At 40.6% G+C, this 1,153,433-nt stretch overlaps 1 protein-coding gene across 1 annotated transcript; it reads right to left on the reverse strand.

Moving 5' to 3' along the window:
• Positions 1–266,567: 266,567 nt before the first annotated feature.
• NAALADL2 (N-acetylated alpha-linked acidic dipeptidase like 2) lies at positions 266,568–802,620 on the reverse strand. Its single transcript, XM_089507579.1, has 13 exons — positions 802,139–802,620; positions 709,448–709,718; positions 696,892–697,011; positions 649,849–649,999; positions 544,133–544,276; positions 530,923–531,015; positions 525,917–526,122; positions 519,327–519,455; positions 477,424–477,570; positions 419,607–419,702; positions 337,006–337,099; positions 314,041–314,242; positions 266,568–267,006 (listed from the first exon to the last, which is right to left on the reverse strand). Exons 1-13 carry the CDS (start codon positions 802,618–802,620, stop codon positions 266,811–266,813), a joined length of 2,331 nt encoding a protein of 776 aa, XP_089363705.1. The 3' UTR covers positions 266,568–266,810.
• Positions 802,621–1,153,433: the final 350,813 nt, after the last annotated feature.

Genomic DNA, 1,153,433 nt, shown 5'->3' on the forward strand with positions numbered 1-1,153,433 from the left:
ATGTGTCCTTTCAACACTGTGATTCTGTGAAATACATGAAAGGTGCACAAAGGAGGAGCATTCTGAAAGGTAAGGCTAGTCACTGGGTATTTCAACCAGGCTTATGATATCTATTGAAACTTATTGTACAGCTGATCCTGTGGACTTGTAAAAACAATGTACCTGATGACATAGATGATATAATCCAAAAAGATTTAACAGTGCTGCCATGGAGAAAACCTCATACTGAGAAGGAAGAGACTATGGAACACATGGTAACTGTTGGTAGATTACAGCTATATGTGCCATTATGGTTGCTGTGAAACAACAAAAATGTAATGCTTGCATCAGGATTCAAAACACAGGTTCCCTTTCAGTAAATGTTATGGCTACTGCATAGTGTATATTTAACTTCTCAACTTTTGTTATGCTTCATTTCCCTCCTTCTCTTTCTCTCTCTCCATTCGCTTCCCAGCCTTGATCAGAATGGAAATTTCTTCACTTGCACAATTAGAAGCTTGTATGTATGTATGTGTGTATGAGAGGGAGAGACAAAGAGAGCAAGATTGACACTTAACCAAAGGGTTAACCATGCCACTAATTTTAAGTGTCAAATCTTCCCTTTCCAAAATCTGTCCCACTACTTTTTCCTTTGAGGAGTTCAAAACATGCATTTCAATACCACTCCTTGAAATTACATTCTTACAAAGAACAGTCATCTGGGTTTCTGCAACAGGTTTGGCCTCCTGAGTATTGTCAATCAATAGTGCCAGTACTTAGGAAGCTTTTAGTTGCTTCTTAACTATCTATAGCCAGTTAATATATTTGAAACAAAGCACTCACCATAAAATGTTTCAGGTGATTCAAGTCCCCCCCCCCTTTTTTTTTTACTAACAAGGATCAGTAAGAAAAAATCTTTTGATGTGTTCAATTTTTCTTAAAAAGATGAACTGTTTATAACATCACATCAAAACATAAGATATTGACCAGGTTACAGTGATTACTTGAGCAACCAACTCCAGTGGAGCTAAGACTTTCTTCCTCCTTCTGAAAACTTGGTCATTTGGGTTTTCTACCTGCCAAGAGCAGATATTTAGAGTTCAAAGGGTAGAGGAGAGGCCACAGGGGAGAGTGAAAGCAGCAAGTTCAAGTATAAATGCATGAATGATTTTTGGCTATTGCTGTGTTCATAGTATCCTGTCATTATTTTGGCCACTAAGTGCAACACAGCTGTACAGATGTTGGCTTACTTCCAGGTAATCAAAGCTTAGATTTATGGTGTAGGATCTCTTAAGGATTGAAGGAGCAATGCTTTTTCAAATGTTGGGGAGTGTGAAAACTTCTAGATCTTTCAGAGCTGAAGGAACAACTTCTTGAGACAGAAAGAGAAACTCTGAATGATTGATGGAGAGAAAAGGAAGGAATTTGACTACCTCTGCCATACTCTGGTTGGACAAAAAGATCCAGTTTTCCCTTGTGGCCTTCAGAATGATAGATTACCAACTTCGGTGGGAGTAGGAAAGGAACTAAGTGTAGAGAGTCATGTTAGGATTTTCCATTTCCTTTAAACATGTCTGACTGTGACCCAAGACTGTTCTGTAACTGTAACATCTTCACTTGGGGAATCATGGTTGCCCTTGAAGGAATATTAGGTATCTATACTAAGCAGAGTACAGCAGGACTAGTACAATACAAGCTTGTGGAAGAGACAGGGGTAGTTACTCACTATGTTCTTGTATGATAAAAAGAAACATATTTATTGCCTCATTAAATCCATCTTGGGACAGGAAAAGAGAGAGAGAGAGAGAGAAGAGAAAGTGGGATATACTGGGCTCCAAGCCCACTTAAAAAAGTAATTTTCATATGTGTGGGCACATTAGCAACATTATTGGGGTTGAGGCCCCATGGATGTTCCATTCCCAGACATATAGAGATGTGAAGGCCTTGATCCCAACACTGCCACCACGTAAGGGCTCTCGATCCCCCTTCTGCTACTGCCTACAGCTGGTTGGGACACTTGAGACACTCTAAACAAACTGAGCTGTCGTCACCAACTGATGTGACCATCCCTTTCCCTAGTAACTCTGTAGGCATTTACGTTGGGGTGACTACAGTGCTCCAGAGACTTTCCTCTTTCTCCCCACCTTAGTGAGGAGATGAATCAAGAAAAAGATATGTGAAGGGGTGTGTGTAAGAGAAATATTTTTTAAGGAGAAGTCTTTCTATTGTAAGTAAGAAATCTCATTTAGCAAAAGGTATCTCTCTTCATGTATGTTGAAGTTCTTGTGCGGGGGGGGGGCAGACCCCCCCACTACATCAAGGACTCAGCTCACTTCATAGGAACAATCAAGAACCTGGAACTAAAACCTGGAGACATTATAATCAGCTTTGATGTGGTCTCCCTGTTCACCAAAGTCCCCATAATGGACACCATGACACTCATCCAACAGATTTTTCCAGAAGACATCACAGCCCTGTTCGAACATTGCCTCACCACAAGCTATTTCCAGTGGGACAATGGATTCTATGAACAGAGAGATGGAGTAGCAATGGGGAGCCCTCTAAGCCCGGTGATAGCAAACTTTTACATGGAACACTTTGAAAAGCAAGCCCTGAAAACAGCACCGAAAAAGCCCACAACTTGGTTCCAATACGTGGATGACACCTTCTCCAACTGGAGCCATGGAGAAGAAGACCTGGCTGTATTCCTGAACCATCTGAACAACATCCACCCCAACATCCAATTCACTATGGAAAAAGAAAAGGAAGGAACACTGCCATTTTTGGATGTCCTAGTCATCCCCAAACCGAACATACATTTGGGTCTCACAGTATACCGAAAACCCACATATACAGACTGATACCTGCATAAGAACTCCAACCATCACCCAGGACAAAAAAGAAGCACAATCAAAACACTGGTAGACCGAACAAAATGTATCTGTGAACCCCACTTCTTGGAAGATGAACTGAAGCATCTGGAGCGGGCTCTACAGGCCAATGGTTATTCCAGCTCAGACATAAGAAGGGCTGCCAGGCCCAGGAAAACCCAGAGGAGTGAAGACAAGCAGCCACCCAAAGGGAAGGTATTTTTACCATACATCAAAGGAGTCACAGACAGAATAGGCAAAGTGGCAAGGAAGCACAACCATCAAATGGTTTACAAACCGACGAAGAAAATCCAGCAAATGCTTCACTCAGCCAAGGACCAGAGAGACCCTCTCACAGCTGCAGGAGTTTACCACATACCATGCAGCTGAGGACAAGTCTACATAGGGACCACCAAACATAGCATGCAAACCAGAATCAAGGAACACAAGAGACACTGCAGACTGGGTCAGCCAGAAGAATCAGCAGTAGCAGAACATGCCACTAACCATCCTGGGCATAAAATACTGTTTGAAAACACTGAAGTTCTGGACCATGCCAACCACTACCATGTCAGGATGCACAGGGAACCCATTGAAATCCACAAACACCTGGACAATTTCAAGCAGAAACAAGACACCATTAAAGTGAACAAAATTTGGCTACCAGTCCTGAGGAACAGCAAAATAAGGACTCAGCAAATGCAAATGGGAAGTCATTCAGAGTCAGGGGCTTTCCCAGCAGATAATGATCACCAATTAGCAGACATTAATCCTCGTTTGCATTAGCCTGCCAGCCTGAGGCCAGCCATCAGCACAGAACAATACACATGCAAATCACTCCTGCATTCCCAGGCTCACACAGTATATTTACACCCAATTTTTCCAGGCAAAGCATTCTCTGAAGATGCCAGCCACAGATGCTGGTGAAACATCAAGAAGAAATTTTTCTGGAACATGGCCACATAGCCCGAAAAACCCACAAAAAACTATGCATGCCGGCCATGAAAGCCTTCGACTTTATAATGTTTTTTCCGTTCTTGAAAAAGCAGTTGGAGAAGTCCGGGTTGCAGACAGGCTGTCTGAGTGGATATGGGCTGCTTACATCTGGGACATGAGTAAATGTGATAACATCCCTTTTTTGTCTTTTAGATACTGTCTCTCTCCTGCCAGGATTCTTGGTTCAATAATTCGCTCAGTGATTGGCCTCCTCATTAAATCACTCAAAGATAGGTCGAAAGATAGCTGCCTTTCCTAACTCAAGTGCTTTTCTGCTCACAGTGACTTCATGAAAAGCTGATGGGAAGAAGTATGCAGATGTGCTGATACTCTCCCAGAGCTTTGCAAACAAAGGACAATTTACTAATTAAACCCGCAAGTAAATATTTCTAGACACTTACATGTCAAGGATTTGATGTTCCACATAATAATTTTTGTCTATTAATTGCTCAACACAAACACTAGATTAATATTTGGCCTCTAGTAACACTGTTCCACACTTGTTCATTACTTAAACAACCCTTTAACCCAAGAGAAAAGAGGCTGTCGTTCAGCGTTTTGTCTTTGTATAACAATCCAGCTCATCTTGCCAAATGATTTTTGATGCCAGCACTTTTCCAGAATTCACAGTGAACCTATTTGTGTCTCTTTTGCCAACCCTTTAATACAGTTATTACTTTTTTGCCTATTTACATTTCCAAATTGTTTCTTATTTATCATTAAACACTTCTTCTGCTCTATACTTTACTATGCCAAAATATTGTATTGTTTTGAGAGAAACAAAGCTTTTCTCAGTAGCCTTCTCAGCAACTTCAATAAAGGTGAAATTTACAACACTTTATCACATAGCTGAGGTGGTAAAATGCAATTTACTTTGACATTTGGACACCATTTAGAAAGGCATGTTTTATCATACTGAATCTGGAGTTTGTAGGCTGAACTAGGGGTATGGATCAGAATGTACTGGTAGTTATCTACAGCAGCAGGGGATTAGACATGGATGCTTCCTGGTTATTTAAGCTCTGTGACTCTATATCCATCCATCCAACTATCTCACTGACTTATTTTAAATCCACCCTAAAAATCAACTTCTTTCACAAAGGGCATATTGACACTATTGACTTAACCTGTGTCAATACAGTGCGCCCTTTGTTTACGTGGGGGATCCGTTCCAGACTCCCCCGTGTAAAACAAATAATGTGTATGCTCAAGCCCCATTTAAATGAATGTGGCTCATGCATGCGGCAGTGCAGTGGCATGGCGGTGCACGCATCATGGGCGCATGCCCCATTCATCCCTATGGGACGTGCTGCCCCTTCCTCCTCATGCGGCTTTCAGCTTATGCTGAAAGCTGAATAAAGCGTGCCCGCGTATGACGTGGGCACACTGTAGCCCTTTCCTCTCCCCAGTGAATTATGGGTGTTTTTGAAAACTTTGTAAAAGAATCCTGAACATATCTGTCAACATACAGTTGGAAGGAGCAGAGCAGTGTCCATTATATGTGGGTATAATATAGATGTATGCTTGTAGGATAGGTATGCTCAGTGCTGCTCCTTTGTATAACCTCTTTCCCTTCTCCCCCACCACTGCCTTTAATGTTGCCCCTTGCTACTCCATTGTCATGTTCTGAGCTTCATTTTCATCTTCTGTTTGGAGTAGAAACTGATTTTATTTTACCTAAAAGGAACCTACTGAGAATAGCATTCAACTGATTCATTACTAGAGGTCCTACATCTCCTTATTGCACTATACCAGTCTTCTGCTGAATAAAGTGGTACATTGAAGAGGCTGACAAATTGTTATGCGTCATCTAAAAATGCATGATTTCATAGTTAGAATCCTGTTGGTGACTCCAAACTAGAGCAGACCCATTAAAACAGTTCTTGAATGATGAATCAACATTTAGGTAAATCCAACTGATTTATTGGCTCGACTCTAGTTAAAACAACTAACAGTGGCCTGAATCTTGTTGTTAGTCTCAACTAGAGTAGTTATGTTCAGTCAACAGCATTACCTACATGTTGTTTCACTAGTCAACATACCTGGGTCTATTCTACTTTGGGCTAACTAATAAGATTCAGGCCAGGATTTAGTCCCATGTGAAATAGGTATCCTTGTTGAAGTCTGTTTACCCAATGATAAACTGAAGGTGTCCATTGCACAACACTTCTGTTTTTGAGCTTATAGATGTACATGATACCAACTGGATTCCAGCCATCAATTTAGGAGTATCCCATCCCTATTCTGTATCAGTGGCAACCATATTTTGAAGATTATGAATATAATGTGTGTTCTCCATGAACACTGAGATGCTAAATATTGACAGTCTGATGAATTTGTCATACTGTTAAGTCATTATAAAAGTGTCCCTGGAAAGTAAACTGTTTGAAATCCACTGGTATAAAATATGCATAGATATTTTTTAAAAAGAAACAATATATTTCATGCCCTGAGTGAGCATCTGTGTGTGGACGAGGAGATTTTGTTTTAACACACTTCTCCTCTCTTAATCCCAATATTAAAGAACTGAAAGGATTTGACACTATAAGAATAGCTTATTGTGTGTCTCACTTGATTATTACATGAATTCTTTAAGAAATAATGGTTGAATAATAATAATAATAATATTAATAATAATTCCTTCTTTCCCCCAAAGTTTGGGATGCAAAGCGGTTTACAATTCAAAAGAACAATGCAATTAAAAGGTGCAAAAAATGAGCATTAAAATTTGTATAATTAAAATATTACAGTATTAAACACAATAAAAGAATAAAATGCAATTTAAAAGGATAAACACTCTGTAAAGCAGTTTAGTTAAAACAATGTAGAACCACCTGGCCCATTTTTTTTTAAAAAAAACTCTGTTTTATGAGTTTGTCTGAATAAAAAGGCTTGGTTTTTTTTTTTGTTTGTTTTTTACAGAAGGACATCTTCACATACCCCTGTGCAGAGCTTTTTGTTTTAGAGAGACTGTAGCATTTTCTTATATTTATCAGATAAGAAGGCTTGCATTTTATTGTATGAATGGTTTGGAAAAGGTAAGATTCAGTAATGTGGGCATTTCACAGTAAATAAACTGCACTAATTCAACAATATAAAAGCAATGCACAGTGGTTTCTCTAGGTCACCTTTAGTTCTAGACCTATGTGCTTACCTTTTAAAATACAAACTTATGAACAATAAAGATTACTGTAATTTTAATGAAATAACATAAAGTGTCATATGTTTTCTGCTTAGCACTATTTACTCTCTTTTTCTCCACAAAGAAAACAAATAATAGAACCAGTGAGCTCAGTTTTCTGTCCTGTCTGATGCCTATGCTGAGGATCTAACTAAGTATTACAAGGAATTTATGGCTGCCTCTGATCCATTTCTCCCACATACATTTACTTGTGTATATATAGCCAGGAAAATTCCACTCTTTGAAACTACCAGATGAAGAATTTATTGTAGAGATCATATGTTAGTGTAATTGCCATACAGGAGTAGAAGTAGGAGTTGGAAGATTGGGTACAAAAAGGTGTCTTGTAGCATCTTTGAGACTAACTGAGAGAAAGACATAGCATAAGCTTTTATAGACTTGGGAGTTTATCGCACTGGCCCAGGAACGGGCCCATTGCGTGCTAAAAAGGGGGCGTTCTGGGGACGTAATGGGCCCCAGAACGCATCTTACTGCATGGAGGAATGACACAGCTGCTGCCAGGCGTTCCAATCGCGTCCCCACTCTGTTCCAGGGGGCACAATTTCCGAGAACGCTTGGAAACAGTTCTCCCAAATTGCACCCCCTGGAACAGAGCGGGGACGCAATTGGAATACCCGGCAGCAGCTGCGGCGTTCCTCCGTGTGGTAAGATGCATTCTGGGGCCCATTCCGTCCCCAGAACGCCCCCTTTTTAGCACACAACGGGCACGTTCCTGGGCCAGCGTGATAAACTCCTTAGTCTGCTTCCTCAGTGCCTAGTTCACTGCACTCATCAGACGCTTATGCTACAACATCTTTTGCTCAGTTAGTCTCAAAGGTGCTGCAAGATCCCTTTGAATAATTAGATGCTATACTAATGTGGCTATGCGTTTGGTTCATGTAAACATAGAGCTATAAATCCTACTAGGTGATCTTAGGTCAATTACTCTGAGCCTGCTTTCTCTCCCAGAAATTTTGAAGGGGACAACAATGTATACTGCCACATATTCACTGAAGAAAAAGCAGGATACAAATGTAACTAATGCTAAAGGGGTTTCTCCTCTGTAACACCTCCTCCCTGGTCACAGAATCATAGAATCATAGAATTGGAAGACACCTCAAGGGCCATCAAGTCCAAGGAACTCCCAACAGATGGCCATCCAGCCTCTATTTAAAAACCTGTTCAAAAATAACAGAATCTGGTGTAATCACCTTGTGGGCGGGGCCGGGGGTCCCATAGGTGGTAGTCCCCTCTGAGGTTCCATGACAACAAGGCTAGTCTCTACTTAAGGATCCACAACGCAGTCCTGAAGAAGTTGCAACAACAATTCAACTTTATTATAACAGTTCTAGGGTTAGCCCAAACTCTTCAAGGAGTCTTCTTCCCTCACCCGAGTTACCTCACTGGGCTTGGGGCCGCTGTTGGCCTCACAGCTCTCCCTCTCAACAGGCTACCCGACTTGCTTTACTCAAGTGCTGACCCGCTAGGGTGAGCCGGGCGGTAGGCTAGTCCAGCCTGCAACTGTTCTTCCCCCGGTCCAGAGCTGGGACTTGCAGTCACTCCCTGGTGGCCCCGGTTCCGCCACTCCCACCATGTGGGTTCTGTCCTTTCTCCGGCTCCTGCACCGCAGCCCGCCTCCGGGTTGAACGGCTCACCTTTCTCCGTTCCAGGGCGTCTCGGGCTGACTGGAATGGACAGGTGGCAGGGCCCTGCCCTTATCTTCCCAGTCCTCGTGGGGGAGTTAAGGTGGGCGACAGGCACCTCAAGGGTCGGGCCTCCACTCCCCTCTCTACGTCCCCTGATGCCTCCTCGAGCCCCTCTTCCGCGTGTTCTACTCCTCCCCACCTCTACCTCCCTAGACCTTATATCCGACTCCTCCCCAGGGCCCGCCTCCAGCCGCCTTCCTGGCGCCAGCTGCGACTCTTTCCTCCCAGGACTCAGCTGTGGTGCCTTCCTCATTTCCCAATCTGCCTCTTCCCCGGGTTCTCTCTTCCCCCTCTTTCCTCCTCCTTTGCCCATTCAACCCTCCCTCTCTCCCCTTCTTCACACACCTTTAAATATTATTAGTAGTATTATAGAGAGACTTCCTTACTTTGTGACTGCTCCTTAAAATACACAGTAGCCTCATACAGATGTATAATTCCTGATGGTGCTAAAATTAGACTTTTCTTACTCTCATTTTATGCTTTAATTCCTACATATGTTTTCATAGGTAACAATGGCGCTTTACAGACTGCCCAAAAAGGGCGGTCTGCTGGCACCATCATTTGCTGAGCGGAGGAGCCCCAGCAGCCAAACTGCACGACTCCTCCACGCAACAAAAAAGAAGCTGCAAAATGCATTTTCTTCTTGCGGCACCCTTATGACACTGCAAGGCGCCAATGTCGCACTTACGGCGTCAATGATTCACTTACAGCATCATAATGGCGCCGAGATGTGCGGATGCTAAGCGTCCGCTACGTCAAAATGGTGGCACACATGTAGAATGGGCGCTGCCATTTTGTATGTGTTTGGCGCGTACTAGGGTTTGGGATGTCCGGAAAAGATGCCCCTTTCTAACCCTAGTACGTGCCGCGCACGTACTTTCCACCCGTGCAGAACGGGCCAATAACACAGCATTGTATTTTCACTGCAGACTATGGCTAGCTCTAAGCCAAATTGGCAAGCATGGGTAGAGGAGAAGGGGGAGAAGAGTGTGAAAGCCCAGTAAGATTCATGATCTTACTCTCCCAGCTATGGTTAGGTGATCAGAAAGATTATCTGCACAGGGCTTAAATTATTACTTACTTTGGGACAAAGCAGATGATGCAAAAGGTATGTGCTGGGAGCATACCAACACTGTTTGCTCCGGGACCATGGGAGCCCCATGTGCCAGGCCTCAATTCAGGCCACCAACATGGTCTTGAACCAGGTGCCCAAAATGAGTTGTGTTTTACTGCTCCTTTTTTGGGTTGGTTCTTCTGGTGTGAGATGCCTTCAGGGAAGCTTCTGGTCACATTTGAAGCGTGCATGACCTGAACACCATGCCCCCAATATGGCCCAACGGTGGCCCTTCAGGGCCATCTATTTGAGGCCCTAGAAATCTTTCCCCTCTGTGGCAAAACTGCTGTGGACAGAATGCTGTCCAGGGCCAGTTCAAAGTGCTGATCATGACCTATTAAGCTCAGACCTACAAGAATTCTCAGATCATCAAGGGAAGGCTTTTTTGAGCCTCTTCACTATCACAGACTCACTTGTTGTTGTTGTTAACGTCCCACTTTCCCCTCAAAATTGGGAATCAAAGTGGCTTACAATTGAAAAGTACTGTACATTTAAAAACATACAAAAACAAACACTTGGTGAGGAAACAAGAGAGCACCTTGTCATAACCATGCAACTATATATGGTAGGATAAAGAGTCCACAGGCCTGAACCACTGAGCCACTGAGCAGAGCAGGGGAGGACAGAGGGTCCGGGAAATGTCTCATCCACAGGGTCACCATGAGTCAAGATTGACTCAAGGGCAGTCAACAACAACAATAATATATGTCAGTGCCTCGGCAGGGGTAAAATGACCACAACCATTTGGAGGTGTGGTGGTGGTGCTGGTGCAAGTCATATGTCTAAGGAGAGATAGTTCTTCTGTTGGTTCTCAAACTGCTCAGGCATCAGCAAGGCAGCATTTTCTGGCTATGAAGACATCTTTCTCTGCCGTGCCCCCCCCCCCCCTTGCACATCTCTGGAACTTTCAAAAAGTGCCCTACACCAGCATAAAGCACCAACAGGATGCCAGTCTGGGTAGATTGTAAATCTCTCAGTTTATGCATAGAATGGGGAATAAGTATCAAGAGTAAAGCTAACCATTTCTTTTGTAAACCTGACGTGTAAGCCTGATTCTGCATTCTGTTAGACTATTTTGTGTTGCCGTCTGGAGTGTCTATTTCTGGTATCTCCTGAATTGCCAGCTAGTTATCACAGACATTTCAGATGCATTACAGGTAATGAAGCAGATGTGAAGCCTTGTGGATGTTTTATCAATTTCAGCTGCCTTATTTAGAAAACAATATTTCTTCAATAGTCAGTCCAGTTTCATTTTATGGCCTTTATACTAACACAATGAGTTGTGTGAAGTTTCAGTAGCAAGATTACTAAAATAATCTGTCTTTCCTGTGGTTGTGATTCTACTTCTTCATTTTCTGTATGGGTGACAGGATGTGCATGAGCAGCAATAGCTGGCTGAAACTTAGGATGGGTTTCAGTAGATTCAGAACAGATTGACTCCTTACCTCGAACAGCTACAGATGATGTTTCAGCTTGTGGCTGTATATCACAAGAAATTGCAGCAATTATGGTTTTCTCTGAAGTGTTTTCTGGAGAAATATGAGCTGGTATTGCTGATTTTGAGTTTGATTTTGGCTTAGGTCTGGAAGTATCAGCGATATTGCAGGTGAATAAGTTTAGTTTCTGCTGAATTATTTGTTGAGCATATTCTTTTTGATGCTCAGTTGCTCAGTTCTATTATCCATGTTCTTGTGTAGATACAGAATATGCTTGTAACTGTACAGGCTATGCTAACCTGGTGGATGCCTGGGAGGAATTGGAAATTTTGTGTTTGAAAAAAGTTTAGAGAGGTCAGAGGAGAAGTGTTAATATGACTTGCATCTATAATGACAGACTAAAGGCAAAATCCTCCTTTGTACAGCACAATAAAGCTATTACCACCATACTTCCCCCATTAGGAGGAAGGCCAAGTGGAAGACCACTTGGCGACAGGAGATTTTTCATTTGCTTATTGAGCAGCAATAGATTGGGCCCATGACTCTCTTATAGCTGTGGTTTGCTTGGTCAGTTTATCTCTCAGCCTGTAAGGTGGAATGGGCCCACCATATTGGCAGGTTAGCAATCTGCAAATTTGACCACCCATGGATTGCCATGACCCATATTATGCAATGTTGTGCATGCAGATGCACAGACACAGATGAGCACACATTGTTGCCCATTGAATAATATGAGGCCCGACCATCCACATCTTTGCCATCCACATGTGTGTGTTTCTGTGGATGGGTGGGTGGAACTGAACCCCTGTCGATCGGAAGAGTCCATTATACTGACAATTTGATTCAGTTACTCTATTCATCTTTCAGTTTATTCCATCATATTTTGTGAACTGTTGTTTGTTTGTTTTTTTTTCCTTTTTGAATAGGTTTACCTGCTCTGATAAGGGAAGGGAATTCTATATATGCTCAGAAGCCAGGGCTTAATTCCTAAGGCAGTGCTAGGACTTTGAAGTTGACTGGTGCTGGTGTGTGTGATGTTTTGGAATCACATTTATGTCATTTTCCCCTGGAAGCTCACTGAATGATCTGGAATAAAGGGACTAATTTAACCGTTCTCTATCAAGGGTCAGATAAGATTTAAATTTAACCAGCAGTTTTATGTAGCACACATATTAGCTATAACTCTTGGCAGGGGTGTTGTATTAATATAGTCTGCCCTTGCCTTATGTGGGGGATCCTTTCTGCTCTCCCCCACGTAAGGCAAAAAGTGTGTATGCTTGAGCGCCATTAGATATAATGGGGCTTGTGCATGTCACACAACAATGCGCGCACATCACGGGTGCGGACGTCATTTGCTGATTCTCTCAGAGGCTTCCACGTGAGCTGGAAGCCTCCTATAGCGAGCCCGCGTACGGCATGGGTTCATTGTACAAGAAACTTGCAGCTCTTCTCTCTCTCTCTCTGGTCCTGTACAGACCGGCACTTTGGGCTACCGTCTCCATGCTGCACTCCCTGGCTCTGCCCCCAGGGTGCCATGATGCCACATGATGCACCGCATGGCATGGCATCATGGTGCTCCTCCGGCTCTGCAGCCTCATGACACAGCATCGAAGGAGTGCTGTATAGCTACACCACCACGACAATTGCACCCTTTTCAGGGTACGAAAAAAGAGCCACTTTGTACGGCTCCTTTTCACACCCTGGAAAGGCTGGATTGGGGCTGCAGCATGCAGTTGTCATTGTCCTGGTCAGCAGAAATGGAGGTGCCTGCAGGCCGTCCCTTAGGGGCAGTCTACATAGCCCCCCTCTCTCAATCTCTGGCTGTTTTCTGATGGCTGGTGAAGATATTTTTATTGCAGAAGGTGTTTTCTTCTAAATCTCAGGTGTATTATGTAAAGGTTATACTTTATTCATGGCCTCTGCTTTGTTGTATTTTTGAGGCAAAACCTATGCACATATATGCAAAAGTAAGCCTTGCAGACTTGAAAGGGTTTACTTCCATGTAAGAGTATATAGGACTAGACCTTTGATACATTTTATACTTTGTTATATTTTGATGAATTTTCCATTGTATTTTGCATATTGTATTTTATGATACTGTATTTCTCAAGTGTTGTAATACACCATGAGTAGTGCATAAGCACTAGAAGGGAAAAATATAGTTTCATTCAAATAAATCTCTCTATATCCTGTGATAGTGCCTACCCTTCTCTCTGTCATGGCTATAGTGCCCTCAATGCATTAGTTAGTCCCAAGTGTAGTAGATCAGTTCAACCAAGGAGAACCTGAATAGTCATCACTTCTGTAACTTCCTTTGATTCAATGAGTCTACTTTAGTAGGAACTAACTAGTGGATTATGAGAGCCAATGTAGCATAGGGATTTGTTGGACTACAACTCTGGAGATGAAGGTTCGATTCCCACTCAGCCATGAAACTCATGGGGTAACCTTGGACAAATCAATGCTCTCAGCTTCAGGGGAAGGCAGTGGCAAAGCACTTCTGAATAAATCTTGCCAAGAAAACCCCATGATAGGTTTGCCTTAAAGTCACCATAAATTGGAAATGACTTGAAGGCAAACAACACAACTAGTGGATTTAGGCCATAAGCTTCAAGCCAACCTTAGACTTTGACTCTGCCTGAAAAACAATCAATATATCCCCATGTCACTGACCACATGGAACATCGGCCTTTGTTTCTGATCTTTTAATGAGTTTGTACCCTTCACTTTGTCAAATGTACAGTTGGCCCTTCTTACACACAGACTTTTTAAACATGGATTCAAGCAGCCTCGGTTTGAAAATGTTCAAAAAAAGTATAAATTTCAAATATCAAACCTTGATTTTCCATTTTTTATAAGGGACACAATTTTTCTATGTCATTATATTTAATGGGACTTGAGCATCCACTGATTTTGTTATCCACGGGGAATCTTGGAACCAAACCCCACCGTATAACAAGGGTCCACTGTATTTTTATAGCCACAAGGGCTATATACTTTTAAAAAAGAAATATAAGGCATTCCTGATTCTGACAAATATCAGTGTTCCTCATAAAATATTTAGCAATCAGATGTACATATTGGATGGTAAGTTGATCAAAGCAGCCTTAAACAATGGAAAACCTGGTGTTGGCTCGTCCCCTTTTGAGCTGATTAATTTTATTCTGCCACCAGCATATAATTGCTGAAAACTACTATAGACTTCAGGATCCTTCATTTCACACACAGTAGGGGCTCCATGGTATTACAATAAAGCCTGATGTGGTACTCCTTATACTGTGAAAATATATATCCTAATCATACTGGGGGCTCAGCATCTGAAGAAACAAAATTAATGTTATGCAATGTATGCAATAAGGCAGTTTCTCTCATATAAAGGACAGCCATCTCTGCTTTAATGCCTCCAGGGTCCACTTTAATAAACGCTGAATACCAGCCAGGCATTTTCTTGAGTTTTGTTGTCAATAAATACCATCTGTGCATGAAGCACACAATTCAGGAGAGATGCTGATCGTAAGTAAGATCCAGTGCATTATTCTGCTGGCACTCCAACTTGTTTAGCCTTCAAAGGGATAATGAATTTTTTATATACTGCTTGAAGAATTATATTAGCACTTTGTTTAGGCTTAATAGAAATACTAGATTCTCTCCATCTGAATGGAAAATCACTGTCTAAGGAAATGAACACAGTGAGGTCACGTCTTCTGCTTCTTTTGAGAGGTTGCAAAAATGCAGTGGAAATGAAGAGAAAAATGTCTTGCTTTAATGTCTCCCAATTGTCCTATTTCTCCTTGATTTCTTTGTATTGGGGCAATCTTTTCATTTGAGATTGATGTAGAAAGAAAAGAAAGAAAGAAAGAAAGAAAGAAAGAAAGAAGAAAAGCATGGCATGAATAATGATGTACTGTATACATGTACTTTCCTGGTTACATTTCTTAAACCTTCTGATTCATCAACTGTGATTATTACCAAATTCTTGGCTGTGGTGCACTACAGTACCAGTGGAAGAGGTGGCAAAATGAGCCATGGGGGGAAAAGTCACTATATTGGATATACCATTCTTTATCTTGGTGCATGGGCTGATTTTTTTGCTCATAGTGTCACAGTGACATCCTCCCATGAGAGGGAATGAGAAGGCAACAAGATGTCTTTCTGTACCCCGTGCCACACTTGACTGTTGCAGAGGTCTTAACTCCCCTCAAAGCATGATTCTTTACTCTCCATCCTGATTTGGAAAGGACCTTTGAACAAGTAACATGTTCTCAATCTCAGGGGAAGGCAATGGCTAACCTCTTCTGAATGAATCTTGCCAAGAAAACTCCATGATAAGTTCACCTTAAGGACCAAACCAACCAAAGTCCCTAAAACCGAAAACCCCCAGAAAAAAACCAAACAAATTTACTTGACGGCACAACACACACACACACACACACACACACACACCTGAGTAATCCTTTGCTGTTCCACTTGTTCAACTTTCTTTAAAATGTCCCAGTTTTTTCCCCATTCCTCCCATTTCCCCATTTCCCCACAATTTACTTCAGTTGCTCCAAACCGAGTTCAAAGTCCAAAAGCAGATTGCACCCAATTGACTCAGCAGCAGGGAGAGGAGGGGAGCAGGGAGGAATCTGTTTTCTCATAGCTTGTGTGTTCTTCTTCATTAATAACTCTTGCCACTGCTGTTGCTTGGCCATATGTGTTCCAGTTTTAAACTGTGAATTGCTGGAAGGTATGCAGTTCCATTTTTGAGACCAGAGACTGACAAGATTAAAAAAAAAAAAGTCTAGGAAGCAACAGGAGTGTTAAGACTGCTTAATGATCCTGCCATTGCAAGGAGAAAGAGATGCTAAGTGGGAGGAAGTGACTGATGAAAAAAACCCAGAAATCACAGTATCAAATGGCATATTTCCATATTTAATCCAGAGAAAAGACCATTGCAAATTGTAGACAGCTCAGGTTCACCACTCCAAACAGAGATGCATTGACTGAGACAGAGGTGACAGTACACAGTCAACCTTATTGATGATTAATGGATGTAGCTAGTGGTTTATAGCAAAGAAAATACAGAGAGGGGTCTTTCAAGATATATGTACGTTCTGTTAAGCACATGTGACCCACCAATGGACAATTGCTTTATGCTTGAATAAGGCACAACAATAATTTAGAATGAGACTAGAATGTGATTTCAAACCCAAAGCTCTAGATTTAAAAAGTGTATGCCAAAAAAAAAATCCCTATTGTGGTAAATGATTTATGAAATTTTCACCCATGTCTAGAGTGTGAGAATGGTAAAAGAACACTTTACACTTCTGTACACTCCTATACACTTCTGTATGCATCTTTCAGCTAGACAGACATTCCTCAGAAGGAAGCAGGTGCTTAGCTCATGCGCTTTCTGCTGGAATGCTCTACCAGGATGAACAAGGAGGCTTAACTTTAGAAAATACAAAATAACCCCCATGCAGCTATGTAGTAGCTGTCTGTTTTGCTGGCAACTACTCCAGAAACCCTTCACTTAGTGGCAAATGACACATGCCACTAAGAATCAAGTATCAAAATATATTTATTTCACTAGGACATGTCATCCCTTGTTCTCCCACATCTGGACTGCATGTTTTGAAGCTTTGTAACACAATGTAGTAGTGTGCTTTCAAGTTGTTTCTGATTTATAGCAACCCTAAGGCAAACCTATCATGGGGCTTTCTTGGCAGGATTTCTTCAGAGGGGTTTTACCATGATCTTCCTGTGAGGCTGAGACTTGCCCAGGGCCATCCAGTGGGTTTCCATGGCCAAGCATGGATTTGAAGTCTGGTCTCCAGAGTCCTAGACCAGCATTCAAAGCACTACACCACACTGTGGGGGGGAGTCATTTTAATATATCTTCATTGCCCCACTGACTTGGAGAAAAATTTTAATGGATGAAGTAAGGCTATATCTTATCTCCAAAGTGCAGCCTTGAGCTGTGGTTCGTTTTGCTGGATCAGTAGTTTTTCCATGTTAGACCATTTTGTACATACCTGAATTGAGTGCGTGAAGCCATGCCAGCTTCCATTCCAAACTTTTAAGAGAACTGAAAGATTTTATTTAGTTGTCTGTCACAACTCTATGAGGTAGCTGCAGTAGATTCTACCAATTTCTACACTAGCTTGAATGCGTAACTGTGTTCTTCAGATATTGTTGGACTACAAGTCCCACCAGACCAAACAAGCATAGCCATTGGTGAGGGATCATGTGAACTCTAGTCCAGCAATATAAGAAGGACTGTAGTTTCTCACCTCTTCCTTAGACAATATTAGAGCAGGTAATAAAGACTGAACAGATATCATAAGGTTAGAGGTTTTGCTAGTTTCCATCTCAATGGAACCAAGAAGTAAATTTATCAATCTTCTTGCCAGTTTTTGAAGTCTTCTCACAGGTTAGGCTTTATTCTGTGCAAAATGTGCAAGGTTTTTTATGTTCAGAAAATAGCATATTTTTTTTCATTTTTTCCCATATATCAATTTTTCAGAGACTAATTCACAAACTATAAAGATTCTCATTTGTGCAGGTTTCGTCTCATCACATTTTCCAGCACACAAGAAACATGTTTTCTGACTATTTTCAAATATTTTTTCCATGCCTAACTGTAATGCTAATGTCTACATGGATAGATAGATATGTAAGTAGATGGACAAGTATTTGATTTTCATAAAAAAAAATTCTACACAGAAAGGCTAATAATTTTTTTTTAAAAGGACATTTACAGTAGTTGTGGTAGGGAACATAACTGAGGTTTCTGAAATTCTGACACTGTGGAGAAAGTGGGGTCCAAGAGTAAGGGAACTATATTATGTGAGAGGGAGGAACCCCAGTTTAGCAAACCTCCTTGCCCATGCCAGTCAAGAACCCACCCACTGTATCTTTTGAAGAATGAGTGTATAAGTAAGACAGGTTTTGAGTCTTATAAAGCACTAACCTGCTTATCACAATAACAAATAAAACAGCTTACCTCTTCCAGCTTGAATTCAGGATCCAGGATGCCCCCATATGTTATACCTAAATTGCCACCGATCTAGCTGGGATGCCACCACTCAGATGCATCCCAGGTTGAATCCTCACCCAGCCAGCACTTTTTCAAAGTCGAGGAGCTTCACTTAGAAATCCTAACCTCATTCTTGTAGTTTGCATAGTTTCTTTCTACATGCCAGTGCATGGAACTGTCTGCAAGAGAGTCAGCTGAATTTGCAAAAGTACTGGTCAGAACATGACAGAAAAGTCAGGAGGTAGAAAAGAATTACTTTGGAGTTATCTTAACGGACTTGTTTTGGAAAATGTCTTAGCAGTGATTGCTTATTTACTGATTTCTATGGTATTATGGCAAGGATCCTACTGAGGCAAACTGCTAGAGGAATGGACTCTTCTTTGAGTTTTTAAAAACAATTTCTGCTGTAATTGGGAGATCAGCAGTGGTGGCAGTAGTGGTAAAAGGACATATTCAGCATTGAGCCACTTATTCCAGTATTCTATTGCCAGGCTCAGGTTATTTTGTGAGCCATTCCTCTCATAGTAATGTGGCTTCAAGGAATTGTCTTAATCCAAATGCTTATGGAATAGGCAGTTTGGAGTTTGCTGTGTTCTTCTCCTATCACTTCCTGTCACCTTCTTCTTCACCTTCTCATACCTTCTAGTCAAGAGCCTCTAATTTTTGTTTTCTTCACTGTTGTCTCCACCTCTAGCATAAGTATGAGACAAGCTGGGAACTCAGCCTATGCATCATTTCATTACTGAAATCCCTAGAGTCACTCCCTATGTGTAACTGATGCAGAATTATTTGTACTATGCCCTTTCAAGTTGAACTGCATATTTAAAAAATCAGCTAAGGAAATGAGAAAGGGCTATGGGAGGATGGCTATCTCTTGTGAGCTTCTAAGAAATATCTGAATGATCAACGTTTAAAACAAGAGGTTGGAACTGGAGGAGATGGATCTTTATTCTGAGACAAGACTGTCATTGTTAATATCTTGCATTATAAATATTTGGAGCTGATGGTATGCATCTAATGTAAATGTAGAGAGCCAGCATGGTGCAGTGATCTGAGTACTGGACTACAACACTAGAGACCAGGGTTGAATTCTTCACTCAGCTATGGAAACCCACGGGTGACGTTGGGTAAGTCCTACACTTTCAGCCCCAGAAACCCCATGATAGGCTCACTTTAGTTCACCTTTCTGACATAAATAAGAAATGACTTGAAAGCACACAACAGCAATAACAGCGATGCAATGTAAATGCAGTCAAAGGATAGTGATCTTTGCTAAATTTGTCACTGCAAAAGCAGCATAAAAGCTCAGTTTATTTCTGATTTTATTTATTCTCCCAGAGTTGGCATGTTTATTATATCTCATTTCTGCAACAATTCTGCCTTTGTGGTATCACACAATAACTAGAAATGGGTTGTATTATAATGCTTTTCAACATCTGCAGTTGAGCTCATTATTCCCAAAGCTCGAATACATTTAGTGTAATGAGGGCCCTAAATATGATGATTCTCATTTTATTCCATTGTTCAACTGTTCTTATGACTAGGCCTCCCAGATGTCTGAGTAGAAGGAATTCCTGTGTGTTCAAAGTTTATGCCATTGCAAGATGTTTCTGGCCTGTCTTTCTCTGTTAGTGTCCAGTTTGCTTCTATAGTATATTTAATAACTGATGCTCATATGAATGTATTTCATTATTATATACAGTGAAGCCTCGCCTTACGTGGGGATCCATTCTGGACTCCCCTGCATAAGGCAAATACCATGTAAGCTCAAGTCCCATTTAATAGAATGGGGCTCGTGCTTGCGGCGGTGTGGCAGGCGTGCGCCATTCAGTTGATTACAGCGTGGCTTCTGCATAAACCTGAAGCCACATATGGCGCGCCCACGTATGAAGCAGGCACGGTGCAATAAAATCAAGACTTCACATTTTTAGATATTCTCTGCCAGCCCTCAAAACTTTTTTCACATATGAAAATTTATTTTTATTTTTGATACATACTTTTGCACTTTTCCTAACATATATATTTTTGTATACATTCCCCCCATAGATTGAAATATGTTGATACAGGTTAAGGCTTTCCTAGCCAGAATTCTGAAATATGAAATCTACCCAAAACCCAAACGTTTTTTACTCTGTGGCTGAGGTAGTGACACCTTTGCTTTCTGATCTTTCAATGTACACAAATATAAACAAACTTGGTTCGATGTACAAAATTATTTTTAAAAATATTGTATTAATATTGTATTTAATTACCTTCAGACACATGTATAAGGTTTATATGAAACAGAAATGAATTTTCTGTTTACACTTGTGTCCTATCTGTGAGATAGCTCATTATGTATATATATGTAAATACAGGCATTCCAAAATTCCCCCCCCCCCCCCAAAAAAAAAAAAAAAAGCATTTTGGATCAGGGAGACAACCTGTACACATTTTTCAATCTGGACTTGAAGCTCTTCATACTTTAAAAGTGCATTCATAATTTCATTTGTATTTTATTTCTTCAGAGCGTAACTGCTTAGTTGTGTACGTTTTTGGGGAAAGGCACACTTGTTTTCTCAGAGTTTTGGCAGGTGCAAAAAAAAATATTTTCTGAGCTTCTCAGAATGAGCTGAATCTTTATCTTTCACTAAAACTCTCCACAATGGCAAATAAAATATATCAACACTACAAATTTACATAAAAGCATATCAAGTTTTCAAATTACCTTATAAGAACCTATTAATAATTACAGCAATTAGAATGTTAGTTGCAGGAGGAAAGGTAATCGAAAGTTCTCCAGAAAAGAAATGTTTTGGCCCAGCATCTATAAGCCAATAAGGAAGGAATGTGGAGCAACATCTCAATATAAGAAATGCTACACCCCCCATGAAGAAGATCTTAACAGTGTTGCCACCTCTGTCCTTCACTTGATGAAGCCATGCAAATTAGGCCTTGCAACCACAGCAGTGTGGAACTGTGGAGTATTTAGTGTAGTTGTCTTATAAGGTTTTTTGTTTTCAAAAATTCTGTCATCTCCTCAGTGGATTAGAAGGAAGGAGAACAGAATCTTTAAGACACTGTTTAATCCTAGAATTCACATAGGTTTTGGACACTACTACCTGAGAGCCAGCATAGTGTAGTGGGTTGTGCATTGGACTATGACACTATGGAGACCAGGGTTTAAATCCCCGCTTGGCCATAGAAACTGCCTGTGTGACCTCAGACAAGTCACACTCTCTCACCCTCAGACAAAGGCAAAAACAAACTCCCTCTGAACAATCTTGCCAAGAAAACCTTGTGGTAGGTTTGCCTTAGGGTCTTCACAAGTCAAAAATGACTTGTAGCCACACAAAGGCTTCATGTCCCAATCAAGCTAGCAAAATATTGGCTGGTGTACAATGTTTAGTAGAACATCCTTTATAGGTTAGAATGTATATTATTAGTGTGTATTATTGTGTGTCATCTTCAAGCACAAAGTTCTCATATTTGACATTCTCTTCTCATCCTGCCTTTTATTTTATATTTTTAATACACTCTTTAAAAATCCTGACCTTTTGCAGAGATCTTAGCTGTCGCCAAAAGTGCTTTGTTCTTTTGATGCACCAAGAAGATTATTTGTAACTCTTTCCTGAAGATAGGCTTTATTGTGTGGGAAAATTTAGTGGAAGGGAGACTGAACAAACTAATTGCAAATATTGGTTTAAATATAGATAGGGAGGGAGGGAAGGAGGGAGGGAGATTGGTTTTAACTTTGAATCTCTCAATAGACTGTACAAAACTGACAGGTCTGCATTCTTAGCTATGGACTAGATGCAGGAAGGACATTTATACCACAGCTTGCACTTTCTATCTAGAAATGTGAAGCAGCATCCAAAGAGACTAATTATCTTTCTGTATCTTGAATACATACATACACATACATGCACACACTAACTGTATGTATAAAAAGATGGGGGTCATTTGGTAGTAAAAAACAAGGTCCAGTCCCTGGCATCTCTAGGTAGGGCTGGGAAACATTCTTGTTTGAAACCCTAGAGAATCACTTCCTGACAATGTAAATAAGTGCTGAGCAAAATGGATGTATGGCCTGTCTCCATGAATCTTCCTGGGTCTCCATGACAATTGTTTGTAATTAGCAATACACATGCAGTTTGTTCAGTCAAAAATTTGGAAGGGAATGTGTATAATGGTTATGTAGCTTCCATTGCGAAGTAGAAGGAAGTAGAAGTATCTAATCAGTACTATATTAGGTGTAACCACACATTCATCTCATATGCTAGAAAATAATTCAGAACTGGGTGTTTTGTGATTTTATATGGATGTTCTTTACCTTGTAGGAAGCCTTAAAATTCTTTTAAATAAATAAATATAAATAACAACTGATGGTGCAGGTCCAGACATCCAGTTATCAGAAACCTACAGATTTTCAACCAGTTATCTAAAGATTTTCAGCTGCCTGGAAGCTCAGAAGAGGAGGTGAAAGAAGAAAACCTCCCAATTTTGTTTGACTACCTTGTCATTCTGTCTTATTGATTTTAATGTTTAATGACTCTTTAGATGACAAAATGCTAAATACTGAGTACCCCTAATAATGCTTTGACATCAGATTGCTTAGCTCTTTCTCACAAAAAGTGAAGAAAGTGCTTAATTATTTTACTAATCAGGCTGGGGAATATTTGGTCGCCTATATCACAAATGCAGTCTCAGCCCATTTCTATGCAACAGAAAAGAAAACAATTGGAGAACTTTTCAGCCCTAGAGATCTGAATGATCAAAGGGAGTAGCTACAATGTCAGTAATATTCATCAGCAATATAAATATGTACCTTCTCATGATGGATAGGTTTTTTTCTTCCCCATGGGAAGGAAAAAGGAGGCTTCATTGGAAACTTTGTAGAGAGGAAAATATGTGGGTTTTTTTTTTTTGGGGGGGGGTGTATGCTGCCTGTAACCTATTGTAAAAAAGCTTAATCCTTAAAACTCCTAGAATGCATTATATGCAGGAATATGCAATGGTGAAGGGCTGTAATCCTGTTGGTAGCATACACTTGCATAATCAAAAGTGATACCCAAATATGTAAGTTTTGAGAGTTGCAGACAGAGATGTTCAGTACCTCTTTCTATAGTGCCTTCCCCCTACAACCAAAGCAGCAATTAATGCTTTGAGTGTCACTACACTACAGTTTAGTCAGTCAGGGAGGGTGGAGAGTGCAATAGTGGTTTCCTGGCTATATATCTTTAGCTGAAAAAAATGTTGCCAGGACAGCAGACATTATGTGGAGGTCTACATAATCCATGTTCTTGTGGCTGCAGAATTGCAGTGCAGAAGCTTTCCAAGTGGACCTCACTCTCCCACACTCAGCAAAGGGCATTGAGGATGGAGCAAGCTTGATTTCTGCTACTCCAGAGAATAGGATCCGGAACAATGGATGCAAGTTACAGAAAAAGAGATTCCACCAAACATTAGGAGGAATGTCCTGACAGAGCTATTCAACAGTGGAACCCATTGCCTTATAGAAAAGTGGAGTCTCCTTTTAAGGTTTTTATACAGAGGCTGGATGGCCATCTCTCATGGGTGCTTTCATTGTGTAATCCTGCCTTGCAGGGGTGTGTGTGGACTGGATGGCCCTTGCAACTCTATGTTAAACTGCATTATTTCTGTAGTGGAGTTTGAGTTGGAATCACCTTCTTTTGCTGATACTGTAGCTGGGATGGCATTAATTGCAACTGGGGAGAGAGGGAAAACAGGTAATACTGGGGGACATTTGAGTTTTGAGGGTTAAGGAAAGACTTTTGAAGGCTACAGGAATACTTCTGCAAAACAAGAGAACTTAAGAGACCTACAGAGTTTCAGAAAAGGGTGGGAAAGTCTAAACTAATCATGCTTCCTCCTTTCAAAACTTGAAAATTTACCTTTTAAAAGTAATTTATTCCTCTGAATGCTAATTGGTTTGTGTTGCATAGAGGATCTGAGATCAGCATAAAGCAATCGACTGGCAGCAAGGTTTTATGTAAAAAATGTTGTCAATTGTCACCAGATTTTTTTTTACAGGTTAAATAATTAGAATCTTAGGGCCCAAACAGACATGCCAAAATAAAGCTGCTTTGGGTCACTTTGGAGGTATACTGTTTAAATGATACATGCGTCCTAAGAGGCCGGAAGCCACGCTAAAGCCACGCTCCAGTTCTAAGGACTAGAGCACAGCTTTGATGCAGCTTTTGATTTCTTAGGAAGCCTGTATCATTTAAACAGCATACCTCCAAAGCAGCTTTATTTTGGCCTGTCTGTATGGGCCCATAGAGTTGGAAGGTGACACAGGGCTCATCTTGTCCAGCCCCCTGCTATGCAATAATATAAAGCTTCTTGAAATATGCTCATCCAATCTCTGTTTAAAGATCTCCAAAGATGGAGAGTCCACCACTCACCAAGGTAGTCCACTGTTTAGAAAGAACATCTTTACTCCAAGAGCCATTAAGGAAAGATGTTTGGCTCTCTTTTCTTGTAATTCGAATCCAGTGGTTCTCTTTGGACGTTATCACACAGGAGGAGTGTCTCTCAATTTCGAAAGAAAAGAAAGTAGGGCCAATTCAGAAATGAACACAAGTATGTGGATGGTTATCACACCACAGAAGAACACAGTGCCCATCTCAAAGCCAAAGTAGTGTGAATGCAAAAGAAATTATGGTGAGCCCACTCCATACATGGGTGCACCATACATGGCTTCCACTTTATGCAGAAGCCACTCTGCAATGAAATGAATGGGGTGCACGCCTGTGGCATGCACATCCCCACACACCATGGGCAATAGAATGGGGCTTGTGTTTACACGGAATTTGCCTTACGTGGGGGGGGGGGAAGGTCAGCAATGGATCCCCTGTGTAAGGAGAGGCTCCACTGTATGGTCTCTGCGAATCATACAAATGGGTTGTACTGTGCCTGCGCAGTTTAGCTCGGAACCTTCTAGAATCACTGGGCAAAGTTAACTTTGCAATTTTTTGCAACTTTTTGGTGGCAGCTCCACCCATCCTATATAAATTCCCTGCCTTCCCGCTCTTTCCCCAGTTCCTTTTTTCCACCGCATTAGCAGCTCAAGGAACTTTGCTCTTGTGAATCACTTCAATACTCTCTTAAACCTTTCATAGTCTAGAATTCGAATTAGCATCCCTGTACATGCGCAGTGAGGGCAGAATTGGATTGTGACCTTTATACACTTCCGGCAGGTTGCTGTGGTTTTTCCCTACTTCATGTTATTTGTTAATTCATTACCCTTTATTTCACATTATTTAGGCAATTTACGTTATTTGTTCATTCATTGCCCCTTATTTCATGTTATTTAGGCAATTCACCAACTAAAAACCAGTGCAAAGCAATCTTGTACTTGATCTGAGCATTGGATTATGACTGTAGAAGGCAGGGATCAGATTCCACTGGGTGACCTGGTGCAAGTCACACTCTTTCAGCCTCCTCAGAAAATGGCAATGGCAAACCCCATCTGAATAAAGCTGCCAAGAAAACCCTGTGACAGGGTTGCGAGAGAGAAAGATAGAGCCCTGGCCAATCCCTTCCCTCCAGCTGGAGAGGATGAGTTTGCAAAGGGAAACAGCCAGAAAGGGCAGAGAGGAGGAGGGAGGGAGGCAATGTATGTGTCTCTGTGGGGAAGGTTGCTTCATCCCCAAAACAGCTCCAGAAGTATTCCGAAGGGGGAAAAAAGCCCCCCACACCCAGAGGGAGGGAGGCAGAGAGGCAGGGAGAGAGGGAGGAAAAAATTGCAGCCAGCAAAGGAGCTTGGGAATTGTACTCTGATTTGAAGGCGATCCAAGGGTGACCAAGACATGCGTTCCATACCTGCCAAATTCGAATTGAATGCAACTTTGGAGTGGAACAGGATTTGTATTTCCTCGAATTTACACATCTGTCAATTGACCCTGGATTGGGTTCAAATTGACCTAGCATTGATTTCAATTATGTAGAATCATAGAATAATAGAATAATAGAGTTGGAAGAGACCACAAGGGCCATCCAGTCCAACCCCCTGCCATGCAGGAAATCCAAATCAAAGCATCCCCAACAGATGGCCATCCATCCTCTGTTTAAAGACCTCTAAGGAAGGATACTCCACTACACTCTGAGGGAATGTGTTCCACTGTCGGTCAGCCCTTACTGTCAGGAAGTTCTTTCTAATGTTGAGATGGAATCTCTTTTGCTGTAGCTTGCATCCATTGTTCCGGGTCCTGTTCTCTGGAGCAGCAGAAAACAAGCTTGATCCCTCCTCAATATGACATCCCTTCAAATATTTAAACAGGGCTATCATATCACATCTTAACCTTCTCTTCTCCAGGCTAAATATCCCCAGCTCCCTAAGTCGTTCCTCGTAGGGCATGGCTTCCAGACCCTTCACCATTTTAGTCATCCTCATTTGGACACGCTCCAGTTTCCCAATGTCCTTTTTGAATTGTGGTGCCCAGAACTGGACACAATATTCCAGAGGGCCTGACTAGAGCAGAATATAGTGGCACTATTACTTCTCTTGATCGAGGCACTATACTTTTATTGATGCAGCCTAAAATTGCATTGGCCTTTTTAACTGCCACATCACACTGTTGACTCATGTTCAACTTGTGGTCTACTTGGACTCCCAGATCCCTTTCACATGTAGTTTCATTCAGCCAGGTGTCGCCCATCCTATATCTGTGCATTTCATTTTTCCACCCTAAGTGTAGTCCCTAACATTTCTCCATGTTGAATTTCATTTTGATAGCTTTGGCCCAGCTTTCAAGTCTATTCAAGTCATTTTGAATTTTAGTCCTGTCCTCTGGGGTATGTGAATCTGCATGATTGCATCCAGGATCACACTGCATTGACCTTCCAATTTCCCCCAATTTCCCCCTTGTGATAACGTCCCTAGTCTCTGGAGCAGCAGAAACAAGTTCATTGCATCTTCTATATGATATCCATTTATTCAAAGATAGCTATCATGCAATTTATTTTCTCCAAGTTAAACATTTCCCTTCTTCTCTTCTGGACATATATATATATTTTCAAAACCTCTCTTTGCACAGAAAATAGTATATTTTTCATAGAAAACTGCATTGCTTGCCCAATCATTTTTTTCTTCAGGAAAGTCATAAAAATGCAAATAAATAAATAAGTAAATAGTCCAAAACTCTTATAATCTCTCCCAGCAGGTAGAAAAATATTAAAATTGCTTGTTCTTTTCATGCAAGAGTGAAATAAGTGAAGATTCACCTGCCTGGTTATCAGATAACAAGATTTAGAAACAGTTCCTAGAAGGCAGAAAAATAACTCATATAATTTGCAGACCTGCAGTAGGTCTAGCTAAATGTAGAAGAGTATGTAACAGACCTTGGCTGCTGCCACACTGCAGAATTAATGCAGTGTCATGGTTCCATTCTGTGGAATCCTGGGATTTGTAGTTTGTTGTTTGTAGTTTGTTGTGGCACCAGAGCTCTCTGGCAGAGAAGGCTAAATATCTTACCAAATGACAAATCCCAGAATTCCATGGCAGTTAAAGCTGTGTCACACTGTATTAATTCTGCAGTATCAGTGCAGCCCAACTGTTAGTTCCTGTCAAGAAGCTTGAGAGATATGCAATAATAGAAGACACTGAAAATAAAAAAAAAATCAATTAGTCTATTTTTAAAACTACTACGACAACAAACCCATCTTGATTTGGTAAATCTTCAGATAATCTTATTGACCTCTTATCAAAAGTTCTTCCTTTAAGAACCAGGGCACACACCCCTCTATGTGTGTGTAAACCCATTTGGTTTAGTGAGTGATGTCTTTTTTTAGTGCAGATGTTTGCACTGAAGCTATCTTGCATGATAAGAGCAAAAAGAGGCACCTTGGTAATTTACATTCCGTGGGAATCTGGTAACATGAAGGGAAGTGGCACAGCCTGGCTTCATTTTCCCCTCCAGTCTTTGGGAGGCAGTTTCATGGACCAACATATGCTAATGTAGGAATAAATGCTCCGCACATTATTGTTGTAACACACAAGCACCGCGTACTTCACCATTAACATCTGACAAGCCAGCTGTCATCTTTCCAAAAATACTTGCTGTCTAACGACTATAACACTCACTGCTACTGCTGCTTCTACTGCTGCTTCTAACCAAGGGAAAGGAATTCTGCTCTGGGGCATTTTGACAGGGTGATTGCTGTTGGAGTGACAGATTTTTTTGTTTTTGTTTTTTTGACACACCCCTCCCCCCCCCCCCCTTTTCCTGGAACACTCAGACATTTTAAATGCCCATGCTTTCTTTTTATTTTCTTTAAGAGGCAGTGCTAAGTGATTTGCTGTGCATATGGTGTTCACATTTAAATTTGAAGGGTTTTCTGTTCAGCTACATCAAGCAGGCTGCTGGTGGGCTAAACCAGGATAACAAGAATGGGAAAGATGAAATAGCTCTCTCCCTTAAAAAATGTTTCCTCCTACCTTCAAGGGCTTGACACCCCATTTCTGTCACAAAGGAGGCATAAACATCTCTCTCCACAATGGGTGTTGCCAGCAAAGCGAAGAAGGCAAATAACCTGATCAGGATAAAAATACAACCTAATAAATATGTAAGCAGAATGTGAAGACTTCTCTTTCAATCTTGTCGAGTTTCTCCAAATCTGACATGCATTTTTTTCCTATCCTTATTTTATATTGTTGCAAGACACTGTTTATCCTCCTGCACTGAAACCCATGCACATTTTTTAAAAGTTTGATTTGAACGCTTGAAAAGATTATAGTGCAATTCACTAATTAAGCACACACAAACACAAAGCAAAGCAAAAAGAGAAGAAAATCCCAAAAGCTTCCAAAGAAATGTGATATTCTCAGTAAGCAATGGACATCAGTTCCTTCTTAATGATGCTTTATTCAGTCTTTTCAGATCTTGTAGCTCAAAATGTCAAAATTTCTTTGGTGAACTTGGAAACTTTTCATATGTAAAATGTCCTTCCAAAGTCCAGCATGATATGATGGAGGTCACAGATGCTGTGGTCCTTTGCTTATTTTTTCAATAAATAAAGCCTTTTTATGAAGTTGCTGTGAGTGGTTTGTCCTTTGGAGGCTCTGATGTTATTTGAGGCTGCATCTGGCATTGCAGAACTAATATAGTTTGATTCCTCTAATTGTCAAGGCTCAGTGCTATGGAATTTTGGGATTTGTAATTTTGTGAAGCATTTACTTTTCTTTGCCAGAGAGCTGTAAACTATAAACTAGGATTCCATAGGATGGAGCCACGGCAGTTAAAGTGGTGTCAGTTCTGCAGTGTGGTAGCATCCTGGCAATTTCTCCATAGGCAACATGTCTCAAATTCTTTTCCACCAATTATTATTTTGTCTATGTGTTCAGTACATGCAGACCATCCATTTTTCCCACTCATTACCCCTAAAGTATACATAATACTTACTTCAATGGATATATTTGAAAAACAACTATTAAACTATCACAACAAATTTAATGAAATTCAGCCTCAATTGACAGATAATACATGCATACATACATAAATATAGCCAACTACTTTATACTTGGTCATACTATATGTGCATTTAGATCTCTCTTTACACACACACACACACACACACACACACACACTGACTTTGTGTTTCCCATCACCAGTTACCAGACCTCTTTTTTGGCTTGTCAAAGCCAGGAATTGAGCCCATCACTGGTGTCATGGTTCAAGACCTGATGTTCTTTTGACTTCCAAAAAACCAAGCAAGTGGAAGGCTCAAATATGGAGGGGCATCAATTTTCAAAAATGAATGAATGAATGTTGCATTAATCTATAGCATAAAATGGAAAAGGGTGAAAACAAAGAAATTCAGATCTCCCTTTGAGATTAATTGATTCATTTTATAATGGGTTTTCATGGATATCATTTAGGGATAGAAAGAATATTTGTTCAAAAAATGTCTTTCTTGATTGTCAGTAAGTCCACAAATAGAATTCTGGACTGATTAGTATCTTTGGGACTTATTTTGCACAAAATTCAGACATGTGTGATTTATTTGCAAAGTAGATAGCATTTTTTTGTACTAGAAACAGCATTTTTCTATCTGCCTTGGTCCAGGCCTCAGAGGGAGAGAAGAACCACTGGACCCCATCCCCTTTCCCTCCATCATTCCCTTCTCCTTTCGTTTCGTGTCTTTTAGATTGTAAGCCTGAGGGCAGGGAACTGTCTGATTAAAAATATTATTATAAGCCACCCTGAGAGCCATTAGGGCTGAAGGGCGGGATATAAACACCTAAATAAATAAATAAATAAATAAATAAAATTTCTGCACACAGAACACAGAATGACATTTCTTTACAGCAATATTTTTTCAGTGCATAAAAGGCTGCAGTTGGTGTATCCTATGCAAAATTTATACCTTTTTTGCACAGAAAACAGCATTTTCGGTGCAAAACCACTATGTCTGTATTTTACACATGATAATCTTGAACTGTGAATAGTCTTTAAAAATATGTAGTGCAGTTTTCACAGTTTCTCAATAGGAAAAAAAATGTTCAGATTACATGTTGCCTTCTTTAAGAATAAAATTAGCAACAAAGTGCATGCCTAATATCTACCTAATTCTTCAGATGCCCTGAAAGGGCATTACAAAGTTTTGATCTCCTTAGAACCTAATTCAGCAGAAAAACTCCAATGCCCAGCTTCCTGAGGAAGTCTTACTGTCTCACTGTCTCAACCTCAAATTTTGAGGAATCCAGCCAAAAAGACACTGCCACACCTTGGATTACTGCTACCTGAGTCCTCCAAAACTGACCAAAGTAATGGCCTGCCCCAGTATATAGGTGGGACTAACTAGGCAAAGGGATGTCGGAACCATAGCTAAAGGTGAGTCATGGCTTGTGAACAGTTGTGGCAACATACAGGATAGCTTGTCGAATCTCTAAACTCAAATCACTCAGAATTCTCAGTGGTACCATTCTATTCCTGTCTCTTTAGGAATCCTGACTGCTGACTGCTCCAACTGAAACTGACATATTCCCAAAGCTTTGTGAGAACAATGTCTTTAGCGGACTCCCTGTGACCTGGACTTCACATTACCCAATTATGCTAGGTGTTTGCCAACACAGAATTCACTGGCTGAAGCCAAACACCCAGTATATACAGCCTATGGAATCCAGACTCAAAAAGGAAGGCTGTTGCTCCATCATAGCTCAGCTGAGCCATCAACAGATCCTATTAGTGTGAAAACTCAAAGACAGCTATGTCCATTGCTACACTGAATATAAGATCCATGATATGTTTTTCTCCCTCTTGGTGTCACTGCAGGGTAGAATTTGAACATCCAGACATCTTTATAAATGCTTTTTCAATAACAATGCCAGAAAGCAGGCATGCACAGTCAGAGTGGGATTTCTTGGGAAGGAGTAGTTAGTGTTGCAAAAGGTCAAAGCCATACTCTTTTAGTGTTCCACCAGCACCACAGTCTGCTCAGGGGTGTACATCAACAACTACTGTTGCCAGATGCAATAGAGCAACATCTCTTATAGCTGTCACAAAGCACAACAACTGGTAGAGGATAACTGTTAGTAGATGGGACAGGCCCAGACAAGATGGCTCACCTTTGTCCTCCCTGTAACTATTTTGCTCACTTCAGAGTAAGCAATGCACATACAACCTTCACTTTTCTTCAGTGATAACCTTTTAGAATGAGATCTTTACTGACAGGTAGCCTAGGCAAAATATGTGGGCCTTATACAACTGAGTAGGCGTTTCCTCCCTGTGTTCTGTTATGAACTTTGAGATCATTTACAAATATCTTCTCAGTTATGTCAGTTGAAATTCAATAAATCACATGGACACACACATACACACTTGCCCATGGAAACATATATGCATTTGAACATATGCAAAGACATAGGCATGTTCCCCTGTATCGGTATGCAAAGGGATCTTGTAGCAGCTTTGGATCAGATGCATCTGATGAAGTAGACCCAGTGTCTGAAAGCTTATACTACAAACATCTTTCTCTCACATAATCTCAAAAGCGCTACAAGATCCCATTGCATTTGAAAATAGTGATACAGTCAGCACTTCCTATACATGGGCTTACTATCTATGGATGGTTCTACCCTGTTCTTCTCAATGGCAGTGTGTGAATGCAGCCACACCAATGCAGTCATGCACCCACTGAGAAGAAAGAGACTTTTGGGCCCAGTGAATTTGCCATCCATGGATTCTGATGGTATGTTCAGAATGGAACCTTCAGATACAAATGACTGACTGTACTTAATTTTCTAATAGCCTCCCGGTATTTTTTTGTATGATGAAATGAATATATATATATCAAACATTGAAACTATTAAAATTTTCAGGGACTTCCGGTTGGTAATGGCGCCCGTTGAGAGGCTTCTTGGCTAGCTGGCTGGGGGCTGATCGGACATCGCGGCTTTTGGGGGGGTCTAGGCTTAGCCTGACAACCCTGAAGTTCCCCCCTTGGCATAGGGGGGCCGAAGGGGGCTCGGCGGAGGCTCGATATCCTGAGTTCCCGCTTCTCAGACTTCCCAGACGACGGTCGGGAGGAGAGGGTCGGGACCAGTGGGGCCGAAGAGCATTCCATGGCCGCTTTGAATCTCCATTAATGGATAGCGGCGCCGCCAATTTTACTCTAAAGGATCTACAGAATTGGATCAATTAATCGACTTCCCATCAAGATTGAGGTGATACTTTTGCAAACATCTTTATATGGCATAAGTATTTACAAGCATAAGATAAAAGGACTTTGAAAAGGAGTGAAGAAGCGATTTGGCTGAGAGTAAATTCGCTTTTTAAATCTGTAAGTAATAACTTAAATAAACTCTAAATGTGAAGGAGGCAGGGCAGTAAATACCCCCGAAGAAGTGATGAAAGGACACTGAATGACAAACATCAGGAATATATCTCTTAAATGGGAAAAAAGAAAGTTTAATGCACACTAAACTAGAAGATTTGGCGACAAAAGAGTTAAAGAAAAACTCTTATCTGACCTTGAGTGGGAGAGAGATAGACAAAACATCCTGAAGTGCAGCGGAGTCCGGGAAGTGACGTGGATGATTGGAGGATAAACCATAGAGGACGAGGACGGGAGGAGGGGACGACGAGGACGGGAGGAGGGGGCGACGAGGACGGGAGGAGGGGGCGACGAGGACGGGAGGAGGAGTGTCCAGAGGCGAAAGACCAACGTAGAAGACTTGCTATTTTTTCTTCCTCTCTTAACGGAGGTGGTTGAGCTATTTGGAGAGAAGGAGTCTCCTCCAAAACGCAAACAGGAAGTGACGACGATCGAAGGGAACAAGGAGACATGGGAATTGTAGTTTAATTTCCATCCAATTCCGCTCCTGTTGATAATTAACACGGAAGTAAAAGGGGGCAGAGGCTACAAGGTTGAAAAGAACAAAAAGCACTCTGGGAATTGTAGTAAGTAAGCATAAACAAAGACTTCTTAAGAACAAAGAGCCCAGTAAAAGGACATAGTCTTTTTTTTCTTTTTTTGTTCTGAGGCTTCGTTTCTTTCTCCTCCTCCTGTTCCTGCTTTCTCTTGCTTGCCAGTGATCTTAACATCCCCTTATTAGGAAAGGGACACAAGGAAGAAAATAAGAAAGGTGAATGAAACTTTTGGGACTACTAATGATATAAAGAAGAAAGACTTTAATGTACTAAGAAATTAGTCCAAGAAAAGCATATACACATACATTTGTTTTTTTGAACTGGAGAGAAGGAAAAAAGGAGGGAGAGATCCTTTTGACGTTCTGTATTCCCTTTTCATTGAGAACTTAGAATGCTTGAGGAGTAATTGGTAGTGATAGCTAGTTGGATCTATGAGATAGGAAGTTATAAGAAGGGAGTTGAGACTTTGACTATTTAAAAATCTGGAGATAGTGATATATTGAAAAAGAAAGAAGGGGGGAGGAAAGGGAGAAAGGGGGGGAAAAACAAAACAAAACAAAACAAAACAAAACAAAACCTGACAAATTGTAATATTGTTATTGTTGTTGTTATTACTTTTCGAATTGATAGAAACTTTGATAATTGAACTGGGGATAAGATTTTTGAAAAGGGCATTGTATATTTGGAAATTTAAGTTCAAATTGCAGAAATGTCAATCTCGGGCAAGAATGTACCCCCTATAGGGCAACAACCACAGAGAAAACATTCAGCAGAAAAACCAGATATGATTACAACGCTATTAGAAGAAATAAGAAAATTAAGGACAGATTTAATGGAGACAAAGGCTGAGTTAAAATCTGAGATTAAAGATACTGAAAAGGGAATTCGTCAAGAAATACGATCAGATATGAAAGAGATAAATCAAAATATTACAAAATTAACCACAGAAATGACAGCAACGAAACAGAAAATACAGAAAATAGAGAAGAGGAGCGACAACATAGAATCTGAAATGGAGAAGATGAAGAAAAGATTTGAAGAAGAGCTGGAAGAAAAATCTATATGGGAACAGAAATTCAGAGATAAATGTATTAAGATAAGGGGACTGCCAGAAGAGAGAGACGAGGACCTCATGGATAAGATATCAAATTGTTTGGCGGGATTTTTGGGTAGAGATCCGGTGAATTTTGTGTACGAAATTGATCGGTTGTTTCGTGTGAACTCTTATATTGCATCACAAAGACAATTACCGAGGGATGTGATCGTTTATTTTGTGAGGACATTTATGAGGGATGAGGTTCTAAAAAAACACAATGAAAATCCCCTAGAATATGAAGGACAAATTTTGAAAATATTTAAAGACATTCCCATGAAGCAACTAAGGAAGAGAAAAGAGTACCAATTTATAACAATAAAACTGAGACAAGAAGCTATAAGATACAGATGGGAAGTACCAGAGGGTCTAACCTTCTGGTTCAGGAAAAAAAGAATTACGATTAAGACTGTAGAAGAAGCAAAAAAATTTATGAAACATTTTAAAAGTCAACAGGATATGACAAAAGAAGAAAAACAAGAAGAAGAAAAAGAGAGACAGTTAAAAAGGACAATGGTGACTCGTAGGATGGAAAAAAGTTTAGAACAGATGAAAGAGAAAAAATCAACACAGATTGAAGTGAAGGAGATTTATGGAGAAGGAGCCACTGGGGGATTAGAAGAAGAAAAAGAAGCTGAAGAGGTAAGGAAGGAAGACGAAGAAGAGACGGAAAATGTGGACGAGGAACTAGATGAAGAAGTACAATAAAGTATATTAAGATTTTTAATAATACCAAGAAAATGGAGAAATTAAAACTATTGACATGGAACGTACAAGGACTGAACACACCACACAAGAGGAAAAAATTTTTTCACCTATTACAGAAACAAAAGCTAGAGGTAATCTGTTTGCAAGAGACGAGGATAAGAAAGAAGGATATTAAACATCTACGAAATCCAAAATTAGGTCTAGAATTTGCTGCGGCTTCAAATCAAAAAAAGAAGGGAGTGGTGATGTATGTTGACCCTAAATTAGATCCAAAGGAAATTGTAACAGATAATGCAGGCAACTATTTGATAATTGAATTGAAGTCCCAGGGCAGAATATTGATTTGTGTTGGAGTTTATGGAGTATTGGAGAGTAAAGGAAAATTTTACAATAAATTGTTGAATGATCTAAAAGAATTAAACTTTGATGATTTAATTTTAATGGGGGACTTGAATGGTGTAGTAAATCCGGGATTAGATAGGAAATCAGAGAAGAAAATAAAAGAATCACAGGGTAAATTACCAAAGGAATTTTTCGATTTAATTGATTTAATGAAAATTCAAGATGCATGGAGAATGAAATATGGAAACGCACGAGACTACACGTTTTTCTCAAATAGACACAAGTCGTGGTCACGTCTAGATATGTTCTTCCTTTCTTCATATCTAGGGTTGAAAATTGATAAAATGGACATATTGCCTAAAGTGTGGTCGGATCACAATCCAGTGAGGCTGGAAATAAAAACTGGTAGAAGGGAATTCTCCTGGAGATTAAGTGAGACTTTACTAAATAATGAAGATGTGATAAAGGAAATTGGTGAAAATATTGAAATGTATTTTTTAGAAAACATGAACAAAGAAGTCCCAACACAAATCGTATGGGATGCCTCCAAAGCTGTTATTAGAGGCTTATTCATGAAAAAAGGAGCCGAATTGAAAAGGAAAAAAGAAAGGAACCTGAAGAAATTATTAGAAGAAGTAAAAGAAAGAGAAAATCAACTCAAAGCTAACTCGAATGATAAGAAAGCAAAACAAGAAATAAAAATTCTACAGAAACAAATAGAGTCAATTACACAAGAAGAAATCCAAAAGAAAATTACCTTTGTTAAGCAAAAATATTTCGAATCTGCAAACAAACCAGGAAGACTTTTGGCGTATCAATTGAGAAAAGAAAGAACAAAAAGACAAATTGGAGAATTGCAACTGGAGGGGAAAACAATTAAAAACCCAAAGAGAATACAAAACATATTTAAGGAATTCTACACAAATCTGTATCAAAAAGTAAAGATAAAAGATGAAGAAGTGGAAAAGTATCTCCAGAAGATACATGTACCGAAAATTAGTAATGAGCAACAAAAAGAACTCAACAAGGAGATATCAAAAGAGGAAATAATTGCGGTAATTAAGAAAAGCAAATCAGGTAAGGCTCCAGGTCCGGATGGCTTTATCATGGAATATTATAAGAAGTTTACGAAACAGTTGTTGCACCCACTCCACATGACGATGAATGAGGTAGTAAGGGGAAATATTCCGGAAACATGGCGCCAAGCAAATATTACCCTAATTCACAAAGAAGACAGAGACCCAAAGAATCCATCCAATTACAGGCCGATATCGCTTTTAAACACCGACTACAAAATTTTTGCTCAAATCCTGGCAGAAAGATTAAAAAACATCTTAAAAGACTGGATACATGAGGATCAAAACGGTTTTTTACCTAATCGCTTGATGAGAAATAATATAAGAAATGTACTAAATTTGATTGAATATCATGAAAAAAATTACGATAAAAAATTATTATTGATTTTCTTGGACGCGGAAAAAGCTTTCGACAAAGTAAATTGGAAATATATGATTGCAACACTAAAAGAAATCAACATTGGAGAAAACTTCTTGACTTGGATTCAAAACATATACAAAAAGCAGGAGGCCAAATTAATAGTAAATGGAGAAAAAACAGAAACTTTTGGTATACAAAAAGGCGTACGACAGGGGTGTCCCCTATCCCCCTTATTATTTTTGGTGGTAATAGAAACCTTACTAAAACAATTAAGAGAAAAGAAACAAATTGAAGGAGTGAAGATTAAGGGATGGGAATATAAAACAATGGCCTTTGCAGACGACTTGGTTATCTCCTTAAGTAATCCTGTGGATGACTTAGATTATTTATTAACAATTTTGAAGGATTATGGTGAATACTCAGGCTTTCAGGTCAATAAGGAAAAAACAAAAATGCTAGTGATGAATATATTTGAAGAGGAACAAGAAAAAATTAAAGAAAAATCCAACTTTCAAATAGTTAAAAAAGTGAAGTACCTTGGAATTTGGCTTACAACAAAAAACTCAGAGATATTTAAGAATAATTATGAAAAGATTTGGTCCGAAATCAGAAAAGATATAACAAGGTGGGAAAAATTGCAACTCTCCTGGTTTGGTAGAATATCCGCTATTAAGATGATGATATTACCAAAGATGCTGTTCCTATTTCAAAATGTACCGATTATACACAATGAAACTCCCTTCCAAAAATGGAATAAAGAACTGTCGAAATTCATATGGAACTCTAAAAAGCCCAGGATTAGATTTAAATTACTCCAAGATGCAAAAGAAAGAGGGGGCTTAGCACTTCCGGACCTAAAGTTATATTACTTTGCAGCCACCCTAACCTGGACCCTAGACTGGATCAGACTAAAAAAGAATAAAATACTAAATCTAGAAGGAGCTGGTCTGGTATATGGCTTGCATAGTTACCTATTCTATGGGAAAGACAAAGTCAATAAAGAGTTTAGCAATCATTTTATAAGAAGAACGATTTACTATGTATGGCAGAAAATAAAGCGGAGGTGGTTTTCAAAAATCCCATTATGGGTGTCTATTAATGAGGCTTTTTATACAAGAGAAAAAATGCTATGTGAAAAATGGCCAACATATGAAGATCTGACCAGATATGAAAATAACAAAAGAAGACTAAAATCCGAGGAAGAATTACAAGACGAGGGGTTTATTTGCAATTGGTTTTTATACAGAAGGATAAAAGAACAATTTAATCAAGATCTAAAATTATATGGAATAGGCAAAGGAGAAGCTGAGTTTGAAAAGATAATAATGCAAGAAGGGACTAAAGAAATTTCTAAAATATATCAATTACTTCTGAGACAAGAGCTCGAACAGGAAAATATAAAAGATTGTATGATAAAATGGGCTCAGGAACTGGGACAAAATATTCAACTAGCACAATGGGAAAAAAATTGGACAAGACGAATGAAGTACACTAAAAGCTATGCTCTTCAAGAAAACCTAATCAAAATGCAATTTAGATGGTATTTAACTCCCGAATTACTAGCCAAAGTTTCTAAAGACTGTAATAATAAATGCTGGAAGTGCAAGGAAGAGACTGGAACATTGATACACTGCTGGTGGAGATGTAAGATTGTTAGTAAATTTTGGTCTGAAGTTCACCAGCAAATTCAAAATATCCTAAAAGTAAATTTTGGGAAAGATCCTAAGATGTATCTGTTAAATATGGTAGAAGATAGGGAATTAGAAAGAAAACACGGAAGATTAATATTTTACATGATCCTAGCTGCAAGGACTCTTTTAGCCTCTGTGTGGAAACTGGAAAAGATACCAGATATAAAATCATGGATAATTAAGGTATATGAGTATATGGACATGGATAAATTAACCTGTTGGGTAAATAAAGGATCAATAGACAAATCAAAAAAACAATGGGAACCATGGATAAGATACATGAAACAAGAAGAGGGGGACTATTCTGTTATAATATATGAATAATTTTTTAAAGTTAACAGATTAAAAGAATAAAGAGACCATTTCACTTGATAATAGTACATAAGTAATAAAATGTAACAAGAATAAGAATAAGGTGAATGGATCATGGCAAAGGCGGTAGTGATAGATTTAAGAACAATACATATAAAGAACAATGAGGACTATAAAGGAGATGCCTAAAGTGTCAATTGATAATGAACGGGTTTTTTATACAATTTTGCTGGGAAGTCAAGGAAGGCTTATAAAGGTAAACTCAAAAACTATTGGAATGTAAGAACACAACATGATGTATTTTATTTGTTAAAAAATTAATAAAAACATTTAAAAAAAAAAAAATTTCAGGAAGCTGTTTTGTGAAATGAACAGAGAATGAGTCATGAGACAGTGCCCAAAATGTGCTTTTGTCTAACCTGTGCTCCAGGGCCAGCACCAGGTCTGAGAGAAGGGGTCTGAAAGGAGTTTCCATACCTCAAAACAGCCTCCCCTCTCTTTAGGATCACCTGTCCTGTACTGAAAACAATGCTGTCTGGGTGCCTTCCTGTGTGGCACATAATAACATGTAAGATGTTCTTTTCATCTCTGCATCTTCTCATAGAAGCTCGGAACAGTATTTTTTCCAAAGGGGAAAAAAACCCTGCAGTCCTTATGTAATCTTTCAATTAGAGTGGTAGCAACATTTGGAGGGAAGAATAGCATTTCATTTTCTTGAGACGGTCTAAATAAATAGCTGCTTGTCAAAAAATCCGGTTGTATGTGGTGATTTTCTGACATTCAGATGCTTTTTTGTGCTTTTAGGGGAAGCAATTGGAATGCAAGCAGAGTCATCCTATTGGAATTTTAAATAGTCACGGAGAGTTACATATCCCCCCACTTGGCATTTGCTTCTGATTTTGGCACAAAAAAACCCAGCAGGCACTTCTCCCCGTCTCTGCTCTCTCTCTTCCTTTTTAGTTGATTTGTCAGCCTTAGAGGTCATTTGAAGATTCCACCTGGTGGATTTTTCTAAGAACTTCTCATTCTTAAAAAGATAACTTGTATTCTTCAGATGGTTTATAGCCTGTCAGTTGGCAGGCTGTTTCAAAGAGGGAGAATAAGAAGTATTAGAACAGGTTCTAAGCACAATGCCCTAGATAACTATCCTCCTTTTCCCTCTCTTTGTTGTGTCCAGTCATCACAACAATTCGAGGCTTCAACATTTAATCAATTTTCTTTAAAGGGCCCTTTTGATTGACAAAAGAGGTGTTACAAATGATTGGGTAGCAGACTATTGTTAGGTTGTTTTTGTTTGTTTTTTAACAAAACTGCTAAGTTGTGTATCTATCCTCCTTCGAACTTAGCTAGTTAAGTCACTTGTGGTGAAACTGGAAGATCTTTAGGTGAGCCAAATCTGGAAAGGCATGGAACAGGCTAATTCCCCCTCTTTTGCATACAATCCTTATAAAATAATGGTAATTGATAAGTTAGCCTCTTCCAATAATAAGAAGAGCAGCCAAGCATACCCCCATTGTGCTTGGGTCCCAGGAGCTAGTAAGAGGCCCTCCCTATACATTTCATCTGGCATTGCTTTGGCCTCTATGGAAGAAGAAAAGTAGCAAGCATTTAATAAACTTAATTCTTTCTCCCACTGCCATCCTTTCCTCTTGTGAATCCTGACTTATTTGGAATTGTAAACTTGAGGGCAGGAAACTATCAGATTAACACTTTATAAATTGCTCTGGGAACCTCTTTGGCTGAATGGTGGGGCAGAAATACTCAAAATAAAATAAATAACTGTTTGTAATAACTGATATATTGTTCAAAAATAAGCTTACAATGAAAAGAGATAATTACTTAAAAATTCTTCCTGATTTATGAGAAAAGGAAACTGACATGGTAATGCTGGCAGTGGGCAATTCACAAAGAGACAGTGCAAAGGGAAATTATTCACAAATTCCCTAACTGGGATCCAAAGAAAACTGAATTGTAAATCAGTCAACATCAGTCACTTAATAATTAATTAATAATTTAATTTTACATTGCCAGAGACAATGTAATTCCATTTTCTGAATGGAACTGGGTCATGCGTATTGCTAGTTAATGTGTCACTGTATTACATGCTATGAAACCCCTCATTTAATTCTGCATCTTGCAGAAATGAGGGAAAACAATGGGTTGTGCCCAATGGTGTCATTTTTCTAATTCCATTTTTATTTTACATGAGTGTCAAATCCAAAGCAATTTCACAAGGGACATAAGATGAACCATGCTGGATCTGACCAAAGGGCCTTTTCATCCAACATTCTGTTCATCCAGCTGGTCACAGGAAGCCAACAAACAGGAAGTGAGTGCAGCAGTAAAGTGTTCGAGAAGCCATTTCACAAGCCATTATACCAGTTGTTCCAGACATTTTGCAAGCTGCTACACAAGACATTGCACTAATTATTGCACCATGTCACACAATCCCTTGAAAAACTAATTGGCCAGAATCCTTGAGGTCTCTTATGCATGTTCCTCTATGCAGTGATTGTGTATCTTTTAAGTTCATTGCACAGCCCCTGAGGACATGATGGGGGCGGAGTGAAAGAGGGTGGGATGGGAACAGAATGGGGCAAGGGATGCATTTTACTGCATTCCGGAATGCCGCCAATGCCACCAAAAGTTCCCATTCCATTCCCAATCCATCCCACAGGAGGTGATTTTCAGGAACGCTTCTGAACAGTTTCTGAAAATTGCCTCCTGTGGGATGGATCAGGAACGGAATGGGAACTTCTGGTGGCATCAGCAGTGTTCCAGCATGTGGTAAAATGCATCCTTTGCCCCATTCTGTCCCCATCTCGCCCCCTTTCATTCCGCCCACATCACATCCCTGAGGGCTGTGCAATAAACTCCTTTGTCTGATGCAGTATTCCTGCATCCAGCTCAAGGTTGTAGAAACAATGTTGTGTGTACAGTGCCTTTATTCATGCAGATGGACATAGTGTGTTGAAATGGATGTGCATGCACATTAGGCTATGAACTCAGTTGTACCCACTGGTGTCTTAGTTTACTTGCACAACACTGCCATTTAGCACAAGAGTTGTACAGAACAATTGCTGGGTAACTCTACATGTGGAGATTTAACACTACAATGGTGGTGCATGATTTTGGCCCATATTTGTTAATGTATCAAAGGTGAAAATGTTCAGATGTCGCAATGGTTGCAGAAGCCTAAATTGGCTACAGCTGGAGTCCAGAGCAGCAGCCGGATGCTCAAGGTCAACTGAGCAGAACTAAATGTAAATATGCTATGTCTTTGGTCAGAAGAGGGATTGGTGTCTATGGTGCATAGCAACTTGTATATGAAGAGGCTGGGCTAAGTGGTTGCCTCATGGTAATTCTGTATATAAGCAAAAAACGCTGTGCTGTGGGATTGTGGGAGTTTGAGATAGTGTGGTGTGTTGGTTGGTACGAGTTTTTGTATAGCTTGTATTATTTGAAACAAAGTAATAAAGCCCTCTTAGGAGTGAACTGCTGGAGAGTGATTCTTTGATCTAGCAGCTGTTTCTCCAGGCATTCTTCCAAGCAAGCCAAAAGCTTGTGTTTGGAGCTTTGCTCTGTTCCTGTGTTGGAAAGATGACCTACATCTTCATCCATTTGCCACCAGACTGGAATCACTGGCAAGATTCATCACCCAAATATCAACAATATTGTCATTTCTAGTTATTGCTTATGCTCACTGTTATGCTAGTAGTTGTTCAAGTGTAAGTGGAGCAATAACTACCATCTCTTGTACTTTTGTGCCAGTGTGGCATTGGATGCAACACAATGGTTCAGCAGCATTACTGTCAAAAACCCCAGCCGACAAAATCTTCATTCCTTTTTAATCCCCCCTCTCTGGAGAAAAGCAAGAGAGACAAAAATGCTGTTGCTCTGTCTAAGCATGATTTACTGCTTCTCAAGCTGTTTGAGATCTTTGAATAAAGACTACTGATGAATGACAAAGTACACATCTAACTTCTGCATGTAGATGTTTCATCTTCAAATCTTTGAAATGCTTGGTAAGCAAAACTATGAAGGAAGCACCAAGACGTTTATTTGCTTTTCAGATATGGTTATGAGCTGGCTTTGATACCAGCATTTTCTCCCTCCTCCTTTTTTTGTAAAAATCACATTGGAATCAGATTTGAAAGCATGTAAATAGGATGCCATAAAGCAAAAATAGAGGGGTGAATCTGATGTTTCTCATTGGCATTTTTTCTTTGCTCACCTACAGTTGTTTTGCAACAGCAACATTGTTAGATGAAATAGTAATTCTGCAAACACTTCACAGGGCCTTCCAGCATGCTCAGGTAGGAAAGCCTCCTGTGAGATAATTCATCACCTCTTTAATCCTTTTAACACCAATGGAGATATGCCAGAATCACTTTCAGCAAATCTACATTAGCTGTCTTGGAACATAGGTCATGTTGGAGTGGGAAGGGGATATTACACTTTAGCCAGAGAACCAATACAGTATAATTTATTTAACTTCTCCCACAGTGTCTCGTTCCCTTCCTTCACTCTACCACAGACATAAGGAGACCATACTTTCCATTATTGTACTAGCATTTAGAGTTCAGCTCTTAAAAGAAAAGCCCCAAGAGGATATGTTAAACCACACTTTAGAGTTGAAAGTCCAGACAATCCATATACGATGTGTGACTCAAAATAAACTTTGGAAAAAGAAATATTAGCCATAATCATATTGCTGTCTTATGCATACTTGAGTTTTTCTGCAGTAGAGGTAGGCATTTTTGCCCAATGTGGAACAGCTGCATTCAGTTCAGCAAATCCAAACGGATGTATGGTTGTGAATATACATGTTTGTACATTTGGTGCCTTGAATTGGGTGCACAGCATTGCCATTTGACACAAGATTTGCATAGCACAATTAATACATAACTCTGCAAGCAGATATTTATGTTTCATAACCCTAAGGTAATCCGTCAGGCAAAAATCATGACCGTCAGGACAGGACGTGAACGGGTGCGCGCCGGGGGATGGAACAGGGCCTCTTGGAGGACATATTTGTGTGCGATAAACTCTGTTTTCTGCAGCACGTGCGCGCACACGAGCATCCTCCTTCCGTCCCCAGAATGTGTGTGAGATAAGGTCCCTGGTTACAGAGACATTACCAGATGCTTCTGCAATTCTCCTGCTCTTCTCCAGCCACAATTCACTATGAATGAGGAGCTTCACTGGTCCTACATTCCTATGGGGAATGTAACAAGATTAGGAACATCTCTACTATATGAGCCATGCATGATTGGAGTTGTGGGGAGCTCTGCATTTGCAAGGAAGGAGATTTTGTTCTGTCAAAGTTGGCCAGCATATCAGTTTTTGCTGCCTCTTGTGTTCACCTGACAGTCTTCTTTATGTTTGCAAGAAAGTTGTATATGGGACTGTACTGTGAGTGGTCAGGTAATGGTGATAGTGATCATTTATCTTTCCATAAAAGAGGTGGTAACCACTGGTAAATTGAATTGTTTTTCAACAAAGCAAACCAAAGTCCTATATGGTATAGTGGATGCATTAGCCAGCACATTTTGATAATCAAGCCATTGATGCTAACAAAACCAAAGCTGATTTAATAGCCCGACATAACATGCCAACGAAATCCCAAACCCTGCCAATTCCCTTGTTTAACCAAACTGTTAAACATGACTGTCACTAATACTTGTTTATCTTTTTTTCCAAATGTCAGAATCAAGGTGATGCTGTAGACACAAAATGACTCACAGGGATTTCTGTTTAAACAATCATGTTGATGATTAAGCCTATGTAAGAATAATGGTCTCAGTGTACTGCATCTGAAAGAATATCTTTCCCTCACTTGGTTACAAAGGTAGGAGTTTTAGCACAAGTATTATTCAGCGCATGTTTTTCGCTTCACAGAATCTCCCCTGAAGTCCACAAGATGGTGGTTGCATTGCTAACCCTTTCTTCATCAATTGTATGTGCCTGGGATGGCCCGTTGCATCTTAGAGCTGGGAACTGTGTTGTTTATAGCTTTTTTTAAACACAGGAACCCCAACAGCCAAAACTTGAAATATCTTAGCTTATGTCAATCCCTTATTCAAGAAGAAACCATCTCAAAAGTTTTCTACCTCATATTCTCACTCAACAGGAATAAAACATTGAAAATCCTTTGCTCTTCTGTGTGAACATGAAATAAGCAGATTTACATTTCTATCAAACAGCAACTCATTACTTTTTACATTTGGGGACCCCTCCCAGCAACAGGTTGTGTTGCTCATTACACCACAGCGCTGTAGACAGGAACAGAGTGAGACTCTAGGCACTGCAGGAAATATTTCACTTTACTTTTTAAATCTGATTCAGAACTTTCAGTCAGAACTAGGGGAACATGCTACTTTGGGTGGAGAACCAAAATGGTAACAGTTATGTATAATTTTTGCCATCTTTTTAAAAAAAATAACCACTCTGTTTGTTTGGATTTTTTTCTGTGCGGTAGTGGTGGCAATGAAAGAAAAAAAGAGTCATTTCTGAAAAAACAAACAAACAAACAAACAAAAAAACCCTTGAGTAGAAAAGTGGTTCCCAGACACACTCCTACCTTATGGAGTCCTACAAAGGTGAAATTGGGAGTCCTTAGAGCAGGCCCCCTGGTATCATTTCTTTCTTTCTTATTACTAAATCATCCTAGTCAATTGTTGATTTGACTTGTTTTGTTCCGCGAGCACCTTGTTTTGTTCCACAAGGAAGCCACAGCGGACAAACCACGCAGCTCCCTCACGGAGCAAAAAGAGCCCACAAGAAGCGGGTTATTTTTGTGATGCCATAATGATGCCAGAGTGCACCAATGGTGCACTCGTGATATCCTTATGGCACTGCGACGTGCAGACGCTAGGCATCCGTCGCATCAAAATGGCGGCAACCATCTGTACAGGGCGCCCTCGTCACGTGCTAGGGATGAGGCACATATGGGTGGTGCATCCTCGGCCAACCCCTAGCACGTGATGAGGGTGCACTATAGGCCCGTCTGGATCGGGCCATAGTTTACTAAATTTTCTCCAATCCTCTTTTAAGTTAAGTCTTATTCAGACTGGCCATTAAGGCCAGCCTGGGGGTGGAGTTGGGGCATCGCAACATGTCCAGATGATGCACACCCTGACTCCGCCCCCAGCCACATGGCACACAGCATCATGGTGGTCATCTGGCACTGTATCCATATGATGCAGTGCCGAAGGAGCGCCACCAAACCATGGCAGCGTGGCTGTGGCACCCTTTCCAGGGTGCAAAAAGGAGCCGCTTTTTGCAGCTCTTTTTTGCGCCCTGGAAAGGCCAGATCGGGGCCATGGTGTGCAGTTGCTGCAGCCCCAATCCAATCCAGCTAGGAAAGGGGCGGTGTCATGTTGCCCCTTTGGGGTGGACTGTTGAACCCCTTAGTTAGATAATTATGGCTGTGGGGGAGTTAGGAATACACAGCTTAAAGTCACTCATTCATCACGATTTGGTTTTCATGATTTTATATTTCTTAGTTCATTGAACAAGTAGGGACTGTGAAAGTACCCCAGTCCCCACTTACTGGGAAGCAACCACTGTGATCAATGGGTGTCTATTTCCATATAAGCTTTGTTCTTTTCTGAAAAGAAGGCTAATAAATCTACATAAACTTTGAGAAAACCTAGTTTTATATAAAATGTCCCCACAAATGGATCTGAATGTTTAACTTCCTTACATAATTTGAAAAATTGGCTTATCATTTCTGCTATTTTTGAAGTGGGTTTTCAGACTCCTTGTTTTTTCCTGACCTGAAGTAGAAGATGAGTCAGGGGTGGGGAGGTGGCATTTACAAACTACTGTGCTCAGCATTTGCCTTGTGATGTAATGCTTAGTGGCATTGACTTTAACACCATGAAACATTTATTATTAGTTGAATAGTTAATGTGCAAAACAGGTTTGTGCAGAATGTAAGGGTCTATTTGCCCCAAAACTCAGCCTTTCAGATGCACATAACAAACAAGACAATAAACCTATGCTTCCTGTATGCAAACAAGAGTTTTTACAGAAAATAAATCTCTTCAGTGTTATCAGTCCTTGAAGACTGTGGAGAAATGGCTTCTTTTTATCTTATGTACATGCTCAAGGAGAAGGAACTTTAGCTAGAATTATTATTATTATTATTATTATTATTATTATTATTATTTATTTCTCACCCACCTATAGCTTATCTGTCTTCACCTATAGCTGAAGAAGACGTGGGAGATTAGTGTATTGGCTTTAAAGCCCCCTATCCCTAATGGATAAAGGCACATTTAATTTTTAATACTAGTGTTATTGCACTCAGCTGTGGCTGAGTGAATGAAACTGGATGCCAGCTGGGCTTATCCTGCGATTTTTCAAAAATGGGAAAAACCTGTTCTTGAAAAGCCACAGGATAAGACCGGTTGGCATCTGGACTGTAGATGAGTTGCATTCACCCAGCCATGGCTGAATGTGATAACATGTGTTTTGAAAATTAAATGTGCCTTTATCCCATAGGGAATAAGGTGCTTTAAAGCCAAGGTGCGAATCTCCTACTTCTTCAGCTATAGGTGAAGGTGGGTAAGCTATGGGCAGGTAAGAAATAATAATAATAACAACAATAACAACAATAATAATTCTAGCTGACCTTCCTTCTAATTGACCATTTCATGCTGTTAAACGTTTCCCCAGGGAAATACTACTTTCCATGAAGAAAATGCTGTCTTCTATGCAAAAATGCTGTTTCCTGCCCAAAACAACCACATGCAAATTTAGAGCAGAAAAAGTCCCAAACTGGAGAGATTCCCATCTGTCCAGGATTCTTCACTTTCTCAACACTCAAAAAGCATGTTTTTTTAAAACCATTTTCCCCCAAATATTTTTGGATATTCTTTCAATACCTAAGGAACATTTCCACATGCCCTTTCTTGGGAATGAGATCATTTGGGCCCTGGCGGAAAAGCAATAATTGGGCAGCAACAATGGAGATAAAGAGTTTGGCTATCATATGCCAAGGGCAAGAGCCATAGTGAGAGCATGTCTCCCAAACTCCACCCTCAGACCTGATCCTTGAACTGACATTTCTTGGCATATCATTTGAAATTAGGGTCATCAGGTAGGATATGTGCTTGGTTTCCTGTAACTTGAATCTTAAACAGATTGTGGGGTAGGCCAAGGTGTCACTAAACTCTGTCAAGAAGAACAAAGGCATCTATCATCTCTTATCTTGGAAATTCCAATCTGATAGACAATAAAGGGGGAGAGGACATTGAGGAGTGTCCAACTCTTTTATTGTCGACAGTGCCTCTGCCCCCCCTCTCTAGTGGCAATAGCTGTGTTGAGAGGGACAGCTCTGACTAAAAGCTGGACTCTAAAAGCTGAGAGCTTATACGTGTCTTTGTCCCCCTTGACATAGTTGTACGGTACTTCATGTTGTTCCATAATCTGTTCAGGATTAAAGTTACAGGAGTCCCATCCCATATCCATCCTGCCAACCCTATTTGAAATGTATTGGTTTCCCCACTCCTCAGGAACAACAACATTCCAAGTTTTGATTCAGCATCTCTTCACCACCTAAAGAAGTGTTGTCATCTGCAAAAGGGTAGTTTTGATCAAACAAAATGCGCCACGCACTCATATTAATTTATCATCTAAGTGTTTTACTGCTTGAAAAGTTTTCTTTTTAAATATATATTTGGGTGTGTGAGTGGATGTATGTTTTCTTTTTCTTTTTAAACCATTGCTGTTCTTTTTGGTTTTGTCACTCATGAGATAAAAAGGCTCTCTTCTGGCAGTAGAAAGTAAATAGCTACATGACTGACTGAATTATTTATTTGATATTTATTTATATTCCAGTTTGTTAAAATGCCCTTATCCATCGCTCTAGGTGTTTGCAAGGTGTTTGCTAGCCTATGATTATTATTTTATGGATTCAGCAACTAGAGTGTGCTATATGGGGTTTTGTTTTTTCTCTTGTTTGGTTATGTTTTGTTTTCAGGAGTCTCACAATAAACTAAGCCCATTTTAAAAAAAAATAAAAACAAGCAATGAAAAGAAGGAGCAAAGGAAGAGGCCTATGGGAAAAATCAATATACCCAAAATTTGGGCTGAAAATCTCCCCATCTTGGACAAGGTCCAAGAATGGTCAAACTTTTTGCAGAAAAAGGGGAAGCAAACAAAACAACTTTGAAATGCCCCAGGAAATAATAGATCATAGTTTGTTCACGTCCTTATGGACCAGGCTTGGAATAAAATTAATATTTCAGATGGGTATTCAGGAGACTCAAGATGTATGCAAATATTTGTTGTGCTTCTTTCTTCCTTAACTTTCAAAGGTAGAGGATGGAACATTTTATTCACTCAGGAGATGTGATGTCTAAAGAAAATGCACACACAGAGAGACATGCCAAAACAACAACATGCTTTACAAGATACATGCAGACTGAGAAACATGTTCTCCAAAAGTTTGAAAAAAGCAAAGGTTATTATACTTTAATCTGATTTAGCAACTTTTGAGTGCTCCAGTGTATAGCAGGCCAGCACAACAAGGGGCCATGAGTTAAATTCAGTTCCACAGAAATGTCTGGGAGCCTTTCAATGAATCAATAAGTCCCCTGGCTTTGTCACCTAGTTATCAAGGTACAAATGGGAAACAGGTTGCTTTACAGCTTACTAGCCTACAATGCATAGCTTGGTGGACTGTGTTTGATTTGTTAGACCAGGGTGATCTCAGATGATTGGTTCTTCTGTTTGAGATGTAGGACAAGATATGCCTCCATTCTTTTGCTGCCATTAAGAAGCCAGCAGTTAGGAATTATAAAAATATGTTGAAAGATCAATTACAATGTGGGAAATAGTAATAAAAAGCACTAGAAAAAATGCATGGTTGGTTTTTTTTGGAGGTGGGAGGAGTGGACAGTGCAGGACACTGCCCACATGCATATTCCATTGGTCATACATACTAGATCACATAGGTAAGATGCAGGGAGAAATTTGTCCACAGTGATGACATCTATGCCAGTGGTATGATGAGTCTCCATTAATCTGAAATTTAAAGAGGATGCCCAAAGTGCTGGATCCATTGCAGCAGTAGGTTTCAGGGCCTTGGATGGCTCCTTTAAAGTTTGGACTAAAATTCAAAGCATATTCACCTGTTTAGAAAACACCAGCTGCCACTTTGTGTGTGAGTATGAAAGCACAAGCACTTCTGTGATTAGATACTTGGCTTTTTTAGTATCTTCACTGTGCTGGTATAGTTTTATGGATGATCTGGCAAGCAGTTCTCAAGATTGCAGTTGACCAAATTCTGGAACACATTCAACTCTTTCTCAGGATGTTGTTAGTAAAAACAAAAACAGGATCAAAGGTTTATAAGCAACTGCTTTAATCAAAACTCATCATTTCTGAAATTACAATACACAATGAATATGAAGTAAGCATGTTTGTCTCAGCAATTTCAAACCGAGAATTAATTCTCCCATTGAAACTTGTCCCTAATTGAAATTGTTCAGAGAGTGCTTAAGTGTGACTGGACATCTCTTATGTGTTGTAAAGTTCCTATGGTAAGTACACACTGTTGTAAACAATGAAGTAACTATTTTATAAACTAGTTTATTACGTACAGTAATAAAATATCATGATAGATTTTTGTGGGTTTTTCGGGCTATGTGGCTATGTTCTAGAAGAGTTTATTCCTGACGTTTCAACAGCATCTGTAGCTGGCATCTTCAGAGAATGCTAACCATGGAAGAGAGTGTGTGTGTGTGTATGTATGTATGTATACACACACACACACACACACACACACAAACAGGTGATCCTGGGTAAGGAGGAGTGATTCCCTTATTAATCTGTGTATTGTTCTGTTGTTGATGGCCAGGCCTCAGGGTAGGTGGATATGCAAAAGAGGATTAGTGTCTGCTAATTGGTGATCATTATCTGCTGGGAAAGCCCCTGACCCTGAGTGGTTTCTCATTTGCATTTGCTGAGTCTTGGTTTTGGTGTCCTTCAGGACTGGTAGTCAAACTTTATTTACTTTGAGGATTTCTTCTTTCCTGTTGAAATTGTCCAAGTGTTTGTGGATTTCAATGGTTTCCCTGTGCATTCTGACCTGACAGTTGTTGGCATGGTCCAAAATGTCAGAGTTTTCAAACAGCATTTTGTAGCCAGGATGGTTTATAATGTGTTCTGCTAATGCTAATTTTTCTGGCTGATCCAGTCTGCAGTGTCTCTCGTGTTCCTTGATTTGTGTTTGGACACAGTGTTTGGTGGTCCCTATGTAGACTTGTCTGCAGCTGCATGGTATACAGTAAACTCCTGCGGCTGCGAGAGGGTCTCTCCTGTCCTTCGCTGAAAATCCATTTGCTGGATTTTCTTGGTCAGTTTGTAAACCATTTGGAGGTTGTGCTTCTTCACCACTTTGCCTAATCTGTCTGCGACTCCTTTGATGTATGGTAGAAATAACTTCCACTCTCTTCTAGGTTAGCATTCTGGAAAACAGGAGAAATCCCAGCAGACTGGAGGAGGGCAAATGTTGTCCCCATCTTCAAAAAGGGAAAAAAAGAGGAACCCAACAATTATTGTCCAGTTAGTCTGACATCAATACCAGGAAAGATTCTAGAGCAGATCATTAAAAAGAGAGTCTGTGAACATCTAGAAGACAATGCCATAATCACAAAAAGTCAACATGGGTTTCAGAGAAACAAGTCATGCCAGAAAAATCTAATCTCTTTCTTTGATAAAATTACCAGCTTGGTAGATGAAGGGAATGCTGTGGATATAGTATATCTTGATTTCAGTAAGGCCTTTGACAGGGTTCCCCATGGCATTCTTACAAACAAGCTTGTAAAATGTGGGCTAGACAAAGTAACTGTTACATGGATTTGTAACTGGTTGACCGGCCGAACGCAAAGGGTGCTAAACAATGGCTCCTTTTCATCCTGGAGGGAAGTAACCAGTGGGGTCCCGCAGGGCTCTGTCCTGGGCCCAGTGCTATTCAACATATTTATCAATGACCTGGATGACAGAATTGGGAGCATACATATCAAATTTGCAGATGACACCAAATTAGGAGGAATAGCTAATACCCCAGAGGACAGGATCAAAATTCAAGATGACCTAAATAGACTAGAAAGCTGGGCCAAAGCTAACAAAATGAAATTCAACACAGAGAAATGTAAGGTATTGCACTTAGGGCGGAAAAATAAAATGCACAGATATAGGATGGGTGACACCTGGCTGAATGAAACTACATGTGAAAAAGATCTAGGAGTCCAAATAGACCACAAGTTGAACATGAGTCAACAGTGTGATGCGGCAGCAAAAAAGGCCAATGCAATTTTAGGCTGCATCAATAAAATTATAGTGTCTAGATCAAGAGAAGTAATAGTGCCACTGTATTCTGCTTTGGTCAGGCCCCACCTGGAATATTGTGTCCTATTCTGGGCACCACAATTTAAAAAGGATGTTGAGAAACTGGAGCATGTCCAAAGGAGGGCGACTAAAATGGTGAAAGGTCTGGAAACCATGCCCTATGAGGAACGACTCAGGGAGCTGGGGATGTTTAGCCTGGAAAAAAGAAGGTTAAGATGTGATATGATAGCCCTGTTTAAATATTTGAAGGGATGTCATGTTGAGGAGGGAGCAAGCTTATTTTCTGCTGCTCCAGAGAACAGGACCCGGAACAATGGATGCAAGCTCCAGGAAAAGAGATTACACCTCAAGATTAGGAGGAACTTCCTGACAGTAAGGGCTGTTCGACAGTGGAACAAACTCCCTCGGAGGGTGATAGTCTCCTTCCTTAGAGGTCTTTAAACAGAGGCTGGATGGCCATCTGTGGGGGATGCTTTGATTTGGATTTCCTGCATGGCAGGGGGTTGGACTGGATGGCCCTAGTGGTTTCTTCCAACTCTATGATTCTCTGATTCTCTGAATATGCCAGCCACAGATGCTGGCAAAACGTCAGGAATAAACTCTTCTAGAACATGGGCACAAAGCCCGAAAAACCCACAAAAAACATGGATGCCTCCCATAAAAGCCTCCGACTTCAAAATATCATGATCTTTATCCAAATTTGTAGCTTTTAAAATTTCAGTTGTTCAGAATTTACCAGCAATTCATGTGAAATGGCAAAGTAATTTCAGTTCTTTGCAATCCCATTTCTGATCCCAAAATTCACCTTAGCCCTTTGTGTTACTTATCTATGAGCCATTTATGTTGTCTATTGAACTTCTGCTTCTGCTTCCGGTAACACACAGTAATGTGACAGTGTTGATAATCCAAGGGCCAAGCAGAAGGAGGGTCTATGTTTTATTCTGTAGTGTTGGAATAAGGTCCCCTTCCGCTTGTTTGGACCATGGGCTTCTGGCTTGTAACAAGTTTATTAACTAAGGCCCCATACAGACAGACCAAAATAAAGCTGCTTCGGGTCACTTTGGAGGTATGCTGTTTAAATGATGCAGGCATACTAAGAATCTGGAAGCCACGCCAAAGCCACGATCCAGTCCTAAGGACTGAAGCACAGCTTTGGCGCAACTTCCAGATTCTCAAGGGGTATTCCCATTTGGCAGATAAAACGGATTATATTGGAGTGATTCTGATTCGGATTATGTTCCGGGATTAATTCGAATTTTTTCCATCATTTCCATTACGAAAAGGAGCAAATTACCTTGATTCATTTAGACCCTGTTTTCATTCCCATTTATTTTAAATTGCTTTATTTTAAAGCGGATTAACTTGCTTCCCATTCCCATTTGTTCCGCAAGCTGTCAATCAAGCGCCTAGGCTTCAGAGGTCACAAGTCTTGGGGTTATTTTGGGGGGGGGGGGGCAGCCAATGAAAATTGGCTGCATCCAAGGCTCTTCTGTTGTGTCTCTCCAGGCTAGAAGGAGCTTCTATTTGTCCTCTTCTGTGTCTCCCTATATTAACTGCCATAACTCAGTGCTAGGGAATCCTGGGAATGGTAGTTTATTATGGCACCAGCACTCTCTGGCAGAGGAGGATAAATGTCTCACAAACACAGCAGTTCCCATAATTCCTTAGTACTGAGCCAGGGCAGGTTAAGGGGTCTCAAACTGTATTATTTCTACAGTGGGTTTGGAACTACAGATGAGGGTTTTTTTGTAAATTAAAAAAGTTGTTACTTTATAATTTACTTTAGAAACACACACACACACACAAATATACATTCATATGTGTATATATATGTGCGTTCACACACACACACAAATATGTATGTGTGTATATACCTATATGTTTGTGTGTGTGTTTGTGTGTGTGTGTATATATATATGCATGTGTGTGTGTGAGTATTCATATATAAACATGTGTGTGTATAAAGATCTATCTATCTATCTATCTATCTATCTATCTATCTATCTATCTATCTAAATAGTGTGTGTGCATTTGTGTTTGCCAAATCGGATCAAGGAGGAGAAGGCAGCGGGCTTCAGTGGGTAGAGACTCTTTGGGGAAGAGAGAAGAAAAGAGAAAGCTTGCTAATTAGCTTACTTGCTGTTCACCGCTATGATCTTTGGAATAGCGGTATATAAATAAAACAAATTATTATTATTATTATTATTGATCCCCCCCCTTCAGATCCCTGGGCGTCCAGGCTCTCCTGTGTCTTCCCATAGTTCCTCTGGAAGGAGCCTCCATTCCCCCAAATCCCTTTGCCTGCCCCATTGCTCCCTGGGCTGTCTGGGGGGCGATCAAGCAGGCATGTCCTACAAAGCCCATCTGCTGCTCAGGCGCTCAGGCAGAGGCGAAAAAAGAAAAAAATAATAGTTTAAAATGGTGTTCAATGTCTCTCCTCACACATCGGTCTATGAATGAGGAGCAGAGGGGAGGCTGCAATCCACCGGGGAAAAGGCTATGTGAATTGAAGAAAATGGTGCTGGCGATGCAGAAAGAGAACAAAGAGGGTGACACCCCCAGGTCAGCCCCTTGAGCGCTGCTCCTCCCATCTCCAGGTTCTCGAATCAGACACCCTTTCGTTCCCATTCAGATACCGCAAATCAGACCCCAGGAGCAAAAATAATTGGCTTTAAAACCTACTGTTTTTTTAAACCGCTTTATAGGCATATAATTCGAATTATTCGAGATAATCCGATTCAGATTCAAATCTCTATGGGAATGATTCAGGGGCAATGCAGGTCAAATTCGGGCTTGAGTGGAAACGATTCCTCCTAAATTTGCATCATGATCCGCTTTATAGGAACACCTCCTTAGTACGCAAGCATAATTGAAACAGCACACCTCCAAAGTAACTTGAAGCAGCTTTATTTTGGCCTGTTTGTATGGGGCGAGAGTTAATAAACCTCAAACAAGGAACCTAGTGAAGGTCTCTGACAGGTTTGTCAGAGACAGAGCAAGGAGCCTGAAAAGTGGACTCTATATAGCTAATGCTCTGCTTGTTGTTCTTGTTGTTGTTGCTGCTGTGTACCTTCAAGTTGTTTTTGACCTATGGAGATCGTAAGGTGAACCTAGCATAAAGTTTTCTTGGGTAGATGTATTCATAGGAGGTTTGTCATTGCCTTCCTCTGAGGCTGAGAACATGTGACTTATCCAAGTGCCTGAATACACCACATTATTCTTTTTTCTTTTTGCATTCTAGACATTGGGGCTTGACAGACAGGTGGCTAAATGTTTGCCCTGGATCATTGTTTGCCCTGGATTATTGCCGCGGCAGTTGCACACCGCAGAAAAAATTCGCTTCTTCTTGGGAGCAAAAAGAAGCTGCGCCATTGTGGCGCTCACGCACCATGATGACGCCCTTTCCAGCCAGTGCCGTTTGGGTTCTCTGATGCCTGTGCATCATCATGGCACGCTCTCTATGGATGGGCATGTGCCAAGATGGTGCACGGGTGGTGAAAGTAGGGCTGGGTGCATGTAACTGCTCAGCTCTATCTAGCCCTACTTTGGGGCCCAGGCCAGAACAAAGTGCCGGTCTGTTTAGGACCATTGTTACCATTCTTTTACCTGTTGTTTGAAGGGCTGTTGGCAATATCAGATCACATCCTACTGAGTGGCTAGGCTGAGGTGGGTACAAAACAGTGGCATTATTGACAGTGGTGTCATACTGTGTGTGTGTGTGTGTGTGTGTGGGGAACAAACTGTCTTTCCCTCTCTCTCCCTTAGCTGGCTTCCTGTCCAGACCGCTGCTGAGAGGAGATGGCATTGTAGCCTCTGGAGGACTTGTTTGCGGTTTGGTGTGGCTGCTGGTTGAGTGGGAAAGGGAGGCAACCCCCTTTTTCACTAGCCATGTAACCACACCAGTCCCTCTGGGTGTACCACCCCACCTATGGAGTGTCATCCACACCCCCTACTGATACCTCTGGTACAAAATATTATTTTTAAATACTGAAGAATAAAACTGAAACCAGAGTGTGTCAGACCTTTTCATATGAGGGCTTGTTCGTTAATTTTGTTCAGATGATGATGGCCACCATAGCCTGAGGCCACTTTGATCATCTTCTCCTTCTCAACTGTTGTTCTACAATGGTAATAAGGATTATCAGATCTCCAGACATTTCCCAGATTACCAAGTGACTGTTGGAGTAATACTTCCAGAATGTTTCAATTCTCAGAATCGTAGTGCCCTAGATATTTTATTTCATCACTAAGTGAGCCATCAAGAATGTGTGTCCTTAACTGGGTTCTGGTTGATTAAAACCCCTATTGATTTGTCATTCGTTTGAGTCAAATCAAGCTCCCTTGCCTTTTCAGGAATCTGACCTGATTCTTCAAACTTGTCAGAGCAACGAATGCCTGAAATATACAGCATTGACTGCAGTTATTTTGACAAGACATCTCATTTTATACAGTTCTGCCTCAGTGGGCTCCTGAAATCAGGTCCAATAAAACCTCAGGAAGGAAACGAAAACTTTCATCCCCTTTGTAGAGTTATTAAGATGGAATTCATTGGTATTTTAATTGGAAAATATATGCATGCAATATCAAAATTTACAGTAGTATCTGAATATGGTGATGTTACATGCTGATGAATGCAATATATCTTTCATTGAATGAAATAGGGCAAAATGTTGAAATAATGGAACTGAAAAGACCAAAAGCAAAAGGTAATATAAATAATCTGTATCTATATCTGTTTAAAGGCAACAAAACAGTGCATATAATAAGTGTATTCAAAACCAATATTTACAAAAGATAGAAAATGAACCATAGTAATAATGGCAAACAGAATAACAGCAAATACATCAAATAATATAAACTACACTGAAGCAAGTAACACAAAATATAATACAACAGAAAAAAGGCTAAAAGAAAAGAATGAATGAGAAAGGGAGAATGAGAATCAAATACTAAGGCTCAACAGCTGATTAGGACAATACACACAGCTGAAGATCATTTCTATCTCAGTAGCTCACCATTAACCCTATAAGGGACATTAACACTATAATGACTCCAGTTATAGATCTGGTTCCTATTCCAACACAAAACACATGTACTGATTTCAAACTAGCAGAGATTTTTAAAAATCAGTAATAAGCCTTTTTAAAATCCCTGGAATGAGTTTTTGGGGTTTGGGGTTGTTGTTTTTTTAAATTAAATTAAATTAATCCACAATCTCCCCCCAATTAGCAGAAAATGCCCTATGACTCTTTGCATTGTCCAGGCATTTGATAAGATGTAATCTTAACAGATCCCATTGGAATGGATGTGATAGGAGCCTTTTTAGTAATCTATTAGTAATAAATCATATGATGGATTAGAATGGCTTGTTTATGAGACAATCAATAATGAACTGAAATCATTTCTGGCAAAGTAGTGTTATTTTGCTTGCAGAATTCAATGATATAATTTACATGGTAATTTTGAACAAAAACTGCCCATTACAGTAAGGTGTTTTAAATACAGAAAGAGCAAGGGATGGCATAATGAGTTATGTATTTTAAAAAAATTCTTCCTTAATGCAGCCTCCATAAGTAAGCATAGCTGGGGTGAAATGCTAGAAATGTTAATCTTGAAGTCTTTGCTTTACATAGAATGTATTGGATATTACTTGTTGGAAAAATAGTCTACACATGGTCAACTATGGAGGGGGTGGGGATCATTTTTCACTCTCACCTCACCCATTCAAGGGACACACTCAGACTGCATCTGCACTGCAGAATTAATGCAGTTTGACACTGCATTAACTGCCATGGCTCATTTTTATGGAATTCTGGGATTTGTAGTTTGTTGTGGCATCAGTTCTATGACAAAATATGTCACAAAACTACAAATCCTGCATTTGTTTTCACCATTAGATCCCCAAAGTGGACTTTATGGTAAGGCAACTTTAGAAGCTTTCTATAGGCCCAACCCCCTGCTCAGTGAAGACTCTCCAGCTAAAATATCCCCAGCAGGTAGCTGTCCAGATTCTTTTTGAATACATCCAGTGAAAGAGACCCCACTACCTCTCTAGGCAGTTGGTTCCATTGCTGAACTGCTCTTACTGTCAAGACATTCCCCAGCTTCCTAAGTCAGTCCTGATAGGGTTTGGACTTCACTGCCTACCAGTACTATTGGTACAAATTCAAGTTCTCACTACTGGCTTACAAACAATAGTCCTTCAACAACCTGTGACCAGATCAGCTGATTCATTATCTTTCGTGATATAGATCTGTGTGATTGGAAGAAACCTTGCTGGTTGTACTACCATCCAAAAATGTCTATCTGACAGCAATCTGAAAATGAATCTTCCCCATGGTGGCACTCAAATTTTGGGATGCCCTTCTTCTTTTCTGTTGCTGTGTGCCTTCAAGTTGTTTCCAACTTATGGTAACCCTATCATGCAGTTTTTCTTGGCAAGTTTCTTCAGAAGGGGTTTGCCATTGCTATCCTGTAATACTTCTCTTTTTGTCCAGGTTTTTCCTGACCATACTGCCCAGTTCCTAAAGGGTTTGTTTTAATTTCCCAGTTTAATATGTTTAAATTGAAATAGGTATATTATTTTGATTTGTAGTTTACAAATCAAACCATCTTCATTTTAATCCATTCTAAACTGTTCCATTTATTTCATTAAGTATTCTTGATTATTTTTAGCAGTTTTTATCTGTCTTAGAGTCAGTGGGTGTGGAGGCTTTACAAAAGTCACAGCCTAAATTAATTTTGTGGTCTTAGCTGAACTTGCAAGTGTGCAATTCATTTACCAGTTTTTCCTCAAATGCCCATAGGTGAATTTGAATGACTCACAGATGGCAAGTCATTTACAGAGGAGAAATGAGAACTGGACCATATATGGATCCTGGGGGGTTGCCATGACCCATCAGCAAAGAAAAAGCAACCCTCACTGAATAATAACTGAGGCCTATTACTAAGATAATTACAAAACCAATTCACTGCCAGTAGGCCTAGACCTTGATTTCTCAATTATAAAGCAACAGCTTTTGATCTGCAAAGCAAAAGTGTTCAGGGTTCAGAAGCACCATAACCTCAACATCTGCCTGCCATCTACAGATAATGATGTGGCATTAATTAATTTGAGCAATGCAGGCTAGCATTCGACTGCATAAGGAGGTAGACAGATAGCACAGTTCCATTTGTCTTGTTACAACTAGAATCTGGAACTGCTGTGATCTAAGATGTTGAGTCAGTTGGAACTAGGGATAGCTGACTTGATTTATCTCATTTTGTCTTTTCTTTTTTGAGTGATGAAATGTGCCTCCCAGCTATAGTCCTACCACCACTTTGCCAAAGGTTAGTACGACACATGGAAGGAAAATGTAAATGCAACTGTCTCCCACACTGACTTTGGTATTCATCCATGCGGTATGAGGGCTTTGAGTGTTTAACTCTAAAAATTCTGGGTTTGAATCCAACCATGTTAGTGTTTTATTATTGCCACTACATTTTTAATCTTTTCTGAGAGGCTTCTAACATTTTTGGAAGCAAGCAGGTTCCCTTCTATGGTAGGAATAGGTGTTTTTATTTGAGTTGGTGAGTATGAATGGGTGGATAATTTCATGTTACTTTTTTTAAAAAAAGAATAATTGATCAATATTCTCAAATGTTTTTATATTAAAGATTTTTTCCCTTAAATCTTATGTGAAAAACAGACTCTCACCCATCCTTAGCCCTGACTTTAAAATTCACAGCATCAAATTTGTTGTGATGGCTGGCTGAGAGAAGAGGCAGGAGCAGTTGGCTGAGGACTGGAGTATCAGGCCTTGTCTGTACAGAGGAAAAACCCATGCCAAACACAATGCCAGTGCTATTGGTTTCAATCTTTGTGATTGGGTGGGCTATAAATAAATAATTTATTATTATTATTATTATTATTATTATTATTATTTCTGTGATGCACAGTGACTTCCACTGTAATACCACAGGTTTCTCTGGTTAGAAAAGTTGCAGGAAACCATGAACAGTGTGGGGAAAGTGGATGGTCTGTCCCTAGAACCACCACCGCCATATTCCTTGCCTGCAGGAGCCCTGTGGACAGGCTTCCCGGCATGCCACCACTTCTCTAGGAATAGGGGAAAGAGAGATCCCAATCGCATTTGGAGACCCTCACCACATGATTAACAGTCCTGCTACCCTTTATTCTCATTGGTTGCATGGGAGAGCCCACCTTGCAGGAGCATGCAGAGAGACTTTTCCATCAAGTTTCTGCATGTAAAGGATACAGCATCGGTGACTCTGAAGAAAGGGGATGAGCTAGCCATGCTGATGCTATGTCAGCCTGACCAGTCCATGCAAACATCACTGCACCATCACACAGCTTTTGTGTGGCCTATCTGGGATCAGTTCCAGAGCATAATGCTTTGGACTGGCCACAGACTTACTGACCAGTACAGAAAAAGCCTCAGTCTACATGTCATGTCAGACACTCTAGCCACTACACCTCATTTCATTGCAATGCATCCTACATTGAAATGGAAGGATTGGTTCTTGTGGTATGGTGAAATACACAGAATCAGAGCCTGGAAAAGTTACAACTCCAAGAAACATGTAGCCACCATGGCTACTGATGGTAGTCCAAGGGTATTTTCCCCCAAGCTCTTATCCAGACTTATATGTCCATAAAACAGTACAAGTTGGCAAAACAAGACTTGACTAAAAATTAGAATCTGGACTGAATTTGAGCAAGAGCTTTCCGTTTGCTTTCCTTCTGTATAGGATCCTGCCAGGAGGGCTTCCTTCCATGACTGCTTTTCAAAAAGATGGCAAGAAGCCCAAGCAGAACAAACTTCAAATTACACCCTAAAATGAACACTGACCCTTGTGAAGATGAGGTTGATGCATATGGGAATTGCCAAAGCAACCTCTATGTGTGCACAGAGCTAAATCTTCTGAGCTATAACAGTTGTATGAGGAATGGCCTATTTTAAGCTGGTTTACTTGTTTGGCTCACTAACGGAAAAGGATGTGAAATGAAGGCATCATAATGGGTGCAATGAAGTTTCCCTAATTTATTGTAGTGATCAACGTGAAGCCACGTGATAATTTATTTCCAAGAGAATCTGCCCTGTTTCCCCTCTCCTCCTCTGCAAGAGGGCCGATAAATGATTAACCCCAACAAATTTAAGAACAGGGGATAAAATGAATATAGTTCTACGACAGGTCTCTGGAGGATGAAAAGGCTGTCTGTACTGCCAGTAATAAGAAATGGAAATAAGATAAATAGCAAATGGGACAGCCAGCAAAGCCAAATAAATAATGTGGGTGAAAGAACAAATATTTCTGCAAGATAAAGAATGGAAATAAAACAAACAGCAGGAAGAATAAGCACTGATAAAGATTAATTTGGTGATTCAAAAATACAGGGAAAGAGTAGGAGATTTCTAGGAAATAATAGAAATGCATTATGTCAGCTCTGTGGTAGTAAACGGGATGGAAAATATGCATTGACATTCACTGTGTGGCATTTCAAGATGTCATCAGTTTTGACCAAACTCTTCTCCCGCAGAAAGTCAACCAGAGTTAAATTATTGACAATAGTTCATAAAATTTTACAAGCATGCTTTGTCCTTTAAGTAGCTCTATGGAGCTCAGCAGAATGTGTATCATGCATGGACGGATGGACATCCATGAATATTTCTTGGCAATTTCCATGCCAACCCAGGTGTTTTCAGAAGTCACAGATGTATTCCATCTTTGGGTCGAAACAGACAGCCAGTATAGCCCCTCTTGGGACTGGCTTGGGGACGTGGCGTTTACACACGCCACATCCTCAAACCAGACAGAAGCCAAGCTGGTGATTACATGCCAGCCGACTTCACTCCCACTTGGGGCATGGCGTTTAGAAGCCACTTTTCCAGAACTGGCTTTTGAAGAGGAAAAGCTGGCTTTTGGGGAGAAGGGGCAGCTTTTTTTCATCCCAAGTGGATCTTATCCACTCCTTTTTTGGAGCAGAATCTGGCTGGATTATTGCTGGGCATCTGTTCTTCCTCACCCCAATTCAGCCGAAAAGGGGTGGCTCTAAGCTGTCCATATTTCCCCTTTTGTTTCCAAAACTTCAATGTCTCAAAACAGAATTTTGACACACACAGATGCTTTAGTGAACCAGTATGGCTCCTTACTCTCATTTCTACTACTGTCAGGACAATTGTCGAACTCTTTCATCATAAATATCTCATGTCCTACACAACCCACCATAGCAACTGAGGGGCATGCTTCATTTTAACATGCATAATGCTTAGGCATGAAAGCAGGAGATGCTTTCAGTTTAGGACCAAAGCCAGTTGGAGCAGTTGATACTTTTATAATCTCCTGAGAGGGCAGGACATTCCTAGATTTTATGTTTGTATTAAGTTAGATGCTGCTTTCTATCTTATGTTTTTAACAAATGCCTGGTGAGGAAGACATGCAGTGCTGTTTCTTATCCCCACTGTCCTCAGGAGAAATCCTTAGGAATGATGTTTGCAAGCTCAATATATGAGGCCAATATATATACTATTAATATCTCCACTCCTGAAAAATATGTATTCGTTTATTCTGGCTAATGGAAAAATCAATAAAATATGCAAGCTGGACTAACTCCTTCTATGCAAGTTTAATGTTCTTTATCAATGATAAAAGAACATAGTCTATTCTAGGGATGTGAAAATCTGCCAATCTTGATTTTGGCCCGAACATTATTGTTTGTCTCAACTACAGTCAACCCACTGAATCAATGAGATTCACCCATTTACTTACTCACCACTCAGCAACAGTTTCAATAGGTGAACTGCACTTGGAGCTAATCAATAGGAACCAGATGTTTGTTATGTTTTTCAGTGACTCCTACATGCATTCTGTTGCCAACCTTGTTCAGTTTGGAAATGTTACATGGTGCATGTGTGTGGATATTTTGGTGTACACTTTTCTTGATATCTCTGTGTAACCCCACAGTTTCTGCACATAGCTTCTGTCAAGTCTTCAGTAAAAGGACCAGAAGGAGGAGGAGGAAAAAAAGGGGAGAAGGAAGAAGGGGGAAATATTCTGTCTCATAACCATTGTTGAATAGGTCCCTTTCACATGTAGTCTCATTAAGCCAGGTGTCCCCCATCCTTTATGCATGCATTTCATTTTTCTGCCCTAAGTGCAGTACCTTACAGTTCACACTGCTGAAATTCATTTTGTTAGCTTTGGCCCAGCTATCTAATCTATTGATGACATTTTGAATTTTGCTCCTGTCCTCTTGTGTATTAGCTACTCCTCCTAATTTGGTGTCATCTGAAATTTGATAAGTATGCCTCCTATTCTTTCATCCAAGTCATTGAGAAAGATGTTGAACAACACTGGGCCCAGGACAGACCCCTTTGGGACCCCACTGGTCACTTCTCTTCAGGATGAAAAGGAGCCATTGTTGAGCACCCTTTGGGTTCGGCTGGTCAACCAATTACAAATCCATGTTTGTCTAGCCCACATTTTACAAGTTTGTTTGCGTGAATGTCAAGGGGAAGATTGTCAAACGCCTTACTGAAATCAAGATATGTTATATCTACAGCTTTCCCTTCATCTACCAAGCTAGTAATTTTATGAGAGAGAGAGAGAGATCAGATTTGTCTGGCATGACTTGTTTCTCAGAAACCCAGGTTGACTTTTTGTGATTATAGTATTCTCTTCTAAATGTTCACAGAGTCTCTGTTTAATGATCTGCTTTAGAATCTTTCCTGGTATTGATGTCAGACTAACTGGACGATAATTGTTGGGGCCCTCTTTTTTCTTCCTTTTTGAAGATGGGGACAATGTTTGCCCTCCTCCAGTTTGTTGGGACTTCTCCTGTTCTCCAGGAGTTCTGAAAGATTATTGCCAATGGTTCTGAGATTATATTTGCCAGATCTTTTCCTACTCTTGGATGTAGTTCATTTGGTCCTGGAGACTTATATTAATTTAGAATAACCAGGTATTCCTGTACTATCTCATTACTTATTCTGTGCTGAATTTCCCCTATTCTGTCCTCTGCTCCATTTTCATCAGGTTGAGCATGCTTTTCCTTTTGTGAGAAGACTGAGGCAAAACAAACAGCCTCATTTATATACCACTTCATGCTGACCTAGTAGTGTCTAAGCAGTTTACAATGTGTAAGTTAATTGCCCCAACAAGCTGGATACTCATTTTAGCGACCTCAGAAGGATGCAAGCCTGAGTCAAGCTTGAGCCCTGGCTAGTACTGAACTTGCAACCTTGTGGTTTTGAGTGAGTGGCTGCAGTACAGGCATTTAACCACTGCGCCACCAGGGCTCCTTTTGTGCACAATGAAAGTGTTGAGTAGTTCTGCCCCTTCTCTGTCCCCTGTTAGCATTTCGCCATCTTCTCCATGCAGTTGCCCTACCATTTCCTTCTTCTTCCTTTTACTACAGACATACTCCCAAAAGCCCTTTTTGTTGTTCTTAACCTCTCTAGCAAGCCTTTGTTCATTCTGCACTTTAGTTTTTCTGACTTTACCCCTACATGTGCTCTCTATTTGTTTGAATTCCTCCGGTGATTTCCCCCTTTTTCCTTTTCTTATACATGTTCTGTTTAAAATGTAGCTCAGTTGAAAGTTCTTTAGTCATCCGTCCTGTGTTCTTGAGACCCCTTCCATTTTCCCTCCTCATTGGAACTGTTTTAAATGGTGCCTTCAGTATCTCCCCTTTGAGAAACTCTCATCCATCCTGAATTCCTTTCCCTTTTAGTATTCCTGACCACAGGGTCACCACCAATATTTCCCTAAAATGGTTGCTAAGATGAATATAAAAGAACCCAGGCTACCACAAGGTGGCAAGAAGTACCCCAAACAGATACAAATTAGTTGACAAATGACAAAGAACCTTCAGTCTAAATTAATAGGTCTAGCAAACCACACTTGTTTCAATATGGTTTAAATTTTATGGACAGTTAAATGTTATATATATCTTAACTTTCTGTATGTTCTTAGCTATGTGACATTTTATTTGTATTTTGCTTTATTCTGTAAGCCGTCTTGAGTCCCACTTGTTGGAAAATGGTGGAATAGAAATAAAATGATGAACTGATTGGTTTTATTTTAGTTTTATTTATTTTATTCAGTTATATCCAGCCTTTCTCTCACTACAGGGACTCAAGGCAGGTGATGATATGCTTGTGGAAAAGAAAGCAAGGACTGATTTCCCTTGCTCTGCTATTTCTGTCCAAGCATTTGCTGATTATTTTTTTAAGCCAATGGAAGTGTTAACATCTTCATTGAGATTAATAAAGGAGAGGGTAGAGAGTAGAGAAAAATAGGATAGAGGAGAAGGCTTGTAAGAGAAACCTCTAAAATCACATTTAACTCAGACATGTGCACCTACTACACCCAGACAACTAGTTTCACAGAGTCTGCTTCTGTTTTTAAGCAAATCCCATTTTAATAAATGGGTTTAATTTACAAAGCAAGAGTATGTATTCAGGATCTATTATTATTGATAATATAGCACCATCAGTATAGCTTGTGCTTCATAAAGTATAGGATGACACATCCCTCTCCCCAAGGAACTTGCAATATAAAATTAGTGAATAGAGAAACCAAAGAAAAAGCAGTGCTATCCCTGCTGATGCTCCCCACCAACTGATATATAGAGGCATACCACTTCTGGTTCTGAAATAAATATAAATCATATTGAAAAATGTTAAACCTGTACTTTTGACTGAGCCAACTATTCTAAAGTTTAAAATCCAAACCAATACACAAATTTGTCTCCCACCCCTTCTATACACAAGTCTTTTAAAGAGACCCATGCAAAAATAAAAATATTACTTCAACCTCCTACCCTAACATGAATAATAGAATATTCTATTATAATAGAATAGAGTTGGAAGAGATGCCCAAGGGCCATCCAGTCCAACCATGCCGGATAACAAACTCAAAGCACCCTGACAGATGGCCATCCAGCCTCTGTTAAAAAACTTCCAAAGAAGTAGACTTCACTATTCTCTGAAAGAGTACATTTCATTGCTGAACAGTTCTTATGATGAGGGAGTTCTTCCAAATGTTTAGGAGGAATCTTTTTTCGTATAGTTTGAACCCATTGCTCCAAGCCCTATTCTCTGGAGCTGCTGAAAACAAATTCACTCCTCCTTCAGTATGGCATCCCTTCAAATATTTAAACGGGACTATCATATCACCTCTGTGCTGATAAACTTCAGAAACAAGGAGACAAGACAAGAAAGTGGGTTGAAAAATGGGCCATTTATTAACTTGACTTATTTATTAAATTTCTTAATAAGGTGACTAAGGTGGGAGAGTAGCCTAGTGTGGGAGCAGCTGCAGTAAGAGATCTCTTCCTCAGATCACTTCTGCAGCTTCCTCTGGGCAATCACACCCAAGTCCCAATGAGAACTCAAAGTCTGGGTTACTTGCTAGCTGGCCTGCATCAGGAACACCAACCAGAAGGTCCCTCTCCCAAGCCCCGGAGATTAAAGAGAGTGTTTATCCTTCAGGCCAGCATTAAGGGCAATCTCTTTCTCAACCTGCCGGGTCCAAAGAGCTAAAGAGGTAGTTCCAGAGACATTCCTTCCAGCCAACCAGTGTCCTAGGTGCTCACCGAACTATAAATCATCCGCAGTCCTGCCAAATAATAACCTATTTAGATACCACCCTAGCCAATTTTCCATTTCTGACTGGGAGCAATATGGGGTAGGCAAAAAAGCTTGTGGAAATGGGGAGAAATCCTACCTGGCCCAGAAGCCACCAAGATACCTCATACTGCACTAGCGGTGGAAGGGTGGGTTGATTGCTGAAGCCAGGATGAGACGTTGGGGGCTGCAGGCTACAAGTCGACTCTGGCCATGGCCCCAGCTTCCTCCCACCAAAGCATAGCTGTCATGGCATATTTTGAAACTTGTCTCCCTGTCCAGGGAGGGTAGCAAACTATATATCCCTCCCCCAATGCCATAGGTGTGTGGGAGGCATGTAACTCACATCTTCTCCAGGCTAAACTTACCCAGCTTCATATGTCACTCCTTATAGGGGTGTTTTTATCCTCCAACAGCATCTATTATTGTTCTTAAATCTGCACATATAAAATAATACACAGGGATTATTTTGTATAGATCTTCCAAGCATAACAGATCAAAGTTACAAGTAAGGAGGAAACAAGGAAAAGGGTGTTCAATCAGAGGAAAATGGAGCAAAGAACAGGACAGGGGAAATTCAGCACAGAATACTGTATTTTCCGGCGTATAAGGCGACATTTTAAGTCTGCCTTATGCGCCGGAATTAAACCCCAGAGACAGGCGAATGGCATAGCCACCTCCCTGTCTCTGGGGTCCTTGCTGGGTCCCCACCCAGCCAGCATGCACTTGTGCCAGCTGGAGGGGGCCTCTCTAGAGGCCTAAGAGAGGATGCTCGGCAGCTGGGCTTTCGCCGCCATTTTTTTTCAAAAAGCAGCAGGGAAGTGGCTCCAGAGCCGGCCGGGCCGAGTAAAAGGGCTGGCCCCTTACTCCTCCGCGCCGCCACCACCGGAGATCCTCTGATCCTCCAGTGGCTTCAGAAGTCCTCTGCGGAAGCCGCTGGAGGAGTGGAGGATCCCGGGTGGCGGCAGCGATTTCCACGGAGGACTTCTGAAGCCTCTGGAGGATCGGAAGATCCCTGGTGGTGGCAGCGGTGGTGGTGGCAGCGGTGTAGAGGAGTAAGGGGCTGGCCTTTTTACTCGGCCTGGCCAGCTTTGGAGCCACTTCCCCGCCGCCTTTTGAAAAAAATGGCGGCAAGAGCCCAGCCACCACGGATCCTTTCAGGCCTCTAGAGAGGACCCCTCCAGCCGGCGTGAGAGCCCCTCAGGGGCATCCAGGGATGCTGCTGGTGGGCGTCGTGGGGGTTGTCTTATACCCCCCGTTGCCTTATATGCCGGAAAATACAATAAGTAACGAGATAGTACAGGAATATCTGGTTCATCCAGGACCAGATGAACCACATTCAAGGGTATTTAAAAAAAACTGGCAAATGTAATCTCAAGGCCATTGGCAATAATCTATGAGAACTCTTGGAGAACAGGAGAAGTCGCAGCAGACTGGAGGATGGCAAATGCTGTCCTCATCTTCAAAAAGGAGGAAAAAAAGAGGATCCCAACAATTATCATTCAGTTAGTCTGACATCAATACCCGGAAAGGTGACCATTTAGAAGGGAATACTATAATCACAAAAAGCCAACCTGTGTTTCTGAGAAACAAGTCATGCCAGACATATCTGATCTCTCTCTCTCTCTCTCTCATAAAATTACTAGCTTGGTAGATGAAGGGAAAGCTGTAGATATAACATATCTTGATTTCAGTAAGGCGTTTGACAAGCTTCCCCTTGACATTCACACAAACAAACTTATAAAATGTGGGCTAGACAAGGCAACTGTTACATGGATTTGTAATTGGTTGACCAGCCGAACCCAAAGGGTACTCAACAATGGCTGCTTTTCATCCAGGAGAGAAGTGACCAGTGGGGTCCCAAAGGGGTCTGTCCTGGGCCCAGTGCTGTTCAACATCTTTCTCAATGACTTGGATGAAAGAATAGGAGGCATACTTATCAAATTTCAGATGACACCAAATTAGGAGGAGTAGCTAATACACAAGAGGACAGGAGCAAAATTCAAAATGTCATCAATGGATTAGATAGCTGGGCCAAAGCTACCAAAATGAATTTCAACAGTGAGAACTGTAAGGTACTGCACTTAGGGCAGAAAAATGAAATGCATGCATAAAGGATGGGGGACACCTGCTTTAATGAGACTACATGTGAAAGGGACCTAGGAGTCCCAGTAGACCACAAGTTGAACATGAGTCAACATTGAGATGCTGCAGCTGAAAAGGCCAATGTGATTGTAGGCTGCATCAATAGAAGTATAGTATCTAGATCAAGGGAAGTAATAGTGCCACTCTATTGTACTTTGGTCAGGCATCACCTGGAAAACTGTGTCAAATTCTGGGCAACACAATTCAGAAAGGATGCTGAGAAATTGGAGCATGTCCAAATGAGGGTGACTAAAATGGTGAAGGATCTGAAAACCATGCCCTTAGGGAACTGTATATGTTGAGCCTGGAGAAGAGAAGATTAAGAGGTGATATGACAGCCCTCTAAATATTTGAAGGGATGTCATAGTGAGGAGGGAGCAAGCTTGCTTTCTACTGCAAAGAACAAGAACTGGAACAATGGATGCAAACTACAGGAAAAGAGATTTCACCTAAATATTAGGAGGAACTTCCTAACTGTAAGGGCTATTCGACAGTGGAACAAACACTCTCTGAGTGTAGTGGAATCTCCCTCCTTGGAGGTCTTTAAACAGAGAGGCTGGATGGCCATCTTTCAGGGACGCTTTGGTTTGGATTTCCTGCACAGCAGGGGTTGGACTGGATGGCCCTTGTGGTCTCTTTCAACTTTATGATTCTGTGATTCTATAATTAAAAGACATCACACATTGGTCTAATACTTCTAAAGAACTGAACTTTTACATTTTTTGCTTTCATCATAGCAGTATCTCTGCTCAACCCGTAGAGGAACGTATACATCTTGCTGGAATGTAACATCTGTGGATGAACATAGATGCATCCATGAGAGATGATATTCACGGACATTTCTATATGTAGCAGCACACACACACACACACACACACATGCACAGTATTTTTATTCAGCACATAAATACATAAAATAACATTAAAGAAAGAAAAAAAATGAAAAACATACCTTATAGAATAGAAAAAGAAGAGAAAAACAAACAATCCCCAACACAAAATACAAAATACAGTGAGCCCTGAGTATCCACTGGAATTAGGTTCCACAATCCTCCATGTATACCAAAATCTGTGGATGCTCAATCTCATTAAATTCAATGAGATAGTAAAATGTTGTCCCTTATATAAAATGGCAACTAACAAAAACAGAAAAGAAAGAAAAAAAAGAAAAGAAAGAAAAAAGAATTTATAGATTTGTTAAATATTTCCAAGCTATGGATAAAAAAATCTATGGATATGGAAGGCTGATTGAACATATATAAAATAATAACTACATATATCACTTCCCTCCCACTAATTGAAAACCTTTAACTCAAGCTATATTATACTTCCTAAACACCATATGCAAGTTATATCTCTGCTATTACCACATTACTATTATGTTACACCCCAAATTGATAAATTCCCCCCTTGTTTTTTTAAAAAAATGGTGAACATATCCATCATGTCAAGGGGAAACACTGACATAAGAGGCATCCATTATATTTATAACAGTCATATGTCTATATCAGAGTTGTTGTTGTTGTTGCTGCTCTTTTGTGTGCTTTCAACAACTGAGAATGTGTCACTTGCCCAACGTCACCCAGTGAAGCAAACCCTGATGTCCAGAGTCATAATTCAAAACTCAAGCCACTACACCATGCTGGATCACTACATACAATCTACATCTAACCTATTTGAGATCTCTCTTACCAGGATGGTTTGTCTAGTTATCAGCCATGAACTGTGAAACTGTTATAAACAAATATCATGACAAGTGGGAACCTGATTCACTGTCAGCCCAGCTTTTGAATTTCCAAAGTTAGTTTTCTGGTATCTCCAGTCTCTCTAAATCCCACCTGGAGGCAGATATTTCTGGTTTTCACAATTATAAACAATATTATATCCACTAAAATAAAAATATCACATTGTTTATAAAAATAATATTAATCCAACCAATCAGACTGTAGATCTTATTGGCCTTTATTCTGTGACTCATCTCAAAGCCGCTGTGTCCTGGTTGTATGCCATCAAAATAAATCAGAAATCAGATAGTTATAAACCTTTCACATCAATGCATTACTTTTTTTCTAGTTCATCATAAGTCAGCCATTTGTTTATGCTCTCTCTCAGGCTTCTCATTTTCTTTTTGTTAAGTTTGCTTCCTGCCTGGAGTGCCTACGCTCTTAATATTACATAAACATCTCTGCTTTCTTCTTTAACAGACATGTTTATTTCATTACTATTCAGGCTTTAGGGGCTTAAATGTTGTGAAATATAACACCAAATTAGTGCATTAATTTAAACATCAATTTAATAGCATAGATTAAAAGTAATGTAATGCTAAAAGAAAAAAATATATACAAAACAGTTCTGCAATACTTGTTAGTCGCCATGGCCGGGTACCAAGGTATGGGTACAGTTGGTTAGTTTTGCAGTACCTCTAGTACCACCAGAACCTGAGGATCCAAGTTTAAGGCTGAGTGTGCACCTATGCTCTAGAAATAATGCAGTTTGACATCACTTTAACTGCTATGGCATCATCCTGCAGAATCCTGGACTTGGTAGTTTTGTGAGGCACCAGCATTCTTTAGCTGAGAAGGCTAAATATAAAACTCCAAATTCCAGGATCTCATAGGCTGGAGCTGCAGCACTTAAAGAGGTGTCAAACTGCATTATTTCTTCAATGTAGATGAAGGCGTGTTGTTATCTGCCCTCAAGTCAATCCCGACTCATGGTGACCCTGTGAATGAGACATCTCCAAGATCCCCTGTCTCCACCACTCTGCTTAGGTTCTATAAATTCAGACCTGTGAGTCTATCTGTCTGGCATGTGGTCTTCCTCTCTTTCTACTAACTTCTTCCCTTCCCAGCATTATTGTCTTGTATAGTGATTCAGGCCTCCTCATAATGTGGTCAAAGTATCACAAATGCAATGTGAAGTCGAAGGCTTTCATGGCCAGCATCCATAGTTTTTTGTGGGTTTTTGGGCTATGTGGCCATGTTCTAGAAGAGATTATTCCTTGCTGGCAAAATATAAGGAATAAACTCTTCTAGAACATGGCCACATAGTCCAAAAAAACCCACAAAAAACTATTACAGATTTAATCATCTTGGCTTTCAGAGAGAGTTCATGCTTGATCTGTTCAAGTACCCATTTATTTGTCTTTGGCTATTCACTGTATCTTCACTGCTCTTCTCCAGCACCACATCTGAAATGAGTTGATACTCTTCATAGTGTGATAGGGAATACAGTGGCTTAGAGAATTCTAACTCTAGTGTTGTAGTTCTTTACTCTTTAGGATCTTGTCTAGTTCTTTTATGGCTTCCCTATTCAAGCATACTTTCTCATCAAAAGAATTATAGAGGTGAGTGAAGCTGAGAGTCAATGACTGGTCCAAGATTGTCCAGTGAATTTCATGGATCTCCCAAGTCTTAGAAGAAGCTGAGAGTCTGAACAGTTTGAGGAGCACATGTGTGTTGCCCTCCAAAAAAGCGTGATGAGATACCTCCTTCCTGGTCAGACACTGAGCTGCCATTGTTCTTACCATCTAGCAATACAATAATCCAGCTGCTATATCACACTAGCTCTAAATGGAAACTTTTGGGGAGTGATAAGTCCCAAAACACATTGTTTTGATCACGAATATCTTGATGCCTTTGGAAAAACCCTGTCTAAATTACTATGAGCATACAATTGAGATCTGGGAGATTCTGTGTGATGTAGTCCAAAAAGTAACTTTCCCAAGCTCTGTTCAGATCCTTTCATGCCAAAGCCCATAGAAAACCTGCTGCTGCTTACAAGGATATGGCTCTCAGGGCCTGTGACTAGGCCTGTTGAGGCATTACAGATTGTGTATTTAAGGCAAATTACTGAGCCATGTGTTTACCTGACTAAAATGAATCTCTGAGACTTCTTGTTTTCATCTCAACAGCCCTGATTTTGTTTCTCGTTCTCTGCCATTTGTTTTGAATATAGTTGGCATGAATAATGCAGCATGGTAAAATTGATGGCACAGTCCTTTTGTTAAAGTGGTTATGAAATGAGAAAACAAAATGTACAAGGAAAAGTTATGGAAAAAGCCTCAGCATTTCTTTTATACTAAAAAAAAGAGAGAACGTTGCTGTGCCATTTACATTTTTTTGTCTCCTGTGTCATGAAAATGAGATCAGGTTTCTTCCCCCTTAAAATAAAATAAAATAGAATATATAAAGCTGTTGATAGTTCCGGAAGGAAAGCCATTTATTGATAGGCTCTGCCAAGGCTGCTGTAAATATGAAAAAAAGATTTATGAATTAGTTTTCATATGTATTTGAGAAAACACCCTCTGTCTCTGTTTGAGATATCTGCCAGGCAGTTTAAAAAAGTATATAAATAGATATTTCATTTAGCATTCCAGTCATTTCTTAGAATTTTTTAAAAAAGCATGCAGAATTAATGTGGACAGTTTTTTTTAAGAAAAAGAACAATAAAACCATCATAATAATTGTCCTAGTGGGTATATTTCAAAAGAATAAAATAGACTTCTCCATTATTTGGGAAACGTGTTGGGGACTGCATTCATTGCTTTTCGTTATGAAAAACGATTGTAGGGTTTTTTTATTCTCTGCAGTTATGAGTATGGTCTTAAGAATAGGGATGGAAAAAGCATTTGTTTGGGTCACATTTCTCTGCTAAAATATCAGTTTTGTACTGCTTGACATTGGCAATGGGATGAAGAGCATATTGCCTCAGAAATCTATACATTTCCAAGGCTTGTAAATTTCAATTTGGGCAAAGTAAAACAAACAAAAAAAGCAAAACAAACAGAAGAAGAAGAAGAAGAAGAAGAAGAAGAAGAAGAAGAAAATTGTATGAGTCGCCTAAAAGAATAGGCACAACTGAAACACTTTTTCTAAAAGAAAAAAGTATGGAATAAAATGAGATGTGAAGGCCTGGGGAAAAATTAGTGGGGAAAAAACACATTTTTGTCCATGCTTTTCCTGAATCATGATAAACTAAAACATCCCATAATTAATTTTCTTTTCTTGTTTTATTCCATTTCTCTCCCCATTTTTTCCTGAAAAAGAAAAAATCAGGAAAAATGGGGGGGGGGGGGGGGAGGCAGAAAAAAACAAGAAAAAAAGGAAGAAAATCAATTATGAAATATTTTGTTTTAGCATGATTCAGGAAAAAAACATGGCCAAAAATGGTTTTTCCCCTAATTTTTTCACAGGCCTTCACATCTTTGCTTTAGTACATAAGAACAACTGGCCAAATGCTATGGCTGCTTCCAATTAGAGTAGACCCACTGAATCAAAGGGGTTTGCCTATGTATTGACTCATAGCATCAATTGATTTCAGTGGGAGTAAGCAATAGCATTCAGCTTATTGTATAAAAGTGCATACTCAAATGTATACAATAACACACACACACACAAACACAAACACACACACATACTGAACCAAAATGTTTTTGTTTCCATGTGTAAAGGGACCCCCCCCCCCCCCCCCCAGTAATTTACAACTAAAGGCAGAACTGAGACAACATGAGATCGGGGATGTAATGTTTTTGTTCATTTTTTTGGATGTGAGAATGGAAAAATTCCAATGTTTACTCCCTGATGTATGAGATTAGGAAAGTTTTAAAAAATGATTTGCTTATTTGGAATATTTTGTGCAAATTCAAGAAATTAAAAAGTATATAAAATCATTTTGTTGCAATCACTGGGTTGTGCAGAGAGGCTTTCTTTATTTTATTTTTGCTGTTGCTGCAGATAGAAAAGTCTTTGCATTTACTCAGCTGAAAATTTTGGTAGTGCTTGCCATATTTTTATGAGATGGCTTGTGTGGAGACACCCCTTATTGCCAGACAAAAATAAAAATAGCAATCTGTTATTTACATTACTTCTTCCTGTCAAATTCTGGGAGTGGCAATTAAAAAAAGATATATTTTCACATCTCCACTTGAGAGTGGGCTAGCTTAGAGTGTAGTAATAGCCTTTTGTGCAACAGAGATATTCCATATATGCTGAGCAGAAGCAACCATAATGGTCCTCAGAAAGACCATATGATTAGAAGCCTAATTTGGACAAGGAATGTATAACTTTGTGTTCATCATCATTGCAGTAAAGAGCAAATAATTGCTGAAGTATTTTAGTTACTTGAGGAGAACACACAGTATTTGGCACAAATCCCAAACACTATTGACTCTTTGGGAAGTGTTCATCCATGAAAAAAATGCTTTTTCCTCTCTCTCTCTCTCTCTCTCTCTGTGTGTGTGTGTGTGTGTGTGTATGCACACACATGTGTGTGTGTGTATGCACACACACATGTGTGTGTGTAGAAAATATCTGCTATGCAGTAAGTAAGCAATTCTCCCCTTATTTTGTTCTCAGAGGAAGCAATGAGTAACTGTAGGAAAGTTTTGGGGAAATGAGTAGTTTTTTTTTAAACTATTTACAGTTTGGGGTTTATTCCGCACAAAGTTTTACTTTTGTGCTGAGAACAATGGAATGGAACAATGGAAACAGAATTTTTTGCAGGCCATTTCTATTATTGTCTTCCTCCAAAAAAGTGCTGAGCATGAACCAACAGGCTTCTGCCCAATAACTTCTAAATGCATTTTAAATGGCATTAAAGAAGCATTTGTTACTTGTGGTATATACACTCATCCTTGGTCCCGTTGATTCTTTTCAGTAAATAGCAATGAAAATTGCTATTCAAGTATTATCTTTCTCCCCTTATGCACCTCAACTTCATGCTCTTTATGGCTTGTATCTTGCTAACCATCAGGAAAAATTTAAAAGAAACTCTTTTAATGTTGCCACTGTAGAAAAGGGGTCCTTTTCTACATGTAGGCTTCTGTGTGAATCTGCCAATATAGCCCATGCTGTTGTCTCTCCATTCCAAACAAAATCCTCCTTTTAAAAACTAGAATTTCATTGCCAGCATTTGGACTCCAGTGTGTAACTTGAAAGTAGTTCAGCCTAAACACATTACCATCTTCTCTGTCAATAAAGCATTCCTATTATTTGTTAAATTGAGGATAATTTTCAACAATGACACTTTATATTTTGTAAAGCAAATAAAAACTCCCACAAAAATAAAAACAAAAGCCAATAAGCAAGATTGACATTCCACTGCAGAACACACACCTATCCACGTATTATTTGGCAATGATATGTAAATAGTGTATGCCCTTTTCTTTCAATTAAAATAAAAGGTATTGACAAATGGAATCCTGTGTCCTATTTCAGAAACAAATATCAAGCTGCAGTGAGAAATTATAGGTAAAGTTGGAGCTTTGTGGGTGGTAGTCATAAGGACATAAACACAGCAAATTGGCAGTTGGCAAGATAAGTAATACTTTCACTGAAAATGTTTTTGGAATTATTAACAGTCTCCTGCTGTGAATTGTTGGGCTGGTTTTTTTATATACACATCAGTATCAAGCTGATGTTTTGTTGTTTGATTTTTATCAAAATAAAATGTAACAAACTTGTTTTTTGCACTTAACCTCCACTGGGCCAACCCTTTAAAAAGTATGTCTTTGAAAAAGTTTGGAGGTGGGATTCTGGGAAGAGGGGGTCTAGCCATTTCAAGGTGTCTTTATATATTCTGAAGATCTGAAGGTTAACATGATGCTCTCTATCTTAGGGGCTTGACAGACCACCAAAAGATACCAGTGCTCTTCAGCTAGGGCTGCATAAAATCACAGAAAACCATCACTGCAAGTCAAAGATAATATTTATTTGTATCCTGCCTCTCACCGTATTGGATTGAGGTGGGTAACAACAAACATAAGAACAATAAAAATAGAAAACAACAAGCCACAAGTAAAAACATAGCAAAGCATATAAAATCCAATTCTCTATCTCCCTCCCACCTTAAAATAGCATTAAAAACAATAATTCCCATCTGGAGAGTGAACATTCCAAGGAGGTCAATTTGGGAATGCCTGCCGGAAGAGATCTGTTTTTATTACCTTCTTAAAGGCCTCCAAAGATGTTATATGGCAGATCTCTTCCGGCAGGTCGTTCCAGACATTTGGAGTGGCAACAGAAAACATTCTCTGGGAAGTCGATACCAGTCTGGATTTCTTGGACTGCAAGAAGTTCTTCCCAGAGGACCTGAGAGTGCAGGAAGGATTGTATGGGAGGTGGCGTTCCCTCAGGTAAGCTGGACCCAAGCCATGTAGGGCTTTATAGGTAATGACCAACACCTTATACTATGCCCGGAAGCTAATAGGAAGCCAGTGTAGGGATTTTATGATAGGTGTAATAGGTTCAGATTTCGAACTCCCTGTAACCAATCCGGCTGCCATATTTTGGATCAGTTGCAGCTTCTGAACGAGGCATGAGGGTTGCCCCATGTAGAGTGCATTGCAGAAATCGAGACGAGAGGTTACCAGTGAATGTACAATCATTTCTAGGTTTTCCCATTCCAGGAAGGGTCGTAGCTCGCTTATCAGCCAAAGCTAATAACAGACACTCCTGGCCATTGCATCCACCAGAGATGACAGCTGAAGTGAAGTACCCCCAAGTTACGAACACAGTCCTTTAGGGGAAGTGTGACCCTGTCCAGAATTGGAGAGTTTATCACTATTCCCAGATTAGGATTGCCTATAGTGAGTACCTCCATTTTATTTGGATTCAGTTTAAGTCTATTTCCCCCCCATCCAATCCATTACTGACCTCAGACAGTCATTCAGAGGGGAGATGTCATCCTTGGTCACCGAAGCAGTCTGAGACATGGAGAAGCAAATTTGGGTGTCATCAGCGTACTGATAACACCCCGCCCCATGTCTCCGGATGATCTCACCCAGCGGCTTCATGTAAATGTTGAATAGCATTTGAGACAGTATCGTGCCTCGAGGGACACCCAATCTGAGCTCCCTCTTGTCCAAACAACTGTCCCCAAGCGACACCATCTACCCGAGAGATAGGACCGGAACCACTGCAAAGCGGTGCCCCCGATTCCTAATCCTCTCAGGCATTCCAGAAGGATACCGTGGTCAATGGTATCGAAGGCCGCTGAGAGGTCCAAGAGCACCAACAGGGCCACACTTTCCCTGTCGATATACAGACGGAGATCATCGACCAAGGCAACCATGGTGGTCTTGACTCCGTATCCCAACCTGAAGCCAGTTTGAAATGGATCAAGATAATCAGTGTCCTCCAAGCCTACTTGCAGTTGGTTGGCAACTGCCCTCTCGATCACCTTGCCCAAAAAAGGAAGACGAGATATCGGCCGATACACTCTTACCTCGGGTTACGAAAATAATCCGTTCCGCCGCCATTTTCGTAACCCGGAAGTCTTCGTAAGCCGAGAAAGCCATAGGCGCTAATGGAGGGAAGCCGCGATTTGGTGCGAAATAGCGCCGAAAAGCACCAAAAGGTTATTCGTAACCCGGAATAACCTTCGTAACCCGGAAATATTTTTTATTTTTTTTTTTTCGTAACCCGAAAAGTTCGTATCCCGGCGCGTTCGTAACCCGAGGTAAGAGTGTACTTAGATTTCTCCAGGGGATCAAGGGAATCATAGAATCATAGAATCATAGAATCGTAGAGTTGGAAGAGACCACTAGGGCCATCCAGTCCAACCCCCTACCATGCTGGAAATCCAAATCAAAGCATCCCTGACAGATGGCCATCCAGCCTCTGTTTAAAAACCTCCAAGGAAGGAGACTCTATCACCTTCCGAGGAAGTGCATTCCACTGCCGAACAGCCCTTACTGTCAGGAAGTTCCTCCTAATGTTCAGGTGGAATCTCTTTTCCTGTAGCTTGCATCCATTGTTCCGGGTCCTGTTCTCTGGAGCAGCAGAAAACAAGCTTGCTCCCTCCTCAATATGACATCCTTTCAAATATTTAAACAGGGCTATCATATCACCTCTTAACCTTCTTTTCTCCAGGCTAAACATCCCCAGCTCCCTAAGTCGTTCCTCATAGGGCATGGTTTCCAGACCCTTCACCATTTTTGTCGCCCTCCTTTGGACACGCTCCAGTTTCTCAATGTCCTTTCTGAATTGTGGCGCCCAGAACTGGACACAATATTCTAGGTGGGGCCTGACCAAAGCAGAATACAGTGGCACTATTACTTCTCTTGATCTAGACACTATACTTCTATTGATGCAGCCTAAAATAGCATTGGCCTTTTTAGCTGCCGCATCACACTGTTGACTCATGTTCAACTTGTGGTCTACTTGGACTCCTAGATCCCTTTCACACGTAGTTTCATTCAGCCAGGTGTCACCCATCCTATATCTGTGCATTTTATTTTTCCGCCCTAAGTGCAATACCTTACATTTCTCTGTGTTGAATTTCATTTTGTTAGCTTTGGCCCAGCTTTCTAGTCTATTCAGGTCATTTTGAATCTTGATCCTGTCCTCTGGGGTATTAGCTATTCCCCCTAATTTGGTGTCATCTGCAAATTTGATAAGTATGCTCCCAATTCTGTCATCCAGGTCATTGATAAAGATGTTGAATAGCACTGGGCCCAGGACAGAGCCCTGTGGGACCCCACTGGTCACTTCTCTCCAGGATGAAAAGGAGCCATTGTTGAGCACCCTTTGGGTTCGGCCGGTCAACCAATTACAGATCCATTTAACAGTTCCTTTGTCTAGCCCACATTTTACAAGCTTGTTTGCAAGAATGTCATGGGAAACCTTGTCAAAGGCCTTACTGAAATCCAGATATACTATATCCACAGCATTCCCTTCATCTACCAAGCTGGTAATTTTATCAAAGAAAGAGATTAGATTTGTCTGGCATGACTTGTTTCTCTGAAACCCATGTTGACTTTTTGTGATTATGGCATTGCCTTCTAGATGTTCACAGACTCTCTGTTTAATGATCTGCTCCAGAATCTTTCCTGGTATTGATGTCAGACTAACTGGACGATAATTGTTTGGCTCCTCTTTCTTCCCCTTTTTGAAGATGGGGACAATGTTTGCCCTCCTCCAGTCGGCTGGGATCTCTCCTGTTCTCCAGGAGTTTTCAAATATGATTGCCAATGGCTCCGATATTACTTTTGCCAGCTCTTTTAATACCCTTGGATGGAGTTCATCTGGTCCCGGAGACTTAAATTCATTTAGATTAACAAGGTGTTCCTCTACTATCTCTTTACTTATTCTGTGCTGAAATTCCCCTATTCTGTCCTCTGCTCCATTATCCTCAGGTTGAGCACCCTTTGCCTTTTCTGAGAAGACTGAGGCAAAGAAGGTGTTGAGTACTTCTGCCTTTTCTCTATCTCCTGTTAGCATTTTGCCATCTTCTCCACGCAGTGGCCCTACCGTTTCCTTCTTCTTCCTCTTGCTGCGGACATATCCAAAAAAGCCCTTTTTATTGTTCTTAACCTCTTTAGCAAGCCTGAGTTCATTCTGCGCTTTAGCTTTTCTGACTTTACCCCTACACATGCCTGCTATTTCTTTGAATTCCTTTTTCGTGATTTCCCCCTTTTTCCATTTCTTATACATGTTCCGTTTCAAACTTAGCTCGGTTGAAAGTTCCTTAGTCATCCATCCTGGTTTCTTGAGACACCTCCCGTTTTTCTTTCTCACTGGAACTGTTTGAAATTGTGCCTTCAGTATCTCCCTTTTGAGAAAGTCCCATCCGTCCTGAACTCCTTTATCTTTTAGTATTTCTGACCATGGAATCGCCCTCAATACTTCTCTAAGTTTACTGAAATCTGCTCTCCTAAAGTCTAGGATGCGTGTCTGACTCTGCCTGGCTTCTCCTTTCCACTGTATTACAAACTCCAGGAGAACATGGTCACTTCCACCTAATGATCCCACCACTTGCACCCCATTAACCAAGTCATCCTTGTTGGTTAGGATCAGATCTAAAATAGCTGACCCCCTTGTTGCCTCTTCCACCTTTTGGACCATGAAATTGTCTTCCAGGCAAGTGAGGAATTTGCTAGACCTTGAGGATTTTGCTGAGTTTGACTTCCAGCAAATATCAGGATAGTTGAAGTCGCCCATCACTACTACATCTCTCTTATCTGACTGTGTGGTCATCTGTTCTAGAAAGGCATCATCCAATTCCTCAGTCTGACTTGGGGGTCTGTAGCAGACTCCCACCGTAACATCCTTGTTGTTTCCCTCCCCTTTGATTCTTATCCAGATGCTCTCCAACTGGCTTCCATGATTGATGTCCAGGATCTCTTCACTGGTGTAAATATCTCTGACATATAGTGCTATTCCTCCTCCTTTCCTGTTTGGCCTATTTCTCTTAAAAAGGTTATACCCCTCTATTTCCACATTCCAATCATGAGACTCATCCCACCAGGTTTCAGTGATGCCTATTATATCATATTTGCTTTGTTGTACTAGGAGTTCGAGTTCATCTTGCTTATTTCCCATGCTCTGTGCATTAGTGTAGAGACATCGCAGACCATGGTTCCCTTTTACTTGCTGCCTGTGCAAGTTTTTTTTGCCTCCCACTGCTGGGTCCTTGCACTGTTTGCCTTGTTTCCTCTATGTCAGTTTGACTATTTTCGCCATCCCTTTCGCCTTCCTTAATATTGTCTCCCTTCCCCTCGGAACTCAGTTTAAAGCTCTCCTGATCAAGTTCTTGAGACTGTTGGCAAAAACATTTCTTCCAACTGGCGTGAGACGCAACCCGTCTGTTGCAAGAAGTCCCTCCTCATGGAACCGCAGGCCATGATCGAAGAATCCAAATCCTTCTCGTCGGCACCATCTGCGAAGCCAGTTGTTCACATCTGCTATTTTCCTCTCCCTTCCTGGACCATGCCCTTCAACTGGCAGAAGAGACGAGATGACAACCTGTACATCCATTCCTTTCAGCTTCCTACTAAGTGCCTCGTAATCCCTTTTGATGTTCTGAATGCTGTGTCTTGCAGTATCATTAGTTCCCACGTGGACCAAAAGGAAGGGGTATTGGTCAGTAGGCTTGACCAGTCTTGTCAGCCTCTCTGTCACATCACGGATCTTTGCACCTGGAAGACAACACACCTCTCGAGACATCTTGTCAGGCCTACAAATCACTGCTTCTGTACCCCTCAGCAAGGAGTCCCCCACTACGACCACACACCTCCTCCGAGGCTTAGCAGCGACTGTTCCCTCGGGTGGGACTCTCAGGCTCCCTTGCTCTGTCCCTGAAGTCTGTCCATGCTGCTCTTCTTCATCCTCCTTGATAAGGGAAAGAGCTTCGAATCGATTCTCTAGCTGCAAGCTCCCCGAACAATTCCTTCTTGGCTTACTTCTCTTTGTGACATTCCTCCAGCTGTCTGCCTCCTCTGTTTGGCAAGTGACCTCTTCCACCCTAGCATCTTCCTCTGCGTGGTACTCATCCAAGATGGTTAGTTCTATTGTGTTCAGGAAATCCTCTTGTTCCCTAATATGCTGAAGTGTAGCTACTCTGGACTCCAGCTGCTGCACTTTCTCCTCCAAGAGTGCTACCAACTTGCACTTGGTGCATGTGAAGTTCTCCACTTCTGTAGGCAAGAAGAGAAACATCCCACAAGAGTTGCAGGTGACTGCGGCAGCTCCCTCGTTGTCCATACTGCAAAGTCTTAGTAATAAATATAACAGTCAATCTACTGGGAATACTTCTTTAAAAGTAAGTGCTGGCTACTATCTTAAAGTTAAAGGGAAGGTTCTGTTTCAATATCTGATTCTACCCTGATGCCACTTGAGCAGAGTTGTTGAGTTAAAGAAAACGAAAATTCGGCTCTGGAAGTTGGTATATAAAGCTAGTCTGCTAGCTCCGCCCCCTTGTGACTCACAGATGTGACTCACAGAAGCTCCTCCCCTTCAGCAACGAGCACACCGTCTCAAGCACACGGTCTCAAAATGGCTGCCAAGCAGCTCCTCTCCTTCTCCTCTCTCTGGCCGGTCTGTTCTGGAAGGCTCTGGAAGTTGGTATATAAAGCTAGTCTGCTAGCTCCGCCCCCTTGTGACTCACAGATGTGACTCACAGAAGCTCCTCCCCTTCAGCAACGAGCACACGGTCTCAAGCACATGGTCTCAAAATGGCTGCCAAGCAGCTCCTCTCCTTCTCCTCTCTCTGGCCGGTCTGTTCTGGAAGGCTCTGGAAGTTGGTATATAAAGCTAGTCTGCTAGCTCCGCCCCCTTGTGACTCACAGATGTGACTTACAGAAGCTCCTCCCCTTCAGCAACGAGCACACGGTCTCAAGCACACGGTCTCAAAATGGCTGCCAAGCAGCTCCTCTCCTTCTCCTCTCTCTGGCCGGTCTTTTTAAGAATAGGTTTAACCACAGCCAGTTTTAAACTGGCTGGAAAACTGCCTTCCCTGAGGGAGGCATTAATTATAGATCTTAACAAACTCATAGTTGCCTCCACTCCCTGGATAGCCAGCCATGAAGGGCAGAGGTCAAGAGGGCAGGTGGTCTTTTTGACCTTAGCAAGCAGGTTGTCTATGTCATCAGTACTCAGAGACTGAAATTCCTGAAATTGATTCAAATTAATCTCATTAACAGAGTTGCTGGACACCTCTCTAGACGTTTTTGTGTTAAGGCTGGAGTCTAAGTCGACCCTTATCCGAGAGATTTTATCTGCAAAGTAGTCATTGAAAATATCACAGCAGGCCTCTGTAGGTTATAATAATGGATTCAAGGTGGAAGGAGTCTGAGTTAACTTCCTAAGCACTGGAGTGCAGCTTTGGTGCAGCTTCCGGATTCTTAGGATGCATGCATCATTTAAATAGCATACCTCCAAAGAGACCCAAAGCAGCTTTATTTTGGCAGTCTGTAACAGGCCACTGTGTTCAAAATTCACATGTGGTGTGTGTGTCTGTGTGTGCACACATGTGCACATAAAATGCTAGGTGCAAATTTTGTATACAAAATGCATCAAATTGTGAATAGTCAGTTTTTGAAGACTTTTTTTGCAGTAGGAAGAAAATTGTTCAAATTACTTCTCCCCCCTTCTTTTAAGAAACAAAATTAGTAAAGAATTTCATCCTTAATATACATGTATCTCCAGAATTATTTCTGCAGGGAATTGACTTTAGTGTGGTTTAAAGGAGAAGGTCTTTAAAAGTGGCTTGACAGATCTGCCCATCAGCATTCTCTGAAGCTTTCTTGCAGTGCAAAATAAGTTTCTTTTAATCACACAGTTTTAAGGGGAAGGAGTTATCTAGGTGTAGGACATCACAATATTGGTAAAGAGGGTGAGATTTTTGTTTTAATCTGGATAAACTTTTAAGGGTTTATCCATCACACTGTCTTTCTATGTGTCTGTTTTTCCTGTTACTTCTTCAAATTCAATACATCTGTGCATCACTGTCAAACTTTTCTAGTGAGTTTATCCATCATTTGGGGATAAAGCCAAGTCATTCATTTTCATGGCTGCCTACATTACTAAACTAGTAAGGACTGTTGTGTTCAAGGTGAGAGAAGGGAGTTGGAAGATGAAATCATCACCACAAATGGCAAGACTTGTTTATGTTGACTCAGGAGTAAGTCTCATTACATTCCACATGAGTTCCTCTTAGGCACATATGCATAGGATTAGTCTTAATCAATTGTTCTTAAAGAAGAATTACAGCTGTTTCTCAGTAGATGCGGCACTGACGTCTGAAGCTCATTATATCCAAAACAGAGCTTCTTGTTTTTCCACCAAAGTCTACCATCCAATATTCCTTTTTTATTTTTGTTGATGCTTTCTCCATTCGACCTGTGCAGGAAGCCCACAGTCTTGGTTTCATGTTTGATTCTTCCCTGTTGTGTATCCCCCAGATTCAGGCCATAGCCAAGGCATGCAGATTCTTCCTTTATAATATGGCTAAAATCTGACCATTTCTTTCTGGTCCATGGCCCAGTAGTCTCGCAACTGGATTTTTGTAACTTCCTTCTTACAGGGCTTCCTCTTTCTCATCTCTGTCCTTTAATTTCTGTCCAGCATTCAGCTGCACAAATTATCACATCTGCTCACCACTTCAATCATATCTCCCCTTTATTGTCATCCCTCCACTGGCTCCCCCTCCCTTTCCGTATTTGGTATAAGCTTCTGTTGATGACTTTTAAAGTCTTGCATGGGCTGGCCCCTCATTTATCACAGCTTCTTTCTCCTTACCTTCCCACTCATGACCTCCATTCTGGTAGTTAAGGTCTGTTATCCCAGCCAAGGATTTTCACTGCCCTGTCCCAGATTCGTCCCTTTTCACTTGCTGCCCTTCACTCCTGGAACCTCCTTTCCCCAAGAGTATGGGTCATCACTTCTTTTACCAGCTTCAAAACTGAGTTAAATACAACATTGTTCAGGGAAGCATTCCCAGGCATTACATGATTGTTATCTAATGTTATTTTAATTTATTATCTGCCTTATTTTACTGAATGTTAACATGTACTAATATGTATTATATTTAATTTTTTTTGCAGAATGTATGCCATAAGCCAGTTTATTTTATCTATTTTAATTGATTATATGTACAGCGCTGTGCTATATAAATAAAGCTTAATAATAATAATAATAATAATAATAGGTTTGATAACATTGCCCTAACAGTTAAAGTTCTCTATTGTTACAGTCATAGCAAGGCAACAACTCTTTGCTATAGGGCAACTTAAAAATGTTCCCATTGCTTGCTAAAGTGCAGTTTGCAGAATTTCTTAAGAATAAATTTACTGTAACCAAATAACTAGGATGAACCTCCAAAGGAGTGCCAAAGCTTTGGGTTGCACATCACTCCTTGCTGCACTCCTAAACCACTTGTGAAATGACTGCTTTTCATCCCAGGTCAGCCTCAAATCCCTGGACTCCAATCCTAGGCAACTCCAAAGTTCCCTGGCTGACCATAAACCTATTATGGGTACTCACTGTGACTTTAAAAGATTGCACTTGAAGAACTCTTTCAGGTATCAGAAATTTTGATTTTCAAGATTTGACAGTCAAAAATGTCATTTACTGAGAAGTTAATATTTTATCCCTTTGGAGCCATCCATTCACCACATCCGCTGACTCCTATGCAAATAATTATCTGGCATCCCTGCAAAAGCAACGAAATTATTATCGAGTCTGTGGTTACAAAAGCACAATTCATTCACTGCCAATGCTGTGCTGTATTGTCATCTCAATTTGGCAATCAATGAATGTTTGAGCAAACATGAGCCTGGAGTTAGTAACTTATCTGCTGTAATGAACAGTTTTGTCAGTCATTTCTACCAGTGGCAGAACGTTCTATATACGGGGGATATTGACTTCATAATAAACATGATTGTGAATACTGTATGGAACTAGAAAGAAAAACAACAAAAGATGTGTATCTGTGTGTGAAGGGGATAAAGTTATAGACAAGAAAAGCAGACAGTAAAGATGATTAGATGCTTTTTTCTGTGATTGTTCCTGTACACATGCTATGGATCATGCCCGAGAGAAGCAATGTGTCTCACTTCCTTTTCTACTCAACCTGTCACATCTTCAGTGCCTGGATGATAATGTAGAACCTTCCATTGCACAACTTTATGACTGATTCTTGAATTTTTCTCCCTGGAAACATTTTAGAAGTGCAAAGGCTGGTGGATAGAACTAGATTCCATTACTTATATCCTACAATTAAGGATATAATTAATTAAATTCTAATCCACATATTGATCTACGAGGTTCAGAGCAAGTCAATTCATATTGGAGTTTGAAAAGACTGAATACCTCTAGCAGCCCAAGTTGTTTCTATAATATTGATCATATTTAATGGACCAACTTGCATAAGATTGTATACATGAAGCCCTCACCTGGATTTTACCAGGGAGAGAAAGAGAACATGGCTGGTTGAATTCAAGTTAGGGTACATTTGGTGGGTGGGTAAAGATGTAAGTTATTCTGTCATTTTTGTACACCATGCCGTTTTTCATTTCACTTTTCAACAATCTGATATCAGCTTATCCTTTCATATATTTTTTTGCTATCTTTATGGAGTCTTTGCAGAAATATCTTGCTGTTTAATCTCTCAAAACCTTTACTGTATCCCCAGTATCTCTACAAACCTATCTTGTGCTTACTATATTATATTTCTATCAGCTTGTGGATCACATCCTGCATTGTCCCTGTTCTCCTTGAGATAGTTTTTGATACAGAAAATGTCCTTAGGAGACAGACAGAGTATATTGAGGTTTTGGTATTTGAAGTTCTATGCAAAGAAAATGAAAGAAAGACTGGACTTTGGTAAAGTCCCAGTTAAGGATGTGTGAGGAATTTGGTGTGCTGAGGTTTTTTTCCCCCCTTAAAAAAAGATGTAACAAATCTGCACCATCTGGAACTAATTACAGACTTGCATGCAATCTACAACCAGAAATCTCATACCCTTCAACATTTCACAGATGAAAACCAGGACATGTATGGTCAAGCAACATCAGAATGTGGTCAAAAGGACAAACATTATTAATTTTTATTATTATTTTATTAAGTAAATACTTAAAAACAAATGTCATATAAACAATGAACAACTGAAAATAATAATACTAAACTTACATTGTTTATGCTTCAGTTTTTTTGTTGTATTCTCTTCAAGTTATTAATTCATAATTGACTTCTTTCCTTCACAGTGCTGGTTTTCTAAATATCTATGGTTTCCCTTTTATCCAAGACAGCAAAAGTTATTAATGAGGAAGAATATATTACTCAGGAGAGGCTGCAGCAGTTTCCTTTCACCTGAGTCCATAAGGAAGGACAAGATTTTATCCCATCCACTCTTCTTGACCCTGCTGAGTTGCATGCTACTTTTGCACTCAGTTTGCAGCAATGAAAGTAAGATGAGGACCAAGGGAGAAAGCGGGAGAAGGAAATAGAAACTGTGACATTTTAAAAGCAACAAAGAAAGTGGGACAATAGATAATTAATTGGGACTATCCCTGCCCAATTGGGACAGCTGGATGGTCTGAAATCTTTATATTTAAAATAGGAAAAACACAAAAATAGATTTTTAAAATGAATATATAGATTTTAAAAAACAAGTAAAGGAAAATTACACTATCTGAAATGTGCACATACAAGTCATTGGGTGTGTGCATCATGACACATTTTTCCAGTGGTTGGATAGAATGAGTTTGAAGGTAGAATGGATAAAATGAGTTTGGAGGTAGCAAGATAAGAATTGTGATATGAGCTGGCTTCAGAAATGTACCCATCCTTATTCTTAGTTAACCCTTCAGAAATAAATCCAATCAATCAAATAAGCATTTTATTTTAATCTCACTGCTCAGTTGTTATTCATAATTTTTATTCAAGTGATTTAGTAATTAAAATGTAGAAGTGTTTTCCAAGACAATTTTTTTCCCTAAAATCTGATTATTATGCCAATCATTATTCAACATGCTCCTTTTTCGTACTAATTTATGGCTTTTTGTTTGTTTGTTTGTCCATTTCCTTTGTCCATATCTCTCCATCCAGAATATAGTCAGTGTGACTAACCATAGGTCATATGATGATACAGTTGTGAGTTATGATCCTTTAATGAACACCTAACAACTAATACCATTATTCTATGTTACCTAGCATGATTCCCCCCTATGGAATCTTGGAATTTGTAGTTTGCTGAGACATTTGAATACTCTGGCTGAGAATTCTAAAGGCACCTCCCTAAATTGCCACCCCCAGGATTCCACAGGGCAGGAGCATGACAGTTAAAATAGAATAACAGTGGTATAACTTAGCAGTGTGAATGACAAGTTTCTATGTGCATCTTAAACCACTGGTTCTCAGCCTCTTGTCACTCAAGTTTTTTAGGCCTGGGAAATGAATTCCAAAATATGGAGGGGGGAAGTTTGAAAACCACTGCCTTAGGTGTCCCAAGGTATAAGGTGATTTGATTTTCACTATCTAATTTTCCTAACTGAGAGTACCTCCAGGGAAGTTTTCATACTAGAATCATAGACTCATAAAATTAAAGAATTAGAAGAGACCGCCAGTGTCATCCTGTCCAATGCCTTGCCATGCAGGAAGACAAGACACAACACATGGCCATCCTACATCTGTTTAAAAATCTCTCTGAGGCAGTGTGTTACACTGTTGAACACTTCTTACCATCAAGAGGTTCTTACTAATGTTTAGGTAGAATCTCCTTTCTTCTAGTTTGAATCCATACCTATGTATCCTAGTCCCTGAAGCAGCAGAAAACAAGCTTGTTCCATCCTCAATGTGACATCCGTTCAAATAATAATAATAATAATAATAATAATAATATAGTTTATTTGTATCCCGCTTTTCCAAAACCTGATCAAAGCGGCGAACAACAGCATATAAAAACATTCCAATAAAATCAGTTAAAAACAGTATTAAAAACAATACAACAACACTAATAGCAAAGGGCCAGAGAAAAGGGGGAAGTCAATATATACAATCCAGGGTCGTCAATGAAAAGGGGTAAGGGAAAGAATGATTTTTCATGGTGGGAAGGCTTGGTAAAAGAAATATGTCTTCAAGTTCTTTTTTAAAAGACCTAAAGATGTGGTGGAGCGGAGCTTGTAGAATCATAGAATCATAGAGTTGGAAGAGACCACAAGGGCCATCCAGTCCAACCCCCTGCCATGCAGGAAATCACAATCAAAGCATCCCCGACAGATGGCCATCCAGCCTCTGCTTGAAGACCTCCAAGGAAGGAGACTCCACTACACTCCGAGGGAGTTTGTTCCACTGTCGAACAGCCCTTACTGTCAGGAACTTCCTCCTAATGTTGAGGTGGAATCTCTTTTCCTGCAGTTTGCATCCATTGCTTCGGGTCCTAGTCTCTGGAGCAGCAGAAAACAAGCTTGCTCCTTCCTCAATATGACATCCCTTCAAATATTTGAACAGGGCTATCATATCACCTCTTAATCTTCTCTTCTCCAGGCTAAACATCCCCAGCTCCCTAAGGCGTTCCTCGTAGGGCAAGGTTTCCAGACCTTTCACCATTTTAGTTGCCCTCCTTTGGACACGCTCCAGTTTCTCAATGTCCTTTTTGAATTGTGGTGCCCAGATCTGGGCTGGATGGGAGACTATTCCAGAATTTTGGGGCCATGACAGAAAATGCCCTCTGTGAGGTCCTCACATAGCGTGTCACTGGGACCTCCAACAATTTCATCCCTGTTGACCGGAGTGTGCGGGGCGGATTATATGGGGAGAGGCGGTCCTCCAAGTACCCTAGGCCCAAGCCATTTAAGGCTTTATAGGTCATTACCAACACCTTGTATTGAGCTCAGAAGCGAATTGGCAGCCAATGAAGATCTTTCAAGATGGGAGTTATATGGTCAGATCTGGAACAACCAGCGACCAATCTCGCTGCCATATTCTGCACCAACTGTAGCTTCCGGGTTTGGTACAAGGGTTGCCCCATGTAGAGCGCATTACAGAAATCCAATTGAGAGGTTACCAGAGCATGTACTTCAGTTTCAAGGTCCCCCCAGTCCAGGTAGTGACGCAGCTGGCGTATCAGCCGAAGCTGATAAGCGCTCCTGACAACCGCATCCACCTGAGATGACAACTGGAGCGAAGAGTCCAAGAGCACTCCCAAGCTGTGGACCGAGTTCTTCAAGGGGAGCGTGACCCTGTTCAGGACAGGATGACAAATCTCACCACCCAGATACAGGGAACCTATCACCAGTACTTCCGTTTTCCCTGGATTCACACTGAGTTTGTTTTCCCTCATCCAGCCCATTACCGACTCATCCAGCCCATTACCGACTCATCCAGCCTATTTAAACATGGCTATCACGTCACCCCTTAACTTTCTTTTCTCTATGCTAAAAATTCCCAGCTCCTTAAGATGGTCCTCAAAAAGCATGGTTTCCAGATCTTTCACCACATTCTGCACATGCTCCAGCTTCTCAACATCCTTCTTGAATTGAGGCCTGGCCAAAGCAGAATAAAGTGGTACTGATATTATTAATATTATACTAGGATGTTGTGTAAGGGGTTCCTCTGATATCTGCATTTAGCTAGACTGTGTCTGTTTGCCCGAGGAGAGAGTCAAACAACACACTCACAGCATCTCTTCTGTGTGAGTTCTACTATTCCAGTTGCTGGTACGTTTACATTTCAAAGAAACTGGAAATCAAGAAATAGCCCTGAGCCAGTCAGTCTGACTTTCAGTCTCAATAAACTGGCAGGTAGTCTGACCACTGCTACCTTTTTTTCTCACTGTCGGAACCAAGGTGGCTTGTGAATGATATATCTTTCAAGGTGACCTTCCAGAATCAATCCATGCCTCTTGGGCGGTGGCAGGGGAAAGGAGAAAACATTGAAAGAACATTAAGTTTTAGCTAAAAAACTGAGCCCAGCACATTATAAAAGGATAAAGTAGTCTTAAAAATCAAAGGCAAGATTTTCTGCCTTGAACAAACAATACAGATAAAAAGCAGGCAATTTTATTCTGGCTAATAAATAACTCCATGCCTTCATTAACCTTTATTCTTTTTTATTAGCAGTCTTGGCACTATGGCTCCGAGCTGAGCCCAGCAGGCTGTCCAGGCGATGACATTTTAGAGACTGGAAAAGGACTCTACTCTATGATAACGTACCACTATCTCGAGTTTTTGTCATCCACAGTGGGGAAGCAGATTGGGGGTGGGGTGGGAGGTCTGGTTGTTTTCTTTTGTCCTTTAAGAAAAGAAGCTGAAGAAAATAAGAAAAGGACAGATCATTAGCCACAGACCTTTGCACATTGCTAGACAACAGAATGGAAGACATTTAGATCAGATATTTGGGCAGAGGCAGCTGTACGTTCCTTCTCAGTGGGACAGCAAACACACTCTGGTTTTTAATCCAAATGATGAAGGAGCTATCCAAAAGAACTACCCACTACCTCCCCCCCCCAAATAGATTCAGCACCATGGATACAATCTTTGACATACAGTTTTAAAACCAGAGTGGATTCATCAACACACTTACATGGGAGCAACCTTGGGATAAGCAGGAGGGATATCCATCAGCCTTGTGCTTTAAATATTAATTTTAAGGCATTAGTTCAGTGCTTCTCAGTCTTTGGTTCTCCAGATGCTTTGGACTTCAAATCCCCACAGTCCCAGCCAGCATAACTAAGACTCAGGAATTCTGAGATTTAAAGTCTCAGACTTCTGGATGACCAAAGTTTGAGAACTAAGGACCTAGCCAAACCATTGGGAAAGATAGACACAAGGGCACATGACCCACAGCCTGTAGACTGAGAACCCCAAGCATTACTACAAAAACTGGCACTTCTGCCAAGGACACTATAACACCGTGTGGTTCTCTGAACAATCCCAATGCTGCTTCCCTAATAAACACCTACTGCATTCTGCCCACTATAATTCCCCTTTCCCAATCCACCTCCTAGATTATGTAATTTCCCAAAAAAGAATCTACTCATTCCCAGGAAAGCACTCTAGCATCTGTTATTCAAAGACAGGAGCCATACAGCACTGCATGACCCCTGCCCACAAAGGTGTCCTGAACCTCAAAAACACCCTTTGCTGTCTGCTAAAAGCACATGCTTTATAGAAGCAAGAAAATGTTAATTGTGAATGTCATTGTGGGGTGGGGTGGCATCCAAAAATGTTCTGACTGGGAGAAAATAATATATATATAATTTCTATCTGTGAAAAAGGAGACTTTCTGTGCAACTTGTAAATTAAGGGAATGATCAATATTGGATTGATAGAATGTTCCCACCCACTCCCATGTGTTTCTGCTGGCAAGTAAACATGGTCTAAACTTCAGGAAGAAAAATGTAGGTTAGATAAGAGGATGAGGAATGTACATCTTTGATTATTTCATTCTCACACATACTGTATTAATGAAAAAAAAATCATGGCCAGTACCCTACACCAGCCATTTAATTATGTCTGAGTAGGTAATTAATGTTTCCTGGCCTGTTCATCTCCTAGCCCATCTTAACAACTAGCAGGGAAATTGAGAGAAGGAGGAAGATAACATTTGCAGCCCCTTCCCACCAGGGATAGGGGATCCTGCTTCTGATTGTTGTAGCCTCAGTCACTGGTGGGAAGGGGCTGGTAATGCTATCCCTCTTGTGACCCAACTGATATCTGATCTGAACAGTCCTTCTTTGCTCAGTGCAGCTGCTGGCTCTCAGGGTGGTTTTGGGAAGTATTTACAATTGTGACAATAAGTAGTTTTGCCATGATTGTGACCACATTGTCTATACTAAATATGAAGCTGTTATAACTCTAAGTTGCAAATTTGTAACTGCAGTAAAGGATTTAGGGGCAGGTTTTCTCCTAGGGCTTTTTTGCTTTATTGATTAGAATCATAGAATCATAGAATAATAGTTGGAAGAGACCACAAGGGCCATCCAGTCCAACTCCCTGCCATGCAGGAAATCTTAATCAAAGCATCTCCGACAGATGGTAATTCAGCCTCTGTTTAAAGACCTCCAATGAAGGAGACTCCACCACACTCTGAGGGAGTGTGTTCCACTGTCTAACAGCCCTTACTGTCAGGAAGTTCCTCCTAATGTTGAGGTGGAATTTCTTTTCCTTTAGCTTGCATCCATTGCTCTGGGTCTTAGTCCTGGAGCAGCAGAAAACAAGTTAGCTCCCTCCTCAATATGACATCCCTTCAAGTATTTCAACAGGGCTATCATATTACCTCTTAATCTTCTCTTCTCCAGGCTAAACATCCCCAGCTTCCTAAGTTGTTCCTCATAGGGCATGGTTTCCAGACCCTTCACCATTTTAGTCACCCTCCTTTGGACACGCTCCAGTTTCTCAACATCCTTTTTGAATTGTGGTGCCCAGAACTGGACACAATATTCCAGAGGGCCTGACTAGAGCAGAATACATTGGCACTATTACTTCTCTTGATTGAGACACTATATTTCTGTTGATGCAGCCTAAAATTGCACTGGCCTTTTTAGCCACACTGCACTGTTGGCTCATGTTCAATTTGTGGTCAACTTGGACTCCTAGATCCCTTTCACATGTAGCCAGGTGTCCCCCATCCTATATCTGTGCATTTTATTTTTCTGCCCTAAGTGCAGTACCTTACATTTCTCTGTGCTGAGTTTCATTTTGTTAGCTTTGGCCCAGCTTTCTAGTCTATTCAGGTCATTTTGAATTTTGATCCTGTCCTCTGGAGTATTAGCTATTCCTCCTAATTTGGTGTCATCTGCAAATCTGATAAATATGCCTCCTATTCTTTCATCCAAGTCATTGATAAAGATATTGAATAGCACTGGACCCAGGACAGAACCCTGTGGACCCCAATGGTCACTACTCTCCAGGATGAAAATGAGCCATTTTTGAGCACCCTTTGGGTTCGGCCAGTCAACAAATTACAAATTCATGTAACAGTTACTTTGTCAAATCCACATTTCACTAGCTTGTTTGCAAGAATGTCATGGGGAACCCTGTCAAAGGCCTTACTGAAATCAAGATATACTATATCCACAGCATTCGCTTCATCTACCAAGCTGGTAATTTTATCAAAAAAAGAGATTAGATTTTTCTGGCATGACTTGTTTCTCTGAAACCCATGTTGACTTTTTGTGGTTATGGAATTGCAATCTAGATGTTCACAGACCCTCTGTTTAATGATCTGCTCCAGAATCTTTCCTAGAACTGATGTCAGACTAACTGGATGATAATTGTTGGGATCCTCCTTTTTCCCCTTTTTGAAGATAGGGACAACATTTGCTCTCCTCCAGTCTACTGGGACTTCTCCTGTTCTCCAGAAGTTCTCAAATATGATTGCCAATGGCTCCGATATTACATTTGCCAGTTCCTTTAATACCCTTGGATGTAGTTCATCAGGTCTTGGAGACTTAGGCCTGTTACAGACTGCCAAAATAAAGCTGCTTGGGGTCTCTTTGGAGGTATGCTGTTTAAATGATGCATGCATCCTAAGAATCCGGAAGCTGCACCAAAGCTGCCCTCCAGTGCTTAGGAATGGAGTGTGGCTTTGATGCGACCTCCGGACTCTTAGGATCCATGCATCATTTAAAGAGCATACCTCTAAAGAGACCCGAAGCAGCTTTATTTTGGCAGTCTGTAACAGGCCTTATATTCATTTAGATTAAGCAAGTATTCCTGTACTATCTCATTACTTATTCTGTATTGAAATTTTTCTCTTCTGTCCTCTGCTCCATTATCCTCAGGTTCAGCACCCTTTTCCTTTTCTGAGAACATTGAAGCAAAGAAGGTGTTGAGTAATTCTGCCTTTTCTCTGTCCCCTGTTAGCATTTTCTCATCTTCTCCACGCAGTGGCCCTACCATTTCCTTCTTCTTGCTTTTGCTGCAGACATACCCCCAAAAGCCCTTTTTGTTGTTCTTAACCTCTCTAGCAAGCCTGAGTTCTTCTCATGTGGGGTTTTCTAGTAGTGTTTGGCAGATTGTGTATGCAAAATATATTTTTATGAAAAAACTACTTTGCTCAAAACAATGTTTGAATAAACACCCACAAAAATGGAAAAAACAGGGGTGGGGACAGTCTTTCAAAAAGATCTTTAATATCTTAAAAGTGCTACTATAGCAATTGATGGGATGTCTCAGTGTAGACAAGCAAATACTGGAATATTATTTGTATCCACAATTAGGAAGGCATTTGTATATGTGTGTGCGTTTCTTTCAGGCAAAATGTGTGTGTGTGTGTATCTGGAGTAGTAGTGGAGAAATTGTTCTTCTCTACACCATTTATCAGCACAGAAGTGCCCAATGCAACCTTTTGAGGAGGATAAAGAACTATTACCTTCAGCTCCATGGAAAGAAAATGAGAACCACTCAGTAGTTCACTGTGACCAATTTCTGTGTCACTTTGCAAATGAAATCATTCATATCTGTGCTGACATTGTTACTGTAGTTGTACCTGACTCAGGGAATGTAACTTTGGTTCCCCACTTCTTCAATATAAAGGATACTTTTGATTTGTACAGCTGCAGGATATAAACAGAATCTCTGGAAAAAATGAAATCTAATATGTTTGTGCTGGACCTTTGTCCTCTCTAGTTTTAAAAGCAACTAGCAAAAGACTGCCTTCCAGGGTGGAGTAGTGATAAACAGCTCTTTCCAAGAAGAAGTTGTTCCATCTTACCAAAATAAAATTTTCTTCTAGTCCTAAATTTCTAGCATTGCAGAGAACAAGACACTAAAAATAGTACACACCTAAAACTCTAATGTTAGCTGTGCTTAAATTTTCTTAGTATGTTTGTCTGTTCCTTTCCTCTGAATACCTAAGCTGTAATATCTATATGTACAACTGCAATTTTTAATTTAATGCAATACTAGAAACTTGAGAAGCGAATGAAAATTTCAGGAGAGGGGGAGGATTTATACTGGGGGTCAGTCATCATTTTGCCATCTCCTCTCCTGTAGCTACAACTTTGGTTAGTCATTTTTTGCTTGTGCTTTCCCCTGAGACTGAAAGTGTGAGTTGCTCAGCATCACCCATTGATGAGCGGATATTTGAATCCTGATCTCCAGAGGCCTAGTCCAACACTTAAACCACTTCTCCATGCTGATTTGAAGACTAATACTACTTAAACATCAAGACATTTGTGATAGCCTCATTACTGCCTCTGATCTCCTTGATGTAGTTTCCCTTTGGGAAACACCTTTTTCTGTCAGCAAACAAATAGAGTGGGCCCTTCACATTTGCTGGTGTTAGGAGTTCGGGACCTCCATAAAGGTGAAAAAGCACAAATACCCCCCCTTTTTAAAAAAAATCTGAGAGAACACCTCTCTAGGAATCTCTAGAATTAGATTTACCGAAGTTGACCATAGACTCATGCTAGATGACCTACAAATGCCTAGTGAAGAGTTCTCTCTAGGAACCTCTAGGTTCTCCAGTGGGACTCTGTGGTCTACTTCCAATGTAAGTTGACCATTGAGTTGTGCTGGAGGACCTAGAGATTCCAAGAAAGAATGTATTAATCAAATCTGCAAATAATCAAATCTGTAAAAGTCAAAACAGCAAAGGTGGAGGGCTGACTGTAATCACAAATATACTCCTAACCCTAATTCTTCCATTTGTTGATGAGTTTTGAAGAAATTTGTGAAGATTACAGAGAATGCACTAGAGCTCAAATGACTGGGTATCTTGGCCTTGTGCCAGAGTTAAGATCTCTTAAGACACATGACAAATGCCCACACTGTAGTCTCAACATGCCAGGATGGCCAGATTTAAGAAAAATATTGGGAGTGACAAGATTTTTTTCCATCCCCAACTATGTCCCATCCTCCTTAGGAAGCAGAGTACAGTGTCACAGAGTCTGTGCTATGTCTTCCTTACTAGTCTGCTGTTAAGAGATGCAGTGACAAATCCCATAGTTGAAGCAACATTCAGCTAGCCATCTAGTTGGCTTCTATATGTAGAACAGGGACGTACAAGGGGTACTTGTGTCCTTTGTCTCTGGCGACCACTCATCTTTGTCTATGGCAATGTGAATCCTTGTGTATTCACACTGTGATTAACTAGAGTTTCAAAATGCCATGTTGAGGGGGGGAGGGTCATATTTAACATGTATATGTTAAAATTTTGGTACATTCATATCAATAAATTTTACACAAATTTACAAATGTCTGTCTTTAAGATGGAAACAACTTGAGGTTTAAAAAACTGATTGATTCCCATATTTCTAACTATGGTCTAATCTGCACTGCAGAAATAATGCAGCTTGAAACATCTTTGACTGCCCTGGCTGAGTTCTGAGAATTGTAGTTTGTGAAATATTTAATCTTCTCTGGCAGAGAGCTCTAGTGCCACAACAGACTGCAAATCCCAGAATTCCATAGTACTGAGTCAGGACAGTTAAAAAATTGCCAACCTACATTATTTCAGCAGTGCACATTAGACCTTGTGACTCTTGTTCTCTCTTCTCTTGCCTGTGCCTCTCTAGCATTAAGATTTTTTTAACAGGCTTTCAGACTCCCTTGTCTCTGAAGCAATTCCACCAGACCCATTGGAAAATGATGTAATATGCAGGCATTTTATGTCTTAATATAGTGAATTTTCCAGATAGATTCAAGAAAGAAAATAGTCTTTTGTCTCATGCTGTGAGATTATCTTTTTAATTAAATTCCATAAGGGAAAAGTAAGACCTGATCAATTTCCTTCCTTGTAGAGCTAGGGAAAAACAACAGAAACCACAGTGCTGAAATTATGCCCCAAACAAGGAAAAATAAACATGGTGCTTGCTACACCTATCCATCGGGGCTGCAAAGAGCAAGAGAACATGGCATAAACTTGAGAGATTGAATTAGGGAAAGAACTATGCATAACAGGATGGTTAAGGCACAATGGCTGCATAATAGAATACATCCAAATGCTCAAACTGCAGGACAAATTATTATCTCTCATTGCCTCCCAAATGATTCCCTTTGACAGCATAAATCATGGCCCACTGTAAGGTTTTCATTTTTATTACTGACTGTCCTATATCACCTCTGCTTCTATCCTCTTTCTCATAAATAGGATTATTTAAACAGACACACGTTATACTCCATTCCTTTTCAATTAGTGAAAGTCATTGCCTCCGGCATTAATTAAATGCTTCCTTGTGAAGTTGAGAAGAACTGTTTATTTTATGTACATGCCCTAGTTTAGGTATTTTGTGCTCTGAGATCTGAGCCAAACTGGGTATATGTGCCTTTTTGAACACTTTTGCCAATAATGGAAAGCACCCTTGTTTCTATCGGGGGTTTAAAGAATATTCACAGTTTCTCATCATTGATGAAAAAGAATGTTTCAATTCACTGAGATACTCCATCAAAAATGATACCATAACTGCTGCCAGATCTTTATGGAAAATTATGGCACTTTCAAAGGAGAAAATATCTTAAGACAAAACATTTTTGTACAAAAAAGTCTTTGCACAATGCACACTGTTTGCTGTTCAAATTGTTTTCTGCAAAAAATGTTTTTCACAGAAACATATTTTTCTTACAAAAAAAGATCTGAACAAAAATCAGCCAAAAAGAATGCAAAAATCCCTTGTAATCTTGCCATGTAAGTAGAAATCCTTTGAAATGTTTCTTGCCTATAAAAATATAGTAAGCAAAGATTTACATCCCTTAGTTATATATTTTCTGCTTCAAGGCCCAAGTCAAAACTGGAAGGAGGGGATTGCTTTCTTTATCACTTCTGGTATCAGTAAACAAGCACATTTGTTATTGAATTTTTAGGAATGACAAGGGCCTTGTCAGCTTGGGCAAAAAACACCATCGCCAGTGCTGTCTGTCTGCAAAATGCACAGCAACTTCGGGTGGAATATTGCAGGTCTTCCCTGTTAATAGAGGTGATATAGGACAGAGACAGGAAACCCTGATGTTGCCTCCAAACCCACGCATTAGCATGTAGTTTTGTGGCATGTACTTTACAAAGTTGGATCAGGTCTGAATTGGGCTGGTTTTCTGTTCACACCACAGGCAACAGGCCTCCTGGCACCTTGCCACTTTTTCTGACTGTAGGCTCGGCCATAAGATTAATGAGAAAAGAGGGTAGAGAGACTTCCAGAGCCTCAGCCATGCAATCGGAAGTCTTCTCTCCTTTCTCTTCCTCTTCCTCTTTCTTCGGTCTCACTAGCAAGCCCACCTTAAGGAGAAGAATTGGCATTCTGGGCAGCCTGTCCACAGAGTTACAGTAGGTATGAAAGCAGTGGCAGTGGCTCCAGGGACAGGGGATGGGCCAGCCATGGCAATGCAGCATTGGCCTGGTTCACCCGTGAAGAACATTGTGTTGCTACACTGGCATTTTCCTAGTGCATGAAGCTGTCATTGTGGCCAAACTCGGGCCAGTTGCAGAGCATAACCCATTGCTCCAGGTCCTCTTCTCTAGAGCTGCAGAAAACAAACTTGCTCCATCTAGCCCCAACAAGGTATCCTCTCACCTCTTAATTTTCTCTACTCCAGGCTAAACATACCCAGCTCCTTAAGTAGCTTCTCGTAGATCATGGATTCCAGAACTTTAGCTATTTTAATTACTTTCCTATGGACATGCTCCAGCTTCTCAACATCCTTTTTCACTTTTGGTGCCCAGGTGTAGTCTGATAAAATAGAGAAGACTGCTACTATTACTTCCATCAATCAAGACACTACAATTCTGATGATGCAGCATAGAATTGCATTGGGTTTTTAGCTGTCACATCATACTGTTGATTCATGTTTAATCTGTGGCCTTCTGTCAAGCCATGTATCTCTCATCATGTATCTGTGCATTTCATTTTTCTCTCTTCAAGTGTTGTGCAGTGGGCCCTTGGTATCCACTGGTATTTTTTTCCAAAACCTGCGGTGGATACCAAAATCTCTGGCTTCTCAAGTCTCATTATATACAATGAGCTAGTACAATGGTGTCCCTGCTAAGGATTCTATGGATAATAAGGACCAACTGTACCTTACATTTCTCTCTGTTGCAATTCATTTTGTTAGTTTTGGCCCAGCTTTCTAACCTATTTAGGTTATTTTGAATTTTGATCCTATCCTCTGAGGTATTAGCTACCCCTCCTAATTTGGTATCATCTGCAAATTTGAAAAGCATGCCCTCTATTGCATTATCCAAGTCGTTAGTAAATATGTTGAATAGCACTGTGGTACTCCACAGAACAGGCAAAGTCCAGTTGCTACTTTCAATGAAGGTAGACACATTAAATCAGGGAGATTCATACAATTCTGACTTATTCAGCAACTGGTTGAATAGGTCTACTTTTATTGAGTTTGGCAGTTGGATTTAGGTGTAAGTGTGCAGGATGGTTTAAATCAGGCTTCCTTTAATGGAGGTAGCTGGGGAAATAATTAAACCTGCTTAGTAACCCATGTAGCATTAATGATAACAAAAAGTTAGGTGACCAGATGTAGTGGGTTTAAAGGACATCTGTTTATCCTCAACAGCTTTGGTAAGAGATGAGACTATATCGTCTCATTAAAGCATGTTGTATTGATTTTACTTGCAGACTTTGTGTGATCATCAGTTCTTGGGGTTCAAGGTATGAAGTTAGATAAATTTTGTTGTAACATTTGTAAATCCTTTTAAAAGTAATCTATCTGGAAGAGGGGGGAATCACATCATATTACCTGCCTTGCTCCTGCAAATGGAAGGTCTCCAAACGGGCAGACGGGGGTCTGTTTCATCCATCTGCTCCAATGACAGTTCCAAGAAAGATGGTGCGTGGATGGAGTACTTGAACAAGTTAAGTACCTAGCAGAGGTGCATATTGATTTATGTTTACTGCTGTGTACAGATGGCATGCAAGATTTCTTAGACTCCTGCTTTTTAGGGATAGAAATAAGGAAGTAAGAAATACAGATGACCAATTGTGACATGGTGGTCATTTACTACAAAGACCACATGGTCACATGGAGGGCTGATTTTTAAATTATTGCAAATTATTGGGACCAAGCTTCCAAGTAACACAGACTATATCTCAAGGTACAGATGGTCAGAGCTAAACTTGATTCTAGGGATGGATGAACGGCTTTTTTCCTTCTGAGTTGTGTGACTTCCATTTGTGTTCACTCATATGTCCATTCCATCTCATTTCTGCATTGATCTGCAAATTAGAGTGAGATTTTCATGGGGGGGGGGGAGGTGATGGGATCATGGTCACATTGCAATGTATTACATATTTTTAATTGCTCTTTTTTTGGGGAGGGACAAAGCAGCAACTTCTTGTGGCAAATGTAGATGGACCTTATCAGACATTTCAAGGTGGAAAGAGTTTAATTTTTTTAAAGGATGTTTGAATGGAATTGTTAAAAAATACTGGCATGTGTCATTCAGTATAACTGTATTTGTTTATTTAATTTTAAAACTCTTTCTCTCACACAATGAGTTTTAAATTGTTTTGAATTCTATTCATAATTTAATTTATAATTTCATTATATGTGAACATTTGCATCTCCGAATGATGTAGAGTTTTATCTATATTGAGTCTAAGAAAATGGCAGGTTGTGTGTGTATTTGTCTTTATACACAGAGTTGTATCTAGGGTAGTTTTCCCATAGCATCCCTATTTTGGCTGAAGTATGCTGGCACACCTGAAAAAGTGCAAAAGTTGCACAGTTTTGAATATGTGCAAGACATTGCTTAAACATGCTTATATTTAGCTACGTTCTCTTCAAATAATGTCACTTTAAAAGTGGGGGGCTCGCTTATGTCTTGTTTGTGGCAGTGATAGTCTGCCACAAGACAGCTTCTCAAGTAGATTCCAGGCCACAATGTGAGATCTTACCTCCAAAATTAAAGTGAGACCTTAAACACTATCTCCCCCATCCACTGTGCATTGGCCAATGTGCACAAAAATGTCACTAACATGTTTTTCCTTTGTGAACTTCCAGCACACATGCACACAGTGTGCACCCACACCGGACTCTGCAAATAAAAGGGGGCTAATTGCTCATAAAGATGCAAATGACCCATCCAACGCGTCTAGCTTTTAATGGTCCATAGAACAGGGTAGCAATTACTGGAGTCTGGCATGTGCAGAAATGTGGAAAGAGCAATATCCCCAATTTACAAATTCTCTGACATTGCCTTCCTGTAGCATGAAGGGTTTCCCCCCTCCCTTATTTAGTGTGTGATGAGGAATAATTTATGTCTGTCTTAAAAACCCAAGGGTACAAATGACCAGATTTTTTGAGGGGTGGCTAAGAAAGGGACTGGTCTCTTTAAATACAACGACAATGCTTAATGGAATTGGTCGTTGACATGGTGATAGTGACTACATCAAATGTTACTAATTACTCTCCTTTTTCTATCTTTCATTATGACCATGAGCAGGTCTGCACAGGCCAGAATACTCTGAGCTGCTCTGAATTCCCTCCATTGCCTTTGCACTCCAGAGTGCTGCCAGACAGCTACCTACACACAATGATGCATGTAACTCCCTCTGAGGTTGAGTACAAGGTACCCAGCATCAATCACATGTCTGGTGCCTCATTGTGACCTCTGAGGGAGCAACTCATGGTAGTGATGGTGGTACTGAGTGTACAGTGAGATACTGTACATGTAGACACACCCTAAATCTGGTTCCAGCCTAATCTACAGTTTAATGCATAGTACAATTGGCAAATGTAAACACCAAAAGTGATGTTCTGCTACTGAGGCCAGAAATGGAGATGTAGAACAGTAGGAGTAGGAGTTTCTCTCCATAGCTTCTGAGGTGTGATGGTTTAAAATCACAGTATATTTGCTTGGCCGTTCTTTCTATAATAGCCTTGCCTCACGCTTGCCTCATATTTATTACTACATGTTCCTACAGGGGCTTTGGTAATTGAGTTTTTCCAATAAAATACACTTTTAATTTTGTGTTAACCCAAAAATAAGTGAATGAATGACATTGGAATATGCTTGGGCTTGTAAAAAGGAATATTATTAATTTCCCCAAAGCAACTATCTGCAGTGTAGAAGTGGGCTAAATGATTAAGATGGAGATTTTTCTAGCACCTGTTGTAACCAATTTACCAAGTAACCTCCATTTATAAAATTACTATTTCACCCTGAAGAAATAAACATCCCTTATACTGATGGCCTGGCTGGGAAACAGGAGTAGAGAAGCTTCAGTTCAAAGGCAGCTTTATTAAATGAGTGTACAATTACTTCCCATCTACCATATGCAGGCAAACTGAAATGATTAAATGCAGATTGAAAAATGTAGTATTCAATAAAGATTTCTAACCATAACCATTGTGAAAGGTCTTGCCTATTCCTGCTGGGGGAAAAGAAATACTTTAAAGGTGGAATCTCTTTTCCTGCAGTCTGAATCCATTGTTCCATGTTCCAGCTTCTGAAACAGCAGGAAACAAGCTTGCTCCATCCTCAGTATGGCATGCCTTCAAATACTTAGAATCATAGAATCATAGAATCATAGAATCGTAGAGTTGGAAGAGACCACTAGGGCCATCCAGTCCAACCCCCTGCCATGCAGGAAATCCAAATCAAAGCATCCCTGACAGATGGCCATCCAGCCTCTGTTTAAAGGCCTCCAAGGAAGGAGACTCTATCACCTTCCGAGGAAGTGCATTCCACTGCCGAACAGCCCTTACTGTCAGGAAGTTCCTCCTAATGTTCAGGTGGAATCTCTTTTCCTGTAGCTTGCATCCATTGTTCCGGGTCCTGTTCTCTGGAGCAGCAGAAAACAAGCTTGCTCCCTCCTCAATATGACATCCTTTCAAATATTTAAACAGGGCTATCATATCACCTCTTAACCTTCTTTTCTCCAGGCTAAACATCCCCAGCTCCCTAAGTCGTTCCTCATAGGGCATGGTCTCCAGACCCTTCACCATTTTTGTCGCCCTCCTTTGGACACGCTCCAGTTTCTCAATGTCCTTTTTGAATTGTGGCGCCCAGAACTGGACACAATATTCTAGGTGGGGCCTGACCAAAGCAGAATACAGTGGCACTATTACTTCTCTTGATCTAGACACTATACTTCTATTGATGCAGCCTAAAATAGCATTGGCCTTTTTAGCTGCCGCATCACACTGTTCACTCATGTTCAACTTGTGGTCTACTTGGACTCCTAGATCCCTTTCACACATAGTTTCATTCAGCCAGGTGTCACCCATCCTATATCTGTGCATTTTATTTTTCCGCCCTAAGTGCAATACCTTACATTTCTCTGTGTTGAATTTCATTTTGTTAGCTTTGGCCCAGCTTTCTAGTCTATTCAGGTCATTTTGAATCTTGATCCTGTCCTCTGGGGTATTAGCTATTCTCCCTAATTTGGTGTCATCTGCAAATTTGATAAGTATGCTCCCAATTCTGTCATCCAGGTCATTGATAAAGATGTTGAATAGCACTGGGCCCAGGACAGAGCCCTGTGGGACCCCACTGGTCACTTCTCTCCAGGATGAAAAGGAGCCATTGTTGAGCACCCTTTGGGTTCGGCCGGTCAACCAATTACAGATCCATTTAACAGTTCCTTTGTCTAGCCCACATTTTACAAGCTTGTTTGCAAGAATGTCATGGGAAACCTTGTCAAAGGCCTTACTGAAATCAAGATATACTATATCCACAGCATTCCCTTCATCTACCAAGCTGGTAATTGTGTCAAAGAAAGAGATTAGATTTGTCTGGCATGACTTGTTTCTCTGAAACCCATGTTGACTTTTTGTGATTATGGCATTGCCTTCTAGATGTTCACAAACTCTCTGTTTAATGATCTGCTCCAGAATCTTTCCTAGAACTGATGTCAGACTAACTGGACGATAATTGTTGGGATCCTCTTTTTTCCCCTTTTTGAAGATGGGGACAACGTTTGCCCTCCTCCAGTCGGCTGGGATCTCTCCTGTTCTCCATGAGTTTTCAAATGTGATTGCCAATGGCTCCGATATTACTTTTGCCAGTTCTTTTAATACCCTTGGATGGAGTTCATCTGGTCCCGGAGACTTAAATTCATTTAGATTAACAAGGTGTTCCTCTACTATCTCTTTACTTATTCTGTGCTGAAATTCCCCTATTCTGTCCTCTGCTCCATTATCCTCAGGTTGAGCACCCTTTGCCTTTTCTGAGAAGACTGAGGCAAAGAAGGTGTTGAGTAATTCTGCCTTTTCTCTATCTCCTGTTAGCATTTTGCCATCTTCTCCACGCAGTGGCCCTACCGTTTCCTTCTTCTTCCTCTTGCTGCGGACATATCCAAAAAAGCCCTTTTTATTGTTCTTAACCTCTTTAGCAAGCCTGAGTTCATTCTGCGCTTTAGCTTTTCTGACTTTACCCCTACACATGCCTGCTATTTCTTTGAATTCCTTTTTCGTGATTTCCCCCTTTTTCCATTTCTTATACATGTTCCATTTAAAAGTCAGCTCGGTTGAAAGTTCCTTAGTCATCCATCCTGGTTTCTTGAGACACCTCCCGTTTTTCTTTCTCACTGGAACTGTTTGAAATTGTGCCTTCAGTATCTCCCTTTTGAGAAAGTCCCATCCGTCCTGAACTCCTTTATCTTTTAGTATTTCTGACCATGGAATCGCCCTCAATACTTCTCTAAGTTTACTGAAATCCGCTCTCCTAAAGTCTAGGATGTATGTCTGACTCTGCCTGGCTTCTCCTTTCCACTGTATTACAAACTCCAGGAGAACATGGTCACTTCCACCTAATGATCCCACCACTTGCACCCCATCAACCAAGTCATCCTTGTTGGTTAGGATCAGATCTAAAATAGCTGACCCCCTTGTTGCCTCTTCCACCTTTTGGACCATGAAATTGTCTTCCAGGCAAGTGAGGAATTTGCTAGACCTTGAGGATTTTGCTGAGTTTGACTTCCAGCAAATATCAGGATAGTTGAAGTCGCCCATCACTACTACATCTCTCTTTTCTGACTGTGTGGTCATCTGTTCTAGAAAGATATCATCCAATTCCTCAGTCTGACTTGGGGGTCTGTAGTAGACTCCCACCGTAACACCCTTGTTGTTTCCCTCCCCTTTGATTCTTATCCAGATGCTCTCCACCTGGCTTCCATGATTGATGTCCAGGATCTCTTCACTGGTGTAAATATCTCTGACATATAGTGCTATTCCTCCTCCTTTCCTGTTTGGTCTATTTCTCTTAATAAGGTTATACCCCTCTATTTCCACATTCCAATCATGAGACTCATCCCACCAGGTTTCAGTGATGCCTATTATATCATATTTGCTTTGTTGTACTAGGAGTTCGAGTTCATCTTGCTTATTTCCCATGCTCTGTGCATTAGTGTTGAGACAGACCATGGTTCCCTTTTACTTGCTGCCTGTGCAAGTTTTTTTGCCTCCCACTGCTGGGTCCTTGCACTGTTTGCCTTGTTTCCTCTATGTCAGTTTGACTATTTTCGCCATCCCTTTCGCCTTCCTTAATATTGTCTCCCTTCCCCTCGGAACTCAGTTTAAAGCTCTCCTGATCAAATTCTTGAGACTGTTGGCAAAAACATTTCTTCCAACTGGCGTGAGATGCAACCCGTCTGTTGCAAGAAGTCCCTCCTCATGGAACCGCAGCCCATGTTCGAAGAATCCAAATCCTTCTCGGCGGCACCATCTGCGAAGCCAGTTGTTCACATCTGCTATTTTCCTCTCCCTTCCTGGACCATGCCCTTCAACTGGCAGAAGAGACGAGATGACAACCTGTACATCCATTCCTTTCAGCTTCCTACCAAGCGCCTCGTAATCCCTTTTGATGTTCTGAATGCTGTGTCTTGCAGTATCATTAGTTCCCACGTGGACCAAAAGGAAGGGGTATTGGTCAGTAGGCTTGACCAGTCTTGTCAGCCTCTCTGTCACATCACGGATCTTTGCACCTGGAAGACAACACACCTCTCGAGACATCTTGTCAGGCCTACAAATCACTGCTTCTGTACCCCTCAGCAAGGAGTCCCCCACTACGACCACACGCCTCCTCCGAGGCTTAGCAGCGACTGTTCCCTCGGGTGGGACTCTCAGGCTCCCCTGCTCTGTCCCAAAAGTCTGTCCAGGCTGCTCTTCTTCATCCTCCTTGATAAGGGAAAGAGCTTCGAATCGATTCTCTAGCTGCAAGCTCCCCGAACAATTCCTTCTTGGCTTACTTCTCTTTGTGACATTCCTCCAGCTGTCTGCCTCCTCTGTTTGGCAAGTGACCTCTTCCACCCTAGCATCTTCCTCTGCGTGGTACTCATCCAAGATGGTTAGTTCTATTGAGTCCAGGAAATCCTCTTGTTCCCTAATATGCTGAAGTGTAGCTACTCTGGACTCCAGCTGCTGCACTTTCTCCTCCAAGAGTGCTACCAACTTGCACTTGGTGCATGTGAAGTTCTCCACTTCTGTAGGCAAGAAGAGAAACATCCCACAAGAGTTGCAGGTGACTGCGGCAGCTCCCTCGTTGTCCATACTGCAAAGTCTTTAGTAATAAATATTACTTAAACATGGCTATCATGTCACCTCTTAGCCTTCTCTTCACCAGCCTAAACATACCCAGCTCCCAGAGCTGCTTCTCATACAGCATGGTTTCCAGACTTTTTTTTTTTTTTTTGCCTCTCTAGCTTGTCAACATCCTTCCTGAATTGGAGTGACCAGAATGAAACACAATATTCCAGGTGAGGCCTGACCAAAGCAGGATAGAGTGATATTTCCCTTGATTCAGACACTATACTCCTATTGATGCAGACTAGAATTGCACTGGCTTTTTAGCTGCTGCATCACATTGGTGACTCACATTCAACTTGTGGCCTAATAAGACTCCTAGATCCCTTTCACGTGTACTGCCATTAAGCCAAGTTTCCTCCATCCTACAGCTGTACATTTTATTTTATTTTTCTCTCTAAGTGTAGTATCCTACCTTTCTTCCATTTTGTTAGTTTTGGTCCAACTTTCTAATTTGTTCAGGTCATTTTGAATCCTAATCTTCTCCTCTGGGGTATTAACTACCCCTTTTAATTTGGTGTCATTTGTAAATATAATCTGTTCATCATCCAGGTCATTGATAAAGATATTGCATAGCACTGGGCGCAAGACAGAACCCTGTGGCACCCCACTGCCCACTTCTCTCCAGGATGAAGAGGAGTCATTGCTGAGCTCCCTTTGGGTTTGGTCTGTCAACCAATTACAAATCCACCTAACAGTTGCATTGTCTAGCCCACATTTTAATAGCTTTTTTGCAAGAATATCTTGGCAGATCTTTTGACCTTGCTGAAGTCAAAATACACTACATCCATAGCATTCCCTTCATCTACCAAGCTTGTGACTCTATCAAAAAAAGAGATAACATTTGTTTGGCATGACCTGTTTTTGAGAAACCCATGCTGACTTTTAGTAACCACAGCATTCCTGTCTAAGGGCTTATAGGCTGTTTGAACTGCTCTTGAAACTTTCCTGGTCCTGATGTCAGGCTGACTCAGTAATTATTGTTCTTTTTTCTTTCTTTTCTTTTTTGAAAATAGGGATAGCATTTGCCCTCCTCCAGTCTCCTGTTCTCTAGGAATTCTGAAAAATTATTAACAGTGGTTCTGAGACCACTGAGGACAGAAGTTATATAAATCATCATATGTACCTAGAGGACATTTACATGGAATAGGACAAAGTCCTTAGACAGTCCCCACAGTTGGTGTCATACAAGTGGGACAGGACAAAGTTCCTATATGGTAGCAGAGGTAGCAGAGGTGAAGATTCACTACTGAAAATTGCAAATTGAGCACTGTGGGCATCATCACAGTTTCTGGATTAAATGGTACAAACCTCACATTTGGTGGCAATGTGGTGGAATAAAGCTGGAAATCCACACACACACCCCATCATACAAAATGTCTAGAAGACACAAAGTAGGGAGTATTGTTCTGAAAGAACTGATGCCTATTGGTTATCGCCTCAGGAGTGAGAATGGGTTACTAAAAATTCTGTAAATCTGTCACATCACCAAATGGACTAATTTAAACTTTTCAAACATTCTGGCTAATACCAGAGGACTGATTTGAATGAGAATGTTATAACCTGAATGGTATAGCCTCTGCAAGTATGCCTGGTATTGTTTTAGACATTATTTTAGACTCCTGCATCCATATGTATATTTTTAGCACAGTTATACTTTAATTTTTCCTTGGTCTGTTAACTAAAATGAAGAGAATACTAGAAATCATATTTTGATATGTTTAGATATAATCACTTTTTTTTTAAAGGAGTGCTGCTTTGCATTCTAAGAGGGGGATATTGGAACACTTTTATGAAAATATTAAATACCTATTTATCAAGGTCATATCAAGGCTTGTCTCATTTGCAATTCATTTGCTAAACAGTTGCTTGGTTTTTACAAGTCTATTCCCTTTCCTGATAAATAGAAAAAGCTTTACTTACCATGACAACCTCTATATCATGCAGATATGTTAGGGTAGCATATTTGAAATATACACCAAATCGTTGAGTAGGCTGATCATATTCCGATTTACTTGCATGAAGATACTCTGCTGAACAGCACTTATTTTGAGAAAACTATGAATAATTTTGCAACCACAGTGTAACTTAGTTCTAAGAAATTTGCACAGAATTTCCACTTTAATATCTGTAATTTTATCATCTTTGTTCCCAATGTAAAATTATGAATGTTATCATAGCACGTCTATGAATGCTCAGATTTTGTTCAGCATGAATTTTTGAGCAAATTAGTCCAACCATTTCCAGACTACTATCTGGATCAGAATGCAGCCATTATTTGGATTTTAATCTTAGCGCCCCCCCCCCCGCTCCCAAATGCAGTTCTTGAGTCCTCTCCCCTGCCAAAAACCCTGAAGCCCTTCCCCCCCATGAAAATGGATATAAAAATGGATAAATATATTTAGAAAATGCTCAGAGAGCCTTTAAGAGAATATACACTTAGAAATCCTCCTTTTGTGAGAAATTACATTGAGTAAGATATAGTTACATTTAAATCTTACTGAACAGAGTAGTGTAATGTGGAAATGGGAATTAAGTGATTTCAGGATGAACAAATGAGATTGCACAGATAGAAAACAAGTGTATCTATCCATTCTTAATGCTCCCTGGTATCTTCATCCAAGTGATTGCTTCTTTGGTCTATTCACACTTTGAAGTTAAATGCATGTGACAGTGTTCCATTTCAAACTATAGGTGTACACTTCTTTGATTAAATACTTTCCCCTGCAAATAAAGAACCCCCTTTACACATAGCTGGCATGGTGTTGAGATGGTGGTTTGAGCATTGGACTGCAGCTCCAGAAATCAGGGTTTGAATCCTCATTCAGCTATGGGAAACTACTGGGTGACCCTGGGGGAGTCACATTCTCTCTGCCCCAGAGGAAGGGAAGGCAAACTCCCTGTGAACAAATATTGCCAAGAAGCCCCCATGAATGGGTTTCCTTAGGGTCATGATAAGTCAGAAATGACTTGAAGGCACTCTACAATACTACTTCATGTAGAAAACAAACCTACCAGGGGCATTTTTCAAGCCAAGTTTTATCTATGGAGATGGTGACAGTGGTTGTGGTAATGGTGATGATTGTGAGGATGTGGATGAGGATGAAGGTGAAATGTGCCATAATTATTTATCTGTAATAAAAAATGGATGAAGTTTGAGAAAAGGTTCCTAGAAGACTTATTTCTGTTTATTTCCCCCACAATAAATACAAATATTTTGTACCATGAATAATGTGTGTAGAGATTTTGCAATATGCAGTCTCACTTTTGAGTTCTCCTCAGTTTATATGGCTTCTTCTGGACATTTATTCCTAATTTGTACAAAGAAGAGCATGATACTGATCAGGGCCTTTTTGGTACAGGCACCAGTATTGTGGAACTTAATTTCTGAATGGTGATTAACTAAGCAAAATTTCCTGTATGTTTCAGAAAGCAGGAAAGACTTTTTCTTAGAGGAAATTTTCAGGGCATAGATTTTGTCTTGTTTTTTTGGTAGCTTGAATGTTTTATTATTGCTCTGCACTGACTATAAGGTTTTTTCCCCCTAGCTAACAGTCTCTCTCTCTCTCTCTCTCTCTCTCTCCCCCCATCCCCAGTGTGTGTGTAAGGATATTTAATATGAACCTGCTTTAAATAAATTAAGTCTGTTTCCTTTTGCTCTACTCATATATTCACTAGGATGAGACATTGTTTGGAGGAATCATCAGAATGTTTGCCCCAAGTATGAAAAATGGAGCAATGATCCTTCCCTAACACAAATGGGTGCTCTGGGCATTATGTGCTTATAGTGCTCAACTGCTGTAGAAATAGAGGACACATTTGAGCCAAAGAAAAGGAGGAAGAGAAGAAAATGGAGGGTACCTAGCTGGTGATTGCATTTTTTTTTATTAATGGAAGATAAGGATGGAAAGTTGAATCATTATGAAAGGAGAGGGCAATAAAATTCATGATTTGATCAACTCTGAGTCTGCTGCTGGTGAATGCTTTATGAAATTCAATATCAGGAATATGTAAGGTAATGAGGCTGGAACAAAACACCCGAAAATGGACGATATCTTTTATGATCATAATATGCAGCAAAACACACAGCAGCAGGATGAGGAAGCAAAGATAGATAGTAATCTAAATCCTTCTCTCCAATGTTTAGTGACGGTAAAATAAAGATTGCATCAGCATAAACGCTAGTATGGACTCAAAAGTGGAAGAAACTGTTCACTTTTTTCATTGGAACACACAGTTTTCTTCAGCATAGAATAAAATATGAGGATGAGAAAAATCTTTTTCCCATCAGCTATTTTAAAACTTACATTTTTTCTCTACTGAACATGTTGAAATTTATGAATTCTGATAAACTTTTTTTAATGAAATGAATGAAAATCCTTCCTGCTTTGTCCTAGCCAAATTCAAGAGGCTGGGCTGTTCCCAGTTTTGCTGAAGATCTGCCATATGTATCAAGAATGATGAAGAGCCTCTAAGAAATCCAGAGTTATACCAAAAGAATCAGGAGCCCATCAGGAAAGGAAAAAAAGTGGAAACTCTCTTTTAGCATCAACACATTATTTAGGAATTCAAACCCATAGTTTTAGGAGGTAAGCACTCCAAGGTCTGGGCCTGGATGGGCAGATCCTCTCAGTTATCCTACATTTAAAAAGAATCAGTCTGAGATTCTTTTCCAAAGTGAATAGGGGCAAAATCAAAGGTAGATTTCTACTTTGAAACCTATATCAAAACAAAGTGAAATGAATTCTCTCACCCATCCCCATTAAAAGAAGACAATGGCCCAAAACAGTCAGGCCACAAGAAGCAGCTTCTGGCCACTTCAGAGGTATGGTGTTCAGAAGACGCATACCCCTAAAGTGGCTGGAAGCCACTCCAAGACTACCAAAGGCAGCCCAAAGTCACTAGAAAAAGTAATGAATTTAATCTGCTCCTGGCAGTCTCTGCAGTCCTGAGCTGATCGTAGCCCAATTGTGGCCAAACAATAGCAATGTGTGGTTATTAATGAGATAAAGATTTAGATGAGACTGAATTTTTTGCCTGCCCCTTCACTGAGTTAATTGACTGCGAACTACTTTGAATGCAGTTTGTACTTTGAATGCAGTTTGAAGCAATTGAAGATAAAATGAGGACAAAGTGGAAAAGCAGAAGGAGGAGGAAGAGGAAGAGAAGGAGAGAGAAATTGGGATATTTTAATAGTAGCTGAAAAAATGGGACAAAAGTTTCTGGCTGCATTCTCACTGCAGAAATAATCTAATTTGACACCATTTCAACTACCATGTCTCTATGCTATGGAATTCTGGGAATTGTAATTTGTTGTGGTACCAGAGTTGTCTGATAGATAAGGCTGAATGTTTCACAAAACTACAAAACTACAGTCTTCCTAGCTTGTGTTTTGCCACCGTGACCACATTCTGGTGTTACTTGGCCACATGCATCCCATTTTTTCCATCTCTGAAATGTTGGAGAGAATGCAGCTCATAACAGAAATTTTCTCCCCAACAACTAAACCAGAGCTGGAGATAGTGATATTTTGGTATTACAACTCCTAGAACTTTCCAGATATTAATGCTGAGGGTCTGGGGAACTGGATTTCCCAAAAGTTATTTTTCAAGACTCTGTCACAAACCGTCTCTGTCTTCAAATTCTTTCCCCCATTCCATGATAAGGTGAATATTGGATAATGGAGAGAGAACTGCTGGTGAAATGTCTTTCAGGTTTGGTGGAGAGAGGTTTTGCAGGCCATTTCTGTACTGTATTAGATGTTCAAGGGTGTTATTTCCTGCCAGACTTCAAGGTTTTATAGTTTGTTCTGTCACTTGATTTTGTTAATTTGCTTGGGAATGCAATAGTGTTGATGTGTCCTCATTTTGAAAATACAGGCCACTGTTTGAAACCATCCTCTCCAAGGGTTATCCAAAAATGTTACCATAAGTCAAAAAGTGACTGGTAGACACATTACCACACACACTAATCTAGGGGCATCCACCGGCTTGAAAAGAGAAGGCCTGTCAACAGTGACTGTATTGGTTTGTCACTTTAGTTTTCATTGCATTACTCAGGTATTCTAGCTCTGTCCCAGTGTGTGTGTGTGTATGTGTGTGTGTGATTTGAAGGCACACACATACTCACAAGGAATTCATATCTTAAGAGATGCTGAGAAATAACTTCTTTTGCAATAACATAAATATTATTGCAATTTATCTGATTTTATTTTTAAAAAACAGTTTTAAATGGTTTTAATGGGATTGGTTTTTTTTTTGTACTATCCATTTTAGCTGTCTTTTGTTTTATCTGAAATTGTAAGCTGCTTTGTGTCCCATACTGTGAAAAATTGGATGCTTTATTTATTTATTTATTTATTTATTTATTTATTTATTTATTTATTTAAAATGCTGCATATGTTCCACTGGCCACAAAATTCCCATCCCATCACAGTAGTTGTTTATAAATTTGTATCCAGATGTATAATCAGAGTTGGTGTGCAAATCAAGACCTTTTCTCTTGTCTTGGAGATTGGTTGACTGGTTGGCTGGTTGATTGATTGATTTTTCTCTTGCTTTAAAGTGCATGTGGCCACTCTAAATGGAGGAAATTAACAGGGTACTTCCTGAACTTTGTTTTATTCAAAAAAGGCTTCTGAATGTCTGAGGATTCTCAGACAGCTAAGGGGGAAAAAGGAAACACTTTGGTAAATGAACCAGGAACATTTTGTTTACTCTTCAACACCCTTTCAACTTTCATAAGAATCTTCCACTACCAAAACAGGCAATGAACTTCAAGAACGAACAATCATTTTGGGGAAAGAGAAAAATCATTAATGGAACAAAGCCCTTAGCTATCCAAGTTTTACTTCAATTGGAATCTTACAGTTTAAGGAGTCATTTTCTGAAATTACTTCTTGAACAGTCAAAATGATAGTGATTACTCTCAGTCGTCCTTAACACCTGCTGTGTAAGACACTTGCTCAGTCGGCCAAAATACCCAGAAAGCTGTTTTTATAAATAACAATAACAGAGTGTAACTATCATTTAATAGCGCCAAATGCAACATCATAGTTTAGAAAGGGGAAAAAACTCTCTGAATTAGGACAACTAATTTCAGTGTCTCTGTTGTTGCTGCTATTGCTTATAATCAATCATTCTACAAAGTGCTTTTGGCTTTGGTCTGCTTTGTTTTCTTTTAATTGTCTGGAATTTTAAATCCCTGCTTCAAATGCATTAATTTCACACCTTACAGATCAATTAGTAATGATGCTTAAAAACTGTTATTGGTATTCATTGGGTGACAGGTACAAATGACTAATTTAAAGAGTATTTCAACTAAAATCTATAGCTCAGGTCCCCTCAAGGTCTTTGTAAGGACCTTAGTGCTTTGATTTAGGGTGGTATGGATATTGAAGATATTTTTTAAAAAATAGTAAAACAAACAAAGAAACCTAGATTTCTTGTGGATTGAGAAACTCTGACAAGGGGAAACCTGGACAGATGAGCAACTTTATAGTTCATGACTTTTTCTGCACAGAAAGAAAATATGTTTTTTGTTCAGAACATTGTGTTTTCTGTCCAGAAAGCAAGTTTCCTGCATAGAAAATGGCATTTTTTTGCACAGAAATTAACATTTCTCCATGGAAAACAAGTTAGTTGCACAGTAAACAGCATTATCTGCACAAAATGTTGTTTTCTGCACAGAAAATATCTCATGCTTTTCCTCTCTCGACAGAATATGACTTGCGTTGTGAATAGTTTGTGGCCAGGTCTATATGGGGTAAACTACTCCAGAAGTAGTTTGGAGCATTCTGTCCCTGAATCCACCCCAATGCACCCCTGTTACCATGGGCACTCCATTGCAATGCCTGGTGCCTGTTCTCATGCACATCCACTGTGCCATGCTATACCACCACTGCTGGTGTCAGTTGCTCGCTCTAAGACCAGAAAACATGACTGGGCACCTTGTTCTGACCTCAGAGAAAGCTCCTCATGCCAGCGGTGGTAGTGTTGGACAGCACAGTGGGACACGTTGTAAACAGTCACCAGGTGTTGCAATGGAGTACTTTGGAATAACCAGAGCAAAAGATAACTTTAAAAAATTAGTTTAAGGAGATGTGCATGATGGATTTGGTGTTGAATTGTCTGGACATTATCTAGACAGTTCACACCAGAACTGGGGATTAGACCCTGTGTCATCCAGACTCCTCTCCAAGAGGATGAGGAAGGGAAAGATGTTTTATTTGGCTCATACAGACAACCCCTCAGTCATTTTTTAAAATGATAGTCTAACAGCAAGGAGAAAAGGGATAAAAGCATTCACCCTTTCCTGTAAGAATGGAATTTACAAAGATTTAAATTCCTAGCGTGAGTCATTTTTGGTGTTTACTTCTTACTGGATCATCTAGTGTCCACAATTCCAGGGCATCTCCAATCCCCTGAAGCATTTTTTTCTTTTTTTAGCTTTATTAGAAAATTTTATTTTTACAATATAACAACACACAGTCACAGACAACTCTCTGTATCGTCATAAACTATTAGCTGTTCAAGATTACTTAGTTTTTCAAGAAAAATAAATAAACAAGTAAACTTCCCATGTGCAACATTCGTCTTGTGTGATTATTACTCTCTTTTACATCATTTCCTTATATATTTAATATTCCTAGATAACTCCAGTATATTTACTTCTAAATTAATTTATCTCTCTATCCTTCTCCAAGTAGAATAGTACTGCTTATACATTTATATATCTATTTGTGTTTTTTATACCGCTTTACAGCATTTACCACAAAAAATCTTTAATGCCTCCCATTCCTTTTCAGTTTTTTCTTCATCCTTTCCATGAATAATACTTGTAAGTCTATCCATTTCCATCATGTCATAATTTTTTAACAGCCACTCATCAGTCGATGCGCCAGAAGTAATCTTCCAGCTGTTGTCATGTAGTGAATTTTGCACCAATGAAGAATTTCAATTTTCTTTGGGATTTTATTAGTCATGTTTAAAAGATAGATTTCGGGAATTTGTTCAAAGTTTATACCAATAATTTTAGTTATCAATGAATCGATTTTGTTCCAATATTTCTTTATCTTCGGGCATTCCCACCAAATGTGGAACCAGGTTCCTTTTGTGTTCAGACATTTCCAGCACTGATTACTCTTTCCTTTATGAATTTTTGCAATCTTTGCTGGTGTCAGGTGCCACTGGAACTACATTTTAAAAAAGTTTTCATGGAGGCTTTGACAGGTGGTAAATTTTATTGTTTTTTCCCTGGCGTTCTACCAATTTTCCAGGTCAATTATCCTGCCAAAATCTCTTGCCCATTGTATCATGGAATCCTTTACTTCATTCTGTTCCACCTTCCTTTGTAATAGAATTTTATATAATTTAGATGTTAATTTCTTTTTTCCTTTTCGAAGCACATTATCCAGTTCCATATTTTTGATTTCAGAGTTTTCTGTCTCTTCATCTACTTTAAACCTGTTTATTAGTTGGTATTAAAGGAGCCAGTGTTTTTGGATCTCCATCGGTTTTATATCTTCTATCCTTTTCAGACAATAATTATTTGTGTTGTTTTTTATTACTAAGGCTTCATATCTTAGCCATTTGGAGATCTGAGTTCTACTGAAAAGAGCCTCATGAGGGGAAACCCATCTGGGGATTTCCCTGTAAAAATGTTGTTTCACCTTAAGCCAAAATGTTAAAATGGCATTCTGACCTGAATCATTTTTTCAAGGGATGTTGTGGGAAAGAGTGTGTGCACATATACACACAAATACACATACACACAAAACACCTAGTCATTCTCAATAGGCTAGAGTTAGGCTCTTCTTGTTCTGTGTATTGTGTCCATTTGTTATCTTACAGAAGTGACTGGACATTTTTAGTCTGTGAAGAACATCTGCATTCTTTTCAAAACTTCAGAGGATGAGTTGGGCCTCTGGTGCCATGAACATGGATGTGCACGTTCCTTTGTGCTTGCTATTGAACAGTGGCTTCTCCATTTGACTGTGCAGCTTTGCCCTTTAACACAAGGGTTGTGTAACACAATCAATGCATAGCTCCACCTGCAGAGTCTTATATTATGAAAATCAATGAAGGATCCCAGCCAATGCATTCAGTCTCCAGCAGAGAGGTAAATGAAATCCATCACTGAATAGTTTTGAGGCATCTGTTTTTGTCAGGCTTGTAATGCTTGGATTCAGTATATAATGATCTGAGTGTCATTTTTCTGGAAACCTCTTTTTCTATTACTGTAATCAAAGATTTTACATCAACACCCATTCTCTTCAGGATATTCTGTAAAGAAATAGCTAAAAGTTCTTTAGTATCACTATACATTCAGTGAAATTCCTGACCACAATTCAAACCCGCAAACTGCAAAAAACCAATTGCTTCATAACCAGTGTTGCATCTGGGAGTGACACTTTGGACTTGTAGTCAACTTCTTGTTCACACTTAGAGTATACATGGGCTGCATGCACTTTGCATCTGAAAAAGATGCACACATTTGAAAAGCATGAATAGAAAATGTGCACATTGCAAGTGTATTCAAAGCACCTGCTAAAACTGCTTTAATAAGTCAATGTTTTTAAACAATGTACAGTTTGCAAAAAAGGGAGAAACATGTACATATTTGAGTATGCATTTTAAAAGACCAGATGGCACCCTTTTTCCTTTTTTTTGGGGGGGGGGACCCAAACTCACTGGAACTGTGTTACAAACCAGATGCAGAGGTGAGAATGGGAGATGGTCCATGTTCTTGAATGTTATACACTTGCACATCACTATTGTGTGGTTCAGATTCAGAACAGAGTTTTGAAATAATATTCGGCTATACCTTGGTTAACAAGTAGATGCGTTACTGGATGTTACTTTTTTAACAGAATATTTGGTACCATTATTTTTTTTAACAGACATTACTTTTTAAATAGAATATTTGGTACCAGAGGGAGAAATAGAATGGAAAGAGTAGAGATACCTATACCAAAGAAAAAGAAAAGAAAAAAAGAAAAAAAGGAGGGACCGTTTAATATGTTTCAACAAAGCTTTTATTCAAAGTGAACAGAACAGAATAGAGAGAGAAACCACAGACCAGGTGAGCCTTGCATCAACAAAAACATTTTGAACCTTCTACAGATCTCCTGAAAGCTTCTTCAAATATAAACACAGGGATTGCCTTTTCTCTCACCAATAAATAAATAAATAAATAAATAAAAATCCTCAATCTTACTTCTTCATATTAATTCATATGAAGATCACATTTTAGAAAAAGAGACTTCCAGAGATGATATTCCAGGTCAAGATAAATAATTACTGGTTGAAGAATGGTCACACATCCATACTCTTTGGATATCGCCTAGGTTCCCCTTTAGGCAAGCCATCTTCTCGAGTTGACCTTAGTTGATCAGGAATCATATCATCATGCAACCAATAATTTTTTTCTCTGCATTGCTATCATAAAGCTGAATGGATGGAAAGTTTTGCTTTTTCACAGCAACTCCAAAATTACCCTAGAGGAAATATCACATTTTAATTGGACATGTGTGTGTGTGCTTGTGTGCGTGTGTGTAAAAAAAATCCTTGCTCTGTCCCATTGCATCACAGCCTGAAGTCAGTGAGAGATCATACATTAGAGTACATAATTAAATAATTCCTGATTCAAAGACAATTGGTACTTGGGCACCAACATCGTTCTTTCATCACCTCAGTAATCAGGCTCACTCCATGAAACTAGATTGCTGCCTTGATTAGACTAATGATTACATTAACTTAGCCCCCTTCCTGGCCTTCCCCTACCCTCTGATGCTTTGCCCTTTAAAAAGTGTAAATTATTAACCTACGAGGGAAAGGGAAAGAATAGTCAGTGCATTGAAAGCATTTGGCATCTCTGTTCTTTCTTTCAAAAATGTTAACCTGCAGCATAGCAAATGGCTACACAGCACAAGTGATCACCAATTTAGTTCATTAAGTTCTGCATGAAAAGCACCAAAGTAGGCTAGCATTTAACAATTTGTACTTTGGCCAAAAAGATCAGTTTTCAAATATCCATTCTGCCATGAACTCCAATGGGTGATGTTGGCTCAGTCACATTCTCCAGAACATTGCTGGTTTTATTGAGAGGATAATGGGATAATCCACATCCTTGGACATATCCAGAGACTTTCCAGAAGAAAGCAGGTGTACAAATGTGGATAACAATAATGCAGCTCTTTCAATCCATTGTTGTATTCATAGGAACAGGATTTGTGACATATATTGAAACTGGGGGAAAAATGGAAACCTCGCTAAGGATGGAAACAATAACTGAGAACCTGCATGGGACACATAGTTCTTTTTCCCAGCCCAATTCAGGAAGTTATACTGAGTGAAGGAGTTCTGCAACAGTGGTGTGAGAAGTGCTGAAGGATGACATATCTATCACATTCCTACCAGCAAGCCATGATGTGATGAAAAACTGTGATAGGGTCCTGCAAGGATATCTGCTTCTACTTGTCTCACCAAAGTTCATTGGCAGGAAGGAGGTGACATCCTTCAGCAATCTGTTTACCAGTACCACAGGACTCCTTCACTTGGCACAGCTGTCTGGTTTTTAAATGGGATTGTAGGGGCATTTTCAGACATGACAATGGTGCCACATTCATAAATGTGCATACCAAACATTTACAGGGTCATACAAAAAAGTTACAAGGTTATAGGTCTATTTGAAGAATGGCTTTTTTAAAAAATAAAAATAAAAAGTGGCTTCTGCTGAAGTCCCTTTTTCACCCACCCACCTGAGTCTTCAAACAAATCCATAGGGCTATTCCCAGTCCCCACCCACCCTCACATAAAAAATAAATAAATCACCGTACCTGCTGTGACAAAGCAATGTAGTGGCTGGTGGAGGGCAGAGACAGCTAAGTACCAGGGATAGTCTGATAGTCAAGACATCCCCTGGGAACTTTGATGGCACTCTAGAGATTACTAGAAGATGCCTATGTTGTTATAATTGAGCTATCAGAAGAGAGCTGGCAGTGATCTTTGTTACTCCCTGCCCTTCCTTGGCCATGACTATGTTGGGAGGAAATTTGGGAAAGCCTTATTACCTCTTGCAAGAACAGCTTCAAACACTACACAGTTTTAGAAGATATTCCTGCAGTGGGAGAAAATTGATTGTTATTCATTATTATCTGGGGGGAATGAATAATTAAATAAGTATGTCCCTAAATGTAGTTGTAGAAAAAGTTCACTTTCTTCTTGTGAATTGCCTTGAATTGAAATTGACTCTGCTTCCCTTTCATTTCAAATTGACTCTGGATTTGAGTTCCAGTCTAAGGATTTGAGTTCCAGATAAGGGCCTTTTTGGCTAAACTGGTGTGGTTATGTAGATGCAGCATAAAAGTTGACATCTCCAAGACATGACATTGTCATCACACTTCTCCCATTAATTCCTTTGGCAACACCTCAGCCTCATTTTCCTTAAGTATAGGAGCTTGAGGGGGTTGTACTGTGTGTTTAAAACAACCAAATTTCTAAATCAGCATCGACTGAGACTGAATATACCTGTAAATTAATATGCCAAGATTTTCCCCTTTGATTTTCTCTCACACAATGTACTGAGAATATAATTAAAGTCCTAAAAATAGAGAAGTGTTGCGGGGACCCATGATCCCAAAGGGTTTAATTGGGTTAACGAGCAAAGCATAGTAAAGATATCTTTTAGAGAACCATTGTTTTAAAGATGTTATAAGGATGAAAGGCTCATGTTCCTAACCCAGTTATAAATTTAGAGGGATGGAAGGAAAGTGATACACTGATGGTGATGCATGAGTATAGGGCTAAACTGAGCATTCTTCTGGTGGTGCAAGAAAGGTTCCCCTTCCCTGTGCCACCCCTTTATACTGTCTCTTTGAACATCTTCGAACCATAAAAAAATGATTTTAGAGCAATAGTTCTTAATCTGTAGTTCAGGATCACCCAGGGGCCACAATGCTTTCACAGGGTGTCTGGAGTGTGGAGTGGCCACAGGCTAGGAACCAAGGCAAAGGCTGGCTGGTTGGGCATGCACATTGTCTGTCATGTGGCCACTTCACCGCAGGGAGATGATGTGCTGAGGAGCTGAGCAACAGAGGTGCTGACAGCCAACCAGCCAGCCACCCAGCCTGTTTTTGCCCCCCCCCCCCCGCTCTCTGCAGTCTGTCTCCTTCCCCTACCTTTTAGCCAGAAGCTTATCAGAAACACTTCACACACACACCCAGAAAGAAAGAAAGAAAGAAAGGCAGTAAGCAAGCAAGCAAAGTGTCTGGCACCCTTCCTCAGTACTGATGTCAACTAACATTAACCTATTGTTCTGTCCTCACCCTGCACTAGCAGGCAGGGTGCCAGGAGTACAGAAGCCAAAGGAGAGAGCGGAATCCAATGCCAATTTGTCCAAAAGTCAGAGACTGTAATCCTATGCACAGTTCACAAGAAGCAAGTACAAGGAACAGTCCAGGGTCATAAACTGTAGAGTCAGGTCTTGTCGTAAACACAGGCTTCAGGAAGCAAATTAGTTGTTTCCAACAACCAAGAGGGGTTTTAACATTAATATTTTGTAATTTCTCATAACTACATCTGATTATACTTGTATTGTTTTTAAACCTTGTAAGATTCCTTGGGGAGAAGATGGTGTATAAACACAGTGATTGATAGCTTGATTGAAATCTAAGAAGTACTTTCTGGGACCATTCTTTCTTCCTCTTTCTGCAGATATTAACCTTATCTCTTAAATACTGTAATTGCAAATAAAGGAAAGGCTGAATCCAACTTTATGTAATGTATGCTCATACAATGACAATTTCCTTTGATTTATTTTTCATCCTCATTCTTACATACCAAAATCTGCTGTGCAAATTCCTCCTAACCATCCAGATAAGATTTGTGCTATAGAGGAAAGGGGTATTTGATCCACCAAAGGCAGCCATTTCACTGGCAGAAGAATCCTGTTGAATTCCATTTAATTTATAGGGATGTATTTCTTTACTAATTTACTTCTCAAAGCAAGTAACAATAAGTAATTTCAATAATTTCCTTCCAAGTGTGATGTTTGGACCTTATGCTGCATAAAGGTCCTACATGGTTATTTGCCATTTTCCTGCTCAGAAAATGCTGTTTTCTGCCCAGAACAACCACATGCAAATTTTGCACAGAATAAGTTCTGAACTACAAAGATTTTCTTCCATCCACATTCTCTTCAGATCTTCACTTCTCTCCAGTTCAGGATTCTCCTCATCAGGGGTTCTTGAAACATGAGAAACATGTTTCTTGACAATTTTCTGAATATTTTCAATTATTATTATTATTATTATTATTATTATCCTTTATTTATTAAGCGCTGTAAATTTACACAGCACTGTACATGCAATCTTTTTAGCTAGACGGATCCCTGCCCTCGGGCTTACAATCTAAAAAGACATGACACAGAAGGAGAAGGGAGTGGTGGAGGTAGAGGGTAAGAAGTCCAGCAGTTCCTCTGTACCTCCGAGGCCTGGACCAAGGCAGATGGACTGGAGGGAGGGCTTGGTTTCATAATGGATGGTTAATCTTCCAGGGAAAATACATACTGTTTCTATCCTTAGTAATATGTATACGGTGATATCAGAATGACACCATTGTGTCCTACTATAGCTCTCTCGAGAATAAATGATGGGAATTATTTTTAAAATATGTTTTCCTTTCTTTGAATTCTGACATGTCCTCAGTCAAATCATGCTAATATTTTAAAGGAATGGTTGATTGTGAATTGTTCTGGCAGGTCATACATAAGCCAATTAATGCTGTCTGTTTGGTCTTCAAGGTCTGAATAAATCAGAGCTGCATCTTGATTAGATGGTCTGCTTCTAACAGCCGGTACCTACCTTAAAATAGACTAGGAAAATAAATAAAGCTGCATGTGATTGTTTTTTTTTTTTAAAGGAAAAAATGAAAAAATGATTGTATTACAGTTAATTACTATAATAGAATTTCTTGTTCCCTGTTATAGATATTTTCCAAACCATATTTTCCTTCCAGTGTTATACAACGTGTTGCTACAATTACTAATATTACCTTATTTTTTTGGATTATATTGACAATGCTCAACAGTGGTATGGGAAGGGGCATTCTGTTCTCAAAACTACCCAAGTGCCAGAGTGCATTTTCACATACAGACTGAATCCCTATGAGTTAGAAGTGGTTTGGTTCCTTTGAAATAGAAAGTTACATCACCTAATAAGAATATCACAGTTGAAGAGCACATGAACACAGGCAACATCAGGGCACTATATACAAAATTCAAACAGGAAGCAGCAAATTAAAGTTACCCTTTTCATTATATGTGACACTATGGGGAACTGTTTTATCACACCTTGACTAAAATGTATTGAGATAGCAAAGATGAGATCAGGACTAGGAGAAGTCAGAATCAAGCTCTTTATTGCTCCTGATCGTCTAGGTCCCATCCCCACTGTAAAGTTATAGGTCCAAAACATACTGCAGAAATAATCCAGTTTGAGACTGTTTTAACTGCCCTTGATTAGTGCTAGGGAATCCTCAGAGCTGTAGTTTATTGTGGCATCAGAGCTCTCTGACAGAGAAGACTAAATGTCTCAGAAAACTACAATTTCCAGAATTTCTTAGTATTGAGCCAAGACAGTTAAAGCAGTTTCAAACTGGAATATTTCTGCAGTATGTTTTGGATCATAGTGGTATTATTCTGCTTTAATTGTCCCAGGTCCATCCTGTGGAATTCCAAGGCTTATAGTTTGGTGAGGCACTGGAGCTCTCTGGCTGAGAGTTCTAAATACGCCTTCCTAAGCTGCCAGTTCTAGGAATCCACAAGATGAAACCATGGTAATTAAGGGGAAATAATAGTACTGTAACTGGGCATTGTGAACTGGCCTCCGGTCCCTTATGCCATAGGTTTATGATGGTGGCAGTTAAAAGACATTGGTCACATTGAGTATCCCAAAGTGTTTGGAGTAATGGTGAAAGGTCTGGAAACCTTGCCCTATGTGGAACGACTCAGGGAGCTGGGGATGTTTAGCCTGGAGAAGAGAAGGATAAGAGGTGATATGATAGCCCTGTTTAAATATTTGAAAGGATGTCATATTAAGGAGAGAGCAAGCTTGTTTTCTGCTGCTCCAGAGAACAGGACCCGGAACAATGGATGCAAGCTACAGGAAAAGAGATTCCACCTCAACATTAAGAAGAACTTCCTGACAGTAAGGGCTGTTTGACAGTGGAACACACTCCCTTGGAGTGTAGTGGAGTCTCCTTCCTTGGAGGTCTTTAAGCAGAGGCTAGATGGCCATCTGCTGGGGATGCTTTGATTTGGATTTCCTCCATGGCAGGGGGTTGGACTGGATGGCCCGTGTGGTCTCTTCCAATTCTATGATTCTATGATTCTATGATTCTATGATTCTATGAGTACTCAGTGGGTCATTGCAGGAAAAATAATATGGTATTTGGCCAGCCATTTCCAAAAGGTTAGCCTGTGGTAGGAAAGCAATTCACAACCAGGTGACCAAGTAGCAACTGTTTGATACATTGTTTTGGAGGCAGTCATACCTTTAGTTGGTATCCTCCTCTGATTCATGGGCCAGGACCATAAGAAACTGCTTCTCAGCAAATAAATAAATAAAGAATATACCACCAGTGTACTTACCAATGTTCCCAAGACATGTCACATAAATTGTACAGCATTTAATTTCTACATGACCGCATGAAAAGGAAACAAGGGAGGGTTACAGACCGACATTTGGGACGTCCTTAGGATGTTCCAGTTTTTAAAAGGGGCGTCTCTTCTAGACGCCCCTACTCCTGTTGTGGACTCTGTCCGTAACAAATGGCGGTGGCCGTTCCACATGGCCGCCGCCATTTTAATGTCTTGGACGTCTAGCATCCAGACGTGTCGCGGCAGAAGTGACACCGCGAAAGCGCACCTTGCACTTTGTGGCGCCACTTCCGGGGCCCAGGAAGGAGCACGATTTCCACGCTCCTTCCTCGCAGCATCCGGGAGTCCCGCAGTTTAGAAGCTGCGGCTCCCGGACGCTGCAAGCGGCGCTGGCAGCAGACCGCCGCAATTTGGCGGTCTGTAACGCGCCAAGGTGTGTATATGTTCACTGCGGCCCTATGTCCCCTCACCTGGATGCAAATACCACTGAATTTAATAGAGCCGACTTTTGAGTAGGGACCTGCTGCTTGGATTGTGAATCATGCTTTGATTGGGAATGCAAATTGGTGTATGTGACTTGATTGAATAGAAAAGGGATATCTGTTTCTTGCTGAGAACTATGGGACACCGAAAGCTCTTTCTCATCTGCATTTTCTTTACCTCACTTGTAACTCCATTCAAGATAATTATTAGAGCTCAGGTCAAGAGACACATGAGAAATTGGTACATGTGGTTGGCAATGCAAATGTGCAGTAAACATTTCCATATGATACAGCTTTAAAAAATTAGACAATTTCCTTCCCTTCATATATATGTGTGTGTGTGTGTGTGTTCATGTTCAACATTAATTAGAGATGAGGACAGCTTTTTTTGATTTGCTGATTAATTGTTGTGAGAAATTGGAAATAAAGTTTTGTTTTTTAGTGTTATGAAATATACCTTCGGCTACAGGAAGCAGCTGAATATGAAGTCCCTGTCTTAATAGACTAATGATACTTTGAAGCACTTAAATCTGTAAATGTATTCTTTGCTTAGGAGCTTATTACACAGCTTTAAAAAGCAACTTACCATTCCTGAATTGAATTCTAATTTGGGCTGCATCCTGGTCCTATCACATGGTTTTTGTCTCCAAATCTGCCATCTGAGTACAGTCAGAAGCTCTCCGATTTTGAAAAATGGCCGCCAAAGTGTGTTAAGGGACCTGGGCTGCAGCTGGGCTGTACTCAGATTGGCGGATTTAGAGACAAAAGTCAGTGGGATTTGCATCCAAGTGAGGGCACATAGGATTGTAGTGAACAGGATTCAGCCCAAATTAGAATTCAATTTGGGAGCAGTAAATCGCTTTTTAAAGGTGTGCAATAAGCTCCTTACTCTTATATTCTTATTATATCATTTAAGAGGATGCTGGACTGTCCTTGGGAAAAAATCACAGGAGTGAGCTTGAGAATGCAATTTTCAACCCAGCCCAAGGTTGACCAGTGTATCTGGCCTACAGGGGCAGCAAATCTACTCTTAATTTTATAGCATCTTCTCCCACCACTGCTCCAGTTTGTACAGGAACTGTCTCGGTACCAGATGTATGTCAGAATCAGATTTCACCAGCTGGAAAACTCTAGTACAACTTGAAACAGCTATAGAAGCTTCAGCGGTAGAGTCTCTTCACAGCCCGCAGGATAACAGATCCAACAGTCACCCTATTGGCCTCTGTGGGAAACAGCATGATAGAATAACTGGACCTTTGCTCTGATAACAGCAGTGCCCCTCTTATGTTCTTATTTATCAGTCAACTGAACTGTGGTTCAGTAGGTTTGGATAGCTATCACTAATGTTCGTTTATTTGGTCAACTTTTAAATTAAATTTTAAATTGGTCAACTTTTCCAAGCTTTTCCAGATCTGGAACCAGCCTCATGCCATCTTCAAGAGTTTTCAAAAATTCAACTTGAAATACCACCATTTCAGTCAAATTTCCAAAAAGAACATCAAGCTCTTCTTGAGTGAGGAAAATTTCTTTTTGCAGAGGCTTCAGATACCTCTCCATTAGACAGTTTAAGTCCTTGACATATGTGCGCTCTGTTTCAAGAAGTTCACATATAACCTTGCGTAGTTTATCAGCATGAGTTAGTTGTCTTGTGATGGCTTGCTGAGGTCCAGAAAATTTCTGAAGAGTCACACTAGAGTCTGGTGGATTCATTTCATGAAGAAATTTGTTTTGTATCCCACTTTCCTCTCCTATAGGAAACTAAAGTAGCTAGGGAGGTTCTACTAGTTCATTTCTGTCATTTATGTGGAGGGGGTACTGTTTTCAAGACTACAGGGAGACATTTGAGTTGGGATGTCTTCCATTTGAGTTAAAAGTAAATGAAGCATGATGCTTATAAAATAGGTTCCAAATTCTACACAAGGAAATAAATGTGCAGCTAGGCATCAAAAGTGTAGCCCTGTGATAGCAAAAGCCATTCAATGGCTGTTGAAATATTTGGTTTGGATGGCTCTCCATACCATACTGTTCCTACCATGGCTGCAAACCTGAATCTTTGGTCCAAAACACACTGCAGAAATAATCCAGTTTGAGACCACTTTAACTACCCTGGCCCAGTGCTAGGGAATTCTGGGAACTGTAGTTTTGTAAGACATTTAGCCTTACCTGTCAAACAGCTCTGATACCACAATAAACTACAATTGCCAGGATTCCCTAACACTGAGCCAGGGCAGTTAATGAGGTCTCAAACTGGAATATTTCTGTAGTGTGTTTTGGATCCTTGTCTCCATAACTGTGAGAAAGATAGCTTTTCCAAGTAATAGAATAGCCATGTCATCTTGGATCAATATGCAAATGAATCTTGTAGAAACTCTGAAACTAACTGAGAAAGCAAAGTTCTTTCTCTCAGTTAATCACAAAGCTGTCACAAGATTCCTTTGCATATTTAAAGTAGTTATGGAAAAATCAGGAATCTGGGGTCATCAGATGGCTTCTTTTACTATATTTTCACACTGTGCCCTTTGCTTCCAGTTCTGGACCTCATCACATAACATGCAAATGGCCAGGTACATTCTTGAATTGCTTGGGGTTCGCCATTATTTTTCTGGTAATTTGAAAGTCTTTTTCTATCTTCCCTCATTAAAAAAAGGTTTCAGCTTTTTATGAATATCTAAAGGCCAAATTGCTTGTTTGCATGTTTCAACATTCAGCACAAACACCTAAAAAGTCCCATGTATGAAGTCTGCTGGTTTTTGTAGAAGTTTGTCCTACCTTTAAATATCAACAAAAAAGGAGCCTTACTTGCTGAGGAGATTAGGGCAAGGGAATAGAAAAGTGTTAGAAAATAATGTGTTGATATTTCCAAAATTTGCAAGTATTTCCATAGCCAGAACTTGAGGTTTGTTGTTGTTGTTATTGTTGTTTAATGTAGGAGAAGCAGAAGATTTGTCCGTTCAGGGAATTGGTAATTAGTAATTCAGTGTTTAAGAACCTGAGTCTAAATTGCTGTTTATCGTTAATGTTCAAGGGACCTGGGCGTACAGAGTTGTGCTTTAATATCTCTCAGTGTTTTCTTATGTTTTAGATACATTTTTAATTTGGTTTTAATTTTATGGATAGTTTAATTATATTTTTAACTCTTGTCTCTTTTAACTTTTGTAAGCTACTTTGAGTCCCAGACTGGGAAGAAGATGGAATATAGAAGAAGTAGTCGTAATAGTGATGATGATGGTGATTGATGATGATGATGATGATGATGATTAAAATTATGATAATTTAGAGCTGACACACTATTTTTCATGTCATGTTTCATGTTTAACAGCTGTACTGCAGGGAGGTACAACCTTGGCCTGAAATACATGGGCAAAAAGCACCAGCTTTGGGCTGATCCAGGGTTGTGGTGTGCAGATGGCACATGCACCTGGATCAGCTGGAAGCTGTGCCACAAAAAACTACAATTCCCAAAGGTGGCCCAAACACAACCACAAAAGGAGTGAGAGGAAAAACATTTCTTGCCAGAGGTCCGTTTCAGACCGCTGCAACAGCTGGCCTCAGCAGTGTGGCACCTGGTTGCTGTGGTCCCATGCCACTCAGGCTTGATCTGAGCTGGAACTGTCGGAGGCTGCTCCAAGCCACCAGTCTGTTTGACCCCATAGTCTTCTTCATGCTGGACCTGGTGTATATGATCAGGACAAATGATTAAAAACAAAACATTGCAGATATCCTCATAAAAGGGATGGAAAGGACTTGAGATGGTTTTTAAAAAATATAGGGTAAAGCACTACTCACAAATTTGTCCATCCTGACTTGAGAATATTCACCCTCAGATTTAACAAAGGTAATTTTGACTAAATATTAGGAAGGACTTCTCATGGTAAGAGCTGCTTGACAGTGCAATGGGTTACCTCGGAAGGTGCTGGAGTGTTGTTCACTGGAGGTTTCTCAACAAATATTACATTACTGCTTCTTAATTACTTCTAATCACAACAATTATTAGAAATAGAGTAGTTTGCACAAGAGTGTTTTATTACTGCAAATGACACCAGAATCAAGAAAAGGTTGATACTGCGATACTGGTTCACCACTTTCCCTTTTCTCCATAATGGTTATTTGTGATTATAATTTATCTTCCACAATCTTTTCCATTCTCAGAGCACATCTGAGTTGCAGCTAATTGGCACAGACAGATCTTTTGTGTGCTTAAACATTATGTTAAACATCCTTACACTTCTGTTTTAAAAGAAAACTGTTATTGCCAGTTTTTCTAACACATCCTGCTCTAGAAGCCAGTTCAGAAAACTCTGTTGAACAGACAAGAAATTCTGCATACAGTAGGTGGATCCTTCTGCAGTGAGCATTATATTTGGGAGAGGAAGACTAACAGCCTGAACAGATGGGCTAAAAAAACCTCACTTCTGGGCATCATCCTGATGGCAGCCGGAAACCAGCTTGAAGCCACGTGGGTGGCTTCATGACGTTCCAGTGGCACAATGTTTATAGGTCTCTGTGGGTTAGAATCACAGAATCATTGAGTTGGAAGAGACCACAAGGGCCAACCAGTCCAACCCTCTGCTATGCAGGAACTACACTGTTAAGTCATGGAAACCCACTGTGCAAGTCAAACTCTCTCAGCCTTAGAGGAGGACAATGACAAACTTCATCTGAATCAATCTGGCCAACAAAAACTTATGATAAACCCCATAAATTATCCTCTTGTATTTCCAGACTTGTGAAAATTTCACAAAGGGATTTTTAACAAGGTCTTTTTTTGACAGAATTGTGCTTTCTGGAACATGCAATGTTTTGTGTGATTTTTTTTTTTTTTGGACAAATGCAAATGCAAAATACAAAAAAAAAAAAAAAAAAAAAACCTGAAAAATTCTGATAATTGTACAGAGAATGGAGAAATGTGTGTATTTTTTAAATTCTTGCATCCAAGAATAGAATAAGTGTAAGTTTACATCTATAAATCATAATCATGGGTAGTGCTTCCATATTAAGAGGAGGCTCTCAATTTCAGACAGTAGCAGTCCATGTGAGGAGAGCAAAATTTGAATGGAAGAAGTTAAATCTTATAAGTAGCTTCAATAGAACTCTTGTAGTTTAGAGGACCAGACCAGCATTAAAAGCTGCACACGCCATAAGCTCCCATGATGCACTGAAATTTCCCAAAGCGGCCGCACATCAGCTAGCTTCCAAGCCTTTGCAATACAAGGACTCCACTAAAATATCTAGATAGATTTTTGCTGCATCTGTTGAATTTGTTCAGTACGAATTGGAAGGGTTTCATTTCATTTTCAGTGTTCTTTTATTGGACTTTTCAATTGTTTGAGCTTCTGTAGTAGGGCCTCAGATGAAGGTAGATATCAGAGGAGACTTTTTTTTTTTTTTTTTTGCAGATTTCCCCCACATTGCTAACTGGCTCTATAGTCAGGTTAAGAAAAAGCCATGGTTCAAAATTTCAAATGCAGAAGAAAATGAGGTTCATAAAGTTTCCCTTCTCTATTTACAACACATTAGGAAGAAGGGGTGAAGGGGAACTTTACACCTCCAGATGCCTTCAGCAAAAAATATCTTTCTCCTTTCCTTTGTTTCTCTCTCTCCCTAACCTACGTCGTGATAGATTTCTTTAGGATATTCTGAATATGGAATATTGGGGAAGGTAACAAAGGGCTGGTACAGACCAGCACTAAAAGCCACCTTCTGTACAGCTGCAGGTGGCTTGGGGCCATGGCATGCACACACCACAAGCTCCCATGGTGCACTGAAATTTCCCAAAGCAGCCGCACATCAGCTAGCTTCCAAGCATCTTGGGGGTGTGGTAGTTACACGCCACAAGCCCCCAATACACTGTGAAGCTGCTGCAGGGTCACGAAAGAGCTGCTAAAGGTCTCTCCTTTTTCAACCAGTGCTGCAGTGGATTGGGGCCATGCATGTGGCTGCTATGGCCCCAGTCTGTGTCCAGGTGGGGTGGCTTCACACTGCCCCATCCCAGCCATCTATTTCAGCCCATATTCTCCAGGAAATGATGTGTGTACAGGAACAGAGTTGTGTGGTAACCACTCAACCGTTTCCCTACATGCACCATTTACAGACTGTTGCTGTTTTTATTAAATTCCCCAACATTCCATATCCAGAACATTTCCAATCTACATCTATTTCCTATACAAAGAGACATTTATTGGCCACATTGAAGGATTTACCAGTAATCACCTGAGGAAAAGGTAAGACCTGGCCTGCATTCATAGCACCCATTGTTTCTTTTGGTACATCACATGATATACATTTATCAGAACCTGATATTCACAGTCCTTTCTGGAACACGGTATGTCTCACAAATTGCTTGGAACACTTTGCTTTATCTCTTTAGAAATATAATGCAATCTGGAAGGTGGCCCACTGCAAGTACAGACTCTGCATTACAAAATCCCACATTTACACATTAGACACCAACAATCTCACAGAGGCTAACCTCAAGGTTAAGCAATCTGCTGATGCTAAGGAAATAAAAGCAAGTTATGAATTACAGTGGAAGATAAGTTGTACTTTTCCAAAAGCAAGACTATGACTCAAGCAATCATTCTGAAAACAGAAATGGATCAATTACTACCCGATAATCATGTTTCTCAAAAGCTCTCTTGTTGCCAGTCCAGGAGCACATACATTTTGTGCTGGAGTTCCAAAAGCAACCTTTGGAGTCAAGGAACTTTAATATGTTACCCTCAAAACTTTTAACTTTTAGAGCTTCAAATGAGTGTCAGTGCCTGCTTTCTTTTTGAACTAAGAATTGCTGCATTTTAAAATCTGCATCTCACAGACTGGATTTTGCAACCTCTGAGCTCAGTCTCAACAAAAACCTCATTAATTTTGATGAAGCATACTAGCTTTGCAAGGGCCTACTTAACCTAAAAGCACCAGATACTGTCTGATTTTGGAAGAAGCACAGGGTCAGCCCTGCTTAGTACTTGGATGGGAAACTGCTGGGGAATATCAGGTTTTGTAGGCTATATTTTACAGGAAGGAGCTGGTAAAATTATCTCTTAGTCGTCCTTGCCTAAGAAAATCCTATGAAATTTATGGAGTCTGATATGCACATATACACACAGTCCCATAAATTGTCTCAGTCCCATAAATTGTGTTTGTGTTTTTGCAAGAAATTGAAACTCAACAAATTTCTTTTCCATATCCTAATCTGATCACAAACTTGCTTTGCTTCTGATGTTGTTTCTAAGAGACTACTCCTCAAGATCCAACAGGAAGGTAAATGAGTTTAAAAGGAAGGGAGAGAAGTATCATCAATCAGAAGTTCAGGAGAAGAGTTCTGGTCTAAAGCCAACTGGAATGAGAAGGCAAGGGAAGGCAATGTTAAACCACTGCTCTTTTTAGTGCAAAAGTTTTGGAATTTTAAATTTCATAGGCCCTTTACAGACGGGCCTTTTAGTACGGAGTCAGTCCGTATTAGGGTTAGGAAGGAGCGGTGCTTCCGCACCCCCCTAACCCTAGTATGGACTGAGTTCGTACAAAATGGTGGCGCCCCATCTACATGGGGGCTGCCATGATGACGTCACGACCGTGCCACCTCTATATGGGGTGGCGCGGACGTGACTTTGTCGCTCCGCGCCAGGGCGCTTAGTGCGCCCTTTACGCAGAGCAGGAAGGAGCTCCGTTTCAGAGCTCCTTCCTGGTTTGCGCTGCTGGGCACATCCTTCACATGGCTGCGCCCAGCGGCGCAAAGGAGAAAGGGGCCAAGCGGCCCCTTTCTCCTCCTCCCCGCCACCGCGGGGTGTCCTTGGGGCTTGAAGCCCGAAGGACACCCCTTTCCAGGCTGCGGGGAAGCAGCCTTTTGCCGCTTCCCTGCAGCCTGGAAAGCAGTGGATCGGGGTCTCAGCAACTGCCATTCTGGCCACTGAGGCCCCGATACCCCGGGGAAAGGGACGGGTACAGGCCGCCTCAAAGGGGCAGTCTGTAACGCGCCATAGATACCTTGTAAAGATGATGGGTGGGTTTTATCTGAAGCTCCCAAAAGATGGGAGAGCAGGTGGCAATATCAAAGCTGGCATATGAAAAGATGCTACTTGAAATGTAGCAAATATATTTCATCTAAAACAAATAGGGCACACTATGTGTGTCTGTATGTATGAGTTGGCATTATGTTTTCAAGTCTGCTAACTAGGACAAAATTAGCTTAGCACAGTTAGATCCAGGTCATATGCTCACAGGTCAGCTTGTGGTAGTCATACTGTGATGGTGACAAGCTATGTCCTCAGGAGATCCAAATATTGTCACTGAAGCTAAATTTATTTGCACCTCCCAGGCTTGGCAGCCTTAAAAGAACTGATGGGGTTACTCCAGAGATTTCAGATAGTATTAAAGACTGGCTAGAAAGTGAAACTATTGGAGGAGAGAACTAATGTGCATTTATTTATGAGATTATCACATGGACAAATAACCTGACTTGCTCCCTAACAGGATGCAGCTGGGTTGCAGGATGCAGGCGGGTATTATCACTCATAATTCACCACTGATTCCACCAGTCAATTGCATCCTGGGTCCCAGGTGCACTTTAGAGGCTGCTTTTCAAAGCAAGGAGCTTTCTGTCTTTGAAAAGCAGCCTCCGAAGTGTGCAGCTGGGCTGCTATCGCCTGGTGTAATCAGTGGCAAATTATGAGCAATAATACCTGCCTGCATCCCGCAACTCAGCTGCATCCTGTTAAGGAGCAGTTGGGTTACTTGTCCATGCAATACTCTCCTTAGTTGTCTGCATTTAAAGTTGCAACTTCTTACATGTGCTTGAATACAAATGGGGAGGTGAGAATTAGGATTGTCGTTAATTAAATCCAATTATTCCACCCTTTACAATTTTCCAATCTTATCCAAATCACTTCCCACTCAATTTCCTTAAAAAATACATAATGGGCTTATCAGTGAGTCCCAGTCCACTCCTGGTCCCTATTTAATTTGAAGACTTGATGGCATATTTCAGTCCTGTCTGTTTTGTTATATGCACATTTTGCTTATTGAAAGATTATTTTCTTCATATTCAGGTCAACAAATGTTTATCTAACACATAATTTCATTGCAAATATCCAGTTCAGCTTTGGAAGATCATAATTAGAGGCTTTCAGCTCCACATCCAGCTTGTTACTCCAAATCAATTCATAAACTTGAACCTTCCTCACCTCTAATGATTGTGACTAAGTACTTGTCTCCCCCATTTTCTTTCCCAGATCCTCTTCTGTCTCTTTCACCTCCCTGAGACCCGAGAGTTGCTCATTGCTATAAACTTAATCATTACCATCCCTTCAGCACATTACTATATACAGGTAGTTATATATTGTTCTCTTTATTTGTTTACTACCTTTATGCATTTCATGTCTGCCAAAGTACCCAAGGCATTCTACACGTTAAAATAATGGCTTATACAAGCCAAAACATATGCCACAAAAGGATTAGAGGAATGCAAAAAGGAAGAAGCTTCAGGTATGAACCTTTTCATATAATTATATTAAGACGTTCCTGGGTAACAAGTTAAAATGGTTGAGAAAAGAGATTTCAGGAAAGGGGGGAAGTGAATGGCAATGGATCCCACCTAGAGAAGGTCAACATAGTGTTGATACATAGTGTTACCATACTCTGTGAAGTGGTCAAGGAGGAAGGCTGCCAATGGAGAAAAACATTAGAGGAGGGGAAAGTAAAATGTCACTTGGACTTGCCTAAATTAATGGTGGCAGCTACTGCCTTGAGAAGAGACTAATGATAGTTTCTGAAGAGGCCTTGCAGGACCAGGCCTTTCAGATTCTGCAAAAAAATGCATGTCAAGGTATCTCTGGAAACCTTTAAAGGTTCTGCATGCTTTAGTGATGAAACTTTGAAGGTGTATGATTTTTAAAGACATGACAAACTGAGCAACTGACCTTAAAAAGACAGGTCACAGTCACCCCTGATAATTCTTGACATTTTTAAAGAATCAGTTGGACAACAATGATTTGAGTGGAAACTTACGCAGTTGTGCAAGGAAAGCTTCATTTTGATCAGACAACTGGTGAATTATTTATCACCACCCTTCAAAGACTTGCCCTGGGGGTTATGCAGATATAATCATTTTTGGTAAGTTAGCAGGAATGGAAAATGCTAACGGGTGATTTCCAGTCTTTTTATAATTCCTCTTCAACGCTTCCCCCCACTCCATTAACTTTGTTTCATAGCTCCAGTCCAATAACTAATGTCTTGTATCAGTGAGCACATAGGCACTCTTAAATACATTCTACTAAACTCCTTTATTTGAAGCATGAGAGACATGGAAAGGAACCTGTGGGAAAACACTTCAGTAAGAAAAACACATCACGTTTGACATGGCAATATGCAAAATGGATTGCTGCTGTAGAGTATCTACTTCAGGATGAAAAAAGGAAATGTCAGTTGATCTCTAAGGACTATAAATAGGCCTTGGTCTTCTCATGCTTCTGATGTCATTGGGAGTCCTAGAGCAGACCAAGGATGTGACACAATCATGTTTTGACAAATCTCTAAGGAAAAAAGCTCCAAAATAAAGAACATGGGTAGCTTATGTTTGCTTAAATTGGAGACAAGGGCAGCAATGACAACAACATCTTGGTGGTCATTTTGCTGTGCAGGTAGTATAATTTATAAACAGAATGAGCAAAAGGTGTCCTATAAGGAGGTTTGTGGAATGAGCAAATAAAACCCTTGGCTCAACACAAATCCTAGTAACATTCATTTCAAAAGGGTTACAGTAATCCAATATGTCAGCTTGTGTTTTAAGGATTCTGTCTTAAATCCACTTAGTAAACTGGAGTAAACCCATTCAATTAATGGGAACTTGGTAAGGCAATCTCTATGTAAATTATTTTGATTCAATGTGTTGACTCTAGGCAGAACTAACAACTTGATTGTTCTGTGGTCGTACTCACTGGAAGTTGAAATTTGGGACAATAATTCTTCACTGTGTATGCAATTCTAAGGCAATCTTACATCAGCAAGTGATCTAGGGGTAGTGTTAAAACTGTTCTATGAAAGCAATACATCTTGTGCTATAGCGGATGCCTAAAGTCTCAAGGCAATGCTTCTCCAGGAAGAGAGCAAAATCTCTGGAAAGCAAAGGTGGAGAAAGTTTGGGTTTTGTACGTGAAGTGGCCTGAGTACTACATCCATTCCCAGCTGCTTCTAGGATACTCTGGTTCAATACAAAGTTGTTTGCATATTTGTTGTACTCATACTATATTGATCCACCAAAGTTCCAAGGAAAAGTGGAGAGGTGTATGTGGGAGTATAGCCATCATGTATGTGTGAGGTTGAGGTGGGGGGAATGAAGGCATGATCCCAAATTAGAATTCTGCCCTTCCAAATTGACACATTGCACACCGAACTGTCATCTTCACTTGTTCAGCTTTCACAATCATATTTAGAAATTAGACGTACTGTGGCAAGTGCAGCCTAAGGAATGCATGTGGCTGCTAAAGCCCCTTGATCCAGAGTGGCAACTGGAGAAGACTAGGGAAATGCATTCGCCTTCCAGGAGACTTTAGAGAGCCACAACTCCCACAGCATCTTTCCCCCCAAAGAAAATCTTTTTGTCTCCCCAAACACCCTCTAAGGGACACGGAGGAATATTTTAGGGGCTTCCTTATACACCTAGAGGGATTTCAGGGACAAAACATTTTCTGAAGAAATTTGCAAAATTTAATTTTGACTCCTGAAGTTCAGGGGCCTCCAAACATGGGGGAAATGTCCTCCATGCCTATCATCATCATCATCATCATCATCATCATCATCATCATCATCATCATCATCATCACCATCACCATACTTTATAATAAAAAACAAGAAAAATTGTTCCCTGTCCTCAGTCTTACAGTCTGACACAGCACATAAACAAAGGGCTTGGCAGTGAGGGAGGGATTCTTCTCCCTTCTTCTCTCCCTTTGAGGCCAGAGGTAGGAGCCAGGCTGGTTATGCACGCCTCCCCGCCCCTCCTTGCCATGGCCTGGTTCTCCCCTGAAGAAAACTGAGCCACGGCAAGGAGGGGCAGGGGGCATGTATGTGCTCAGCCCAGCCTCTTGCTGTGGAGTGCCCCCCCTGCTGGTGTTCAGTTTTCCTCTGGAGAGAACCAGGCCATGGCAAGGAAGAGCAGGGCCTGTGTGCTCACTCAGCCCGGCTCCTTGCCATGGCCCGGTTCTCCTGAGACAAACTGAGCTATGACAAGGAGCCAGGCCATGCACATGCCTCCCACCCCCCGCCCCTACTTGCTGTGGCCACCTCCAGCTCCCTGACCCAGGCTTCCCTCACTACGTGCCCTCAGAGATGGCATGCATGACACAGGATTGCCACCATGGTTCTATGCATTCTGACACTCAGGGCTTGAAAAATGGCACTTACAGACTCCCAGAGAAAGTGTAGAGAATCATAACATTAGAAGGGACCACAAAGACCACCTAGATCAAACTCTTGACATTCAGCAAAACACAGCTAAAAAGCCTGAGAAAAATGGCCATCTAACATCCAAAGAAGGAGTATCCACCACCCTCTGAAGTGGTATATTCCAGCTCTTCCAGTCAATAAGTTCTTCCTAACATTTGGGTGGAATCACTTTTCTTGTAATTTGAATCCATTGGTTTATGTTCTAGACTTTGGAGCAACAAACTTGCTCCATCTTCCACATCCCATCCCATCCCATCAGATATTAAAAGATGGCTATCATGTCAACTCTCAGTCTTCTCTTCTCCAAGTTAAACAGCTTCCTAAACCTTGATCACTGGGTTTACTTTCCAGAACTTTGGCCATCTTAGCCACTCTTCACTGCCACTCTGAGAACCTTTAGCGCTGAAGGGCGGGGTATAAATACTGTAAATCAATCAATCAATCAATCAATCAATCAATATAAATAGGAGGAAGGGGGGAAGAAAGGAAAAAGGGTAAACAGTGGAAACATATGCAAATGGAGATGAATGAGCATGCAACAGGAAAACATGTTTAGACCACAAAACTTGCCTGTACATTTGGATGTGATTCATTTTATTGCCATGAATAAATAAATAAATAAATAAATAAATAAATAAATAAATAAATAATTGCCACATGAATTCTCTTGAAGAAGGGCCCCACCTCCCAAGTCTTAGAACTTGATGGCTAGTATCCTGTTCAGCAAGTGCAATGTCATAAGCCCAGTTTGTAAAATCATAATTGCACTAATTCACTTCTACTGCACCATCACAACTGCAAGTGCCTCAAACCTACCTTTCATACTATGCAAGTCTCCTCAAGAGAGGAATTTCCAAGATGCTGGGGGAGTAGGACAGTGAATGCTAATGCATCCAGCCTTCTCTTGATAATGGGCTGTGCCAGGATAGCCACAGGAGTCACTCATGTTGCTGTTGCAGCTTGTTCTACCAGGAGAGAGCTGGACATACACTACTCGCTGCCCCACTCCAGCAGCTCCGAAACATGTCAGTTGGGAAGCTGTATGGCTTAAAAGGTAGTTATAAGGAGGAATGAAAGGGCAGAGAATGACTACAAAGATGTATCTGCTTTGTCGTAGCTATATCTCCAAATGCACATCTCAGTTTTATTTACAGCTCCAAAGATATGAGAAGTAATGTAATTTATATCTTGCAATGTACCAGTGTAAGAAAGAAGGCAGCTTACAGATCAGCTATAACATTACAGAACAATTATAGAAACAATTGAATAAGCTAGCATATGAATCAAGGGTAAAAAAAACACATAGGTAGGACTTGGAAACAGAAAGCAAAATCAAGACTGAGATATTTTCATATCTCTGCTGCTGATGAGATAGAGACATTTAGCAGAACAAAATTAGCAGAATGAATAACAGAACTGAGAAAAACGTGAAGGCTTTCATGGCCGGCATCCATAGTTTTTTTTGTGTTTTTCGGGCTATGTGGCCATGTTCTAGAAGATTTTCTTCATTCTGAAGATGACAGTCACAGATGCTTGCCAAACCTCAGGAAGAAAATCTTCTAGAACATGACCACATAGCTTGAAAAACCCACAAAAAACTACTGAGAAAAATATTAACTTCACATAAATGCCTCATACATGAAATATTTATACATTAATAAATGTTTTTCATTTAAAATCTGAAATAGAATTATTTATGTGGTGGTGGTGACGATCATTAGTGTTTCTCTCAACTAATATCAAATCTGCCATTTCAACTATCTATTGAGTAACTTTAATTTTCAGTATAATTGGTAGCATTTAGCTTCCAGCATTGCTTTGGTGGCTATTGTATCTTGGCAACATTTTCCACTTCTCCTTGCCATTGTTTCTACTGGAATGGCTTGCCATGACTTCTAGCCAGTGTAATTTTCTGTGTGAAATTGCATTCCATGTTTCAGCAGCTCCAAAGATAAAAAGTATGCCAGCATTTGCCGGGGGCATTGCCTGAAGCCAATGAGTCAAGGCCTTTGGTTTTAATTTCCATTAAATTAGCACCAGCTTTGAAACATCTTTTGTGTGCTCCATGTCCATGAGTATGTGGGCGGGTGAGTTTCTTTACACCAATCTGGGGGGAATTTAATTGATCAAAAGATTGATTTAGTCTCGCACTTCAATAATAGGATTTGGATGCATACAATTATAGTTGCAATGGAGAAGTATTACAACTTTCAAGGAATCTTAATGAGCTGCCACTGTCTCAAAGGAAGGAAGTGTTCAGAATGGGCTTGTTTCTTATCGACTTTGGGGAATTGGGATAAGACCTAATTTTCAATTAGCTTCCTATTTCACTCGTATATTTAGATTTTTAATCCAATCCAAGCTTAAGACTGAGGCAAGTAAACAGCTTGCACCTCAACCATTAGAGCAACTTGACAATTTAGCTTACAAATGTGTTTGCTGCATCAACAGTGGTGTGACACCAATGTTTCATACAGCAAGTGTATAAACTGTGGGTAACATATAGCTGCATATTCAAATACTTGAGCACATGTATGTAGGAAATCCAACCGAGCCTACAGATGTACACATTTGGATGTTTAATATGAATAAATGTTACTAAGACATCTCATAAGAAATACTGGTGTAATATCAATGTACTTAACCATGTAAAGAGAAGTGGGGCAGTACACACGATGTGTACTGCATGTATCCCCAGTTGTTTTTACAGTCTTTGTCACCCCTTTAACATTGGCATAGCAGAGAAAAAATTAACAATTAACCTGAGAGATGTGCCAACTTCCACCTGCTCACTGTACAGGATGGTAAACTTTTGTGAGTGTTTGGCAAAAACATGCAAACATTTAAGGACTTGGTAAACATTTGGCCTATGAATACAACCTCTCCTGGTGAATCTCTCTGGGTACTGGGACTAAAAGTTCCAAAACTAAAAGTTACTCTCATTGTTCCCCCAAAAGCTTATTTCCCTAGCCATTCTAGGAAGAGTGGGCAGCAACTGCAAGCCATGCTTTCTGAATAGTTGGAAAATCCCATATCTGTCAACAGAATGAGACACCTACCAGTTAACATGGTTCTGTTGTACTCTGAGAGGTGCATATTTCTTGTTTTAAAATGAAAAATGAGGTGGGAACCCCCCCCCCAACCAACTTGTAAATATAACAAACAATTTAGTAAGCAATGTGTTTCTGTTAAGCCTGTGATATTTCCACGCCTTGATTGAATAAAACCAGTCAAAAGACTGACCTCTCCTTTGCTTAAACCCGAATTGCAAAGAAAAGGAAGAAGAGTGATGCACGGCTTATTTTTCTTGTGGGCACTGCTTTTGAGTACCAAGCAGCTGCCACCTTGAGTTCTACTTTGAGATGGTGAGAGGCTTGTTGTCAGAAACCATAAAATAATCTATGATTTCCAAGGTTTAAATTACTAACATTAAACAACTAGAAGTTCCCTGCTATTACTTACTATGGCCCATTACATGGTCTCGTTCAGCTGGGAACTCAGGGTGGAGGATACATACTGTCAGCTGGCATGGTATAGTGGCTTGAGCATTGGACTACAACTTTGGGGATCAGAGTTCGATTCCTCACTCAGCAATGGAATCCCACTGGATGACTTGGGCAAGTCACACACTCTTAGCCCCAGAAAACTGACTTAATCATTTGGAAATGACTTGAAGGCACACAACAGCAACAACAACAGCAACACAATCAAGTGTAAAACTGAGAGATCTCTGCCTAGAATTGACATTTCACTCATTTTATCCCACAGTCATGGTGTCCAGAGCATACATTATAATTTTTGCTAGTTTCACAAATAATCAGTTAAACAATGCCACCTTCATTTCTTACTTTTTAACCCCAAGATACCAAATCAGGGATTCTTTTATGAGATGTACAAATCCCCTCCTTTGCATTAGTCATTAGCACCCTGAATGAGGTATCTTCAGGTACAGAAGGGTACAAAACACCATACCTAAGCTGGTTGTTTTGACAGCACCTTCTTTCAAAGTGAGAAATATGAAAGGTAGGGAACTCATCTGAGCTTCAGTTCCTCTGAAACTTCTGCTCATCTATATGCTAATTTGAGCTGGATGCAAGGCTGGTTCTTCCAGAAGACCGTGCTCCTAATACCTTTTAAACACTTAATTTAATATTGTAATTTGGGGGCAGGCAGTAAAACTTAGTACCTTCTGTTGTTTTGTAGTCTGTTGATTATTTCCTTGAGGGGAGCTGCAGCGAGTGCTTGCTTCTCAGCTGAAAGGACAGCAAGGTCTGTCAATCTGTTCTGTGTCACTGTATTTCTTAGCCACATATGCAAATGCTGCAAGATATGTTGCATTTATAAACATTAAAATTACATGCCACGATGGTGCTAAGGCAGTGTTCTGTTTTTGCACTGACAACAGATGCACTTATTGCTGAAGTGCCACCATTCACCTTCTGAGACTTGCATGCAAGAATTCATTGAGCATGTTGACTTTAAAACCTTTGTCGGTGCAGAATTAATAGCCACCTCTTACCAAAGTGAACCCAATATAATTATGATCCACAAGCAGGTAGTCTAGAACCTGGGAGCATTTTTCAGTGCCAAAAAGCTGTTTGCCCATTTAACCTTATCTTGTTTCAAATGCCAATGCCACATCATAAATAACACCAAAGAGATGGGCTTTCGGGGATGGGTATAGATTCATGAACTCGTAAAAGGGATGCTTTAGTCACAGGCTACACTTTATAAGAGAGATGCTCCCAGCCTTTGTTCTTGCTTTTGACAAGCCCTTTTCAAATGGAGTGATAACAACAGATGCACACAAGCAAGAGATATTGCTGAGAAAATGTGTTTGCTTTTTAGTTCTGCTACAGCTGAGTGAGTGGGAACAGGTCTTTCTCTCCCCCTCCCCTTCTACTGCTGGGAGAACTGTTCAATCCCATTTTGGAAGAAAGCTGAGATATGAAGATGAATGATGAAGAGCCCTCTTCTAATGAAGAACCCTCCCTCCAACCCATCCACCATAATCCAGCATCAGAGGGAGAGAAACAGGCCAGCTCCATTGTCCCTAGCTCAAGTAACATGAAAAGCTCTCCCCCCAGCCCATCTACCATGGCCCCAGAGGGAGAGATGAACCAATGAACTTGATCACTCCCCCACCACCATTCCCTTCTCCTTTTGTGTCATGTCTTTTTAGATGGTAAGCCTGAGGGCAGGGAACTGTAACAGCCTTTGTGACTGAAGAGCAGGTATAAATACTCTAAATAAATAAATTCAACAAACAGACAAACCAAACTGATGTTGCACTTGTGCTGAAAACATCAACTCTTCCTCTGCTTCTTCATCTCTTCCCATATATTCACTAGGAAGGAACAGGTAGATGTAATGACTGTCTCTTGTGCATCTCCAATCTATTGTTGTTGTTGTTTGTGTATGTCTTCAATTTATTTCTGACTTATGGCTACCTTAAGGTGAACTTATCATGGAGTTCTCTGGAGTTGAGAGTGTGTAGCTTGTCCAACATCACCCAGTGTGTTTCCATGGCCAAGCAAAAATTGAACCCTGGTCTCCAGAGTTGTAGTCCAATTTTCAAACCAATACACCATACTATCTCTCCCTGTCAGCTAATGTTGAGGGCAGAGAAACACACAACACGATGGCATTACATCAGACATTTAAAACTGGCAGAGGCTAAGGTGCCACATTAGCCTCTCACTGAAGAAGACCTTGGAGGATTGTACCCCCTGCTGGCACCCTGGTGGTTGCAATGGTTAAATGCCTGTACTGCATCCACTCACCCATAAGGTTGCAAGTTCAATACTCGCCAGGGCTCAGGCTTGACTCAGGCTTGCATCATTCAAAAGTCGCTAAAATGAGTACCCAGCTTGTTGGGGGTAATTAGCTTACAGTTGTAAACTGCATAGAAACTGCTAGTTCAGTATGAAGTGGTATATAAATGAAGCTGTTTATTTGTTTGTTTTGACCTTCCCACAAAATTTTCAAAATATATATTTTCCCCTCCCATATTTCAAAATATGAGAGCCAGTGTGGTTTAAGTGCTGGATTAAGACTCTGGAAAACAGAGGCAAAATCCCTGCTCAGGCATATAAACCCAATCTCAAACTCAAAGGAAGGTAAAGTTAAACCTCCACTGAACAATTCTTGCAAAAAGAAAGAAAGAAAGAAAGAAAGAAAGAAAGAAAGAAAGAAACCTTTGATAGGTTGACATTAGGGTCACCATAATTCAAAAATGATTGTAAGGCATACATCAACAACAACAAATCCCAAAGCACCCTCTATGTGGTTTGGGGCAGTCTGCCACCTTTGGATGTGTGTGTGCCATTTTAAGCCCATTAGAGGGCTGGAATCCTATTGGTTATTCCCTATCAGAGAAGACCCATTCAGTGAATTGTTGAAGGGTAAGTCAACACACAGGTTAATCTCATTGATTCGAGGGGTTCAATGATTTTAGATAGGACTAGCCACAGATTTCAGGCCAAGGTCTTTTTTTACTGTAAGGAGTGTCTTGGAAGTCACTTCCTGTTTAGTTTCTCATACATAATTCTTGACTGCATGGGAGGCTCAGGGGGGCACAGAAATGGTGCTAGGCCCACATGAGGCCCATGGGTCATAATTTGGACATTACGTCATTGATTTTGCCATTTTTTTATAAGGATCTCCATTTTTACTGTGCCATTGTATTTAATGGGATTTGAACATCTACAAAACAATTTTGATATCCATGGAGGATTCTAGAACCAAACCTCAGTGGATACCAAGGGCCCACTGTATATATATATATAAATCACCATCACTATTAAAACTTTAACAATTCCACCTGAGAAAATTTCTACAGAAACTCAACATGGACTATCTTTGTAATACATCACCTATGCTCACAAATTTCTCTAATTTACACTGACACCCTCAAGTTCTTTCTGCTCTCACGGCAAGATCCCAAGTAGTCAAAACTTATTCATACCAGTCCTGTACCCTATCCACCTTAGAGGGTTCCCTAGTATATTCAATCCAATGGTTTCTATCCTTTCTCACCAGAGGGATGTCACCAACCTGTCGTTGTTATCCACCAAGCTCTTTACTAGTTTATTTTATCCTTACATGCAGGATCAGACAGATACCATAGTTTTCTGAGAAAACTACACAAACACAGTTCCTTGCACAGAAACAAAATTTTTATGCACAAAATTATGTTTGTTTGCTTTTTGCACAGAAAAACCATGTGTAGTTTTGCAAACAAATTGCACTGAAATACTTTCCAAACGGTGAAGAATCTTGTAGCTGCTTTTTCTTTTTCTTTTATAGAGCTTCTCAACTGTTGGAAAACCTTTTGTTAAATTAAAAACAGAAACTGGAAAATATTATGTCCAGTTCTATTCTTGTCAGATCTCTCCCTTTTAGTGCAATACACAATAGCTCATATTTCTCCCTGCAGAAAACAGCAGCAGTAGTATAAGCCTGGTACATATGGTGTTTTTTCCTTCTGCAAAACAGGGACTCCAGCAATGTTTCTTGTTGTTAGCTGCCCTCGAGTCAGTTCTAACTCATGGTGACTTCGTGGATAAAACATCTCCAAGAATCCCAATCCTCCGCTGCCTTGCCCAGATCCTGCAAACTCTTGCCCATAATCCCCTGATCGAGTCTCTCCATCTGGTTCATGATCTTCCTTACTTTCTTCTACCCTATACCTTTCCTAGCATTATTGTTTTTTTTTTTTTTCTAGTGACCCATGCCTTCTCATTATGTGACCTCAGCAGCCTCAACATGATCATTTTAACTTCCAAGGAGAGCTCTGGTCTGATCTGCTTGAGAACCCATTTATTTGTCTTATTAGCTGTCCATGGTATCCTAAGTACTCTTCTGCAGCACCACATTTTGAATGGGTTGATTTTCTTTCTGTCTGCTTTCTTCACTGTCCAGCTCTCACATCTGTACATGGTAACTGGGAAAACAATGGCCTGGATAATTGTGATATTAGTGTTCAATTGTATGTTTTTGCTCTTCAGTATCTTTTCCCCTTCTTTCATAGTTGCCCTTCGAATTTCTAGTCTTCTTATTTCTTGACTGCAGTCTCCATTCTGGTCAATGTTTGATCCTAGATATGGGAATTCCCCCCCCCCTCCAATTTCCTTGTTGTCTAGACTGAATTTGTGTATTTCTCCTGTGGCCATTATTTTTGCTTTCTTTATGTTCAGCAACAGATGTAATGGCACCCCCATCTCTTTGAGTGTATTCCATAGGTTTTTGTGATCTATACAATCAAATGCTTTACTGTCGTCTATGAAACCAGGCAATGTAGGTTCCAATAATCAAAATCCAATAATTTTAAAAGCAGAGTATCAACCAAAGAAGGACAAATTTCTGTCTTGTGTTCAGTGATGGGTGGAAGGCCAAGGTCAACCAGTCTAATTCAGTCTAGAGTGCCAGCATGATTTCAAGATGCAGATTAAAATAATCTAAAGCATAGTTAAAAACAGATACATAACTATTTCCAAGAACAGAAGGTATTAACCTTCTTACAAAATTAATCTTTCTTTTCCATTGATTTTTAGCAATGCAAAATCCCTGGTTGAGCATGAATCTTCCAGCGAAATATTATAAGTTAAATCAAGCCTGAAACCCCTATATGAAGAGAAATTGAAAGGTATAACACATATGAAACAGGGGTGGACAAAGGACTTTGCAGATATCCGTATCTATGATGGTACTCTTTTCATTCAGGTAATTAAACCCAGTTAAAGTAAAATAGAGAACAAAATAGCTTTCTATTTTTTTTCTTGCCGTTTGCCTTGATATATTACAAAGAGTAAAAGAGCCTATTATAGCCAGTGTTCTGTAACCAGAAAAGCCCATGTTATGTAAAAGAAATGCATTAAACAAATTATTAATTCATTCATTTATTGACACATCTTGTTATAGAGATTAACCACAGAACCACAGCTTTAAACATCTAGGTGATGTTTTTTTGTGGGGGGATCCTCTTACTGCTTAATCGCACAATTTAACTGTTTAATCACACAATTTCTGGAGTGCACAAAATCTTCACACCATTGTGAAATTGCAGTTGTTCCCAATAAAAACATTTCTGCTTCATGGATTTTGAATATTCCTTTCTTAATTTGCTTGACTAAATTTCAACTCACAGGTGAGTCTCCTACAGAGGCAACATGTTTATGAAACCCTTGTTGCATGAGTGATTGGACTTTGTGAAACCTCACACAAGAAAAGACCTAATATCTCCTTGCACTAGTATAGATGAGCCGGTATCTTATTTTCCTTAAGCCACCACTACTGTAAACTGGTGGACAAGCACTTATGTTCTATGGTGTAATGATGAAATGAAACCATCTAGGTAGGCAACCAGTACAGGTCTGAAAGCCAATTTTCTGCCTCTGGGGCACTCTAGAAGGGCTATACAAACTACTAGAATTGCCCAAAATGGAGGAAACCCAAAAGTGGCCAGAAATCTTATTTCTGTGTTTGAAAAGGTGTCACTTGCAGGAACTGTCCTTGGCTATCTCTCTTTTTTGGATATCCAAGCCAAGGATCCCAGGGGTTTCAGGGGACACAAAAATATCACTGATGTGCAGCACAAGGCCACAGAGCCACTATTTGCTTGCTTCTGAATTGAAACAGGACCAGATACCAGGAATCTGTGTTCAAAGCATACAGACTCAAGGGAGAATTTTGAAACTCTCTGTAGGACTGTGCCATATTTTTAAAGCATAGCATTCTATCAGGCCTCATGGTGTGTGTGTGTGTGTGTGTGTACTATTCCATTTTCTGATCTGTTTGCCAAATCTGCTTATAGTTTTTTAATATCAATTCAATAAAGAGATGGATCTGCAATTTGCATACCTAGTATGACCTCAGTCAGTTGACAGATCTAGAACATTAATTCAGCCTCTGTTAGATGGGGTCACACTCCCCCTGAAAACACAGGATTGCAGTTTGGGAATAGTCCTGGGTTCATCTCTGAGCTTGGAAGCTCAGGTACCAACAGTGACCAGCAGTGCTTTTGCACATTTAAAGCTAGTATGCCAATTGTACCCATTCCTGGAGAAGTCAAATCTGGCCATGGTGATAGATGCCTCAGTTACATCCCAACAATACACTTCATTTCCATGGTGGTATAGTTACAGAATCTTGTGAGGGACCTGATCCAGGGAGGAAGTTTCTGAGAAGTTGATCCTTCTTGGGATTGTTGGGTTTGTATCTTTAATAATAATAATAATAATAATAATAATAATAATAATAATACTAGGATTTATTTATATGCCGCCCAATCACTGGGAATCTGGGCAGCTTACAACAGGGGATAATAGACGGTTCCCTACCCTACCTTACAATCTAAAAAGACACGACACAAAAGGAGAAGGGAATGGTGGTGGGGGGGGGAATGATATAAATATAAACAAAAGAACAGAAGAGAAGGATGCTTGTAGTTACAATGTATTTACTTATGGAGGAAGCTAACCTGGTAACACCCAGTAAACTCAATGATAGTCCTCAGTTTATGAGAGCAGGGCTGTCAATGACTGCAGCTTATGAATGTCTCTCATCACAGGGGCAACTGAAGTCAAAGCAGAATTGACACCAGTTAACAACAACAATATATTGAAATGCATTTTAGAAATGTGTATTTGCCTAGAAAATTGAAAGAGAAAATGACATTGAAAATCAGCTTAGAACTGCAAATGTACATATAGATTATTGAAACTGCTCATTAACAAAAAAAGGAAAGCAAGGGATTTATAACAAAATACATGAGATAGTGACATGGACTGGTAACAGACTGACTAACTCATCTCCAAAGTATATGTGAAGATCACTGGCTCACATCTGATATAGGAGACAGAGCCTGGAAGAAACTAGCTGAGTCACTTGTAGTTAATTCCTTTCCCACAGCAGAGGTTAAATGTTATATTATATAATGCAAGATGCAGTTCTTACTATGTTGTGGTGACCAATGAAATGATTTTAACACAAGCATTCATTTAGGAATTTATCACACAAAGTTTGAAAAGTGGGATTAGAACAGGATAGTAGTGTCTGTGTCTGTACCTTCACACATTGCTATCTCCCTCCAGTAGCTGATCTGTTGTCCACCTGCTGTTAGAGTGCTCTTTTTCATTGATGGGCAATATCCATCAATGGCTCCCAACTGCACTGCTTTCCCACTGTTAATGCATGTGTAATAATTTTCTCCTGAAGCAGGTTTGATACACAGGCAGTCACATGGTGTGAATGAAATTGATTCTGCTCCTCTCCTCCTCCCTCCCACTAGTCCTAGGTGGACACTCTCTCTCTCTTTCTCTCTCTCTGAATGGACTGTCATGATTGTGCAACTGTGCTAAATATATAAATAAATACAGACCCAAAGTGATGCTGGGAAGGGCAATGCTATGGAGGCCGGTGTGAGGATGGCAGAGATCAGGACACAAGCAACACCATGGCAATTTGGAAGAGTTGTGCTGTAATGACTGTTGCCAACTGGTATGTTTGCATTTCCTAAACTAGCATGATTGTGGTACATTAGGATCCTGGTGTGACAACATTCTAAGTATACAGCTGACCATTTGGGGGGCAGGGGGGTGGAGGAGGGAAACAACCAAAATTTTCTATGTCCAGATTATCTGAGCCCAGGTTATGTCTCATAGAATCTAAGCAACCATGCTTATTAAAGAGTCTGTGTTAACCATAATGTCAAGACTGTGGTGTTTACAATCTCAAATACTATTTTAGTATTTTAGTGGGTGACTTATTTACTGCTTGAAATTTGTGTGGAGGATCTGTTGTTTGCTTTACAGCAACCCAGTCAGGTCTTGATGAAAAAGATAAATTGAGGATATTATTCCCTAATGGGTGACTTTTCTGGATGCTAATATTAAAAGATAGAATAAGTCTCTTGGCAAAACTGACATGAGTATCAATAGGAATCTTTGGGCAAACTATGAAACAGAGTCAATGGGCTGATAGGAAAAGAGAACTTTCCTTCCTTACCCCAATCTATTGGGAAAAACACACCAAGCAAAATACATTTCATTTTTTTGGAGAATGAGTCGGACATTAGCAAGCATCCAACATTATATGATTAGTAAGAGTTGGGCCAGTTTTGAAACATGCTAGTATTGGATAAATCTGAGCTGCTAACAAATACAGTATACTTGACTATGTTCAGCACATAGGTAATAACAGCGATCACTCTTGCAAAATGCAGTGTTAAGAAGAAATACATAAATCCAAATACAGACTAGATTTGAGGTGACTGAATGGATTCTGCAGTCAAGTAGATATTCACCTGATAACTGCCCCCCCCCCCTGCCATGGCTGATTTATGGATACTGCCTGAAAGCTGGAACTTATTTTACTTGTAACTACCATATTTTACCTGCAGCCACCATATTCCTGGCCATCCCCCTTCCTAAAATATTCTGAGCATTGGTAAACCCCAGTCATGAGTTGCTTTTTCTCTCCATGTTAGAACGATACAGCAAATATCAATTTTTGTCTGCAAAAGAGACCCACCCTCACAGTGGGACATTTTATTCATCTAATTGAGTTTGTACCTCAACTTTTCTCACCTTTCAGTGGTCTTTGTCTTGTTTTCTTTTTCTGATCTCAACTTGCAAATAGAGTTGAAACAACCAGCAATCTAATCTTAATATCTGTTACAACCCTGTCATCTCTTGCCTTGCCTGGGTGACAGAAGAAGTTAACCCATTTATGGATTATCTGCTTCTCCACAGACAAGAATGGACCATTATGATAAGTCCCCAGTTTCCAAGAAGTCTTCAAATGGAAGTCCCATTTGCACATGTCACAGTCAAGAAATAAAAAAAAAAGTTACTCAGACTTACTTTTCTTTAAGATATACCCATGCTAACAGGAAAGAGCACAAACTGATTCAAAATGTGATCACTGTTAAATTTATTTCTCTTTACATTATTATGGAGAATTATGATGAATAAAGTTAAACATAGAAAAACTATAGCCTCTCTTCCGAGATATGACTTACAAAAGCTCATATATTTCTGTGGTAGCAGAGAATATGTAAGCAATGTGTTTATCAAAGCACCTTTGAATATCACCTGGAATTTGCCTACAAACAGAAGAAGTGTATTTAACCAGTAAGGGAAGCATGCTGCTTGTCTTACCTGTGAATTCACTACAAAGTCCAAGAGAACACTCCTTACACCTCCTAACGGAGTACATCTGATTAAGGATGTCCTTGAGAGAAACTGACACTACAAGTGATAGGTTTTTAAAAAGCTTCCAGGAACTTAGCCAAACTAAGGAGTACTCCCACAGGCTACATGGAAAAAACAAGATAAAATGAGAGCACAGACTTTCCTTCAAGTCTTTATTTTTTTAAGGGAGAGAGTTGGATTTCCTGTATGAAAGTCATAAAATTAGATTGCCATATCTCCCTCCCTCCCTCCCTCCCTCCCTCCCTTCCATTTCAATTCCTAAGATGAATGGGAGGATGGCAGCAGTTCCCAACACATTATTCCTTCATTTGTGAACATTTTTTTCTGCAGAAGAAACAAGAGAAGTTGTCTTTCTATGGTTAATTTCTTAAGACTATCATCAATGCTCTGAAAAAACTCAATGGAATATAAAAGAGCATAATTGGTTGATCTAATCCAACATAATCACCTCTACCTGTGAACATTAGATACTTTCAGCAAGCCCATAAACAGCATCAAGGAACCAGTCCCCTCTTGCTTCTGTTCTCTAGGATTATGGTGTTCTTGTGGAAGACACATGAATGGAACTTGTACAGGAGAAGCTCTATGTTGTATACCACTTAAAATGAGCAACCAGCAATCAATTTCAAAGGCTCGGTCATTCCTAGCTCTGCTAAAATACCAGATTGCAAAAGGAGGAATAATTTCATATTTATTCTGTCTGTTTAGCTGTGGGATACTGTCAATCTGTTATTTTAACAGTTTAGGATAACAATGCTCTAAAAAAATTGTCCCACACAATTCCAGTTCCATAGTGACTGGAGTGATAATTGCTCTGATTTTCTACAATTGTGCAAATATAAATCAATATATATCAGCTCCAACTGCTCCATGCCCATCATTTCTGGCAAGTATAAAAATGTATAATTGATCAAAATTGAAGTCTCCCTCAAAGAAAATCCAAATTTGTGTGTATGTCAAACAATGGTTCTGTAAAATGTGACACATTGATTGATTAGCAGCTGCTGTCAGAGTATCGAACAGTAGGGAGAGAAGCCAAAATGCACTGCAGTGGTCTTATTTTTTCCCCTTCCCTTTTGATCCCTGTAGGTTTCATAAAAAATACCTTCATAGATTCTAGCAAATGACTTTAAATTATATAAAGCACAACACACACACACACAAAAGGAGAGAAAAAAAGATGAAAAAAATCTCATTCAGGCAATCCTGCAGTGACAAGAGTTTGGAATATATGGTTTCAGGAAGCCACTATTGCTTCATTCAGGTCTGGACAGAGTATGTAGGAGCTGTATTATAGCTAACACAGGCCTGGGACAGACGGCCCCAAAGTGGTGTGCCGCCTCTGAGTCTAGGGTTAGGGACCGTGCACCAACTGCGTGGTCTCTAACCCTAGCATGGCACGGTGGTAGCCTAATGATGGCGTCCCTCTACAAGGGTGATGCCATCTTGACATAAGCGATGCGCAGCACATAGATGCTGCGCTTTGCTTGCGTCACAAGTGTGCCATTGGCACACTCGTAATGTGAGCCTGGTGACTCAAAAAGAACCTGTTTTTTCTGGGTTCTTTTTGGGGTGGAGGGATGCTGGGCAGTTTGGCTGTTGCAGTGTCCCTCTGGAAGGAAACAGGCTGCCGCCAGCCCGCCCTTTTGGGATGGTCTGTCCTGGGCCACAGAGACCTTTGGTCTACAATAATAACTGCTCTAATGAGCTCCCATAACATAGCCCAAACTATTTGATTTAATCTTGTAGAAAATAAAAACTCAAAAAGAACTGGCAGGTGTGGAGAATTCATTTGAATTGTTATATTATTGATAAAAATTAAAATGGCATATTTTAAAATCAGGAAGGAATAGTATGGTTTGGAGAAGCTTGACACTTTCCTTCTAAAGATATAGGTAGTTCTAATGGTAGAGGACAAGTGAAATATTTTCCAATTCTTCACTTGTGAGTTATCTAGATGATACCGCATGATTGTTGGAAGATACCTCTCTCCAATGTCACATCCTAATGGAGTGAGTATTCTACTATGGTAGGCAATTATGTGCTGAATCCTAACAACCAGTGGTAGCCAGTGGATCCAATGTCAGTGGGGTAGTGAGTCCATTCTGGATTTTTGTGAGAACTTTAAAGGAGCTATCTAAGTTTATATTGGAAATTATCTCTTGAACAGGTTTAGCACTTTGAATGGCTCCTTAACATTTTGGACTCAGACCCAAAGAGGATTTTTCACCATAACATTGGAACCATTAGCTTCCACTGCTAACGAAGGGTTGAAATGATTGGTCCTGAAAGGGAAACTTCACGCCACCCCTTTGAGCACCAGATTGGGGCTGTGGCAACTGCATGCTGTGGCCCTGATCCAGCTATTTCCTCACACAAAAATAGGTGGCAAAATGGTGCTCCTTTTAGAGCCAGCTAAAGGGCGCCCTTTCTACTGCCTCCACAGCTTTGCAGCGCTCCTGCTGCATGCAGTGTATAAACGCTGTGCCACCGGAGTGCCACAATGCTGCCTGCCATCTGGTCAGGTAGGAAGCATTATGCTGGCATGGGGGCAGTGTCAGGGCGTGAGTCATCTAACCACCATGCCCCTATGCCGGCATTTACTGCCAGTCTGTTTCGGACCAAAATAAGAAGAAATTGGGGGCATTATTTTGTAAACCCTGGGGCATATAAGCAACCTAGACATTCTGGATAACAAGCAACTTAAATTGTACCTGCTGCATCACACTGACCACTAGTGCCAGACAACTGTTATTCCTACTGTGAGTAAATTAGTAAGTTACTGTATATGCTCCTTTTTTTACAGCCACAAGAAAACAGTTCTTCACTGTTCGGTGAATAATGGCAGTTTTGAGAACAGCTGTCAAAAAATGAATGAATGATGGATGAGGAGGAGATGAAAAACAGACCAAAATCCTGTTGATGCCTTATGCAAGTATAATGATCCTTTTTCTTGATACAGGCATGTAAATCCTGGCTAATTAGTCCTCACATATGAGAATGAACAGTTAAAATAGTGTTCTCTTTGCGACAAGAGAAAATAAATATTTGCCCAGATTATTATGAAATGCCATGATCCAAAGAGGTTCCTCTCTGAACATCCACATAATCTAAGGTGGAGTGTAGAACCTTTGCCATTAGGAATGCCACTGCAGTCAAGAAACCTCCTGACGAGGAAGATTTGCTTGTTTTTAATGTTATTATTTTAGGGGGGGGGGGATTGCTTAAAATACATTTTCTCCTGATATTTTTCTTCTTCCTGACACCACAAAAGAAGATCTCTTTTCACAACTTTCATCCAAAAATAATTACCTTATTTTTATGTAACAAGTAGCATTCACTTGTTGCTTGCATTTTACAGCAAGGGTGAGAATCAAATGATCCTCCAAGTACTGTTGGACTGTAACTGCAAGCATTCCTTATTAACTGGCCATTTTGGGCAGGACTTCTGGAACTTGTAATCCAACAACATCTGGATGGAAACATGACCCCCACCCATTTTAGGGGCTAAAATGCTTTTTATATTATTTTAAGGGTTGCCTCTCATTTCAAGGTACAGTGCACCTGCGTTATATGCGGTTTGGAGCATATGCGGGAGCGCAAGGGGCGTTTGAATGGGGCTTGAGCATCTGCATTTTTTCTCTTATGCGGGGGTGGTGGTGGTGGTTCCAGAACGGATCCCCCGCATAAGAGAAGGGTGGACTGTATTTTCTTTTCTTAAAAAACAAACAAACAAACACATTGGCTTGAATCCTACTGTGAATCTGAACCATAGTAATCCCACTGATTCAATGGATTTGCCTACCTACTGACTCACTATTCAGTACTGATTCAATCTACTCTAATTGGGACTAACCATTAAGATTAAGATCATTTTCTTTTTCAGGTAGTAAGGACCTGATCAGTGACATGTAGGACATGAATATGAACATGACAAGCAAGTCTCTGAAGCCATGGAATGAACAGTAAGTTGTTAAAAATACTGTGGCAAGTTGCAAGTGGATTTTCATGAACATGGCAGTGATCTCAGTAAATCTACTGAATCTGTGCACTGATTGAGTTCCCAGATCCTTGTGGATGGATTTCAGCAGGTCTAGTAGGATAGACTGCTACTGTAAATGTTCAGATTGGTGTTTAAACTGAACAGACAGAGCTCTTAGCATAGGAATTTATAGCTTCTTAGACTCTAATTGTTAACCATGCTGGTGGCAGCCTCTTGGGATTTCCTCATACCTAATCTGCAGTATATGTTTTATCCAAGCATCTATTATAGTGGTTTTAAATTACCTGTTTTAATTCTCAGGATTAAGATGGAGCACTGTGCTTTGAAAAATCCCACTAGGACTTTGAATGTGCCAAAAAGCTTGCTGCATTTCTCCATTTAATAATTATTGGATCCATTTCATGAGGCAATCAATAGAGTGCTGTGGATTTTCATCAGGGTCCATGAATATTGGGATGTTGAGATTAATTCCAAGGGGAAAGTGCTTGTGAAACAGTCAGTATCATAGAAATGCCATTAGTGGCTGCAGCCTTTATTGATCAGCTAGCTTCAGACAATCCTTTTCTAATAATTGGTTTACTAAAATGGAATGTATTACTCTTTTAGCTGTATATGAGTATCCTAATGGCACACAAAGAGCATGCTGACTATATGTAAAGTTGTATACAGTTTCCGTTAAATATGCTTGATGTATCTATGAATGAAACAATTTGTTTTTAGGGGTATTTCCCATATCATAGTGAATATTAAGTAATCCTAGATTCTAGATATAATATAAAATACTCATCCTTTTTGCTCATGGTTATTTTGCTGTCTTAAGCAAAAACAAGATGCCCTCCCACCCAATTCCACTTACAAAAACAAATTGGTCATGCAGTTGAATCTTACTATTGCATTTGTTAAGCACTAAGCAGATTTGAATGTCACACGATAAGTATCTGTGTCATATTGAGGATAGAGCAAGCTTGTTTACTGCTGCTCCAGAGAATTATTATTATTATTATTATTATTATTATTATTATTATTATTATTAAGCTTTATTTATAAAGCACTGTAAATTTGCACAGTGCTGTACATACAATCTTTTTAATTGGACGGTTCCCTGCCCTCGGGCTTACAATCTAAAAAAGACATGACACAAAAGGAGAAGGGAAAGATGGTGGGGAGGGGGCCTCTCTAGTAGGATAATACATATAAAATACATAGCAATACAGGAAGTGATTCAATAAAACAGACAACAAAAGAACATCAAATAGCAAGTGACAATTATGCAATGCCTGGGAACACTTCTCTGAACACGATGGTCTTCAGCTCCGTTTTGAAGCTGGTTAAAGAAGTGATGGGTCTTGCTCGCGGGGGAAGAAGGTTCCAGGAGTGAGGGGCAGCGAGTGAAAAGGGGTGAATCCGGGATGGGGCAGAGGAAATCCTGGGCTGTGACAGCAGGCCTTGACTACCAGAACGGAGGGCCATGGTGGGAAGGTGAGAATAGGACATGGAACAATGGATGCAAATTAAACGAAAAGAGATTCCAATTAAACATTAGGAGGAATGTCCTGACAGTAAGAGCTGTTTGACAAAGGAACACATTCTCTCAGAGAGTGATGGAGTCTCATTCTTTGGAGACCTTTAAACAGAGGCTGGATGGCCATTGGTCAGGGGTCCTTGGATTGTGAGTTCCTGCATGGCAAGGGGTTGGACTGGTTGGCCATTGTAGTGTCTTCTAACTCTTTGATTCTATGATTCTAAGAGGGACATTGATAAGTGTCCAGATGAAGTGACCAAAATGATGACGGCTCTGGAAACCATGCCTTATGAGGAGTGGCTTAGGAAGCTATGTAAGTTTAGCCTGGGGAAGACAAGGTTAAGAGGTGATATAATAGCCATGCTTAAATATTTTAAGTGATGCCATAGTGAGGACCAGTATGGTGTAGTGGTTTGGATGTTACACTACGACTCCAGAGAACAGGGTTCAAATCCATGCTTGGTCATGGAAACCCACTGGGTGACATTAGACATGTCCCACTTTCTCAGTCTCAGAGGATGGCAATGGCAAACTCCCTCTGAAGAAACATGCCAAGAAAACCCTGTGATAGGTTCACCTTAGGATCGCTGTGATGGAGCCACTGGGCAGACTTGATTTCCCAACAGCCAATCCTTGTTCAGGCTGGGCATAGGGGAGGGCCTGCCATGGGAGGAGTAGATATAAAAGAGAGGAGTGAGTGACAGTTAGAGGGCAGAAGAGAACAGTTTAGTGTAGCAGAGTTCAGTTAGAGCTGCCTTGAGGGAGTACAGAGTTAGGCACATGAGTGAAGTCAGAGATCTATTCAGGGAAGTTTAGTGAATAGAATTTGAGTGGGAGTTGTCCACAACTGTTGATTTATTGTAGCCATTGTAACCATAACCTCTGTGAAGCTATTCTATGTAATGAACATTCTTACTCCATGTTATTAAATAAAATTAAGGTTTATTTGTTACAAAAGAGACATCTTCCTGAGTAAATTCACAAACATATAGACACACGAAACACACTACCAAAGATCTCAAACTTATGAGGCGGACACTGGGTTCCCAGCCCTTATATATTTAGGGAAAGTATATTAAGGCTGGATATTGAGGAGTTTTTGGATGCTTCTGAGGTCAGAAGGTAGCCTTGAGGCATTGATGGCAAGACCTTTCTGATAGTTGCCATAGGGATGGAGAAAGCTTGTTTTCTGTTGCTCCTGAGACTAGGACATGGGACAATGCAGTCAAGTTACAGGAAAAGAGTTTCTACCTAAACATTAGAAAGAACCTTCTGACTGTAGGAGCTGTTCAACAGTGGAACACATTTTCTTGGAGTGTGGTGAAGTCTTTTACTTTGGAGGCTTTTAAACAGGTGCTGCATGGTCATCTGTCAGAAGTGTGCTTTCAATGTATTTCTGCATGGCAGACAGTTGGACTGAATGGCCGTTGTGGTCTCTCCCAACTCTGTGATTCTGTGAAAACCTATGGTACAGTGCATTTCAGAGTTAAATGTAACTGTTGTCTAATCATGTGCTATATATATATGAAGAAATATGTTGTTTATAACTGAACTGAAAATCAATCAGAAAGAATAGTGCTAACAAGACAAGAGAAAATTACGTTTGGATTTTCCATCATAATCCTATATCCAGAGGTTAGGACAAAGAACTAGAGCCAGCATTCTTTCTCCAGATTTTGCACATGGTTAGATAACAGTTTTTGCATCTCAGTAAACACTAAAAAGGAGGAGGAGCAGTGGCAAAAATGATAAAACATGACCAGATATGTTGAATGGATAGAAGAGATGAAAGTTTTAGATAAGCAGGGATGAAAAACCCGCTAAAGATAGCTTATCTTGAATGTCCACCTTCATTGACTCAACACTTGATAAATGGAGCACTCTACAAACTTATCATATACACCATCAATTAAGAGACTGTTTACTTTTTATATTGAGGAAAGTCAGTAGAGCCCTGGGAAAACATACTCATATTAAATGATATGCTCTCACTCAAATTGTCTTGTGAACTGCTGTAAGCAGAGCAAGCATCAGTGTTCTATTGGAACTAAAACCCACAGAGAGGGAGCATTAGACATTTTGATTCACAAATATTATAGCATAATCTGCCAGTCCACTCAGGTCCCTGTAATCATAAAAACAAAATTAATGTTCCCTCTGAACTAAGGTTGCAATCTTCATAGTATGGTAGTGGTGGTGGATTTTTCCAACAACAATATACTATTCTGATCTACTTTGGTCACTATACAATGCATTTTTGGGTGTTTTGTTCTAGACTGGGAAAATACAACCTTACAAAAGCCTTACAAAAGTCTACATGTGATAGGATCAAAATTGCTAGGTATACTGCTGCCTACATGTTTGTATTTTCCTTGGAGTTGTGGTTATAATTACTGTCATTCTGGACACCTGCTCTTCATAATGTATCACTATATCACTAGAAAGCATTACATACCAACTGGCCCCAACTTTCTCTAGTGAGTGGGGACTAGACTAATTGTAATGGTGGCACTAGAAACCCATAAGGCACAGACAAATAAGTTAACTTTTCTAAAATACAGAGGAACATCCAAAGATCCCTCATCTTCAGTCTTAAATGACACAGTCTGTCTATTCTTGCTGACATCTCTGACATTCCAGTTTAACAAATGGGAAGAAATGGAGGGTAGTCTGTGCAGTCCTGAAATTGGAATTTAAATGAAACTTCTAATGACCTGATCTCACCAGACCACTAAAAGAAGTCTTCAGAAAACAGCAGGATAAAAGCACTGCTATAGCACTGAATGATCAAACCTGAGTATAGCACCCCCCCCCCCAAACATTATTGCAGAAAGGTTTATCTGATATAGGGATGGAAATAATATTCAAAAATATTCAATCAGCAGTTGAAAAGTGGGAAACTCTGATGATGAGAATTCCCCTGAGTGAAGTCAAAGGCTTTCATGGCCGGCATCCATAGTTTTTTGTGGGTTTTTCAGCCTCTGTGGCCATGTTCTAGAAGATGCCAGCCACAGATGCTGAGGAAAACATCAGGAAAAAAAGCTTCTAGAACATGGCCACATAGCCCAAAAAACTCACAAAAAACTAAGAATTCCCCTGAGTTGAGAATTTTCACAAATTAGGAACTTTTCTGTATGAGACAACCCATGTGGGAGGGATGTTCATTTGTGTGTAGAAAATTGTATTTTTTGTGCAGTAACCTATTTTTTCTGTGTAGAAAATTATGTTTGCAGAAAACAGTGTGTGTGTGTGTGTGTGTGTGTGTGTAGAGAAAATACAGTTTTCGGTGCAAAAGCCCCATTTTTGTTGTTTTAGGGTGTTTTTGTCTCAAACTGCAAAAAAAATCTTCAAAAATCTCATAATTTTAAAGAACTTTCTCACAGTATGAAGTATACTCGCTTTATTAAAGAACAATATTAGCCAAACATTCACAAAAACTGACAAAATACAGAATTTTCAGGAGGTATCCAGTTCTGTTTTCTGAACTCCAGGGATCAGATTTCAATGAAAATTCCAAGTCCTGATTTCAGCCAGTTCTCTGCAATGTGACATGATTTCTGCACTGTACAATGTTATATTCCATTACTGACAACAGAAATCCCTATGCATGTACATATTGATTAATTTTTCTTGGTTGGTCTGCTGCTTATGCCATTTTTCTTTACAGGAAGGCAGGATGAAGGACAACTCTGACTTGCATTGGAGTCTTGAAGATTATTTTTGTTGTTGTACTCATCCCAGGCCTATTTAGGCTTGTGCAGTTCCATCTGAAATCTCATAGGATTTCTGGTCTCATAAAATTTCAGCTGAGGTCTGGTACAATATTTTGGCCAAATCTTGTTTAAAGTCTTGTGATGGCATTGCCATTGTGAGACTACCATTACAGGGCTCCAAGCAGTCACTTGAAGTCCACAGCGAGCCCTACCACTGGCCCAGTGTAATGGCACCACTTCAGGTAGCATCAGGATAAATCTTGTTGTTATACTTGTATGTGTCTATTTGATTTCAGAATTGGTTGCTTCTATGATTACTTTCTGATGATTCATGTGACACATCTATGTACTACCTTGCCAGCAATACAAGAAGATGATTCATAGTTAATAATTTAATAATAATTTTTATTTATATCCCGCTTTTCCACAGTTAGAATTAGCACCATCACACATATACAGTGCACCTGCGTCATACACAGGCGTGCTTTACATGGCTTTCAGCATATGCTGAAAGCAGCACAGGGAGAAGGGGCAGCGCGTCCCATAATAATAATAATAATAATAATAATAATAATAAATTTTATTTGTATACCGTTTTTCCCTAGATCAAAACAGTTTACAGACTATAAAACTATTAAAAACATCTCATAAAAATAGATAAAAACAAGTAATACAATTATACAAATACAATCATTCATAGGGTAAGGCAGAGAATCGATGGCATCAAGAGCCCTCAACTTCATTCCTCAGGGGGGGGGGGGGGAAGGCTTGGCAAAAAAGAAAGGTTTTAAGCCTCTTTTAAAATGTTTCTGGGGGGTCATGAGATGGAGCTCCTCGGGGAGACTGTTCCAAATCCACAGGGCTGCCACTGAAAAAGCCATCTGGGATGTGGAGACATATTTGGAAGATGGACTCTCCAACAGATTCTTCCCAGATGTTCTGAGTGTGCGGGGCAGATTGTGTGGGGTGATGCGGTCCCTCAAGTAACTCAGGCTCAAGCCATGTAGGGCTTTATAGGTAATAACCAACACCTTGTATTGCGCTCGGAAGCGAATGGGCAGCCAATGAAGATTTTTCAAAATAGGTGTTATGTGGTCAAACCTGGATGCAAGGGTGACCAGTCTGGCTGCCATGTTTTGTAATAACTGAAGCTTCCGGGCTTGGTACAAGGGTAGCCCCATGTACAGCGCATTACAGAAATTTAAGCAAGAGAAATCTAAGCAAGTGCATGTACCACAGTTTCAAGGTCCCTTTGGCCCAAGTAGGGTTGCAGCTGGCATATCAACCGAAGCTGATAGCAAGCACTTCTGACCGTCACATTTACTTGAGATGTCAACTGCAGGGACAAGTCTAGAAGTACTCCTAGACTGCGAACTTCATGCTTCAGGGGAAGTGTGACCCCATTCAGGACAGGTGAATAAATTTCCTTCCCCGGGCCTGGGGAACATATCACCAGTACTTCCGTTTTCTCTGGATTCAGCCTGAGTTTGTTTTCCCTCATCCAGCCCATTACTGACTCCAGGCAGGCATTCAGAGGAGAGACGCCATCCTTAGACAATGCGTCAGTCGGAGACACAGAGAAACATATTTGGGTGTCATCAGCGTACTGATAACACCGCGCTCCGTGTCTCCGGATGATATCTCCCAGCGGGTTTCGTGTAAATGTTAAACAAAGTGGGGGACAAAATAGCTCCCTGAGGGACCCCCGATGTTAGTTCCCTCTTAGAGGAGCAAGTGTCCCCCAACTGCACCATCTGGAATCTTCCCGAGAGGTAGGAATGGAACCACTGGAGCGCAGTGCCCCCGATACCCAACTCCCTCAGGCGTTCCAGAAGGATACCATGGTCAATGGTATCGAAAGCCGCTGAGATGTCCAGAAGCACCAACAAGGTCACACTTCCCCTGTCAGTGCCCAGACGGAGATCATCGACCATGGCAGTCTCAACTCCATATCCCAATCTGAAGCCTGTTTGAAATGGGTCCAGATAATCGGCTTCATCCAAGGTTGCTTGGAGTTGGAAGGCAACTGTTCTCTTGATCACCTTACCTAAAAATGGCAATAATGAGACCGGTCTATAGTTATTCCTTACCAGGGGGTCCAGGAAGGGTTTTTTGAGCAACGGTTTTAACTGTTGCTAATTTTAAACTAGATGGAAAGTTACCCTCCCTGAATGATGCATTAATTATGCGTTGCAATAATGATGTTACTGTATCACTGCCCTGGGCGGTCAGCCAGGAGGGACAGGGATCGAGAGAGTACGTCATCTTTCTACCACTTCCAAGAAGCTTGTCCACTTCATCGGTATCAACAAACTCAAAGTGATCCAGTTTAATGGAGTCCATGGAAGCTTTGGATACCTCTTCTATTGTCTCTGTTGAAGTGCCAGTGTCGAGATCAGCCCTTATCCGAGAGATTTTACCTGCGAAAAAGTTGTTAAAATCGTCACAGCAGGCCTTAGTTGGTTCTAAAATAGGGTTCAAGGTGGGAGGAAGGTGGGTAAGCTCCCTCACCACCCTGAACAGCTCTGCTGGATGTGACTCTGCAGACGCAATACGTGCAGCATAGAAGGAGTTCTTTGCTGCACCTATTGCCACTCCATAAGACTTCAAAAGAGCCTCATGGAGTGTCTTGTCAGATAAGCGCTGGTGTCTCCACCAGCTGCGCTCTAGTCGTTGTGCGGCCAGCTTCATTTCCCGGAGATCTTCTGTATACCAGGGTTTCTTATTAGAAGCGGGCCGGAAAGGACACTTAGGAGCGATACTGTGTATAGCCCTGGAGAGATCATTATCCCAGATGTTAGTCAGGGCATCAACAGAATCACCGTCAGATCCAACCATAAACCCCTCTAGGGCTTCTTGGAACCTTTTGGGTTCCATCAGCCTTCGAGGGTGGACCATCCTAATAGGTCCTCCACCCCCGGGAGGGATTTGGATAGTTGCCTTAAGTCAAACCTCAACCAGGAAATGGTCCGTCCGTGACAAGGCAGAGATACTACATACCTCTGCCCACGGATTATCCCAATCTGTACTAAAGACGACATCGAGCGTATTACCTGCACGATGTGTTGGACCCGAGACTAACTGGGACAGGCCCATGCCCGTCATGGAAGCCATGAACTCCCGAGCTGCACCTGTCAGATTTTGTGAGCCAGCCTCGAAAGGGATGTTGAGGTCCCCCAGAACTAAAAGTCTAGGGGACTCCAACACTAGTTCCGAGACCAGCTGTGTCAGCTCGGCCAGGGAGTCTGTTAGCCCATGGGGTGCATGCGCACCGCCACGCCACTGCATGTACGAGCCCCATTCATTTAAATGGGGCTCGAGCATAGGTGGTATTTGCTTTACATGGGGGAGTCCGGAATGGATCCCCTGCTTAAAGTAAGGGTGCACTGTACTAGGACCAAAATTCTATATTTGTGCTTGTAGAGTAAAAAAACCCAAAACCTGCCTATGTACCTGCCCTGGGTTTCTGTTGCCACTGGCCTTTTAGTCTCAACTTGAAGAGACCCCCTTGGACCACTATCAAATATGCTAGAGTTCCAGGACCCAGAGGTCAAAGGCTGTTTCTTTTCCAGGCAGTAAGACTGTCCCAGATAGTGCCTTAGAGCTTTTCTTTTCTACCAGCCAGTGTCTGGCTGTAACTGTGCACCCCAGCTCCTCCAGACTGGGGTTTTGTGTATGTTGGGTGTCACTGCACAAGGAGATACTGGATACTTCCTTCTTCAATGATTGAAAAGAAGAGTAGCAGGAGCATATGCCTACTACATATGCCATCAATAAGATTCTGGCCAGTTTCTTCATGACAGTCTTGCCCATCCTTTTATCTGACAGTGATCTGGGACACTTTCAATGAAATTACATGGTGATTTATACAGATGGGCCCAAGGATGTGCATCATCATCATCATCATCATCATCATCATCATCATCATCATCAGTTATTTTTCTGGCTGCATTCTTACAAAGGTTTAAGAAATACAAATAATGAAAAATGGTCTCAGCATCAGCCCACCCTATTCCTTTTGGCAGTTTCAGACCTAACGAAGGCTTGTCTATGTGTATTTAATTATGGGTTGTGCATGTAATATGCTGCAAAATATGGATTTTCAAACAGATCCCCGGACCACTTTACATTGTTGATACTATCTTCCCCCCCCCCCCCACCATTGAATATAAATGAATATGTCATAATAAATAAAAGCTCTCTCTGACTACTATTAATATTTAAAAGCGATGTGTGAGGTTTTATTAACTTGAATAAGAACTCTTTTTTAAAACTTCATTTGCATAAATTAAATATTCCTTTGCTGTTATAGATATGTTTCTTTTCTCTGCTTCACTGGTCTGATTAAACAGAGGGAGGGCAAAGTTGTGGGAGGGGCTGGGAAAAATAGGTGCAGATGAATTGTAATAGACTTTTGAGATATATAGCATCTTGTTAAAAATTCATGCTGGCCAGAATACTAGAAGGTCAGAAAATGTCTTTGAAATTCTGCCAAGGCTCTTTTTGATAATTCATGCAAGTTTTAAAAGGGAAATTCCTCATTAGATAGGACCTAATGCTTATTAATTTATACTCCTAAGGCAGAAGCTGAATATTAAGTGGTAGACTCTGCTAATCCATTTATTAAATATCAAAGACCATATGTTTTCACCTGGTATTCTTGCGTATTGATTAATGACCTTAGACCAATACAGATAAAAAGCAGAAGAAGTTATTTCAAAGATAAGTCTCCAACCTTAGCTAGCCTTCATTGTGCCTTCTTGTGGAATATTAATCACATCTGTCTGGATAGGGCACATGTTCCAGGTGCAGGTAGGTGGAGAACAACCTAGGGTTTGGTGAAATCATAATATCATTGTATCATAGAGTTCAACCAGTTCAACTCCTTGCTTGATGCAGGATCTGTAGTACCAGTTACAACTATAATTTGCCTGACAGATGGCTATCCACATTCTAGTTAAATAACATTTAGTGCTTCACAGAGCATATCTTGTTAGGATGTTTCTGCTAATGTTCAGCCAAACTCCTCCATCACTAAAAGAGAATATTGTCTGGATCAAGGGAAGAAATTGTATCACTCTATTCTGCTTCATTCAGACCTCACTTAAAATACTGTGTCCAGTTCTGAACAGCACAGTTCAAGAAGGCTGTTTACAACATATTATACAATCAGATGAGGGTGACCAAGGTAGTCAAAGGTCTGGAAACTAAGCCCCATAATCAGGGTTTAGGAAGCAGGGTATGATTAACTTGGAGAAGAGAAGACTCAGAGGTCATATAGCCATCTTTTAATATCTGAAGGGATGTTATGTGGAAGATGGACCAAACTTCTTTTCTGTTGTTCCAGAAATTAGAACATGAGCCAATGGTTTCAAATTAAAGAAGAGAGATTCCACCAAAACCTTAGTGAGAACTTCTAACCTGTAGGATTTATTCAATGGCAGGATGGACTGTCTAGGAGTGTAGTGGTCTTTCCTTTGGAGGTCTTTAAACAAAAATTGGTCAGTCAACTCGCAGGAGTGCTTTAGCTGTGTATTTCTGCATGGGTGAGGGCTGTTCTCAATGTTCTCTGCAAACATGACCATGACCAACTCTGTGTTTCTGTAATACTACAATTCTATGTTCAAATAAACATGTATACATAATTATTATAAGTATGAATGTCAAAGTCATGGAGATAACCAAGTCTAATATTACTTTGAATAAATAAAACATAAATAGAAAGTGCTCATAAAAGAATGAGGGAATGTAATCATATACAGAATATTATAACATAAGAAGGCTCCAGCTGGATTAGACCAAAGGTTTATATGTTCCAGCACAATGATACCTTCACAATCACTGGGGCTAGGGGTGAAGGACCCCCCACGAATGTGGAAAAACTGCAAAAAAAAAAAAAATACACTATACTTTTTACCCAAGAGAACACCTCTCTAGGAATCTCCAGGTCCTCCAGTGTAACTCTATGGTCAACATTTGTCAGAAGTTGATCATAGAATCATGCTGGATTTTGTGGAGGATCTACAAATGCCTTGAAAAGTGTTTTTTCCACCTCAGAACCTCTAGGTTCTCCATCACAACTGTATGGTCAACGTCTGGCAGAGTTGTGCTGGAGGATCCTGAGAGTCCTAGAGAGGACATATTACGAGGTCCAACTGGTGCGGCTCGGGAGTTCATGGCTACCATGACTGCCATGGGCCTGTCCCAATTAGTCTCAGGGCCTACGCATTGCGCTGGTAACACACTTCATTTCGTCTTTAGTACAGACGTGGACACTCCGTGGGCAGAGGTATGTAATATCTCTGCCCTATCATGGACGGATCACTTCCTGGTTGAGGCTCGACTTAAGGCTTCTACCCAAATCCTTCCCGGGGGTGGAGGACCTATTAGGATGGTCCACCCTTGAAGGCTGATGGAACCCAAAAGGTTCCAAGAAGCCCTAGAGGGGTATATGGTTGGAACTGACGGTGATTCTGTTGATGCCCTGACCAACATCTGGGATAAAGATCTCTCCAGGGCTATACACAGTATCGCTCCTAAGCGTCCTTTCCGGCCCGCTTCCAACAGGCAACCCTGGTATATGGAAGATCTCTGGGAAATGAAGCTGGCCGCTCAACGACTAGAGCACAACTGGCAGAGACACCAGCAGTTATCCGACAAGACACTCCTTGAGACCCTTTTGAGGTTTTACGGAGTGGCAATAAGTGCAGCTAAACATTAGTTTTATGCTGCACGTATTGAGTCCACGGAGTCGCGTCCGGCAGAGCTGTTCAGGGTAGTGAGGGAGCTGACACAACTGCCCCCCTCCCTGAACCCTATATTAGAACCATCTAAAGCCTGCTGTGACGAATTTAACAACTTCATCGCGGATAAAATTTCTCGGATAAGGGTTGATCTCGACGCCAGTACTTCAGAACCTATAAGAGAGGTATCCAGAGCTTCCATGGACTCTATTAAACTGGATCATTTTGAGTTTGTGAATACCGAGGATGTGGACAAGATTCTTCGAAGTGTTAGGAAGACGATATGTTCTCTCGATCCCTGCCCCTCATGGCTGACAGCCCAGGGGGGAATGGCAATAACATTTATGTTGTGCCGTATAATCAATTCATCTTTTAGTGAGGGGCATTTTCCATCTGGTTTAAAACTAGCAGTAGTTAAACCTCGGCTAAAAAAGCCCTCCTTAGACCCCCTGATTCGCAACAACTATTGGCCTGTTTCGCTGCTGCCTTTTTTGGGGAAGGTGATCGAGAGAGCAGTTGCCTTCCAGCTTCAAGCGATCTTGGATGAAACGGATTTTCTAGACCCATTTCAAACTGGCTTCCGGGCGGGCTATGGAGTTGAGACTGCCATGGTCGCCTTAGTCGATGATCTCCGTCTGGGCATGGACAGGGGAAGCGTGTCCCTGTTGGTGCTTTTGGACATCTCAGCGGCTTTCGATACCATCGACCATGGTATCCTTCTGGAACGCCTGAGGGAGTTGGGTATCGGGGGCACTGCGCTCCAGTGGTTCAGTTCCTACCTCTCGGGCAGATTCCAGATGGTGCAGCTGGGGGACACTTGCTCCGATAAGAGGGAACTTACATCTCGTGTCCCTCAAAGAGCTATTTTGTCCCCCATGCTATTTAACATTTACATGAAACCTCTGGGAGAGATCATCCGGAGACATGGGGCGCAGTGTTATCAATATGCTGATGATACCCAAATATGTTTCTCTGTGTCTCCGACTGATGCAGTGACTAGGGATGGCATCTCTCATCTAAATGCCTGCTTGGAGTCGGTAATGGGCTGGATGAGGGAAAACAAACTCAGTCTGAATCCAGAGAAAACGGAAGTACTAGTGATAGGCTCCCCGGGCCCGGGTAGTGAAATTTCTCCACCTGTCCTGAATGGGGTCACGCTCCCCCTGAAGGACTCAGTTCGCAGCTTGGGAGTGCCTCTGGACTCGTCGCTCCAATTGATATTTGAAGTGAATGCGACGGTCAGAAGCACCTATTATCAGCTTCGGCTGATACGCCAGCTGCCACCCTATCTGGGCCGGGGGGACCTTGAAACTGTGGTACACGCTCTCGTAACCTCTCGATTGGATTTCTGTAATGCGCTCTACATGGGGCAACCCTTGTACCAATCCTGGAAGCTTCAATTAGTGCAGAATATGGCAGCAAGATTGGTCGCCGGTTGTTCGGGAAGAATTTGCTGAGGGTGCCAACTGCGAGATATGCGTCAGCCTCGCAAAGGGCCTTTTCCATCTCGGCCCCACAAATTTGGAACACCCTTCCCGATGAGCTCCGCTCCATCATCTCCCTGGATCTCTTTAAAAAGAGACTTAAGACCTTTTTTCATCAAGCTTTCCCCCATGTGCCTTGATATGTGTGATTTCCCCCCCCCGATATGTATCTTGTACCATTGATTATCAACTCAGCTGGCTTTGATAAGGTTTTTATGGTTTTAAATTGCAATTGAATTTTTATTGTCAAGTTTTAATGTTATGTATATATCGTGTTGTTATTTTTGATTATTGTATTTTGTATTCTTTGTTGTGCACTGCTTTGATCAGTTTTGGAAAAGCGGTATATAAATAATAATAATAATAATAATAATAATAATAAATCAAAACTGCAAGTAATCAAATCCACAAAAGTCAAAGCTGCAAATGTGGAGCGACAACTGTAGTCTGTTCATACAGTGTCCAATAAGTTGCTGACTCATAGCCAGGACATTAGTTTAACAACAGTATCACACTTGTGCTTACCAACAAATGATAAGGATGGAGATAATATTTTTTTTTAAAAAAATTGAAAAATGGCCAAAACCATTTGGGGGGGGGGTAGTGTTTATCTGGACTGATGAGAACTTTTAGAATTCAGAACTTTGTGTAAAATTCGCACATGGTGGTTTTTCACATAAAACATCATTTTCTGCTTGGAAAATAATATTTCAACACAGGACTATTAATTCCTGCCCATAAAATCTTATTTTCTGAACAGAAAAGAAGCTATAATTGGAGGTATGATCTGTGTAAAATTTGTTCAGGGTATTCTCTGCACCTTGTGCCAAAATTATTATTTCTGTGTTGAAATATCCTTTTTCATGCCGAAAATACTGTTTTCTGTGCAGATTAGCTGCCATGTCTCCCTCCATCCTCCTGGCCACACTGGGGTGGAGGAGAGGCCAGGGCGGAAAGAGAGAAGCAGGCCGGGAGGATGGAGGACTGAGGACGGAACATGGAAATATGGCCAGGAAAGCCACTGCCAGTGGGAACCAGAGAGGATTCAAATCCGATTCGATTATGCCTGGTTCCCACTTGGGCTGAATCGATTTATTTCTGAATAAATCGATTCAGCCCAAAAAAACCACCCCATTTTACAAGCTCTTTTTGATGCGGGTTAAATGGGTAAAAATGGATAAAAAACACTTCAGAGATTCGAATTAAGTGGGAACCATGATGGTTTAAACTGGATTGAGATCTGGTTTAAACCAGGGACGTAGCCAGGATTTTGGGAAGGGGGGGTCCAGACTAAGTGCCACCATTTTGAGAGGCTAAGAGCGCCCCCCAAGATACAAAATGTAGGAAAAATGTAGGACATGGTGCAAGATAAAATGTAGGACAAATTGTAGGATGTTCAAAAATGGAGAACACACCCAACTAAAAGCCAAAAACATTAATAAAAAACAATATAAATTCATGTTTCTCAGTCATGCTCAAAATGGAGAACATTTTGACATTCTTCCTGGATAGGAGGTTGGGATATAGCTTTGTGTTTTAGACTAGGAGGAACGTCCTGAGAGTAAGGGCTGTTCAACAGTGGAACACCTTCCTCGGAGTGCAGCAGAGTCTCCTTCTTTGGAGGTCTTTAAGCAGAGGCTGGATGGCCATCTGTCAATGGGGATGTTTTGATTGAGAGTTCCTGCATGGCAGAATAAAGGGGTTGGACTGGATGGCCCTTGAAGTCTCTTCCAACTCTACGATTCTATGACTCTGGAGACCAGGATTCGATGAAAATCTGATTCTCTCCAACAGAGAAGGCTAAATATCTTACATGGGGTGCATGTCGATGACGTGGCTCATGCATCATGTCCAAATGGTGTGGCGCACAAGGGACATCACAGCACTTGTCACACTCTCTCAGCTTTAAGGGAAGGTGAAGGCAAATCCCCGAAAACCATTGGGCAAGTCACATTCTCTCAGCCTTAGAGGATGGCAAAGTCAAACCCTCTCTGAACAAACCTCCCAAGAAAACCTCGTGAAGGCGCACACTTGCACATACCCAAGTCACCATAGGCAGACACTCTGAACAAACCAAGAAAACCCACTAGGCAAGTAAGTCACATGCTCTCAGCCTCAAGGAAAGGCTGGCAAAGGCATACTCTCTGAACAAACCAGGATGTTTTGAAATTCCTCCTGGGCAGAAATGTAGGACGTGTCCTGGATAAAGGATGATGTCTGGTCACCCTGATAAAATGGAGGATATTTTGACATTGCTCCTGGGCTGAAATGTGTGCCGTATCCTGGATAAAGGAGGACATGTGTCATCCTACCAAAAATGGAAGACATTTTTACATTCATCCAGGCCAGAAGGTTGAAACATAGGACACGTCCTAGAAAAGGAGGACATCTGGTCATCTTACAAAAAATGAGGACTTTTGAAATTCCTTCTGGGCAGAAGTCTGAAATGGAGGATGTGTCCTATAAAAGGAGGCTAGAAAAGAGCCAAGCCTCAATATCTGGACCCCAGAACATACTCTAACTCCCAGAATTCCATAGCCATGAGCCAGAATAGAGTCAAGCCTCAGTATCTGGACCCCAGAACATACTCTAACTCCCAGAATTCCATAGCCATGAGCCAGAAAGGAGCCAAGCCTCGATATCTGGACCCCAGAACATACTCTAACTCCCAGAATTCCATAGCCATGAGCCAGAATAGAGCCAAGCCTCAATATCTGGACCCCAGAACATACTCTAACTTCCAGAATTCCATAGCCATGAGCCACAAAGAGTTAAATCGCTGCCAAACCTGGTTATTTCTTTAGTGTGGATGCAGCCTAATGCAGCCTCTTGTCTCTCCCTCCCTCTCCTCCAGGGCTTTTTGGCTCCTCCCCCTCAGGCCCTGCAAAAAGTTTAGGGGTGGCACTTGCGCTCCTCCTGGCTTTGCCAGGACCAGGAGGAGAGAAAAGGGCCCTTGTTGGAGCATGCGTGTGCACGCTTGCAGCCCCAAACAAATGCCAGGGTGCCACTTCTGCTCCTCCTGAAGCCTAGAGGAGAGCAAGAGCAAGTGGGCCCTGGCGTTTGTTTGGGGCTGCAAGCGTGCACGTGTGCACTCCAACAAGGGCCCTTTTCTCTCCTCCTGTTGAAGGGGGGGTCCGGACCCCTGAAACCCCCCCTTAGCTACGTCCCTGTTTAAACCATAGTGGGAACAACCCCTTAGTAATAATATACTGAAGGATATTGCCTCTGGTACTGGAGGAAGTATATACATGTTAGGATCTGAAAACATGGAGCATCTCTATTGGCTGGAATAACCACCAGCACTTGGAGACTTCTCTGTCATGCCTTATCTGGAAGAAGACTCACTGGGTGAGGAATGCCTAGCACAGTGCCAGGAGTATGCTCCCCAGGTAAAGCCAGAGGAGGCTGGCAGATGTCTTGTGACAGAAGCAGTGACCAGTCCATGCCAGAGATCACCCACAGATCTGGGGGATGAAACAGAGTTTCTACACCCTGTCCTATATCAATAGCTCAAAAGACCAGAAATGCCATAAATACTCTTCTCCACCTTAAGTTAACTATGCTGAGTTAATGAGGGAGGTTGTGTTAACTTGCTGCTGGCTATAAATTATCTCACTCAAGGGTATTCTTGTGCTGCACAAAATAGATTCAATGCTTCCTGCTGACCTTTTATGATTTTTTTCAGCTTCCTGTATCTTTGACCCTTGCCTTGGATTTGGACGAATCACTCTAGCAACTCCCTTCTGGGTTTTGGACTTCGCTCAGGATGGTTTGCTTTGTTTGACTTCAGACTATTATGCTTCTGACTTCAGGCTTTATGCTTCTGCTTCCAATGATATGGGTGTCATTTTGGGACTGGATTGGCATTCCCCTGGTCAGCCTCTGTGGGATGGGAGTGTATGCTTGCCCAGGATAAAATAGGACACCCTGCTTACATTGATTTTCACTGTCTATTTTAACATCCATTCTCCCATTTTCCAGAAATGCTTGTGAAGTTGTTAGGAAACAATAATTTTGAAAGACTAACTAATCTATTACTAACAGTCAAATAACAGTCACTCCTCCATCATACTTTCATATAATCTTCAAAACAGGACCCATAACCCCTTTTATGTCATAGTTTCTGTGGTACCACCTACTGCTCCTTTCCAGAGGGTCCCCCATGCTGCAGGAGCAAATTTTGATGGATTAAGAGTGGTATAAAGATAGTAAATGTCATTTTATTTTGGTTCTCACTGAATGTTGGAAACATTGAAATAGTTTTCTGTTTTGCTACTTCAGGACACCTGGTAATTTCTCCCCACAATGATGGGAAACTGCACCACTTTTCTGCAAAAAATAATAAAAAAGTTTGACTGGAAACAATGCTGTTTTCAGCAGAAATACAGTGGACCCTTGTTATATGCTGGGGTTTGGTTCCAAGATCCCCCGTGGATAACAAAATCTGTGTATGCTCAAGTCCCATTATATATAATGACATAGCAAAATAGTGTCCCTTATTAAAAAAAAAAGAGGAAAATCAAGGTTTGATATTTGAAATTTATACTTTTTGGGGGGACGTTTTCAAACCGTGGATGTTTGAATCTGTGTACGTATCAAAAATCCATGTATAAGAAGGGCCAACTGTACATATGTTTTGTGGGGGATGGATTATATGAGAATTATACAGGTTGTGCAAACAAACAAACAAACAAAACAACAATACTACTTCTGGGCAACCATGTATGTGTTTTGTACAAAATTGCTGTTTTCTATATAAAAACAGCATTCTTGTACAACAAAAATCACGTACAGAAAACAGCAATGTTGCACAAGAAAACCACACACTTTTTTGTTCAATATGTATAGTCTTTGCACAAGATATTTGTGTGCAAGATTTTATGAGATTAAGAAAAGATTTTACTTTTTACATAGAGAAAAGCAATCTTGCACAACATTGCCTGCTTTTTTGTGCAAGATTGCTGGGTTTTGCACAGGACTTTTTCTGTAAGATTTTTATTTGCTAGATTTTGTTTTGTAAGATTGCTGTTTTTCACATAGAAAACAACAATCTAGCAGCAAAAACACACATGCATTGAAAGGACTGTGAACATAGGTTTTTACTGGAAAGTTTTACAATTTCTCAAACTATTCTGCAGTTCACAGGAGGTGTGCAATTTATATTGTTCTGGGAATATACAAATAAATGTTCCCTTAAAGTTTCATTTTCAACATGTCACTTTGATTTCTACATATGTTTCTCAATGAATTGGAAACCTGAAATCTGAGCCCAATTGGGAAATGAATTTCCATTCCCCCTCTAGAGTGAGACATTCAGTTCTTCAAGAGATGGGTCAGCAGGCTCCATTCCAAAAGTGGAGCATTGGCACTGAACCAGTATAGAGAAAGAAACATTATTATTAATATAAAGAAATGGTGGACCGTGAAGGAAATGAAATGAACTCCAACATCTACCAGCAGGCAATGCATTTATTAGGACTTACAAAACTGTCCTAAGAACATACAAGTGACAGAACTCACAGAACTTTATATTAGGCTAGGTGGGTCAAAAAAGGTAAGGGTCAAGAGAAGAAGCAGGGAAATCCAAACATTTGACTAGATGTTGTTACCATATTTGTTGTCAAACCCAACCTAACAATGGAGATTACAGCAACACTGATAGGGATTGTAAATGTAAGGAAGATTGAAACTCAAACTGGTAGAAGGGGATGGAATACTTAGCACATAATGGGCTCATTCCAACATCCTCTCAACATAACATAGATCCCCTCATGGGGTCCTATGCTACACTGAGCATATGCTACCCTCCAGTTTACTGTAATGCCCCAAAGCCACCTCACATGGCCATTCCAGGCTTCATGGCAAGCAGGCAGGATCAGAGAAGTCTCTTTATAGGTCTCCATAGCCAATTTCTCAGTGATTACAAAAGTACTGAAATCCCAGAAGGATCATCACAGATCTCAGTGCTGATGCCATTGTTGGGGGTAGTATGAGGCTTCTCCAATCCTGCCTGTGCACCACAAAGCATAAAATGGTCATATTCCAATATATATTCCTACAAAATAGCTTAAGGTGTTTACAAGTCAGGAGGGAGGGTTTCAGTGCTGCACAGAAGGGAATACCAACTCTCACAGCACATGAAAAAGGACACCTGCACATGAAAGAGACATTTAGGTATACAGATGTTCCTAACCAAACTCCTCAGCCTTCTGGTGGTAGAAAATCATTTTACTCTGATAGCAGTTTCTGCCATAAATGAAGTAAGAAGGAACCTATGAACAGCCATCTTGTGAAACATTCAGCTGTCAGTCATGTTAACAGTGGAGGTTGCAGGACCAGAATCAATTAGCACAGGAAGAGGTGAGGATCTGAATGGTCAGATCGTGAAAAGTGCTTCTTGGAATATTATGTTTGCTCATCAGAAATTGCTATATAAGTCCAACATTTTCAAGTCAGTTTGGGAGTCATTGGGATATGACAGGGTAAAATGATATCGACCTAAATCTTATTGTTTGTCATAATTAGAATAAAGTCATTGAACCAATTGGATTTGCCTTTACATCATCTCACCATTCAACAATTTTGTTAAATCGGCCTACTCTGACTGGGACTAACCAAAAGAACTCTATCTCTTATATAATCTTTGGTGCATCAAAGTGGCCTTCCACCTTGCATTCATAAAATATATCCTTCCACTCTAGGCCTAAAACACACAAAGACTGCCCTTTGAAACCACACTGAAGTAAGTCTTTAATATATGTATGCAAGTAAGTTTTCCTCCTCATCAATTTTCAGGGCATACTCAATATAATACAACGTTCCCCTTTTAAGCAATTCCAAGTCCCTTTATTTACAATGTGCATTACATTTAGCGTAAAATATAGCTAGGAACACCAGCTGATCCTAGCATGTCTAGACTGCGAAATTAATAAGGCATCTCCTGGGTTGCTAAATAACATTTGCGTTTGAAAATTCTATCACATCGGAGAATGAATACAGAGCAAGCTCTTCCAATAAAAGACATACAGAACAACTTTCCTGATGAACAAAGGCGGGTGGACTCTGTGAAAGCATCAGCACATACAATCTATTTTGATATTTGGTTTGGATAATGAATCCTGATGATAATAAGCTGAACCTTCACTGCAAACACACCAGGATCGTGCTGAGTAAGATTAACAATGCTCCTTGACTGTCTGCCTACTTAGCTAGCAGCATTAACCACCAGGAGCATGAATGATTTAATGCCCAGATATTGAGCAATTTGAGATGCAGAAAGCACCCTACAGAGAAGCAATTATTGCCTTGGAGGGTCTTATTATCCTCACCCTGCTATGAATTCTTCAGAGGGTAAACCCACTTCCATTGTTGTGTATTTACTAAAGCAGAATCCTGTGAAGCAACTTTCAATGGAAGAAGTTTGTCATCCAAGAAATTTCATCTTCTCTCACCTCTTTGCTAAAACTACCAAGGAAAACAGCAATCTATGGGAAAGTAGTAATGAACTTAACTACTGAAGAAGCACACAATCCACCATGGATGGTTGGACCAACGCTACTTTAAGGAACAAAATGTTTCACAGTGGATATAATAATAATACTGAATCAAGGGAATTGGTTTAGCATTATCCCTGAATTTTGCCTAAATGGAAAGTGGAAAATACAACTGAAGGTTGTTTGGGGAAGATATGCAAGAGCTTTTCACTGAAGAAGTCAAAGTAATTTCTGCTAAGACTAACTCATTTTACCAGGATGTTCCACATACTTTAAATTTTACCTGAAGCAAACTGCGAAGACCAGTTTAGAGGTTTTCTTTTGAAAAAATATCCAAATAATTTTGAGAGAAACTGTTGTTGTTGTTGTTGTTGTTCTTGTTCTTGTTCTTGTTGTGTGCCTTCAAGCCATTTCCAACTTATGGCAAACCTAAGGCTTCCCATAAGGTTTAGCAACATTTGTTCTGTCATTGCCTTCCCTTGAGGCTAACAGCATGTGATTTGCCCAAGATTATCTAGTGGGTTTCATGGCTGAGCTAGGAATCAGACCCTGGTTAATCATTTTCTGGCACACTACACATATTTCAAGACTATCTAACCTCCATCTTTATGGTGGTGCCCTTGAACTGTTCATCACGTTACTCTCTGTTTCCCACACTAATCTATTCTCCTTTCCTCTTTCTAGTTTCTTCTGCCTTTGTCCACCAATGACCATAGTTAAAACTGGATATGCCACTTCATTTCCATATATACAAAAGATTTTGAATTTGCATTGATATTTTCACACATTAATGGCATATATAGCAATAGCAAGTATATTTCTATACTGCTTATCAGTGAACTAGCACTCCCTAAGCAGTTTACAATCTGTAAGCCAATTGCTTAAGACTAAGACGGAATGTAGTCCTGATATCACTCTTCAGATATCTGAAGGTCTGTCAGGCAAGAGAGAACAAATACTTGTTTTCTGCTCCTCCAGAGACCCACAGCTAAGTTTTTTGTGGGTTTTTTGGGCTTATGTGGCCATGTTCTAGAAGAGTTTATTCCTGACGTTTTGCCAGCATATGTGGCAGGCATCTTTAGAGAATGCCTGAAAAACTCACAAAAAACTATGGATGCCAGCTATGAAAGCCTTCGACTTCACACAGCTAGATTGCTGCCAGTTACAAGGCATATTAGAACATTATGAGAAGAAACAGCTTGATGACAAGAGGCATTAAACAACTAAATCATTTACCTAAAGGGGCTCTCCTTGCTAGAGTTCTTCAAGCAAAGGTTGGACTGACAACTACTGGGGATGCTGTAATATGGGGTTTCCTGCATTAAGCAGGAAGTTGGACTAAATAGCTAAATACCCCACTCGGCTCTATATTGATAATATGACCAGAATAATTTTAATAGGAAACTGAATGCCTTTGCTGAATTCAGTCAAGTTAGGAAAGTTTGGGCTGGGATATATCACTCTTTTTGAGAGAAACAAACAAGAAAAATATTTTTCTTATATGGGATCTGGTGCTCATCTTTGATTTATTGAACTGTCATCCTGGTTAATTCACTTTCCTTGAATTTCTTTGCAAACAGCTGTTCTCATTCTCATAACATGATGGCTTGAGTTAAGACTATAGATATTGCAGAGAATATGTGAAGAATGCTGTTGCCACGTGGGCTACTATTTTCAGGCTTTTCAAAGACAGGTAATGTGTGTAGGGTGAGCCAACTGAAGCATATACTCTGAGTGCATGCTGGATGGGAGAACAAAATTGACGTTGGTGATTAGTGTGATATATTGACAGCTATTAAAATAATGTTAAAGTATATACAGTTTTCAGACAGATGCAACTAGACATGATTTCAGGCTGGCAGATGAGAAACATGATGCAAGGTAATCAGGAGACAAAGTAAAAGTCATAGGCCATAGAAGCTCCTCACTGGCTCTGTTAATACAGTCTAACATGTAGCAGAGTGCATTATACATATGGCAGGGGATAGCAGAAATGTTTTACTTTGGCCAAATGCTGCTGACTTAACATCATTTGTTTGGAGAGAGCAAACATATCTCAACACGTTGCTCAACATATGCAAAACTGATTGGCTAATGAATAATTGTCATGTACTGGCTAACTTCAGCTCAGAAACTCAAGCCTCAGCAAAGTCAGAAAGCCCATGCTATTCTGCCCATCAGTTTAGGGCCCTAATCAAGAATCACCTAATTAACCTATATGAGTTCAGATCTGCAGGGCTAGATGAACTGCTTATGTCACAATGGTGGTGCCCGTGTACATGGGACACCACCATTGTTATGTCGCCACTCCGTACTAGGGTTAGGGACCATGTGGTTGCCATGCTGTCCCTAACCCTAGTATCGCCACTGCCATGACACAAAGGGCCCATCTGTAGAGGGCCATGCTCTATTATTCTATTACTCTATGCAGAAGGAATCTGACCTTTGCAAATTTCTTGTGAATTAACACCAATATCTCCCACTGCAGTAATGCACATATTGGATATAAGTCCTATATCAGAGGTGGGAATTATGTTGCCTTTTTAAATTATTATTTGGAATACAAGCCTATCAGCTCTAGTCAACATAGCCAATGATGAGGAATTCGTGGAGTTCTGGTCCAAGAACATCTTGAGGGCCACATGACTTCCACTTGTACCCTAAACCCAATGGTTGTCTGAACTAGTGAAATTCCAACGAATCATCTGGAATTTTAGTAAATCTACACATTTATTCACTAGGTCTAATTTAGCTGGAACTAACAATTGGATGTCGGCCTAAATTCTTGTTTGAACGTCTCTGAAATATGCAATGTGTTTTTCAAAGGTAAAGATGTACCAAATACATTTCACCATGCATGTTAACAATAAAATATTTTCAGAGACGTGTACATTTAGATGCAAAGTTTTAAAAAGAATAGTAATATGTGTATTTAAATAAGTACTTATGAAGATTTTTTCACTCTTTATTTTTTTTAAAAGAATTTCATCTTAAAGACAAAATGGGAATGAATGAGTTTATGAACTAACATTCACAAAATCATCAGACACCAGAAATACGCTTATCTTGAGGCCTTATATTTGACTGGGAAAAGTTTAATACAGTATTTTTAATCTCTTAAATAATCAGAGCTTAACTTTATCAGTCATACCCCATATGGGTTAATTAAAGTGAAATTCTTTTTGTCCTTCCAATGTCACCCCTCCTATTTATGGTATCTTTGATGAGATTAAAAAATAATAATAATCTATGCTTTTCTGAGTCTTGAGATTTGAATGGGAGAGAGGGTAGAACTGGGAAGCTGCTTTGAGAGTAGAAATGACATAGTTTGAGAGGGTAGTAGCTAATATTTCCATAGTGACCAGCAAAAAGTATTTACTTCATGAATGCCTATTTCTTCATTTCAGCACTATAAATAAGATGGGGTTATGGGGTACTACTTTCCCCATCACCATGAACAGATATGAGAGTTGGACAGTGAAGAAAGCAGATAGAAAGAAAATCAACTCAGTCGAGATGTGGTGCTGGAAAAGAGTGCCGAGGATACTGTGGACAACCAAAAAGACCCCCCCCCCCCAAAAAAAGGGGTGTCCTTAAACAAATCAGGCCTGAACTCTCCCTGGAAGCCAAGATGACCAAACTGAAGCTTTTGTACTTTGGCCACATCATGAGACATGATTTACTGGAAAAGAAGACAATACTAAGAAAGGAGAGAGGTAATAGAAAGAGAGGAAGGTCACATATTAGATGGATAGACCCAATCAAGGAAGCCACAGCTTTGAGCCTGCAGAGCAGTGGAGGACAGGGGTGCTCACTCATCGGGTCACCATAAATTGAAGTTGATTTGTGGGCAATTTACAACAGCAGAACAGCAACAACAACATTTTGTTGTTCCTGTGGTTAGTGAAATAGAAGTAAGAATCACTTAAGTGTCATTATGGAGTACTGGTTTAAATACTGGAGGAGATCTCTGGAAGACTAGGGTCTAAATCTCTGCTCAACCATGAAAACTCACTAGATGACGTGAAATCAAAGGCTTTCATGGCCAGCATCCATAGTTTTTTGTGTGTTTTTTGGGCTAGAACATGGCCACATAGCCCGAAAAACCCACAAAAAACTCACTAGATGACCTTGGCCAAATTATCTATCTATCTTGTATTACTATTTATTGTTTTATATGTATTTTGTAGAACATACGCCATTGGCAGGTTTCATTTTTATCGATTTTATTGCCTGTATGTACAGCGCTGAGTAAAACTACAGCGCTATATAAATAATAATAATAATAATAATAATAATAATAATAATAATAAATTACACTTTCTCAGCCTCAGAAGAAGGCAATAGCAAACATCCTTTGAATAAATCTTTGCCAAGAAAATCCCAGGGGAGGGTTGCCACAAGTTGGAGTCAACCTAAAGTCAGATAATAACAGCAATAATTGCAACCATGTGATGACCTACCAGAAATCAAAGTGAAAACTACCAAAAGATCCAAGACTTTTGCCCACCCTATTGTAGGATGACGGCATACACTGGAAGTGTATATGTAGGCAGTGTAGGGATCCCTGGTGGCACACTGATTAAATGCCTGTACTGCAGCCACAAGGTTCTGAGTTCAATCCCAGAGGCTCCAAGGTCCACTCAGCCTTGCTTCTTTCTGTAGATCTCCAAAATGAGTACCCAGTTTGCTGGGAGCAATTAGCTTACATATTGTAAACTGCTTAGGGAATGCTTAGTTCACTGATAAGTAGTATAAAAATGTACTTGCTATTGCTACACTGGGGATCATCCTCCTCCATGTTAATTTTGATGTTGAAAAAAGAAAAAAAAGTGTTAGCTAATGTAAATTGACATTTCACAGTGCTACTGCAGAGAGGAAAAAACGTTGTTTACTGAAATTCCATCCTCTGCAAAACTCCTAAATATCAGGAAGATTTGGTCGTCTTTGTCTAAATTTGATCCTATCTCTGTATGTTACTTGGTACTGTTTGTTATGGTGTGACAGAAATCTCCCACTTGATTTCCGTTTAAGAGCTTATTGACCTCAGTGGAATAGTTCTATAACTTCACTTCCTTGATGAAGTTCTGGCCCACAAAAGCTTATGCCATAATAAATTTGTTTGTCTTCAAGGTGCCACAACAACCTTTTTTGCTTTTGCTGTAGTGAACTTAACACAGGTACGTCTCTGCAATTGCATTTCATTAGCAGGTTTGATCATTTTAATCTCAGATACATAAAAATGGCTTTTCTGAATCAGACCAAAGAAGTCACATGTTCTCCACTTAATAGGAAGACAATGGTAAATCTCTGAATAAATCTTTTTCAACTGGCCCCATGATACATGGTCTATAAACTGGAGTAGGCTTTAAGGCACATAACAACTACAATCAGATTAAAGGGCTATTGAGTCCCACATTCTGTTCACACAACAACCAAACAAATGCCTACTAGAAGCCTATAATCAGAACATGAAATCAATAGCATCTTCCTGCTCACAACCTCTAGTAACTGGTATTGAGAAGTACTGGAGGAAATGTAAATCCATTTTGATTATTAGACTTTGATAGCTTCATCCTCCATGAATTCATTCATTTAAACCCCTTGAAGCCCAACCTGCCAGACGTTACATCTTTCAGGACGCCGCCACACCCCCCATGCCACCGGGGAGGCGGCCGGAGGACTTGCCCCAAAGCCGCTCTGGCGGTGCACCTGCGGAGGGGAGAGGCCAGTGAGAGCAGCCTACTTAAGCCGGCTCGCCGGCACCCGAAGGAGGACGCCGCCACGCCCCCCATGCCACCAGGGAGGCGGCCGGAGGACTTGCCCAAATCCGCTCTGGCGGTGCACCTGCGGAGGGGAGAGGCCGGTGAGAGCAGCCTACTTAAGCCGGCTCACCGGCACCCGAAGGAGGACGCCGCCATGCCCCCCATGCCACCGGGGAGGTGGCCGGAGGACTTGCCCCAAAGCCGCTCTGGCGGTGCACCTGCGGAGGGGAGAGGCCGGTGAGAGCAGCCTACTTAAGCCGGCTCGCCGGCACCCGAAGGAGGACGCCGCCACGCCCCCCATGCCACCGGGGAGGCGGCCGGAGGACTTGCCCCAAAGCCGCTCTGGCGATGCACCTGCGGAGGGGAGAGGCCGGTGAGAGCAGCCTACTTAAGCCGGCTCGCCGGCACCCGAAGGAGGACACCGCCACGCCCCCCATGCCACCGGGGAGGCGGCCGGAGGACTTGCCCCAAAGCCGCTCTGGCGGTGCACCTGCGGAGGGGAGAGGCCGGTGAGAGCAGCCTACTTAAGCCAGCTCGCCGGCACCCGAAGGAGGACGCCGCCACGCCCCCCATGCCACCGGGGAGGCGGCCGGAGGACTTGCCCCAAAGCCGCTCTGGCGATGCACCTGCGGAGGGGAGAGGCCGGTGAGAGCAGCCTACTTAAGCCGGCTCGCCGGCACCCGAAGGAGGACGCAGCCACACCCCCCATGCCACCGGGGAAGTGGCCGGAGGACTTGCCCCAAAGCCGCTGCCACTGCCGCTGCTGTAAGCGCGGCTGAAAGAACTGTGGTTTGTGCCCTGACACCATCTGGGCAGTTTTTTGGTTTTTTTTGTATTTGTGGTAACTCTGGGGGTTGGAGGGTTAATGCTGTTTGGATATTGCTATTGTTGTTATGTAATACTGGCTGTTTTGTGATATGCATTGATATTATATTGATAACTGTATTGTTGCCTTTTGTATTGAGATGTATTGCTATTGATATTATGATGTATTTGAAATATGCAGTGTTATGTTATTGTTATGCAAATTGTTGTAAACCGCCTTGATTAATTTGTTTTAGAAGGGCGGTATACAAATAAACCTTATTATTATTATTATTATTCTCAGTAAATTCTATAGTTTTAATCATATGCCCTGTGAAGAAATACTTTCTCTTTTCTATCCGGAATCTCCTACCATTCATTATCAATGGATCATCTTAGGTTGTATTAGCTAAAAGAAGGAGTAAAACAATCACCCTATCCTTTTCTAAACCATGTATATATTAAAATCATGTCCCCTTATTTACCTTTTTCTCCTAAACTGATGAGCTCTCCAAATTTTGTGACATTCCTTGCACTGATTTCCACTTTTCTGGTTTGGAGAGGTCCATCTGGATCTCTTTACTGTCACTTTTCATAATAACAATCCTAAAAAATATCTTACGTAATTATAAAATCTGGGATGTTTTCAAGTCTGATGTAACAGAGCTTTCTCTGTAGCAGCACATTCACTGGGGAACTTCCTATCCAAGGAAGTTAGGTTGGCTCCATCTCTTTGAACTTCTCTTGGTCAGCCAAAACAGTGCTATTCTGCATGGCCTTTAATGTCTGAAATTGCTCAGTTTTAACTACGGTATTTTATAATTGTATTTTAGGATTATTTTTAGACTGTTTTAACAATTCTATAAATAATATTTAATATGTTTTAAAATGTTTTATCTTTGTCCTGCTTTTAATTGCTTTTATTTGTTCAACATCCCAGGAGCCCTTGAGGGTGGGATATACAAATATAATAAATAAATACATATATAATAATAATAATAGTAATAATAGGATTTATTTATATGCCGCCCAATCACTGGGAATCCGGGCGGCTTACAACAGAGGGAATAATAGATGGTTCCCTGCCCTCAGGCTTACAATCTAAAAAGACACGACACAAAAGGAGAAGGGAATGGTGGGGGGAGGGGATCAGGTCCAGCATTCTTCTCTCCCTTTGAGGCCTGGACCAAGGCAGATGGACTGGAGGGAGGACTCTTTTTCTTAATTGAAGCCGGGCCCGATGGCGTATTATACACCCATACCTACCTCTAATGTGGCTCTGACCTTTGATAAGAAGACTCCGATTGGTGACATGGGCGTGGGCCAGACCACCTGAAAAGGGCAGCCTGCCGGCAGCCTAATTTCCTCCGAGGGAAGCCACAGCTTTTTCCTATGGAGGAAAAAGAACCCGGAAAAAATCGGTTCTTTTTGTGCTGCAGGGCCGACGTAATGAGTGCGCCACACAGCACTTACATAACAACGGTGGCACATGTGTACACTGGGTGTCACCATTGTTACATAAGCGCCATGTTAGGGTTACGGGCCATGCAGTTGGTGTGTGGTCCCTAACCCTAAAATTGGCGCCAGCATAGTGCCTCATGCCCATTTGTACTGAGCCATAGCTATTTTTCCTAAGGGTACATTTACACTGCAGAATTAATGCACATTGGCACCTCTTTATTTGACATGGCTCAATGCTATTGAATCATGGGATTTATAGTTTTGTAGGATATGTAGCCTTTCCTATCAGAGAGCTCTTGTGTCACAACAAACTTCAAATCCCAGAATTCAGTAGGATGGAACCATGACAGTTAAAGTGGTAACAAGCTGCATTAATTCTGCAGTGTGGCAGCAGCCTCAGTCAACTGTAGCGGAACAGCACATGGCACTGCAATTCCAGAAGTATATCCCCCCCCCCCTCAGAACAAGAATGTAAATGTCATGTGCCAATGTCCCAAAGTAACTGTCATGCCTCCTTGTTATAATTCTTCCTATTTGTTGTGAAATGAGGAAAATAATCAAGCACAGTGCACATACTTCCCTTTCTTTGATGATATGCCTACTTCATACTAGTAGTTTCAATGGTAACACTTCTTTGTATGGCTGCTGATCCACATTAATAGGATAGAACTCAAACAAAAAGAAATAAATTTATTTGGCTGCTTTCTGGAATTGGCATGACTTCCTTAGATCTATGGAAGGATGCAACAAGATTATGGTCTACAGCATTCACTTGTGCTTTTTTTTTATTAGTCTGAGCATAGATTTTACATGTGCAGCATGAACCCCATACAGCCAGGTCAAAATAAAGCTGCTTCAGGTCACTTTAGAGATATGCTGTTTAAATGATGCGTGCGTCCTTAGAGTCCAGAAGCTGTGCCAAAGCTGCGCTCCAGTCCTTACGATTGGATTGTGGCTTTGGCATGGCTTCCGGACTCTTAGGATGCATGCATCATTTAAGCAGCATACCTCCAAGGTGACCAGAAACAGCTTTATTTTGGCCTGTCTGTATGAGGCCATGGTTACCTTTATGACTATATAATAATAATTAATTTGTTTTTTTTTTATTTTTGTCTGTAAGTAGCAGCATCAGCATGTTTGAAGGTTATTGGTGTAACGACTGATTTGTATTTAGCTATGCATGCCTTTGCTTTCCTCATTTTCCATAAATACATATTTACTTTTTCCCCTTAAAATATATATTTTTAAAATATATATTGTTTTTGATTATTATGGCCCTCAGATGAATCAGCCTCCTTTTTTTTGTGTGCAATCAGAATATCTTTTTACAGCATTCCCTTTCTTTCTGACTTTGGAGCAAATCTCTGTGTGTATCAATGAAACTCAGAATGTGGAGAAATGGAAATCATGAACACAGCTGATCCAAGAGATAGCACATTATAGATAATGAATTACTACCTTTTTTTAAAACAACAGAGCCAATCAGCATTTTCATTATTGTGAACTACCTAGTGTGATCCCATTGTGATCATTCCACCCCTCTACAATATGCATCATCCTGTTATGGCCTTGTTTTCATTTGAAAATAGGATGGTTTGACTGTGATCTAAATAACAAAGTTTACTGCTCTGAAGACATGGCCATGGAACCAAAATTAAAGGACCATCTTAATAAATACATTAGCATGCTACTTCTAGCAGTAAGTGCTTCTTGTATCATAATATTCATTGATTGTATCAGAACATCCAATGATTGACTGGCCAGATTTCTACCACATCTTTTTCTTCCAAAATTGGACTTAAGATGGATAATAATAAAATGAACGAAATGGGTACAGGTTAAAAACATAAAGTAGGTTAACTAAGGGGCTTGACAGACCAGCCATTAAGGACGGCCAGGGGGCGGAGTCAGGGTGTGGCGTCCACATGACACAATGCCCTGACTCTGCTCCCAGGCTGACATGATGCCGTACGCTGTTCCACACAATGCACTCTGTCACGGCCCTCCTGTGGCACTGCATCTAGATGATGCAGTGCCAAAGGAACGTGGAAAAGCTGCAACCTGGTGGCTATGGCATCCTTTCCGTTGAAAGGAGAGATTGGGGCCACAACATGTAGTTGCCGTGGCCCCAGTCTGGCATGAAAAGGGGTGGCTGCAGGCCTTCCCTTAGGGGTGGTCTTTCGAGTCCCATCACCATCATAAAACAGCAAAAGCAATTCAATATAAAGGCCAGAATTCTACTGGTGACATATACATGCTGGTGACATACAAGCTTTCTGGAGTATGTCTGGAGGAGCTCAATCAAAATGATGAAAGATTTGGAAACCATGTCCTATAAGAAGCAACCTAGAGAACTGGGTATGTTTAATTAGTATGAGTTTGGCAGATTGTATAGAAAGAGTTGATCCCATAGGACCCAAACTATGTAGGGCTTTAAAGGTAATAACCAACACTTTGTACTTTGCACAGAAACGAATTGGCAGCCAATGGAGTGATTTTAAGATCAGCGTAATGTAATCACTCCTGGATACACCCATAATTAGTCTGGCTGCTATATTCTGAACTAGCTTGAGTTTCTAGATTTGGGACAAATGTAGCCCAATGTAGAGCACATTTCAGAAATCCAGCCTTGATGTTACCAGGGCATACACTACCATCTTTAGGTGCTCCAGTTCTAGGAAGGAATGCAGTTGGTGCATAAGCTGAAGCTAGTAACAGGCACTCCTGACTGTTGCACCTATCTGAGCTGACATTTGGAAGGACAGATAAAGGAGCACTCCCAAACTGCAAAAATAGTCTTTCAGGGGAATGGCTGAGGGAACTCATGCCTGTCCTCTGCTGCAGCATTGAACACTTGGAAACATAGTGGCCAGGTGTAACGCCACCTTGAGTCCTTATATTGGGAGAAAGGCAGGATATTATTATTATTATTATTATTATTATTATTATTATTATTATTAACTGCACAGTCAGAGCATTGCATTTTTCTCCTTGCAATGTAAGATCTTGACCACTATGTATTATGATAAAAGAGAGGAAGAAAAGACAAAGCTGCCTTACACAGACGCAGACATGTTCCATTCAATATTGTCTCCAAAGGCTGGCAGCATCTCTCGAGGGTTCTATCTGGAGATGGCAGAATTTAAGCCTGGGAATTTTAGTATGCAAAGTATATTTTTATAGCCATTAGAATGTGGATTATTTCTATCTCATAAACTAAAAATGTGTTCTTTCAGAATGTCACTGTGGAAAAATCTTTGATCATGCCCTGAATTTTTTAAGAATGTAATTTCATTAGGGATCATCCCTGTGTTAGAAAATTAACATTTTCTTGTTGAATCAAACTAATGTTAATGTAATCTTGCTCTCTGCCCCCTGCTGTAGCCAAACATCACAGGATGGACATTGGCTGGATTGCGTCATTTGTAGTCATTTATGTTCTTGTGTTATCAGCTGTTCTGTACGATCTGACTTCTCATGTTGTTTGGAAAGGCCATGGTCCATCTTGTTTGGAAACTGGGGGTCTTCTTATTCCATCACTAATCATTTAGATGCCTATGGATCTGGAATTCCTTTTATCCCCTTATAGCCAGCAGTCTGATACTTTAGAATTGATTCTGACCTGGCTAGAAGCTCATGAATGATACAATCCTTCTTGTGAGCACTTAACTGTGAGAGGTCAGGCAGCTCAATATTATGGAACAACTAATTTCTTGGAATTTGATTGCTAGTCTGAACTAGAGTAGACCCATGAAATAAACTTCTAAATGGTAAGCCAAGACATATACAAATCTCAATGAGACAATGGTTATATTTAGTCCATTGCTTCAGCTTACCTATGATAGCCAATAATCTGACATACCTTTCTTCCATAACCTTGTGCAACCTTCTGAGATTTGGCTTATACACATAGTAGAATAAATAGAGAGAGAGAGTGTGATGATACTACCATTTTAACTTGCATGTGGGAAAATGTCATTTTCCAAATTTATTTCACACACACACCAACTCCTTATAGGTAAACATCTACAATGAAACACCTCATATTTCAGGATCCTTCTGCAATACATCCACCAAGATGAGACATAAAGCGCTCCAAGCCAATAGCTGCCACTACATCTAATGAGTGGCAAGTAGGATTGCCTGACTGAATGCAAGACACGGCTGCTGTCACTTTAATATTTAACAGATCCTGGACTAGAAAGACATATCAGGAAATTCATCAGGTGGAACTACAGCATGTCTCCTCACTGATCACTGATCACCTTTTACCTGACCAGCTTTTATCTGATACAGCTTCCTAACAGCTAGGGAAAAGTAGGGATGGAAAAGCACCCAACTCCATTTCTCCCATAACATGTGACTGAAGGTGCTGCATGTCCAGCTATGTAAATTGAGAGGGACACTTTTCTGCCACCCCCCTCTCCTACCTCCCACCAGCCAGTAAACAGCTGTGATGTAGACTATATTAGGAAAAAGGTGGGTTTGGGGTGTGCTGGAAGGAGACATGCCATAATTTGTTATGGAATTTTATGGTGTGTCTTCCTGACCCAGATTCTGCTAACTGTTAGAGCTACACAAGCCTTGTCCCTTATTTACTCTGGCAACCTTAGTGACAAGGTAACTGAACACACTGTGACTGCAAACAAAGAGGATCTTGCCAAAGTGAAGGACAAGATGGTGTCCTTCCATACATAAAACTGAAGTGAATTGACAGTTGGCACTTTCTTCAAAATTGGGAATGAGGTAGGTACTTTTCTCACATTTGAGGGTAGTAAGCCACCCCAGAAGATGGAAGACAATAACCATCAAACACTCAACACTCTATCTTTTAAAACAGACAAAAGGTCAGGGGACTCAGCTCCTACTGATGCCCACCCCTCAGCACCTGCTGCATGAGGTAGTTGCCTCACTTTGTATGGGATTGGCCCAGCCATGCTCACGTGGAGCTGGAAGGAAATACACCTATACTATCAAAGCTGTGTAGGGTGGAAATACTGTTTAAAATGATCTGGGCAGGCTTATGACTATAATTGTAAAATTTGGTACATTGAGTTGAGAAAGCCAACAATACTTTAGACTTAGATACAAAAGACTAGGAGAGGGCAAGGGGAGTTAACCCAGGCATTTTATGTGCTCTGTTAAAATGTGCAATCTGAATGCAAATGATTTGCATCATATACTGCAAAATCCCCAGCTTTCTTATTACCCCAATATAAAAATGGACAGAAATAAATAAGAATACAACAATAAAAAGGTGTCTGAGAGCTGATATAATGGCTCCAGAGATGTCATTAATTTTGATCATGTCTATAAATTTAGATTGCATATAGTAGATACACTCCTTTATGGGATGGTATTTAATTACCTGATAGGCTTTAATGGCTTCTTTGCATTGATAACAGAGTCGATAATCTTCATTTTTCAAGCCCCTTAAATATGCATTGACGCAATAGATAGTATCAGTTCAGAGCTTTCCTTGGTCTATTGGGCCATATACTAAAATGCTTTCTAAGGTCACTAAATATATTTTCAATGTGATATAAATGTAATTATTTTGTAAATTTACTGGTGCATAGCCACTATTTAAAAAACTGCAAAATATGGTGATTTATAGTTTTGAATATAACTTTAAGTGCCTTCTGTAGTGTAGCCTTGTGACCTGGGGAACCATTTAGGTAAGGGCAATTTCCAATTGCATTTCATGATTCCTTAAGAGCCCCTGTATTCCTCAACAACTCACAGTTTCTTCAGACTGAGTGATTTGCTGTTTGCCTTCAAGCCATTCCTAGACTGTGGTGTCTCTAATCCTGTCTGGGTAGACAGGCTGAGATCTCCTGGTAGCAACTAAGGCTGCATCCACACTGCAGAAATAATCCAGTCTGACCCTACTTTAATTGCCATGGCTCAATGCTATGGAATTCTGGGTCTGCACTGTAGTTAATTGTGGCACCCTCACAAAACTACAGCTACAGAACTTCATATCATTGAGCCACGGTAGTTAAAGTGAGCTCAAACTGGATTATTTCTGTAGTGTGGATGCAGCCTTCAGCTAGAAAAAGAATACAAATATCCAGGCTCCAAAATTCTAGCACCACAGGGTGTGAGACATTAGCCATTCATACCAAGAATTCTTATATGTGTTATGTTCCCATCCCCTTGGTAACTTTCCCTGCTTTTTTTCATTGGATGCCCAAACTGTATTTCTAAATGCTCATGTGAAATTTTCAATTACTGCAATGCTAAAAGTTTGGGGACTGAAGACAAATTTCATATAGAGAGTACAATTATTATCTGGGGGGGGGGGGGTTGCCATTATTTTGCCTCTCCCCCATAGCTACACCCCATAGCCACAACATCTCACTTGAGATCCCTTGTATGCCTCTCTCCCCTTATCATGTACACAGAGTCATGGGGGAGCATTGGCGTCTGACAACTAGGGGTTGAATGCCTGCTCAGTCATGGAAACCCACTGGGTGACATTGAGCAAGTCACATCCTCTCAGCCTCAGAGGAAGGCAAAAGCAACCCCTCTCTGAACAAATATTGCCAAGAAAGCCCTTTGATAGCTTTGCTTTAGGGATGCCATAAATTGGAAAAGAGTTGAAGGCACATACTGTACCACCAATGATAGAGTCTTGGCCATCACATCTAGCCATGCAGCATCAACCATCAGTACTCTTAAGACAGTGACCAAACAAGGTTAAACAGTATGTATGTCACCCAAGTATGCTTTTTGACTATCTGTATGAAATGGTGTTGGTCTTGGATCCCTAACATATGAGCAGAGAGGATTCGAAGTTTAGAAATGTTTCACTTTCTTAAGGTAAAGTTTGGAGACAACTGGAATACTGGGTTAGATTAACCCTACATCCCACCACACCCTGCAAAAAGTCAGATGCTAATGGAAATGAAAATACGATTAGAATCACTTAAACAATATGGCCAAGTCAGCACGGATAAAGAAGAGGAACAAGGTGATGAGTAGAAACACAAAATCAAGGACTGCTGAAAAGAGAAAGCTGACTAGTCCACCAATGGAACAGGTCAGATGTTTTAATCCTCACAGCTTGTATTTTTACTATCTATCTTTCATCCTTCTCATTCCTATAACTCTTACAATGAGAATGTGTGAGAAGAAGAAGCATTAAGCCTTTTCATTATGTTTCTTCTTTCTGGAAGTCAGAAACATTTTCTTTCATCAAGACAATATGGAAGAGCCTTGGTGATGGCTGAGAACATATGTTGTACCAGAACAATGGGCTCTGGACACTTGCTGCCTACGGACAGCAAGTGTCCAGAGAGAGAGGGATTATTATAAGGGAGGCAGTTAAGGAGAAGTCACTGCAGTCCATGGCCACATCTGCACTACAGGAACAATGCAGTTTGACACTGCTTTAACTGCCATGGCTCAGTGCTGTGAAATTCTGAAATTCATAGTTTTGTGAGATATTTAGCCTTCTCTGTCAGAGAGTTCTGGTGTCACAACAAATGACAGATTTCAGGATTCCATATCATTAAGCCATGGCACTTAAAACAGTATCAAACTGCATTATTTCAGCAGTGCAGATGCAGCCCAAGTCAAGCAAAGGTAATTCAAGAAGATGAAGGGAGTCACAAGGGCAAAGTTTCAATAGTTCCCAATGCTGTTACACGAGGTTGGTAGTTCAGATAACCAAAGCCAGAAAGGTATGCGACATTCGATGTAGACAGGTCAGAAGCCAGGTCAAGAATACCAAGAAACACCCAAACACCAAGAGCACTGTCAGTCATACAGGTTAAACAGTTGTGAGAAATGAGGATGCTAGGCAGTTGATGGGAGGTTTACAAGTGGCTGCCTCTGGATGTCAGCTCTTGATGAATGAGCATCTTTGATTTAATGCAAGCTGATTCCTGCAAAACTTATTTTTCTCTCTTCAATGGACTTCAGAGGATGGGGAAATCTCTTCAGAGTCTATGAAATCTTACTGAGAAGAGAGCCTCTCAACGGCATCATACACAAGTTGCTCAGATTCAGGGAGGGAGCCATCATCTAGGACCAAGAATGTGCAGTCCAGCTCTTCTGCATCAGACTGCAGAAGGTGAGTTATGATACCCACATGATGTTCCCACAGTTGCACATTAAAAGCTCATCAGCAGGACACAAAAATACAGTGGCACCCTCCATAGTCAATTGCTCTCCAGCAATTGTTATAGAGAATTGTGCTCCTTTTGATATTGGATGTTGCTTACAACTATCCTGACTGGTAACACTGTTTTCAGCCTCCATGAATCTAGCCTCCAATCCCAGTTAAAAGCCATCTAAACTGGCAGCCACACCCAGATCTTGTAGCAGTTTAACAACTGGTGCATGAAAAAAGTTCCTCATTTTGTCATTTCTGGATCTCTACCTTTCAACTTCAGTGAATAACCACAGATCCTAATGTTGTGAGTGGTGGAAAAGCTTCTCTCACTCTACTTGATCCTTACCATGCATAATTTTATATCCGTCTATCAGATTTTTCCTGGTTCACTCCATTGTGGCAAAGCAAAGGTAAGCCCTGTGACTAGGGGACATAATCATTTTGGCACAAAATCATTTCTGCTTTCATTCTCACCTGCCTCATCCTCACACAATGATCTTCTGCTAGTGGACAGATTTAATCCATAGCCGCTACATTTCCAATTCTTGTACTGTGTTTGGAGCTTCTTTCTCATCTCAAAGCTGTTAGCAAAGCCCAGAATGGATTCATCATAAAAGTATTTTGTTGTAGTAAACGAAGATAGGATTTCCAAAGAATCATGTTACCAGCTGATAAAGGATTTGGGAGACCACAAATCTCCAACTATTTATGTAGTACATGGCAGGGAAGGAAATGGGCTGACATACCAGGTATATATTCTATATAGAATTTATTGAACATAGGAAACGGGAGAAATGGAGACATACAGTGATTACAGAGACCTCAAACTTTCATTCTGTAGCATAATGCAAAGGAATGCTTAAAAGAATAAGAACAATTTCCTGCTTTTTAATAGGCTAAATAAAATGCTGGCTTTTTGATATGGAATTACTGCAGAGACACTTAAGAAACATCTATAAACTACTTAAATATTTGCATGAGGAAGGCAAATGATAATACATACTGTTATGCAGACCTTTTGATACACTAACATAAAGAATCTGATGTAGAAGTGATTCATGTTTCCCTGACTTAACACATAGATTCAAACCCTATGTGTTTCAACACCTGAGATGTTATGATAGACTTAACCACCCCACCAGAATCCTTATAAAAGTTAGTGTTTGGTAAGGTGTGTATACACATGCATACTTTAGAAGCTTACAAATTTTGGGGTCACAATTTTATGACATTAATGCATAAAACAACAAGAACATCTCTACTTGGGACTAACCAACAGAATTTCAAGCAGTGTTTTGGGCAAAAACATATTGTGGGCAAAAATAATGGTGAAGAACTTGCATTGGGAGACATAGCTACAGTTACAGAGCTCCATCATCATATCTGCATTTCCCAATGCTATCCCACAGAAGCATTTTTAGCATCATAGTCCCACCAACAGAAAAAAAAAATAGTGGTACTGGAGAATGAGACAATGTGTGGACACCTCCAGGCCTATCCTGGCAATAGGCAGTGGCAATAGGACCCTTCAAAGTTCCTCAATGCTGGGCAGTTTCAGTTGTCGCAACAATGCAATGACCATTAATATAAATTTCAAAACGTATGATGTAAGTCTGGCTTAGAACGTCATAAAAACTGGACAGGATGGCAGTGTGTGTGTGTGTGTGTGTGTGTTTTAAAATGTTTTCTTATAAAATTTTCTCCCCAAAACCTCTGAAATGTGAAATAAAAAATTGAAGATGCAGAGCAGGGAGAAAATGTTTGAAATTTTTCATCCTGCCATGTGAGTATGGGTAGAGTCCATGTTCTCTGGCTGAATGAATTGACTGTGCCTCTTCTGAGGGATCAATTTGAACCCCATTTTTCTCAGAATATTTGCCTGTACCCTGAAAATTTGACAGTTAGGGATAATTACACTCATCCCTTCATATTTGCGGCCTTGACTTTTTCAGATTTGATTCACAGATTTTATTAATATATTTTCTCTAGGAATATCTAGGTCTTCCAGCACAACTCTATGATCAACTTTAACCAAAAGTTGCACTGAAGAAATTCCTAGAGACAACACTCCACTAGGCATTTGTAGCTTCTCTAGCACAATTCTATGATTAATATTTCGCAGATGTTGACCACAGATTTGCACTGGAGGATCTAGAGATTCCTAGAGAGGTGTTCCCTCCGGTAAAAACATAGTGTTTTTGTTACTTTTGGTTTTTCTACAGTTGTGGGGTTCCTGTGCCTGTAGCCCCAGCGAATGTGGAGGGATGAATGTACATGTAAGATAATGAAATGTTGGCTGCTAATGATTCATTATGTGACATCTGTTACTTCTGCTGAATATCTTATATTCACAAATATGGAGAACATGCAGAGAATATATGCTATCAGTATTCTCAGAGGAAAATGTGGGGGAAACAAGCTCATTGCAGCTCTGTTCTGATTTGTCGGTCAACTTGCAAGAGAGAACAAACTTCAATGACACTAGTAATGCCATAACATAATCCAACATAATTTGGGATTCACAGCTTTCAGGAAATCAACAGTGCATGCTGAGTCTTCAAGGCAATATGATCCTTATAGAATTTGCATCAGCAGAATTTCTGCGTGTCTTTGCATGCCTCACAATTTAATATGTATTCATAATCAGAACACCCTTTAGGAGTTGGGAAATATATTTATTTTCTTGCATATATATATATATATATATATATATATATATATATATATATTGCTCTTGACAGCCTGCCCTATGCTGATGTCTTTTTCTTGGTCATGAATAAGTGTGATTAAGAGCATTAAAATATAAAATCAGCCTTTATGTATCAGATAAAGTTCTATCTAGCTGAGATCTGAAAACTTGAAAGCTGCCAGTTTGAACAAGAATCTTTGGACCAGTACCCTTGAGTAGCTGGGAGGACTCACGTGCCCCTGCAGGTACCACAGTTTTGATGTCTGTACTACCCTCACTCAACATACTGAAAATGTTGTTCTAAGAAGCCACCATTTTAAATTCCTGCAGTGACCTAGAGTACAGGGGGAGAACTTGCAGCTTTCCTGATGTTTTTGAACTCCAACTCCCATCATCATTAGCCACCATAGACAATGAAGATGTATGTGGGGGAAAGGATGCTATTGGAGATTCTACCTCAGGCAGCAAAGTGTCCTGTGCTGACTCAAGCCTGAAAACTCATGGAAGTTTGTTTATATAATGCTTCATGCCACACTGTTTGTCTTATATAGGAAGAACTCACATGTTGCTATAAACATGGCTCCACAATCCTCTTGGAATCTCACATTAATATAAACAGTTTACTTTATTTAGTATTAATTGCTACGGAGTAGTTATCCATCCCAGGCCAGAAGACACACTCTTATGCTTGTCCTAGGCATGATTTTTATACCTGAGTATATATTTCATAGCATTTCACCTCAGATCTCCTGGAATCACTACCCTGTTTCCATATATATATATATATATATATATATATATATTCTGAGCACAAAGGTCACCCTTCCATTTATCAGCTAGTAACTTGATTCTTTGGAAATCTTATCCTCGTCCTCGTTTACCGCAACAAAATATGGATAACATCTGGTGAGACTTGTAGCTTGTGTTACTAGTAGCCAGCCCTTAAATATTATTTATCTTACTGTTTGTATCATACCATCCTGTCCTGTTCTCTGTTACTTTATTTGAGACGAGGTGGCCCTGTGGTATATTAATGGACTCAGTAAGAGACCTAATGACTCTTCTTGGTCTTTTCTAAGATGGATAATACTGTGGTATTACACTGTAATTAAATCTAAGACCTGTGTTGAAAGGTTGCCCTGCAGTGGATAAGTGGTCTTTTTGTCAGTAACTGGGTTGTTTTTGTTTGTTTGTTTGTTTGTTTGTTTGTTTGTTTTTTTTTGCAGAGATTTGTTATAGAGAGCTGGCTCTTTCTTGGTGGGCTTACAATGGATTTGTTATACTTTTGCAGCACTTGGGCCTTGTCTGCATGGGCCAAAAGGCCCATCCACCCACATTCTGGTAATGCACTGTTCAGACAATGTACTTCCCATTTGATGCATCCTCTGTTGCTGCAGGGCACTCATCCTAAGGTCAGAATGAAACAACCAGCCATTTGTTCTTTGCTGGATGCCTCATTCTGACTTCAGAGGTATGTGACCCATGGTGGTGGTGGATGCCCTGGGTGGCTCAATAGATCGACGGAGAAGGAAAACCTCACAAAGTTGTAGGCTGCAGTTATGTGGTTGTGAAAGACTATAGCAGTGCAGACAGCCATGATGGTACAGGAAAAGAGAACCAGGTAACAGGGGAAGATAGTAGAGCTGTGGGGCCAGGATACACTGGGTTACCTTGAAAGCATTTTGGCCAGTGCAAATAAGGCCTTGGTGCCTTTAATTTTTTTTTAAAAAAGAGAGAGAAATATGATTCTGCTAGGCAATAGGTAAACTGGTCGGACACTGCACATGTCTCCATGATGTTCCTGGAATCTTATTGGCCTTTGCTTAGTACTGTAATAATAATAATAAATTTTATTTATATACTGCCCTGTGGTGAACCAATCCGGGCGGTTTACAACATTAAAATAACATACAGCATAAAAACAATATATTTCCCTCCCCCCTTAAAAAGTTATTAAACTGCATATCTAAATTAAAACCACAATAACTAGTTAGAACAACAATAAATTAAACAAAATAATACCAACCGATAAACCACTGCAACTTCAGTTCTAAAGAAAAGAAAAGGGGGCTTTGGAGACATTACTGAGGAGGGGGGAGATCCTGAGATCCTGAGGCCGGGATATTTTAGTCTGGGAAGGCCTGCCTGAAGAGATCCGTCTTGACAGCCTTTTTGAAGTTGTCCAATGATGTTAATTGATGAATCTCGTCCGGCAGGTCATTCCAAAGCCTGGGGGCGACAGCAGAAAAAGCCCTCTGGGAGGTTGCCGCAAGCCTTGATTTTTGAGGCTGCAACAAGTTCCTCCCAGAGGACCGGAGGGCGTGGGGAGGATTGTATGGGAAGAGGCGGTCTCTGAGAAAGCTTGGACCCATATCTTGTGAAGCAAGGCATCTACCAAGCTTGAACTAAATGTTACCTCCTCATCTAGTCCCTCATTGCTAAGTGGATTGATCTCCCTCTGTTTCATAGACTACGGCTCAAAGCACATGGGCCAAATAAGGCTGCTTCCAACCACTGTGGGGGCATGGTGTTCAGATGATACATGCGCCCAAGATGGCTGGGAGCTGCTCTGGTGCCACATTGTGGATGAAGCAGGCTCTGGGCACTCTTTACTGGAAGCATGCTTTAGCCATGTATCCTTTCAAAATGCATGATTCTAGCAAACTATCAATCTTAGGATTCCATAGAATGGAACTATTATCAATTTAAGATTGACAGTTCCAGCTCTGAGGTTTCCAGGCCAAATCCTGAGACCTAGGCCCTCTGATGATGTCATTAAGTGTCATGAATTAAGTACAGTCAACCCTCTCCTTACATGGGGATCCATTTCAAACTCCCCCATGTAAGGGGAAACCCGTGGATGCTCATGTCCCACTGAAAACAATGGGTCGTGTGCATGCAGCGCAGTGTGGCATGTCTGCCATTCATTTAATTTTACCATGGCTTCAGCGTATGCTGAAAGCCGTGTAAAGAAAGCCCACATATGGTGCGGGCTGACTGTACCAACCACAATTGTTCACAGCTTGACATTCAACATGCAGACACAGACACAGACATACACACAGAGAACATCTTTTTTATTTTAAAATGTTAAAATATAAATCTCAGCTAAAAGGTCACTTTCCCATATTGAGGAGAAATGAAAGAATTTTATTTCTTCTCACTGGCTTAGAGAGATTGAGTAATTAATATTTAATCTAGCTTTTTTGTTTCTAGCTACAAGGTAGAGATAAAGTAGAACAGAGGGTGAGCCCTGGCACCATAGTAACTGGGAAGGAAGCAGAGAGATAACCAAGTAAATACACAGACGACCTGGAGAGTCTTTGAAAGCTGCAGAACCACATCAGCTAAGCCTTGTAAATTTTAGCAAGATGCTGCACACGGACCTTTCCTCTTACTTAGATACGAGCCTCCCAAAACTGGAGAATTTGCACTCTCATCTTCCACCTGGAGATGACCTGCAAAAACTGGAGACTCAGGTCTAGGTCCTGACACATGGCAACCCTAGATGGAGCAGTGACAGTTAAAGTGATATCATAGTGTGAAAAGTGTGATATCATAGTGTGAAAAGCCTCTATGACACTGACCTGTAAAGTGCCCCCCCCCCCCGCTACCTTTGCATTCTTTTCCACAGATTGGACATTGGTCCATTTGCTTTTCATGTAGTCTCCCCCAACACTGAATAGCAGTTACAAAGTGGTCTGTCTGATTGCTTCTTCCCTTAGGCTAAGCTCATGTACCTCTTCTGTACTTGTGGCTGATGTGATGGTTTTGAACCTTTGTTTAGACAGTTCTGCTGCTCTTGCAATTTGATGACAATTTTCCAAGGTCAGATCTGTTTCTCTTAGTAATCATTCCCTCGAGGCAGAGTTGAGTGTCTCACACAGATTCTATTCCAATGATTGGACTGTATTTTATCTCTTCAAAGTAATATGCAGTTGCTAAACTCTTCAGAGCCATGATATAGGAACTATTTCTTCCCTTCCCTTCACTCTTTCCAGGTGAGAAAACTCCATGGTGCCATTTTTCTTTCCTTCTATTACCTGCTGGAGTGTTCTGGGGTCTTCTGGAAACAGTGTTGCACTTATTTCATGGCCCTTGTCCTCACTAGGCTACAGAACAGCGTTACCTTCATTTTCTTCTCTGTAGATGGCCTGTAGACAAACCGAATCCATAAACACCTGGACAACATCAACAGAAAACAAGAAACCCTTAAAGTAAACCAAGTTTGCTTACCAGTCCTGAAAAACACCAAAATCAAGACTCAGCAAAACCACCCAGGGTGAGGCGGATTCCCAGCAGACAATTGATCCTTAATTAAATAGTACCCTGAGGCTTTGCCATTCCACAACAGAAGAACACATAGATTAACATGCGTCCTTTCCAGCCTGCTTCCAATAAACAACCCTGGTATACGGAAGACCTCAGGGAAAGGAAGCGGGCTGCACAACGACTAGAGCATAAATGGCGAAGACACCAGCACTTAGCCGACAAGACACTCCTGGACTCTCATTTGAGAGCCTATGGAGTGGCAATAAGTGCAGCAAAGAACTTGTTCTATGCTGCATGTATTGCATCTGTGGAGTCGCGTCCAGCAGAGCTGTTCAGGGTAGTGAGGGAAGCCACAGTCCTGAGTTTATAGGTTATAGGATGGCATCTCTTCTCTAAATGCCTGCTTGGAGTCGGTAATGGGCTGGATGAGGGAAAACAAACTCAGTGTGAATCCAGGGAAAACGGAAGTACTGGCGATAGGTCCCTCGGTTCCAGGTGGTGAGATCTGTCACCCAGTCCTGAATGGGGTCACGCTCCCTTTGAAGGACTCGGTGCGTAGCTTGGGAGTGCTCCTTGACTCGTCACTCCAGTTGTCATCTCAGGTGGATGCGACAGTCAGGAGTGCTTGTTACCAGCTCCAACTGATACGCCAGCTGCGTCCCTACCTGGACCAAAGGGACCTTGAAACTGTTGTACATGCTCTGGTAACCTCTCGATTGGATTTCTGCAACGCGCTCTACATGGGGCAACCCTTGTACCAAACCCGGAAGCTACAGTTGGTGCAGAATATGGCAGCAAGATTGGTCGCTGGTAGCTCCACGTCTGACCATATAACACCTATTTTGAAAGATCTTCATTGGCTGCCTATTCGCTTCCGGGCTCAATACAAGGTGTTGGTTTTGACCTATAAAGCCCTAAATGGCTTGGACCCAGGGTACTTGGAGGACTGCCTCTCCCCATACAATCCACCCCGCACACTCAGAACAACAGGGATGAAACTATTGGAGGTCCCTAAGACACGCCATGTGAGGACCTCACAGAGGGCTTTTTCTGTCGCTGCCCCCAAACTTTGGAACAATCTCCCTGTCGAGCTCTGTTCCACCGTGTCCTTAGTTCTTTTCAAAAAGAACTTGAAAACATATTTATTTTTGCAAGCCTTTCCACCATAAACATTTTATTCTTTGCCCCTCTATCAACGACCCTGGATTGTGTACCTGCCCTGCCCTTGTATTTCTATTTGATTGTTGTTCTTTTTTAATGCTATTTTTAACTTTTTATTGATTTGCTTTTATCTGTACTGTAATCCGCCTTGATCAAAATATTGGAAAGGCGGAATATAAATAAAAATTATTATTATTATTATTATTATTATTATTATTAACATGTAAATCATGTCTTCCCAACCAACAGTATATATACCCCACTCATTTCCATGCCAGCATTCTCTGAAGACGCCAGCCACAGCTGCTGGCAAAACATCAAGAATAAACAGTTCTAGAACATGGCCTCATAGCTTGAAAAACCCACACACAAAAAAAACCCTAAACTGAACTTTGTTTCCAGTGTTTCAATGTTTGTGTAAAGCTCTCTGTGTGAAAGGTAGCTATCTTCTATGCCTTAGGCCATCCATTACAACATCTATTTTATTTTACTTTATTTTGAATTGTTTATGCAGCTTTCAGATCCTCTTACTGTGAGGCCTCCTCACAAATTTCAGTTGTCATCATGTTTCATGCTAACTGAATGAAAGAAGTTGGTAGCATGAGCTTTTGTAAATTTGAACCTACTTCCTCACATACATGTAAGTAGGAAGAAGGCTCAAGTCTATGAAATCTCATGCTTTCTTCCTTTAAGTTAGTCTCAAAGATGCTACAAGATCCTTTTCTACACTCAGTTATTAGGTCTCCTACATAGCATTTTACTAAGGCACACTCCAGAGAACCGATGTCTTATTTAGGGCACCACTGTTAAGGAGGACATCAACACTCTGAAGTATGTCCAGTGGAGGGTTATAAAGATTTTAAAGAATCTGTGAAGGGCAATTGAGTGCTTTGGATACATTTTACCTAGTGAAGAAAAGACTGAGAGATGTTATGATAGTCATTTTCAAATATTTGAAGGGCAGTTGTGCAGACGATGGAACAAACTTAAGAAGAACTCCCTGAAGTGAGGTGATTGACAATGGAAGGGACTGCCTCAGAAGATGGCAAGTTCTCATTTTTTGGAGGCTTACAAAGCTAGGATGAGAATTTGTCAGGGATACTTTATCTGTATGTTCTCTGTGTCAGCAGAGGGTCAAAGTAGATAAATCCTTTATCCCTTCCAAATCTACATTCTATGATTCACTATAGCACCATGGTGACAGCTGGTATTTAGTGGTGTTAAACAGGTCATAGAAATAGTCATAAAAAGAAGCACAGCATATATAAGACATTTCGAGATGGAGTATCACTGAACACGCAGAGGCATATTTAAGGTGAAAAGGACTCCCAGGATTTATGAGGAAGCCTGATTCACTCAGACTTAGGACACAAGGTTTCAAAGTTAGAAGGACATTCTTCAACATGCAAAGTAAGAGACCAAAGTATGGGGTGAAATGCAGTGTTGTCTGTGTTATCAGGCCTGAGTGACACACATCCTATCAGATCAGTGAAACCTGCCTTCTTCAAATCCAACCATGTACATTTCCACAGTAGTGAATCGATAAAGTTGTGACCCTAGTTATACACATGTCTTCTTGTATGCCTTTTTATTTCCAGGTCAGGTCACAAATACCAGGCTTTTCTTCATGCAATCTACTATGAGGATATGTGTTCACATCCAGTGTGCATCCAGATCAGGATGATGCACAGTTCAGAGATGACAAGTAAAGGAGACAAGGCTGCCTCTCTTGAGAGCTGAGTGTTAAATAGGAAGAGGCATGTGTCTGTATATTCAGTTATAATTCCTAATAATGCCTGCAACTCAGCACTGCTTATTAAAGCAAATCAAGTGTGTACAACTAACATCAAATCAATTACAGAGCCTTAATGTGTAAAATTACTGAGGGAGCCAAGCTGTTTCAAGTTGTACACAGTATTCATCACAGGTAATAATAACCTCTTAGCCTCAAGATCCAAAAATTAAAAAATCTGTTAAAGTTCAAGGGAGGGATTTGATAGAAAACACATTTTGAAGGCTTCCCAAGGGCTCACCTTGCCCATTGAAATGCAGCTTGGGTTGCTGAAAACACATATTGTACTGGACATATTGCTCTCTAGGGATTTGGTTCCATATTCCTTTTTATGTAAACAAGCCTAGGGGGTTCAATGGGATCATTTAAATAAACAAAAACTTAATATACATGGGGAAATAGAACTTAAATGAATAAAAATGCCACTGAATGAGAAGGAAACCAAACACTTCACCCCCATCCCATGTGAACTGAGCTACACATGCACAAGCAGTAACTGATCTGTCTGTATGAAGCAGTGTATAAATGAAGCTGCTATTGCAATTGTATCTTGAGTAACAAAACAAATCATGCTGATCCAGGTCAGTTCATACCTTCTCCTCATCAGAGTGAATTAAGTTAATTCATTTTCAGAGCAGAATGTCATAATCCAAAATCCTTTTAACCAACTTGCAGGGTACATGCCACAACATGACTGTTTGCAATCTGAGGTCAGAATCTCAACAGAACTCTCTGATTATAGAGCTATTGTGAGATCACTGAAGTTATATAATCAGTTATCTCCTCTCAATTTCTCTTCATTCTATATTAACAGCAAACCATGGAAGAGTTGTGGTGAGGGTGGACGACTACGGATTCATATCTGAGCTGGTCTCTCTGGCTCTTAACTTTCTTTTTGTTTTAAGGAACAGCCTAACTTAATCTTCTGTTTCCTTTTTGGTTGATTTGTTTGTTTAATGAGTCCGCAAAAATTTCAGGAAGCTAAACTGATTCCCACACCCAGATAGCTAGCCTCTGAGTATCCACAGAAATGTCAGAGAATTATCTGGGACCAGTCTGAGGTGGAAGAAGATCCTAGAACTGCTACTTGTCTTCACCGTAAACAGCAAATACAACTCCTTCTTTGGCAGCATCAAGTGATCCTACTCAAGGAAACAAAAAAGAAAGAAAAAAAAGAAAGAAAGATCTGTACAGGTGGGTAGCAGTGGAAAGAACTGTAGGGCAGGAGGAATAAGAGAGGACAGCAGCAGATCTCAGTTTGTCTGCCTTTCCAATGAAACTCTGTCAAGAAACACCAGGAAAGGTTTGGGCAGGCAACTCTGGGAAATGGGAGGAATATATAGCTACAAGAGGAAGGATTCTAGGGCAAGTCCATATCACCAAATGTCCTAAGGAGGATCATTAAATGGATCGCGCCAGTTGATCTTTGGGTAATAAATAAACATGCTTTGATGACATTTTTTCTCCATTATGTATTGTCACCAAATCTCACCAATTGGGCTCCTAATAGCATAGAATAATAAAAGTCCTCTCTCTTCATTATTGTCATTTATCTTTGTTAAATTTCAAGCAGAGCTAGAGAGAATATTTGAAAAATATTCAAAACAATAGTTTTTGTGGGTTTTTCAGGCTATGTGGCCATGTTCTAGAAGAGTTTATTCCTGACGTTTCACCGGCATCTGAATGCTGGCATGGAAGAGAGTTGGACACACACACGCACACGCACACACACACACTGTGTGACCCTGAGTAGAGAGGAGTGATTTCCATGTTAATGTGTGTATTGTTCTATTGTTGAATGGCAAGGCCTCAGGGTGGGAGGATATACAGAGCATTAGTGTCTGTTTAAATAGTGATCATTGTCTGCTGGAAAACCGCTGACCCTGGGTGGTTTTTTTCATTTGCATTTGCTGGGTCTTGATTTTAGTGTTTTTCAGGACTGGTAGCCTAACTTTGCTAACTTTAAGGGTTTCTTCTTTCCTGTTGAAGTTGCCCAGGTGTTTGTGGATTTCAATGGCTTCCCTGTGCATTCTGACCTGATAGCTGTTGGTATGGTCCAGAATTTCAGTGTTTACAAATAGCATTTTATGCCCAGGATGGTTTATAACATGTTCTGCTACTGCTGATTTTTCTGGCTGACCTAGTGTGCAGTGTCTCTCATGTTTGGTGGTCCTTATGTAGACTTGTCTGAAGCTACATGGTATGCGGTAAACCCCTGCGGCCATGAGAGGATCTCTCCTGTAGTTCACTGAGTGCAGCATTTGCTGGATTTTCTTGGTTGGTTTGTAAACCATTTGGAGGTTGTGTTTCCTCACCAGTTTCCCTATTTTTACCCTTTGATGTATGGTAAAAATACCTTCCCTTTGGGTGGTTGTTTTAATACTCTACTAGTTTAATTCTATCTTAGTGCTCTTTTTGTATATCTTTAACTGTACTGTTCTTTTAATTTGTAAGCTGCTTTGTGGCCCAATTTGGGGGGAAAGCAGGATAATACTAATACTAATAATATTAATGATACTAATGATACTAATAATTGGGAAGGACTATTGCAATCAAGCTTTATGTAAGAGCCTATGTACTATCTTTAGCTTACACAGCACCTGGAGGCATCATGGGAAAAATACAGAAAAAGGCCGCAACAATTCTTAGTCAGCTGATTATAATCACTAAACTCCAGTGCATTTGTAAAGCCAGTTAGGATGAAAGAGTGGGTTAGAGGAGTAGATTACAAAACTGGTGCTTGTGCTTTTCCCCTTAGCATGGCAATTTAAGATGCTGTCAGTAACATTAAAGCAAATTTGTCCACAGGCAACTGCAGAAAATAGAGATGTTTCCTTCTTTGTTTCTTTTGTTCATTAAAACATTTTTGAAATGAGTACAAAATGGCAGAAAAATATTAATCTCTACCCAGGGAGTAAGCAAACAAGATGAAGGAAACCAAACTCCACTGATCATTTGAAAAAACAACTGCTTATACTAAACATGTAGGCACAAAAACAAATCAAAATCAAAATCCAAGCTGTCCATCATTGATACCCAACCATGAAATAACAAGACCATACATGTAAATTGGATGAATAAAGGGCCATTTATTTGACCTATAATCTATTTAAAGCTAAGCACTGGAACTTCAACCTTAACTTCAAACTCTGAGCAAACTGATTAAAGTGAAAAGCCTGGTGCAGGTCCAGCTGAAGCCAGGTGTCAATCCTAGACTTCCTCTTCAGCCTTCCCTTTGGGCACAAACACCAAACACCGAGGTAAATCCGATGATTCAGATTGCATCCTCAGCCCAGTCCTAGGAAGGAAAACATAAGGCACTCTCCCCCAAACCCCCATGAATTTGTAAGGTTGAGCAAAACCCCCATGTCTACCCCAAAGGCAGTTTCTCTCACAATTCCATGCCCCTTGATGTGTAAAGCTGATCAAGAGCCTAACCTTTCACTACAAAGGGGTGCCAATGGTGTGTACCAAACAGTTTTTTAACCCCATATGGGCCAGTGAAACCTATTTAACAGCCACCCAAAGCCAGTCACCAGTCCCGGCACGCAGAATGGGGTAGGCAAAAACCCCCGGTAAAAGGGGAGAAAATTCCTACTCGGCCCCAAAGTGACCAACAAAGTTCATACTGCATTTAGGGTGGGAGGGTGGGCTGCTTCATGGAAAAGAGGCAGGATGAGGGGTGCACTGTCCTTATATACTGACTCCGCCTCCCATCACATGCCTCAACTTAGTCCAATGGACCTTGCTTATATTGAAAATTCTGGTCTCTATCATGGAGGGTATCAAAGCCCCACCCTTCCTCAAGGCTCTGCCAGTCGTCCTGGTGTGAATTGCTAAGAATCATTTATTGCTCCTTTTCCTTGCGGTTTATGTGTTATTAAGCACTTTTCTGTTAATAGTCAAATTCCTGATATGAAAAGTCACAAAACAGGTTTTAAAATGTATGCATTTTTGATATACATTTTTGTATGTATTCATGGGTATATGCATATACTTTCCCCATAATACCCATTGCAAGAATCACAGATACAGATTTCCAGGCCAAAATTAGTTCTCTTTCCTTAGCAGTGCTGGGTATATGTGTGAAATGGATATTACTGTACAGAAATGTTAATGCATCAAATTTCTTATCTGTGTCTAATACGAACATAGATTAGACGTTTGTTTTTTTAAAAAATTTCTAACACAATGAATGGTTTGTGAAAGTTTAATCAAATACAGGAATTGTTAATAATATACAGCCACTGCCACTTATGGGTCCACCAGGGTATAGATGACCACTGCATGGTAATATAAGGCAAATGATAACCTAATATAATATTGTGCTCTTAAAATAAAACAAAAGCATTTTATGCCTGAAGAGAAAAAGAAGAATTTCCTAAGGCTGGGAAAGACTAGAGCGATTATTTGAGAGTTAAAATTGGCAATCAAAAAAATATTGTAAAGCAAGTCAGCAACAGCAACAAAACAATAAAACTCTCCTTCAGATATATAAAGGAGAATGAGATTGTCAATGGAAATAGACCAGAGGAAGACATTGGACCACAGCAGGATATATGAGAAAACCTAATAACAAAGCAGTGTAATATTGCTGTAGAATTAAATGAGAACCCATCATGTTTCACACACAGTTTTCATGGGTATCTGAAAGAGAAAACAATGTTGAGATGAAGGAGGGGAAAAAAAATCTCAAACTGAGAAGCCATAAATACAAGCTGAGTGTTGAGAATGTTGTGCTTAATCTCCATCATATTTGTATGATTAATTCTTCTTCTTGTATTAGTAAAGGAACAGGTCCATGTTCTGAAGTACTTAAAGCAATAAGAAAGCAATTGGAAGAGAAGGTAAAGTAAGGAAAGAGAATGGTTATCTGCCAGGAGGATGAATAATTCTATATGGATATTCCATTAGCGGAGCTTAACAATGCACTACTGGAGACTTGGAGGCAGTATGGAGTAACATTAATGGGAACGCTTTGTAAAAGAATGTCATTTTGAAGAAACACCTAAAAGAGATGACAGAAAACTTGTAGGAACACAGGAAGTTGTCTTATATTAAGTCAGGCCCTCAATATATCAAGCAGGAGATGGTCAAAACTGGTGAGAGTTTTCCAGGGTTTCAAAGAGAGAGGTCGTTCCTTCCCATAACTGGAGAAGCCAAGAACTTACTCTAGACTTAGGAAACTACTACAATTATAATCAGAAACTAGCACCTTTGGTGATACTTATCACATGACATTGCCTCTGACCCATAACAGTTGTGTCTCCATAGAGTGGTTAGGGTGTCTCTTTTCATTGATGAGAGAAACTCGAGCTCCCAATCACATTGCATTCCCATAAGTCCACAGGTGCAAATTTCACTACCATGGCTGTTCTAATATTAGCAATCATCTGGTGTCAGGGTTTCCTTATCTCCCCCTGTCCCTACCCTTCACTATCCCCAAGCAGGCTGCTTTCCTCTCTCTCTCTCTCTCCCATTTCTTTTTCCTGCTCTTTTCCTTCTTTCTTTTCTTTTTAACTTAAATAATATTAGCATAATTCTGGAACTGCACTAAAAATTAAAAGTAAAAATAAATTAAACCTGAAAAACATATTGGGTACAGCATAGGGCAATGAGGGTGGGGTTAAGGAGGAGTGTAGAAGACAGCAAAATGGCAGAAACAGCCCCACATACATTACTGTAGGACTGTGCAATAATGGCTGCTCTCAACTGGGATGTCTCCATTTTCATTAACACAATTGTAGTGGTTTGAGCATTGGACTATGACAATGGAAACGAGGGCTCGATTCCCTGCTCATCCTACACTTTAGGATTTTACCCAGTTCTTTCAAAGCTGCCCATCCCGTTCCTAGGCTCCTTTTGATTTCTTGACTGCAGTCACCATTCTGATCAATATTTGATCCAAGGTATGAGGAATCAATTATTTTGATTTTCTCATTATCTAGGTTGAATTTGTGTAGTTCCTCCATTGCTATTATTATTACTGGGTAATTTTTCATTCCATCTTCCCCAAATGGCTGAAAACCACTGCAGAACTCAGGAACATTGCTTCCTAACCACAACATACCTTGAAAAAGAGAAAAGAAGAAGAAGGGGGGGGGGGGAGAGAAAAGCCCTATTGCCATTCAATTTTCTTTCAAATGAATTTCATCTGGTTTATTTTTATTTTTTTGGCTTCTGGGGGTTTCAAAATATGTGGCAATAGAAGGGACGATTTTAAACATTTGAGCCAATTTTGACAATTTGGGGGGAGGATGATTGGGGGGTGGGAACACACTCTCCCCTGCTTTCTCATACACACACTCCTCAAAATGCTATCATTAAGATGCTAACCAGTACAAGTCATATGAAAAAAAAAATTGATCATTGTACCAGCTTTTGTATAACAGACTAACATACATTTGTGTGTATGCATGTATTCAGAAAGTAACATTTTCCTCATGTTTTCTGCCTAAAGATGTGTGTATTTTCTGCAAAATAAACCCTGAACTGCAAACGCTCATCTAAAACTGCACTATTTTCAAAGACCTTTTCATAGTAGGGAAAAAAATAGCTAAAATCGCCCATTGCTTCCCTCAAAAATGAAATGAATGAAGAATTACATCCCTAGAAAGCAGTCCTAACCACTTAACACAAAATGTTAAATGTTGGCATTGTCATTCTATAGGAGGAGAAGTCCTGGAAAGTTTGGATTAGCAAATGGACCCAGGTTGACTAATAGACTTTAGAGCAACTAGCCCCTCCTTGCTCTATAGTCTTTTGGAGAATTAGCCTACATAAAGAACTTTTTTTTGTGCAAATTTGTCCCTATAGTTACTGTAGTTAGGATGAAACCCATTTAAATGAATATTTGAGAAATGAATAAATGAATATCAATACAGAGAATAAATGAATAGTAAATGACTCTAAATGCCAAGTGGCAAAAATTAAATGAATAATTCTCTTAAATGAATAAATCCACCATGCTTCAGTTTGTTAGTACACCACACAGATTTAATCCTTTTCAGATCGAGGCCTGGAAAGGTGAATGCAGAAGATGCTATACCATGTCAGACTGTTGTATAAGTGAGTAGTTTACCAGTGTGATGAAAAATAAACATCAAGAGAGTCTTGTTGCAGCTGCCTTGTGATCCACAGCACTGTCAAAGTTTTTATGTTGCTAGTTTATGTGCACAGTATCAGCAACACTAGGTTTTGATAAAATGCACATGCTTCAACATACATATTATCCATTTTTTTTCCTGCAATTCTTCAGTATGTTCTAGTAACACTTACAATGGGGGTGGGGTAGAGCATGTAAATTTCAAAGACCTCTTGGGTCATACAGTGCATCTCTACATGTTCTAATTGTTCAGACTAATAATGCTATAATAGGGAATGGCTGTAGTTCAGTGCTAAATAAAAATTAGGAAGCTGCTGTGTTGGCATAAGATAAATTCCTAAATCTGTACCGTGGTACTATCCTTATGAGGCCATGCAAAAAGACACAAGAAACTGTGCAAGGTAAAGTTTAAAACCCTCAGACAAGATGTTACATGTGCGCGCGCGCGCACACACACACACACACACACGGACAAACAAAGAAGAGGAGGTGTGTGTGTGAGAGAGAGAGAGAGAGAAAGAGAGAGACTTAATCTCAAATGTTTCTCAGTTATTACAAGACCAGAATGAGCAGTGACTGGCTCTTCAGAGGATGTTGGACTGCATCAAGCATGACCCCTCACTATTGGTTATGCTGTCTAGTGTTGATGGAAGTTCCAGTGCAATAACATCTGTAGGGTCACAAGTTGTTTATTCCTGTTTTAAGACGTAATGGTAAGGGAAGATCTAAAGAGCTTCAAATTGGACTCACCAGATATAAGGTTTCATCCTGAATGGTCCTTTGGCTTGCTGGAAACAGGAAAAGCAATAAGATGCAATGGAATTTATTCTCCATTTTGAAAATCCCTCACCCTCTTTCCAGGCAAAAGGTGCTCAGAACAGTTTCTGTCTAGTGTGAAGCTCACAGACACCTTTGTAAGTAGAGAGCTGACAAGTTCCATACAACTCAGTATTACATGGCATACCATATCCTTAGTCTCCTTGGAGTTTCCGTTCCAGACTCCCTGTGGATAACAAAAAATATGAGGCCTCAAGTCCTATTGTTCCCAATGGCAACGTGCTGCACATATGACTACAACACCACTGGGGTGCATGAGGCTGAGCCATCCATGGATGCTCAAATCCACAGATGGCAAGACCATGGATGGCTAGAGCTGACTGTACATTGCCTGTGAGAATGTCCAGATTCACTCCTGAGCACCTCCAAATAGAGCTGTAAAAGAATGTTGATAAAACTGACCTAGATGAACCAATGATTTCAGTAGTGGTAGTAATAGTACTTGTTGATGACAAAAACTACTACTCACTGTCAGAGTAGCAGTGATTGAGAGGTTGTAATTACCGTGAATAGTCAGTCTGGGATGGCCAGGAGGACCAATCCACCTATGCTGAGTTCTACCCCCATGCACCACCTGTGAGGCAGGAGTTCAAAGTTCTTATCAGTTAGATCCTTTCCTCTTTTTTTCTCTGCCTTCTCCTCAGTTTTTATCATCCTGCCTTGCAGTCCAGCTGCAAGGTAACCCCTCTCCATATGTTTTTAAATTAAAAAGATAGATAAAGAAACAGAATGGATAAGGATGGAAAATTAATCTCATTTAAGAAAGACATTTAAAATTAGGTAATTAGGAATAACATAGGGCAAAGTATACAAAGATACTAAACACATTGAACAGTCAGAAGAAGACACAGAGTTACATGCAGGGAGAGGAAGGTGATTATGAATCCTCAGACTTGGAAGATGTACAGGAAATGGTGGCAGAAATTTCAACATTTGCTACATAGGGTTTGAGAAACATTGGGTTTGGCCCAAGACACAGAAATTGAACAGGACAGCACTGACACATATAAAAAATGTAGTGAAAATAATTCAATAACAAAAGGAACAGGAGGAAGAAATTCCTATGCCAGAGATATTTAAAGACTTAATTGTCAATGAATGGAGTTCGTCATTACAATCTAAGAAAATTGTACGTTTCACTCACAAACTATATAATGTACAGTTACAAAACAAGACATCAATATGTTAAAAGTGCCTTTAATTGACTGACCAGTGGCTGCTTTAATTTCAGGAGCAATAGCAGCTATGGAGAGTGATACCAACTTGAAGGATATGGGCTAAAGAAGGGCAGACTCAGCATTGAGAAAAGCCCATGTGTTTACATCTTTCACTATTTGAGCATCAGTAGCATTGTCCCTATTTGCCAAGGCAGCTCTAATGAGGGTACAGGAAAGTCAAAGTACAAGTGATTTGTCAGTAAACACACTACATAGGGCATTAGATAGAGGAATGGTAGCACTACAATGCATTGCTGATGCAGGCCATGATGCTACAGCATTTGCGGCTCATACACTCAAAACAATGACCATAGCTAGAAGGTTGCTTTGCCTAAGACATTGTCAAGCTGATAATTTACAAAATTACCTAGCATGTGTGACATATACAGGAGAATTATTGTTCAGAGAAAATGTATTGCAAAGAATTCTGGTAGAAGGCAAGTATAAGAAGCAAATACTGCCAACAACATAAAAGAAAAAAAGCAGGCAGAAAACCATTTAAGAGCACATATGTCACATATAGTTCCTTTCATGGAGGCAGAACAATGGGAAGGCAGATTCAATATAGAAATGGATTTGGAAGTCAAAATTTGACATATAAACAAACCCAAAGATGAGACATTGCTTCAAAAAGAGGCAGAAATCAGTATTGACAAACAGCAAGAAACAGTAAGAGGAAGGTTGATCAGGTTTGCAGAACCATGGCATCAAATAGCATTAGATCAATGGGTTCTGCAAATTTTAGAAATGGTATACAAGATTCAATTCGACAGCAAACCAGCTTCAAGATACCTTCAACAAGAAATGACATATGTTAATACAAGTGATAGAATTGTTACTAGCACACCAAAGGTACAAAGGAGTATATACCAGTTTTTTCATGGTACCAAACAGCAATGGGACTTATTGACCTGTGCTGAATCTGAAGTATGGGGCTGAACAGACTGTCCCAAAAGGGTGGGCTGGAGGTGCCCATTTTTGCCCCTGAGGTATGCTGCATGGGCTTCCTCCACACCAAAAAGAACCTGCTGTGTGTGTGTGTGTGGACACCATGAGTATGCTACGTGTACGTCAGTGATGGAAGCGCGGTGCTGCAATGTGCAGATGCTGTGCCACACTTGCATCATCATGGTGGCTCCTGTGTGGATGGGAGACTGCCATGATGGTGCTGCTGCTGCAAGCCCTAAAACTGGCCCCAGTCTGCTGCTTTTCGGCAGTCTGTACCAGGCCTATTTGAACAAGTATGCAAAATACTTCATATTCAAGATGCAGACATTACAAACCATCATGGAAAGTCTAAAGCCATCAATAGACCTCCAGGAAGATATTTACACATTCCAATGACAACAGAGAGCAAAAAGTATCTTCATTTTGAATACCAACAGGAACACTATCAGTTCACAACATTGCCTTTCAGACTGGCATCAACATCTCTAGTCTTTATAAAGGTACTGGTACCACTAATATCATTTCTGAGAAGCCAAAGGATAAACATTTTTCCATATTTGGGCAATTTACTATTGGCAGCAGAAATATGATCAAAAATGAAAAGAGACATGAAATTAACACTGTAAATTTAGAGAATCATAATTTCTTAATAAACTACAAAAAGAGTTAATTGATTCCAAGCAAAGAAACAGTACATTTGGGAGCATGAATAGATACAAAGAGAGAATAGATGTCATTATCACCAGAAAGAAAGGAAAAGATAAGATCACAAATACAATTGCTCATACATACAAACAAAGCAGATATCATGTGGCTAGCCAAGGTTTTGGGAACACTGATCACAGCAATCAATTTAATAACATCAGGTTTCTTCCATACATCTAAACTGACCTAGATGAACCAATAATTTCAGTAGTGGTAGTGATAGTAGTTGTTGATGACAAAAACTACTACCCACTGTCAGAGTAGTAGTGATTAACTGAATAGAATTTTGTTTACCCAATAAAAATAATTCTCCAACCATTTCAATTAATTATTGGAGTGGAATACATAAAATAAAAAGAATTAAAATAAGATACAAAATAAAACCAATAAGATTAAAAATGCATAAAACCATACCTTGCAAGATTTCATAGATGAAAAATAGGACATGTGTGGCCAAGAGTGTGGTCAAGATGGCAAAAGTTATTAATGTGGAAGAACCAACAAGTTAGTAGAGGCTGGAGCTATTTGCTTTTGCCCAAGTCTAATAGAAAATGCAAAATTACACCACTCCTCTTCTCTTCCCAAGTTGAGTTCACTGAGTGCTAACTATGGCCTGGTACATACCTTCTTGAAGGTCTGGGCTGGCGGTGGCAGTTTTTCCGCCGGCAGGAAGCCGCAGTCGCCAAACCATGCGGCTTCCCGCCGGCAGAAAAAGAACCCACAAAAAGCGGGTTCTTTTTACGCCATGGTCGCGGCGTAACAAGTGCGCCACTGGAACACCATCCTGAATTGGGCACTCAGGTGGCCAGAATTTGAGAACTGTACTGCAAAGAGAAACCAGGTTAGCTGACAAGTGGCAAAGACCCTCGATCCCTCTGTCTAAGAGATAGGTGTTTGGAACCATGTCTATTTCAGTGTTGAAACTGGTGGAATTTGCTGTAAGAATATTTCTGTAACACCCCCTCCCACACAAAAAAAAACCCATAATCATGTTCAAGACAAGATCTGTTTTCTATGAAAACAATAAAGTAGAGTGAGGCCAACCAAAATTTTACAAAACTGTCTGAGCAGGTTTTATATGCAAATTGGGAGTCCAAGATCTAAAGGCCCAGCAATCTTCAGGGTGATAGGGAGGGATCTTGAAGTAGTGTCTTGAAAAATGTGTTTCTCACTCATTTGACTTGGTCTTTTTTGTGTGAGTAGCATACTTTGCACAACTATGGTTATTACTTAAAGCAGTGATTTCCAGGACTTCATCTCCCAGAAGCCACAGTCAGTTTGGCAGTCCAAAACATCTGGAGGATCAAAGTTTGGGAACTTGAAATATCTTGGTTTATGGAATCAGCAAGGATTGCTCCATCATCCTTGCAGCATCACCAGAGCCTGTCCATTTGAAATAACAGGAGATCTCCCCTAGGTCTTACATTGTATTGCTGAACTTTAAGCACTTGTGATACCTGGCAACCCTAGAGCAGAGTTGAGGAGGCACAAATAAAGCCTAGGTAAATACCAATTCAAGTTATGGTATATAGTAGAATTATGGTATTCATATAGTAGAAAACATGTAATTGACTTCTAAACATTACACTTACTTTTCAATGAAGAAACATAGACTCAGCCTGGCTTGTGTGTATGTGCATTGGGAGTAGCAGGTTTTTTTCCTTCAGAAAAAGCATGTTTCTGTAATATAAAATTGCACTCTTAAAGATATTTGCATAATCCAGCAGTACTGGATTTGCCAGGGTCAATCAGAAGCAAACACATTTTTGGTCTCATCCATTGCTATCAAAAGTATATTCTAGAATATGCATGATTGTTGTTAAGAAGCACCTCTTTTTCCCCTTTTGTCCTCAGTGCCTGCCTTGAAAATAAATATGTGAAAATGTGGGCAAAGATCAGCAAAATGGTGTTTCAAAGCTGAGTGGTTTCTTAAGAAAAGCTTACCATGGGAGCCGAAAAGGAGAAGCATGTTATTATTCTGTCTTTTGTCTTGATGTTGATAGCCTGGATTGGATGTTTTGACACAGGGAATAATAAAGGAAACTCTTAAGCAGGTTGAGTGTTAAGTATGAGGGCAGTGACTTTATATTTTCATAAATATGTAGGAAAAGCCAGGATGCTTCAGCAAGACAAAACTTAAGGGACCAGTTCATGAAAAAATTATATGCCCCATTTACTCTCGCCTCTCATGTAGTTTAGAGTTTTATTAACTCACTTATCTTTTATATGCAGGAGGCCATCTTTCTAATAGACACCCCAGAAAAGCTCAGATCAGAATGGAAGGGGATGGGGAGGTGTCATATGGGCCATTTGCATTGCTAGCGCAAGGAACAAAATCTCAAGTTCAGTGTACATTAGAAGAGAAATGAGCCACACATTATTTTGCTAAAGGTATTTAAATCTAAAGAAGTAAAGAAAACTTTGACCAGGAAAAGTATGCATGTGTGTGTGTGTGGGGGGGAGGGGGCGGGGGGCGGTTCAAATCGCAGCTTTAGGCAGAATCCAGAGTCAGACTAATTGTCTGCATCATAGAGGGTCTTGAAAATTGTGGGGCATTCTCCTGATGTGTGTTTCTTTCTGTGTTTCAATGTACCAGATTACTTGGTGTAATTCCTAAAAAAAGAAAACAAAACAAAACATTCTGGTAATACTCAGTCATTGCTACAATTATAATGTCATTCAATCTGAACATTACAAACAGAAGGAATTATGGGAGACTTCAAAGTAGTGGTGCAATTCTACAGTGATTTTCTCCTTAAAGCGAGCAATGAGTAATTTTAGCAATTTTCTTCCCGCTGCAAGAAAGTATTCTAAACCACCACAGGTTGAAAAGGATGAACTCATTTCATCCTTCAGAAATTATTCTGCACATAATTCACATGGGGTTGTTCTGTATGGAAAACAGTGTTGTCTGCACAGGAAATAGCGTTTTCTGTGCAGATTTCTGTGTAAATCAACCCTACACAAGTTTGCACAAAACAAGCCCAGAACTTCAAATCTCCTCATCCATCCAGAATTCTTTTCATCAGAGTTTCTCAACACTTGAAAAACATGTTTTCAACCATTTCTCACATATTTTCAAATATTATTTCTGTCCTTATTTCAAAATGAGTATAGGAGTTACAAAGTAGAAAATGTCTTGTACCTTAAAAGTCAAATCCATCATTTGCTGTTCTCGTCTAGACTAAGGGTATTTACAGTACTTGCCATAAGCCAGATGCAACCTCCAATGCCTTTTTTTTTGCCATTTTTTGCCACTTTGGAGTGAGGGCAGTTTTTGTCCCTAAACAGCTAATATTGCCCCTTGCAAGTCTGTCAATGTTGCCGCATTAGTGTCCATTTGGGAGCCCCTCACCATTTTTATGTCTGGAGAGGCATTCTTTTGGTCCATACAAACCTTTCTTCAAAACAGGAAGTGACTGAATGTCTTGTTCTGCCTGTTCATTCTTGATTTTCTTTACTTTTCTTTTTTTAAAGGTGAGGGCTTAAAAATTGTGTTAGATTAGCAATGAAAGGTGTGGCATAGGCTTTGTGTCTGTTGTTTTTTGTATTAATAATATATTAGTATTAATTAGGACTAGTGATACAGAGGTTCATTTATTTCATTTTTGTATGGTAGAACAAATACAGAAAGTTTTCTTCCTGCTGGGTGGGTTTCTTCCTTCCTTCCTTCCTTCCTTCCTTCCTTCCTTCCTTCCATCCGTCTTTCTTTTTGTTCTTTTACCTTTTGAGACCTTTTTTCTAAAATCTCACAAGTTAGGATTCTCATAATGTTTTCTGCAAAAAAAAAAAAAGTAGTGTTTTGTATCAAAATATTTTATGTTTGAAAAAAACAACAACTCCTTCATGAAATTTTCAGAAAAGGTCCTGAAATGTACACTATCTCATGGGGGTTGTCATTTTCTCCCCCATCCCCCATCCTTTCATATTTAATACAAGACAACTGGAGAATTCTTATTTTATATCCCTAATTAGTACATTGGGACTGTTGCTTATTTGTATAGATTAGGAATGGTTTGGAATTTATGTTCACTTTTCTTTGGGAAGAGTTTACAAAAATTGAAAATTAATGTATGTTTGGAATGGAAACCATTTGATTTTTTTAAAGGATGTGGAAGAAACTGAAATTTGAAATTTTATTCATCCAGGTTCTATATCCTCTAACTGCTCCAGTTTTGCAGGGATAGTCTCAATTAGCCTGCTGTCATCCCAGTTTTTCAGTTGCTTTTAAAATGTCCCATTTTCTCTGTCTTCCTCCCCCTTTTCCCTTTGTCATCAGGTTGCTTCAATTGCTGCAAACTGAATTCAAAGTGCAAAGGGAGTTTTCATAACTTAGCAGGGGAAAAACAGAGGAAGCTCTTGATCTGCATTCAGAAAGTTCAAGTCAAAGCAAAGTGGTGCAGCCTCTACTAGTTTATGTGTTCTTTATGATAACTTTTGCCATTCCTGGCAGACTCTGATATTGCTTGGAATATGTTTCCTAATTATCATCTGTGAAATGTTGGAGGGTATGAAGTCCATCATTCACATGTTTAACCTTGGTTTGTTTAACCTTCACCTTGGTTTGAATCTCTGAGGATTCATTCATGCTAGTAACTGAACTAGGGATCTGGTTCTTGCCCTTTTAGAAGATACTAATTTAAAATAAACATGTGGCAGGCAGGTTTGGACATCTCCATGCTGGGAATAGATGTATCATTTAGCAAATTATCCAAATGGATTTTTAATGCAATATAATATGAAGCAAACTGATTATATGTATATGACGTATACATATTATCAAAATATACAATATAATAATAAGATAAACTAAAATTCCAAAAAGCTATGTAAAACAGGACTGTTTCTAATTGAGATTTTAGAACAAGGAGGGAAGGCACACTCTGAAAATGTTCAGAGAGGCAATACCAGGAGTATGGAACACTGAGTGAAAAAGGACAAAGCCAAGCTCAAGAATAGGAAACCCTTGGCTGTGGGTTTAATGTGAAAAGCCTAGAGTTGCTGGATGACAGATCGGGAGCAGTCTGGTAAAAGAAAGGGGGGCTAAAAATAGTGGGGAACTAGCTTGTGTAGTGATTTAAAACTTAAAAGAAGCAGCAAGTATTGAATTCTAAAAGGAATAGGCAACTAATGAAGAGATATCAAAAGTGGAATAACATGGACAGACCAACAGGCCAAAAAGATAATCTTAGTAGCAGAAAGTTGAGCGGAAACCAGAGGATTGCAAAACATCATATGAGGTCCTTCATTTATCCCAGTTTGGCAGGATCACTCCCAAATTAACCCTTTATTGTCCCACTTTTCAGCTTCTTTTAAAATGTACAAGTTTTTCTCTCTCCCTCTCACTTTTGTTCCCAAAAGTCCAATCACTCCCTTCTAAGGTGAGCTATTGCAAGAGCTGGAAAGCATTTTGCCACATTTGTGGCCATTTGGGAGCCTCTTGCCCTTTCTTATTTCATTTACTGTAAACTGAGTTCAAAGTGCTAAAGTAGTTTGCACACAGTTAATACAGTGTGGAGAGGGAGAAGGGGGATAGAAACTTGCCCTTCCCAGTAGGTTCAGGAAAAAGCAAACTGATGTAGCCTTTCCTCACTTGAGTGTTTTTCCATATTATTATTAACTTTTGCCATCTTCATCAGACTCTGATGTTGCTTGGCTACACATATCCACATTTTCATTTATGAAAGGTTGGAGGGCAAATCATATTGTTTAGCTAGGAAATGGTTCATTTAGGGACAGTAGGCTCTATCTCACTTTAATTCAGTGGAGCAAAACAAATGAAGATGAAAAGTAACAAATTAGTTTTTCCCAGTTTTAAAATAAAAATGGCTGCTGGTGGGGAATATCCTTTCCTCTTTGGTGTGTTCCAGTGGATTGCCCTAGTTAATCCATCTTTGCAAGCACCAGACTGACACGTGGGCTCAACTATCTCCTTCATGGGGCAGAACAAAAGTTTCATTTACAGTTCAACTATTGGACCCCTTGCTAAAACAAAAACTGACATGCATTTAGAACTAAATGTTTAATTTCCCAGCTTTCCATACTTTACTGTATACCTATACTTTTATCTCTGTTCTTGATATAAATGTGAGCATCAGTCTGGGAAGGAGGGAAAAAAATCTACAGAAATGTTAGTACTTTGATCTTTAATGCCCTTAAATAAAGCTGGTTCCACAGAAAAGGAGGGGGGAGGGAATGCAAATTCATGGCTGGCTGTTTATTCTGCAAATGAAAGACAGAGATAAGAAATTCCAAAAGGAAAACAGAAAATAAAACTGTTTGCCATGTAAATTAGCTTCATTAATATAGAAGATATCTCTCCAAACTGGCCATCCAATCTCCGTCAGCTGCATTTTCCTTCAGTGAAGCACCAGGCTTTCTTTTGCAAACAGTATTTTTTATTAAGGTAGTGGCAGTCGTCATAATTGTTTATAAATGTAAATGCACAATAAAGATAGCAGAGATAAAGAATGTTAAGATTTAATCCATTTTAATCTTGTTAAGGTGCACTGTGCAGAATATATAATTTCAATAGTCAAGCTTCCCTCATCTACCTGGAATGATGGTTAGACATTTTTAGTGCTTAATGCTTCCAAATTTTAGTGCTAATTAAATGGTATTAACCTGCTAGTGTTTTATATGTATTATCTTAAATCACAATTTAGGATGGGAATGGAGTGTTTCAGGTAGACAGTAAAAATTCTAAATGGCCCCAAATCAAATGTATACCATTATTTTAAACAGCCATTAAGAGCTGCTTCTTGCTTCTCTATTGGCTCTCAGGTATTTGTACTCAAGGAGAAAACATACACAATTGTCATAAAGTGTTACACTGCCCAGAGATGCAGTTAGTGATCATTTTGCCACCTGAGGCAAAACACAAGACAGTTCTCGGTAGAGAAAGCAGACAAACTCACAGTGGAATCTAGAGCCTATTCATGAGAGAGGAAACAATGTGATGCAGCAGCCCAAAAACCTAATGCAATTCTAGGTTCCATTAAGAGGAATATAGTGTACAGATCAACAGAAGTAATAGTATGACTCTAGACATCTTTGGTGAAATAGTGTGTTACGTCGTGTGTTAGGTTTTGGGCACCCAAAAATATATATTTACAAACTTAGTATATGTTCAAGGGAAGGGCAACCAAAGTAGTCAAAGGTCTGGAAATCCAAGTTCTGTGTGGGATGGCTTAGGGAGATGGATATGTTTAGCTTGGGAAAGAAGAGAATGAGAGCGGACATGATAAGCATATTTAAATATCTGAAAGAATATCATATTGAAGATGGAATAAGTGTGTTTTCTCCTGCTCCAGATGCTGGATTTAAATTACCAGAAAGCATTGGGACATTGGGAAGAATCTTCTGGCAATAAAAGCAGGTTGGCAGTGGAGTAGATTGTCTTAGAGGTCAGTGGATTCTCTTTCTCCAGAGGTTTTGTAGCAAAGCAAATTGCAGCCAGAGAGACTGTGATATAAATTGGGACCATAGTGGAGAAAAAAGTGATTTAGTTCTGTATCCCCATATGAGAGCACCAATCTAAATATGGTTTCCTGGCTTCATTTTGGAGTGAGAAGAAAAAGAACACAGCTGCAGGATTTTAACATTTTGTGGGCCCCAGAGTTGCCAGCCAGAGATACTGCGACTGTGTACTGAGAGGACTCCTAGGGCTGGTACACACCACCATAAAGCAGTGTGCTCCCGGCGATACTAGGGTTAGGGAGTGTGTCCAACTGCACACTCCCTAACCCTAGTACACGTGGGAGGGGCATCATTACACAATGCCATCCACACAGTCCAAATGGTGTGGCGCATGTGTGACGTGACCACGCTGCCTCAGGCCGCTTATAGAGGCCTGGCAGAGTCGCAGAAAGGAGGTCTGAAACAGAGCTCATTTTGGGCCCCCACATCATTGGCATAGCAACAAAACAGCTCTGTCAATGATGCAGAGGAGAAAGGGGTCACAGTGGCCACCCCTTTGTCCTCTTTAGTGCCTGGGTGCCGTTGGCACCTAAGGCACAAAAGCACCCCTTTTTCAGGCCAAAGAGAAGCAGCATTTTGCAGCTTCTCTTTGGAGTGGAAAAATGATAGATTGGGGCCGCATGGCTGTCGGTGAGGATGCCCTGGCCCCAATCCAACCGTGCTTACCACACCCTAGTTGAGAAGCAGAAAGGTTTGTGATACGTTGTCTGAATAACTTCCAGTTCTAGAGTTTTTGCTTAGGCAAAGGGGAGGCACAACTGGTATGAAGGACAAAGCAGCATACTTGATCCCACAGACAGGGAGAACCAATGTTATTAGTAGAGTTTACAGGTCCAGAACATATGTAGGTCAATGTCTTATCCAGTTAAATACACCATACTGAACTTTATCGCACTGTCCCTAGAACTGTCCTGTCACATTCCAAAAAGGGGGCATGACGAAAATGGGATGGGGCTAAGAACGGATCTTACTGCACAGAGGAATGCTGCCGCTGCCGCTGGATGTCCTCATGACGTTCTGCATCTGTTCCAGAGGGCACAATTTTTGAGAACTGTTCAAAAGCATTCTCACATCTACCTTTCTAATGAGTTTCTAGGTAGAGACACTGGAATACGTCTGTGCTACTGGATTAAATTTTTCTGGTGGATTACTTGTAAACACTAGTCTTGTATTTCCTGATATTTAACAACCACGTGGGATATTGGATCTAGTATCAGCAGAATGCAGATGAAGTCTGAAAGAGTTTTAGTTATCAAGGTGGTTCAGATACTGTATCTGTGGATATGGAAGGCTAACTGTCTTTCCATTTCAGGACCTGAGTTGCATGGTAAAGAAATATATTTAATTTTCAACATTAGTAGTTGTTATTCATGAGTAGCAATTGTTTGTGATGGTCAGCATGTCTGTATATTCTTTTATTTTAAAAAAAAATTGTAAAGTTTTATTGAAAATCTAAACAAACAACTATACACTCATCTATTAAACAAACGTATAACATGCATACATAATAAACATTTAAAATGTTTAAAATAATCAGTCATATATCACAAACTATTTCTTTTTCTGTGTATTCTGTCCATACCTTGCACTGAAAAACTTCTGATACCTGGTCACATATATGGGATAGAAACTTCCCTTTCTGGTTGTGCCTATAGGACTTGCCCAATGGATACTATAAACAGAAGTGGTTTTTTTTCTAGCTGAGGCAAATGCGTTGGATGTAAATAGCTGTCAAAGCTAATCAACACACTCTTGCCTCATGAAATTGCCCCATTTGACATATAACATAGCTTTGGAATAAAACCCCAAATCTTAAGCAATACACAATAGAAGCATAATGATCTATTCTTCTTTGCGTCTCACCGCTCCCGCAGAAGATTGTTGGCACTCAATAAGGTCAAAGCAATGCACTTTCTAACAGTGAGTGAATACATCCTCCAATACAGAGCTCAATAGACTTTAGTGTGACTAAATATAAGTACAATTATGGGAAAGGGATAGTATGGATTAGGGTACCATGCGTAGTTTAATGTTACTCTACTGTTGGGATGAAAAAGGATAGATGTTATTTTAAATAAATATCTAATGTCAAATATCTGGTATAGTTATCATATTCTGTTCTCTGTATATATTCGACTTGTTCTATGTGCAAATTAGATGAAAAGTAGAAATCTAAGGGGAGAAGTTCAAAGGAACATATACAAGATAAGAAAAGTCAGGTTCCCACTGAAATTCTCTTGGTGCATGTATTAATGTGCTTCTTAAACAATGCCTTCCAAAATATAAAGCTTGTCAAGTTCAAATGTTTCTTTGGATATTTACAGTCATTTTAGCATCCCCTTTGTGGAAGCTCTCTCACTGATCTCCATAGGGTCAGGATTTGACTTCAACTAAAGTCTGAGAGATTTTGGAAAATTCTGTTCAGTGACATTTAGCACTCTGTGGCAGAAACTTTCCAGTTAAAATGTGTCACTTTTTAACTGGAAATTTTTTTTCCAACAATACATGCAAGAATTGAAAAGGTAGCTAGTAGTTCAATAACAAGATACATTAATTATTCAATAAAATGTTGGTGAAGAAATCTATTTAAGTTGAAAATTGTAGCTTGAATGCAAGTGTTCAGAAAAGCACACCTACTGGGTGATAAGCTTTGAGAATATTTTAATTTTGCTCTTGTCTTGGTTGTGCACAGCTTACCTTCTCATGAAATTAAAGAACAATTGAATTGCAGAAGACCTCATGGGTTGTCAAGTGTAATCCTTTGTCAACAGCAAGAATCCTAGCTAAAGCAGCTTTTTTTTTTTTTGGGGGGGGGGGACAAAAACAAGTTCTACCATACTACAGCAACAAAGGCCTTTAGGTGTAGACTGGAACTGAAGTGACCTTCAAGGGCTTTCTAGTTACTTCTCCTGCATCTTGGACTGAGACTATCCCACTGGACCATCCTAAATATCTGAAATACTTTCTGATACAGTTTCTGCCCATTACTTCATGCCTTCCTCCCATAAGACATGGAGAACAAAAGATGATCTTCTTCTAAGGCAACATTTGCTAACATTTGGGTGAGTCATTGCTATTCTACTTTAACTGTTCTGGCTGCCTCCTGATGCATTTTGGGATTTACAGTTGGGGATGGGCATTTAGAATATTCAGCCAGAAAGTTCTTAGGCCTCACTGAACTACAAACTCCAGAATGCAACAGGAAGCTGCCAAAGCAGTTAAAGTGTAATAGCAATGTTTTAAGTGTGCAGTGATCTCCAAAATTATTTCTGGTGAATAGAAAAGAGGGAGGCAGGGGGAGGTCACTTTTAGGGGCTGTGCAGATCACCCCTAAGGGTCAGAATGCAGCCACCTCTATCTGCGCCAGATCGGGGCCACAGCAACCGCCTGCCATAACCCCAATCTCTCTTTTCCATTGCGCAAAAAGGAGCCACAAAAAGTGGCTCCATTTTGTGCATTGGAAAGAGCACCATAGCCACCAGTGCACAGCTTTTTTGACCTCCTTTGGTGATGCCTCATGTAGACGCAGTGCTAGAGGAGTGCTCTGAAGCTATGCATTGTGTAGTGCGGCATGCGGCATTATGCTGGCCTAGGGATGGAATCAGAGTATGCATCATGTAGACACCACACCCTGCCTCTGCCCCCAGGCTGGCCAAAAATGCCAGTCTGTACAGCCCCTTAGAGGAGGAAGATGGTAACATACAGTCAGAGAGGCTCTTTACTATAGTACTTATACTGAAAAAATGTGGATATGGCAGTATATGGACTGCAAGGAATAACAAGTAGCACAGAAGGAAAGATGCAAGCTAAACCTGAAGAGTATTGGGCCTGCCTTAAAATGCAGTTGATAATTTTGAGCAGTATCAGTTTGTATTTTGAGCATTTCCAGTCACCAACCCAGCTCAGACAATCAGGAAAGAGCATCTGAATCCAAAAGTGAGTTGAAACCCCGCTGCCTGCATGGACCATTCCCAAGGTGGGCCAAATATGCATGGACTCACCTCACGGCACAGCATCAAGCCACACCACGTGGTTGTTATCTTCCAACCATGCATGCACACCACCACACAAATACTGTACACCATCTGTGACCCCCAAATACCTCCCATGTCCTCCCAGATACCATTCCACTGGATGGCTGACCATTTGATTAGCCACAAAGTCGCAAATCAAGAGGGCGTTGGTGCATTGGTGTGCAAGGTATACATTGGCAAAGCACAATCATGGGGGGGGGGGCACTCTACATGCTCCCTTCAACCTCCTTCACTCCATGCCCCCCTGTTGGACTGTCTGGTTTGTGTATGTTGTAATTACACCCACTGGAGTGATTGCATTTTCTTTTCTTTTCTTTGCCACAGCCCCATTCCACTGTCTGGGCATTTATATGAAGGCATGAAGACACATATTTTCTGCCCTGAGTTGGACTATCTTGGCTTCTTTTTCCTCTGCTTTTTAGCCCCAGAGCATGGCTTCAGTCCAGTTTCCATCCACTTTCAAGGCATGAGTAATCTAAATGCCCTGCCTTACAAAGAATTGTTTCATGTTTATGGAATTCAGTATGGTGTTTGCCACAAGTGTGCTTCTGATTCAACCAAATCCCAAACCAAACCAGGCTGTTCCAGAGAGATATGGGAGAAGTCTGAGGCAGGAAAAGTCTGAATCTAAGTTGGTTAGTGATTTTAGAAGTAACAGACATATATCAACAGTTTGTCTGTAAAAATTATACAACTGTCTCTAAGCTCCTCATAAAAGAAAAATGAAAGCAAAGAGTGGGCTTTTGTGGGAGCTTTGGCAACTAATCAGAGTAGACAGTTTTTATCAGTTATCAGTTTTCATGCACAGAAAATGCTGCAGTTTGGCATGCGTGAAGTCCTAAATTGCTAAGATTCTAGAAGTGTAAATGCTTACATTTGAAATACTTACATTTGAAATACTTAAATTTTACCTACATCTGTCATGTGATCTATAAGTAATGAGTCTTCTCCAAGCAAAAATTTTAATTCATTAAATATAAATAAGACTCCAGCTTTGATTAACCTAGAAGTATCTGTAAATTACAATGCTAGCCTTTAAAACTCATCATTTATTCTTTGCATGTATATTTTATGTTTCATAGATTATAAATTAATGTGCCAGGATGGTAGGTAAATGTCAGCAGATAATAGTGTACCTTATACCAACAGAACTGCTTCTGTTAAGTCTGTTGATAACTCAGACTGGAGTCTAGATGATGATAGATTATGATTTACAAAGCTGTGCCCATAGCATAGTCAATAAATAACTGTACCTAAACATTGCTTTCAAGACTTAACAAAAAGCATAGAATCATGAATTCTGCAGGTAGATATCTCAACACAAAATGGAATAGCCTATCCCAGAAGATAATATATTCTCCTCCACTGGAGGTTTTTCAACTAACATGGCACAACCATTTCTTAGGGGTACTTTAGATGTGGATTCCTGCATGGCAGAGAGTTGGATAAAATATCCCTTGGGGCCCCTTCCAACTTGTGAGACTGTTATTCTATTAACTTTCCCACTGTCAAAAGTTGAAGAATGTTTCCTTCACTCTAAAAGGAGATCCAATGCCAAATTGCACTCTAAGCAGGGCAACTGATTCCCATTCACATGGAGAGCCTTCTCTTCAGAACATCATTTTCTACATTTGAAGAGTGAAGACACAGGAGGAAAGGTTAGTGTGCGCTTCTCTTTGCATGTTTACTTAGAATGCCTGAATAGAGCTATGGATAGAAAGGCATGATGCCAGTGTTCAAGTGCAAATCATATACCAACATTCCAGAACAAAAGTTTGCAAGTTCGTGATCAATCAGGCTGATAAAAGCAATTGTGATAGAAGTGTCTTGTCAGATTGCAGACAGAAGCTGCAATCACCTGCATATCCCTTCCAGAGAAAAAGCATCAGCCACTTAAACTATCTACCTCCAGCTCACAATAACATCCTGTAGGCCCCGCTGCAAATCAGAAAGAAAAAAATCATTGCCAAGCACAGATAAATACACAGCATCATCCCTTAAGAGTTTGTTCTCGGAAAACAATATCCCAGACTTTGAAACAGTAACACCTTCATGGGGTATAAGTGCCAGCCAAATTACATGGTTCACATTCTTCTTAGCCCTGTTTAGACCCCAGAGTTCAATGCATACATCTGTAGTACAATCAGAGCAACTCCAGAAAAAATGGGCTGATATTACAGAGTGATTGCTGGAAGCAATGACATCCTTCCTAGCTTAGATACCTCAGCTCTGGTCATGGTGACTCCTGGTAATGACTCCACCTGACTACTCATCTGTGTATCTACCTACTTGGTTTGTTCTACTTGGCTCCAGTATACTGGACTTTTGACCCCTGGAGTGTTATAATAGGTCATTTCTACTTATATGGTCCGATTGGATGATTAGCCATTGTCCAGTGTCCCAGGCAGGCAGAGGACATCCTCATCAACTGCTTCCTGATCCTTTTGAAGTGAGACCTTTAGCATGCAAGGCATGTGCTCTGTCATGGAGCTATAGCCCCACTGTGTTATTTCATGATGAAGTAATGATCATATTGACCCCATGTTATGTATTGGAACTTTGACCACTTTAGGGCTGAGCTTGTCCATGCCAAATAAAGTTGCCATTAATTACATCAGTCAAGCCAAGACACTAACAGCTATTTCAGGCTAGCTCTGTATTGGAAACCTAACAGTTCATTGCTGTATTTGCCTTTTCTTCTGTCAACTGCAAAGCAAGTGAAGCTGCATCTCCCACAAGCCAGCTGTTGTTACTGTTATCAACATTGCTAATGGAACCATTACCATTCTCATCACTAAAAGCTAGTTCATTATCTGATAAGGAAAACTTTCCTCATACATTTGGAGAGATTTGATTTTCCTTATTTATATTCTCTGTTGGCATCCCTGAGCCTGACTTGCCAAAAACGGAAGCATATTCTATTCAGAAAGAAAATTGTCATTCTGCTCTTCACACCACAGCTTTCGTTATTAATTTGTTTCTTATCCGGCAGTGCTCTGGATGGTGATACATTGTCTGTTTTTAATTGTGAAGCTAAAAAGATTTGTTTCAAAGCTGGGAAAAATACTAGATGATAGTGAAATTAAAAGGGTCAGGAACGCATTTTGTTGCAAGTATGAGATGGACTGCCTAGACTTGTGCCTGCACTTTCAAATAAGACATAAATCAATCTCTTGGAGAAAATGCTGTGGAGGCACATTTGGGCTGTTTGTTTGGCTACTGAATGCTCTCAGTAAGTATCAGTCTTTAATACCTATGAGTCTGACAAACCTCTGCTGTCTGAGCAGAGTTGGTGAATTTAAGGGCAAGGACAAACATGGCTACAGGGTTTAAGAATAGACAGATCTGTGAAGTTTGGTTCCTCTTGATATGTTTCTTGTCTTATCCCTCCATTTCAAATCCTAGCATTGTTTACTAGAGTAGGAGAATTTTTACAACATTAAGTTGTCTTCCTTCCAAACCTTGAGGTTTTTTTTTTAAAAAAAGTTTGCATGAGAATATATGCACATATTTGTCTGCATGGTGTGAAGGAAAAACACAGCTTCCTCTCTCAAAATGCTCAAGCTCAGTGGCAGATGACTAGGGACAGATAAAAGGAAGCAACTTTTAACACAGTATAGTTAGATTATAGTACTCACTACTAGACAGCTCATTTATGCAGCATCTGCACTGCCAAAATAATCCAGTTTGACACCACTTTAACTGCTATGGCTGAATACTGTGTAATTCTGGAAAGTGTAGTTTGTTGTAGCACCAAAACTGTCTGGCAGAAAAGGCTCATTGCTTATACACAATTCAGAGAATTCATAGCACTGAGCCACGGCAGTTAAAGTGATGTCAAACTGGATTATTTCTGCAGTGTGGATGCAATTTAAAAGACAGCTGTCAACTTGATTGACTTCAAATGGAGCTTGATAAATACGTTGCTGATGGTGACATCAATAGCTACTAGGCAGGGTGCCTCTAGGTTACCTCTGGTATCAGAAGCAGTATATCTTGATATTGGTGTGGTACAGATTGTGCTAGAGCGGCGTGCTCACACTGTGCTAGGTTTACAGGACCATGCGGCAACCGCATGGTCCCTAACCCTAGCATGTACTGGTGGCGGCATAATGGCGCTGCCCCATGTACATGGGTGCCACCATTATGATGTAATGGATGCACAGTGTCCGTGCATCACATTGCGTCAGTTATGTCACGGACGTAACTGGTGTGGCAGAAAAAGAACCCACTTTTTGCGGGTTCTTTTTCCTGTGGAGGGAAGACACATGGTTTGGCAGCTGTGACTTCCCACCACAGGAAAAAAAGGCCGCCGCTCCAGACAACATGGAAGGTATGTACCTGGACATTAATTAACATTTTATATGGCAGTGCCCTGGATGTTGATATGCTGACTAGCTTTAATTGTGATGCCAAAAAGCTTTGTTTCAAAGCTGGAAAATAACTCAGGGGCTGTACAGACCACCCCAAATGGGCGGTCTGCAGCTAGCCCTTTCCTGGCTGCATGGGGCCACGGCAACCTCATGCTGTGCCCCGAATTGGCCTCTGCAGAGCTCAAAAAGGAGCCTCCAAAGGGCTCTATAACTACAGCAGTGCAGCTGTATAGCATCCCTTCAGTGTGGCATTGTTCTTTCATAGTTGCTCTTCCCAATCCTAATTTTCTTTTAATTTCTTGACTGCAATCACCATTCTGATAATAATTTGAGCTAAGGTGTGGGAACTCTTTGGCTATTATAATTTTCTCATCATCTAGGTTGAATTCTTGTAGATCTTCTGTGGCCATTATTTTTCTTTTCTTGATGTTCAACATTAAACCTACCTTGGTAATTTCCTCGAGCTTCTTCAGTAATTGCTCCAGGTTTTTGTTGGTTTCTTCTAGTAGTATTGTATCATATGTTTATCTTAGGTTGTTACTGTTCCTTCCTCCAGTCATAACAGCCTTGCCTGACCCCCTTACTAATTGGGAACCATTCTGTTTCTCTGTGCCTGCTCAGTTATTTAGGGGTGGAGGTGAACAGTCAGCAACAAAGTAGGGAGGGGGAATCTACAAGGCCAAAGGTTTTGCAGCACTGTACTATGGATTTGTAGGCCTCAGCTTGTTTTCAGTGATGCAAATCCATTATGTTGGCCCTGCTTCTGCTCCTCTGTATTGCATTTTAAAATGGTGACCTGATGGCTTCATATCCTAACATCAGCAGCGTCAGTGATTATATTTATGTGCTTTTGAAAAGCTTATCTTCATTGATTCTTGATGGCCTAAGAATTTTGAATTAGAAGATGAAACAATAAAATAATATATGATTAAATGGCCAGTAGACTTAAAAGAACCAATACTATTGGAACGTTGGGGGAAAATGTGGAAAATTAAAATAAAATACACACCAAGTTGGAAGTGAGAGAGAATGTTTATAAATCCCTATTTAGATGGTATTTAACACCCTTTAAATTATTGAAAATGTTTAACAAAAATAAAAAATACCTGTTGGAAATGTAAAAAAGAAGTAGGGACATATCTTCATTTTTGGTGGAATTGTAGAAAATCAAGAATGTATGGAAGAAAATACACAATGAGATGAAAAAAATGTTCAATATTAAAGAAAGAGCTGATCCAAAAATGTATCTTCTGAATATAACGGATTCCATTAAATTGGAGACTGGAAATGGAAAAATATTATTTTACATGATTGCCGTGGCAAGAACATTATTTGCAAGATATTGGAAATCAGAGGATATTCCCACAGTAGAAGACTGGAAATTAAAAGTAATGGATTTCTTTGAGATGGATAAATTAATTATGTTGGTGAAAAAGGGTACGTTAGAAAATTTCTATAAAGAATGGTACCCCTGGGTAATGTATATACAAAGGGGGGGGGGGGAAGAATTGTATACTATTTCTTTAAAAGAGTAGATGAGAAGAATGGTGAAGGATATCTTAAACACAGGTGTGGCAAAAAATGGTTTGAAAGAGATATGGATATGTACATTGATCAGTTATTATATAAGAGAAAGACTCTTATGGATGAGGTATATAGAATTAAGATAAGAGTTAGTGATTCAGATATATATAATAAATGGGGAGAACTCAGAATCTTCTAGGAGGTCTATGTAGATTGGTTAGAGACCAGTTATTGGTATTGTTGCTTAAGGAGAGGATGGGGTAGATAACACAATTTGTATGTAAATTTTTTTGAGAAAGTGGATTATGTTTGACTGTATTGTTTAATTGCTAAATAAAGATTTTTAATAATAATAATAAAAAAAGAAAAGCTTATCTTCATTGATTCTTGATGGCCTAAGAAAGTGCAAAATAGAAAACATTTTGGGTTATAGGAACACGATATCAGTAAACTTCAGTGTATCACTGGTTCCCTATGCAGGTTGGATTTTATGTTTTCATATTTGTCCCTAGTAAATGTGAGTCTTGCTGTCTCATGAATCATTGGAGGAATCCAGCAGTTCCTTTAATATGATGCTGCATTGCTTAAACATTCTTCTCTTTGCAATGTTTGAGACATGGCTATTTATTATAAAGAAATTAAACACAGAAGAAGGCAGTAATAAAATTCAGTTTAAATAAAAGATTGTGCAGATGATTTGTGAATTAATTGAACAGTTAATTTCCCTTTTTGTTTAATCTCACTAGCCTGCAGTGTGTTATAATTGGATGATGATGTTAGCACACATATTTCTGAATTTAGCCAGGAGGATTATGCCCTCCCCCCGCCCCAAACACGTTCAACATCATGATTCATCAAGGAATAGGGGTAATGAAATAGACCTGTCAGGAGCAAAACTTGTCCTCTCAGAATTATGGGAGTGTATTTAAATGAGAATGTGGGACAGCATGACTTCAAGAGAAACCCATTTCTGTTAATAGTATACTTGTATTTGCTTAGATGTTTTAATATGAAGAATTATTTTTACAAAGGAAATCTGTTAAGGACAAAAGATCTCAGCTGGGAGCATCTGATCAAGCATTGTGGTTCCCACTGAAGCCAACCACATTATGTTATTTAAATATTAATTTTAGATCCTGCTTCTCCAGACCTTGGAAAGTGAATTAATTCCACTTACAGGCTAAGGTGCAGATTGATGAAGAAGCAGCTGCTTTTGGCTGCCAGGGGAAAAGAAACATAGGCCCAGTACAGACCACCGGTTTGCGGCAGCCTTGGGCCAATTCTAGGGTTCTGGAGCACACAGTATCCACATGCTCCAGAACCCTAGCAGGTGGGCGGCAGTGCCATCTTTACGCACTGCTGCCCACATGGCGCGTGTGTAGATGATGTCATGTGTGTGCCATGTCCAAACAGCGCGGCATGTGCTTGATATCACTGCAATGCCCCCAGGGCGCAAATGGCACCTTCGTGGTGTTGTGGGAAGGAGCTCCTTTTGGAGGTGGATCATTGTCGCGGCCATGCGGTTGCCACCCCTTTCTTCTAATCTGTACCCAGCCCAAGTTTCTTTTTTGGATGAAAGGTACCCTTGTTTCTTCCCCCCTCACAGCTGAGACCAGCCATTTCTTTATCACAATCCCTCTCCATCAAAGCTACAAATTAGAATGAGCATTGTCTGATCCCAGAGCTTGACAGCTGCCAGAGAGATTTTGGATGGTGTGAAAATAGCCTTTTGCTAATGGACTAAAGAATAGCTCCTTACTTTCTGCGCCAATAAAGCATATGCATGGCTAATTCACAATTACATTTCTCATCACCAAAAGGATTGCAACCACAATTCCCCCAAGGGGAGACAGTTGCCATTATAGGCACTGTACATATTGGCATATGCAGCGCTCCCGTCACGTGCTAGGGGATGGCTGAAGATGCAACATCCATACCAGCCTCATCCCTAGCACGTGATGGGGGCATCAAAATGGCAGCGCCCTGTACACACAGGCGCCGCCATTTTGACATAATGGCCACATCGTGTCCAAACGGCACGGCCGTTACATCCTGGTGCCACTGAAGGGTGCTTGTGGCGCCCTTTCAGCGGCACCGAAAGGAGCTCCAAAACAGAGCTCCTTTTGTGCCGCGTATCGCTGGTGCGGTGTTTAAATGGCCGTGCCAGCGTTACTGAAGAGAAAGGGGCCGAGCGGTCCCTTTCTCTGTCCCCGCACTGCTGTCGGGGTGTCCTTGGGGCATGAAGCCCCAAGGACACCCCTTTCCAGGCCGCAGGGAAGCAGCCTTTTGCCGCTTCCTTGAGGCCTGGAAAAGCAGCAGATCAGGGCCTCCTGGCCTGCCACTGTGGCAGCTCAGGCCCCGATCCATTGGGGAAAGGGGCAGGTGCAGGCCACCCCAAAGGGGCGGTCTGTATCCCACCATAGTTAACAATTTTTAAAAACTATGAGGGATGCTGAAAAGCTCTTGGCCTGACACACTTCACAAAAGCTGTCACTGTCACTTGGAGGAGCATTCTTTTGTATTGTAAATAGCAAATTTGCAGGATTGTAGCTCTAATTTCTGATTTTTCCCCCCCAGGTCAATGGTAGAACCATATCAACAAAAAATGCAGAATTTGCAAGTGCTGAAATCTGGGCCATCATAAAGTTCTTGTTCCAGCAGAAGAAATCTCAAAAGGAAATCCATGAGTGTATGAATTAAACACTGAGTGACAAGTGCCCATCATACTCAACCATAACGAAGTGGTTGCCAACTTTCAGTGTGGAGATGTTGAAGATTGAAGATGCAGCAAGGTCTGGGAGGGCTTCAACTCTCTTAGCTCCCGAAATAGCTGAGCATGAGGCACTAGAGATATCCTGGGAAAGCATTGGATTTATCATTCATGAGCAGTTGGCTATGCAGAAGCCATTAGCCAAGTTGGTGCTGAAATGTTTGAATACTGGCCAGAAACAAAATTGGGTAGATACTTCTAAGCTGATTTTGCAGCATTTTGAGTAGTGATGATTTTTTGGAACATCTCACTACTGTTGATGAAACATGGATATATCACTATGATGTGGAGACCAAACAACAATCCTTGCAGTGGCAGCACTTGGGATATCCACAGCTGAAGAAATTCACGACTCAAAGGTCAGCAGGAAAAGCCATGGCCATATTTTTGGGCAGATAAGAAAGATTTTTTGATGACTTACTATCTTCAGAAGGACCAAATTGCTAATGTGGAATGCTACTTTAACCTGCTGTGCCAAATAAAGGAGGCACTGAAGAAAAAACAGTGAGGGAAGCAGCAGAAAGGTGTTTTCTTGTTGATAGACAATGCACCTCCTCATATACAACCACAACATTGTAGGTTCAATCCTAGAAGAGGGCTTCAAGGTCCACTCAGCCTTCCATGCTTTTACCGGTCAGTAAAATGAGGTACCCAGCTTGTTCGGGGCAATCACTTAGGGAGTGCTAGTTCAATGATAAGCGGTATAGAAATGTACTTGCTATTGCTATTCCTCTTCTGAATCCAGCTTAGGTGCATCTACCCTGTAAAAATAGTGCACTTTGTCACCACGATAAGTGCTGTAACCCCATCTCATGGAATCCTGGGATTTGTAGTTTTACAAGATATTTAGACATTTCTGCCAAAGAGTTAAAGTGGTGTCAAGCTTCATTATTTCTACAGTGTAGATGCACCCTCAGACTTCTGGTATTTCTCTGCCCATGGACAATGATAGGAACTAACTAATAAAAACCAATTATGCTAATTAAATGAAAGATAGTGCTATACAGCCAATTATTTTCCTTACCTCACCAACTTTCCTTTTCATGGTTCAGGCTTGGTTAGTATTTGGATGAGTAATCAGAAATTTCCTGGCAGGGCTAGGAGAGAATCCTGCCTGAAATAGTGGACAGACACTGACAGTAAGAGTTGACAGTATTGGGCTAGATTGTCCAATGGTCTCATTCAGCATAAGGAAGCTGCCTACATCCCTATAGTTTGTCAAGATCTGTAAAAAAATTTGAATGACATTTTCTTGGTCTAATTTAAGGGTTTGGCTTAATATTTGCTGTACATATCCCCTATGGTGTGTTCAATAAAACTAACAATGCAGCCATCTGGCTGTTATTTCATTATTTTTCTTGTAAAAGGAAGCATTCTGTCCTTCAATATCCAGCATGGTAAATTTGCCTGTGCAAACAGCAGGAAGAACAACAATTAAGCAGCTGAATTGCCAGTAAATATTTTGTTCTAAATGCACATTTCCTTTTTTCTTCCACATAGAAGAGAAGATGGAGCAAAACAATTGCCTAAACAGCAATGTGGGGCAGTGTTTCAGATTCTAAAGCTTCTGTCTTTTAAATTTAATTTAGGAAAATTTCACAAACAGGGTTAAAATTTCCACTTCCATCTGTGTGTTGTCCTCATAATGCATTTAAGAGAGAGAGAGAAAAGAAAAACCTTGTCACAGATTCCACTGGGTGTGGAGTAAGCATGCAAGGAAGGTGAATGTGTAAATCCTTTGAATTCTTGATTTGGCCAAGTGGGAAACCCTAAGGAATGGGCTCTTCTTGCTGGCTGAATCCAGTATGAGAAGCAGACCTGGAGCTGGGGGGAAATTGCAGTTGTCAGGGCTAAAGAATAGTCCCTTTTCATCGGAGAAATGTAAAATACGGCACTTAGGGCAGAAAAATGAAATGCACAGATATACGATGGGGGACACCTGGCTGAACGAGACTACATGTGAAAGGGATCTAGGAGTCCAAGTAGACCACAATGGATGTAAGCTACAGGAAAAGAGATTCCACCTCAACATTAGGAGGAACTTCCTAACAGTAAGAGCTGTTCGACAGTAGAACACACTCCCTCAGAATGTGGTGGAGTCTCCTTCTTTGGAGGTCTTTAAGCAGAGGCTGGATGGCCATCTGTCAGGAATACTTTGATTGAGAGTTCCGGCATGGCAGGGGGTTGGATTGGATGGCCCTTGTGGTTTTTTCCAACTCTACAATTCTATGATTTTATGATTCTATGATTCTATTCAAGGTAATGGGATTTTCAGGTATATATTTAGGAGGATTACTGCTGAACATTAAGAAAACAAAAATAATGACCACAGAGGATCTACATAAATTCAACCTAGCTAATGAGGGAATTGAAATAGCTTAAGACTTTCTAGGATCAACCATTGATCAGAATGGAGACTGCAGGCAAGAAATAAGAAGATGAGGAATGGGAAGGGCAGCCATGAAGGAACTACTCAAGACGCTAAAGCGTAAAGATATAGAACTAAGGACTAAGGTTAGAATTGTCTGGTCCATTGTATTCCCCATCACTATGTACAGATGCAAGAGCTGGACAGTGAAGAAAATCAACAGAAAGAAAATAAAGTCATTTGAGATGTGGGGCTGGAAAAAATGCTGAGGATACCAAAAAGACAAACCAATGGGTCCTAGAAGAGATCAAACCTGAACTCGCCCTGGGAGCAAGGATGATGAAACTAAGGCTGGTGTACTTACATCATGAGAAGACTCATTAGAAAAGACTATAATGCTAGGCAAGGTAGAGGGAAGCAGAAAGAGAGGAAGATCACATGCCAGATGGGTAGATTCAATAAGAGAGGCCACAGGCCTGAACTTGCATGACCTAAGCAGAGACACTGAGGATAGAGAGGAATGTAGATGTCTTATTCACAGGGTTGCCATTAGACATGGCTGACTTGAGGGCATGGACAGGGGAAGCGTGTCCCTGTTAGTGCTTTTGGACATCTCAGTGGCTTTCGATACCATTGACCACGGTATCCTTCTGGAACGCCTGAGGGAGTTAGGCATCGGGGGCACTGCGCTCCAGTGGTTCCGATCCTACCTCTCGGGTAGATTCCAGATGGTGCAGCTGGGGGATGTTTGCTCCGATAAGAGGGCCCTTACATCTGGTGTCCCTCAAGGAGCTATTCTGTCCCCCATGCTATTCAACTTTTACATGAAACCGCTGGGAGAGATCATCTGGAGACACGGGGCGCGGTGTTATCAGTACGCTGATGACACCCAAATATGCTTCTCTGTGTCTTCGACTGATGCAGTAACTAGGGATGGCATCTCTTCTCTAAATGCCTGCTTGGAGTCAGTAATGGGCTGGATGAGGGAAAACAAACTCAGTGTGAATCCAGGGAAAATGGAAGTACTAGCGATAGGTTCCTTGGTTCCGGGTGGTGAGATCTGTCACCCAGTCCTGAATGGGGTCACGCTCCCTTTGAAGGACTCGGTGCGTAGCTTGGGAGTGCTCCTTGACTTGTCGCTCCAGTTGTCATCTCAGGTGGATGCGACAGTCAGGAGTGCTTGTTATCAGCTCCGACTCATACGCCAGCTGCGTCCCTACCTGGACCATAGGGACCTTGAAACTGTTGTACATTCTCTGGTAACCTCTCGACTGGATTTCTGCTACGCGCTCTACATGGGGCAACCCTTGTACCAAACCCGGAAGCTACAGTTGGTGCAGAATATGGCAGCAAGATTGGTCGCTGATAGCTCCAGGCCTGACCGTATAACACCTATTTTGAAAGATCTTCATTGGCTGCCTATTCGCTTCCGGGCTCAATACAAGGTGTTGGTTTTGACCTATAAAGCCCTAAATGGCTTGGGCCCAGGGTACTTGGAGGACTGCCTCTCCCCATACAATCCACCCCGCACACTCAGAACAACAGGGATGAAACTGTTGGAGGTCCCTAAGACACGCCATGTGAGGACCTCACAGAGGGCTTTTTCTATCGCTGCCCCCAAACTTTGGAACAATCTCCCTGTTGAGCGCCGTTCCACTGCGTCCTTAGTTCTTTTCAAAAAGAACTTGAAAACATATTTATTTCTGCAAGCCTTTCCACCATAATCATTTTATTCTTTGCCCCTCTATCAATGACCCTGGATTGTGTACCTGCCCTGCCCTTGTATTTCTATTTGATTGTTGTTCTTTTTTAATGCTGTTTTTAACTTTTTATCGATATGCTTTTATCTGTACTGTAATCCGCCTTGATCAAAATATTGGAAAGGTGGAATATAAATAAAATTTATTATTATTATTATTATTATTATTATTATTAACAACAAATTTAGGAGAAAACAAAAGGGTAAACTATTTGTAATGTGGTTTCTACATTGCATTTGCATATATTTTGATTTTTAAAATTTTATTTAGGACTATAAGATTATATCCAAACATTGAAATACTCCTGGGCAGCAGAGGTAGAAGAGTCCTGCCATCAAGTCTTGCATTGGTACCAAATTGGATATATAAAACTTTTAGGACAGTGCACTTAGGTCAAATTTAATATATAATTTGTTGTGATGTTAACGAATATATTGAGACTTAAACTGTGATTACTTTTGCAATATTAAATTATAGTTGACCCCATAGAACTCAGGCTGCTGCCACACTGCAGAAGTAAAGCAGTTTGACACCACTTCAGCTGCCATGACTCAGTACTATGGAATTCTGGAATGTGTAGTTTTGTGAGATATTTAGTGTTCTCTGTCACAGAGTTCTGGTAACAACAAACTAGAAATCTCCTGGATTTCACAGCATTGATACATGGCAGTTAAAGCAGTGTCAAACTGCATTATTTCTGCAGTGTGGCAGCAGTCTCAGAAATAGGTATAAGCCCACTAGATAAGGCATTTAAATTTTTGAACACCAGTGAGTATGCTAACAACATGCAATTCCAACTTTCTTTTCCATTAGTCCAAGAAAGGCTATAATATGTGACGTTTAAATCCCTTAATGTCTTCGGATTTGGGACAAAGTGATGTGAAGAACCACCTTCATCCGTACCTGCCTTCAAATATATTATGATTTAACTTTATATTTGTCTGGAGGACTATATTGTCTCAGATGAGACTACTTGGATTTTGAAATCCTGAGGTGAGATGCATCTTTCAGTTCTGGCAGACTCAGAGGTATGTTTGCTTGGGACTTGATACAGGACTTTACCAGTAGCTACTCCTGTGTTGCAAAACTCCAATTTAGAGGAGGCTAGGCTAGGCTCCTCTCTTTCCAGCAGTTGGTAAAGAACTTGAACACCTACTATGGAGATGAATAAAATCCATAAGAACTAGAAACAGAACATCTTGTTGATAACCATAGGCCTTTAGAGCTCTCTTTTAAGAAAATTATATCTTATCCCTTCTACCTCTATTGTTGTATGCCTTTAAGTTCTGTCTGACTTATGTTATGGGGACCCTAAGGTCACGCAATCATGGGGTTTTCCTGGAAAGATTTGTTCAGAGAGGGTTTGCCTTTGCTTTTCTCTGAGGCTGAGAGAATGTGACTTGTCAAAGTTCATCCAAAGGGTTTCCATGGCTGAGTGGGGATTTGAATCCTGGTCTCCAGAGTAATTGTCCAACACTCAGGAGATTATCAGATGGGGACAGGAGTGAAAGACAGGAGTGAAGTGGATCACTCCCATCCTTATCGCGCAATCATGTGAAGGACTATCACACACATTGCGCTCACCTCATCATTATCTTGTCAATGAAGTGGAATTTTCCTGTCACTTTTCAACTTCCGTTAATGAAAAATGACAGGACAGTTCCACTTCACTGATGGGAAGATATCAGGATAATTGTGATGTTGTCTGATAATCTTTTGTACAATGTGTGATAATTCCACTTGACAGACAAAATAATGATGGAATAAGTGCAACGTCAACAGATAATCTTTGCGCAATTATGCAATAAGGATGGGAAAATAATGGGAAAAGGATATCCTTTTCCCTGTGTGATAATCCCCTCAAACCACTACACTATGCTGACTCTCCTGGCAGGGCACATCCCTACAAAGCAGATTTAAAGTACTTGCAAGAAAGGAAAGAAGGAAGGCCGAACAAATGACCTATCTGTGGTAAAGTTCTGTTGATGTGTTAGTTTCCCACTTTACTGAAGCCTATGCAGTTATTCTGCATTGTTTGCTGACATACAGATCAGTTCCTCAGTTTGCTTCTAGGCTCACAATTTGTGTGTTTGTGTGTGAAATTCTATGAGGTTAGATGTGAAGATGAATTTGTTGTTTAAGTTCTTTCCTTTGGTGGGCAAGAAAGTGAATCATTTTATTTCAACTGACCTTGTCTTGTCGAGAGATGAATCAATGAATCAAGTTATGAGTGGTATATCATGAAAAAGTGATTTATGCTGGTCCAGTTCAGATTTGATATATTTCTATTTCCTCAGGCCTTCTCACTAGTGTTGCATTTAAAAAATTACCCAATAGATAGTATGTAGAGACCTGGTTGAAAGAAATAACTCAGCATTTCTGAGGAGTGTTGTGATCACATTAACCCAGAAGAAGGAAGCATTAGCATGAGCATGAGGAGTGTGGGGATAGGGGTGGGGGGTGGGATGGAGACAGTTCTGGTAAAACTAAGGTGCATTACAAACGCGCCGAAAGTAGGCGCTCCGCGCGTACCAGGGTTAGAAAAGGGCATCTATTCTAGACGCCCCTGAACCCTAGTACACGTGAAGCATGTACAAAATGGCGGTGCCCTTCCACATGGGCGCCGCCATCTTGACATAGCGGACATGTAGCGTCCGCACGTCGCGCGGTGCAAATGATGTCGCAAGTGTGCTATGGCGCCTCACGACATCATAAGCGTGCTGCAATTACAAGCGCCATTTTGGGGCTTCTTTTTTGCGGCGCGGAGGAGCCACGCGGTTTGGTCACTGGGGCTCCTCCGCACTGCAAATGAAGGCACCGGCAGACCGCCGATTTCAGACAGTCTGTAACGCGCCTAAGAAACTTTTGACCATATTACAATAGTTTTCTAATAGGTTCAGCCACATTATTTCACTGCTCTGAAGTTTAACTCAAAATCCACTGATAGGGAGCCACTAGCAAGCAAAGCTAAATTTTGAAGACTGAATCTCCCATCATCCACAGCTAACATAGCTAAAAACTTCCTTATGCCATAATCATCTTTTTAAAGCAGGTAAAGCAAAATATGCCACTGTGTGAAAGCTGTAACAACTTCCAGCTGCATCTCCTAAAATTTTATTTGATGATTTGTGGGTGTATAAATGAAATGAAGCTTTTGTCTGTTACCACATCAGATGAAAAAAATTGAGTGGATTTTTCCCAGTTTCATAGGGTGTGTTCAAGTTGGCCTGGTGTCAAATACAGGCCACATAGCATATATGAAAAACACATTTTGTTTTCCATTCACACAGATTAGGGTGATATATCATTCAAAAGATGTAGACATTTTGCCATAATTATATTAAGTCTTTGCATTGTGTGTTAACAGCTGGATTAATTTTCCCCAAGTTTGGAAATTTGGACAGATTTCATATATAAATGATATGCTCTACAAAGAAATGGACTTTGAAGTGTTCCAGAGGGTAACTCATTTACCCCCCTTCATTTGTATAAAATCATGTGTTTATTGGTTACTTGGGGGAGATGTATTTTCTCAAGAGCATTTGAGCGTGTTGGACAACTTGAGGAACATTTGAGCACCCAAACAGATAGCTACCTACCCTTCAGGTTGCTGATTGGCAATTGTCTCTCATGAGCTTGATGACTCTTGAGTGATGTTGACCCTATTAAATGTAACAAAACAACATTACCTTATTAACTCATTTTTACCTGGAAAGAAGACTATTCCCTCAGTTGTGATATTATCTACCAGCAGCTGCCAGTTCCCGGGGCATGCTGCTACAGCCATGAAATGGCTGTGGAGTGGAAGTATGGGACAAAACCAAGCAGCAGGGACTGTCTTCCATGCTCATTGAAATTCTTTAAGGAGAGAGAAAGATCAATAAAGACACAGTAGAGAGGTCTTGTAGCACCTTTGAGACTAAGAGGCTGTACAGACCATTAAGGCTGACCTGGGGGTGGAATCAAGGAGTGGCATCCACACAATGCATACCCCAACTCAGCTCCTAGGCTGGTGTGATGTTGCATGCCGCCCTGCACTCCTCTGGTGCTGTATCTACCTGAAGCAGTACCAAAGGAGCGCAGAAAAGCCATGCGCTGGCAACTATGGCGCCCTTTCTGTAGTGCAGAAAGGAGATGGTTTTTGCGGCTCCTTTTTGCACTGCAAAAAGGCAAGATCGGGGCCCCAATCCATCACAGAGAGAGGCAGCTGCAGGCTGTCCCTTAGGGGTGGTCTGTTCAGCCCCTAACTGAAAGAAAGAAAGAAAGAAGTTGGCAGCATGAACTTTCGTAGACTTAAATCTAAGACTAAAGTCTAATCTCATTCTGCCAAGTTCTTTCTTTTAGTTATTTTCAAAGGTGTTACAAGATCTCTCTATATAGTGATTCTACAGACTAACACAGTTGTATATCTTTCAGTAAAGACATAAAATTGCAGCGGAGTGGGTGGCAGTCCTGGTGTTCATTTGCTTCCCTCTCTTGCCTTCCCTTTGCTTCCACAGCCATTTAACAGTCATAGCAGATCCCCCAGGGCTTGGAAACTGCAGGGGAAAGAGAGCTGCAGATCTACACGTGCAGAGCATTATGCCCCACATATGTGATGCATGCTTGCTTCCATGATCAATCTGGAGATCAGATTTATTCAAAGCCCAGAGGCAGGATGAGATACCAGATACACCAAGACTAGTGCTAGGGTGTCCATGTGAGCTTTTCTATAAGAAAAGAGCCCTCAGTTGGAAGGCCTCCAAGAAGACAATTTGAAAACCCTGGTGGCTGGTAACAGCCATTTTAGTGGGGTGGTGAATCTGATTGAGGTTCCATACAGACAGGCCAAAATAAAGCTGCTTTGGGTCACTTTGGAGATATGCTATTTAAATGATGCATGCATCCTAAGAGGCCAGAAGCTGCAGATCGTAAGGACTGGAGCGTGGCTTTGGCATGGTTTCTGGCCTCTTAATAAGTTCTTACTCTGAACTTGAAAGTTGTATCCAAAGTGCTGAAATCTATCCCAGAAATAGGTTCAGTATTGTTGATAGTTTCTTTAAAACCTGCAATAAAATCCAATGAGGATTTGTTTATGTCAATGCTTTAGTGACCATGGTAGGCAGGACTCAGAGTCTCTGTTGCTACACAGTTCAACAACAAATTGTTCAGACTGGTAAAATGGCATTTCTTATTGGATTGGGACAACAGTCTCATATCTTCAAGGTGTGAGCAAATGTGGCTGTACTCAAACCTCAAAACATTCTGCTTGTCTGTTAGCATGGCCAAAGGCAGGGAAGTATCGGAACTGTAGTCCAGAATTTCACTTCCCTGGCCTCATTCTAATGTATTACCCAATTTGATGGGTTGTGTTGAGCACTGAAATACTTGGCAGTGCAAGCAAGAGAAATTATTATTTTTCAAGAGTGCCTCCCCTGGCAGTGTTGGAAAAGCATATTATAATGAATGAAATTCTTATTTGCACCAGGCGAAATATATTGCCTTGCTCAGATAGATGACCATTATTCACTGAACAGGCTTGTTGAATGTCAGGCAAAAAAAGAGAGGATGATTTGAGTGCATTATAAATGGTGGCACTCGGGGAGCGACCCTGCTTCTGTGTTGAATACACACCTGCCATTATTTTACATGTAAGGAAGTATTTGAATTTCTTACAGTTTCTGCTTATGGTCCTTTCTGTCTTGATCTTCAAGGACACAAACACGGAGACCCCTCTAATCTAGGGAGCTGTTCACACACTTCACATAAGTCATTTGACCATCTGTGCCACATGTGGTTTAAGGGGGGAAATGTTCTTGATGTTTTCACTGCTTTCTTCATGAGAATGAAAACAAAAGTGTATAACAGCTGGGAACCTCATAAAGAAACTTAAAATGAGCCTCACTAAGAGAATGCTGTAAATCTGACCCAGGGCGGTACTGCTTGAAATGATAGGTGAAGGAAATTGCTAATTTTCTAACTAGAAAAATTAGCACACCAGAGACAAGTATGCATTAAAATATTTGGCAGTGTAGTGAGATCTTGTTCCTCTGTCATTGAGTTTTCTCTGTTTGGAATTGTGACACAACCTCTCTCTGTGTTGGCCCCCTTGTTCCGACTCTTGGATTACTAGCATTCAATGTTTCCTTTCACTCTTAAGATACTTCCCTGTTTTGATCAGTGAGTTCAGTGTGGTAAAACATGACTAATTGTCCTTGTTAATTATTAAATTAGAACATTCAAGGAGAGATGTACAAAATAAAAATTTATTATATAACAAATAAAATACACATCTAGTCTTAGGCTTGTTCCACATACAGTACACAGTGACACCACAGTTTCAGACAAAGTAACACTTCTCCTTGAACTCTCTCCCCATTTTCAGCTCTCATAAAACCCTTTTAAATTCTCTTCTGTTCCCTTCTTCCTAACAGACACTATCTATATTTCTAACTAGCCCTATCTCTAGCTCTGACTGGCCCTATCTAACCATCTTATAGATAAGCCTCTGTGTTATATCCTTTCCTTCATGATCCTCCTCAGAGCATTTCATAAGCTGTAATTGGTTCCAGCTGCAACTGTTGTTGTGGGCCTTCAAGTCATTTCTGATTTATGGGAACCTAAAGGTGAACTTGTGATGGAGCTTTTTTGACAGAATTTGTTCAGAGGAGGTTTACCCTTGCCTTCCTCAGATGCTGAGTGTGACTTGCCTATTGCTGAGTAGGAATTTGAACCATGGTCTCCCAGGGGCCCAGCCCAACATTCAAACCACCATACCATGCTGGATTCCTGATTCTACCTAGGCTTTCCCATATTTTTGCCTGTGGATGATAAAGGAAAGGGGGGGATTGTCTATATGTTCAGGCTGAAGTGGTATACAGCAGAAATATTTTACTATGAACACTATTAGATATTTGTCTGAAGAGCTCCTTGGTTACAAATGAAGAGTCATAAACTCAGCAAGTCCTATCCATTAAACTTCACCTTGGTATATGCCACAAGATGAGTAAAGTATGAAGGATGAAATTTCCTTAAAGCTGTGGGTCAAGCTCTTATTGAGTGCCAGTGGAGCAGAAGAGTGTGCAGTTGTAGTAAAATGTAGTAAAATCCTCTTCTTGAACTTGTGTATGTGGTGATTGTCATTGGGACAATGTGTTTTTCATTTATTCAACAAGGTTCTGCATGCCTCAATATGTGAGCAGTGAAAAAATTGACATGGCTGCACTATTGCCTGTTGGACAAGCAGTTTGGCAATATGGGTATCTGGCAAGGATGATACCTTTTTGCCAGGGCATTTGAACGTTTATATAAGACCTGTTATCTCTTGAATACAACTTTTCAGAGCATTTTCAAATTGGGAAGTTGATTCAGGATATTTATGAAGACATACCCGCCAACATTTTTACAGGTGAAAACATGGACACATGTATACAGAGTGTAGTCAAGATGGCAAACATTATTCAGGAGGAATAAAACACAAACTAGAATAGGCTGCAGTGGTCTGCTTTTGCTGAGCAAAAGCAAAAAGAGAAAGGGGAAAATTCTCCTTGCTTTCCTGCTGAGTTAATTCAGTGAAAATTACTTTTGCATTTTGAATTCAGTTTGCACCAATAAATTGAAAACAAGGAGGGAAACTGGGAGGAGGATGGGGGACTGGGGCATTTTAAAAGCAGCTGAAAAAGAGAAACAACAAAGGATTAATTGGGAATGTCTCTGCCAAATCTGGACATTTGGAGGGTATGTGCTGATGTCAGAGCCATTGAATGAAAGCATTCCTGGTTGGCTCAGATCCAGAGATCCCAGTGCTGGAGTGGTCTCTCCTCTTCCTTCCATTTTTAATTGGGACTGCCTGGTGCCAGCATTAATAGAGTGGTTGCATGCATATAAGCATAAGGGCCCATTAGGACCAGGCCAGAGACTAGTCTAGTCCAGTATCCTGTTTTTCATAATGGTTGACTAATATCTACAGGAAACCCTCAAGCAATTGAATGGATTAAAAAAAAGACTTTTTATGGACTGAAAGCTAACTAAAGCACAACAATCAGAATAGGAATTAATGATCAGTAGTGAGAAGCATAGGGATATGTATTGGAACCTGTGTTTTTTAAAAACTTATTCATTAATTATCAGGAGTTAGGGCTGAGTAGTGAGGTGGCCAAGTTTGCTAATGACACTAAATTATTCAGGATGGTAAGAACAAAAATGGATTGTAAAGAGCTCTAAAAGGATCTCATTGAACTTTGAAAATGGGCAATAAAATGGCAAAAGAGAGTCAATATAAGGAAGTTAAAGTGATGAATATGGGGCAAAATGTCCCACTTGCACATCTACGCTGATGAGATCTGAGCTGGCAGTGAATGGCCAAGAAAAATGTCTTGGGGTTGTAATCGCCCAATGAAAATGTCAAACCAGTGTGGCTATGTAAAAAAGGCAAGTTCCATGTTTAGCACGATTAGAAAGGGAATGGAAGATAAACTCATGTTCATATTGATCATTTGGTACAAAGCTCTAATTGCCACACCTGGAAAAAAATATTGTACAGAATAGAGAGGTGCATAAAAGGGGCAACCATAATGATCAAGGGACAGGAACAACTCCCCTTTGAGGAGAAGCTCAAACATTGTAGCTGTTTAGCTTATCTAAAAAGGCATATAAGAACAGACATCATGAAGCTGTTTATAATAGTGCATGTATGAAAACAGATAGCCTCCCTCTTTATGATAATACAACATGGGGCCATTTACTGATGTTGCATAGTTGAGATTCAAGAAGCATCAAAAGAAGAATATAATGTTCAGCTAGTTAGGCCTTTGGTCTGATCCAGCACAGCTCTTCTTATGCTCTTATGGCATTAATGCAACAGTATCCTCCAAATCATATTTCCTTGTTATTCCCAATCATATTTCCATGTTTTCAAACTCAAACTAGATTCCACCTGAATTCTGCGCTGCTGCTGCTTGAGTAGGATGGGATGAGGAGAATCTACACATCACTGCCACACCTAGAAGCAAGGTGTAAGTAATGGTTTACTTGTATTTTTCAAGGATAGAAATGTCAGGCCCTTTCACAATACACTATTATAGCACTTTGCATTTTAAATACTGTGACTGCATCCTGTGGGATCTTAGGATTTGTAGTTTGGTAAGACAATAGAGCTCTGTGATGGAGAATTTGAAATGCTCTTTCCAAAATTGAAAACAGAAAACAGAGAAAGATTGTTTCACCAAATGTTAATTTAGCGGCCATGCAGCTGCTCCTTTCCTGGCTGGATCAGGGTCACGGAAACCTCACCCTCTTTTTTGCACCCTCCAAAGAGCACAACAGCTGTGGCAGTGTGGCTGTATGGCTCCCCTTCGGCACGGCATCACCTGGATGCAGTGCCGGAGTCATGCCATGATGCCCTGTGCCATTTGGAATGGCGCACGGCATCATGATGCCCTGGGGGTTGAATTAGGGTGTCCAGTGTCAGGATGCTGTGCCCTGATTCTGCCCAAAGGCCAGCACAAAGTTCTGGTTTGTACAGGGCCTTCATTCTTAATTTTGTTAGAATAATTACTTACAGCAAGAAACTATGTATGTTTTAGTTTTCTGACTTCAGTGGTGTGCACCCTCTACTGTACAGGACTGTAACCTTAAGTACAACTTGAACCAAAGTTTCCTATTTAAAATATATGAATACAGTTTTTGAAGGCACAGTCAGTGTAAGGGATGATAAAGAATTATTCATCTCTTCATACTGTTGACCAGTTAGAGGCAAACTGAAATAGCACTCTGCTGAGTTTTCTTTCTTTACTTTCTGCAGAGATTGCGTTTGGTCCATGTGATTTCTCAGTGGATTGGCTTTACTGAAAGAGAAATGGAAAGGGCAATTATAACTTCCATCTAAGAGAGAACTGATTTTAAAGTACTTGGTTATTATAAGCCAAATGAGCATTGCAGAGAGTCTAGTTAATTGTACTAATTAAAAGGGATTATCTCATTCTGCTTATTCTTGCCTGTGGTGTAGCTAAAACACAGAAGCAAAAATGAAAGAGGTCTGGGAAAAGAAGGTTTCCATAAAGGGTTGTGATTAGGGCTAATGACTCTTGTTGTGGTCTGTCTCAATGAAGTGTTAAATCCAATCCAAGGGGCAAATTTACCTGTTATCTAGCCATTTCTTTTTCCAAAAGCTAGTGAGGCCTTTATACAAGATGCTCTCACACAAACATAAATTCTTACAAAAATGTGTCCCTTCTTTCCTTCCTTCCTTTGTTCTATAATCTCCATAATAATAACAATAATCAATAAGTCACACTAACCATCCAGGAAAGGAAATGTCTATTCACTTCTAGGTTTATATGTACACAATGTATGTGATCTATTTGTATCCACAGAACCATCAAATCTGGTTTCTGGTTAATTTTAATTTCTTATTATTTAATTTTTTTAGTCTAATTAATTGTCTGGCTGTATCTTTTGAGGAAGATCATAATAACGTTGGAACGTCCTAAGCTATGACCTAAAGGCACTGGACCGTGATCTAAAGGCATTCTTGGGAAAGTTACTAAGGATGAAATTCCATGCAAATTTCATTCTCGAAGGGCACAGCAAGAATGTTTTAGCAATTTTCTTCTTACTGCAAAATAGTCTTCAAAACTGCAATGTTCTTTTCAATTTTCAATGTTTCGTGAATGTTTTTGTGAAGAAAACAGCCTTCTTGGCACAGGAAACTGAATTTTCTGTTCAGAAAATATTTCTGCACAGAAATATTATTTTGAGTAGAAAATGCTTTCTAATGTACAAAAATGTGAATTGTGTGCAGAAGTCCTGAACTACAACATTTTCTGCACAGAAAACAGCATTATTCTCCTCTGAAAATATTTTTATACAGCAGTACAATTTTCTGAACAGAAAATGCTGTTTGCTGTGCAAGAAATGTTATTTTCTGTACAGAAAAATTACATGCAACATTTGTGCAGAATAAGTCCTGAATTACAAAGATTCATGTCTGTGCAGGAATCCTCTTGTCAGGTAATCACAATATTCAAGAAATTTTTTAAAACTATTTTAAAATATTTTCAATGGTCCTTTCCATCTGTAGTTTGGAATGGGAAACTGACTAGGAACCCCATGCTGAATTCCATTAAGGAAGGAAAAAATCGTATAGAACTATAATAAAAATATAATAAATGAAACATTTTTGGAAACAAATAAACAAGCAAACAAGTTTTAATCCAAACTTTAAAGGATTAAAAGTACTCAATGAAGTTTGGAGACAGGGTTCAATGCCTTACTTCTTTCAGGTTTAGACTAAAACACAGAGTGGTTCATCTGTCCACTGACTTCAGAGCCATCAGTGCCCACTTATAATTAATTGTCTTCTATTAAGGGCAATGGGTGAAAAAGAAAAGTTGGAAGGTGGAAATGTAAGTAAAAGCTTCCCCGATTTCCAGCCCAGCTATAAAGCAGCACTGTTTCATCCCCTCTGTCCCAATCTTATATGGGAGATATATATGTATAAGCACTGTAATTCCGATGCTACAGAGTGAATCCCAACCCAACTCTCCCACTGTAGTCAATTCAGTCTGTACCCCTGTTGCTCAAGAAGCACATGACTGATGTTTCCATCTCCTCCCATGAGCAATTTCCAGTGTGACATGCAACAGGGGTTCCTGTTGCAATTCTCCTCATACCAGACATCATTTGTGAAAGGGGCAGTGGAAATGACAGCAAGCTACTTCTTGAATGACAGGGAAACAGACCCCAACAAATCACAGTGGCTGATGCCTGTTAAGTAGGGTTTGGGGGACTTTCACTGTCCCTACATAGCCCCTGAGCTACATAAACATGTAGTTTAGGGGATCATGAATATGTAGCAGTCATGAGTGCATGACTCTAGGTTTCACATTCATGACTGCCCTACAGGGATCTGGCCAATATCTTTAACACACAATTTCCCTTCATTGCACAGTAGACTTGTCATCAGATTGACCCAACATTTTGAGAAATGTGCAGTCAGATTTATTGATAAAGTTAAACAGTACAATAAAATAAAGTAAATAAAAAGATTTTGAGATCATTCCTCAGTGCAACATAGATTATATTCAAATCTTCATAATCCAGTTTAATCTCTAGAGAAAGAAATGTGTAATTCAGGGGGAGAGAGATTTTACAATCAAAAGTGCTGTCATTTAATGTCTACCACATTCCAGGTCTCAGTATTTCTTTTGGGTAAACCCTGCTGTTATATAAAATTCAGGATATACAGCCTTTCCTAAGGTACTGATGGCAGAATCTGCTTATGTTATGTCAATACCAATTTTCATTTTACAAAAAACATGAATTTTGAGAAAGTACTTATTTTTTTAAAAAAAACAGGAAAGGAAAAGAAAGAAGCTGTGATATCCAGACTCCAAATCCATATTTCAGCAGACTATAAAAATCAACCTTTCATTGTACATTTTCCACATCATATGAAATTTATTGGTTCACTAGATTCACTATATCAAGTCTATGGCTTCTGTGGCATGAGCCACCTTTTTCAACTCGTGAGTTGTTTATTAACTTGAGGATGTAGCATAGGATGCAAAATGTTTCAGCATGTCATTGGAATGTAAATTTAACAAATGTTGTAGAGGACATGTGGCATCCAGTTCTCGTAAACAGAAAAGCCTGAGAATGGTTCACCAGACACAACTGTGTGCTAGTCTTAATACTAGTCTTAGCAAGTCCAAAACGTAAAACCACCAGTCCAACCAGATAATATTAAATACATGACAGAATGAACTAAGGTAATGGCCTAAATCCTCTTTTGCTCCTGACTAAACTAGACCCATATAGTAGAATCTGTGTGTTGACTATGCATATATCTATGTTTTGACTATGTGTTGACTCACCATTTAGCATTTGATTCAATGGAACTACTCTAGTTGGGACTAACCAACAGGATACTAACCATTATAATACAATCAGAGGAAACTAAAAACTGAATTAAGAATCATTTGCCAAAAAAGACCAACCCTCATTAATGTATTGGGGAGAGCATTAAATAACCTGTCTTTTGGGTTATAAAATGGGTTTTTATGGTTGTGATAGCATACTTAGGAGCTTTTCCCATGGCTTAATAAATCAATTTACCTCTACCCATCTTACATCTTAATTCGTGTGGCACCCTGATATCATTGCATGGTTTTTGCTGCTTAATTTACTGCCCAATATGGTCCATCCCCACTTCCAGGAGAACTCCAGCGGCCATTTTCTTAACTCAGAAAACTCCCAGATCCCAAAAGAGCTAGGAGGAGCACTCCTTGAAATGAGAGTGAACCCGCGATGTATTTGGGCAGTAAATTAGGTGACAAAAACCTTCTGATAATGTCAGGATGCCGCCTGAATCAAAATTTAAGCCAGGTAGAGGTAAACTGATTTATTAAGCCATGGGATAAACCCCTTACTCAGCAGAAATAATCTCCCCTCTTTTTTATGCATATCCTAAAGGCATCAAATCATCTCTGATCTTGGAAGCTAAGCAGGATCAGCTGTATTAGTACTTGGATGGGATGCCACCAACGAATACCAACTGCTGTACGCTATATTTCAGGGGATGGAACTGGCAAAAGCATCTCTGAGGATGTCTTGCCTATGAAAACCTTATAATTCATAGGGTCATGTTGACAGGCAACGTGAAGGTACAAACAAAAACACAGAAATAATGTATTTGCTGTGCTTTTTGGGGGGGAAGCATTGAGTGGGAACACACAACTGCAAATTGTGTAAAAATCTCTAAGTTAAATGCAAGTAAAATCTGAATCGCACACTTCCAACAAGTAACTGTTGAACTGACATGGTTATATTAATATTAATGGGATTAGATCTCTGAATGGATCAAATATCTGAATACCATGGTTAACAAGCCAACAATGGATCCCTGTAGCAAGTAACAGAAAGTCAATAATTCTGTGATATGCTGCTTGGCCATCACATAGTCACTACCTCAGCTGGTCTCACTGGTACATTTATACAGTATTTAATATGCTGGGGGGGGGGGGCAGGAACAGCCCAAATATGCATATGTTGCCTAAAGATGTAAACACCTATCAGTTTTAATTTAATTGAACTTTTCTCACTCTCATCTAAGTTTTCCTCCCAATCTTTGTTTCATATCATATTGCCAAACTTAACATGTTCTCCTTGTACTGACATCTGTGTAAATATTTTCTGACAATTTTTTAGCATATTTACCCTAACTTCCATATTTCTTTACAGAATTCATCTTGTTAAAAGTGTGATTTTAAATGCTGTTTGTCATTTAACAATTGTTAAACAATACCTCCTAAGGGTACTTTTTTTTACAGGAGTGTGGAAGACAAAAAATAAAAAATAAAAAAAAATCAATGGCTAGAATCCTGTTGGTGACATATGTTGGCAAAACTTCATATCACATTGGTGTACGTGTTTTTATGATAGATGTGGACAGGATTATCCAACACCACCATCTGCAATGATGCCCTGCCTGCTTAGTCTAGGGGAACATGTAGTGACTAAGCAGCGGCAGACTGTGTTTTAGCAGCCACATTCAGTAAGAAAAGGCCATTTTCCTGAGAATCCACTGGAGATCTTGAGGATGATGATATCTTCCTGTGACTGGATACTGAAATGTGGGTGGCTTCTGCCTGACTACCCCAAATCTTTCCTGCCCCCTAAATGACCATCCCAATGGCAGATAGGGAAGTTGAACACATGGGGAAAGTAGTAGGCAATGGGGCCACCCTGATGCACTATTACATTCCACAGATGCAATCCAGGATCTCACCCAATAACTAAATCCAAAGTTTATAATATCATGGAAGCAATTATGAACAACCTATTATTTTCTAGAATGCCAAAGCAGCAAAATATTCCATGAAAAGTAGTCTATATTGTATTCTATATAAAATATTCTATTGGCTTTCTTGATGTGCAATGAAAAAGAGTTCTGAAGTGCAGTTTTAAACACACACGCACAACACAAAATGAATTTCTCTAAACCTAGCAGCTCTTCTCACCATACTTTGCAAGCAGGTAGACAGATTTATTGTGCCTTTGGAATGCTATTACACAACCCCATTCTACTTTCTCCATTTAGTGTCTTGCATACCTACAGTGACTCCATAATAAAGACAAAGTAAAGAAAGCTGCCCCAGTGTATTATATCACATGTTCTTTAGAGTCTGTAAATAATCTCCTTCCAGAAGAGAAACTACCTCAGTACAATAATGCCATCTTTTTTTAGTTCTGCCTATCAGATGCTCTTATACACAGAAGGAAGCAGATTACAGGCAGCTCACAGACTTTAAACAGCACTAAGCTAAGATTTGAAGTTGATCGAACCTCACCATAGTTTGAAATGGTGAATGCTGCCCTCTTTAAAATGCTTAACAGCTAGATCCTAGAATAACTTGATGGCTTTCACTGGGAGTCATACAATTTGCTCCTATAGTAAGTGCAGTAGAAGGGCTAGTTTGTTGTTCAGCAACAAGGCAGAGCCAATAGTTTAAATGCAATTAGGTATTTTGTGCCTCCATCATAGCTGGGTATACAGTGTCTGCTTGGATCTTCCTCTTGCACTGTTATCTTTAGAAACAAGATTGCTGTAGCCTATAGGTAAGACTGCATGTTAATTTTTAAGAAGCATGATGCCACTGTTGGAAAATTTATGTTTGCATTCTCCTGCCCTTCTTTAGTTAGACAGGGATGCCCTCTCCCTTTCTCATTCTAACTATCATGTGACTTTGGTCACTGAATCTTGAAGGCAGTTTAACAGCTCTCTCTGAAGCTTCTAAATTGCTTCAAGCAGTTGTTTCTTCCTGCTATATTAAAGACGGTCAGATTTAATCTCCTTTTCAAAACCATCACCAGTTAGGATAGGATTTAGTTTAGTATGTATTTATTTATTAAAGTCATTATTGTTTGTTTTTTAAACCTCAAACTACATGTTTGTTGTTTTTTGGAATAAGTCCTTACTCTTTAGGAAGACAGATTTAAAATAATAGTCTGACCCACACTTCCATTGTTCCGCTGATGAAAGTTGAATTCTTAACTTTCATGCTTGCATATTTTGGTTTCCCTTTAAAAGGGCTAACACTCTGGGAAACTAAAATTGCACCCCACAGTTACATTTCTTAAACAGTTCCTCATTCCTCAATGCATGTTTAATCAAAGGTAAATAGATATGTGCTTGTGTGTCCCCTAATCTGACTCAGAAGCACAGCACATGGGCAGGAATGGATATTTCCTTCCCCTATCACAAAACTGAAAATGACCCCCCCCCCCCTTGCATGAAACATTTGGTGGTAGCTCTCACAGGAACAATAAATGGCATGAAGACTTTTGGTGCAACACTAGGTTAGATTCATGTATGTCTCTTTTTTTTTGACACTGTAAATAAGGTATACTGTATACTGCATACTGTCCCCATTTCCCATAGCTTGGTGCACACTGTAAATAGTTGTCACATCATCACTTGGGGGCAGAAGGTATGTGTAAATTAATGGACAGAGCGTCATGCACTTCCTGCATGATACATGATCTTGGCCACTGTGTATGGTATCAGTTTCTAGTTGGGTGCTTGTGCATTTGATTCTTGTATATCACTGTTCCTCATCTGTGGAAAAATCTGTGCTCCTTTAGTAAGAAGATGAATATTTGGTTTTCTTATATTAATGGGTGATGAATATTGTTTTCAGGATCTGTGGTCTGCCGCAAGAAATGTATCTTGCCTTATGGAATCTCCAGATCTGAGAACTATAGCAGGCATCCTGTTAGTTATGATGACATAAATTAAATTTAGGACATTGTACCTGCTTTGTATTCCCATTTCTAATTATGCCACTATTGCCACAATCACAAATGACCTTACCTTAAAAGCCAGTCAAACATCACCAAACAATGGAGATATGTGCTGCTGGTGAGTGGGGTACTGTTGGATGATGTGAGCAACACCCTCCGATTAGCAAATGATGCTGTGATGAAAAGTTATAACAGCTTCTTGCAGCATAGTTCACTGTCATGAGATGGTTGTCCTACTCACCAGCAGCACAGATGGTGGACTCAATTGCTCAGGATGGAGAATTCACTATTAAAGGGGTCAGTTGCAGAGGTAAAGTGTAATGGCTGTGTAATAGTTTTTAATATGATATTTTTTACATTGTTTTTATTGATATGTATGTATTTTTATGTTGAATTTTAATCTGTAAGCCGCTTTGATCATCGCGGAAAAGCGGGATAAAAATAAAATCTATTATTGTTGTTATTATTATTATTATTATTATTATTATTATTATTATTATTATTAAAGTGTAGTCACAACATCATGGCCATGCATATTCTTGGCCATTATCTAGACACTTATCAAAATAATCAACAGTTTGATGTCACCGGGGATGATATGGTGAAGCACAAAGTGATAAGACTTTCTAAAATTGGTTGGCACTTTATTTCATGCAGTCATATCAGAACAGATCACATATAAATGACTTATGCATGGACTTTTGTTTCACAGCACAGAGAAGAAGAATACAGTAATATTACTGGGAAAAAATATTTCCAAGGGGGTAGAAAGACCATGGCCAATGGAAAATTCAGCATCCTGTTACCTTTTTAAAGCATTTTTGAGTATCAGGTGTCTTCTTACTAAACTAAGAGTTGAGCAATTTAGCACTCTCCAATTTCACACTTTTATTCTGCAAAGTGATAGGCATTTTATTCTGTTGTCATCATAGTTTTCAGGGCACATTCTTTATCTCCTAAACTCTGCACCTCTCTCCAATTATTATTATTATTATTAACCTTTATTTATAAAGCGCTGTAAATTTACACAGCGCTGTACATACAATCATTTTAATTAAATGGATCCCTGCCCTCAGGCTTACAATCTAAAAAGACACCACACAAAAGGAGAAGGGAGTGGTGGTGAGGAAGGGGATTAGGGCCAGCAGTTCCTCTCTACCTCCAAGGCCTGGACCAAGGCAGATGGACTGGAGGGAGGGCTTGGCTTCGAAAGAGACCACTGCAATGGCTGATAATAGCTTTTTCAAATCCACAAATGAAGGCTGTGTATAAGTGAGCATATGTTTTTATCCATCAACCTTTGTCGCATTTTGATTAGTCCCAGTGAAGGTACTGCAGAACTATAGATTTTCTCCTTATCCTAGCTACCTACTGAAGAAACAAACAAACTCACTAGATAAAGGGGTCAGCAGCAATTTTGTGCTTTGAAATATATGCCTGAAGGCAAATTTCTATAGCCACTGCAAAATTCCATTTAGTGTCTGACTAAGAACTGGGAAGATACAAGTAGTTTGGAGAGTCATTGAAGAGAGTTCTATTATAAGTGAGCTGGGGTTGGGCACTTACTGTGGAATAAGTACTGAAAGAACAAGCAAGTACGAATCATATATATGAAAGGGCAGAGAAGAGTGATAATGCATAATTGCACACCATGATACCCTGCCTGCTTTTGTTTTTCCTTCTTCTAAGCTAGGAGTTGGAAACTGCACCAGAGTGAGGACCAGCTTTTACTCCTTCTACACCTTCTGCCATTGCATTGCACCACTGTGCCAAGATTGGAAGTGGTGTGACAACACTTCCAATTTCACTTGTGGCTATTTTTAAGCCATGGGGGGTTGGAGGGAGGGGAAGCAGAGAGGGAGAATCAACAAAAGTGTATTGTTTTGCAGCAACTTTAGCCTCTTTTTGACAGCTTTGGACCAATAAACAGCTTGAGAAAAAATAAAACCAAGGAGGCCCAAGGACTAGCCAGAGTGGTCTGGGGTACCACAGATATGGGGTTCAGAGTCACAGTTTCCTACTTCTGTTCTAAAGCATACTTCCTGGAATAAAAAAAACACTTCCTAATAGCTGATAGGTAAAATAGCTAAATAGGCAGCTCAATGGGAGGGAAACCAACAATAAAACTGTTTGCACTGAAGGCAAGACAGGAAGGGCGGTGGGTTTAAAACAATAACCCTGCAGCAATTCAACCTAGGTAATGAGAAAATCAAAATAATTTCCCATACTTTGGATCAAATATGGACTAGAATGGAGGATGCAGTAAAGAAATCAGAAGGTTAGGAATGGGAAGGACAGCTATTAAAAAACTAGACAAAATCCTAAAGTATAAAGATATACAGCTGAGCACTAAAGTTAGATCATCCAAGTTGTTGTACCACCCTTCACCATGTATGGATGTGTGACCTGGATAATAAAGAAAATGGACTGGAAGAAAATAAACTAATTTGAAATGTGGTGTTGCACATAAACATAACCGGGATTTAGAGAAGCTGGAAAAAGATATTCTAAACATGAAAACTGAATTATGTCAGGACCCCACAAGTGATAAGAAAAATAAGCAGCTGAAATGGCTTAAACTACGGTTGAATAAGACATTAATAATAGAAATTGAAAAGAAAATGAGATATGTTAAGCAAAAACACTTTGAAAATGTAAATAAATCAGGGGAATGGCTTGCGAACAGGCTACAAAAAGAAAAGGGAAAGAAATTAATAACAAATCTGAAGGAAAAAGGGAAATTACTTACTACTCAAAAGGAAATAGAAAAGACATTCTTGATATTCTATACAAATGTATATAATAAGGAGGAAACTGATTTGCAAACAATAAAGGAATACTTAGATAAACAGGAGATTCGGCACATTGAAGAAAAACATCAGATAATCTTAAACGTGGCTTTCACCACTGAAGAGATCAGAGAGGAAATAAAGAAGATTAAAGTGAATAAAGCTCCAGGGCCAGATGGTTTTACAGCTTGCTACTATAAAAAATTTCAAGATAAGATAAAAAATACATTACAAAGGATGTTAAACAAAGTCGGAGAGAAAGGAATTCCATAATCGTGAAAGAATGCAAATTTAACTTTGATTCTCAAAGAAGGAAGAGATCTCAAAAATGTCTAAGATTATGTCCCTTTTAAATATGGATTATAAAATCATGACAATTATCTTAGCAGAAAGACTCAAGTGTATAATTACAGAATATATAAATGATGACCAATTGGGTTTTCTTCCTTCAAGGCAGATGAAGGAAAACTTAAGGTTAATATTGGATGTGCTAGCTAGAATATTACAAAAGAAACAATGAAAAAAAAGTTGGGTTTAATTTTCATTGTTGCGTAGAAGGCCTTTGACAATGTGAATTGGAGATGAATGATTGAAGTCCTGACCAGAATGGGATTGGGTACAAACTTTGTATCTTGAATAAAAAGAATCTATGAGAAACAAACAGCTCAATTAATCGTGAATGGAAGTACAACATGTACATTTGACATTAAAAGAGGTATAAGACAAGGTTGTCCCCTATTCCCTTTACTTTTCATAATCTTAATAGAAATCCTAGCCAACAAAATAAGGAAGATTGAGAATATAAGAGAGTTTAAAAAATTAAAGGATTTGAATACAAGGCTTTTGCTGACAATTTGGTCATCATATTGGATGAGCCTATTCAACATACTGGGAAACTCTTCAACATAATGTAGGAATTCGGTAAAGTTTCTGGTTTTAAAATCAATAGACAAAAGACACAAATTATAACTAAAAATTTAACCAAAGAAGAAGACAAAGAGATAGAGAGTTGTTCAAAGTGTAGGATACAAGATAAGGTCAAATATCTTGCCATTTGGTTAACAAAGGAAAATATGGATCTTTTTAATAATAATTATAAACTGTTATAGAAAGAAATTAAACAGCATCTTGTGAAATGGGGAAAATTGCAATTATCACTGTCAGGAAGAACAGAAGCCATAAACATTATAATCTTGCCAAAAATGAACTTTTTATTTCAAAGTATTCTGATACTGAGTAATGAAAAGCCATTGTTAGAATGGCAAAAAGAATTAAGGACATTTATATGGAATAATAAGATATCATGGGTCAATTGGAAAACTATGATAAAACAAAGAGAAGAAGGTGGTGGAGGTGTTCCAGATTTAAAATCATACTATCAAGCAAGTGCATTAAACTGGATTGCAGAATGGATTACATTAGAAAATTCCAAATGATTGAACATTGAAGGGTTCAACAATTGTTTTGGTTGGCATATACCACATATATATGGTAAAGTAGCTATCCACAACGAATTCTGACACAATATTGTTAAAAAAGCTTTACTTAAAGTTGGGGAGAATTTCAAGAAGAAAGTATATAGGAAAAAACTGCTTTGGGTCTCGCCACAAGAAGCATTTTTGGGAAAATGGAAAGCATTGGAGGGCTGGCTGGCTTATAAAGATATACTAAATAAAGGACAATTAAATAAGTATTAAATGAAGTCAATAAATGATTTAAACAATTTGACCCCAAAATGCACTGGCTTCTATATATGCAGCTAAAAGAAAGGTTCTTAATAGATCAAAAGATGGAGGAGTTCGGCAATGACAATAAGTAGATTGATAAGATACTATTTAACTTGAAGAAAAGAGCATCAAACTGATACAACCCATTAAGAGATAGGGAATAAGAAGGTGAATTGATATTAGGCATAATGATAAAATGGGCATCAGATTGTGATTGAGTGACTGGATTTGAGAGCTGGAAATATGCAAGAACAAAAAAAATATCACAAAATCGCTGGAATTTAAAAAGAATTATTTTAAAATGGAGCAGAGGTGGTATCTAACACTTAATATAAAGCAAAGATCTATAAAATACATTCTAATGAGTGCTGAAAATGCAAGGGGGCACATTGTTTCATATGTGGTGGTGATGCCCGAAATTAAATGTATAGGCTTTGAACTGAGACTGGAAATTTATTTACTTAATATGTTAAATAGGAGAACTCCACACATTGAAAGAAAGTATTAGTGAAACTTGCTCTATATGATTGCAGCAGCAAGGTTATTGGCAGCTCAACAATGGAAAAATAAGGAACTCCCGACAATTCATGATTGGCTGATAAAACTGTCAGAAATGATGGACATGGATATCTTAACAGCTCACCTTAATCAGGAAAATATTGAAACAATTGAGATAGAATGACTCTAGCTTAATGAATTTTGTAAAAATAGATGGAAATAAGGTATAGGTAATGAGGTTGGTAAAATAACTAAAAGTAAAGAAACAGAGGTGTTATGTATTGTGTATGTAAATCTCTGTGAGTACTGTTAGATATATGATTACATATATCATAACTAAAGAAAGAATAATAAGTCGTAAAATAGTAATGTGGGAAGACTGGGTGAATTACGCAAGAGATTCAGAGTAAGTATAATTAGATTTATGGTTACAAGACAAGGGGAAAATTCATTTGTAAAATAACAGAATATATATTGTCTCTCTCTCTATATATATATGTTTGTAAAAATAAAGTTAAAAAAGAAATGTGGTTGCAGAAGAGTGCTCGGGATACCTTGCATGGTGAAAAAAGACAAACAAGTGGTTCCTAGAACAGATCAAGCCAGAACTCTCCCTGGAAGCCAAGATGGTAAAACTGAGGCTGTCATATTTTAGCCACATCCTGAGAAGGTATGACTTATTAGAACAGACAATAATGCTAGGAAAAGTAGAAGGTAGCAGAAAGAGAGGTAGACTACACACCAGATGGATGGGATCAATCAAGAAGACCACAGGCCTGAATCTGCAGGATTTAAGCAGAACAGTTGAAGATAGGGGATCTTGGAGATGTCTCATCTACAGAGTCTCCGTTATCTACATTCGACTGAAGGACATAAACAACAGCAACAACAACAACAACAATATCAATCCAAATGGGACATAAATACATACAGCTATGATGCACTCTAATTTCATCATAGTTAGTTACTGGGCCCAGTCTTCCATATGAGACAAGGAATGTATGGCGGGTTACAGGCCGCCGAAAAGCGGCAGCCTGTACCCGCCCCTTTCCCTGGGGTATTGGGGCCTCAGCGGCTAGACCGGCAGCCGCTGAGGCCCCGATCCGCCACTTTCCGGGCTGCGGGGAAGCGGCAAAAGGCCCCTTCCCCGCAGCCTGGAAAGGGGTGTCCTTGGGCTTCAAGCCCCAAGGACACCCCACGGCAGCGGGGAGGAGGAGAAAGGGGCCACTTGGCCCCTTTCTCCTTTGGTCTGCTGGGCGCAGCCGTCTGAAGGCTGCACCCAGTGGACCAAACCAGGAAGGAGCTCCGAAATGGAGCTCCTTCCTGCTCCACGCTAAGGGCACACTAAGCGCCCTGGCGCGGAGCGAGGACGTCATGTCCGCGCCGCCCCATATAGAGGCGGTGTGGTCGTGACGTCATCATGGCGGCGGCCGTGTGGAACGGCCGCCGCCATTTTGTCCGCACGTACTTTCTGGGCCCGTTTGTAACGGGCCTAAGTTACCTAATGGAAGAACTGCCTCTGGCTAAGGCAAATTTGCATATTCAGAAACTGGTAGAGTCTGTCAGGACTCTATAATTCCAGAATGTGATCATGCAGAAGGGGTAATAATGTGAAGGACTGCATACTGTATGACAACCTTTCCAGGACTCAGAGAGCCATGAGATTTTTATTTTTTTAAAGATTCTTGGGGAAATGCTCATAATTTTCCCGATTTTTGTACGAATATAGTATGTCTGTATTTTATATGCCATCTACTCCACCCCAGATAGAATTAATAAAGATATTAATAATAAGAAGAATTCTGCACCCTGAAAATGAAATTTTCCTTCAGCCCTTAAATTACTAGCATTTCAGTTGTTTATTTGAAAAGGAAGTTTAGGAAGCCAAAGAAAAGGAGAAGAAAAAATTACCAAGGGAACGTAAAGACATAAGAGTTACCAAGGGAATAGGAACAATTTAAGAGTTCTAGATGTGAATTATTTTCAATGTCTCACTCACTGAAATGCAAGAAATTTGGAGACACAAGAAAAATTAAATTTGGTGGGGAAGAATTCTCATTGTGGAGACACAATACTCTCATTTTTCACTCCACTCCATTGCGACCCATCTGAGTGAGATGCAAAACAGTTTACACAATTATCAAGTAAATCATAGCAGGCTGTATCATAGCTCAGGTTTTGAGGGGGGGGGGGGGAGTCAAAGCTTTATTAGCAATCTAATTTACTTTTTTTAAAGGTCTCAGGATATTTCTAGGCCTCATAGAGTTTAATGAATTTACCTATGAGTAAACATACATGAACTCAGTACGCATCTCACACACATGTACACTGAATGGATCCATTTTTCGGAAGAACTAAGGCATTTTTAATATATGGCTGACACTGTATCTACATGTGCTTAACTCTCACACACATTTTCTCTCTCTGTGTGCCATTCTCTTTCTCTTTCACTCACACAAACATGCACACACACTACATTTTATGTTTTTCCTTTAAGTTGTTAAAAGCAATTTACAACCTATCATGAACTTAGTATCCAAATCCCAGCTCCCCCGTATACTTATTACTTGTCTGACTTGATTGTATTTTATATTCTTTATGGGCCCACTAAAATATGCACTAATAAAATCATGTTAGCTTATTCATTATCATTTCATTTTCATCCACCTTAAACACACAAATATATAAGCCATAAAGTTTTCCGGCTGTGGGATTATTCAACACTGTATTTGTTATTCTGGATACTGGCATCTGACTTATGACAGAGCAGCAAAAATGCCTCAGGAATCTGGATGCCTGATGAATTATAACTTTTAAAATAAAATTTAATTTTTACTCGTCAATACCAGCATTAATTCAAATGACATCACATATTATGATTTACTAGCACCTTGCTTTATTGATGCTACTCAAAGGCCTGAGTGGATAATCCATATCAATGGATGCAGTCATTAGCATGTTTACTTGGACAAAAATGTCATTGAAATCGGTAGAACTTCCTTCTGATTATTTAGGGTTAGGATTATGCTGAATGCAAAAGAAAGGAGACTATGCAGAACCAGTCCAAGATATTTTGCTGGAAAAGTCAAGATATAAAATGGTGCCCCACCCCACTTCATGTATGAAGCCTAAATGTAGTTGTAGTTGAATTTTAATGAGTTAGCATTCTTGCACTACACCTGAGGTTGAAGGCTAGCTTGGCAGGGTTCAGGACTGGTTGTGTGGCATATACAGCGGGGAGGGGGGGACGGACAACCATAGTATTTAGGAGAAACTGTCCAGAGGTTGCCTCTACTATCTCCTGGCATTTTTTTTTTCCTTTACTCTGCCAAAAGTTAGGGCAAATTTTGGAGCTGTACATATATGCTATCTGGTTTTGTTGACATGAACAGATGCCACCAGTTCTTCTGCAGACAATGGGGTCAGTCACACTTATGCTTTTTTGCATGGAGATTCACATCTGTGAATCATTTCAAAATTGATTCACCATCCTCACTACATTTTAAGGTAGTGAATCTCTCTGTGGCATTTAAATCTGGTTTGATGTTCCCATTTGCCACTGTTATGGACCAAAATGGAGGCACTTCCAGTTCCTGAATGGTGGTTGCACGATCCAAATCAATCCAATAGCACATTCACACTATTGGAGATTCAGATTGCTGCGGTTCTTAAAAAAGAATCACTAAGGGATCTGATGTCAAATGGACCAGTTTAAATAGGCTTTTTGGTGGCTTTCCCACAAACTGCACCAAGTACAATTGGTGCAAGTTTGAACGACAGGGAAATAATCCAGTTTCCAAACCGGGTTATTTCATAGTGTGAATGAGCCCAATGACGTAAAACACACGCACCCACTTACCTCTGAATGCACACACATATACATTGAACATACAAAGCAGGAAGTGGGAGATCAGTCACAAGACACCTAGCCTTGTTTCCTTCAGTTTCTTAATGGGGCATTGGCAGAGAGGGAGAGACAAATGTACAATTCCACTGAATATCTTGGATGTATAGCATTGCCAATCTTCACAGATTGGGACAGGGATGACACTAGACTCACACTGGCCTTTACATTTGACCTGACAGCAAATCCAATTATCAGCCACTCTTCTATATTAAATAAAGAAGGTTAACATTATTTGGGACCTTGTCCTGGTATCAGTCTAAGCAAAACTCATGGTGACCTTATGAGCACTTGACAGTAACAATCAATACTGGATTGTAGTTCGTTGTGACCTTTAGCAAAGGATTAAAAATGATCTGTGGGAACTCACTTCAGACACATCCATGGTTAAGAAAAGATCCATACCATTGGCCTCTGGATGTCTGTAACATTCCCTTTCAATGCCCATTTTTACTTTGATTGTGTCTCACTCTGGTGGGCAAGTTCACATGATCATGAACCAATAGAGCGTTTTGTATTATCTCCACTTCAGATTCACCCTGAAAAATAGGATTTAACTGTTTAGTGTTCTGAAGAGCTTTTCAAGTCACACAAACAGGAAATGTGATGCTGGTGGCTGGCTTTTCCCTCCTGTCATCGCGAGTTATCTCATTCACCTCAGCTTTGTTGCATTCTCTCACTATAGTTTTTATGGACTGTTGGAAATAAGTCCTCTGAAAATCCAAGTTTCTATGTGAGAGATGTGTTAACAATCAGGCTTCATGTTACAAGGGAATGAATCCAGTTGGCTAGATCCATTGAATCAACTCCTGACTGATGAATCAACATGTAGGTCAGGAGTGGACAACTGTGCAGGACATGGCAACCATTTCTCTCCTGTGTTTTCCATGTGGGTCACACCACTGTATTTGGGCACACCAAAGCAACAAAACATCATTTCTGCCTACTATTTTGGCCAATTATGGGGCATTTTTTTCTTTGGGAGCAGGAGGTGGGGATGAGGGTTAAGAGAAGCAAACCAATGTACCTCCAGGTAGTTTTGGTGGTTTGGACCAGGTTTATGGGACTTTACTCTAGGGGATTCTACTGTAGTTTTGTGAGCATACATACAGTGAGCATGGAAACCAGCTACCCCCAAAATCTATACATTTCAACACTGAAATGGAAATCATCAGAAAAGTGGAGGTTACAGAAAGAAGAAAATATCATTCTGGGCTGGATTTTATAAGCAGTTTTCAAGTGACCTCTTCAAAATTCAAAATGTTTTTATTTACTTATGCAGTGCTTACCTGACCTGGTTGTTTCATTTCACACGGGCATAATGTTAGTTTTGAATAAAAGATTTGCTGAAATACGTTGAACTGCTCTTCTTTTTGTGGTGTATGAACCTATCCCTGTTCTTTCCATATTAATTCTGCCTCTGGTTTCTGTTAAAGAAGTAAAGCTTACATGTACTTCATTTGCTGATGCATACCTGTACTACGAAAAGACCATAGCTGCTATGGTACCTGAGTGTATTTTCCTCACATGGCAACAATGAAAGCACCACCATTTTCTAATTCTGACTAATCTTGGCTGTCCACGGGACACATGAGAACTATGTTCCTGTAAATATAAAGGACTTGTTGGTGAAACAAGAACATACTTAGGACTGATTTTTTTCTTGTTGCTGTGTGTCTTCAATTCATTTTTGACCTGTGGAGACCCTAAGACTTATATAGACCCCATCATGGGTAGGATTTTGGAAAGATTTGTTCAGGGGGGATTTGTCTTTGCCTTCCTCTGATGCTGAAAGAATCTGACTTGCCCAAGGTCACCCAGTAGGTTTCCAGGGCTAAGCAGGGATTCAGACCTGACGCCAGAGCCCTAATACAGTGCTCAGACCATTACACCATGCTGGCTTATCCACTTTATTCATATTCATATTCTAATGTACTGTGGCAGCTAGAGAGAACCCTCCACACTTGGTAAGATATCATGAACTGGATTCATTAGTCTAATGTGGGCAAGGTAGTTTTGGACTATTTTTATTGTTGAATACTTTGTAATGCCACATGGCAAAATGTATTTGATGTAGACAAGCAGTTGATGATAATTTGTTCAAATACAGAATGGTGGCCTATATTTCAGGGAGGAAAGTCAAATTACAACTGGCACATGCAAGCCCAGTGCCATAGGAATATTATTTGTAAGTAACTCAAGATACTGTATGTTTCAACCTTGTATTTAAGTACCTGCCTTGTAGGTGTAAATGACAAAAATCTGCATGCAGGTATGTACATGGACTTTCATGCAGGTGGGAATGGAAGGAGACAGGCAGAGAAGCACCTTATGTTTGTGTCTAGAAACCAAGTAGGCTGCCAAAGGTAGGATGAACCTCAGCTGTGTACAGGGCTAGCCCTACAGTTAGGTAGAATTAGGAGGTTACCCCATCATGGGTGATGGCAGTAGCAAGTGTGCATGGGCTTTTCTTGTGGCCCTTGAGCTAGAATGCTGCCTTCAGATGTAATGGAAGATGATGTCCCGTCACCCATGGTTAAGAAAGATTCAGCTAGTTGGCTTTTGTGCATAGACTGGGAGTAGGCTTTGTCTTGGTCTTCATCCCAGGCAACAAAATATTTTAGATGTTTGAGAAAAACATAAGAAATTGAGCTACCTGCTATATCTTAAGCTGCTCATTTTCTCCTATCAGATCCCTGCAGGCTAGTAACTTTTTTTTCTTTTTGGGCAGTCTAGTAACTTTTGAGGGCATATTCTCAATGCTGGAAGATACAAAAAAGATTGCAGTAGATTTCATCAAATGGTAATCCTTTCTCCCTCACACAAATCCTGAAATAGAAGTATGTGATAAACTGTCAACAGTACAAAAGGCTGATTTATATTTAAATGTACAGTATGGTGCCTTGAAACAAGGACTCTTCTACTCCCCCCCCCCCAAAAAAAAAAAATCAGTTGAAAACAAAAGAAATGTTGCAGCATTATAGATTGTTTTGGTCCAACTCAAAGTTTTTCTTTGCAAAATGTAAACAAAGTTCTTGATTGTACATGGGTGTGTATATATGTGTGCAGGACAATTTCCTCATTTACTTCTCACTAAAGGCAGCCTCAAAGACATTGAGTCCTGCTTTGAAAGAAACCTGAGCTGAATTGAAGGCGTTGAGCACTTTTGACAAGGCTGCTTGAAGAGACTCATTTGACTGATGTAACTTGCAGTGTTCCACTGCCTCCAGCAGTATTGAAAATTGGTGCGTCCTTTCATCCAGTCTGTAAAGGATGTTTCTAAAAGAGAACAATGGTAAATGGTAAATGCTTGACTCAAAAAGATGGAAACAGGTATCTGAAAATCATCTGAAATCATCGATGATACCCCCAGGTGGCAGCCACGTTTTACAAATGATACACATTACATACTATAACATTAACCCGCAGCAAGCTCAGAAGTTGAATGTGTATATTTTGTCTGCCTTCCCAGAAGTGTGCCCCTTCATCATTCCAGAAACATTCATCTACAAATCTTATCAAAGGAAAGCTCATCAATCAAAATGAAATATGTATCACACCCTCAGCTCTGTGATATCCCAGTTACAGCTGCTAACATTTTCTCATTCAGAAAAAAATAACAGCCCAATCCCATGCTCAGTAGCTTCCAACTTTTCACTAGGGTGTCTTTTCCCCCTTCAGCATTAATGGATAACTTAGTAGAACTATACAGCGCTGCTCTAAGGACTGTCTGAAATATTATTTATTGCTTTATCAAGAAAACTGGCATTACATGGTTCGACAGCAAACTACAAAATTGGATAGATAAGTTATTTATTTTATTTATTTATTTAAAAACTAACCAAGAAAGTGATGTAAAAAGAAAAATATTACACAATACAATTTGGCACACCCACTAGGTGTATCAACTGAAAGAAAATTGCTATATATAAAACAAGCCATTTACATTCTTGTGGAAAGGCCATGCTGTATTAAGGATGCTAAACATAAAGTGGAAAGGAGTTCTGTAGCAGTGAGGTCATAGCCAAGAAGACTCTGTGCCTTTCATAAGAGACTATTATCCAGACAATACATATAATACTGCTAATGAAAACAATTAACATCAATTATGTGCTAACAGTTGGCCAAACACTATGCATGGCACTGAAATGACATACCAGTAGTCCTGTGTATGCGTATGTGAATTAGACACACCTGATTTTCCCTCCTTTAATAGAAGGAGCTACAGGGAATTCTAAATCTTAGTACATGACATGAAGATCTTATGAGGGCTCACCGTCTTTTTTCCCATGTTGCTGGTTGCTCTAAGATGAACTGAAAGCAGATGTCTCCCCATATGAGTCTTACAATCTTTTGGGGAGTGCTTTCTATCCATCCCTTCCAACTGTCATCTTCTGGCCTGGGAGGGAGTGAAAAGACAGGCCCAACGCCATCGGGCCCGGCCTCGATTAAGAAGAATAGGCCTCCCTCCAGTCCATCTGCCTTGGTCCAGGCCTCAGAGGGAGAGAAGAATGCTGGACCTGATCCCCTCCCCCCCACCATTCCTTTCTCCTTTTGTGTCATGTCTTTTTAGATTGTAAGCCTGAGGGCAGGGAACTGTCTATTATCCCCTCTGTTGTAAGCTGCCCAGATTTATATTTAAGTGTACAGTACGGTGATTGGGCGGCTTATAAATAAATCCTATTATTATTGTTGTTGTTGTTGTTGTTGTTGTTATCCCACTACTTGCCAAGGCTCATCTAGTGAGGACATGAAAAAGAGCTTTACTGGTGGCTGCTCCTAGGCTTTGGAATTCTATGCCAAGGGAGGTTCAGGCTGAACCCTCTGTGTTGTTCCCCCTAGTTGTCAACAACTGTTTAAACACATACACCTTCAGCAGGCCAATGTCCTGATAGTTAGATTGCCATGGATGCTATATTTTTTTAAATCAACAAACAGGCTAGATTCAGTCATGCAATTAACACATTGTCCACTTTAACCTCTTTCCAACTTCTGTCATAACTGACCAGGATATTTAAGGTGTGCTGTTTTATAGTATGTAATATATATGTTAAGTGTTTTAATTGTTTTAATCACTACTGTCTTAAAAACAGTGGTTTAATTAGATTAGGTTTACTTAGGGTTACCATAATTCAGTACCAACAAACCGGGACAAAACGTAGAAAAATGTAGGACAAAATTTAGCCCAAAATGTAGGGCATTCAAAAAAATGAAGGACACAACCAACTAAAAGCAACACACACACACACACACACACACACACACACACACACATTAATATAAATCCTTATATCATAGAGATCTTGTTGCATCTCTGAGACTAAATGCATCTGAGGATTCAGAGTCTTTCAGTTAATAATAATGACAATAGACTTAAGGGACATGAAGATTTTGGAGCACCTCTGAGACTAAATGTATCTGAAAAAGCAGACTCTCTCAGATAATAATAGTAGTAGTAGTAGTAGTAGTAGTAGTAGAATTAAGGACATGAAGATTTTGGAGCACCTCTGAGACTAAATCCATCTGAAAAAGCAGACTCTCTCAGTTAATAATAATAATAATAACAACAACAACAATAATAATAGAATTAAGGGACATTAGGAGGCAGTGGTAGAGAAGGGTTCGATCTGTTGCTTGGACATAAACATACCCCACTGGGCTAAATCACACTCTCTCAGCCTCAGAGGATGCAATGTCAACCCCTCTCTTTGCAAAGCCTTGAGCAAAGTCATTCTCTCTCAACCTCAGAGGATGCAATGGCAACCCCCTACCTGAAGAAACCTTGCCAAACCCTGGGGAAACCCTTCCTTCCTTCTCCCTCCAGAGAGAGTCCTACCAGGCACTGCCTGCCTCCTCCACGGCTCTCTCTGTAGTCTGAGTCTCTGCTGGGCTGAATGAAAAGCTCCTCCTCCTCCCTGCCTGGCCAATGGGGATGGAAGAGCTAGGAGCCTGGCTGCAGCCGCTCCAATACAAATGGAGGCTGCTTTGGAAGGGGAGGCTGAGAGGGAGAGGCAAGAACCAGGAGTCCAGCTGTCCCTGGGACAGAATGCAGAGGCGGGACGGGACCTTCCCCAAGGTCAAAAAACTGGGCAGGTCCCACCTGGAGCCGTGAAATGGCAAGCCTAGGTTTACTGTCTCTCTCTTTTTTAAAAAATGTACTACATCTTGTTTTAGATGTTCTGTTTTAATTTATATTTCAAACCTCTTTGATTCTTGCTTAGGAGAAAAGCAGCGTATAAAATAAACAAATAAATAAATAGACACTCCCTTCCTGGAAGACCTGGCATTTGATCTCGGAATAAAGTATGGCAGGATTTTCTTTTGTTTAAAGGAAAAAAATGTTCTTGTTGGAAATGCAACCTAGAGGGGAAGACTTATTGCATACAAAAACACACCCAGCAGCCAAAGTCCTGATTGTTAGTTTGTCATGGATGCTATTTTTCATCAAGAAACAGGCATGCTAAATCCAATCATTCATTTAACACATCAGCTACTTTAACTTTTGCTGGATCCATAATTTGCAGTACAAAGACAGGATATGCCTTGCAGTAGATGCAAACTGTTGAGATTTTGGAGATTATCGCACTGCGTTCTGAGAACGTTCCTATCATCACGTGATGAGAACGTTCCTGGAACAGATATTACTGCATTAGTAAACTAGAACGTGATCAGACCGTGATCAGAACTGCATTTTACCGCACAGCGATTCCTGAAACCGTTCCGAGAACATATTCCACCAAGGCCGCCTCCGTCTCCTGATTGGCTGAAAGAATGACAGGCAGGGAGGCATTGAAGCAGGCAGGCGAGCGACTGCAGTGAGGGAAGGGGTGTGTGAGAGAGAGAGAGGGGGGAAAGGAGGAGGGAGGGAAGGGAGGGAAGAAGGAGGGATCGGGAGGAAGGCAGGGAGAAAGAGAAATGGGAAGAGATGAGCCTTGCAAGTTACATCCCAAACCTCCTTTGCAAGGCTGGGAAGAAGGAGGAGCTCCATGCAGGTCTCTTCAAGCCGAAGAAAAGCAAGTTGCCAGGGAGGGGACTGGGCCAAGGGCAGAGCCCCGGCAGCCATAGCAGCTCTTTAAACCGGTTAGAAAAGAAGAGTCCTCTGCTGTCATCCCAATTCCCCATTTTGGCTGCTTGTCAGCCTTTTGCCTCCTGTGTGTGTGCGCATGTAATGTGTGCCTTCATAGAATCATAGAATCATAGAGTTGGAAGAGACCACAAGGGCCATCCAGTCCAACCCCATTCTGCCATGCAGGAAATCACAATCAAAGCATCCCCAACAGATGGCCATCCAGCCTCTGCTTAAAGACCTCCAAGGAAGGAGACTCCACTACACTCTGAGGAAAGAGTGTGTTCCACTGTCGAACAGCCCTTACTCTCAGGAAGTTCCTCCTAATATTGAAGTGGGATCTCTTTTCCTGGAGCTTGCATCCATTGCTCCGGGTCCTAGTCTCTGGAGCAGCAGAAACCAAGCTTGCTCCCTCATCAATGTGACATCCCTTCAAATATTTAAACAGGGCTATCATATCACCTCTTAATCTTCTCTTCTCCAGGCTAAACATCCCCAGCTCCCTAAGTCGTTCCTTGTAGGGCATGGTTTCCAGACCTTTCACCATTTTAGTCGCCCTCCTTTGGACACGCTCCTTTTTGAATTGTGGTGCCCAGAACTGGACACAATATTCCAGGTGGGGCCTGTGAGCTTCCCTCCCCGCTTTAATTCTTGTCTGGCTCTTTGCTATGGAATTCTGGGAGTTGTTTGCTTGCTTTTGTGTGTTGCTCCAAACAGAGGAGCTTTTGTGGGTTCCTTCCTGGAGGGAAGGAGGAGAAGGTCCTGGGCATCCCTGCCATCCTTGCCTCCTGCAGGCTGCCAGCACAGGAGTCCCGCTGTACATGACACTAGAGGCCCCCGCAGAAGCAGCCAGACCCTCTCCCTCTTGCTCTCTGCTCTGGCCCCCCTGTTTCCCTCTCTCTTTCTCTCTCTTTCCCTTCTTTCCTCTTCTCTCACTTGTCCCAACTTTCCTCCCTTCCCTCCCTCCTTCTTTCCCCCCTCACACACACACACCTTCCCTCACTGCAGTCGCTCGCCTGCCTGCCTCCCTCCCTGCCTGTCATTCTTTCAGCCACTCAGGAGACGGAGGAATGCGAGAACGGATTTGAGAACACATAAGAATATCGCACACACTTCTGTTGGAACGTTCTCATCACGTTTCAGCTCTCTGGGAACACATTCATATCTGTACCCTCCTGGAACACATTTGGAACACATTTAAGCGTTCTGAGAACCCGATTGGAACACATACGTGCAGTATACTCAAATGCGTTCCGTTCTCATTACGTGATGAGAACGGTCTCAGAACGCAGTGCAATAATCTCCAATGTGTTGAATTGTGCATAGCCAAAAAAAGGTAAAAACAAAAGAACAAAAGATTATACAGATTGGCATAAAGGTTACATACTAGGAATAGTTGCACATATTAATTGTTATCAGTGCAGATTTCTGTTCACTTTTGATGAATTTAGGAAAAAAATATAATATAGTCATTGAAGCAGATCTACTTTTTGAAACAAAACAATTTCTTCTTGTAAAGCACTGCAAGGTCAAACCTTGAAAATATATATTTATTTTTTAAAATATAACCCTACACAATGGGTTTTCTCTAGGTTTTGGTGGCCCTGTTAGAGCAGGTATTAAATGTTATCTTAAAACAGCTATAGTCATTATCCTAATTGGAGCAGTATGTAAATATAAATCTCTACACAGGGGCCTCTTTGATTGCAAACCAAAGTGTATAATGTTGGGAAATACTTTTTTTTTAAAGTCACTGAGTGATTGCAAGCAGGGCTTTATCCTCAAACACATACAAAAGATTTCATAAAATGAATGAATGGGGAAGGGGATTAAAAAAAAAGAACAAAAGAAAGCTGCTCAGCCAAGACACTCCATTAGTAACTTAATTACATGACAGGCCCAGTGGCAACTCCAAATTAGTAATAAAACTGCCAGCGATAGTCACCCAGAAGACTACCAGAGAGTATTTTCTGCAGATTACTATCAGAGCCATCTAATTACTATTCGAAGAGAGGGACTGGCTTTGAAAAAAACATGATGGGATAAATGGCAACTTAGAAAATGCACTATAGAATGATTCCATTAGAACCTTACTTGCGTAAAGAGCATAACTAACCCCCCACAAGCCTGAAGAATTTTCATAATGGTAATCTATTAAAATTTTCTGTTGCTTCTTAACTGTGATTGGATATGAAGCAAATTGTAGCCAGGCACTGAAAAATATAGCGAACTGCAGTGTAAAGTCTCATCTAGGGTCAGCCCAAGGCAATTTGCCTCCTGGGGTACAATCTGTACCGTATCTGTTTCCCAGTCTATGTATAGAAGCCAAATGGGCTGGGGAAGCTTAAAAGGAAAATATCTTCCATGATGTTTGAGGCCAGCCCAGTTGAAGAAGTATAGAACAGTAGACAGAATAAGTCAAATGAACTCCAGAAATATAAAGTTGAATTATTCTTCTTTTACAGTTAATAATCAATTATGAACTTTCCATAGCGTTATTCTCTCACATTTAATCTCATTATATTGGAATAAAATCATACAGGTTCCACGAAAACCAATCTTGTTTACCAAAAGGTAATATCACTATACCTCATTGGTTCAGAGTCCAAAAGACATTATTACTGTATGGTGCGCTTATATTCCATGGATTTCAGAAGAGGTATTTTGTTGGGCAGAAATTTGTGCATAGACATTCATTGTTCTAGAAAGTGTATTCTCTACAAAAAGGCCATAGCTACCATCTATTATTGTGTGTGTACATAACACACACATATATGCTCTTTTGAAGCTACTGATCCCCTACTTGAGCTGGAAATTTCCACAAAGACATTTCCTCTTGCCTGGAACAGAGTTCATCAAAACTGGAGAACCTGTAGTATCATCTGAAACTTGGAAATGACACATGAAATCTAGACTCAGGGCCCTGAGATCTGGCAGCCATGCTGGGGAGGCAAACTGGCAAAAAATATGGGCATTTACACTGTCTGGCTGCCCCCCATGATCTCAGCCACTGATAACAGCTTTTCCATCTTTTAATGCCGTAAGTTCATAGATCAGTGAGATCTCACTACATGATAATGTTACCAAAAATGAAGACCGGCAATAGAAAATAAAGGTAGCATAAATCAAGGCCACGATCCTGTTGGGCAGTTATGTAATCTACAGCTATGCACTTGTAACTGCTATGTATTCATGATCCCTACGTAGACCCTAGTTGAGGCTACATGGGGACAATGAAAGTCCTCCAAATCTCACTTACTGGTAAATAGCCACTGGTATCAATGTGGGTCCATTCTCTCATTGATCAAGTAGCAGCTGCTTGAGACTTACCCATGAGTGATCTCTGGTGCAAGGATGATTTGCAAGAAGGGTCCTTTTTCTACCTTTTGTACCAGAGATTGCTCATGGGAATGGATGGGAGCCACTTTTCGATCAACAGCAATCCCAGTGGGCTGCTTACTAGTGAGTATTTTTTTTTTTTGGGGGGGGGGGTCTTGCTGGAATTCACAGTGTAACACAGTAGATACAGTGCTAAATAGTATATAATGGTCATACAGGATTCCTCTGTAAAATTTTCATAAGCAATGCTGAAATGGACTTTGCTTATTTCATTCCTCCATGTGGGAACAAATAATTTCCCTAGTTTTCTTCCTGTTCAATGATAATACAAGGGCTTTTGCCCAGTTTCCATGTGCTATTAATACTTTTTTTTTTAAATTACTTTGGAACATCACTGAGGAAAAAAGTACTTATACAAAAATACATGTGGTTTTCTTGCAAAGAAAACATATTTTGGGGTATAAAATTTTACAGGGGGGAAAAACTGTGCAAAAATATTATTATATAAGTGCATGAGAGCAGGCATGGCATAGTGGTCTGAGTGTTGGACTATGACTCTGGAGACAGAGTTCAATTCCCAGTGTGCCCAGGAAACCCACTGGGGTGACCCTGGGCAAATCACATGCTCTCAGCCTCAGGACAAGGCAATAACAATCTTTTTTAGAACAAATCTTTCTGAGAAAACCCCATGATAAGGTTAGTTTTGGGGTCATCATAAGTAAAAAATGACTTGAAGGAACACAACAAAAATAACAAGAAAGCTACACACAGGAGCTTATCCCATTGCATTTTAATTCGTCTTACTTCTATCCAATTTAAACCTTAATTCGGGTGGCACCCTGAATTATCAGATAGTTTTTGCCACCAAATTGCTGCCCGATAGAGCCCAGGCCCATTCCCACTTCCAGGAGTGGTCTGCCAGTCATTTTCTCAAGCTGGAAAACTCCTAGATTCAAAAAGAGCCCACTCTGGAAGTGGGCATGGACCCTGGATGTATTCGGGTGGCAAATTAGGAGGCAAAAGCAGTCTGAAAAGAACAGGATGCCTCCTGAATTAAGATTTAATCCCGATAGAGGTATACTGAATTAAAACGCCATAGGATAAACTCTATAGACTGATGGACAGGAAAAAACACCTGTAATTTTTCTGCATGTATTCTCTGTGCGAAAACATCATTAGTATTTCACAGAAAATACAAGCAGGAAAATTATATGTGGTTCTTCTGTGAAGCAATCTATGCATTAACATGGTTTTCATAGTTCTTATACAACTCCCTATCCTTCAAATTAAAAATGAAAGAGAGGGCTCTCTCTGTGTGGTGGTGAGACAACTGGTTGAAACTGCCTGTGCAATTGCTTTTTACACTAGTGCAGTCTCCTGTCATGATCCCATCTCATACATATCCTTGCAGGAAAAAAATGAGATGGGATGGAGCCCCTGTTGAAAACATATATTACAAAGACCAAAATAGTGCTCAGACCCAGACACCACAATGGCTTGATATTTATGTGATTAAAATAACATCAATGCAATCCCTTTACCTAATAATTCCTTAATACCTCCCTTCAACCTTAACTATTTTGATCACGTAAATATAATACATAGAGACCCTGCAACCTGCACAAAGAGAATCTTAAAAGGAAAGTGGAATGCATTATTGATGACACTAATGAAATTACTACACACATCACTCATCCTTAATGGGTCCATTTCAGTGAAACATCATAGCAACCTGAAAAGTACAGCACCAAACTGGGAAAAGTAATTAATAACTCCAGACAGCAATTCTGAAGGAGATAAAACCTTTTCACAGAACTGACAAATCAGCCTTAATAAACTAAGCAAAGGAACATACAAAAAGAATTTTATTAAAAGAAGAGGGGTGGGGGAGTCTTTATGAGCCAATTCTGTGACTGAAAAATGTGGTCATTGGTGATAGAAATAATGGCTCTCTAGTCATACATTGTTCTTCATTAGCTGAAATGGGGATGGAGTCAGACCTATACCAGCCAGAAAGTAACCTGTATTATACCATGCCTTAAATGAATCAAACAAGATAATGCCATGCCTGTGCAAATGGCCTGCACTATAATATCCCATAATGTAAAAACTAATTTTATTTTGGGAATAATTATATTGAACTATTTCAGAGGTTAACCTGAGGCAGCTGTGAATGGTGCAGTTTACATGGGTTCTCTGTTTGAAAAGACAGCAGAGGAAAGGAGGCATTGGATTCACAAATGGTGTGAAAGGAAGTACAGGCTGCAAGAGATTAGAAAACATTATTATTTTTGGGAGGGGACTACAACTTCCAGAATCCCCCAGCCAAAATGGCCACTGTCTTTATTGTCTTATGGAATTTGCAGTCCAAAAAGTAACTCTTCCAAATTCTGAACTAAATCAAAAGTGGGAAAGCAGCAGCATTTAGCAATCACATTTACATTTCTATACTGCTTATCAGTGAACTCATCACTCTCTAAGCAGTTTACAATTTGTAAGCCATTTGCCCCCAACAAGCTGGATATTCATTCTACTGACCTCCAGAAGGATGGAAGGCTGAGTCAAACTTGAAGCCCTGGGACTGAACTCACAATCTTGTGGTTGCATTTAACCACTGAACCACCCTACAGGTTCTTTTGGGACTACATCTCCCAGAAACTCCCACCACAATGTTATTGTGGTGTCAGTATATAAAGGGGGCCTATTGCACAAGCTGGTTAGGTCACAGAAAAAATAGGTTTGGGAACCAGAAAGAAACAACCAGCATTCAGTTTGGCACATGATTGTCCTTTGGGAGGTGGTGGGTTTTGGCAGGCATTCCTGTCATAAAGTGAGCAAATATGATCAAATGGCCAACTATCTATACAGTTTGGGTAACATCAGCTCCTGCTCAAGCCCTCCTGGTATCTAACTTGTTGAAAAGAACATCATACATATAAAGTGGCTTCAGGATCCAAGCCTGGGGCCAAGACATTTGGCTGCCTGAGGTGAAATAGTAAACGTATGCTGTAGCTAAGGATAAGTGAGTTATTTTGGCACAATAGGCTGAAAATCCCACAAGCCCTTCTCCTTTTCCTTGGCAGTTAGAACACAATAATGATAGCTAGAGGCTTAAATACTGTGAAGGCACCAGATCCTGTCTGATCTTGGAGGATAAGCAGGGTCAGGTCTAGTAAATACTTAGATGGGAGATTGTCAGTGTGGGAATGCCAGGTACTCTAGGCTACCACTGAGGGGAAGAAAATGGCAAACCACCTCTGAATATGCCCCCCCCCCAATCACTTTTGAAATTCATAGGGCTGCTATAATTCAACATGTGCCTTAAAGGTGTGTGTGTGTGAGTGTGTGTGTGCGTGCATATACATTAAATAGCTAACTGTCTGCTGCTCTTTAATGCCATCAAAAAAATCTGCTCCTCAAGGTAGCCATGTCACTCTGCACAACACCAGGCCAGCCTGAGCCTTGTTGCACATTATGTTCCACCCTTCAGATGATATAGCATCTCTGAGTATGTCACTAGTTGAGTGATATGTTACTTTGTCAGGTGTCTTATTCATAAATGCTCTTCATGAAGTTTTAGAACCTAAAGCCATGTAGGGAGCTTATATGGACAAAAAAAAAAGGCCCCCATTATGGAAGTTACCCATTAGTGTGGGGCTATAGGGAGCCAATTGCCCACACAATCCATGTCATTGTGTATACCATGATCCCTACATATTGCACATCACTCCCTGTAATGTATGCCTATGCCCATTAAATGTATCCCTACCCAAGGCAGGGATGGCTGAAAGTATATCTGTATAGCCTACAACTACTTATAGTATGCTAATTATAAAATTTTGCATTATTCTGACCAGTTATTTCCTTATTTGGCCATCTCCCTTACAGCGGGTGTTGTTAAGTGTTCAAACTGTAGACAGGACCCAAGTTAATCACCATAATAGACTTATAGAGGTTAGTAAGTGAAATAGAGATGAACTATAATTATTCTTGAATTTTGGGAACAATGTAAATCACACCAGAAAATAATAGTGCCCTAATACAACTTTAACTATCATGGTTGCATGCTATGGAAAACTGGGATTCGTTGTTTCATGAGATCCTTAGAATTCTCTGCCAATGCTGGGGAGTGGACTACAGAATTCTAAATGCTTCGCTGAAATATGAACCTGAGGTTTCATAGGATGCAGCCATCACGTCAGTTGAACTCATATCTCACTGCTATAATTGTGCATTATGGATGCATGCTAGATAAGATTCATTTCCTGATTATACTAGAGCTAGACATTTCTAGGAAGCTTTTCAGAATGGCAACCATTCTACTCTGCTCTCAGTACATCCCATAATACTGGTGCATAAATAAAACAAAATAGTGAAAAATGTCCCAAACCTTGAATAAACATTGATCAGAAAGGAGACTGAAGAAATTAGAAGACTATGAATAAGAAGGACAGCTATGAAAAAACAGACAAGATCCTGAAGTTAGGATTGTTCAAACCATAGTATTCCCAATCACCAAGTACAGATGGGAGTGCTGGACAGTGGAGCAAGTGGATAGAAAGAAAATCAACTCATATGATATATGGTGCTGGAAAAGAGTGCTGAGGATACCATGGACAGCCAAAAGATGAACAAATGATTTTGTGTAGAACAGATCAAGCCTGAACATTTTCTGGAAGCCAAGATGACTAAACTGAGGCTTTTGTTTTTTGGCCACATCATGAGAAGGCATGACTCATTAGAAAAAGCAATAATGCTAAGAAAGATAGAAGATAATAGGAAGAGAGGAAGACCACATGCTGGGTGATTAGACTCAGTCAGGAAGGACATGAGCCCAAACTTGCAGGATCTGAGAAGAGCGGATAGAAGAGAGCAGGGGGTATGGAGATATTCTATCCACCATGAGTTGAAGCAACAACAACAACAACAAATAAACTGTCTTTCTTGCACTATTCCCATGCAGCCATGGAGAAGATAGGCACTGTGCTCAATGGCCCTGCCTCAATGGCCCTGCAAGGCTTGGTGCAGGCTGAAACTTTTAAAAACTTTTTTAAATGAGTGTTAACACACTCCTCCATGCCCAGTCCTGAGGCATTCCATACCAATATTGTAATCCCATCCTTTCTGCCGCCGCACACCCCGCAACCCTAGCACGTTGTGGTGGCGTCAAAATGGTGGTGGAAACCGGTGGTTAATAATAGGAAAGAATTATTGTAGCTCGATCACACTACCACTTTGGGGAACGGTAAAATAACAAGAAAGCAAGTAACTACTTTTTATTCATTGCATAGGTTGTGATTTAGAAATAGAGAAGCTTCTTTTTCTTTATGGTGAAATGAGTGTGTTTAGTTTTAAATGTAGGAATAGAGGAATAAAAATAACAAATTGCTGTGAAAAAGAAACCGAAAACAGATACAGGGGGGGGGGGTAATGGGGGGGGTGGTAAAATGGGGCAATGCTTACATTAAGAATTCTAAAGGGGAAGCAAGGATTACTAGAATATAGAAGCAACTATGTAAGCCTTTTCACTATATATAACTATGTAAATAAGTGTACATGAATATGTTTGTTGTAAATGCTATTTTTAATAAAAAAAATCTAAAAATAAAAAAAATAAAAAATGGTGGCGTCCTATCTACATGGGCACCGCCATTACAACGTGACGGACACATAGCATCTGCACGTCGTGTCATGCTTGCAATGTCATGAGTGAGCCATTTGTGCACTCAGGCGTCGCAACCGCGACGAAAAAGAACCCACTTTTTGTGGGTTCTTTTTCTGCTGCAGCTTCCCGCCAGTGGAAAAGGAGGCAGCGGCAGACCGCCCTTTTTGGGCAGCCTGTATCCCACCAAAGTTAATATTCCAGTCAGGCCTGGGAAGAACCTTCTTAGGCTTAATTGAACAAGGTTTTCCTCTGTAATTTAGTCTTAAATAGCTAAATCACAACAAGACCAGATAACTAAACAGCTCAATCTGATTAAAAAGATAGGAACACTCATCAGAATTGCTTTAAAAAGCACTGAAAGTTAAGTTTGGGATTCCAATTTAAAAGCTGCTTGCAGCAATGAATTTTTCTTCTCGACCTCTCCCTGACACATTTGTATACCAATGATAAACAAAATCAATAAATTACAAATTACTGTGGGATTCTATTGACAGCTCTGTGACACTGAAACATGGGCTTCCAAAAGTAGGTAGACTTATCATATGTATTGTGTTACTCCCATGATTGTAGCTTTATTTGTCCCCAATTCAAATATGTTCATATATTTAAATTAATGCTCTTTGACTTCTTAGCTTACCCTACTTAATAGAACAAATCAAGTGCCAGAATGCAAGGTTATTAAGACTGTATAATCAGCCTTTTGCTAAATATATATTTTAATAATAGCACAAGTAATAAATAGGATTGTGCTTCCATAGGAAATTCATGCTAATGGTTCTTGTTGGTATTCTTTCCATTTGATGACACTGAGAAATAGGGAAGATTATTAAGCTATTAATCATGCAGAACAAAAAAAGTGTCTACACAGCAGTTCCCTTATTGTGTGCACCAGCAATTTGGTTGTCATGTGAGGGATCTAAGACTTCACTTACGAGTCTTCACTTACAATTGGTAATGAAACTTCAAAGCTTGTCTCCTTTCTGGACGAGATTATAAATGATGCTAAGAAACCCATGAAAGCCCTGAATCATTGTCCAGATGCAAAGAAGAACTGGATGTGAGTGAATAAACTGAGTAAAAACAAGATGTTCAACCCCCTGGCCATTGTCCTGTAGGGTCCGTTAGAGTTTGGGTCTGTCCCCCATGTTATTCAACATCTACATGAAATTGTTGGGAGAGGTCATCTGGAGTTTTGGGGTGCAGTGTCACCAGTATGTGATGACACACAACTCTATCTCTCCTTCCCATCTGATTCCAAGGAAGCTGTCTCCATACTGAACCAGTGTCTGCTGTCAGTAATGGACTGGATGAGGGTAAACAAATTGAAACTTAATTAAGACAAGACAGAGGTGCTCCTGGTCAGTCGTAAGGCAGATCAAGGAATAGAGAGCTTGCCTGTGCTGGATGGGGATACACTCCCCCTGAAATCTCAGACTCGCTTCCTGGGTGTGATCCTGGACTCCACTCTGAGCCTTGATGCCCAGATTTCAGCAGTGGCCAGGAGTACATTTGCACAGCTTAAACTTGTGTGCCAGCTACACCTGTTCCTTGAGACATCAGATCTGGCTATGGTGGCACATGCCTTGACTACATCCTGTTTCGACTACTGCTACATCCTGTTTTGACTACTGTAATGCACTCTACATGGGGCTGCCTTTGGACACTGTCCAGAATGCTGTCCAGGGCCAGTTACAAGGAGCATCTAAATCTCTTGTTAAAGCAGCTTCACTGGCTACCCGTTCGTTTTTGGGCACAGTTCAAAATGCTGGTCATGGCTTAGGTCCAGACTGTTTGAAAAACCATATCTCCTCATACAAACCTGAGGGAACACTAAGATCATCAGGGAAAGGCTTTCTCCAGGTCCCACAACCATCCCAGGACCACTTGGTGAGGACACTAGAGAGAGATTTCTCGGTGGCTGCTCTCATCCTGTGGAATGCCATTCCTTGGGAGGCTAGGCTGGCATTTGGTATATAATGCATAACAGGGTATTTTTAATGGAGCAGGTGGGGTTTTAGTATGTGATTTTATATCGAGTGTAGATGCTTTTAATTGTTTTGCTTTTTTTTTTTGAGATTTTAAATGTTTTGTCCTTCCAGGGGGAGAGGCAACATATAAAGGAAATAAATAAATAAAATATATAATAAATAAGATGGACTGTTAGTCAGTAGGAAAACGAACCCGCATTTGGAATCACAGCCTATTCTGGATGGAATCACATTTGTTCTGAAAGATCAGAGCTTGGGGTGCTATTGAATCCAGTGCTACTCCTGGAAGGTCAGGTTACAGTCATAGCTAGGACTGCTTTTGTCCAGTTTCAAGCACCAGCTGTATCCTTTTCTGGGGAAGGCAGATCTGGCAAAAATGGTTCATACATTAATTATCTCCCAATTAGACTTCTGTTAAACTTAGAGTTTAGGGTGGGCCCATCTGTTTTCAGCTTCCAGCAGACAGCCAATACAGTACAGTCAGCCCTCCATATCCATGGATTCTTTATCCACAGATTCAACTATCCACAGCGAATATATATATATATATTCCAAAAAGCAAACCTTGATTTTGCCATTTTATATAAGGGAGATTGTTTTACTATGCTATTGTATTTAATGAACATTAGCATCCATAGATTTTGTTATCCATAGGGGGATAACAGTGGGTATGAAGGGCTTTGCTGGATGGCCTTCAATGCTTGAGTTTCCTCTGCCTTTACTATTTTAAAATTGTCTTTTAAGACTGTGCTTTACGGCTGTTTCTAGATGGCTTTTAAAGCTTTTTGCAAAGCATTTTAATGTTTTTATCTTTGCATTCCTTTAATTGCTTTTTTCCTCTATCACCTCAGGTGCTTGCAAGATGGCACATTTCATACCATACTTTTTGGGTTTTCACAGTGCAGCCATGGGAAAACATAGCCTTAATTTTACATCCTGCACCTTGCACCCTAAAACTCGGGAATGGTGGAGAGAGAAACAAACTCTAGCAGCAGTTTACACTAGAAACCTGGTGGGAACAACTACATTCAGGAACATGAGCTATCAAGAAGCAATCTGAGAAAACTGGAGAAGATAATATTGATTTAAATGGGATTATACACTACAAAAGCACTTGAACCTAACTTCACTTCATTGAAATCAATAAGTGGCTTGTCATAGCCATCAGCAGGACATAAAAATATTCTGTAAGCCTATAGAAGCAGTACGCAAAGCAGAGAAGGAGAGGGTGCATCAGTGGTGTCACTAGGAGGGTGTGGAGGATGCGGACTGCACCAGGTGACATTCTAAGAGAGGCAGCTGCTCCTCAAACACCTATCTTTTGGCAGAAAGAGGCTGTGGCATTCATCTGCTTCTCTTTTAAATGTTATAAGAGATGGTGGTAGTGGCAGGAGGAGAAATGAGAGGCTCCAGAATTTTTAAAATTTAAAATTTCTAATTTCAATTTTTTCATTTTTTAAAAATGAAATTTTAAAACATTCATATTCTTTTAAAATTTTCTTTAGAAACATCACATTTTAACCAAATCCTCACTACGTATATGTAAATACATTTAGGTTGTGCATATGCTATTGTAATTTGAAGACATAATTTTAATTTTGCTAGTTGTTCTGTCACAACTGTTGGTATGGCATTCAGTGGTATGTGGGAATTACAATTGACAAGTAACATGCATGCAAAAAAGCATTACTAAGGATTCTGTATGGTGTGAAATGGGAGGAGGCGGTCAAAAGGGGGATGACACCATTGTTACCACACCGGGTGACACCAACCATAGTGATGCCACTGTGGTGCTTTAGAACATTCAGTCCTACAAGAATTAAACTAGAGCCTCCTTTGGGGTTGCTATGCTACAACCTGGAGATTTACTCTGCATCTTTTCACTACTAATACTTTAGAAAATGAAACAGCCATGGTTTCTCATGCCTGCTCTTTTTTCCCCTTTCCTTTTTGCTCTCTTTTTCTGGCTCTACCTACTGGAGCAAACATTTTCTCATCTGTGTTACACAGCAGGGGTGGGAAGACAACAGACAAAAAGACTACTACTGCTTCATAGCTTCAAAGGAACATTGCAGACCTGGCAACCTGGTCAGTGTTCTAGGTTGTTTTTCTCCTTCCACTGTAGGCATCAGCAGTTTTTAGCCATTTTTTGGTCCATGATACTCGTTTGTGTCTGTGACAAAAATTCACATATGATGTTCTAAATCCATATTTTTCACATGGAAGAACCCCAGGCCTTCTTATTGCTTGTCCCAAGTCTCTAAAATAATTTACTGGAAGAGCCTAGACAGGAATTCTGAGGACATGATTTTGGGTAGCCATTCAGTTTTAGTGCTATTAGCAGTTTCTATCATGTTCTAATTTACAGGCTTCAGATGCAGGCATTTTTATCCAATAGTTTCTTTTACTAATATTTATCATTGATACTTTGGATGTGTGTCTGTGTGTCTTCAAGTCAACTGTTCAGTTATGGAGTCCACATGAACTTCATAGGATAGTCTTATGCTGATGCTACATTGCAGAATTAATTAACTGTCATGGCTCCATCCTGTGGAATCCTGGGATTTGTAGTTTGTTGTGGCACCAGAAGTCTCTGACAGAGGTGGCTAAATATTTCACAAAACTACAAACCCCCAAATTCCATAGCATTGAGTCATGGCAGTTAAAGCAATGTCAAACTGCACTAATTCTTCAGTGCAAATGCAGCCTTATAGAAGGAATACTTGACGCTACATTCTGCCATGGTCTTCATCTGAACTACAACCTAGAGCACATAGTTTTCCTTGGCTGTTCTCCTTCCAAGCACTATGCAGGCCTGACCCTGCATACCTTCCAAGTTCAGATGGGATGTCCTTACAAATTACTTAGAAAAATGTCCAAGTAGAGTCTGTCTGTACATATAGGTAGGCAGGTAGTTTTGGTATTTATTTTCACTGATACTTGGGGTTCCCAGTACCTTTTCATGCCCATTTCTGACCTAATCTGCACCGTGGTTAATTTAAGCATACGGTTATGAAAAGTTCCATCTCTTGATTAATTTTTTAATTCAAGTGTTCATGTATTCTTTTCTCTTCAGTTATTGCATCCATTGGCCTGTATACCTGGAAGACAATGAGTCGGAGGTAGGACACCCTCACTATCTATAGAAGCTCTCAATTTACATCAGAGCGAGGTTGACTGATGTGGACACTACAGTACTCATGGATAGGAAAGGATCTCTGAGTCATATTTGTCACCCTTTGGACAATGAAGAATGGTAAAACTAGGGATGGTGGGGGACAGAGCTGTATTTCCCTCCTCATGTGTTAGCACAGCACAGGAAAATAATAATGAACCTTAATGAACATTTCTGCCCTGTCCTTTGTATCAGATAGTGAGAACCTATTTTTCCCTTCTTGCATGAAAGTTCATACACATATTTGTGTATTTTCTGTAATGTATACATGTATTTGAGAGCCAAAGTGGCGTGGTGATTTGACTTTTGGACTAGTACTAGAGGCCAGAGTTTGAATCCCTGCTCAGCATTGGGTGATCTTGGGCAAGTCACACTCTCTCAGCCTCAGAGGAAGGCAAGGGCAAACTCCTTCTGAACTAATCTTGCTATTTAAATCCTGTGATAAATTCTCCTATTTGAAAATGGGAACACCTAAAATACTTTACACGTTGCTATTGAAAGAATTGACAATATGAAAGACATGAATTGATTACAGGGAGGTTATGAGGGGATATGAAGAAGCTAGGAAGGTTGTAACCATAAATCAGAAATGACTTGAAGGGACACAACAACAGCATGTGTATTTGTGCACTTTCCCAATATATGCATTTTGTACACTTTTCCCCATTAATTAAGTGTATTTGTTCATATTTTTTCTATTTTATACTTTCTTCAGGTGTTCCCATTTTCTTTTTTCTTACATATGTTGATTAACATTAAAAAAAATTAACATTAAACTTAAACAGAATATGGAAGATTAAAAACAAAAACAAAATCACACAAAACATACAACATTAAAAACAAAACAAAACATTACCTAACATTCATACATAAACAACAAACTTCCAAGCTTTGCCACGCTGTTCTTTCTCACACAATAAGTATTAGGAAGTATTAACTTGAATAATAACATTGAGAAATTAAAAAATATGTTAATTTGATCAATCCCTGTTATTTTCTTTCCCTACTTCATCAGTGCTTTAACATTAGCAGTAGCAGTACTTTCAGAGGATGATATCACATGGGAGGAATGTCTCCCAATTTCAAAAGAAAATAAAGTAGGGCCAATTCGACAATGAACACTATTACGCACAGAAGAACACAGTGCCCACCCCAAAGCCAAAGTAGTGAGAATGCAAAATAAGTTATCATATGAGTACATACCCTTTCTAGTCTAGAGTTTGAATTAGCATCCCTGCACATGCGCAGTGAGGGCAGAATCAGATCGTGATCTTTTTACACTTCCGGCGGGGCTTGGCTCCAGTTCCCATGGTTTTGTCTTGTTTCACGTTATTTGTCCATTCATTACACTTTATTTCACATTATTATGAAATTCACACTACTTGTTCATTCATTACCCTTATTTCATGTTATTTAGGCAGTTCACGTTATTTAGTCATTCTTTACCCCTCATTTCATGTTATTTAGGCAATGCACCAATTCAAAATCAGTCCAAAGCAACCTTATGCTTCGTTTGAGCATTGGACTATGGCCCTAGAAGGCAGAGGTGGAATCCCACTGGGTAACCTGGTGCAAGTCACGCCCTCTCAGCCTCCTCAGAAAATGCAATGGCAAACCCCACCTGAATAAACCTGCCAAGAAAACCCAAAAAGTGGGGTAGGGGTCTCCAGATGGTTTTGTGTGTGTGTGTGTGTGTGTGTATGAGAGAGAGAGAGAGAGAGAGAGACTATGTCTGTGCCTTTAGGTCTCCAGCTATGGGGGGAATGGGAGGAGAGAAGGACTCCCTCCCATTTGGGAGACCTTTGCTGCAGTGAGGTTGTGGGGGGCCTGGGTCCTCTCTTCAATTGGGAGTCCCATTGAAGTCAATGGCGCTGCCTACTCGCCATGAGTCGGAGGAGGGGGGAAAGGGAAGCTGTGCAGGAACCAGAGCTGGCGACTAAGGCTACATTCGCACTGGAGAAATAACTCACTGTGGCACCACTTTAACTCTTTGTGGCTCAAGGTTATGGAATTCTGGGAGTTGGAGTTTGTTGTGAGCCCAGAGCGATGCCCCTGAGGGGAGGAAAACAGACCCCCATTCCCTAGGCTGCCCCACTCCATCATCCCCCAAAGGAGGAGGAATGGGGAAAGAAGAAAAACTCTTTGAGGCTAATTAAAAGGGGGGTCTCTCTTTTCGAAGCCCCCTGGCCCTGGAGGAAGGATGGAAGGACGGGAGGCAAAAAGGTCCCTGAAGGGCACAAGGGGCCAAAGCCCCAAGCCCATTGTTTTGGGCAGAGAGAGAGCTGCAGGGCACCTCATGGAGAGACACTCTTTCCTGTCAAAAACAGCTGCTTTTCCTCCCGGCTTCCTGGGAAGACCTAGGAGCCCCAGAAGCCAAAAGAAAATGGAGGATCATGGGAATTGATGCGGGGGAATACGGCCACAGCAGACCTGCCTATCACACCAAACGACATCACATTGAATGCGAAGTTGCCTGGGAATAGGATTTGTGAATTCCCTGTTCACCGAATTTACTTAAGTGTGGATTGTTGCGTGATTGCGTTCGGCGTGCGTTCAGAATGCGAGCGAATGCGTCTGGTAACCTTTTGTGCAATAACATGAATACGCATGACTGTGTTCAGGATGACACTGGATTATACTTCAAATTTCAGTTGTGTAATATTGTCCAGAGCTTTCTCAACACACCAAACTTTCTTGGTTCCAAGTAGTGGGCCTGTTAGCATGGGCTGAATTAAAACTCTGAATAAATTAAATTACATATCAGATTAAAGGCACCTGAGGAGTTCAAGCTTTGCAATTTCCTACATGGAATGACCTCAACTGCTCTTTTCCAACACACTTAGAAAATGCTGATCAGAATTAGTTTCCAAACAGATTTCACACATCTCTGAACAGTGCTGTTCAGCACTCAGCAGGGTATGTATATTAAAATACATAATTTTGAGAGAAAATAAGGGATTAAAGGTCTAAATCTAACAAATGCTTCTTAGGGTAGCTCCCTTAAAATAAAAATCCTTTAAATCAGTTGTGACAGACATGTCCCATTCACTGAAATGGGCCCATCCTAAGTAAGACTAACGTTGGATTTAGCCAGAAATACAGGGTTTGGCAAATAATACACCATTAAATATTCTTTAACTGTTCTGTATTCTTTGAGTCATTATGAATTAATCTGTAAAGGGAACTGAATCATGTTGTGTGTAAAACCTGTAAAAGAATTGCCCAAATGAGGAATAGGAAAGTTTGCCTATCCTAGACTGGAATGCCCAGAAATTGACTGTGAAATTGTCCCTGCTCCAGACAAAAGCAACACAGCAGTGAAAGCAAGAGAACTTACAGCTTGATTAGCACAGAGACTTGGTGGTATCAGACAAGTATTTGCAGAAGCAGAGTACAGTGCCTTGAACACTAAATTACTTGGAAGGTCAAAACAATCCACTTGAAGAGAGTAGTAGAGAAGTTATTTCTCTATTAATTGAATGCTTTTTGAACAAATTAACGTATACAAATGAAATATGGCCAGTGCTCAGAGAGGCTATGAAACTATGCATGTTGTCTCTCTACAGAAGTTATGTATGTCCACATAATATTCTAAATCTCAGAAAACATTGAGTTTACTTCCACTAAACAGTTATATAACACCTACCATAATCTATATATAGAGAGGGAGATTATATATACAACATCCTATACTTACCTATATCTCTATCTATAGCCCCATTGAGATATTTTAAATGGTTTTTCTATGCCTGAATTTCTTCTCTTGATACTGAAATGCGTAGTGTGATTTTTTTAAAAAAACCTGTATCATTCCTGTTAGCATTCACCAAGCTATTTAAATACCATTAATAGTGTTATCCAAGCTTCTTACATTATCTGTTGGTACAGATGGTAGAAAAAATTACACCATTTCTTTAATGGAAAATATATTTGCAGTTGAATCTCAAACCTCAACAGAAATAAGAAGCAGTATATTTCTCAAAAATGAACAAATGCCTGTTTGGAAAAATGGGTTCCATATATAATCTACACAGCCTCTTCCTTTTGTCTTAATTTTAGGTAGTTTACAATGTAATGTATGCATATGGAGGGGCATATTTCTACATTTACCCAAATGACATGATACAAGCATACTGAAAATCCCTAATACCGCCTGAGATATTGCTATTCTATGACAAGCCGAACTGCAAATAAAATAGCATTTTAAATTAATAAAACAGTATGCACTGCAGAAGAAATTACTGTATGCACATAAGATGCAAACTTGTTCTCAGCATAATTATGAGTGTTGATAAACACACTGCTGTAGGAGGTGGTACTTGGTTCCTCATGGAAACTTTGAGCAGAAACTGGACAGCCATCTCTCATGGATAGTATAACTTCCACGGAGAGAGGGCTTTCTCTGCTGTGAGACTGCAGACATGGAACACCTTCCCCCTGTGGAGCCAATTGGTGTCAACATTGGTTTTAGTCCAATGGCCAAATTCCTCCTCCTCCTCCTCCTCCTCCTCCTCCTCTTCTTCTTCTTCTTCTTCTTCTTCTTCTTCTTCTTCTTCCTTTCATTATCCAGTGGTTTTATTGTACAGCACACTTAGGTCTTTTGATGCAGAGATAAAACTACAGGGGACCTCCATAGTCACTGGGGATAGGGGCCCAGGACCCCTGTGAAAGTGGGAAAAAACCTTTCACTTCACTTTAACTTTCCAAAATTTGGGGTTTATTTTCATATGATTCTTCTTTCCATGTGTCATTCAGTCTTTCATCTCTTTTGCATAGCTCATCTCTATCCTGCTTCCATCTTCTTCTTTTTTAACTTTTTTTCAAAAAAATCATCTCAGTAGTGTATTATGTTCATAGAATCACAGAATCATAGAATAATAGAATCGTAGAGTTGGAAGAGACCACAAGGGCCATCCAGTCCAACCCCCTGCCATGCAGGAACTCTCAATCAAAGCATTCCCAACAGATGGCCATCCAGCCTCTGCTTAAAGACCTCCAAAGAAGGAGATCTCTCCTGGTCATAGAGCATCCCCACCCTTGGTTTAAATTTCCCTTTGATTTCACAGATCTTGTGGAAGAAGTTTCTTGTTCTTCCTTTTTGTAGTTGGTTTCTATTTTTTTGCATTGCTTGTTATAGTAATTCTCTATATCTTCATGCACCGGTTGTTGAACAGTTGCATTCAAGGTTCTAGTTCTGCTCCTGTCTCTCTTTTTTCTCCTTCTTGCCTTTCCTCTGCTATTTCTTATTGTCTTCCATAGTAAGTAACAAGGCTCAAAACTATCTGGAAGAATTATGCTCTGTGAAACCAGATTTTCCAACTATCAGGATTTGGAATGAATAATTTTGAATATTCTTTCCATCCCTACCATGAAGTGGAAATGACTGTTCCACAATGGCCAAAAAAGTGCATCTATGCATTGCATGCCTATAACACCAACAATCTCCTGGTCGTAGTGTTACCATGTTACTTTTCCCCATATAATCCAAGGGTTATCCCAAAGGGTTACCAAGGAAGCAAGCTTTTTTTTTTTTTTTTTTTTTTTGCCATATTTTCAGATCAATGATTACATACAAAAATGGTATTCAATGAAATTTAAATATCCTCTATGAAACTGAATAGCTTGTAGGCAAGAAATGGAACCAAGGTGTGGTCTGAATGCAGAAAGATGATACATAGAATTGCATGGCCCAGCAGGATAATTTTTCTCCTGTGCATTAATTTTCTTAAGTTTGGGAAGTGGGAAGTCAATTATAGTTTGTGTTAGTTGTGTCAATTAGGTTTGTGTTTATTGTATTGTTTGTTATAGCTTTAGATAGGGGAGGGAACCGGGGGAGTGGAGGGTAATTTAGTTTAGGTTAGGGTTATTATTATTATTATTATTATTATTATTATTATTAACCTTTATTTATAAAGTGCTGTAAGTTTACACAGCGCTGTACATACAGTCTTTTTAATTATATGGTTCCCTTATGTTTGTAGTTTAGTGTAGGGTTATAATTTACATGCTATATATGTAAAGAGTTTTGGGGTGTAAATAAGTGTAAACATAAATGACTGTTTCTTATTTTGTATGATTTGAGTTTGACAATTTAATAAAAATATTAATTTTAAAAAGGAGAATTTTTCGAAAGGATTTTGTACTTCTGCAAAATGTAGCTCCCCTGACAAGCCTACTGGTATCTGCCATTTGCATACAAGTGGTGTCATTTTTGCTACATAGGTTGCAATACTCATACTTGAACACTGGAAATAGAAGGAATGATGATGCTTTCACACTCAGAAAAAGAATTTAAACTTTTATAACACTACCCACATGACATTTGCCATCTTTCCACATATTTGCTAGCATTACACCATATTTTCCGCCAGTAGATTACTTTTGGTGAATTATCACTAGCCATCACTTTGAAATAGGCTTGCTGTTTTCTAGCAGTACATTCAATACCTATCTCTTCATAAAACAGCTACTGTTAAGGAATAATGAGTATGTGAAACCCAGAAATTACAATTCCAAGCAGGCATTGTTCCAAGTTTAGCAAGTTGCAATTCATATCAAAGGGGAAAATGAACCTAACACGAGCAAAATCCTAGATGTTTCTAGTAAATTTACACAAGGTGCCTATGATATTAAAACACCTCCTCCTTCCATCTTCAAAAAGGTAGCATACACCATAATTTTTCCAAATTTCAATGAGCAAGGGCAGTAGCTGCATGTGCAAGTACAACATTAACTGGAGCTTATTAAATATTTACTTGCGATTGGAAAACAAGAACCCATAAAATACATTTAAGTATGAAATGCTTAATGCATATTATCTCAAAATAAATAATTTGTAATTTGAAATAATAATAATAAATAATAAAAAGTTTATTTATATACCGCCCTTCATACATCAGGGCGGTTAACAACATATATCAAAATACAGTAAAAACATTCCATTAAAACCAACAATTACACAGAAAAGGAATTAAAAACACTCATGCCAGTGGCCATGCTAACATAGAGGAAGAGGTCAGGAAGCGGTCAGGGGCTAAAAGTAAGGGGTAGGCCTGTTCGAATAGTAAGGTTTTTAACCCCTTCCTGAACTGGGCTAAGGAGGTGGCAGAGCGGAGCTCGGTGGGCAGCGAGTTCCAGAGGTTCGGGGCCAAGGTGGTAAAGGCCCTCCTCGAAGTAGATGTCAGCCTAGCCTCTGGAACTCTTAGAAATTGCTGCCCAGAAGATCTGAGTGTGCGGGGCGGATTGTATGGAGAGAGGCGGTCCTCTAGATACCCTGGGCCCAAGCCATTTAGGGCTTTATAGGTCATAACCAACACCTTGTATTGCGCCCGGAAGTGAATAGGCAGCCAATGGAGATCTTTTAGCACCGGTGTTATATGGCTGGTCCTGGACGTACCAGTGACCAGACGTGCTGCCATGTTCTGCACTAATTGTAGCTTCCGGGTATGGTACAAGGGTTGCCCCATGTAGAGCGCATTGCAGAAGTCCAAACGAGAGGTTACCAGAGCGTGTACCACAGTTTCAAGGTCCCTCCGGTCCAGGTAGGGACGCAGCTGGTGTATCCGCCGAAGCTGATAACAGGCGCTCCTGACCGTCGCATCCACCTGAGAAGTAAGATGGAGCGACGAGTCAAGGAGCACCCCCAGACTGCGTACTGAGTCCTTCACAGGGAGCGTGACCCGTTCAGAACAGGTGGAACCACCGCCATCCCTGGGCCGGGTGAACCTATCACAAGTACTTCCGTTTTCTCTGGATTCAGGCTGAGTCTGTTTTCCCTCATTCAACCCATTACCGACTCCAGGCAGGCCACGAGAGGAGAGATGCCATCCCCGGTCACTGCATCAGTCGGAGACATAGAGAAGACTATTTGGGTGTCATCAGCGTACTGATAACCCCGCGCCCCATGTCTCCGGATGATCTCTCCCAGCGGTTTCATGTAAATGTTAAAGAGCATGGGAGACAAAATGGCTCCTTGAGGGACCCCTGATGTTAGGAGCCTCTCATCGGAGCACATGTCTCCCAACTGCACCATCTGGGACCTCCCAGAGAGGTAGGACCGGAACCACTGGAGCGCAGTGCCCCCGATTCCCACCTCGGCCAGGTGTCCCAGAAGGATACCATGGTCTATGGTATCGAAAGCCGCTGAGATGTCCAAGAGCATTAACAGGGACACGCTACCCCTGTCCATGCCCATTTAATTTGTTTATTCATTGTGATTGCTTATGACGAATTCTCTGAATCAAGGGCTGTATTGAAACTTTTATAGAGTCAGTGTGGTGCATTGGTTTGAGTGTTGGATTAGGACACTGGAAGACCAGGGTTCAAATCCCTTCTTGGCCATAAAACCCACTGGGTGACTTTGGGCAAGTCATAATCTCTCAGCCTCAGAGGATGGCAACCCCTGCTTATTTATGCAACTTTTTCAGACTTCATTTGCCCACAATGCTCCCTAGGGTGTAAAAGGGTCAGTTTCAGTATCTTTTGGGGGACATTTCAGGTGCAGGAGACCCTTTATGTAAGATGAATGTGTGAGTTCTGACTTAAACCCAGAGCTGAAGAACCACAGAAGAACCAAACAAGATGGTTCCGCGCAAAGCATTGATGTGACAAAGGTATTTGGCAACTGAGGTGAGGAAAGTCTGAGGAACTTGGAAGCTGAAGCGGGGTGCCGTCCAGGTGTGATGAACCATGACCAGGAAGGTGCTTATCTTCTGAGTCGTCATGAAGAGAACTGACAGGACAATGGAGTGCTCTGAACAGAATGAGAGACTTTGAACAGAACAAGTTGCTTGGAACAGCTTGTCTTACCTACCAAAAGAGGAAATTGAGTAATGGGCTGCAATATTGCAAGAGAGCCAGAGAGAAGAAAAAGTATAAAGACCCTGGACTTTCATCTCCATTTTGTTGGCATCTACCGCGACACCGGTGTCATCCCAACCTTCGAGAACACCTGATCAGTGTTCGGTGGAAGGAAAGTGTGTGTGAATATTGTATGAATGTGTGAGTGAAAGAGCTCTTGATAATCAATGTTTGTGTTACTTTTGTGATTTAATCAATGTTACATGCATGGTGTCTCAATGTCTTTGTCAGCCCTGCTCTGAATAAGTCCGCAGAGGGAGAGGTTTTCATTACACGCTCTCAGGATAAACAGGTTGTCCTTAACAAACTTGGGCATAACATTTGTCTAAACAGGAAACAAAGCAGAAATAAATTTCACATTTAGTTACTGTTTTCAAAAAAGGACTCTTTTGGGCCTATACAGAAAGCCCCAAAATATGACAAAATTGCTACATCCAAGTCATTCACTTTGAGGCTATTTATATATAAAAAAGGGAACAAGGGAGGGCCAGGTGGTGAAGTGTGACCCTCCAACATTCTCTTGGAAACCAACATGGTCCCTAATCCTTGACAGTTGCCTACTGCTAATTGGATGGTCCTGGGATCAGAAAAATGGACCCTAAATGACTGGAACTTACATACCTGTTCTACACTATAGTAGTGTAATCCTGTTTTAGTATTAGACCTGTTCCTAGTTTAGGAATATACTGAATTCATGAACAAAATAGGCAACGGAGCTTATTTGTGAACAAAAGAGTAAATCAGAGCTCATTAGTCATGTCTTGTAGCCTTTTTGGAAAGTATACTTTTAGAAGGGAACAAATCCAGAAAATTAAATTGAAAGTTCAATGTGTCCTCATATACGACAAATGGGTATCTTTCATATGATAACATACCCTCCAATTCTCCTCATTTTGCAGGCACAGTGATATTGAATCCTCCATCAATGCACTTTCCCCAGGTGCTTTTAAAATCTCTTTTCCTGCCACTTTCCTCCTTGGTCTCCAGCTTACATCAATGGCTACAGACTGAATTCAAGTCTCAAAGTATTTATTACTCATTTAACTTGAGGGAGAAGCAGAATCTTGCCTTTGCCAGCAGGCTCAGGCAAAAGCAAACTGCTGCAGCCCTTCCCAACATCTGTCTTTTTCACAATTAGCAACTTTTGCCATTTTGAACACACTCTGTTAATGCTTTGCTACGCATCCCAATTTTCATCTGTGATTTGCTGGAGGATATTTGATAGCTCATATCAAATTTGTAGGTCTGCATATATTATTATGATTTATAAGTTTTCTATACAGTGTAGCAGTAGAGCAAGAAAAGTTGTTTTCAAAAGAGTCAATCCATAATCTAAACCCTAATTTAATACACCCAGTACTTCCTCTTAAGAAATACAGCTCTTCATATGTCTTTGGGATTCCCAGGATCCCAATGCAGGAATACCAAGCTATGTATTAAATAAGACAAATCAAATAGAACAGAGAAAAACAGAAAAGCAAAGAATGAGAGGGATATAAAAATGAGACAGGAGAAGAGAAAAAGAAAAATGAAAGTTTTCTGAGACAATTTGGCAAAACTGCCTGAGATAAGGGGAGGCATGGCACACGATTTTCACAATTTTTCCTCATCCTTGATGAGAAAACTTGCTTTCACATCTTGAAATTCCATTGAGAAAATGGCCATCTACTATGAACTCTTTCTCACTACAGGACTTAGTTGTGAAAAATGTGTATATATCATTTTTAAAAAAACTTTGCAAACCCTCATAGTTTTGCACTAAAAACTTTTTTTGCACAGAAAAATGTTTGGGGGGGGGGGTGTGCTCGCAAACAGTGGTATTTGGCACAAAAACCAAGGGTGTTTTTTTTCCCCCAAAAATAAATCCTGAAATGAAAAAGATAATTGAAAAAATATGCAAAACTATCATAATCTCATCCAACAGTTAGAAATCTTTTGAAATTCAGTGTTCTTGCATGCAAAAGCAAAATAAGTGCTGATTTATCTCCTGTGGCACACCAATTCACTCCCTAGGGGAGGTCTTAGAAGTTCTGCCAAATATCTACAAACGTCTATTGATTCTCTCTTTTACATAAGTCAATTCCTCATTAGCTCCAAGAGTCAAGAGCTTGCAAGACCTTTGATCAATATCCAGCCCAATACAGGCCTTCCATTTTTGCAAGATTTTTTGGCCATGAACATTGCCCATTGAAACCAGATTGACTGCATCTTGCTTACTACTCATAATGTCAGAATACAGCAGAAATGTTTTGGGATACAACCATAACTTTGTTTTCTGCTGAAACTCATACATGGTAGAGAAAATCTCTCTCCCAAGCAGTGTGTCACATCCTGTTAATCAATTACAGTGCTTTAAGTTAGACTTATGGCTTCATAACAGTTCTGTATTCACATTTATAATTTTGATGCTATTACCATGACAGCAAACTATGCTGAAACCCACAATAAAATCCAACAAACCACAATGAAGGTTAGAGTTTTGCGGGGCTGGAAAATGGGGTGCCTCTCCAGTTAATAAGCAGCTATGCATTATCAGAAGCTGGGACCCGTACAGGGTCCTGTTGCAACTCCTTGGATCTTAGATTGCTCACTGTTGGGAGCAGACTGGCCAGTAGCCACATCATCTTTCAGCACTCTGCTGGTCAGCACTGCAGAACTCCATTCCTTGGTGCAGCTAGGATTTTAAGGTGAATTTTGGAGATCAGATCATAAAACTGCTCATAGCCATGACATTACAGATTACAGGCTGGTATAATAATACAATAGTGGCTGGGGGAGACATTGGAGGGAGAGGAATCCACACTGACTTTTAATCCAAACTTTACAGGAGCTATCCATGATACTATACTATACCCACAAACTAGGTTATGCACCTTGGATAGTTCCTTTAAAATGTGGAGCAGATTTACCGCCATAATGACACTGGTGCCACTAGTTAGTGCTGCACACATCCCCAAATCATACAGCAAAAATCTGCCCCAACAACACCACATTGCCTGTTGTGTGAGAAGCTCAGAAGAGAGAAGTAACCAGGCTTCTAATGGACTCAAAACAGTATTTATTTATTTGTAGTATTTTGCTGCATTAACTAGACTCCTCAGATAAAGCCTTTAATTAATTTTAAAACATTCATTTCCTAACTTGATGGGGGCAATCTAAACAAAATGTTGATTTTATATTTAACTAAGATTCAGAATCACCCAGCAGATCATTCCTGCTATCTTATCTTCAGAATTCTTCAAATTGTAATTGTGGCAGAGCTTACAAAGGTTACTTTTTAAGGCTTTGCTTGCAATGGGTTGAAGGATTCTGGGAGATGTAGCCCAAAATAGTTACTTTCTAAAGCTCTTCATTGTAGCACAGCAAGGCAAAATCCTGGGAAGAAAAAAACCTAATTCAATACTATTTGATATTTGGATTTAGTACAGATTTGTGTTCTTCAAAGGAAGAAGCTGTTTTCATGCAAGTATAACATGGCATGAAGACATGTTGATCTCCACAGTGGCTCCCCGCTACCTTTCTCTCACTTGCCCTCAGAATATTATCCAGGTATGAACCCTCCAGGTCATTTCAACTAGGTTATGCTCAATTTCTTTCTTCTCAGGTTTATTAAGTGAGGGCATGATTCAGCATGATTACTGATAATGAGGAAAGATCAAAACCACAGCAGGAATTTGTAAGAGCATTATCAGATTAGACATTATTACTTGGGGACTCTGCACTGAATTTGTTTCTTCCAAGAGTGATGAATATTAAAATGCAAAATCAAAATGAGTTTAAATACCAAAGCATTGTAATGGGTGCCCTTATGCACAGACTCAGAGGGATAGATGGTGGCAAGATTGAAAACTGATCCAAAATGAAGACTTGAGACCCATGCTTTATATTATTATTCTGAAGTTAATTTCTATGAGAGGGTTCCCAAAACCATAGAAAAAAAATATGTTTTTCATGTATAGTTGCAAGAATGTTTAATCCAAACACATGTTGATCCAAATTACATAACTTAGTGGTTCTCAAATGGTAAGGTGGTGTCATGACCAGCCAAGTGGAGGACGAGGAGGAAACTGTGGCTCCTCAGGTGCAAGGGGAGACTGAGGCTCTACCAGGCCCCAGTTCTGCCCCGTCAGACCCCAGCCTTGATCTCCCAGCCCCAGTGGTTGAGGCTCAGCCAGGCTCTAGCTCTGTGGAGCCCCCTCCAGAGGCTCAGCAGTTCAGTGTGGCTCCTGAGGAAGAACCAAGCATGCAGGTCCCTTCCTTTAAGAAAAGAAGAGCTGAGAGTGCTTGCATGTGTCGGTCCAGGAGGATTGCAGAGAGACAATTGGTAAACAAGCCACAGCTAGCACCGGGGAGAGCGTCTCTTATTTAACCAGCTGGGGGATGTTAACTCGGTGCCGGAGTTTATTGCAAGATCCTTTGGTCTGATTACTGCCGGCACTGGCTCCGTGTTTCTTGTACCCTTGTTGCCGTGACCCTTTGACTTTGGAACGGACTGGACTACTGCTACGTTCTGGCTGCCCTGACCTTGGACCGAACTGACTACCGTGACCTCTGATATCCTGACTCTGGCTTTGGCTTGTGGCTTGCTCTTTCTGCAAGGTCTATAGACAGTTTTCCAATTGCATAGCTGGCTTCCTTGCTGAGCCATTCTTATCGGCGTTTGTTTGTGTGTGCTGGCCACAGTCCAGAACAGGTGGGACTATGGGCTGTGTGTGAGAGTTGTTCAAGGTTGGATGCAAGACACTCCTCCTCTTCTTCCCAAACCTTTTTATATTTTAAAATTTACACATGTGTTGAAATAAAAAATTGACTTTACTTTAATACAACTGTTCTGTTTTGAATGATGTTATTTCTTTCTAAAATGTTAAAATATGAATATACATGAATATGTGAATGAAAATACGCACAATAAGCAAACACCATATTTTATTCATATATTATGCTGAGTGAAGGGGGGTCTGTACTGTCTACATGCAGATGTCAAGGGGGTCGCCCAAGGGTAAAAGTTTGAGAACCACTGACATAACTGTTTTAGAGAGTAGGAGTAGAGCCCCATCCAGAATGGTTGAACACCAATGTCAGAAACCTGAGAATCAACAGTCACAGCACTCCTGCTTTGTTGTTGTTGTTAAGCACCTTTGAGCCTCATACAGACTCTGTAGATGAGACATCTCCAAAACTCCCTATCCTCCACTGATCTGCTTCGGTCCTGTGAATTCATACCCATGACCTCCTTAATAGAGTCCATCCATCTATCATGTTTGTATCTCTCTGGTATGAATCCTTATGGCTTCATACTGGATAGATGTATGTGGTGGTCTTGTCGGGGTGGCAGTGGACTTAATCACCAAAGGAAGATGCAAAACTATTTTTTAAAAAAGTTATACCATTATATTATAAGTTTGTAAACTTTGCATATTCTTAATATACATGTTTATCTTCTAGTTATCCTTGTTGTTGTTGTTGTTGTTAGCTGCCCTTGAGTCAACTTTGACTCATGGCAACTCTGTGAATGAGACATCTCCAAGTCTTCCTATCCTCCACTGATCTGCTCATTTCCTGAAGACTCATGCCTGTGTCCTTCTTAACTGAGTCAACCATCTGGTTTGCAATCTACCTCTCCCTCTTCTACCCTCAACCTTTCCCAGCATTATTGTCTTTTCCAATGAGCCATACTTTCTCCTGACATAACCAAAGTATGGCAGTCTCCATTTAATCATCTTGGCTTCCATTGGTATTTCTGGCTTGATTTGCTCAAGGACCTATTTGTTTGTCTTTCTGGCTGTCCATGGTATGCTCAGCATTCTTCTCCAACCCCACATCTCAAATGAGTTGATCTTCTGTTTATTTGCTTTTTTCACAGTCCATCTCTCACATCCATACATAGTGAATGGGAATACTATGGCTTGAATGTTTCTAACTTTGGTTCTCGGTTGTATATTTTTACTTTTTAGGATCTTCTCTCATCACTGTCCTTCCCATTCCCAGTCTTCTTCTTATCTTTTGACTGCAGTCTTCACTCTGGGTGATGTTTGATCCCAGGTACAAATACTTGGCATTCATTTATCTGATTTTATAGAACACATTCCCCTTATTATTCTTGACTTCTGACTTAAAAAATAAACTTAATTATAGACTCTTCAGTTTTCTACTTGAAAATATTATTGTTATTGACTAAAATTCTGTTTGTTGTTGTGTGCCTTCAAGGTTTTTCTGACTTATGGCAAAACAACTTATGGTGAACCTAAGGTAAACCTATCAATGGGGTTTTCTAGGCAAGATTTGTTCAGAGAAAGTTTGTCATTGCCTTTCCCTGAGGTTGAAAGCATGTGACTTGCCATGAAACCAGTTTCAAACCTTGGCCTCCAGAGAGCTATTCCAACACTCAAACCACTATACAATGCTGACTTATGTTAACTAGTTCTTTGTTTTCCAATTTTGTATTAGACATCTTCCATCTGCCGGAAAACAAACAAACTGTTGACTCTAACTTTCACTTGATGAACAAGCCATTTCTTGTGCATCCAGCTGTGAAGTAATTTCTGTATTGCATTGTGTATTTGGTTGCACAACATTGCCATTACCAAGCATCATAGGGCACTCTCAGTGCATAACTCTGCATGCCAGATTTATATTATACAACTCTGATGAAAAAACTCAGCTAATATGTCATAAACCAATATGAAATAAGGACAGGAAGCACATGCAGGTGAGCAGCTGAGGAACTAAATTAGAGTGAGAAACATTCACATCTCTAAAATAGCCCTTTGCCTCTGATACTAAAGTCACCTGTCAACTTAGGGCAACCCCATGAAGTACTAAGAGATAAAACAGATAATATGGCAATTCTTAACAAATGTGATTATGTGATGATGCTGTATAAGATGGCAATTCCTTACAAGTGTTCAGAGTTCATAGCTGACTTTTAGTGGATATTTGGTAAGATGCTAACATGATGTAAGATGAGTGATACCTTACATGGAATGTAAAGTCACAATTTATAAGATATATGCCTTGACAATGAGAAGTCTCCATTCCTCTGCAAGGAGAGTGGATTTGCCACTTTAAATATAATAGCTTAAAGGATTACTAAACTGTCTGCTAATATTACCATATTAAAATTTTTGAAAGTCCAAACCTTAGAAGTACTTAAGTGGAGTGTTGATGCCAAATTTGCCAGCTTGGATTATTGGTTGAGAGCTCAAGTAACCAGAATGAGAAGCACCTCCAAAAAGATACAGGTTAGGTGACAAATGTCAAAGAACCCTTCATGCCTCATTCTAATAGGATAGGGGAGGTACACCTGTTTCACATTTGCTTCAAGAGGGAAATGCATATACATCATAGACATGCTAGCTAGATATTAGATGTGGAACAGTGATGGTGAATATGTGGCTCTGCAGATGTTGTTGGAGTGCAACCACTCTCATTTCTCACCATAGGCTATGCTGGCTAGGAGTAATGTGATTTGTGGTGCAACAACATCTCTGCTGTAGAGCAAAGGACTATAGAAGAAGGTCCATGTGTTTTTGCAATTCTGTAAATGCTTATGTATGAATATTTCTTCAAGACATTCTTCAGCAGAATCATTCAAATGAATACCATGCAATGGTCTTGCACAAATATGCAGTCTGCATGTTTATTTTGCTTGCTATATTACAAGAAAAGACTGAGGTTCTAATTATTACTCTTTCCATAATGGAAAGCAAGAGGAGAAATCTAAGGTGAATTTTTGGAGACCCTGACGCTGTGAATAGAGGGGTATGGTTCCGATAACAGATAGCAAAGATTGAATTTTCAATCAAAAATGAGAGGGGGGGGTCTCAGAATGTTTATTTATTTATTATTATTTTATTTATTTGTCTCTTACCTTTCTTCTGCTATAGGGAGTCAGAAGACTAGATGCATTATAAAGGAAATGTGTGGGCTAGATTCCTTTCTTGAAACCTAAATGATGAACTAAAATTTTTATATGCCCAAATGTCATGATGATAGACATGCATTTATGCCACAGAGCAAATATTCATATGATAATGAAATCATAGAGTTGGAAGAGACCACAAGAGCCACCTAGTCCAACCCCCTACCATGCAGGAATTCACTGTTTAAAAAACCTCTGAAGAAGGAGAATTCATCACCTTCTGAGGCTGTCTGTTTCACTGTTGAACACCCCTTACCTCTGGAAAAGTCTTCCTAATATTCAAATTGAATTACTTTGTTGTAATCTGAATCCATTGATTCATATCATAGGCAGGTTATAGACCGCCCATTTGGGGCAGTCTGGACCCGCCCCTTTCCCCGGAGTATCGGGGCCTCAGTGGCTAGAACGGCAGCCGCTGAGGCCCCGATCCGCCGCTTTTCAGGCTGTGGGGAAGCAGCAAAATGCCGCTTCCCCGCAGCCTGCAAAGGGGTGTCCCTGGGGCTTCAAGCCCCAAGGACACCCCGCGGCGGCGGGGAGAAGGAGAAAGGGGCCACTTGACCCCTTTCTCTTTTAGTCCACTGGGCGCAGCCGTCTGAAGGCTGCGCCCAGCGGTCTAAACCAGGAAGGAGCTCCGAAACGGAGCTCCTTCCTGCTCCGTGTTCAGGGCGCACTAAGCACCTTGGCGTGGAGTAAGGACATCACGTCCGCGCCGCCTCGTCTAGAGGCGGCGCGGCCGTGATGTCCTCATGGCAGTGGCCGTATGGAAGGGCCTCCGCCGTTTAGTGCGTGACGAGCACGCACTAGGGTTAGGGCGGTGGAGAAGCACCGCCCTTTTGTAACCCTAGTGCGTGCTCGTCATGCACTAAAGTGCCGGTCTGTAACCAGCCATAGTCTCTGGAAGAACAGAAAACAAGATGCTCCCTTTCTTACATGGCATCCCTGAAAATATTTAAGGGTGACTATCCTATCATTGAGAGGCAGTGTGGTGTAGTGGTTTGAGTGCTGGATTACGAGTCTTGAGACCAGGATTTGATCCGCTGCTCAGCCATAAAGCACATGGTGACCTTGGGCAAGTCACATGCTCTTAGCCTCAGGGGAAGGCAATGGCAAATACCCTCTGAACAAATCTTGCCAAGAAAACCCCATGATAGGGTAGCCATAAGTTGGAAATGATTGAAAGCCAAAACCAGCAACAATGACAAATTCTATCATTACTCCTCTGCTCCAAGTTAAACACATTCAGCTCCCTAATATCCAGCTCCATAATATCCTTCTTAATTCTTGAGCTTGTTTAGAGGTTCTAGCAGGGGAGCGCAGCTATCGTATACCCTTGACTGAAGAACGGTACGGTCGTCCTCTTCCACCGAGCGCGCAGCTTCGGGAGGGACGCACATGGAGCGGTGAGGGAGGAAGGGGACACCCGCCTAGCCAGCCAGATCAGCCGAATCAACCCTGGCGATCAATGGGGTGACAGATGTCTCAGCCAGATCGCCCTCACATCCTATATCCTTCTTAATTCTTGATATATAGTGCCCAGAACTGGGGATGATATTCCAGGTACCCTTTCCCACCACAAAATGGTAGCACTATGATTCTAGTGCTATGGTTCTAACCAATGAATATGAGGATTTGCAGTTTAAGAGCTACTTAGAATTCTCATCCAGAGAGTTCTAGCACTTCATCAAGCTACACATGCCAAGTTTCCATAGGGCATAGCATGGCATGGCACTTAAAGTGGTAACTGTGTAGAGTGAAAGCATCCCAAGTGAGGTTTGACCAAAGCAGAGTAGAACAGTACTATTATGTCTCTCAATCAGGATAGTATAAACCTAAGTCTAGAAGAAATGTTTAAAGTCCTGTGTCCCTACCTGGGCCAGGCTGACCTTGAAACCGTGGTACATGCTCTGGTAACCTCTCGTTTGGACTTCTGTAATGTGCTCTACATAGGGCAACCCTTGTATCAAACTTGGAAGCTACAATTGGTGCAGAACATGGCTGCTAGACTGGTCACTGGATGCTCCAGGGCCAGTCATATAACACCTGTATTGAAAGACCTCCATTGGCTGCCCATTCGCTTCCGAGCGCAATACAAGGTATTGGTTATTACCTATAAAGCCCTAAATGGCTTGGGCCCAGGGTACTTGGAGGACCGCCTCTCCCCATACAATCCGCCCCACACTCTCAGGTCGGGTGGGAAACATCTCTTGTCTATTCCAAGTGCACATTATGGTGCAACACAGAGGGCATTTTCAATCTCAGCCCCCAGATTATGGAATACCCTGCCCAACGAGCTCCGCACAGCCTCATCCCTTGATGGATTTAAGAGGATGCTAAAAACTTTCCTTTTCCGTCAAGCTTTCCCCCCTATGAGCTGATGTTTTATTATCTGTTTTTAGATTGTTATTTGATGTTTAACACTGTTTTTGCTCTTTTTATACTGTTTTTTAACGTGTACACTGCTATGATCTTGAAAAAGGAATAGCAGTATATAAGAATAAAGTATTATTATTATTATTATTATTATTATTATTATTATTATTATGTGAATCAAGTTAAGGTGCTGGCTGTTGTTGTACTATCCCTTTCAGTCCAGATATGACTGATATTTGAGAAACTTGAGAGGCATTTGAGAGTGTTGCTACAGTGAATTGTGTGTATTTAGACACTATCCCCATTTTAAACAGCTAAATGGTAGTGAAGTATAAGAATTAACAGAAGTCACTGAAGAAATTGTTGTGTGAAGATAGAAGTTGAGGCTCCTTCATCTGGAAGGTATTCCAGAATCCCCCCAAAATCCACAACACTTATGTTCCCAAGCATTTCAGATCAGGAATACTCAACCTGCCCTCTCGACCCTTGCCCATCATGGCTGGCCGTCCGGGGGGATGCATTGAAGAGATTCCTCACGGATATCATCAATGCATCCTTCAGGGAAGGGTACGTTCCATCTTGTCTGAAGGAAGTAGCTGTTAAGCCGCTTCTGAAAAAAAACCTTCCCTGGACCCCCTGGATATGAACAACTACAGGCCTGTTTCTTTGCTGCCATTTTTGAGCAAGGTAATCAAGAGGGCGGTTGCTCTTCAGCTCCAAGCTGTCTTGGATGAAACCGATTATCTAGACCCATTTCAAACCGGCTTCAGGACAGGCTTTGGGGTTGAGACTGCCATGGTTGCCTTGACTGACGATCTGCGTCTCAGCATCGACAGGGGTAGTGTGACCCAGTTGGTGCTCTTAGACCTCTCAGCGGCTTTTGATACGATAGATCACAGCATCTTCCTGGACCGCTTGGGGGGATTAGGTATCGGAGGCACTGCATTGCAGTGGTTCCGGTCCTCCTCTCGGGCAGGTCCCAGAGGGTGCTGCTCGGGGACAGTAGCTCCAGAAAGAGGGAGCTCCTTTGTGGGGTCCCTCAGGGAGCTATTTTGTCCCCAGTGTTGTTTAACATCTATATGAAGCCGCTGGGTGACATCATACAGAGTTATGGCGCTGGGTGCTATCAGTACGCTGATGACACCCAAATCTATTTCTCCATGTCTTGTTCGTCGGCCTCAAATTCTAATGGCGCCTCTTCTCTCAATGAATGTCTTCGGGCGGTAATGGGCTGGATGAGGAAAAACAGATTGAAGCTGAATCTGAACAAGACGGAGGTGCTCACGTTAGCGGCCCCGAAACCAAGAATTGGGTTTCGACCACCAGTCCTGGATGGGATCACACTCTCCTCCAGTGACTGTGTCCACAGTCTGGGGGTGCTCCTTGACTCGTTGCTCCTGATGACAAATCAGGTGAATGCGACGGTCAGGAGCACCTGTTATCAGCTTCAGTTGATACGCCAGCTCCGCCCTTTTCTGGAAGTAAGGGATCTCGAGACTGTTGTGCACGCGCTGGTAACCTCACGCCTTGACTTCTGTAATGCGCTCTACATGGGGCTACCCTTGTGCCTGGTTCGGAAACTACAGCTGGTTCAAAACATGGCAGCCAGGCTTGTGTCAGGAACATCTAGAAGGGACCATATCACTCCAGTTCTGAGGTCCCTCCACTGGCTGCCTATTGGTTTTCGGGCCCAGTACAAGGTGTTGGTTATTACCTTTAAAGCCCTAAATGGTTTGGGTCCACGCTATCTCAGAGACCGCCTCTTCCCTTACAATCCTCCCCGCGCCCTCCAGTCCTCTGGGAGGAACTTGTTGCAGCCTCAAAAATCGAGGCTTGCGGCGACCTCCCGGAGGGCTTTTTCTGCTGTCGCCCCCAGGCTCTGGAACAGCCTGCTGGACGAGATCCATCAATTAACATCCTTGGACAGCTTCAAAAAGGCTGTCCAGACGGATCTCTTCAGGCAGGCCTTCCCAGACTGAAATATCCCGGCCTCAGGATCTCAGGATCTCCCCCCTCCTCAGTAATGTCTCCAAAGCCCCCTTTTCTTTTCTTGAAGTTGCAGTGGTTTATTGGTTGGTATTATACTGTTTAATTTATTGTTGTTTTAACTAGTTATTGTGGTTTTAAATTAGATATGCAGTTTAATAACTTTTTAAGGGGGGAGGGAAATATATTGTTTTTATGCTGTATGTCATTTTAATGTTGTAAACCGCCCGGATTGGTTCGCCACAGGGCGGTATATAAATAAAAATTTATTATTATTATTATTATTATTATTATTATTATTATATTCGCAGGGGGAAAATATGTACTAGCAAAGGAATGTGTTTTTGTCATCAGGGGATCAGAGGACTTCTCAGTTGAGCCCCACCTGTTGGCAAATTACTGGTGGCACTTGTCATGAAAGGCAGAAGTACCATTTGTACCTCATAATATTTCTGCATGTAACATTGAAACAGAGATCCACAAGGAATCCTCTAAGCAACAACCCTAGCTCCTGCACTTCATTTTTCACTGATAGAGCCTGGAGGTGATATTTTAGTCACAGAACACAATGTGCTGAATTCCATGAAAAATGGTGGCATTAATGCTTTAATTTTACAGCCTGGAGCTGTAGAAAACATACACTGAAGCCATCATGAGCTATAAAGTGCTCTCCAGTAATGTGTACAACTATGCATATCACTTCACAGTTCATTGCTAAGAAAAATGTCATCTTTGGAGCATCTGATTTTCTGTCACATTTCACAGTGCTAGGCTGAAGTGATACCCCTTCCTAAGACATCTTAGGTCTTCCATGCTTAAGCTTCAGTTGTATACATATGTATGTAGGTATATCCCATTGAAAATAATAGGGCTTATTTTTAAATTGACATGACTTCCTTCTCTGTTCAATCATATTCTATGAAGCTATGGAATAGAGGGAGAAGAAAGGCAGAACCAGAATCCCCACTCTGGAGTTATCTGATCTATTAAGTGTTTCTTCACAATACTTATAAAATAGGCAGAAGTGAAATGCATAGATATAGGATGAGGGACAGCTGGCTTAACAAGACTACATGTGAGAGGGATCTAGGAGTCTTAATAGACTACAAGTTGAACATGAATCAAAAGTATAATGTGGCAGCTAAAGCATTCTAGGCTGTATCAATACAAGTATAGTTTTTAGATCAAGTAATAGTGCCACTCTATTCTGCTTTGGTCAGGACTCACCTGGAATACTGTGAACAGTTCTGGCACCACAATTCAAAAAAGATGTGGTGAAGTTGGAGCATGTCCAGAGGGGGCTGACTAAAATGATGAACGGTCTGGAAACCATGCCCATGAGGAGATACTTAGGGAGCTGGGTATATCTACCTAGAGAAGAGAAGGTTAAGAGGTGATATGATAGCCCAGTTTAAATATTTGAATATTTGAAGAGGTTTAATTTGAGGGTGGAGAAAGCTCATTCTCTGCTGCTCCAGAGACTAGGACATGGAGCAATAGATTAAAACTATAGGAAAAGAGATTCCAGCTCAACATTAGGAAGAACATCCTGGTAGCAAGAGTTTTTTGACAGTGGAATACACTATTTGGGAGTGTGGGGGATTCATCATCTTTGGAGGTTTTTAAACAGTAGCTGGATGGTCATATGTCAGGGGTACTTTGATTCTGTGTATCTGCATGACAAGGGGTTGGACTGGATGATCCTTGTGGTCTCTTCCAATTCTATGATTCCATGATTTTCACAGGCCAAGGAATCTGACAATACTAAGAGCAAGTGTCTGGTTTTTGTTTTCCCTCCCTATTTCATTCCTTTTATGTCAAGTCTTTATAGATTGTAAAGACCAGGAGAGAGAAAGGACTTGCAGCTACTCTCACCTGTTCTATCCTGATATATTTCCTTGTCTTCCTAACCAAACTGTAGGGTAGCATGCCTGAGTCACATTAGCTCTAGGTCCAATTCAGTATATGGATGTTACAATCCTAACATAAGGGTAAGTCAGATATGGCAGTTAAAATTAGACACAAGTTGTTGTTTTTCTGCTGCCAGAAATGCCCTTCAGTGGAGATATACTGACAGGGACATCTGAAAGCAAATGAGCTTCTGACTAAGATTTTATAGCAAACGACATGGGAAAGGGAGAAAGAAATGGCAGGATGGAGAAGTTTCAATGCACTTTTATCCCAGGGATCCATTTACAATGTCAGTGTAAATTTAGTCCATACAATGTGAAGGAGTTGAATTAAATAGAACTTCAGCCACCCTTGTATTGGTTTAGCTGGCCTTTGGCTATCTAGGAAAGTCAGGATTAAGTTCATTATAAATACAAATCAGTTTCAGAGTAGGTCAGAAATAGTCTACTGCTTTTAAAATAATCTGAACAAAAGTACCATTAGCTAACAAACCATTTGTTGACAAATCAGAAATCTTGGAATCTAGCAGCTACTAAGTGAAGATGAAGGTGAAAGTGAAGGAGATCCCTGGGCCTTTCAGGTATATCTTTTAGGCCAGTCTTCAGTCTTTACTACCAATGTGAAAACAAAAGAACTTTCTTTGTGCTAAGTTGTGTTGTGACAAGTACAGCACCAATTTGAATTGTGGGTGTGCTGGAGCTACACCAAGACTGATGGTAAAGGCACTATCATATTCTCCTGATCCCATGATTTTAGAATCTTCACATACTGCTATGACATCTCTCAGTGTGCTTCTGAACCTCTTTGATGCTCATGAGAAGTAAGTTTCAACAGATACTACACTTGGACAGAAATAATGAAATGCACATATAAAGGATGGGAGATATCTGGCTTGACAACAGTACATGTGAAAGGGATTTAGGATTAACATTATCATTATCATCATTATTCTTATTGACCACAGTAGTAGACCAAAGGTTGAACATTAGTCATGAGTGTGATGCACCAGTTTAAAAAGCCAATGCAATTGTAGGTTGCATCAATAGGAGTATAGTATCTAGATGGAGGGAAATAATAGTATCACTCTATTCTTCTTGGGTCAAGACTAATCTGGAATACTGCATCTAGTTCTGGGCACCATAATTCAAAAAGGATGTTGACAAGTTGGAGCATGTCCAGAGGAGGGTGACCAAAATGGTAAAAGACCTGGAAGCCAAGTCCTATGAGGAGCGATTTAAGGAGCTGAGTATGTTTAGTATGGTGAAGAGAAGGTTCAGCCCTGTTTAAATATTTGAAAGGATGACATACTGAGGATGGAGCAAGTTTGTTTTCTGCAGCTCCAGATAATAGAACATGAAGCAATGGATGAGAATTACAGAAAAAAAGATTCCACTGCAACATTAGGAGGAAATTCTGACAGTAAAAGCTGTTCAACACTGGAACACACTCCCTTGGAGAATGGTGCAGTTTCCTTCTTTGGAGGTTTTTAAACAGAGGGTGGATGATCATCTGTTGGAGGTGCTTTGATAGTGTATTCCTGCATGGCAAGGGTTTGGACTGGGTGGCCCTTGTGGCCTATTCCAACTCTATAATTCTCTTTTTACTTAATGTCAGGCTTAGATTAGAATGGGATGTTGACTTCAGTGCCAACATCTATGAATCTAGTCATTATAACAATAGCTTTAATGCTGCAACTGCAGGAATGTCAGTGTGATATCACAGGAAGGAAAATATGTGTAAATACTTCAGATTGGGATGACAGCTGGCTCTCTGTTTTGCTGATGTGCTTTTCTTTTCCCTAATTCACAGTTGGAGCTTTCTTTTCAAAGCATGCCAGGTCATCTTGTCTCTGGGCAAAAACATGGTGTCAACTTAGGGTAAATACACTCTTTGTACTATCAAGAGAAACAATGACAAAACATGGCCAAAAATTCTTGGAAGCTCTCATTTACAAATATGCCAGTGGAAATGTTGAATGTTGAAATGCTTATAAGTGTGGGATTCATTTTTTTTTTGGGGGGGGGGGGAGAGACAGACCCCAAAGAATATGGATGGAAGGGAACAAGTCTGAGGATTCTTTAGAAGATAATGATAACAACAAAACACAATATGACACATACCAACATGCCTGGAAGACTGCATGAAACTCATGCCCAAAGGATGCAAGAACACAAGGCATTCCAATTGCAGGTCAGGGCTTTGAGGGCACATTACAACAATGCAAGCCAATGGTCAACAAAAGTCTAACAGAGTGTTCAAACCTGGGAGAACATGGGTTCAGATCTCTGTTTAGTAGAAATGTTAATTTGTTTGCTTTAAGCAAATCACAGCAGCAGACTTCTTCAACAGAGTGTGCTGGATTATAAAACCCCCAATGGACAGTGACCCTAAGGTAAAGGACATTGCATATTGGCCCCAAATGAAGATCTATTTATTAATGTCTCTTGGAGTGATATATATGTTGGATTGATTGTTTAATGCTTTTAAAAACATTTGCACCAATATCGTTTTGTTTTCAATTACACTTTAAGCCATTGTATGCATCAGGGAGCAGGATATAAATCAAATCAAATAAATTAGAGCCATTCTCTTGCATGCCCAGAAATATCTGAATTGTGTTTGGTTGTGTTTGTGGGAAATTGCCTTCTCTGTGGTTGTACCTAGACTAAAGATCACCTTGCCTGGGGAGGCTTACTTTGCATTTTCTGTTATTTTTGCATCAGTAAAGGGAAATTTTTTCTTCAACAGACATATCCTTCATCTCCTTGGCATTTTATCCATAAATTGTTGGCTCTTTTTCCATTACTCCTGCTTCTGATTCTTTATTATACTAGTCAGTAGTTAAAATATTCATAATTTATGGTCCTATTTGCAAAATAAATAGCCTGTTCTATAGTAGCCACTGCAGTCCTACAGTCTTGCAGAGCTCCAAATAACAACTGATCATATAAGATGTTACCTGCAGTGAAAGGAACTAACTAGTTAAAATAAATTATCAATTAAATTAGATTTTTTTCTAATAAAAGAGGCCAATTTATTATTAAGTTTATAATTAAACTATATATCCATTAAATGAGAGAGAAAACTAAAGAGCCAAAACAATTTCTCCCCACTTCCCAGCTGGTTCTTATTTAAAGCCTAGTTTTATTGGATTTTTGTAGAACAACATCTTGCTTTTTCTTGCTTCCTCAGGTTGAAGTATTATAATCTTTAGGTCCCAAGAGTCAAACCACTTACCCAAGAGTAGTTTCACTGGTAAAAGGAGAACATCCTCTAAACCTGAAAGTAGCAAACTAGCTTGGACTGAGGGCAAGCTGTTGCTTCTCATCATTTGTTGTATATGTTAGTTGCCTCAGCGTACTTACAGGTAAAACCAAAACTATCCCTAGCTGCTCACTATCTAGTACTAGTTCTATATTTGTGTTTATTGTAAGAATTAAAACTGCAGGCTCCAGGATGCTAGAAAGAGATGATGATGGGTAGCCTGCCTAATGGTGACTGAGCAGTGATGCTTTCACTTTTGTCAAGTACTGTGACTAAACCAGAGAACATAAGTCCCAATGAATATACAGGAAGTAATCATTTTTCCCCTATGAAGAATATGTACTTTATTATGGGCACATATTCTCCCTTCAGAAGGCAGTAAATTATAGTATTTATGGAATCTTAATGATCTAAACACAGTTGGAGCCTGAAGGTCAAGGCTGCAAACTGCATCCTAAATTTCAGTTTACAGATGAAGTTGAGTATTTATTGCAGCACTGTTTGTGCTGCTATACTTAAAGCTCTGCCAGCGTTTCCATTATAAACCACTATTTCAGAGGTTTATAACTCACTCATAAATCTCTACTTCAGGCTGAAAATGCAGTGCAAAACAAAGTCTCCACTATGGGAGAGATTCTCTCCCCCACAACACCTTTCTTTTTGTTTGTTTTACCCAAATTGTTTCCCCTCACTAAATGTAAACCACAATCTGAAATATACAAAATGCACTGTCAGCTCTCATTAGACTCAATGGCTCATACGTTTTGAGTAAATAGGATTGTGGAGCTGTTTGTTAAAATGTAAGCAGCACAAGTGAAATAAAATAAAGCCTCATTGTTGTTTCTCATACATCCTTTTACCGTCTGTGCAAATATTTGATACAAGAATTTTTTAGTTACCCCCCCCCCCTCGTTGTCGTACAGCCAAAATATTCAAGACAATTGTCTGAAAACTGAAAATAACTTAAAGAAAGATACTGAAGGTGGAGATACGTTTTAACTCCCATGAAGCTGTTTTGATCCAACTGGACAAAAAAGAAGATATATTGAGGTGGAGAATCCGCTGAACCCTATCCTCAACATAGGTCCAGAGCCTTGGATAGTTCTTTTAAGTGAATAGATTTACTATCTGCCAACTGTGAATCCCCAGCCAAGGCTACACATATAATACCATCTCCCATTTTTGTCTTCCCTGAGTATCTTTTGTTAATAATGATCTATTATAAGGCATTTTAAACCTGTGAATTTTTTGTCCTGAGCAAGTTCTCATTATGACTCCCACTCTCACCTACAAGAATCATGAGCAGGGGACAGACAAATTGGTTGTGTTCTCAATTACTTAGTGGTCTTCCCAGCTATTGTTTTACACTAATGGCTACTAGACACTATTTTTCATTAGCAGCAACTAGCCAAACACTGTCATGACATAGTATAATTTGGAAAGATATTCCAGCGATGAAAATGAAGTGTCTCTCCATTTGTGGCTGCCATTTTCCCACCACCCCAGAATATCACTGTAATGATGTTACAGTGTAAAATAACTTTGACTTGAGCCATCGTTATCCAGAATGAATGTATGAATGAATGATTGAACAGTGACCACGAACCACAGGGAGATTAGAGGAATGTCAGGGAATGTTGCCATCACCCTTGAAATTTGTGCCCCTTCATGCCACTCCCCCAAAGACAAAACAAGAAAGACAGTAACTATCCCTATTATCTATGATTTTTTAAAACTTTCCCTATAATCTATGATTTTTTAAATATTTGTTTCTGCCTGTCTACAAATAGTGTTCAAAAGCGCAACAATAATAAAATACAAGTCATATCCTACTATAAAATTGGCTATCACACCTGGAGGGGTTAATTTAAAATTTAGTTAAATCCGGGAAGAATATTCTTACATGTTAGAGAATATCGTGCAAGCTTTGATGTCTTTATTATTACCATATCTGCTTAGCATTCATGGCACATGAAATCTGTGATGTTACTTAGGCCCGTTACAAACGGGCCGTTTTGTGCGTGTGGAGTGTGCACTAGGGTTAGAAAGGGGCGGTGCTTCCACACCCCCTAACCCTAGTGCGCGCTCCGCACGCACAAAATGGCGGCGGCCGTTCCACACGGCCGCCGCCATGAGGACGTCACAACCGCGCCGCCTCTATACGGGGCAGTGTGGAAGTGACGTCCTCCCTCCATGCCAGGGTGCTTAGTGCGCCCTTAGCGCAGAGCAGGAAGGAGCTCCGTTTTGGAGCTCCTTCCTGGTTTGGTTCGCTGGGCGCAGCCTTCACACAGCTGCGCCCAGTGGACCAAAGGAGAAAGCCCCTTTCTCCTCCTCCCTGCTGCCGCGGGGTGTCCTTGGGGCTTGAAGCCCCAGGGACACCCCTTTTCAGGCTGCGGGAAAGTGGCGTTTTGCCGCTTCCCCGCAGCCTGAAAAGCGGCGGATCGGGGCCTCGGCGGCTGCTATTCTGGCCACTGAGGCCCCGATACAGCAGGGAAAGGGGCGGGTACAGCCCGCCCCAAATGGGCGGTCTGTAACCCGCCATTGTTTCCCCACCATCATCACAAAAAAAAACTCTGCCCCTTTTCTTGGCTAGGACTTAATTGAATTTAATGTTGCTAAAATTACTGTTTAGAAATAAGTTTTTAGAACATGAATACCTATCATGTATTATTGCTGAGCTTTACAAACCTGGGAAAACAGCAATAAATACTAAATTAAGAGAAAATGATTAAATTCGTTATTATAGAAGAACAGAGACTATTTTTTTACCTATAGAATCCTGGAGGAACCTGTGGAACTATGAAGTTTTTCTCAAGATTCTGTAGTACATCATTCAGCATCCTTACGCGGGTGGGCATTCTTTCCTTTGGGTCATTGGCTGGGCGCATTTCATCTGACTGGAACAACTGGGCACTCTCTCTTAGAGTATAGGCCACTGTCAGCAACTGGTCAAAATTTAGGCTGCTACCTGCTAACGTTAAGAGAAAGACATTATATAAAAATACATTTATATTCAGTGGTTGCTTCACTAACATGAATCATTCATGGGGTCTACCATACATAGTTGTGTATACGCTAATCTATAGGTCAAGGGCAGGTTTTGGAGTAAAAATTACAGATTTTGATATGAACCATGGATAAGTTGAAGTCTAGGGGCATGTTACAAAAGTTGTAAAAGACAAAGCAAAAGAAAATGATGCCAAAGAACGTGTTTTCTTTTTTTTTTTTTTTTTTAAAAAAATCCAACAGGCATAATTGTTTGTGTTCATCCTAAAGGCTGGATGGATGAGGATGAAACTGCTGTACATGTTGACTGTGTGATGTGTGTGGAAGGTGACCAGATGTGGGAGAGGCTAACAATGAATACATGTGAAAAAGGATATAAAGGCAAGAGTTAAGATACATTATTAACTTTTATCAAAAAAGGAACTGTCACCTTCTCTGAGAAGAGTGGTGAAAGGCTAGAGCTTAGTCTATCCCAAGAAAATCTAAAAGAAGAACTGACTGCCCCCTCTTCTCTTTAAGTGCTGCTTTGTGAGGAAATGCCAAAGAGCCACCACTGCCAATTTCCCACCGAGGCATTCAAAAAGGCCAGAAACGGCAACACAGCAGAGAGAATAGAAGAATCAGTGCTTCTTTTAGGTTGTCCAAGGACAGACTGTGGTGGGTTACACACCGCCATTAAAGTACGGAGTCAGTCTGTACTAGGGTTAGGAAGGTGCGGTGCTTCCGCACCCCCTAACCCTAGTACGGACTGACTCCATACAAAATGGCGGCCCCCCTTCCACATGAGGGCCGCCATGACGACGTCACGACCGCGCTGCCTCTATACGGAGTGGCGCGGACGTGACGCCGTCGGTCCGCGCCAGGGCGCTTAGTGCGCCCTTTCCGCGGACCAGGAAGGAGCTCCGTTTCGGAGCTCCTTCCTGGTTTGCGGCACCGCTTTGCTTCGCTGGGCGCAGCCTTCAGATGGCTGCGTCCAGCGAAGCAAGGGAGAAAGGGGCCAAGCGGCTCCTTTCTCATCCTCCCCGCTGCCACAGGGTGTCCTTGGGGCTTTAAGCCCCAAGGACACTCCTTTTCAGGCTGCGGGGAATCGGCGTTTTGCCGCTTCCCCGCAGCCTGAAAAGCGGCGGATCGGGGCCTCAGCGGCTGCCGTTCTGGCAGCTGAGGCCCCAATACACCGGGGGAAGGGGCGGGTACAGCCCACCCCAAATGGGCGGTCTGTAACCCGCCTAAGTGTTCACCTTTCACCACTCTACTAAAAGAAGGAGATGGTTCCTTTCTTGATAAGTGTTAAGGTGCAGTTCATAAATTGACCTGTGGATAAGCTAACCCAGTTTTTTGGGATCAATTTTTTAAATTAAAATTTCTAGACCTATACATGAGTATATACAGTAACATTTTTATACAGTAACATTTTTACACCTGGTATATACCATGTACCCTTTACTATTTTCATTCAATGGGGATAATAATAGCAGAGGTATATCCAGATAATCCAGAAGTAGTGATGAAAGAAGTGGACTAAAATTCAATTGTGAAACTTCAGCTTTGAAAATCTTGGCCCAAATTTGATACAGCAGTCCTTCAAAGCTGTTTTTCTTAAAGGTATTCACCAGATGCCAAAAAGACCATGAAGATAGGATTTGAAAGAGGAGGCATTTTATAACCAGAGTGCCACCACTGAAAAGTCTCTCTTGAGTAGAGACCCCACCCACAAATATCACTTGAAAATAATTTTCAGGTTTCAATGTGTGTGGGCGAAAGTTACTCCATCTGAAGACGTTTAGAAGTTGAAGCGCATGTGAAGTTCATTGCAATAGTACCTATTAGAGAGTGGATCACAAGGGCATGACTAAGATATCACAGTCCAAGAAAGGTCTCAGCTGGAATATCATCTGAAGTTTAACATGTTTTTCTGAGCCACGGAGTCCATGCAAAGCTATAATAATAATAATAATAATAATAATAATAATAATAATAATAATAATTTATTTCTATTTCCCGCCTCTCCCTGCAGATCGAGGCGGGATTACAGCAGTCAGCAAATTTCAACAATAAAAACATATTTCAACAATATTAAATACATAGCATAAAATATATGTACATTACGATCAATACAATACAGCTGGTCAACTCTCCGTAAAAAGCATACAATACTGACAGAGGTGAGAATTTTACAGCAGGTTTGGTGGGTAGGCTTGCCGGAAGAGATCCATCTTCAGTGCCTTCCTGAAAGCATCCAAGGTGGTAATGAGATGGATCTCTTCTGGCAAATCATTCCACAACTTGGTGGCCATGGCGAAAAATGCTCTGTGGGAAGTGGTCACTAGCCTGGTATTTATGTAGTCTAGTGATTTCTTCCCAGTTATTCTGAGAGTGCGGGGCGGATTGTGTAGGGAGAGGCGTTCCCTCAAGTAAATGGCCCAAGTCATTTAGGGCTTTAAAGGTAATAATCAACACTTTGTATTGCACCCGGAAGCTAATCGGCAGCTAGTGCAGAGATTTTAGTATTGGTGTTACATGGTCAAACCTCAATGCTCCGGTGACCAATCTAGCTGCTGCATTTTGAACTAACTGAAGCTTCCGAACTTGGTACAAAGGTAGCCCCATGTAGAGCACATTACAGAAATCTAAATGAGAGATTACCAGTGCAAGTACCACTGCTTCAAGGTCCTTTTGGTCCAGGTAAGGGCGCAGTTGTCGTATCAACTGAAGTTGATACCAAGCACTCCTAGCTGTCGCATCTACTTGAGATGGCAACTGCAGAGATGGATCAGTGACAACATTGCATCACAGAATACCTCCTAAACTGCAACTCAACCTTTAGAGGGTGTGTAACATTTTCCAAAACAGGATGACTACTATTCTCCTGGAAAACTATCTAATAATAATGTCTCACTTGGGCTGAGTTTCAACACCCACATAAAAGAGTAGAAAAATTTTAACTCATTCATAAATCCTATTCCACAAATGAGCCAATGTAATTTAGGCTGCCCAAATCTAGGGACAACATCTAGAGGAAAAATTTATAACCATCTTATAGCTTTTGTGAGAACAGCTTCATAGCATTTGTACATGTTTCTTTGCAGGCACTTTACTTGTACCAAAGATATTGTATTGTTGTCTTGTGGTACAACTTCATCAGAAGACAAATTTATAGGGCACTTCCTGTTGTGACGTCAAGAGGAATGGAGACGAGGAGCTTTGCTCAGTCTCCGAAGGTCCGTCGCGGATTCGTTTGAGGCCTCAGCATATATCAGCTGGGAGCCAGAAGAGTCTCCAAGTTGGGGGAAACTCGGAGCGAGGGTCTGCAGGGGACTCGAGAGGCCTTCTCTTTCTGTCTGTATCGGGGAGCCGCTGCAGGGGGAAGAGAGGGTCTCTGCGAGAGTCGGAAGACAGCCGACGCGACGTGAACCATCCTTTTTGGATTACAGTCTTGACAGCAACTTTTTTAAATTTGGGAAAACCGTGTTTTTGGCCCAAACAGGGTTTTGCAAGCATAGAAGAGACTTGGAATGAAGATGAACTAGTAAGTACTTAAGAGAAGTGTAGAGAACTGGTTATCCCTGGAAGCATGGAAGACTGAAATTCAATTCAGCCTGATACCCTGTTGGGATTAAAATAATAGTGATTTCGTCCTTTCACTGTTTTCCCTTGTTTTTGGATGGGAAGCTACGGAGCTCTACAAAAGATAATTGTAAATTGGGACTTTGAGCTCTTGAATCTACAGCTGTTATAACTTAACTAAAAGACAGTATATACCTCCAGCTGATTGGTGTTAAAAAGAAGCTGGTAGAAAACAGGCTTTAGAAGAGGACTTACACCTGGGAAGTGGAGGAAAAGCTGTATTGCCTAAGAATTTCCTTCTTTGAAATACTGGTTCTCTGGCAGAGGAAAGTATACAAGCGAATTGAACTTGGCAAGGAATTATAATTAGAGGTTTGGACCTTACATTGCTGAACTGAACAAATTTTGATTGTTGGACACTCTATTGTTTGATACTTTTGAGAGTTATCGATGGAAACCAGACAAACGAAAAGTAAAAAGGACAGTATGAGCTGGATGCACTCAAACAACAGGAGAGAGTCCTCAGACTGGTCTAGTAAGCAACAGGATTTGAATGTTTTAATTTTGCAAGAATTACGGGAATTCAAAAAAAAACTTTAAAGTGGAGATAAGGGAGGAACAGAAGAACTTAAGAGAAGAGATTAGATTGGACATGCAAAAAAAATTGACTCTTTGAATAAAGAATTTCGGAAAATTAAGGAAGAAGTTCACACTACGACTAAAAAGGCTGAGGAGTTGGAGAATAAAACTGAGGAAATAACGAAATGCCAGGGTAGAGAAGAAAGAGCCCTTTGGGCTCAAGAGAAGAAACTAAGAGATAAGGCGATAAAAATTAGGGGCCTCCCAGAAACAGAAGAAGAAAACCTGGAGGAAATTATAACACCAGCATTAGCTAATTTTCTCGATATACCTATAGATCTGTTAAATGTCCAAATTGATAAATTATTCCGGATTTACTCAAAAACGGCACAAGAAAAAGGCTTACCAATTGCTGTCTGTTTCAACAATTCAAGGATCAGAGAAAAGATCATACAACATTTTTTTAATGAAGGCTTAACTATTGAGAATGTGGAATTAGAGCTAAAGAAAGAGGGGCTTGACTTAAATTGGTTTAATTATTATCAGATTAGAAAAAAGTTCTTAGAGGATAGTAGGACGACGGGAATAGAAGAGAAACGTAATGAATTGGATGAATTGTTTTGGCAGCCCGACAAGAAAAAAGTATCTAAATTTTATAAGTTAATATTAAATCGTAAATTGGAGCAGGAAGTAATCAAAGAGTATATGCCCAAATGGGCTCAAGATCTAGGGAAGACAATTAATTTAAATGAATGGCAAAACGCTTGGAAGAAAACACAAGATTTTACAATAGCCCAAGAACCGAAAGAAAACTTACTGAAAATAATGAACAGATGGTATTACACACCCTGGAGAATTAAGAAAATGTACAAACTAGAGCATGGTAAATGTTGGAGATGTAACTTTGAAAAAGGCAATTTAGTACATATATGGTGGAAATGCAAATTGATACAGGTTTTTTGGAAAGAAGTCCATAGGTCAATACAAAATATATTGGAATATATTGGAAATTAAATTCCCTATGGACCCAAAACTGTATCTTTTGAATATGACTTCGATACTTAAAACTGACGATGAGAAACATTATTGGAAGGTAGTGTTATACATGGTAACCGCGGCCAGAGTAGAGATTGCAAAATTGTGGAAATCAAATACAACCCCTACTTGGGATAATTGGATGTTAAAAGTAAATGATTATAGGATACTTGATATGATTTCCTGTAATGTAAAAAATTTCAGTAAGAAAAGAATGAAGGAGGACTGGAAAAAAGTCCTATGTTTCTGGGAAAAAGAATGGAATCTGAAAGTGGATCTTTTTGATATTTAAAAGAAGGGATTACTATATTTTTACTTTTGTTAATTTAGGCATCAAGGTTCAGGTGGTAAATTGCCTTAGAAGAATCCACTTCCTGATCTCCCTTTTTGTTATTGGTTCTACTTCAAGAGCTAATAGAACGAAAAGAGTCCCACAATCAAGCTGGATTTCAAAATTTGACTCAGGAATAAGGGAAGCGAAATGGACTAAAACACTAACTTGGGAAAAAACCAATTAAGATAATGAAATGTATATGTTTTGAGCTTGCATGATAATGTAACTAGGATTTAAGTTGGGGGATACTTTAGCTTAATTTAAAAGACAAATAGAGCAGTGGTATTATAGCTACTAAAGTATGTGGTCTAACATGCATAATTTTATTAGTAAGCTTTATGGTATTTCTTTGTCTTGGCTGTACATTTAAAGGACGGAGCAAGGTTGTACTAGTATTTGCTAAAAAGGGAGTTCATCTTCATCCCTGGATAGAAGGAAGTCGCATCTGAAGAAGGACCGTGGAAGACAAGAAGACAGATGTATTGGTAGAATATATGTTTATTTTTCTGTGTTGTAAACTGTAATACATACATGGTCTTTTGTAATGAAGAATGATTATAAGAAAGCGATTTATTTTTAATTGTAAATTCAATAAAAATTATTTTAAAAAAAGAAGACAAATTTATAGTAAAACCTCTTCAGTGCCATTCAGGCTGCACTTACACTGCAGAATTAATTCCACTTGACAATGCTTTAACTGTCATGGCTTCATCATATGGAATCCTGGGATTTGTAGTTTGTTGTGGCACAAATAAAGCTGAATATCTAACAGAACTACAAATCCCAGTATACCATAGCATGGAGCCACAGTGAAGGGTCTGGAAATCATGCCCTATGAGGAATGACTTAGGGAGCTGAGTATGTTTAGCCTGGAGGAGCTGGTTAAGGGGTGATGTGATAGCCCTGTTTAAATATTGGAAGGGATGTTGCACTGAGGATGGAGCAAGCTTGTTTTCTGCTACTCCAGAGTCTAGAACACGGAACAATGGGTGTAAGCTACAGGAAAAGAAATTCCAGGTCATCATTAGGAGGAACGTCCTGACAGTAAGAGCTGTTCAACAGTGGAACACAATCCCTCAGAGAGTGGTGGGGTCTCCTTCCTTGGAGTTCTTTAAAAAGAGAAGGGATGGCCATCTGTTGGGGATACTTTGATTGAGAGTTCCTGCATGGCAGAGGGGTGGACTGAATGACCGTTGTGGTTCTCTTCCAACTCTATGATTCCATGATTTTAGTTAAAAGAAATTTCAAACTGCATTAATTCTACAGGGTAAATTCAGGCAAAATCAGTTTAGACATCTATAGGTAATAGCCTATGATTTGTTTCAATGTTGTCCCTAAATCATTTTCCCATTGCTTTAAATAACCAGTTTCTTTATAGTCAGTTGTACAGGACATCTTATATGTTAGAGATGGTTCATTTCTAATGAGCACTATCAAAAATCTATTGTCAAATGTAATTCTTCTACGAACCCTACTATTATTTATGTCTTTCTAAATATAATATTGAATAATGATGGGAGGTTAGGGGGTGATAAAAGTAATCTACCTCGATTTTTAACTTATTTTTGAATAAACAGGTCCATTCATTATTTTTTTGCTCCTAATGGTGCCTTTCTCATACTGCAAAATTCTCCAAACTGAACTTCAATTTCTGTTTGGATTAAATACCATTGTCCTGTATAAGGATATGCAAGGAGTGACATTCCATCTTTTGAAGAAAGTCAATGTGATTGCTTTACCACCATTTTGTCCACAAACCACAATACATGTCTCAAAGGGGTCTTAAAATGGATGGCTTTCAGCACCTTCCACTGAACATCTCAAGACAATAAATCCACTGAACCTCAAATTGTTATTGACAGTGCACTTCTGCTCAAAGGAAAACTCCATTGCATTCAATTTTATTTACTCTCTGCCTAGGATGACACCTTGAGATGCACTAAGATGTTGACATCCTAGGTAAATTTCAACCTTTTTCCTGAAAATTTAATTATTATGGGCTTTCCCCACAACCAGACAAATCTTAAATTGGTATTTGCTGTTCCCATACTAATGTGCAAATTAGGATGCAATTATCTTTTAGTTTTCATACTTTAATGAATTTTGAGGCCTAGTTTTCAGATCAAAAAGCTACATGCAAAAATATCTACATTAGGGGAAACAGCCTCCAAAAAGACATATTAAGATGAAGGAATTTTAAAAACAAACAAACAAACAAAACTGTGTACAAAACATCAAAAATTATGTATGTGTGAAAATGCATAGAAATGTCCATGCAGATTGTTTAAAAATCGCAAACTGGTTCACTTTAGGGGCATTATATGTCAGAAATGGCTTGAAGGCACACAACAGCAAAAATAAAATGAAATGAAAAAATATCAAACCTTATAGAAAGCAGAATACAAATTTATTCATCCTTAATAAAGCATGTGTGATTGTATTTGTCTGCAATCCTGGTTACCTGGAAGTAAGTCATATTGAATGCAATGGCATTTACTGTTAAGTATGCTTATTCAGGTGTGCTGTCTAAAGGAAACCAGCTGAGGCATGATTTTTTATTTTTTATTTTCTTAGAGATGGCAATGCTTATTAGTAAAAAAGCTATTGTCTAAAAACAATGCCTTAAAAGTCTAATATTTATGTTGCATTTTCTTTAATAATCTCTATCTTCTTTCAGGACTGTCTGCTTTTTACTAATAAGCAGCAGCAGTCTACTAGAACATATTGGCATGATAATGAAATGGGAAAGAAATGTATACTTTGACCTAAATATACACTACCTCCTGCTGCTCTGAATACATGAGGTATAATAAGAATTTGACACAAACCATTTCTAGTAGCATTTGTGTCTTTTCAAATCAGTTTCATGCTGCATAATTCCTAGGCAGTGATTTTTTTTTTTTCAACAGAGGAGAAGAAAATATGAAAGCTATGCAGATGGGAAGAAAAGTCGTGGAAGTCATTTTGTTTACCTGATTTGCTTTTGTAGAACTATTTGAATTGATCCTGCTACAGTGTTCTAACCACCATAAGTAGACAGAAATATATAATACTAAGGGTTACAAGTGAGCCAAAGCTAGGCAAAGGCTCTCCGCTGACATTTTCAGTAATGCTGGAGCATTCGTTCTCTTTTCAGTTATCTCTTGGCTCTGCTCATGAAAAGGTTCCTTCATGCACATGGCTTTTGCTTCCCATCTGTGATATCACTATATCATTATATCCAGTTGGCCACATGCAGTTATGATGTCATCTTATTCACTTTATGATACACAATGAGATCGAAACAATTCTAGCCTTCATTTAGGAAATAAAAGCAGGGGGAAAAACAATGGTGAAAAGGAGAAAAAAAAACTTCAAGAGAATAATGGCATTGAATAGTTCAGACTAATATGGTTTTTCTCACAAAATGATCAGTTTTCTGTCACATTTTGTCTATTTGGTACTTAACCACTTAAGTGTGGACTTAATTGTCTCATGAGTAGCTGAGACAATCAGCCTGTGTGTGGACTGTACAACTTCAGACCACAGGTGGTATACGAACATACGTGATCCATGAAATATATTTCAACATGTACATGGATAGGACATATATTTTACCTCTAAAACAAACAGTAAATCATTGAATTGCAGGCTCTTGATCTATACTGGTTAAATGATGCTACTGAAGTTTAATGTTAATCTCTTATCAGTTTTTTCCCCCTTTTGTGTATGTGCATTGGTATCTATGGTTCTTCATTCATTCCAACTGGAAAGGCAATTAAAATTGTGCATCCTTTTTTATGCTGAGATGTTCACATGAAATAAGTGTGTATAGAATGTATGTCACTACACTTTCCTCTTTTCTAACCCCTCCGAATGGGACCTTCTCTGAAGCAGATTTTACAGCTGCACAAATCCATCCCTCAGACACCCTTCATTTGGGGAAATGAAGACAAAACATGCTTTCCATCATGGTTACCCCAGTTTCTTCATAGGGGAGAAACCTACTATGCAGTGATAATTTATGTATGAATCTGCCATAGTTCAATAGAAAGTCATCTATTCTTACTTCCTCAACAAACAGTTTCAGGCAAAATGGTTGCCTCTTGAGCACTGTGCTTTCCCCGCACATTCATAATAATCACTGAATATTTTGCAGACATCTGCAAGGATTTCTGCATATTTATATCACTGTGCATTTCTTTCTTAACAACCTGCTTCAAATATGTGTCAAATGTTGCCCCGTTTTTCCAACAATACATTCATCCCTTTTTGAACTGCACAATGTTATGTCCAACTGCACATTCTATGTACATATTGCATGTTTTTTTAAAAAAAACACAGTATACCTATCTCCATTCCAATGTATGGAATCCTGAAAGCTGTAGTTTCACCAGGTGATCCTCTAAATTACAGCATTAGAGTGGCTTAGAATCATAGAATCATAATATCAGAAAATATAAAAGATAGTTCAGAACCAGATGATAAGGAAAATATGGTACAAAAAAACTGGGAAAAACTTTATGATTTTATTAAGAGAAAATGGCCAAACATACAGAATAAAATTTAAAAGGTATTAAAGGAAGAGAGATACAATTGGTTAAAAACAAAAGAAATAGTAGCAGTTAATAGCTGGACTATTTAAATTGGAAAATGAAGTGGAAAAAGAGGAAAGAATTGAGGACAAAAGTAAAGAAATATTGCAAACTAATTTAATATGATAAGCAAAAGAATGGAAAAATGAAACGGTAAAGGCTTTGACTGAAAGAAGTCATATTTGTTACATGTTAGAAGATTTGATGATTGAAAGTGATTGTATGAATTCATTATTTCTATATGTTGTTTATCGTGTATGATTTGTTGCATATGTTTGTAATAAAAATCTTTTTAGTAATAATAAAATAGCATCATAGAATCATAGAACTGTAGAGTTGAAAGAGACTACAAGGGCCATCCAGTCCAACCCCATTCTGCCAAGCAGGAACTCTCAATCAAAGCATCCCCAACAGATAGCCATCCAGCCTCTGCTTAAAGACCTCCAAGGAGGGAGATTCCACCACAATCTCCGAGGAAGGAGTGTGTTCCACTGTCAAATAGCCCTTACTGCCAAGACGTTCCTTCTAATGTTGAGGTGGAATCTCTTTTCCTGGAGCTTGCATCCATTGCTTCGGATCCTAGTCTCTGGAGCAGCAGAAAACGTTAGCTCCCTCCTCAATATGACATCCCTTCAAGTATTTAAACAGGGCTATCATATCACCTCTTATTATTCTACAATATTCCAGGATTCAATAGGATGGTGCTTATTTGAAACCAAATTTGTATAATTTCATAATATGTATGTTGTTGGGGGGTATGCCTTTAAGTGTTTCCTGTCTTATGGCAATCCTAAATTGAATCTATCATGTTTTTTTCTGGGGCTGAGAGTATGTGACTTACCCAAAGTTACCGAGTAGGTGACCAAGCAGGGAATCAAACCCTAATCTCCAGGGTCATAATCCAGTGCTGAAACCACTACACCACAATGCACAGATATTATCCCCTATATTGCAATTTGTCTTCCAGCTATCTGACACCTTTGCCAAACCTATATGGTGATTTATGGAGACAGGGTTAAGTGTGTTAACTCTTAATAGCATAAATTCCACAGGATAATTATCTTTTCCCCTCCTTCATCTTAGATGTAAAGCATTTTACCCATGTTACACTCCAGCAAACAAGCCATCTTGAGAACAAGGATGCTTGGGGGCAGAAGCATAATCTACAATTGTTAGAAAAATCCACTGGCAACCATTAAAAGAGCAATTGGTTACGCAGTGAAATGATGCTGCATACAATTCAAGTCTGTAGAATAAATATCTGCCTAGCATAAAAACTTTGGGGGAAAATCCAGTTGCGTGTGGTACTGGCAATGAAAGATTCACCATATCGTTCAGCAATCAGCCTTCATGCATCTTTCAAACTCCCCCTTTACTTCTTCTTTTCTCCCCCCTCTTTTTTTTACTCCCCCCCTCCAATTGTATTTACTTAACAACTGAAAATAAGAAGATGAGATTATTCATCCTGATTTGAACTGGAGTAGATTATATAAAGAATCAGAAATGTCAGATAATAAAAGTGTTACTGTTTCTCCCTCAAGTGAAATAACATTTGTAATTTTCTCTTTATTCCTCCAGAATGGTGTCAGAAGATGTTTTAAGGTGATACTAGAGAACACTTCCAAGTGGCATACCTCACCAGATTTTTTGTCAGCCAAATTGTTTATTCAAGAGATAAATCACACTTCTTCCTGTCACTTTACATCAGCCAAGTCCAATATATGATGTTAACATAACTATTAGTGCTTTTAAAACTACACTCTCATTTCTGTAGGTAAACATAGCCATAAGCCTGGTAGCTTCTTTTAAAGACAGTACTCAACAAACAATGTATATATCATGATTTTTTAAATGCCTGCACTGCTATTCTCGTATTCTGATATTTTGCCTACAATGATAACTAGAGAAAGTGCAAGTGAGGATGGATTAGGCATTATTGTATGAATGGTATTTTGTTTTGCTTTGCTTTACATTTTGAATTTGGTCAAAAGTTGTAAAGATTCTAACATAATACTGCATACATACCGTACCTCTCACTAGAAGGCTACTCTTGCTTACTTTGGACTTGATTTATGCTGAGACAGGAGTTGTCATCAATTTGGTATCATCGGCAAATCTGATAAGCATGCCCTCTACTCTTTCATCCAAGACATGGATAAAGAAGTCAAATAGCACTGGGCCCAGGATAGAACCCTGTGGCACCTCACTGGTCGTTTCTCTCCAGAATGAAGAGGAGCCATTGGTGAGTACTCTTTTGGTTTGGCTGGTCAACCAAATACAAATCCGTCCAAGGGTAGCCTTGACTAACCCACATTTGACTAGCTTTTTTACTAGATTTATTTTTGCAAGGATATAGTGGGGACCTTGTCAAAGGCCTTAGTGAAATGAAGATATGCCATATCCATGGCATCCACTTCATCTACCAAGCTGGTAATTTTAAAAGTAAACATTGGTACCTGTCTGTCCAGTATTAATGGATATTTTTCAATTTGGACAGTCTGATGATGTGGACAGGATCCTTGGAGAACTAAAAGCCACCACATGTGTCTTAGACCCTTGTGCATCTTAGCTTATCAAACAGGCCCGAGGGGAACTGGCTGAGTGGGTGAAGGAGGTAGTGAATGCCTCCCTACAACAAGGCAGAGTTCCATCTTGCTTAAAGGATGCAGTTGTGAGGTCTTTGTTTAAAAAGCTATCCCTCAATCAAATGAATAATTATTGGACAGTGTCCAACCTACCATTTTTGGGCAAGGTAGTGGAATGTGTGGTGCTTTCCCAACTCCAGGGGTTACTGGATGAAATGGATTATTTAGATTCATTTCAATCTGATTTCAGACCAGGCTATAGAACATAGACAGCCTTGGTTGCCTTGGTGAAAGACCTACACAGGTAACTGGACAATGGGAATATGTCCCCGCTAGTTCTGCTGGACCTCTTAGTGGCTTTCAATACCATTGACCATGGTGTCCTTCTGAGCCGCCTCTCTGGGATGGGGCTTAGAGGTACTGTTTTACAGTGGCTCCATTCCTTCCTGGAGGGGCAAACTCAGAAAGTGGTGCTGGGGACTTCTGCTTACCCCCTGACCTGTGGGGTGTCATCAATATGCGGATGACACCCAACTCTACTGCTCCTTTCCACCTCAATCCAAGGAGACTGTCCTGATTCTAAACCAGTGTCTGGCATCAGTAATGGACTGGATGAGGGCAAACAAATTGAAATTTAATCTAGACAAGACAGAGGTGCTCCTGGGCAGTTGGAAGGCAGATTAAAGAATAGGGATCCAGCCTGTGTTAGATTGGGTTACACTTGGCTCTGAACATGGAGGCCCAACTCTTTGCAGTAACCAAGAGTGCTTTTGCACATTTAAAATTTGTGCACTACCTTGTAGCCATTCCTTGAAATGCCGGATCTATTCTCAGTGGTATATGCCTTGGTTACATCCCGTTTGGACTACTGTAACACACTCTACTTGGGATTGCCTTTGAAGAGTGTTCGGAAACTTCAGCTGGTCCAAAGAGCTGCAGCCAGGCCGTTAACAGGTGTAGGTTACAGAGACAAAACAATGCCCCCTTGAAACAGCTCCACTGGCTGCCAGTTTGTTTCCATGCACAATTCAAAGTGCTGGTTAGCATCTATAAAGCCCCATATGGCTCAGGTCCAGGCTATTTGGCAGACCATATGAACTGGCCCGGGCTCTGCAATTTTCAGGTGACACTCAGTCCCCCCACCATCACAAGCACGGTTGGTGGTGACATGAAGGAGGGCCTTTTGTGTGGCTGCCCCTAGGCTGTGGAACTCTCTGCCCAGGGAGGCCAGAATGGCACCTTCATTGTTATCCTTCCACCAGCAGGCTAAGACCTACCTGTTTAGACAGGCTATTAAAACAAAAAAGTTTTTAAAGCATGGGGTGTGGTATTTTTTTAAAGTATTTTTTAATATTTTTATCTTTTTAAATGTATTTTATTATTTTAATATGTAACTTGTTTTAATATTGTAATAATTCAGTTTTAATGTATCATTTTTGTATGTTTTTAATTGTACTGTTTTTAATGTTGTAAGCCTCCCTGAGTCCCAGTTTTGAGGAAAGGGCAGGATGATGATGATGATGATGATGATGATGATGATAAATAATTTATCAACAAAAAAATAAAACTGGTCTGCGATGACTTGTTTATGAGAAATCCATGTTGACTTTTTGTGATTATGCTATGGCATTCCCTTCTTAATGCTCACAGATTCTCTGTTTAATAAGCTGCTCTAGAATCTTATCATATAGGTCAGGGGTAGGCAACCTTTTTGAGCCGGGGGCCGGGTTGCTGTCCCTCAGACAACTGGGGGGCCGAAGCTGGGGGGTGGAGCTTCCACCCTCCAGGGGCGGAGCCGCACACGGGGGTGGAGCTTCCACCCTCTGGGGCGGAGCTGCATGCCAAGGCAGAGCTTCCACTATCCGGGGGCGGAGCCACATGTCAGGGGCGGAGCCGCATAATAATAACAATATTTGCAAAAAGCTACTAGGCAATGCCATAACACAGGAAAAATGCATGCACACCGTCTCAACCCAGAAAAGAGCAAGCAAGTCCATGTGGGGGGATTTTGCAAAGAGAATACCAAAGGACAAGCATGATAGCAATATTTGCAAGCATGGAAGCTACTAGGCAAGGCCACAAAACAGCAAAAAATGCATGCCACTGTCTCAACCCAGAAAAGAGCAAGCAAGTCCATGTGGGGGGATTTTGCAAAGAGAATACCAAAGGATAACAACAATAATAATAGCAATATTTGCAACATGGAAGTGACTAGGCAAGGCCACAAAACAGCAAAAAATGCATGCCACTGTCTCAAACCACAAAGGCACAGGTGGTATAACCCCCCTCCCCCAATGACCAAACCTCTCACCTGGCTGAGTGGCTGTGGCTCTCTCTCTCTCTCTCCTCCCTCTCTTTCTCTCCCTTCCTCCCTCCCTCCCACCCTCCCTCTCTCTCTCTCTCCTCCCCTCCCTCCCTCCCTCCCTCTCTCTCCTCTCCCTCCCACCCTTTCTCTCTCTCTCCTCCTCCTCTCCCTCCCTCCTTCTCCTCCGGTCCCTCCCTCTCTGCCTCCTCCTCCTTCCCTCCCACTCCTCCATTTATAGGAGGGAGGAGGGAGGGCGGAGCCAGGAGGGAGTGGGTGGAGCCAGGAGGGAGGTGGGCGGAGCCACGAGGGAGGCCCGCTGCGGCCGCCGGAGCGCCGTTTCAGGGCTCCAGAGGCCGCAGCGGGCCTTCCAGGGGCCTGGTGTGTCAGGGATGATGGGAGTTGTAGCTCTTCACCTCTGGCTCTAACTCACCACCTTGTTATGCAGCGGAGCTGATCAGCTTTGATCAGTGGTTAGTGCTTTTCTCCAAAGCTGCAGAGTTTCAGAGAATAGGCTGAAGACCCTGACAAACTCTCCAAGCCTTCTCACTCTTCTTCCTGAGAAGTCTCCAATCTTCTCCAGGATCCTGCTGGTACTTGTATCTTCACTCAAGACACCAGACAACTCAGTAGTTTTATATAAAAGATCTACTTTATTCTACTATATACAAAATACTATATGCCCTACAAATCACAATCTCTACAATCTCCAAAACTCCAAACTACTCCAACTACCCACAAAATACATTGGCAAACATAGCAATTATTATAGCCATTGTCAAACACCACCCACTAGTCAGTTTCCACCCAGTGGGCGTGTACATCCATTTTGATTGGTTCTCATAGTTCCACCCATACTTAAGGATTTCATCATTTCACCTTGTACACTTAATGAATCTCAGGTGTTTCCAATTGATCATTCTACAATTCTGTCCTTGACATTCAGGACTGCTAAATTACCTTAGCTTTTTCACCTGTGTGGCTTCTTAATTGCTTTTGCTTAGTCACTGTGACTTTCACATACATGTTTTATTTCTCTACTGTATGTCCCATGTTGCATTTTCCTTAACATGGTGCGGCTGCTGGAGCCCTGTTTCAGGGCTCCGGAGCCCGCAGCGGGCCTTCCAGAGGCCCGGTGCGGCTGCTGGAGCACCATTTCAGGGCTCCGGAGGCCACAGCGGGCCTTCCAGGGGCCCGGTGCGGCTGCTGGAGCCCCGTTTCTGGGCTCCGGCTGCCGCAGCGGGCCTTCCAGAGGCACGGTGTGGCTCCTGGAGCCCCGTTTCAGGGCTCCGGAGGCCGCAGCGGGCCTCCTAATGGGTGCTGCCATTTTGAAGGACAAAATGGCGGCCGGAGCGGCCGAAATCGGCGGCGATTTCGGCAGCAGGAGGGATCGGGGGCCGGAGGAAAGGCGCCCATGGGTCGGAGGTTGCCGACCCCTGATATAGGTTAACCAGGCAATACAGAGGAGCCTTACCTTACACAGGGGATCCATTCGGGACCTCCCCCCCGTGTAAGGCAAAAAATGTGTATGCTTGAGCCCCACGGAATATAATGGGGCTCGTGCTCACAGTGCAGAAGAACGTGAGCACCATAGGCGCAAGCGCCATTCATTATTTTGCTGTGCGGCTTAATAATAATAATAATAATAATAATAATAATAATAATAAATTTATTTATGTACCGCCTTTCCAAAAAGGTCAAAGCACTTTACAAAATTACATAAAATACATAACACATAAACAATTTACATAACCAAATAAATAAAATACCTAAACAGTACATAACGTATACAAACTAAAATTCCATCCCTCATTCCTTAACTAAAATACACCCATCATTAAGCCGTGTAAGCTGAAAGCCACTTATAGTGCGGCCACATATGGTGCGGGTGCACTGTAATTGTTTTTTGTTTCTTTTAAGGAGATGGGGACATTATACATGGGACTGTACATTTTTGGCCATTTTGATAACAGATGTGTAAGCCAAGTTTCACACACGTAATAATTTCACATACAGTTGTACTTTATTGGATGGTGCATATCTATTTTAATGTTGCACTGGAGTCAATGGGACTGAAAAGGCAGCCATTGTGCACCCTCTATTTCATAATGGGACCGTAAGCAAGGCAGACCATACACGGGCCTGTTACAGACAGCCAAAATAAAGCTGCTTCGAGTCACTTTGATGGTATGGTATTTCAATGATGCATGAGTCCTAAGAGTCTGGATGTTTCACCAAAGCTGCACTCCAGTCCTTAGGACTGGAGCGTGGCTTTGGTGCGGCCTTTGGACTCTTAGGACGCATGTATCATTGAAATACCATACCTCCAAAGTGACTCGAAGCAGCTTTATTTTGGCTGTCTGTAACAGGCCACGGTTTACTACATGAAGGCCCTGTGCAGAGCAAAGCCAGGGTGTATTGTCTATATGGCACATGCCCTGGCTCTGCCCCTGGGGTGCCGTGACGCTGCACCACATGGTGCGCAGCATCATGATGCTCCTCCAGTGCTGCATATGCACAATGCAGCACCAAAGGAGCCCCATATAGCCACAGCACTGTGGCTATCACACCCATTCCAGGGTGCATAAAAGAGCCACTTTTTGCAGCTCCTTTTCACACACTGGAAAGACCAGACTGGGGCACAGCCCCAATCTGACTGAAAAAGAGGTAACTGGAAGCCACCCCTTCGGGGCTGTTTGCAGCCCCAATGTTAGTATTCAGCAGAACTATGTGGTGTAGGTTTACACTAGACCTCTATGATGTAGGGCCTCAACTTCTGTATTTCTGTGAGTCTGTCTGTATGCATGCAAACTCTAGCCATGATCAGTGAGTTAAGCACAACATTTCATGCAGGAAATAGTTGTCATTAAAAAGCATGTCTCATTGCTTTTCCCCTCAGCTAATCACAAAATACCTGCCACTGGCCTTTATTTTTTAGCATATAACAGGCCTTGTTGATTTAATCTGGCATTTTCTTTAGCTTTGGTTAATTCATTTGTTTCAGTCACTTCATTTCAAGGAAAGTGGAATTATTTTCATGGCACTAATACCACAAAGATAAGCTCTCTCAGTCCTGTTAACTTGGCAATTTTGCTTAATCAAATCCATACCTCCTGTGTCTCCTAGGTCTCAAAGATCAGTTTCATTATGTGATCTGTGTTTGGGTCTAATCTCCTAAATCTGAGATTTGTGAAGCTGTCAGAAGAGCTCATCCAATTATTGAGTCTATTTAAAACACTTGGGGCATGTATTTGGAGGCCAAGCTTTGTGTCAGGAAGGGCATACTTTACCGGGACCCAGATATTCAGGGTAAAACCTAACACCAGAAGTAGAAAAGTGAGGCTAACTCTACAGGCTATTCATCAATACCTATTCACCTCTATTTATGTACAGCAGCATGGCATCAATTCAGCATGGTTCAGTGTAGCATAATAGTTCTGTATGTGGACCTACACTATGCTGCCTCAGAGTGTGGTGGAGTCTCCTTCTTTGGAGGTTTTTAAACAGAGGCTGGACAGCCATCTGTTAGGAGTGGTTTGACTGTGAATTCTTGCATGTCAGGGGGGGTTGCACACAATAGCCCCTGTGGTTTCTTTCAACTCTTCAATTCTATGCTGAGCCATATACCATTCCCCCACTCATGGTCTTATCCCCAGTCTGAAGCCCCCGTCTCATATGGTCATTCCATGGTTTGTGTGGAGTGGTCAGGATTAGAGAAGCATAAGGTTAGGGTTCTGTAACCAGACATGGAAAGATTATAGCAGCACTGAGATCCACTGGGTTTCTCCATAAATTTCAGTGTAGATGCAATCATTTTTTGCCTATACCAGATACACGTCTCTAACCCTGCCTGCTCCACACAGCACATGGAATGTCCATTGTGTGGGCTTCAGAGTATATGTCCAGGGGGGGTGTTTCAGTGCTGTGTAGGGGGGAAAGGAATACCAACCTCCACAGCTGCCCCCAAAGGGCATGCACAGGTGGGAAGGAAACTTAAAGTCTGTGTGTGTCCCTAATAGAAAGACAGCCCATTTATGTTTGGAAGGAGTCAATCAGAAGCAATGCTAAAGAAAGAAAGAGAGAGAGAGAGAGAGGGAGGGAGGGAGGGAGGGAGGGAGGGAGGGAGGAACGGATGTCATCCTGTTAGTGGGTTATGATGGTGCAAGTCCAGGTTATCGTAACCCACTGCTTTGGTTGTTGCAGAGGTCTGAATTCTGTTCTGGCTATACAGCAGCTCAGATCCCACCAACCCACTTTTGCATTGTAGGACCTCCTCAATGATGCCTGATACAGTACAGGGAACTGTCACACTTAAAAATTCTGGATGAGGGGAATCATCCTGGAAGATGTATCACAGCTGTGTGCTAAAGTTAGACCCCTGATGCGGGATCTCAGCCAGCACACTGAACAATGAGTTGCTGGTCCAGAAATAAGAACTAGAGGCAACATACATCGGTGTATTTGAACACAAACTCTTTGGGTATTTTGAAGTACTCTATATGACATGCTCCCAAACTACCAACCTCATAATTCCCTGTGCATAGGAAGGAAAAAGGGAGAACAGTTGAAGAGTACAAAATTTCATCATAATTAACAGCATTGATTCTAGGAACAGTTGGAGTCAGTGTTGCTGTCAACAACCAACATTACAAAATAGTCCTCATGCTTTGCAGGACTTCCCTATAGGCTGGATATTTATGTTAGACAGAAAGGGGGGAAAAAAGGAAACAAGTTAGACTAGCCCTAGTGTGGCATAATTTCATAATCAGAAGTGCTGTCGTTTTTTTCATGACACAATCTGAATTCAAGGGATAAAATCAGAGTTTGTGAATGGAAAAGACCTTGTGTTATTAGTTTGGCTAGGACCACAAAATTAATGCTCAAGCCCTAGAACTATTTTGAAATTTTGGATGTATTTGTGGTATTGGATAAGCAATCCTCATTTTCTCATCTTCTGTACTTCAGAATCTTTCTGTGGGATATGTCAAATGAAATAGCTATGTTGCATTCCATTCATTGATTTAAAGGATTTCTAAGCCATTTTTAGACAAAGTTTAAAAGCAGTATAAAATAAGAGTTTCATAGACCAATAATGAACATTAACAGTTCAGTTTAAATATACCAATTACAATAATAATAAAAATGAACAGAAAAGCGCTACTAAAACCATTAAAAGTGAGGAGGAGTAAAAGTTGTTAACACCTATTGCTCAAAAATGGAACTGGTACCAGTCTTCCCAAGTGGAGTCCAGTTCATAACTGAAATATCAATACTGAGAAGTTCTGTGTCCTTTTGCCACACCAACCCAGCTCTGGTGAAAGAAAGGAACATCTGATGATGATCTTAATAAAACTGGCATCTGCATATGGGAGCCAGCAGTATGCATACAGGTGCAGAGCCTACAATGTTTTTTTTAAATGTAAAGTTGGTAGTGAAGGTTCATGAAGGAAGAAAAGAGCTGAGTTTGCCTGGGACTTCATGTAAGCAAGGAGCTATAGAATTAAACTTTAGAGCCGGAATCCTGTTGGAGGCAGATTACACACCGATGTAATCAACCTGTTCCACAAAAAGTTGTACTTCTTAACAGCTTTGATAAAAAGGCCTCCAAGACCTCCTTGTTCAAGCATTCCCTGGGATCATATCATAGTCCATGATGCTCACAGAAAAACACAGCGGCATAGCTCTGCACACTTCCCACCTACCTTGGTTCCCTCTGCAGGTTTTGGGAATTATGCCAGCATAGGATTATACAATGCCAGCTGCAATCAGGATTCTGAATATGAATCTATTAAATTTAATCTCAATTCTGTCTTCTTTCCAAGAGCCACATGCCACTGGATGCAACTGAAACAATTAGCCAGGCAACTGTAGCATTCCCCAAGGCCTGAGCCTCTATATTTGCTTTTCCTGTGGTATCCTGGTCTTCCCCTCCTTCTCATCCAAATATACAGATCAAGGTCATCATTTCTAGCACAAAGCTTTCAAGAACTGGATGATAAATCAACTTGAGCAAATTATTCAGCATTACATTATCCTTCTTCCTAGGCTGCAGGAAGAAAGGTGAGTAGGAGTGATGGGCTGCCAACGTGAACTGCAGCAATAAACAAGCAAGATGGCCAGTTATCAAAGTGGGAAAATTATATAGCCTACAAGAACTGGAAGATTCAATGCCCCTTTCCTCTCTTCCAGCCCCTCAATTGGGGATATGCTGCAGAAAAAGAAAAAGATCTCTTGCACTTTGGACTTAAAATTGAATGTGTCATTTACTAAGATTTTCATATTAATTACTGCTTGACTCTGTGACTCAGATAACCATGCTATTTATGCTCCTATTAACAGGGATGTAGCCAAGGGGGGGGGGGGGTTCTTGGGGTCTGGACCCCCCCCCTTCCATTAGAAAAATGAATGGTGTGTGCTGCTGCGCTGCCGCACCCAAGCCCCATGATAATGGTGGCACTTAGTCTGGACCCCCCCCCCCCCTTCCCAAAATCCTAGCTACGTCCCTGCTATTAAGGAAGTGAAAAAATGATAATTTACCAGACACAGACATATTTCACATCCAGAACAACATCTGGATCAATAAAATGAGCACAAGTTGGCTGACATCCAGCCAACTGTAACTTACCTTTTTCATAATTGTGGGGGCTGGGATTGTGTATTGACCAGGCAACAACCAAAATCCCCCTGTCACATTTTTAATGAATTCTCTCCATACAGCTATTTCCTCCCTGATGGAGAGTGGGAAGTGGGGTAGAAAAGCAGCCATCTATAGCCTTATAGCTGGATGCACAGGTATCTGCTAGGACAGCCTGAAAGCTGTTTGGAGAAAAGACATATCTGTGCTAGTTTGAAAAATCAGTATGCAAAGGGATCTTGAAGCACATTCTTTCAGTTCATCTCAAAGGTGCTACAAGATTCCTGTGAATTATTTTATTGCTGTGCATCTATCTATATGAAAATAGCTGGATGTTGCCACAGTACCACCACCTCCACTACCAGCCAGGAAATCACTGTCTCGGGGTGGGAGCTTCAACAGAAAAAAAGGTGTGGGGGAGGGACTGGACAGGAAGCACATTAAGTTACAGGTGTCCACTATGACCCAAAACAGATGGGCCAAAAGGACCACACTGGGACTGCGCCTGCACCATTCATGCTGAGATTCCAGCGGCCACATGTCCTAATTCTGTGCGCTCCTTCTTGGCTCAGTTCTTCTTGTTTGGCACAGCATCAGCACGGCTTCAGGCTGTGTTCAGGGGATGTGTCATGTAAATAGCACAATCCCAACGAGGCCTGAAGTTGCATCATTTTGCCCATCTGTTTCAGGCTTATGTCTCCTGATCTAAGACCTTAACACCCACATTAGCAGGGGGGGGACAGTTGTGTTAGCAGACTTCTGTTGGCTTTTTCTATTGGCCAAGTACTGCCACATCTGTTATTCTTTTCTCTAGGCATGCTACTGTATATGTCCTTCATTATGAAGTTGGTTTTATAACTGGTTGTGCAGACTTTTGCACAACTGGTTATGGAATCAGTTTCACAGCAAGCTGCATGAATGGTTGTGCAACGAGGGCTGTGAAACCAGAATTGGGTATCCATCTCCCTGGGCATAGCTAAGAACATTTGCACTTGTGGAAAGACACCATTGGATACCAACCATTGATCACTTTTCAGTTAAGATAAGCAATTGCTCCCCATCCAAAAGCAGTTGAGCACAATTCATTTAACCAAGGTTCCTTGAACCATGGCACAAATTACCTTGGAGGTTCTTTTGAACTTCTAATGCGATATCCAGGGCATTAAAAGGCAAAACAGGACTGGTGGCAATTTGCAAGACTGCTTCTCCTGTCAGCTGGAAAGAAAAATGAAAACAATCAGAGATCATCAAATGAATTCTAATATCCAAGCAATATGATACAAGACCGAATTCTATTGGTTAGTCTCAGCTAATGGAGACCCAACTCAGTTGTTGAATGGTGACTCCACACAAAGGTTAATTGATTCAATGGGCCTACTATATTTGGGACAAACAGCAGCATTCAAACTAGAAGGTCCATTATGTGTGGATCTCCTAACCAGCAGGCTTTCTCAGGATGAAGAAACAGTGTGATATGAACAAAATAATGTGTCAAAGTAGCAAACACTAACATTCAAAATAGCACACCTATAAAGCTTTCTGCAGAAGTGTTAATACACTGAAAGGCCCAGATCTTATCTGAGCTTGGAAGCTAAGGAAGATCAGCCCTGGTTAGTAGAACCTAGAAAATGAGTTAGTGCGAGCTATGTTTCAGAGGAAGGCCTTGCCAAACTACCTCTGAATTTTCCTTGCCTTAAATAACCCCTATGAAATTCATGGGGTCATCATAAGTCAATATATGATTTGAAGGCATATTCACACATATACAACTTTATACAGCTTTGAACTAGGGTACCTTGTCTAAATGCAGTTGTAGAATCAACACATGATTTTCTATGATTGTCTGATGGGCACTGTTGTGCTTATTGAGATTTGATGGACAGTGACAAGTATTCAGGGTTTCTTATTGATCATTTGTCAAATATGGATTTTCTCCTTCATTTCACATCTTTGGTGCTCACTTTTAAGGGAATTAGACATACAGTAAAAACATGTACTTTTATTGGCTTAAGCCTTTTATTTAAGGTTATTATTTAGCTCACAACTCCGTTTTAGAGTTTTAAGTATTGTGTATTAGATGGCTGTATCTGTTTCTGGTTTACTGTTTGGTGTTAGTGTTCTGATAGGCAGACAGACAGACAGACCCATTTCAAAGGAAAGAGCAAGAACTGCAAGGAAAGTTTCAGTATTCTTTGCTTCAGATATAATAAAGAAAATCCCATGAAACACACTGTTTGGTAAATAACTTTGTATGAACTAGTGTCAGAAAAATAATTACAGATGCAGGTGAAACAATATCAAAACCCAAAGTTTTCTTGAAAAAGGAGAGAAAAATAAACCCAGCAGGATTTCTTAAAAGCCCTCAAAGAAATTTGGAGCAAGACACACCCACAGTACAGAAAGACAAAGAGCATACCACAGATCAGCTTGAAACCTACATCCAAGCAGGGGCAACATCTAAAACTGTTGAGAGTGATAGCTAAAGGGGGGGAAATACCACAGATGGTACTGAGAAAAAGAACTGTCATCTTCTGTAAAGGAAGAACAAGGAGGAGAAAGAAAGCTCTGCAGAAGAACTGAGCTAATGTTACCTGGAAGAAAAGTGAAACGTTAGACAGGCATTTTAAAAGACAGGAGAGAAAAATGGCAAAGCAGCAAATGTTGCATTCCAGTCAATGGCATAGCCAGTTTGATATCAAAGTAGTAAAACTTTTCTTCAGTGTTTTCAAAATACTCCTTATCCTTCATAGCCTCCTTTCCATTAAACCAGATTTAGCAAATCAATTTATGAACACACAATATACACACACAGAATTATTTGCAAACCATCCTGCTCTGCATGCATTTTTTTTTTCTCCAGCAAAAATGAAAATGGGAAAATATAATCAGCTTGGTCTGAGAAGTGTTAGTGGTGATGGCCAGTTGCACAGATAGGAATCAAAGGAACAAATGGAATACTTAAAGGAAATTCCCTGCTCAGTTTCTGTGAGTCAATAAACATCGTCAGTCCCAGGGTCTATAATTTAGTGACAAGCCCTAGATGTAGGTCTTGTATGCACTGGACAGGATACTCTGGGGTAGCCCAGAATATCCTGGTCCTGAAGCTGCCCAACCTGCCCCTGTTACTCTAGGCTCCACTCCCATGCTACTGCGGCTGTCTACAGATGGATGCCTTGCTGGCCTACCAGGTGTATCCATTACTGCTGTGGGTTGCTTGCTTGCGAGGTCAGGGCAAGTTGCCCAGTGTGGATCACAGGCTGAGCATCTTGTCCTGACCTCAAAATGAACAACCTGTGGTGGTGCTAGATGCCGATAAGGAAAACTGTCATGGCATGGGGATGGAGAACACTGGATCTTCCCAGAAGATCAGGAGCAACACATATGTTATTTTACTCTGTTTTAAAGCTGGTTTAGTCCATTTTTGGTTCAGAACATGCTGGATGTCATCCAAGTTGCTAACACCAGACTTGGGGTTTGGGATGTGTTCATCCGAACAGGACAGTGCCAGAACAGGGAGGAAACAGGTTTTTTGGTCTGTGCAGACAAGGCCTCAGTCATCAATATCTGTATTTAAAAAAATCCTATTCAATACCAATCAGAATAAACCACACTGGTTGGGTGAACAATTTTTCCAGATAATCCTCTCTCTCTCACTCTCTCTTTCACACACACACACACACACACACACACACACACTGTCCCAGTCTTCTCTGAATGATTACATAAATAACATAAATATATGCACCAGTGTCCATAATCAGCATGGTACCTATCATTCCTATTGTCTCTGAATACTCTTCCAGAAAAGGTTAGAGACTTACTATGGCAGCCTCCAATCCACCCTTGCAATACATCAGATCAAAAGAAGGGAAAGGGAAGGGCTCATATCAATTCCTGATCCAGTAAATATTATTGGGAGGGGGGCAGGAATTATGTATTCAAACCCACCTGTTTAAGATTCATAATTATCCTTCATTTCTAGATACAATACAAAGGAGCTTCATATTTGTGTCTGTGGATACATGTGTGTGTTTCCTCTAGCTTTTGCATTGGTAGAGAAGCTGTCTTTTAATCGCAAGCATGGGAAAATTATGGATGGTGGACTGTATGCAACCCCAGGGGCATTTTTGGGTCCTCAATCCCCTGCTGGACTCCTCAAGCCTGCCTCTGGACTTCACTACCCAAAAAATGGAGATGGAAAATCTTTCTGAAATGGAAAATGGCAAACAGAGTGGTATAGAAGTAGAACCCCACAAAAGGTATGACAATCCATTCCCAAAAGCAGAAAGAGAAATGAGGAGCCACTTTTAGTTTTGTTTTCAGCTACACTATGGCAGGTTTTGGGGTCCTCATGGACTATACCACCCACCCCAAAAATGGAGATGGAAAATTTCTCCTCAAATGGTACAGAGGTACAATCCCACCCAAATCATGAAAATTAGCTCCCCCCAAAAAAAAGATAGATGGGGATCTGATTTCAGTTTCAGTTTTGGTTTTGCTGTGGCAGAGTTTCAGGCAAATGTAATCTGGGGGAATCAATTTGTTCCAATGCTTCCACCATTGCCCACCAATGTACAATCAAAATCTATTTGCAGTTCTAAACCCAATGTTATTTCCCTGCACTTGGAACTGTAGGTCACTAAAAAGTCACTAAAAAGACAAATGATTTTATTGGGGGCTGTGTGAGTATTAGCAATAATTCAATTGCAATTGCAGAGGTATAGGAAGGAAAAATATCTTATAACTGAAGTAGTTTACAGGTCTCCTGATATCTTTTCTCACCATATCATGTTACTGCTATATATATGGTCTTATTTCTGGCTATCCGAGGAACATTGAACATACATACAAAATAGACATTGTTCTCTGAATTTCATTCCTCTGAATTCTGGTCTCAAATATGTTCTAAACATGTGTAATAGCTGGGATCCAACAGTCCCACAATGCTCCTAAAATTCCAAAATCGTTTACATATCTACATTTTTCCAAGCTCCGGATTTGCTTGCGGATCTCTGAGAGTAAGCAAGGACCATATAAACAGATATGTAAAATGGAAACAAACAAAGGGGAAAAAACAAACAAACTAAAACAGGCACACAGTGGAGGGAAACATTTGTGAAAAATAATGAACAATTTTGTTTCAGTTCTTAGTATGCTTTTTTCTTTTTTTTTCTTTTTTAAAAAATATTAATAATAATAATAATAAAAATAATAAAAATTTTATTTGTATACCGCCCTTCCAAAGATCAGGGCGGTGAACAGCATAATAAAATCAAATAATTCCACAAATTACATAACATCAAATACAATCAAATATACAAATACACCAATAAAAACAGATTAAAAAACCCCGTTAGCCAACCTTCTTGCCAACAAGGAGGAAGGGAGGCCAGCTGGAACTTCAATCGGGGAATGCAGCATGGAATAAGAAGGTTTTTAAGTCCCTTCTGAATTGAGCCAGGGAGGTGGCCGAGCGGAGCTCTGTGGGCAGCGTGTTCCATAGGGCCGGGGCGGCGATGGAATATGTCTTCCTCGTTGTAGAGGTCAGCCTAGCCCCTGGGACCCTAAGTAGTTGCTGCCCAGAAGTTCTGAGGGTGCGGGGCGGAATGTATGGGGAGAGGCGGTCCTTCAGGTATTACACAACCCTAAAGTTTTTGGCAATAGTAGTAGTAGCTACTGGTTAGCAATAGACAGCTAAGTGGACAGGCTTTATTTGTGTGTTTTAAACAGCAAATTCAACAAACATCTAATTGGACATGATACAGTTTGGGTCAGCAGAGGGCTCTCTGACAGAAGACTGGAGTAATTCAAAAGCTACTACAAATGAATTACAACATAATAATTCATAAAATATAGATGTTTTGGAACAAGACCCGATTAATCTCTGCAGCATTACAAATGATAACTGCCTTTCTCTAAAAGGAAATCCTTTCATATATTTTATTCACAATTTGGAATATTTTGCTTAGGAAAGAAAGGTATTAAATGACCAAGGAATATCTTATATTCTTGATTTAGAGTGAACTTCAAGTAAAAAGAATCTTGAAAAATGTTAGACATTGTCTCAGAGGGAAAGATCATATGCTAAATTCATGCCTTTGTTGGTTTATCATGCAATGTCCTTCAGGTACATATGGGGTTGCTGTTAAGAGCATGATCTGACAAGAATTGCTTGGAGATTCCAGCTGTATGAACCAGCACAACCATGCAGGGTAGGGACTGGGTTGGGTGAGGTAGAAATACACCCATCACAATACAGTGTGCTCATGCCATACGCAGGCGCACTATACGCGGCTTCAAGCATATGCTAAAGCAGTGCGACAATAAAACAAATGGCATGCATGCTTGTTTGCAATGGGGCATGAGCATATGCATAATTCCTCTTATGTGGGGGGATCCAGATGTTATGCCTAAATATGGTATTTCAAGTCATGTAGGGAGTGTGAGACTGTATCTGTTCCCTTTCTTTCCAAAGTAAAAAGAACAAAAATTGAAAACAGACAATGAAATCTCAATATAATAGAAATGGTCTTTACTCATAATCTTGAGTTATGTCTCCATTCCTCCAATGTCCCGGATATTCTGACTCCATTCTCTCCAATACTGAACTATCCAGATTCAGTGGGAAGGGACCTCTACATGCATTCAGCAGAACAAACATGAAAAATCCTTCATGATCCACAACATGGCAAGACAGGATTCCAAGTCATCTGGAAGCCTCTAAACACATGTTGAACATGAGGAGTAGTACTTGTCAGCTTTCTCCACTCAAAGGTGAAGATTAGATTGGGACACTCAAGGGAGGTTATGCCCCTACAGAAGTTGAGATTCTCTATTTTGATGTAATAACTGAACAGGGCTTAAGATTTGCACAGCATGGGAAGCCCTATATCATGATAGCATGATCACACATGCACACACACAAAGAGAGCAGCACAAATAGTATCTTTCAAATAATATAGAATCATAGAATGATAGAATCGTACAGTTGGAAGAGACCACAAGGGCCATCCAGTCCAACCCCCTGCCATGCAGGACATCACAATCAAAGCATCCCTGACAGATGGCCATCCAGCCTCTGTTTGAAGACCTCTAAGGAAGGAGACTCCACTACACTCCAAGGGAGTTTGTTCCACTGTCAAACAGCGCTTACTGTCAGGAAGTTCCTCCTAATGTTGAGGTGGAATCTCTTTTCCTGTAACTTGCATCCATTGTTCCGCGTTCTAGTCTCTGGAGCAGCAGAAAACAAGCTTGTTCCCTCCTCAATATGACATCCCTTCAAATATTTAAACAGGGCTATCATATCACCTCTTAACCTCCTCTTCTCCAGGCTAAACATTCCCAGCTCTCTAAGTCGTTCCTCATAGGACATGATTTCCAGACCCTTCACTATTTTAGTTGTCCTCCTTTGGACACGCTCCAGTTTCTCAACATCCTTTTTGAATTGTGGTGCCCAGAACTGGACACAATATTCCAGGTGGGGCCTGACCAGAGCAGAATACAGTGGCACTATTACTTCACTTGATCTAGACACTATACTTCGATTGATGCAGCCTAAAATCGCATTGGCCTTTTTAGCTGCTGCATCACACTGTTGACTCATCTTCAATTTGTGGTCTACTTGGACTCCAAGATCCCTTTCACATGTAGTTTCATTCAGCCAGGTGTCCATCCTATATCTGTGCATTTCATTTTTCCGCCCTAAGAGCAGTACCTTACATTTCTCTGTGTTGAATTTCATTTTGTTAGCTTTGGCCCAGTTTTCTAGTCTGTTCAGGTCATTTTGAATCTTGATCCTGTCCTCTGGGGTATTAGCTACTCCTCCTAATTTGGTGTCATCTGCAAATGTGATAAATATGCCCCCAATTTTGTCCTCCAAGTCATTGATAAAGATGTTGAATAGCACTGGGCCCAGGACAGAGCCCTGTGGGACCCCAATGGTCACGGCATATTGACTTAAGAAACTGTAGTTTAAACAAACTGCCTTTTGCTGAGTTTAGAAGTAGTAACCAACCAGAGTTTGTTGTTAACTGGGGATTGAAGCTTTAAACTTTCATTTTTGCCACCCATTAGCTCACTGAATACACACATAGGTGGGTTACAGACCGCCATTAGGGACGTCCTGAGGATGTCCCAGTTTGAAAAAGGGGCGTCTCTTCCAGACATCCCTAACCCTATCATGGACAGAGTCTGTAACAAATGGTGGCAGCCGTTCCACACGGACGCTGCCATATTGATGTAGCGGACACTATGCGTCCACACGTTGCACCCCGGAAGTGACACCACGAGTGCGTGACTAGCGCCTCGAGGCGTCTCTTCCAGGGCCCAGGAAGGAGCGCAGTTTGGCCGCTGCGGCTCCCAGACGCTGAAAGTGGAGGTGGAGCCAGACCACCGCAATCCGGTGGTCTGTAATGCGCCATAGTTCCCTAAAGGCAGTGGATCCCATCTGATCTTGGAAGCTAAGCATGGTCAGCTGTGTTTAGTACTTTGATGGAAATCCAACAATGAATACCAGTGCTATAGACTATATTCAGAGGAAGGAACTGGCAAAACCCACCTCTGAATATCCCTTGCTTAACAAAACCCCATGAATTTCAAGGGGCTGTCATACATTGACAAGTGACTTGAAGGCATAGATGTACACACACATGCACACACAGAGGCTCCCGCATTCAGATCTTATGCCAATATATGGAGACCACAGATGAATGCCAATGGAATAATTGACATGGAGGGGTAGAGCTAGCAGTGTGGTCCAGCTTCCCACTCCAAGTATTCAGTGAAAACATTAGTGAAGAGTTATTATAAATAGCCTGAATTCTAGGTTCCCAACAAATATCTCCCTTGTCATCTTCTATTAGCCTTCCTGATCCAAGACACCTTTGATCCCATCTTAGGAGAAAGGCAAAGTATACATTCAATAAATAAAATAAAATAAAATAAATAATAAATATCCATTTGCAAGGGAGTTTATGCCGAAGGAATATCTTGTATTGTTTTGTTCCTCTAACTTTCAAGTTGTGTTGCCTTGGTTACCAAACAGAACCTTCACGGTGACAGCTATAGAATAATATTTTTAAACCCTAGCAATTACACATAATATCCTTCCCATAAATCAGAGTGTCATAGTTGTAAGGCAAATGACATTTTGAATTCCTGCTTTTGAATGATTTTCTCCATGATTCACAGTTAACTTGGGGGCAGTGGGGGGAATAAGGAAACCATACTGCCAAGTCTTTTTGTTTATTTATAGTGGCTGGAATTCAGTATTGTAGTTACGGATGCATAACCTCAAGTTACAAATCCACAACCAAACTGTATTCACATATTCCTATCCCCATGATCATAAATGCCTTCCCCAACCTACTTTACAAGGCAGCCACTGGATCAGGTGATGGAGGGCTCTTCAGCTGGCAGTTGGGGCACAGGAGGATGGCATTTCCTGTACTGTCCCACCAGGCAGCAAGGTTGCAATGAGGACCTGTGACAGAGATCTTGCTTCTCTTTTTTCTCATCTGATCCAGAGGCTGCTTGGAAAAGTAGGTTTGAGGGAGATGGGCCAAGAGACACTACTTTGTTACATGTGCATAACCAAGCAGATTAAGTAGAAATCTGGCCATCATCATCATCATCATCATCAAAAGCTATAACTGATGGATTATTGGAATCAGTATATGAGAAGTAAACAACAGTGTAAACAGATTACTAAATCATACCTCTATAAGATGTTTGAAAATAGATACAAAATTAATTATATATAATGTTTCTGCACAGTACACATTACACTGTCAAACAATACAGCTCTCACTTTTAGCATGATAGGTTAAACATGATTAACCATAATCACAATTCTTTATAGTTGATTATGCACTGGATATTATTAAGAATGTGCAAAAATGCAGCCCTTCCCAAATCAGCACATGGCTGGATGTCTCCAGCTGTACTCTCCAAAATATGTAGATTTGAACATTTGTGTATCCATTATATGGTTGCGGGGAATGGTATCCTATGTTTTACATCTACAGCAAAGCTTGGAAATACATCAACTATGTGGCCCAGGGGGCTTGTTATGAAACCTATTAACAGTTGAGACTTATTCTGCAAAAACCAAAGCAAACAAACATAAAACCAAAAAAACCCACTATTGTTTTGTACTGGAAACAGCATTTTCTGCATGTGAAAACAGCTTTTTTTTCTGTTTAGAAAATTATCTTTCTGCATAGAAATATCTTCTCTGAGGAAATGCTGTTTTGATGCAGCACAACCACATGCAATTTCTCTGCAGGAAAAAAAAATCTTATAATACAAAGATTCTCCTCAGTCAAGGAGTCTCCTCATCAGGGCTTCTCAATAATGAAAAAAACAGCAAACATGTTTTTGAGAATTTGATCATGGAGTTTTGTGTGTGTGTATTTTCTAATATGCTTTCTATTGTTAGAGTGATTGAAAAACTCTAAGGTGGAGGGGCTCTAACTCAGTCCTACAGCATTTGTTTTGTATGCAAATATTGTCAGATGTAGTCCCTATCATTTCCATGTAAGGCAAGGGAAGACACCTGTCTTAAACTAAAATCTTGGAGAAGCATTTACCATAGAACATAATGAGATTAATATTTAGGTCTGTATGAACTTCCCTTAGGGTTGGCAGAAATTCCAGGATTGATAAATTCATTGGGGGATTTTAGATCACAGCAAAGGACCTGCTGGAGTATTTTATAATTAGTCTCTGTGCTCATGGCACTACAGATTTACCTGAACTGGAAACCTCATTCTCACCTCTGCTGTCTGTTCCCAGGAAAGAAAAAGTACAGGACTAAGAGATGACATTTTTCATGTTGCAAAGTTTACATGGTTTCCCACAAAATATACTCTGGGGAAAACAATGAAAACATCAACAAAACTAGGTGAGACAAACAGAAGTCAGAGGTTTGAGTTCACAACCACTACAATGTTATCCTCATTTCAATTGAAAATTTCCCATCACTTGCAAATTACATATTTTAGAAATTGAGCATCCCTTATCCAGATTTCTGAAATACTCCAAAATCCAAAATTGTCGACATGGGTGGCTGAGATAGTGACACCTCTGCATTCTGGTGGTTCAGGGTACATAAATAAATATGGTGTATATTTAACATAACATGTTTAGACATGGGTGTGATTTCTAAGGTATTTCATTAATATGCAAAAATCCAAAATCCAAAATACTTTTGGTTTCAAGCATTTCAGGTAAGCTAGACTCAACCTGGTATTTCCTTCTTCTAGGTCTTGCCTCTACTTAATAGGAGTGAGCCACAATGAAGTAAATGCACTGAAGCTAGTGGCTCTGATGTCAGTGAGGTGGTGAATCCATTTTGGATTTTAGTGTGAACTTTAAGGACATTATCCAATGTGTAGTCCCACAATAGTTTCAGTACTGTAGATTGCTCCTATATAAATTAGACTAAACCTAAGGGTGGTTTCACAACCTCACTGACACTGAAGCCACCAACCTTCACTGATGAAAGGGAACTTATTCCTTGTTTTAAGAGGCATTAGTTGATTTGGGAGTATATAAGACTTCATTGTTAAAACATCTTTGATATACAGTTAAACGATGGGAAGTTTTTCTTAGAAAACTAAATGGAAGACTGTAGGGAAAGAAAATACAATGGCTTTGTCTGTTGAATACAACTGTTAAGACTGAGACACTTGTTACATCTGCAGATACATAGTCAATATGACCCACCCACCCTTATCTGCAGGGCTGGTAACCATGTCTCCAGGCATTTAGAGGTCCTCCAGCATGGTCAACATCTGGCAGAAGTTGACCACAGAGATTTATTTATTTATTTACGGTATTTATACCCCGCCCTTCAGCCCTATAGGCTTTCAGAGCAGCTTACAATTATTATTTTAATTAGACAGTTCCCTGCCCTCAGGTTTACAATCTAAAAAGACACGACACAAAAGGAGAAGGGAATGGTGGTGAGGAAGGGGATCAGGTCCAGCACTTCTTCTCTCCCTCTTAGGCCTGGACCAAGGCAGATGGACTGGAGAGAGGGCTCTTCTTCTTAATTAAGGCTGGGCCTGATGGCGTTGGGCCTGTCCTTTCACTCCCTCCAGGCCAGAAGATGACAGTTGGCAAAGAGGGAGGGCTCTTCTTCTTCAGGCTCGATGGCTGAAGGACCTTTGGATGCCTGAAGAGATCATCCCACTAGGGTCTGGAGGTCCTTCAGTACAACTCTATGGTCAACATCTTCCACACTTATAGTGTTAAATCTGCAGTAACCATGGGAAGGAATCCCATGGATACAGGGGTCAACTTGTATGCAGTTCCAGTCTTGTGGATAGATAATACATAGACATACATCCCAACTCCACTGATTCACAGAAATGGCTTTGCACACCTTGCTGAAATAGTTTACATTTAGAATATGATCTTTCAAATCTTCAGCCAAAATTTTGTGGGAAGTGATAGATCTGTGCAAGTCTCTTAGGCATGTTTCATTAATCCTGCTACAAATCCTTAACTTTTTTCAGATAAGCATTTTATTCCCACACATTCTTAACATAAGCAGGTCTTCCAATTTGTTTTAAGAGGCATTAGTTGATTTGGGAGTAAACAACATTACCATCAGTAACATTTTAATTGCCATTTTTGCCTTGTGAGATATAGCTGCCATTATAGACTATTGTGAACCTGTACTTATGGAATGCCAAGGTAGCAATCAGTTCTTTAAACACCTTGAATTCTTTCACCCTACACAATCATAGCACTATGATTTCACTTTAACTACCATGACAAGATCCTATAGACTTTGAGGATTTGTAGTTTAGGGAGGAATATTTATAATGCTCAGCCAGATAACTCTATTACTTCACAAAGCTGTTAACAGGATTCTGCAGGATTAATTCATGACACTAGACGTGAAATTATAGTGCTATAACATAGTGTGAAAGTACTCCCATACCACCAGAGTACATTTACACAAGAGACTGATATATGGGGAAACATGAATTAATCAGCCATAGCGATTGGCCCACCAACTCTCCATAGAGAGCATCATAGATATGCTTCAAAAACACAATATGCAAATTGCAACTGTGCTCCCAATGGAATCATTGGAACATTGGGACTTAGATAAGGGTAAAGGGGCCTATCTATCTTATTGAAGGGTGTAAATAATATAGATTTTCAGGGTATCTGGCAGGGGAAATGGTAGACCATTATTATTTATCAAAATATTTATGCTCCACCTATATCAAAAAATCTTGGGGCAATATACACATTGCAAATAATTCAAATAACTTCAATATAATTAACAAGCTTAAAATATTAAAAAATAATGATTAAAATCATGTGTCTTAGCATCAGATAAATCTGTGAGGCCCAAATGCCATGTTTGCACTTAGCATTGAAATGAAACCCCAAGCTGTGTGTATACTAATGAGTCAGGATGTGAAATGTCTTTGAAGCCTGCATTATACAAAGAATATTGTGTAAGAATATATGTACACACATCTGCTCTCTGATTCAGGCTGGGCACTCTTGTATTAACTAAAGCAATTACATGTTGCTTCCCTATGCATGTCTGTCTGTCCATCCGTCCGTCCGTCCGTCCGTCCATCCATCCTTCATTCATTAAAATATTTTATCCTGGATCCTAAACAGTGTAAAACAATTCCTCCCTCCATAACTGTCATCCTTTGACCGGGGGTGGGGGGGGTGGGGGGTGGGAGTGAATAGGCTGGCCCAGCTCCACCATGGCTAGCCTGAATAAGAAGAGCCCTTCCTCCAGTCCATCTGCCTTGGTTCAGGCCTCAGAGGGAGAGAAGAACCAGTAGACCTCATCCCCTTTCCCACCACCATTCCCTTCTCCTTTTGTGTCGTGTCTTTTAGATTGTAAGCCTGAGGGCAGAGAACCGTCTTATTAAAATAATAATTGAAAGCCGCTCAGAGAGCCATTAGGGCTGAAGGGCGGGGTATAAATAACGTAAATAAATAAGAAATAAATAATTCCAAATTAAAATAATAAAATAGTTTAAAAGAAACCAAAACATACTAAATAATTCCACAAGTTAAAAAGCTAAAAGAACTTAAGGCCATATACATGCACATCATAAAAAGAGCTTAGGCTTAAAGCCTTTAGTACACAGCTACTATTTTTAATTTGGGTCCAAAACACACTGCAGAAATAATCCAGTTTGAGACTGCTTTAACTGCCCTGGCTCAATGCTAGGGAATCCTGGGAACTGTAGTTTTGTGAGACATTTAGCCATCTCTGTCAGAGAGAGCTCTGGTGCCACAATAACCTACAATGTCCAGGATTCCCTAGCATTGAGCCAGGGCAGTTTAACCAGTCTCAAACAGGATCATTTCTGCAACAACAACAACAACAACAACAACAACAATAATAATAATAATTTAATAATTTGTTTTATTTATATACCGCTATTCCAAAGATCATAGCGGTGAACAGTAAGCTAATTAGCAAGTAAGCTAATTTGCCCCCAACAGTCTGGGTACTCATTTTAGCGACCTCGGAAGGATGCAAGCCTGAGTCGAGCTTGGGCCCTTTTGCTGGTCTTGAACTCGCAACCTTGTGGTTTCGAGTGAATGGCTGCAGTACAGGCATTTAACCACTGCGCCACCAGGGCTCCTCGCCACCAGGGCTCCAATGGGACCTATGGCTGCATTTGCACTGTAGAAATAAACCAGTTTGAGACCACTTTAACTGCCCTGGCTCAGTGCTAGGGAATTCTGGGAATTGTAGTTTTATTGTGGTCCCACAGCTCTCTGAATCCAGGAGAAGCCTCTTATTGTGGTCCCACATCTCTCTCTTAAAGTGATCTCAAACTGGATTATTTCGGCAATGTGTTTTGGACCTTGTTTGCAGAAAGAAACTACAGTGTACCCTTGGTATCCACTGGGGTTTGGTTCCAGTACACCACACAGATACCAAACTCTGTGGATGCTCAAGTCCCATTATAGACAATGGCACTGTAAAATGATGCCCCTCATATAAAATGGCAAAATGAAGGTTAGCTTTGTTTTTGTGGAATATTTTCAAGCTCTGTATAGTTGAATCCGTGAATACAGAATCCATGGATATGAAGGGATGACTGTAATGTTGATGCCAATTGTATCTCCAAAGTGAAGGTGTTCCACATTTGGGATGTATAGCCAAGGAAGCCCTTTCCCATGTCCTTTTACACAGTGTGTGTGTGTGTGTGTGTGAGATCCTATAAAAACACATTTGTGGACAGCTTATGTGAGAGGTTGATAGCACTACCTTCAAGTGTCTATGTAAAACTAGTATTCTATTTGTGTTGAAGTAATATATTCTGAAGCAGACTAGCTATTAATAATGCATAATATTGCCTTGAAATAATGGCAATATTGTATTACTATACTCCAAGCAATGAAAAATTGAGCCCCTTTTAATTGTCAATCTTGCCATCATTAAACAGTTTTGCAAAAATAGCTTTTTTCTTTCCCTCTATTCGTGCAGCATACATCCTGCTGCCCCATCATGAAAGTGCTAATTCAAAGAAGAATACTTTGATCTCAGAATAAAAGCTTTATTTCAGGGCAAATTATGGAAATGTGGAAACGTTAAGTTCTCTTGTAAAAATTACGAAGAAGTAAAAGTGATATTGATAAGAATGATGGCTGTAACCCAGAGCAAAGACACCTAGAATGCAATGACTTCCTTTCCCCAGGACCAACATTTGAGCGTGTAAAAACCACATGGAAATATTCTTGCCATCAGTGAGAAAGGGAATCTTGACACACCCAGCTCCCCACCTGAGAAAATGACCAACCATTTCATGATTTTGCATACTCAACCCTCAAATCCCACCCAGCAGATTATTGGATAAAACTTTTGAAATTATATGTTGTGGTGTAAGGGAATGAAATAAAACAATATATATATATATATATATATATATATATAGCCAAAATTCTATTATTATTTTTTGCTGCAGCAGATAGGCATCCCAAAGTAGCCACAAGTATGAATGTACTGTTTTCAGATCCACAAAAGATAATGTTCAACGAAATAGAAACAAATTGGTAACTTTTTTGTCAGCATTACAATTTTTCAGTCTTAACCTGTGTCTTTCCTGTTTCCACACTATGACTTCTCCCTAAAAAAAGTTCTACAACAATAATACATTTTTCATGAGTATTTATCCTAGTATATCACTTTTCCTTTAACATTTTCTTTAATGTACAAACCTTTTTGCAAGCAGTTTCACATAACTTGATTCACCATCTCGCTATTTGCACTGAAATGTGCATGTTTTGTGGGCAGTTTTCCCTGAGATAACATTTTCCTACATATTTTTTCCTTAAATTAGAAGCTTGCATAATTTTTTTTGAAGAAATGCAAACAAAGAATAACTGTATTTCTGCTCTGTACATCGAATCAGGGAGTGTGAATTTACATTTAAAAAAAGGTGTTGTTTTTTTTAAAAGTACCAATTTCATTGGTACTTCATCCTTGCAAGGATATCAACTATGTAATGATTTTTAAAAAGAAAATGAGATTCTAAAGGGAAAAAGTTTTAAAATAAGTAAAAATTCATTTTACATTACAATATTCAGTGAGTTGTGTGCCTATGAATTGTTAACACAATGCAAAACTTTTGTATATTATGAATAATAATGTACAACAATGACTGCAAAACTGAAGTGTGAAAAAAAATCTTCATGAATTTCCATAGAGGCACATTTCAATGTTTCTGTTTTGTTGTTTTCTTTTTAATTTTGGTTTTAAGTGGTGTGGATTGAGCTAACAATGTAAAGCAGCCATTTCCACTGAGTAGATACTCTTAGGATGCAGGCTGAGTCTTTGAATATTTTTGTGTGGGCTGTTTTGGCAAAGAAAATAGCTACTACAGAGATTGCATGGAACAGGATTTCTGGACTGAAGCCCAAGAAATTAACTGACGGTCTGCAGCCAAAGAATTGGCTGCTTATTTGAAATTACCATGTAACCTTCTGCTACCCCATGACCTTCCCCCTTGTCCATCTCCCTCAGCTCATTGGCCCATAATCTTCCAGAATTCCCTGCCAAAATGTTTACTGTTTTGAATCAAGATGTAGAAAAACAAGCTGTTCGGATAATGTATCAGAGAGGCTCACAAGTTGCTGACAAGAGAGAGGGCCTTGTCTATTGTGGTCCCAACCTAGAGATTGCACTTCTTAGAGAGTCCTACCTGGCCTTAATAATAATAATAATAATAATAATAATAATAATAATAATACGTTTTATTTATAGACCGCTATTCCGCAATAATCATAGCGGTGTACAGTAAAAATTGCAATAGAATACAATACAAAATACACGGTGACAGTTAAAGGAGGGAGGGGCCTCGTCCTTCAGGCTGTCCCTGATGGAGTTGGGTCTGCCTGATCGCTCCCTCTGAGGCCAAGATGACAGTCAAAAGAGGGAGGAGCCTCTTCCTTCAGGCTGTCCCTGACGTTGCTGGGTCTGCCTGATCGCTCCCTCTGAGGCCAAGATGACAGTCGAAAGAGGGAGGAGCCTCTTCCTTCAGGCAGTCCCTGATGGAGCTGGGTCTGCCTAGTCGCTCCCTCTGAGGCCAAGATGACAGTTGAAAGAGGGAGGAGCCTCTTCCTTCAGGCAGTCCCTGATGGAGCTGGGTCTGCCTGGTCGCTCCCTCTGAGGCCAAGATGAAAATTGAAAGAGGGAGGAGCCTCTTCCTTCAGGCAGTCCCTGATGGAGCTGGGTCTGCCTGATCGCTCCCTCTGAGGCCAAGATGACAGTTGAGGAGGGAGGAGCCTCTTCCTTCAGGCAGTCCCTGATGCTGCTGGGTCTGCCTGATCGCTCCCTCTGAGGCCAAGATGACAGTTGAGGAGGGAGGAGCCTCTTCCTTCAGGCTGTCCCTGATGGAGCTGGGTCTGCCTGATCGCTCCCTCTGAGGCCAAGATGACAGTCAAAAGAGGGAGGAGCCTCTTCCTTCAGGCAGTCCCTGATGTTGCTGGGTCTGCCTGATCACTCCCTCTGAGGCCAAGATGACAGTTGAGGAGAGAGGAGCCTCTTCCTTCAGGCAGTCCCTGATGTTGCTGGGTCTGCCTGATCGCTCCCTCTGAGGCCATGATGACAGTCAAAAGAGGGAGGAGCCTCTTCCTTCAGGCAGTCCCTGATGGAGCTGGGTCTGCCTGATCGCTCCCTCTGAGGCCAAGATGACAGTCGAAAGAGGGAGGAGCCTCTTCCTTCAGGCAGTCCCTGATGTTGCTGGGTCTGCCTGATCGCTCCCTCTGAGGCCAAGATGACTGTTGAAAGAGGGAGGAGCCTCTTCCTTCAGGCAGTCCCTGATGTTGCTGGGTCTGCCTGATTGCTCCCTCTGAGGCCAAGATGACAGTTGAGGAGGGAGGAGCCTCTTCCTTCAGGCTGTCCCTGATGTTGCTGGGTCTGCCTGATCGCTCCCTCTGAGGCCAAGATGACCTTGACATCGTCATCTTTTCCTGACCTCCACTTTTGATGCAAAGTGAATGACAACTTTTGAAATATCAATCTTATATCAAAAATTGTTTGTATGGTATGTTTGTGGATATGTTCCTTTATATTATAAATAACTTGGTTAGGTTTTCTTTTAATGCTTGTATACCTTAAATGAAAAACAATGAGTTTTTTTAAAAGATATTTTTAAAAACCTGGCAAGATGTAAACTGCTGGGAACGAGAGATGTAAATATCTATCTGCTCTACTTCTGAGTACTTCCATTTATTTCTTCCACCTATTCTGGATATATATTTTTTGTTCTGTTTGATCAGCTATAATCCAACCTTTTTTAAACATACATGTGCATTTTTGTCAACATGTTTCCAGTTATACTTATTGCTTGCACAGACACACACACACTGATGTAAGCACGCATTTGCAATGTGCAACTTTTTTCAATACGCACTTTTAAAATACATGCATATTTTTAGATGCTGCTACAGCAGTGAAGAAGAAAACTTGTCCACATTCTGTCTGCAAAGCAAACATCAGGGAAAATCTACATTAAATTGACTGCCAGAGATGATCCTTCATACCTCTCCAGCCACAGCATTCAGAATCTGCATGTTACTCCAAAATCAGATCAGTTCATATTTGAATTTACTAAAAGTGAACTCCTTCAGCATCCCAAGCTAAAATACACATCACCTGTTCTGTCACCATAATAGAAATTCTACCTTTTTAGCCTCTGTGACTGACAGCAAGCAATGACAGAAGAAATATCACTTGATACTTTATTCTCTCAAGCATTTTTTAATTAGTTTTCACCCGTAATCTCATGATTTAATCTGTTTTAAGCACTGAAAAGAACAGTCACTGGAGAAGGACAGTTTATTTAAAAAAACATGGTCAATCATAATGAAATGTCCTCATTGAGATTCTGCTGAAACCCTTAACTATATTTAGAACAGAAGCTGTAAAACATCAGGAACCCAAGACTTATTTGGAGACTGGTTATTCCAAATTTGGGCAGTGCCAAGTCTGGAGGTGGAAAGACTGGGTATAAAGAAAGATTAGTTAAAAAAATATATGGAAGATCAGAGGAACAGCAGGAATGTGAAAATCTGTCAGTTTCATTTTCTCTGTGTTTCACTGAATCCCACTGGCATTCTCAACCTATAGCCGATTCCAGCTTCAAAATCAAGTTGTGAAATTTTCTTCTTCACTCAGAAAGCCATGCATGATTTTATGTGTATTTTCTTTAGCACCTATGATTTCTCCCTTTTAAAAAGTATGTTTCTGCACATTTAGTTTTCATGCATATTTCTCAAACGTATGTGACTTCACATGCTCTAAACTTTACTGAATATTGTTCCCAATTCAACTGTTGGTTATTTCCCCCCCCCCCCGCCCCCAAGGCTAATGATTGTGCATGGGAGAAAGGAGAGTGCGGTAGACTAGACAAACTAAACAGAGAAAGATGGATGTGTTGAGATGGCGACAAATAGAAGGGATGGCTGTGTATATTTGGGTGAGAATGAGAATATATAAGGTGAACATGCTTACTTTTGCTTTGACTTCTCCTACCACTTTCCTTTAGTCTAGTTCTCCACCCCATGCCTCACATACGGCCCCCGTAAGATTACCCATGATAGAATGCAGCTGAAATGGGTCCATTATGTATGCTGGGATGCATGCAATCCAGATTTCAAAGCCTATTTTAGGGCTTAACTAGGTTTGACATAATTATTATTATTATTATTATTGAAGTACTCTAGATGTACAGATGTAACTGTAGTTAAATTGGGGTGTGCTGGCTTGGACACTTATGCTTACTTGTATAGTTGCATGTCATTTCCCCCCTAACCCCAAGGTCCCCTTTTCTGCCAAAAATTGAAATATATGCAAAGCTAATATATTTTAATATGAAGTAAGAAAAACAGTGTTTTACCAAGTTTAACTATGAAAATGATATGCATGGTAGTGCCACACCTTGGACCATTTGTGCTAAAATATTTCCGTGTCTTTGAATAATTCTCAAAGTAGTTTGAAACAGGATCAGGATCAGCCAAATGGACTTCACGTGTGCTGTAGTGTGAGTGCTGCCACTTAAAGTAACAGAAACAAAACTTGGAAGAGACCACAAGGGCCATCCAGTCCAATGTGCTTGGGATATTTACATTACTATAAAAGCCACAAAGCAATAGAAGGGGACAGCTACACAGTGTAAAGTTACACCAGTGTAGTTATGGCACAAGTGGGCTGTCCCAACCATATGCTCACACTGCTGCACATCTGATTGTGCAAGTCCTATCACCCAGCTGGGTGCTTTAATTGCACAACAGTCATGAAACTCCAGTTTAAGTGTGCAAGGGATGCACTTGAGCTTCAAAAGTGTAAATGCACCAGTAATTATTGCACCAATGGAACAGTTTGTGTAACAATATTCTGTATATGATCCTTGCACATCCAACAAGACAACTAGCAGTGTTAGGGAATTTATGCCAGGGTCAATCATCAACATGATTCTAGGCCGAGTTTGAAAAAGATTTTGAGACTAGTCAACTACAGGGATGGAAAGAATACTCTCAATTATGGGTTTCCTTATCAAAAAGTAGTCTCCTGGTAGTTAGGAAACCATGTCCAGAAGAAAAATAGAGCAATGAGATACATGCAGAGATTCTTCCTAGTTTTTATGTGTCCCAAAATGTTTAGAGGATTTTTTTTTTTTTTGAAAAATGCACGTGGATTATTTGTGCAAATTTTTTTTCCTGCACCTAAATGGGTTTTCTCTCAATTTGAGACTCATTCTGTGCAAAATTTGCATAGGATCATAGAATCATAGAGTTCGAAGAGACCACAGGAACTCATGTGGTTGATTTATACAAAAATGGCACTTTCTGCACAAAGAAACACATTTTTTTCTACACAGAAAACATCCTTTTTTTTCTGCATAGGAAACAATATCTCTGCACAGAAAGTGATATTTCTGTAAATCAACCATGCATGAATTCTGCAGAAAATGTCTCCAGTTAGAAGCATATTCTATGTAGGAAACTGCTATTTTCTGTAGAGCAAATGCAATTTCTTGCACTCAAAAAAACTTATTTTCTTTTAAAGTTAAGTTTTAAAATAAAATAAAATAAAATAAAAGTTTTAAAACAAAATTTAACTTTATACCTGAAGCTAGACTTTTTTTTTTTAACTTTAATAAACAGATAGACAAAGATGCTGCTCCAGGGAACATGATATGTAACAATGGATGCAGAATGCAGGAAAAGATATTCCACCTCAACATTAGGAAGAACTTCCTGACAGTAAGGGCTGTTCGACAGTAGAACACACTTTCTTGGAGAGTGGTGGAGTCTCCCTCCTTTGAGGTCTTTAAACAGAGGCTGGATGGCCATCTGTCAATGAGAATGCTTTGATTGTGAGTTCCTGCATGGCAGAATGGGGTTGGACTGGACGGCCCTTGTGGTCTCTTCCAACTCTATGATTCTGTGATGGGTAGAATGGCTCAGCATATGGTGAATGGTGAGAATTATTTATGCTAAATATTGGAAGATCCCAAAGATCTCAACTAAGGACAAATGGGTATGTAAATTAGTAGAGATTGCGGAGATGGACAAATTAATACAACTAATGAAAGCTAAACCTAAATAACAGATCTTGCAAAACTGGAACCCGCTTGCAACTTATTTCCAACTATGAGACAGGGAGGTGGCATAAGAAAACTTTGAAGTTTTATTGATTTGTTTAGGTTAAGAAAGAGATGATGTTATAAGGAAAGGGTGTTTTTTCCTCTTCCTGTTGAAGCTTTTAGGAATTAAAATTAAGAGTGAACTGAGTACATACAATTTATATATGAAAAGAGTGGGGAAAAGGATTAAGGGGTACACTGTTTGTATTGGCAAATGAGAAGTCACTATTCGTTATCTTTTTACTTATTTATTGTTTTGTTTTTTGCAAGGGGAATATATAGATAATATATAGATAATTATTGTAGGCTATAGTATCTTGTGCTGCCGTTATAATGATATATATGTTTACAATTTTGTGTGTTTTAATACATCATTAAAATATACTTTTAAAAGAATATACTGTTTTCTGTGCAAAACAAGTGTATGCAAATTTGTCTGCAGTGCTGAATTGCAAACCATTTTTTGAATATTTCTGAATATTCTTCCATCCCTATTTGTAAGGCTAGGAGATCCTTACTTGTCCACCCTTTTGGCAATCATGGCCTACATGAGTGAAGCAGGTTATCATACCTCACCCATTAATATCAGTAATAATGAGAGTTAGAAACTTAAATATGGCAGTTGAAATGAGAATGTTATGGCAATTGCATAATACTTTTCATATATGAAGCCTGGCCTTGGGTGAAATATGTCTGAATTCAGAAAGGATTCATTCACTGTAAAATTACATGGAGAGATTGCTATTCCTTATTCTGTTGGCAAATGCCTTCACCAGTGCAGTGCCTTGTGGGCAACCTGTCCAGGCCCAATGATGCTAAATTGCTAGCTGAGCTTTATGGTAAAATCTCATTGTCTATCAGTGTAGAGGCAGCTCAGTGAAGAGGCACAAGTGCATTCTTGCCCACAGGCTTACAAACAGCTCTGTCTTATCACATTGGATTTCCAATGTTTCATGTACAATCTATCGCCGTATGCTATCTTCTTCCTTGTCATCTCTTCCTGCCCCCTTCACCCCCATAATACTGTGAACACAAGTCTTCTGCTAATGTTTCTTGAACTTCTCCTTGCTTTTATATTTGCACTGCAACCTTCCCCAAAGCTGGAGCAAGAAATGAACAGCCAACAGTTTAACAATTGCAAATACATTTCTCAATTTGTCATAAAAATCATATCGAGACAGGTTCCATACTCAGTGAAGGATGGATGATGAGAAATGAAGGCTTCTCGAAAGTCTATCTACTACCAGTATCTCATGAACTGTTAAACCAAAATAAAGAAAAGAAAAAAGAAAAACCAAACCATGTGTGTTGGTTTCTGCAAAGCAAGCATAACATTCTGATAACAGGCTAGATGGGATTATGCTAATCTTTCCCTGCATGCTACAACCTTGATCTAAATTGTCCTGCTGATACTGCTATTAACTACAGAGGGTTCTATAGGTAGGCATTTATGTATTGAGAGGAATTAAGTCAGCAAACTGGTGGTAAATTGGCATACCGGCAAAGGGCCAAGTCCCACATCCAAGTCAATCACAACTGGAATCCCTCTCATTTTTGGGGGGAAAAAGATTGGCATTCCCTGTTGCAGAGTCACTGCATCACACCACATTCTTCCAAAGCAATATGCTTGCACCTGAGCAAGTTAAAAATTGTTCAAGCCATCATATTCCCCATCACCATGTATGTATATGAGAACTAGACTGTGAAGAAGGTTGATAGAAAGAAAATAAATTCATTTGAGATGTGGTGCTGGAGAAGAGGATACCATGGACACCTAAAAAGACAAACAAATGGGTCTAGAACAGATCAAGCTTGAACTCTTCCTGAGGGCTGCCACATCACGAGAAAGCAGGACTCAACAGAAGAGACAATGATGCTTGCAAAGGTGGAGGGTAGTAGGAAGAGAGGAAGACAAAAAGTCACAGGCTTGAATTTGCAGGACCTAAGCAGAGCAGTGGAAGACAGGGAGGACTGGAGATGTCTTATCCACAAGGTTGCCATGAGTCATGGCTGACCTGAGGGCAGTTAACAACAACAAAATAAGGATCAATTAAAAATCACTCCAACTTTCTTTTTGTTGCTCTAGAGAATATGTGTGTATGTGTATTTTTCTAGATCAGGTGTCGGAAAAGTGCCCTGTGGAACACATGGAGCTCAGACTCCCAATTTTCACTTCCAAATTCCTCTTATAGTTTCAAAAGCCTCTCCCTCCCCTATATTTTCAGGCAGTTTTTAGCTAAATTCTTGTCAAAATGGCCTCAAACTACCCACATATGAAGCAATTTTGATCATACACACATACATGGACACACAGAACTCCACAAACCCTTTAAACAAACAAACAAATAAATAAAATTGGCAGAAATAGCAACAATGTAGCCTGTAGGGGAAAACATTGCTCCCATCCTCTCCTTAGTTGCCCACCCCTGATGGAGCCATTTTTCTTTGAAGAACAGAAAGCAAATACTTGGGACAGGGTTTGGAAGAAAAAGGGGCATGTGGAGACATTTCTTATTAAAACTTCTGATCTCTCTCTCTCTCTCTCATCTTTAGTTTTCAATTTCTGCATCCCTACTTTTCTAACCTAAGGAAAATATGTCAACATGACCCAGTACCATATAAATTTGAGCCTTAGTTCCAGCCTTAGTTCATGAAGTCCTCAGTATATATTTCCATCAACCCTTACAAAACTAAGGCAGATTGAGCTGGAAATATGTTTAAATCCCAGCTCCGCTGGGAAACTAGTCCCTCCCTCTTTCACTCTTATCTCACAAGGTTGTTGTGAGGATAAAGTGGGGAGGAGAATATCTAATAAAAATCAAGGTGTCTTCAATGTCCATTCCTTTTCTAACTTTAAAATTGGAATGGGTAGAGGCATTTTGAGAGTTTCTTTTCAGAGGCAGACCTGGGTCTAAAACAAGAGGGAGATCCAAAAACATTGTCAACTTGCCTCCCAGGACCCCTGGGGGGGGGGGCAAGGTGTTATTTATGATGGCCATAGGGTGCATGAAAGGCAAAATTTATCTATCCCTGTACTATATTATACACATTGGTTCTGATCCAACATATACTTAGGAAAACTCTTTATCTATGTACCTATAGTTCATGCCCACTATCCCTGTCTTAGTGGTAAAGTCTGTGCATTTATGTTTGCCGTACTGTGAGTTTTGTTTTATTGTCATGTCTGTTTACCATGCTGTTGATTGCATCATTTTATGCTCATTTTGGATGTACATTGTTTTTGCATTTGTTTATTGTAAGTCTCGCAGAGAACCTCCTCATGGTCAGCATGCAAATTTGAAAATAAATAAATATTATGGAATTAGATGACTCACCAGTCATTTAAAAACCTTAGTTCCGCTGAGACTGATAACAACAAAACTCCTTCGTACAAATCATAGGATGCTATTTTATCTGCACTGGTCTAATCTGCAGTATAATACCATTATTTAATTACACTTTGTGACAGGGAAACCCTGCATTACAAAAAAACTATATCCAAGAGAGTCAAAGAGATTTTTCAATCTTTGTTATTACAACAACATGAAAGCTGTCCTATTTTTGTGTTCCAAATCATCGATCTGATTCAAGTCAAGAACTTGACAGCTCAAATAAGTGTTACTTAGAGCTCACATAGTCTCATGTGTTTGGATTCATTTGAAAGAGATGTGCTAGTGACAAACAGAAAAAGCCTCTTTATTGACCTGTCCTTCCAGAACTCTTGCATTTCCAGACCATACTCCCTACAGCTTCTCAGCACAGATAGATGATCATATCAGCAACACATCAAAATACTTTCAAGGAATGATTACACTGCAGATTCCAATTAGCACTTACGGGATGATCTTTTCTTAGTTTCTGTAGGAGACAGGCCTGGGCAAATCTGTCTAGTCTGAGTACTTGTCAGTTTTGCATGTATTAGACCATGGCTGGCATTCTGTATTGCATTTAAGGGATCATAACCTAGAATTACATATCCATAACTGCTCTGAATCTCATAACACTACATAATCATGCATCTGAGGAAACAGACCAGGTCTATGAAAGCTTATGCTAAAACTTCTTTCACTCATTTAGTCTCAAAGGTGCTACAGGATCAATTTACATACTGATTTCCAGAATAGCGTGGTTATGTCTCTGAATACTACTTAGTCATGATCATGGAACTATTGCCATCATCAAATATGCTCCCCAAAAGCACATGAACAGCAAGAGATGCATCAAGTGAAAGAGGTCTGTTCAACTGCTGATTGGGGTACAAGGAGCAGGATGGTTTCAGGCCCCTTCTGCCAGCATCTGAAGCTGCAGCAATCAGAAGCAGGACCCCTGTTGCACCCTTGCTCCCTGGTGGTGGTGGGGAGATGGAAAACCATCATCCTTGTTCTTTGATTGGTTGCTGAACAGATCTCTTTCACTCAAACTGGCTGTTGGCTGTTAAGGTTGGCTGGTGTTGGATCAGGCCAAGAAACATTACTTAGGGCCTGAACAAGCAGGCCAAAATAAAGCTGCTTTGGGCCATTTTGGAGGTGTGCTGTTTAAATGGTGTATGTGCCTATGAGGCCGGAAGCCATGCCAAAGCCACACTCCAGTCCTAAAGACTGGAGCACAGCTTTGGTGCAGCTTCTGGCCTCTTAAGATACGTGTGTCATTTAAACAGCATACCTCCAAAGTGACTCAAAGCAGCTTTATTTTGGCTTGTCTGTTCAGGCCCTATGTTACATATTTGTAACTATGTAGCCAATGTATGCTATCAGTGCCTAGTTCCATTTTGTTCCAGTTTCATAATTCCATTCTGTTAAAACTCTATATTAATCTTTAATTAAACGAACAGACAAACATGTACTTAGATGTTCATAATACATCCTTAAATGCATCTTTACTCTCTAGAAATGATTTTAAATTATCCCCCCCCCCCACTCGAAACATATACTTGAGGGTATGATTTATATATTTAAAACTATTAAGGCCTCAATTGTCCTTTGGGAAGTAGGACAGAATTTTATATATGGTTAGGTTCTGATCTTCACATTAGTTTGAGACATGACTCAATTCATTTGGTAGAGAAATTTGCAGAATTAAGGAGTGGAAGAATTTGTGGTTTTAATTTCTTTCAGTTCCTTATTTTTGTGCTACACTCCTGCATAAGTGTAATATCATAAACATCAATGATGCATGATATTTCATATATAATTTGGATGCATTATTCTAATATTTTGATAATGATTTTTGCAAGAAGTTTTCTTGTATAGGATGTATCATATACTTCTCCACTGTGATATGTGAATATTTGTGCAAGACTAGCTAATATGCACCTTTCATGTTTTCGTTAGAGAATTCTGAGAAGTGTAAATACAAAAGATAACCATGTTTCAGTCCACATAATCTACTTTTGGTATGTTCTTATCAGAAACTGAATGAAATTCTCCCCCATCTCAAGCAAACACTGAAATAGCCAAACATCCCTATGCTTATTGAGAATAAGTTGTTCTGTGAGCAGTCAATGAAAGTAACTATAACGTAGTCACTAAGATAAATTTTGCATGAGTATTTGAGATGCTGATGTTGGCTAGCATTGATCTTAATCTTTCCACTGAGACAGTGGGAAAATTTCTAATTAAATGAAAAAGTATGCAGAATATGTTTAGTACAACATCTGGTTTTGGATCTCTTCCTCCCCTCAGGGTTTTCTCAGCATTTCAAAAAGTGGCCAACTGGACTTCTAATTATATTTCATTTGCTATTTGACACACAAATATATAAGCATTAAAATATGTTTCCAAAATTCCACATTTATACTGTGATTTGAAAAAGTTCTAGTTCAAGTTTTTTAAAAAATAAATTTTGAAGAACCAGATGAAGCAGAGAAAGCATAGCCTCTATGTGACTTATTTCCAGACATGTCTGCATGAAACTGCAAACTCACAGCACAACATGTGTTTGCTAAGAAGCACTGTCTTTACCAGGACTTCATGCCATGTAAAGATATCTTGATTTCCAGTTTTTGCTCTCATTCACTAATACAGCCTTTATTCATTCATAGCATATTTTGCTAAACATAAACCACACATACATACACACACATACATTAAAAATAAGTTAAAGACACTGGTGCTTTAAGACCCTTATTCCTCTCTGGGTAATTATATAACACTAAATCCATTCATAGACATGCACACACACACACACACACACACACAATTTCAAAATATGAATATGTGTGTACATGAAAACATTAACTCATAGACACACTCATCCCATAGCCCTTTTTATTTCTCCTTTTGTTGCCCCTCCTACGTTTCTTTGCTTTCCTAATGAAATCAGAAAATGCATATGGGATCTCCTGTTTTCATTAGGAAAGAAGAGAAAGGACTAACATTGGAAGTCGCTTCTAACCAAAGAACCATAGAAGGTCAATTAAGAAGTGAACTAGTTTGGCCTGTGGGATCTTCAATTTTTTCTAGCATTAAACATGGTGTATACACACACTGTGAATGTCTGCAACTCTTCAGCAGGAATCAATCAAAAAGATGAGGAAAAGTTCTGTGCTCAGCTGCCATGGATTGCAACACCACTACCAAAGGGAATGTGGAGAATCGCAACTACATACAACTGTCAAGGGATTTCATTGCTCTCTCTTATCATAAATGGATGAAACTGAATGTATCTTACAGGGTAAAGGGTCCCAACTCCTTTGTCAGTTTGTAATGTACAGCCCAACTGGGGATGTTGGGAGTCAAGGCAGGTGAAAGTTTGCCTTGGAAATTTAGGCCTGTTACAGACTGCCAAAATAAAGCTGCTTCGGTTCTCTTTGGAGGTATGCTGTTTAAATGATGCATGCATCCTAAGAATCCGGAAGCTGCACCAAAGCTGCACTCCAGTGCTTAGGAATGGAGTATGGCTTTGGCGCGACCTCCGGACTCTTAGGACCCATGCATCATTTAAATAGCATACCTCCAAAGAGACCCGAAGCAGCTTTATTTTGGCAGTCTGTAACAGGCCATAGTTAAATCATACATCTTCTAGAAGCTAAGGAAGGGTGCTGGAGGGATTCTCTAGGGAAAAAATCATAGCATGTTAGTGTAGGACTAACATGGCTATTCCACTGGAAATGTTTTCTAAACAGAGAATTTTAAGAGGTCAACAAGGAGGTCAACCATAATAATACAGGAAATGAGATTCCACCTCAACATTAGGTGGACAGTAAGAGCTGTTTGACAGTGGAACACACTCACTTGGAGTGTGGTGGAGTCTCCTTCTTTGGAGGTTTTCAAACAGAGGCTGTATGGCCATCTATTGGGGGTGCTTTTATTGTGTCTTCCTACAAGGTTGTGTTCTCCCTCCAACTCTGTTTACAGTCTTCTTCAGCATGATGCTCCAAAGGGCTACAGCAGATCTCAAAGAAGAAGACGACATTTATATACGCTACCATACTGATAGTAGTCTGTTTAACTTAAGCCGCCTGAGGGCTCGCACTAAGACACTAAACTATCTAGTCCGTGAGCTGCTTTTTGCTGACGATGCTGCCCTTGTTGCCCATACAGAAGCAGTTCTGCAGCACCTAACATCCTGCTTTGCAACAGCTGCAGAGCTCTTTGGACTGGAAGTCAGTCTGAAGAAAACGGAAGTTCTCTACCAGCCGACACCTCAGGAAGAACACTACCATCCCCACATCACTGTAGGCACATCTGTGCTTAAGTCCGTCCAGCAGTTCACCTACCTGGGAAGCATTATCTCCTCAGACGCCAAGATTGATAAAGAGATTGATCACATACTGGCAAAGGCATATAGTGCATTTGGAAGGCTTCACAAAAGAGTCTGGAGTAACAAACACTTGAGGCGAAGCACAAAAATCAGTGAGTATAGAGCCATTGTACTGTCTATTCTCCTCTATGGGTCTGAAACATGGGTCACCTATCGTCAGCACCTACGACTCCTTGAACGCTTTCATCAGTGCTGTTTACGCACAATTCTAAACATACACTGGACTGACTATGTGACAAATGTTGCTGTCCTTGAGCAAGCAGGGATCACCAGCATTGAGGCCATGCTACTGAGGACGCAGCTGCACTGGGCAGGACACATTTCTAGGATGAAGGACCATTGCCTCCCCAAAATAGTATTCTACGGTGAACTCACCACGGGTCAGCGTATGAGGGGTGCCCCAAAGAAGAGATACAAGGACTCCCTGAAACAACATCTCAGGCTTGGCCAAATTGATCACCAACAATGGTCTGCCCTGGCCTCGCACTGGGAGGCATGGAGATGCCCTATCCATGATGCTGCAGCCTTTTTCGAAAGCTCACGACGAACGAGTCTCGAAGAGAAACGACAATGCAGAAAGAACCACAACCTGGAAACATCACCCAAGGAGACTTTCCGCTGTGCTTTCTGCAACCGGACCTGTTTGTCCCTGATTGGCCTTTTTAGTCACCAGCGCGCTTGTACAAAGCGCGGGATGAGTCCTTCCTGAATCTTTGTTCATGAAGCAAAGCCAGAGAGACATGGCACAGAGTTGGACTTGATGGTCCTTGAGGTCTCTTCCAACTCTATGATTCTGTGATTAAACTAGTTTGATCATCTGCTCAAAGAAAGAGGTCAATGCAAGATGCAACTGTATTTTTGCCAGACTGCTATACCATGTCTACCTCAGTGCCTCAGGTAAAGTGGAACTCACCACCTCCATAGCAAAGTGTTCCCTGTCAAGCAGCTTTTATTATCAGAAAGTTTTTCCTAGTAATTAGCAGAAATTTGCTGACCTTCAATTTCTTCCCATTGGTTCCAGTCCTGCCCTGTGAAGTGAAAGAAAGTACGGCTGAAAACAGACCGTGGTAAAGGAGTGGCTTGCTGCCACCCCTTTCAGCCCGGGGTTGGGGCCATGGCAACCGCATGGCATGCTCCCAACTTGTCATTTTCCTATTGCAAAAAGAAGTGGCAGAAAGCCACTCCTTCTTGCACTGGGAAAAGGCACCTTTCCTGCAGTGGTGGTAGTTTTTCCAGGTTTTGTCAGCATGCGCCACAATGCCACCAATATGTGGTTGCCTGGGGCAGCTTCATGGCATGTTCCCAGCATCTTGGAGGTGTGCGGTGTGTGTACATCATTCCCCCAAGCTTCTGGGAAACTGGTTCTTTTTTGCTGGTCTATTCTTGCCCTCAGTCACACTTTTATTACTTTACTGAACTATTTAGTTCCAGTATATTACCACCACCACCAAAAACAACAAAAAAAACCCAACAACAACAACAACAATAATATATTTGTTTACAGTAAAACAAAATCCTCTATGGGCTCAATATTTCAATCTGTTGCTTAATTTACCATTCAGTTTGGTAAATATTATAGCAAACTTCAATTCTCATTATTTTGCCTTTAAGGTATTCCAAATATTTTACATGCACCATGTTGCTTTCATTAAAGAACATATTTCATTAGGTGTTTGGACTCAGATCATTGTGTTTAGTATGCTCATGTAATTTTAATTTCTAAATCTGTCTCCTTAGTCTTCATAACATTAATTATTCCTTTTCTGTGCATTTAATATGTATATAAATTGTACATTTTTTGCACTAGAGGTGTGGCATTTACTAACAGTACAATGCACAATGTTTTTAATCATTCTGTTAATTGCAACAGGGGATGAGCCTCAGCCACATAAGGTCAGGCTGCAATTTGAGTGCTACAGTTGCCAGAAGCAAAGAGGCATCTGGTATCAACCAGCTTGATGAAAGTGCAGCTATTTTGCACAGGGTCTAAAACAGCAAGTCTTGTGTCTCCAAGGGAAGAAGTGCCACTTCACCTCAGTTGTGTGATGCTTATTAGCCATTGGCCTGTCAGATTATATTGTGCTGCATTTTCCTGAAGTAATACAGAAAAAAAAAATCCGATGATATATAAAGGCAAACAAGATGCTATTTCCCAGTCACCCCATGCCTTAACAACACTTTTCCTGCTCCCAATTTCTACCTTTTTCATAAAAAATCCAGTATTTTATTTTATTTCAATTTTCAAGGATTCAGTAATACACACAATGACTTTCACTCATGCAACTATCTTTTTCCCTTCCCCAGGAGTGACCCAGGTTGTTCCTCCTTAAACTCTTTGAACTGGCTGGAGCCGTTATTGTAGCCATGCAAGAGGGGGTGAAGGTGAGGTGGGATACATTTTAATGCAATTTTTTAAAAGGTGAATATTTCTGTCATAGAAAAGCTATATTGTGGGGATATAAATACTGAAATATTTATTTATTTATTTATTTATTTATTTATTTTTGGTATTTATACCCAACTCTTCAGCCCTAAAGGCTCTCAGAGTAGCTTACAGATAGTAATTCAGATAGTTCCCTACCCTCAGGCTTACAATCTATAAAGATATGACACAAAAGAAGAAGGGAATGGTGGTGGGGAAGGGAATCAAATCCAGCAGTTCTTTTCTCCCTCTAAAGCCTGGACCAAGGCAGATGGACTGGCAGGAGGGCCCTTTTTCTTGCTCTGGCTAGCCCTGATGGAGTTGGCCCTGCCTTTTCACTCCCTCCCAGGCTGGATGATGTCAGATGGCATGGAGGGGGCTCTTCTTCTTCAGGCTAGGCCTGATGGAGTTGGGGAGGACGAGAGGCTCTCAATTTCGAACGAGAAGATAGCGAGGTTAATTTGAAAATTCACACAATTACATGATTTCTTATCACACCTTAAATTCACTGTAATAGCCTCACTGAATGTGACCCAGATTCTGTGCCAAGTAAGCCAACACAACGGTGGGTTCTTAATTCCAAATTGGCACCCTTGCGCATGCTCAGTGAGACTCCAGATGACTGGAGCATAGCATATTTAGGCGAGTGAGAGAGAGGAACCAAGGAACCCCACAATTTACAAAAGAGGTTGAAGGGGGTGGGTGGGAAGAATGGTTGAAAGAACATGCTCTATTCACGTTAAAACAAGCATATATTCATTCTTGTCACGTTAAAACGTGAATATAATGGTTATCCAATAGCTCCTGGTCCATGCCTCTTAATTAGCAGACAGCAGCCTCCCCTCAGCAATGCTGAAGGACAAGCGGAACCAAAATTGAAGCGGAATTGCAGTGTGCCTTCATGGGAAACCCTCCCTTCCGGATTGGAGGGGGGAACTAGGACCAAAGGAGACATGCACATCACACCAAACAACAGCACAGTGAGTGTGAAATTGCCTAGAAATAGGGTTTGTGAATTCACTAGTTCACTGAATTTACTTAACTATGGACTCATGCATGATTACGTTCGCTATCTTCTCGTTCGAAATTGAGAGCCTCCCGTCCTGTGTGATATCCTCCAGAGTGTAGTTAGGGAGATAGCTAAGGGAAGGGGCAAAATTAGAGCACTGACCTTCAAATACGAATTCTGACCCACCCACCCACCCACCCCAAATTTTTCTTTTAGCCTCCAAATTTTTAGCATTGTAGAGAATGAGACATTGAAAAGCACGGCACTTCAAACTCTTATATTTGCTGTCTTCCCTTTCACTTGTTCACTTTGCCTGCCCCTTTTCTGTTGATGCCTAATCTGCATTTCTGAATGCTCTACTGAATTTACTGCAGTGCTTGAAATTGAGGGACTGAATAGAAATTTCAGGAGGGATTTTTATTTGAAGAGCAATGCCTTCCTTTTACAACCCCCCCCCCCCCCCCGCAAACACATCCCTGGTATGTATTATACCCTGGAGCTTCTACTATTGAGGAGCTATTGTTGTTTCCCACTTTCATCCCAAATTGGGATGAAAGGTATATATATATATATATATATATATATATATATATATATATTACAGCTAAAACTATAAAAAGTGTATATTTGCATGGACTTAAGTTATTGACAATATAAGTGCTTTAAAGCTATACAAAATACAGGTTGCATATCCCTAATCTGGAAAACTGAAATTCAAAAACCTCCAAAACTGAAACTCTTTGCTAACAAAAAATTTCAAGGCTTTTGGGAATTTGGAATATTTTAGATTTGGATTTTGAAGTACAAAAACTGTAGTATGTACCTATACTATATTTGTAAGTTGGAGAGAGATGCAAGGATCTGTGAAATGGTGACAATCCAAACATAGTGCTTCGTACAAATTAACACTTCCCACCATTTCACTGATCCTTGCATCTCTGTCCAGTGTCACAAACACAGGATATTTACAAACCATATTATTTGCATTCCAAAATCCAAAATAAATAAATAAAAATATTCCAGCTCTGAAACACTTCTGGTCCTAAATGTTTTGGCTAAGGGGTACTCACCCTTACTATTACATTAGTAGCTATAGAAAACAAATTAAATTAATTGTAGGAGCTCCATTAATGATAGGATAGCTCTCTAAGGATACCAAGGTAAACTAAGCTAAGCAGGACACTTTGCAGAAATAAGATAACGCTGATATAGAGATGCTGTTAATCCTGCAGTTAACCTGCTATTAAAATATGTGTGGTAAGTCATTCAGGGATAATTCAGAGAGAATTTAAAGGGAATTGACAGCACTCCCCTTTCCCATTGAAAGCAAGAGTTCTTACTGCTGATGAGGCAAACATTTCAGCTGGGGCAGTAGAAACTGAATTTAAAGGGCTTCCATAGCACAGGCATACATACACACACCATTCCCACTGAAAGCAAGAGTTCTTACTGCTAAGGAGGCAACCATTTCACCTGGGACAGTACAAATGGGATTAGAGAGCTTTCACTGCCCCCCCTTCCAAAGGCAAGACTACAGATTAATCTCGCATAGTAAATGGAACAGTAGCACAATAAATTTCATGGGCAATTCACTATTGTTTTTAAATAACAGCCTGGAAAAAATGTTTTTGGACTGCACCTGCTAGTGTAGCCAGCAATAGCTTTTTGATGATGGGAAATGAAAAATTATGGACATGGTTGCTTTTACAGCCATAAAGTCCACAAATCTGAGATCACATAACATAGGGCAACCTGTAAATATTTTAGTAAATACAGTCCGCCCTTCTCTTACATGGGGATCTGTTCCAGACCCCCCCCCCCCACGTAAGAGAAAATACGCGGAAGCTCAAGCCTGTGCCTGTGTCTGTGGCAGTGGCGTGGTGACGGTGCATGGGGCGCATGCCACGGGAGCATGCCCCATTCATGTGAATGTGACGCATCACCCCTTGTGCCCCATGTGCTCCCCACGGCTTGAGTGCGTACGCTCAAGTCCACATATAACGCGGGCGTACTGTAAAATAAACCTAATCATTTATTTATTTATTTTTAAAATGATTAATTAATCTTTCATCCCTTCACCCAGGATGATTCTGTCTCAAGCCATGACAGCTTTCACTGGATCACTCTCTCAATCAACCCTCTCCATTTTAAAATTTATTCCAGCACAACTTGAGATCATCCGTTTGTCAGAGAAAACATTTGCATATACACACTGAGCAGAATGGGCAATCATGCAGGCAACAGAGGATAAGCAATCACATGTCAGTCCACCAGCAGGGATTCTATGCTCAAAACTTCATCAGATAATCAGCAACAATGACAATTACATCTCCAAGACAAGAGAGTGGGGAGTTGTGTTTAATCTATGTCATTGTTTCCTCCACATTAAATACTTGATCAGTATGAGAAACATGTGCTTATTTAGCAGGGCTGCTGCATGTGTGTATGTGTTGATTGCTGTTTCAACTTGCCTCAGACCTTTTCCAGAGAATGGCTTCCCAATTATTTTTAATTTGGGTTGCAGCTCATAAGACAAAATTTGTGATCGAGTCAATACTAGAAGACAAAATGCTTCAGCAAGATTGCCCTCTCCATTTAGTTCAACAACAGTGGTGCCAACTCTTAAACAAAATTGCTTCCAATAAACACAACTTCTTGAAGAGTTACTTACTACACCTCAAGTGACAATGGAGGAATGATGAATTACAGTCATTCTTCTAAAACAATACTCATCCCAGAGGATGTTCCTCAATTCATGTGACAGTGAAGGAGAAAAACTCTTTTGCTGTTGTGCACTTATTGTTAAAGCTTTCCCAAATTTAGAAAAGCACATATTATCCACACTGAAACCTGGCAAAATATTCTGCTTCCCATGTTCCCAAATAAATAACATAATTAATGGCATTCTCATATGAAAAATAGAGTATTACTTTGCTTGTTATGTTGATACAGTTTTCATTAGGTCTTGATGAAAACAATATTAACCACTGTGATATAAATTACCACCCTTAATCTTGTGTGCACTACACCAGGATTATTATTTCATCTCAAAGCCATGGACGACAGGATAAGGATAAATTCTTGATGTTTTTCCCAGTATCACATATCAAAAAAAGTAAAAGTAAAAGCAATTCAGGCTGATGGTGGTACAGTGCGCCCTTGATTTACGTGGGAATCCTTTCCGGACCCCTCCCTTTGCGTAAAGCAAATAGTGCATATGCTTGAGCCCCATTGAAAATAATGGGGCTCATGCATGCAGCACATGTGCCATTCTATTTCCATTGTGCGGCTTTCAGTGTAAGCTTAAAGGTGCATAAAAGGCACCCACATATGATGCGGGAGCACGTATATGAACACAAAAGTTGGAAATCTTGTTTTGGGGAACTACTCAACAAAATTATTATTTTCAAACTGATCTAAATATATAATTGTTCAGCAGAGAGTGTCTGAATTTGATTACAATGGAAAAATTAATAGTCAATATCACCAAAGCCTGACCCTATGTGATCTCTAAATTGTTTTTAAGGTTGAGGAGAGATCATTGCCTCAGATGTTGCTGTCAAATAACCACAGTACAACATGTTGGAAGTAAGGCCACAACTTTATTTGCAAACAATTGGTAGGGTTGGCACAAAGCATAAGGTCAGGATCTGTGCAATCAAACCACCCGATGTAGTCTGATTATCTAAACCGGGCACCCACCCGGTGCTTGGGATGACCTAGGGGCTAAGGAACACAACTTGACCGCAAACCTTCTCTTGCGTTCACCAATTCACAAAGCCCCTAGTCACCGGGAGGCGCTCCTGCGTTCTGGCCCCCGCAATGGCCAAACGCCTGCCCTATTCGCCCCCGAGTACCTATTGACTCCCAAACCAGAGCTCCATAGCCCTGGTACCACAACCTGCAGATCCTGGCCTATGCTGCCACCAAGTTGTGACTAAAAACCACCTAACAACAGCGGTGGGCGGGCGGGAAGAGCACCAAGACTTGCTCCCTTCCACAGCTTGGCTCCGCTCTGCTTGAAGCCAAGCAACCGACTGAGGGAAAGGGCCAGCAACACGGCCTTATATAGGCCTAGGCCCCTCCCTCCCTGTGTGCTGTGTGGGGCCCCGCCTCCAAGGCCCAGCCCACCAATGGGCAGCCTTGGAGGACCGGAAGCCCCGCACCAACAAAACCATCTCCCAGAGCATTGCGGAGCGGAAGGGCAGCCCCTTCCGCCCCGCGCACCAATAGGGAGCCGGGCAAGCCCCAGAGCACTCTGGGGCTTGTAGTCCAGCTGCGTCTAGTGGGAAAACGGTCTGCCCAGCAAGGCGGGTGACCGTTGCTTGCCTCAGATGTTGCTGTCAAATAACCACAGTACAACATGTTGGAAGTAAGGCCACAACTTTATTTGCAAACAATTGGTAGGGTTGGCACAAAGCATAAGGTCAGGATCTGTGCAATCAAACCACCCGATGTAGTCTGATTATCCAAACTGGGCACCCACCTGGTGCTTGGGATGACCTAGGGGCTAAGGAACACAACTTGACCGCAAACCTTGTCTTGTGTTCACCAATTCACAAAGCCCCTAGTCACCGGGAGGCGCTCCTGCGTTCTGGCCCCCACAATGGCCAAACGCCTGCCCTATTCGCCCCCGGGTACCTATTGACTCCCAAACCAGAGCTCCATAGCCCTGGTACCACAACGTGCAGATCCTGGCCTATGCTGCCGCCACAAAAGGCCTACGCAGAAGGCCTACTACCAACCCTGCCAAGAGTGATTTAATGCCCCCCACATTGATCCAAATGTGGGCGAACATAACCAGCAAAGGCCTTAGATCTCCAACGCCCAACGTTTTAATGTCCTGCGCAAACAAACCTGCCCTGGAAGCAGCGGTGGCCGCACCAATGCGGAAAGAATGACCTCCAAACTCCTTTGCAGGGAGACCTAAGCGTGCAATGGTCATTCTAAGCACAGAAACAAATTGATATCTAGTAAGGGGGGAACCATCAACGTGTGCAAAAAGAAAATTGGCCGCCATAGGCCTAACATCCCAAAAAGCTCGAAGAGCCTTAACAGGACAGACAGGTGAGCCCCGAAAGCGACGCAGCACCACTGTCTGACCAACCCCCAACTGGTCGCACTTGGAGCGACGCAAGGTTAAGGAAACACCATGCTTCAAAAACGAAATGTCAGAAGCACACAGAGCCCTACCAGACAAACCACTCTTGGACCCAGCAACAACTTCCCCCAACCGAAACGCACCAAAAAAGGCCACTGAAAATGCAGCACAAAACAATTTAACTTCATAACTTGAAGAACATACAACAGGTAAAATTGCACAAATCTTACATAGCAGTTGAAAACAAATAGGGCGTCTAGTCTCCTTTTTGGAAGCATAGGCACGCCTCCAACCTTCAACAGCCCTTTTAACCAAAAAGGAGGCACAAGGATCCACAAATCCCCCAGCTTTTGAGAAAAAGGAAATGCCTGCCAAATGAATGGACATAGTCTTGGGGGCAATGTTTTTGTGGCGTAGCCACACCAAAAAACGCAACACCACTTCAGTGGTCAACGGCCAAACATGCTGAATTCCAGAGTCATTAAAATAATCCAAAAGCTTTCTCAAAGTATGTTTGTAAGTCTTAAGGGTACATGGAGCAATGGATCCCAGCACACCGTCCATTATTTCCGACAGCCAGCCTCCCACATGGAAACAGGACATTGGGTAGGCTGAATGTCTGCCTCTGGGGCTAACTGCCAAAACTGCTGAACCTGAAATCGAGAAATTACATCAGCGATACTGTTATCCAAACCTGGGACATGACGTGCCACAAAGGAAATATTGTTTACCAAACAACACAAAACAAATTTCCTTAATAAATCCATAACCCTCATAGATTTAGAAGTCTGCTTATTAATAATTGACACAACTGCTTGATTATCGCACCAAAACAAACTTTTCTGTTAGAAAATTCGGTGCACCAAATATGAACAGCCACAACAATGGGGAATAGCTCCAAGAAAGTCATGTCCCTGAGTATGTCTGACCCTTGCCAGGAAACAGGCCAACGCTCTGCACACCAGTGTCCCCTGAAATAAACACCAAAGCCGATGCTGCCAGCTGTATCTGAATGAACCTGTAAGGAATCATTAAGGCACCAGGTCCTCAGCCAAATGGCAAAACCATTAAAGCCTTTCAAAATTGGAGCCAAATCCGAAGGTCATCCTTAATGTCCTTGGTAATCCGAATATGATGATGTAATTGCCTGGGGCCTGCCAAGGACCTAGCTAGCCTGGCACAAAAGGCCCTGCCAGGAGTCACAACCTTGCAAGCAAAATTGAGATGACCTAATAGTGACTGAACCTGCTTTAGAGTAAGCTTGGAAGATTGCAAGGCCTGATCCAGCAGCTCACACAGGGTCACAATCTTAGCCTGGGGCAAGGATGAAAAAACCTTTTAAAGAGTCTAGCTGGATACCCAAAAAGGACATAGATGTTGTGGGACCTTCGGTCTTGTCAGCAGCTAGCGGAACCCCAATTTCAACAGCCAATGGAGAAAAGGAATTCAATAAATCCGAACACTTAAAGGAATTTGCAGGGCCAACCAACATGAAATCATCCAAATAGTGAGTTACCAAAGGGGATGACGCCCCGCGCTTTAACTCTCACTCCAAAAAGGGGTACTGAAGGTCTCAAAGGCTGAACAACTAATTGAGCAACCCATAAGCATAGCCTTGTCAAAATAAAATTAACCTTCAAACTGAAAACCCATTAAGTGAAATTCATCCGGATGAACCGGGAGAAGCCTAAATGCTGATTGAATATCGCACTTGGCCATAAGTGCACCTGTGCCGCAGGCCCTAACCAAACGAACCGCATGGTCGAAAGATGCATAGTTTACTGAGCAAAGCTCATCAGGGATAGCATAATTCACAGAAGAACCAGGAGGGTGAGAATGATGATGACTAATTCTGAATTCACCCAGTGCTTTCTTAGGCACTACACCAAGAGGTGAAATATGGAGATTAACAAAAGGGGGTCTGCAAACGGGCCTGCAACACGCCCAGCCTGGATTTCCTTATTAATTTTTGCTCTGAGCACCTCAGGCATGGACCTAGCTGACAACAAATTCTTGGGGAACTGGTGTAACAAAGGGGCAGCAACCGGGATCCTAAAGCCAAATGAAAAACCCTTGGCCAAATAAAAAGCAGCTTGCTTGTTAGGGTATGCTGCCAACAAAGGAATGAGGGCACTAGGTTTAACAGGCGTAAAAGCCAAATTGGAAACCTGAGGAAAAGCAACCTGCTCATTTTTGGCTCCCTGCGTGGCCGGCAACTGAGCCCCCAGCACTGTCACTTTTGCCGGTGGTTGCTGCGGCAGGGCGCCCCCCTCGAAAGGGCTGAGAAGCTTGAACTGGGCGAGAACACGATGATCTAGGATGAGACCCTCTACAATTTGCACAACAATGATCGAATTTACATTGCAAACGAGTACATCGTCCAGCATTATAGTCCCAGCAAGTAAGAAACTTTGAGTCTTTTTTAAATGTTCCTTTCTGTGGGCCCTTGCTTGTAGACGTAACCGCCACAGCGTCTTTTCCTTTTGGTTGCAAAAGGGTAAGAACATCTACATAACAACCCCGCAAGATGTTCTTACACACCTTCTTGGATAAGTGAGCACCAGGGGGGCACTCCCCCGGGGACCAAACCGGAAAATCTGCCACAAACGGATCAACCCAAACACCCTGCAAGCCTGGGCGCCAAACCCTCCTCTTGATGGTCCACCTTGGCAAACCAGGTACCAAGGCGTGCTCGACCCAAAAACCATCCCTCCCCATCGGCACAACAAGATGATCACCACCTTCTGAAGAAGACTGTATAATACCAGCACGCCATGCTCTGCGACGTCTCTTCTTGGCCTTGCGCTTTCTTTTCTTTTCTTTGCGCCGCTCAGCTGAGGACTTTCCTGTCGCATCCTCATCATCAGATGACGTAGACCACGAGCTGGAGCTAGATGAACTTGAAGAGCTGGAAACATGATGGTCATGGTGTCGAGACCCTGGAACCGCCAAACTGGTAGTCTGACTGGCCGAAGATGCAGATGGGGCTGCTCTAGAACCCAGACGTCTAGAAGCCTGAGGTGCAGGAACAACTGGCATCGAAGTGCTGTTAAAATGTCCAGCACCAACAGCTTGTTGAAGTAACTCAGCAATGGTTCTAGACAAGGTGGAAATGGCCTCCGCTGACAAACCTGCAGACATCACAGGTTGTGCCTCAGCCGAATCACATTGACCATCATCACCATGCTGTCCAACATCTGTCCCACTGCTGGAGCTCGCAGACATGGTGCACTGACTGAGTGCCCGACTACAGAAAGTTCCTGTAGTGCCCTCGAATTCTTTCCACCAGACTTTCTCAGCCGTTTAGGCGGCATAGTAAAAAACTGTTCCCTCAAAGCAAAAAGGCAAAGCACCTTGCTTATCTGACAGGAATCAGCAATAAAGAACCCCAGCCGGAGCTAATTAATCACTTGGAATTAGCTAAAAACAAGCCAAAGGCACAGAAAGCAAATGGCCCAGAATCCAATGGGAGAAAAAAAGAGGGGGGGGAGAAAGCAATCTTTTTTAAACCCCCTTTATAGAAAATGGCGGTTCCCGCCAAAATTATAAACAAAATGGCGGTTTCCCCACCAAAACAAAATGGGCCAAAACAGTTGTATATAGGCCCAAGCTAGGCCTGCTGTGGCTCTCTCAGAAGAGAGCAATCAGGCCAAAAACAATTGTATATAGGCCCAAGCTAGGCAAAGCACCAAGACTTGCTCCCTTCCACAGCTTGGCTCCACTCTGCTTGAAGCCAAGCAACCGACTGAGGGAAAGGGCCAGCAACACGGCCTTATATAGGCCTAGGCCCCTCCCTCCCTGCGTGCTGTGTGGGGCCCCACCTCCAAGGCCCAGCCCACCAATGGGCAGCCTTGGAGGACCGGAAGCCCCGCACCAATGAAACCGTCTCCCAGAGCGTCACGGAGTGGAAGGGCCGCCCCTTCCGTCCCCGCGCACCAATAGGGAGCCGGGCAAGCCCCAGAGCACTCTGGGGCTTGTAGTCCAGCCGCGTCTAGCGGCAAAACGGTCTGCCCGGCGAGGCGGGCGACCGTTGCTTATGAATTTTACCTACTTGGTGATGTCTTTTTAGAAAACAGCAGAAGCACAGAATGGATTGCATTAAAATCACAATCACAAATGTATATCACATGAACCAGTTACCTATATGACTACAATAAAAGCAATGACAAAATGGCAAATGAAACATTACAAAATGGGATGGGACCTTGAAATAAATATGCTTAGCCAGGGAGAATCATAGAATTGTAGAGTTGGAAGAGACCACAAGGGCCATCCAGTCCAACCCCCTGCCATGTCTCTGGCTTAGCTTCGCGAACGAAGATTCAGGAAGGACTCATCCCACGCTTTGTACAAGTGCGTTGGTGACTAAAAAGGCCAATCCGGGTTCATGAACAGGAACGGAGATAAAATACTCAGAAAATAAAATAAACACATGTATACATGGAGTAAAAATGGTTGCTGTGTAGTCTCTTACTTCAGAGAGTAAACCCAGCTTTGACTCTGTAAAACAGCCCTAAAGGAATATTCATGTTTACTTGGGCTACTGACAGCAAAACAGACAAGCTTCCACCATGACATGGTATGTCCAGTCAGGCCATCTCAGAAGTTACAGTGCCTGAGGACACAATCAAGGGAAGGGCAATTTATTTCTCTCACTCTATTATCATTCTATCACCCTTGAACATGAATCGTCTTGCAAGCGCAACCTGCCGTCTATGAGTTCAGTGGAGCTGAATCCCAAGAAAGCGTCCATAGGATGGATTGCATGCAGCTGTGTATATTCCTTGGGGGCCTCAGTTGCAACAGCTGTCTTAATTTGTGTAAGTGCTATTAGAACCAAAGAAGCATCAACACTTGTATAAAGTGATTAGTGGGAAAGAACTCGAAACAGCATGCCTGCACTTTTGTTATACATCTCTCTGTTTCTTTCTTTGATCTGTGTACTAAAGCCTTTTTGATTCCTTCCTGCCTGCAGAGGTCATTTTACCCTTGGTCTAAAAGTTCCTTTGTCTCCCTTTGTGTTGGAAGGCAGAATCCATGAAGCTCCAGCCTCAGGATGGCTTACATCCAAATATGAGCGCCAGATTTTAGGGGCTCATCTATAGAAATCTAAATAATCTTTTTTACCATCCCAAGATGGATTTCCTGAAACAATAAATATAAGTTTCCCTCTGTTTTTACCTTACACGAGCATCCTGAGTATGTTCAGCTGTTTTCTACCACAAACTCATATTGCACTGGCTACATTGCATTCTGGTTGATATAGATATCAAATAATCCTATGTGTGTGTATGTGGCTGATCATTTCATGCAATTTTGAATGGTAGTTGCTGAGGATGCTCAACTATAAAAGATTCATAATGGTTCAATTTTCCCTGACTTGTGGGGATAGGACTCACCCAACGCAGCCTATGTGGGGGAGGTTGAACCTCCTGCCCGAGTTTGGGATCACATAACCTAGTTTAAATGAAATCTTGAAATGGAGGCTGGGGCTGAGATGTGTGTGTGTGAATTAAGAAGTTCTACAGATGTTACTGAACTGCTGCTCCCAGAACGTGTCACCATTGACTATGATGCCCAGGCTTGATATGAATTGTGATTCAACAATATCTGGATTTTTAAAAAAATATGTGATTCAGGGGAAGAAGGGCATTCTTTTCTTCTTTGAACTTTTCAGGAAGCTTCAACCAGCACCTCACTTATTCCTTGATAGCTTCTGGAATAAATCTACTGCACGATAAGAAGCACCAGAGCTGACCCAAAGCAGGCTGATTCAGCTCAAGCTTCAGCCTTCATATCAATCCAACATCTCTACTCATTGTAAAATAGGCCAATGCATGTGTGTCCCTTCTTTTACCATTTGTATTCAGATTCATAGAATGTCAAGCAAGGGAGCTCAATGGGAGTTTTAAAAAGCAAACAAATCTAAGATGGAGCTTCATGTAAGTTGTTAACAAGTCTGCTGATGATAACAGCTGCAAGAATTGGTGGCTTTCTCACAGCAAGTCATAGGGATGACATAGACTTACTTATGACACATAGTAAATGTAAACTCCTGTCTTGATGCTCCATGCTAAGTTGCTCTTCGGCTTAAATAGAAGACAAAGTTCAAAGAGCAACTTTGGCCCATTCCGCACGGGCAAAAAGTACGTGCTTGGCACGTACTAGGGTTAGAAAGGGGCATCCTTTCTGGATTCCCCTAACCCTAGTACACGCTGAGCACATACAAAATGGCGGCACCCATTCTACATGGGCGCCGCCATCTTGACATAGCGGACGCTCAGCGTCCGCACGTCTCAGCACCATTATGACGTCGCAAGTGCGCCATTGGCACTTTGTGGCATCATAATGGCACCGCAAAAAGAAGCCGCTTTTTGCGGCTTCTTTTTGCTGCGTGGAGCAGCCGTGTGGTTTGGCCGCTGCGGCTGCTCCACACAGCAAATGAGGGCGCCGGCAGACCGCCCTTTTGGACAGTCTGGAAAGCGCCATTATCACTCTACAGCAGGATTTGAAAAATGTGGCTTGCAAGAGAGCATGCAATTGCAGCTTCATTTATATACTGCTTTATACTACATTAAACAGTATATAAATAGTTTATGACTGTAAGCTAATTGCCCCCAACAAGGTGGATACTCATTTTAGCAACCTTGGAAGGATGCAAGGCTGAGTCGACCATGAGCTGGCATTGAACTAGCAGCCTTATGATTTGTGAGTGACTGGCTGCAGTATTGGCATTTAGCCACCCCGAGTTAAAAAACTTTTTTTAAAAAAATAATATTATTTCACCCCCACATACTCTTCCAAGGGTCATGGAGACAATTTTGCCATTGACCTAGAGGTGGCTCTTTCCTTATAGGAAGTGGAGTATGATTTCTGTGTCATTTCTTGTAAGAAAAGGCCTTTTATCAATCTAAAATGGACAGGGAGAGGTCATTGCGACATTGCCCCCATCCCCCCAGAAAGTGTCTGCAGAATTTCAGATTAAAAAAGAAAACTTGATTATTTTGGCAATGGATGCTGTGGGGATACTGCAGTGTCCTATCTCCTGATGGAGAACAGCCGGCGGACTCCCCTGATGAGCTGCGTTGCCGCCGGGAGGTCGCACCGACCAAGGAGGCCCTGCTGGGCCTGGTATGCCCCAGCATGCTTTGCTGGGGGCATCAGTAAGCCCAGCATGCTTTGCTGGGGCCAATAAATCATCTGATTGGCTGGCTGAGGGGCCGGGGAGGAACTTCCTGTTTTGGCCACTCTAGGCGGCTCAGAGGACCTCTATATGGTCCTGGTTTCTGGACCTCCAGAGAGCTGATTGGTCGGCTGCCCTGGAGGGGAGGAGTGTGCTCCCGGCACCTCCCTCTTTGCTGTGGCCTATATAAGGCCTTGTTGCCCGGTGTTCAGGGCCATTTTTCCTTGGCTCCCCACCCTCCCTCCCTCAGGTTGATGTGTTTTTTGTCACAACTGAGGGGCAGCAGCGTAGGCCATGATCTGCTGAGAGTGGTTTCCAGGGCTATGGAGCACTGGAGAGGGAGTCCTTTGGACCCGGGTATATTGAGGGCATACGTCAGGGGTAGGCAACCTGCGGCCCGCGGGCCGAATGCGGCCTGGCGAGGCCTTGGGACCAGCCCCAGCCCAGTCCTGCTGCCGATTGCCGCCGGGGCCTTTGGCCTCTCACGCGCAGGGGCAAGGGGGGCAATTGTCTATAGACGCCTCAGAAACATGCATTTATATTAACATTTTTTTAAAAAATCAGCAAATTTTTTTGCGTGTCCTCCACTTTTTTTAAAAAAAAAGTGTCCACCATTTGAAAATTTTGTTCTACATTTGTCCCGGTTTATTTAATTATTTAAAATTTTAAGAAATTATTTAATTATTTATTTTTTGGCTTCGGCCCCCCAGTTGTCTGAGGGACAGCAACCCGGCCCCCCGGCTCAAAAAGATTGCCTACCCCTGGCATACGTTATGGCCATTGCGGGGGCCATTACGTTATTACATTACCTGGTGACTAGGGGCTTAAGGGATAGGAGGCAATCAGAACTTCATATAGCTGCGAGATTGCGTTCCCTAGCCCATAGGTCATCCCAAAATTGCGGTCATTGATCAACCGGGGTGTTGTTCGATTTTACAGATCATGACCTCATGTTTTGGGCCAACCCTACACTGTTTTAATGTTGAGTTAATAAAGTTGTGGCCATTCCTCCAACTATGGTGTTGTGTTTATTGTGGCGGCGCCCCTCCTAGGCAATTGTCCACCCCTGCAGTACAGTGAAACTATTTACCTCTTTATTTATTTGTATATATCCTGTACTTTTTCCACTGTAGGACCCCAAATGGCTACCTATCATTTTGGACTTGACTTTTGATCTGCATAAATGTATGCCCACTCTACTGAATACAAATTAAGAGATATCAGCATGTGGGAAGCACTTGGAAACTTCTGGCATTAGGAATTTGAATCAGAGGTTGGAATGGAGACCCAAAATGGCTACCAAGTTGCCACTAAAATAGATCACAAATTTGCTACCTATCAGTGAGTTGGAGGGCTCTCTTGTTTCACCATAGGAGTTTATCCCATGCAGAAACAGGATTTTTTTTTAAAAAATTGACACCGTCAGGGAGCATCCCACACAGGAAGTGGACAAATCCTGCAAAAACAGATGACGTTGGGGGCCCTTGAGCATTAGTCTGACATTAACCTCCACAAAAAGTGGACAAAATCAGCTGTTTTTTACTTTTGGTATTTTCCTGAAAGTAAAAAGCAGCCAATTTTGTCCACTTTCCACGTTGGTTAAAGTTGGATTAATGTTCAATGCCCCTGATATGTCTGCTTTTGCTTTTCTGGGATTTTTCTGTGATTTAAATCCCGTTTCTACATGGGATTTGGGCACTAAGCCTCCCATGTGATAAACTCCATAGGGTGGGGATCAGTGTTCTTCCCCACTTCCCTTTAACATTTGAAAGAAGAAATGGGGAAAATTCATACAAAGGCCCAGGGAACAATTCAAGATGAGGGCTTAACATACTCCCTACAAAAATTCTGAGCAGTGACTGTAAACTTATGGTTGTTCATGACAGATAAATAAATAATAATAATAAAATTTTTATTTGTATACCGCCCTTCCATCAGATCAGGGCGGTTCACAGCAATTAAAACACAATAAACATACATGTTAAAATCGTCCATCATAACAATATTACAAAACATAAAAACAAAAGGCCCCAGGTTAGCCAATCCCGTTGCCAGTGCGGCGGGGGGAGGCCTATAGGACCTTATTCAGGGAATGCAGTCCTGAACAGGAAGGTCTTAAGGTCCCGTCTGAATTGGGCCAGGGAGGTAGCTGAGCGGAGCTCTGTGGGCAGCGTGTTCCAAAGGGCCGGGGCGGCGATGGAAAAGGTCCTCCTGGTAGTAGAGACAAGTCTCGCCCCGGGAACCCTAAGTAGTTGCTGCCCAGATGTTCTGAGGGTGCGGGACGGAATATATGGGGAGAGGCGGTCCTTCAGGTATCCTGGGCCCAAGCCATTTAGGGCTTTATAGGTCAACACCAACACCTTATATTGCGCCCGGAAGCGAATGGGCAGCCAATGGAGATCTTTTAATACCGGTGTTATATGGCTGGCCCTGGACGTACCAGTGACCAGCCTGGCTGCCATATTCTGCACCATTTGGAGCTTCCGGGTTTGGTATAAGGGTTGCCCCATGTAGAGTACGTTGCAGAAATCCAGTCTCGAGGTTACCAGGGCGTGTACTACAGTTTCAAGGTCCCTCTGGGCCAGGTATGGGCGCAGCTGGCGAATGAGCCGAAGCTGATGACAGGTGCTCTTGACCGTCGCATTCACCTGAGCAGTCAGGTGAAGGGACGAGTCAAGGAGCACCCCCAGACTGCGCACGGAGTCCTTCACAGGGAGCGTGACCCCGTTCAGGACAGGTGGAACCACCGCCATTCCTGGACCAGGGGAACCTATCACGAGTACCTCCGTTTTCTCTGGATTCAGCTTGAGTCGGGTTTCCCTCATCCAGCCCATTACTGACTCCAGACAGGCCACGAGAGGAGAGACGCCATCCTCAGTCACTGCATCAGTCGGAGACATAGAGAAGATTATTTGGGTGTCATCAGCGTACTGATAACCCCGCGCCCCATGTCTCCGGATGATCTCTCCCAGAGGTTTCATGTAAATGTTAAATAGCATGGGAGACAGAATGGCTCCTTGAGGGACCCCAGTTTTAAGGGCCCTCTCATCGGAGCGCACGTCTCCCAGCTGCACCATCTGGGACCTCCCAGAGAGGTAGGACCGGAACCACTGGAGCCCAGTGCCCCCGATTCCCACCTCTGCCAGGCGCCCCAGAAGGATACCATGGTCTATGGTATCAAAAGCCGCTGAGATGTCCAAGAGCACCAACAGGGACACGCTTCCCCTGTCGATGCCCAGACGGAGATCATCGACCAAGGCGACCATGGCCGTCTCAACCCCGTAACCCGCCCGAAAGCCAGTTTGAAATGGGTCCAGATAATCCGTTTCATCCAAGACCCTCTGAAGCTGGATTGCAACCGCCCTCTCGATCACCTTCCCTAAAAATGGCAGCAGTGAAACAGGCCGATAATTATTATACTCCAGGGGGTCGAGGGAGGGCTTTTTTAATAAAGGTTTTACCATGGCCAATTTAAGAGCAGATGGAAATTGCCCATCCCTCAGAGATGTATTAATAATCCGGTGTAACAATAAAGTTACTACCGGTCCCCCCTGGGCTGCTAGCCACGAGGGACAGGGATCGAGAGAGCAGGTCGTCTTCCGAACACTTCCGAGGATCTTGTCCACATCATCGGTACTCACCAACTCAAACCGATCCAGTTTAATAAAGTCCACGGAGGCCCTGGGTGCCTCTACTCTAGGTTCTGCCTGAATGTCAGCGTTAAGACCTTCGCTTATCCGAGAAGTTTTATCCACGAAGAAGTTGTTAAATTGGTCGCAGCAGGCCTTAGAAGGTTCAAGGATCTGGTTCAGGGCAGGAGGGAGCTGAGTTAGCTCCCTGACCACCCTGAACAACTCTGCTGGACGCGACTCCGCGGACGCAATACGAGCACCATAGAACGAATTCTTTGCTGCTCGTATCGCCTCTCCGTAGTCCTCTAACAGTTGGGCTAGGAGAGTCTTGTCGTCTAAGCGAAGGTGTTTCCGCCAACGGTACTCTAGCCGTCGCAGCTCCCGCGTCCTTGCCCGGAGATCTTCCATATACCAGGGCTTGCGTTTGGAAGCAGGTCCGAGAGGGCGCTTGGGAGCGATACTGTGTATAGCCCTCGAGAGACCGGTATTCCAGATACCAGTCAGGGCATCAACAGAGTCGCTGTCACTTCCAACCATGTGTCCCTCTAGGGCTTCCTGGAACCTCTTGGGTTCCGTTAGCCTTCAAGGGTGGACCATCCTAATAGGTCCGCCACCCCCGGGGGGGATCTGGGTAGAGACCTTGAATTTTGCCTCGACCAGGAAATGATCCGTCCATGGCAGGGGGGAAATATTGGATATTTCCACCCACGGATTTTCCACATCAGAACAGAAGACCAAATCGAGCGTATTACCTGCGCAATGCGTGGGACCCATAATCAGCTGGGACAGGCCCATGGCCGCCATGGTATCCATGAATTCGCGAGCCGCGCCAGGTGGAACATAGCTGGCCGTGAGGGAGATGTTGAAGTCGCCCAGGACAAGTAGCCTGGGCGTCTCCAGCATCAGTTCAGCGACCAGCTGTGTCAGCTCGTTAAGGGAGTCCGTTAGCACACGGGGTGTCCGATACACCAACAGAATCCCTAGACTGTCCCTAGCTTTTAGGGTCAGGTATATACACTCGATATAGGACGTCCGTCGGATGTGGTTCCTGGTGAGGGACACGGTGTTCTTATGTATCAAGGCCACACCCCCCCCCCCCCCGCCCACCTAACCTGGGCTGGTCCTTCACCGAGAACCCGGCAGGCAGGGCCTGAGCCCACACAGCGTCCCCTTCAGGCCCCAGCCAGGTCTCGGTAATGCAAGCCAGATCACAACTTCGATCCTCCAGTAGCTCATGGAGGATGTGGGTCTTGTTGTTAATTGATCTGGCAGATGAGACAAGGAAGCACTTCATAATGTATAGGAGTATGGGGTCGCTGAATTTGTGGAGGCTGGAAGAAGGATCAATGGATGCTAGGGTTAAAATACAGGATTATCCCAGGCCCTATCAGCTTCAAAACTAGATACCTAGGGACAGCCATGATTACAAGGCTGATGTTATGAAGGCATCTCCTGGTAATCTTATTAAGTATAATACACTAACCATTGAATCCAATTGTTCAGAGGATGTCATTCAAACAAAAGCACCAAGCTTAATAAATGAGGAAAATATATATGCGCACACATTTTTCAAAGTAGAACTATTGCCCTGAGATCCTTCCCAATAACATGAGGACTGGAGACTCAGGGTCAGGCTCTGAGATTTGGGAACCCTAGTGTTTCTTTCCTGTGCCCTCTCCCATGTGCTCAGCTGACCTATTTGCAGGCCATGTGAAAAAAGCTCTTTAAAAATAAAATCAAAAATTGTCAGCCACAATAAAGACATGAGAGGAAGAGTTTTAGCTGAACCATATTTGGAGCCTGTAGCAGCATGATGAAAAATTACATAATCTGTGTAACAATCCATGGCTCACAAACTAGCTTGCTGCATGGAGGCAGCTGCCACAGGGAGCAATTTAAACAGATGTTCTCAATACAGCAGCCCAAAGTGAACTTTTGAATTGAACAACTGTATGGGCTCAACACACACACTTTTTCTAGAATGTTAATAAACAGCTAAAATTGATACAGAGAGAACACTAGGGCTGCGAGTCTGCAGTCCGATTTCAAAATCCTGTTTTAGAATGATATAGAGCTTAGCTACTGCTTCTTTTCTTTTTAAACACCCTTAAACTTCTTCAGGACTTAAGGAATAGATTTATAGCAAATATCCCCACCAAAAGGATTTCATACATCCAAAATATATTTACAAACCCTGCAGGGGATGTATAAGCCTTGCAACAGGTTTACAAGTCATGGCAATAAATTCTGAAGGGGAAAAGAGAAGAGGAGGATTTATAAAAATTGTACTGCATTAGGGTGGCCATGTGTCCTACTTTACAGAACATAGTCTTCCATTTGAATGTATCCTGTATTTGAAGGGCTAGTTATAGTCAGAGTCCAGTTTAAAGAATCATGGGAAGGGATAGCAGGTGTCTCTCAAGTTCCATTCAGCAGTTAGGACGTGGCCACCTAACTGAGCAGGCAATGGGGTTTTCAGATGGGAGGCCTGGCCCCTCTTCTCCAGCAGAAAGCCCTATCTTGAAAGAACTGTTTTCTTTAACTGTGGTCTGCTGCAGATGAATTTAAACTTGCAGTGGGGATAGGCCACTGTTCTTTGCCCTTCTTCTAGGATAACAGAATCCAACAGGACAGCCTTATGTACACATATCTATTCAGAACCAGCCCCACTGAGTTTAATGGAACTCACAATTGCTGAGAATCTAATTTATCTCAAGCATGATTTCCAAGTTATTTCCAAGGTGGGGAGCAAAGAAAAAAAAGTTGAATACACAGAAAAGAAGAGAAGGATAAGGAAGATAGTGGGTGTAGCTAGGAGGAAGAACAAAAGGGTGGAAGAAAGAGAAGTATGAGGAAGGATGGAGAAGACAAATAGTGTCAAAAAGAACTGGAAATGAGTGGGAAAGAGGGAAAAGAATGAAGGATGGATTATGGAAGTAAGGATGAGGGAAGTGCATACTAGTTTGATCTTTGGACTATGATTCTGAAGACCAGGGTTTGATTCCTCATTCAGCCATGCAACCCACTCGGTGACCTTGGGCAAATCAAATGCTCTCAGCTTCAGGGGAAGGCAATGGCAAACCACCTCTGAACAAATCTTGCTATAAAAACCCCATGACAGTTTTTGAGTATGTATCTGAAGAAGTAGGCTCATGTTACCAAGTTGTATCTTTCAGTTAGGGGCTCGACAGACCAACCTGAAGGGGCAGAAGGATGCTGCCCCTTTCCTAGCCAGATTTGGGCCATGGCAACCTCACGTTGCAGCCCCAATCCGGCCTTTCAAAGGCGCAAAAAGGAGTTGCAAAAAGTGGCCCTTTTTGCACCCTCAAAAGGGTTTCATAGCTGCGGCTGTGCAGCTATATGGTGCTCCTTCAGCTCTATGCCATATGAACACAGTGCCAGAGGAATATCATGATGCCATGTGCTATGTGAAGTGGTGTGCAGCATCTTGACATCCTGGGGGTGGAGTCATGGCATGCATCATCTGGATGCCATGCCCTGACTTTGCCCCTAGACCAGCATTTTAAGATGGTATGTACAGGGCCTTATTCTCCAAGGTGCTGCAATATTCCTTTCATACTGATTTTCCACACTAACACAGCTATGTCTTTGAATTCCAAATTCCAAAATATTTGATGATTATTGGTAGGTAGCATTACTGGTCAGTCATTAGCACCTTGATTGTAGATTGAATAGCCAGGTTTTTATAACATTTTTAATCTTGATTGTTTTAAAATATATTTTTAGCTGATGTGTGTGTCATTATTGGGAGAAAGGTAGGAAATAATCATCATTGTGATCATTATTATTTACATCTGAACATAAAAACAAGCATTTGTACATAATATACAAATCTGTATTTTCTTTTCCTCACCCATCTCTTTTAGAAAAATGTTCTTTCTTTCTTTCTTTCTTTCTTTCTGGGGGACAACGAATATCCTATGCAGTAAGAATATAAAAGGTAAAGTAGCTTTTAAAAAAAAAGGGGGAGGGAATGCTGTGACTATTAACCCACCTCTTGTTGAGAAAACCTGACTGCCTGGCTTTAGTTTCCTTATCAGGTTTGTACCCCTTTAAAGTTCAGATTTAGCAATGAGCTCTTTAAAAGGTTATGCAATTTGTTTCTCCCCTTGTTCTCTCAAGCATGTCTTTTCTCAATTGCATCTTGACTATATTAAGGAGTATTGCTACTCTGTATTTTTTAAAGATTTAATCAGAAGGCTGTGATCCAAGCCATATTTACATTATGCTTAGTCCAGAATATTTAAGTGGGAGGAAAGTGTGCATGCAGGCATTTTCTGGACAGAAGCTTGGGTACTTTGCCTGTAAAAAATAATAATTAAGATATTAACATCTGCAAAATAAACTACTGTGCCTCCACTCCACCCTGCACTTTTTGGGGGAGGGGATTACTTCCCCTTCATGATACATAGTATCTCATATTCTCAAAAACACTATCTGGAAATGAGTTCCATTAAAACTGTGCATCATTTGCTTGTTTTCTTGTTCTTGTGGTTATGCTGTAAACTCAGAAGAAAATGCAGGCACAGGTAAGGTATATTTGGACTACCACTCCAGCTCCAATCATCCAGGAAAGAATAATTTTCCTAGTACTGCTTTATACTTAATACTGCTGGAGTTTTCTGGCCAGATTTGTTCAGAGGAGGCTTGCCATTGCCTATTCCCTGAGGCTGAGAGCATGCGACTTGCCCAAGGTTGCCCAGTGGGTTTCATGGCTGAGCTGGGAATTGAACCCTGGTCTCCACAGTCATAGTCCAACATTCAAATCACTACATCACGCCAGCTCTCACATATTCATGCACTCTTATTTTATTTGTTTAGTATGCTAAGAATTGTTTGTGTTCAGGAGCTATCAGGATAGTTTTATGCTTCTTGCAAACAAGCTAATTCCCAAGGAGTGATCTGTATTCACATTTTGATATTATATGTGTTAGATAAAAAGCCACTGGCAAGCAGGTCTTATGTTAATGTGTGTTATGTGGGATGATACTAAAACATGCTATTGGGACTTTGTCAACTGGGCTCACTTGCGATTGAATAGACAGGGTGTTTTCTTTTATTGGTTTTTAAATGATGTTTTTAATTTTTTATGTTTTATGTACATTGTATGTTTTAATTGCATTTGTTCTATTCAACTGCAATGCTCCTTGAGTCCCATTTCATGAGGAAAACTTGAGATATAAATAAAAAATATGAAACATTGTCAAGGTTCAAAGATCCTTGACATATGTGCATCTCAATACATGCCTGAATTGACTCTCATGTCTGAAGAGCACACTTGATGTTAACAGATGAGCTGTTTGGACTGTCAAGATCTAGGGATGCTCAAGGAATCAACAAAGCAAGAAATATGAACTTTATGAGTTTCAACTAGACTGAGCAATTAAATATATGCCATACATATGAGTGTTCATACACATTTCATGAACCCTATATATATGGAGCGTTTGTAAAACTGAATTAATGAGACAAATTTTAAAATGAAACAAAGGCTGAATAAACAAGTGTACACCATCTCTGTCACCATCCTAAGTTGTGCAATGTTGATGCACAATGGAGCAAATCACAAAGAAAAAGATATTGGTGGTGCAGTGATTTGACTGTTGGGCAATGACTCTGGAGACCAGGGTTCAATTCCCAGCTTGGCCATGAAACCTACTGGGTGAGCTTGGGCAAGTCACATGCTCTCAGTCTATGAGAAGTTAATGGCAAATCTCTGAACAAATCTTGTCAAGAAAACCCCCTGATAGGTCCTCTTAGGGTTACCATATATTGGGAACAACTTGAAGGCACACATCAGCAACAACGAAGGTAATGACTGAATATAAGAGTTCCGTAACTCTGACTATCCAAGGATTTCACCATTTTCTGCAGCTGAGTGGAAATTTCTCAGTAATTTCTCAGTTTTATGGGGGTTTTTGCTCGGTTGTCAAGAAGATCACTTTGCAGAATTTATTCCAAGTATTCTCCATGTAAACAAGGTGATTTTGATTCTCCCTAGAAACATGTGCTCTCCTGTGTCCTAGAACATAGAAAGGAATTGCATGATCCTGTTGGACTATGACTCTGGAGACCAGGGTTTAATTCCCCATTTGGCCATAAAAACCTACTGCTCTCAGCCTCATGGAAAAACAATGGCAAACCTCCTATGAACAAATCTTGCCAAGAAAGCCCCATGATAGGGTCACCTTAGGGTTGCCATAAGTGAAAGATGACTTGAAAACACAACAACAACAACAGACTTCATGCAGCCCTTAGCACTCAATCTGGTTTCCCTAAGCCCCCCCCTTTTTTTAGCCACCCAAAAAAATCAATTATGTTATTTGTGCATGTGTGTGTGTTTGTGTGGGAGTTCCTTACACTGACATGGAAGACTCTCCCTGAACAAAATATCCTCTAAAGTGACCATGAATGCTGATACTTCCAGTCATCAAAATGGTGGATGTTACATCAAAATTGCAGCCCCCTAGAGCTCTGAATAGGCTCCAAATGAGCAGCCTTCTGGGGTCCAGAGCATGTCCACCCCAACCTAGAACTAGTGTCAAGCATTATAGAGGATAAAAAATGAGGGCTAGGCAGACTGTACTGTGAAGTGTATTCACCATTCCACTGCCATGGAAGCCATCAGTGGCTGCTCTTGTTGGACATAACATTTTTAAGGTACATATTACAATTTCACTCTGCAAAACTAAAGTTCTGTACCCTTCGTGCTAACAATGGCTTCCAGGGCTTGGTGTTGCCCAAAATAACATACCATGCTGAACTGACTGAAAATGAAGCAATATGATCAGCAAAATCTTACATCAAAAAGCAGTAAACAAAACAAAACAAAACAAAATTCCCAAAGGGGAGGGGTTGCATTTCTCATAATATCAGGGCAGGGCTTCATTTGGAACCATGGAGACAATCTTCTTTTTTTCCTTAAAATGTTCTAGAGCGGGATTTCAAATTATCACATATAATTACTCCTGAAACCAATATGGGACATATGTTCAATAGCCAGGGAAAGTTGCTGTTAATATCTATTACAGAAATAAAGATGTAAAGTTTGGAGCTGAATATTTGTTTGTGGGAAGACAATAAGGATATGACCCAAAATGTGGAAGTCCCTACTCAAGGAGGTTAGGCAGGCCTCATCTCTTTTAAGCTTTCAGAGGGTAGCCAAAACTGTTCTAGAAGAGTTTATTCCTGATATTTTGCCAGCATCTGTGGCTGGCATCTTCAGATAATGCTGGTAAGGAATAGAGTGAAGTATATATATGCTGTGTGACCCTGGGTAGGGAGGAGTGGTTTCTATCTTAATCTGTGTATTGTTCTATTGTTGGATGACAAGGCTTCAGGGTGGGAGGATATGCAGAGGAGTAGTGTCTGTTTAATTAGTGATCATTGTCTGCTGGGAAAACCCCGACTTTGGGTGGTTTTTCATTTACATTTTGCTGGGTCTTGATGTTAGTGTTTTTCAGGACTGGTTGCCAAACTTTGCTAACTGTAATTGTATCTTTTTTCCTGTTGAAGTTGTCTTGGTGTTTGTGAATTTCAATGACTTCCCTGTGCATTCTGTTCTGATAGCTGTTGGAATGGTCCAGAATTTCAGTGTTCTCAAATAGTATTTTATGCACAGGATGGTTTATAACATGTTCTGCCACTGCTGATATTTCTGGCTACCCAGTCTGCAGTGTTCCTCATGTTCCTTGATTCATGTTTGAACACTGTGCTTGGTGGTCCTTATGTAGACTTGTCCGCAGTTACTTGGTATGCGGTAAACCCCTGCAGCTATGAGAGGGTCTCTCTTGTCCTTTGCTGAGCACAGCATTTGCTCGACGTTCTTAGTCAGTTGTAAACCATTTGGAGGTTGTGTTTCCTTATTCTGCCTGTGACTTCTTTGATGTATGGCAAAAATATCTCCCCTTTGGGTGGTTGTTTATCTTCATTCCACTGGGTTTTTCTGGGTTTGGCAGCCCTTCTGATGTCTCAGCTGGAATAAACATTAGCCTATAGAACCCGGTCTAGCTGCTTCAGTTTATCTTCCAAGAAGTTGAGTTCACAGATCTGTTTTGCCTGGTCTACCAATGTTTTTATTGTCCTGCTTCTTTTTTGTCATGTGTGATGGTTGGAATTCTTATGCAGGTATGTTTCTGTGTGTAGGTTTTCTGTATACTATGTGGCACAAACGTTGGTTTGGTTTGTTGATGACCAGGATATCCAAGAATGGCAATGTTACTTCCTTTTCTTTTTCCATTGTGGATTGGATGTTTGGGTAGATGTCGTTTAGATGTTTCAGAAACACAGCCAGATCTTCATCTTCGTGGCTCCAAATGGTGAAAATATCAGGAATACCTCTTCAAGAACATGGCCACATAGCCTGAAAAACCCACAAAAAACTATGCCTGCCAGCCATGAAAGCCTTTGACTTCACATCTATTTTTCTGTTTATGGTTTTCACAAATTTTAGGAAAATTATTTTTTCAGACTTCCAGACCCAGAATCTCAGGGATTCTGGGAGATGTAGTCCAAAAGATTTGGATCAATATATTTCATTATTTCATTTTTTAAAGAAAGAAAAATATGTTAAAACCAACCATTTCATGACTATGTTGAAGTTGGTGAGGGTACAGTACAGACCTTTTTTTTAAAAAAAACCTGAACTACTTGGTGATCTACACATCAGCCCTTGGGATTTTTCCCTGAACCTTCCACAGCTAGAGTCCTAGGTAGCTTTCTCTTGAGTTACATAGGATAAGAATCACTGTTGGCGGGTTACAGACGGGCAGGGGAAGACGTCTTGAAGGTGTATTCTGCTGAATACGGAGCCTCCAGACCGCCTGCCCCAGGGGCGTGGCTTAGGTGTATGGGGCTTCCACATGGGGGGCAGTGAAGACGCCTCACCTGGGGCCGTTTCTGACCCGCAGTTTCCATACCGCCGCCTCGGAGGACGCTGCAAAGAGAGAGGCAGCTTCCGCACGGGCGGCCAAAAACGGGACTTTTTTTTCTTTTACCGGCTGGCGGTTGCGCAGCTGCGCAGCTGCGGCGCTCAGCACCGGCGGCAGAAAGCCTATGTGCACATTTAAAGTGCCCAGGCCCCTTTAAACTTTTTCCCTCACTCTGCCCAAGAACAATGGTGGTCTCCTGCCAGCTGGTGATCAGCTGGTGTTGGCATCCTTGTCCGCTTGCACGTTGGTAGTGTCACCAGCATCATGGATGCCTCCTCTCCTTTGGTCCCCATGCTCTTGCTGAATCTGCAATGCACAGCCACAGCTGTCGCCGCTGCCACCGCTGTCCCCCTGCCATCCCCCATCACCTCCCTTGTACATATGTAAATATTTAAAGTTTTAGGGGTTTTTTATTGTTAGGTGAAAATGGCACAGGAATGTGTGTAGGGGTTCACTTTAAATTCCAAACTTTCCCCAATTCTAGCAGTGTATGCGTACATGTTGCTCTAGGGTTAGGGTTAGGGTTAGGGTTATGAGCATTAAAATAGAGTGCAGCTGTGCTGCAGCTTCCACATCTGCATGGCATCTGACGCTCTAATTAGAGCCTCGGTGCAAACTGCACATGTTCCAGGACCCCGACTCATTATGCGACGCAGCAGACACGGAGCTTTTAAATGGGCAACTTAAATTAGCGGAGTAACAATTCTGGCGTACCGGTGCAGCAGCTTATAGATGGAGCTGCGCAGTTGCGCAGTATATGAAAAAGAAGCGGGGAAAAGCAGCACCTTTTTAATGCCGCTTCTTCCCGCTTGGGGCGTGCGGGCGGCGTGTTCACGGCGGCACTCAGGTAAGGGCCGTCTGAAGGCTATACCTTCATGACATCATGAACACACCCCTTTTTGCCCGTCTGTAACCTGCCGTTGTAAATAAACAGATGTTATGAAGTAAATGCTGAAATAAGGAGCATCAACTCGGAACATCCAAGCATCTCAAAACGTTATTGCCCTATGCATTTTCACTGAATTATTCAAACAATCTGAAATGACACAGGGCCAAAGGCATAAAAGAGAAATTATAACAGTGTTCATCAAGCTATCATTGCACAAATAATGTAGCAAATAAAATCTCATAAAACCATCCCAGATTTATAGCTATGCTTCATTGCTTATTAAAAATAGCTACAGTGAGCTCTTCCCCTCCTTCCCTTGGCTTCAGACACTTTCATAAAAACTTAAACATGTGCTGTGCTATCAAAAGGCTTTGTTGAAGAGCCTATCTTCCAACCCTAATCCATACTGTAGCATGATGTTTAAAGTAAGAAGTTATGCCCCATACAGTGACAGAGCTCTGAAAAAAATGGAAGAGAAGTAGAGAAGGAAAGCCAACAGCAGAGAAATGATATATTTTTCTTGCTGATGTGCCAACCTCTACTTTCTTTACCTTTACAAGACAGAACATGAGAATGAGACCATAAAAATGAGTTTAGGCATCTCTGTATCATACAAGGCCATCTGCTGTGTGATACGTTCTTCTTTGCATTAAAGTGTGGGTGGCTGACCTCCTGTGGTAAACCACTGGCTTGGATGTTATTGTCTAGGCTGGGGAAAGCAATGGCTGATATGTACCGATATCGGTGAGGTGGTAAATCTGTTATGCATGTGGGTTGGAAAATAGCTCTCTAAGTTGCTGAACCTTTTTTGGAGATAGGGTTTGGCACTAATGCCTCTAAAGTTAAACCTGAAATCACTATCCATTGATGTAGTAGCCATCAGCCTCTGCTTGGGACAATCTCTCACTCTCTCCCCCTCCCTTCCTGCCCCTCTCTCAAGGAACACTGTTGTTGCTGCTGTTAACTGCCCTCAAGTCAGACTCAATAACCTCATGGCAAACTTGTGGGTGAGACATCTTCAAGCTCCCCTGTCCTCAACTGTTTTACTTAGGCCCTGTAGGCTCTGGCATATGGCCTCCTTGATTGAGTCTATCCATCTGGTATGTTGTCTTCCTCTCTTTCTACTGCCTTCTGCCTTTTCTAGCATTATTCCTTTTTCTAGTGAGTCATGTCTTCTCGTGATGTGGCCAAAGTATGACAGCCTCTGTATCATCATCTTTGATTCCAAGGAGAGTGCAGGTTTGATCTTTACCCATTTTGGACACACACACACACACACACACACACACACACACACACACGGACAAATATGTTCAGGGAATTTTGGAACTCTCTGCAACTGACTGATTTAGACTGCTGGTGGTGCAGTGGTTAAATGCCACACAACATTTTGAATTCGACCCCAGGGCTCCAAGGTTGACTCAGCCTTCCATCCTTTTGTAGGTCAGTAAAATGAGTACCCAGCTTGTTGGGGGCAACTGGCTAACAGACTGTAAACTGCTTAGAGAATGCTGAGTTCACTATTAAGTAGTATAGAAATGTAAATGCTATTACTATTGCTCTCTTCTGTCACTCTTTGGGTCAGGGACAAAGGAAAATGATGGAGAGATAAAAGAGTGGGTCAGAGAGACCAAGAGGGAGGGTGGGAGAGAAGGAAAGAAGGTTTAGAAGATAGAAGGAATTTCTCCTAGCATTCATCTGGTTCCACCTGGAAAGTGATGATTGGTTTGCTAATGATCAAGAGGGCAAACTCTTGCACATTTCCTGATCTTGTGAAACAGCCTGAATAAATCTTAAACATGATAGTTTTTCCTTCTTTCCCTCCCTCCCTCCATACCATTCCAACCTTTTGTACTGGGATAACTCAGGTGAGAGTGGCAGGATTCTCAGGTCTATCACAGCATAGACCAATAATATGAACTGTTCTTGTTCTTTGGGTTTGTAGTAAACATGCTAACCTTCAAGCCGAGTGGGCATCTTGAAGCGCCACTCTCCCTCCCCATGATCCCTGTTGGGGTCATCCAACAAACACCCCTGCTATGGATCTAGCCTGAGAAGAACATAATAAGTCAAAGACAATTCTTCAGAATTACTATGAGGAAAACAAATTTCCCAGGTTGATAATGCCAATACTGAATGTAAACTATAGTCCATCACACCACAATCAACCAGTGGTTAAGTAAGGTAACAAGCCCAACCCTTCTAAGTAGAAACCCAGAGTTAATGCAAGGAAGGATATGCTGCTTCTGCCTATATTTGGTTAATTGTTGATGATCGGATTGCCTAGTTATCATATGTCACTCCTCCATATGCATGCACTCGCTACAATTTACATGGTATATTGCATCCTGAACCATGTCTTAAATTCTTTTGGGATTAGATTCTGCCTAAACAAGTCTCTGCTTAATCTAAAGCTTGAGATATACCCTAATTCCCAAGAAACACTGGCTTATAACAGCTTTACTACTTGTCACCTTTTAGCTTATCTTGATTACACAGTTCTCATTTTCTCATAGTAGCTCTCAAAACTTCACTGAGCTTTGATTTTGAATTTTGATGGATGAGCTACATAGTTCTGTCTGTCCAGGTAGATGTGAGACAAATAGCTAAGCAGCCTATGATCTTTGGGCAAATTGCTCTTAGCAAGCACAATATATATCAATGAGTGGTGTCAGCTTTCATATACATGCTTGTCAGTTGCTTTACCCTTGTGATGGAAACACACATTGTAAGGGGTCTATCAGAGTGGAGGAGGACAATCCCACAGTGTCAGAAGAAATTAGTGAAGGATTGTGTGGGAAAAGCTTGTGTTAATTCAGATGAGGCAAAGCTCATGAGAAATCAAGGACTCCAACACTGCAAAAGACAATGCAAGCCATGTCTCTGAGCCAGGGGGGAAAAACCTCACTGTTCTTTGACAATTGGAATTTGCAATAATTAAACAGGAGCCTGGCTACATCCATTATGGGCTATCAGCTCATCACCTCTTTCCAAGCATTTTGACAAGCACTATATTACTACTGTCCACTACAAAGCAGAAGCCACCAAGGGGATATTTTATGACAGGTAACTTAATGATGTTGGCAAATCTTCCTGTCAAACATTCAAATCTGAACATTCAAAAACTATATTGCATTGTATTTATCCTCATGATTCCTATTATTTTCAAAAGCATAGTTAATAGTTTGGGCAGTGGGGTGGGGGGGTCTCTTGATGCTGTATATAAACAGTCTGGCAGATTCAGTAGGCACATAGTGACATGAATATTACTACTCAATGAAATGTAACCCATATCTAGTCTTGGTAGCTGCACACCTAACATCTGGCATGTGTTGGCAATAGTAGGAGTTTTCTCCATGCTGCCAGTCTGTTATCACATCCATTATTATTAATAGTCTTATCCACAGTTGGATAAGCTTTCACTGCTAATACTGCCTTACAGTTTGAAACAGCTTTCCCATTCATCTCTTGAATAAGCCCAAATAAAATTTAAAATGTAGAATGGGGAACACCTGTGTTGACAACAGTACAAGTGAAAGCGATCTAGGAGTCCACAAGTAGACCACAAGTTGAACATGAGTCAACAGTGTGATGTGGCAGCTAAAAAGGCCAATGCACTTCTAGCCTGCATTAATAGAAGTATAGTGTCTACATCAAGGAAAGGAATAATGCCACTCTATTATTCTTTGGTCAGGCCTCAGTTCTGAGCTTCACTATTCAAAAAGGATGTTGACAAGCTAGACTGTGTTTAGAGAAAAATGACCAAAATGAGGAAAGGTCTGGAAACCATACCCTGTGAGGAATGGCTTAGGAAGCTGGGTATGTTTAGTCTGGGGGAAAGAAGGTTTAGAGGTGACAAGATAGCCCTGTTTAAGTATTTGAAAGGGTGTCATATTGAGGATGGAGCAAGCGTGTTTTCTGCTGCTCCAGAGAATTGGTTATGGAACAATGGATGCAAGCTACAGGAAAAGAGATTCCACCTAAACATTAGGAGGAACTTCCTGACAGTAAGAGCTGTTTGAAAGTGCAACACGTTACCTGAGAGAGTGGTAGAGTCTCCTTCTTCAGAGTCTTTAAACAGAGGCTGGCCATCTGTCAGGGATGCTTTGATTATGAATTCCTGCATGGCAGGAGATTGGACTGGATGGCCCTTGTGGTCTCTTCCAACTCTATGATTTTGTAATACACACTGTACATACATACATGGAGTTGTAAAATTTAAAGACACAGCCATGTTAGTCTGGAATATCACTATGCAAGGGATTTTGTAACATCTTTGAGATTAACTGAAAGTAAGAAGATGGTAGCATGAGCATTAGTAGACTAACTGTTATGGTTCATTGGTATGAAATTCTGGGATATGTAATTTTGTGAGATATTTAACCTTCTTTATCAAAGAGCTTTGGTGCCACAACAAATTTCAAATCCCAGGATTCCATAAGATAGAACCATGATAGTTAAAGCAGCATCAAACTGCATTAATTCTGCAGTGTGGCAACAGCCTATGTATGCTTCCATCCACCTCTGCAGTCCTATCACATCTCTGTATCTTTATAATAAATGAGAATCAAAAGATTTACAGGCACTTAAGTTTAGCCAGCCTGCACTGCCATCCCTATTTTTGTGTAACCAGCAAGTTCATTTTAATAATAATAATAACAGTAAACTAAGGGAACTGCAAATATTTCTGCCCTCAGCTGCCAAATGGAAAGAAAACTTTTAAGGAGTTTACAGTCTAAGTGGCATCCATGTACATTTACTTGACACACTGAAAAGAATTGCAGGAACAGAAAGTAGAAATGAAGAGCTAATTAGCTAGATTAGGTTTCAACTACACATTTAAAATGTACTTTCAAAAATCACATTTTTTAGATTTTTTTTGTTTATTGCAAAGGCAAGAATATTACAATTAAACTTCTGCATTAAAACTGTACCTTGAGGTCACTTTGTTTTTGTCTTTGGGAAATTAGGGGTTTATTCATTAATTGCTATTTTTGTTTGTAGTTAATGATGTAACATATTCCCATTAGGAAATCATCATCAGCAAGCTCATTCCTTCTCTCTTGTTTTTTCCCTGGAGGTTTACATTCAAATATTAGTCTCTACTGCTTCAGTAAATCACCATATGCCAGGAACAATTTTCAACAAATTCCAATTGATACAGGAAGTACACCAATTGCATATATCGGTTCAGAATTTAATAGCAGGAGACAGAAAGAGAATGAATGCAAGAGAGAGAGAGACTGAAACATACAAACATTTTTAAAACTTGCTTCCAAAAACATGCACAGACAATAATGTACAACTAACTAAGAATAGGAGTTGGAAACCTTGGGTTCAAGTTTCACTTTTAGATCTGATGTCAATAAATGATTTCTAGCTAAATCACTATCTCCTGACCTGCAAAATGGATTGTTCCCAAGCTACAATACAGAGATAGTATTTATCCACCTTAGAAAATGTTTGTTTTGAACATAGAATCATAGAAACATAGTTGGAAGAAACCACAAGGGCCATCCACCCATGCCATGCAGGAAGACACAAAGAACCCCCAACAGATGGCCATCCAGCCTCTGTTTAAAGACCTCTAAAGAAGGAGACTCCACCACCCTTTGAGGCAGTGCATTCAACTGTTGAGCATCTCTTACTGTCAGAAAGTTCTACCTAGTGTTTAGGTGGAATTGCTGTTCCTGCAGTTTGATTCCATTGCTCCATGTCCTCAGCTCTGGAGCAACAGAAAACAAACTTGCTCAGTCCTTGGTATGACATATCTTCAAATAAACAAGGCTTCAAATAAACATGGATATAAACCTTCTGTTCCCCAGAATAAACATAACCAGCTCCCTAAGCCATTCCTCATAGGGTATAGCTTCCAGACCTATCATCATTTTGGTTGTCTTCCTCTGGTTTGTCAACGTCCTACTTGAATTGTGGTGCCGATAACACTTATGCATACATATCTAGGAATGTCCATTACAAACCTGACAATGGACTTCATGAATCCTAAGTTTTCTAAGCAAGAGATGTAACTCTATCAAGAAATGACACTGAATTCAGAACAGGACCAAGTAATAATGTGAGCTTGATCAACCTGAAAAACCTTGGCTGAAGCAACAGCCAAACTGAGATCCTTAAAAATCTAGTCCATCCAGTCCATTCTCTATGACCCTACTGCCTCGAATTCTTCACCCAAACTTCATCAGTGATAAGGGCTAGCAAGTCTCGGGGCACTGTCTGAACTCTTGGAGAACTGCTAGTCTTTCTCAGATCTCAAGGCAGGAAGACAAATCTCAGCAAAAACAGCACTGGAGGAAGGAAAAAAAAACATGATTTTTGTACATGAGGTGGTTTGAAAACAGTGGCAGTCCTCCAGATGTTGCTGGACTGCAAGTCCTGGAAGTCCTACACAACACAGCTAATGGTGGGGAATGCTGAGGATTGCAATTTAACAACATCTGAGAAGCTATGTGACTCCCACCCATGCTTTAAAGCCTGGGTGTTCTTCACATATTTCCAGCTCCTTCCAGAGTTGCTGACTCAACAGAAGAATGTTTGGATGTGTGTTGTGTTGTGTCTGCAGAACAATGATACACCAAAATGACCATGAATATAGAGAGGGGATAGGGTGGCAGAAAACTGGTGGGGGCCCACACTTGAGCTCATTGTGTCATTTAGAGCATGGCAAGGCACCACTGTTCTGACTCATAGGTCTGTTACAGACTGCCAAAATAAAGCTGCTTCGGGTCTCTTTGGAGGTATGCTGTTTAAATGATGCATGCATCCTAAGAATACGGAAGCTGCAACAAAGCTGCACTTCAGTGCTTAGAAATGGAGTGTGGCTTTGGCGCGACCTCCGGACTCTTAGGACCCGCGACCTCCGGACTCTTAGGACCCATGCATCATTTAAATAGCATATCTCCAAAGAGACCCGAAGCAGCTTTATTTTGGCAGTCTGTAACAGGCCATGGTCTTGTACAAACTCAGATACTACCAGCACAGGGGGGAAAGTTCCCAGAAGACTATTGTGAGCATTCTAGAAGCCTCACTTGAATATAAAGCATGGGAATATCCTCCACATCCTGTGCATTGGATGAAAGGCAGGAAATGAATGAATGAAGTCTAGGAGGCCTCAGGAGATGTGTATCATAGTGGAAACTGGGGGAATTGCTGTGAGTTTTGCCCAACACCGATCTCCTGACACCTGATCTAATTGATTCCATGCAAAGCCTTTGTTGTGGTATTTGATTTATTCTTGTTGCTGTATCTCAAAAATCATGAGATACATTTGTGACTGGCATTTCAGTTTGTTTGTTTTGGGCTTTGTGTGTGTGTGTGTGGGGGGTATTGGTTGGCCTTGAATATTTCAGAAATTTACCAAAGAGGGCTGTGCAACTTTTCCACCCACAGGAAGAGATGAGCAGTACCTGGCTTCATGCTGTCTGTATAATGTGAAGTAAAATATACTGATACTGGAAGAATTGATTAGTCTTTCTTCCCAGGGTAATGAAGAAATTCACATAATGCAGACATAATAAATAAAGCTAGAGGTTCACAGGAAGAAGGGATTGTAAATCTAAAAGCTAGCTCCATTTGTTTACAGTGAAGAACCGTCTGCCTTCAAAATAAGGAGTGACAAAGCAAGAATGTTAATTTGGCTCCTTGCCTATATCTCAGTGCTAATGAGTATGTAGTTTTACATATGGCTGCATTTCATTGTGATCTTTTGAACCACCCTCATGAAAAGCTAACCATTTTCCCAAGCACTCAGAATCATTATCCGGAGTTATAACTCACAGGGCAACAGATTACGACAGATATTCAAGCGTTTACATTCATGATCTTTGAAACTTCATGCATGCGTCTGCTGCTTATTAATGAGGTGTAATTCATAGCCCCCAGGTTGATGGCTAATTTTTAACAGGGGCCATATTTTGATTTGAACAATGGTTAGCAATGTTGGCTCTGCATGCTTACTCCCTCCCTCAAAGCCAAGAACAGCAACAGAGACACCTTTGCCATTCAGTCTAAGATGCAGACAAAGGAATTTGTTAAATACCCCCTTTCCAATTAATTGTACCCACCGAAGTTCCTAGTTCAGATTTTATCTGTCACAATTTCAGGCAAGCTACTTTTTTAAAAAAGCCCCACACATGTCGTGTCTTTTTAGATTGTAAGTCTGAGGGTAGGGAACTGCCTAATTAAAAGATTGTATGTACAGTGCTGTGTAAATTTACAGTGCTTTATAAATAAAGGTTAATAATAATAATAATAATAATAATAATAATAATCAAGATGGGGGTGGTGGTAGATTGTGGTATTCTCTACAAGGATAAAATCTAGATTACTGATCAGATTACTGAGAAAATAGCTAGATTCCTGTAGGTGTTTTACACACACACACACACACACACACAAACTCATCGTTCCATGAAAGTAGTTCAACATTTCTGTCCCATGTGGAACATCTGCAATCAGTTCAAAGTCTTAGAAGTGGAGTTGTGCATCCATGCCATTGTATATGCAGATGTGCATACATAAACAGGAGTATAGTATTCCGCTAGAACAAATAATGGAACTGCTCTGCTCTGTCTTGGTCAGACCTAGCCTAGAATACTGTGTAAAGTTCTGGGTGCCATGTTTCAAGAAGGATATTAACACCTCCTGCTTGGATCTTGAGCATGTTCAGCTGATGGTCAAAGCTTGATACTCCATTCCCTGTTCCAGTCCCTATAAAGAAACACTGAGAGAGCTGGATATGTTTAGCTTGGAGAAGAGAAGACTGAGAAGTGAAATAATAGCCATATTTAAATACTTGAATACGTAACATGTCACTAACCAACCCTCTGGAGGAACCAGTTCCAGAAAGTTATTTTATAAATAAGCAAATAATTATAAACATATCATGATAGCAATAACACTTACAAATTTTATACTGCTTAATAGTGAACTCAGCACTCTCTAAGCAGTTTACAGTCTTTATTATGATGTAAACTATTCAAATTTTACTTTTTATAATTTTATAATAAGCAATTAATTAATTCTAAAATGTATTGTTCCAAGATCTACTAATAACAAATATATTCTCCAACTGGGAATCGTTCCTTAGCAAAATGGCAGCATCTCTGCATAACAGGAGTTACCAAGACACTGGGAAAATGCCATGTCTACAACTCAAAACAAAATGACGACTGAACAAGTTCAATGGCCACAATGGTTGATTGATTTTGTAGCCGGAGGATGGGAAACTGGAGCAGAGAATGGAGTATCCTGGAAAAGGTCATGGCTGGCACTAGGAACAACCTATAGTAAGGAGGGAAAGAATACTAAAAATAATTTAAAAATAGGTTTCTTGAGTGGAGAATGAAGAGAATCCTAGCTAGTCAAAAATGTTTCTAGTCCATAACTTATTTTGTAAGACAAATCAAAGTTGGTGTTTTGTGTCTACAATGACATTTTCTTCACAGAAAAGAAGTTCTGTGAAAAGAAAACAGCATTTTCCTGGGCAAAAACAGCCTTTTGTGGAGGAAACTCTTTTCTGCATTCATTTGCCTGCCTGCCTTCCTTCCTTTTTGTACAGAAGAAATCCTGAACTGCAAATAATATTTTAAAAACTGTGCAGTTTTCAGTAATTCAGTAAAAAACATGGGGACATTCTTTGTTCTTGCCTTATAAAAAATTGCATCCCCAATCCACAGCAATTGATCCAGTAGTAATTCACTCAGAACCTACTTGTATTAATGAATTACAGCTGATGAAATCTCAGCAATCGTGTGGGAAGGACTAGTACCCCAGGGGCCTTCCTATATTCTAATGATAACAATTCCCTATTCTGAAAGCACTGCCCGTGTATTTGAGGGGCAAATTGCCACTAACTGTGTTTGCTGGAACAGTGCCCAACCTTGCTGGCTCATATATATTTGGCAGGTGGACTCCAGAATGCAGATATTTGTACTCCTGGAATGCTGAAGGCCAAGCTAGGCTTTTTTTCTCTGGGCCTCTGCCAGCCTAAAACCAGGAAATAATATACTGTAATTACATACTTAGTCATAATGTTCCCAATCCCACTATTCAATCATTTAAACACAGTGTTCATCAGCAGCTGATGCAAATTATTCAAATGCTTCTGTTTGCATCACTGCATAATCCCCGACTCCCTCCTTGAAGGCAAATGTTAGCAGCCAAAATTGCATTGCCCAAGAAAAGCTAGAAATCTTCTATCTGAGTTTTTCCTTGGTCACAGCAGGATTAGCCCAGACTGTGTGGATTCTTCCTCTGCTCACGTGTGAGAAAATACCTTTTCAACTGCAACCATGACTCTTCAAGCAACCAGCTTGGGCTCAATTTGAACGCTCTTATGTCCCTCGAAAGATTAACAGTAATTGGTATTATAGGACACATTCCTTAAAGCCAACCTAAGTTTTATCATCTCAAAATTGAGAGAAAATCTTGAATTTACAGCAATAAGGGCACATTGGTGCCGGGTACTGATTATCATAAAAGCAATATTTACTTGGCTAAATCAGGATTTATTTATTCAGGCCCAGCTGTGAAGATGCCAGACAATAAAAAAGATGTACAAAAAAAGGTGAAGGCTAAAACAGCATTATCAAATACAAGCCTGCCTATAAATTAGATAAGGGTGGATACTGAAATATCTAACTCATATAATTTATTGTTGAACAAACATACCCATCCTTATTCTTAACCTTTCTTTTATCACACAAAGGCTCACTATAGACCTACAGAAAAGATTTAAAATACGTTAGTGATATCCCCATTATTACTATTTTTGCAGAAAGTAGATGGATTGTGGACTGCTCAAGAGTTCCCACAACAGCCTGGTTTCTGTGTTGCTTTTTTATTTTTTAAAAAAGCAAGAATAAGATGAATATCAACTAGATCTGTAGCAGTTACCCACTTAAGGATTACTCCACAAAGCTCATTGGCAATCATCAGAGCCAACCTTCTGAAATAATGTCTCTTCCAGATATGCTGGACCTAAACTCCTACAACTCCTGCCATGGGAGTTGTAGTCAAACACATCTGGGAGGTGCCGGTTTGTGTAATCTAAACTATGCATCAAATTATTGTGTGAATGGGGCCATATATTGCAAAGTCATTCAGCTCATGAGTAGGAAATGGAGAAAAGAAATAGCTCCAACCATAAGAAACTGTCATTATCTTCCAACCCTTCAACCAACTGTCTCTCTCAGTCATCTACCTTGCTGCTGCAGAACATATATTAGAGTGGAGCCACCTGCATCTATCAACTCCCATTCTCCTTCTCTTCCAGAAATACCTTTACAATAATCATTAAGAACTGGTACCTGAATGTGGCTATCCCAGTATTTGAGCCTCCTTCTAGCTCAGGGCAGGATCTGTACAGCCCATGGTCTACATGTGGTCCTTTGTGGAATCCAAGGCAGCAGAAAACAGTAGCAGAGAAGTAACAGTAATGGAGTTGACATTTGATTGCTCTTAGTTCCTAGTATTCGCATAGCCAGTAAGGAGAATGACTTCTGCCTACATTGAAATCCCTCACTATCATCTTAACTAACATCTTAGATAGAATGTAGGCCTGTGACTCTACTATTATCACCATTTTTCTCTTGTATGATTTTAAACATATTTCCCTCATGGAGAAGTTAGTAGAACTTCAAAAGCTTGCATAATGTATTTTATACCTTGGATTTGGCCAAATAAAGCTATTGCTGCTTGTGGATTTTGGATTTTGTGGTATCTTGCTATATGGCCAACCTGTTTACTCTTGAATGTATGTGTATGTGTCTCCAGGGCAGACTTTGTGATTCCTGCAATCCCACACATGATTACACAGGGGTTCAAGGGTTGTTGTTTTTTTGGGGGGGAGGAAAAACTCCTTAAACTCCACAGAAAAAGGCTTTTTGAAAATCAGCAGAAATATGTATTATCACACATGTGGCTTTTCTTCAGCTTTGATGGATTTGGATGGATGTGCATTTTCTGCAGAGGAAGGGTGAATAGATGGGAAGAAATGTACATTTGCACAAGAATGTGGATGAAGTTAACCACCTATGCAAATGTGTGAAAATCCTCAGCAGTTCACATAATAAATATAGACTTACTCTGTGACTCCTCTCCATTGACGCCCCCTTGTTGTGGGGGAGAGGCTTTTTGCTTTTTGCTGACGATGCTGCCCTCGTTGCCCATACAGAAGCAGCTCTGCAGCGCCTAACATCTTGTTTTGCAACAGCTGCAGAGCTCTTTGGGCTGGAAGTCAGTCTGAAGAAAACAGAAATTCTCTACCAGCTGGCACCTCAGGAAGAACACTACCATCCCCACATCACTGTAGGCACATCTGTGCTTAAGTCCGTCCAGCAGTTCACCTACCTAGGAAGCATCATCTCCTCAGATGCCAAGATTGATAAAGAGATCGATCACAGACTAGCAAAGGCATATAGTGCATTCAGAAGGCTTCACAAAAGAGTCTGGAGTAACAAACACTTGAGGCGAAGCACAAAAATCAGTGAGTATAGAGCCATTGTACTGTCTATTCTCCTCTATGGGTCTGAAACATGGGTCACCTGTCACCAACACCTATGACTCCTCGAACACTTTCATCAGCGCTGTTTACGCACAATTCTAAATATACACTGGACTGACTATGTGACAAATGTTGCTGTCCTTGAGCAAGCAGGGGTCACCAGCATTGAGGCCATGCTACTGAGGATGCAGCTGCGCTGGGCAGGATATGTTTCTAGGATGAAGGCCTCCCAAAAATAGTATTCTACAGTGAACTCACCACAGGTCAGCGTAAGAGGGGCACCCCAAAGAAGAGATACAAGGACTCCCTGAAACAACATCTCAGACTTGGCCAAATTGATCACCAACAATGGTCTGCCCTGGCCTCACATCGGGTGGCATGGAGACGCACTATCCACAATGCTACAGCCTTTTTCGAAAGCTCACACCGAATGAATCTTGAAGAGAAATGACAACGCAGAAAGAACTGCAACCCGGAAACATCACCCAAGGAGACTTTCCGCTGTGCTTTCTGCAGCCGGACCTGTTTATCCCAGATTGGCCTTTTTAGTCACCAACGTGCTTGTAGAAAGCGCAGGATGAGTCCTTCCTGAATCTTCGTTCGCGAAGCAAAGCCGAAGAGAGAGACCCCTGTGACTGTGTGCTGAAGCTTTCTGAAGTTCTTTAGTAGCTAGAAATGGGGCTGTTTGGTCATCTCAGCTCCAGAGCATGCTGTTACCTGATTTTATTTACGACCATCTCATGTTCTGTAAATATGACAAATCTAGATCTGGTGGTCCTTTTATTGTTGTGAGTGCAGTTATCTGTAGTCTTCCTATGACCAGTGTTGTGGATCATGTAACACAGAAACACTAAGAGGAGGACGGATGAAGATATACCAACCTCAGCATATTTTAAAAGACACTGCCTATCCTATACTTTATGGACCCCTTAAAATGGTGGTACTTTAAGTTCCCTAACATGAACCTTCTTCATATCCAGCACTACTGCATCCTTAGCCATTGTTTTGTTCCATTTGGTGGCAGATGAATGCCACACTAGCTTTTGAAAAATGCAGAGTGTGGTGTTGATGTCATGTATTGCATTTCAGAGGTTCCTATGTCCACTAGCATATTTATTCAGGAAGAGGAGAAAGCAACAAGGAAAAGAACTGAAAAGAAGAAGCAATGGAAAGAGAAGATTAGCAGCTCTGAGCCACATTTCTTCTACTGGTTTGTTACAAGGAGATATGTGAGATGTGATCTGAAAAATCACTGTTCCAACTATGGTTGTGCAAATGTGTAGAGGTTGAAACCATTTCCATTACAATCCATTGTACTATTGATTTGACACTATAAGATTTTGTCCTATGGCTGTAACTAACCAGAATGGCTTAATTCCTTGCCATCTGAAAATGCCACCATTGCCTATTAAATAAAAAAAAAAACCTGAGGGTGAGAAACAAATTGCCAATGGTGGTAGCAAGTAGCAGAAGCTTCCAAAAACACTTGGTGGATCAGGGACATTACTCTGAAAAACAGAGATCACTGTCCCTTCAGTGATCTCTTCTAGAGGACAAGAAACAGGAAGCACATTGATATCATAAAAGTTATAGCAGCTAGTTTTCTGGAGTGATCATTGTGAGAGACATATAACCATTTTAAGAATCATTATGGTTAAAAATAGGAAAATAAACAAACAAACAAGGCTGAGCAATAGATCACATTGAGCATGTCATAATTCATTCTCACTCCTTCAACTGGAAAATGTATGCACATAACTATTACAGTAAAATAAATAAGAGATGCAATCAAAAAAATGCAAAGATGGAAGGGCACCCGGACCTCCCCTGCATAAGGCGAATAATGCATTTGCTTGAGGCCCATTGAATATAATGGAGCTTGGGTGTGGCAGCGCATGTGTGCCATTCATTCTATTGTAGCGCAGCTTCAGCGTAAGCTGAAAGCCACATATATTGCGCCCATACTTGTGTTATTCCCTGGTGGCGCAGTGGTTAAATGCCTGTACTGCAGCCATTCACTCAAAACCACAAGGTTGCGAGTTCAAGACCAGCAAAAGGGCCCAAGCTCGACTCAGGCTTGCATCCTTCCGAGGTCGCTAAAATGAGTACCCAGACTGTTGGGGGCAAATTAGCTTACTTGCTAATTAGCTTACTTGCTGTTCACCGCTATGATCTTGGAATAGCGGTATATAAATAAAACAAATTATTATTATTATTATTATTCACCATTATCTTGTGTTATTTATCATTAGCCAATAATTCTTTACTTTTTTTACAGGACCACCAACAATAATAAAATCTTCCTATTTCTTCTTTACATTTCCAGCACACATTACTGTTGTTTTTATATATTTTCCAAATGTCTGTTGGTGTCAGATAATAATACAGTTGACCTTCCTTATCCACGGATTTTTTATCCACAGATTCAAGCATCCACGGCTTGAAATTGTTTTTAAAAAAATATAATTTCCAAGTATCAAACCTTGATTTTCCCATCTTATATAAAGGACACCATTTAGCTATGCCATTGTATTTAATGGGACTTGAGCATCCACAGATTTTGTTATTCACGAGGGTTCCTGGAATCAAACCCCAGCAGATAACAAGAGCCAACTGTATTACATTTTATAGTAGTCTTCCCTTAGATTTTGTGACTTTGTATATTTTGTTACATTTTCCCACACATTTTCCCATTTGCTTAATTCCAAATAATATCCTATATTTTTTTTGCCCATTGTACCATCCCTTCTTTTACATGCCCTTCTTATGTTATTTAGGGTCCCTCCATTGGTTAACAACTACCAACCACAGGGAAGGATAAAATACATACTTAGCATGTAGAAATTTCCAACAAGTACAAATAGGAAAATATAAGACTGAAACCCTAGAGATTGCTGCCAATGTAAATAAGGGGTGGGGAGAGTATTGCCCATGGGCTTCATGTGGGCTGTAGGATTGTCCAATTCATGACCATTTTCTTGTCCCCAGAGTGCCAAAAGGCAGCTCAAAATTGCCACAAAATGTGATAATTGTGTCCCTAGTAACCCAGAAGACTCCCACACTTGATTTAAAACAAACCAACAAACCAAAACCAAACACTGACCAAAAATGAAATTGTCAATAGAGCCCCATGAGATTATAAGAGTGAAAATTGCTCCTGGTCCCTCAATAGTTTCCCATCCCTGGTGTAGATGAGATTGACTTCAATGAATCAATAACCTGACCTGGCAGAAACCAGCTTACTATGTTCAACATGCAAAATACTGGGCTCTGCAGTGTGGCAGTGGTGGCAGTGGCCAGAAGAGCACACACAAACCTTTATTCCTTCTTGCTTCAAAGGAAAATGAGGCGCGCTACAGACCGCCCCTTTGGAGTGGCCTGTATCCGGCCCTTTCCCTGCTGTATCGGGGCCTCAGCTGCCATAACGGCAGCCTCCGAGGCCCCGATCCACCACTTTCCAGGCCACGGGGAAGCTGCAAAAGGCCGCTTCCCCGCGGCCTGGAAAAGGGTGTCCTCGGGTCCTCAAGCCCCTTTCTAACCCTAGTATGTGCTGAGCATGTACTTTTAGGCGCGTCTGTAATGCGCCTAAGTCTGCATTTTTTTCTCTGTTAACATTATGGGACTGGGTGTTAAGGATAGGAAAAGTAGGTCCAGTGAACACCATAAAAAGACTGCACTGAAGGCTAGGATTGTACATTATCTATGCTGTCACCTTTCAGCAAGGTTGAAGCAGGTATGGTTCTCCAGATATCACTGATGTCCAGCTACAACTAAAACAGTCACTACCATCCTTCTCTCATTGGCTTTGTTAGCTAGGAGAGATGGGAGATGCAGTTCAGCATCATTTGGAGGGCTATTTTTCTTCACCTATCTTATAGGATCAGTCAGATCTTTAAGCATGGTAAAATCTTAAGTGTGATAAAATATAGCTATTCTGTGTAGATTATTAGATATATATTTCTTCTTTTTTGTATCTATTTTTAAAACCAGATTGACTATAAGTAACAAATACTCATTCAGGCCAAACAGAAAATAGGACAGTATTGTTCTCTGTATGTGGCACTCTTCCAGTTACTCTTTATATTTTTGAAGAGGTGAAGCATACTACACAAGAGGGTTGCATCTGAAGATTTACCCTGATTATGATTTCATGACTTGACCATTGCCTTGAAGGGATTTGCCTGATGTCAGTACAATTTTGTGTTTTAATGAGCTCACAATTGTAGTAAAGGTATGTAACTTTGGAAGGCAAAAGTTTTAACAGTGTGTGTGTGAGAGAGTGAGTGAGTGAGTGAAAGAGAGAAAAGGAAGAGAGCATGTGTGTGGGTGACAGAGAAGTACAATGAATAATAGTAGACTAAATCTCACTGGGCTGGAAAAATACATATTGCTAGGATAAAACTTCACTTTCAGCAAATGATTTCCTTTGTTGGCTTTAATTATGCATTTATGAATGATGGGAGCGGAAATAGGCATCTGTGAATGTTGCATGCTAGAAGAAAAGCAACACTTTAAAGCCTCATCAACTCAAGGACAGAGCCCACTTTGATGGCAATTTGAAAGCCTGCATTTACTAGACACTGGAGTCTTTTCTCTACATTACAAAGGTAGAGGTGCTGTTATGTTTTCTTCAGATGTTTAATATGTCACAAAAATGGAGGGTTGTGTGGGGACTTTTGTTTGTTAGTTTGCTGCATAGGGGAAAAATAATTTAGATGTTACACTACCTGCCTAAGAGTGTTTTTTCAAACAAGGCCAAAACTAAGCTCACACAATGAAAACAAGAAGAGTTAACAGTATTAAAAGCACAAGGCGTCCCCAAGTCATGTTCAGCTTCACTGCAACTGAAGAGACCCCCACTGTGCTGAGTAAAATCCTTTAACTCCCTATCTTCCAACTGCCCCAATTTGGCAGGGATATTCCAGATTAATAATCTGTCATCCCACTTTTCAAGATGTTTTTAAAATGCCCCAGTTTATCTGTTTTCATCACAGTTTCTCCTGTTGTCCACAGCTTTCTTCAAATGGTATAGTGCAAACATAGTTTGTATTGAATTAAGTCAGTATGGAGGAAAGGAGAAAAAGAGACACAATCTTGGCATTCCTAGTAAACTCAGGCAACAGCAAACTGCTGTAGCCTTTCCTAGCTTGTGTGTTTTTTGTTGTTGTTGTCATTAACAGCATTTACCATTCTAATGGCACCCTGATGTTGTTTGGCCATGTGTGTCACAATTCTCATTTGTGAAAATTTGGAGGGTACCTAATTCATGAAATCCTGAAAAGCCAGTTGTGAGCAACCTGTGGGAGTCTAGGGGGCATTTTTCTGCCCCTAGAGCTCTTTTAAGGACCACATGCAAAACATGTGTGGCCTGTTCACACTACAGTATTATATCATTATGGTTCCCTTTAACTGTCATAGTTCTCTGCTATCAAATCATAGGGATTTGTCATTAAGGGAGAGGGATTTCAGAATCTCAGCCAGAGAGTTCTAGTGCCTCACCAGACAAGCCCTAGGAATTTTGTGGGATGGTGCCATGGCAAGTAAAGTGTAAATTTATTTATATATACATATATTTATTTGATTTGATTTATAGCCCACATTTCTCCCAAATAGTACTCGAAGTGAAGACACAGCACTATAATCATGTGGTGAGTAAAGGCCATTAGTATAAAACAGCTCTTTACATTTTCATCAACACTTAAACCACATCTGGAAAACCATCCTACAGTGTATCACTCTTGATAGTAACATAAACATCAACCCATGCAAAGGTCTGGTGAAGAATTTAGTGCCTGGGAATAAGAACAACATCCTTGTGTGGTGGAAAGGAGATGCAGCACCATACCAGGAACTCCAGTGGCTGGCCAACTCAGGGTTGAGTGGGCAGAAATGAAGTGTTGCCATTTTGACTGCTAACATCCCTTGATCACCACAAAATTAAAGTACTGTGATTTCACTTTAACATTTTTAAAACAACCTATGGGATCTTGGAATCTGCAGTTTATGAAACGATATTTAGAATTCTCAACCAGAGAGCTAGAGTGCCTCAACAAACTACAAATTACAAGATGCTTGTAGAAATGGCTTGATTTTCATGGGTGTGGGGAACATTCAGTACTTTGTAAAAATCTAAGTTAAAAGGAGTGTAAATCACAATCTACTTATGTCCTCCACATGAATGGTAGTCCTTTTCCCATTCTTTGGGAGCTTTAGTCTCTCAACTACCTTTTCAAAATCAATAAACCAATCTCTCCCCCAACTTCTGTGTCTCAATCTGGACTGCCTGTTGAATGCATCAAAAAACTGGGCAGGTGGAAGTCTAGGGCCTTTGCTGGCTATGTTAGCTGGCACTTGGAGTCTTGTGTTGGACTTTAGTTTGTTCGGGTGTAGAGTTGGAGGAAGGTGTTCCTTCTTGGAACGGCCTTTTGTGGTGGTAGCATAGGTCATGGGTCTGGTGGGCATGGTTTCTACGGCTACGTAGCACTGGATCGGGAGTCCTTTGGGACCTGGAAACGCTGATGGCATATGCTGTGGCCATTGCGGGAGCCACATTGTGGCAGAGCCTCCCAGTGACTGGGGCTTACTGAGAACATGGATTGGCCAGTTGCATGTCTGTGAGATGGAAATTTACATAGCCCCTATGCCATCCTGAAGCCTGGCTGTGACCAGGCATTTTGGTTCATCGAACAACCGGGGTGTTGATCGATGTTCCATATCCAGACCTCAAACTTTGGGCCAACCCTACCTTGTTGCTGTTTGTTTAATAAAGTTATGGCCTTTCCTCCATTTCCGGATCCTGGTCTTATTTGCGACTTCCCTCCATAGCAATCTGCTATTGCCTGAACCTCTGGGCGAGGAGAAATTTCTGCCCCTCCTTTCCTCTCTCCCACTCCCTGCTTAAAAATGTTCTGGAGGATGGAGTGGATTGAGCATTTGAATGGTAAATGCTATTCTCCAGGTTCCCCATTCTTTCTAAAATGGAATCAGTCTGGGAGTCTCAAAGGAGGCCTTCAGGGGCTGTGTGCAGCCTTTATGATTATTATTCCTGTCCTAGAATATAAATCAATTACGACACAACATTGCTTAATGTTGAGGAACTAAGACTGGCAGAGGATGGCTAGCAGTTACTTTCCAGTGTCTCCAGGCCCTGTCCAGTCCTAAGGGTCTTTGGTTGGATACAACCAGGAATGATAGGAGCACTGAAAGCAGATTGAAACCCAGCTGAAGAACAAATTCAGACTCCCCTGTCAACACAACTAGGGTTGCCAGGTTTTTTGAACAGCAATAGATGCTAGAGATCTTGCAGGATCCCAAGGATAAGGGTCTCTCCTCTAAAGAGACCTGAGGTTATTGGCAGTAAGGTTGGCATCACTCAGTGCAGGAACTCATAGTGTCAACCCCCCCCCCCTCCCATCAACCTCCTCCAATATCACACAGCACAGAATCCTTAGCAATGCTTTTGACACTAATGTTACTTATAAATCATAATTCCTGTTTATTGCTGGATGTAATGGCAACATACTGTAAACAGCTAACAAAATTAAAATTATACCTTTAAATTACATTATTATGCTCACAGCCTAAATGTATTTGTATGTACATAGTTTCATGTGGTTAAAGCGAAAATTTGGTAAGATGTACTGTTTTGAAGAACATTTTAAAAAAATAAAGGAAGTTGTTTTTTTTTTTAAAAAAGAGAGAAACCTTAAGGCCTTTCCTTTCTCCTCCTTCTGATGCCCGCCCCACTCATACCATTCCTTCTGCTGAGCTCCAGAATTTTAAAAGGATGCAGGTAAATGCCACAGCCTGTTTCTGACCAAAGGCAGGGGTTTGGGGAGCAGTGGTGTCACCCTCCCTTAGGGTGTCACCTGATGCAGCTAACACACCCTGCACCCTCCTAGTGATGCCTCTGCTTGAGGTGGGTTTTATGTAGTGTGCCTCTGATCACCTCAGTCACCAGGGTCCATAGAATTGAGAACAGAAAGAGTGGGCAACTGTCCATACAACAAAGGAATCCCAGAATGTTTGGTATGTAATTTGAAGCCATTTTGCTGTATTTTAAAATATTCACAGGTTGGTTTGTTGATACTGGTGCCTGCATTTCTTGTTTTCTCTGGATTTAAAAATATGGCACTTGGATTTGTTCTTCCCCAAAGATAAAATGATATGCCAGACAGTTGAGCCCCGTTTCCAGCCTTGGTAGTTGGTATAGGCTCCCCTTCCTTGTCAATCCTTCCTTGTCAGTCTGATGTTTATACAAAGCATATACAGTTTGGTAATGAGGTATGGCACTTTCATGGGGGATTATATACAAAATCCATACAGGCAGAAATGCCATTTCATAAATGATGTAACATAATCTTGCAACAAAATAATACTAACACCATTCATAGCTTGACTGTAGAAAAGTGATGTGTTAATATTCACACTTAACCAGGGAACTCATCAGTTAAATTGTGTACTTCTGTGAGTAGTTGCAATTCCCTTTTGTATACCATCTCAGACATTTCCATTACAGGTGAAATTAAATTACACCTTCTTCTCCCCTACACTCCATTTAAAGTAAATAAAACTTTATTGAGCTCTCTCTTCCTCTAGGGGATTGTACTGAAGATCAATGGGCATATGGTATACAGATGGTATTTTTAGAATTTGGATCATATAGATGAAGTTCTACAGAATGTCTGGTGCAACTTTAACAACACTAGGTAAATATATTAGACTGCTTCAAAAAATGTTTCTTTTAATCAGTTCCCACATCTTCATAACCTTGTCCATTTAGGTTTTTGAAGAAAGATGTAGGAAAGCATCAAGTAAGCTATGCAACTTAAATCAGTCAGAAATAAAGAGGGAAATGTGCACTAGGCAATTTGGATTCCTAAAGTTGTTAAAACTGTAGTATAATAGTGCTAATAAGAACAATAGAGACACTCCAAACACATCCACATACAATTGATATTGTAAATAAAATTTACAAATGAAATTGTGTTTCTTCAATATATGTTGTAATCAAACTACAGGTAACGTTGCATGTGTTTTTGCATTTCACAAACCAGGCTTTATTGAATCAAACTGGCTGCACAATGGCTGATGGAGAAGCAGGATAGGCTCTGTGGAAGGGTAGAGAAGGGTAGGGTAGGGTAGGATAGAGAAGCCCACCATGTCTCTCTCTGCTGCAGTCTCATCAAAATTGCTTTGCCCTTTCAGACTACTATTTCATTGGGAAGAAATCTCCCTTCCAGAGGAACTTTTATCCCGATACAAATAGCGGCACCAGTGAATGTTGAGATATTTGACCTCTATATCAAGCAGAGTACAGTGGTGCCAGTATAATATTAACTTGTGGTAGACACACTTTAGGAGAGCCAGCATGGTGTAGTGGTCTGATGAGCTATGACTCTGGAGACCAGGGTTTGATTCACCGCTGGGCCATGGAAACCCACTAGGTGACTTTGAGCAAGTCACATTCTCTTAGCCTCAGGGGAAGGCCATAAGTCAGAAACAAGTCGAAGGTACAAAACAACAAAGTAAGACTTAAGAAGCACTGATGCCTTTTTGCTTCCAGCAGTGAAAAGGTTTGCCCCAGGAGTACAGATGAATGGCTCCCTCCTTGTAGCCTTTCTGTTGGCAAATTGAAACCTTTTTTTTTTATTCAGATAGCCTTTTAAAACAGGAAGCTTTTAAAGAATGGGATTGGGGATGCTGTATTGTTTTAACTGATATGTTTTAAAGAGGTCTTTTTATCTTTTCAATAGCTTAATTCTATTTTAATGCTTTCTTTTTGTATGTTTTTAATTGTACTGTTCTTTAAAATTGTGAGCCAACTTGAGTTCCAGTTTTGGAGAAAAAAAATGAAATATGAAAACAATGGGCTAGTATCAGCAGGATAATTGATTAGAGCTCCCACAGATCGCCCTTCTCCAAATTAGTCAATGATGGCACATGCATGCAGCCACACTAGTGTAGACACACACATGCTGCCACCCATTGACTAAAGTGGGCTTGAGCTTCTCAATTTTTCCCATCCATGGGGGCCCATAGAGCCATACCCCTGCAGATAGGAAATCTAAACACTGTAAATCCAACAACAATTCCCTTTCACCACTGTGGTTTATTTCTTGAAGGGGGCCCAGTGTGTATGATCTTGCATGGCATAATGTAACATAATAGTTCTATAGGTAGAACTGTGTTCTCTCTTTTCTCTCAACTTCCAACTCTCTATTTAGTCACTGCAGCTGCTCCCCATAATCATTCAATGATTATTGGAAAGTGGACAGGATCAGAGAAGCATCTGACTATATCTCCATAACCAAATCAAAACCAATGAAATCATCACAGAAATCTTGCAGGGAACTCTGGAGGTCTCAGTAGATAATGCCATCATTCTGTGTCTGCCTAGGGAGGCATAGCCAGACAACATGATAGCTCTGCTTTGTAACTAGATTCTGGTGCTCTATTATATTGTGGAATTATAGCATTACAATTTTACTTTAATTGCCATGTTTCAAGCTTATGAAATCCTGGGGTTTGTAGTTTTATGACATATTTGGAATTATTAGTCAGAGAGTCCTAGTACCTCACTAAGTACAAACCCCAGCAATCCATAAGATGCAACCATAGCAGTTAAAAGTAGAAGCATAATGCTGTAATTAAGTAGTGAGAAAGGGCCCCAGGAGGTAGTTATGCAGCAAACATTTTTTTACTCCCTTTGCTCCACTATTTGATGAAAACTCTCATCAATTATGCAAATACTGTCTTGAAGATAGAAGCTCAAGGAAATTTGTTTACCTATTAGAAGATAAGCTATAACAACAGATCTGAGAATGAATGGAATATTTTGGGTTTTCTGGAGAGACTGTAGGCAGCAGGCTTTTCCTTACATGTAAGTAAATTATATGTTGCATTTTGAGAAGTACTTCCTTTTGGTATCCAAAGTTCAATCTGCAATATAAAAAGGCAAACCCCAAAGCCCATAAGTCTGCTGGGCTACACCAAATTCATCTTGCTTTACACATAGTTCATTACAAATATACTTTCTGCCAGAGGCCATAATATGTCCCTATAAATTTGTATATAATTAAAATTTCAATGCAACAAGATAAGCAGTATGTAATTAATTCAGTTAAAATGATGAATTCACATCCCATAAAAATCATTTAACCAAGTAATGTGTCACAAGCATATGAGTGTCCACACAATTCTTCTTGCCGTGGCAAAGTCTAATACAAATGTAGTCACTTTCTGGCTGACTATTTTCATATGAAAGTATTTTTGGGTGGGTGGGGGAACATTTGATCAAGGCCTGCTGCCATGCAACATTCAAGGAAATAATTTAATAATAATTTAATATTTTCCCTTAGCGCTCATTTTCCCCATCTTTGAAGATGCATTACAGCAGACTGCAATGGATAGATAGATAGATAGATAGATAGATAGATAGATAGATAGATAGATAGATTTTCCTATCTACATCTTGAGATGGCATTAAGTGAAATCTGAAAAGGGTAGAAGCTTTACTCAGATTATACCATCGTTTAATGGCCAAGAGAAAGTATGAGGACAGATAATGTATACAGAAATGATACCTGACTACCCTGAAGACACCAGATGAGACACTGGGCCACAATCGTATGCTCACTTTCAAGGGAAGAATCCCCATTGAGTTAAGTAGAATTTTCTCCTACAAAGACATGCATAAAATTGCATTCTTCATGCATTTAAATTATCAACCAAGCTGCCATATACAATTATTTTCAAACAACTTCAAAATTAATTTATTATTAGCTAACATAAAAGAAATACTTGCAAAATTGAGGGTACATCCACATTACATAGTTAAGACATTGTGATATCACATTAACTGGCATGGCTTCATCCCATGGAATCTTGGAATATGTGGTTTCATGAAGTACTTAGAATTTTCTGATGCATTCCTTTGAATGGCAGTATTACACTTGAATTCTTGAGCAGAAAATTCAAGTTATATCACAAAAAAAACCCCTACAAATCCCAGGATTCAATATGAAGGAATGGTATCAAACTTGTCTAATTTTCCAATATAAATACACCTTCACTGAAATATCTTAATTTTGTTTACCTTGGCAATGGATTCATGGAGGCTAAAGGAAGAATCCAGCTCCGTGGATACAGTTGGCTGTACAGGGAAAAGAACTTCAGAAAGAGAGCTTGAAGTCTGTGAGGAGGAAAAAGAGAAACCTTTAAGAACTCTCATTGATTTCTTTCTTCAAATGCTTTGTTCAGGTTTGTTGAAAGGTTCACAAGAACTTAAATTGTTTTAAAGTTTGTGCTGATGATTAGACTTCATTTTAGTGATCTATTTTACACTTCAAATACAGGGATGGGGGGAGAGCTACATTTCTCTTTTTGTTTCTCTTAAAAATGTGTTCTGTTATGACAGCTGGCTTAGCAAGTATGCTTCTACATTTGGGGTATTCTTTTGCTGGAGGGGAGAAAAATCCATACTGATTTCATTTTAATGTAGCAAACAATTTCAAGACTTGCAATGACTAATTTACTTGTGAGTAATTTTATATATATGACAATTAAAAGCTATGAAATAGAGAAAAAAATATTCATCACAACATAAACAAGAACTGCATTTTCCCTTTCCAACTGACAGATTAAAAAAAAATGTATCAGTACTTAGCACTGATCTCCTGAGATTAACAGTACTAAAGAGAAATTACTACCTGCTAGCTTCTCTGTGCATAACCTCTGCAATTACTATTATATAATACAACTAAGAGGTAATTCACACATACCCTCCAGCTGTCCTGACTAAGCAAGGACAGTCCTGATTAATACTGTGCCATTTTGAGTTGGTTTTAAAATTTTTCAGTTTCTCTCTCCTCCTCTCCTCTCTCTCTCTCCTTCACTGTCAGTTATTACAGAGTGATTTAAAAGTGGTTTACACTCAGATCAGAAGAAGGCAGAATCTTGTCCTTCCCAGGAGAGTCGGGCAAAAGCAAGCTGCTTTGGCCTCTCCTAACTTGTGCATTCTTCCTTATCCTTAACTTTCTCCATTCTAACCAGACTCTGTTATTGCAGTGTCATATGTGACCCAGTTTTCATTTGTGAAATGCTGTTGGGTATGTTTAAACTATGTTGTTTTCATAGTATGAAAAGGTCATTATGTACTCAGGAAAATGAGCCTAATGCACTAAACAAGTAGATAGCATCAGCAGCACGAGCTCAAGATGGTGAAGGTTAAGGAAATATCAAACATTCAGTTCTCTCATTCTTGATCAGTAGCAGAAATAATAATTAAAAAAACCATTGTTTTTTTTTACACAAAAGTGTCTCCCCTCCCCATGAAGAAAAGAGAACTGGTAGCATCCAATAGATGTGATGTCAAAAAGAGACAAAGTCTCGGGACGTTGAAAAGAAAGATACGTGTTTGACATATTTTTTTGTGTAATACAATTCTCTATTTTTTTCTTTTTAATAAATAATTTAAAAAAAATAAAAGAAAGAAAAGAAAGATGATTTAATTATTGATGATCCAGGCTATTTTCAATAATAAAATCATTGTTATTTTCAACATCCCTTTAAAAGTTGCCAACGGGTGAGAAAACGTCTGATGCTAATGGAAAAGTGACCATTTGACAGGGCTGGCCCTAGCCTTTAGGAGGGCAAGGCAGCCACCTCAGGCAAGACATTTGGAGTGTCAAGAAATGGTAGAAAAATACTTATTTCTCCTGCAGCAGATAGGGAGAGGTACTTGTGGAGTTTTCTAGTTCATACAAAATTGCTTGGTGGGATACTATGCACCTTGACTTGAGGGGAAAATATTATGGAACAGCCTTGGCCAAGACATTCTGTATGGATTCATAAGCACAAGGGGCAGACCGCATCCTATCAGATCCTTATTCCACTAGGCTAGAATCCTGTTGCTATTGTATATATGTACCTTCAAGTTGTCTGTTGACTTATGGTGACTCCAAAATGAGCTTTTTGTAAGCAAGGAATAATCAGGGATCATTTGTCATCACCATCCTTCAAATGTAGCCAACGGCACCTGGTTCCTCCATCTAGTGCTAACCAAGGCTGACCCTGCTTAGATTCCAACATTAGATTTGGTGCATTCCAGGTATTTAGGCCATCTGTTGGTATCCTTTGTTGTTATTGTTGATGTGTGTCTTTGAGTCATTTCTGACTTAAAACGACCCTAATATCAACCTATTATAGAGTTTCTAAGATTTATTCATTCACCATTGCATTCCCCTGAGGCTGAGAGCATTTGACTTGCCCAAGGTCATCCAGTGGGTTTCATGGCTGAGCAGGGAATTGAGCCCTGGTCTCCAGAGTGGTCCAACACTCAAATCACTATGCCATTCTGTCTACATATATGTAAATTCTCCCCCAGGGTCGTTGGATATTTTTATTTGGTTCACGAGGCCCATGTACAGTTCAAGGCATGGAAGTAAAGTTGTGTACACTGTATCATTGTGCTTTCATATTCACACTCCTATGACCATTCCATTCCATATCCAGCTGTGCAATGTTGCCGTTCAACACAAAGTCTACACATGAAGATACATGCTATGCAAACGTGATATCAAATCTCATCCTGATGCATTCACAGTTGTAGCTTGCTACATTTGGATTGGATTCTGGCTAAACTTTCCATATTTTAATCTCATTGAAACTCATGGTACATCATTTAGTCATAATTTGCTTAGATTCCAACACTATGCACTTACTGAAATCTCACTGATTTTGTGCATTAGTCTAGAGCTTAAATACCCTAAAAATACAAAATCCTGTTTGAGCTTGGAAGCTAAGCAGTGTCAGCCTTGATTTATATTTGGATGGGAGACCACCAATGAATACCAGGAGCTGTATGTTATATTTTAGAGGAAGGACCTGTCAAAACCATCTTTACTTTTCCTCATTAATAATGTTTCCCAGCTTCACCAGACTCCAGTGTTGCTTGGCCACATACATCCAGTTATCACCTGTGAAAGATAAGAGGGTGTGGTATTCCTTGTCTAAGAAACTCATGAGGTTGCCAAAAGTAACTTGAAGGCACATACACATAACCTAGTCTAGATCTGATCATTATATTTTCTTTTCTTTCTCTTTTTTAAAAAATTGCTATCTCAACAATGTCAGCATATTTGTGAGGAAGCAGAGCATTTAAAAAAAATTTAAGGCATGAATTTCTGCAAACTACCATGTAGACTGGGGCACGGTGCAAACAGTAAGTAACAACAGATACATGATTTGCAATAGCATCCACACAACATAAACTATAATATCCAATGGGGCTGAAAGAACAATACTGTTGCCTTGTAATGAAGCCAGAACATTGGCAGTGAATAGAATTAGTGGAGATCAATGCAGCACAATGTATCAGAACCTTCTAAACGCAGACAGAGTGCACAGGTAATGCCACAAGGGCATCTGTTCAGTATGGTATAGTGGCAAATGAATGTATGCTGTTCTTTGAAGAATGAGGAGGACCAAGAGCAGCAGGAGGAGATATTTACAATCTAAGTTTGAAAAAGTCCAGTTAGTGGCATGTCTGAAGAATTCCTAATAAAATTTGGCTGATATGTATGACAACTGCTGATACTCAAAAGTCAAATTCCAGATGCTAAATATTTTTTTTATATATATATATATATATATATATATATATATATATATATATATATTCACAATTACTAGAGTCCTGAATTTTAGAATGGTTAACCTCAAAACCATGATTAATCAATTCCTTACTTGCCAGAAAGTTATTTCCCTCTTAGAAACCATTACTGTGAAGTGTTGAAATTGAAACATTTGGTTTAGAAGTAATGTTAATGCTGCTCGAAGATTTAACAGGATTGATTTGCTGTGCCTGACATTTTGGAACATTCCCTGTTTGCGTCTGACAGCTAGAACTCTGCTCTGGGGGCTTGGGGTGTTTTAAGCTTCAGTGGTTGAAAGAGAAGGAATAAGAAAAAGCATCTTCTCATGGCTTGCACTCCTTCTCTACAAAGAATTTAGCTTAGTTCCTTCACTTAAACACATTTTGACACTTGTGACATTTGAAGAAAATGTATATTGGGCAAAAGTTTCCAGCAGTTTCCATCCCAATCAATTTTTGTCTACAGTGCAATCCTCCTTCCAAGCAATCTATAAACATTAAAAAAAAAAGCTATGCCCAACAATGCATGCCATATTCCCAAGATTCAGTCTGTCCCTTTCATCCATAGCTGTTTGTTGTTATGTGTCTTTGAGGTGACTCTGACTTTTAGTTATGCTATCATAGGGTTTCATGGCAAGATTTATTCAGAGGTTTGCCATTACCTTCCACTAAGGGTAAGAGTGTTTGATTTGTTCAAAGTGACCTATGGGTTTCCACATCTGAGTCATGCTTTGAACCCTGATCTCCTTGATTCCTAGTCCAACACTCAAAGCAGTGTACCAGTACAGTCAGCCTTCTGTATCCATTGATTCTTTAACCACAGATTCAACCATTCATGGCTTGAAAATAGTAAAAATAAATTTCAAAAAGTAAACATTGATTTTGCCATTTTATATAAGGGACACTATTTTACTATGTCATTGTATCCAATAGGACCCGATTATTCATGGATTTTGCTATCCCCAGGGGGGCCTGGAACCAAACATTAGTGTAAATGAAGGGCCCACTTCAGTTTCCAAACTAAGTGTTTTGTACTTCATCTCACAACATTCCTTACTTTTGACCAATCTGGCCAGGTCTTCTGGGAGTTGAAGTCCAAAACACCTGGAAAATATAAGTTTGTGAACCACTCCACTATACCATGCTGTCTTTTGCCCAGCATGGAAAAAATCACTATAGGTGGAAACCTATTATTATTATTATTATTATTATTATTATTATGCTTTATTTATATAGTACTGTAGATTAACACAGTGCTGTACATACAAACAATAAAACAGATAAAATAAACCTGGCCATGGTGTACAATCTAAGAAATAATAGCATAATACATATAAATAATACATAACAATACAGGAAAGGGTACAATAAAGTAAAACACGCAACAATTAAAAACATCAAGTAACAAATAATAGTCATGCAATGCCTGGGAACGCTTCTCTGAACTGGATGAATTTTTACTGTTGATTTTTTACTGGCCAGTTGTGGAAGTGATTGTATATGTGCATCTTGTGTAAGAAGGTCTTGTAGAGCTTAATTCAAGCATTGTTCCAGGTGATGCAACAACCCATGTTGCATACACATTTTTTTCCTCTCCCCACCAAGCTGTCAAAACTGATTCCCTTTATAATTCTAAAAAGTTCCACTAGCAGTGAATTAACATTTGTGAGCTCTCAATAGGTCCCCAGTCTCTGCTTCAGGTGCCACATTTCTCCAGATCTCACTTGTAATTCTCTCTCCATTCTCATTTCATATCACATTGTGACACTTTGTCTTTCTCTTCCATGGAAATCCATGCATATTCTGATCCAGATTTCTAATCTATGCTTGAGTGTTGGACTAGGACTCTGGAGACCAGGGTTCAAATCTTGCCTTAGCCATGTAAACCCACTGGGTGACCTTATTATTATTATTATTATTATTATTATTATTATTATTATCCTTTATTTATAAAGCGCTGTAAATTTACACAGCACTGTACATATAATCTTTTTAATTGGACGGTTCCCTGCCCTCAGGCTTACAATCTAAAAAGACACGACACAAAGGGAGTGGTGGTGGGGAAGGGGCATCTCTAGTAGGATAATACATATAAAATACATAGCAATACAGGAAGTGATTCAATAAAACAGACAACAAAAGAACATCAAATAGCAAGTGAGAATTATGCAATGCCTGGGAACACTGCCCTGAACAGGATGGTCTTCAACTCCATTTTGAAGCTGGTTAAAGAAGTGATGGCTCTTGCTCACGGGGGAAGAAGGTTCCAGGAGTGAGGGGCAGCGAGTGAAAAGGGGCGAATCTGAGATGGGGCAGAGGAAATCCTGGACTGGGACAACAGACCTTGACTACCAGAACGGAGGGCCCTAGTGGGAAGGTGAGGAGAAATAAGGTCTGATAAGTAAGGAGGGGCCAACCCATGGAGGGCTTTAAACCTTGACACCAGGAGCTTATACTGAATGCGGAAAGGGAGTGGGAGCCAGTGAAGGGATGCCAACACAGGAGAGATATGGTCAGAGCGGTGGGCGGATGTGATAATGCGTGCAGCTGAATGCTGGACAGAAATTAAAGGACGGAGGTGAGAAAGAGGAAGCCCAGCCAAGAGGATGTTACAGTAATCAAGTCGTGAGACCACTAGAGGATCTTGGCAGTAGAGGCAGAGAGATATGGTCGGATTTTGGCAATATTGTATAGAAAGAATCTACAAGCCATGGCTGTGGTCTGGATCTGAGGGATACACGACAGAGAAAAATCAAAGATAAAACCAAGACTGCGGGCTTGCTGGACTGGTTGAATAGAAATGTTGTCCACAGAGACAGAAAAGGAGTGTTGAAGGGTGGGCTTAGGAGGAAAGACAAGAAGCTCCATCTTGGACATGTTGAGCTTCAAATACCGATGGTGCATCCACTGCGAGACAGCTGTGAGGCAAGACGAGACTTGCTGTTCAAGCCTTGGAAAAAGGTCAGGAGTGCAAAGATACAACTGGGTGTCATCGGCATACAGATGGTAGGAAAAACCAAAAGAGCTAATGAGTTTACTTAAGGACAGTGTGTAGAGAGAAAACAGAAGGGGACCCAGAACAGAGCCCTGGGGAACTCCAACAGATAAGGTCACACTCTGTCAGCCTCAGAGGATGTCAATTGCAGAAACCCCTCTCATTAAATCTGCTAAGAAAACCCCATGATAGGTTAACTTTTGTGTTGCCATAAATCCGAAATAACTTGAAAGCACAGAACAAAAACTGAACTTTATATACAATGTTCTCAGTGTTCTCAGTTACCAAAATCAGGAGTGTGTGTTCTCTGTCCTTCCACCTCTATTTCTATTTTATTTTTTATTTTCTGTTTTTAACATTCCATAGCACCTGGTGTTTATACAGTATGTTTGGTATTAACTGGACTGTTTTGGACTATTTTGGCTCTGTACTTTGTAAAGGGCATCAGAGTATTTCCATAAACATCTCTTGTAGTAGCTGTGATTCTACCATCTCATCAAGGTGATAGCTCAATAGGTGAATGGTGTATTTCAATTTAGAATAATGGGCAGCAGGAATCATGCTTCTATGATCAGAGTTAAGTTCCCTAGGAGTGGCCTGGAGCAACTACCAGCTTCTTTCTTTGAAATCATGGGTGCTTTACAGACCGCCCAAAAGGGCGGTCTGCAAAGCGCCCTCATTTGCTGCGCGGAGAAGCCTCAGCGGCCAAACCGCGCAACTCCTCCGAGCAGCAAAAAGAAGCCACAAAAAGCGGCTTCTTTTTGCGGCGCGGTAATGATGCCAGAAGACGCCAATGGCAAACTTGCAGCGTCATTACCGCACTGCGATGTAGAATGGGCGCCGCCATTTTGTACGTGCTTGGCGTGTACTAGGGTTGGGGGCATCTGGAAAGGACGCCCCTTTCTAACCCTAGTACGAGCTGTGCATGTACTTTTGGCCCGTGCAGAACGGGCCATGGGTTTCTCCCCTTGGAAATGACATTATTTCTGTTGTTTACAAATATCCTACATTGCATACTTAGTTACAAATGTATTATCAATCTGTAACTAAGGAATGACTTATGGCCCAGCTCCCTAAAACTACTTTGAAAGTCAGGAGGAGATGAACTGAGCAATGGAAACTGAGCAATGGAAGGTGCAGGAGAATTACGTTGCCAGCTCTCTCCCACCAATGAATGGGTCTTCAGACCTCGATAGTGACAATGTCAGGGACCTTGAGTATGCAAGGAATATTGTGACAGAGTTCCTGCATTTGATTGTTGCTAGTAGGAATGGGTTGGACACATCATTCTTTTGTACCCTAATCACTAGCTGAACAGACTTCCATTCCTCTATATGGCTGTTTGTGCTGCTTACTGAACTAAGCAGTCTCTAAGCAGTTTTCAATTGTAAGCTAATTGCCCCCAACAATCTGGATACTCATTTTAGTGATCTATGCAAGCCTGAATCAAGCTTAAACCCTGGCTAGTATTGAACTCACAACCATATGGTTTTGAGTGAGTGGCTGCAGTACAGGCATTTAACCACTGCACCACCAGGGCTCCTGTGCACCACCAGGGATCCTGAAGGTCTGCTTGTTGTTGAGATAGGTTTTTTTAATTGTTGTCGAACATAGCTTGTTTTTCAGCATTTACAATTGTTGCAAAAGTTGCACAATCATGAATACTAGTAGTATGAAACATGTAGCAGTTGCATGTCCACAATTCTAGGTTACGAATCTGTAACTGCAATACAGGAAGCCAGACATAATTATAATCATCATCATATTATACTTCACTAGGGTTGCCATATCCCGCCGGGGGGCGGGACAATCCCGGTTTGGGCGGTGCTGTCCTGGTCCCGGTCCGGTTTGGCACCCAAACCGGGACGGCCCCGCCCACCGCGGCCACCTCAGGCCCCGCGGCGGCTCCAAGGCCTTGCTGAGGCCTGGGAAGGCTCTCCGCGGTTGGAGCTCCAGCCGCGGAGACGCTCCCTCCCGGGCCCCAGCGAGGCCTTCGAGGCAGCTCCGCGGTCGGAGCTCCGGCCACGGGGTCCTCAAGGCCTCCACGAGGCCAGGGAGGAGGAGGAGTCCGCTTCCCACCACGGCGATCGCCGCGATGAGGGGCGGCCTCCGCCTCCTTCCCGGCCTGGGAGCCAGCCTAGGCTTCTTCCCAGGCCGGGAGGAGGAGCAGGCCGCTTCCCACCACGGCGATCGCCGCGATGAGGAGCAGCCTCCGCCTCTTTCCCGGCCTGGGAGCCGGCCTAGGCTCCCTCCCAGGCCGGGAGGAGGAGGAGGAAGCCTGGCACTGTGGCGATCGCCGCGATGCCAGGCTTCCCCCCGCCCTTCTCGGCCTGGGAGCCGGCCTAGGCTCCCTCCCAGGCCGGGAGGAGGAGGAGGAAGCCTGGCACCGCAGCGATCGCCGCGATGCCAGGCTTCCCCCCGCCCTTCTCGGCCTGGGAGCCAGCCTAGGCTCCCTCCCAGGCCGGGAGGAGGAGGAGGAAGCCTGGCACCGCGGCGATCGCCGCGATGCCAGGCTTCCCCCCGCCCTTCTCGGCCTGGGAGCCGGCCTAGGCTCCCTCCCAGGCCGGTAGGAGGAGGAGGAAGCCTGGCACCGCGGCGATCGCCGCGATGCCAGGCTTCCCCTCGCCCTTCTCGGCCTGGGAGCCGGCCTAGGCTCCCTCCCAGGCCGGGAGGAGGAGAAGGAAGCCTGGCACCGAGGCGATCGCCGCGATGCCAGGCTTCCCCCCGCCCTTCTCGGCCTGGGAGCCGGCCTAGGCTCCCTCCCAGGCCGGGAGGAGGAGGAGGAAGCCTGGCACCGCGGCGATCGCCGCGATTCCAGGCTTCCCCCCGCCCTTCTCGGCCTGGGAGCCGGCCTAGGCTCCCTCCCAGGCCGGGAGGAGGAGGAGGAAGCCTGGCACCGAGGCGATCGCCGCGATGCCAGGCTTCCCCCCACCCTTCTCAGCCTGGGAGCCAGCCTAGGCTCCCTCCCAGGCCGGGAGGAGGAGGAGGAAGCCTGGCACTGTGGCGATCGCCACGGTGCCAAGCTTCCCCGCTCCCCTTCCCGGCCTGGGAGGCTGCCTAGGCATCCTCCGAAGCCGGGAGGAGGAAGAGGCCACTGGAACCGCGGCGCGATTCCAAGCGGCCCCTGTTCCTCCTCCCGGCTTGGGAGAGAGCCTAGGCGTCCTCCGAAGCCGGGAGGAGGAGGACAGGGTTTGAAAATGTAGGACTTTTTTTTAATTTCCTAGCCAGGAAATTAAAAAAAAAAAGTCCTACATTTTCAAACCTGGTCCTACATTTGTCCCGGTTTGGAGGTCCTCCATGATGGCAACCCTATACTTCACCCTCTCCTCAAGATTAGGACTCAAAACAGCTTATAAGTTAAAATGATTACAATATAAGTAGAAACACAAGATCTGGTTGTGAGACGGTTGTGAGAATACTAAGTTTCCTTTCTTGGAATGCCAGGTGAGCAAATAAATATCTGGGATTTAGTGAATGGTATGTATAAAACAAGCTGGAGACCCTGGCTTCATTGGAACCAGTAGCCAATCTCTTGAAGCTGTTTCTGAGGAGCTAAGTCTCTGTGGGTCCTAAGCTAAGTTCTAGGCCATGACAGTGGCCTTGTGAATGCCACTACCTCCTAGTTGTTTCTCAGTGACTCCACTTATCACTGTTTATTTCATCAGGGGAGAATGGATTTTCTTTTAGTAACAGAATGATGAGCAAAGCCCTCTTTGGCTTATATTTCTGGGGTTACCGTAGCAAGAAGAATAGAATCATGAATCAAATCATCAAAATCTAGATGGCAATGTGGAAGAAAAGTCAAAATTTACAGTTAGTTAATTATTTTGTTGCATTTTTGAGCATTGGACCACAACTCTGGAGATTAGGGTTCAAATCCCTGCCCAAGCATAAAAACTCACTGAGTGACCTTGGGCAAGCCACACACTCTCAGCCTCAGAGGATGACAATCACAAACCCTCTTTTAAGAAACTTGCCAAGAAAACCCTATGATAGGTTCACCTTAAAGTCACCATAAATCAAAAATGACTTAGAGGCATACAACAACAACAACAACAACAACAAATAATGATAATTTTAAAATACCTCTCAGAGCCAATCATACAAAATAGTTGTGTTTTCCCTACAACATAGAACTCAGATTCTGAACAGGCTTACTCTGGAGCATAAGAAAACACAGTAGAAGGGCATGCTCAGGAATTAATCATTATCACAAGAACTAATGAGATAATATATTCCTCATTGCTTGGGTATGTGTGCCTGTATGAATGTGTTAGCAATACTCAGGATAAAGAGCCAGTCCAATCAAATTATGATGATAATGAAAAAGAGAGGTGTGATTGTATTCAACTTGATTTTAAATATCTATGCCAGTCTTGGTAGATTGACTAAGACAGGGTATTTAAGAGAATTAAGAGAAAAATATTGTAAAGCCTGCTACTGCAGGAGCAACACAGAGAGACAAATTGCCAGCAATGAATAGGTAAAGCACTTGAACCAGTACACTCGCTCTTAATAGAAACATAAAGCTATTCACTGAATAGCTTAAAAAGGTCTAAGTACAGTGTTTTCCAAAAGTATTATGACATCATAGTGATAGCGCTTATGTAGAGGAAAGGTAAGAACCTTCCACAGTTTTAACTACACTTTCACCTAGTTAGCATACGGGCTTTGGGCATTTAAACTGATATTTTGGAAAATCTCTTCACTCAAGTGATGATTGAACATATTGGTGGTGGCATTCTAAGTTCTCTTCCATATTCTGAGAAGAGAAAAAATTAAGAGAGGAATTGATCCAGAGGTTTTGCCTTGTTAATATACATATAAAGATGAGGGAAATATTTGAAAATGTTTTTAAAATGGTCAAAATCTGTTTCTCAAAAGTAAAGAAACCCCAACCCACTTTTGAGAAGAACTGTGGACTTACAGCATTTTTGCCATTCAAACATATTCTGTGCAAAATTTCTATGGTGGCTTTGCTCAGAAAACAAATGTTATTTTCTGTGCTTTCTATTCTGCAAATAACATGCAGTTACTGTAAAGAAAATTGTGGTTTTCTGTACAAATGTGTAGTGTGAAAGAGACCCAGTTCTTTGGTAAGCCTTCCTGTGTCTTTTTTGCTCAGGTCTGAAAATGTTCTGGGTCAAATGCTGGGCATGAAGAGGGCCTAAGTGACCACATGGGCTAAAAGAAACAGCCCCACCCTGTTTTGAAACCTACATGTTGCAGGTGACCAAAATGGGAGTTAAAACAGACCCAAGCTGTGCTCTGGGACTTAATCCTGGAGCAAAAAGCATCCCAGTTTTCTACACTCCAATCCAGAAAGTATGAACTATTGCACTGGTCAGTGCAGAAGCAGTCAGGAGCAGGGGTCTTGGGTTGAATGAGCCATCAGCACCATTGGTGGCCAAAATTATTTTGTTGTCTGCCCATGAATTGATCACACAAGTGCATGATTGGGCAGCTGCACCATTGACTCTGTGTAGCAAAATGGCAAGCAACACATTAGATTGCCAACAATGCAATTTATTTAATAAACTCATTAACAAACTGGCCAGTCCAACAGGGATCCATGGGGAGACAGGGGAGAAAAGGGATATGCATGTGGGGCACCATAATCATGCTGTGCCTATGGGTCACTGGACACACTGATGCACTGTACCGGCAGATGATTGATCAAGTGATTGAATAGCTGGCTGTGCAGGGTGTCTAATGGGCCAGTAACTGGTTGGGACAGGGGGTGATCACCAACTGCTGGCAGAGCATCCATGCATTCGTGAGCATGCGTTTTCAAGATTTTCACACTGAGGCTTACCATGCATTAAGCACCAGTAAAGTGCTGGTAAAACATCCCTGAAGCGTGAGGATATGAAATCTGGTCAAGCTTCTGAAATGTCAGTGAAGTGTCCCCTTGCCTCTACTGTCCTTGAATCATTCACAGAGCAGTCATATTTTCTATTAACAGAAACTTTGCCTTAATAGGAAACGGCTGCTCTGCGAATGACTCAAGGATGGTATAGGTGAGGGGATACATCAGAAGCACAACCAGCTTTCACACCCTCGTGCTTCAGAGACATTTTACTGATGCTTTACCAGCTCTCCCACGGTAAGCTCCGGTGTGAAAATCTTCAATGGAATGGAAAAATAATAATGGTGTGGCAGAGCTTTTAGCCCTGAATGCTCTGTTTTGATGGATTCTTCCTCACAACATACTGTACATCAGTTGCCAGCCCATTGTGGGAGCAGACAATGCAGTCAGTGGGTTCTCTCCATGAATCCAAAAAACCTGGGGGCAAGAAATGTAAGGTATTGCACTTAGGGCGGAAAAATAAAATGCACAAATATAGGATGGGGGACACCCGGCTGAATGAAACTACGTGTGAAAGGGATCTAGGAGTCCAAGTAGACCACAAGTTGAACATGAGTCAACAGTGTGATGTGGCAGCTAAAAAGGCCAATGCAATTTTAGGCTGCATCAATAAAAGTATAGTGTCTAGATCAAGAGAAGTAATAGTGCCACGGTATTCTGCTTTGGTCAGGCCCCACCTAGAATATTGTGTCCAGTTCTGGGCACCACAATTCAGGAAGGACATTGAGAAACTGGAGCGTGTCCAAAGGAGGGCGACAAAAATGGTGAAGGGTCTGGAAACCATGTCCTATGAGGAACGACTTAGGGAGCTGGGGATGTTTAGCCTGGAGAAAAGAAGGTTAAGAGGTGATATGATAGCGCTGTTTAAATATTTGAAGGGATGTCATATTGAGGAGGGAACAAGCTTGTTTTCTTCTGCTCCAGAGAACAGAACCCGGAACAATGGATGCAAGCTGCAGGAAAAGAGATTCCACCTCAACATTAGGAGGAACTTCCTGACAGTAAGGGCTGTTCGACAGTGGAATGCACTCCTTCGGAGGGTGATACCGTCTCCTTCCTTGGAGGTCTTTAAACAGAGGCTGGATGGCCATCTGCTGGGGAATGCTTTGATTTGGATTTCCTGCATGGCAGGGGGTTGGACTGGATGGCCCTTGTGGTCTCTTCTAACTCTACGATTCTATGATTCTATGATTCTAAGAAAGCTTTTCCCCTCAATCTGCTCCCAGCCAATGCTTCAAATCTTTACAGTCCAGCAGCTAAATCGTAGAGGGGGAAATCCTGCCTCTTGTTGGGGCATCTACACAGTACAGATAATCTAATCCGGCAGCAGTTTAAGAGATGTAATCCCAGCCTATGTAATCCTGAGAGCTGTAGTTTTACAAGATCTTTAGCCTTCTTTGCCAAAAAATGCTGGTGCCTCACAAAATTGCAAATCCCAAGATTTTGTAGGATGAAGCCACGGCACTGAAAGTGGTGTCAAACTAGATTATTTCTACAGTGTAGATGCAGTCCTAGAGAAGAAAGTTGAACAGCTGCAGAAAGCTTCAAGTAGCTAATTATCAGACAAGCTACAATACAACATTGTTTTTTAAAAGTAGTTGTTAATATAATGTACGATATGAATGAATATATTGCAAATAACAATATAATTCACCCATTTCTTCATAGAGGAGCTGAGGCAGATCTCTTTGGTGAAGACTGAATTTGTGAGCAGTGGCTTTAACATCTTTTATTTGATTTTAATTTCTTAATGTATATATTTTAAATTTGTATTGCTATTTTCCACCCCCCTTATTGACATTTGTATAAAGGCAGTCTCTAAATGTACAAATAACCTAAAAGTGAGAAACAGAAAAAATAAAAAGGTGTCACGTCACCATTGTGTTATTTTTTGAATGGTACATGAGGGAGAGAAATAAGAAAGAAGCACTTCCTTTTTTCTTATGTCTTAGAAATACAAAATTGGCACTATTTTTCAAGTCCTCTGTTGACCAAAAGTCAGCATGAAAAGAGACACCTGCTCTTTATCCCAAAGAGGAGCATGTAGCCCAAATGCTTCAAGGAGCACATCTCGGTACTTAGCAAGGGCAACATCTTCCAGCATGTGCGGGAGAGGGATATAAAAGAAATGGAAATAGAAATGGGAAAAAAAGAAGAATGTGTCTTCCCATTGATTTATTCAGTAGGTTCAATAATAGCAGGACTATTTTCCTCAGAAATATAACAACTGAAAATATTCTGGTAAACAAACACTAATGAAATACGTTAACCCCTTGAAGACAGAGGGAGCTAAATTATTTCAATGGATAATAAAGAATCCCAACCTTGGTATGTGCCCGATGCTTTCCTTGCCACTTTTACCCTAAGTAAGCCATCTGCTTACTCTGCAATTGCCATGGCAGTCTTGTTGATTCCGCTATACTTTTACTCAAGGACTAGTTACGGACTAAAGCAATTACCAAAATGTTGTCACCAAACCTTGTATTATGTGCTGTAAACTTGTCTCATTTTTCCCAACCCCCACAGTGAATGTTGCACAGTGACATCCAGAAAAGATATGTTGTTCTTGTTGTTGTTGGTTTTTTTTTTTAAAAAAAAAAACCAGCCTTGTGATACCAAACTTAAGAATTTGCCTCATCTGAGATCATTGCAGGTCTAGTGAAAACTCCACTGAAGTTCAAGAAAAAATTATGATGAGATTTCCATACTGACCTGACATATGTATGCCTTTCCCCCAGAACTAACCTCACAGAAGATGCAGATTCTTATGCCATTTCACAGATGAAAATTGGGACTATCAGTGTGTGGTCAAGTCTACACAATATTAATTTAAAATATTAATGAGGAAGGACACACAAGCTAGAAGAAACTGCATAAGTTTGCTTTTGCTTGAGCCTACTGGTAAGGACAAAATTCTGTCCATTCCTCTCCTATCTCCCTCTGAGTCAATTGAGTGCAAACAAACTTTTGAGCTTTAAACTCAGTTTACAATTGAAATAAGCAGCAGATAAAGGGGAGGCATGGGAGGAGGGAGATGCTGGTATGTTTTAAAAGCAGCTAAAAATTTGGGATAATAGAAGATTAATTGGGACTGTCCCTACCAAAATGGTACAGTTGAAGTGTATACCATGTTGATATGGATGACTGTTGAGAAGTCGTGGCAACTCAGGTAAGATTGTAGCTGACCCACTGTAGTGAGTCGATGCATGTACCGGGGAGAACTGAGGGGACTAAGAGAGCCCAGGTGGCAGAGAGGGGAGGGGTAAGCAGAGCTGATGAGGAGGAGGAGCCAGAAGAGGGCGGAGAGTGGGCCCTAGGACTGGATGGCCCTAGTGGTCTCTTCCAACTCTATGATTCTATGATTCTATGATTCTAGGGGAGTTAAAGAGGAAGGGCTGAGGTGCTCGGGGAGGAGTGCTGGACGCAGAAGAACCGGGCGCAAAGCCGCAGTCGGAGAAGGGAGAGGTCAGGTGCAGCGAACACCACGATGAGACGGAACCCCGGTGTCCTTGTGGTGGTGCTCGCAAACCCGACAAAAAGGGCCACGTGAAGAGGTATGACTGCGTGACCCCAGGGAGGAAGGAGACTTTGCATTCTCAGATACAGAGGAATGAATGGGTGCCAAGGGCTCTGAACGAGTTAGAGGATGAATGGTGGGACCCAAAAGGGGACTGGTGGGAGATAGGGCCGGAACCCACTGAACTGGAGAAGTTGGAGCACGAGCGGCTGGAAAAGTATTCGGGGCTCGCGGGACCAGAGGAAGAAGCCCCTCACTTGAGTAGTGCCCTCCTGAAAGAGGACTAGGGAGCTAGGCCCGGAGAAGGGGCATGTTTATGTTGGATTTGGCTGAGGAAAGCTTGTCTTTATGTTTGCTGTTACTTTTGAAGTTTGAGAAGCCGAGTTGCATTAAAGGTTGATGAGCACGTAGTGTGTTGGAAGTAAGTTTGTTACACACGTGTAGCTTTGTAGAGGGGAGGAGTTGGAGAAGGGACTATGCAGCCTGCACCACCAGCCCCGCCCACACTCACTGAGTAAAGTTATCAAATTTTCATTGACAGCAGCCCACCAGAATCTGTCCAATCAGTGTTGGGATGCAAAAGTATTACTTATTACTTCTGCCACTTGGGAGGACATGTACACTCCCAGACAATGAACTTAATTTTTCAGAGAAATGATAACCACTTTCAGAACAGGATGAATCCTAATCCCAGGGCCATACTTTCCGCTGTGCAGAAGTGTATCCATATTGGCAGAGTTTAATTTCAACTTGTGTGTTGTGTGTATTAATGTCATTTGTGATTTATGGTGATGCTAAGGTGAACCTATCATGGGATTTCTTGGCAAGATTTGTTCAGAGGAAGCTTCTCATTGTCATCCTCTAAGGCTGAGAGAGTGTGACTTGCCAAGGGTAATGGGTTTGATGGCTGAGTGGGGAATTGAACCCTGGTCTCTGGAGACTTAGTCCTATGCCCAAATCATTATGCCATGCTGGCTTGTTCACCCACACTGAGCCCATAATCAAGCTGAGACATTGTTTAAAGGTAATGATTGGTGGGGTAAAGACCGCCAGAAAGAGGCGGCGCGGCTATGCGGAAAACAAAGGAGTGCTGAAAAGTGGCTCCTTTTAGTGCTGCCGCAAACTGCCTGTGGCAGCGCAAGCACATCACTACTGCGTGCGCCCATTTAGATGGCGTGCAGCAGTGACATCATTGCTACGCGTGCCATGTATACGGTGCCGTGCAGCAATGACGTCCTGGTGACATCCTACGGTTGTGGGGCATCTGGAAATGGTGCCCCGAGGCAACCCTAGCATGTTGCCAGAATGTGCTAAAGGGCCCATCTGTCCAGGGCCATTGTTTCTTTTCCAAGGAGAACTCGACTTAGGTGTCATCTGCATTTTGGTGGCTCCTCACTCCAAAGTTTTGGAGACACTTCCCAGAAATTTCATATAGTTGTTGACAAATGTAAGAGGTTGGGGAGGTGTGCAGAATATATTAGAGACAACAAAAGAAAAGGTTTGTATCTGCATATAATCAACAGGTAGAAAGAATCTGGACTATGGGCCAAAGTGTCAGCACCATCATGTGGGGACAATTCCAAGATTTTATTTCAAAATGTTTGTGCATATATCTCATGTGTGCAAATGTGTGCACACAAATGTGTCCATTTGTAATTAATTGCAGAGGAAGGAAAGGCCTGATCTCTCAGAATAAGGAAGGGCTTCTTGGAACAGAAGTTTCTGTGAAGTTTTCCTGTGGCCTGTTGCAAGAAAAGGGAGGACCCCCAAATGCAGGCAAAGGAGACATTCCAGGGTAGATTGCTTGCCCAAACTTGCAGGATTTGCTGTACTTTGGCCTTCTGTCCTAGCTGATGCCAGTGTGTTCTGATCTGAAGTATTCAGTGTTGTTCTATTGCATGAGTATTTAAAACCATTCTTTAGAGTTCTGCTTTTCTTGGGTGGGAACAGGAAGGAAGAGATTTGAAAAAAAATATCCACCATTTTGAGTTAATTTTGCACTAGCCTTCTGCAGAGTTATCTTGCGGCCTTCCTTTCTGGATATTTATTTTTGGCTGCATCTTTTTTTCATTTTCCTCCTGCTGCTTTAAAGTGTGTCCCCTTCAGATCAGACAAAGAGGACTGTGGAGGAGATAGTCCCAAAGTTCTGCCTGCCCAAAGAGAATGACAAGAGTGTGTAAACCTGTTGGGACAGCTGAACAAAATGTCCTGTTCACTCTGCTTGGAAGAGAAAACTTTCTCCAGGCCTAAATGAAAAATCAGGGAAGACAAATAGTGTAGATTGGAAGAGATTTATATGGCCATGTGTACTGACACAAAGTTGGGAAGGACTGTACTCTTTAGGGGGAAAGGACTATTGCACAGGCACAGCCACTGAGACCCTGGCCATGACCATCTTGTGGCATGAAAACTAAGCCACAGTTTCTTTGATATTACATTATCTTTAGAAATAGCAAGTTGTTTAAGGTAGGTTTTAAAAACAAAATTCCCAAAGCACACTAAACCATTGCAGAGCCAAAATGCTTGATGTAGGACCTGGAGGGAAGCCACCATGCAATGGGAGCTGGCCAGTGTTCTGACAATTGATCAGGAGGTGTCTTTTGCAAGTGGTCACTTGTAGCATGCATATGCAAACAAATCCAAGGCAAGTGTGTCCTTTAGATCTCACACTAAAGGGTAGACACATTTGCTCAACTGAGTTTGCAGAGTTTTATTCTTGTAATGGAAGTTTTATGGCACATACATAACCACATAAAACTATATAAATTAAAATATATTTAGACTGTGCATATGATATTTTAATTTAAAGGTGTAATTTTAATTTTGCTAGTTGTTTATGCCACTACTATTGCCATTTGGTGACATACAGGAATTGCGATTAACAAGTAACACTATTACAAAACAACAACAACACATTACTAAAGATTCTGTATGGTCTGATATGGGAGGAGATCCAAGGGATGACTCCCCATGAATTGGGTGACATCAGCCCTTGTGATCCCACTGCAGTTCCTGCTCTACACCAACATGGACTCATATACTCTCAGTTGAGAATAATGTTTCCCTGATTTTCCTAGTGTTCATCTAAGAAAATGTTTTGTGAAACTACAAAGATGCTGATGATTCTCATTGCTAACAGTGGATTATTTCTGATTAGACTTCAGTTGAGCATCTAACTCCCAATCTTAAAACAAACTGTCTCCTTTTCTTTTTAATTTGGATACAATTTTCTGCTGCTCATAGGTTTCTTGACAGTAATTACCTGACATATGAATCAATTACCTTTGGCCTCCAGACTGGGAAGGGTGGAGGGAGTGTTTCTTTTTATTTACTTATGGCATGTGTCAAAATATACTTCTGGTTTCCCCTTTCAATTCTTTCAATTACCTATCCCTTCCCCATGTAATTAACTTCATATTTTGAGGTATATTAAATGTGCAGCCCTTTTCAGATGCTGTAAAATATGCTGGGCATATTTATATTGCATCTCATAACATGCAATTCTTCATAGTTTAGATTTATTTTATTCAAGAGGATAGACTGAGAGATATAAACAACCAAATAACTTGGATTTAAATTCTTCTTTTAATGTGAACTGCCTGGATATATTTAGCCTAATAATTTCTCCTCATGTATACTATCAATAGTACTGCACTACTGTTCTGTAGTGTGTAGAAGAGAACCAGAGTGGTGTGCTATTTTGAATGTTGGACTATGACCCTGGAGACCATGATTCAAATTCTCATTCAGCCATGCAAACCCACTGGATGATCAAGAGCAAGTCACACTCCCCCATCCTCAAAGGAAGACACATGCAACCCGCCTCCAAATAAATATTGTCAGGAAACCCCTATGACCCCACATTAGGGTTGCCATAAGTCAGAAATGACTTAAAGGCACACAACAAGAACAACAAAGTGAGTGGAAAAAGAAGATAAAGATTGTAAGGAATACACATATTAGGAAAGCATTACTGAACTCAGTTTTAGTTAGCTAAATCAGAGGTGATTGAATTAGTTGTGTATTGTTATAGGGCAATGGCATATGACATGAGCATTAACAATGAATGTTGTACAATGTGTTAAAGAACATATTCAAAACACAGAATGTGTCCAAAGAAAGTATTCAGAAACAGTTCTGAATTGTGGAATTGTCAGTATCACTGGAATCCTTTACAAATTAGATTAGTCTGCTCTCTATAGGCTTAGAATGTATTTATTTATTGAATTGCTACACTGTGCAATTAACCAAACAATCTGGGTTTACAAAAATCAACAAAATGCAATCAAATGAACTAAAAGCAATCCATAAAATGGGCTAAGCAACACAGCACAACATGAAGAAAGGAAAGTATAAAAACATTTTTATAATGAGCACTAAACCCTGGGGTGGAGATGGGGTCTGAAGGGCAATACATTTCAAGATCTAAAATATACAGTAATTGAACTGAAACATAATTTTGAAGCAGCTGGACACCTTGATACATGAAGCAGTGCCTTTCTACATACACCTTACTGAGGACTCTGGTCTGTTCTAAGGGTCTTCCATGTGTATCTCACTAATGGGAGCAGAACAATATGTAAGAACATGGGAGAGGACCCTCTCTGCTAGGATGCCCTGGTTGGGGAATGTCCATCCTTTAGAAATGCAGTTGGTATAGAAATTGAGTTGGTACTGAAACATTTTACTATTGGAAGCACCCCCCCTTTACATCTACATATGGACATCATGCCCCCCTCAACATACTCTATGAATAAAAATATTTTGTTTATTTAGTATGCATATATTTATTTGCACATTAATGTATATTCATAGTTTAACTTTTTATAAAGGAATAACATTATTCAAATTAGAACAGTTTTATTTAAGTAGATTATAAATTTAACTCAATTCTTTTGCCACCATGATCTAGAACAATTGCACCCAAACTTTCATCCTCCAGATCTTGGACTTCAGCTCCCATAATTCCTGACTGCTGGCCAAGCTGGCTAGGACATCTGGGAGGCCACAACACCCGGTGGACCAAAGAATAAGGCTAGCCCTCTGCTTCCCTCTGATCTTGTAAACACATCTGGCATTATGGGATACCTTTTTATTATTTTATTTTTTTGCTGTTTCATCCCTCTCTTATTATCTTTTCCTACTTTTCCTTTCTCCCAGAAATCTCAGAAGCCTTGAATTACTTAGCCTCAATACCTGCTATTTCCTGAATTTAGAAATCTACTCACTTCATACCATTTTGGCCCTACTGAGATATGGAAACATGTCCTACTTTCAAGGCTCACCAACTGTTGTTATAGTGGCCTGACTACTGTCTTATTTAGAGTAAATCTTCTTGACACTTCTTCTATGGATTTTACATATCTTTTGGACTACTTCACTTTTGTGTGGGTTTATCAAAACTAATTAATTCCCTAGCAGAAGCATCCAATTCTTTCAAGAGGAAGTTACATTGGCAGTTCTCTCTTTCAGAAAATCTAATTGTAAAGGTGTGTGGAATAACATCCCCAACCTTCTGCTAAATTGGGCAGACATAAGTGCCCATCATAGGACTACTATGGATGCTTGCTTTATCTGGTTAATAGTTAATGTGAGGAGATGGCAGGAGTACATTGCTAGCTCCACTCTTAACATTCTGCATGAAACTGGCCAAGACCAAGTCATTGACAGATTGGTACATAATCTGCCTAGGCAAAGCCTACATGTAAACACCTGGTAGTAATGTAATAATACTCTCATATTTTCTCATACTTGATGAGAAAGGTGCCATGAGCTAACCCTGAGGCAAAATGGAGAATCTCCACAAGATTTTTCTGATTTCAGTACTTTTCCTCTTTGTCAATAAACAATATATTCTGCAGAAAGGTTATTTGAACAAATGAAGTTTTCACACATACAAAATGTCCAAAACTGTGAAAAATGAACTAAACCTCTCATAGACTTGTCCAGTGCAGGGGGGAAATACCTTTCAGATTACTCATTATTGAATGCAAGAATGAACTAGGTGAACATTCACACCCCTAGAAACTATACATGATTTGCTTTGCCAATATGAGGAAATCTAGGAATGTATAGTCTGTGCTATGCAGGACAAGAATGATGAAAACAACAGCTTTATAATCTTACTGTCCCATTATCTATGCATACCTGCTATCTGCATTGGCTAAATTCAACAGGTATACTTATACCTAGCATAGGAAGGATTTAGAGTTGGTAGATCAGAATCATCCCAGGTCCTGAGATTTACAGGCCAAACCAAGATGTGGGGATGGCCTCTTAGGATGTATGGAAAGAAAGCCTGATGATGACACTAAAGATTGTGTATTAAGCAGCAACTGCAGTTGTTCAGAGGTTGTCATTCAAATACATATAGAGACAAAATATATTTCCGTGGTTGGAAAGTAAATGTATTTGAAAATTGGAACACTTGATTTAATTAATTTTTGCAAAGTCCAGCAAGCTGAATAGCTAGTTGGACAGTTCTCTGTTTGACAGGGGTTTTGCATATAGTCTTGTATCCTCTATGAAAACTGGAGAATCTGACGCTTTGCTTTTCACGTGGAGGTGACCTACCAAATCTGTGGATTCCAAGTAGCACCTTCAACAAATCATGTTGAGGTAGCCCATTGCATAGGAATAATAGATGAGGAACCTCTCCGAAAAAGAAAAAAGAAAAAGAAAGAGATAGCAATCATAATTCAGAAATAACATGTATCCATATCCAGTTGTTTAAGGCCTAAGCACTCAGAACTAGGAACTCAAGGCCCTGAGCGTACATGGACAGATCTGTTGGGAGTAGATTACTCACACAGTACCTTAACAAAAATCTTGATCTTTTCATTTCATATATAAATATTTTTGCAAATTCTGTGATGCTTTTATTAACATGGAATGGAAGTGAAATTTTCAACCATTAGTAGATAAACATATGGACGTCCTGGGAGGAATGACTTACTTTATCAACAGTTGGCCAAAACTGTACTTTTTCAGTCCCACAAGGAAGAACTTAAATACTAACTCGAAGCTGAATGTCTTCTAATATACCACAGAAGAATGCAAGCCAAAAGACTAGATCATGTGTAGACAACTGATTTCCATCTGTAGTCCATGAAGAAAAAAGAAACTCATTATGCTAAGACAGACTTTATTTTCTAGAAAGCCTGACATGTTTCAGCCTTTAAATATTCCTTGTCTTCTGCAAGCCACTTCATATCAAAGTGAGCCAGGAAATTCAAAATCACTTCCTGACAGAATGAAACGTTTTGCTTCTGTATAATAGGAATTTAGCTGCATTTTGTTTTTAATTTATTCTACTGGACCTTGAGGCTTGTGCTGAGAGGATGCAGGATAAATTAAATTAAAGCCCAAAAGAGATTCACAGGCCAAAATGCACTGAGCTATTTAGAAAAATAAACACCACCAAGCCATTGTAGGGTAGTGGTCTGAGTGTTGGAACCTTACTGCACAGGGGCTCCATGGAATGGGACGAGAATGGAATGGAAGGGACCGGGAACAAGTGGGGAACAGTTCTCAAAAATCACCTCCTCTGGGACATATTGGGAATGGAAGGGAAGGGAACGGAATGAGTGAGGGACTTCTGTGTGGAGTAAAATGCATCCCCCACTTGTTCTGTTCCCTTTCTGGCCCCTTTGGGACCATTCTCCTTCCATTCTGTGGAGCCTGTGTGGTAAGGTCCATAGACTACAACCCTAGGGATCAAGTTTTGATCTCCTGCTCAGCCATGGAAACCCACTGAGTGACCATTAGTGAGTCACACACTCAGCCCCTGAAAACCATGTGATAGCTTCAGCCTAGGGTTGTCATAAGGTGGAAATGGCTTGGAGGCACACAATAAAAACAGCACCTATAATCCTAGATTTGGAAGGGATCTAAAAGACCCATCTATTCCAGCCCCCTGCCCTGCCCTGTAGGAAAATACAGCTAATCCACTCCTGTGAGATGCACATCCAAACTCAGTTATAAAGCCTCAAAAGAAGGAGAGTCCATAATCCTCTGAGGCAGTCCATTCCACTCTCAAATAGTTCTTACAGTAAATAAGTTCTTTGTAATTAATAATTTGTTAATTGAATAATAGTTCTAGAACACTGGTTCATGTTCTAGTCTCTAGAGCAGCTGAAAATATGTTTGCTCCTACATCTCTTCTGTATGAAATTCCTTCAGATGTTAAAGATGGTTAAAGATGGTTATCATGTCTCCTCTGAGGCATCTCTTTTCCAAGTTTCCCAGCTCCCTAAGATGTTCCTAAAAAGGCTTGGTTTTTAGACCTTTGATCATCTTGACTGCCTTTCTTTGGACCTGTACCATCTTGCCAATATTCTAAAATGTGTCTCCTTTTTCTTTGTGGATTCCATTGGATGCTCTCTAGTTTTCACTTCCCCCTCCCACTATCAACAGTGTAAGCTGACTTAATTTATGTTTTTTTAAACTCCCCAGAAGAGTAAGTCATCAATGTGGGTGAGGAAATGATTCATTCACTGTGTTCATTCATTCTGAAACTTTTTGAAGGCAGGAGGAAGAAAGGGAAGTTCAAAGTGACAAATTCTGCCATTTCTATTGGGAAGTATTAATGGGAGTTTACAACTCACCCAAAATTTACTAGAATCATTGTTCAGTCAGACATCACTCATTTATGTTGGGCTTGTTTACTTGTATTTTTAACCTTGCTTTATATTTTAACTTTAACAAGCAGCATAGTTTATAGTTGCTGACATTTATATCTGCAGGGGTTAGGTCCATAAAAATAACTTCTCGTGTTTATATAATCTTTGCAGTGTCTTCTCAGCACATTTCCATCCCTAAATATATGTAAATAAAATGGAACTATTCTATGGAAGCTCTATTTTACCTGAAACATTCATTTTCTCTCTCTACAGTTTTATAAATATTTAGGAGACAAGATTAGGTTGATCAAAGAAATCAAAGATAACATGCCTTTTTTTTTACTAGCCACCTGATATTTCATGATCTGTGTTTTCATAGGGGAAAGCTTCAATTTTTTTAATGCATGATAGGAAAAGTAATATTAAGCAGAGTCTGGACTTGAACCAGCATCGGGCCACAATGAGATGCATTTATTTCTTCGGATGCAGCAGTTATTGTAAACTAGTTTGAAATGAAGCACTCGAATGTAATATAATACTGTAATTTCTGGAGCAACAGACTTCAGCAATCTGTCAGCCTCATGTATTTGCAATTCACACATTTCCTGGTGTATGTAAATGTGGGAATAATACCTATATCAGCATGAAAACTACCATCTAGCATAGATGAAATGACAACTTTCATGGAGCTCTGAAGAATAACAAATCTGAAATTTTCTGTACCAATAGTGGCTACTTCATTGGATGGTTTGATGATGGAAAGCTTAATAAATGACCATATCCTCATTTAACATCTACCAAAATAAGTTCTGAGCATTTCCTCTGTGTAAAAGAATGAACATATGGACACCCCTTTGTTAACACAGGTGAAACTGTAACATTGTTAAAGCAACAACTCTGTATACACTTCACAACACTCACCAATCTTTGAACCAGAGATGCATTTAACATAAAATCCTATGCAACAGGGATAGATCTAAGTCTAGAACAGGGAGTGGCCACCCATTTTTGTGATCCCTCAAAATACCTTTTAACACCATAACTATACAGCACAACAACAACAAATAGCAATGTTCCAAAAGTAATTAAACAAAGACAACAAAACACAAGCAGCAGAAAAACAACAACAGAAAACCTCAGGAGGTGGCAGGTCAGCCTAAAGTGGCCTTTACTTCCCCATGGAAAGCCAACAGGAAGAGAGCTTCTGAAGGGACTTCCTAAACCCAGGTTAAATATAGCCAATTCCAAAGACCTTACTTATGTCCACCACAGTCATGTCCACCCCAGTCATGCCGTGGGCAGTTCTGACATGCCTGGGGGAAAAGTTTGCATCCATCAGGACCTATCTCAGGTTGCATTTTTCTCGCCCTGTAATTTTTATTTATTTTTGTTTCAAACTTACAAGGGAAAGTTTTCCTTTGAAAGGGATATATGGAAGAGATATGTCAAGTGAGTTTTAGCTGCTTGTCTTTTCAGGTTCTCTTGGGGAAGAGCGTACTCTCAGAATGGCAGCCAGAAGAAAAAGGATATATTTTCTGAAGGGCTAACACAATCCTAAAAATGTATACTCGAAGTAACTACAAATACGTTCAATGGCTCTTACTCTCAGGAAAATGTACATATAACCTTAAATGGTGCCTGCATATCCTTCAGTTTACTCTTAATTTCTCTTTGTAGGTGAGCCTAAGAGGTGAACACCATAGGTTGCAAGTGGCTTCCATGTCAGCAGTAAATTCACTCCTGCCTTTAGTCCAAACTGTAAAGGAACTATCCAAATTGCTCAAATCTATAATGAGCATCAGTTCAGCACCTTGGATAGTCTCTTTCAAGTTCATACTTCAGGTGAATTGCTCACTGAGTGGATTTAGCACTCCATTGACAGAGAATCCAATCAACACCATTGGTTGATACTTATACAAACATGCATGCATAATAAAAAAGATGTGCTCTGAAAAGTTTTTAGAAAGCGCAAAATAATTCTGTACTTGAGATCAGATAAAAGAGATTTTATGCTTCCATTAACAAAACAACAAACAGTGCCATGCAGGAATGTTTCACTTTTGGATGCCTAGGTTCCACTACATGATTCTCTGAATCTAAAGAAGTCTTGGCAATCCTTCTTTTATCTTCAACATTTGTCACGATGATTCATTTGCAGTTCATCAACAAAATGAACGGCTGCTTTTTAAAGGTCTTACAGAGGAAGTCTGGGGACTTTTAATGATGCCAAATGATCAGTCTCATGATTAATAGCCATAAAGTATTTATTGCAATTGGTCCCAGTAAGACAATATAGCATTTGATTTTCCCAGAGCAGCTGTAAAATTGGCAGCAAAGACAATAATGTTGTATCTCTCTCCCTCTGATGTAAACGTTCTCCACCTGCTCCATGGATTTAGCTATCCATTTGCTACATTAATTAGAACTAACTTGTCCTCTTTTTATCTGTATAGTAGTATAAAATGTGAGGCAAACTAATTAAGGAAGGACTTACTTAAACTCACACTATAAAAACCTACCTCCCAGAACAGATGACCCAACAAAGAAGTCTCTGCCTTTATTATAAAGATAGAGTCAAATTGCCAAAGATTGGTTAGGGTAAAGAAAAGGAGTCAATATGTTTTTATACATAATTATGCCAGTTTCCACCATGACCACAGTAGTCCTCTTCCAGATCAGCTATTGTCACATGATCAAGGCTGCTAAAAAGTTTCTTAATATATTGTGCAAAGCAAACTTATGTTTATCCAGTATTGGAATTTTCAAAGTCCATAAATATTGAACAATTACCAAACATTTTCCCCAGTAACCCCCAGCAATTCAAATACCTTTTGAATTGCCATTCCTCTCAGTGAATGAACACTTATGACTTCCTTCTGGAGCATGCCCACCCCAATGGTGGAAAGAGGAGGTTGTTTCCTATATTTCACAAACTATCAACAGTGCAAAAACAACCCACTCAGTTTTGCCATTGGGGGAAAACATTTCTTCCTAAAAGTCAGTGAAAGTTTTTCACTTATTTGAACTGAAAGTGATGCCAATATAGGAAATGTTGTCCTCATTCTCCACAAATTGTCACAAATATCACATGAAGAGTAGATTTAGAATTGGTAGAAGGAGGAGTGAAGATGGCAGGAAGGAATATCAATGATCTACGATATGAAAACAACACCATACTACTAGCAGAAAGCATCATCGACTTGCAACAATTATTAAAGAAAGTTAAAGAAGAATGGCACACATACTGCAGAACATAAAGAACACATAAATAATGACCACAAAGGCTTTACGTAAATTCAGCCTAGATAATGAGGAAATCAAAATAGTTAAAGATTTCCCATAACTTGGCTCAAACATTGATCAAAACAGGGACTGCAGTCAAGAAATCAGAAGAAGATTAGGAATGGGAAAGATAGATATGAAAGAACTAGACAAGAACCTAAAGTGTAAAGATATTCAACTGAATACTAAAGAATTGTCCAAGCTATTGTATTCTCCATTACTGTGTATGGATGTGAGAGCTGGAAAGTGAACAAAGCAGATCAAAAGAAAATTAACTCATTTGAGCTGTGGAGAAGAATGACAACGGACAGCCAAAAAAGACAAACAAATGGTTCCTAGAACAGATCAAGCTTGAGCTGTTCCTGGAAGCCATAATGACTGAATTGAAATTGTCATACTTTGACCACATCATGAGAAGGCATGGCTATTGTCTTTAAAAATAAAATGTTAGGAAATGTAAAAGGCAGTAGAAAGAGAGGAAGGCTGCATGACAGATGGATGAACTCGATTAGGGAGGTCACAGGCTCAGACCTGAGCAGAGTGGCCGCGAAGAGGAGGTTATGGAGATATCTTATTCACAGAATCACCATGAGCCGAAATCAACTTAAAGGCAGCTAACAATGAGCAACAACAGATAACAAAATCTGATTGACTGTCTGGCATTCTGATACTAGCAAAGTTCCTGCAACATAGTTACATAGTGTAAATCTACACCCAGGAAGTGATGCTATTCTGCCCTTACTGTAAATATCAACATTCTGCAACTGTGCACCTGCCAACATGCTTGCTTATTGGTACACATTTAAGCACATTCACACTGACCATTAATTATATTCACTTTCCTGCGCAAATCTGCAGGAAGAAAATCTATGACAAGAAACTGCAATAGGAACCTGCTTCTAATGGTTGAAACATTCTCCTCCTTGCACCCTAATCACTGGTGGAACTGACTCTTTCACCTGATCAACATCAGGCTTTGAAGAACTTGAGGTAGCTGGCTGTTAAGGTGGGTCATGACTACTTAGCATTATCAAGTACAAAGCAGTAACCCATGTTTAGTTATGAGTCTTTAAGTGCAATACTCAATAATAGCCCATGTTATGTTGTTGTTTCTAACCTATAGCAACCATAAAGCAACCCTGTCACAGCGTTTTCTGAGACTGGGGCTCAGTCAAGATCACCCAGAGGGTTTGCATGACTGCACAGAGTTTCTGTTCCATGTTCAGACTACTACACCATATTCGCTATAATTTTAATGGCCCATAATGTGATAATAATGAGTAAATAAGGTAACATAATGATGACACAACTAGTTCCCTTTAAAATATTACATACTAATATCGAATTAGTTTTACTACAATCCAACAAAATCCCTCCCATGTTTTACATTCTTTCTAATTCTTTGAAACCCACGCTCTGTCATACTGTCATGCTTACAAGCACACATCTAGAGATGGATAACATGACGACTCATTGTGAGTTTCCATCAGTGTGCGTTGTAGTAGTTTGATTGGAATGTCATCTGTTCCTGGTGATTTCTTTTCCCCCATTTTTCTTATTGTAGATTCTATCTTGCTTCTACATGGTTTTCATACATAACTTCATTTTTAATGACCTCTAGTTACAGGACTGTCTTTTTTATTCTGATTATTTTTAGCTGTGAAGATGCTTAAAAACATACTGAAAAAGAACAAATAGGGTCCTAGAGCAGATCAGGCCTGATATTTCCCTGGAGGCTAAGAGGCAGTGCAAACCGCTCCTAAGGGGTGGCCTGTAGCTGCATCCAGCTGCACTGGATCGGGGCCATGGCAACTGCATGCCATGGCCCCAATCTGGTTCCTTTTTGTGCCCTGGAAAGGATGCAATAGCCGCAGTGCCATAGCTTTAAGGCACTCCTTTGGCACTGCATCATGTAGAGTGGTGTGTGGCATCACACTGCCCTGGGAGTGGAGTCGGAGTTGTGTCATGTGGATGCCACACCCTGACTCCACCTTCAGGCTGACCTTAATGGTCAGTGTGTACAGCCCCTTAGATGACTAAATTGAAGCTGTCATACTTTGGTCACATTATGAGAAGACATGACTCATTAGAAAAGACAATAATAAATAAATAATAATAAAAGCTTTATTTCTAGCCCGCCTTTCCAGAGATCAAGGCGGGTTACAATGGTGGATTTTGCAATCCAACAACATACAATTTACAATAAAAACATTGTCAGAAATTTACAATTACATTATATAAAACATTATATAAAACAACAACAATAATAATTCCAAACTAGCAGCAATTGTAACAACGGTGAGGGGGAGAGGGATCACAACAGGGCTATTGGGGGTATGCCTGTTTGAAAAGATACGTTTTCAGCCCTTTTTTAAATTGGGCTAGGGAGGGGGTCGAGCGGAGCTCATTGGGGATCGAGTTCCAGAGCTTAGGGGCCGAGGTGGAAAAGGCCCTTTGTGTAGTGATGGCTCGTCTAGCATCTGGAACTCTTAGGAGATGTTTATCACCCGATCTGAGAGTGCGGGGTGGATTATATGGAGAGAGGCGGTCCTCTAAGTACCCTGGGCCCAAGCCATTTAGGGCTTTATAGGTGATAACCAACACCTTGTATTGTGCCCGGAAACGAATGGGCAGCCAATGTAGATCTTTAAGTACCGGTGTTATATGGCTGGCCCTGGAAGATGTTCCCAATAATGTTGGGAAAAGTGAAAAGATGTAGGAAGAGAGGAAGACCACATGTTAGATGGATGGACTCAATTAAGGAGGTCACAGGTATGAATCTGCAGAAACTGGGAAGAGTGGTGGGGGATACAAGTTCTTGGAGATGTCTCTTTCACAGTGTCATCATGAGTCAGGATCAACTCAAGGGTGTTTAACAACAACAAACGAAAACCAATAAAATGGCGAGAACAAGGACAAACTAATTAACAAGCTTAAAACAGAATGGGAAGCACAGGCACTATATATCTAAGTATATGCTGTGCTGTGAATAAACATTTATAGGCTTATGGTGAACCATTCTATTGCATGCTATTGAAATTGTAGCAAGAAAATTGTTAAAGGATATTTCTTGTTTTTAATTTTAGAAATATGTTTAAAAACTGTACAGATGACTGAAAAAAACATATGCAAGCCTTTCCCCACTGGAAGAACATTGCTTATAAAAAGTGGATTGAGGAAGACAGTACACATTTACCTCTATTAATGAAGTCAATGTTTTCTTGAGCATTACTTCTTTAAAAGAAAATTTGATACTACAGGCACAAATAACATGAAAAGGTTCAGACAGGTTTCTGCACCATAAAAAAAAGGTCACTTCAACATGCTTCTGCCAACTTTTTGTTCAAAACTAGTAATATACACATGAGAACGAAACAGCCGTGTCAGGTAAACCTTGCATCGGTAAAAAGAAATATTTTGAACCTTCTAGAGACTACTTGAAAGGTTCTTCCTAAATACATCCAGGGATAGTTTATCCTTTCACCAGCTTCCACTTCTCATTTCCATTTTGGTAGCCAAAGTTATAGAACAATGTTGTTGTTGTTTTAATGTGCTAGCTGATTCAACAGGCTTATATGTTGTTGTTGTTGTATTTCCAGTTCTGGTACTGAGAGCCTTCTTTAATCCAAGGATAGGCATGTTGTATTGTGACTCTAGGGTGAACCTACTGCATGGTTTTAATGGCAAGATTTGTTCAGAGGGGGTTGGCCTTTGTTTTTCTCTGAGGCTGAGTGAGTGTGACTTGGTCAAAGTCATCCAATGAGTTTCCATGGCTGGGAGGGGATTTGAACCCTGATCTCCAAAGTCACAGTCCAACGCTCAAACCACTACACAATGCTGGCTCTCTACTCTCCCCTCTTTCTCTCTGTTTCGCTGTTCATGCATGCTAAATAAGGGATTCTGGAGGCAGCTGCCTCTTTTTGCCAGCGATGGAGTCTCGAGTCGATTGACTTGGACTCAAGTTGCTTCAATTACTCTGGACTCAACTTGGCAAAAAATGAGGCTGACTGACTCAACTGGACTTAACTCATGACTCATACATTTTGAGTCATGTCTCAGCTTGCTGACTTAACTTCATCCAGAAACAGCAAACACATTAGGCAATGAGCTTGAAGTGGGGGTTGAGGTCTGTTCAGCAGACTGTCCCTTTACACATCAAAGAGGCCTTCTAAAGCTTTTCAAAAGTTTTAGAACAGTGATTCCCAATGTGGGTGGTATACCCCTCTTGGGGGAGCTGAAAGGTTTCAGGGCAGTGGTGAGGGAAAAGTGGAGCAATAGGAGGGTGGTGAGGGGAAAAGGGTATTGGGGACGGGGGGGGGGGGGGCTTCAGTCAAAGTACTGGTGTCCAAGAAAGACAAGGGCAACCAGTGGACTTTATGATCATAATAATAATAATAATAATAGGTTTTATTTATATACCGCCCAATCACTGGGAATCCGAGCGGTTTACAATAGAGGGGATAACAGACAGTTCCCTGCCCACATTGGGAATCTAAAAGACACAACACAAAAGGAGAAGGGAATAGTGAGGGGGGGAGGGAATCAGGTCCAGCATTCTTCTCTCCCTCTGAGGCCTGGACCAAGGCAGATGGACCGGAGGGAGGGCTCTTCTTCTTCAGGCTAGCCCTTGATGGAACTGGGCCAGCCTACTCTCTCCCTCAGAGGCTGAAAGATGACAGTTAGGGAGGGAGGAGCCTCTTTCTTCAGGCTAGCCCTTGATGGAACTGGGCCAGCCTACTCTCTCCCTCAGAGGCTGAAAGATGACAGTTAGGGAGGGAGGAGCCTCTTTCTTCAGGCTAGCCCCTGATGATACTGGGCCAGCCTTCTCTCTCCCTTAGAGGCCGAAAGATGACAGTTAGGGAGGGAGGAGCCTCTTTCTTCAGGCTAGCCCCTGATGGAACTGGGCCAGCCTTCTCTCTCCCTTAGAGGCCGAAAGATGACAGTTAGGGAGGGAGGAGCCTCTTTCTTCAGGCTAGCCCTTGATGGAACTGGGCCAGCCTTCTCTCTCCCTCAGATTCCTCCCTCAAGTCAATCATGGTGGGGATGAGGATTGCATGAAACTTCTTTTCAGGGTCCTAAAATAGCCACCATACAGCCTCGCTGATCATTTTGTGTGGTGCTATCTCCTGCTGTTTGACTACCCTTACAGGCACTTTTCACCAGTTGTAGCAGTTTGAAAACTCTTGTGAGACTTGGGCACAGGGCATTGCTTCTGTGCCTCAGAGTGGCACCATTTTGGAACAGATTAGAGCAAAAGGTTAGAGCACATGGAGGCAGAGAAGTGTTACAAAATGGAACTTTCAAATTTGGGGACCTGCTTAAACTTTGTGAGCTTCTTGGAATTGGCTAGCAGGTTGGAATTGCACTGCTGCTCCTGCTTTGTTTCATCACACTGAGTGAGAGAAGAGGTAACAGAAGAAACTTTTTTCCTCTTTTTTTCCTCTTTCTTTCTTTCTTTCTTTCTTTTCTTTTTTTGAAAAAGTGGACACTTGAAGCTCTGTGAGGAAGACATTTTATGCTCTGACAGCACTTCTAAAGAGCAGGTATAAATAAATGCAATAGATGATGTTGATGATGATGATAATTGGAAAGAATCCTTTGTCTTGGAGTGGCTCCTGTAGTTAAAATGTCTCCCTTTCCTGGTCCACACCAGTCTCCAGTCCAGAGCATATGGCACCTGTAAACCTCCTACATATGCACTGGCTGTGCCTTTCTCTGCCCTGATGAAGGATTGAGAGCCACTCCTTTCTGGGGAGAAGCTTCTCCCTTGCACCTGGTCACACTGGGAGCAACAACTGAGCAGCTGCCTGAGCAGCAACCAAGAGGCCTCTTATCCACACTGGCCTTTGCTGCAAGGTTGGCACAGGTGAGAAGCCTCCTGGTCACTAGACAGCTGCTCAGTTGCTGCTCCCAGGATGACAGGATGCAAAGGGAGCAGCAATTGATACCCAGTCAAACAGCAACCAAAAGGATTCTTGCCTGTGTCAGCCTTTGCTGTAATACAGGCACAAGCAAGAAACTTCTCTGTCATTGCTCAGTCAGCTTCTCGGTTGCTGCTCCTAAGGTGACTTGGTGCAAAGGGAGCAGTGACTGAAAATGGTTGTTTTGAATTTGCAGTAGAACAGTAGGCCTCATATAAAAAATATGTTCAGTGTGTGTGTGTGTGTGTGTGCATCCATGTGTGCTAGAGTTGTTGCCCAAGAGGAAGGAGGGGTGGTAGCCCAAACAGGTTTAGAACCACTGCCTTAGAAAGATCCTTCAACTTCAAGCCCATTGCTTAAAATATTAGTTATTTCTCCCTGAGATTTTTTTAAACCCTAACTTTGTGCATGTCTTTTTGATTTTTCTGGTTATTAAAACTCCATCCTCCACACCCCATCACCACTCTTCTTTCTGTTAACAGTGGGTCCCAGAAGTTGAGACTCAAAATGAAAGTATCTTGCAAGGACTTGAGACTCAACTTGAGACTTGAAGATAAAGACTTGACACTTGACTTGAGACTTGGAATAAAATACTTGAATGCATCATTGCTACTTGCTGTGCCTGTTGTAGGCACACACTTACAGCTACATAAAGATCAACTAGAGTAGAATTACATGCTTTCCCAGCTCATGCTTTACATCACTATTTTTTTTAGTGCAGATAAGCTTTCTGCAATCCAACATTAACAATCTGTATTTCTCCAGCCATCTTTTCTAATCTTTCCAGTGTAGACAGAGGACAAGGAGGAAAATGGGCATCCAGATGGGCATGAAAAGAAATTGTAAAAAAGAAAAAAAGAAAAGGAAAAAAAGAGCTTTTTGTGACAGGTTTTGTTAACTGAAGTATGCCTTCATAAGAATAAAAAATCAAACAGAATGTCTCTGGAAACCATGCTACATTATAATACAGTTATATTGCAATTATAATATAGCATAATTCCTAGATTTATTCTGTCCCCAGGAGTGACATCCGATGGTTAAGAAGTGATGTATTCAGGACAAAACTTTTTTAAAAAATAAATGAAATTGGTAGCTGGAAAACAGTCCTAGGGAATGTTCTATTTAAAAGATAAATAATCACCAAAATGGAGGCACAATTATTTGCACCATATCTTTCTACGCTAAAAAGCGGTTGCCCGACTCGGCGGGCTGACCGCTTTGCCGCTAGACGCAGCGAACGACTACAAGCCCCAGAGTGCTCTGGGGCTTGCCCCAGCTCCCTATTGGTGCGCGGGGTGAAAGGGAGCCCCTTCTGCCCCGCGACGCTCTGGGAGCTGGGCTCGGTGATCGGGAGTTCCGGTCCTCCAGGGCAGATGATTGGTTCAGCTGCCCTGGAGGAGGAGTCTCCTGGTCAGGTGGTACTGAGGGCGGGGCTTAGGCCTATATAGGCTGTGCTGCCAGCCCCGGCCCTCAGTCGGCGCTTGGCTCCGGATGGTTAGGAGCCAAGCAGGAAGGGAGGAGGAGCTGAGCCTTCTCCCACAGCAGGCCTCAATTGGGACTATATTTAACTGTTTTTGGCCTGATTGCTCTCTTCTGAGAGAGCCACGGCAAGCCTCAATTGGGCCTATATACATCTGTTTTGGCCAGATTGCTCTCCCTGAGGAAGCTACAGTAGGCCTCGCTTAGGCCTATATACATCTGTTTTGGCCAGATTGCTCTCCCTGAGGAAGCTACAGTAGGCCTCGCTTAGGCCTATATATATCTGTTTTGGCCAGATTGCTCTCTTCTGAGAGAGCCACAGTCGGCCTCACTTGGGCCTATATTCAACTGTTTTGGCCTGATTGCTCTCTTCAGAGAGAGCCACAGCAGGCCTCACTTGGGCCTATATACAACTGTTTTGGCCTGATTGCTCTCTTCAGAGAGAGCCACAGCAGGCCTCACTTGGGCCTATATACAACTGTTTTGGCCTGATTGCTCTCTTCAGAGAGAGCCACAGCAGGCCTCACTTGGGCCTAAATACAAGTGTTTTTTGGACCTGATTGCTCTCCTCTGAGGGAGCCTCAGCAGGCCTTGTTTGGGCCTAATGACAAGTGTTTTTGGACTTGATTGCTCTCCTCTGAGAGAGCTTGAATAGTTTCTAACATGCCTCCTAAGACTCCCAAGAGGTCTAAGATTCGGAGCATTTTACTTCAACAGAAAGCCCCAGTGAGGTGCCATTTCGGCCAGATAGGTCATCGGGCTCCAGCAGAGATTCGAATGTGGGACATCTCTCTGTGGGTATGCCTTCTACTGATACATCTTCGTCACAGCCTAGTGCGGCTGCAGGACTGTTCCCAGAGGCTTTGGCCACCCTGTCAAAGTCTATTGCGGAGCTTATTCAGCAGGCCACTACATCGGGGCTATCTGCTAGTGTGTCAACACCACCTGTTCCTGCATCTCAGCCTTCCAGATGTCAGGTGTCCAGCTCGTCTGTTCCTGCATCTCAACCTTCTAGACGGCACGCATCCAGCTCTTCCAGCTCATCCAGTTCTAGGTCGTCTTCCACGTCATCGGAAGAGGACGACATGCTGGGACCTTCTTCATCGGATGATCGGTGAAAGGAAAAGAAAAGAAAGCACAAAGACAAAAGGAGACGTCACAGAGCTCGTTTGGATGGGGCTGTCCAGCCTGCCGCTGAAGGTGGCGATCATCCTGCGGTGCCGTTGGGGAGGGATGGTTTTTGGGTCGAGCATGCTTTGGTTCCTGGTTTGCCTTGCTGGGCCGTTAAGAGGAGGGCTTGGCGCCCCGGACTTCAGGGTGTGTGGGTTGATCCATTGGCTGCTGAGTTCCCCATCTATTCTCCGGGTGAGCGTCCCCCTGGTGCGCACTTGTCAAAGAGAGTGCGCAAGAGCATTTTGAGGGGATGCTATGTGGATGTTTTTTCCCTTCTTCAGCCTAAAGGAAAAGAAGCGGTAGCTGTTACATCCACGAAGAAGCCAAAGCATGAGCCAAAGGTGGATCCTGCTAAGCACACCTTTGCCAACTGGATGGATGGTTTTATGGTCTTTAAGGCCGTTGTTTCCTTGGGACTTTAATGCAGGACGTTGTACTCGTACACAGTGTAGATATGATCATTGTTATAATAATTGTAAAGGGGCTCATCCCAGGTCTTCCTGCACACGTTCTGCTCAGGTTTCCCAGCCCTTTCGGGGAGGGCACCCTGCTATGGCAACTGCCAGCAAAAAAGAGGGTCCTGGGGGACACAAAACCGGGAGTGCAGGGGGCCATAAGTAGCTCAGTTGCCTTTTCTCCTGCCCAGGTTTTCTTGTTGGCTTTTTCTTCTGTTAAAACAAAGGCCCTTATCCCTTTGCTTGCAGCATACCCTAACAGGGAGGCTGCTTCTTAGTTAGCTGAGGGTTTTCTTTTGGTTTCAGGATACCAGTTTCGGCACCCCTCGCTCACCATTTTCCCAAGAACCTGCAGTCTGCTAGGTCCATGCCTGAGGTCCTTAGAGCCAAGATCAACAAAGAAATGCAGGCTGGGCGTGTTGCAGGTCCTTTTTTCGGTGTCACCTTTGACCAAGTTACATATTTCTCCGCTGAGAGTAGTTCCCAAGGAAGCACCTGGTGAATTTAGGATTATCCATCACCTTTCTCACCCCCCTGGTTCATAGGTTAACGATGCCATACCAGATGAGCTGTGTTCAAGTCCGGTATGCCTCCTTTGACCATGCTGCTGTCCGACTTGTTCAGGCCTGTGGAAGGGTGCACTCTTGGCTAGTGCAACATCCAGTCTGCCTTCAGGTTACTCCCTGTCCATCCTGATGATTTTCATCTTTTGGGTATCCAGTTCGATGGTAACTGGTATTTCGACAAGGCCATTCAGCCTTTGAGACTTTTAGTACCTTTTGGAATGTGAGTTGTTTAATACCTTTACATTTTTGGCTTCTGGATCTCGGGTTCAGTTGGCTACTTTCTGGCCGAGGGTCCTGTTTCCCCCATGCCCTTCTTGGGCTTTCTTTGGATTTTGTTATTGGCTCTCCTCACAGCTTCATGATAGTTTGCTAAGCTGTGTTATTTGCTGGGATATGCTGTGGGTGTCCCCAGCTCACGCTAAAACATATTCAGTTTTGTTGGGTCACCTTTACTTTACTTACAAGGTGGTGGCTCCTAGTATAGCCTCTTGAGCCAGGATAGCCTGAGCTCTGGCGGGACCTAAGTTTTTTACCTCAGTATGTAATATGTCCAGAGCTATATGTATGATGGCCTGCTGATTTGGTTCAATTCCTAAAAGGTTTTGATGGGAATGCCATTTGGCAAAGGTCCTGATGCTTGGGTGATAAGTTGCAGGTCCACTCTGATCCAGCTGGGAGCATTGGGTTGTGTGTATTTTCAAGGCCATTGGTGTGCTCTGATATGGCCTTAAGATTGCATGCTACAAATATCCTGAGGGATATGACAATTTGGGAGCCGCTTCCCCTTTGGCGTAACAAGGAATTCCAGAGCTATATGTATGATGACCTGCTGATTTGGTTCAATTCCTAAAAGGTTTTGATGGAAATGCCACTTGGCAAAGGTCCTGATGCTTGGGTGATAAGTTGCAGGTCCACTCCGATGCAGCTGGGAGCATTGGGTTGTGTATATTTTCAAGGCCATTGGTGTGCTCTGATATGGCCTTAAGATTCCATGCTACAAATATCCTGAGGGATATGACAATTTGGGAGCCGCTTCCCCTTTGGCGTAACAAGGAATTTGGTGTTCCGAAATTCGCTAACTAAAAAGTTTGTTTTTGTGTGATAATCAGACGGTGGTGGCTGTTCTGAACAAACAAGCCTTAAAATCTGATAGAGTTATGGGTTTGATTTAAATTTTGTGTTGTGTTGCTTAATTACAATATTTCCTTCACAGGTCATTACGTTCCAATCTAATGGAGGGAGTTTTAGCTTCCAATTGCTTCTGCCTAACACAAGATTTATACATAAGCCATTGTATAATGTTTGAATTTGGTACTGTGGCCTTGCAACCATTTTGTTATCTTATATTATCGAGTTATTGTATACAATTGCATGTGTATGTAATTCAGCAACTAATTTGTACTCAGTTGCGGTGGTCCCATTGTCATTCAGGTTGGGGGAATTGGTAGCTGGGTCCAAGAGCGATTTGCTGGGAGGACACTTGTGCTTCTGTCATTGCCTTTTGAAGCATGGTATGTCCTTTTATTTGCTGGTCCAAGTGCGATCAATTGGGAGTTGGGCAAACAGTGGTGTTGCGTCACCATCGTGGCTCATTTGCATGGGTGATCTAGGCCATTCAATCTTTGGGAATCTTGGCCTATGGTTGTCAATTTTGTTTGTACATTTGGTTGGTTTACCTTTGTACAGGTACCATGTGTTGCTGTGCTAAGAATGACTGCATTACGATTGGGTCTCCCAGCTGACAATTTTGGAGGTCATTCTTACTGCAATGGTGTGGCCACTGCTGTCTCGCAGGCTCGTATGCCTGTACAGGATATCAGGACTAATGGAATTTGGAGATCAAGGCCTTCGCTGGTTTTGTTCATCCGCACTTGGCCCTGCGGTGAACTTTTATATCGCTCTTGGCAGGGTTGGCGGTAGGCGTTCTTCGAACGGCCTTTGTGGCGGCAGCATAGGCCAGGATCTGCACGGTGTGGTACCAGGGCTACGGAGCTCTGGTTTGGGAGTCAGTCGGGACCCGGGGGCGAATAGGGCAGGCGTATGGCCATTGCGGGGGCCATAACGCGAGAGCGCCTCCCGGTGACTAGGGGCTTAGCAAATATGTGAACGCATGGCAGAGATGCGGTCATACGGTGTTCATTAGCCCCTAGGTCATCCCAATGCCTGGTGGGTGCCAGGTTGTGGTTAATCAGACAAACGTGGGGTTGTTTGATTTCGCAGATCCTGACCTCATGCTTTGTGCCAACCCTACCAATGGTTTGCTTAATAAAGTTGTGGCCTTTCCTCCAACACGGTCTCCTGTGGTTATTCGGCAGCAGCATCTGAGGCAAAAAGCGGTTGCCCGACTCGGCGGGCTGACCGCTTTGCCGCTAGACGCAGCGAACGACTACAAGCCCCAGAGTGCTCTGGGGCTTGCCCCAGCTCCCTATTGGTGCGCGGGGTGAAAGGGAGCCCCTTCCGCCCCGCGACGCTCTGGGAGCTGGGCTCGGTGATCGGGAGTTCCGGTCCTCCAGGGCAGATGATTGGTTCAGCTGCCCTGGAGGAGGAGTCTCCTGGTCAGGTGGTACTGAGGGCGGGGCTTAGGCCTATATAGGCTGTGCTGCCAGCCCCGGCCCTCAGTCGGCGCTTGGCTCCGGATGGTTAGGAGCCAAGCAGGAAGGGAGGAGGAGCTGAGCCTTCTCCCACCCACCCACCGCTTGGGTTTGGGTTTTTTGTCACAACTTTGGGGCGGCAGCATAGGCCAGGATCTGCACGGTGTGGTACCAGGGCTACGGAGCTCTGGTTTGGGAGTCAGTCGGGACCCGGGGGCGAATAGGGCAGGCGTATGGCCATTGCGGGGGCCATAACGCGAGAGCGCCTCCCGGTGACTAGGGGCTTAGCAAATATGTGAACGCATGGCAGAGATGCGGTCATACGGTGTTCATTAGCCCCTAGGTCATCCCAATGCCTGGTGGGTGCCAGGTTGTGGTTAATCAGACAAACGTGGGGTTGTTTGATTTCGCAGATCCTGACCTCATGCTTTGTGCCAACCCTACCAATGGTTTGCTTAATAAAGTTGTGGCCTTTCCTCCAACACGGTCTCCTGTGGTTATTCGGCAGCAGCATCTGAGGCAATATGTATGAATGCAAATATAGAAAGTATTCATTCAATTTAAATAGATGTACACTACATCACATCATAGTAGGCAAGGCTATGGATGGATGATCTCAGTTTTTTGTCCAGATGTTATTGGGCAAGGTTTTAATTAGAGAATGTTCACTATACTACATGGCTAAATTAATGTTTAAGGCAGGATCTCAGCAGCAGAGGCAGCTGTTGTTGTTTTTGTAGCAGACGTAATTTGAAGGACAGAAAATGCTAAAAAAATGAGGAATAACTTGTGCAAAATAAGGGACTCATGCATGTTTAGTTAATACCTGCCCAAGAACTAAAGTGTACAGGAGGGGTCTTACTCTGTCCCACCCAGTGGGGCAGTACAAAGTGGGAAGACAAGGGAGATGGCCTTCTCACTTGTGGCACACATATTACAGAATGTTCTCCTCTTAGAGGTCCAATTGGAGCCAGAGTTTGTTTCTTTATGGTGCCAAGCCATTTGTGGACTAATTTACTCTAAAGTACAAATGTACTTAGTTTTAAACTGTTCTAGCTTTTAAAGTAGTTCCAACTGTTGTCCTTCATTATATGTTTTTAATCTATAATTGTTTTAACCATTTATAGTATTAATACAGAATGTGTTTTATTTATTTTTTATAGTATATACTGCCCTGAGAATCCATGATAAAGGGCAAGATAGAAATACTTTGATTGATTGATTGATTGATAATCTATCCAGGTAAATATTTTAGTATGTCTTGTGTCACGTGTAAATTGGACCCAAAAGATCATCTTATGAAGCTGTATAGTACAAGAGTTTTATTATCAGTTGGTCTACCACCACAGAAGTAATGGAATAAGAGCTTTGCAGTTCCCCATGGTATTATGTAACAATGAACTCAAAGCTTCGCACATAAAACAATTTATACAATCAGCTTAACCTCCATGTGTGTTTTGTCTTGTAAAACACTGAGCCATTAGCCTTAACAATGTCAGTGGTTACAAAATCCAGCTAAATTAGCATCCATGGGAATATTTAAGAGCACCCTTCACAGTGAGTAATGTATTAATGCATTATTGGCTTCTATTAAACCAAGAAACCCTTCAATGCACTCTGAAGGATTTAGAAAGAGCTAATGTAGGCTCTGGAGAAAAGGGAAGAAATGGCTTTTCTTTAGATCTGCAAAGACAGATGGAGATTTTAAAATGAATGTATAAGATCTAAAAAGGACCTTGTGGACAACACTTTGTTTGGGGGGATACAAGTCCAATATGATATTAGAACAAGGGATGACCTGTCTAGATTATTAGTTTACTCACTTTGCTCTCAGAAGCAAGTGTGCCACTCAGTTTCAACTGAAGCATACGCCCAGAGGACAATCCTTCGCCATCTATACCTCGCTGATTGAGAATCACTTTAACCACTTTACATTTTCTTGTGGACCCCATGGGATCTGGATACCTTCTTACATTTCTAATATAGATTTCAGAGTAGGCGCTAGAGAAATTATTTTAAAAAACTTTGTCTGCATACACGTACACACACAAACACACACAAACACATATTATAGCTGATATGCTGCACTGGAAGATATATGTCTGGCATGTAGCTGTGATACACCTCCTGGTGTAATCTCCTGGGGTTCTTCAGGAGGGTCCTGATGATGGTGTTATCACTACCCATCCAATCACCAGAAAATAGCTAGACATGTCTCTGCTGCTTGCCTTGCTCTGCACACACACAGAAATGACAATGGGGTGGGGTAGTTGCCTGCCACATTGAAAAAGTAGGGGAGTTCATCATTGCACAGTGGGAAGGGAATTCTCTATATGATAGTTATGATGCCACCCAATATCTATCAAAACTAATTTTGAGTGGACAGAATCCTCTGGAAAATTTGGGCATGGGATTGTGTGACACCTTCAAGCATCACAACATGAATGCTGAAGTGTTCGCTCTAGAAATCACAACAGAAGAACACAGTGAAAACTGTTGTAAGATCAGCAATGAGATATTGTCCTATCTCCACATAAATGATTGACATAAACAAAATATATCACATTCCTGCTGGTATGAACGTCACACACAGGACAAATAAGGTCCCTCAGTATATGCGTGGCCAATTAAGGTCTTACTAGAGGGCTATGAATTTGGACACTGAATGACATTGCTGCATAAAAAGAAATGTCTAGCTTTTAAAATGGTACATATTTCATCCTTTGTCTCCTATTTCTGTGATACGAGGTATTCTTCCAAGAAAATGATAGCAAATATTTGTTTTATATACATATACATCCTACAGCATCTCAGAAACAGGCTGAAAATAAAACAATGTACTTCTCAGAATACAGCTTACACATATTGTTTCCATAAAATGTTGATCCTACATTCCTCCAAAGACGTGTCAAGATATATGAAAAAAAATTAAGAGTGGTTGTTGAGCTAATTGAACTCTTATTTCACTTGAATTTGATGGTAGCCATGTATCTTAAATTCAAATATGAAATGTCTGGTATAGATATGATTGATAACCTCTTTTGCCTCTTCCATGAAATAAAGGTGTGATAATTGTTCCATGCTCCATCTATTTCTGCATCAGAATATTATGATTATCTAGTCATTTCAGTGCTGAATGTAATCACAATTCAGTTAATACTGTATGCTGGAAAAGTCTATGGCACAGTTCATGCTAGGGATATGCTGTGTTAAATTATCCATCCCCACAGGGAAAAACAAATAAGTTAATCAATTTTCTTCTCATTGCCAGATCCCTACTTCTTAACTGGGGGGAAATGCCCTCATTTTGCCCTCTCTCCAGTAGCTACATTCTTTCTTTGATATATCAATAGATGTCTAGAATCTCTGTTAGGCTGGGGAGTGGGGAGAGAAATCAATGACGTTTCTGGCCTAGAATTTGACAGGGATGAAAGTTCATGCTTGTAAAATATATCACTACTTCCAAATAAAATATGTGAGGCCTACAGGTAAGTATCCTTGTACATATTTGCAGGAGTCTACCTCTTCTTTGGAATGGCCTTCTGAACGGAAGCATCCACCTCTCTCATGCTGCTACACATTGTTTACAGTTTACTGGCTGTTATCAATTTCATGGCTGCAGTCTGCCCCTTTTTAAATCAGAGAGAGAGAAAACAGTTCCATTTTTTAAAAGAAATATTAACAGCAGGACAGTAGAGGGACTCTGGCAACTAGCTGCTAGGTGGTCCATGCTTCTTCCTTCATTCCATTCTGTTTCTAAGCCTTTATGTCTGAAATGTAGGAACTGGCAAGAAAGAGAGGGGGGGGGGGCAATAGAAAGGATAAATGCGAAGAAGCCATTTTTAATGATTGACCATAGTGCCAATATAGCACACTTCTTTTCCCTATCTCCCTAGCATAGTTATAACTTTAGGAATCTTTCTCAACACCTCCATGCTACAAAGAGGTCAATAATTGTTCTATTTATTTAACTGGCTTGTTGATAGTGAATTGGCATGAGCCACTGCTTGTGCCGAGATTCTTGCTGGGAAGATATGCTGTGTTTGACTGCATACTCTGAACCACATACCTTCCTCAAGAAAAATAAAATATAAATAAGGACTTGGCTAGAGAATTCAAACAGTGTTTTTGTTTGTTTCTTTATCTATGCTGCATCTTCTCTTCTACTGTGGCCAACATAATTCCTTTTCCATCTTAATCTTACACATACTGCTATATAAAAACAAAAACTTCTGAAGACTATAAAGCAGCACAAAATCATTACAATCCAGATTTCTCTGAGTCCTAAAAAAACCCCACATGCTTCTAAATCGGTGCTTCTCAGGCTATCTGAAGTGGAGGATTGGCAGAATTCTCCACCCAATGTGCCAGATACCAGCACTATATTTGTTTCCTTCTCCCTTGAAATATTTATTTCAAATTCACCATGCTTAAATTCTGCTGTTAGGCCTGTCTAGATTAGACCGGTTCAATCAATGGGATTTACGTATGTGTAACATTGAACACAACTCTTTGTTTTATATATTTAGTTTAGTTTTTTTTCTTGCTTTCTAATGAAAGAAACAACAAAGTTCAACAGGACAGACTGTCAGCTTTCCTTACCAAAACATGCAATAAACAGATGTACATTCATTTATTTTTCTAGCATTCAAGTTAAGATGGAATTTCAAAAACCAGTGGAAAAACTGGGTAGGTCTAGATTACCTCTGTTTCTGTTACTAAGGGGGCATTCACACTTAAATTTTTGTCCCGAGGAGATCTCAGTTTACTCACTGATGCAATCCTGGATTTTTGTTTCCACTATGTTTTACAGTACTGAATCTCTCTGTGGCATTTAAACCCTGTCGCCATTCACATTTGCTACCATTTTGGTTTAAAATGGAGGTGCCTTCATTTCACGGAATGATGAAGCATGATTTGAATTGATTCAGTAGCATGCTCACACTACAGAAGATGAGGATCATTGCAGCTCTTTAAAAAAATGGAGGGGGGAAACAGTATTGAATATACTGGGTTAAGTGTTTTATTCAGTAGCCCTCTCCCCCCAACTGCACTGACTGCAGCCAGAGTGAATGTGAATGCCATGAAAATAACCTGGTTTCACACTGAGTTATTTTCGTAGTGTGAATAGGGCCTAAGAGAAACAAGTGAAAAACAATCTGTAATAAAGGAGTCCTCATGGAGCTAATGTCTTGAGTTGTGAACTATCCTTTCCTGGGAAGTCACTGAGGACTGACAGTCAACATTAACCAGGTTGCAGACCAGCAACCTATACATGGACCAAATTTTGAACAGAACTGCTTTGGAACATATGTTCACCGAGACAGGGGGAGGAGCACTGGAGAATGGCTAGCAATCATGTTCATGTCCCCCTTTATGTGTTTGATGAATACATGAGATGTGACTGTGACTAAGGCTTGTTACACATGGGCTCTTGAGGTGCCCCATCACGTGAAAGGGGTTGGCCGGGGACCTAGCGTCCACACCGGCTTCACCCCTATCATGTGACGGGGGCGTAATAATGGCGGCGCCCTATACACACAGGCGCCACCATTATTACGTGTCGGATGCAGAGCGTCCGCACGTCACGCGATGCTTATGACGTCACGAGTGCGCGATTGGCGCCTCACGGCGTCATAACCACACCGCAAGAAGAAGCAACATTTTGGGCTTCTTATTTGCTCCGTGCGGGAGTCGCACGGTTTGGCTGCTGCGGCTCCCTCACGGAGCAACCAGCAGCGCCGGCAGACCGCCGCTTTTAGGCGGTCTGTAACGGGCCTAAATAAGCCTATTGATGGTTACGTCCATGGATTCAAACTTCCATGGCTTGAAAATATTTTTTAACAATTCCAAAAAACAAAATGATTTTGACATTTTTTATAAGGGACACCATTTCACTATATCACTGTACATAATGTAACTTGAGCATCCATGGATTTTGACATTCACAGTGGGTCCTGGAACCAAACTCCAGTAGATGTCAAGGACCCATTGTAGCAACATTGCTGAAACTGATATGTGTGACTGGGCAGCCACCTTGGAACCCTATGAATGTGAGAACATGCTGGAACCCCATGAATGGAAGACTATCTGGAATCTTACGAATGGGACTATCTGGAACGTTAATTTCTATCCACCCACAAGAATGTATGTCATTGAACTAAATAAATCAGATTACTCCAAGCTGTATGACAATGTTATTTCCCAGAAAGCCAAAAGGTTATCTTAATTCTCACATTCTTAGTTAGTTAAGAAGCATTTTTATCCAGTAGGTGTTTGGATGGTAAAATGTATAATTTGTCTTGTTATTGTTAATTTTCTGCTGTAGTATATTATTGGTTTCTAGTTTTCATGATGATATTTCTTAATTAATTTGATTTATAGAGATGGTTTTATATCAATTTTAGTCAACATATGCTAACCTTAGCAACCTTTTCAGCGTATCATGGTTACGAATCCTCCTGGTTAGAGGACAACCACTGAACCAGTTGTTGAACAGTAAGTCAACACACAGATACATTCCATTGATTGAACAGGTCTACTCTAGATAGGACAAATAACAGAATTTAGGCCATGGTGAATTTGAAATAAATACTGCATTACAAGAGAGAAGGAAACATGTGCACACATGAATGAGAAAATAAAATAATTATTTGTAAAATAAATGAAGCTAAGACTCTGGGGTGAAACAGATAGGTGACTAGAAGCAGCATCTAGCCACTCCAGCTGTGATCAGACCCTGATCGGCACAGGACTGCGGTGACTGGATGGCCTGCTCCTAAGAGAGCCACCACTGTGGTCCTGAAAAGTCCACCATCAAGAGCAGTTTTTGCACTCCATTTTCTAGCAGCTTCAGGCCACCTTGGGTGGCTTTGGAGTGGCTTCTGGCTGATTCATGGGCACGTGTCCCCAAAACGACTGGAAGCCACTCTATTTGGTCTGTCTGTTTCAGGCCACTGAGAAAATTGTGTTTGTGTATATATGTGTGTGTTTGTGTGTAGTGTGTGCATGTGTGTAAGGTTGTGTGTGTGTGTGTGTGTGTGTGTGTGTGTGTGTGTGTGTGTGTGTGTGTAAACAAGACACTGGCTGTTGTTGGTTTATTTCCCACTCCAGTGTCAAGGACAATTTCTGTGTTTGTTTAATGTGCACAGATCAGCATGATTTCATCTTTAATTAATGTTGACTAAATTAGCACATGTCACAGACAGCAAATCATCTGAAACCTAATATAAAATAGGGGGAAATAATAGAAAGAGAGAGAAAAATATAGAAAAATATTTATATGAAATAATTTTAAAAATATGTTCATAAAAGAATAAGTGGTTAAATTGCATGAGTTTAGCCATTCATACAGCATTTGCTTAATGTGAAAGAGGAGATGGGCTCACATACAGTCTGCACGGCAATGAGCTTGAATGGAAGCTCAAAGTTACCTTCAAAAAGTTCTGCATCTTTTAAAAGGAAATAAAAATCATTAGGCATTCCCTCTAAAAGGGATACAGTTTCCAATTGTCAAAACTCTTTACTCTATTTTAGCCTAAGAAAACCTCCTTCAGAAAAAGAAAATACTTTTTACCCCCTTCCCTTGCTTTGTGGACTATGATATTGCAGTATCTGTGTAGCCTAGAAATAATGTGACAAGGTAATTTTATGGTTTTTTTCCTGGCCTGTACTTACATTTGACTGAAGATATGGAAAACAACTTTTATTGCTTAAGTGGTAAAAATAAATGTCCCGGAAGCCTTACATAGCCAGAATTTGGACAGCCAGCATAAAATACTTCATGCTAAATTTACACCCATCAATAAATAATAAAAGAAGTGGGGGGAAATACAAATTCATTTTTTAAATAATGTACATCACATTATTTTTCAAAAGAACAAACTAATAATGCCAGTCATAATCTGGATCTATCAGCCTTATGATTGCACTAGAAGAGAAGGTGTTGCATTACAAGCTAAATAATATTGTAAATGGACAAAATGAAATGGAAGGACAGGATATAGATAATATTTTAGAACAGCTATTGGTTATTTTTACAGTCAGATCCTTCTTTAGATTATGAAATAGTGTAAGAGGACAAACATAATAATGGTCATCCTCTGTTTTTACTTTAAATATAAGGAAATCATCCTTTCCAGTTAGAAGTATAGTAGAAGTACAAATTACTTAGGGGTGATTGTCATTTTAATAATAATAATAATAAAATTTTATTTCTATACCGCTGTTCCAAAGATCACAGCGGTGCACAACAAGGATAAAAACAGATAAAACATCACAACCCCACACCCCAACAGTATTACAAGAATAGCAATAAAAACAATTACAAACAACAACATCCATACAAGTGGCTGTGTAGAATGGAATACAGCAAAACATTGTGAAGGGGAAGAGCATAACAACAAGGCTCACGGGGGGAAAGCCTGGCGGAATAAATAAGTCTTCAGGTTCTTCTTGAAGACATCGAGGGAGGTGGAAGTACGGAGCTCATTGGGGAGGGAGTTCCAGAGCTGTGGAGCTGCAACAGAAAAGGCCCTCCGAGATGAAACATGTCTAGCACCTGGAACTCTTAAAAGATGTCTCACCCGATCTGAGAGTGTGGGGCGGAATGTATGGGGAGAGGCGGTCCTCCAAGTACCCTGGGCCCAAGCCATTTAGGGCTTTATAGGTGATAACCAACACCTTGTATTCGGCCCAGAAGCGAATAGGCAGCCAATGAAGATCTTTTAGGACTGGTGTTATATGGTTGGCTCTGGAACATCCAGTAATCAGCCTAGCAGCCATATTCTGCACTAATTGAAGCTTCCGGGTTTGGTACAAGGGTTGCCCCATGTAAAGAGCGTTACAGAAATCTAATTGAGAGGTTACCAGAGCATGTACAATGGTTTCAAGGTCCCCCCGGCCAAGGAAGGGTCGCAGTTGGCGTATCAGCCGAAGCTGATAGCAGGTGCTCCTGACCGTCACATCCACCTGAGCAATAAGGTGGAGCGACGAGTCCAGGAGCACCCCCAAACTGCGAACAGAGTCCTTCACAGGGAGTGTGACCCCGTTTAGGACAGGTGGAACAATTTCCTTACCCGGGCCAGGAGAGCCAATCACCAGTACTTCCGTTTTCTCTGGATTCAGGCTGAGTCTGTTTTCCCTCATCCAGCCCATTACTGACTCCAAGCAAGCATTAAGAGGAGAGATGCCATCTCTAGTTACTGCATCGGTCGGAGACACAGAGAAGACCCTTTGGGTGTCATCAGCGTACTGATAACACCGCACCCCGTGTCTCTGGATGATCTCTCCCAGCGGCTTCATGTAAATGTTAAAAAGCATAGGGGACAAAATCGCTCCCTGAGGGACACCAGATGTGAAATTATCATGAGGTTTTCTTGTCAAGATTGGTTCAAAGAAGGTTTCTCATTGCCTTCCCCTGAGGATCAGAGCATGTGACTTGCCCAAGGTCATCAAGTGTGTTTCATGGCCAAGTGAGGACTCAAACCCTGGTCTCCAAAGTAGTAGTCCAACATTCAAGTCACTATGCTTTGCAAACTTTCAATAGTTTCCTTATTTTTCTTATCTTAATTATATTTTTTAAAAATGCAGGGTATGATTTTATATCACAGTCTATGTTATGCATGCACAACATAGTAATTGTCAGGATTCATATAAGGGCACTGTGAAGAGTGTCCCAAAACACACTGGGCTCTACTGTCATGCAACAACATTTCCTAGCCAGTTTCCCAATCTCACCAGGATAGTCCAATGTGCAACACAAATTTTGTTGCCTCCCTTATGTAGCAACATTCATGGAATATTTGTGGATACTCTGGGGGCAGCTTGGAGTATCCTGGCCATGCAGTTGTCCTGACCTGCCTCCCATTATCTAGTCCTCCATTTCTGTACTGCAGTGGCTATTTACACTGACATCCTGATGAGCTCCATGATATATCTGCCACTGCTATGGATCATTCTCTTCTGAGGTCAGTACAAGGTGATCTTGTGACAAGCCTTGATCACATGGCTGGTTGCCTTGTTCTGAACTCAGAGTGGCTCAGTGAGATATCTCTGCAGGGAGTTGCCATGATATGGGAATGGGGGACTCCAGATATTCCCAGAAGTGTTATCTCCTGGTTCTGGTGTGGGACATGCTGGATATCCTCTGGACTGTTCACACCAGCACTGAGGTTTAGGATACTGGATGAGGTGGGTGGGTGGGGGGAATAACGGGCCTTTTGACCTGTATAGATAGGGCCTATCTTAGTGAAAGAAGCTGTAGCATTAGCTTCCATAGTTGTGGTCTACTTCCTCAGATACATGGAATGATGCCCAGGAAGCACATTCATGATCACACTGTATGAATAGCCATAGAAATGCATAACTTGTGAGTATGAATATCATATGACAAATTCAGCCTTAACAATGATCACTGAGGGTCAAAGACAGGAGGAAAGATGTTGCCTGAGGTCATGGTGGGTGAATGACCATATGAATTGTGGAGGGAGTTTTGAAATGGGGTGTGTGGAGACTGGAAACCAGAAAGGAGATATAATGAACTGGCCAAGAGTGTCCTCATCAAACTGGAGAGTTAATCAGTATTATAATATGTGTAGTGTGCCAGGAAGCCATTGTCTCTATTCAGACTACTGTTGATGGATTGGAGTTTGTCTTTCTATCCTTTCTTTGTAGTCCCCCCCTCCTTTTTTTGGGCACTGAAACCACATAGCAGTTTTAACACACACACACACACACACACACACACACACACACACACACACACACCATAATTTCCACATTTGTTGACATAATTTACCAACTTTCCCCCATTGTCTAAGGCATGTGTCTGCATATTTTTCTCAATTGTTTATATTTTAGCTGTTTGCATTTTAAAATATGTGCATTGTTTTATGTGCACTGTATTTCCTCAAAATGCCCAGTAAGTTTTAGAAACGTGTGAATATCGAAGGCAAGGTTAATGTTCTGGCAACAATTTTCAGAAGATATGAAAATACTATATTTGTTAAGACTGTAAAGTCCAGCTGAATTCTTTTCTATTTCTGCTGAGGAGTGGGAAAGCATGTGCAATTCCACTCTGCCACAAGTTGACCACAACATGAAAGGTTTATTCTAACTAAAGCCCGAAAACTCCACAAAAACCTATTTATTCTAACTGTTCAAAGGAGATGATCCCTTATTCTCTTATTCTTCCCTTATTCCCTTCTCTACCTGAAGACAGTATTGCTGCCTATGGAGTGCACAAATTTCAGGTATTTCATGAGTTTCATTACATTATCCTCAATCACTTAGTGACTCAGTAATGGAAGAAGGAAGGAAGGAAGGAAGGAAGGAAGGAAGGAAGGAAGGAAGGTCACTCTTCACCATATGACATTTTTATATCTGGGAAGTAAACAAGACAAAATTTAAAGCAGAGGATTTAACTCTATTGACAAATTTATGGACCGTCCAAACTCAGATAATATAATATTGCATTGAGATATAAAAATAGTATAAAATAGGAAAGTTAGTTTAGACCACCAGCTCTTAAACTTGTGATTTATGACAACCCCCCCCTCCCCAAGGGGTTGATGGATGGGCTTCAGGAGGGTTACTGAGCCACTGTTTCATTCATGAGATTGTAGCGTAGCATAGAATGCAACCAATATTAATATATTATGATGATGGGGGGGGGGGTGTCTGTAGTTAGTATCACTTGTTCAGAGCAGTCCATGACTCAAAAACAAACACACTGTGTTAGATTGAGTCAAAGAAAATATGAGGGGAAAATACCAGCAAATACAATCTCAAGAAAAGCTCATCCACTTGCCCATATACATTTTATTAAGCACATTTCTTTTGTACTGTTCAGATCAAAGGTTATATATACTGCAAAAGGACATTTGCCATGAATATATATCAAGGGTCCCTCAACATAACTAGCTTTGATGTGCTATAATAACCTGTGATTTGGTCTTCTAGCTGTGGCGGGTGGGGGGGCAGGATTGACATGAGAATACAAACAATGCAGAAATTGAAACAGTATCCTTCCAGTACAAGATCTGCCACTGACTATTACCCCAGTTCAGTTGTAGCAGATATCTGGACCAAAGTATGACAAGGATCAGCCATCAACAGACTGAAGACATTGTGAAAGGAACAGAATGTGCTAGGAGTAGGCTAAAAGGAAGAGAGGGAAGGAAAAAGGTCTTCCTTCAGTAACTGGTTATTCACACGAAAGGAATCTAGCAGATTTTAAAAACATCTATCTGATAGAAGCCTGGGAGTGACTTATCTACAGTCACATGATTCCCACCAAGAGTTTGTCTGTAGAGCTCTCCTACCTTCATCTACCTGCAGTTCCCTTCTCTATCCAGTATGCCAATATAACTGGCATTGCTTATGTTTCAGAACTGCAGCATTTGACAGCTAAAGTGGATGGACTAAGCTGATCATTTGCAGTGTGGTAGACACCTATAAAGTCTTCATGGGGCAAATGTTACTGCACTGAGAGCCATTCATCTTGCTCTTAATTTGAATTCTTATACACATAAAACAAGAATAGCCAGACATATATAAAATCTTAACTGCAAAGGAATTAAGTTACAACGACAAGTCAAAGACAAGTAGGGTGTTCTCATTCACAATTAATGGGGGTGCATACAGTCAATAGGCACATTAAATAGTAGGTTTGAGGGCAGCTTGCTATGCGGGTTATGAGTGTTCACAGTCACCAAGTGTGACCCATGGCATTCAACCCCTGACCAAAAAAACAACAAAACTCTCAATAAGTAGATATATACTTAGAAACATAAATCTGACATCATACTTTAATTCATCTTTGCACTCATGAGTCAAGGTCAATTCTTTCTGCAATAAAAACCACGGGTAATTACCAGTCTTTTTTAAAATCAATACTGGGTTTTCAGGGACAATTATGCCAATAATATTCTCTTTAAAATCAACCCTTTTAAATTTTTAATTGAGGAATGGAGAAAGCATTCCGATTTTCTCATTGGTTTTAATGCTAATTTATTTCAGTACTTAATGGGAGGTGAGACTATTATGTCCACACACTCTTTGGGAGTTCTGATCATTTCCTAATATGAGGCAATATTTGTTTCACACTCTTTTTTGACAATATTTATCCTTGACTGGGAGTAAAAATGAGTTATATCTCCTTACTCGGTAGACCTGCTGCTTGCCATTAGCAATCCGTGGCAGAATACACTATTTTAATGGGCTTCATATCCATGCAGCTTAATATATATAGGATGAGATCATTTGTTTTATTTAACCTCAGAAGTCATGTGAAAGAGTAACTATGTGTGCCAGGTTGTATATGGATAAACCTTATTTGGATGTAATGCTCCAAAGTGAATAGCTGATAGTTAGGTAAGTGCACATCTAGAACACTTGGATTTACACATTCATATTTGGTCCATGTACCCTTTCACACTAGATTATTAGAACACTGTCATGGCTGTGTCCTATGGAATTTTAGGGTCTTTAGTTTGCTAATGTACTTTGGCTGAAAATTCTAATCAACCCTCCTTTGACTGCCCAGGGTAGGATGGGACCAAGGTACTTTAAGTGGACTCTTAGTGCTATAATTGTGTAGTGTGACAAGGTCTAAGTTGTATCCGTGTGTTTTTTTAAGGCAAAATCTGTCCAAGTGTATGTGTTTGTGTGTGTGTGTGTTTATAGAAATCAAACATTGTATCTCCTGTTAACTAAAAGCAATGTTTTCTACAAATTTGAGAAGCATACATTTCCATGTGTACTTTTCAAAAATTTATGCTTTTTCTGAACACATCTTCATTTGTCAGCCAATGCAAAGATTACAGAACATAAACCACATCCAGTCCATGGAGAGTCTAGAAATGTAGACTAAGAAGAACCTCTTTAATTTTAAACTGAAATCATATTGCCCACACATGTTTTACACGTGGTGTTAAAAGTGGAATAGGAGTTCCTGATGGGGGTGATTAAAGACTTTATTATCCAGTTCTGGAGCATATGATTTGCAGCAAATGACCATTAGGCTTTAGCATCTCAGTGTCTGTATTATAACCGATTGTTAGGTTATCAATCGGTTCCTGAATTTGTCCAAGAAAAGAAAATTTGGTTTCCAGGGAGGTCCATGTTCATAAAACGTTGAGAAATTCCACAGGGGAAACAAGTGGACTGACAAAGTAGCATGCACCTTGCCATAATAAAAATTGTCTCATTCCTACCCAAGTTAAAATAGTTGCATTATATTCGTTCTAAATATTTAAACTCATCAGTTAGTCTACTTCTGGGATCATATGGAAGCTAACAACTGCTGAAATATCAAATGCAGAAGCACTATAACAATATAAAGTATTTTATTAATTAAGGTATCAAAGTAGGATAATACTTCTACATTATTAAATATAGAAATGTGGTAAAAATAACACAAAAATTTAAAAACAGAACAGATAATAATATCAAGAAAGTAAATAAAGAAAATAGAACAGGAAGGCAACCAACAATTGTCAGCCTAGACTTGCAGAAGTATCAGCAACATCCATCTGTCTGAACAGAATTGGTCCAAAACACAGAATGGGTTTCAAACCTCTTGAAAGGCCCTACAAGCTAAATAGCAGGACTTTCTTAAAACAGGACATTCCAAAGTAAGGGTGGTACTCACTAGTTTCACTGCCCCAAAATATTGAGCCTTAAAAACAAAACAATAATGCTCAAAGATCCAGATTAGTCTATATTTCTAGATCTTACATTCAGGAGGGAAGGAAGAACTTCAATCTCTAGGGAGATTCCCACACATACTGCTAGATTTTTTTCTGTATCAGAGCAGCTAGAAAGGCAGCCAGGAGAGTAGTCAGAATGGGATAGGGTGGGATAAAGCAGTTACCTCCAAGTGCTGATCAGGGATATCAGGAGGCTTGTATTAGGAAGTGAGCAAAATAAATTTTCCCTTACACATTTGTCTGTCAGATTTTTATCTTTTCTTTTTATGGATCAGATGATCTTTCCCCCCCCACTTCTTTTTCTTTTTGTCCTCATAAGAAGCCTTTGAGCTAATAGCCTGTGAAGTAGTAGACTGTGAAGCACTGTGGATGAGGAAGACTCTGCTGTTCTAACTCTCCTCATGATATGTCTTCATGCCAAAGTTAGCCACCACAAGAAATATGATATGACATGAAATTGGTATGGGGAATGGCTGTCACATATTTGGCTTTCATATGAAGCACCTGTAGGCCTACAAACATCTTTGAAAGGTGTAAAATGTGCCTCGACATCACAAGAAGGGTTCTATTTAACTATAAATATTTTTCTTGCAGGAGGAAAGATATTACAGTGATATCACTGCTTTTTTAAAATGGCTCTGTTTTATGTCATAATATTTGTTGGACACTGCAGGAGTTGAACACTTACTCTACCTTATTTTAAGGAAAGGTTGCAAATGAAAATAAAACAAATAAATTAATTGTTTTAAAAAGATAATAGCAGGGGGAGAGAAAGGTACTTTTGATGTAACAAAAACCAATGAACAACCCTTAGACATGCTGTACAGATTAGAGGATACATTGTTCTGGAACAGGAACTACATAGAGCAGCTGTTAAGTGACAGAAGAAATGAGCATTGGACCACAAGCCTGTCATAAACATTGCACTCTTAATCAGAGAACATCTGCTTTTCCATTTCTTTTACGACAACCTCTGCCTTGTATTTAATCTGAAACATAATGATTTTACTAATAGGTGCAACAGTCTTTTACAAATTGAAAAACCTTCTTGCTAAAAAAAATAAAGGATGCCAACTGCAGACGTTTCAATTACCACAACTGTTTCCTATAAGTAAGGGTGGGGGAGAGAGAGAGTTGGGGATAAGGAGAGCATCACTGCAGCATTTGGCAAATTCAGAGATTGCTCTGCATTTGTGAAATTTAATTATTGGCAAATTAGTAGTGCAGATGCCAAAACACAACGGGTTCCAAGCTCCCGCTATTCAATTTGAGTTTTTTCATTTAGGCAGATAATGAAAGTGCATGCAACAAAATGCAACATCTTTAAAACAACAATGATAGAAAATAAGTTTAAAATGATGGGAACATTATCCTTTTCCAAGCAATAGGTTACATCTTTGCATTCAAGGTGTAAATTCATGACTCATTTTGACTTCACAGAGTAAACAAGAAAATTGGAGAGAAGGGAGGTAGATTCTCCTTGCTGGGATCTTGTGGGATCTAGAGAGCATTGTTGATCTCAGGAAAAGAAATATTAATCTCTATGAGTTGAGTGCATTCATGTAAAATGTATAGTAAAATGTGATAATGGCTGCCTTCTAGTAAAAAGTCTTTGTGATCCTGTCTTTTTTGTGCTTATGGTGAGTGTGTGTGTATTGGCTAAAAAAGAGAGAAGCAGCAGCTAGTTCCAACTTGAATAGATCATTGAGTCAATGGAATTTACATAAGTATTTTGTATAAGAATCTCCCATAAGAATCAATGGGGTTTTTACTAAATCCCCATTGATTAAATGAGTCCATTCTGATTGCAATTAACAACTGGGATTAAGCCTCTATGTTTTCTCCAGTACGACCAAAAACATGGGAGACAGTTTAGAAAACAATGATTTGAATCAATGGGGTAAACTTATGTGAATCCTATTGGTTTAAAAGGTCTACTCTAGTTGAAATTACCCATAGGATTAAAGCCTCCAGATATGTATGTGTGTGGGTGAAAGAGAGAGTTTTAATTTTCTACCAGCTGATCACTGATCTGGAGTTGTGTTTTATTTGTCCCCTAGATTCAGGAAAAAGACATATCAAAATTTACACAAAACATATTTAACATAACTTCCCCCAATTTAGTGCACTCCCAAATGTTTGGACTACAGCTCCCATCATCCCATTGGCTATGTTGCCCAGATGTAAAGGGAGTTGTGCTGATAAAATCTGTTTTTAATGTATTTACTGTATAAACTCATGTATAAGTCTAGATGAAATCAGCTTATTCGCTGGTCAATGTTAATGCTGTACTTTAACTCTTATTTTAAAAAAGGAACCATCCCCTGGTGAAAGACAAAGTATAACATGTCCAGGAAGCACTGACACACCTCTGTTTTCTCAGCTTTTAGTGTGAGCACAAACAGCTATGCCTGCTGGAATTTTCTACATTTGGCATTGTTTTCCTTTGGTTCATCTTTCAGATCCTTTGTTATGTGGTCCTACGTTTTACTCTTGAGTCATCCATGGGTCATATCAAAATCCATAATTTTGGCCCCAAAACCTGCCCTCAACTTGTATGTGAGGTCAACTTATACTCGAGTATATATAGTAACTCTGTTGGGAAAAATATCCCTAGAAATATGTGCTGCTTCTTTTATTGCCTACCTCCTCCTCATTGTTTTTTTTCCCCAGCCAGGAAGCCCTTTGCATACTTGTAATCCAATGCATGTATTTTCAGAGAACAAAAACCATCCCTCAGAGTAAAACAGCAAAAATCTACTTTGCACATCCCATGTTGCTGTGAATGTCACAATTATGTTTCGGTGTTAATCCTACTGCAGCAATTTCTTTGTTATGATTGTCTGCATGAAAATTCAGGAGACAGCCTACATTTTCTCTTTAAATGGAACATGACATGCACTGGAGGAACTGATGAGACCAAACACTCTGTAGAAACATCCCTATCATTCGAAAGGAACTAACAAATGAACCAGCAGCTTTTGACAGCCGTCTACTTGATAGAGGAGATTTTGCTGAGTGAAGCCAGATTTTGCTTTCTGATTAACCAATCCTGTCTGGTGATTTCATTTGCAATTACCTCTAATGCTGTCAGATCCTGGTATGAAAATTGCAGAGCTGGGACCCCAAGATGGTTGATGAAATAATCAGAATCACCTTGCATTTGTACAGAACTGACGTTGGATTTCATGCATTTATCTTGCTCAAGATAGCTGAAGTTATGTCTCTGAAAGATACAAAATTTGATTCAAGTTTAGATGTAGTAGCTACACGTGCAGCTTTATTCAGATGAGCAAATGTGTAGTAAATATCTTGATCTAGTAACACCATTAGCTGGCATGGATTGAATGTGAGATCTGAATCCAAAGTAGATATGTGAAGTAGACCTGGAATTGATATGATCTGCAGGCAAATTATGGTAGTCTAAGCTTTCCCCAGGCTGTGGATGTGGGTTAATGTCATTTCTGTTCATTGTGATAAGAATTTGCCAAAATTCACAAACATGTTTATATTCCGGAGGGAAAAAGAGAATGTTGGTTAAAGCAAAAGTTGATCCAAGCATTGAGTGCTTAATTTTTATAGGATTGGTTTGGATCTCTGTTTATTCAGCCATATGAAGTCTGAAATGGAATCACACCACTTTTTCTTTCTTTCTTTTTTATAAAGAGACTCTATTATTATTATTATTATTATTATTAACCTTTATTTATGAAGTGCTGTAAATGTACACAGCGCTGTACATGCAATCTTTTTAGTTAGGTGGTTCCCTGCCCTCGGGCTTACAATCTAAAAAAAAAGACATGGCACAGAAGGAGAAGGGAATGGTGAAGGGAAAGGGTAAGAGGTCCAGCAGTTCCTCTCTAACTCCAAGGCCTGGACCAAGGCAGATGGACTGGAGGGAGGGCTTGGCTTCATAATGAATGGTTAATCATTTTCCAGGGAAAATACATACTCTCAAGTAGGATAATGCATATACAGTACATAGCAATACAGGAAATGGTTTGATAAACAGGCACCAAAAGAACATCAAATAGTAAGCAACAATTATGCAATGCCTGGGAAGGCTTCTCTGAACAGGATGGTTTTCAACTCCGTTTTGAAGCTGGTTAAAGAAGTTATGGCTCTTGCTTGTGGGGGAAGAAGGTTCCAAGAGTGAGGAGCAGCAAGTGAAAAGGGGCGAATCCGAGATGGGGCAGAGGAAATCCTGGGCTGAGACAGCAGACCTTGACTACCAGAACGGAGGGCCCTGGTGGCCCTCCTACATCTTTAACAGCTGCAAAAGAAGAAGGTACAGCATAGTCTTCTCCATGCTGAGAATCTCCTGAATCTAGCCAGGGGGCTTTTACACCAGAGAATCATTGCATTATGATTCCACTATAACTACCATGGCAAATTACTTTGGAATTCTGGGATTTGCAGTTTGGTGAGACAAATAGAATCATAGAATCGTAGAGTTGGAAGAGACTGCAAAGTTCTCAGATGAGAATTCCAAATAGCCCTCCCCAAAATGCAAATCACAGAATTCCAGAGGATGGAACCATGGTAGTGATAGCACTACAATACTGCAGTGTAAAATCTTTCCAGTATAAATGGGAGAGGATTTTGTTTCAATTTGTTTTGAAGACCCGGGCAACTTTCTTCATATTCTGGATGGTAAAAAGTTGAGATTTAAACATGTGAATGTACAGTAGTTGTGTCACATGGAACCTTTGGTTGTACATGCATAGCCATTCCTTTTCAGATTTTGGACTCTATGTGGGAATTAGTATGAGGGGAAGTGGTATAATCTCCCTCTTACTCCATGATCTATATTTAGGGCTATATTCTTTCTCAGTATAACAAGGATGGGCATGGCATGAGTTCTCCTTTGTCTTTCCAGGCTCTCTATCATTGTTCAGTTGGCTCATGAGTTGGTTTCCACAATTGTTGCAATTAGTACTTAAACCTTCAAGGGCCACACCCTATGAATTGTATTCGCTCCTCCCCTCCCCCTCCCCCTGGAACACAATCTGTGTTCTTCTGGTATCTGACAATATGGGAGATCACTGTGGCACTTTCCTGCATGACAGAGATGCTGCATTTGCTGTCACATTTCAGCAGCAACAGTAAGAGAACGGTGCATTCTCCAAGTGGGGGTGGAGCAAGCAGCATTTTCTGTAAATGCAACAGTATTTACTACATGAGAAATAATACTTCAATGCAGAATCATTAATACCTGTACAGAAAATGTAGTTTTCTGTAAAGAACAAACCCCCAATGATAGCCTTTTCTGTGAGCAAAAAAGCATTTTCTGTGAAGGAATTGTTCTTTCTGTGTTGAAATGCTATTTTATAGGTGGCAAAATGTTTCCTGCACAGAAAATGCTATTCTCTGCACAAAACAATTGCTCTGAATTTTGCAAAGTATACGAAGAGGGGGGAAATCGGGGAAGAAAAAGGCAAACTCCCAGCAAAGTTGCACAATTGCGCTGAAGATTTTCAGATGATGACACTGCCTCACTCCACCCACCATCATCCCAGAGCCTCCAAAGGCAACGGAGGAGTCAGCTGGAGGTTGATTGTTTTGATGGTTTGACTAATGGTTTTAATTATTTATTTTAGTTTTTGTCATTGTTATATTTGGAGTTTTTGTTGTATAGTTGAAGTGGGGGGAGGGGGAATTATGTGTATTGTGTTATATTGTACTAGAGTTGTATTGTATTGTATTATTGTACTGCATTTCATTAGAGTTGCATTTGCTATTATTATATAGTTTCTTTTTACTTGTTTTGCTCTGTTAATTGTTATGTATTTTGCTTTGTTAATTTTATTATTGCTATAATGACTATGTATTTTGTTGCTATAATTGCTATGTATTTTTATTCATTGCTATTGTTAATCACTATCTTATTTTATTGTTATTGTTTAATGCATTGCTATGTTACATTTGATTTTAATTCATGTTTATTGTTATTGCCTTGTATTATCCCCTGTAAGCCACCCGGATTCCCAGTGATTGGACAGCATATAAATAAATCCTATTATTATTATTATTATTATTATTATTATTATTATTATTATCATCCAGGACTTAAACAATGAAGATCCAGGAATTTTCCAGCAACAAACCATTCCTGAGACTTCCCCATAAATGGCTTTTGCTGGAGCATTCCTGGATCTTCATGAGTTTGGTCATGGATAGCTGCGATGTGCCTGAAAATCTTCAGTACAATACTGTGACTTTGCTGGGAGTATGCCTTTTACTCCTGACTTTTTCTGCCATCTGATAATCTCCTATGCTTCAAACTATGAAGGTTCTCATCAGTCCAGGTTCTCATCAAGGTTTCTCAACACTCAAAAACATGTTTTTGACCAATATACTGTATATATATATGTGTATGTGTGTGTGTGTATATATACAAAAAGCCCTCCCTTCATCCGCCATCATGAGGGAGAGAGAGGCAGGCTAGCTCCACCAGGCCTGCCTGGAAGAAGACAAGCCCTCCCTTCATCCACCATCTCGAGGGAGAGAGAGGCAGGCTAGCTCCACCAGGCCTGCCTAGAAGAAGACAAGCCCTCCCTTCAGCCTCCATGTTGAGGGAGAGAGAGGCAGGCTAGCTCCACCAGGCCTGCCTGGAAGAAGACAAGCCCTCCCTTCATCCACCATCTTGAGGGAGAGACAGGCAGGCTAGCTCCACCAGGGCTCGCCTGAAGAAGAAGAGCCCTCCCTCCGGTCCATCTGCCTTGATCTAGGCCTCAGAGGGAGAGAAGAATGCTGGACCTTATCCCCTTCCCCACCGCCATTCCCTTCCCCTTTTGTGTCGTGTCTTTTAAATTGTAAACCTGAGGGCAGGGAACCGTCTATTATCCCCTCTGTTGTAAACTGCTCGAATTCCCAGTGATTGGGCGGTATATAAATAAAACCTATTATTATTATTATTATTATTATTATTATTATTAAATATTCTTTCCATCCCTATTTATAGGTTAACTGTCAGAATAGGTAGCAGAGCACAGAGGCCAGTCTATGACCACTCTCTGAGTAGTATTTGGAATCACCAAGGGTATGGATGTGAGGGGGATCTGGCTGAGACATCTGTCACCCCATTGATCGCCAGGGTTGATTTGACTGATCTGGCTGGCTAGGCGGGTGTCCCCTTCCTCCCTCACCGCTCCATGTGCATCCCTCCCGAAGCTGCGCGCTCGGTGGAAGAGGACGACCGTACTGTTCTTTGGTCAAGGGTATACGATAGCTGCGCTCCCCTGCTAGAACCTCCAAACAAGCTCAAGGATTTTACTTTATCAATTATACTCACAGGAGAAAAAGAGAGAAACACATCTCCATGTGATCAGTGGATGAACATTCACTGAGTACTGAGCACTTGGGAGAAGTGTGTCCCTTTTTTGCCCTGTGGCTTCCATTGGGTACTCCCCAGTTTCTCTCTCTTCTTTATCAACTGCATGACAGCCCCCATGTTTTGAAGGGTAAAGCAGGGAACTTTATTGCTCCTTCAATGGGCTAATACATGATTGGGACAGCTATGTTTAGCTTTCTGAGTCAGATATTGAGCAGACCAGCTATTAAACACAATAGTCAAATTCTGTAATTTCTTTTCAGACTGATTGCCCACAGATACCGTGTCCCTTTCATGACAACTCCTGCTCCTTGATACCTATTCATCTTGCTCTCTTGAGCGTTCTTGAATCAGAACCAGGAAAATATTTAACATTAACAACTTCACAATATGTGCCAATTCAAATATGTGATTTTTTAAAAAATAAAAAAGTTATAGCCACTCAGTCCTGTTATAAAAATGTGCAGAGTGAAGAGAGAGATTCTATTTTGATTATTTTGATTAATGGAAATTATTTTATATCAGATATAATATTGTGCAATCATTGACACAGAGAAATTCATCTTTATTTTTCTGAAATGCTCCATTTCTTTACTAAGATAGATGGAAAGAATATTTATAAATATTTGAAGTCCAGACCAAAACAGCAAAATAAAGAAATGAGGAAAATCCTGGAAGGACATGGATCTTTGTAGTTTGGGACTTATTTTGTGCAAATAAAAACTTTTTTCCCCAATGAAAATGTTATTTTCTGCACTAAGCTGTTATTTGCTGCACAGAACGGAAATTTCCTGTGAAGATAACAACATCTATCTCCTGCACTCTAGTAGTCTATAGATATGGTCATCTCTAGATGTGGTAATCTAGCCATACAATTTCTAAAGGCTAGCAGGGAGAAAGAGATTTTTTTTACCATAATTCTAAAAGGATAATCTTACCTACCACTTCCAGAACCAAGACTGAAAGTAAACCAAACTGGAAGCAAGCTATTTGTTTGTTTCTCTTTTTCCTTTTGTGTGGGAAGGTAATTTCTTTTAACTATTTTTCTCCATGGTGGGTAATGGGAGGGAAATTACTGATGTAATTCCAGGGGTCATGTAAATCCCTCCCTCCATGTTGGGAGTGTTTGAAAACTGGGTTCCATCTATGTCATTGGACTGTGCCCAAGATGTACCAGTTCTGTGCCCCTGAGTTTCTCTCTTCATGGTAAAGCTCAAACACCAGGGAGATAAATGCTCCAGATGTGTCCACAGGTTTGGGGAGGTGATCTGAGTTTGAATCTTCCTTGCTTAGGTGGATTTTTCTCTCCATTCTTGAAAGAATTTTTTTAAAAAACTACCTCATGGTCCCACATTTTAAAAAGTTTAATGGGTAGTGTTTCCCCCTTCATCTCCCTGTGTTTTGGAGATCTTTGAAAAACCTCTCCCTCCAGTTATAGGATATTGTACAAGGTAACCACAACAAGAACTCTTAAAATATGTGAATTTCATTATGTTTTATTGTTTTGCAGTTTATATAGGCTTTACAGGAGAAATGTTTCTTTGGGTTTTATTTCTGAGTGGACTAATACTGAATTGCCCTGCAAATCTTGAACACAACCAAAGGCAGGTCTCTGAATTGTACTGCTACCTCTTTCACCCAATCATGGTTTACAACAGGGATAGACAAAACACAGGTTTCAAGGTGCTCTTGGAGTACAATGGTAGGACTGCAAATATATATATTATTTTGCTTAATACATACTGGAATTATTTTGAATTGCTTTTATTCCTTTGATGGTCTCCTGCCCTCCCATTATATAGAGTGGTGCATAAATATTTCTATAAATAGATAAATTGCGATGAGCCCTTGCCAGTATAGTCAGTGGTAAGGAATACTGGGAGTTACATTTCAGCAAGATCTAGAGGCACATACTTTGCTCACCCTTGCTTTATAAAGTGGGAAGCAGGTGTGTTTAAGAGATTGCAAGCTGAAACGATAGTGGCAAACCTAAAGAGATGAAGGTATTTGCCTGGGGATTAGGTTAACATCTTGACATAAGCTGTTCAGGAACATTATTGTCAGTGAAAATGCAACACACAGTCGGAAATTCCAGTGACAAGAAGATGGGTTGTTAACATTAATTAATTTGCCATTGCATTTAGCTCAGTTTTCAAGCCATTTTTCTCTAGCGTTTGCTACTCAGCCTGCTGATTACTCTAATCCTGCCAGATTTTATCAGGTGCACCGTATGGCATTTTTTGTTTGCTACATTGAACAAGCCATCCTTTAAAGAATACACTTGGAGAGATCAGCAATGCTAGATGAGTTCATTCCAATTAGATGTTGCCACTTGCAACTCCCTTCTTGTCAGCAATCTGGTCAGCTTCAGGAATAGACTCTGATCCCCAGATTGTTAATTGGTCATAGGCTGCATGGATGCATTATTGCATAATGGTTATAATGTTTGTGAGGGCTGCACATTTTAATTAGTTGAAGGATAGATTAATCGACTAAAGCCTCACGGATTAATCACTGAGGGGGGCATTTTAATCATTGCTGGCAAATTTTAATCAGTAAGGCTGAGAGTATAGACAGATGCTAGTTAGCCTATATTATATTGATTATATTAAGGTTATCCTGCTTTTGGTCTATCCTTTAAAAGAAAGAAAAGAAGAGAAAAGAAGAAAACAATGTAATGTTTGAAGGTAGTAGAACCACCAAGGACATGCACATCAACAAGAGAGGACAACCTGGAGCAAACTGCCTTTATTTCCAATTTATAGCTCACCAACAAGTTCTGATCTTAAAAAAACTGAAAGCCTTCCCATTCACATTCTCTACACTTCCCCTCTTTTGACTGTCTTGTCTTTTTATATTACAATTCTAACTCATCAACTCAGTCAACACCAGAGCAATGGAAGCTGTGCTTAATCCATCCCCGTCTCATTCTAGGGATAATGGAAATTACTTAGGAATTACAATTATCTTCTTCCTGGCAGTGAGGCTGTGTCCTTGGACATCAAGAGGAACCCATCTCTTCTCTCAGCCCACTCCTTCTCTGCCAGAATAGTAGTACTGCTGGCATATTGCTTTATCAGTAGATCCCTTAGGTTAGCCACCAGAAGACAATTCTGCTGACAGAAGGGTTTCTGCTGACAGGAGGCTAATCCTAACCTTCTGCAGCCAGCAAATCCTACTAGAGTTTATTTGAGCATTTGTTTATCACTTTGCAAGCCATCAGGGAAAAAACTGTCCCAACACTGAGATAAAAATAGAGTAAATAAATAATTAGATAAATAAATATTGACTCCCTGCCCCCAAGAAAATTAAGCTTAATACTCTATCAATTAATCTCAAATTCTTCATGCAGGTGGTAAGTGGCCCTGATCCACTCCTACTAGTTTAATCTGGCCCTTACTAGCCTACCTAGAGTTTAATCAGCATACATAGGAATCCAGATGCACATTTTAAGATGACCAGCATCAAGTTTAGACACCACTCCACATCTTCCCATCCACTGGAAATGCCTTCAGTGGAAGAAATAGATGGATACATATGAGAGTTCATGTTGAAATACATCATTCTCAAATGTACAGATTTGCCATTTATCACATTTTCCCATGTTGTGTAAAGAAATGTAAAGGTGTTGAAGTCTTTGACAGATGTAACAGTGCAATCCTATAATGTCTACTCAGAGGTAGAGTCCGTTGAGTTTAACTGGGTTCACTCTCAAGTAAACAAGGAAAAAGTATTGCATTGCCTGTTTCTATTTTGTTTTCACACATTTATGAAATGTGTAAAAGCTGCCTTGAATGTAAAAGACAACAGGGTACAAATATATTACTATTTTTAAGAGTTAAAATTACAAGCATATATCTTGCTCAACAAATGTTCTGCCTGGTTCTTTGTCTTTGGTTCAGGGGAAAAACGCTACTTACAAGTAACAAGATAAAGTATTTTATAATCTGGAAAATGAATTTCCAATATCAACATGGGATATTTAAAATTTTATAATGTAATTATGTAGTGCTGAGCAGTATTTTTATTAAATAGCATCATCCCTCATGTAAGCATTATTGATATATTCATGACACCAGTGCTCAAGATCAATAGTACTTGTATCTCAATACTTAACTGCTTAGTTCAACTTTTATTGCACTAAATATAAGAATATAAATGGCTCGCTAAAAATATTAAGAATTACTGCTTAACTTTGGTTATTGGAATGGTCTGACACTTTAGTTCAAAGCCCATTTATACAGAAGTAAAGAATAGCCAATAAAAAGTCATCCAGAAGGTAGTAGTTAAGTTCTCATACTGAACAAGAGTGGAGAGTATACAGTTAGTGTGTACACTAGGGATGGGCTAATCGTGGCCTGCAGGCCACATGTGGCCCTTGGGGCTCTTAAGTGTGGCCTTTGGGATACCTGGGACCCCTCAAAGCTTGTCAACACCCCTTATTTTTTTTAAAAAATGGAAAATTTGAAGGTGATTTTCTATTATTTGATTTTTTATTTTAGAAAAAAGAGATTGCTACTTGAGGGATTTTCTTCATCATGTCCTGTGGTTGCTTTAGGTACCGTGCATCTGACCTTTAGTGGATTTACTATGCCACTTCAGGTAGCATTTGCTGCATCCTGTCTGCCAGCAAAACATTCTGGTTTTGCCCTGGCTTTACTGATCACAGATGAACTAGCACAATTATGCTAAAAGTGTCCTTTTGTGTGGACACTGGAACAAATCAGGAACCAATTAACCTGCAATAGAACTATGAAATTATGGATAATAGCTTCCAAACAAGCCAGAATAAGAAGCCATGGTTTAAAGCTTCTTTGGAAATCAGTAATTATAGGTTTTGTACAGACTGCCAGTTTGCAGTGGCCTGGACCAATTCTAGGGTTCCAGGGCGCACAGCATCTGTATGCTCCGGAATCCTAGAACGTATGGACGGCACCATCTTTACACAGCACCATCCATATGGGGTGTGCGTACATGATGCAAGCACAGCACTACATCTGCACCTCTGGGCACCACACTTGTGTCATAGACACGTCACAGTGTGCCAATGGCATACTGATGATGGCATCCCCATGCACCAAGAAGAACCCAGTTTTTCTGGGTTCTTTTTGGTCCAGAGGGACGCCACACTGTTTGGGTGCTGCGGCGTCCCTCTAGAAGAAAACAGGGTGCCTCCAGCCCGCCCCTTTGATTGTCCCATAGTTTCTGGCATCTTTTCACACGATGTAATTATGGTATTATGACTCTGTCATGGCAATATACTATGGAGTCCCAGGATTTCCAGGAGAAGGAGGAGTGTTTAGCATTTTCTGTGAGTTCTAGTCCCTTACCAAATTACAAAGTCTAGGATTCCATAGGATAAGGTCATAGTTAAAGTAGAACTATTGTTCTATAACTATACAATGTGCAAGTCCTTCAGTTGAAACAAGAACAGCAGACCCCTGGATCAGACATACAGGAATGCTATGGTTGACTGCAGCCCCTACTTCACTCACTTGCACTGAATGTCCAGGTGCACAAAGTTCAGACATTAAGCTTACTTGGTCAAAATGTTGATCATCTCAATTGAATGGTACTTTATGAAAGAATGCACCGGCAGTGGGGATAAATACTGTTCATCTGAAGACAACTTTAAACTTCTTACACTTTACCAACACAATACTATGTCAGCATGTAGTTGCATTATTTTTACCTTATTTAGTGAACATATACAGTTCATATTTCTGTAAGTGGAGTTTTACAAGTATAATCATTTCCTTATTTCCTGGTTTGTCTGTACAATCATCATCCCATTTCACCTTTACACTTACATGTGTACATGATTCATAGTATTAGTAGTAGTAGCATGTTTATATACTGCTTTTCCCTCAAAATTGAGATTTAAAGCAGCTTGCAATTTACAAAATGATCTGTGGGAATGTCTTTAAGGGATGTAAAAAAAATTATTCACATATTCTCTCATCCTTGTTGAGAAAGACCACCTTGACACATGAAACCACTCCCATGAGATAGTTGTCAGCTCCTGTGAGATTTTGTTTTTGCACTTTGCGCATTCTTTGTGAAAAAACAGTTTCTCCAAAAATAGCCTTTTTTGCACAAAACCAATGTATTTTGTACAGCAGTCTCCACTTTTGTTCAAAATAAACGGTTCTCTGCACAAACAACATAGTTTCTATGCAAAATCTAAGGTTTTTTTTTTTGAGGGGGCTGTTTTTTGTGCAAATGAATTTTTCAAAAAAATTCCCAGCCCGGGGAGGGGGGGATTATTGAAAAATGCACAAAAAGCACTTGTTATCTCACTTAGCAGTGGGAAAATGTTGGAAGTGACTTATTCTTCAATGCAAAATAAGAAAAAAATTAACAAATTCTGACATCTCTAGGGTGAACCCTATAAATGTGGCTATTCTTTTGCAGGAGGCTTCCAGGGAACTCCTTTAGATTCTCTAGAGGATTAGTGCTAAAATATGAACAGATGGGTGCTATGCTCCGTAAGCATGGAGGAACAGAATGGAGTGGAAATGGGGTTAATCTACCACAACACAAGGCTGTTTTAGCATCTGTTTCATATGCAGATGAGAAAAGCTAGTAAGACAGCAAACCAGCTGCCAAGTTATCTAGAGAGATGCATGGCTGTTACTGCCCCACAAATGGCAAATCATGTTTTTTTAAAAAACAAACAAACCTGGGTACAGCTGTTTTCTGGATTTCTAAACATTTTGAACAAATTAAAACTGTCTGTATTATAAGCTGCTAACATCTTGGTTGTAGAAGTGAAGCATCACAGTGTTGCAGAATATAAGCTAGCAGGAAAACATGCCCTTACACACTGATGACACCAAACATTTGAATTCAGTCCATTCATAATGGATCAAGTGTAGGTTTTCCTCAACAGGACTGATGGACTCAGATTAAACTTTGAATATTCACATTCAGGGTTCAACTGGCCAAGCAACATAGTTTATGTGGGAATGGAACATATTTTCAGCTGAATCTGACTTTGATTACTGAGAAACTAAACAAATGGGGCTGCATTTCAGTGAACCTTATCTTCCTTGTCTGAATACATGTGCAAATCAATTTTGGTTCACATTCCAAGCTGGGTAATCACATGTCAAAGAGTAAAACAATGCAAACCTGCCTTCATGGAATGACTGTGTACTTTCCCTGCCACATAAACAAATCTGTGTGGTTACCATTCTGAATTCAGTATATACAAATATACACCCACACAAGATTCAGTTCAAACTTTGATACGGAAAACCAATGTGTCCTAGACAGTCAGTCAGTGTGACCCTAGTCCATATATAAATTCAAACTATCAAAGAGGATTGAACCTTTGGGGAAAATTTGTGATATTTTACTTCAACATTTCTTCACTGAACCAACTATGAATGCAGAGCCCTAGTAAAATAAATTCCTCCCATCTCTCTCCTTTCTCTCTCTCCTCACCCTGGAATTTTCCTCATATGCAAAGGTTAGGGAAAATGTATCTAGAATTCAATGGTTTATTTTACCTATTCTTTTAAAAAAATATTTTGTGGGAGTTTATGGCAGGGAACTGATATCAAATGTTCCATTTGGCACTTCTTTGAAAATGCTAGATATCCAAGCCATTCTGTCTTTGCCATTGTGCACTCCCTATCCATCTTCTATTCAATCATTTCTTAATGTATTTGAGACAACTGCACATAAAAAAAGAGAGTCCTAAATATTTTCCCCCCTTTCTTTACAGCTCCTTTGCGTTTGCAACTTTCTTTCTTAAATGCTGTATGTTTCTGGTCTCAAGACTAGACTATCTAAATCTGAGCAAAGATAAAAGATAAGAAGCATTGGACTGACAACTAAAAGGACAACATAATGGGTTTCAAACAATGAAATGTTCCCATACTATATGAATGATTTATAATAGATAGATAGATAAATAGATAGATAGATAGATAGATAGATAGATAGATAGATAGAGAGTAATGAATATGTAACATTGTAAATAAGAAGTACTAAACTGGGTATATAGAGAGAGAAAGAGAGGGGGAGGGAAAGAGAGAGGGAGGGAGGAAGAAAATTAATTAATTAATTAATTAATTAATTAACTAATGATATACACTCATCCCTCCCCATTCATGGACTTGGAGTCTGTGGTCTTGCTCCTTCGAAAGATGGCAAGCATGGAGGAACAAAATGGTGCATGTGCCTGAGGCACGCATGTCCATTTTATCCAATGGACTTTGAATAGTTGTTGTTTTTCTGATTTGTGGGTGATGATGGTTCAGAACAGATTCCCCACAAATCATGAGGGACGAGTGTAATTGAAATAATCTCAGTCCAACAAAGACACAGTTTATAAATAAATACAACTGCAGAACAAGAAAAGATGCAATGATTAACAGATGTCAGTAGAAGAACATCTAAGAAACAGAAACAGATTTGGAAGTCATTTTTTTTAATGTTTTAATGTTTAGTTTGTTTGTGTTTAGGTAATTTCTGTTTATGAAAAATGTCTTGATTGAAAGTGTTTATATGTTTACAATCTAATATATATATATATATATATATATATATATATATATATATATGAATTTAATAATAATAAAAATAAAAAGACTTGACTATCTCATATATCAGTAACACATTTTAGATGTATCAGCAAGTGATGCTGTAGAATTTCAATCCAATGCGAATAATATTGCATTCTATCTCTCTGTTCTATCGTTTCATGGACACTATTCAAATTCTAAATCCCCAACTGATGCAGGTAATGAAATGGAGGAGGATGTACAATTTTAAACCTCAATAAATGTTAAGATTAGGGAATATGGATATGTAACAAACTCCTAGAGGGCTCAAGTCCACAATCTGGGGGTACTCCCAGATTAGCCCTGAACCTTGTTGTTCAGTCATCTGTCATGGCACACTAACCTTTCCCATTCTTGGGGATAGCAAATCTGGCTATGTTAACTCACATCTCATTGACGTGCAGTAGGCCAGGGCTTAGAATGGAGAACACATGAAGTTCGTTATATTAATTTCACTAGTTATCAGTCTCTTTCTCAGCACAGTTCCTATTTTTTTTTTCTATTTGCCCACATATTTATTCACAGAATCATCAAACCTGGCATTCCCAAATGGAGCTAAAAACCAAAACTTTAGAAAGGTTTAGATGCAATCTGTTAACTGCTGTAGGTACCCAGTAAAGAAACATATCAAATTTTCTCCTGTTTTTGGTTCTAAAATGCACATGTATAGATGAAGCTTCAGCTGACAAAAACACTGCCTCTTTGACAGAGAAATTTGCTTGTCTTGGTACATTTTGCACAAAACATCCTAGTTTCAAGGATTGTACATGGTACTACTTAAACTTTTGTTTCATTCAAATTGTAAGCGAAAACTTGATAAAACCAGGTATGTTTTCTGCTTTTCAAATAAGAAAAGGTATCCTGTTTTTCTTGTTATTTTCTACTAGGGTGGAAAAAGTACATTCCCTCACAAGCCATGACCCTCTAGTTGCTCTTGGATGTCTTTCCCCCCCCCCCCCTTGGCCTGGAATAAAATGGCCCTCTTGGTAACTGCCAGGTAAGGAGTTTTAAACAGGTTACAGGGCTTCCCTATACTGTTCCATTATCTATGCTGTTAAAAGAAAGATGGCAGTGCCTTCTATACTGTCTGAAAATGCTTGCTTCAAATTCCACCTTTGATCTTATTGATATTTGGATCTCAGCTGTTTCCAGCAAGTATATTCATCACCCTTTGACTACCACACTTAGTAATGCCTATCAATAGCTGCCAGAGTTACTAATCCCAGAAACACATGGTTATATCCACAGCTGCCCTTGTGCTGAGTCTTCAAGGTTGCAGGGCTGAGAATCTCCCCAGCCAGTAAAAGTTCCCTAGGTACTGGAGTGGTTCCATCCACAAGGACTAGCCACTGGCTCTTCCCAGTTGCAAGGGTATAAAGGTTTTCCTTCTGGTGATTTCTCTGAGTAATTATAGCTTTTCCAAGGATCTGGCTTATTTTGTATCCTAGTTTGTTGGTGGTTTGATCTCTTGGCTTTGACTCTCTACTGGACCTCATCAGTTCTGACTCCTGGAGCTACTTATACTTCCCTCTGGTATTCACTCAGTAGCTGCCCTACAGCTCAGATCTGATCATGATTTGCATATGCATTGAAAAACCACCAGAAGAGCTTCCAGAAAACTGAGTGTGGATGCATAACAGCAAGCTATCAAATGAATCAGGCATGTAGAAAACAGGCCTTATATAATTCAAATCGTTATAATGATTTGTTACCCAGTTTATAAAACAAGAAAGAAGTTTCTGCTTTGTGAAGTACTGACTTTATGAATCTGTATGAAAGAACTTCTAGATCAAAGGAACTGTTTGGCATCTTTTCCCAAATACTCTTATAACCTAGTCCAATGCTCAGATTAAAGGGGAAGAGATAGAGCAGCCCATAAAAAATGTACAATCTCTCTTTGCTAAGGATTTCACCACAGCCACCACAATTTCAGTAAAATCATACCCTTCAAAGTCTTCCTAAAACAACAGTGAGGAGGTTACCTCAGAAGTAAGGGGGTTATTCAAGTTATTCAAGTACAGTTCTCCCCTCTCTTTGACAAACTCACTCATGCTACTATACAAACTGGTTTTTGATCTGTCCACACTACACAAGATGTATTTATCTCTCTTACTCAGGAGAAAACTATCAGAAGGTGCACATATGAGCAGAGCAGAGCCATCATGCTGAGATGATTCAGAAGTTTCACCCAGAGTGGCTAAAGTGTCAGAGCTCAGGCAAATGTCAATCCATGGCTTTTTCATCCTCTCAGTAGGTTGGAATGGTATGGTGAGATAGCTAGACCCGGCCCCTTACTGCTTTCATCACAACCCCACTGATACTAGAAAGAACAATGGCTTCAACAATGCTTGAACATTGTTCTTCAACAATGATTTCATTCCATCATCATGTTTAAATGTGGCTTTTTATCAAAGACTCTGGTCTTAGACTCCTTCCTGCATTTATAAAGATATGTGTTTTTAGATTGTTTTAATTTGTTTTAAAGTAATGTATATGTTTGGGGGCTGTTTATTAAAATGATATTGTTTGCATGCTACCCTGATATTTTATGATATAGAATAATAAAATCTTAGAGTTGAAAGGGGCCACAAGAGCCATCCAGTCCAACCTCCTCTCTTGCAGCAATACACATCTAAAGTATTCCTAAAAGATACCTATCCAACTTCAGTTTAGAAACTGCCAAAGCAGAGTCCACCACCCTCCAAGGATTTTGATTTCATTCTCAAACAGCTCTTACAACAATAAAGTTCTTTATAAAGTTTAGATGGAATCTCTTTTCTTGTAATTTGAATCCATTAGTTCGTATCGTAGTCTCTTGAACAGCAGGTGGGGGGGAGTTAACTCCAGGTGCATCTACACCAGAGATTCTCAACCTTTGATCCTCCGGCTGTTTTGGACTTCAGCACCCAGAAGCCTTTGCCAGCATGGTCAATGATGAGGGAATCTGGGAGATGAAGTCAAAACATCTGGAGGACCAGAGGTTGATAATCACTGAAATTCCATACTGTAGAAACAATGCCATTTGACATCACTTTAATTAACTGCTGTGACTCCATCCTACAGAAACTGGGGATTGTGAGGCACCAGTACTGTTTGGAAGAGAAGGCTAAACACTTTGTAAAACTATAATCCACAGGATTACATAGGTTGGAGTACAGCACTAGTGTCATACTGCGTTATTTCTACAGTGTAGATGCACCCTGAATCTTCTACATGACATTCTTTTAGATATTTAAAGATGGTTTTCATCTCACATCTCAGTCTTCTCTTCTCCAATCAAAATATTGTTCTTCCTAAGGCTTGGTTTCCAGACCTTTAATCATCTCAGCAACCCTTCTCTGGATATATTTCAGCTTGTCAATATTATTTTTAAATGGTAGTGCTCAGAGCTGGACATAGTATTCCAGGTCGGGTCTGAACAAAGCAGAATAGAGTGGCACTGCTACTTCTCTTGTTCTGAACACTATATTCCTGTTGATGCAGCCTTTAACCGCATATGCTGTTTTAGCTACCACACCACATTGTTGACCATGTTTAACTTGGAAGTCAACTAAGCTATTTTTCATATCCACTGCTTTCAAGCCAGGTGGCACACATCCTATATTTGTGCATTTTATTAGATAGGGCAGCATGGGAATATTTTAATAAATAAAAATAATAAATAAATAAAATTAGACAATCCTTCCCTGCCTCATGTGCTCTTGGAAAAACCTGTTCTTTAAATGATGATTTTTTTTTTTTTTTAAAATGATCCTGGGCTTGAATCAATGAAAGATACCTTAGCTACTAATATATGAGACATGTAATGTATAGCTTTCAAATTTCAATGTTTGGGTGATATATTTTTAATATGTTTGTTTTTCTTACACTTTGGAGGTGGGAGAGAAAATTCCCCAGAACATTTCTCTAAAACATATCCTCTACGGATCTCAATACTGAATATTCTTTGAACAATATGTGACAGCTGGTATTTCCTGTTGTTCTGAATTTGACAGTAAACATCCAGTGGAGTTGCAAAGAGATGGCATGCAATTATATTTAGTAAATTCTGTTCTGCTTTCCCTCCATTATTACTTGCAGATAATATGTAAGCATATAAAATGCCAATTTTCTATCATATTTGGTAAAATATTGTCAAGTATTTCTATATAGCAGTTGAGCAGCAAGGAGAAATACTGTATTTTAGGAAGGAAATTATCAAAAGACTATAAGGTATATCAGTGATATATCCCATACTGCATATGGAGCAGCTAGATACAGCAGTAACTTGAATGTGCCTAATCAAGTAGTTCACAAAAGGAACAAGTTATGAACTTCATTCACAGCTCAGTCACTATGGGTTGCATCCAGCATCACATAGGTAGAAAAGACGTCACAGAAGAGGATGTTTCCATCCTTCTTTCCCTCCTCCCTCCCATGTTAGGGCACCTTTTTGTGGTGAACTTTGGTGCAAAACTGAGGGGAAAGGGAGAGTCCCTGACGATCTGGTGGAGATGACTTCTACAAACAGGACCTCACCCCATTTATGGCAAGGATTGGCAAAGTGTGGCCTGGGGACCTTGTACAAGTACATTGTGCAGCCCCTACTCCAGCTCTTTTTGCAGCCCACAGACCCTTCAGACTCCTTGGATCACTCTTTTTCTGAACCCCCAAGAAGTGTGATTTGTTGGCACATGTAGAACCTGAAGTCCATCCATGCAGAAAGGAACCTGCTAAGAACAAACGCTCTAGGAAATGGTCCACCAAAGAGTCTCATATGACAACAATCTGAGTTCTCACTAAGAGGTTTTAATCTTCGTTGTACTATTTACAATGTCTTACACTCACTGACAAAATGCTCCGCCACCATCCAACAACAACAACCCAACAACTTACAGTGACAGATCCTCCCTTATATATACACTCTCTTGCCCGAGAGTTTGGTCCAACCCCCAACTGGTATGTCACCACGTCTCTTGGTACATGATGTCCCATGACTGTGTATTATTGAAGGATTATGACTCTTCTTTCTTCTGCTGTGTCCTCAGCACATGTGACTCAGCACTCCTCAATTTTGCACACTCATCATGACTTCTAGTGACCTGAAGTAACCCTTTACCATTGCTCTGCATCTGGAACATTTTATTGTACTGGTATCAAATTTTCCTGACATGATTTGCTTCTCAGGGGCAACTCATCTTTTAAATGGGTTGAAGGACACCATCCCTTTGACATGCATACTACTGAACATCAAAAACATCAGTTTTTCAAAACTAGAATGGGATTTCAAATGGAAATTGAATTTTACTTTCTTTCTTTACATTTTTTGGCAGCCCATGCTGCTGCAAGAGGAGTCCAAAGGCAGACAGTGGGTTCCAGACCCACCACAATTATCCATCTCTCCACTATTAAATGACAACATTGGAAGCAACCCAATTTTCAGATGCTATATAAAATATGTTGATCTGTGCTGCCTAAACCTCCCAGAGAAATTATGCAAATACTACAAAAAGTATAATATGACCCAATGTAACAGCACTATAGTTGAGGCTGCAATTATTTTTACCTCTTGCTGTTTTGACCTGTGGAGAAACAGCTTGGTAGCCAGACTGCATTCTTTCTCAACTGGCTGCTCAAAGGACTAAGAGTTTTGAGCCAATACACTTTGGTCCTGAAACTCCTCCTATGTTGAACTGGAAGTAATGTAGATGCCAGGTAACAATATGTAGCTTTTCCAAATCACATGGCTGCAATATTTGTCGCTGTTACATTCCACAATTTATTATTTAAAAGAAGAACATCATGTAACTAGTCCTGTTAAGGCACCACCGAGCAAAAGAGGAACATTGTCCTGTAGGCACAGAGGCAGGTGGATGAATGAAGTGACCCAAGAGATACCACAGAGTTATACTTCTGCACCATCTGAATTATTACATAGTCTCACCATCATACACGTTTAACAGCAGAAATCATAAATTTCAACCCTCCAGAGTTTTCTCCAAAACAGCACATCCAATGAGGAGCTTCTTATCTCTTTCAACAGCCCGCTGCACAGGATAATTACAGTGCTGTAATATTTATGAAACCTGCCTTTCAGCCAAAGCACTTAGCAAGCCTTAATTGAGATTCATAATGCCCTTGTGAGGTAGGTGTGAGGTAGTCCAATTTAACATATAGGAACATATGGTGTGAAGGCCAGCATTTTATGGGATGTTTAGCACTTTTTTTTTTTTTTTTTGGTCTCATATTTTGCTTGCCTGCCTTGCAGGATTCTTGCCTTCAAATAAGGTAAATGGGATTTCTAAACCTCACAGTCTGATTTAGATGATTGTTTCTAAATAAGTAGATGATATGGAGAAGTCACTTATACGAGATGAATTTTTGCACGGGAGCTTTGAGTGTGACTAATAGTCAGCCATAAAGAAAATGAAGAACAATGCTTTCCCTGTAATACTGAAGGAAGGACAGGACAACTGCACAGTTTAGGCTACTGAATAAAACCACTTAGAGAGAACTGCTATGAAATAACATAGCACCATTGTCTTTGTCATCATAACTACTACTACAAAAATATAAGTCTCGTGAAACCACTTCAAAATATTAAACTCCAAAAAGTAAATATTATATCAGAAGAGATCTCATATGTTTATTGTACTCTGTATCTTTGCTATTAAATCTAGGCTCTAAGAGGGTATATACAGCTTCTTAGTGGAGCTCTTACTATGGGCTTGCAGCAGGGATTTTCCTAGCCCAAAAGTAGAAAGGATGGAAGTCTGGAGTCTATTTTTGGATTCTTTTGACAAATCTTTTTGATTCTATGTACACATTTAATTCATTGTGGCTTAACAATACCTGTTAATCTGTCTCAACATATAGGAATATTTGTCCAAAGCAGGAGACATCAGATTCCCTTGGTGTTTTGCTTTAGATGAAACTGTTTACTAGTCCTAGTCTCCTCAGTTTTGCAGACTGAGTGAAGAATTTATTCACCAGCCACAACAGGCATGCATTGCTGGGGAGTGACAGACGATACCACATCACAACCTAATGGGTAGTCTGCATCAATATTTTCTATGCCAGTGCTACTCAAAGTGGTGCTGGTCCAGGACCTACCAGTTGCCAATTCCTGGAGAGTTTCCAGGAAATAAAGAAAGAAATGCAACCAATAGAAACAAATATTCCAATGATCCCTGGTAGGTTGGAACAAAGATTTACCAGTTTCCATATCATACAGCTGAAGAAGCAAAGTGTGTGCATATGCCTTCAAGTCGCCTGTTGATTTAGGATCAACTCATTAATTTCAAAGTGTTTTCTTAGGCAAGGAATATTCAGAGGTGGTATTGCCAGTTCCTTCCTCTGAAATATAGCCTACAGCACTTGAAATTCACTGGCAGTCTCCCACTCAGATAAGAGCCAGGGCTGACTCTGTTTAGCTTCCAAGATCAGATGGGATCTGGTGCCTTTAGGATATGCATGCCTACTCAGCCCTAGAGATGGATAATATTCTGTCCCCAAAATTCTGTAACAAACAGAATTAACTTATTAACTACGCTTAGATGAATAAATAAGTTATGATTTAACATGCAGTGTATGTCAATAACTGTGGAGTTGCCACCCTGACAGTTCTATAACTGCCTCATCACACTGGGAGATTAAGAATAACTGTTAGATTGGTTCTTCTAAAGCATATGTACTGTGTGACATTTTCTTTTCTTTTTAAGGCAAGTGCAGCATAACTGAAATCAAAAGCAAAATCTGTTAAGGAGAAACAGTAGGCTTTATAGTATACAGTTTTCTAGAGCTACTTGACTGGGATCTCCCTGCACCCAATACACTCAAAAACAAACTGATAATGCACTTTCCCCAGTCTTTTATCTCAGAATTTGTGAAATCAGATCTTTAAAGACTGAAAGCTGATAGTCTCAAAAATGCTACTGAGTGTAAGCTGAGATGCATATAAATTACAATATATTTCAGAGATTTCCATCAGTTAGAAAGTAACCTTCAAACTAACTTTTAAGGTGTCAAAGCTGGGTTTTGGGGGAGAATGTGACAGTTGGTGGCTTCTATGTGAGTGGAATAGTGAATCTACTCTGGGTTATAGTTTTAACTTTAAAGGAGGTATGAAACATGCTTAACCTATTTTGAGGATAAAATTCAGTACCTTCTTTTTAGCTTCTTTCAAGTTTGGATGAAACAAACAAACAAAAAATGGAAAAGAGTCACCATACCCATACTCTCAAACTGTCCTGATCTGTTGGAGACAGTCCTGATTAATCCTCTGTTGTCCTCCATTTTCAAGTAACTCAGCAAGGGGAGACAACAAGAGTGGGATGAATTTTGCCCTTTCTTGTAGACTTAGTTACGACTGCTGCAGGCCCTTCTAGCATGGAACACTCTGGACTTGACTTCTGCAGTGCACTCTACATGGGGCTACCCTTGTGCCAAGTTGGGAAACTTCAATTGGTACAAAATATGACAGCCAGGCTGGTCACGAGCACACCTAGAACTGCCCATATTACACCAGTTCTAAAATCTCTCCACTAGCTGTCTATCAGTTTCCGGGCAAGGTAAAAGGTGTTGGTTCTAACCTTTAAAGCCCTACATGGCTTGAGTCCCGACTACTTGCGGGAGCGCCTCCTTCCATACAATCCTCCCCGCACACTTCGGTCCTCTGGGAAGAATCTGCTACAACCTAAGAAGACCAGACTCTCAGCAGTGACCGAGAGGACCTTCTCATCAGCCGCTCCCAGGCTCTGGAACAACCTGCTGGACAAGATCCGCCATATTACCGCCTTGGAAGCCTTTAAAAAGGCTATTAAGACGGATCTCTTCCAGCAGGCCTTCCCAGACTAGGTTAGATCCATTAGACTTGCCTCCCCCCTCTATTGATACCAATATCAAAATTGATTGATACCATCACTCTGTCCCCCCCCCCCTCCTCTAGAGGAAGAGTCATTTCTTACACTAATCTGACCAAAAGTTTTAATGTATTCCTATTGGATAGTTTTAAATATTTTGATGTTTAATCATTTTTTATAAGTTGATTACTGTTTCCATCACTGCGGGGAGGGTTGGGGTTTTGGGATTTTTAAATTGTAATTTTAAATTGTTTGATGTTTATTTATACTGTTGGAATCCGCTTTGATTCCTTGTGAAAAAGCAGAATATAAATAATAATAATAATGTCTGTTCTCATTAATAACTTTTGCCATCTTGAGCACACTCTGATATTGATTAGCCACATGTTTCTCAATTTTTATCTATGAAATGCTGGAGGGTATGTCTGTACCACTGTCATAGTAGTTACCACCCATGATGGAGGGCAGGGGGGAAAAAGGTCATATTCATCACAACTTCAAGTCAAAAATATTTGAATAGGTGATGCTGTGGAAGATAAAACCAGTACACAGATGAAAAGCAAAGGGCCATTCTTTTCATCCGCCCCCCCTCCCCCCCAACAAGGAGCTACAAAAATCTCCTTTGCAGAAGAGGTCAGCAGAACAGAAGGATATCTGAAGTGCTACAACCCTTTGGAGTCTCCCTGCTTGCCATGTCAGAAGTTACCTATTGTAACTCTTCTTAAAAGAGCTTGAAAAAAGACCTTGGCATTTTTTTTTAAATAATCCATTTCACGAAAAGTCCTATTCATCTCAGAGATGAAACAAAAGGTGAAATAGTACAATAATGAACACATTTATGTAGCCCAATATGGCTCCAGTGACTGAGAGAGGCCATGGTTTGCAAAATAGTGAGGGGAAAATGGGAAATACCGTGCATATCATAATAACAAGCGGGTTCTTAAAACTGAAGATCCTATCAGGGTAAAAAGTATCTCTAAATGCACTCCTGGCCAGTAAGGATGATTGCTAGAAGACTCACAAGGTACATTTTCCAATAAATTAACTCCATGAATCTAGCAACAAAAATTATTTGTGTGGCTTACTATTCAGGCTGGGCTCAAATCTTTGGGACAGTCATCCCCTGAAAATTATCCTAGAGGTCCAATGCAGCCCCTTAACTCCTGTCAGTTGTCCAGTTCTGATTTAGATACAACCCCATCCCTTCATGGATATATTATATTATATTAATTATATTTCTGTGTGACTTGGGGGGTGGTTGAAGAGGCAAAGAAGCAGAACTGTGGGGATCACAGGATTTAGTGAAGGGGGAAAAAAAGGAGGCAAACTCTGCTTTGGAATTTATGCTGGCAGTTTATCATAGCCACAGTGTTATCTTTGAACTGTATGTTTCCAAGCTCTGTACTGTTGATCCAACATGAGAAGAAAATGGATAATTACCACACATTATACTAGCATTTGCTTGCTTGTCAAATGGCAATAGATGACAAATTGTATTTTTGAATTATTAATGCTCCATTTTTTTCAAAGCCTGTCACTTCTAAAGCTCTCTTTTTTACCTTTGTCTTTAAACATAAAAATCAGGAAAGGGAAGGCACATGAATTCTAGTCCAGCTCCCTCAGAGGAAACTTCTACTTCAATATGGTTTATTGCCATCTGATTGACTTCTCAAATCAATGAGGTACATACTGCATTGGCACTGATCATACTGAACTGGGGGGGGGGGTTGTGTGTGTGTGTGGCGGGGGGTGGTAGATGGCAGGAAGAAACAACCAAGCCAGGATGCAATATAAAGAGATAAATAGTCTTGTCTTATGTTAAGGGAAAAGAGCATTTCCATTAAAAAAACACTAAAATGAGCATTTTGTGTCAGAGATAATTTTAATGCATGCCACATGAAAAAGTATCCTCTTAAAACACTTCTTTTTGTACAGGATAATTCTCTCCTCCCTCTTCTTTTACTGATCATAGAAATCTCTTGGGGAGCTTGAATATATCTGCTTGCATGCCTGACTATAACAATAAACCTGTGTCTTCTACGCCTCATGTTTTCTGTCCAAAGATAAAAACAAAGTTGAATCAAGAACAACCATGGAAAATTTTGTCACGCTAAACTCCTTCAAATGTTCTGAACTGATGGGAATCTTTTTCTGCACAACATTTGCACATTTTCTTTGCACAAGAAACAGCATTTTCTACACATGAAACAAATGTCTGTGCAGATAGCACTACATCTGTGTGGAGATATAATTTTTGGTGCAAAAAAAAGATGTTCTCTGTATGGGGGAAAATAATACACTTGCAAATTTTGTACAGGATAAGTCCCCAACCATAGCTTTTTCCACACAGAAGATAATAAATATGTCTGTGCACAAATATAATTTTCTGTGAAGAAATGCTGTTTCCTGCACAGAAAATGCTGTTATCTGTGCAAAAAAAGTGCAAATTTTCCACAGAATAAGTCCGAAATAGTTTTCAAATAGCTTCTCACAATGGGAAGGATAATGCTAAAATTACTTGCTGCTTCCTTCAGGAACAGAATTAGTAAAACATTAAAACCCTATTCTAAAGACTGACTAATCTTTTTGTATTAAATGATTCTGAGGAGGCATTCCTTATTTTACCTCCATTCACTAATTCATATTATGAAATAGAAGACAGTATACAGTGTCCTGGACCTGGCTTGAAGACTTGTAAGTTATAAACCTCCTTAAGAATAATAGTGACCAGGTAATTTTGGTCTAATCTCTCTCTGGCTGTATCCACATAGCAGAAATAATCTGGTTTGACACCACTTTCACTGCCATTGCTCAGTGCAATGGAATTCTGGGAACTGTAGTTTGTTGTGGCACCACAGCAATCTGGTTACACTTGCAGCTGGTCTGCCTCTACTGTGTCTTGGCAGACACATAGGCAGGATACAGACCGCCCCTTTGGGATGGCCTGCACCTGCCCCTTTCCCCGACGGATTGGGCTTGAGCTGCCACAGTGGCAGCCCCAGAGGCCCCGATCCACTGCTTTTCCAGGCCTTGGGGAAGCAGCAAAAGGCTGCTTCTCCGTGGCCTGTAAAAGGGTGTCCTTGGGGCTTCATGCCTCAAGGACACCCCGACAGCTGCAGGGAGACAGAGAAAGGGGCCGTTTGGTCCCTTTCTCTTCAGTAACACTGGCGTGGCCATGTAAAAGGCATAATGGCCGCGCCACACTGCACCATTTGCATGTGACACGGCCATTACGTCAAAATGGCAGTGCCCGTGTGTACAGGGCACCGCCATTTTGATGCCCCCGTTACGTGCTAGGGGTGAGGCCGGTATGGACGCTGTGTCCTCTGCCAACCCCTAGCACGTGACGGGGGCACTGTATATGTCGGTATGTACAGTGCCATAGGAGATTATCAGATGGGTGGAAAAACTAGGAGTAAAAGGCATATTCCAGGCATAATCGAGCGATTGCACTGAAGATTTTCAGACAATGTCATGCTCATCCAGGATTTATCCCGTGAAGATCCAGGAATGCTCTAGCAACAAACCATTCCTGGGACTTTTCCGTGAATGGTTTGTTGTGGAGCATTCCTCGATCTTCATGGGATAAATCCTGGATGAGCGCTATGTGCCTGAAAATCTTCAGTGCAATTATGCGATTATGCCAGGAGCATGCTTTTTTCTTCTGGCTTTTCCCCCCAGCTGATAATCTCCATAGTTTAATGCTACCAGATATCTGCAGAGGATTGGACACAGGTAAACCTTAAGGATCTTGGTCCTTTTCCTTTGTACGCCTAAGAGAAGCAGGATCCCATTTTGGGACAGGAACCATCCTTTATCCCATTCAAGGGAGTTCTGTGTGGGTGTTCATGGGGTTATCTGTCATTCTGGCTAGAAATTTATGATATACATGAGGGCTAGAGATGCAGTATCACACAATTTTAGTAATTCAGGCTGGTAAATGTGAATTCTCACTCAAGTGTGGAGCTCATAGAATAATCCTGGGCTAGTAATTATCTCTCATTTTAGGACTCAAGACAGCTTACAAAGAGACAGACTGCAATAAAACACATACTGCTGAAACACATAAAATCAAGATTAAAACAGAATTAAAACAAACAGAATTAAAACTATTTAAAAATCTTACTTTAAAACAGATTTTAAAAAGTACAGTGCTATAAAAGTCACTATTTTGCTAAAATCAGTTTCCAAAAGCTTGCTGGAAGAGAAAGGGCTTAACCTGTCACTGAAAGGGAAACAAAGATGGAGCCATCCTAATAAATCATCCAGATGTCTTTTTTTTTTTTTTTTTTAGAGTGACAATGTGAATAATCTCACTCATTTATTCTGGGTTTGTTGTTAACACTATTTTTTTTTAAATTGGAACTGAATCTCTGTGCATCTTTCTGTCTTCTGTTGCTCACATGTGGTTGCCTGCTCTGTACTTCTTACTCAAGGGTGTCGGCAACCCCTGTGAGAAAATGTCTACAGGTAGGCTTCTTCAGGCTGCCAAGAGATGGTGGGAGGGGGGTGGCATTGAAGGAGTGTGTTTCTTTCCCCTCTGGAGGGAAAAGACACAGCAGAGCATGCAGAGCTTTATCCTGGATATATTTGCATTGGTTATTCACACTGCCAGTGATGCAATTAAAAAAAAAACAACTCTGAAAAACACCTGGTAATGATTATCCCAGATTAAGTGGGATTTCTGGCAGCCCTCCTCCCAAACTTAATTGTGTGCATTTGGGATCCATGTGAACAACCTGGATTCATCCTGGATTATTTTCACAATCTAAATGACCCCTAACTTCCCTAGGGAGCAAGTTCTAATGTGTGGGAGTACCCACAGAGCAGACCTTTTACCATATTCTCACTAGCTATTCCAGTGCAAGTAGTGGGATAGAGAGGTCTTTGAGCTTCATCAGGCTCAGAGGGGAAGATATGGCCCTTCAAATAACAGCAGAAGCAGCAGCATTGATTTAGAATTCATGTTTTACCAAAGAGCAGAAAACCAAACATATATCAACAAGGACAAAACAATAAAATAAACACTATTATATATTAAAGTTAAAATCCCCTGTATGTGTGTTGTATAGGGCTTTATAGGTCAAAACCAGCACTTTGAATTGTGCCCTGAAACAAAACAGCATCCAATGGAGCTGTTACAACAAGGGAGTTGTGTTCCCCCTGTAACCAGAACCCATTAGTAATTTGGCAGCAGCTCTTTGGATCAACTGAAATTTCTGAATACTCTTCAAAGTTAGTCCTATATAGAGTGCATTGTATTACTCCAAATGGGTTATCACTAAGTCATATGTCACTCTGGCCAAGTCAGATGTCTCAAGGAACAGGAATGACTGGCATGCAAGCTGTGCAGATGCACTCCTGGTCACCACAGAAACCTGAGCATTCAGGGTCAGGGCTGAATCCAAGAATAAATCCAAATTGTGGATCTGCTTCTTTAGGGAGAGTGTAATCCCATAGGTTTAATCCCTCTTCCCTAATCTGCTTTGCTACTGTCTGCAAGCACTTCTGTTTTATCTGGATTAAGATTCAACTTGCTTGCCCTCATCTGGTCCATTACAGCTGACAGGCACTGGTTTAGCACACAAATAGCTTTCTTTGAATTAGGTGGAAAAGAGTAATAGAGCTAAGTGTCATCAGCAAAGTGATGACTGCAGTACTCCAGACCTCCCAGAAGCTTCATGTATGTGTTACATAGCATGGTGGACAAAACATTGTCATGTGGGATGCCATAGGCCAATGGAAAAGAAGTGAAGCAGGAATTCCCCAGCACCACCTACTGGCTTCACTCATCTAGGAAGAAACAGAGGACCTTATTGCACAATCCCCGGGGATGTGATCGGGGCGTGACAGAAGGGGATGGGATGGGAACAGAATGGGGGCTATCACCCATTTTATCGCACTCTGGAATGCCGCCTTAAGTTCCTGTTCCGTTCCCGATCCATCACAGAGGAGGCAATTGTCAGGAACGCTTTTGGACTGTTCCTGAAAATCGCCCTCTCTGGAACAGATGTGGAATGGAACGGGCACTTCTGGCGGTATCAGTGGCATTCCTGCATGTGGTAAAACTGGACATAGGCCCATTCTGTTCCCATCCCGCCCCCTTTCGTTCCACGCTGGGACCGTTCTCCAAGGCCCAGAAATAAGCTCCAGAGTCACTGCAAAACAGTGCCTCCCAGTTCCATCTCTGAAAGGCAGTCCAGAAGGATACCATAGTTGATAATACTGAATGCTAAGAGGTCCAGCAGAAACAGTAGGGACACACTCTCACTGCCTAATTCCAGGTGTAGGTCATTCATCAAGGTGATTAAAGTTGTCTCCATCCCATAACCAGAACTAGAGCCAAAATGAAATGGATCCAGATGATCAGTCTCATCCAGAAACACCTGGAACTGAAAGGCCACTTCACATTCCAGAACCTTGCCCCAGAATAGGTTATTGGAGACCAGCTGATCAGTAACCCAAAGTGTGGCCTTCTGGTAGTTCCTCATCAAAGTTTTGGACATTTTTGTCAGATGCAGCACATCCTGTTTCAGTTCCACACAACAGACGTAGAGCCATACATGCAGTACTACTGTGCATGCAAATACAGATATGCATTTCACATTATAAATTGATGCACATTCACCATGGATTGCATGCTCATTTGGTTGTGCATTCACTTCCACATTTGATGTCTTGCTTCAGTTGCAAAACACTGCAATTCAACACAAGGGTTGTGTAGCACAGTTAATGTGTAACTCAATATGCAGTTTACCCTACACAACCCCAATGTAAGATCTCAGCCATAGTGACTTGCATTTGGAAAACTGATAGTAGCATCTCTTTGCTTCATATGCCTTTCAATTATTTGTGAAGAATTCTCTCAGGTCTGAGAAAGCGAGGTGAGCAGTCTGCTGGAGAACCCCAAAGGATGAGAGTAATCACCTACTGCTGCTGAGATAGGTGAGGTGGGAGAAAGAAGATCTCTGAGGCAATAGGGGAAAGAGAGTGTTTCTTGGGGTAGGGTCTACATGAGAAGTGAAGGCAACAGGTTGGGGGGGGGGATTGACAGCACTGATAGAAGTGTGATTGGACAGGTGGCAAACATATATGTTCCTTCCAGGAAGAGACTCCTCCCTCCATAACTGTCATCTTCCGGCCTGTGAGGGAGTTGACCAGGCAGGCCCAGCTCCAACAGGGCTAGTCTGGAAGAAGAGATTCCTCCCTCCATAACTGTCATCTTCCAGCCTATGAGGAAGTGAACAGGCAGGCCCAGCTCCATCAGGGCTAGCCTGAAGAAGGAGAGCCCTCCCTCTAATCCATCTGCCTTGGTCCAGGCCTCAAAGGGAGAGAAGGACCACTGGACCTCATCCCCTTTCCCACTACCATTCCCTTATCCTTTTGTGTCGTGTCTTGTAGATTGTAAGCCTGAGGGCAGGGAACCATCTAATTAAAAATAATAATTGTAAGCCGCTCTGATAGCCATTAGGGTTGAAGGGTGGGGTATAAATACCACAAATAAATAAATAAATAAATAAATAAATAAACAAACAAACAAATAAATATTGTACCACCATCAGATCCCAGTTCATGATACAGTGACTGATGACTGACCCATAGAATCATAGAGTTGGAAGAGACCACAAGGGCCATCCAGTCCAACCCCATGCCATGCAGGAACTCTTAATCAAAGCATCCCCGACAGATGGCCATCCAGCCTCTCTTTAAAGACCTCCAAGGAAGGAGACTCCACCACACTCCAAGGGAGTGTGTTCCACTGTCGAACAGCCCTTACTGTCAGGAAGTTCCTCCTAATGTTCAGGTGGAATCTCTTTTCCTATAGCTTGCATCCATTATTCAGGGTCCTGTTCTCTGGAGCAGTAGAAAACAACTTTGCTCCCTCCTCAATATGACATACCTTCAAATATTTAAACAGGGCTATCATATCACCTCTTAACCTTCTCTTCTACAGGCTAAACATCCCCAGCTCCCTAAGTCATTCTTCATAGGGCATGGTTTCCAGACCCTTCACCATTTTAGTCGCTCTCCTTTGGACACACTCCAGTTTCACCCTGTTTGCTATGAATTCACAACCAGCTGAGGGATTGAATACTGGTCTCTCTGTTCAAAGTAGAGTGCTCTGTATACTAACACATCATCTTTCCTTTCATTTCTTTGTGAAGAATTCATAACTTTCTGAAAAGTACCTATTGCTTTTCTGGCAAAGTACACATCTCCAATCCTTTTTGTATATATCCACATGGTTGCAAGCTCACTGAAAAAAGTTACCTGGAGAGTAATGTGCCTGAAATAATAATACTCCAAAAAGCTGTAGTTAATGAGGCATGCTCTCCTACTTACTTGAGCTGAATTAATCCATTTGAAACATTAAATGTCCACACTTACTGTTATGTAGCTCCACTGATTCTCAGAGAAAGTGACATTCAATCTATTTATTTTTAAAGTGTCACTCTTTTTCTTTAATCTAAAGCCTTCAAGGTTAGTCCGTTGCTCCCAGCCATTGATGACCAGAAGCTAACTGTTTTGTTAATCCTATTGAGGTTACCTGAAATTTTATTTTCAAGAACACAAAAGGAACAAGCCTATAGTCATAAAGATAAGAAAGAGGTAGGAGAATTTCAAAGCAATTTAACTGAGATCTGATTCCAACAAAAATAAATAGCTTTGATTTACCATTGGTGGTAAATAACAAAACTTTGGTGAATACCACAAGGAACTTTTAGAAAATGAGGAGAAGCTTCATTCAACCTGCCTTTCCAAAGCCATGAAATTTGAGGAAATAGGCTCAGAAGGTCCTCATGAAGGCTGCCTGATTCAACCAACCAAAGCCATAAGGTCAGTAGTGCTGATGTATATAGGCTTCCTTTATTACATCACAGACTGAGGTCCTTGACAAGAAATGGGAGAATTGCAACTACTCATCAGCAGAGATGGGGAAGCAACATACATTTTTAGCATGAGAGGAAGCTCATGAAGATGCTTCTTCCAAAATGTAACATACATTGGTGTGGTTTGAAGGGGAGGAGTGCAGTCAGGCTTCAGTGATAGTTTTTTCTTCCTATCCATGACTGTCAATCAGGGTGTTCGTGGGGAGGACTTGTGTGTCACTTCACTAATGTTACATTTCCTTTTTCAGTTTCCTGCTTTTCTACTTTACTGAAATTACTTAACTTCCATAAGATGGGTGAGAGTTGTTTTTGCGTGTGTTCATTTGTACATCCATGCATGTCTGCTTGTTTCTTTGCTTAGGGAAATGAAGGAATTTTCTCTCTGTTCTGAATCTGTTTATACAAGTACATGCATTTGTAAGATTTCTATCACTTTTAATATAATAAAGTGGATTGAGATTCCTCCCCTTCACCTGAAGACTGCAGAAGATGGTCCAAACCCTGAGATCTGGGAACCTTGCAAGCATCCCCCATATGTCTGAGCTTGCTCTTTTAGTTCAATGAGAAATTTGTAATCTTTGATTATAAATGAACTCTATATATTCACTAAGTTGATTTTCAATCCTGGATTAACATAGTAGTCAAGGAAGATGGACAAAGCCTTGGCTGTTTTTTTTTAAACAGAACATACAGATACAAATAGCACCACCCAACACACACATGCATTCAATCCACTTCATTCAGAAATTGAGTTTTGAACTGAAAGATAATTCATTCTCAAATGGTGGTCTTTCACTGGGGCATCCCAAACCATTCCTCACCATTCACTTTTTCTCAAGAGACTGCAAGGGCCATCGAAACCAACCTCTCAGACACAAGAAAGCACTCTTAACAGATGGCCATCCAGCCTCTGTTTAAAAACCTCCAGAGATGGAGACTACACCACATTCTGAGACAGTATATTTTACTGACAAACAGCTCTTACCATCAGGATATTCTTCCTAATATCGAGGTAGAATCTCTTTTCCTATAGTTTTAATCCATTACCCTGTGGCCTAGTCTCTGGAGCAGCAGAGAACAAGCTTACTCCATCTTCACTATGGCATGCCTTCAAATATTGGCATGGCTATCATGTCCCCTCTTAACCTTCTCTTCCCTAGGCTAAACATACCCAGATATTTAAGCTGCTCCTCGTCGGATATAGTTTCATTACCTCAGATGTGTAGATTACTCACATTGTCAAGGAGTTAATTAATCAGCATTTGTTAATCAAAATTCATTCAAGAACCTTTATGGTTAAAGTTAATAAAACTGTGATTTAAACTCAGGCTCTGATGTTTTATTTGTTCATGGGGCCCTAAGTGGCATTTCAGTTTCACATAGAACTGATTTTTTTTTTTTTTTTTTTGGCATGTTTACCTGACGTTATCTTGTAAATTTGATCTAGGATTCTAAGTTTGTTCTTCTAGTTAATTAAAAATCTTGAATGACAGATCTGAACATCTTCTATAACATTGTTTTATGAACAAGTCTAATGATTCTATATCACAGAATGCTAAATGAATCCAATGCTACATTCAAGATAAGGGAGAAAAATAACTGGCACACAATTACTGTTTTACCAACAATTATAAAGATAACGGTTTCACTTCATGCACATTTTATACAATTATAGATTTAAGTGGAAGACTACAGAATAAATTCATTCAAAGTCTTTAGGGTCCAAATTCACTTCAGGGATCTTTTTAATATGAGGCTACAATGGATTTTTTTTTAATTATGCCATATATATTGCCTTGACACATTGTGGTTTTATTACTGCTAATCTTTCGTATTGCACATAATGCATTTGATTTTTAAAAATCCCATAGGGTACTCTTCTTTCTTTCTTTCTTTCTTTCTTCAAGTGTAACTAGGCTTTGTAAGAGTCAGGAAGCTGGAAACACTCTGAGAGACTGTGTTTTTCCCCCCTTTTGTCACATAAGCAACACAAGTGATAAGGATAATATCACACATGATGTAAATCATGAATTGATAATCAAAACAACCTAACTCTTGTTGCTTTGATTTTGAAAAGTCTGGGATGGCAACCTTTTTAAAATTGATCTCATATAAAGTGTGTGAATTTTTGTGACTGGTTTTTGTGATTTGCTATTAAAAAAGGATTGGGAACTTTATTTATCAGTAGCAATAGCATGCACATTTCTATACCCCTTGTCAGTGAACTCAGCACTCTCCAAATTGGTTTACAATCTGTAAATTAATTGCCCTCAATAATCTGGGTATTTATTTTACCAACCTACAAAAGGATGGAAGGCTGAGTCAACTATCGAGTCCCTGGCAAGAGCCAAAGCAGTCTTCCAAGATTGCTAAATTGAGTACCCAGCACGTTGGGGGCAATTATCTTACAGCTTTAAATTGCTTACAGACTGCTTAATGTGGTTTGAAGCAGCATATAAATGAAGCTGCTATTGTTATTCCTCTGTAGATCTTAGAATTCTGGCAAGTTCATATAGGGAAATACAGTCTTTCAGATAATCAAGACCTAAGCCATAAATCACTGCATACATAGATGTACATCTTACTACCACCTGGCAGTAGAGGGGCCCAGCTGTGGGCTTTTAGCAATGAGGAATGGAGATAATCCAGCCCATGGAGAAGAAGCTAGTCTGAGTTTAGGCCCAGTACAGATGGGCCTTTAAAGCACCCTCATCACATGCGAGGGTTGCCTGATGGGCAGAGTGCCCACATGCTCTGCAAACCTCACACATGACGAGGGCATTAACAATGATGGCGCCCTGTTTACATGGGTGCCACCGTTGTTACATAAGTGCCACGTGGCATCTGCATGGCGTCGTGCGGCACTTACATAATGAGTGCACTAGTTGTGTACTTGTTATGCCACCACCATGGCAGAAAAAGAACCTACTTTTTGCGGGTTCTTTTTCCGCTGGTGGGAAGCCTTGTAGTTTGGCGGCTGAGGCTTCCCTCCAGCGGAAAAATAGGCACTGGCAGGCCATCCTTTTGGGGTGGTCTGTACTGGGCCTTAGTTGAAGAGGAAGAAATGAGGAAGTACTTTCAAATGGAGGACTACTGTTTTTTTCCTCTAGAAGCGGAGTGTAGCCAGATCTTCATGGCTCTCCTTTTCTTTCCCTTCCCGCTTTTAAGAAGGAGACCCTTCTGGGGCCAGAAGCTGCTGAGCATGGGTGGTTTTTGGATGGAGCACAAGGGCAAGAGAATAGCCCTCTCTTGCATGCATAAGTGGAGTAAGTCACTAACAAGATGCCAACCATGGAATCCATACTGAAGAAGAAGCCTACCCCACAGGAGGATGCATTCCACAAGCTGAACAATTTCTACTGCTAGTTTAGGTAATGTAAATACCAACTCTGTGGAGGGTGAAAGTAGCATCATGTTTGCCAGCCCTGCAGACTTTCTACATGTACAAAATTCTGTAAAAAGTAACCCTTTCCCTGTGATTAGATTTCCCATTCATGCAGTGCTGATAATCCTAGGAAGAATAGATGTACTTAAGATGCTCTGAGATTACCAGAAGAGGCTCTTCTCTCAATTCCAATACCACTGCAAGTACAGTTGGTGGGGACACAAGAGAGGTCCTTCTCAGTGGCTACCCCTAGACTCTGTAACACCCTTTCCATGGATGCCAGGTTGATCCCCTCCTTGTTAGCCTTCTAGAGGCAGGCTAAAACATCTTTATTAAGAGAGACTTTTAAAATAGAAAGGTTTTTTAAAAAAGAACAGTCAAGGGGATGATATAACGTTTTAACAACTGTTAAACTGGGTTTTATTCTTTTATTGTGTAATTTGTTGCAATATTGTAATAGTTTAATTCTAATGTGATGCTTTCTTTTGTATGTTTTAAACTGTGTTATTATTTTAAATTGTGAGCCACTTTGTGTTCTAATTCTGGGGGGAAAGCATGAGAGGAGAAGGAGGTGATTGTGGTGCATCCCTTTTACAGACATTCTGGTGTGGTGCATACTGCGGGAAAGGGACGGTCCGCAGCCGCCCCTTTCCGTGCCGGGTTGGGGGCAGGGCAGCCTCACTGGCAGCCCAGAGGCCCCAAACCGGCACTTTCCCAGGCCACAGAGAAGTGGCAAAATGTCGCTTCTCCGTGGTCTTGGAAAGAGATGTCCATGGGGCTTCATGCCCCCGTACACTCCAACAGGCGCAGTGAGGAGGAGGAAGGGGCCGCCTGGCCCTTTTCTCCTTTGCATCACTGGCTCAGCCATGTAAAGGCCATGCCAGGGATGTGCATGCGCAAAAGGAGCCCCAACGCCCTGCAGCGTCACGATGGTGTGGCTGTAATGTCATAATGGCGGCACCCATGTGCATAGGGCGCCACCATTATGCTGCTGCATGGATTAGGGTTAGGGAGCATGCACATGGTGCGCGCTCCCTAATTCTAATACTGGCGCTGGTACGCCACTTTTTGATGGTCTGTACCGTGCCACTATTTAGTACAAGTTATGGATCTGGAATTTGCAATCCCATTTGCCCTCCTCCATGCACTTAATATTATTTGCACTGCCTAAATGCAAAGTTTATAAGGTTACTTTTTAGTAAAATGAACACAATGACACACTGACACTGCATAGCTGAGCAGCAGTAGGACCACTACCAGGGGCCAGTTATGCATTGCTGCAGTATGTGATAGCACTCCTTCATAAAAGTAACCTTGTAATATCTGCCTGGATGCTAGAATGAGGGCCTTGTGAAGTTTAGAGACCATGTGAAAGGCAAATTGCATGTAAGCTGGCAGAAGACCCTACATCTACAGTGATAACATCAATCTCTATGCAAGTGAAGTGCACCTCATAAAATAAGGTTGTAAAATGGATATGCTCAGATCTGATAGTTTCCAGCTCTTCTAACACCATTACAGTGATACTTCCTTGAGTTATTTGAACCTATTTGCTTTGCAGGAACCAAAGTAAATCCTGTGGCTCATCTTTTTTCATTGTGGCATGCTGTACTTTACATAGAATGAGTTGCAAAAGGTTAGAAGTATTCACAAAATATCTCATTCTTGAGGAGAGTTGTCTTGACATATCAAGATAGTTTCCCAAGAAATAACCAGCTTCTTTAAAAGTTCTCACGTCCAGAATGAAAATGTATCAAGAAGCATGTTGCTTTTCACTGAGGGTTATTCATACACACAAAAGTGTGGAAATGTCTCATTTATGCTTTTTCATTGTGAAGCAACACACACACATGTGCAGAACAAGCACAGAAAGAGTGCATGCCTGATGAAAAGATTTAGCTGGTGAGAAAGGTGGAGGAAAAGGACTTCAGTTTTGAGGAATTAATGATTACAACTATCACCGTTGTGTACAAAAAATGCCACTTTCCTGCAAATGTGAGAAATCACACTGAAAAGGGAAGGAAAATATCTCACCATCTGGCAGGTGAGGAGAAAAGGTATGTGGGCTCTCATTCTCATGAGAAGTAGAGGAATTATATCCCTATTAGAATATGATTCACATCTCCTAGTATGTACAAGTCGACTATCCCTTATACAAAATACTTCGGACTGGAAATGTTTTTGGTTTTGGATTTCTTCCCCATATTTTGGAATATGTCTGGGTGATGGGACCCACATTTAAACATGAAATTCATTTATGTTTCATATACATCTTATACACACAGCCTAAAGGTAATTTTATACAAAATATTTTTAACAATGTTGTGCATGATATGAAATTTGTGTACATTGAACCATCAAAAAGCAAAAGTGTCACTGTCTCAGCCACCTTTCTGGACAATTGTGTATTTTGAAATATATCAGATTTCAGATTTCTGGATATGGGATACTCAACCTGTATGAAAGTAAGAGAGAGTGAAAGAAAATGATCCTGTTTTATTCTGGAGCCTGATATGTGGCCCCAATATATGGCATTAGCTTCTTTAGCAGCCTCAGGATTTTACGAAATTTCTACTGAGAAAGTATTCACATTTGGAAAATAATTATTCAGCTACAATATCCCATCAAGAAGCCATGCCAGCAATGGAGTGTAATTACTGGCTCCCAAATATACAGAAGAGCCTCTTGAAAGAGTGTCTAGGAACTGGAGCCTTAAAATAGATAACTACAAAATAGATTTTGAAGTTTCTATGACAGCTATATTCCATGAAAAGAAAGATTTGAAGAGTCATTTGAGTCCTGAAAAGCTTTTGCCTAGAAATTTTGAGAAAAACATTTTTCCCCATTTTTTTTCTTTCTGGGGCACCCACAGAGGGATTTTGAATGCTGAATCATCTTCCAAACGCATTATCTGTTGGCAATCGAATGTAGGCACTTCTAATTGTCTAAAGAGCTAAACCATTATCGTTTTACTAATAAACAAACAGACAAATGTTATGAAAAAACTGGAGAATCAGCCCAAAAACCTTGGGCTCTTTACCAGGTCTGAGGAAAGTCAGTGCAGCTGTATATCATAGTCCAGCATCCCTTTATGGATAAGAGAGTATGGGAAGACAGATATTTGTTCATTAGAAGGCAAAAAGAGGTGCTCTTTCTGTGGTGCATGAAAACTTATGTCACAGTCTTATATATTAGACTTCAAGGTACCACAGGTTTCTTTTTGTTTTATTTAGTATGAACAAACTAACAAGGCTATCCTTGTGGAATACCAATTAGCAGATCAGTCAGACTAACTTTTGTGCTTGTGAAATGTAAATTCGAAACTAATGAGTTAATGGTTTTATTTAGGGGATTTAATTTCCACACCAACCCACTCTGAATTTCCAGTGACAGTCTGCCAAATAAATGGCGATTCATTAATACAGCCAGCTAACAAATGGCAACTTCCCTTGCAAAACAGTCACAGGCACAAATGTAACTTGGCAGAATCTCCCTGCTATGAATGCGGACAATAATTAGGATGGCTGAACAGAGTTCAAATTTGCTTTGCAAAGGTCTTGAATTGTTTGAATTTCTCTTTGACTTAATAATCCAAATATTTAAATCAGCTTTCTTGTTTAATTCAGGGTTTCAGCCAGTATCGCCCTGACAGGCACATAAAATGAGTAGTTATGGGTTGTATATGTGCCAAGAAACTGCAGCCTTTGTAAGCAATTAAAGAAATGAAGATCAGTTCCCTCTCTAAAAAAAAAAAAAAAGAAGATATTTAAGTAATAAATGTGATTTTGCCAGTGCTTAAGCACTCATTCCTAATGATGAACCAAGTGCAGATTTCTTATGTTGTTTGCCTGTTTACACAGCACCATCAGGATACATGGCACATATCAGCATAGCTGAGGTCCTTCAGATGTTTCTGGATTCCTGTTCCCATCATACAGTTCTTTCTGATGAAGCAGAATGAGAGTTCTAGTTGAACATTTGGTAGCCTGCACATTCCCCACCCCTGCTTTACAAAGTTCAAGAGGACAAGTATCTAGCATGATGGAGGCAGAGGCAAATAGGGAAGGAATTCCTGGTTCCCACTCTAAAACACCATTTGATGTAATCCATGTGGGAAAAGAAATGCTTTCAAAAGCTGGCAGAATTTAAGCAAAGTGCATGACAGCCAGCATGGTGTAGTGGTTTGAGTGTTGGACTATGACTATAGAAACCAGGTTTCCAATCCCCACTCAGCCACGGAAACTCACTGGGTGACCTTCAGCACACTCCCTCAGCAAATAATTTAAAACAATAAAATAATCTAAATAGATTAAAACAGCCAATGTGGAGTAGTGGTTTGAACACTGTATTCAAGCTCTGGAGATCATGGTTTGAATCTCTGCTCAGCCATGGAAGACCACTGGGTGACCCAAGGAAAGCTACATACTCTTGACCTCATAGGATGCCAATGGCAAACCCACTCTGAAAATCCCATTATAGTTCACTTTAGGGTCACTGTAAGTCAGAAGTGACTTGAAGGCATACAGCAACAATAACAATAAACAGATACATCAATTTCAAATCCTATATGAGGCAAAATAATACATGTATTTAAAAAAATACTTCAGCCCAGGAATTGTAATCATGCATCTTTGGGATGCAACTCCCAACATTCATCCCTACTGGCTATGCTGACTAGGGTACAAGAAAGCTAACAAACGCTGGGGACTTTTCATGATACATTGATTCCCTTTATAATCTTCCAAATCAACTTCCTATGGAATGTAGGGGTCTGTAGTTTGGTAAGGCACTAGAGTTCTCTAGCTGAGAATTCTAAATATCCCTCCTTAAACTGCAAATCCCAGAATTCTGTAAGATGTTACCATGACACTGTAAGTGGAATCATAACATTATCATTGTGTAGTGTGAAAGCAATAAGAATGTGTTCAAAAATACATTTTCAAAATCATATTTTTTTAAGGAAAGCGAGTCTTACAGTCTGATGCATATCAACGATGGGTCAAGAATGGAACTAGGATTTAGAAAATTAAACTGAAAATTACAATTAAACTGAGACAGAAGTGTCACATCCCAATTTGTGTTTGGATTTTGAAGAATTTCAGCCAATCACATCAGATTTGGTAATACCAACCTAGATAGATAAATTGTCTGAACCAGTGGTTCCCAACCTTTGGTCCTCAAAATCATTTGGGCTTCAGCTCCCATCATTCCTGACTGTAGGGGCTTCTGGGAGTTGAAGTCTAAAAACAAATGGAGTGTCAAAGGTTGCGAGCCACTGGTCTGAAGTGATATAAGCTTCTTGCTGTATTTGTACTGAGAAAACTAGTGAGTCCTGGGAAGAAGGTTTTGGTCACTGCATAGAGTAGAAAAGAAGACCAGCCCCTGCAACAACAACAAAACACATACACAAGCCTAAGATAAACTCATTTATGTCACTATCAGGATGCCAGCATATGTCCAAAGGAACATTTATATTTCTTTTTTTCTCCAAAATCAACATCTATTAATTTTCACCCCATCTTTAAAGTTTAACAAGACAATATCCAAACTAGAGTTTGCATTTCATTTTTTTTAAAGGAAATGTAATCTTATGGATTTCTTTATTGAGTTAATTATTTATACACATACAGTATGTATATTTATTTTGGCCGATTACTCAAATATCCATAAGATCCACAGTATTCATCCAGAAAAGCCAGCTGTTTAGGGAACAAATTAAGAAGGCTGCAAATACAAGTTTTGAAATAGGTTAGTCAGCATGTTATTTTTTAGATAAAAATTAAAAACATCAACAAATTTTTTTAAAAAAATAAGAATTAATGTTCTTTACAATGGAAGCAGTGAATTAAAAAAAAACAATAGAGAAGCAGCATACACAGATGGGGAATTGAGACAACACATGGACATAAATATCTATTTATTGACTTCGCTGCTATATCAGATATTGCTGACACGATGTGAAAAATATCTAATAGTTTTTGGAAGGATGTCAAATATATAATTGATATATATCATAGTCATGTATGTGTGAGAGAGAAACTATTTGTCTCCATGACTTGAAAACAGGGGACATAGAAAATAGTTGGTTATAAGCCATGTATTCGGTTATAAGTCAGTGTCTTCCCATTTGCAATGTCATTCCACATTTATATGTGCACATTATCATTTCTTTTTGTATGCAACTTTCTCTAACATATGCATTACATATAGTGTGGTATAGTGGTGTAGTGGTTCGAGAGTTGGACTATGACTCTGGAGACCGATGTTTGATTCCCTACTCAGCCATGGAAAACCACTGGGTGATCTTGGGCCATTTAGGCTCTCCCAGCTTCAGAGAATGGCAATGACAAAACCCCTCTGAAGAAACTTGCCAAGATAAGTTTGCCTTAGAGTCACCATATGTTGGATACAACTTGAAGGAACACAACAACAAGACAAGTATACCTCACTAAAACGTTAGGATAGGTTACAAACCACAGCTGTAAAGCAAATATCTCATAGCCTTTTTTGACTTTCCAGGACATATAAAAGCCTAAAAACCTATTTACACTATCATTTATGAAGTGCACAAGAGCCTAGAAAAGATGCCTAAGTAAGTAATCTTGCCAGACCCTGACACTGAGACACAAAGTGCAGGAATGATGTAAACAGACTGATTGTGGGTAACGAAAGAGTGTTGTGCTATATAGTTGAAAAGTGCTGTATTGCCTCAGATGCTGCTGCCGAATAACCACAGGAGACCGTGTTGGAGGAAAGGCCACAACTTTATTAAGCAAACCATTGGTAGGGTTGGCACAAAGCATGAGGTCAGGATCTGCGAAATCAAACAACCCCACGTTTGTCTGATTAACCACAACCTGGCACCCACCAGGCATTGGGATGACCTAGGGGCTAATGAACACCGTATGACCGCATCTCTGCCATGCGTTCACATATTTGCTAAGCCCCTAGTCACCGGGAGGCGCTCTCGCGTTATGGCCCCCGCAATGGCCATACGCCTGCCCTATTCGCCCCCGGGTCCCGACTGACTCCCAAACCAGAGCTCCGTAGCCCTGGTACCACACCGTGCAGATCCTGGCCTATGCTGCCGCCCCAAAGTTGTGACAAAAAACCCAAACCCAAGCGGTGGGTGGGTGGGAGAAGGCTCAGCTCCTCCTCCCTTCCTGCTTGGCTCCTAACCATCTGGAGCCAAACGCCGACTGAGGGCCGGGGCTGGCAGCACGGCCTATATAGGCCTAAGCCCCACCCTCAGTACCACCTGACCAGGAGACTCCTCCTCCAGGGCAGCTGAACCAATCATCTGCCCTGGAGGACCGGAACTCCCGATCACCGAGCCCAGCTCCCAGAGCGTCGCGGGGCGGAAGGGACTCCCTTTCACCCCGCGCACCAATAGGGAGCTGGGGCAAGCCCCAGAGCACTCTGGGGCTTGTAGTCGTTCGCTACGTCTAGCGGCAAAGCGGTCAGCCCGCCGAGTCGGGCAACCGCTTTTTGGTGAAGCACTCTAAAGTAAAGCACCTTAAAGTAGCTATGCCTGTATATCCCTTTCCTAGCTATATAAATCCTGGCTTTCTTCATGTTTGCACAGTTAAAGGAATAACTTTGAAAAATATATGTAGCATTTAACTTCTCCTAAAATATTCATTTTTGCATGCTATGTTCTCTGATATACAGTTGTGTGTACCTGAAGCAGAGTATTAAATTATGTCCCACCCACCAGACAGCTCATGGTGCATACTACCCAGGGACAGTGAAAATGTGTTGATATCTGATTTAAAAAACCCTCCACAACCACCTCTTTGCCTACAATTATTTTTTCCATTAAGATACAATAATAATAATCTATTAAACAATCAACACATTGTTGAAACTTCCAGTAAAGAAATCTTGCATGTTGAAAAATATATCTGAATATTTTTGTATTAGTGCTCTATTAAATATGCCAAGGGGTTAAAAGACTCACCTTTTTAACCTCAGTTGCCAGTTGCTGAAGCAAAGGCGATGCCACAGAGTGTAAAATTGCTTTACCTCTTACTGGATCATGGAGACTTACATAAGCCACTGCATTCCTCTGAAGAACATTCTTGAGGTCCTAAAACGCAAATAATCATGATTAATAAAACAGATTATGATTAAGATTCGCATTTTGATTTTAGTCCCTTGAAAGGGGTAAAATATAAGCAACATTTTTTCTACTCACTCCAATTCCCTAAATAATGCTTAACGCAATTTCCCTCAAATATCATTTTATGAACTTCAAAGGATACATTTTTTTGTTTGTTTGTTAAATTTTCCTCTAGTGAGGGTATAATTCCTTCTTCTCATGTCATCTGAACAAAATGCAAAATGGGTCCTGAAGGAATTAAGAGTGACTACTGTTCTGAAGCAGATGATGATGATGACAGTGAAGAAGATGACAATAACATACTATGAAAATAACAGGACGTGGGGTTTTTCCTCATATATATATATATATATAACCTGTACCTGACAGGCACCAAAATTCAAATGTAATCATTAACAAACATTCAAAGTGCTCAGTGTATCAAACCATGTAGCAATATATCAGATCTGAATGGCATAATTTCTTCAATGTTGTTGTGTTTTATTGTGTTTTTAAAAGTGAAGGGATTTGAACAAACCAGATTTCAAATATTTCTTGTTTGCCTCGCCAGTAACAAGCTGTTTCTTCCACTTAGAGGCTCATGCTAAACAGAAGGGCTGTAACACAATTATGTATGATGTAGGGTGAATTCAAATGGTATAGAACAAACTTTGCTACCAGTTCACTGAAGGGGTTCTTTGATACTTTTGTTGTATCCTGTATTATCTGTTGTTGTTGTTTTTATGTTTATGTTTTATTTATACCCCGTCTTCCCCCAGTACAGGGACTGTTTATAATTCATAACCTGGATGAGGACTGGTAGTTTTTACATGTTGTCTTACACATTCCCAAGCTATTTAACTATCAATTCATGGCAGTTCATCTTCATTATCAGTGTCATCCCCTTGAAATTTGTCCATTAGCATTCAATAGCTAGGCATGAAGAGATCACTCCATTTCCAGCATGTGACAGATTTACAAATCCATTCATAAATCAGATCCATCCCATTTCCACATTACATTTGCTGCATTTGCACTGCAAAAATAATGCAGTTTGGGGCTGTGCAGACCAGCCATTAAGGCTGGCCTGGGGCAGAGTTGGGGTATGGTGTCTATATAACGCATGCCCTGACTCCAACTCGATAGCGGTGTGATGCCATGTGCCACTCCATATGGCATGTGGTGTCATGTCACCCCTCTGGTGCTGCAGTTACATTGTGCAGTGCCAAAGGAGCCTCTTAAAGCTACTGCAGCTATCATGCTCTTTCCAGGGTGCAAAAAGGAGCCACTTTTTGCGGCTCCTTTTTGAACCCTGGAAAGGCCAGATTGGGGACGTGGCATGTGGTTGACGTGGGCCCAATCTGGGGAAGATGGAGGGTGCTGCAGGTTGTCCATTTGACACCATTTTAACTGCCATGACTTATTGCTATGGAATCCTGGGATTTGTAATTTTGTGAGACATTTAGCCTTCTCTGTCAGAGAGCTCTGGTGCCACAAAAATACAAATGCCAGGATTCCATAGCACTGAGCCATGGAAGTTAAAGTGTCATCAAACTGCATTATTTCTGCAGTGCAGAGACAGCCGTGATGATGGTGGTGGTGGCAGCGTCATGTGTGTGTGTATTGGCCAAGATCCTGAATGGGACACACAGCCATAATATCATAAAACATAGCTATATCTCAACCCTCTAAAACCCACATTACAAGCCAGACAGCAGTACCAAGCAAAGGGATTCTGTAGCACTGGAAAGTAAGGTGCTAGTTGATGATGCATCCAGCTTCATACTGCCAGTGAACCACAGTGTGATGCTTAAAATCAGGGACCTGTGGGGACTGGTCAGAACTCCTCCTTACAATTTGACAACGAGGGATATGAAAGCATAACCTTTAGCAACTTATTTGCTGGCACTACAGAAGTCCTTTGTTCAGTATGGCTGCATGGCTTTTAGATCTTAGGGCTATCTGTGGTCATGGCAATGGTTCTATGATCATAAATGTGGACATAAAACTGTTAAAAGGTCATAAGTTTGGCTAGCTGGATCCAGTGGCATAGTGCCTAAGGAGCTTATCACTCAATTTAAATAACCTGGCTAAGCTCATCCGAATTCAAGCCTAAATTGGGAGGCATCTGGCTCCTACCACATGGATTTTGCTGCCAAAGCTGCCAGGCGAATACAGCCCAGCTGCATCCTGGGTACGAGGCAAACCCCGGTGGTCATTTTTCCAAGTTGGAAAGCTCCCAGTTTCAAAATAAAGCTGCTGGACCTCACCTGGGACCCAAAATGCATCTGGGCTGTACTTGCCCGGCAGCTTTGGTGGCAAAATCCTTGCGGTGGGACCCAGATGCTTCCTGATTTAGGCTTGAATTCAGATGATGTAAAACAGGGTTATTTAGGTTGAGTGATAAGCTCTTAAAATGCCAATTCTGATAATCATAAAGTCAGAAGGTTGGCAGTCGAGGCCCAAATGCCACATGACAGAGTGAGCTCCTGTCAATTGTCCCAGCTTCTACCACCTAGCAGTTTGAAAGTATGAAAATGGAAGTAGATAAATAGGCATCACTTTGGTGTGAAGGTAATAGCGTTGCATGCAGTCATTCTGGCCACATGATCCCCAGTGTCATCTTTGGACAACACTGGCTCTTCAGAGATGAGCACTGCCTAAGTGTGTTTAAGAATTCACCATGAATTTAAATTTAAGAGACAAAGAAAAGAAGGGTTATGGGAAACTATAACAATGTCTGATGAGAAAACTGTATGTGATGTATTATGTACGTGAATATAATCTACAATAAAAAGGGAAAAAAAGAGATGAGCACTGCCTGCTACAGTCAGTTATTGCTGGACATTCATATCAAGGGGAAACCTTTACCTTTACATTTAAATCTGGCTAAGCAGATGTCGGACATTGTTTTCTGCATTTAAAAAAAAATTGTGGAAAAGATATACATTTCCCAATGTACTTTGTTACATTAAATTTTCTGTGCTGTTGCCTTGACGTCTGGTGGGTCCATTCTGCTAGTACAGAATGCTGCAGCTAAGTTTCTGAGCATGTAACATTTCTGCTGACAGAATTACACCAGCTGCCTATCTGCTATTAGACCAGATTTACCATTTTATTTTTTATACAAGACTTTAAATGATTTTGGACCTCTTTATCTTTCACGCTCCACAGATTATCAATTTCACCGGCAAAGTTGGTGGGAACACAAAATAGTACCTTTTTAGTGGCTACCACAAGGGTGTGAAATTCCCTTCCTAAGTTGGGTCAAAGTCCCCTGTTTGCTCTCAGACCAATATTGTTTATATTATTCTGACAGGCTTTTGAAAACCTAACATTCTTTCAAGAAAAAGGATAACTGAATTCTAGTCTCCATAATCATCCAAAAATGGATCACTTTGCTTTAAAATGAACTTCCCCACCACCCCAATTTTCAGTTTAGGAAAAACAGTTTCTTTGAAAAATTTTAAACATTTATGCCTTTTATTACTAGCATGCATACATGGGCATGTATCTATTTAACAAAGTCCCAACATGTTATTTTCTTCCCCTCCTGTCTGGAACATTTCTCAAGCTAAACAGATAAACAGGAGAAAGAAACCCTTTCTTGCTGAGAAAATGGGACCCAGAAGAAGCAGATCATAAGATCCTGGCCATTAAAATTAAATATGGGAACATATTTCAGACTTATAGTACTATTTGAAAGACAGATATTCAACACAGTTCATCAGGATTGGTGAAATAAAGTGATTACATTTTTTTTCTTGAATTTTGAGTGCTACTGGATATGATGACATATGATGTCATGTTCAAAATGGGTACCTTGTCCTCCTCCATAGCATCCCAATATAATATTCTGATTTCAATGTATTAATATATATATATTTAATTTAGGTTTTAATGCCATCCATCCATCTTTTCCTTTTAACATGCTGTCTTGTCTCACCTGACAGACAAGCATGTACCAATTAACCACCCACCTCGATTGTCCTTCCTGCTTATTTATCCAGTTCTTCATATGCTGCTGATTGAATAAGAAAAGCAGGGACTTCTACCAGATTGACAGATTGTCTCATTAACGCTCCTTGTGCCCTGAGTGGATTCCAGCATACATCTAGGAAATTATTTTCATCTAGCAGGCTCACCATTTAGTTTACTCTGTTTACCTTTTATTTTCAACCAAGGAACAATTTAATTATCTACAAATTGGAAAGAACTTTGTGAAACACATATGATTAATTGCCTGCATTGATATGGACTAATAGATGCAAGAGCGCCATTCCCTTCTACATGTTCTTAGGTGTTACATTCACCTTGTTTTGCCTTGCTTCTGATTTCCCAGTCACCAATGAATAAATCCAGTCATCGCTGAATAAATATGATGTGTCTGGAAATATGATGTGTCTAGAAAACTACCTGAACGCTCATCACTTCACTTAACTATGCAAACATGTTATTCTACTATTTAGTTGGGTCACATCAGGGTGTAGCTGTGGGTGGGGGCAGGATGAGGACATTGTCCTTCAAACAAGAATTTTGGTCAGACAAAAAAATTTCCAAGCCCAATTTTTTTTTAGCTTTATTGACAGTGAGACATTGAAATTTCACTCCTAGTAGGGGCTTGAGAAGTGAGGTGCTCAGTACATGAAGAGGGCTGGAAGCATCATCTCTCAACTGCCACCTCACTTTCTAGAAACTCAGAAATCACAATGTGTGGTAGAGGGTGGCATAAAAGGTAAAGCAAATTGTGAGACTTCTGAAATTGGAATAATTGAGCAGGATGTGAGCCGTGGCTTTTTATAAATATTTTTGGGTCTTTAGTCCAGTGAGCCCTTACCTTATGCCAGCAATCCATTCTGGACCCACCCCCACCCCCGGCATAAGGCAAAAAGTATGTATGCTTAAGCCCCATTGAATATAATGGGGCTTGTGCACCATTCATTTATTTACCGCATGGCTTCAGTGTAAGCTAAAAGCCACATATAGTGCACCCATGTATGGTGTGGGCACACTGTATATCTTTTTTTTAACTTACATGTACACTGTTTTAACCATTTTCATCTATTTGTTTATTTATTTATTAATCTCTATCCCGCCTGTCTCCCAAGGCGGCTCAAAATAACAATTCTAAAAACACACTGCAATAAAACAATTAAAACAGCTAAAAACAATATAAAATTACAAACATTAAAACCACAATGAAATCACAATACCCATCCCATCTAAAAATAAAAAAAATACCCATCCCGTGACTAGACATTAAAAGCCATTTTTACCTACTGAAAAAAGGCAAGCAAGGAGAGGGCTAGCCTTGCTTCTTGTGGAAGGGCATTCCAGAGGACAGGAGCAGCTACTGAGAAGGCTCTCTCTTGTGTCCTCACCAGGAGAGCCTGTGATGGTGCAGGGACTGAGATAAAGCCTTCCCCAGAAGATCTTAGTGCTCTAGCAGGTTTGTTTGGGGAGATACGGTTTCTCAAATAACCTGGACCTAAGCCGTGTAGGGCTTTATAAGTCATAACCAGCACTTTGAATTGTGCCCGGAAACGAACCGGTACCAATTGAAGCTGTATCAACAAAGGAGTTATGTGGTCCCTATAACTGGCCCCAGGCAACATTCTGGCAGCGACGTTTTGCACACACTGAAGTATCCAGACAGTTTCCAAAGGTAGCCCCATGTAGAGTGCATTGCAGTAGTCCAAATGGGATGTAATTAAGGCATGTGTCACTGTAGCCAGATCTGACATCTCAAGGAAGTTTTAATTGTGCAAATGCACTCCTGGCCACTGCTGAAACCTGGGCATCCAGGCTCAAAGTGGAGTCCAGGAGCACATCCAAATTGTGAGCCTGAGTTTTCAGGGGGAGTGTAATCCCATCCAGCACAAGTAATGTCCCTATTCCTTGATCTGCCTTATGACTGACCAGGAGAACATTTGTCTTGTCTGGATTAAGTTTCTATTTTTTTTTTTTTTTTTTTTTTTTTGCCCTCATTCAGTCCATTACTGACTGCAGACCCTGGTCCATTACAGATACAGCTTCCTTGGAATCATTTTAGGCAGTCTTATTGAGCCACTGTCACCTGCATCATTGGAACTCTGCTTCTGGACTGGTAAGAAATTGCCTTCCCTCCACTTTGCTACAAGCTACTTTAATTTAATTAGTTATTGTGTGTGTGCATGTGTCGATGCATGTGTGTGTGTGAATGCTATTGCATGAATGGTGATTTTCCCCTTCCTGTTAGTCAATAAAACTAAGTTGTACATAGCACTCTGGAGCTCTAGTCTTTCAGAACCATTAGATATCCCAGCTCTTTGAAGTTACCCAGATTCCTCTCACTGCTATTAATCTGAACTATTAAAATTCCCCTATTATATATTAATTTGTGGGTGCCATCTTGGTAGCCTAGCAATTTAGGTAACAAAATATATTTCTAAAAGGCCATAGGTTCTTACCTCAGCCCATTCATAGGAACCAATCTTGCCAAACTCTGTTTGTCCCCATGAACAGAAAATAATGGTCCGTTCAGGTCTCCAGCCTTTCTTTACTTTCAGCATTAATGCTTGGATTAATGCTGTCATCACTGTGGTGCTGTGAGCCCACTGCTGGTTATTGTAACCGGCTAAGCTGCTGTGGTGGCTGCCAGCTATGACATATCTATCTGAAAAACAATCAAGTGTTTTTGTTAATTAAGCAGCAAGAGAAAAACAAGTCCTTCAAAATGTTGACGGTATCCCCCAAGCTTTTCCATTCTTGCCAGCTGTGTCACATCTGCTGTTTGCCACTGAAATCAGCTGGGTTCAAGGGAAATTTTTCATCAGAAAGCAGCAGTTTCACCAGTTAAGCCATAATTAGGCTGAAGCCAATTGGTATCCTGATAAGCAACGCCAACATATTTGCATATATTGCAAACCTCTTGTCACAGTTTGTATTTCACCCGAACTATTAACAGTAAGTCCAATAAAAAATCCACCAAATGAACGTGCACTTGTTTGAAAAATAAGAGCAAAAAGAAAAAGGGGGATGCATCTCATTTAGCAAAACTCACAGCCCCCAAACTAATAGATGTGAACATTGAAAAAAATATTCAATATATTAGTTTTTTGTGGGTTTTCCGGGCTATGTGTCCATGTTCTACAATATGGCCACATAACCCGGAAAACCCACAAAAAATTATGGATGCCGGCCATGAAAGCCTTCGAGTTCAGATTCAATACTTTTCTTTCAGATGTGAATATTGAAATGAAGTACAATGGACCCTTATTATATGCTGGGCTTTGATTCCAGGATCCCCCATGTGGATGCTCAAGTCCCATTAAATATAATGACATAGCAAAATGGTGTCGCTTATAAAAAAATGGAAAATCAAGGTTTGATATTTGAAATTTATACTTTTTTGAACATTTTCAAACTGTGGATGCTTGAATTGGTGTATAAAAGATCCGTGTATAAGAAGGGCCAACTATATAACATTTAAGGACTTTGTGTGGACTTACATTGGCCCGGTACAGACCGCCCCAAAAGGGTGGTCTGCCGGTGCTTAGTTTTCTGCCAGGGGGGAAATGCAGCGGACAAACCACACGGCTTCCCGACAGCGGAAAAAGAACCCGCAAAAAAGTGTGTTCCTTTTGTGCCACGCTTGTGATGCCCGAGTGAGCAAATGTTGCACTCGTGATGTCACAAGTGCGGCTATGCGTCCGTCACGTCATAATGGCGGCGGCCATGTATCCACTGTTATGCCTTCATCATATGTGATGGTTGCGAGGCGTGTGGGTGCTCCGCCCACCAGGCAACCCTTGCACGTGATGAGGGTGCTTTAAAGGCCCATCTGTACCGGGCCTATATAAGCAAAATGTTTTTTTTCTTTTTTTATATGTGCTTAAGTTGTATCTGCCTGTTAACCACTAAGTTAACTCACCAGTACATTAGATTTTTTAAAAAAAATTTGAAATGTATTGTTGTTGGCTGTCTTTGAGTATCATGGTGGGTAGGAGAAGGATAATTAATGATTTGAATAACTAACTAACTGGACTAAGTGAATCCAGGTGTTTGGACACATTTGCAGTCTACCTAACATATACAGTCATTAGAGTTTCTTGCTTCCTGTGATCTAAAGACCCAAAGTTTCACTCAGATGTAGGGTTCCCAGGTGAAATAAGAGACAACGCTCCTAGCCTTTGAATAGTAGGATTGATGAGGGTTGAAGAGTTGGGTAGAAATGTCAGTGGGTTGTAGTGGCATGAGCATAGGGCTAGGACTCTGAAGATCAAGTTTTGATTCTCTGCTTTGCCATGGAAACCTACTGGATGACCTTGGATGAGTCGCTCCCTCTCAGCCCCAGACAATTCCATGGTAGGTTCATCTTAGGGTGAAGTCAGAAATTACTTGAAGGCACACAACAAGGGAGGAAAATAATTAAGTACAAGGAGTCCAGCTCCACTACTTAAGCTCAACAAGTTGACCAGGGTTATAGGTTCCCTCTTAGATCTTCTCCAGAGTTTCATCTCCTAGGACCAAATGCCATAGTTGATTGACCCATGGAATTTGATTGCAGTGCACCTGCTAGTTGTGTAAGATGGAGGATTCCTTTGTTTCCCTCCCTAAGAATCTGACAGCCACAGCAGAAAACTGCCCTAGGTAAACAGGGGTCAAGAGTTTTACTTTCATAGTGGGCCTTTGGTATCCACTGAGGTTGGGTTCCAAGACACTCCCATCCCAAGGATGCCAAAATCTGTGGCTGTTCAAGTGCCAATATATACAGTGGTATAATATAATTCTGTTCCTATTTTTTTTTTTTAAAAAAAAATGGCAAAAACAAAGTTTGCTTTGGGGGGGAAATATTTCTGAAATATTTTCAAGTTGTGGATGCAGAATCTGTGGATAAAAAGGACAAACTTTGATTTGTATCTTGCTTTTTTCCTGAATGGGACATAACTCCGGCAGTGTCCATCCATTTACTCAGGCTGTTGAAGAAATCATGGGTGACAACTTGAGGTCTTCTAGAAAGATCTGCTTGGTTAACAGCCAACCATTCTACTGAAGGTTGTAGATTAATGTCACTGTTAACTACCATAAATGTTAATTATTGAAGGAATGGTGCTTTTTATTCCTTTGTGAGCTGCTTTCACATTTTTTAAGCTGAAAAGTAAGACATACATTAAATGAATGAATAAATGAATGAATAAATAACTTGGTACCAACTTTAAAAAGATCATCCCAGAGGAATGCAGCCTGAGAAATGTCATATACTGGTAAATCTTATCAAGCCTCTTTGGTCCCTTTTTCTTAAAAGGTGTGTGTGTGTGTGTGTGTGTGTGTGTGTGTGTGTGTGTGTGTGTGTAGCACCTGAGGGAACAAATTGGTTTTACATTTCATTTGAAGAGAATATTGGTAGCAGCAATTGTAATTTAAAGTACCTCAAAAAGGAGCAACATAAAAAGGTTTTTCCCATAATAGAGAAAAATAGGGAAACATAATATTTATGTCTCTCATGATGATTCTAATTTCACAAATGTTTAGCCTTTTTTAAAAAAAGCCACATTCTTTAACAAAGACATGTAAAAGTTCTTATTTTTATTTGATGTTGTTCACTCATCCCTGCTGGCAACATGTTGAAGTTTGTTAGGGATATGTGTACAGCAAATTGTCTGCACATTATATTGTCTATGAAATTACATATTCCTCAGGGTTTTTTCTCCCCTGCTATTACTGCTTATGAACATTTTTTAATTGGACACAAACAATCTGATTCACAGGAAATTGGCTTTCTAACAGTTTTCTTCACTTAACACCTAGTGACAACAGTAGAGGAATTTCAGAACTAAATTGTGTTAGACTTTAAATGCAGAAATCACCCATGGATTGAAGCTGGATGTCTTTCTGAATGATGCTTCTATGCCTTGTGATCTGTCCCTCAATGGACTCTGTGGGAAAGGGCAAAGCAAACTCAACTGGTCTAGTCAAGGATTTGTGGGTGGACACTGTATGGACATGAGCCCTTAGGTGTCTGAGGAACTCCTTGAGGCAAACATTTCTTTCCTCTTTACCCTGCCACCTTTTCTTTCTTGTTTCACCTTCCTTCAGGTTATCTTCTCTGTTGTGGCATCCATCATATGAAATAATTTCTTCACTGAGATTCAGTTGTGTCCTTTCCAGGCAAACATTCTCTGAAGATGCCAGCCACAGATGCTGGCGAAACGTCAGGAAGAAAATCTTCTAGAACATGGCCATATAACCCGAAAAACCCACAAAAAACCAAAGGTGTCACTATCTCAGCCACCCATGTGGACAGTTTTCAATTCTGGAGTATTTAAGATTTTCAGATAAGAGATATTCAGCCTCTACATTGTTGCATCTATATTTCCTGTAAACTGCTTTGAGAATGTTTTTGTAATGAAAAGAGTGCAAAAATGTTCCTAAATAAATAAATATCCTCCCAGGCTTTGCAATTAAAATACATTAATCTGGACATGACATTAATTTGTCTTTGATTGATTCTAATGGAGTATGCATGACTAGATATTGGCCCAAGGGAAAGGCTCACCAGTCAATGGTAAGGAATATAATTTGCATGCATAAAGCTTGTGGACCATCTTTGCCATCTTTACTTTGGGGTGAAGCAAACCGCCCCGAAGGAGTGACTTCTGGCTACTGCTTTGAGCGCTGGATCAGGGCTGTCACAACACAACCACACACTGCAGCCCCGATCTGGCATTTTTCCAGCCCAAAAAGAAGTGGCAAAGTGCCACTCCTTTTGGGGATGGAAAAAAGCTGCCCCTTTCACCATACCAGCCACTCTTCTGCATTTCTGTGGCATGTGGCATCTAATCACTACACCGCAGGAATGTCCCAATGCTGTCTGCCATCTGGTCAGGTGGGCACTGTGATGCCGGCTTGAGTCAGAACGTGTGACATGCAGACGCCATCCCCCCATGCCACTCTAAAGCCAGCTCTTTTTGCTGGTCTGTACGGCAGTTTGTTAACTAGGAACCTAAACCTAAGGCACCATTGCACATCAGAGTAAACAATCCTGAGCTGAGTAGGATTATTTAGGGCAGCTTTTGAACAAGAGCAGCCTAAGCTGTCAAAACATGAAATTTCAACCAGAAGACTCCTAAAATTTCCACAATTATTCTTAATCTGCTGTAGGCATCATTAGATGCTCTCTCTGAAGAAATAAGGGGAATAATTAAAGATGGGGAATAATTAAAGAAAGAAGAAAAGTGATGTTGTGGGAAATGGGCTTCAAACAAATATTGATGGGCTGATTGATTTAATTTATACCCCACTTTTCTCCTGAATGGAATCCCTAGTGCCTTACAATATGAATTAAAGCAGCTACATGAACCGCGACACAGTAACAAAGAAGTCAAAATACAATTAAATATATTATCATATTGAAACACCAGTATTATACAATGATAACAGAAATGAAAATAAGAGAAAATAAAGATACACATACCAGGAAGTACAGCTCCTTTTATATATCCAATGACATTGGACATTGTCTTATACATCGGAAGAGACTGAACAGTTAGAGTCAGGATTTTTCTTTCTGTTGTTAGAGAAAGAAAAAAATGCATTTGAGAAGTTGATGAAGCCAATTACCAAGTCTTTCTCACATAAGAGTCGTTTTGCCTGAATAAGAACTTTGAAATTTTGCCAATTCCTTGCTAAATTCAATTGAAATAAAGTATTTCATGACTCTTGAATGATTATTGTGCACTATGTAGCACCATCACTATAGTGCTATATAGTGGATTCTAGCAGGACTCCACCAAACCCCATTTACCAGTAAGCATTTGCTGGGATCCATGGAGATCCATTCCTCCATGGATCAAGAAATGGCTGCCGGACTTTCCCACTCCCTCCCATGAGCAATCTCTATCCAACAGGCAAAAAATGAACCTTATCACAAATTCTGCTTGCACCAGAGATTGCTTGCACAGGGGGTGGGTGGGAGCATGGCTACTTTTTGATCAACAGGGGAATAGTGCCCCATTGATCCTAGCTGGTGCTTACCACTAAGTGTGGTTTGAGGGACCTTCATAGTTCCCCAAACCACACTTACCACATAGCCACTAAACTAAGGGCTACATAGGGTTCATGAATACATAGCAGTTATGAATGTATAATTGTAGGTTACTGCCCAGCAGGACTCTGGCCAATGTGTGTAAAAATAAAATGAACAGATGCACTCATCCAGGCAGAAGGTGTTCATTACTTAGATGTAAAAATGCTGGATTTAAATTCCTTTACATTCAATCCACTTCATAGTGTTTATAAAGGCTGTCACCTCTGCTTTTCTGCCAGACTCTTATTCTTATATGGCAAACGTGTAGGTTTCATATCAAGAACAGCTGCCCAGTTGTGGGCAAGGTGAGGTCACTGTCCTCCAAATAAAAATTCTCCCAAATGAAATGTGCTTTCATTCCTCAAATCTCAGGAAGTGTAGAGAGTGAGAGACTGAATTCTCATTGGGAGGCAATGCCTTCATTTTGCATGCATGCACACGCACAACCTGTAGCTACACCTGACCTGGACCTACTGATTTTGCAGTGGGCCGGTGTTTGGGATTTTGATTTTGATTTTGATAAGAACACAACAAACTTCACAAATGAAAAAAAAAAAACCCTTCATAAAGAAGAAATCAGAATAGGCAGGTCCCGCCATCCCTACTCTTCACTGACCTATGAAGGATATTCTTTAAATCTGAAGAACTCTTTTACAGGCATTCAGTCCTCATACATATGAGTGAAAAATGTTGTGTTGGGAGAGGGCACAGATATATGCTTCACCAGCCATGTCCCCAGATATGGACACATTGATAAATCTATTTCAGTACAACACATTCATTAATGAGATTTTATGAAGAGTTTTGTTTTTTGCTACTTGCATTTACATACTGTATTTCCTCCAAAGGACTCAAGGCTTTGAACAAAGCTCTCCTGCCCCTCATTTTATCCTCATATCAATCCTGTGATGTAGGCCAGGCTGAAAGACAGTCACAAGGCCAAAGTCACTCAGGTAGGTTTTGTTTTTCAATGAGGAATTCAATCTGAATCTAAATCTAAATCTTCCATATCCCAGCAATCTGTATACTATATTAACTGTCTTGATGCCATCGTGATATTAATTTAAAAGAATATGGACTTACAATGTTAAGCCAGTATTAAATCCTTCTCCAGGTGTGCTCTGGATGATTACCTCAAACCACTGCAGTACCAGTCTATATACATGTTTTATTTATTAATGCATTTGTTTATCAACTTCTGCCAGGCACCTCAGGATGACAATGAAAGATAAAATAACATCTTAAAAACAAATACACACACACACATATTAAAAAAAGGTTCACACACACACACACACATACACACACACACACCAAAACAGTTCTGAAGGCCAAATATGTTTTTTAAGAAGTTGGAAGCTCAAAAGAACCAGCCTGACCTCCTTTTGGAAGTAGTTTCACAACTAAGATCTTTCTAGAGTGAAAACACAACAAAAACTTTTGTGGATGTTGGATTTTGTTGAATTTTGCTCCATGTCCAGTGATGCTACCCCTGAACGTTCCCTACAGGGAAAACCGTATCTTGTGTAATCACAAACATAGTTTCTCACGGAAAGGAGATATGGAATAAGGTTTTTCTTCAGTATCCCAAATTCTCAGAAAGTTCATATGGGATAAGACAATCTTTCAGATATTCTGGACTCAAACAGTTTAGGTTTTTGTATGTATCCAAGCCAACACCCTCAACTGAGTTCAGAAGCAAACCGAAAGCTAGAGCAGTTGGTCCAAGAGTGCTGACATGTCTGTAAAGAACAAGTCAGAAAATAATCTGGCTGCTACCTTTTCTACTAGCTACACCTTCCAAACACTTTTTAAAAGATTGCTTCACATTATAGTAGTATAAATCTAGACATACCTATGACACAATGTGGACAGATCTGCCCTCTCTAGAAAGGGGAGCAGTTGGGGTACCAAAGACACTCCTGACCCTAATAGCCACATGGCCTTCCTAGAACACTAGTGGGTCCAAGAGCCCAGTCCCCAGCTGCAAAGTTAATATTTCAGAGGGATATTAGGTATTCTTAAAAGAACTCAGAATGGCCCCTGAGGTAATATCAACACAAGTAGAACAAGCGCAAGTGGGCTACTATTGGAACTGCTGCCCATTTTGGATTTGGGACACTTCATGCTGTTCTCCTTCATTTTTTCCAGACTGATAATTTTAGTCACTATCCCATGGCAATTTGGTATGCCCAGTCCACATTAGAGCCTTCTCTGTATAATTAAAGTATTTCTATCCTGCCTGATATCAAGAGATATTAGGGCAGTGTGCAAAATCAGTGCAAACAAACTGAAACAATAAAATAACATAAAAAGATTAAAAGTTGTTAATCTGCAGTGGTTTGAGCATCTTACTAAGGCTCTAGAGACCATGGTTCAAATCTCTGCTCAACAATGTAAGATCGCTGAATGATCTTGGTCAGTGGAGTCATTGGAGGTGCAGAAGGTACAGACACACTAGGAGACACCCTAACAGGGAAGTGGCACCGCTGTTCCTCAGACATCTGCCTTGGGGAAGAAAGAAGCTGTGGCATTCAACTGTGTCCCTTTAAAATGATGCAGAGATGGGGTGTGTGAAGCTTAATAGGAGGAGAAAGGATAGGCCCCAGCTTTTAAATTTTAATTTAATGTTTTAAATTTAAAATATTATTATTATTTTTTTTTTAAAAAAATCACATCTTACCAAATTTTTACCTCCACCACATGAAACTATGTAAATGCATTTAGGCTGTGTGTATGATATTGTAAATTAAAGGTATAATTTTAATTTTGCTAGTTGTTTGCATCACAGCTATCACCATGACATTCAGTAATATAAAGGAATTATGATGAATGAGTAATATTAGTGTGAAAAGCATTACTGTGGATTCTATATGATGTGGGATGGTAGGAGGTCAACAGGCAATGAGTTACCCTACTGAGTGACACCAACCCTAGCAATGCCACGGATCCTGGGCATGTCATACTCTCTCAGCCTCAGGGTAGCAATGGCAAACCTCCCCTGAAACAATCTTGGCAAAAAAGCCTGTGATAGGTTCACCATAATTTGGATGGGATTACTACAAGTCAAAAAGGACTTGAAGACACACAACAATAACAATGACACCGATAACAGCAACAATAACTGCATTAAATATGACTAATATATTTTAGTCCTCAGGAAACCACACAGAGGGGAAGGTACATATCGCTCATTCATGATTCCTTCCATTGAAGATTATCTTTCTGCTTTCTCAGTATCCCTCCCAAAGCCTTGATCCTTGCTTGATTATTTATTATTCATTTATTTTATATTTCACCTTTCTCCTGGAGCCCATGGTGGCTTACAGAAGAAATCAGTTCAAACATAACTCAATTAAAATTGCCACATTTCAGACAGTATAACATTATTTTGAAAACACACAAAAGTTTTTAAAAAGTAACTGAACAAAGCACACACACAAATAAGAAGCCTTCCAAAGAGCGATTACATATTAAAAGCCTGACAGCAAAATGAAAACAAAGAAGGGGGCATCCTAGCCTCCTGCGGAAAGGAGTTCCAGAGAGTAGGAGCAGCCACTGAGAAGGCTCTCTCTTGTGTCCTCACCAAGCAAGTGTGTGCTGGTGGCAGGACCAAGAGAAAGCTTTCCCTTGTAGATCTTAGAACCCGTGCAGGTTTGTATGGGAAAATATGGTCTTTCAGATAGTCTGGACCTAAGCCACAAAGGACTTTAGAGGTCATGACCTGTACTTTGAATTGTGCCCAGAAACAAGCGAGTTTTTCTCTTGTGTCTTGGTGCTGCCATTTGGGCTGCATAAGTAATGATATCTTCAGCCTGAACATTAGAGAGACAGGGAATTATGTTCACATCTAAAGTCACTGAGCCAAAGGGATACTCTATGGGAAGCACATTGTGTTCTTAAATTCAGAGCCAAGTATGCCTCACACTATTCTGTTCGCCAATCATTTCATTTTCTGGACTCATTTTACAAATATGCAGAAATGTTTAATGGGGGCACACTGCCACATGGAAAATAACCTGTCTCTCTGTCTTTGTCAAAAGGGCTTTCAAGTTCATGTTCTGAGCATTTGAATAATGAGTTTGTTTTAAAAATTAATTAAAAACTAATATCTTCTTTTTCTTTTACCTCTCAGACCTAGAAAACAAATGGCCTCATTACAGAGTGAAATGGGAGCAATAGCAAACAGACCTTTCTTTTTCTTTCAGCAAAACGTTAATAATAATAAGACTCACTGCAAGCAATGATACTCTGGTAAGAAAGTCAATATCCTTAGTAGAGAATTTATTCGCATGTAGATTTACTATTTAACACCAGTTATGCTATGTATTAGATGGGGCTAGACAGTGGTAATCAATCTATTCTGCTGGGTTTGTTGGCCTGTCTGCCTGTATATATGTTTATTCTAGAGATACCTGCACTTTTTGTGACACTGGGTGGTAGTCCTTGCTTTTCCTAACCAGTCTAGGTTTCTCTGCACAATCTGCAGGGTTTTAGCATTAATGTGGAAAGCTTTAGGATCTCTGGAAAATATGTTTTTCAAATCTATGCCCCTCCAGTGCCAAATACAGAAGGAAAAAAAAGCTACTGAGGGAAAAGGAAAAGAGGAAGGAGTAGGAAAGAAACACAAAACACAATGGACACAAGGGGAAAAAATGCCAAAATTGCACATGATGGCCACTCTATTCTGTTTTGGTTAGGCCTCACCTAGAATACTGTGTCCAATTCTGGACACCACAGTTCAAAAAGGATATTGACAAGCTAGAGTGTGTCCAGAGGAGGGCAACCAAAATGAGAAGAGACTTAGGAAGATGGGTATGTTTAGCCTGGAGAAGATGGTTAAGAGGTGACCAATAGCCTTGTTTAAGTATTTGAAGGGATGTCATATTGAGGATGTAGCAAGCTTGTTTTCTGCAGCTCCAGAGAACAGGACATGGAACAATGGATTCATCTACAGCAAAAGCAATTCCAGCTCAACATTAGGAAGAACTGCTGTTTGTCAGTGGAACATACTCCCTCGGAGAATGGAGGAGTCTCCTTCTTGGGACTCCACAGGGCACCAACTAGCCACAGTAGTACAGTTATTAGATTAGTGGATGGTGGAAAGGGAAGCCCAGCAGAAAAAATAATGGCATGGATTTACACACTGCAAGCATTCATACAGAATCTAGGGCAATGTGTTGTAGAATATAACATCATGTTCTTGAATACTTCCCTCTACCCCTACTGCACCTGACTGTGCACCTGTATCAGGGAAGCATATAATACCCTGATACCAAAAGAGGGTAAATGTTCTCCTCTTAAATAATAGAAAATGAGAAGTGATTATGGGGGGGGGGGGGGAACATGTTTCCTTTAATGGGTTGTTCCACCTTTAAATGGATAATAATGCAAGAAAGCACTCTTCAGTGGCAACTGTCATCTTCTGGAATCAGATAATAAAATGAATAGATGTATTGTACAGTGACAGTTAGTTGGGTTTAAAGGCTTACTGTGCTTAACAAAAGGCTCAAAGAGTTCTCAATGGGGTAAGGAGAAGAAGTAAAATTTAATTTCCCTTAAACAGTTCTGACAACAAATCTCACTTTCCAACATTAGATGTCCGATGAAAGACTTTAAAGGTCTTGACAACTTTATCTCTTTCTTAGCTGTGCTCTGGAAAGTGACAGGGAGACTTTAGCTTAATGCAGCTTGAAATATTCGCTAAACTTTATCTAAGCCATAAAGCTACTTCACGACTAAAAGAACAGAAAAGGATTACTGTTATCATTAATAGTTCTATTTAGTTTCATCTTTCAGAGCCCTTTAGCTTCAAAACTACAGGTCATTACACAACTAATGTATGTAACCTATGTTCCCCTGCCACTTTTTCCCCAAGCCTATGCATATGTGTGGTGGGTGGAGAGCACTGAGGGCAACAAATACCATGGGAACAAGTGTATTGCTACATGCCTTGCATGCACAAAAATAGTTAAAACTGCTAAACTATGTGGGCGTTTCATGCAACCAATATTCAGGAGTAGCCATGCTGGCCATATAGCCGTGTACAATAACACCCCAAATTTACAAAACAGTGATATCTTTATCTGACCAACAAAAATGCACAAAATATGATATACTGTACAAATAATCTATCGTATAGTTGTTGCTAGAAAGGAAGTGTATTCCGCCTTATTTTTCCCTCTGAAGTTTATTGTGTTGTGTGTTAACACAAATTTGGAAAAGGATATTGTGCAAAATATTACCTCTAATCCAAGCATATTAAGAAACACACACATATCATTCCAACTCTGTGATTCTATGATTCCAAGTCATCCTCTCTCAGTTTAAGAGGAAGGCAATGGCAAACCTCATCAGAAATGCCAAGAAAACCCTATCTGACAGCCAGTGTAACACAGTGCTTTGAGTGTTGGACTGGGACTTGTAGATTCAAATCCCTGCTTAGCCATGGTGACCCTGGGAAAGTCGCACTCTTTCACATTCAGATGAAGGCAATGGCAAACCCTTTCTGAATATATTTTGCCAAGAAAACCTTGTGATATGTTTGTCTTAGCATCACAATAAGTCAGAAATGATATGAATCACAAAACAACAGGCTTATGATTTTTTCAAAACCTAACATTATATCTGATCCTTAGGATCTGTCATTTTTTCCTTTCAAACAAATGATTTTCTCTCTCTTTCTATCTCCCTTTCTCTCTCGTATAGCTAGCTAGCTAAATAATGTTATATAAGCATATTAAATATGCCAGTTTACTGAATTAAAAGTGTATACATTTGTTTTTGAAATTTCTGTAACAGTCAATTAGTATGAAAAACTAAAATTAATAATGATACCTTGAAGACTTCTACATTATTGGAAATACATTTAAAGCTTGGTTTAATTACTTTTTGTGTCTTTTTCACCTTAGAAATTGATCCAATCCACATTTTGACTCAAATCTGAAGAGAAATTATAATATGAGAATTCTCATTAATCATTGTAAGTATGTTTTTAATATATATTGTGCTGTATAAAAGGGAGACTATCTGTGTAGCAGGACAACATGACAGGAAAATATTCCTTACCACATTATTAATACAGTGCAGTTATCTCTGCAAAATTAATTCTTGCTTAGCAGTGTATCAAATAGTCTATGAAGAAAGTTAATTGAGAATTAATGAATGCAGACAGAATGCTGAATGTACTGTAAACTTTCCAATGCAGTGCCTTCTTTGGCATAATTGATGAATGAAGGGAAACTCTGTCACAGCAACCTGGTTTTCTGTCTTTCTTGTCATGTAAGTGTTTGATCCTTTGGACAATGTTTCTCTAATCTGATGGAGTTTCCACATAATTTTTGAATCATTGAAAATGAGTTAACAGCAAAGCTGGTTATGGTATGCATTATCAAGCAGTGGCAGCTCATAGCCTCCATACAAATGATATAGTTTATTCTGTTTTATTCTCTGAACCCTATGAAAACATATGGTTGGATAGTTTCTTTTGTTCTCAAAGTAAAACTCAAAGTAGATTCTTCAGTCCATTTGCAAAAGAATCATACAGCTGGTTAATCACATGAAACAATATACAAATAGGCTGCATGTGTGATATTTTAAAAATACAATTTTAATTTTGCTAGCTGTTTATGTCACAACTATTGCCATTACATTCAGTGATATACAGGAATTATGATTAATGCATGAAACTAGTACAAAAAAAAATACTGATGATTCTGTATGGTGTGGTATGGGAGGATGTGACACCATGAGTTACCTCACTGAGTAATGCCAACTCTAATGATGCCACTACTATCCTGCATGGCTACAGCTGTTCATTGGAAAAGACGATAATTTGAGAAAATGTAGATGGTAGCAGAAAGAAAGGAAGACAGCATGCCTGATGGATAGATTCAATCAGGGATGTCACAAGCCTGAATTTGCAAGACCTAAGCAGAGCAGTGGAGGACAGGAGTCCTGAAGATGTCTCAGACAAAGGGTCAGGTTTGACAAAAGCAGTTAACAACAACAATGTTTAGATGCCGCGTGCTGCAGGAGCTTTGAAAAGCTGTGGCGGTGATGGAAAGGATGCCTTTTTTCTGGTGCAAAGAGGAACAGCATTTTGCCGGTTCTTTTTGGCCAGGAAAATTCCAGATTGGGGCCAAAGGGTGTGATTGCTGTGGCTCCAATCCAGCAATCAAAGGGGGGCATCAAGCTGCCCCTTTAGGGCTGTCTGTTTTGGTCCTTAGTTCCCACTCATTACATTAGTTTTGTATTATTTGTTCATTGCCCCTATAACTGCTTTCAGGTAAATGCACTATTTTTATCTTTTTGTTTCTAATTCCCAGAGAAAAGGTGTAAATGTATGGGTGGGTAGGCAGGGAAAATATTTTATGATATTCATCAACATACTTCTCTTTTTGCTGGTAAAATCAGATGCCCCAAACCTCTTCTTTTTACTGGGGCAGTTTTGCATTTGAACACATGAAACTATTACTCCAACATCTACTTTGGACACAAAGGATTCCTAATAAAAGCTCAGGAACAAAACACTAATATAGGACCCCTGCATAAGGAAATTGAGGTGATTAGTAATGGTTGACACAGGACAGAATGTTTATCATGCTGTGTTCTATTTAGTTCAAATTAGGTAATTATTTTTTTTCTGGTTTGGGAAGGTAGTCAGGAATACATAATTGATAGTAAGCTGAAAGTATTAGAAAGGCATCTTTTTCTGGCATGCTATTGTTAGACCTATGGAGCCAGTGTAGTGTAGTGGTTTGTGCATTGGATTATGACTCTGGAAATGAGGGTTTGATTCCCCACTCGGTCATGGAAACAACTATCAGCCCCTGAAAACCCTCAAATAAGTTCACTTTTGGATCACTATGAGTAAAAAAAATGATATGAAGGCAAATAACAAGAAATGGAAGTCATGGGGTTGATATGGCTTAAATCTAGTTCCTCGGAGTAGCAAAACTGATTCATTAGAAGACTGATAACGTTAATAGGGAGAGCTAGTGTGGCGTGATTTGAATGTTGGTTCAGGATTCTAGAATATCAGGTTTGAATTCCTGCCCAACCACAGAAATTCACAGGGTTACCCTATGCAGATCAGAATCTCAGTCTTGGAGGAAGACAATGGCAAACCCCATACAAAAAAGTCTTGCCAAGAAACCCTGTCTAGGTTTTGCATAGGTTCTGTTTAGGATTGTCATAAACCAGAAATTACTTGAAGGAACACAACAACAACTGAGAATGGGCACAGTAGTCTCCTCCTTATCTGTGGCAGATACTTTCCAAGACCACCAGAGGATGCTGGAACCAGGTGACCAGACATCCTACTTTGCTGCTGCTGCTGCTGTTGTTAGCTGTCCTCCAGTCAACCTCAACTCATGGCAAACTGTGAGTGAGACATCTCCAAAAACCCCTGTCCTGTGCCTCCCTGCTCAGGTTCTGCAGCACTAGGCCCATGATCACTTTGTTTGACTCTAGCCATCTGGCTTGAGGTTTTCCTCTCTTTTTGCTGCTTTCCACTTTTCCTACCATTTTCTAATAAATCTTTCTTTGTCATGGTGTGTCGAAAGTATGACAACCTCAATCTAGTTATCCTGGCTTTCAGGGAGCATTTGGGCTTAATCAGCACTAGGACCCATTTTTTCACCTTTTTGGCCATCCATGGAATCCTCAGGCCCCATTCCCACTGGCCCATTCGTGCTGGATGCAACTGGTGTCATGGCCAGCCAAGATCAGCTCTCGGAGGATGAGGAGGAGGATGAGTCTCCGCCAGAGCAAGGGCTGATTGAGGCAACGCCAGGTGCTGTTCCTACCCTGCCAGGTCCCAGCTGTGATCCTCCAGCCCCAGAGGAGGAGGTCCAACCAGGTCCTAGTGCTGAAGAGAGGCCTTCTTTGGTACCACAGCCTAGTGGTGATTCTGGAGACGAAGCTTGCCTGCAGGTGCCTTCCTACAAAGAGAGAAGGGCCAAGAGTGCTTGCAGGCACAGATCACAGAGGATTGCCGAGAGGCAATTAGCCAACCAGCCTCAGGTGGCACGAGGGAGAGTTTCCCTTACTTAAGTGGGAGAGAGACTAATGCTGGTTGCTAGATTTTATTGCATGATCTCTTGGCGTGGTTGCTGCTAGCACTAGCTCCTAGTATCTGGATTCTTTGTTACCTTGACCTCGGACCGGACTTCGTTATCTCTTGGCTGTTTTGACCTCGGACTGTTTGACCAACGTTGTTTCTCGGTATCCTGACTTCGGCTTGACTCTCAGAACGTTTGGACTTCTGGAATTCTGAACTCGGCTTGACTTCTCGGACTGCTCTCACACTTACTCCTTGCAAGGTCTGTGTTTTGTTTTCACTTGTCTGACTAAGCCACTCTTATCAGCGTGTCTGTGAGTGCTGGCCGCAGTCCCGGACAACTGGGCAGATTTGGATCCTCCCCCCCAAATCTCTCTGGAAGCAAGTGCCCACTTCAATTTACCTTATTCAGGGTAATTTACCCCTGAATTCCATTGCAGCTCTTTGCGGAGAGTTCGCATTTGCGGTAATGGTTTAAAATGAAGGCTCCTGTGTTGTCATTCAAATTCAGTTCCGCTTTCGTCAAAGGTGACTTTTCCTACAGCAACTGGCCAACCGGATGGGCGCTTCCTCCCCTCCTTTTTTAAAAAAAATTGGTGGCAGAGTGCACATATTTTGTCAAATTTAAAACCCTCTAGGTGTGTGTGTGTGTGTTGTATGTATTTAGGTCACGACAGATTATGGATCTTCCTCTGCCTCCATTTTCAACCCCCAAATGCAATCTAATGCCATCTCTGCATCCTCCCTCCTTGCGACCCCAGAATGCCTCTTACACGTACAATAATAATAATAATAATAATAATAATAATTCATCACCCCAAATGCCATCCCTGCATCCTCTTGCTTTCCTTCAGCCACCCCAGAATGCCTTACAGACACATACAGTAGCAAAAGCATTCTGTATCAATTTGCCAAATTGAAAGAGAAACATTTTTAACATTCTCATTGTAGCATTCGCATATAAAAAATAATTTAGAAAAAAAGCCTCTTGCAAAGTGCCGTGCTGGGAGCAAGCAAATGAAAGGGAAAGTAGTACAAGCAGACACACATTCTATCTATACATATCACCCTATAGTAAAAAGCATGCGCGTAGTCTGTCAAAATAAAAAATAGAGAGAGAAAGCTGCCTGGTGCAAGAGGGAGGCTTGTTCTGTTCTGTGCCCTCTCTCTGACCTACCCTGAACTTGACCCTTTGTCCTGCTCCTTCCTTCTCCTCCTCCTCCTTCTGATGCTGGCCCCATTCTTTTCCCCGGCTCCTTCCTTCATCCTCCTCCTCCTCCTTCACCCCGATGAAGGGGAGGCATGTTCTGCCCTCTGCCCTCCCTCTGACCTAAATCCCTCCACTGAACTTGCCCCAATCATGATTGGGGACAAGTTCATATTCGCCGGACCCATTTTTTAAAAAAAGATACAGCTTTTACTCCACTTTCCAAAAGACCCATACCAAGGGGCATTTGCCCCTGAACGGGTGTGAAAGCCTCATTTTCACTTGTGAAAGGATCGGGGCCAATATGAACTTCCCGTGGTTAATCTGGGTCCTGATCTGGGGTAAAAAGTAGTCTGAATGGCCTCTCAGTACTCTTCTCGAGCACCACATCTCACAAGAGTTGATTTTCCTTCTATCTGCCTTCTTCACTGTCCAGCTCTCACATCTGTACATGGTGATGGGGAATATAATTTTCTTGGATAGTCTTAACTTTAGTATTTAATGTCATGTCATTGCACCTCAGGATCTTATCTAGTTTTTTTCATAGCTGCCCTTCCCAATTTTAGTCTTCTGATTTCTTAGACTACAGTCTCCACTCTCAATGTTTGATCTTAGGTATGGGAATTCTTTTACTATTCCTATTTTGTTTTTATCTAGAATAAATTTATCTAGTTCTTGCATGGTCATTACAAACTCAAATATTTGTTTTGAAGTTGACATAGGTATGCTGGAAGGAAGAGGGAGACTCAAGAAAAGCTACTGCTTTAAGATGCCTCCAGTATCTGAATTGCTTCCCTGGTGTTCTGTGATGTCCAACAAGTCCTAACAAACTGCACTGCAGCTACAGAAACTTCTTTTGGGTGACTTGAAGGGATTCTTCAGTCAATAACATGAATTAGACTTTAATGCCTTGTAGTAAGAGATTTAGGCACTCCTGATATCTAACTTCCATCAGTTGAACCTTGGCAGATGCAACAATGAATGAGCTATGACTTGACAGCTATGTGAGATTTTTCTTTAAAAAAGAAACCCTGCTATATGAAACATTTTTTAAAATTAAAATTGCTCTTCTCATCTGTGGCTCTTCACAGCTTTGTCTGCTCTCTCTCTCCCCTCACCCAATATCCCCAACCTCTTCAGAGTGTAATTGATACACTTTTGCCTCACCCCTTCTTAAAGTGCTGCCAAAAGAATATACCTGCAATTGTTCAAAGTACCCCAATTACAGGCAATTATGCAAAATGAATTTGGAGGGCTTAAAGATTATTAACCATTTAAATAGGCTCATCATCCTGAGGAAGAGAGTGTATGAGAGAGGAAGGTTTTACCTGAAGCAGGCAATTCCAAAGGCTGGCAAGCTTCATTTTCACTGTCTTTCTCTGGGGAGGAGAGCAGCTTTCTGGCCAACATCACTGAAATAGGCTGGACTAATAGAGAAGTGAGGTTTGTTCGGTTCTGTTGATAGCTTCCATCTTGAAGGAAAGTGGGGAGGGTGAAACAGGGAAGATCAATTCAGTAAGTGACAATTATAAAACCTTTTTGTCTAGACCTCTGTGTTTGAACTACAAAGTTTTGAACATATGATTAAGATTCTGGCACAATAAATCTAAAGCTGGTGAGAGAGGTTGCTGAAATTTTCCACATTGTTCACTCTTCAAGGGAATGTGACAAATTGAATGGTTAGGATAAATGAACCTCCAAAGCAAGGATTCTACTTGGCATAGTTTGCCCCTAGAAATGTTTAATATAGACCCTGTAAGATTTGCTTTTTCATCTGTAACCTACATCTGCTGAAATGACAGCAAACTTAGTATACTTTACTAAGTTACTGTATGAAGAATTCATGCTTTGTCAGTGATGAATAAAGCCAAACATGTTTCATCCAGACTGAGAAGATGTATAACTTTTCAACAGCTTATTTTTAAATCACCTTTTAAATCCTTCCCATTATACCCCAAAACAACATTTTAATGATCTTGCAACCTTCCTTTTTTTCTTTTCCTTAGAAAAAGAAGTTTGACTCCAGCACTGAACTGTAATCGTACATACCACTTCCTTGACTTTCAACTACATTGCTAATAGAATTGGATTAGTTTTGAAATAACTGAACTGAACGGTTCATTAATTTTTCACCTTAGGCATAATGGAAATTTGACAGTTTTATGCTGTGAATAGACACTCCAAGGAGGACTGCACTGCATTCTAGGAAATTATAAATTACAACACAAAATAATAAAAAAAGGATGCTTGTTTGAATAAGATTTTGCTTTAATCCTCTGGACTACATAACAAGCTCATCTTCCATTTATTTCAAAGATGGGCAAACTGTGGTGCATTTAGCTTTCTAATGCCCCTAGTGCAGTCTCCAGCCCAAAGAACAACTGATACAACTGCTATTGGGAAAAAAAATCAGCATTAAATAGTCATGTTGGCCTTCAGAAGGTCACACTTGGTCATTCCAAGGACTTCTCTGTAGTCTTTTGTAGCCACGGACACAGCCTTTTAAAAACCTGGAAGTGTCTTTCCAGTCACTTAATTTTGAAACAATAAATAGGTGAGTCCTGACTGGTGACATCCAAGGATGGGTGAGAAAGGCCAATGGAATTTTCAAAATTGTCTATTGTTGTTTTAGAACAGAGATGGGCAATAATGGAAGGTTGATGGGACACATTACCATTGAGAAGACCATGTAGGTCCATACACCCACTGCTCCCCCAGAGGGGAAATTGCCCCCAAATGTCCTCTAGGGGATGTGGGGACATATTTTGGGGGCTTTCTGGACCCATAAAGGGTATTTTTCTGCAAAATGTTTTGACAAAACTTTGTCTTTACCCCCAGGGGGGCTCCAGGAAATCTTCAAATGAGGTAGAATCCACACCCTCTAGAGACAGCTTGGGTCATTCTGGTGTTTTTGAGGGTGACAAAACTTCTTTTGCCAAGGGGCAATCCAACCACATATGGAAATTCTTGGAACTTTAGAACCTCTTCAGTAATTAGAAGATAATAGCTGAGACTCTACATTAAACAGGCTTAGAATGTTTTTCTCTCACCTTGTTAGATATCAGGCTCTGGGAAGGGCTGCTGTTTCTGCTGCTCATAAGTGGGGAAACAATTCAGAAGAGGAAGAGACAGGTGGTCTGGGCTCATGAGAGGGAAGAAATGAATGTGTGTTGCTCTTTTCCTTCCTCTTGCACCACAAGCCAGCCACTTCTCCATCGTCTGGATTGCATTCTCCCATCCTCCCTCCTCTTCATAAGGAGCATCAGCAGCCCATTCTGGGGCTTGACAGATATAAGAATGGGGTTGGAATGAACACAAAGGGAAAGAGAATGACTTATTAATTTTATTTAGTTTAACTGGCTGGTAATATCACTTAGTTTGTGATGTGATGACTCATATGGTTAAGATTCTGACTCTGTTGATTGCAAGATCAATAGGTTGGCAGTTCAAGGCACAAGTGTTGCATGATGGGGGTGAGCTCCCATCACTACTTCCAGCTTCTGCAAACCTAGCAGTTTGAAAGCATGCAAAGGCAAGTAGATAAATAAGTATCACTTGGATGGAAAGGCAAACAGCATTATGTGCAGTCATGCTGGCCACATCTTTGACAATGCTGCCTCTTTGACTTAGTAATGGAGATGAGCACCACCCCCTACAGTCGTGCATGACTTGACAACCTTGTCAAAGGGGAATACTTTACTACCTTTACCTCATATCAGTTTTAATATACTTTTCATATATTGTACTGAGGTTGATAGATGGAGCAGGAGATTAACAAATTCTTCCCCACTGAGATTCAATGAAGGTTTTTTATAATTCCAGTTCTCATACATGTTTTGTACCTTGGATATTACCAAATGTTACTTCCCTTATATCTTCAGCACCTGATCTTTTGTGAAGGTAATGCACTAAATGCAAATTTGTAAGGAACCTAGGTGCTCTCTCTTTTCTGTGTAAGTTCTTAATGAATGGATGTACTTGTGTAAATTGAAGCCATAATGTTTTTATTCCACCTAGTTTGCATTTTAAGGAGGTTATTTCTATTGGCCTACCTCTCATTAAAATTAACTAAAATAATTTATAAACATTTTTTTAAAGTTGATGCTAGTGAGGTTTTAATTTGCAAGGAATTATTTTTTTATGAACTATAATGAATTAACTGCAGGGATGCTGAGATACTGAAGTAAAAGAAAATATAAACTTCAATAAGATATAAAGTTAAATAAACAAATAGAAGAGGATTGGGTCAAAAACTGATATGGTAAAATACAAATGTATAACATTGTCACTTATGAAAATTAAACATTGTGGCTTTCAAGCTGTTGGCTAGCTAGGGTGTGACCTTTGCTTTAAAAGCTTCAGTGGCTACCAGTTCATTTCCAGGGAGAACTCAAAGCTCTGGTCATGATCAATAAAACACTGTCTGACTTAAATCCAGACTATCTGACAGTGTGTACCTCTCCCTGCCTGAGTACTACGATCTTCAAGGGAGAGCTTTCCCTCTGTTCTACCACTTACAGGCTTATCTGGTGAAGACATGGGAGAAATCTGTCTGGATTCCTTCTGGAAATCCTAGACTATAAAACTTCTTCCCAAGGGAGGCCATGGCTGCATTTGCACTGCAGAAATAAAGCAGTTAGACAACACTTTAACTAGCATGGCTCCATCCTGTGGAATCCTTGGGTTCAACATTCGTTGTGACACCAGAGCTCTATATCTCAAAAAACTACAAATCCCAGGATTCCACAGTTAAAGCAGTGCCAAACTAAATAATAATAATAATAATAATAATAATAATAATAATAATAATTTATTTATATCCCGCCTCTCCCTGTATTGGATCGAGGCAGGTAACAAGATATCAAAAACAATAAAATCAAGTAAAAAACAACAACAATATGGAAACAATAGTTAAAAGACATATTACATTTCAAGTTCCCAATCTCCCTCCCACCCTATAAAACAATTCCCAACTGACGGTCAATAAAATGAATCAAGATCATTCAATCCAATGGGAACCATTAGGTAAGTGGAAAAATTGGAAGTCAATTTGGGAAGGCTCGCTGGAAAAGATCCATTTTTATTGCCTTCTTGAAGGCACCTTAAGATGTTTTTTGGCAGATATCATCCTGTAAATCATTCCAGAGTTTTGGAGCGGCAATGGAAAATGTCCTCTGGGAAGTGGTTACTAGTCTAGTTCTCTCTGACTGCAATAGATTCATCCCAGAGGACCTGAGAGTGCGGGAAGGATTACAGGGGAGGAGGCATTCCCTCAGCTATGTTGGACCCAAGCCATTATTTCTGCAATGCATTTGCAACCTCAGTTGTTCCCTTTCTCTGGCCTCTTTTCACCAGCAAGCAAAGACCTTTCTATTTGACTAACATTTGAGCCTTTAACTGACTGAGGTAAAATGATGTGCTTTGGGCGTGTTGTTTGTGATGTGTAGTAAGCATTTTATGTGTTACTGTTTAAGTAATATTTTAACTGGAGTCATTATTTCATGTCTTTTAAACTTTCATATTTTGTATTGTTTTTACCATTTTTGTTTTAATCTACATTATTAAGTTCCTTGAATCCCATTTTGAGAGGAAGGTGGGATATAGAACAAATAACTAATATTTAATTTTTAAAAAAAAAAAAAATATAAGAATGGACCCCAGCCATGCCACTATTGCCAACCCTTGGCTTGGTTTCATTGGAAAATAGTCTATTGAGTCATTTTAACATGAGTTTATATGAGCATTTGGGCCCTTTTGCTTCCCCACATATGCTTTGGGATATAACAGCCATAACAATTGGTCATACTGACTGGGTCTTCTGGGCACGGAAATCCAAAAATAAAATAAAATAAAATATGGGAGGGCTAGTGCTGGTTTATATGTTACAACTGCTAATGGAAGCTTGTTGTAATTGTTTTTGTGTGCCTTCAAGTCATTTTGAATTTATGGTGACCCTAAGGCAACACTATCATGGGGTTTTATTAGCAAGTTTCCTCATTTTACTTCTTCTGTTTTGTTCTTCATTCCACAGCCTTCAAATCCAGAAAAAGACAAGATAAGGATGAAGAGGGAGGAAAATGATTTGCAGAGATAAGAAGGAGAAGGTAACTGGCAAAAGGCAAGTACAATATGGAACAGCGGCAGTAGTGCTTAAACGCTTTGGAGGAAGCTTTCCAAAAGAATTCAAGGAAAAACCTTGATGGATAGAAAACTGTGAGCTGTTTCAGCATGGCAGAACCAGTGGATGAAGGGAACAGCTGGATTTGTGTGGAATACAGAGCAAAGTGAAATAAGTAGGGAAAGATATATAGAGAAAATTAAACTCAAACAGTCTGTCTTTCTGCCTTTCTTCATGCCAAGATGCCCATGAATAGAAGACTGGCAACTGGCCAGCTTGTTGCTTGCTTGATACTTTAGGTAACTGCTGTTACAAACAAGGAAAAGTAAGAATGACTTCATTTAGTATAAAAACAATCCTGCATGTGCTGAAAGAAGGAAAGTTTTGCCACCATTCAAAAAGCTCTCTCAAAGCTGTCTTTCCAAGCAGCTAAAATGTAGTCTTCTGCCTGCTGTAATAGCACAAAGATTTTCCCAGGGTAAGCTGGCACAATGTATGGTTTTCAAATGTTCAAGGATCAAGAGTGTTGGTTTTTTAAAGCATGTATTGATTTGAGGCATGGTGGAGTGAGGGGGGCACCTTTCCTGGGGTGTTATGTGCTTTTATGGCAGGCATAACATTTAGTACTCAGTTGGAATGCAAATTATCCAAAGCATTTTGTTTTCTTTTAAAACTCACTTTGGGGTTGGTTTTTTTACGCATTTGATTCATTCCTCACGACATTCCTTTGAATTTTCTTCCCTTTATCAAAACAGATTGAGAGCTATTGTACTGCATGAACCAGAGTCCATTCATATTTTGCCTCTATCTTACAAACCTTTTGGTGGCATTAAACCAAAATAATGACACTCTTTCTCATTATTACACCTTCAAATTTATTATTATTATTATTATTATTATTATTATTATTATTTCTATACCACTTTTCCACAGTGATCAAAGTGGTGTACATAGTAAAATTATTAAAACAACATAAAATTAAAACCACATTACATTAATTACAATATACAATTAAAATCCAATTCATAGGTGTATGTAGTGAGAGGGAGAAAGGGGATCGAACATAACTTCAGTGTACATTGGGAAATGCTTGGTTAAAGAGAAAGGTTTTAAGGCTCTTTTTAAACAGTTCAAGGGAGGTAATGAGACGGAGCTCCTCGGGAAGACTATTCCAATGCTTGGGGGCCATTACTGAAAAGGCCCTCTGAGAAGTAGTAACATATCTCGAAGTAGGGTCTTCGAGCAAGTTCTTCCCGGTTGTTCTGAGAGTGTGGGGCGGATTATATGGGGAGATGCAGTCCTTCAAGTAACTCGGGCCCAAGCCATGTAGGGCTTTATAGGTAATTACCAACACCTTGTATTGTGCTCGGAAGCAAATAGGCAGCCAGTGAAGATCTTTTAAGATTGGTGTTATGTGGTCAAACCTGGAACGACCGGTGACCAATCTGGCAGCCATGTTTTGTACTAATTGAAGCTTCCGAGTTTGGTACAAGGGTTGCCCCATGTAGAGCGCATTACAGAAATCCAAACGAGAGGTTACCAGAGCATGTACCACCATTTCAAGGTCCCTTTGGCCCGGGTAAGGTTGCAGTTGGCGTATCAACCGAAGTTGATAACAAGTGCTTCTGAATAGAGACGTAAGGAAAGCTCACAATTTTTTTTCATTCTCAGCAAAAAATGATACCTTGATACATTGAGATACACCATTAATAATAAAAGTGATGCTTTGCAATACAGGTATTGGAATTTTGAAACACGTTTGTGAACATTAATTAGCCCAAAAACATACTGTATCTGCAAACAAACAGCTACATTTTTGGGAGACCCTTAGGTTTTGTGGAAATGATTTATTCACAATCAAGTTCTGAGATGCTAAAAAATGGGGGAAAAATAAGAAGGGGACCCTTATAATCTAGAGCTCTAGGCAGAAAACTCAAAATAATTTCATTTTTTCATGAGAAAACTAACTGTTTATGCTAAAGAATAATATGATTCCGTGCTCAAAACCTAATTGGATTTGAGTTGAATATTATTTAACAGTGATGATGGAACTGTATCTTCCTTGAAATTTGAAAACAGCAGGTTGGTTTAGGTGGTTAATATACAGTCAGCCCTCGGTATCCATGGTGGATTGGTTCCAGACCATTCAACTGGATATGAAAATCCATGGATGCTCAAGTCTGGGTTTTCTCCAATGGCACTGTGTGCATCACAGTGTCCCATGATGGCACATGCATATGGCCATGCCGCCATTGGGAACAAAAGAACTTAATGGTGGCACGGCCATGTGCACACACACTACCATGGGACAACGGGGGCTGTCTCTAATGACAGTGTGGCCATGTGCATGCACTGCCATTGAGGACAATATGGGCTTGTCATCCACGGATGCTTGAATCCGTGGATGGCAAGTCTGTGGATACTGAGGGCCAACTGTATAAACCTCACTGCTACCATCTCCCATTATCTCCTACACACAGCAACTATTTCTCCCTGCCTAATCATATGGCCAGCCCTGTGGGTAAGGTTCCTCATTTTATTTTGAAATTCTGATTGACACAGAGTTCTTGATTATAAGCTTTAGGTATTATGACACCAATCCCATTTTAAACTATTCCTTAACCATAAAAGTCCAAATGGGGATTTGAATCTTTGGCCCGTTACAGACCGCCCAAAAGGGGCGGTCTTGGGCCGCTGCCGGTTGCAGCGCGGAGGAGCCGCAGCAGCCAATCCACACGACTCCTCCGCGCTGCAAAAAAGGAGTGCAGAAATCGCACTCCTTCCGGCAACCCGGAAGAGCCGCCGCAAGTGCCAAAGCGCGCACTCGCGACGGCTCTTCCGGGTTTAGACGTCCGGACGCTGCGCGTCCGTTACGTCAAGATGGCCACGCCCGTCTGTATAGGGCGCCGCCATCTTGCCGTACGGAATACGTGCGAGGGGCAAGGCGCGTCCGGAAGTGCCGCCCCTCGCGCGTATTCCTGGCGCAACGACGGCGCCGCTTAGGCCCGTCTGTAAGGCGCCTTTGTCTCCTGGATAAAAAACTCGTTGAGTCCAACTACAAGCCACCTCTTGGTTCTCTTGTGCTGTTATCCCTATGCAGCTGTTGTTGTTGTTGTTGATGTTATTCTGTCTTTCTTCCACCCTGAAATTCATGATCATAAAAGTCTGACATGCAGCTACTAAGCAACCAGATCTGTATCTTGAGAGCAATCAATCTATTGGAAGAGACCCAAAAGTCATCTCCTTACTATGCCCATTTTCTGTGTTTATTCTTCTTCATCCTTCCTTTTGCTGCCTGAATATCTTGTTTTATTGTAATTATTGCTAAAATGAGAGCATTACTGTTTTCAAAAGGGATTTTTGTATGCCCTGCATATGTGTGGAATTTGTCATTCACAGTTCCAAGTTGGGATGCAGTTAATTTCTCTAAGGAGATGTTCAGCAGATGGCAGTAAAAAGTGGAAGTTAGGGGATTATTTTATTCATCTTTTGCAAGCTAAATGCTAACTAAATATCAAGCAGTTAAAAGCAAAGAAATACAGGTTTGTTTTGATGATTAAAAAAAACCCAAGCATGAAAACTGTATGCCAAGCAACAAGTCTGAAACAAGCAATCAATTCACCCAATGTATCTCACTAGACAATCAGAAGAAAGCCAGAGTTACACAGTGCACCTGCAAATGTCAGAACAGAGTGGGTGGGATTTCAGGGGAGGAGATTTATTTAATCAATTACTTGAGGATTGTCCCATGGAAAAACTCGCCCAACCCCATTTTCCACTACAGACAGGATTTTTCTTAGTCTGAGTCTGGCTTCAGCAAAACAGTAACTACTGGAAGGTGAGATTGGTAGAACATGGCAGGACTAAGCACTACCTTGCAGCAGTTGTGCCTCCATTGCAGATAAGTGTAGATGAGAATTAGTGTGTGTGTATGGGGAGGGGTGATTAAGCATCATCTCCCACTTGTTTCTCCCCTATAAATATCTTCAATCCTATATTTATTTCTTTATAATTATTAGTAACATTTATTTTTTATCTTTTTTTCTTTAAAGACTACAATGCAGCACATGGACATCTAATGGCTCACCACTTCACTCTCACAACTTTATGTGCACCAGCTGATAAAGAATGAATGGCTCAAGATCTCAGTGAGATCAATATGTCAAGGCTCAAACAGATCTCCCAAACCCCAATCCAACCTGCCATGAAAGTCAGATTTGGCAGATGTGGAGTCCACCTTGCTGCCCTAGCACACCCTTAGGGGCCACAGAGACTGGCAAAAAACATAAGAAAATGACAGAAACAAGAACAACCTTAATGACAATAACAACAAATTAAGACAGTTGGTGCTGATGCAAGGGGTATTGTAGTTGTTGGGTGTTCCATGAGAGTCAAATATTTGGGAGAGTAGTCTGAAGGCATAGAAACTTTAAACTGGCTTTAAACAGAGTGACTAAAGACAAAATGAGGCAAAATTCCTGGCTGGCTATGATGCTCTAGGTTAGAATTAGGGCATCATAACTGCTTTGTATTCTTGTTTGCAATCATGACACTATCACCATGGCCAGAAAGGACCCTGAAACCCACCCGAAAAGCCAGTCAGTTGTCTGGAACAATGGGGGTCTATGCTGCTGCCAAGCAGGAATGTGACCAACCCACTGCCACCAGTAATGGACACTCCAAGGAACAGAAGTGAGCAAACTATCTATCATAACTCTTCATTGCAATATTGCTAGCTGGTGGGAGGGGTCTGATCACACCATCCTGCAGCACCTTGCTCAATAGCAGTATAGCCTTGCATCATTCTGGAGAGCTGACTGGCTTTTACAATAGGTTTCATGGATTGAGTGAGGAGTTGAAGCATAGCTACAACTTTGGGCTATATGTTTGATGCAGGATCTTGGCCCCTGTTAGCTACTCTCAATTCAAGTAGGCCCACTGAATCAACTGTTTGATGCTGCATCAACAAACAGGTAAATCCCATTGATTCAGTGGGCATACTCTAGTTGGGAGTGATAATAGGATTGAGGCCATTGTCTGGGAACCATGTATTTGTGGTTCCCATCTGCAGTGTATTTTTTTTACTTTTTTACTTTGGAGTTCACCTCCAACATTGAACAGCAGATCTTAGCAGACGTGACATTGATGGTCAGGCTCTCACAGGGAGCCTATTGGCAGGTGAGGCAGTGACACTGGTGGCAATGGCAACACTGAGTAGGACAGGCCAGTGAGGAAGAGGCAGTGTCCCTCTACAGCCTGTCTAGACATGTTTGGCCTGTATTATGTCAACCTGGGACATCTCTGGAACATAATACTCTGGATTAAGGGGAGCAGTGTAGACACACCCAAAGAGGGTCAGGGGGGCATTGAATGCCTAATTCCCCATTCACAAGATTTTAAAGATTGAAAAAGTATTGCTCCACTTGCACACAGAGATACACAAATCTAAACTGGTTCAACAGTAATCCTTTTCAACAGGAGAGCTAGTAGCTCTTATGTCATGTCAGTGGTGTTGTGAATCTCCTCTGGTTTCTAATTTGAACTTTGGAAGAGATACCCAAGATGCCAAACCTTATTCTATAAATAGATGCACTGAGATAGGTGACCCATGGTTCTGTAGTGGTGGAAGATGGCATTCCATTTCCATATTCTAATTCAGATTAATAAAATTAATCTAACCCACAGTTGGAAGGGAGCTTTGAGGTCATCCAGTCTAAACCCTCAGTGTAAAACCTAGAATGGTAAGCTGCAAGGGCTCAAGATCATGAGGGATCTTTATCCATTCTCTGACGAAATATTTCTAGCAAAAGAGGGCACAACACTTTTTGAGGATGCCTGATCTATTATTAAAAAACTCTCTGTTAGGACATTTTTGCTTTAACCTTATCTACAACATCCCCTTTCATTTTCTTCTAAAGATTTGCTTTAGTTTTTGGATCTTGTAGATTCTCAACAGGCAATGTGCTGGAAGAGATACCAAAGATGCCAAACCTTATCCTGTAAATAGGCAATGTGCTCACATATTTAGGCTGCAGTCTAAAAGGAAGGGGGCAGAGGGTAACAAATTAATTTAAGTATGCAAAGTGCTATAAGGTCTAATGGAAGTGTATTAGCTTATCTATTATTAGCAACGATTCATTACTGTATTCATGTTGTGATGTTTTTATGTATATATATTTGTCTATTTTTATTATTATTGTATTATTACTGTTTTTTGTATGATATTGTAGTGTGTTTACAATGTACTTTTTTGTAGTCTTTCAATAAAAATTTTAAAAAAAGGAAGGGGGCAGAGAAGGGAGTGCTTTTATGCTGGAGCCCAGGTATCTATCTACAGGATGGGGGAATGAGGACAATGTTCCCCTCCAAAAGAGAATTCCGGCCCATCCAAATGGCATTTTCCTTTAGGGGCCATATTTTTAACATTACAGAGAGTGGGACACAGAAAAAAACACGTACACTTAGAACACTTATATTTGTTATGCTCACAGTCTCTTGTTAATTTGGCTGCCCATTTTCTTTTGGATGTTGAAACTGTATTTCTAAACACTCAGTGAAGATGATACATTACTGCAATGCTAGTAATATGGGGATTGAAGGAAAACACCATGGAGGGACAGAGATCTTATGGGGAGAATGCCCTCATTTTGCTGCCCATCCCGTAGGTATACCACTGCCGGGGTCTCTGGCATGTCCAAAGCTTTGCTGGGCTCTTTCTAGCAGGACAAAAAAGGTTGGCAGAGCAGATTATTGGTTCTTTTTTCTCCCCTGTAGGGCTTATGTTCCCTTCCTCCACTAGATCAGGGCAGGGGTCATCTTTCGCCCTCCTGAACCTTTGGCTGCTGCACTGTGTCACTGTGTCAAATTCAGAAATACCATAATATTCCTTCCACATTTATTTTGGGGCTTTTTTTGGTGATTTTCTTTCTTTTTCAGACTGAGATGGTGGGAATAAAACCACTATGCTTTTCAGCAGAAGTTGAAGATATAGGGAATTCAAAAATAACACCCAAAACTATTTTGATAGGGGTGGACACTTGGGAATTGGGCACAACAAAGAAAAGATTGGGACCTGCATCAGTCTCATGGGTTGCTCCTTCCCACTTCTGAATTAGATATATACTAAAATGGTTTACATTTCTCTTTGTTTCAGGGCATGGTCAGCAATTGAGAGGGATATGGCTATAATAGATACAGGTTCTGTTCCACCACACCCATCACGTAAACCCCAATTCTTCCTTTTTTGAGGTTTGAATTCACCCTTTTTTGAGGTTGGAGTTCTACATTGGGAAGAATGATTTACTGAGAAAATCTAGAATGGGCCAGGATAGGGAATTCAGCATGGATATTCCTTCTCTAAGCTCCCCCCCCCTCTCTCTCACACACACAGAAATACTTGTTAAGGTTATACAACTTTTTCAAGAGGAAAATGTCCCTAGAAGGTGACTTCCCTCTATGTGTATCCTGTCATGACCCACTGTAATGACTGGGTCCTCCAGTCATTTGAGGACTTCTCCTGAACCACAAAGGGTTAATCTGGGGGGAGGTACATGCTAATGAGAGCTGACATCACATGCTAATGAGCAGCTACATCATAGCTGATGTAAGACCCAACTGACCAATCAGAGAGTAGGACTGCAAGATTCAAGAACATTCCATGAGAAGCCTTTAAAAGGCCTTGGCGGCCATGTGGTCCTTTGTTTCTCCCCTTCTTCCTCTTGGGGGGGGGGCATATGCTTTTCTTTGTTCTCTGTGTATCTGGGGAACCGGCTGTGAGTCTGTGAGGAGCAGGCTCGGGAATGCAGGTGGAGCTCAGCCCAAAGGAGGGCCAGCTCCCTGCATCCAGAAACTCAACACAAACTGCAAATCCCATCACTGTGTGAGTAGCTAGGAAATGTGTTAGCTAGTGCATTTAGGTTTTGTTATGTTTATCCAATAGCTTGCCTGAAATGAACACTTTGTATCTGTGCTTTCTGTACCTGCAAGGCAAGGGGCTTTGCATGAATGATATCTTCTTATTCTATTCTATTTCTTTAAAATAAATACCTTTCTTTAAAAGTATCTGCTGTCTCTCTCTGCTCCTGTACACGTGCCTAGCTCGGTTACTGATTGCTTTAAGTTAGCAAGGAAAGGAAACTATAAATCCCTCTAGCAAGTCCCAGTGTGTGCTGAGAAGGGAGAAATTGTTTGTTAACATTCACTGGGTGGTGGCAGCAGGAGATATAGGATCTCAAGGGGTCTCATTCAGCTCAGTAGGGAGTGGGAATGGAGACCTAGGAGACTCTAGAAGGGAAATAAGGGATCCCCTGGGGGTCAAGAGCCAAGCACAGGGTGGCTGGGCTGGCTGCGTGGACCCCTGGGATCATCACACCCACCTTCTTAAATTCACTATTGTTTGATGAAAGAGATACAATCAAGGGAAATTCTACTATTCCAGACTAATGTCAAACTCCACCACTACAGATATGATCTGCAAAATTTCCTTTGATATACAATTCAAGGCAAAACTGCTGAGGCTAGAGCTGTAAATCCTTGACTATTTTGTCCTTGCATGTGAAGATGAATAACTAACGTACTTTTCTACTCACTATAGGAGAAAATGAATATTCATCCACAATATTTTCTTTGTATTCTACTGTCCTGCACAGGAATTCTTTTGTGTCACTCAGTGTTGTTTTCTAAAAGAAACACCTGCTGTTTTCTAACAAAAAGAAAAAGAAAAAAGTGCACAGGAAACAGTGTTTCATAGAATTGGAAGAGACCACAAGGGTCATCCAATCCAACCCCTTGCCATGCAGGAACTCTCAATGAAAGCATAGGCAACAGATGGCCATCCAGCCTCTGTTAAAAGACCTCCGAAGGAGGAGACTCCACCACTTTCTGAGGGAGTGTGTTCCACTGTCAAACAGCTTAGTTCTTCCTAATGTTGAAGCGGAATTTCTTTTCCTATAGTTTGCATCTGTTGTTCCATGTCCTAGGACGTTATCAGACAAGGGGAAATTGGAAGTATAATCCAATGGCAATCCGAACGCAATCATGGGTTTCACGTTATTGTGTGATAGATTACCACACGCAATTTCAGGCAATAGCATGCTATTTTGGGGCAATGGGAAGCCAGTTCGAATGCAATTCGAATTTATGTAAATTCACTGAACTAGCGAATTCACGTGAATGTGTTCTGGCTCCACTTTCTTTTCACTTAAACTCAAGAGAAATTCCTCACATGTGATAAAGTCTCTGGAGGAGCAGAAAACCATGCAAAGGAAACCCATCTTCTGCCCAGGAAATGGGATTGCAAACAACAACAACAACAACAAAAAGAGACACATTTTCCATCTGCAGCATAATTTCTGCACACTACTTCAGGACATCAAGCCCAAGGAGAAAACTTCACATAATTCTTATCTTTATATATTATTCTTGACAGGATTTCCTGACTCTCTGAAAACCCATTTTTCAACCTGAGAATGATTAAGTATTATTTCCATCCCTAGTTCAAGCATCCAAAAATTCTGAGGAAATCCAGAACATTTTCCAGTAAATTTACTAAACTTTCATGAAAGGACATTTCATACAAACCCTGGAGTCAACTGCATGCCCCTAATATACAACTCTGTGAATCTCCCTACCTCTTTGAGAAATAAGATTCAAGGTAATTCAGAACAGATGTAAACCAGAGTCACCACATTAAATAATGACCTGGACGCAAGGACTAATAATGGATTGATGGAAGTGGAGTATTAAGAGAAAGAAGTTTTAATAAGCCACAGGAACCTCTTGTACAACTTTCTGACATGAGAGAGAAAATGAGAGAATATGATGGAAAAACTAAGTAGCCTCCTTAAGATTCACATAACAGCCACAACCTATAATGTGTGCATCAAACACTTCTAAAGCCAGTACTATACTATGTACAAGCAGGAAGTCTCACATGCCCATAATAATGAGATTTATTATTATTAAAAATAATAATAAACCTTAGAATGTACTGCAAGGAGATGAAATAGAAATAGAAAAAAACTCTAAGAAAGCACTGATTGTGACAGGTTTAGGATAGCAATTATTTTGTTTATAGCATGTAGTAAACACTGCAGGGATTTAGAATGTCACAAGGAGGACACACTTGGCTTCTACCACACAGAAAAGTTACATCAGCTACCAATCTGACTCTGCCTACATTTGCTATAATAAATAAAAATTCATATACCCAGCACAATTTGTTTCTCCATACTGATGTATAAGGTACATAAATTTGGGCTTATGGTGTCATTATAGCTATAAACTGACATTATATTTGAAGTCAATTTCCCAATGGTATCCAAAACATGTGTTTTATTTTGTTCCCCAGCTTTGGTTATGTCAGAAGAATGTTAAGACCCTTCCTGGATCCAGCTAGAACAGCAGCACTAGAAAGGGTTCACTATGATGTTTATCACACTATGCCTCCTGTTGCATGCTGGGATTGGCAGTTTTAAGGAGCTGAACTTCTCTGCCTGAGAATTCTAAATACCCCTCCTTAAAACTGCCAATCCCAGCATGCAACAGGAGGCAGCTAGAGGAGTCACACTGGAATAGTACCTCTTTAAGAGCATAGTGTGATAAACATCTATGAGTCAGCTAGTCCTAATGGCCTCCCATAAGGCAGGTCAGCCCATTTTCAGTAGTTCTGGAACTTTTAATATGCAGGTAATTAACATTAATCTATCTGTGAGAAATTCATCAATTCTGACATGAAAATTTTATTCTGCAGCATGAAGGTTTGGTGTGGCTCATTCTTTACCCACATGAACTGACACTGCAGATTAGAGCACACCAAACACCCTTCTGCAGCTGCGTAATACAAGGCAAGATTTGGCCTGTCCTTTATAAAGCCTCTTGGCTAGTAGTCATCATCATGTTGAAAACTTCCTAATAAGCTTCCAAGGAGCCTTAGGAGCCAATTCCAAAAGTGAGATCTAAATCAAATGGCTAACCATAAATGTTTTTATTGAACTAATTGTTGAATTGTAGAGTAGTGAAAAAAAATCTTATAGTAGTTGTGGAAGGGACCTAAATCCTATACTAAATGCTAAATCTCAAATAGAGTAGACCCTTTAAATCAATGGCATGTGTTGGCTTGCTGTTGAAGACTAGATTCAATGGTCTACTATAGTTGGGTCTAACCAACAAGATCCAGACGAGGATGTTTCAGGCAAGGTATCCTATTGAGAATTTTCCAGCCCTGTGAGAGATGTTCTCTTGCATTTTATAGCAAGACACAGTGCTTTTTTAAAATCACCTTTTCTCTACTTTGCAAATGTGAATGCACACACACACACACACACTGCTATGTTGAATTAGTGTCTTTGCTCTATTTATAGCTAAGCATGCGCACAAAGCAAATCCAAACAGGTAATTGATCAAAAAGATGCAAACAACCCATTCAATGTTACTACTTTTTAATAGTCCCCGAAACAAGGCAACATTTAGCACAGCTGTTACATGTTGCACATTTATAGAAATGCACAACAAACAGTCCGAAACATATGTAAAATCTCTCTGATACCATCAAAAGAAATGCTGCTGTTATCTCAGAGATGACAACATTTTTTGCATTATTTTCTTTGCTGCACAAGAGAGAACAAGTCATGATTTATATTCTTGCTGAATGGCAAGCCAAGAAATCCTCCTCTAGATGGGACTACTAATTGACTTTTCACCTTACTTCCTAAAATCAATCAGTAATTTATTATTTTATTTATCTGTATCCCACTTTTTATCAATTACAATTAGTTACCATTACCATTGGTTACCATTACACTTCCAAGGCTAAAAAAATAAATAAATTGTAGTCCAATGCTAAGCCCATTACACCATGCTGCAGACTACAAACCCCAGGATTCCATAGCACTGAGACATGGCAGTTAAAGCAGTTTCAAACAGCATGTTTTCTACAGTGTGGATGAAGCCTTAGTCTCCATCCCTCCCCGATCCCACCTACTATTTCTTAACCTATATGCTCAGAGCAGGTAATTTATTCACATACAAGCTAGTATGTCCCTGGCAGAACCTGCTTAGTGGAGCTTTGTGATCCCAAATGCATAAAAAGTGACCTGTGCTTGTAATAAACTGAAAATGTCATACACTGTAACAAAAGTAAAGCATCCAAGACAGGGAGGAGAGATAGTGCTAATACAGACAGATAGGGAAGAAGAAATCCAAATGTAACTGAGTAAAGAGCCTTCAAAAAGTGAGTCCAAAAATGGAGGCTGTGCATCTAGCACATTAAAGAGATAGTAGTAATTGTTCAACACAGACTGTGCATACAAGCAAGTGCTCTTCAGTATGTGGTCCACTGCTTTACAATGGAAATATCACATAATCCTGTTCAGTCAGGTTCTACCTGTTGAGCAGGACTTATTATCAGAATTTCAGAAAAGGGTCAAATTCCACTTGATCCATCTCCCTCCTGAAATTCCACTTGATCCATCTCCCTCCTGAAAGACTAGAAGGATGCAGGATTTGCACTTTTACTAGGTATAGCTCAATCTATAAACTCAGCTTCATTCTCGCTTAAGTAAATAGTGGCTCTATGCTATATTTAACCAAAACAAACACAGCTACAAACCTACAGTGTTTAGTCACAATAAAGTTGAGTTAGAAATGTAGAACTAGTTGTTAAAGTAATTATTTTTTTCCTCCAGACTTCTATCGAGCAGAATATGGTATTGCATGAGATTAATTGGACTCATTACAGACATTTTAAAATTTGTTCAATACCATTCACTCACATAGTTGTAACTATCTTAATAGTATTAGTTTCTTAACTCCTTGTCAGCACTTTCAAAAGAGGAGGAAAGAGGTATTGGTGCAAAAGTACATGGCAAAATTATAATAGGAAGGAACATCTCCCCTCCCCTCTGTTCCAGAATGCAAATGTGATATTCATGTTTAGTCCAGGTCTCCAACAAAGCCTGTTAGTGAAGGATTGATACGAACAAGTTTTCAGGGGAGAAACAATGGAGCACAAACATTTAATTCTATATGCTGATGGCTCTATGGAGTGATGAATTGTTGAATTTCATGATCAATTGGTGATCATGTTCTAGCCTGATCTTTAAAGGAGATTTTCAAAGTGTTATCCACAGGGTAGTTATAGCACCTTGAATAGCTCTTTTAAGGTATAGGCTAAGACCCAGATTCACTGCCCCACTGGCACTGAAGTCATCATCTGCTATAGTACCTATACTGAATCACTATAATGATAAACAGAGAGAAAGGGGTTGAGTACAGCATGGCCCTTGTATGAATGGTTCCAGTACGTAAGGTTTCATTTATCCATTCAAAAAATATGTCCTTTCTAGGCATTTTCTAGGTCTTCCATGATGATTCTGTGGTATGTTTCTGCTGGAGGTTGAGCCAGAGGTCATTTGTTTCAATAGGGTTTGCTATTATCTGTTGGTTCATGGTTCCATGTTGAGTCCAGGAATGTCTCCCTGCAAATATGGGGACCATACTGTATATCCAGCCTTTTTCATACAAGGGAGCCATTAGGAAGGCACTGAAAACTGCAAAGCACTTAAAGGGGTATTGTTGATTGCTTTGTGTAGATGGTGCTACAATCAGGTTTTACCAGCCATTATATCTAGTTGTATCATGAGCTATTTGACTATATTATGGCAGAATCTTCATGCAAGTAACCAGAAACTCTTTTTTGTTTATCTCAGAATATCACAGTTGATTTTCCTAACAAGAATTCTCCTAGTTGGCCATATGAATATGAAACATGAGGAAAGAAGAAGTCAGAACACAGTGGCACAAGACATTGCCTTTATACTCTTGATGCCCTTCTGTATTCTACCCTCATAAGTAAATAAGGAATGCCTCAGACTCACTTGAAGCTTCCCTGAGAACCCAGTGTAGTCACTGTGCTGCTTTTGTAAATGGAACACATTGGTTCTGTAAAGAAACTATTAACAAGTGATACATCCACTTATTTGGTTTTAAGATTATAGTCTTTTACTTATTGAAATATCAAAAATATATTTTGCTAATTTCATAACTTCTTGCATCTTTGCCCAGACTAGCTGGAACCTCCTTCTTAAAGAGATCCTTAGAAGGTTACTTCTCAGGATCTGTGCCATCATGGGGTTTCTCAGCTAATTTCTCCAGCTCAAAGTCAATGTCATGAGATCCCATTGTCTGAGTTGTGACAAAAATGCCCCATTACAGAGAATAAATGTCTCCTGCATTTATTTCTTTACTTCCTCCTGCAATCAGGGAATTTTTTGTTCCTACATTTTTATTAAAGTTGAAGAACATAACTTTTTCATGCTGCATAATTTCTCTTTCATCATTAATGTCTACAGATAGCAAGAAATAAAGAGAAACATTAGCAAAAAAGCAACTGCTATTTTTAAACAACAATATTCATGTTGGTTCCCTTGGAAATAGGGGAGGACCAGAACACCTGTTCCTTTTTTAAAAACCATTTTACTCAATTTTGGTAGAAATGCTTCCCACCAGAATTTTAAGTTAACCACTGAGCTGGTCTCAAAATACATTTGTTCCAAATGTGCAAATCATCTCACCAGGATACTAGTTAATAATTGATTAATCAGTCTTCTAATCATATATCTTAGCTACAATCTTTATAGCAATTAAATTGCTTTAATGCTTGGTAATTATCACCCACAATGATTAATGTACATTAACAATGGGGGTGTTATTATTATTCATTTGTACGTTGAATGCATAAAAGCGAATTGCAGATGGACTCAGAGAGAAAGGCACAAATTCTGGATCAATAATATTTTGAAATTGTCATGTATGGTCAAGAATGGGTGGCAACATTCTTAACAGATAGAATCATTATGTAACTAAGGGCCCAAACAGACAGGCCAAAATAAAACATCTTCAGATCACTTTGGAGTTATGTTGTTTAAATGCTACATGCATCCTAAGAGGCCGGAAGTTGCGCCAAAGCCATGCTCCAGTCCTAAGGACTGGAGCGCGGCTTTGGTGCAGCTTCTGGCCTCTTAAAATGTGTGTGTCATTTAAACAGCATACCTACAAAGTGACCCAAAACAGCTTTATTTTAACCTGTCTATTTGGGCCCTAACTCCCCAGATAAATTGCTGTTAATCAGTTATTTTCTATCTCATTCCATTGTCTGGATAAGCCATCCTTTGCATCTTATACTTCCTCTCTTTCATGTAATGTTTCATTCTACTTATTTATTTTATTTACTTGCATTCCACTTTCCCTTTTTTCAAATGGAGACTCACTGCCTTAGATCATGGCAATCAATTAAGGGGTGCACAGTGGGGGAAAGTAACACATGATGACATCAATGCAGCTTACTGAATTAATTAAAGCACATTTAATCAAATCAGCCCTGATTTCTTTAACTAGGTGATAGGGTTAAATCTGATTCAGTAATTCACAGATATCTGCTTACTTCAAATACATGTCATATTGTTAAACATATAATTCATCTGAAATTTTAAAAAGAGAGATTGAATCTTCAATTGTAAAATAATATATTATTGGTAAATCTTTCTATCTAGTAAAATGTGAGGCACAAGATAACAAGTGACAGAATTAACATAATTATACTAAATATCTGCTTATATAAATGGTCGCAAAATCTTCCAGCCTCCATTAGTAATCAGGAGGGTTGTCTAACCACTAAATCACATCATTTTTGCATCTTTTCAACAGTGTCTTCTACAAGCAGGAAACAGTTGAGGAAATTCAAATACATTAATTAATGCATGCTATGTTGAACTAAATTTTAAAAAGATAAAAAGGGTGGGACTAAGTGCATAAGGTTCAGCTGTCTCTTTGCTAGGAATGTGTTTCACTGACCAATGCTTGCAATAAACTTTAGACACCAAATGAATCAATATGATTGGTGTGAGTAAGCAGTATTCTTAAGAGTCTGTCAGTGGAGTATTCATGGATCAATTGTCACGCCAAGCACCTTCCTTAAAATAAGAAGTGATCTTTAACCTTGCTCACCTTCTGTTTGTTCCATCTCACTGCTACTGATGATTACAAATAAACAGCACTGGATGAAAAAGAGAATCCCCAATGTTAGTAGAAAATCTGCTACAATCTACATCAATACATTGGTATCAGGATTAAAATGGGGTACCCAGTGAGTTGGCACATATTTTTTTCCCAGAGTGCTAGAGCTGACCCCTACATTTGATGAATCCCAAAGCAGTTCTATATGCACTTTAAATGGTCAACCAATAATGTTAATATTTGCAACAAACCTTAACCACTGGATATACAATTTTTAATTGCATAGTCAAAATCCTTGCTGCATGGATGCAGAAATATTAATATAGGTGGTAGAAGATGAAACATGGAAAACAGAGGTTGTCTTTTCCATTGAAATACCACTCCAGGATATAAAGGCAGGATACAGACGGCCCCTTTGAGGTGGCTTGCACCCGCCCCTTTCCCCTTCGGATTGGGGCCTGGGTATCCGCAGCAGCAGCCCCAGAGGTCCCAATCCGCCGCTTCTCCAGGCCTTGGGGAAGTGGCAAAATGCCGCTTCCCTGCGGCCTGGAAAGGGGTGTCACCCTGACAGCTGTGGGGAAGGCGAGAAAGGGGCTACTCGGCCCCTTTCTCTTCCGCATCGCTACCATGGCCTGTAAAGGCCGTTTCAGAGCTCCTTCCCTTGCATCGCAGGGACATCACACCCGTGCCATGCAGTGTATACAGGGCACCGCCATTATCACACCGCCATGATGTGCTAGGGTTGTGGGGCGTACGGTGGTGCCATCCTCGGGCAACCCTAGCACATATCCAGGCCGGCACAAAGTGCTGGTATGGAAAGCCCCAAAGTCATCGATATATAGTCAAAACCTTTGCTAGTTTTGCTAGATCAGACACTTCGGTTCAAAACACACTGCAGAAATAATCCAATTTGAGACCACTTTAACTCTCTTGGCTCAGTGCTAGGGAATCCTGCGAATTGTAGTTTATTGTGGCACCAGAGCTCTATGACAGAAAAGGCTAAATATTTCACAAAATTACAAATCCCTGGTTTCCATAGCATTAAATCATGGTAGTAAAAATGATGTCAAAGGCGCTGTACAGACAACCCCTAAAGGGGTGGCCTGCAGCCACCTCCATCCTCCCCTGATTGGGGATATGTTAACCATACGCTGCAGCCCCAATCTGGCCTTTCCAGGGTGAAAAAAGGAGCTGCAAAAAGTGGCTCCTTTTTGCACCCTGGAAAAAGTGCAATAGCCACGGCTTTAAGGTGTTTTTGAGCTCTCTCTCATCACACAACATCTACAAATCAAGCACAATACTATACATTAGCCAACAGTGTGATGCAGCAGCTAAAAAGGCTAATATGATATTAGGCTGCATCAGTAAAACAAAAGTGTCTAAAATCTGTGTCTAGACTCTAGATCAAGGGAGGTAACAGTACCACATCTGGAATACTGTGTCCAATTCTGGACACCACAATTGAAGAGGGATATTGACAAGCTGGAAGGTGACATGATAGCTATGCTTAAATATTTCAAGGGATGTAGGGATGTGTAAATGGGCGTGCACCAAAATGGTGCCATGGGGTGGGGCCATGGCATTGAGCGTGTGGATGCTACGCCAGTCTGTAGAGGCTCTGAGTTTTATTGTTAGAGATTATTGTTAGAGATTTTCCTTCACATCAATACATTCAGAATCAAACCATTTTTTTATTTGCTAAAATTATGTAATGACCTAATACTAGATTTTATACACTTATGACAAAATTAAATTCTTAAACAAGCTAAAAATGTTTTTAGGAAACTTAGTGGTGGCCAAATTCTAGGGGGGGGGGGGGGGAGTGCCATCTTATTTGACCACCTAATTCATGCAAATCTCATCTCAGCCTCAGAGTTTAACATCCATCCACAGCAGTGGTTTCCAAACTTTGATCCTTCTGTTGTTTGAACTTCAGTTCCTAGAATTCCTGAGTGTTGGACAAGCTGGCTGGGGCTTCTGGGACCTGAAGTGCAAAACACCTGGAGGACCAAATTTTGGGAACCACTGGTCCACAGTCTGCATGTACTTGCTGAGTGCCAAGATTTTTTTTTAAAAAAAGTCAGAGGCAGATGATCACATTCAGAAAATTTCCAACCTTACAGTTGCCTATTAGATTGAATAGGTTATATGAGGCAAAATTGTGGAAGCACTCAGACCTAACAAGAATGTAAATTCACCACTTCTATCAATTTCAGTGCTTCCATTCAATATTACTAAACCAAGTCTATTGATCATCTGCATGAAACAAAGGCCAGCCCAATTCCAGCCCTTATATTTGGATTGTCTAGCAAGTAATGGATGAGTGTCAGCTTGTTTGGGTGGGTGTTTATGGAAATGTAAATACAAACTATGATCATTTGACCCTATTCTAGCATTAAGGTTACCAGTCAAGATTATAAGGACTTCTGAGTATAAAATTGATAGCTTAATAATATTCATTATGCCCTTGCTATCTGTGGGGGATCCATTCCAAGCCACCACCACCCACAGATAGTAAAAAATGGCAGGTCCTTAAGTCCTGTTCTTTTCCATGGGCTCACCTGCCTGCCCATGCAGCCATGTGTGCCTGAGGCCTTTGAAAAAGCTGGGGCTTCCTGTCCACGGAAGCTCAAACAGTTGGTGGTAAGCCCACAGTTGGCATGGGGCATCATATCATTCTAATCCTGACCAATTCTCCTTTAGGTAATTCTGAGGGGGCAGGTACGCATTTATAATCAAAAGGCAAACCAAGTTAAACATAATAATCACAGCCAATGCAAGGTGGGGTAGAGTAATTAGCCTAAACTTATTTGCTTGGATACTAGTTAATATAGGCCTTATTTCCACTACCTTTTAAACCAGATCGCAAATCAGTTTGAACCAGTTTAAATGACCCTGGTTTGCACTTGAACAGAATCAGTGAAACAATTCGGAGAGGGGGGCCATGCACTAAACCCATTTAACCTGCTTCTTTTTGACACTGATTTTTTTCCATATCATTTTGGATAAATCGATACCTCGCAAGTGTGAACCAGATACAGATCAGAATCGATTTAAATTTGCCCTTTGGCCGGCTGGAGAGGGTCCATTTTGAATCAATTCATTTGTGAATGTGAATCACAAGTGGGTTGTTTTATTTTATTTTGTAGCAAGAAAATGCAATCAGGGCAAATGTAGTGTGAACCACGCTCCGCTGCCAAACTGATCCATTGATTTGGTTCACAAAGTGATTTATTTGTAAGTGGGAATACAGCCCTTGTTTCCAAACATGGACCCTCCTTGCTCATGCAAAATACTGTGTGTATATATCAGCACCCCCAGCTGAGCACTAGAGTAACTGGATCATGGTAATAAACTTTACAATTGCTCTGTTGAGATGAATTTAAAAGAACTGCTGTATAATGAGTGCATTTCAATATCTTCCAAAAATAATCATTTTTATGTAATCTACAGTGACAGGTTTACTGAATAAATTAGATGTGTTAAATTTTTACAGTGCTCTGCATAGAGACATCCTGATACAATCTGCATTAAATATAATTAACTTTCTTCCAGCAGAATTCTTAACAATCAAACGTTAATCTAATGTTATAACAATATGTTATTTCCCCCCACATTTATTGACCTCATTATGCAGATATATTATTATAGGTATTTTATTGTATTATTTTACTTCTACTGAAAGCAGAGTGATTGAAAATGGTAGCCTAAAAATAAAATCAAACAGCATTTAATTTTATGCAGTTCTTTCTTAACACAAATACCAAAAAGTATGTTATAAAATAATGACTTCATGTGCCTGATAGTTTGGAGAACCTGACAGTTGAGCAGCTATTATGCATTTAAAAATAACCTCAAGAAGAGAACATAGGACAATGGAACTATTTTTACTGTGGTGAAGAGAAGACATTGAGTATTTGTAAGTGGGTCTTTGACTCAAATAGGTTTAATTTCCATGGCCTCTTGAAATGATAGTCAGAACTGATAAAGTGACCCCTTCCAAGTTTACTTTGCAGCACTGGGTATTGGGTTCCAAAAATAAGCAGTATTTGCAAACATGAAAAGAGTAGGATTTTCAGTCCTGGATTAACCCAGGCCCTGATGTTTCTGGTCAAAAATCTAAGATTGAGATGGGCCCTGGAGATGCTATTAAGATTTATACATGAGGCATCCATATTTTCTCAGAGCTTATCATTCAAACACACAGAGAAAGTTTTTTTTTTCCTTTTTGGAAGATGGAAATCTTAGTTAACATTGTTGTTTCTGGAGCAAGATGAAATGGATGATTGATGCTTCTCACTTAAGAGAGAGAGAGGATACAGAAAATTTAACCGAGACTAGTTGCTGCTAGCCAGAAGGTGGATGCAGAACACTGTGGAGGGTGAGCCCTTGTGCTATGACTGTGCCATGACTGAGAGGGAGAAAAGACATTAATTAAGTAAATAGATAGTAAATAGACAAAAAATCCTTGGAAGTTACATTAACAAATCAATCAAAAAAGAGTGTTGCAGTTAAGCTAATAGCTGGATAGTATATCTTTTTCTTCTTTCACAAGAAAAATGCAGACTTCATGAATAATCAGGCAAATGGAGATGCTGGAGTGATGCAAGCTTTCTTCCCAACTTAGTATGGGTCTTCATTAAATTGCACTGTTTATCCACAAACTGTTTTGCGCTTACAAGTCTTTTCCAGACAGTTGAAACTTGGAAAACTATAAAAGACTCTAATGCTACACATGTATTCAGAGTACAGTAAAGATACAAGGAAGGTGGAAGATGCTGGCTAATCACTGGGCTTACACATTTCCACTGGAGGGTGATTTTCTGAATGTCACCTACACATAGAAAATGGTTTTCCAAGGGTCCATATGTTGAAAAGCTCAGCTATTCCCAGTGAAAAGGTGAAAGGAAGAGTTAAGTCTATCCTTGCTAAGATCTCTCATCCTGTATGCACATGTACAACAAAGCAGAAGAGAGGATAGATCTTCTTCAATAAAATCTGTCACTAAATCCTCCCATTACCTTTCTTGAAGCAAAGGCTTCAGGGAGAGGAAGGAGCCTGAGGTTGATTATGAAGAAATATCATGTTAACTGTCATGGATCCCCTTCCACATGGGGGATTGTTGTGGCACCAGAGCTCTCTGACAGAGGAGATAAAATATATCTCAAAATTGCAAATCCTAGATTTCCATATCACTAAGTCATGACATTTAAAGTGGTGTCAAATGGCAATATTTCTGCAGTGCAGATCTGACTGGAGATATATAGTGAAATCTAGCCAACAGGGGGACACCCATTACTGATGTAAAGTTTATCAGTTTTGAGTGGAATGCAACCATGAAGGAAGGAAGTACTATGCTTGTCCAACTATTACATCAGTGGGATGTGACTGCCACCAGTAAAGCTGTGCTCATTTATTAAATACATAACAAGGCTCAAGCACTTACATTTGATTATATAGGCCTGCAGTGTAAACATGCTAGAATCTTTTAAGGTAGATCCTGATTGTGTATATACTTGGATTGCAGTTTTGGGTATTGGAGCAAAATATTACTAATTCAAATACAGGATAGAAGCCATATTCATGACAAAACTATCCTGTGCACACACATCCAAAATTGTCCTAGGTTTTGTTAGATATGTAGCAATAATGATGACATTTTTTTCTTCTCCTGGATGGGAAAGCCTGTCTTGAGACATCAAGAGACCACCATAAATAAATAAATAAATAAATAAATGGTCAAGTGCAACATGATGTTTCACATTTTGGGACATTTTTGCCCTCCCCTCCAAAGTACTTGAACAAAAAAAAACTGGGGTTTGTGCAATGTTTAGGATATCAGCTATGTAGTATTGAAGAAAACTCTCCTGGTCCAACCCCTCAAACCTGATGGAAACATCATATACCTGTGTCCCAAGAGGAGTGGACCTCCTACTCTCCATGCAGTCTATGAAAGTAGGTTGTGGGAAGGAGTTGTAATGAATATGAAACTGTTACTTAAATTTACTCACCTGTAACCTTTGTATTCTGATTACTACTTAGTCATGATTGTGATACTATTGCCACAATCTTAATTCACCACACCCCCAAACTACTTTCTCTCAGCTGCATGGAGAGAAGGAGATCCATTTTGCAGGTGATCAGCACATGAATTAATGATGTTTCCACCAGGTTGGGGATGGGCAGTCACCTTCAGTTATGTTACTTAGTCAAGTATACTTAACTGAAGGTGCATCTATACTGTGGAAATAATGCTCTCTGAAACCACGTTAACTGCCATGACTCCATTCTACAGGATCCTGAGATTTGTAGTTTTGTTAGACGCCAGCACTTTTTGGGAGATAAGGCTAAAGACCTTGTAAAACTACAAATTCCAGGATACCATAAGATAGAACTACAGCACTTGTCAAATTGCATTATTTCTACATTGTAGGTGCACGCTTCATAGTTGATACAGGATTCTGTTCAATGTATTTTTTCATTAAAAAAACCCTGTGTTCTGCACAAACCATTGATTTCAAATGTGGAAAATCTTTGGGGGGAAATGCACAAAACCTCTCATAGTCTTTGAAATTATACATCCTTGCATAAAAAAAATGAAATAAGCAAAACTTTACAAAGAAAAAGCAAAAGGCTATCTAAGCAAATTCTTGGCTTTAATTATCTATTTATTTATTTACAGTATTTATACCCCTCCCTTCAGCCCTAAAGGCTCTCAGAACGGCTTCCAATTATTATTTTAATTAGATGGTTCCCTGCCCTCAGGCTTACAATCTAAATTGAGTGTTCCATATTTTATTGTTGTAATGAAAGGCGAATGAAAGCTGAATTAGTATCATATCACAAAATCCTAAATTGCTGGATTTTCACCTGCAGATGGGAAAGGGAAATTCTCTCATCGAGGAGAATTAAAACAAGAAGTAATGAAGTATATGGTATTGAGAGAGACTATGGCGGGTTACAGACTTCCCATTTGGGGAGGGCTGTACCCGCCCCTTTCCCCAGTGTATCAAGGCCTCAGCTGCTAGAACGGCAGCCGCTGAGGCCCCGATCTGCCGCTTTTCAGGCTGCGGGGAAGCAGCAAAAGGCCCCTTCCCCGCAGCCTGGAAAGGGGTGTCCTTGGGGCTTGAAGCCCCAAGGACACCCCACAGCGGCGGAGAAGAGGAGAAAGGGGCCGCTTGGCCCCCTTCTCCCTTGCTTCGCTGGGCGCAGCCGTCTGAAGGCTGCGCCCAGCGATGCAAAGCGGCGCCGCAAACCAGGAAGGAGCTCCGAAACGGAGCTCCTTCCTGGTCCACGCAAAGGGCGCACTAAGCGCCCTGGCGCGGACCGACGACGTCACGTCTGCGCTGCCCCGTATAGAGGCGGTGCAGTCGTGACGTCGTCATGGCGGCCCCCATGTGGAAGTGGAGCCGCCATTTTGTACGGACTCAGTCCGTACTAGGGTTAGGGGTGTGTGGAAGCACCGCACCTTCCTAACCCTAGTATGGACTGACTCCGTACTTTAATGGCGGTCTGTAACTCGCCTTAGAATCTGCCTTCAAATTCTGCTTCTGCAATGGATTGTGTTACTTTGAACAAGTCACTAAGAATCATGAGATTTTCATTTTTCTTGGAGATTTTAACCAGCATCCACAAAATATGAAAATTTCTTCATATTTGAGATGGATAAAACTTGAAAAGCTGAATATGGCAAAAACTAAAAATGACATATTTGTCCATCCAGAGGCCCTTTCACATTGCATAATTATAACACTTGATTCTTCTTTAACCATCATGGATGCAACCTTAGGAAGCTGCAGTTTAGAGAGCTGCTAGACCTATCTAGCACAGAATTTTAGGCACCATGAAACTACAAATCTCAAAATTCTATAGAATGCAACCATGGTTCCTAAAGTGGTGTCAAGGTTTAGTGAAAAGGGGCTTTAAGAACAGTTAACTATTAAAAGCATGGATTTGAATCGTTATGTCTTCAGTCATGAATTTTTCATTACAGTTGCTATCCTTTTTCTTTTTTCTGACCACCTATTCTTCTTTAACATCTAGATAACAACCACCTAGGAATAGCTGTACTTATTGATTTTGGCCAGTGAAAAGGATAAAGAGAATGAAATGGCTAAAGTACTGACAGCAAACATTTCACAGACTGTCCATCGTGAAATTATTTTCAATGCTTTGATCGTATTCAGCTATAGATCTTGAGTGCAGCAGTGAAATTGATGACACCCTTTGCAGATTCCACATGTTCTTGTCAAAAAGGCCGAACATTGATTTTACATTTTATCACTCTTTTGTAGATTATCCAAATTATACTGTGGTCTGAAAGTTAAAATGTTGGGAGGAAATATTAAAGTAAGCCCCTTTTCTAGGTTATAGCACGTTCAAGGAGAAAGCCTGTACATCCAAAAAGAAAGCTGGATATTGAAGGGAATCATTAATTATGTACAGTGATTGGACTGCTTGTATCCATGCCTCAAAATAAGCACTCAGCAGAACTGAATGGAAAGAGCATTTTACTTGAACCAACGTTTGTTTTTTTCTTGTGGGGGAAGTAATGAAGAGATGCAGCAAAGCACAGGAAATGATCAAAGAAAAAAGAATTAACATTTAATCAAAGGAACATTTGAAGGGGATGCAACAGCATAACATCCCTTCTTTATGTTCTTGCCTACGGTGAAATACAGGATAGGTACTTGACCCTGCTAAATTATCCACATGGGTTTAGATAACACAGTGGTGTAAATTGCCAACACAAGTAATTTCTTTCTCATTCTCTCTTTCTCTCTCTCTCACACACACACACATACAACACAGGGATTCTATACTTGGAAAATCTTTCCAGTTTGTATTTATGCACCTTCACATCATTTCCGATTTATGGCAACCCTAAGGCAAACCTATCATTTGGTTTCCTTGACAAGTTTCTTCAGAGGAAGTTTGCCATTGCAATCTTCTGAGGCTGTGAAAGTGTGACTTGTCCAAGGTCACCCAGTGGGGTTTTATCCTCAAGTGGGGAATCGAACCCTGATTACCAGAGCCCTAGTTCAATGTTCAAACCACTACCTCACATAATTACATTCTTTTTAAAATACACACCAGTTGTTATTGCTTCTTTCAGAGTTTATTTCAATGTTACAAGGCATGGTTTAGCTTGATAGAAAACTGTTTCCTCAGACATGAAAGTTACACAAGAAAAGTGATACAGACAGAGCCATCAAATAGAAGCCAGGCCCACATCCCTTTTGAGCAATACCTGTATTAATCTACCAGCTGCTTCAGAGGAATGATCTTGTGGTTGAAGTTCTATATCCCTATTCAGGCATTCACAAAAAAAAAAAAAAAAAAAGGGCTAAAATCAATACATGAGAAGAAGAGTGCATTCATCCCACCATTTCTCTCATCATTCTTTCCATTGGGAACTGACATTCTCAATGGGAAGAACATCCACAATTTGTGGTTGAAACTCCCTAAGGGATTGGCAACCATAAGCAACATCCAGCAAATGATATTTCACCAACTTTGGTAGCAATCTGTTTCTGTCTTAACACATCCATACACCTCATCCAAAAGAATTATTAAACTGTTATGAGATTTTAACTTGTAGGACATTGTTTTGCCAAAACAAAATGATAAATATTTTTTTTTTTTTGGGGGGGGGGGGGGTTCAAAATACTTTTTTTTTTTTTTTTTTTGCAAAAGATCTTACTTGCTTACATATTTGTAACTAAGGCCCATTACAGACGGGCAGGAAAGTACGTGCGGAGCGCGTACTAGGCTTAGAAAGGGGCGGTGCTTCCGCACCCCTTAACCCTAGTGCGCGCTCTGCGCGCACAAAATGGCGGCGGCCGTTCCACACTGCCGCTGCCATGAGGACATCACGACCACGTCGCCTCTATACGGGGCGGTGCAAAAGTGGCGCCCTCGCTCTGCACCAGGGCGCCTAGTGCACCCTTAGCGCGGAGCAGGAAGGAGCTCCGTTTCGGAGCTCCTTCCTGGTTTGGTCCACTGGGCGCAGCCTTCAGACGGCTGCACCCAGCGGACCAAAGGAGAAAGGGGTCCTCCTCCCCGCCGCCGCGGGGTGTCCTTGGGGCTTGAATCCCCAAGGACACCCCTTTCCAGGCTGCGGGGAAGGGGCCTTTTGCCGCTTCCCCGCAGCCTGAAAAGTGGCGGATCGGGGCCTCAGCTGCTGCCGCTCTGGACGCTGAAGCCCGGATACAACAGGGAAAGGGGTGGGTGCAGCCCGCCCCAAACGGGTGGTCTGTAACCCGGCTAAGGCAGCATCTGTACTGCAGAAATACTGCACTTTGACACTGCTTCAACTGTGACAGTTCAGTGCTATGGAATTTTGTGATCTGTAATTTTGTGAGATATTTAACCTTCCTGTCAGAACGCTTTGGTGCCACAACAAACTACAAATCCTAAGCTTCCATAGGATGCAGCTATGATAAGTAAAGTAGTATCAAACTGCATTACTTCATCACTGCAGCTGCAGTCTGAGTTACATATTTGTTACTAAGTGATGCAGAATATGGATATATACTATTGAACTCTGCTTTTAGCTGTTGACCTTGGTCTCTAGTTGATTGTTTTATAATTGACATTGGGGTTTTTTAAATAACGTTAATGAAGCTGAACTGAATGGAGTTGCACCAGAAATGGGGATAAGAATGCTTTAATATATAAGGTAAATATAGAGCTCCTAAATACAGGAAAGACTTCAGATTTGGTGAAATGCTTTCCTTAACTTGGAATGTTCTTCTTAATCCCAATACATTTATAGCACTGGCAAAGCAAATGGATTAATCTCACCGTCTTCCCATCCATATGCTAAAAGAACATTGTTACTCATAGATGTAAAATACTGATGACAACATGGCAGCACAGAACAAATACAATCGCAGGCCCAAATTTCTAGCTTCCTTGAAGCATGAAAACATTTGTTCTGGGACTTGGAGGAGAAAAAGGGGGAAAACTATTTTTGGTGATGCGTGGTTCAATCTACCTGTTCTAATAAACAGTGCTCCCTGTGGAATTTCATACAGAAGAAGTAATATCCCACAGAATGGAAAGTAATATGAGGTTAGTGATGTATTAGCTTGATAATAATGAAGGAATTCCAACTTTTCTTTACTGTAAATTGTTAAGGAAAGTTTATTGGGCATTTGGATGGAGGCTGAGGCATTTTCAGTCTGATGATGGACCAAATGAAAACCATAGAAAGGTTATTTGAACCAGGGACAATAGATTGTACAAACCACATTTCCCCAATACTTACTGAATTAGAGCATAAAAAAATGCTTGTACTGTTTTCCTGAATGTTCATAACTAGATTCTAAAGGAATTTTTTTATCAACCTGTCAGGTTTACTATAAAGGAATTTTGAAGGTTTTATTTGTTTGGGGGTTTGATGTTATTAGCTTGCCACTTACCAAGAAAAATGCCTGAAATCAGAGATAAATCAGTCAAGTAAATAATTTCAAAACAACAAGTAGAAAACAATTGGCTAACAACCAGTGCAATGTAAAGCCAACAAATTCGTATTGAAATAAATAGGTTCTACCTACAAAAGGAAGCATTAGAAATACACAAGGCTAACAATATACTTAAGGTGGGGGGGAGGCTCTTCAGCTTCCTGCAAGCCAGTGGGATCTACAGGGAAATGAATATAGTCATCCCTGTTCCACTTGATTCAATGTTTCCCTACTCTGTACTGCTCTGGACTAATTACTTCAATTAGGAAGAAAACGCAAAACCTGTGGCCCATGGGGGCTGTTATTTCCCTTCCCCCACCAATGTCAAGTGTTGATGTCAAACCCATCTATAGCCTCTCTCAGAGGGATGCAGGCCATTTCCACATGAAAACCAATGGCTTCAGTGGTGGCATGCCCTCCAAAGGTACAGTCACAATTAATCCTCTATTCTTTCACTTTTCCAACAGATTTTAAAATCTCTCCCTCTCATTTCCCCCCTTTGTCCTCAGTTTATGTCCATTGCTGCAAACAGAGTTGAAAGTGCAACATCAAGGTATGTCTATATGTGGCAAATAAATAGGTTTTCCCCTACCCTTGCTGTGTCCTGTCTTCCCAACATAGGGCCAAAGCCTTGCGTGATTTGATTGTGGGTCATCTTAAAAGAATGATTCCCAACTGGCAAAGGGGTCAGGCAAGGATGCATTTTATCAACCTAGCCGTTCAACGTATATGTAGAACTTATTGGTAAGAAAAGCAGGTTTGGACACAGAAGGAGGAAGAGTGAAAATGGGGGGAAGAAATATCAACACTCTAAGATGCTCAGACAACACCATAATACTAGCTGAAAACCTCAGAGACCTAGAACAACTATTAAGGAACAGGTTTTTTTTTGGGGGGGGGGGGTTGGGCTATGTGGCCATGTTCTAGAAGAGTTTATTCCTGACGTTTTGCCAGCATCTGTGGCTGGCATTTTCAGAGAATGCTGGTATGGAAGAAAGTTAGGTATAAATAGACTTTGTGACCTTGGGTAGGAAGGGGTGATTTCCATGTTAATCTGTGTATTGTTCTGTTGTTGATGGCAAGGCCTCAGGGTGGGAGAATATGCAAAAGAGGATTAGTATCTGCTGGGAAAACCACTGACCCTGGGTGGTTTCTCATTTGTATTTGCTGAGTCCTGATTTTGCTGTTTTTCAGGACTGGTAGCCAAACTTTGTTCACTTTAATGGTTTCTTCTTTCCTGTTGAAGTTGTCCAGGTGTTCATGGATTTCAATGACTTCCCTGTGCATTCTGACCTGATAGTTGTTGGTCCAGAATTTCAGTGTTTTCAAACCGCATTTTATGCACAGGATAGTTTATAACATGTTCTGCTACTGCTGATTTTTCTAGCTGACCCAGTCTGTAGTGTCTTTCATTTTCCTTGATTTGTGTTTGAACATTGCATTTAGTGGTCCTTATGTAGACTTGTCCGCAGGTGCATGGTATGCGGTCAACCCCTGCAGCTGTGAGAGGGTCTCTCTTGTCCTTCACTGAACACAGTATTTTCTGGATTTTCTGGGTCGGGTTTGTAAACAGTTTAGAGGTTGTGTTTCCTCACCAGTTTCCCTAGTCTGTCTGTGACTCCGTTGGTGTATGGTAAAAATACCTTCCCTTTGGGTCATTGCTTGTCTTCACTCCTCTGAGTTTTTCTGGGTCTGGCAGCCCTTCTGGTGTATGAGCTGGAATAACCATTAGCTTGTAGAGCCCGGTCTAGGTGCTTCAATTCATCTTCCAAGAAGTGGGGTTCACAGATCCATTTTGTCCAGTCTACCACTGTTATTGTGCTTCTTTTTTTGTCCTGGGTGATGGTTGGAGTTCTTGTGCAGGTATCTGTCTGTGTGTGTAGGTTTTCTGTACACTGTGTGACCCAAAGGTTGGTTTGATTTGCAGATGACATCTAAGAATGGCAGTGTTCCTTCCTCTTCTTTTTCCATTGTGAATTGGATGTTAGGGTGGATGTTGTTCACATGGTTCAGAAACACAGCCAGACCTTCTTCTCCATGCCTCCAAATGGGGAAAGTATCATCCACATATTGGAACCATGTTGTGGGCTTTTTTGGTGCTGTTTCCAGGGCTTGGTTTTCAAATTGTTCCATGCAAATGTTTGCTATCACAGGGCTCAGAGGGCTTCCCATTGCTACCCCATCTCTCTGCTCTTTGCTCCATTCCACTCTAACCCATAGTAAGTGCCATTGGATCCCCACATGTGATTTGGCCAAGTTTCTGGCCACACAAATATAAACCCATATAAGGCAAACCCCCACTACATCAAGGACTCAGCACACTTCATAGGAAAAATCAACAACCTTGAACTTATACCTGGAGACATACTAATCAGCTTTGATGTGGATGACACTTCCACCATTTGGAGCCATGGAGAAGAAGATCTGGCTGTGTTTCTGAACCATATGAACAACATCCACTCTAACATCCAATTAACAACTATTAAGGAAGATCAAGGAAGAAAGTGGAAAGGCAGACTTAACTGTTGAACATAAAGAGAGAAAAAAAGTAATGACCATGAAGAATCTACACAAATTCAATCTAGACAATGAGGAGATAGAAATAGTAAAAGAATTATCATACCTGGGATCAAATATTTTTAGGAAAGAGGACTGCAGCCAGGAAATCAGAAGACGATTAAGAATAGCTAGTGTGGCTATGAAAGAACTAGAAAAGATCCTAAAATTCAAAAATATACAACTGAGCACAAAAGTTAGAATCATACAAGACACTGTATTCCCTATCACTATATATGGATGTGAGTGACACACTGAGCGTGAGGCGTGAATATGTTTTCAGTATCTCTGCCAAGACCACGAGAACTGGACAGCTCATATCATAATCCTCATGTGATTGTTTTGTGCAGAAAACATCAATTTCTACACAGCCAACATCTTTTTTCTACGCAGAAAACAATATTTCCCTACACAGAAATATTATTTTCTGTCCAGAAAATGCTGTTTTCAGTGCAAAACAACCACTTGCAAGTTTTGCACAAAATGAATTCCAAATTGCAAATAGGCTTAAAAACCTGCATCATTTTTTGAAGTCTTTCTCACAGTGGCAAGAAAATTGCTAAAATTATTATTTGTTTCCTTTGAGAAGAAAAATTATGATGAATTGCATCTGTAGGAGGGGAAAACTGGGACATTTTAAAAACACTGGAAGCTGTGAGATGACAGAGGATTAATCAGGACAGTCCCTGACAAATTAGGACTATTGGAAAGCACAGAATATGTAGTTGGAATCTCATTTTGCATATATAACCACAGGAAAGATGACCACCATTCCTTTCTAACCCTGCTGATTCCTTGTTATGATGGATACCCCCTCCTTTTGTTTTCCTTAGGGGAACATTGTGAGAAATGAACCCCCACCTAAAGTACAAAGAGGTAAAGGTCTACTAATTCCAGATGGTTGTACCAGTTCTTTCCTGATCATTCCACTGAAAGTTCACAGCAAATTTGGGTTTTCAGCAAGCTGTTCTGAATATTTGGTACAGAACTGCCATTTCCCAAAGTCCATATATGGAGTGCCTATCTATTACTTCATTTTTAGATCTGGAAACATACTACTCCCTTTTTAAAGGACTCTATCTTATCCTTGATTGTATTCTCCTTATATATATCTTTTTTCATTTTGGAGTTGCACAAAGTAATGATATACAGGCATCTCTTGGTCCTCCACTTTTCCTTTTAATTTAGAACAGTCCTGCAGGTCTCTGATGCACTAGAGCAATTCTCTGTTCAACAACCTATTATACCAGTGCTTGATTTGTCTTCTCACAGAGATTGGTTTTACTGATCTCAGCACATGAAATTGAAGAGTCTGTTTCTTCCTGTCCAGGGTTCGATTTGTTCTGCAGCCCCAGCTGCAGCAACAAAGAACTTAGCTAGCAGACTACACAAAATCTGTACATTGTCCCCGTTAACTGTCTTATTTTCTGTATTCATGAACATTCAATGTCATTAAGGCTGTTAGCAAAACTGTTATTTTACTAAAAAGAAATCTTATTAAAGAACTTTTATTGTCATTTCAAATGACATGCCATGCCACTATTTCACAACCACATCAATGAATGCTGCATTCTTGTACAAAGCCATTTACCTGACAGTGTTTAGGTTGATGGGGAAGAGCAACAATGGAGTTAGTTACCATGCCAAAAATGGTGTCAGTCAGGAGACAGCAGTTTGACAACAATGAGAGCTTTACATATTCACCAAGGACTGAGCAAGATGGAAATTAGTAAAGCTGCTAAAAGAGAGTGTCTTTAATTAAATAGCTTGGCTGGCTGCCAGTTTGTCTACGGGACCAATTCAAAGTACTGGTTATGACCTATAAAGCCCTATATGAATCAGCTCCAGGCTATCTCACTTGCTCAGACCCTCAGATCCTCAGGAGGAGCCCTTTTTTCAGTCCCACCACTGTCATAGCACAGTTCATGGGGACACAAGGTAGGGCCTTCTTAGTGGTTGTCCATAGACTCTGGTACTCCTTTCCCAAGGCAGGCAGATTAGCCCCCTCCTTACTGTCCTTCCAGTGGCAGGCAAAATCCTTTTTATTCTAACAGCTTTAAAACATAAAGTTTTATAAAGAATGGGTTGAGGGTGCTGCATTGTTTTAAACCAAATTCGGTTAAATTGCTTTTTATCATTTTAATTGCATGTTTATCTTTTTAAGTCTGGGTTTAATTTGCTTTAATATTGTGAATCATTTAATTTCATTTTAATGTTCACTTTTGGTATGTTTTTAGCTGTATTATTCATTTTTTATTCTAAGCTGGCTTGAATCCCAACATCAGGAGAAAAGCAGAATATAAATAAATATAATAACAACAGCAGAAACAACAGTTACATTCAGATAAAATATTAGAAAGCACTGTGAGTTGAAGACTTTCATGGCCGGCATCCATAGTTTGTTTTGTTTTGTTTTATTATTTTATTTTTTGTGGGCTTTTTGGGATATGTTGCCATGTTCTGGAAGAGTTTATTCCTGATGTTTCACCAGCATCTGTGGCATAAAAATAATTATTTCTCAACTCTTCTGCAAATGTTTGTATCACAGAAGCTGAAAATTCTATATCCCTCCAACTCAGAAAGTAACCAGTACAGTCACCCCTCCATTTTCACAGATTTGAAATCCACACCCCTCACGTATCCATGGGGGGCAAACAGAGGGGGACTAAATGGGGCATGTGCCCATGGTGCATGGGCTTTCATCACCATTCAAGCCAATGGGGCTTGGATATTGGGGAGTTTCCATTTTTGTGGGGGGTGGGGGTCGAAAAGGATCCGTCTCAAAAATGGAGGGCTGACTGTATTTGAAGCAGTCTGAGTGGAATGACATTCTCCCTCTTCTTGAGCAAAATGCACACAAGTTCAATATAAATTCTTATTCATGGCAAGGTAGGGGTAAATAATAGGAAACATAGGGCAAGAGTCTTTTTCTCTCTCTCAGATTTTCCCTTTCTTTCACATACTTCTTCACACTGGGTCAATCATTGCCCAGGATGGATGAGCCAGAGCTCATGTATGGAAACCAGGGAGGAGTTCAGGAAAATCCACCATGACTAGAGTAAGGAAGAAGCACTGGCTACCCAGGTGATAGTCAAAGAAGAGTGAGCAGAGTAGGTAATTACTAGATTTCAGAAGGCCATCATTATTGTATCATGTCTCTCCTCCTCTCTGTTGGATGTTGTAATAATTATTGGACTGAAGAGCTTCAGTGAAGACACAAAGGGCTTGTTTGCATGGGCCAAATAAAACGGTATCATGTCAGCCTCACTGTGATCTGATCAGATGAGGTATGGGATGATTTGGACTGAATCCAGTCCTTTTCATTCCCCCAGGGCTTTAATCTGGAGGAAAAAACAAGTGCTATGTTTGCGTTCAGAGGAATTCCGCTCCCCAGGAAGATTCAGGGACGCTAAGATTTTTTATATTTCTAATATTTTATAAATATAAAATCTTATATATTTATTGTTTTATGTACAGTGCTGTGCAAATCTACAGCACTATAATAATAATAATAATAATAATAATAATAATAATAATAGGGAGCCACATTTCTATGGCGATTCAGGAATTGTGCATGGCTTTCAGACACAGGCACTTCCTTCCCCTTTTAGGAATGTTTGGAAGATGTTTTAGCAGAGATGCAGCCAGGTATGAAAATCTTTAATATCATATTTCCTTTGTTGTGCTAGGAGTTCGCGTTCATCCTGTTTATTTTCCATGCTCTGTGCATTAGTGTAGCGACATCTAAGATTGCGGGTCCTCCCCACTTGCTACCTATGTAAGTTTTTTTGCCTTTTACTGTTGGATCCTTGCACTATTTGTCTTATTCCCTCTATAACAGTTTGACTATTATCTCCAACCCTTGATGAAATATTATCTATCTCCTCCATATAACTCAGTTTAAAGCCATCCTGATCAAATTTTTGAGACTATTGGCAAAAACCTTTCTGCCAATTGGCATGATGTGCAAACCATCCCTTGCCAGAAGTCCCCCTTCATGGAACTGCAGTGCATGATCCAAGAAACTGAATCATTCTTGGCGACACCATTTGCAGAGCCAGTTGTTTACATTCACTGTTTTCCTCTCACCTCCTAGATCATGCCCTTCGACTGGGAAAAGAGATGAGATGACAACCTGTGCATCCAGCTCTTTCAGCTTCCTACCCAGAGCCTCATAATTACTTCTGATATTCTGAAGGTTGTGCCTTGCAGTATCATTGATTCCCACTTGAACCAAAAGAAAGGGGTAACGGTCAGTAGGCTTGACACGTCTTGTCAGCCTCTCTGTCACATCATGGATCTTTGCCCCAAGGAGACAACACAACTCCCTAGACATTTTGTCAGGCCCACACACCACTGATTCTGTACCCCTCAGCAAGGAGTCCCCCACAGCCACTACCCATCTCCTCCGAGGCTCAGCAGCAGCCATTCCCTATGCTGATTTTACAGGGATCTCCTACACTTTCACTGAAGTCTATCCCTGCTGCTCTCCCTCATCATCCCTGATAAGGGAGAGAGCTTCAAATTGGTTCTTTAGCTGCAAGCTCCCAGAGTGATCCCTGGTGTTCCTAGTCCTCTATATGAGACATTCCTCCAACTATCTACCTCCTGTGTATGTGAAGTGACCGCCTCCTCAGAAACTTCCTCCATGTGTTCCCCAACCAGGACAGTCCATCATGTTCTGTCCAGGAAAACGTCTTGCTCCCTAATATGCAGAAGTATAGATACCTGGGCCTCCAGCTGCTGGGCCTTCTCTTCCAACAGGGCTACCAACTTGCACTATGTGCAGGTGAAGTTCCCCACATCTATAGACAAGAAGACAAACATCTCACAAGTGTTGCAGGTGACTGCAGCAGCTCCCTCACTCACCACCCTCGGAAGTCTTAAGGAGGCACTGAAACAGGACTGTGAACTTCCCCCTCAAAAGCTGACTATTAAACATCCAGGAAAAAGACTACTGTTGGCCTAGCTTCTTCCTCAAACTCTGCCACTGAGCTCAAGAGACTGTGTCTATTGCTATATGGAAAGGTCCTGGCTCCTAGCTCCTTCCCAAGACAAGTCTCTGACTCACTTGCTCTGAGCAAAAGTCTTTCACAAGCCCCTTAAAGAAATAAAACAGTTAAAAATAAAGAAGAAGCACTGAAACAAAGTACCCTCTGCTCAAGCCTCCGTTCAGGAAGAAATGTATGCCCCAGTGACTCACAGAAGCCCCACCCCCTCTGGAAAAGGTTTGGGGGGGAAACTCACCCAGTCAAAATGGCTGCTGAGACAACTCTCTCCCTCTTTTCCCTGGCAAAGATTGTACTCGTCTTTCTTCAGCTCACCCTGCAGTAGATTACCAAGGTTGCTACTTTCTGATTAGCAAAGACCAGCTTTTTTTTAAGGACATCTGATACATATGAACATGAGCCCAACACTTCCCAACAGCCTTCTCTCAGTTAGGCTACTGAGATGGAACCAAAGTTTGGGTTAATATCAGGAGCAGGATTGTAACAAGACTGTGAGCATTGCTCAGGCACCAAAAACAAAATTCATGGGTTGAGAATGAGCTCAAATATCTCTGTTTCTCAATTCAAAATGAATGGTCATTTCTCCTGAGTCACTAGGTTTCATCTTTGTCCAGTTGGAGGATCTCAGAGGTCTTTTTTTTAAAGCAAGAACCTTTTTTTAGATTTGAGGAGGGTACAAATAATGCCCCCTACCCTAACCTATCACAAATCACCCAGAAATCAGTCAGTCTCAATATATGTTCTGCCAACCTCTCTTGCCCATTTGGTTGGTTCTGCCAACCTCTCTTGCCTATATTTTTTTGTGGTTTCTAGGGAATCTTGGGTTTTTTCAGAACCCTTCCAGAGGTTGCTTGGTAACAAAATCTTCCAAAAATGTATTTTGAGCCATGCCCATCATTACTAGCCTATCTCCAACTTAATGATTTTGAGGCTCCAACAAAACACAAAGGAAATCCAGTTGCTCTAAAATGTGCCTGGACCTGAACTAGATTATCACTACATTTAATGGACCACATTTGTGTACAATTTATTCCAACATAACCTTGGCATCCATAATAATTGTGAAGCTGTAAAATTATAAAATTAATTGCCAGAAGGGACAGATAAGGAATATTTCTGACATTGCTGTTGACTGTGTGAGCTGAATGTCCTAATTGCATGAAAGTCCATAACTATCCTCCCCTCCAACACACACATACAACACTGAGTCAGAAGAAGAAAAGGAAGGGGAAAGACAAACTGGCCTTTGCAGGAGTTTTGTTCTATACATTTGCTTCAATGTTAAACCAGTTTGTTGTTGGAGTAAAGGCTGATCAATTCACCTTTCACCCAGACATTTACACTCTGTCAGGGTTTTCAGCAAAGAAGTCTTTGATGGAAGTTAAAAAGAATGATGGAAGAGACATCAAAATGGAACTAAAGAAACAACTGTCAGAGATTGGTCACCTATCCACACCTCTGGTGACTTTGGGAAAAGAATGAAGCCAAGGAAGACATGCTACACTAGCATGGAAATGGGATGTTTTCACCTCTGAGAAGAGTTTTATTCCATGACATGAAAATAAAAATCAGCATGGGGGATGGGGGCATTGAAAGAGTATAGAAAATGTACCATGAAAGAGCACATGCTGACTCTTCCCCCCCCCCCCCCCATAGGCTACCCATTTTATTCAAGAGCTTTGTAGTTTCTTAGCTGCTAGCACTGACAGAGGGAGACCTGGTTGTTCATTTCTGTAATAGAATCTTCCATCTCAAAGGTGCCCCGGGAGATCAAGAATGCTATAGAGCTCCTGAACTACTTGACCCAACTGCTGTTTCCACAAGAGACACTGTTTTTGTTTTCCTTGGATGACAATTCAATTGTCAAGACAAGGTCAAAAGAAAAATAAAGTATGTGTGAGAGGCCACTTTCAGTTTAATATTTTGTGTTAAGGCGTGTTAGATTCACCAAATTGCAAATGGATTCAGTATTATATCTAACTATGGCTGCATCTGCACAGCAGAAATAATGCAGTTTGCCCCCACTTTAACTCTCATGGCTCAATGCTATGGAATTCTGAGATTTGGAGTTTTGTGAGATATTTAACTTTCTCTCTCAGAGAGCTCTGGTGCCACAACAAACATCTATTCCCAGGATTCCATAGCATTGAGCCATGGCACTTAAAGTGGGGTCAAACTGCATTATTTCTGCAGTGCAGATGCAGGCTATGTGGTTAGTTCCAGTTTCATCACTACCTGGAACTTGCAATGGCTCTCAGGAAGAAAGTGGAGGATTCAAGCATCCCACTGATTTATTTACCAGAATAAACATATGGTGTCAATACAGTTGAAGGTACCAGTCTAAGTCAGTCAACTGGCAACTAATCTCATCCACATAGACCTACAAAGACCTTTATAGTAATCTAATCCAACTTTCTGCCTATTTGGATCTTGATTACCCTAGACAGGAAATAGATAAGCCTCCACCCCCTGTGCATTGTATTTGCAGAATGGATCACAGACACAGACACAGTGTACCTGTAGTTGTTTTGAGAAACAACAACATATTTGTATCTTGTGTATAAACTGAAGATCTCATTGGACCTTAAAAGAGCTTACATTTTTATAACATTAGAAAATGCCAGACAACAAGGGCCTGGCAAATGTCCTTGCCTTTGTAATGTCAGAGGCCAGATTTGTCTCAAATACTCTGGCATAGGCCGCTCTGATGATTTTCCAAGTAGGAATTTTTCTAGCTCTTATTCCCTAATTGGCTATTTGGAAAGGACTTATTTTTTAAATATCCTTTTTGAATTATGGGAGTAGAATGACCCAATTAATATGGCCTCTTTAGGCTTGGGATTTCCTGCCACATAATGAGATTGCAAATGGCAGGTCAAATGCTGGACAGCAGGAAGCAAAATTCTACAATACATTGGTGGGCACCTTGAGGGATCCAAGTCACAAAGGGAATGTTAACTGAATCAGCTTTTCACCTCAAATGTTTCTGGGGCAGGAAGCACCACTTGACATGGCCCATCTTATTAATCTCAAAACTCAGCAGCTGATATCCTAATGGGGCCTTCCTCACTGAGCATTAGAACTGCTGAGCAATCAAAAAATATTAACAGATTCATGTCCCTTAATTCAGTTCATCTACTGAGTCATGTTTGTGGGGGCAAGGAGAAGATAGGTATTTTATTTTAAGTTTTATACTTTGTATCACCCAGAGCACTTGGGGAGAGAAGGACTAACAAGCAAACAAACAAACAAGTAAATAAATAAATAAATTGGAGTAGTAAAATTAATACTTGCAGTAATAGAAGGAAAGTAATCTTGTCCTGCTTCATGCCTTCATCATGGATGTTAATGCATTTTACAGCTTGAAAGAGATGCAAAATAATATCTAATAACATAGGTTCCCAAAATAGCCATGCTGTGTAAGCAAGCTAAATGAGCAAGAGCTGTAAGATGAGTGCAGTAAGTCTAAATACGGTTATTTCTTCATTATGGATTTACACTAATCACAGTTTATCTGATTCAATAATAACTTGGCACAAGGAGTGACAAAAAACAACAACAAAAGAAAAGGAAGTAGTGTGTCGGGCTGCACAGCTAGACAATACAAAAACAGTACCAGTTCAACAAATCCCATTTTCAAAGACCGATAAGGAAAATAGGCAAGCCATTAAAATCAAAGGCATATCCTGCAGCTAAAATAGAAGCCCACCCAGATTAGCCACATAATTAAACCTGCATTACTCTTGAGAACAATAAAACATCTAGAAAGGTGGCAAAGTTCCGACTTATCAAAAATAATTGTAAAACTGTCTCACAAGGCAGACAGAGCCTTCTGAAGGAATGCTAGAAAAATAACAATACAAATGGTAGTGTGATGTTTTTACGGATCCAGTTCAAGTGCCAGTCTCATGTACTATGCTTTCACTACTAGAATTGCATCTGTAAAAACATCACACCACCATTTGTATTGTTATGTATTTTTCTCAACTAAAACAGAAAAGCTCTCAGTAGAGACAGATGAGAATTTTATTTTAATTTCTTTCTGAGGAAAATATACCAAATTACACACATTTGTCCAATTTTACTATAGAAAGAACTTGAGATTTGAAGGAAGAAAACCCCTCAGATGTAGAAGAAACCAAAATGAATAGGTGAATACAGCTGGGCAACAGGTTTAGATCTCTTTAAGGTCTGGGTTTGAATCCCTGTGCATTCTACCATATTTGTGCTGAATTGGGGTTGTCAGTTTCTTTCTTTCTTTCTTTTTTCTTTCTTTCTATCTGATAAACTCCTTGCAATTGCATTGCAATTATAGACTTAGAGTTACACATGTGTAACCGATTAGTATTCAGTGATGCTAGATATTCAGAATTGTGGCATTATTGTCAAGATCATAAATGCCACCTGAGACCCACCTTAAACTCCAGAAAGTCATTCAAAGACATGGAGGTCAGTGGCACAGTTGAGTGGGCCACTTCACGTCTCACCCAGTCCTGAGTCACAATGTGATGAGAAAGTAACAGATCTTGCTTGTCCTTGTACCATCACAGCTCAGAAGTGACAGGGGGCTGGCTATGTCATACTGAAGAGCCACACTCAAACATGTTGCAGACCTCGATTATTTGGAATTTAAGTTGGGTTTCAGAAGTTGATTCCTTAGCACATTTGTAACTGTGTTTACATAAGTATGAATGAGATATAGAAGCTCATCCCTGTATTACAGACAGATACAGTTTGGTGATCTTTATAAAGGAAATAGTTTCATTTTGAATTTGCCTGGTACAAATGGGGGACAATTTTGTTCCTCAAGAATTTATCAAAATTTACAATGTTCTTCATGTTTGGAATGGAAAGAATTTGATCTTTAAAAAAATAAAGTGCACTTGTGAGAAAAAAACAAAATTGACCAATTCCCCATCCATTAATAATAACAATAAATAATAATAAATTTTATTTTTATACCGCTTTTCCAGAAGATCAAAGCGGTGTACACAAAATTTAAAACCAGTTAAAAACACATAATAAAATAGATAAAATCAATAACACAATATACAATATACAAATCTAAAACAATCATTCGAAAGGGTGAGGCAGAAGGTTGATGGAATCAAAATACACAACTTCATTTTCCAGAGGGGAAGGCTTGACAGAAGAGGAAAGTTTTTAGCTTCTTTTTGAATGTTTCTAGGGGGGGTGATCAGGCGGAGCTCCTCGGGAAGATTTTGTGGGGCCGCTACTGAGAAGGACCTCTGGGATGTAGTAGCATATTTAGATGATGGAATTTCTAGCAAGTTCTTCCCGGTAGTTCTGAGTGTGTGGGGCAGATTATATGGGGAGATGCAGTCCCTCAAGTAACTCGGGCCAGAGCCATGTAGGGTTTTATAGGTAATAACCAACACCTTGTATTGTGCTCGGAAGCGAATAGGCAGCCAGTGCAGATCTTTCAGAATAGGTATTATATTGTCAAACCTGAAAACACCAGTGACCAATCTGGCTGCCATGTTTTGTACTAGCTGAAGCTTCCGGGCTTGGTACAAGGGTTGCCCCATGTAGAGTGCATTACAGAAATCTAAGCAAGAGGTTACCAGAGCATGTACCACAGTTTCAAGGTCCCTTTGGCCCAGGTAGGGTCGCAGCTGGCATATCAACCGAAGTTGATAGCAAGCACTTCTGATCATCGCATCTACTTGAGATGTCACCTGCAGGGACAAATCCAGAAGTACTCCTAGACTGCGAACTTCGTCCTTCAGGGGAAGTGTGACCCCGTCCAGGACAGGTGGACAAATTTCCTTCCCCGGGCCTGGGGAACCTATCACAAGTACTTCCGTTTTCTCTGGATTGAAACTGAGTTTGGTTTCCCTCATCCAGCCCATTACCGACTGCAGGCAGACGTTCAGAGGAGAGATCTCAATCTTAGTCACTGAATCAGTCAGAGACACAGAGAAGCATATTTGGGTGTCATCGGCATACTGATAACACCACGCCCCGTGTCTCCGGATGATCTCTCCCAGCGGTTTCATGTAAATGTTAAACAAAGTGGGGGACAGAATCACTCCCTGAGGGACACCAGATGTGAGTTCCCTCTTAGAGGAGCAAGTGTCCCCCAACTGCACCATCTGGAATCTGCCTGAGAGGTAGGATTGGAACCACTGGAGCGCAGTGTCCCCGATGCTCAACTCCCTCAGGCGTTCCAGAAGGATACCGTGGTCAATGGTATCGAAAGCCGCTGAGATGTCCAAAAGCACCAACAAGGTCACACTTCCCCTGTCGATACCCAGATGGAGATCATCGACTAAAGCGACCATGGCAGTCTCAACTCCATAACCCGCTCTGAAGCCAGTTTGAAATGGGTCCAGATAATCGGTTTCATCCAAGACAGCTTGGAGTTGGAAGGCAACCGCTCTCTTGATCACCTTACCTAAAAATGGCAATAGTGAAACCGGCCTATAGTTGTTTCTTATCAGGGGTCCAGGGAGGTTTTTTTTTTAGCAACGGTTTAACACTTTAGTCTCCAAAATTTTAAGCATGGAGAATAGATGACAATCTAATTGCACTGAAATATTATGGTTCATTTCTGAATATGTCTACATAGAAATCTCTCTTCTGCCCATCTCCTTGTTAACAGTGCTCATCTAATGCTGATACCAAGCTCCTATAGAGCAAAATACAAGCAAAATATGGAGGTACCTATTGCAGGCTAGTTATTAAAAATAGAGATAGGCAGATGTGTGTGTATTGTATTTAAAGCTCTAAATTCTCATAAGTACGAATGTGGGTGCTTCAGGGCCCAAATGCACTGCAGAAATAATCCAGTTTGAGACTGCTTTAACTGCCCTGGCTCAATTCTAAGGAATTCTGGGAACTGTCATTTTGTGAGACATTTAGCCTTTGCTGTCAGAGAGATCTGAGGCCACACTCAGGATTCCCTCGCACTGAGCCAGGCCCGTTAAAACGATCTCAAATTGGGTTATTTCTGCAGTATTGGACCTTAGTCACTGAAAAGACACAGCTTTCTAATTCTGTGGTTCCATCTCTTCTCAGGGGCACAGGCCAGTTTTTCTAGCTTTCCTCAACATAAAATAGAAAGCTGGATTGGCTATGCTTATTAGTTCAAGACATTCTAGCAAACCCATCCTGGATCAAGCCATGGATCTGCTGGGAACATTGCAAGCTCATTTATATATTGCACTTGACAGCTGTCAGAAAGGAAAAGAGAGATAACTAAACTAGCTGGAATGACCCAGTACTGGGTTTTTGGTTCATCAGTGACACTGTCAATTACACCTACACATTCCATCTGATCATTTGTAAACTGAACATGCTTTAACATTACATTTGGTTCTTTGATCTTTCCATCACTGTGCCTCATTCCATTTAAATCATGACTATTGGACCTGAGATTAGGCCACAGTTCAATAATAAGAGCATGAACTTTTCATGTAAAAAGTCCCAGGTTCAGACCCTGCTATCTCCAGGCAGGGCTATGAAATTCTCTTATCAAAGATCCCAGAGAGTCACTGCCAATCGGTTTAGACAATACTGAGCTACATGGACCATTTTGGTTTAAGATAGCCATCTATGTATCATTTTCAGTGCCTAGAAATAACTTAATGCCCATTTGGTTAAATGCTTTCCAAAATTGTAATAAATAACAAGGAAGCACATAAAGAAAAAATGGGGAGTTATATATTGGGAGATTTAGATATGATTGGCAATCATATATAATGATAGAAAAATCACATTTGCCCCATTGAAGAAAGGGTAAGTGCCAGAGACTTGCATGTAAAGGGATTCACCACTTGCTTCATCTGCATACCTTCCAGCTATCCTGATTTGGCAGGGACAGTCCTAAATAATCCTCTGATGTCCCACTTTTGCAGATGCACTTTTTTAGAAATTTCAAAATGCTTTACATGTTTTAAAAGTCTCTCTCTCCTTCTCTCAATTTGTCCCTTTTTCCATGGCTTACTTCTGTTACTGCAAAGTGAGTTCAAACTGCAGGAGAAAGAACAGAAGTGGGCACAACCTTACCCTTCTTAGGAGGCTCGGGCAAAAACAAACTGCTGCAGCCTCTATTAACTCAACTGTTTTTGCTCATTAATAACTTTTGCCATCTTCACCACACTCTACTGTCACTGGGTCACACATGTCCTGGTTTCAATTTTTGAAATGTTGGAAGTTATGAATTTATTCCCTGACAAATAGAGGAAACATGAGTTGGGTCATGTTTAAAACAGCCCACCATCAAAATATTTGCAATGTGTATTTGTATGTAATTTTTCATTTTATTCCAGTAATCCTATCCATGCTGCCATGATGCAGGATAATTACCTTCCTCACACTAAAGCCTGTTCTGGTGTCATTATACACTGTAAACACCAGATCACAATAAGCATTCTACCCTGATGTAGATGAAGGAACCTAGGTGCACAAAGGCTTCACAATGGATAGAATGGGGCTGGGGAACAACCTGTTTGCAACCCACTCTCTATTTTTCCAGTTCCTGCCAAAACCACCCTGGCACCACTGCCAAATTTCCCATAAAAATTTTGCTTGAAAACCAGCTGAATATGTCAAATGTGCATTGTTCTGAAAGGAAAATGCCATTTGTGGAGTTTCCACTGACTTTTGGAAGCATGATGATGGAAACTTGATGACCTAATGGTAGTGCTATCCCCCAAACCCTAGATTTGCACACCCCTGCTGTATGATGAACAATATCACACTATACTGTTATAGTACTATTTTTCCACTTTTACTTCTATGGCTGCTTCCTGTGGAATTCTGGACTTTGTAGTTTAGTGAGACCTAATAGCTCTCTGGCTGAGAATTCTAAATGCTGCTCCCTAAACTGCAAATCCCAGGATGCCACAGGAGGCAACCATAGCAATTAGTAGAATAATAGTGCTATTACAATGTAGTGTGATATTGTCCATAGATGCCATATATATGCCTTAATGGCCCCAGATCCTGTCAAATCTTGGAAGCTAAACAGAATCGGCTAGTTCTTGGATGGAAGACTGTCAAAGAATACCAGATGCTGTGGGCTACATCGCACAGGAAGGAATTCGCAAAACTATTTCTCAGTATTCCTTGCCTGTGAAACCCTTATGAAATCCATGGGGTCACCATATGTTGACAGACAACTTGAAGGCACATAAACACAGACACCTTAAGTCAGCCTTGACACATGGCAAACCTGGCGATGATATTCCACATCCCCCAGGCCACCATGGCCGGAGACATGCGCTTGCTGAAGCCAATTAGATGTGGTGTTTCTACCCCACATCAGGGAAGGGTTGGGGGTGGAGCTGAGGCTATTTAAGCCAGCACCACCCTTCTTTATCCCTCTTTACAATTGTTGTTCCACCCTCCTGCCTTGACTTCAGTGTGGCTGTGTTGGTCGCCTTAAGGGACTTTTCTCCCCTTTCCAAGGGTTTTTCGCCTACCTCACACTGTTGTTTGGGGACTTGGAAAATTGGCTTAGGTGTGGACTTAAATAGGTGGACACTGGCTGTTGATGTGGGGAGAATTAATTGTCAGGTGTAACGCTTCCCCCACAGACATATATAAGCGAAGACTCTGCCCACCGTTATTTTATTATCGTATTATTTTTAGATTTTATCATTTGTAATTTTAATGGATATAACAGTTTAATCCTTTTTTAAGGGGGGAAGATTGTATATATTATATTTTTTAAAGGTTGTATGCCGATTTGATTGTGGTAACAAAAAGTGGGATATAAATTAAAGATTTATTTATTTATTTATTTATTTATTTATTTATTTATTTATTTATATAGGTGAACACTTATGGCACCTGTTGGGGTGAAGGTTAGGCCTCTTAAACTTTCTCTTTAGGTCTTGTGATTAAGGAGAGAGGGAAAGAGACCTTCCTTAGGGCTGTCCTGGGATATAACCCTCAATCAAGTCCTGTGAGTTGAGTGAGCAAATCTCAGGTTGGCATTCCAGATGCGAGCTGGCTGGGGAGCAACACAGTCATGGGTTTTTCCATGGAGTTCAGGTGTTTCACCCAGGGGAAGCTGAGGAGGTGGTCTGAGGAATAGACCACCTGCCACAGATGTTCCTGCACCAGGTTGCTCCCTTAAATTTTTACAGGTTTTCAAGAAGACAGTTAAATAGGTTAATTCAATAAAGTGGCCCATTTTACAACCCATATATGTGTCTGGTCTCTTATTTCAAGTTGGACAGCAAATCTCCAAGACACCCTGTCTTCCACTGCTCCAAACTGCAAATTCCAACCTGTGATCTCCCTAATTGAGTCTATCCATTTGTCATGTGGTCTTCCTCTCTTTCTACTATCTTTCCTTGTATTATTGTCTTTTCTAATGAGTCATACCTTCTCATGATGTGGTCAAAGTACCTTTAGTCATCCTGACTTTCAGAGAGAGTTCAGGCTTGACCTCTTCAAGGACACTTATGTATGTCTTTTCCACCAGCACTCTTCTCCAGAACCACACCTCAAATGGATTGATTTTCCTCTTCTACATATGAATAAGTACATAGAGAGATCTTGTAGCACATTTGAGACCAACTGAAAGAAAGAAATTGGCAGCATGAGTGTTCATAGACTTCAGTCTGCTTCCTCAGACTTTCTTTCTTTCAGTTAGTCTCAAAGATGCTACAAGATCTCTGTACTGATTCTACAGACTAACATGGCTGTATCTTCGAATTCTATGTACGAATAAGGTTGCCGTATTGGCTACACCATTCTGCTGATATGGAAGTGGAAATCAAATAGTGTCTGCAGCTCTGGAAAGTATTATGAAAAGTATAGATTTCCTTCAAAATTCTTTAGAACTTTCACCTGAAGAGGAGCCTGCAGATTTGGTTTGTATTTTGCTTAAGGCAAAACCTGGTGACAATGAATAAATGCATAGAAGCTCTCCATGGCATTTCACAACTCTTATCACAACCATGTGAGTTTTCCCCACCCCCAGACATTCCTTAGACATATTGCTTGAGGAAGAAATCTTCCCCTCACAAAATTCTGCTTTTGTTAAATTTTCAATAACGGCTTGGTCATAAATATTCTGCACAGACTCAAAGGATTCCGGCTGTACATTTCTACTAGTCAAGACATTTAAGAATTCAGACTGGGTTTCACCATTGCCTGGGACAATCATTGCCACATTTGATCTCATCCTAGATGTTTTGACTGTGGTATTTGTGGCTGGGATTTGACTCTGTGACCCTACAACCAGGAGGCTTTGCCGATTCCAAAGAATCATTTGCAGCCAAAATTGGAGGTCGATCAAATGTGTTTCTTGACCCAGCTTGCCTGCTTCATTCAATTGCTTGCCTCTGTCCAGAGTCACAATCAATTTATTTTTTGGGGACTGGAAAAGACAGTACTTGGCCTTAAAAATGCCCTTGAGTCCACACGGTTGTCAGATATTGCATGTCTAGAATACTGCAGCATATTCTATCCCATAGCTAGAAAAACAAATCAGAAATTCAAGCTATGAATCCTTGCTGTCTGTATATATTCTGAACAGGGATGTTAGAGGATTTAACCTGGCATGCATTTTTAAGTGTACCAACTTGATTTACAGTTCTAGGATTAATATGAGGATTGGAAGATACAGTTTTGTTAATCTATATCTGTATGGAAAGGGATCTTGTAGCACCTTTGACACTAATGGTGTGTGTGTTCAATTTCAGACTTATTGAAAAGTCTCAAATTTTGTTCAAGTTCTTTCCAATTTTTATACTGGGTTAAAATAAACCAGCCTGCGAGCTAGGATTAAAATGTCTCTGATCATATGGGGAGCTGGCAGAAAATATTCTGGGATAAATAAAATGTATATGAATCTCCAAAATAAATTAGAAAAGGGAAAAAAGAAAAGAAAAAAAGTCTATGACCTTCTGGTCTTTTAAATGAATCTCAATGCGTCTTGAGAGAGAAAAAAAAGCATGTAGCATAAACTTTCATAAACTGGGTCTGATGGCTTCTGGTGAAGTAGACCAAGGGCTAGTTTATACTAGGAGGACAAGTTCAAATGGAGTCCCACCCCCACCCCCACACCTGCCCCAGAGACACCCTGCATACCATTTTCTCTACAGGGACATGGGCTAGAGCCTTTTTGAGCCCACTAGTGTATTAAGATCATCTGGAGAGGGTCTTTTCTTTCTTCTACCACCCTCTCATGAGTCTTTGATAGGAACAAGAGAGAGGGCCTTCATTAAAATACAAAGGAAAAATATATTAAAAATAATGCAAAATGTTCTACTTTTTTTAAAAAAAGTGTATTATTTGGAAATGGAATGGGTCAGAATGGATTTATAAATCAAGGTTCAGGAAACTGTCACAGACTGGGCATAAACTGATCTGATCCATCAACCTGTGAGTGTAACCCAATTTGCAGTAAAGAGAATTTCCTTGGCTTTCAGTCAGTGGTAAAAAAAAAGGGTGTGTGTGCAGGATTTTTGTTTGTTTGTTTGTTTTTGTTTTGTTGGCAAACTGCTGGGGGCAGGCAGTTTAAAGCAAGAGCTGCAACAACTTGTAAAATGAGTGACTCCAATCGCTCTAGAAAAGAATTCATTTTGAAAGAAGCAAGTAGTTTACAGAAAATATATTGGGGCGTTACACTTGGCATAAGTTTTGCCCTTCAACCATTTCATTTCATAGGGAGGAAAGAAATAGCTTCATCCCACAGGGCTTCATAAAACATTTCTGAAGGACTCCCTGGGGATGGGATTATTTTTATCTCGGAGCCTTGCTTTGGACCATTTTCAGCTTTTACCAAAACAACATGTTTTTATCCTGGAGGGTGGAAAACATAGCAGCTTTTCAATCCTCTAAATTGCCCCCCTTTTTTTTGTAGCACTGACATCCTAAATTAAAAAGGTTCTTCCAATAGCCTTTGAGATGCCACATTGGATGGAGGGCAAAACACAGCGGTAAGATCAAGAGGAGGGCTTGGGAGTAATATGGGAGAAAGTGGGTTAATCAGAAAATGAAGGGAACTGCAGGGAGCACATCAAAGCAGAGTAATCTGATCAAATAATAGACAGGTGGCAAACGGATTTAGGGCACTGACAGCTGCTATTCTTTCAAGCCTCATACACATGACCATTCTGCAGACCAAGACCAAACAAGGGCAGTGCATTGCTAGTGGTGTTTCCTCCTGCCAGAAGCATCTATGGAGCCAAATGCTACAGCAAGTAGTGATAGATGGTTCAACTGCTGTGATGCATTGGAAGGCAGTAGCACAGGAACAGCATTATAGAGAGAGTCTGATTTCAATAGCACCACCACAGCATTCATTTTTCTTAATAGCGGCACTCTCTGCAGTAAGCATTTCTGTGAGGGACCATGCACCTGTGATCAGTGACTTTGATTAATATGACAGTATAAATAGATGGTCTGACCTGCTAGGGAGCAGAAAAGGCAGCTTCATATGGCCCATTTGGACTCAATTATGTCTGAATGTGACTTCTGCTATACCAGCATGAACCTGGTACAGCAGAGGGCCAAAATCCACTTTGAGTCATTTTATTTATTTATTTACAGAAAAAATGGTGAACACTGTGGAGTGCAGAGAAGTTGCCATAAGCCAGTCCTTCACTCTGCCCTATCCATGTCTGCAATTTCATTGAAGCAAGTAGTCATGAGATGCCCACAGGCATTTTATTCACACAACTTTGAAATAATTATCCTTTAACAACTAAAGGTGGATTAATGTTGCTCTTCATTTCTCCCCTCCCCCAATTTTGAATTTGTTTCATCCCTTATCTGCTTTCATCTGAAATTTGTGTCCATTCACCTAAATCCTATTGGTTTATTCCCAATTAAAGAAGACCCACTGAGTCAATTGTTGAATGGTAAATCAATGCATATGTAAATCCCATTTACATCCCAAATCCCATATAAAAATCAGAGTGAATACTGGGAAAAAAAAACTGGGTTTCAGCTTGCATATTGGTTCAGAAAGTACAAATTACATGGATTATCATTAAGATGTGATGTGGACAAATTTCTCCCACTTCTCAGCCAATACCACTTTCTGAAAATACTCTTATATGAAACAACGGTGACAAAATATTACTGGTTTCATTTCATTATTTTCTAGTTTGTCCTAGAAAAGCAGGAGGAAGACATTCAAAATGGCATTTCTGCCGATTGTAGGGCTTTCGTGTATTATTTGAAGAGGGATGGCTTTTGTCACTTAATAAGATGAAAAGCCTTGAAGGGCCTTCAGTTCTCTAAAGTGACAGAGAACCACTTTTAGATCCTATGAAGGAACAAAGAACTTAAAAGGGATTAAAAGTATCCGGGTTTCTCCACTCCATGGAAAGGGCAAACACCCAATAACTGTCATCTTCCAACATGTGACAAATGGCTAAAAATGGAAATGTCCTTGCATTAAATGAGATACACTGGGATCATGACACAACCTGCCAGTCTTTCATATGTGCCCAAATTGGTTGCTTAAACAAAGAGGGACTTGTGGCAATTATAAGCTGCTCTGCCACAGGCCAAGAAGGATAGTCCAAGCTGTGTCACACCTGTCAGATGTTGTCTCTATTAATTTGATTCCACATTAATCACAATGAATAACAATCCCATTAACTGTCCTGGATGGTTCCCCATAGCATTTACATAAGAGTCACCAACTTCTTCCTTGTCCAAAGTGTTTTTTAAAAAACCTCAGAAAAAATGGTGATTAAAAAGAAAAGCATAGGTTTGTGCTACTTTAATGAAATTTAGGCCCAATACACACTGCCAGAAAGTGGTGTCCTGGCGGCGATAGTAGGGCTTGAGAGCACACATCAGCCACACACTCCTGAGCTCCACTACGTGTGGGCAACACCACTCACACAGGGGGCATAGAAATGATGTGTGGGCATCTGAGTGCCCTCACGTCTTTTAGTGGAAGCTACGTCGTAAGTGATGCATCACAGCCCTTACGACGCTGCAAAACAAACAAACAAAAAAAAAAAAAACGCTTTAGGCAGCTTCTTTTTTGCCATGCAGCTGTACCCCACAATTTGGTTGCCATAGTAATGCTATGCAGCAAAAAGGCCCGGCGTTTCACCACTTTGTACTGCGCCCTTCTTATCTATCTCTACCTAAATATCTTAAAGGCACCAGATTCTATCTGATCTTAGAAGCTAAGCAGGGTCAGCCCTGGTTAGTACTTGGATAGGAGACCAGAAATCAATACCAGGCTATATTTCAGAGGAAGAAACAGGAAAAAATCCTTTGAGCGTTCCTTGCCTAAGAAACCTCATAAAAGTCGTGGGGTCACCATAAGTAAACAAACAATTTGAAAGCACACCTTCAACGCTTTCTTAAAGGCTTCCAAGGAAGAACTGAGATGGATCTCCTTAGGGAGTCCATTCCAACATGCAGGAGCAGTAGATGTAAATGGTCGTTGGTGAGTTGCAGACAATCTCACTCTAGGATATTCCAATAGATATTTGCCTGTTGTTCTGAGTGTGCGGGCGGATTATGTAGGGAGAGGCGCTCCCTCAAGTAACTCGGGCCCAAGACATGTAGGGCTTTATAGGTGATAACCAACACTTTGTATTGAGCCCGGAAGCTAATTGGCAACCAGTGAAGAGCTTTTAATACTGCAGTTATATGTTCTGCTCTTGGGGTCCAAGCATTTTGAACTAATTGAAGCTTCCAAACCTGGTACAAAGGTAGCCCCATGTAGAGCGCATTACAGAAATCCAAGCGAGAGGTTACCAATGCGTGTACTACTGTTTCAAGGTCCTTTCAGTCCAGACAGGGATGCAGCTGGCATATCAGCCGAAGCTGGTACCAAGCACTCCTGGCCATCGCATCCACTTGGGATGATAACTGTAAGGATGAATCCAGGAGTACTCCTAAACTGCGAACTGTGTCCTTTAGGGGAAGTGTGACCCCATCCAGGACTGTCTGGATTTGGGGTACCTATCACGAGTACCTCTGTTTTCTCTGGATTCAACTTGAGTTTGTTTTCCCTCATTCAGCCCATTACTGACTCAAAGCAGGAGTCTAGAGTCGAGGTGCCATACTTAGTCACTATATCAGTCGGAGACATGGAGAGATAGATCTGCGTGTCATCAGTGTACTGATAACACCAAGCTCCATGTCTTCGGATGATCTCTCCTAGCGGCTTCATGTAAATGTTAAACAGCATGGGGGACAGGATGCCGCCCTGAGGGACACCAGATGTTAGCTCTCTTTTACGAGAGCAACAATCCCCCAGCCTCACCATCTGGAATCTTCCCGAGAGGTAGGACCGAAGCCACTGGAGCGCAGTGCCGCTGATGTCTAACTCTCTCAGGCGTTCCAGAAGGATACCATGGTCGATGGTATCAAAGGCCGCCGAGATGTCCAAGAGCACCAACAGAGCCATACTTCCCCCATCGATACTCAGACAGAGATCATCGACTAAGGCGACCATGGCAGTCTCAACTCCGAACCCTGCCCTAAAGCCAGTTTGAAATGGGTCCATATGATCAGTTTCATCCAAGACAGTTTGGAGTTGGAAGGCAACTGCCCTCTCAATCACCTTACCCAAAAAAGGTAATAAAGAGACAAGTATGTAGTTACTCATTTGTAGGGGGTCAAGAGAGGGTTTCTTCAAAATAGGTTTCACTATGGCCTGTTTTAAGGCTGATGGAAATGAACCCTCCTGTAGGGGTGAATTAATTATACGAAGTAATGAAATTGTTATTACATCCCCTCCCTGAACGGTCAGCCAGGATGGGCAAGGGTCGAGAGGGCAGGATTAGCTGCTATCATGTCACAAAGTAAACAGTCAGCCCTGGATATATCCATATATTTGTCAGATTGAGAACGGGAGGGACCTCCTTATCTTTACTGGTTGTGTAGAAGAGGGAATTTCAGCAGGTGTGCTTGTCATACAGCGAGGTAACAAACAACACCTGCTGAAATTTTCTTCTTCTACGCAACCAATAGAGATACCAAGGCTTCACCTATTTTAACTCTCACAATCCCAGAGGGGAATCATATTGCCCACTTAAGCTTTTCCAGGCCTATGTCCCTCCTTGATCTTCTCCATTCAAATGCTCTCAACTGAAAAAGAGAAATTAACCGGGGGGGGGGGGGGGGAGGGAGAAAGAGAATGAAAATGAGAGAAAATAAATTACTACTTTAAAACCCTCCAAGATCAATGATTCTCCTTTAAAACAAGGTACAAATCTCTTAAACTTACCAAAGAGAAATTCAACCACATCCAGGGCCCTTTCACATGACAATATTGCAGTGGGCTCTTTGGTATTGACTGGGGTTTGGTTCCAGAACATACACACACACACCCCACTCCATGGATACCAAAATCTGAAGATGTTCAAGTCCCATTAAATGTAATGGCATAAAAGATACCCTTTTTATACAAGATGGCAAAATCAAGGTTTAGTTTTTGAAATGTATTTTTTTTTAATGCTTGAATCCATGGATAAAAAAATTGTGGCTATGAGGGGCTGACTGAAAAGCACTATATCTCCCTTCAGTTACTATGGAAACTTCCCATGAAATCTCTGATGTGCACTTTGATTTCTCAACCAGGGGTGTCTCCAAATCACAAACCTTAGGATTCTATAGGGTGGGGCCATGGAGGTTTAAGGTGAATGACAGTGTTACTGCTGAGTACTGTGAAAGGGACTCCAGTTTTGTTTTTTCTCAGTGGTACAGCTTGTGGCAAATCATAGGAGGTGTAAATTTGCCCTCAGATGTCCAGACCATCCCTACATAGGCAGCTAATCATTTTGGCCAGGGATTGGTGATTCTTTTATTAATTCTGATGAAGAGCTCTAAGATGATCTGTGGGACCATGTGTTAAGAGATGTTTGTGCTGAAACGAGAAGTAGGCAGGCAAACATTTTGTCTCACTCTCTCTTTACGTTTCTACCTCTCTCCCACTACTTTCTCTTCCACCTATTTTGTTCCTCCTAGTCAAGCAGACTAGAACCTGAATTGAACTAGCTCACATACAGGAGAATTTGGAAAACAGGCTTGGCAGGGTGAGAGAATCAAAGAAATCGGTGTGTGGAACACATGTGGTCCAAAAGCTGCAAGTAGCTGATCTTTGATTTAAGGGATCATAAGAATTAATGGCCAATATCTAGTGATGTCACTGAAATAGTGCAAGGCCTATTGTGCTAGCAGATGTTCATTTTCAGAATTAATAATAATAAATAATAATAATCTTTATTTCTACCCCGCCTTTCCACAATGTGATCAAGGTGGCTTACAGATAAGAAGACAATAAAATACAAGTTAAAATATTACATATAAAAATTAAAACATCATCAGAGGAGTAGGGACGGGAAGCAAACAATCAAATATCAGGGCAAAGATAAGGCAACAACTTTAAGGTAGTTGGGGCAAAGGATAACAGGCTTACTGAAGTGGGAATGCCAGCCGAAATAAGTGTGTTTTTAAATCTTTTTTAAAAGAAAGTAACGATGCAGAGGAACGAAGCTGTACAGGGAGCTTGTTCCACAAAGTGGGGGCAAAGATAGTAAAGGCCCTCTGTGAGGTCGTTACAAAGCGAGACTTAGGGACCTCCAACAGGTTGGCCCCAGATGTTCTGAGTGTGCGAGGCGGACTATATGGGGAGAGGCGGTCCTCCAAGTACCCTGGACCCAAGCCATTTAGGGCTTTATAGGTCAACACCAACACCTTGTATTGGGCTCAGAAGCGAATAGGCAGCCAGTGAAGATCTTTTAAGATAGGTGTTATATGGTCTGCCCTGGATCTACCAGCGACCAATCTGGCTGCCATGTTTTGAACCAGTTGTAGCTTCCGAGTGTGGTACAAGGGTTGCCCCATGTAGAGCGCATTGCAGAAGTCCAATCGAGAGGTTACCAAAGCATGTACAACAGTTTCAAGGTCCCTCCGGCCCAGGTAAGGACGCAGCTGGCGTATCAGCCGAAGCTGATAGCAAGCACTCCTGACCATCGCATCCACCTGAGATGTTAGCTGGAGCGACGAATCAAGGAGCACTCCCAGACTACGCACCGAGTCCTTCAAGGGGAGCGTGACCCCATTCAGGACCGGATGACAAATCTCACCACCCGGAGCAGGGGAACCTATCACCAGTACCTCCATTTTCCCTGGATTCACACTGAGTTTGTTTTCCCTCATCCAGCCCATTACCGACGCCAGACAGGCATCTAGAGGAGAGATACCAGCCTTAGTTACTGCATCAGTCGGAGACACAGAGAAGACTATTTGGGTGTCATCAGCGTACTGATAACACCGCGCCCCGTGTCTCCGGATGATCTCACCCAGCGGTTTCATGTAGATGTTAAATAGCATAGGAGACAAAATCGCTCCTTGAGGGACACCAGATGTAAGGGCCCTCTTATCGGAGCGACATTCTCCCAGCTCCACCATCTGGAATCTACCCGAGAGGTAGGACCGGAACCACTGCAAAGCAGTGCCCCCGATACCCAACTCCCCCAGGCGTTCCAGAAGGATACCATGGTCAATGGTATCGAAAGCTGCTGAGATGTCCAGGAGCACCAACAGGGACACGCTTCCCCTGTCCATGCTCAGACGGAGGTCATCAACTAAGGCGACCATGGCAGTCTCAACTCCATAGCCCGCCCGGAAGCCGGTTTGAAATGGGTCTAGAAAATCGGTGTCATCCAGGATCAATTGAAGCTGGAAAGCGACTGCTCTCTCGATGTCCGGGAAAGCAGCCAAAGGGCTGATAAGGCAGCTAGTTCTCAAACAAACAAACCCCCTCCCAGCACAGCAAAGTCTGTGTAAGCTACACAGTCCTGGAGATTCACAGTAGTTCTACCAAAAGGGATTACCAAGAGAATAGTCAGACGGTCCGAGGTTCAGGGCAACAGATAGGCAGATCGATAAAGCAGTCCAAGGTCAAGGTTTCCGGGTAGTCAAGACAAGAAGCCAAAGGAGCCAGAGACAGAGTCTTTCCTCTAAAAGAGTCAGATATCCACTGGCAAAGAACCACACATGCTCCAGGTGCTTAAGAAGGCAAGGAACCGGCCTTCAGCTGTGTCTGATTACGAAGACGCTTCTGATAAAGCCTCCGAGATCTTAGAAGGCCCTCTCTTTCTGCTCGACGCTCATTGAAGGTAGGCACACTGCCCAGATCCTCCTCCATGTCCATAGCCTCGGCACCAGGCAAACTTGACTGCTGAATCTCTGGAGGGGCCATAGACTCTGCTCCAGCAGAACTAGGGCCAGCCTCTGGCTCCTCCATTACAGGTTCAAGCCCCAGGGGCTCTGGCTCCTCCATTACAGGTTCAGGTCCCAGGGGCTCTAGCTCATCCTCTGAGTCCTCCAAGCCGTCCTCCAGGCTGGGCATGACACTCGATCACCTTCCCCAGAAAAGGTAGCAGCGAGATGGGCCGATAGTTATTATGAACCAGGGGGTCTAGGGAGGGCTTTTTGAGCAGGGGTTTAACCACTGCTACTTTCAGTTTCGATGGAAATTGGCCCTGGCCTAGAGATGTGTTAACAATGCGGTGTAACAAAGTAGACACCGCATTTCCCCCCTGGGCTGCCAACCATGAGGGGCAGGGATCAAGAGAGCACGTCGTCTTCCTAACGCTTCGAAGAATCCTGTCCACTTCATCAGTACTAACAAACTCAAAGTGATCCAGTACAACAGGGGCCACGGACACTTCGGAGACCTCACCTACAGGATCTGCATGAATGCTGGCGTCGAGATCAGCCCTTATCCGAGAGATTTTATCTGCAAAGAAGTTGTTAAAATCGTCACAGCAGGCTTTGGATGGTACCAAAATAGGGCTCAGGGAGGGAGGGAGCTGAGTTAGCTCCCTCACAACCCTGAACAGCTCTGCTGGACGCGACTCTGCGGACGCAATACGTGCAGCATAGAACGAGTTCTTTGCTGCACTTATTGCCACTCCATAAGCTTTCAAATGAGAGCGAAGGAGTGTCCTGTCAGATAAGCACTGATGTCTTCGCCAGTAGCGCTCTAGTCGTTGCGCAGCCCGCTTCCTTTCCCTGAGATCTTCCGTATACCAGGGTTGTTTGTTGGAAGCAGGCCGGAAAGGACACTTGGGAGCGATACTGTGTATAGCCCTGGAGAGATTATTATCCCAGATGTTGGTCAGGGCATCAACAGAATCGCCATCAGTACCAGTCGTACACCCCTCTAGGGCTTCTTGGAACCTTTTGGGTTCCATCAGCCTTCGAGGGTGGACCATCCTAATAGGTCTGCCACCCCTGGGGGGACTTAAGGTAGAAGCCTTGATTCGAGCCTCAACCAGGAAATGATCCGTCCATGACAGGGGAGAGATTTTAGAGATCTCTACCCACGGAGCCTCCATGTCCGAACTAAAGACCACATCGAGAGTATTACCAGCGCAATGCGTTGGCCCTGAGACCAATTGAGACAGGCCCATGGCTGTCATGGTAGACATGAACTCCCGAGCCGCACCTGTTGGAACATCACTGGCCTCGAAAGGGATGTTGACATCCCCCAGGACAAGAAGCCTAGGGGACTCCAACACCAGTTCCGAGACCAGCTGTGTCAGCTCGGCCAGGGAATCTGTTAGCGCACTGGGTGGCCGGTAGACCAACAGAATCCCCAGACTGTCTCTGGCCTTCAGGGACAGGCAAATACACTCGATGTGATCCATTTTCCGGACTGGGATCCTGGTTAAGGAAAGGGTGTTTTTATGGACCAAGGCAACACCGCCCCCCCGCCCACCTAACCTGATCTGGTCCTTAACTGAGAACCCGGCTGGGAGGGCCTGGGCCCACACTGCCTCACTCTCAGGCCCAAGCCAGGTCTCAGTGATGCACGCCAGGTCGCAGTTTTTATCCTGCAGAAGGTCATATATAATGTGGGTCTTATTTTTTATGGACCTGGCATTGCATAGGAGCAGGGACAGGGTTTGTGGTATGACTTGGCTGACTCTCAGGCCTCTTTGGTTAGGAAAGTGGAAGGAAGGAGAGATAGGTATTACGCATCGATCTTGCCTTCCACTCTGACGTGAATCCACTTTCCTACCGCCATACCTCCCCTTGCCCCACACAACCTCAATAGGAGCTCCAATTACACATGCATCATCCATGAAAGCTGGCATCCCACAACCCACCCCCAACCCCATACCAATTTCCAACAACAAAACCCCAAAACAAAGGGAAACGGAAAAAAGCATCACTTCCCAATACACAATCTAAAAACCCCTAGAGAAAACCAACAAAAACTAAAAAATTCCCATTCCTCCCCCCCAAGAAAGGCTCCCACTGGCAATTGATGGAAAGAAAGTTGCGCCTAAGGTGTCCTCCAGTACTGCGCCCACAACAACCGGGGCTCAGCTGTTTCTCCCTCTGCCGGCGCTGGCGCTGGTGGAATGAGTTGCGCCTGAGTCCTCCGGGGCGTCCTCCGGTGCGGAGCAAGAGTCCAGGAGCCGGCGGGCCGGCTTTAGAGGTCACCGCTCCCACCGGTGCCTCCCCTTTCCCCGCCCACAACAACCGGGGCTCAGCTGTTTCTCCCTCTGACGGCGCTGGCGCTGATGGAATGAGTTGCGCCTGAGTCCTCCGGGGCGTCCTCCTGTGCGGAGCAAGAGTCCGGGAGCCGGTGGGCCGGCTTTAGAGGTCACCGCTCCCACCGGTGCCTCCCCTTTCCCTGCCCACAACAACCGGGGCTCAGCTGTTTCTCCCTCTGACGGCGCTGGCGCTGATGGAATGAGTTCCGCCTGAGTCCTCCGGGGCGTCCTCCGGTGCGGAGCGAGAGTCCGGGAGCCGGCGGGCCGGCTTTAGAGGTCACTGCTCCCACCGGTGCCTCCCCTTTCCCCGCCCACAACAACCGGGGCTCAGCTGTTTCTCCCTCTGACGGCGCTGGCGCTGATGGAATGAGTTGCGCCTGAGTCCTCCGGGGCGTCCTCCGGTGCGGAGCGAGAGTCCGGGAGCCGGCGGGCCGGCATTAGTGTAAGAGTGGTCTCAAAATGGTGCCAAACATTTATGCAACTGGTTGTACAATAGACTATGCTTCCCTTCGTACAACTGGTTGCACAATGCCCTACACAACCAATTGCACAGTTTCTTGGACAGCTGCCTTATTTATTAATGATATAGGTCTACATGACCCTGGATCTGTTAAATCTTTGTCTATTTTTTGGTATTAATATTACTAATGATTGTTGCCATGCTGCCGGAATTTTCTCTCCAATTATTATTATTATTATTATTATTATTATTATTATTATTTTAATAAAAGACATGGATTCAAATGTTTTAAAATGGCTAGTGCAAATAAATATGTTTTCCTTCTGGACCTCAAAATTATAACTTTGGTCTCTGACACATCTTGCTATACACCATGAATTTTCAACATTTAATTTGAATATGTGAATGCTGCTGTTTCCTGTACAAATTAAATGAATGTCTAAAACTTCAGTTGCACATGTGACTGACAATATGTGTGAAGTATATCTGACCAGTGGAATGTATTCCTGCATAAGGGGAGAGAGAGTTTGTGTTGGGGTATTTAATAATTTCATCTGGGATTTTCTACATTTATGTGATATTCACAGTGATGTCTGTTCTAGATGTTTGGAAGTTAACTGTAACATAAGAGCATAGGCCCTATGGAGGGACGCAAATGTTTTAGGCCCTGCCTGCAGGGGACAAATAAAATAGTCTCCTCTCCTCTCTTGGCAGGGGGTCCAGATGATGCAGGGTACAATCCCCAGGTCTGGCATGAACAAATGGACAATGTCTGGCCTGATCAGTGCCAGACTAAGTGTATACCTCTTTTAATATGGAATTTTAAAAAGTGTAAAAGATTTTTTAAAACCACTCAGCAGCTGTTCACATGTGTATCCTGTTGTGCTACATGGCATGTCCACCACTGCTGTGATCATTTACTGTGAGGTCAGAATAAGTTGCAATTATCAATGGGCACCTCATCATGACCTCAGATTGAGTGAAGCACCATGGCAGCAGATGAACTAGGGGGCACAACAGGATGCACACAGCTGCCCAGCATCAGAACAGAGGTCCTCAGGTAACAGGAGGAAGTCAGAGCAGCGCTGATGACAGGATGTACTGGACTTCTCCTGGAATATCCTGGCCCATGAAGATACCTGTTTGGGAATAGAGCCACAGAGGAATAAAGGAAACCATGCCATGGTTCCTTTCCCTGTAATCTTCATGCATTTGCTCAAAAGGTCTGAAAATTAAAGGTAAGCATATTTAAGTCCCCACTGATGTGGAGCCTGAAAACACATTCACATAGTGCTTCAACTTCAGACCTTTCTATTAAAAATGTGACAGTTACGGTTGGAGGAGATGATCTTCAGGGGATAATTGGGGATGCTATTCTACTTGATGGGAACAGATTTTGAACAGCTGCATAGGGTTACATTCAGAAACATCCATTTATTTTCATCCACTTAAATCCAGTTTTTCAGTGTGTAACCCCCCCACACACACACACACACAGTAAGAAGACTTTCAAACTAATTTCAGTGAAAGAGCCTGCATTTCAGATTGCTTTATCTACACTCTGTTCAATCATCCTTCAGGATAACACTAACGAAGTATAATGCATGACTAATTTGACAGGCACTACCAAGTTTCCCTTGCCTGAATACATCAGATATGCATAGCCATGCCTTCATTGAAACAAACTGTGAAATACTGTTGAGCAATTTTTTTATGCACACTCAGTATTTTAAAGGTCATGGGGCTCTTCCAGGTATTGCAGAATATGGGAGGAAGAGGGATTTTCAGTCATACTATTTATCTGATGAATTTTAAAGGGCGTCTGAGATACATTAACTGATCAGCTCCCACACAAGAAGAAGAGCTAATATTGTTTTGGCATTTGGCTTCAGACTTGTAACATATATTCTCAAAGAATTATATTATTTTTCTTTGGAATTAAAGGACAACCTTTAAAAAAAGAAAAGAAAAGAACAGCTTTATGTGCTCTCTCAATTGCCAGCCCATGGAGGGAAAACATGAAAATAGTACAATTTTCACAGTTCTCTTACTAAGATGTGCCATTTTTTCCCTAATGGGACCATGAGGGTGTGACTTTGAATGAGTGGTCTCTTTGGACCAATGGTGTCATAAAGAGGCCACTCATTCTGATCAGATTACATGATCAATTCTCTTGAGAAGCAACAAAAGGGTAGTGGTCATGGCAGTGTATACAGATGGAGTATTAATTTCACTTGATCTGGTGCCTAAGGTCAGACTTTCTTGACCAGGTAAAGAGATTTATTATTAGTTCCCAGAATGAAAAGAATGATATTTTTGCAACAAAGTAGAAACTGGCAACTCTCCAATTTCTTTCTTAATGCCATTCAAATATCTGAGATGCAGCCACAATAAAGGAGCTTACTTATTTTGAGCTTCATAACATTTTCTTTATATCTGTGGCATTTCTTGACCTATGTAGGAAAGATCACATCCTATAATCAATAAAAACTGTTATTGTCATGCTATACTAATGAGTAATAGGGTTGTTATGCATTTGCATCTTTTAAATCGGTTTGTTCTAACCAGCCTGTTTCCCACCCCTTGTAATTTATAATTAATTAATTAATCAATTAATCAATAACTCCTTTTTTGACACTTCAGTAAGAGGTTTAATGCTTGTGTAGTGTACTGTTTTAGATGTTGAACTTGGCTCTTACAACAAAATTTAAGTCACCACTGAACTATGAAACCCAATGGATGGCATTGGGCCAGATACACCCTCAGCTAGATCTATCACACATTACCTGTTTTGTGGAGGTCTTGTCCCTACATCTAGGGCATAAAAGAAAATACCTCCATAAAACAGGACCAAGGTAACATGAAGTAGATCTGGCTAAGAGAGAGTATATCTCGCCCATGGTCACCCACTAAATTTCATGATTCACTGTGAAATTAAATTTGATTGTGATGTGAGAATGGGGACAAGATTCAGTGGGAAAAGGTCTACACAGCTATGGAACAGAAGAAAATAACTCTTATTTCACTCATTATTGGATGACAGGCTATTTCCTGTTGGGGGAAAAAGGAACGGATTTCTCAGGGCCAAGATTTTCTGGCTTTGGCATGAGCAAATAAGATGAATAAACATTTGCTGTGGTGCCAAGGCCTTGTTGTTAACTGCCATCATGTTGACTTTGGACATTTTTTATATTTGGTTTGAAAAGTAGAATTACATCAGGATAGCAGTGTCTGTGGCCATAGCTTATCACATGATATTGTGTCTGTCCAGTAGCTGCTCTATAGGCCATCCACAGTTGCAGTTTTCCTTTTCACTGATAGGCAAAACCTATTAATGCCTCAGTTGCACTACTTTTCCACTATTAAGTGAATGTGATAAGTTCCTACTGAAACAGTTCTGATATGCAGGGAGCCACATGGTGCAAGTGAGCATGATTATGTTCCCCTCCTTCTCCCTCTCACTATTGCCATGCAAGCGGTTTTCTTCTTCTTTTTCAGTGGATAGCAACAGTACCACACTTTAGATGAGCTGTGCAATAATGACTATCCCTAACTTGGTATGTTTGTGTTTGCTAGATTAATGAGATGTGGAACCTTTTGTACCTGCTGAGATATAGCCCTTTGATTTTTGGTGGCCCTATGAATGAGAGAACTCTATACCCACAGTCTTGCAAATTTAGGACTATGGCTTCCTTGATGGAATCCATCCACCTGTCAAGGCCTTGGCCAAACTATGAGGCAAACAGTTTGGAGAAGGTACAATGGCTCTATTTCTGCAGATCATAACACTGCATTATTTGCCCCAAGACAAGGGGACGTTTTGACTGGTATATGATATAATACAATTTTGTACCAAAGATGGTGGAAGTGACCATTCAGAAGACCAAGGGGGGGGAATACATACATTTCTTCAATAGTTTTTTTTTTTTTAATGGAAACACAGATTCTGTTCTGGCCTGCAAATGAAGCATTTGCTTTATTTTGCAATACTTTAATTGCAATGTCATTGGCTCAAAACAAACGGGTGAAAAGCGCTGGCTTTGGGCTGATCCACAGCATGGCATTCAGATGACATACACCCCAGAATTGGGCCAAAGCCACAGCAAAGCTGCCTAAGGCAGCCCAAATCCAATAGTAAATAGAGTCCCCCAAAAAGTGCTCCTTACTGGCAGTCCATTGTGGATTGCCACCAAGGCCAGCCTCAGGACTGTAGTATCTGGTTGCCATAATCCTGCATCTCTCAGGGCATGCCAGAGGCCACTCCAAGCTACAAAACTGTTTGAGGTCATGGTCCTGTAAACAATTTAAAATCTACTCTCAAGATGCTGAAAACATCACCAGCAAGTACTAACTAGTGTACTCATCATGGTTCCACTCCTGTATTTATTCACTGTTCTAGCAGCTGATGTCCTTCAACACAGTCTGCCAAAGAAGGATCACAGAACAGAATAGTGAAAATGAAGAAACAAAAATTGAGTGCTCCATGCTATTGATATCTATTTTCAACATCTTGGGAGTAATTTTTTAAATTATTTACAGAAACATGGCAAATGTAGCTTTTACTAGAGAATACAATAATGCTTGATAAAGTAGAAGGCAGAGTAAGACCACATCACAGATAGATAGGATCAATCAAAGAAGCTATGGCCCTGAGTCTGTAAGATCTGAGCAAGAAAGTTGATCATATTGTGACTTGGAGGGCTTTCATTTATGGGGTTGTCATTAGTTAAAGTTGACCTGACAGCAGTTAACAACAAGAAAATGTTACCGATGGAATATTTCCTATGCAAATTATATTAAAAAGCAAGAAAAATGAATTTGCTAAAGAAATGCCATGTAAAGTCTATTCACTGTTCACATAAAGATCCCAGCTTGTATTTTGTTACAGACTGTTTGCTCTGTTATCCTTATAGAGGGAAAATAGATTACCTGTAGATGAAATACAGCTATTAGAATAAATCAGGTGGTTTTTTTTTTTACAAAAATCATGGTAAGGATATAAAAATGTTTAAAGGCTGAATCTCCACAGGGAACAAAGTGGATCCATCACTCAACAATAGCAAGTGAAAGAATGATTGACTAATGTAGACCTAAGAACTGAAATATTTCAACAAGATGACACTCATATCGCAGTACCTAACATTAGATATATGGCATCCCTTTGGGAGTACTGAAATGGGTGATATTTACTGTACTTTGCAGAGCATCTATTAAGAACCATGTTGAAAGCTACTTCTGTCCCATTCTCAAAATAGAGCCTAAGTGTCAGTGACAGAAATGAGAGATTTTTGTTTGTTTGTACTTCTAGTCAAATGCTGGTTTCATCCATTTATCTTTTTCACAAGAACCTTATTTTTCTCTCCCTTTTAGAGGTGACATTAGATGTTTAAACATGGTTTTTGAGAGGTGCTACTCAAATGAAATGTCACAAAGGAGTGTGGCCTGTCTGGGACATTGTTACCAGACTGGATATGGGAGAGGGTTCTTATAACTTTAAACGCAAGCAGACAAAAAATAGAATGAGGAATGAAGGTACCATAAACCCTCATGAAAGTACCTGTCTTCTGTTCAAGTCTAAAGGTACAAGAGCCCCATCCTGTATACAACTTGACAATTATACTAGGCCATTTTAAAAACAAAGAGGTCTTTTTTTTCAATGGGAAATGACCTGGAAATTAATTTCCCAATCATAATCTGGCTTTCATATGTCATAGAATAAGTCAATTCCCCCCCCCCCCCCCCGGAATATTAGGAGGAATTTTCTACGAATCTTGCTTTAATTGCTTTCTCACCCATTTCGTTACCTTTACCTCACTAAAAACCAGGAAGGCCTTTTAGTTCCATTCCATGAGAGAAGATGCTTGGGAGTGATCATTTCCCCACTTCAGAGCTCAACCAGAGCTTTGACAAAATGATCTGATGAGGCAACATGGAAATCCCCAAGAGCTATCAGGAAGCCATTCAGACCCATCACTTTCCTGGGAGAGACCTTCTTAATCAGTCCCTCATCCCTGCAGTGACTCTAGATCTCAGCAATTCTAAACTTTACCAAGCAATAACCTGGCTGTGACAACAAACAATGGAAAGCTTCTCTATTTCCAGATTACCGTTATTCTATCTAGCACAGAAAACAAGGCCTTGAGTACACCCAGCAACATCAGTGGCATCGGATACCATTTGGGACAGATCCGTGTCTATCATATTAGGCATGAAGTGCAAAGCCACTTCCAACAGGGCCATTTCAGCAAAGGTGGGTGTCAAAGTCCCCTGCACCAAAAGTCAAGAGAACTTTAACATCACCTGAAGACTACTCTGCCTAACTCCGGAAGGGTGACCATTGAACAGTGGGATGACTGGTAAATGTCCCAGTTATATCGTTCAGACTAGGTAGCTGACACACCAACTCGATGGGGAAATCTGCTGGAATCTTCTGGCTTGCACTGTCTTCCTTCAAAGGGGCACTCATGGGTCGTTGAAGGAAATCCACAGAGTGAGAGAACAGGTGGCAGATGGAATCAAGAGCAAGCTGGCAAATTCCCTGTCCTTCATTCCTAGATATTCCTCTTAGCACTACCTTTCTCTCAATATGATCCTGCCTGTGCTTTGAGAGCCTCACAGGAGATTCTTCTTTCAGTCCCATTGCCTTTATAATCACAGTTAGTGAGATGTGTGAAAGGGTCTTCTCAATGGCTGCCCCTAGGATTTGGAACTCCATTCTTATAGAGACTACAAGGATTCTGTCCTTTTTGTCCTGTTGGAAGGCCAAGATTTTTTGTTGTTTGTTGTTGTTGTTGCTGCTGTTGTTATTCCCACAGGCTTTTGAGAGATAAAGGCTTTTAAGGAAAGAGCTTTTAAGACTGTGATCTAATAATAATAATAACAACAACAGTATTTATTTGTGTCCCGCCTCTCCCTTTATTGGATCGAGGCGGGTAACAACAAACATAAGAACAATAAAAATAAAACACAACAAACCACAAGTAAAAACATAGCAAAACATATAAAATCCAATTCTCTATTACCCTCCCACCTTAAAATACCATTAAAAATGAAAATCTACTGTTTTAACTGTCTTTTAAACACTTTAACTGTATGTTTTAAATTCCTTTTAGTGTTGTCTATAGTTTATTTCTATTTTAATGTTGGTCTTATATATTTTTTTAAATTATGTTTACTTGTTTTAATTTGTAAATTGATTTGAAGAGATTATCACATAGCTTAAAAAGCGACTTACCACTGCTGAATTGAATTCTAAATTGAGCTGCATCTGGATATTATGGCATGCATTTTGCCACTGATGCTGCCAGCTGGGTGCAGCCTGGGTAACCTCTGGCAAGAATCCAAGCTCAGTCAGCCTCTTTTCAAAGCTGGGAGCTTCCCAGCTTTGCAAATTGGCTGGCTGAGCCCAGATTCTAGCTGGAAGTTACCCGGGCTGCACCTAGCAGGTGGCATCAGTGGCAAAATATGTGTGATAGTATCCAGATACAGCCCAAATTGGAATTCAGTTCAGCAGCAGTAAGTCATCTTCTAAAGCTGTGCAATATTCTCCTGAGCCTTCGTTTTGGGGAAACAGTAGTGTATAAGTGGAGACACAAGGTAACAACAACAAACACATGGCTGGTTCACCATCAGTTGTGCACCAATGGCATCCAGCATAACCACACTGACATATATTTTATGCTACCATTTCTATATACAGCCGTGAAAGCTGGACAGTGAAGAAAGTTGACACAAAGAATATCAACTCATTTGAGGTATGGTGCTGGAATACCATGGACTGCTAAAAAACAAAACAAAAAAAGCCCACAAGTAAATGGTTTCTAAAGCAAATGATACCTGACTTCTTCCTAGAAGCCAAGATAACTAAACTGAGGATGTTGTACTTTGATCATCCCATGAGAAGACATGACTCATTAGAAAAGACAATAGTGCCTAGCAGAGTAGAAGGCCTGGGAAAAAGAGGAAGATCACATTCCAGAAGAATAGACTCAAATCAAGGAAGCCAGGACCTGAATCTGCAAGAAATAAGCAGGGTGATTGATGTTAGGGTGACTTGAAGGTCTCTCATCCATTGAGTTGACAGAAGCAGTTAACAACAACAACAAAAAAGTATATAGGCCCTTAGCAGAAATATAGACCTCTGTCATATCAGCCTCCTGCCTCCATTCCCACTATCTGTCTCTCTCTCTCACACACACACATATGCCCATACTGTACATCATTTCCATGGAAGGGAAAGTGAGTATATACAAATGACATGAATGTCATTTGTAAGTCTTCACTACTAATCTGGTATTTGGAATGACGTCAAGTCCAACACTATATTTTATTGGCTTTCTTCTTAAATGTTCTGTAACTCAGCAATAAGAAATAGTATGCTTCTGTGATGGGTACAAGATTTTCCTGCCAGTTGGTGAAGTAACTGTTGTACCATATTGTAACGGAGAGCACTCCCAGCTGTCCAATCAGAAGGCAGCTGAGGGCCAGCCAATAGCCTGTAGGCTGGAACTTTTGAAGATTCCGAACTGACAGTTGGGGAGTCAGTTGGAACCGGGACAATTTAGAACGGCAGTTAGGGTTTAGAATCTTGGGGAGAGAGGACTGGGGTCCAGGAGTTCCTGCGGGACTGAGGGAGTTAGGGACTGGAATCCTGAGAGGGAGCGTTCAAGGGCTCGGGAAGGACGGTTAGGGGTAGAGTCCGAGTGAGAAAAGGGCTCCCTACTGTTTCACTGCCAGACCTTTAGAAAAGGGAGAGGCTGGAGTGTGATATCCTGTGGGATATGATTAGCCTTGGTGGCTGAGTTAAGAGAAGGACTTGTCTAAATAGTCGGAAAAGTCCCTATGTAATTGAGAAATACTTGGGAAAAGTGAAGTGACTATAGCCGAGTCAATGAATATAAATGTAACTAAGTAACCTGTGCCTGAACTAGCTGTTACATAATATCATTCAGTTCAAGAAAGAGATGTTCAACCGTTTTGTTTAATAAAGTTTATATTTTGGTTTACATAAAAGTTTGTTAGTCTTACATCTCAACTCCATGCTACTATATAAAGAAAAGACCCTACCGCCAGCCATAAGAAAGAGGGTAACCGTTACATAATTGGTGGGAGCGGTGGGATAAGTAAAGCCCAAGCGCCTGCCATCTTTAAGAGGGGGTCCGTTACACATATTAAGCCCAGTGGGTGGTGGTAGGATTTTCATTTTACCACTGTGTGCCTGTTAAATGTCTTTTGCCTATGAACAGTAAGAGGAGTAGGGTGACTGCGATGTGGAAAAAGATGTTTCTCTCCACAGGGCTGCATTTATCTGGAAAAAAGGAGAATTTCCTTTCATGAGGAAAAAGAAGGCTCAAACATAGCCACCACTAGTAGTAGCTAGTGAGTTCCAAATATGCTTGCAGGTAACAAGCAGAGCTTTCAAATACTGAAGATGACTAGAAGATGTGACATGGAAACTAAGAGACTGAACTATGAGTTATTTTTTAATATTTCCGTTGCTGTGAACTTACTAACTAGCCTGTAAAAAGCTACAGTAATTCATCCTCACTCCATGAAATCTACAGTGTAGGTGACAATAAACTCTACATCTGTTATTGTGGAAATAGTGGTGTTGCGGGTGTTAGAGAAAACTGGGATTCAGTGTTGCTTGGTTTTTTTGTCCTATAAATGACAAACAAGCTTGAGATTTTGCCCATCTGAAGGAAAAAAAGAATGTAGGCACTGGAAGTTAACAAGGTATATTCAGATATGATATAAAGTTGAAGTAATGAGGAGGTAACAGAAACAAAACCTATTGTTTAAAATTTTGGAGAAAATGCATTATTCTCAAGTTATAGATTTATTTTTATTTTTTTGTGAAATAAATAATTCCATAGTCTTTCTCAGAATTTTGTGGTGTAGTTCTCCAAACAAAACTTTATATAAAATGCATGCATTATGGGAAAATGTACACAAATATGGATAACCTAAGTACAGTCCATCCTTCCCTTACACGAGGGATCCATTCCAGACCCCTCCCCCCAATGTAAGGGGAAAACCATATATGCATCACCCCATTGAAAACAATGGGGTGTGTGCATGCCCCTTGGTGCAATGCAGTACTGCAGCTTCAGCATAAACTGAAAGTTAAATAAGGGAAGCCCGAGTATAACGCGGGCTGACTGTATTGCTAAAAACTGAGATCTCTTGCAATTGAATACCTCATTTATTACCAGTTGGAACTTCCAATAAAATCATTTTCATTCCACATGGACCTGTCTAGCCAATGGGGAAAGAAGGGAGGTTGAAGGAACCTGGTTAGGCCATTAGGGCAATAAACACTGAGATTTCACAATGCTATAGATAATCGGCCAACTCCAGATTGGCCGAGACCAGAATCTCAAGGTAGTTTACAAAGTTAAAAAAGGTATGTATAAATGTTCACATCATTAGAGCACACAAAAGTTATATAAAGAGAGTTAAACTGTAAATAAAGTTAAAAGTTATTTAAAATCATATATATTAAAACAGCAACAACAAATGCAGAGCATATAGCACATTATCATAAATTCTTTCTCCATGAGCTGGCAGGTCCCAAAGGCCTGTTGAAATAAATAAATAAAAAAAAGCATTTGACTGCCACTGGATGGGCACTGTGTGTGTGTGTGTATGTATGTATGAACTGCTCTCAAACAGTCTTCTACCTATAGCAACCCTATATATGAGAGAACTCCAAGTTGCCCTATTCTAAACAGCTCTGCTCAGGTCTTGCAGACTCATGACATGGCTTCCCTGATTAAACACATACATTTGGAATGTGTTCTCTCTCTTTTCCTACTGCTTTCTGGCTTACCAAGTATTATTGTCTTTTCTAGCAGGTCATGTCTTCTCATTATGTAAGCCATTCTGATAGCCTTTAGGGCTGAAGGGCAGGCTATAAATACCATAAATAAATAAATAAATAAATAAAGTCAAAGTATGACAGCCTCAGTTTAGTAATTTTGGCTTCTAGGGAGAGTTCAGGGTCAATTTGTTCTAGGAACTATTTGTTTGTCTTTTAAGCAGCCCATGGTATCTGCAGAACTCTTCTCCAGCACCACATCTCAAATGAGTTGATTTTCTTTCTGTCAGCTTTCTTCACCATCCAGCTCTCATAAGCATGCATAGTGATGGGAAATACAGTGGCATGGATAATCCTAACTTTAGTGATATATCTTGTTTAGTTCTTTCATAGCTGCCCTTTTCATGTCTAGAACCCTGTGAGCATGGGCTAAATAAAACAGCCTCCTCTCGTCCTCTCAGTAGGGAGACCAGATGACACATGACCCAAACGCCAAGTGTGGTCCAAACAGACCAAGCAATGTTTGGCCCAGCCCATTCAGCACCAGAACTCTTAAACCATATGAAATGCCTTCCTGTTTGATCTGAATCTTAGAAGAAGTTCTGGTGCCAAACAGCTGTTTGAAATGTGTCCCACTGTGTCATCTAGCACATCTGCTGCCACTTTGGGCCACTCACTCTGAGGTCAGAATGAGGTGCTTAATCATAGAATCACATTAACATCTCAGGGAGCCTTGTACAGACCTCAGAGGAAAGCAACATGACACGGTAGCAGATGCTCCAGGTGGCACAGTGGAACACATGCATAAACAGCCCCTCAATGTCAGAATGGAGGACTCAGGTAACAGGGGGAGGTTGAGGCAACTCTGAGGCCAGGATGCTCCAGGTTGCCCCTGGAGTATTCTTACCAGTGCAGACAGAAACTAGTCTTCTGCTGATTTCTTGACTGCAATCTCCATTCTGATCTTAATCTCATGTGATCCAGTGTCACCCATTTTATGGTCCCTTTCTAACATTTGGGCTAAGCTGAGTTGTGTTCTTTAACAGGTGTGGCTTGTACAAGAACTTCCTTTGGACAAGACCCAGACTCCAATAATCAACAATGTTGTTACCACACATATCACACACAGCAGCTAATGACACATTATTGTTCCCCAGAAAATCAATGGTGGAAGCAATTGTAACATTAGCATGTTTAAAGTCATTAGCAGTTAAATGCATATTATCAATTCTTAATGAATGTTGGTTTAATAACAGGGCTCTAATTCCTCTTCCTGCCTTAATTACTCTTTCAGCCCCATTAATGATAACATTGATCCTTAGAGTCATCCCCCAATTATCAACTGTGTTCTAGACAAGCAAATCAAATCTCTCCTTTGCCATTGCTTTGTCCAGCACTGATTTCCCCCACCTGTTTTAATGCACCAAACCAGACCAGAAAAGGTTTCTAGATCCAAGTAGAATGAATATGTACCAACATGTTCTTCCCAAGGCATGGTGCTTAGGCATTGCCATATACTATCTACTTAGAATCACATCTGCTTTTCCCTTGGTCATCTCTACACGTGCAGCATAGACATCCTGCCATCCTAGTCAAGATTTCAGGAGCCTTGTTGATTGCAAAGGGGGATGGGGGGTGCTGGAGCAGGGTTTTTTTTATTACATGTACAAATTTGAACACCTTACCAAGTATGACCTTGAGGCTTCAATGCAGGTAAATCATATAGATGAGCTACAGAAGCACCATATGGCCTCCGGAAAGCATGCAGTGAATATAGTACATGTAGGACCCTAATCTTATCTGTGGGCATGGATGGCAGGATAGCATATTTCATGCCTTGGAGACAGCAAAAAGTGTGTGCATGCTTTTTGATTTATATGAATATATCAGCAATGGCTTTCTGCTAAGGAACTGCACTTTCTATATGTGTCACACCTACAATATGGGTTGGACTCCCACCACCATCTTTTCTTCTGTCTGACAATTCAAGGGTTATGGACACAATGGGACTGATCTGTGTAATGAAGGCTAGCCTGTTCAGGAGAACCATCTGTAATCAGTTATAACACCAGTCAATCCAAAGACCTCAAGGTATTGTTATCAACCAGTGGTGTCAACAGCATATTGCTACCATGGTACACTGGAGGCCAATGTAACAAACCAGATGCTCCATGGCTGCAGTCCTGCTTTGGTCAATGTAGCATGGTAGTTTTATGTGCAGTTGCTGAGCTGTTTACCACTTCCCTGACTTACTACAGAGTAACTGAATCTATTCATGCCTGATTTTTTTTTTGGGGGGGGGGGCACAGAATTATAACATAGGGTGAAAATTTCCCAGCATTCTCCAGACATCTCAGAGGTTGAAGTAATCATTTTATGACTTGCTAAGGGGCATACAATATGTTTCTGTAATCTCCCCTGCCTTCATGTAGGTCTGAATGGCTGAGGGTGTGAGGCCTCAGTGACCAAAGAATGAGCTTTGCTGTGGAAAGAGGTAATACCAACCACCACAATGACCAAAAATAGACAAAAATAGACATAAGGGTTAATTATGTGTATGTTTGCCATAAAAAAGATGTAGCCATAGAGTGTAAGGGAAAAGGTCCAAACACATTGCAAGGCAGCTTTGTTGGGTAAGGCTATCCTTATCCCAAGGGAGAAGCTTTGTAACTGCTTCAGGTAGATGGATGACTTTTTCAATGGCAAGGGGGCTTCAGAGAGAGAAAAACTGTAAAGAAAGAACCTGAAGAAAAATAACTGATTTATTTCCAGCCCCCTCTTTTTTGAGGAATTCATTTTAATTTACATATGTTAAATTAAATTAAAACTGTGCCTGTAACAAAATATGTCAATGTGTAGTGTATTGTTTTAGGATTCCAGCCAGCCGTGTAGCCCAGACTTCTTCCAGAACATTATGTCCAGAATCCCATTGATGTCATATATTTTTGTAACATGGGAGTGAGGCAAGCATAGTGCTTTCAAAGCTGCATTTACACTGCAGAAATAATGCAGTTTAATTGCCATGGCTCAATGCTATGGAATTATGGGATAGTTCTGTGAGATATTTAGCCTTCTCTGTCAGAGAGCTCTGGTGCCACAGAATGCAGCTATGGAAATTAAAATAGTTGTCAGACAGTGTGCAGTGTGGCAGCAGGCTTTATTTATTGCAAAAAGGCAGTATTCAGTACTTTCCTGTGAAAATTGATGCATATTTTTTTAAAAAAAGATGATCTTAGCAGTTTGGATTGCTCCTGGGGCTGTACATTGGGGTCTCATAGGCCTCATATTGTCCAACCCTACTATAGCCCTTTGTGCTCCATTCATGACTTCCCCACACAAAGCAGCTGTCTTGCTCCAGGAAAGGTTGTTGCTACTTCTAGTGGGAAAGGAAAGGTCTTGGGAGATACAAAGAAGATTTTAAATCTTTTTTAAATTCTTGACTTGGTTTTTAAAATTTTATATTTATACGTTTTAATGCTTTTGTATTGTTTTTAAATTGTATTGTTTTAAACCTGTGGTTCACTACTTTGAGTATCTATATTGTTAAGAGTTCCAGAGGGGAAATATATTTCCACTTCTAGGAGGGCCTTCTCCATCTCAGCCCCCAACCTCTGGAACTCGCTGCCCTTCGAGCTCCGCTCAGCCACCTCCCTAGCCCAATTTAAGAAGGGGCTAAAAACCTACTTATTCGAGCAGGCTTACCCCTGATCTCTGCCCCAGAATACTTTCCTCCCCCCCCCCCCCCCTTTGGTCAGCAATGTTTTGCTGTCATGAATTTGAATTTTATTATCTTTATTGAATTGTTTTAACCAATTTTGTATAGTTGCATTGTTGTATTGTTATATATTTGTTGTACACCACCCTGATTCTAAGAAGGGCGGTATATAAATAAAATTTTTATTTATTTATTTATTTATTATTATTATTATTATTATTATTATATTGGAAGAAAGGCAGGATATAAGTAAACAACAAGAACAACAACAAGGCAAGTATAGTAATAGCAAGTGCATTTCTATACTGCTTATCAGGGAACTAGCACTCCCTAAGTGGTTTACAATGTGTAACCCAATTGCCCCAACAAACTGGGTATTCTTTTTACCGACCTATGAAAGAATGGAAGGCTGAGTGGACTTTGAAGTCTTCCTCTAGGATTGAACTTACAACATTGTGCTTGTAGTACTAGCATTTAACCGCTGCACCACTAGGGCTCCAGTAGTAGTAGTAGTAGGATGATGATGATGATGATGATGATGATGATGATGATTTTAATTATTTATTTATTCCAGGATTTATATCCCGCCTTTGTCCACAATGGGAATAATAATAATAATAATAATAATAATAATAATAATAGGCTGTTCTGGGCTCCTGGGAAAGAAAATTAAGGGTGCATTCCACCTATGAGTGCACCACTGTTTCTCTTTCCCCCTTCAAGATGAGACCAACTGCTGCTGCTATGTCTAGATTGGTTTTCTCTTTCTAAATTGAGACCAACTGCTACTTCTTTGTCTGAATTCCCTTTCTCCCTCTCTCCACAATGGTAAGCTGTAGGATCTCAGCCCTTATTTCCATATCCTGTAACCTATGTCTTGCACAAAGTAGCTTCTCAGCTTCATATTCCTCCAGTAGATAAAAGTAGAAACATCCAACAGTTCCCACCACCACTGCAAAATTCAACTCAATCTTTATCCATCATGCCCCAAGGTGGACTTACACATTGCTCCGTGATAGCACGTTTTACTTTCCTTTCTTTGAATGCTCCCTAGTTTGCTGAAAGTACATCTCAAATACTGTTAACATGTTTGGTAATGTTCCCCTGAGGGACGGCAGTCTGAGTGACAAGAGGCTGAGTCATTAGTCACCCACTTTGCAATCACTAGAAATAGTATTTTTTTTTAAAAAAAAAGAGGAAAGCTTTTACTTAAACCATAACAGCATGCAAAAATTACAACTGCCTTTCTTCCAACTATTAAGAGCTTTTCAGTACTGCCTATTTTCTATTTAGGTGTGCAGAATATTATTAAAATCTCTTGTGGTCCCAGATTCAAAAAGCGAAGGAATGAAAGGGGACTGGGAATTAGAAAATTGTGTCCACAATAAGTCAAAAACAGGCATGGGCTGCAGGGGTTCAAAAACAACAGATAGCACTTCAAAATTTTCAAAAAGTAGTCTCTCATAGGCATACTACATCAGGACAGATGGGAATTTGGAAAAGTGGAAACTTTTGCTGGCATCTTTTAGTATAAATAAGTCTGCAATTCTTTGATGGATAGCATAAACACTTGTACATTTTATGTTTCAAGTTGCAGTTTCCAGCTATCTAGTGTACAGATTTTAGTAGCTATGCAAATCCTCACACTGTTATTCTTCTGGAAAATAAGTGACTTTAGCAAAGTTTTTTTCTTTCTCCTTATCCATAAGGCTTTGTTCTCTTTCTAAATAAACTGAAAATACTCACTTGTTAGCACACTACTATCAACATAAAAGAGGTATTCATTGGCTAAACATAGTTTCTGGTCTTACTTTCCATAACTGAGTGTGAAATGGCAGGTGCATTTGTCCCACAGTGAGAGTTGCTGTATTCAAATGCATTTCCTGACCTAGATCACTGCTAGTCAAAGTGGTGGTCCATTGTGAATTTGATTGTGTATTCCACTGACTGTTCCATTTTATATTCTATTGTGGATTCTGTTGCACAATACTTTCATTCAACACAAGAATCATGTAGCACAATCAACGGGTAATTCTATATGTGGAGAATCATGTTACATAACCTCAATGAAGGTTATATGCTCACATATTGTATAGAGATATTTGAATTCCCCCCATTCCATATCCTTATAAAGACCCCTGACTGGAAGTTCTGGCCTAAGCAAACCCTTTAAATTCACTTCACATTCCACTTTGGACACAATTTAGTGGCAATTCTGACTGTCAGCACTTTGTAGAAGAGACAGAAAAGTGGTAGTAGTCACAGTAACAAGCAGTGGGAGCTGCTGAAAAACAAACCATTTCCTTCAAAAGAAATGCCACTGGGAAAGTGATTGGCGATTCATTCAGTCCTGCTAGAGATGTCATTCATTGTCAAGCCAAAAAGAAAAGGGGGGGGGGAGAGTGCATTTCTTTACTTTACTCTTCCCATCTGGCTTTAGGGTATGTATGAAGCAATATTTTGTAATATAAAAAAAAAAATCAAAAGAGATGGCAGCACTAACCGTGAAGAAGCTGATATCTCTTTTCTGGGTTTTTTTTTAAAGGCAGTTGAATTAGTATCAAATGGTGCTAAGTGGCACCAAATGGTGCACACCTCCATGCCAACCAAGATTGTTTTCTTCACCATTCAGATGCTAGTTTCAATTTCCTACCTGCCCTGTTGAGGACACCACACTTGTATAAAAGTTAACAAAAATTATTTTTAAACAGACCAATTAAAATCTTTTAGCAATATTTTACTAATGGCTATACTGCATGAGCTGATGGGAGATGTAGGTCAAACTGTCTGGAAGCCTAAAGGTTGTGGGATTCATCTGCATGCGTTTAAACGCTCAGAGGAAGAGAAGGTGTGAGTGGGGCAAAGCTCAACGGGCAGAGAAAGGAGAGGCCTCAGGGTTGTTCTTGCTGTTTTTAATAAACTTAAAAAAATATTTAAAAACATCTCATCTTACCAAATTCTCACTTTAATGACATGAAACTATGCAAATGTAGCATGTGCTTAGGATATTACAATTTAAAGGTATAATTTTAATTTTGCTACTTTTAAATGTCATAACTATTGCATTACCTTAAATGTCGTAGGGGAATTATACGGTAACATTAGTAAAAAAAATTACTAAGAATTCTGTATTGTGTGATATGGGAAGAGGTCAATGCAAGGGTGGCACCATCAGTTACTGCATCGGGGGTCCAATCCTAGTGATGCCACCGTAAGTAAACCCCTGTCATTCACCCATGCTTTGATCAGCAGCAGAATGGACCTCCTTCTCCCCATTCAGCTGATGCCCAGTAAAGAAGTGTGGGGGAGGGGTACATGTCAATAGTGTCAAAACCATGACCAAGTAGTAATTATGAACATGGAAGAGTTTCAGATGGTAACTGGAAAAGGCAAAATGCAATTATGTTCTCTCTTCTCCCTCCTGCTGAGTTAACTGAGGCCCTAAACAGATGGGCAGGATAGCACAGGCCAAGCCCATGCTATCCTGTCCCTGCTTCTGTCCTAGGAAAATCCCTGTCCAACGTGGTAATGAACTTACATAGCACTTACTGGTGTGCTATGGACCCGCTGTCACCATGCACTCCATGCCTGCCTACACCATTGCATCTTCTCAGAAGACTCTCACCATGACCAATAAGAGCACAAAGAGGACACCTGACTACATCCACGTGGCCATGCACCCCCATCTGATGTCACAGGCCATGATGCGGATCTTCTGAGAAAATGCGACAGTGGAGACAGGTATGAGACATGTGGAGCCATGCAGTGCTCAAGGAAACTCAACAGCAAACAGCAGTTCTATATACCTCAGACCAGCGCCTCTTTGGGCTGGGATCAGTCTGGAACCACCAGGGATGTAGCCAGGATTTTAGGAAGGGGAGGGGTCCAGACTAAGTGCCACCATTATAATGGGGCTTGGGCGCGGCGGCGCAGCAGCACACACCATTCATTTTTCTAATGGTAGGGGGGTCCGGACCCCAAGAACCCCCCCCACCTTGGCTACGTCCCTGGAACCACCCTATTAGCATCTGGACAGGCCAATATTGGACAAAGTGTGAAAATGAGAGGAAGACAGGGAAACTGGGACATTTTAAAAACAACAGACAAATTGGAATGATATAAAATTAAATAGGACTGTCATGCCAAGGAGGGCATGTGGCTCCATAAATTATGAAGGCAGAGATCTCCCCCCCGCCCCCACCGACATATTCCCTTGAATATGGCATTGAAATGATTCTTCTACTTCAGAACAGGGAAAATAAGACATCAACCAATATAGTATTTTGCCCAAGTAACTAACATTTCAATCCTAACTTCAACATACCCTGAATAATGGAACATGATTAGGCACAAAGGCCCTTCTCCTAACTGATCTGAGTGATCTGATGCCAGAGCGAATTTGTCAACAGAACTACACGAACAGGAACAGGACTACAGTGGGACCTTGGTATCTGTGGCCTTGCCATCCATAGATTCAAGCATCCATGGATGGCAAGCCTATATTGTCTCCAATGGTGACATGTGCACATGGCTGCACCACTATTAGGGGCAGCCCCTATTGTCCCTAGTGGTAATGCATGAATGTAGCTGCCCTGCCATTAGGGACAATGGAGGGTTACCTGAAGTCCCATTGTCCCTAATGTTGGCGTGGCTGCATGCACGCATTGCCACTGGGGACAATGGGGTTTGTTCCTAATGGCTGCATGGCCACATGCATGTGCCATCATTGGGGACAATGAGACTTGAGCATCCACAGATTTTGGTATCCAGGGCGGGGGTGGGGGGGTTGGAACAGATCCCCTGTGGGTACCAAGATCTCACTGTACTTTTTTGGCTAGGATCTGCTGTGAGGACATTCAGAAAGAGACAGAAGATAAATGGGTGGAAGGAGGCTAAGTTATGCTAGATCCAAGTCTTTTCCAGCCCAGAAACATAGGAACAATGCCAACTTAAAGTTAGGCCAAAGTGAGGACAGCCCTAAATAATTTTCAAAATCCCTAGGCTAGAAAGGGCTTGGATTTGGCACAGCTTTGACTGGCCTTTTTGCATCCTTGCTGGTTAGGACACGGCTCTCAAATAACTAAATAGCCTTGCATCCATGCAGAAAGCAATGGGTTTAAGGAAAGCATTGGAATTTATTTGTTTGTTTATAGGATTTATAGCCAAACTCTCCAGTAATGCCTTAAGGAGATGTGTGAAATATATCCATGTATATTTGTTGTTGTTGTGTGCATTTGTTTCTGACTTATGGGGATGCTAAGGCTGAGAGTGTGTGACTTGGTCAAGGTCACCCAGTGGGTTTCCATGACCCAGTGGGGATTCAGACCTTGATCTTCAGAGTCATAGTCTAATACTCAAACCACTATTCCACACTGGCTACACACGCCCATATGCCATACCATGCCATGTCACACCATATATCATATCCAATAAAAACACTAATTAAAATTATAAAACAGAAAAACAGAAAATGAACAGAAAGGTATAAAGAGCAGGTAATAGGTGTTAATTTTTTCCCCAGTACTATGAAAAGCCAGTGAAAACTGACTGGACCACAAATTATGTGCCTGCATGTGAGAAAGGCTTCAGGCATATTTTCCCTCTCACCTTATATAACTTCTAAACCTGGCAAGTAACTGGCTTGAACAGATATCAAGCTGGGCTAAAGACTGGTGGGTTTATCCTGGCTTGCCAGATTCAGAATACACACCAGGCGAAAGTTCAATTATAAACCTAATTACACCTTTAATTGCTTAAACAATCAGCCATCTGACTTTGCAGTTCCTGCTTCCAAATACTTCCAACTGATTTGGATGCAGGTGCGTACGCAGGTGTTCATGTTACAACATCTCACAGCCATGGAGTGCAGTCACAGCATCATAGCACTGTATGCCTCAGGACGTACACTATTCCATATCAGGTTCAACCAGATACTGAACTTTATTACAAGTGGAGTTTTTTAAACAGGTTAAAAAACAAACCAAAAAGTCAAGAGAGAAAGGAAACACATGATGATGTTGTATAATTTATGTGGTGTGAGGAAGACTGGGATCATCAAAACCGTACTTTTTCAAGGCTGTTTTAGTAGGAATTTCACAGTCACAGTTCTAACATTACAAGGTGTATTGCATGAGTTTATTACAATACTAGTTAGTAGTGGAGCCACTTTACTGAAACTTATTTCAGACAGTTTCAAAAAATATGTGGCATCCCCTCAAACCAAGAATTTAGATCTGTCCTGGAGAAGAACTTATAAATCTTGCATTTTGTTTCATACTCTCTAAGATTTGGCTGAGATTGCCCTGATAAATTGTCTATCATCCCACATTTCTGCTTCATTTAAAATGTCCCAGTTTCTCTCTCCTCCTCCCACCCCCCTTGTCCTCAGCTTCCTTCAGTTGTTGCAAATTGAGTTCAGAGTAGAAAAGTAGTTTGCATTTAATCTGGCAATGGGGGAATATGAGAATCAGGGGGGCATTCACCAGGAGCACAAACAGGGATATCAGAGGCTTGAAGGTCAACTCAAAACCCTTGGAGACCAGGTCGCCAGGATTGACGCTTCATGGCCCACTGGGGCAACCCAGGAAACAGGACATGATCAACCCAAAAGCCATACTTGCAGAAGGAACTGCAGGCCACGTACCACCCACAAGAGCCTGCTCAGAGCAAGTCTGACAATGCTTTTTCTTGGCCTTGCACCTTTTCTTGCAACTCTTGCGTTTTGAAGCTGCTCCAGTGCTGTCAGCAGGGTTGTCATCATCCAAACTGGAAGATGATGAGGTGGAACTGGAGGGGCTGGAACTGGAGCTGCTGGGTGACCCTCTGGGGATGAATACTCGATGCAGGAAGAAGACAAACCAGAGCAGGGGTCTGGCTGGAAGATGCAGCTTTTGTGATTAATTCAGAGATAGAGTGAGAGAGATCAGCAGCAGCAGCCTCACTCAGCAACCGGGCAGGCTGTATCAAAACAGCATCATGAGGGACATCTCGAGAACACTGCCCTCTGGAACTTGGTGCCAACTCAAACCAGGATCTGCATGGAAGCCTGGCCTGGCCCCTAGTGGCTGGGTGGGAAGTCCCAGCCTTGTGGCACAGAGGTTTTGGAGGCATGATGAAGGGAAAGGCCTGTGAAAAACTGAAAAAAACTCAAGAACAAATTGTAAAGCCAAAGAAAGACTAAGAGAGTGTGACTTAAACGTGGAGAATTGGCAACCCTCAAACATAAATTCACTGAACTAGAGTCAATGGGGAATGACATCCCAAAAGACCCCACAAGGAGGGACAGGCAAGGAGACAAAAACAAAGAACAAATGGCAGCACAGGCCCAGGCCCAAAAGAAGTGGCCACTTACTCCAGGAAGAGTGCAGCACAAATGTGGTGGAGGGTGTCAGGCCCAGCTGAATTGCCCCAAAGATGGCCGCAACACTCAGCCGGGCACCGAGGCCGCAAACATCAGTGGCAGCCCTGCAACAGCCGGCGGGAACCCCAACGAGAGGGGGGGTTAGAGGCAAGCGGCACAGCCACCGCCTCTCCGGCTCAGCTCTATATGGTGCCAGAGCCGAGCTAAAATGGCACAGGTGAAAGCGCCATGTAGCCATATAAAGGCTACCAGGTAGGAAAAGCTGGGAAGGGAGAGGAGATGATGATGACGATGACAACGATGGGATATGCACATTTGTAAAGTACACATCATGGACATTCTCCTGTTCCTATCTTCATGTCTGGTAGGTGCCTGCTCCTATTGAATGGTGGCGGTATTTTCAACAGGGTGAGATTCACCCCACCTATGGTACCTTTTTTTAATATGCACATTTCAGTATGCATTTTTAAAAACTGTACACATTGCTAGAATGTATTCCACCATTCCCTGACTGAGATGTTTGTATACATTTGAAATATGCATGCACCTGTGCAGGCTTTTCACATATGTTCATTTTGCAGGTGAACATCCATAGTCATCTGTAAATGAGTTAATTCTAGGAGGGAAATGGTAGGGCCACTGCATGGAGAAGATGGCAAAATGCTAACAGAGGACAGAGAAAAGGCAGAATTACTCAACACCTTCTTTGCCTCAGTGTTTTCAGAAAAGGCAAAGGGTGCTCAATCTGAGGAAAATGGAGCAGAGGACAGAATATGGGAAATTCAGCAGAGAATAAGTAAAGAGATAGTACAGGAATATCTAGTTAATCTAAATGAATATAAGTCTCCAGCTCATCATTAAAAGAACTGGCAAATGTCAGAATATCAGAAGCACTGGCAATAATCTGCCAGAACTCCTGGAGAACAGGAAAAATCCCAGCAGATTGGAGGAGGGCAAATGTCTCCCTCTTCAAAAAGGGGGGAAAGAGGGTCCCCAGAACTATCGTCCAGTTAGTTTGACATCAATATCAGGAAAGATTCTAGAACAGATAATTAAATGGAGAGTCTGTGAACATCTAGAAGGCAATTCCATAATCACAAAAAGTCAACATGGGTTTCAGAAAAACAAGTCATGCCAGACAAATCTAATTTCTTTTTTTGATAAAAAGACCAGCTTTTTAGATGAAGGGAATGCTGTGGATATAGTATATTTTAATTCCAGTAAGGCCTTTAACAAGGTTCCCCATGACATTCTTGCAAACAAGGCCAGCAGGCTCCTGAGACCAGCACTTACCACCAGCCCCGCCCTTCTGCTGTGCCATATAAAACCTGCAAGCAAAAGGACTGTGGAGGCAAGAGATGCTGAGGGCCAGCAGGCTGTTTGAATCCAGACTGTGAGAAAGGGAAATGCCTCTATTTTTTTTTAATGCCTAATGAATGTATTTTAGTTGAGGGATGAGGGATGGAATTTTAGTTTGTATAGGTTTGTATTATTATCCATGTGTTTATGTAAATTGTTTATGTATTTTATGTACTTAACTTTTTATCTCCCTAGTGTAGCATTGATTATTGTTAACTGGTTATATGTTGTTATGCTTTGTATTATATTTTGTATTATTCATATTTTTTATTTTCTTTTTTATCTTGGTACTATGTTATGTTTGTTATTTGAGTTTATATAATATTGCTTTGTTTGTGTAATTTTGTTTAATGTTTAATGATGGGTGTATTTTAGTTAAGAGATCAGGGATGGATTTGTAGTTTTTTATACGTTATGTACTGTTTAGGTAATTTATTTATTTGTTTATATTAATCATTTATGTGTTATGTATTTTTTGTAATTTTGTAAACCGCTTTGATCTTATTGGAAAGGCGGTATATAAATAAATTTATTATTATTATTATTATTATTATTATTATTGTAAAATGTGAGCTAGACAAGGTAACTGTTACATGGTTGTAATTGTCTGACTGGCCGAACCCAAAGGGTGCTCAACAATGTTTCCTTTTCACCCTGGAGAGAAGTGACCAGTGGGATCCCACAAGGTCCTGTCCAGTGCTATTCAACACCTTTATCAATGACTTGGATGACAGAATTGGGGGCATACTTATCAAATTTGCAGATGACACCAAATTAGGAGGAGTAACAAATACCCCAGAGGACAGGATCAAAATTCAAAATGACCTGATTAGACTATAATTCTGGGCCAAAGCTAACAAAATGAAATTCAACATGGAGAAATGTAAGGTACTGCACTTAGGGTGGAAAAATGAAATCCACAAATATAGGATGGGGAACACCTGGCTGAATGAAACTAAATGTGAAAGGGATCTGGGAGTCCAAGTAGACCACTAGTTGAACATGAGTCAACAGTGCGATGAGGCAGCTAAAAAGGCCAATGCAATTTTAGGTGGCATCAATAAAAGTATAGTGTCTAGATCAAGAGAAGTAATAGTGCCACTATATTCTGCTCTGGTCAGGCCCCACCTGGAATACTGTGTCTAGTTCTGGGCACTACAATTCAAAAAGGACATTGAGAAACTGGAGCGTGTCCAAAGGAGGGCAATTAAAATGGTGAAGGGCCTGGAAACCATGAGGAACGACTTAGGGACCTGGGGATGTTTGCCTGGCGAAGAGAAAGTTAAGAGGTGATATGATAACCCTATTTAAATATTTGAAATGATATATTGAGGAGGGAGCAAGCTTGTTTTCTGCTACTCCAGAGAACAGGACTCGGAGCAATGGATGCAAACTACAGGAGAAGAGATTCTACCCCAACATTAGGCGGTACTTCCTGACAGTAAGCGGTTGTTCGACAGTGGAACATACTCCCTCGGAGTGTAGTGGAGTCTCCCTCCTTGGAGGTTGTTAAGCAGGGGCTGGATGGCCATCTGTTGGGGATGCTTTAATTGGGATTTCTTGCATGGCAGGGGATTGGACTAGATGGCCCTTGTGGTCTCTTCCAGCCCTATGATTCTATGATTTTATTTAGAGAACAAATTGCACCTGGTCCACAGGCAGTCCAGAAAATACGAACTAGACATAGAGAGGGAGGGTCAACAGAGTGACTATCTTGCACATCCATGTACAAACCTAGCATACTGAACAATCAGGATAATCAGATGCTTCCTGGAAATCTGCAGGCAGGACATGAAGACAATAGGCTTCCACTATTGTTTCCTCCCAACAACTAGTACTCAGTGACACATTGTTTCTGAAGATACTTCCACTTAACCATGGTAGCTAATCAGTCCTTAACAGATCCATTGTTCATGAATCAGACTAATTCTCTTTTCAAACCTTTTGTCTGTAATCCTTTGCTTCTCTCTTAGAAATCAGCCATCACTTTTTAACACAATGGAGCACATTCAGAAGAAAGTGAAAACCACTAAAGTGCATGGTAAGGAGAGTTTTCCTGTTGAGGTATGGAGCAGCATTGAAAATGTTCAGATGCGGCAGAGAAGCTAATGGACACTCACTGTCCTTAACCAGGAATTGGTTGCAGCTGTGGATCTAGACAGCAGGTGATTGTCCAAGGTTGCAGAGTGTGCCAAAAGGCAGCACATAGCACTTATGTAAATATACTGTGTCATTTGGAATGGTGGACAGTAATCCAGGTAACACAGGAAATTGTACAGGATGGGGTTGAGCTAGATTGCCACATGGCAAAAGTGTATATAAGCTCAAATCATCATTGTACTGTGTGGGTTTTTAGTAGGAGGAGTTTGTCTGTGTAGCTTTGTTCTCGTGTGTGTGTTTGCAACAAGAATAAACAGTGCCTCTTTGAAGAAAAGCCAGCCTACGGTGCTTTAATATAGCAGCTGTTTTTCCTGGCAAAGCTCCAGTCTGCCAGTTTGTCTATCTACTCTTACAAGCTTCTGTGTTTATCTCTGCATATTTTCCCAACATTCCCAAAATTCCCAAATCACTGACATAAGCTAATACAGATGGGCTCTTGGTATCATCTGGGGTTTGGTTCCAGTACCCCACTCCACCTCCTGTGGATACCAAAATATGTGAATACTCAAGTCCCCCAGAGGACAGGATCAAAATTCAAAATGACCTGAATAAACTATAAAGCTGGGCCAAAGCTAACAAAATGAAATTCAACACGGAGAAATATAAGGTACTGCACTTAGGGCAGAAAAATGAAATGCACAGATATAGGATGGGGGACACCTGGCTGAACAAGACTATGTGTGAAAGGGATATAGGAGTCCAAGTAGACCACAAATTGAACATGAGTCAACAGTGTGATGTGGCAGCCAAAAAGGCCAATGCAATTTTAGGCTGCATCAATAAAAGTATAGTGTCTAGATCAAGAGAAGTAATAGTGCCACTGTATTCTGCTTTGATCAGGCCCCACCTGGAATATTGTGTCCAGTTCTGGGCACCACAATTCAAAAAGGACATTGAGAAACTGGAGCATGTCCAAAGGAGGGTGACTAAAATGGTAAAGGGTCTAGAAACCATGTCCTATGAGGAACGACTGAGGGAGCTGGGGATGTTTAGCCTGGAGAAAAGAAAGTTAAAACAGAGACGTAGCTAGGACTTTAGGAAGGGGGGGGCAGACTAAGTGCCACCATTATAATGGGGCTTGGGTGCAGCGGCGCAACAGCACACACCATTCATTTTTCTAATGGAAGGGGGGGTCCGGACCCCAAGAACCCCCCCCCCCCGGCTACGTCCCTGGTTAAGAGGTGATATGATAGCCCTGTTTAAATATTTGATGGGATGTCATGTTGAGCAAGCTTGTTTTCTGCAGCTCCAGAGAACAGGACCCAGAGCAATGGATGCAAGCTGCAGGAAAAGAGATTCCACCTCAACATTAGGAGGAACTTCCTGACAGTAAGGGCTGTTTGACAGTGGAACACAATCCCTTCGAGTGTGGTGAAGTCTTCTTCTTTGGAGGTCTTTAAGCAGAGGCTGGATGGCCATCTGTCAGGGATACTTTGATTGAGATTTCCTGCATGGCATGGGGTTGGACTGGATGGCCCTTGCAGACTCTTCCAACTCTACGATTCTATGATTCTATGAAAAGTCCCATTACATACAATGGCATATTAAAATGATGTCCCTTATATATAACAGAAAAGTATTTGGGGGGGGGGGGGGGTTGTGTGTATGTGTGGAAGAGAGAGAGTGTGTGTGAATATTTTTGAACTGTTGTTGGGTGGCTTTGTAGATGCAGAACCTGTGGATACAGAGGAGCAACTGTTATGTTTAGCCTTAATGTTGAACTCATGTATCTCTAAAGAAAAATCTCCCAGAATTAATAATAATAAATAATACGTTTTATTTATAATTCCCGCTTCTCCCAAGATTGAAGCAGGATTCCAATAGAATATAAAACAACAGAACAATATAAACACTTACTACTTAAAATATAAGCATCAATAATAATAATAATAATTTGTTAAAAACAGTCTATAAAAACATTATCAATGTAGCGGCATACAGTATCAATCATAACATATTTTAGTCTTGATTTAAATTCTATAATATATACTTTATAACGAATTGGAATGATATGCCAATTGAAAAAGGTATGTTTTTAGCATCCTCTTAAAAATTTCCAATGTAGGGATACACCGTATCTCCTCTGGGAGATTATTCCAAGAGGAAGGGGCCATAACCGAGAAAGATCTTTGGTGGGTAGATTTTAGTCTTACTCTGGGAAGCTCTAGTAGAAGCTTCCCTGTAGTTCTAAGAGTGTGGAGCAGATTGTGTAGCTCAATGTTCAGCATTAATTAGAAAGTATCATGATAGAAAGATAAGCAGATTGCCATCTATAAATTCCAAATAAATTTAGATATAATAATAATAATAATAATAATAATAATAATAATAATTTATTTATTTATTTATATACCGCTTTTCCAAAACTGATCAAAGCGGTGCACAACAAAGAATACAAAATACAATAATCAAAAATAACAACACGATATATACATAACATTAAAACTTGACAATAAAAATTCAGTTGCAATTTAAAACCATAAAAAACATATCAAAACCAGCTGAGCTGATAATCAATGGTACAAGATACATATCAGGGGGGAAACCACACATATCAAGGCACATGGGGAAAAGCTTGACGGAAAAAGAAGGTCTTGAGTCTCTTTTTAAAGAGATCCAGGGAGGTGATGGAGCGGAGCTCATCGGGAAGGGTGTTCCAAATTTGTGGGGCCGAGATGGAAAAGGCCCTTTGCAAGGTCAACGCATATCTCGCAGTTGGCACCCTCAGCAAATTCTTCCTGGCTGACCTGAGTGTGTGGAGCGGATTATATGGGGAGAGGCGGTCCTCCAAGTAACCTGGGCCCAAGCCATTTAGGGCTTTATAGGTAATTACCAACACCTTGTATTGCGCCCGGAAGCGAATGGGCAGCCAATGAAGATCTTGCAAGATGGGCGTTATATATTCAGCTCTAGAACAACTGGCGACCAATCTTGCTGCCATATTCTGCACTAATTGAAGCTTCCAGGATTGGTACAAGGGTTGCCCCATGTAGAGCGCATTACAGAAATCCAATCGAAAGGTTACCAGAGCGTTTACCACAGTTTCAAGGTCCCAGGTAGGGTCACAGCTGGCGTATCAGCCAAAGCTGATAACAGGCGCCTCTGACCGTCGCATCCACTTGAGATGTCAATTGGCGCAACGAGTTCAGAAGCACTCCCAAGCTGCGAACTGAGTCCTTCAGGGGGAGCGTGACCCCATTCAGGACAGGTGGAGAAATTTCACTACCCGGGCCCGGGGAGCCTATCACTAGTACTTCCGTTTTCTCGGGATTCAGACTGAGTTTGTTTTCCCTCATAGATATAAAAACATTTGCACAGTCTGTTTCTAGACCCACCCTCCTTACTTATCTTAGGGCTATTTTCCCTCGTGCATAAATGTCACTAATATATTTTTCTTTCATGCAGGTCAGTGGAGTCTTGAGGGGAACATTGTTTTAACTGGGGTTTAGACATTTAAAATGAGAAAGCATAGTTTGTATGTCTGCAGGGAAGGTCAGCAAGGACTGGAAAGGAAGATGAGAAAGCTGACTGACAGAACCCCAACAGAGGTTGTACAAAATTCTCCATCTGCTGGAGGCACATGGGATTGGTTTCTAAAACATGCAATCACCTCCACATACATTCCTAAATCTTATGATAAAACTCAATTTTCACAAAGTATTTGTTGACCAATTCATTCCTTTACTTATATTCTCACTTAATCAGAATATATGAGCTGTAGTGGATCCAAAAACTATTGTTGAACATTGCTACAGAATGATTAGTAATCATGATGTGTAGCCTTTGGCCTGAATCCTGTTGTTAGATTTAAGTTGAGTAGACCCACTTAATGTATGGGATGAATCCAAGTGTGTTGTTGTTAGATGCCTTTGAGTCGACTTTGACTCATGGCAATCCTGTGAATGAGACATCTCTATGATTCTATATTCTCAACCCCTCTGCTCAGGTCCTGCAGGTTCAGGCTTGTGATCTCCCTCATGGAGTCTAGCCATCTGGTGTACAACCTTCCTCTCTTTCTACTGCCGTCTATTTTTCTTAGCATTATTGTCTTTTTACTGAGCCATGCCTTCTCATGATGTGGCTGAAGTACGATAGATTCAATTTAATCATCTTGGCTTCCAGGGAATGTTCAGGCTTGATTTCTTCTACAACCTAATTGTTTGTGTTTTTGGCTGTCCACTATTCTCCAGCATCACATCTCAAATAAGTTGATTTTCTTCCTATCTGCTTTCTTCACCGTCCAGTTTTCACATGGTAATGGCTTCGACAATTCTGATTTTGTATTCACTTGTATATCTTTACACTTTAGCTTCTTTACTAGTTTTTTTTCATGGCAGCCCTTCCCATTCCTAATCTTCTGATTTCATGATTGCAGTCTCCATTATTATCAAAGTTTGATCCAAGGTATGGGAAATCATAGAATCATGTAATCATAGAATCATAGAGTTGTAAGAGACCGCAAGGGCCATCCAGTCCAACCCCCTGCCATGCAGGAAATCCAATTCAAAGCATCCCCAACAGATGGCCATCCAGCCTCTGCTTAAAGACCTCCAAAGAAGGAGACTTCATCACACTCGAAGGGATTGTGTTCCACTGTCAAACAGCCCTTACTGTCAGGAAGTTCCTCCTAATGTTGAGGTGGAATCTCTTTTCCTGCAGTTTGCATCCATTGCTCTGGGTCCTGTTCTCTGGAGCTGCAGAAAACAAGCTTGCTCCCTCCTCAACATGACACCCCTTCAGATATTTAAACAGGGCTATCATATCACCTCTTAATCTTCTTTTCTCCAGGCTAAACATCCCCAGCTTCCTAAGTCGTTCCTCATAGGGCATGGTTTCCAGACCCTTTACCATTTTAGTCGTCCTCCTTTGGACACGCTCCAGTTTCTCAATGTCCTTTTTGAATTGTGGTGCCCAGAACTGGACACAATATTCCAGGTGGGGCCTGACCAAAGCAGAATACAGTAGCACTACTACTTCTCTTGATCTAGACACTATACTTTTATTGATGCAGCCTAAAATTGCATTGGCCTTTTTAGCTGCCACATTGCACTGTTGACTCATGTTGAACTTGTGGTCTACTTGGACTCCAAGATCCCTTTCACATGTAGTCTCATTTAGCCAGGTGTCCCCCATCCTATATCTGTGCATTTTATTTTTCTGCCCTAAGTGCAGTACCTTACATTTCTCTGTGTTGTATTTCATGTTGTTAGCTTTGGCCCAGCTTTCAAGTCTATTCAGGTCATTTTGAATTTTGATCCTGTCCTCTGGAGTATTAACTGTTCCTTCTAATTTGGTGTCATCTGCAAATTTGATGAGTATGCTCCCAATTTCTGTCATCCATTTACTGGGCCCAGGACAGACCCCTGTGCGACCCCACTGGTCACTTCTCTACAGGATGAAAAGGTGCCATTGTTGAGCACCCTTTGGGTTCAGCCGGTCAACCAGTTACAAATCCATGTAACAATCTTTAACTACTTCAATTTCTTCATGGTCTAGGTGAAATTTATATATATCCTCCATAGTAATTTTTGGTATGTTTGTTTTCTTTATGTTCAGCAGTAAGCCTTTACAATTTCTTCTTTAAGTTTCATTAGTAATTGTTCTAAGCCTATCATGCTGCCATCTGCAAATCTTATATTTATCTAAGTGGTGACTCACTATTCACTGGTAGTGAAGAGAGTACTGAAAAGCACATTGAAAAGCAGAAAACAACAAGGAAACAAGCTCCACGTGGTCTGAGATGGTCAAGTCTTTATTCAGTATTTTTAAAATGCTCAATATGTTTCAGCCTCAGTTGAAAAATACCTTCTTCAGGGGTCTTTAAAAGAAATCACTGGAGTTCAAAACACTCTCCAAAAACACAGGGCCATAGAGTATAAAGGTCTTTATGCAACTTTGAATTAAAACTCAAGCCCAAGTATTTAAAATAGGATTGCAGTTCTGTGGGTTTTGTACTCTGAGAATTTCTCTTCTTCTCAAAACCCACCACTTTTCTTTTAGCATGGATGACTGTTAACCACTCCTTTAAACAAAAGTTTAGAATCTAGTGACTGGAAAGTATTCAGACCCAGACAAAACTTGGACAACATTAGTCGTATCAAAATTAAATAAAATGGGGGCTAAAAGGCACCCCTATCAAACTCCCCTAACTTTTGGCATGTTATTAGATAGCAGTTCATTTGCCCCAAGATAGACCCTGAGAGAAGTCTTACAGTGCAGAAATTGAATTACAAAGAGCAATTTTTTTTTCATAGAGTCCCCCCGACCACCATCTTGAGGGGGAGAGAAGCAGGCCAGCAACAACAGGCCTCTGCCTGATAAGAAGACAAGCCCTCCTCCCGACCACCATCTTGAGGGGGAGAGAAGCAGGCCAGCAACAACAGGCCTCTGCCTGCTAAGAAGACAAGCCCTCCTCCCGACCACCATCTTGCTTGTCTTATTGCATGTTGTTTTTATGATGTGTTAATTTTTATTGATTCTGTGAACCGCTTTGATCACCTCGGAAAAGCGGTATAAAAATAAAACATATTATTATTATTATTATTAATTTTCTGTCAAAATTAATGATGGCTAACTTTTGCCAAAGACCATCTCTGTCAGTAAGATCAAAGGCAAAACTTAAATACACAAAAGTAGCTAAAAGTTCTTTTCTACCTTGTGGATATTTTTGGATTGCATGGTGGAGAATAAAATACTGAACTATTGTGGATTTGCCTTTCTTGAACCTTGATGAGTCTTCTGCAATCATAAAATTTTCAGAGGCCGAGACTTCCAACATGGGATTTTATAAAGAGTTTCTGTTTTTTACAAGTCTGGATGGTTATCCTATAGCTCTTTCCTTTGGCTATCTCTCTCTTGGGATATACAAGATAAAACAAGTTTTTTCCTTGTGCAAAAGTGGACATGTCTAAATATTTTGTCCATTTCACAATTGAAAGGCAAATTCTCATCCATAAAACTTATGGAAAATCTTGTCTCCTATGTGAACTTTTGAAGAAATTATGGCAGATAAAATTATAAGTTTTATGAAAGTTAGTACCCATTCATTTCATATGCAGGCAGAAACCCAGATGAGTTTCTCAGGTCAGATTCCTAGATAATGCAGAGTGTAACTGCTCTGTGCATTCAGCTCCCCCACAACATTTGCCAGCCTCTTGGTGCCATTGCTATAGCTGCGAAATCGCTGTGGAGGGGAAAACAGGAAGGAGGGACTTATCATTGGGAATGGTCTCTTGTGTTTCCTCTAGTTTGCCAGAGAGATTGGCAGGAGTCTTGTTCCTCCTTCTTCTCCTCCTTTTTTGTTTTTGTGTGCCTTCAAGCCATTTTGAACTTCTGGAAACTCTAAAGGAATGACAAAAGTTCTTAGCAAGATCTTTTCAGAGGGGTTTGTGATTGCCTTCCTCTGAGGCTGAGACAGTGTGATGTCCCCAGGGTCACCGGGAGGGTTTCCATGGCGAAACAGGGATTCGAGGCCTGGTCTTCCTAGTTCAACACTCAAACCATTATACCACATTGACTCTTTGTCCTTCTTCTGCCTCTCATTTTGACAAACTGCACCAGGGAAGAGAGGCATTCACTGTTGCCTGGTCCCCTTCATCTTTTCCCTTCCTACTGCACTGTAACAGCAGTCCATGGGAGTTGGTAGGTTTTGAATGGAGTGCAAGAGCTTATTCCCTATTCAAAACCGAACATATACTCACATAAAATGTATGTCATTATCAGAATTATAGCTTCAGTCTCCCATGTTGATCTTTGGAGAGATATGACGAGTAAACAATTGAGGGTTTAATATAAGGTGCCACCTATTATATTTTCAATTTGGAAGGATTTGTAAATGATTTATTACCTGTCATCTGATCTACCTGGAATCCAATTGCAGGAATCACTGTGGATTCATTCATGTGCAGTTTGGAATGTTTATCATAGCTGGAATTATACATTGATAGGAACAGGGACTGCAGCCAGGCAGATTCAGAATGGGGAGAGTGGCTATGAAATAATTAGAAATGATCCTAAAATAAAAAAGATATACAACTGAGCACAAAAATTAGAATCATGTAAGCCATTGTATTCCCTATTACCATGCATGGATGTGAGAGCTGGGCAGTTAAGAGAGAAGATAGAAAATCAATTCATTCAAGATGTGGTGCTGGGGAAGAGTGCTGAGGATACCATGGACAGCCAAAACGATAAACAAATGGGTTCTAGAACAGATCAAGTCAGAAATCTCCCTGTAAACCAAGGTAACAAAACTGAAGCTGTTATACTTCGGAAATAGGACTTTGGGCTAAATTTTATCCTACAATTGTCCTATATTTTGGTCTAAATTTTGTCCTACATTTTGTCCTTGTTTTTAATAGAGAATTATGGCAACCCTATTCAGAAACATCATGAAAAGGAATGATTCATTAGAAAAGCAATAATGCTAGGAAAGGTGGAGGGAAATAGAAAAAGAGGAAGGCCTCACAATGGATGGATGGACTGTATTAAGGAGGTCACAGGAACTAAGCAGAGCAGTGAAGGATAGGGAGGCTTGGAGATGTCTCACTGACAGGGTTGCCATGGGTCGAGATCAATGTGAGAGTGATTAACAACAATGTCTATCATCTTCTGAACAAACTACACATTCATTCTGAGGGGCAGAGTTTCCTATTTGAATTCAACTCTATGCCAGTGTTCTTCGTTGTTCCATCTGGATTTTTTGAGTCCATTATAGTGAAACAGTGTGGTAAATAGTTATGTGGAATAGAATGAAATCCTACAATTTATCAGGCAATTTCCATTATTTACCTTTTGATCATGCGCACTGGCAGAATGATTGCTATCAGTGCAATAGTTTTAAGAGTATGTCTGAATGTGTACTTTAAAAAAACAGCTCACTTTCATGGCTCCAACGGCAAACATGTAATATTATAATAATAAAATAACACCTGCATCTTGGGCCATATGCTACTTAGAATGAGCATATGCTGTATTGGTGTGTTTGCCTTCAAGTCAATTCTGACCAATGATGACTCCAAGGCAGAGTTTTCTTGGCAAGATTCTTGGGAAGAGGGAGTTTGTGTTTGTTTTCCTCTTGGGATGAGAGAGTGTGATTTCTATGGCCAAGCAGGAATTTAAATCATGATTTCCAGAGCTATAGTCCAACATCACACCTCTACACCATGCTGGCATATAAACAAGGACTAAATATCTAAGAAAACCCTAAGATGTTCATGTGATCACCATAAAGGAATAAGCAACCTGAAGGCACATGCACACACAAACAAGTCTTAAAAAGACTGAGACAAGAAAATGTCTTTCATTATATTATGATGCCCACATGTGATGAAGACTGCTAGACAATGCTTAGTTTTCCAGTTAGTTGTTCAAGTCTCTCCCACAGAGCAATAAAATATCACAAAAAAGCAGAGGCTGTCAAGGACAAACTCAGATAAGAGGCTGCAGTCTTTAAAAAACTTTCAAATTGTTGGGCTCACTTCAAATAAATGAGCATAAATTTCAATCACAATGTGTGTGCTTATGAATATTCCAAGTGATCCTCTGTAAACACTGCAGAATAATTGACTATGCTCAATTAAACAATAGTGTCCTATTAAAGTAACAAAGATCGGGGGCTTTTCACAAACACTACATGTGTTGTTTTTTGCTACAGTTTCCAAGGTGGGCTGGTCTACTTCCTCAATACATGTTTTTTTAAAAAACACTTTTAAACAGTAACATATATAACATGTGACTTAGCCACACATCTAGAACAAAATGGATTGTCTTACCTGAATTTCATTTTTATTCTTTTTTCCAGCCTACACTTAATTGCTTTTAAAAATCTTAATCAAAAACAAAATGGAAAAAGAATTATCTTATATCAGGACAATGACAGGCAAGCATCAACTGCAAGCATAAGTCTTAAGGAAATAACACAATAAAGAATGTGATGCAATGCATGCTACAATACCCTTTCAGCAGTGCATATTATCATATCGTGTTGCTTGTGCTAGAGCCTGTCAGATTAGTTCTTCAGAAGGGCATTTAAATGGAAACTTATGTCAAGAGCATAAGATATTTATTGAAAATAATTGTTATATTTCAGCATTTTAAATCTGATAGTGGTCACCTTTTCTACAATACTTTCTGAGAAGGCCCTCATGATATTATTTTTTGTCTCTCCACCCATCTAGAGAGAAATCCCATTACTGTGTGGCTTATCTTAAGAATGGGGTTCTTACTTGCAGAAGTGATGCTTTGCTATTTACATAGGCTGCCTGGCAAATAGCTTTGCTTCATATCTTCATTAATTGAGTCATGTTTTTCCATGCCTGAAGAAAGATTTAGGTTCAGGAGAACACTCTGATCCACAGCACTCATGTGAAACCAAACAATCCCTTGCCAACAACAGCCTGAGTGAGTTAAAGAACTGCAGCCAGCAAAAAGGCCACCTAGAAAAGAAACACCCTTATTCATCTTCATATGTGTATATGCATTTTCAAATTGCCTGATGACTTATGATAACCTGATAAATTTCATAAGGCTTTCTTAGGCAAGAAGTACTCAGAAATAGTTTGGCATGGTTTTCCTCTAAAATAAAGCCCCCAGCACCTGGTACTCCTGGTGGTCTTCCATCCAAGTACTTAACAGGGCTAATCTTGCTTAGCTTCTAAGATCAGATGGAATCTAGTGCCTTCAGAGCAGACACAACAAATTACTCTTAGAAGTAAATGACTGCAATCATGTTTGTGTCTTCTATGTCACTTTCCACACAGAAGTGGTTGGACATTTTTGTACAATGAGAAATGACTGAATTTAGTTTAAACTTATGGATGTAAAGTTGCCATATGCACATAGTTGTGCATTCAGGGGCACATTGAGTTGTACCTGCATGTGGTTGTGCATTAAGTGCTGAGTTTGGTTGTGCAATGACCAAAGCAAGTGTTCCACAACACAATCAATATGCAATTCTGCATGCAGAGATTCACAATATGAAACCCTGATGCAAATATATATATATAAGCTCTCCAAGTATAGGACAAGAGGTTAAGTTCAACAGGGGGCTGCCAATATGGTTCTGGTGTGAATTCAAATGCTGGTGATGTCATTCAAAGCCCTAAAAGTTTTGTGACCTTGATACTTGAAGGAATGTTTCTCCCTATATGTACCTGCTCAAAAAGTAAGATATACCAGTGAGCTTTGTTCTACGTCCCAATAGTGGCAATAATGCATCACACAGGAAATGAAAAAATGTCTCTGTTGTGGTCCCTTGTTTATAGAATGTCCTCCCCTTTAAGGCCCATTTGGTACCCATATTAATCTCTTTGAGGCACCAAGTTAATATCAAGGGGATTCTGTAGTCAAGGACATTGCTTATGTTTTCATATACAGTCCCCCCCCCCCCCCCAATAACCACAGAATTTTAATTCATGGATTCAACCATCCGTGGATTTAAAATATTTTTAAAAATACATAAATTCCAAAAAGCAAAACTTGAGTTTGCCATTTTATATAAGGCATACTATTTTACAGTGTCGTTGTATTTAGTGGGACCTGAATATCCATAAATTTTTGTATGGGGGGGGGGGGGGGGACTGTAAATATCATTTCCTATCATGTTCACATTTTTTCTCTCCATGTTATATTTTATTGTGAGAGCCAGCATAGTGCAGGGGTTTGAGCACTGGACTATGTCTCTTGAATTTGAATCCCCACTCAGCCATAGAAACTCACTAGGTGGCTCACATTCTCTTAGCTTCAGAGGAAGGCAAGGGCAAACCCTCACTGAACAAATTCTGCCAAGAAAACCCCATGACAGGTTGGCCTCAAGATCACCAAGAGTTGGAAGTTATAGTTTTTCGTCAGTCTTTCTTTCAGTCTCAAAGGTGCCACAAGATCTCGCTATATACTGATTCTACAGACTAAGATGGCTATATCTTTGCATTTAGTTTCTTGAGTCAGCTAATAATAAAATTAATTAACACAGAATGAAAACATAAAACTCAAAGTATCAAGCAACTTTAAAAATAATTTAAAAATCTTTGTTCTTTTAAACGTAGTTCCCACTCAAAGGAAAACCCCTTTTTACTGTAAACCAAGTTGTTGCTCAAGGCCTAACTGGATGAAAAGGACTTTTCTTGCCAGTGGAAAAAGAACAAGAAGCCTCCCTTCATTGAATGTTCCAGATCCTGGGGCCCTGAGATCCCAAAGCATAAAAATGAACACTGAAAGAGCCACTGGGTATAAGCCACCTAGAGAAATTTACATTATGGAGCTATATCCCAATTCCATAAACAAACATAATAAGTAGAAATAATAAATCAGGTGAACAAAATGGATCTGAACAGGTTTTTAACAAATGGAGGGGAGACCAAGCATCTCCTGCTGTACTTTTTGATGGAGAAATAATCCTTGGCTTCAAGATACAAGTGCCTATTTTAATAGCCATCTGCAAATAATGATCAGACTTCATAACCCTTCTCTCCCTCCCTCTTTCTCTCAGTTTCTCATTCTGTTATCTGTTGTTTTTTTCCTTATGGCTACACACTTCACCTCTGTGAAACATCTCACTAAATTCTGCAAACCCCCAAAGAGCATTTATTACATCCATCAGAAAACCTGTCCATAAGGTCTAGACATTTAGCTAGCATACTAGCCCTAGTATAACCATTTAAATTAGCTTTGCTTTTCATGGAGGGTTCATAAAACATTGTGGAGTCAAGCAAACAGATAAACAGCAAGCCATTCTTCAAACGTCTCCATGAAATGAGCAGGAATAAAGCTGGAGAGCTACATTTACTTCTGTCACTCCCCAGGGCAGTTCTAAGAACACTAGGTCAGGTAGTCTGAGAGGCTGCGAAATTGTTCAATTCCTTCCCACTGTGCTGTCATGGCATTTCATGCTGTGAATAACTAACACCCCTCTATGTCAACAAAGCAAATATTTCTGAGTTTTTCCACCCCAATTCTGGTCACGCAAAGTCACAACATTGTTGGCTCAGCTAATTTACTGCCAATTTGAGTCAGATTTAGAATTATAGAATCTTAGACATAGAAGGTGTCACTAGGGCTATCTAGTCCAACCTCCTCCCATGCATGAATACACAACTACATCACTCCTGAAAGGGGGCCATTCAACCTCTGCTTAGATACCTCAAAAAGAGAAGACCCATCAGTCAGCCAAACAGTTCTTACAGTAAAGAAGTTTTTTCTAATATTTAGGTGGGATCTTTTTTCTTGTAATATGTACCCACTGGCTCATTTTCTAGTCCAGTGCATCCTCTACATAACATCTCTTCAGATATTTATGAATGACTATTGTGTCACCTCCTAGTCTTCTCTTCTACAAACTAAACAGACCTGACTCTCTAAGTTGTTCCTCATAAGCCTTGGTTTCCAGACCCTTGATCATCCTGGTCACCCTCCTCTGCACATGTTACAGCTTATTAATATCCTTCTTGAATTGTGGTGCACAGAACTGGATGCAGTATTCCAGGAGATCTGACTAGAACAGAATAGAGTGGTACTATTACTTTCCTTGACGTGGACTTATAGTCTTATTGATACCACATAAAACTGTATTGAATTTTTTAGCTGCTGCATGACACTTGACTCACATTTAGCTTGTGATCCATTAAGAGACATTGGTGCGAAACAGACCAGCAGCTTGGAGATGCCTCTGGCCACTCCAGCCACGATCACCCCACAACCAGCTGGGGACCATGGTGATCGGACGACCTGCTCTGAAAGCAGGGTGCTGTCACCACAGTCTCTAATGGGCCACCGGTAAGGAGTGGATTTCAATCCCCCCTTTTCCAGTCGCCTCAGAGTGGCTTCTGGCCATGTCAGGTGCATGCATCATCTGCACACCACATCCCAAAGGGGCCAGAAGCCACTTCTTTTGGCCTGTCCCTTTCAGGCCTCAGACAACACCACATTACTAGCAGAAAACAACACAAGACTTGGAACAATTACTAAGGGAAGTTAAAGAAGAAAGTGCAAAAGCAGGCTAAAAAAAAGACCACAGAGGATTTACAAACTTTCAAACTAGACAATGAAGAAATAGAAATAACCAGATGTCACATACCTAAAGTGTGAAGGTATAAAGTGTGAAGATATAAAACTGAACACTAAAGTAAGAATAGTTCAAACCATTTTCTCCCATCACCATATATGCCAGAAAGTCAAACAAATGGGTACTAGAGCAGTTTAAGCCTGAGCTCTCCCTAAAAGCCAAGATGATCAAACTGAAGTTGTCATACTTTGTCCACATAATGAGAAAATACAGCTCACTAGAAAAGACAATAATGCTAGGCAAGCTGGAAGTAGCAGAAAGAGAGTTCATGGACAGACTGAAGGAGGACATGGCCCTGAGCCTGCAGGACCTGAGCAGAGCAATGGAAGACAGGGGGACCTGGAGATGTCTCACTCATGGGTCATCATGAGTTGAAGTCGCGTTGAAAGTAGTTATGATGTTAACAACAACATCAAAGAACTCAAGATTCTTCCAGACCATTAAACTCACCAAATGTTCTTGATGAAAACCTGTTACATTTCCACAATATGATTCTGAATTGTGTATTTCCATGTGGATTTGCATTTATATGCACATTTGATTGGGTACAATTCCACATTCAGGCATGCATGTAACATTGTCACTCAATGCAAAGTTTGTGTTGCACAACCAGTGCATAATTCTACATGTGATTATCCCTGCTATGAAGTCCTGAACTAGACTCATGGCCATGGTAATTTGCAATATGAGGCAACATCTCACAAGCACGTAGCCCATCACTAGTGGTAAAAATATAAAAATACTATATTACATAATCAATATTCGCTTTCATTACATGTGATTCCCTTAGTGCTTCTACACTATAGAAATAATGCAGTTACATCACTTTACCTGCCATGGCTCCAGCCTTCAGAATCATGGAATTTGTAGTTTTATGAGGCACCAGCATTCTTTGGCTGAGAAGGCCAATTATCTTGTAAAACTACAAATCCCAGGATTCTATAGGATGGAGTTACAGCAACTTAAGTGGTATTAAACTGCATTATTTCTATAGTGTAAACAAACTATCTCTCTTCTGCTTGACACAGTGGTCTACCTAAATTTATGACTGGCCCTGCTGAACTAGAGGTTATCTCCAGAGCTTGGAAAAGTTATTTTTCCAGTTATACTGGAGGATTTTGCTAGTTACAGGACAGAAAAGGAATTGCACCAACCACTGGATATCACATTCAAGAGATTTTTCTACTGCTCAATCAACTCAGAGCTGAATATAAGCTAATAGGATATGTTTCCCCATACTGAGGAACCAGGTGCTAGGCTCATAATAGGAACATCAGTAATGGCCACTCCAAGCTCTCCTACAACCAAGAGTTCTGCCAGCCATCTATCAACACAGCGGTGTCTGCAAGCCGCCAATATTCAACAGTAGCCTCTGGCATAATTTACTATCAGCTACCTCCAGTCAGATTGTCCCCTCTGGCTGCAGAAAGCTGCATTGTAACTTGCTCCTTGTCCTTCCCAATTAGCTACAGACTGGTGCTTTTAAAAGGTGGCCAACTGTCCTGCCTGTCTGAACCTAGAAATAATCAATGCTGGGCCTTTTCCATGCTGCTAAATGCTATGACAACTTTGAACTTCAGGTGTTGCTCCTTTTTTAAAAAAATGGAAGTTTAATCTCTTTCATCACACCACCATGACAGATCACAGGCAAGGGTAGCAAAAGAGCACACCACAGAAGGACAACATCATATGAGTCCTACTGCTCCACAGTGGGCACAATACTTTCTCACACTTTCAAACTGCAAAAACTTGAATCTGTGGTTGGTTTTGTTTTTTCATCTGGGAAAGAAAGAGAGACCAAGAGCAAGACTATTTCTAAACAGGGCTATGAAAACCTGTCAGTCTCTTTTTTACTGAGTTTCTCATAAAGCCACTGGCACGGCACTCCTATCTCAGTTTTATACAGGGGAATATGGAGGATTATTTTATTCCCACATGGAAATTGGTATAGGTTATTATTCACAATTAATTTCTCACTCATCCTATCTCACTGACTTCAGCTAGAACCATGGAACCATTAGTTACACATTTGGCAGAGAGTAAGGAGAAGGCACAATATTAACATCACACATAACTACGTCCATTAATGCCTTAAAACAGGAGTGAGAAAGTGTTGTGCCATTTCAGTACCTCCCCTGAGGTAACCCATGTAGCATGCAACTCATTCAGAATCCCCAAACCATTCTTTCTGTGGTTAAAAAAGGTGAGTTGGCTCTTATAGAAGCCTTTAGAAGCAGATGCTCAAAGTTACAGGGGCTTCCATTCCCTTCATTTTGGCACACTTGGGACGTTATCAGACAAGGGAAATTGGAAGTATAATCCAATGGCAATCCGAACGCAATCATGGGGTTTAATGTTATTGTGTGATAGACTACCACACACTATTTCGGGCAATGGGAAGTCAGTCCGAATGCAATCATGGGGTTTTATGTTATTGCATGAGAGGTGATCACACACAATTCTGGGCAATGGCAAGCTATTTTCGGGCAAAGGAAAGTCAGTTTGAACACATTTCGAATTCATGTAAATTTGCTGAACTAGCGAATTCACGTGAATGCATTCTGGCCCCACTTTCTTTTCATTCGAAATTAAGAGAAATTCCTCCCGTGTGATAAACTCCTTGGACTTCCATGTAGCCCCGAGAAAGTTTACAGGGTAGAAAACTGCCCCCAAAACTTGCCACAGGTATGGGATGCTGTGATGACTAGGTCATCCTATCATTTGGAAACTTCTCCTGACTGCCAAGGGTTAATCTAAGGGGAGGTACATGCTAATGAGAGCTGATATCACATTCTAATGAACTGTGACATCATAACTGATGCAAGGTCTAACTGACCAGGACCGCATGGCCGCACAAGCCTTTTTAAAGATTTCCCATCCAATGATCTTGAATCTCGCGGTCCTACTCTCTGACTGGTCAGTTAGACCTTGCATCAGCTATGATGTCACAGTTCATTAGAATGTGATGTCAGCTCTCATTAGCATGTACCTCCCTTAGATTAACCCTTTGTAGTCAGGAGAAGTTTCCAAATGACAGGATGACCTAGTCATCACAGATGCAAAGGGATTTTGTAGCACCTTTGAGACTAACTTTGTGCAACAAGTTGTAATATAAGCTTTTGCAGTGAGTGTGGGAGGGAGTTCATAGTATGTAGAGCCTTTCTGCTATGTTCAACAATGTAGGAAATCAGCTGTTATTAGACAGCAATTTTCAACCAATCCTTTGGTTATGCTGGCTACCGTTGATGGGGGTGGCGGTCCAGAACCTTCTCTGAAGAACTACATATTCCTCACTCCAGGCCTATGCTATGGATCCTCACCCTGTGGAACAGAGTATCAGGTGTTTACCGGGTCAGCAACAGAAAAATGCACAAACCACTGCTTTAAATTTTAAACCAAGTTTCTTTAACAACAGCTTGACCGAACATTTATTTCACATGAAAAAAATATCAGTTTTATAAGCACTCACCAATACTTGGATATCCAGGTGTTGAAGGATCACCTCCACTGTTGATAGACACCATAAATGCCTTATTGCTCAGGTTGTGAGTCTTTGGTAAATCACAAGGATCGACATAAAGGAGGACACCTCCAAAGCCTGCCTCTTCTAGTAAAGAAAGCTGAAATGATAGAAAAGTGAAGGGAGAATATCACTCTATAGCCTTTTAACATATTGTGTCTGATATTTTGTTACTGGCACACACAGGTAAATGTACACCTTACACTTGGGTATTTTTTAAACAGAGGTTGGCATTCTGTTTGATCTTCCTGAATAACCAAAGTCCCTTCTGCATTTATTGTTGAGCCAATGCCAAAGAAGGTGTTTCTGTGGCTTATGGAGAATCTAGGTGATTAGATAAATGTCTGGCTATATCTCTATAGGTAGACACAAAATGATTACATCACCCACAGCAATCTCCATAGGACCCTGATGAAGACGATGCTTTTCCAATTCCCACTGCTTTCCACCAGCCATGGAATGGCTGGAGGAAAATTGAACCTGCTAAACAAGCAAATTAAAGCTTGCTGAGTGGAAAGATGTAGTAAAATTCTGCATGCAGAACTATGATGCTACTCTGTGCCTTAAAAGATCTTAGCCTGTGACTTTTAGGGAGGAAGGAAAAACAAATGTATGGGGTTTCTATATGAAAATGCTTCCTGTGACTGGCAATGGGACAAAACAGATCCATACATTTCTAGGTATGGTAATGCATTTTGATTTAGGAAAAGAATGTACACAAAATTGTTCACATGATTAAAGTACAGGTGTCTAAAAGGGCATTCATTTTTATTTGCATATTTAAATGTTTTTGTCAGTGGTGAAAAGTGTGCATTAAATGCATATATTTAGGGGGGGGGGATGCACAAAATATGCATGCTTTTATGTGCAAGATGAGAAAGAAAAGTATCACAGCCCAGGAAAAAGCTAGTGTAGATTTCTGAGGAATGAACAGAAAATGTAACTGAAATATTTTCACATCCTGTCAAATCACTTCTCTCAGTGTTGAGAAGTTCAGGGACACATCAGTTTCTTCTGGAATAAGATATATTGTAGTTTTGTAATACATTCTAATATTTATAAGCATAAATTGTTTACAGAGGCTTTGTTGCATGTTTCAACACCTCGTGAGTCTTGGCTGGTGTGTACAAGTCTTAGGGCTTTCTCTGTAGCTGCGCCCTGACTGTGGAACTCCTTCCCAAGAGAAATTAGGCTGACACCATCTGTTTTGAATTTTCAGCAAGCAGCTAAATCAGTATTGTTCTACATGGCCTTGGGTATTTAAAACCACTAGGTTAATTTGAATTGTTGTTAAATTATTTCAAGGATTCTTTTTAGTCTGCTCTTAAAAGACCTTGGGGCGAAACAGGCGGGTGGAAGGGGCAGCTTGAAGTTGCCCCTTCTAAACACAGATTGAGGCTATGGCAAACACATGTCACAGCCCGAATTTGCCTTGAAACTAGCTGAAAAAGGAGCAGCAGCTTTTCCCATCCTGCTCTGGCCCCATGGTGGCTTCAAACTGCTCTGGTAGTGTGCTGTGTATAAACACCATGCCGCTAGAGCACATTGAAGCTGCCCACATCTAGAGGGATGCACTGGCTTACTGGTTAAGATGCCAATTCTGATGACCAGAAGATTGGAAGGTTGGAGTTTGAGGTCTGGGTGCTGCATGATGGGGTGAGCTCCCGTCACTAGTCTCAGCTTCTGCCAACCTAGCAGTTCAAAAGCATACAAATGCAAGTAGATAGACAGGTACCACTTCTCAGTGGGAAGGTAACAGCGTTCAGTGCAGTCATGCTGGCCACATGGACACCAGAGCAGTCATCTGACAATGCTGGCTCTTTGGTTTAGAAATGGAAATGTGCACTGCCCCCTACAGTTGGTTACAACTGGACAATCATGTCAAGGGACTACCTTTACATTTAGGTGGCAAAATCTCAAACAATTATATTCTGGTGCATTTTGGCACTGGTTTGTGCTATTTTGGGGCATTTTTCAATGAAAAAATATGGATAATCACTAAAAATAATATGGATAATAATTATAATATGGACTTGACACTTTCAGGGGCACTGAAATTCTCCTTAGTGCTTTAGATGTGCAGAAGCTGCATGTGGCCATGGTCTGCACTTTTCCTATCCCTTTTTGACAGGGACAGGCAGCATCCTGAGATACTTAAACAGCTTGAAGTCATCTTTGTGTCCAGGGTGACTAGATGTCATAACCACAAAGGAAGGCAAGGCACCACAAAATGTAGGATATTGAAGAAAAATGTAGGGCATCACCAAAAATGCCACAACTCCCATAACCCACCCAACAGAGAGAAAAAACAAAGTACAACATCCAGCAGCCCAGACAAGGCTGAACAACAATCCAAATTAACAAACACTGAAAATAAACAACGGGGAACTTAGCCAGCACAATAGACTCTCTTGCTGGAATAAGGAGCAAATAGGGAATGTCAGGGAACAAATTGCCCTTAAATAGCCTTCTCCTTCACTCCTTGCACATGACTCAGCTTGGCCTCATGGGCCAAGTGCAAAGCACACTGGTTTCCTTTCATGGAAGCCAACAAAAATCCTCCTCCCATGCAGCAGCACTCACCACACAGCTTAAAAATCAAAACCGAAGTCTCTTGAGGAACCAGAATTATATTATGCTTATCTGGGAAGGGGAAAACACCCTCCTCAGGTATTCCCCAAGACTTGAGAGAAATAGCCTGTGTAGTAGCTCCCACTGAAACACACCACCAGGCTATTAACAAATCCAAGGTTCTGACCAGACACTTTTCCAAAGCAACCTAAAGGGATAGCTGAGCCCACAGAGGTCTGAGTAAAAACCTTTAGCCACATTTTATGATAAAATAAAATAAATTGGGCTAGTTCTATTTAAACTGTATCTTCAAGGACCATGAAAAAAGTAATGGAAAGTAGTTCAATGCCATGTCCTTCTCCCAAATGCCTTCTTCATCATCACTTATGTATGTCTTAAGAAAATGCCATCTGACATGATGCATATCACTCCAGGTACTCAGTTATTCAAGTCATCACACTTTTCACACACAGGCCAAGCCCTGTCTTGATTTTCTGTGTTTCAGAGGGAACAGAAGGATTAGGTTTCACCTTTTTTCCACACTCGGTGCTGAATTCAGAGAAGGTGTCAGAACATGACCACCTATTTATGATCCAGGCAGGTAGAAATATGTGTTTAAACACTAGAAGTGTTGTGACTCAGTGCAATGAAACCCTCAGAAATAGCATACAAGAAGCAAGATTTGAGAGCCTGAAAAATCAATACAAAAAGAGAGTTTGGCACATGAATGCATCCAAACTAATACTTTGAGTTTACAGGGCATTTCTTCAGCCCCTCCCAGTGTTAGTGTGGGGTACAGGGACTCTTGGAGGTTAAGAAAATGGCCACTGGGGCCACAATTTACCCAGCACTGCTGTAAAAAAATTTAATGAGAGAATGCCCATCTGTGCCTTGGAGTCTCTTAATAACCTCTCACCTTAATTTCTCTTCAGACTTCCAGAGAGAATTCCTGTAGAGGAAGGTGCCTAGCAGTGAAGGAACTGCAAAAAAAGTTGGTGGTGCTGAATTTCTAGAATTTCATAGGGCCTGAGGTAATAGAACCAGAGCTCACAGTGTAGAATTCTGGGATGTAAACTGTAAAGATGTGTAACAGGATGCTGGCAAAAGTATCCCAAGGCACACTGAACTCTACCAATACACAGCAGTAGAATGCACTGCCTCCAAGGGTTAAGGGCTCTTCTTCCTTGCAAGTTTTGACTATGTTCTGCAACCCATGGCAGGGCTGGCTTTGTCAGAGATAATATAAATGTGAATTTTCTGCACCTACAGTGTGGTGGGGTGGAAATGTAGACCAGATTAACCTTGCAACTCCTTTCCAATTGCACAATCCTCTGATTCTGTGCTACAGGGGAAATATTCTACAAAAGGCAGCCAAGAGGTCAAAGAATATCCTAACATTTCTGAGTACACAGAGTGACTGGCTGAGCATTATTCTGGGCTTCAGCAGCACAGAGGGACAAATCAGACTTCATGCCCCATGTATTCAAAGCAAACATCTGTTCCATCTGTGTCAGTCTGTAATGCTTTGACAAACAAGTAAAAACATTGTGTTTATTTTGGTACAGGGTTTTTTGTTTTTTTTGGCTGATCTATGCATTCTGTATGCAATTTCTTTTAATAGTTTTATTCTGGATGCAACTTTTCCTAATATGTATGCTTCTGCTTATTGACTTTTGGTCACAATTTTTTTGCTCAGAACTACAATACAACATTCAGTCCAGCATGAATTAAATTTCTTCACTTAAAAATGCAAATCAAACAAAATTCTCCCTTTTGCCACCATGGTGGTGTTTGCTTAGAAGCTGATACACATGAGAGCATGCTAGAAAACAGATCCATCATTTTCAAACCTTGCAATGAAGACCATGAAGATGAAAGAGAACTTATGAGAACATTAGCAACTCCACTTAAAAAAAAGTTTAACATGGATTTCTCTATAAAGAGAATCAAAAAAAAGGGCAAAATGTACATTAAGGTACATGAAAAAGGGGAAGGTAGAAAAAAATAAAGGAAACATGCATTTAGTTGGGTTCTTCCTCTGTTGCATTTCTCTTGTTTTATTTTGTTAGGCTTCAGGGAACTTAAACTCAGAATACAGCAAGCAGCTCTTGCTGCCATGGTTACACAATCCATTCAGGGAAGAAGGTGTGCAATTGCTAAAATGATACCATGGCCTTGAAACACAAACTCTGTTTCTTGGGAATAAACATGCCAGCATTCCTTCAAACAATCATCCCAGTCAAATAAATTCTTCTGGATTTTGCATTTATAAATGTTGTTTCCTATCCGCTAGAAATGACTCTAGGCCACTCGGTTGAAACTCATTATGAACGAGAACATGGAGCCAAATTTTCAGAAAGTGTAAGGCTACACTCCCCAAGGAGGCACTGTTGTTATTTGCTAGAGGACACACAACATTTTTTCCTCCAAGCTCATTATTTGTAGACTCAGGACTGACAAAACAAATGACTTCTTCACACAGAGCATTATTAACGTGTGGAATTTGCTACCACCCAACACATTTATAATAATAATAATAATAATAATAATAATACGTTTTATTTATAGACCGCTATTCCGCAATGATCATAGCAGTGTACAGTAAAAATTGCAATACAATACAAAATACAAGGTGACAGTTAAAGGAGGGAGAAGTCTTGTCCTTCAGGCAGTCCCTGATGTTGCTGGGTCTGCCTGATCGCTCCCTCTGAGGCCAAGATGACAGTTAAAAGAGGGAGGAGCCTCTTCCTTCAGGCAGTCCCTGATGTTGCTGGGTCTGCCTGATCGCTCCCTCTGAGGCCAAGATGACAGTTAAAAGAGGGAGGAGCCTCTTCCTTCAGGCAGTCCCTGATGTTGCTGGGTCTGCCTGATCGCTCCCTCTGAGGCCAAGATGACAGTTAAAAGAGGGAGAAGTCTTGTCCTTCAGGCAGTCCCTGATGTTGCTGGGTCTGCCTGATCGCTCCCTCTGAGGCCAAGATGACAGTTAAGGAGGGAGGGGCCTCTTCCTTCAGGCAGTCCCTGATGTTGCTGGGTCTGCCTGATCGCTCCCTCTGAGGCCAAGATATTATGATATTGTTGATAGGATTAATGGCACAGAACTTCTTATTTCCACATAATTCCTGGCTTTCCTAGGATTTTTTACTAAACGCATCTCTGAATGTCAACAGCCCACTATTTTATCCCAACTGGAATAGTGGCGGGTGGATTTCATGTCAGTGTTACATTGAATCCACTCCAAGTTTTAGACCAGACTTTAAAAGGAGTTGTCTAAAATGCTGAGCAGTAGCTGTGGCCCCTAGGATAGCTCCTTTAATGTTTGAACCAAAATGATAAATAGAATCACTACCCCCCTGACTTGACAGCCACCAGATTCCACTTCATTCACTGAAGGAGGCCTAGGCATACTGCTGCTTTCCGTCCAGCTAATATTGGAAACATCAGACATAAGGAAAAGCAATGAGGAAACACAATCTAGCTGCTGTAGTTTGCCTGAAACAAGAGTCTCTTTGCTACTAGTAAGTTACAATAGCAGCTGTACAGTTCACACTAAAACCAACACTAGATTAACCTCCCCACTGATATGGAAGCCAACAGCCACCCCTGCCTGATGATATATGATATATGGCAGAAGAAATCACCATTATGCTCTATTATATAGGCTCTGACTCATTAAGTATTTTACTTTGATAATTACTTTAATTGCTTTTGAATCACGAGAAAGTAAACAATACTTTTCCAAGAACTAACATTATAACAATAACTAATTTAGGGATTCTTAGAAAATAATGGCAAATATTTAATTCTTAAAAAATGACTTGCTAAACTCTGCCTATGTTGTACTTTTCTAAACTCTTCTGTCAAGTATAAAACCATTATTTCTTAAACACAACTCTTTAAAATTTAATATATTACTTATCTTTTTTCCCCTCTTCTTCCTTTTCGAAGCAATAAAAAGCCAAGATGGCTGAAAATGGTTTATGATTATATCTCCCCACCCTTGAATATGAGTGAAGAAACAGTGACATTTAAATTAAATACACAAAATTTGCCTTGAACGTCTGATTGTTGACAGAGATTGTGTCCCTCCTGTAATTACCTCATTAGCCAGTTTGTTGTGTATAGCAAATATCATGCAGTACTGGGGTATGTCATTCCAAAGTCTGTCTTATATCTATTTCTATACTTATTTAATTGTTATCCTGCCCTTTTACCAAAAAGAAACAAGAATCTCATTTAAAATGGAATGAATGAATGAATAAATGAATAAATATCGAAATTTAAAATCTGATAAAAGATCTAGCCAACATCCAGCCAAGTAGACCAGCATCCATACGAAAGATCTTTTTGAACTTTGCCTGATGGCAGAAGGACAATACAGAGGGAGTCACCCTAGATCAGTCATTCTCAACCCTCCTAATGCCACAACATTTTATTTTAAATACAACTCTTTAATACAGTTCCTCATGTTGTGGTGACCCCCAACCAATGGTCTCGGTTCCTAAGACCATTGGAAATATGTGTTTTCTGATGGTCTTAGGCAACCCCTGTTAAAGGGTCATTCAACCAACAAAGGGTTTGTGATCCACAGGCTGAGAACCGCTGCCTTAAATTCTCTCAGCAGAAAGTTGAGTGGTATGGGACTGGCCACTAAGAAAGTCCTTCCTTGCATCTACAACATATATTCCTTCAAAAAGGAAGCCAGACTGGCTCCATATGTGACAATATAGTATTCTAGAGAGCCCACTGGTTTGAGTTTTGGATTGAGTATTGGTTTGAGTTTTGGATTGGAAGTTTGGCAGACCAGGGTTCAAATCTCTGCTAGGTCATGGACACCCACAGAATGACCCTGGGCACTCTCTCATCCTCTGAATAAATCTTTCTATGAAAGCCCAGTGATAGGTTCATCTTAAGATCACCTAAAGTCAGAAATGGCTTGAAGGAACACGACAATAAAATCTTTTATGTAGCATAGTTTCTAATTATATAGGGCTTTATAGGTAATTACAAGGATACAAATTTTTCTGCTGTTCATACTCACGAGCAGGAATAAATGATCCGCTCACTGCTGTGCAAGAATAGTAAGATGCTTGTTTGTTGTTCTTGTGCTATTCAAGCTTGGGGAACTCAGAAATACATGATGGATAGAAGAATTTCCTTTAAAAAAAAACAACAACTGTACCCTGCATTGGAAGCATGTTTTCTGAATAGAGAACATTGTATTTTCTGCAGATGAAAACTCAATAAAGGACTTTGTGTAGTACAAAGAAGCTAGTGGCTGCTACTATTCTACTTGACAGTTTCTCAAATGCTCAGAAACCACATCTTGGCAGGAAAACAAAAACAATATGAATATTTTCCATTCCTAGGTAGTAATCAGCACTATGAGTTGAGTCTGTAAACAGCCTTCCTATGGAGTTATCCTACAGAGGGGACTTCAATTTAGTATATCCTAGTACCCCGTCAGTGAAATAGCAACAGTGGTCCACATTGTGTGTCTCTTTGGCCATTACACACTCCCTGAGCAACATGAGAGGCATGCCTGTGGTGTTCTATCATGTGACTATGGTATACCTGTAAAAAATAATAATAATGATTCACCTGAGGGGGGAGGGGGAGAAAGACCCACATGCTTTCCCCCTTCTTGTACTGTCGTTATTTGCCATCAAGTCAACTTCAACATACAATGACTCTATGAATGAGAGGTCTCCAACAATCCCAGTCATAAACACCCCTGCACAGATCTTGAAAAGAAAGGTGTCATAACTCTCCCCTTGGACAACTCAGACAAAGAGGAGGAGAAGACAGATTGCCAGAAATCTGCAGCTCCTGATAATGTAGGCCTCTCTTAGTTTGAGGATCTAGGGTGACCCTGTGTCATAGGAGTTGGCAGAGGCTGAAGATGCTGAAGACAACTCTTCTCTCATCCTTAGTTGAGCAACAAAGAGAGAAATGCCAATTCCAATGGCTGTTAAGTAGTAGATGCTGACCTAATTACAGAGGCATCACTAGGGAGTGTGGGAAGTGCAGATTGCAGCAGATGACATCCCGGAGGGGGGTATACTCTTTGGAGTTGTACACCTGATGGGACTTGCACAGTTTCCAGGTGAGCTAGAAAAAAAGTCACCTCCCTTTCTTGCTTGGCCAGCAGCCATGCCAGACTCTAAATGGGCCTTCTGGAGGTCACAGCACTCCCCTCAGCAGCAGTCACTGCTAGGTGGTGGTGATGATGCCTTCTATAGTGCTGCAACAGACTCTGAACAGGACTTCCAGAAGCTGCATTAGCCTGAATGGGTCATCTGGAGACCATGGCACACACACACCTCCAGCAGTGATCTGGCCAGGTGGTGGACAGCCAGGCAGGTGGGCAGGCAGACGAAGGAAGGAAGGAAGGAAGGGAGGGAGAGGCAGACCTCCACCTAGTTCTTTCCAGACGCCTTCACTGGTGACACTAAAGGGAGCAATACCCCTTCCTTCTTAGCTACTTATGGCCTTGAAAGAGCTGTCCATTAATATCCAAGCAGTTCCCTCTTTGGTGCTGACAACCATCTTATATTGCTGATTGGTAGTACTCTCTTCTGTTCCTGTTTTCATGACTTTGGACTGTCTACTTCTTGCTGGCTTCATGTATCTGGACTATCAATCTGCTGCAGTGAGTTCTGGACTGACTGATGGCCACCCTCATGCGTCTCTCTTCATCTTGCTCAGATAGCCTGTGATTCACCTGGACTGAATATACAATGGGCTGGGGTCTGGTTCCTCCACCACCCCTTGTAGATACCAAAATCCATGGATGCTGAAGTCCCATTCAATATAATGACATAGTAAAATGGCATCCTTTATATAAAATAGCAAAATCAAGGTTTGCTTTTTGGAATACATACATACATACATACATTCAAGCTGTGGATGGTTAAATCCAGGGATAAGGAATCAATGGATATGGAGAGCCGACTGTACTTCTGGACAACTCTTGCATTCTAACTATCTGCTTCCTTGGGCACTTAACGACTGGTGTATAGGACACCAGGCAGGCATGGATATTATGATTAAATCAATCTACCTATAGCATAGTGTCCTTCTTTTCCTATTCTATTTGCTGAGCACTGTTAGCCTTTTTAGTGAGTCATGACAACTCAAGATATGTCCAAAGCTTCAATTTAGCTTCAATTTAGTTGTGACCACTAGTTAAAGTTCTGACCTCATTTATTATAGGACCAATTTATTTATTTTTAGCAGCCCATGATATATGGCTACATCTGCTTTGCAGAAATAATGCCACTTGACACCACTTTAACTGTCATGGCTCAATGCTATGGAATCCTGGGAAATTTGATGGGGCACCAGATCTCTCTGACAGAGAAGGCTAAACTCTAAAGTGGGAAACAAAGGGATCAAAATAGTTAAAGATCATCTGTAGTCCTATCCTTGTTTTCCCTGCAATTCAACTGTAACTTTCTTTTGCACTTTCTTCCTCAACTTTCATTGATAGTTGTTTCAACTTTGTGCTATTTTTTCAAGCTATATAGTGCCACCTGTACATCTTAAATTGTTGATGTTTCTTCCCCCAATTTTCACACCTCTTTCCTCTAAATCTAATCTGGATGACAGGTTCTGTATATAAATTAAACAGATTGGGTGATAAAATGCTGCCTTCTCTCCCCACCCCATACCAATGGAAAACTGTTTCTCCATATTGAGTCCTGACAGTGGTTTCTGTCCAGAGTAGAGGCTACTTCTCTAGCAGATGTTGTGGCACACCCATTTCTTAGAGCAAATTTTGTCTCACTTGCTCTTCCTGTTATAAGGTAATATTGTATTGCATCATACAGTTGTACAACACTGTAACTATTTTAATATTGTAAGTACTTTTAATGACTAAGAATAATTCTTTATTTGAGTGTTGACTTTGTAACCTACCTTGAGCATGCCAATGATACTTCAGTGTATACATGGTGTATTAGCGGAACTGAATCAGAATAACACCAGAAATAATTTGCACTGGAAGCAGCCATGCAGGACATAATTTTGGTATATAACATGCCTATGAAGAGACAATGTGGTATAGTAATTTGAACACTGGACTATGACTCTGGAGTTTGAATCCTTGATCAGCCATGGACTCATCCAACTAGATTCACTCTCTGAGCCTCAGAGGAAGACAAAGACAATAAATATTGTTAAAATTAACCCTGTGATATGTTCACCTCAGAGTCACATGGGGTCAGAAGCTTATTGGGACAATGCCACAGGAAGCCTATTGGGACAATACTACAGGAAGGAACTTTGACGTGTTTAGGTGAATGTGTGAAGAAGGTATTTCTCCTTCCTTCTTTCGCCATTGAAATTCATTACAGCTGTATACAAAGAAACAACAAAAATACTCTGACGTCTAATCATTACAACAGATTCTGGATTATTTTTACATGCAAGATTTGGTTCCATTTTCAGTATTATAGAGCAACAGTCCTCCTCAAATTCCCTGCAGACTCCTTGTTCCAATTTAATCACAGACACTTTGATTTATATTTCCCAATTTTCATGTAAAGTCTGAAAGGCTTGGCTATATAATTCTCAGAGCACTGACTTCAGTGACAAAACCACAGCATGTAGAAACTAATGGCCTCGATGATCATTTGTATCAAGGCCCATTCTTACCTTTGTAGCTATTCGATAATAACTTAAAAGAAAGGTGCATGCAATGTGCACTTTTATATTGAGTTGCACACCAGTTTACATTCTGAGACTGTGATTCAGAGCCCAGAGCCCTGTAACTGGTGTATGCAGAGTGGCAAAATGCAAAATGATGACATATGTGCAATCTGATTATGTTAGACTGGAACATCCTCTCTATTGTAAGGCTCTTCTTTGCAAGTAATGTGAGAATCCACCAGTCCTAATTTTATTTTATTTTTCAGAATCCCATTGACATTATGATCTTATTCTCATTTTATATTGAGTTGTAAGACTTTACTGCCTTCCCCAACCAAAAATCAACCAATCAACCTACCAAACAGACATACAAAGAGACTTAGCAAGCCTATACTCACTAACTGTTGGATTGCCTGCTTGCTACATTCTCATTTGTTTGCTTTTAGTACACTGTCTCTGTTCCATGATCATTCCAACCTGGATCCATTTTTCTTTTTCACCTCTCTCTTTCTCCGCCATGATAACCTGTGTTTGAATATGCACAAGTTTTAGTAAGTAAATCTTCTTCAGTGCTATGTAAAGAAGACTATGGAGCTATGCAGACCAACCATTTTACAGCCAGATCGGGGCTGCGGCAACCACACACCATGGCTTTGATCTGCCCTGTGCAGGGTGCAAAAAGGAGCTGCAAAAAGCTACTCCTTTTTGCACCTTGCAAAGGGTGCAATAGCCATGGTGCCATGGCTTTATGACACTCCTTCAGTGCTGCATCATGTGAATGCAACACCAGAGGAGTGCTGTGACACCCCACACCATGTGGAATGGCACATGGCATCATGCCAGCCTGGGGACAGAGCCGTACGCCACGACTCCACCCACAGGCTGGCTCTTCTTGCTAGTCTGCACAGCCTCTACATTTACTTTTTCTCTGCTAGAACCTGTGTGGGTGAATGGGTATAGGACTGGATATTGTTCTGGTTCTTCCATGTGAATTTAATTGCTCTGGTGTCTAGAGCCACTATTTTTAAAGTGCAATTGTATAATTTGGGAAAAAATAGGTATATATTATTAATGTGTATATATTTTACAAACTGATATGTTTTTCCTATTGTGCACATTTTCCCAAAGGTATGGTCAGAATCCTGTGCATGTCATAGATGTGTATAGATGCAAATTTAGAGATAATTTAAACAGAAATTTTGGCATAGGAGTGCCACAGCAATCAAATTGTGCAGCGCGCCTGCAAAGCAAAAAAGGAGTGCCTAGAAGCAGCTCCTTTTTGTGACGTCGCAACGCGCCATAGCCATTGTGGTGATGTCACAGCCGCGTTGCCCCATCTGGAAGCGGTGCAGCTGCGACGTCACCATTACGTGCCCGGTCTGGTGGGCGTGCCACAGCTGTGGCGCCCTTGTCACATGCGAGGATTGCCGGGCATGAGGACGCTCCACCTACCAGGCAGCCCTCGCACGTGACGAGGGCACTGCAAAGGCCCATCTGTTCCGGGCCATACTGTGTCATACCACAGAGAGATAGCTGCAACTAGGTGGCACAGGCTTACCAAAATGGAAGATCTGGGTTCAAACAGTTGCTTATTTATGAAGGTCACTGAGTAAAATCTCTCTCCTTCTCCCCCACCTCTCTTAACCAAACTCACAGGTTTGTTGTGAGGAAAAATGTGATAGCCAGGCTTGGGATCCTTCAGGCTGATATGCAATGAATATGTTAATTCTTATAAATGTCAGTTCCTGTGATTCTTGAAGGAAATTTGTGATGTGAGTGCAGCTAAATGTGTGTGTGTGTGTGTGTGTGTGTGTGTGAGAGAGAGAGAGAGAGAGAGAGAGAGAGAGAGAGAGAGAGAGATGACATTCCTCTTTAGAAAATTCATATTCTAATTTACCAGTCTGAAAATTCATGACCATTCTTTCATTTCATCATGCATTAAAAGTGAAGATCGGTATATGAAAATCATTGTGGGATTAGGGACAATGCCAATTAACCTGCATACTCGTTAATCCAAACAACTCTGGAGTAAAAGCTCTTCAAAGTTCATGGTGCAAAGACTGGGAGCTACATAAGTCATATTAATGAATTTAAGGCCTGTCTTTCTTAGCTGGACAAAGGATGAGTTACTGCATATTTATTCTGATGAGTCTTTCATGCTGAAGTCCCAATTAGAGCCATAAGAATCTGTGAGCAATTCCTTTTTCACTGTTATAATTGGCAATGCAGAAAATCTCAAACGAGAAACAAAGTGCCATTTAAACTATTGGTTTTAAAGAGAGTCAGGAATGACTATTTTGCATTGCAAGAATTTAATTAGATGTCACCCTGTTCTTAGTTCCCTTGTTGCAAGTCACAGTGTTTGTGTGAGCTATTATATCAACAGAGCCAGAATGAGAGGGAAGCAATGTACACATCTTGGTTTCCATAGAAATATTCCTGCCCATGCTATTTTTAAAAAGAAGGCAGCAAAGGCCCATTTAGCTGAGACTTAATTGTGAAAGACTGCAGTAAATTGCACTCCTTTTTTCACCAAAGGGGCATTTGAAAAGGACTTTTCATATAATAATAAAAAATACATGTAATAGTCTAGCCTGATGATGATCCCTTAAGGAAAGGGGGACACATCAGGTTCCATGCTCAAGTGCTCCAGAAAGCAGAGTCAGCCTGAGAAATGTTGCTGCCTGAGGCAGACCAGCAGATGGTGCCGCTTACTCACCCAAGTTAAGATGCAAAACTGGCCAAATTATTTCAGGCAGAGGAACCAGTGACAGCTGGCGGCTTCCATGGCATTGGAATGATGAATCTACTTCCAAGATTTAGTCAGAAATTTAAATATACTATCCAAAGTGCTGATCCTTGTCTCTGAAATATGATCAGCAAATGGACCATTCATTTAAGGTTCCAACTACTACCCACAATGGATTCATTGTCCCTTTGATAAGATGCCACCACCCACCAATGAAGGAGCCCTCCTGGGCAGATGCAAAAGAACGCCTCTTTGCCAGTCTGTCCATAAGGAAGGAAGTCATAACACCAGTAAACAATGGATAACAGACAAAAACAAGGAAGCAGGTTATGTAATGGGAAAAAAAAGCTGGGATCAAGCACAAATAGAATTATTGGGAAGAAGCAGGTCATTCCTATAAACCTTAATAAGGTGGAGAACATAACTTAAATCTGAATGAAAAAGATGGTTTTCTGTATAAGTGGGAGTGTTTACTGTCTCAGTAAAACAAACTGTACTAGAGACCTGATACTGTAAAAAATATTTCAACATAGGCACTCTAAGAATTGCATGCAAAGATGACTGATGTAATCAATAACATCTTTCCTTGAATTTCTTCCCATATTCTCCCTGTTAATGGGGAAATGGTTGTTGTTGTTGTTGTTGTTGTTGTTGTTGTGTTAGAATGTTTCTGTTCTCTTATTTTCTGACTCATAAAAAAGAATCCCCTGCTTACTGGTAAGTGGGGTTAAGGAGACTTTCACGGTCCCTAAATAGCCCCTAAACTACAGTTGCATAACAATTATGAAAAAGGGATCTAGGAGTCCTAGTAAGTAGACCACAAGTTGAACATGAGTCAACAGTATGATGCAGCAGCTAAAAATAATAATGTGATTCTAGGCTGCATCAATAGAAGTATTGCATCTAGATCAAGAGAAGTAATAGAGCCACTCTATTCTGCTTTGGCCAGGCTTCATCTGGAATATACTACTATTACTACTACTACTAATAATAATAATAATAATAAATGATTTATTTATAGCCCACCCAATCACAAGGAATCCAGGTGGGTTACAACAATAAAAATACATAGAAAATACAATAAAGTTAAAAACCAGTCCCTTCCCAACACCCCATCCCAATACTAAAATTACAATTAAATAATCAGCATTTAAAAACAATAAAAATACAATAGTGTTAAAATTAAGGGATTTGATGGACAGAGCGACATAAATCACAGTATACAGAGGAGCTAGGTTGGGAAGGCCTGCCAGTAGAGATTCATCTTAAGAGCCTTCTTAAAGGTTGTGAAAGTAGAAATGTGGCGGATCTCCTCCGGCAGGTCATTCAATAGCTTCGGAGCAGCAGTAGAAAAGGCCCTCTGGGTGACTGACGTTGGTCTAGGTCTTTTTGACTGACGTTATATGATCATTACGAGAATATTGTGTCCACTTCTGGGCACCACAATTCAAAAAGGATGTTGACAAGTTGGAATGTGTCCAGAGGAGGGTGACCAAATGGATGAAAGGTCTGAAAACCCCCCAGCCCTATGAGGAGCTGGCTATATTTAGCCTGGAGAAGAGAAGTTTAAGAGGTGACATGATAGCCCTGTTTAAATATTTGAAGGGATATCATATTGAGGATGCAGCAAGCATGTTGTCTTCTGCTCCAGAGACTAGGACCCAGAGCAATGGATTCAAACTACAGGAAATGAGAATCCACCTCAACATTAGGAGGAATTTCCTGACAGTAAGAGCTGTTTGACGGGAAACACACACCCTTGGAAAGTGGTAGAGTCTCCTTCTTTGGAGGTCTTTAAACAGAGACTGGGATGACCATCTGTCCTGGGTGTATTTGATTGTGTATTCCTGCATGGCAGAAGTTTGGATTGGGTGACCCTTGAGGTTTCTTCCAGTCTATGATTCTATGATTCTAAAACACAGCATTTGCAAAAGTGTAACTGTAGGTTATGTATTTTTATTTGCTCAACAGGATTCCACCTTGTATCTCAAATGTTTTATTTCATGAACTATAAAATCTTCAAAATGCTTCTATCTAATGTTTCATGACACACATTTCTCTGTGGGTTAAATGAGTTACTTCTTCAGGATACTATTTCAAAGTTTCTTTCACACACATGCACACCAAAGAAAAATGAATAACTGTCCAGTCCAGCTGTTTCCATATCACCACACAGGTAATGCCTGTTTACATAATATAAACTAGATAATCTATAGCTACTGCTTCAAGGAACATGCTGGTGCATATGCACAAAGCTAGAGATATGTCACTCACACTGCAGAAATAATCCAGTTTGAGACTGTGTTAACTGCCCTGGCACAGTGCTAGAGAATCTTGGGAACAGGAGTTTACTGTGGCACTAGAGCTCTCTGACAGAGAAGGCTAAATTTCTCACAAAACTACAATTCCCAGACTTCCCTAGCATTGAGCCAGGGCAGTTAAAGTGGTCTCAAACTGGATTACTTCTGCAGTGTGTTTTGGACATCAGTTCACAGTATTCCATCACACTTTAGCAATGCAAGGACAGAATACAGTTCTCCAATTATATAAAACAAATGAGAAAAACACTAAAGATGTGAGTAACCTTGATTCTTATTGGTATTGTGCTGCAGCAGCTGCTGCATCAGATAGCACAATGGGACACATAGAGGATTATCACACAAGGACTTACTGTGAGGGAATCACCATGGAAATGTTGGGGAAGCGCACATGTATGAATGTCTGCCCTGCTTCCCCAGTGTGATGGAATTGTTAGCGTCCCTCTAGAATAATGGAATCGTTCAGGGAGAGTGGATTTCCTATCAATGCTAATTTTCCATTGACAATTCCATCACACTGGAGAAGCATGGCAGGCATTCATACATGCATGCTTTCCCAACATTTCCGTGGTGATTCCCTTATGGTAAGTCCTTGTGTGATAATCCTCATATTTGAGCAGCTGCACGGAATTGCAACTGAATGTCTCAGGTAACGGGGTGAGGTCAGGGATACTCCAGGCTGCCCCTGGAGGATTCTGGCCCATGTAGTCAGTGTCTTAGAAGCAGAATAATAGGCATATTTGATGTTGTTGGGTTGTTGTTGTTTTTTTACCAAATTTTGATCTGTACTGCTTTGCAGAGATTGGAGGTGGTTAATAAATCAAGTGGTAGACTACCTACTTAACATGCAAAGGGGCCCAGCTTGATTCCTTGGCTTCTTATAGTAGGGCTAGGAAAGATCAATATCTGAAATGGTGGAGAATGACTGATAATCAGGGTAGAATTTAGCCCTCCAAGTATTGTTGGATTATGAAGCTCATCCACACTAGCCAACATAGTCAATAGTGAATGATTTATGGGAGATGTGATCCAGCACCGTCCAGAGGACCACAAGTTGCCTACCTCTGATATAGGTAGTAAGAAACTATATGGATCAGGGATGTGATTTTGCAGCATCCAATGTCCAAAAGGAGTTTAAGAATCCTACTTTAGGATAGAAGAAAGATGCTTGTACACCTTCTTGCTAGCAACTTGCATTAATGTAATGGATTGCCTGTCTTCCTTGCACTCTAGAAACAGGTGAGGGTTGCTGCCTGCTTTATGTTGCTAAAGCTTTTCAGGCGAAAGCTCTCTGCGTAGGTGACCTGCTTTTTGCCACTTTGGGAGGTTGTCAGCAAGCTGAGGGGGAAAAGTCATCCACTGTTGGGATGATATTTTTCATCTTCCCATTGACCATTAGCCACTGGCCATTTTCCTCCCAGGTTTATTGTTGAAGGTCTTATAGAAAAAGAAAAATGAATTTTTAACACAGCAACATCTCTTAAACCTGGAAGAACATTGTTGTTATTATTATTATATGACAAGAAGATGAGCCCTCTCTTTGCTTTGTACATCATCAGACTTCAGAGGGAGAGAAAGGCCTGCCAGCTCCATCAGGCCTGTCCTAAAGGAAGAAGGAGAGTCCTCCCTCCAGTCCATCTGCCATGGTCCAGGCCTCAGAGGGAGAGAAGAACTGCTAGACCTGATCCCCTTCCCCACCACCATTTCCTTCTCCTTTTGTGTCATATCTTTTTAGATTGTAAGCCTGAGATCAGGGAACCACCTAATTACAAATAATAATAATTGTAAGCTGCTCTGAGAGTCCTATAAGTTAGAGTATAAATATTCTAAATAAATAAATAAATATTATTCATGAGTTTTCTTGGAACTTAAATTATAAGTAGGTACACTGAATGTTCCTTACACTGGATTTCAGGAACTTTTAAAATAAACTGGAGTGCCTAGTTTATTGCCAAATCTTGCTTACTAGTAGGAAGCAGTCCACAATGCTCACATTCCAATTAAAAATGAAATTGAACTACAACTCCCTGGAAAGAGAACTTGGTTGGACTTGACAAGCTTTGCTTAATTTATTCCAGGAAAAAATAATTGAATTCCTTACAGTCCAGGTGGGAAAATAACTTGGTACTGTATCAGTACATGATTTTTTTAAAAAAAAAAACCAAACAAACTGAGATCTATTGTTTCATAGAAGGAATAGATAAATAATCATACCACTGAGCACTCTGTGTGCAATTACCATTAAACACTACCAGTCCACTAATACATGGCATTAGATGTTAACAATATTCATAAATATGCGATATGTGAGTTACATTTCTAATGCTCAAACATATTCTCATTGCTTCCAGTGAGAATACAAGGGTGTTCCCTGTTGGACTGAATGCTACAACTGTATCTAGAACTTTAACATCTTCCTAAAAGTGAAGAAAAAGCAAGAATTTACTTTGCATACTTATGGAATACCAATGCAAAGTGGAAATTAATTATGGTTTATTAGTTTGTACCAAAGTCATTCTTAGTTCACTATGTATAAAAGGACATACATGCTTACTAGCTTTCTAGCTTAATAGCTGCAGGACTCATTGGCAGTGTACAGTGGACTATGTTTTTATGTGGAGGATATAGGGTTGCATTATATTTTTAGATTATTAGCTTTATTTCTTGTGTTATATAGTATTGTGCTTAGGTGTGATGTTGTGTATATTATTACTATAATGCAGTGTGTGTGTGTGTGTGTACAATGGGCTCTTGGTATCCTCTGGAGTCTGGTTCCAGGAAACCCTGTAGATGCAAAAATCCGTAAATCCTCTATCCATTATATACAATGGTACAGTAAAATGATGAGCCTTATGTAAAATGGCAAAATCAAGTTTTGCTATTTGGGTTTTATTCTTCAATATTTTTAAGCCATGTATAGTTGAGTCCATGGATACAGAGGGCCAGCTGTATATCATGACCTCAGTATTTGATTTCAGTGGGATTTACAGTTGGTCCTTCTTATATACGGATTTTTTATACACGGATTCAAGCATACATGGTTTGAAAATGTTCCAAAAAAGTATAAATTTCAAATATCAAACCTTGATTTTCCATTTTTTATAAGGAACACCATTTTGCTATGTCATTATATTTAATGGGACTTGAGCATACACAGATTTTGTTATCCATGGGGGACACTGGAACCAAACCCCAGCGTATAACAAAGGTCCACTGTACTTCTTTGTAAATGTTTATAAACTTGCACTTATCTATCTAGTTAATTCAATGCAAAGATTAATTTATTTCAAGCCTTTTGAAAAATTAGATGATTTTCAAGATGAGCCTGGAAGGGCATGTTTAAAACAAAAACAACAGTTCTTAATGTAAACTCCATGGGTAGTATACATACCACTTTAGACCTCATTAAAAATTGGCCAACTGAACTACATTCCCTAAAAGCTAGGGAAAAAATATTTAATTATATGTGAAGCCAACTGCTAATCATTTTGAATCCTGTCATGTTACAAATTATGCCTGATTATGGAAGCCTGAATCCTTTGGGAAGCTCATTCAGCAAAGATTTAGCTAAGGTCACATTACATTAAGATTCTTTAGAGGATTAAACTATAAAATTGATGGATCCTGTTTTATCTCTTAATTTCCTTTGATAGCACAACAGTTTTATCTAGGGAAAGGATGACTGAAATTTTCAGTTTGTTTGAGTTGTTCATTTTGTAATCTTGCATTCATTCACTCCCACTTCCTATTCAACTTGCATTTTTGCAAACACCCCTCTCACACTACCATATGCATATTTTTGTAAAGATAGGTTGACTACAGAAGGTCATTATAGCAAAAATAAAAACTGTGTATTTTAACTGTACTTGTTTTTGTGTTGGTTAAGAATGCATAATGGGGATTTCTCTCCCCCAATATCTAGTTGTGTTATGACAGAGATAATGTCCAGTACCCTGTTGAGGACTTATATCTTCATTAGTGGACTTACATCTGCAGGAGTTAGAAACAGGCACTTCTGTAATGTCAATAATTTGACTGGGGAATTTCATTACAGCTTACAGAAAAATGTGTATACTGAAGAGTAAAGGGTTCTTATTTTTGTACTGGTTGAGAAAAATGTGTAATGGGGATTCCTCCCTCTCCATTTCTCATTGTGTTATGACAGAGATAATGTCCAGAATCCTGTAGAGGACTTACATCTTCATAAGTGGACTTACACCTGCAGGAATTAGAATTGGGCAGTTCTGTAAGTCCTGTTGTTTGAGGAATTTCATTACAGCACATGGAAAAATGTGCATATTGAAGAGTAACTGTTTTGTTTTTGTGTTGGTTGAGGAAGCATCAGGATGATAGCTAACACATTTGTAAATAATTTTTTTTGATAAAACACCCATAATTTATGACATTTTGTCTTCCAGATCCCACATTTCCAAAGAGACAAGTGGTCTGCACCTTTATTGATATCCTGCCAGACCATCTTGACTGAGAAACACAAAATAGTTTGATAAAATGCAGGCCTGTGACTTTAATATCATCATTTTTCTTCTTCTCCTATATGATTTAACACTTTTGCCAGATGAAGAAGCCAGGAGAACGTCAAAAGCTTGCATGATGTGTTTTGTGCATTTTTGATTGGTCCAATAAAGGTATCACTGTTTTGTGGATTATGGATGTTACTGTATTTTTGTCTATGCCCATCAACCCCAGGTATGTTTACTGGGAGAACAAAACAAGAATCCCATATGTGGGAAATCTAGTCTGAGTCAATATCTGAGAGCAAAAGCAAGTAAAGGGGAAAACTCCATAAATATATGGGCAGGCTTCATGCTTTTGCCCATGTTATATTTGCTTTGATGGCCCATCTCAGTTCCCAGAATCTTGAGTAGCAATTTTTGATAGTAACTGAATGGGAAGCCATAAGAAGCAGCATGACTGAAGCTATATCAGCAGAGGAAGCCTGCTTAATGGGCAGCACCTTCACTATTAAACCCCCTCCCTCAGTATGTCTGAAAAAAATCAGGTGGTAGATAAGAAAATCTTTACTAGAAGAGGCCAAAAGCCTGTCATTTCATGCCTCCAATTCACACACTGGCCAATAAGTTGTTTTTGGAAAAGCCCCTACAGGATATGAATGTAAATGTACCCTTTCATTCATGCTGCTCAGTAACTGATATACAGATAGCTATCAAGACTAGTAGTCATTGATAGTTCCCCCATGAATTTTCCACTCACATTTTAAAACCACCATCCTGATGGTGCCCACCGTGACATCCTGTGGTAGGTAATTCCACAGCTTACCTCTGTACTTTTTTCAACTTCATTGTATGACTTTGGGTTTTACTATTAAGGAAGAAGTTTTTTAAAAAATCCCTATTTAATTTCTCTACACAATTTTCCCACCTTTTCCCTAAGAGAACTCCTCTAAACATTGCAATTATCAGCCTCCTGATAATTTTGATTGCTCTTTTCTGCAGCAAAATGGGTCTATAGATCTGCATGATCCAAAGCCCTCTGAGATGAGCTTTTAGTGGATTAGTGGCATACTTTCATTATTGCAGTAATTAGTTTGAATAATATTTTATGTGTTAAACTGTAGTTGTTTAGTTGATCTTGCTGTGTAGAAATAAATAAATTGTAGAATTGTAGAGTTGAAAGGAACTACAAAGGCCCTCTAATCCAACCCCCCTTCCATGCAGTAATACACAACCAGGATTGGCTATTGGGAAATCCACTCTGCCTAGTGACTCTGTCACATTGAGTCACAACTTTCACATTACGCAATGGAAGCATTATTACTCCACTTTATCATGGTTCCATCCTATAGATGTGCAGTTTAGGGAGGGGCATTTTGAATTTTAAACCAGAGGCTCAACACACTACAAATAGCTTTTTAGCTGTGTAGTGGAAATAGACCTTTTGTCAGCCCTGGGTCTTACAAAATGATTTCCTTCCTGTTGAGGATTAATGGAAAACAATAGGAGGGAAAATGAAAACTTCTGAACTCCTTCAAATCACAGAAAGCTTGCAAGGTATGATCTGGTGTTTGCTCTGCCACATGATCTGCCCTCCCAGGTATAGGATTTCCATGCCTATCTGTGTGACTGTATTTGCCCACATATATCTCCTCTTGTTTCAGTATTTGTTCTTCAATTCCTCTGTTGCCTCCACAGTGTCAAACATCAGTATATCACCCACTTTATTGATGCTCTGAAGCATTCTGCACATCAATGGTGGTGAATAAAGAAAAGCTGCAGCCATAGTTTTCACAATGAGGAAACTCACACTTCTCAGTCATGGATAACGTTTCTGTGTACGGCTAAGCATTGTTTTCTCAGGCGTGCATGCAATGCTCAAAAAGGATGACAGTACATGGCAGAATTGAAAAGCGGCACAAATTAATCACCATCAAGGTTAGGTCAAAGGGTACAATGACACCTGGAGAGATTAGAAACCCAACCAGAGTCCTGACCATGTCCTGCGCACCGAGTGAGACAGAATTTTCACCACAGAACATCTGCTTCTCCAGCTGCTCAGCACACTGTGTGGGTGGCAATGAGCTGCAGCGGAGAAGGGAATGCTGAAGAAATGGCATTTGCTAGGAGGAAAAATGGAAGGGAGAAGAAGTCCCTTTCAAAGAAAAGGCTATAAAGGATGCTGCATTTTTTTATTAAGTTCTTTTCAAAAACTGCTTCTTATCCTTTTTAGACATATTTTGAAGTGTATGTTTTAAATGGTTTTAATATAATTAAGGATTTGATTGTATTTGAATATTGACCTTTCTATGATTTTAGCTATTGCATTAAAATGTGAGCAGCCTTGAGTCCCACTTTTGGGGGAAAGGCAAGCTGTAGACTACTGGTAATGCAATACTGGTGCATTTAACAACTGGTGGCTCATTAAATGCTGGTACTTAAGCCACAATGTTGTGAGTTTGATCCCAGGGCACCAAGTTGTCTCAGCATTCCATCCCAGGTGTAGGATTTAGAGAGTGTTGAGTTCACTATTTAGCGGTACAGAAATGTAAATGCTATTGCTATTGCTATAGAGGAGGAAGGACCTGCAAATGGCTGATGCAGATAAAATACTGCTCTTAGTTGACTAAGGTGCTTTACAGACCACCCAAAAGGGCAGTCTGCCGGCGCCGGTGTTTGCTGCATCAGGGAACCGCAGCGGACAAACCGCATGATTCCCTGATGCAGCAAAAAGAACCCGCAAAAAGCGGGTTCTTTTTGTGGCACGAAAATAACGACTCAAGGCACCAATGGCGCACTTTCAGCATCATTTCTGTGCCGTGATGTGCGGAAGCTAAGCATCCACTACGTCAAAATGGCAGTACCCATGTAGAATGGGTGCCACCATTTTGTACATGCTCGGCACGTACTAGGGTTAGGGGCATCCAGAAAGGGACTTAAGGCAGACAGATGTGCTGAAGTTCAAACTAAACCCTAACATGGATTCCTCACCCAACTGACATGGGATCCATCAGTCACCGTGACTAGAGTTGGAAGAGAACGCAAGGGCCATCCAGTCCAACCCCATCAGAACCCCCTAAAGTTTTAAAATGAAACAAAACTGGAAGTAGACTTATTTGTTTCAGGCCTGGTGTGGCTTGGGGTCTGTCCTTGGAGCCAAAAAATTGTTCCCAGGCTATTTACAAACTGAACAGTTTTGCTTAAAGGCATAAACACAGCAGGTGTTGGATGATGCATGAGCTGTCTTTGCAACTGCTACAGCACTATTGTAGCATAGATCTCTGTAGCATCCCCAGTTGCTTTTACATCCTTTGAAAAGAAAGAGGCACAGTTCTAGATCTGCCCTATGGCATTCCACACAATCCCACCCCAATTCAAGTAATGACTGAGAACAAAGTGTGGAGGGGAGCATTCCAAATATCCTACTTCAACCTTCATGGGGGGCATCAGGTTTTCTATTCAATAAATACTGTTTCCTATCATTACTTGTATCTGTAATTTTATCATTACTTTTGCCTCCCAAAGATCTCTCAACAAAGATGTTTTGCAAGGTTTTTGACACATGGTAAATTCTTTCAAAGCTTTTCTGACAAGAGATTATGCTAGGATAAATGTGTCCATTATGAGCAACAATGAATCTGTCAGACCTCTTACAACCTCTCCAAAAAATGGCCATCCCTCTGTATCTTGTATTGGAGAGGGTGAATTATAGGGATTTTGTTTAGGAAAAAAAAGAAACTACAACTACAAAAAGTGTGATGAAATTTGTGTGGGTTAGAACTAAAAACAAACTTTCAATAATGAAGGTTGTACAACTAGTGTTATATTCCTTTTAGCTATTTTCTACAACTTTATATTCAACCAGCCTATAATCCACTTGCATTAAAATCAATGAGTGTTTATCTACTGCACTCATTGGCAGTGGATTTGAAGTTGTCATTTGCTATGCTTTGCCTTGGGGATATCTTATTTGTCATCTATGTGCCTTAAAGCTAGTGTAACTGTATTAGTCTACTTGCTGAATATATAAGTGTAATATGCCATTTTTCTCAACTTGTTTTTTTTTAAAAAAGCAATTGCCTCGAGTGTCTGAATACCTGACTTCATAACTACCATACTTTTCCTTGTTGTACTAAACTTTTACAAAAACTCATCTAGAATCTAAGCATGAACTATGTTTAACCATGTTTTTGAATTCAAGCTCAGTTCATAATTGGTTTCACCTTTGTCCGCAAAAATCAAATAATTCTGTTAAATTAGTATAACAAAAACATAGAAATAATCCACAGGCAATGATACAGCAACATAAAAGAAGATGTCATATATCCAATTTACAGGCAATTACATGGCTATCAGAAATGCTGACAGCACTGACTGCAACTAACACCATTTTTTCCAAGTAGTTTCATTCTGTTAACATTCAGAAACAAGTATACCAATTTCTCCTCACTGACCAGTCTGAACATGCTGTTTCTAACTGTTTTTTTTTTCCTTAATACCCCTTCTAATAAGAACCTAGTAAACCATGTTTCAAGCTTTTCTAGAGATTTTCTTGGGTTTTAGGGGTCTGAAGTGAGAATGAGAGGATAGTGTGGTCAGAAGAGCAAAGTTTCGCTGACATTTTCTGTGTTCCCTGACAGAGTATCTAATTCAAACTTTTCAATTCAATGTGTTTTGGAGACAACAGTGAAGGATCAGCATATAGGGCAAATTAGGCTGCATGTTTCCTGCCAAAATGCTTCCTTCAGTATGTGCAAGGGAATGGTGCCAGCTCAGCTGGCATAGGACCCCAGGAGGTTATAAGCACCCAACCTCTATCTGTGCTTTGCCCTAATATCCTTGTGAATCATTTGGATACAACCCAGGATCTTAAACAGCATGGCAATTGATGGCATCACTTGTCAAACACCAACAGAAAGTGTTTGCTGAAATCTTGACAGTGTGAAAGCCTTCCTTAACACAAACAAGACATATATTCAGAAACATGGAAAACTGTCATATGCCAGGTCTAAATTTTGTCTGCATAGACCAGCATTTTCTACTCTGACTGCAAGCATTTTTCTCGAATCCAGGTGAGTGCGGGTCGGAAATGAAACATTACTCAGTACTGAAGGATTAAAAAAAATGATACCTTTATTGGACCTAACAAAATGTACAATTACATGTTGCAAACTTTCGAAGTCACACTGGCGTCTTTATCAGGCAAACAGGAGAAAGAAATTGAAGATGTTCTGTTTCTGGTCTTAGTTCAGATCATAGGGAGGGCTACCTGCAGACTGGCACCTCCCCCTTTGGCCATGTGGTCACTGGTAGATTTTTAAAGTGAAGGAAATTTAATGTCCATTTGCAATTCAAAGAAGATGTTTCCTTGAAATCCATCATGTCTCCTTCCTTTGTCAAGCCAGAGACTCCTATGTAGGTAGAGAACACTGAATTTCTCAAGACATCTTCATGTTTTGCACCAGGAACACTTTAGGTGGTGTAGAGGCAAAGCATGCCAATCAGTCCCAATATTAGAAAAAAAAATTCATTTACCTTTGTTGGAGGAAGAAGCCTCAGACGGCAAGGTCCCAGTGCACTGGCTGTTTCCATAGGCTTCCCCTGTGATGACTAAAATGCGGTATCTTGACAATGAAGAAGCCAGTGTGACTTCGAAAGCTTGCAACATGTAATTGTGTATTTTGGTTGGTCCAATAAAGGTATCATTGTTTGGATGTTATTGGAATTGCTATATGGTCAACATGGCTACCACACACACACCCCATTCTGGCACATCAATAACTACCTTCAAGCCTGCTTCCTTCCATGTGGACATCAGGTATGTGTTCCTTATTTTTCCAGTTACAAAGAGTGTAAATTGGTAACATGGGTGAGAGTTATGTGGACCATTTCAGGGAAATGTTGTTATTGAGAGTGAAGAGATGTTAACACAATAAATAATACTTTTCTTTAAATAAAATAAAATAAAATAAAACATTATAGTGGAGAGTGTCATTTCTTCCAACTTGCTGCTCTATGAGTATGAACAGTGAAGCAACATGGTTGATAGTAAAGGTTTTAGGGTTTGGAGAAGAGAAGACTGAATGGGCATGTGATAGCTACATTTGAATATCTGTAGGGATGTCATGAAGAAAATCAAACAAGCTTGTTTTCTGCCACTCTAGAAATGAGAACACAAACCAATACGTTCAAATTACAAAGAAAGAAATTTCACCTGGACATTAGGTACAGCTTTTTGATGGTAAGAGCTGTTTGACAGTAGCCTGACCCATACGGTGATGCTCCTTCCTTCTTTGGAAGTCTTTAAACAAAGGTTGGATGCCTACCTCTTGGGAGTTTTTTTGTGTATTTCTGAATGATAGGAAGTTGGATTAGATGGTTGGAAGAAGTTCCTTCCAACCATATGGTTCTACAAAGAGATATTTGTCATTTGGCCATTTTGTGTCACTACGCAGTCGCTAGGCAGTTTTGACATACTTTGTAACACCCATCCCACATATTACTGCATTGGGATTGTTACCAAGTTTGGATTTATATAAATTTTGGGTGCCAAGCGATTAAAAATCATGACCCCTGACTGACCCCACAGCAAGCCCCCATTAACCTAAAGGCGAGCAGACAGCAGCCTTGCAAGGCATGGCTTTAGCAAAAAGTTAGATTAAATCTTTCAGGACCAGTTCTGGGAGTTGCCATTCCAGTTTCGCCAGCAACCTAAAAGAATGAGGACAAAGGAAGTTTGCCTCACCTATTGATGGTATTAAGTACCCAGCCATCTACATAGTAGTCCTCCCCCCAAAGAAGTGGCAGACCCTTTTGTATATCCATTGTTTAGCTTTAGTCTTAGTCAATAGATAGCCATCAAGACGTTTGTTCTGCAGATAGCTATAGCCTGCAGGTATGTTTTGCAGTATAAATAAGACCTAGATTCCACTCTTCTTTGGGTTTTGTTGAGCTGAAGTTCCAAACCTGAAAACCTTGCTTGTCAGAGCTGCTGCTCCAGGCTTGAGTTCTCTGAACCTTGGGCTCCGCTGAAATCACTTCAGCTAAGCCAATGCTCACTGTCTCTCTCGGGCCTCTAAGTTAGCTTTGCCCGCTGGAACTCAGCTCCTAGCCACCACGGTCGCCGCTTGCTTTTCCCATTCCCCGCGGCTGTGTTCACCATCCACAATCTCTCGCATCAGTCACTTTGGAGAAGACTCCAAAGGTAATTATTTCAATGGTGCCTCTATCTTTTCTCCTTTACTCCCAAACTCTTCCCCTCCCTTGCTTTAGCATTGAATGTGTGCGCGCGTGTGTGATCCCTCTTGTTGTGTGGCTTTAATAAATGTTTATATTTTAATTGCAACTCATTGGTATTGGAGTCTCTGTTTCTTGGGGTTGGACTAGATGACCTCGGGTATACACATAGGGACCTGATCCTGCTGCGTGCGTTGTTAGGACACACCTCTCGTAAATTTGAGCTAATTAAATTCCCCTAATTCGATCCTTCCTAACAGGATACATGCAAATCCTAAAGAGATAAATGAACTATTCCAAGATGACCCCTTTTGACTCTCATTTGGTTGCTTCATCATCAACCTGCCCAGTTGTAAAGGGAATTTGAATGCAGATATGAGAGATAAAATAGTTACGCTGCTTGACCAGTACTATATACAAGGAGTATGAAAATATAGGTTTAACCATGAAGTTTGATGGCTACTGGTTACCATTTCTCTATTCATGTATGGTTTTGAGTTAAATTGAGGGAAGAGGAAGAGAAAAATATATTGTTTGGAGATATATACAGGTGAGAGCCTTCCCTGGGACCCTTTAGCCATATTTTTAATGGTATGGAAACTAAGCCACTCAATATGGCTGTTGCTCAGAGCACAGGCTGTCGTTGTTTGTGTTCTGTTTATTCTGTTGAAAAAAAGAGGAGACCTCTTGGCCACCTTACCTAAACTGGGAATGAGTAAAATGTACATTTTAAAATTTCATCTCCCATAATTACTAGTTAGCATGATCAGTGGTCTTGCTTCCTGCAGCATTATGGGAGCTGAAACTAAATTTTTTTTCTAAGCTCTCTCTAAATGTAAATCTATCCCTATCCCTATCCCCCCCCCAAAAAAAAAAAAGCAAAACAGAGGCCTAGAGCCTAGAAAGTTACTTTCAAAAATATTGAATACCACGATACAGTGAGCCCTTACTTTATGTGGGGGATCCATTCTGGACTCCTCTTGTAAAGCAAATACCGCCTATGCTTGAGAAAATACTGCCCCTTCTCCCCGCACGGCTTTCAGCATATGATGCGGGCGCACTGTATACTGAACCTCTGAGTCCCAGAGCATCATCCTATTAAAATATTTAACTTGAGAACATTAGGAAGATACAACATTTTCTATATCTAAGCAAACTGTTGTTTACTCCCAGCATGGCTTTATCTTTCAGGCCTTATGGTCACTTTCTGACTTGCTGTCTTCATTTCCCTCACAAAAGGAAATTATTATATGCTAATACCAAGGCAATACTATGACATTTTTAAATCACCAGAAAAAACAAAACGAAACAACTTTTGTAGTATTAAAATATGAGCAAAACCACAACTATGTGTTTCACTGCAAAGCTGTCTTAAACATGTTTACCCAGAAGCAAGGTCCTCTGAAACTTAGGGGCTGTACTGAGCAGCAGGAAAGGCCAGCCTGGAGGCAGTGTCAGGGCATGCATCCACATGACGCACACCCTGACTCCACCTGCTGGCCAGCGTGACACCATGCACCACACTACATGGCACACGGTGTCATGGCCCTCCTCTGGCGTTGCATCTACATGATGCAGTGCCAAAGGAGCTCAGAAAAGCTGTGTGCTGGTGGCTATGCACTCTTTCTGGGGTGCAAAAAAGAGCTGCTTTTTGTGGTTCCTTTGTGCATCTTGGAAATCAGCTATCGGGGCTGCAACATGTAGTTGTGACAGCCTGATCAGGCCGCCCCTTAGAAGTGGTCTGTCGAGCCCCATACTCCCATGTAACTGAAACTGTGACTGCACCCTTTACACTGACTACTCAAAACCTTCACCTTTATGCCCAGTGAGAAAATGAAATGCTCTTCAAATCATACTTCTCGATGACTAAGGCCCTTTACAAATGGGCCTTTGCAGCGCCCGTCACATGCTAGGGGTTGGCCGAGGACCTAGCATCCATACCAGCCTCACCCCTAGCACGTGACGGGGGCGTAATAATGGCGGCGCCTTATACACATGGGCACCGCCATTTTGACGTATCAGATGCATAGTGTCTGCACGTCGTGCCCTGGATGTGATGCCGCGAGTGCGCGAGTAGCACCTTGCGGTGTCCCATCCGGGGTGCAAGAAGAAGCGCCATTTTGGCACTTCTTCTTTGCTATGTCCGGGAACTGCGTGGTTTGGCTGCTGTGGTTCCCGGATGCAGCAACCGGCGGCAGTGGCAGAGCGCCGCTTTTTGACGGTCTGTAACCCACCTACGTCTTTTTCTTCCTGTGATCAATGTAATGTTTCTCATTCTCATATATAATTTATGCAAGATATCCTTGAGGCAAAACCTTATTCCATGCATCAGCAAAGGAAAATAGAGCAATAATAAATGGCTCTTTTACATCTAATTATTTATGGGTTACATATTTTAAAGTAAAGCACAAAATGATCCTATGAGTATATCTGGTGGAGTTCAACATGGAGCTGAGCCCCAAGTAAGATACCACAGGATTGCAGCCTCAATCATGGGAAATGGATTTGGTTAACCTTTGTATTTATAGAGAGGAAAGGAGGGATTGCACATGACCAACAATACAATAAAAATATTTGTTTAATGACAGGGTGAGGTATCAGTTTCCAACTGGGACTTGAACTGATGGGAGAAACCTATGAGGAAATCTTGAAGGCAGATTCCTCTTCCTGTGTAACATCCATATCTACACTAGAGGGATCAAAACCCCAACCCCAGAGTAAAATTTCAAGTTTCATATGAGATAAGAGGAAGAGGAGAGAGGGTGTTCAGAGGATGTAAAAAGAATGTCTGTAATCTTATACCTTGTTTACACCATGATGACTTCCTTTTTTGGTGCTCCATAGAAAGCTGTTTAGCATTGCACATGAAGCTTGGATCAGAAGGACTCACTGCTGTATCACAAAACATATCTGCTCTAGAGAAGGAAAGAATATTCTAAAACATTTATAAATGGTTGAAAAGTGTATTTCTTGAGCATCAGGACACATTGACAGAAACAATCCTGAATTGATGAGCATCTTCACTTATTCCATGCAAAATTCATGTGTGTTTTCTTTGTGTGCATGTGCATGAGCAGAAAATAAGTAACAGAAGAAACAGCATTTTCAGTGCTGGAAAAAAAGCAATGGTAATAGAAATAGAAGGAACAGGAGGATGGGAGAAATGGGCAGGAGGGAACGATCACACAAATGAAACTTGCCCAGAAATAAGTCCTGTACTACATATAGCCTTTTAAAAAAAGCAATTTTGAAAGATTTTCTCACACTTGGGGAAGAATAGCTAAAATTCCTTGTTGCTTCCATTGGAAACAAAAATAGCAAAGAATTGCTTCCCTAGTTTGCTCCCAGGTTTATACTGAACAGGAAGCTGAATAGTCATGACTTCCTGATGGATATGTCTATATGGAGCATGTATTTGTTACTTGATTCTAATTTTATTTTTTTTAGGTATACATTGACCCTAGATTACAAAATAAATAAAGTTTACTTTGTGGTGAAGGTGAATGAAAACCATAATGTTTCCCTCATAAATATACATTCTTTTTGTTGCCATCTCCCCAACATTCAAATTTTGTTTATTATTCTACAATTAATTTCCATATCCATATGCTTTCAATGTCTATATGCAGTTTCTGTTGTTCAATTTTATTTATGATGCATAAATCTACTATTATGCATCAGAATTATATTCAGAGATCATAGTAAAATTCAGAACCATATTTTATCACACTGGTCCCTGCCGACATTATCGCTCCAGATCATCCTTCCCTCTCTAAAATTCACAAAGTAATAAAACACTCTGCATAATATCTATCAGCATAAAAAGCCCAGATGGCTGGAGCTAGGAGATTAAAGCACAGAGATTACAAAATGACATAATATATAACTTTTCGTACTCCCCCAAAAGGAAAGAAAGACAGAAAACTCTAGAGAGCTAAGAAATGTCTGTGCTTTCTCAAGAATATGAAGTGATTTTTAGGTTGAATCTGCACTGCAGAAATAAAGCTATTTGACACTACATTAACTGCTATGGATCAGTGCTAAGGAATCCTGAGATTTGTAGTTTGTTGTGGCACTAGAGCTCTCTGACAGAGAAGGCTAAATATCACACAAAATCACAAATCCCAGGATTCCATAGCATTTAGCCATGTCAATTAAAGTGGTGTCAGACTGCATTATCTCTGCAGTGCAGATTCAGCCTTAGTAAACAAGGTGCAGGAAATGTTGACATGATGAATTACTACAGTACTTTACAGAGAGTTACTGAGACCAATTACTGAACTTCTTCAGGGCTTTTATGCCTTGAAGAGTTGCACAGAAGAAATGATCCCAACTGGAGATTTTGTTAGAGATGGTTGAGGAACTGGATATTTGTTGATTTTGTTAATTCTGACTTGATCTGTACCTCTAGAGTAAATCAACCACTGGCAAAATGCAGTTCTCAAGGAAGAGTGGTCTTAAAATATACATATTTTGAGATAGAATCTGTTTAGAAATGAGTCATTTAAAAGTTTCAAATGTGAATATCTATTCATTGAAGCACTCCAGAATGTTTGTTACGCATGAACAGAATGCAACTTTTATCAGCAAATTACTGTTTCATGTCTTTTGCATGAGCTTTATCAAACATCCTCTTAAAAAGGAAACTTCTTGTGCAGGATGCATGAAATGACTTAAAAGAGCTCAAATCACCTTCTAGAATAGGTTTAGGATGGTTTTGTTTTTTACAACCCACTTTTTGAAATTCACCTTCTTTGCTTTGTTGCCTTCGTATGTAGGGAAGTGCCAAAGCTCTGTGATAGACCACATGTTCTTCATGGAAAGTATCACATCTTCAATATTTCATCTCTCAAGGAAGGAAAAGACCTACACTGAAGAATTGCTGCAGCTCAGACTGTGTAATACTATGTAAGTAGCCTAATATTGGGACAAGGCTGATCTCTGTATATGTTTGTATGACATTAACGTAGCTGATACATGCACTGTCGTGTTTAATCATTTCATATTTAGTACAGTTATGGAGACTAAAAGGCATCTCAGAGTTTCACTAATAGTGCTAGGCAGGAGAATATATGAGTATCAACTTGGAATCCTGACAGTACCTTTAAAATGTATCATTTTTCAGTTCTTCATGTATCTTCCCCCAATGTTACAAATCCCTTTCTGTTTCTACAGCAATGAAATGCTTCCCTTGAACATGTTGACGTCTATTTGGATACTCAGCCCTACAATATCCTTCTCTTTATCTTATACTTGCCATCTCTGCTTTCTTCATTCCTTTCCTAAACCTGCAATAATCTCATTTTCCTCCTACCCATATCCTTTGTCTTCAATATGCATAACATTAAAGCAGTGCTGACTTTCATTTTCTTCCCTCTCTTCACCTCCTTACCGTTTTCATTTCCAGACCAAGACATTATTCTGGCATTACTTGTTCTACCTTTAACCATTGCCTTAGCAGTTATGTTTAGTTATTACCATTTCTTTTAGTTCTTTGGGACATCCCAAACATGTAACAGATATAACATTTGTTGGTTTGATTTCCATTCTTTAAATGCAATGTGCAACCAAAAGAAGAAAGACGGAGTGAGGAGAAGCTTAGGGTGAACTGAACTCTAAGGCTTGGCATTATGCTTTAGATATATGGATTTAACCTCACATTGTCATAGAATCATAGAATCGTAGAGTTGGAAGAGACCACAAGGGCCATCCAGTCCAACCCCCTGCCATGCAGGATATCCAAATCAAAGCATCCCCAGCAGATGGCCATCCATTCGATCCTTGTCCAAAGAAGGAGACTCCACTACACGCCGAGGGAGTGTGTTCCACTGTTGAACAGCCCTTACCATCAGGAAGTTCCTCCTAATGTTGAGGTGGAATATCTTTTCCTGGAGCTTGCATCCATTGCTCCAGGTCCTGTTCTCTGGAGCTGCAGAAAACAAGCTTGTTCCCTCCTCAATATGACATCCCTTCAAATATTTAAACAGGGCTATCATATCACCTCTTAACCTTCTTTTTCCAAGCTAAACATCCCCAGCTCCGTAAGTCATTCCATGTAGGACATGGTTTCCAGACCCTTCACCATTTTAGTCGCCCTCCTTTGGACACGTTCCAGTTTCTCAATGCCCTTTTTAAATTGTGGTGCCCAGAACTGGACACAATATTCCAGGTAGGGCCTGACCAAAGCAGAATATAGTGGCACTATTCCTTCTCTTGATCTAGACACTATACTTTTATTGATGCAGCCTAAAATTGCATTGGCCTTTTTAGCTGCTGCATCACATTGTTGTCTCATGTTCAACTTGTGATCTACTTGGACTCCTAGGTCCCTTTCACACATAGTTTCATTCAGCCAGGTGTCCCCCATCCTATATCTGTACATTTCATTTTTTCTGCCATAAGTGCAGTACTTTACATTTCTCCCTGTTGAATTTCATTTTGTTAGTTTTGGCTCAGCTTTCTAGTCTATTCAGGTCATTTTGAATTTTGATCCTGTCCTCTGGAGTATTAGCTATTCCTCCTAATTTGGTGTCATCTGCAAATTTGATGAGTATGCCCCCAATTCTGTCATCCAAGTCATTGATAAAGATGTTGAACAGCACTGGCCCCAGGACAGAGCCCTGTCATGCACTGGCTGACCTTAATTTAGAAATCTAAGCCTCAGTGCAAAAACACAAAGACTTTCTTTTGAAAATTAAAGCAGTTCACAGCATGGCAATATTGTTTCAATTAAAGCAATTTTGGTCACACAGTATATTAAAAGCACAAAACAATCCAAAGCCCTTTAGATGCTCAAACCCCATTCTCTCCCATTCCAAAACATCCCCCCACCACCATGACTGCCCTATTTCTCTCTATACCAAGCATTGCCATGAGATTGATATTGGCAATTCTAAGTACAAATAGCCTTCCCTTTCCATCTGCTTGTTACTAAATTCCATGAAAGATAGACATCCCTTCCACTCATCAATACCAAAAGTATGACATAACCCACCATCTAGTAATGCAAAGCAAAGCACGTGCAGGATAGCTGACTCTGAAGCAGCCAGAAATACTGAGGGATGCTGATCCTGACACAGAGTAGGTACTAATAAAGTGTGTTTATCCAAATTGTAAGAATACAGTATGCTAGCCTTGGCCCCTCTATCCCCAGATCTACCACCTTTTTGTGAAAGTTGAAGAGTCTGGAGTAGAAAATCTCTCTGTCCAGGTTGAAACTCTTTTTACCAAAGTTTGAATTTATCTGGGGAATCTTTACAGAATGTCAACAAGAGAAAACTGTGCATAAGTCCCACTGCTGCATTATTCTTCTCAAATCTTTTCCTGAGCATCAGGAAAGACTTTTCTCTGCAGAGGAACAAATAAACCACCAATAAACATTCCATCCCCAGTGTGTATCCCTAGCAGAAGTGATGGCAAAGAGTGCTGGAGCTAGCTTGCTTCTCTTGTGTCAAGTAAACATCCTTTATTAATGCCTGGATAATTCTATGGAAAAACAATTCACCATGTGTACAGTAACAGTGGCTGAATTAAGGAATGTTTCCTGAGAGCCACTATAAGCACTGAGTTTAGTTTTAGTTATTTTTCTGCATACCTGTATTTGGCTGCACATCTGTGAAATCTACGCTTTCCAACCAACACAAGAACTGAGTCTCAAAAGCTCATGGCAAAATGCCCTGGCCACCTTCTCTCTCAGCTGGTCTTGGCAGGCACCAGCAATGCCCTGAACTGGATCTGTTAACTGACAGCTGTCATTTCAATTTCATTCAACAGCCTCAACATTATGTCACTCCAGGCCATTGTGGCAAACTTAAATGATGGAAACTCCCCTTATTCTCAGTGGCTCAATGTCCTTACATGGCTTCTAGTAACAACCAAAAATTAACAAAGTTGGTTGGAATTCTCCTAAAAAAATAAAGGGTGGACAAAAAAGTTAATATATTTTCAAGCATCCTGTAAAACATTTCTTCCTCTTCTTGATCCAGTTTCAAGTTTAGGGCTTCTGAGACTTCATTGGGGAAAAAAGGAGGAAATTTATATCTAGAAAATTCCCTTGAAAGAACTTCATCTTTAGAGAAAATAAAGCTCAGGTCCCTGAGCAAGTGGCATTAAATTTATTCACTGCAGCATTCAATCATTCTCTGGCTCACATATGCACATAAACTGCCCTTCCTCTCAGCCACAGTTATTTGCAAAGAAACAAAATCAATACATAATTTTCTTAAAGAGAAAGAAGGTGCAACTACACGGAATAACATGAGAATATGTATACTATTTAGGAACCAACAGAAAAACTGTCAGTCTTTGTTGTTGCTATTGTTGTTATTTGCCTCCAAGTCATTTCCAACTTGTAGTTTGTTGTGGCAGCAGAGATCTCTCACAGAGAAGGCAAAATATTTCACAAAACTACAAATTCCAGAATTCTATCACAGTGAGCTGTGGCAGTTAAAGCAGTGTCAAACTTAATTGTTTCTGTAGTGTAGGTGCAGACCATAACTTACAACTCCATAGTTCAAATATTCAAATGTAACAATTATGGTTAATGGCAGTAAACCTTGTTTATATTTTACATCAGTATAGGGCATCTGCCCCATCACCATCCATCAGATTGCTTACATTCTCCCTTCCAGAACAGCCTCCTACTGCAAGACACAATGAACAGCAATAAAGATTTCTGTAAACTTCAAAATTTATTCGATGTCAAAAGCAGCAGGTCCAGTTCATCACACATTTATGCGATCCACTAAATAGCTGGAAGCAAATTTGACATTAAGATGATAAACATGGTTATTAAAGAAGAAGAGCAATTCCTCCAGCCCTCAGTTTCCCAGGGCTAATTAATCTCTGATTTGTCATAAAGACTCCTTAAAAATGGAATTGGAGTATCTCATGAATCAGCACATTTTGAACTTGCCTAGCTTCTCAGTGCCAGTGCTATATGACAGAAGACAAGGTCAAGTAGTAAAGTGAATTAAATGTTATCTTTTCTCCTTGGAGGCTATGATATAAACTATCTGTTAGAGAAATGACTCAACAAACTCCCAATGAGTTTTTTGATTCACTTCCCTTACTGATACCATATATCGCCACAAACATCACATATAACCAAATGCTGCTATAAAATGCAACACAAACAGCTTCTGAGCAGGGAAAACCCAAGACTGGCTTCAAAATAAAAGATATGCTTGGCAAATTATTAAAGGTGTGTGTGAGAGAGAGTGAGTGTGTAAGTGAATGTGTCTGAGTATCTTTCTAGGATGCTTGAAGGTTCTTTGTGAGATTCATGGGGAAAGTAATTTCTAATCTTAATAATAACAACCTATAATCTGTATTGTTTTAAATGTTGTTCGCTGCTTTGAAAGCCATTATTGGGAGAAAGACGGGATATAAATGAATAAAATCATCATCATCATCATCATCATCATCATCATCATCTATGGAAAAATGTCTTAAATAACATTTTACTTCTCAGGCTGTGTCTGCATGGAGGAAACAAAATGTTTAGCATTTAGCATTTATCTTTCTATACCACTTCATAGTGAACTCAGCAGTCTCTAAGTACAAGCTGTAAGCCAATTTTGCCCCCAAAAAGCTGGGTACTCATTTTACCAACCTACAAAAGACTGGAAGGCGGCTTCAATCTTGGAGCCCTGGGATCAAATTCACAACGTTGTGGCTGCCATACCAGCATTTAACCACTGTGCCACCAGGGCTGCACCAGAGCACACCACCCACTGATGCTCCTCCCCTGTTTCTGCACTGGTACGCAGTCTACACATCCAAGCTGCTTCTGAGTTATGCTGACCCTATGGTGAACATATCACAGGTTTCCTGGGGCTGAAAAGGCATGAAGTGCCCACCCAGTGGCTTTCTATAGTCCAGTGGAGATTTGTACCCTGGCCTCCAGAATTGTACTCCAATGCTCAAACTAGTTTACTGTGCTTGCTTTTTTGCTTATTTAGACTCCTCTATAATCAGCAAAGCTTACAGATTTTTTCCATACCTTTTGATCATTTAGGCTAGGGAACATGCTGGACCTTGGCATGAAAGATGCTAATGCTAAATGTCTACTAATTATATTCTAAAAGTGAAAACTCAGTAAAATTTCAAACAGATGGCTTTGGGGAGAGGGAGATGTGGATACCTCATCAGAAAGATTTATACTTTCCATCCACACACAGATATCATTCATGACTAACTCAAGCAAATTCATCACTAAAACTGCAGATAATATAGATGTTGTAAATGTTTTATCAACATACCAAATCAATAGATCACATTGTTTCAGGTAGTCTAACACTGTGAAATATTGATTACCACAGAGGAAAACCATGTGGCTAATATTATTCATAATAAATTGGACAGACAACTTAATCTTAAATCTGCATGCCCTTGCTGTAGGTATATAACGGAATCCATTGGAGCACAATTCACAGTCAATTGGACTACATTGTCACAATGGCAAACTAATGAAAGCTTTTAAGATGATAGATTGGAATATACTTTGTGTTCTCTTTATGTGCAAACATCTTGATTCAGTAATGCTTTGGAACATAGTTCTACTGTGTACTCATTCTCCATTTATTCCAACTGATGGTTATATCTACAAATATATTCTTATTTAAGATTTACTTTTTCCACTAAAATGATTCATCATCCATGGCAATGTTTGAATTCCATAAATGAATTCATCAATGAAACTCTGTTGCAATGAAAGTTCAGTATACCATAGTGCTTGGATTCCAGAAGACCTCAACTGGACATCTTACTTTGCAATTTTGTCTTGGCCTCAAAGGGTTTTTGTGAAAAGAAATGTTGTACTTCTGGGACATTTTTTTATTCAAATGTGAATTTCTTTCTTTCTTTCTTTCTTTCTTTATTTATTTATTTCTTTATTTCTTTCTTTCTTTTGGCATGTTCAAAACAAAGCATTCATATGAACTGCTGGAATGGCTTTACCTTTATAACATTCACCTTGGATAATGTATTGCACAATGTGACAATCACTGCATTATTACCTCTGCATCTTATTCAAAACCTAGATAAAACAGACAGTACACACTGATTGCTATTTCATTATATCTGGCATTTAGTGGGGAATTGCTGTATGAGAGGAACACAACCAGCTGCTAAAAAGACATTGAATTCCAACAGTGATTACTGACCTTTCATGTACATAATGAGTTTTGATCTAAATCATTTAGATAAATAGCTGACTTTCTTTAGCTGAAAACAATATTTGAGGCCAAGATGGCTTCCATTTAGAACATGGTAATCTTCCTGAACACAATTCCTGATGTGGAGCAATTCACAGTTAGGTTGATTGCAAAAGCCAAAACTTTAGGGTGTTCTTTTTTCCTAATTAGTTCAATGTACTGGGCACAATCCAGCCAAACTGAAGAATGTGCACATACTATTGATTTCAGTGGGTGAATCCATTAGATGCTTTCACTGAAAATTGAACATGTAAGTGCTTAACTTTATAATTGTCCTACAAAGGGGAACTCTTAGATCAAGTGCTATTCCTAGAAAGACAGGTTACTGTGGTGGTCAGGAGCACTTGTGTCCTGCTCCAACTGGTGTGCCAACTGCACCCTTTGCAGCTGACATCACTTCCAGTCGCCAGTTAGAAACAGACTCCTGAGGAAAAAAGTCTTTTAAGCAGACTGAAAGGTGCAGCCACCAGGAGGGGAGACTGGGGGAAATAATGTCTCCAGTTGTCCTGTCTTGGTACTCATCCAGGGCAAGGTATTCTGTAGGTCATAAAGCTGCCTTACCAAAGCTTCCAGCCCAGTGTTTAGAGTTGTTAGGATCATAGAATCATAGAGCTGGAGGATACCACAAGGGCCATCCAGTCCAACCCCCTTCCATGCAGGAACTGTCAATCAAAGCATACCCAACAGATGACCATCCAGCCTCTGTTTAAAGACCTCCAAGGAAGGAGACTCCACCACAACCTCCGAGGAAGGAGTGTGTTCCACTGTTGAACAGCCCTTACTGTCAGGAAGTTTCTCCTAAGGTTGAGGTGGAATCTCTTTTCATGTAGCCAGTCCAAGTCAGCAGGGGAAGGCAATCAGACAAGGCAACAAATCCAAAGTTGTATCAGTAGCAAAATCAGTCCATGAAGCAGAGTACAAAGTCTCAGAATTACATGAGCTGTGGGTCATGAGCAAAGCAGGTTGCAATTTCCACAAAGGTTGGTTGTCAGCAATGACTTTCTGGAGGCAAGGCTGGGATATTTACATTCTAGTGACTCACACAGCTGTTGCTTGATTACAGTACATTTTCTATAGATACACTCTGACCACCGCAAGCTGTCCCTTTCTTGTCTGTGTTCACTTGCATTAGATATTATATGGTTTGTACCTGTGTCTTGTAGCTGCTGGGAGGATATTATCCCTGCTTGTCTCTTGCATGTGCATATCCTACTGCTCTGCTCCTGAGTCTTGAGAGCTAAATCTGACACCCTTATCATCTGTTTTGTCAGATGCAGCCTAGGTTGTGAAATTTGAAATTTCCTTCCCACACTTGAATTTGCACACATGTTTAGACATTTTTATGTGTGCATTTTCCATTGAGAGCTTGTTTTGTTTTGTTTTGTTTTTTGTTCTGTTATCTTACACATATTTATCTGTTTGCCTTTTTTCAAATGTGCATATAATTTGGTGTGCATGCCATTTCTGCAAAAAGCTATGCACATCTTACAAGTGTGTGGGTTTTCAAGTGGAGTGCATTTCATCTCACATTAGTTCTCTGGTGCTGTGAAATTTTGTTGCAACTGCTGGATCTAAATTCACTTCCCTGCCATCTTCCTCTATACCTGATTCTCTTAGTCAGTTTGTTCTGTTCTGCTGTTGAGCAGTCTGGATTGCTTCTAGAGAATACCTGTATTTTTGTTTTCAATTTCTTATTTGATTGTTTCTTTGGCAATAGTTGCCTACCTTCCTTATTTTTTTGCTGACTTGAATAACCCTCCTTGAATGCTTGTTTGGGACAGACTTCTTTAAAAAATATCAGTGGGGTTTCATATATTCAGAATCTGTGGACTGATATATGATTTTTAACATTCTTTTCTAATGGGTTGAGATAAAGGAGTCATTCAAACTGTGTTACTGTGACAAACTGTGATACATGTTATAGGTGGTATAGATCACCTTCAAAAGGCTTAGAGAAGTGCAAAATACAGTCCCTTAGTCCCATCTGGTTATATTTTTTTTTCTGTTCTATGCTTTATTCCATTACAGTTCCTAGCTTCCAGTCCTGAGACACCCACTGTGTCTCAATGCAGCTGGAAGCTTCAGATTTTGGAGGGAATCCAACAGACCTGGTAAGATCCCAAAAGCTTAAGGTTAGACAGGCAATGTGTTATGCTGAGCTTCACCTCAGGGCATGTCTGTATCTCCAACAGGACAAGTAATGATGTCTAAGATTGAGATTTCTATTTCTGATCTCAGATCACATGACAAAATGGAGACAGTAGTCGCCAGCTACAAGAGTTCTCAGGGGGGGGGGTCCCCTGATTTTTTTTCACCCTTTGGTCTCTGGCTCTCTGCCCTTTCTCTCCTTGTTATACATCTCTATCGCCACAGAGTTTGTAAAATGATGCCACATGAGAATGTAGTGATAGCAAATGGATTTGCTTGTTATTTTAAAGTCCTCTTAAATCATATCTGAGGAAGGGTGGGATAAAAAAAAATTCTAAATAACTAGATATGGTATATCTCCCTGCCAATCTCTTATTACTAGGATTGGCAAATATGTCCTGTTGAACATCTTCCATATCAGATTGTTTGATGCCTCCAGTTCTTTCCATCTTGAATATGAAGTTTGTAAATGTGGTGGTAAATCCATTAAAGAAGAGGAAAAAGAAAAGAACCTTCTAAGCAGCTGAGCCCAGACAGTGGAATTGCTTTCCATGAGAGTCCAGTTGACTCCTTCTCTCACTTTTTTCTTCCAACAGGTGATGACTTTTTTTCATTCAAACAGGCATTTGAATTTTAATATACACAGCAGTAGCATATTTGAAGTGGTGTGCTGTGTTTTTATCTTTTATTACTATGTTTTAAATATATTTTAACTATTTTTAACTACAGTATATATAAAAAGTATTAAATAATGGTGTGTGTGTGTGTGTACACACACACACACACACCATTATTTAATACTTTTATAACTTTTGTAAAACATGCTTTAAATTATTGTGAGCCACCTTAGGTCCCATCTAACAGGAGAAAAATTGGGTAAAAATTCAATTACTAACTAACTAATGTGGTGGAAATTCCTTGTTGAAGCAGAAAACTATAGAAAGATGGAGTCACCTTTGTCAGCCAGAGAGATAGTTTTTAAAATAGAGGCTTGGAGTTTAGAAAAAAATAGAGCAAAGGAATAATGAGTGCATCTTGATCTAAATGGAAGCTGGCACCAGTAAAAAAGACATAACATAAACTACTGAGATAAGGATACATTGTTGACATTCAGAAGCAAGGTTAGAAGGAAACTACTAAATACCTAAAGGAGGGGGGTAAGGAGTGATGATGCAGTTTTAATGTATGCACGTATTTCTGTTCTGATTGTAAGAATTCTATATGTTTAAATTGTAATTAGCCAATCAGGTGTGTTGAAGAAGCTTCTTTGTCTTCAATGATATAAAAACAGCCATTTTGTCTTGTTCGAGGCCTCAGCTTTTTGGAACTTGAATTCCACTGAGATCAATGTTTTCCTTTGTCGACAATTGGAAATAAACATATGGATTTTCAATCTACTAGGGCCTCTTGCCAATTCTTTTGCTCTGTCAGTCCTAGAACTTTAAGTTTCCTGAAATTTCTGTTACACTAACTAAACAAATATTAAATAAATAATTGAAGAAGATGAATAATAATAATAATAATAATAATAATAATAATAATAATAATAATGATTTATTTCTAGCCTGCCCAATCACGAAGAAGGCAGGTTACAACAATAAAATACATCAAATTACAATAGAGTTTTAAAAAATCAAACCCCAGACCTACCCACCCCCCAAGAAGAACTACAGAACTGACATGCCCCCCAATTTACACTGGCTGAATTTGAATGGTATAGCTATTCCACAGTGTTTTAGGTGCCTGTGATGAGGAAACTGCAATGAGAAAGATTAATGTCTATGATGGTTAATATGCAGGAAATCAAACATATAAGAAATCAAAAATATAAGATATAAAAGTTATAAACCTGGTTTTATACCCAGTTATAAAAGTTAAGCACTTCATGTCCTGAGTCTGTATGAACACTGAACAACTCTTGGGAGTTTTGTTTTTCTTATACATTTTTAAACAATTTTTCAAGCTCCTTCTGTTCTAAGTGAAAAGATTTGTAAACTTTTGCACATACTTGTTAAAAACCAGCTGGAAGAAAGTTCTTACTGATCCATACATATTATATCTGCTCTCAAAGTTCCTCCTGTCACAGGTTCAGGTCTCTTCCTGCAACCCCCAGAATATTTTTCATCAGTGTTCCCGCTTATGGCAAACTTTGGCTCCAACTGTCATTGAATGTCCCTCTTTTGGAAAATATCAGTCTATGTAACAGGATTTCTTATCACCTTGTATTTTCATGGCATCACAGGTATCTGAGAGTTCAGCACCTTTTCTAAAGACTAATTGGCACATTGTGATTCCTCAGTTTCATTGGTCCTCCACCTTCAAACACCACTTTGTCTCATATTTTTTCTAAGGGTGATTAAGGAATTTGATCTTTGGCAATTCTGATACAAACTGTCTTGATATGACACTGCTGGACTAAGGTGCAGACCAAAATGTAATTAGCATCTTTCACAGCTCCCAGATGTTCTGAGAAAGTTCTTCACTAAAAATATATATGCAGTAATCGACATTTTTAATTATGCATTTGAGATAAATATTTTAGAATGTCTATTTTGAGAAAAAACACATATTTAATTTTCTAAATAATATATGTAAAACATTTATTAATTATTTCAGAAATGTGATGGTACATGCTTACATAAAGATGTAAACTGGACTAGAAGTATATTCAACCTTGTCTAATCTGTGAATCTGTATATATGCATACTCAGTTGTTTCATCCATCATTGGCTCAAGTTGTGTTTTGTTTTATCATCATCTCAAACCATCATCTCAAACCAAACAGAATCGTAGGTATGTTGTTCAGTTCCTTTTATAAGCTTCTATTGTCTGGTTTAAAGGGTTTTGACACATTCTGTTGTTGTTGTTGTTTTAGGTTCCATTTCTGGAAGCTTGAAATTTTGTACCAGTCCCATATTTGGCTTTAAGGTTTAAACCAATATGTGTACAACAATCGGGCCTGTAAAGAAATAACTGGAAGGCTTCAGGGCTGTTTTTGGTAGTCACTGTTTTGTTTTGTTTCCACCCTGTTAAACTCATATCTTGGATGAACAACTGGTATTGGTGTTGACATACTGGTGTTTTAGAGTAACTGTGCTAGATAACAGTCTATTCCTACAAATATTTATAGGTTAGACTTGCTCTTTGAGTTATGGAATCAGTTATAGAGTCTGTCTTTGTTGCATCAGGTTCAAAGCTTTCTTTCTTACAATATTACTAACACTATAATGTTTTATTTCTAACGTGACAAATTTGCAATTTCCATTAATTAATTAATAAGGTGATTAACTAGTTTGAGTGTTGGACTACAACTCTGGAGACCAGGGTTTGAATCCCGGCTCAGCCATAGAAACCCATTAAGTGACCTTGGGCAAGTCACACTCTCTCAACCTCAGAAGATCACAATGGCAAGCCCCCTCTGAAGAAACTTGCCATAAAAAGGACAAGGTGAGCAATAGGAGCCCAAAGTTTGGAACTGCAGGGTCAGTTTGGGGTAGATTTATCAAAAGCTGTAGCAGAAGCTGTTTGCTTTAGGGTCAAGTTGAAGACACACAACAAAAACATTTGTGAATCACCCTGTTATACAACATGCAGTCAGGATGATTTCACAGTAATTATTTTTTGTTGGTAATTGATAATTTTGTCTGCATAAGATAAAGATGTTATTTTAGAATGCTGTCTGTCAGACGGTTCATAACAGTAATGTGAATGGAGTGCTAAATCTCATATGTAGTCATTTACCATTACTGTTTTTTGTTTGCTTGCTTGCTTGCTTGCTTGCCCCCTGTCCTATGCACAATATGATTCTGTACCACTGGAGAACAAAACCTAACTACAGTCAGAATTCCTTTAAAAGCATGAATTGCAAGCGGCAGCTGTAAATTTTCTTTTAGAGCAGTATTGCTTTGGTTAACAACCTAGGCTGTGAAACACATCTTTATAACATGAATCTACATCCCATAAAACCTTTGGATCTCTATTAAATTAGTTATTTGTTTCCATTTAAATTTGGTCATGGCCTAGTAAACTTAGTACTACAGCTAGCCCTCCACGTTTGTGGCTTTGACTTTTGCAGATTTGACTATTCATGGGCTTGATTAATATGTTCCCTCTAGAAATCTTTCAGTCCTCCAGCATGACTTTGCCGGAAGTTGACCATAGAGTCATGATGAAAGATCTAGAGATTCCTAGAGAAAACACTTATCTAGGCATTTGTAGATCCTTCAGTGCTATTCCATGGCCATCCTCTGGTAGATGTTGACTATAGAGTTGCATTGGAAGACGTAAAAATTCTTAGAGAGGTGTTCCAATTGAATGCTTGGGGGGGGGGGAATCTGGGAGAAGTAACATAAAACTGGAGATTTGTTTGTCAAACAGTCAGTAGGACCAGTTAGGAACAGAGAATGCTACAGATAGGAAACTGTAGATGCAGTAAGTGAGAGAGGACATTTTGTTTGACGAAAGTTAAATGTGTGGAAAGAGTTAGGGGAAAACAGTTACTTTGTTTTAAAATAAGTGCTACTGTCAACTCTCCATATCCACAGATTCCACCATCCATGGAGGCATTGAAATATTTTTTAAAAAACAAATTCCAAAAAGCAAACTGTGATTTTGCCATTTTATATAAGGGCCACGATTGTACTATGCCATTGTATATAATGGGTCTTTAGTAGCCATGGATTGTGGTATCCATAGGGAGTCCTGGAACCAAACCCCAGTGGATACCATGGGCCCACTGTGCATGAATTGTGTATGGAAATGTTACATAATAAATCTTTATACTTTTTTTTACCTTTCTGCCTTGATATTTTCATTTAACAATTGAGAAGAATTGGCCAAACATTACAAAACTGAACCCCACTAAAAGCCATTCTTCCAAGAATCAGACCCAGGAGACAGGAGGTAAGGGTAAAAGGAAAAAATGAGTGGTAGGAGCCCAAAGTTTGGAACTGCAGGACCAGCCTGGAGTGGATTTATCAAAAGTTGTAGCAGGAGCTGTGGTAAATCTAGTAGAGCGGATTTGTGACTTCTGCAGCAGTGGATCCAATAGCAATAGCATGTACATTTCTATACTGCTTATCAGTGAATTCAGCACTCACTATGCCATAAGCTAATTGCCCCCCCCCCTCCCACAAGCTGGAAATAGGTGTTCAAAATGGAAGCACCTGATTTGGAAGGTGGTGGATTTCCTTTATTCCTACGTGAAAAGTAAATGGCCTCCATTCAGTTCTTTAGCAGTGGATTCCTGCATGGCACAGGACTAAACTAGATGACATGCATGGTCCCTTCCAACACTATGATTCTAATAATTTGTGCTCCTTCACCCTGCCCCCACTGTCTTCCTTGGTAATGAGTTGAAATACATTCTATGTTTCTGTTGCTGTTGGTTCTTTCAGCGAAAAGGCAAGAGAGTTGGCCAGTTACAGTGCCTTGTAATTGTTGTCAGAAAAGAACACCTGGACCAGAAGAAGCCAAGAATTGCAGCGCACAATTGCACGGACTAAACCAATTAAATACAGCTTTAGGAGATCAAGTCACACAACTAGATGTTATTGTAATGGCTGTGATTCAGAAACCCAGGGGGGAAATACCAGTGATTCACCAGGATAAATTATATTAATTCCACAACTAACCTTATACAGCAAAGGCAGATGTCCTAGCTTCAAAAGTGCAATTTTTCTGGAGACATTTGTAATATGTTGAATCCTGAGCAAATCCTCTGCAGTCCCATACTGTACATCCAAGACCTCAGCCTGCAAAAACAAAAATAGTGCTGTTATTTTTAAAAAATTAAATAGATTATTCAACTGAAATATAATGAGAAGGATTATACAGATGGTATCCACTGACAGCCAATTCTCACATTATGTGGTGACAAACACCTGTTTCTAAGCCCAACTCCATGATACTGGCAGGAGTTTGCATGTGTTTGCAAACATGAATATTTCATTTACATGAATGGCATTTAGGAATATACAGCTTATTCATACTTGCTCAGAGGTAGTGTCTGTTGGAACTCTTTGTGAAGAAATTATTATGCTAAACATAATCACTAGATTTCATAAACTTATATCACAGACCTACATCCTCTAGAGAAGAGCTTTAAAAAGTTACTTTTTAAAAGATTACAGCTTCCTGCATCATCTAGCAAGCATGGCTACTGCCATGCCATTTGGGAGATCCTGGGCACTAGTTTTCAAAAATAACTTTTCCAGACTTCAGTGAAGAGGGCTTAAGGTAGAGGAGTTCTGTAATAGAAATTGAGATAATAGAATGGAGAGATGAGAGATTTCTGAGAGGAGATGATAGAAGATGAGAGATAAATAATGATTGCAAATGATTGCAAGGACAAAGACAGGGACTTCTTTGTTCCCTCTCCTCTCCTCCAGCTACAGAATGGTTGTGTAGGTGGATGGGTGCTGCAGCAGCAAAATGGAAAGTTGCAGGGAGGACACCAGTGGTTGCAGAGGACAGAATGCAATACCAACCTATGCAGTGACCAAAAAACAAACAAACAAACAAAACACACACACATATAAAGGTACAAGTTGTACATAGACTTGGCTATGTCACTAACAGTATGCCAGCTACAATGTGTTTTGCACTAATGAAATTTTAACACACAACGCACACACACACACATACACATATGCACGCAAACAAAACCAAAATAAAAATTGCAAAAAATACATTAACACACACTTATCATCTTGCCCAGCTGATTATTAAGAACATTGTTCATCTACTACTTCTTTAAAATATCCTTTCTAATACACAATATAAACAAACTATAGTGTCTAAGCATGATTACGTAAAGATACAGTGTGACAGCATAACAATACTATTGAAATAGCATGTCCTGCATTCCATTGTTTTTTTACCAGAGCCATTTCTAGGATGTGCCTTTTGCGGGGGGGGGGGGGCACTAGGAAAAAAATATACCAAGTGCAAAATTTGGTGACCTATTTGTACTCTTTTCAGGGTTTAGAGAATGACTGAAAGGCACTTTCTCTTACTTGTGCATCCAACCGAGTGCTCTGAAGGATATGATTTTTTTTTTACATTACAATCCCCAGGCCTTTCATGGCTTGAAGAGTTATGACTATAAAACTAGGCCTAGGTGATACCGCCTCTGGTGTGCCCAGACGTTCATATTAATTTCTTTTTTTTAATGTGAGGTCAAATAGAGTTTATAAGGTAATATACAGGCTAAAAGATTAGATATAGGCTATGGCCTCAGCTAGCAGTCTTTGAATGAAAGTTTGTGAAAGATCATGCATTTGTAAATTATTCATATTCATGATCCCTACAATTTTAATAATGTGGGGAATATGTGGGGATTGTAAAAGTTCCCAAGTCATAACTTACTGGGCATCAGCAACTGCGAGTTCTGCCATCAACTGGGACATAGCAGACTAATGTTTCCACTCCTTCTCATGACTGATCTCTGGTGCAAGGAGGAATTTCAACAGATATCCTGCTTCTATCTGTTGTACCAGAGGTCACTTGCAGGAGGGGGATGGGAGCATCAGTCTGCTGCAACCCAACTGACAGGAGAACAGATCTGTAACACTCACAAGAGCTGCTGCCTGATATGTCAGGATTTAGGTGGGTCAGGCCAGATGTTATTTTGCTATGCAACTAAGGTATATTGTATATACTCATGTCTAAGTCTAGACATTTTAGTCAAAAATTGACCCCAAAAACCTGAGCCGACTTATCCTGGGTCAGTGTAAAAAAAGGCAAGAGCATAATGTGTCTTGGAAGCACTGAAACCCCCCCCCCTCATCCATCCAGCCTTTAGGGTAAGCCCAAACCGTTATGCCTGCCAGAATTTTATAAATTCTTTGGCATCGTTTTCCTTTGCTTCATCTTATGTTGCATTTTACCATTGACTTATACACGGGTCTTATCAAAACCCATAATTTTGGCCCTTGACTTGTACATGAGGTCGAATTAGAGTCTACAAGCAGGTAGCACATGTAGAATCCTAGCCAATAAAGATGATGATGATGAAGAGCAGGAGGAGGAGGCAGCAAGAGTCTCACAGCACCTTAAAAACTAACCAATATAGCACAAGATTTAGAAATTTTGCTGTTGTTAACTGTCCTCAACTCAACTCTGATTCATGGTGATCTTATGGATAAGACATTTCCAAGATGCCCTGTCCTCAACTGCCCTCCTTAGATCCTGCAGGCTCAGGCCTCTGGCCTCCCTGATTGCTTCTAAGCATAAGCATAAGCATGTGCTCTTCCTCTATTTCTACTGCCCTTTACCTTTTCCAGCATCATTGCTTTTTCTAATGAAACATGTCTTCTCACGATGTGACCAAAGTACAACAGTTTCAGTTTAGGCATTTTAGCTTCCAGTGAGAGTTCAGGCCTAATATGTTCTATAACCCATTTGTTTGTCCTCTTGGCTATTCATGGAATCCCCAGCACTTTCCCCCAGAACCACATCTCCAATGAGTTTTTTTTTTCTATCAGCTGTCTTCATTGCTCAGCTCTCACATCGATATATTATGATGAGGAATATAGGTGGCACCTTGTATCCATGGAGGTTTCATTCCAGCCACCACCACCACCCTCCCGCCGAAGCCAAATAGTATGGGACCTCATGTCCCATTATACTCAATTGTGGCATGACATGCATGTGATTGTACTGTGTGGCTGTGTGCATGCACCACCATTATGGAGAACAGGGTGGGGCCATGCATGGATGCTCCAATCCATAGACAAGGATGCCAAGGGCCAACGGTACAATGGCTTGTACTACCCCACTTTAGTTTTCAGAGTTATAACTTTGCACTTTAGGATCAATAGCTGTCCTTCCCAGTCCTAGTCTTCTTCTGATTTCTTGACTGCAGTCTCTATTCTGGTCAATATTTGATCCTAAATATGGGAACTCTTTGATTATTGTAATTATCAATGATGAATTTTTGTAGATCATCCATGTCAACTAGGGTCCATTTTATTCATCATATTTTAAGCATTGGGATGATGGAATATGCTGCATGTTGTTGTTGTTGTTGTTGTTGTTGTTGTTGTTTTGCATTATGCTTTTATCTGACCTGATATTTACTTTACAACTCAGAGTAGTTACTTATGTTACATGGAAGCTTATGTCATAATAAAGATTCTTGTTTGCATTCACTTGGTGTTTCTGTAAGTTCTCTAGCAAGTGTTAGAAAATAGTGTTTCTTGTACATGACTGTACAATCCTCAGGGTGGATGAGGTCTATTCAAATTACTGTAATGCAAATGTGAAAGTGTTAATCCTGTCAGTAATGTGTTCAGGGCATGTAGCATAGACTGAGTTAATGCACTTTAGTAGAGCACATATCTTTTGTGCAACAAAGCCAACCACACTGAAAGGAATGGATTTCTGTGATGCTTTAACTTTCACTTCTAGTGATGTTAGAATAATATAATCCTGAGCTGTATACATTCTGAATATTAAAGCAGAATCCCTGGCAGCAATGTACAGATAAAATGCTTCCCTTTTGTGGGGAGGGGAATAATGCTATTTAAAAAACAAAAGAGGAGCACTGCCTTTATCAGCTGCTGGGGGGAAAAAAAGAAAGAACACACATACATTTGTTTTAGATAGGCAATGGTAAATCCTCTTACACCTAAAACTGTGGAACTACTAAACACTTTGATTCATCCACTCAAACTGGGTACTTATGCTCTAACACACAATCTGTAGAACTGAAAAAATTCTTAAGTATCTCAAGTAAAATCCAGCTTTACATGTAATGGAATCAACTATATTCAATGAATAATAACAAATATAGGCTTTGAACAGTAAACAAATTAACTAAGATTTTTCATTAGTTTTCAGGAGACGTAGCTGGGTACCACCATGCTTGCTCTGTTGTTTCCTAGCATCCCTGACCATGCCCTTTTTAGCTCCTCTGGCCTAAATATGATTTCTACTAGCTCTATTGTTGTTGTGTTTTTCTTGGCTCAATCAAACTACTCAAAGTTCCACTCCAATAAATTAATATACCATTACAGACACCAACTGCTACTCAATGTCCCTTATCCATTACTAAGGGCCCTAACAGATGGACCAAAAAAGCTGGTTTCCCCATCGCATGGGGGCATGGCAATTAGATAATAATAATAATAATAATAATAATAATAATAATAATTTGTTTTATTTATATACGGCTATTCCAAAGATCATAGCGGTGAACAGCAAGTAAGCTAATTAGCAAGTAAGCTAATTTGCCCCCAACAGTCTGGGTACTCATTTTAGCGACCACGGAAGGATGCAAGCCTGAGTCGAGCTTGGGCCCTTTTACTGGTCTTGAACTCGCAACCTTGTGGTTTTGAGTGAATGGCTGCAGTACAGGCATTTAACCACTGAGCCACCAGGGCTCCTGACATCCTCAAAATGCCTGGGCCACAGAAACCTGGCTGAAAAAAGAGTGGGGTTTTTCCACCCCAATTTGGGCCCAAGGCAGAGGATGCCCCTGGGACCACAGCATGTGGGTGCTACAGTCCTGAGACATCCTGGGCAAGTGTGGCTTCAAGCAGCCCTTTCATGTCAGTTTGTTTCCCCCTTAACGCAAGTAAGTCAAGAACCAATTTCTTATAAAGGCAAGAATGCTACAGATAAAAATAACAATACTAAACAAACATATAAAGGAATACATCTAATTGAACTCAATGAGATTTATTTTTACAGATTGCATCTCAAATGGCTTTTATATAAAAGTTGGAGCCCTGGTGGTGCAGTGGTTGGAGAAATTCCAGGATACAAATAAAGTAAAAAATATTAACGTGATCTTGGACGTTAGTGTTTAGGAAGGGGCGTCACTTCCTGATACCCCTAACCCTAGTACGCACGGAGCGTGCACAAAATGGTGCCACCTGTTCCACATGGGGGCCACCATGTTGATGTCGCAGACACATAGCGTCCGGACATCGAGCGGCAGAAGTGATGCCATGAGTGTGCGACTAGCGCCTCGTGGCGCCACTTCCAGGGCGCAAAAAGAAGCGCCATTTTGGCGCTTCTTTTTGGCTGCACCCAGGAATAGCGTGGTTTGGCCACTGTGGTTCCTGGACACAGCAACCGGCTGTGCCAGCAGACCGCCGCTTTTAGGCAGTCTGTAACGCGCCATAGAGAGATAAGACAATTATAATAGGCAGTCTACAAAGTACTGTTATGTTGGAAATTAATGACTGAATTAGTATGAATGAGTTTGAGTGAAAGCATTTTGAAGATCATTGACATTTGTTTGTTTTAAAAATAGTTGTAAAATTCAATAAAAATTAAATAGAATCATAGAGTTGGAAGAGACCGCAAGGGACATCCAATCCCACCTCCTGCCATGCAGAAATACACAATCAAAACACTCTTGACAGATGGCCATCCAGCCTTTTAACCTTAATGTTTTTAACCTTAAAAGGAGACTCCATCACACTCTGCTGGTGTGTTCCATTGTTAACAGCTCTTACTGACAGGAGGTTATTCCTAATGTTGAGGTGGAATCTCTTTTCCTTTTCCTGTAGTTTGAATCCATTGCTCTGGGTCCTATTCTCAGGAGCTGCAGCAAAAAAAAAAAAAAAGCTGGCTCCGTCCTCAATGCGACCTCAAATATTTAAACAGGGCTGTCATATTACCTCTTGAGCTTTTCTTGTCCAGGCTAAACATACCCAGCTCCCTAAGTATCTTCTCAAAAAGCATGTTTTCCAGATAATAATATTGCAGCCTTAGGTAATTAAATCCCTCTGAGCTCCAAGAGCAAACTAATTTCAAAACAAAAAAGTCAATACATGTAGATGGTACATTTTCAATCACCATGCAGCCAGTTATTGATAAAATGTCAATTTTGGAATGAAGAAGTAGCCATTGGTTTGCCACCATTAAAATGCGGTGTTCACAGCTCAGTTTGGTTTTGTGACCATTTGAAGTGCAATGCATGCCACATCTTTTCATCTCTGTTGATAGTGAAAACCACCTTTGAAAGATCCTAAGGGGTTTAACTATTTATTTGTTTATTTCATTTTTATGCCACCTTTCTCCCAGAAAGAGACCAAAGACAGCTGACAAGATAAAAAAAAACTACTCTTGTGTCCTCACTAAAAGAGCTTGTGATGGTGGCAGGGCAAGAGAAATCCTTCTCCTGAAGATTTTAGGACTCTAGCAAGTTTGTATGGGGCCACATAACGAAATATAGGCATGGTACAGACTCCCTTCAGAGGTGGCCTGCAACCACCCCTTTCTGTGCCAGGTTGGGGGCAGGGCAACTTCACCAGCAGCCCTGTGGCCCCAATCTGGAGTTTTTCCAGAGCACAGAGAAGCGGCAAAATGCTGCTTCTCTGTGGTCCAGAAAAGGGGTGTCCTTGAGACTTCATGCCCCTGGATATCCCGGGAGCCACAGCCATGGGAGCCACACCTGCCCCCTTTCTCCTCGGCATGGTTCCTGCAGCCATTTGGTTGCTGCAGGAATGACGTGTGTACCGAAAAGGAGCTGTCTCAAGCAGCATCTTCTTTGCGGCGCTGCAACAAGGAGGTGGGGGCCTTATGACACCATTTCCTGTGCGTGACGAAGAGTGCTGCTGGTGCCATGGTGGGCCCCGTGTGAATGGGAGGCCGCCATGAGGAGGGCACGGTCACATTCTAGGGTTAGGGACCTTGCGGTTACCGCGCAGTCCCAACCCTAGAATTGGCGCTGGTACGCTGCATTTTGGCGGTCTGTACCACACCATAGTTTCCTTTTTAAAGAGCTTGTGTGGTGTAGTGTTGGATTACACCTTTGGAGATCAGGGTCTTTATCCCTGCTTAGCTATATATGAACACTGGGCAAGTCATGCTCAGCCTCATAGGAAGCCAATGATAAACCATCTCTGAAGAAATCTTACCAAAAAAAAAACCTTGATAGGTTCTCCTTGCAGACACCTTAAGTCAGAAATGACTTGAAGGTACACAGAAACAGCAACTTTCTTTTCTTTACACATTTCCAGGAGTCTGGTGGCCACACATACATATATCATGATACTCCTCTGCACCCTTACATCTCCCTCATTTCTTCTTGATCCTGCTCTCTTGAACAACTGAGTGAGGGCCAAGCACAATTTTTTCCAGACTCTTCCATGGACTACATCCCCCACATTATGTTTTAAACAGTCCATTTTTTGCTTTGGTTTTGAATGTCATTTAAAGAGCAAAAAAGTAAAGAAAGTAAATTTGCTGCTTGTAGGTTTTCCCCTCCCAAATGATGAGAAACCAAGAATTTCTCATGCCACAAATGGGATAAATTAGGAAAATATTTCAGGTAATGCCAATTTCTTTTTCCTTCTTAGGTGAAAGATAGAGCTGAAAGATATACTGTAGAAAATTCAGCAGGAAGAGAGGGTATGTCTAGGAGAAATGATTTTCATAACTGGCACGATCACAACTTTCTACTCCCAAACACCAGATGCCAAGCGTTTTTTTTTTTAATCCCATCAGAAATATGATAAATTCCCTGCATGCCCATTGCAGTCATGTTCTGCAAAATCATGTACTGACCCTACCTGTCGTTGTAATGGGGTAAACTCTGTCACTTTTCCAGCACACAATGAAATAGAGAGAGGTAGCAAAAGTGGGCCATCCATCAGTTGTACTAAGTGTGTTTTCAAAAGAAGTTTTCATACACCAGAAATGCTGCTCCAACTGTTACTCGAAAGCACAAATTGGAGACCCAGATACAAAAATGGCCACAAGATGAATTGACATGACAGGTTTTCAAAGAAGCAGAAAGCTGCTGCTCGACAAATAATATTACAGAACCAAAGGACTCCTGAAGTTTGTCTGGCAGCCAGACTTTGGAAAGTCATTAGTAGCTCTTTTCACTGGTAGTTGAAGGGAAAAGAAGGAAAAATACAGCAGCAAAAGGGATGGATCAATGGCATATAACCAGCGCTATTTGTAATAACACTTCAGATGTTATCCATTACAAATACTCTGTACTTCGAAAGAATAGCTATCACACACTTTGACAGATCTTGGGAAATTTACTTTTTTAAAAACTACAGTTTCCAAAATCTCCTAAGGGGCACTCCTATAATTCTCCTTGTGGACTACACAGATCCCCATTTTCAGAGATTGCAACCCAAAATGGGGGATCCTATGAGCTGTAATCACCACAGCCAATTTTCCAAGGTTTTTATTTCAGCCAAATCAAAATTTCAAGCTGAATTCTGAGGACTACCCCATGATGTTGCAGTGGGTGAAGGAAACTAATTTTTGGATACCTCTCCATACAAGGGAGGCAGACACAATGGTAATGAGTGTAGAGATGTATATTGTATTCCCACACTGATTCCAACGGTGGGGTTACTGTCCTCCACACAGAACACATTTACTATTTACCCAGAACAATTATTCCAAGCACCTCCAAACATCACTAGTCATCTCAGTTAACACTCCAAGTGAGCATGACATCCTTTGGAGTATTTTATATCAGTAGAGAGTTAACAGAATGAAATGTAAAAATGTATAGTTAAGAAAGTCGTCTTAGGGTCTTGTTTTTGCTGAAAGTTATCATTCTCCTTACATTTTCTGGTAAAAGAGATTTAAAAAATCAACTAATTTGAGATGTGGTGCTGGAGATGAGTGCTAAGGATACCACAGACATCCAAAAAGATAAACAAATGGGTCATTGAAAAGACCAAACCTGACATATCCCTAGAAGCCAAAATGATCAAATTGAGGCTGTTGTTCTTTAACCACATCATGAGAAGGAACGACTCACTAGAAAAGATAATAATGCTAGGAAAAGTAGAGGGAAGTAGAAGGAGAGCAAGATTGCTTGCCAGATGGATAGACTCAATTAGGGAGGTCATTGGCATGTGTCTGTAAAACCTAAACAGATCAGTGGAAGACAGAGGTCTTGGAGATGTCTCATCCACAGGGTTGCCATGGGTCAACTCAAAGGAAGTTAACAACAACATGTTTTATTGTATTAGTTGATATTCTACATTAGATGCTTAATAACTTCTGTGTGACTAAGTAACATCTCCTAGCCTGCCCCCACCTCAGCTCCACTTAAAAGCCAGTCATTAGATTAGGTGATGAGGTTTGTTCTGCTTTCATCTGGCATAAAGAGGATGGCATTTCTAACCCCTCCAACCAGTGAGAGAAGCTCCAAAAGGGACTTGCTATGGGGTCCTACTTCTGATTGTTGCAGCCTCACTCACTGGAAGGAGGAAGGTGGAAACATTAGCCTCCTTGCACCAAGATCAAAGCTTAATACACATCCTTTGGCCAATATAGATGCTGGCTCTTAATGTGGGCTAGGATGGCATTTATGCATCTTTGCAGTAAGGCTACATTGGGGCTCTCCAGACCGCCCCGAAAGGGCTGACTGGAGGCGCCCAGTTTTCCACTGGAGGGATGCTGCAGCAGCCATATCGCGCGGTGTCCCTCCATCCCAAAAAGAACCTGGAAAAACCAGGTTCTTTGTGGTGTGGATGGATGATGTCATCAGCTTGCATCATGGATGCATGCTCCGGGTGGGCGGGGCCACGCAGTCATGACGCTGCTGGCACGAACTAGGGTTCCAGAGTGTGCAGTTGCTGCACACTCCAGAACCCTAGAATCAGCGGCAGCATGCCGCTTCAAGGAGGTATGTACCGGACCATAGTCTTACTGAATACAGTTCCAGATCAGTAACTCTAGGTTACAAACCCTCTAGGTTTGGACTACTCATTTCCAAGCTCTCATCTGCAACTAGCACTAAATAAATGTTAAATAGCTGTTGGAGGGAGTGCCATGTATGCACAATTATGAAGCAGATACAGATGTGCCATGGTGAAAAAAAACATTTAATTATTGCAAATGATGACATCACAGAAGCTCCTGTGTGTTCCAGGCCCATAGTCAACACAGGCATGCATTATATCTAACAGTGTTTTATCACCAGCCTTCCTTCTATTTTCTACATTCTTTTGCAAGCTCTACATTTCAATTAAAGCAAAATTTCAAGGTGAATTCTGATGGCAGAGAAGCTCTTTTTAAGATGTCACAGGTTGCTTTTTCCTCCTCCCACTTCCCTCTTCTGTCCTCAGCTTACTTCAATTGCTGTAAGCTGAACTCAAAATGGAAAAGTAATTCACACTCATTTAGCTCAGCAGAGGAGAGAAAAAAGGGGGAGTGAAATCTTGCCTTTCCCAGTAGACTCAGGCAAAAGGAAATGGCTGCACCTTCTTGTAGCTTGTTTATTTTTATCATTAATATATTTTTCCATCTTGACTACACTTGGATGTCCCTTGGCTGCACATTTCCTAGTTTTCCTCTGTGAAGTGTTGGTTGGTATGCTTGTCATGTCTGGGAAAATAGAATTGTCACTATCTTATGCAGCTGGTCCTTAAACTTTAAAATTTGGGAATCTGGCAACTAGCTTGGTGTAGCATAAATAGCATGTGCTTGCTCTGGGTACTCCCACGGTCTACCTAGACCCTCTCTTGCAGACAGGTGGTCACAATGTTGTTCACCCAATACATCTTATATGTATTTATCATAAATACACACAAAACTTAATGAGGGTTTGGTAATCATTGTAGGATAAAATTTTCAGCCAGATCTCTGCCAACTCCTCCCTTTCAAATAGGTAGGAACAGTGGTGTCACTACAGTTGGCATCACTCAGTCTGGGTACTCATGGTGTCAGTCCCCCATTGACCTCCTCCCATCTCACACCATGTAGAATCTTTAGCAAAATATTCTGTATTAATATTACTAATTAATCATAATTCCTCTGATTCTAATGCTAATAGTTGTGACAAGTAGCAAAATTAAAAGAAGTAGCAAAATGAAAAGTATACCTTTAAATTACAATATCATATGCACAGCCTCAATACATTTGCATGTACATAGTAGATAGATAGATAGATAGATAGATAGACAGACAGACAGACAGACACACAGACAGATGATAGATATTTTAAACTGAAATTTCTAAATTTATTTTTAAACTTGGAGCCTCTCCTTTCTCGTCCTACTTAGCCTTACCTCAGTCAGACCATCTCTTCAATATTTTAAAGGAACACAGGTGAATGCCACAGCCCATTTCTTCCAGAAAGCAGATGTTTGAGGAGCAGTGGTGTCACCCCATCTTAGGGTGTCACACAGTGCCGTCTGCACTCCCCTCCCCCCCCACCACAGATCTGCCTAGTGAAGACATTCGGTAGGAGAAAAGCACCTCACCTTGGAGAAGATAGTAGGTGGTGGCCTATGGGCCAGTTATCCAGTAACCTGGCTCTGCATTTGCCCCATTCTGCCCCCATTGCCTTGGCCTCTATTTCTGCATCATAGTGGTTGTCTGCACAGGCATACCACTGGGCTGCTAAGTGTGTCTGCTGCTGCCACAGGTTGTTCTCTACTGAGGTCAGAACAAGGTGTAGAGCAATGGTCATATCATTCTGACCCCAGAATTAACAACCCACAATGGTATGGGACTCACTGGGTGGCCCAGTGGGATGGCCATGCAGACATCATAAAAATAGAGAGTTCTGGATCTTCCTGGAAGATCCAAAGCAATTATTAACCTTGTTATGCCCAAATTCTGAGGAAGGACATGCCAGACATTGTTCAGAGTGCCCACACCAGAAGTGGGGTTTGGGCCATGCATCATCTAAACAGGATGATGCCAAAATAGATGGGAGGGCAGTGAGCCATCCTGGACCATGCAAACAATGCCAAAGTGGTTAAAGTCTATATATAGGCTGCTGATAGCCAGCATGGACAAATGGTAATAGTTGACACACATCAAGAAAATCTAGGGGTGTCCTTATTCTCCACCTTCACTCTGATTTCATCCTCCCTAAACATTCCCTCTTTTAAAGACTCTTTAGGATGTTACCAGCACTCCATGCAACATCTATTTAAGACTGTAATCTTAGAGTTCAAAATTACACTGACTGCTTCTGCATACATCCATAACAAAATGGAGCATAACCATGAAATATAAAGTTGCCATAGCCTCCAGTTAAGAAGATCTAAAGCATAATAGAGATGGAACATGCCAAGAATTAAGTCATACAGTAGGCTATATCTTAAATGTTTACCCACACCTCTTTAGTTTGTTTTGAGCCCAGCATATGGTTCATCTTTCATTGGTTAATGTACAGAGGGAAGTTCTTTCTTTCTGTTACATTTTTTCTACCAAAATGACAGAGACAAATGGTCACATTACCGTGAGAATTCCTTTGGCAGAGTAAGCAGCGTAGGAATACAGAAGGTCTTGACTGTGAAGCTTTGGGGTCTCTTTGTTACATAGCTGTCCAGTAGGATAAAAGCATTCACCAGTGCTATTCAGAGACACTGTATTTGGAGAAGAGCCTGGTAGGTCAAGCAGCACAGAGTAATTTACAAGATGGACATCTTCAAGGCCAAAGGATGTCCACTGAACCAGAAGTTTCATTGCAATGTCTCTGTCTTCTTTCCCATGCAACTGTATCAAATCTCTGACAAGAAACAAAGGGAAAACTGGATTAACAGAATGCTTTTTTTTTTCCCCGAATAAGAGAGAATCAAGAGGGTTCATTAAGTCTAATTCTTTATGTAGAGAGAAGGGAGTGGAAAAATATTTGGAACTTCAGAAGAACTGTTGTTAGTCCACATCATGATCACATCATAGCTGCTCCTTCAAAAACTTTAGCACTGTTTGAAGGCTTCATGCATTCCACATAAAGTCTAGCTGAGGCAAAACAACAACTTCACCAAAGAGAGGCAGAATCATTGGTCAGATATGACACAATGATTTCTCAGAAGGGAGATGTGTAGAAATTAAAAGACTATCGGGCACATGTGCCTTAGAACCCAAGCAAGGACAACAGAGTCAGATAAGCAGAGAAGAGCATGTGTGGGTGAGGACATTTTATTCACTTCCATGGATTATCTCCCAAATCTCAAAACAGCTCTCAACTTTAAAAAAGTACAGATAAAAGTGTTCACAATTATATTACTAAAATATAACTGGACAAAAAGTAATGTTAAAGTAAAATTAAATTTAAAACATTTTAAATCCCAGAATTCACATATAATTATTCTGTGCAGAAAACTTCATAGATAGAAACATTTCTGTGCAGAAATAATTTCTGGATAGAAAATGCTGTTCCTTGTGCAGAAAATGTTTTCTGCACAAAATGTGTAGAATAAATCCTGAACAATTTAGATTTTGAAGACATTATTGCAAAAGGAAGAGACTTGCTAATATTATTTGTTTTCTCCATTAGAAACAGTATTATCAAAGTATTGTATCATAGGACTTCAGTGGCTGAAGGACCACCTGGATCATCTGAGATGTCTGATATTTGAATCTATCAATATCTTGTAAGCATGACTTTCAACAGCTGCCTACCTATTGTGTACTGCTGATATCACTTTTATTTTTAAATTTAAAATGTGGAAATGCTCTGTTTTCATTTGTATACTACAATTGACACAATATTGACACTATCACTAATGGTAACTATAGCATGTCAGAATCTGACATGGGCCTATTTCCCACATATTAGTTTCTACCCCCCTTTTTTTTATCTCGAATCATTCTGCAGTGAAAGGACCAGTTTGATATGAGAGATTTTCAAAAGTGATGGTGGTTGTTTGCATTTTGCACAACTATCATATTAAGTGATTGTATTTACTTTTTCCTCTCAGCTTCTGCGGAATCCAGGGTGAACCTATTTATGTTCATAGTCTAGTTACATATACAAACTACCAGAATGGGACTTGTTAGTTTGTTTGTTTTATAGCATTTCTGTATCACCTCCCAGCCCACAAGGGCTTGCAAAGTGATGAACCAATAAAAACCAACAATATATAAAAAATAAAATAATACAAAAAATAAAATAAAAACACATTAAAAAAACTCTTTAAAACTACTAAAAGGAGTCTAAAAACAATCCTAGAATCCAGTTTGAAAACCATTTAAGCAACAATTTCAAACACTGAATGCTGTGTGGAACAGCACTGTTTTGGCTGCCCACTGGAAGCTTAAAAGAGATGTGGCCAACCCAACCTCCTTCAGTGAGGAGTCCCACAGTTGAGGCACTGCTATAGACAAAGCTCTGTTACGTGTACCCACCAGCCTTTCACAAAGCTCTCAAATTTCTGACAGGTGCATATGGCAGGAGATAGTCTTTCAGATAACTTGGCACAAGCCATTTGGGGCTTTGTAAGTCACAGCATCTTAAACTGAGCTTGGAAGTAAATTGGAGCCCAATGTAATTCTTGCAGGATTAGTGTTATATGGTTTATAAGATGCACACCTGACACCAGTTTAGCTGTTGCATTTTAAACTAGCTGCAGCTTCAGAACCCTTTTCAAGAGAAGTCCCATGTATAGTGCATTACAGTAGTCTAACTGAGAGGTAAGTAAAGAGTGAAACACTAGCCAAATCTGCTTTCCTCAGGAAAGGATGCAAAATTTATATGCAGAATAACGCCTCTACAACACTTCAAATATGCCCATATACTGGAGGAATACTGAAGATAAATACTCATTTTTCACCTACAGCAGGAAGAAAACTACAGTCATCCTTCCATGCAAGGACCAAATAATCAACAAGTTACATCCTCATGTGCTCAGATGCACATAGATGGATCTATCCAACTATCTAGTTGGGAAAACCCAATGGTCTGTGCCTAGTTTTAAACAAAAGAGAATGACATTCGCCATCTGTGGTCTATTTTAATTTCAAATAAAGTGTATCCACACATTTCAAGTGCAGCAAGCTTATGTTAAAGACTTGTGAGCTCTTTTCAAGAGGAAAACTAGTCAAAGGTCAACTCTTTGGATTTAATCTTTTCCACTTTATCTCCAATAAGTCCTCAAACAGCCTGCACAAAATAGACAAGTTAATCCAATCACTAGTACATTACAAGCCAGTGATTTCATCGGCTGTGCCCTTTAATGCAATGACACAAACTTGGACAGTCCCAAAACGCACAAAGTCGTTTGATTAACACAATTGCTGCTGCTTGAAGATTCACATTCCCCTAGGTACTGGAAGCGTTAATAGAATAAATAATGGAAGGAAACTTATCTCATACAAATAAGATGGAGGTCCTTCCCACAAGCTAGCTCTTGTGTTATCAAGGGAGGCAATTTCAAATGAAGAGTACAATTACGAAATTACTTCTTTCATTGCAGAATGAAGGATATGTTCTCCTCTGTAATTAAATGAATATGGCATTGAATTTTTACTGACAATATATTTGATTGAATTAAAGAAAAGAAAGCACATTTCTTCTTTGACTCACAATTTCTTCATAGAATATTAAAATCCAGATAGGAGTTGTACCCTCAGCTTTATTAAAACAAATCAGCAGGTATTAAGCGTTTTTAATTAGTCTTGGGGAAAAATGTAATCTAGCATACAAGTGCTTTGAAAGTTTTGCCAGCAAGATTAAGGATGTGAACATAAGCCTTTTTAACAGGAACTATATCCCATTAGACTAACTGGAACTTATTTCTAAGCAACTGTCTTCGGCGTGATTGGTCTTTATATAATGCTCATCTCTCATGTTTGCAAATAGCTCAGAGACTTAAGAGAACATTCTTCTTCAAGTTTACAAGCATTTGTTATATCCTTTGGGTCGCAATCTAGCCATGGGTAGCTTGAAATAGGCACCACTGGAAGCAATGGAATTTACATCAGCTACAGTTTGCCATTTGCCATTTTCAGTGAGGAACCCATTATGCTCATTAGGTCTCTGCTAGTTCTTTGGAACCCATAAATCTATTCACAGTAGGGATGGAAGAGAATATCATTTGATTCAGAAGATTCAATGAAGTAGCCTTCTCATATCTCTTGAGACCATTTGTGAGATATTTCCTTCATTGAGAATTCATCCATTTGCAAGGTTGTCAGGGAATTATGGAGAAATGAAATGGGCACAAAAACCATGTACACACTTTAAATTGCAAATGGCTAAAACTGGCTAATGGCTAAAACACCATTGCAATAAATTGCAAATGGCTGAAACACCATTGAAAAAACTGCTCAAAATAGCTCCAGTTAATTTTTAAAAAGTAAGTTAAGTAAACTGCAAAACATAATGAAAAATGTGTTGAAAATGTGAACAAATTTCCATAAGAAGCACCACACACACACACACACACACACACACACGTCTTACAACATTCCCCACAATCCTTCACTGTACTTTGAGATTCCTTTAGCCATATGTTACATGGAACCTGTCCCTTGAACAGAAGAAAAAAGCTTGAAAACCATTTGTTTAACCTCTCCACAGAGGAGCATCAATAGATTTTCGTTCACTGAAAATGTCTCCCAGAAAGCTCCAGCAATCTGACTGCCATTGTGCATGATAATAAAGGAACTGGAGAGGATAAAACAATTTGTCCATACAGCTCATCAGCTCACAACAGTCATAATGCTAGGATTGCTTGCCATCTCCGTAATGTGACAGACACCAAAGGTGGAGGGAGATTACTTTTATTGACGGAAAATGTACACTCACAGGTAGCAAGCATTTTGATACAAAATAGGCATTAATGGAGGTCATGGGGTGGCTGAACCCACATCACTAGCATGGGCTGAGGAATTATTTGCTGTAAAAGAATCTTTTTTTAAAAGTAACTTGTTACCTTATAAAACAGACAAAGAATCTGAAGGAAAGAGTTCAGGTAGTATGGTACATGACATCATGGCACAACCTAGTGGAAAAGGCATGACTAGAATCAGAGGTATAACCAGGATTCAGAAGAACTGAGCTAGAGGCACCTGTTGAATGGGAGCCAAGAATCAAGCTGGGATATCAAAATTGGACACCAAGCCATGGACTTGTAAGCCCATCAGTGCTCCGTAACCTGTTGAAGAGTCCCAATTACCAGAGCAATAGGTACAGTTCAGTTACCAGGAAGCCTTTAAAATCCATAGACATAGTCTAACATTTCTTCAACAGACAATGGCCACTCAGAGCACTGGGAGTTCCTAGCAAAGAACTTGACACCTCCCTATAAGCAAATGAGTCCCAGTCCTGGGAAAAGAGCGGGACACAAATAAATAACTATAAATATAAATATAAATATAAATATAAATATAAATATAAATATAAATATAAATATAAATATAAATATAAATATAAATATAGGCTGGAATCTATAGACAAGAGGATTGGAACTGGAGTGAAACCTTTGGGAGTTAGGGCTTGATCATGGCACAATCGGTATTCTATTAATTTTAAGGCTAAACACTCATTATCAAAGAAAACTGAGTTGTTGTGGGGGGTTTTTTGGTCAACACAACATAAAATTGGCAGTAAAACAAAGATGACAAAAAAGTGCATAACTAGTGAATGGTTACACCAGAAACCAACAAATGAAAATCACCATCAACAAATGTAACATAAAAGTTCATTCTATAATTTTTGCTATTTTACCTATCAACCAAGCCATTATACAGTGAGCCCATGTCATACGCGGATGTGCTATATGTGGCTTTCAGCATATGCTGAAAGCCACACCAGGCGCAAGGGGTGGCACATACCATTTGGATGAATGGAGTGTGCACCCCGCTGCACCGCCACATGCATGCGCCCCATTCACTTAAATGGGGCTTGAGCATGTGCGGTATTTGGCTTACACAGGGTGTGTGTGTCCAGAACGGATCCCCTGCGTAAGCCAAGGGTGGACTGTAAATATTTCAGAGGAAGAAACGAAGGCTGGCCAAAGTGGCATGGACCAGAAATGGACTGAGGCTAAATTAACATGCTAAAATAAAACTGCTTTGGGTCACTTTGAAGGTATACTGTTCAAATGACACATGTGTCTTAAGAGGTTGGAAGCCATGCCAAAATCATGCTCCAGTTCTAAGGACTGGAGCGCAGCTTTGACACAGCTTCTGGCCTCTTAAGATGCATGTGTCATTTAAACAGTATACTTCCAAAGTGACCCAAATCAACATCATTTTGACCTGTCTGTTCATCTATTTCTAATCCTGAAAATGAGTCTAAGTTAATTCAGTTTGTTGATATTTGATTTGACAACACAGCCTTTAAAACAAACAATATTATTCCTTATTTTGCAAAACTATGATTAGGAAACATAGCACTCTGTTGTTGTTGTCGTCATCATCATCATCATCATCATCATCATCATCATCATCATTATTAATATAGCACTCTATATTTGCACAGTGCTGTACATGCAAACAATAAAATAGATAAGAGTAAACCTGCCCATGGCATACAATCTAAGAAATAATAGCATATACATATAAATAATACATAACAATACAGGAAAGGGTTCAATAAAACAGACAACAAATTAAAAGCATCAAATAGCAAATAATAGTCACGTTGTGCCTGGGAATGCTTCTCTGAACAAGATGGTCTTCAACTCAGTTTTGAAACTGATTAAAGAAGTGATGACTCGTGTTCATGGGGGAAGGAGGTTCCAGGAGTGATGGGCAGCAAGTGAAAAGGGACAAATCAGGGATGAGGCAGAGAAAATCCTGGGCTGACACAGCAGACCTTGACTAGCAGAATGGAGGGCCTGAGCGGGAAGTGAGGAGAAAGAAAGTCTGATAAATAAGAAGGGGCCAGCCCATGGAGGGCTTTAAATGTCAGCAACAGGAGCTTATACTGAATACAGAAGGGGAATGGGAGTCAGTGAAGGGATGATAATAAAGGAGAGCTATGGTCAGAGTGGTGGGCAGATGTAATAATGCGTGCAGCTGAATGCTGGACAGAAATTAAAAGATGGAGGTGAGAGAGAGGAAGCCCTGCCAGAAGGAGTTTACAATAGTCTAGTCGTGAGATGACTAGAGCGTGGACCAGAGTCTTGGCAGTAGAGGCTGAAAGAAACGGACGGATTTTAGCAATATTGTAGAGAAAGAATCTACAGGCCTTGGCTGTAAGTTCCCACTAGCATTGCCAATGGTTGGGAATCATGGAAATCACAGGGCCCAAAAACTTCCTGTTCCTATTAAAAAGCAAACCCTTAAATGCCAGGTTATGGGAGTCTGCCACAAATTGTATCCAGAAGAATGATTTTATTGGATTGTTTTGAACCTGGGTCAAGATTGTGTGGCTATCACCCCCTGCATGTTTGATAGCTTGTATATGTATGTATAAATTACAAACATTTTAAAAAACAGTGAGGTTGAGGGGATAGGTTGTATGTTGCAAGTTGTACCAGAAGCATTTGATCTATGATTATCCAATAATGTATGAGATGAAAATGCATGTGTGAATTCACTGTATCTTAAAACCTGTGTGGGCCCTGTAGGCTCCCAGAGTCTCAAAACTATTATCATAGGACATTTCTTCATATGGATTTCTGTCTGACTGAAGCCGGAAGAGACTGCTGAAAACATTTCCATACAACCATAGAGCTATTGTTTTTCTATAACAGTGCCTTATGGGCAGAAATTTCATCAACCCCTGTCAACCTGGAGTGAAATATATTTGTGTGATTGTTTTCCCTGCTTTCCAAATACTACTAGTCTTTGTATTTTAAATTATTATTATCCCCCTTTCACTCAATCCAAATTTGAATTGACATTTTTTCAGTTTAGCTTTTCTTCAAGTCTAATTGTTCAGGAAATAACAGTAGGGGAGTTTGCATGTGTGTTGCAAATGAACTGATCTTTATTTAGGACAAAAGTGACAGCATGTTGGAATGGGAAGAAAAACCATAAATATACTGTTATTCATTCCCGTCTTGTCAAGCCCCTATGGTACCAGAAGCTATGGCTCTTTTTGCAATATCTGCCTCTTACACTTTTTTCTTTCCAGGGAAAAGACACATAAGACAGATGATAAGCAATATCTTAATTCTATTCTAACACAAAAAAGTACACAGCCTGATCCATCAAAAAGCCAGTAACTGACATTTACACAAAGCACTTCTATTAATCCACAGCTTCTCCATTTAAAAGATAAATCTCTATCAATGACCAGCCCTGTGCAAACATGTGACTTGCCCCTCAGCTCAACAAGCTTACATAAACAGAGCCTTCATGGGGAAAGCACCAGAAATCTGAAATACTGTGGTGGCATTGATCCATAAAGACCTTTCTCCAATTATACTCTTCACTGCTTCACATATAATAAAAATAATTCCTTTTACTAGAAAAGGGCATACATACAACACCATTCAGTCAACAATCCCATACAGCAGGGTGGGCAGCGGCAATGGGGCACCAATTTTCTGATACTGAGACCATCCAAGGGTTCCACAGACTGCCAAATTGTCAACCAAACCAAGCAGGAAGTAGGTAGAAGTCTACTTCTGGTTGGGATCAGCTCTCTCTGTTGTTTCACTTTCTGATGTTAATCAGTGCCACTATTGAAAAGATCATGAATTGCTGCTCTTGTAAGCTAGTAGGAGGAACAACTTACCTTTTCATACCACTTTTCTTTTCTTTTCTGCCCAGGCAGAGGACAACCTGGGGAGTTAGTGGGGCTCAGGGTGACAAACATAGCCCCAGGGCCACAGTTTGTTCACCACTGTTATATAGGAGTCTCCAAACAATAAAAAGAAGAAGACTGGATTATGCCACAGTGTAATGTTGAATGAAAGTCACTGTTTCTGCCTCTAGCAAGAGGGTCAAAACTATTCACTTTGCCTAATTGGCTTCCAAAAAGCCCAAGAAAATCCCATAAGACTTGCCCTGATGGGAAAAAAAAAATTAAGATCCATCTACTCTGCCTCCTGGATCAGTAATCGAAAGGCTTCTGGGATACTCAGAATCAGAGCATGAAGACTGTTAATGTATTGAAGGTGAAAATGTTCAGATGTGGCAATGGTTGCAGAAGCCTAAATTGGCTAGAGCTGGAGACCAGAGCAGCAGCCGGATGCTCAAGGTCAACTGAGCAGAACTAAATGTATATATGCTATGCCTTCGGTCAGAAGAGGGATTGGTGTCTATGGTGCATAGCAACTTGTATATGAAGAGGCTGGGCTTAGTGGTCGCCTCATGGTAATTCTATATATATATAAGCAAAAACACTGTGCTGTGGGATTGTGGGAGTTTGAGATAGTGTGGTGTGTTGGTTGGTAAGAATTTTTGTATGGTGGTGATTAGCTTGTGTTATTTGAAACAAAGTAATAAAGCCCTCTTAGGAGTGAACTGCTGGAGAGTGATTCTTTGATCTAGCAGGTGTTTCTCCAGGCATTCTTCCAAGCAAGCCAAAAGCTTGTGTTTGGAGCTTTGCTTTGTTCCTGTGTTGGAGAGAGAAATGACGTCTTCATCCATTTGCCATCAGACTGGAATCACAGGCAAGGTTCATCACCCAAATATCAACAAAGACAACAGACTTTGTTGATTGTTTAGCACCAGCAGGACATGAAAAGGCTGTTTTGTGAATTATTTTGCCCCAAAACAAAACAAAACAAAACCAAGGTCTGAAAAAAATGCAACACATAACCATTTCCCCAACAGGGTATGCTGATGTGCTGAGATATCCTCTCTCAATAGGGACAAGAACATTATTGAGTATTCTTTCCCACCCTATACCCTTTCTCTTGTTGTTTGTACCCATGAAAGCATGAAAGTGATATCCATCTTTTCTTCTCTGCATTCACTCTATGCATGATTTCCAACCATTATAATGATTTTTGTGCACATTTTCTCCTGGGAATGCAATTTAATATACAATACTAAATGTATTAAATATATGCCATTTTATGGATTATTTTAAAAAATGAACCAGATAGCAAAATTCAGAAATTCTGTCTATCGGTCTATAATTCCATTTCACTTTACTTGTACAAAAATTAGGGCCTCCTGAATTTCAGCTACATGCCTATTTACAAGTCCAAAGTTTGTCTACAATTGTCATAGACTAGGGAGGCAAGTGTGACTCTCCAGATATTATTTGAATTGTCATTCCTGTAATTCTTCATTAACAGCTATGCTGGCCAAAGTTGATAGGTAATGCATATTTGCTCATTTTTGTGTTAAATCAGGATAGGATGCTTTCTGTGGGACAGTGAATCAGGGCAGTTGTGGGGGTAAGGTCACTGTTTGCTCCTTGATGAAATGTTTCGTTGGTCCCCAAATTTCTAGTATTGCAGACAGCGAGAGATTGAAATCTATTCCACATCTACAACTCTTATAATTCTTGTGTCCATATTTTCCTGGTAACATTCCCTGGCCCTTTTCTTTGGATGTAGAATTTTTTTTTAATCCTCAATAGAAGTTTTACATTATTACAATGCTAGAATCCTAGGGAATGAAGGAGAAGTTCATGGGCGTGGGGGAGGGGGCAGAATTGTTATTTGAGTGGTCCATTTTGCTTCTCTCCCACCCAGTTACAGCTCGGCCTTGGAAAGATTGGCACCTTCTTTGTTTCAACAGACAATGCATATTCCTGGCTTTCAGCCAACCCTACAAACATCAAAAAGCCAGAATGCAGTTCTATTTTTTATGGGCCTAGCTTGAGATTAGAGGTAACCCAGACAAAATCTAAGACCACATTGGTACAGCATTCTCCACTGGCTTCAGTTGCTAGACCTTCTATTCTCCTTTTATTTAAAGCATTTTATTTAAAGCCTCCTTAACCCTTGATCTTTACTCCCCCCACTTTCTTCATAATGATTCAAAGTGCAAAGCTAACTGACTGTCTCACTGCTTGCTTAATTATCTAGTGCAGTAGAAGTTGACAATTCCTGTCAGATGGTATTTCTCCCCCATGGTTCACCAAAGACAGTCCTTTTTCTTTAAAAAAAAAAAACCTGACAGTTTTTTTCCTCCTTTCAGAACAGCAAATGAAACATCATAGTTCAGTAGATAACAAGAAAGGTTTTGCCCTGCCTCCATGCACATTTCTTGCTTCCATTGTTTCACAGACTGTATAACCATTTGACTATGGCTATTAAAAGCAGGGAGGAAAATATGATATGAACCAGTTCAAAGACAGTACAGTATATATATGTGTGTGTCTGTTGGGTATTATTAGTCTTCCATATATCATAGGCATTTGAGTGAATGGTTGGTTTTTTCACTGGAAAGAGAGGAAACACTTGCCTGCTTACAAATAAAGTACAGTACAATGTGGCCAGTTAATCACAAAAGTCATGGTGGGGAACTATCCAGTACAGCAGAGCTGATGGGCCTGAGAAAGTTACAATTGATTTCCTTTTCCAGGCCTTGTCTTTGTGGTTGGTTCACATGGTCAAAAATGTTTCATATTATGATGCATCTCTGCAACAAGCCTTGGATCTTGGGAAGAACATCCAGTGGGAATACCACCTATGTTCTACACAGTCTGCACTCCAACAGACAGCTTAACCAAAGATAAGAACAAATAGAGTAGCAAGATAATTAGACCAACAGCATCCATATTTTCATCCAGAAAAGTCCATATGCCACATATCAGGTCACATTTATGGATAAAACAAAGCAACAAGAGGATTTTGCAGTTCTGTTCTCTATGATAGGTCATTCCCCTTTGCCTGCTTGCCATCTTTCTGAGAGTATGCAAAGGGGTCTAATATCAGGTTTTTGACTAATTACAAGAGAGAAGTTGGTAGCATGAGCTTTTGTAGACTTGAGCCTACTTCTTCAGATTCATGGGGTGAAGTGGAAAGTCCAGGGATAAACCTATATAGCAGTCTCTGTGTGAGAATGTCCATAGGAATGCAAAACATGGTGTGGGTGTGAGATGAGATGACAAATTCAGTTTTAACTATGTTTGTTAGGGCACAGGGCAGTAGGAAGAATATTGTCCAAAGCCAAGGTGAGTAGATAACCATATATTTAGATGACCAAGGTGAGTAGATAACCAACCCCCCTGCCATGCAGGAAGACACAATCAAAGTAGTCCCATCAGATTGCCATCAGATGGAGGCTTAAAAACCTCCAAAGAAGGAAACTCCACCACTCTCTGAGACAGTGTATTCCACTGTTGAACAGCTCTTACCATCAGGAAGTTTTTCCTAATGTGGAATCTCTCTTTCTGTAGCTTGAATCCATTGCACTGTATCCTAGTCTCTGGAGAAGCAGAAAACAAGCTTGCTCCATCCTCAGGATCACATCTGTTCAAATATGGTTATCATGCCATCTCTTAACTTTCTCTTTCCCAGACTAAACATACCCAGCTCCCTAATCCACTTCTCACAGGGCACCGTTTCCAGACCTTTCGCCATTTTGGTTATCCTCCTCGGGACACAATCCAGTTTGTTGACATCTTTCTTGAATTGTGCTGCCCAGAACTGGACACAGCATTCAAGATTATGTCTAACTGAAGCAGAATAAAGTGGTACTATTACTTCCCTCAAGCTAAACACTATACTCCTATTGATGCAGCCTAGAATCACATTGGCTTATCTAGCTGCTGCATCACGCTGCTGATTCATGTCCAGCTTGTGTTCTGCTAAGACTCCTAGATCCCTTTTATAGGCATTGCTGTCAGGCCAGGTGCCACCCAACCTATGTGTTTGCATTTCCTTTGTTCTGTCTTACATTTCTCCCTGCTGCTGAGTGGGGTGCTGCTGGATAATATGACCAAAACCCCTTCCACCAGTAAGTGATACTGCAAAGAGCAGATTCAGGGCCCCCTATAGAGACCTGTCCCAATACTTCATTGCAGCTTCACATGCTGGTGGGAGGAGATTTCTCACATCATCCTGCAGAGCCATACGCAGCAGCATCAAAGACCACCAAGCCTTCTGGTGGGCTGACTGGTTTTAAAGGAGGGTTTCAGGGGTCGTGGGGGGAGTTAAGAAGTTGCTATAACATCTTGACCATGTGTTTAATGCAAGATCCCAGCCCCTATTTCTATTCCATAAAAGACTACAGTGAATATATCAGAACCTCAAAAAAAAAAAAAAAAAAAAAAAAAAAGAAGAAGAAGAAGAAGAAGAAAGACTAATGACACAATCAAGTCCAAGTGACTTTTTTTCTCTCCTTCCTGAGGCTGTGGCATTAGCATGGACCTTGGGTATGACTCTTTCTATATCTGAAAAGTGGTGGGAGCTTTTTCTAGATTTTTCTTTTTTTCTTACAGAAGTGGCAAAGAAGTGAAATAAACATAGCCACTGATCATAAAAGGCCTGAACTTCATCTCCCCCTCCCCTTGGTGGTGTGCTTTGTCCCTTTCCATTATACCTCATCATCCCTCATCTTGTTGAATCAGGAAACTGATTAGGTTGCATCACTAAGTGAACTGTGGGGGTTATGCTCAATGCTAATGGCCATTTCCCCTCCTTTTTGGAGTTAAATTGTGTGATTTGGCTCTTTGTTGTTGCTGAATAGGGTCTTGGTTCCTGATGAAAAGTTGTGGAATGAATGGATGCAACCTAACAATTGAAGTCCTTGAGAGTGAAAGAAAGTAGGTAATAATTAAAAAAAGATGATGTCCTTTTAGCAGTGGATTCCAAGCAATTTTTTTAAAAGATCATGATGAGTTAGGTTGGTAGAAGTGAGCATAGCTGCCTAAATAAATGTTTCAGATTGTGTATTCACAGAATACAATGTAAATTCATTTTGAACCTGAGGTAATAGAATGTTATGTGCACTGGGCATGAAGATCCACCAAACTGGGAACATAACCAACATTTCAAAGAGGAAAATACTGAGCAGTGTATTCTCTTATCAACAAGTGCTCCAAGATTCTACCTTCCATTTGTTCATGTTGCTTTACTGCCAGCTGTACATTATCTTTTACTTCACAATAGTCTGTATTTTGATAAGTAAAAGCTCAAGAAAGTGTCTGTTATTTTGGTGGTGGTTTTTTTTTCCAGGAGGAGGAGAGTCAGTGTGGTGCAGTGGTTTGAGTTTTGGACTATGATTCTGGAGATCAGGGTTCAGTTTCCTGCTTGGCCATGGAAACACACTGGGTGACCTTTATCGAGTCACACACCCTCCGCCTCAGACAACTGCATGATAAGTCTTACCTTAGAGTTGTCATATGTTGGAAAGGGCTTCAAGGCATACAACAGCAATTTGTGTTTTGTAAGAGCATGATATAGTTATTTGAGTGATGGGTTAGATGTCTTGGACACCAGGAATAAAATCACCTCTCAGTCACAAAAACTCACTGAGAGATTGGGGAAGTCACACTCTTTCAGCCTCAGAGGAAGGCAACAGCAAACTCCCTCTCAATAAATCTTGTTCACCAAACCCAATGACATATTTGCTTTAGAGCCACCATAAGTCAAAAATGACTTGAAGGCACACAAGAAAATCAACAATGGTACCATTGTTTCAACTATTTTTTCTTGGAATGAAATCTTTTCAATATGTTTTACTTACAGAAAAAGAAACCAGTGAATACGATGTACACTTGTTAACTTATGTTGAAAAGATCGGAGCTTTAACTCAAGCTCTAAGGTTTTTTAGAACTTTCTATAGAACAAAATCCCTGTGCGGGATGGGAATGCATAACTTTCAACACTATGTACAGCATAATCTGCAATTTCACATACTGCAGTTGGTGGTATGTACTATTAAGTAACATATGTTGTATACTATAATTTAAAGGGCCCACATATTTGTTATGTTATACAAGCACACATGCTTGATTATAGCCCAATGAAAGGCAAAGGAAGGCAGAAACAGGATGTTAACCCAAAGGAAAAGGGCAGAGCTAGGCAGTAATCTTGTTATTTTTAACACATTATTTGGGGGCAAACATAGTACATGTGCAACAGTGTTGCTGTTGCTTTTCCAAACTAATTTAACAACTGGCACAGTTATATTCAAATACACACCTATGGGCCTGAACAGACAGGCCAAAATAAAGCTGCTTCGGGTCACTTTGGAGGTATGCTGTTTAAATGACACATGCATCTTAAGAGGCCAGAAGCTGTGCCAAAGCTGCACTACAGTCCTTAGGATTGGAGCATGGCTTTGGCGTGGCCTCCAGCCTCTTAAGATGCATGCATCATTTAAATAGCATAACTCCAAAGTGACCCGAAGCAGCTTTATTTTGGCTTGTCTGTTTGGGCCCTAAGATAGTCTGTTTCAGTTTAAAAAGATATAAAGGCATCATATATCACCATTGAGACTAACTGAGAAAAAGAAATGTCTAGCATAAGCTTTTGTGGACTCCAGTCAACTTCATCAGATGCACTAAGACCCCTGATGGTGTGGATTAGAGCATTCAAAAACATATGTCAAGAATTCCTTTTTGTCATTTAGGAAATGGTCACATGTGGCTTTTAAATGGTAATTATAGTTGTAAAACAGCACTTTTAGCGATACTTATCACACAATGTTGCCTTTGACCCACAGCTGCTGTGTTTCCCAAGAACTCGTGGGGGAAACCCTCCAATAAGCTACCAAGCATGCTCACGTGTGAAATGTCACTGCCAAAGCAGTTGTAATATTGGCAGTCACACGGTGTCACATTCTCCTCTCCCCTTCCCCCCTCCTTGCAATTCCAAGCAGCCTGATTTCATTTGTTGTCTGTTTCTTTTCTTATAGTTTAAATTGCATTAGCATGAGTCCAGATTTGTATTGAAAGGTAACAACAGAAACAACATAAGGCACACTAGGTAAGGCATAGGGCAGGGTGCCAGGGTTAAGGGCAATGACATGGAAGAATAACATGGAAGAGATTGTGATGACAGAAACAGCCCCAGTTACTCAATTGACAAGCTGTGTGAAAATGTTTGTTCACAAACCAGTATGTTCATGTTTTCTTCAACTAGTATGATTGTGGTGAGAATGGGACTGATGTGATAATGTTAGTCTCATAAGCACTACAGGTTTATTTTATATCTTTTTTTTAAAAAAAAAAGTTATGCTACACTTTGATATGACAAGTAATTTGCAATCATTGCTCCTAACATGTTGCTTTTGAAGGAATGTTTCTTGAGAGGATTTTTAGAGAATCAGGGAATCTTAGAGTATATCCAGGGGTAGCTGTGTTGGCCATTTTGCAAATCCAATCAAGCTAAAACATGTTTTACCACAACACCACCTAAAATGTTCCTGATGCAAAAACATGGAGGCTTCTTGAGAAATCCAGTGTCCTCTGCCTAGCATAGGGGTCTGTGGCCTCACAAGGATGGAGACATATTGGATTGCAAAGGAAGTGTCTTTGTTGTGATGCAAATGGATGTTAAATTTCCTGGACTTTGAAAATCTCCCAGTTGCCACATGGCCAGAAGGAGGAGGTGCCAGCATTCAAGATATGCCCCTCCATACCATCCTTACTAAGAAGAGAAACAGCAAAATGCAGGCCTGTGACTAACATCTTCAATTTTTTTCTCCTGTTTGGTTTGTAACACCTTGCCTGATGAAGAAGCCAGTGAAGCTTCAAAAGCTTTCAACATGTATATTGTGCATTTTGGTTGGCCAATAAAGGTATCACTGTTTGGCAGATTTTTGATTGGATTCGGGTATATCCACACTGCAGACACCAGGACACCAACAACATAATGTGGTAAAGCATAACCACTGGTGGTACCAATGCATTACTATGCCATTATAGTGACATGGTGTGATAAGACTCTACTATGCCATACAGCTTTTTGTTTGTTTAAGTGCATTTGGGCGGGGGAATGAGGGGGAAACATCAGAAGTATAACATATTGATAACAAATAATACTAGAAGGTTACTTTTAAAAACACAATTGCAATAGGTAACACATTTCTTTCTTTTCTTTTTTTTAAATGGAAAGATGAGGAAGGAAGGAAAATGCATGGACTGGTGTCCTTCTTGACCTTCTAACCATGGCTAGGAGATTTGGTAGCTTTACATCTATTCTAAGCTATAATGGGAATCTCCATAATAAGGATAATATGGCCATGCCCTTTTGATGTCCTGTCTTCACACTCAAGAAGAATGTATATTTTTAGTAAGAAACAAAAGTTTAGGACAACATTGGAAAGGTTCTGCCAGAACACCAGCTGTGTGTTCAAAATTAGAATGTTAAGGCAAAGTTTGATTAGATAACGTTTCAGTAAGAGGGAAAAAACTGATAAGTGACAGCAACATGCAGATGTTCAGAACTTGGAATTAAGATTTTCAAGATGCCCCCACAGTATTAACTGGGTTTTAATGTGCAATCACCTGAATTGCTTTATCTGAAGAAGAAATGGGCCAGAGTAGAATGTGAATGCTTAATCTTAAAGGCCAGATGGTAGTGGCGGTTGCTAGGCATTAAAGAGGAAAGTGAGCTACTACAAAACTGCTGTATCAATTAAGCCTGTGGAAAACTAATGCAAAAACATTGCTTGCCAGACTTAAACTGAGGCTTACTCCCATGGCTCACTCTGTTTGAACAAAGAAATTGTGAATTTTAGTTTGTGCTTACAGTGACACTTTGAAAACAAACTGAGAGAGGGGAGGAGGGCCAAACCAGGACATCCATAAAAGTAGTCTTCCAAACTGTACCAGAGAGTAGAGATTTACAAGGTAGTTGTATTTTTCACATTGCAGAAAGTACAAAACTGGCCTGGTCCTCTTTTATTGCTTCTTTATATTCCCTGAGGCAGAGATGCCATCTACTAGCTATCTGGTGAGCAGATGGGTTCAGGACAACAGTATATCATTAATTATTAGCATTTATAGCCATTCTAGCTTGGATACCAAACAGTGAATGACAAGGATACAGGACTGTGATTTTATAAATCCATTCTCTGAAGATACCAGCCATAGAAGCTGGTGAAATGTAAGGGATAAACTCTTCTAGAACTTGGCCATGTAGCCTGAAAAACTTACACACAAAAAAATATAAATCCATGTTTCTTCCAAGGTCGGAGGAGAAAGGTCAGTGTCATAAAATAAAAAAATAGAAAAAGAAAAAGAAAATACTTTTTGGAGAGCGTCAGTGGAGAGAAAAGGTGTGGGTGGAGTGAAATCTAAGGGCAATATATATGCAAACCATACGATAGGTTTGTTTATTTTTTACAAGGCAATGGCAAACCTCCTCTGCACATATCTTTTCAAGTGAACACCATGATAGGTTCACCTTAGCATTGCCATAAGTTGGAAGTGACTTGAAGGAGCATATCACACATGCACAAACAGTTACTAGAAAAGGTACTAGAATAACACTGGATTCTCCAAGTTCAGATTGTGCTAGGAAGTAGTATGTGTGTATTATATGCCTTCAACCCACTTGTTGACTTATGGTGACCCATGAATTTCATAGGGTTTTCTTAGGCAAGGAATACTCAGTGTGGTTTTTGCCAGTTCCCCTGGAATATAGCCTACAGCACCTTGTATTTGTTGGCAGTTTCATGGCTTGTGGTTTGAGTGTTGGTATATGGCACTGGAGACCAGGGTTCAATTTCTCACTAGGTCATGAAATTTCCCACTAGGCCACTGGGTGACCTTGTCACATGTTCTCAGTCTCAGGAGAAGGCAATGGCAAACCTCCTCTAAACAAATCTTGCCAACAAAATCCTGTGATAGAGTCACCATAAGTCAGAAACGACTTGAGGCGCACAGCAACAACTTCCATCCAAATATTATTTATGGTATTTATATACCCCGCCCTTCAGCCCTAATGACTATCATAGCGGCTTACAATTATTATTTTTAATTAGACGGTTCCCTGGCCTCAGGTTTACAATCTAAAAGACATGACACAAAAGGAGAAGGGAATGGTGGTGGGAACGGGGATGAGGTCGAGCAGTTCTTCTCTCCCTCTGAGGCCTGGACCAAGGCAGATGGACTGGAGGGAGGGCTCTTCTTCTTCAGGCTAGCCCTGATGGAGCTGGGCCTGCCTGGTCAATTCCCTCGCAGGCCGGAAGATGACAGTTATGGAGGGAGGAGTCTCTTCCTTCAGGCTAACCCTGATGGAGCTGGGCCTGCCTGGTCACTCCCTCTCAGGCCGGAAGATGACAGTTATGGAGGAAGGAGCCTCTTTCTTCTTATTAAACAGGGATGACTCTGCTTAGCTTCCAACATCACATGGGATTTGATTCCTTTAGTGTATTTAGACCCTACTGCTAGGAATAAAGTTTTGCATTAATGGAATCAAATGGCATTAATGGACTCAAATGGCAAGAAAGAAGATTCCAACTTACTTGAAACATTATGGAATCCATAATGATAAGAGCTGTCTAACACTGGAAGGGAGTAGCTTGGAAAGTTGTGCACTCTTTGTTACTGGAAGTGTTACTCTCGGGTGAGGTCACTGTTGACTCAGACTGCTCTTAGAGTATTTTAACCTCAAGCTGCACAGGTTTCCTCCTGTTAACTCCACACTCCATAGCAATGCCTTGCAGTTGTCAGCAGACACAATCCACTGGGTCACCCAGTGCCATCACTGCTGGCACAAGTCATTCTTTCTGAGGTCAGAAACAAGGTGCCCAGCATTGATCACATGGTCAGCGGTGGTGTCAGATAACATAGCTGGATGAATGTGTAGAAAGGAAAAGGTGAATTATTTTAAACTAATTTATGGCTGGTATTATGTGGATTCAGTACAGAATTGGTCTTACATTGTGAAGACAGTCCACAGTCAAACTGGAAATTTAGCCCTGAGTCATGTAGACAGTTCACTGTGAAGACAGGGGAGAAACCACTTCATTTTGCCCATGTAAACATTTTGCCCATGTAAACATGCCCTAATTCATTTAATTCACTGGGAGTTGCTCTCCCTAGACAGTGTAATTGTGATTAATTCAATAACTTTCTGACTGCTTGTTGTAAGTGGCTACAGTGTATGTATGCAGCTTGATCAGCAATGAGGCATTGCTGTATTATTTTTAATTTTGCTTGGCTTGAAAGATTTTTCAAAGGTTTTAATTCTAATGTTGTTTAATACTGTTTTAATCTCAGTTTTGTATCTTTTTAGCTATATGTATTTTTATTGCATTTTTTGCCTTTTCATAATAGCAATAGCAATAGCAAGTACATTTCTATACTGCTTATCAGTGCACTTTTAAGCACTTCCTAATCAGTTTACAGTGTGTATGTTTATTGCCCCCAACAAGCTGGGTATTCATTTTAGCCACCTTGGAAGGTTGCTGGGCTAACTCAACCCTGGAGCCCTGGGATAGAACTCACAACCTTGCGCCTGTGGATGGCTGCAGTACAAGCATTTAATCACTGCACCACCAGGGCTCCCTAAGCCACCTTTCACAAGCCACCTTGACTCTCAAGTCTAGGATAAAGACAGGATATAAATAAAGATATGGATGGATGGATGGATGGATGGATGGGACTGGGAAGCCATTGAGACATAGGGTATGAAGATTATTGTTTATGCACCACTGTTCCTTCTAAAAGTCCTGAAGGAGTTTATAATAAAAAGGAGAGAATAAAACAAAAGGTTTAAAAATATGGTAGTTCTTGGAAACTGACATTTTGGACAATGCAAGGTTTAACAGCTTAGTGGTGCAGGACTCAAGAGAATGGAATCTGGCCCAATGCAAAGCTAGTGTCAAGGTAAAACAGGCAAGAAAGAAGCATATAAACAAGATTGGGAATGAAGATGGAGTTCCTATAATCTTATTATTCCATAAGATTATGTCTGCATGGAAATAAGTCAGGGGATATTACTCCTGAGTAGGAATGCAAAGAATATTTGACAGTTTCCCAGTTCTCAGTGAAAAATGTGTTTTCTCCCCCAGTCACTTAAAGCCTAGATGCTTCAGTTGTTTAGCACATTTTTGGCACAAATTGTGACCACATTAAAACATGTATTTTTTGTTTTGTTTTGTTTTGTTTTGTTGTTGTTTTTTTTACAGAAGATATGGTTTGGGGCACAGGGGAAGATTGTCCTGCATCAAAATAATCATGCCTTATGTACCTAAAAAGTTGTTTGTTTATTTATTTATTTTGCACAGAGCAAGCCCAAGAGTGCAAATCGTCCTCAAAAACCACACCATTTTCAAGGACTTTCTTGCAGCAAGGAGAACATTGATTAAATTATTTATTCTTGCCCAGCAGAATGAAGTGAACTAATATTTGCATCCCTACTTCTGAATAAACATGAATAAAGTAAACTGGTATAGCAGGTAATAAGATAAGTAAGAGGATACAGAAGTGACAAGGGAAGAAGAATTCCAAAGATAAACAAGTATGCACATGGATACAGAGATATCTTTTCTGTTTCTTTTGGCAGAGACTTTTTGGGGAAATGAAGCCAATATGGCTAGGACAGCCAAGGTAGCCATAAGAGACAGTATTTCATCCTTCAAGTAGCTCTTCTTATCACTAATGACCTTCTAGGCAGACTACATCCAACTTGTATTACAAACAGCATCAAAAAATCCGGCTTTCACTATTCATTAGTTGAGTTTCAAGTACAATTTTCATCAACAATGTCCTCTAATGAGTCCAGATGGAAATTATATTAACATAGAATCTGATGCTAGATGAAGCAATACTCCATGTGCAGGTTCTGCTCAGATGTTAAAACAAGACTAAAATCCCAACTATGGCCTTCTATCTCTTTGGTGATCATGCAAACAAGTGTCCTACAGGCAAAATGAAATTTCAAATTGTGTAGGGGTCAGTACTAACACAAATTGCTATTATACTTCGTACTTTCATATTATGTCTGTAAAATATAATATATGCCAAACAGTATGTTTTATTAACTAGTAACTTAATACAATACAAATAGTGCCTAATTACCAGGTTAAATACATACCTAATTATTCTTGAATTTAGCAGCTAATTAACTTGTAATTATGGCTTTGAAATGGTTTTCAAAAATAGTTACCTGCATCTTTTTAATGTCCTTATTTCAACCCCCACCCCAAAGTTCTGATGTGTGTGTGTGTGTGTGTATGTGTGTGTGTGTGTATCCAGTAGAACACTATCTGCTTTAGAAATATCAGCACAGAATTATGTGTTTATATCAAGTATTGTGCATGTTAAAGACTGCAAGGCTTGATTTAGGAATCTCAAGGGAGAAGGCTAAGACGTAATGTAATAAATTACTCAGAACTTCATACTTTATTATATCTGTGAAGATACTGTTTGTTTTAGAATGGGTCTTAACATGTAGAACCAATGGGTCCTAGAGCAAATGAGATCTGAATTTTTTGTAAGTATCAAGATAGCTAAAGTGTGGCTGTCATCCTTTGAACATATCATGAGATAACATGACCCATTGGAACAGATGGTAACAGTTGGTAAGAAAAGAAGTAGACCATACAACAAGTGGATTGACTCAATGAAGGAAGTTGTGGCCCTAACTTTGGAAGAGAATTGATCAAGTGCAGTTGATAACTGGGATTCTTGGATTTCTGTCTTTCATAGGACTGTCATAAGCTGAAGTTGACTTGGCAGCAGGTAACAACAACTACTGCAGGGGTATGCAGCATATCAGAGCAAGGAATTTTAAAGAAATCATAGAATCAAAGACTTGGCAGGCATTCATAGGACCATCTAGTTAAACCCCCTCTAAGTGAAGAAAAATTATAGCTAAATCATCTCTGGCATGTAGCCATCTAACCTTGGTATAAAATTCTCCAGTTAAAGGGTCCACTATATTACCAAGTGACATAGTTACTATAGAACAATTCTTGTTATCAAGAAGTACTTCCCACTGTTTAGTCAGAATCTCTTTTCTTGTAATTTGAATTCTGTAGCTCGGGTCCTCTCCTCTGGAGTATCAGGAAACAAGCTAGCTCTGACTTCCACATCACACCGCCTCATATTTTCTGCTGCTCCAGAGACTAGGACCCGAAGCAATGGATGCAAGCTACAGGAAAAGAGATTCCACCTCAACATTAGGAGGAACTTCCTGACAGTAAGGGCTGTTCGACAGTGGAACACACTCCCTCAGAGTGTAGTGGAGTCTCCTTCCTTGGAGGTCTTCAAGCAGAGGCTGGATGGCCATCTGTCGGGGATGCTTTGATTGGGATTTCCTACATGGCAGGGGGTTGGACTGGATGGACCTTGTGGTCTCTTCCAACTCTATGATTCTATGATTCTATATCACTTCTCACTTTCTCTTCTCCAAGCTAACCATACTAATCTCTGCATTTTCATACTTTGTGTCATTTTCAATCACCCACCTCTGGTGATTAAGGTATCTAAACTGACAATGTAAGGGCTGATAAATCTGCCTTCTGGATGCCATGGGGGCGTGGTGTTTAGATGTCCCCCCCCCCCCGAACATGTCTTGAAGCCACCCAGCTGTTTAGACATGGGTAGCTTCAAGACTTTCTGGTGGTGCAATGTTTATATGCCACATGCCACCAGAGCACCTTGCAGCTGGCTTCAAGCTGCTGCAGGTTGTGGTGGTGAAAAGCCAGCTTTGGCCAGCCAAAAAAGGAGTGGAGCTTTGTGATTCTTTTTTCGGCTGGCTTCAAAGCAGATTGGGGCCACAGCATTTGCTTGCAGTGACCTCAATCTGGATTTTGTGGGGGTGGCCTGTTTTGCCCCTAAGTGTTGCCCAAGATTAGAAATTTCGAATAAAATGTGAAGTCAGTGGGCAGGTGGTGATCTCCAGTGTTTTCACCTCTGGTTTAAGGCAGTCATATCATTCCTAACAAAATTCATTTCCATTGTAACTAGGGTCATCCATTTATTTATTGTTCATTTATTTATGGAAACATGGTGCTATACAACTGCACAGTACCGAGGTCATGGGACTTCAATAATTTTTTTTCTGATAAGCAGTAGTAAGGAGGAGGAATGTCACTGTTATTATTTTTTCTTCCCGATTATCCCTCATGTTTGTGATCTGCAATGTTTTTTTGTGAAGGCCAGCTTTAACTGCTAGTAATCTAGTTTCCTTCTTTGGTTTGGTCAGTAGAACAGAATTCATTTATTAATTTGCCTAAATCCTATTGTTAGTTTCACCTATTGGAGACACTTTGAATCTATGAGATTTACCTACAATGGACAGGATCCTTGGAGAGGTAAAAGCCACCACATGTATCTTGGCTTGTTAAACAGCCCAGAGGAGGACTGGCTGAATGGGTAAAGGAGGTAATCAATGCCTCCTTACAACAAGGCAGAATTCCATCCTCCCTAAAGGAGGCTGTTGTGAGGCCTCTGTTAAAAAAGTCATCCTTGAATCCCACAATAATGAAAAACTATCGGCCAGTCTCTAACCTACCATTTCTGGGCAAGGTTTTGGAGTGTGTGGTGGCTTCCCAACTCCAGGGATTTCTGGATGAAACGGATTATCTAGATCCATTTCAATCTGGTTTCAGACCTGGCTATGGAACAGAGACAGCCTTGATCACCTTGGTGGGTGACTTACACAGGGAACTGGATGGGGGAGTGTGTCCCTGTTGGTTCTCCTGGACCTCTCAGTGGCTTTTCATACCATTGATTATGGTATTCTTCTAGACCACCTCTCTGGGATGGGGCTTGTAGGTACTGTTCTACAGTGGCTCCGTTCCTTCCTGGAGGGGTGAACTCAGAAGGTGGTACTGGGGGACTCCTGTTTGACCCCCTGGTCATTGACCTGTGGGGTCCCTCAAGGTTCTATGTTGTCCCCTATGCTGTTTAACATATACATGCAACCGTTGAGAGAGGTTGTTCGGAATTTTTGGGTGCGGTGTCATCAATATGCAGATGACACTCAACTCTACTACTCCTTTCCACCTCAATCCAAGGAGGCTGTCCTGGTCCTAAACCAGTGCCTGTCTTCAGTAATGGACTGGATGGGGGCAAACCAGACAAGACAGAGGTGCTCCTGGTCATTGGGAAGGCAGATTGGGGAATAGGGATCCAGCCTGTGTTAGATGGGGTCACACTCCCCCTGAAGACACAGGTTCGCAGTTTGGGGGTACTCTTGGACTCAGCTTTGAACCTGGAGGCCCAGGTCTCTGCTGCGACCAGGAGTGCTTTCACACATTTAAAATTTGTATGCCAGCTGCGCCCGTTCCTTGAGAAGCCAGATTTGGCCATGGTGGTACATGCCTTTGTTACATCCCATTTGGACTACTGTAATGGGCTCTACATGGGGCTGCCTTTGAAAAGTGTTCGGAAAATTCAGCTGGTTGAAAGAGCTGCTGCTAGGCTATTAACAGGGGCAGATTACAGAAACCATACAATGCCCCTGTTGAAACAGCTTAATTGGCTGCCAGTTTGATTCTGGGCACAATTCAAGGTCCTGGTTATTACCTACAAAGCCCTACATGGCTCAGGTCCACACTATTTGGCAGACCGTTTCTCCTGGTATGAACTGGCCCGGACTCTAAGAACCTCTGGGAAAGCCTTTCTCTCTGTCCCAACATCATCACAAACAGTTGGTGGGGACATGAGAGAGGGCCTTCTCGGTGGCTGCCCCTAGACTCTGGAGATCAGAATGGCTCCCTCCTTGATGGCCTTCCGCCAGCAGGTGAAGACCTACCTGTTCACACAGGTATTTAGGGAATTACTATAAGGACAGGCTTGGATGTTCGACGTTGGACCAGTTTAAAAATTCTTTTCAATGTACTTTTTATTTTATTATACTATTTTTTTAATACTGTGAGGCCACTCTGAGTCTCAGTCCTGGGAAAAGAGTGGGATACAAACAAACAAACAAACAAACAAACAAATCCTTCCATCTATTGGCTGCAACTGGAATTAATCAATGTGATTCAAATGAGTGTGTCTGTGTGCAGGTTTCAGGAGATAATTTGGAACAGGGATGTGAATCAAACAGGCATCCAGATCTTCTTGGACTGAAACTCCAGAATTCCTCACTATTGGCTATGCTAGCTGTAGATGCTAGGAATTGCAATTAAGTAATTTCTGGAAGGCCACAAAATTCCCATCCCTGATTTTGAAGTTCATGAGCTGGAAATCTCTAAGAAGATGTATTCTATGGCGGGATACAAACCGCCAAATAGTACGTCATCAATACGTACTAGGGTTAGGAAGGGGCGGTGCTTCCGCACCCCCCTAACCCTAATACGTATTGAATACGTACAAGATGGCGGCGCCCTGTTCATACGGGCGCAGCCATCTTGACGTATCGGACGCTGAGCGTCCGTACGTGTCGCGTCCTTTGTGACGTAGTGAGTGCGCCCCTAGTGCCTCGCTACGTCGCAAACGCGACTCCAAAAGAAGCTCCATTTTGGAGCTTCTTTTTTGCTCCGCGCGGGAGCCGCGCGGTTTGGCTGCTGCAGCTCCCGCGTGGAGCAAATGGCGGCGGCGGAGAAGCGCCGCAAAGCGGCGGTTTGTATCCCGCCATTGTGACTCACATTATTTGACTGCAGAAAAGGTCCTGTCTTTAGGCAAAGTAAACCACCTCACTTAGGCAACAGCTTTTGTAATACCCAACAAAAGGCAGCAAATCAATCATTTGGATATCATATTTTACTACCATATGAGGGGAATTATTGGAGTTTTTTGTCTGACAGAACACGGGTTATTTCCAATGATGTAGACTTGAGTCACTTGACTCGGACTCAAGTCAGACTTCAGTCACTTCATCGATTTGATTTGGACTTGACCTAGCACAAATGACACACTGAGTCAACTTGAAACATGTATATTTTAAGTGACTGATTTGCTAGAGCCATTCACTTTGAACAGCAGGCAAAAACTGCCCCCAAGATGTGGGGAGCATTTCTTGGAAGGGAACAGCAAGTGTATTAGGCAATGGACTTGAGGCAGAAAGAACCATCTGAAGCTTTTGAAAAGCTATAGAAGATCCCTCTATGTCATTGGTTCTCAACTTATGGGTCACGACGCCTTTGGAGGCCAAATAACCCTTTCACAGTGATCGCCTAAGACCATTGGAAAACACATATTTCTGATGGTCTTAGAAACTGAGACCATCGGTTGGGGGTCACCATTAGGAAGGTTGGGAACCACTGCTCTATGTGCAGCAATGACAGGTGGCTAAGCAGGCCTCAACCTCCCATTTCTAGCCCATTACTTAACCTGTGTGCTGTTCTCCTCTGAGAAATGCATTCCAGCTCCTTTCTTTCTGTTAAAAAATTGGCTCCCAAACATGAGACTCAACTTGAGACTTGCCTTAAAAGTATCTTGCAAGGATTTGAGACTCGAATGTAGAGTCTTGAGATTTGACTTAAAACTTGGACTAAAAGACTTTAATACATCACTGACTATTCCTACATGAGCATACATGACTAGTGTCTTATGTCTGTCAGGTGGACTTCACAGATCCAAAGAAGAACATCTTTATAAAACTCATGGCACCCTGGGGTTTGAATACTTCCCCTTTTGAGTTTGGCACCAGTGCTGGTGTCATTCAAGCAAGGCTTTTGCCAAGAGCTCCTTGGTCAGTTGAATTTGCATTTGCACATGGTTTTAAATTGTCTTACCCTGGTTTAGCTGGTTTTAAACCATTTTGTTTAACATGCCAGATTTTTAAATATGTTTTAGTTGATTTAAATTATTTTTAGCATGTTAAATTATTTTGAACTATGAACGTTGATTTTACTGTGTCAAACCTTGAGGTCCTCGGATTTATTAGAGAAAAACAATATTTAAATAAATACATAAATAAATAACCAGTCTCAGGTCTATTTCACACTACACAACTACAGATTCCACTTTAATTTCCAGGGCAGCATCCTATGGAATCCTGAGACTTGTGGTTTAGGGCTCCAGTGCCTTGCCAAGGCTACTGCCACACTGAAGAGTTAATGCAGTTTCATACTGTTTTAACTGTCATGGCCCCATCCTATGGGACCCTGGAATTTGTAGTTTGTTGTTGCACCAGAGCTCTCTGACAGAGAAGGCTAAATATTTCACAAAACTACAAATCCCAGAATTCCATAGCACTGAGCCATGGCAGTTAAAGAAGTGTCAAATTGCATTAATTCTGCAGTGTAGATGCAAGACAAGCTACAAATGCCTGGATTCAATAGGATGCTGCCATGGCAGTAAAGTGACACTTAAGTATTATAATTGTGTAGTGTGAAAGAAATCTAAGTGCCTGTACATTGAATGGAGATGGGTTCCATCTTGCTTTTTGCAATGTCTTGGATCAGCCCTGGTAGAGCCTTTTTATGCAAGCTCTATCAGGGCTATCCCAAGACATTCTGATCACATTAGAAATGAATGTGAGCTAGCTGAGGATCTAACCATGACAGTCCCTACTATTCATATACCCCTATGTCAGACATTCATGTTGAATGATATACAGCATGCTATCAGTTCACACAGGGCAACAGTGAGGCCCAACAAGTGTAAGCCTTTTTCTATGTCACTAGAGTATTACCTCTGAAACATGACCCAATATCCCCTGAAGTGCACAGTGGACATTTGTGGTGCATAGGTTGATGATTTACAAAGAGTTGTTTGAAAAATTGCTGTCTTCAGATAAGACTATTAGGACAATAACCTGTGAATGTTAGTGTATACTAGCTCACATAAGTTATTGAGGGAAAAGAGAAAGAGAGAGGGAGAGAATTACTTTTGTATTTCTCAACAACAAATGTTCCTTCTGACAATGATGAATGTTGCCACAGAGATCCCAAAATAAGCACAAAACAGAAAACAAATGTCAGGTAATAAACCAAATCACAGAATCCCAGTTTCTTGAAAATGCTGATCTTTCTCTGAGGCATTGTCCCCAAATGCCAATCAGGCTGGTGTTTTTCAAATTCTGTGTACGGGTGTGACAGATGAGTGCCCATCACACTTCTCAAAAAAACCTTTCCTTTAAGTCACACAGAGAACTCTCAAATCTCTCCTCCATTCCCACAGATCTCCCTATGGGGGCTTTCATTTAGGTGGCTTCAAATTCAGTGGGGTTTTCTTATAGTTCTTTCTTAATTTTTCAGGCTTCTTTCAAATATTTCGTTCCTTGATATGGTCTTAATCTAATCCATTCAAGCTACAGAAATGTTATAATACTAACAACAAAAATGTGTATATATTTGAGTGCCACTCTCCCCTTTTATTAACCAAAGAATATTATCCTCTTGAAGATTGTCTTCTGTGGAAACTCCAAATTCATCCACTCATAGGACATGAAGGCACATGGCTTGCTATGTATGGAAACCATCAGAGATATTTCCCTGTTCTTCTAGAAACTCCTTTAGTTCATGTCAAAATACCTCAGTGAATTTTGAAAAATGAATATGAATGACACATCAGTTGTTTTGCATAACTTTTTTATTTATCTTAGTTACTAAATAACCATTGCTCACTTCAGCAGTCAAGTATTTGAACTGCTGAACCGCTTGTATGGTAAACTAGGTTCATTTTCCACAGAGTTGATGGCTCAGAAAGTAGAAGAAAGAAAGAAAAAGTACTCCAGAATTACCAAAGTAAATTACTCATGTCTGTCAGCATGAAAGTGCAATCACCCCTCAAAAAACGTGCACTTTGTTCAACATTCCCCTTAAAAACTAGCCACATTTTCTGAAAGAGTCTGCTTTGTCACACCAGAAACAGAAAGAATTGATGTTTTCCAGTTTGAATATCTGTGGCTGGGAATAACTGGACAACTGTTTAATCTGTATTTCATATTCTCACCATCTGAGAGTCTGGCTGTAGGAAATGTTGTGGGTGCTTCAAGCAATTCCTGATGACAGAATAACAAACAAGATGTTTGGAATGCAACCTGGTTTCCCTACCCTTGGACACGTCTAGCTATAGCTTAGCTTGTCTTCTGCTAGATGAAGCATTGACCCCAGGAGGCACAGTTGGCCTGGTGCTGTTCCTTGAGCTGGGAATCATTCAGCACTCAGTGTCATTTAACAAAGTCAATAGAAAAAAAAGGTCTGAGAAAATGATATTCAGCTGTTGTTAGCCTATATATATATATATATATATATATATATATATATATAGGCTAACAACAGCCTAATTTTATATAGCCTAATTTTGATCCACCCTCCATAATTAATATATATATATATATATATATATATATATATATGAGGGTGGATCAAAATTAGGCTATCCTGCCAGGCATACACAGTCATCTGTTCCATCAGGTTTCTTTTTTTACTTTTTAAAGAACCTTGCTTTTAAGACATGCTGCCAGGCTGTCTGAGGAATAGGAACACCATAAGAATTGCAGAAGCTAGATGGATTACACTTGCAACAAACAGGCAACTGGCAGCAATCTGAAGCCCTACTGTTCCGTCTTCTAGGAAGGAATACTTTTGACCTTCTGTGCTTGATTTCTTATACACTGGAGTTTGTGATATATATTTTTAAAGGGGCATCATGGATCTGGAAGTAGTTACAGGATTTAGGGCAGATGATCACTGTCTGGGGGCAGAGCTTCAGGAGATAAAAATAAGACCTTGCTGCTAAAAACAGCAATGGCAAGACCTCTGACTCTGATATGTCAAAGAATAGGTGAATTGGTTTCAGCGTCATCAGGGGCTAGCCTGAAGACAGAGTGCCCTCCCTCCATAACTGTCATCTTTCGGCCGTTGAGGGAGAGAACAGGCTGGCCCAGCGTCATCAGGGGCTAGCCTGAAGACAGAGTGCCCTCCCTCCATAACTGTCATCTTTCGGCCGTTGAGGGAGAGAACAGGCTGGCCCAGCGTCATCAGGGGCTAGCCTGAAGACAGAGTGCCCTCCCTCCATAACTGTCATCTTTCGGCCGTTGGGGGAGAGAACAGGCTGGCCCAGCGTCATCAGGGGCTAGCCTGAAGACAAAGTGCCCTCCCTCCATAACTGTCATCTTTCAGCCGTTGAGGGAGAGAACAGGCTGGCCCAGCATCATCAGGGGCTAGCCTGAAGACTGAGTGCCCTCCCTCCATAACTGTCATCTTTCGGCCGTTGGGGGAGAGAACAGGCTGGCCCAGCGTCATCAGGGGCTAGCCTGAAGACAGAGTGCCCTCCCTCCATAACTGTCATCTTTCGGCCGTTGAGGGAGAGAACAGGCTGGCCCAGCGTCATCAGGGGCTAGCCTGAAGATACAGTGTATCTTAATTGTAGATTTTTCTTGTACTGTTTTTCTATTTTCTTGTACACCGCTATGATCTATTTGGAATAGCGGTTTATAAATAAAACATATTATTATTATTATTATAGTTTGCAACTGGTCCACTGAGTTGTGAATCCAAGATTATACATTTAGCTGAAAGTTTTCTGTTCTGTTCTGTTTTTAATTATTGTATACCCAAGTCAACAGAGCAGAGTTTGGAAGTAATTTATTTAAAAAGCAACTGTTTCTGTGGCAAATTATTTTCTGAGGACAATGCAACAACAACAACAACAACAACAATAATAATACAGTACCAGGGTTTTTAGTCAAATGTATCCTTACCTTAAGCATATAAGGTAGGCATCTATAAGAGGCTAGGGGACAGAACAGCTCCCCAGTGGGCACTGGAGGGCTACACCTCTGCCCCTGAAAAAATACAAAGCTCTTTTGCCTCAATATGTTCATAAACTCTCTCGGGGGGGGGGGAGGGGTTGGGGGCATCTTAGCAATATTTTATTTTCCTCTGAGACATTTTAGACATAGAAGATGAATCTTTAAACAACAGGAAGTGACTGAAGTATTTCCAACACTTTGTAGGAATGGCTATAATTTGCATTTTATAAAGACCACCTGAAATATCTCTGCCTATCTCCCCACCCCCAAATCACACACCAACACACACACATGTTCCACATTACCAGCAAGCAATATAAGGCACTGCTGTCTTCCCTGGTATTACTGAAAAGAACTGAGAGAAGAGAGCTTATTAATGTTCAGTGCTTATCTTCTGTGGTAAAACAACAACAACAACAACACCAAAGTGTTATAGAAAATATTAGGTTTGCCTTAGGGTTGCCATAAGTCTGAAATGACTTGAAGGCACACAACAAGAACACATCATGGGAAAATGGCATGCATAATATGCTCTGATTTTCCACCCTACACAACACAACAGAACGTGTTGTGATATATCCTCTGATCAGTTGTTACCTTGTGTGCCCTGATTAATAAACAGATTGACATGGGATTGGAAGCATAGCTTCATGATGGACAGCTCCATGTAGGACATATAACAAAGTTGTTTTCTGCTTTTAATACGTAACTGTTTGTTTCTTATTACTGTGTCATTTTAAAAAAATGTGTCATTCTGCTCTCAGGAAATCAGCATGCTAATACAAGTGACAGCTTCAGGGCAGATTGAACCCAGCTTTTCTTAAGAGGTCATCCATATTATAGCTTTGGAATTTGTCATCAAGACTTCCACAGCTCAAGGGACAAGGTAAGGAACAAAACCTATCTCTGTTTTGTGCCTATCACATGAATACTTCTGGACTAATGCTGTTCAATTGATAATTGATATCTCTTCCACGCACAGTGTGTAACAGTGATCTCCAGTTCATCATTACAGGGATTATTGCCATGCTAGCAGGTGCCTCTAGGATCTATTTCTCACAGAAGCCATACAAATATTTTTGAAAATAGGGACTTATTACTCAGTTATTTTACAGCCTGGTTGTGAAAATCTGTCAGTTTCATTTCTGTTATATTTCCCATATTCCCAGTGGCAATCTTTTCCCAGCCTGACTCCATGTTACTTCTTTTTTTCCCCCTTTTCACATGGAAATCTATGACTATTTTTGTTTCAAAACACATGCATCTGTGCATCCACTTTTCCTAATAAATGACTTTCTATATTTTTATGATGCTCAAAACACATTTGTGTGCATTTTATTTATTTTTTAAAAAAAGCATGTAGTTTTAGTCATACATATTTTAAAATTGTTTTGTATACATAGCTCTCCAACACCTCTAAGTCCATATATGATTTTCCAAGGCAAGGTCGGAAATCCTGTTGGCAAGTTGACATTTCCTCAGAAAATACTGTTATTCTACCCTTGGAGACATGGGTCCTGTACAAACGGGCCCTTTAGCACGTCCTGGTGACGTGATAGGGTTGCCTCAGGGTGCCATTTCCAGATGCCCCACCAGGATGTCATAGCTGTGCGGCACCATATAAATGGTGTGCACAGCTGTGATGTCACTGCTGCACGCTGTCCAGATGGGTGCTTGTGGCAGTGATGTGGTCACGCTGCACCGCACGATTTGGTCTTTCTGGCAGTCTGTATCCCTCTTCAGTTTCATTTCTGATTCAGCAGTGTAGCTCACTATGTGTCCCTGGATCAGTCTCTTTCACTGCCTCTTGCTCCCCTCCCTCCAGGTGTAGGAATTGTGAGACCTGTACATCAGTTGTGGCTGGCAGGGAACCTTAGTGTTCCTTGACAAACACACAAACAAACTCATAACCCACAACATTCATAGCATGCCTCCAAACATCTTTTGGGCCAAAGAACCATACTGCAAAGCCCATTTTTATGCATGCACAGACAGTGGGAGATTGCCCCAGAAACTTTCCAGATGAAACACATTATCACTTTTGGTTACTAAAATGGTAGTCATGCATCATAATGTGGTCTCTAGAGAACTGGAAAATGCTGAAGTTTTCCCTCTCACTTCAAAACACGATTTAACCTACTCCATAGGGTTGTTGTTTGTGAAGATTTTTTTAAAGGAAACGTCCATGCCATTCTGATCAGGAAAAAGGTGGAAGAAAAAAAAGTAAGAAGTGAAATACATTACTCAGTCATCATAAGTACAAGAGGACTGGCACAATGTTATTTGTGATCCAGACATATGAGAAATTGATAAAAAGATACTTAATCATGAGAAAGTTTTCAGAATGGGAAAAAAGGGTGGGGTGGGAAGGAAACATCATTGTTGGGTCTCCCTTGGGCAGCAAACTGTCTTTGGATCACTAATTTGGCTCCCATTTGGAGATGCTCCTGAATCTAATATTTTCTACAACATTTCATTTTTATTTATTTTACCCCAGATGCTAGGCTCTGAACATTAGTAAACTCTCCACTCTCATTTCTTTTTAGTATTATCAGAGAAGAGAGGTGAATTACATTACTTGCTGGTAATCTCTCTCTCTCTGTCTCTCTCTCTCTCTGTGTGTGTGTGTATGAGAGAGAGAGAGACTGCATTGCCTTCCTCTCCAGCTGAGTGTGACTTGCTCATGGTAATCCACTGTGTTCCCTTGACTGAGTGGGGATTCAAACTGCCCTCCCTGAATCCTGGTCCAGCACTCAAATCACTATAGTATTCTCCCTCTCAAGCCAATATGGCAATCCATAATTTTATCAATGCTTGTTTCATGTTCTTCCAAAAATCAGTTTTAGTGTTCAACGTGAGAATTATGTTACTGTATATATTAAATCATTTTGGCAGAAACATTTGTTTGCCCAGGTGATGAAGATCCTTGAAAATTTGAACTGCTGCTACTCTTTCTGCCTGGAGCAGCAGTGATGAACGCTTCCATGTTCCCATTAGAAAAATATAACCTCTATGGTCATTAGCAGCTTGAATGATGACTTAGTGTGTTTGTGGTTTCTTAAATGAGATTGAACAAAATGATTTGTGGTCAGAGTTGCCTTCCCTTGGATGAATAACAGAACTAAAAAGCTTTATCTTTCTTCCCACAGAGTCTAGAAAACGTAAATAGAGGTGGGTGAGAATTTGTTTTGTGTTATTTCTTGAAATGAACTTTCCAAAATTTTGATGAGTTTAAAAAGTGTTTGAGAGTGAAATAAAAATATTTATTCCGGGCATTTTTGGTAAGGATTTTTCAGAATTCACTTTCTTCCATCAATGGGATGGAAATAGAGGAGAAAATGTGAAAAAAAGTAAAACTCACTGATTCATGCATTGTAAAGAGTGAGGCAGCATGTTGTAGTCACAGAGGGAGCCATCAGGCAGACCCAGCAACATCTTGGACTGCCTGAAGGAAGAGGCCCCTCCCTCCTCAACTGTCATCTCGGCCTCAGAGGGAGCCATCAGGCAGACCCAGCAACATCTTGGACTGCCTGAAGGAAGAGGCCCCTCCCTCCTCAACTGTCATCTCGGCCTCAGAGGGAGCCATCAGGCAGACCCAGCAACATCTTGGACTGCCTGAAGGAAGAGGCCCCTCCCTCCTCAACTGTCATCTCGGCCTCAGAGGGAGCCAGCAGGCAGACCCAGCAACATCTTGGACTGCCTGAAGGAAGAGGCCCCTCCCTCCTCAACTGTCATCTCGGCCTCAGAGGGAGCCAGCAGGCAGACCCAGCAACATCTTGGACTGCCTGAAGGAAGAGGCCCCTCCCTCTTCAACTGTCATCTCGGCCTCAGAGGGAGCCATCAGGCAGACCCAGCAACATCTTGGACTGCCTGAAGGAAGAGGCCCCTCCCTCTTCAACTGTCATCTCGGCCTCAGAGGGAGCCATCAGGCAGACCCAGCAACATCGGGGACTGCCTGAAGGAAGAGGCCCCTCCCTCTTCAACTGTCATCTCGGCCTCAGAGGGAGCCATCAGGCAGACCAGCAACATCTTGGACTGCCTGAAGGAAGAGGCCCCTCCCTCCTCAACTGTCATCTCGGCCTCAGAGGGAGCCATCAGGCAGACCCAGCAACATCTTGGACTGCCTGAAGGAAGAGGCCCCTCCCTCCTCAACTGTCATCTCGGCCTCAGAGGGAGCCATCAGGCAGACCCAGCAACATCAGGGACTGCCTGAAGGAAGAGGCCCCTCCCTCCTCAACTGTCATCTCGGCCTCAGAGGGAGCCATCAGGCAGACCAGCAACATCTTGGACTGCCTGAAGGAAGAGGCCCCTCCCTCTTCAACTGTCATCTCGGCCTCAGAGGGAGCCATCAGGCAGACCCAGCAACATCGGGGACTGCCTGAAGGAAGAGGCCCCTCCCTCTTCAACTGTCATCTCGGCCTCAGAGGGAGCCATCAGGCAGACCCAGCAACATCTTGGACTGCCTGAAGGAAGAGGCCCCTCCCTCCTCAACTGTCATCTCGGCCTCAGAGGGAGCCATCAGGCAGACCCAGCAACATCAGGGACTGCCTGAAGGAAGAGGCCCCTCCCTCCTCAACTGTCATCTCGGCCTCAGAGGGAGCCATCAGGCAGACCCAGCAACATCAGGGACTGCCTGAAGGAAGAGGCCCCTCCCTCCTCAACTGTCATCTCGGCCTCAGAGGGAGCCATCAGGCAGACCCAGCAACATCTTGGACTGCCTGAAGGAAGAGGCCCCTCCCTCCTCAACTGTCATCTCGGCCTCAGAGGGAGCCATCAGGCAGACCCAGCAACATCTTGGACTGCCTGAAGGAAGAGGCCCCTCCCTCCTCAACTGTCATCTCGGCCTCAGAGGGAGCCATCAGGCAGACCCAGCAACATCTTGGACTGCCTGAAGGAAGAGGCCCCTCCCTCCTCAACTGTCATCTCGGCCTCAGAGGGAGCCATCAGGCAGACCCAGCAACATCTTGGACTGCCTGAAGGAAGAGGCCCCTCCCTCCTCAACTGTCATCTCGGCCTCAGAGGGAGCCATCAGGCAGACCCAGCAACATCTTGGACTGCCTGAAGGAAGAGGCCCCTCCCTCCTCAACTGTCATCTCGGCCTCAGAGGGAGCCATCAGGCAGACCAGCAACATCTTGGACTGCCTGAAGGAAGAGGCCCCTCCCTCCTCAACTGTCATCTCGGCCTCAGAGGGAGCCAGCAGGCAGACCAGCAACATCTTGGACTGCCTGAAGGAAGAGGCCCCTCCCTCTTCAACTGCCATCTCGGCCTCAGAGGGAGCCAGCAGGCAGACCAGCAACATCTTGGACTGCCTGAAGGAAGAGGCCCCTCCCTCCTCAACTGTCATCTCGGCATCAGAGGGAGCCAGCAGGCAGACCAGCAACATCTTGGACTGCCTGAAGGATGAGACTTCTCCCTCCTTTAACTGTATTTTTATTGTATTAACGATTTTACTGTACACCGCTATGATCATCGCGGAATAGCGGTCTATAAATAAAACATATTATTATTATTATTATTAGTGTGTTCAATGAAGAGCGGGTCACTAGATTTGAATGTTAGGATGGGCAGTAAAGCTCACCAGATGAATTTGGGTGCTCATACTCACATCCCAGCCTATTCACATTGTTGTGAAGATAAGAATATGGCAACTCATTTATGCACAGCACCTGAACACCTTGAATGAAAGGCACAGTATATATATGAGAAATATAATAACAGTAGCAAAGTGGAGAAGTTTAAGGCTTACAACCTTATCACACTGGGGAAAACTAGGGGCTTAAAAAGGCATTTTCCTGGGACATTCATGCAATCGTGGCAAAGATTTTTCCCACACATCGCACTTAGAGAGGACTTATCCCATGAAGAACTTCCAGTATCTTCCAGAACTTCCTAATGGTAGCCCAAAATTCACTCCTAATGTAGCTTAAGAAATCTGAGCGAGAGTGTCAAGCAAGAAACCAACTCCATGGCTGATTGATTGACTCAAGCATCTTTCTTTTTGTCTCATAACTCTACAGCACAACCGCTCATTGCTAGCACTGCTTGATTATATTTAGCAGAAAATAACCAGAAGGAATTTGTTTTTGAAAAATGATAACGGAAACAAATGGAAGCTGGGAATAATGACACATCAGAGTGAAAAATCCCTTTGATTTCCATGGATGAGAGGGAAGAGATTTAACCAGATGTTTAAGCATCATTTATTTTTTGTTGTAAAGAATAATATTCCTAACAACAAAGGACCTGCTCTTTCCCAAAAGGGCAAAAAAGAATAAAGAAAGAAGGGGAGAAAAAAGCAATAACAAAAAACACCTTAAGGCTAGCAATTTAATTTCTGAATAGACATATTACCTTGTTAATTCAACAGTCAGTGGCAGACTTTTAAATCTGCCACTAGATATTATTAATCCTTTGGTTATTTTCCCCCTCTTCTGTAAATAAAATGTTGCCACCAGATGGAGTTCATCTCTTGCGATACTTTCTCTTAGCATATCAATGATAGCCATATTACTTGACCACCAGCTGTGCAGAATCCAGAAAAAGAAGACTGATCTAACCCAGCAATTGTCAGACTGTATCTCAAATGATGCCATTAGAAGATGGAGGGAATTTTTTTCTGCTGCTCTAGAGCCTAGAATATGAACCAATAGATTCAAATTATAAGGAAAGAAACTCTATGCAAACGTAGGAAGAACATTTTTATTCTAAGAGTTGTTCAGCAGTGAAATAGATTGTTTCAGAGTGGGATGGACTCTCCATATTTGAAGGTCTTTATACAGAGGTGGGATGGACATTTTTCAGGGTTGTTTTAGTTGTGTATTCCTGCATGGCAAGCAGCTGAGACCCTCTGGTGGTTTCCAGGTCTATGTTTCTATGATGTAGATGTATTGCTGATGTCCATATATGACAAGTGATACAGGCCTTCCTGGACCATACCACTTCTAAAGGAAAGCTGTGGCTCTTTTATACCATATAGCTCTAGCACTATGGTTCCACTTTAATGGCCATCATTTCATCCTATGGAATCTTGGGGTTTATAATTTGGGGAGGCAGTAGAGCTCTTGGGCAGAGAAGTCTAAATACCTCACAAAACTACAAATGTCATGATTCTACTGGAAGTTGCCATAGCAGTTAAAGTGGAATCATAGAGTGCTATAAATGTATAGCATAAGAGGGCCCCAGGTATCCATGGGTGGTTCTAAAACTGCAGAAACAGCTCGCATCAACATCAGCTAAACTCAACCTCCAGACTAGTTTGTATCAAAGTTCTCCCCTGCTACCACAGTCTGCCCATTCCATTTAAACACCATATGTATCTTGCCCTAAACTTTCTTAGTGGTATGTTCTTTCTGAGAATCATCTCTCAGACAAGTATATGTAAAGATCTTCCTGGTTACACATTCTGAATAAGAGAAGCTGTCTCAATACACCGAGACAGCCTGTTTAGACTTCTATAACTTCCACAAGATTTCTTCACTCCATCATTTGGATGAGACAATAGTTGGAATCCCATTAGTAGAATTTACTTATATGTTGACTCACTATTCAATAATTAATTCAGGAATCTACTGTGACTTGAAAAAACCAATAGAGTTTAGGCAATCAAACACAGACATTTGTCTATCTATCTGTCTATCTATCTGGCAGGGGTGGGCTGAGTTTTCTTCAGCATCACAAAATTTCACTACACAAAACCTGTGTCCTTTCTCTTTGTGACTGAAAGCACACATACAAAGACTAAAGACAAATGGATTGACTGATTGACCAAAAAGGCACAAACATCCCATATGATGCTTCTCATTTTAAATGCCCAGCTAATGTAGCTTACACAATTGATACAATTCCTATCTCCCCCCCCCCCCCCCCATTGCTCTCATAAGTGTGACAACTGTCTCAGGACCAACAGACCATACTGGTGGTGAGAAGGAAAAAGAATTGCCATTTCTCATTCTCATACGTGAGAGCAAGATGAGGAAAGAACTGCACTCCAGCTCTATCCTGGCATAAAAAATACTGCACAAAAACATCCAAGATCTAAGGAAGACTATGATTTTTAGTGTTGTCACATTGCTGAAGGTTCTACAATATAGAACGATGGATGTTCACCATACAATAATATCTAAACAGAGGGGAGAAGGCAGGTTCAGTTTGGAACCAAGGTGTCCATCAACACTTTTACTTCTTCCTTATGTCGAAATAGGATGGCCAGAGACAAAAAAGAACAAAGCACTTCCACCTTTAAAAGTAGTAGAAAAGAAGGGGATTCAGCATGCATCCCTGTCACACCATCAACAATACCCACTAAAAAATTTCTACTTGAATTACAATAGTTATAATAATAATAATTTATTTATATCCCGCCTCTTCCGTTTTGAGGATCGAGGCCAGTAACAGAAGAGTTTATATAATATACAACAATAAAAACAAACCCCATAAGACGCCAGCCCAAACCTCCCTCTGACCAAATCCAATTTGTCACCCTTTAAGCTGATTTTATATATATATATATATATATATATATATATATATATTGTTGTGTGCCTCCAAGTAATTTCTGACTTATGGTGACCCTAAGGCAAACCTATAATGGGGTTTTCCTGGCAACTTTCTTAAGAGGGGGGTTGCCATTACTATCCTCTGAGGCTGAGAGAGTTTGACTTGCCCAAGGTCACCCAGTGGATTTCCAGATATTTGAACCCTGGTCTCCAGAGTCAAATTCCAACACTCAAAAGACTACATTACACAAAACCACAATAACAACAAAAATAGAGAATAGACTTTACATACATCAACAATCATAAAACCTGGGGGGGGGGTCTACACTGGCTAGAATACTCGAGGCTGCTCCCATAGTATTTTGGCCCCAAAGCTGCCCTGAATTCCCTCCATTACCTGGGCACTCTGGAGTGATGACAGGCAGTTGTCTACACACGTGTCCCACTGTGCCATCCACTGCCACCATCAGTACCAGTTGCTTACTCTGGGATTTTAAACAAGGCCTTGATCTCACCTCATTGTGACCTCAGTGGCAGCAGCACCGAGCAGCACAGTGTGGCATGTGTGTAGATAGCTACCCAGCATTGCTCTGGAGTTTAAAAACAATTAGGTTTTTAAAATGCAGCGTAAGGCACTGATGGCCCCGATTCAATGCAGAACTGGGCAAATGTCATGAAAGCAGTCTTCAGTCATATCAGGCCTTTGGCCCTGCCTTCTGTGGACAAGGAAATTGGATTTCGATTGGATTTCTGTAATGCTCTTTACATGGGGCAACCCTTGTACCAAACCCGGAATCTTCAATTAGTGCAGAATATGGCTGCTAGGCTGGTTACTGGATGTTCCAGGGCCAGCCATATAACACCAGTATTGAAAGATCTCCATTGGCTGCCTATTCGCTTCCGGGCCAAATACAAGGTGTTGGTTATTACCTATAAAGCCCTAAATGGCTTGGGCCCAGGGTACTTGGAGGACCGCCTCTCCCCATACAGTCCGCCCCGCACTCTCAGGTCGGGTGGGAAACATCTTTTAGGAGTTCCAGATGCTCGACTTAATTCATCTCGGAGGGCATTCTCAGTTTCGGCCCCTCAGCTCTGGAACTCTCTCCCCCATGAGCTCCGTACAGTCACCACCCTTGATGGTTTTAAGAAGAACCTGAAGTTCTTTTTATTCCGCCAGGCTTTCCCCCCATGAGCCTGCTGGCATCTTTCTTCCTCCCCTGGCAATGTAATTGGTGGATTCCATCTATCCAGCCATTTGTATGGGGTTGTTTTGCATAGTTTTAACTGTTTTTAACTGTTTTTAATTGTTAACTGTTTTATTGGTTTTTTGTAATTGGATATTGTGTATGTTGGGGAATTGGGTTATGATGTTTTAATTGTTTTTGTTTGCTTGTTGTGCACCGCTGTGATCTTTGGAATAGCGGTATAGAAATAAATTATATTATTATTATTATTATTATATTATTATTATTATTATTAATGCAAATAGCCCATGTAGACATGCCCCTGGAGGAACAGGGTATTTTAACCTTTGGTAGTTTTCTAGAAGAAACAAAATCCTGACAACCTAGTTATTTTTTCACCTTTGTACAATACAGACTAATCTATTATGGGTAATATAATTGTTGCTGTTGTTATTATTATTAGCAATAGTAGTAATAGTAGTATAATTTTTTCTAAGATCTTTTTCAAAGATTGGTGACTGGGCGTTACAGCATGTCAATCTGTGTGTTCACGCTACCTTTTCCAAGGTCAGTAACTAGTCTACCTCCATGTTTCATCTTAGGACAATGGGCAACCCCATTGAAATTTCACGTTGTTAGTAGACTGAGAGAGAGAGAGAGAGATGAAAAGATGTTTGCAGGGGGAGGGGGGAGAGGCAGAGAGACCCATAAGGACCTTATAGAAACATTAAGAATGATCTGAATGAGGCTATTGTAGGAAGGCAAGGCAAGGGAATTTAAATGAGCTCTCCTGTGTTAAGAGTACTGCTTAATTATCCACAACAAAGGCAAGCTTGTTCAAAAGCCCCGACCTACAGCTCTCTTGCAGGCAAAACTCCAGTTGGCTGCAGTGGGCCTTTCTGAATATCGTACTGATGCACACTCAGACTGGGATCTCTTTATGAATTGCTTATTCTGTATCTTTTCTTTGCAACAAGTGGGAAATCTTTCTTAATTGCTGGGGCACGAGTTGGTAGGTTGTCTTTCTTTCTTTCTCTTCTTTCTTTAATCATAATTTTTAACATTTTGCCACTCTGTCTCAGAACTGAGCAAAGTGTTAATTAAAAAGGTGGAAGAGATATCAAACGTGCACAATTAGCAAATGCAGTGTGAATTATTGAAAGTAATGCTTGGGGATGCGACAGTCCAATAATCAGTTTTCAAGGCTGGGGTTAAGAGGCTGAATGTTGAACGAAAGGTGAGGTCTCCAGAGGAATGGTACAAACATGGAGAAAATAAATCCTGGGATGTGGGTGGTATTGGGAGATTTAGCTGGGAGTTATTAGATATGATTATCACATCTGTGAACAGGGCTTTGGTGGGGTTGTTGTAGAAATATGGTTTACTAGACAGTTTTAAATAATAAACAAAACAAAACATAGCAGTTACATTGGGAGAAAGACCTCTGGACACTTCAAAGAGACCTCATACCTCAAGGTTGGAAGAATAAACATTAATTATTTATCATTTAATGGGCAGAATTTCTCATTAATTTAACTATACATGTGCTTGTTTTCTATAGACATCAATTCCAACATTTTTGCAAATATTGTCAGCTTATTTTATTTTATTTTATTTTATTTTAATAACCCAACTGTCTCACAGCAAGTCACTCAAAGTGGCTTACAAACATTTAAAATAAAGTCTGGTTAAAAATTTATTTCATAAAAGTTAAAACCAATTGTAGTTTTTTGTGGGTTTTTCGGGCTATGTGGCCATGTTCTAGAAGAATTTATTCCTGATGCCTCGCCTGCATCTGTGGCTGGCATCTTCTTCTAGAACATGGCCACACAGCCTCCAAAACCCACAAAAAAATACTATGGATGCCCACCATGAAAGCTTTTGACTTCACATTAAAACCAGTTATTTTAATTCTTTTTCCCAGCAACATGTTTTTAAAATGAAGTTAAAACCAATTAAACATGCAATTCTGTTTTTTACAATGAAGTTAGATTAGTTTAAAACACATTTCAGACATATTTCATATATTCATGAATAAGTCTAGAAACTTTAGCCAAAATAATTGAACCAAAACACTTGAGTCGATTTATCCATGGGTCAATGTAAGTACTTTAACTCTTATACTTTAACTCTTACATATATAAAAAGGAGCCATCACTTGGTGAAAGGCAAGAGTGCAACCTGCCTGGAAACACTGACCCCTTCCTAATCTCTCATTCATCCAGCCTTTAGTGTGAGCACAAACAGTTATGCCTGATAGAAGGTTGTTAGTTATTTGGCATTGTTTTCCTTTGTGCCATACTTTAGATCCTTTGTTACATGCCCCTATATTTTACCTTTCACTTGTCAATGGGTCATATCTAAATCCATACTTTTGGCCCCCAAAACCATCCTCGACTGATATAAGAGGTTGACTTATAGTTCCGTATATATGGTAAGTACTTCATTTCCAATGTACAAAATAACACAACTATCCCAGTCTTTCAGTTGCCTCAAACAATGAGCTATGAAGGCCTAAATTCCCTAAATATTGGAATTGATGTCTATAGATCCCTAGGACCCTAGGGAAATATCATTTTCTAAGTTCCTTAAAAGCTTGGATGCTATTACTGAATCATTCAAGGTGCAGGTGTGACAGGCGTTCTTCCCAAGAGGCCTTTGATTTGAAATCACTACTGCCACATAAATAAGAAGGAGTAGTTTCAGGAAATATGGGGTAGAAGAGGAACATTGTGCCTCCAATGGTATCTGCTCCCTGGGTCCTACCATTTTCAGTAATTATTGGACAGTCTCTGATATTCCATTCCTTTGGATGAAGCTTTGCCAGGTCTGATTCTAAATCAAAGAAAGGAAAGTATGCCATCACTCTACATTAAATTCTAGTTTTGCTTGGGTGGTAGGGAATATTTGATGTGAGGAAACTACCCAATTAGTTGGATAGTGATGAACACAGCTCATCACTTCTTTAACCAGTTTTAAAACTGAGTTGAAGACTATACTGTTCCGGGAAGCGTTCCCAGGCATTGTGTGATCATTATTTGATGCTTGATATTTTATACTTGATGTTTTTAATTTGTTGCAAGTTTATTTTATCAATTCGTATCATTTATTATTATGTATTATTTTATATGTATATTGTTCTCATTTTGTAGAATGTACGCCATAGGCAGGTTTCCTTTTATCTATTTTATTGATTGTATGTACAGCGCTGTGTAAATCTATAGTGCTAGATAAATAAAGTATAATAATAATAATAATAATAATAATAATAATAATAATAAGTGTTAATACTTCTACCACGAACCTGAAAGGGTAACATTCCCACTCAGAATAATCCCAGTGAATTTTTGGCCATCTCCCCTCATCTAACCTTTAGATAGCACAACACAATGACTGCAATCCTGTTGTTTAATCCCAACAAGAGTAGACCCACCAAATCAGTCATTGAACAGTGAGTCAACACACAGGTAAATCTAAAAGACTCAGGATTTAGGCCTGAGTCTGTTCATAGCACTTCAAAGCAATAAACAGTTCAGTTCTCGATAAAATAGACTGTGATAAGGAGTCCATCATCTCTATATCATCCCACATTGCCATATAAAATGTTATTTGTTCATACATGATTACAATATCCATTGCATCAACCCTGTGTTACTAACTCACCTTTTTTTTTTGTTGCACAGATCCAACCAAGCTGTGTTTTTCCTCCTTCACTCAAGATTAATCCATGACTTCTCCTGACTGTCAGTTTTACTTTTATAAAATCAACTTGCCTGATTACTTCCCTATCACCACTCTCCTGCTAAGTACATTTAGTGTGCAAATAAATGTACATCTAACTGGACATGAAAATATGTGGACAGTCAAGAATGGAATGGTTTTAGACAGGAAAAAAGCCTGACAAATGAGATACATACTATTGATTCTTTTAGAAGTAGAGAGCAGACAGTAAGCATATGCTGGCTTTTGCTATCAGCTAGGGGATCTAGGGTTCCTGGGAGGCTGTTTACTTGACCTCTTACAAAGCCCAAGGGATTGATCTTATTCCCAAAGGGATGACCAATATGGCCCATCAGTCAGTGAACAGCAAAAGGGAAATGCCTTCTTGCCCTAGACAGAGAAAGACACACACACATACACACAGAGAGAGTTCCAATAGCCTATAACCCTGGCAGGGACGTAACCAGGATTTTAGGAAGGGGGGGGGGGTCCAGACTAAGTGCCACCATTATAATAGGGCTTGGGCGTGTCAGCGCAGCAGCATGCACCATTCATTTTTCTAATGGAAGGGGGGGGGTCCAGACCCCAAGAACACCCCCCCCCCTTGGCTACGTCCCTGACCCTGGAAAAATCCATGGTTCTGAACCTATTTCAGGGGTAGGGTTTAGCTTCCTGGATAGCTTTTTTAGCATTTAGACTAATACCTGGATTTAGATTCATTGGAAGGCGTGAAACATTGCTCACCTAGGACAGTAGAACTGAAGGGAAGAATGTCCTGGCCCCATCCACTAATCAAATGAGTGAAAGTCATTCACAGAACTTGAAAAAGTTTATGTTTTGGACTACAATTCCCAGCCAGCATAGGCACTGGATTCAAGGTGTTAATGCCTAGGCCCAGAAGAAGATGAAGACCCTCCCTCCATCCCCCAAAAGTGAAGAAACACTATGATAGTATTAGACAAATGCATATACAAGGCACCCACACAGCAAAAGAATGAATGTTTTATCATCTAATCTGAATAAAGGAGGGGACGAGAATAAAAGTGGAATTCAGAGATATCCTTAGGGGGAGATGGGGAATAATATATGTGAGAGCTGAGTACTTCCTCACTATAATGGACCATAACAAATGAATCAGAAGAAAATATAATGCAGAAATATAATGTAACAAGCACTCTTGGCTTCTTCATCTGTTTTCTTGGTTACATAGTGTATTAAAAGCAGGAACCAAACTGTTTCTTTAATTAACACTAGCTTGTGATTGAACATGGAACACTCAAAGATATTTGATCCTGTCTCATGCCCTCAGTTATCGGACAGCTAAAAGTGTCAATCCCACATGCCAAACTGCATAATGTGTCAGTGTAAGGCTTTAAACATGCTATTAGTCCTGAGTGATTATTTTTGAGTCTTTTTGTTTCTCCTCCACCCTGTGTATGGTTATAAATGTAATCACGTACTCCAGGTGTTATGTACTACAATTCCCAAGCCAGGGATTGTAGAATTGTAGTCCTAGACACCTGGAAACATGGGAGGAGAATGCTCTAGTGGTATATACATAGTTGATACCATTGTTGCCTGTATGTGTTTGCACTATCCAAATTTCATAGCCATGTCTATGGATTGGAATTTATAAAAGAGATAGAAAGAGAGCCAGCATGGTGTAGTGGTTTGAGTGCTGGACTACAACTCTGGGGGCCAGGGTTCAATTCCCCACTCAGGCATAAAGCCCACTGGGCGACCTTGGGCAAGTCACATTCTGTCAGCCTCAGAGGAAGGCAATGGCAAACCTCCTCTGAACAAATCTTGCCAAGAAAGCCCCATGATAGGTTTGCCTTGCCGTAAGTCAAAAATGACTTAAAGGCACCCAATTCTCTCTCTCTCTCTCTCTCTCTCTCTCTCTCTCTCTCACACACACACACACATGATAAAAGTGATAAGTAATAGACTAGGGCTAGGACCAAAGTAATCCAGGTTCAAATGTCTATGTACATTTAAGAATCTACATAGACTCCTGTAAGTATAGAAGTTCCCCTATGGAAGACTGTGCACACTTTGGCCTGAGATAGCATGGCTTTATTTAGTTCAAAACTGCATAAGTGAAACATTTGGCTCACTGCATATGTTATACAACTGATATACAAAAGAAACACAACTGAGCAAAAAAGTTAAAATGGTGCAGGACATTGTATTCCCCATCACTAGGTACAGCTGTGAGAGCTGAACAGTGAAGAAAGAGGATAAGAAAAAAAATCAACTCATTTGAGATGTGGTTCTTGAGAAAAGTGCTGAGGATACTGTGGATAGTTTAAAAGACAAATAAATGGGTCCTTGAACAGATTAAGCCAGAAATCTCCCTAGATGCCAAGATGATCAAGCGGTTGTACTTTGGCCACATCATGAGAAGGTACAACTCACTGAAAAAGACAATAATGTTAGTAAAGGTGAAGGGCAGAAAAAAGAGAGGAAGACAGCATTCTAGCTGGATTGACTTTATAAAGGAGGTCACAGGTATGAATTTGCAGGACCTAAACCAGGGGTCGGCAACCCCTAACCCACGGGCCGCATCTGGCCTGCGGAGGCGGCAGGACCAGCCCCAGGCCAGTCCTGCCGCCACTGCTGCCTCCTGGGCCTCTTTAGGCTCCTCCCAGGGCCCGCATGGCCCCAGGCCTCTCCTTCTGAGGCCCCCTCAGAGGCCAGGAAGAAGCCGGCGGAGCCGCCCACGCGGGTGTCCCCCTCCTGCTTCCTGGCCTATTATTATTATTATTATTATTTACTTGCCCTTGGTGTTCTTTGTGCAAAATCCCCTCTCAGCACCTTGTGCCTTTCTGGGTTGAGACAGTGTGCATGCTTTCTGCCTTTTATTTTGAATTGCTTTGTAGTAGTTTCCATGCTTGGAACTATTATTATTATTATTATTATTATTATTATCACTCTGGGGGCGGAGCATGCAGCCCCGCCCCTGGAGGGTGGAAGCTCCACCCCCCAGCTTCAGCCCCCCAGTTGTCTGAGGGACAGCAACCCGGTCCCCGGCTCAAAAAGGTTGCCTACCCCTGACCTAAACAGAACAGTGGAAGATAGGGAGTCTTGGCCCTCATTCCCACTAACTTTTAAACCAGATCATAAATTGGTTTGAACTGGTTCAAATTATCCTGGTTCCCACTTAATCCAAATCACTGAAGCGATTTTGAGGGGGGGCATACGCTAGACCCATTTAACTCGCTTTTTTTAATGCTGATTTTTTTCCATTTCTTTTTCAATAAATTGAATCTGTGCAAGTGTGAACCACATGCAGACCAGAATTGATTTAAATTTGCCCTTTGGCCAGCTGGAACCAAAATGTCACTAAATGTCACTTAAAGTAAAGATCAAGGTAATAACATAAAATACCCTGAATTTGGTTTAGTAGCTTCTACACTTCAAGCACTACATACGTTTGCATATATATTTTGACAGAACAAAGAATTGGAGCAATTTGCTTAAATCCCATGTTAAAGTCTGTATAGGCTTATATATCCCAGCAGGGCTGGGACCATCAGTGAAAGAAGTGAGAATAAACAATATTTTCAAGGTCAAAATAAATTAGAATTTGGCACGTAGTAAAAAAGATGTTCAAAATCAATGAATCCTAAATTTCAATCCAGTTAGAGATAGAAAGACAAAGGGGAAAAAAACCTTGAAGGAAATCTCAAAAGAAGAAAGGTTTATATCTGTCAGCATACTCCCCCCCCCCCTTTGTTTACTTGAACTGTCTTTCAGGGCAGTAAAAGTCAATGTTCAGAAGTCCTGAGAATAGTTTGTGGGGTGGGGGAGAGGAATTTTTTTAAAAGGGTGTGGAAAATATTGTTTTTAAATGTTGCATTATTCTGTTAAGCAATGGTTGGGTTTGATTTACTGTATCCAGTTTAATTAGCAGCTTTTCCATACTCCATACTTTTCAGGTCCTAATATTTTATTGTGCATTGCAATTATGCTTTCAAGAATGACTTCAGAATCATGACATGAATCAAATGAAACAAAAATGAGTGCACCTGAATGAGCATTTTAGTAGATGTGCATCTGTCTTCCTCCTAGAAGGGGGTATGTAGAGGAGGTTAAAAAAAATCCAACACCCAAAGCCTAAGAGAGTGGCTAACCTCTGCTCCTCTAGTAGCCATAGAGGGGTGGGGGGAGGACAGGGATACGGGGGATGCCTGGGCCGGGGATAACATCTTGGTGGGCGGAGCTCCAATTGAGGTTGTGTGGGGCAGAGGGAGGTATGGCGGTGGGAGAAGGGACTTGCGTTCCAGGGGAAGGCGTGATAGATGCATCATATCCATCCCGCCTTCCTGTCCCCCTCCCAACCTGAAGGACCTGAGGGTCTCTCCAACCGTGCCACAAACCCTGTTGCTGCTCCTGTGCAATGCCAGGTCTCTTAACAACAAGTCCCACATCCTCCAGGATTTGTTGGAGGACTCTAAGTGTGACCTGGCTTGCATTTCCGAGACCTGGCTGGGGCCTGAAGGAGACGCTGTGTGGGCTCAGGCCCTGCCTGCTGGGTACTCGGTGAAGGACCAGCGCAAGTTAGGTGGGCGGGGGGGGGAGTGGCCTTGGTACATAGGAACACCGTGCCCCTCGCCAGGAACCACATCCGACAGACTTCCTATATCGAGTGTATCTACCTGACCCTAAAAGCTAGGGACAGTCTAGGGATTCTGTTAGTGTATCGGCCACCCCGTGCATTAGCGGACTCCCTTAACGAGCTGACACAGCTGGTCGCTGAGCTGATGCTGGAGACGCCCAGGCTTCTTGTCCTGGGCGACTTCAACATCTCCCTCACGGCCAGCCATGTTCCATCTGGTGCGGCTCGGGAATTCATGGAGACCATGGCGGCCATGGGCCTGTCCCAGCTGATACAGGGTCCAACGCATTCTGCGGGTAATACTCTCGATTTGGTCTTCTGTTCGGAGGCGGAGAATACGTGGGCGGAAATAGCTAATGTTTCCCCCTTGTCATGGACGGATCACTTCCTGGTAGAGGTGAATCTCAAGGCCTCTACCCAGATCCCCCCCGGGGGTGGTGGACCTGTTAGGATGGTCCACCCTCAAAGGCTGATGGAACCTGAGAGGTTCCAAGAAGCCTTAGAGGGACTCACGGTTGGAAATGACGGCGACTCTGTTGATGCCCTCACTGGTATTTGGAATACCGGTCTTTCTAGGGCTATACACAGGATCGCTCCCAAGCGCCCTCTCAGACCCGCTTCCAAGCGCAAGCCCTGGTATACGGAAGATCTCCGGGCTAGGAAGCGAGTTCTGCGACGGCTAGAGTACCGTTGGCGTAAACACCTTCGCTTACACGACAAGACTCTCCTAGACCAACTATTAAAGGACTACGGAGAGGCAATACGAGCAACAAAGAATTCGTTCTATGGTGCTCGTATTGCGTCCGCTGAGTCGCGTCCGGCAGAGTTGTTCAGGGTGGTCAGGGAGCTAACTCAACTCCCTCCCGCCCTGAACCAGATCCTTGAACCTTCTAAGGCCTGCTGTGACTTGTTTAACGACTTTTTTGCGGATAAAACTTCTCGTATAAGCGAAAGTCTGAACGCCGACATTATTGCAGAACCTAGGGTAGAAGCGTCCAGAGCCTCCGTGGACTATGTTAAACTGGATCAGTTTGAGTTGGTAAGTACCGAGGATGTGGACAAGATCCTCAGAAGTGTTCGGAAGACAACCTGTTCTCTTGATCCCTGTCCCTCGTGGTTAGCGGCCCAGGGGGGACCGGCGGTAACATCACTGTTACGCCGGATAATTAATTCATCCTTGAGGGATGGGCAATTTCCATCGGATCTCAAATTGGCCATTGTAAAACCGATCCTAAAAAAGCCCTCCCTCGACCCCCTGGTACATAATAATTATCGGCCAGTTTCGCTGCTACCATTTTTGGGAAAGGTGATCGAGAGGGCGGTTGCTATCCAGCTTCAGGCGGTCTTGGATGAAACGGATTATCTGGACCCATTTCAAACTGGCTTCCGGGCGGGCTACGGGGTTGAGACGGCCATGGTCGCCTTGGTCGATGATCTCCATCTGGGCATCGACAGGGGAAGCGTGTCCCTGTTGGTGCTCTTGGACATCTCAGCGGCTTTCGATACCATAGACCATGGTATCCTTCTGGGACGCCTGGCAGAGGTCGGAGTCGGGGGCACTGCGCTCCAGTGGTTCCGCTCCTACCTCACTGGGAGGTCCCAGATGGTGCAGCTGGGAGACGTGTGCTCCGATGAGAGGTCCCTCAAAACCGGGGTCCCTCAAGGAGCCATTCTGTCTCCCATGCTATTTAACATTTACATGAAACCGCTGGGAGAGATCATCCGGAGACATGGGGCGCGGGGTTATCAGTACGCTGATGACACCCAAATTATTTTCTCTATGTCTCCGACTGATGCAGTGACTGGGGATGGCGTCTCTCCTCTCGCGGCCTGTCTGGAGTCAGTAATGGGCTGGATGAGGGAAAACCGACTCAAGCTGAATCCAGAGAAAACGGAGGTACTAGTAATAGGTTCTCCTGATCCAGGAATGGCGGTGATTCCACCTGTCCTGAACGGGGTCACGCTCCCTGTGAAGGACTCCGTGCGCAGTCTGGGGGTGCTTCTTGATTCGTCGCTTCACCTGACGGCTCAGGTGAATGCGACGGTCAAGAGCACCTGTTATCAGCTTCGGCTGATTCGCCAGCTGCGCCCATACCTGGCCCAGAGGGACCTAGAAACTGTCGTACACGCTCTGGTAACTTCGAGACTGGATTTCTGCAACGCACTCTACATGGGGCAACCCTTATACCAAACTCGGAAGCTTCAAATGGTGCAGAACATGGCGGCCCGGCTGGTCACTGGTGCTCCCAGGACCAGCCACATAACACCGGTTTTAAGAGGTCTCCATTGGCTGCCCATCCGTTTCCGAGCTCAATATAAGGCGTTGGTAATCACCTATAAAGCCCTAAATGGCTTGGGCCCAGGATACCTAAAGGACCGCCTCTCCCCGTACATTCCGCCTCGCACCCTCAGAACGTCTGGGCAGCAGCTACTGAAGGTGCCTGGGGCTAGGTTAGCCTCCACTTCGCGGAGGACGTTTTCCATAGCTGCCCCAGCCCTTTGGAATGCGCTGCCCATAGAGCTCCGCTCGTCTACCACCCTGGCCCAATTTAGGAAGGACTTGAAAACCTTCCTGTTCCAACAGGCATTCCCCGAATAGATCTCCTGCGGGCCTCCCTCCTCTTTCGTGGCCAAGAGGCTGGGCCAAGGGGCTTTTTACTGTTGGGTTGAGATTTTGTAACTCTGTATGTGTATTTTTATTGTATTTTATTGAATTGTATTTTGAATTGTCTGTTTTTATGCTGTAAGCCGCCCTGATCGAAGGAAGGGCGGCATATAAATAAAATTTTTATTATTATTATTTAAGAATTTGTTGCCCTTTCATGACATCCAGAATTTACTACCTCAAAAGGTCACCTTGCATTGCCTAAAGGTAGGGTCCACGTAGTTGCCTCAAATTTCATTACTGAGTGGCCATCTTACACCATGAGAACTTTATCTCCAATGTAGCTTGAAGACTTGGTTACACTCATTTCCTGTTCTTGACAGGAACATGAGAATCCAAATGTTTTGTACAGAAAATAATAATCTTTGGCCCAGTACAGACAGGCACAAAGTACCAGCCTGTGGGCAGAGTCACGGTGAAGTGTCCACATGCTGGATGCCATGACTCCGCCCCCCCCTCGTGCCATGATGTTATAGGCAGTGTGTGGCATCATGGTGCAACCCTGTCACTGCATCTAGATGATGCAGTGTAGAAAGGGTGTCACAAAGCTGCACCACTGTGGCTGTAAAATTCTTTATAGGCCACCAAAATGAGCTGCATTTTGCAGCTCCTTTTTCTGCCCTCAGGAGGCCAGATCAGGGCTGTGACGTGCAGTGACCACGACCCTGATCCAGCCAGTAAAAGGGAGGCTGTATGTTGCCCCTTAGGGGTTGTTTGTACAGCCCCTGAGTTAGCTAAGATGACCATCCTGCAAATCTTTGAAACTTTCCTTATCTCATTGCTCCTCCCCAGGGGTCCAATCACAGTGCACAATTATAGTGCTATGTTCCACTTTAACTGTCATAACAACGTCCTATTCAATCCTAGGTTATATAGGCCCATTACAGTCGGGCCTTAAAGTACGTGCTGAACACATACTAGGGTTAGGAAGTGGTGGCGCTTCCACACACCCCAACCCTAGTACGTGCTCAGCACGTACAAAATGGCGGCGGCCTTTCCACACGGCCGCCGTCATGACTATGCCACGACCACGCTGCCTCCAAACGAGGTGGCACGGTTGTTACGTAGTGGGGCCGTGCAAGGGCACTTAGTGCGCCCTTTCCGCGGCCCTGGAAGGAGCTCTGTTTCGGAGCTCCTTCCAGGTTTGCGTCGCTGGGCACAGCCTTTAGATGGCTGCGCCCAGCGACGCAGAGGAGAAAGGGGCCAAGCAGCCCCTTTCTCCTCCTCCTCGCCGCCGCGGGGTGTCCTTGGGGCTTGAAGCCCCAAGGACACCCCTTTCCAGGCTGCGGGGAAGAGGCCTTTTGCTCCTTCCTCACAGCCTGGAAAGCGGCGGATCGGGGCCTCAGCAACTGCCACTCTGGCTGCTGAGGACCTGATCCGGTGGGGAAAGGGGTGGGTGCAGGCCGCCGCTTTTTGGCGGTCTGTAACACGCCATAGTTTGGTGAGACACTAGAGTTCTCTGGCTGAGAATTCTAAGTATTCCACCATACAGTGGAATCACAGCACTGAAACTGCATGGTGTGAATTGGATTATATATTAAAACTTATTCTACACAAAATTTGCACAATTTATTTTGTGCAAAAAGCAACATTTTCTTTGTAGGAAACAGTATTATCTGTGTAGAATAAATCTGAAACTACAGTTTTGAAAGACTTTCTTAAAGTGAAATGAAAATCAATATAAATTACTTACTGTTTCTTTCCAAGAAGAGTATTAGTGAAGAATTACATTCCAGTTGTGATTGACCTACAGAGACATGTTCTAAAAAAAAGACTGGACAATTTCTAGATGTCTAGGATCTGCACACATCTTCACTCAAATCACACACATTTTCATTGTACTTAATTGCTGTCAATGGGACTTCAGTTGATGGCAATCCTATGAATGACAGACCTCCAAGTCATACTGTTATCAACAGCTCTCCAATACTCCCGATTTTTACGCAGCTTCAAAGGATTCCTCATGCCCTCTAGAGGTGAAGAGAGAAATTCCATTACATTTTCCTCTCTTTACCTCTCCTTACCTGTTTTAATCTAGGGGAAGTACTTCTTAGAAAAACCAGAGGCAACAGGAAATTATTTCTAGTTTTGAAGTCTCACCCCCCCACCCCCCAATCCCATTTGACTTGATCTGCCGGGACAAGGTTAGCCAATATGGTGTAGTGGTTTGAGTGCTGGATTATGACTGGGGAGATCTGTGTTTGATTCCCCATTCAGCTATGAAACACTGGATGATATTGGGCAAGTCACATGCTCTCAGCCTCAGGGGAGGGCAATGGCAAATACTGGAGATTATTGCACTTGCAAATCCTGCTGGGATAGACGCAGGATTGAAAAACCAAAACTGAGTGTTATCACATGCAGCCGACGCCAGGCAAGTGCAACCCATCTGCAGCTCAGACCCCAGCTGTGCTTATCCAGGAGCTTTTCAAAAATGGCAACCTCTGGATTTTGAAAAGCTTCTAGATAAGCATGGCTGGGGTCCAGGCTGCCAATGGGTTGCACTCACCTGGCCTCGGCTGTGTGCAATAACACCCAGTTTTAGCTTTTCAGTGCCATGTCTATCTCAGTAGGATTAGTAGGTTTGATAATCCTCATTCTGTGTACAAATTTTGCCAAGAAAACCCCACGATAGGTTCACCTTATGTTGGAAAGGACGTGAAGCAACACAAAAATAACAACAAGCAGCCAAGGCCAGAGTAAACATCACCAACAGTAGATGCAACCAACCTTTTAATGTTAAACTTTAAAAGTATGAGGATGCCATACTAGAACTGATTGCCATAGGCTAAAATAGTATGGGCCTCCTATGGAGGATCAGTCTTTGGATCTTTGGGCTCTTTGGATGCCTTTGCACACACTGGGAAGAAGATATATCCTTCACACCCCAGACAAGAGCAAATACTGCCTATTAATCTTATTTGGCTGTGTAAGGGGAGTCAGATGGAACCTAGGCACTTCCCCATAGCCTAGGGTACCTGAGGCAAAGGCATGGCAGAAGGAGATACTGAATAACTCCTGATGCAATGTCTAGTGCATTTGCAAAACAGAGGATTATGCCAGTGTAAGCCACCAAAGGATTCTGGCTCTGGGCCACACTTTGCCCACCCCTTTCCTAGAAAGCACACTGGTTCAGTACCTTCTGTCACCATCTTTGCTGCCTTCCATGAGTTGGATGCCGTCCTCTGCTATGGGGAGCCTAATTTACTTCTGTATGGTTTAGGAGATCAGGATTCTCAATAATATAGGAAACGTATTTAAGTAGAACACTCTGTCTGCAGTACACATTCAACCACCAATCTGTGTGAGTCAAGGACAGACCAAGATATTTTATTACCTGATTCAAAGGGCAAGATATTACCTTACTCCCTTTACAGATACATATGCAGACTGGACTGGCAGTTAAATCTCACTCAAATAGTGGTAAGTGGACAATGAACCCCACTACTCTTGAGGGTAGAAGGATAATTTTGGGCACTGGTACTCAGTTTTGGTCTCCCAGATGATTTGGACTTCATCTCATATAATTTTGGGGAGATAATGTTGCCCACGTTGTCGGGAACGTCTGGGATCTGAAGTCCAAAACAATTGGAGGATCAAAGTTGGTAACCACTGGTTTGGAGGAGGCATGGGAGGGTCTGTGTCGCTTACCATTCTAACCTGCCACAAAGGAGAATACCTAAGGATTCCAGGAGGAATGGTGTCACTGCTGTCACAGCATTTGTCACATAAGATGGCTGACTGTTAAACAACAGGCCAACCCTGTGAAGGGTGAATGCAACAGAAGAGAAAGACTGATGGAGATGTACTCAACTCCATTCATCCTAATATAATTCTAACCACATAGAGAATCTGAATGCCTGAATAGAAGACACGCAACTTCTGGTGCATATCATTCAAAGCACAATATCTCAGCAGAGAAGGAGTAATTAGCAAAGATCTGTATTTTTAAGATTTACGTACTGTAGGTAAGAGAAATACTGGGACAGTTTTAATTAAGCCTGAAAAACTGAAAGTAACTGAGCTCCAGAGGGGGAATACATTGGAGGTCTGCCTGGAACAGACCTTCAAGAAATCTGTCAGTAACATGAAGTTATTTAAAGCTAGGCAATTCTAAGGAGGAAAAAAACCCCTATACATCCTATCACTTTGTTCTTGCTACCAGGAAAAGAAGTCTCTGTAGATAACCAGAAAGAGAATGGCCTTGCATGCCCCCTTTAAGATCAAGCCTTTCTAAGACTCTTTGAAAAAATGATTTAAAGGAATTACAAGATGTCCATCAGTGGCTTCTGCTAGCACAGGGATTGACCAATGGTGGTCCCTTGAGCTTTTCCATCCCCAACACTCCACATCTCTTTAGACCACACTTTTTCAAGCAAAAAGGAAATGAATTGTTGGGGCATAGTTATAGGGAATGTGTGAAGGCATTGACCCTCAAATAAATCTTCCACTTTCACAATGCAATTTTCTTTCCATTCTCAAATTTCTTGCATTGTAGAGAGAAAGCCATTGGATCCCGATTTGCATGTGGCCCTGTCATTAAAGCTGTATGCACTTGATGCCATTGATGATAATGGGGTGGGGACATCTGTGGATGTTCCATTCCATGGATGGCTAGCTCACCAATACAGAGAGATGACCGTATTCCTAAATGCTTATTGAAGCTTTAAGTTACTGCAATGCTAGAAATCTGGGAACTGAAAGAAAATTTGCAGAGGGGATGCTGAATTTTACTTGGGAGGCAATGTCCTAATCCCCCACTGCAATTAGCTATACCACTCATTAATTTCCTACATTCCCCATTAATTTTAAACTTCTAATTAGGCCTTAGAGTCCCCTATACTGTTTAACATTAAAAACTATAGTCCTCCTCCCACCAAACAAAATTCCAGAAGAGGAGGTCTAGACATGTCTGGGTCATCATCCCAACATATTTTAGGGGGGCTTTTTGACAGTTCATTTAGCCCATGGAGGGTCCTTAGGGCAAAAGTTTGGGCCTCAAAGCCACTGATATGGCCCACTCCATATTTGCAGGAAGAAGACAGCATCTGTTCTCTGTCTTTGAAGGGTTATGGCACATATTACATAGTAGAAATGCATTTTGCTCCTCAGTGTACTCTTTGGAAGTCAATATAACCAATATACCTCCTTATGTGTGATGCACATTTTGCAGACAGTGTTTATTTGTGCCTTTTAGGTAGAAACCTGAAGCAAAAATGTTGTACACCTGTGTCATATGAAATAGCCTTTGCAATTTGAAGAATTTTACCCTTTATCCACATAGCCATGCCTTACTGTCAATTAGGGGTCTATAACTTTGTAAATATCATTCTTTCAGGACAGAACAAATAATTTTACTACTTTTTTAATCACTGTGAGATAGTTATTGAAAACTATAGTTTTCAAAGGCTTTTTGCAGTTCAAGACGTATTCTGTGTGAAATGTATATGGTGTATGCATGTGCCTGTGCAGAACATTTTATGACCAGAAATGTTGCATTCTCTGCCAAAATAATAATAATGCAGTTTTCTGCACAATGTTGTCTTCTGCAGAGGTCATTTCTTTCCTGCAGTGAAAATTCCATTTTGTGTTTTGTGCAGAAATGTTCCAAAATGTGAAGGATCTTAACCATCTGGAATTCTTCTTTCTTTAGAAACCAGTGTTTTGAACATTTTAAAATATTTTCAAATATTCTTCTGTCCCCACTATCAAGAAACCTCCCTTTTTGTCTCACCATCAGGAGTGGTACATTTTGTGCAGAGAGAGGCCTTCATGCTCTGGTTCCCAGTTTATGGAATGTCCTCTCCCTGGCCTCCCTGACAGGGTCAACATCTGTTTATTTTTGGTGTCAAATTAAAGCCTAGTTATTTATGCAGATCTTAATCATTGTCTTAATCATTATGTCATAGCTTCCCTTATTGAATTGTAGCTTATCATTGTTGATAATGATTTTATAGTAAATTTATTTTGATATTAAAGAAACTACAATGAGTTCTTCACAAGTAAATGTCAAGCCATGGTATGGCTATGAGCTGCCTGGTTTTGTGCTCTAATTATTTCTCTAGTTAAAGAAACCTTTGTTTGCTGCTCCTTCCAAATCAGGGGGGGGGGGGGAAATCTATTAGGGTTTACCGTCTAAAGCACAACTTGAGGAACAAGCCCAGCAAAAGGCCTGAATCCTGTTGGTTTGTCCCAGCTAGAGGAGACCCACTGAATCAATTGTTGAATTATGAGACAATATTCAAGTCCACAAATTCCCACTGATTCAACATGAATCCCACTGATTCAGTGAACCACCTCTAGATTCAGGCCATAACTTGATGATTCAAGTGTAATAAAATCAAGTTTTGATTTGTCGGAATCAGAAAGTCAAGGAAGGAATCAGAGCAGCTGAGAGGAGTAGGGGTGGAAGAAGAAGGCTTTAGGTGAACCTGGGGATGGGTTGATGTTTTGTGCGAACCACTTCAATAAGAAGCACAGAAAAATGCTAAAAACTCTTGGACATTTACAAGAGATTAAGGAACATGGGCTACCTGTGAAGAACTGCAACATTACTAAGTGCCACTGAGCACAATTTCAGTGCAAGATTCAGCAATGCCATCATCTCTTGGCCTCACTGCAAGTGGCTTAAATGGCTAAATGTTTTTAACATTTGAAAAATTGCACTCCAATTTCTTTATTGGTCTCTTTAGCATATATATCAGAAGGGGACAGATGCACTCAAGATGTCTGCTGGCAGCATATTATACTCTCTGAAGTTCTTTGAGCTGATTATAGATAATTCAATGAAATGATGTCAGAGAGGTCCATCTTCCAGTATCTTCCTGGGTTTTGAAAGGGTGTTGATTCTAGTTTAATGAGTGGTGGAGAGCATCTGGCAATTATACACCCGAGACAGGCCAACTGAGAAAACACTTGCTTTGCTGTAGAAGAGCTGGCAAAACTGAATCTTAAAGATACTCCTTATTTATCACTTCACATGCAAATAACAATACATGAGGGTGGACTGGGGAGTCAGAAGTTCTTAGCTGGAAAATTGTTAATTGTTTGACTAATGTCCATAAAATTTTAACAGGGAACCTAAACCAAATTCTCTCTCCCCCCCCCCCCCCTCTCTCTCTCTCTGTGTATGGTGGGGGAGAGTTTAAAATGTCCATTACTTGCCCAGATGCTACTAAATTGGATTTGCAGATGTCTGGCAAGGAAGCTAGGATCACCGATAATGGCAAAATACAGCCACATGAGACACCAAATTCATAAATTGCATTTGAAAGTGTTCCAAGCTTTTAATTTGTTGGCTGTGGCAAACATGGGCCGATCAAAACACCACAGTAAAGAGTCTTCCATTCTAAGCATTTCAAAGCTTTGCCTGCCCAGGGTGATTGTGCAATGCAGTTTCATTTCTCAGTGGTGAGGCAGTGGGGAAATATGGAACGCAGTACTGCAGCCAAATTAAAATGGACTGATGTATCGCCAATGATGTGTGGCTCCTCCATTTACGAGCAAAGTATCATTTGTATTGTTTCATTTCCTCTTGTTCTCCCCCTTCCTCTTCCCTTTAGTTTTTCATTATGCCAAATAAAACATTTCAAAGCACATTAAGGAAATCAAGACCAAAGCACAACACAACAGAATAAAGAAGCTGTTGTAATTTGTTGCATGTATTTGGAGTCCAACAGCACCAACTCCCCTGCTGTGGTAAAAAGTTAGTGCAGCAAAGGACAACATAGGAAGAGATAATGTTCTTGCATCTTTTAAAAGGAAGCAGGAATCTTTAAAGCAACAGCTTATCAACAATATCACAGCAGACTCTTCGATACACTGTAGGTTTTAAAACAGAGAATATATTTGGAAGAGGGGAAGTATTATAAAACTCATCTTAAATGACTTGGGCCCAGGGTACTTGGAGAACCGCCTCTCCCCATATAATCTGCCCCGCACACTCAGGTTATCTGGGAAGAGTTTATTGAGGATCCCTTCTACAAGATATAGGTCAACCTCTCAAAGGGCATTTTCCATCTCGGCCCCTGGGATCTGAAACACCCTTCCCGAGGAGCTCCACACCGCCCCCTCCCTGGATCTCTTTAAAAAGGGACTGAAGACCTTTTTGTTTCATCAAGCCTTCCCTGATGTTCCATGATATGTGTGGCTCCCCCTATATGATTAACATCTTTGAGTATATTGCTGGCTTGGTTGAATGTTGATTTTATGTATACTGTGCACTGTTTTGTAAGTTTTAATTATCTATTGCAATTTTTATCTTGTATTGTATCGTTATTGCAATTGTTGTACACTGCTGTGATCAAATGGAATAGCGGTATATAAATATTATTATTATTATTATTATTATTATTATTATTATCTTGCAAAAATATAAACATTATGATGGGAAAGCACTGGTCCTATTAGGTGAGGAAGGGGAACAGAATAATTTATTTATTTTGTTTATTATATTTATTTATATCCCAGACTTCTCCCAGGACTGGGACTCAGAGCAGCTTACAACATTAAAAACAAGACAATTAAAAAGATACACAAATAATACATTAAAATAATATTAAACTACTATAATAAAATAAAAAAGAAGATAAAAATATCTAAAATGCATTAAATTATATACAGTGCACCCGTGTCATACGTGGGTGCCTTTTACGCGGCTTCCAGCTTATGCTGGAAGCCCTGTACCATTTAATGAATGGCGTGTGCGCCTGCAGCACTCACACCACTGCACCGCAACATGCATGAACCCCATTATCCTCAATGGGACTCAAGCATAGGTGCAACTTGCCTTACGTGGTGGGGTCCAGAACAGATCCCCGCATAAGGCAAGGGACCACTGTAGCATCCCAGGGTGTTCTTTAAAGGTTTTCTGTTTTGACTGCCTGTTTGAAAAGGAAGGTTTTCACCTGATGGCAGAAGGCCATCAAGGAAGGGGCCATTCTGGCTCTCTGGGAAGGGAGTCCCAGAGTCTAGGGGCAGCTACAGAAAAAGCCTTCTCTCATGTCCCCACCAGCCATGCTTGTGATGGGGGTGAGATGGAGAGAAGGGCCTCCCCTGAGGATCTCAGAGCCCTGGCTGGCTCTAGAGGCAGATACGGTCTACCAAATAGCCTGGACCTGAGCCATATACATCTTTAAAGTAGTAGACATTAGGCACTTCCCAACAGGGCTTCTGAAAATGGCTGAGATTTTTCCATCATTAAAGCAAAATTTTCTAATTCACTGCAGGGTCTGAAAAAACAACTGCTTTGAAAACCCTCCAGTTGACAACCCATTCAGAGAGTCTTATTCCCTACTAGATGTGCTTAGGATCCTAACTTGAATTTGTACATATTTATATTTCTGTGTTTTATAGTTTTATTGGCCCATAAGTGACAAGAGGTCTTTCGTTCAAAAGTGGTGGAATCTGGTAGACTGTTATATTAGAATGTTATGTGATGTACATAATGATGTCTCCTACAGACATTATAAGAACTTGCAATGTATGTATCCACTGAGTATGATTTTTATGACTAGGAAATGGAAAGTTTTGCAGAAAATGAGAAAGGTGGAATATTTTTATGTGTGAAAAGAGAGGGTACTGAGGGACACAACCCCTCCCCACTTCTGTTTAAAAGCTAGCATAGACAATAATTCTGGTAAACAAACATCATGCAGAACTGTGATATTCCATTTCAACAAATAGACTCTTCCTCTCCCTTGTCACAATCTGACATAGTTTCTCTCTTCATTCCTTTCTGGAAGATATATGGCATACTTTATGAATGCCCCCTCCTCTGAGCACACAGTGCAGCTGAGCTGTCAAAAAAATCCAAACTATGAGGTAGTAACATAAGAGAGAACCTACATTTTGAAAATTGCTTAAGCTTGTGGCTTAAGGAAGTTACAAAATATGTGCCTCCTGATATCCATTCCTATGCAGCCTACAATGAAACAATAAAAGGCAAAACATCAAAGTCAAGTTGATCCTACCTAATGATTCACTGTGGTAGGCTGGGTATGAAACAACCAGGGAACAATTACATAAAGAACAGAGAGTAAAGATGGAAGGAGTCTAGGAAGAAGCAGAAGCAGAAGGGGAACAGCAAACAATAAATGAGGAATAATGTGCAGGATAGGTCAGTAAAGTATGAAAGATGAAAGGTACAACAAAGCTTTGCTTCCTAGCCCTGCAGAATTTGGGGTGTGGGTGGATTTGCCAGCATGATGTTCTCCAGGTATTTTGGACTAAATATCTACAATGTTCTCTGACCATTGACTGAAAAGAATTGTGTCCCCAAAGTTGTGGGGGGGGGGGGTACTAGGTTACCCATTCTGTCTGTAAACCATGGGTGTTCAAATGATGGTTTGAACCTATAAGGCAGTTTCACCAGTGGCAAAATTATATCCATTTTAAAACCATTCAGTAGAAGCAGTGGTCTGAACTCTCCCAGAAGTGTTATACATATCCCCCCACTACCCCCCTTGCCTGCCTTGCCTACCCAAATTCTGCTTCCCTTGCCTCACCTCACCTTAACAACAGAGCCGTTGTTGTCATCCAGAGGCTGGACCAAACAAAAATATTAATTTCTGAGGGATGCTCCCAGCTAGGCATTATGGCTGTGGTACCCATGGAGGTCTCACCTGTGCTGGCATTTGGGGTCTATTCTGTGCTGGAAAGGCTTTCTAGAGCACCCATGGGATAGAGATTCCAAGAAGAGAACAATGGTGGCACAGTGGTTAAATGCCTGTACTGCAGCCACTCACTCAAAACCATAAGGTTGCGATTGCGAGTTCAAGACCAGCAAAAGGAATCAAGCTCAACTCAGGCTTGCATTCTTCCAAGGTCACTAAAATGAGTACCCAGATTGTTGGGGGCAAATTAGCTTACAGTTGTAAACTTCTTAGACACTGCTTAGGCGGTATGAAGTGGTATATAAATGAAGCTTGTTTGTTTTGCTCTGTACATTCAGTGTGTAGGCTGGCCCTATATAGCAGGGATTTTTTTTTTTTAAAAAAAAGAATAAATAGTTACCCTTAGCATTTGTGTGACCTTTTTGAGTATTCAAAGTGTTCCCCATGTCTTATCCAGCTGTAAACTTTATAGAAATCCTGTAAAGCTGGACAGGAGTGCTATTGTCCTCATAAATGCAGACTAAGACTAAGAACAAAAACTGAGAGAGCAAGGCATGCTTGAGGTCTCCCAATGAGCACCTGGCAGAGATGAGATTGAAACCTGGGATGTATATGAGATAGGAGGGATATGTGGATGTTTTTAGGTCTCTGAATTTTCACCAATAGCAACTGGTAATGAATGTATTCTTATAAATGGGCAGATTGAAGCTTTGGGAGGGGTGTTTTCAGTAGAGTGTGGGCAATTCTCCTCCTCCAAGACTATGGTCCCAAACAAACAAGATTATTGCACTTCCCTTTTCTGTCCTTTCCTCCCAAGCTAGGTGTGGGATGTAAACTTTATAATGCAGATCTTATTGCACATCTCCATGCCCAGGCAGGAGGCATCCCGTCCCCGATCATGGCATCCCATACTTGATCTGGACTTCTCCTTCACTTTTTGAAAGAACCGGATTTTCCCATTCTTTGTAAGGTCCAGAAGTCCGGATCAGGTACAGGATGCCATGATTGGGTGCAGGATGCCTCCTCCTGAGTACAGTGGTGTGCGATAAACTCTGCATTTAAAACTTTACATCCCACACCTACCTCAGGAGGAAAGGATGAGAAAGAGCAGTGTGATAATCTCCGAAATTGACAACTGAAGATGATATTTACACATTACTGAAGAGGCTGGACAGGACCCCCAGAGGAATAACATAATATGCTTTAAACCCAACATTTTCCTCCTGAGGAATCTTTGGATTTCTAGACCCGTGGTGGCCAATTTATGACACATGCTCTCTCTGGCACGTGAAGCCATTTCTGAGGGCATGCAGGGAGACAGGAAGTGGGGGAAGAGTAGGAACAGGTGTGCATCTGTTCCTACTCTTCCCCCACTATCCCATGCCTTTAGGGGCCTCTTTAGATACACCTAAAGGCCAAGGAGGGCAGGGAAATGTGGTAACAGGTGCACCCTTGTTCCTCTCCTTCCCTCCATCCTCCCTTGCCTTTACCTGTCTTGGTGGAGGGAGCTGATGCTCCGGGAGTGTGGGGGAAGAAGAGGAACAGATGGGTCCTTGTTCCTCTTCTTCCTTTTTCCCTTCCATGCCTTTAGCTGTCTCTGGGAAAGTCCCACCTCCAGAAGTACTACCCCCAGAAGCTGGAAGACCCACCCTGCAGAAGTCCTGCCCCTGCACCAGGTAACACTCGGTGCGGGGATGCCTTTGGGAACTAGGTCTCTAAAAGGTTTGCCATCACTGCTCTAGATATTTTAGACTCCTGTTGAAAGGGTCTGCCTGTGTAAGTCACTAAAGGACAGGACTTCTGGCATCTGGAATCCTGTTGCCAAAATCTCTGTGGGACCAGGTCTCAGCTGCCAGTGTCCTGGAAGGATCAGGGCTAGCCAATAGACACAGCTGGTTCTACTCATGCATTAAAGCTGGAGTAGCTGGAAGTATAGCCATTTAAGGGCTATACTGGCCTCTTAACTCCTTGCCACAGCAACATGATCTTCTATGTTGCCTGTAGCTGGTCTGGTTGCATTCTGCCTTGTCTTGCTAGTCTTGCTGTATTTAGACCTTGGTCTGTCTCCTGCCTCTGTTCCCTTGGACTCCTGGAACTCTGCCCTGCCATTTTAAACCAGGTCAGACTCTTGACTCTGCCTCTGATCTTTGGCATCCTGGACTCTTCAAACTCTGCCTTGCGGTGTGAAGTCGAAGGTTTTCATGTTCTTTGTGGGTTTTTTGGTCTATGAGGCAGTGTTCTAGAAGAGGCCTCATAACTCAAAAAACCCACAAAGAACTCTGTCTTGCTGTGTTTAGACCTCATCTTACCCCTGACTCTGATTTTTGCCTCTAGCCCCTTGGACTCTTAGACTTCTGCCTTGCTATGTTTAGACTTGGTCTGCTCCTTGATTCTGCCTCTTTGCCTTTTGCTGATTGGACTTTTGGATCTCAGCCTTGCTGTGTTTATATGTGGGGTGTTTCCTTACTTACCTTCTGCCTTCTGGCCCATTAGACTCCCTAAAGCTCATCATCCATGGACCTGGGCCTGGTAGCCCACCTTGGAATCTAGCCTACCGGTGCTTCAGACCCTGACACTCATTCTCATGCTTCCTTGCCATTGACCATTCTGAAGGGATCTGAAGAAAAGGCTATTATATCATGGTTCAGTGGTCACCAAGAGTCATTATTTTTTGGCCACTGTAGGAAACAGGATGATGGAAAAGACCTGCCCCTCATAAGATCTGTCAGATCTTTTCTTATATTTGTATGCACACAGGTAGTATCAGAATTCATGGATGTTTTTGTCTGGACACTTAAGTTTAGAATTAGGTAGTGTGAAGTGTTAAACTGATTTTTGATCTCCTTTTCCACTTTTAAAATCTACTTTGTGATCCACGTTTGCCTTGTGAATTCACTTTGTCCTGTATTACACTCCTTGTGAATTCTGATCAAATGAAGGGAGCATGGCGAATACATTAGATCATTGGAGCTTGCATTGTTTTTCAGTTCTTCGGTGCAGAAGTAAAGCCATCTTGATGTGCTTTGATGCAATCACAGGCACATTTTATTTTCAAATGGACATGAGTGTGCTTTATAAAGGCCCACATGCCTATCTGGAAAGATCTTTAATGGGACTGTGTGCTGCATGAGTTTTTTTTTTTTAATTCTTGTCATGGTTTTAAATGATTCTATATTGCTTTAAATTATTTAATATAGTAGTTTATTACATCGTTTTTACTTTGAAATTACTAATTTAATTACATATACCTTGTTTTGATTCAAGCATAAGCCACCTTTGATCTCATTCAAGAGAAAGGTGGATTATACTTTAAACAAATAAATAATATGTAGATGAGGTGTATTCAAAACTGGAAAATGACACATATCCTGCATTTTGTATAAATGATATGGAGTGAAGAAGGAAGCACTCACTTTATAAACAATCCCAGGAAAAAGAAATCCAAAATCCAAAAAGAGACTTCAGTAAGGATGATTTTAGTTGTATGCATGGTTGTAAACCATAACAAAGGCTAAACTAGCCTACAATGTAACCTGGAGTACTGTTGTTGCTGTTGTTTTTTTAAAAAGGAAGGTATGCCTGAGCATCAAAGAAGAGCATACACTGAATTTTATTGCATCCAGATAGGAGATGGTGCAATTTAATTTACAAATAATAAAAAGAAAAAGCTCATTTTGCCACATGGAAGTGGAAGCTCTAAGAAAACTACCGTCCCTCAAATGAAAGAAAAAGCAAAAATAAAAATGAACAATTGCACTTAAATCTGATCCAAAGGCTGAAAATATATTCAGGAGCATATAACAGTGCAAAATGGCAATTTATGTAGAAAGACAGAGCACTGGTTTTAACTTCCCCATTATTTTTAGTGGATGTATGTGCTGCTAGAATTTCAGAGCAAACTAAACAAATTTATGAATTCCAATGAAAAGTGCAGGTTTTGGGCAAGGATTAAAAGAAACAAGAACCACAGTCATAATAAAATGTGTTCCTAATTTGCATTTGTACACTTCTCTAAGGAACAAAAGCCTTTTGCCCTCCTCCTAACACAACTAGATTATCACCATTTATGATTCATTATGTTTCCCAATCTATTGGGCTATTAATGCTAGGGCCAGAGACACACTGAGTCTACCTATACTACTACAGCAGTTCAGTATAGCCAACTGTCATTGTGATCCCATTGGCATGGATTATGTATGAACAAATAATGACAGGTAAAGTGGTATGGAGCTGTTAGAACCACATAGTGTAGACATAGGCTGCAGTTGCACTGCAGAAATAATGCAGTTCTACATCACCTACATGGCTCACTGATATGGAATTCTGGAAATTGCAATTTTGTAAGAAATTTATTTTCTCTGTCAGAACAAACTGCCACAACAAACTGCATTTCCCCGACTTCCATAGCATTGAGTCATGGCAGTTAAAGTGGTGTCAATCTGGATTATTTCTGCAGTACAGATGTAGCCTATGTCTACACTACATGGTTATATCAGCATACAACACACCACCTCTCCAAGAAAAATTATTTGTTGGTTCATTCAAGAATGAAATGATTAAAGAATTACATCCCTCTTGAATTCACAGGGATTCAAACCCTAACTTTTATGTTTGATGCTGGGATGGGCAATTATAGTGGGTCTGTGGGGCACTCTAAGAGATCTCCAAATTAGACAACTCATTCTTTATGTTGATGAGAAAAGGGGCAGTCCTAGGGCACTAGAGTGATCAGGGACTGCAGAAACAGCTTTGGCAGTCACATGCAATTATACAGCCTCACTTTATCCATCCTAGTTTTAAGCACTCAAAGCCTTGTACTGGGTAGATGAATATAGCCACTTTCTTTCACACTGTTAAAGAAAAGAAAAAAGCCAAGCCAAAACTATTGAGTTATTTCCATCTGTGAAGAACTTGTGATTTTTGGTCAATTATATCATATGACCAAGCCACATCAGAATGTGGCCAAAACAGTGTGGTGAGGCAATAGGAGGGTAAAAATTACTAATGAGCCAAGACACACAAAACTGCTATTTTAAGCAGAGAAATCTGAGAATTTATGTACTGTTTAGGAAAGATGAGACTTCATCCCTTCTCCTCTCTTCCTCTTGCTAAACTAACTGAATGCATACTAGTATTGCACTTTGAACTCAGTCTGCAGCAACTGAATTAAGCTGAGGACAAAGGGAAAAGTGGGAGGAGGAGACAAAAACCAGGACACTTTCAAAGCAGCTGAGCAAATAAGACAACAGAAGACTAATTAACAAGACCTGTCCCTGACAAGATGGGGGATATCATGGTATGTTATGCAAAAATGAACCAAAACAAAATTCTCTACCATCTCTATTTTAAAAATTTATGTCTGGATATTGAAAGCAATTTGAACCGGTAAACACATTACCATATGTATGACAGCAGTATATTTGTTTTTTTGGTCCTGATTGAGATATGCTTCAATTCCACTGGAAGACATCTGACAGTAAGGGCTGTTCGACAGTGGAACACACTTCTTCGGAGTGTAGTGGAGTCTCCCTCCTTGGAGGTCTTCAAACGGAGGCTGGATGGCCATCTGTCGGGGATGCTTTGATCTGGATTTCCTGCATGGCAGGGGGTTGGACTGGATGGCCCTTGCGGTCTCTTCCAACTCTATGATTCTATGATTCTATGATTCTATGACATGGTTCCACGGCTAATTTGTTATCCTCCTAAACAATTCCAGTCACTAAACCAAAATAAGCAGACACTACTCCCAGACTTATTTGTAGTTCAAAACTGTGTGAAACTGAAATGACATAATTGACTTAAGGCATTAATCTCCACAATACACAGTGATTAGGGATACAATTATTCACTAAGGGGCTTGACAGACTGCTGCTAAGAGGCGATGCTGCCCTGCCCCTGAAGGCCCTCAGTTGGGGGACGTGGCAACTTCATGCCACACCCCAACCTGGCAGTTCTACAGCACGAATAGAAGCCACAAAAAGAGTGTTCTTTTTATAACGTGGAAATGGGGCACTGGCCACTACCACCACAGCTTTTCTGTGGCTCTTTGTTGCAGCGTGTCTACAGAGATGGTAGAGATGCTGACACCCCCACTCTGCCCTCTCACTGGCGTATTTTGCATGTCTGTTGAGGGCTTATGCTTCTTTTTGAAGGAAGCAACTAGTAATTTTTTAACAATTTTATTCATGTTGCAATTTGTTGTTGTTTTTTGTTGTATGTGTTCGAGTGATTTCGGATTTACGGAAAGCCTAAGGCAAACTTATTATGGGATTTTCTGGGGTGACAGTGTGTGACTCAACCAGGGGTCACCCAATGGATTTCATTACTGTGTGGGGAATCAAACCCTGATCTTCAAAGTTATAGTGCAATGCTCAAACCCCTACACCATGCTTGCTCTCTAAACTCTTCAAAAACTATGCAGTTTTCAGAGCCTTTTCACAAATCAGGATTGTTCTGCACAAAATCCACATACAGGCGTTTTGCACAACATCATTTTGCATAGAAAACAGAAAATGTTCTGTAAGGAAATAATATTTCTGTTTAGAAGTATTATTTTTCTGCACAAAAAAAACCCTGTTTTCTGGACAAAAACTATCACCTGTGAATTTTTCACAGAATAAATCTTGATGTGAAGCTGTTTACATACAGTTTTGATGTGACACCTGGTGCCCCCACTGTCACTGGCATGGGTTACTCCCTGTGAGGTCACTATGAGACTCCCAGTCATGGGATCAATGCTGGGCCACTCATTTCCAACCTAAAGGGGAGTAACTATCACTGGAGGTGGTGGCAGAAGGTGGTACAGCTGGATGCATGGATAGCAAACCACCTGGCATTGCTCTGTATTGCTCAGTTAACAGGAGGAATTCAGGGCAGTTTGGGGGTTAGAATAATCTGGGAGCAGCCTGAAGTATTCTGGCCAGTGTAGACTGACCCTTGGTCTACAATGAGAGTTGAGAGCTTGGAAAAACTGGTGTAACATGAAGTTATGGATGTACTTGGACTTCTGGATTCAGCTGTTTACTACTTCAGCACCCTCCTCCCAAAAACAAACAAACAAACAAACCCAAGGGGATGCACCCTTATTCAACACCGGAGTAACTTACTGTCCCATTGTCACTGAAACGAAAACATAAGATACTGTGTGCTGTAAAGTATCAGAAGAATATTGCAGTCCTTGCCATAAACCTTAGCTTAACAGACCTTAAGGGAGAAGAAATGCTATTGAAACTAAAGCACAAAAATGCTGGGGAAGAGACAGGCCATTTTTCAAAAAGGACAACAAGGACTAATCTGTTAGCAGTAAACTGTGTAAGAAATCGTAACATTTCCCCCCTACTAGCCATCCCTCTTCCACAATAAACCATACTTTGCTTTTTCAGAGATTTTCAGGTTTCTTTACCCCTCCTTTTTATATTCCTTCCTCCTGTATCAACCATGATGGCAAAATGACCAAGTATATGGAACAGAGAGGGGTTGTTTAAGTTAGGGTTAACAAAACATGAAGAGGGGAGGGATCATACTAGCCTCATCTCCTCTGTTGTCACTTTGCTCACATGAAAAAGAATAGTTTAAAACATAAAGACTCCTGGTATGCACAGAAGTAATCCATATGATTCTGAATCATATTCCCTAACATCATGAAAAGGCCCAGACCAGGGTGGACAAAGTGGCATGTGGCACTAGGGGCACGAAAGGTCATCTCTTCCTCCAATAACTCGCTCAAGTCACCAGAACACCTGAAAGATTTTTAACCAGAAAATGAGCCAAATGCACTTTTCCTTTACTTTTCCTACTCTCACCCCCCCCCCCAATAATAATTTAAAGGCAAACATTTACTAAATTGGCAGAAGTGACATGATATCACTTATGGTGTGCCAAAATGGAAGGATGCAGGGGAAAATGCCCCACACTCCCTCCAGTTTTCCACTCTAGCTTAACTTCACCCAGACTTATTTACATGTGTTTAGAAAACCTGTGGTGAACACAAGTCCAGTATAACATTGTGGAAACTGGTGACTCCTACTATATCATTGGTGTGCTGAAGTCCTTCCATGTTAAACAAACTGCCAGAGATGCTGAACCGCATTCCAACAAATAGGTTCAGAACTTGGTATAGCACCTAGAAGCTAGATTAAAATGCTATTGAAGATGTGTTGCCCCATTGATGTGGGAGCCCCCAGCTGCCACTGGTGTAGTGTGTGAGCCCCGTCTTGTAAGTTTAGTTACAATAGCTTTGGTCCCCCATCAGTTAGTCATATTATCTCCATATTGTAAACAATGGCCTGGTGCAGAAATCATGGGCTTGCCCAAAGCCCCCTAAGAAGTTCATGACAGAGACAAGGTGATCCACATGATTCTGAACCATATTTCTTAACATTATGAAGATGTAGACCCAAAGCTTCCTCAAACCACCAAAACACCTAAAAGATATTCAACCAGAAAATGAGTCAAATGCCCATTTGACAGGGGGGCTGTCCACACAGCAGCAATAATCCAATTTGATACCTCTTTAACTGCCATGGCTCAATGCTGTGGAATTCTGGGAATTGCAGTTTTGTGAGAAATTTAACCTTTTCTGTCAAAGAGCTCTGGTGCCACAGAAAACTACAGTTCCCAGAATTCCATAGCATTGAACCATGGCAGTTAAAGTGGTGCCAAACAGGATTTCTGCAGCACAGATAAAGCCAAGATTTGAAAATGGGACTTGACTATATTGCCCCAGGTATTATTATTCTCAGATTAAAGAAAAGACTGGGATGAACTTCTAGTTGAAGTTTACCGCCCAGTGAGTTCAGGAGTGTAGGAAATCTGAACTTGTGACTTCCCAGTTTGTAGTCTGTGCTGCAGGACTAAGAGCAAACTAACCTCCAGTTATCAAATACATGTTTTTTTTTCTTTGTCTAGTGTGGTATAATTTTAAAAGCAGGTATTCCAAAGGTGATGCTTGCCTCCACCTCTTTGTGGATGCTTTCTTTCTTTTCCTTTATAAGCATTCATTTTCCCTGTTCCTTTGAGAACTGCAGATCATAAAGATCAGTTTAGTCTCAGGCCATCTCTATGTCAGTACTACTGCCCACTGTCTCCCCCTCTGTGGAGCTGACAGGTTTCAGAACTCCATTTCCACACCCTATACAGAAGAGGGACTCCTATTTGTAATTCACAAGACACACATCCTGTGTCTGTGTGATAATGTCACACTCTAGAAATGTATGTCATTTTGATGTGCATGAAAAGAATGCCTGCACATTACAGGAGAGAGTAAGAGTTGTTGACAGGTCAGAGTGGCCTTTTAGTATGGATCACACTGTGCCCATATAGTAATGCCTATGCCCTGGTAGTAATGCCACCAAGGCTTACTTAAAGCCGTCTCACACTACACAATTATCATGCCATTATTCAATTTTTACTGCCATCATTTTGTCCTATGATATGTTATAACTGGAAGCTTAGTGAGGGGCATTAGCAATGCCCAGCCAAAGTACTCCCTTGCCTCACCAAATCACAACCCCCCAGATTTAATCAGGTGAAATCATGGCAATTAAAGTGGAAAAACAGTGCTACAATTGTGCAGTGTGAATGTCCCCCATCCCCAAAAAAATGCAGACTCACCATGTCATTATTTCAATCTCCCACTTCTGTCACTTAGAGTAGCAGTGGAAATATCTATCAGCTGGGTAATCCCTTCTGGATTTTACTCTGAACTTCAATGGAACTTTCCTGAGCCTTGTTCTCAGTTAGTTCAGCTCCTATCAAGTTTAAACTAAAACCTGGAGAGGATTCATCAGTCCATTGACATTCAAGCTGCCAGCCACCACATTTTGGATATAATCTAAGTTTGAAAAAGATTTTTGTGTAGATTAATAAATGTGAGTATGGGATTGGAAAGTGTTCATTCTGCATCTAGGACCTTTCTGGAAGTTGTGCCCAGGGGCCATTTTAGGTCATGAGTGGTGGAGTTGTGCCCACATACTGAATAAATTTGTAAGCTGGCTCACTGTACTGCTGGAAAATGTAAAAAGCATTTACAAACATGTAAAAAAAACAAAAAACGCAACAGCCAGTGTATACTAGTTATGCTAGCATAATTCCCCATTATTATCATGGCCTATATTTATTTACAGTGAGGTGGTAGCTGCAATAAGAGAAATGGCAAAGAACAAGTCTCCAGGAACAGATGATATTCCAATTGAACTGCTGCATGCCACATTGACAGGCAAAACTGTGAAGATTATCGCACCGGGGTTAAAATGTTCCCCGGTGCATTCTAACGGGGGCGTGCACAGAGCGTGACGGGAACGCAATGGGGTCCAGAATGCCAGTTTACTGCACACCAGAATGCCGCCTTTGCTGCCGGGCATTCCCATCGCATTCCCATTGAGTTCCAGAGGGCGCCATTTCTGGGAACTGTTTCAAAGCTTCCCCAGAAATGGCGTCCCCTGGAACTCAATAGGAACGCGATGGGAATGCCCGGCGGCAAAGGCGGCGTTCCGGTGTGCAGTAAACTGGCATTCTCGGCCCCATCACATTCCTGTCACACTCTGTGTGCACCCCCGTGCGGACACATTAGAACGCACCGGGGAACGTTTTAACCCCGGTGCAATAATCTTCTCTATCTTCTCACCCTCTCTGTTATGCAGAACATATTATAAGAAAAGCAGGCCTGGACACTGAAGAAGGAAGAGTGAAAATAAGAGGAGGGAATCAACAATCTAAGATATGCAGTTGATACCATAGTACTAGCAGAAAATCTCACAGACCTGGAAAATCTACTAAGGAAGATCAAGGAAGAAAGTACAAAAGCAGGCCTACTATTGAACATAAATAAAACAAAAATAACGACCACAGAGAATCTATACATATTCAGCCTACACAATGAAGAAACAGAAATAATAAAAGAATCCTCATACATGGGATCAAACACTGATAGGAACAGGGACTGCAGCCACGAAATCAGAACAAGATTAAGAATGGAGAGAGCAGCTATGAAAGAACTAGAAAATATTCAAAATATTCAAGATATACAATTGAGTACAAAAGTTAGAATCATACAAGCCATTGTGTTCCATATTACCATGTGAGAGCTGGACAGTTAAGAAAGAAGATAGGATGAAAATCAATACATTTGAGATGTGGTGCTGGAGAAGAGTGCTGATTCCATCAGCAGCCAAAAGACAAACAAATGGGTCCTAGAGCAGATCAAGCCAGAGATCTCTCTGGCAGCCAAGATGACAAAACTGAGGCTGTCATACTTTGAACACATCATGAAAAGGGAGGACTCTTTGGAAAAGACAATAATGCTAGAAAAGATGGAGAGAAGTAGAAAGAGAGGAAGGCCATATTCTAGATAGATGGACTCTATTAAGGAGGTCATGGCTATGGGTTTTCAGGAATTAAGCAGAGCAGTAGAGGACAGAGAGTTTTGGACATGTCTCATCCATAGGGTGGCCATGGGTTGAGATCGACTCGAAGGCAGTTAACAACAACAAATATTTACTTACACTAAACCATATATGCCATTTTAAATGCCTATTTGAAGAGTTTGAGGATATTATTTTAGAAATGAAACAAACACCCAAAAATAGATACCTACACTCTGACCTCTCTAGCTCTAAAAGAAAATATATAACCACTGCAAGGCACTAGATACCAAGATACCACATTCCTCTTATTATGGTACAACATTTGGAGGCTGCATCTATACTGCAGAATTAATACAGTTTGATACTGCTTTAAGTGCCATGGCTCAATGCTATGGAATTCTGGATTTTGTGAGATATTTACCATTCTCTGTCACAGAGCTCTGATGCCATAGCAAACTACAAATCCCAGAATTCTAGAGGATGAAGCTATAACAGTTAACATTTTGTCAAACTGCATTGATTCTGCAGTGTGACAGCAGGCTGACTCAAGAATAGGGCCTTTTACCATTAAGGTAACTTGATTCCTGGCTGTCTCTAGATAACAGAGCATCATAGGGTTGCAATGCTGATTTGGTTCTTCCTCTATCTTGCCACATTCTTTAGGACATGGCCTAAGAGGCTATTCCAGTGGTCCCCAAACTGTGCTCTTTAAGCAGTTTGGTACTTTAGTTCACAGAATCCCAGAATATTGGCCAACATGGCTGAGATTTCTATGAACTGAAGTCCAAAATCTCTTAAAGGGCACCATTTTGGGGACCACTGGCTGCTGTCCCATCTTATCTTTGACTTCACAAATAAGGAAGAGATAGGAGAAGAGTTGACTATCCTTTTGCCATTAATGGTGCCGCCAAGAGTGGCTGATATTCAAGGCTTTGAACCCTAGGCGTTCCCCAAATGACCACCTAGAGATGCAAAATAGAATATGTGGGCAGTGGGGGAAAGGAACAGTTGGGTGAGCAGGGGGCATGCTAGGGCCCACCAGGGTTGACTATTTCTCAATACAGCTGTGAGGAAAAGCCATAGGGGCTCATGGTGAAAGCAGAGGGAGGAAATCTCACTTGAACACCCCCTCACACATACCTGTCAAACTATAGGCCCCTGGTACAGCAGTCAGCCAGCCATGTGTTTAATGACAGATATTCATTTTATGATCATTTTCAATCTTAAAAGATATCTCTCTTTTCTACAACTGAACAACGTTTCCAGAGAAATGTACTAATCAGGAAGAAGAACCAAAATCCATTTTATTCTACCAGTCACTGTAGTCTCTGATTTTAAATAAATTTCAAATCTGAAATGACATGTGCTCAGCGTATTTCTTGCTTTCTTTTTTAGAAACTGTGTTGTTGTTTTTTGGTGGGATGGGTTGTTTTAACACATTGTGAATGTTGGTAGTTATAAAATATGCAATAAAAGTGTATGGGGTTATGAATTAAAACTGTTTGTTGTGTGAGTCACAACTAAACTAATAGCTATTGTTTTGGTACAACTCTTAAGAGCAGGGTCTAAAATTTCTTAGCTGCACCAGTGTTTCAAATGTGGTGGATGATTTTTCCTAAGTTTTTAAACTTCTCTCATATGCACAATCCCCAAATCCCCCACTCCATCCCAATAATAGCATCTCATTAACAGCAGATTTACAGATGTAAAGCTTTCAAACTAGCATGTGGTGAAGAAAAGAAAAGGCAAGGCGGCACATGGATCAAATATAATTAGCAAAGCAATTTGATGTGCTATTCTTAAAAGCTGCAAAGGTTATTTTACTGTTTCCATTTTGTTACAGTTCAGTGATATTTCATTAAGCCAAACCACATAATAGTCTCTCTCTCTCTTATTATTATTATTTGTTACAAAGCTGACCAACAATATTCACTCAAGAATTAGTACGCCTCCAAAAGGCAAGAAAAGGCAAAATGTGTCTGACAATGATGATTCTTTTTATCAGGAGTCTCCACTCCCACCTCCCCTTGCCACCCTTTCTCCAATATTCTGAAGCAGTGAGATGGATGATTTAAATGTCTTAGTCAAACAGAAAAGAATACTGAAAATAATAAGGAACATTAATCACATTCACTGGAGACATTGCATTAAATTTGGTGTCTTACATTAGTCTCTCTCTTTCTCTCTCGCTCTCTTTTTTAACCAATGTAAGAAACTTCAGGTATGCAGAAATATTAACTCTGGAAGAAGAGAGTAAATGTGTGATGGCCACTGAAAAAAATATATATGTGGCGCTCCAACTGAGCAGAAAACGGGTGACGTAGGCTGATGTAATCTCTCTCTCTCTCTCTTCTCTCTCTCTTTTTCTTGTGTGTTTGTGTTAAATGACCTCCTGTCAGCCTCGACTTATGGTGACCCTGTGACTGAGATATCTCCAAGCCACCATGTCCTCCGCTGCCCTGCTTAGGTCCTGTGAATTCAGGGTTGCGATCTCACTGAGTCCATACTTCTGGTGTGTAGTCCTCCTCTCTTTCTGCTGCCCTCTGCCTTTCCTAGCATTATTGTCTTTTCTAGTGAGTCATGCCTTCTCATGATCTGGCCAAAGTATGTCAGACTCAGTTTTGTCATCTTGGCTTCTGCGGAATATTTAGGCTTGATCTGATCAAGGGCCCATTTGTTGATCTTTTTGGCTGTCCATGGTATCCTCAGCACTCTTCTCCAACACCACATTGGCAGATAAGTTTATTTTCTTTCTGTTGCTTTTCTTCACTGTCCAGCTCTCACATCTGTCCTTGCTGATGGACAATACAATGACTTCGACAATTCTAACTGTAGTGGTCAGTTGGATATCTTTACACTTTAGGACCCTAACTTGTTCTTTCATGGCTGCCCTTCCCAGTCCTAGTCTTCTTCCTTTTTCTTGACTGCAATCTTCATTCTTATCAGTGTAACCAGTAATGTAATGTGTAACCAGTGGCTGATGGTATTTTACAGTAGCTGTGCAAGGATTTATCCAGTACCTCCTTGCACAAGCTGTGCAATAGTAGCTTGACAGCACACAGGCATGGCTCTATGCCCTCAGTCTATACAGACACTGATTGTCTGTGAAGGTGAGTCCAGCTAGTGGCAAGCTACTATTGTAGAATAGGGGGCAGTATTTTGTCCTCCTGGACTTCAAGCTTATTTACAGTGGTGGAGTTTTAAATGCTGTCATTGTCAAATAGAATCTCAGCCACTATAACATCCATGCTGGCTTTATTTAATATCCAGAACCTACAGATAACTTGCAGGATTTGAGGATTTTTAATATTCAGGGGACAGAGATCCTGGAACCAAACCCCAGCAGATACCAAAGACCTAGTGTATATTTGTTGGAATGGCCTCCTGCCCACCTATCCTACTAAATTGTATGATTTTGTTGAGGTTCAATCTAATGTCTAAAAGTATATGATTTTGTTGAGGTTCAGCCTGATGTTGAACATCATCAATATGTTAGAAGTATAATATACTTTTAAGAAGAAGAAGAAGAAGAAGAAGAAGAAGAAGAAGAAGAAGAAGAAGAAGAAGAAGAAGCAGCAGCAGCAGCAGCAGCAGCAGCAAGCTTGGTTACTTGAAAGTACCCAAACTGGCAACAGTGGACTCTTCATATCCACTGGGGTTTGTTCTAGGATCCCCTGTGGATACCAAAATACATGGATGCTCAAGTCCATTAAATACAATGGCATGGTGAAATGGTGTCCCTTCTATAAAATGGTAAAGTCAAGTTTTGCTTATATGAATTTATATATATATATATATATATATATATATATATATATATATGTATGTTGAAGTCATGGATGGTTGAATCCATGGATAAAAAATCTGGGGATATGGAGACTGACTGCTTCTTTGAAAGTCAGGTGCAGGTGCTGTGATTCAAACTGCTTACGTAGTTAAAATAAAAAAAACAAGTAGAACCTTGACTGCTTTAAGACAGCCTAAATATTTGCTTTATGACACCTCTGCAAATACACATGAATGTTCAATCACAGCTGCCATATTCTATTATTAGCCTGCAAGGGACACAGAAAAGAAGTAAAGGAGGCAGAGAAAAGGATGCTAAAGGGAACAAGCTGCAAGGGAAAAAATTAAAGGTCATCACTGCTGAGAAAAGCAAGGTGAAGGCACATTCATTTTGCTGGCACCACATCTGATCGCTTTTGTTTATGAGTGGCTTCAGGACATGGTGGATAGCCAACCAAGGACTGTATCACATGCTTTCACTTGTTATAGACTCCCCTACAAGGTTTGGCAGTTCTCACAATAGTTCTTGAGATCAGTGTTTCCAGAAAACAAAAAAAATGCATGCTGTGTTCTCCTTTTCTGGTTTTCGAGACTCTTTCCTTCTGTCTTGACAAAAAAAAATTATGTTCAGTCTGTGTGTGTATGTGTGTGTGTGTGTGTGTGTGTGTGTGTGTGTGTGTGTACATCACCTGGCATCAAGCTAGCTCAACTTTAATGCAGAAAAGGGAAAAAAAGACAGCACTGAATACCCCACCACCTTAAGGTATGCTACTGGTGAAAAACAAAATGATCTGTTGTGGTTTTTAATACCTGTGATAGGAGAGTGATAATAATTATGCGTGACAACTTTCTCCCTCCTCCTGAAATAATTATGGCTCTCTCCAATTTAGCATCTGTATTGCCAGATGTTACTGTCAAGCACGTAAGCAGTGCGCAGGAGTCCTGTACAAAACTGGCCCCCATCCCAAATTCTTTGAATATGTCAGCAGATGCAGGTGGTTTTCAGTGATACAATATTAGAGGCTTTAAAGCAATACAAATTCAACTCACAGATGCAGCAGAGACAGCAAAAGTGGAAGGAGCATTGGCAAATATTAGAGCGTAGCTAATAGGTTAAGATATAATCACATGCCAAGGAGCAACTTTTCCAGTATAACCAGTAAGGCAGTAAGAGACAATTTGCAAGCCTAGCCCTTCTGTTGGGCAGATTGATACAGCCACCTGAAGTAGACACATCACTAGGGGGGTGCAGGCCACAACTGGTGACACCCTAAGAAGGATGACACCACTGCTGCCCAAACATCTGCCTTCTGACAGAAATGAGTTGTGGTGTTTTCCTGCATCCTTTGAAATTTTCACTTTATCCAAACAAAACTATGTACATATAAATACATTTAGGCTGGCCGTATGATATTGTAATTTAAAGGTATAATTCTAATTTTGTTGGTTGTTTACATCACAACTATACCATTACATTCAGTGATATACAAGAATTATGCCTTAGGAGTAACATCGCTACAGAAAACTTTACTAAGGATTCTTTATGGTGTGGTATGAGAGGAGGTCAATGGGAGGGTGACACTATGAGTTGCCGCACCAGGTGACACCAACCCTAGTGATGCCACTGACCTCAGGTGTAAAATGTGGGGTGCAGATCAGTGGAAATACAGTTGAAGACAGAGTAGCAAGTGTCATGACACCTGCCATGTACCACACAGCTAGTCTATTTCTCCAAGGTGTGGTGGAAGAAACTCACCAGTGTTGAAGTCCACTGACTGCCTAGCCGGCATCTGTATATGGAGGGGAAGAATGAATTTTCTTCAGTATCACAAGCTACAAAATGTCTTGGGACATCCATGATCAATGAAAAATGACTGGGGATTTAATATCCAAGGCTGTCAAGTTGACAATAGAACACAACACAACAACTGGCAGACAGTATGAATAAGAAAGTTATTTTAGTGGTAGGAATTGTAAATAATTCATGACATCACATTTAAGGTATATTTCTGTATAAATTATTTATTGATTTAAATATATGTAACAGCACCTTTATGGTATACTTTGCAATATGGTTTATTGATTGACTGATGTGTTAGCAATCCTAGAATCTTTGGTTAATGAAATACGTCTTGTACTTCTAGGCATTGGTCCATTGAAAGGATTGTGCAAATGGACCAGGATAGCATGGGCTGAACTAGTGCTATTCCGGCCTGGGTGCTCTCTGAAGTTGGTCCCTGGTTTGGTGCAGGGATGGGTGGATGTATTCATGCCCGTCCTCAGACCATTCTGGAACCTGCTAGCAGCACATGCTCCTTGCCTTGCCATCCCAACACTCCTACTGAGAAGCCTCCCATCTCTACATCTCATATAGAAACAGAGTGCCTGGAGATTGAGGAGGGTGGCTTCTCAGTACAGAATTGCAAGGTAAGGATTGTGGGTTCTATTCAAACAGCCAGGATTTGCAAAGGCTGGTTACCCTGGGATCAGGCTGAATCCACTGGATCTGCAGCTGGTCTGTCAGGATCAGGCCTGATCCTGGCCCTGGGGTTTTGACTTGCATTATCAAAATGGCATGAAGTGAGGTTGGTGAAACTCAGGCCTTTTTGCCCATGCAGACAACCCCTATGTCAAGATTGTCTGTCCGTTTAGAAAGTCAGTGTATAAGTGGGGAAAGACTATTTTCAACATTCCACATCACAAAGCAACAGCCAATGCACCTTTGTTACAGTTGCACCCGTCTGGAAGGACTAAGCATCCTAACACTTAGTGAGATCAATCAATCGAAGTATCAGCCATCACTGCCTGTACTTTTTCCAGGACATACAGATTGGGAAGAAGAAACTGGCGCCTGAACACAACTAATTGAGATGGGATTAGGAATTGACATTTTGGAGAAGGACCCTCAAAAACCAGCAGCCATCTGTATGACAGGGTTAAGGCAGATTCCCCCCCCCCCCTCATTTCTGGTCCAGGCCTACTTCTAACTGGGTATGCTAAATTTGTTTTAGACCATGAACCACCCAAAATTGATTTTAAGGGAAAATTGAAAACTTTTATAATTCTACAGTGTCATCTTATTTATTTGGATTTTTTCCCCAATGCTTTATAGTCGATAATGCAAAATGTAAGTTTACAACTTTATCAGAGAGCAGTACATCCATCCAGGCCATCTAAACTACTAGTGTTTTAATAAACTCCTATTTTTATACCTATGTAAGACTTAAAAAATGTGAGGGGGTGGAAAGCATCTGACAAGCTGTAGTACATAGCTGGTGAGCATATGGCTTGTGGGTAACAGGATATTCATGGCTGTAATCCCACAAGCTGAGGGTTCTGTTTCGTTTTGTTTTGGGATTTTATTTTTGAAGGGGGTGGAGGACTGAATGCATTAATGGGTTCCAGGAATATATAATCTATTTCTTGTTTCCAGCTAGATAATTTTAAGCTGCCTAACATAAACGTATATATGACAAGAAATGATCTCCTAAATGTTTAGGTAGTCACTTAAAGGAAACAGTCTGAAGTCAAGAGGAATATCCAAACTATTTGAATATAAGTCAAGCAAAACCCCAATTGCCTACATCATTGTCTTCACTCTATTCTATCATAGAGCCAGCAAAGTTAGATGTGGATTATAACATGGATAAAATAAAATTGAGCCACCTCCTTTGAGCTGCACCCCCATTATATTTCTAACTATCAAAGGTTAGAACAGTTTAATATACCATCAAGCTAAGGTTCACAAGTGCCAGGCCTGTAGACACTTTTGCCTACTAGGCAACTACTTGCCATAGTGCATGTATACAACTCCAAGATGCACCCTGACATACACTCTTTTTATTATCACAGAAGATTAAGGGATACAGATTGTTAGCATAACTAGTTCCTTGTCTAGAAAAAAATATAGCTTTAGTCTGTTTCAGCATAAATAGATTTAAGGGAATCCTGTAACCCCTTTGAAACTAAGGGGCAAAACAAACCAAGCACAATACGCTGGCTTGGGGGCGGTGTGGGGCCATGGTGTTTAGACAACACATACCCCGACACTGCCCTCCAGACAGCATCGTGCCACCTGCCTAACCAGATTGGAGGCAGTATTGTGGCAGTCTGGTAGCACAGCATTCATACGTAGCACACTGCAGGAGCACAAAATACCACAGTGGTGGAAAGAAATCCTTTTTTTTTTTTCTGGTGGAAAAAGGAACAGCATTTTGCTGCTTCTTTTTACGCTGGGAAAAAGCCAGATCGGGGCCATGGTGTGCAGTTGCCATGGCCCCGATCTGTGCTCAAATGGATGGCTTAATGGCACCCCTCCGGGTCCATCTGTTTTGCCACTAAGAAAGAAAATGAAGTTTTTACCATAAGTTTCCATGAACTCCAGTCCATGTGCATCTGATGAAATGGAATAGAGTCTGCAAAGGCTTATGCTAGAAAATTATTTTTCTTGGTTAGTGTCAGAAGAGCTATAGATTTCCCATATATCTTTTCATTTCCTTGTATATTTTTCCTCTGTATTCTACTGACCTCATGCATTCAGGATGATTTTCATTTGCATGAGTATTTTTAAGGAGGCCATTAGCATCTGTGAAAATACACAAAGAGCCTTGCATTACAAGAGCAGTACTCTATGGCCATAATATTTTCCTCACTTCACAATCTTGACTCCATATAGCTGGATGACCATGCTATGCATATATGCCAACACTTTCTGGAAGTTCATGGTGCTGGTATGAAAATGTTCTGTGCCAAATTGGTGCAAATACCTTGTGTGTTTATATGTGATACAACCTCTAGCAGCTTGTCCTATTTCTATTATCCCAGTGGCATTTGGAGCCAACATTGATCCAGTAATTAGAGGCGATGTTCCCAAACACGCACAACATCACAACCAGTCTTAAATATTCTTGCTCTTCAGATACCTGCATGTGGATCATTAAATAGGTATGGTATAAAAGCAGGTGTTTCTTTTTCTTTCTTTTTTTAAGGAAACATGGAAGTCATGTTTGAGACAAGAGAAACAAGTGGTTGTTTATCCACTACTAAAGAAACTGATATGATGAATAGAAACTTTGAAGAGCTACTTGACATTTTATTCTCAGTGATCTGCAGAAGACAAAAGAGATGCTGAATGGGTTTATAACAAGCATTCCTAAAGTTAATTAATGCTTACAAGGGAATGTCCATGGGAGTGTGAGAAAAATATTAACTTTATCACAGTAGGTGGCCAGATGAGGTGTATCATTTAGGGATGCTTACATAATTATCTCCATCTGAATTTCTCCCTGGATTTTTTGGGTCTGAAAAAATACCAGATGGTGGCAGAGAAAAATAATTTCTTTGCTGCTAGCTCTGCCATGGTGCAGGCATTCATATGAATTCCAGCTAGCTTGGAGTTGTTCAATGTCATTCTTTAGTAGGAGTAATACACAACCATCATGTCTAGTTAACCTCTGACAACTTGATTATTAGTGGATTTTCCTAATCCATTTTAAAAGATATAAAAGATATGATTTTAACCTTGTGTTTTGACAAGAAATATCATAACTAAAATACATGCCAGGTAGAGAACTACACAAGCCTGTCTAATCTATTGCATTGGGCCCTTCATATCTGCTGGGGGTTAGTTCCAGGACCCCCTGTAGACACCAAAATCAATTGATGATCAAGTCCCATTAAATACAATGGCAGAGTGAAATTGTGTCCCTTATATAAAATAGCAAAATCAAAGTTTGCTTTTTAGATTTTTTTCTTTTTTAATAAATTCAAGCTGTGGATGGTTGAATTTATGGATAAAGAATCCATGCATATAGTGGGCCAACTGTGTTATGTCCACATCTCTAGAAAAGGACTCATATATGTCAGTGGTATAGCCTAGGGGTTAGTAAGCAAAGGGCTAAAAACAAAAAATGAGTAAGCAATGGGCCCCCTGTACCACCCATTGCCTCTGTCACCTCAAGAGACCTGCCCTTTAAAAAAAAGAAAAGGTGTCACAGCAGTTCTTCAGAGCTGGCGGCCACCCTGTCCCCTTAAATGCATGTGCAGAGGTTGTAGAAGATTTGATTTGGTAGTGGGGGAAGCTAAGCTTTCCTTAAAAAGGATACTGGAGTTTCTGCAAAGAGCCTCCTTCATGTAAAAACCTCCCAACTTTGATTTAATGGTGCTGGAGAAAAATGGATGAAAAATTGTTTCCATACACAGTGACCCCCCCCTCACAATGTCATCCCTCCCATGGAAACCTGGAAGGAAGGTGGCTGAGGCCTCAGGACCTCTTTGTGAAGTGATGTGGTGGAGGAGTTTAATATGACATTTATTTCTGCAAGAATGTGTGCTAATTATGCTACCAGAGTATGCTTTAGGATGGAGGTGCTCCTGGTCAGTTGAAAGGCACAACAGAGAATAGGGATTTAGCCTGTGCTGGATAGGTGTACACTCCCCCTGAAGATGTAGGTTCAGCTCTGAGATTCGAATCTCACATTTCAGCCATGGCTAGAAATGCGTTTGCAGAGTCAAAGCTTGTGCACCAACAGCACCTGTTCCTTGTCGGATCTGGCCATGATGACACATGCATTAGTTACATCCGATATAGATTACTGTAATGCACTCAACATAGGGCTGACTTTGAAGAGTGCTTGAAAACTTCAACTGGTTCAAAGAGCTGCATCTAAATTACTAATGAGTACTGGCTATAGGGAAGACGCACCTCCTTTGTTTCAACTGCTCCACTAGCTGTCGGTTTGTTTTTGGGCACAATTTGAAGTACTAGTTATGACCATTAAAGCCCTGCATTGTTCAGATCCAGGTTATTTTAAAAGTTGCATCCTCCCTTACAAACCAGCCTATGCTCAGATATGCTTGGAGGGGGGTCTATCTCCCCACCACCCTTACAGATATATCTGGTGAGAACATGGGAGAGCATCTTTTCAGTGGCTGCCCCCAGACTCTGGAACTCCCTTCCCAGAAAAGTTAGGCTGGCACACGTCCAACTTTATTTTCACAGGAAGCAAACAGTTTTCTAATCTGACAGGCTTTGATGCGCAATTATATAAAATCCATCTCACACAACATGCTGGATGTTGTTAATTGTTATGCTGGTGTGTAAGTGTGTTTTAATATATGTTTTAACTGGGTTTTATTATTATTATTGTTTAATATTTGTATTTTGTGGATTTTTAGCATTTTTTAAAAAATGTTGTAAGTGCCTTGCTTTCCAATCTGGGGAAAGAGTAGGATACAAATAAATATCATCATCATCATCATCATCCATGTTGATGTAGCTGTGTTGTGCAGAATTGTGTGTATTCATCTGCACTAAGATTTCCAGTTTAGAATTACCTAGTTCATGGTCCAAAGTTTCCAGTTCAGGAATATGTCACTGCAGGCTTGTCCTGGTAATGTTTCAAGGCTGAGTAACAAGAGACAGTAACAATAAACTATGATTTTTGTGGGTTTTTCAGGCTATGTAGCTGTGTTCTAGAAGAGTTTATTCCTGACATTTCTCCAGCATCTGTGGCTGGCATCTTCAGAGAATGCTGGCATGGAAGAGAGTAGGGTATATGTATATACTGTGTTACCCTAGACTGGGAAGAGTGATTTACATGTTAATCTGTATATTGTTCTGTTGTTGAATGGCAAGGCCTCAGGGTGGGAGGATATGCAAGGAGGATTTTTTTTTCTGTTTAATTAGTGATCCATTGTCTGCTGGGAAAATCCCTGATTCTGGATGGTTTTTATTTGCATTTTGCTGGATCTTAATTTTGGTGCTTTTCAGGACTGGTAGTCAAACTTTGTTCACTTTAAATGTTTCTTCTTTCCTGTTGAAGTTGTTTAGGTGTTTGTGGCAGCCCCTTAGTGATGTCCTTAAGTAGGATACAATAAGCATCAACTTTTTTCATGGTAGTGGTCTCTGTCTGAGATTCTTCCCTTTAGCCCTGAGGCCCAGACCTTGAGATTCAGGAACAGGTCCTGAGATCTGGGAATGCTAAAGTGCCATGGAAAGACAAGGAAGGTTAGATGGAAGAAAAACCCTTCTTTCTCAGCACATGAGGACCTTCAGAATCACCACTTTCTTCTTTTTCCTTCTATGCCTTCTATGCCAAGCAAGGACTGGAAGTGAGCATGGCATGAACTGTATGAGAAATCCTTTCTTATCAAGCCAGTACCTCTTCTGTCTTGATCCCCCAAACATAATGGAAACTTCTTTTACCTATGATCCAGTCTCTGGGATTCTGGGAGCTTTATTCAAACGAGTAACTCTTCAAAGTCACACATTTTACAACTGGATGCTAGCAACTGAAAAGTACAAATTGTAAATATGCATTTCCAACACACACACAAACACACATCAACAGCTCTTTGTCAGAGCCTTCAAGAAAGGCTGAAACCATTGCATTTCTATTTCCTAACATGTACCCTGTCCAGCCGGTGTGGATCACTTCAGGTCATTTCAGAATTCACAAAAATCAAATTCTTCAAGCCTCCCCAGTGTCTGGCTGTCAGTCATAAAGTGTTACATGACCACATGGGGACTCATAACATTGCCTTTCTGCCTCCTTTCTTTCCTTCCTTGATGTTTGATAGTTGCCACACTTTCCTGGCTGGGGAATGTATTGTTTCTTGGTGAGTGTGTGTTTTTTTAAAAAGAAAAGTTATTTGCCTTTGAATAAAATCAATTTTGGTTCTGATTATTTCAGCCTGATGTTGAAGTACCCCAGGAAACTCATCAGCTTTCCATGTGAAATGAACTGTGACGAGCAGTCTCCTCTTGGTAAGGCTACTGAAACATACTGTTCATCGAAATGGATTACTATTCAGACAACGTCAATTTCATTATCCCCCAATCGATTCCCAGAAAACCAAGGGTGGGGAAGAGAACCACAGACACAAACCCACTCTCCTTAATGGCCTTCCTTCTTGTCACTCCCATTATGAGCAGGGCATGAAAAATAGTTCAATTCACTACAACAGATTGCAGCTAGTTACTCTCTGCAGGGTTGGCAGCAGTCTAGCCTGCCTGTTAAACAAACTTCAGGGCTGACTACTCAGAGCTGAGATGTACTATAGTCCTATAACCAAAAGAAGACTCATCTCCCTAGAGGCTTTTGTAATTTGATTTGTTTACTCAGGGCAAGCAACAAATTTGCTAATTGTTGGAATGCAAAAGCAGATGCTTGTCACAAAACCATGCATCAAAACAAACCTTTTTTAAAACATAGTTGTGTTTTTTTAAAAAAAGCATTTTTAGAGGAAGAATTTCAAATACAGTGACAACAGTTTGTATGTGAATATGACTTAGAATTGCCTGCCCATTTATGACAACTCCATGAATGTAATAAGCTTTTCTATGGCAAAGAATGGTCAGAGATAATTTTGCCAGTCCTTTCTGTTAGCTCTCATCTATGTCCTGCTGATGTGTACTGACAAACAAACAAAAAGCAAAAAACAAACTTAGGCCAACCAGAGATACCAGCTTTTAGCACTGTCTGGGGTAACTGTCCTCAACAATAGCTATTAACAGCACAGAGTGCAGAAGCACCAGCTCAGTTTGCAATATTTGGCAACATTGCACTGACCAACCTTGAATGATTCACAGACACCATTGGATTCTTCCAAATACTTGGAGATTCTTTTATCTCTTGTTACAATACAGACAAAGTATTTACAAACTCTCCTTTGACTTCCACCAACATTCACTGTCTGCTATACAAAAATTCACTTTCTACAACCAATTCACTTTCCTCAACCCACTATCTTCAACCCACATGTACTCTGAGTCTCAGAGCTCTTATATAAGTTGAAGGCTTTCATGGCTGGCATCCATAGTTTTTTGTGGGTTTTTTGGGGCCACATAGCCCCACAAAAACTAGCTCTTATATACATTGGAGATATAAGAGCTGGTGTCATTTATAATTTCCAGCCATACAAACTATTTTATAATATCTTAGAGGAGCAATGTTCCCAACACTTTCTTCTGAAATATAGCCTATAGCATCTGATATTCATTGGTGGTTACCCATGCAAGTACTATGACAATATCTGTGCATAAAACACATTTGCTAGTTCTAATCAGAGAAAACCCACTGAATCAATCACTGAATGCTAAATATATGCTTGTGTAAGGGGTGAAACAGACTGCCACAAAGGGGTGGCTTGCCACCCCTGACAAAGCCGGATTGGGGGTGTGGCAACTGCATGCCATAGCCCCAATCTGCTTTTTTGCTGGCTGAAAAAGGAGCAGCAAATAGCCACTCCTTTTTGCACTAGCAAAAAGCCAGCTTTTTTGCCCAGCCACTGCAGCAAGCCAGCTTTAAGGTGCTCTGGTGGCATGTGGTGTGTAAACACTGCACCGCTGGAGTGCTAGCAGCTAGCCCATGTGTGGGAAGCTGCCTGACTTGAAGCTGACTTCAAGGCATCTTGGGAGCATGCATCATCTATAAGCCACATCCCCAAGATACCCGGAAGTCAGCTTTTTATGCCGATCTGTTTTGCCCCTGAGTTTCTTGGATCCAGTGGGTCTACTTGGATCTAGACCAACAACTGGAGCTTCCACATTACTGGATTTGTTAGATACTAGGCACTCAATGCTCCTCTGGATCATAACTCAGCCTGGATTCTTTTTTGTTGTTTGTTTGTTTTCTTCTTATAATAATCAAGAGTCTAGCCGTTGCCCAAGCTATGATAAGGAGCAAAATGTACAACCACTATACTGTCCAGTTCTTTGGATAGAAACAAGCTTGCATTTCAGTTTGTTTCACCAATGAATGAGGTTTCACATCTATGCCATTTTTAATAGAGAGCATCTTTTCAGTGGTTGTCCGCAAACTCTGGAACTCCCTTCCCAACTCTACTCTAATTATAGAGTTGAACTATTCTTGCACAGTTTCCTAGGTCACATTCTTGCAGGAATGTCTCACTTTTAGGTGAAGTCTAGCAAGTCTTGCAAACCAAGTGCCATTTTATGAAGGACAGCTATAGCTCTCTCACTATATGATGGGGAGAAAGAGAGCCACTTCCATTGTTAGTACTTTCCACTTCACATTACATCTTCCCCCACTGTCACTCCTACTATTAGCTCTCTTCATCTTGCTTTGTCTCTTTTTAACCCTACAGTTTAACTTGCAGCAGTATTTAAAGTTTTTTGAGGAGCCATTGCTTTTTTAGGGGGTGGGTGGTTTGAATGTTGGACTATGACTCTGCTGATCACAGGATACTGTCATAACTTCTTATCATGCTACTACTCAATGCCCCACTTACTAGTGCCACAATTCCTCCTGGACTTTAAGGTGGGTTTTGATGGTTGGATCGAAAGACAGATTGTAACCACAACATTATAACTTTGTGCCTGAAGTAGGATCTTGGTCCACACATTTAATTCTGATGGAATATACAAGCAATCTTACTAGAAATTAGATTTAAGCAACTATAGATATACAATACTGAGTCTGCATTGAAATGTCTTTCAAATGGAATTTATCAAATTCAGCCTTAATCCCTGTCCTACAGCAGCATTCTTTACTGAGCAGGGCTTTTTCAACTAAATGTCTAAAAATATTAGCAACCTTGCAATTTCTCAAAACCAAGAGGCCATCATAAGGTCAGTGGAAGAACTGTGCCACCCCTCCAAAGGTCACAGAATGGGAACCAAAACACTTAATTCAGCAGCAGCAAAACTTTGAGGGTCTCTTAATTAAATTGCAGAGGGTTTTCATTGTGAACGCTTTGTTCCAAAACCTCCCAAAGGGTGCTCAAGGGATTCCTAAACAGAATTGCTGATTCTTTAAGAACTGAGAATCATGGGAGGGGGGACAGAACAAAAGACGTGAGAGCAACTGAAGTTCAGAATACTGAAAGTGCACAGTCTGACATCACACAGAACATTCCTCAGACATTGGTTGGAAGGTAAAGATGAAAAAGAATTAAAATTGTTTGGTTTTTTAAAATAAAGGATGTGAAAGGCTGTGTTGTCCAAGTTTTAACACGGGGCTGAGATCCTGCTGAGATTTGAAACTTTACATTAAAGGAGGTACGCTACTTTCATGAAATACAACCCAGTTAGAGATTTGTGACCATGTAAAATAGGCACCACACAAAGTATTCTATTGAGCAGTAGGGCCCTACAAAAGATGAGGCCAAGGCCCCACCTCCTCACCTGATGGTGAGGCTCCTCCTCCAGGGCAGCCCAGCCAATGGGCTGCCCTGGAGGACTGGAACCTCACCATAGAGACTTCCTCCGCCCCTACCAGAGCAGTGCAGGCGGAAGGGGAGGGCCCTTCCGCCCCGCGCCACCAATCAGGGCGGAGGGTGGCCCCAACCCAGAAGTTGGGGCCAGGGAGCCGCGCTGGCTCCCTGCAGCAAAGTGGCCGGCCCGCGCAGTCGGGCAGCTGCTTTTTATCTATTTGCATTTGCATGCTTTCGAATTGCTAGGCTGGCAGAAGCTACCATGCAGCACTCAGGTCTCGAACTGCCAGTCTGCCAATCTTGCAATCAACAGAGTCAGCGTCTTAACCACTTGAGCCACCACATCCTGTAATACTGGACAGGAAAAAAAGAACCCAGTGCTAATAGGAACAAAAAATGTTCTTTTCTTTTTGGGTCTTTCAGACATTTGTGATGCTTTTCAATCTTTCTGTCTTAAAGCCTGCCTCACGCTACGATCTATACTACACTACTTTGGCATAATTCTTTCTCAGGTTATCACTTTTGCGTAGGCGGAGGAGTGTCCTGAAATACACAGAGGCAATAAACCTTATCTATGTGTTCACTCTAGTTAGCAAATTTAATGTGAGCCAGTAATTACAGCAGTAGTACAAAGCTGCTGCAGTGTTTTAGGAAAATTGCAATTTGATACATAGAAATGCCAGGACAATGCTTAATTGCCAATTCATTGCAGGCCCAGTAATGTGAGTTGTAGGGGAGAATAGGACTTGAGTGGGGGCTCCTACACATAGATACATTTATTTTTATTTTAGTTATAGCTATTTTATGTATAGATGAGTCAGCAGGCAAATAAATAATCGTGACCCTGGAAAAATAATCACACATGTTATGAAAGAGAATACTCACTTCCAGGGTCTGGATAACTTGTGGTAGACAAATATAGCAGTTGGAGCTCATAGAAGAAATTAGAGCTAAAATTCCCATCTAAAACAGAGCCTCGGGTATCTGAGAATTGAGGAAGGATACCTGTATAAGTGAGCACAGAATTCAGTTTCTGAACGTGAGAATATGATTCATACGGAGGGGGCAGAAGCTTTAATCTGGATATTAAAATTATAGAAATTTGAGTTCCTAATATGAATGTTCTTGTGGATGAATATTTTCATGTTCCTGCATAACAGATGCTGACTTTTCCCTCTTTTTTCATTCTTTTCTTTTCTTCTTTTTGCTAAGAAGAAATGTACATTTCCACTCTCTGTCAAGGAGAAGACACTATCTACCCAGAGTATATTATAGAAAAAAGTGTGAAAATATTAATAACTGAACATGTATAACATAGGCTGGCAAGATAACAATCCACAGACTCGGTATACACATTATTAAATTGAAGATTCAAACCACACTATATACATTACTAACAAAGTCAAGTGGCAAGGTTTTTCCTGATTTTCAAGTTAAGTGAGAGATCATGTTTGGAAACTATATCACCAAAGACAGAAAACAGACAACAAAAGGAGGAAGAATTCAGCTGGCATTTTGAAATACCAACCATGGAGTAATTATGTATTTTAATAGCTGAGAATTACCCAAACCTGAAACCTGCAGTGATTCTGTCCCAGAAAAGCTTTGAAATTTGAATTTTACTAACTGTGTAAAAGGGACAAATTGAAAAGAAAAGAAAACAGCCATTGTTATAAAAAACCAGTTAGAAGATTTAATAAACTCATGGAACTTCTGAGAACAAAGTATCTGAGAGCAAATTTAATGTTGAATCTCTGTCTCTTTCTCTTAATATCTCAATATTTTCAATATATCCACACCTGCTTTTGTCCCAGTCTTACACCAGACTGGATAGATATTCTTCTTACAGCATAAAAAAGGTAAATATGAATCTCATATATTATTGGCATATTATTGCAAATCCATCACCCTCCATCCATGTATCTGAGGAAATGGTTTGAAATCTATGAAAGCTCATTCAGGGGGGAAAATCCATTAGACTTACAGGTGCTGCTAGGTTTCTTTTCTCCTACCATTTATTTTTCTAAACAGTATAAGGCATCAGTGATCTTCAAAAGATCATTGATGCCTTATACTGTTTAGAAAAATAAATGGTAGGAGTGATCAAGTGATCCCACTATCCATTCACTGGCTGTTATGAAAGAAACTTGGAAATATTGCCATTTATGCCAACACAAGAATTCTAGGTTGGCCAAAAATATTATTTTTTAGCAATGAAAACTGAGAGCAAATTTAAATGAATGTATTGCTCCATTGAGACATTAATTCATTTGTTTTTTTAAAATAAATTAATTAAAATTACTTTTAAAAAAGCCAAAATTTCCACTGTATACTAGGAGACTATTTCCCAACAATTATAAAAATACAATACATTCATAATACAAAATATTAATTAGTATTCGAGAATGTAATATTACAATCAGCCCACTGTATCTATGGATACTTTATTCATGGATTTAATCATCCATGAGCTGAATATATATATATATATATATATATATATATATGAATTCCAAAACACAAACCTTGATTTTGCCATTTTATATAAGGGACACCATTTTACTGTGGTGTTGTTTTTTAATGGGACTTGAGTATCCATGGATATCCATGGTGGCTCCTGGAACCAAACCCCAGCACATATTAAGATCCTACTTTACTGGCATTTAACCATGGGAATAATGAATTTTAAAATTGCTGTTGAAAAAAAGTTAATGAAATAGTGATAACATTGATTTTGAATGAATTATTTCCAAGTTCTGTTTTGAAAATGCCAATTAAGGGACTCTTCAGGCTGGCCATTAAGGCCAGCCTGGGGGCAGAGTTAGGACATTGTGTACACAGGATGCATACCTCTTCTCCATCCCCCAGGGCACCATGATGCTGCACACCACCCCACATGGCGCGCGGCATCACAGTACTCCTCTGTGGAAAGGCTGGATTGGGGCCGTGACATGAGACTGCTGCGGCCCCGATCTGGCTGGAGGCTCTTCTCCCCAGAAGAGACAATGAAAAGGTGCTGAGGCACACTGGAGGCATCATTAAGACAAGGAATAGAGTACTGGTCATATATTCCCTCTTCCTTAGTACTACTGAATTCAAATAATGTATATAACACAACTTGCCAAAATCAATAAATTAAAAGAAATAAAAATACATACCTGAAAATCTGTGCAATGTTTTCTGCTTTGATTTCTTTAATAATGTCCTGGGTGAGATGAGGGCCACTTGGTTCTGGCAATGTAGAAGAAGGAGGGTACTGTGCACGTCCATAGTAGCCTATCAAAATTCCAAAAATAAATAATCCTATAGCAGTGCAAAATGGCTTAAATATCCGGCAAAAGCTGCAGCGATTGCTCTTTGGTGAAGGCCTTGAATAATGGGAGACATAATCTGGGTCTTCCTGAAGTCTTTGGAATCTTCCTTTTGGAGATGCTGATGGCTGAATAGGCTCCAGGTCAATGTCAGTATTTTGAGTAACTTCTGTTGGTTCATGGACCTTCTCCTCTATCCGGAAGTGGTCAAAGCCAGGCTCCTCCAATTCTTTCTCCATGTCCCATTCTAGTTCAAGGGAAGTGGCTTGTAGGTCATCATTATCTAGGTACTGTGATCTCTGCTCTGCACTAACTTTGTGGTAGGCCATTTTTTTACCTGTTGAGGAGAAAAAGGAGTTAATTAAAAAAAAACCCTTTGGTGAGACCTCACCTGGAATATAGTACACCACAATTCAAGAAGGATGTTGACAAGCTGGAGCATGTCCAGAGGAAGATGATGAAAATGATAAAAGGTTTGAAAACCCTGCCCTATAGTGGCCGGCTTAATGAGCCAAGTATGCTTAGCCTGGGAAAGAGAAGCTCAAGCGGGGACATCCTAGCCATCTTTATATATTTGAAGGGATGTCACATTCAGGAGGCATCTACTATCTGCACAATTAATTTAAACAATAGCTGGGGCCACATATGTTAAACTACAATTTCCATATTCTTCAGATCCTGTGGCAAAAGGTATGGGTTAACAGGGATTGCGGTCCAAAACATATAGAAGTTGGATGTTCTGTGTCTGTTCCCAGTCATTCTTTAAAATATTGGTGGGATGGAGATCTGTAATGTTCTGTTTCTTCGTCCTTTTCCTAAACAATGTACAAAGTTATATCTGGAAAATACCTCTGTCATCATACCACCCAACTCTTCTCACTGAAAAACATGCTCCTAATGATGGTATTATATTTTCATTATATTTTTTAAAATCTAGCATTATTTACAGGGATATCCAATAGGTAGATCAATTTTGAAATTAATTTTGGCTGGATATGTGCTTGTACCAATCCTAGGAAGTCTGTGATTTCCTCCATAGTTATTGCAAGATACACTGCTTCCTGCAAATGGACTGGACAACACCTGTGAGCATTCCCCATTCAGTCTGCAGCTCCTTCTGCCATAAGAACCTGTTTAAAGAGGCATTTTAAACCTTGGGAAAATTTCACATAGTACAGGAGTCTTGATTTGAAGCACTTGAAGTTTTCCATGGAATATAGTTTCCCATTTACAGTTGTGGAAGATTTTACATGGAATGTTGGTTGGCCCTGGTTTGCAACAATAGACAATTTTGCATTAAATAGTAAAAATGCTATAGAGAGAGTAGTTTTGTTGTTGTTTTACATTTGCAAGTGTTAACTTCTGTGTAGAATTGCCTTTTTCTTGTTCATACAAATAGTGCTTTTCATTCTATTAAAAATCAGATTAAGGAAACCATTTTATCAAGCCATCTACAAAGGAAAGAAATGCTGAGTAATGGCAGAAATTTCAGGGTGACATTCCATGTCCTTTAAAACTTCAATAAAATGCTTCCATCTGGATATAATGTTCTATTCTTCACCAGTAGATAAATGCACAGTTCTTCAATGACTGATTAACTGACTTTGAATTTATCCTGCCAATCTGATTTGATCTATTTTGTATGTGGGTCTCCCCCCCACCTTCTTCCCTTTTCCTTTTCATCTCTCTCCCATTTTAAATGAATCAAAATCACTGCCCGGTTGGTATTCTTAGCAAAATGGTTTCCTTAATGGCAAAGTATAATGGTGGCAGTTTCAGGCATATTTCTATCTCAACACGCTTGCCCTCAAAGTAGAACTCTGACCTCTAATCTAAACATTCAAAGTCAATTCGCTACAAATCATTTCTAAACTGACTGCAGGGACGAGACTTCGTTTTCATTCATACTTCGACAATAGACATTCCATCACATAAGCATTGGCAATTTAACGCTTTTCAAACAGCCGACAGAACCATCAATTAGAATGAAATGCAGATACAGATATTAACTCCTCAATCTGATGAGTATGTGACTGACACTCACATCCTGCCCCCCCCCCCAATCTTGTTACACATTAATAAATTTTCTTTATCTGAGATCCATCTTCCAGATAGTGTTTTCTGGGTCACATATTGGATGAACCTACTTATATGCAGCAGCACAGAGAGGGAGGTGAGCAATCATATTTGAAAAGTGGGAAAAGAAGATTACAAAACACACCAACATACAGCCTACTGCATGTTAACAAAAATACAAAGTGCCTCACTCTGTACTGTGTCTAATTTGCACATCCCATTTCCTTACAAAGGTTCAATCATTTGTAGGTCCTCACCCACTGATACTGCCTCAGAAAGCACTATTTGCTCTCATTTCCCACTGCCACCACTTATATAATGGTCCTATAAATTTTTAACATTTGGGGCAAGCTAGAATTATAGAAAATCATCCTGATATAATTCATTATTACTGCGATCAATATTTGTTTCATTCTTTTTCAAATTCAGACAAATATTTTGTCTCACCATGACCTTGCACAATTTGGATATTTCTGTACTGTAGAAATAATGCAGTCTGACATCACTTTAAATACTGCAGCTCTATCCTATCGAATCCTAGGATTTGTAGTTTTACAAGCCTTTTAGCCTTCTCTTTGAAAGTGTGCTGATGGCTCACAGAACTACAGATCTCAGGATTCTGTAAGATGGAGCCATGGCAATTAAAGTGGTGTCAAACCACTTAAATTACACTTAAAGTACACTTAACAGGTACTTGGAGGACCGCCTCTCTCCGTACAATCCACCCCGCACACTCAGGTCGGCCGGGAAGCAATTGCTTCGAGTTCCAGAGGCAAGATATTCTACTACCACACAGAGGGCCTTTTCCACCTCGGCCCCCAAGCTCTGGAACTTGCTTCCCGGCGAGCTCCGCTCGGCCACCTCCCTGGACCAATTTAAAAAGGGGCTTAAAACATACTTCTTCCAGCAGGCATACCCCTAATATCCCTGAAGTAACTCCTTCTTTCCCCTCACTGTTGCACTATTGTGCTAGTTTGGAAAGTTATTGTAGTGTAGTATGTTTTAATTGATGTTTTATTGCTTGATGCTTTTATTGTAATTTGGATTGTATGGTCTATAGCTGTAACCAGCCTTGATCTCTGGAAAGGCGGGCTAAAAATAAAGTATTATTATTATTATTATTATTATTATTATTATTTCTACAGTGTAGATGAACCTCCAGTCCCCAGCTTTGCTTTTTGTTGATTTTTAGTAATGATGGCTTAGACATTTTTGGGATCCGGTTGGCTTTCTTTTACCTTCTTCTACATCTACATATTTTAACTGGGCAGGACCCCTCTATTTCACCCTGACACTCATTTTTAGCAAACTACAATGGCATCTTTCTGCACTGTTACATTTTGTACACATTGATTATGTTGAGACTGGGCTGCTGCAAGGAATGCTACCACAGGCTGCACTTGTAGACTGTCAAAAAACTGAGAAATGCAACTGCATAGCTGACAAAAGCCCTTTCCTATTGCAATATATTTGTTAATTTTTAAAGATAGTTTTATTTTCTACACTAGGTTCCATAATGTTTCAAAGCCCAGTTCAAAGTACCTATTTTTAAAACTAGAGTAATGCTGCTTGCTAGGTCTGGAACAGGCCAGAATGGTTTGCAGAGCCTTTTGATCCTGCCTATGTTTTCTCCTCAATGTACATGGCTACATACAACTCTGCCCTGCCACTCCTTCTCCTGTGGGTCTGTTGTTTTGATAGTCTGTCTTTCTTCGATAGACATGCTTTAGTATATTTTCTCATACCTGTTCTGCTCTATTCTCCTCATCTTTTCCCATACAATAGTTTCCTCTTCTGTTTTGCATTCCACTGCTAAAAAGGCTGAAAAGTCCATCAAAATGATAAAATGATAAAAACAGGTGCAAGGGTATTTGCTGACAAGTGTGGATGGAGAAGTATTCAGTAGATGGGTGTGAAGGTGGAATTGTCAAGTTACTAATCCTCTTCTTTCTTTTCAGTGGCTGCAATATTTCTAAGGGAGGCAGTGTGTGTGTGTGTGTGTGTGTGCGTGCGTGCGCGCGCACATATGTACCAGGTTACATGTGCACATATGTATGTAACCAAGAGAGAAGATGGTGGTGATTCTCACTCTGGCTATGTGAGAAGGAGAGAGAAAATATCTAGTCTGGTCATGATCAGAAGTTCATTACCATTACATTACTTTGTTGTTATATGCCTTCAAGTTGTTTCTGACTTATGGCAACACTAAGGTAAACCTATCACAGGGTTTTCTTGGCAAGATTTGGTTTGCCTTTGTCTTCCCTTGAGGCTGAGAACATGTGACAAATTATGTGGGCCACCCAATTCAATTGAGTCAATGGATATGTGGAATAAAGGACTAGGGCATACAGCTTCTCAAACCTTGAAAGAAAATTGGTATTAAATGTTTTTCAAATGGTATCTTACACCAGATAAAATTGCTAAGATTTATTAACAGTGGGGTGATAAATGTTGGAAGTGTAAAGAAACAAAAGGAACTTTCTTTCACTGTTGGTGGAGCTGTAAGTATGCAAAGAAATTTTGGAAGAATATAACGGTATTAATATGCAACATCTTACATATCAAATTAGAAATGAAACCAGAATATTTTCTGTTAGGGATATTTGAGGACGAACTAGAAAAGAAACATGGGAAAGCACTATTTTATATGACCACCATAGCAAGAATAATTTATGCGCAAGTATGGAAAACTGTAGATATACCAGATGATGAAAATTGGATAATGAAACTATTAGAATTGGTTGAGATGGACAAATTGACACAATTAATAAGAAATAACTCAATAGAGAGCTTTGATAAGGACAGGGAACTAGTATATGCTTTTCTGAAGGAACGATGGGGTGAGATAATAGTATAATGTGATGAAAGAAATATTAAAACAGACTGTGAAAGAAGCTAGGCGTACTACTGTAGATAGTAAGAAATGTATTAAGGATATCGGGGGTTAGTTGGATAAATCTCGATGAAAGCGAGATAAGTAGCAAATTGGAACAAGTGGAAAATAGTTGATATAACAAGAACAAAGAGATAAGAAAGATAAGAATTTAAGAAAGGCATGTTATAAATAGTAAACAATAAGGTAGGATCCTGCATTAGGAATAAATGAAGGAGAAGAATGGAAGTGAAATGAAAGTAAGAAAATTGAATGGGAAGAGACAGAGAAGATGATGCTAAGAAAATTAGATGAGTTACAGTGGGTAAAGGAAGTGAGGAAGAAGTATTTGGGGAGAGTGTAAATGATAATGGTAATATGGGTCACACAATAAGACAAGAAGATAAGAGAAGAAAACGAAAGGGAAGGTAATATAGTGATGCAATAACATCTGTATAAGACGATGTAATGAGTGTTTGGTTGTATGTATGTATGATTATAACTGATAAAAATTGAGATCTCAAAAAAAGAAAAGAACATGTGACTTGCCCAAGGTCACCCAGTGAGTTTCAGGGCCAAGCTAGGAATTAAACTCTAGTCTCCAAAGTCATAGACCAACATTCAAACAACTATGCCATGCACAGTGGGCACAAACCATTTAGCCTGAGGAGACACATCTTGTTTTTGTAGTGGCTAGCCATACTTACACATCTGAGTGCATGTACACAAAGACACACACACATTACTGATGGAGAGGCATGCTAAGATTTTTCTCCTCCTGTGATCCTGATGGGCACCATGAATATAAATAGTACTACCATAAAAGGGTAGTCAGTAGTAAATAGTACCACCCTTAGAACCACAGAAACAATTATGGCAAGGGCTCCAGAGTAATGGGGAAGGGTGGGGAGAGACTTTGACTTCTTTTCCTTTCCAGCATCCACAGGGGCACAATGCCATTAGTAACATGGAAGAAGTGATGCCAGCTGCTTTTGGATGTCTGGGACAGTGAAAATGTAAACCTTTCCAACCTGGCACTATTCCTTTGCTATAGATATTACATTTTATTGTCATCATCAGCACTTTAGTGCTGCCTCGAATAGTGATAATAGTGATAGGAAGTGTAGTGGCGGCGTAGTGGTTAAATGCCTGTACTGAAGCCACTCACTCAAAACCATAAGGTTGCGAGTTCAAGACCAGAAAAACGGCTCAAGCTTGACTCAGGCTTGCATCATTCCCAGGTCGCTAAAATGAGTACCCGGATTGTTGGGGGCAAATTAGCTTACAGTTGTAAACCACTTAGACACTGCTTAGGTGGTATGAAGCGGTATATAAATGAAGCTTGTTTGATAAAGCAAAGTATTCTGAAACTATTGTTAGTGGCTAAAGGCTTTAGGCCAATCCCTCAGAGAAGCAATATAATTTCTTCCCAATGACATGCCCATTGCTCACTTGATGAACAAATTTGTACCAAGAAGGCATACAACTGGGGGAAGACCAGAAGTGTTGAGACACTGATGGAAGGAGTAGTGGCAGCATTGAGAAGGTTCTGGCTTAGATCCAGACTATCCGAAAGACCACCTGAACCTGCCAGAATTCTATGATCTACAAGGGAAGGCTTTCTCTGGTCTTGCCACCATCACAGGCTACTTGGTGAGGCTAGGCTGTCTTCTTCCCTGCTTTCCTTTTGCCAGTAGACAAGACATTTGAGTTTAAAAAGGCTTTTAATATGTAAGCAAGTGAGCTTCTTATTGGAATGTCTTATTTATCTTCTAAAAACACCCAACTGTATGTCTGTACCACACTAAAGTCTGCTGTTGACCATGATCTGAGTGCTGGTGCCAGTATTTGTTAGTAATGTTTGATAAAGTTTATTATAGTGCTTGTTAAGCATAAGGTTTTTTTTTTTAAGCCCCCTGTGCAGGAACTAGCACTATATTTGTGCTTCATGGCTACCACTGTTTCTTTCTTTCCTGGAAACTTGCTCTGGACTGGTAGCCAATAAAGACTAGCACCACCCACATATCACCAATTGAAATTATACTGATTTAGAGTACATATTCAGGAATATATGTCTTGGCCACGCAACAAAATACAACAAAATCCCAACTCTACAAAACAGTGATGCCTTTATTGGACCAATTAAAAATGTGTAATCAAGCTTTCAAACCTTCACTGGCTTCTTTAGGCAAAGATGTTTTTTTTATAAAAAAACATACCGGAGAAGAAAAATGATCATGCTAGAGTCACAAACCTACATTTTGTCTCAGATGTTACTTCTGTTGTCTGTTAAGATGGTCTAGACCAGCGGTTCTCAAACTGTGGGTCATGACCCCTTTGGGGGTTGAACAACTCTTTCACAGGGGTCACCTAAAACCATCAGAAAACAATAGCAAAATTACAGTTGTGAAGTAGCAACAAAAATAATTTTATGGCTGGGGGGTCACCACAACATGAGGAACTGTATTAAAGGGTCGCAGCACTAGGAAGGTTGAGAACCACTGGTCTAGACAGACATCAATACAAAAAAGGGCCAGTCAGCTTCATGGTCATGTGGGGACCAGGAACAAAAGACATGCAATAAATTTTCAAATGCATTAGCAGCAGCACACTAATAGCAATAGCAAGTACATTCCTATACATCTGCTTATGTGCTTAATAGTGCACTTAAGCACTTCCTAAGCAGTTTACGTGTGTAAGCTAAATGTGTAAGCTAATTGCCTCCAAAAGATGCCAGCCACAGATGCTGACGAAACATCAGAAAGAAACTCTGCTAGAACATGGCCACATAGCGCGAAAAACCCACAAAAAACTATGGATGCCGGCCATGAAAGCCTTCGACTTTACAAAGATATCATTGTTTGGTTGTTATTGGATTTGCTATATGGACAGCACGGCTACCCCTAGATGTTATTTGTATATGTTATTTTCAAGAGGGGGGGGGGTAGATTTGATTCACCATGGAAGGAAAAGGATTCTCTGTAGCATTCCTGGCAAAACATATACTCCAGCTTTCATACTGAAGGAGCCCAACAGAAATTCTGTTGATTCTCCTTCCAACCATCAAAGCTGATTTTGTGTGTGTACATGCTACTGTAAAAGCAAGCCAAACAGGAAGGCTCTAAAAATGCATATTTTTATAGCACTAGAAGTAAAAAGTCAGCATTCCCTCACAGCTGCTTTCATACTACTCTGCATATAAAACAGGATTCAACGGCAGCATGTCAAATCAAATGGTTGTAAGTGCTGACTCTTAGCAAAAGAAAGAGAGAGCATGCAAGAGAGAGGGGGGAAATGGAGAGAAGTGTAAGATTGGGCAAGGGAAAACCAACCTATACCAGCAATTTCCAAGTACTCTGCATTTATGGCAGTTTTAAAGGAAGACTTTGGTCAGTTGCAGGCATGCTAATCAAGTATCTGTCCATGTAATCAGATCATAAAAATGGTATGAAATTCCATAAATGGTTGCTACTCTGAATAACCAATAACCATTTTCTGTGCTGCATATCATGGCTATTTCCCAATGAAAGGAAGCCCTCAAAGGACTTCGTTTCCCCCTTAATTAGAATAGGCTTCTTAAATAAGATTGAAATTTCCTATGGAGCATTTATTGTCATATGAGAAATTTGTGTGCTAGCAAGCATCTTCTGAAAAATTTCAGCTGCATATAAGAGAGCAGGCATTGGTAGCATCTCTCAGACAAATTTCACTAGATTTTTTTAAAAAATCTTAAATTGTCTTATAATTTGTTGGATATTTTGCACTGAGCAAAGCACTTTCAGGTGGGTCTCAAAAACTTTTGCTTTAGATTAAACTCAGCAGTTTAGGAATATATATCTGGCATTTGGATTATGGTGATCACTTAAGGTTGCATCTGGGCATAAGTCTCATAATTCCAACATCCATCTTTTTTTACCATGGGATGGGTGACTGTGAGGGCCTAGGGGACCACATTGTTCCCCATGAAGTCTCAGAGGGCTGCACCCCATGCAATTTTATTTTTACCTCCAAATGTTCCCCAATGTCCTGTAGAGGTTCTGGGGATACATTGTCATGTCTTTAGCCCCCCCCCCCCCAACCCGGGCCATTTTAAGCTCAGGGAAGGCATTTATTTCTAACAGTGACATGAAATCTGGCATGGCAAAATTGCACCACAAGCCCTCTATAAAGCATTTGGGGGCATTTAGGTGATTTTTTAAAAAATTACAAATATACATATAAGGACTGCAAATAGCCTGCAGGCTATGTCAAGTCTTGATATTTGGCGACTGAAACATATGGCAAATGGGACTACCCTTAAAGATGATGGTTAAATGTCAGTTGGTTCAGGATATAGTTAAAGTACAAGGACAAATGGGACTGCCCTTAAAGAGGATGGCTAAACATCAGTTGGTTCAGGATGTGGTTGAAGTACCCCAAAAGCACCAGCTCTTGTCTGCTATGGGAACCTAAGCACGGTCAGCCCTGGTTAGTACTCGGTGCTATAGACTGTATTCTAGAGAAAGGAAATGGCAAAATCACATCTGAGTATTCCTTGCCTAAGAAAACCCTATAAAATACATGGGATCACCATAAGTCAACAGGTACACACACACACACCAAGCAAACTACTCTGGGGCTTTGAACCAGGGCAGAATCATCCTTGGCAAGTAGAGAGCAAGAAAGTTATTCATGAGTTAATCTATTGCTAACAGGTTTCCCCCCCTCATTTCCATTTCAGGTTTAAAAAGCTGTTACCCTTTTATCCCATATACTATCTCAAATCTTGACTGTTGGCAGAGGGGAAAGGTGGCAAAAAAAAGCTGCAATTCAGAGCTTTGAGTTGCTGAACCCACATAACAGAAGGGCATGGCAGCTTTTCTTCTCTTCCTTCCTCCTTCTCATGCTGCATCACAAGCCATTTCTGAAGCTCTGGAGATTTTCAAAAGCTGTTTATGAGATAGCATGAGAGGATGGGTTACCGTTTAAAAATAAAGCTCCTGTCAGAATACATAAAATATATTGAAATTTAAAAAGTGCTTGACAAGTGTGGGCTTTCTTAACTTATTTTCAAAACAACTGTTGCATATTTTCTAACAATACACTAAAATCAAGTACTAATATGTTTTTGTTTGCTAAAATATATGTGTGCATCTATATGATTAAAGTGTGCCAGGTTTGATCACCATTATACAATATATTTTTGAGAGACTATTAGAGTGTGAAATCTCAAGTAAATACAGGAGGGTGCTATGACAACTGGTGCTTGTGAGAACTAAAGGAATTGTTTTCACAATGTATGTATACACACATATGTAGACACCTAAATGCATCACTGTGTCCCCTTAGTATGTGCATGATGATTTAGACATTGGAATTTATCGCACTGGGCCAGGAACGGGCCCGTTGCGTACTAAAAAGGGGGCGTTCTGGGGACGGAATGGGCCCCAGAACACATCTTACAGCACGGAGGAATGCCACAGCTGCCACCGGGTGTTCCAATCACGTCCCTGCTCTGTTCCTGGGAGCGCAATTTCCGAGAATGCTTGGAAACAGTTCTTCCAAATCGTGCCTCCTGGAACGGAGCAGGGACGCGATTGGAATGCCCGGCGGCAGCTCACCAGTGAAGATAGAAAATCATATTTAGATGATCTCATACAGACAATTATAGGGACTAGAGATGTATGGTTGCGAAAACTGGAAAGTGAAGAAAGCAAATACAAAGAAGATCAACTCATTTGAAATGCTGGAGGAGAGTTTTACGGATAGCATGGATGGCTAAAAATACAAATAAACATGTCCCAGAGCAAACAAAATGTGAACTCTCATTGGAAATCGAATTCATTGATGGATGGATTGATCCAATAAAGCCGCAGCCCTGAATTTGAAAGAACTGAACAGGACTGGAGATGATTGACTCTTGGAGGACTCTTGTTTTCTCCTCTGTCCTCTGGAAACTGAACCCAACTTGACATCAAATAATAACAACAGAGCTGTATGTAACTCCGTCATGGTTGAATTTCTACTTCCAAGTCTTCCATCAGTCTATGCTTTCTTCTCAGCTCTTCAGTTCAAACGGCCTTAGTTCGTTCTGATATTTAGGCTGATCATAAAGTTTGGTTTTGGAGAGCCATATGGAACCAGGGAAAAGAGAGTTGGGTAATCAAGAAGCTTATGATAAAAACCCTGTGCTAAATTCATGATTCCCCTGGCAGTCAAAATAGGATTTTCTTTTGCTCACTTCCCCAATTCAGTCCTCTGTGTTGGAGCTCAGGGGTTTCACAGGCCTATTTTGAAAGTTTATAGGATGCTGCAGTGAGAAGAGGGACCAGACTTTCTCAGTTCCACTGTTTCCAACCATCACACCACTGTCATGTTACCACTGGATTCTTCTTCCGGGCACATATTACACAATTATAACTACACCGTTATAGCACTTTGATACTAAAACTCATGTGTTGATTTCTTTATGTCTGTTTGTACTCCTTCCTGTCAGTTCATCTCATATCTAGGAACTACCTCGATCACCAGAACCCCCAACTACCAAAATGGGCCCCACATAAGTCAATGGAAGTTCTCCTAATAGCATAACATATAGTGTAATGAAATGATGTGTCCAAGAAGTGATGTTTAAGTGATGATGCACTGATTAAAGAAGTCTTGGGCAAATCCTTTCACCTTTCTATTAATTCTGCTTGCCAGCAGTATGGGAATAATAAAGTTACTTAGCCCATCACTGTGTTAGTGGGCTCAAACAGAAAGGAAATTGTACTACCACCTCTCATGTCCTTTCTTGGATGGATTCTGACTGGCAATTTTAGTTATGTTTTATGTCCCCTCTTATTGCTTCCTTCTAGTTCTCTATCTAAACATGTTTTAAGGAGCAATGATGAGAGGTTGGAAAGTTGGATGGGAGAGAAATCAACTTTGTTGGCAACAGCAGAGTCCTTCTTCTCCTGCTGCCCTGTTACAACATCTACCACTCTAAAAAATAATTTAATTAAAAAAAATCTCTCTAAGGATTTGGAACTGAACTGGTAGGTTGCTGTGCTGGGGAAAGACCGACCCTCCTCCTCTCCAAATACTCTGCTTATTAATATATGATCACCACCAGCTGTATATGAAGAGATCATTATTTGGAACTCGATGGATGATTGACCCCCTTATTTCCTCTTTCCTAGTCTTGCCTTCTTCTGTTTCCCAGGGTTAGCATCAAACCCAGCTGAAACTGAGTACTATGAGTAACTGGCGAAACAGATCGGCACAATATGCCGGCTTGGGGAGTGGTATGGGGGCATGGCATTTAGATGACACATGCCTAGATGACATCCCCAAGCCAGCATCACACCACCCACTTGACCAGACTGTGGGCAGCATTGCAGTGCTCTAGTGGCACAGCATTTATATGCTGCATGCTGCATGCCAAAAAGCTGGTGCCATGACAGAAAAGCTACCCTTTTTTTTGCCCCCAAAGGAGTGGAATTTTGCCTCTTCTTTTTGGGCTGGAAAAACATTGGATCAGGGCTGGGGCATGTGATTGCCATGGCCCCGATACGGTGATCAAAAGGGTGGTGTCAAGCCACTCCTTTAGAACAATCTGTTCCGGCCCTAAGTGACAGAGAAAGAGATCTTCCCAGTTCAGCAACAGTCTTATTGGATCCTTCCTCTTTTGCATGAAGGATTTGGAGAAAGGAGGACTTTCTGGGGTGATGAAAGGAAAGAAGAGAAAGAGGGCAGAAACATCTTGGAAATAGGGATAGAAGAACTATTGGAACAAACCACTACATCATCATCCCAACTCATGTGATAGTATGAAATATTTTTGAATACATAGAAAAGGGAGGGGGATAACCCAAAATATTGTGTGACTGTCAAAATGTTGTTTGGATTGAAAATGAAAATGATAACAAAAAGAACAGGAAGTGCAACAACAAATACCACCATCTCCTGGAACAATTGTTCCATATTGATAGTTTAATCCCATTTGTCAGGGGAAGCTTTATTTTTATTTTTTGAAATGATATTCCTATGGCCCTATCAAAACCTATGTTGTCCTCCCTAACAGAATAAGCCAGCTGATTCTGGATGCAGTTCTTCCACAATTTATACAAGTCTCTTGTTCAAGCACAGGGTTTTCCATGAGCATCGAAGGATCCACTAGGCTGCAGCAAGTTTGCAAGAAATCATAGAGCATTTAGACATGATGTGAATGACACACAGACTCACAGCCTGGTGAACAATTAGTTTAATCATATCATTGAACTCTTCCCTTGTTCCTTTTGTAATTGAAGTTATCAGCAAAACCAAAATTTTATCATCTGAACCAGAATTCTATCTGAACAAGAGAATGCAAAGATGGAAACCATATATTTGGAGCCATTCTTGCCATTAGCAATAATGTGTTTTCTGTAAATATGCTCTAGGGGATGATGATCACATTTTTATCTAATAGGATGTCTGCTTTCTTATCTAAGTTAGGTATACAAAAGTGAAGAAATGCCTCCACTCTGAGAGGGCAAGCAGAAAGGATAAATTGCAGGAATCCAGAGTCAGGTCTCTTCACAGAAGAAAGACAGTTATTGGCACATCACCAATAGACATTTTTCCTTCTCTCCTTGTTGAAAGAAACTTAGCACATGTTCAAACACACAGGGTCAGGGGTGGGCAAAATTGTTATAAACAAAATATATCTGTAGTATTGATCTAGCATTGCAACTTCCCCCAACACACTCTCTGGTTAAAAATGTTCTTAGCAGCTTGCAACAGTATGAGCTATTAAAACACCAGTAAAATATGGAGCAAAATCAGCAAGGAAAAATAGAAAAGACAAAATACAAAACAAGCTGACATGAATATATCCTGATAATATGTTCAACTAAAATTTCGTCTTCTACACACACACACACACACACACACACACACACACACGTTATGTGTTACAACTGCTTTCCAGTCTGGATATATTAGAACAAAATATGACAGTCAACCTTTATTTTCTAGTCCTGAGGTTATCCTCTGAGCATATGCAATTTTTAATTTTGAACACAAGCAATTCACAGCAATATCACAACTTTGGAAAAAAAACCTGTGTTTGCTTCTACTGGCCCAGTGCTGAACATATTTACTTGGGAATAAGCTTTGTCTATTGAAAGTGGTACTATATTTAAAGGAGTAGGAAGCGGAAAGAGAGGGAAGGTTTAACAGCTTCTTGAAAACAACTGTTGAAGATTGGATGGCAACAGTATTGTACATCTGATAATCCTGAAGGACAAATGGATTGAAGACAAAGAGAAGGAAGAGATTATGAAATTCTGTGACCTAAAAATTTAGAATCCCATGTCTGTGGGAAAAGAAACAACAAGTGGTTACAGGTGTTCTGGGAAAATTTCAAACAGACTGACAAAATATCTGAATGAAATGGCCATTGATAGCACAATTACAAAACAGCACAATTACAAAAAGGGACACAACTCAGAGGAGGGAGACAGTATTCTGGAAGGCAAAAAGGCTGGAGAAAATAGTCAAACTGTCATAGAGGGAACAAGGCAAACAGTGCTAGGACCGAACAGTTGGAGGCAAAAATGTTTGCACAGGCAGCAAGTAAAGGGAACACATGGTCTTAAATGTCTCTACACTAATGCACAGAGCAATGGAAATAAGCAAGATGAACTCGAAAATCTAGTGCAACAAAGCAAATATGACATAATTGGCCTCACTGAAACCTGGTGGGATGAGTCTCCCGATTGGAATGTAGAAATAGAGGGATATAACCTTTTTAAGAGAAACAGGCCAAACAGGAAAGGAGGAGGAATAGCCCTATATGTTAGGGACATTTACACCAGTGAAGAGATCCAGGACATCAATCCTGGAAGACAGGTGGAGAGCATCTGGATAAAAATTAAAGGGCAGAGTAACAACAAGGATGTCATTGGGGGAGTCTACTACAGACCCCCAAGTCAGATGAAAGAATTGCATGATGCCTTTCTAGAACAGATGACCACACACTCAGAAAGGAGAGATGTAGTAGTGATGGGTGACTTCAACTACCCTGATATTTGTTGGAAGTCAAACTCAGCCAAATCCTCAAGGTCTAGTAAATTCCTCACTTGCCTCGAAGACAATTTCATTGTCCAAAAGGTGGAAGAGGCAACAAGGGGATCAGCTATTTTAGATCTGATCCTAACCAACAAGGATGACTTGGTTAATGAAGTGCAAGTGGTGGGATCCTTAGGTGGAAGTGAACATGTTCTCCTGGAGTTTGTTATACAGTGGAAAGGAGAAGCCAGGCATACTCAGACATGCATTCTAGACTTTAGGAAAGCTGATTTCAGTAAAATTAGAGAAATACTGGGTGTGATCCCATGGTCAGGAATACTAAAAGAGAAGGGAGTTCAAAATGGATGGGAGTTTCTCAAAAGGGAGATACTGAAGGCACAAATTAAAACAGTTCCAGTGAGGAAGAAAAATGGAAGGTGTTGCAAGAAACCAGGATGGATGACTAAGGAACTTTCAACCGAGCTAAGTTTGAAATGGAACATGTATAAGAAATGGAAAAATGGGGAAATCACCAAAGAAGATTTCAAACAAATAGCTAGCATGTGTAGAGATAAGGTCAGAAAAGCTAAAGCACAGAATGAACTCAGGCTTGCTAGAGAGGTTAAGAACAACAAAAAAGGCCTTTATGGATATGTCCGCAGCTAAAGGAAGAAGGAGGAAACGGTAGTGCCACTGTGTGGAGAAGATGGCAAAATGCTAACAGGGGACAGAGAAAAGGCAGAATTACTCAACACTTTCTTTGCCTCAGTCTTCTCAGAAAAGGAAAAGGGTGCTCAACCTGAGGATAATGGAGCAGAGGAGAGAATAGGGGAAATTCAGCACAGAATAAGTAAAGAGATAGTAGAGGAATACCTTGTTAATCTCAATGAATTTAAGTCTCCAGGACTAGATGAACTACATCCAAGAGTATTAAAAGAACTGGCAAATGTAATATCGGAGCCATTGGCAATCATATTTAAAAACTCCTGGAGAAGAGGAGAAGTCCCAGCAGACTGGAGGAGGGCAAACGTTGCCCCTATCTTCAAAAAGGGGAAGAAAGAGGATCCAAACAATTATCATCCAGTTAGTCTGACATCAATACCAGGAAAGATTCTGGAGCAGATCATTAAAAAGAGAGTCTGTGAACATCTAGAAAGCAATGCCATAATCACAAAAACTCAACATGGGTTTCAGAGAAAGAAGTCATGCCAGACAAATCTTATCTTGTTCTTTGATAAAGTTACCAGCTTGTTAGATGAAGGGAATGTTGTGGATATAATATATCTTGATTTTAGTAAGGCCTTTGACAAAGTTCCCCATGACATTCTTGCAAACAAGCTTGTAAAATGTGGGCTAGACAACGCAACTGTTACATGGATTTGTAATTGGTTGAGCGGACGAACCCAAAGGGTGCTCAACAATGGCTCCTTTTCATCCTGGAGAGAAGGGACCAGAGGGGTCCCACAGGGCTCTGTCCTGGGGCCAGTGCTGTTCAACATCTTTATCAATGACTTGGATGACAGAATTGGGGGCATACTTATTAAATTTGCAGATGACACCAAATTAGGAGGAATAGCTAATACTTCAGAGGACAGGATAAAATTCAAAATGACCTGAATAGACTAGAAAGCTGGGCCACAGCTAAAAAAATGAACTTCAACAGGGAGAAATGTAAGGTACTGCACTTAGGGAGGAAAAATGAAATGCACAGATATAGGATAGGGGACACCTGGCTTAAGGAGACAACATGTGAAAGGGATCTAAGAGTCCAAGTACACCACAAGTTGAACATGAGTCAACAGTGTGATGCGGCAGCTAACAAGGCCAATGCAATTTTAGGCTGCATAAATAGAAGTATAGTGTCTAGATCAAGGGAGGTAATAGTGCCACTATGTTCTGCTCTGGTCAGGCCCCACCTGAAAGATTGTGTCCAGTTCTGGGCACCACAATTCAAAAAGGACATTGAGAAACTGGAGCATGTCCAAAGGAGGGTGACTAAAATGGTGAAGGGTCTGGAAACCATGCCCTATGAGGAACAACTGAGGGAGCTGGGGATGTTTAGCCTGGAGAAAAGAAGGTTAAGAGGTTATCTGATAGCCCTGTTTAAATATTTGAAGGGATGTCATATTGAGGAGGTAGAAAGCTTGTTTTCTGCTGCTCCAGAGACTAGAACATGAAACAATGGATGCAAGCTATAGGAAAAGAGATTCCACCTCAACATTAGGAAGAACTTCCTGACAGTAAGGGCTGTTCGACAGTGGAACACACTCCCTCGGAGTGTAGTGGAGTCTCCCTCCTTGGAAGTCTTCAAACAGAGACTAGATGGCCATCTGTCGGGATGCTTTGATTTGGATTTCCTGCATGGCAGGGGGTTGGACTGGATGGCCCTTGCGGTCTCTTTCAACTCTATGATTCTATGATTCTATGATTCTAATATGCAAAATCGAACAATATTCACATTGATTCCCTTGGAAGGTGATGCACTTTCCAGCATTAGAGATTTTTAAGCAGAGGCTGGATACTCAACCCTCAGCATATTTTAGTTATGGGTTATTTCACTAAATTGGACTATGTGGTCTTTGGAATCCTTTCCAATTCTATAATTCTGTGAAAGCACTCCCTCTCTTGGACCAATGTGGACATGAAAGTAAGTGATCCAAGCTAGCTTTCTGTGAATCTCCAGGACATTTCTATAAATTCTGTGACCAATTTTCAGCTAACACAGAGAAACTTGCCAATGCTGACATATGCAAGAGAAGACAGAATGCTGCAAATGGAAGTAGTTTTATCTCTCTCGTTCTTTTTCTTTCTTTCTTTAAAAAAACTCTTTTCCTATTAAAGCAGCTGCACCAACTAATCTCAGTAGGAAGGAAAACAATCAATCAACCAGCAGTCCACGTGGTGTCAAAGCTAATCTGATTCTCTTCATCACTTCTAAGAATTTCCTTCACAGCAATGAGATGTCCTTCACCACAGTAAGAGCTGACCTCCAGCTCACGAAGCTTTCACTAGTGTAGACACAAAGCAAAGTAATGGTGATGTACAGAAGGGGTCATTCCTGAATAGGGTGAAGTAAATCTATTCAGTAATAATAAATCATTATCACTTCCCCTCCTTCTGATGCCATTTAAGTTTAACCTTCATTCGGAAATGTAATTAACAGTTACATTATCTCATATAAGCATGCTGTTGCTTGCACAAGATCTTTATTGCTTCCCAAGCAGTGTTCAAGTGTGTGAGCAAAAGAGGCTCTCCTGAATTGCATGTTTGACTGTTGGCTTTTTTTGTTTTCATTTTTTGCCTTTTTAAGAAACATTTGAAGAAGATTATTTAGCTAAATTAAGTGAATATTGAGATGATGCTGGTGAGTTTCTTTAACCTTCCTTCTCATCATAATCCATTGTTCCTGAACCCAATTCAAGCTGAACAATATACTTTATAAAGTACCTAACTGGTTTTCCCCAAACATACCAGAGGAGATGATGATGATGATGATGATGATGATGATGATGATGATGATGATGATGATTTCCTCCCCCCACTCCTCCTCTCTATTGCGTTGGTACTGACTTTAGGAACATAGGAAGCTGCATTTTCCTGACATCAGTAGGATGCCATTGATTCATCTATTCCATTATTGCTAACTATGGGTGGCTTTGGCTCTCTAGAGTTTCAGGTGGGATTATTTCTTCAAGTTAGCTGGTCTTTGGCTAGGGCTTTTCCTGGTAGCTCTCCATCCAAGTACTGAATAGCTCCAGTTCTGCAAACCTTTCAAAATTGAATGAGATTGGAAGTACACATGGTGGGATGGTTATATAACTTTTAAGATTTGTGGATCCAGCAGTTTTCATCAACTGCTCTTTTGTCCACAAAATATAAAACAATCCTTTCTTGCTACTTACTTTTGCTCCCTGCAGCTTTGGTTTTGACATCAGAGGTGGGCAATAGCATGGCTCATGGATACTAAACAACTTGCAGATTTCACAACTCCTGTCAGCACAGTGACTCCTGTTTTGGGGAGTTTTCAGGTCTACAGTTGACCCTCCACATTTCGGTTTTGATTTATGATGATTTGATTATTTGAGGTTTTGATTAATATGTTCTCTCTAGGAACCTCTTAAGTCCTCCAGCACAATTCTGCTGGAAGCTGATCATAAAGCTGAGCTGGAGAGCCCAGAATTCCACGCCTCCTTTCCTGCCGGACTTTGGGCCAGGGGCCACGCTGCTGCTGCTGCCGGGCGTCTCTCTCTGGGGTGTCGGAGGTGCGCCTCTGCGCACTGCCCCAGGGAGGGCGCCCACGGACTGTTTCCAGGACTCCTGAGAGTGCTATACAGCGGCTCCGAGGCAGCTCCGGAGGACCAGACCGGGGACACCTGGGGGGAAGGCGGAGCGAGGGGCGTGTCGGTGGCAGCGACACGCTCAAAACCAGTCGCCTGGACTTCTCCTCCACCACGCCTCCTTTCCTGCCGGACTTTGGGCCAGGGGCCACGCTGCTGCTGCTGCCGGGCATCTCTCTCTGGGGTGTCGGAGGTGCGCATCTGCGCACCGCCCCAGGGAGGGCGCCCACGGACTGTTTCCAGGACTCCTGAGAGTGCTATACAGCGGCTCCGAGGCAGCTCCGGAGGACCAGACCGGGGACACCTGGGGGGAAGGCGGAGCGAGGGGCATGTCAGTGGCAGCGACATGCTCAAAACCAGTCGCCTGGACTCCTCCTCCACCACGTCTCCTTTCCTGCCGGACTTTGGGCCAGGGGCCACGCTGCTGCTGCTGCCGGGCGTCTCTCTCTGGGGTGTCGGAGGTGCGCATCTGCACACCGCCCCAGGGAGGGCGCCCACGGACTGTTTCCAGGACTCCGCAATGCTGCAACTGCACAGTTGCGCACCCTTGGCGGCGCTAGGATTAAGAGAGGCTGTGCGGATGTCAGCCTTAGAGCAGAGGATGCCTGAAGTGGCTAACCCCTGCTCTTTCAATTGTGGGAGAAGGAGGGGAGGAGGTTATGGATGCGGGAGATGCTTGGGCTGGGGAGGTGGGGGATGACATCGGTATGAGCGGGGCTCCCATTGAGGTAGTGTGGGGCAAGGGGAGGTATGGCGGTGGGAGAAGGGACTTGCGTTACAGGGGAAGGCGAGATTGATGCGTCATATCTATCTCTCCTTCCTGTCCCCCTCCCAACCTTAGGGACCTGAGAGTCACTCCAACTGTGCCACAAACCCTGACGCTGCTCCTGTGCAATGCCAGGTCGATCAACAACAAGACCCACATCCTCCATGATCTGTTGGAGGATACCAATTGCGACCTGGCTTGCATTACCGAGACCTGGCTAGGGCCTGAGGGGGATGTTGTGTGGGCACAGGCCCTTCCTGCTGGGTTCTCGGTGAAGGACCAGCCCAGGTTAGGTGGGCGGGGGTGTGTGGCCTTGATACATAGGAACGCCTTGTCTTTCACTAGGAACCACATCCGACAGACTTCCTATATCAAGTGTATTTACCTGACCCTTAAGGCTAGGGACAGTCTAGGGATTCTGCTAGTGTATCGGCCACCCCGTGCACTGGTGGACTCCCTTAACGAGCTGACACAGCTGGTCGCGGAGCTGATGTTGGAGATGCCCAGGCTACTTGTCCTGGGCGACTTTAACATCTCCCTCACGGCCAGTTATGTTCCATCCGGTGCGGCTCGGGAATTCATGGATACCATGGCGGCCATGGGCCTGTCCCAGCTGATATCGGGTCCAACGCATTTTGCGGGTAATACACTGGATTTGGTCTTCTGTTCGGATGCGGAAGATCCGTGGGCGGAAATAACTAATATTTCCCCCCTGTCATGGACGGATCATTTCCTTGTGGAGCCAAAAATCAAGGTCTCTACCCAGATCCCCCCCGGGGGTGGTGGACCTATTAGGATGGTCCACCCTCGAAGGCTGATGGAACCCAAAAGGTTCCAGGAAGCCCTAGAGGGGTACATGGTTGGAAGTGACGGCGACTCTGTTGATGCCCTGACCGGTACCTGGAATATCGGTCTCTCCAGGGCTATACACAGTATCGCTCCCAAGCGCCCTCTCAGACCTGCTTCCAAATGTAAGCCTTGGTATACGGAAGATCTCCGGGTGAGGAAGCGGGTTCTGCGACAGCTAGAGCACCGCTGGCGGAAACACCAGCGCTTATCCGACAAGACTCTCCTAGACCGCCTTCTGAAGGACTATGGAGAGGCGATACGAGCAGCTAAGAATTCGTTCTATGGTGCTCATGTCGCGTCCGCGGAGTCGCGTCCAGCAGAGTTGTTCAGGGTGGTCAGGGAGCTAACTCAGCTCCCTCCCACCCCGAACCAGATCCTTGAACCTTCCAAGGCCTGCTGTGACCAATTTAACAACTTCTTCGCGGATAAAACTTCTCGGATAAGCGAAGGTCTTAACGCCGGCATTAGAGCAGAACCTAGGTTAGAGGCATCCAGAGCCTCCGTGGACTCTATTAAACTGGATCAGTTTGAGTTGGTAAGTACCGATGATGTGGACAAGATCCTCGGAAGTGTTCGGAAGACAACCTGCTCTCTCGATCCCTGTCCCTCATGGCTAGCGGCTCAGGGGGGGCCGGCGGTAACTTTACTGTTACGCCGGATTATCAACACATCCTTGAGGGAAGGGCAATTTCCAACTGATCTAAAATTGGCCATTGTAAAACCTCTATTAAAAAAGCCCTCCCTCGACCCCCTGGTACATAATAATTATCAGCCAGTCTCGCTGCTGCCATTTTTGGGGAAGGTGATCGAGAGGGCGGTTGCAATCCAGCTTCAGTCGGTCTTGGATGAAACGGATTATCTGGACCCATTTCAAACTGGCTTTCGGGCGGGTTACGGGGTTGAGACGGCCATGGTCGCCTTGGTCGATGATCTCCGTCTGGGCATCGACAGGGGAAGCATGTCCCTGTTGGTGCTCTTGGACATCTCAGCGGCTTTCGATACCATAGACCATGGTATCCTTCTGGAGTGCCTGGTAGAGGTGGGAATCGGGGGCACTACACTCCAGTGGTTCCGGTCCTACCTCTCTGGGAGGTTCCAGATGGTGCAGCTGGGAGACGTGTGCTCCGATAGGAGGGCCCTCACAACTGGGGTCCCTCAAGGAGCCATTCTGTCTCCCATGCTATTTAACATTTACATGAAACCGCTGGGAGAGATCATCCGGAGACATGGGGCGCAGGGTTATCAGTACGCTGATGACACCCAAATAGTCTTCTCTATGTCTCCGACTGATGCAGTGACTGAGGATGGCGTCTCTCCTCTCGTGGCCTGTCTGGAGTCAGTAATGGGCTGGATGAGGGAAAACCGACTCAGACTGAATCCAGAGAAAACGGAGGTACTTGTGATAGGTTCCCCTGGTCCGGGAATGGCGGTGGTTCCACCTGTCCTGAACGGGATCACGCTTCCTGTGAAGGACTCCGTGCGCAGTCTGGGGGTGCTTCTTGACTCGTTGCTTCACCTTACATCTCAGGTGAATCCGACGGTCAAGAGCACCTGTTATCAGCTTCGGCTTATTCGCCAGCTGCGCCCATACCTGGCCCAGAGGGATCTTGAAACAGTGGTACACACTCTGGTAACCTCTAGATTGGATTTCTGCAATGCGCTCTACATGGGGCAACCCTTATACCATACTCGGAAGCTACAGTTGGTCCAGAATATGGCAGCCCGGCTGGTCACTGGTACTTCCAGGGCCAGCCATATTACACCTGTGCTTAAAAACTTGCACTGGCTGCCAATTCGCTTCCGGGCACAGTACAAGGTGTTGGTAATGACCTATAAAGCCCTACATGGCTTGGGCCCAGGATACCTGAAGGACCGCCTCTCCCCATACATTCCGCCCCGCGCCCTCAGAACTTCTGGGCAGCAATTACTTAGGGTTCCAGGGGCTAGACTTACCTCTATGTCAAGGAGGACGTACTCCATCGCTGCCCCGGCCCTTTGGAACACGCTGCCCACAAAGCTCCGCTCGGCCACCTCTCTGGCTCAGTTTAGAAGGGATTTGAAGACATTCTTATTTCGAGTGGCATTCCCCGAATGAAGCCCCTGATGGCTTCCTCCCTCTTTTTTCCGGCAAGATGGCTGGCTGACTAGGTTTTTAATTTGTTTTTAATATTGTATTTTAATATTGTATTTGTGCTTATTGTATGTGTTTTGTAATATGTTGTACACCGCCCTGATCAACGGAAGGGTGGTATAGAAATAAAATTTTTATTTATTTATTTATTAGAAAACATTTCTCTGGGCATTTGTAAGTATTTCAACATGATTCTGTTATCAGCTTCTGGCAAATGTTAACCATAGAATTGCACTAAAGGACCCAGAGATTCCTAGAGATTCCTAGAGAGGTGTTCTCTCAGGTAAAAAGGTTTTTTTATTATTATTTGCAGTCTTTCCACATTCACAGGGGCTCTTCACTCCTAACCCCAGTGAATGTGGAAAGACCACTGTATTTGCAAAAACAAAACAAAATTGTGTCATTACCTAGCCAAACGTGATTGCCCACATGGCACTGTGGTCCTGCCGAGTAGGAATACCATATGACAAGAGCATGGTACAATTACTTTTGCAATTCCCTGAATTTCCTCAGCAAGCATAGGTAAAAATCACCCCCCCACACACACACACATACACAAAAGTGAAACTGAAAAATATCATAGTACAGTCCTAGGGGCAAGATTTCCAATGGTAATAAGTGTTCTCTCTTATTTGTGTGCTCTTCACCAGCCATGTTTCCAAGCAGGCCTTCTATTCTGGGTAGCAATTAAATGTAAAATGCCATTTCATTTTTCAAGATATGTATCTTCACACCCACACATGAATACAGATATATAAGAGAAGCACAATAGCCTCCTTTTAGGTGATGCTTTCATAGTTCCTAATTAGACAAATGCACTGCAAAATTGGAAATGACAAAGGGAAAATTGCACATTGAGGCATTTTTAAATACCACTAATCATCAAAGGCAGCAGCAAGGGTTCTTCTTTAAAATGCTTGGCACGGGGGGCGGGGGGGGGTAGGGAGAAAGAAAAGAAACAGACTAACAATCTTGTTTAGTGACTTTGGCATATAAAATTTATTTCCATTAGTGGGAGACAACAGTCCCGCAACCAAAACCCTGAGTACATGAACCATGCTAATCACCTGGTATGAAAATTCACTGTATTCTCTGGAGACAGCAACAAACTATAAGGCTACAGCAAAGCAAGCAGATTGGCAGATTGCTAACTGCTTGACTTGTAACCCTTGGAGTGCATTAACATGGTGGATTTCATGAACCATTGAGACAAAAGTAGGCATCCTTTATGCTGTTAATATGCTGGCACAGTTTATGATTCAAGTTATGTGCCACCAAATACCTGTATAATAAAGATCATGATAAGGAATATATCTCTCCCTCCCCTTCTCCCCCTCTGAGTCAGCAAAGGCAAAATAAAATACAACACTGCTTGTATTTAATTCCCATGGAAAGCACTTACTGTGGCCCTTTGACAAATGGGCATCGCAATGACCTTTATTTTGTTCACACAGACATTCCCACAGGGATTAACTACCAGCGGAATCAGTTCACAAGCCCCTTTGGTTTTCTCACGCAAGGACATGCTGAGTCCTTAACGTAGTAGTGAAGCTGTTCTGCTTTCACATCACCCCTTGTCTCTGAAAGCCTGTCCATTTAACAAAGCCTCACTGTTAACATCAGGGTATAGCTTGACAACAAGGTCTTGCTCAACTGACAAAAATGCTTTCCCCCCCCCTTGTTTGCTGATCTAGATGGCAGCTGTCAGCTTTTTCAAGAGATGTAGATGGATAAAGGGGCTTGGTAGGGAATCAAAATGACCAGTGGTGACTGGTGGCTTCCATGCAATGGGAAAATGAATCCTCTGTGGGTTTTAGTCTTTAATGCTAAAATAGCTATCAAAAAGAGTCAACCCCACCCCCCAAATCAATTCATGGATACATTTAGTGGGAATATGGAAGAGAGCCTTCTCTGTGATTGCTCCCACACTTTGGAACATCCTTCTTAGGAAGGTTAGGATAGCTCACTCTTTGCTATCTTTCTGGCAACAGGCAAAGACCGTACCTTTCCAGAAAACTTTTAGAAATAGATTGATGATAATAGTAGGCCATTTGATGGTGCTGTACTGTTTTAGCCTTTGTTTTAAAGCAGTTTTTAAAATCTTGTTAATTCTGTTGTTCTCAATTACTGCATATGTTTAACTGAATGTGTTTTATTGTAATTTTCTGTCTTTTGTAAGCTGCACTGCCATTTTGATGCAACAGATGCTTAGCATCCTCACATCGTGACGCCATTGTGATGTCACGAGTGCACCATTGGCGCACTGCGGTGTCACAATGGCTCCGCAAAAAGAACCCGCTTTTTGCAGGTTCTTTTTGCGGTGCAAGGAAGCTGCGTGGTTTGTCTGCTGCAGCTTCCTCGCGCAGCAAAACAAGGCGCGGGCAAACCGCCCTTTTTGGGTGGTCTGTACCCTGCCTAAGTTATCTAAACTACATGATCCAAAGCAGATGCACTATTTCACTGACTTGGAAGCTATCTGTCATCACTGAAAATGCGTTCAAGATGCAAAATACCTCCAGATCCCATTTAGAATTGGGATGTGTTCAGATTATGAAATTCACTATCAATGTGGCAGCAATGACAGGACTATATCTAGAACCAGAGCAGATCTCCATTAATTATTCAACTATTCTAATTGAACAGTTCTAATTCTCCTTGCCATTTCCAGAACCAGTGGTTGACTTCATTTTTAAGAAATCAACCACAAGAGACTAGGGCCCGATTTAAATGGGCACTATGAGGCACCCCCGTCACGTAAGAGGGGCGGCGCTTTCAAATGCCCCTCACCCCTCGCACGTGACGGGGCGTAAAAATGGTGGCACCCTATACACATGGGCGCTGCCATTTTGACGTGACAGACGCCTAGTGTCTTGCATGTTGCGGCACCTTCATGATGCCGCAAGTGCACCATTGGCGCCTTGTGGCATCATAATGGTGCCGCAGAAAGAAGCCGCTTTGTGGCTGCTTTTTGTTGCACAAGGGAGCCATGTGGTTTGTCCACTGCGGCTCCCTCACGAAACAAATGAGGGCAGCAGGAGACCACCCTTTTTAGGAGGTTTGTATCCCACCTAAGATAATTTAAGGATAATCTCCTCCCGCCCGCCCCCCTCAAAAAACAAAACAATACAAAAAAAATACAGGCTCCCTGTTCTGCAGATGCAGTTCTGGTGAATGTACCCCAACATTCATCCAGTTGCTGCAAATGCACTGGATAGGAATGTGAGGGATAACCTTTACAGTGCCTAAACTGTAGAATATCAGTCTGCCTCAGAGATGATGTACACCAGCAAAAAGTCAGAATATTCTACCCCAGAAGTGCCTTGAATTCAACATGTTAGTGCCACACATACTGTAGAAGTATATCACACTGAAACTGAAATCATGCCCAGATATGCCCCTTTCACAAATTCAAATCAGCACCATTGAAAACCTTGATTTTACCATTTTATATAAAGTACACAATTTTTCTACACCTTTTATATGGTGGGACTTGAATATCCACAGATTTTGGTGTCCACTGGGAGGTCCTGGAACCAAACACCAATGGATACCAAACCCCTATTGCATTATATGAACTATTCTAACTACAATGAAGTTTATTTCACCTGATTCACAGCCATATATAATGGGGGGAGTGGAGGAAAATATTTTGCTCTAATGAAATGAATATTTCAAGCCATTAAAATGGTAAAAACTGAACAATTACTACAGTTTACAGTTAAAAGAAAGTTTGGAGAATTACCTTGGGAAACAGGCTGGATGACTGTGGCATCAGGAGTTAAATTTTTCATTTGTGAAGCTTGTTGTACATGATGTTTCAACAACAGCAAACACTGTGGCTTACAAGTTCAGGTATATTTATAGATTCTACAGGAATTAAAACTATTAAGAAAGCTTTTGTGCACCAGTTCTAAGTGTTCCACATAGCTTCAATGCTTTATTTATGAACAGGGACATTATTAAAAATAAAAGATCTCCAATGGCACATAAAAGTAATGCTGTTATGAAATTAAATGTCAGGCAAATGGCATGAAAATGTAATATTCGGATAGTCATAAAATAGAAGTAGTTATCTTAGGAGCATTATATTATCAATGTACTAACTGAAACAACTGTGTTTATTATGTTAATGGGAGCATAATTATTCCACATGCCTGTATTCCAGATGCATTTCTTGTCTCCCCACCATAAGATTATTACTTTTTTAAAGGCAAAGCCTTCAAAAATTAATACTGAATCTAATAATAAGAAGAATACTTAATGTTCATATAATGCTCTAAAGTATACAAAGCATTCTATATGGTTTATTTCAGAAATCCTTGCAATAGGTGTGCATTGTAACTTTGGTGTTGTCATTGGCACATCAAAGGTTGTGACATAGTCAAAAAGGGGAAAAAAGGGAATCCCAACAATTATCGTCCAGTTAGTCTAACATCGTGGCTTCCTCACGTAGCAAAAAGAACCCAGAAAAAGGGCATTCTTCTTGTGGTGCCATTGTGATGCCGCAGTGCACCAATGGTGCACTCAGGATGTCACAATGGCATCGTGACGTGCGGACGCTAAGCTTCCGTTGCGTCAAAATGATGGCATCCATCTGTACAGGCACCACCATTTTGATGCCCTTATCACGTGTGAGGAGCGAGGGTTGTCTCAAAGTGCCACCTCTTGCAAGTGACGACGACACCCCATTGCGCCCATCTGTAGAGTGCCATCAATACCAGGAAAGATTCTGGAGCAGATCATTAAACAGAGAGTCTGTGATCATCTAGAAGGCAATTCCATAATCACAAAAAGTCAACATGGGTTTCAGAGAAACAAGTCATGCCAGTCAAATCTTATATCTTTCTTTTATAAAATTACCAGCTTGGTAGATGAAGGGAATGCTGTGGATATAGTATATCTTGATTTCAGTAAGGCCTTTGACAAGGTCTCCCATGACATTCTTGCAAACAAGCTTGAAAAATGTTTTGCTCTGTTAATTGTTATGTATTTTGCTTTGTTAATTTTATTGTTGCTATAATTACTATGTAGTTTTGTTGCTATAATTGCTATTTATTTTTGTTATTTATTGCTATTGTAAATCACTATCTTATTTTATTGTTGAATGCATTGCTATTTTACATTTGTTTTTTAATTCATGTTTATTGTTATTGCCTTGTATTATCCACTCTGTTGTAAACCACCCGGATTCCCAATGACTGGGAATTCTGTCCTGGGCCCAGTGCTATTCAACATCTTTATCAATAACTTGGATGACAGAATTAGGGGCATACTTATCAAATTGGAAGATGACACCAAATTAAGAGGAATAGCTAACACCCCAGAGGACAGGATCAAAATTCAAAATGACCTGAATAAACTGGAATGCTGGGCCAAAGCTAACAAAATTGTATTCAACACAGAAAAATGTAAGGAACTGCACTTAGGGCAGAAAGACTACATGTGAAAGGGATCTAGGAGTCCAGGTAGACCAGAGGTTGAACATGAGTCAACAGTGCGATGCAGAAGCTAAAAAGGCCAATGCAATTTTAGGCTGCATCAATAGAAGTATAATGTCTATCAAGGGAAGTAACAGTGCCACTCTATCCTGCTCTGGTCAGAACCCACCTGAAATACTGTGTCAAGTTCTAGGCACCACAATTTAAAAAGGATATGGAGAAACTGGAATGTGTCCAAAGGAGGGCGACTAAAATGGTGAAGAGTCTGGAAACCATGCCCTATGAGGAATGCCTTAGGGAGCTGGGGATGTTTGGTCTGGAGAAAAGAAGGTTAAGAGGTGATATGATAGCCCTGTTTAAATATTTGAAGGGATGTCATATTGAGGAGTGAACAAGCTTGTTTTCTGCTGCTCCAGAGACTAGAATGCGGAACAATGGATGCAAGCTCCAGGAAAAGAGATCCCACCTCAACATTAGGAGGAACTTGCTGACCGTAAGGAGATGTTTGACAGTGGAACACACTCCCTCGGAGTGTAATGGAGTCTCCTTCCTTAGAGGTCTTTAAACAGAGGCTAGATGGACATCTGTCAGGGATGCTTTGATTGTGAGTTCCTGCATGCCATTTGGTTGGACTGGATAGCCTTTGTGGTCTCTTCCAACTCTATGATTCTATGATTTTATGACGTCATATGGATGGCTCAGCATAGAGTAGTTTGTCTCACACATCCTGGTTTCATATCAAAATAAATACATGATGTCCACATTTCAAGAACTTTTTAAAATTCTACTTTAAAGACTTTGGCACTAATTACAGATAGTACTGGACTGAGTAAATATCATATATGGCAGTAGGCCCACACTCCATTTTTCCCTTTAATATTGTTCCTTTATTAAAATTTAAACCAAAATAACTGCAAGACATGGAATTATCTATTGCTAACTCACCATCTGGCTGATGAAATAAACAACTCAATTATTCAGACAATCCAATCACTCTCAGCAGTATATATTCAAGCCTTTTCCCTTTGATATTAAAGTAATTTTAGACTAAACCCAAGCTATTTTCCTTTGGAGAAGGCTTAAGGCATATTCACAGAGACCTCTCTTTTTCTCAGTTTGGTCCTGTAGATAGAGGATACTCCTCAGAATAATATTTGATATGACATGTAAGAAACTGTCAAGTACAGGTCATGGATAGTCTTATCCAGTCCAAGGATGTATGACTTCAGGCCACTTTAGATAATCTCAGATAATGTCCATCATAGCCAAGGAAATAATCCAGAAGTTGAAAGCATAGAAATAGGGTGCAGCAGAGGACACTGAAAGATTATGTATCTATAGCATCTAAGCTTGCCAGAGTGAAAGCTAGAGACAACTCCTGTCCATTTAATGGTTGTGTAGAAGACGGAATTTCAAGGGTTCCTGCATGTTATTGGTTCCATGACAAACAACAGCTGCAGGGATCTCCTCTTCTATAGAATAACTAAATGTACAAGACCCCTCTTCAGTTTTCAGTCTGGCAACTCTACTAGTAGGATTGTCATATCCCAGTACCTAATATATGGGCATCTAATTTCCACATTATGTAAATTATTATGATTATACATATTATTAATTTGCATTCTGGTAATGTAAATTCCATACAAATAATTGCACTTTGTTTGCCAGTACATTTTACCAGTACCAAGCTAAGAGTTCTTCTCCCCCCCCCAAAAAAAAAAATGGTGTGAAGAGAGGGCTCCCTTTCCTCTCTTGAAGCTTTTTGGAAGAGAAGTTCCACTATGCTGCTAACACACTCACCATACAACACATGACCATCTCTACTTGCCTCCTTTTCTTTCCTGTCAGGGTAGTGGGGAGGGAAAAGAACAATATAGTGGCAATCCTATACCTGTGGTAAAAGAGAAATCTGGGATTTTCTGCTTCAACTGGCCCAGATGACCAAGATATTTTCTAGTCCCGTCAATCTAGGATTTTCCAGGATTCCCGAAGAAATGGCACCCTTATCCACCAGCAGCACTACTTCTGTTATTGCTGCCAGTGCTATTGCTGCCAGTGTAAAATTCTCTTTCACATTGTTGGCTCATTTTTCTCTTGCATATTAGAAAGCCTACAATTGCATATTAGCCAAAGGCTGTACAACAAGGCATGGACCTGATATCCTAAAATTCTATCTCCTCTAGAACATCTTGCAGTTCTTAGAAATCCCTCCCACCCTTTTGCTATCATTTGCTATCCCTATACAAATTAATTTCACCCAACATTCTATGTACGCAATGTTTATGCATTCCCTTAAGTAACTCGGACTCAAGCCATGTAGGGCTTTAAAGGTAATGACCAACACTTTGTATTGCACCCAGAAGCTGATTGGCAGCCAATGTAAAGATTTTAATATTGGAGTTATATGGTCTGATCTAGATGTTCCCATGACCAATTTGGCTGCAGCATTTTGGATCAATTGAAGCTTCCAAACTTGGTACAAAGGTAGCCCCATGTAGAGCGCATTGCAGAAGTCTAAGCGAGAAGTTACCAGTGCGTGTACTACTGCTTCAAGGTCCTTCTGGGCCAGGTAGGGGTGCAGTTGGCTTATCAACCGAAGTTGGTACCAAGCACTCCTGGCCACCGCTTCCACATGAGATGACAACAGTTGAGACGAGTTTAGGAGCATTCTCAAACTGCAAACTCCATCCTTTAGGGGAAGTGTGGCCCCGTCCAGGACTGGTTGACAAATCTCCATTCCTGGACCAGGGGTACCTATTGCAAGCACCTCCATTTTCTCTGGATTCAACTTGAGTTTGTTTTCTCTCATCCAGCCCATTACCAACTCAAGACAGGCATTTAGAGGAGAGATGCCATCCTTGGTCACTGCAGCAGTCAGAGACATAGAGAAGTAGATTTGGGTGCCATCAGCGTACTGATAACACCATGCCCCATGTCTCCAGATGATCTCTCCCAGCGGCTGCGTGTAAATGTTAAACAGCATGGGAGACAGAATAGCGCCCTGAGGGATGCCAAATGTCAACTCTCTTTTTCGAGAGCAGATGTCTCCCGGCATCACCTTCTGGAATCTGCCTGAGAGGTAGGAATGGAGTAACTGGAGTGCAGTGCCCCCAATACCTAACACCCTCAGGCGTTCCAGAAGGATACCATGGGCTATGGTATTGAAAGCCACAGAGATATCCAAGAGCACCAACAAGGTCACACTTTCCCTGCCGATGCCCAGATGGAGATCATCAACCAAGGTGACCATGGCAGTCTCAACTCCATATCCTGCCCTGAAGATGGTTTGAAATGGGTCTAGATAACTGGCTTCATCCAAGACAGCCTGGAGTTGGAAGGCAACTGCCTTCTAGCTCACCTTGCCCAAGAATGGTAGTAAGGAGACTGGTCTATAATTATTTCTTATCAGGGGATCTATACATATACAATTAAAAAGTCATGAATTAAAACTGACTGGGTAGGCCGGCTTATAGGAAAAGCCTATAAGCACAAGGCTATCACTGAACAAGCCCTGTCACTAGTGCTGGCCAATCAGATTTGAAACCTTTTAGTCTACCACATGTATTGAACTGTAACTCTCATCATTGTTTATAGTTGCTTACAATTACAAGATTCTGGAACAAACATCAGAATTTGCTAAATAATAATAATAATAATAATAATAATAATAATAATAATAATAATACCTAACCCATCACCAGCCAGATTTCACTTTACTTGCACTTCATTTACCTGCAATGAGTAAGTTCATCAATTTCCTTCCCACTGTGAGAAATGCTTCAAAATTTAGACACATTTTGAAGGCTATTCACAATTCAGAATGTATTCTGTGCAAAATTTGAACATAGTTGTTTTGCAGAGAAAACATCATTTTTTGCACCAGAAAAACAATTTTCTGAATAAAAATATTATTTTGATGTAAAAAATGCTGTTTTTCCCACAGAAAATGCTATTGGTCTGTCTAAATCAACCATGTGTCAATTTTACATAGACTATTGACAGACAGCATGGTGTAGTGGTTTGAGCATTTGACTACAATTCTGGAGATCAGGGTCTGTATCCCTGCTCATTCATGGAAACCTACTGGGTAAGTTTGGCCAAGTTAGACTCTCTCAGCCTCAGAGAAAGGCAAAGATAAATCCCTTCTGACAAATCTTGTCCAGAAAATCCTGTGATAAATTCATTTTAGGGTTGCCTTATAACAGAAATGACTTTAAGGCATATTAGCACACAACACAAATCCCCCATTGCAACATTTTCTGTGCAGAAAACAGTGTTATATGTCCACAAATTAATATTTGTGCATTGTGGCATTATTTTCCACACAGAAAATGATGTTTTCTATGCCCAAAATGCCATTTCTGTGCAAAGCAACCACCTAAGAATTTTGAACAGATTGAGTCCTGAACTGTGAATATTCTCAAAAGGCCAGGATTTTTTTTCAACATTTTTTTCAGATATTTTCAAACATTATTTCCCTCCCTAGATTTAACACTGGCTTTCCTTTTGATTAACTTTGATATTCAAGGCACCAGTTTCAATTAGAGATGCCCTACCTGTGTTCTGAATATACTCTACTCCTTAGGGTTGTTTTATTGTTTTTCTTACAGTAGTGTCTAACAATAACATAGGTGGTTGGGAAGGGGAGAAGTTATATAATAAATCAGTCAGTCGATCAATTGATCAGCTCAATTCTATGAATGGTTATTCTGAACTTTATCTCATTGGGACTTTCAATGGGACTTTCTCTCAGGTAATTGTGCACAGAATTGTTGCAGTGTTAAATCTGAGGTAGAAACAGCAATGAGATGAAATTTCATTCAGCTGATTTTTTTTTTTTAAATGATGTAAGGCTGACGAGGCCAAAAAAATGTTTATCTACCCATTTTATGTCTTGTTCCCAGAAGTTGTAGATTGATTACGAAATAAACATCTTACTAACATCATTTGAAAGAGAGAATAATTAAATCCACCAAAAAAACTGAATGCTCAAAGCACTCAAGGAAGGCTGCTTAGAGGACCTTCTTGCCCAGTCCATCTGCTAAGATTCACCCCTCTATTTTCTTTCTTTGACCCACATTTTTGGAGAGGGGGAAGGGAGTTACAAATTATATATCTAAAGCATATCAACAGATGGCATACAGCAGGTATTTTTTTAAAAATCAGTATGTACAGTATGCTCAAAAGAAAAAGAATCATTATGTATGTACATCTAGGGAGATCCATTGTTGTGTAAAATAGACCACAGTTTGCGATGGAGGAATGTGGATTGCCAGTTTGGTGAAGCAGCTGAGTTGTAAAACATAATGTGTGCACCAAGTAGCAATTAATGTTTAGATTAAAAGATTATGTTTAAGGGGAAGTGGGAGTTAAACAATATACACACATACATATGATATCAGAGACGGCTAGTATTTGCTTTTATGCATAGCCTTACTGGTCTAGATATTATAATTGTCATGGAGATGATAGTTTCACCTTTTATAGTTGTTGTTATGTCTTCAAGTCAATTTTGACTCCTGGAAACCTTGTGGATGAGATACCTCCAAGAACCCCTATCTCCACTTCGCTACCAAGTTCCCGAAAGCCCATGCCTATATGCCTGCTCCATCTAGCACACAGTCTTCCTATATTTCTTCTTCCCTCTATATTTCTGAGCATTATTTGCCTTTTCTTGATGCTTTCGCATTATATGACCATAGTACGCAAGGATACAGACAGGAAGAAAGGAGCATTGAGATGCCACCCCTTTCTGCTCCACAAAGAGGCTGCAGCAACCAAACGGCACAGTCTCCGGGAGCCATAAAAAGAATCCAGTCCCAGTGTGTTCTTTTTAGGGTGCGCGGTAGGCACCATAGGCCCCTTCACGTGCAAGAATGATGTCTGTGTGGCGCTGTGCCGTTTGGACACTGCACCATGCATACATCATCATGGCGACCCCCATGTGGATGGGGAAGAGCCATTATGGCATGGTAGGGCTCGGGAGCGTGAGGATGCTCTGCTCTCCCGAGCCCAAAAATTGGCCCTAGGCCAGCACTTTGCACCAGTCTGTATCGGACCAAAGTCAGCCTCAGTTTAATCATCTTGCTTCTAAGGAGATTTCTTGCTTGATCCGTTCCAAAACCCTTCTGACATACCTATTTGGCCTTTGTCGGTTGCCACATCTCTGTGACATCCCATTCCATTCTTTCAAGGGACTGTTTGCTGGCATTTCTTGAATCTACACTAAGGCTTTTCCATTTAAAACAAAAACATTAGGGGGCATAGTTTGCTGGGGTGACTTATGGTTTGAAGGGGTTATTTTTTCCTCCCCCCTTTGGACTTATAGTGCAAAACTATCATTTCTCTGATGCACAACAGAAGAAAATGATACTTTTTATTATTATTCTGATATGTCTCTGAATTAGATGAGAAAACATTCAAGGTTGGGGAAAAGGCTGGTGCTGAGATTTGCCAACAAAAAGCATAGGACAATAGAAACATGGGGGTTGTCCCCACTACAGTTTAAATCAGATCTCGATCTGGTGTAAACCACAATGGTTCCCACTAAAGTTGAATTCCTGGAGCGATTTGGAAAGGGGGGGGCATGGTTTATACCCATTTTTAGCCATTTAACCTGCAACAAAAAGATGCTGGTAAATGGGGTGTTTTGTGGGCTGAATCCAAATAAATTGATTCAGCCCAAGTGGGAACCAAGTGGAATAGAATCAGATTTGAATCCACCATGGTTCCCACTGGCAGCGGCTTTCTTGGCCATACTTCCATACTTCCATGCTCCGTCTTCAGTCCTCCATCCTCCTGTCCTGCCTTTCTCCTTCCACCCCATCCTCTCCTCCTCCTCCAGTAGGGCCAGGAAGGACGGAGGGAGACATGACGGGGAAGCCATGGTTGTCTGTTCCTGCACCAATTCTTGAAACCAATGCAAGCATAGTGGGAACCATGCTGTTCGCTGAACCGGTTTCAGAAATCTGTGCAGGAAGCAAATCAAGAGGTAAGTGGGAATGAGGCCATGGTTTCTTTTCTTTATTATTTAAAAAAAAAACACACACACTACAGCAGCTAAACCTGCAGCCTTCAGATACATTTAACCTATCTGGAGAAGTCCATCATGTAATTTTAAAGTATTTTGTGTTAGTAATACTTTATTGGTAATATTTTATTGATTATATTTTAATGGTAGTTTTAAAAAGGAAAGACATATGTTGTGTAATAAAAGTTTTTTTAAAGTAAAAAATCATTATGTGATCTTCATACCTAACATTATAGGCTCGAAGGAAATGTGTTGTTCAAATCTTTTGATTTTATTTATTTTTTTACCAACAACTCCAGCCACAGCCAGTAAGTCCCCCAAATTGGAATGATTCTCTGTCAGGTACTCACAGATTCAGTGGTACGCATGTAGGGTTCACTTAGTTTTGTTATTTATTTATTTATTTATTTATTTATCATTGATAATCTTTAAATCACTGGACTGTATCAGCTGGCATCTTTCGCGAAGAACCTTGAATGTCTCCTCCAATTCTAATTGTACCATTATAGATCCCTGCCACTAAGCAGTGAAAATAAACCTTTTCCGTCTTGTTCTAATGAGATGGTTCCTTAAGGTCCAGATGGATAGATGATTTGTTTGTGGAAGAGTGAGAATGATAAAACAGCACACTTTATTAAAGTGCCATCATGTTTATTGGAAGCAGTGGAGGATCAATCCAAATAAAGACTGCAGCATTGAAGACATCAAAGGGGGGGGGGGGTGGTGCAGCTGTTTGGCACAGATTTAATTGTGCTTGTAGTTTGCCTCCTTTTGAAATAACAGAACACTAAACGGAAGCATAATGAAAGGTCACTTGGATGTGGAAACATCAGAAATCCCAAGTGCTTTTCTAAACTGGTTTTATGCGCTTGTAGCTTGAAATGCTAAATAAACTGTGAAAGTTTAATAGAAGAATCCTCATAATGAGCCCATATACAGATAAATATTTGTCACTTGCAGACACAGTACAAATCAAGATCTTAATCAACCTGACAACAGCTTGTAGGCTGCTGGAGTGTTCACCACTCAAGACAAGCTGATTTTTGAAAACTGAGCATCATGTTAATGAAGCTTTAATTTTCCTTTTTATTGAACCTCCCCTGAGCCTTGTTGAAAGACAGAGTATCTCATTAGCTGTGTCATCGAATCTGTCAAGGGGTGGATTGCTCCTTGCCTAGCACACCAGATAGCCAGAGAGATAGAGATACTAATCGGTGGGGGTTGAAGGTATGAGCTCTTTCATGTTATTAATCCTCAACGACTACAGCAGGAGAGCCAGCATAGTGTAGAGGTTTCCGTGTTGGATTAAGACTCTGGCAGAGCAAGGTTTAAATTCCTACTCAGTCATGGAAACCCACTGGGTGACATTGGGCAAGTCACATGCTCTCTGATCCCAGAGGAAGATAATGGCAAACCTCCTCTGTACAAATGTTGCCAAGAAGACCCGGGATGGCTTCACCTTATGGTTGCCATAATCAGAAATGACTTGAAAGTATGCAACAGTAACCATTACAGCATTGTCCAGTGACAGCAATCACTCCAAGTTATCACAAAGAAGCCAAATCACATATTAAGTGCATAGATATGTATATGTCACCCTTTATTTTGACATAATTCCATTAACTGATATAAACTTTAAAAAGAGACTTTCCCTTCTCTCATAAGAGGGCATCAAATAGAAGGCCAAGTGAACTAATATATATTTTATTTATAGAGAGAAACAAAAACAGGCATTCAACCAAATTATTTCCCTCCCCCACCCCCAGTTATGATTATTATGAATTATTCAGATTCAGCTTTTTAAATTATATGTTGGATATAGTTTTGAGACATGCAAATAGGCTCTTCTCCATAGCATTGCCTCCTATGAGACCCTGGTGAATGGAGGTAAACTGACCTTGTAACTGGAAAAGAACCCCCCAAAACTGAGCAGAGACACCTGCCATGAACAGGGCTCAGCAAAAGGTAGATTCTGCATTCAGCCTGATTTATATCCTGCTTGGGGATGGAAAGAATATTCAAAAATTGTTTTAAAAACATGTTTTTCCCCCCAAATGTTGAAAAATCCTGAAAAGAAGAACACTGATAATAATATTTTCAGGTTGACACCGCCAAAGAAGGAAACATCACCCCACTTCAAGGCAGTGCATTCTACCATCAAACAGCTCCTACTGCCAGGAAGTTCTTCCCAATCTTTAGGGGGATTCTCTTTTCCTGTAATTTAAATCAATTGCTCCATATCCTAGGTATAAAATGCAAAAAAATAAAAAAATAAAAAAATATAATAAAAATAAAAAAATATTAGTTTCATACCTCTTTAACTGTCATGACTCAATGTTATGGAATTCTGGGATTTGTAGTTTTATGAGATACTTTGTTTTCTCTGAGAGTGAGCTCTGGTGACACAACAAACTACAGTTCCCAAAATTCCATATCACTGAGCCAAGGCACTTAAAGTGGTGTCAAATTACAATGTAGATGCAGCCCTTTCCTGTGCAAAATATATTCATAGTTGCCTGTTTTATTGAACCATTTCCTGTATTGCTATGTGTTTTATTTGTATTATCCTATCATTTCTTAGATTGTACACCATAGGCAGGTTTACTCTTTTATATTTGTTGTTTTTATGTACAGCGCTGCACAAATCTACAGTGCTATATAAATAATAATAATAATAATAATAGTTGCTTTGCACAGAAAACACTTTCTATACAGGTTATGCTTCATTTGGGGACTTATTCTGTACAACATGTACATGTCACCAATTTGCATAGAAAACAGCATATTATGCACATGAAATTGCTCTTTGTTTGCATATAAATGTTATTTTCTATGGGGAAAATATTGTTTCTTGTGCAAAGCAACCACATGTGAATTTTTTGCAGAATGAATCCTGGATTCCAAACAGGCTTCAAAAGCTGCCTGGTTTTTCAAAAATCTCACAATGGGGAAAAATTGATAAAATCCCTCAGTACTTTTTCTTCAAGTTACACCCCTAATTGTCATCTTTTATGGAAAAATGGAATCAAGCATGGATTTCCCTATTAATATTTCAGGGGCTCAACTTCTCAACTTGCGTAGAGAACAGGTTTCTTATTTTGTGGGTAATGCTCTCTTTTTGGACACAGACACACACACACAGATTGTAGCTGCATACCTGGCTTTACCTTTTGTGAGAGCTAGTGTTTTAGTCAGATACATAGGCTGGATTCCAATTTGTTTAAAATAATAAGAGTCAGATCAACCCTCTTTACACCTTTTTGCAGATCGTCTCAGTGCACACATTATGCTTAACTGAAGAAGAAAACATGTATGTTGTGTAAATGCAAAAGAGATGCTTACATACATGAGTGGAAATTGAGTGTTAATTTCCATGCAAAATCCCACTAAAGTCTTGCAAGCTGATACAATGGCCCGTTACAGACCGCCTAAAAGCGGCGGTCTGCCGGCACTCCTGGTTGCTCCGTGAGGGAGCTGCAGCAGCCAGACCACACGGCTCCTGCGTGGAGTAAAAAAGAAGCCCCAAAATGGCACTTCTTCCCGCAGTGCGGTTATGACACCGCGAGGTGCCAATTGCGCACTCGCAACACCATAAGCACCGTGCAGCGTGCCAACGCTATGTGTCCAACACGTAATAATGGTGGCGCCTGTGTGTATAGGGCACCACCATTATTACGCCCCCGTCACATGATAGGGGTGAGGCCGGTGTGGATGCTAGGTCCCCAGCCAACCCCTGTCACATGATGGGGCGCCTCAAGAGCCCGTGTGTAACGGGCCAAAGAATGGGAGAAAAAGGTTCTCTTTGAAAGATTTGAAGGATAGATACAAAACTGAAACAGAAATATTTTCAGATCTCACTTCAAACACAGGCCTGCAAATACTTTGTAAAGACCTGTGGATCACATTGTGGCAGGTCTACAGTGGGAGGGCATTCAATAAGTATGAAGCAGCTACCATACCCTGAACCTGCACCTGTCAGGGATAATCCTAATTAATTTTCTATCATTCCTCTTTTTCATGCTTTTAAAGTATCCTAATTTTTCTCTCATCCCCCCACTTTCCTCTTTTGTCATCTTGATAGCACTCTGATGTTTCTTGGCCACACATGTTCTAGTTTTATTCTGTGAAATGTTGGAGGGTATGCTAGTCTAGATCCACTGACTACACAGTGACTACAGTTAGGGGAATAATAATAATAATAATAATAATAATAATAATAATAATAATAATAATAATAAAATTTTATTTGTAGCCCGCCTTTCCAGTGATCAAGAGATGTCACTGGAGATGTCACCTGTATCTTTAGTAGTTATGCAAAAGAGGCATTTGCAGCAAGTCTTGCTTGTTACCTCTTGACATAACAAGCAAAATCTGTTGAAATTTCATCTTCCATTCCATCATTAAATATATGGGAGTCATTTCCAGTTTTCAGTCTAGTAGCCCTAATTGACTCATCAGTCAGTAATCGATTTAGGACTTTCTCACACATAGCTTTTAAATCACAATTAATGTTGGAAAACAGTGTCGCTGGCAATAGTTATCACACAACATCACCTCCAACCAATTCCTGCTATGCCTCTGAAGTGTGGTTACAGCACACTTTTTCATTGAAAGGGAAAATAGTCAATAAGCTCCCAATTATGATCCCATGCCATTAGTCCTCAAAAGGAATGAGTTCCTCCTACAGCAGTTCCAAAATTGGGTTGTCACGTAGTGCTAGGTTCTTTCTCTCTCTTACCCCCCCCTCCACCTCACTATTTCCAAACTACCTTTATTTATTTATTTATTTATTTATTTATAGTCTTTTCTTTCATCTTTGTTTTACTAAATCTCATTGCCAAAACTACAGAACTGCATTACAAACACAAATAAAATAAAAATAAAAAACCCCAAAAGGCATACTAGGTAGGTTATAGGGCAGGGAGGTGTGTTAAAGGGGAGTATATAACAGAATGCGAGGGACCATCAATGGCAGAAACAGCCCCTGTTGCACCAGTGAAGAGATGTTTGATAAGGAAAGCTCCCAAAGCAAGTAGCATCCATTTCCATTTACTAATGTTATAACAATGAGAGCAAATGTGAAAAAGTCCTTAGTGGGCCTGCTCTACTTGGGTCTAATCAATAGGATTTGGATAAGCAGGGCCATCAAGTTTTCTCTGCAAAATAAACAAATAAATTTTGGGACCCCCAAATGAAGAAAGATGGATTTTAGAGACAAGACTTGTCTTTTAGAATGTAATTTGGCCACACAGGTTCAAAACTTGGAAAACCTTTTTTTTCCTGACTATAGCTTCAGTGAGCATGATATCTAGGGGATCCTAGGTCAACCAAAATTTGTCCTCCCTCCAAGAAAGATCTGTCATTGATAACAATTGGTAGGGCTTTGTTATTTGTCAGGTAAGCGTTGAAGACCTAGGCCTTGAGGTGCAAAAACTATAAAATAACATAACATAATATAACATAAATAATAGGCTCATTGACATTTTCTGGCTTTTCAGACCTCAGCACATATGCTGAATACCTACCAAAATGCATTTTTGCTGAAGAGATGAATAAAATGGATGGCAACCTTACACAAAGCAGACATTCCTACTTGCTTGTAGCCTTTGACAGGGCTCCATAAAATACCAATTGTGATACATTTTAAGATTGTGGGAGGTACCTGGCATTTGTTAAAAATGAAGATTTTTATTATAAGCAAGCCTGCCTGCCACTTAAGGAATGTCTCCCAGATGGTAAAAGAATCATTAAAAGTTCATTTTATAACCACTGGACCCAGCTTTAAAGCCTTTTGAACTGCTGAGGCCTTCTAATCATACAGTATTGCTCTAGTTTACCAGTGAAGCGAATCCAATGGCTCTTTCAGCATATGGTCTATTTCTGCTAATGAACGGGCAATTTATTCACTTTAACATATAGATTGTAAAACTAATCATTCTGTAGAAACATTATGCTTGCCTTCATGCTTTAACTCTCATGCTTCTTTGGTATGGTTGGGGGAGGAGGGATGGTGATCTCAGGAAATACCTTTCATAATTAAGACTTTGGTCACAATTCATACCAGTGATAGGTCTGAGTTCATTGCCTCGGTTTCTTTTCCAGTAAAAACCTGCAAAATTAAATGGAGTTACTCTACTGAAGATCTGGATCAACTGTGTGCTCAAGGGGGCATTTCTCTCTACCTGTCTAAAATTCTGGATCACTGGCATTTATTTTAAATGAGTTTAATGTGCATGCAGACCTTTTATATGAGGCAAGCCATTCAAATTCAAATTACCCTATCTTCTGCATATGTAACAGATTGACTTCTTCTCATTATTCAGAGGCGGCACCTGGCTATAATCTTTATGTGCTGTAGCTGTGCAAATGTACAAAGAGTTGCTCTGGAAGTAGTTCATGCACACCCACATTTCACAGATGAGAAGTGGGACACATGTGGCCAAGCAACATCAAACTGCAGTCAGGGCACCAAAAGGAATCAGTGAGGAATAAGAGACAAGCTCTAAGAGGCTGCAAGAGTTTGCTTTAAAGAAGATGTGCTCAAGTAGGGGATTAAAAATAGGATTCACACCATTTTTTATTTTTAAAAAAGAAAATCCTTTTCTAGTTCATTCGTAAGGCTTTCTCAGTGTCCCAGGCTCTGGAACTCTGTTCCCAAAGAGGTTAGACTGGCATCTGCCATTCTATTTTTCCATAAACAGATTAAATATTTTGTATTCTGGCATTTATTTTAGCCATGGTTATTTAGGTGAAAAAGACCTTGCATAATATGCCAGATTTTTTGTTATTTTGGGTTGTGCTGTTGTGTTTCTTATGGCTTATGTTTTTCAGTGGTTTCAATTATGTCAATAGACTACTCACTTCTTAAATTTTGTATTTTATTAAATTTGAACTACTTATTAAACTACTACAAGCCACCTTGAGTGCCAAACTCAGGAAAATTAATAATAATAATAATAATAATAATAATAATAATAATAATCGTTGTTGTTGTTAGAATGGTATGAAAGAAATAACACCAAAATATCTCTGAAGAGGCTTATAAAAATGCCATGAAAAGGTAACTCTTGTTGTACTACTAAAGTGACATTGAATGTGCTGATTGTTATACTTTTGAGATTTAACTTTTCATTTTGCTCCTACTAAAGTGACACATTACAAAAAACTATGTTATTTGTAACTTGTTACTATCATGTTCTGATCAGGAAATGCATTGTCTCAAAACGTGAATGTACTATTTAGCTCTATTTATTTATTATGGATGATAATTACTGATAGCTTTATCAGTTGACTTCTCTGCTCCCCCTTTAAGACCATATGATCCCTTATGGGACAGGGATTATAAGTATTTTGGTGATTGAAGACTTTGTGGAATAAGAGCTGAACAGACACTGTATAAGAAATAGTCAAATTATGTATTTGTATAATTTCCAAAAGTGTTCTCTTTTGTTTCAAATGTAACCTTTTCCTTAGAAAATAACCAATAAATGGGGAGGCATTATGTGAAGAGTTGCCAGACCTGTCATTAAAGGAGACTTATTGGTGTGAGCTGATACACAGTGGACTGTGCCACACAAATAATCCTTACATAGATCCCACATAGAAATGATAAATGTTATCGGCTTTGGGAAAAGTGAAGGAGTAGTCAAATCGGCATTGAAGTTCAAAACTGTCCAGGTGATTAAATTGATTATGTTCTGTAAAAACTAATTCTTGCCAGATTTTGTAAGCAGTATCATGACTTATCTCATTTACAAGTTCCCTTGTACATAAAAATGAGTTGGGCTTTTTATCTCAATAGTATCTGGATATGAGCTTTATTTTCCAATACAGGAGTACAGAAAGTGCAGCCTGTGGATCAGGTGTGCACCCAATGACATTTTATGGACCCAGCACCTCAAAAATCCACCAAAATATTTCATCTTTAAAAGTCCACCAAAATATTTCCCAATGCCCCATCATCACTTCATGTATCTCCTGCATCTAAAACAACCCAGACCACTCCCTACAAATAACAATGGGAAGATTATGTCCCATACTCTCTGTGGTATGAAGGACATAGTGGTGAAAAAATTAGGTCCTTATAAATATACTACTTTACTGTGGTTTTGGAATTCTTTTAAAGAGACCAACACAACTTCTTTCTGTTGTAGCAGTCCCCATGTATGTCCTGCATACATGCACTTAAATTTTATGCAGAAAGAAATAAATTTATTTCTATGTCAATATAAATAGGAACGAAACCTTAGAGTTGCTTCATATGTTACATTTTTAGGTGTTCACCTAAGATGTTTTAAGTCTACCAATGACTACTAGTCATGGTGAAGACAGTTATAAAACCTCTTAATTGGGAGGCAGTAGGTGCCAATTAATATCAATTGCTGGAGTTCAGTAATGGGAGAAAGTTACTGCCTTCATGTCTTCTTGTTGCAATGGCTTTCTAGGTTGAACACTGTGACCTTGGTCTGATTCAGCAGAACCCTTCCCCTATTTTTATGTCTCATGATTTCAAATGTATTGACTAATCTAACTACTCAAGAACAGCAGAACCTACTCAGAAGCTTCTTAGCTATTTGTTTGAAATTGGACCTCTTTCAGAAATGCAGTAAGACCAAATAATCATGACAGAATATATGGTCAGATGTTCATTTCTTAGCTAAATGTTTTCTAGTTTGGCCATTTCATCTTTGATTGTTCTAAGGAGGCTACTTATACTGGTACAGTTGATTTGCCACATGCTGCTAACCTTTACTTGGAGCATGTGTACTGCTTTTTCATTCCATAAAAGATACATTCATTAGCCTGGTTCTTGGAATTGGCTTTAATTAAAAGAGAACTTAACCTGAGGCACTTGTGCAAATTGCAAACCGTGTCAAGCAACAAACAAGAAACTATGCCAACATTTAATGCTGGATAAAACTTTGACTCTTGTGTTTAACCTCTCTTTTATGAAGCAAAGTTCAATAGTGGATGTCTTATATGAACTTCTCCAGTGTTTAAACTTCCATACTTTTAACTCTTTTCTTGCACCTTGACTGAAAATCAGGTCCTGCTCATAATGAACTTAACCCAGTGTTTGTGAGAAGTAGCAACCTTAGCATGCCTACACTCAGTAGTTGCTACTTTTTATATATCTGAGTTTACTCACAGCATGTATTCATTATGCAAATGGATCTTGTAGCATCTTTGAGACTGAGAAAAAGACATAACATAACCTTTCATTGATTTGGTCTACTTCCCAATAACCATGAAGAGAAGAGATGCTGAGGAAACAGCTTTAGATTGTTTGAATCACAATAGAAATTCAAAATTTGTGAATTTGGTGATGAAGTGACAAATTCAGTTTTAACTATGGTTGTTTAGGGACAAAGAGCAGAGGAAAATCTATCGATGCCATTTTCTGTTTATTGATCTTAGGCCTGGTACACACCACCAGGAAGTGGTGTCGTGGCAGTGATAGTAGGGCTCGAGAGCTCGCACCAACTGCATGCTCCTGAGCCCTACTACATGCGGGCAGAGCCACTATTACACAGAACCACCCACACAGGGGGGATGTTGACATGTGGGCATCTTAGCGCCCACATGTCTATTCCAGGAAGCAGCATCATAAGGGCTGTGATGTAGCTCTTACGACATCGCAAAAAGGAGCCACTCTAGGAGGCTCCTCTTTTGCTGCACAGCGGTGCCTCACCATTTGATTGTTGTGGCAACAGTACACAGCAAAAATTGGTGTTTTTCTGCCTGTCTGTACTGCCCCTTAATCTCCCACCTCCTGAATCTGTACACCTGTTTTTAAAAATTTACTCCTCCTTTTTGTAGTCTGCAGTTAACTTTCTGTCTTCCATCTTTAAACAGCACATATTACAGAGACTCTCACCATGAGATTTTATGAAATCTTTAATATTTCTAAATAAACATACTTCATACATTTTTACAGAGAAGACTTAGGGGCAAAACAGTCCACCCCAAAGGGTTGGGTCCAAGCTGCCCCTGACAAAGTCGGATTGGGTTCACAGCAACTGCACACTGTGGTCCCAATCTGGCCAGAATCTGGCCAAAATAGGAGTGACAAAGAGGAGCCATTCAGAACTTCTGAATGAAAAACATGAACTTTACCTCTAAAGTAAATCCTATGAACATTGTACCTGCCTCTTTAACAAAGCTCTGTCTCAGTTACTACAAATTTTGAAATGGATTTCTTTTTCTTCGGGGAATCAACTATGCAGATGATAAAAGGTCAGTGGAGGATGAGATAGTATTAAAATATCTGAACAGCATAAACTGCTGTCCAGGTCCAAAGACAGCCCTAAGTGACAGCGACATAGCCAGCAGTTATCATATTTTCAAGTGAATGAGATTAAGGAAGGGTGACAAAATAATGTATTTTTTTTTTAAAAAAAATAACTTTTCTAAAATTTGCAGCTTGAAGACACCTTGAAATTCTGGCTTCTCCAGTGGTTTGGGGGCATGGCATATGCATGATGCATGCCCTGATGCCACCCCAAAGCCGCTGGGCTGCCCATATGTGGGCCAGCTTCATGACACTCCAGCAGTACAGCGTTTACATATTGTACATTGCAGGAGTACCATGAAGCCATGGTGGGGAGGGAAAAGCCAGCTTTTTGCTGAATTAAAAAGGAATGGTGTTTTGCTGCTTCCTTTTGGGCTGGCAAAATGCCGGATTGGAGCTGCGATGTGTGGTTGCCATAGTTTCAACCTGGCTCTGTGAGGGGTGGCTTCAAGCCACCCCTTTGGAGCAGTCTGTTTCACCCAAAGCTTGCTCCTATTTGGGGTGGATTGAAGCCACCCCATCGTATCTTCAGTTGGCTTCCAGATGGCTTGGGGGCATGTGGCTTCTAAACACCATGCCCTCAAGTTATTTTGAAGACTTCTGGGTAACCTGGGGGTGTGGTGCATGTAAATGCCATGTCCTCAAGGCAGCTTGAAGCCAGCTGAAGCTGCTGGTCTGTTCTGACCCTCAGCCTGCTTTTCTCCAGTATATCCTGTACATGTTGTGGTGGAGGGACAAGTTGTTGTTCACCTTCATCTTGCAAGTACTAATTTCTATGCTCATGAGATACACTACTATTTCTTGCATTCTCCTACAAATGAATTGAATTAATTCCTCAACCATCCCCACTGGACAAATTCTATAGGTATCCCCAGTATGGAGTGAACCATGATCTGTAGCTCTTAGAAGTGAAGAGAATGTCAGGGAGGAAAAGAAGTGGTAACTGTAACTCAGCATTAGAAACAATGCTAAATATATGGAGTTTCAAATCATTATTCTTCTCTTTTCTTTTCCTTTCCTTCTTTGCTTAATGTATTTATTAGAGATTTCTAGTTGCAAATTTTAGAAAAGTTGTTTTTTTTTAAAAAAAAAATACATGATTTTGTCACCCTGCCTTAATCTCATTCACTTGAAAATGTGATAACTGCTGGCTCTGTCACTGTCACTTAGGGCTGTCTTTGGACTTGGACAACAGTTTATGCTGTTGAGATATTTTAATACTATCTCATCCTCCACTGATGTTAATGCAACTTCATTTTGACTTTGAGACCTTAAAAAAGCACAGAGAGTATGAAATGTAGCTGCTTGTCATATATATCAATGCACAAAAAGATTAGCAACTCAGCTGGACTGATGATGCCATAGGCAATTCACTCTTCAGCAAGGAGATCTTATTAATATAGATGAGCAAGAGTACTTAGCTATTACAGTCATATTCAAATGTGAATGTCATACACAGATGAGACTGTGCTTTAAATCTTCAGTAAGTCCACATTGCTCTTTCTGGTCCCATTAGTGAAGTAATGGGAAGGAAAATGGCAAAAGGATACATAGTACTCTACTGAACTGGGGGGGGGGGGGGGGAATCAACCTACCCCTGACCTTTTATCATCTGCATAGCTGATTCCCAGAAGAAAAAGAAATCCATTTCAAAATTTGTAGTAACTGAGACAAAGCTTTGTAAAAGAGACAAGTACAATGTTCATAAGATTTACTTTAGAGGTAAAGTTCGTGTTTTTTCATTCAGAAGTTCCAAATGCCCATTCCTTGCAACATCTGTTAGAACAATCAAGTAAGAGGGGATGGAAAAGAAAGTGCAAAAGCTCTGCAAAAAAGGGTAGACAATAACATACATGACAAATAAATAGATAATCTGATCTGTATACAGGAATTTCTTACCATTTATTCTCCTGCTACATCCTAATTTCCACCAAGATTGCCTATGCTTAGATGTAGAAACCTGTATAATGGCAATTTCCCATTTTTTGAGTTACGCTCTACAATAGTTTGACCATGAAATGTTCTAGTTGAATTGTTTTTATGGCATATATGCACCATTGAGTGGATGCAGATGGCAATGGGTCCCACCAAATTTAATTTTGCAATGGGAAGGAAAAGTGAAAAAAATTATGAAACCAGGAACACAGAAATACTGAAATTTGCCCTCAAAAAATTAAACAATTGTTACTATAGAAGCTGCTTCCATGAACATGAAACAATTAGAGGCAAAAGGTGCAAGAACGACCACTCATAATGAAAGTTGCAGGGATCTTTTGCCAAATGAGAATTGCTTTATAGGATGCTCTCAGCTATAGGGACAGGCACTACTGGATAACGGTAGTGCAATATTAACAGGTATGTGGAAGCATGCATTTTACTTCAACTCCAGTTAATTGGAGAAAAGCAACTCCTCCACAATACTAATGGGCCCAATGTGGAAACAAACTCGGAGGTGAAATAAGCAGGTTTCTGGCTGGCTTTGAGGTGGGGCATTTAGACAATGTACACCTTGAAGCCAGCTGGAAAGTGCATCAAAGCCACACTATGGGGAGAAAAGCTGTGTAAGACGAATGAGTGAGTTCTGACTTAAACCCAGAGCTGAAGAACCGAAGAACCAAGGAATTGTGCTTTAAACATAGCTAAAGGAACAAACAAGATGGTTCCGTGCAAAGCACTGATGTGACGAAGGTATTTGGCAACCGAGGCGAGGAAAGTCTGAAAACTTGGAAGCTGAAGCGGGGTGCCGTCCAGGTGTGACAAACCATGACCGGGAAGAACCTTATCTCCTGAGTCGCCATGATGAGGAACTGACAGGACAATGGAGAACTTTGAACAGAACGAGTTGCTTTGAACATGGACTGATCTGAACAACCTGTCTGTCCTCCCAAAAGAGGAAGTTGAGTAATGGGCTGCAATCTTGCAAGACTTCAGCAGCCAAGAGCCAGAGAGAAGAAAAAGTATAAAGACCCTGGACTTTCATCTCCATTTTGTTGGCACCATCCGCGGCAACGGTGTCATCCCCAGCCTTCGAGAACAACTGATCAATGTTCGGCGGAAGGAAAGTGTGTGTGAGTATTGTATGAATGTGTGAGTGAAAGAGCTCTTGATAATCAATGGTTATGTTACTTGTGTGATTCAATAAATGTTACATGCATGGTGTTTAAACCCAAATTTGGTGTCTCAAGGTCTTTCTCAGCCTTGCTGTGAATAGGTTCACGGAGAGGAATATTCTCATTACACGCTCTCAGGATAAACAAGTTGCCCTTACAATCTTGGGCATAACATATTTGGTGTCAGAAGTGGGATCCTAGAGCGTGGTGAGATTCTTTCTTTCTGGGGACTCTCATAGCGGGGGGGACGGATCTTGAGACTTGGTGCAAGGGGACGCCCTTGCTGGGTACAAGGGGCAAAGAGGGAACAGGTGGAGGTTTGGAAGCCTGTTTACACAACTTCTTTGTTCTTTGAGGGATGAAGTCGGCGTGCTTCTTCCCGCAGTTGTAAGAAAAAGTTTGGAGCCAAGAGCAAAGAGGGAACAGGTGGAGGTTTGGAAGCCTGTTCACACAACTTCTTTGTTCTTTGAGGGATGAAGTCGGCGTGCTTCTTCCCGCAGTTGTAACAAAAAGCTTGGAGCCAAGAGCAAAGAGGGAACAGGTGGAGGTTTGGAAGCCTGTTCACACAACTTCTTTGTTCTTTGAGGGAGAGAGTCGGCGTGCTTTCTCCTGCAGGTGTAACAAGAGCAGAGGGGGAACAGGTGGAGGTTTGGAAGCCTGTTCACACAACTTCTTTGTTCTTTGAGGGAGAGAGTCGGCGTGCTTTCTCCCGCAGCTGACATAATGGTTGGAAAGAAAAACAGAAGGGGGACGGGGGAAGGCAGGAACTCCGTCTCGGATAACCTTTTTTGTACTGTGGATGGAGAGATCAGGAAGGTTTCTGCTGCCGATGTTCTTACTGAAGAGAGTAAAGATTGGGGTTTGCATTTAAAGAGGTCCCTTTTGAAGGGAAATAAGTACGAAATAGCTTTGAATAAGGTTTCAGAATGGTTTCAACAGGCATTGGAAAAACATGACCGCTGGGAAGCTTTGTATGAGGGAATTGGAATGTTTTGCTTTCATACAGCTTCTACTGACAAGGTAGAGCAGATGAAAGTTGGATTGCTGTTGGTGCAGGTTGGTTTGGATTATTTGAGTCAATGAGTGAAGTGGTCTGTTTGGATGCTTTGGAGGAAAAAGAGCAGGAATGTAAAATACAGAAACAAAGAGTGGGTGTGCTGAAAGAAGTTTTGGTAGATAGTAAAATCCCATTGAAGAAAACTAAATGTGTAGCTTGCCAAGGGACTGGTAAAAACAAAAAGAACCTGTTTTGCTGGCAGTGACAAAACACCTCTTGCCACCCTTGACAAATTGGCATCACAAACAGAAAAAGTATGAAATTTGCCATAGCCACTGATCAAAAAAGAATATGTTACTTTAATGGACTCATGAACCAATGTTAGAACTTGGTTACCAGGGAGGAAATCCCTGCAAACAATATTATTGGAAATTGCCTTTGTTTTAAAAGAATTAACTCTTTCCTCCCAGCCAGCTTTCCCTCTGGGCAGTGAGAAACTTAAGAATGCTGTACAACCCTGCTGATAAGTTAACAGATCAGCAGAGAACATTTTAGCCCCATAGATGGACTTTTGATAAAAGTATAAAGGATAAGTCCTCCATGTGGAAAAGAAGGTGCTAATATATAAAGTTTTTTTTAATATGGTGGTTAGAAGAATAAAATAAAAACAGAATCCGCATTTGAACTTTGTTTGTCTTTGTCTTTAGTATAAGCTAATAAGTGTTTTTATATAATGAATAAAAGGCTGTTGTTGGTTTTTGTCTCTGTGTGTGTTTCTAACAAATTGTGTCATAAATGTGGGTCTGTGGTAGAGAATTTAAAAATGGACATGTGTGTATTTTATGTTATTTATTGGAATTGCTTTTGTGTTGTTGATATATGAAAAACCATGGGCTTGGTTTAAAAACTGACTCTAGAGTATTACGTTTTACCTTGAGAAAATGACTGTGTGGCTGTGTGTGTGAGTGTGTGAAGTTAGCCGGCTACAGTGTGTGAGCGTGTGAGTTTATAGGTTTGTGTGTGTTCCCCTTTCCTTTGATATATGCTGTGAGTAGGACAAATCCTATTTTAAATTGCTGCTCAGTTCAGGATATGAAGATAAGACAATCGCATCAGAAACAAGAGGGAAAAAAAAAAGAGAAATATTAATAATGATATGAGGGCACAAGATGCTGAAATATAGACAGTTATAGATGTTCTTTTGATGTTAAATGTCCTTTTGATGTTAATGTCAAAAGAACAAGAGGGGGAGGGTAAAGATGTGATACCCCTCCATATATATATAGTAATAGCAATTATAAAAAAGAGAGAAAGAGATGGCTTAAAAAAGGATTTGAAATTGTAAAATATTTATATGGATGGTATAATTTAAAGGTATACAAACACATAAATAAAATTTTCTGTTTGGGATAAAGTTCAAGACAAGGGAGCAGAGGCTCCATATTCGGTTTTAAAGATATAAAAACATACTTTCACTTTTTTGTTATTTCTTTTGTATTTTTATATTTGCTCATTATAATGTTCTTTTCACAATATAGAAGGTACCAGGACATCTGATCTATTGTTGCCTCAACAGGTTTTGTTTAAAATGCAAAAGATATTTTTCTTGGATACTGTATAACCCATTTGATAGTTGTATTAGAACTTCTTACTCAAGTACAGTCAATTTAATCATTCAGTTTCTATGTCCTCCAAAATGCGTCCTGCTTGCTTTCTGCTTGCTTCTTGCCTCAGCTGTTCTTGATTTTCAGCTCCTGGTTATACTTGCTGTTGCTGCTGCTGTGTTGAACCTGAGCTGTTGATAAACCTGAGATGTGTAGCTTTATATGGGAACTATAGAAAAATATTGTAGAAATAAAAAGATTGAAATGTTGGGTTCATACAGATTTTTAGTCAGGATATAAAATTTTGGGTTATAAAATAAAAGAATCAATGTGGCAGATAAAATTGATGGCATTAAAACAGACTGAAAAGAATGAAAAAAAATTAGAAACCCTATTTGCAATCAAAACGTACAATTTGTATGAACTCAAATATAGTAAGAACAAATGAAACTGTAGATTTGGATCATGAAAAAAAAATGAGTTAAAAGAAATGATACCATTTGGAACTCAAGTGTTGTACCTCCATTTGGGACCAAAAGAGCATGCTCTGAGACCCAAGTGGAAGGGGCCATATATCATAATGGATCATATATGGCCTACCAATTATTTAATTGAAAAAGATGGAAAACCGAAATGGGTCCACCGAAACCAGATAAAAGTATATTGCGTTGAAAAATAACAAGCGTGTTTGGTTGTATATTTTCTTTTCTAGGATTAAATCACAGGAAGCAAGAGATGGAAAGACCTCCAAGGGGCAAATCAGACTTAGCCCTTCAGGATCCAGAACTTATGAATAAATTTTATTTGTATAGAACTTATAATCAAAGTTATATGCCAGAAGACTTAAATCAAACTGAATTGAACGGGAGGTATCCCAAACTACCCAATGTTTTGTGTAAATGGGAGTGTTATGTTTGGGTTGGGACAGGGAAGCATATGTTTGGGTTGGCAACCTCGAGACCCGAACATATGATTCTTCTTTGACAAATGGACTACCAATTTTCATCCAAAAAACTATCAATGTGCAGGGGTGGGATACTTGATTTTTCCAGTTCTTGTATATAAGTCTCAGGATCTCCAAGTTAGGCAAAAGAGGGATGCCTGTGGTGGGGTTTTAGGACCAGATTGTTCTGACACTATGATCATAGATATCAATTGTCAGATGGTACATCAATTGGGAGGGCTGTCAAAGGAGCTTTCACAGGAATTCTCACTTTGAGAGCATATCTGGGGAAGATAGCACAGAAAAATTGAAAGAGCATACTGTGACTTGCTACAGACTGGAAAATTCAATAAATGCTACTGGAGAAATAGTATGAATGTTACAATTTGAAATTGAAGAATTAAGTCAAATGATAATGCAGCAGAGATTAGCCTTAGATTATTTGTTAGCTGCAAAAGGAGTTTTTTTTTTTTTTTTTTTTTTTTTTGTAAAATGATATTGAAGGAGATAAAGGAATAGAAGGGAATTGGTCTCTTTTCGGATGGCTAAGTGATTTGTGGCCATCTGCTCTATGGGTAAAAGGAAATCCTTATGGTAATAGCTATGGTGGTGGTTATGATTTGTGTGATAACCTGTTGTTTTCCAATTTTAATTGGCATATGTCAACGTAGTATTTTTTCAGTGATACCCAAGAAGAAAGAAGAAGAATTCGCCTTATGAATTTGCATTATGAATCATGATTATGTGTGTTATTGTTTTCTTTTCTTTCTTTCTTTCCTTTTCTCACAATATACCTCATAGTATTATCATACATACCTCATTATTACATTTAACCAATTTCTGTAACCAGCTTATGTAACCTTTTATAGCAATAACTTTGTGACAATCAATTTTGAATTAATTGATTATCAAGAGGGGGTGTATGTAAGACGAATGAGTGAGTTCTGACTTAAACCCAGAGCTGAAGAACCGAAGAACCAAGGAATTGTGCTTTAAACATAGCTAAAGGAACAAACAAGATGGTTCCGTGCAAAGCACTGATGTGACGAAGGTATTTGGCAACCGAGGCGAGGAAAGTCTGAAAACTTGGAAGCTGAAGCGGGGTGCCGTCCAGGTGTGACAAACCATGACCGGGAAGAACCTTATCTCCTGAGTCGCCATGATGAGGAACTGACAGGACAATGGAGAACTTTGAACAGAACGAGTTGCTTTGAACATGGACTGATCTGAACAACCTGTCTGTCCTCCCAAAAGAGGAAGTTGAGTAATGGGCTGCAATCTTGCAAGACTTCAGCAGCCAAGAGCCAGAGAGAAGAAAAAGTATAAAGACCCTGGACTTTCATCTCCATTTTGTTGGCACCATCCGCGGCAACGGTGTCATCCCCAGCCTTCGAGAACAACTGATCAATGTTCGGCGGAAGGAAAGTGTGTGTGAGTATTGTATGAATGTGTGAGTGAAAGAGCTCTTGATAATCAATGGTTGTGTTACTTGTGTGATTCAATAAATGTTACATGCATGGTGTTTAAACCCAAATTTGGTGTCTCAAGGTCTTTCTCAGCCTTGCTGTGAATAGGTTCACGGAGAGGAATATTCTCATTACACGCTCTCAGGATAAACAGGTTGCCCTTACAATCTTGGGCATAACAGCTGGACTGGTGCATTGTTCTGCTTCTTCCTGGATTTTCCTGCTTCTTCCTGGAAAGTGCATACCTTCCCATAAATATATAAATGCACCAAGCCCAGAGCGGCTCTAAAGGGGCATTCTTTATAAACCCTAACCCTAATTGTGCATATAAATGCCCCATCACAGAAATGCATTTAAAAGGGATGGGGCTGCCATACCCAAGCAGTAAGAGTGGCAATGCCCAAAAGGGAAACCGTGACACTTCTCATGGAGATGAGTAAAACATACACAAAACAGACAATCAAAGAGGGGTCATGGGATTGTACCTTGCCGGCATCTGCATGGGCACACCTCTGCTCTGATGCCCTGTCCTGGTGAAGTGCTACACATGCAAATGAGTAGCAGCTCACAGGGACACAGATCCAATGCTGTGGCGATTGCCAGCAGTTTGTTCTTGTGAAGGTGTGCAGGGATAGTGGAGGGAACATTTAAAAATAGGTACCCTGTGACATCGCTTGAAGCTGCACTATGTGATCATGACACTCCAGTCACCTTGGGAACAGATGGTGCAGTTGGGGGGCAATTAAAAGCAACTTCAGAAAAGGCAGCTTCAAGCTGCTTTTTCCTGTCCCTCTGTTTCACCCCTAAGGAACCCTGAGGAAGGGAATACATCGAAATGAATTGCCTTCAATGGGATCTCACACAGAGGGTGGTATCCTGGTTATGTCATGGGTGCATACAGGTTATGACATGTGTGCATACTGACTTTTATAGGCAGTATACAGGCATGCCTCAGTTAACAAAGCCTCCGAGAAAGAAGCTTCCTTTTACAAAGTCTTTTCATACTCCCAACTTTCCTTCTTGTCCTTTCTTGATGAGTATGCAATAGGCATATCATTGATATTTGTGAATAGATATGCAGAAGACAATTAGATGAATTTCTTTTCAAGGTATTGTTGTACATTTCTTATTGATTTAGTACTTGTAATCTCCAAAGTGTTTATTTTTTCCCCTATTATTTTTCTCCCAATCTTTTCCTCCTTTAGAAAATCCTTTGACAGGTAGGTGACTGTGCTCCCTTTTTCCAGATATGTAGACAGTGGTGAAAGATAATAATTCACCCAAAAACACCCTTTGAATGAAACTGACTCAACACTCCTTGTCCTAGGCCTTCATAGTCCAATACACCTACCATATTCTATTGTGTATATAGACCAGGTTTTCTGTAAGCTATGTGAAAGAGTTATCTTTTCCCATAAGGCCTCTAATCCCCTAAAACAAATGCACATTAATGCACATTAATTTTAAATAACAAATTAACTAACATTTTCTTCACAGTTTCATCTCACTCTTTACAGTTAAGTTTTTTTTATTATTAATTTTTATAGATTTTTCAACAACATACATTGAAATAGAACATTAGTACAGCTACAAACATACCCACATAAACATGTAACCAGACACTTATAATAACATAAACATATACAAGTTCTAGTTTTCATTATTACAGTTATGTTTTTGTCACAGCAAAAAAGGCGCGTGGGGGGGGGGGAGAATAGCTCAAGAGGAATAACAATCAGACTGCTACCTTTTTTTTGGTTGTTGTTTTACTTCAAAAAATCAGCAATGTTTATAGCACAAATCCACACACCCAAAATCACAGTAAAAGGTTGAAAGGCATTATTCTGAAAGGTCACATTATCTTAATGAAGTGCCATTTTTTTGACAACTTGGCAGCAATGTTAGAGAATATATTTGATTTAGCAGAAAAACCAAACCTACCACATCCATGCCCTCTGCACTCTAAACAAAGACATTAGTAATTTCCTTAAAAGGTCAGACATAAATGTATTATTTAAAACTAGGCATTTGCCAGTGGTGAATTGATGAATACACTCTGTCACCAAGGCTGCTATTGTTCTTCTTTCAAAATCCAGGTTTTTTATTTTTCAGAAGGTTTAAGAACTTCCATTTTTACTCCTATTCCAGCCCAGAGCCAAATCTTGACATCTGCTCTCCTCTGGAAAAATTATGTTATCAGTTTAATAGGCCTCAAAAATGTAAATTTCTAAATATCTTTGGTTAATTTGGATCTGTCTGAAAACAGCTTCAGCAATATTGCTATGTAATTCTGTCTGTCTGTCTGTCTGTCTGTCTGTCTGTGTGCACGCACACGCCTTCAAGTCACCTGTCAACTTATCACAACCCCATGAATTTCATACGTTTTTCTTAGGAAAGGAATACTCAGGAGTGAGTTCCACTTCCTTCCTCTGAAATATAGCCTACAGTACTGTTATTCACTGGTGGAACAATAAAAAAGTACCATTGGCCCCATATAGACAGGCCAAAATAAAGCTGCTTCGGATCACATTGGAGGTATGCTGTTTAAATGATGCATGCATCCTAAGAGTCCAGAAGCCATGGCAAAGCCACGATCCAGTCCTAAGGACTAGAGCACAGTTTTGGTGCAGCTTCCAGACTCTTAGGACGCATGCATCATTTAAACAGCATACCTCCAAAGTGACCCGAAGCAGCTTTATTTTGGCAGTCTGTATGGGGCCATAGTTTCCCTACCCAAGCAGCTTCCACGTATACTGGAAGCCATGTAAAATGTATCCGCGCATGGCGCGTGAGAACTGTAATTGACAGAACTACAGCTGGAATCTGGTCAGTGTTTTTCACACAGACAGGTTCCCTTATGTTTGCAGTTTAGTCACTGTTTTGTAGACATTATATAGTCACAGTAGCATAGGCAGAGTGGCACTGGGGTAACTATTTCACATACAGGTTGCAACCCCAAATCCTCTCAGTGTACCATAAATATCCACATATGGAGATATGCTTTGTGAGTGCTATGTAACTCCTGTGCAGAACAGCAACATTATGTAATAATGTCAATGGCTAGGTTTCATAATGCCATGCTCAATACATGATGCACAACTGCAGTGCAAAAGACAGGATGTACAATAACGATGCACAATGTGAAACTGCAATAGGCAATGAACAGTGTGCAATTTGCAAAGGCAAAGCACAAATTAACATACTGTTTGAACAATGTCACTTTCTCTACTATCAACAGAATACATTTACAGCCACGTGGATGGATGCACAATGTTGGTGTTCCACAGAAGAGTAGTGTTTAAAGGACACTACTGTTAGAGTTACACTGTTAAATCTCAATGTAGGTTCTTGGCCAAGTTTTCCTCTGCTTGGACCACTGCATGACAGTCCCCAGGATTGTCATAAAACCCCAAGGAGCAAGGAAATCAAATGATTTCCAAGCTGAAATGAGAGAGAAACTCATTCCTGTTTGTAGTGGATGAATTTGAGATGGAATTTTATTTTTCAGTTTAAGCTGACAATTTTTCAGTTTTGTATTTTTCCTTGTTAAAGGAGGAGCCGAGCTAGTAGCAGAAGGGGAAGGATGGCAAAGCATTTTGCAAATTCTCATAGACACATACAGGCATACATGTACATTCATAGTTTATATGTTTTCCAAGGAAAGCAAAACAAAAAAACAAAAAACAAAAAAAAGGAGGAGGTGGAGGAAAAGCCTAGGCTGCCTAAGTCTTTTTTGTGTTTCTTGTATGAAAACAGCAGCTTTAATGGCAACTCCAAGTATCGTTTTTTCTACCAGCTTCCTCCACCAATACAACAGCACATACCCTCAGCTAAAGTTAACAATGTTGATAATAAATGGCTAATAGTAGTCCTTGGGAACAAAACAAAAGAACCTGACAGGGCTTTGTTTAATGTGTCACTGATCTGATATGACTAATATGAAAGTACAAGAAAAAATGCATTACCCTATGGTTTTTTTTTAACTTGTTGTATGATCCCTCTCTAGCTGAACAGCTGGCATAGTAACTAAGAATTTTAACGAAGCACTGAAGCTAAATATAGCATAAATCGTACCCAAATGGTATCCAAAGATAGAACCCATGCCCCCCATCTGTCCTGATTTGACAGAGGCAGTCATGGTTACCCTAATCATTCATTTTCCTAGCTCTTTTGGAAAGGACAGTTTCTTTCCCTCTTTCCCATTTTCTCCTGGTGTCATCATGGCGTGTGCTGTGTAAATGGGTACGCGCCAAAATGGCACCCTTTCAGCAGGATCACAGCGTCAAGCATGCGGACGCTATGCCGTGACTCTGCCCAGAGGCCAGCACTTTTCACTGGTCTGTACAGGGCCCTAGTTTCTACAGGAACAAAACCTGGGACTTCCAGAGATTTTTGTTTGTATCTAGAGGACCTTATATAGCTGAAGTATGTTATTTCTGGTTTAGGTTATTTTGCCAGCTGGTAACAAAGGAATCTGAACATTCACAACTATTTTTTTTCTTCTTCAGAAACCACATTCCTCTTGTCACTGCTTCTTAGGTATAGATGGCCATTGAAATCTTACTCTGGAACATCTTGCCAGGTGGACTGTATATGTATTTCCCAGAATGGGGAGTCACCTTCTGATATCTAACTTCAGTCTAATATTTAACAATGGATTCCATACAAAACTTGGGGAAAGTGTTTTGTTTTGTTTTTTTTTAGCATCTCAGAACCTTCAGAATGCTGGCTGGGGTACATTCTGGAATGTGTAGTGTTAAAACAGTACTTAATCTCATTAGATAAATGTGGGCTGAAAAAATGGCCAAAAAACCCCCTTTATTTTGATCTCCCCTTAACTGTGAAACTGGGCGCATTTTTGTTTCTTTTGTTTCTTTCTTTTTTGCCATTCTTTAACTGACCAGCAAATAAAGCAGAACATTCAAAAGCACACATACTCTCAAAAGGATATAAATTCTAATTTAGTTAGAAAGCCAAAGCTTTCATATTAAGAGTTTATTAAAATTACAAACTCCGCAATGCTCTCTTCATCTTAATGTTCATGGGATGCACCCAGTTGCATTTTAATGAAGATGATTTGGGGAGATCTTTTTATTTATTTCTCTTTTTTTTAGGGGAAAAGACAGAATTGCTATAGTCTGGGTTACAGATTTTTGTATGGCAGTTCCAAATATCTAGAAATAAAACTAAGCTTTCAAACTTAAGACTGGGCAGAACATTAGTCAGACTTTATGACAGAGTAAAATTATTGTGATTTTCTATTTGTTAAAGTGACTTCTAAGCCTTCATTGGCTTCAAAGTCTTTTTTTTTTTTTTTTTGCTTGCGGCTTTGAAGATGTTCTTGGGAATCAAATGGGCCAGCAATCTGAGTTAACTTTCAAAATATGAACATAGCACCTAACTTTTGCACTGACCCATATTATCATGATATCAAGCCAGGATTATCTGCTCAGATCCTTTAATCCAACAAATCTAGAATCTGATAGGCAACTCATTGCAGCCTTATCTGGGTGTATGGGGTGCACCTTTCGTTCAGGATAACAACCAGGACCAAATGAAGTTCATTCAATTTAATTTGCAATATTTCAAAATAAATGCATAGGAAATTAAGTGAAAATAAATGGGCAAGTGTTCTGTTAACTCCTATCTGTACCCATATGTTCCTAATTTGTAACTATTCAAGTGTTTGGTATATATCTCTCTTTGTCAGTTCCAATAGAAAACTGATTTTGGAAGGTATCCTTGGAGGTCAACATTTTGTTTTATTTTTAAAATAATGTCCATGTTATCTACTTCCCCCAGTATCCTGAAATGTTATGGCATCAGTTCATTCTGGGTGCAAAGCAACAACTTTTAGGAGTGTCAGTTTTCCAGTGATCTCAGCAGGGATGGGAAGAATATTCAAATATACTTGAAAAAATGTTGAAAAACATATTTCCAAAATTGTGAACAACCATGAATTGTAGACTGAGGAGAATTTGCCATTTGAGACATATGGGCTGTACAGATATGTGGCTGAACACTGCCCTTTTTTTTTGCCCCACATGGAGGCTGCAGCAATTGCATGGCCTGTGGAGGGAGCAAAAAGAAGCCCCAAAAAGGGGCTTCTTTTTTGCATCTTGGAAGGGGTGCCATAGGCTCCCAGGTGCACCATGATGATGCACCTTCCATGCTGTGCCATTTGGGTGCTGCACCCAGTGTGCATCATCATGGCATGCACTGTGTAGATGGGTGTGTGCCAAAATGGTGCCAGAGTGGCATGGTTAGGGCTTCGAGCATGCAGATGCCCAGCCCTCAATGAGGATACAGCTGCTTAATCTACAGAAAGATTACTCAGGATTGTTTTGCACAAAATCCAACAGGTTCTGTGCAAGAGACAACATTTCTTTCTACTCAGGAAAAATAAAGATGTATCTGCATGAATGCAATTTTGTGCACGAAACCCTGTTGATTCCTGGAAGAAAATCCTGCACAGAACAACCAGTGTGAATTTTGCACAAAATACGCCCCAGATTGCAAATCCCCTTTGACAAATTGTGCAGTGTTTGAAGACTTTCTCACAGGAAGTAGAAAATTGTTAAAATTATTTCTTGCTTCCTTCAGGAAGAAAAGTGATGAAGAACAGAATCTATAGAGGTGATATTTGTGTGTGTGTGTGTATCAGAGTGGTCTAATAGTCTGAGTATTGGACTAGGACACTGGGAGATAAAGGTGTGAATCCTGGCTCAGCCATGGAAATTCAGTGGGTAACCTTGGGGAAATTATGCTTTCTCAGCTTCCGGAGATAATAATAATAATAATAAGCCAACTTGAAGATTCACAACAACAAACACACAAAAGAGACAAACAATTGCAAAAGGAACAAGAGAACATTAAATGTGAGTTACCAAAATGCATGTGAGTAGAAGTAGAGAAATTTTAACTGATGACCAAAGAAAAGTAAAAAGAATTTTTATAATAAACATTTAAAAATTGGGGTGGGGAGGAAGAGCCCACCAACCACCCAAGAATGATGAGTGGATTTGCCCACATCATAGCTGATAATTGTTAATCCAATGTTATCAACAAATCTTGTCAATAAAAACTCATGATAAGTTGCCATAAGTGATAAGCAATTTGAAGGCACACAACAATAACAACAATCTCATTATTTGATCCCATTCATTTTCAGATTTTCCCAATATCCCTTCTTCTAACATGGGACCTTATCCATTTCTGCCATTTCATATAATCTAATTAACCATTTATCCATTTCTTTATATTTCAGATGGAAAAGCTAAGGATTTCTAGGGAAATCTGTAAATGTTGATAAGTTATAATCAGCAAATGAATTTAAAGGAAATGCTTGCATGTCTCTACTTCTTACATCACCTATGTTAGGGTTGGGTTTGCTCCTTTTTACACTTTGTCTTATGTGTTTTTACTTTTGATCTTCTTTAGTGATGGACATTTCTTACTGTCTTGGATCATTTGAAGTCTCCTGTCTGATACTCCTCACTTATGGAACATTTTATACTCATGCAGCATTCCTTGTACTTGCCGATTTGTGAGGATGGGGATTCTGGGTTATGCTGCTAAAGGGTGAGAGGTTGATTAGGGAGAAGATGAAGCTAAATGGAAGAAATGTTTGTACCATGCTTTGGCATCTGTAATTAGAAGGTGCTATTAAACCTAGAATTAGTAGAAAATATTTCTGGAAGCATTTGTGACATTTAAATAAATAAATTATGTGTGATATTGTTCCTTGCCAAGCTAACTTTTTAAACTGCAATCACATTTTAATTTCATGCACCTTTAATTGTGCTATTGTTAATTTTACTCCTATAATTCTAATATCCATCAATTTTCCACTTTTCACTGTGAAAGTGCCCCAGAGTTTCCAGATGATTCTATGTTTAATGAATATTGTATTATTGTACAGTCTCTCTCTCTCTCTCTCTCTCTCTCTCTCTCTCTCTCTCTCTCTCTCTTTCTCTTTCTCTTTCTCTGCTACAATCATGCATCTGAAGACCCTTAACATTTAACCATGTATCTCCAAGACTTAATGACAGTCAATTGTCATTCAGTTCAAGCCAGGGTTGTGCTAATATAAATACTTTCATTGGTATAAATGAGAACTCCCCTCCCCCCCCCAAAAAAAAAGCACATTAGTAGATAGAGAAGACTAAAACAAAAGAGGCAAGAAAGGGTTACATTTTTGTCTTCGAGTAAGAGGTTAGGTTTCTTTCTTTTCCATTTTGCAAACTGAAGAATTTTATGGGGCATGAGAAGTGCTAATCCAGTGGAGTGGTCATAATCCAGTTTCTGTTGAAGTAATGGAACTGCTTTCACTGGCACGATTTCATGATCCCTTGTTCATCAGAACATTTGCAGCTGTATGCATGGTTTGTAATGGTAAATACATAAAGATCTCATTAAAATGCATATCAGATGCAGTTTAGCCTTTGTAGAAGACCTTTGGTGCTAAGAGGAAGAGGGAGGTGTTAATATTTTTTTATTAAAAAAATTAATGAATGGCTTTATCTAAACCATAATACAATTTGTCTTTAAGTTCCTCTCCATCAGGAAGGAGTTATAAAAATCTGATTCATCCATCTTTTTATTCTTTCATTCAAATAAACACCTCTAAAAAGTACATATTTTTTAAATGTGCAAAAACATGCTTTAGTCTTGGAAAAAATGTGTAAGTAATGCTTACAACAGGAAAGTATGTACCAAAATATGCATTCCATTGGGATTCTGAGAGTTGCAGTGAAAGCAAAACCGACAGGTTTCATTTTCACATCAAGCAGCAAAACGTCTAGAGTTAGCCCTGATAGTTCATGAGGCTCACCAATCGCTTGGGCCCACTGAGATGGGAGATCTCTGATTAAACTTCCCCAGAAGATCATTTCAGGAATAACCTTTGCACACTGAAAACAACTGGAGACAGTTAATTGACAGCCATTTTAAGAGTGATGTTTCCCTCCCCAACTTGCAGTCCTGATAAACTGATAGAATCATAAAAAATATTCCCATAAAATACAATACAAATAAATGCAAATGCAAAGAACTCAGAAATAAACTGTGTGCCCTGCGTGCAACCTTAATTATGATTCTGCTTTGGTATTTGCTGCATAAGAGGAGTCACATTTCCTGCTAAGCCTCCTAGTGCTACAATGCAAATTATACCAATTAGGTAGAAGACTGACAGAATGTGTAAGTTTTTGTTTATTGCTTTATAATTCTGTTATGTTAATTTAAAATACAATACTCATTTGAAGCTTCTTTCATCATTCAGTGCCAAAGTTGTCCAGGGAACTTTAGTTAAAAACTTCTCTCACTTTCTCAACTTACATTTAAAAAAAACAAACCCAAATCCCACAAACCAAATCATTAAAAACATCTTACAAATTATTTTGAAAACTAGGTTGCAATATAGAAAATGTTCTATATGGTAGCAACCCACCTTTATTCAATAATAAACTTTTTTGAAAAGACATGTCCAAGAAATGTTGCAAACATTCATTTTTAAGATCATTTTCCATGGTTGGCTGGCTTAGATGAAGCTCTGCCAGTATTAAAAATGGCAGTTGCTGCTGACTGGTGGCTGATAGCTTCCATGTCAGATAATAAATCCAATCCAGGTTTTAGTATGAACTGAAGGAGATGCCTGAAGGGCTAAACCTATTTAAGGGGTAGAGTTCAAAAAAATGGATCTAAAGTTTAGACTGATTAGATTCAAAAGCCCATTCCTACTGGTTGAATCTATTCCTGCATGTCAGAGAGTTGGTCCCTTCCAATTCTAACATTCTATGGGCCTGAACAGACAGGCCAAAATAAAGCTGCTTCGGGTCACTTTGGAGGTTTGCTGTTTAAATGATGCATGCGTCCTAAAAGGCCGGAAGCCGTGTCAAAGCCACTCTCCAGTCCTAAGCACTGGAACACAGCTTTGGTGCAGCTTCTGGCCTCTAAAGATGCGTGTGTCATTTAAAAAGCATACCTCCAAAGTGACCCAAAGCAGCTTTATTTTGGCCTGTCTGTTCAGGCCCATATTCTATGATTCTACCCTATTGACAAAAGTGGATTTTGTTTTGACAAAAACGGTGTTTGTAGTTTGGTGACACAGTAGTGTGATCCAGCTACAATAATAAATGTCCTTCTCTAACAACAAATTCCAGAATCACATAGAATGGAAACATAACAGTTAAAGTGGGATCAGCTGAGTAGTGGAAAAGGACCTACATCAGTCTTTCCTGCCCATGCCTGGAAAGGCTACCAAAAGACCTTCAATTTATTTTCAGTTGAAAATTGGTAAAAAAAAAAAAATTATAATCTTTTACTTTCCATTTCCACTTGGTATGAAGGTGTAGGTACACCTGGGTAGTGCACCAAGAGGATTTCAGTCATTATTTCTTTGCATACACTTTGTACAATTTTGGTGTTTTGTGGAATTGTGGCATCTGCTACAGCTTGAGGTTTATTAGTTAGACTGACATTGACTGCAAGCAATGAGCTATAGGTTATTATTATTATTATTAACCTTTATTTATGAAGCGCTGTAAATTTACACAGCGCTGTACATGCAATCTTTTTAGTTAGACGGTTCCCTGCCCTCAGGCTTACAATCTAAAAAGACATGACACAGAAGGAGAAGGGAGTGGTGGAGGGAAAGGGTAAGAGGTCCAGCAGTTCCTCTCAACCTCCGAGGCCTGGACCAAGGCAGATGGACAGGAGGGAGGGCTTGGCTTCAAAATGGAAGGTTAATCATTATCAGGGAAAATACATACTCACAAGTAGGATAATACATATACAGTACATAGCAATACAGGAAATGGATCGATCAACAGTCAACAGCAGAACATCAGATAGTAAGCGACAATTGTTCCACTAGGTGTTTAGTGGAACAAACTATGTTCTCATGACTATGAAACTGGACCTGGCAAGAAAATAGATTAATAGAATCTATAGAATAGCAATAGCAAGTTCATTTCTATACCACTTATCAGTGCACTTAAGCAGTCCCTAAGCCATTTGCAATGTATAAACCAATTGCCCCCAACAAACTGACTACTCATTTTAGTAACCTACAGGAGGATGAAAGGCTGAGTGGGCCCTAGAGCCCTGCCTGGAATCGAACTCACAACTTTGGGACTGTGAATAGCTGCAGTACCAGCCTTTGACCACTGTGCCACCAGGACTCCTGGAATCATAGAATTAGAAGTGACAAGAGCCATGTAGTCCAACCCCTGGGCCTATAAAACTATACAAACTCCTAAAAAATGCACATCCAACCTTTGTTTAAAGACCTCCAAAAAAAAAAAAAAAAGAGTCCACCATCCTCCAACTCTGTCTATACCACTTTCAGACAACTCTATCAGGATGTTCTTCCTACATTTTTTTTAATTTGAAGCATTTGTTCATGCCCCAGTTCCTGGAGCAACAAAATACAAGCTTGCTCCATCATGCACATGCCATTCCTTCAGTTTCCTTGTTTCTTACCATATTGGCTTTTTCAAATGACAATCATTGCACCATTGAATCTTTCCTTATCCAAGCTTCTCCTATATGTGATGCTCAAAGACTCGGATGCCTCATCTTCCTACTCCTGTAGACTATGTTATCTGTCTTAATTACAGCTATGTTTTCCATGGGCACATCTTCTGAACCTGTTTCAGTGCCAAAGGAAGAATAAAAATGGCTTTTAAAATATGCAGAAAAATGTAGTATTAGGAACAAGATTCGCACACCTGTATGAACAGTGTGCCTCTTCTCCTTGGCATATAGTCTTCAGATCTGTTTCCAGGAGAAGAAGAAAAAACTCCTTCATTTGGGAGGGAAGGAAAAATGGAACACTCCTGGTTTTAATACTGCATTGTTCCAGCTGCATTACAGATGTTATATGGTGGTGATGGAGTCTTCTTATTCCACTTACTATGTGCAAAATGTCATTTTCACTGCTGAATTGCAAATCACTGACTGCACTACTGTAGTTAAGGTGCATTGAGAATGTTACTTTGCCACATACTGTTGCTTTACATTTATGAAGGGTTATGCGTGTCTGTGTCTTTCGTTCTGAGAAGGTGCCGGTGGCAGTTTTTAGAATTTGTAAGTCAATGCACATTTAAAATGGCAAGAAGTATAGAAAAGTAGCTTTTGGGAGTTTTACAACTAATGATACAACATGCTATGGGAGGGGAATTGGACTTGAGTTACTTATATGCAGTTGAGAAAGCCGAGGTGACAAGAAGTAAGGAAACTAGATGCCAAGGCTTTAATACATTGGATTATTTTTATTATTATCATTTTGCTGCTGTGATGTTGATGTCCATTAAATTCATAGTGGATGTCTGCAAAGAAAACTTGCTTTATTTTGCTTTATTATCATAGTCTATTTTTAGGGCGGGGGGGAAATCACTCATTTATACCCCTTCTTATCATGTTGACTGAACAGATTGTTAGCAAATGTAGGTCATAATCTCACTTGCATGCATGATTGCTTGCATTGGGGAGGATGGGAACATTAGTTAACTGCTTCCCAACTAACAAGGGAATAGATGATCACTGATCACAGCAGCAGCTGCCTGGTAACTGGGGAAATTTCACAGTCCCTATCCCCATAGCCCCTAAATATATAGGTACTGTAAATAAAAAAAGGCTGTCACAAATGTGCAACTCTAGGTTATTGTCCTGTTCTCACACTGCACCAGCAGGCAGGGTGCCAGAAATTCAGAAGCCAAATGAGTAATCAGTACCCAAAAAAATAAACAGTCAAGGGCTATGAGTTGTAAATCCTAGCAAAGGCCACAGTAGCAGATAACAAAGTCAAGAAATAGCCCAGAGTCATAAATCACAGATTCAGATATCAATATAAATATAGGCTTGGGGAAGGAATCAAGTTTCTTTCCAGCAACTGAAAGGGGAAAAGCTCTTCACTTATAAAGTACGGTGACTCAGCCCCACTCAACTTGCAGGCCATATTTCAGGAGGGTATTTCCCTTCTGTATGTGTGCAGCCTCTCAACACATGCAGTGAAGGGTCTGAGTCTGTTCTAGATGCCTCAGCCTTCACCTTCCTTGAGGAGCTGGGACCATTGTTCCTATCTCTTCCTTCTCCTCCTCTTCCTCTTCAAGAGGAAAAGTTGTGTGAAGGGAATTTTCTCTGCTTCCTCTAGCAGACTTACAACCCCCCTGACACCTCTCTGTAGTGGTGAGGAGAACTCCTAAAAGTCTGGTATGAGGTTTTGGGTAACTGGCCTAAAAAGGCACTCAAACTGGAGCTACACCCATTATTGTACCATATTGCTAATCATTGCTAGGTGTCAGTTTCAGTTCCCACAGCATTCTCCAAGAAGCATTTTAGGAACCACTAGGTTCTGCAGCTACATAGCATTGAATATCTTGTGTAAAACAAACACACACGTGTAAACAATACCATTTAATCCATTTCAGTTTCAGGCTGTAATACAAGAAAATGTGGAAAAGTCAAAGGCGTATGAATTCTTCCCCAAGGCATTGTATTTCTGGATCCATTTTTACTGTGTTTACATTAAAAGAACTGTTTTCCAGCTCAGCCATTCCTTGGTTGTTCCCTCTTCCCATCCTGATATTTTGTTCCTTTAAATGTGTTCTTTGAAGATATCTCCTCTCAAATGACCAAATAATATTGAATGGTATATTTTCTATTTTTCTTTTAATTCCCAATTTGCATAATGTTCACAGCAAGGAATATAGATTTAAAAGGTTTCTGCCATACGGGCGTGACAAGCTCCATTGATTTGTCGTTCTAATTTCTTTAGTGCCCATATAATGAAGCTTGAATTTATTGGTGTTTATGAGCTAACCAGTTGAATGTCTCCCCATCTGGTAAGCTGTGTTTGCATTCTTGATGTGTGCTATATATATATTCCTATTTGTGGTTAACTGGTACATTTTCCCTCTTGTTACATCTGTACCCAGGACCAAAAGTAATACAATCATTTGATTTGCTTTGCAGTCCCAGATCCATGATATAATTTTCACTTCTTTTCATTACATTTCTGTGTTTTTCCAAATTACAGATAACAGATGCCAACCAACTGAGAATGTTGTAGGATTGGGATAATTCTTGTATCAAGAATGGGCCCTGAACATTCAAGATCCCACAAAAGCTAGCTTTTATCAGTCTCTGACTGATGAACTAGTTACACTTAGGCTGTGATCCTAGATCAGCTTAACACAGCATATCTCAATTTTCTTTCTATATCCAATGCCATTCACAACCATGTGCACAGGAAGTGTCTAGATTTCTGCAGGTGGAAGCAAATAGAACATGTCATGCTCTGAATCTCTTCAAGATAATAGAAGGTTCTAAACAGCCATGGGCTAGCTACACAAATGAGAAGATTGTAACATAAGGAATTATAAGATACTTCCTTCAGCAATGACTTTAAAGTGATATATGATGAGTGTAAAGAGCTCAGACCTGTGCATGTCACCAACAGGATTTCATCCTCAGATGTAAGTATTTTAGAAGGTATTCAATGCCTCCACAGTTTGCATCCTTGGTTACTAGGGATGTGTTTCTGATTCAGACAAATCTGGTATCCTGAACTAAATGACAATGAATCAGATTCAGAAGATATTCAAATTAAAGCAGATCCAAAGTTGTTCTAATCTAAATGTGTACACCTCTGAAAATGTGTTACCAATTTAGAACTGGGGGGGAAAACGGAGACATAGACAACGTGTCTCTGAACATTGATAGAATTCTCCCTACACCCTCATTGATAGAAAAACACCAGGGTATGGGGGAGGGAGCCAAGAGTTCAAATCTAGGAGTCCTAGCATTGTCAAGTCTCTATGCCATAACAGTGTGTGCTGCCTCTTCTAAGAATGTTGTACAAAGACAATCATGCAACAGTCTAATCCCTAGACTACAGACATTTCCTATAGTCAATTCCATTTTTTTAAAAAAGCTTTCATGGTGCAAAATGCCCTCATGCCTCCTAAAGGCATTTGGGGACCAAACAAGTGAAGTTTTAGTGAAGGAGTCATGACATCTGATTGTTACTCATCAAGTTCAGAGCATACATATCTAACACCATACCTTACCTCTTTCTCACTATAGTATTTTTGCTTTCTCATAATTAAAGGTCCCAACAAATCTGTCCATGTGTTGTTGTTGTGTGCCTTCATGTTGGTCATTACCTTTAAAGCCCTAAATGGCTTGGGCCCGGGTTACTTGAGGGAACGCCTCTCCCTGCATAATCCACCCCGCACTCTCAGAATAACAGGAAAATTATTACTTAATCATCCTAAGGTGAGACTGGCGACTACTCATCAAAGGGCCTTTTCAGCAGTAGCGCCTTCTCTCTGGAATGCTTTACCAGAAGAGATTCGCCTTAGTGGAACAGTGGAAGCCTTTAAAAACCTACCTCTTCCTACAAGCTTACCCTCCCAACTCCTTGTAATAAAGCCTTTCCCTATTCACTATGATGTATATACACCCTTGATTTTAATATTTTTGAATTGTATGTTTTTAGATAATGATATTGGATTGTAAACCGTATTAATGTGTGTTAATTAGTTGTAATGTGCTATTCTTACCTTTTATTGTATCCGTTTCACCGATTGGACACCGCTTTGATCTATAGGAAAAGCGGTGTATAAATAAACAATTTATTATTATTATGTTGTTATTTCCAACTTATTGCAACCCTAAGTGAACCTGTTATGAGGTTTTCTTGGCAAGACTTACTACTTAAATGCTAGTATCCAATGCTAAAGTCGTTCTATAGGAAAAGAAACCCTCATGTTCCTAATTAGTATTAATATAAAGTACATGCTCTTACCTCAGTTTAGATCTAAATGGTAAAATTTAACTCTAGGCTTTGCCTCTGGGATAGTAATAATGATAATCATTCAATATGCTCTTATCATTTTTAAAGCTCATGTCTTTATTTTGGCTCTTAAATATTATTTCATATTTCAGTATGAACATGTAACTCAATGACTTCAAGGACTGGAAAGTGCTGAAACTAATAAGGATTACAAGAGGGACCATTACATCCTCCATGGAAGGCCCCATTTGCTGAGGAAAAAAAAGTGTACATTTCAATCAAATTCAAGGAGCCAAAGCATATGATACAGGGTATATCTCAATTAATGAAGTAGATGTGTTCCTTGGACTTACTTCTTTAACAGAAAATTTGGTACTAGAGACAGAACTAACAAGGAAAGAGTGGAGTTAATTTCCTGTGTGTGTGTGTTGTTTGCCTTCACGTTGTTTCTGAGACATGGTGACTATAAGGTGAACCATGCATGAGGCTTTATTGGCAATATTTGTTCAGAAGAGGTTTGCCATTGCCTTCCCTGAGGCTGAGAGCATATGACTTGCCCAAAATCATGCAGTGGGTTTCATGACTGAGCTGAGATTTTAACCCTGGCCTCCAGAGTCCAACACTCAAACCACTATGGAATGCTGGCACTACCAAATCATCATCCCCCCAAATTGATGTAATTTGATGCCCCCTAGTTAATGGTGTGGAAGTAGCAGAATCCTTAGGTGGCAGTGACCAACAGTAGAGGTTCCAGCAGACTGGAAGAGGGTAAGTGTTCAAAAGCAAGGTAGGGCTCAAAGAATTGCCATCCAGTCACCCTGACATCAATATAGGAAAGATTTTGGAGCAGATCGTTAAACAAACATTCTGTAAGCAGTTAAAATGGAATTCCATGATCACAAAAAGTAAATATGGGTTTTGTTTGTTTGTTTTAAAAGAAGTCACACCAGACTAATCTCGTCTCTTTTTTTGATAGAGTTACAAGTTTGGTAGATGAAGAGAGTACTGTGGAAGTTCCCCCATTATATTTTTTGCAAATAAGCAAGTAAAGCACGAGCTAGACAATGCTGTTCTTAGCTGGATTTATATTTGGTTGATCAACCACAACCAAAGGATGCTCACCAATGGCTTATCTGGAGAAAAATCTGTCCTGGGCCCAGTGCTATTCAACATCTTTGTTCTAAAACACACTGCAGAAATAATTCAGTTTCAGGCCGCTTTAATTGACCTGGTTCAATTCTAGGGAATTTTGGGAATTGTAGTTCGTTGTGGCATTCTTGGAATAGCTGTAGCTATTGAATTCTATCAGTGCAGAAGGAGCAGAGAGTGAGGCGTTAGTTTCAGTTCATTTTCAAATAATTTAAGAAAAACTACAAGTCACTTGTACCCTGTGAAAAGAACTTGAGGTTTAATGATTTAAAATACATAAGACATCTAAAGGGGGAGATTTTCTCACCTCTATTTCTAGCTATAAACCTGATTAATGATTATTATCTTTCTTTCTTCTTTCTCAAAATTCCTTCTCAGCAAAAACGAGAGCTCAAAAAACCTGAGTGAGTGAGTGAGTGAGTGGGTTCTAACTTGCTGCAAGATTTTAACCTGCTGCTTGAAGAATTCCAAGCAACAGCTGGACAAGCATTTGTGGGTATGTGCCCTCAAGTTGTCTGTTGAATCATGATGATCCCATGCATTCCATGGAGGGTTTTTTTTTTTTTTTTTTTTTGGCATGGAATACTGAGAGGTTGTTTTGCTAGTTCCTCCAGCCTTTAGCAGCTAGCAAACAGGCATTGTTGAGACTGCCTGTTTGTGGCAATGCTTGAAGGAGCCTTCACACACTGAAGGCAAGAAACACACTTTATTAAACAAGCATGCAAAGGCAAAGAGGCAGAAGCCTCCCGGGCCATGTTAATTATCTTAGGGTCGAAGGCGGTAAGAGGCTGTCAGGCAAATCAGATGGCAGGACGCAAATATTCATGTCCCCAAGGTCCTCCAGTTACAGCACTGCCATATTTCAAATGACAGGTAATACTCATGAACACACCAATGCTATCCTCCTCAATTATATTCAATGGCAATGTTTAACACTGAAAGAGCTGCTAATTCCAAAAATCTCTCTCTCACTTACTCGGTCTGGCTCTAGTTCTCTCGCTCTCATTCACACATGTGCATCCTCCCCAGCCATTTTCTAAAGCTCTATCAAAGGCACAGGTTGAAAGCCACTGCTTGCAATGAACCAAGGAAAATATCTTTGACATTCACAATGGGAATACCTCCCCAGACAGAGAAGCCTTAGTGTTGGTCAAATGAATGTTGCTTCGATTTAATGAAACATCAAAAGGGCAATGGGAATTTCAGTGTTCTTTTCCTGTCAGGAGTTTTCCATCTGCTAGGCATCTCTCTCTACCTCTCTGTTTCTCTTTTCTTTCTGCCTTTAAATGTGAAATATGTGGGAAGAAAAGAGCCCCTTGATGTTTACCTCAGCCTCCTTTCAATGGAAAAGCCCAAGGAGGCATTCATTATTGCAACAGTCACTGCTCCCAGGTGTGCTGCGAGGCAAAGAACAAGAAAGCAGAATGTTTTTTGCTGTCCCCAAAATTCAGCCTCACATGCTCAGGAGTATCTTTGCATCTTAGCACAATCGGGAACATGTAGGGATTTGTATGAGAAACACAGAAATATGTAATACTTTGCTCATATTATAGCATATTTCTTGCTTTATTATTGTATTTATTTGTTATATTCTGCTTTCTGCCATAGTGGGTTCAAAGTGGCAGAAAAAGTTCCTGCCCTCCCTACTTTATCCTTCTAACTGTCCTGCGAGGTATGTCAGAATGAATTGACAGGCCTGTAGTCATCCAATGAATTTCATGGCTCTGTGGGAACTACAGCTTGGATCACTGAGGGGCCATTTCAGACTACACAATTACACACTGTGATTCTCTTTTAACTGCCATGGTTCCATCCTATGAAATCCTGAGATCAGCAAATCAGGGAGGAGGTACTGTATTTAGGATTCTCAGACAGAGAACCCTAGTTTTTAACTAAACTACAAATCCCAGGATTCTAGATGATGCACAGTAATTAAAATGAAATCATAGTGCTATAGTTGTATAGTGTGAAAGAGCCCTGTGAGGCTACTCAACATTTTGACCACTACCCCATTCTTCCTTCCCCAACATTCATTTACATATATTCTGCTACCTCAACTGATCACGTAATTCCTTCTTGATTCAGTTACAGCATTAGATGACCCACTAGGTCAAAAGACAGATAACACAGTGCCTTTTAAAAGTTTTAGACTGCAATATGCACCAGCTAGGGATGATAGCTGTAGTAGTCCCAATATCTGGAAGGTACAAAGTTGCTTATCTCTGATGCAGCTTCAAGGCAGTCAACTGCAGCTGCATAGCATGTGGTCACTCTTGTACAGTATTGATGACTATATCTGATTTTTATTGTTTTTTTATTTTAAATACATGTTGTTAATAATTCAATAATACAAAAAGAAATAAAAAGAAGTACCAACATACAACACTGGTGGTGCAGGGGTTAAATGCCTGTACTGCAGCCATTCACTCAAAACCACAAGGTTGCGAGTTCAAGACCAGCAAAAGGGCCCAAGCTCAACTCAGGCTTGCATCCTTCCGAGGTCGCTAAAATGAATACCCAGACTGTTGGGGGCAAATTAGCTTACTTGCTAATTAGCTTACTTGCTGTTCACCACTATGATCTTTGGAATAGCGATATATAAATAAAACAATTATTATTATTATTATTATTATTATTATTATTAAAATACAGTGGTCCCCCGGGTTACGAAATTAATTCGTTCCGCGGTTAATTTCGTAACCCGAAAACCTTCGTAACCCGAATTGCCATAGGCGCTAATAGAAAAAAAGCCGCGGCTCCGCCGCGGCTCCATTTGAAACAGCGCCGGGGTTTTTTCGTAACCCGAAAAAACCTTCGTAAGCCGAAGCAATAAATCCCTATGGGATTTATTCGTATCCCGAAAATTTCGTACCCCGGGTAATTCGTATCCCGGGGTACCACTGTATAACACACATATACAAAAAAAAGGGGGAACCCCAAAACAAACAACTTGCTTCATTTATTTATATACCACTTCATACCAGACTAAGCAGTCTCTAAGCTAATTGGACCCAACAAGCTGGGTGCTCATTTTAGCAACCTTGGAAGAATTGCCAGGCTGAGTCTATCCAGAGTCCCTGGCTGGGATTGAACTCACAACCTTATGGTTTTGAGTGAGTGGCTGTAGTACAGCCATTTAACCACTGCACCAACAGAGCTCCTGTTGAACAAACAACAAAGAAAGGGAGATAGAAAGAAACAAGTGAACTAACAATCCTAGACAGATAAGGATGTCCAACATATCATTACCCCACAACCCCCTATACCCTTCCTGATCTTACCTCAATGATTTCCAGCAAATTTCTAAATGCAGTCAACAATTCTACCTTAATGTTTCCTTCTCTAATTATGTTCCATTTATGGTAATGTAAGAACTCATATTTAAACATCAAACCAATAATTACACCGTCTCCCAATCTTTTTTTGTTTTTAAAATAGGGCATCCCTTTATAGACTATAGGCCCAAACAGACAGGCCAAAATAAAGCTGTTTTGGGCCATTTTGGAAGTGTGATGTTTAAATGATGTATGTGTCCTAAGAGGACGGAAGCTGCATCAAAGCCACGCTCCAGTCCTAAGGACTGGAATGCACCTTTGGCACATCTACTGGCCTCTTAATATGCATGTGTCATTTCATAGAAACATAGAATCATAGAGTTGGAAGAGACCACAAGGGCCATCCAGTCCAACCCCCTGCCATGCAGGAACTCTCAGTCTCTCACAGCATACCTCCAAAGTGACCCGAAGCAGCTTTATTTTGGCCTGTCTGTTTGGGCCCATAGTCTATAAAGAGATGCTAGTTACTAATATACATGTGAACTGAATTTTATTTTATCAAGTTCTCAATTTATCTAACGTGGCAAGATTTATTAGTTTTTCTACCCACTCTTCAACATTCAAATTCCTTCTGCTTTCAATATTTTGTGTATCTTGCTGCTGTAATTATATAACAAATAAAAGTACGATTCTATCATTCTGATTTCTTTCCCTAATCAAACATATTTAAAAGTAATAACTTGGGTCTAAATGTTATATCTGTTTTCAGAATCGTATTTATCATCTAACCTATTTTTAACCATTTTTTGCCCTTTTACAAGACCACCATTGATGGTAAAAAAGATCCAATGGATTTATTGTATTTCCAGCATTTGTTATTTGCATTTTTATATATTTTGGTCAATTTATCCAGGTGAGGTTCCACCTATACATCATCTTAAAGTAACCCTCATTAAGTTCATATCTACATGGAAATTCTAAACACTTGGATCATACTTTTTCCAATTGTTTTAACTGAAAATTGTGGCCTATATTCTTCACCTAGCTCACCACACTCTCTTTAACCTGTTCCTCCTCTGTTTCCAATTTCAATAATAATTTATAAATTATTTGCCAGAGTATAGTTTTCTTCCATAGCTATCAATGTTTCAAGTTCTGTTTTATCTTTTTCAAAGCTAAACGTAATTTGATCTTCCCTTAATTGAAAGTATGGTGGGATACAGACTGCCCCTTTGGGGCAGCCTGTACCCACTCCTTTCACCGACAGATCGGGGCCTCAGCTGCCACAGCGGCAGGCCCAGAGGCCCCAATCCACCACTTTTCCAGGCCGCGTGGAAGCGGCAAAACGCCAGTTCCCCGAGGCCTGGAAAGGGGTGTCCTTGGGGCTTCATGCCCCAAGGACACCCCGACAGCGGCGGGGAAAGGGAGAAAGGGGCCACTTGGCCCCTTTCTCTTTGTATCACTGGCACGTCCGTTTAAAGGCCGCACCAGCGATACGCATACAAGTGCCCTACAGCGGCGCCATGACGTAACGGCTGCGCCACACTGTTTGGACACGCTGCAGCCATCACGTCAAAATGGTGATGCCCATGTGAACAGGACACCATCATTTTGTACATACTCCGTATGTTCACTCCTAAAAGAGACGCCCCCAGGCAATGGCCAATCTGTACAGGGCCTATGTTAATTATGGTAGTTTGTGCTCTTCCTCTTCTAATTATTGTACTTTTTTAAAATTCTCTCTATCCCTTGTTCTATTTTTTAAATTAAATCTAGGTACCTTAGCCACTATATATATATATATATATATATATATATATATAAAATGTAACAATCCTATGTTTACCAAGACATAACATTGCTCAGGATATGGGTGTGTGTCTGTCTGCCTTTAATTATGTATGTCTTTATCTGATTTTATTTTTTATTGTCTAATCTTGTTTTAATTTTTGTATCTTTTTAAATTGTTGCTACCTTCTTTGATTCTTGATCTGGGAAAAGGACAGGATAGAAATAATAATAATAATAATAATAATAATAATAATAATTTTGCAAGAAATCATATTGATCACAATCACAAAAAGAAAGGGAGGTGTGGTAACTGCAAAAGGCAATGGAAGCCTGTTGACATATACTAACAATGTAAAGAATATTTGTAATTATTTGTTCCCAATTTTTTTTTGGGGGGGGGGGAATTCCTGATGGTCAGCATCAGGATGAATAATAGACTAGTTAGTTATGCAAAATTATGCAAAATCTTATCCTGGTATCTGACATCCTGATGTGTTTGTGCAAATAATAATAATAATAATAATAATAATAATAATACATTAGTACATGTTCAAGTTCCTATATTGGGAGAAAAGTGGGATAAAAATAAATAAAAGAAGAATAAGAAGCAATAATAACCAACAGGATCCCAGCCTCTGCGTCCTGTGCATGAAAATCTATTTTCTGTTCAGATTATTTTTTTTATTTTATTTGCACAAGGAAGTATTTTTCTCCATAGAGATAAAACTGCTTTACTTTTTCAGCTTTGCATAAGAGAATGCATTGACATCTACAATACATACTCTGAAAACTGGGGAAAAAGAAGTTCCAACTTAACAGCTCACAAACATTATCACCCTTTCAAAACAGCCACACAAACTGCACACTGCAAAAACTATGGCCTGGATCTGTTTGTTCGTTCTGAGTGACAGATACCTAGCGAATCAATTGTCATGTGATGATCCAACATTTATGTAACTCCCGTGGATTCAATTAGTCTTCTCTAATTGTAAATACCAATGGCACACAACCTTACTGAATGGATCATGAAGACGATGACTTTGATGGATGGAAGACAAGCATTTATTGGATATGAGAAAGTGAACAGACTGTTGCAATGCATAGGTTATATTTTTCTGGTGCCAAAAGTGTACATAATGCAACAAAGGGAGAAAAATCCTAGCAGGGACAAATGTCCTACAAATAATTTATACACTGGCAGCTAGCACATTGTCATATGAAAATTCAAAATCTTTGCTATTATACCATAACAATTGCCATTTAAATTTATTTGTTAACAGTGACTATGAATGTAATGTAGTGACATGCATGTTTATGCTTTTGAATGAGATTTTTGTCGGTTACAGATGGAAATGAAGGCAACATTTTAATGTTACCATCGAGATGTTCTCCACTTCTCAGATAATTTGCACAAATTTGCATGCATTATGCTTAGCTAATAGTGGGGCAAAAAGTGGTTGCGTGATGTATTTTTATCTGGAATAATTTTGTTGTGCAGAAAAATGCAGGTTTTATTGTATTTTAATAGGCAAGCTTACTCTGGAATACTATTATTTTTGTTCTCATTATCTTTAAAAACCAATGTGTTTGTGGTAAGATGACACTATTTATCTATACCTTTGGATTGTTCATGTGCAAAGTACTTCAAAGGTGCAAAAAGAATCCAAATGCATTATTTCTTTATTTTCATGGGAGAACTTTCTTTTGAAATGTGGTCTGGAATCGTACTGGGGAATTATGAATGCATAACCTTGAGTTACACATTCATAAATAGGTTGTGGTATGCAGTATGGTGCAAATAAGTTGTGGTGCAACATCCCAATCACCAGAAGTTTAGGTAATCAAAATAAATACCAGTTTATAACATGATTTTGTAGGCATTGTTAAGAAGAAATAATAGCATCCACAATTCAGTTCTCCTCTCTGCCTAATGCTCACTAAGTGGTGCAAGGTAAGACACATTCTCAGAGGTTTATCTGGGAGTGGGTCTGCACCAGAGAAAAAGTGATTTTGGGGGAGGTGTTCAATAGAGATGTATCACAATTACACATGTGCAATATATCTCTCAATCCAGGACCTCAGTCATTGTTCCCACCCCCAACATAATTAATTTTGGGGTGGGTTTTCTGTTCCTACTGCCATGATCTTTTAACACTTGCAGCAGGTCAAACCACCACCACCAACACCAACACCACCACCACCACTACCACCACCAACACCATATGGTTGGCAATTTTTTCATTGGGTGCCACCCACACCACCTTTCCAGCTAAAGATAAAAAAAAAATCTTCATATCTCTAAATTGAGATAAGACCTAATCTGATGAAGTCAGAGTGGTATTTGTTGTGCTGGACTGGTCTAAAAAGTCTGGGTACCCACATGAAGCAAATTCTCACAATGGCAACACCTTCACGAGACATGGTCTGGCACAATTATCAGACCAGATCACACAATGAAGTCTCACAAGTCTTTTAATCTCATGAGATTTTGAGCAGGATTTGCCAGGCCATATGTAGGATTGACCACAGCATCGCCAGCCATTGTCGGTCTCAGCGCAATAGCACTGTCCTCTTTACATAGTTTTACTTACTATGGCGGGGTACAGACGGGCAGGGGAAGACGTCTTGGAGGTGTATTCTGCTGAATACGGAGCCTCCAGACCTGTCTCAGGTGTATGGGGCTTCCACATGGGGGGCAGTGAAGACGCCTCACCTGGGGCCATTTCTGACCCGTAGTTTCCATACCTCCGCCTCGGAGGATGCTGCAAAGAGAGAGGCAGCTTCTGCACGGGCGGCCAAAAACGGGGCTTTTTTTTTTCTTTGCCGGCTGGCAGATGCGCAGCTGCGCAGCTGCGGCGCTCAGCACCGGCGGCAGAAAGCCTATGTGCACATTTAAAGCGCCCAGGCCCCTTTAAACTTTTTCCCTCGCCCTGCCCAAGAACAATGGTGGTCTCCTGCCAGCTGGTGATCAGCTGGTGTTGGCATCCTTGTCCGCTTGCACGTTGGTAGTGTCACCAGCATCATGGATGCCTCCTCTCCTTTGGTCCCCACGCTCTTGCTGAATCTGCAATGCACAGCCACAGCTGTCGCCGCTGCCACCGCTGTCCCCCTGCCATCCCCCATCACCTCCCTTGTACATATGTAAATATTTAAAGTTTTAGGGGTTTTTTATTGTTAGGTGAAAATGGCACAGGAATGTGTGTAGGGGTTCACTTTAAATTCCAAACTTTCCCCAATTCTAGCAGCGCATGCGTACATGTTGCTCTAGGGTTAGGGTTAGGGTTAGGGTTACGAGCATTAAAATAGAGTGCAGCTGTGCTGCAGCTTCCACATCTGCATGGCATCTGACGCTCTAATTAGAGCCTCGGTGCAAACTGCGCATGTTCCAGGACCCCGACTCATTATGCGACGCAGCAGACATGGAGCTTTTAAATGGGCAACTTAAATTAGCGGTGTAACAATTCTGGCGTACCGGTGCAGCAGCTTATAGACGGAGATGCGCAGCTGCACAGTATATAGAAAAGAAGCGGGGAAAAGCAGCACCTTTTTAATGCCACTTCTTCCCGCTTGGGGCATGCGGGCGGCGTGTTCATGGCGGCATTCAGGTAAGGGCCATTTGAAGGCTATACCTTCATGATGTCATGAACATACCCCTTTTTGCCCGTCTGTATCCCGCCTATATATCTATTAATATTTTTCACATCCCTAATATGGAAATGTACAGTAGAATTCTGTTACCCTTATGCATGTGGATTCTAATTTATTTATTTATTTATTTATTTATTTATTTTGGATGCTGGTTGGGTTAGTTTTTCCTTCCTCCCTGCACAGCACTGAAAGCCTCCCCTGGAACTTGCTGTTATGTCCTGAAACCACCTTGCACAGCCAATCCAGTCCATATTTTGCAGTGAGCAGGCAAGCTCAGAGAGAAGCATCTGGCTATGTACCTCATAGATGGATGTGAAATGATGACATCAGTACTGAGACCCTCCAAAGTCCTCCCAGAGTCTCAGGACTGCTATAATTATTAATGTGCCTGGCTATGGGAATGTTGTCAGATGCTTCTCTAAGCCTGTCTGTTCCCCATGAAACGTGGAATGTGCATGCAGGGTAGTTCCAGGGGCTTTACAATGGAGTTTATCACATTACCTACCTCCTGCTCTGCTCCCGTCACCCCAGTGTCATCGATCTGTGACAGGAGCCTCCTGGTGGGGTCGCAAATGGCACTATTAAAGGAGAACGCTTCCGTTTTCATCATAGAAGTGTTCTTGTAATTGTTTTAAAAAGGGCCCTTTTTTAATACTGGATCAAATCATTATTTAAAAAGGGCCCTTTTTAAACAATTACGAGAACGCTTCCATGATGAAAACAGAAGCATTTCCCTTTAATAATGCCATCCACAATCCCACCAGGAGGCTACCGCCACAGAGGGAGGTGAGTAATGTGATAAACTCCTATATGCTGATCGTATATGGCTCAGCAAAGTGTAGGTCCATATGCAGATGTTATACTACACTGAGAGGATGCTGATTTAAGACCAATAGTATTGTCCCCTTTACCAGTAGAAACATGACCAGAGAATATATGCAAAGAACTGTGTATACTCAGGAGTCCTATATAACTAATTAAGAAGTTCAAGTGATGAGATACAAACAATCAGTTGATAGGGATGAGCAAAATCTCTCAGGAAAACAAAAAATAAAAACAGAGGGGTCAACTCTAATTCAACAGTAACATAGATGACTACATGGGGGTTTAAAGCCAAACCTTATCTTATCCTAAGGAAGTAGAGAGAACATTGAAGGAAAAGAGATAATGGGGCTGTACAGATGGGCGGCATGCAGCCGCCCCTTTCCTAGCTGGATTGGGGCTACAGCAACCCCATGCAGTGACCCTGATCCAGCCTCTGTAGAGCTCAATAAAGCGGTTCCTTTTTGTGCCCTCCAAGAGGTGCCATAGCTGAGGTGGTATGGCTTTATGACACCCCTTCAGTGCTGCATCATGTGGATGCAGGACCAGAGGGGAGTCATCATGGCGTGTGCCGTGTGGACCAACACGTGCCAAAATTGCACCCTGGGGTGGGGTTAGGGCCTGCATGCCCATGCTGCATCATGCAGACGCTGCACCCTAACCCCACCCACAGGCTGACTCAAAGTGTCGGTCTGTATTGCCTCAATGAAATGCAATTAGAAAAGGACATTTAAAATCAACTTTTAGTTCTAGGCTGCATCTGCACTGCAGAAATAATCCAGTTTGACACCACTTTAATTGTCATGACTCAATGGTGTGAAATTTTGGGAATTGCAGTTCTGTAAGATACTTAGCCTTCTCTGTCAGAGAGCTCTGGTGCCACAACAAACTAAAATTCCCGGAATTACATAGCATTCAGCCATGGGAGTTAAAACGATGCCAAGATGGATTATTTCTGCAGTGAGGATGCAGCTGAAAAGATTCATTTGTGTCCCTCTCTTTATATATGTTTTTGTCAAATATGAAATATGGTGACAACATAAAAGCAACAAGGATATATGAATTTTTATAGTTTTAATAAAAAGATTAAAAAAGATGTGTACATTTCATCCAGTTTCAGCTTTTCCACAACTGATTTTTTCTTTTTAAACTCAAGTTCTTTCCTTCCCAAACACAGGGAAAATACTTTTTTTGCTTAATAAATAAATAAACTCAGTATCTGGACATGGCTGGATCAGTAAAGGTAGTCTGAGTTAATAAAGAGATTCTGAGTAGAAGTTACCCTGCCCACTTCAGACCCAAAGACAGAGAGAATTGGTAGATGGGTGGGAGGTAAGTTTGGATATCCTCTCACCTTTTAAAAACCGTAACAAGAAAGGTCATCAACTTGCAGTTTAAGCACCGATTTTAATTATTGTTTTGAAATACCAGCCACAAACAACAGTACTTATCAGTGTTAATGATTTTCATAGTAACTGAGTCTAACCGGGGGGGGGGGGGGGGGAGGAGGAAAATAACTACATCTAAGACACTTTGGCATTTATTTGCTAATATTTTATTTTAAAATGTTATCCTGTGTGTTTCCTAGCAACTGATCAGCCTCTTCTGGTACACCAAATGCTGTGTTTTAGGCTCTCAGTTCCAAAAGACATTCACCATTGGACTGAGGTTGACAAACTGGAACATATCCAAAGGAGGGTGAGAAAAATGGTGAAAGGTCTGGAGACTATACCTTTTGAGGACCGACTTAGGGCGCTGGGGATTTTTAGCCTGGAGAAGAGAAGGTTAAGGGGTGACATGATAACCATCTTTAAATATTTGAAGGGATGTCATATTGAGGATAGAACAAGCTTGTTTTCTATGGCTACAGAGACTAGGACATGGGTACTAGCATGTCTAAATATTCAGGCAGACAAAGGCCTGTTACAGACAGCCAAAATAAAGCTGCTTCGAGTCACAGTGGAGGTATGGTGTTTCAATGATGCATGCGTCCTAAGAGTCTAGAAGTCGCACCAAAGCCATGCTCCAAACTGGAGTGTGGCTTTAGTGTGGCTTCTGGACTCTTAGGACGCATGCATCATTGAAACACCATACCTCCACTGTGACTCGAAGCAGCTTTATTTTGGCTGTCTGTAACAGGCCAAAGTCTAATTTTTAAAATTTGTAGATTCAAAGTGATGAGTCTGTTACAGATTTCCCCAAATTTTCATTAGAATTCATTTAGGGACTTCCACACATGTAAGTGTCCTTAATGCTTTTTCAGGTTCTTCCTGAGTTGGTATTCTCTTCCTTTTTGCAAAGTACCCAAAGCCCCCTAACCCTGATTTATTATAAAGTCCTGAAAGTGCCTTATATTGCATTCTGTGCTTCACAGTGAGCAGGCAGCATCAGAAATGTCTGGCTCCCCCCAGCCAGCCAGCAAGACATTGATCACAGAATCACTGAGACCCCCAGAGAGTTCCCATGAAGCTCCATGCTGATATCATCATTGTGGGTCTTGCTAGGAGGAAAAAGTACCCAGACATTTTGTGATCCTGCTTGCTCATTGTGAAACATAGAATGGCCATCTGATATTATTATTATTATTATTATTATTATTATTATTATTATTATTATCCTTTATTTATAAAGCGCTGTAAATTTACACAGCGCTGTACATACAATCTTTTTAATTGGACGGTTCCCTGCCCTCAGGCTTACAATCTAGAAAGACACGACACAGAGGGAGTGGTGGTGGGGAAGGGGCATCTCTAGTAGGATAATACATATAAAATACATAGTAATACAGGAAATGATTCAATAAAACAGACAACAAAAGAACATCAAATAGCAAGTGACAATTATGCAATGCCTGGGAATGCTGCCCTGAACAGAATGGTCTTCAACTCCATTTTGAAGTTGGTTAAAGAAGTGATGGCTCTTGCTCACAGGGGAAGAAGGTTCCAGGAGTGAGGGGCAGCGAGTGAAAAGGAGCGAATCCGGGATGGGGCAGAGGAAATCCTGGGCTGAGACAGCAGGCCTTGACTACCAGAACGGAGGGCCCTAGTGGGAAGGTGAGGAGAAATAAGGTCTGATAAGTAAGGGGGGGGGCAGCCCATGGAGGGCTTCAAACGCCGACAGCAGGAGTTTGTACTGAATGCGGAAAGGGAGAGGGAGCCAGTGAAGGGATGCCAACACAGGAGAGATGTGGTCAGAGCGGTGGGTGGAAGTGATAATGCGTGCAGCTGAATGCTGGACAGAAATTAAAGGACGGAGGTGAGAAAGAGGAAGCCCAGCCAGGAGGACATTACAGTAATCAAGTCATGAGACCACTAGGGCATGGACCAGGATCTTGGCAGTAGAGGCGGAGAGATATGGTCGGATTTTGGCAATATTATACAAAAAGAATCTACAAGCCTTGGCTGTGGTCTGGATCTGAGGGATACATGACAGAGAAGAGTCAAAGATAAAACCAAGACTGCGGGCTTGCTGGACGGGTTGAATAGAAATGTTGTCCACAGAGACAGAAAAGGAGTGTTGAAGGGTGGGCTTAAGAGGAAAGACAAGAAGCTCCGTCTTGGACATGTTGAGCTTCAAACGCCGATAGCGCATCCACTGCGAGACGGCTGTGAGGCAGGACGAGACTTGCTGTTCAAGCCTTGGAGAAAGGTCAGGGGTGGAAAGATATAACTGGTTGTCATCGGCATAGAGATGGAAGGAAAAACCAAAAGAGCTAATGAGTTTACCTAAGGACAGTGTGTAGAGAGAAAACAGAAGGGGACCCAGAACAGAGCCCTGGGGAACTCCAACAGATAAGGGAACAGGAGAAGAAGTCTGACCACCTGCAACCACTGCGAAAGATCTGCCAGGTTCTTGGTTCTTTCGATGCCAAATATGGGGGAAATATTAGTACAGTGCACCCTTGCTATCCATGGGGCATCCATTCTAGATACCCTCCCCGCAGATACTAAAAAATGTGGGACCTTATGTCCCTTTCCTCTCAATGGGCACATGCTCCCACTCATGTCACCACATGTGCGTGTGCCCATTCAGAAAGCTGGGGCTTGCCATCTGCAGAAGCTCAAACTGGAAATGGCAAGTCCACGCTTGGTGCGGAAGCACTGTAATCATACCAAAAATGAACTGAGCTGAAATTATCTGCCACCCCAAACAAAGTGGCTTAATACACAGGGATGCAAAGCCAGACTTTTAAGATTTGTATATTTAAGTCATCTGGAAGGACAAAACAGTCTGTTACAGATTATGTTAATCCAAGGTCCACATGGGCAGACTACCCCAGGAGCAGCCCAATGTATTCTGGCTCCAGAGCTGCCCTGGCATTCTCACCATTAACTGGGGCCCTCCATGGCAATGCCATGTAGCTGTTCATAAGTTCATCCTGCTGTGCCATCTGCCATCATCTCATGTCATTTCCTCAGAGACTGAGAATGATGGGAAGATGGGAAAGAGTAGCAGCAGATTTATAGGACTGTGGTTGGCAGAAGGCCCTCATCTGGGGGATGATGTGTGCTCAGCTGTCCCTAGCACTGCTGCTGGATGTCACTCATGTTCCCCACCTTTAGGGCCAGAGTAATTTTCTAAGGAACATATGTTTTATCTTTTCAGTGCCATGCTCTATTTCATTTATTAATGTCACACCATTCTCATGCAGATTCCACCAGATATCTCAGCACATTAACTCAGTAGGTTCTTATGAATAAATAATGGCTGGCACCATGTTAGAAAAACATACAAAAGTGTAAGTCCATCTTACGTTGCATACTTTTTTGTCATTGCAGAAGCTAGTATTCTGCCCCCCCCCCTGCAATGTCCATGACTATGCTGCATCAGGTTCCTACCCGCTTTGCCAAACCATTGCTGGTGAAGACTGGCTGGTGAAGCATAACCAGATGATGACATCGTTTTCTGAAACTTCTCATTAGACCTTGGCAGAGGATGCCCTTGGTCTACATTTGGCTATGGGGACAGATATAGCTTATCTGATCCCTCCACTCTTTGCCAACAATGGGATAATAAATAATAATAATAATAATAAATAAAATTTTTATTTATATACCGCCCTTCCTTTGATCAGGGCGGTGAACAACATAATAAAATCATATACAATAATAAACAACAGCCAAATAACAGTGTACACATATTAAAAACAAATTAAAAACACAATCAGCCGACCATCTTGCCGACAGGAGAGGAAGGAAGGCTATCTGGAGCTTCATTCGGGGAATGCAGCTCGAAATAGGAAGGTTTTTAAATCCCTTCTAAACTGAGCCAGGGAGGAAGCTGAGCGGAGCTCTGTGGGCAGCGTGTTCCAAAGGGCCGGGGCAGCGATGGAATATGTCCTCCTCGTCGTGGAGGTAAGTCTAGCCCCTGGAACCCTGAGTAATTGCTGCCCAGAAGTTCTGAGGGTGCGGGGTGGAATGTATGGGGAGAGGCGGTCCTTCAGGTATCCTGGGCCCAAGCCATGTAGGGCTTTGTAGGTAATCACCAACACCTTGTACTGTGTCCGGAAGCGAATAGGCAGCCAATGTAGATCTTTAAGCACAGGTGTAATATGGCTGGCCCTGGAAGTACCAGTGACCAGCCTGGCTGCCATATTCTGTACCAGCTGTAGCTTCCGGATCTGGTACAAGGGTTGCCCCATGTAGAGCGCATTGCAGAAATCCAATCTAGAGGTTACCAGAGCATGTACCACCGTTTCAAGGTCCCTCTGGGCCAGGTATGGGCGCAGCTGGCGAATAAGCCGAAGCTGATAACAGGTGCTCTTGACCGTCGCATTCACCTGAGATGTAAGGTGAAGCGACGAGTCAAGAAGCACCCCCAGACTGCGCACAGAGTCCTTCACAGGAAGCGTGATCCCGTTCAGGACAGGTGGAACCACCGCCATTCCCGGACCAGGGGAACCGATCACAAGTACCTCCGTTTTCTCTGGATTCAGACTGAGTCGGTTTTCCCTCATCCAGCCCATTACTGACTCCAGACAGGCCACGAGAGGAGAGACGCCATCCTCAGTCACTGCATCAGTCGGAGACATAGAGAAGACTATTTGGGTGTCATCAGCGTACTGATAACCCCGCGCCCCATGTGGTTGTGTGGGGGTTATTGCAGTGCAGCAAGGAGTCCTGAGTGTGATGACAGAGGGTTCATAGCTGAGTTCTGCATGGAAAACTCTCACACTACTCTCAACCGTAAAAGGTCTTGGCCAATACGTGTTATTCTTACTCACCTTTCTGACATATTCTTGCATTGATTCGTACTTTAGAAATCCTGTCTGCCTTTTCTCTGTTTTAAATTCAATTTTTATTATGTTAGCCTAATGCATGCCCTTCAATTTATTTTATCTCCCCCCCCCCCCCCGCCCGAAACCAGCAAAAGCAGGCAGAACATAATCAGGAGAGGGGAGGGGAAGCTAACATTTTCCTTTGGGACCACCCTGTGCAGAGTAAAATTATGAAATTGCAGCTTTCACAATTTCATCTCTCATGGATGAATGCTTGAAAGCTTTCCCTGTTAGCTTTGTACTGTCAAAACTAGGTCTAAGCAAGTCAGTACTCTTTTTTTTTTAAAAGTGAAAAACAACAATTGGATATGTTTTAATTTCCTGGCTTCTGTCAGGTTTCTCTCCATTGTGTTTGCCAAATATGATTGTTATTATTCTACTTCCTGCTGTACAGATCACAGTTTCTTCAGTAGCGGTTTATTTTCATTATTTTATATGACAAGTCTCATTTTCACAGCTAATATGCTTTCCTCCACCTTTCTTGGGACATATTATTTGAATAAAAACATCTTAATCTGTCTATGTGCATGCTTATGAAGCAATGCACCATTTCTAGGCGTGTGCCTGTTCAGACTAACTCACCACATACAGTCCTCTCCCAGGTATTTATCAGGAACTCAAATGAACTTTCATATTCCTTCAAATTAAAAAGACATCTCAAAATTTAAAGGTCAAATTTTTCAGATGGGATGCATGAGAATCTGAGAATTCATTTCTGCTCTACTTAGAGTACAAATTTAGAGCAGGAAGGAAGAAAGCAGGGGGGAGATCACTCTCCTTCCGTTTTTCCTGTTCCAAGGTTTTCTATTGTTCCTTTAACTATTTCCCTCCCATTTCTGCCAATGAAAAGGATTTTAGGTATGCAATCTGCCATATATTCTCCCCTGCTTCTGGGACTGTTCTGGAGATGTTAAAGTCTTGGCTGATAAACATACAATACCCATCATTGACAGACTTCTTTTTGACTCTATGGCTGAGATATCATAATGATGTGCAGCTCTGCATGTGCCTCCCACATCCTGTAATTATCTTGGTGCTATCAGTTCCCGGTGGAGAAAGGAAAGAAGAGACAAACCAGACCATGATGAAGAAGCTGAAATCAGCTTGGTTGTGGGGAGAAAATGAGGGTGCACTTTCAAATGAGATGTCACTTCTCTCCCCCACACCACTGCAGGAACTCAGAAGACCTGGATCTTCAAGTTCTGCATAGCATCCTCCCCTCTTTTTCCCTTCTCAGCCAGTAAGGAATAGTAGAAGATGTCTCTCCTGCAAGGTGGTGGACAGAATATAAAGGCAAGTGAATAACCCTCTGTCCTCCATTCAAAATTAAATTTGTGCATGTGTATGCTGCAGGAACATACCAGTAAGTCATTATCAGAATTCTGCCCTATTAGTGAAACAAGAGCTACAGCAGTCACATGGTTGCTACAAGAGATAACAGGTTCAGATGCCTCCTCTGCAATTTGACCCCTATCTATTCTGTCACAAAAGGATCACAGTTATCCTATATTTTGCAGGATGCCTGCCCAGGCACCACACAATTTTAATCTAAGGCTGCAATCCTGTACTCCCTTAACCAGGAGGAGAGGACTACTACTCTACAGCTCTGAGTGAACATGTACTGGATTATTCTGTAGTAAATCATTCCACTAACTATTAACAGGTATCCTTGTTTCATCAAACAGCATATCAACAGGTTTTATGGGAAAGTTCATCTGAGAATGAGCACCAGTTTGTTTATGGAACTGTTATTCAGCAGGAAGAAGGAGAAGCACAGCTTGTCCTGTCAATGAAAAACAGAACTTCCAGATTATTGCCCTCCCCACTGCTCTAAAAGAGTACCCACATGTTCAACACAGGAGAGAAGCATTACCCTTGGTATCCACTGGGGTTTGGTTCCAAGATCCTCTGTGGATACCAAAATCTGTGGCTGCTCAAGTTCCACTAAATACAATGGCATTGCAAAATGGTGACCCTTAGATAAAATGGAAAATCAAGGTTTGCTATTTGGAAGTTATATATTTTTAAAATAGTTTCAAGCCATAGATGCTTGAATCCATGGATAAAAATCTGTGGATAATGAAGGATGAGTGTATATGTTATGTGGTGGACATCGGGTTCAGAATGAAGCAGAAGAGTGGTAAGGAAAAGCAAATTAGATTACCCACAGAAAATGTCTTGTCCAAGCATGCCAAAAAACAACCTGAAATTCCCACTGTGATCAAGTTTTGCTTCTAGTGAATAAACTCCAAAACAAAATCAAAGTCCACAATGATCATGCAGAACTGGATCCCTCAAATTTCTGCATGCCATTTTCCATTGGTTTTCACAGGCTTTAAATAATAAAGGATGCAAGAATATGAGTACTGTCATGTGTCATAAAGTTCCCTATCTGAACTCTCTCAGCAGTGTTTTAAAGTGAATAGGAGACATTTCCAACCCATGGAATTATACACAATTACCACAAAAAGAGGTGGGGAAGGGGGAGTGTGAAGGAGGTGGAACGCTCAAGAATAGAATTCAGAGGCAATTTCTGAAATGTAGCTTTTAAAGCCTCTGACTTAAATCATCACTGCCAATAAATCATGCTTTTAGACAAGACACCTCCATTTCCTTTGCTTTTCTTTTTTGCAAAATGGTTGTTTTGCACAAAGTCCCATTTGTATGTCTTGTGTGGGTGGTGATAACAAACCAGGCACACATCTCGTTTATTGTTACATATGTTTTAGAAATCTCCATGGATCCAGACCAATCTATATTGCTCTGGAATATATAGGTTGCTCTGACAACTAAAAGCCTGAGCTTTTCCACTGTGGTGCATACATTTTTTCTTCATCCAGGACAACTCATTGTAGTTTTCTTTTAAAAAGAGAGAAGTGTGGGTAGGGAGAGTGAGATATTCACAACACAGTCCTATATGTGCCTATGAAAAGTACACTCCATTGAGTTCAGTGAGACCTCGCACCCAAGTAAGTGAGTATAGCAGGATTACAACAACAACAACAACAACAACACATATGGTCACCACAGGCAAAACAGGACAAGGTTCCTTCACCTTTCATAGCTGTGTAAATGAAGGAATTTCAAAAGGTGTATCTTCTGCACAGGTCTTAAAGGTACATTAACTCAGTTGGTCTTTTGTACATCTTCATTCCACATGTTATGCTCACCCTGCTCCCAATATTATCGATCACAATGCCTAACTTGATGGGTGCTTTTTGTGTTGTGCAAAGCAACACAAGGATGAGTTGCTTTATGTCCATCATTTAGGTAAGTTGAGTTAACTGTTCCTTTTCACCTAAGTCCAAGGAGATTATTGCATTAGAAAAAATGTGTCTTATCTCCATGGGATACAGTCACATTTTAGATTGCAAGTGGGTTTTATCATACTCAAAAAAGTCACCGCTGCCACTGGGCAACTGCAACCTGCATGCAGCCCAGTCTATATTCAAAAGCGGGAAGCTTCTGTCTTTGAAAATTGGCCAGCTAAGTGTGGCTGGGGCCTGGGCTGCATGTAGGTTGCAGTGGTTTTTGCATGTGATAATATCATTTTGCAATCCAAAATGTGACTGTATCCTGTCGAGGATAAAACATGTTTTTTTTGGGGGGGGGGGTTGTAATGCAATAATCTCCCAAGGCAGACTCCAGACCACTGTCACTCTCAAACTGGATTAAGTCAGAGAGATTAAGGGTTTATCTAATGCAAAAGTCCCTCAGAATCAGAATCACTCTAAATGAAATCACTCTGAGTCCTTCAGAAGGGTCATGATTTGCTGCAGAAGCAAAGACAGATAGAGATAGTGTGTCTCGAAAACAGATTCATTCTTCCCAAAGATTTTCACAGGATTAAAATGCATGGAGAGAGAAGGGATGGGGGTAGAATTTTCTGTAACTCATAGGTCTAGTTTCCAGTCTCAAGGAATGGTTTCACCAGGGCTCTTCGCTCCACTCTGTGATACATTCAAATAGCATGCAAGTCTTGCTGGGATCAAGGAGATTTCCTTTTCCCTCTCCTTCTAAAGGGTTTCTATTGGGGAATCTTAATGCCCTATAACAATTTGCCCTGGGGGGAAAAAGGATAGTAAATGGGGAGAGAGAGAGAAACTTCAGAGTTGATATAATTCTGTGAGATTCTGACTTGGACCTAATTTAAAATGGGTGGCACCAATCTGATATGAGCTGAATCAGGCTGCTTTCAAATCAATAAAGTGTAATATAAATTAATTTTCTGATTCGTACACACCCCAGACCTTCTCTTTTCTTCCTCTAGAACATGATTGGGAATCACTGGCTCTCCTGGTATTATTGGACTTGGACTCCCAGCATTCCTTACCTTTGGATATACTGGTGAGGACCCATGGGACATATGGAAAACTATATGAGTCCCACCATTGGTCTAAAAGAAACCCCAATACAAACTTATTTGAAAACTTCTGCCAAAGTACTGTATAGAGTCATGTTAACTTCTTGAGTTAAGGTACTTGTGTGGAGTTTCAAGTATTTTGTAAAGGTTCAACAGATAACTGCTGTTCCATGTATCTAAAAGCTTGACTAGAGCTAGACAAGATCTATAATGATGGAATCTTAATCAGCTTTGTTTGAAAAGCTGTTTTACTACCTCTCATTATGAAATTCAAGAGAACTTTTAGCTTCTATAAGCTGGCTTTTGGTTGTTGTTGAGTTGTTGTTTTAATACTCTGAAATTGTCTGACACTGTTAAACACACCTACACACCCAAGATGACGACTAAAGTGAAATTAGATTGCCAGAAAACTCATAACTAAGCTTCACGTTATGTGGTCAATTTTCTAAGGCCTCCCTTAATGATTCAGTTAGTTCCCTGGGAATATGGATAAGTGCATACTCAATGTTCTGTGACATATTGCTGATTAGTATCTGCCCAGTCCTTTCCTTGGTGATCCTTATGTGCTACATGAAGTCATATAAGCTTTGAAAATCAAAATGCTTTGGATCTGCTATAGTTTGACTAGGTCCATGCACACTTTTCCTCCCCTTGCCCACTGCCAGGATATATGGTATCCAAACAAAGCAGATAACTTGCTGCTGACCTTTTATTTTGCAGATGTAGGATCTCAATTACAGCTGTTGAGGTGACATGATACAAATCTGGAAAACAAGGTTGCTGTATTTTACCGATGAGCAAAGTACAACCATGGGGCTGTATATAGACCCCTGAAATGTTTTTATGAGCCTTATTCCCTCTAGTCTCCCAAGAACTCCCCTTTAATAGTTAAAAAAGGTTAAGGGGCTGTACACACGGTGAGGGCTGTGTGTCCACATGCTCTAAGCCCTTACCATACCGCCCGGGTGCCATATTGGCATGCACCCATCCACATGGTGTGCACCATGAAGATGTATGCTGGGTGCAGTGCCCAAATGGTGCAGTGTGGAAAGGGTGTTATCATGGCACACTGGCGCATCTATGGCATCCCTTCCAGGCTTTTTTTTCTTGCTCCCTCCTGAGGCCGTGGAATGTGGTTGCCGCAGCCTCCATTCAGGGCAAAAAGGGGTGATGTCTCACCGCCAATATGTATAGCCCTTAAATTGCTTCTCCTAGAAGCTTTCAGGAGCACTGTATTTTATCTTCTCAACAGATGAAATATAATATCTGACATTAAAACAATCCACCCAATTTTCAAAGTGGACTTTTAGGCACTTGCAGTATTATTTGATTCTGCTTTCAAATATTGTTGGCAGTCCATACTGTGCAGGAGAGTCAGGGTCAATGGGAGAAGGGGTGGTGTAGTACATATTATTGAATCCTAGTGGTTTGGAAAGGAAGCCCAGGGCCCAACTTCATTGCATACATTTTAAACTTTCTCTGTACAGTCACCCCTCCAAGTCTGCAGACTTGAAATCTGCAGACTTAACGATCCCTGGAGGGGTGACTCTCTATTGAGATGAATGGGGTGTGCTCCATTCATTTCAATGGGGCTTGATTATGTGGGAGTTAGGAGGGGTGACTGTATATCATCATTTGTTGATGATTTCTGCCATCTATTGCAGAATTATTAGATGCCATACACAGTAATAATGATTCTCAAAATTTAAAATCCACCATGAAGATTTTACCCAGTGCACCAAAGGCTCAAAACTATTTCCAGTCAGACCAGGAATGCAAGACAGACTCCTTGTGGGGTGCAAGCTCCCACAGGCACCAAGTAAACTGGGAGCACAGGAGCAATGTCTTCCTAGCTCCATCTAGTAATGCTCCAGGCTGTTCAAGGTGTTAAGAGACTTTCCACATTTCTCCCCATGTTCCACATCAAGCTGCCTTGTGGAGGAGCCAAGAAACAGAAAAATTGGCCCCTGAAACAGATAACGTTGCCCAACCCTGCTTTTCATATGTGTGTGTAAAACACACAGTCTCTCCTTGACAGAATGTATTTGGCAAAATTGTAACTTCACACAACTGTTAAAGGTATTGGAGTACTGCTTCACATTGGCAACATCAGCTCTAACTACCTCAAGCAACTTCCAGAGTCTCTGTTTACAGACCAGGCTCACCAGTGCAGGTGCTTGTATTGACACCTCTGGTAAGCTTCTGGTTTAAAGTGTGCACAATGGCCTTAAGGGCCCAGTTTAGCATTGTTCCAAGATATTGTGGGATTTTTCAAAATGGCAGCTTCCCAGCTGGTTACTACTACTGCATGGGAAAGCATCCACAAGGAAGTCCAATATATATCAGAGAACTCACTAAACTCTGTGGAAAGTCCCTCAATGCTGAAGACAACTGTGCACCTTTGGAACAGGTATTCCTTGGATTACGACAACTTCTTGAACCAGAGATGAGCAGAATGCAGCTGTCCAAATATGAGACTGCAATTCCCAGTACTCCTTGCTAGCATAGCTAGTGTTGTGGGATGCTGCCTGTCAAATGATATCTGAAGTCCTGCAGTTTGCCTATCCCATGCTAATACATTATTAACATAGCCTTTGATTTTGTGAAGAAGAATCTGGTTTCCAAGTCAGTTTTTCCCCCCAGGTTTTAGTATATCTTTAAATGAGCTATCCCAGGTGCTGAACCTATTTGTGGGTTTTGTGCTCTAAAAGCCCTTTAAAATTCAGATTAAACCCACAGAATGGATTTGTCACCCAACTGACATGGAAGCCAAAACAGGTTTGGAGCAGGAAAAGGAATAGGCGGGATATCTCTTATCCAGAATTATGAAATCCAAAATATTCAAAATTGTCCGCATGGTTGACTGAGATAGTGACACCTTTGCTTTCTGATGGTTCAAGGTACACAAGCCTTGTTTCATGCACAAAATTATTAAAAATATTGTGTATAAAATTATCTTAAGGCTATGTGTATAATGAAACAAATGAATTTCATGCCTAGACTTGGGACCCATCTCTAAGATATCTCTTCATGTATGTGCAAATATACCAAATTAATAATAAAAAAATCTGAAATCTAAAACACTTCTTTGGATATGGAATACTCAACCTGTATTGTACCTATTACTTCAAGATGTACCCACACAAGAAGACACTGTTTATTTCTAATGGAATAATATTTTCTGGTTGTAACTATATCATATGAATAACTAATAGACACATAAAATGTCATGGCATGAATGTATTACATGGGAGGTGGGTACTTGAATGATCATCTCCTTTAATATTAGTTGGCCCATGTACTATATTTTTAATGTGTGGAGACCCTCTTCCATGTATCTATGGAAATTTAATAAGATAAGAGAAAGAGCAAGTGAGGGAGCCTTCTTTGTCATGATACTCAGCTTCTGAACTTTCTCCTTGAAAAACAGGATTTTGTAAATTCAGGTATGTGAATCATAAATATAGCAAAATATTTCTACATTCACATGTCCAACTTATTGATTCAAGAAAAAAAAATCATTTCAGGCTTTTGCAATCCAATGCCTGTTGCTCTGGTAGTAAGCCCCATTCACTATTGTGGTATTACATCTGAACAGTCATATATAGGATTGCACTGTTACATTGCAATCCTAAACAGATTTCCTAGGGAGTACATCCTATTGACTACAATTGAATTACTTCTGGATAAACACTTTGCCTGTAGCTTCACAATGCCCAAGGTATTTATTGTGAGTTAAAATGCTACAGCATACAAAGACATCCATCAGAAAGCACAGCCACAGTGAGTGTTTTAAGAAGATGATGATAGATCTGATCTTTTTATCAATAGGATAGATGAATGTGCAACTTGAGAATAGCAGAGTTATGTCCTCAATGGTGAGAAAGGGACCTTGCTAAAATTGCTATTTACTTTAGGTTTCCCTGAATGGTAAAAAATTCTGAGGGTCTGTCATCAAATTAAATGAGCAAGTATCCATCCAAGGTTTACCACATTTTTGCTCGATCTATAAATCATTGAAGTGTGGGAAAATATCTTATGTGCAATTCTCAGCAAAGTGAACTCAGCATGGCAGACAGCAGCTCTGTGACTCCTGATCAGTTCCAGCTCATGGAAAGCAAGTGTGAGATGTTACAACCTGTTGTAGGAAGTTGCTTGTTATGTCAGCGAAAACCAGCACAGCATTTGACAAATAATCTCTTATAGCTGTCTTTTGATACACACCAACACAGACACACTCCAGGTTCAAGATTTTGACAAAGATAGTTCTATTGCTTTCTCCAGTGATTTTGATGGATGTTTTACCTAGCAAGTTTGACAGCAACACAGGTATTCCCTGCATGAAAGCAGAGCCCACCCAGTACATTTTCTTGGTATCTGGGAATGTCATTGAAAATGAGATCTAGCAAGCAGAAAGCAATAAGCAGCAAGGGCAGAGAGCTTTATATACCAATATGGATATGTTTGTACATAGAGAGTGGTGTGAAATTTGGAAAGGGATGATTTCAAAGTGGATGTCCCTGACCGACATCTATCAAATGCAGATGCAGAATACAAAGGTCACTCTGAGTCCCACATTAATTCTGACCTCCTTGCTGAAGTTCCTTCCCAGGTCTGTCTGGGTTTCATAAATAGCTTTTTTAAAAAAGTGTTTTAGAAAATATCCTAGGAATATTTTTATTATTGTTTTATTAAAATTTTAAAATTTACATTTTATTGAGGCTTACCACATCATCCATCGCATTCAATATATAAAATAAATTATCTTTACTTGACTTCCCCCTTTACAGATGTTGGACTGAGGTATTATTTTTATCTTATTTTTCTTACTTTGACATTCCTATCAGTTCTATATTGTACCTTCTCTAAATATATACATGCTATATTTACACTTTCTCTCTTTTCTATTATTACAGTGTATCCTTGAAAGCAAAGCTTCCTCTGTTCCATCTGTTCCAGAGGAATATCCTGGGAATATTTTCCATGTATCACAACCTTCATAAGTCATTGTAGGGCAAACAAAATGGTTGTACTTGAGAATATGATTGAATTTTTGGGAACTTTTAAATCATTTTCCTCTCAAAAGTCTGTATGAAAACAGGATGACATGGGCTTAATGTGGGGCAGATGCAGGTCCATGTGGAGGGAAGCTGAATCCTAACTGGGGTAGACAAACTGAATTAATGAAAGTTATATGTGTGTTGGCTTACCAAGTAACCATTAAGTCAATGCTCTCAACTCTAGTTAGACTAACAATATGATTCAGCCTAAATATATCCAGATTCACCCAAGGTGGCAAGAACCTGACAGTATGAAAAACATGGAGTTGCTCCTTAGGTGTGCCTCTGCATAAACATGCAGATGCTTGTGTGCAGGGAGAAATATTATGAACATGCATTTCAATATATGGGCAAAGAGGAAAATTCTATGACCATCACCACTCAACATCTGTGTATTATTTTTGAATATAGTGGAAATTCCCAAGCTTAAAAACTAAGCTATCATATTATTAGTTTTCTCCTCTTCTCCTGAACTTACTTAGCTGCCCCTTAAAAGGAATAGGAAAGTCCACAACTCAGACTTCATGGGGATCATCCCTTTCAAATGTCTTGATTTTATTTATTTATTGCATTTACATCCCATTTTTCTCCAAAGATGGGGTACAGGGCATCTTACAATAATTTAAAACAAGATGAAATTAAAATCCTATTTTGCAAATGTTAAAAAATAATAATATTATTTTAAAAACATGGTTAAAACAGATAAAACACCTTTAAAACATAATTATCAATAGAAGATAAAGCACATCACTGCACACAGACACACTACTGTATTTAATTTTTCAGAAACAGTTCTGATTTATAGTCTGTCATCCCACTTTTTCAGCTGCTTTATATATATGCCAGGTTCTTTGTCTTTCTCCCACTTCCCTCCTTTGTCATCAGCTTATTTCAATTGCTGCAAAATGAGTTCAAAGTGCAAAAGTGGTTTGTACTCAATTGAGCAAGCAGGTGAGAAGAAGAGGGTGCTGAATTCTTCCACTTTGTTCAAGCAAAAGCCAACTTCTGCATAATCATTCATGTGAATGTGAATAATATGCCTTGTGGTTGGGCTAATAGAGGTATCACCAACTGTGGAGCAATTTAAGTTTCCTAAGGCTTCAGCCTTTGCTGAGGAAACAAAACTATTGTGTATCAAAAATGTCAAAACCAATCCTGCTAGGGTCTAGCTGTAAATTAGCAGAGTAGCAGAAATGTGCTCTTGTCTAACTGTGCTTTCCTAAGAACTGAAGACTGACTCCAAAAAAAACAACAAACACATAGTTTGTAGTCTAAAAACCAAAGCTTACTAAATGGCTTTAATCTATATTTACATAAAAACTATATCCTAATCTAGCTAGTGACCAGTACAGGTAAAACAAACAAAAAACAAGCAAACATTTATCTCACCATCTTTCCAAAGAGACTCAAGAGAGGAGGAAGATGGAAGGCCAACAAGTTTGGTTGAAAATCTTTTGAGAGAATGTCTGTTAGTTCCAAAGGGGGACTGACCTAAGTCACATGGTTAGTTTGAATGAGAGCGGAGGGGAGTTTGCATACAGGAAATCCTGTATCCAAGGAGGGGAAAGTGAATGCAAACATCTCCCAACATCAACGTATAATATAGATTCTGGAGACACTCGACAGTTAAACGCTTTTTAAGATTCTAAAAAGAACACTGTGCTTTATATATAGAAAGAAAACCTGTAGCAAAAATAATTTTCTGCATCAAAATTTGTTTACTTGAATCCCTTCTCCACTGATGGGTAGACGATTTCCAGTCCCTTTTGCGTCCTGTTTACATACAGCTTCTAAGACAACCCCTTTGATCTGTGTCTTCAGGTATCCCAGATCCATTCTAGGCTTTGCTGATTTTTCGCACCACTTGATTAGGAGATCCTTACTTAAAACATGGGAAAAAATTAAGAAGAAAACATTTCGAGAAATACCTATGTGGGTATCTTCCCCAGAAGCATTTTTTGGAAGGTGGAAGGATCTCGATATTTGGCTGACTTACAAAGACATTTTAACCAAATCAAGTAATAATACATATGAAATGAAACCGATCGAAAATTTAAAACAACTTGACCCCAAAATACATTGGTATCCTTATATGCAGATTAAAGAAAGATTTAAAACATACCCAAAACTGCAAGACTTTGAAAAAGAAACTTCAGACTTGTCAAAAATTTTATTAAATACAGTTGACAAAAAGACTGCCACATTACATACATTCCTTACAGAACTTGAACAAGAAAAGGAACCTGTTTTGGATACAATGATAAAATGAGCTTCAGATCTGCAAAATACTATAGAGATGGATAGTTGGAAGAACGCAAGAGAAGGGACTAAAAAATTCACTAAATGTCAAAACCTCCGGGAAAATTATTGGAAAATGGAACACAGATGGTACTTAACGCCGAGTAAGATAACAAAAATTTACAAAACAGGCCCGGGTCTATGTTGGAAATGTGAAAAGGCACCAGGAACTTGGTTCCATGTTTGGTGGAAATGCCCAAAACTAAAGTTGTACTGGAAAAACATACACAGAGAAATTGAACACATTTTTCAACTGAATTTTGAAATGAGACTAGAAATGTATTTACTGAATATGTTAGATAAAGCTCCTGCGCAAATCAAAATTAAACATGAGAGAACAATACTATATTTAATAACTGCCACCAGAATTATATTAGCTCAATATTGTAAAAGCCAAATAATACCTGATTTGGATCTTTGGTGGGCAAAAATCCATGAATTTCAAGAGATGGACATTCTCACTGGCCGTTTATCTAATAAAGACGCTACACTAATAGAGGAAGAATGGGACCAGATAATGAAAAATTGCAGGTTAGAGACATAAGAATGCAGACACGATAACCTATAAGCAACTTATTTGTAATATAACATTTAAGAAATTGTACGATTTGGGGGAATATACTTCGAGGTAACAGGAAGTAAAAAGAGAAACTGATATTAAAAAAGAGAATATTGAAATGTATGGGTATAGTGTTTGGGAATTGTTTTTAAAGTGACTTTGGAAGTACTGATCTGTGAACTTCAATATATTTTCTGATACTATGTAGTAACTTGAAGCTTTTTTATTGTTTTTGTATATAAAATGCTTTTATAAATTAAAAAAAAAGGTTCTTCTGAAAGTTCATTACCTTTGTGAAAAGTCAGCAGTTTATTTACCTCATTGTGTAGTGCTTATGGAGTTGAGGCCAGGCAGGGGGAGAAGGAAAAGGAAAGGAAAAGCCTGTAGATTAATTATATAATAAGGACAGGTTTGCTTGTGAGTTTTTTTCCAGTTAGATTTTTCCATTTGTGTTAACTCCCGATGGCAACTTCAGTGATAAGTGAGGAACCTGCAAAGGAACACACAGCTTTTTCCTCTCTAAACACCCAGGCTGGAATTTGTTTCTGTGATGCCATGGAATTTGGACAAACCGCTAAGAATTGAGTTTGCAGCATCCATTTGCACAGATGTGTTGTAGAGAAATGTTGACTTGTTGGTCACATTCAGACCCTGAGTACAGTCCCTAAGTCCCAGGAGCCCTTTTGACCCCTGTGATACCATGGACATATATTGGGAAATGTTGCTTAATTTATTGGTTGTATAATGGAGTATAAGTTAAGGAGCAGATCTGAAGAGGGAGAGTTTGGGAATGTTGGTTGCTGGAACATTTGAGAGATTGGCCTAAGGATGGTGAGTGTTGGTTAGATAGCTGGTATTGGTATATTGAAGATATTAGTAAGGGAGCTGGTATGGCTGGCTTGGGTGCAAGGGTGTGATTAAGGGTTTGTCAAGGCTAGGAATGAATGAGCGGTACTTTAAGGGCCTAAATTAGCTAGAAAGGAGGATGTGTATAGAGAGTTTAAAATGTAATAAATAATTATCCTCCTTTGTTATGGTTAACATCTGTAAATAAAGAATTGCTTTTGTTTTTATACACTTTTGGTCTCCAGGAACACTATCTAACTGAAAACTTAGATTCAGACATGGGGTCTATGGAGGCATCTTTGAATAAAGAGGGGTGATAAATTGGACTTAGAAGCTTTATAAATTTTCATAGGAACCTCAAGGGCATTTAGATGGTGCCCATAGGTGGTATCAGACAAAGCGGGGGCAGGAAGAAGTCCTTACACTGGTGGCAGAGGTGGAGATCAGGCAAAGTCCTCATTCTTAATGGTTGTGGTGAGTACCATGGAAGTTTTCACATTTAGCTGTAAAGACAAAGAAACCCTACATTTGGCCACACTGAAGGGAATCCAGTGGTGGCAAGGGAGGGATTTCTAGAGGAAACCAGCATGTTTGGTGGTAGTGTGGTGGGATAAAGATCTGGAAAACCCAACAACCCATGTGATACAACACCAAATTTTCAATATTCGTCTGTTGCAGAATAAAATGAAAAGTGAAACAGAAAAGGAAACACCTAAGCAGATTATTGCATTGACAAATAACCCGACTGCTCTCTAACAGGATGCAGCCGGGTTGTGGAATGCAGGCGGGTATTATCACATGTAATTTGCCAATGCTGCTGCCAGGCGGCTGCAATCCAGGTCCCAGCCATGCTTCAGAGGCTACTTTTTGAAGCTGGGAGCTTTCCAACGTTGAAAAGCAGCATATGAAGCATGGCTGGGATCCGGGAGGCAGCTGGGATGTAGACTCATGGTGGCAGCGGTGACATATTATGTGCGATAATACCTGCCTGCATCTCGCAACCCTTTCTGGAGCAATCAGGCTATTTGTCATTGTGATAATCTCCTAACTGATTTATTTGATCATAAACTTTTGAGGAGATGAAGCCACATCTTCAGATACACTAATATCAAGTATAAAAGGATAAAGATGCACTTTGTGACTCTGGCCATAAACTTTCTGGCCATAAACTGTTATGTAAGATGATACAGGTCAATCAGGCCAATCTGTAGTTTTAAGGGGTGAAAGCCAAAAAGATCTACCTACTGAGAATCCATTCCCTTGAAGTCAAATGCTTTTGGGGGACTTTTCTTGCATGCTTGATTCAGAGAACACCTGTATTAATATTAGAAAGAGACACACCTGGGTTAAGATATAGCCCAACATTTCAATCTGTTAGGGAGGCAGTAACTGAGACAATGGTTTCTTGGCAGAATGCATATGTTCTCACAACCAGACATGTTAACAAGAAAATTCTATCCAACAAAGTTTTGCCTTCAAGGAAACTAATTCATGTGAGATATATAGAATGATCATGCCATGGAAGCTCATGATAGTTTTAAATTTGTTCTTGCTTCTTTCCTTTTTTTTTTTTCTCTTTCATTCATAAGCTCTGAAATGTTCCCCCTGAAATAACAAATGGCACATCCAAAAGCATTTGTTGTGGCATGGTTTACTATTTAAACATGATTATTGCATGAATGGTTTTAGGGCTTCAAAGGCCTTTCCCTTTGCATTTAAAGAAAGAAATCAGCCCTAAAGCTGATGCAGAGGATGAGGTTATATTCTTTTGTTATATGTCTGTTTGTGAAAATATATTTATTAAGAATGGAAAGAGAAACAGCTGGATTGGAATTACTACTTTTACTAAAAACCAGCATAGGTTTCTCAAAAACAATTCATGCCATATTAGTGTTATCCTCCCACATTATTAATAAAGTTACAATGCTATGGATGGTGTATGTTTTGATTTCAGTAAGCCTTTTGATAAGGTCCCTCATTATATTCTTGCAGACAAGCTTGTGAAATTGCTAGACATTGCTATGGTTAGGTTAATTTGTAATTGGTTGACAGACTGAACCCAGAGAGTGCTGGGAAAATGAAATGTCCATATATCAGTGACACCTAGCTTGAAAAGAGTGCATGTAAAAAGGATCTAGAGCTCTTAGTCAATAATGTGATGCAGCAGCCGAAAAAGGCAATTCAGTTGAATTGCAAATGCAATGTTGATACAATGAATCCAGATTACGTACCCAGTATACGGTCCAGATCAAGAGCACAATTCATTCCTGCCAAAACCTTCTTACAAAGTAACTAGAATGTTTACTGCCATAAAAAGTAGCCATTCCCATTCATTACGTTATCTTTGAACTACAATGTTATTATACCACTGCTACCCCAAAATGAATAACTTATTATGAGTAATTGTTACTTGTCACTCATTGTTTGTAAATTGTGGAAAATCAAAATTGAATTATGTATTAAGATGTTTATTCAAATAAGGATTTGTGAGACCATTCTGCTTTAAAAAAACAAAAAAAATGCAAGAGTGCAATCGTGGGGTAGAAATAACATGGATCACAAAAAGAGTCTCCCAAGCTCGCCCATTTCTTCGCCTCCATATCATCTGCTCACTTCTGCTCCATGGTGAGATTCTTTAAAGAGAAACAGTCTGAATTAAAGTTGCCACCTCTATTTTGCTGACAGGAGAAGGCAAAACTAATTTATCCATCCATCCCTACTTCAAAGTGATGTTTTAAAGTTCATTAACCTTTTATAATACTAGGTCTTTCACTAGTTTTCTTTTCTCATGTGGCATGTGTCTCCCAGAATATTCTAGCTATATAAATACTTCATAGAAAAGTAATCTAAATTTTCTCAGGATAATTCATCTGCTGAAAGGATGCCACCCTTGGATGTATTCATTATATTCATTATATATGCAGATTGCATCACAAAGCTCCAAAAGGTTCAGAATGCCAATTGCTGGAAAAGTATGACTAAGTTTAACTTGACTGATCTCTCCTTTTAATGAAGCCTTCAAGCGCTACGACTTATCAAGGTTAAGGCACATTGTCAATAATTTATCTTTAGCTTTACGTCTAGAAGGTACCACAAAATAAAATAAAATAATACCGGCACTTTGTGAGCACCAAGTTCAAAGTGATAAATAGGTTATAGATCTCTAGGAAAGAACTAAACCTATTAGACACACAGGTGGGTAAAGTGCTGAACTTTAGTATCTGAGCAATCCCTTTGAAATCAGAGTCTTCCACATCTTATTATAGACTTTTCCTCTGTCAGGAGAAACCGATAAGCTGCACAACAAAGGGAAGAAAGGCACAATTTCTGTTCTCAAGGACAGGCCACCACTTTTCTGAGATGCAAAATCCAAAATACACGTTGTTGATGCCTTTATTAAGCCAATCAGAAGGCATATATGAAACATTTAAACTAGTTTGGGAAAGTTCACTCCCTTTAACACCAGGAAGAGATGGTTTTAAAAATCAATCAGGCCAAAGGAAAAAATATAACATTGTGGAAGTTGTAAAGAACATCTGACTTTCATTCTTGGGTGTGGATGTTACAGATTTCATGCAGGCTGAAAGCTCAGTCCCAAATACTACTCCCCCAAAATTTGACATGGAGGAACAACAGCGGCAAAAGCTGTAAAAGAAGAACATACACTTTCATTTCTCAAGGACTTTATAGCTACAATGGAGATCTAAAATTTTATGGCTTGCTTTTACTAGTGCTGCCATGTTCCACTCAAATCTGGATGTATGCAAATTTGCATAAAAACAGGATTGGGATTATATCATTTTCATAGTATGCAAATCATTTTAATTGTAAAAATTACTCTAATTTAGATTCTAATTATGCAAATTCTGATTATAGTGATATTATTTTTCTTCCAGTACATTTCAACATGCAAACCATTCCTTCTGGTTGCCCTAACAAAGGTATCCTCAATGTTTATTTGGGATTTTGCTTAATTGTCAGCACAGCTACTCTTGCTCTTTTCTAAGAGGGACCATAGGAATGTAACTTTCTGCAGAACAGTGGCAAGAGGGTGATGCATATTTAATGCTTTCCCATCCAGTTTTGTCTCTCCAGTTCTTTTCCTGCTGGATATTATCTCCCTTCCACATGCCCAGGCCCAGAGTTTTCCAGAAACACAAATCTGGAGCCTTCTATAAAGAAATGTGCCAGTGATTCTGAGTAGAGGTGGACAAATCAGTGTCAATGGCACTTCCTTTAACATCTGCATTCAGGACATTTTGTAAAATTCAGAACAAAACTGAACTGGCACAAGGCTCTCTTCTAAACCTAAACCTAATCCTTATCCTGATTTTAAAGGAGGAGTAAATTTGGAGCTTTGAAGAATGATGGAATCTAAATGTGAAGGTTCACCCCAAAATTTGCTGTAGGGCTGCTACTTCCAAGCTACAGCATTCAGGGGTAGGGATGTTAGTCTTTGTAAATATTGTCCTTGCAGAGAAAAACAAATAATTGGATTATTTTTCTCCTGCTGAGAAAAAAAAATTGTTAAAATTGTTCAGTTTTCAAAGCTTATTCAGAAACTATTATGCACAGAACAGGGAGGAGAATAGAATTTATTTTATTTTAATTTTTGGACAGAAATATTATTTCCTGGGCAAGAAATTCTGTTTTATGCACAGGATACTTGTTTTCTGTACAGGCTCCTGTTTTCTGCACAAAAATATTATTTTTAGCATAGAAAATGCTGTTTTCTGTCAAACGCCCACATGTATTTTTCATGCAGATTAAGAGTTTTGCCCTTCTAGGATTCTGATTGACTTTAACCAGACACTTAAGAAATATTGTTTTCGTCCATTTAAAAAAATGTTCAAACATTCTGTCCATCTCCCTCTATTGAGGGAGAAGCCACTGGAATGATTTTCTTCTGAGTTACTAAGTACTGGAGAGTTCAGGAGGACTACACCGTGTTGGTAGACTTCACTGGGATGACTACACACTGGCAGAAGCATTGGTCACAGCAAGAAAAAGGTAATGGACTCATTGGTCATAAAACACTGGACAAACAGGTTGCTAAAGTTAGAAGATTACGTCTACCTTTCCTCACAACTGCTGTGCAATCTGGGGAAAAGTACAAGCACTTGTCAAGTGGCTTCCAGCCTTATGTTCAACTTACATTAGATGTAGAAATTGGAGATATTGTCAGACTGCTGTTCCCAACCAACTAAACCACAACAGTCAGTTGTGAGGGATTATGAAAGCTGAAGTCAAAAAACATCAGGAATGACTTATCTTCCACGTCCCAGACCCAAAACATATAAGACAAAAGTGCTAGATATAAGGAGCTGGCAGACCTCTAGGCTAATTAATTCCATGGAATATTTTTTAAGTTTCTGAAGCTCTTCTAAATCTCAGGTACTTGTGGGTGCCTCTTCTATAACTGTGTCAGCCATTTTATGGGGAGATGCTGCCAGGTAATACTGTAGAAATATTAGATCGAGATGATGCCAGTGATGAAGCAGGATGTCTTTTAGACCAGAATAGCAAAATTACTCCAGGGTGGGAGTAAGAATGTTCAGCCTTAAAGCTGTTGTTGAACTGCAATTCCCAGGATTGATCTTTATCAGCCATGCTGTCTAGGGCTGCTGGAAAGTCCATCAGTATCTGAAGATCCACCCAGATCTTACCTCTGCTGTAATGGCAATTTCTACTTGGAACCATCTGCATAGTGGTAGTAATGGTCTGTGTATCAACCATTTTACAATTGTTGCTGAATATCAATAGGATGTGTAGGTTTACTGTTACTTCTTCATGTTCCTTGGAGGTGGAAGGAAGCTGAGGCTAAACAATAGAGGATCCTCCACATGCACTGGACAATGCTAACTGTTCCTCAGGCATCATACTAGTACCATGGATTCCCATCAGGTCTACTGTCTTTGCCACTGCCAAATGTTACTCTCAGGTAATGGCAACTTCTCTGCAACCATCAGTTGAGTAGTTCTCTCCCTTGACCAAATGCACTACGTTTGTATGTATACTCACATACCCTCTCACTCAAAGATGGTCCCTTTCCTATTTCTGAAATCATTCAGTTCAAATAAAGTGTTTGAAGAAATAGATTAGCTGTTGTAATACTCTGGATCTGACACTCAAATACTCTTTCTTTTGAGGTAGGGGAGGAAAGAGAAAGAACCTTATATTATGTCACTTCACTGACGGTATCTCTTGAGGAGCCACAGTGCTACCACATAGCAAGTTCTCCGACATTTCCTAATAACCTCTGTGCATGGATTCTTTCTTCCTCTAGGAACTTCTATTCAGTAAGCCTTGATACTTGTGTCAAGAAAGCCAGCTAAGGATTCACGGCTCAATGAGCATTTCTTCCAAATGCAAACAAATCCCCAATCTGTTCTTCACATCACCTTCTTCTTGAAGAGCAGTGTACTGCCATTTCCAGAGCTTTTGTGGGCAAAGAAATTCACTCCCCAACATAGTCTCTTGTGAACTGTCAGTATTGAAAACACCGTATAACATTTCACTGCCCCAATAAGACTGGATCAAATTTGGACATTAATAAGGGTGGCAGGTCTTTCTTTAACAAAATTCAAAATCAATGGGTATATTATCCATTAAGGAATCTGAAGCAAAGGTATGCAAAATGATCGCTTGAAGGTATGCCCACTGCCATCCTCTTTTCCTTCTGTTTCATGTCTTCTTAGGTTGTTTGCCAAAAGGCAGGGAATTGTCAAATTAACAATTTGTAAGCCATTTTTAGAAACTCTTTTTTGGGGGAAGGGACTGAAGAGCAGGGTAAAATGCTATAAATAAATAAATAAATAAATAAATAAATAAATAAATAAAATTTTTGGTACAGATTTTGAAAATATTTTAGCTCCCCTCAAGTTTACTTCTAGTTTCTCTTTATGTGAAATCAAAAAATACCCTAGAGATTGATGTTAGCTAAAAGGAATATGAGATATTTTTCCTATTGGTGAATCAGTAGGAATAGATATGTGTGTGTTTTAAAATAATTGATAAACATACAAAGGTGTTTAAAAAGTCTTTTTATACTATTTAATGCCATTTGTATTGTGTTGTACTGAAGTGTTTTTTGGCATGATGTCTTTTTTTAATCTGTATGTTTGTTTGTATATTTGTATGGTTTTGTGTTTTTAATAAATAAAAAGGAGAAAAAAGGTAGCCTAGAGATGTGCAGAATATCACTGAAACAGAATTCATGGTCTTACGCAAACCTGTCACTATTCCCCAGATTTTTTTTCCTAGCAGATTATCCTCCAGATTAACACTAAATTTCTCTTTAGGCTAGGAAGCCTATACAACATGTGTGTCACAAATATAACCAGCCATGGTTGTCTGCCCAAGAGAAAGTCCACAAATTTCTCTAATTTTTGCAATGACTGAATCAAAACTAGAATAGTTTCTGTGAATATGTTCTTTTTGGTGCTCCCTTCCTTTTGACAGGGGAAGGGGGTATTTCTGGTAGGCAGCAGTAAATATAGCTTGTACTTATTTATTTTACTGTCCCGCAACCTTCCGCATATAGTGATCTCCAATAAGAAGATTTTAATAATAATACCAAACTTATAATAAAACTGGAAAATACCATAATGTAAGCAGCAGATAAAATGTCATAAATATAAGGTGATGACATTTTCCCATTATGAACCAGACTAATAATAATCTAGGATTTCTTTTTTAAAAAGTGATGCTGTCAGCTTGCATAGTCATGTCATTTGGGGGTTAGGCAAATATCTTGTTGTTGTTGTTGTTTTGACAAATGGTTGTAATCTACATTATTTTAGGATGATGTCATGACTCAGATTGCCAGCAGTGGTTTGGATATTGACTAAGAGGGGAAAGAATCTGTAGCAAAAGAATCAGGTGAATATGGGCCTTTGACACTGATCTTGAGTCCATCAACCAGGGCCATAAGAAACTGGGATTACCAAATCTAAAATCCTTTAGTTAGTAACATCAAGGAGTATAGCTCCTGAACCAGATCCACTAAACAGCCAATATCTCAAGCCCCAATTAAGTGGACCCTTGTTATCTGCTGGGGTTTGCCTCCAAGATCCCCTGTGTATAACAAAATCCGTGGATGCACAAGTCCCATTAAATATAATGATATAGCAAAATGGTGTCCCTTATGAAAAATGGAAAATCAAGGTTTGACATTTGAAATTTATACTTTTAAAACATTTTCAAACAGTGTATGCTTGAATCTGTGTATAAAAATATCAGTGTATAAGGAGGGCTGACTGTACTAGATATGCAAGAAATGGATAGATTAACCTCATGGTTAAATCATAAAGATACAGGAAAAATAGATGATGAATGCTTTCCGATAATAAAATTTTGCAAAAAGCATTGGCAGTGCTAATACAAGTTACAAAATTAAGGAAGTGAATTATCAAGAGAAAGAAGAATAGAAATATAATTGAGGTAGAAACAGGGATTAACACTCAGGAAAATTTAAAGAATATTTTGATGGAGAAACAATAAAGACAATATAGCTTATTTTGTAGTGGTAGGTTTTAGTGTCAAGAAAACTGAGGAACTTAATGTAGATAGAACATTAATATTGTAGAAGATATTGTAAATGTTGTATTGTGGGAATTAGATGTTATATTATTGTTATAGTAAAGTAGCAAAATAGATTATTTTAAGAATGTAATAGTTGAATAGATGTTTGTATTTTTATATATTTATTTATGTAGAAAATAAAAATTTAATTTAAAAAAACCTCACTTATTACCACTCTTAGCAGCACATCCATCAAAAGTCAATTGAGTGTCAAGCTCCACTCACAGGTCTGTTTCTTAAAGGTTTTCCTCAAGAGTCCTTGCTCTTATCCTATTTATAATTTGTCTCTTTCCTCTTCAGAAATAACTGCTAGGTGCTTTCCACCACTCAGGACAACCACCTTCCATTTTTCCCCCTTCAGTGACACGCTGTCACAAGGACCTTTCTTCAAATCCACACTCTGTTTATAAATGTGCATAAATAATGTGTAAATAATACACAGCCACCAGGGCTCGCTGTCAAGTCATTTCGGACTTATGGCAACCCCACAGCCTGCGCCACCTATCATGGCATTTTCTGAGGCTGAGAGGCTGTGACTTGCCCAAAGTCAGTGGGTTTTCATGGTTGAGAGAGAAATTTAACCCTATTTTCCAGAATCCTAGTCCCATGTTCAAACCACCATGCCATGCTGACTCACAAACAAACAAACAAACAAACAAACAAATAAAAATTCTTCTTAATCCTCCGGTACAATGATATTTTGTTGCAATGTAAAATGTTTTAAATCAGAAACCTGGTGAAGTGAATTGTGTCCATGAAAAGTTGTCCTAGAAATGTCTTCTTCCCAGTTAATCTCCCCACTGTCCCAACCACATAATTTTTAATCAATATTCTCCATCCCCTTCTCTGCCAATCCCCTTTTATGCCCAAATTCACACTCTCAACCAATCCCACCCTGGGACTGCTATTTCTACTTGCCATATTAACAATAGTTACTATGACACAAACTCCTCTTACATCAAAATGTCCATTCTCCAAAAGTAGAGCCCACAAGTGGTAGTTAGACTGAATTACTATTTAAAAAGCTCAATAACTACCTCTTGTCAGGAGATATTACAAACCCCTTGCTTGCCAGACTGTGGTCTGGCTCTCTGGTCCAAAATCCTACTACATGTAATGTTTCCTTGGACTTGATCTTACCAGGACTGGAACATGCACAATAAGAAAGTGTCATATGGTGAACTCAGGATTACAAGTATATGGCCTTGAGCCATATTGCCAATGTACGCACAAATAAACTGTGGTCATTTCCTCTAAACATGGGGAAATATTATGCACAAATCAATCAGAGGATTCTTACTGTACCTCATCATTGGTATGAACTACATGACGTAAAACTGTGTAAACTGATTTCACACACACACACACACACACACACACACACACACACACACCATTGACATAAACTTTGTTCTAATCTACTACTTGACGATTTAAGTAAGATGATCTTTCTCCTAACAGAAGAATAAACTTCATCTTTCAGTGTATCAGCAGTAAAACCACTGCTATATTCTGATCATGGCCTTTCATCTTTTGTTGTTGAGATGGCCAGATCTACAGACGGTTTGATTGTCTCCATGCTGGCATCTTCCCCATGAAATTAAATAAAAGACACGAGCTGGAGGGAAGCTGGATGAAAGGTTATGAGAGAAGTGAAAGCGAGAGGACTCTGGGGATATGACATGTACAGAAGAATTCTGCTTTATTCAACCTTTATTTTTCTTTCTTTCTTTCTTTACTGAACATTGGCAAGTTCCTCTGAAAGGCCTTTGGCTGAAGTCCCAGAAGCAGAAATGCTTCCAGAAGGTGGTGCTGGGGGACTTTAATTCAAATCATGACTTTGGGCTTATATGGTTCTTCAAGGTTCTATGTTTTAAAAACCTACAACAGAAATTGTACATTGCATACAACAGATATTACATTGTTGTCGGTATGCTGATGATATTCTCTTCTTATTTCTCAATTTCTAATCACTTCTAGAATGTCGTAGATATTTTAGACCAGGACTTGATATCAGTAAAGGGCTGGGTTTATTATTCATGGCTAACAACCCAAAGCTAGATCAAGGCAAGGGACTGATAATGCTACATGATATTATGCCATACTGAGGCAGGTTCGAGGCATTTCCAGTCATTATGAAGAAATTTTTCATGTCACATTTTCCACAAATGTTTGAAGTGGTTGCAGCTGCCTCTCAGAACTCGTGTGCTTGGAGATGTTCTTGGAACCAATCCTAAGCTCAAGGATTTCATTCCTAAATTGTGACTAGAAATATCAGTGAACAATTTGGATTGTTGTACCAACTGGCTACAGTGATATGGCAAGCATGTCTTAGTCACCTCTTGTCTTATTATAACCCATTCTGCCTTTAAAGATATTGCATTGTGTTCATGGAGAATTGGGTCCCTAGGATGTTATATGACAACATGAAAAATCAGCAAAACTTTTGTTGAAAAAATAGAGGCAAAAGAAAGCTAAAACCTCAGATGCATAATATGTGAGGGAACGATGACATCTTAAAAATTGGCCCACCCCTCCCAAAAATTGTTGTAGTCCCACAACGATTGTGATAGAATGGAGCTAATAAATTCAATTGAGGTATGATGAGCCAACATGAAGTTAAACGCCATTGATTTGATAGGACTAAATAAGAGTTAAACCTCTGTTTGTTGTGTTTGGCCTAGTTTGAATTAAAACATTCTTAGCAACTAATGAATCATTAATTCTATTTAACCCCCAACTATATGATGACACAGTTCTTTTCTTTTGCTGCTGCTTAATTTTCAGTTGAAATTTAAAATTGCAGACTACTTCCAAGAGATTATTCAGTCTACCAAAGGAACAACTTTAATAAATGTTCAAATTGCCTTAATAAATTTATTACCTTTTTTAGAAAAAGGGGGAGGAGGAGAAGGAGGAGGCAGCTTGTGTCAGAAGGTTGAACAGCCTCATATGCATTATATATGCACTTTCAGTATCTAATTAGATGATAATACTCTGGGTGCTTGTAAGGTACAATTCAAATGCCTTGCTTACAACAGTGTTTAGCATTTGGCAAATAAATCTTCATAGCAATTAAATCCCTTGCTATTATGAAAATGCTACCATACTGTTGTAATGATAGAGGATAACGCAGTCAATTCCACTAATCAAGAGGCTATTCTTTGAATAATTGCAAGATTTATGACTAAACATTGCAAAATATATGCTGTAATTCAGTACCCCAAGTACACAGAATCTAGTACCTTTCAAATAAATCTGATTGATGTAATCTTACCCTTTATGTAAGGCAGATGCATAAAAATCCTCTATAATGGTTGAAGTGGGACTTACAAGTGTCTCATTCTAAAATGATTCTCTTCCCTTTCCCAAACCTGAAACCATGAACATTTGGAAATACAAAAGAGTACATTGTCCTACTTTTCCGAATGGAAAAGCTATAGCCAGAGATGAAAGAGTAGAAGAGTGATTTCATTTCCATTAATCATAGAGGTTTCTTATATAATTTTATGGGTAGAACTATTTGGCTTCAGCTTAACTCCTACAGCAGGGGTGGGACAATGGATTCCACTGTAGTGGTGTATCCACTCTGGATTTTAACCTGAACTTTAAAAGAACTATCCAAGGTGGTCAAACCATTATAAGGGTAAGATTCAGCACCTTAGATAGTTCCTTTACAGTCTGAATTAAAATTCAGGGTGGCATCACCACTCAACTGCCATAGCCACCACTAGACAGGAAGCTCTTTGGAGAGGGGCAGATTCCTTCCACCAACCACCATAAGCCAAATGACACCAGGAAAATATGGCCATGCTGCTGACAGTAGCACTGTGGCCACATTATCTGACAACACTGGATCCCTGTTCAAAGGACCACCTGGAGATATGGTTGGAAATCATCAAAGAAATCACACAGAATTTAAAAGATAACTGTTCTGCATAATTAAATACAATATTTAATGATCCCCCCTTAGTCCCTCAGGGGTTAACACTGGGCTACTGGCAACCCTGAGTGACCTTGGGACAATTAGCTGTTTAAAAATAAAATAGAAATATATATCTCAGCCCAACAATTGAGATCTGCTGGAGAGGCCCTCTGCTATGCCCCCCAGGGAAGGGGCAATATGATGGGAGAGGACACAGGGGATAACTTTTCTTGCTTGTGGTTCCCCACTTGTGGAATGCTCTCCCCTAGAAACCCTGGCACCAGGTTTCTTTTCTACACAAAGTCACAATATGTATTTTAATTAGAGCTTCTGGGGCCAAATTGACTTTTATACATGTTAGTGATGTTAATTCTTTTAGCCTTTTATAACACTTTAAAATGTTGGAATTGTTTTATCTTGTTTAAGTTATGTATTAATTTTAATTTGAAATCACTTATATTGTTTTACATGGTCAGCACCGGGATCTATGAAAAAAGGTCAAATACCTTAGTCAAATAAAGAAATAAACAAAAAAATGCTAAAATGTTGTATGTTCCTAGTTTTTTAAAGGAAGGTACTCTATGCTGATAGCTGGGGAAGTGCAAATCATCAATGTGTCCTGTTGGTTATATAAATTAAATGAACACATTTGGCAGGGATGTGCAGGAAATTGAGCAGGTAGGGCAAGGTTAGATCTAGACACTTGTACAGGGGAATGAAATCTTCTCCTCATGGTTGTAAAACACATGGGGAGAGAATGGATAATCTTTGAAGCTAACCTGTTTCATTCACTTTGCATTATGAAGTCTAGACAGGTGTCTCAAGATGACATCCCATTTCAACTGATATAGGGATGGAAATTCTTACTTGTCTTATTTATCTGCGCAAGCATGAGAAAACATCCGATTTGTTTTGGGTTTTTTGCCTAGCCAGATGGCAAGAAGGTTTTAGTTTTGTTTGTTTTGCATGTTCTCCATGACAGTATTCACATTTGTGAGATCAGCTATCAAGAGTTGAACCATTTTTGTGCAGTCTATAGTACACTTTTCATAGCCCTGTTGCACAGACTTTTAAGTAAAGCGGAACCACTAGATGAATTGTTTGCATGTCTTTGATCAATAATCTGTCTTTCTGTGCTTGCTGTGTTCGTGTGTTTTGCTTCACAAACATAAAAGAGACTTTATTTTCAAAATAAATGATTCTTGTGCAAATTATTGATATCCTGGTGAGGAAAAAACTCTTGTCCAGGAAACAAGAAATCTTGCAAGGGTTGTTGATTTCTGGACAGGCATTTCAATGTGTTGAGACATCCCTCTGCCCACCCCCCACCCCCCACCCCCCACACACAATTGTCTAATGATGTTTTGTTGTTTGTGCCCTACCCTGACACCTCTGCCTATAGGCAGAATTTTGGAATTATAAAATATGGTCTGCTATCTACATCAATTGTAACTGTAACAACTTATCCTGAAGAAGTATCTCTTTCTGATAATTCATTGTTACAAATAAAACACAAACAGGCAGAGGAAGCAACCAATACAATATAACTATATAACTATATAACTATATATATATATATATATATATATATATATTGTGTGTATGTGTGCACATGCACGTTTCTGTGTGTGTTAATCTGTTGCTTACTTTGTTTTTATTGTATACCAGTTAGAATTATTTAAGAGATATTTCAATCATGTAATGTTGTTGCTTTAGATTGTATGCCATTTGGCAGTTATTTTTTCTTTTTCTTTTTTCTGATTTTATTTGACCCTTACTATGTAAAACGCTGTGCAAAATTTACAGCTCTATAAATAAATGTTAATAATAATAATAATAATAATAATAATAATATCTCTATACATCCTTGGAGTGCTGGGATCAGAAGAACAACTGCCTATTCAGTTGCATAAATATTGGTAATGGCAAAACTGCCAAAAGGTACAATCCCTATACCAACGATGGGGAAAATGCAGCTCTGGGGTTATATGTAGATCCCCCAAAGAAATTTTTGCTACCCTAGACCTCACTAGACTCTTCACATTACCCCTTTGTTCTAGCCAAAGAAAGGTCAAATTGCTCTCCTTGCAGGGTCCCATATCCTATTTACTAAAAAGAAGTGTCATTGGTTTTCTTTTCCTTCCTTCCTTCCTTCCTTCCTTCCTTCCTTCCTTAATTTCTTTCTTTCTTTCTGTTTTTGGCAGTTCGCGCATCTCTCAGGGGATCTTATGGTCACAAAAGTGCCCCCTGGAATGGTTGCAGTTGCCCAACCCTATTTTGGGCACCTGTTTGAACTAAAGATGGAAAGGAAAGGGGCGGGGTAAAGTAGGCCATGACAAACTAGGAATGGGAAAGAATGAAAAGGAGATTTGGTTTACAATCTGTTACAATCATTGCCAGAAGAAACACAACTGACATTGAGAACCAGTGCATTTGTAAGGTTTACAAGATATTTCCAAGGAATAAAATGTGCCCTAGACAGTGTGTACTTTCTAAAATGTGAAGCGCTAAAATGTTCTGAGTTGGAAAATAAATAAACAGTGGGACCTTGCTATCTGCTGTGGTTTGGTTCCAGGATCACCAGTGGATAACAAAATCTGTAGATGCTCAGGTCCTATTAAATATAATGGAAGAGCAAAATGGTATCCTTTATATGAAATGGAAAATCAAGGTTTGCTATTTGAAATTTATACTTTTTTGGAATATTATCAAGCTGTGGATGCTTGAATCCATGAATAAAAATTCCATGGATAAAGAGGGCTGACTGTACACACAAACATCATTTTGATAATAAGGGAAAATGTATAAATTAGATAAAGTTTATGTCAAGGTGCTCACAAAGGAAAAATGTGAGGGGAAATATAATCTGTCAGAACTACAACTCTTTCAACTTGGTGTTGGAAAAGAGTAAGGGGAAAACACAGAACACAATGAAATGAAATCTGGGAGATCCTCATGCTCCTACTTGGAAGTTATTGGTAAGTGCACCCTCCACATCAACATCCAGCCCTCTATCCATTGCACAAATCAAGTTCCAGATGTTTTAAAATCTGCTTTACAGTTATGCTAACAAGAAAGAGATTAACTGGTTTTATTATATTCTGGAAATAAATATCTCCTTGCATATTTCAATGGACAGTCTTATTTGGACACATCTGGCCAATTCTTTATTTGATGGGATAGATGGGGATAAAGTTTTCATTGCTGCTAGCTAAAAAATCAGGAGTGGGAGGGTAAGCTCCAGTTCTGAAAAATCTATCAAGGGAATTGTTGTTCCAGGAATACAAAACTGATATTAGCTCAGATGGTCTTCTCTCTATACTTGTACAGAGCAAGAAGAGTTTGTTTTAGTCACAATGGCATTCAAGGGAGTTACAAAACATGACAAAAATACACTTGAAGCATTTTAGAATGGGAAATTTATCAGGATCACAGAATCATAAAGCTGGAAGGATAAAACATCCCTAGCCAGTAGCTATCCAGATTCCTTTTAAAGATGTCCAGAAGATGTCTAGGCAGTTGGTTCCATTGCTAAACCACTTTCATTGACAAGAATTGTCTCCTAATGTTCAATTGTAATTTGCCTTCCTGCAACCTGAAACCATCAGATGTAGTTCAACCTCTGGGGCAGCAGAGAACAAGCCTGCCCTCTCCTCTTTGTGACAGCCTTTTGAGGTATTAAAAAAGGGCAATCATGTCACCCCTTTATAGTTTCTTTACTAAGCTAAACATGCCCAGCTTATTCAACCTCTCCTCATGCATTGTGTTCTCCATACCTCTTATCATTCTCACTGTCCTTCTCTGAACTCTGAATAGTAACAGAAATTTTTAAAAGTACCAAGTTAACTACCCATTTCCAAATTGGTATCAATGCACAATTAGACCTGGAAATAAATTTCCAAACAAAGCTGGATAGGATCATAGAATCATAGAATAATACGAGTTGGAAGAGACCACAAGGGCCATCCAGTCCAACACACACAGAGAGAGAGCCTTTTGGGTCTACTTAATACACATATCCATGAGCACTCATCATGTCTTCATATCAAAGCTATAAAACAGGCATCTCTGTTTTCCGAGTGGGAAAGAAACACAAGACCTTTCCCAGTTGAGAAAAAATGGAATCAGGTTAGATGTTCTTTCCCATTTTAAAAAGAAGGCAGAGTTATTATTTCTCCTACTCTATGTGAAAGGACAGAGCAAGTAAGTGACTTCCATTAACTGTGAAATTAGGTTTAATCTTTTGCACTTGCCCGTGAAAGGAGTCATCACATTTTCCACAGATCCTCAAAAATCATTCAGAAACCTTTCACTTAATTTGCAACATTTATCTACAGTCTTGGATATGCAATTTTGCTTCCCAGAAATGGAGATCACAGTTATTTGCATCCTAATCTGCACTTTTGTCTTATTAAAATGTTTGAGCATCACCAGCAAACATCTGATTACTTGTTTGGTTTGGAACAGGCTGTATTCACAAATAACAACTCTCTTGTAATCTGTTTAATGTGTGGAATTACATCCAGAAGCTAAAGCAATGCACCTTAATATGAAGTGGCATGGCATTTTCAAAGTTTTTTACTGAAATCCTGTAAATCCTATTCCTCTGGAGTAGTTCTCCAGAGATGAGTTCTATTAGCTTAACAAGTGTTTGCAATGAATATTGGCCTGACTTTTGCTTGAGTCTATCAACCATGACAATATAATTAAATGTTGCCAACAATCTATCAAGTGCTACACACAAAGATGAAATGACAAGGAAACTTTTTACTATTCAGAAAGGTTTTCAACTCTCTGTATTATAATATCTTGTTGAACAAACACATTGATATTAGTCTGAATGCCAAAGGAGTAGCTTGCTTTAAAACCTCAAAAGGCACTGCATGGTACGTTAATTACAATCGGTTACAATCTATTGGTACTAAATGATGGACATATAAGGAGCTCATGAGACATTAGGCAGTTACAGTAGGTGAAAAGCGTTTTTGCCAATCCATTTTTCATATTACTTTCCAGTTGAACAATGGTTTAATTACAGTATCAAGTCACTTGGGTGCATCTACACTGTAGAAATAATGCAATTTGACACCACTTTAAGTGATGTAGCAACATCCTATGGAATCCTGGGAAATGTAGTTTTACAAAGTCTTTAACCTTCTCTGCCAAAGAGTGATGGTGCTTCACAAAACTACAAATCCCAAGATTCTGTAGGACTGAGAGTGGCAATTAAAGTGGTGTCAAACTGTATTATTTCTACAGCATAGATGCAGCTTTTGACAGAGGCAAACAGCTGGAATACCATTGGTGTAATATACATGCATAAATCCCCTTACAGATGTGGTTGCACTTTCATGGCTGTCTTTAAATTGACATCTTCAGTTCATGGTTGTGTAAATTGAGTTTCACAAATGGAACCCTTTTACATGGGCCACAATCCTATCATTAGTCCTAACTAAAGTAGAAAACAAAAAGGAGATAACCTTCAGGTACTTTTGTGTGGTCAACTTAAAAGTCAAGCTTTTTAAATAAATAAGCAGTTGACCATGGAGCTTGTCTCCTTTTTGTTTCCTCTTTATATAAATGCTTTATGCATATAAGCACCCTCTTTCATCCTGACTAAAGTAGAGCCATTGAATCAATTGGACTGGTCAGTGCATTGGCTCACCATTCAACAAATGATTAAAATGGGTTTATTCTAGCTGGGTTTCCTCCATAGGATTCCAGGCAGGTAGTTGCATCTAATTAAATATACTTGGAAAAGTCAGAGTTTTGACAACAACTCCCAGAATTTCTACTTCACCAGGCTGTGGAATAATAATAATAATAATAATAATAATAATAATAATAATAATAATAATAAATTTATTTATACCCCAGTCCTCCAATGAGATCGAGGTGGCTTACAACAATATTAAAAAACCTTAAAATACAATAAAATACATTGCCTCATAAACCCACCCACCCACCCACCATAACCAATAAACAATAACAATAAAACAATACAGTTAAGATTATTAAAACGGACAAGACAGGGTAGTCAGTGGGGGATGACTGAGATGCTAATTTGGGAAGGCCTGTCAGAAGAGATCTGTTTGACTTAATTTTTTAAGCTGTCAAGATAGCTATAGCTGGTCTCCTCTGGCAGACCATTCCATAACTTGGGAGCGGCAGAGGAGAAAGTCCTCTGGGTAACTTCAGCCAGCTTAGTTTTTGCTGGCTGCAGTAGATTTTTCCCAGAGGACCTATGTGTGCAGGGTGGATTGTATGGAAGAAAGCAATCCTGTAGATAAGCTGGGCCCGAGCCATGAAGGGTTTTAAAGGTCATAATCAACACCTTGTACTGTGCTCAGAAACTAATGGGTAACCAGTTAAGGGACTTTAAAAATCAGTGTTATATGGTCACCCCTAGATCTCCCAGTGACCAATCTGGCTGCCATATTTTGAGCTAATTGAAGTTTCTGAGTTAGGTCCAAGGGCATCCCTATGTAGAGCACATTGCAGAAATCAAGTTGTAAGGTTACTAGCATGTGTACCACAGTTTTTAGGTCCTCAGGCTCCAGGAAGGGGCGCAGCTAGCATATCAGCTGAAGCTGATAGCAAGCACTCCTGGCCACCACATCTATCTGAGCTGACATCTGGAGTGACAGATCCAGGAGCACCCCCAAGCTGCAAACACAGTCCTTTAGGGGAACTGTGCCCCCCCTCCCATCCAGAACTGGTCGACAAACTTTCATACCTGGGTTATGGGCTCTAACATCAAGTTCCTCCATCTTAACTGGATTCAGTTTCAGCATTAATTCAAAGGGGAGATGTCATCCTTAGCTAATGCTAAGGGCATCGACAGGGGAAGCGTGTCCCTGTTGGTGCTCTTGGACATCTCAGCGGCTTTCGATACCATAGACCATGGTATCCTTCTGGGGCGCCTGGCAGAGGTGGGAATCGGGGGCACTGCGCTCCAGTGGTTCCGGTCCTACCTCTCCGGGAGGTCCCAGATGGTGCAGCTGGGAGACGTGTGCTCCGACGAGAGGGCCCTTAAAACTGGGGTCCCTCAAGGAGCCATTCTGTCTTCCATGCTATTTAACATTTACATGAAACCGCTGGGAGAGATCATCTGGAGACATGGGGCGCAGGGTTATCAGTACGCTGATGACACCCAAATAATTTTCTCTATGTCTCCGACTGATGCAGTGACTGAGGATGGCGTCTCTCCTCTCGTGGCCTGTCTGGAGTCAGTAATGGGCTGGATGAGGGAAAACCGACTCAAGCTGAATCCAGAGAAAACGGAGGTACTCGTGATAGGTTCCCCTGGTCCAGGAATGGCGGTGGTTCCACCTGTCCTGAACGGGGTCATGCTCCCTGTGAAGGACTCCGTGCGCAGTCTGGGGGTGCTTCTTGACTCGTCCCTTCGCCTGACTGCTCAGGTGAATGCGACAGTCAAGAGCACCTGTCATCAGCTTCGGCTTATTCGCCAGCTGCGCCCATACCTGGCCCAGAGGGACCTTGAAACTGTGGAACACGCTCTGGTAACCTCGAGACTGGATTTCTGCAATGTACTCTACATGGGGCAACCCTTATACCAAACCCGGAAGCTTCAAATGGTGCAGAACATGGCAGCCAGGCTGGTCACTGGTACGTCCAGGGCCAGCCATATAACACCGGTATTAAAAGATCTCCATTGGCTGCCCATCCGCTTCCGGGCGCAATATAAGGTGTTGGTAATGACCTATAAAGCCCTAAATGGCTTGGGCCCAGGATACCTGAAGGACCGCCTCTCCCCATACATTCCGCCCCGCACCCTCAGAACATCTGGGCAGCAATTACTTAGGGTTCCCGGGGCGAGATTGGCCTCCACTACCAGGAGGACATTCTCTATCGCCGCCCCGGCCCTTTGGAACACGCTGCCCATAGAGCTCCGCTCAGCTACCTCCCTGGCCCAATTTAGACGGGACCTGAAGACCTTTTTGTTCCGGACCGCATTCCCTGAATAAGGTCCTATAGGCCTCCTCCGCCGCACTGACAATGGGATTGGCTAACCCTGGGGCCATTTGTTTTTATGCTTTTGTAATTGTGTACAGTATTATTGTTTATTATTGTATTTTAAACTGCTGTAAACCGCCCTGATCTGAAGGAAGGGCGGTATACAAATAAAAATTTTATTATTTATTATTATTAGTTCAAGGCATGGAGAGATATATCTTGTTATCATCAGCATACTGATAGCTCCCTGCCTCATGCCTCTGGATGATCTCTCCCAGTGGTTTCATGTAGATGTTAAATAGCATTGGGGACAGTATGGTGACTTGAGGGATGCCATATTTTAGCTCCCTTTTGGAGCAGCAACTATCCCCAAACATCACCATCTGGAATCTACCTGAGAGATAGGACTAGAACCATTGCAGTGCAATGCCTCCAGTCCCCAACTCCCCCATGCATTTCAGAGGGATACCATGCTTGATGGTATCAAAAGCCACTGAGAGGTCCAAAAGTACTAACAGGATCACACTTTCCCCGTCAATACTTAGGCGGAAATCATCTACTAAGGCAACCATGGCAGTCTCGACTCTATATCCTGCCCTAAAGCCAGTTTGAAATGGATCTATATAATCTGGAGAGTGATGGGATATGAAGTGCCGTAATTATTGCCAGGAAATAGTTATCACATCACAGGTGGTATTGTTAGCAAAGGAGAAGAAGCAGGCTTGGCTCAAGACTTGTTGTTGTTGCTGTTGTTGTTGTGTGCTTTCAAGTCATTTCTGACTGATGGAGACCTAAAGCAAACTATTGTGGAGTTTTCTGAAGCTGAAAATGTGTGACTTGCCCAAGGACACCCAGGGGGTTTCTATGGCTGAGCACGGATTCAAACCCTGGTGTCCAGAGTCAAAATCCAATGTTCAAACCCACTATGCCACACTGGCTCGAGACTACCCAAGCTCTGTCAGATACTGCCCACTCCCTTCAGGTCAGTAAACCAGTCTTCTGCAAGATAACAACAAAACCTTTATTCAGTGACCAAAATGAAGTCAACAGCTTGACGATTGCAGACAAGTATTGTAACAATCTGTTACAAGCAATACATCCTTCAGGGTTTTCATGGCCCCCCCCCCCCCCCATTTACCCATTCCTTACCACATTCACACATGGGAGAAAACAAGATTGTTTTGAATCTGTAATAAATGAGGAACAAGCCCATGAAACATTTGAAATTTCATGTAATTTAATTAGGCATTACTTGTTGCTTAGTTCTGACAATGGATGTTGCTGGTATAAACCTATAGTTACTGAATAAAGATTTGCTGATTAACTACTGAATTTTTGAATTTAGTTAACTGCCAGACCTGACATTAAGTATAGAACCATCTAGAAATTGAGTTTTCATATCATTCAGGACAATGAATCTACTCTGAGTTTAATGCTGAATCTTAAAGTACCAAACATTATTGTCAACATAGGTTCACCAACTTGGATGACTTTAAGATTAGCTGCTATTAAAACAGAAGTACTGGGGAATCTATTCTTCCAGATTAGACTAGATTTCTCAAACTCTAGATCAAGCAATCTGGGAAGGCAAGATAAATATTAATAATTAGAAGACAGTAGTGACTAAAGGAGACAAATACAAGCCAATGCATATTGATCACATGCATCTAATTTATCTACTGATGCCTGAAGTTTCATAGTAATGGAAAGAGCTTCAGCTGTTTCCTTCTTATCCTCAATAAGAGCCAGAAGATCCCTCATGATGAATCTCTCAACCAAGTATCCTGGAACAAAAGAATGTCAAATTCTACTTAATTTGTGAATTCTGTGTCAGATCTCTTAGATGTCCAGTCAGCATTTTTCAAAAAGAGAAGTTTGGTAGACATTGAATTCAGCTGCCTGACATTGGGAATAAAACTCAGAGCAGATTATCCATGCCACTGACATCTCATCCACTAGCCCTCATGGTTCAATTACTTTCATAGATTGTGAGGAATTTAATTTACTTCAAATTTTTCAGTAAACCAACCTAATATGTAAAATCCAAACTCTATATTGGGGTAATACTGCTCTTATACACAAAATATCACACAAGCTTTGGAAGGTTGCCCATTCCCTTCATCAGGAAAAGTAATGCAATTTGGGTAATAAAATATGGAATACAGGGGCTGTACATACAGCCCCTAAGGGGGGCACAACACTGCCCCTTTCCTAGCCAGGTTGGGGCTGTGGCAACCTCACACCACGGCCACAATTTGGCCTTTGATACCCTGAGCTATTTTGGAACCTGTACCCAAAAAATAATTCAGGGCTCCTCCCACCCCTAAATCAGTCCAAAGTAAGTGTGGGAAACTCTTGTTCCTCTTACTTTGATAATGTGGGCAATATCCTTGTCATGTCAGCATATTTCAGTATAATAGGTACTCAGAAAAGAGCCAGCATAATATAGTGATTTGAGCATTGGACTACTATTCTGGGGATCAGGGTTCAAATCCCTGCTCAAACACTGAGTGACTTTGGGCAAGTCACACTTTCTTATCCTCAGAGGAAGGCAAACCCCATCTGTACAAATCTTTCCAAGAAAACCCTGAGATAGATTTGCTTTAGGATTGCCCGAAATCACTTGCAGACACACAACAAGGTGCTCAGAAATACAGTAAACTTTTGAAACCTGTGAGAATTAAATCCCAAATGGGCCTGGGGGAAAAGCATCAGAGAAGAAAAGAGATTCCACCTAAACCTTAGGAAGAACTTCTTGACTGTGAGATATGTTCTAATGTGGAAGGCACTGCCCCCTTCTATGGAGATCTTTAAATAGGGACTGGATGGCTGGCTATCTCTCAGGAGTGTTTCAGTTGTGTTTTCCTGAACTACAGAGGATGTGATAGGTGATCCTTGTAGTCCATTCCAAGTTTATGACTTAATGATTCTAAGTCTTCTGTGATAATGTAAAATTTTGGATAATGGGTGGAAAGAAACAAATATTCTTGCTCAGCTGACATATCAATCATTGTCTCTAATATTTCTCTATGCACACCCAATAATACTGTGGTGCTAGTCAGAACACATTCACAAAAAGTGATTCGCTGCACTTGCTGTTAATGGCAAAGCTGGCATCTCAAATCACAGCTGTTCTCCCACTGTAGCCAAGAGCAAAACAATGTTTTTGATATTGACAGAAACATAGATTTGTTACCACAGAGCTGTAAGATAACCATGTCACAACAACAACAACAACAACAACAACAACAACAACAGTGCAATTCAAAGAATGATACTGGCAAAACAGTGAAAATTACCACACTGACTTAGTTCTCATTAAATGGAGTGTGTGTATGTATTCAAATCAGAAGCTAATGTCTGGCAATATGGCATGTTTGCATGAAGAAGAATATGAATTCTGCTAAGATATTGCCAAAGGTACTTTAAAAAAAACTTATAAAAAGTTTAATGATTTTTCAAAAGCATTTATTTAAAATAAAAACTGTTCAGAACTGTATGATACATACACAATTTTGGTTCTGTTCAATGGGATGAATCTCAGCTCACCTCATCTTCATACCTGGATCAGAACAATTCGGAATGAAGTGCAAGCCAGACTGGAAACCCTCTCTAGCAACATAGCTTCTTCTGACTATTAAAATACTGTTATGTCACAGAAGTGGCCAGGTTAGAGGGCCAAACTATATATCATGTTGTTGTTAACTGCCTTCACATCGATCTCAACTCATGGCGACTCTGGTAATGAGTTAGCTCCAAGACTCCTTGTACTCCACTACTCTGCCCAAATCCTGCAAACTCATACTCGTGATCTGTTTAATAGAGTCCATCCATCTAGCATGTGGCCTTCCTCTCTTTCTACTTCCCTCCACCTTTCCTAGTATTATTTTTTTTTCCAGTGATTCATGTATTCTCATGATGTGTCCAAAGTACACCAACCTAAGCTTTATCATCTTGACTTCCAGGGAGATTTCTGGCTTGATCTGCTCTAAGACCCATTTGTTTGTCTTTTTGGCTGTCCACAGAATCCTCAGCACTTTTCTCCAGCACCATATCTCAAATGATATGATTTTCATCCTATCATCTTTGTTAACTGTCCTGCTCTGACATCCATACATAATAACAGAGAATACAGTGGCTTGTATGATTCTAACTTTTGTGCTGAGTTGTATATCTTTGCATTTTAGGACCTTTTCTAGTTCTTTCATAGCTGCCTTCCCCATTTTTAATTTTCTGATTTCCTAGCTGCTGGCCCTATTCCTATCAATAGAATTTATTAGACAAGGGAAATTGGAAGTATAATCCAATGGCAATCTGAAAACAATCATGGGGTTTAACGTTATTGTGTGATAACCCACTACACGCAAATTCAGGCAATGGGAAGTCAGTCCAAACGCGATCATGTGGTTTCATGTTATTGCGTGATAGACTGCCACATGCAAATTTGGGCAATGACATGCTATTTTCGGGCAATGGGAAGCCAGTTCGAACGCAATGATCATTCACATAATTGTGCTAAACTAGTGACTTTAAATGAATGCGTTCTGGCCCCACTTTCTTTTCATTTGAATTTAAGAGAAATTCCTCCCGTTCGATAAACTTCAATGTTTGACCCAGATATGAAAACTCTTTTACTATTTCTATTTCCTCAGTGTTTACTTTGAATTTATGTAAGTTCTCCATGGTCATTATTTTTGTTTTCTTTATGTTCAACAGTAAGCCTGCCTTGGCACTTTTTCCCTTGATCTTCCTTAGTAGTTGTTTGAGGTCTGTGAGGCTTTCTGCTAGCATGATGGTGTCATCATCATATCTCAGATTGTTCATACTCTTTCCTCCTATATTCACTCCTCATTCTTCTGTGTCCAAGCCAGCTTTTCTTACAATATGTTCTACATATATGTTGATCAGGTAGAATGATAAGATGCAGCCTTTGCCAATTTGGAACCATTCTGTTTCTCTGTGTTCTGTTCTGACAGTAGCCTCTTGTCCTGAGTACAGATTCCTCATCAGGACTATCAGATGTGTTGACACTCCCGTGTCTTTAAGGGCATTCCATAGCCTTTCATCTATGCGGTCAAAGGCTTTGCTATAGTCTATAAAACACATGCTGATTTTCTTTTGAAATTCCTAGGTGCTCTCCATTAGCCATCATATGTTTGCAATGTGGTATTGAACTATATGTCTATCTCCTGCTAAGTCTGGATTTGAATTCCTGGGTTTGCAGCCCAGCTTGTTGTGCTAAGTGGAGGTTGTCACCTGGTTAACCCCCACCCCCAGCCCCAGACAACCTCTTTTCCTTTTAGAAGCTATGGTATATTTGTTATACTGGAAATAGGTTTAGTACTGAATTTGGTAATTGCAAATAGAGAACAACTTCCATTTCAAACATTTGCTTTTGAAGAATTTACCGATGTGTGAATATTTTTCTCCACAAATGAACCTTGAGATTTAGAATTTTGAATGCAGAAGAAATTAGAACTGATTGGCTGATCTAAATCTGGGTGAAATACATATCCGATACAACATATGCACTAGAGGATCCTTAGAGAGCACAGAAGTGGAAATCATCCCTGGTGGAAGTAACTTCAAAACCCATATTGAGGAAGACAAAAATTAACAAAATAGCAAAATAGTATTAGCTAGAATGCCTAAAAGGACAAAAATAGATAAGAACGGGTTAGAGAACAGAACTGTTGCGTGATAGATAACAGATGGGTTAGAGAGGTCTCTTCCTGGTATTCAGGGCCTCATCAGAGCCTCTTTATTGCTTTTAGTGTATCCTAAATGTCTCCATCTACCCAAAATAAGGAATGCCAAACTGAGACTATGTGAGACAGTGATTGAAAACAGTTCTAATAAGAGATCTCAATAATAAGACCACAAGGGCCAAAAATGTATATGTTTTGTATCCAGTGATTGAAAAGGGGTGTGTTTGTATCCTGTGTATCCAATTGGTGTATGGCTTGTAAGTTCTTTGAATTCCTATAAAAAGGTATGTCACCTATATACTTTTGCTTCAGACCAGGGACATTTACTCCTCTGAGGCCAAAGCTGGCTTTTAAATAAAACTGCTGAACTTTTCATTCACTTCTGGATCCTCCTGAATTGTCTACCTGAAATATCTGCAATAATATAGTGCACATCTCTGGCTACAATAAAGACCAAATCCTTGCAAGAACTCCTAATATTTATTTCATTTTTGGGAAGGTAGAGAGAAATACCAAAGAGGAAGAGAAGGAGGGGATGGGGAGGAGGAGAAGAAGGAGGATGAGCTGCCACTGAGCAGAAACAAGTTGCAATTAAATTAAAGGGTTTGGGGAAAGATTTGTGAAAGTTTCAGAGGCTTCTTCCTCCCCTTTACAATGCCATGGTGCTAATTTACTTCATTTATTTTAATGAACAGTGGATTGCACAACTATTAGCCTGCTTGGAAATTGCAGTAGTGCTCAGTAAATCTGGCTCTAATTATTATGATTAATGAGAAGTTGATCATTTTGGACCAGATTAACAACTCTGAGACACTAAAAGAGAATGAAGGAGATTTCCCTGGCTCTGGAATAGTGGGTCTTTGGGGCCTTTTTCCTTCCATATAATGAAACCTCGTGCTGTCCACCCTGTGATATTACAGTCCATTTCATCATAACCATCTATGCATGGAGATTAGACCAGATTATGCTTTGTCCATTTACGAATTTATATGAAATGAATTAAATTCTAAATGGCATTAAACATTGGCCATATGATTAGCTTAACAATGAAGAATCTGCCATTCAATAGCTGCAGGACAGATATAGTCTGAGCACCCCACCATATGCATGATGAGAGCATATGGCAAGGAGAATTAAGTTTGAGTATTATTCCCAATTAATTACAATGGTAATCACATTATCTCCTGAACTGGATGTGGAGGCTTATGAATATGTCTCCGAGTTCTTCGAGGTTAATGAACAGTGCAAAAGAATTCTATTACCAAAGGTTGGATATGCAGTTTCAGTGTGCACCTCCATTTAGTTCAAAGCAAATAAACCTCTTGTTTACCCAAATATCTGACACATTTAAAAGCTTAAGATTGACACATCTTAGAACCCAGCAGCTCCCACATGTTCATGGTGCATAGAAAGACCTCAGTAGCAGACAAGGCCGTAGTAGAGCCAGTGCTCACAGAGTCAAAGCACTGAAACCTATTTGGAAGTGGGGAACTAATGTTTACTATTATTGAGTAAACACAAACCTTTAAAAATGCAGGAGGTGTGTTTGGTAGCTTTTTCAGATATTTCTCCTCTAATAAGCTCAGTGAATCTCCTGGGGTCAAGAAGTTCTAAAGATAGGTGTTCAATGGGCCCTTGGTATCTCCTGAGGTGTGGCTCCAAGAAGCCCTTCCTCATAGACACCAAATTCCATGAATGCTTATTTCCAATTATATACACTGGGGTTGGGAAATGGTGTCTTTTATATAAAATGGCAGAATCAAGGTTTGCTTTTTGAATGTTTTTTAAAAAAGCAAATATTTCCAGGCCATGGATGGTTGAATCGGATGATACATAATTCATGGATATGGAGGGCTGATTGCATAGACCTTGCAGCAGGTTCTCCACACTGATATGAGATAGTTATGGAGTTTTCACAACAGATTGTTGGCTCAGCCAATGGTACCAACAAATTAATGAAGCTTAAGCAACATTCTGAGTCCCAGCTAACCACAACTTTTTGTGAAGAGCCCTCATTTGAAATCAGTGCTTAGCACATGACACACTCAGTTGGAAATTAGAATTGAGAATTACTAGTACAGTGCGCCTGCATTATACACAGGAGCGCCATACGCAGATTCCAGCATATGCTGGAAACTGCAACAGAAAAACTTCTCTCACGCCCCAGAAAAAGTACTTCTAATGGGTTAAAGCATACACATTTTCCCCCTTATATGGGGAAGTCTGGAACGGATCCCTGCGTAAGGGAAGGGCGCACTGTAGTTTCACCCCAAGCTTGGAAGTAACTAGCTAAAAACAACTGCTTTGTTATAATTAATCCCTTTCTGAAGTAATATCATCACTCCTTTGGAGATACGATTGTGAATTGGGCTGCATCCTCACTGCAGAAATAATCCAGTTTGATACCACTTTAACTGTCATGGCTCAATGCTATGGATTTATGGGAATTGAAGTTGTTGTGTTTCTTGTGGCACTAGATCTCTTTGACAGACAAGACTAAATGTCTCACAAAACAACAATTCCCAGAATTCCACAGCATTGAGCAATATCAATTAAAGTGGCATTAGCTCACCCTGCAAACCCCATGTTATTTTGGGGTAGAAATATTTGATTATATTTTTTATAATAGCAGTTAACATAGAGGCCAACAGCATGATCCTGGAAAGCTCACAATGACTTTTAAGTGAACTTCTCATGAGTTGTCACATAAGACCTGAGGGCATGTGGAAAGGACGCATGGATCTCAATGGGTGTAAGTACTGCTTCTTCCTAACCCCCTGCCATAGGCATTTATTCTTGAAGGTCAAAGTCATGAGAAGTCTGTCAGCCTAAAGCAGTAGCCAGTCTCCCTGCTAGCTTTCATTATATTTCCCAATACTTCATCCTGTCCCAAACTCCTGGGGGTGTCCTGATTTTATCACTGATTGATTAAATCAATGTCACCATCACCAACCAAAATTATTCCTTTTGTAACTCTGAAGTAAAAACATCAGCCAGGTGGGAATCCCATTGTTTATGGGATTCCTAGAAAATCCACTCAAACTGCCTCAAGAGACAATTCACTCCATAAATATTTACAACCAGGCAGAAATTCTGTTAGATTTAAGCTTGACCTCTCAGTACTGATATGTATGCCATACAGCAGCAGCAGAGGAGCAAAATAGACCCCCCCCCCAATAGAGTGGCTCTGCGCTGGCCCAAGTTGGGCCCACGGCAACCACACGCTGTGGGCACAATCTGCCACTTTGCCAGCCCAAAAGAGGGTGGAAAAATGCTGCTCTTTTTTAAAGTGGCAAAAAGCCATCCTTGTTGCTGTGGCAGCAGCTTTTCAGGGTTTCTTTGGCACAGTGCATCTAAATGCTGTACCAAATAAATGGTGTGATGCTGCCCACCATCTGGGTTTGCAGGCGGGCAGCATGATGCTGGAAGTGGAGTGGAGTCAAGGCATGTGGCATGTGGTCCCCACGTCCCCACTCTGCCCTGATGCCAGCGTTTATCGGCAATCTATTTAGTTCCTGTGTCTCATTCAGTTCCCATCCTTTTCCAGATTAGAGCCTGGTTTCTGGAACTAGCATGTATTGCCCATTGCACTTCTTTAATCCACTATCTGCTACTGCCTTTTATATCTTAGTTCTTGGGTGTGTGTGTGAGAGAGAGTGTGTGCTTTGCATGTGTATTGATTGCCCTTTTTATAAATAAACTAATTTGTAACCTGCCTCTGGAGTTCTTGGGGCTCGGAACTGATATACATAAACTAAAAGTCCCAGCTAGAATTACCCTAGGCCTCTTGCTGTTCCTTATTTACCTAAATTAATTTCCCCCTTGAATTCAATTTGTGGGTACACTCCCAGGAGCCTACATTTTGGGTAACAGTGGTATCAAACTGGATTATTTATGTAGTGTGGATGCAGCTTATATTAGTTACTTTTGTAGTTAAGTGGTAAACCCTTACTAAATGTTAGAGGAGAAATATTACATCTCTAGTGCCATTTTACATTGTGCCTTATACTGTTGCTTCAAACATTGCTATAGGTAATGATGACGTAGACAAGAGGAGGCTACACTTTGTATCTCAAGTCAGTGGACTCTAGAATCCCAGGATTTTTTTAATTAAATTAAAATGTAATAATTGTGGTTACCTTTGAGAAATGAAAAAAGCAAAGAATTACATTTAGAACCTTGAAAACTAATCTGGTGATTAACTGCTGGGCATGGAACTTTCCAGTCAAAATATCTGACTTTCACTTAAGGTTTCTGCAGAATTGTCACTGCAGAGTGGCGAGTATGTGAAAAATGTAAAACAAGGTCTGAAGAACATCTCCAACAGTACTACAAATGCTATTATTTTGACTTTATCAGCTCTTCTTGTCCTTGATTCTACTTTTTTGTCAGTTCTTTCTTTTGAATTCCTTGAGTACATTGGACCCTTGTTATATGCTGGGGTTTGGTTCCAAGATCCCCCGCGGATAACAAAATCCGCGAATGCTCAAGTCCCATTAAATGTATGACAGAGCAAAATGGTGTCCCTTATAAAAAAATGGAAAATCAAGGTTTGATATTTGAAATTTATACTTTTTTGTAACATTTTCAAACCGTGGATGCTTGAATCGGTGTATAAAAAATCCATGTATAAGAAGGGCTGACTGTATATTAAATAAGATTGCCATGCACCCTGGTTTACAGCTGTTTGTCTTTCTGAAGGGCTGTCTTTTTGATGATGTCACATTTTTGAAGGACTATCCAGTCCAAATCAGTTTGGAAGATAAAGAATGATAAGATCAGGGGATCTGAGGATGCCAATCAAGAGTGAGCATCTGGACAGCAAACTAAGGAGACACATAGGTCACCTGCTAATACTTTTCCTTCTTTTAAGCTATGTGTAATTGGCCACCCAATTTTTGAAGATGCTCTTCTTTTCTGATATTGCCTTTTCCTTTCTTTCATCTTTTCTCACAAGCCTCTGTTCAACTGGCCCAATCTTATGCCCAATCTTATACCATATTTCCCTTCAAGGCCACCTCAGAGTTTCACAGTGGGGATTTCAACTCAACTTGGAGTCTGCTCCAATCATAATATCACAGTTTTCTTATCTAGATTTGAGTCTAGGTTTGCCTTGGATCTACTTATTTATGGAGTTAATGAAAAAATATATTTTACTTTAACCATTAGATTGATTAGCTCATGCACACTTTTACATGGGTTGTTGTTAACTGCCCTCAAATTGCCTTCAATTTTTTTTCTTTCTCCTGCTTTATACATTCTCTGCTGTCATTGAGCATTTAGGTCTGCTAGTAGGAAACTAATGCTGAGAACCTGTTGTTGGATTGTTGCACGATGGCATCGAATAGGTGATGGTAGCATAAATTCATGGCAGCAAGAAGAAAAAGATGTTGGCATAGTGGCTGTGAGGAAACTTGGGCACAGGAGAAATATTCTGTGATGCCCCCAGCACTGGTGCATGATACTTGGAAAAGTACAACCCCAATACAGTAAGGAAAGTTGAGGAAAGTTGGGCACCGGAGAAATATGTTGCACTGCCCCCCAGCACCAGTGCATGGTACTTGGAAAAGTAGAACCAATACAGATTATTGCAGCAAGATTATTCTGGCCTAAGTGAAACCACAGTTTGGACAAATCTTTGGAGGTCTACTCTTGGCATGATGCATTAGAGTGATGTTATCCACTATAGGTTTGACATGGTGCATTAGAGTTCTCTTTCCAGTGTAGAACTGGCATGATGCATTATTGGTTTTAGAAACTTGTTTTAATCCTTATACCATTATTAGTATCATGTTAACAATGGGACAAAACTTAATTTCATCCAGCATAAAAAAAATAAATGGTTGGGGAGAGAGGAAGCAAGCAAGCTACTGAGACCTCTTATCCAGTCCTTGGCAGATCTATTCAGTTTTCATCAAGGTATTGTGAAAAGGCCTCCCATAGCTTTCATCCGAAGAAAAACAAAAAGAACAGGAAATATGTTTTTTTTTTTCAATTGCAAGGCCCCTAAGTGCTCACCACTTTTTGATTTCCCATATTTTTGGAGCAAGTTAAAGAAATACACAATACCATCTAATCAAGAGCCCTCAGAAGACAATTAAGTCCAGATTCTAAAATTACCTAACTTCAGCACCAATGAATTCTGGAAGCATAATTACACATTTAGTAAAGAGTTTCTATTGTGAGTCCTGTACCTACTGCCAGTCAGCTTATTTGGGTAATGCTAAATTGTAATGTTAAGAGAGATTATTCTTTCAAGCTAGGAGAAAAGAAAAGCATTTTTCTTGGTTTTGTTTCACCCTTTACTCCTCTCCCCATAATTTCAGGAAATTCAAAAGCCACAAGCATTTTTTTCCTACAGAAGAGATCAGACTGCATCATGCTGGCTGTCATTTCTTCCTATCAATGGGGAAGGTTCTTTGACTCTGTGATCTCAAAACCCTCTGCAGGGACTCCCCCTTGGCTGCTGCAGCTAAGGCATCTTTGCTGTTGTTGAGTTATAGAATTCTGGAATCCCTATTGACAAACTTTCATAACCACCAAGGTTAAAATACTTGTGATATGTACAGAGCACATAGGGCTGTGGACCAATTTCAACTTTTACTATCTCGGTGTCAGCGATTATGCTGCAATGAAGACAAAAAGAACCAGGTACATCTGCACAAATTGCCATCTAAGAGGAACTTACCAAGTGTCAATGCTGATTACACTGGGAATCAGTGCAATTTCAGTGTCTCTGATTTCCATTTAACATTGCTCTTTTGAAACCCTCAAACATTTTGTGGATTGGAGTCCAGTATATCACAGGCATGACACATTAGGAGCATGGCAGATTCAGTGACATTGGTGGCTCAGAAAAAAGAAAAAAAAAGCAGAAATAGCATACTCTCTAAGTGTCCTGCTTTGCCAAGGACAGTCAAGATTCATCTTTTGTTGTTTCATTTTTTTCAGCTGCTTTTAAAATGTCCCAGTTTCTCTCTTCTCCTCCCACTTTTCCCTTTGCATTTGATTAATATTTTCTCTCTAGGAATATCTAGATCCTCCAGTGCAACTTTATGGTCAATTTTAACTAAAAGCTGCACTGAAATACCTAGCAATTCTTAGGCGCGTTACAGACCACCCAGAAGGGGCAGTCTGCCACCGCCGCCATTTGCAGCGCGGAGGAGCCCCAGCATCCAAACTGTGAGGCTCCTTTGGCTGCAAATAAGAAGCGCCAAAATGGCGCTTCTCTTTGCAGTGTGGATATGACACTGCGAGGCACCAATGGCACACTTGCAGCGTCATATGCATGTGCGACGTGCAGATGCAGCGCGTCCACAACGTAAAGATGGCGGCCCCCGTGTGGAACGGGCGCCGCCATTTTGTACGGACTGGGTCTGTATTAGGGTTAGGGGCATCTGGAAGGGATGCCCCTTTCTAACCCTAATACAGACCCAGTCCGTACTTTATGCCTGTTTGTAACGGGCCTTAGAGAGAATACTCTACTAGGCCTTTGTAGCTCCTCCGGTGCAGTTCTGTGTTCAGTGTCTGTTGGATATTGACCACAGAGTTGCACTGGAGGACCTAAAGATTCCTAGAGAGGTGTCCTCTCAGGTAAAACATGGTGTTTTGTTATTTGTGTTTTTCCATATTCAAGGGGGTCTTGTGCCCCTAATTCTAGTAAATATGGAGAGATAATTGTACTCTATTTCAAGTTCCTTGTATCTGGTCACTTAAACAGCAGGGGATGGGTGGGGGGCAGTAGACAAAAAATGATTGATCCAAAGGAGGTCAGCTTATAAACACAAGCCAAGTGTTTTACCATCCTTCAGACACAATAATCAATTCATAATTTCCCCAAGGAAGAAATGTCACTGCATGAGCTATGATCGTTATTACAGGAAGTATTGTCATACTGGAAAAGTGAAAAGTAGACTCATAAAAAGACTGTTGGAGAACAGGCAAGAACTATATGCCCAGGAAATTAAAAATTAAAATTAAAAGAAACTTTGAAGTGTACATAATAACTGTGTGTCCTTCCCTATGACCAGTATACTGGTTTGAAACAAATGTTTGTGCATAGATTAATTCTGCTGCATGAAGTACAGGCTTGCTGTTTCCTGGCTGACTTGATGGTGGCAAACACTCAGAACTGAATTGGGACCAGAACTGGCCCTATCATCTTTAAGCAGAATAAGACAGCTGCCTGAGGAAGCCAGTTCTGAGTATCTTGAAAGACCAACCAATTGTTCCTTCATTAATTTAGTATAACTGCATTTTTACTCTCAGGGTTGGTGAGTGGGGGCTTAAGGCTTTTTTGCTCACTTGGTTGTCTTCTTTAAACATCTGTGCCTTCAAGTTGCAGAAAATGTCTTTCCATGTGCAGAAAGTGCTATTTTTGATGCAAAACATCCACATGCAAATTGTGCATAGAATAATTCCAGAACCCCAAAGATTCACATCAGTCCAAAATCCATTTTAACACTTTTTTCTATATATTTTTTTAAAAGTATATTTTCAAATGTTCTTCCAAACCCTATTAACAATTAAGGGAAAAATAAAGTTTTGAATCCTGTTTGTATTTCTTGCAAGATCCATCAAATCAATGGAATTACACAACTGTTGATTCACCATTTAGAAACTAATTTAATGGTTCTACTTAGTTGAGGCTAACAATAGGATTCAGGCCATATATTTCATTTAGAAGGAGAGCAAATTTTCGCTCCTGGGAGGGTAGGTGTGAAGGCTTAAAATATTGGCACTAAAAAAAAGTGTGGATATTTAAGCATAGTTTATAAGCCATGCTACAACTAGTGTCACTTCACCCAGAGACTGCAAATGTTTGTCCAGTATCCAACTGTCAATAGTAAATGGTAAATGTGTGGATTCTTACATTTAAACACCCTCCAATGGCAGTGATCCAATTTTGAACAACAATTTTAAAAAGTTAACAGTTGGCTAAGGGCCTATTTGTTTGTTTGTTTTAGCTTCTGTTGTGGAGATTTTAAGATGACTAAACATCCCTGCAAACTCACATACAAGCAAGCCTTATTTTTAACATACACAGTAACAGAGTTGGAAAACTGATAAGCTAGTGTGTAAGTAGTAAGCTGGATTTAAAGTTCTAGGCCTCCCAGTGTTCATCATCACTCAGACAGACTGATAACAGAGTACCAGAGAAAGCTGGCCAGAAGAGATACATAAATCTGGTTATCATCTGCATAAAAATGATAACCCACATCATAAAGGCGAAAGACAGGGACTGTGGGAAGCTCATAAATAGTCGACTTCACTAGGTTCAATGGGAACTGCAAGAGAGGCCATGCAGAAATGATGTCAAGGAAATTATTGGGTGAGGGATAGCAAACCCATATAGGAAGTGTTAGCAATTAAAAAAGAGATAGAAGTGTGTGTATGTGTGTGTATATGTATGTGTGTGACTGTGGTTTAAATGTGTAATCCTCCACACAAGTGGTTTGTGTGGCACTCAACCCGTACTGAGTTCTGTGACCACATTCTTTCTAGATGAATATTTAAGTGACTTACCTCTCTTGAAATCCTCCCCAGGTCCTTTCACACTACACAAGTATAGTGCTGTGTGTATGGAGGCAGGAAGGAATGTAGCACCACCTTTAAGACTAACTGGTATTCATTTTAGCATGAAATTTCATGGATATAAAATAAATGCTAATGCTAATGCTAATAATAATAATAATAATAATAATAATAATAATAATAATATGCTGCAATAAAAATTAATAGATATATGCTATGATAAAAAGTTAAAAGTGATACTCCATTTCCCCGCCTCTCTCTTTTTCTTTTTATGCTGCAAGAGACTAATATGGCTCCTTTTTTGAAAATTATAGTGCTATGATTTAAACCACGTTCAAATGTTTTGATGTGTTTTGATTTATGTTGTACCTTTCCTCAAGCTTTGGGGTGAGGTGGGTATCCATGGAATTCACAGCCAGCTATCACCTTACCAAACAACACACCCTCCAATTCCATAGATATGACTACGTCAATTAAAGTGGAATCATAGCACTATAATTGTGTAAAGTGAATGCGTCCCATAAGTGGTAATTCACCTTTTAAACAGCTTGCTATCTCCATAGACACTGCTTTAATTTTGTTTAAAATCAGAACTAGAAGTGAATTATTGGGTTTTTTGTTGTGTTTTCTTGGCAGTCTATGCAGTATTCAGTGGCCCCCAAGGAGCAGTAAATTGGCTCCTAGACCTTAAATGGTTGTCTATGTCTGTTCCAGCCTTTTTTGTACTATGGAACCCCTCATCCTTCACCAGCAACTACATTGGGAAAAGCAAATGGAAGCCATCTTCCACCTCCATTTGGAGGGTCACCCATTCTTCACTTCTGATTGATAGGTAGGGTGGTTATCAAACTTGCATTACTGAAGACAGTCCTCTTTTTGAAGGGGCATTTGAGAAGGACATTCCAATGCGTGAACTCACTCCCTCTCTGAAAAAGCATTCACACCAAATCCATGTAGAGATCTTGCTTTAAAAAACAACAACATAGGGATGAAGACATACCTTAAAGTTGCCTGACAATAGCACGTAGCAGACTGAGCAACTAAACAGGTTGTATCATCACAGTTTTCCCCACTATCATGTATTGTATGTTAGGGAAGTAATTCTTCACTAAACTTGTAGGAAGTAATGAGTAGTTTTATGAGTATTATTCCTGCTGTGACACAGGTTTCAAAAACTGCACAGTTTGAAATCTGCACATTCCTAGGTGTTCAAAAACTGACCATTTGCAATTCAGGTTTTACTTGAGCAAAGTTTCCATGTGATCATTTTGCAGAGAAAGCATTTCCCATGCAGAAAATCATTTTTTTCTTTGAGCAAATATTATTTTCAGTGTAGGAAAAGTTGCTTCCTGATCAAAAATGCTGTAACTAGGGGCTTATTCTGCACAAAATTCCACAAATGTGTGTTTGGGGGCAGACAGTGTGTGGGGGGGTTGGGGGCGGTGGCTGTTAAAACCTTGTGTTAATAATTATTTAAATCAATTGCTCCCAAGCACTGCCCCGGGTTCCTCTAAAACATCACATTGGTAAGGGACTGAGTTCTCCATAACACCCTGAGATCTATTTGATGATTTTTAAAAATTATTTAATTTCATTCTCAAATGCAAGACTAAATAATTTTTTTCACTACAGGTTGAACACTCAAGTTTTCACAAAAACTTTTTCACAAAAAAGATAACAACGATGATGATGATAATTTACATTTTGTGACTTCTGTGGGGAAATTCATTTGGAGAAAAACCTGGAGGGTGTGTACAAACAATGGTTTTTTAAAACATAAAACCAACTTTCATGTATAGACATCTTTATATTTTGTGCAGAAAATAGAATGCCTTCTGCACAAAAATGTTGTTTTGTCCAAGAGAACCTGAAAAAAGTCCTGAAATACAAAAACCAGGGCTGACAATTTTCTTCAAAGGGGTATGTCAAGCCAGTTTCAGTATGAGAATATTTCTGATCATTCTTTACAACCCTACCACACATGCCACATCTAGAAGAACAATTGCAAGTTTTTTCAAGGAAAAAGGATTTACCATTAAACCAGTGTTAAGTCTGAAAGAAAGAGATGCCCTCATTCTTAATTTATTATCTCTGCTGGAAGCATGCACCAGAAAGCTTAGTGTTTGATAAAAGGGCATGGTCCTCTCAGGCTGGCAATCTATTCTTGTGAAAATAGGCTCTTCCAAATAAGGCAGAGCTGCAATAAGAGCCCATAATTACTTAGATTATTAATAGCACAAGCCATAATATAAAGTGGCTGTATACTAAAATGAACCTTCAGAGCAAAAAGAAAGAAGACTCCGATAAGAGGATAGTAGCAACCAGGAAAATGAACAATGATTGTTGAAAGTCTGTTAATATCCATTCCCCTACAAACACTGGAAATTGATTCTTTGGGGAAACACCCTTCTTGATCTTAGTGAATGGCCTTTGCTGTGAGTCAGTATGCTGGAGCATCAATGCATTTAGCTCATAGTTTCCACACATTCATCCAATCTGCATGTTCACCCAGAGAAATTTGTTCAATAATAGAAGTCTTACAATCTTTGGGAGAAACTTTTCTCTCAGTCTCACCACCTGCTCAGGCTTGTCTGGTGAAAACAGAGAGGGAGCCTTCTCTGTAGTGGCTTCTAGGCTATGGAACTCCCTCCTAAGAGAGAGTTATGTGTCCCCAACTCAGCTCTCTTTTCACCAGTAAGTTAAGGCTTTCTGGCTTATATAGGCCTGTGCAGCTTTTAACTGGTTGGGGAAGATGTATATTCAATGGTCTTTGTTGTTGTTAAGTGCCTTCAGGTCATTTGCAACTTATGTGACCCTAAAGGAAACTCATCATGAGGTTTTCTTGGCATATTTCTTCAGAGGGGTGGGGGGGTTGGCATTGCCATCCTCTGAGGCTGAGAGTGTGTAACTTGCCAGTGGGTCGTCAGGAGGCATGCATTCAAAAGAAAATGTCCTAGATGCAGCAATATGGGCCATAGATAAAAGGTTATTCTAGTTCATGTGGAAGCCATGATAAGTAAGCAGATGATGGCACAAAGCCAGGACATGAAATCACCAGGCTTCAATACTGCAAAGTCATGCCACATGAGGAACAGGAAACTGTGTTGCACACCAGTAAGGGGTTGGACTAATATCTCCACCAGTGAATGTGTATATAAGAGAGGAGCTCCAATGCCCGGTGTGGTGGTGGTGTATATAGTGGATGAGCATTTTGACGGTCGGTAAGAGATACTGTAAATATTGGATCAAAGTTTAAAAGTCTCCTTGAGAGTAGTCAGCGTGTTGTCATGTCTGAAGCTTCTGAGTGTGGAAGAAGGAGTTCTCCAGCCTGCACTGAACTGTACAGCAGAGCTTTCTGTGGTGTGTGTTCTTGGTACAAAGGTTGAGCAGTGTGCACTTTGGGTCGCATGTGTGCCAACAGAGCAATCGTGGCTGGAGAAGCCAGAGATCACTCCTTGTAGGCTGTCTGCTTTGGCCCACAGTCTAATGCTCAAACCATTATGCAACACTGGCTTTCTCCTTCTATGATCGGACTGTATTTTTAATACACAATATGTGCAGAAAGTGTTTTAAATGGGTATACATTGATGCTTTTTAATTTTTGTACCACATGTTGTTTTAACTGTTTTGTTTTAACTTAATTTGAGCTGTGTTGTGTCCCATATTGGGGAAAAATTTGGGCATCAATAAAAATAAAACAAAGCAAATAAAATAATGTCATCTTCAGAGAGCCTTCTCTAAAAGGAATGGTACCCAATGGTTTCTAGGAACAAAAAAGGAAAAAATGTTTTCCTGATTAATTCTCTAGAATTAATGGAACGGATGGAATGGAATTCTCTAGAAGGTTATTCCTAAGTGTCCAAACATTTGTAAATACAGTGCGCCCGTGTCATACATGGACACACTGTACGCGGCTTCCAGCATACACTGGAAGCCGCACTGGAAAGGCTTCTCCCTCACTCCAGAAAAAACAATGGGGTGCATGGGGTGCGTGCTGCGGGAACAAGCCCCATTGTTTTGAATGGGGCTTGAGTTTATGCGGTATTTCCCTTCAGTGGCGGGGTCTGGAACAGATCCCCGCATAAGGGAAGGGTCAACTGTATTCATAGAGAGATAGTGAGACCTCAACTTTGATCACATTTCTATTCAGGGTTCCATGCACATAGGGCTAACCCAAACTGATCCTGCTCATATCCTACCTCTGTATTGTGCATGTATCATTAGGAAGCCACTTGTAAAATGTCTTGTGGATATATTAAGCTTTAAGACTAAGAGATAACATACTCCCAACTGTCCCATTCTGGCGGAAACAGTCTCAATTAATCCTCAGACATCCTAATTTTTCAACTTCTCTTACAATGTCCCAGTTTCTCTCCCCCCCACCTTCCCTTTTTTGTCCTCATCTTACATCAGCTGTTTCAAACAGTGTTGAAAATTCAAAAGTATTTTGCACTCGATTCATGGGGGGGGGGGGGTGTAAGAGAGGAGAGAGCAGAATTTTATCGTTCCCAGTAGACCCAAGCAAAAGCAGATGGCTTTAGTGTCTCCTAGCTTGTGTGTTATTCCTCATTCATAGCTATTGCCAACTTGACCCCACTTTGATGCTGCCTGGCCATGTGTCCTGGTTTTCATTTGTGAAATGCTGGAGGATATGAAATAAACAGAGACTTTATTTGTTGTGCAGGGGGAGTTCATGTTTAGATAGATGCAGACCCAGGCCCGGATTAATATCAGCTCTACAACAGAAGCTCTACATGAAAAGAAATGTTTGCTGGAAATCCACCAAGACAAGTGAAAAATGAAAGGAAACAGCATTGGCAATTACTACTGTAGTTCATTTTCATTAGGACTTTGAGAGCCGAAAAGGATATTGAATGAAAAATGCCACATTCCATCTTAGAGGTGTCCTTGAAATAGTACAAACAGGAAATTAAGAAAAAGGGAAAGAGATGGGGACGTCTTCTGTAATTCATATACTGCTGTTCAGTACCTTGATAAACATTTAAAAAAGAAATTGCTATTCTTAAAGGAAGGTCATATTCAGATTGCTCCTATAAATTTTGCACAAGAAAAACCATAAAACAGCAATATGAGACCTCACTTTACCAGGAAAGTCTGTAAATCCTTTCTTCCCCCATCCCCATCCTTTTCCAGGGACTGATGCCATCTGACCAACATTTAATTGTGTCTTGAATCTGGGGAGGTATTTGCTGAGCTGACAGAAATACAGCAAGTTGTCATAGAAGCCCATAATGATCTGGGATACAGAGTTTAACCTACAACCTGGCCAGACTAATGGCAATAAAAAGAGCAAACATAATCCCCACCACAAGCACAGCAAGCTTTCCAACCTTCCTTGTGATGTGTACTAAAGCAAGCAAGTCTTAGTGACACCAGGCTATATGTCAACTAATTTTGCCTCTAGGGGCAAAATTTGAGGCCACCATAGATCAAAAAGAGGTCATGGGTTATCAGTCATAGGTGAAGATTTTAGATAAATGATAAGGTCAGATGCAACAGCCAGAGTCTTGTTTAGGGATATTTACTGAACACTGGATGTTACCAATCCAATTAGCAAACTCCTTATCCATAATGTGCCACTCCAGGGCAGGGGAAAAAAGTCATATACAGTTATCACTTTTACAACAAGCAGATTCATTTAGAATCTGTTTAAGATGTATTTTGAAACATGAATCCATGAAGCTAAGGGTCTGACTGTTCACTGCTTTAGAGAAAAGAGGACAAGCCCATTTTAGAGAGGAAACAACAGTCTTGTGGTATCCTAAACCAGCAATGGGAATCGCAGGGTAACCCTGAGGTGGATGAAATGCAACACCTAGCATTCCTCACTATTGGTTAAACTGCCCAAGACTCTTTGTGCACTTCAAGAACATCTGGAAGACAGCATGATTCCCATTCCCTGTTTTTCCTCTCTTTTTAAATTTTGATACAAGCTTTCAGGGGCTTGAGATTTCACCTTATTGGTTGTAGGACAGAGCCTCTAATCCAGAAAAGCTTACCCTATAATAGGCCATAATTCAAGGGCAACATATTTTTTTTGTTATTTTGGGGTAATAAACTTAGCATGGCTCTTGAAGCTGTTTCAGTTGTGTTTGTCTGGTATTACTATTGCAGAGTCATGAAGTGACATCTCACAGTGTCGATGGAGCTGTGAATCTATGCTGGGCTTTTAAGGAACTATCCAAGCTGTTATCCTATGCTAATCCTATCAGTACTTTGGATATCTCCTTGAAAATTCAGAGTGAAAGTCAGAGTGAACTCATTATCTTACCAACCACCACTGCTATCTCTAGCAGCCTTTCATACCAGACATGTACGAGCACCTTTTGTTAAAGGGTTAGGTCCATGCTTGTGTAAGAACAGAGCCACACTTCAGAATTAAAGCAGTTTGAAACCACTTTAAGTGCCATAATTCTAGCCTACTCCTGGGATTTGTAGTTGGGTGAGCTGTTCAGCCTGGTCTGTAAGAGAGTTCTGGTGCTTCACGAAACTACAAATCCTAGGATTCTGTAGGACAGAGTCTTGGCAGGTAAAGCATTGAAATCAATGAGACTTTAATTTAGTCATGACTAACTGAGGGTGCATCTACATTGCAGAAATACTGTAGTTTGACCACACTTTTAATTGTTGTTATGCTAAGATGAAATGGTTTTTTGTGGGTTTTTTGGAGTATATGACCATGTTCTAGAAGAGTTTATTCCTGACTTTTGCCAGCATCTGTGGCTGGCATCTTCAGAGAATGAGCTAAAATTTTCTGAATTTTGGTGCGTGTGCTTTCCCTATGGCCCCAAACAGACGCTGTACTCTGGACAACCATAATCTCTGAGGCAAGTGGTCATGTCCATATGCACATCAAACCCCATATGCACATCAAACAGAATAATTTAGGAGCTGCAAATAAGAAACTTTAACACTTCCAAAGTCAGGAAGACAGGCAGTTGAGGCAGGATGTTTTGCCAGATACTGTAAGCCCAATAAGACTGATTTACAACTTAATTCTCAACCAAGCAATCCTTTACAATGTAGACTTAATTTCCTTTGCTATAGGACAAACACCTTTGCCTTCAGGCTAGTTTTTGCTTATAAAAGATCCCCAAAAATTTTTATCAGTGGTTGGAAGGCACGGGGATACTCTGTCACTGTGAACTCTGACCTGTCCCAGTACATCTGTTCCCCCTCCGCTCACCCGAATGGCCATATCCCACACCATCCAGAGTCAAGCTTTGTCTTGTGTAAGTATCACCATTAGTTCAGCTTCCAGGTATTCTGAGCTAAAACCTGATTTCCTTAGTCCTGACATGTACGTGTGAGTGAATGTGCATTGTTGTGTGATTTCCCCCCTTAATAAAAAAAACATACTTCTTTCAGAGAATTCTGCCTCTACAATATTCCTTTGATCTCTTTGTCATGGTCAGTCACAAGGAGGATTCAGAGGACAATGAGGAGGATGAGATCTGCCCTGCAAGGTCCCAGCTCTGCTCTCCCAGCTCCTGGAAAGTGGCTCAGCCAGGCTCTAGCCCTGTTGTATCACCTCCAGTTGACCCTGTGGCTCAGCAGCCAAGCCTTTCCTTAGCAGAGGTTCCAGGCATGGGAGGCATAGAGATGCAAGGTACTGAGGTACCTACCTTCAGCCAAAGAAGGACTGAAAGGGCGTGCCTTCAGCGTTCCTGAAGGTTAGCTGAAAAATGTTCATTAATCACCCAGCAGCTGTGATAATGAGCTGGCCTGATATAAACACCTGACAGACACTGGGCCTCTTTGTCAGAGTGGATCTGCATTCCTTTGGTGAAAGCTGCTTTCTCTATCTCCCTCGGACTTTGTTGCCGGACTCCTTGCTTCTTAGACCTTGGATAGACCTAGACTTCTTGACCTTCGACTGGACTCATTGACCTACTCTCTGGTACTCTTGACCCTGGACTGGACTTGTGGAACTGCCCTCTGGAACCTAGATCCTGGACTGGCTTTTGGTTTTGCTCTATCAGACACTGGACTAGTATTGTGCTTTCAGAACTGTTTCTTTGCTGCTATAAAGCTTTGCTTTTGTTTACCTTTGCCTGGCACACTCTTACCAGCTGTCCGTTGGCAGCTTTCCAGGATACTCTTTTCTCTTGGTATACATAAGGGAAATCATCTTGAGGGTCCATGTAGCAGACTCAATAAATTGAGCTAAATAAAATTGCCCTAGAAAGACCCTTTGCTAGATTGTCATGGCTCCACACTACAGAACCCTGGGAATTATAGTTTTGTGAAGTACCATTACGCTTTGGCAGAGGCAGCTAAAGACCTTCTAAAACTACAAATCCCAGCAAATCCATAGAATTGGGCAACAACAACACTTAAAATGTTCTGAATAGTAACTGTAGTAGCAGTTAATTTTTTATATATATGAAAGTGTCCTTTAATGCCATTGACCTCTTTATGACCTCAAGAAAATGGCTATAAATGGGAAAATTTTCTTCTTAAATGGAACGGACTAATGTTGTCTGGTAAGACCAAAATTTACACCAGAACACAAATATTTCCTTTCTATAGAAACAATGGTGGCATATAATGTGGATTTTGCTCAACTGCAAATCAGCACCATTCATTCTGTATGAATGCTATCACAGCTGTGTTTTGTTTTGTTATTTACCTCGTATGGAAACACTGAAAATGACATCTTCTTGGTAGGAGTGTAAGAACCACAAAACTACCCTAGGAGGACCTTTTCCATTAAGAGAGGGCTTTTATTATGATCAACAACAAATGCTTGTCTTAGTTTCATTGTTTTGTTTAAAACACTCCTACTTATCAATCTATTGATATCTTTATATAACATACATTTCCCTATGCAAGAGTTATACATTTTTATTGTATATTTTACATTTGTAAAATGTTTTATTCAGTTCAAGGTTCTGGAATATGACTTGTTCATGCAGATGTGTATTGCGTATGGATGTACAGGGCTGCACGTTTGGTCTTTTGTTTTAACTGCACAACACTGCAATTCAGTACAAGGATTTTACAGCATAATTAATTCATAAATCTGCAGATGGAGAAATGCTGTAATTTAGAAACCTGCATTTATCCTAAGCAACCCTAATGTAGGATCTTGGTTTTGACCACAAAAGTCATCCTATGAAAACTTCATCACTTGTAGAATAAAGAAGAGAAGATGTGATCTTCCAAACTCTAGAAAGAAGCCTGAAGACCCTAAAAACAAAATTAAGATTATATATGACCCAATGATCATGCAGTTCTATATATCAGGGATGGACAGATTGGAAAATGATGAGCAATAAATTGGAAAGGGTCTCCCAATTAGAAACTGGTCCATGCTTCTGTTGCTTTGGGGGCACTGGATTCATAATAGGTGTTAGGAGAGGTACTCTGTGTTTTGCAGGAGCTATCCAAGGTGCTGAACCCTATTTCCAAATTTGGTTAACTCCCATACAATTCAGGGTAACTTCTGTAAAACTTAATGGAATTCACTACCAGAAGGTAAGAATCACTAACCACCTCTTTTACCAATTATTCAACAATAGCAAACATGTGATGATTTTCCCTACTTATGTTAAGCTACTGCAGCGAACAAAGTAGTGTGAAAAAGCAGTGTCAGTTCATTTCTTGTGTTGAAGATAGAATAAAATAAATCCCTTAGCTTCTGTATGTGCTCAAAAGTACTCTCTTTATTATAGCTTTGTTGTTGTTGTTGTTGTTGTTGTTGTTATTAATCTGAACTGTATAACTTTGATGTATAGTGGACCTTCAGTGAGGATAGGTGAGAATTTCACGTTACCTTGGTTTTCTAAAATCAGAATTTACTATAATTCAGAATCTGAAAGTGGGTGAAAGTAAAACTTGCACATTTTGTCCTCCCTTAGGATGATGATTTTAAAAAATAGAATTAGTAAGATTGAAGTCTATCTACCTATCCTATATAGGTCTAATGAAAAGTAAGCCCTATTGGGTTAAGCCAGAAATGCAGACTGAATAAGATCAGCATTGAGCCCAATGACAGTGTTTTCTCATCACAACCACACATATTTTTTGTTCATTTCAAATATTAATTTTCAGGCTAATAAAAGAAGAATGTGCTCTCATAAAAAAATGGTTTTCCTGTGAAAGTTCATCCTCAATATCCCTCCCTCAGTTAGCATAGGGAGGAAAGATGTTACAATTACTTGACCATCTATGGTACAGTTCTTCAGTAGACTTGTCACTTATCTCAGTGTTGAAAATTAAAAGCGAATTTGTGATGTCGTCATGGAATTTGCCTGACAAAACTATGCAATTGGTGATGGAAATGCCTTCCATAATGCAGTCGTATATTCCATTTAATAAGGTAAAAACTCACCTAAGCTGGAAGAGCTCCAGAGGTACTTATTTTAGATTGACAGCTATTTGTAAGCTACATTTTCCTATTTGAGTCCAATGACATGAACACATTTCCAGGAAGGCTCCTAGATGATTCTTTGAAAATTAGTCATCCTTCTTCTTTAAAGGGAATGGAAATTAGGCAGGTGTCAGCATTTGCCATGAACTGACAGGATTTATCTTCCTGTGAAGCTCTGTTGGTATTGTTTAATGACTAAAGGTGTGCAGGATTATAATTAAGGATATTTCTAGAAGACAACTGAAGACAGTAGAAAGTTTGGGAGAAAGAAAATGGAAAGTTCCTAACATGCCATGACTTGTCAAGACCCATGGAGCCAAGAGCACCATAAATCAACAGTAAAGCTAATATTAGTTAACATTAATTCATTCACATTAATTCAACATGAGAGCGGGAGCAAGAATAGAGACAGCATGTTAAGAAAAAGGTTCCTTGCCAGTTTCTAGATTTTTTTTTTAAAACCAAGTTTAGCAATCTAGAAATTGTTGAACTCCAGTCCCCATTATTTCTAGCTACTTTGATCAATCATAAAGCATGATGGGAGTAGTAGTTTATCAGTTTGGCAGGTCAAAGATTCCCTGCCCATCATTTAAATAAACTGTGGTAAAAAGGCTGAAAATGAAATGATCTTAAAGTTACTAAGTACTTGCCAGTCAGAGGCAACACTACTAAAGTTGCACAGGCTTATGTTCGGATACAGTAGTAGGCAGTTTAGTATGTCCAGTTTATTTACCTTTATTTCTCAACATACACTATAACAGGCAACTATGTATCTTTAATATTTTTCAGGCTCACAACAGACCTAAGACATAATTTTAATTGTTTCTTGAGAATTCTTGAGCACATATGGTCCTGCATAGTCCCAACCCACACCCTTTGACAACTAAATTTGGAAAATTCTGAAGCAAACTGGCTTACACAAGGAAGAGCACAGGCCCCATCAACACCACCTAGTCCTTAACTTAACCACCCTGCTCGACCTGCAGCAGAGACAAATTATGAGTCAGCTTTTCAAATGCACATGAATAAATAATGACCACCAAATTTTTGTTGCTGTGTGTCTTTAAATTGTTCCCAATTTATGGTGACCCCAAGGGGGACTCTATCATCTGGTTTTCTTCGTAAGATTTGCTCAGAGTGAGATTTGCCATTGCCTTCCTTTGAGGCTGAAATAGCGGGTTTCCATGGCTGGGTGAGGATTTGAAACCTGGAGTGAAAAGGACTGCTCTGAAAGAGCAGCTTCTAGCTACCTTTTGAGCACCGGATTGGGGCCATAGCAACTGTATACCATGGCCTTTTCCCAGCATAAAAAGGAGCGACAGAAATCCACTCCTTTTGGGGCCAGGAAAAAGGCACCTTTGCCACCACGGCAGCGGGTTTTCCAAGTTCTACAATGTGTGGTGTCTAAACTCCATGCCACCAAAACACCACAACACTGAGAGAGAAAGAAAGAAGGAGGGAGGGAAGGTAGATACAATCCTGTGCAAATCACCCTGCACTGTCCAGAGAAAGGCATGATATGAATGTAATAAAGAATCACTGAATTCTCACCTAAGAAAGTAAAATTGCAAGTTCTGTATAACAGAACAAATGTTATACAGTGGGCCCTCTGTATTGGCAGGCTTTTCATCTGTTGATTTAATCATCCACAGATCATCATGCCCATATTATCCAATGGCAACATGTCCACACAGGCACACTGATGCATGTGCACACAAGTTGTCATCCTTTATTAAAATGGGATTTGAGCTTCCATGTTTTTTTCCCATCTGTAGAGGTGTGGAACCAAACTCTCATGAATGGGAAGGGCACACTGTGATCATTTGCTTAATCTGGAGAGCACTGTGAACCTAATTTTGTACAAATCATTGAAATTAGACAATACTGTGAGTTTTCAGACAACTGGATAGGTGATGCTTTAAAGTTAGTTATCTGTCTTCACTGTGAAAAAAAAAGATCTGTCCGTAAATGCAGTAAGCTCTTCTTGCCGCAATTATGGTTTGTCAGTTCATTCATCATTGGTAACACACATCATGGTTTGCAAACCGCTTCAAACGGTTAATTTATAATTTAAGTTTCTTGGCTCATCACAAACCACAATTGGTCTGTTTCAAGAAAACACTTTATGTTGCCATTGTCAGAGGAGGGAAAACATGAATATATATATATATATATATATATATATATATATATAGAATTCTTGAATTCTTTCTGATTAAATAGGATGCAACCCAGGCCATGACATGCCAATGGGTTCTGGCAGTGGTGTGCAGCAGTGGACAAACCTCTGTTGAGCACTCCCACCAGGCCAACCATTAATGAGATTAAGACTTTTGCAAGCAAGCAATGCTTATAGGGGAAGTTTGGGGAAATATTAGGTTATAATCAATAGCTGATGGTATTTCCCATGAACCCAGCTCAGCTATGTCCAACCTAAAATGTTCAGAATGAAAGCAGAATTATAAGTCATGTAGGAGTTCAATGCCCCTGACATTTCAAAATACCTAAGCCTTCTGAGTAGAACTATTTTGATTTCCCTCAGCTTTCACCCCCTGTAATTTTTTTAATGCACTTTGTATGGTATTTGAACTAGTTTCGCCTCATTCATTTCCCCCAAGTTACAGCAGCTAATTTGGAAAAAATTCTAATGGAATGGAATTTCATAGTTGGAAAGACACTAAGGGGTGAAAAAGTTGTACAGTTGGTCCGTCTTATAGGTGGATTTTTTATACACAGATTCAAGTATCCATGGTTTGAAAATGTTCCAATTTTTATATGGGACACCATTTTGCTATGTCATTATATAGCACGGCCGCATTATATGCGGCTTTGAGCACATGTGCTCAAGCCGCGGGGAGTGCCTGGGGTACAAGGGGCAGCACATCCCATTCAGATGAATGGGCTGTGCTGCCGCACCGCCACACTCATGAGCCCCATTCAAATGAATGGGCTTGAACATAGGCGGAATTCGCCTTATGTGGGGGGTTCGGAACAGATCCCCTGCATAAGGCAAGGGTTCACTGCATTTAATGGGACTTGACCATCCACGGATTTTGTTATCCACAGGGGATCTTGGAACCAAACCCCAGCGTATAACAAGGGTCCACTGTCTTACCAAAATGGGCTTCATTTGAGCTCACTAAGGGCACCTCAAAATCCCCCCCCTTTTTTTCCCAATTCTAGGTCTTCCTTATATAAAAATGTTTTTCTATCTCTGTGTTTTTGCTGCACTAGTCCGCTGACATAGATGCAAGGATGGACAAACCTAACAAATTTCTGTATTCCAAACTAGAAATTCATCTTATCCTTATTGACATCAATTTGTGAATGTGGACAAGTTAAACTCCAATCATACCATGCCCCCCTCAAAGCACCTGAATTTGTAACATTACAAGTTTTTTTTTTTTAAGTAAAACAAGTCTCCCTGATAGGTGACTATAAGAGTTTCTGATTTTTTTATTTCATATTGTGGAACCTTGCGCAAAACAGAGTTTTGTATGGAAAACACTGAGCTTTTTAAAAGTGAGTTTTGTACAAAAACATTCATTTTGTTCAAGCTCTCAGGGGAAAAAAGTTTTGTGCTAAATCCAACAAAGCCATAAAAAAAACCTGGCTGTGATTTACAGTTTTTTTATGTTTAAAGGGGGTTTTATCACTCCCATGATATGTGACACATGCGGAATGTAACTTTAAAAAAGCGGATCATATGGGGAATGCGCAGCCCATTTGCAACCCAGGTTTCTCTGGGCCCCTCCCGCATCTTTTCAAGAATTGAGTTTTCCCATTCTTGAAAAAATGGGACAGAAGTCCAGGTTGCAAATGGGCTGTGTACTGCTTGGTGAAGGAGAAATGCAATAAAATCTGCTTTCTTAAAGTTACACCCTGGGTCTATCACAGGAACAAAGCTAATGCAGTGAACTCCAGGATTTCTAGATGTGATAGATTGTACGAATTTGTATGTGGCTGGCATATATCACCTTACTAAAAGCTCTCAATAGGCCTAAATTAATATACCTAGAAAAGCACAATCATGTAAGAGTGAAAGACTTGAGGCCATTTCCTTTTGGAATCCAAAAACCCAATACGAAGCCATAAATAAACCACAAAAGACATCTCCAGTTTTTAGACCAGGTTTGAGTATATATCCCCATCATCTTCTGGATGTTCCATTGATATGCTATACTGATATAGAAAAAGATTCATCAGAACAAGTGATAAGTTAAGGAAGGGGAAAAGCAGCTGGTAGTTTCCATATCAGTAAAGCAGTGAATCCATTCTGGATTTTAATCTTAACTTTGAGGGACCTCACCAAAGTGCTGGACCTGTTTTGGGCCTCAGTTACATGGAAATGTCATTTCCATTAATGGTGAACAGGCCATCATTACTCTTAGAGAGCTGAGAGTAGATTTGTTTGAAGATTTAATTTCTAGTACCCAGTGAAAAAATATTAGTAGTCAATGTCAAGGATGATCTTCAGCTGAGGTTCTAGAATAGACAGTATAGGCCTGTCAGACCAACAGCCTAAGTCACTATATAATGGACCTTCCTGTAGATACAGTGAGCAATGACAGCCAGTGCTTGCAAAAGTGACTTTGTCAAGCACTCATCACCAAAAAGCCCAGAAGCAATAGACCACGCTTATAGCACAAGATTCCCTTTTCATATTACTTAGCCAGTCATGACAATTGAGTATTCTCCTCTGATCCCTCAGCCTTTTTGCATGGTGGTTACTACAATCAAGCCTTGGCGAGATTCACAAATGCAGCCAGCTGTGCCTGGAATTGAAGCATGGAGCTAGATCCTTAAAAGGCTTTGGAAATAGCAAAAAATTACATTGATAGAGCAATAGCTCTACCCGCCCCTCAATTTTCCTAGTTCATCTAATTCACTGCTTTGCTCCCCCCCCCCCTCCCTTGCAAGCCACCCTCTGGCTCCCCTCATAGCCAGTCAGTGATCAAAATTGCTTTTCAGACCAAGATTCCAGTCCATTTAACAAATAACCATGGTGTGTTGTTTACGTGGGGTTTCATGCAGTTTCATCAATTCTCATCCTCACCTCTTTATAAGTGAGTGCAGAGGCTGGAAAACTATTTCAGCCCTTGAGATAAGATGCTAAGCGCTGAAGGGCAGTTCAGTGACAGAATGAATGCAGAATATAAGCAAGGTGGGGGGAGCATCCCACATACAAAAGGCAAAGATTTGAATTTAATAAAGGAAAAATGGGGTGGTAATACCAATGGGGCAATGAATCTGCTCTCAGTTTTAGCCTGCATATTAAAATTCATTGCTTTAGATAGCTCCTTCAAAGCCTCAGAGCATATTCCTTAACCCACAGATAGGGGACCAATATATGCCACTGTGATGGTAGTGGTGAGGATGATGATGATGATCATCATCATCATCATCATCATCATCATCATCATCACCGTACGTTTTGTGCTGTGTGTTCGAGTAGCAGCTCATCGAAAGGTGCTGGGGAAGGCCTCAGTGATAGAAACTATGAAATTGCATATATTTCACCTGACACTAAGAGATGTGCGATAGTGGAATGGACTGCTTCAGAGAGTGAAGGGCTCTCCTTCAGTAAAGATCTTTAAACAGATGTTTGTCATCTGTCAGGGAAATTAAGCAGGGAGATGGATTAGATGATGCTTGAAATCCCTTCCAGATGTATAATTCTATGAATTGTTATTTATGTACTGTATTTTCTGGCGTATAAGACAACTGGGTGTATAAGACAACCCCCAACTTTTCTTGTTGAAATATAGAGTTTGGGATATACTCACTGTATAAGACTACCCTTCTTCCAAATCCAAGGAGGGAGTAGGCCAGTGGTGCTCGCGCCGGCCACGTGCTCCCTCGCGACCTCTGCGGAGGCCTCGGCCTCCTCAGAGGCCTTGAAGAAGGGAGCAGCCCGGCCACAATCACAGCGATCGCACCGGCTGCGCGCTCCTTCCTGGCCTCTGCGGAGGCCTCAGCCTCCTCAGAGGCCAGGAAGAAGGGAGTAGCCTCGGCCTCCTCAGAAGCCAGGAAGAAGGGAGCAGCCCGGCCACAATCACAGCGATCGCGCCGGCTGCGCACTCCTTCCTGGCCTCTGCGGAGGCCTCAGCCTCCTCAGAGGCCAGGAAGAAGGGAGTAGCCCGGCCACAATCACAGCGATCAGCCGGCTGCGTGCTCCTTCCTGGCCTCTGCAGAGGCCTCGGCCTCCTTAGAAGCCAGGAAGAAGGGAGTAGCCCGGCCACAATCACAGCGATCGGCCGGCTGCGCGCTCCTTCCTGGCCTCTGCGGAGGCCTCAGCCTCCTCAGAGGCCAGGAAGAAGGGAGTAGCCTCGGCCTCCTCAGAAGCCAGGAAGAAGGGAGCAGCCCGGCCACAATCACAGCGATCGCGCCGGCTGCGCACTCCTTCCTGGCCTCTGCGGAGGCCTCAGCCTCCTCAGAGGCCAGGAAGAAGGGAGTAGCCCGGCCACAATCACAGCGATCAGCCGGCTGCGTGCTCCTTCCTGGCCTCTGCAGAGGCCTCGGCCTCCTTAGAAGCCAGGAAGAAGGGAGTAGCCCGGCCACAATCACAGCGATCGGCCGGCTGCGCGCTCCTTCCTGGCCTCTGCGGAGGCCTCAGCCTCCTCAGAGGCCAGGAAGAAGGGAGTAGCCTCGGCCTCCTCAGAAGCCAGGAAGAAGGGAGCAGCCCGGCCACAATCACAGCGATCGCGCCGGCTGCGCACTCCTTCCTGGCCTCTGCGGAGGCCTCAGCCTCCTCAGAGGCCAGGAAGAAGGGAGTAGCCTCGGCCTCCTCAGAGGCCAGGAAGAAGGGACCAGCCCGGCCGCAATCATGGGTTAAAAAGTCGTCTTGTACGCCGGAAAATACGGCAGTTCTTTTTTCAATTAAATCCCTCAGCGCACATCCTTCAGTGTGTCTTTCCCTCTGGAAAGGGAGGGAATTTATCCAATCGCTAGGGCAACAGTCCTGGCAATGATCAGTGGCTGGAGATGGCAATTTTAATATGCCACATGTAGAGGGTATCAAGATGGTGGACACTGACACAAGGACCACAGAATGTGCTCACCACTCCATGATGGCTAGAGAATTTGGGCAGCTGTGATCCTAAAAATACTATTTTTGAAGCTTTGCACTGCTGTGTGTGAGAGATTGTGTGTTGGGTGCCTTGAAGACATTTCTGACTTATGGTAAACCTAAGGTGAACCTACCATGTAGTTTTCTTGAAAAGATTTATTCAGAGGAGGTTTTCCTTCATCTTCCCCTGAGGCTGAGAGCATGTGTCTTGACGTCACCCAGTGGGTTTCATGGTCAAGCTGGGAATTGAACCTTGGTCTCCAGAGTTGTAGTTCAACACCCAAACCACTATGCCGCACTGGGCTCTGTGGTACCATTCACTAAGTCATGATGATCATCAGGAGATTGGCTGAAGGATGGTAATGACTATGGCCTAAATCCAATTACTGGTCCTACTACAGTAAACAGGTTGAATTAACAGCACCATATGTCATTCAGAAATTTATTCAGTGGACATGATTATAGCTGTAATTATCAAATGGATTCAGGTCCAGGTTTGCAATCTCAAACTGTGGTCTGACTTGCCTAGTTATAGAAGGACAGAGTGAAAATGTTGGGGAAACAGTCTATGTAAGTTCCACAGAATGAAGTCTAGTCAAGTAGGGATTTGTCAATTGCTACATAATTTGCTAGTCTGAGCACAGAGATGGTGATAAATGTATGCCTGTCAGAGAAATGTTTCAAATTTAATTTCAATGCTTGCAGCAAATACAGTCTACAAGAATTTCATATTCTAGTCTGCTTTGAGATTTAGATCTGATGCTGTGACACTATCATTCCATTTTTCCTGAATAGGTCATTATGTCATTTTTACACAGTCTCAGTACAAGCAAAGGCCTAGTGGGAGAGAATGTATCATTCTGATATTCTTTTTTCAAATGTAAAAATGAAGTTCACAAAAACACACATTCATGGAAACTTCTGTTCATGGATATCTGCCTGTTGCTATAAAGGCAATGGTCTATTTTTTGTTCTAGTGTCTACACTTGGGGTGGGCAGTCTCTGACATTTGGGGAGAGGTGAGACCTTTGGACTGTTTTGATGCATACTAGCTGCATTCTTTATTGATATAGCTATGATAGATAGTCCATGAGGAACATTATTCCATCCAGCACTTCAGCTGGGATCTGACTTTGTTGCATTTGACTCTTCCAGGCCAAAGATTACACAGACACAACAAAACCCACTAATATGCTTTCAGCTGATACGCTGCCCAGAAGGTAGCTCTGATGAATACAAACTTGCCCTGGCCATGTAGTCCACCAGTCCACTCACAACTCAACAGCATACACATTAGTTTATCACCAGGTGATATTATAGTGGTACTAGGGAATTCAGGGCCAAATGTGCTGTATTTTTTTTAAAAGTGAACAGAGGCAATTATTGTTGCAACCCTGATGGCAGACTATATGGGTCTACTAACACTATACTAGGGAGAGGTGATGGGAGAAAAGAGTCATATTGGCTTCTAGTGTGAGTCTTTGCAAAAGATGACTAAACTGAGACTGTCATAGCTTAGACATATCATAAGATAACATGACTCATTGGTAAAGACAATCATGCTTGGAAAAATGGAAGGTAACAGGAAAAAAAACCTGAATAACAGATTGATTGATTCTATGGAGTTAACCATTTCATCCAATGCTTTGGATTTCCAAATGCAGGAGTTCAGCATGTGAACAAGTCTCCCATTGAAAGCAATATAACCTGAGAAAAAATTACTTTTACTGAATCATACCCACAGACTGCAGCATTCAGCATTTTCTGGGAAAAGAGGGGGCAAGGGAAGGATCTTCTCATTCTGCATTAAGTAAGGACAGGCTAATAATCTAATATAGAGTGCCGATAAAATAGCATCCCATAAACCACAATAATGGTTTTTATTCAGCAAATGCTCCCAGCATCCTAAGTCAGGAAGTATAAATGTGACTTCTTTTTCAAATGAAAGAGCTGACTATTTCTATTTATGATAACAGCTGGAGCAGCCGTTATATTTTATTTTGTCAATCCCGCCCTCTTTATGGCCCCAGGTAATGAAGCACACCATTTATGTGCAATAGTTGCATCACCAGTTTTTGCATCTCTATCATTCTAGACGGTTTCATTTTACTGGCCTTTAATTATGATTCATCTCTGACATGGTCTATACTAGAGTAAGCAGTTCTTATCTGTTATTTTTATAAGGCCCTGTGATGAAGGAGAATTCAAAAATTATTTAATTCAGTAACTAGATTAAAAATGTGCTGTAGTCGTTAGGATATTCCAAGCACTTTGCTATATGTGTTTTGAGAGGACAATAACGTCACACCATTAAGAGAAAAATGAAATCTAATAATTTTTCAATCCCTACAGCTATTTAGATGAAATCTATCATTTTAGTTTTAGAAATCAGTCTTACTTCCTCTATCAGTTTTGCTGATAGAGGAATCATTGAATCATGAATTACACCCAGTTTTGTGTCGTTTTATTTTTAAAACACAAAAACACAGCATTTAGATTGTTCTTATTTTGCACCAAAAATGCACAGTTGACACTCAACCACTATCACACACATGACTCTCCACCACCACCAAGCTGAATCCAGCTACTACTTCAGAGAATCATAACATCTTTATCAATGACTTGGATGACAGAATTGGGGGTATACTTATCAAATTTGCAAATGACACCAAATTAGGAGGAGTAGCTAATACCCCAGAGAACAGGATCAAAATTCAAAATGACCTTAAAAGATTAGAAAGCTGGGCCAAAGCCAACGAAATGAATTTCAACACAGAGAAATATAAGGTACTGCACTTAGGATGGAAAAATGAAATGAACAGATATAGGATGGGGAACACCTGGATGAAAGAGACTACGTGTGAAAGGGATCTGGGAGTCCAAGTAGACCACAAGTTGAACATGAGTCAACAGTGCAATGTGGCAGCTAGCAAGGCCAATGCAATTTTAGGCTGCATCAATAGAAGTATAGTGTCTAGATCAAGAGAAGTAATAGTGCCACTCTATTCTGCTCTGGTCAGGTCCCACCTGGAATATTGTGTCCAGTTCTGGGCACCACAATTCAAAAAGGACATTGAGAAACTGGAGCGTGTCCAAAAGAGGGTGACTAAAATGGTGAAGGGCCTGGAAACCATGCCCTATGAGGAACGACTTAGGGAGCTGGGGACATTTAGCCTGGGGAAGAGAGGATTAAGAGGTGATATGATAGCCCTGTTTAAATACTTGAAAGGATGTCATATTGAGGAGGCAGCTAACTTGTTTTCTGCTGCTCCAGAAACTAGGACCTGGAGCAATGGATGCAAGCTACAGGAAAAGAGATCCCACCTCAACATTAGGAGGAACTTCTTGACAGTAAGGGCTGTTCAACAGTGGAACAAACTCCCTCAGAGTGTAGTGGAGTCTCCTTCCTTAGAGGTCTTTAAACAGAGGCTGGATGACCATCTGTTGGGGGTGCTTTGATTGTAAGTTCCTGCATGGCAGGGGGTTAGACTGGATGGCCCTTGCGGTCTCTTCCAACTCTATGATTGTATGATTCCATAATTCTATGAACATCTTAGAGTTGGAAGGGACCACAAGAGCTATGTAGTACAGCCCCTTGCCATATAGGAATACATTAAAAAGCACTCCTGACAGATGGCCATCCAACCTGGTTACAGATCTCCAAAGAAGTCCAGTCCAGCACCTTCTGAGGCAGACTGTTCCACTGTTGAACAGTTCTTAGAACGGGTACATTTTCCCTCAGGTAGATTCTCTTTTCAAGTTTTAGTCTCTGTAGTAGCAGAAATCAAGCTCACTCCATTTTCTACGGTATGTAAGATCTGTTCAGATATTTAAATTCAGCTTTGGTTTGATTTATTTTCCCCTCTCACCTTTACCACCCATAAGCAGCAGTGGCAGCCCACCTGGGGTTTGATAGCTGTCAAGAGGAAGGGATTAGGCAAAACACAGATGTACAAACTTGGCCACTGTTTGTAACCCCATCTGTTCTTGTAATCACAGACAATGTAAAGACAGGGTTTTCTGAGCATAATGGCAATGGTGTAGTGGTACAGTGAGAAAGAGCAGTCACTCCTCATAACAGTCCCCACCCTGGGCATGCCCACAAGAATAGATAACACAGGCAGGTTCCATAACAACTATTCTAGCTGTTTCCTTCTGCACCAAGGCCAATGCCAGTGGTGGCTTTCATGGAAGTGAAGTGGTGAATCAGCTCTGGGTTTAGGCCCAACTTTAAGTGTGTGTTTTAATGTGCTGAAGCCTATCCTACAAACAGGTTTGATACCTTGAATAGTGGACACACTGCCACGCTAACACAGAAGCCATTAGTCACTACTGAATGAGTGAGTGAGTAGGTCTTTCATACAGCTAATGGATTTTAATTGTTTATTCAATATCATTTTTATATCAGAACAAAGATAGCAGTGGTACATTGCTGCAGGAAAAACTGTTCCTCCCCACGGCTGCTGTGAGGATTTCTGCTAGTATGACATGCAATGGAATCCTGATGGTGGCAAACCACTTAATATTGGTGAGATAAGTCAGACTGTGGCTGCAACCCAACATTCCCTCAATTTAGTGTAGAGTAGATATTCTGCATGCAGAATAACAATATTGTGCCATACATATTGATTACACACAAGTCACAGTGTCGAACTGCAAGGCTCAACCGCAATGTGCAATGTGCAATGTGCAACCACAATGCACAGCGTACAACCGCAACATGCAATATTGCTGTTTGTGCAGCACTACTGCTGCTGCTGCCAGTAGAACACATCTGTTGCCTTAAGGGAATTATTTGTCCTGCATAGTTTGCACAATTTAGGAAAGCATATGCCACTGACAGGATGCTGGCCAATAACTGTTAGTTTCAAGTAGCCTATTTTGCCAGTGCCCTACTCCCTTAGCAGTCCATGATATCTGACTAGCAAAGGGAAGGAGGAAAAAGAGATCAGGAGGAAGGAGAGGCAAGAAGTTCAGAGGGAGGGGAAAAGTGTATCCTCCAGAGCCACAGGAGAGAGATGGAGATGGGAACCAGTTGTTGATTATTTTGAGTCACAACACTGAAGGTGAGCCATCATTTTTCATGATCTACACTAGGCTTTGCTGTAATCTATAAAGGCTTTGCTATAATCAGTGCAAAGGCAAAGGCTTTGCTTTAGTCTGTAAAGCACAGGTTGATTTTCTTCTGAAATTCTATTATATTTATATTTTGCTTCTCCTCCATTTTGGTATTCCAGGTGGCTAACAAGAAACAAGTCTAGCTAAACATTCAGGGCATACTAGCTAAAACTGTAATTAAACTATCAAATTTAAAACCAGTTAAATATATAAACCATTAAAAAAAAAAACAATAGTCCAACACATTCTGCAAAGCCCATTTTCCCTCAGTGTTCAAAGGAAGCTTTGAAATATTGGCAGCTTTCTTTCTGCTTTGGATAGAAAAAAAAGAGACTTTAAAATGTTAGATGTGAGAGAAGGCAAAATGGACAAATTCATCCATTCATATTCAGAACTGAATTGCAGAGGTATGTGGGTGTGGGAGCTCAGTTTACAGCTAAATCCAACATTACTCTCACATTGGAAACTGAACTTTATTTCCCTGTCCTCCCACCTGTAGCTCTCCATGCCATGGAAAATGAGCTCCACTGGATTACCTTGGCTTTCAGAAATGGTTTGGAAGTATAAGGAAGATGTAAGGGGAAGGTAGATTGTGGCCCAGTACTTCTAGATTCTGCTATTCCACAATAGACTCAAAGTATTATAGAGATGGAAGGAACCCCAAGGACTATCTGTCTAATGGAACAATCCATAGCTAAAAAATGTGTAATTGCCACCCAACCTCTTTTCAAAAACTTCAACTGAGGCTGCATCCTCACTGAAAAAAATAATCCAGTATGACAGCAATTTAACAGCTATGGCTCAATGCTATGAAATTCTGGGAATTGTAGTTTGTTGTGGCATCAGAGCTCTCTGACAGAGAATGCTCAATGTCTCACAAAACTACAATTCCCAGACTTTCATAATGAACCATGGCAGTTTATGGCCCCTGTACACACGGGCCACAAGCACCATATCGGCAGCAAAATTAGGGTTGCAGAGCACGTGGCAACCGCACGCTCTGCAACCCTAATACATATGGACGACACCATCTTTACGTGGAGCCATCCATACTTGACATACCTCCGGATGCTGCTCTTGGATTGTGAGCACGTCACAGTGCGCCAGTGATGCACTGATGATGTCCTCCCCGTGCACCAAAAAGAACCCACTTTTAGTGGGTTCTTTTTGGAGAGGAGGGAGCCCATGAGGTTTGGTTGCTGCAGACTCTCTCCGGAGGGAGAATGTGCAGCTCCAGACCACCCCTTTGTGGGGTCTGTACTGCGCCAAAGTCATGTCAACCTGGATTATTTCTGCATTGTGGACAGACCATTACCTTCTGAAGGAGTCTTCTCCAATGTTAAACAGCTCTTAGCCTCAGGAGGTTCCTCCTTATACAATGGGCGCTTCATATCCACAGATTCTGTATCCATAGGCTCAACCATTCGTAGTTTACACACAGACTATATATATATAATCCAAAAAATAAACATTGATTTTGCAATTCTCTATAGAGAACATCATTTTACTACCTCATTGTATAAACTGGGACTTGAGCAGTCATGGATTTTGGTATCCACAGGCATATGTCGGTCCTGGAACCAAATCCCAAAAGATTCCAAGGGCCCACTGAATTTAGGTGGAATCTCTGTTTGTGTAACTTATCCATTGGTCTATGCCCTCATCTCTGGAGCACCAGAAAGCAAGTTTGATCCACCCTTTACATGACGATCTGTAAGACGATCCTTTCAGGTATTTCAAATGGCAGCAGAAGTCTGCCATCACTGGCTCCTGTCCATATAATAGTACCATTACTGGTAATACTATTAATCATTATTCTTGTGTTAGTCTGGAATGATCATCTGCATCAGAGCATCCATGAAGAAATTACATCTGTTTTCTAATGGGTATGTGCTTTCTTTCCTCCTGCAGCTATAACCATGAAATGGCTTATTGCTAAGCATTCTTGGTGACTGCCAAGCTATGATTCCTTGCTGTCTTTTCTCAAATGAGACACAACACTTAACATTTCCCCAATGATATGTTTGCAATTAAAATTTCTACTACCACAAAAAAAAAAAAATGCAAAATGAACTATAACCATTTAGATCTATTTCAGAATAGGTTTCTTAAAAAAAAAAAAGAGTTAAGTAAACACAACCACAGTTTCAAAGAGGGAAAATGAGGAAATCAAAAGGTCAGAATAAAAAAATTCAAAGTGGTAATATAACAGAATGTATCGCTTGTGGAGGGCAAAGGAAATGGAACTGGCACACTTTTAAAGTTGCCAGTTGTAAACACAGTTCTAAGCAAATAGCTCTTTCCCACAGTGAGAACTAAATTATTCAATGTGAATCCTTTAGACATAATACTTACTGTGATAATTTTCAGGGGAATAAAATAAATCTTCATTTTCTCAAAGTGATTGAATGTTAAACAAATAGAAATATTCCCTCTTTCATCTCAAAAGAGGGATCATTAACATTTAAATTAAAAAGAAATTAGACTAAAAGTTTGCAATCCAAGAATGGCAATGATATACTAAAGGAAATGTTATCTAGCAGGTGACAGGGAAGCTTTCTGCATAACAGTATCCCAGGGATGTTTTACAGGAGCATCACTAGGTCACAAACATGGTATCACATATTCAGATGTGACAATTTGAAAACTGTCTTAAGAAGGGAAAATGAAAAGCAGACAGAGGCATGTTATTCAAAATGCTGATAAAAAACAACTAGAAGTGGGGGAAATTATGTATCGGAACTACAGCCCCTGGAATCCTCAAACTACCTTTCTTTCTTTTTTTCAGATTGATCTTTGGGAGCCTATCCCTCCAGCAGGAACATGGCATCTCTCCATTATGGAGAACTTCTGAATTGTAAGAACTGTTCAACCACAGGATAGACTACCCCGAAAGATGTAATTAAAACCTTCATTGGAGGTTTTTACACAGAGGTTGATGGCCACATTTCAGGGATGGTTTAGCTGTGGTTTCCTGAACTGTCAGGGAGTTGGTTCAGATGGCCTTTGGGATCCTTTCCATTTCTATCATTCTACATTTCTCCTACCTATAGAAGCATCTCAACAATGGCATCCTATTCCTGGAAACTTGGAATCTATGAAAACAGCTTCTCACAGTTCTCCAGTGTATTTTCAGGAAACAAAATTAAGGAAATGCATTTCCAGTTTTCTTTCCTCATAGAGTATGGTTTCCATACTTTTCACCAATTTGGTCACACACTCCATCCAGAGGTCCATACTGCCCATCTAATAAACACTGGGTAATTTTTACAAAATAAAATATCTGTAAGGCCAATTAAGACCAAATCAATCTAGCTTGGCTCTAATTACACCTACAAAGGAAGACAGCACAATCACCTGTCTGCAGCACATACTGGCTTGGAAGCATTCCTAGCCAGAAAAGTGAATCATGCTGAAGTGCAGCAGGAAGCCTGCTCTTTGGTAAGGTATTCTGGGCCCACAAATTATTTTTAAATCTGAAAAATGAAAATGAGCTAACTAGAGTTCTAAAGTATTCTTATGAGGTAGAAGATAAGGCTACATTAATATCCAACTGCCACATTCACACCAGTAAGTAGCAGACTTTCCTAAACACTGTATACACATATGTTCATTTAATCCTTCCTAAGACTGTGAGGGACAAAAGGTGATGAATAATCATTTGAGCATCCCTTTCCTTCCCATTGCACTGTGACATTTTCATTTTCCTCCATATTATTTTTTGTTCCATGTATTTTCTCCACCTATGAGCTGTAACCCCTTGCTTGTCTCATCCTTTTGCATAAAAATGAGAAACATCAGATATTTTCTCCTCATTGAGGAGGCAACAAGATATTTCCTATGTTTCAATAAGAGTTTTCTCATTTGCAAGAAGATTTTTACAAAAATTATACACATAGTGCAAATTACAAACAGTGTAACAGCTCTGGTAACTTTTGCCTTGATGCAAGTATTTTTAAACATTAGAAGCATCAGATGTGTTGTTTGCAACTTTCCGACCAGTCGGCCAATCCTTCTGTGATTGTTCTCTCTGTGTGAGCTTTGTTTCACAGAAGGAAAATACACTCACTTTTCAGGGTAAAAGTATGTGCAAATTGGAGAAACCGCAACCAAAATGGAAGATCTTGTTGTCTTGTTCTCATATTGGAAGCAAAAGGGTTTGTGGAGGTAATGAATTCTTAACAAACTGAATGGATCTAATTCATTCAGACTACAGGCACTTATGGTCAGCTTGGAGGAGTCAGTCCAGAAGATATTACTTGGTTAGACAGATGGAACTAAGTAGTTATTGGGCCCGTACAGACAAGCCAAAATAAAGCTGCTTCGGATCACTTTGGAGGTATGCTGTTTAAATGATGCATGCGTCCTAAGAGGCCAGAAGCTGCACCAAATCTGCACTCTAGTCCTTAGGACAGGAGCATGGCTTTGGCGCAGCTTCCGGCCTCTTAGGACGCATGCACCATTTAAACAGCATACCTCTAAAGTGACCCGAAGCAGCTTTATTTTGGCCTGTCTGTACAGGCCCATTGTAGAGTATCAGTGGAAATCTTGAGGAATAATTGCATAAATGGGTGGCACTGCTGGTTGCTCACATTATAATTTGTACTTCAGCTGTTATTTGTACATGACCTAGCCCCACAACACCATCACCAGAAAGGCTGCAAAGATTAGGGAAATATATCTTTAACAATTTCATTCTTGTCTGCAGAGACAAATAATTTCTCCTGTTTTCTTCCTTTTGTGGGAGAAAACAAATATTTCTATACAGCTTTCACTCATAGCCTGAAGGGTTTCAGGAAATTATTCTGCACATAAATACACATGGGATTTTTGCACAAAATTAATGGGTTTGGGGGTGTTAAATAAAAAACACCATTGTTTCCAGAATAACATGCAGGTGTTGTGCAAATATCATATTTTTATGTGTTATGTGTTTGTAATCACTACGAGCATTTTGGTGCAAAGTAATTTTCTGAAACCTTTGAAGATGTCTGAATATTGTGCAAAAACAATTCATCCCCTTTCCAAAATTTTTATAAAATTTCTGCCCTTTTGTTTACAAATCTTGTATTATTCTTCTAGCAGAATTTCCAGTGTGTTGGAAAACCAATTTTTGAGGTAATAGAATGCACAATGACAAGTATTTTTTTTCATCCCTAGCCAAAAGCAACAGTGAAACTGGCAGAAAATTTTTCTCCACTCAGACAGTCCTTCCATGATAGAAATGAAATTCACAAGGGGTGTGAACCCCTTTGCTAATTCCACCTATACAATATTTCAGCCTTTTACTAGAGACAAACTACCACAGACTGATTTGTACCTGAGCATGTAGAATCAGTTCTCACTATTACACATGTTCTCCCTCTTCCCTCAACAAAGAAGCAAAGAATCCAGTGAGGGTAGGTCTTTTTTTTTAATACCTAAAAGATAAGTAACAATTTCTCTTCCAAGCATCTATCTACTACTATGTCGCTTAGCAAGTAACTATGCCAGTGTTGTGACAGAATTTACACCATTCTGTTGATACTGTAAACACATGTCACAACTGGGTGTAATAACAGCAGCTTCTCTCCTCACACTGTTACTTTTAGAAAATGTATTGTATAATTAATTACATATTTGCTCTCCTTAAAGGCTAGGCAATGGGAAAGACACATGGCATCCTTATGAAATCAAAGATTTGGGGTGGGGGGGGGGACAAGCTAGCTAGATAAAATGGGACCATTCTGTAAAATTATGAGTATTTTGAAAGATGACAGTCTTAGGATCCTTGGCATAAATACTTTCCCATATTGAACAAAATTGCCCCTTTGGGGTAACTAACCAGATTTCCAAGGCAAGTGTTAAGTGATAAATTTAAGTGTCAGAGACAGACATATCCCTAGCCAGAGCTGAAATGTAGAGCTGGTATTATTGGACACCTATCAAAACCCAGGGGAAAGTCCACTAATAATTCTGCTTCCAGAACCTAAGTACAAAAAAAAAGAAAAAAAAAGAAGATTATATTATGACAAATTGGGTCAACTTGTGGCCCTCCAAATATTCTTGGACTATATTCCCCATCATTCTTTCTTCCAAGCTACTCTGGCTAGGGATGCAGTCCAAAAACATTTGAAGACCCACCTGAGAAAGGAGCAGATAGGTTTGGAGTAACCAAGTTCCAAAATAATCATAAAGGCGGGATACAAACCGCCGGTCTGCCGCCGCCGGTTAGTCCGCGGGGGAGCCGGAGCCTTCATACGGCGCGACTCCCGCGCGGAGCGAAAAAGAAGCTCCAAAATGGAGCTTCTTCTTGAGTCGCGTTTGCGACGTAGCGAGGCGCCACGGGCGCACTCGCTACGTCACAACCCCCGCGACACGTCTGGACGCTATGCGTCCAATACGTCAAGATGGCGGCGCCCATGTGGAAGGGGCGCCGCCATCTTGTACGTATTCTATACGTACTAGGGTTAGGGGGGGTGCGGAAGCACCGCCCCTTCCTAACCCTAGTACGTATAGAAGACGTACTATATGGCGGTTTGTATCCCGCCAAAGCTTACAATTAAAGGTGAAATCTCCCTTCTCCAAAATGCTTGGGGAAAGAAGTGTTTTGGATATTGGATTTTTTTTTTTAATGGAACACTTGTATTTGCATATACTTACTCGAGGAGATGGGACCCAAGTCTAAACACAAACTTCATTTGTTGCATATAAACCTTATAATCATATTCTGAATGTAATTTTATACAATATTTTTAACAAGTTTGGGCATGAAATAAAGTTTATGTCCCTCAAGGAGCCATTCTGTCTCCCATGCTATTTAACATTTACATGAAACCGCTGGGAGAGATCATCCGGAGACATGGGGCGCGGGGTTATCAGTACGCTGATGACACCCAAATAATCTTCTCTATGTCTCCGACTGATGCAGTGACTGAGGATGGCGTCTCTCCTCTCGTGGCCTGTCTGGAGTCAGTAATGGGCTGGATGAGGGAAAACCGACTCAAGCTGAATCCAGAGAAAACGGAGGTACTCGTGATAGGTTCCCCTGGTCCAGGAATGGCGGTGGTTCCACCTGTCTTGAACGGGGTCACGCTCCCTGTGAAGGACTCCGTGCGCAGTCTGGGGGTGCTTCTTGACTCATCCCTTCGCCTGACTGCTCAGGTGAATGCGACGGTCAAGAGCACCTGTCATCAGCTTTGGCTTATTCGCCAGCTGCGCCCATACCTGGCCCAGAGGGACCTTGAAACTGTGGTACATGCTCTGGTAACCTCGAGACTGGATTTCTGCAATGTACTCTACATGGGGCAACCCTTATACCAAACCCAGAAGCTACAAATGGTGCAGAACATGGTAGCCAGGCTGGTCACTGGTACTTCCAGGGCCAGCCATATAACTCCGGTACTAAAAGATCTCCATTGGCTGCCCATTCGCTTCCGGGCGCAATATAAGGTGTTGGTGATGACCTATAAAGCCCTAAATGGCTTGGGCCCAGGATACCTGAAGGACCGCCTCTCCCCATACATTCCGCCCCGCACCCTCAGAACATCTGGGCAGCAATTACTTAGGGTTCCCGGGGCGAGATTTGTCTCCACTACTAGGAGGACATTCTCCATCGCCGCCCCGGCCCTTTGGAACACGCTGCCCATAGAGCTCCGCTCGGCCACCTCCCTGGCCCAATTTAGACGGGATTTAAAGACCTTCCTGTTTGGGATCGCATTCCCTGATTAAAGTCCTTTAGGCCTCCTCCCTCCACACTGGCAAAGGGATTGGCTAATTCGGGGCTTTTTTGTCTTTGTTTTTATTGTTTTATTGTATGGATTTATTGCTCATGTACTGTTTTTAATCTGTTGTAAACCGCCCTGATCTGTTGGAAGGGCGGTATATAAATAAAAATTTTATTTATTTATTATTACATTGAAGACTCAGAAAGTAAAGGTGTTGCTATCCCAATCACCAATGAAAAATGTTTAGCTTTTGGAACGTTTCAGATTTCTGTATTATGGATAAGGAAAGCTCAACCTGTATTAGTGACAATGAAAAATAGCAATTACTGTATAAACTTGACTATAAATTGATCTCATATATAGGTCGAGGGCAGCTTTTGGTGCCAAAATTATGGATTTTGAGATGAACCATAGATAAGTAGAGGGTAATGAAGGATGTAAAAGATGAATTTCTAGACTTATACATGAGTATACACAGTAAATCAGTTTCTTTTGAATTCCCAGTTTATAGGGTTCAAAATTGTTTTTCAGAAGAGAAAAACATTTACTGCAAGCAAGGAATGGGGAATGAAACATATGTGGTTCATAGTTTAATATGCATTCACCTGTTTTGTGTTTCTTGATCAACATATAAATCAGAGTACCGTGTTTTTCATTGTCTGAATTTTTCAGCATAGTTTCTTGATCAAACAATGTACTCATAAAGAAGCTTTGCTCACTGTAGATTTTTCCCATACATAAGTTGCATATTGGGGAATTTCTTTGCAGAAAAATTTGTTATATTGTTGGAAAATTTCACAGAATGATGCACAAAATGCACATAGTTATATACACTAGGTTTTAAAAATCACAAGTCTTTGTAGAAATAGTATACAAGAAAATGTATGCATTATATAAAGTGAAATAAGACAGATTTGTCTATCCCTACTACATACTTTTTTTGGTTAAAGGGCAACAAGGAATACAATCCTCTACTCTCTACTCAGGAATAAACAACACTGAACCCAGAGTACATCTACACTATAGAAATAATGCAGTTTGATACCACTTTAGTGCTATAGCTCCATCCTAGGGAATCCTGGGATTTGTAGTTTTAGAGAGTCTTTAGTCATCTCTGCCAAAGCATGCTTGTGACACACACGACTGCAAATCCCAGGATTCTGTAGGATGGAGTTATAGCAATTAAAGTGTCATTGACCTACATTATTTCCAGAGTGCAGATGCACCTTAGTGGAACTTCCCAGTAGATGGGTACAGAAGTAAAGTGGAAATGTTTTGTGAGACAAATGTTCAGGTTCCCCTTTTCTACAAATATGGTGATGCAAATTATAGGTCATCTTCCTGTACCTTTTGTCTAAGTGGCTGAAGGACGTTTACTGCAATCTTGCCAAGGTAAGTGCTTTTCTCGGTGGAAAGTTATTTATGTCACCCAGATATTGCTTATAACTGTACTGAACTGTTATCATTACATACTAAGGGTACAACACTGGAATTTGTCACAGCAGTGAAATCTTGTTCAGCGAAATTATCCTTCAATCTCCTCTTAAAACAAAAGCAGTTTGTAATATGCTAGGGCAGCGGAGGGATAATTGGGCATACATCCGATCTCCCTTCCTCTACTATTGTGGAAATATATATGAACAGTGAGACAGCTGTAGATTCAAGTTTGCTCTGCTCATGAATATTCTGTACCCTTGGAGTCAGCTTTCTGTGAACAAACACCGGTATGTGCATATTCTATAGGCAAACTCCTACTGCTTGAGTCAAAGGGAGATGCAATTGTTCAATTATTGACTAGATTATACCTGCTATTTTGAACCTAGAATTGCTGAAACATGAAACTTCTATTTGAACAAAAAACAGTCTTTAGAAATGCCCTCATTTGCTACCTCTCCCTTCCTCCAAAATCATACCAGCCTCACTTTAATAAGCAAGTCAGAGGATACAGTATCTTAAAAGTAGTTTGTTTTCTGATCAGCCTGACTCTGAAGCATTTTCAATGACTAGAAACTGGGCCAAGGCTGAAATATGATTTGTACCTGTCCCGGTTCATCTAAATGCTATCTTAATAAGTGATGACTTCAACAACCCAAGACAATTCATTTTATGGGAATAAAAAAAAAAGGGGGGGATGTTCTGACAAATGTACTAGCGGGTCAAAAATACACCATCTGTTTTTATGTTTTCTTCCCAATAACTGATATAAACAGATATATCTCAAAATGAAAGCATCATTCAGCTATTATCACTAATAAGTTAGAAAGAGAGGAAAAAAGTACACTTGACCTAATACCATATTCAAGAAGAAGTTGCTTAGCACAATTATGCTCAGATGTCTTCCTACCTAACAAATAACTAAATGCAAGTCTTCTACAGATTACAGAAGTGATTTATGGGCAAAAGCCCCAAAGGAACATTGCCATTTCATATTTAGGTGAAATATTGGGGACATAATTATTTTCTGAATTAGATTTCAAAGGAAGCAGAGAGTAATTTTAGTAATTTTCTATCTACTGTAAGTAAGTCTTCAGATTCTGTTCAGGTCTCAATCATGTTTGCCATCTGTGACTTGGAATATTTATGCAGAAAATGCTGTTTTCTGCACAAAAACAACACACAAATTTTGCTCAGATGAAGTCACCAATTATAACATGTTCTGAACACCAAACACAATCTTCTGTATAGAAAAATATTCTATGTGGGAATGTTTTTTTTAATGCAGAAAGAGCTGTTTCCTGTACAGCAAATTCTTTTTTCTCTGGGGAAAAAGTGTAAATCTTGTTCATAAGAGGTTCACAACATTTTCTGTGCAAAATATATTAATTTATGTGTAGACTATACTGTTTTCTGTGCAGAAAATGTTGTTTTCTGTGTTTTTAAAAATGCAATTTTTGTGGGGAGGGGGAAATTTGTCAGTTTTGTGAAGAATAACACCAAACTGCAAATACTCTTCAGATGTCAGACTTTTTCTTGCCAGGGCTTGGCTTCACTTGGAAAAAAACCCCTAAATTTTGAACATTTTTCAACTGATATCTAATATTCTTTCTACCCCTAGTATAAATTTCTGAAAGAAAAAAAAAAAGGGAATGCATAAACACACACACACCTCCCCCAGAAAGTCCTCTTTGAGGATATTTGCAAACATTTTTTGCCCTCAGTTCTTTAAATGTCTCTATGGAGATTATCGGATAGGGGCAGAAACGTCCTTGTCTCATCCTTTTCCTGTTCTCATTGCGCAACCACGAGAAGAAACAATGTGGTGTACTGGTTTGAACATTAGCAATAGAACATACATTTCTATACCACTTATCAGTGCACTTAAGCATTCCCTAAGCAGTTTTCAAGGTGTAAGCTAATTGCCCCCAACATGCTGGGTACTCATTTTAGCAACCTCAGAAGGATGCTATGCTGGCTCAACTCTGAGCCCCTGGCTGGAATTGAATTCACAACCTTGTGGTTTGTCAGTGAGTGGCTGCAGTACAGCCTTTAACCACTGCATCCCCAGGACTCTATTATTAGACTAGCCCTGGAGATCAGAGTTCAGTTTCTTGCTTTGCCATGGAAACCCACTGGGTGACCTTGGGTGTGTCACACACTCTCAGCCCCAGAAATCCCTGTGGTGGGTTCAGCTTCTGGTCACCATAACTAAGAAGCAACTTGAAGGCTTGGAACAACAACAACAAAAGTACTTATTTAGCCCATCTTTAGTTTTGCTTTGTATCAGGACAGCTTAAAAAACATCTTCCCCTACCGTAAACAAGGGTACATCCTGCACACACACCAAAGAATACTCAAACCATGAATTTATGGGGCCACTGAATGTTGTTTACAAGGCAGATTAAAGATTTACTTCTATGAAAGGTATACAGAATTATCAGTCCCAAATGCTGTAGACTTCCTTCACTGTAAGGGCATGTCCAAAGGTCTCTTTTAGTCTCACTTGAAAGACTCACATTTTCCTGAGAGCATTGGAAGGGAATTAAGTTGCCCTGAGAGTTAAGTAACCGAAACTATCTCATTATCTGAGATGTATATGAGGTAGTGGTGCACTGTATATGGACAAATCAATCTATTGCTGCACTTTCGCACATGCTCATTTATTGCTTCTATCACATTTTCACTTTAAAATACACATACAAATGCACATTTCTGAATATTAGACACATATTCTGCATCAAAAGCTACAATATGAACTTTTTGATAATGGAGCTATGTCATGGCCATGATATACAAATAGGCTAGTGGATTGTGAGGATATACAACGGTATTGTGCAACATGTCTTGCTCCATAATGGGGCTCCCAGCATACAAGACAAGAGTCACATTGTGTATTGGGATACATTGTGCATCAAGACTATTCCAGAACAGCCACAGAACTGAGTTTGCTTGAACAATGGTCCCAATGGCATGGCTACATTTCTGGTCCCATCCTGAGAATGTAAGCATTGCACAATTCAACTTTATGTGATTGTAAGTCAGTTTATGGCAGTGTGACTTCCCAACTTAGTACTAGGGAAGGAAGGGAGGGAGGCAAAAAGGTCCCTGAAGGGCACAAGGGGCCAGGAGCAGGGCAAGCCCCAAGCTCACCATTCTAGGCAGAGAGAGATCATGCAGGGCACCTCATGGAGAGCCACTCTTTCCTGTCAAAAACAGCTGCTTTTCCTCCCGGCTGCTGGGGAAGACCTAGGAGCCCTAGAAGCCAAAACAAAATGGAGGATCATGGGAATTGTTGCGGGGGGAGGGGAATACCAGGGCCACAGCAGACATGCATATCACACCAAACAACATCACACTGAATGTGAAGTAGCCTGGGAATAGGATTTGTGAATTCCCTAGTTCACTGAATTTACTTAAGTGTGGATTGATGTGTGTTTGGAATGCCAGCGAATGTGTCTGGTAACCTTTCGCGCAATAATGTGAATACATATGATTGCATTCAGGATGACACTGGATTATACTTCCAATTTCTATCATGTGATAGCGACCCATGACTCAATCCAGCACAGAAATTACTCTTAAGGTATATCTAGGTTACAATTTTGTTTGTTCACACCCCCAGTAATAAAAACAAAATTGTAAAAGTTTTCTTTCTGCTTGGCAAGTCTTTCTGGACAAGTTTGACGACTTCCTGCATTTGAGAACTTTTTTTCTTGCGCATTAGGACATGTTGTACTTTGGAACCATTGTACAACAACCACACTTGTGGTTCTGCTAGTGCAATGGTTCTGAGAGCATAGTTACATCTCTGTACCCCTTTTGCGAATACAAACAATGAAGTTACATCATCATACAACAACATAAAGTTGAATTTCCACAAACTCTGAGTGAATTTTTTCAGGGGCCCAGATCACACCTAAAGGGCCTATACATGAACATCATTTCTGCTCTATGCACAAAAAAGCCTCATGAGTTGAAGGAGGGAGTTGAAGGAGGGAGGGCACAGATAATGGTTATGATCCTGCTTCCCACTACATGCATTCATTGTGCATGGCTTTGGACCTGTAAAAGGGCTAATTTAAGGATCCCAGTGCACACTGTTGTTAATTATAACTTATTTTGTATTAGCTCTGCCATAAGTACAGCTGGGTTACCGTGAGCAAATCACACTCTCTCAGCCTCAGAGGCAGTTATGGCAATCCCCCTCTGAAGAAAATTGCCATGAAAACCCTGTGATAGGGTCCTCATAAGTCAGAAATGGCATGAAGGCATACAAGGTCCTTTGTTTTATGTTTTTGCTTTAGCTAGTGTTTCTTATTTATTTATTTATTTTAAAAGAAAGTCAATAAGTATATAATTTTTTTTTAAAATATTGTTAACATGGTGAGTTGAACTTACCAGCCAAATCTTTGATCACAGATAGCTCATTCCAATGCATTCGTCAGAAATAAAATACTCATGTTCCATTTTCTTAAAACCAGTTTCTTTTAACAAACAAAATCATCCATTTTTTTACATATTACATCAAGTTCCTCTAATATGTTTGAGTTTGACTTAGTACAATAAGAAGAAAGCAATCTTTTTATGCCAGATGTGGAAGATCAATAGCTATTTCCCAAACTTTATAGCATAATTAAAATGTGGAACAGGAATAATTTTCTTTTCAAGCCCTCAGGTTCAGAGTAGAATTATTGACAAGTCAAAGTTATGTGATATAACATTTTTATGATGTTTATGAATGATACAGGGAGGGTTATGGCTTTTACATGTAATTTCTCAACTTTAGAAACAACAAGAGGAAATATGCTGCAGCACCAACAAAAAAACTATTTTCTCCCTGATATGTGATTGTATGAGCATATTTTTTTTTTCCTGTGCCCAACCATGGCTTCAGAGACATAGTGAAAGCTTTGAATGTCAGGGGATCAATCTGTCCTACTGTTTCTTTCATTGGTATCCACAGATGGGTCACTAGAGATATTATTCATAAAAGAACTTGCTAAAAGGTTTCTCAAAAGATTTCTTCAAAGGAGAAGAGAGCTGATAGGAACACCCTAGAGATGTGGGGAAACCTTGCCAATAGCAAGTTTCTGGTAAGACTGGTAGTACATTGTTGTCGTATAAGGCCTGTCTCACCTAAACAATGTACTGGATCTTATTAATTGTTGTTTGGATGTGTGTTTGTGAGTGTGTGTATTTGTGCATGTTTACTTAATAATGTATGTATTAATCTTTTTGTTATTGTTTAATCTTGTTTTAAATTTTGTATCTTATGAATTTTTAACAATGTTTTTAAATTTTGCTTTAAGCCACTTTGAATCCCAAGCAGAAAAAAAGAGGGATAGAAATCATCATCATCATCACTACCACCAAGAGACCCGATCCCAACAGCTCTGTTGAGATTTTGCAAAATCAAGGCCATGGCTTCCTTGACTGAATCAATCCATCTGTAGGCTACTCTCCTTCTTTTCCTATAGCTTTCCCCTTGCAAGCATTATTGTTTTTTCCCAGTGAAGCCTGTCATCCCATGACGTTATGACAACCTCAGTTTAGACATTTTTGCCTCTAATGAGAGTTCAGGCTTGATTTGCTGTACAATGCTTTCATTTGTCGTTTTGGCAGTCCATGATATCTGTGAAACTCTTTTCCAGCACCATATTTCAAATAAGGTAATTCTCTTCCTGTCAGCTTTCCTCACAGTCCAGCTTTCACAATTATGCATAGTAATAGGAAATATTGTGGCCTGGATGATTCTGACTTTGGTATTTAACAATACATCTTTATACTTGAGGGTTTTATTTAACTTCTACCTTTCCAAGTCTTTGTCTCCTTCTGATTTGTTGACTATAGTTTCCATTTTTGGTTAATCAACATATACTCACCAGTTAATCAACAGTTTGGTTAATCAGTGTGTAATCAAAAATATCAACATGGCAAGAAAGCATCTTGAGGATTCCCCATCCTTGACCCTTCCATGTGTGACATTGATCCAATCACTGGCACAGTACAGACCGCCAAAAAACGGTGGTCTGCTGGTGCCTGTTTTTCCTTTGGAGGGAAACCACAGCCACCAAACCGTGCGGCTTTCCTCCAGCGGAAAAGGTGGATTCTTCTAAAGCTGCAGGGACAGCATAACAAGTGCAACGTGCGAACACCACATGGCACTTAAGTAACAATGGTGGTGCCCATGTATACAGGGCACTGCCATTATTACACCGTGTGTAGTTGCTCCGCCCCTGCACAACCCTAATATGTGGCCAGGCCGGCGCAAAGTGCCGGTCTGAACCGCACCACTATTTCACATCCTGATCTAAATTGCAAAGTGGTTGCAAGGATAACCCTTCTTTGTGCACCACCTTGAGCTCCTTATGTTCCTGACAGAATAAGAAGTTAATAAATAAATCAAAACAGAACACTACAGCTTCCTCTGATATCCAAATCTGTTGCATGGTTTCTTTAAAAGAAAAATGATCTTCCTGCCCCAACCTATTGCCCTATAATTTCTATCATCTCCTTCCAACATGACTAATGCCAAGGATTGTGGGAGTTATAGTCCAAAAGAGTCTGGAAAATCAAAGTTTCCTTTTTCCTATTCTTAGGCCAATAGAATCACTCTCCAATGAGAGAAAGCTAATGAGTAGTAGATTCACATCCTACAAAAAATTATTTGAGGAAGTTCAACGGATCTGACTCTGTATCTTAACAACTATTTTAATTGGGTTTGATAAAAACATCTTCTTAGGCCCAAATGTGTGTGTGTGTGTGTTAATGATCACCTGTGTTGCTGTTGTTTTAAAAAATAATAATATATTGCTTTGCTTACTTATATGAGACATCTGGTGACACCTGTTGTCCAAGATAACCCAGTGGCCCTTGATTATTGTCTGCCTGTTGTGTAGATTGTATTGAATGATGACTAAATATTCAGAGAGAAAATTCTACTACATACCATAGGATACTGTCTATGCCTTGCTTATAAGTATTGCAAAGACATCTGATTGGCTGCTATAATAAAAAGTGGCAATTAGAGATATTATTATTCACTAATTTTCTTCTCAGAAGAGGCAATAAACAATTATTATAGCAATATTCTTCCTCTGCAAGAAAATAAAATATTTTTCAAAGCCCATTCACAATCCAGAACTTATTCTGCACAAAGTTCACATGTTTTGCGCAGAAAACTACATTTTCTGCACATTTTTCAAGCACTTTTTAAAATACTTTCAAATTTTCTTTCTATCCCCAGCTGCATTTGATAGTGCCTGTTTCAGTTTATTAGGATTGTCAGAATATTCTTATGACCTGTTGACCATGACTAACCCAATACATTTTTTAGGGGTAGCCATGTTGACTATATAGCAAAATAATATAGCATCCAAAATCCATTGCATCCAGAAGGACACCTGATTGACAGTTGAATAAGCTTCAGTGATACTCATGGGACAGCATTCTCCACTACATTAAATGGCTTAGCATGACCATTGGCATGACCTGCTACCAGAAGTGAGTGTATCATTGTGTCTGCTGTTACAGAGGCTGATGTTGAAAAGTGATCTGTGAATCATCTAAACATGCATGCATGGTAGTTCTCTAGTTATTCAATTGGTTGCTAAGTAGAAAGCAGAACAGTCTTTCAGTAGCCTAAATAGTAAGATCATGTCACATGCAAATCTTTTAAGAGCATGCTTGCAACAAACAAGCAAACAAACAAACAAAGCTCCTAACAACTGAGGAGTTGGGCTGGGAGGTGAAAAATAAGACATATATATAGGAAGAAAAGTTCAGCTATAAAAAAGATGAAGCAGAAATTGGTAGCTTGAAGAGAACAGGCAAAAATTGATTCAGCTGTACAATCTGCACCATGAAAACGCAATTGAGTTATTTTGTTTTTTGTAGCTCAGCGACTTTCAGATCAAATTACCCTGGGCATGGGGGGGGGGGGAAGGAGAGGGGGAAGATTGCTTTTTTGTTTTGAATATTCTCCACCTCCTATTTTTTGAAGTCAAATCATAAATAATCTCCAGCACTCAAGTGTGGGACATATCTGAGCATTAGCTTAAGACCCTAAGACATCTGATCCACCAGCTCATCGCAGCCACTCTCTCTGCTCTGCTGTGTCAAGACTCCTCATCTCAAAAGGCCTGCGTCAACTAATAATTCTCACAGATGTATCAGTAGTCCTCTGAAACTATATCTCAAATAGCCATAGAGTCTCATGTGAAAAAGCTTTTCCATTGTAGGTAATATTCTTTAAGTCAGTTAGTCCAAGTACCAACCAAAGCTCTGCCTCAAGTTGTCGAATTTCTGCATTTCATTCAGTTCAGAAAAGAAAACTCCACAAGTGTAGCTTCTACTTATCAAACAATGCTTGTATCTAAGAAAGGAGGTGATAATAATGCATTATAAATATAGGTCTGGGTTCTTTATCAGTTACTTAGGCTCTCTATACAGACCGGCCCGAAAGGTCAGCCTATGGGCAGAGTCAGGACACCGCGTCCTGATTACGCATACCTTGACTCTGGCCCCAGGTCACCAAGAAGCTGCACACTGCTCCAGGTGCTGCAAAGCATCATGATGCACCTCTGACATTGTGTCCAGATGACACAACACCAAAGGGGCACCATATAGCCATGCCATGGCAGCTATGGTACCCTTTGGAGGCTGCAAAAAAGGAGCTGCTTTTTGTGGCTCCTTTTTGCACCCTCTGCGGGGGTAGGTTGCCACAGCCCCGATCTGGCCAGGAAAGGGGTGGCATCCCACTGCCCCCTAAGGGCGGTCTGCATAGCACCTTAGTTAAATATACTCAGTAACCTGTCCTGAAGTGAAAAAGAGAGAGGGAGGGAGTAGGAGTCCAGTGAGTAATTGCCGGTCCGAAAAGAAATCTTAGAGCACTTCACCAGACCTTTGATGGTGACTTATCACTGGCATTTGTTTTTGTGTGCTTCCAAGTCTTTTTCTACTTATGGCAACCCTAAGGCTACCCTATCATGGGTTTTTCTTGGAAATTACTTCACAGGGTATTTGCCTTTGACATCCTCTGAGGCTGAGAGACTGTGACTTGCCCAAGATCACCTAGTGTTTTTTTATGCCAAGTGGAGATTCTAACCCTGATCTCCAGAATCATAGCCCAACACTCAAACCACTACAAGATGTTGGCTCTTTTATATCACTATGGCTATGTATGTATGTATCTATGTATGTATTGTGTAGGCCACCTTCACAGATCTCCAGTACAAAACTCAACACAGAGACTTTTTTAGACATAGTGAAAGGAGGAACCCAGTCCCTCCTAATGCAATGCCCTTTTCCCTAGAAGTAGTGGAATGCTCTTGGGTGCAACTCCCCCTAATTGGTTGTGAAAGTACACCTAGGGACCATCCAGCCGCACTTTCACACCTGTGGAAGAACCTCCCTCCCCCCTCTATGGATCAGTATAAGTTCACTGATGGAGATAATGCACCCCACCAGCAAACCAATATGATCTTGGTTATCCTTGTTCACCAAGGATAAAGAAGAGAACATTATCAGCCACTGGAGTTCACATCATAACTCTGGGGAAATACAAATTTCTGTACTATCAGTACTGCAATATGGCAGAGGTCCAATTGTCAGCACTGGTAAAGAACTGTAGGAACAGCTCATTGCTGTTGTTCACATACCCGGTGTACTAAGACTGTGAGAATGATAAAAACATATCCCAGGATTTCTGCCATATGAAAAAAAGTGCACACTCCATTAAATGAGCATAAAGTGCTCACCAGGGTGCTGACACATAAAGAAAATTTCAAGCAGTTTCTTATGGCCCAATTAAGAGAGAGATGGATTTCAGCATCCCCACCACTTATGTGAGGGCTGAAAAGAAGCAAAGTGATAAAAATGTTTGTAGGGTGCACATCCTGTTTTGTGATTCTGTGTTATGCCTTCTCAAGCCATCTTAAGGCATTCAGCGGTGGGAAGATGGATTTTATGTACAAGCCCTTCTTTTAAGATGCCCTTCTCTTGATGAACTGATGAATTGTTATTTTAGAGAACTAATAGGAATGTTGGTTAATGCAGTATTAGTGTTTTATTGATCATATTTTTGTACTCTTATATCGTTTTTATTGATGTAATCCTGCCTCGATCCTTGGGAGAGGCGGGAAATATAAATTAACTCTATCATTATTATTATTATTATTATTTATCAGATATAAGCTGGCATCGGTTTGAGTTGGTAAGTACCGATGATGTGGACAAGAGCCTCAGAAGTGTTCGGAAGACAACCTGCTCTCTCGATCCCTGTCCCTCGTGGCTAGCAGCCCAGGGGGGTCCGGCTGTAACTTTATTGTTGCGCCAGATTATCAATACATCTCTGAGGGAAGGGCAATTTCCATCCGATCTCAAATTGGCCATAGTTAAACCTTTATTGAAAAAGCCCTCCTTCGACCCCCTGGTGTATAATAATTATCGGCCAGTTTCACTGCTGCCATTTTTGGGGAAGGTGATCGAGAGGGCGGTTGCAATCCAGCTTCAGGGGGTCTTGGATGAAACGGATTATCTGGACCCATTTCAAACTGGCTTTCGGGCGGGTTACGGGGTTCAGACGGCCATGGTCGCCTTGGTCGATGATCTCCGTCTGGGCATCGACAGGGGAAGCGTGTCCCTGTTGGTGCTCTTGGACATCTCAGTGGCTTTCGATACCATAGACCATGGTATCCTTCTGGGACGCCTGGCAGAGGTGGGAATCGGGGGCACTGCGCTCCAGTGGTTCCGGTCCTACCTCTCCGGGAGGTCCCAGATGGTGCAGCTGGGAGACGTGTGCTCCGACGAGAGGGCCCTTAAAACTGGGGTCCCTCAAGGAGCCATTCTGTCTCCCATGCTATTTAACATTTACATGAAACCGCTGGGAGAGATCATCCGGAGACATGGGGCGCGGGGTTATCAGTACGCTGATGACACCCAAATAATTTTCTCTATGTCTCCGACTGATGCAGTGACTGAGGATGGCGTCTCTCCTCTCGTGGCCTGTCTGGAGTCAGTAATGGGCTGGATGAGGGAAAACCGACTCAAGCTGAATCCAGAGAAAACGGAGGTACTCGTGATAGGTTCCCCTGGTCCAGGAATGGCGGTGGTTCCACCTGTCCTGAACGGGGTCACGCTCCCTGTGAAGGACTCCGTGCGCAGTCTGGGGGTGCTTCTTGACTCGTCCCTTCGCCTGACTGCTCAGGTGAATGCGATGGTCAAGAGCACCTGTCATCAGCTTCGGCTTATCCGCCAGCTGCGCCCATACCTGGCCCAGAGGGACCTTGAAACTGTGGTACACGCCCTGGTAACCTCGAGACTGGATTTCTGCAATGTACTCTACATGGGGCAACCCTTATACCAAACCCGGAAGCTTCAAATGGTGCAGAATATGGCAGCCAGGCTGGTCACTGGTACGTCCAGGGCCAGCCACATACCACCGGTATTAAAAGATCTCCATTGGCTGCCCATTTGCTTCCGGGCACAATATAAGGTGTTGGTAATGACCTATAAAGCCCTAAATGGCTTGGGCCCAGGATACCTGAAGGACCGCCTCTCCCCATACATTCCGCCCTGCACCCTCAGAACATCTGGGCAGCAATTACTTAGGGTTCCCGGGGCGAGATTGGTCTCCACTACCAGGAGGACATTTTCCATCGCCGCCCCGGCCCTTTGGAACACGCTGCCCATAGAGCTCCGCTCAGCTACCTCCCTGGCCCAATTCAGACGGGACCTAAAGACCTTTCTGTTCCGGACCGCATTCCCTGAATAAGGTCCTATAGGCCTCCTCCGCCGCACTGGCAATGGGACTGGCTAATCCTGGGGCCTTTTGTTTTGTATTTATGTCTTTTGTAATGGTGGTATGTTTTTAATTGTGTATTATTGTATTTTAAGTGCTGTAAACCGCCCTGATCTGATGGAAGGGCGGTATATAAATAAAAATTTTATTTATTTATTATTATGCATGTGCAGATGGACATTCCCCTCAAAACTTTGTGGTCAATTTATGAAGCTCTCAAACTGCCTTCATTGAAACATAGTAGGCAGCAAGAATGGTCTGCTTTCCCATCTTGTTTGTCCTAGAGCTTTTCTATACCACTTTTTTAAACAAATCTCAAATTGGTTTTAAATGTTAAAAAGCCTAGTTAAATCAGTAGCTAAACTAATACAATGACTGTTGTTGTTGTTGTTGTTGTTGTGTATCTTCCAGTCACTTCTGTCATGGACTGCCCTGGGCCTGACTTAGAAGGCACAGTCAGAAGACTCAGACCCCAAAGATATGGCGGAGGCTGAGACAGGGCCAAATCTGGGGTTGCCTGGATCAGCAGTCCCAGAGGAGGCTCAGCAGGAAGCTGCAGAGGGAGAAACATACTTTATGGACTCCAGCTGCAGGTGCTAGGACCTGTGGAGTGAAGTCATGTCAAGGAGTCTTTGAGGCATTCTTCCAGGGTAGAAGACAAGAGGAGAGCTAATAGGTTTCAGATGAGAGAAGAAGAGGCCTTTTAAAAGACCTCCAGCTGCAGAGATTCTTTGCAGCTGACAACCAGTCTTGTTATTCTTTGCTCTTTGATTCATGATTCTGGTTATCTGACCCCTGGACTTGCCTTGTGACTACACTCTTGCCTCTGCCCTTTGCTGTGACTGACTAACTGGTATTGTGTGACATTTGGACTGGACTCTGGACTATTCCTCTGTATACTCCCCTGCTGTGCTGTCCTCAATAGAAGTAAGCAGGACAATTTCTGACTTATAGAGTCCCTAAGGTGAACTATTATAGGGTTTTCTTGACAAGATTTGTTCAGAGTCGGTTTGTCATTGCCTTCCCCTGAGGCGGAGAGTATGTGACATGCCCAAAGTCATCCAATTGGTTGCATGGCTGATCTGGGAAGTGAACCCTGGTCTCCAAAGTCATAGTCCAACACTCAAACCAGAATGAATAAAATCCATTACAAACTATTCATTAAAAAAAAAACAGAAGTGACTAAAAATGTGAATAATTAGGAACATAGGGGCTGTACAGACCGGTATCAAAGGCCAGCATGGAGGTGGAGTGGGGGTGCCCAACTCCACTCCCATGACAGTGTGATGCTGCACACCCCAGCACATGGTGGGCAGCATCACAGTGCTCCTCTGGTGCCAAAGGAGCACTGAAAAGCCATGGTGCTGGCAGCTATAGTGCCCTTTCCATGGTGCAAAGGGAGCTTTTTTCAGCTCCTTTTTGTGCCATGGAAAGGCCAGAGGGGGCCACGGCATGTGGTTCCCATGGCCCCAATCTGGCAAAGAAAGAGGCAGCTGTAGGCCATCCCTTAGGGGCTGTCTGTTCAGCCCCATAATCAGCAAATGCACAGCAAACAGGCTTTTTCATGTTGAGCTGTGGGTAGCAAGTCATAACTTCTAGCAGCAGCAGAGATTGTTTACCAAATCTTACTTTGCATCTCTTCACCTCACATTCCACTTCCATGGCTCAGGATTGAATCCAATGAGCATTGTATCAATGAGGAATTTATTCAGGTCTGAGAAGAATGGAGTGGGTAATCTATCACTGAAACTTAACTAATTTCTTACCCATCCATAGCCACAACTAATCACAACTGTCTAACATCTGCACCAATTCAATATGGCTGGATAAACAAGTAAATGTCTAGTTTAAATCAGTTGGTCTTGTGCTTATTAAAAAAATCACTCCATGCTTAAATTAAAAACATGAGAAAAATGTACATATAAATTGCATGTATTTCCTCTAAAACATGCATTTGGTTCCTTAAAACATATTTCAGTATGTTTTCCCTAGTGCACATCTGTATATGCATTTTTGAGCCAAGAACTGCATCACAAAATTTTGGAAAGCAGGCTCTTTGATGGCTAATTGCACTCCTATCAGTGTATTAGCCTGGGAAGTATACATTAGCATGGTTGATTTAAACATTCTTCCCCTCTTCCAAAACTTGCTATATACATATGTTGATCAAACTCCTGTTTGCATTTTTAGGTACAGATTTAGGGGTACCTCTAAAAACTGTAACGAGCAAAGCAGTTAGGAAAGGATTAAAAGGGAACAATCTAGGAAGATGATACCATCATGTGATCTCACAGACCAGTGCCCACCCAGCTTCTTCCTGTAATTTTTCCTTGGCAGTTGGTTACACTCCAGTTGTCCAAGATCTCAAGCATAACCCTTATCTTGATGTTGCAGGTTACATATGATGAGGCAACATCAGCCATATCCAGAAAATTCTATGTGCAGCAAGACAACTTGTGAAATACAAAACTCTTGATTGACATACAAAACTACAGGAGAAACACTTTGCTATATAAAATTCATACAAGTGGTCCATGAACTATGCAGCAGTGCTGCTGCAGGTTAAGAGGCCTTTTTGTTGGTCTCTGTGAATAGAGGCCAGAGAATAACAGCAACTTGGCCTGGTTGGACAAGTTGTACCACCTGATATGGGGCAACTGTGAAGGGTATTTAACCTGTTGCCCCCCTAGAGTGGCACCTCTTCACTTTTTGCAACCCACCCACCCTCAGCTGTGAGCTCAGCTGGTTGCCTATTTTCCTCATTACATGGGGTTTTTCTCTGGCCCCATACTGTATCTCCTGGGAGTTGGGCAATTGGCTTGAGATACTGTCATTAAACAGGTTTTCCCCTGGCAAGTAATGTGGAGGAGAGAGAAGATTTTAGATCACTGTACACTTTGGCACTCCGTTTTGGTGGAGAGTTGGTTTTTGGAACTTCCTTCATGGGGCATGTGACCAGGGGGTAGGTGAAGGAGATGGCTGTTGGGGTTGATCTGAGGTTTAGTGTCTTGAGAGGGGGATTTGGCTGAGGTAACAACCAATCCCCTTTAGATTGCCCCTGGGGCCTGATGTTTTTGCCCAAGAGATAGCTAGACAGGTATTGTAGGCTAACATCTGGGCCTTAGCTGGACCTGCACCAGGTTGCTTTCCCATTGTTTATCAGTTTGCCTATTCCCAGGCTCTTGTGTTGATCTCTTTCCCTATCTAGATCCATCTTGGGATGTGAAGAATATGTGAAAAACTGTTCATTCTTGAGCAAAGGAGTTATCTCAGTGTATCCACATTGCAGAAATAAATCGCTTTGATGCCACTTTAACTGTCATGTGAGACACCAAACTAGGAGGTGCAGGGAGCAATCTGGAGCAAATCAAACAAAAAACCCACTTCACCCCAACTCAAAACATTTAAAAATGACAGAGATGCGGCTAAGGCAGACCCACCAAACCAAGCCAGTTACCCATACTGATATATTCCACACGATGTGAACACAACAAAATGAAGGTGTACGAGACCCATAAGATATTATAAAGATGTGCACAGGTAGCAATAATCATGTTTAACTAGTAGTCATGTATTTAGCTCATAAAACCTAAATAAACCTTTCATGTGGAATCCATGAGTAAAAAATATGGGCAGATCAGAAGCTTTCTGTAAGACATCTTCATTTGTTATTGGGAAGGGGGAGGGGAGGGGAGGGAGTATAAATCAAGTGATACTTTGGCTTAGAGCCACTGGCAGGATTTTCAAAAGGGTGTAAGTATAGATTTACAAGGAAACCTGGCCCTTTGAAGCAGAAAACTGGAACAAATAATAATAATAATCACATATGTACATGCCCCCCAACCCCAGAGACACATAATCAAGTATGTTCTTATAAAGAAATAATGGTATACAATCCATTAAAACTGGATTTGGTTCAGGTCAATGTTTACAGCTTAACCTTCTAAAGAGATGCTTGAGGGCATTGAGTAATATTAGCCATATGCAGGATTTCTCACTAGTTTTCTTCAATGTGAGGTAAAACCCATAAAGAAGATTTCCATAATGTTTATCGATTGATTTGATGTCTTCATTGACTTTCTACCAGAACTGGTACTCAATGGGTCTTGGAACAAAATTAAACCAAATTTTAAATTAAACAGCTATTGGTAAGAGTATACAAAAGGTTGTCAGTTCATACACAGTTAAACATTTCAGTGTTTTACAGTTCCAAAACTCTGGAAGCAGTATTAGTGGATTTATAAGGGATAGGGATGTAATTCTTCACTAAGTATCTTCTCAAAGGTTGTAATAAGTAATTTTAGCAATTTTCCCCCTGCTCCTAGAAGTCTTCAAAAACTATACTGTTTTTGAAATCTATTCACAACTGAGAATTTTTTCTGCACAAAATTTGCACATGGTTATGTTGCAGAGAAAACAGCCTTCTCTGCCTTTAAAATAATATTTCAATGCAGGAATATTGATTCCTGCACAAAAAAAATCCTGCTTCCACTGTAGAAAATGCTGTTTTCTAGGCAAATAAACGATGCATATTTTTTTGCACAGAACAAATTCCCAATTACAGCATTTTCTGTGCAGTAATTAATATTTCTGTATTGACATATTATTTTCCAGGCAGAAAATGCTGGCAAAAAACCATATGTGAATTTTATGCATAATATATCATGAATTGCAGATTCTCATCAATACAGAATTCTTCTCATCAGGGTTTCTCATCACCTGAAAAACCATTTTCTGAATGCTTTTGAATATTATGTCCATCTCTAACAAGAGACTGCAGAAGGGGCCGAGTGTGGAATGACTGATTCCATGCATCACCCTGCATCTAGAACAGATTGTCCTGAGCTGAATTGGCTGCAATTCCTGCCATCCTCAAGGTTTTCATAGAATCATAGAACTGTAGAGTTGGAAAAGACCACAAGGGCCATCCAGTCCAACGCCCTGCCATGCAGGAACTCTCAATCAAAGCATTCCTGACAGATGGCTGTCCAGCCTCTGTTTAAAGACCTCCAAGGAAGAAGACTCCACCACACTCCGAGGGAGTGTATTCCACTGTCAAACAGCCTTTACTGTCAGGAAATTCCTCCTAATGTTGAGGTGGAATCTCTTTCCCTGTAGCTTGCATCCATTATTCTCTTACCATGGGCTAGGATTAGCTGGCGCTGTAGGACAAAAAGCATCAATTGCAGTTTCCCACATCTGACCTAGAGAATGCCTTTGGAAGCAATCTTGCCAAAAGTTTTCTTATCCAAATAAGAGGGAGGGAGGTCTCTGTTAACAGAGTAGTGACTCTGTATTTGTTTGATTGCTTTATACCCCACCTTTCTCCCAGCAGAGGGTATAAGAACTCAGTAAATCTCAGAGTAACTCAATAAATCCTATTTACCTCTTCTGTAAATAGAGGTAATCCGATTCCATCAGGCCAGCTTATTTGTAACACAGAGCCTTTAAAGCAGAGATGAGGAAATTGCAGGCTATGGTATACACATGGCTTCCAGTTCTTACTTTTGCAGTCCCCCAAGCTCCACACTAGTCCCTTCAAATGCCTTGAACTTCCCTTTAAAAAAATCAGCATGATCATTTTTAGAGAAAACATGGAAAATTGTGCCCAAAGCTCCTAAGTGCATGCATACATTTAAAAAAAAAAAAAAAACCACGAATTCACTTTCTTTCATCTCTGTTCTCCAAAATGGAAATGGCAAGTGACACCAAAACAGGGAAGCCAGAAAGGAAAAAAACATATTTGGCATGCCTAGCGCTCCCCTCCAAGCATGCCAAAATATGTTATTTCCCTCTGATTTCCCTGATATAGGTTAGAAGGACAGTTGTGAATGGGAAATTTGCCCCTAGTTCCTTTGCAGTTGTGCACTATCAACATAAAAGATCCTATTTAGTCACCATTCCTGGAATCTTCAAATCTTGGGTAGACTTTTCTAAACTCAGCACAGACCTTTCTGACTCTTAAGTGAGGCATGCTTTCCATTATTTAGCCCTTTACAGAAGCTTCCCAAAATCCCAGGATTCCCTGGTACACAATTTTTAAAGCCCTTTCCTGACCTTCTCATGGAATCTGCAATGAAAGAAAAACAATCCACACAAATGATTCAGTCTGCCGCCTTGAGTCCCTACATTGGGAGAAAAGTGGGATATAAGAAAATAAAATAAAAATAATAATGCTGTTTCCAAACCATGCCTGTGTTGAAATTGTTATGAAAGCACTTAGGTGGCCAAAATTGTTGTAATTAATGTTGATGTTGTGTGTGTGTTGGGTGGGTGGGGGGTTCCATTGAAATAATCATATTTTATTTAAGTGGAAGGAAATTTAAAAATTAAAGCAGGCTATTGTATGTAAAACATATTACATTTCCTCGATTTTTCTGAGTTAATAATGGTTTTGGAAAAGTGGAATTCTCTAGACAAGATGGGTAAATTTATCCCTCAAGCTACCTCCACCTCCTCCAGCTGTATTTGTATTGCTTGACACTCATCCACATTTCCCATACAGCTTTTTTGCTGCTTCCCAAAGGTAATTTGCTCTTTTGGCTTTCCACATGGCCTTCAGAGAATCCTAGGGGCAGAAAACTGTCCCTGGGTCCTGCTGCTGTTGTCCATCTCTGCTCTGAGAAAGCTCCAATCTTGATTTGGAGGCAATGCCAAATTAACCTTCCATGCCTTAACTAGAGCTCTACAGAATGTAGTTAGAAACTTGTAATGAACTCACAGTGAACTCTAAGAAAATGCAATATGCATTTCCCCCCCCTACAATGTAAACCATTCACTTTTAAAAAATTGATTATCTCACCAGCATTGATAAAACAGTGCAGGACAGATAATAGTCAATTTTTATTTTTTTATTACTGTATATACAAAGAAAAAAAGAATACATCTTTCAACCTCTCTCTAGCATTATCTACTTCTTCAACTTATATAATATTCAATATATTATATGATATTCAATACATACTTTGACTCATCTACCTCTTCTGAAACTTCCTATGGCAATAACCAATTTCCTCCATTGTATAGATAATTAACTACACTAACTCTTATCTAAAAGTTATATATTCTTTCCATAGAATCAATAATAACTATAATAAAAATTATTGTCTTTTCTATATCCTATTACTACCCTGTCCTCCATATATCTACTCCTCCTTTACTTCTTGTAAAGAAAATAGTCAATAATAGGGTCTACTGTTAGATCTCTCAGTGATTTGCTATGGATTGGCATGGATTTCTGACTCTTGGCTATTTAAAGAACATTAAAACGTTTTTCTCCTACTGGCAGCCAAGCTTATCTTGAGGTGGCAAAACTTGAGGTGACAAAGCAAGTGTTGCCCCATCACATATTACATTTCCATACACATGTCAATTTTGCACATCCTTGTAGTGACTTATAACACCACCCAGCTTTCCACCCTGTCCTACACATCTCTGTCATCCCCTGACAAAAAGTGGTGCCCTGCTTAGCAATAGGAGGAGGACTTGGTAGCAGCAGCTGTTTCAGTGTTCCTACACATACAAATGAAGAGGAAGAAACAGATGCTGAAGAGGTGGTGGCACCTGTGCTTTCCTGCCATAGGAGAAAAATCGTGATGCACCAGCAGCGACAACAGCTGGTGCAATAATATCTCCATATGCTGCTTTAGAAAGTCGTACAGACAACAGAAGTGGCTGCATTCTCCCAGCTTTGAACATTTCTCAGAACCAAGGCACTATGGAGGGAGTGGCTAGGTCACCCCTCCCATAGTACCTTGGTTTGAAAGACCTCACCAAGTGAGGCATTGATAAAATAGATGAGTCTGGAGAGTTCCTGTAAGAAAAACTTTCTAAAGCAAAATGAGTTTCCAATGCAGCAGCAGCAGCATTATTGGAAATTTGAGTGCAGCCGATACCTTTTCTGTGGCAGTCTACATTATAAGACAGGCTTCATGTAGGGCCAACCCTACCCCAAAGCTCATGGTCTGTGTAAGAAAAGTGCTTCATCTCAGCATGGTGGGATTACTTACTGCACCATCACTATTTGGACATATCCTGTTTTTCTCCCTAAATATACTGATGAGTTACATCTTCAGATCCTTGAGACAAAAACAGAGGAATATTTATGTGTAGGGCAAATGTATAAGTTTGGTTCTGGTATTCATTACAAATTCCTGGACTGAGGTTGTGCTCCATGATATCCTCTTCTTTTATGTTCTCTACTTAAATAATTTTAAAACTTGGCTTGCCATCTGATTTGTGAATGTAGACTAGAGGAAAAGGAGGCATGACAATGTGGCCATGGGCATCTTTAATCAGGTGTTAGTCTCGCCACAGCAGTAGATTTTACAGACTAGGGAGAAAAGAGGGCTAATTCACATATAGGATGGGATGGACAAAAGCTTATTGGCATATCTCAGTTTAATAAGAATCAATCAGGTAGCAAGGATCAAAACCAGTATGAGTCAGATATAAGGAAATGACCACAGTTTACTGGGAATATATATATATGTCAGGGATGATGGGAGTTGTAGCTCTTCACCTCTGGCGCGAACTCACCACCTTGTTGCGCACCGACGCTGACCAGTTTTGGCCAGTGGATAAAGCTTTGCTCTAAAGCAGCAGAGTTACAGAGAATAGGCTGAAGACCCTGACAAACTCTCCAAGCCTTCTCACTCTTGCTTCCACAGAAATCTTCCCACTTCTTCAGGATCCAGCTGGCTCTTGTATCTTCACTCAAGACACCAGACAACTCAGTAGTCTTATATAAAAGATCTACTTTATTCTACTATATACAGCTCCAAACTATCCAACACAACAATACTCCTCACTACTCCAATACTACCCAACTACTACCCACAAAACACACTGGGATTCATAGGCGGGGTACAGACCGCCGCTTTGCGGCGGTCTGCTGCCGCCGCCAGTAGGTCCACAGGGGAGCCGGAGCCTTCAGATGGCCCGACTCCCGCGCGGACCGAAAAAGAAGCTCCAAAATGGAGCTTCTTTTACCGTCGCGTTTGCGACGTAGCGAGGCGCCAGGGGCGCGCTCGCTACGTCACAAGCGGCGCAACGCGTACGGACGCTCAGCGTCCGATACGCAAAGATGGCGGCGCCCATGTGGAAGGGGCGCCGCCATCTTGTACGTATAGGATACGTACTAGGGTTAGGGGGGTGCGGAAGCACCGCCCCTTCCTAACCCTAGTACGTATTCTATACGTACTAAATGGCGGTATGTATCCCGCCATAGTCATTATTATAGTCCTTGGATCATACCACCCACTCTTGTCAGTATCCACCCAGTGGGCGTGTATAACCATTCTCATTGGCTCTCTTGTTTCTATCCAGATTTGATGATTTCATCATCTCAGCCTTGACCACTTAACAATTCTCAGGTGTGTTCAATTATCCACTTTACATTTCTGTCCTTGGCATTCAGGACTTAATTGTATTACCATATACACCTGTGTGGTTTCCAATTGCTTCTGCTGAGTCATCCTGACTCTCACATACAAGTTTTATTTCAATCACTGTATGTCCCATGTTGCTTTTTCCTTAACAATAAACACCCTATTTTCAAATACTGGCATCATCAAAAACAATATATAGGTAGTTAGCATTTATTTATTTACCAAATAATTTTTATTTTATTATGCCCACTACCTAAAAGATTTCAGAGTTGAGTGCAATAAAACTAACCTGACTAATCTTAAAAATGTAAGATACATGGGGGCAGGTAGACATCACACTGTATGCATGGAATGTGATGCCCATTGACATAGTCTCTCAGTCATCTTCACATGTAAAAGACACACTGCCTAAGACTTTAGAGAGCTATTGCCAGCCAGAGTAGATAATGGCCTCATTTGGTGTAAATCAACTTCACAGATAATGATGTTCTAGTTTTGTTTGGCACCTCTATAAACCGAATGGACATTTTAAAGTGTATGTACCATTTCAAAGCTGTTTTAAAATGTACTTTGCATAAGCCTTGAATGGTTACTTGGATGGGCAGGAGACTGTAAATGTTAATGAAAAATGTATTTTTAAACTGGCCCCTGACAGACCTCCCTCAAACCCATTCAATTTACTCTCTTTTTTCTCCTCTCTTTCTCCCATTTATTGCACTGGGATGCTGCTGCCTCCAGCTTATGTTGCATTAGCAGACACAGTAGGCTAAGGAACAATCAGGCAATCACACCTGTGAATATTGGAAAAGCTCCTAAATCCAAATGAGCCTGGGAGCACAGAGACGGAAAAGCTGAACTTCTCCAATTCTATTTCCAGCCCTTCACACCTGACATGGTATGCCACTTCGGGTAAAATGGTTAACCTTGCTGTATATTAGTTTTCCCACTTGTAAAATCAATACTTTCGGCTTTCTCTATGGTTTGTCAATTAGGCTGAAGTTTGTCTCAGTCATGCCAAAGCCACATTCTCGTGTCATGCCTGTTCAAGAAAGGGTTTGCAAAATGAAAGCAAGCAGTGCACATGTCATTAGATGGAAATTAAAAGTTTTCAACAAAGCAAAGCAGAGGCTTTTTAAGCTCAATGCAGTGAAAGAAAAATCTTACCATATCTTTCTTCAAGACAACTTGAATTGTAAATTCGGATTGCATACCCTCCAACCTGATTTGACAGGGACAGTCTCGATTTATCCTCTATTGTCTCATTTTTTAGCTATGTTACAAATGCCCTAGTTCTCCCCTTTTCTCCTTTCACTTTCCCCCTCTGTCATCAGCTTACCTCAGTTGCTGGAAAATGAGTTCGAAATGCAAAAGTCATGTGCACTCAGGGGGAGAGGCAGAATCTTACCCTTGCTACAGCTTCTCCTGTTTTTTCCCCCTTCTCATTAATAACCTTTTGCCATCTTGAACACATGCTATTGCTTGGCCACATGTATCTCAGTTTTTATCTGTGAAGTGTTTGAGAGTACAAGATTGCACATATCTTCATCATAGGAAGGTGCACATACACACACTGACACATGTATGATGTAAAGAATTCTCCCACATTTTCTCACCTTTAACAAAAAAATGGTGACTTAACATACTGAGATGGCCTGTCAGGAAAATTTTCAACTACTGGATTGACTGATTGATTTGCATTCCAATACGTCTTTTGCATTCCAAGACTTTTGTTTCATTTTTGCAGATAATACACTTCTTTTTCTATGCCAAGAAACTGGCATCTTTTCTACAAAAAGTTGCATCTGTACAAAAATGTTCTTTCTGTACAAAAACTGGCTCCTTTTCTCTTTCACCCTAAACATTTTTTTCTGCAAAAAAAAAAAATCTCAACATTATTATTTTAAAAACTAAAATCAAAATTACATAAAACCTTCTCTTGATCCTGTTCATTTGGAGAAAATGTTTGAATCTGTTTGATGAAATAAGCAAAGAATCCTCAGAGGGAGAGGGAGAAGTTCATTTGTTTATATGTGCTCTGCCCTTTTACCTTGTCAGAGTCTTCAAGGTGACTTTCAAGCAAAAACAAAACAAATAATCACACCAATGAAGATAAAATTCCAATTGACAATGGAGCAATGTAGTTCCATAGCAACACACACAAGCCCAAATGTTAGCAGCATTTGGGAACAAACTGAATTATATCTTTAAAATGTGAAATCACTAGATGCCAAAAGCACGATGGAAAATAAATAATTTAAACTGGTATCAAAACTTGATCACATTGGCTCCTGTTGAATACAGCAGAGGAGGAAATGGCTGCAACAGAAAAAAGACTCATGCTGCCAGATCCTGGCTTTGCGATACTGCCAGCCTCCCTTCCAAAGGTGTGGGCCTCCAAAATAAGTGCCTAGGAACTGTGTTGCTTCTCCTGGCTTGATTTCACCCTCTTCTTGGAACTGTGTATTTGGGGCTGAGCCTTCCTTCCCCAGCAGCTTCTGATTTTCTCACCTTTCCACCTTACTTTGAGCAGCCATGTACTCTGGCTTAGTCTTTCTACTGTTAAAAATTTGGTTTAGGATCAAGCTTAGGCAGGATGCTATTCTGCTTTGAGATGGTAGTGTGTGTACTACTATCATTGATGAAAGTAGGGATACAAACTGAATAGAGACAGAGCATGGAGGAGAACCTGTAGACAGGTGGGAAATGAATAGGCAGGAGTGTAGCTGTGGGGTTTGGAGGATGAGGGCATTGTCCCCAAACAGGTTTTCTACCCTCCAGTGAAATTTTCCTTCAGTCCTCAAACCCGACATTGATAATCGTTCACACCTACAACACTCACATTTGCTGTGTTCTTAGTCATGTGGCATCTTTGCCTCCCTCTTTTCTTTGGATGGCTTAACAGTATTTGAAAATGTTCAGCTGAAATTTTATGTTACTACAATTGTAAACATTTGGGGGGGGGGAATAAAATTTGATTGGGGTGGCAGAATTCTTAGGAGGGAGCAACACCCTCATTCCCCTTTTGTGTAACTATGCTTTTCAGGATGGGTGCAGGATCCTACTCAGTTCATATAGCAGTTTGTTGCAGTCACCCAACTATTGCTGAAGACAGTTGAAAAGATGCACTGTTGCTACATATGAACTAGCTGTTATATCCCACTTTCTACTATGGCAGAGAGAAACCAACAGTACTATCAAGATACTTTGATGCTTTCCTAGTTGCTAAGTACTGCAGTGTCCTCCATATGCATTGCAACCAGTGTATTTACTCCTGATAAGTCACATTATCAGGGGTACATCATAATCATGGGCACCACAGTTCAAGAAACATATTGACAAGGTGAAATCTGTATATAGGACACTTAAATGAATACTGTTGCCATTTGCCATAAAGATGGATCTAACACACACACACACAAACAGAGAGAGAGGGAGAGATTGGAGCCTTAGTATCTGCTGGGGTTTGGTTCCAGAACCCTCATGGATGCCAAAATCTGGGGTTGCTCAAGTCCCATTATATAAATGGGGCAGTAAAATGATGCCCTTTATATGAAATGGCAAAATCAATCATAGAATCATAGAGTTGGAAGAGACCACAAGGGCCATCCAGTCCAACCTCCTGCCATGCAGGAAATCTAAATCAAAGCATCCCGGACAGATGGCCATCCAGCCTCTGCTTAAAGACCTCTAAGGAGCTACACTCCACTACACTCCAAGGGAGTGTGTTCCACTGTCAAACAGCCCTTGCTGTCAGGGTGTGTGTGTGTGTGTGTGTGTGTGTGTATGTATATTTTCAAGCCATGGTTGGTTGAATCCGTGAATGAAAAATCTGTGGATATGGAGGGCCAACTGTAGTTTAAAATATTTAAAGCATTGTGATTTTAAGAGTATTAAACTAACTATAGAAGTAGCTTATTATTTAGAATAATACATCAACACATGTGTAAGTCCTCTTAATTCAGTGGGTATATTCTGCTCAGGACTAGCAACTGGATTTCAGTTTTTATCCTTTGACAAATGCAATGGCACTGTGCAAAGGAGACAGTGTTGACTCAAATGTGCAATTTGCCAGTAAAGGCAATCAACTCCATAAGTGTTAAAAAGCAATTATTTCAACTTCCTTAGATGCCTACAGTCTTTGAATTATGTGCCAGTTTGAAACAAGCAACCATCAAAAGGCCTATTCTTCAGTGTTTACTTTCTACCTGTTCCAAAAACCACACCCTGATAGCTTCAGGCTTCGTGCTAAACCAGGTGAAAATGAAACTCCTAGCATTTCACCATCACAGTCTGGAATGTTTGCTTGAAGAGGTGAAGAAAAATAAGCAACCCCCCCCCCCTCAAAAAAGGAGAGACAAACCTCTCCAAATTATTTGATCTTTTTTCACACAACACAGCCAGGATAGTTGGGCAGACATATAGAACATGCAGGATATTCGTGACAGGTCCACTCTCATTTATGTGCATCTGGTAGACTGCAAAAGAAATATGTGCAAATGGTAGAGATGTAGCCTTATTACACATGACTGGGTCACCTGCCAAAAGCAAGGATTCCAGTTATGCAGGCATGCCTACATGTGTACTCTTTGAACTTACATAGATTCTGTTTGCACAGTCTACCAACAAGAATCAGTCAGGATGGTGCTGCAATTTTGAAATAGTACTGAAGTGATTTCAAAATGCCCTAGTTTGTTTAAATGAAAAATAGTTGGGCTAGTGCTGTTGTTACTGGATCTCACTCCTGCTGAAATGGTGGAATTCTCATTATATATATTTTTATTATACTTTCTCTTTTAACTATGTTTGTTTCTTAGTAGAAGGTACCTTGTGAGGGCATGGTGCTAAAAGGCATCTTAAAATATTTAAATAAACAATCAAACAAATAAATATGTTTTATCAGCCATGTAGAAACCAGGAAAAAATATTTTTCAAACAACAGCTACTAGACATGGCGCCCAAGAGCTAAGCAGACAAGCCTTCAGACTCATTGTAGAAAAAATTGTACACTGGTATGTGAATCCATATCAGTTAACCTTTAGTTCCATGATGATGGTGATGATGATGATGCCAGCAGCAGCACCTATGTGTCTGAAGTTGATAGGAAGTTGTTTTATGACCACACCAAAATATGCATATGAAGTCTTTGAGCAAGGGGGAATCCAGGACAATCAGGATTCCTACTTGGATGTAGGGATGAAAAAAAAAAATTCAGAATAATATTATCACACAGAGACACACAAGATCAAAAAAGTCTTTCTCTAGGGTAAGAAAACCCTTATAAAGTGAATTGTGGATTAAGATGAATTTTCACAGTTTGGGATTTATTCTGCACAAAAATCACACATGACTTTTTTGTGAAGAAAAGAATGTTTCCTGCGCAGAAATGAATATTTGTAAACAGAAGTATTATTTTCTGTGCAAAATATGATTTTTCATGCACCAAAAACAATGGGTTTTGGGACACAAATTTTATGCAAATTTTGCACAAAATAAGTCCTGAAGAACAGCATTTTCTTCACAGGAATCAGCATTTGGATGATGCTTTCTGTACAAAAACTAACTACTTATGAATTTTTGTGCACAAGTCCTGAATTGTAAATATTTTCAGTTTGTGCTTTGCATGAAATTACAGAAAAAGGAAAAGTCAGCCATCTTCAAGCTGGCTGTAACAGCAGCATCTATTGAACCTAAAGTCCCTTTCACCTGATCCATACAGGGCTATAAGGAGACTTAAAAGACCCATTTATTTTAGGTTGGTTTATGATAAAAATATATGATGGACCTACTGTTTTGTAATGGAAATTGAAGTTATTTGAAAATATACTAGTGTGTTTTAATGAGAAATCGCTGGACTATTGCTATTGTTATTGAATTTCACTGATATTGAAATGATGGGGTTTGCATTTGTTTCTTATATTTTCTTTTTAATCATGTTTGTTTTTAAATAGAAGGCAGTTTGTGAAGGCATGGTGCTAAAAGATATATACTTAAACAAACAAATATGTTTATCAGCATGTAAAAACTGGAAAAATTATATATATTTGGACAACAGGTCCGAGACATGGTGCCCAAGAGCTAAAACAGACAAGCCTCCAGGCTCCTTGTACAGAGAACTGACACATAGTTATGCAATGGGATGATCATGTCGATGAATATGTGAGAGACCTGGAGTCTCAATAGAAGCTAAAAGGATTACACTGATTATATTGAACTTTGCATGTATTATGAGGTGATGTGACCCATTGGAAAAGACAATAATGCTTGGTAAAGGGGAAGGTAGAAAGGTAAAAGGAAGGCTGCATAACAGGTTGAATAATTCAGTAAATAAAGCCATAGCCCTGATTTTGCAAGACCAAAGAAAGGATGTTGATGAATTTGAGATTTGCCACTTGATGGCAAATAACCACCATTATTCAATGAATATATCTTCATCATCTTCATCATCATCACTGGTAACTCCTAATGCCAACTGCCATCTGGGGAGCGGGGTGTTATCAATAGGCTTATGACACCCAAATATATTTCTCCATGTCTTGAGCATCAGCTACGACGACAGACAGCATCTCTTTCCTCAATCAATGCCTTGAATAGACTGGATGAGGGAAAACAAACTCAAGCTGAATCCAGACAAAATGGGGGTACTTACAGTAGGGGCCCCCAAACCAGGTATTGGGCTGCAACCTCCAGTCCTAGAGGGGCTCATGCTCTCCTCAAAGGACTGTGTTCTCAGTCTAGGGGCGCTTCTTTATCTGTCACTTCACATGAGAAATCAGGTGAATGTGATGGTCAAATGTGCCTGTTAGCAGCTTTGGCTGATATGCCAGCTGCACCCTTTCCTGGAACCGGGGGACCTTGAAACTGTAGTACATACACTGGTAACCTCATGACTCGATTTTTGTAATGCGCTGTACATGGGGCTACCCTCGGGCCTAGTTTGGAAGCTTCAACTGGTACAGAATATGGCAGCCAGACTGGTATCTAGAACATCTAGGGGCAACCATATAACACCAATACTGAAGTCACTCCACTGGCTCCCATTGGCTTCCGGGTTCAGTACAAGGAGTTGGTTATCACCTTTAAAGCCCTACATGGCCTGGGTGCAGCTTATTTAAGGAATTGCCTGTTTCCATATAATCTGCCCCATACACTCAGGTCCTCTGGGAGGAATCTATTGCAACCTTTAAAGACTAGGCTAGTTGCCATCTCCCAGAGGACTTTTTCTGCAACCACTCCCAGTCGGTGGAATAGCCTGCCAGATGAGATCCATCAAATTACCAACTTAGACACTTTTTAAAAAACTGTCAATACAGAGCTCTTCCAGCAGAGCTTTCCAGAATAGAGTCCTCGGCCATATAGTAATCACTCCCATACACCATGGATATTCTTGCTCTTGAAATAACCTGGCCTGTGATTATAAGATTTTAAATATTAATTATGTAATTTTAATCTTAATGTGTTTAATTCTTTTTAAAGGGGGGAATTATGTATATTATTGTATGATTTTATATGATGTTCGCCACTTTGATTGTTTTTACAAGAAGTGGGATACAAATAAAAGTTTTATATTGTTATTATTGTTATTATTATCTAAGACTGAGAGGCCTAGCTCAGTCCAACCTGAGGCCTCATTCTCTGAATATTTATAGACATTTATGCAATGGGAAAAATCTTTGGGGATGATTGTGTGATGCTGCTATTCATTTATAAGAAACAAAGCATTACACTACTGGATGATGTCAAACCTGCATCTGCTAAAATCCATGCAAACTCAAGAATAAAGTGATAAAGAAACAGAGCTTGCGGCTGAAATCAATGTCTATGATAGATCTCCACTGAAATGATAATACCAAAGACCTTTTAGAGACTCCTTCCTGAGTTAAAATCCTCCAGCTTATATATTTCTTATTTAGACTAAACTAAATGAACCTTCCGTCCATTAAATTGACTGAACAACTGATAAAAATGACAATCTTACATGGTAATGCATTTCATATATGTGAATACCTACCTGGGCCATTACTTAAAGAAACAGGGAGAGGCTAGGTAAAGGATTGCTAGAAAGGACAGCTACGTATGCCTAGTTAGGAATGTGGAAAATTCTGTTGGTTTCAGAAAGCATCTGTTTTGTACTTCCTGGTATTCATTGCACATTGTCTCTAAAATAGGCACATTCCTGAAGATTGTGACAAGTTTGAAGGGAACAAAATATTAACACAGGAGTGCGTTTTAAAATATAGGCTGAAATTCTAGATCAGCTATTTACTTTCCATCCTCTTTCACTAGCTCTCATGTGCAAAGAGGAATTTCGACAATCCTGACTAACCAGGCAGACGTTGCTACAAGTAACAGGAGTTTATTCTTTTGTTGATCACTTCACAGCGGAATGATGTTTCCACCACTCTACAGAAGACTGTTGAAGGGAGGAAGGTGGAGACATCTGTTTGTTGCATCCTAATCAGTAAGTTGGGATTGTTGGAATGATCCGTATGTATTTATAGTGATTTGAGAGTTGGACTATGTAGATTATCAGACCAGTGCTTACCATGGGGTAAGCGCTGGTAAATCGCCTCTAGAACGTTGAGGAAATGTGTGTGTGTGTGTGTGTGTGTGTGTGAAAGCCTGGTGTGCTTCCTAAATGTCAAGGAATCGTCAGCTCCCCTCCAGCATCACTGAATCTTTCAGGAAGAGGGAATTTCCTTTGAATGGAAACTTTGCATTTAGAGGAAATGCCCTCTTCCCGAAAAATTCAGTGACACTGGAGGGGAGCCGATTCCTTGCTGTTTAGGAAGCACACCAGGCTTTCACACGTGCGTGCTTCCTCAATGTTTCAGCAGCAATTCACCAGTGCTTAAGTGCTGATCTGATAATCTTCTATGAAACTGGAGAGCAGGGTTTGAATCCCTGGTCAGCCATGAAAACCCATTGTATGACCTTGGGCAAGTCACTCTCTCAGCCTCAGAAGAAGGCAAGAGCAAACCTCCTCTGAACAAATTCTGCCAAGAAAGCCTCATGAAAAGGTAGCCTTGGGGTTATCATGTCAGAATTGACTTGAAGGCACATAACAATAATGAAGATTATCACAGTAGGGCTTACCACCTCTCAATCGTCCCTGGATTATTGGGGAAGTAATAATAATAATAATTTGTTTTATTTATATACCGCTATTCCAAAGATCATAGCGGTGAACAGCAAGTAAGCTAATTAGCAAGTAAGCTAATTTGCCCCCAACAGTCTGGGTACTCATTTTAGCGACCTCGGAAGGATGCAAGCCTGAGTCGAGCTTGGGCCCTTTTGTTGGTCTTGAACTCGCAACCTTGTGGTTTCGAGTGAATGGCTGCAGTACAGGCATTTAACCACTGCGCCACCAGGGCTCCATGTATGAACGCCTAGCATACTTCCTCAGCGTCATGAAATAGTCGGCTCCCTCTAGAGTTACTGAATCGTTCAGGAAGAGTGAATTAAAATGCATACAAACATCCAGATTTAAAAAAAAAAAAAGAAATGCAGCAAAGAAAAATTAATTCTCCTGCTAGAAAAAAAAAAAAAGAAAATACATAGACTCAGCACAGTAGAAACCAATTACAGGATGACAAACCAGGTGAAATTCAAAGAAATGAAACAAAAGCAAAGTCGGGAGATTTCCACAGCTCTAAGTCTAATTCCTACTGAGACTGTTGTCAGAGCTACACCAGTCCAGGACACATGTTTGGGGCATTGAATTCTCCTTACAAATATGTCCAGAATTTTGTTTAGGACTTGTTTGTTTGTTTGTTGGATTTATATCCCATCTTTCTCCCAAAATGCAAATATGTCTTTATAAATGGACTTAAATTCATAGGAATTAGAATCAGACAGTTCCATTAAGTCCATATACAGTAAAGGATTGTTGTTATGTTACTTTGTAGGGGAGCCGGCAAAGTATCTGGTACTTAGGCCCCATTGTGCATTGAGACACAGTGGCTAGAAAGTGCCAATGTTTATCAGGACACTCTAGCCAGAGTGCTTGTATACACCTTTGCAATTCACTAACAGGATTTCTTAGAACCTCTGCTATGCAGCTAAGTGTACCTGATGTTATGTAAAATACACCATAATAGAGCATCCTAACCATTATAAATACATTTCTATGCAGATAGAAAATTATCACGTAAGGGAGTAAAATTCAGTCTAGGCTGGTTACTTTTCTCAGACAACAGTTTGCTACTCTGTACTAGCTCACTTTTAGTAGTATTAAAATAGTATTTTATTGTGTTTTTAAATGTTTTTAGCTTTGTACTGTTTTATTTATCTTTTTTTAAAGTTGAATGTCAATACATTAATAAAAATTGGAGAGTAAGAAAGAACAAAAACCCACGTTTGGGTGGCATTTTGATGGCAATTTTATATTTGTAGTGACTGTTGTCATTTTAATGGAGACACATTCAGTAAAGAGATCTACAGTTGGAAATAATAGAGCCCAGATAAAGGTTATTCCCTGGAAAGACAATGTCAAAGGCAAAGGCTGGCATTACATTGGTATTCGATACATAATGTAAGTTCCCTTGTGCATGCTGTAATGTCCTAATTCACTTCACAGATGAGCAAAAGGAGTTCTGTAAGTGTAAGCATTCTGTGTGTAGCTCTGCATCCTTGGATTGTGCATAATTATTTCAATTTACCATTTGATTCACTGGGATTGTGGTGGTTGTAAGTATATTTGCAATTGGTTACACAAGTCATTTCTAAACTTTGTTTTTCCAGTTGTTTTGGACTTTAACTCCCCAAACCCCAGCCAGCTTGGCCAAGAGTCTGCATTCTGGGAGCTGAAGTTCAAAACATCTGGAAGACCAAAGTTTGGGAACCAATGGGTTACACAATGCTGGTATTCAACTGAAAGTGCACAAGTGTAGATTTACACTATGTAAGCATGATTCAGGTTCTCAGCTAATGTTTTTAACACACTGCATGTAATCATAACAAAAATAAATATACAGGTACATAAAAGTAAATAAGACAGAAATCCATCTCATAGAGAGCAAAACAAATGGAGAAGATAAGCAGTGCTTGACTGATAGAGATATGCAGTCCTCCCAATTGTAGTCCCACAAAGGGAGGACCAAACTAGAAAAATCACTTAATGCACAGCATGAAGATGCATCTCTTTTCTTTTCCCCTTGAACAATGAAAAAGAGGCGAGAGGGCAAGTCTTACTGTGGAGACAGTATTGGGAAGAACACGTTTATCTCTTCACGCATTCACCCCTGAAAATGCAACAGTGAGCCTGAGAAAATTGTTCCCCTTCATGCTATTTAGAAAATATATATCTATATATTTATCTTTTAGGTGTGCAGGTGTAAGATTGCCCACTACCAACTGTGAGATGAAAGTAAAGAGATCAGCATTGCTTTCTGACATGCAGTGTTTCTTGTAAGAATTTCTTGTAAGAATTCCAACTCCCACCCCTGTAATTACGTAGAAAAGAAAAACAGGATACATAGCTGAATGCTACATGCTCAGCAGAGTTGCAATTCTTCACTAATTTTCTTCTCAAAAGAAGCAACAAATAAATTTGGCATTTCACTGTGTGAAAGTCTTCAAACACTGTGCTTTTTCCTGTGCTGAAAATGCTTCTTTCTGCACAAAACAGACACATGAAGATTTTGCATAGATGATCTGAATTCTCCCTAGAAACCAAGATGACTACACTGAGGCTGTTGTACTTTGAGCATATCTTGAGAAGACATGTCTCACTAGAAAATACGATAATGCTTGGTAAAGTGGAGAACAATGGGAAAGGAGGAAGACTACATTCCAGATGGATAGACTCAATCAAGGGAGCTACAGCCCTGAGTCTGCAAGACCTGAGCCGGGCAGTGGAGGACAGGGTAACATTGAGGTCTCTTATTCATGGAGTTGCTGTAACTTGAAATCAATTTGATGGCATTAGCAACAACAAGCCCCAAACCCAGGTTTCTTTTTCTGGGCTTTTCAGTACACAAGAAACTATATTCAGGTGGGATACAAGCCGCCGCTTTGCGGCGTTCCCCCGCTGGCACCATTTGCTCCGCGCGGGAGCTGCAGCAGCCAAACCGCGCGGCTCCCGCTCGGAGCAAAAAAGAAGCTCCATTTCGGAGCTTCTTTCCGCGGTGCACTGATGACGTCGCGAAGCGCCAAGGGCGCATTCGTGACGTCATTAGCGCCGTGACACGTCTGGACGCTATGCGTCCAGTACGTAAAGATGGCGGCGCCCATGTGGAAGGGGCGCCGCCATCTTGTACGTATTGTATACGTACTAGGGTTAGGGGGGTGCGGAAGCACCGCCCCTTCCTAACCCTAGTACGTATACAATACGTACCATATGGCGGTTTGTATCCCGCCATATATATATTTCTCCCATTTCTAATCATAGAATCACAGAGTTGGAAGAGACCATAAGGACCATCTAGTCCAACCTCTGCCATGCAAGAACTCACAAGCAAAGCACCCTCAACACCCTCTGCTTAAACACCTCCAAAGAAGGACACTCTACCACTCTCTGAGGGAGTGTGTTCCACTGTTGAACAGCTCTTAGGACACTCTTCCTAATGTCCAGGAAGGTCTTCCAAATGTTGAGATGGAATCTCTTTTCCTGTATTTAAATCCTTTGCTCTGTGTCCTAGTCTCTAGAGCAACAGAAAACAAACTTGTTCCATCCTCAGTATGACATCTCTTCAAATAGTTAAGCCTATCATGTCACCTATTCACCGTGTCTTCCCCAGACTAAGTACACCCTTGTAGGGCATGGCTTTCAGAACTTTCACCATTTTGGCTGTCCTCTGCCAGACATGTTCCAGCTTGTCAATGCCCCTCTTGAATTGTGGTTCCCAGAACTGGACACAATATACCAGGTGTGCTCTGACAAAAGCAGAATAGAGTGCCATTATTACCTCCCTTGATCTAGACATCACACTCTTATTAATTCAACCTAGGATCCATATTGGCTTTTTTAGATGCTGTATCACATACTAAACCAGGGCACGAAGGGTACAAATTCTTGCTTTTTGGGGGGAGATTGGGGTACAAATTCAAATTAGAAAAATGTATCAAAGCCATCATTTCAGCAGTGAGTGAAATTACAGGAATGGAGTGGGAGTCGGACCAAAACAATGTGGGTAGCATCTTTTCAATGTGGATAAGATCAATGTGAAAAGCAATGTAGACATTTGCCAAACAAGCTACAAAACAGAGTTCAGTCCCATTCTTTTCCCGTTTGAAGGTGCCTTGTTTCAAAGAAACATCATTAAGGTTGAGGACAGCTTGTCAGGATCAGAAGATGCAAAAAGCTATGCTTTATACTCTGGTAAGAATGATGTCTGAACAGAGAAACTATAGGAAATCATTCAAATATGTAACACACCCATATCCATGCTCCTTAGCCTGGCACAGTCTACATTTGCCACCCTAATGTGTTGGTTCTCAGTTTTGAGTAAAATATGAGGTACAAATAAATATGATGAGGATGTAGAACTATCCTTTAAAGAGCTATATGACAGACATAAATCAGTATGAAAAGCATATCATGTTGGCAAACATTTCCTGTGTTCATTTCTGTGTGCTACGCAGTTGTTACAGAAGCAGAATCTCTATCAATAAACAAATCTACACAAGAATATTCTTCATGCTTCTTTAGCTTCTGTGCAGTTATAGCAAACAAGTACATGGGGGTGAGGGAGAGAAATAAGCCTTTGAAGATGTAAACTTTGTATGCCTTTACCCATAGCTGGAATGCAAACTAAATAGCTACAATCTCAGTTACACACCTAAGGGAGATTAAGGGGAGAGGTGGAATGAGTCAAGTAGAAATAATCATTGGTGATTATCCTAAAGAGTATGATCCATGAAACTATGGATTAGCATCTCAAAGAAGCTTCATTGCTCGAGGCACTCCAAACCATTCTGGACGAAAAACTAGAAAATGCATAGAAGTTGGGGAAAGAGACAGGGTGGAAATATTTATTCCAAAACAGCAAGAATGCTCTTGAGGTATATACAGTATGGAGGGAAAAAACCAAGATGGTCCTATTCCAATTAGCACATTTGAGATAAAAACTGCAGTGCTTCCTTTTCATATATCTCCTTTTCAGGCATGCACATGTGCTGATCAATATATACTATACAAAGCCCTGAATACATCTACAGCAAGGATCAAAGTAGCCAAGAAGATACACTAGACAAATAAAAAGCTATCATTCAGTAGGAATGCTTGGAAGTCATGCAAAATTATATTATCATTGCAAAGCTAAAGTGAATTCAAATGGGGAGGGATCATCTAATATAGCAGAAGAAGATGAAATGTAAACAAATATTGCTGTCCTGTGCATCCTAATTTTGGGAGTGAGCCCATTTGAACACAATGGAACTTATAAATGTAGATATGTAGGATTGCAGTACAAATTTAAGAGATGGCAGAGAGCTACTACAAAATTCTCTCTCTTGTCTTTGATCAGCACTTCTGGAACAAGGTGGACATTTTTTTTTGCAGAAAGAAAGAGAATAAATTCCATAAATACAGAAAATTATCTTCTATATACAGTCTGCTAGCACCTGATTTCTTCAAGAAATGATCTGTTCCTTAGTCCCTTTCTTCATGCCTTCCTTCAGGTTGACATTTTTCATATGTTGTTTTAGCTTAATTTCCAAAGCTTAATTTCTACCTCAATTGCCCTTCCCTACCCTTCCTTTTACAGATTTTTTAAAAAGATATCTTTCAAAGTCTACCAGTCCTTTAGAAATAATATTTTAGGGCCTATAGATCTCAAAGGACAGGTTATGACCTTTACCATATCTGGAAGTAGGTCTTGTTGAATTCAGTTGGGATTATAGTCGGCCCTTCTTATACACGGATGCTTCATACACGGATTCAAGCATCCATGGTTTGAAAATGTTCAAAAAAGTATAAATTTCAAATATCAAACCTTGATTTTCCATTTTTATAAAGGACACCATTTTTCTATGTCATTATATTTAATGGGACTTGAGCATTCACGGATTTCGTTATCCATGGGGGATCTTGGAACCAAACCCCAGTGTATAACAAGGGTCCACTGTACTACTATGTAAAACACATTTCAGACCAGACTAGCTGGCTATTCTAAATTACTTTTGGGTTGTGCCAGTACATACCAAATGATTTAGTCCACTGACAGAGGCACCACGTAATTGGCAAGAGCCTAAATTTTATTGGACTTTGTTACACTATGGCCTCATTAACACTGTCTCCATTGGAAAATAGAAGTGTATACACTAAGAAAAACCATACCGTCTCTGAATACTATACTTAGAGAAAGTGTACACTCCCTAAAACAAACAGAGTGTGGTGTAGAGGTTTTAGTGTTGGACTAGAGTCTAGGAAACCTCGGTTTGAATCCCTGCTCAGCCATGGAAACCCACTGGGTGACCTTGGGCAAGTTACATGCTCTCAGTCTAAGAGGAAGGCAAGGACAAACCTCCTTTGAATAAGTCTTACCAAATAATATCTAGGATAGGGTCAATACAAGTCAGAACTAACTTGAAGGCACGCAACAAGAACTAAGACAACCCCCGCCCCCCAAAAAAAACCCTCCACAAAACACAACATGCAAAATCCATAAGTACCTGGAAGTTAAACCAGCATAGAGTCCTGCAGCACTTGAAAGCCTAACAAATTGATGATAACACATGCTTTTGACATTACAAATGTATTAATCTTTAAGACACCAGATAACTCCTGGCTAATTTTTTATTTCTGCAACAGACTGACACAGCTGCCCCTCTGCAAACCTGATGTCATTTTTTTCTTCTATTATGGCACAGTTCCAGCCTGGTTAAAATTCATCAGGCTCACTTCCACAGCTTTCTTAGAGTAAAAGATGGATTTCCAAGAAAAATAAAAGCATTGACAGATCACGCAAAGGGACTGGGGTTTCCCCTCTTCCCCCAAGAACACATACACGTGCAAAGCAAAAGCTCCACTAGCTGTGACAGACAGCTTCTGCTTGTAGTTGCTGAAAGCAAAACATTAACTTCCTCCAACGTAATCCCTGATTCTCACAGACAACAAAAGGTAATCTCTCCGTTTGCACGCACCTTACCTTGCAAGGGAGGATTTGGGAAGCTCATTTCACTCTCTCCCATTTTCTAAATATATAGAGAGAGACACCAGGTTCTTTCTGGAAGTTCCAAGCAGTGCCCAGTTGAGTCAGTTACTGGGAAAGTTTGACCTCCTGACTTCCTCCTGCAGCATTGTAACCGTACACCTAACTTTCTTCTGGGAATAATTAGCAACCTGCCTTCCTGAGTTACCTGGGCTTGCCTGACCTGTTTCTCAATAAAGTGACATCACAGCCTTTGATCTGCTGTGTTGAATTACCATGTGCTTCGGACAACACAGTAGTTGTCTTACTTGGACCCTCCTACTGAACCTCTCTCTCTCTCTCTCTCTCTCTCTCTCTCTCTCTCTCTCTCTCTCTCTCTCCTGCCCTTTTCTAATACCTTCCTCTGTTCACTTTCACTTTTAGGCAGAAAGCTCCTTGCACAAGATTCATTATTATCAGCTAATGCTAAGAGTTAGAGGATGGAAGGCTTTGGATTCCTACAAACTGTTTCTCTCTTTCTCTTTGTTCCAATATTTGAAACTGGCAGGGACAAACTATATTTCAATGAACAGGCAAATAAATTTCCAGAGAGGTAAGAAGAGATTTTTAGGTCCTTGCAGAAATATTCAAGAATGAACGGCAGATGAAACTCCAAAGCAACAGTGTAATGTGTAGCAGTTAATGCATCAAACTGGTGCCTAGGACATCCAAATCAGAGAAGTCTACATCTTCAGGAGGCATGGGATTCAATCGGTGTCCTTGGGCCAATTGCTCTTCCTCTGACTAACCTATGACACAATATTTTAATGATTTTAAATTGGCTTTTAAAATTTTGGGGAATGTTTTTAATTTGTTGTTATAGAAGGTGCCTTGGGTCCCATCCTGGGAGGAAGATGGCATATAAATAAAGTAAATAACAAATAAGCTTGTGATGACAAAGTTGGACGAAAGAAAGGTAAGTCACCCTGAACTGGAATAACAATTACAGCAACAAAGTAAAGAGCACAATGCACATGTGTAGTAGATAAAACTGAGCTGAAATTGGTCAGGTGATTTTTTTTCTGAGAAAATTTCTTGGTTCAGAAAAAGAAGGATACTTTGAAGAATTTTCTTCAAATATTCACTGCCACTGTTTTGGTGGCCACCTCCTTCCTCTCTCTCTCTCTCTCTCTCTCTCTCTCTCTCTCACACACACACACACACACACACCCACACAGACATACACACAGAGACACACAAACACAAACACACAGAGACACACACACACACACTATAATAACAATAAGGAGCAGTGTGCAGAATGATAAATGTAGCCAGTTTCCTACATAGTTACTGTTCCCAGACTGGAATATAAAACTAACTTTCCTAAGTCCAACACATCTGGAGAATAATATAATGCTCTTTCGAAGCTTGCTCTACACATCTCAGAACCCTGCTGAGCCCTGTCAGGCCCTGGCTGATCATGTTGCCAGTAGTATAGACAGGCTGGGTTGAAAATTTTAGAACAACCAGGAAAAGATTTCAACAGAAGATAGCCTGTCAGTGCCTACATTTTCTGCCCCAAGAGAAACAATGTTCTGCAAAGATTACTTCGAAGGTTTACCTCTACACCTCAATTGCAAGATTGCTTTGACTCTAACATTAGAACATTAAGGAAAGCTTTACAAAGCAGAACAAAGAGAGAAAAATTATTTGGTTCTCCTATCCTTCTCCTTTTAGCCCAAGGACAGCAATGCAAAGATTATCTTATCTTTCTGGCAAGTTTGTGTTCTGCGAAAATATTTACTTTTACCCCATACGTTGCAGAAATAGCAAGCGTGTCGACATGTACTTGTGCAGTAAATTGGTAACAAGCAATTGAATTTTTTTAAGCAAAACAAAACTTGAGATTTATTTTATTTTGGCGTTTACACAGCCATCAACTGGAGCAATGCAAATAGACTTACAACCTTATTGTGCAAATACCCTGCATATTAAACTAATATGTGCAGTAAAATACTACACTGTATGTGTGCCAACAGTCATTTGTTCCCATTTAGCGCACTCTGTAAAATGTCATCTAATTAAGAAGGCTGAGCATTATTATGTTCTTATATGCATTGAAGGAGAGAGCAGGCTTTTTTTAGAATGGTGTGTGTGGAGGTTTTCCCAGTCTGAGAATGGGGATCCTTTTTTCTTTCCTAAATGTAATGGTATTATGTAATGGCATTCCCCCCTCACTCTGCACATACACACATAAAACCTGTAGCCCTCACTTTGTGGGGAAAAATCTATTTATTCAGAGCTCTTTTCCTTCTAGTAACATAAAGTTATGCTTCTTCAAATGCAGTAAAGGGTGATATTAAGGCTTCAGGTTGTTGAAATATTCCAGAATAAACACAGAACACACACACAGGCAGACTCTCTCTGTGTGTGTGTGTGTGTGTGTGTGTACACACACACACATATATACTATACACACACACACACACACACACACACACACTCACTTCATAACCTGAGGCCTGAATATCACTCCATAATGCATCTGAAGAACTGGATTTTTATCCAGAAAAGCTCATGCTAAAACAAAAAACAGTTATTCTTAAAGCTCCTAGTACATTCCCTTCCCCCTCCCTTTACCTTCCTCCTTTTTATGCAGCAAGACACTAACACAGCTGCTTCTTTGAAATCTTTAAAAAATGTAGCAGAAATGGTGGTGGACTCAAATGTTTCAAGGGAGACAGTGCCATCATAAAGGTGATATTTATATAGGTGATAAGGTATTTCTCCTTATCACCTATATAGGGGAAGAAAGCCACCTGAACAAGAAGGGAAAATCTGGATAAGACATCAGAAGAAATTGTAGACAGGTTATCTATGGGATACATTAGTTCTTTCTGGCAGAATCAGACATCACAAGAAATCACAAGAAATGCCACAAAATATATGTATTTCCACTGCTAACATAAAAGTTACCTGTTGAGTGATATAGATGTCCCAGGTTAGGCAGCAGGATTATGTCTATTAGGATGAGGAGGATGATACTGAAATGAATCATGAGTAACATAAGAGGACTGTATTATACTGAACCAGGCCAATAGTCCATGTAATAATAATCATAATAATAGTCCATGTATGACCAATATTGTTGGTATTGACCATTCAGTTATCCTCAGGTCAGACATGAAAACAAATATCTAAAACACACACACACACACACACACACACAAATGTATCCAGTGTGTGATCTTTGAAACCATTAATAAATGTGTGTGCATTCGTTTTGGCTTGTGTCATTGGAAAGGAACGATAAGCAGCAGTGAAGTTTCGCCCCAGACTGTAAAATGTCTCAGGTGCATGCAATGTGCACAATGGGGAAATGCTGACTCAGAGGAAGCTGATGAAACTTCAGCATGAAGTTGTGTCATAACAGTTCAAAACTGCACAGTCACTTTAGACACATGACAGGAAGATGATGAAACACTAGCAGGGGGTTGGATCAGAATCCTGGCCTGTTTTTGTGTATATAAGGAAGAATGCTCCAGTACACTATGAGTTAGGTGGATGTCGGTTAGTGGTGGAACATCATGTTGATGGTGTAAATATCCCTGTATCATGCTTGTAAATATTTTTGCTGCAAGTAAAATTAAAAGCATATTCAGAAGAACCTCAGCAATCGTGAGTGAAACTCTGTTCAGAAGGAGGAGTTTTTGTCTCCAGCTACTTCCAGACTTGGCAGTAGCATTTGCTTTCCTGTCTGGAAGTCTTCTAAATATGGACTCAGTTTCCCCCAGCACTAACAGAATCTTCCTCCCTGCTCCATACTAAATAAATGGACACAACCCCAAACTCATGCTTTGGAAAAAATATTCACAAGCATACTTGAGTATAATGGGAGAAAGGACTATAAAAAGCATACATTTGAAACTGCATGAATTCCTAGGAAAGGAAAAAGATATGCAAGATATGCAAGAATTTATGTGAAGGGAAAGGAATGCACATCATGATCTGGCAATATTATATTGAAGAAGAACAGAAAGAAAATGGCAGTAGGGTTTAGAGAAACAAACAAAAAAGACTGAGAGATTTTCACATCTCAAGTTTTCAGACAAGTCTTGAAGACTGAACCTCAGATTGTCTCCATATCAGGGACTGTGTTTGGAGTGTTCTCTATGCAACTCATGTGTTATTCCTCTCAGCTATGACCTTGTCTAAGATGTGTTTGCATGCGGTGTAACTGTTCAAATAGTGAAGAAAATAATCTACATAGTGTTGTTTAAAAAAAATCTCAGAAATATAAATGAATATTATATGTTGAAGAAAAGAAAAATAACACATCTTGCAGGCCCACAGTCAGACTGCTCTATCCTATAATTATTCAGAATCATTTTATGGAACTGGGCAGAAACTAGAGCAAAAATTGGAATACTTCAGTGGAAGAGTTTAGTACATGCTTAAAATCCTACCCACTGAAATCAAACTGTAACAGAACTTGTAAATCCTTTACTTCGGCTAAATGGAGGGAAATAAACACGAGGATGGAATTGTCACAGGTTTCCACTGTAATCCTCTCTTCTTCACAAATGAGTCCAGGGTGAGAAATACATCCCATTCTTCCTTGCTGTGTTTCCCACAATCTACACACTGTAGCCACTGCACAGTTCCAAGAGACAAATTCTTTGTGAAAGAATCTGATTTCAAGATAGAATGTAATCTTTCATCTGACACAGCCAGTACAGACCACACCTGAGCAGGTTTGAACAAGAGAGAATAGCTCATTCCTGTCATATTGGTTTACTATGAATTATGGGGAGAAGCCAACACTCACATGACTTTCCACCAGTACAGTAAGGGGCATAAATTATTATGGACTGAGAGCATGGATACTAATGGTTGATAGTAATAAACTGAGCTAGGCATGGAAATCTGTACTAAGCCTGAACGTTTACCAACTATAGGCATACTTGAGAGTTTCATGGTCTGTATTTTGAAGTGAACTCATCTGCTCCAAAATAGGCATGAAAGAATATGCTCAAATGTTCACATCCTTCAAAAGAAATAAAATAAAAAGAAAGAAAGGTAAACTCCAAAGGTGAACTCTCAACACTTAAAATGTTGACAAAAGTAAGAGAAAAAGACAGTACAAAATAAAATGTTCTCAGAAAAATGATGGCAAGGAAAGATGACAAGAAAATGTTGACAAGAAAGAGTGTCACAACACACTGACATATGCTGTATAAAAAAGTTAGTGAAATCCCCCCCCCCCCACATTTCAGGACTTTAAATAAAAAAGTTTGCTTTTTTACATAAAAAATTGGCTGTGATCCTGCACAGGGCACATGTCTATGATCAGAGTGACCAGGTGTCCTCTTTTCCCTCAGTATGTCCTACATTTCAACCACCTGTCCAAGAGGAATTTCAAAATGTCCTCCATTCTGAGCATGACTGAGAAGCATTAATTTACAATCATATGAGTGTTGTTACATTTTATTTGGATATGTCCTACATTTGACTTGAATATTCTAAATTTTGCAGTGCCTTGACCTTCTTGGGGGTTAGGACATCTGGTCAGCCTGGCTATAATGTCAAAAGTATGGTTCATTTCCTATTCTGAGCACCTAAAACCCACCTTAAAAGAAAGGCAGCTGTACCAAGTGAAGGAAGCCTGTGTCCCTGAGGCATGATATATCCAGCCCCCTCCTGCCAGTGAGTGGTGGTGTGTTGACCAGAACAGACACCCCTGCAGGGTCCTATCATAACTCCTCTTTATGCCGTGGTTCACTGGCAGGAAGGACTAGACACACAAATCTTCAGTATCCCACTTTCCATTGCCACGGATTTCCCTTGGAAGGCATGACTGCCTGATTTTTAAGGTGGATTTTAGGGACACATGTGATCATGGAAAAGCACCATGACCATAAATGTGAATCAAGAACAGTTATGAATTTGAATGTTTAGCTTACAATATTGTGACTGCCTAACAGGACTACAGCCATTATTTGCTTTCTAACTAATCAAAGTTGCTATGTGAAACCATTTTTAACTAAATTATTATTGTGCCAAAAATAAAATAAAATAATCAATTGTGAAAATTCAACAAAAATCCTGAAAAGGGGAAAAAAATCATAAGAAATTTACCAATAAATAAATAAATAAATAAATAAATAAATAAATATCTCACCTAGCCAAGAGAAAACTTTTGATATTTTTCATCTGCATGTGAAAACAACATTGGTGAAGGTTTATATCAATAGTCTGCATTTTCTGGGCTAGTTCTAGATTCTTGGCTCAAAAAAGATTTGAAAAGATAGGAAAGGTGTATAATGGGGGGGTAAAATGCATTACAATTAGTACTTTGACAAAAAAATGTTCAAAAATACAGATTTTATTAAAGGATTTGTTCAAGAATTCATATTTAAATACGTATTTGGATATTTTTAAAAAACAAACAAACATAGATTAATGCAAAAGCAAGATGGGATGGCATGGCCTTCAGGTGCAATGAGAATAGGATGGGTAAACTTGATGTAAAAATTCATAAATTTCTTCAGTACTTGTAATTTTAATATTCCTTTAGAGCCTTTAAAAATCAAATGTGGGTGAAAACAAAATAGGCAGATTCATCTATGGATCCCCACTTCAAGTGCTTAACCCATAGACCATAATACATGTTGACATTTCTTTCATTCCCAAGACTTTCCTCACTAACTGTAGCAAAGCAGGGGAGAAAGCAGGGAACAGAAGAACTTTCTGAATTTCCCTGGTGCAAATATGACAGATTTATTTGGGGGGGGGGGGGTAATTACACCCATATATATATATATATATATATATGTGGAATGAAAAGAAACTTGAATTTGAAAATTCTGAATAAGGGGGAAATTGAAGCTAACGTTTCCCCTCATCCTTACTATGGGTGGAGAAAACCTCATATATGCCTTCTGAGTATCCCTCCATTATCATCCTTACACACTGATGGTAGCAAAGCTAACCTGCTGTGCAATATAACAGTGTTGGCTGGTAATTTCTGTGCCAGTAGATACATGTTTCTCATCTAGGTATAAATCTGAAATTTAAATGAACTATCCAGGTTAGTCAACCTCTTCCCCAAATAGATTCACCATTCACCAGCCTGACTAGTAGCTTCAAAGTCCAGAATTAGAGTAGATTCACTGCTCTACTGAGATGACAGCTACCAGCCTCAGACAATGCTATCTGTCATTTGTGTTGATATATGAACCACCAGCTTTGAGTACTCATAGATCTAGGCTTCATATCAAGAATTGTAATGGAATTATGCAATATAAAAAAATTAAGTAAGTTTATTATATTCAAATGAACAATATCTGAGGAGGGAAAAGGAATTTCCAACTAAGCTCTTTCAGCCTGTTGCAGCTGGATTCTGTCCTGGGCCTAGTGCTATTCTACATCTTTATCAATGATTTGGATGAAGGAATAGAAGGCATGCTTATCAAATTTGCAGATGACACCAAATTAGCATGAGTAGCTAATACCCCAGAGGACAGGATCGAAATTCAAAATGACTTTAATAGATTAGAAAGTTGGGTCAAAACTAACAAAATGAACTTCAGTAGGGAGAAAAAAATGAAATGCATAGATATAGGATTGGGGGACACTTGGCTGAACAAGGCTACATGTGAAAAGTGATGCAGCAGCTAAAAAGGCCAATAAAGGCCTCCATTAGGCTGCCATCAATAGAGGTATAGTGTCTCAATCAAGGGAAGTAATAGTGCCACTCTATTCTGCTCTGGTCAGGCCTCACCTGGAATACTGTGTCCAGTTCTGGGCACCACAATTCAAAAAGGATGTTGAGAAGCTGCAGCGCGTCCAAAGGAGGGGGACCAAAATGATGAATGATCTGGAAACCATGCCTTATGATGAAAGACTTAGGGAGTTGGGTATGTTTAGGCTGGAGAAAAGATATTTAAGGGATGATATGATATCAATGTTTAAGTATTTGAAGGGATGTCCCATTGAGGATGTAGCAAGCTTGTTGTCTGTTGCTCCAGAGACTAGAACACGGAACAATGGATGCAAGTTACAGGAAAAGAGATTCCACCTCAACATTGGGAAAAACTTCCTGACAGTAAGGGCTGTTCGACAGTGGAACACACTCCCTCGGAGTGTAGTGGAATCTTCCTCCTTGGAGGTCTTTAAACAGAGGCTGGATGGCCATCTGTCAGGGATGCTTTGATTGAGAGTTCCTGCATGGCAGAATGGGGTTGGACTGGATGGCCCTTATGGTCTCTTCCAGTTCTATGATTCTATGAAAAGGAAACTTCCATTTCCCATTCTTCAACTGTGCTACAAATATTTATAAAAACAAACATTTTTTTTCCTTTCCACACTCTTGCCTCCTATTTTAGGCAAGAGACTTGCCTTAAGACTACTTACTCTATGAAAAATATCAGGTTTTATGCAATGATACTGAGTCTTTGCCTGGATTAAAGATTAGCAAACTGAGGAGTCATTTCTATCAGCAAAAATGGTGCATGGCTTGCTTCACAATTAATACTTGATTGGTGTTAAAGATACTATCACTGAAAAACAATTAACTCTTGCATCCAAATTAATTTTTCCCATTGCAAAGCATGCATGAAGTATTTTGCAATTAACTTGTGCATGCATGTGACAGAAAACTACTGTGCACCTGCCTTCCATAATATAATAACTATCAAGCCTTTCAGAGACTGGAATATTTCTGACATGATTTTCTGAATGTCAGGTAAAGATTGTTCATAGTGTATTCTTTTAACAACGCTGTAAGAATTATATTTTTTTCTAGTGCAAAGTAACAAAGAAGAATGTTGTTCATGTTTTCATTTCCCCAGACAATATGCAAGAGTGTCTAAAGCAACAATGGGAAACCTAAATGCACAGCTGTTGAATGTTGACGTTCCATAGTAAGAAGTATAGTGATTTTGAAGCTTTTAGCAGCTACAAACGTGCAATGTGACTTTTTAACTCTCCAAACTTTATCACATTACCTTCCCTTGACTGATCTGATATATTTATGCATAAGCTTTTAAGGGAAAAGGCTATGAGAAAAGGATAAGACTGAAAGGTTTTTCACACTCCCAGTTCTTTTCCAAACCATCATCACTCCCTTTATAGTTGTTTCACACATTACTGCCTCCACATGGAGAGCACCTAAAAATGGCTTCTGTGTTCCAGAGGTAGTTCAATGGGGGTGTTCAAATAACCCACATTTACTGAAATGTATGTGAGAAGATTGGAAATGTCAACTCCCTGCTTCCCAATACACATGTCAGTCATATTTGCAGAGCATATGTCTGGTAGACCTACAAAGAATTTGTGCATATATACTGCAACGCCTGTAAGTGAAAGAGAACAAGACTTCAAGTGATGCAAGAAACCCGTGTGCCAAACTATTCATTTGTTATAGATGCCATAAAGAGCAGCTTTAAATTCAAAACTTTTAAAACAGTACATCCTATGTGGCATCTGAATCCTATTGGTTAATCTCAGCTAGACAAGATCCATGAAATCAATTGGTGAATGGTGAGTCAACACATACGCAAATTCAATTATTCCAAATAGGCTTACTCTAGTTGGGTCTAACAATACTCTAGTTGGGTCTGACATAAATGTTGTAGCTGCATCCTATGGAATCTTGGGATTTACAGTTTTACAAGGTGTTTAGCCTTCTCTGCTAAAGAGTACTGGTGCCACACAAAACTACAGATCCCAGGATTCTGTGTGATAGAACCATGGCAGTTAAAGCAGTATCCAAGCTGCATTATTTATATGGTATGAGGTAAACTGAAGTAATTGTATCCACAGGTAGCTATGTTGGCCATATAGCAAAGTAGATCATTATCCAAAATCCACAAAACAGTGATTGTTTTATTGGACCACCCAAAATGCACATTACACATGTTGCAAGCTTTTGAAGCTCCACCAACTTCATCATCAGGCAAAGATGTTAAAAATGGTACAGGAGAAAGAAAGAAAGAAAGAAAGAAAGAAAGAAAGAAAGAAATTGTTGACAATGTTTGTCATAGCCCTGCATTTGGTCTATATGTTGTAGTTGTAGTCCTCTGTTCAGATGGTCTAGAAGGGTAATGATGCAGGTGGACCTTTCCTCCTTCTGCCCATGTGGGTACTGGGAGATACAGTCCAGGAAAAAAAATTAAATTCCATTTAATTTAATTTAATTTAATTTAATTTAATTTAATTTAATTAATGGGGTAATTGTGGCAAGTCCATTCACATCCTGATTTCCGAGGTAGAAAGTCTACCTTTCATCCCCATCAAGTTATATCCTAACTTCTACATGCAAGAAATTGAATAGATGAACATTCCAGTCATGAGTTCCTCTCTGTGGTTGAAATGATCAGGCCCAGACACAGAGAATTAGATCATAGTGAAAAATACTATACACAAAATGTTGAATAAACTTTTGCCACCAGATTTACCAGCCTTTAAGAGGAGGTCTTTATAAAATATATGATAATAAACTTTCCATTCAATTAAATTAGAATTATTGAACTGAATACTGAAAGGTACAAAATAACATTTACCAGTACCACCCAAACACATAGATATTTCAGAAGTTACCATGGATGCTGGAGATAAGCATGAATTATCAAGGAATACGGTTGCTTCATCCAATACTGGAACTAGATGTTTCATCCTATGTAAAAGTAGTATCAGGACAGAAAAACAATAAAATTGCAGGAAGGCATGCCCTTTTTGATGTTGTGGGTTGAAAGTGTGAGTTGCCCCCAGGGATGGCATAAGACTCAGCTTGGTCAAGAAAACTGCTTAGAGCCACTCTATAAGAGAGGACTCATTGACAAAGACCTCCTCTGGATCTGCTTCTGTATGCTCATTCACCTGTTACTCTAGCAGCAATTCTGGTAGTGGTAAGAGGCTTGGCACATGACAAGGAAGCAGGAAGGATGAAGAGGAGTAACAACAGAAAAGCCTATGCTCATTGAGAGAAAGTGGTTCACTGAAGGTATGTATGTATGTATGTATGTATGTATTTATTTATTTATTTATTTATTTATTTAGCTCAAGGGACCTAAACCTGAAGCTGATGCTGGCTGTCTCTTGTTGCATAAAGTATACTAATATTTTTTGTGCACAGCATCTGATGTATTTATTACTTGCATTTGTATCCCTCTTTTCATCCAATGAGCTCAATATGATCATCACAGGGGCTTGACAGACTACCCCGAAATGGCAGCCTGTAGCCACCCGTTTTTATGCTGCAAGGAGGCCGCACCAACCAGATGGTGTGACCTCTGTCAGGAATAAAAAGAACCTGCTGTAAGTCTGTGCTTGGGGCGCCATTGGTGCACCATTGGCGCACTCGCACACACTGATGATGCATGAATGGTGCGGCAATGTTTGGATACTGTGCTGTGCCTGTGTCATCATGGTGGCCTCTATGTGGACAGGGCCGACTCATGATGGCGCTGGTAGTGTGGGGTAGGGCTCAGGAGCATGTGGATGTTCTGCACTCCTGAGCCCTAAAATCGGCCCCAGACCGCCACTTTCCAGCAGTCTGTACCAGGCCACAGTTCTCATTCTTTTCTTGTTATGCTTGAAACAGTGAGAAGAGACTAGAACTTGGCTCTCTCAAGTCTCTGTCAAACATCCTAACTGCTACACCACATTTATTGGCGGGTTATAAACCGCCGCTTTGCGGCGATCTGCCGCAGCCGCTGTTTGCTCCGTAAGGGAGCTGCTGCAGCCAAACTGTGTGGCTCCGTTATGGAGCAAAAAAGAAGCTCCAAAATGGAGCTTCTTTAAGCGGCGCCTCTATGACGTCGCGAGGCGCCAGGGGCGGACTCCCGATGTCATAGACATCACGACACGTGTGGACGCACAGCGTCCGATACGTAAATATGGCGGCGGCCGTGTGGAACGGCCGCCGCCATATTGTACGTACAGAATACGTACTAAATGGCGGTCTGTAACCCGCCATTATTTCATGAAGAGTTTCGTACAGTTAGAAAGTTTGTGTGCTCCTTCTGCAATAAGTTCTGGCTTGACAAATTTATATATAAACTTTATACTTTTTAAAATAGAATAAGCACCTCTTTTTCTCAAGGGCCTTCCTGCAGAAGAGACACTGTTTTTTTTTTAAGCAAAACAACTATATATGTATTTTGTGTAGAATAAGTCTGAACTATGAAGATTTTCATAAGTTTAGCATTCTTCTCAACAGAATTTCTCAATACTGGAAATACATGAATTATGATTATTAATTATTATTTATTAAAATATTTCAAATATTCTTTCCAGCTCTGCTGGAGAATCACACTGAGAAACAATGGGTCTTGGTTAATCTTAATGTAATAATAATATAATATATTTATTTATACCCTGCTCTTTAGCCAAAAGGCTGTAACAGCGGCTTACAAATTATTAATTTGACATCTCTATGGTCATTGACCCAGAAAACTGGAGACTTGTATTGAGAGATAATGTATCTAGGTTAATGTATAACTCTATATTATACCTCTATAGAGTATAACTCTATATTATATCATTCAAAGGCAGAGCGGGCATCTCTTCTACAAAACAGAGTGGCTGTAATTTTGTCATGTTACTCTGCTTGTGAAAGACCTAGACGTTTGCAGAGTTTTTTGTTTTTGTTTTTTAAAAAATCAAACCTTAGAAACTGGACCACATTACAATTCCAGCAGCCACCAGGTTGTGGTTGTGTGCTTTCAGGTCATTTCTGATTTATGACGACCCAAAGATGAACCTATCATGGGGTTTTTCTGTCAGGGATTTGAAGAGTTAAAACACAGCACACAGGGAAATGCTTGATGTGTGTGTGTTTGGCCATGAGCATTCAGCAGAGTGGCAAGGCTGATCAAGCTCAGCTGAAGCTCATTGTCTCAAGGACGCTTCAGTGCCCAAGTGCACGTAGCCATGGATGATGAAACCATGTGTCTAGATTGCACAGGAGACACATGACATGGTTACACACCTGAACTCACTGGGTTTGGGAGACCACATGGTCTGGAGACTATATAAGCCCAGGGGTTGCAAGGGTGTGGTGTGGGTTTGTAGAAGGAGTTGGATTGGTATGGTTTGGAGTTTTAGAGATCTAGTTTTGTATTATAGCACTTTGAATAAAGAGCACTTTGGGGACTTTGTTTCTCTGGTGGTTTATCAGAAGAAGCTACAGCATCAGTTTGCTGTGTGTCCCCAGAGGTTCCTGCATTGCTGCAGTTCCTGGAAGACATCCAGTTGCTGTCATCCCAAATTGGACTTTGGAGCCACGCTTCTGCTTCTAGAAATTTGCCAGCTCTGCTCCAAGGGTCTGATTTAACCCCAGGACTCGTTTGAGTTGCTGACAGTGGTTGTTGGACCCCAGCAGTTGTGCTGACATTTTCTTGGCAAGATTTCTTCAGAGGAGTTTTGCCACTACCTTCCCCTGAGGCTGAGAGAGTGTGACTTGCCCAAGGTCACCCGGTGGGTTTTATGGCCAAGTAGGGAATTCAACCCTGGTCTCCATAATCATCGACCAACATTCAAACTACAGTGCCATGCTGGGTAGAATGCCTCAAACCTGGATAAAATCTGGATCGGCCTATACTCATGAAACTGTGTCCCTACATGCATTAAGTAAGATTTGGGAAGAAGTCCCCACTAATGGGCTGATTTCCTCAAATTATGGAAGTAAATGCTTTCTATTGGAATGCTTTCCCATCCAAAATGGAAAGCTAAACTGTAAATCAGCCACAGCTGGAGGGAAAAATAAGATAACTCAGAAAAGAATGTGGATTCCAGCCCCTTCAGACCTCTCCCAGAAGAGTTGAGTAGCTAGAAATGGGTTGTTTTTTACTCTATATGTCTCTATTGGTGTAACCCAGATCCCACAAGGACAGTATTACTATCAATTATTATTATTATTATTATTATTATTATTATTATTATTATTGCCCGCCTCTCCCTGTGGATCGAGGTGGGATTACAACAGAGATTATACTAATATCAGTTAGTAAAACATTGGCCAACATCCTCTTAATGGCATATGTAAGCATGAATCCGCCTTACATATGTGTTTGTCTTTTCCTCATTGTGGAGACTGGCATCCCCCCCCCCCCGCTCCCATCAACAAAAGCCTTCCACTCCAGGACTCATCATTCTGCAACTGACATACTCCTCCATTCCATGCCTGTCAGAGAACACTAGAGATCAGAATTACAAATCTTAGTGGAAAATGTTATCGGTTTGCAATTGGCTATGGGGCACAGCCAGATGCTTTTCTCACCCCTCCTTGCTCTCCCTCAGGCATAGAATGGTCATTTAGGAGGGCTATTATAGCCAAACCATGAGCCCTGGAGGTGGTGCTGGGGAACTTTTATACAATCCTGGGTAAGATAAGATTGCTATGTTTTTCATAGCCAAGCCATGAGTCGTGAGCAGAGGGGTGGGCAATTCTATTGTTTTAACATAAATTCTTGTTTAGGATTATTATTCAAAATCCAAGTATATTGTGTCACATTTCAGAACTATAATCCACTGTGAACTAGGAACCTACATCTGTACATGATAGCTGTCATGAACATTTCCACTGTCTAAAATGAGAAACAAGGTTCTATTTTTTATTTTAGTTCAGGGGAGAGAGATTCTCAGCAAGTTTTCAACCAGCTCACTCTTGCATAGAGACAAAATTAAATAACAACAAAACAGTGGCCTGTTACAGACTGCCAAAATAAAGTTGCTTCGGGTCTCTTTGGAGGTATGCTGTTTAAATGATCATGCACCCTAAGAATCCGGAAGCTGCACCAAAGCTGCACTCCAGTGCTTAGGACTGGAGTGTGGCTTTGGCACGACCTCCGGACTCTTAGGACCCATGCATCATTTAAATAGCATACCTCCAAAGAGACCCGAAGCAGCTTTATTTTGGCAGTCTGTAACAGGCCATAGCCTCTTTTCACAGTTTCAGGTTTATTCAAACAGAACCACACTATTGACGTATTATAATCAAAATGAAGGAAATCATTCATAAACCTATGTAAAGCCGAAGGCTTTCATGGCTGGCATCCATAGTTTTTTGTGGGTTTTTTGGGCTATGTGGCCATGTTCTAGCAGAGTTTTTTTTTCCTGACGTTTCGCCAGCATCTGTGTTTATACACCTAGTTTATGAATTGCACAGTGATGTGAGGGCCTGTGTCTTTGAGCAATTGCTGGGGATAACCATTGATTATTGCCTTGTTCCTTTCCCCCTTAAAAACATCAAGAAATCTAGTCAACAACAAGAATTGTGAATACGACATCTAGGTGTCATTTTAACTTCCTACACTACTCTGCCTGGGTTTGGGCAGAATGCTGATTGGGATGTTCCTGGGTACTGCCAAATAACTGTCAGCATAAACCAAGGGAAGAAAAAAATGAAAGAATTCTTTGCTTACTCCTTCAAAAATAAATAATACTTGGAGGTGATCATGAATGAGCTGATCAAAGTTTTAGAAGCTTGTGAAAAAGAAGTAGAAATGGCCTGAAGGAAAATGGAGTAGGAATCCCCTCCTGTTATAATGATGCTTTTAATCTCACTTCTTCTAGGAAGTATCAAAGAATAGATGCCACATTAAATGCCACAACACATAAGTTTTTCAACTAAGAAGAACCATTCAAGATCAAACTAAAGTCCCATCTAGGCTAGCATTATCTTTAGATGGCTGCCAGCCAATTGTGCATGGATAGTCTTGATGCAGGACATGAGTGTAATTGGACTTTCACACTCCTTTTCTTCACCAACTTACTTCAGGAAATAATGCCCCTAGTACCAGAGGGGATGTATATCCATCACAACCAGCAACCATGGAAACACCATGATCCATGAAGCAGTCCAATCCTCTTTTGAAGGTATCCAAATATATTTGAAGGTGTCCAAATATATGTCAGCTATTAACACCAAAGGCCATGATTGTTAAGTTTAAAGTGGTACTTGAATATATTGTTCTCTGGTCCTAAGATAGTAATTATTGGAACATCTACTCATCAGTGATGCCTTTCTTTGCTTTGGGAAAGTTCTGAGAAGAGGACAAGCAACAAAGCTATTTCTTTCCTTCTTGGTTACATCTGAATCAGTGATACAGAGGTATGGCTGCAATCTAGTATGACTCAGTTCAATGTACAAGGTCTGCATGTGGATGTACACTAGGTTCACATGGGCACGGAGGTCTGTACCATGCCCATGTGAACCTAGTGTACATCCACATGCAGACCTTGTACAGGCCTCCCCAAAAGGGAGGCCTGCTGGCACCTGTTTTTCCTCCACAAGGAAACTGCAGCTGCCAAACCACCCAGCTTCCCTGCAGAGGAAAACGAACCCACGAAAAACAGGTTCTTTTTACCCCGTGGCGGTGGCATAATGAATGCGCCACTGGCACACTCGGTACGTAAGTGCCATGCGGTGCCATGCGGACACCGCACAGACACCGTGCGGTGCTTACATAACAATGATGGCGCCCATGTTTACAGGGCACCACCATTGTTATGCCCTTGTCATATGTGAGGGTTGCAGGGCATGTGGGCACTCCGCCCCCAGGCAACCCTAGCACATGACGAGGGCATCACAAAGGCCCATATGTACCGGGCCTAACATACTAATCCCTGACTTACTGAAAAGTCTCTAAAGCCCCTACCATAGCTCTTCTATGTCTTGCAGAGATCAAACAGTATCAAAGAAGAGTCTGGCTACATCCCCTTAGCCAAATGTGAAATGACTACAGCAATACTGAGACCGCCAGACAGCCCCAGGAGGTTTCAATGCAGATGTTGGATTGCAGTGCTAATTGCAGCCATTTTATAACTGGCTACAGGGACATAGCCAGATATTTGTGTGATCCTTGCCATGAGGCATGGAATGCCATGGGGCATTTGAAAGGTTGTTCAATAAATTGGGGGTGGGGGTGTTTGGGCATTGTTATTGTTGTTCACTGCTTTTGAGTTGACTTTGACTTAGCAGTATGGCAACTCCATGAATGAAAGCCCTCTAAGTCACTTTATGTGACTCAAGTCTTGCAGATTCAGGAATGTGATTTTCTTGATTGAGTCTATCCATCTGAAATGTGGTTTTCTTCTTTTCCTATTGCCTTATACCTTCCTAAGCATTATAATTTTTTTCTAGTGAGTTATGTCTTCCTGTGATGTAGCCAAAGTCTCTGTTTAGTCATCATGGTTTCTAGGGAGCATTCAGCCGTGATTTGTGCTGGGACCCATTCATTTCCACACTGTGGAGGGAATAATACCTCTGCAGACAGGAATACCAACCTCTGCAACACTCAAGGGGAAAAAAAAAAAAAGAAATATGCATGTGTAAGGAAAACTTACATGTGCATATGTCTCTAAGAGAATTCCAGTACCTGTCCTTATCATAGCTCCTCAGGTCCTGATATTTTACTGCTTTAACATTTATAATGGATGGAGGCTGGGCTGGGGATCAGCAGAAACATCTAAGTAACACGTAGAACAATTAAAATACAGTGCTTCCAAGCAGTACTCTAGAGGCGCTAACAACTGGTTATACTGTTTGCAATAAAAAACACATTAAAGTGGTAATTTAGGATTCTAGTTTTGAGACAAGACAGCTTCACTTTATTTTTGGCACTTTCTCCCCCTGAATTTAAAACTGTCATTCCTTTCATTCAAACAAGGTAATTCATGTTAATTGATGTAAGGAGCCCATATTAATATGATGCAGCACAGACACTGACACCATACAGTGGATGTAGTAATATGTAAGGCAAGCACACTTTTCCTGAATCAAGGCCTGTAGAGGATGCTGAGACACTCTCTTTGAAAGTAAGACTGCCATTCTTTGTAGCAGTCTACCTTGCATAACATAGGGTTAATTTTCTACATGTCCTTTTTTATAATCAGGACACATTTGGAAAGGGAAGCAGTCCAAAGAATATAAGAGCCCTGTGTATCCAAAAAAACTGACCTAGTCTAGTATTCACCCATTGGACTATGAGAAGCCCCTAGACGAGACATGAACACAGCGAAACCTTCCTGCTTATGTTTCCAAGCAAATGGTACTGGAGAGATATAGGCTTTGATGCTACAGAAAATATGCACAAAAATCTGATTAGAACCATTGGTAGCTATATCATCATCCCTGCTTCAGATCACAGGCCTGAAGATGTAAATTTGTTGACAAGGATAAATCACATGTGATCTGTGTGTTTCAATTCACATATTGTTCTTCAGCTGTACACCTGCATCTTCACTTTGTTATTATGACACAAATAATGCAGTTGTTTACAATACACTGTAGTGGTTATTTTGCATTTTAATGTCCTTATTTCCTATTAATATTTTATTCAGGTTTTAATGTTTCAGTGCTTCCATTCAAATGCACTTTGCAGCACCTTATTTAGAGGGAATCATCTATATTAATAAAAGCAGAACCAGTAAATATAATCTTTCTGCCTCCCAATTCTCATGTTCCTTCCGCATGCCTTTCCCTCATCTGCTGGTCATATAACCATTCTATCTAGCTTTGGAAACACTCCAAGATGTTCACCAAGGAAAAAAAATACTGGCACCCCATGAAAATTAAAACTGAATATCTCTGTTATTTGTGTAAACTGGTGTTAGAGAGATTCTTCCAAAAGAACAAGCTGACTGTATGAAGGTTCCATAATATAGTTCATTCTCTATGACTCCAAGGAATTTATTGCATGTGGCTTTTAAATTGTGGTTTCATGGAGAAAGCATCTTCGATGATACTCATCACACAAAACCGCCTCTGACCCATAGCTACCCTGTGTCCAACCCATTGTTTTTTATTCATGGGGGAAACCCATGAATGACCTCACAATCACACAAGTCCCCAGGTGTGAAAATGTTGCTCTTTGGACAGTTGCATGATTTGGGCAGGTTCCAGAGGGTGATGCTCGGGGACAGTCGCTCTTCAAAAACAGAGCTTAATTGTGGTGTCCCTCAAGGCGCCATCCTGTCCCCGATGCTATTTAACATCTATATGAAGCCGCTGGGAGAAATCATCCGTGGATATGGGGCCGGGTGTTATCAATATGTTGATGACACCCAAATATACTTCTCCATGTCCCGGTCATCAGCGACAATGACAGATGGCATCTCTCCAATCAACCAGTGTCTTCAGGCAGTAATGGATTGGATGAAGGAAAACAAGCTCAAGTTGAATCCAGACAAAACAGAGGTACTTACGGTAGGGGCCCCCAAACCAGGGATTGGGCTGCAACCTCCAGTCCTAGAGGGGCTCACACTCCCCTCAAAGGACTGTGTTTGCAGTCTGGGGGTGCTTCTTGACCCGTCGCTTCAGATGAGGAATCAGGTGAATGCGATGGTCAAGAGCGCCTGTTATCAGCTTCGGCTGATACACCAGCTGCGCCCTTTCCTGGAACAGGGTGACCTCAAAACTGTAGTACATGCGCTGGTAACCTCAAGACTTGATTTTTGCAATGCGCTCTACATGGGGCTACCCTTGTGCCTAGTCCAGAAACTCCAGTTGGTACAGAATATGGCAGCCAGGTTGGTCACAGGAACAGCAAGGAGTGACCATATAACACCAGTATTGAAATCATTCCACTGGCTGCCTATCAGTTTCCGGGCACAGTACAAGGTGTTGGTTATCACCTTTAAAGCCAGAGGACATTCTCTGCAGCCGCTCCAAACTTATGGAATGGCCTGCCAGATGAGATCCGTCAAATCACCAATCTAGAGAGCTTTAAAAAGGCCATTAAGATGGATCTCTTCCGGCAAGCCTTCCCGGAATAAAATGCTCAGCCACAAATAAGACTTCCCATTCAGTAAACTCTGCCCATGATGATTTTTATTTAGCTTAGTTAGTTTTAATGTGTAGTTTTTAATCTTACATTGTTTTAAGGGGGTATTATGTATATATGGATGTATTTTAACCTGTTGTACGCCACTTTGATTGTGTGGCAAAAAGCTGGATAGAAATAAAAATTTTATTTATTTATTTATTATGATTGGCACACTCGTGGTGTCACTGTCCCATCTTCTGCTGTCCCCTTTCCTCTTATTCCCAAGCATTCGTATTACCTTTATTTTTTCTGTTTATTTTCTCTCTTTCTTTTTTACTTTTAAATTGAATCAGGGCAGCACAGCTGTGGAATTGCATGGGGAAATGGAAAATAAGGAAGTACAGCAGAAGCTGGGTGTTTGGAGCCTGCCCATACTACCATGTTGCCTTATTGAATGTATTTTTCTTGTTGTTGCTTTTGTTGATGTTAGTTGCCCTCAGATCAAACGCAACTCATGGTGAACCTGTGGGAAACATCTCCAAGACCCCCTACCCTCTATCTCTCTGCTCAGGTGCTGCAGGCTCAGACCTGTGTTCTCTCTGATTGAGTCTACACTTGGTAAAACAAAATTAGGATGTATCATCTCAGGATTGTAGTCTGTCAGGTGAAGATAAAAATGCATTTCTTTCCTTTAATACAGTTTGATCCTTGATTCACCCGGCCTGGCTTTCTCCTAGAGTTACAGGGAAATAAAGTCTCATTGAATATGCTACTCTAAGATCTCATGAGAGCATAACAGAAATATTGTATTAAATAAATATTATTTGTAGGCCAGCCAGGCAGGAAAATTTACCAGTAATTGCAGCAGTTGACACCATTCCCATTAGGCTCTGCATCCTGCACAGGTTTTATTTAACCATACATATAACATATGAGGAGTTTTCCATGTCTTATACTGTGGCTGGGGATTGTGGAAGGTTCACTGTCTTTTGTCCCACTGCTATTATGGCTTGTAAAAAAAGAAGGCTTATGGGTTAAACACTAGCATTCCACTCCTGCTTTGCTCCAAATGGTACAATAAATTGCCAAGTACATGTATCCATCATATCTCCCCTCTTCTTTTTCTTGGGTTTTAAGTCCACCAACATTGCATAAACACAATACACAGAGAGAAACCTTTGTATTAATACAGTGAGGCATAGCTCCATCTGAAAATGTGTCAAGATGGATGTCCAGGCTTTAAAGCACATCTCATATACAAAAGAGAAACTTGCTCCTCCTGCACTATTCAACTTGATATTTAGCTTCCTTCTTAGAGATCAAGAAAAGAATATCAAATTCCTTGAGACTTCAGACAGTACCTTCAGAATTGGGATAGCTATCTTTGTATCTTGCTGCAAAACTTGCACCCTTACAAACCTTCAATGGAATTATAATCTGGCAATTATTATCTCACTTTAATTTGATAATAATACAAGTTCAGATCACATTGAATTTCTTGTAGGATACTTAATCAAAGATACTGAGACATAGCCAAAGATCTTTCAACACTGAGTTAGTCGAGTCAGCAGTTATCTTTAACCAGTTCTCTGTGCTCTTATTGATTAAAAAAATACCATAACAATTTTGTTTCACTCTATACTCCACCCATAATTACATGCACAAAATTGCCAAAATTGTATATTTCAGTATAAATAAAATGAAAACAATTAAATACATGTTTTAAAATAAAACTTAGGAGAATTCAGTACTGGCAGATACATCTGAGTCTTTGCTTAGTAACTGCATGCATGCAGATTAAAACTGCTGTAAATTAATCTATATTGCAGTGTTGCTGAACTCCTCCCCCCTCCATTGTTAAGGACTCAGGATTACTGTTTTTTGTTGTTGTTGTTTTTGTTTTGTTTTTTTAAGCTTCTTGTCTGAGATCCTACCACACTATTTTAGTAGAAATGTGTAGCTAATATCATCTCCTGGTCTGACTCCCAAAACCTAATTTAACAACCAGCAGCCAGTCTAAATGATGGAAGTGGTGACTGGGGTGCAGGAAGATGATATTTCCAGCCTCCTCCCACAAACAAACTGTGGTGGGTCAAGGCGTTGCAACAGGGAGACTGCTTCTGATTGTTGCATCCCCACTAGATAGTGAGAGGGGGCTGATAGTATCATCTTGCAGTGTTCTGAGATGCAACACACCAGATTTTCATTGCTTAGAATAGCTCTCTGTGGTTTACTGTGGTAGTCAGAGGTTGTTTGTGATCACAAAAATAGTGTGATAATTGAGAAACCACAGTATAATTCAATTTGGAGCAACTGTGGATTTATAACACTAATGGTGCATCTAATCTGTAGAAATAATGCAGTTTGACACCACTTGCCATAGTTCCATCCTATGGAATCCTGGGATTTGTAGTTTTACAAGGTCTTCAGTCTTCTCTTCCAAAGAGGGCTGGTGCCTCACAAAACAAAAAATCCCAGGATTCTGTACGATGGAGGCATGGCAATTAAAGTGGTATCAAACTGCATTATTTCTACAGTATAGATTCACCCTATTTTATGCCTCCTTTACTGCAATACAGGATGCAAGCCCACATGTTTAATGCCTACATGGCAGGTAAATATAACATTGACCTTTCCACAGTAAAAGTAGAAGGTCTGTTTCATCTGGCCAGTGCAGCTGAATGAAAATTTCATTGAATTCATTTAGGCGCGAAATAGACAGGCAGGAAAAAGCAGCTTGAAGACACATTGAAACCTCACCAATCCCACCGCCCACTTCCAAGGTGACTGGAGTGCAGACATCATGACCAAATGGCAGGTTTTTTTTTTTTTTTTTACTGTTCCCCACCACCATCCCTGCACACCTGCACAGATGCAAACCAATGATGACTGCCATCCCATTGGATGGCCGCCCGTGTGAACTTGCAAAGCTTCACTGGGACAGGGCATCAAAGCAGAAGTATGCCCTTGTAGATGCTGAGGAAGTACAATCACCCCCTTCACCCCGTACCTTGTCTTTGACTGTCTGTTTTGTGTATGTGGTACTCGTCTCCACGAGAGGTGTCACAGTTTCTCTTTTGGGCATTGCCACTCTCAGGACTTGGGTATAGCAGCTCCATCTCTTTTAAATATGCTCCTGTGATGGGGCATTTACATGCACAATTAAAGTTAGGGTTTGGAAAGGACACCTCTTTAGAGCTGTCTTGGCATCAGTGCATTTATACGTACATGCAAAGGTGTGTACTTTCTGGGAAGAAGTGGAAAAATCCGGCTCCTTTTTGGTCCAGCTCTATTCCCCGTAGCACAGCTTGGGTGTGCTTGCCAGCCAGCTTCATGACATGCATCGTCTAAATGCCTCACCTTGAAGCCAGCTGGAAACCTGCTTATATTGACCATCCGTGGTGCATTCCAGATGCGTGCAAAGTATGTACTAGGTACGTACTAGGGTTAGGAAAGGGCGTCCTTTCCGGATACCCTAACCCTAGTACGTACCTAGTATGTACAAAATGGTGGCGTCCATTCTACATGGGCGCCGCCATTGGGACGTCACGACCGCGCTGCTTCCAAAAGGAGCAGAAGGGAAGTGATGTCTGGCGCTGCACGAGGGCGCCAGAAGGAGCTCCGAAACGGAGCTCCTTCCAGCTTTGCATCGCTGGGTGCAGCCTTTAGACGGCTGCACCAGCAACACAAAGCAGAAAGGCCTTTCTTTTTGTCCCCACCACCGTCGGGTGTCCTTGGGGTATGAAGCCCCAAGGACACCCCTTTCCAGGCGTGGGGAACCGGCCTTTTGCCGCTTCCCTGTGGCCTGAAAAGTGGCGGATCGGAGCCTCAGAGGCTGCCACTGTGGCACCTGAAGCCCCGATCTGGTGGGGAAAGGGGCGGGAACAGGCCGCCCCAAAGGGGCGCTCTGTAAACCGCTTGTTTCACCCCTTAGATAAGAACTTTCTGAAGTGTATTTTCCCCATGCTTCTGTAAAATAGTATCCAGAATTTATTTTTTAAAATGAATGTGAGAGAAAGCAAAATTGATACAGTTGTCCATCCCTAACTGCATGGGTTTCCCCCTTAAAAAAAATTAATGAATGATGGTAATTTAATACATTGAGGGAATTTCCACAAATCAGACTATTTCTGTTTTTTACTTTCACCATTTCTTTTTGAAATACAATGAATACTCCAGTCTAGCTATGGATCTTACAACTATCACAAAATTCTGTGTATAGCCTGAGTTGAAAGTTACAAGAGAATATGAAATATCCAAGGTTTGCTTTGGTCTCCCATAGTGCATTGAAAGGCATTAAAATTTCATACCTTCACATATAAACTAGCATTTGCAATATATTTTCCTTGCCAATTATACATAGAGGCTGAAAACAATGTTGAGGCTACGTTACAACAACAGCTCAGGGTATCTGGCTATATTTAAGGGCCATGAGACTGATCTTTTTATACATTCAACACAATTGCAGAAAATTTCTGTTTCCAGCCCCCCAATAAATGTCACTTTTGGTTCTTTCAATTATTTCTTTTACAAAATAGGAATAAATTAAAGATATTTAACAAGGCTTAAGGCTGCAAGGGAACTCACTCATACAGAACATTTTAATTAGGTCCATCTATTAAAAACAGAAAGGAAGGAAGATCAGGTTATAGAAGTAAAAAATATGTGGGGGGAATAATTTGGCAAGAATATTTATGTACAGTCCGACGTCCTCTCCTGTATCCTGCAAGCATTGTACACGATAGGGATCTAAATCTTCAGAAAAGTAATTCTTTTATACAAGAATGAATGATTGTATAGTTTTCTCATAACTGTGTCAAATGTGCTAAATACTGTGCAATTTTGGAAGACTAATTTCAGTTTTAGACTCATTCTGTGCAAAAAAAGTAGGGTTTTTTTTTTTTTTGCACAACATTTTCTGGACAGAAAACACATTTCCTATGGCAAAAACTGCACTTCCTGTGCATAAAAAACAATTCTGTGGGGTTTTTTGTTTGTTTGTTTGTTTGTTTTGGAGAGGAAGGCTATATAATGGAGATCACTGCCTTCAAGAGTATATGCACATTATGGAGTTGTTTCATTGGGTTATTTATTTATTTATGTGTGCGAAAATATGTATATTCTGCCTGTACAGAAAATTTCTCATACTTTGCAGTAAAATGAGTTCAAGTGTTTTAATTCAACATCTACAACAACTGTAATATTCTAAAACCATACGAAACAGCTTAATAATGTAAAAGTAAAATGATTTTTAAAATGTTAAAACAGATTAAAATCTTGTATGTGTTCAGGATACTATTTTAACTCCATTCTTCACTCCATTCTAAAAATAGTGGACTTCCAGATAAACATGCATATTACTATGCTTTTAAATATTTTCTCCCATGGTAGAATGTATGAAACAAGAGCATTTTTCCTTACAGAATGAAAAGATTTCTGGAAAGTTTACTCTAACCCCAGCTTATTGGTTCACTCGAAAATACTGATTGGCTAAGAATCTAGATCAGCAGACATAGCCAATGAGACATAGGCTGCCTCCATACTGCTGAAATAATCTGGTTTGACACCACTTCAATTGCCATGGCTCAATGCTATAGAATTCTAGAAACTGTAGTTTGCTTTAGCACCAGAGCAGAGTTCTGCATGCCCAGCCTACAAATAACCATGACAGATGAGCTTTTGTGTCAAAACAAACTATAACCAAAAGCAGATTGCCCTAAAGGGGCAGTGTGAACCAGATCATGGTCGTGGAAACTGCAGAAAGCCTCTCCTTTTTGTACCGTGGAAATGGCACCCTTTTTGCTACTGTCATAGCTCTTTTCCACTCCTCAGGTGTGCAGCATCTAATCACTGCACTGTAGGAGTGTTCCCACACTGCCCACTGTCTGTTCGAGCATGAGGCATGACTCCGGCTTGCTGGGGAGTTGGGAAGTGCGGTGTGCACTCGCCACACCCCTATGCCACTCCCCAAGCTGGCTCTTATTGCCAGTCTGTTTTGCTCCTTTGATTCCCAGAATTCTATAGCATTGACAAAACGGACTATTTTGGCAGTGCTGATGTGGTCATAGCTAAATCTTGGTAATTATACCTCTACCATAATAATATCTCTACATTCTCAGCAGTCCAGTCTCCCCTCAAAGGATCATTTCTGTTTTGTTGGGGAGCAGGGGGATAAATTGAGAGGTGTCCAGCTCTCTTCCTGTAGCCGGAAAAACTGTGGTGGCCATCTTGCTACAGGAAGAATGTGAGATATATGGCCTGGCACAAATGGGTGCTTTAAGGCACCCTGGGGTGAAAATGAGGGTTTGGAAGGGCAGAGCGACCACTCCCGAACCCTAGTACGTAATGGCACTGCCATTATAGCAGCCTCCCATCCACACTCAGCCGGCATCATGATGCAAGTGTGGTGCAGCGTCAGCACGTCACGGTGCCGTGCTTGTGTCATCGACATGTGACAGTGTACCAATAGTGCACTCATGGCATCTGTCACACACATAAAAAAGAATCTGCTTTTAGCTGGTTCTTTTTGGTGTGGAGGGAGGTCGCACATTTTGGCTGCTGTTGCCTCCCTCAGGAGCAAAAACGGGTGCCTGCAGCCCACCCTTTTGGGGCAGTGTGTTGAGCCCCTATTTCCACTGATTCTCTCACTCTCTAGCAACACAGAAATAGCCATGCTGGAGTGCACTCATGACATCACTTCCACTGCGCAACGTCAACATGGCGGCCCCTGTGTGGACAGGGGCCGCCATTTTGTACAGACCCAGTCCATGCTAGGGTTGAGAGGTGTCTAGAATAGATGCCCCTTTCTAACCCTAGCACGCCCCTTCCTAACCCTAACATGTACTTTTGGCGTGTGTGTAATGCACCACAGTTTACTTCCAGAAAATGATCATGAATGGTCAAGAAAAGGTTGTGAAAGGAAGACACAGAGAACAAATTTCAATTTTTTACAAGTATTTGGAAGCTTCTTTTGTTTGCCCTCATGTTGTGAGATGATTAAAGTTGTTGCATTGCAATGAACACTGAATTAGTTGTTTGTATTTCCAGAGTCAGTAATGCAATATGATGGTCAAAACCTTCTAAACTGAAGAGCATAAACAGCAATAGCATTATTTCTTTTACTTTGACCATCCCTCACTTGGGATACAGCATCTTGGGCATCACAGTTGAAGCGGGATCTTAACAATGTGAAGCATATTCAGAGAAGGACAATAGAGAAAATGAAGGACCTGAGACTAAGGCTTATGAGAAAGTGTTGTCATAGTAGAATTGCTGGATATTAAACTAAAGGTGGCCACAGTAACTTTAATGGTTGAGTAGAACAGAGAATTTCAAGAGGTGTTGCTAAAATTGCAATCAAATAACAACCTGCTGGAATTCCCTCTTGTCTCTGAGACAGGTAGCCTCAGAAGGGGTTGGATTCACTTCATTAAATGTTCCAAAGAAAAGGGTAGACTGCTGTAATAGATTGTTTCCTAAAACAGCAGTGGGATGGGTTAGATGACCTTTGAGGTCCTTTCTAACTCTGTGATTCTGATCACCTACAGGAAGAATTTTCCAGTTTATGCCAATGCTGCAATGCATAATAGGTATAAAAAGAAGCACCTTGTTTAAACAACTCACATAGTGCAAATGTTGCTGCTGCTTGAAAGCAGGTAGAAATTTGTACAGATGGCATTGCGTGTGGAACATTTGTGCTATCTTTTACCCACTATGCTGCTTATTAAAAGAACACAAACATCAGATTGTCATGAGAGCAAAGCTGTTTGATATGTTGATGCTTGTACAGTCCATTCCCAGAACTGTATGTTTTGGTAGAATGGACCAGAACACCTGTGGAGTTTGACAGCTAGGACATAATGTCGGCAATTCATTCCAACCATAGCTCTGACAATGTTAAGCCAGTCATAGGATTATTTTTATTGCTTCCTAAAACTTTATCTCTGTTAGTATGTCCCCTTGCCTTCAGAAATTCTTATTTGGTATGTGTAGGAAAAAATACATAGTTAATGGGTGAGATCCTGTTTCACACATGCTGTGTTTGCAGCTCTGCATATCTCTGCCTTTGGCAGCTGTCAAGTCCTGTAGGATAGGTAGGAGGAGATCACTCAGGAGATGAAGGAGTGGCAATCTCAGATACAGAGTGGGGGGAGAGATAAACAAGGTTTGGATGGATTACTTCCTTGTCTCTCCTCCTGCCCCAGCCAAGACGAGTTGCTTTTGGGGCCCTGTCTGCATGGGCCAGATTACAGTGGTCCCTCCACATTCACTGGGGTAAGGGGTAAAGGACCCCTGTGAATGTGGAAAACTGCAATTAAAAAAAACTTTGCTGTTTTTACCTGAGAGAACGCCTCTCTAGCAGCTCCTCCAGTGCAACTCTATTGTCAACATCTGCCAAATGTTGATCATAGAATCATCCTGAAGGGCCTAAAAGGCCAAGAGGAGTGTTTTCTCTAGAGAGTCCTAGGTTCTGCAGCACAACTATATGGTCAACCTCTGGCAGTGTTGGACTGGAGGACCTAGAGATTCCAAGAGAAAACATAATCAAAACCGCAAATAATCAAATCTGCAAAAGTCAAAGGCACAAATGTGAAGGGCTGACTATACTCTGGGAACAACCCAGAGTATTCTGGCTCTGGAGTTGCCCGACCATCTTTCTATTACCAGTCATGACTGTTGTGGTGCTGGGTGGCTGTTTGCAAGTGTGCCCTACTGTGCCACCCAGTGTGGCTGCCATTGCAGCAAGTCACTCACTCTAAGGTCAGAATGAGGTACCCAGTGCAGATCACAAGACTGAGAACCTTGTTCTGACCTGAGATCAAACTACTTGCTTCAGTGGTAGCCATGCCTGGTGGCACAATGGGATGTATTGTAAACAGCTGTCTGGAGGGTCCAAATTACCTACAGGATCATCTCATCCCATATAATCTGCCCTGTACACTCAGATCTTCTGGCAGATGTTTACTGCAGTCAGCCAGGACTAGGTTGGCAACTGTCAGCCAGAGGACTTTTTCTTCAGCTGCCCCTAAACTGTGGAATGGTCTGCCGGAAAAGATTCAACAGCTTCATACGCTGTCCAAATTTAAAGGAGCATTAAGGACCAATCTCTTCCATCAGGCTTATTCAGTTAGTTTTAAATTGTGAATTTTAAAGGATAAATTTTAAATGTAGTTTGTTTTAATATGTGTACATCTTGTTTTTGGTTTTTTTTTTTTTTTTCATTGATGCATGTTTTAACCAATGGCTTTTTCACTAATGTTTGTCTGTTAATTTTTGTTCCCCATCTCAATCTGTGGGGTGAGGCTGGTAAGAAATAATAATAATAATAATAATAATAATAATAATAATATGTTTTAAAATTTATTAGAAGTTTTATGCCCAGGTTTTGGTGCAGAATGGACTGGATGTCATCTAGACTGTTCACACCAGAAATGGAGCCATGCATCATTTGACTCCCACCAAGACGATGGGAGGAGGATATTTTATTTGACTTGTGCTGACAACGCCTTTGTTTCCCAAGTTGCCTCACCTCTCCCTTTGTGGTTGGACCAGTAAAAGGCAGTAGTAACAACCTCTTGGGGCTTCGTGACTGCCTTGAGGAGGTACTGAATAGATCCATACTGGCAATAGAAAAGAAAACATATGTGCATGTAACGAAGAGTTATGTATCAATGTTGCCCCTGACAAAATTCAAGCTAATATGTCACCTAACAATCAGAATTTTAGGAAAAATCTTGCTAACTTTATTTCTCTGTGGGTCTATGCCTGTGGACACCCTGTACACATGTGTAAAAGCAGGGACGGGTGCAAAGTTAAGTTCCACTTCCAAGATTCCTTGCTATATGGACACCTGTAAAACTTTGGGTTGTCTAACACTAAGGTTGGCAAGGAGAGCTCTAAAAGCATAACATTTATGACATGCTGGTATTCCTTAACTGAGCCCAAAATTCTGCTCTGAAACAATGCAATTATAATCATTCTAACTAGAGAGAAGACCTCTCTGAGCTCAGTGAGATTTATTTCTGAGTAATCATGCTGGGACTATAGTTTTAGTCCTAAACTGAAAGCTTATTTGGAGCGGATAGACCTTAAACTTCTGTCTGCATACTTATATTTAGCTCCCAGGGAGAACTATGATAGGAATATGTGGAGCTTTCTTGATGTAATTCCTATGAATTATTGGCTTGGTCCAATGGGTGGGGGGGACCCTGAGAGAGATGCAGTATTTCCTAATTGATTTAGTAAAGAGATGGAGAGGAGAGAAGATGTGTTTGTTAGTAATAAGAACTGAGCCCTTGTCACCTTGAATTAGGTAATATGATTTTATTGTATGAGTTTAGGAGAGAATGGAAGGGTAAATTTCCTAAAGAAAAATTTGTATTATCTGTATTTATGAAGCATTTTAATTTAGGGTTTTGAGATTATCTACAATACCCCTTGAACAGCAAGATTTCTGCAAGCAAGTCCTGCACTTTCCTGCAAGCATCACTTTCTTTGTGGAATACATGGAGCTTTGGAAGTCTTCATAAGTGCTGGATTTAGTATAAATATGCAGTATTTATGTGGTTTCATAGAATCCTACAATCATAGAAATGATTTATTTATTTTTTAAAAAAGTTGATATACATCTTCCAAACTGTTTACATATTTGTAATTTTGTGTTTGCAATTTTCATTTGTAAGTGGCCCCATAGAACCCAAAGAAGTGATGGATTAGTGCACCACTGCTAGGGAAGGTGAGGTACATGCTGGGAGAAGACGTGCATAAGCAGAGTTTACCGTACATGGACAAGATGCCCAAAAGAAAGTATGTGAAGAATCTGAGTTGTGTAGCAGATTTCCTCTCACACAGGAATGAATCTCAGTACAATGAGGTTTCTCTCAAATGAGGGTCCTTTAATCTTTGTTACTAAACTATTTACAGAGATTACAGAGAGTATATGTTGCAACATGGTTCTGACAACCACTGTGCCTCCCACTAACTCATCAGTGACTAATCAATAGCTAATCAATGAGTCAGTGAATAATCAATGATTCAGGAGAAAGAGCAGACACAGCACCATCTGGCCAAGGGTTTAGCTATCTGGGTGGCAAAATAAGGATATAAACCCTCCCTAGAAGGAATTCTACTCCCCATCAGATTTTCCTTCCATTGCAAATTTCTAACATTGCAGAAAGTAAGTTCTTGAAAAAAATTCACACCTACAACTCATATTTGCTCTGTTCATATCCACTTGGTAATTTTGCCTTCTCTTTTCCTTTGGGTGCCTAAATTGTATTTCTAAATGTTCAAATGGAGTTTTGAGTTACTGAAATGCTAGAAATTTGAGGATCCTCCCCCCTCCATAGCTACACTCTTCATTTGCCTCCATTACATAACTGGGTAATCATTACTGGGCACCCCCTTGTGCAACATCCATAAAAATACTTACATTGTTGTAACCCACCAATAGCACTCTTATCACCAAGAGGATTCTGACTTGGATCTCAGTTTCCACCACCAAATTCAACAGGTAAACCTAGACGCATTGTACTAAAGCCAATCACTAAGAAAGCCTGGAACCGCAGGAGGTGAGTGCATTCTTGGCAGGAAGCCCCTTATCTAAAGAAGCTGGCTTAAAAACTAGGCATTTTGATGTGTAAAATGTCCATTTGTTGCTGTGAAAACTGGATAACTTTAGAATTTAGACAAACATCTTTCATTTTTAAAAAAGAAAGCAAAAAACATAAAATGGTACAAAATAAAAGATTACTTAGGCTAATGCATTTCTTTACTGCTTGGTTGAGATGTAATTACCAAACAAAGCTGAGAACTGACATGTTTTACAGACCTTTGTTTAAGGCTTATCAAAGAGTTCCAAGCAGTACTGATTGCATGGCTGCCAGGCCATCCTGACCTGGAGCAGCTCCAGTCAAGCCATGTCTGTAATGTAGGCATTAAACCAAATCCTCTGCAGAGAGAAGACTGTGCTATCAGTCTTGCCTCATTTTAACATCTTTACAGTGATGGGTAAATATTTCAGATTTACTTTCTCACCAACTTGGATTTCGTAAAAAAAGTTCATGTTTCTTCTAACACAAATATGATGGTATTTATGAGGTTCATCAAACTCCTCAAAAAGAAATTGGGTGAGAGATTTTAGATCAGCTACTTAGCTAAATATACTTAACTACAGGTGCATCTACAGTATAGAAATAATGCCGTTTGACACCATTTTAAATGTCAAAGCTCCGTCTTACAAAATTGCAGGATTTGTAATGTTCTGAAACACCAACACTCTCTGGCAGAAAAGGCAAAAGAGTATATAAAAGTGCAAATCCCAGGATTCCATAGGATGGAACTACAGTACTTGAAGTGTTGTCAAACTGTATTATTTCAACAATGTAGATCCACCATATAAAGTGTTTCTTGCCTTGCTCTCCCCAGTCCTACTTTACTAGGTATCAGCCCCTATAAGTGATGGTGATCTGTTATCTTGTTGTTTGGGATAATGAAGATGTTTCCACTCCTTCCTGCCAGTAATCGCTGATGTGACAATCAGAAGTGGAATTTTTCTCACAGTTCCGCCTCCCTCCAGAGATCAGTGACAGGAGGAAGGTGGAAACATTAGTTGCACAAACTTCCATTAATGCAAAATGCCAGCAAATGTCACTTTAATGACAAATTAATAACAGAATAATGATGGGATCTGTGTGACTTTATCTGAAAGCCTTTTGTGCAATCGCCATCATCCATGCTTCCCAGATGGGATAACCATGAATCCCATCTGAAATTCATTCCTGCAATTGCGTGGGAAGGATGGGAACATGACGGGACAGGGATGGGACATCCCTCATCTGATAATCCCCAAACTGGTCATAAGTATGCATCACTATAGTCAATGGAGCCTACTCCGATGTAACTAGTTATAGAATCCAAGGAACATTGGCCCTAATAAAATGTGAATTATGACATGTTTGTTGTTGTTATGTTCCTTCAAATCATTTCCAACTTATGCCAAACCAAATGTATTTCCTTGGCACATTTCTTCAGAGGGGTTTTTCCATTGCCATCATCTGAGGCTGAGAGATTGTGACTTGCCCAAAGTCACCCAGTCGGTTTCCATGACTGATCCAGGATTCAAACCTTGGTCTTCAAAGTCCTAGTCCAACACTCTAACCACTATGCCATGCTGGCTCTCATTATGTAGTGTAATGCTGCTCTTTTCAGGGTATGCATGTGTGACCAACAAAGCTGCCTGATTTCTTTTTACTATGCTTGGTGCTATATCAGATGATTCTCCTTGATGGTGTGGCTCTTTCAGTCACCTTCTGCACTTCAACATTTATCTTACTCCTCCTGAGCACAAGTTGAATACACATTCATTACTCTGACTGTATACAGACTCTAATTCTTTTGCAGATTTAGATATTTTATGGATTGCTGACCTGTATTAAAGCTGACTTTCAAGAGAACAAAGTGGACTGTGTTCAAAGAACATAAAAGGGGCGGGGGGCAGAAAAGAACTCAGAGTGAAACAGCTTCTAAAGGATGATCAGCATGAATATCCAGAGGATAATAACCTCTTTTGCAGAAATTCAATTACTAATTATGTTTTTATACCTTTTAGTGAGTTAGATTTTTTTTTCTTTTTGGTTACAAGAGAAATATATAGCAACTTTAATGGAACTCTGTGATAATTGAACCATCAACTGCCTTTCGTATCAGCATTCTTAATTTTGTGACTTATATAATAGAACAGATGTGTTGCTCCTGTAACAGAAAGGTGTTTCTAACTTACCTACTTCAGTAGCATTTTATTTAGTGAAATGTGTATATTTCATTAACAGGATTATGCTCTGCAGTGCCATGTCTAAAATTTCAGAGAAACTGGGAGATGTCTACATCACAAGCAAAGACCAAAAAAGTTTCAGTAGGAACTGGGAAATTTCTTAGGATTATGCAAATCCCAACATCTGTTATCTCTTAGATTTGTCAGACCCATAAAGGAGAAACAATGATGCAGAGTGCATTAAAGGCATAGCCTGTTCAGCTGTTAGCTTGAACTCTCATTCCTCAGCCCGCTCTATAAAGAACCTCAAAACTCAGTGCTAGAGCTCACTCCTTACTACCGTGAATTTGGGAGAAAGGTTGTTGTTGTTGCTGCTGCTATGTGTGTTCCACTTGACTCCAACTTACAACCCTATCATACAGTTTTCATGGCATGATTTACTCCAAAGAGTTTTTCCATTGCCTGCCTCTAAGTCTGACAAAATGAGCTTTTCCCAAGATCATCCAGCAGATTCCCATGGCTGAGTGGCATTCAAACTCTGGTTCCTGGAAGAGCAGCTTTAACACTCAACTAAACAGACAAAGGGCATGTCTACACATGCCATTTGCTGCTGATTACCTCCACCATTGTGTTACAATCTCCAGATAACACAGGGCCAAAGGCCTGATACAACTGTGGACTGTCCACATGCAAATCTGGGCCATGCCTCTCTAAACTCACTTTTAAATATTCACCATTTGCTCTGGGTCTTCCCAGATTTGGAGCACTCCACAGTGACACCTGAAAGCTGTCTACACAGTATCCTGATGTACTGCCACCATTAGTCTCTCCTCTGAGGTCATAGTAAGGTGACCAGCCATGTGATCAATGCTTGGCATCTATCTCAGCCTCAGTAGTAGGTTCACTGGTTCACAATGTGTATCGATCACTTTGCTGGCTCCCTATGTAGCAACGTAACAGCAGCCCTTTACTGTATACAGATGGTACAAAATTGCCCAATTCTAATTATCACGTATCTAAGTCCAATTTATTGTTGTTGTGTGTCTTCAAGACATTTCCAACTTACAGCAATCCAAAGGTGACATTAGCATGATGTTTTTTGGAAAGATTTGTTCAGAGGAAGTTCATCATTGCCTTCCCCTGGGCCTGAGAGCATGTGACTTGTCCAAGGTCACCCTATGAATTTCATGGCTGAGTGAGGAATTGAATCCAGGTCTCTGGAGCTGTAGTCCAGCACTATGCCATGTCATAAGTGTCCTATTGCCTTGGCAGGTGATCCTGTCAAAGCCCTGGCTGATGGAATAGGGAAAGTGCCGATCCTGACCTATAAAGCCCTACAAAGCATAGGTCCAGATTATTTGAGAGACCATATCTCCCCATATGAACCTACCAGAGCCCTAAGATCTTCAGATTTCTCTTGGTTCCTCCAAGATCACAGGCTTGCTTAGTGAGGACAGAGCCTCCTTGGTGGCTGCTCCTTTCCATGGGAGGCTAGGCAGGCCCCCTCTCTGCTGGCCTTTCACTGACAAGTAAAATATTTTTTATTCACCCAGGCTCTTTAAAATCATGGTGTGTTGGCTTTTATATGGAGTAGCTGTATTAGATTATATATTTTAACTTTTGTATGTTTTTAAACTTAATTTTATTCTGTTTTAATTGTGATATTTTAAATTGTTTTTTATTGTGTTTTATCTTGTGAGCTGCCTTGGGTACCTTTTTGGGAGAAAGGCAGCATAAAAATGAAATAAATAAATAAGTCTCCAATATGATTCTATCCAATATTCCTAGAATGGCAACAACGTTCTACAAGGAATATGACTGTCATACCCATGCCTAAATCAATAGCATTTTTAATCCATTGTATCTGTTTAAGAATTAAAGAAGAGTGTAAACCCTCATTGATAAACAATCAGCAGATCATTTTAAAAGTGTTAAAGTTTACTGTCTCACATTGACAGAAAAAATTAACTTAGGATGCCATAGATTTGCCATTTTCTCCTTCATTTCTGCAGAAGAATGTTTCACTCATCTCATTTCCAAGTATTTTATACATTTAGCACTTTACAGCTCCTAGCCATAATACTTCTAACATAGAGACACAATACTGCTTAAAGAGATTTCTATAGATTTTGATCCCCTGCCCCAAAAGCCAGCAAAGAGAAAAATGGAATATAAAATACATAGACTTTCTCCCATTTCTGCTTTTGGTTTAATCAATAAACAGCTTTAGTATCTGATAAACGAGAGCATAAGATGTGAGAAAGGGTGGAAAAAGAACAGCAGCATCAGATAGCAAATAAAGCATATTCTTCACAAGTGTATTTTTTAAGGAAAGGCAAAAATCAAATCAACAGCATGAGCAGGCTGTATGTCCATGTAAGTTAGCTCCATTCTTTCCCTGTGACTCACTCAGATGCAGTGTCTGCACACTGATGTGCTGTCTCCCAGAATCTGGAAGTAACTAATTAAAACTAGGAATTGTAATTAATTTCTCTTTGTAATAACTGGGAACATAAAAAAGCAATATTGGATGACATCAAAGGTTTATATAGCCGAACATTCTGTTCACACAGTGGCCAAACAGTTGCCTAAAGGAAGCCAATCCAAAATTGCACTTTCTGTTTGATGTTACCCAGCAATAGGTATATGTAGGCTGGCATCTTACATAAGTCCATAGTACAGCTGTCTATGACTTTTTTTTGTTTTGGTCATTGTGGAGGCTGGTATTCTTTTCCTTCCTCCACAATGAGCAGAGCCCACCTGGACTCACCCTTTAGCTGCTGCACCCCTTCCATGACCATTCAGTGGATGATGGGAAATGGACTGCAAATCAGAGAATGTCCCCATAGTCAGTCACAGAATGAATACATCAACCCCTCAGACCCTGTAGGACTATGGAGTATCTCAGCAGATGATGTCCCCATAACCAGAGGCATTTCTGATTTCCAATAGCCACATAATGGCCATGGAGGGAGGCAACAACTAAATGGTAATTTGGAGGTGTGTATTCGAGAGGAAAGACATAGAATAGTTCCACCTGCAGAGCTTTTATGCTTTGCTCTGGAATACAAAATCTGCCTGTGATACTGGTGTGTGTATGCGCATGCATGCATGCGTATACATATATATGTCCCTATGAATACATTCTGTTCTTTTTCAAAGTCATCCAAGTTGGCAGGTGTCACTAGATCCTGTAGCAGTGAATACCACATTTTAATTCTCCACAATGTGATGTGCTCAGTTCCTTTTTTCTGTCCTGAATCTCTACCATTCAGTTTCAGTTGATGACCCAAGGGCCTAATATTATGAGAGAGCGGGGGGAAAGCTTCCCTGTCTACACCAATATCACATCTCCCCTTACATGGCTTTTTTCTAAGCCAGACAAGGTAACCTTTCACCATAGGAGTCTAATCCTTTGATACCTCTGGTCACCTTTTTCTGCACAAAGGTATAATTAAGTCACATTAGAATTGTAATAAAACAAAGGAGCACTTCACTCTCTTTTGTAATGTATTGTAGTGTAGTGTTAGCTAAATTTATAGCAACAGAGGTCCATGGACTCTTTACATTGTTGTTATGTACTGCAGGTAAGCAGTTCATAGTATAATAATGTTCTTTTTTTAAAAAAAATCAAAGTAACTATTCATATAATTGTGGTTTCCTTTTAAATGAGGAAGTAAAATTTTATGTTTGTTCAATAAGAATAACTAATTACTTTGGGGAGCATGGAACTAGTTACTTCAAATTTAGTGTGTGTGTGTGTGTGTGTGTGTGTGTGTGTGTGTGTGTATATATATATATATATATATCCTTAGACATTTTTGTTGGTGGCAACTCAAATTATTAGGAGTAATAAAAGGGAAAAACCATCACACTCTTGTGAAATTCAGAAGCCATCTTGCTAGACAAGACTCGAAACAGAATGCTAGATGATATGGACCTTTTATCATCAAACTGGTTTCTATTATGTTTTGGGACCAAAAACTTCTTGGATCTAATGCTCTTGGATTAAGAGGCTTAGAAGTCCAGAAACTAACTTTGCTCACTGAACAATGATTGCAGTTTGTTTACACTAAACTTCATTGTGTTTCATGGCTATTTTATATACTTATTTTTTTTGGTTAACATCCCTTAGGCAATGAATATGATGAAAGATGGCCATAAAAGGTATTTTAGCACCAACACTGAGTACCTCTTCTATATTTCTGTTCTAGCTTTTGGTAATTGCCTATTCTATACCTTACTGGGGAACTGTTTTGTAGGCGTTTTACATTAAACGTAAATTTCATTAAGGAGAACGCAAACACGATCAGCTCTTTTAATAGCTCTTCTGCCCATTGATCTGAAGTATATGAGGGTATAGTGCTGCATTGAAATTGATAAACAATGCCATATTTGTGTTTCCCGTGGTCTTTATGGGGTTTGCAAGGCCTTCCTTTTGTTTTTCTTCATAAACAGCAAATCCATTATTTCTGAAGAGACTCATGTTTTGGGTAGCTTTGCTTCATTTGAAGATCATATTTGTTTTTTTCATACCTCTTAACATTTCTCAGATGAAAAGTGGGACATGTGCATGAAGGGGAGAAAACAGTAGAGAATAAGAAACATGGAGGAAATGGAAGGAAATCAAGGGGGATGGGGCCTATAGAAAATGTTAAAAATCACATAAGCAAGGAAGGAGGACAGAAGCCCAGTGATAAGGATTTGATGGGCACAAGTAAAAGAAAGAAGGAGAATAAAATGAAAAGGAAAACTAAAAGAACAAAAGGGAAAGAACAGGAAGAAAGAAGAGCCAGTGAGGGGAAATAAGAAAAGAGAAAAAGGCTGAAAAAAAGAAGAGAATAAGAGAGCAGGACAGAAAGGAGGAAATGAGAGAAAAAATGAAAAATCTCATATTAGTATCTGGTGCTGCATCTACACTGAAGAATTAGTAGAGTGTGACACTGCTTTAACTGTTTTGGCTCACTGCTATGGGTGTCTGGGCTTTGTCGTTTTGTGAGATATTTAACTTCCTCTGTCAGAGATTTCTGGTGCCACAACAAACTGCAGATCCCAAGATTCCATAAGATGGAGCCATGATAGTTAAAGCGGTATCAAACTGTATTAATTGTACAGACTTTCTTTCTTTGAGTGTGAACTTATTTTTCACTACGCCTTTTTTTCTTTCATCAAAGCCTAGAAAATGGGCAAGATTAACACATCTGCCATGAAGTTATTAAAATGCTCTTTAATAAGGCCATGCAGAAGTGTTTCTTTGCTGGCTGCTCTCAAGATGACCCTACTGGAGTTGAATCCTCTATTTATTCTTTGGGGACTTCAGTATATCTTTTCTGGTTGCTAAGCAACTGTGACTGCATTTTTAGACCTACACACTGGATATTAACAGCACCAAGGTTTATTTCCCTGGGATGGGGACACACACACACACACACACACACACACACACGGACAGCCATAGTGGGATCAAGTTGATTTCTATTCCATGTGTGCTTGTGTACTTTAAAGATAAAGGTTCAAGTTTCTCAGGCAACCAATGTTACTTTATGCACTTGGTGAATAAGGGAAGAACACAGTGAGATTGCAAGAATTTTGTTCTTATTTCTGTTTTATTTTTAATTTTTTTCTGCAGGAGGCACTTCTCTTTAAATATTAGGCGGGCAAAGCAGTTCTCCTAATATACATCCCTGATAGGGCCACCAGAATGAAAACTGGTGACGTCTCCTGTAATGTTTTTGTAGAAAAGGGAATTTCAGCAAGTATTTCTTATTTCTTGGTTGTGTGATAATCAATGCCTGCTGTGAGTCCCTCTCCTACACAGCCACTAAAGCTACAGGAGCATGCTCACGTTTTCACTCTGGCAACTTTACTTTCCCTGAAATTCATTTGCATGTCTTTTATATTAACTTAAGTCATTAGAATTATAGTTAGTGTCCAATTTCTGCTGAGCCTATCATGGCATTTTATTGGCAAGATTTGTTCAAAGGGGGTTTGCCATTGCTTTCCCCCAAAGATGAGAGATTGTGACTTGCGCAAAGTCACCCAGTGAGTTTAACAGGCAAGTGGAGAATTGAACCCTGGTCTCCAGAGTCACAGTCCAACTCTCAAACCACTGCACTATGCTGGCTTTACTGAACTATTAACAAATTTGAGTTCTACCAAAGTACCAAATGAAAGTTCTAATTTCAGGTAATTTAATCTGGGAAATTAAAATGAGCCTATTGTCCATGCTACAAATTACTAAATGCAGACATTTCTGCCATTAACAAGAGGCCACATCCCAATATATAGGACTTTTTTTTGCCATCTTCTTTAGTCTGCAGAAAAGAAAAAAAAAATTCCAACTATCCAATGGGGGACATCTCCTATAATAAGAGGCGTCTGTCAGTCCTATAAGGGACAAGTTTTCCAGACCTCAAATGCATGACATCTCCTATAATAAGGGATATCTGGTAACCCTAGTGATTCATTGCATGAGATAATTGTTGATAGATCCCAGCAGCTTGCCTGGTAAGTGCATTGGATAAAGAAGGTGATAAGGTCTGATGTACAAATCTCTCTTTCTTTCTCTTGTGTGTCTGTGCACATATGTACGTGTATATTTAAGGTGTGCTAAGAACTGTCCAGTGTGTTTTTAGATTTTAGAAGTCTGAGTGTTGCATTATGTCTCTGGAGACTAGGATTCAAATCCTCGCTCAGCCATGAAAACTTACTGGATGGCCTTGGGCAAGTCACATCCTCTTGGACATAGGCCTTGTCTTCACTGGCCACAAAACTCCAGGGGCATCCCATGCTTACAACTATTGCAGCATGAAAATGAGGGGATCAGAAGATGCAGAGCAACAGCTATATTTTTGTTTTGTTTGTTATACCCTAGTTCTGGTGTAGAACATGCCAGACATCATCTAGATTGCCCATGCCAGAACTTGGGCTTGGGCTGTGTGTTGTTCCAACAGAAAGACTCCATGTGGACAAGGCCTCTAAGGAAGACAAGGGCAAAACCCTCTGGAGAAATCTTGCCAAGAAATCCAAGAAATGGGTTCCCTTTAAAGCCGACATAAGTCAGAAATGACTTGAAAGCACACATCATCAACAACAGCATTTTCTTCCTCTTTTTTTATTTTGAAAAAAAAGGTTTCATATAATTTTTATTCATTGCTTCTAGTTTCATCTTAGTTTTCTTATGTGCTGTCCAGTCACCGTGTTATTATTTGCAACAACCACACACAGTACTCTGGCTTTTTGTGGTTTAAAAGTGCAATCAAAGAATCAATATCTTTTCTGTACTTATGACATAAAATACCCCTTGTTAAGATGACCTGTTAAATAGATAAATCAGGATGAGGTGGGGGTATATTTCAAAATTTTAAAAAAACCCAAACCCTACAATACAACCCATCATAACTAACTAACATGGCATTCCAAGTTGACAGCTAGCTTACTACACTAATCATTTCCTCTAATATTTCACACATTTCATTTTTAATTAACTTGGTGTTCTAATCTCCCATCTGTCTCTTACAGCCTTCACAACGTCTGGAACTTGTGTGGAATACCATGTTTATGTAGAAATCAGCAATCAGAATACTACACATGAGTACATACATAGATAGATATATTCTTTTGGTTTGTTTTTAAACCCTTCTAATATCAATTAGCACATTATTTGTAACACTTGTGGGTGGTTCCACATGTAGCAGCATATTTTAGTAGGTGACATAAATTAATATTAAGGAATTTTTTAACCATAATCCCATATCCTGCAGCATTTCCCAAATGCACATAGAAGCAATGTTGTATTCCCATCAACTAGAGATAAGCACATCTGCAAAGTCTATTTCTGTGACATCCTTTTCCCCCCAACCTCATGCCATGTTAATATTGTGCAGATTTTTTCTGTAAGAACAACAATATTAAATCCATACAAATTTTGAGGCATGTGTTCGAAATGGATATAAGAATGGACATATTAATATTTGAACTCCCCCACAGTGATGGTTTCATATATATATAAAATCAATGTATAGTAAACCTGTCCTGAGTTTAGCCAAAGGAGTTAGCCAAAGTACTGAAGATCCTACCTCCAAAACATATACAACACCTTGAATGGAGCATTTAATATTTAAATTAAAATGTGGAGCAATTCCCTATCCACTGACATGGGAAATCTCATCCATATCTGTACAACCAGTAACTTAAGGGTGTTCCTTCACACTGCCATTTCTTAACATTTTCAACCCCAAATGTTTACATTTTGTCAAAATAAGATCTGCTTCATCAAATGAAGTGCAATAATTAAGAATTAGAAATAGGATCTTTTCAGTGGTGACACCAACACTGCAAATGTCTGCTGCAGGGAAAGTAGCAATGAAGTGTGCTGTAGGACTGGACAGTTGCACTGTAGCTGCGGTTTGCATAACTGTTTTCTTTTTAAAAAAAAACACCTAAAAACAGCAAAAAAGCTCCACATACAGCTATTTCTGTATGGAAAATTGCTGGGTTTTGTGCAAAATTTTTGGTACAAGTTGTGTGTGTGTGTGTGTGTGTGTGTGTTTAAGCTTTTAAATTTTGCACAGAAAACAGTAATCTTCCACAAAAGAAAATTCCGCACATGCTTATCCCCCCCCCCCCCCCCCCAGTTGCATGAAAGCATTTTTTGTTGTTTGCAAAGATCTCTTGTGTATTTTGTTGCACAGGACAAAGCACTGAGAAAATCCAGGATGTATCACTACTTGGTGAAAACAGCACACTATTTATTCTTACTAATGTGTGTTTTTTTCCTATGACTGGGTTTCTTAGGTGTCAGAAAATCCATTTTTACAGCCACAAAACAATTAACACCAACTAATTCCACCACTAGCATACAGCTCCTATATCCATAAGGTGGAGGAATATTTGTAGATATATCTAAGATAGAGATGGGGAAGATGTGGACTTCCACATGTTGTCACATAAGTGATATGATCCCTCACCATTTACTATGAAGGGTAAGAGCTTATGAAAGTTGCAGTTCACCAGTACTGGAAGGCCTCATTTACCCCATGCCTAACCTAATGCAATAAAAAGCTGCAGTTTCTTACACTGTATGTAGGAAACATTCCTTCCCCCTTTGCTCCCCTCAATACAAATTTCAAAACCATTCGTAAACCGCAGAGAATGAAGTAGCCAGGAACGGTAGCAGAATCAAGCTCTGCTCAATCATCAGGTACTTTCATTAGAAAGGAGATCAGCCAAGCAAGGCAACCTGCAATATAAAATATGGCAGTGTTCTCGAAAAGTGAAAGCGCAAGGCAAAGCAATAGCTAAATTTTATTTTGCCCTTCAAAGCACAGGGCCTCTTATGACAGGAAGACAATTAAGGTGACAATAAAAATCAAAGCAAAGGGAATTTAAAATGCTGAAAGCAGAGGTACATTTCATTTGGTAAAGTGGAAAAAAATCCTTGACAGCCACAAACAAGCTTCTGTACAGTTTGTTTTCCTTTTATTTTTCTCCTTTAAAATAAGAGGACTTTGAAATGGTAATGTTTGTGGGAACATATATTGCATTCATTATTTGTTTGTTTTTTCCAGCTGAATGTGACCAGAGGAATGGGGTGTGAAGAGAAGAAAACCTACATATACATTTCTATCTCTGGGCAATTAACTACCATATATACTCAATTATGGGACTAAATACACCAGCAAAATACATCAGCTTCCCAGTGGCTTGGAGGTGTGATGTCTACACATTGCACAGCCCTACTCCACCTCCAAGCTGGTGTCATACTACTCGCCCCACCACACAGCAGGCAGCATTTCGGCCGCATGGCTTTTAGATGCCACATGCCGTTGAAACGCAAAAAACCCACCACCACGGCAGCACACACATCTATTTCTCACCACAAAAAGGAGAGGCATACTGTAGCTTCTTTTTACACCAGGAAAATGCTAGATCGGTGGCTGCTGTGGCACCAATCCAGCACTCAAAAGGGTGGCCAAAAGCCGCTCTTTCATGGAAGTCTGTTTCACCCCAATAAGTCGACCTCATATATAAGTCGAGGGCAGGTTTTGGAGCCAAAATTATGGATTTTGATATGGTGGATAAGTTGAGGGTAAAATTTAGGGGCATGAAACAAAGGATGTCAAGGATGAAGCAAAGGAAAACAATGCCAAAGAACCTACACAATCCTCACAGGCATAACTCTTTGTGTTCATACTAAAGACTGGATGGATAAGAAAACAGAAGGAGGTCAGTGCTTCCAGGACAGATTAAACTCTTATCTTTCACCAGGAGATAATTACTTTTTAAAAAATAAGAGTTAAACTATAATACTTACATTAACCAATGTACAAGTCAACTCAGATTTTTGGGGTCAATTTTTGATTGAAATTTCTAGACTTATACATGAGTATATATATTTTTGGTTCAATATAGCAAAAATCAAAGCAATATTTTAGAGCAGTTTTTCCATCTCAAAATTCTGTGGCTTCAATGCTGAAACATACAATTAAAATCACATTCTTGCTAAACTCATGTGAAATACTGAGAATACAGCTTCCTGACAAGAGGTTAGAAATCAGACTCAGTAGCTGATGTTAGAGACATGAAGCTGGAGTTTCAGACAGTCACTAACATAGCAAGAGTTTCAGCATGCCTAGCGAGACAACTATAATCATTAAGCAAGCAAACTATTCCGTTGTAATGCTCATTTTTTATATAATGACCCAATGCTAGAAGAGTATTAAAAACATCTACTGATTTTCAATGTATTCTATATATCTTATCATCATCCAAGAAATGCTAAGCAAAAACAAGAAAATGAATAAACAATCAATGCTGGATCATCTGCAGTGGGCAGAATTCACATCTGAGGGTCAACTTTGTTTTCTAATAGATCTCCAAGATAGATGAAACAGAGCCTCTTGCAAAATAGCAGATGGTTGTGGCAAAATTCATATTTAAAATGGTGTCTCTCGCATATAGTCAAGTGCCACTTACATCTCATAATAAAAATATGTAATCCGTCACCTGCAATTTACTAAACTGTAATAAGGACTAAACTTATTTTTGTAAAGTGCTTTGAAGGGGTACGTTAATGTTATGTATTATTACACTTCAGTAACTTCCTGCACAGTACTCATCTTATTCTATGGCCAAAAAACTTCTCATCTCCATGTAGAGACATAATTATTAATACAGAGTCACCTCACAGATCCTATGTCTGAGGTCATTTTGTTGCTGTTTACTTTTAAGTCATTTCTGATTTATGGTGACCCTATGACAAACCTATCACAGGGGCTGCACCAAAATGCAGAATTAATGCATTTTGACACTGCTTTAACTGCAATGGTTCAGTGCTATGAAATTCTGGGAATTATGGTTTTGCAAGATATTTAGCCTTCTCTATCAGAGAGATCTGGAGCCATAACAAATTTCCTGTTTGGAAATTAAGAATTAGCTACAGGGGTTACTCCCAGATCAAGGATTATCCCTTTCTCACTTACTCAGGGTGATGAGATAAGGAACATTTAATCTAGTACCATAATGCTTGGGAAGAAAGGAAGAAGGAAACTAATACATGAACACCCTTCCTTTAAAGAGTTGCAAATTCCTGAAACTGATCAAATAATGCTTGAAAACTGCAGTAAGCTGCTGTTATTCTAACTGCACTGGAGATTCACACACAAGTCTTTCCTCTTGCCTGTTGCTGAGTGCACCAAAAAGTGGAGAACTTGCACCTTCATCCTCCACCTGGAGATGACCTCCAAAAGCTGGAGAGTCAAGGCTAGGCCCTCAGAGCTGACAACCCTACTGGTACATCATGACTTGAATGCTCTCTTATTCTCAATGTTTTGTATGTCTCTTAATGAAGGTGTGAATGTGGTATTGCTATATTTAGGCAGCTTGCAACAGTTAAAACAAAAATAGGTAACAATTCTCAACATATAAAAGTTGGTTGGCATCCTCTACCACATAGCCAATGGGCTAAAAACCATTAATTGCAAGAATATATAATAAGATACTGGCAAGAAAGGCTGCTGCCCGACTCGCCAGACAGGTAGCGTTGCCACCGGGGTCCTGGGGGCCTTGGAGGTCTGGCGCGCCCCAGCATGCTTTGCTGGGGCACGCTGGCCTCCAATTGGCCAGCTGAGGGGAGAAAAGGAGGGACTTCCGCCTCTTGAGCGACGCTCTAGGAGGCGGATAGTCCCTCTCTATGGTCGCCCCGGTCCTCCAGGGCAGCCGATTGGCTGGCTGCTCCTGGGGGTGGGGCGACTGCCCTCTCGGCCCCCACCTTTGGAATAGGCCTATATATAGGCCATGCGGCATCCTGCTCGGCGCCATTTCTGCTTGGCTCTCCCACCCACCCTCCCTAGGATGTGTGGTTTGCTGTCACAACTTTTGGGGTGGCAGCAGAGGTTCTGGATCAGGTAGGCATGGTCTAGAAGGTTGCATAGCACTGTATCGGGAGTCCCTATGGGACACAGGAGCGATGAGGGCATACGTTGTGGTCATTGCGGGGGCCATAACGTGACACCGCTTCCCGGTGACTAGGGGCTTTAGTTAAATTCAATCTGCGGGTTGCATGAATACGAGAGGGCGTTAATCTAGCCCCTAGCTCAGTGGTTCCCAACCTTCCTAATGCCACGACCCTTTAATACAGTTCCTCATGTTGTGGTGACCCAAACCCATGAAATTATTTTCATTGCTACTTCATAACTGTAATTAAATAGGTGTTTTCCAATGGTTTTAGGCGACCCCCATGAAAGGGTCATTCGGCCCCCAAAGGGGTCCCGACCCACAGGTTGGGAACCACTGTCCTAACTCATCCCAATGCCTTGCTTTATATGACATGCCATTTATCCTACAACAGCGGGTTGTAAGACGATCCAGAACTCATGCTTTTGGCCAACCCTACCTTTTGCTGATGCTTGCGTTAATAAAGTTGTGGCCTTTCCTCCACATGCGACTTTGCGTTTTATTGTGGTGATGCCCTCACAGGCAATGTCCTGATGTGTGTAACCAGTCAGGGCCATTGTCATTCTTTAGAGAGTTTTTGCAAATTCCTGAAACTGGTCAAATAATGCTTAAAAACTGCAGTAATCTGCTGTTCTTCTAACTGCACTGGAGATTCATACACAGGTCTTTCCTCTGTATGATGCTTTATTCTTATACTGTTGTAATCCACCTTGATTCCTCTGTGAAAAAGCAGAATATAAATATATTATTATTATTACGTGTATTGTCTTTTTCTTAACAATTTGTGTCTGATAGTGTACCATTTTTAATAGGGGCAACTGCTTTGTCAGAAAAACATTTTCATTGTTATTTTGAAAGCTAACTACACAATTTCAGTATCCTATAAAATGGAAATATTGTATAGATTATTCTTCCAGTGTATGTTGAGTTGTATAGATTTGGGGGGGGGGGGGGGTTCATCTAAAAATACCATAATCAGGTTCAAACAGAAGTTCCATGTTGCAGTATGAGCAAATTTTCAGTAAGAACTGCACTAGAGAATGCTTTGTTTCCATATATTTTTGCTTCCAGAGAGTTTACTCTTAAGAGCTCAGCTTCTTTGTACTCGACAACCTTTCAGCAATGAAAATACTATTGTATGGAGCGGAGCAAAACTACAACTAGAGCACAGTTCCATTTTATTTGTCTCACCTTCACACAATGAACTACTCTTTGTCGCGCCCCACCTTTCTAGCACGAATCTTTCATAAGTTCAGGTTCCTTTTCACAACTTCCTCTCCTGTTTCTTGTATTGATGAGCTCCCTATTCTCAAGATATGCACCACATCAGCTTCAATTATGCCATATATCTGTCCAAGAGTCTACTTTCAATGTTAGTGCTGACATTAGGAATGTAGGCAAAAAAGTGCCAAAAAGCATGACAATCGTGTCTGTTTTTCACTACCTAGGAGGAAGGAGAGTAACTCTCTGTACACAACTGCCTATATACAAGCTTTAAATTCAGCAAAAGGTTCTCACTGAACACACATTTTGTCCAAAGTTTTCAGAAATGTTGAGATCACAACCCTGTCCTCCAGAAGAACTCACCATGCTCATTTTCCCTCATGATCCCAGTAGCCTCTAGAGAGTAGTAATGGTGGGGTCTAGAGCAGTGGTTCTCACCCTGTGGGTCACATCCCCTTTGGGGATCAAACGACTCTTTCACAGGGGTCGCCTAAGACCCAGGGTTGGCACCATAATCTATAATACTCTAGTGCAACAATTCTCAGCCTGTGGGCCGTGACCCCTTTGCAGTTCTCAACCTGTGGGTCATGGAGTGCATCTCAGAGGAACAACTGTATAATTTGAGGGTCAAAAGTAGGAAATGAATTAGTGATATCCTTGAGTTTTAGGGGTCTTGCATCCACAGTACATACTCTTCCTTCTCTGTTTTAAAGGTCAATTGTGACTTGGGGAATGTCTACATGGGTCATTAAAACTCTTCCCAGCCCACCCTGCCCTTGCATTGCCCTTGTTTCAAAATACAGGGCCAAAGGTCTTATTCAACTGTGGCTGGTCTTCACATGGGAAGAGCAGTTCCACAGTGAATCTGGACCATCCCTTCAATAAATCAAAACTTAAAAACCTATGTTCTGCTCCAGACCGTCTCAAAAACTCTGGAGCACTTCAGAGCAACATTGGGCAGCTGTTTACAAATTGTACCACTGTGCTACCCGCTGCTACTGCTGGCATGGATCGCTCACACTGAGATCACAATGACGTACCCATCCATCTCATTTCTGGTCACAGAGGAGAGACTCACACAGTTTCTGGTGGTAGCAGCAGGTGGCAAAGCAGAATGCTGTGTCACCCAGCATCAGAATATATAGGTAACAGGAGGATTAAGGGCAGCTTCAGGGCTCAAATACTTTGGAAGCAACCCCAGGTGTTCTGGACAATGTAGAACCACTCTTGGTGACATCACCACCAAAGTATCCAGTTCAGTGGAGATGTGGCAAATGTGAAGCAACAGAAAACACCAATATGGACAGGGATACCTTTATATTGCCCAACACTGAGCAGAGCACACAAACTGCCAGCACAAATCTGCCAGTTTTTATTTATTCCACATTATTATTATTTTATTGACTAATATTGTATGTTACTTTTCATCCAAATATAAATAACCTTGTAATTTTTTTTGTAATTTTGGTACATTCTTACCAATAAATGGACCACATAAAATCCCTGCCCATCTCTATCCTTTAATATGTTTGACATGCCATTTATTTTTTATTTCGTACTGGTTTCATTCAAAGTGTGAAGTCTGAAACCATAAACACAGAAGTAAATTTAAAAAAAATCAAATAAACAGAAACAGTAATAGTGGTTTGACCAGAATTTCCATTAAGAAGTGAATAGCTCAAGTTCTCAAAAGAATAATGTTCCTTTTTATAAAATCAAAGTGATACCATTTGTCTAGGAAGTCACCTGATGTTTTCTTGGCCCTATTAGTAGTTAGCTTTTTAAATTAAGTGTTAGCTTAAAAGTTGAATAATCATCTCCCATATGAGACTCCACGGACAATGAGAGCTTTAGCAGAAACTCTGCTGAAGCTCTCATTGTCAAGTTGGAGAATAGATGGGATAGGACTTTCTCTGATGTGGCACTGATTGTTGAACTATCCCAAGAGAATTTAGACTAGCTCCATCCCCACTGAACCACTGAAGAGCAACCAGAACTGTATTATTCCATATTAACTTTGATCTTACAATGGTTTCAAAATTAGCCTTTAAAATAATTTTTAAAATGCTTTGAAAATAATCTGGATTTAAACTTTAAAAAAATGTTTTAATCTGTTTTAAAAAACAATGTTTTTAATCTTTTTTCCCCCTTATGCATCATATTGAAAACCCTAGTGGGCAGAAGAGTGATAAATATATACCTTTAAAAAAATAAATAACACTTGTATACACAATTAAATTTAGCAGGCCAATTTTTAAAAGAGAACTATATCGTAGTTAAATGTTACTGTTGACTTTTTTTAAAAGTTCTGGTTTAAAATGTTAAACTCATAGAGCTGCATGAAGAGATAGGCCCGGTATACACTGGCAGCAAAATGCTGCCCCTCTTTGTTGTGGAGCGTTGCCACAGCAACCAAACCACAGGGCAACGATGCGCAGTCATAAGGGCTATGACACAGCCCTATGACGCCGCTTCCTCTAAGACCCATGTGGGTGCTTCCTCTAAGACCCATGTGTCGAAGACCCACATCATCCACATGCCCCCTGTGTAGGCAGTTCCGCTCAATAATGGCGCCACTCACACGTCATAGGGCTCGGGAGAATGCGGTTGGTGTGTACTCCTGAACCCTACTATCACTGCCTGTATGCCACTTCCTGGCAGTGTGTACCGTGCCTAAGATTCCTTTAAAAAAAACTTTCTATTAAACCTGGGAAAATATGCAACATACTCTAAGACAAAAAGTGTATAACTCAAATTTACTCAGCAAAAGAGTCACATTTTAACAAGTGGGACTGAATGCTGCACACAGTAAAATTTGGATGTTCTTGCTAATTAATTTCCAGAGAACTGGTAAACAAGAAAATAGCCAAGGAGACCTGTGGATTCCTTTGAGAAGCTTCCTCATTGTATCTCTATAGCAGGCAAGCTTCACTTCCTGAAACACTGTCTGTCATGGAACGATTTGTGGCATTGCACTGTGCCAGGAGGGAGAGATTCTAACCCTGCATGCAGTTTCCTTGCAGTACCTTCCTTGTTCCAACTGCCCCTCTCCACAGTCGTCTATTTTTGTATCACAATAGCACGTCTGGCTATTTCTTATTGCTCTGTTGCTGATAATTTCTTCCAGATCCAGGCAGATCTGCCAATCTAGAACAAGCTTCATGTACCAACAAATTAGCCAGAGCTGATGCTTCATTTCAGCACTTTGAAAGAATTAGGGATAGGTGACTCCATGCGGCAATTTACAACATACTGTAGTTTTCCAGTAGTCTGCCATTTCTTGGCCAATTTATATAATTAAATTTATCAACCAAAGCCCCAATATTCTATTTGAGGCTGATAGCATCCTCTGCCACCACTCTAACAACAGAAGTCCAGGATGGCAATGGCTGCATGTCAGGCAATAGCATGATGGAAATTGCCTTGTACAGCTACACAGGATATATCTCCACTGCAGAAACAATCTAGTTTGATACCACTTCAACTTCTATGGTTCAGTGCTATGGAATTCTGAGACCTGTAGTTTGTTTTGGTACCAGTGTTCTCTGTCAGAAAAGGCTATATGTCTCACAAAACTACAGTTCCCAGAATATCCTAGCATTGGGCCAAAGCAGTTAAAGTGGTATCAGACTAGATTATTTCTACAGTGTGGATGCAGCCACACACTTTTCGAATTTGGATTGGTTAAGGTGGAACTACACTTAGGCACTGGCTGATTGCCACTGAGAAGTCTTAGTAAAAATATGCAAGGAGGTACTAGATATCTCCTTGTGCAATGTCCCCCCAAAAAATTATGTAGGCTACACTAGCATAAGTCTCCAACAGGTTTCCAGCCAAAATCTTTATTTTTGCAACCTGGTTTGCTGTGCTATTGTGTTTTTCCTCAGCACATTTCCCCCTATATTGATTGTTAGAAAACTAAAAAAGAAAAAGAAAAGCAAAACAAAACAAAACAAAAGCTTGCTATGTAATATGCTATGTGATCACAGAAGATATCTGATTCAATACAGATCACCAACATCACTGCTCGGAATCTGGTATTACCACTCAGAAAGCCTGAGTGTGGAATGAAACTGTGGAAAGCTGTCAGTGAAAACAGAAGGACCAATGATCTGACTTATTCATTTGCAAGAATGTATGAATCACATACGTTAAATATTTCTAATCTTTAAGCAGCCAAACAATAAGGGAATAAAATGATAATAAATATTGCAGCTGATGTAAATGGTTTAGCTGAAGACCATTCAGGTCATGTCATCTCACACACATTATACAACAGTAAATATTTATAGCCCAGCCCACTTGTGGGGACTTGAGGAGGCAGAAGAGAGAAAATGGAATATCTGACAGCTTGGATCACCTGTCACTTACAATCCATCAGAACAGTGTCTCTTGTTATGAATATGCAGCTTACGGTGTAGCACATTTCACGGTTGACAGGACACAGATTAGTTTAGCGATTGGTAATGGGAGGCATTCAGACTGGGTGAAGGAGCAGGACTTTGGGGAGGGTGGAGTATGGACTGAAAACGCAGCTTGACAGTCAGTGGAGTAAGCTTTCATGGAATTCTAGCAGCTAGTGTAAGCAAATCTTATTGATTATTTATTTCATTTATTATCCTGATAGATCACTTTAGCATCTGGACACAAGACAACAACAGATAACAGTGTCACTTTCTTCCACTGTCCCCAAAAAGAAGAAATGGCTGAATTTTGATAATTTTTTCACAAACTGGAAAATAAAAATCTACATTTGTGCCTGTCAAATTCAAAAGGAACAGCTTTTGCCAGCACAGAGGAAACTACGTTGTATCGACCATAGACATGTCAAAGAGGAAGTGATGCTGATGATGACAATGATGGCAGTGCTGACAACTTATTCATTTGTATCCCACCTTTAAATGAGTGCTAGCATGGTGTAGTGGTTTAGGTGTTGGACTATGACTCTGGAGAATCGAGTTCAAATCCCTGTTCAGCCATGCAAACCCACTGGGTGACCACAATCCCTCAGACTCAGAGGTAGGCAAAGACAAACCACCTCTGAACATAGCTTGCCAAGAAAGCCCCATGAAAAGTTCACCATGGAGTCACTGTAACTCAAAAATGACATGAAAGCACACAGTAACAATCTTGCCTTTCCTTCAAAACTGGGACTCCAGATGGCTAACAATTTTTAAAAAAAAATACTGCTAAGACCACAAACAAGACATAAGTAAAGTCAGAGAACATTATTATTAAAATGCAATTAAACTATTCATAGAATTAAAACAAATTGAGTCTTGGACTGGATGGCCCTTGTGGTTTCTTCAAACTCTATAACTCTAAATCCATTAAAAGGCAAAAGATAAATTTCAGTGAATCATCATAATATTAAAACTCTTTGTAGTCAGTTCCTAAAAATTTGTCAGAACAGAAAAGTTTTCATTTGCTGACAGATGAGGTGTTGGGGGGGGGGGGAGAGGTGGCAACCCTAAGTCAGCATTACGTTAAAGGCAAAATATTAAAGAGTTCAAAGTCATCAACCTGAATGGAGAAATATGTTCATTTTTATTTCTCTCACATTTGGTTTTTAAAAATCACAAATATGTGAATATGAAGAAGGAAGTTTTGATAAATTGTAATACAGATAAAGTGAAACAAAATTTGCCCCCATCAAAAACACAGATTTTCCAAAGTCCTATGCAACTGTTTTACTTTTTTATATATGTGGAATAAATATAGGAATATGACATAAGCACACTCATAAGCACCACCACCAGTATTCTGAGCTCCTTTCCATATTCCTGGCCTTGTTGCATTAAATAACAAAATCTAAAGGGCAGATTTAGTTATACAGAATGTGAACAAAAACCTTACTTTAGTCATGAACCCCAATAAATCAGATCACACGCAGGATTTTGGATTCACATTCAACTCCTTCAGACCTTCCACTTCAACATGAGAATGCTGGGGCTTGAGTAGCTAGGAATTTACAGTGTTTTGGAAAGTTACTTTTTTGGACTGCAACTCTCAGGAGATTATGACACCTACAAATGCTGCTAGGAAAGACGTGGGATTGAAAAGTCAAAAACGGGTGTTATCACATGCAGCTGAGGCTGGGTGAGTGCAACCCACCTGAAGCCCAGACCCCAGCTGTGCTTATCCAGTTGCTTTTCAAAAACCAGAGCTTGCCATTTTTGAAAAGCTGCTAAATAAGCACAGCTGGGGTCTGGGCTGCAGATGAGTTTCACTCACCCAGCCTCAGCTGCATGTGATAACACCCGGTTTTGACTTTTCAATCCCATGTCTACCCCAGCGGGATCTGCAGATGCAATAATCTACTGAGAGTTGCAGTCCCCCAGTTGTGATCTAAAATGATAACTTGTTAAATATTGGAGGAAAAGGTGTGGATCCCCAACCTTTCCCTTAGATTGCTAGATTGAGGGTCCTTGCTACTTATCAGCCAACTCTGGATTCTGTCTGAGGTCTCTGCATCAACTTCTGGTCACCTTAGTGCTCAGATCATGATGGTGGTTAAACCAAATAGAGTCATCATTAACAATATACTTGAGCTTTATTAAGTTTTAGAATTTCAGGATGTTTATATGGTAATTGGGTTCATTTGGTACTCTTTTAGGTTATTTATTGTAAGTATTCATATATATAAACATATATGTTCCACTTAGGAATAAAACAGACAAAGCATAATCTGGGTGTTTTAAGATTCATTATATTCTAATACACTGCATGTAAGACATATACAGTCAGTTATTACATTTTATATCCATCAAGATGTTATATGTTCATCAAGAATTACATAGGGACTGAACTTTTTATCTCTCTGTTCAGCTCTTTAACCGGCTATAACATGTGGCCATTAACATATATAAGAACATGTCGTTCTAAACTGGTGGGTCCCAAACATTGATCCTCCAGGTGTTTGGAACTTCACCTCCCAGAAGCCCTAGCCAGTTTGGCCAACATTCAGGAGTTCTGGGAGCTGAAGTCCAAAACATCTGGTGGATCAAAGTTTGAGAATCACTATTCTAAACCATTTAACTTCCTATCCACCACCACTACCACTACCATCGTCATTATTCTTCCCTAATTTTATAGTGTCGTTTTTACAGAATTCTGTCAATTGTACCATATTCATAATTATCTTACACTTACAATACAACCTATAGTCTGTAACACACTCAGGCACAATTTCTCATCTGTTGGAGGAGTTACACAGCACTAACAGTCTTCTATGAAACACAGGCATTCAAGGGTTAATAGCCTTGTTAAATCTTAACAGCATTTGTTACAATTCGTTATTAAAAGATTATCTATACTTAGCATAGTTTGGATGTACAGTGGGCTCTTGGTTTCCATTCATTGGGATTTGGTTCCAGGACTTCCCATAGATACCAACATCCGTGGATGTTGAAGTCCCATTATATACAGTGGCATAGTAAAATGGTGTCTCTTATATAAAATGACAAAATCAAGGCTTGCTATTTGGAGTTTATATTTTTTTTCAATATTTTCAAGCTGTGGATAGTTGAATCTGTGGATAAAGAATCCATGGACACAGAGAGCCAACTGTATCTTACCCGTATGAGCATAAATCAGCATTTTAGGGCAGCATTTGTAGGGCTATCGTGAATAGCATCTTTGGTGCTCTCCGTAAAGCAGTGTGATATGATCTGTTTCTCAGCTTCTTTGTATTCTCTAACTGTGCCCACTCAGCTTGTCTGTTGACTAGGGGTGATAATTCTCAATTCCCCCCATCTCAGATCTATTTTTCTACCCATGCTTTCACAAGGTGCAGAATTTTCCCCCCTCAAGATGACAGGAAGATTTGCAGCTTTCTATAAAAACTTTACAGTTGTCATTGAAAAGTGCACAGCTTTTCCAGCTGACGTGTACTAAGTGCTGTTTTTCGACATGTTTCCCTTCCTTCCAAATTCCTCACCAAAATTGTGAGGAATTGTGAGGAAATAGTCAACTAAGAAAAGATGTTGCAACTGTCAAACCAGCTCTCAAATGAGGGAAAAGAGAGAAGTGGCTGGGAAGTTTCCACAGTCAAACATCAGCAGCCAAACATCTGCATTGTGTAGCCAAGATTTCTGTGAAAGACAAGAAGGGGGGAGAGTTGCAGCGAGTAGTTGTGGAGTGGGGAAAAGTTGTGGATATCTGGCAGCAGATAATTAGTTTATGTTTTCCTAAGCTCCCCTCAAGCCCCAGACCTCAAGAGAAAATGTGAAAAGATGTTTCAGATGCCAAACCAACTGCAGGGAAGAAAAACAAAACATCTTTTCATTGCCTATATTCAGGATTTATGTGGAAGACTGGATAGGGAAGTTGCAGGATAAACAGAAACTAGATCAGCAGCAGCAGACAAACATTTGTGGGACAGGTCCAACCTATTATGTTGCTAATGGACTCAACATTTTTATTATTTGTCTTTTATTGACCTTTTGTCCCTGATCGCACAGGGCCAAGGAGGGGGATGGCCTTTGCTTGCATGGATGTCCCTCCAGAACAACTGAAATACAACAGAAACAATGGCGTTCAATAGACGGGCCCTATGGGGCGCCGTCGTAATGTGTGAGGGGCAGTGCTTTCAGATGCCTCTTGCCCCTCGCACGTGACGAGGGCATCAAAATGGCAGTGCCCTGTACATAAGGGCACTGCCATTTGCGTGTGATGGATGCCTAGCGTCCCCATGTCTTGGCGCCTTTATGACACCGCAAGTGAGCCATTGGCGTCCTGCGGCATCAAAACAGTGCCACAAAAAGAACCCGCTTTTTGTGGGTTCTTTTTGCTGCACGAGGGAGCTGTGCGGTTTGTCCGCTGCGGCTCCCTCATGCAGCAAACTAGGGCAGCGGCAGACCGCCCTTTTGGGCAGTCTGTATCCTGCCATCGTCGCTTAAATTAGTACCCAGATTGTTGGGGGCAATTAGCTTACACTTTGTAAACCGCTTAGGGAGTGCTTAAGTGCACTGGTAAGTGTTGTAGAAATGTACTTGCTATTGCTATTGCTACAAATTTTAGACTAGCATTTTCACCTTTCTTCTCCTGTATGATTACAAAAAAGAGAGAGAAAGGCGGGTTACAGACTGCCCATTTGGGGCGGTCTGTACCTGCCCCTTTCCCCGGTGTATCGGGGCCTCAGCTGCTAGAACGGCAGCCGCTGAGGCCCCGATCCGCCGCTTTTCAGGCTGCGGGGAAGCAGCAAAACGCCGCTTCCCCGCAGCCTGAAAAGGGGTTCCTTGGGGCTTCAAGCCCCAAGGACACCCCGTGGCAGCAGGGAGAAGGAGAAAGGGGCCGCTTGGCCCCTTTCTCCCTTGCTTTGCTGGGCGCAGCTGTCTGAAGGCTGCGCCCAGCGATGCAAAGCAGCGCCGCAAACCAGGAAGGAGCTCAAAAATGGAGCTCCTTCCTGGTCTGCGCAAAGGGCGCACTAGGCGCCCTGGCGCGGAGTGAGGACATCATGTCCGCGCCGCCCCGTATAGAGGCCAGAAGCACCGCACCTCCCTAACCCTAGTACGCGCTCCGCACGTACTTTAATGGCGGTGTATAACCCGCCAAAGTTTCTTATCACTATAAGCCTGTCTTTTCTTTTGGTCAGTCTTGAGGCATTTTTGCTCATTTTCAAGAAAGATCTTTGCACATTTCTGTAAATGTGATAACTGCTACATGGACTATTGAAAAGTAGTAGTATCAGATCGGTTGTTTGTGTCATTTAGATTGACCAGCCTGCCCTTTTTAACTTGTTGTGTGGGCACCTAGCTACACAAAAGGAAAAGAAATGTGTTCTTTTTGAACAAATTGGGGCCACTTGCTTCTTTCCTTTTGTGGTGGAGGCAAGGATTCTCTCAGGGCTTTGAGAACTCTTTTCAGGGTGTCTAGCAGGGTTGAGATGGCTTGTTGTGACCAAATCCTTGCCATGTTTTAAGAATTGATTGCAAGGAAGTTTTAGGACTGACTGCAAGGGCTTTTAATAGGGCGCTGTTCTACTGAAGTTTATATTCAGCCATCTTGACAGATGTGTTCTAAATGGATTTAATTCTATTGATAACTTATGGCACTGTAACAATAAATTTTAGAATTGTTACTTTCCAAATAAGAATTCAGTCCCCACATAACATTTGCCTTCATTCCCAGATTTCTAGCAGTGCAGTAATGTTAACCTTCAGTTGAAGGTTTTGGATACAGGTATCCAAAAAAAGAGGAGCAAGCAAAGTTACCAAGAAAACGTAAACATGGCAAATATAAGAGTTCTAGGTGTGAAGGATTTTCCATGTTTCACTCTCTTCAATGCTAAAATTTGGGGATTGAAGGAAAATTTCATGCAGGGACACAATTCTTATTTAAGAGTGGGAAATGCCCTCATTTTACCTCTTATCTAAACCACATTCTTGTTATGATATGTTTCTATGTAATTTTTAAAACTGATGTAAGCCACCTTGCATCCCAGTTTGGGGAAAAGTGGGACACAAATGAATAAACGTTGGTGAGATTTTCTACATCCTTACTTCCAATAGGCAGTAGAGTAGGAAACATAAGGAAACAGCCAGAAAAATACCACTGCCTCATGCTGTCATGCCAGTATACTACTGGTAAATCTATCTTGCTCCTATCAATTATGTTCTCATGCCATCCTTCATTTGTGGGTTCTTCAGTGGCTTCAGGTTGGTCACCATGGGAAACAGGAGGCTAGCCTAGACAGCAGTCTGCCTATCATCTTTGCCCACAAAATTGCCAGAAAATCAAACCAAGAATCTAATTCTGGTTCCTAGTCTTGAGATTTTCAGCTCATTTTCAGTTAATTTTAAACTATTTCAGATATTATTGGAATTTGGGGAATTCCTCATGAGAAAAAAGCCCTCATTAAAAAAAAAGAGTATAATGGACTGTTGGCAGCTTGGGGTCTTCTGGAGAGAGGACTAGTCATTAAGGTATTCTTCAAGACTAAACACCACTTACCTGTTCCCTCTCTTCTCTTCTTTTAATTTTTGAAATAAATACACATGGAGACACACACAGAAACACGTTTTAACATTATCCTCTTCACTCTGACTCAAATGTCATTTAAAAGAAGCCCCGAATGGCTGTGGCGTGGTGTCATTTACTTTCTCTTTTGTCATGTGATAAATTAGCCTTGAAAAATGTTAGTCCTTTTCATATTCACCCTATTCAGAGCAAGAGACACGACCAAGCCTTGAGGTATGCATTAAATATCAACAGAGCTTAAAGATTTCAGGTGTTAGAACAGCAATAGAAATGTAATGAAATGACACTTGTTCTTCCAGCATAGGAACTGGGAAGAAGTTTCTGCACCTGCAAATTACACAACTGAGATCATAAGCTACTTTTCTTTTGCAAAGGGGGCAAATAAATGGCTGAAGTTAATCAGGGGAAGGTGGTGCTATGAAGTATTCATTACTGCAGCCCCCAGGGCCACACCACCAAGGACAGCCTGAAAATAGAGGTAGCTGCTCTGTTCTTTATCCATAAACTTATTGTAAATGACTATTTCTGCAGGTGCAAGGGTTTTTTTCCATACAAAAACCATCAAGTAGTGTCTTCCCCTCTCCCCTGCTACTATAAGGATTGCAGCTAAAATCAAAGGAAGTAGGATATTCTGAGGGGCATGATGCCAGGTGTTGCGAAAATCCCTGCTAATTTTTTTTATAACCATATGAGCTCCAGCTCCACCACCCTACTGATACAGCTTTCCTTCCCCATAAAGATATCATGTTTATTTAAACTGTTTACATTCTTTTACAACTGGTCAGTCTCCTAATTTACGGTGCTGTATCAGAATTTTGCTCAAATTCCTCTACGTCTTTGCACTGAAGTTGCTGGGGATTTAAACATAGTGATAGAAAACATACAAGGGTGTACTAATTTTGCCAACACTGAACAATGTGTCCTGATGTGAAACGTTCAACTGAATTGCGTGGGTATAAATTGTAGACAGTTGGCCACAAAAAGAAAGAGAGAGAGAGAGAGAGAGAGAAGAGAAAAGAAAAGAAATCTCAAAATCAAAGCAAGCCAACCCCAAATAAAGAAATGGTCTGACTTAGAAAGGACAAAATAAGGGATTGTAGGACTTTGGAGCTTATCTAAGTGCTTTACTCTCTTGCTGATATGACCTAATGCAGGGCTTAAGAATGGACAAAAATAACAGCCATGGCTGTGAACATCTGACAGTGGGTTTCTGACAGTTCATGACTTATAGCTGAACAAAATTGTATGCTTTCAGGAACAAACAACTAAAAAAAGTGTCCAACATAGGATGGAGGGCATTTAGCTATCTCAACATTTTGAGGGGTTTTGTTTTTGAAAGTGAGAGAACATATTGCTCATAATAAAGTCAAAGAGGGAGGGAAAGAAGGAAGGGAGGGATTGGAAGAGTACACAGTTACATATTGCTGTCTAAAGAAAAAGAAATGTTTCAAAGAATTTAAAAATAGAAGAGAAATGTAAATTAGTTTTTTTTAAAGTACTTCAGCCTTAATAATCTTCAATGTTTTTAAGAGAGGAAATTTGATGTTAACATTATAAATATTCACTTGAAAAGTCCTTCTTTTTTTACTCAGGAATTGCAGTTAATAGCTTTGAAGTGTTATTACCTCACAGGCAAAATAAATTTCAGAAATGTACAGTTTAGCAAAGGAAAAGTGTCTGGGTGTGGCCTACAAAAACAATAGAATGGCATAACAGAATGTTGTAAAATTCAAGTATAGGTATTCAAAACACAGACACACTGACAAAGCCAACGTGTTGTGTTGTTTGAGCATTTAACTATGACTCAAGAGACCAGGGTTTGAATCCCTGCTCAGCCATGTGAAGTCATTCAGCAACCTTGAATGAGTCACACTCTCTTGCTCTCAGGGGAAAGCAAAGGCAAACCTTTTCCATGCAAAGCATGTCACACAGCTGAGCTATAATCTTTATTTTCAGAAAATCATATTTTAATTATTATTAGAACTGCAAGTTTCAGTTTGTTTAATTAGTATTTTACTCAAGTGTAGCTTAAGTTATTTAACTGAGTAAGGCCAATTTTAGTCAGTCCAGGAAAAGTGGTATCATTTTCAATTGCAGACTTCATTCTTTGTGGTTCTGGTATGTCATTCCTATAATGAGAGACAAGAAAATTACTGAAGATGATGGCTGGAATTCTATATCAATTTAACTAATAGGTTGTACAGACCAGCCATTAAGGCCAGCCCGGGGGTGGAGTCGAGGTGTGGCATCCATATGGCACATGCCCCAACTCCACCCCCAGGTCAGTGTGATGCTGCATACCACACCAAACAGCACACAGCCATCACAGCACTCCTCTGGTGTTGCATCTAGATGACACAGCACCAAAGGAGAGCCGAAAAGCCATGGCTACGGCACCTTTTCCACAGCGCAGAAAGAAGCTGCTTTTAGCAGTTCCTTTTTGCACCACGGAAAGGTGAGATTGGGGCTGCAGCATGTGGTTGTCACAGCCCCGATCTGGTACAAAAAGGGGCAGCTGCAGGCCATCCCTTAGGGATGGTCTGTACAGCCTTAAGTATTTATTTAAGCATCTTCTGTTGGCCCACTCACCCATCCCAACATCATTCAAATATAATGCAGATAATGCCCAGTAAAGTAGATTGGAGGAATTACAACTGTGGCAATAGTGTCAAAATCATGAATATGAAAATCATGGCTATGAAAAGTTACAGCTAGGAGAAGTTACTTGGATACAAGTGGTGCTATTCAAATCTCACTGCTCACTCTGTATGTAGAACAAGGTAGCAGAATCTAGAAAAAGATTTATTACTTGATCCTACTAAATATATAAACTGCCCCTAAGCTAAGAGACAGCTTGAAACTACATTTACAGTATATCTTTTGTCTTTGAGACAGCACCTGTAAAATCATAATGGAAATGAAATGTATAATGTGATATCTAGCACATCAAATGGACAAATATATCTGTCTTGCTTTGATAATAAAACGACAAAAAAGTTATTAGTTACTAAGACAGAAAAGGGGAAGGAAAAGAAGTCGGAAAATGGTACCTAGTATCCAAAAGTGGAATAATATCATACATCAGTGGAAAAGAGAAAATGAAGGGAGGAGAGAACAGAGGGAGAGAGAGAGAGAGAGAGAGAGATTTTATTACCTATCATTTTTATACCTATTAGAATCCCATACAGTTTATTTGTTCTTGATTTCAAAAGACCGGTGACAGTATCTGGCTGTTTCTTGTCACAGAAAATGTGCAGAAAACAGACCATGCAAATTTTGCACAAAATAAGTCCTGAACCAGAAAGATTCTCATCATCCAAGATTCTCTTTATCAGGGTTTCTCAACACTTGAAAAACATGTTTTTCAATCAAAGCTGTTTCTACCTTTTTTAAAAAAAAGTAAAGAAAGGATATCGAGGTTTAGAGAAACTTAACTGGAGAATAAGCTACATTAAGTCTGAGGGGCTGTCTGCATGAGCCAAAAGGCCTGTGTTCCCCCCTCCTCACATTGTTCTGGTTTGATAACACAGGGCAATACCCTGGGGCCACAGTTAGGCTGGATCCTGGCAGACCAGATGTGGCTCTTGGGATAAACGTGGCTTAAGATGTCTCAAATTGACCCCCAAGTTGCAGCTGAGTTTCCTGAAAACTCCATGCCAAACCCTGGCAGATTAGATGGCCCCATGCACCCTTTACCTTACTTGTACCATTGCCACTACTGAAAAGACCCCTGTCACCACATCCAATATGGATATGGGCACCTAGCCATGTCAGTGCAGCCAAGCAGCCTGTTTCCATATCAAACATAGTGAGGGGGTTGTTTTCATTAGCATCAATGAGAGAGTGAGGTAAGGGGTATAACACCCATTCATCCCCATGCCAGCCTGGGGACTGATCTGAGTTAGCACCTGGGCCAGGAAAGCCTCTGAAAATGGCAGGAGCTACTAGGCAAAGTGAATACATGAAATACAAATATCTTCTACATGGAGGGGACAGAAATCTCAGGATGTCAGGAGGTAGGTGTGTGGGGAGTGTGATGAAAGGGAAGTGCATAATCATAGTCAAAAGATGCCTAGGGAAAGAAGAAAAAAGAGTAAGGATAGTATAGGTATCAAAGCACAGGCACCAAATATGTGCTCTACTCTGATCATTTTCATCAGAGACCATCTTGAATAGTTGCCCTGCATGGCACTTTGGCCAAAAGGTTCTTTAGCAGTTGGCTAACAGTTGACTTTAGGCTTAAAAACCCTCAATTCAACTGAGAGTTCCAACTGGAACAGGCCAGTGAATAGGCGGGAACCTGAGAAATCAACATTTACATAAATTTCATTGATGGCATACCCTTCAACTTTTCACAGATAAAACAGGGACACATTCAGCCAAGCAACATCAGAGTGTAGTCAAACTTACTTAGCGTTGGAACAAATATTCAAAAACTATTCACAAACTGATGGAAAATGTATTTTTCAAATGTTGAGCAATCCTGAAGAGGAGAATCTTGGACTGATGAGAGTCTTCACTTATCCTGAACAAAATTTGTATGTTATTGCTTTGCACAAAAAACAAAAATTTTTCCTCAGAAAGAATATTTCTGTATTGTTCCTGTGCAGCAAATGCTTTTTCCTGCACAAAACAACCACATGTGAATTTTGGACAGTCCTGAACAGCAAATTGGTTTGGACAACTGTGTAATTTTTGAAGCCTTTCTTGCAGTGGCAAGAAAATTGTTAACATTACTCATTACTTTGTTTGGGAAGAAACTTAGGCCCTATACAGACCAGCACTTTGGGCCAGCATGGGGGTGGAGTCGAGGCATAGCGTTCTCACTCTGCCCCCAGTGTGCCGTGATGCTGTGCGCCACTCCACGTGGCGTGCAGTGTCACTGCACTCTTCTGGTGCTGCACCCATACGATGCAGAGCCAAAGAAGTGGCTCTTTTTCCAGCTCCTTTTTGCACCCGGGAAAGGCCAGAACAGGGCTGTAGTGGGAAGTTGCCATAGCCCCAATCCGGCTAGGAAAGGGACGGCTGGAGGCCACCCCTTTGGGGCTGTATGTACAGCCCCAAAGTGAAGAATTACATCTCGGGCTGTCATTGCTCCCAGTCTTGGGTTCAGTGTCAGAGAGAGTGGGTCTGACTCCTTGGCCTCTGATAGCCAAGATTTAATAGACATTGCTATTTTTTATTTTTTTGCGTTAATACTTTTTATTGGTTATATCACAACATAAGTATTCAATAATAAACTTAATACAGAGAGTTTAAAGCTTGTTGATGTAATTGCTGATGTAATTGTTGGTATATTGTATTGCTTTGTATTGTGACATGTGTCACTTAGCTTGCACAGTGTGAACCGCTTTGATCAGGAGGAAAAGTGGTATACAAATAAAAGTTTTATTTATTTATTATTATCCCCTGTTCAGTAACCAATAGCAGTAGAAGAGCTGTATTAAACTGTATACATTTCCCCCCTAAACAATGTAAACTCTGCCTCACTCCTGACATGAGTATTTGATACCCCCAGCTGGGCCTCTCTCTGCTTCGTGTGGGAGGGGGGATGGTCCAGGGAGCAGCTCCGTTGCTGCATCCATGCCTCTACCGCTGCGCCACTTCAGGAGATGGTTAACTGTGCCAGCCTTATGTAACCCTGGCTGGGCCTCTCTCTGCTTCAGGTGGGAGGGGGGATGGTCCAGGGAGAAGCTCCGTTGCCACACCCATGCCTATACTGCTGCGTCACTTGACTCTGATAGCCAAGATTTAATCAGTTTCTCCCCTTCTTCACCATGCCCGAGTCCTGACCTTTTACTTAAGACTACCTCCCTTCCATATGTATAACAGCATGGTTAAGAGTTGTTAACTAAGAGGTAGAGTGGGACCAACCCAACTCATTTAAGTATTTGTAGCTTTAATTCTAATTCATGAGTGTCAGTCTCTGCTTTAGCATTATTTTAAGGTTTGCTAGAAGCCAACTGCTGGCAGATTTTAAACTATAGTGTCACTAGCAAGTGCCAATATAAATCATATCGATTTTGAGGTGTTTTTTTCCACAGAGTATGCCCTCTTGGGAAAAAAGGAATCAGTATGCCAGTAGGTGGAGCAAAAATGACATCAGAGGTGCATACCAAAAAAGGGGGAGAGGTAGAGAGAAAAAAAAGATAATATTCTTGTAACAGAAATATAGAACTGAGAACAAGAAATGAATCCAACTCAGATGCACAAACATCCTTAGGCCTTCACTATTCAGCTCCATTCTATAGAGAAACATTTGTATTAACCAAACATGGAATGTAATTTGACTTGTTAAAAGGCTATGGAAGAGTGAGTTAGAATCATTTTGCAGAGTAAAATATAGGCGGGGGGGGGGCGTTTCTACCTCTCATTTACACCAGTCTAATTAAAGGATCATTTCCCTTAAAGTCACTGGTTTAAATTTGGTGGAAATGAGATCTCAGATCAAAGCCAGATGCTAACTGCATAATGACTCCAGGCTCCTGCTGATAATAATGCCCCCCTTTCCTGATCCTTTCACAATCTCTGATTGCCTGATGTGCATTTTGTTATGCAGCCGATCAATACTGAAGGCTGTGGATGTCTTGCTAATAAGCCCTGCATATGTAACAACATAGGAACCAACTTGTAGGGTCAAGCCGCAGTCAGAAATGGTGTAAACTCCACTGGATTTGCTCCCATTTACATGGTCTCACTAAAGCTGTGAGAAAGTATTGAAAGTGGTGAAATAAAAATTATACAAATTCAGTATATTTGAGAAAGTGGATGTATACATTTGTTAGGTTTGGGGAGGAGGCACTTTGTGGTTCTGACTTGGGAGAAAATAAATGGAAAAGAATTTCAATTTGGACTTAACAAAAAATACACTTTTTGTTCTGCCCAAGATTCGAAAAACACATTCACACATTTTTGAGGCACACAAAGCATTTGGAGCAGACAGTGCATTTATAACAACACACTGCTAAAAATGTAGATATCTGAGCATGTTTTAGCCAACAGAAAAAATATGTAGATTAGGTGAAATGTATCTACTTAACTCAACCGTTAGGAAAATGCATTAAAATGTGCAAAAATTTCAGCGTAAGAAAGAAAAACATAACAAACTCTTGCATTCTGATAGGAAACAAAGATAAGAACAAAATTCAGGTGGGATTCAGAGAACTACCACAGAACGGAGAGACAGAGATTGTTTCCATCTCTAAATATTCATCACAGAACTGCCACAGTTGTGAGGGTGAGAAGCCTTTCATTCAGTCTCTCAAAGTATATAAAAATAGATAAAGTTACTCATTACATATGCCACATATAATATGGAGATGTTTCAATCTGTGCAATCTGACAATTACAGATGTGAGAACCACCATATGGGTACTAGCTCCATGCCCTTTTGGGCTCTTAAAAACAGCTAGAGGGGGACTGGCCAAGTGGGTAAAGGGAGAAGTGAATGCCTCACAGCAACAAGATAGGTCTCCGTACTGCCTAAAAGAGACTGTAGAGGGGCTATTACTGAAACACCCTCCCTGAATTCCACTGTATTGGAGAACTTTCAGCCAGTCTCCAATATTCCCCTCTTGGGCAAGGTTCTAGAGTGTGCTCCTGCGATTCTGGGATGAAACAAATTATCTAGATTCATAAATCAAGAAATTTATGCCCAAAAATTGACCCTAAAATACCAGGTCAATTTATTTATGGGTCAGTCTGGCAATGTAATAGTAGCTCTTTCAGATTTCCCCATGCAGTGGGGAGAGCAATATATTTATCTCTTGAATCAAGCAGATCAACTGCTTTTAAATAGAATCCCCCTCCCACCCACAGTACTGCTGTCTGTGAAGTAAAGGATGAAATGAAAGCTAAAACACTGAAGCAAAAAGCCTCAGTTAGAGTCCCTCTTCTCTCTCTCTCTCTCTCTCTCTCACACACACACACACACACACACTGAAGAAGCCTCCAAGTTTTACCCTCAACTTGTCCATGCATCATGGCAAAATCCATCATTTTAGCCCCAAAACTTGCCCTCAACTTATATATGAGGTCAACTTATATAACTGTGCATTTTTAACACAATTCATAGAATCATAGGCGGGATACATACCGCCATTTAGTACGTCTTCTATACGTACTAGGGTTAGGAAGGGGCGGTGCTTCCGCACCCCCCTAACCCTAGTACGTATAGAATACGTACAAGATGGCGGCGCCCCTTCCACATGGGCGCCGCCATCTTTGCGTATCGGACGCTGAGCGTCCGTACGCGTCGCGCCGCTTGTGACGTAGCGAGCGCGCCCCTGGCGCCTCGCTACGTCGCAAACGCGACGAAAAAAGAAGCTCCATTTTGGAGCTTCTTTTTCAGTCCGCGCGGGAGTCGGGCCGTGTGAAGGCTCCGGCTCCCCCGCGGACCTACTGGCGGTGGCGGCAGAGCGCCGCAAAGTGGCGGTATGTACCCCGCCATAGAATCGTAGAGTTGGAAGAGACCACAAGGGCCATCCAGTCCAACCCCCTGCCATGCAGGAAATCACAAAGCATCCCCGACAGATGGCCATCCAGCCTCTGTTTGAAGACCTCTAAGGAAGGAGACTTCACTACACTTCGAGGGAGTTTGTTCCACTGTTGATGTTTAACTCTTTTTTAAAAAATTGTATAGTACAATTTTTTTAATTAAATTGTTATTTTAAATTTTGTAATCTGCCTTGGGCCCATTGACAAGAGAAAGAAGGGATATAAATTGAATGAATGAATGAATGAATGAATGAATGAATGAATGAATAACATTGGCTTGTTACTTACACAGAGAGACAACAATCTCTCGTTGATACACACAGGCATAAGTTGTACTCTACATGTGGAATAAATCTTGTGCTTGATGCACAATAGTCTAGCTGACTGCAGTGAAAGCAAAGTTCCGTATGATGAACTGCTCTGCAAGCACTTTCACATGTAGGGCTCATTCTCACTTACATTTAAATCTTAAGACGGATCTCTTCCAGTGGGCTTATCCATCCAACCTCTTATAGGAGATCTTTAAGATAAAATGCTTCACTTCTGGTTATGATGTATGTTTTCTAGATGTTTTAGATGTTCTAGATGTTTTAGCTATTTTATTGAACTAATAATAATGTCAGGGCTGGAGGAGGAGGAAGAGGAGCAGGAGGAGAAGTCCCAGAAGCCCACCAGTACCAGCACCACTGGTAGCAGCAGCACCTTCTCCAGCAGTGCCCATACCCACACCATCGGGGGCTATCAGGCAGCAGGGGACAAGAAGAGCATGGGCTGTCAGAGGCAGCGGAGGTGGAGGAGGAAGAAGGATGGCCTTGTGCTGGAACCAAGGAGAAGGACCGGCCACCAGTAGAGAGAAGCAGGGAAGAAGGGGTGATGGGCAGCTAAGTGCAGCGCCTCCAAGGGCTCCATGCCGAAGGGTGACAGCAACAACACACTCAGAAAACAACATACACCAACACAACCACTCCCAGGCAACACATCCTCCTTTGCCAGGGTACAGCCCCCATTCTCTTTTTGGACAAGGTATTAAAAAAATGGAAGATTTCCCAAAAGCTAGGAGCAAGATGGGTTAAACCCTCTGCCAACCCCCTCTGCCAATAGTCCCTCCCCTTCAGTACAATGTGATTCAGGTCCCTCATTCCCATTTGCTGAACACTCTCCCGAATTGCTTTAAAAAAAGAAAAAAAGAAAAGAAGCACCCAAAATTAGTAAGAGCGGGTTTTTTGCATTTGACTTGCTTTAACACAAATCCGATCACAGTCGAGTCTGAAATGGTTCCTAGTATGAACAATGCGCATCGATTTATATCATAGTGGGAACAGGCCCTTATATTCAGAGAATAGTGCAAATGCACACTGACAGCTATTCACAGCTATTTGTTGAGCTCCATTGGCTTCCAGTGCACATTTGTTGAGCTATATTGCTATCCAGTGTAGGGGATGTATTACAAAATAACTTGTGTGGTGGTGATTTACGGTATTCAGCATGGATGTAGCATGTGTTTTCTTATGCTTGTCAGTATAATGTCTCACAACACAACCAAAAGCCAACTATCAAAACTGTACAAAATTCTAGTCAACCACATGTATGGAAATATAACTGCTTTCAAACAACACGGAAGCTTAAACTTGCAAATTCTTTTACTGAAGTACAATGGAATAGAATATAGGGAAAACTGAATTCAGCGTGGGAATAAACAAATCATGAGTAAACACATCATGAAATATGCACAATTAATTTGAGATTCATTGATTCAGAAAAGGGGGGAAATCTATACCTACAATGTACCAGTTAAGGACTCTTAAGTCCAATTGATTTCAACTGTACAGTTAAACTTGTGCTTTAAACAGTTCCCAGTGAAATCAATGGGACTCAGAAGTACTTATCTTTGGGTGAATTGTGTTCCATTTCAGCTTCAGTGATTGTACACTCATATTATGAAAGGTATATATATGTTGCAGAAGATCTATCTTGTTTTTCTTCATCTTTTTCATCAGAGTCTCCCACTTTAAAGGTACAGTTTAACCATTTCTCATTTCAGTATATAAACAATAACAGGAGCGCCTGACAGGAAGGTACTCTGAAAATAAAATGATAGATCATTTTGTTGGTTCATTACATCATCTACTACACAAGGTAGTGCAGTTTAAAAACTATGCACAGATACACTCACTTCAATTTATTCAAAATATAAAAAGCACATTAAGAATAATTGCTATTCCACATCCATTACTGAAAATAGCAAATCAGCTCACACTGCTGACCTGGAAGGCTATGACAAGCTAGGGGATCAACTTATGAAAGATATTATCATGCTGGTTCTGGGGAGGGTGGGGTGCCCCACTTGACATGACAGAGCGACAAAATTGAATAAATGATTTCTCAAATGGAAATGCAACTTGTCACACCAGTCATTAGATGAATCATGATTGTATGCCTGTAAAGGAATGGGAAGCAAAAGGTTTGACCATAGCATTGCATTCCATGAAGTATACCTTAGTGTCTAAACTATGTTTGGCATAAAGATATTTAATGACTGATTGATTGATCAAAGTATTTATACCCTGCCCTCTGATCTCAGGACAACATATAATTAAATCAACATAAAGGGTTTAAATTAATCAAACCAAATACAGTTGGCCCTCCATATCCACAGACTCTTTATCCATGGATTCAAGCACACATCGCTTGAAAATATTATACACACACACACACACACACACAGAGAGAGAGAGAGAGAGAGAGAGAGAGAGAGAGAGAGAGAACATTTCTATACTGCTTATCCATGAATTAACACTCCCTAAGTGTTTAGAATGCTTAAGCCAATTGCCCCCAACAAGCTGGGTACTCATTTTAGCGACCTACAGAGGGATGCAAGGCTGAATGGTTGAATGGACCCTAAAACCCTGCCTGGGATTGAACTCACAACCTTGGGATTGGGAGTGGCTGCAGTACTAGCATTTAACCACTGTGCCACGAGGATATATATATATTCCAAAAAGCAAAGCTTGATTTTGCCATTTTAGGGACACCCTTTTACTATGCCATTGTATTTAATGGGATTTGAGCATCCATGGATTTTGGTATCCACAGGGTGACCTGGAACCAAAACCCAGAGGATAACAAGAGCCTATAGCATATTGTTTTAAAAAGCTAAGAGATATATACTAAACAGTTAAACAAGTTTAAGAAGGCAGAGTAAAACCTGTTCAAATACTTCCAAAAATTCAAAACCATACACATATAAGAATCGTTAGGCCTCAAAGGTTTTTATTTTTTTAAGCTTGTTTTCACATGGTTCACTCATCCCTGTCTGCTTCAGAAATTATGTTGGAACGCAGGTTGCAAATATTTCCTGTGAACAATGGCAAAATTTTATGGGTTTTCGAGGCTGTTAAAAAAAAAGACTTGCAAAATCTTGATCATTCATCTGGGGAATACAAGAAAATTTCAATTCATTCTGATCCAAATCTGAAACTTCTCAGTCAAGGGCTAGCATTGAACTAAGTATTTACAATGTCATAAGCCAGACTTATGAAACTGTAATTTTTGGAATTCATGTCTCAGTTGTTGCACAATGACAATCACTGAAAGTTTCCCTAAGAGCCTATCTTTGAAACCAGTCAGCCCACCCCAACTGATGGGATTTTGAGGTACTGGAGAACAGGTCACTGGACAATGACACAGCCAGCCCTCTCCTGGCAGCAAGGTGCAATGCTACAAGCAGTAGCAAGGACTCCTTGTAGAATCATGCCCTGCTTCCAGGAGAGGGCTGGGAACTACATGTGTCCATTCCTTTCAACGTAAGGAAGTACAAAGCTTTTGCTGCTGTTTCAAACAGGGGAGGTGATAAGACAGAAGTAGAGGGGATCACATTCAGGAAAAAAAACTGTTTAGTGGAAAACATAAACTAGTGCAGAGCAGGTGTGGGCAACAGGGCAACTTTGGTGTGGGTGGGTTCAATTTTCACTCTCCCCTCCCCTTACTCACCCACAAAAGTCACCTGTTCATCCAGGACTCAAATTACTTCCGTTTTCAGCTGCCTCTCAGTCAAAATGGGAAGCAGAAGTGGGACTGTGTTGCCATCTTGGGCACAATATGACCAGAAACAGAGGTAATGCGGGGTCATTTCCCTCCCTCCCTCCCTCCCTCCCTCCCTCCCTTCCTTCCTTCCTTCTGTCTTCTTTTTTGTCTCTTTGGACAGAGTTTGGGTTTGCAGTTCAACAGAACATAATCTTGGGGGGGATATTTTTTTAGAAGTGGTGAAGACATCAAGGAATGGCATGGGGGGGGGGGCAATAGGGAGCCCTGGTGGCACAGTGCTTAAATGCCGGTACTGCAGCCACAAGGTTGTGAGTTGGATCTCTGGGGCTCCAAGGTTGACTCAGCCTTCTATCCTTTTTTGGGTTGGTAAAATGAGTACCCAGCTTGTTGGGGACAATTGGTTTATAGATTGTAAATCACTTAGACAATGCTGAGTTCTCTGATAAGCAGTATAGAAATGTATGTGCTATGTACATGCTATATTGCAAGGAAGTTGTTGTTGTTCTTCCACCTGAGACCACCTTGATAGTGTTTCTTTTTTACTCGCCAAAAGAAATCTGTTAATGACCACGGTTCCCACAACCATCTTGTTATTATTACAGTGTGAAAGTTAAATTCCACTTTAATGGTGATTTGGGGGCTAGTGGGTGTGCTATTGGCAGAGGAACAATCCAAGGAGAAGGAAAAGAAGGAGAGTTTGATCTTTCAATTTTTAACAGAGAAAAAAATTTCAGTGCTTTGCCAAATGGTTGCTTCCTGCCCCAGCTTGTTAGAAAATGAAACACTTCTCACTACTCCCCACACATGCTTTTCTAGTTCCTTTCTGTCACGAGACTGGTAAATGCTATGGTATGCTAATGGCTTATTGTCTCAGAAACACAAACACGGAGAGACATTATAAAGGAAAGCCAAAACTGTCTTACAGTTTAGTTAAAGTATTTATTTTGCTAGGTTTCTTTTTCTGGCTGTTTTTCCTGCTATTTCTTCATTCAGACATACTAATACCTGCAATGGGATAGATAGATGAGATAGGTAGATCGATAGCTGCTGACTTTCATCTGCCATTGATTAGTGAAGTGTGATCTAGCTTGATCTGTTGTGGAAGCAGACACATATACACACACATAAAAATATAAGGAGGGGGTGCCCTTTTAAAAGTAAGACTGCTTATGATTTACAGTATATTTCTGTGAAAGGGATATTTTGTATGTGCAAACTAGGGAAAGGAGTGGTATTTGTTGGGCAGTGCTAAATTTTGTGTGCCGAGGTTTTTAATGTGAACAATTGTTGAAATACTGGGAAGTTCCTAAATGTGTTAGAGAAGAGTCCATTGTGATAAAGTCCTTAGAGAAACGAATGACCTGGATTGTCTTTCACATTTAGTTTACAGTGGACCCTCCACATTCACTGGGGTTAGAAGCACAAGACACTCGTGAATGTGGAAAAACCACAAATAAAAAGCACCATTTTTTAAACCTCAGATAACATCTCTCTAGGAATCTCTAGGTCCTCCAGCACACCGCTATGCTCAACATCTCCAAGAAGAAGACCACAGAATCACACCTGAAGACCTACAAATGGTTAGAGAAGTTTTCTCTGGTTTTCTGTAGTAATCTGCAGGTCCTCCAGAGCAAATCTGTGGTCAACTACCAGCAGAGTTGCACTGGAGGACCTAGAGATTCCTAGACAGAACATATTAATCAAAGCCCCAAATGTAGAGGACCAACTGTATTTGTGAAGCCTGAAAAAGAAATGAATAGAAGAATAAATAACAACAGCAACAACAAAAGGGGGAGGGAAAGCAATGATCTGAAAATTATTTAAGTGAAGATACCATCTTTGGTCTCTGTTGATTTCAAGGTCATCAGGTTGGCAGTTCGAGGCCTGGGTGCTGCATGATGGAGTGAGTTCCTGTCACTAGTCCCAGATTCTGCCAACCTAGCAGTTTGAAAGCATACAAATGCAAGTAGATAGATAGGTACCACTTCCCAGTAGGAAGGTAACAGTGTTCAGTGGAGTCATGCAGGCCACATGACCATCAGAGACATCCTTAGACAACACTGGCTCTTCGGGTTAGAGATGGAGATGAGCACCATCCCCTACAGTCAGTTATCACTAGACATTCATGTCAAGGGACTACCTTTATCTTTTACCTTTTAAAAGTTATCTAAATAAATCATCCTAAATGACTGTCTGGTTTTATTTCCATTCAGCTAAGATAATGATTTTATCATTGATGACAGACTTCTGTGATATCCAGTCTCTCCTGAATAAGTAATATGATTTTGACATTATTAAATGTTCATTATCAATTTTTTTCTGATAATCAGTGGGGAAATCTGACCTTTTCCATTCTGTGCACACAAAAATGTGCATTTATATTAACATTTATATTGCCTTCATAAATACTATCTGTTGTTCTAGATTAATTGTCATACAATACTCTCACAGTTGAGAAAATAAACTATGCTGCATGAAGAATGGTCTCTACATATGTGTGCAGAAGAGATTTCCCTTCTGTTTACTTTTGACTAAGTGGACAGAGATTCACTGGAGGAAGCCAAAAATTCTTTTAACAAAATAATAACAAACCTTCCTCATAAGATTGGATCCTTCCTCTCCATAGCACTGAGGGACCCCCACCCCCATAGTCACAAGAAGCAGAAATACGCGAGACAGACTCTCAGTGTTTTGTTTTGATTTTAACTGCTGTCAAGCTGATTTTGACTTATGGCAACCCCATGAATGAGAGACCTCCAAGTCACCCTATCATGAACAGCCCTGTTCAGGTCTTGCAGACATGGGGCTTTGGCTTTTTTTTATTGAGTCTATCCATCTGGAAAGCAGTCCTCCTCTTTTCCTACTGTCTTCTACCTTGCCAAGCATCATTATCTTTTCTAGTGAGTCATATCTTCTCATGATATGGCCAAACTATGATAGTCTCAGTTTAGTCATCTTGGATTCTAGGAAGAGTTCAGGCATGATTTGCTCTAGGAGCCATTTTTTTTTTTTAGCAGTCCATGGTATCTCTAGAACTCTTCTCCAGTACTATATTTCAAATGAGTTCATTCTCTTCCTATCACATTTCTTCATTGCCCAGCATTCACAACCATACACAGAAATGGAAAATACAATTGCATGGTCAATCCTAATTTTATTATTCGGTCATATGTTTGACACTTCAAGATCTTTAGTTCCTTCACAACTGCTTTTCCAGTTTCTAGGCTTCTAGTTTATTGTCTGCAGTTTCCACTGGAGCTCTACTGGGGCCACTGGTTTTTTGCTTTCTACTACATTGATCCAGTCTCCACTCTGACTGATGACTGAGCTAAGGCATGAGAAATATTGAACTACAGTCAGTCCTCCACATTTATAGCTTTGACTTTTCTTGATTTGATTATTCATGGATGTAAGAAATATGTTTCCTCTAGGAATCTCTAGATCCTCCAGCACACCTCTATATGAAGCCACTGGGAAAGATCATTCAGAAACATGGAAGTTTACCGCACAGCATTATGATAACATTCCGGGAACGGAATGAGAACAGAACGTAGTGAAGTTTACTGCACAATATGGTTCCCATTGAGTTCCCATTCCAAGCCCAAAGTGTTCCAAAGTGTTCCAAAAGCATTCCAGGGTGAGAACGATAAAAAACAGTTCTCAGACAGATGGAACGTTATCATACCGTTACATGAAAAGTTAGTGCAGTAATCTTATCCATTCTTATATCCATTCTGACAATTTCCTGCTCTGCAGTCCTAGAGCATCCAAAAAGCCTAATGCTCTTCTGGGTATGACGCGGAGCCATGTGAACATACAGGAATGATTTTCCTCCAAGCAAAAAAGGTTTTTCCCCACATCACATTTAAAAAAATGTTTACTTGTTATTTTTTTATGGATAGATATATATATATATGCACACACACATGCACACATATATGTTTTTGTTTATGTTTACATACATACATATATCTTTTTGTTTATGGACACATATATATGTGTGTGTGTTTTTAAATATGTGTGTGTTATGCATATGCATGTTTGTCTATCTCAATGTATGTGTGTGTGTGTGTGTGTGTGTGTGTATCTAATATATGTAATAGGTATGGATACATACATATGTATATATATTCACACACACGCATACACACATATATCTTTTTGTTTATGGACACACACACACATATGTGTGTGTGTGTGTGTGTTTATACATATGTTTATACATATGTGTGTACTATGCAGTGCGTTGAAATAAAAAAATGTAACCGGCAAAACTACCAGGGAATATAAACTTTTATAGTAAGAAACAGTTTTATAAAAACAGGATTTCCGGGTCAAAAAGACAATAGAATGATGACATCATTGTATCACTCCCTCCAAATTAAATACACAGGCACAATAGCGGAACGTTATGAGAATGTACTCAGAAAAAAGGAAGGTACTGTGATGTAAAATGCATTCCTGTAACGTTATCATCCCGTTATAACTTCTCCAATGCGATAATTCCCATTCCCAAACCGTTTCTGCTCGTAACGGTTTCAGAACTCAATGGGAATGTTACAGGCTGTGATGCGATAAACTCCATGGAGTGGAGTGTTATCACTACGCTGATGACACCCAGATATATTTCTCCATGTCTCAGTCTACAGCTTTGACTGCAGATGGCATCTCTCCTCTCAATGAATGTCTTAAAGCGGTAATGGAATGAAGGAGGAAAAACAGACTAAAACTGAATCCAGACAAAACAGAGGTACTCACAGTAGGGGCCCCTAATCCAGGTATTGTGATACAACCACCAGTCCTAGATGGGGTCACACTGTCCTCAAAGGACTGTGTTCGCAGTCTGGGGGTGCTCCTAGACTTGTTGCTCTAGATGACAAATCAGGTAACTGTGACGGTCAGGAGTACTTGTTATCATCTTCGGCTGACATGCCAGCTGCGTCCTTTCCTGGAAGTGGGGGACCTTGAACCTGTGGTACATATGCTGGTAACCTCATGACTTTATTTCCGCAATGCGCTCTGCATGGGGCTACCCTTGTACTTAGTTCAAAAATTTCAATTAGTTCAGAACATGGCAGCCAGGTTGGTTACTGGTAAAACCCGAAGTGATCATATCACACCTGCCTTGAAATTGCTCCACTGGCTGCCCATTGCTTTCTGGATGCAGTACAAGGTATTGTTCATGACCTTGAAAGCCCTAAATGGCTTGGATCCAACCTATTTTAGGACTACCTCCTTCCATATAATCCACCCCATGTACTCAGGTCCTCTAGGAGGAATCTATTGCAACCTATACAAACTAGTCTGACTGCAACCATCCAGAGGACCTTTTCGTCAATTGCTCCCAGATTGTGGAACAACCTGTTGGAAAAGATCCGTCATATTACCAGTTTAGACATCTTTAAAAAGGTTGCCAAGACGGATCTCTTACAGCAGGCCTTTCCTGAATAGAAAACCTGGGCACTAATCTGAACTTACCACCCCTCTGAATTAGCTATAGCTTATTTGCTTGATTTGTTATTTTAATGTATGATTTTAAATCATTAACTGTTTAATTGATGTTTTAGGAGAGGACGGGATATTGGGACATGGGATTACATGTAATTTTTAATTTGTAAGATGCCTTGATGGTCATTGACAGAGGTGAGATATAAATACATTATTATTATTATTATTATTATTATTATTATTATTATTATTATCTCTGCTGGGGGTTGATCACAATGTTGTAATGGAGGACATAGAGATTCCTAGGGAAAACATTTCTGTAGGCATTTGTAAGTCCTCCAGCATGATTCCATCATCAGCCTCCACTGATTGTTGACCATGGAGTTGCATTGGAGGACCTAGAAATTCCTAAAGAGCTGTTCTATCAGGTTTTTAAAAATGGTTTTTTATTATAGTTTTTCACTTTTCATAGAGATCTTGTACCCCAAACCCTAGTTAACGTGGAGTGCCCACTGTACCTCATCAAACAGATTGTTAACTGGGGCTGGCTACAAGAAGCACACCACTTAAATGTTGTAAAAGATCCACTGTCCACTTTCAAAGTGCTGGTTATGACCTATAAAGTCCTATACAGCTCAGATTCTGGTTATTTGAAAGACAATATTCTCCCATGCAAACCTGGCCATGTTTTGGAATCTTCTGGGTAAACCTTCCTTTTGTTCCACCACCATCACAAGTACATGTGGTGGGAACATGGAGAGGTCTAACCTCTTGAGAATGCCTTGCCTAGGGTGAGAAAACTGGCATCTTAGCATGATCAAATGAAGAACCTTTTTTTAAAAGAGGACATAGGCTGTGCATAATGTGCTGCAATTTTATTTTATTTCCTTTAATGTTTTCTGTTTTAACTGTTTTAATATTTTGATAGTTTAGTTACTATTTTACATTTGTATGCTGGGAATTTTAAACTTGGTTTTAGCTATTGGGAAGAAGCAAAATAAGGAGGAGGAAGAGGAAGATTTCATTTCTGTTCCTAATTTGGATCCTGTCAGCCATGAATCTCCCGCCTTCAGATGGTGACTGATTGTTCAAACTAAAGTTCAAAGACATAGCAATGTTAGTCTGGAAATCAGTATGCAAATAGATCATGTAGCACTTTTGAGACTAAACTGAAAGAAAGAAGGTGGTAGCATGAGTTTTTGCAGTCTTGCATCTGAGGAAGTATGCTCTAGTCTACCAAAGCTCATACTACCAAATTCTTTCTTTCAGTGAGTCTTAAAGGTGCTACAAGATCCCTGTTTCCAAACTAAAATTAGCTTCCATATTCATTTAGGGCAAATTTCAACTGTAAATTGATTTTATTTCCCAGTGGCTTATCCTTACTTCTCACCAATCAGCACTGTTTCAACAGACTATGATAGAAGAAAACAAAGATGAAGGCATGGCAAAGTAAAGGACTGACAGCCTATGGATACCCACTTAATAAACAGACACTTTAGGAGAAAGAATATACTGAGGAGGAAACTATAACAGAACATGCTCAGTTCTTCATTAAATTCCCCAACTGCTTCCTCATATGAATTAAACTTCCACACTCAGGTCAAGACGCATGAATGTTTTTGAATGAAAAAAAGGACAATTTCTTTACCAATTAACCAAGAGAAATGTTTTGTAGGCATTTTGATTTTTAATTACAATAAATGTCAAGGGCTTCATGAAATGACAGAAGAGGCCCAGGAATGTTCTCTAGCTCAGCTTAAAGTATTAATCAAATAACCTTAAAGGGCTTTTTGCCAGCTTATCTGGAGATGTAAAATTGATTTCTGTCAAGTGGTGACAGTGTACACCAGTTGAGATTTTGGCCTTGTGTTTTTGAACACTCTAATAATTCAAAAATACCACTGATTGTATATATCTATATCTATATTTACTGTATATACCCATGTATAAGTCTAGAAATGTTCATCAAAAAATTGACCCACAAAAACCAAAGTCGACTTATCCCTGGGTCAGTTTGTGCACTGTACTGTAACTCTTATTTTAAAAAAGGAACCATCCCCTGGTGAAAGGCAAGAGTATAATCTGTCCTGGAAGTAATGACACACCTCTATCCTCTCATCCATCCAGCCTTTAGTGTGAACACAAACAGGTATGCCTGCTCGAATTTTCTAAATTCTTTGACATTGTTTTCCATTGCTTCATCCTTTAGATCCTTTGTTGATAAAACTGGCCCTAAGTTTTATCCTTGACTTCTCCATGGGTCATATCAAAAACCATAATTTTGGCCCAAAAACTGCCCTCGATTTATACAGGTTGACTTATAGTCGAGTATATACAGTTTAGCTATATCTACATCTCCTGTTTTTACCTGGTAGGAAGAAAAAAATCTATAAAATTAGAGTATCTTGGGTGGTGACCCACAATAGTTAAGGGATCACTCCAAAAATCACTTGTGTTATGACCTCATCAGGTGGCCTTTAAAAAGTTGCTATCTCTCAGCCTTAGGTCCATGTGCAATATAATTCCCTCTAACAGTGAACTTGAGTAGCTGAACACCTATCAACTTGCCAGCAAAAAGCAATCACTGAAAAATAAAGGAGTAGTTTTGAAATACTCAGGGAACTTCCTAAATGTAGTGTAGATGTCTCAAAATTAAAACAGATTAGAATCTAAATAAATAAAAGAAAAGAAAGACTGATAAAGGATGTAGAATTCAAAGATATAACCATGTTAGTCTGTAGAATCAGTATGTAGAGAGATCTTGTAGCACCTTTGAGACTAACTGAAATAATGTTAGTTTCAAAGGTGCTACAAGATCTCTCTACATTCTGGTAAAGAATGTGTCACTTCCAGATCTGACGGCATAGAGAAAAGAAAATAGCAGGATAACAAAGGGGCTATACAGACGGGCAGCTAAATACTGTCCCTGTTTACCCCAGGTCAGTGCCACAGCAGCCACACACTGCAGCACCAACCCGTGCCCCAAAAGAAGCTGCTCTGAGGAGCTTCCTCAAAGGGGTGTCACAGGCTCCCTCTCAGTTTACTTTCTGAAAGAGATCATCCAGATTCTTGGATGATCCTCCTTTTAATAAAGCTTGAAAAGTTTCTGCTGCAGCTCAAATAGAGTATCCAAAAGTACTGATCAGTTCCCTATGTGGTTGGCAGGGTTGCCAAATGTTCACAGTTTTTAATTCAAGCACACACACGGGGGGGGGGGGGGATTATTTCCCTGCTTGTGAATCTTATCTAAAAGGGCTGTTCCCAGGACAAGTGGAAATGAGGCCCTACCTGCTTAGGAAGATGAAATGATCTTCTAGTCTTGCTTGCTTATAGCCAAAAAATAGATGTAGAACATGGCGAAGGGCAAGACTGGAGCCCACAGTGGCTGGGAGGGAATGAGGAAGATAACTGAGTAAATGCACATATCCCCTGGGAAGGTTTTGAAGGTTACAGCAAGAAAACAATAAAGCATTGCAAAATGTAGCAAGATGCTGCTCTACCAGGTGAGCTGGTATTTTGCAGGCAGGCCTTTCCTCTTGCCTGGAGTGGAGGCCACCACAACAGGAGGATTAGCCATCTTATCTCCCACTGGAAAATAGCCCCTGAGAACTGGAGACTCAGGACTAGGCATTGAGCTCTGGCAACTTCCTACTGAAGACTCTTCTGGACTGACTCCACTCAGATTGGGTACTGTCTTCTTCCAGACAGGAAACAGAATAACTTTTTCTGTTTGTGCAACTTGTCAGGGTTTCTGGATGATGAGTACGTATTAGACATTATCTAGCTTACAAGGACAACATATAGCTCTCTCTTGAGTCCTGTCTAACATAACTGTACTGGATGGATGGATTACGTCAGATTATTGACAATGTTGAGAAGCCACAGTTGTCCAAAATGTCCTGTGTATCTTCCCATCTCAGAGAATTTCCCATCCCCAAGTCTGAGGATGGTAGGCTTTACTCTCTTATGGGGTTACCAAGGCTTGTATGATTTGCCTCTTGGCCTGAAGCTGTGAACTATTTACTGGACACTGCACTCAGACCTCAGACATGGAAGTAAATAGTAGGGTTTGCATTCAATTGGCAGAGAAGATGGAACCTCTGAAATAGTCACTGAGGGCCTGTGGGCGAAGTCAGAGTGTGGTGTCCACAGGATGCATGCCCTGACTCTGCCCCCAGGGCAATGTGACACTGTGCACTGCTCCACATGGCATGCACCATCACGGTGCTCCTCTGGCACTGCATCCACATGATGCAGTGCCAAAGGAGCACCTTAAAGCAATGGTGCCATGGCTATTGTACCCTGGAAAGGCCAGATTGGGGCTGTGGCATGTGGTTGTCATGGTCCCAATCCAGTGCAGCTGAAGGTGGCTGCAGGTTGCCCCTTAGGGGCAGTCTGCACAGCCCTTGAGTGTGCTGGCTTAGGGATACTGGGAGATGTAGTCTAAAAATCAACTCTCCCATATTATGAGTTCCTCTGTCAGTTCTAGATTCCACATGTCTAACAGTCTCCCAGTTTCCGATTTCTATGGGAGGGGTGGAAATTTCCCATGTAGAAATCTATAGGGGGGAAAACTGTGGGGAAGCAGGGAAACATGTAAAGTACATAAAATGTATATAAATGTAAAGTACATAAATTGTGGAAAAACAGATTTCAATGAGCATATAAAAAGCATAAAAACTACAAATTACTAATCATAGATCTATTTGTACAACCCACTAATAGTTAAGTATGGATAATAATACTACACAAATTTTAAGATTTTTTTTTTTACTGAAAAGAAGAAGCAGTGATACCCACTTAACACTAAGCCCTGCTCTTGCTTTTGACTTTTATAACAGACTTATTATGAAGGAGAATATTTCATTTGGAATCAAAGCTGCACTGGGGGAAAAATAGTTGACAATCAAATGGAGACCTAGATATTTGTCCTTCTAGTGCATTTTTACCAAGCAGTGACTATTCCTTTCCATATCATTATTGTAATAAAATATGCTTCTTTTCAAAGTCCAATTTAAGATTTAATGATGCAGAGAAGTTTGGGGTGTTTAAAAAGAAACTAGAACAATAACACTAAAACGTTGCTGCACTCTACAACAATATCACCCAATGGGAAAAAAATATACATCTCTGGTCAATTAGCTTTAATTGAGTTAAACAATGACAAACTACAGAAGTAATTAGAATTCACAAATGGTGTTAGAGAGTGACTAAGTGGTGTTCATTAGTTAGCAGTAATTTAAGCTTCCAAAAAGATTGTCATTTCTTTATGTGTGTTTTAAAGCAAGAATCAGATTGGATTAAATAAAGTTGTATTTCTTCTTTTAATTTGTCTTCAACCAAATGGTCTTCTAAGGTTTTATCTCCATTCTTCAACTGAAGCAGCTACTGAAGAATACATGATGAACATCACAGTCAAGAGCTTCTCTTCCAAGTCACTTGAAGGTTCAGCCAGTTCATTTATTTTTAAGTTTAGCAGATTTATTAGTTGCATCTATACAACACTTTTATTTCATTGAATTCAAGGCAACACAGAAGTCTCTCATCCTCTCCTGGAGATATATTCAACTTGAATGTCATGGCAATATCCTGGGGGCAAACCAGGGACAGTGGTCAGAGAGAAATGCAAAATGACAATATCTGTAGTCAAAAAGAAAGAGAAGCCTCAATGGATGATAGATGAAACTCTTCAGGCAGTTAAGGACAGGCAAAAAGCAAAAGCAAATGTTGACAGCAATAGGGTCATAAACCTGAATGCAACTCTTCAGCAACTTGCAGAAAAAGAGAACTAATATAATAATCAATGCAGAGAAATAGATGACATCACAAAGGAAGAAGAACTTTTGATGACAACAAAAAGAGAAAAGAATTTATCTACAAGTTCTGAGAAATCAAAGGTAAATTTAAATCAAGAGTGGGGATATTCTATGACCAGCAGGGGAACACATTATATGACCAAGTGAAAATAAAAAGCTGATGGAAACAATATCCTGAAGAACTATAGAAAAGGATAATAGATTAATTCAAGAAAGAAACATTTAAAGATGAACATACAATTTTAGAAAGTAAAGTGGAATCTACATACGAGCACTTGGAAGAAATAAATCACCAAGAACAGAGGACATGCTAATAGAGATGAGTCAAGCTGCAGAGACAAAATCTCCTTTAGTTTTAACTAAAATCTGTCAACAAATAAGGAAAACAAAAGAATGGCCCACAGACTAGAAAAGCTCAATATACATTCCAATCCTCAAGAAAGAGGAAACCAGGTTTTGCAGTAACCACAAGACTATTGCATTAATTTCACAAGCGAGCAAAGGGGTTTTAAAATAATACCTTTATCATATATAGAGTGCACAATGCCAAATGTCCAAACTGGGTTCAGGAAAGGAAGAGTCATTAGGGATCATATTGCAAACATACGTTGGATAATGAAGTGTACCAAAGAATTTTAGAAAAAAATCAGCTTATGCTTTATTGATGATAGTAAAGCCTTGGATTATGCAGTGGTAAATTTTCAACCGCAGGCAGCTGTATCATCTCCACTGGGAGCCCCAAAATACTCAACATTGATTCAAGGATATCTTATGACAATATTGTGTTAGTGACAAAATCTCCTCCTCTCATACACACCAGTAGCTAAATCTGCAGGACAGGACTGCAGCTGATACCTCTACATATACAGGTCTCAACCTTGGGGCTTACCCTGGGAAGCCTACTCCTTTAGTTCTACTACATTCATTGTTGGAACACTTGGATACATGACAAATCAGGTGGATAGCTCCATTCTGATCCATACATTAGTTAAGGAGGTACAGATTGATATTGTTTTGATATTGGAATTAGCAATCATCAAATTCCTGAAGACTCTCTGTAGACAGCATGGGATTTGAGTAGATTACAGGCTTAATGCAAATCGAACCCCATTTGGTAACTGAATTGCTTTCTGCTTCTCTGAAATGATGTAAAATCTCAGATGCTGACTTATTCATTTTCTGACTCACTCAATATATTTCAACCAAGGATCCCCATAACAGGTCATATAAAATACAATTCCTTTTTCTACAAAGGATTTAAAACTATTCTGTCAGAATAGACTATCAAAGTCTTGAATCAACTAAAACCACCAATGAATCCTTAAAACAGTTGGAGAAAGCACACAGTATCATCAAATGGCCTATTCCCTTCAATGCTTTGTCAACAGAGGTCTCTTGTTGGCATTCTTAAACTTAGGAAAGAGAAGATATCGTGGACTCCCATAAGCAGAGAGTTTTATAGTGCATTCCCTCAATGTCTAGCTCTGGAGATACACAAGCTCCCCTGTGGATAGATGTGAAAAAAGAAACCTGGGAAACTGCACTGGATCATGAAAAAACTTAAGTGATAATTGACTCTTTGTAGTGAGACTTGTCTGGGGTGGCGGTGGTAGATTTTTGCTCTATAGGTCTACTGTGGCCTGTTATGTCCTTTCAAATTGTTTCCAATTTATAGCAAAACCTATGTCATGTCTTGCCTGGAGGAGACCTCCTCCAGTGAAATACGGGAGGAAGCGTGCCAGGAGGCTGAGCAACAGCTATAGGAGGCTGTCAGCCTTGTTGTGAGAGAGGAAGCCTCATCCATCCCAGGCAGCACCTGAAAAATCAGGAAAAGAAATGGCATCTCTGCATCCAGTCATACCTGGGCAGCTGAGAAGCTGGAAACAGATGCCAGAAACACTATCCTTTGCCTGAAATAAACTATGCTGGTTAATGAGGCCAGCTGTGCTTATTTACTGATGTCTATAAATTACTCAGGCAAGGCCATTCTGGTGCTGCAGACAACTGATCCAATTCCTCCTGTTAATCCTGTGTGATTTCCTTGCCTCCTGTGATTCTGATAGTTGGCTTGGCTTTGGAGTAACCTGTCTGGCAACTCCCTTCTTGGTTTTGGACTCAGCTCTGGACCCGTTGAGGGAGAGAACAGGCTGGCCCAGCGTCATCAGAGGCTGGCCTGAAGACAGAGTGCCCTCCCTCCGTAACTGTCATCTTTCGGCCGTTGAGGGAGAGAACAGACTGGCCCAGCGTCATCAGAGGCTGGCCTGAAGAAAGAGTGCCCTCCCTCCGTAACTGTCATCTTTCGGCCGTTGAGGGAGAGAACAGGCTGGCCCAGCGTCATCAGAGGCTGGCCTGAAGACAGAGTGCCCTCCCTCCGTAACTGTCATCTTTCGGCCGTTGAGGGAGAGAACAGGCTGGCCCAGCATCATCAGGGGCTAGCCTGAAGATACAGTGTATCTTAATTGTAGATTTTTCTTGTACTGTTTTATAATTTTCTTGTACACCGCTATGATCTATTTGGAATAGCGGTTTATAAATAAAACATATTATTATTATTATTATTATTATTATTATTATTATTATTTACTTTGTTTGACTTTGGGCAGTTTGGAATAAGCATCATCACTGTGAGGCCAGTGTGCCTTTAAGTCAGCTCCAATTTATGGTAACCCTATCATGACAAGATTTATTCAGAGGAAGTTTGCCATTGTCCTTCTCTGAGGTTACAAGAGTATGACTCAAAGTCACAAGGTGGGTTCCCATGCCTGGGTGGGAACTGAAACCATGGTCTTCCAGAATTCTAGTTCTACAATAGAACCACTACATCATACTGGTTCCATGTGGACTACAAAAGGTCAGACAATTGGAAACCTTCTGTCTTCTCCTGTGCCACAATGCCTTACCCCTTCCACAGAAGAGAACACTAAAGATGATTCATACAAGTGTAATCAACCAAGGTGCAATCAACCAAACAAGCAAATAAGCAACCAATCTCTGTTGCTTTGAACAAGTACATCTAAGAAAAAGACTAATAATAGGTTCAGATTTTTCTCCAGAGAGCCCTTTTGCAACTACATTAAAATTGAAGATGAAATAGCAGCCTCTAATGACATTTGCTGATGCCTAATGACACTTGCTGATGGCTTCCAGGCAAGACTATCACCATCCTGTCTACCACCTTTGAATCCTTTTGATTTGGTGACAGACATGCAATATTCTTCTCATGCATCACACACAAGGATTCAGGCAAATAGGTACACCCAAAAATTAATGAGAATATAGACAGATTAACTCATAGATTCAAAGAAAAGGGGTCAAGATGTGTCCAATTTAAGTTCTGACAACTGGTTTAAAACTGTCAACACATTGCATGTAGATAAATGGTGTTTTATTATCAAGATGAATAGGGAGAGTGTGGGTTATACATGCACTTAAAACAGTTGCAAGTGTCCCAAAATGTTCTTCTGCAACATGCTGTACCTGGGAATCAACTACTGCACATGGTTTAACATGCATTTGCCATCAAAAACACATAAAAGAAGTTAGCACTTACCATTGGCATTAGACAGCCTTAGTAATGAACAGCATCCAGTTCTTGATACATACCTATCACAAAATGAAGAAATGTTATTATGCTAAGCTGAAAGAGAGAAGATGGTGTGGTACTTAAGCCTAGGGGCATGCCTAAATCTTAAGAATACTATTTGTTGTTTCCATCTACTAGTTGGCTGGCAAGCAGAATGCCTCTGGACATTAAAAGACGCTTTTCTTTCTCTAATTGGTCATTCCATGTATTTGTGGTTAGTTGGGCAAGGCTTCTGTATAACATAGCATTTACTTACAACATCTTTTATTCCAAATAGCTTCCTACCTGTTAAACACATAGAAGTTCAACCCTGGAATATGAGAATAATAAAAGGGAACGAACCAATTACAAATATGAAGAGTTAATTTTTTCTCAGCGTTATGTTCTATGCATCTCATATATATGATAATAGAGGCCAAGGGTGTCAGTAGTCTGATGGCATGGTTTTCAGTTAGGGTTGAGTCCGAGAACACCACTTTTTATAAAATAAGCATTAGCTCCATCATTACCTTACTTAGAGGCCTCTTCTACAGCACCAGTTCAGCCCAAACCATGACCTCTGAGCATCTCTAGAATTAGCAGCATTGCCTTAGAAGCATCGCCTGTGAAAGAGGACAGAGGAGAAATGAACTGTTTGATGACTATTCGTGATGCCTGTGCAATTTGATTTTTGCACCTTCCAATAGAAATGGATTTGGTGTACACTTCCTAGAGTAATGTTTCATTCAGAGTACAGTTCTCCATCAGATTCTATACAGAATGTTACAACTCAATTACTGGATCAAACCATATTGAAATACATTTTTAACTCAAATGGATGTACAAGGGATCCCATGTTTTAAAAAAGTGGCATGGATCAGAAACAGTATGACCTATCCAGTCCTTGGTGAACCTGGGGATCTTTTGTAGGGAAAAATATGACAAAATTACAACTCTTACCCTTGAATACTAGTGAAACATAAGTACCAGCAAACATGAGGGTCTGCTGAATCTTCAGCAGAATGAACACTGAGGGTCAAAGACAGATGCTGTAATCAACTAAAGAGAGACCCAGGGGAAAGATTACAGGAGATATGTGTCAAACTCTGTGGAGATACTACTGACTCATTCACCTTGGAGAAATCATCAAAGTATACCTATATTGGAGAAATACACTACTTATGCTTAGACACTGGGATGTATTTTAGAGTCTAACACTGTGCAAATATCAAACAAAAGCAAAATATCTATCACTAGCAAAATGCTCATCTTTTTGACACAGAGAGTTTATCTGTTGAGAAAGGCCTATGTTGCAGAAACATCCTAGAGAGCGCAACACATCTCTCTCTCTCTCTCTCTGTTCTACAAGTCTGTTCCTCCAGCTCCTGTCAAGAAAGACAGGGGCATATGTTGTATTCAGTTGCACAAGTGGCCTTCAAGTCAGCCAGTCTTCCACACTCACACAATTTGATTCAACTTGAGTTTTGGTCACTACAAATGCATCAGAGCATGATGAGGGAATCTTCTGAGGTCGGGGTGGGGAAATCTGGCAGTTTCAATTCCTCCCATATTTATATATTTCCACTTTCAAGTGCTTTCCATCCTAAATTGGTAGAGATTTCAAATTTGATAGAGATTTTCAAATTTGGAGTTAATTCTTAAAACAAAGAACTAACTCTAATGGGGATGTATCACACTTGCACTAGTGAAATTTGTTTAGTACAGATACTCTTAGGGGGGAAAGGGCCACATTATTTACCATATAGGTATTACAGAGGAAGAACTACTCAGAAAACAAAAGAGGTGTCGCTGGGCGGCGGCAGAGCAGCAGCAGCAACAGCGGCGGCGCAGCAGCAAACGCCGAGACAGGCAAGGCCAGGGCTATAAAGCCCCAACAACACCTCTGGCTTCTCCTGGGCGGCGGCAGCGCAGCAGCAGCAACAGCGGCGGCGCAGCAACAAACTCCGAGACAGGCAAGGCCAGGGCTATAAAGCCCCAACAACATCTCTGGCTTCTCCTGGGTGGCGGCAGTGCAGCAGCAGCAACAGCGGCGGCGCAGCAGCAAACGCCGAGAGAGGCAAGGCCAGGGCTATAAAGCCCCAACAACACCTCTGGCTTCTCCTGGGCGGCGGCAGTGCAGCAGCAGCAACAGCGGCGGCGCAGCAGCAAACGCCGAGAGAGGCAAGGCCAGGGCTATAAAGCCCCAACAACACCTCTGGCTTCTCCTGGGTGGCGGCAGTGCAGCAGCAGCAACAGCGGCGGCGCAGCAGCAAACGCCGAGAGAGGCAAGGCCAGGGCTATAAAGCCCCAACAACACCTCTGGCTTCTCCTGGGCGGCGGCAGCGCAGCAGCAGCAACAGCGGCGGCGCAGCAGCAAACGCCGAGAGAGGCAAGGCCAGGGCTATAAAGCCCCAACAACATCTCTGGCTTCTCCTGGGTGGCGGCAGTGCAGCAGCAGCAACAGCGGCGGCGCAGCAGCAAACGCCGAGAGAGGCAAGGCCAGGGCTATAAAGCCCCAACAACACCTCTGGCTTCTCCTGGGTGGCGGCAGTGCAGCAGCAGCAACAGCGGCGGCGCAGCAGCAAACGCCGAGACAGGCAAGGCCAGGGCTATAAAGCCCCAACAACATCTCCGGCTTCTCCTGGGCGGCGGCAGCGCAGCAGCAGCAACAGCGGCGGCGCAGCAGCAAACGCCGAGAGAGGCAAGGCCAGGGCTATAAAGCCCCAACAACATCTCCGGCTTCTCCTGGGCGGCGGCAGCGCAGCAGCAGCAACAGCGGCGGCGCAGCAGCAAACGCCGAGAGAGGCAAGGCCAGGGCTATAAAGCCCCAACAACATCTCCGGCTTCTCCTGGGTGGCGGCAGCGCAGCAGCAGCAACAGCAGCGGCGCAGCAGCAAACGCCGAGAGATGCAAGGCCAGGGCTATAAAGCCCCAACAACACCTCCGGCTTCTCCTGGGAGGCGGCAGCGCAGCAGCAGCAACAGCGGCGGCGCAGCAGCAAACGCCGAGAGAGGCAAGGCCAGGGCTATAAAGCCCCAACAACACCTCTGGCTTCTCCTGGGTGGCGGCAGTGCAGCAGCAGCAACAGCGGCGGCGCAGCAGCAAACGCCGAGAGAGGCAAGGCCAGGGCTATAAAGCCCCAACAACACCTCTGGCTTCTCCTGGGCGGCGGCAGCGCAGCAGCAGCAACAGCGGCGGCGCAGCAGCAAACGCCGAGAGAGGCAAGGCCAAGGCTATAAAGCCCCAACAACATCTCTGGCTTCTCCTGGGTGGCGGCAGTGCAGCAGCAGCAACAGCGGCGGCGCAGCAGCAAACGCCGAGAGAGGCAAGGCCAGGGCTATAAAGCCCCAACAACACCTCTGGCTTCTCCTGGGCGGCGGCAGTGCAGCAGCAGCAACAGCGGCGGCGCAGCAGCAAACGCCGAGACAGGCAAGGCCAGGGCTATAAAGCCCCAACAACATCTCCGGCTTCTCCTGGGCGGCGGCAGCGCAGCAGCAGCAACAGCGGCGGCGCAGCAGCAAACGCCGAGAGAGGCAAGGCCAGGGCTATAAAGCCCCAACAACATCTCCGGCTTCTCCTGGGCGGCGGCAGCGCAGCAGCAGCAACAGCGGCGGCGCAGCAGCAAACGCCGAGAGAGGCAAGGCCAGGGCTATAAAGCCCCAACAACATCTCCGGCTTCTCCTGGGTGGCGGCAGCGCAGCAGCAGCAACAGCAGCGGCGCAGCAGCAAACGCCGAGAGATGCAAGGCCAGGGCTATAAAGCCCCAACAACACCTCCGGCTTCTCCTGGGAGGCGGCAGCGCAGCAGCAGCAACAGCGGCGGCGCAGCAGCAAACGCCAAAAGAGGCAAGGCCAGGGCTATAAAGCCCCAACAACACCTCCGGCTTCTCCTGGGCGGCGACAGCGCAGCAGCAGCAACAGCGGTGGCACCGCAGCCTATCTCTTTTTTTTCTTTTTTCTTCCTCTTTTTGCTTTCATTTAGTAACTCGGGTTGGGGGGACAGGGTGTGTTGAGGCTCCTTTTGGAACCTCCACATCATCCCTAGCGCTGTTTTCTCCCAAAACCTATAGGCTTAGGGGGACGTGACTTTCATCATTAGGTGTAGTCCTTTGGGGGGCTCAGGATATTTTCCTTTGTCGGAGCAGCCCACCAGCGCTTTGTTGTTGTTTTTTTCCCGGGCACTCCTCTAAGGAGTTTGTCCCTTGTCCCAACTCGACTCTAATTTCTATCCTCTTTTGCTTTTCTTTTAATACGCTTTTTAGCAACAACTCGGGGGGTTTGTTTGTTTGTTTGTTTGTTTGTTTCTCTCTTTCCCCTTTTCTCTCCCTTTCTTTCCCTGCATCTTTGTAGTAGATCTATAAACAGACAAATAAAAAAGAAACCTAGATTTGTTAAGTCTAAAACTAAGAATGCCAAAAAAAAAGAACTTAGCGAAGTCACAAAGATTAGATAGTCCCCAAAGTGAAAAATCTGAACTATCTAACTCACAATCTGAGATAAGCTCTATAATTCTTCAAGAATTAAGAGAATTTAAACAATCTTTTAAAACTGAAATAAAAGAAGAACTGAAAGATAACAGAACAGAAATACAAAAAGATTTACATAAAGAATTAGAAACATTGGTTGAAAAAATTGAGAAAGTCTCGAAAGAAGTAGAATTAGTAAAATCAGATGTTGCAGGGATTTCTAATAAGACAAATGACTTACAAGAGAAAATAGAGACATTGGAGGAGAAACTAAGACAGAATGAACAAATCACTTTCTTTTTTGAAAACAAATACAGAGAAAAATGTATTAAATTAAGGAATGTTGCTGAAGAAGCAGAAGAAAAACTGTTCGAAAAAATTGTATCCCACTTGGCAAAATTCATAGATATGGCAGAAGACTATGTAGACACTCAGATAGAAAAGATCTTTCGAATAAACTCTAAGATAGCCAAAGAAAGGAAAGTCCCAAGAGATATTCTGATATGTTTCACAAATGTTAGGATTAAAGAGGAAATAATACATCAAAATTATAAAGAAAAGCTGATTATTGACGACAACATTATTGAAATATACAAAGATCTACCAAGATACACTTTAAAGAAAAGACAAGAGTATAAATTCTTGACAAACCTACTATTGGGAAAAAAACATCAACTACAAATGGGATAAGGTGGAGGGTGTTGTCGTGTTTCATAATCAGAAAAGACATCTGCTTAACACAACAAAGAAAGCAAGAGTGTTCTACAGATCTTTAATTTCAGAAGAAAAAACCAAAAAAGACACAAAAGATAGGACTAATCTTAACGAGACATAAACTAATTTAAAAGAACCTCACGAATAAAGCTAGCCCTTTCTCTTTCTTTTTCTTTCCTTCTTTTTGCCCTGAAAATAAACATTAAAAAACCCTATAAGTAAACCAAACCATGACCATAAAGATAGGATCATGGAACGTGAAAGGTCTAAATCTTAAAAGCAAAAGAAGCCAAATATTTAAGTTATTAACAAAGAATGCTTTTGATATTTTGTGCCTACAAGAAACTAGGATAAAAGGAAAAGACGAATATTTGTTGAAAGATGCTAGACTAGGTAATGTTTTTTGTTCAAACTTTAAGAAAACAAAAAGGGGAGTTGCAACATTTGTAAACAAAAAATACCAAGCTAAAACATTGTTTAAAGACATAGAGGGAAGAATTTGGATAACAGAAATATCAATCATGGAGGAAAAAATAATAGTAGCCAATATTTATGCACCTTTGGAGAAAAAAGAGATTTTCTTTCAAAAACTGAATAAAGAATTGTGCAAAATAAACAAAGACAATATCATTGTTGCGGGGGATTTTAACGGGGTTTTTAAACCTAAAAGAGACAGAAAATCATCCAAAAACATAGGTCTGAATCAGGGGAAACTTCCTCAAAGTGCTAAAGATATGGTAGAAGAACAAGACTTGACAGATGTATGGATAAAATTGAATGGGGATAAGCATGGCTTCACTTTTTACTCAGACTGTCATTTATCATATTCCAGAATAGACATGTTTTTAGTTGCCAGAAACCTATCATACAGAATACATAAAATGGAGATCTTCCCTAGACTTCTTTCAGATCACAATCTTATAGAAATACATTTACAAGAGATGTCTAGAATTAGCTTTGAATGGAAATTAAGAGAAGACCTACTGTCAGATCAGAAATTCGTCTCAAAAATGAGGAAGGAAATAAATTTTTTCTTTAAAGAAAATGATACAGCCAATATGCCAATTAAAACTATCTGGGATGCAGGAAAAGCAAAAATGAGAGGTCTTCTAATTCAGAGAGCAAGTGAAATAAAGAGAGAAAAACAAAAGAAAACCAATTTGGTAATAAATGAATTAAAAAAACTAGAAGAGGAAGCCAAATGACACCCAAAAAATAAAGAGCTAAGAAATAAAATTAGGCTACTTCAGCAACAACTGCAAACAAAAATCACAAATGAAATAGCTAACGATTTGAAAAAAGCTAAACAGAAACATTTTGAATCAGCTAATAAAATAGGAAGATGGTTAACTATGAAAATAAGGAATGAAAAAAAACTTAAGACAATAGAGGAAATCAAATATAAAGATCAAGTAACTAACAAGCAAGAGATAATAATTAAAGCTTTCAAAGAGTACTATCAAAATCTCTATGAGGAAGAGGATCTTTCACAAGAAGAAGCTAAAGAAATGGGCAAATATTTGAATAAAAGAAAAATAGAACAAATAACTAAAAAACAAAGAGATAATTTAAATAGACCAATTAGCAAAGAAGAGATTATGACAGCAATTAAGAAACTAAAAGAGGGAAAATCTCCCGGTCCTGATGGCTACACAGCCAAGTACTACAAAATATTTAAAGATGAATTAATAGAACCTTTACATAAGCTTTTGAATTTGATAACGAAACAGGGAATACCATCAACATGGCAGAATGCGACAATTGTTCTCTTGCCAAAAGAAGGTAAAGATAAACTGCAGGTTAAGAACTATAGACCAATATCGCTCTTAAATGTAGACTACAAAATTTTCACAATGATATTAACCGAAAGACTAAAAGATATCCTCCAGAATAAAATCTCTAAAGACCAAAGTGGTTTCCTCCCTGGAAGACAAATAAAATATAACATCAGAACACTCCTTAACATCTTGGAATATTTTAAGACAAAAAAACAAAAAAAGCTGGCTCTACTTTTTGTCGATGCTGAAAAAGCCTTCGATAATGTGAGATGGACATTTATGGTAGAAACTTTAAAAAGAATGGAACTGGGAGACAACTTTATAAATAACATCAAACAGATTTATTCTAAACAATTCGCCCAAATAAAAATAAATGGGAAAAAATCCGAGACGATACAAATTAAGAAAGGAGTTAGACAGGGATGCCCCCTCTCGCCATTATTGTTCATAAGTACACTGGAAGTATTAATCAATACAATAAATTGCAATGAAAAAATCAAGGGAAATAAAATAAAAGGTAAAGAAAGAAAACTTTTAGCATACGCCAATGATATGGTGGCTATAATGGAAGATCCTCTAAAAAGTATAGATCACCTGATGAGAGAATTTAAGGATTTTGGAAGATATGCAGGCCTGCAGATAAATAAAGAAAAATCTCTCTTCCTCACTAAAAACCTGGAGAAACAAGAAGAAGATAAACTAATTTAAAAAACTAGCTGTAAAATAACAAAGAGACTGAAATATCTTGGAATCTGGTTGACTAACGACAATAGAGACTTATATGAAAACAATTATAAAGATAAATGGAGAGAGCTACAAAAAGATATGTTAAAATGGAATAAACTAAACCTCTCAATTTTAGGGAGAATCTCCCTGATCAAAATGTCTTTCCTTCCCAAACTTCTGTTTTTATTTCTTAACCTACCAATTCTCAATAAAGAAGATTCAATAAAATTATGGACTAAAGAAATCAAGAAATTCATCTGGCAGGGAAAGAAACCTAGAATAAGGTGGGAAACATTAAAAGGTAGGAAAGAACGCGGTGGCTACGCTGCACCAGATTTAAAATTATACATGCAAGCTGGTAAACTGCTATGGATTCAGGAATGGATAAGATTGCAAGACCAGGATTTATTGAATCTAGAAGGTCATGATTTAACTTCTGGCTGGCATGCGTACCTGTTATATAAAGATCTAAAGTCATGTAAAGAATTTTGAAATCATTATTTGAGAAATACTTTAATGATAACATGGATAAAGATAAAACAAAAATGTTACAGTAAAATACCATTATGGTCTTCATTACAGGAGGCTTTCATCAACAAAAAATGTAACAAGAAGAGATGGTTAACATATAAAGATTTATTGTATGTAGATAAAAAAGGGAATGTGACTCTAAAAGAAATAGATATACTCTCCAGGGAAGGTTTTAATTTGAACTGGCTTGAACATTTACAAATAAAAACTAAGTTCAAGGAAGATATTAAATACAGAGGTATAGAAATGGTAGTGGACAAATTAGATGTAATATGGTTGAAACCTCAGAAAAAAGAAATGGCAAAGTATTATAAGATATTATTAAAAAGAGAACTGGAAAAATAAACAATAAGAGAAAACATGATAAAATGGGCACAGGACTTGGGTCACAATATAGAGTATGAAGTATGGCAGAAATCATGGTTAAGAACTAACACTTTTACGGCATCTCAAACTCTGAAAGAGAACCACCTAAAAATTTCAAATAGATGGTACCTCACCCCAGCAAAACTTAAGAGAATCTACAAAATGCAAAATCTGAAATGTTGGAGGTGTGGTAAAGGAGAGGGTACCCTATATCATATGTGGTGGGTATGCAAAAAGGTAAAAAAGTTTTGGTTTAAAATTCATTCAACAATAGAAAATATGTTTGCCTTTAAATTTGAAATAACGCCAAGTTTTTATTTGTTAAATATGTTGCCAAACATGGAGAAAAAAAATGGAAAAAAGATTTTGGAGAATATTGCTATATTTAGCTACAGCAGCAAGACTACTGATAGCAAAATATTGGAAAAACAATAAGGAACTGACAATAGTAGAATGGATATTGAAGGTACAAGAACTGAAAGAAATGGACAGACTCACTAGACTTTTAAATAATATATCTGAAGATTCTTTAAACGAAGAATGGTACCCGGTACAACAGTTTTGCTGCAAGATATTGAAAGTCAAGGAAGATTATCTGTTGTAATCTGTAAACAGACAAACTTTGGGAATGAGCGTATATATGAATAGAACAGAAATATGGGGGAAAGGGATTGAATAGAATACGTTGTTTAGATATGTTTTTTCATTGGATGATTTTTCTCTTTTTTTTCCTTTTTTTCTCTTCTTTCCGTTTCATTACAGTGTAAAATAAAATAAAAATAATTAATTAAAAAAAGAAAAAGAAAAAAAAGAGGTGTCAACTGAAATTCAGCCCCACAAGCATGGTTGAACATACAGGGATTCAAATAGAGATCTTCTGGTTAAACACTCCAAAATCTGTGCCCAAGATAGACAATTTCCAAATTTGGTTCTTCTGAAGTTCCTTCCATTCCAATAATGTTTTTTAAAAAAATTTAGGAGATTTTTATTTTAAAACAGACAACCCATTATTTGAATGTTAGCTTCAAATATAACTTACCTAGAGTACATACCACTGAAATTGAAACTCACTTCTGAGTAGATCTATTGATCTCACTTATGTGATTTTCCTCTCTTGAGCTGCAATCCTCATTTCGATACCTTAAGGCTAGGAATAATTGTCTCTCTGTCTTTTTCTGCCTTCCAGGGCTAGCCTTGAAGAAGGAAGAGCCCTCCCTCCAGTCCATCTGCCTTGGTCCAGGCCTCAGAGGGAGAGAAGAACTACTGGACCTCATCCCCTTTCCCTCCACGATTCCCTTCTCCTTTTGTGTCGTGTCTTTTAGATTGTAAGCCTGAGGGCAGGGAACTGTCTGATTAAAAATAATAATTGTAAGCCGCCCTGAGAGCCATTAGCGCTGAAGGGCGGGATGTAAATACCTAAATAAATAAATAAATAAATATTTCCCTACACTATGTTGTGGAATGCTCTCCCCTTGAAGACTAGTGTCAGTGCTGGTTAAATTAGGCCTTTGTTGTTTAATAAGTTTGTCCCAAACTATACACGTTTGAAATTGTGTTCATTGGTTTGAACTGTTAAATGGTTGTCTATTTTTATTGTTAATTTAATTTAATATGTTTTTAAAATGTTAGCCAAATGCTGTGTTGAAAAGCTGTGTACATGACTGAACACACACATTGATGAGAGTCCATTTTAGACTGCAAATAAGGCCTAAATTCAGCTGTTAGAGCCAACTGAAGTCTTGAATCAAGAGGGAACTCAGTAAATCAATCAACACCTATATAACTTCCATTGACTCAACTATTCTACTTGAAAGTTATAAATAGATGTAGGTTTCTATGTATAAAGGTTTCATTGAGGGCTGGGGCTCCTTGCTCCATTAAAGCCAGAAGACGGCCGTCCGACTGAGCAGGCAGGCCATGTTGCCACCAGAGTGGCAATGCAAGGCTCTTTGCGCGTCCCAGAATGCTTTGCTGGGGCATGCTTGTTTGCAATTGGTGGCTGGGGAGGGAAAGGGAGGGACTTCCACCTCCAGAGGGCTGCTCTAGGAGGTGGGTGGCCCCTCTCAATGGTTGCCCTGGTCCTCCAGGGCAGCTGATAGGCTGGGCTGCTCTGGGGGCGGGGCGACTCCCTTCCCAGCACCGACCTGGGCATGGCCTTTATGAGGCCTCGTGGTCTGGTATGCGGCGCCATTTGCTGCTTGGCTCTCCCACCCGCCCTCCCTAGGGTGTTTGGTGTTTGTCACAACTTTGGGGCAGCAGCAGAGGGTCTGAATCTGGTGGGCATGGTCTATAACGTTGCATAGCACTGTATTGGGAGTCCCTATGGGACACAGGAGTGATGAGGACATGTGTTGTGGCCACTGCGGGGGCCATAATGTGACACCGCTTCCCGGTGACTAGGGGCTTTAATTTAAATGCAATCAGTAGGTTGCATGGATACAAGAGGGCATTCCATTAGCCCCTAGCTCATCTTGATGTCTTGCTGATATATGACTTGCCAGTATCTTACAACAGCGGGTTGTACAATGATCCAGACCTCATGCTTTTGGCCAACCCTACCTTTGGTTGCTGGTTTTGTGTTAATAAAGTTGTGGCCTTTCCTCCACATGCGGCTCATGTTTTATTGTGGCGCCGCCCTCCCAGGCAACATGCCAATGGTTCTAGGCTTGTTTAGTGTATGAATTTTCTCTGTACTGTGGAGAGATTCCTGTTCAATTTTCCTGTAGTTTTGTGAAGATGGTGAGGACTATTGTAGTTGTTCCATAATCCTTTCAAATAACCCCATTTTTCCAGCATTGCTCCCTCGGGAGTCAGCACAATGAGGTTTAACACTAGTTTACACTTCTGCTTTGGTCTTACTGCTACTCTTCATCAGCATGAAGAAGACACCAACTGCATAGTCTCATTGCTGTTGAATTATCACACACACTTATTCCCACCATTTGCTCTGTGCCTTAGCAAAACATACACTATTGATGCACTATATCGCATAATAATCTAATCTTAAATTTTCTATCACTTTACATAAAATTGCTCAGAGGTTTATCCTAACATGAGTTAATATTTCAATAATATTTACATTTTGATTCACATTTACATTTTAACTGATAAATGTAAATAAGAGTTTAGGGTGCTAAATAACTAGCTTTTGGAATGGGTGCAGACAAGGATCTGCAGTTGGTTAAATATTTATTATTTAAATTCGGCCACACCACACTGCCTATGCTGAAATTAGTCATGTAAAAAATAGGTTTGAAAGCCAGGCGCTGGAAATGCACATTTTGTGCACTTCATTTCATTTTATAGTCTCCGAGAACTATTACAATTTTAATAAACTTGTTTCTGGGATTTGAAGCCAAATGCTTATGCTCAAAAGAAATGAATTTATTAACTAGAAGACACCCAGAGTGGTAATAAAATGTATTCCCTAGCGGTCTGTTGCAAATGGGCTGTAAAAATTACATTTTATTAATCCAGCTACAATTAAAGAATATGCTGTCCCATTTGCATACCAGTGCCCTACTTGCATGATGAGAAATATTTGATATTAATCATTACACACACACTGCTTGCTTGTAACTATTTTCCTTCATCCATTCTTCCCATTCCCTGCCACTACAAGACACTTTTTCACTTTATGATAGCAAACCAACATCTCTTCATATCACATGATCTTCAACAGGTAACCATCTCTGGTTATAAGACTCTGAATTTCTCAAAATTAATGAAACAATTTGTCTTAAAATAAATGTCTCTATCATGATATGGCATCACACATACACAAAGAGTGGCATTTGTACAATTTCCCCAATACAAGCACTCTGTGTGTGTAGATATAAGTAGGATTGTGCTATTAAAGATGTATAAACAATCTGTTCTAGTACATGTGCATTTTGTTCATGTTTGAACTTTATCATGCCTTGGGGACTAAATGTTCAACATTTTAAAGCATTGTTCTTCCCATGAAAAGATATTATTATGGGACTGAACATAATTGCCTGGGTAGCTTTAATGACATCATATTACCATCATTGTTTTCTAAAGCCTTGAAAATCTAGTTTAATTTTGACCTTACAGGGTTTTTTTTAATATTCCTATTACATGCATCTGAATTATTTGTTTTTCCCCTTCCTCTCATTTCTGTTAACATCGTCTTCCTCCCACGTTTCCCTTTATACAGGCAGGGTGATCTGTTTTTATTCTTTTATGTTGTATAGCACCATGTGGACTGATGGTGCAAAATAAGTAAATAAATAAACAGTATAAAAAATTTAGAATGATCAGTGCTCTGGGGCTGGATGTGAACATGCTAGCACTGGCTGAGTGAACATGCATCTGATTTGACCAAAAATGTGAAGACATTGGTGCTGGAAGTTTGAGGAGATTATTCTGACTGGCTGAAATGCCATACTTTGTTCTAAATTGTGTACCTAAGGAAACCTAAGGGAGAATTTTTGTGGAAAAAGTGGAAATTCTCCAGTTATGTTGCATTCTGTGAATCAAACAAACAAAAAATAGAATATACTGTCTTATTGTTTTAACAGGGGTTGTGTTGGCACTCTACCTCCTACTCCTTATCAGTCAAGGAATGGAAGGAGCAAAAAGTAGATGTCTTTTCCTCACAGCTGCCTGTAACTCCCCCTAAGAAGGATGTCACATTCATTGAGAATCACAAGAAAAGGAATCATGAAATGAAGGACACAATTGTACTTGTCTGACAGTTCATTCAGTTGACCTTTGCTCACATGGTTGCTAATTAGTAGTGGGCCTGCTTATCACGGCTATATACATGCCTTTGTCTTGTCATTTCATGCCTCCTAACATTACTGCAAGTCCATGATTTTCATACTATAAAAAGCAGGCATTCTCAAAGTGCATCAAAAGTAGCATCTAACCTTTGTAAACTACTGTGTTCTTCCCAGTCTTCAATCCCTTCACTGAGGTCCACCGGGAACTGAGAGCTTTAAAAAAAATGAAAAAGCAAATAACTTTAACAAGACCTTCTATCTCCCAATTTGCTTGAAAGCTTTCATCTTTTTCACTACAAACCTCCTGCTCCCCTCACAGCTGTAGGGATGGAAAGGAGAATCTGTCAGTTTTGCTTCCATCTCCATTACTTGCTTTTAAATCTGAAGTTCTTCTCAAACTGATTATGCAACCTGTGCTTTTTAGCAGATTCTTTCAAAGCAAACTGAAATTAAATTTTTCCCTCTTTACAATGGGCAAATTTTAAAAATATAATTCTTCCCAGCTGCAGAGGACCATGTTGTACTTGCCTACGAGTAAACCTCTTTGTATTGAAGAGAAAGAACCTTTCAGGAAAAGAAAAGGTGATGACCAGAACCATAGGGTTTGAATATACAGAGATTCAAAACCAGACTTTTAAGAGTTAAGAACTCAAAGCCCTGATATGACTTTCCATTTCTCTCACATGTGTTTGATTTTTTTTTTAAAAAAAATCAACTGCAGCAACCTGGTAGCAGGGAGAATTTCACAATTTCTTCATGGTGTATAATGCCACAAGATATCATATATTTCTCAAAGACAATGTCTCGAAATGGTGCCCTCAAATACCTTGATGCCTGTACTACATTGGCTGTGAAGCATGTAGACTCACCATGCCTCTTTTCTGATGAGGAACAAACATAAATTAGCATCTGTTTTTCATCTCTTTCCCAGGGTCCCCAGCTCTCAGGACCTGGCTTCTCTTCTTCAGTCCTCAGAATCTTAGGTGTCTTAGGTGAGAACACTCACTTGAACAATATGTGCATATATTTTTCCATTGTTGCTAGACTGAGGTGTGTGTGTGTTTTAATTCTGAATGCCATATTCTATGCTGTTGGAGTTGATGCTTAACATATCATGCTTAAAACATCACTTTAAAATCCTACTTATTACATGACTGTGGTCTTTCTCATGTAATTTTATAAAGGGTCATTTACAGGTCTCAGGTTTTCCTGCAGAAGTCTCAGGGTCTTGGACCTGACAACCATACTTTTCACCACCCTTTCCAAAATGGGAAGAAAACTGATGTCAAATTATATTGCTTGGAAGTTGCTTAAAATTTCTGGATGCTGGGTTTGGTTCAGATGTGGAGAGAACTCCAGGATCATGGTAAGAAGAAAGCATGCTAAAAAGACTTCTGTTCAAAAATATTGGGCAGCTATACAAGCCTGTAGCCTTGCCTGTGACCCTATATACTGTTACTTGATCAAGCTTACCTTCCACTTATTGCAAGGGGCGGTGGTGATACAAGCTTTTTTGCTCCTCTCTGTTGCAAGTATCATCTCTAAAATGGTCTCTCAAGATGTGTCAGTATCTACTGTGCAGGTTTCTGTATTTGAATCTCACACTCAGCGGCACTCCAAAAATCAGAAGCTTTCTTATTGACCTAAGGAAGGCACACAGCATGTTACTGCTAAACAGAGAATTGAATGACAGCTATAAACAGCTCAAGAGTGTAAGCAAAGAAAACCATTTGGACAGGATCAGAGATAGTGGAGATGGGGAGAAAACGGTGGAAGCTTAAGTAGAAAATTAACAGACTTTCTTTTTGTGTGATGCTGGAGATATTGAAGCTGTTCTTAGAAGGGTCTTTCTAAGGTAGTGTGAGATGGAGGGGCAGTATAGTAATTCAGATGTCAGGGGTGGGCGATAGGCAATAATCTGGAATGGGTTGAGAACTGGGAGCCAGATGGCAGGATTAAGGAGGAATCAGAGGGAAAAGCGATCATGTGGACTTGAAGGACAAGCCACGAGTCAGGACTGTAGAGCAATCAGATTAAGAGTCAGAACAGAGCAGGACTGAAGATTCCTGGACTAGAGATCAGGACCAGAAGCAAAAGACACATCAGTCTTCATCCTTACAGATATCTGGGTGGTGTACAAGAGTATGATGAAAATTGTCATAAAGTATGCAATAAAAATAAAAAGGTACCATTAGAACAAGATTATATTTTATAACAACAACATTATCACATCTGATTGTCCTGATTCTCAACCTATACTCAGGGGCATACTTTTCAAATTTGCAGATGACACTAAATTAGGAGGAATAGCTAATACTCCAGAGGACAGGATCAAAATTCAAAATGACTTGAACAGACTAGAAAGCTGGGCCAAAGCTAACAAAATGAAATTCAATAGGGGGGAAAGTAAGGTACTCCACTTAGAGCAGAAAAATGAAATGCACAGATATAGGATGGGGGACACCTGGCTGAATGAGACTACATGTGAAAGGGATCTAGGAGTCCAAGTAGACCACAGGTTGAACATGAGTCAACAGTGTGATGCAGCAGCTAAAAAGGCCAATGTGATTTTAGGCTGCATCAATAAAAGTATAGTATCTAGATCAAGAGAAGTAATAGTGCCACTCTATTCTGCTTTGGTCAGGCCCCACCTGGAATATTGCATCCAGTTCTGGCACCACAATTTAAAAAGGTCATTAAAAAACTGGAGCATGTCCAAAGGAGAGTGACTAAAATGGTGAAGGGTCTGGAAACCATGCCCTATGAGGAACGACTTAGGGAGCTGGGGATGTTTAGCCTGGAGAAGAGAAGGTTAAGAGGTGATATGATAGCCCTGTTTAAATATTTGGAGGGATGTCATATTGAGGAGGAAGCAAGCTTGCTGCTCCAGACACTAGGACCCAGAGCAATGGATGCAAGCTACAGGAAAAGAGATTCCACCTTGACATTAGGAGGAATTTCCTGACAGTAAGGGCTGTTTGATAGTGGAACACACTTCCTCGGAGTGTAGTGGAGTCTCCTTCCTTAGAAGTCTTTAAACACAGGCCAGATGGCCATCTGTCGGGGATGCTTTGATTGAGATTTCCTGCATGGCAGGGGGTTGGACTGGATGGCCCTTGTGGTCTCTTCTAACTCTACGATTCTATGATACCAGGACAAGAGGCTGCCTTCAGAACAGAATACAAAGAAATAGGATGGTTCTGAATCTGCAATGGTGTCGGGCAAAGCTACACACTATCACCCTATTTATTTACTCTATATGCAAAAAACATCATGCACAGAGAAAGCTTGGACTCAGAAGCAGGCAGAGTGAAGATAGGTGGAAGGAACATTAACAACCTAAGATATGCAGATGACATAATATTACTAGCAGAAACAAACAAATACCTGGAGTAATTATTAAAGAAGGTAAAGTAAAAAAATACCAAGGTTGGATTAATGCTGAACATCAATCAATCAATCAATCAATATAAAAAGACCATGGAAACTCTTCAAGAATTCATATTAGTCAATTAGAAAATTCAAATAGTGAAAGAGTTCACATACCTTGGTTCAGATATTAATCAGAATGGAGACTGTAGTCAAGAAATCCGAAGAAGACTGGGATTGGGAAAGCTGCTATGCAAGAACTAGACAAGATCATAAAATGTAAAGTCATTACTCTAAACTTGATAGTGAGGATCATCCAAGCCATTGTTTTTCCCATCACCATGTACAGATGTGACAGCTGGATGTAAAAAAAAAACTATAAGAAGAAAATCAACTCATTTGAGATGTGGTGTTAGAGAAGAGTAGTGAGACTACCACGGACAGCAAATAAATGGATTGAACAGGTCAAACTTGAAATTTCTCTGGAATCCAAATGACTAAATTGAGGCTTTCATATTTTGGCCACAGCACGAGAAAAAATGAATTATAAGAAGAAGAAAAAACAATGATTCAAGAAAAGGTGGAGGGCAGCAAAAAGAGAGGGAAACCACATGCTAGGTGGATAGATTCTTTAAGAGAGGACACGGGCCTAAGCCTGCAAGGTTGAGGAAAGGGGATGCTAAAGATGGCTCATTCATAAGGTTCCCATGAGTCAAGGTTCAGGGCAGCTAACAAAATCAACAACAAATAACAAGGTGAGTCAAGGAGCAGCAAGTACAGTCGGCCCATCTTATACACAGATTTTTTATACATGGATTCAAGCAGCCACAGTTTGAAAATGTTCAAAAAAAGTATAAATTTCAAATATCAAACCTTGATCTTCCATTTTTTATAAGGGACACCATTTTGCTATGTCATTATATTTAATGGGACTTGAGCATACACGGATGTTGTTATCCACGGGGGATCTTGGAACCAAACCCCAGTGTGTAAGAAGGGTCCATTGTACAAGAAATGTGGGAGTCATATCAACCAGTTAATACATATGGTTTTAAAGATTAAGTAGAACTTAAGAAATAGTAATGAATGTAATAAATATAAGAGATCATGACATATATATATAGAATAATAGTTAGAACAGCTAAGAAAGTAAACACAAATCTTAGAGTTTATTAGGAATTAAGTTAGATGAAGAAGTAGCAGACAAAATATAAAGAACAGAATGAAGATAAATAAGGATCGCAAATGAAGTTATAAACAATAGTATTCTAGTGCACAAGAATGGAAGAATTGTTTTAGTTATGTATGTGTGTAATATGTTGTGTGAAATGATGTGTTTAGAGACATGTTATTAGTTAGGTTTACTTAGGTTAGATTTAGTAAGGCATTTTTTTTTCTTTTTTAGTTTAAGTCTTATGGTGTGGTGTTGTTAATGTTCTGTTTTATTTTCTTTCTTTAGTTTTTTTTTCTGTTAAATGTTATAATCATTAATAAAAATATTTTTAACAAAAACAAAATACATATGGACCACCAATAAGGATTTGATATCGCCCCCCAAAAAACAGCAAAGTAGGTGCCAGTTGCACCTCCATGGGGAGAGTAATTGGAGCTCCAAAGAAGAGAAAACTCTCTCCCATGCACCACAGGCCTTTAGAGAAGAGTATATCTTTACGCTTTTTGCTCAAGCAAATTTTCACTGAAGGAGAATATGCTTTTGTATCCCAAGGAGTAGGCAATAGTCAGCCCACACAGAGTTTCCAGAAGATTCTTTACTTAAGGTGTAGCAATCTGATTGCCATGTAAAATGGTGATTAGCAGTTTTTATTAGTCACAGAAAGGAGCTATATTAAAAGCAGCCTCCACACATCCAATATAATATGAGAAGGATCCTCACAGATAGAAGAAAAAAAAAACCCACACAACAAATAACAAGACACGTGAAACCAAGTTCCTTTAGCTTTCTTACATTTCCAGCAATTATTTTGTTTTGATTTATCAAACTTAGCAATACTTTATTGTGTCAGGTTCCATCTCGGTGCCATTTTAAAATAATTTTGTCTTATAACTTGTTCCTGGAATAAATCCAGCTGTCTAGATCAATCTCCTCCTTAAGCACTCAAAATTTGGAATATGCATGTGGAGGCCAAAATTAATAAATCAATACTGTCACCCCTCCATATCCACAGATTCCATATCCGAATCAACAATCCACACCTTGAAAATATTTTAAACTATATAACTTCCAAAAAACCAAAAACAAAAACAAGCCGTGATTTTGCTGTTTTCAATAAGGAACACCATTTGACTACATCACTCTATTTATTGAAACTGGAGCATCCACAAATGTTGGCATCCATGGGATGTCCTGGAACCAAACATCAGCAGATATCAAGGTTCCTCTGTACATATTCATAATTTGTATGGCTGTGCCTTTCATAACATCATAGAATAAGAGAAATGAAAGGGTCCCCATAGGCCACATAGTCCAATACCCTACTCAATGCAAGAACTTCAGCTAGAGCATCCCTATAAAGTAACTGTCCAGCCTCTTTTTGAAGATGTCCAGAGAAGGCAACTCTACCAGATCTCTAGGCAATTGGTTCCATCACTGAACCACTCTCTGAACCAAGATGCTCCTTCTAATGTTCAATCAAATTCTACCCTCCTGTAATTTAAAACCATCAGACCCTCTGGGGCAACATAGAACCATCTTTCTCTATCCTCTCTGCAACAGCCATTTAGATATTTAAAGAGGGCAATCACATCACTTCTCAGACTTTTACAAGGGTAAGTGCCACACTCAGATATTCACATTGCACTCATGGGGTTTATGAAAGACCAACAAGAACATCAACAGTGTTTATTTCTTGCACATTATGAACCTGTCTTAAAACATGAAAAACGACAGTCTGTATGTTGCTAGCATTTAATGCTTCTAAGAGATGCTTATTGTTCTAGAGATATGACTGCCCCCTTTACACAAGGTCCTATTTTAACAGTTCATTAAATACTGGAAAGACCAAAAGGTCATTCTTTAAAAAGGAGTCAAGTGTGACAGAAGTCAAGTTAAAACTGCTTACAGGCTAAGGAGGTAAACCGACCCATCCAAAGTTTAATTACAAAAGGAAGTGTTCTTTGTTCCGACATCTGAGCCTCTGACATCCAAAGTTCACAAACTTGAACTACACTGTTTATTACTTACCAAGCAAGCTTGGCAAAGCTAAATAAATATGTTCTCAGAGGCCTGGTGGGAATTGAAAGAGAATCCTAAATTATAGATAAATTGTGGAAAACAAGAGCTTTCTAGCCTCAGGTTCTGTTTATAATTCACCTTTCAGGGATGGCAAGGAAGTGTGAATGATGACTCATTCACCCATCTTCCTTCTCTGAACCAGCTAGCACCCTTATTGTTTTTTTTCCCAGAGGCTGGTAAGGCTCAAGGCACATTTATTTGGGTAAGCTTTTATGTCTAGATTTAAGAAAAAACATATTGATTTTATTTATTTATTTATATTTTATTTATTTAAAATATTTCTTTACCACCTTTTAGGTGAAGCCTTTTGAAGAAGGGAGTTTCACAAAGTAAAACTTTAAAACAGTCACATGCACACATGCAGTTCTTTTTTACAAAACATTAAAAAGAACCACATAAAATACCTTTTAAGAAAATGAACCCACATGCAATTACAGCGTGAAACAACCAGGTCTTAAAGGCCTTTAGAAGAAGAAGAAAGGCAGTGAGGGAGTCATGTTGTGCATGTTTTGGGATAGCATATTCCACAAGGGAGGGACCATCACATACCTCTCATGCCCAGCAATGTAATAAATCTGACCAGAAGGCACGTGACCTGGGCCACTGGTGCTGATCTTTGGAGTGAAATACGTTTATATGCTCACACAGATCCTTCAGGTTAGGGTTGCCATAAGTCAGGAGCTCCAAACCAGGACAAATGTAGGACAAGATTTACAAATGTAGGACACATTTTTTTTAAAATGGAGGACACACCAAAAAATAATGATTTTTTTAAAAATGTTAATATAAACCCATGTTTCTTAGACATGGTCAAAATGGAGGACACTTTGTTACTTAATAACAAAAATAAAATAAAATAAAAAACCAAGGCCGGGTTGTATATATTTTTTTAAAAAAAACCTTTCCCTCCCCCTGGCCCAGAGGCCTATCCTCCTCCTTTGCCTCCTCCTCCTCCTCCTCTTACTCCTTTGCCGCCGCCACCGCCGTCACCTCCTCCTTTGCCTCCTCTTCCTCCTCCTTTGCCTCCTCTTCCTCCTCCTTTGCCTCCTCCTCCTTTGAGTCCTCTTCCTCCTCCTTTGCCTCCTCCTCCTCCTCCTCCAAGGCTCCTGACACTGGCCAATGGCAGACTGGGGCTGGAAACTAGGCCAGCCCCTGCTCGTCTGCCATTGGCCAGAAGGCTTAGGAGGCGAGCGCTGCCCCTTAAGCCCCAAGCGCAAGCGCGCGCTGCTGCCAGCCATGGCCCAGGCAAGCGCCACAGGCTGCACAGCAGCTGCGCTGGGGGGAGGTGGAGGAGGAGCGGTGGAGACCAGCGCAGTGCAGCACGGCCATGGAGGAGGAGGTGGTGGGTGGCGTTAGCGGCCGCAGTAATGGCCGCATGAGCGCACCCAATCTGGAGGCTGGGCCCGGGACAAAGGCCCCAATGGGGGGGGAACCGGGCCGGGGCAGGCAGGGGCCCCCCAAAAGCGGGTTTGTCCCGGGGGCCGACGGGATATGGCATCCCTACTTCAGGTATCCTGGTTTCAGGACATGTTTGGACATTAAGAAGAACCATTGTTATTTTCATTTGAGTCCAGAAGTATAATGGTATCATGTCGAATGGTGATTAACAGTTTTTATTAGTCACAGAAAGGAGCTATATTAAAAGCAGCCTCCACACATTCAATATAAAGTGGGTCTTTAGTATCTGCTGGGATCTGATTCCAGGACATGCCAAAATCCATGGATATTTAAGTCCCATTAAATACAATGAATAGTAAAATGGTGTCTTACAGTAATGCATTATATATAATGGCAGAAATCAAAGTTTTTAAATATATGTTTTTAATATTTTCAATCCATGGATGCTTAAATCTATGAATAAAGAATCTATGGATACGGAGGGCTAACTGTATATATTCTGAACATCTAGCGTCCTTGAGGAACTAGTTGGCTTAATTTGTAATCAGCCAAAGTTTCTAAAAAATGGAATCTATTATTTTTTTCTTCTCTTTTGTCAGTTTTTGTTCCACTAACATTAATTTTATTCACTTCCTTAATTGGGAGAATGTAAGCATAAAAGGAAAGTCAATACAGAGATGAGAGGAATGCATCCAGATGTTGTAGAACTAAAACTCCAAACAGCCCTAGCATAGTCAGTGGTGAGGAATGCTGAGAATTGCAGTCCAACAATCTTGTGAGAACTACATCTTACCTATCACTGATTTAGATCAAAACTGACCAGGAAGAACTGTATTACTGTAAGAACTATTTGGCAGTGGAATGGACTGCCTCAGAGAATGGTGGAGTCTCCATCTTTGGAAATCTGGAAACAAGGGCTGGATGAGCATGTTTCAGTGATTCTTTAATTGTGTATTCATGACAGGGGTTTGGAATAGATGTTCCTTAAAACTAAGATTCTATTATTCAAAGGGCTTGTCTACACTTTAGAAATATTCCTCATTTGTTCTGCAATTGCACCTGGCAGAACATATGGCAGATGGCTCATTTCACGACAGTTTCAGGGATTTTATGGCAAAATCTATGGGGGGAAAAAGAAGTTATGTTTTACTCCAAACTTTCCAAATAATGTGGATAATTAAATGTGTGGCTGGCATTCTGAAGTGGCTTTGCATTGGCAGAGTGGAGAGGAACTAGAACAGGTGGGTGGGCAAATTTGTTGGCCATATTATCATTCTCACCAAGAAGTTCCCAATTTGAGGCTACTAGTTGGAGTGGTGTGTCTTTAAAAAAAAAGCTGCTGCCTGTATGCGGATAAGCGCTCACTCATCTCCAACATTTTCAGTCATCAGAGGTGTGTACCAGCAAATCTGCATGGTGGCTGAATTCACACTTTCCAATCACCACCTTACTTTGAGGTGACTTTGAAAGGAGGAAGTGTTTGACCACTTATTTTGAATTCATCTCAATGATGTTTAGCCAACATGGGGTCACTGTGCATCAGGAAACCACAGACATAGTGTGGATTTTTTTTTTTTTTTTTTTTTTTTTTTTTTGGTTAAGGTAGATAAGCCCTAAGGCAAGTTAGCTCTGAAGCTTAACTTGTGGGGGCTATAACTTGCAACCAAACTAGAATCCAGCCTTTAATCCCTTTCAAACTGTTGTTTATATTTCTTGGAGTTTGATGGCCATTGTATACTTCAATATAAACTTTACTATCAGTTGACAATGTTGCAGATTAGAATGAGATCATGGTTTTTATACTATTTTTCTGTATACATCCCTCTCTGTGAGAAGGAAATAGAGTTCTTTCTTCAGCAGTAACTCATTTGTGGCATTCCCATAGCCCAAACTGCACCCACTGCATATACAAGTTATCTTACTCAGGCAGACATTTTTTAAATTCCTGAATTTCATATAGAGAGAATAATGAAATTGGTGGATCCAGGCTTCTAAAGGAGCACTATCAGTGTTGCCATCATTTTGTCCTTATTGTGCCCTCCTTGCTTAGCCAACACATACTATTAGATCATTTTATCATATCACTGGGAATTTCTGTAATTGCATACCCCCCCTTTTTTCTTTTTTTTTTTTTTTTTTTTTTTTTTTGAGGCTGTATATTGTCCTGCTTCTGCCATTAGTGAATGAATATTATTTCATATACAATGTTGCTTGATTATAAGAGAGATAAAAATAAAATCAACTCTTTCCTTTCAGGTAAGAGATGCATAAACCTTTCAAGTTTCATTTTGTTCAGCTTCTCCTTTTCCAATCTTAATTTCCTTTCATCTCATTTCCACATCTGTTTGCATTTAAAAAAAAGTCAGCACAAAAATAATATGTACTTCTGTGACTGAGTCTCCTAGTATGTGTATTTTTCTCAGCAATTTCCCCTATGCATTAATACATTTTAATGTCGTTTTCACTTATATCCATTTTGTTGCCTTTCCTCCTAACATTATGTTCTTTTGAAATATTTTCTGACAGAAGGACTTAATTGTAAAGGTTCACCCTTTTTATAAGGGTGAATACCATAGTATACCAGTGTTATGCCCTGTGTTTTAATTCAGGAAGTGTGAATTTGGTAAGTTAGCATTAACATTTGAATAAACATTCTTTCTCATTTCTTTGGATGATGCCAATTCAGAGCAACAACTTTCACAAAACACTGGCGGGTTATACACCGCCATTTAGTACGTATTCTATATGTACTAGGGTTAGGAAGGGGCGGTGCTTCCGCACCCCCCTAACCCTAGTACGTATAGAATACATACAAGATGGCGGCGCCCTGTTCATACGGGCACCGCCATCTTTACGTATCGGACGCATAGCGTCCAGACGTGTCGCGGCGCCTATGACGTCACAGAGGCGCCGCAAGAAGGAGCTCCATTTTGGAGCTCCTTTTTTGCTCCGTGCGGGAGCCGCGCGGTGTGACTGCTACGGCTCCCACACGGAGCAAGCGGCGGCGGTCTGTAGCCCGCCACTGACACTGGAAAGTGTGTAGGAAAATATCCCCTTGTTGCTATGTGACTACAATTCTGACTTACAGTGACTCTATACTAGGTGTTTCATTGCAGTATTTATTCAGAAAAGATTTGCTTCTGCCTTACTCTGAGGCTGAGAGTGCGACTTGCCCAAGGTCACTTGGTGGTATTTCATGGCTAATTGGGGATTCAGACCCTGGTCTCTCACTATCCTAGCCTAACACTCAAATCACTATACCATACTACCTTTAATACTTACTCATACAATTCCCTATGTTTATAAAAACAGGAAGTGGCTTGTAACAAAACATGATTAGAAGCAAACGATTTTTATCTTATGCAAACAAAGGAAATGCAAACTCCCATAATGATCATAATGGTAGTTCAAGGTTCAGCATTATGGTTCTGTAAGTAGACAGTAATGTTCAATGTAGGTAAAAGCACTTTGGAGCATTTTATTAATGAAAGAGAGCACTTCTAGTGCCTCCCTTCTCCCTTCACAGCAGCATAATCTTTGACAAAATCTCTTGATTATCTAAAACATGCAACTGAATATTGATGTCAAAATTGGTTGTTAATATCTGCATAAATTTGAAAGCAAAAGAAAGACCTGTGAGCTGCACATCACAGAGATGTGCTTACACCTTAACCTGCTGCATTCAGACACAGAGGAGATAGGCTCCTCACAATTCTCAGGGTACTTTTTTGTTAAGCATGAAAAGGCTCTAAAGCATAGCACTCTTCGGATCACACTTTGGGAAATATCAACATACATTAGTGGATTCGGCACCACAAGCTCTAAATGTGACTAAAAGCAGCAAGGTTTTCATGCATTTAGAGCACTGAGATCTCCTGATTTCCACTCTGAAAGAAGAGCCCAAATAAAGCTATAATTGTCCTGGCACTGGGCATTTCCTGTGGATTAATGGCCAGCTGGGAGGAGTTGATGGCCCAGAGTGTAGCCGAGGGCCATTAACCTCAGCCAGTCATTAATCCACAGGAACTGCCCTGTGCCAAGCTCATTTTATTATCCTCAAATGAAAAGTGAGCATGGCTACCATGAAGAATTTTTTAAAAAGTAACAAGCAAATGACATGTGGTGAATTGGACTGTGTAGGGTTGTGGATGGATGTGTGTATGTGTATCTCAGGATTCTATTCATATACTAGTGCCTATCTGTATTGCTTAGAATGAAGAATACACCACAAGAAACAAGAAACATCTCAGAAACTGAGCAGCAGAGTTGGCAATATGTGCCAAGGACAGCGCAGGATTGAGGTGGAGCTGTCAACGTCAATCTGTACTCACCCAGGTCAAGGGGAATAGTAGCCAAAGTCAGGCAAATTACTACATGAAGCTAAAAATCCCACAAGGATGCCCCACCATCTGGTAATAAAATGACTATAACATCAAATTAAACAACAACCACTTTTCTATTCATTCACAACTGCCCTTTCATGCTATAGTTGTGTAACAGGAATGGACTCTAGAGGTGCACCATGCATCTACACTATAGAAATAATGCAGTTTGACACCTCTGTAAGCAAAGTACTGTATATACTCGACTATAAGTGGACCTCATGTCAAGGGCAGGTTTGGGGACCAAAATTATGGGTTTTGATATGACTTGTGGATAAGTTGAGAGTAAGACTTAGGGTCATGTGAAAAAGGAGCTAAAGAATGAAGCAAAGGAAGACAATGCCGAAGAACTTACAAAATTGCAGGAGACATAACTATGTTCACACAGAAGGATGGATGGATGAAAGATGAGTGCTTCCAGGAGAGGTTACACCCTTGCATTTCACTAGGAGATAGTTTCTGTTTTTACAAGAGTTAAGGTACAGTTTTTATGACAGTACTTACATTAACTTGTGGTAAGTTGACACTGATTCTTTGGATCTATTTTTTTAACTAAAATTTCAATGCTTATACATGAGTATATACAGTAGCTTTACCCCATGGAATCCTGAGATTTGTAGCTTTAAAAGGTATTTAGCCTTCTCTGCCAAAGAGTGTGGGTGTTTCATAAAATTACGAATTCCAGGATTCTGTTAGATAGAGTCGTGGCAGTTATAGTGAGGGCAAACTGTATTATTTATACAATGTAGATACACTCTATCTGGGCTATTTTTGTCCATAAAAAAGTGGCCAAGGACAGTCTGGGTGAGATGAGATCCACAGAAATAGCAGAAGGGCACATTTGTCTGCAGAACGGCACTTGCTCCACCCCTAGTGGAGACCCTAGAGAGAGATAAGAATGTTCTGCACTTTGGACATCCATGAAAGATGAGAGTCAAGGAGGACCTGTCGCGTTAAAGCCTGAGTTAAGATATCTTCAATCCCCATGGCTGGTCTAATCAGAGAGCATTGGATAGTGGTTCACATTTAGAGGAAGTGAGTATTCTAAAGATGCTGAACCAGCATTTTATTGATTAGAGGCTGTTGTTTCACCCTTGGGTGCAAAGCAATTCTACAAGAGTGTTGCTGTTTCCATTATTGACTTCTTGTTTTTTGTACTTTACCGTGGGTGTTTGGCATTCCTGATTACTTGCAAGTGTTGTACTATGGACCTCTCCCCCCACTTTCCCCCTTTTTTCCAACAGCATGACTCACAAAAGCTGTCTCCTCACATTAGGCTGAAGTGGATCAATGTGACAAACTGACAAACAACATTAAAGTCAGAATTTCAGAATCACTCTTTACAAGTTGGCAAACGGCCTTTAACAAACAAAGAACGCATTGCATTGTTCTCTTGCACGCACATAGCTTAAGCACCTAATTGTGATGATTTATTTCTGAACATATAAACTGTCATTCCGCCACAAGCTTTCAGAACAGACTTGATGATTGTGTTCAGACTTTGTGGGTTAGGAATGGAGATATTCAACTGATCAGGTAGAGAAATACATCAATAATTTTGCCCCAGGTGGGGCAAAAGTATCAAAAAGTGGCAGCATTTGTTGTGGCAGTTCTCAGCATTTTTCAAAAATGATGGGTTTTTTTGTCCTGAACCTCTTCGTTCTTCCTTTCCTTTCCTTTCCTTTCCTTTCCTTTCCTTTCCTTTCCTTTCCTTTTTCTTTTTTTGGCCAATTTCCAGCAACAGCTGCAACATTTTATTGCCATCCTTGAGAGGAATTATTTTAATTCCAAGACATAGCACAAAAAACTCTACTTCACTTTTATTCCTTTCTGGTTTTTCCCCCTTTAGCGTTCTAATGCTATAACGCACTTTGACAATTATGGATTTGTAACCTAAAGTTAGAAGGAAGTAGTGGCTTAGTGGTTAAGACACTAATACTGATGATTGTAAGTTCAGAAAGTTGGCAGTTCGAGGCCCAGGTGCCGTGTGATGGGGTGAGCTCCCATCACTAGGCCTAGCATCTGCCAATCTAGCAGTTTGAAAGGATGTAAAAGTGCATGTAGATAAATAGGTGCCACTTGGGTGGGAAGGTAACAGCATTCTGTGCAGCCATGCTGGCCACATGACCACCAGAGTTGTCTTCAGACAATGCTGGCTTTTCCGTGTAGAGGAGATGAGCACCAGCCCCTATAGTCAGTTAAAACTAGACATTCATGTCAAGGGGGAACCTTTATCTTTACCTTTTTTAACCTAGAGTTACAGATCCATAACTGCACGGCTGTATAAATTAATACTTTACATTCACAATTGTGGCACATCATAAATACCCTCACCAAATCTACCTTAACAGCCAGCAGCTGCACCAATAATAATAATAATAATAATAATAATAATAATAATAATAATAAATTTATTTATAGCCCACCCAATCACAAGGAATCCGGGTGGGTTACAGTAATGAAAATGCATACAGAATACAAAATATATATATATATCAAAATTAACCCCTTCCTGCCCCCTCACTCCTTCCAGGCTGGACGATGGCAGTTGCCACGAGGAAGGGCTCTTTCTCTTGAGGGCAGTCCTGATGGTGTTGGGCCTGCCCCCTCCAACCAGTGGAAGTCTGTTCTGCTGGCAATAAGAACACAACAGGATGATGTTTCCATCTCCCCTCTATGAGCAAATGAGGCTGTGATGAAGAATTCCAATAGGAACAATGGTTTTCATTGTGCCATCCTTTCTTTCTGGAGGGTGTGGGCTGAAAATGCCACCCTGCTGTGTCCTGGTTGCCAGCTGAACAGACTTCCATCACTTGGTGTGGCTGCTGGTTGTTAAGGTAGGTTTAGGTGGTTGGGGCAGGAAATCATACTTAATTACACATTTGAAACTAATTTACACATTTATAACTAAGTAGGCAAAGCAGGATATCAGCCTATTGCTTTTTTTGGGGGGGGGGGGATTTAAAATGAAGACCACATCCTCCAAACAGAATAGAACAACTGGATGCTATAATGATAACAACTGACAAAACAACTGGGTCCAGAACCACAATGAATTTGCCACCATACTGCAGAATGTTTTAATGACACGGCTGTGGAAAAGAAGGCAGACATTTCTTTGGTGGGAGATGATAGATAGATAGATAGATAGATAGATAGATAGATAGATAGATAGATAGATGGATCGATCATATTTAAAGCTGAACTGCACTCCTGGGCTGCTGTCATACTGCAGAATGAATGCTGTTTCATGCCACTTTAAATGTCATGGCTCCAAATCGTGGAATTTATAGTTTGTTGTGGCATGAGAACCCTCTGACAAAGAAGGTTGAATATCTCACAAAAATACGAATCCCAGAATTCCATAGCACTGAGCCATGGCAGTTAAAGTGGTGTCAAACTGCATTCATTCTGCAGTGTAGATCTACCACAGGATGTCCACTGAGAGTGCAATTCTGCTTCTAAAACAACACATGAGTTCTCAATATGCCTTGCTTTCAAAGGAAAATGAGGATTTTTTAAAATTATTTTATCTTTTTGCCACTGCAAAAGCTGAAGTGCCACTGCAATTTTTGTTGGAATTTTTTTTTTGGCAAAATCTTCTTCAGATACAAATTACATCTAACTCTTAAGATGGAAATTAAAGTAAGACAATAGTTTTAAGCATGTTTACCTGAAGAAAGAGATGTACATCAGATTAGACTGAAATATAGTAAAAGCAGGCACCTCCACACCAAATGTTCAGAATTTCAATAACATTTTTGCCTTCATAATGCCAGAGTTCTATAGAGCCTTAAAGTGAATTTCAAGCATCATAATTCCTTAGGATCTGCACGTATCCTTCTAAAAATTGTCAGCTTTCTGATTTATGCCATTTTCATACAGATTGTCCATAAAAAAAAAACTCCAAACAAACAAAGAAGGAAAAATAAAACATATTACTCCCCTCCTCCACAATTTTTTTTTAAAAAAACCTTTCAATGTGAATGTTTAAATATTTGCTCATTATGAGTAGCTCTGTGTGACTTGTGACATGTTCATATAAATTGTCCACCCCTTTCCCCCTAGGAAAAAAGTATGCTGGTTGAGGGAAGAATAACCATATAGCTCTCCTCCCCAAGAAGTTCATTAACATGAACCACAGCATATGTTCTACTGAAATTTTGCAGGTTTACTTATGGCCACATATGTTGTTTCTACTATATTCATACCAGTGGTCCACGGAGAACACATGGAGATAAAGTAAACCCCTTTCAGGTATGTTCCTTTTGAAAAGGCTGCTCCTGTACGAAAATCCCTGTACAAAAAGCCTACAATTTCCCAACCCCCAATTTTGCTGACTTTTTTTTTTAAAAAAGTTATTAGCTAATTTTTAAAAGCCAGGCATATAGCAAACAAACAAACAAACAAAACATGGCAACAATAATCAGTTCCTAAGTGGCAACTAAGCCTTCCAATGTCATACAATTTTGTTTAAGAAAAAAAAATAATAACTATTTTTTTTATTTAAAAAATCCATCCTATTCAATGGAAGGCACAGATTTTCTGGTTTGGGGACTCATGCTGAACTGGATGGGTTCATATAAGTCAAGAGCAAAACTTGACCACTTTTAAAACTGCTGAATCAAGGTCTGTATTGAACTGGGGTGGGAAATGCACATTCCTGCTTGATAGTTAACATCAGAATGGACCTCAAAGAAAATGGCTGGCATTCCACATGGGATTTATTTCTTTGCAAATTGCCTTATGAACTGAGTAGTTTCATAATGTTTTCTTCACCTGGAGGCAGTTCTGATGTTGCAAGACATTTGTATCCACTGTGCAAAGTGGAGTGACTGGTGCCTTCTGGCCAATGCACAATGGGCACCAATATGCCTCAAAGTGCTTCTCAGTGTACAGCAGCACAGCAGCTAGGAAGTGCCAGAGCACAGCAGGATCACTTAATTTGCACCAGAAGTGCCAGATGTGCATCAGAAGTACCAAATGCACATCATAAGTGTCCACTAAGCATCAGAAGTGCCCAATGCACATCTTTGCAATTCACTAACAATTCACTAATTACAGATTCATAAAGTTACACAATGTACAAATGTGATGTAGGATCTTAGCAAACATCAATGGAAAAAAATGCTGCATTTTTTTCTATCCCTAGTCATGCCCTGGGTTAATGTATAGTTGTATAGATTTCCACATCACATCTGTCTATAATGGCAAAGTTCAGCTGGTTCTGGTTCCAGTCTAATTTTTGCAGCAAGCAGCCTTTTCACATAAAAAGTCATTGAATTTAAAGTTCATTACAGACAACTTTTGTCATTGATTTCATTAGAATTTAGGCTGGGGTACTAAATGCATTTTTCAGGGAGAAACCCCATAGGAGACATCATATAAACCATGTGGTGTAACAGACAGTGTTAGATTCAGAGATTCACTTCTTCCCTGAGATTCACTGGGTTATTTTGAGCTAGTCACTCTCTCATTGGATCTGCCTCAGAATGTTGTTGAGAAGATAGAGTAGGGAGGAAGAATTCAATATATGTTGATGAACTCACTGGAGGAAAGATGGGATGCTGTTGTAATAATAATAATAATAATAATGGTTTATTTATAGCCCACCCAGTCACAAGGAATCAGGGTGGGTTACAACAATAAAGTACAAAGCAAATAAACAATAATAATAAAATAACAAAGCAATTCACAGTAGCAATAAATAGCAAAACATGCATATCATCTCACAGCAGCAATAAAATTAACAAAGCAAATTACATAGCAATAAATGAACAAAACAATTAAATTGAAAATAATCCCCTATCTCAATCCCCCCATCCCAGTCCTAAAAACAATATGAACGATACACAATCTTAAAACATTACAATCTAGGACCAAAGGCGGGGGGGGGGGGGGGGGGAGAGACAGCTGGGCTCCTGTGCCTCCAGAGTCTCTTTGCTGGTCCCTGGTGTTTTCTGGGAGAGGCAGGTGATGGTTCTTGGGGTGGCAAGGCAGCTTTTTAAAGTGCTGCTTGTCTGCCATGCCCTCAAGGTGTTGTAGTTGTTTTGTGCCTTCAAATCATTTCTGACTTATGGCATCCCTAAGGTGGACCTATCATTGTGAATTTGTTTGTTAGTTTGTTTGCCAAGATTTGTTCAAAGGGGGTTTGCCTTTGCCTTCCTTTGACGCTGAGAGAGTATGTGGATCTATTTCAAACTGGCTTCAGGACTGGATATGAGGTGGAGACTGCCATGGTTGCCTTAACTGATTACTTTTGTCTAAGAATCGCCAGAGGGAGTGTGACCCTGTTGGTGCTTCCAGACGTCTCAGCGGCATTTGATACAATAGATCACGACATCCTCTTGGAACACTTGAGAAAGTTAGGAATTGGAGGGACTGCTTTGCATGGGTTCTGTTCCTTCCTCTCGGGCAGATTCCAGAGGGTGATGCTTGGGGACAGTTGCTCTTCAAAAACAGAGCTTAATTGCGGCATACTTCAGGGTGCCATCCTGTCCCCAATGCTATTCAATATTTATATGAAGTCTCTGGGAGAAATCATCCCTGGATATGGGGCTGGGTGTTATAAGTACGCTGATGACACCCAAATATATTTCTCCATGTCTTGGTCATCAGCAACGACAATAGATGGTATCTCTCCCTTCAATCATTGCCTTGAGGCAGTAATGGACTGGATGAGGGAAAACAAGCTCAAGTTGAATCCAGATAAAATGGAGGTACTTATGGTAGGGGCTGCCAAACCAGGTATTGGGTTGCAACCTCCAGTCCTAGAGGGCTTCATGCTCCCCTTGAAGGACTGTGTTCGCAGTCTGGGGATAATTCTCAATCCCTCACTTCATATGAGAAATCAAGTGAATGCAATGGTCAAGAGCGCCTGTTATCAGCTTCAGCTGATATGCCAGCTACACCCTTTCCTGGAACTGGATGATCTCAAAACTGTCTGTCCTGGACTGCAGCCAGCACACACAGACACACGCTGATAAGGAAGGCAATTAACTATGGAGCTGGAAGTAGTCCACAAACCTTGCAGGGAGAAAGAGAGAAAGCAAACCGAAAGCCAAGCCGAAGTCAGGATAACAGAGATCTCAATAGTCAGTCCAGTCCAGGGTTAGGTCAGCCAGAAGGTAGCAATAGTCTAGTCCAATCCAGAGTCAAGGCAACAAGGAGTCAAGATACAGGGAGCCAATGCAAGCAGCAATCACACCAAAGGATCATGCAATAAACTCTGGCACTGAGTTGGTGTCTCTCTGCTCATTAAGTAAGAGAAACTCTTCCCCGTGCCACCTGAAGCTGATTTGCTAATTGCTTCTCAGCAATTCTCTGGGATCTGTGCCTGCCAGCACTTTCAGCCCTGCGTTGTCTATAGGAGGGAACCTTCAAGCCTGGTTCCTCCCCAGAGTCACCACTAGGCTGCTGTACCACCAAAGGAATCCCACCAGCACTAGGACCTGGCTGAGCCTCCTCCTCTGGGGCTGGGATATCAGGGCTGGATTCTGGCAGAGCAGGATTAGCACCTGGTGTAGCCTCAATTACCTCTTGCTCAGGAGGAGCCCCATCCTCCTCCTCATCCTCCGAGACCTGCTCTTGGCTGGCCATGACACTGTGGTACATGCACTGGTAACCTCAAGACTTGATTTTTGCAATGCGCTCTACACAGGGCTACCCTTGTGCCTAGTCCAGAAACTTGAACTGGCACAGAATATGGCAGCCAGGTTGATTACAGGAACAACTAGGAGCGACCATATTACACCAAAACTGAAGTCACTCCACTGGCTGCCTATTAGTTTCCAGGCACAGTACAAGGTGTTGGTTATCATCTTTAAAGCCGTACATGGCTTGGGCCCAACCTATTTAAGGAATCACCTGCTTCCATATAATCTGCCCCATGTACTCAGATCCTCTGGGAGGAATTTATTGCAACTTGTAAGGACTAAACTGAAGGTGGAGGACCTTCTCTGCTCTTTCTCCCACTCTATGGAATGGCCTGCCAGTTGAGATCTGCCAAATATCCAACTTAGCTTTAAAAAAGCAGTCAAGACGGATCTCTTCCGGCAGGCCTTCCCAGAATAGCCCCCAGCTACATATAGATTCCCCATACTTGAAGTATTCTGAATTTGTACAATCCCGGCCATGATGAGTTTGCCCACTGTTTTTGCACTATGATATCATGTGAGTTTATCAAACCACTACACCACACTGAGTCTCAAAGATGGGATATACATTTAATAAATAATCAAGCCACTACAACATAGTGGCCCTCAAAGATGGAATATAAATTTCAAAAATAAATAAACAGGCATAGGACTTTGCAACACTTCAGGAGGTTACCTAGAAGAGATCTTTAAAATAGTCTTGAAATAAATGCAAATAATCTCTTTGGACTACAGAGGTTTACCCCCTGCAGTTTTTGCAACAGCATGCCTAGGACCTGGCATATCTTCAGAAAGTCATTTGTATATGTTAATCAGGAACTACTAGGAAGTTCAAGAGCTTTGGCTTGCAACTAATGAGGCAATTGCAATTTTTAAAGCCTTTTGGGGGCGGGGTTGAGAGGAGTGGAAAAAGAGAAAGGGAGGGAGTGAAGGAAGGGCTTGAATCTGACATTATTATTTTCACTTCAAACATCTGTGCATTGGCAGATTTCAAGTCAGGAGATTTTCACTCAGCAAAGAATGATTTAATGATTTCCTAGCTAAGCAAGGCCTTGGGAAAGAAATTGCTCCAAATGGCTCCTCTCTCCTCCACTACAGAAATCTCTAGCTGATCTCTTTTTAAGACACTTTTCATAATTCATCTATCTATAGCTTTTTTTTTTTTTTAATTTCATTGCCCCTTATTTGGTGCTCCTAACCATAGCAATTAACTGATTGATTATTTTAGTATCTGCAAGCCCATTGCCAATTGATCTTACTTCTTGGCTGGTTTTAAAGAGTGAGCCTTTGATGTGTTGTTTTTACTGACCCATTAACATCCAGCAATCTGCTTCCCCCATTCCTTCCAGTTTTAAGTCCTACTTGTTATGCACAGAATGTATCTTTAATGGCCTCTCTTTGGCATTCAGGGTAGTGTTCTTTGGGGGGATTATTTTTAATACACTTTAGGGATTTGAGTCTTCTGGGAGGAAAGATCACATCAATAGATTTTTCCCCCTTCCCACATAACAGGACATGAATGTAGCTCTATCCTTGTTCTGACTGAAAGTCTCTTGTGGTCCCAAATTTCCTCACCTCAGCTGCCTTGAGCCAATAATATAGATCTGTACAATTTTCTACACTCAGTTTACTATGTCACTCCTGCAATAATGATCAACATCCAGAATCCTCTAGAGTGATACTCTTTAACCAAGTTCATAGTGATTACTCTCACAAATTAACACAAGGGCAAAATAAACCACCCCGATCGTCCCTTTGAGCACCAGATAGGGGCCGCAGCTCCGTTCCAGTATTTTTACAGGCCAAAAAGAAGCAGCAAAATGCCGCTTCTTTTTGGCCCAGAAAAAGGGCACCCTTGCCACCACCGTGGTGCTTTTCTGTGCTCCTTTTGTGTGTGAATGCTGCATCAAAGGAGCGCTGTAACACCGCCTGCTGTGTGGTCAGATTGGCGGTGTGATGCCAGCTTGGTGGCGTCAAGGCGTGTGAAATGCAAATGCCACACCCTGACACTGCCCCCAAGCCAACACTTACTGCCGGTCTTTACAGCCCGAGAGATGTTCAATAGCATTGCCCATACACCAGATAAGCTTTTCCCAGATTTTGCTCATTCTGCAGTTACAGGAATCTGCTATGCAGGATGGCAGTGATGGGAGTTATCATCCTGTATATTAGAGGTCACCAGAATTAAGAAAGGCTGAGGGAGATTCTCTCCTGGTGATGGATGCCATTCCACTCTAGAGATTAGAAGGGTCCAAGAACCCAACAATTAAGTTTAGATCAAACCTCACATCTCCTAGTCATAGTCTAATAGAAAATAAAGTTAGATTTTCAGCCTTTCAAACAGATTTCTTCTTACTTTGTCTCTTTAGCGTATACTGGGAGAAGAAAGTTTTCTCCCAAATCCCTCAAGTGTTTGGTACAAATTTCTCATGAAATACTTAATTTGATTTTCAATAGAAACAGGTAAAGCGCTACATATGTTACTCAACTGGTTTTTTTGTTGTTGTTGTTGTTTTTGTTTTGTATTACAATTAAAATTTATTAAGAATTGTGGGAATGTGGCATGGGAGATAAATGAGTGTGCTATCTGTATTTTGTGTAAGTGTCACATGACGGTATGTGTATTAATATTGTTTAAAATCATTCTAGGTTTCTTTGGGGGATATAGGGAGTGGTGTCCAAATAACAAACTAAATCAAAGTAAGAAAAGTTAAATCAGAAGGGATGGATTTGGGAATGTATTTTGTAAAGTATAAAGCTGTGATTATTATAAGAAATGTTATGTTTGTTGGCTACAGTGTATTAAGATTAATAAAATATATTTAAAATAAGTGTTTGTTACAATTTGCATTACTTGCATAGGTGATTTGCACAATTACCACAATCAGTAATATAATGTAAAACTGGGTTCACCTGTGTAAGCATTCACAACAAATAACTGTACCTGGAAGCACTGTACAAAACAAATGGAAGAGACCTTTTTGCTTGTATAAGTTCCTGGGCATCATGACAACTATCTCTTCCATAATGCCCAGGTTAGGTGCCCTGGATGACCAGCTGCAAAGGCTGGCCCTGCTATTAGCCTTCAGCAGATTCTATGTGTCACAAAAGAGCAATTATTCACTGCATTGTTCTTGGTTTTTCCCCTCTACTCTCCCAAGTATGGCCTGATACAGATGGGCAAAAAGCACCATCATGGGGCCAATTTAAGGGCTCAGGAATGTGGAGTGTCTGCATGCTCCCAAGCCCTACTGCACACTCCCAGCACCATCATGGCTCACCCCTGTCCACACAGGGTCAGCCATGATGATATGCACGTGGCACCACCTCTATGTGGTGCACCATGTGGATGTCATCGTTGCACACAAGGGCATCAATGGCATCAATGGCACCATACGTGGCATCACGTGCACTCTACGAAAAACCCGCCAGGAACGGGTTCTTTTTAGGGCTCCCGGAGGGAGCTGCAGCCTCTGTGTAGGGCAGAAAGGGGTGGCATCTCAGACCTGGTGGTGCAGTGGTTGAATGTCTGTACTGCAGACATTCACTCAAAACCATAAGGTTGCGAGTTCAATACCAGCGAAAGGGCTCAAGCTTGAATCAGGCTTGCATCCTTCCAAGATCGCTGAAATGAGTACCCAGACTGTTGGGGGCAATTAGCTTACACTTTGTAAACCGCTTAGGGAGTGCTTAAGTGCACTGATAAGTGGTATAGAAATGTATTTGCTATTGCTATTGCAGGTGGGTAGGCTCACTCAAGGAACCATAGTCCTGAGTTTTCAAGACCAGAGCAAGGCTGTTGATAACAAGGTGACTTAGATAGCAGGATGGCTCTCATTCATAGGGTTGCCATAAGTCAAAATCAACTTGATAGCAGTTAATAATCTTGGCTTGGGCTAGTTGGCTTGGGCTAGTTGGTGGGCTGTTATTTCCTGTCCTTCCTTGGTGAGCAAAATGTCTTGGTCCAGTCCTGTCAGCTACTCGTTCAGACTAACATCCTGGCCCAGAGAGCATGAAAGAGATACTTTTTGGACAAAATCTTCGAAAATCACCTGTGCAAGCCCCAATTGTATATGAACTGGCCTTACACATTGCTTCCATTTTTGAAAGTGTTCATTGTTCAATGCTGTTGTCTGCTTTCATTTACTTGCATCTCAGTTTGTTCTAATCTTGTCAATGCTAAACTGGCTGAGTGCATCTTAGAGGGCAAGGCCTTTACGATGAATGTAATAAACGTTCTTCTCCTATTTACTGTTGAGTGGAAAGTCAGAGCCCAGAGCATATACCATTAATAAACCCCTTGGTAACTCTCTGGAGATGTCACAGTGCTAAAAAGTATCCTAACTGAAGCAGAGTCTCCAACCAAGCAAGCAGATGTCTATAAATGAAACCAAGACACTGAACTAAGTAGAATTATCACATAAACCAAATCATGTGGGACATTCATCTGTATGAAGCTGCTCCTAAGCCAAGTCACGCAATGTACTTATTGACAGATAAATAGAGAGTTTTAGAATCTCAGACCAATGCACACATTGTATGTCAGCACTTTTTCAATATTTGCTCTATGTGGACGCATCTAGTGACTTAGGCTGTAATCCTGTACACCGCCCCTCCTCAATCTCAAGGAATGTGTTTCAATACATATTATTTTCAACAAGGGTGTGCCGAGAGCTGCTATCTGCAAATTTTGGTGTGTACCACATTGTGGAAAGTTGCAGTGCAGAGTGAGGGATTCTCAATGAATTCATGACAATCATATTTCCATAATTTTCTTATGATTTGCATACAATTTTACCTGATTTGTTCAAGGGGACTGAAGGCTATTTGTTTTTCTGTAGGAGGAACTACAGATCAACACTTCCTATTATTCCTAGAGGTGTTTGGTCAGAGCAAAGAAGCAATGATTTTCAAATGAATTCCTTTGGTGATGAGTTACTTTGTACAGGAACAGGTTGGAACAGAGTTACTTTTCTGTTTTTGTAACATCTGTGCTGTAATTTTCTATTTTTCAGAGGGAAAAGAATGGGTGTCTACTTTTTACTTGTTACTAGATGGTTCTGTTCTGATTAGGGATTGAAGGATTATTCAAAAATATTTAAAAAATGATCAAAACACATGTTTTTCCAGTGTTAAGAAATCTTGATGAGAAAAATCCTAGACTGCTGAGAATCTTTGCAGTTTGGAATTTTTTCTCCAAAATTTGTACATGGTTGTTTTATGCAGGAAGCAGCATTTTCTATACAGAAAAAATCATTTTCTATGTGGAAAATAATATTTCAATACAGAAATATTGATTTCTGCATAGAAAAATGCTTAATGTTTCATATGGTGGGTATTTGTTGTACCTAAAATTCACACATGATTTATTTGCATAGAAAACAACATTTTCTGTAGATGAATTTATATTTCTACACTGTAATATTATTTTCCATGCAGAAAATGGTCTTTCCTGCACAGAAAATGTGGGTTTTGTTGTTGTTGTTTTTTCTGTGGAGGAAAAGCTTTTTGCACGAAGCAACCACATCCAAATTTTTTCACAGAAAAACGTCCAGATTGTGAATAGCCTTACAAAATGGTTTTCAAAGACTTTCCCACGGTGGGAAGAAAACTGCTAAAATTACTCATTGCTGCCTTCACAAAGAAAGCTAGGACCGAAACAGACACCACCCCTTTGAGCGCTGGATCAGGGCGATGGTAACTACGCGCCACAGCCCCTATCTGGCATTTTTCCAGCCCCAAAGGAAGCAACAAAATGCAGCTACTTTTGGCATGGAAGCATTAGGGCATGCTCCATGTGTATGCCCTGCCCCCACACCACCCTGAAGCCAATGTTTTTGCTGGTCTATTTTGGCCCATAGTGAAGAATTACATCCCTAGTTTTCAATTAGTCTGAACAATGGGAAAGGGAAGAAGGTCATACTGATGCCTCTTCATTGGGGGCTGTGCAGCAAGCGAGGAACAGAAGAGGGCATGAGGATAGCCAGCAAGGAAGAGAGACAGAGAAAGACAAAGAAAGAGGAAAAGATAAATATAGGCATGGTACATACTGCCCAAAAAGGGTGGCCTGCCAGCGCCTGTTCTCCATCTGCAAGGAAGCCATGCAGTGTTTGCATGACAATAGCGGTGCCCATGTGTACAGGGTGCCGCCATTGTGACACCCTCATCACATGCTAGAGTCGAGGGGCATGTGGAAGCCCTGCCCCGAGGCAACCCTAGCATGTGACAAGGGCATCACAAAGGGCCAGTCTGTACCGGCCCATAGATAACAGGAAGTATTGATAAAGGCTTAAGTAATTAACTATTACACAGCTGTATATATTTTTTGTTATACTGTCTGTTGGTTTGTCTGTCATATGTTGTATTATATGTATATATGTGTATTTTGTTACGTTATTTTATATGCAATAAAACAATTAAAAAAGAAAGAAAGAGGAAGAAATATATTGAAAACATGAGCAACAATAAGGTTAGCTGGACATTGAAATCAATTGTTCAAAAAATTGCAGCTGAGGGAGGGGCATTTCGAAATTGCAGCCAGAGAGCTTTTAGGCCTCATTGAACTGCAAACCCAAGAATTTTAAAGGAGGCAGCCAGAGCACTAACAGTGGAATAGCAGCACTATAAGAATTTAGTGTGGTAATCTACTTAGAAACACAGAGGGTGTTGATGTGAGTTTGACTGCCTAAAATGTTGATATATTTGGCACATATACTGACTGGATCAATGTGAGCCATGAAGCAGTCCAGAGGAAGAGGAGTGGCTGGTTCTCTACAATACCTGAGGCCAGTTCAGGCACCTGATTTAGCACAAGTATTTAGGAGAGAGTATTTTTCAATAATGCAGTAGTAATGACCACAGTAGCTCATTAGCAATGAGTAACTCTGCATGTTACTTTTCTGTACTGCAGTAACAGTAATGCCATTTTGACTTGCCAAGAGCAGTGAGCAGAATAGTTCAATTTGAAGCATATCCTATCAGATTCTGGTTTGTGCCTGCATAACTGGAGACAATATGTGTAGTATTGTAACTATAGCCTTGACAGGGTTCCAGGAGACTTTGACACAAGTGGTCAAAGCCAATAGGGTCACTGATTATTCTGTCCTGCTGCTAACTTTGGGCTAACACCTCGGTCCAAGCAACAAAATGTTCAGGCTCCTCTTGTACTATCCATTCCTATGTAGCCATTTGCTTGTCTTCACCTGCCCTGTTATAACTGATAAGTATTAAAAAAAAAAGATTCTAAACTAAACTAAAATGTGAAAAGTCAGTCAATCAATTTTATTAATGCTTAAGCCAAACGCCATTCGCATGATTAAAATATAAAATCGATGAAAGAAATTCAGAATTATAAAATGCTCCATCAAATAACTAACATCCAAATTTTATACATTAAACATAATAAAATTCCAGACAATTAAATAAAACAACATTTTAAAAAGTTCAAAATTTAGATAAGATCATCCCCATGAGAAATGTGAAAAGTTTTCAACGTCTCTGCAGTTTTACCCATACCTACAAATGTGCAAGTGTGGGGCTTGAGCGTGCAAAATAACAACATTATAGAATCATAGAATCATAAAGTTGGAAGAGACCACAAGGGCCATCCAGTCCTACCCCCTACCATGCAGGAACTCACAATCAAAGCACCCCAACAGATAGCCATCCAGCCTCTGTTTAAATACCTCCAAAGAAGGAGACTCCACCACTCTCTGAGGGAGTGTGTTCCACTGTCAAATAACTCTTACTGTCGAAAAGCTCATCCTAATGTTTAGCTGGAATTTCTTTTCTTGGAGCTTGCATCCATGGCTCCATGTCCTATTCTCTGAAGCTGCAGAAAACAAGCTTGCTCCATCTTCAATATGACATGCCTTCAAATACTTAAACAGGGCTATCATATCACCTCTTAACCATCTCTTCTCCAGGCTAAACACACCCAGCATCCTAAGTCTCTCGACTTGGAGGTTTCTCATCCACAGTGTCACTGTGTGTCAAAGTCCACTCGAAGGTAGTTAACACCAAATAATAATAATAATAATAATAATAATAATAAATTCCTTTCCTCTTGATTCTAACTTCATTTTAACCTCTCACTAAGCAGCCATAGTCACTGTTGAGAAGGAGCTCCAACACCTTTGAAGCTGATGCTTGCAAGTTTGATTAATTCTTTCCATTTAATCTTCTGTTAGGTTTCCTTGTGGGTGTGAATATAATTAAAGCAGCTGATGTAATGCTTTTTCAAAAAAATATCACTGATAATTATCAAGTATTAGTGATGAGAAGAAACTGCTATTTTTTTTAATACACACACACATGCATATACTCACATGTACATGTTCACACATTTCTGGAGCTGAAGCCTGTTTGCAGACTATATTTTATATCAGATAGCTGCATGCATTCCATTCAGCTTCACTCGAAGCTTCCTTTCCTAAAACTACACTATCTGAACACTTGAAATGTAGCATGATATACTTTAGTAAAAGCAGTATTTCTGTCAGGTAGTTAAGCCCCTGGCATAATACTGGAGTGGGAATCCTTTGGCCTTCCAGATGTTTTTACCTAAAACACCCATCATCCATCACCACTAGCTGGAGTTCTCTGTTCTTGAATATGGTGAATTTTGGTTATGAACCTTGGTTATGTTTTCCTGTTTTGAAATTAAGATAGCTGAAGGGTGATCAAGCCCTTAGCCTCCTTAGCAAGAAGATATATGCAGAGCAGAATGAAGAATGGTTCCTAGAATCAAAGAATCATAAAGACCACAAGGGCCATCCACTGGAAGAGACCACAAGGGCCACCCAGTCCTGCCATGCAGGAACTCACAGTCAAAGCACCCCTGACTGAGAGGGCTAACCAGTCTCTGTTTATAAACCTCCAAAGAAGGAGATTCCACCACACTCAAAGGAAGTGTGTTCCACTGTTGAAAACAGTAGATCTAGTGTCAGGAAACTCCTCCTAATGTTGAGATGGAATTTCTTTTCCTGTAGCTTGCACCCATTATTCTGTGTCCTAGTCTCTGAAGTTGTAGAAAACAAGCTTACTCCATCCACAATATGGCACCCCTTCAAATAACTCTCAGTGCAACAATGAATGGGAGGGAAGGAGGAAGTCCAATTAGATTTTCTCCACCTCAGAGAGTTTTTGCAATTTGCAGCAACAAATCAATTAATCCTTGAGAACTATAGCAAGTTGCACATAGCCCTTTTTTTCTTATTCCACCAAAACTGGAGAATTTTCAGATTTGTCTCCGATCTGGTGATGACCAAGGCGAAGTAGACACTGGCAACATTAACCCAGTTCAACAACAGATTTTGCCCCTTTTAGTTTTATACAGTAAGTTCATCAATTAAAACAGCTATACAAAGCTTCAATCAAGATGTTTCAATGTCATATTCAGTATTATCCAATCTAAAGAAAAATTTCATGTATGTTCAATGCTCAAAGTTTTCTGCTGAATTCTTAAAAATCTGTTAGTCATACAAATGAATAGCAGATTTTTAAGAATTCAGCACAAAGCTCTGAGCATGGACAGACAAATCCAACCATTTGGTATCACGCATGTGCATTAAAAGACATTTCCATCCCAAATATGGAAACATTAGTAAATCTTACAATTTTTTTCTGGGAAAAAAATCAAATTATTTTTTCACCAGCCCTGTGTTCATGTTTCCAATATCAGTGTAGACATTATTGGGTTCAGCACAAAAACAACCATGGATTATTGGCAACTGATATGCTAAGAATCAGGCCATAGGTATTATGAAAAAGAGGAACAGACATTAAACCAAACTAAATATGATGAAGGGCCCAATACGGATACATCTATCCCACTATTCTTCATTGATGCACAGTATAATAAGAGATCACTGCACACTAATTCTTTTTTTTAAAAAAAATTCAACAACACGTCATTTAACTAATCAAATATATCAGAGTTATATATCGATGGTACAAACAATAACAATAATATGCAATAACCTGTCGGGCTAAATACCATCTTGTTGACCTGGAGACCTCTAAAGAATGGTGATCATTACAATTCTGTTATCTTAAAGAAGATACATGAAGCCTGACCCCATGAATGGCTGGAAGGTTATTAATATGACAGCATTATATAGGGCTGTCTAGGAAATCAATATTGAAATGCTATTACACTGGACAGTGGTCTCATCAGTAGAAGTGATTGGAGGCAATGCAATGAAATCAGCAACACATTTGCTGAGGAAGGAATTATACACCAGTGAATATGTCAATACAGTTTGGATTTGCAGTTTAGAGATATTGTATGGATGGAACTGAAGTGCACCAACATTGTGTAGGGTGTTCTCCAGAAGTAGACTAGTAGTCCTTTTTCATTGTCATGGGAAGATACTACCTTGCAGCTGAGAAATAATGGAGAGCTGTCACTTAAGGAAAGACTCAGGAATACTGTATATCTACAATGGGCCAAGTGTATATCTCCAGCCTTCTTTCTGAAAGGTTTTCTTTCTGTCCCACCACCACCATAGACACATTTTTTTGAAGATATTGGGGAGGATCTTCTCTATCTCTCCTTCCAGCCTGTGAATCACCCTTCCACAGGAGGTCTGATTGCCCCCCTCTCTGCTGTTGTTCTGCCCTCAAGCAAAGGCCTTTTTATTTAGGCAGGACATTGATTCTTAAATCATGTGGCAGAAGGGTGTTTTGAAAGTGCTGTGCTATGTTTTTATCATTCTAGTCATGTTTTAAATAGGTTTAAGCTGATTTTTTTACCATGTGCTTTTAGCTGTAGCTGAATTTTGTTTTAAATTATTGTAATTTGCTTTGGGTTCTATGCTGGAAGAATGAGGTTGAATGGGTTATAAATTAATTATTTAAATAAATAAATCTGAATATGGGGAATAACTATGGACAGATTATGGACAGGCTGAACAATTAGTTACAAAAATACTCTGGAACACAGGACAATATCTGACTTGAAAGAGGTTAAACAACTAATTTCAACACATTCTCCCTGGTTGCTAGTAAAACCAACCATATATGTCCATGAGTGTCCTTGGACTAAGGCTCTGTCTGCATGGGCCGCATAATATTTCCTCTCCCTATCTTGTTGGTGAGTCTAGACAATGCATGGCCCAAACCCCAGTACTGGTGTGAACAGTCCAGCCAGCTCAGCACTGGAACCAGCATATACCTTATAAAATATTTTTAATACTTACCTTTGGGTCCAGATCCTCCTGGAAGATCTGGAGCCCTATGTTGCAACAACAGGCAGCTGTTCTCATACAAATCTTATTGTGCCACCTGGCATGGCTACTGCCATGGTAGGTTATTCAATCTGAGGTCAGAACAAAGTGCCCAATGGAAATAACAATAACACATTAAACTCTGAATAATAAGACAATTACAAGGCAACATCATTCTGTGGCAAGTGGCAGAAGGCACTGTAGAAGCATCACAGGCCTAGCAGAATAATAACGCAACTTTGACCCCAACACCATGAGGAAAATAACCAAATGGATCTCTTGGAATAAGGCGTTCAGTTGCCTTGATTTCCTCACTTCAGGCTCCCTTCTGACAGTTTGGAGAAATGAAATCTGATGGCATTAGGAAACAGTTTCAAGACGTGTAACCATAATGACAAAGATTTGTGATAATATATATGTACATGTGCTTTCAAATTGTGTTGTTGGCTTATGGAGACCCTGTTAATTTCATAGAGTTTTCATAGACAGGGAATATTCAGAGGTGTTTTTTCCAGTTCTTTTCTCTGAAATATAGCATATGGCACCTGGTATTCATTGGTGGTCTCACATCCAGTGGATACCAAGGGACAATTTGTGAGCTTATAGATGTTGTTTGATTCTAACTCTGATCAACCCTTGCTGACATAGATAATGGGGAGAGATGATGCTATTTCAGATCTAACACCATCTGGAGAGTCACAATTTGTCCACCCCCTGGAGCATGTTATTGAGTGTAAATGATGAGAAGGAAAATTCATTTAAAAAATTGAGTTTAGAGAAAATGAGGGGGTACTTTAAGGGGAACAATTAAAGTCAGGATCAGTTTAGGGAATCACATGAAATGATTATGAACATAAACAGCTCTGGGCTGATAAATATCAATGTGCAGGAATACCATCAAAATCCAAGATGAGTTATAACAGTAAGATAAATCAAAAAGTTTACTGGGCTCCAGGGTGGTAGAGAAGGGGGAGATGGCTTCACAATTGTCATTAAGCACAAGGATAAGCTAATGTTGTATTGATGGCTCACTAATGAAAATCAAATTAGAGAACAGTGTACAAGTGCCTTTGATTAATTAATGTTTTTAGTGACAGTTGCTCTAACATAAATTTTCTTTAATGCCACTGAATACAGCCATTCATCAGTCCAATGGTTCTATCATTCCTTCTAATAGTGTATGCAATATCTGAGCACATTGAGTTGAGTTCTGCATTCTTTTGTATGTTTGTTTGTTCAATATGTTCCATTTAAGCTAAGAAAAAATATCATTGCTTTAAAATTTCTAATTATTCCTCTTACAAATACTCACAAATATGTGGATAACTTCAGAAATGTTTTGTCTTCCCCTATGATAGGGGAAAATCTTTCTACCAAGAATCTTCGCTATCAGCCTCTTCTTCCCCATGCTCCCACAAGTTGGCTCCAGTCCTCGGGGATCATGGTGTTTGGGTCTTGATGGCCAACTAGTTTCAATGCCTGGAGAATTCTCCTTCTCATGCTTTGGACCCCATCACCCTTCTTGACCTCCTTCTTACAGTGAGGTGCAGTGCCTACTTCCAGCCAAGTTTTGTGAAGAACGTCTACCCCTGCAAGGAGGCTGTCTGCATCCTCTTCCCCTCCTTGCCCTCCTCCTCTTATCCTCTTTCCTCTCCTGTCACCAATGCCATGGCTCCTCCTCCTCCTCCTCTGCTGCCCCCCCACAAGTTTGCCATCTGCAGATGCTCAAATCCATAGATGGTAAATCCACAGATATGGAGGGTGGACTGTACCAGGAAAGATTCTAGAGCAGATAATTAAACAGACAGTTGTAACACTTCGAAAGGAATAACATTATTATTAAAAATCAGCATGTAAAAATGAAATGTACTCTGCTGCCTTGGAGAATGGTGGAATTTCCTTCTCAAACAGAAGCTGGATGGTGGGAATACTTTGATTTTATATTCCTGCATTGCAGGGGGTTGGACTTGATGGCCCTTGTGGTCTCTTCCAGCTCTATGATTCTATGTTTCTATACTAAACACTGAGCAGAGACACATTCATAAACACACACACACACACACACACACACACAGATACTCCAAAAATGCACAAATTTCCCACGTTCTAATCCATCTTTATTTTTACTCACCTCTACTCACATACAAGTCATTGTTCCTATTCAAATATTTCCTTTTATGCAGAACCACACATGTCATAGACAGCCCAAATCTTTTTCCTTATGGCTACCCCCATCTTGTCACCTATAGAACTGACCAGAGCTCATTCGCTCCATTAAGTCTAGATTCCAAACTCACTTTACTCAACAGGCAGTCAGGTGGAAAACTGATATATATGAAATACAGCCCTCCCTACTGTATTTTAACTACAACAGTATACTTCACAAGGCACTCTTGCATTTGTCTTTGTGATGGGTGTCCTTGAGTGAATTTAATGTTGAAGTTTCTTCATCAGCTCTACACTTGAATTCAATGCACATTCCTTAATGGACTGTCTGTTTAGCACAAAACTGTATAATAAAGACTTCTTCTCAAATACATAAAGTGATGCCTAAGACACATTGTTCTAACTGATGCAAAGGACAAACCGTGCCTGTCTGAAATGTTTTGACACAACAAGAGAAGGAGGCTGCTGGGCTGTGGGGCGGGGGGGAGGGGGGGAAGGCAGCTTAAATAAAAAACAAAGCCAAGACTTCCTTTTAAACTGATAAAAAGAAATGAAAAGAAAGCAACGATTGTCTTCAAATGGCTTTACTGCAAAAAGAAGCAGCTCAACATTTTTCACTTACACTCTGAGTTGTAAGGCTTTCTTTTCACATAATGTACCTTGAAGGAGAGAGAAATGCTAGATTCTTAGTTTACTTTCAAATGTAAGCTTATTTGCAAAAAAAGCAAACACCCGTTTATTTTCCCCTGTCTTTCAAAATAGTTGCTCAGAGTGCCCATGTGTGTTCGTATGCACCTGTAGGCACATACATACATCCCTATGCACACTCAGGATAATGATATCAACTGGGATGTGAAAATGTATTAGTTCAAAACCCACCTGCAATAAAATTGTTCCTTATTTCCAGGGGCAAAATTCACTAGGTCCAGCTATTCCCAATATCTCTGAGATATATATATATATATATATATATATATATATATATTCTTTTTTTTTTTTTTTTTTTTTTTGACAGTTTATCCAGTGAGGGCCAGGCTTTTATTCAGAAGAAAATTATTTCCAACTTCTAGTACTTCTTGAGGACAAAAGAGGTAACCAAGATTGTGACCGATGACAGGATACCTTTAGATAAAGAGGGACCATTTTTAAAAACCAACAGAAAACCAGAAACCATATTCACACAGGCTTCTAAAAAAGATGTTTTTGGGGGAGAGGGGAAGGGAGATTATTTATTCATATTAATATTTATTCATTAGTCAGTTTAGATCCCATGCTGGGAGAATGAAAGAATATTAAATAAATAAATAAATAAATAAATAAATAAATAAATAAATAAATAAATAAATAAATGTTCAAGGTAAGGGACTCCTCAGGAAAATAAGTAAGTAAATAAATAAATAAAGATGTTGCAGCCCTCACTACTTCTATAAGTGAATACACTGGGATACAAATCAAAAGTATCAAGAATGAAGAGGTCAAAATCCTTGGTGAAGAAATCTGTTTCCCATGTCTTCCACTTTATTTCCTTCATTCAAGTTCATTCCAAACTAAACAGGAATAAATCGAAAGATGCTCAAAAACTCTTGTAGTCTTGCTCAGTGGGGAGAAAATGTATGAAATTATTAATTATTGCATGCAAAAATGGAGTAAGTGAAGATTTGCATCCCTAGAAAAGTAAAGAGTGCAGAAAACAATGTGGACATTTCAAAATGTACACTGCTGAAATGGAAGAAGAAAATGCCAGTGAAATCATGAAAAGAGTAGCCAGTGAATGCTTAGTGTTCAGCCCATTCAAGATCCATAACTAACCTAGCCATTGTAAGAGTGTGAGCACATCTGAGCAGTTATAGAGAAAGAGCTTGACAATAGGTGTTTATGAGCACAATAAAACATGAACACACATAAACAAAACTGTACAACACACACACACACACACACACATTGTATAGATTCAGTGTTTCATTTGGGAAGCTGTTTCATTTTGCTGCTTTGTTAGGTTGCTCCTTTTCACTCCTGGGCCTTATCACATTACAGAAGAAAAAGGAGAGACAGCAAGATAGAAGCAGTTTTCTGCTTACCATCCTGCATGCCTCAGAAGCACTTCTGCTCTTCTGCTGAGGGAGATTCTCATGAAGGTGTGCCTTTTGTTGTGCTAGAAAAATCCATTTGGAAAAAGCCACCATTTACAACTCATTCCCTCTGGAGGGTGAGTGGAAGTACTGCAATGTCTTGTGAGAAGGTAAGGGTAAAGCTGCTTATATCTCACTGTTTCTCGTCTATTGTTTGTAAAATTATAAAGTCTATAGGTTTGTTTCATTAAGAGAATGAAGCCTTGTTGGTGTGACCCATTGCTTTGAGTAGGAGAGAGGGGAGTCAGGAATCAAAATACCTATAACTTTTACTTTATTAACAGAATAAGATGGATGGATGATAAAGGATGGCACCTTCTTCTGTAGACAACTTGATCCAAGGGTTTTGTTCTAGGTTCCATTTGTGTTAGAGAAAATGAAGTCACACTATTTGCTATTGCCGTTTTGAGAGTACTCAAATGAGAACAGAGGTAATTGAGGGAGGTATTCTGAGAGTTGTTTGACACTGTTTTGTGTTTTACACATTTTCCCCATTTAGGGAGCTTTTTTTGTTGTTTCAGGCAGTTTAGAGAGGGATTCTGATGAAAACAGTGGCAGTGGGCGGTAAGTTCATGAAGGTTGGAGTAGAAGAGGGTGTTTTACATTGGTGGGCTTTGAGTGAAAAATGAGCCCAAAGTCTGCTGAGATATATATATATATATATATATATATATATATATATATATATATTTAAATGAAGGCTTGAAGATCAGAGGGGATGGAAGGCAGAGCTTTTGGAATCTACAAAAGTGGACTCCACACTTTACCTTCTTCTTATACAGACCAATCTTGTCTTCTCCACTTAAGAAGGGGTTTAAATGATCTCAAGGCAAGAACAGGCCGATAGACCCATTTTTCTTTTTTCTACCTTTCAAGTGTGTTAATCACAAATACCTCTCATCCTTTTCAGAAAGCAATTTCAGTATATAGAGAAGTTCTCATAAAAGAAACAAACAAGAGGATGGGCAAGGTATTAGAGTGAACTTTCTGAAGACAAAAGATAAGATGCTGCTCTCTCCCCATTCTTCACAATTTGAGAGTACTGTCAGTTGACTGAAACATACTTCAGTGTTGATCACTACATTTGATGGCACCTAATTAGTTGGTTGACTAAAAGAACACATATGATATCTGTATGGCACACAGTTATTGTTTTCTAACACTTTGCTATGGTCTATGCTCTCCCTCCCCACCATCTCTGGTTAAGGCAGCTGCCTAAGGATGGGACTGGCCTGGTTTCAAGGAAGGTGGTATAAGAATGAAATTAATAAGCTGATAATAAGAATTAATGCAACCAATTAATTAGTACACATTAGTACTTTAATAAGATGCCAATGAGTCTTAATATCCAGTCTCATTTCTTTTTAAATATCACATTCATAATGAAGGGAAAGTGTAAGGAATAATTATGTCAGGTATTAAAGTCAGATGAAAAGCTCCATAATTCCAAATATGTGTACTGATTATAAAATTTAACTATTAAAAAAACCCACCCTGTTGTACTGTTGCTTGCTATTAAGGAACAGGGACATGCCTTACAAACAAATAATACAATTTGTCTACTATGCTACTATATCTTCTGACCAATCTGAATGAAGCCTAGTAATCAATGATAATTAGGACCTGCAACAAAACACTGCAGTACAGAGAGTTGCTATTTAGTGTTTCAGCCAATCAGCCAGGATGTGCCCTTTATCAAAAGGCACATTGTAACCTTGGCCCTTGCCAATGGGAGCGAAGCAAGGAAATGGTGGAGGCTGCTCTGAGGAATGAGTATATAAAAGGGAGAAGCAAGTTTGAAAGGGGTTGATGTTTAGTGTGCCCTGAGGGATGAAGAGCCATTAAGGCTAGGTTAGGCTGCTGTGAGGGCACTTAGAAAGGGTTTTAGGTACCCAAGAAAGGGACAAAGAGTGTCCTTAAATTGTAGTAGTGTTCTGCAGGAGACATAGTGTTTGGCGACTAGTGGAGTCACAGGTAACAAGAAGTGTTATAAGATACAAAAGTTTAATGATAGACTGCCTCTAAGAGGCAGCTCTATTCTGCCCCTGGAAGCACTGGGTTGGGGACATGGCAACCGCATGCCATGCTCCCAACCCGGCAGGTCTGTGGCATAAAAATGAAGCAGCAAAAAGCGGCTTCTTTTTGCTCCACAGAAAGGGCACCATAGGCGCAATCGCTACAGCTCTTCCACAGCTCTTTGGCACAGTGCCAAAGACACAGCATGACACCGTCCACCTTGCAGTGGTATGCGCGATGTGACACTGGCATGACACTGGCATGGGGACAGGCGGTGGGCGATTGCCACACCCCCACTCTGCCCTCACGCCAGCGTTTCTTGCTGTTCTGTTGAAGGCCTTGGTCTATAAGAAAACATAGATAAAGTTATAAAGAAATAATTACAAAGACAAGCTGTTAAATTGTGTAATTAATAAAATATTTATATGCCATATGCACTGTGAACACCATCCACTAAAAGAGATAGTATATTCAGCGTGACTTGCAAATACATTTCTTGTTTCAACAAGCAGCTGTCTAAAGTGATTTCAAAAACAGATAAAAATGCTACCAAAATAGAGAAAAGTCTTTTATGTTTGGAACGCAGTAGGTAGTGGATGTGCGGCTGACAAAGAATAATTGGTGACAAGCTGGGAGAAAGTTTGAAACCCATAGGGCTGGCATTAAAAGAGAGTTATAGTGCAGTAGACACTTAAGAGAGTCCCGAGTTTCAGCCTCGAAGTGAAGAACTAGTGGGATAGTGGCCATCACCTTCACATAATTGGTGGCAGCGGCAGGATCAAAAAGACCCATTGTGCTACCATTAGAGAAAAGCAGTTGGGTGGGTAAATCTCACCTCATCACACCAAGACACTCCATTCTGTTCTGCCATGAGAAACTGTTCAGTTTTCACTGCGCTCTTTTGGACTGGCATACAAGTACATACAACAAATCTATTGTACTTCTGTAAATCATACGGTTTCAGAAAATATGCTGGTACCTTCTTGTTCAGAGGAGGTGATGACATACTGACTACAGAAGCAACTGCAGTCACATTAGAAATAAAGAAATAAGTCTACTCTTCAATACTCCATTTCTGTCTCTGTGGATGACATTTCTATTTGACCGGTCCAGGAAGCCTGCAGTCTTGGTTTTATTTTTTATTCTTCTCTGTCATGTATCCCCCAGATCCAGACCACAGCTAAGGCATGTAGATTATTTTTATACAATATCGCCAAAATCTGACCATTTCTATCTGCCTCTACTGCCAAGATTCTGGTCCATGCCCTAATGGTCTCTCGACTTGATTACTGTAAAGTCCTCCTGGCTGGGCTTCCTCTTTCTCACCTCCATCCATTAATTTCTGTCCAGCATTCAGCTGCATGCATTATCACATTCACCCACCACTCTGTCCATATCTGTTGGCATCCCTTCACTGGCTCCCCCATCCCTCTCCGTATTCAGTATAAGCTTCTGTTGTTGACTTTTAAAGCCGTGCATGGGCTGGCCCCTCCTTATTTATCAGACCTTCTTTCCCCTCACCTTCCCACCTGTGCCTTCCGTTCTGGTACTCAAGGTCTGCTTTCTCAGCCTAGGATTTTCACTGCCTTGTCACTGCTTCATTCCTTTCCACTTGCTGCCCTTCACTCCTGGAACCTCCTTCCCCCATGAGCCACACAAGTCATCACTTCTTTAACCAGTTTCAAAACTGAGTTGAAGACCATCCTGTTCAGAGAAGCATCCCCAGGCATTACATGACTATTGCATGAAGAGATCTGCCAAATAGGCAACAAGAGGATCAGCTATTTTAGATCTGATCCTAACCAACAAGGATGCCCTAATTAATGGAGTGCAAGTGGTAGGATCCTTAGGTGGAAGTGACCATGTTCTCCTGGAGTTTGTTATACAGTGGAAAGAAGAAGCCAGGCATAGTCAGACATGCATCCTAGACTTTAGGAGAGTGGATTTTGGTAAACTTAGAGAAATACTGGAGGTGATCCCATGGTCAGAAATAGTAAAAGAGAAGGGAGTTCAGGATGGATGGGAGTTTCTCAAAAGGGAGATACTGAAGGCACAATTTCAAACAGTTCCAGTGAGAAAGAAAAAGGGGAGATGTCTCAAGAAACCAGGATGGATGACTAAGGAACTTTCAACTGAGCAAAGTTTTAAACGAAACATGTATTATAAGAAATGGAAAAATGGGGAAATCACCAAAGAGGAATTCAAACAATAGCAAGCACATGTAGGGGTAAAGTCAGAAAAGCTAAAGCGCAGAATGAACTCAGGCTTGCTAGAGAGGTTAAGAACAATAAAAAGGGCTTTTTTGGATATGTCCGCAGGAAAAGGAAGAAGAAGGAAACGGTAGGGCCACTGCGTGGAGAAGATGGCAAAATGCTAACAGGGGACAGAGAAAAGGCAGAATTACTCAAAACTTTCTTTGCCTCAGTCTTCTCAGAAAAGGAAAAGGGTGCTCAACCTGAGGATAATGGAGCAGAGGAGAGAATAGGGGAATTTCAGCACAGAATAAGTAAGGAGATAGTACAGGAATACCTTGTTAATCTAAACGAATATAAATCTCCAGGACCAGATGAACTACATCCAAGGGTATTAAAAGAACTGGCAAAAGTAATATTGGAGCCATTGGCAATAATCTTTGAGAACTCCTGGAGAACAGGAGAAGTCCCAGCAGACTGGAGGAGGGCAAACGTTGTCCCCATCTTCAAAAAGGGGAAAAGAGAGGATCCAAACAATTATCGTCCAGTTAGTCTGACATCAATACCATGAAAGATTCTAGAGCAGATCATTAAAAAGAGAGTCTGTGAACATCTAGAAGGTAATTCCATAATCACAAAAAGTCAACATGGGTTTCAGAGAAAGAAGTCATGCCAGACAAATCTAATCTCTTTCTTTGATAAAATTACTAGCTTGATAGATGAAGGGAATGCTGTGGATATCGTATATCTTGATTTCAGTAAGGCTTTTGACAAGATTTCCCATGACATTCTTGTAAACAAGCTTATAAAAAGTGGGATAGACAAGGCAACTGTTACATGGATTTGTAATTGGTTGACTGGCCGAATGCAAAGGGTGCTCAACAATGGCTCCTTTTCATCTTGGAGAGAAGTGACCAGTGGGGTCCCACAGGGCTCTGTCCTGGGCCCAGTGCTATTCAACATCTTTATTAACAACTTGGATGACAGAATTGGGAGCATTCTTATCAAATTTGCAGATGACACCAAATTAGGAGGAGTAGCTAACACTCCAGAGGACAGGATCAACATTCAAGATGACCTGAATAAATTAGAAAGTTGGGCCACAGCTAACAAAATGAACTTCAACAGGGAGAAATGCAAGGTACTGCACTTAGGGCGGAAAAATAAAATGCACAGATATAGGATGGGAGACACATGGCTGAACGAGACTACGTGTGAAAGGGATCTGGGAGTCCAAGTAGACCACAAGCTGAACATGAGTGAACAGTGTGATGCGGCAGCTAAAAAGACCAATGCAATTTTAGGCTGCATCAGTAAAAGTATCGTTATCTAGATCAAGGGAAGTAATAGTGCCACTCTATTCTGCTTTGGTCAGGCCCCACCTGGAATATTGTGTTCAGTTCTGGGTGCCACAATTCAAAAAGGATGTTGAAAAACTGGAACGTATCCAAAGGAGGGCAAGTAAAATGGTGAAAGGTCTAGAAACCATGTCCTATGAGGAACAACTTAAGGAGCTGTGGATGTTTAGCCTGGAGAAGAGAAGGTTAAGAGGTGATATGATAGCCCTGTTTAAATACTTGAAGGGATGCCATATGGAGGAGGGAGCTGACTTGTTTTCACTTGCTCCAGAGACTAGGACCCGGAACAATGGATGCAAGCTACAAGAAAAGAGATTCCACCTGAACATTAGGAGGAACTTCCTGACAGTAAGGGCTGTCCGACAGTGGAACAAACTCCCTCGGAGTGTAGTGGAATCTCCTTCCTTGGAGGTCTTTAAACAGAGGCTAGATGGCCATCTGTCGGGGATGCTTTGATTTGGATTTCCTGCATGGCAGGGGGTTGGACTAGATGGCCCTTGCGGTCTCTTCCAATTCTATGATTCTATGATTCCCGACAGCCTTCAAAAAGGCTCTTAAAACGGATCTCTTCCGGCAAGCCTTCCCAACCTAGCTAATAAATTCTAGCTTCCTCCCTTTGTGTATGTTTACAAATGTGATCTCAGTTTTGTGATGTATGTCTCTATGCCCACCAAATTGTTTTTAATTTTAACCTAATGCTGTATAGCATTTTATTGTTTTTAAACTTTGATTGCTTAATTGTAGTTTTAATATTGGGGAGGGGGTTGGGAAGGGATCAATTAGTATTTTATTGTATTTCTAATGCATTTTTACTGTTGTAACCCGCCCAGATTCCTGTTGTTGTTGTTATTTGTTATTTGACGTTTTTAATTTGTTGTCTGCCTTATTTTATTGAGACCCTTCATGTATTGTTTTGTATTACGTATATGTATTATGCTATTATTTCTTAGAATGTATGCCATGGGCAGGTTTACTTTTATGTATTTTATTGTTTGTATGTACAGTGCTGTGTAAACCTACAGTGCTATATAACTAAAGCATAATAATAAGAATAAGAAAAAGAAAAATGTGGAGAGATCCGGGGTGAGTTGCCATTGGTGTGCTAATGAGAAAGAGGAACTGACTACTGACTATGCAGCTCACTTCTCTTCAAGCAAGGAAATGGAAAATAGTGAAATCAGAACTTCAAAAATATAAATGTACCAAAAGCGGGCTAATTTAATTTTTAAGTGATTTCACTTTCCCACCTATTTTCCTCCCAATCCCAATTTTGCATTTTCAAAGCCAGAAGTAATTTGCCATAGCCAAATTGGTGACATACCAGGGTAAAAAAACAAAAAGAAAACAGACAAACAAAAACAATAAATAAATAAATAAATATCTTGTTAAGCAGCTGAAACATTTCTGCAATGACCGACATGGCCTCAAAGCCTTAAAGTGGAATTTAGAAACAAGATGAAATGCAGGTTATGATGAAATCCCCTTAAATTTGGATTAGGTGAATGCAGGCCTATTTTTGTGCTCATTAGGTTCTCTTTTTGCATGCTGCATGATTGATTCCCAAAGAGTTAAATAAAGAAAAGCTACAAAGCAAGAACAAATGGGAACTGTAAAGAGAAAGAGAGGAGGAAAAAACAGATTCTAAAGGTAGCTGGTCCTTTAAAAAAATGCAACAAAAGAAGAACATTTGGAATCATTAGTTGTGCTTCAAAATCTTAACTTACTAGAAATGAAAGAAGGGGAGAGAAAGAACCCATTACAGTAATTTTCTCCACTTTTTTTGCTGTTGCTGCTCTTGTTTTAACTAAATACATTTTAGTAATTTTGCGTGCGAGTTGCAAAGGTGCAGCTTTCCCAGAAAAGTAATTTCTCTATGGCTCCAGGCCACTTGGCAAACAGCTCCTACAAGAAGCAAAGATCTACAGTTCTGAAAAGGAACAAACAAATAAGCTATTGTAAGCAGCACAACCCAGTGACTGAGCTGTTCTACTAAATGCCCAATTTAAAACTGTCCAAAGAAAATGTGATTTTTGCATACATCATAAAGAACATTTTTGCTGTAATTTCAAATAGTGCAGTTGACTAAGAGAGATCGTTAGAAGAGAAAAGAGAAACTTAATTAATAAAATATGTTATGGATTATTGATAGGTTCTGGTCATGATGCTCCCTCCCTTAAATTCAAGCACCAAAACACAAAAAGAACATTGTGGTACCTTAGTGAGGATCCCAACCAGGGCTAAAGCTATGTTGAGGTGACAAAATGAAGGCATTCTGTCCCACAATGAAATTGTCCTTCAGTCACCAAATTTCTAGCAGTGAAACATCAGCTGAGTATTTAGACATACAGTGTAGGCAACCAAAGAACAAAAAGATCAAGGAAATGTAAACACCACAAACATAAGAGTTCTAGGTGCAAGCAATTTTTAATGTCTTATTCTCTGCAATTCTGGAAATTTGGAGTGTGAAGAGATTCCAAAAATCTTATGGGAGAAGCAGTGCTTTCACACACACACACACACACACACACACACACACACACACACTATTGCTATACCCCTGGTTGTCATTCCACTGACAGAACTGATTCTGAGGATGATTCCTCTACCCACTGCAGTCCTCTATGGCTGCTGCCACATTGCAGAATTAATGCAGTTTGACATAGCTTTAACTGTCATGGCTCCATCCTATGGAATCCTGGAATTTGTAGTTTGTTAGAGCACCAGAGCTTCCTGGCTAAGTATTTCACAAAACTACAAATCCCAGAATTCCATAGTATTGAACCATGGCAGTTAAAACGGTGTCAAACTGCATTACTACTGCAGTTAAATGCAGCTGGAGTCTCTCGTTGAACTTGTTTAGGTCAGGAATATTTCTTGGTTCAGACTGATTACTTTCAAATTATTAGCAAAATCTCCTGAAAGGCCACAATATTTCCCCATTAAGTAAAGTAAAGTATTGTAAATGTCTTCAAGTTGCCTGTTGACATGTGGTCGACCTCATGAATTTCCTAAGATTTTCTTAGAGGTGGTTTGCCATTGTTTTTTTCTGGATAAAGCTTACAGAACATCATATCCCCTGACAGTCTCTCTTGATCTTGCTTGGCTTCTGAGATCAGGTGGGTCCTAGTGCCTTCAGGGTATTTAAACCTATTACTTTATGAATAAAGTTGGCCCTCCACGGAATCTGTATTCACAGATTCAGTCATCCACAGCTTGAAAATATCCCCCCCCCCAAAAAAAAAAAAAAATCTAAAAGGAAAACCTTGATTTTACTATGTTATCTAAGGGGCACCATTTTACTATGCCAATGTATAGAATGAGGCCTCCACTGATATTGAAGTCTTGGAACCAAACCCCAACAGTTACCAAGATCCCACTGTATGTTTCTTCCTAGTATCATATTTGAGTCAATTCATTCTTCTGCATATAGATGGAGAAGGCAGAAAGGCATTCTTATGAGAGGAACTTGTATATATTTATTATCTTTTAAAAAATCATCATTATGTCTTGTCATGTTTTCCTGAGATGAATAGGAGTGCCTCTCTCTATATACTGTATATCTGCCCAAGATTGAAGTCTCAAGAAGGGCCCCTCCTATATGTCTCATCAGTGGGGGCAACACAATGCAGGAGGACATGGGAAAGAGCCAGTTGTGAAATGCCCTCCTTTTAAAGGTCTGAATGGTACCAGTGTTAACTATTTAATTTATTTCAAATGGACGTGGACATGGCTTTTATTTGTTATAGACTGTTAAACTGCTTTAACTTGTCAGGTTTAATCTGTTTTGTATCCAGTTTAAGCTATTTTATTGTTTTAGTGTGGAATTGTTTTTACATTATTTATTGTTTTATCTTTATACTGCCTGGAAATCCCATAGGTGGGGCATTAATATTTCAGACAATAAATAAATATAACAACACAGCAAATATAAAGCTAAAATAAAGGATTTTTTCAAGTCTCATTGACTGTGATGGGAAAAATCTAAACATATGCTAAGCTAAGTCCTTTGTTTGCATCATGAGGGTGTAAAAATGCTTCATCTTGGCTAGATGGTATATACATATACACAGAATCCATCAAATAAAAAATTTATACAAACATAAATGAGGATAATTTCCAATGTCTTGTTCAATATATATATGTGATAGAAGAAATGTGCAAAATCCAGAGATATTTATAGCCTTGCCTTTGATTTTCTTTAAAGTCCCTAAACCTGTAACAATATTTCTACAATAAAAATAAAAATAAAAATATTGCAGTGCTCTTCCTCTTTTAGTTTTCTCTCCATAGGAAGTAAGAAGATGGCCTTCCTGGTGCAACTGATGCTCCATGTGAAGGTAAGGTTGTGAAGTCACAATTTATGAAGTTGGTCATGCATAATAAAATTACTAGCATTTTTAGCTTAGTGGGATAATTTATTATCCCACAACTTTATTGTCCTTTTCCCTAATCTTCAAGACTCATGTGAAAGCCCTGCAAAAGCAGAGTCTGGGCTAGAATGGATAGTCTACCATAAGTACAGGTTTCTCTTCAGGTGCATTCTTGACATGTTCCAGTGAATGCACGCAGATCAGTGTCCTGCCTGGCCCAAGATACTTTGCTCCTTGAGATGGAGCAAAAAAAGTGTGCCACCCAATCACAGAATTATAGAGCTGGAAGTGATCCCAAGGGTCTCTTCCCTGGGCAGAAATCTAAAGCTATATGAGAGAAGCTCCAATATAAAAACTCCAACAAAAGAGTCCACTATCTTCCATGGTAGTCTGCTGCATGGTCAAACATCTCCTACCACCAGGAAATTCTTCCTAATTTTAGTAAAAATCACCTATCTTGTAATTTGTATCCATTGGTTTGGCTCCTACCCTCTGGCACAGAAGCAAACAAGGTCACCCTATCTTCCATCAGATAGCCCTTCAGATATTTGAAAATGGTTATCATTTTGCCTCTTCTCTTCTCCTGGATGGACATGCCCAGTTCTCTCATGTATTTCTCACAGGACTTAATCCTACTAACTGTCCTAGGACCTTATCACACGTGGGGGGGGGGGGGGGGTTGCAGCTCAGATCCGCAGTCATTCCTGTTCTAGCAATGCAAAGCGTGATGTTTTTTCACACCAGATCAAGAGTCATTCCTGTCTAGCAATGCGAATCAAGGTAAAAACGTGATGTTCTACCACACCTGGTTGCCTTTCTGTTGCCCTTCCGAAGTGAGAGGGAAGCGAAGTCAGTTCTATTCCAAGCAAGTCACGTGATGCGGATTCAAGCAAAGGGAAGTGAGTGCACATTGTATTACCACACCGGAGGGTTCAACGATTTCAATCGGCACCCTTGGGCACTTCCCATAGCCTTGAGCCCTGGCAGTTCAAGCAGTGCCAAACCAGGTTATTTCCTCAGTGCGGATGCAGCCCTGTCGAGGTTTTCTCACTGCCCCTATCCCTAATTCAACATCCGTCCTTCCAAAGTTTAAATGACTCTAAAAAACTTTCCGCTCCGCTCATGTCTGAGAGTCTCATCTATCGGTGCTTCTGCAACTAGCAAGGAAAGACGAGGCAGTTAAAGCCCCACAGAGGAGTTTGTCCCCTCCAGTGTGTTGCCTTGGCTCAGGGGTTCCCAACCTGGGGGTCGCCAGGTTGGGAATCCCCCTGCCTCCCCCCTCCCCTTCTCCCCATGGGTGCCGGTGCTGGGGCAGGCACCCGCAGGGAGGAAGGGACAGGGGGCTGCCTCCTCCTCCTCCCTTCCTTCCCACAGCTGCGGGCACCCATGGGGAGGAAGGGATGGGGGCCTGCCTCTCCTCCTCCCTTCCTTCCCGCGGCTGCAGGCACCTGCGGGGAGGAAGGGACGTGGGGCTGCCTCCTCCTCTTTTCCTTCCTGCGGCTGCAGGCACCCGCGGGGAGGAAGGGACGGGGGAATGCCTCCTCCTTTCCTTCCCGCAGCTGCAGGCACCCGCGGGGAGGAAGGGACGAGGGGCTGCCTCCTCCTCCTCCCTTCCTTTCCACGGCTGCAGGCACTGGGGAAATAACCTGGTTTGGCCCCACTTGAGCTGCCAGGGCTCAAGGGTATGGCATTTTGGGAAGTGTTGTTTGCATCCTGGGGAGTTTGCGGTGGAGTACCAGAGCAGTAGCAAAGATGCATTCCACACCAGACCAATTCACAGTGCAATCAAAGGGAGCTTGGAAGTGAACTGTCTGAAGTCACTTTTTTTCTGGTTTTACCAAAATGAGGGGTCACTTTGGAAACACTGCTGAAGCACCTCGCAAGGAGCTCCCACAGAAATGAATGGCGTCTGATAACACATTCACTTTATGACGTGAAACCACATCATTGGAAGTGCAGTCACGTCAGAAATGAGCCAGAACTGACCCAGAAAACCACCAGAAAGCTCCGTGTGATATAATTTCTAGATCTTTCTCAAACATACTGCTGCCAAGCCAGGTAACACCTATTCTTTATTTGAGCATCTTATTTTTTCCTGCCTAAATGTTATATTGATCCTTGCTGGGATACATTTTGTTAGTTTTGTCCCAAATTCATCTAGTAAGGAATATTTTGAATCCTAATTCTGCATCAGTTTGGTATC

Source organism: Sceloporus occidentalis, unplaced genomic scaffold, assembly GCF_023333645.1.
Source record: "Sceloporus occidentalis isolate IW3139 unplaced genomic scaffold, rSceOcc1.0.p SCAF_2, whole genome shotgun sequence".
Taxonomy (NCBI): Eukaryota; Metazoa; Chordata; class Lepidosauria; order Squamata; family Phrynosomatidae; genus Sceloporus; species Sceloporus occidentalis.

Bases quoted from the DNA above. Each gene is read 5' to 3' on its own strand.
- NAALADL2 (XM_089507579.1), bottom strand. From the start codon at position 802,620: ATGGCCTACCACAAAGTTAGTGCAGAGCAGAGATCACAGTACCTAGAT. The intron at 337,100-419,606 runs GTAAACAAAATT...TTTTCTTTCCAG, and splicing joins TCCATGAATCCATTGCCAAG to CTGACAGGAGAAGCAGTCTT. The intron at 314,243-337,005 runs GTAATTTGTGCC...TCTTAACGTTAG, and splicing joins AGTTCAAAAGAACCTCCAAG to CAGGTAGCAGCCTAAATTTT.